This window comes from Pleurodeles waltl, chromosome 8 (assembly GCF_031143425.1).
Source record: "Pleurodeles waltl isolate 20211129_DDA chromosome 8, aPleWal1.hap1.20221129, whole genome shotgun sequence".
NCBI classification, from domain to species: Eukaryota; Metazoa; Chordata; class Amphibia; order Caudata; family Salamandridae; genus Pleurodeles; species Pleurodeles waltl.
Window position 1 is genome coordinate 360,557,987 of NC_090447.1, and position 1,113,426 is coordinate 361,671,412.

The 1,113,426-nt window shown below is 44.3% G+C and overlaps 1 protein-coding gene across 1 annotated transcript; it reads right to left on the reverse strand.

Moving 5' to 3' along the window:
- Positions 1-177,518: 177,518 nt before the first annotated feature.
- Positions 177,519-818,498, reverse strand: SYTL5 (synaptotagmin like 5). Its single transcript, XM_069204241.1, has 18 exons — positions 818,195-818,498; positions 735,723-736,224; positions 608,207-608,434; positions 536,559-536,674; positions 521,196-521,340; positions 473,388-473,498; positions 462,815-462,931; positions 445,259-445,418; positions 403,159-403,279; positions 366,974-367,080; positions 299,047-299,130; positions 274,460-274,638; positions 242,596-242,698; positions 203,306-203,467; positions 199,473-199,581; positions 198,392-198,530; positions 183,275-183,483; positions 177,519-178,318 (listed from the first exon to the last, which is right to left on the reverse strand). The coding sequence occupies exons 2-18, from the start codon at positions 735,887-735,889 to the stop codon at positions 178,176-178,178; spliced, it is 2,400 nt and encodes a 799-aa protein (XP_069060342.1). The 5' UTR covers positions 735,890-736,224; positions 818,195-818,498; the 3' UTR covers positions 177,519-178,175.
- Positions 818,499-1,113,426: the final 294,928 nt, after the last annotated feature.

A 1,113,426-nucleotide genomic window follows, 5' to 3' on the forward strand; every position in this document is an offset into this window, starting at 1 on the left:
ATTTGCATTAGAAAAATGACACAAATTCAGTGCAAAGCAAGTATAAATATGGGGGTAAGTTTTCTAGTTTTTATCGGTAATGCACAACAATGGTTTATAAAAGTCAAGGACCAGAGTTATCAAGATTTTGTGCCACCCTTGCACTACTCAAGGGAGAGCAAGGGTGGTGCAGAAAGTGATATTTATCAAGCCACACAAGGCCACTTTGCGTGTCCCTATCTGGCTTGAGAAATCTAGGGCCTGATTTATGTAAAGTTAGCACTGCCTTTGTGTCATTTTTTTACGCAAAAGCTGCTCAAACTTACAAAATATAATTATATTTCAAAAAGGAGGTCAAAGAAGGGCGCAAAGGCCGCACTAACGTTTCATAAATCAGGCCCCCAAAGTAATGCAAGTCAGTGCAAATTGCTGCTTTGCATTACTCTGCGGCAGGGAGGCATTGCATGGGTGGACCCTGGTTGTTCCCAGGCATCCACCATGGATTTTGGTGCAGTCCAAGGTTTACCATTAGTGGTAGACCTGAGATTGCGTCAAAATGCTATGCCCCCCCATTTGAGGTGTAACAAGGAGAAATATCTTTATTTCTCCTCGTTTTTTATCTCTTTCTACCTGCGCTGCATTCTGTAGCACACGTAGAAAGAGGAAAATGCCTCTATGGGTTATTTTTATGCAGGAAGTTGTGCCTTCATGTACAAAAACAATCCTTCCTACAATACAGACACCCCTATATCATGACACGAGGGTTCCCTGCTTTGGTGCTAGCCAACCAAAAGCGTGCCAGCGCGAGGAAAGGACAGGAATGCGATGTATAATGGTAAAGATTGTGCATTCCTGCCCTTTCCCTTCCACACAGTGCAGCAAGATGGCTTGCTGCATTGCACTGCCTTAAAGTGTGACTAATCTGCCCCCAAATGTCTATATTCCATTGTGGACATTGGAAAACTGGCCAATTTACCTGCATTTTTCCAACCTATGAAAACAAACAAAGGACTACCACCAAGCAGCCATATATGGGCCCATATTTATACTTGGTTTGTGCTGAATTAGCGTTGTTTTTTTTAATGCTAATTCAGCGCAAACCTACTCCATATTTATACCTTTGCGCTAGACACGTCTAGCTCCAAAGCAATGGAGTTAAATTTGTTTTCTGGAATTGAAAACCTACCTTGCGTCAATGAGATGCAAGGTAGGCATTCTTGTCCAGAAAAGGACGATATGGCCTTAGCGTCATATTTATCCCCCCGTGCTGAAATCTCGCACGCGTAGGATGGGGGCCTTAAATAATGGCGCTAAGCTCGCTTAGCCCCATTATTTAACGCCTGGGTATTTGCAGGCATTAGGGGACTTGTAGGCATATTTCCATGGTCAGAGACCACGGAAAGAGTGCAGAGGTGCCCTTTCCTGGCCCTAGGGACACCCCCACCCACACCAGAGGGACACCACAGGTAAATATATATATATATATATATATATGTAAATATATATATATATATATATTTTTTCTTTTCTTTTTTCACACCCGGTGGCCCTGACTTGGGGTCCCCTGCATGGCGCTGGCCCCAATGGCCATGCCCAGGGGACATTTGTGCCCTGGGCATGGCCATTGGGGTGGCGGGCATAGCTCCTGTCTTTACTAAGACAGGAGCCATGTCCATGGGGGTTGTGAGCCAGATAATGGTGCTACACTGGTTAGAGGCCTCTTTTTACCTCTAAACATTGTAGCACTATAATACGGCACACAAGCTCTGGTTTACCCTACACCTACCCACCCTGTTTGCGTTTTTTACAAGGACACTAACAGGGCATTAGCGCCGGCTAGTGCCATTCCATAAATATGCGCCCGGCCAGCGTCTTGGAATTGTACTATCCGGCGCTATACTTTTTCACGCAAAACTGCGCTAACACAGTTTTGCGTGAAAAAGTATAAATCTGGGCCTCGGTACTGTGAATTATAGGGTTTGAGAACCTAGCAAAACGATCTAGAAATTACAACCTTAAGCTAAACTAATGAATGCTGTATTAAGTAACTCCTGGAAAGGATCTTCTGGTTTATTTTTTCTGCAGTATCTCATTCTACCAGTCTAAAGATGAGGTAGTGATTTGTGGACTGGGGGTGACTAGGAGGTGTTCGTTTTACAAAAACCTTTAGTGATGGTCATGCTCAGGGTCGCATACTCTCTAATTCTATTCAGAGCTGTGCCTATTAGGAGCTGGGGTATTGGTTACTGATTGAGATTACTGACAAATTGCTAGTAAGAAAATCAGGTTGTTGGTTGACTAGGGTGTGAGCCCTGTGTAAGCAGAAATCAAAATCCTTGTCAGGGTGAGGCTCAAGCCAACCCTAAAGCCTGTGCTCAACCCACTGGTAGCTTGGCATAGAGCAGTGAGGTTAAATTTAGAGGCAATGTGTAAATTATTTGTGAAATACTTCAAACAATAATAAAGTGAACAATACCACAGAAAAGGGATCCCACACCAAGTTACAAAAATAGAGTAAGATTTCATAAATAAAACAAGACTAAAATGACAAAAAAATCCATTCAGTAGAACTGGTATCTGGTCATGCTTGACCGACCTGAAGTCATACTTTCAAGCTGACCGCAATGGCGCAGGTTGGCTACAGTTACCAGGTCAGGCCTGCTGAAGTTTTATCTTCTCAAAGTCCATGCCAAGAGTCCCGTTCGCAGTGGAGGGGCAGCGAGGGGGCAGGGCTAGTGTCACAGAAGGCTACTAGCATAGCGTGAAGAGCATACCAGGCATGCGGACAATCATTTCTGGAGCTTTGCGTTGGTGGTCCACGCAAGCAGTTGATATTGCAGAGAGAAGAGTCAGGCTGATGGAACTTTGCGCCGAATCACAGAGCGAGCGGCAAATTCTTGATGCGTACAGGCCAGATCGCCCACCCAAGAATTTAAAAGCTTGATTTCAGCTCTCTGAGACACACCAAGGCCCTGATTTATTTTTTTTGTTGCAAAACTGCACTAATGCTGTTTTGCCCCACAACGTTTAGCACCGGCATGCACCATTTCTGTGCACCAGCCGGACACCATATTTATGGAATGGTGCAAGCCTGTGCAAAGGGTAGGCTAGCGTAAAAAAATAAATGACGTTAGTCAGGTGGGGCTGGCGAGATGGAAGAAGGGGGTTTTGCACCAAAAAATGACATTAGCCAGGTTAGAGTAAAAAAATGACTCTAACCTGCCTAGAGTCATTTTCTGATGCAAAACCATCCATACCACATGAATCCTGTCTTAGAAAAGACAGGAGTCATGCCCACCACCCCAATGGCAAGCACAGGGGCCATTGCACCCAGTGCCATGTAGAGGGGCCCATTTCAGGGCCCCCAATGGCACTTAAAAAAACAAAACTTACCTGTACTTACCTGGGATGGGTTCCCCCATTCTCTGCTGTCGCTCTTGGTTGGGTGGGGGTGTCCCTGGGGACTGGGGAGGGCACCTATGGGCTTATTCCATGGTGTTCCACCATTGAAATAGGCCCACAGGTCCCCTAACGACTGCCCGGGCCCAGGCGTTAAAAAATGGTGCAAAGCAAGCTTTGGATGATTTTTTGACCCCTCCTCCTCTATGATTTTAGCATTTGGGGGATAAATATGGCGCTAAGGCCATAGGGTCATTTTTTGCACAGGAATGCCACCTTTGCATCACATTGACGCACCGTAGGTTTCCACGTCCAAAAAATGACTGTAACTCCATACATTTTGTGCAAGACGAGTCTAGCACCAAAGTATAAATATTGAGTTAGCTTTGGACCAAATTATCACAAAACAAAATGATGCAAATTGAGTGCAAAACAAGTATAAATATGCCCCCAAGGGACCAGGACCTGAGGGGCACCACTTAGGGGTCAGGAACTACAGCCGATATTTATACTTTTTTGTGCCACATTTGTGTCATTTTTTTTACACAAATGAAGCGCAAACTTAACTCCATATTTATATTTTGATGCGTCAAAATATTGGAGTTTGCACAATTTTTTGGGATGCGTGAACCTACCTTGCATCAATGTGATGCAAGGTAGGCGTTCCCATCCAAAAAAATGGTGCTATCCCCATAGCGCCATATTAATCCCCCAGTGCTGAAATGACGCACAGGTGGGAGGCGGGGCTAAATAGTGGTGCTAGCTTGCTTGCTTTGCAAATGGCTGGGTCCAAATTGGGGTAGCATGGAGAGCAAAATAATTGATGGATTAACACTAGGTTTCTAACTGGGGGTGAATGTTTGATTGGTTCTACATTCCATCTATCATTTGTTTTGTTAACTTTCTAAAAGTGGCATGTTTTAAATTGTAATCAAAAGCCTGACTTTACCCTTAAATATATTTTATTATTACAATTACAAATACACTAAACATGAAATATCTACCATGAGCTACCTAGGACCTACTTGAGGGGTGCCTTATATGTAATAAACGAGGAGTATAGGGTGTGTCAAGGGGGTTTTAATGACAATTTGGCATGGCATTTTAAAACTGCATTCAGACTACAGGCTGCAGTGGCAGGCATGGGACATGTTTAAGCTGCTACCGGGTGGGTGGCACAATAGCTGCTGCAAGCCCACTGGTAGCACTTAGACCAAGTGCAGCACCACTTTTCTTGCGCCCCCTAGTGCACCCATGTGTGCGCTGTATTTAAAATACGGCACACCATGGCGGTAGTCAGGGGGGCTAGTGTCATAATTTTTTACGCTAGTCCAGCGCTTTGCAGGACTAGTTTAAAAACTTATGATGCTAATCCTGCAAAGTACTCCGATGCCCATTGAACACAATGGGAGCCTCTTTTTAATGCCTGCACTTAATAGGCATTAAAAAATGCAGATAGAAATGGAGCAAAGGAATCTCATAGATGTTTTTATGCCCCCTCCCACACCGGAACGCCCTCTTGCATACAATATGCCTGGCGCAGGCATAATGTGGTGCAAGGGGTTACAAAGTGGCACAATGCATGCATTGCGCCATTTAGTTAATATGGCGCAGCATCAAAAGATGACACTAATGTGGTGTTGCAGTGGCGCTACATCACCATAAATCTGGGCCTTAGTTTACAGGCCCTGTGAATATGTATATCACTCTACAACTGACTTATAAGTAACTTAAATATACCAATTGAGGATAAGCCAATTTTAACATGTTTTGGGGAGAGACCACAAGCACTTAGCACTGGTTAGCAGGGGTAAAGTGCACAGAGTCCTAAGGCCAACAAAAATTAGTTCAGGAAAATGCAGGAGAGGCAAACGTTTGGGGGAAAGACCATCCTAAGGATGACAGGTCTAGGAGTTCCATACGGAGCTATTCTGGTGATAACCAGAAGTGAAAGCCATAAGGAAGGACTCTCATCTGCATATCTAAAAGTGTATTCAGAGTGTTCACAGAAAGATCAAAAGTTTGCATCCATCACTTTTCTCTTTGAAGGTGGTAGACTGCATTGCACTTTTCCATGGAGGATGATCCTTCCATATTGGCTATGCCTCAGGAATATGGGTATACCCTGCCTGAGTCTCAGTGACAATCTATAGACAAGAAGAACAGCCTGCATTCCTAGTGGAGGGCCTATAGTGCCATGGCCTGAGCAGTTTCCATTCAATAGAACATGCAGCAAGGAGACCAGAAGTCTGTCAGCAGCCATTGCCTAGTCTCAGATTTCACTTTTGACTGCTGCTATGAAAAGATTCAAACATCGCAACATAAGCCTCTTATTTTTAGAACAACCCATCCTATGCAGACCACACATGTGAAGTCCTTGATAGCAGAGACCATTTCGTTTTGTGAATGTGAACGTCTGTAAGTGCATTGTTGGTCGGGTATTCATGTTGTATGGAGGACATGGGGGCCAGGTTTGCTAACCTTCTGTCTCATGCTGAAATTTCGCAGTAAGTAGATTGTAATTACTTTTTGCATGGGTGTTTTTGTGTTGTTTTTTTCCTAATGTGTGGTGAAAAAAATGCTTTGCACTGTAATGTGTCATTTTTTTAAAAGCATGCAAGATGTGGTTTCTGGGTGCCACCTCCGCCCAATCCGCACATAACCCACATAAAAAGATTTACTATTGGAAAGCAATGTTACACGAAGTAAAGCAAATGTTTTCCTTGGAAAAATCATGCGAGCTCCAAACGGGTGCAAAATTTATAGCTAAAATCAGCAGTGTTTAAAGAAGCATAATAACAAAACTCCACACTTGGAGATTGATGTCCTGTGGCATAGCCTGTGACTACGTGTTCTGGCAAGTTGACGAAGACAGAGAAAGCAGAGGATCTTCAGGCAGGCATAGGGTCACTCTCCAAGATGAGGGAGATGAAGAAATCATCTAATTTTACAGACTTAAAAAAGACTTGACCAAGGCTCTTTCAGACAAACCTGGACCCACTTTGGAGCCCATCGTTGTCCATTCATACGCCACATCCCCTCATGTCAAATGGTGGCACTACATCCACTTGGCTCTTGGTCATTTAAAAGTTTGTTGCTAAAGTGTCAGGCATTTCAGAGTCCACTCTGCTTTTATACCATCTGTCCTGGATATAATTCTGAAAATCCCAGGCCCATATTTATACTTTCTGACGCAAAACTGCGCTAACGCAGTTTTGCGTCAAAAAAATTAGCGCCGGCTAACGCCATTCTGAAGCGCCATGCGGGCGCCGTATTTATTGAATGACGTTAGCCGGCGTTAGCCGCCGGCGCCGTCTGGTGTGCGTTAAAAAAAACGACGTACACCAGGCAGCGCCGGCGTAGGGGGATATGGGGCTTGGGCGTCAAGAAATGGGGCAAGTCAGGTTGAGGCAATTTTTTCGCCTCAACCCGATTTGCGCCATTTTTTTTCACTCCCAACCCCCATAGAAATGACTACTGTCTTAGCAAAGACAGGAGTCATGCCCCCTTGCCCAATGGCCATGCCCAGGGGACTTCTGTCCCCTGGGCATGGTCATTGGGCATAGTGGCATGTAGGGGGGCACAAATCAGGCCCCCCTATGCCACAAAAAAAATAAAAAATAAAACTTACCTGAACTTACCTTAATGTCCCTGGGATGGGTCCCTCCAGCCTTGGGTGTCCTCCTGGGGTGGGCAAGGGTGACAGGGGGTGTCCCTGGGGGCATGGGAGGGCACCTCTGGGCTCCTTCAGAGCCCACAGGTCCCTTAACGCCTGCCTTTTGCAGGCGCTAAAAAACGGCGCAAAAGCGGGCGTACGTCATTTTTTTGGACCCGCCCAATCCCGGGCGTGAATTTTGCCCGGGAGTAGAAATCCGACGCACATGCCTCGGAGTCGATTTTTTAGACGTGAACGCCTACCTTGCAACTCATTAACGCAAAGTAGGTGTCCACGCTAAAAAATGACGCTAACTCCATGGACTTTGGCGCTAGACGCGTCTAACGCCAAAGTATAAATATGGAGTTAGTTTTGCGTCGAAATTGCGTAAAAAAAAACAACGCAATTCCGGCGCAAACGGAGTATAAATATGCCCCATAGTACATACCTCTGTTTCCCCAAATCTGGATCTCAACAGATACTGGCTAAGCAATGATTTTACCAAATAGCTCAGTTTCCCAATGTTAATGTGCAATGTACGCATTACATGTGTTCGGCCATCAACCACTGCTGACCTCTGTTGCAATCGGAAGCACACCTACTTCACATCAATCACCAATTTGAGAGGGGGATTTTAGGAGAAGGCCTATTGCTTGGTAATCTGGCATGTTTTTTAAAAAAATTGTTATTGATATATTTTTATATGTTTTGATTGTTAATGTAACATGTCACCCAATAAATAAAGTTGCATATAAAAAGGTAACCTGTGGAGGTGTCATAATAAGGTGTGTGCCAAGAGTTTTGTTTTATGAGTTAGAGATAGATTGCTTTGATATTGAACATGTTGACTAAAGTGTATCTTAGACAATTGTGCCAATCTTATATTTTGGTGCATTGTTCAAAGAGTGCTTTGTTACTTAAAAAATTCTCAAATGCAACGTGGAACCACAGCACACATTCAGAGTCCAATCTTATGTAGGTTTGCAAATAATAAAGTTACAATAATTAGCAAAAAAGGAAGCCACAATAATTCAAATCTGGTCCAATCTTTTTAGTTGATAATTGTCATATCTCCGTGTAATGAAAATGGACATTGTTTCAAAAGGTGAATACAGGCATCAAAAGCCAACGTGTGTTTCACCCTGTCATGTGACTTTTTCAAGGCAAAATCACAAAATAAAATGACAGACGGAGTGGTGAAACTTTTCAAACACTCACCCCAGTCACAGATCTGGGTTTAATCCATCGTTATTTTGCTTGCCATGTCACCCCAGTTTGGACCCAGCTATATGTAAATCAGTCTTGAGCCTGCTCCCAATGGGAGCAGTCCAGCCTGAACTACCAAGCCAGGTCCTCCCTGGACAAGATTCAAGCATCCTGGGACCAGTTTCAGGGTATCACCCTTCATCAGCCAGCCTAGCTTGAATCCAGTAGCATAGCAAGCAAGGGACCCACGTCTGGGCATACCCTACCCACTTAGGGCACACAAGGCAACTCACAAAATAAAATGACAGACAGAGTGGTGAAACTTTTCAAACACTCACCCCAGTCACAGATCTGGGTTTAATCCATCGCTATTTTGCTTTCCACGTCACCCTAGTTTGGACCCAGCTATATGCAAATCAGTCTTGACCCTGCTCCCAATGGGAGCAGTCCAGCCTGAACTACCAAGCCAGGTTCTCCCTGAACAGGATTCAAGCATCCAGGGACTGGTTTTAGGGTATCACCCTTCATCAGCCAGGCTATCTTGAATCCAGTGGCATAGCAAGCAAGGGACACAGGTCTGGACATACCCTAGCCACTTAGGGCACACAAGGCAAAATCACAAAACAAAATGATGGAGGGAGTGGTGAAACTTTTCAAACACTCGCCCTCAGTCACAGATCTGGGTTTAATCCATCGTTATTTTGCTTGCCACGTCACCCCAGTTTGGACCCAGCTATATGTAAATCAGTCTTGACCCTGCTCCCAATGGGAGCAGTCCAGCCTGAACTACCAAGCCAGGTCCTCCCTGTACAGGATTCAAGCATCCTGGGACCGGTTTCAGGGTATCACCCTTCATCAGCCAGGCTAGCTTGAATCCAGTGGCATAGCAAGCAAGGGACCCATGTCTGGGCATACCCTAGCCACTTTGGGCGCACAAAGCAAAATCACTAAATAAAATGATGGACGGAGTGGTGAAACTTTTCAAACACTCACCCCCAGTCACAGATCTGGGTTTAATCCATTGTTATTTTGCTTGCTACGTCACCCCAGTTTGGACCCAGACATATGCAAATCAGTCTTGACCCTGCTCCCAATGGGAGACGTCCAGCTTGAACTACCAAGCCAGGTCCTCCCTGGACAGGATTCAAGGATCCTAGGACCGGTGTTAGGATATCACCCTTTATCAGCCAGGCTAACTTAAATCCAGTGGCATAGCAAGCAAGGGACCCACGTCTGGGCATACCCTAGCCACTGAGGGTGCACAAGGCAAAATCACAAAATAAAATAATGGATGGAGTGGTGAAACTTTTCAAACACTCACCCCCAGTCACAGATCTGGGTTTAATCCATTGTTATTTTGCTTGCCACGTCACCCCAGTTTGGACCCAGCTATATGCAAATCAGTCTTGATCCTGCTCCCAATGGGAGCAGTCCAGCCTGAACTACCAAGCCAGGTCCTCCCTAGACAGGATTCAGGCATCTTGGGACCGGTTTCAGGGTATCACCCTTCATCAGCCAGGCTAGCTTGAATCCAGTGGCATATCAACCAAGGGACCCACGTCTGGGCATACCCTAGCCACTTAGGGCACACAAAGCAAAGTCACAAAATAAAATAATGGACGGAGTGGTGAAGCTTTTCAAACACTCACTCCCAGTCACAGATCTGGTCATTATCATTATCATTATCATCATTATTTTGCTTGCCACGTCACACCAGTTTGGACCCAGCTATATGCAAATCAGTCTTGACCCTGCTCCCAATGGGGGCAGTCCAGCCTGAACTACCAAGCCAGGTCCTCCCTGGACAGGATTCAAGCATCCTGAGACCGGTTTCAGAGTATCACCCTTCATCACCTTGCTAACTTGAATCCAGCGGCTTAGCAAGCAAGGGACCCACGTCTAGGCATACCCTAGCCATGTAGGGCGCACAAAGTAAAATCACAAAATAAAATGATGAACGGAGTGGTGAAGTTTTTCAAACACTCACCTCCAGTCACAGATCTGGGTTTAATCCATCATTATTTTGCTTGCCACATCACCTAAGTTAGGATCCAGCTATATGCAAATCAGTCTTGACCCTGCTCCCAATGGGAGCAGTCCAGCCTGAACTACCAAGCCAGGTCCTCCCTTGACAGGTTTCAAGCATCCTGGGACCGGTTACAGGTTTCACCCCTCATCAGCCAGACTAGCTTGAATCCATGGGCATAGCAAGCAAGGGACCCACGTCTGGGCATACCCTAGCCACTTAGGGCGCACAGGGCAAAATCACAAAATAAAATGATGGACGGAGTGGTGAAACTTTTCAAACACTCACCCCGGCAGTTCTGGCTGGACTGTTCCCATGGGGAACAGGGTCAAGACTGATTTGCATACAGCTGGGTCCAAACTGGAATGGCATGGTGAGAAAAAAAAACTGATGGATTAAACCCAGATCTGTGACTGGGGGTGACTGTTTGATTTCTTTTACATTCTGTCCATCAACTGTTCTTTTTGCATTTGTCACCCGAAGTGGGAAGGATATGCCCACACTTGGGTCCCGTGCTTATTATGCCACCAGATTCAGACTAGCCTGGCTGAAAAGGGGTGATACCCCGAAATCAGTCCCAGGATGCTTGTTTCTGGTCCAGGGAGGCCCTGGCATGGCAATTCGGGCTGGACCGTTCCCATGGGGAACAGGGTCAAGACTGATTTGTATATGGCTGGGTCCAAACTGGAATGGCATGGTGAGCAAAAAAACTGATGAATTAAACCCAGTTCTGTGGCTCGCGTAAATGTTTGATTTCTTCTACATTGTGTCCATCAACTGTTCTTTTTGCATTTGTCACCCCAAGTGGGAAGGGTATGCTAAAATGTGGGCCCCGTGCTTACTATGCCACCAGATTCAAGCTAGCCTGGCGGAAGAGGGGTGATACCCCGAAACCGGTCCCAGGATGCTTGTTTTTGGTCCAGGGAGGTCCTGGCCTGACAGTTCGGGCTGGACTGTTCCCCTGGGGAACAGGCTCAAGACTGATTTGCATATGGCTGGGTCCAAACTGGAATGGCATGGTGAGCAAAAAAACTGATGAATTAAACCCAGATCTGTGACTGGGGGTGAATGTTTGATTTCTTCTACATTCCGTCCATCAACTGTTCTTTTTGCATTTGTCACCCCAAGGGGGAAGAAAATTCCCAGATGTGGGTCCCGTGCTTACTATGCCACCAGATTCAAGCTAGCCTAGCTAAAGAGGGGTGATACCCAGAAACCAGTGCCAGGATGCTTGTTTCTGGTCCAGGGAGGTCCGGGCCTGGCAGTTCGGGCTGGACTGTTCCCATGGGGAACAGGGTCAAGTCTGATTTGTATATGGCTGGGTCCAAACTGGAATGGCATGGTGAGTAAAAAAGCTGATGGATTAAACCCAGATCTGTGACTGGGGTGAATGTTTGATTTCTTCTACATTACGTCCATCAACTGTTCTTTTTGCATTTGTCACCCCAAGTGGGAAGGCTATGCCCAGACGTGGTTCCCGTGCTTACTATGCCAGCAGATTAAAGCTAGCCTGGCTGAATAGGGGTTATACCCCGAAACCGGTCCCAGGATGCATGTTTACGATCCAGAGAGGTCCTGGCCTGGCAGTTCGGGCTGGACTATTCCCACGGGGGATAGGGTCAAGACTGATTTGCATATGGCTGGGTCCAAACTGGAATGGCATGGTGAGCAAAAAAACTGATGGATTAAAACCAGATCTGTGACTGGGGGTGAATGTTTGATTTCTTCTACATTCCGTCCATCAACTGTTCTTGTTGCATTTGTCACCCCAAGTTGGAAGGGTATGCCCAGACGTGGGTCCCATGCTTACTATGCCACCCGATTCAAGATAGCCTGGCTGAAGAGGGGTTATACCCCAAAACAGGTCTCAGGATGTTTGTTTCTGGTCCAGGGAGGTCCTGGCCTGGCAGTTCGGGCTGGACTGTTCCCATGGGGAACAGGGTCAAGACTGATTTGTATATGGCTGGGTCCAAACTGGAATGGCATGGTTAGCAAAAAAACTGATGGATTAAACCCAGATCTGTGACTGGGGGTGAATGTTTGATTTCTTCTACATTCTGTCCATCAATGGTTCTTTTTGCATTTGTCACCCCAAGTGGTAAAGGTATGCCCAGACGTGGGTCCTGTGCTTACTATGCCACCAGATTCAAGCTAGCCTGGCTGAAGAGGGGTAATACCCCGAAACCGTTCCCAGGATGCTTGTTTCTGGTCCAGGGGGGTCCTGGCCTGGCAGTTCGGGCTGGCCTGTTCCCATGGGGAACAGGGTCAAGACTGATTTGCATATGGCCGTGTCCAAACTGAGATGGCAAGATAAGCAAAAAACTGATGGATTAAACCCAGATCTGTGACTGGGGGTGAATGTTTGATTTCTTCTACATTCCGTCCATCAACTGTTCTTTTTGCATTTGTCACCCCAATGGGAAGGGTATGCCCAGATGTGGGTCCTGTGCTTACTATGCCACCAGATTCAAGCTAGCCTGGCTGAAGAGGGGTGATACCCTAAAACAGGTCCCAGGATGCTTGTTGTTGGTCCAGAGAGGTCCTGGCCTGGCAGTTTGTGATGGACTGTTCCAATGGGGAACAGGGTCAAGACTGATTTGCATAGGGCTGGGTCCAAACTGGAATGGCATCGTGAGCAAAAAAACTGATGGATTAAACCCAGATCTGTGACTGGGGGTGAATGATTGATTTTTTCTACATTCCGCCCATCAACTGTTTTTTTTTGCATTTGTCACCCCAAGTGGGAATGGTATGCCCAGACGTCGGTCCCTTGCTTACTATGCCACCAGATTCAAGCTAGCCTGGCTGAAGAGGGGTGATCCCCGAAACCGGTTCCAGGATGCTTGTTTCTGGTCCAGGGAGGTCCTGGCCTGGCAGTTCGGGCTGGACTGTTCCCATGGGGGACAGGGTCAAGACTGATTTGCATATGGCTGGGTCCAAACTGGAATGGCATGGTAAGCAAAAACACTGATGGATTAAACCCAGATCTGTGACTGGGGGTGAATGTTTGATTTATTTTACATTTCGGCCATCAACTGCTTTTTTTGCATTTGTCACCCCAAGTGGGAATGGCATGCCCAGACGTCGGTCCCTTGCTTACTATGCCACCAGATTCAAGCTAGCCTGGCTGAAGAGGGGTGATCCCCCGAAACCGGTTCCAGGATGCTTGTTTCTGGTCCAGGGAGGTCCTGGCCTGGCAGTTCGGGCTGGACTGTTCCCATGGGGGACAGGGTCTTGCATGATTTGCATATGGCTTGGTCTGAACTGGAATGGCATGGTGAGCAAAAAAACTGGTGGATTAAACCCAGATCTGTGACTGGGGGTGAATGTTTGATTTCTTCTACATTCCGCCCATCAACTGTTCTTTTTGCATTTGTAACCCCAAGTGGGAAGGGTATGCCCAGACGTGGGCCCCGTGCTTACTATGCCACCAGATTCAAGCTAGCCTGGTGGAAGAGGGGTGATACCCCGAAACCGGTCCCAGGATGCTTGTTTCTGGTTTAGGGAGGTCCTGGCCTGGCAGTTCGGGCTGGACTGTTCCCATGGGGAACAGGGTCAAGATTGATTTGCATATGGCTGGGTCCAAACTGGAATGGCATGTTGAGCAAAAAAACTAATGGATTAAACCCAGATCTGTGACTGGGGGTGAATGTTTGATTTCTTCTACATTCCGTCCATCAACTTTTCTTTTTGCATTTGTCACCCCAAGTGGGAAGGGTATGCCCAGATGTGGGTCCTGTGCTTACTATGCCACCAGATTCAAGCTAGCCTGGCTGAAGAGGGGTGATACCCCGAAACCGGTTCCAGGATGCTTGTTTCTGGTCCAGGGAGGTCGTGGCCTGGCAGTTCGGGCTGGACTGTTCCCATGGGGAACAGGATCAAGACTGATTTGTATATGGCTGGGTCCAAACTGGAATGGCGTGGTGAGCAAAAAAACTGATGGATTAAACCCAGATCTGTGACTGGGGTGAATATTTGATTTCTTCTACATTCCGTCCATCAACTGTTCTTTTTGCATTTGTCACCCCAAGTGGGAAGGCTATGCCCAGACGTGGGTCCCATGCTTACTATGCCACCAGATTAAAGGTAGCCTGGCTGAATAGGGGTTATACCCTGAAACCGGTCCCAGGATGCTTGTTTCTGATCCAGAGAGGTCCTGGCTTGTCAGTTCGGGCTGGACTATTCCCATGGGGAACATGGTCAAGACTGATTTGCATATGGCTGGGTCCAAACTGGAATGCCATGGTGAGCAAAAAAACTGATGGATTAAACCCTGATCTGTGACTGGGGGTGAATTTTTGATTTCTTGTACATTCCGTCCATCAGCTGTTCTTTTTGCATTTGTCACCCCAAGCTGGAAGGGTATTCCCAGACGTGGGTCCCGTGCTTACTATGCCACCAGATTCAAGCTAGCCTGGCTGAAGAGGGGTTATACCCCGAAACCTGTCCTAGGATGCTTGTTTCTGGTTCAGAGAAGTCCTGGCCTGGCAGTTCGGGCTGGACTGTTCCCCTGGGGAACAGGGTCAAGACTGATTTGCATATGGCTGGGTCCAAACTGGAATGGCATGGTGAGCAAAAAACTGATGGATTAAACCCAGATCTGTGAGTGGGGGTGAATGTGTGATTTCTTCTACATTCTGTCCATCAACTGTTCTTTTTGCATTTGTCACCCCAAGTGGGAAGGGTATGCCCAGACAAGGCAACAGATTATCAAACATTAAATTCAAATCAGTAGACTCCCACATTGGAGTAGACTGAAGAAGTTCTCTTGTCTGGGCCTCGTAGAGTAGATAGCCAGAAGTATCCCACAAAAGGTTTGGCTAGTAACAAGTCTATTCAGTTATCGCCAGGACCCCTCAAAATACTTAAAATGGACGAAGAGTAGAACAATAGTATTTAGCAAAAAGTCACCAATCCCAAGACCAAAGGTAATTGTAGAAATTGTAATTGCACAAAAGGAACAGACTATGATATGTCCTGATCCAGTCCAACTGGGTGAGCAGAAGTGTAGCCACATTGTAAGAGTATCCAACATGATTTATGCCTTGGGGTAGTAAGGCATAGGAAACCATCCAGCACCACTTCCAAAGCTTTGTTTCAAAATAAGTCTACATTACTGATGTTACTATATGACACTCACTGGATGTGCAGTTATATATAACCACTATTACCCTTTCTTTTGCTGAACTTTAGAAATACTACAGGATCTTTTTTACATGAAATATGTTCTTTCAAAATGTTCTTATTAATTGGTTGTGTTAACTTTTAAATGATTTTTTAACACTTTACTATACAGTATTAGAAATTCCCTGTTAGATCATGTAATTATTTTTGTAAAATAACATACTTTAGCATAATGAAAGTCATGTAACTGTGATTACCTGCATTGCTTCACTTCACATTGGAAATCAACCATATACATATGTAGAGCCTGAGTGACAAAGAAAGTATTACTAATGTACCCACATCACCTCTCTATGTGGATGAAGATTTATGCATTTAATGATGCAACATCTCCTCAATGTTCCTGCAAGGAGTGCTGTGCTTAGACCAGGTTATCATGTAGATTTATTTGGAATTCACATAAATCCTTATTCAGGAGTCCACTCATACTGTATGGAGACCTTTGTGGCAGGGGTGTCATCACAAGAGTAATGGTATCCTCTTTACAAATATATTTTATTTTTTATCCATTAGTTATTTATTTTTCCTTGTGGAGAAACCTCTTCACCTACGCCACCATCAGATTTGGAGGCGATATGTTCTCCATTCCATTGTGAAAGGAGAGTTACTCCAGACTTGTACTGGAGTGAATATTTGACCTTTTATAGGGTGTCAAGGAGTTAGACATAAGTTTTAGAATGCTAACAGAGTTCCAGGTTTGTGACCATACATTATGGTTAAGGCAAGAATCGCCCATTTCAACACCCCATGAGTGCATTCATGATGGCGGAGACCTTTCAACTCTTGGCAAAGAGCGCCACCACTGTTAATGCGTTTACCGCTGCCAAGAATCCCTTTGTAAGTTTCATCCCTGTGTTGAAAAGGTAAAATGAAATGAAATATTTAAGTTATTTTAAAATACAAGTTGATTTTTTTCAATTACTGTTATTTTTTTTCCATAGTTATATACTTTTAAAAAGATATACACGTCCTGGCAGAGGCTACTGTGCAGTCGATATGTGCCATGTTGCACTATCTAGCACTTTTATTTGTATTTAATTTATAGTACATTTTGTGAAATATTTACATTATTTTTAAATAAAAGTTGATTTTTTTTCAATTAAGATTACTGTTATTTTTTTCATAGTTATATACTTTTTTAAAGATATATACGTCTTGACAAAGGCTACTGTGCAGCGGATATGTGTCATGCTGCTGTTGTACCATTAAACTAAGGTGCAGCTTCATCCTTACTGGTGGTGGTTTCAAGCATTTGGAAGTATGAAATGGAGTGCGAGCTATCACTTGCTTCTGCGTCGCTTGGCAGGAAGTGGCTTACTCGCTACGAACAGTTGTTGGAGTTATATATAAATAAATATATATATATATATGTGTGTGTGTGTCTGTGTGTGTGTGTGTATTACAGATTGTTGTAGCTACTCTATAGTTATAGTTGGAGTGACTAGAAATAGGCATTTTTGGGATTTGTGCCCTTTTAACTTTGCACCCGCTTCACGAATGTGCATGAAACTTTGCAGACCTACTGCCCTCGTTTCATTTTGGACAGACTGAAAGATTTCTGGTGTTTCGTCAAGGGGTACACAGAAGAAGTGTGGTCCCAAAACAGGCTTCAATCACATGCATTTTTATAGATTTTTTTATTTTACATAGCGCAAAAACTGTCAGCTGGATTTTTACGAAAGTTAGCAGTATTGCATATTTGAGACACAGGTGATTCTGTGGGGGTTACTGCAGGTAGGCAGAGCAAGTAAGTGTTACGTTATAATGTTTTTCAACTTAGTGATATCTTGGAGCACAATACTACTAAAAGTATCAAGAAAGCCCAAAAAAATAAACCAGACTGCATATGTAAAGTTTTAGATTTACTACATGATCAACTGAAAGACCCATTTATCAAACACTCCATTAGACCCTATTCAGGCAGAAATGACTTCTCCTTCAGTAGAAGTCAATGGGGAAATGTATTCTCAGGATTATATTTTTTCAAATATCCCACTTTCCTTTTTTTTAAATGTTGGCATTCATGATTGATGGTCACATGTTAATTGAAACCCATATACAAATACATAACAAATAGAATGCATCTTAATCTAAATACGTTTTCTTCACAAGCTCTCTGGCTCACAAAATAAAGATTGTTGAACAAGCCAAACAAAACCTATCTTTCCTATGCATCCTTGTGCAATAAAATGAAACATGGCCCTAGCAGTGAGTCACACAAACTAATATTTGGAGGACATGATAATTGGCCACTTAGAAAAATATACTAATCTCAATTTTTATAACAATAACAGTGTTTGGCTTTCATTCACTTTGGCCTTCATATGTAGCACAATCCTACTGAAAGTAGCAAGGAATCCCAAAGAATAAACTACACTGCATACATAACATTTTAGATTTATTAGATGAACAACTGAAAGACCTACTTATGGTCACAAAGTAATGGAAACCTATAAACAAATGCATAATGAGTAGGATACATTTTAGTCTACATCATTTTTCTTTGTATGCTCTTTGGCTGACAAAATAAAAGTTGGCCCATGAAGCCAAACAACAACCATCTTCCTTATGTACTCCTGTACAACAAAATGGAAAAGTGACCTAGCAGTGAGCTACACAAACTACTATATGGAGGTCATTATAATTGGCCATTAGGAAAAAAAAACGAATAATCTTAATTTTTATAAAAACGATGATTAGCTTTCATTTACTTTGGGCTTCATGTATAGTACAATCGTACTAAAAGTAGCTAGGAGGCCTAAAATCAAACTGGACTGCATAAGTAGAATTTCAGAATTACTAAATGAACAACTAAAAACACATTTATGCCACGTGATTATGTAAACCAATGAACAAAAAAATAACAAATACAATAGATAAGAAGAAATAAGTCACATTAAATCTGGTTGCCTCTCTGTAGTTATAGTTAATATTCCCAAAGATAGGAGTTCCCTGGATATTACCTCCCGAATAACTTTCCTCCCATTTTACTAGTCACCACAAAAAATTCCAGACCTACAGCATTTTCTACATTTTGAGATGATGTAAATTGTTGTGGTGAATCATTTAGGGGGTGCAAAATGTGTTTTTCCACCAATGCATATTTCATAGCCTACTGTACTTAACGAAGTAGGGTAAGTATTGTTTAAATAATAACATATTCAAACTTAGCAACATCTATCCCTGTGACACTTTTGCAGAATTTCACTAAACTTTGTGAATCTACCATTGTAGATGTCTTATTTAAAAATACAAAAAAAATCCTACATATTACCACTTTTACTTTAACTGCAAAGTTAACACGGTATTCAAATGCCCAGAAAAAAACTACAGCCTAACTGTATTATTGGATTGTGGTACTCTTGCGTCAGCCATGGTGTCACATGGATAACAAAGACTTAAGTCAGATCTTGTCTACCCCTCTCATGGCACTCTGCGACATTCTACTCCAATCTATCCCCATACATTCCACACTTCACCTCTATACTCCACTCTCTATGCCCGCACACTCCAACATTCAACACTTAATTTCACTGTACAGCACTTTATATATGAGACAGCACTCCACTCTCCTATACAAGACCTCACTTCAATTTATAACAGTTGACTTCCTGCGCCACACCAGTACACTCCACTCCATGCCACTCTACTCCACAACACACCAGTACACTCTATTGTACTTTACTCTACAACACAATACATGACTCCACTTGACTCTAATCCACTGTATAAGACTTTACCTTACTCTGCGCTACTGTACAACAATGCACTCTAAGCAGCTCCAGTGTTTCACACACTACTTTACTCTATGCATATCCACTCTGCAACACTCTACTATACTGTATGCCACTCTCTGACACTTTACTCCTGTCTATGCCCCTTCTCTCCACTGTACAAGACTGTACTATACTGTACACACTACTCTGGGATACTCTAGTTCACTATACATACTGCACACAACTCTTTGTATGCCACTGCACCCCATTTTACTCCACTCTACTCTGACACAGTACTCTACTCTTCTACATGTCACTCCGATCTACTCCACTTAGTGCCATTGTACTCTATAACATTTTATGCCAATCCACCATACCACACTCTACCTCACTGTTCTGTACTGTACACCACTCCATTCTACACAAATCAACTAGACTGTATGCCACTCTACTTTAGTCTACAATACTTTCCAATATTATATGATGACCTACTACACTGTACTGTATGACACAGTACTTCAGTTGATGACACTTTACTCGACTGTATGGTACACCACTCCACTCTACTGCACTGCATGCCACTATAGTCTGTGACAGACCACTCCACTCTATGACACTTTACTGCACGCTACACTACCCCACCCCAGTGTACACCACTCTACTACACTTTATCTCACTCTACACCACTGTATTATACTCCGGTCTATGGAGCTGCACTGTCTGACACTCAACTCCACCGTACTCTACAACACTGCACTACACTTTATGGCACTCTATGATACTCTACTCCACTCTGTACCCATCCACTCAACGCCACTATACTATACTGTATGACACTCAGCAACACTCCACTCAACTTCTCTCTATAATACGCAACTCTACTATTTGACACAGCACTCCACTGTACAACACTCTCCATTGTACTCCATGACACTCCAGCTGACAATACTCCACTCTATGCCACTCTACTTCATGCTACTCCACTCTAAAACACTCGACTTCACTCTGAGACAGTCTACGACACCCTACTCTACTGTTTGACACACCCTTCCACTGTACAACTCGCTGCTCCAGTCTACGATACTTGACTCCACTATATGAGACACCATGCACTGCACTGTATAACACTCTACTACACTTTGCCATATGCTAATGCAATCTGCTCCACTTGATTTCAATCTAATATACTCCAGTGTATGACAATAGACTTTATAACACCCTTCTCCACTGTACTGTGCTACACTCCACAAACAACTTTCCTTTTGCAACACTGGACTCTACGCTTTGAAACACATTTTTGTTAAAAGTTTTTTTTTTTTACTTTGAAATTCAATGAAAAAAACAAAGGTTAAAGCTTAGCTATAGTTAAGAAAACATATTCTTCCTATACAAACCAAGCTTAAGCTACACAAACCTTAACAATTCTAAAGTTATAGTTATCACTTTTATTTACAATTTATCCACCACTTTCCAATTATTATAAGTAGCAGACTCTGTTATACGCTCTTTTCAGCTCCCTAACCAGACAACAGGGGTGTAAGTTATGGTTAGATCAGATAACTATAACTGCTGAATTTCTATGTTTTTTTGTGTTTAAAATGTGAGCCTAATTATAACCTTTGATTTCTTCAGTGAATTTCTAAAGTTTTTTCAATTATATTACCTAATTATAACATCCCTGTAGCCTTTATTTGTTTTTCTGAAATAGACCTTTTTAAATAAATGCTGCTACAATTTCACCCATATGTTCAATTTAAGAATATATGTTTTTACAAGTTTATGAATACATTTTACTAACACACTTATTCTTATTATACATTTTAAAAGTAACAGTTACCAAATCAATGTAAGGAAACTTATGTAACCTTCCTATAAATTCAATACAGCAAATCTTTCTCTTTTTTGTATTTATTTTATGGCTCCACAGATCTGCTGTAAAGCCACCACAAATCTGCTGCAATTCCAAGAACACACCCAAACTTCAACTCCTCATTGGATACACTAAGGGCCTTATGACAAGTTTGGTGGTTGGACCACCAGACCGCCATGTTGGCGGTCCTGAAAAGACCACCATAGCGGAGGTCTTTCAGTCTGCCTTATTACGAGTTACATAGGCAGGACGGCTGACCACCAAGCAAAAATGGCAGACTGCCAGCAGCACAGCAGTCTGGAAATAGGCAGTCTGCCCTCCAGCACCATCAGCACCATGGCCAACCACAGAGCATATTACAATCACACAGTTGCCGTGACGGTCCCTTCATGGTGGTCAGCCAATGTTGGTCCGAACCACAGCGGTTTACGGTCAGCAGAGTAACATACTAGTGCAAGTTGCATGAATTTGAAAACAACACAGCTGACACACATTGGCACAGTGGACATACCTGCAAAGGACTCCATAAAACACACTTCTTCACAGACCACAATCCTTTGCATTTCCAATGCAAAACACAGAAGCCTGAGCACGTTATTCTCCTTAGACTTCATAGATTAGGCACCCCTTTTTTCCACTATCCCATAGAACACCCTGTACACACTTTTGTCTAGTCACAATCTTTTACACTTCCTCTGTTTAGTAAGTCACTGTCACCCGTTTATTTTTTCCACCATGTCACGTTCTAAAAATCCCCGTTTTTCAGAAGATGAGTTAAGAGTCATGGTGTTTGAAATCATAGGAGTAGAGCCACAGTTGTTTGGAGCTCAAGTCCAGCATTCTCCTCTCAGTAGGAACATTGAAATGTGGGACAGGATCATTGACAGAGTGACTGCTGTAGGCACCATCCTGCGCACAAAGCGGGGCATCAGGAAGAGGTGGAACGACCTGAGGGGCAAGGTCTGTTACCTGATCATCAAGCACCAGCTGCAGACCAAGAAGATTGGCGGTGGCCCTCCCAGTGCCTCATTAATAATCTTTCCCTGGGAGGAGAAGGTCTTGTCCATCCTGCATCCTGATGGGTTGACCGAAATACCTGAGGGAGTGGAGCCAAGTAAGTCACAACACAAAAAATGTCACAAGCATGCTCATAGCTCAGCTTTTGCTACTGTCTTGTTCATTTACCCTATCAACATTCAATAGTGAGAGTATTTGGGTGTTGACACTGTCAATCTGTATTGTTGGACCCAACAGCACAGCTATTAAGGTCAGTCACATTCCTTATGTCCAAATGGGGCCTGTATGTATTTTAATGTATAATAATAATCCTAGGACTCATGGTATGTCTCAACAGGTAAATGTATGCCCAAACCGAAATTCAGTCTGCTTGCAGATATGTAATACCTAACACTTGTATAGTGTGTGTAGTACAGAGAGTTACCTGACAAGGTAGTGTTTCTCTAGCTCCAAACACCAGACCAGTGTTTTGCCCAAATACACTGTGTTTTAACTCTCAATTGAAGTTTACTCTTCTGGGAGGATAACATTTGTATAGTGTGTGTACTACAGGGCGTGATCTGACTGCCACTCTCAGGAGGCACTGTTCCTGTAACTCCAAACACCAGCACAATGGTCACTTGTCCAAATACACCTGTGTTTTAACTCTCAATTGAAATGTACACACCTAGGAGGGGACTGTTTGCATAGTGTGTGTCATAGAAGGAGTGAGTGTGTAGTAGAAGGAGTGACTACAACTCCCAGGAGGCATTGTGTCTGTAACTCCAACCACCTGCACAGTGGTCACATGCCCCAATACATCTGTTCTTAACTCTCTATTAAAGTTGACTCACCTGGTTAGATAACATTTGTATAGTGTGTGTAGTATAGGGATTGACATGACTGCTAAGGCCAGGAGGCTCTGTTGCTGCTTCTCCTACCACCAGCCCAGTGGTCTCTTGTCCAAAGACCCTTTTGTAAACTCACAAATTAAGTTTACTCTCCTGTGGGGTTACAATTTGTATACAGTGTGTAGTACAGGGAGTGACAGGACTGCAACTTCCAGGAGGCCTTTTTTCTGTAACTCTAAACACCGGACCAGTGTTCAATTGTCCAAAGACTCCTGTTCCTTAAATCTCAATTGAAGTGTACCTACCTGTGAGGATACCATTTGCTAAGTATTGGGAAGTAGAGGAAGTGACCTGACTGCAAAGCCCAATAGACCCTGTTACTCTAACTCCAACCACCAGCACAGTGGCCACTTGACCACAGACCCTTGTTTGTCAATTCTCAAATGAAATATACTCACCTGGGAGAGTTCAAGTACAGATCATGCCCAAATCAGAAAGGTGTCTGTCAACATAGCTCCATCTTGACTTGCTAACCCAAGATTAAATATTTGAGGACACGAATGACACCTTACCCAGTGTGTATAACAAATATTCATGAGGCCTCAAGATTCCTCACCAGATTGGTATTGGCAGTAGACACATACTGCACTCCGCACATGATGACTCTAGTCACATATACAACAAAGTCTCGGGTTTGCCTGCATCACACTCAACTAGGCCTCCAAATGGTCAAAGCCATTTCTTGCCTAACTACTGTTTCGCCGGCACTGGGGATAAGGTATCATTTTCAGGCCATCCTCCCAAGTGCAAAAGGTCTGCAATTTCAGCAGCTGCTAGAGTCAAAATTAATTGGCATGCTTCACACATGTCATGTTAATACACCCAATATCATGGTCACTTGCCACAATAGGATTAAAAGCAACTAACTTTATACAAGGTCTCTGCTTACTGTAACTCTAAACATCGCAGGTCAAGCTGCTGCTGGGCACACAGAACCAACAGAACAGTCTGCGACTACCCTCCTGGATGAAGCCCTCAGAAAAGAATACACTCATGGGCGTCTGGATGTGGAGGATGTTTCTGGCCCATCTGGGCAACCTGGTCAAACGGCAACAGTGAGTCTCACTGTGCCCACAGCATCACCTTCCTGCCTGGTTGCCTCAACATCACAGGCAACCATTCAACCCCCAGCCTGTTTACCTGACACAGGGTCTGCCATCTTGTGCCCCCCAGTCCTTGATCCTGAGTTGCAGTGCAACACTTCTGCCAATGAGGGTCCAGGAACAAATTGGAGAGGGCACTCTGGTGCAAGGGCACAGGCCCATGGGGTAGGGTGCATGGGAGGGATACTGTAAGCCATCAGGATAAGGCCACTGGGGCTGCTGATGCCCAGGACACCATCAGCCACATCTTGGGGGTCTATCAGTAGTCCCAAAGTGTGATGGGCCAGGTGTTAACCAAACTCCGGGAAATCAAGCAGCTACAGAGGGACATGCACAGAGACCTGCGGGAACAGATGGAGGCCCACAATAACAACATGGCCTCCCTAACAGGAGCGCTGAGGGACATACATACCACCCTGAGCAGAACTTTTCAACAACAGTCTACCCCTTCCTTTGGCTCATCAACACCAGGCAGATCAACATGGGTGCCAGCCACTGGACGGAAGGCCCTCCCAGAGGAAGAACCAGCCCAGACACCCCTGCCTCTGTAGCAGCAGATGCCCCCCTCCTCAAAAGCGGGGACATCCAGCAAAGAATCTAGGAGGTGCAGATGACAAGACACCCACCAGTGCCATCAAGTGACCTCTTCCTTAAGAACCTCCTTTGTGTGCCACACATTCACTCTGTTGTATGATTCTTAACCACGTACCAGTTCCTATGGGAGGAATACTCTAGATTTGGGACTATCAATGATGTGGCATCTATTCCAATAATTTCATTCACCATGACTGACCCCTTCACTTTACGGCCCATATTTATACTTTTTGATGCAAAACTGCGCTGGCGCAGTTTTGCGCCAAAAATATTACCGCCGGCTAACACCATTTTGTTGCTCCGTGCGGGCGTCATATTTATACTTTGACGCACGGCGGCGCAAACAACAGACGGGAGTCATTATTTTTGACGCACACCGCGGCTTCAAGTCATAAAGGAAAACAACGTTAACGCAACGGAAATGCCTGTGGGTCAATTTACGACACCGCAAACCAAATATGCGCCGTATTTTGACACAATAGCGTCAAAAAAACCCGCAAACACTGCCAGTTCACAGAGGAGAGCCAAAATGGATCCCAGGTGCCACTACAGACCCCAGGAAGATGACAGCAGACCAGGAACCAGCCAGGAGGACCCACACAAGAAGCAGGACACTTTTAAGAAGAAAATAAAGTATTGCTTCAGTGCAAAGGAGCAGGAAATCCTGGTTAAGGAGGTGACGGAACACCAGCATCAACTGTTTGTCACATCAAAGTTGCCAATCAGTAGGAGAGAGGCTATATGGCAACAAATTGTCGACAAGATTAACAGTGTGGCTGAAGTACGCAGAACAGTCATTGAGTGCAGGAAACGCTGGCATGACTGCAAACGCAGGACCAAGGAAAAGATGGCCAGGAACAGGAAGGCAGCACTGCAGACTGGAGTGGGGAACCCAGCACACCAGGAGGCCCTGGACCACATGGAGGAGATGGTCGCAGCCGTCATCCCTGAGTAGATTGTCACAGGGATTCAAGGACAGGACAGTGCAGACTGCCAGGAGACAACGCACATGCAGGGTAAGTCGCATGGGGAATTGAAATGCACTAATGTCAACTGCAACCGGGGGGGGGGAATACCTACTACACATTGCATGTAAGTCATCATATATATGGAGTGGCATGGGTAAAGGGGCACGGCATGGGGGCATGGCCTGCACAAACAGAAGCTGGGGCACACCATTACACTACACCAACAACAGTCCCATGGGGGCATGCTGTCATGCCAACGATGGAGCAAAGGGAAAGCCACAACAGGAAGGAAGGCCACTACGTCAAACTGACATCCTGGCACTCATCAGCCAACATACCTCCTACATTAACTAGGGCCCTATTAGAAATCCTCTAGCCAAACTGACAACTGCAATGTAACTGCAACAACAGTTGCCACTACCACCTCTGATCTGTGTGCAGCTCAAGTATCCAATGGCAGTAACCTCCCCATGGAACATACATACCTAAATTAGGGGGTGAGGATGACATCTGCAACAATCTCCTGAAACAAGACAAAGGCCCCAGTACACTCAAATGTCAATGCCCATAGTTGTCACAAACATCAGCCAATGTAAACAACAATAGGAGCGACACAGCACTAAGGACACACCCATGCTGCATATGTCAGGGTCCATCCTGTGCCTGGGTAACAAGGCAACATCACAAATGTCATACTGCTCAGACAACAGCATTGAGGAGGGGACACATGTAACTGGTCACTGAAATACACCTGCACAGTCAGAGGACGAAATAGGACACTGATACGACTATCAGGGCAATCCAATGTAACACACATTACCCAACATCAGCAGAACACATTAACAATGTCAACATCCATATCAGATCATAACATTGCCATGCATAGGATATGCAACATGTCAATTACAATTAAGTCGATGTGAACGATCAGGGATTGGGGCGGGTCCTGATAGTTAAGTGTGCTGCCAGGGCCATCAGAACACCCACAGCCAGTGAAAGGTCTCACCATGAGAATGGATATACACGGAGGGTCGTGTAGGACAAAAAGGTGGCAATTCTCTATTTAGCATAAAGCAACACCTAGAGGCAATGAGGCTGACAAGTCTGATAACTCAATAACATACATGTGACACACAGGTGGGCCATAGGCCTGAAACAATGCCCATCTGAAGGACTGCAGATATTAATACAAAACAAGATCACAAAGTGAATTCATCAAAAGGCAGGCGTGTCACGTCAAAATTGTCACAACACAGACACACTAATTGTACCCTGTTTCATTGCAGAGGAAGATGGATCTCCTGCCGATATGCCTGTCCCAGATTTCCCTGATGACATGAATGACGAGCCGATAAACATTCCCCAGGAGACAATCCAAAAGGTCCTTGAAACCCTCCAGACCCCACCTTCAGTCACAAGGAGGAGCACAGAACAAGCAGCCATCGCAGAGGATCCACCCACCACCCCAATTGTAAGACCTGCCAGCTCCAATACAGCTGAGGACTCAGACGACACTGGCACCAGCTTTGAGAGAACTGTAGTTGGAGTACAGCGGGAGCTGGCCAAGGAGGTGCGGGTGGGGATGCAAAATATGGCAGCCAGCCTTGAGGGGGTGCGTTCGTGCATGATGTCATCTGCAGATCAGGCAGCAGCTATGCAAGCCCTAACATCTATCTTGCAGGAACTGCAGAAAACCCAGAAGAAAATCAGCACAGCTGAAATCAGGATTGCTGTTCAACACCTACAACAGCAGTCCTGTCAACGCGTGCACTAATGCAACATTGAACCCCTCAGGGCCGACCTGGCTGCCTACCATCGCGATGTGGCTGCTATTCTCAAGAACCAGTAGATCCTCCTTGCTGCAGTACTGCCCTTAAGACCTTCACAGGGAGCAGCGACCGGGATGTCTGACTCCACGTCTTCTAACACTGAGGTGTGTGTTGCCCCTTCACAACCAACAAGGACAAAGCAGGCAACACACACATCAGAAGAAGAAGACATGGAACAGATCACATTCACAAGGAAAATGACCCGGAAGTACTAGTCCCTGCCACATGGCCGACATTTACCAAGGTCCTGCGCTTTGTAACTTGCCAGTCTTGCAACAACTGTACTCAAGCACTGTTCTGCAAACCACTGTATACTTTGTCACCCAGCCCAGTGATTGTCTCTCTCCTACTCATTGCCAAATCCTGTCCCTCTGCACTGTCTGAAACAGCAACCCAGCATGACAAAAGCATTTTGGTGAACCCTTGTGTTGGATCACAATGGAAGATATCACTATAATGGACTCACAGTCATGGACAATGTACATATAGCACTACAGCACTTTTCAATAAATAGCACTTACACAACAAAACTGTCTCTGGGTAATGTGACATATCAACTGCGCAGTAGATAATTGAAATGTCCCTACTGTCAAATAACGTAGCTTCTCAATACAACTGTCCAGATATTATGTAGTTAGAGAAATCTGCACAGTGACCATGATTGCATCATACTCTGCCCATCCTGAGGGAATAATCTGATGAAGTGAGAAACCATAGACCCCCATGCTGTGTTGGACAGAAGAATGCTTCCTCAAGGGATAACTAAGTCATCAAATAGTGCCCGCTAAATATTGTCAACGTGCAAAAATAAAACATAAACATGCCACACTAATCTAAGTAAAGACTAAAAAAACTGCACACATGAAGGTGTCTGAGTTAACGTACAAATAGGTAATCATGCCGAACTGTGTCACAAATGATGTATGAGGGCCATGAAGACAAGAATACAAGATTGACAATGTGAACTCATCTTATAAGGGTGTGCATGATCATCACACTGCAGTCAGACCTAAAACTGTTTCCCCAATATCAAGTCTGGAAGCAATGTTAGTGACTTTGAAAACACCCTTATCAACAGAAACACATTGTCATCCATATTAACTGTGATTGGTGGTTGCAACAAAGGGTAGACACTTTGCAAGGTAGCTCTGCGTTAGCTGCCAATCGTACAGCTCAGTTGGGATTTGTTTGTAGCATAGGACACAGATGTTATAGTACAAAAGAGATGTACACGGAATCCAAACCCACGATCCAGTACCATTCAACACATACTATTAAGGGGTAACCAAATATTTATTAAAAGCTAACCATAGATGAGGAAACTGAGGGAAAAATCTTACCTAACCTAATCTACCCTGACTACTCATTACCCACAACTGTCCCTAACTAACCTAAGCTACACTTACTTATCACATGTAATGAAACGTTCTAAACATCTACCTCCCAACCCCCTTATGAGACGGGACACATTGAGGACAACACATACTAACCTAAACACATACTATACTATCCGAAAGCAGTATATATTTTTTGGGTAAATTGTTTTTTTATGTTTTTTTTTTTTTTTACACACAAGAACCCCAACATAGCCAACACACATGTAATAAGTAAAAAAAAGAAACAAGCAGGACCCCCTACCCCGCCCACTAACACTGACTAAACTAACAGCCTATACTAACATAACACTAAGCCCCCTAAGCCCACTAAGTATAAGAACAATGAAAGAGGAGGGAGGGGAGGGTATCATGTCCATCTATTCAACTGTCTAGAGGTTGGCCCTCCGGAGGGTCCTCTTGAGATCCTTGACCCGCCGTTTAATGTGCCGCATGTCCCGGCTCAGGTGGCTCACCTTGCGCAGCACTTTGTCCATCTTGTTTTCAAGTCTATTGAAGGCGGCAGGGTCAACAGTTGGAGCAGTGACAGTCTGGGTACCGGTGGAGGAGGTCTGTGTGGGCTGTCCTGCACCGGTGGCAATGCTGGGGCCAGGAAGTCCAGCAGATGTAGATTCAACAGAGGCAGCTGTGGGTGGGGCCACCTGGCTCTCATTGGTGGTTGTTTCTGTGTTGGCTGTGGTGGGCACAGTAGGCCCACCCTGTGGGAAGGCTCACCATGCCCTGGAGGCACGTTCATGGCGATATCGCCGGGCCATCCTCCGGAACCCCGACTCCACCAGCAGGATATGCTGGTATCGCATGGCCTGATGCTGAAATTCACGGACCTGGTCTGGAGTCATGTTAGCTGCTGTGAAGACAAATGCAGATATGCCACATTAGTAACTGCATTGTGTGAAACAGCACAGCAAGTTAATCAGACAATACATCTACTGTACTTCTAACAGCTCATATCACGATACAGAGCATCAAATGTCCCTGAGGAAGTACATGGCAGGCCAGACAACAAAGGTCACATCACACAAAGCACATTCATAACCCACAAGATGGGTAACAACTGGCCTCGACTTGCAATCTGAGTTCTGACAGTTAACATCTAAGAATCATGCTGCATATCCTCCACCAAGAGCTGGGCTATAAATGTCAGTGTACGAAAAGCAAAACTAAAGCCACATGGTCTGCAAGTTGTAACTGGAATTTCCAGTATGGTACCAAGTGCCAAACCTGAGTGTGTATACTAGTATGCAACCAAACTGTCACTTCTTCACAGGTATGTGTAGCATACTGGTAGCATCAATACTAGGTACCCCATTCACAAACCCATGGCCCTGTTTGAGGGGGGGCGGTGGATATACGTCTATAATTTGCCAACAACATGTACACCGAGGAGTGTATAGGCTAATCCACACATGTTTGTCTCTACAGACACATCACAGTTAAAGTCTATCTACATTTTGGAGTCAGCAAACCCTAGAGCACTCATAGGGTCAGACATGTCAGGAAAATCAGAACTTAGTACACAACATATACTTCCAGTGAGGCCTGACTTACATCAGACACAGAGTTGCTAGAACACCCATGAGCATGAATTGCATGCACACCTAGGGCATTACACTCAGGTTCCACAGACATGATGCACTACATGTGGAAGTACATGATGCTAGGAGGTTCTACCTACTGTTTCAAAATTACGTAGGTAAATAGTGAAGCAGATGTCTATTGGGAAGCTATTAGCTCCACCAATCTTAGAGAATGTGGGTCTGACAGGCTGACTAAATAGGGGCTGACTTCCATTGCGACTCTTGGTGATACAAGTGTCAGAGACATGACTATCCCCTGTACTCACAGTGGGGCCTACAGGGATGTCCTACAATCCCTACATGATACCATTGGATACGCATTAGCTAACTCAAAACATGTGAAAACTGCATTCCCACTCATGGAACAAGTGAAAAACTTGACCACAGCATCACACCTTGCTATGCCTCCAACTCACATGAGTCCACAACCAGCAAACACAACACATACCAGACATATCAACACTTACTGTAGTGGTCGGGGTCCTCAAATATCACCACCTCTCCCACAGTGTAGGGTGCCGGTCCACCTGTAAGGTATGGAAGGAAGAAATGTGCTCAAAATCTGTGCACAGTGCAACATTTTCTGTATCATTTACAATGTGTAGGCTGAATAAGTAAATGGCAGCCATTCAGACATGATGGTACTGCATCTGATATTTCACGCCCAACTTTTACATAGCATGGGTCTCCTGTGACAGTTACACACATATCTGCACACATACATTGGCCCTAACTATCATGTGGTTGCAAACTTGACCCATAATTGGTGAGCACGAAAAAATATGGAGTGTAATCGTCTCATCATGTGCATCCAAGAGAAACATCCAACGCCTGGTTACTTGAGGACTGCATTACCAGTCAAACATGCCTTGTGGTCATGACACCTTTAGTGCACATAGGCCCAATGTACAGAGGGAGGGGCAGGGACTCCTGTAAGCCATCCTGTTGTTACAGTATAGTCAATTGATGTGGCCCAGCTATGGTGATTTGCAGAAATCATGGAGATGTAAAGCCATGTGCATACACTTGGTCTGCCATCCATATTTGGATTGTGGCTCAACCGATTCCAACAAACATCTTACGATGTTAGCTGAGGGCACCTTACACCTTTACACGATGTATTCAAATCATGAACTGACATTTATCCTAAAAGATTAAGAAACACAATAATCCCACACATTCATAGTCCTTCTGTGAACGCTTTCCTTCCACACTCACCAGACTCACATGAGACCAATGTTTGAGCCACTTTGCTATTATAAATTGTTGCGAAGGCAGCACTCATTTTCAGCATCATGTAGTGATTCTAAAGTCAGTCTAGCAATTGCGTCAACATAGTTGGCCTAAATGTTGGTACATCTGTACTTCTCTGTCAATAATACCCTGTATAGACATGATTGGTTCTTATTTTGTAAGCTGTGCTGACAGAAAGGCCGCACCAATTTCCTTCATGGTAAAGTTACCTGTAAGTTTGCTGAGCATGTGCTACCTGACACCTAGCAATTGTGATCCTTGCCATAGTGCATCAATGATCCCCTTATATGTCCCCAGAATTACACACAGTCATCAAGTTAGGTGGCAGACATTGCACTAATCCACTGATGTCACAACAGAGTATTCATTAGTGCACAATAACAATAGTCGTACTCACCAACAGTGCCACCAATCATGATTACCAGGTGGTCCAAGAGATCCTGCTCCCTGGTGATGAGGTCAGCCCACCGGTGCTTCAGCTGGTGGTCACTCCTCTGGCTGGCATACACACGCTGCAGGTGATGCAGCACCTTTCCCCACCGGATTCTGCGCACCTCTGTCGGGTAGCCCTGTATGACCCTGCCCCCTGCCTGGATCATGAGCGGCAAGAAATGTGTCACCAGCCAGATGAAGCCCCCCAACTCCTCTTCCCCTATCCTGCCAAGACATGGCCTACCAGACATACTTCTAATTGAAGAGAAGGAATAGGGGTAAATGAAATAGAAAGGGGAAATGGGTGAAAGTAGGGGTAAAAAGACAGAAAAAAAGTAAACCTAAACACTGAAAGAGCCCAACTATCCCCAAATTAACACTACCCACAACAGACTCCCACAAACAAAAAATACACAAGATAAATGGACAAATGTAGACAAAACACAGTACTGCAGTATACAAAAACAAAATTTATTTCACAAAAGGACTTTACAGATAGCACACAGGACAAATACAGCACAAAATGTCTGGACAACACTCTCTACACAGCCACACAGTCTAGAAGGATAATAGACTGCAAAGTGAAAGTGAAAGTACACCCACTGTACATGATCTGTAAACAGGATATCCTATTACATCACTTCCTGAATGAAAAGTCCCGCCTTTTTCACGTTATGCGTAATTTTTTGTTGCACAAAACTGTATTTGTGTCATTTTTTTTTATGTACAGGCGTGAATATTAACTCGCATCCACATAATGATACATGGACTGTACAAATATCTGGATGCGGGCTATATTTCACTCCTGTGCGTCAAAAAAAATGACGCAAATACAGTTATGTGCAACAAAAAATGACGCACACCGCTAGGGATGTCAAAATTACAGTGCATTAACTGGTTTGGGGTATTTGTACATGTTTTTTGGTTATTTTACATTTGGAACACATCAGAGATTGGCTAATTGAAGACAGTATGGTGTTGATGGTGTATGTTCACATGTGTGACATCATACTGCAGCGGAACATCATTCACTAAACCCTTCACAGTATGTTTACAGTTGGCTGATGTCATAGATGGGCATATATGTGGCCCACATATATGTATGGCACAAATTGTGCATGTTTGCCATAAGGAGAGGATAGCAATGTGACGCACATATGTACAATACCTAATTGCCTTTGGCTCAAAGCGTGTGCTTTGACAACTAATTTGTTGGTTGACCAGGTGTGTGTGTACATCACATGAAGCATTATTGTACATTTGGTTGTATGAATGTGACGTCCATGTGTCCAACCCTAAGATGCAAGTAAAAATTGGAATGAGCAAGGGCATGAGTTAGTCATACATGTAACAACACCCGCAAAGTATACTTCCAAGTTTTAGGGTCATGTAGACACCACATGTGACATAGCAGGCACCAGATGGATGGCAGACACATGTTCATGTCAAAGGTCCACAATTTCTACATCCTATGTCCTAGAGTATTGGTAAGAGCTTCCTAGGCACTAGTTGATGAATCCCACAGTGAGTCATACACATGCATTGAGGAAGTGGGTACCATGTTGTTTGCACAGACAGACAAGGGTCAATCTCAAATGTATGATGACACCACAGTTGAGGCCATAGAAGTAAGCCCCAACTATCAAGTGGCTGTGGTGGACAAGCATACAAGACAGCACGTGTCCACATATTTCCTGTGATCAATTGCACATAGGTGTCTTGTTCATGTGTGTGGTACAATGATGATCCTGTAGATTTTTTGGGATGTAATTTGTCACAGTTCGGACCAGGACTTGAGTCAGTGGCAGCTATTCCTGTAACTACTGAGTATCCTTTGTTGATCAATGTGAGTAAAGTAGATGTGGACATGTGAACCAACATGTGGATGGTCCCACCCTGTCACTAAAGACGTGTAATGAGACAGTCAACAGGGCAACCTTGGTGTGCTGAGTGAGATAATGTCTCAATTGTCATGTTCCGGCAGGTGTCATTACAACATTTGTACACAGGTTGGCCTCTGCACTTCCCACTGCATCTGGGAACATCATAGCCTCTGTGCTGTTTATTCTAGCAGCTATTCAGCACACACGGCCCATCACTATGTTGTGCGCACTGTGATGCTGTGTGTGAACTGTCATGGTTCTGACATTTGTGTATTAGTCATGTACATTATCAGAGGTTGCTGGTTGTGCTGAAATCCCCGTACCCAAGCCCTGCCTATGACCCTGGGACACTGTCACACTTTGTCATTCATGCATAAATGCAACCCAGAAAAGGGATGGGCCATGAATTTTGCATTTCCAAGAGGATTTAACTCAAATGGTACAGTTAAAAGGCAAATGATGCTATACAATGTATTTGTGTATGCATGGTAGAAGCCCATGCCCAATGCCCCCTGATGAATGGCAGGTTTGCCAACGCAAGTGTGGTACATATGTAGACACAGGGATACTTTAGTGTGACGCACAGACAGTTGCCAGTCAGGCTGACAGAATGCAAGATTATTCAGGAGCCAGCTACTGGACAAGTTACATAATCAGTGGTCTGACTGAGACTGTTTGGAGGACAAACTAGACAGTTGACATGTCAATCTGTGTATGTCCTGTGCTTTTGAAGGTGACAAATGAACCCAAGGGCTGTGTTACACGGCTTAATTACTATCAATGGTTGGCGATGTATTTGACATAATGGCTACTACTATGCTGTTCCAGGCATCATCAGGGGCAGTGCTTTTTGTAATGGGTGGTGTGCATGGAGGTATTCACAGGTGTGGGCTGCATCTGTTTCTCACCAGTCCTGTAGGTGAGACTTGCATTCTAAGGGCCAATAGACAGTTTCACAAGGGGAAGCAATCTACATGTGGTAACAGGGCTTTGAAACTAGAAGACAGTGTATAAATTGACCTGACGTCCATACAGTCAGATGTTCTTTGACAATGGCATACCTTAGGGATGGGTGTAGCACACTGGTTTGCTAATGTTGGTCTGTGTTTGTAGAGGAGGTATTATCAGGGTACACATCTTAGTATTCCAGGGACCTTTTCCGACAGGTGGGTTGTGACCAGGTGCTTGGGTGTGTGATGAGTTTGGAAATGGGCTGACATGTACATGGAATGTCATGTGCACAATGCATGTCATATGTGTGGCACTTGTGCTGTCTATGTTCTGCTTCTATGGAACTCTAGTCACAGATATTCCTTGCAAATATTGGATGAAGTTGGACTAACTGCTGTCAAGGGTCTTGTCAGACATTCCTGTTAGTGATGCCAAAGCACATTGACTGCCTCATGTATGAGGCTTGTATTCCCCTTATTGAGTGACGGTGTCATAGTTGTGTGCCATATGCTGCGTTGGACCTTGCTTTCAACATGTATGTGTGAAATAGTTGTGGTCCTCTGCTATAGCCCTTCAAAGGAGATATGTACATGATATATGTCATTAAAAGTGTGTGTGTATGTGACCATTGTATGTTAGGCATCACATAAGCTCTGGGATGTTCCGTGTCCTACTCAGTATCTCAGCAAAGCTCCATGAGGCGAGATGAAGGTGTGTAAAAAGGAATAGCCAGACCATGATATGGTGATTATAATAGGTGTTTATTTACATTAGTTAACTAAAGTGGTGAAGGTGATCATATTCAGAAGAAATTATTTACAATCTGGTGCCACCTGCGTATACCAGCAGCTGTGTTCTGTAGTTCCCCCTCCTGTTGCAGGCCAGCATCCTCCTCTTCCTCCTCTTCAGGCATGTGTGGCTCTGGTTCCAGGAGGGGAATGTTTCTTCTGACACAAATGTTGTGCAATATTGCACATGTGAGGATGATCCTACAGACCATCTCGGGGGAATATAGAAGGCTACCACCAGTGATGTCGAGGCAGCGGAACCTTGACTTGAGGATTCCGAAGGTCCGCTCGACAATGCTGCGTGTCCTCCTATGGGCCGCGTTGTATGCACGCTGTGCAGCTGTACTCAGGTTGCCAAATGGTGTCATAATCCATGGCTGGATGCCATACCCCTGATCAGCTGCAAGAGAAAATTAATGGGATCATGTTGATGTAGATGGCACTATTGAAAAGACCTTTAATGGCAGTAGTTGTCTTGTGTTGTCTGTGACTCTTTTGCGTACTAATGTGACATCCTATGCTTGTAGGCTATACCATCTGCATTGTGTTGTTTCCTTGGCTGAACAAGTGTTTGTCTGCTTACCGTTTGTCAGCAGTATGTTTTGGGATTTTCAGTACAGTGTGCCCTCCCTAGCATTGTGACTTGTGATACAGGTATCCGTGTGTCTTCACTGGGGGTGAGATGATAGTTCCATGCAGAGTTAAAATTGAAAGTGTTGTTAACACGTTCATATCAAAGTACCCTGGACATCCCATACCTTTAGACTTAGGCAATGTATTAATGTAAAGGTCATTGGCACACTTACAATTTGCAAGGTGACATTTAGGCAACCGCACTCATTGACATCTTCACAATAGGCTGTACAGTAAATTCCGATGTGTGACAGGTTCAATGGTGACTTAAGAAACATGGCTAGCAATGTCACGACCTCAGTGTGTTCCTGTCGACATGTTGCTGTTGGGTGTATGTGTTGTGTGTCCTAGAGGGTTGCTGTGCAGTGTATATATATGTAGGTTTTTGTACTTACCAACAAGTAGTCCATTGCCATACTGTCCATCCTGGAAGTGTTCATTGATGGTGCAGTGACGTAAAATGAAGGAGTCATGTACACTCCCAGGATATTTAGCCACGATGTTGGTGATCAATCCTTGGTGATCGACTATGGCCTGCACGTTGATGGAATGTGTGTGCTTCCTGTTGCGGTTGAGGTGTTCAGTTGCAGCAGGTGGCACAAGGTGTACATGTGTGCAGTTGATTGCACCAAGGACGTGTGGGAAGCCACTGATTGCGTAGAACCCCTGTTTTGTTTCCTGCTGCTTCTGCAGTGTGTTAGGGAAGCAGATGTGGCGGGGTGTCAGTCGAATGATGGCATCCAGTACTTTGGGCAAAAAGCCGGAGAATGATGGTTGTGATATTCCGCCAACCAGGGCACCAGTTGTTTGAAAAGAGCCACTTGCCAGCATATGAAGTACGGCAAGCAGCTTTGTTTCTGTTGGGATGGTGCGGGGTGTCACCAAAGTGGGGGCCAACTGCTGTTCAATGTTTCGCAGCAGCTGCTGAATGGCCTGCCAGTTCAAACGGCACCTCTGTATGATGTTGTGTTCCCTGAGGCCCTGAAGGGTTGTTCTTGGGCGGAATATCCTCTCCTGCCTTCTGCGCTGCCTTTGGGGTCCCTGCTGGTGTTGTTGTAGCTGTTGTTGCTGGGCTCTGCGTCTGCGTGCATGCTGGATTAGAATCACCTCCATGTCTCCCTGTTGCTGCTCTGCTGTTTGTTCTGTGTGTTCTGATTAAATACAGGTGTGTTTGCCCCATTTTAACGCCTGCCCTGACCCAGGCGTTAATTTTTGACGCAAATCGGGCTGTGCGTCATTTTCTGGCTCCGCCTCCCGGCCGTGCGTGTACTGCCATTTGTTAAATTTTGTTTTGACCAATGACTTTGTGTTTCCCCACTGCGCATATTAGTTGCTCAATGTTCACCAGTAGCACATGGTATGTTTTGTTCAGTTTAGCCGCCTATGGGCTTTGACATTGCATTAGTCATTACATTCTGTATTCTGCCTATTGGCTTTGACATGGCATTAGCCATTACTTTCTGTATTCAGTTGAGCCGCCTATGGGCTTTGACATTGCATTAGTCATTACAATCTGTATTCTGCCTATTGGCTTTGACATGCTGTATCCAGTCTAGCCGCCTATTGGCTTTGACATTGCATTATGTATTCAGTTTAGCTGCCTATTGACTTTGACATGCTATTAGATATTCTGCCTATTGGCTTTGACATGATATCATATATTACATTTTGTATTCAGCTCCGCTGCCTATTGGCTTTGACATGATATCATATATTAAATTTTGTATTCAGCTCCGCTGCCTATTGGCTTTGACATGATATCATATATTACATTTTGTATTCAGCTATACATTGCATTTTATATTCAGCTCAGCTGCCTATGGGCTTTGACATGATATTCCTATTGGCTTTGACATGACACTAGACATTGCATTTGATATTTAGGTTAGCTGCCTATTGCCTTTAACATGACATTGCATTTGATATTTAGGTTAGCTGCCTTTTGCCTTTAACGTGGAGTTAGACATTGCAGTTGAGAATCCAAGCTGTATTTTTCCAAGCTGTGTTTTTGCACCAGAGAACCAAGATGTTTTTCTCACAGTAGACTAGACCTGATAAGAGAGAGTACATGGGTGTTTTTCTCTCCTCTTGAGCTTGGGAACAGGAGTAGTCTTGGAGACCTGGCCAGTCTCCAAAAGGCTTGCTCAGTTTTCCAGGTCTGAGAGGAGGGGGCACACCTTTGTAACGAATGACACAGGCTGCAGAGATTCAGATTCGAATCTGCCGGACCTCGTGCTGGAGCTTGGCGCCAGCTGCCAGCAATCCCGTGTGGGTAGATGAATCTCTTTCTCGCGGCTGACAGGGGGTCATCAGCTTGCAGACCTTAGAAAGATGAAGCTGTAAATAGTTTCCCACACGGTGAAGTATTTGTTTTGCTTTGCATTCAATATCTTATAAATATATCCTGCTGTGTATATTGCAAACTGATATATTTTGTTTGATTAACGCGGGCTTGAAAGCTACTAATTCGTCATACATAAAAATTGTGGTTGGGGAAGAATTAACAACAATAAAAGTCTTCTTTGAACTCAGAAGTGTATTTCTGGTGGTTTATGTATGTGCTTAGAAACTAGATAAGAGAAAAGCACTACAATTGGTACCAGAAGTGGGGTCGGTCATTAAGAGGTGATTAAGAGGGTGTTGACGAGTTGGTAGATTTCTAAGTGCACACTTTAAAAGTGTAATTGTGTTTTTGTTGTTTGGAGAATTACAGGAATTGTTTTTTTTTGTTTGGAGAATCACAGTAGCACGGTAGACCATGTCTGGGAATGCATGTGTTGTTAAACTGCCCGATGGTGCTAAGAAAAACTGTGAGTTGTTTTCTGTTTGGAGAATCACAGAAGCACGGCAGACCATGTCTGAGAAGACCATGTTTGAAAATGCATGTGTAGCTAAAAGCCTGATATTGCTTTGAGAAATAATTTCTGTTGTACATATGTAGAAAAAGTGTCTTTTGGAAGTAATGATGACAGAAAGGTCTGGATACCTTTATCTGCTTACAGAGAAATGCAGGAGAAATGTAGGAAGTTGGAACATGAAAATAGGAATTTACGTGAGTAAATTAGCCCGACTGAAAGTTATAAAAAGGCTGTTTTAGAAGAATCTTTCTTGTCCCATTCCAGTAATGAGGGGGTTAAGACAGCTCCGAGCTGCACTGAGTTTTCGTGTGAGCCAGGGTTTTTGGCAGACAAAATGCATTCCTTAACTGATAACATGGACGAGAGAGACCAGAATGTGATTTACGAGTTACCGTTGCAAAATGCACAAGTAAAACCAAAGATTTTAGAGCAAGAGCCGAGTTTCATTAGCTTGTTTGATTTTTGGAAAAAGAATAGCCCTCATTTGAGAGAAATCCTAACACTTTTGTATATGGTCACTGTGAAAAATTATATGCAGTTGCGCGCTTGTGATTTGGCAAATGAAATAATGCAGACTTTAGGTTTCTGCGCAGTGCAAGAAGGAAATACTTATGTACATGTAAATCAAGAACAAGGGAAGAAAATAGTGCCCCTAGCTAGAATCATACATTGGATCTGGTACTTGCAAGACAGGGCTAGAGTACCACAGGTAAAAGAGTTACCAATGAAGTTGAATGCACCATTTGAACTCGTGTCCACTGAAGATAAAAAGCATGTTTGTTTTACTAATGATTCATTGACTGAAATGTTGTTTTCTGGCACAGTAGAAGGAACAGCGTTGTATAATGTGTGTCAGATTTTAAAGCAAGAGCTACGTGAGATGTGTCATTTTTACGCTGATTTTTGGTTCATTGCTAATGTTTTAGCACCTAACTGGTTCAATTACCTTGCAGATGTTAATGAGAAAAATTCAGAGAGAGAAGTGTACACCCAGAATTCTTCCTTAGTGGGGATGGCTAAGTGGGTGCCCCAGAAAAGTGAACAGCAGAGAGAAAAAGCCACTTACAGGTGGGCAGAGATGAGAGAGATGCACGTTTCCCTAGATTTGATAAAAACTGTGCAGCACGCACAAAAGCAATCTGTCATGCAAGCAGTCACAGAGCAGTTGGGGAGAGGAAAGTTACCAGGACAGAAATGGCAAATTGAGCAGGTTTTAGGGAGAGTGATTGTTGCAAATTGCCAAGGAAAAATCGAAATTATGCTGATACCTAAAAAAAAATCTGATTCATTCATACAAATTGGAGACAGAATGGCCCAAATTGGCAAAACTGCAGTGAATGCAGGTTTGGTAAAGAATGAGTCTGCCCCAGCCCTTCTGACAGTGCAAGAAAAGGGAAGCTGTGGCGCAGCAGATAAAAACCTCAGTGCTGATGTGTGGGCTGAAGCCCCAAGTGATCCTCCAGAACCTGCAGAAAATATAACAAAGGGCCCCAAAAACGTCCTGCTGATTATAAAACAGGGAAAGGAAGAGGAAGGGTGCAGTTTAAATGAAAAATGTTATTTGCAAGAAAAGTCATACTTGTTTCTTTTGCAGATCCTACCACGTTTCGCCACTGTCCCTGAGTGTGCTGTGTGGTCCCCCTTCCGTTGTGTGCGTGTGGGGTCGGGGAAGGGACCGAACCCCCAACCTGAACCTGGCTGAGTAAAATGCCAGCACCATGGATCCATTTTGCGCAAACTGCGCCTTCAGTTCAAGTTCAACTTGTTTGATTGCATTCTTCCACTGGAACTAAGCTGTGTTTTTTTTTTTCCCTCTCGTATGGAACTCTGACTTTTGCTTATCTTCCAGCAAACCTTTCAGGTGGACCGTGCCCCTTTACATGAGTAGAACTCATGCCACATCAAATTGCTAACACTGTTGAATTAGAGACTCATTCAGAGTATAAAAATTGCCCAGTCTTTTCTATGTAGATGTATCTGATGTGAAAGGTTATGAAATCAATGTGTTAATTCACTTCTATTGCTTTACAGGGATTGCTTTGATCATTCAAATCTGACTTGCTGATAATGTTTTTTTTTTTTTGTGCTGATGTTTTTTTGTTTTTGTTTGAAACAAGAGATATGTGAAACAAAAATTCATTGGTCAAAGGGCGGAATGTACTGCCATTTGTTAAATTTTGTTTTGACCAATGACTTTGTGTTTCACCACTGCGCATATTAGTTGCTCAATGTTCACCAGTAGCACATGGTATGTTTTGTTCAGTTTAGGGCTTTGACATTGCATTAGTCATTACATTCTGTATTCTGCCTATTGGCTTTGACATGGCATTAGCCATTACTTTCTGTATTCAGTTGAGCCGCCTATGGGCTTTGACATTGCATTAGTCATTACATTCTGTATTCTGCCTATTGGCTTTGACATGCTGTATCCAGTCTAGCCGCCTATTGGCTTTGACATTGCATTATGTATTCAGTTTAGCTGCCTATTGACTTTGACATGCTATTAGATATTCTGCCTATTGGCTTTGACATGATATCATATATTACATTTTGTATTCAGCTCCGCTGCCTATTGGCTTTGACATGATATCATATATTAAATTTTGTATTCAGCTCCGCTGCCTATTGGCTTTGACATGATATCATATATTACATTTTGTATTCAGCTATACATTGCATTTTATATTCAGCTCAGCTGCCTATGGGCTTTGACATGATATTCCTATTGGCTTTGACATGACACTAGACATTGCATTTGATATTTAGGTTAGCTGCCTATTGCCTTTAACATGACATTGCATTTGATATTTAGGTTAGCTGCCTATTGCCTTTAACGTGGAGTTAGACATTGCAGTTGAGAATCCAAGCTGTATTTTTCCAAGCTGTGTTTTTGCACCAGAGAACCAAGATGTTTTTCTCACAGTAGACTAGACCTGATAAGAGAGAGTACATGGGTGTTTTTCTCTCCGCTTGAGCTTGGGAACAGGAGTAGTCTTGGAGACCTGGCCAGTCTCCAAAAGGCTTGCTCAGTTTTCCAGGTCTGAGAGGAGGGGGCACACCTTTGTAACGAATGACACAGGCTGCAGAGATTCAGATTCGAATCTGCCGGACCTCGTGCTGGAGCTTGGCGCCAGCTGCCAGCAATCCCGTGTGGGTAGATGAATCTCTTTCTCGCGGCTGACAGGGGGTCATCAGCTTGCAGACCTTAGAAAGATGAAGCTGTAAATAGTTTCCCACACGGTGAAGTATTTGTTTTGCTTTGCATTCAATATCTTATAAATATAACCTGCTGTGTATATTGCAAACTGATATATTTTGTTTGATTAACGCGGGCTTGAAAGCTACTAATTCGTCATACATAAAAATTGTGGTTGGGGAAGAATTAACAACAATAAAAGTCTTCTTTGAACTCAGAAGTGTATTTCTGGTGGTTTATGTATGTGCTTAGAAACTAGATAAGAGAAAAGCACTACACGTGCGTCATTTTTGCCCGAAAGCATAAATACAACGCACGGCCGTTTTAGCCATTTTTTGGACGGGAATGCCTACCTTGCATATAATTAACGCAAGGCAGGTTGCAGCATCCCAAAAATGACGCACACAGCAGAATTTTGTTGTCCGCGGGCTTGGGCGTGAAAGTTAAAATACGGGGCAACGTTTGCACTGATTGTGCGTCAACATTTTTGACTCACAATCGACGCAGGCGAAGTATAAATATGCCCCTACATTTTTGTTTCTTTCAGTCCCATATTTAATTTCTGTATTAACATTATTATAAATTCACCCATCATAAACTCATTGTCTGATTGCTTAAAATTCACATTTAGCTATGTAGAGATATAAGACCCTGAGAACCATACAATGAGGATACAAGCTGCTTGTGCAAGCAGGGATATGTTACTGGTACACAGTGTCCAGTTCAGTATTACAACCATTACACACCAACACACACATACATGTGTCTGGTTAAACCGATAGTTTTATTACAGAGATCAGCACATAGGCTTTCAGTATGTCTCGACTATTGGAAATCAAGAATGAGTGACTCATACTGAGTAAATGAACATATTTACTGGTACAGACCCACAGCCCACGGAAGGAAGGGATTTGTCAGACATTGTCCTGTAGAGTATTCAAACATTAAAGTGGTTGATGCCAGCAGCTCGAGCCTTATCATATACCACACCAAAGTAATTCAACATCATGTAATCCAAGATACAGACAGATGGCAGTACAACAGTTCCTGACCACATGAACATTAGAATCCAATTCCCATGCATCTGGTGGTATGACACAAACATTTGTTTTGTGTTGTTGCACAGGCACTATGGCCTGCAATGATGAAACACATCTACAGCTATATACAGGTCATATAAAAAGAGTGGTTAGCCAATGTGAAGGAAATATGACTTGATAAAAAGCTAGGACTACATATTTTCTGACCACATGATTATACACATGATGCATCAGGCCAACTAAAAGACACACAACAAGTCCAATTGGCACTTCTGTACCTCCACCCAAAAACTGTGCAAACTGTTTTGGTACAGGTCTCATACATCCAAACTGGGACCTAAATTACCTGGAACAATCCATGTCCACTTTGTATGTAAGAACAGCCTCAGATACCTGCCAATGTCACAACTCTGAAATGCCCACATGAAGATGTCATGGTGAAGGTACCTGTACAAAGAACAAAACAAGGAGTATAGGCTTGAAACCATACCTATTACACAAGTCACATAGCCAGCAACTGGAAAACAAAGTATAATGCAAGGAAACTGACACAAACAAAGCAACATCCTCAAGGTGGGGATCTGTCAAAAGCTATCTTATCAAGCAGCCTTTGGCTGCATATTGTGGAGTATAAGCTCCCTAGCTGCTTCCAAAACACTCAACTCCACACATTCTTACAACTGCAGTTTCATTATACATTAAGTCATTACATTACATGACATACTTACACTCATGAGAAGTAGCTGTTGAGGAGATCTTCTGGCAAGTAAGCTCCTTCTTCTTCATCACTGTCATCCTCACTTGGCATTTCAGGAGTCTCACCCAGTGACACTGCAGGCTACACCTCCTCTGGGATGTATGGGATAGTCCTCTGCAGGGCTATGTTGTGGAGCATGCAGCATGCCACAGTGATTTGACACACTTTCCCGGGTGAGTAGAGGGGAGCTCCACCAGTCCTGCCCAGACACCTAAATCTGGCCTTCAGGAGCCCAAAAGCCCTCTCCACTGGCCGCAGTCTTCTTCCATTGGCTTCATTGAAGCGGACTTTCCCTGGAGTAGTTGGGTTCCATAGAGGCGTCAACAACCAAGGACTGTTTGGAGATGTAGAGTCTCCTGTTAAGGAATGGGACATAAGTGTAACAGTGAGTCACTCACTTCATGATTGTAGCTCCTGACATTGCACACACAATCAGGACAGACGTGACATATCAACCAGCCAGGCCCTCTCTGGATGCAGTTGTGAAATCAGCTGGGATATGGTGCTGTTCCACATTATGAAAAAATCATTGGCTGATCCTAGATAACGGGCACAGTCTTTTGAGATGTAGAGATCTGGCAAACAGAAAACAAGCACGTTGATGGAATGGAAAGTTTTTCTGTTGCAATAGACTTATTCAATGACCTGCGGTAGCACCAAGCCAGCATGTGTGCCATCAATGGCCCCCACCACATGTGGATGGCAGGCAATACCATGAAAGTCAGCTTTTGGCTAAATCCTCATGTTGAGGAAACCTGATATAGCTGTCAATGTGTTTCAACATTGCTGAGAGGACATCCTTCAACACCAGACTGAACATAGGTTGGTACATACCAGCAGATAGGGTCAGTGTATGTTGGAAGGACCTGGTGGCTAGGAAGTGCAATACTTGTACAAAGGGTGGTATGCAGGCTGGATAACTAATAGCTGGCATTGATCTAGATCCAACTGACTGCATAGGTCTACTATTGTTTGCCTATCCAGGCAGCATAACATAATTATATGCCGTTGCTTCATGGTCCGAAGGTCTGGCAGTGGACGGTAGACAGGAGGTTGTCACATCCTCCCTGTCCCAGAGTACCTATGTGTGAGAAGACATGATTTGTAACATTAGTCAGTGTGTCCACAGCAACATACATGATGCATGTCAATGATATCATGTGACAAAGCATTTCTTAGTGGGTAGGCCTGACACCCAGTATACATCACAGCTGGCAACTACTCAAGGATCCCATGTGACCTCCATAGTTGTCAACACATGTGTCCACAACATGGATTTTGACACAACTCAAAGATGTGCTGCACAATTATCTCTGGAAATGTGATTGTATTTTCCGATCGCCAAAAATACCGTTGGCGGTGGTGGACCATGCACCACTGTCAAATGCCATTTGTGCCCTGCAACACACAACACTGGTGGTTATGTGGAAGGACCTACATGACAAGACAGAATAAGTATGTTTGTAATGTTGCAACACATATGTTGTAGGTATGACACAGTTTGCAATGCCAAATACAGTATTTCATGCCGCTAAAATGGCAGATGCCTGATCTACTCCACTGGACATAAGGAACCACCCGCGACAGCCAGTGGAAGTCATCTGGGCAGTAGGCAGTTCCAACAGCAGCACACATAGTTATAGGCTAACATTGTTGTCTGTGGCGGTGGCGGCCCAATGGCTGTGTCCGCCAGTGGTGATGACCGTGTATGTGGTGGATGCGACCGCCATGTCATGCACATTCACTCACTTGACTCCTGACACTGCTGCCAGCAACAACTCCACTACCTGAGCTGCTGTGTGCAGTCTGTGCGATCAATAATGCCATGTCCAGCAGGTTATAGGGCCCCTGCCTTCTCTCCAGAAGGGTTGTATAGTCTTGTTAATGAGGTTCTTCCCCTGTATGGGCAGCTCTATGGCTCACCAGAGGAGCAGGTAAGTACCTCACTGGCACAATTGACTCTGTTTGACACCTTCATTTCCCTCCTCACATGTTACAATGTGCCCCTGTGTGCCAGTTCGAATTCTTGTGTGCTTGTTGTTGCAGCCTGTGTGGCATCAATAGGATGTACATTGTGCAGGTATAGGTGGCCAGTACTATATGTTAAGTTCTTTCACATTGTGTTGTGTGAAGTTTTGGGGGTCCTGGATCCTCCTTGTATTGGATGCACATAACTTTGTAAGGAGGCTTTACTGCCATCCAATGACATCTCTTTCTTCATGATTGTTGTAAATATTTGACAACATGTATGTGCATTACAGCATGAGCTGTGTATGCATCTTTTATGAGTCATTTGAGGATCTGGTGAGCAGTGTACATAGTACCACAAATCCTTCAACCCACATCTGGCCTTGGAAAACTGTTGTCTGGAATACATATTCTGTCTCACTCTGCCCTTCAGGTTGTCACAGAAACCACATGTGAAATTGCTGATGGCCACATGATGTGCTGTCATGCATGGAAGTGATGGAAATGTGAGTGACATGTAGGTTCTGTCTGCTCAACCTGCAGAGACCAGGACCTGTCAAATGCATCTCCCGGTATAGGACCTAGTCCAGGCTGTGGGAGAGTCACTGTAGCTATGCAACTGTGGCACTGTGTCCGCTTCCTGTACACCAGAAGATCCTGTCATGTGGCGAATATCATCCTCTAGTGGCAAAACTTGCCCTGAATGCCTCAGTCCATTGACTAGATTAGGAGTGGGTACTGAAGTACATCCCAGAAGTATTTTATGTGTATTTTGCATCATTGTCAATGTGTGTCTTTGACTCATGACAGGTCCCTTACTCGCACAGCTCTGTTGTCACCTTCACATAAGTCATATTTGTCCTGTACAGGCTTATTGCACTAATAGCAGTCCCACAGGCAGACAGTGTGTTGATTCCTGGGAGGCCATATGTGAGTCAGTAGCTTGGCCACATAACAGAAATTGTACAATGCATGCCTTTGTATGTTGAATGCCATCTCTGTAGGATAGACACATATGTCCAAAAGAGTGTTCTGCGTGCAGGTACATACCACAGAACCCACCCCCTAAAGTGGCATGAGTCTGCATTTGTTAGGCCACATGTCCACACATGCACAAGGAATACACCTTCTGTACCCACCATGCCAGTTTCTTCATTGTCATTCAAGTGTAATGGTAAAGTCTGTACTCTGGAAGCTTCCTGTAGCGACTCTATGCAGTGAGTCAATCTTGCAGAGTGTGAATGTGTTGGGCCATTAAGGACTATGGAGTTTACCCTTCAGAAGCCACATTGGTATGTAGTGTTTCATTGTGGCTCACATCACAGTACATGTTGCAGGAGCATGGGCTACCTGATGTCAACAGGCTTGCTTAGTGTTTGTAGACCCTGAGCAGGGTAGTGGGTTAGTCTGCAGATGGATACAAATATCTGCAGTAAAGTCCCTGTACTCTTTGGCTTGTGTGCTTTACACTTGTGGTGAGTTGACAAATTGCAAAATTCTAGCTTGGTGTTTCTGACGTGTATGACTCAACCATCTGTGCCAAAACTCGCAATTGTAATCTCTTGATTTGTCTTTTGCATCCATGCAGGTAAACGCCCTCAGAAGAAGGAGATATGGGAAGCCATCACCCGGAAGGTGTGGACCCTGGTGATCCACAGCCAGTGGAGCACCCAATGTCTCAAGAGGTGGGAGGACCTGAGACGCTGGGCCTGGAAGATTGCAGAGGGCCAGCTGTGGCTGTACTCCCAACGTGTGCACACATTGGACCATGACCCCCATAATGTTGTGCATCCTGAGTCTAAGTGTAGACCAAACATCTAAGTTTACCTATGTGAATCGGGCCCCTTGATGGACATGAGCACAGCAGCCACAAGGGGGTGAGTACACAGCATATACCTTCCTGTCACATTACCAAGTTAATATGTTAGGTTCTGACATCTCCCCCTGAGGGTTAGGGATAAGCCATGTGTCACACAGGAGATGAGTGACTGTGTGCATATGTCATGTGTTGCATACTGATGTGCCTTGCCTATTGGCCCATGGACCTGGGACACAACTGTGTCTAATCTGCACACAAATTGCTCTCTAGGGACAACACATGGCTGTGTACATTGTCAATCAAGTAATGTTTGTTGTTGTAGCGGGTGTTCATTTTATGCAACCGACCACTACTCCGCTGTGTTACAGGCCAAAGGAAAGGAAGGGATGGATCATTGTCCTCAGCCATGTGTCTGCTCAAATGAGTAAATTGGCATCTGATATTCAGAGTCTACTTGTCTTCAGCGTGTGAAGGGTGCTGATGCTTCACTATGGTCTGTAATGTGAAGATGGCCATCGTATATTGTTCTTTGAGGACAGCTATGGATCAATACTTTCCCTTGGTAAGTTAGGACTGTCCATTGACACGATATGTGTGCCATCACTGTTGCCAACCTTCTTTATGCTTACATGTCAGCATGTGTCCCTATTTCTTTTGAAAAATGTGTACACTGCTATTTCATGCATGTCTACCTGTGTTATTGGGATGATTCCTGTTTTCCCTCACATATATGTGCATGCCAGCCTGTGTGCGGAATAGGACATTTGCAATGGGGGTACATTTCATGTGGTACCACAGTCAGAAGTGTGTCACTGCTAGCGCGCCTAGTCCTTATTAAGTAAACTTACAAGGGGACGCGTATAGCTCGATTAACCTTTTGGATCGCATGGAGTATCCTAGTCAAGCGTTAACCAATGGATCATCGATAAACATTTCGATCAACGAGAAACATCAAGAAAAACCCTGTCTAAAAAGAAAATACCATCACTCTCATAAAGGTTAATCATTTTTATTCCCTATTAGTTACAATTCTAATCAAAAACCTTAATTCGACTTTATTGTTAATCAAACGTTATTAGCATCATAAGCAACAATTCACCATGAATTATTGATAAACAAAACAAGCATCAACAAAAGTCAGCAAATTCTTAGCATTTTGAATAATTCAGCAATGCAAGTCAGTCAGTCAACCGCCACCGTTAAGTTACCCTTGTCAGCCTACCTAACTCAAATTAGCATCAGCATGTGGGTCTGCATGCAAAAACAATTTAGGCAAAAATCATTAATTTGGAAAAATCTATCTAAAGAGAGAAAAACATTTTAAAACAGCGCAGTTGGTAGCTAGAAGAAAAAGCACATGTTAGTCAGTCACATTGTTATAGCTACCTATCTAAAATAGATCAACAACGAGTCAGTCTTCGTCTCCAGGTCATCAGTCATCAGCAAGCCCAATTATCAGCTCTTTAGACAGCGTCCCCTGATGTTATCAACTTTCACCTCTCCGCTCTGATTTTCCTTCCCTTGCCATGACTTTTTATTAGGGTCTCCCAGTCTGTCCCACAAATCGCTAATTGGTCAACCTCATCAGGGGTTATGATTCTAACCAATGGTTTTTGTTTACCACTTGTTTGTGTTGGTTCAAGCATCAAGTTCCATTAATGTGATTGGTCCTTCCGTCGAAGAGAACATCATCTGGCTCTTCAGGTAACAAAATTGTTGCCCACAGTCTTTTAGTCAGTGCTTCTATTGTTCAAGTCCTGGGAAAGTATGTTTAGCCTACTCTACACATAATTGTATCAATTTGTTTTAATCATCTCCTGTCCTCTGGTACGTTTGCAGAAATTTCTGACAGAGCCCATCTGAACTCTGTGCAGTTCAAGGTCCCTTTCTCCAGTTCCAGTCCTCGGCAGCTCATCGTGTCTCCACGTTTAAGCAAGCAAGGCCCAGCGCCGACCAGACCTCTAGTTCGGCTAACTTAAGAATATGAAGCATCATAAAACATAGGTTGGGTACAATCCTTCATTCAGACATCTCGGTTTGCAGGACCAAAATGGAGATAGAGATGTAGCTTTACATTGGGCAACATGTTGAGGGCTGTCTACAAGTATTTACAAATCTCTGGGCCTCTCCAACATTCAAAGAACTAATGGTGTCTACTGATACAATCCTAGTATGTCATAGTTAGGGATGCCAGTCATTAGCGGTGATTTCCCTGGGGCTAGTTGATTCATTGTGTTGTGGATTTTAAGGACATATCTCTCTGTCAATTTGCACATTATGTCTATAGTGTACATTTCCCGGACAAATGTGTGGCATATCTGAGCAACATTAGTAATACCTCCATGACTCCATTGAAACAAATTTTACTTGGTGAAGTGTGCACTGATGATATGTTTCCAGTGTGACATGAATAATTCTGTGTCACCTTCTCCAGGCTACTGTACTGTTGTCAGCAACATGGCAGGAACTGAGAGCATCATTTCTTATTGTTGTGTTTTTGTGAATGTGACAAATAAATGTCTGCAGGACCTTGTAAGGGATCTGTGGGAATGAACTTGGAATTGGCCTACTTGGCATTGGCTTGTGGCCATGCCCTGCACCCAGGCTCTGCCGCGGACGGCCAAAGGATGTACGCAGCGGTGGTTGGATTAATGTAAAGTTTTTTAAATTACTTAACATTAAAAAACATAGAAATTAATTGAAAAAAAAACAAAGGTTATAAGGATGTTAGAGTTAGGAAACAGAATAAAACAAATATAGAAATTCACTTAAAAAAACAAAGGTTACAGGGAGGTTATACTTAGGATCACATTTCAAACATAAAAAAACATTGAAATTCAGCAATTATAGTTAGATTTATTTCAAGTAACTATAACTCATGCCCCAACGTCACTATAGTTTGCGCCCTAGCATGTACTGCTAATTACCCCATATGTTACATCACTCATGATGTCTTTTATAACATCTTTGATAATCTCAATGTGACATTTGCAGTAAAATTATTGATGAGATAACTGATTGGCAGGGGCACAAGTCAACTGTTGAAAACACTGCTCCATTCAAGCTGGAAGTGGTGGCAGCCATATTAGGACTCAGGACTCAGTACCAAGTCCTAAAAAAGAAAGTTTTAAAAAAAACCACAAAGGGGCAGGAATGAAATACCCTGAATCCCTCCCCCCCCCCACAGGCCTAGTGGTGATGTGCCAGAGGGACCCTACCTGGGGCCAAAAATGTTATTTTTTTAATTGTGCCATGAATTTGCTGAAGATCTAGACAAAGTTTTTTTTAAAACAAGCATGGTTTTCAATGTTTGTTCTATTAAACCCCCTACGGTTGGGCCAAGTCTGGGGAGATGAATGTATATTTATAATTAGTGGGAGGAGGATGCGCATGGCCTCCTCCCCAGGCTGATTTTGGCCTTGGGGCCCAGCCGCATAATGAAGAGGTACCGGGGTGTGTAGTCCCCCACCCCTAGGCTGATTTCAGTCCTGGGGCCTTTCCCCCGGGGACTGACTGAATATGAAAAAGCAGATGGGGGCCATGAGTCCCCCTCTCCTTGAGACAATTGGGGCCCTGGAGAATCCTTCCCCCACAGCTGCTAGTTAAAACTAAGCAGATGGGACACACAGCCTTCCTCCTCGGCTGATTTCTGCCCCCGGGATGGGAGTCCCATGGGAGAGGGGCCGAGTGCCCCACTCACCATAAATATAGTGCCAGTCTGGGGGGGATGGGGTCCTGGCCACTTTCGCTGGTATCATTCCAAACACTATCTTCAAGGGCACTTACTCAAGGTGGCCTGCCATCTGGTGAGTTGTTGCAATAATTTAATAATCTCAGCCCGTGTCATTAGGTCCTCCGCTAATTGGTAATTGCACAAAGTCTGTTGCATCAACAACTCCTCAGCTGTAGCCCATTCTTACATAACTCATGTCCTAGCTTCGACATTTAGAAGGTGAGCATTAAGTCAATTCATAGCTATTCTCCTCTTCGTTAGGACCATATCAAAGAACTGAAATTTTCTAGCCATTTTTCCCCTTCTTCTTTCTGGGCAGTAAACCTAAAAGGCTTTACTAAAGTTTATAAAACAGGACTCCATTTTAGGAAGGCTGATGCTCCATTTTCCGTATGTTTGCAAAATCTCATCTGTCTGTCCCCATCTATCCAAGAACTGTAAAAGTGTCAAGTAATTTCGATGTAGACATCAACAAAACACCTGAAGTGACGTCAGTCTGCAACAAGTGCCTTGCTATCTCAATTTCAAGGTCAAACAGAAAACAGCATAGACTGAATTGTTGTTCTTTTACTTTATATGTTTAAAGCACTGCATCTTAGACTAGTATTTTAACGCTCATTAGTTATTTCACCTATTCCTAAAATTATGTTGAAAATTCAATCTTAGGTGACACACAGTATAAAATAACTGCCATGTCACCACTTGTGAAGAGAGATCTGTCACCCTAGATTATCGACCCAGATTATGCAAGAGATGATCTTGCCTTCCAAAGCTACTACTGTATCACACTTTTTCCTGAAAGCTGACCTCAAACCTAAGCTGAGTCTGTTGATGTTATGTTATGTTATTGAGACTTATATAGCGCCAGCTACCCGGAGGCCTCGTAGCGCTGATCAGTTTGAAAAGTTTAGAACATACTGGAGGAATCTCAAACTTCCGTGGAGAGGGGGAACTTAGAAGAATTTAGAATAGGCAGGTTTTAAGGCCTTCCTAAATTCAGTCTCCTGATTCATCATGCGAATATTCATGGGTAGGGAATTCCAAAGTCTGGGTCCCTGGTACTTCAGGGATCTTCCTCCTCATGATGTTCTCTTTACTTTGGGTACCACTACCAGGGCTTTAGAGGCCGATCTCAAAACTCTTGTGGGTGTATATAGTGAAATTAATGATTTTAGATAATGAGGATCCTTTTTATATAGAGCTCTGTGGAAGAAGCAAAGAGCCTTAAACTTTATCCTTTTTGCCACTGGAAGCCAGTGCAGTTCAATCAGAGCTTTTTTAGCTGATGTGGTCCTAGGCAGATTAAAGAGCAGACGTGCTGCAGCATTTTGTACCACCTGTAGTTTGTTAACCGCATAACCTGGAGATCCCAAAAAGAGGCTGTTTCCATAATCTAATCTGGATAAAATCAGGGCTTGTACGGCCAATCTTTTGGCCAATGGCGGAAGCAGACCAATAATCTTCCTTGGTAGCTTAAGAATCCCAAAACAGGTGGCTGACATTCTCTTGGCTTGATGTTCCATGGTGAGTTTCGGATCCAACCAAACTCCCAAGGCTTTAATCTGAGCTTTGGGGGGGGGGGGCCGAAGGAAGGTAAGTAATCTAAATGTATTACTGGTCCTATATTTTTAGCAGGGTTGGCCAGTTTTCCTAAAAACATAATTTCTGTCTTTTCTTCAATGAGTTGCAGCCTGCTTTCTGTCATCCAGGCAGCAATCGCTTGGAGACAGGCAGGCAAGGCCGAGTTGTCCACCTCCTTATTGGGGGAGAAGGAAACCACCAGCTGTGTGTCGTCCGCATATGACACCAGGGATACCCGAAAGGGTTGTATGACTTCTGCTAGGGGGACATGTAAATGTTGAAAAGAGTGGGACTCAAAGATGAGCCCTGCGGAACTCCGCATAAAAGTTTCAACTGGGCTGAGAAAAAAAAAACGATCCAGGACTTGAAAGGTTCTATTTTGTAAGAACGAGCTTAACCATTTAAGCGCCCTTCCGTAAAATCCCACTATTTCCCATTCTTTGAATGAGTAGATCATGATTGACCGTATCAAATGCTGCGCTCAAATCTAGCATTATTATTACAGTTGCCTGACCTTGGTCCATTCGTTTTCTTGCTTCTTCCGTAACCGCAGTCATGGCAGATTCAGTGCTGTGGCCCGGTCTAAAGCCCATTTGAGTTATATGCAAAATCTTATGTTCTTTCAGAAAGCGCGATAGTTGGATATTTATGTGCTTATCAATAGGTTTTGCCATCATGGGAAGGAGCGAGATAGGCCTGTAGTTTTTAAAGACCGCTCCATTTAGATTAGGCTTCTTTAGAAGGGGCTTGACCACTGCATGTTTCCAGGAGTCCGGCACCATCCCACTTTGTAGCGAGCTGTTTAACAGCTCGGTTATTACCAGATTTAGTGCTACTCTTCCCTGCATAATAATATGGGGAGATGCAGGATCAAGTGGAGAGCCTGATTTTAATTTACTGAGGAGCCCCAAAGCTCCTTCCTCAGAGATGGGAAGAAAACTCTGTAAAACATTGTCACCTTCCTTCTTCTCCATCGCATGCCCTGTGACTCCCCCTACTTCCCCTGAGAAGTTTTCATAGATGTCCTCAATCTTCTTTAAGAAGAAAGAGGCAAAATTGTTACTATGTTCTTCTGAAGCTTCCATTGCTTCCGGGCATGCAGGAATATACAATAGCTCCTTGAGCACACCAAAAAGTTCTTTAGGAGATCCTGCCGCCTTTTCAATTTTATCTCCATAAAAGGTCGCTTGGGCTAATCTGATCTCCTTCTGGTACAACCTAATTGAACCTCTGTACTCTTCCCTGTCCTCCTCCTTTAGTGATTTCCTCCATTTCCTTTCAATCTTCCTATAGTTCCTCTTTAATGTCATTAAGTGGTTATTGAACCAGGGAGCCTTTCCTCCGTTCTTTTGCCCAGAGAGGGGTGTATAGGGCAGCACTCTGTCCAGACTATCAGAGATCCACTCATTAAAAGAGGTAGGGTCTATCTGCCGGTCCCTCATAAAATATTGTTTATTTCTATTCACTGAATTGACCCAATCTGTTGTCTTTAGTTTATTTCACTTCCTAATCTTACTGTTGGAATGGTGGTGGTGTCCAAACCTATTAGTTATATTAGCCTTTAAGGTGATTAAAAAATGATCGGACCATGCTACAGGGGTAGGGGGTAGTGCGACCAACAATGAAAGATTACTAAACACCAGGTCTAAAGTATGCCCTTTCTCCTGTGTGGGGCCTCTGATCAATTGGTGTAATCCCAGAGCATCCAGATCATTCACTAACCGCTTAGTTGCCATCAGTTCTAAATTATCAACTTGGATATTAAAATCTCCTAATAAAGTAAAATTCGGCCTATTGCAAATGAGACTTGCCATCCGCTCTGGTAATAGGTTCAGGAATTCATCAGAAGTCCCCGGGGGGGGGGGGGGGGGGGGGGTAGAGTAATCTCCTGTGAATGTAAACGTAGGATTGAAGGTAATGGAAAAAATCATTCCCTCACACCCTGCAAGGTCAAGGGGACTATAGTTAAAAAGAAAATCTTGTTTAAAAATAATTGCTATTCCCCCTCCTTTCCCTTTATCTCTATCGGTTCTTGCCATCACATACCCTTTGGGTACTGCAAGAGCTAAATCCGGCCCTGAACCCTCATGGAGCCACGTTTCTGTCAAAAAGAGGGCATCTGGTGCCCCCTCGCTCAGCAAGAGATTTATGTCTAGTTTGTGTGTTGGCAGAGAGCTGCAATTTATTTGCTGAATCCTCACATTTTATTTGGAGGGTTCTGCCTGATCTGAGTCAGGACCCATAGGCTTTTCCAGAGTCAAATCACATCTAGGGCAGGACCATGTCTCCCTCGCATTGCTGGGACAAATGTAGCAGCCCTCTCCTACTCTTTTCCTAAGGTCCTTTAGCGCACCTGACGAATAGGTAAAGTTATCTGGACTTACCATACTTAATTGATGCAGGGGGGTGGCCCCTAGCCCCGTCCTGGCGTGGACGGGCGCAGACGGGCTTGCCTTTGGTGCGCCTTCGGCACGCAGACGGCACGCCCACTGCATGGACGCCGGGACCGGTTTTATTAAAGCTGGGAACCGGTCAACTAGACCGCCAACCCTCCAAGATGGCGGACCACTGTGGGCCTCTAAAGTGTGGTAAAAATGGCTGCCCCTTAAAAACCGAACTTCATTACAAATTCAATACAATTTTAAAAAGATGTTTAAAAACTTTGCAATAAAATGTGCTAATTGGATGACCTTAAAAAAACAATGGTCAGGCCAGGAAAATGCAGTCTGACCAAAAGTGCAGTGCTCCTTCTCCTAACTAAATCAAAGTTTCCTCTTGTTCACATCAACTTTTCCACCTATTTCAATTTTTCCCCACACCTTAGTTCCCTCTTCCTCCCACTCTCCACTACCAGTTTACATGAATTCAACCACTTTAAAAACCTTCAAAATCCGATCTCCAGCCCAGACGCCGGGACCGGTTTTATTAAAGCTGGGAACCAGTCAACTAGACCGCTCACCCCCCAAGATGGCAGACCTCCGTGGGCCTCTACAGTGTGGTAAAAATGGCTGCCCCTTAAAAACCGAACTTCATTACAAATTCAATTCAATTTTAAAAAGATGTTTAAAAACTTTGCAATAAAATGTGCTAATCGGCTGACCTTAAAAAACCAATGGTCAGGCCAGGAAAATGCAGTCTGGCCAAAAGTGCAGTGCTCCTTCTCCTAAATAAATCGTAGTTTCCTCTTGTTCACATCAACTTTTCCACCTATTTAAATTTTTCCCCACACCTTAGTTCCCTCTTCCTCCCACTCTCCACTACCAGTTTACATGAATTCAACCACTTTAAAAACCTTCAAAATCCGATCTCATTGATAAATGTCATTGATAAATGTTTGTTTGCCTTTCACAGGAAATAGGATCTCCTTCAATCCTCATAATTACAGCATTTTGCTGTAAACAGGTTTACAGTGCCTACATCCTCCCTTAGAAAATCTAGATGCAAGTTATTTCTTCTCTTTGCTCTCATAGTGTAGCGCACAGAAGTATTAGGTTTTTAGATTACATTTTAAGCGTAGTAGAAATGTTAATTTTAATCTTGTTGTTTGCATCCGTGCTGTTTGTATTAATTGTATTCTGTGTGGTTAGTTTGGATCAGTTCAGCAATCTGTTGAAACAAATGCGCTTTTTTAGTCAAAGTGTCTTTTTCTTATTGCCTCTTGTGTGTGTGTACTTCAAGGGAACAAAAACGTTTGTTTCTATTCACCACGGTGTCCCTGGATCCGTTTTTAGGGACTATTAGTAACCCAAAAGCATTGATGCACTTCAACTATGTTTTGAGTGGAGCTCTGCTGGGCTACAAAAACCTATTGTTCCCATTAAAGCTTTGGTATATTGAATTAAGTTCACTCATGTCACCCATTGGTGTGAAAGCAAACCTTGTAGAGCTGAGCCTGAGACTCAGCTTATGCAACAAGGCAGTGTCTAACTGAGGGCTTCACCACTTGACCTGTGCTATGATCAAGCACAGCTAAGACCTCTGTCCTGAAATTTATCACCCAACAACAGTTCCAAGTAAGATGCATAAAGTCTGCCCCCTCCTCCCGACATCATGGACATCAGGAAGAATGCTCTCTGTTGAGTCTATTAGGCATAACAGGGATCTAGTAAGTCATTTGCACACAGTTGTATTGTATACGTTTGAAGTGGACATTACTCAACACCTAATTCACGTACATACTTTGACCCAGTCTAAGCATGAAGGGCACTCAATCAATCAATCAATCACCCAATCATTTGTAGAGTGCAATACTCACCCGCTGGGGTCTCAAGGCGCTGAAAGGAGGAGGAGGGGGGAAAAAAGTGCTACTGCTCGAACAGCCAGGTCTTGAGGTGTTTCCTGAAGGTCAGCAGGTTGTGGGTCTGTCGCAGTTGGACGGGGAGGGAGTTCCAGGTCTTGGCGGCGAGGTAGGAGAAAGATCTTCCACCGGCTGTAGTTCGGTGGATTCGAGGGACGGTGGCGAGAGCGATGTGGGCAGAGTGGAGTTGACAGTTGGGATTGTGGAAGGTGAGTTGCTCGTTGAGGTAGGCAGGGCCAGTGTTGTGGATTGCTTTGTGAGCATGGATGAGGAGTTTAAAGGTGATCCTCTTGTTGACGGGGAGCCAGTGTATGTCTCTTAGGTGGGCTGAGATGTGGTTGCGGCATGGGATATCGAGGATGAGGCGTGAAGAGGTGTTCTGTATATGTTGCAGTTTTTTCTGGAGCTTAGCCGTGGTTCCCACATAGAGAGTTGCTGAGTCCAGTCTGCTGCTGATGAGGGCGTGGGTGACCATCCTTCTGGTTTCGGTGGGGATCCATCTGAAGATCTTGAGGAGCATGCGAAGGGTGTTGAAGCAGGAAGATGAGACGGCATTGACTTGCTGGTTCATGGTGAGCGCGGAGTCTAGGATGAAACCTAAGTTGTGTGCATGGTTGGTGGGCGTTGGTGCAGTTCCTAGGGTGGCTGGCCACCAGGAGTCATCCAATGCGGAGCGGTTGGAGCCGAGAATGAGGATCTCCATCTTGTCTGAGTTCAGTTTTAGGTGGCTCCTCTCCATCCAGTTGGCGATGGCCTTTATTCCATCATCGAGGTTGGTTTTGGCGATGGCGGGGTCCTTGGTGAGTGAGAGGATCAGCTGGCTGTCGTCGGCGTAGGAGATGATGTTGAGGTTGTGGGATCAGAAGATGTTGGCGAGCGCTGCCATTTAGATGTTAAAAAGGGTAGGGCTGAGAGAGGATCCTTGGGGAATGCCGCAGATGGTCTTGGTGGCTTCAGAGAGGAAGGTGGACTCTCTAGGTTCTGCTGGAGAGGAAGGATGTGATCCAGTCCAGGGCTTTGTGACAGATCCCTGCATCGTGGAGGCATGTGTGGAGGGTGTGGTGACAGACAGTACCAAAGGCAGCCGGGAGGCCTAGGAGGATGAGGGCTGCAGTTTCACCTTTGTCAAGCATGGTCCTGATGTCGTTGGTTGCGGCGATGAGGGCGGTCTCGTGCTGTGGTTCTTTTGGAATCCGGATTGAGAGGTGTCCAGCGTGTTGTTGTCTTCCAGGAAGCAGGTCAGTTGGCCGTTGATGATCTTCTCAATGACCTTTCCTGGGAAGGGGTGGAGGGGGATGGGCCGGTAGTTCTTGAGATCTCTGGGGTCCGCTTTGGGTTTCTTCAGCAGGACGTTGACTTTGGCGTGCTTCCAACTCTCTGGGAAGGTGGCAGTCTTGAAGGAACTGTTGATGATCATGCAGAGTTGGGGGGCAATGATGGGGCTTGCTTTGTTGAAAACATGGTGGGTGCAGGGGTCAGAGGGTGATCCGGAGTGGATGGTGCTCATGGTTTTGATGGTGTCCTCATCATTGATGTGGGTCCAGGAGAGCTGGAGGTTGGTGTGGCTGGGTGCGTTGGGGTTTGTGGTGGCTGTGGTGGTCGTGGGGGTCGAGGTGTTGAAGCTGTAGTGGATTTCCGTGAGCTTGCGGTGGAAGAAGGTGGAGAGGGAGTCGCAGAGTTCTTGTGAGGGATGGGGGTCGATGGAGCAAGACCTGGGGTCGGCAAGTTCCTTGACGATGTTGAAAAGTTCTTTGCTGTTGTGCACGTTGTTGTCGATGCGATCCTTGTAGAAGGATCTGTTGGTGGTCTGGATTAGATGGTGATGCTTGTGGATGGCTGTCTTGAAGGTGGTGTGGTTGCACTCTGTTTGTTCTTCTTGATTTTTCGGCACTCCCGTTTGGAGGCCTGAAGTTGGGCAATGAACTAGATGGCCTTAGTGCTGGTGCAGTTATTGGAGGGTTTCCTGATTGGGGCGAGGGCGTTGGCGCAGTCATCTATCGATTGTCTGAGGTTGACGGTGGCTGTGTTGGGGTTGTTGGTGATGGGCGGTGGGGCACAAGCGAGGGTGGAGATCAGCTGGTCTTCAGTGATCTTGTTCCAGCTGCAGCGGGGGATCTGTTGTGGGTGGTGGTGTGTGGCGGGTTTCTGGAAGGTGAAGTGGACGCAGCGGTGGTCGGTCCAGTGGAGTTCGGTGGTATGGCTGAAGGTGACGTCGCTGCTGGCAGAGAAGACGGGGTCGAACGTGTGGCCGGGGGAGTGGGTGGGCATTGCGACAAGTTGTTTGAGACCAAGGTTGGCGAGGTTGTCAATCAAGGCTGTGGAGTTCCTGTTGTTGGCGTTCTCAAGGTGAAAATTCAGGTCGCCGAGGAGGATGTAGTCTGTAGAGGCAAGGGCGTGAGTGCTGATTAAGTCAGCGATGGAGTCACTGAACTGTGGCCAGGGGCTGGGGGGCCTGTTGACGAGGGCTCCTCTTAGGGTGGTGTTGGCGTTGATGTGAATCTGGAAATGTAAGTGTTCGGCGGCATCAAGGGCATCATCGGTGTTGGTCGAGATTCTGACATTGTTTTTGTGGACTATGGCGATCCCTCCTCCCGGTCTGTTGGTGTGGTCTCTGCGGGTGATCTTATAGCCTTCAAGGATGGCTATGGCGACTTCGGGTTCCGAGGAGGGGTTCATCCAAGTTTCAGTGAGGAAGGCGACATCCAGGGAAGATGAGGTGAGTAGGTTCCAGAGTTCGAAGGTGTGCTTGTGGACGGAGCGGGTGTTGAGGAGGATGCAGCTGAGGTGGTTGCGTTTGGTTCTGGTGTGGTGTTTGGCTGCTTGGGGGCAGGTGAAGCTGCAGTTCTGGCAGGAGAAGGGTCCGTGGGTGATCTTCGGGGTGGCTTGGAAGCAGGTGGCAGAGCGGCCTGTGTTGAGGACATGGAGGTTGTTGGCATTGAAGCAGCGACGGGTTGCGTGGGGAGCATGGGCCGGGGGGTCTGGCGCTGGGCGCGGTCCAGTCGCAGATGGGCGCAGATGGGCTTGCCGCCTCGCCATTATGAAGGGGAGGTGGGAAGGAGGAGCAGCCGGGAGGCAGGAGCAGTGGGCGAATAGGGCTGCGAGGGGGGTGGGGCCGCAGGGGAAGCAGCATCGGGAAAGGGCGAGCAGGGATAACGGTTTCAGAGAAGCCGAAAAACTGGCAGAAAGAGGAGAAAAAAGACAAAAAGGCAAACAGAAAAGGAAAAAGAGGCTGAAAAAAATGGAGGCATAGCAGGAGACAAAGGCACAAAAGAAAAGACAGTTACAAGACAGACACATAATACTTACGGCAACCACTAGACACCAGGGATGAGGCGCAGGCGGGTGCCTGCGGGTGGTGGAGGGCCTCAAACTCGTAGTAGCAGCGAGGGTGGGGTAGAGAGCACGGATGCAGTCAAGAGGAGCTGCGTGACGTGGGGAGTGAAACCTGACCTTAAATCAGGTCAGGGGTCACTCTGCACAGCTCAGCCACCATTAAGAAGGGGAGGTTGGAGGGAGGAGCAGCTGGGAGGCGGGAGCGGTGGACGAATGGGGGAGTGAGGGGGGCTGCAGGGGATGCAGCAGCGGGAAAGGGCGAGCAGTGATAAGCCGCAAAACAGGCAGAAAGAGGAGAAAAAGGGCAAAAAGGCAAACAGAAAAGGAAAAAGAGGCTGAAAGACACACAATACTTACGGCAACCACTAGACACCAAGGAAGAGGCACAGGAGGTTGCCTGTGGGTGGTGGAGGGCATAGAACTCGCATCAGCAGCGAGGGCAGGGTAGAGGGCATAGATGCAGTCAGGAGGAGCTGCGCGGCATGGGGAGTGAAAACTGACCGTAAATCAGGTCAGGGGTCACTGGATAAAAATGTTATAAACTTTCAACAGTTCAATAAGCAAATCATATCAGCCATCACTCTCGTTGGTGTGGGGGTGTCTACAAAGATGGGACAAATCTTTCTTGCATTTTTTACCTAGATTTACTAAGCCCATGTGTCATGCAAGGCGAAACAAGGCAACGCAAGTGCTTAGGTGATATTTACTAAGTCACCTGTGTGGTTGTGCGTGGCTTAGTTAACCCAGAGTAAAGTGAGGCAGCACAAATCAGTGCCTTGTGTTATTCTGTGTTGAGAAGGCATTTGATGGGTGGAGTATCAGTATTTACATGCATCCATCTATGGATTTGCATTCCCAGACGTACTAAGAGTAGTAAACCTGGGAATGTTTCAAAATGCACTGCCATCTCAACAGAGGCATTACGAGGAGAAATATGTTTATTTCTCCTTGGTATTTCTTCTTTCTACGTGTGCTCCATTCTGCAGCACCTATAGGAAGAGAAAAATGCCTTTCTTACACAAAAACAATCCTATAACACAGGCACCCTTGCATCTTGATGTATATGTAATATTGGGCAATATTTGTGATAAATGAAATACTCCAGCAGGCAGGTTATTATTTTTTGGGAAGGTTCATTTTAAACATTTTCAGATGTTGACGCAGACACACATCATGAAGGACGAAGGAGAGGATCTAGTAACTATTTTTTCTGTTTTTTTTAAATTGTTATTAATAATAAATCATTTGACTTCCTATACATTTTTATATATATTGAACAAAATATATGTATGTATGCAAGCAAACATTTTGATGAAAATGTAAATTAAAAGTTATATGTATTTGATGTATGTTATGTTTGATAAAAAAAATAGTGCCATTAAATTTATGGTACATTTGTCTATTTTTAACAAGATATATATACACAAAGAAAAAAACATGGCAGCAGGTTGGAAGCCGGTGGCAGGATGCATAGATTGTTCGCTAAAACGCCCCTTCCGAGGAAATAGTAAGCATAGCCGAAAGATCAGATTTGGGCCCAATGATCTTACCGTGATATCACAGAATGATACCGGGAGGTTCTGCGATATCCCTTGCAGGCTTACATTGTTGCAGGATGTGATCCTCTCTGAGGTGAGGCAGATCAGCAGTGGTGAGGATTTACTTCTGGGGAACGGGAGGGAGAGTCAGTACCTGCTCTCATGTCCAGGAAGCAGTGTAAGGAGGTCAGCAAGTTCAGTGTTGCAGAGGGCTGCAGGCATGAACATGGAAGCAGAGCAAGGTAAGAAAGAGGGAGAGGCAAAATCAGCGAAGAGGAGCCTTCTCTTAGGTCACAGAAGTCACTCACAATAAGGCGATACAAGGGCTTGATGCTGGGAAAAGCATTGAGGGCCAAATTTATGAGAATTTGGTGCAGGGAAGCACAGCAAATGATCTTGCAGCCATTCTGTGCATCAACAGAAATGGGCAGGAATGTACCATATCTATATGATATGCTGCATTAATTCCCTTCCAACTGAGCTTTCGCTGCTTTGGCTGCCTAGAGTCAATTTAGTGCAACATAATGCAAGAGTGCCTGCATTGTCAGCAGGATTGTTTTTGTGCAGGAAGGCACACCTTCCTGCACAAAAACAATCCCAGGAGGCTTTTACAGGTGATGCAGGGAATTGCCGATAAACACCTCTTCCTCTCCCCTGTGCCGCAGGTATATGCAAACTTGTCACATACATAGCAATACGTCTCAATCTACGATGCCGCACTTTGCATCATCTCTACGGACACACATGCATGCTAGCCTTGAAATTTAGATTAAAGCTCTGTGTGCAAGGGAGGTGTACCATGCACAAAAGGGGTGTGGAGGGCTCACTTGTAACACACAGGGCACAAAGTTTGTCTAATGGTATACAACTCACAAAATAGACGCAAAATCACACAACATGGCTCTTTTGCAAGTCAAAAGTATTAGGAAAAAAGTACAATGTTTTGCAAATCTTACAATCACCATGCCCCTGAGGTTCAACCCTTGACTACAAAGTGCACCACCACACAACAATACAATCATGCATGCAAACAGGAACCCACACAATGCCAGATGCTAGTCAGATTCTCCACACTAATTACAAATACTGTGCCAGGCCAGTTAGAATAAAACGCAAATATAAGTCTGACACTGTTTCTCACCTTCCATTGCAGCGGACCAAGGTTACAGCATCCAGCCATGGGTCGTGACCCCATATGGAAACCCACATACAGATGCTGAGTAGGCTTACAATAATGCACATAAAAAGACCAGACATGTGGTTGAGAGGACATTTGGCATCCTGAAATCTAGGTTCAAGTGCCTAGGTGTATCTGGAGGAAGACTATTATATGCACCACCCCTTGTGTGCAAAATAAAACTAGCTTGTGCTATTTTGCACAACATCTGTGTATGCACCAATGTCCCCTGGGAGGAGCATGTTGGGTTCCCCAGGGAGGATGATGAGGACACTGATGCTCAACAGAAGGATGGGGAAGAACAAAAATCTACCGCTGGAGCACACAGAAGAGACAATACTGTGCACAACTTCTTCACTTAGAGACTGAAATTATCATCACTGTGCACAAATTTCTAAATAAATCACTTGAACACAGATTTGTCTCAGAGTACTTTTTTAACCTCCACATGCCCCATCAACTTACCTACACCTTGCAAAGCATGACAAGGCCAAGATATTTTGAAAATCATTTAGGAACACACTTAGGAACGCTAAACAACTACACACAATGCACTAATAACAGAATGTGTGGGTGAAATGTATGCATAGATTGTGTCTCAAATCATATTACATAGCGACACACATATCACACAAGTGTGTCTGTTTGACATTTGACAGCAGCCACATAGAAAAAGCATGTGATGACTGCTGTTCAGATGTCTGGCCTTGGTAGGACAAGAGTAGCCAGTACCTACAACAGTGGGTCAGTGTTTGCTATGGAACAACTAAATGTCAGAATATCACAATCGCAGGTAACAACTTACAACATACCCCTCGGTGGCACTCACATGTATGTCTGATAGAAAGTCAACCACAGAGGACAATGCACCTGAATGTCTAGGTCTGTCAAAATCAAATCAGTTGGTAATTTACATTCATGTCAAGCAATGTCATAGCAAGTCACTAAATCTTGGCAAACTGTATGTGGGAATAAGGACACACACATTTCGGAATATGCATTTCCTACTCACAGCTGTCAGGAGTATTCACACAATCCAAACACACTTATAATGTATGTTACCAAGAATTACGAATGCAACTGTGTGTACTGTGTGTGAATAATCATGTTTAAACACCAAATGTGGAAGTCCAGATGAGTCACTCCTCAACCTAACTTTGCCAGACAATATGTGGAGGTGACTCCGACAGTACACAAGTGCCGTGGCTGGTGTTGAGAGGTGTATGGGGGTCAGTCATCTCATCTTGCAAGCAATGGAAGTGGTATGTAAAATTTTGCTCAGCCTGTAGAAGGAGCAATGTATGTTGGTAAAGTCCACGTGTAAGAATTGCAACATGTAAGAATTGCCTTTGGCAGGTGTTACAAATGACATCAAAAGATGGCAATGTGAAATTTTGTAGGATTTACTGCACCATTTTTTCAGCCCTCACTGCGTGGATACGTCCCCTTTGCATACATCATCTTTAGCAGAGGCATATTGTGGCCTAAGTATTTTCAATGAGGAGCTACGCATGCTTTGCTACCAATTGTAACCTGGATGAGCTGGAGGAGACAGTTGCAGTGGTCATCCAAGAGGAGCTGGTCACTGCAATTGCAGGACAGCGCAGACTACCAAGAACCACCACAAATGCAGGGTAAGTTGCAGGGGGGATGAATATCTGGAATACCACAAATGGCAGAAGGGGGAGTCGCATAGGACACACTTAATGCATGCTAAAGTGCTGCATCTGGGCACATAGTCCCTGAATCAAGACGCACCATCCCCACTCAAGCCACACATGTACAGACCCAATGGTTATGTTGTGCACTCCAACATATGGAAATATGCAGCACATTGTCTGAAAAGAATGTGCAAATAGTGTGGCTGTGCCATGACAACACTCATTGCATATTGTCAAAACCTCTGTACCAACACAACGTAGACATCAGAGATTAGGACAGAACTCAATACCACCCCAGGGGTGGTGTCAGGGTGGTGTTTCTGGCAAAAATGCTTCCCTTTCCCCTTTGTTGCATTGCCTTTACTCATGAGTGCTTCCTCTTCCAGCACACATTGAAATGCCACCTTATAAAAAATAGTTTGTACATGTGGAGGAAGGGACAACTCCTTGCACATGAACAAATCATCCCCTCAAGGCAGGCACGCCTTCATCAAGCTGCAACAATGCATGTGTTTGTGCAGGGAGAACACATCTGTGCAGGTGCAGGGGGAATTGCAAGGCTGTGCTGTATTCAAGTAAACATGGCACATCCCTGCACATCTGAACTGCTGCAGTGTACAGCAACACATATTGTAGCTGCCCTGAGCCATGCCACATAAGAAAAATCTGGCCTAACGATAGCAACCTGTGGAACACAACCCATACAGGGTGAACCCACAACAGCTCAGAGACAACCATATGTGCCATATGGGAATGGCCACAAAATAAAACACATACAACACATGGAGCATGTCTGTGAACATCATGTGTGCAGCTGTACAAGTAGCTGCAATCTCAGACAAGATAAAGGCCCAGATCAAACAGAAAATGATGATGTGTGCTGCTTTGCCAAATTGAGCACAATCACACACCATCATTTTCAAAATACAGGGATGCACCATATTCTGCACACCCCTGTGTACCCCACTGCGCATGCCGTAAATTAGCTTTCGTGCACCAACGCAGACACCATTGCACCATAGTGCAAGGATGGCTGCATTGAGGACGAGATTGTTTTTGTGTAGGAAGGAACACCTTCCTGCACAACCACAAACTTAAATGGTGATTTGCTCTTTCTATGTGTGCTGCAGAATGCACCACACATAGAAAAAGCAAAAAATCTAGTAGAAATGTAAGGACTACTCCTAGTTTTGCCATGCCAACCTCACCTCTAGGCTCGCGTTAGGATTTTGGCACAGCCTCCGGTTTGCAAAAAGTTGTAAATCCGAGGCTGTGTCAAAACGCAATGGGTGATGCTGTGGCACGGCCACAGTAATACCCATTGCACACACCTTCTACGCAAAGTGCTGCGTATGAAGAAGCCATATATACAAGGTGGCATTAAGGCACAAACAGTGGCTTTATGCCAACATGTAAATATGGCGCAGAGCATTGCACCACTGGAGCCTCACCAAAAGTGACACTCCAAAAGCGCTCCGAGCACCTAAATATGCCCCAAAATACCCTTTGAGCTTAATCCATGTGTGATGCACAATGCAACACTTGAGTAGAACTACAACCTTGAGTCAGTAACATATCACTGAGCCTCCAGTGGCAAATAAATTCATGTGCCATGTTAACAGTCAAAACAATCTAAGATTGACCTTGCACTTTCTCATTGCAGAGGAGGATGGCTTACCTCCTGCCGAGCTGCCTGTCCTGTATTTTACAGATGACATGGATGACCAGCTGCCAACCATCAATGAACAGTCTCTCCAGTATGTCCTAGGAATCCTGCAGACACCACCTTCAGTCGCAGGGAGGACACACAGCATTATGGGTCTCTACATGAACCACACTGTTACCAACACACACCACCAGCCAGTAGTCACACAGCTCTAGACTCTGAGGACCCAGAGACCACCTTTCTGAGGACAGAGATAGTAGTCCAACCCCACTTTGTGCCTGTCACTTATTCCATCTGGCCGCGAAATGGAACATTCCGTTTTCAGGAAGCGCTGAGCACCCCTCTTTCTCCGTGGCTTTGCACTATTGCTTTAGCCGAAGACACAGCGCAACACCCTTTTCCTCCATTACAGTGTAAGACGGTGTACCCTCTGGCGGTGTAACCTCCCCTACACTCATGGTTATATATACATCTCCCCTCAAAGCGCTCTTTAAAGCCTTGAAAAATGTAATCTTTACGTATTTTATTTGTTCACAATCAAATCAGGAATTGACTTTAATTCCAGGAACTCTCTTTGCCTACCTTCTCAACCAATTGCCTCTCACGGACGGCTGCCAATCCTTGCACGACCCTTCTCACTAACCAACCTATCCCAGGGCGGCTCAAATAATGTCACACTCACACACACACTGCGGCTGACAAAGTCTTGCAGCTTGTCTTCCCACTCTCGCTTCACACAAACTAATGCAATATATTGCAAGCACCAACCAAAATAAACTCAAAAGTTGCCGGTTTACTGCAGGAAAGGGTAACACAATCACTTCAGAACTTTACACAAATTTCACCTAGCCTCGGCCGCTACTCTCTCCTTCTCAGATCCCGCACTCACAAGAAAAATTTGACCCGCAAATTCTACTCTCGACTTGTCAATTGATTATTGTTCTAGTGCACTTTAGAACTTACCAAATCTCCATCGAAGTTTTCATTCACTCACTTTTGACTCAAACTCAACTCGTCGACTTCACTATCAACCTATTAAACCACACAAATTACAACATAAACCAAGTGTCTCATACACTTATCAATATACTCCGGAGTCAATATACCACGCAGGGTCCGTACATCATCGACAACCACGTGGACAATTTTTTAGCACAAAGCACCACACTCACGTGAAGTTCGCTGACTTCCCTACTCTCATACTATGGAGTACGCCCACTCCTACTAAAACATCATCATCTGGCCTAAAATACTCACAAACATCAGAATTCACCTGCGATATGCATAAGCTGTGCAAGCGCAATACCCTACTTCATTCACACTGTCACTAGAATGCCGAGAACATACTCAAACTCCCTTCAGCAAGCTCCGAGATAATTTGGGACTTAGGGACACATCATCTCTCCAATTTTCATCCTTGAAAAAGAAAAAAAAAACACAAAACCCAATTTATTTGGTACACCTTACCTACCTCCAAACCACACCCATCAATCTCTACCAGACTGTTGATCTTTCACACCAGGCCCCAAAGCCAAACTAACACCTCTACTACCAAACTGTAATTTGCACCATCAACTCTATCAAACCGTAATCCTTCGTACTGGGGCCCCAAAGGGCCAAACCATCACCTCTGCTACTAAAAACTGTTAGCGCGTCAGAGCCTTAATAAGTAAATCTACAAGGAGACGCCTTTAGATCGACAAGCCTTTGGACCACGTTTGGGGACTTCCCATCACGAAATATCTTCTAGTTATCACAAATCAATAAATCAATGAACAATCAATAATAACAATCGCTAATCAATAAACATTTAGTAAGAATTAATCATCAGACTCACGATAACTTCTCAATCACAAATAACCACACCAGTTTAGTCAAAAGTTAAGATATTTATTTCCCCATTGTTTACAATCTAACATCATGTCTGTTAATCTTATTAACAATTAAACCACGCCAAGCAATCCTAATTAGTAATCAGACACGATTTTGATCAATGCATCAGTTGTATTCATTCAGTATTTAGGCACATCATTAATATGAAGCAACTCAGCGGATTCTCGGTAGTACATGATTCAACAAAGCAAGAACCCAGGCATTTGTCTCTTTGCCTAAGATATTTGTGAACGCCTTAACTACCCACGAATTAGCATTAGCATGTTGGGCTTCATGCAAAACATTTTAGTGAACACGAATTTAGAAAACATCTAAATAAGGCCTCTATCAAAATAGCAGTTGGTACCTGTGAAGATCCGTTACCTCGTCAAATAAAGGGGCAAGGCAACGCTGATTTTGGGTTATCTTTTTTATTCTCTGTCGTCCCAGCCATCCACTCACTCTCAACCGTCAATCCGTCCTCCACCTCCTTTTCCGTCTCGAGAACACCGCGCTCTCTCCGATCACCACGGAGATGGCACGCGCTGCTCTCTCGAAGCAGAAACATCACACATCTCCCTTTTTATATTTAACAAACTTTAGCCGAAAAATATGTTTGACCCTAGACAAACATTTGTTCTAAACGGATTGAATTAAATTCCCCATAACACAGTGAGAAATTAACTGACAAACTTAAACTCATACAACCTTCAACCAAGTACATAGTCTTTAAGACGTTTAGGACTGACTTTCCTCCTACTACTTCTCCTTGTTCCTTCACACCTTTCATTTCCACCTCGGCTGTGACTTGGAGATCTTGACAATATTTTACTTTGGTTCATCATTTCTCTTTCCATACGCGGTTCTGTTACCTCTTTCATCCGCACGACTCGGTTCAGATTCCAAATCCTGCCATCAGAGGTTTTTATGGCATTCTTAAATACCTTGACCACTGTTAAGGGTCTCGTAAATTTTGATCCGTCCATACACCCCACGGGAGCCTTTATCTTCAACACATCACCCACAGCTATATTCACTTTGGACACCTTCTTCCTAGTATCGAACTCTTGATTTCTTTTCTCCATGAGTCTTAGTTCTCTATTACGCCATGTTGTATCTGTCAAATTAAACTCATTTTTCCTCCATCCCATCCAAGCTGGGGATAATTTGGTGTTGGGTAATCTTCTCTTAAACAATTCAAACAGAGATTTTCCCGTGGTAGAATGTGGTGAAAACCGATAAGCAGTAATCTTTTCAATAGTTCTGTTCGCCAACTCAAAGTGTTCACTTTTGCCAGCTGAATGCTCTCTTTGATATATTTGTTGAAACGTTCTACTGCACCGTTCGTTTCAGTATGATATACTGCTGACCTTGTGTGTGTAATGCCACATTCCTTCATAAATTCCACAAACATCGTTGAACAAAATTGCGGACCGTTATCAGATAACAATGACTTAGGGAAACCCTCTCTTCTGAAAATCTCTTCCAGAAAGCTTATCATACTATAAGAAGAGACATCTCGTACATTTTTAACCTCCACCCACCTGGAATATAAGTCAATTAATACAATCAAGTATGGGGTAGAATGTTCGCCTGATAAGGGACCGACAATATCTATAGCAACTTCATCCCAGGGTTTACTCTGTAGATTCCTACAATGCATCGGTGCATTACGAGTTTTCAAAATCTTGTCACTCCGTGAACATTGTATGCAATCTCTGACCACTCGCTCTGCTTCCAAATCCATGCCAGGCCACCAAAAGTTTGCTCTTAAATTCTCCTTAGTTTTAACAATACCTAAATGGCCTTCATGAGCTTGATCCATAACCCTCTTCCTCAACACACTTGGCGGGATCAACCTAGTACCCCTCAATAACATGCCACTTTCCACCGCCAATTCATCTTTTATCAAACCCCACACCTTACCAAGGGTACTAAATTTCCCATCTTCTAACACCACTCAGATCTCACTCAGTTCAACATCTTCCTTCACTGCCTCTTTCCACTCCTGCTCAGTTATTGCACCATACATAATCTCACTCACAGAAAACTTCACAAACATCACCCTCCTGCAACGATAAACCATCTTTCTCACCCTCCTTAGCGTCCTCCCTCACTAATCTGGACAGGCAATCTGCACTCACATTCAATGAGCCCAGTAAATACTCCACCCTAAATTTGAAGTCTTGTAGACCGATGACCCACCTCCTAATCCTTGCAGAAATGCAATTTAAACCTTTGCTGCCAAAAACTTCCACCAAAGGTTTGTGGTCTGATAACACCAGAAATTCTGTGCCCCACACAAACTGTCTAAACTTCCTAAGGGCCCAGAAGATGGCCAATGACTCCCTTTCTACCACAGAGTAATTTTTCTCTGCACCATTCAATGCCTTAGATGCACAGGCAATCATAATTTTCTTTCCTTTATCCTCCTGCATCAAAATAGCACCTAGCCCTTTCGCACTGGCATCCGTGACTATGACAGTCTGTCTGTCTGGCTTAAATGCCTGTAGACAAGGGGCATTATCCAATTCTTCCTTGATCAGGAAAAATTCCTTTTAACATTCGTTGTTCCACCGGAACTCTTTTTTTTTTTAACAAGTCTCTCAAATTTACTGTTTTCTCTGATAAGTTTACTATGTATCTCCCATAATATTCTACCATTCCTAAAAATGAACTCACTTCCTCCTTGCTTTGAGGAGCCGTCAACTGCTTTATTGTCTTGACCAACTCAGGTTTAGGCTTTACACCATCACCCGTAATCAAGTGTCCCAGATACTCAACTTCAGTTAGACCAAAATGACATTTCTTCCTCTTAAGAGTGAGACCAGCTTGGCTTAAACATCGCAACACTAATTTCACCCGTCTCCAATGCTCTTCTGCTGACTCTGCATAAATCAACACATCATCTTGATAACATTTTACACCACACACTCCTTTCAAAATTTTGTGCATGATACGTTGAAACACAGAAGCGGCGGAAACCAGCCCAAACGGCATCCTTTTGAATTTAAAAGCACCAAAAGATGTAATGAACGCAGTCAACTCTTGAGAACACTCTTCCAATTCTACCTGGTGGTACGCTGAGGTTAAATCCAGCGTGGAAAAATACTTCGCTCCCCCAAGCGTGGACACAATCTCCTCAATATTTGGAAGAGGAAATTTGTCAACTACCACCTCTTTGTTCAAGGCTCTAAGGTCCACACATAACCTGATCTGTCCATTACTCTTTCTTGCCACTACAATGGGCACCAACCACTCCGTTGCTTCCACCTCCTCAATTATGTCCAAATCCTGTAACTTCTGAAGCTCATTCATAACTGGTTCTTGTACAGCTAGAGGAATTTTCCTCACCTTCGCTATTATCGGAATGGCACCAGTCTTGAGCTTAATTTTATGTTTGTAACCTCTTAAACATCCTAATTCTTCTGAGAAAACCTCAGGAAATTTAGCGACCAAATCATTTTCTTCACTCTCTACACTCTGTACTTGTACTTGTGGTTGTGCATTGGGATTTAACACCACTCCCAACAATCTTTGATGTGTCCAATTTAAGAGATTATCACCCTGACTAGACACATAAATCTTCCCAACCAAATGTCTCCCTTTCAACTCAAGACGTCCCTCAAAATACCCTAACATTTTTATCGGTTGTCCCCCATAACCACCAGACACACATCCATTTTCCGTAACACACTATTCCTCCTTGATATGAGATCATAACTCTTCTTAGAAATTATTGTCAAATGTGAACAGGAATCAAATCTCATCAATAAATCAACATCTTCCACTCTCACTATCTCACTGGGATGCTCACCACACTCTATCTGAGTCTTCACTTGAAAAATCGCCTCCTGGGATACCTCCATGACTTCTTTTAACATGTTACTATTGCTACACCTCTTCTTTTTGTTACGACAACATTTAAAATAGTGTCCTTTTCTCCCACACCCATTGCATATTACATTTAATGCTGGGCAATTGCTCGCGTTAGCCTTATGTCCGACTTTCCCACACCGAAAACACTCCCCTTTAAATTTTGAAAACTCTTCTTTCTTTTTTTCCGCCCCAAATTCTTTGACTTTCACCTCGCAAACCACCTCTTCAACCTTTGTACACTCTCCACTCACAACTTTATTTCCATTTAGCTCCTTAACACACTTTAACATATGTTCCACCCTCTTTGCCACTATAATCACCTCCTCTAATGGTGGTTCATCTTTTAACCACAGCTCCCTGATTTTGTCGCTACAACACTTCAATACAAATTGGTCTCTAGTTCTTTCGTCCACCAATGTACCAAACTTACACGACGCTGCCAGCTTCCTTGAATTGGTAATGTATTCCTCTACCAACTCGTCCTTTCCTTGCTCTCTTTTCCCAAAATAATATCTCTCCATTATTGTACTTACTCTAGGTACATAATGTTTGTCCAATTTTTTAATACACACCTCATATTCATTCAAATTTCTTGACTCTTCAACACTTAACTCTGGTAAATTTTCAAGTACCTCCTGTCCCTCACCTCCTAAACAATGCATTAATAATGCATGCTTCCTCTCCACACTCAGAGTCGGTCCACACACTCTCGCATAATGAACAAACATTTTCTTCCACTTAGTCCAAGGATATGTGGGATCTCCTGGACTACTTAAAAAAAACAGAGGGGGTGTTTGTTACATTCTGCATTATAATTTCTATTTGTACTACAATCACAATCTCGAAATGTACTCCTGAAAGTGACGCTCTTCCGGTGGTCCTTAAGTCCCTTCTTCTTGGTGGACAAGATCTTACTTCAGGTGTGCCTGTCACCGCACACTTTATATGACAGGCGAGTTGACTTAGCTCAGGTGTGCCTGTCACCGTTTCCAGCAGGCAGTCCAATGTCACAATGTCATTTTATATACACAAGTTTAGTAATGTAAGAATCCTGAATTCCTGTTTTAATCCTAGAGTTTTCCTTTTTTTTTTTTTTAAACGAGTTCACCTCAGGAAAATTCAGAAAATTCCTCCCCTTTAAGACTGTGACTCAAATATCCCTTTAAGCTGAAAGGCACTTTCGTTGGAGGCAATCCCTTTAAGTAAAACTCTTTCTGACAATCCCTTTAAGGAAAATACAGGAAGCCACACCTTCTGTGAATTAAACAGTTTCCATTTAGAGTCAAAAACAGCCTTACTTTGAACCGGAACCACCCGATATCAAGGATCGAGACGAGGAGAGGTTTCACTGCCAAGTAAGTGAGCCTTTGGCAACAGACATTTCAAATGTTAGTTGATGAGAGCCAAAACGATGTTGAGGCGACAGCCATCCTCGTCGCCAATGTGAAGATCCGTTACCTCGTCAAATAAAGGGGCAAGGCAACGCTGATTTTGGGTTATCTTCTTTATTCTCTGTCGCCCCAGCCATCCGCTCACTCTCAACCGTCAATCCGTCCTCCACCTCCTTTTCTGTCTCGAGAACACCGCGCTCTCTCCGATCACCACAGAGATGGCACGTGCTGCTCTTTCGAAGCGGAAACATCACAGTACCGAGAAAGAAAAGGCAAACAGACAATCACAATTTTGCATCGGATAGTTACCAATCAGATCAGCAAACAGCGTCAGGCTTCGTCATCAGGACATCAGTCAACTCACCATCAGCAGAGATAGGATGGGGTAAAGTCTCAAGAGAGCATATCTAAGAAACACATTTACTTCCCTCAGATGGAAGCAAAGTAAGCATCAGGCAAGAATGGGGTAGAGGATGGGTTAAAAGTGACAGGACAATTAAACTCTAAAGTATGGGTTTGGAGTGTCTGGAAGAATGGCAAATGACAAAAGTCTTATGGCAAAAGAAAATGGCAAATGTCGCCGTTAAAGTGGAAGAAGAAGTGTCCCTGTTTCCTTGGGTTACACCGTTAAATCAAAACTAACTATTCTCTAATCCCTCATTGGATAAAGTTTGGTGCATCGTTATCTCTGTCCAATAATTCGGTAAGCACCTTGCTAGAATTTTCCCCCGTTTGCAGTTCCCATGTTGCGGATTGGTCCATGTCATTGATGTCTTCAACGGTTGGAATGTCAGGTAGAAAATGTTACAGTTTGCGCTCCAGTCAGTGTCTTCATTGTCTTCTCCTAGTACAGTTAACCTTGCACCTGTTGCGAATTACACTGTTACATTCAGCAAGAATGTCGCCTTGAGCAAGCAGGTTCTCATGAGAAAGAATTTACTACGGTTACACACACATATACATCCTGGAAAAAGTACAGCTTTGTGTCCTTCAGGAGAACAGCGCATTTACACGTTAGAAAATACAATTCAATACGAGGCCAAGCAGCTAGGCCCAAACCCTCGCTAAGCTAAGGCCCTCTGATTTAATAAAGCAAACTATTAGCATATACCTCAAATTATGATATACTGATACAAATTCATAACCTTATTGCATAAAAATTCTGAATTAATAAGCCTTTCGTATACATTGGTAGCCACTCCCCGTGGGCACATTTCAAAAGCGTGCATTCTTTTCTATGTTAACACATTTTCTATGCAGCTTCATCACACAATATATTGCAAGATTACGTAATTAATATTAGTTTTAAAAGACACACTCCAACAATCCCTCCTCTGATGACACTTGTCATCACACAAAACCTTCCCCATGAATTTTACATCAGTCAGAATTTAGTAATTTCAATCTCTTCACTTATTGGCTTTTCCCTTGATTTTTCCCTAAAACAATTTTTCCCTTTCTTTTTCTTCCCTCCTCTTATAATTTTTCACCTTATTAAATTTTATCCTTTTGCTAATTTTACATGCCACCCATAATCCAAATAGGCAAGCTATAACAATCAATATCCCCTGTATTATTTTAGACAATATCCCATGCCAAATGTTGCTAAGCCAATTCCCCACTGAAACAAAACCCCTTCCAACCTTTTCCCAAACACCAGGTTCTTTCAATTCCTTCAAGTCTGTACTATTCCTTGTCAAGTTAGTAAGCATATTTCTAATCTCATTACTATTATCTGTATATATGCGCAACAATGACGCTCATTAAGCATCCTACAAACTCTGCCATTTTTCGCTAAAAGAATGTCTAAGGCAAGCCTGCTTGGGAGAGTCATCGCTCTCTCCGCTGCAAGTTCAGTATCCATTCGGAGTATGGCTCCCGAAAAATTTGTCAGCATGTTATCCACAATAGTAGACAACTTTTGAATCTTTACTGAATATAAGATAACTCACACTGAAGGAATTGTTACCCCAAATATGTCTCCCACTACACCAGCAGCAGTCTCTCCTTCTGTCTAGTACGATGTAATTCAGACGATTTCGGAAACTTGTTCAAATCGTCATGTTGGTATATCTTTGGGAAAACTATCCCCAAGTAACATGTCCCATACCATCCCTTTGGAAGACGGTAATAAGCATTAAGCCCACATATGTAATAGATCCCTGGGATCCTGGATCCTGCCCATTTAACATGAACGTCCATTTACTCTGAAACAAAAACACATGCTTACATTCACTCATTCCCACAAACACATTGTCATAATATGATTTTGGCCTAGATATACAAAGCTTCCCTATGTGTAATGCATCTAAAGCTAGCTTCCCTTGCTCCCTAATTGCACCATAACTTTCCCTACTAGCAAAAGCTCACTGCTGCAGTCCTTTTTCCAATTTACCTCTTAATGCCCTCCTTCTATCCTCCGTGTGACCTAAAAAGCTTTTCTCTACAGGTGTAAGTACGCATGTCAAATTATTGCGATGTGCATAAGATGTACTCCGAAGACGAATAGTGGCTGTGTATTACAATGGTGCGCACTTCCAAAAAATTCCTTGCTAGTGTATGAATCCGAAACAGTCAGTGATATTGAAACCTGAGCATATACGTTATGAGGAGTGCCAGGGTAGTTCCACACCCAGACACAGGATGTGTAGGTTGTGATCCAAGAGGTCCACAATGAATAAATGAAGTTGAAAGAACCACTGCACTCAAAGTGACTGACGAGCTCCAACACACTACGGTTAGACTTATCATGGTCCAGGTACGACCTTTGACTTACTTCTAAGGTGTACCCCTGAACACAAATCGGTATACCCTCATATTTGGAAAGAAATTTCTACTTTGAACAACACAATATGGATGTGTTTTGACACAGTTCTAATAACATATACTATATCAATAAGCCTTGAAAAAGTTGTTTGTACATGGAACATTATAGCGGTTGTTTTATTCAATGAATAACCAAAGAAGATTAAAGGACAAATATTTGGAATGATTGGATGTGCCGTGGTTCTTTCAACTTCATGCATAAGATGTACTAATTGTCAATGTTGGTTCAAAGAATCCTTTAACTAACTTTATACTGTAGTATCTAGCTACACCACTCAAATCCACTATTATAGGTACATAGGAAAACACTAAATCATGATTAGAATAGAAGTTTTGGACCTCCTCCTGGTTATAAAATCTTGTTAATAGCAGACTACAACTTATCCCATATGTTCACAGCAAGCTATGATAAGTAACCCCCTCTTGCACCGAAACAGGAATCTGTGTGCACACAAAGCAATCTTTTGCCTCTATTGTCTCAACATACTCAGCAAGCGAAAGAAAACGTTAGTAGAAAGTTCCCTCATGCAAATATCTCTCATCCAGCTCAAACCTCTCCCAAGCTGTTAGTGCAGTGGTAGTCTCAGGAACCGTAGCATTGTTAGTCCCACTCTTATTTATTAGTGTCATGCCCACAATCACAACCACAATGAATATCACACACACAATACCTAAACTAACACCCAAGTATTTACAATGCCTACTCCCTCCATTCTCCTGCCTAGTGTTAGCCATGATCTGTAAAGAATCAGAAAGTGAAGAATAGTTCATTCAAAACAACAACAACAGAAGATGGTTAATAATTCTCTGCTGCAGCAAAAGTCAGAACAAGCAAAATCTTCTTTCAGCGATTATTTACAGCTTTCAATTTTTCTCCCAAGATCCCTTGTCAGTCCAGGTTAGCAGCTTGTCTAAATTGTTTTTCAAAAGTCAACTCAGGTTCTCAAAGTCTCATCCGGTAATTTCACAGTCTCTTTTATCAAGTTCGAGCTTAGCTCAAATCTTTACAACCTTTCAGATCCTTCAGCCAGACTCAGGTACCAAAGTATTGACCTGGGATCTCTTGGTCAAAACATAACGCCAGGAACTCCTGTTGCCATTCAGCTGTCGTTGCATATGGCCATTTAGGACCTGCGTACCTTCTATTTGCCACTCTCTTCATTTTCAATTTGCGATCACCTTGCAACTCTCCTTCACTTAGATCTTATTACCTTGTTGTGTCTCTTTCTTTTTCTATTGCATCTTTGACAACCACTTCTCCCCTTTTCACTTGTAACTCTGGCCACTTGTCTCCTTTCTGTATCTTTATAGTCTTTAATCTTTCCTGTGGCAACCCTTCTTCCTCTCTTTGCTCTAGGGTGTTTTCGCTGGATGGACCTGCAATCTGCTCAGGAGGAGTCTGGACCCTCTGACTCTCCTCCACCTCAGCTCCCTCGCCTTCTGGGTCTGTCAAGTGCTCTGGCTCATTCTCATAATCGTCTACTTCTGAGAGAACCTCTCTTTGACTAGGTTCCCATGGTGCCTCATTTGAGATAGGCTCACCGTCACCTCTCTGGACCTCTTCTCCTTCGTCTCTTACTGGAGTGACCAAGCCATCCTCAACGGGCTCTCCTTCTGTCTCAGTTCCCCTTCGGTTACTCTCCGGCCCTGAGACTTCCTTTTCTGTTGTTGGTACTTTCAACAACTCAACTTCCTCATCAGTTGGACACGTCATCTTTTTCACGTGACTGGCATGGATCCAGTTCGGAACTCCTGCACACTTCACAGCATAGGTAGTCGTTAGTATCACTTGGTAGGGTCCCTTCCAACGTGGCTCCAAGCACGTCTTCCTTACGTGTTTCTTGATGACAACCCAGTCACCAGCTTTCAGATTGTGTCCTGGATCATGAATCGGTGGCACAGTGGTAGCTTCCACCTGGTGAGAAAAAGAGCGGACCACATCAGCCAGACCCTTGCAGTAGTCCAACACCATATCATCCATGATATTCACAAGAGCATTTGCAGGCACTGCGGGCAGTCTCATAGCTCGACCCATGAGAATCTCATGCGAAGACAGTCCCGTCTTCTTGTTAGGGGTAGTTCTCATTGACATTAACACTTAAGGTAATGCGTCGGGCCATTTCAAATTCGTGGCTGCACACATTTTCGCCATTCTCGATTTCAGGGTACCATTCATCTGTTCCACTAGTCCTGATGCTTCAGGGTGGTAGCTACAATGCAACTTCTGCTCAATGTTCAATGCTGCACATAGTAACCTAACCACCTCATTGTTGAAGTGACTTCCCCTATCTGATTCTGAAGAGATCGGAAAAATGAAACATGGTATCACTTCCCTAAGCAGCAGCTTCGCTACTGTGAGGCTATCATTCCTGCGTGTAGGATACGCTTCAATCCAATGACTAAAGATACACACAATCACCAACACATATCTCAAACCTCCACAAAGAGGCATCTCAATGAAATCCAATTGCATTCTCCTAAATGGACCTCCAGCTCTCCCAATGTGGCTCAAATTCACCACTGTCCCTTTCCCCTCATTCATCTGTTGGCAGATGATACAACAATGGCATATCACCTCTGCAGCTTGTCTAAATTTTGGATTAAACCAGTCAATCTTGAACAACCTGATCACGGCATCCCTTCCAATGTGCGCTTGGCCATGGTAAAACCTTGCAAATTGTGACAAGAGACTGTTCGGCAAGACCATTTCTCTTTGTCTGAGACCCACAAATCATCTGGTCTTTGTACGCATTGCATCCTAACCCAAGAATGGTTCTCATCTTTGCTGGCACGACCCTGCAACAATTTCAGTTCTTCTAATGTGTCAATCACCCTCAATGCATAACCTGTACATGTCTCATTTTCTTTTTCAGGCAACATTTCCCGTTGATCCTTAAACAATATACAGTTCAATGCGAAAAACCTTGCGACTTGATCTGCATATCCATTTCCCATTGAAACAAAGTCTTGTGACTTCAGGTGTGCACTGCATTTCACCACGGAAATTTCATGAGGTAACTGAATCGCGTGTAAAAACTCCTCAATTCTTTCACCATTTTTCACTGGTGAACCAGAAGAGGTCAAATAACCCCTCTGTGACCATAGTTGACCAAAATCATGATCAATTCCAAATCCAAATCGACTATCAGTATAGATAGTCACTCTCATCTGAGCAGAGACATGGCAAGCTCTAGTAAGAGCTACCAGTTCAGCTATCTGAGCGTAATACACTCCTTAAAGCCAGGATGCTACCAGGATACCAGAAATCGTGCATACAGTATATCCGGCTCTCAGCACTCCTATTTGGTGCACATTTCTGTTACCTCAAGACAATCATGTTCTACATCTTCTACATTTTCAACCTCTGTATTTTCACTTGGAAGCAAAGTTGCCGGGTTCAACACTGTACATCTCTTTAACGTTACATTTGGTGACCACAATATAACCGTTTTATATTTAGTCAATCTTGCATTGGTCATGTACTGCGTTTTCGTTCATGTTAGGAAGATCTCAACTGAGTGAGGGACCAAGACTGTTAGAGGATGTCCCATCACTATGCCTTCACACTGTGTTTTTCCTTGTCCAACTGCAGCTACAGCACGCAGATAACCTGGTAAGGCTGCTGCAACTGGGTCCAAGATAGCTGAAAAATATGCTACTGGTCGGTTTACACCTCCATGGACCTGTGTCAAGACAGACAAAGAACATGCAGCACGTTCATGACAAAACAGAACAAAAGACTTTGGGGGTCATTCTGACCCCGGCGGTCATGGACTGCCGGGGCCAGGGTTGGCGGGAGCACCGCCAACAAGCTGGCGGTGCCCCGCAGGGCATTCTGACCGCGGCGTTTTGCCGCGGTCAGAAGTGGAAAACCGGCGGTCTCCTGCCGGTTTTCCGCTGCCCTAAAGAATCCTCCATGGCGGCGCAGCTCGCTGCGCCGCCATGGGGATTCTGACACCCCATACCGCCATCCTGTTCCTGGTGGCTCTGCCGCCAGGAACAGGATGGCGGTATGGGGTGTCGTGGGGCCCCTGGGGGCCCCTGCAGTGCCCATGCCAATGGCATGGGCACTGCAGGGGCCCCCGTAAGAGGGCTCCACAAAGAATTTCAGTGTCTGCTTTGCAGACACTGAAATTCGCGACGGGTGCCACTGCACCCGTCGCACCTTCCCACTCCGCCGGCTCAATTCTGAGCCGGCATCCTCGTGGGAAGGTTGTTTTGCACTGGGCTGGCGGGCGGCCTTTTGGCGGTCGCCCGCCAGCCCAGTGCAAAACCCAAAATACCCTCAGCGGTCTTTCGACCGCGGAGCGGTATTTTGGAGGGGGAAGTCTGGCGGGCGGCCTCCACCGCCCGCCAGACTTAGAATCACCCCCTTTGTGTAATCTGGCATACCTAAAGCTGGAGCCCCACACATGCTCTCCCTTATCTCAGTGAACGCTCTCATTTCTTTCTCTCCCAAAACTATGGCATCCTGATTCTCCTTTACTGTCAGCCTCTGCAATGGCTTAGAAATGACAGAAAAATTTGGGATCCACTGGCGACAGTAACCCACCATTCCTAGAAACATCCTAACATCTCTCCGTGTCGTTGGGGGATTCATCTGTAACACTGTTGTTATTCTCTCTCTGGACAACTTCCTTGACCCTTTCTCGATCTGACGACCCAAATACTTCACCTCTTTCTGACATTATTGCAATTTCTTTGGGGACACCTTGTGCCCATTCTTTCCCAAGAGATTTAGCAAAGCAATCGAATCGTACTTGCACTCGTCCCTTGTTTTAGATGCAATCAACAAATCTTCAATGTACTGCACTAGAGTGGATTGGAAAGGGAGCTCCAATGACTCAAAATCCTTCTTCAATATCTGATTGAATATGGAAGGTGATTCTGAAAACCCTTGAGGAATTCGACACCAACAGTAGACCTTGTCCAAGAATTTAAAACTGAAGAGAAATTGGCTGTCCTCATGAAGATGCACGGAAAAGAACTCTTGGGACAGGTCAATTACTGTGAACCATTCTGCATCGCATGAAACCTGAAAAATAATCACAGCAGGATTTGGCACTACTGGGCAACATTTCACTACTATGTCATTGATCTTCCTCAAATCTTGTACAATCCGAACCTTCCCACAAGGCTTTCTCAGTCCCATTATTGGTGAATTACACAGACTACTCAACACCTCTTTCAGGTCTCCCTGTTTCACAAAATCTGCAATGATTTGCGCAACCTTTATAAGGACATCTTGCGCCATATGATACTGCGGTATCTGGGGGAACACAGCGTTAGGCTTCACACTGACTTTTACTGGTTCTACTCCTTTTATCAACCCTACTTCTTTCCCTGTCAAGTCCCACACCTTTTCTTGAACTGTTCCCTGTATGTCTGCTGGGAGATCAGCCACTGTGAACATCGGAAAGAAGTTAATCTGAGGATAGTCCTCATCTGTTGTCTCAGTTTCAGGCTCTGAACCCTGTACCTCCCTTTCCTCATCATTGTTTGTCTGGACCTCAATTCCCTTACTGGAACAGGTGATTGAACACCTCGTCTTGCACAATAAGTCTCTTCCCAGTAAGGATACAGGACTTGAATCGCAAACCACAAATCTGTGCAATCCTTGGAAAGTGTCAAGCTCAACCTGAACCGGATCTGTGACTGGGTTAGTCAGGAGCTGGTTTGCTACTCCCACTACCTTAACTGTCCGTCCCGAAAGGGGCAGTTTTGGAACCTCTGCGCTTCTGACTGTAGAGCGTGTAGTTCCTGTGTCAAACAAGAAAGAAATCTTGTGACCCATTACCTTCCCCTGAACATAAGGTCCTCTCTGATCTTCCTCTAAGGACGCTGCAAGCCTACACTCCTCACTATCTGAACTCTCATCCAACCATTCATCGTTTATTCCATTCTCACTACAAAATGGGTACTGTTGCACTGTGTTATTCTGACTCATTCTTTGACCTGTGACCTGTTGAGGAAGCACGAACTGTTGCCATTCCATTGGTGCTAGAGGCACTTGCATTTGCTGTCTAGGTACCATGGGGACCTGCTGTTGCGCTTGTTGTAACTGTATTGGCTATATACGTGGCATCTGCACCTGCTGCATGGATTGAAAACCTTGCATCTGATTCACATTATTCTGAAAATTTGTATTTGGACATTTCAATCTTGGCCCTCTCATATATTGGAATGAACTGACATCATTGCTTTGTTGCATAACACCATCCTGCACCATCATTAGGCACTCCCGCTTCCAGTGTCCAACGACCCCGCAAGCATGACAAGGCAATATCTTCTTCATTCCCTGTGCATCGTTCTGAACTACTACAGTGTTCAAATCCGGACTGTGGTTCACAAAACCTCCTTGACCTCTACCTCTCACTTGCGCCTGAAACATCCTGTTTCCCTGCGGCTGCTGCACCATCTGCTGTAGACAACCTCCCTGCATCCCTGTCTGTGCTGCCTTAATTTCCATCACCATCTCTTTCTCCTTCAACTTTCTCTGCTTCAACTCAATCTCAACGCTGCAGTTCTTCGCATACTGCAACACCTCGTCAATCGGCTTTGCTTGCCAGCAAATCAAGTGAATCTTATGCATCTGGCCAATCTCTGGTCTCAACCCTTCCACAAACCTGAACACAAGGTGATTCATGTCCATCGCCTCAATAACCTCTGTACCGCTGTAATGCTTAAACACCTTCAACAACCTCTCATAATAGGCATGTATCGACTCCTTGACTTCCTGAGACGTTCAATTAATCCTTTGCCAATCAATATTCTTCATCGAAACTCTCGTTTTCAGAAACTCAATCACCTTATAATAATACTTCATCACATCAGGAGACGGTGCCCCTGTGTTTCTGTCCCTTGCGGTTCCTCAGTCGGCCAATCTACGCTCCTCTTGCACTGAATCCACAAATCAGTTGGAACTATGATCTCAAAGAGAGTATTCAGGTCTTCCCAAAGACACTTCGCAAGTTTCACAAACCTGTCCGTCTGCTGATACCACTCTATTGGCTTCTCCCTCAGCCTGGGGAAACCATTCGTAAATGACAGAATATCCCCTCTGGTCCAAGGCACATGGACGAGAACCCCTCCGGCAGTCTCTCTCATTGGTAACATCTTTACCGCACCTATATCCGGTATTGCTTTAGCTGCCTGCTCCTTGCAATCACTCTTCCTCTTGTCTCTTTTCTACGCCCATCTGCCTTCCCACTTCTCTAAGGCTCCCCATACTTGTGCACTCTGCAGTATCTCCTTGTGGTGCGCCTTCATTCCAGTAGACCTCATGTGTTCGAAATCCTTGAGCTCAAAATCTAACCTGTAAATCCTCTTCAGATGTTTGATATTATCTAAATCTATGCCATATTTGTCTGCCAAATTTATCAACCTCTGGTGCACCCTGCTCACTTCTCAAGTTATCTTTGGACACAAGTACCTCAATTCTGCTTCCATGTATGACTCTAGCCTGTTCACACCCATGCTCCCTTCAATCAAGTCCATTGGCTTCCATCCCCAACCTCACAAGGTTCAAGCACTCTTCTCCTTCTGCTCTCCCTGCGGCTACAGGAGCAGTCTGTGGAGTATTAAGCTTGTCTAACCAATCGGTCAGCTGTTGTGCTGTTGAACCTTGTAATGAGATATTCTCAGCCTGCACTAAAGGTGTCTGTGGTACATTCACACTCGAGATTTGCCGTGTCAGCAGTCTCAAACCTGTCTGTCTCATAGCCTCTGGAGGGGCCCCAATCGGACTGAAATCTAACAAAGACCTAGATCCTTCAAATGTTGGTTCCACTGGAGTCGTTCCTCAGGAGCTTCCTACAAACCCTCCTCTTGTCATATTTTGTGTCATTACTCCTTGATCACATACACTAGGCCTCGCCTGCACATACAATGGCATTGGTGGACCAACCGTAATAGGCAAGGATATGGCAGCTGGTGTCTGTCTGTTCCCCAAAACTTGTGGAGGACTAACTCCCATATTATGGCTCGTCACTGGTGTCATGTCTGACTGCGGTCCTGCGAATGAAGTGTATCTCGGAATCATTCGCGGCTGCACCTGGGCAGTAAAGGTGGAGTTGGCTCAGTCGGTATCAACTTTGGTCTTCCATATACTGGCTCTGTCGGCACCATCAGATTAGTGGTAGTCTCTAAAATGGGTACATCAGGGTAAAGTCTGTGAACCTGTGGCAGTTGCAGCTGAGGTTGCATAACCTCGGCAGTGGAAACGCCAAAACTCTGCACCGGGACAGGACTAACCTGTGTCGGATTTATTGTCACCTTCTCTTGTTTCAAACCTGCAGGACATGCACTGGTACTCGGTCTATTTTCGTCTATCGCATATGGCGGTGGTCGATCATTCAGTAACTGATTAAGGAACTCATCATCATCTGAGTCATCTACCTCTGACCAGGGCTTCCTGACCTCTTTGTCTCTGGAAGGACTTTTGTCAGTCTTAGAGTCTTACAAGTAGTTTTCCTCCCTTTGTCTTAACCTTCTTGAGCTATCGCTGGAAACAGCCTAACTCCATCTATTGGTTCTCTCCTCCAAACTCTTTGTGCACATCCCACCTAGCCTCCGCTAGTGTCTTTTCTGCTTTCCTCATTCTCCTCTCAAATTTCTGTTGCTGTTGCCATATTGCCATTAGTTCCCAGATTGCTAATGCCTCAAACTGTGCTGGTCTTGGAGGCGGCTTCAGATCCTTCAGCACCCGACGCAAATTTTCTAAAACCCTCAAATCGAACGTTCCGTTTTCAGGAAATGCTAAGCACCCCTCTTTCTCCATGGCTTTGCACCATTGCTTTAGCCAAAGACACGGCGCAACACCCTTTTCCTCCATTACAGTGTAAGCCGGTGTACTCTCTGGCGGTGTAACCTCCCCTACACTTGCGGTAATATATACGTCTCCCCTCAAGGCGCTCTTTAAAGCCTTTAAAATTTTTATTTTTACGTCTTTTATTTGTTCACAATCAAATCAGGAATTGACTTTAATTTCCAGAACTCTCTTTGCCTACTTCTCAACCAATTGCCTCTCACGGATGACTGCCAATCCGTGCGTGACCCTTCTCACTAACCATCCTATCCCAGCGCGGCACAAATGACGTCACACTCACTCACACTGCAGCTGACAAAGTCTTGCGGCTTGTCTTCCCACTCTCGCTTCACACAAACTAATGCAATATATTGCAAGCACAACCAAAATAAACTCAAAATTTGCAGGTTTACTACAGGAAAGGGTAACACAATTGCTTCAGAACTTTACAGAGATTTCGCCTAGCCTCAGCCGCTACTCTCTCCTTCTCAGATCCCGCACTCGCAAGCAAAATTTGACCCGCAAATTCTACTCTCTTGTCAATGGATTATTGTTCTAGTGCGCTTTAGAACTCCCCAAATCTCCATCGATGTTTTCATTCATTCACTTTTGACTTCACTATCGACCTATTAAACCACACAAATTACAACATAAACCAAGTGTCTCATACACTTATCAATATATCTGGAGTCAATATACCATGCAGGGTCCGTACATCATCAACAACCACATGGGCAATTTTTTAGCACAAAGCGCCACAGTCACGTGAAGTTCGCAGACTTCCCTACTCTCATACTACGGAGTACGCCCACTCCTACTAGAACATCATCATCTGGCCTAAAATCGTCACAAACATCACAATTCACCTGCGATATGCATAAGCTGTGCAAGCGCAATACCCTACTTCATTCACACTGTCACTAGAATGCCGAGAACATACTCAAACTCCTTTCAGCAAGCTCTGAGATTCCGGGAAAGTCATTTGGGACTTAGGGACACATCATCTCTCTAATTTGCATCCTTGAAAAAGAAAAAAAAGAAACACAAAACCCAATTTATTTGGAACACCTTGCCTACCTTCAAACCACACCCATCAATCTCTACCAGACTGTTGATCTTTCACACCGGGCCCCAAAGCCAAACCAACACCTCTACTACCAAACTGTAATTTGCACCATCAACTCTATCAAACTGTAATCCTTCGTACTGGGGCCCCAAAAGGCCAAACCATCACTTCTGCTACTCAGAGCCTTAATAAGTAAACTTACAAGGAGATGCGTTTAGGTCGACAAACCTTTGGACCACGTTTGGGGACTTCCCAACATGAAATACCTTCTTGATATCACACATCAATAAATCAATAAACAATCAATAATAACAATCGCTAATCAATAAACATTTAGTAAGAATTCATCATCAAACTCACCATAACTTCTCAGTCACAAATAACAACACCAGTTTAAAAGTTAAGATATTTATTTCCCTATTGGTTACAATCTAACATCATGTCTGTTAATCTTATTAACAATTAAACCACGCCAAACAATCCTAATTAGTAATCAAACATGATTTTGATCAATGCATCAGTTGTATTCATTCAGTATTTAGGCACATCATTAATATGAAGCAACTCAGCAGAGACTCAGTAGTACATGATTCAACAAAGCAAGAACTCAGTCATTTGTCTCTTTGCCTAAGATTTTTGTGAACGCCTTAACTAACCACAAATTAGCATTAGCATGTTGGGCTTCATGCAAAACATTTTAGTGAACACGAATTTAGAAAACATCTAAATAAGGCCTCTATCAAAATAGCAGTTGGTACCTAGAAAGAAAAGGCAAACAGACAATCACAATTTTGCATCGGATAGTTACCAATCCAACAGATCAGCAAACAGCATCAGTCTTCGTCCTCAGGACATCAGTCGATTCACCATCAGCAGAAAAAGGATGGGGTAAAGTCTCAAGATTGCATAGCTAAGAAACAAATTTACTTCCCTCAGATGGGAGCGAAGTAAGCATCAGGCAAGAATGGGTTAGAGGATGGGTTAAAATGACAGGACAATTAAACTCTAAATTATGGGTTGGAGTGTCCGGAAGAATGGCAAATGACAAACGTCTTATGGCAAAAGAAAATGGCAAATGTCCCAGTTAAAGTGGAAGAAGAAGTGTCCCTGTTTCCTTGGGTTACACTGTTAAATCAAAACTAACTATTCTCTAATTCCTCATTGGATAAAGTTTGGTGCATCGTTATCTCTGTCCAATAATTCGGTAAGCACCTTACTAGAATTTTCCACCGTTTACAGTTCCCATGTTGCGGATTGGTCCGTGTCATTGATGTCTTCAACGGTTGGAATGTCAGGTAGAAAATGTTACACTTTACGCTCCAGTCAGTGTCCTCATTGTCTTCTCCTAGTACGGTTAACCTTGCACCTGTTGCGAATTACACTGTTACATCCAGCAAGAATGTCGCCTTGAGCAAGCCGGTTCTCATGAGAATGAATTTACTACAGTTACACACATATAACTCCTGGAAAAGTACAGCTTCGTGTCCTTCAGGAAAACAGCGCATTTACACGTTAGAAAATACAATTCAATATGAGGCCAGGCAGCTAGGCCCAAACCCTCGCTAAGCTAAGGCCCTCTGATTTAATAAAGCAAACTCTTAGCATAGAACTCTAATTATGATATACTAATACAAATTCAAAACCTTATTGCATAAAAATTCAGTATTAATAAGCCTTTCATTAGTCTTCGTATACATTGTTAGCCACTCCCCGTGGGCACATTTCAAACGTGTGCATTCTTTTCTATGTTAACACATTTTCTATACAGCTTCGTCGCACAATATATTGTGAGATTACGTAAATAACATTAGTTTTAAAAGACACACTCCAACACGCTCATGGTGCAAGGTCAAAGTGACAGACCATATGGAGGTTCATAAGAAAACAGAATATAAGGCTGATTGGAGGATGAAATATGATAAGATATAATATATTGATTGACTGTGCTACCTATGAAAAGCTAACAGTCCTTGTTAGAAATGGGGTCTTTGGTTGGCAGTCAGGTTACCCCCTGTCCAAGCAAGGACCCTCACTCTAGTCAGGGTAAACGAGAATCACCCTCAGTTAACCCCCGCTGATCCCGGGGATAGCTTGGCACAAGCAGGCAGGCTTAACTTCAGAGTCTAGGTGTACCAACACACACAGTAACTCAGTGAAAACACTACAAAACGACACAACACAGGTTTAGAAAAATAGGTAATATTTATCTAAACAAAAGAAGACCAAAACACCAAAAATCCATCATACACAAGTCAAGTTATGAATTAAAAAGCAAAAAGAGACTTAAATCCTTAGAAAACAGTGCTAACGCTGCTAGCATGAAAAAGTACCTGGGTTGCGTCAAAATAACACTGCACGGGCGAGTGTGCTTTGGAAAAGACCAGCGATGCGTCAATTTCTCACTCACAAGCGAGATTGTGCGCTGTTCCTCCTCCAGTCGGGTTGACGTGCGTCGCTTTTCCTCTCCGCAGGAGAGTGATGCGTCGATCTGGACATACACCTCGGGTCCGGGCAGACTTTGCATTGTTTTACTGTGCACAGCAAGGTTTGCATAGAAAATTCTGCCGCACGGTATCAGAAAAACCCCGCTATGTGGGTTGTGACGTTATCAGCCTCCGTCAGTGGTGTTGCATGTCATTTCTCAAGCCGCATGCGCCGATCTTCCAGCTGCGATGCAGGTGGAGCGTAGATTTCAGCCACGAAGCTGGCGATGCATTGTTTCTCAGCCGTGTCTTAGAAGGTGCGTTAAAATGTTTCCCGCACAGCAGTCTGTGCATGGATTTTCAGCCTTGGTCTGCTAGCTTTACCTTTCAAGGCGCCAGGATATAGCTGGATAGAGCACCACTTGGCTGGACAGGAGTCTCAGCAGAGAGTCCAGGTGCTGGCAGGGGAAGTCTTTGATGGCCCTGAGACTTCAATAACAGGAGGGAAGCTCAGGACAAGCCCTTGGAGATTTATTCACAAGCAGGAATGCACAACAAAGTCTAGTCTTTGTCCCCTTGCACAGGCAAAAGCAGCAACTGCAGGATAGCTCCACAAAGCACAGTCACAGGCAGGGCAGCACGTCTCCTCAGTTCTTCAGCTCTTCACCAGGCAGAGATTCCTCTTGATTTCCAGAAGTGATCTGATTTTTCAGGGGTTTGGTTGCTCTTCTTATACCCATTTTGGCCTTTGAAGTAGGCATATTTCAAAGTAAAGTCTCTCTTGTTTGTGAGATCCTGCCTTGCCCAGGCCAGGCCCCAGACACACACCAGAGGGTTGGAGACTGCATTATGTGAGGGCAGGCACAGCCCTTTCAGGTGTAAGTTACCACTCATCCCCTCCCTCCTAGCACAGATGGCTCATCAGGATAAGCAGGCTACACCCCAGCTCCCTTTGTGTCACTGTCTAGAGAGAGGTCAAACAGCCCAACTGTCAAACTAACCCAGACAGGGAATCAACAAACAGGCAGAGTCACAGAATGGTTTAAGCAAGAAAATGCCTACTTTCTAAAAGTGGCATTTTCAAACACACAATCTCAAAACCAACTTTACTAAAATATATATTTTAAAATTGTGAGTTCAAAGACCGCAAACTCCACACGTCCATCTGCTCCCAAAGAGAATCTACATTTTAATCATATTTAAAGGTAGCCCCTATGTTAACCCGTGAGAGAGAGGCCTTGCAACATTGAAAAACAAATTTGGCAGTATTTCACTGTCAGGACATATAAAACACATTAGTGTATATCCTACCTTAAGCATACACTGCACCCTGCCATTGGGCTACCTAGTGCCTACCTTAGGGGTGTCTTACATGTAAGAAAAGGGAAGGTTTAGGCCTGGCAAATGGGTACACTTGCCAAGTCGAATTGGCAGTTTAAAACTCTACACACAGACACTGTATTGGCAGGTCTGAGCCATGTTTACAGGGCTACTAATGTGGGTGGCACAACCAGTGAAGCAGGCCCTCTAGTAGCATTTGATTTACAGGCACTGGGCAACTCTAGTGTACTGTACTAGGGACTTACCAGTAAAGCAAATATGCCAATCATGCAAAGCCAATTACATACACATTTTATATAGGAGCACTTGCACTTTAGCACTGGATAGCAGTGGTAAAGTTCCCCGAGTAACAAAAACAGCAGAAACAGAGTCCAGCACACATCAATAACCTGGGAAACAGCAGCAAAAAGTTAGGGGAAACCACGTCGAGGATACCAGGTCTAACAGTCCTGATGATGACCCCAGATAGATTGGTCTACACAGATGGGGTCACAGTGTTGACATATTGATGTTGTGGATTTTTGAGTAACATAAAAGTGACTTATGGAATTCAGAATTATTTTTGAGTCCTCTGATAGATGATCGAAAAAAATCGATGTTTTATCCACAGCTTGTATGTATTGAACAGAGCACAATTGCACAAAATTCTTGTCACTTTATTCACTTTCACCACGCAGACACTTTTAGGAGCACTGATAATGACTAATTTGGACGAAAAATTATTGTTCTTCAGTAGAGAAATAAGTATTTATTATATAAATAAAATATGAATGACTGCAGAATTTACACAGCTTGATAGACTGGTTAAAGAGTTTTTCCTAGGAAGAAATGCCCCCGGAGGACCATTGTTGTATTTACTCATTCAATTACCCAGGTCCATGGTTTATGGAGTGTGCCTCATTTCCTTAAATAAGGGATAGGAGTCCAGCGGGAGCTGGCCAGGCAGGTGTGGTGGGGATAGAGACCATGGCAGGCAGCCTAGAGGGAGTGCTGATGTGCCTGGGGATCTATCTGCTCTTCAGAAACCAGGTGACTCCTCACTGTAGTCACACTGGCTCCTGTGTCTCTCAGAGCCTCCACCCTCTGTCCATTGATGGTCACCCACTGCCTGTACTTCTCAGTGTTCTCAGGCTTTAGGGTTCTCTGGACCATCTCACTGTCCAAATAAGGACAACTCAGCTGCCATCAGAGGGACCCACTCCCCGCTACGTGGCCAACATAGTTGCTGCCATGAGGCAGAGGCTACAACAATTGCCCTCCCAAACTGGCAGCAGCATAACAGACAACAGACTAGGGGCTATGCAGAATACCATGGAGTCCATACAGCGGGTTGTGGCCTCCTTCAGGGAAAACATGGCTGCCTACCACAGTGATGTTGCTGCGGTGTTGAAAAAATCAGCAGTTCTTCCTTCCTGCTGTGATGCCTTACGTGTTCCCACAAATGGCAGCTGCCAGGATCTTTGAATCCACATCTCTACCCCCTGAAGTGTGTGTGACCCCCCTCTACTTCTACAACAGCGCCAGCCATGCCACAGGAGGCACCACACACATCAAAGGAAGAAGATGTGGAAGGAATAACATTCATGAGGAAAATCACCAGGGAGCACCAGTCTGTGCCACGTGGACAGTTTCTCCTTAGTTCTGGGCTTAAGATCATGCAAGTGTTGTGACAATAGGAAATGTGCCCTCTTCACCCAATTACTGTTGACTTGTCTGCTATGTACTGTCATTGTCTCTTTCTTACCAATCGGAATTTGTTTTAACTCCTCACTAATGCACACTACTCCTAACCATGTCTCATGACATGTCACTCAACCCCGGACTCTGATTTTGCTACAGATGGCTAATGTTCTGTGAACTGGACATTGTATAGAATTCATAAATATACTTGCACCTGTAAATAAAGCACCTTGTATACATGTAGCGTTTCAACGTTTACTGAAACTCAATCAACTTACAAAATAATTAGTCTAATAGTAACTGGATTATTGTAAACTTTCTAACAATCTTATACTTACGACTAACCTAAAAACGATCATATTCTAAACTAACCTACACTATCTTAACCAACAACTACACCTATCTAACCTATTCAAAACTTGTCTTACACATGTAAGACCACACTCTAAACATTGTACACCCACCCCCTTTAAGAGACAAGATACAAGTAGGACAACACAAACTATGACTACAAATGTACTAACATAACCTAGCGCGTAAACAAATATATATTTTTTGGGTATTTTATTTTTTTAAATATTTTTTTAATACACAAATACCCCACCAATAAAAAAATATAGAACCCCCCCTCCATCTATACTTATACAAATCTATGCCTACCCTACACTAACCTAATAGAACCCATCTAAAACCCAATTTAAAACTATGTACAACTGTAAAAGGGAGGGGAAGGAACTGGGAGGCTGTTGAACAAGCACATTTCATTTCTTAATTTTTTCAGTTTTTTCTTTATGTACGTCAACATCTTCCTGTTGTCAGCACTCTCCTCCTCCAATCTATCCAGTCTGGCTATTATCTTGGCCATGTCCCGTTTCATTTCAATTTCAAATTGGCTGCTTACTACAGCAGCAGGTGGCTGAACAGGTGCCTGTCTTCTAACCGGTGCAGCTGACGTGGAGAGGCTTGGACTTGCAGGGGCCCCCTGCACCCCTGATGTTTTCCCAACACTATCCTTTTTTTGCTGCGGCTGCTGTGGAGGTCCCACATGTGCAAACGCACACCATTCCCCAGCCTCCTTTTCATTGTGGAACCTCCTTCCCATCCTGCGGTATCCAGCATCCACCTTCATAATGTGCCAGTAGCATTAGGAGAATCAAGCATCAGATTTAGATTCTGCAATATGTGGTCAGTCATTCAATTTCCTAATACACATGATTCCATGCCAGCACACATTGCCCCATGTGCTACAAGCAAGCCATTCTCATTGCTCAAGATTCCAACAGACATGATGTCACCATCCATACTCCAATGATATCACTTCATTGGTCAGGAAAAACAATTATTCATAGCATTCCACACATCATACTGACTCACACCAAACCCTGGATTGGCACACATGATGCACAAGATGACCCTTACTGGCTGCATCGGGGTCTTTAAATCGGGCCACCTCACCAATGGTATAGGGCAGAGGTCCGCCTGCAAGACATGAATGGAAAACATTGCTTAGTGAAATCTGTGCATATCAGTTATTTGGTGACATTGTTCACTATCCACTTGCTAGGCTGAGTGAGCAAGTCATCCTAGTGCTAGAACAGAGCAACTGACAAACATCTATGATCAGGCAATCACACATAGTCTCAGATAATGTAGTCCCACACACCTACAAACCATCACTTTCCCAGACACTCCAGTGGTCCTTTTCACTGCACCTTTTATTCATGTCATTGTCATTCAGGTGTTTGTTAGCTCTACACCTTCATGACCATATGGGACTGCACAACACTGTATACTGTATCTGAGGGGCATGCGATGGTTGTTGCAGTGGCTATCCCATTGTGACACCCAAAGCATTTGAGCCTGCCTTAGATGTTGTAGACATCTACCTCATTGTCACTGCAAACTGACAAACAACTGCCCAGGGGTTGTGTGTGTATTCCAAAGTGTTGAATGCCATGATACATCCTTGTGTGAAGTAATTAATATGAGTGAGCCATCATAGGGCACACACACGAGCAATAATGCAATGGGAGTTTACTCATGTTAAGATAGTTGTACCTACCTGCACATTGACTGATTGAAATTATGGATGTATTGCCAATAGTGTGTGGCCAGCCATTGTTGGAATGGTATCCCATTATTTGTCCAGGGAGGGATTAGAACATGGATATAGACATATGCCTCAACACAGGCACACTTGCTCTGTGGTCCAAGGATGCATTTGTTGGTGCAAGTTACTGAGTAATGTGCCAGCGATGGAGCAGATGCAGGGCAGCCTCATACGGTCAGTAAGATACGTCAGGCATCTGGAACTAAATCAGCATATGTGTGTGTGGTAATAGACATAGTTTAGAGTGTATGTGATACACAATGTACAGGAAGAGGAAAGTGCTAATAATCTCGACCCAGTGCATATTCAAGCTCCTTTACATGGCCTTGGCCAATGACACAAAGGGGCAGATAGAACGACAGTGGTGCCACACCAAGTGCATCACTACAGTGCTTGTGGCCCTCAGTGCACCCCTTACCCCGGCCATGTGTGATCCGAATGAGAATTAAGGCACAGCATAATGCAGTTAGAGTCCAACTGCATCTATTTATGTGTAGGAAAATGATGCACTCAGCAGGAGTTGCAACACAACTGATCATCACGACTTCTGCTGAGTACATGGGGCCCATCACATACATTTATATGCCCCCATTTAACACCTGCTCTCAGCAGCCGTTCAAAGGGCATGAAATATGGAATTTAGGTATCTTTCATTTTTTCCAGAGGCTTTTAAATTTGCCCCCATACAGGTTTTGGGCCCCCTCCAATACATGATGCATTGTGGAGGCCTCATGTTGTGCTCCTCAAAACCGAGTTGCCCTATGCATGCATCACAACACTTGTAATGGTTTTGTAGGGAAGATGGTACATCTGCCTTGCCTTGGCTTCATTGTTGTACATTGGAAGAGCAGCCCTAAGGTGGCGCTGGGGCTCTTCATTCAGGCACCATACGACGTATCCTGATCCATTACCCTGACATGCTGCACTCAACCCTATCAGCACCTGTCATGCACATGCAAATAATGGACCTTGTATGGAAATGGGACACTTACCAACTGTTCCACCAATATTGATGCCCAGTTAAGACAGCAGATCTTGCTCCCTTGTTATGAGGTCAGCCTAGCGGTACTTTAATTGGTGGTCATTTCTCCTGAGGCAAACACTCCTGTCAGGTAGTGGAGCACCTAGCCCCAACACAGCTTCTTGGCCTCTGTAGGGTAGCCTTGTGTGTGTGTGTGTGTCCACTCTGTGGTGTGTTGTTGGTTTTTCCTTCATGATTCTCTGCCACATGTGTGACATATAGTTCACCATGCATCTTAGTTGCAGGAGATGGTATGTACACTTATGTCACTGAAGGTTGATATATGTTGTGTATGTGTAAAATAATGTGTAGTGCCTTTTCAATAATACATGACCACAGTGGTTTGTTCATGGGATGTGAAACCTCTTACTATCTTCCTGCATGGACACATATTGGACTATGACAAATGCATGTGTGGTCATATCAGTGCCACCTATGTTTCCGTATGTCTGAACACATGTGAAGGTAATTTCTTTCAGTCACTGATCTTGTGATACCTATGCCCTTACTTTTGTGCTAGGTTGCCTTTTCTTCCGAATCCTATACACATTACCAAGCCTGAGCCATTACAGTGGTACATGTGTGCTGAGATATGTGGTATATGTGTGCATGTCGCCAACTAGGCACTCACATTTGTCCACATCATGTTTGTTATGACTGTCACATAAAATGGCATACCACTGTGTAGCAGTGTTGCAGTCTGCCATTGATTGCAGCCTACTCATCATCACTACTGTGGGAGTTTGTATGGCAACACAAACACATGGTTGCATGTGAAGGGGCAGGTTTACGGAGCTCCAGTTTACTCAGGCCACTGTGCACATTCATCATACCCCTGACAATGTCATAAGTTTATGTAGCCAGAGCACTGGTGTTAGGGTGTTTGGAGCGGGGATCTAGCTTCTTCATTATTGCTGCTCAGCAGAACAATGCACTCTCCCCTGCAGACAGACTCATGCACAATTGTGATCAACCAGACCGGGATATCACAATTTCCTCTCCAATACTTGATGTCATATACAGAGGCCTGGGTACTTGCACGTGTAGGACATTTCTCATCATTTAATGTTCTTAGTAATTTCCATGTGCAGCTTGATTAGGGGTTATATATCTGTTGTGACTTCTATTTTGGGAACGTGCCAGGGTACAGATGGTGTTGTCCGTCACTGCCTCCTGTTATGTTGGCATGCGATGGGCAACTAGCAGGCTCAGGTAGTGGCAAACATGACTGGGTTATGTACTGACCTGCCCACCCTCTCTGTACATACTTCGAATGTTGACTTGTTGACATTGATGTGTTGCACAGTCAGTATTGATCTATGTGTGTTCCTTCTCCATGTTTTCTGGCATTACTGGTAAGGAATGCATTGTCTCTTACATTGCTCCCATTCTTTAGGCTGCTTGCACTTTGTACACATCTTCTACAGCAACATTGTCTGGTCATACATGGACAGGATGCAACATGTAACTTGTGCAAACTGTAGATGTACATATCTTCTACTACTGGCTATATGATAGGTACCATCCCATTGACGGTATTTGTGAGATGTAATAAGTGACACACACACATAACAGTACACCTGCCACAGCACTTCTATTGTCTCCAAGTGACCTCCCATGTTGTATTTGCAAGTATCTGTGGGTATCTCTCAGCTGTCCATCCACATCCTCCGTTGAACATGGGTATGCATTTCTTCCAGCATGCCACAACCTAGGTAACTCTTACCATGACTGAATGATGTTGAGGTGTGAAATCATCTCAGTGCTGTTTTTTCATTAGCCAAATGCAACATATATGGCTACTTATACTCCCATTCATTTTTTGATGGGTCTCTGACATTTTTGAACATTGCTGGAAATAGTTGCACATCCCACACCTAATTGCCATGTTGGAGCCAAAAATATGTATGGGATAATTTGTAACTGTTACTACCTTGCACTTGTTCTGGCATATGAGTGAAAATGAGTGGTGTGTATCGCTATGTGCTGTGTGATGTTGTTATACAGAGCATACTAAGTAACCATACTGACACGCAATTCATTGCTAGTACGAGCAAACCCGTTGCTACCTAGGATGTACACCCGTACATCAGTCTTCACATGTTTATCAGGAACTGCTGTAGGCATGTGTCAAGACAGCAGATTTGTGTGAAAAGTGTGCATTTTATGTACATTAGAAGTGTAACACACTCTGCCTACATTCCACCCAGACAATTATTTGGTGTTGCATTGTCCCATTTAATTCTTAGATCCTGAAAATGGTCATGTGTTGGGATAGTGAATCAGTACCCACTGCTGCTTAATTTGTCTGCCAACCAACAGCGCACTCCACAGCCAATGTGTGTGTGCCATAAATGATGTACAGTCCACAATGTGTCAGGGCTGTGCCCAATGGCAGTAATCCCATGTATATACTGTGCAGGCTTTGCCTCTAACAGTGGTTACAATCCCTATACAATTACTGAAGGTCCATTATTACCAATGATGTTCCCCCACTGTCAGACGTGCACTGTGCAGGCAAACCAGATTTCACCCTGAGATGTGACAGTGTTCAGTTCCTAGATTATTTAAACACGATTTGATCACAGCCCCTACCTTATGTGTGCCCCCTTGCATTCATCCTGGTAGGCGTGGTGTTGATGTGGGGAAAGGGTTTATGGAATTGATCACAGACCCTACCTTATGTGTGCCCCCCCTTGCATACATCCTGGTAGGCATGGTGTTGATGTGGGGAAAGGGCTAAAAATTAGCACATTGGCCACTATATGTAGTGATGCGTGGATCTAGGCCTTCAGGAGTCACACGCCCATGAATTATGTGCCACTGATATGTAAATTGGAGGCAGTAGACCCTCTTACATCACAAACGATGCTGCTACTATACTTGTAACTATTGTGTTTCTTATCTGCTCCCTGAGGACTCAGTTACATTCCAATGGTATATGTAGTGGAGAATGAGTAGACCAAGGAGATTCAGATGCAAAGCATTTTATTTGTGCTATTTACAATGAGATCATGATAGTCCAGTCACTGTGTATACAATTTCTCTACTATGTGGAGTCGAACTCCTGCAGCAGTGTTTTGTTGTTCCCCTTCCAAATTAATTGCTCCATCATCATCATCCTCGTTGGGGACATCAACCTGTTCATCCCAGGGAACATTTGTTCTTATACATATATTGTGGAGGATTGCACATGCCAGTATTATTTTGCATAGCTGTGGTAGGGCATACAAGAGGCTTCCTCCTGTCAGGTCTGGGCACCTGAACCTTGACTTCAGAAGCCCAAATGTCCTCTCCACCACATTGTGTGTTCTTCTGTGCCCTTCATTGTATGCATGCTCTTCCACCGTTGTGGGATTGGCAAATGGAGTCATTACCCTTGGCTGTATGCCGTAACCTTGATAAGCTGCAAAAGAATGAGAGAAGGTGTTTTGGTAAAGCTCGATAGGGGTTTGGAATATAATATTGTTGTTAGTTGTAGGTGGAGTGGTGACTCTGACTTGCTTGTGGTTTCATAGGTCTGTGTTGATGGATATGACAATCTTGGGTAGTGGCTCAGGGACCTGGGAATTTTCATATTGATTCCAAACTGATGGTTATACCATTGCAAAAATGTGTTGTGTAGTCCATATTTGAGGTAAAGTCCGATTGTTGGATGGAACCTACCACCTCCTTGCACCACAATGGTTTCAGTTGTAGAGACACCATGGTAGCCCTACAAAGCCAAACTGTGCCGCCCATGTTACCATGTGGCACTACGCATGCAGTGCAAAACTTAGTTACCCTTTGTGGCAGTTGATGGTTGTGCCAGCCATCAGGTGTACAACGGTGTGTATCACACATTTGTAGGATGATCTAATTTGGTGCAGTAGTATCTCCTAGCTTCCAATACATGATTTATCACAGACACTTTCAACACATCCACAGTGCAGGCTTTGGGAGGATGCACACCTATTTTTCACATGGGTCCGGTGCATGTAAGGTCAGGTATGTCCTCCATAATCCTGGCAAGTCCTACTATGGCATCCATGATCATTACAGTTTTGCACAACCTCTGCACCATGGTGGAATTTATTTAGTATACAGAACAGACATGGTTGTGTTAGGGAGTGCTAAGGGGCGCCTATGAGGTGGCACCAGAGTAGGTGCTGCCCATTTCTCATGATTGTGCCTCATGGTCTTTCATGGCAGGTTGATTTATATTTGTATGTGTGCAACATAATGCAGCAGACAGGTGTATATGCACACTACAGGTATGTCAGGCATGTGTAGATGATATGTAGTGGTGGCACCCCTTGGGTGGCATTTGATATAGGTACTGCCAGAGGCTTGCACGTCATGATTTACGTGGGGCTATGCCAACGTGTTACTTTCTTTAAATGGCCATTGCCTATGCAACTGATATAGCTGAGCTATTCTTTGTTTGGTATAATGTGTGTGGAATCTGTATTTAGTTGTCAACCAGTAGACACTTGTAGTGGTTTGTGGGCAGCTTCTGTATGCAAAGGGGACATTGCCCCACCTGTCCACACATGATGTGCCAGTCAGGTTGTGGCTGTGTTATGTAGATGTGGGTGTATGTGTTTGTGATGTGCAGTGATTGCAGTGTAGTTTGGCATGTCGCAAATGTGATGTTGACTATACATCTGTGTTCGCCTACCCAGGTGTATTTCGAGTGATGTAAGCCTTGTTTGCCCTACATGGTTGGTGTGTTGTGTGTGTAATGATTGGTATGGTGGCTCACCTAGGAGTAGGCCATTGCCATATTGCCCATCCTGGAACTGCTCATTGATAGTGGAATGGTGGACTATGTAGGCATCATAGACGCTGCCAGGATATTTTGCTAGGACGTTAGTGTGAGAAAACAGGGCTGATTGCAGAGGCCCCATAACTTTTTGCCCCCATTTTCCTCTTTTTGCTGGTGTTTTCCTGCCTTTGTTGGTGCCCTGGGTACTGCTAACCAGTCCCAGGGCCTGTGCTCTGTGTAAAATGGATATGCAAATTAGGCTAATTATAATTGGCTAAGTTAACCTACCTATAAGTCCCTAGTATATGGTAGGGCATGTAGGTTTAGGGACCACAGCATAGGTGGTGCACACCTAGGTGCACTGCTGAGGTGCCCAGTGTCATTTTAAAAGCAAGCCTGCCTTGCTGGCTGCTTTTAAATTAAAGTTATATGCAAATTCGACTTTGGAATTAAAGGTACTTCCAAAGTCTTAAACTACCTTATTTTTACATATAAGTCACCCCTAAGGTGTGCCCTATGTGCCCCTAGGGCTGGGTGCCATGTAACTATAAGCAGGGACTTTATAAAAATAGATTTATAAGCCCTGGTGAGGTAAAAACAGCCAAATTCGTTTTTCCCTCATTGATGTAAATGGCCTTCATAGGCTAGAATGGGCAGACTTTATTTTAAATTTTAAAGTCTCCTTAAATGTTACATACCAAGAATTTGGTATCAAATTAATTGTAATAAATCCCACAACTTCCAGTTGTTGGATTTAATATAACTTGTTCAGGTAAAAAGTTTAGACTTTACCTAAAAAGTTGCCAATTTCAGCTCTGCATTGTTTTTGCTGCTGTGCTCTGATTGGCCAGCCTGCAGCAGCTTCTGCCAGGCTGCCTTGATGAGGTGTGAAGTGGCCTGGCTTCACACAAAGGAATGTGCTTGGGGGAGAGAATCTCCCCTCAGCAGATGGTGAGGCAGGAAGGGGGAGGGCTGCCAAACTGGCCTTCAAAGGCAGAGAAGGACATTTGGAGCACCCAGCAACACCCCCACATCCTGCAACCCCAGACAGCTAGGTGCCCCCTTGATTAGATTAGGAGAGGGCAGGAGAGGGGTGTGTTTATGATTTTAGCCACACCAGTGGGTGGGCTCAGCCAGATGTAACCTCCAAAAATCAGATTCAGCCATGTTGGATTTTTAGAGACTGTTGCCTTTTGGGATGGATTTTTGCCACACTTCCCAGGAAGTGGTCATCACAGGGGGACGACCCTGTACCTGATTGGAGGACCAGGACCCCCCTGCTTTTCACCCAGGAGCAAGGATAAAACTGGCAGACCTGCCCCCACACCTGAGATCCCCACCAAATTTCAAGAAGAAAGAACTTAAGGAGAAGAAGGACTGCCCTGCTGGACCCCTGGCCTGCACCTGGACCCTGCACTCAGAAGGACTGCACCAGCTGCACACTTGGGCTTCACCACAAGAAGGACTTTGCCTGGCTTCAACTGGTTCAAGGAGGGATTCCCTGTTTGCTACAGGTGAAAAATTGCTAAACCAGAGTCCCCTGCACCAACTCCTGAAAAAAGAGACCAGTTGACCACTGCCCAGTGGCCAAAAAGGAGTTTGCGCCAGGTGCATTCTGGGAGTTGAAGTCCGCACCCCCCAAGGACCATCACAGAACTTCTGGACCCTTGGGGTGAGCTGTGGACCCCAAAAGAACCTTAAAAGAACATCTGGGTGAAGCCCCAGAAGTTTGGAAAAGATTTGAGAATTTGTGGAAAAAAGCTCCAGAGAGGGACCGACCCGCCGCGGAAATTCTAGCCGGCTTGCCTCAACCGCGACCCGGCCTGACTTCGTGGTTCGTCCCGGTAAAGAAAAACATCCAAAAAAGAGACTAAGTCCGAAGGTAAAAAGTTGACCGGGACCTCCCAGCCATCGTATCCGAGAAGGGCTCCATGGACGTCAGATCAAGATCCAGGTTTACCCCGGTCGAAGGATTTTCATCTCGAAAAAACGACTAAGTCCGAAGGTAAAAGTCTCCACCGAGGAAACCCACATCGCGTATCCGGACAAGGGCTCCAGGAGGTCGGATTCAACTGGCAGGTTCGTCCCGGTGAAGAAAAACTTCAAAATAAAGACTAAGTCAGAAGGTAACTTTTTAACCGAGGCCTCCCGCGACCTGTAGCCGAGCAGGGCTCCATCGCGGTCGGCCTGAAAGTTTGACTTTGCCCCGGTCGAGGTGCAACCAGATGACCCGATTGGCGCTTTTTGTTTCTAAGCGCTAGATAAGTAATAATTCTTTAAAAATTCATATCTCCGGTTCCCCTGAACCGATTTTAAGCGTTTTGTGTCATTTTAAAGATAAAAATATAACCTATTTTTATAAATTGGTTTTGGATTTTTAAACTGTTTCCTGTGTTTTATTTGACTACTGTTTTGTGATATTTGAATGCTTTACACTTTGTCTCCTAAGTTAAGCCTTGACGCTCGTTGCCAAGCTACCAAGGGTTGAGCTGGGATTAATTTACTGAGACCTAACTGTACCTAGGTGGAGGTTAGTGGCTTGTTGCTAGGTGTAGGTACATACCTGCCCTTACCAATAACCCATTTTCCAACATAATTGGAAGCAGCGACGGGATCCTGTACTTGTGTTCAATATCACGTTACAGTTTTGGGTAAAACAAATTAAAAATCCTTTAAATTGTCCTAGTGCAAAAATTGTTTTTAATTTTTAATTTGGATTAATTTCAATTATTTAATTTTTGTAATTTTTCTAAGTTCTTGTTTCCAATTTTTGCAAAAAGTTTTTGTTGACACAAAACTAGGGAACCATGGAGCTTGATCTGGCTAGCCTACCCACACTGACAGTAGTCCAGCTTAGGGGGTTGTGTATTGAAAGAGGGTTGCCTGCAACCACTGATCTCAGGAAGCAAATCCTGATCACATCCCTGACAGCATGGGCTGAGGCCCAAGAGGTAGAGTCAGAAGAAGCTCCAGAGGAGGGAGAAAGAAGGGAGGATGCAAGCTCTAACCACTCAGGGGAGGGAAGGCATCTGAGCCCAAGTGAGGATGAGGAAGAACGGTCCTCAGTAAACACAGTCACTAGGGGAAGATCCAAAGCTAGTGGTGGGAAGGGGGTCCTTTCAGGAGGAGAGAACCCATCCATCAGAGAAAGAGAGCTGGAGGCCCAGCTAGCATACATAGCTTTGGAAGCAGAGAAGCTGGCCCTAGAAAAGAAAAAGTGGGCATACAAAGAGAAAAGAGATGGAGGCAGCGATAAAGAAGTTGAGGTGTCCATGGGTGGGGGAGTTTGCCCCAGATTACCCAAGGGGGTAGTTCCTGCTTATGTAGAGGGGGATGACATAGATAAGTGGCTGGGGGCCTTTGAGAGGGCACTCCAAATGAGAAGGGTTAGGCCTCAATACTGGGGTTCCCTTTTGTGGGAGTTGGTCCCCAACTCAGGGAGGGATAGGCTTCTGACCTTAAGGGGGGAGGAGGCAGATTCATACCCTAGTATGAAGAGGTGCTTAGCCAAGAAGTTTGGTCTGACCCCAGAGCAATATAGAATGAAGTTCAGGGACACCCAGAAGGTCAGTACCCAGTCTTGGGTTGACTTTGTGGACATTTCACTAAAGGCACTAGAGGGCTGGATTATTGGTAACAAAGTAGATACTTATGAGGGGTTATACAATCTGATCATGAGAGAGCACATCTTGACCAATTGTACCCAAGAAAGGTTACGCCAGCATCTAGTGGACTCTAAGCAGACCAACCCTAGAGAGCTAGGGGAGGCAGCTGATGAGTGGTTGAGAACCAGGGTGGTTGTCAAGTCCCGGGGGGAGACTCCAAGAAGGGGGGGACAGGTCCCCAAAAACCTAAGGAGGGAGGTGGTAAGCCCACCACAGAGACTCCCTCTGTACCCCAGAACCCTAAGAAGGAGGAGAGTAAATCCCACTCTGACCAGCAGAGACAGTTAGACCCAGGGTTAAAAAAGCTCTTGGACAGTAGGGCTTGCTTTGACTGTCAGCAGACAGGTCACTTCAGAGGAGATGCAGCCTGTCCAAAGAAGGTGGTTAGCACTGGGCTGTCCAGTGTAGCCATAGAGGAGGATTCCTCAGATGATGAAGTCCTCCTAGCATTGAGCTGGGAGACAGGACCAGATGGTAAGCTGGTGATCCCTGAGGGTGGAAGTAGGCACTTCCACCCCATTCAGGTGAATGGGATCCCTACCACTGGCCTGAGAGACACCTGTGCCAGTCACACTATAGTGAGTGACCGGTTAGTGACCCCAGACATGTATGTCCCAGGAAAGACAAAGAAAGTCAGGATAGCCACAGGGGAGGTCACCTCCAAACCTGTAGCCATAGTGCCCCTAGAGAGGGAGGGTATCCTTGACTGGATTAGGGTGGTAGTCAGTGCTGACCTTCCCCTAGATTGTATCCTGGGCAATGACCTCCCAGAGGTGAGTCTGGTCACAGATGGGGTGGTCGCCCAGGGCGCCCCCCCAACCCAAAGTCCTGGGGAGTCAGTCCCTACAGTTAGGAGACAGGGGTCCCCAAGAAAAGGAAAGAAGAAAAGGAAGGGTAGGCCACTCTTAAAGAGAGTTCCAGGGAGCCAAGGGCCTTCTGCCCCAGTAAGGGGGGAGCCCAGAGTTGGCACTGGTGAGGCCTCACCTGACCCCAAGGAAGTCCTGAGTAGTCAGGCAGCTGTCCAGATGCAAGGTGTTGCCCCTGCACTGACAGAAGGGAGAGTGGAAGGAGGGTGTCTGCCACAGGAGGTGGTAGCCCCCCACTCTAGACAGCAAGAGGGGTGCCAGGACCCCAAAGTTGCCCCTAAAGCAGCTCAGCCACCTGTCAGTGGAGAGCTTAGGGTGTGGTTCTGGGTACTGACAGCTGTCAGTAGCCTCTGCTGGGTGCTAGCCTTCCTGGCAGCAATGTACTTGGCCTGGGAGGCAGACCCCAGGGCCAATAGCAAAGAAGGCCCCCTGACCCTATTGGTCATGGTGGGGTTGCTCAAGTGTTGGGTGACCTCTTTGTGTAAGCTAGGTGTTGCCCTAGCAAAGTTTGGAGTAGGGGAGGTGGGCACCTCACTACCCAAGTTGGCAGAGAGAAAGGAGGAAGACCCCCCTAGAGGAAAGTTTCAGTTTGAGTTGGGTCCTTTTACTGTTGGGATGGCTTCACTACCCATAGGGAGTGACCCTAACAGGAGGATATAAGGCAGAGTAGGCCCTGGAAAGGGACAGCCAGTTTTCTTTACTGTCTTCCTCGCCTAACAAGCCAGGAAGACTCTCCCAGGGTTGGGCTGAGTCTCCTGGGCGTGTGGGCTGGGGGGGGGTTGTGTGAGAAAACAGGGCTGATTGCAGAGGCCCCATAACTTTTTGCCCCCGTTTTCCTCTTTTTGCTGGTGTTTTCCTGACTTTGTTGGTGCCCTGGGTACTGCTAACCAGTCCCAGGGCCTGTGCTCTGTGTAAAATGGATATGCAAATTAGGCTAATTATAATTGGCTAAGTTAACCTACCTATAAGTCCCTAGTATATGGTAGGGCATGTAGGTTTAGGGACCACAGCATAGGTGGTGCACACCTAGGTGCACTGCTGAGGTGCCCAGTGTCATTTTAAAAGCAAGCCTGCCTTGCTGGCTGCTTTTAAATTAAAGTTTTATGCAAATTCGACTTTGGAATTAAAGGTACTTCCAAAGTCTTAAACTACCTTATTTTTACATATAAGTCACCCCTAAGGTGTGCCCTATGTGCCCCTAGGGCTGGGTGCCATGTAACTATAAGCAGGGACTTTATAAAAATAGATTTATAAGCCCTGGTGAGGTAAAAACAGCCAAATTCGTGTTTCCCTCATTGAAGTAAATGGCCTTCATAGGCTAGAATGGGCAGACTTTATTTTAAATTTTAAAGTCTCCTTAAATGTTACATACCAAGAATTTGGTATCAAATTAATTGTTGTAATAAATCCCACAACTTCCAGTTGTTGGATTTAATATAACTTGTTCAGGTAAAAAGTTTAGACTTTACCTAAAAAGTTGCCAATTTCAGCTCTGCATTGTTTTTGCTGCTGTGCTCTGATTGGCCAGCCTGCAGCAGCTTCTGCCAGGCTGCCTTGATGAGGTGTGAAGTGGCCTGGCTTCACACAAAGGAATGTGCTTGGGGGAGAGAATCTCCCCTCAGCAGATGGTGAGGCAGGAAGGGGGAGGGCTGCCAAACTGGTCTTCAAAGGCAGAGAAGGACATTTGGAGCACCCAGCAACACCCCCACATCCTGCAACCCCAGACAGCTAGGTGCCCCCTTGATTAGATTAGGAGAGGGCAGGAGAGGGGTGTGTTTATGATTTTAGCCACACCAGTGGGTGGGCTCAGCCAGATGTAACCTCCAAAAATCAGATTCAGCCATGTTGGATTTTTAGAGACTGTTGCCTTTTGGGATGGATTTTTGCCACACTTCCCAGGAAGTGGTCATCACAGGGGGACGATCCTGTACCTGATTGGAGGACCAGGACCCCCCTGCTTTTCACCCAGGAGCAAGGATAAAACTGGCAGACCTGCCCCCACACCTGAGATCCCCACCAAATTTCAAGAAGAAAGAACTTAAGGAGAAGAAGGACTGCCCTGCTGGACCCCTGGCCTGCACCTGGACCCTGCACTCAGAAGGACTGCACCAGCTGCACACTTGGGCTTCACCACAAGAAGGACTTTGCCTGGCTTCAACTGGTTCAAGGAGGGACTCCCTGTTTGCTACAGGTGAAAAATTGCTAAACCAGAGTCCCCTGCACCAACTCCTGAAAAAAGAGACCAGTTGACCACTGCCCAGTGGCCAAAAAGGAGTTTGCGCCAGGTGCATTCTGGGAGTTGAAGTCCGCACCCCCCAAGGACCATCACAGAACTTCTGGACCCTTGGGGTGAGCTGTGGACCCCAAAAGAACCTTAAAAGAACATCTGGGTGAAGCCCCAGAAGTTTGGAAAAGATTTGAGAATTTTTGGAAAAAAGCTCCAGAGAGGGACCGATCCGCCGCGGAAATTCTAGCCGGCTTGCCTCAACCGCGACCCGGCCTGACTTCGTGGTTCGTCCCGGTAAAGAAAAACATCCAAAAAAGAGACTAAGTCCGAAGGTAAAAAGTTGACCGGGACCTCCCAGCCATCGTATCCGAGAAGGGCTCCATGGACGTCGGATCAAGATCCAGGTTTACCCCGGTCGAAGGATTTTCATCTCGAAAAAACGACTAAGTCCGAAGGTAAAAGTCTCCACCGAGGAAACCCACATCGCGTATCCGGACAAGGGCTCCAGGAGGTCGGATTCAACTGGCAGGTTCGTCCCGGTGAAGAAAAACTTCAAAATAAAGACTAAGGGGGTCATTCAGACCTTGGCGGACGGCGGAGGCCGTCCGCCAAGGTACCGCCGACAAATGACCGCACCGCGGTCAAAAGACCGCAGCGGCCATTCAAACATTTCCGCTGGGCCGGCGGGCGCTCTCCAAAAGAGCGCCCGCCGGCCCAGCGGAAATGCCCCTGCAACGAGGACGCCGGCTCAGAATTGAGCCGGCGTAGTTGCAGGGGTGCGACGGGTGCAGTTGCACCCGTCGCGTATTTCAGTCTCTGCAAAGCAGACACTGAAATACTTTGTGGGACCCTCTTACGGGGGCCCCTGCAGTGCCCATGCCATTGGCATGGGCACTGCAGGGGCCCCCAGGGGCCCCGCGGCACCCCCTACCGCCATCCTGTTCCGCCATGAACAGGATGGAGGTAGGGGGTGTCTGAATCCCCATGGCGGCGGAGCGCGCTCCGCCGCCATGGAGGATTCAATGGGGCAGCGGTAAACCGGCGGGAGACCGCCGGTTTACCCTTTCTGACCGCGGTTGAACCGCCGTGGTCAGAATGCCCTTGGGAGCACCGCCAGCCTGTTGGCGGTGCTCCCGTGGTCGGTGACCCTGGCGGTCACCGGCCGCCAGGGTCAGAATGACCCCCTAAGTCAGAAGGTAACTTTTTAACCGAGGCCTCCCGCGACCTGTAGCTGAGCAGGGCTCCATCGCGGTCGGCCTGAAAGTTTGACTTTGCCCCGGTCGAGGTGCAACCAGATGACCCGATTGGCGCTTTTTGTTTCTAAGCGCTAGATAAGTAATAATTCTTTAAAAATTCATATCTCCGGTTCCCCTGAACCGATTTTAATCGTTTTTGTGTCATTTTAAAGATAAAAATATAAACTATTTTTATAAATTGGTTTTGGATTTTTACACTGTTTCCTGTGTTTTATTTGACTACTGTTTTGTGATATTTGAATGCTTTACACTTTGTCTCCTAAGTTAAGCCTTGACGCTCGTTGCCAAGCTACCAAGGGTTGAGCTGGGATTAATTTACTGAGACCTAACTGTACCTAGGTGGAGGTTAGTGGCTTGTTGCTAGGTGTAGGTACCTACCTGCCCTTACCAATAACCCATTTTCCAACAGTTAGTGAAGAGCCCATGGTGGTTCACAATGGCCTGCACATTGATTGAATGGGTGTGCTTGCAGTTCCTATATAGATGTTCTGTTGCTGCAGGTGGCACCATTTGCACATGGGTTCAGTCCATTGCACCCAGCACATGCGGGAACCCAGCAATTTGGTAAAAACCTTGCTTGATCTTCTGCTGTAGATGCTGGGAGTTTAGGAAGCAGATGTGGTGAGGTGTGAGGCGTATGATTGCATCAAGGACCTTAGGTAGGAGGACCAAGAAGGATGGCTGGAACGTGCCAGCCAGTTGAGCGCCCATTATTCGAAAAGATGAAAATGCCAGCATATGAAGGACAGCAAGGAGTTTTGTCATCAGTGGAATAGTAGTGGGAGTTTGCACCCTTGCTGTGATGTGTGGCGCAAAACGGTGCAGCAGGTGTACAATGGACTCCCGATTCAGTCGGTACATCCTGATGACATCTTGTTCCCTGAGGCCAAGGATGGTTGTCCGCTGTCTGAAGATCCTCTCCCGCCTTCTGCGCTGCCTTTGTGGCTGCTTTGGTGGTGTGTGGGGTTGCTGCGGTGGTGGTTGAGGGACCTGCTGTCTTCGCTGATGTCTGCTGTACTTTCCAAGCTGGAGTGTGTTTTCCTTGAGCGGTGGTGTGTGGGCCACTTTTTGACGCTTGGCCCGACCAGGCGTTAAATTTTTATGCTAATTAGACTTAGCGTCATATTTGCGGTCTGTTTCCTTGGTATGCGCCATTTTTGTGTCAGAAGGTATATATGGCACTAATGGGCTAGCGTAATTTTTAGGAAGGGAACGCCTACCTTGCATCTCATTGTCGCAATGAGACTCAAGGTGGGTTGGCGCTTGCTAAAAGTGGTGCTAACGACAATATTTTGACGCTAGACGGGTTCAGCGTCAAAATATAAATATGGAGTTAAGTTAGCGCCGCTTTCACGTCATAAAAATGACACAAAGGCGGCACAAACGTTTCATAAATATGGGCCTTAATGCTTTAAAAATTTAATAAACATTTTTGTATTCATGCAAAAACTGATACTGGTTGTTCTCTTACCTTTTTGTTTTTACAGGTAAGTCAAGCTCCTAGTTGAAAACATATTCAATTCTTTTTTTGTTAATAAAACAGCATTTTTCCCCACACAGCCATAGGGAATTATTTTGTTACATATTCTCATAAATAGACAGTGTAATGCATATGTAACGTTAAACACCCATCACAAAATTTAACATCTTTAGAATTTTCCATTCTAACGTATTCAAGTAAAATTAATTCTTCTTCATGTCAGGCAATTAAAAATGTTCATAGACAATTAATAACACACCAATTACGATGAGCATCTTACAAACGCCTTATCAAATAATTTTCTAGAGATTAAAAAATATTACATAAATTGATGTAAGTATTACTGCATTTACGTAAGGTACGTAATTCTGTGTTTGTGGCCATATTATTTTTGCTTGTTTTAGTGAACTATGCATAATAAATAATGAATTTCATGTTATTCACAAGCTGCATCTGACTTCATCGTCTTTTTTTCTTTTGTGCTTTCAGCTGTTATCGAGGGTTTCTCGATGGTTGGCGTCCAAGGAAGAGTGGTCAGGTCTTTGCTTGTTCTCTATTTCTTAACAAGCATGGAACCCTACGGGGCTCATTTACAAGCCCCTTTATGCTGCTGTAGAATTATTTTCTTTGAGGCTACGGTGACACAAACAGTCCCTCACACAGCACCACATTTTCAAATTGGAGCAATGGAACCATTGCCCCAGTTTGTAAACCCTTGTGCCACATTATACCTGCATCAGGTATAATGTATGAAAGGGGGGTGTTCCTTAGTGAGGAGGCCCGCAGGAATGGCATAGTGAAATCTGTAAGACTTCACTGCGTCATTCTAGCGTCATTTTTTGTTGTCTGCTCAGAGCAGGCATTAAGCTGACGTTAGGCTGTTTTCAATGTGCCTCCCCGAGCTTTGCTAGGCTAGCATCAACATTTTTCACGGTAATCCAGTATTGCGCAACAGCTGTGTCAGAAATTCTGACGCAGCTGTGCTAACAGGCACCATGGTGCGCTGTATTGGAAATACTGCGCTACAATGGTGTCGTTAGGGGGTGCGCAGGCAGCGCAAGCAAACTGATGCATCGTGATCGATGCACCAGCTTGTTGTGAATGAGGCCCCGTGTGTGTCTTGTTAACCTTTTATTGCATCATTCTCTTGGTACCAGTAAGCCCTGTGGTCCTTGCCAAGATGCCATTGCTTTCTGCCAAGTACCTACTGTGCAGTTCAGTTGGGTCAATCCACAACTGTGATTCGACGAGGAAGGTGTCATTGTTAGTTTACTAACCCTGGCAGTAAAGGCTGCCACATCATGAAATGCTCTGGATAAAGGGATCCCTTTTGGACACAATTCAGTGTGGCCTGCCCCTAGATTGATTGCTTAAAAAGACAGCTGCATAATGTTACATAAGATCCCTTTTCGTGCTGCTTTATATGGAGTTTATCCAATCAGAAGCCTCGTCTCTGGCAGACTTGCTTCACTACAGCTTATTCATTTCTAAGCATGACAGTGGATTTACATAACGACAGCCACAAATTACTTTGATAAACTTTACCATTGTTCATTCAGCATTCTCCTCCAGAAACAGGAGCTTAATATTTTAATTGCTCTCCGTGTCTAGTCACAATTTCACTTGTATTGCCGCTAAAAGTATATAACACGGTTGTTGGACCTGGCCCTTTTATAGGGTCATTGCACAGACTTTTTGCTTTTTGCCTCCTTATTTTTCTGACCTTTGTTGGCTGTCGTTTTGACTCTGAGCACTTTTTCACTGCTAACCAGTGCTAAAGTGCATGTGCTCTCCCTTACAAAATTGGTATGATTGGATTATACCTAATTGGCATATTTAATTTACCTATAAGTCCCTTGTAAAGTGGTATCGCTATACCCAAGGCCTGTAAATTAAATGCTACTAGTGGGCCTGCAGCGCTGCTTGCGCCACTCACTGAAGTAGCCTGTCAAACCTATCTAAGGCCTGCTAGTGCAGAGCCTGTGTGCGCAGTTTCCTGCCACAGGGACCAGGCATCCAAATTAACTTGCCAGGCCCAGAACTCCCCTTTTACTACATGTAAGTCACCCCTAAAGTACGCCCTAGCCAGCCCTTTGGGGGAGGGTGCCATGTATGTAGAAGGCAGGACATGTGCCAGGTTGCGTGGCCTGTCCTGGTAGTGACAAACAGCTTAACTTGGTGTCTTCTGCTGTGAGTGCTGCCTCCTCATAGGATTGCATTGGAAATGCCCTGCCTTATGTGTAGGGGGTATTGTCTGATTTATGAGGGGTAGCGTAGGCATGTTTGGTATGGTTGTAATAGTGGTGAGAAATGCTGCTTACTGGTGTAGCTGTATTTTTTATTACTATCACAGAAATGCCACTTCTAGAAAGTGTGCATTTACCTGTTCTTATGACTTTGGTGTTTTGCAGCTTGCCTCCAATCCACGTCTGGGCAAACTGACAGTTGGGGCTTTGTGGATACTTCTCAGACAGCCTGAACACAGGGAGGGTGGAGGTGTCACAGAGGTGCATCTATATACTGTAAAGCCTTCCTGGGTTGAGAGAATGGAGAGGCGGGCACACCTGCATTTGTAAAGGCTGTGCCTGTGCCTCACACAATATGGTCGTTTACCCCCCCACTGATGTTTGGAGTCTCTGCTGGAGGAGAGAAAGGGCACTCCCAGAACCAGTTGTAACTGGTTGGAACCCCCTCTCCTGGCCATTGTAAAACACACTGTAAACCTTGTATAAGTACAGGGGATTTTACCCCACAATTTAGACATCTTTTGGACATTCTTGGGACTCCAGGAACCCTACCTGGAACTGGACACAGGACGCTGTTGAGAGGACTCACCAGGACCAACCTTGGACTGCTGACCTGTGACCTGCCTGGTCACTAGGAGGAACTGCCACTGACTGCAACGCTTGTGCTGGCCTTTAGCTGGGCCCCCAGCCCTGTGCTTCTTTTTGGTTCTCATTTGTCTCCAGGAGGCAGGGTACCATGGCCCCTGACCCCTGCAACGATCCCTGCATGAGGGGTGCTGCCTCGAGGTATCCTTAGCGCTGAGAGTGCGCTGAGAGAGCGCTCTTCTGTGCCCCTGTGCGCTTCGAGGCACCTTTTCCTGCTGGAATCACCGCCGCAGCCCGGGCTTATAAAAGTACCCTCGCGCTTTGATAAGCGCTCCTCTGCTGATTGAATCACCGCCGCAGACCGGGCCGAAGCACAGTGCCTAGGCACTTTTTAAATCGTTCCTCGTTTCCTGGATAAATCACCGCTGCGACCCGGGAGATCCACTGCCTGCCGTGTGAGTGTTGCGCAGCTCCTTGGGTCCCCAGGGGCACTTCCTGAAGCAAAGAAAGGAGCTAGCACGCTCCTATTGTATCCCCGGGTGAAGCGCGCTTTACGGAGCGCCCCTGGGGCACGCGTCGGCACCTGCAGGCACCATCCTTGGTGCCTGCTCCACTCGACAGCCCCGGTTGGGCTGAAAAGCGGCTCGCGCATCACATCGGCTGCGGCCACGTAGGGAAGCAGGAGGAAAAGCCTCATCAGAGGCCCCTGCTCCCTTTTTCACTTTGGCAGCCGCACTGAGGACGAGGGCGGCTGCCTCCCACTAAGCAGGACACGGGCAGAAAGGGAGTTCCCTTTCCCCCGGTCACTGCACTAGGGGCGCGATCGCCCCAACTACTTGATTTTCTTGTGGCTTTTGGGCCCCACCTCTTTGGGTAGGGCCATTAGAGGCCTGGGGGGGGGGTCCGCAAGGATCACAGGTCCCCAGAGGGGCACGTTTCAAACACTACAAAGAGGGCGCTGATCGGCCCTCTCCCCAGGAGCAGCGCATGGCCCCCGTGAGCGCACAGGAGCGCCGGGGGCCCCCCATACTCCTCTCACTAGGCACAGGGAGTGCCCCCACACCAGGAAATAAGGTACTTTTCTAGTACTATAGTGGCTCAATGAGCCAAGTATGGACCTAGGAGAACTTATATGTTCTACCTGCTTTCCTGCCACTACATATGTCTGCTGATGTTCCTTTTATGGGCATGACTAGCTGATATGTATTTTATGACTTGTGATATGTTTTCTAATGTTCCTTTTATGGGTATTTAGGAGATATGACAAGTGCATAGAACTCTTACTCTAATTCCTGTCTACTGCTTATGTTGCAGAATCCTGAGTACTTATGTGTTCTAATGTGACAACTGCGTATTCTTGCAGAGTATTAGTAACTTATGCTAAGGTAGCAGGGTATTACTTACGTGTAATGTTGGTCTAATTATGTTTTGTGCAATACAGATTATTTTTACATAGCTCAGTGTTGTGTTTACTTTGTGGTGTAGATTTTGCGTCACATGCGTTGTGTGTGTTGTGCAAACACTTTACACATTGCCTCTGAGATAGGCCTGACTGCTCGTGCCAAGCTACCAAGGGAGTGAGCAGGGGTTATCCTGGACGTGTAACTCCCTTGCCCTGACTAAAGTGGGTAAGTTCTGCCTGGCTGAGGTGCATACTCTAGCCAACCAGAAACCCCATTTCTAACAACGGTTATCAACATTACAATAAATATGAAGTTTTTAAACAGGGTTGTTTTCTGAAAAGATAATGGTCTTTAATAACATGTTAAGTTTTTAATAAATCTGGAACCATACAGTACCAATCCCACAGTTCAATACAATACCAAAATATTGTTAACATAATTCAGAACAAGGAAGACTGTAACCCCTTCAACAAAGACAATAAAATGTACTGTTTACAGTCATTTGCTGAGCACGACTGCTAGGAAAATGACAAGACATGCACAGCGCAATAAACAAAGGGCCAAATGTACGAACTGTTGGCGCTGGACAGTGCAGAAGGTCCTCTTGTTGTGGTGTCCTGCATCAAAAGTACACTGCTTCTAAGCAATATATCTTATTCCTGTCCCTTCCAACTGCACTGGTGCAGTTTTGGCTGTCAGCTTTGTCGGCAGGTTTGTGTTTTTGCAGGAAGGAGCACCTTCCTGTTCGAAAACAATCCTAGGAGACAACACAAGCAATCTTGCACTGTAGTGCAAGGCTGCCTGCATTGGTACTAGGCTGGCAAAATGGTACCAGCTCAAGGGAAAAGGACAGGAATGTGCTGTATTGGCTAAATACAGCACATTCCTACCCTTTCATATTTATAACTTTGTAGCACAGGGAAAGGGCAGGAATTTGCCATATTTATCTAACAGAGCTCATGCCTGTTCTTTTCCCTTGCACTGGCCCCGTTTTAGCAGCCTAGCGCCAACACAGGCACCCTTTCAACATGGTGCAATTGTGCCTCTGTTGTAAGAAGGATTGTTTTTGTGCAGGAAGGGGCACCTTCCTGCACAAAACCAAATCCTGAGAGCCTTTTGCCTCTTTTTATGTGTGTTGCACAATGCAGCACACATAGAAGGAGGTACAAAAAAGGAGAAATAATGATATTTTCCTTCTTATACCTCTTCGGGGGCTCCACATCTTTTTGGTGCATTCTCAGGTTTACCAGGTTTGGTAAAACTGAAAATGTGTCAAAAACCATGGGAGTTGCATGAGAACACCCAAGCAATGACTCCCTTGCACAGAGTAATGCAAAGCAGTGATTTGTGCTGCATTGCATTACTCCAGATTTTTTAAGCCATTCAAAGCACCCAAAGTGGTTTTGCATGGCTTCAAAAATGTGACTTAAGGTTTACGCCGCTCTTGCACCACATTGCGTGCATTAATATGTCCCTATGTCCCTTATTGTCTATGGTGAATGGCATTTGCTCAGGAAAACTCGTTTGTCTCCAGGTTTAGGGTTAGGGTTTCATCTAAAGCAACTTTAATGTTGGATATTTTGTGACATAAACAGGCCAGCAATACTGTATCTATGACTTAATCTCTGGAGGAGCCAATGGGTGGCGAGTGAGCTGTATTCTTATTAATTGGGAGCAGACAGGGGGCGAACCCTCTGCAGGCTGAGGTATGGTTGTGTTCAGAGACACAATAGCACACACAAGGACCACGCAGGACCTTCTTTGAGCATCAGGATCTGGCTAGCATAAGCCAGCTAAGCTACGTACCGGACACCTGAACAGCATGGCAGGGTCAGTAGAACCCCAAGGGCCAAGATTCACTAAGGTTTCGTGTCAGGTTTGCATTACTTTTTTAATGCAACCCCAACACAAACCTATTTGGAGATTTACAAACCAATGCAAATTTGTATTTGCTTTGGTTTGTATGGAAAGGTAACCCAAACTAGTGTAAAGCACTGCTTTGCATTATTTTGCATCAAGGGGGCTTTACATGGGTGGTGCATGGACATTTCCATGCAAACACCCATGCTTTTTGGTGCAAAACCCTATATACTAACATTAGTAGACAGGGTTTTGTGCAAAAAAATAATATTGCTGGAAATTAGGCATCAAAAGAAGAAATGTTTTCATTTCTCCTTGCTTTTCCGACCTTTGCAGGTGTGCTGCACTATACACATACAAAGTAGGAAAGGTTTTTAAACTTGTCTAGGCATAGTTTTCTGTACAAGAAAGTTGCCGTTCCAGTACAAAACCTATGCTATGCTCATGCACACACCCTTGCACTATGGCGCAAAGGTGTGTGCGTGGCACTCAGCAGCACAAACCTGCACTGGTGCTAGGGAGAAGGGAGAGGAGTGCTACATCTCTGTAAATATTGCATTTCCTGCTCTCTCCTTGTTATGCAACGTAGCACAGCATGTGTGAGTGCTGCGCTGTGTTGTGGGACACCTTTGTGAATCTGGCCCCATGTATCACTTCTGAGCACTTCTTTTAGCAAACATGTCTCTACAAATGGTGATGGAACTGTGTTCAATGCTATGTTGGCTGAACGTTAGTAGGTACCTGGATGGAGGGGTTCCTGAATAGGTACGAAATAGGAGCACAGGGACGAAATATCCCTGCCCGCTCTGCTGTACTTGAAGATGGGCTTAGGGCAGCTACCCTGCAGTCATGTTGAACGAAAGTCATAGCTTTGTCCTGCTTCTTGTCCCCATCACTGGAACACCTTAGGCAACTGATCACCTCCAGGCAGGCAAGTCAACAGCGCTAAAAAAGTCCAACAGTGCTTCAGTGGAGAGTCCGAATCAGCACTAGCCTTGGGCAGCACAGAAATAGATGCTCTGAAAGCACTACAGGAGGGTTCACACATATCTGGGTGGATGTAAATGTCCCGTTTCCTTGAGTGGTTTTCTAACATATACCCCTAGTCGTAGGCCACTCGCAGGAGTCCATTAGCAATCAAATCAAGTCATTCCATTGCTTCAAAAACCCAACCAGTCGAATTAGAGATTTAGGGGCATATTTATACTCAGTTTGCGCCGAATTTGCGTCGTTTTTTTCGACGCAAATTCGACGCAAAACTAACTCCATATTTATACTTTGGCGTTAGACGCGTCTAGCGCCAAAGTTCATGGAGTTAGCGTCATTTTTTGGCGTGAACACCTTCCTTGCGTTAATGAGATGCAAGGTAGGCGTTCCCGTCTTAAAAAATGTCTCCAATGCATATGCGTCGGATTTATATTCCCGGGCAAAAATGACGCCCGGGAGTGGGCGGGGCAAAAAACCCTGCATTTGCGCCTCTTTTTAACGCCTGGGTCAGGGCAGGCGTTAAGGGACCTGTGGGCTCAGAATGAGCCCAGAGGTGCCCTCCCATGCCTCCAGGGACACCCCCTGCCACCCTTGCCCACCCCAGGAGGACACCCAAGGATGGAGGGACCCATCCCAGGGAAGAAAAGGTAAGTTGTGGTAAGTATTTTTTTTTTAAAAAAATTGTGGCATAGGGGGGCCTGATTTGTGCCCCCCTACATGCCACTGTGCCCAATGACCATGCCCAGGGGACATAAGTCCCCTGGGCATGGCCATTGGGCAAGGGGGCATGACTCCTGTCTTTGCTAAGACAGGAGTCATTTCAATGGGGGTTGGGAGTGAAAAAAAAATGGCGCAAATCGGGTTGAGGTGATTTTTTTGCCTCAGCCTGACTTGCACCATTTTTGGACGCCCATACTCCATTTTCCCCCTACGCCGGCGCTGCCTGGTGTACGTCATTTTTTTTAACGCACACCAGACGGCGCCGGCGGCTAACGCCGGCTAACGTCATTCAATAAATACGGCGCCCGCATAGCGCTTCAGAATGGCGTTAGCCGGCGCTAATTTTTTTGACGCAAAACTGCGTTAGCGCAGTTTTGCGTCAAAAAGTATAAATATGGGACCAATTTTCTCAGACAGGGTGCTGGGTATAGTCAGCGTGGATGCTCTCAAAATTCATATTATAGGTTAGTGCCTACAGGGCAAATAATTGGTACACTCCTCAGGGATCAACTCAGCCAGAAAACCTTGTGTGTTCCTTTACAACAGACTCTGAGTATAAAGAATAAAGAGAAACTGGGCGTTTAGCTCAACGTGGTACTTCTGTGTGGATGCAGCCATTCACCATCTTATATTAATTTTTCATGCCATTTTTTCAGATCCTCTAAGAGTAACTCTTTACGCTGAGATATACTGATATGGTTGCAATTAGGCTTCCACTCGCGTTCTTTCTGATGTTTACAGTCATGGAATTATTATTACTAATTCCATTCAGCTGTGAAAATTACTAAAGTAAGAAAATAAACAGAAAGTGGTCCTACTCGCCAGAGGCACTGGCTTTATTTACATGTTGAATCACTAGGTGTTGGAAGATGGGTTATTGGTAGGGCAGGTAGGTACCTACACCTAGCAACAAGCCACAAACCTCCACAAAAGTACAGTTAGGTCTCAGTAAATTAATCCCAGCTCTACCCTTGGTAGCTTGGCATCGAGCGTCAAGGCTTAACTTAGGAGACAAAGTGTAAAGCATTCAAATATCACAAAACAGTAATTAAATAAAACACAGGAAACAGTTTAAAAATCCAAAACCAATTTATAAAAATAGCTTATATTTTTATCTTTAAAATGACACAAAAACGATTAAAATCGGTTCAGGGGAACCGGAGATATGAATTTTTAAAGTATTATTATTTTCTAGCGCAAAGAAACAAAAAGCGCCAATCGGGTCATCTGGTTGCACCAGGACCGGGACAAAGTCAAACTTTCAGGCCGACCGCGATGGAGCCCTGCTCGGCTACAAGTCGCGGGAGGCCTCGGTTAAAAAGTTACCTTCTGACTTAGTCTCTTTTTCGATGTTTTTCTTCCCCGGGACGAACCTGCCAGTTGGATCCGACCTCCTGGAGCCCTTGTCCGGATACGCGAAGTCGGTTTCCTCGGTGGTGATTTTTACCTTCGGACTTAGTCGTTTTTTCGAGATGAAAATCCTTCGACCGGGGTAAACCTGGATCTTGATCCGACGTCCGTGGAGCCCTTCTCGGATACGATGGCTGGAAGGTCCCGGTCAACTTTTTACGTTCGGACTTAGTCTCTTTTTCGGATGTTTTTCTTGACCGGGACGAACCACGAAGTCAGGCCGGGTCGCGGTTGAGGCAAGCCAGCTAGAATTTCCGCGTCGAGTCGGTCACTTTATGGAGCTTTTTTCTAAAATTTCTCCAATCTTTTCCAAACTTCTGGGGCTTCACCCAGATGTTCTTTTAAGGTTCTTTTGGGGTCCACAGCTCACCCCAAGGGTCCAGAAGTTCTGTGATGGTCCTTGGGAAGTGCGGACTTCAACTCCCAGAGTGCACCTGGCGCAAACTCCTTTTTGGCCACTGGGCAGTGGTCAGCTGGTCACTTTTTCAGGAGTTGGTGCAGGGGACTCTGGTTAGCAATTTTTCACCTGTAGCAAACAGGGAGTCCCTCCTTGAACCAGTGGAAGCCAGGCAAAGTCCTTCTTGTGGTGAAGCCCAAGTGTGCAGCTGGTGCAGTCTTTCTGAGTGCAGGGTCCAGGTGCAGGCCAGGGGTCCAGCAGGGCAGTCCTTCTTCTCCTTGTAGTTCTTTCTTCTTGAAATTTGGTGGGGATCTGAGGCGTGGGTGCAGGTCTGCCAGTTTTATCCTTGCTCCTGGGTGAAAAGCAGGGGGGCCCTGGTCCTCCAATCAGGGACAGGGTCGTCCCCCTGTGATGACCACTTCCTGGGAAGTGTGGCAAAAATCCAACCCAGAAGGCAACAGTCTCTAAAAATCCAAAATGGATGAATCTGATTTTTAGAGGAGAGATCTGGCTGAGCCCACCCACTGGTGTGGCTAAAAATCATAAACACACCCCTCTCCTGCCCTCTCCTAATCTAATCAAGGGGGCACCTAGCTGTCTGGGGTTGCAGGATGTGGGGGTGTTGCTGGGTGCTCCAGATGTCCTTCTCTGCCTTTGAAGACCAGTTTGGCAGCCCTCCCCCTTCCTGCTTCCCCATCTGCTGAGGGGAGATTCTCTCCCCCAAGCACATTCCTTTGTGTAAAGCCAGGCCACTTCACACCTCATTAAAGTGGCCTGGCAGAAGCTGCTGCAGGCTGGCCAATCAGAGCACAGCAGCAAAAACAATGCAGAGCTGAAATTGGCAACTTTTTAGGTAAAGTCTAAACTTTTTACCTGCACTAGTTATATTAAATCCAACAACTGGAAGTTGTGGGATTTATTATAACAATCAATTTGATACCAAATTCTTGGTATGTAACATTTAAGGAGACTTTAAAATTTAAAATAAAGTCTGCCCATTCTAGCCTATGAAGGCCATTTACTTCAATGAGGGAAAAACGAATTTGGCTGTTTTTACCTCACCAGGGCTTATAAATCTATTTTTATAAAGTCCCTGCTTATAGTTACATGGCACCCAGCCCTAGGGGCACATAGGGCACACCTTAGGGGTGACTTATATGTAAAAATAAGGTAGTTTAAAACTTTGGAAGTACCTTTAATTCCAAAGTCGAATTTGCATATAACTTTAATTTAAAAGCAGCCAGCAAGGCAGGCTTGCTTTTAAAATGACACTGGGCACCTCAGCAATGCACCTAGGTGTGCACCACCTATGCTGTGGTCCCTAAACCTACATGCCCTACCATATACTAGGGACTTATAGGTAGGTTAACTTAGCCAATTATAATTAGCCTAATTTGCATATCCATTTTACACAGAGCACTGGCCCTGGGACTGGTAAGCAGTACCCAGGGCACAGCCAAGAGTCAGTAACCACCAGTACCGATCCAGAAAGAGTGGGGGTGATCAGGCAAAAAAAAAGGACTTTCCTACACTGCCCCCCCCCAGATGAAAGGTGATGGGTACTAACCTACACCCTGGTAGTCCTCATCAGCTAAGTGGAAAAACCTGGAAAGGCCATCTGCATTGGCATGAGCAGTCCCAGGTCTGTGCTCCACTGTGAAGTCCATCCCCTGTAGGGAAATGGACCACCTTAACAGTTTTGGGTTCTCCCCCCTCATCTGCATCAACCATCTGAGAGGTCTGTGGTCAGTTTGTACACGGAAGTGAGTGCCAAACAAGTAAGGCCTCAACTTCTTCAGGGACCAAACCACAGCAAAGGCCTCCCTCTCAATGGCACTCCATTTTTTCTCTCTGGGGAGTAGTCGCCTGCTGATGAAGGCAACTGGGTGATCATGGCCCTCTTCATTAACTTGTGCTAACACTGCCCCAATCCCTTCCTCTGAAGCATCTGTTTGCACTACAAATTCCTTGCTATAGTCAGGGGCCAGTAACACTGATGCTGAACACATAGCCTGTTTTAGGGTGTCAAAAGCTTTCTGACACTCTGGGGTCCAAATGACCTTCTTGGGTTGTTTCTTGGAGGTAAGCTCAGTCAGGGGGGCCACTATGGTCCCAAAATTCTGAACAAACCTCCTGTAATACCCAGTCAGGCCAAGAAAGGCCCTGACCTGAGTCTGGGTTTTTGGAGCCTCCCAATCCAGGATAGTCTGGATCTTGGGCTGGAGAGGTTGTACATGGCCTCCACCAACAAGGTGGCCCAGGTACACAACAGAACTTTGCCCTATCTTGCACTTGCTTGCCTTGATAGTCAGGCCTGCTTGAAGCAGGGCCTGAAGCACTTCCTTCAGGTGGACCAGGTGGTCCCTCCAGGTGGAACTAAATACAGCTATATCATCCAGATAAGCTGCACTAAAAGATTCCAACCCAGATAGGACTCTATTCACCAACCGTTGGAAGGTGGCAGGAGCATTTTTCATCCCAAAGGGCATCACCTTGAACTGAAAGTGGCCCTCTGGTGTGGAAAATGCTGACCTCTCCTTAGCTCTTGGACTTAAGGCAATCTGCCAATATCCTGAGGTCAGATCGAATGTGCTCAGGAATTTGGCAGCCCCCAACCTGTCAATGAGCTCATCAGCTCTAGGTATGGGGTGAGCATCAGTCCTAGTGACTGCATTTAGACCTCTGTAGTCCACACAGAATCTTAATTCTTTCTTCCCACCTTGGGGATTAGCTTTGGGTACCAGTACCACTGGACTGGACCAAGGACTATCAGAGGGCTCAATTACCTTCAGGTCCAACATCTTAGCCACTTCAGCTTTGATGTTGGCCTTGACCTGGTCAGACAGCCTGTACAGCTTGTTCTTGACAGGCAAGCTGTCACCAGTGTCAACATCATGGACACACCAATTGGTGAGTCCAGGGGTCAGGGAGAACAGACTAGCAAACTGTCCCAAGACTTGCTTACAGTCTTGTTGTTGCTGATCTGTCAGTTTGGGAGAGAGTACCACTCCCTCCACTGACCCATCTTTTTCCTTTGAGGACAGGAGGTCTGGCAGAGGTTCACCCTCCTCCTCCTTCCCTTCATCAGTGACCATCAGCATGGTCATGTCTGCCCTGTCCTGGTGGGGTTTCATCCTATTAACATGCAGGATCCTGTGAGGATTCCTGGGGGTGCCAAGGTCCACCAAGTAGGTGACCTCACCTTTTTTCTCTAGGATTGGATAGGGCCCAGTCCATTTGGCCTGTAGTGCCCTAGGAGCCATGGGCTCCAAAACCCACACCAGCTGTCCTGGGTGATACTCAGGCATGGTAGCCTTTTGATCATGCCAGAGCTTCATGAGCTCCTGACTGGCCTCCAGGTTCCTGCTTGCCTTCTTCATATACTCAGCCATGCGAGACCGCAGGCCTAGTACATAATCCAGCACATTCTCCTTGGCTTCCTTGAGAGGCTTTTCCCAAGACTCTCTCACCAAGCACAATGGGCCTCTTACAGGGTGCCCAAACAGTAACTCAAAGGGGCTGAATCCAACCCCCTTCTGTGGCACCTCCCTGTAGGCAAACAGCAGGCATGGGAGGAGGACATCCCATCTCCTCCTGAGTTTGTCAGACAAACCCATGATCATGCCCTTCAGGGTCTTATTGAATCTTTCCACCAGACCATTGGTCTGTGGATGGTAGGGTGTGCTGAACTTATAAGTAACACCACACTCCTCCCACATGGCTTTCAGATAGGCTGACATAAAGTTTGTGCCCCTATCTGAGACCACCTCCTTTGGGAATCCCACTCTGGTGAACACACCAAGTAGGGCCCTAGCCACTGTGGGTGCAGTGATTGTCCGGAGGGGTATTGCCTCAGGGTACCTGGTGGCATGGTCCACTACCACCACAATGTACCTGTTACCTGAAGCAGTTGGTGGGTCTAGGGGACCAACAATGTCAATCCCCACCCTCTCAAAGGGAGTCCCAACCACTGGCAGTGGAATTAAGGGAGCCTTTGGCTTGCCCTCTGTCTTGCCACTGGCTTGACAGGTGACACAGGAGCTGCAAAACTCCCTGACTTTTTCTGACATTTCAGGCCAAAAAAAATGGTTGACCAGCCTGTTCCAGGTCTTGGTCTGTCCCAAATGACCAGCTAAGGGGATATCATGGCTTAAGGTAAGGAGGAATTCTCTATACTTTTGGGGGACCACTACTCTCCTAGTAGCCCCTTCTTTGAGGGTCCTAGCCTCAGTGTAGAGAACTCCATCCTCCCAGTAAACCTTGTGGGTACCACTGGTATCCCCTTGTTCTTGCCTGGCAGCAGTCTGTCTCAGGCCCTCAAGAGTGGGACACTCTCTTTGTCCCTGGCACAAATCTTCTCTGGTGGGCCCACCTGCCCCTTGCAGTTCTGCCAAGTCAGGCAGAGTTTGCAGGGAAGGTGTCCCTCCCTCAGAGTTCAGATCCTCCCCCTCAGGGTTAGATTCTTCCTGACCCTCTGTACTTGTTGGGGCTGGTAAGCCAGACCCAGTGCCCTTTCTCTTCTTCTTGGAGGCTTGGCCCATTGTTCCAGGGTCCAAGTGTCCAGCATTTCCCTGTTGTGCTGCCTGTGACCTGGTCACAGCACACACCCATTCAGGGAGATCCAGCATCTTTGCATGGACCCTTCTCTCCACTTCTGACCATTCAGATGCTTCAAGATCATTTCCCAGCAGACACTCTACTGGGAGGGCAGGAGCTACAGCTACTTTTTTAGGGCCAGTCACACCTCCCCATTCCAGACTCACCATAGCCATGGGATGGAGTTTGGTTCTGGTATCTGCATAAGTCACCTGGTGGAAGACACCAGGTAAGACCTGCTCTGGAGAAACCAGCTTTTCTGCAACCATTGTCACACTGGCTCCTGTATCTCTCAGAGCTTCCACTTCAGTCCCATTGACTTTAGGCCTCTGCCTATACCTCTGCATGATGGGAGGTAAGGTGGCCATAGTTGCAATGTCCACCCCACCCACGGATACTAAGGTGACTTCAGTGTACCCTGATTCCACCCCTGGGCCAACTTCCACCCCCAACCCTACACTAGCAATCCCCTGGGATTGCCCACCAGTGGGGGGCTTCTTGGTGCAGATAGCATCTCCTCTTTTATGTCCTGGCTGATAACAGTCAAAACACTTGCCGGCCTTAGCAAGCTCCTGAAACTTTCCTGCTTTAGCAGGATCAAAATTCTTTCCCTGATACCCTTTCCCTTTAAAAGTGAATTGGCTCGGGGTTCCCCCTCCCTGAGAAGTTTTTGGGGACTCTTGTGAGGACTCTTTGGGTTTTTTGTCATCTTTCCCCTGGTTCTTCCCCTGAGAAGAACCATGTCCTCCCTTTTTCTGATCACCCCCTGGGGGTCTCTGGTTAACTCTAGTTCTTAACCAGTCATCTGCTGCCTCCCCCAGCTCTCTGGGGTTGGTCAACCTTGAGTCTACTAGATACTGGCGGAGCCTCTCTTGGACACAATTAGTTAGAAGGTGCTCCCTCATAATCAAATTGTACAGCCCCTCAAAGGTACTTACCCTGTTGCCCTGTATCCAGCCCTCCAGTGCTTTTACTGAAATGTCCACAAAGTCCACCCAGGACTGGGTGCTTGTCTTTTGGGTGTCCCTAAACTTAAGCCTATACTGCTCTGGGGTTAGACCAAACTTTTTAGTCAAGCAACTCTTCATACTGGGGTATGAGTCTGCATCCTCCCCACTCATGGTTAGGAGCCTATCCCTCCCAGAGTTGGGAACTAACTCCCAAAGGAGTGAACCCCAGTACTGAGGCTTGACTTTCCTCATCTGGAGGGCCCTCTCAAAGGCCCCCAGCCACTTATCGATGTCATCCCCCTCTACATAGGCAGGAACCACCCCTTTGGGTAATCTGGGGGCAAAACCCCCACCCAGGGACACCTCAGTTTCTTTCTCGCTGCTTCCATCTTTTTTTTCTTTGCTTGCCCACTTCTTTTTTTCTAGGGCAAGCTTATCTGCCTCCAAAGCTATGTAGGCTAGCTGGGCTTCCAGCTCTCTCTCCCTGATGGATGGGTTCTCTCCTCCTGAAAGGACCCTCTTCCTACCACTAGCTTTGGGTCTGCCCCTAGTGACTGTGTCCAGTGAGGACCGTTCCTCCTCTTCCTCACTTGGGGTCTGATGCCTTTCCTCCCCTGAGTGGTTAGAGTTAGCATCATCCTCTTTTGGTTCCTCCTCTGGAGCTTCCTCTGTCTCTACCTCTTGGGCCTCAGCCCATGCTGTCAGGGATTTAATCAGGATTTCCTTCCTGAGATTAGTGGTTGCAGGCAACCCCCTCTCAATACACAACCCCCTAAGCTGGACTACTGTCAGTGTGGGTAGGCTAGCCAGATCAAGCTCCATGGTTCCCTAGTTTTGTGTCAACAAAAACTTTTTGCAAAAATTGGTAACAGGAATTTAGAAAAATTACAAAAATTCAATAATTGAAATTAATCCAAATTAATTAAAAAAAAAATTAAAATTAAAAATTAAAAACAATTTTTGCACTAGGACAATTTAAAGGATTTTTAATTTGTTTTATCTAAAACTGTAACGTGATATTGAACACAAGTACAGGATCCCATCGCTGCTTCCAATTATGTTGGAAGATGGGTTATTGGTAGGGCAGGTAGGTACCTACACCTAGCAACAAGCCACAAACCTCCACAAAAGTACAGTTAGGTCTCAGTAAATTAATCCCAGCTCTACCCTTGGTAGCTTGGCATCGAGCGTCAAGGCTTAACTTAGGAGACAAAGTGTAAAGCATTCAAATATCACAAAACAGTAATTAAATAAAACACAGGAAACAGTTTAAAAATCCAAAACCAATTTATAAAAATAGCTTATATTTTTATCTTTAAAATGACACAAAAACGATTAAAATCGGTTCAGGGGAACCGGAGATATGAATTTTTAAAGTATTATTATTTTCTAGCGCATAGAAACAAAAAGCGCCAATCGGGTCATCTGGTTGCACCAGGACCGGGACAAAGTCAAACTTTCAGGCCGACCGCGATGGAGCCCTGCTCGGCTACAAGTCGCGGGAGGCCTCGGTTAAAAAGTTACCTTCTGACTTAGTCTCTTTTTCGATGTTTTTCTTCCCCGGGACGAACCTGCCAGTTGGATCCGACCTCCTGGAGCCCTTGTCCGGATACGCGAAGTCGGTTTCCTCGGTGGTGATTTTTACCTTCGGACTTAGTCGTTTTTTCGAGATGAAAATCCTTCGACCGGGGTAAACCTGGATCTTGATCCGACGTCCGTGGAGCCCTTCTCGGATACGATGGCTGGAAGGTCCCGGTCAACTTTTTACGTTCGGACTTAGTCTCTTTTTCGGATGTTTTTCTTGACCGGGACGAACCACGAAGTCAGGCCGGGTCGCGGTTGAGGCAAGCCGGCTAGAATTTCCGCGTCGAGTCGGTCACTTTATGGAGCTTTTTTCTAAAATTTCTCCAATCTTTTCCAAACTTCTGGGGCTTCACCCAGATGTTCTTTTAAGGTTCTTTTGGGGTCCACAGCTCACCCCAAGGGTCCAGAAGTTCTGTGATGGTCCTTGGGAAGTGCGGACTTCAACTCCCAGAGTGCACCTGGCGCAAACTCCTTTTTGGCCACTGGGCAGTGGTCAGCTGGTCACTTTTTCAGGAGTTGGTGCAGGGGACTCTGGTTAGCAATTTTTCACCTGTAGCAAACAGGGAGTCCCTCCTTGAACCAGTGGAAGCCAGGCAAAGTCCTTCTTGTGGTGAAGCCCAAGTGTGCAGCTGGTGCAGTCTTTCTGAGTGTAGGGTCCAGGTGCAGGCCAGGGGTCCAGCAGGGCAGTCCTTCTTCTCCTTGTAGTTCTTTCTTCTTGAAATTTGGTGGGGATCTGAGGCGTGGGTGCAGGTCTGCCAGTTTTATCCTTGCTCTTGGGTGAAAAGCAGGGGGGCCCTGGTCCTCCAATCAGGGACAGGGTCGTCCCCCTGTGATGACCACTTCCTGGGAAGTGTGGCAAAAATCCATCCCAGAAGGCAACAGTCTCTAAAAATCCAAAATGGATGAATCTGATTTTTAGAGGAGAGATCTGGCTGAGCCCACCCACTGGTGTGGCTAAAAATCATAAACACACCCCTCTCCTGCCCTCTCCTAATCTAATCAAGGGGGCACCTAGCTGTCTGGGGTTGCAGGATGTGGGGGTGTTGCTGGGTGCTCCAGATGTCCTTCTCTGCCTTTGAAGACCAGTTTGGCAGCCCTCCCCCTTCCTGCTTCCCCATCTGCTGAGGGGAGATTCTCTCCCCCAAGCACATTCCTTTGTGTAAAGCCAGGCCACTTCACACCTCATTAAAGTGGCCTGGCAGAAGCTGCTGCAGGCTGGCCAATCAGAGCACAGCAGCAAAAACAATGCAGAGCTGAAATTGGCAACTTTTTAGGTAAAGTCTAAACTTTTTACCTGCACTAGTTATATTAAATCCAACAACTGGAAGTTGTGGGATTTATTATAACAATCAATTTGATACCAAATTCTTGGTATGTAACATTTAAGGAGACTTTAAAATTTAAAATAAAGTCTGCCCATTCTAGCCTATGAAGGCCATTTACTTCAATGAGGGAAAAACGAATTTGGCTGTTTTTACCTCACCAGGGCTTATAAATCTATTTTTATAAAGTCCCTGCTTATAGTTACATGGCACCCAGCCCTAGGGGCACATAGGGCACACCTTAGGGGTGACTTATATGTAAAAATAAGGTAGTTTAAAACTTTGGAAGTACCTTTAATTCCAAAGTCGAATTTGCATATAACTTTAATTTAAAAGCAGCCAGCAAGGCAGGCTTGCTTTTAAAATGACACTGGGCACCTCAGCAATGCACCTAGGTGTGCACCACCTATGCTGTGGTCCCTAAACCTACATGCCCTACCATATACTAGGGACTTATAGGTAGGTTAACTTAGCCAATTATAATTAGCCTAATTTGCATATCCATTTTACACAGAGCACTGGCCCTGGGACTGGTAAGCAGTACCCAGGGCACAGCCAAGAGTCAGTAACCACCAGTACCGATCCAGAAAGAGTGGGGGTGATCAGGCAAAAAAAAAGGACTTTCCTACACTAGGAATTACACAGATCGCACCCAAACATTCCAGGCAATGCTGCCACGAATCATTCACTTGATGAAAGGTTCTGGGGCATCCAATTAGAAAATATGATGAGGAAAGCAGATATCGGTCTTCCTTATACTAGGGTGCGCTACGTACTTCCTTTGGATACTACATGTGGCTCACTTTAGAGTTTGGGGACTGTGGGTAATGCTAGTGCATGTGTTTTAATAAAATTTATTAATGAGTGTTTATGTATTTTGAATAACAAGTTTATGTGGAAAATAAAATAACAAAGAAAATAATGCACGCATTTCAAAATGTGATTACGAAGAATGGGCACCAATGTTAACGAAGTGTATTAATTAATGATTTAATACTTATGAAATGTTGAATATATGTTAGACTAATGCCGTAATATTTCACATGAATGTTTATGAATTAAGCTTTAGCGTTATTAATTGTAGGTCTAAACTTAGTGAGTGTCTTGGCCTACTTGCCAGGCCTCAAGTAAAAGTTGTATTTCTTAGCATTTAATAAAATGGATGTTCTAGAAAGTTAAACTGTGAATTTCTATTGTATTGTTTAAATGTGCTCATAATGAGAACCGACTGCTAGGAGATGATGTTCCTGCTAATGTAACATTTTATGTGTAATGTGTGTGAGACTGACTTTCCCAGGACAAGAACAATGAAGATACTGACTAGAGTAAAGCTGCAACAATATTGTTACCTGACAAGCCGGATGATGAGGACATTGAAAGACAAACCAATCAACAACATGTTACCGGAGTAATATTAGAATTAATCGATTTGGGATTTTAGTTTTCTTGGACAAAGTGTGAACATACGATTAACTGACCAATAGGGATTTGGGTGGGTAGTTTTAACAGTTTTGACTTAACGGGTTTACACTGGGAAGACCGCACACATTTTTCGCCAGACATTCTTCCCTTACTATTGTCCATATTGCGTCTTGACATGAGACATGCTTAACTTTAATGCTTAAAGGCTTCGCCTTTCCTGAACTCTGATGCTGAATCCTGATGCCTTGCCGATCTACTGATGTCCTGAGGACAAAGACTGATTCAGCTTTGCTGATCCACCTTGAGGATAGGTATATCCAAATTGTGATTGTTATGCATATTTGCTTTTTCTTTTTAAGTACCAACTGTGCTGTTCCGATAGAACCATAGTTAGATGTTTTTCCAAATTTGTGTTACTAAATTGTTTTGCATGAAGCCCAACATGCTGATGCTAATTTGATGTTAGTTAAGGATTCTCACTAATTACTTTTTGTTGGACTGTTTTCCTTTTGCAGGGTCATCCCTAATCCTTTTGCCTCCTACCTCTTATTTTTTCTGACCTGTTTTTGTTGGCTTTTGAACTCTGAGCACTTTACTACTGCTAACCAGTGCTAAAGTGCATATGCTCTCTGTGTAAATTGTATTGTTGATTGGTTTATCCATGATTGGCATATTTGATTTACTGGTAAGTCCCTAGTACTGTGCACTAGAGGTGCCCAGGGCCTATAAATCAAATGCTACTAATGGGACCGCAGCACTGGTTGTGCCCCCCACATGAATAGCCCTGTTAACATGGCTCAGACCTGCCACTGCAGTGTGTGTTCAGAGTTTAACTGCCAATTTGACTTGGAAAGTGTACCTACTTGCCAGGCCTAAACCTTCCTTTTCTTACATGTAAGACACCCCTGAGGTAGGCCCTAGATAGCCCCCTGGTCAGGGTGCAGTGTATGTTTAAGGTAGGACACATACTAATGTGTTTTTTATGTCCTAACAGTGAAATACTGCCAAATTCGTTTTTCACTATTGCAGGGCCTATCTCTCTCATAGGTTAACATGGGGGCTACCTTTAAATATGATTAAAGCGTAGATTCCCTTTGGGAGCAGATAGACATTTGGAGTTTGGGGTCTCTGAGCTCACAATTTAAAAATACATCTTTTAGTAAAGTTGGTTTTAAGATTGTGTGTTTGAAAATGCCACTTTTAGAAAGTGAGCATTTTCTTGCATAAACCATTCTGTGACTCTGCCTGTTTATGGATTCCCTGTCTGGGTCAGTTTGACAGTTGGGCTATTTGCACCTCTCTCTAGACAGTGACACAAAGGGAACTGAGGTGTAGCCTGCATATCCTGATGAGCCATCTGTGCTAGGAGGGCGGGAGGAGTGGTCACTTATACCTGAAAGGGCTGTGCCTGCCCTCACACAATGCAGTCTCCAACCCCTGGTGTGTGTCTGGAGCCTGGCCTGGACAACGCAGGGTTTAACAAACAAGAGAGACTTTCCTTTGAAGCAAGCCTACTTCTAAGGCAGAATGGGTATAAGAAGAGCACCTATAACCACAGACTTTAGATCACTTCTGGACATCAACAGGAACCTCTGCCTGGAGAAGAGCTGAAGAGCTGAGAAGAAGTGCAGCCCTGCCTGTGACTGCTTTGTGGAGCTATCCTCCAGCTGCTGCTTCTGCCTGTGCAAGGGGACACAGACTGGACTTTGTTGTGCATTCCTGCTTGTGAGGGAAATCTCCAAGGGCTTGTCCTGAGCTTGCCTCCTGTTGTTGAAGTCTCAGGGCCATGAAAGACTTCTCCTGCCAGCACCTGGACTCTCTGCTGAGACTCCTGCCCTGCCAAGTGGTGCCCTATCCAGTTCCTGGGGCCTGGCAGACCAAGATTGAAAATCCATGCACAGACCGCCGTGCGGGGAAAATATCTTTTGAGACATGGCTGAAAAACAAAGCAACGCTGGCTTCGCGGCAGAAATCGACGCTCCACCGGCATCGCGGCTGGAAGATTGATGCACGCAGCCAGAGAAACGACGTGCAACACCCGCTGACGGAGGCTGATGATGTCACAACCCACATAGCACGGTTTTGCTGATACGGTGTGGCAGAACAACGCAACACCTGACTGGACCCAAGTGCTTGGCCAGATCGACGCATCTCTCTCCTGCAGAGAGGAAAAACAACGCACGCCGACCTGACCAGAGGAGGAGAAACGACGGAAGGTATCGCTTGCAGGTGAGAAATCGACGCACACTCGCCTGTACGTATTATTTTGCTGTTACCCAGGTACTTTTCAACGCTAACAGTGTTTTAACTGTTTACAAAGGGATTTAAGACTCTTTTGCTTTTAAAATTAATAACTTGACTTGTGTATGTGGGATTTTTGTCGTTTTGGTCTTGTTTTGTTTAGATTAATATTTCTTATTTTTCTAAATCTGTGTTGTGTCATTTTGTAGTGTTTTCACTGAGTTACTGTGTGTGTTCGCACAAATACTTTACACCTAGACTCTGAAGTTAAGCCTGCCTGCTTGTGCCAAGCTACCGAGGGGGCTAGCAGGGGTTAAGTGAGGGTGATTCTTCATTACCCTGAATAGAGTGAGGGTCTTTGCTTGGACAGGGGATAACCAGACTGCAAACCAAAGACCCCATTTCTAACACTTATGATAACAGGGACTAATGCTTGATGAATTTCTCTGCTAAATTACATGTATGTTATAATGTTGACACAATTGACTTTGTTACTGGTTTGCACCATAACTTTAGAATGTGTTGTAGTTCAAGCTTTGATTAGATTACGTTTCTTCCACCGCTTTGGACAGCCAGTGTTGTTTCTGTATGTGTTTCATTTGATATTGACATTAATTTACCTGACCTTAGCATTATTAATTTAGGGAAATAAACATTCTAAACTTGTACTAAAGGTGTGGTTATTCATGACTGAAAGGTCATGGTGTGTGACAATTCCTGACTATTGATTATTGATTTATTGATTACTAATGATTTTTTATTATTGTGTAATAATTATTGATTATGTATGGGATTTATGGTAAGAACATCTTAATTGCGAGTCAAAAGATTAATCAACCTATTTGCGTCCCCTTGTAAGTTTACTTATTAAGGTCAGACATGCTTGCAGAAACTACAGCACATCTGCTACTCTGCAGTGTGATATAATTATGTGACGGAATCCTTCCCTGACATTAAAGTTACAATGGACCCTGCAATAGGTCCAAAGCAAAGAACTACACAGCTCCAGGGAACTTTCAGAAACTGTGGCAGTCATTCTGGGAACAGTCTCAAGTTTTTAAGTGAACACCTTTGGAAGTAAATAGGCACTAAATTGTAGTTTAAAAAACCATGAAAGTGAAAATTAGGCATTCTAATAAACATTTCTTTAAACACAGAAGATTTTATTTTAAGAGTCATACATCAATACATTATGGTGCATATATACGAGCCCCTTGGCTGCCATTGTTTTACTTTTTTTGAGTCAACGACAGCACAAATCTTTAAATTATATCTATGAAACCACGCAAAGCCACTCTGAGTGGGTTTGAATGGACCCATAGATATGGAGTAAGGCAGGGCAGTGCAAATCACTGTGATGCCTTACTCGGCGTTAGGGAGATGTTCCATGGGGGTTTCAGTGGGTGTTCTTACATGCCCCCTTATGCCTTCACATGGAAGGTGCAACAAAGGGAAGAATCTTTATTTCTCCCTGTTTCTTCCTCTTTCTATCTGTGCTGCATTCTGCAGCACACATATTAAGAGGAAAAAGCCTCCTTCCTGCAGAAAAACAATCCTGCAAGCAACACAGCGTTGGCGCTAGACAGCCCATTTTGTGCCTGCGCAGGTGGAAAGGACAGGAATGCTGCACTGCACTGCACACATTTTTTGTTAATCTGGCCCCAGGCGTTTATCCCAGTAAGCTAACTTTACAAGCTTAAGAGTTAATATAAAAGGAATATATAATGCATTTTTGTAGTACATATTCTATCAAAAACAGCTATTGTTGACTGTTCTAATTAGCTTAATTTTCTAGTTATATTTTCAACAAACATGACAAGGTAATGCCATACAGTGACTTTAAATAAGGTATTTACAATCAGGTAAGATTCATCATGTATATATATATTCCAGATTCTTCAGGTAAGCTGCATTTGAGGGAATGTGGCTGGAGTATTCCATCCAAAGCAAGGATCTCTAACTTTAGTGCTTGCACAGAACAGTATAACCTACTCGAGTTGGCTCTAGTCTGCCGAAATGGCACCAGCGCAGGGAGAAAGGACAGGAATGCACTGTATGGCATAGATACAGCACATTCCTGCCCTTTCCCTTTGATGCAGGGCAGTACAGTAAGGTGACTTGCAGCACTGCCCAGCATCAAAAGCCCATAAATAGGGGCCTACGGATCCAGAGATTTCAGCAAATTCGCTACAGAAACCCCAAACTCTCTCTGACCAAACTAACCCAGTCATCCTCCTCTGTGTAGCAGACTAAGAAAGGATTTACCAAGCCCCAAAGGAAGGAGCACTGAAGAAAAACCTCCAAGCTTTCCATTAGCAAGGGGCTTGTAAATATGAACCATAGTTTTTTATTTCCTTCAGCTCTTTAGGTTCTTCCATGGGTGCAATAATTTCTGCCTTCTCTGCTTCAATTAGCGCCAATAAAACATGGCAAGAAGTGTGCTGTACATGAGGTGTTGCTGCGATGTGGACAGCGTGATATCTCAAACTGTCTATCCAGTAGTACATGGCCCTGGATCCTTGTTGGTTGCGGTCCATCCTGGCCTTCTTCTGGCCAGGCGGCCACCCTCCTTCAACCATGCTATTCTGACCCTGCTCTTGGGACTCCAAATTACTACTAATTACTGTAATAAGGATTTGGGCTTCAAATTTGGGTCAACCTTTTCCATTCCTCCACCAACGACATGAGATGCAGATAAGCCATCATTTCCAGCCTTCGTACCATGAGAGAGACAGCATATATATAGCGGACATATTTATAATTGAGTTCTCCCCCCTCTTAGCTATGGGAAAGTGTTCACAAGCTCCCTTCTCAATGTCCCAAATGCCTCTTCTTAATTCCCCAATCACCTCTTCTTTCTGGTGCTTCTTTCCAGGATATCCTCGACATGGCAATCAGGTTGGGGTGTTAATGATAAATATGGCAAGGTAGTGCCTGCTTGGGTCTTCTTAAGATTAGATGAGACTGCTAGGAAATGATAGCTTCATAGGGTCTCAAACCTAGGAGAAATGCCTGAGGTAACATTAAAATGTAGGCACTTGAGTGTTCAATCATTGGCAGGCTGTCTCCTTTTTTTGGACATTTAGGACATTCTGTAGCAACAAATGACTAAGAAGGGGCGCTGATGTAATTTTTGGAAGCACTCAAAACACAGTCCCTGGAAGACGTGTAGGAATTTAACATTGCACCTGCACAGTGGTACCCTGGGAGACATTACAGGGGCGCAATTAGCAAGGACTGGAAAAAACATGTCTGTTGCTTGTCACAGGTCTTAAACACACATTGCCCTTTTTACTCTCTTTCTCTGTTTCCCCCTTTCCACAGTCACTCTTTCCCAAATGGATGTGGAAATCCCGAAAATTCTGAAAAATCTACTTGGTTAAAATAGCACGTGGGACAATAGGGAGTTCAGGGCGGACATGGAATGGCAGTTGTTAGAAATGGTGTCTCTAGTTGTCAGAGGTATATACCCTTGTCCAAGTAGGGACCAAAATCCTAGTCAGGGTAAGTCACACACAATCCAAATTATCGTGTGCCCACCCTCTGGTAGCTTGGCACTGAACAATCAGGCTTAACTTACAAGGCAATGTGTAAAGTATTTGTGCAATAAATCATGCAATAACACAGTGATAACACCACAAAAATACACCACACAGGTTTAGAAAAAAATATAAGATACTTATCTGAGTAAATTAAGGTCGAAACAATCAAGATTTGATAAGCACAAGTTGAAATATCACTTTTGCAATGATAAGAAAAGCCAAGCCTTTAAAAATCAACAATTGTCTCTTGTGTGCACAAACTACCTGGTATGCGTCAAACTTACACGCATGAAGACCGCAGAGGAGGAGAGGCATGGAAAAAGGAAGGTGTGCATCAAATTTCCATACGCGCACTGACGATGCATTGATTCTTCCCACACTGCAATGGCTTTGTGTCGATTTCCAGCGTGCAGTCTTGGATCCTTACTGTGATGTGGGGTCTTTTGACGCCCAAAGACGATACACAAAAATCCTGGGTGTACTGGACGAAGTTACAGGTGCTGCGTCAGTCCAGTGGGTGATACGTCGGAGTTTGTGTCGCACAGCAGGTGCTGCGTCGATTCCTCATGCAGGAAGTCGGACTGCGTTGTTCCGCTAAGCTATGCGTCGATCCAGTGGACTGTGTGTCAAAGTTCCGGTTGCAACGCTGACGCTGCTTCGATCTCCACTCGGGGAGCCGGGCTGAGTCATTCTGGGTCAGCGATGCGGTCATTCTTTTACCGCTAGGCAGGCTGTGCATCGTTTCCAGCAGCCTGTGCATCAATTTTCACAGCACAAGGAGTTCCTTTGAAGAGAAGAAGTCTTTTTGGCCCTGAGACTTCAGGAACAGGAGGCAAGCTGAATCCATGCTTTTGGAGAGCACTTCTCAGTAGAGCTAGAGACCAGAAAGGCAGCAAGGCAACAGCAAGGCAGCAGTCCTTCACAGCAAACAAGTCCAGGTGAGTCCTTTGGGCAGCCATGCAGCTCTTCTTGGCAGTTTGCAGGATCTGATTCAGAGTGTCTGCCCCAGAAAGTGCCTGAGTTGGTAGGGTCAGGAACCCAGTTTATATACCTAAAAGTGCCTTTGAAGTGGGGGAGACTCCAAAGAGTGGTTGTAAAGTTCACAAAGTCCCCTTTCAGTACAGGTCTGTCTGCCAGGGTCCCAGTAGGGGGTTTGGCAGTTCTTTGTGTGAGGGCAGGCCACTAGCCTTTGAAATGTAAGTGTCAAGCCCCTCCACCCTTCCAGCCTAGGAAAACCCATTCAGTATTCAGATGTGTGCAAGAGTAATTGAGATTCCTGTGTTTGTGGTTGTCTGGGTGACATGCACAAGGGAGCTGTCAACCAACCCAGCCCAGACGTGGATGGAGACAGGCTGTAAGGCACAGATGCATTTTAAGTGCAGAAAAATGCTCACTTTCTAAAAGGGGCATTTTTAAAATAGTAATATATAATCCAACCTCACCAGTAAGTAGGACTTTGTATTACCATTCTGGTCATCCTAAATATGACCTGTTTACCCCTTTCTGATCAGAATCTACCACTCAAACAATATATGAGGGTATCCCTAATGTTAGACTAGGAAAGGAGCAGGCCTCACATCAGTGGAAAACAAATTCAGGAGTTTTCCACTACCAGGACATATAAAACACATAGGTATGTGTCCTGCCTTTTTCCTACACAGCACCCTGCCCTATGGGTAACTTAGGGCCTACCTTGGGGTTGATTTATATGTAGAAAAAGGGGAGTTTAAGGCTTTGCAAATACTTTTAATTGCCAAGTCAAAGTGGCAGTGAAACTGCACACACAGGCCTTGTAATAGCAGGCCTGGGACATGGTTAAGGGGTACTTATGTTGGTGGCACAATCGGTGCTCCAGGGCCACTAGTAGCATTCAATTTAAAGCCCCTGGGCACATGTTGTGCACTTTACTAGGGACTTACAAATATTCCAATTGGGTATGAACCAATATTACCATGTTTGAAGGGAGAAAGCATATGCACTTTAGCACTGGTTAGCAGTGGTAAAGTGTGCAGAGTCCTAAAATCAGCAAAAACAGTGTCAAAAAAGTAAAGTAGAGGGAGGCAGGCAAAAAGTTGGGGTTGACCACCCTAGGGCTGTCAGGTCTAACAGGAGTTTGTTAAAAGTATCTAATATGGGGAGATGTATCTAAATAAAGCAGGGTGCAAGTTACCTCTGCTGAATCTAAAGGGGTTATTTATAAGCCCCTCTATTCTGCCGGAATGTCACATTTAGTGATGGTCCGACCGCTCACACTGCAGGGACATATTTACAACACCACGTGAACCCACCCTTCATGGTTTTTCATGGCCTTGTAAATATGTACTGAGACAACGTAGGACAAGTTGCTTTGATGCCTCACCCTGCGACAGGGAGGCAAGCCATGGGCGTTCTGGTGGGTGTTCCCATGTCACACCCATGGCATTTGACAAGTTCCCAGATTTACAAGATTTTGTAAAGCTGGGAATGAGTCAAAAGTCTATGTCTCCCCGTGTGGAGGTGTAAGGGAGTTACAACAAAGACAAATACCTTTTTTACTTCTTGTTTTTCCTTTTTCTATGTGTGCTGCAGCACACACAGAAAGAGGAAAACACCTCTTGTGTCCCTTCCTGTACAAAAACAATCATCCCTGCAATGCAGACACCCTTGCACCATGGTGCACGGGTGCCCATGTTGGCTCATGGCAGCCCATTGTGTGCCACCACAGTGGAAAAGGACAAGAATGCACCATATCCTATTGATACAGTGCATTCCTGCCCTTTTCTTTTAACGCAGGGCAGCACACCAATAAGGCTTGTGGCACCTCCCTATGCCAAAAACTTGTAAATATGCCCCTAAGTTTCCAAAATAGCAAGAAATAACACAATATCCACCAAAATTTGAGCACAGTGGCTGCAAACATCATAATCAACATCATTGGGTAAGGAAGTTATCGGAACATGCGTTAGAGTACTACTTAGGCACCAATAACAACCAACAGCATAATAAAGAAAACATGTGCAAAGAGTCTCTTGTTACTCCCTTTCATATTGAATTGTCTGCCTCTTCATTAATGAAGTACCTTGTGGCTCGCATCAGCTCTGGCACTTTCAAGGACCCCTAAACCTTCCCACCACAACCACACTGTTATATCCGCAAGGGAAAGAGGAAGAAAAGAGGCATAAGCCACACCAAGCTGCTTGTGCCACACCCACACTGGACCCCATACCTGAATGAAGGGAGTCTGCAACTCCCCTGTTTCATCATGTCCTGGCTCTTCGCCTTCCATGGCCACACATCCATGTTAAGGCTTATGCCTCTCAGCAAACCATGCAGATCTCCTGCACGTTCTTGTGTGCAGCCAGGCATGCTTCCATCTGTCACATCAGCCAGGGTCGACATTCCAACAACTATATCTTACAAAGGGATTAACCCTGAAAGAATGTTCTGTGGGACATCCCCAAGCAGAACTTGAAGACCAAACTATGTCATCACTGCATGGTCGGAAGGATACAGAAGTGCAACAAGGAATATTGGAACATATCATAATTCAGATTTCTCAAATTAACTGGGCTATTTCCACATTGTCCCTCTTCCTCATCACAGTCTTCATCTACAGAGAGATAACAAGAAATTGACTATTTATTTCATCAACGAACATAATGAGTGAAACTCATGCTACTCATTAACAATTGTAATAAGAATGAAATACAAAACATTAACTAATTCAGTGCTTCCAAAACATACAAGGCAGGTGATTGCACTACTTCTAGGGCAACATTCATCAAAGTGGTGCTTTGCTCTTGTGTCACACAAGGTAGTGTAATGGCAACGCAACACCAAAGTCAGATTTACCAAACCACACAAGGCCACCTTGCCTGGCCCTGCAGTGCTTGGGAAATCTTGAGTAACGCAAGGCAGTACAAGTTGCTGCCTTGCATTATTCTTCCACAGGAAGGCTTAACATGGGTGGGACATGGGAGCTTCTAAACTCCCACCCATGGATTTTGCCGCATCCCCTGATTTACCATGAGTGGTAGAACTGGGAATGTGTCAAAACACTACACTTCCAAGAGGAGGAATAACAAGGAGAAATATCATTATTTCTCCTTGTTATTCCTCTTACTACATATTGCAGCACAAAAGAGGAAACAGTCTCAAAGGATTGTTTTTGTGCAGAAAGCAGGCACTATTGTCCCATGATACAAGGGTGCTTGCTTTGGCGCTAGTCAGTCAAAAGTGCTCCAGTGCAAGGAGAGGACACAAATGTGGCATACAATGTTACATATGGCACATTCCATCCCTCTCCATTCCGTGTCTTTCTGCATTGCGTGAAATATTGATGAATCTGTCCCCAAGTTTATTTTGGAAGATGAAGGGTACAAGAGTCACCTAAGTAGATGCAGTTTAGATGTCTGACAACAGAATAATCTTGCCCAAGAGATGAATATATTACAGAAAGAGGTCTGGAGGAAGAATCTCAAAATCAACAGAATAACTGATGGACACAAGAACTCAGACGCTAGTGTACAACATACATTCCTTCCAGACTTGTAAAAATGCTTGGGGATATGGACTAACAGTCACAATAAATGACAGGAAGAAACCCCTTCAATGGCTCAGGTGCTGGGAGACAGGGGAGCTTGCCATAGTCAGGACCATTGCTTTGCAGCATCTTGGTGAAGACTGCCAGAGACTCTGGAATCTTGATGATGGACAACTCCAAACACTTACTGGAAAAAGTAGGTGAAAGTTTGCTAAGCATCTTACATTTTCAACTGCATTCTTTACAAAATCTTCCAGCATGTAATGAAATATGTTTCTTCAATTTAGTGTAGGTAGATTAAGCCTCATGTTCCCCTGGGATCACTTCCAAGTCTAATCTGATGTAGGACTTGCTTTAGAGTTTGGCGGACAAGATACTCTGTCACAAATTTGACGGATATCCTGTCCACTGTATTACAAGTGCCATTGGATATAATACACTTATAATCTGGTGTCCAGGATATCTGTCACATTTGTAATGGAGTAACCCATCCATTTAACTCTACATCAGGCCCATAGTCTCTTGCATATAATCACAGCCACTAAGGCAAGCACTGAGGTTTGAAGGACAGTGGCATAAATATCTGAGATTTTTGCTTCTCCATGGTTTCTAAAACGCATGCTCAGTTCAAAGCACCTCTTATAAGTGCAACCAGCGCATGGCAGTCTCCAAGTACCCACTGGACTGTATCAACAGCATAACTCTCAATTCTAATAAAAAAAATCTGACGCTGAATGCTCTTCAAGGAGGATTAACTCTGTCTGAAGCAATTACATTCTCACATTGATGGATGTCCAGCCATTACTGGAAGAAGTGAATTGTAGGTTAATATATCTTGAAATTTCAGCTATGCATCATGGATTGGACATAAGTCACACCAGAATTTCAGAATGGACATGTTAATTGGCTCACACCATTCCTGGTGTATTCGATTGCAAATGCTTACCATATGAGACAGCATTGGCAAAAGAAGAAGAAAGACACACTAAGCGAACTACAACATCCTTCAGGCTCCCGGTCCAGGGTCTGAGAGCCCTCTGAAGAGCTGACCATTTTCCCATGCTACCATTAACCATGCAACAGTTTCAACAAGGTGACTGCACCAGGACATCTGTGCACGGTTATCTGCAAACAAGACATTCTCCATGGGATGTACAACACTCAGGCCCAGATTTACTAAATGTTTGCATGTGAGCTCATGTGACACAAAATGACATGAAGAAGAGTAGCTGGGTGCACATTTTCTGACAAGTCTTCATGAGTACAGAGTTACATGGCATAGCAAACTAGGCATATCCAAACCTGCACAAAAGCTGAAAAGCATCCATGGAAAACCATAGCTACTAAATTCACACACACAGTTCCCTGAGCTACTGTTTCACGGAATACCAAAACCAAATTAAAACAGGCACAAATGCAGGGCAAAGTTGGGGCTGGTCACAGTGCAAAATGTTTCAAAGTGTACTACAAGTAACAATCATGAGAAAACATATTGTGCGATGTTGCTTGGGGGTACATCTGCTGAGCTTCTACAAAGTTGGTCCGCCAACACAACTCATTGTTTGTAAACACACTGGTAAAACCTAAGGCTCTGTCTCTCAGACATCAGATCAAAGTAACACTCTTACACAGTAGCACTGGTGGACACCAATCAACAAGTAACAGGCAGTTGAATATTTGAGGCATTGAGAACAGCCTGGCCTGGGTATAGCTATTAAAGCAGCTGCCACTGGGTCCCTGTTGTGAGTCACACTTAATGTCAGTCCGTCTTTTATTATTCCTTTGTACGAGATTTAGAATTGTTATAATCTGTGTTCTTTTTATCGAGATAGATTATCATTGTTTGAATAGTGTGCCCAGTTAGTTTCTCTCGTGCTCTGAGTTCTGACAGCAGCTACTTATGGGGCGGAAATATGGGTTTTGGAGACACCTCGGCCTTTCTATTAGCTGAGAACAGTTTCATATGGGGTTTATTTAAGATAGTCAAGGGTACGCCTCTAGTCCTACTGAGGTTGGATCTAGCATTTAACCCTATTAACTTGGTGGTGGTTACATAACCCCTATTGTACTTGGTAAGGCTGTGGTCAAATGAGGAGCTGACACCATATAGGGACTTGCTCAGTGATCTGATCTCTTGTGATTCACAGGTGGTTACACCATGGCTGGAGAATGTCAAGATGCAGTGCTAGATGCTGAAGATGATTGACCTTTGGAACTCACCAGCAGTGGCTGCTAAGGTAGTCAGGCAGAAAGTGAAAAGGGCTTATTGGAATCACACTCTGGAACAGATTTGGCTGAATTACGATAATGGGAATCTGGCAGGGCAATTCCTAAATGTTAAATGCTCTCCAGTTTATGAGGTCCTTATGGATGAAATCTATCCACCCACTGCTAAACGGCTATATCTCCAATTTAGATATGGGGCCTTACCTCTAAGACCCATAATGGGCAAATGGAATAAGCAGGATTCCTCAATGTTCTGCCACTTTTGCCCATTAGACAAAGAAACTGAAGCTCATTTTCTTTTTTTCTGTCCCCAGTATGCACAGCTGTGCAGAAAATGGATAGCTGCGGTCTGTAAGCTGATGAGTGTTGGGCATTACTGGGAGGCTTTGAGAATCCTCAAATATGAAACAAAGGTTGTGATAGTATCTGCAGTAGCCAAATACCTAGAGCATGCATGGTATATTAGACAGAGGGGGGTTGCCCGAACGGAAATCTTCATTAAATGATTGTAAATATTACACTCTTAGGCCCATATTTATGAAATGTTTGCGCCTCCTTAGCGTCATTTATTTTCGCTAAAGTGGCAACAACCTAATTCCGTATTTATATTTTGATACTAAATCTGTCTTGTGTCAAAATTTAGGAGTTAGTACCATTTTTAGGGAGCGCCAATCCACCTGGAGTCTCATTGCGACAATGAGAAACAAGGTAGGTGTTGCTAGCCCTCTAGTGCCATATTTACCTAATGATGCAAAAACAATGCATATCAAGGAAGTAGGACTGAAAAATGGTGCTAAGTCCGATTAGTGTCACAATTTAATGCCTGGTTAGACCAGGCGTTAAAGAGAGGCCCACACACCACCACTCATGGAAGTGGTACTGCTCCAGCTTGGCAAATGCCACAGACGTCAGCGAAGACAGCAGGACCCACCACCACCTCAGCAACCACAAACACCACCACAGCAGCCACAAAGGCAGCACAGGAGGCAGGAGAGGATATTCAGACAGCACACAACCATCCTTGGCCTCAGGGAACAAGATGTGATCAGGATGTACTGACTGAACCGGGAGTCTATTGTACAAAAGCGGCACCACATTGCGTCACACATCACAGCAAGGGTGTAAACTCCCACTATGATTCCACCCATGACCAAACTCCTCGCTGTCCTCCATATGCTGGTGTCTGGATCTTTTCAGATAACGGGTGCACAAATGGCTGGTATGTCCCATCCATCTTCTTGGGCCTCCTACCTGAGGTACTGGACACGATCATATGACTCACACCCCACCACATGTGCTACCCAAACATCCAGCATCTGCAGCAGGAGACCAAGCAAGGTTTCTATCAAATTGCTGGGTTCCCACATCTGCTTGGTGTAATGGACTGCACCCATGTGCAACTGGTGCCACCTGCACCAATGGAACACCTATATAGGAACTGCAAGCACACACATTCATTCAATATGCAGGACATTGTGGACCACTGTGGGCTCTTCACCAACATAGTAGCAAAATATCCCAGCAGTGTCCATGATGCATACATATTACGCCATTTCATTATCAGGCGAGTGGTTCCAGGATGGGCAATATGGCAATGGTCTACTTATAGGTAAGCCACCATACCAATCATTACACACACAACACACCAACTGTCTAGGATAAACAAGACATGTGCAGGGGTACAAAGATGTACAGGTAACAACACATATGCAACATGCCACACTACACCGCATTCATTTCACTTTACAAACACCCACATATACATAACACGGCCACACCCTGACTGGCACACCATGTGTGGGCAGGTGGAGCCAAGTCCCCTTTGCATGCAGAAGTTGCTCACAAACTACTATAAGTGTCCACAGGCTGACAAATAAATACAGCTCACACACACATTACACCAAACAAAGAGTAGCCCAGACATGTCAATGGCATAGGCCATGGCCATTTAAAGAAAGTCACACATAGGCACAGTCTGACTTAAATCATGGTGTGCAAGCCTCTAGAAGATCCTAAATCAAATGCCACCCAACTGGTGCCATTACCAACTACATATCATCTACACATCCCTGACATACTTGTAGTGTGGACATACACCTGTCTGCTGTATTGTGTCGTACACATACAAATACAAAATATGGGGAAGAATCATGAGAAATGGGGCAGCACCTACTCCAGTGCCACCTCATATGCACCCCTAGTGACCCCTAACACCACCATGTCTGTTCCGTATACTAGAAATGGTCCACCATGGTGCACAGTTTGTAAAAAAAAAAAAAAAAGTACAAATCATGGATGCCATAGTAGGACTCGGTAGGCGTATGGAGGAGATACCTGACCTTACATGCACCATACTAAGGGACCCATGTGAAAAATAGCTGTGCCCCTTTCCAAAGCCTGCACTGTGCATGTGTAGAAAGTGTCTGTGAGAAATCATGTATTGGAAGCTAGGAGATACTACTGCACCAAATGAGATCATCCTACTAATGTGCAATACACACCCTTGTACACTTGATGGCTGGCACAACCATCATCTGCCACAAAGGGTCACTAAGGGCCTCATTCTGACCCTGGCGGACGGCGGAGGCCGTCCGCCAGGGTACCGCCGCTGAATGACCGCACCGCGGTCAAAAGACCGCGGCGGCCATTCAGACATTTCCTCTGGGCCGGCGGGCGCTCTCCAAAAGAGCGCCCGCCGGCCCAGAGGAAATGCCCCTGCAACGAGGACGCCGGCTCAGAATTGAGCCGGCGTAGTTGCAGGGGTGCGACGGGTGCAGTTGCACCCGTCGCGTATTTCAGTGTCTGCTTAGCAGACACTGAAATACTTTTCGGGGCACTCTTACGGGGGCCCCTGCCGTGCCCATGCCATTGGCACGGCAGGGGCCCCCAGGGGCCCCGCGGCACCCCCTACCGCCATCCTGTTCCTGGCGGGCGAACCGCCAGGAACAGGATGGCGGTAGGGGGTGTCAGAATCCCCCTTGGCGGCGCAGCAAGCTGCGCCGCCATGGGGGATTCTAAGGGCGGCGGTAAACCGGCGGGAGACTGCCGGTTTGCCTCTTCTGACCGCGGCCGAACCGCTGCGGTCAGAATGCCCTGCGGGGCACCGCCGGCCTGTCGGCGGTGCTCCCGCCGACCCTGGCCCCGGCGGTGTACCGCCGGGGTCAGAATGACCCCCTAAGTGTTGCATTGCATGCGTAGTGCCACATGGTAACATGGATGGCACAGTCTGGCTTTGTAGGGCTACTATGGCGTTTCAACATCTGACAGCATTGTGGTGCAAGGAGATGGTAGGTTCCATCTAACAACAGAACACTGATTCAAAAATGGACTACACAACACATTTTTGCTAAATTAAAACCATCATTTTGGAATCAATATGAAAATTCCCAGGTCCATGAGCCACTACCCAAGATTGTCATGTCCATCAACACAGCCCAATTAAATATTTCACAAGAACAGAAACATACACCATACCACAAGCAAGTCTGAGTCACCACTCCAGCTCCAACTAACAACTGCCATGGTATGTTCCAAACTACTATCAAGCTTTACCAACACATCTTCTCTCTTTCCTTTGCAGCTGATCAAGGTTATTGCATACAACCATGGGATACACCTCCATCTGCTAATCCCACGATGGTGAAAGAGCATGCCTACAACGAAGGGCACAGAAGAACACGCAATGTGGTGGAGAGGGCATTTGGGCTCCTGAAATCAAGGTTCTGGTGCCTAGCCCTGACAGGAGGAAACCTCTTGTATGCTCCACCACTCGTATGCAAAATCATACTGGCATGTGCAATCCTCCACAGCATCTGTGTCAGAGCAAATGGCCCCTGGGGTAACCAGACTGATGTCCCCAAAGAGGAGGAGGATGATGATGGAACAGATAATTTGGAGGGGGGAACAAAAGAACACTGATGCAGGAGTTTGCAGGAGACTCTACATTGTAGGGAACTTCTATACAAAGTGACTGGACTAACAGCCTCACATTGTAACTAGCACAAATAAACTACTTTGCACCTGATTCTCCTTGGTCTACTCATTCTCCACTACCTATACCATTGGAATGTGACTCAAACCTCAGGGAGAAGGTAAGAAACACAAAAGTTACAAGTATGGTAGCAACACCATTTGTGATGTGAGAGGGTCTATTACCTCCATCTCACACATCAGTGACACCCAATTCACGGGCATATGACTCCTGAAGGCCTAGATCCATGCGCCACTACATACATTGTGCCATCAAGTGGTCAAGGTGCTAATTCCTAGCCCATTCCAATTAATTAAGTAAAATCCAACAACACCCCAACGAGTGGACACACATGGACACAAAAATTGCCAGGGGTAACGTGATGTCAACCTAGTCCTAGTCTACTGCATACTCTGAGTACAAATTGTCATGGTCGTCACATGCCTTACCATGTGTTGAACATAGGCCATCATATATATTATGTTGTTGGTAAGTGACATTTGTATCACAGACATAACAATGCAGTCCTCCCACAAATTAGTATTCAAACACATATGTACACACATAGCACACATGTGCCAACATGTATATGGGCACAGTGTAGCTACACATGCACATGTGCACAAAGTATGAGCAATCACATGCAGACTCATAAGCAAACCTATGGGTTCAACATATTAATGTCACCGTTAAGAAATTACTGGATAGTTATGTGCATGTTGCCATTCCACATATACACATTACAGCACAGCCCATTTCACATGGTAAGTGAATCAGGGTGCACTCAAGGCCTACAATGCAAAATTCAATGCATTAAACAAATGATGCAAACGCATCAAATCCACACTCTGCAAGGTCAGTAAAATGATGCCTGGGCACTGAGGGTCAATCACATGTTCACACGCCTTTTCACTCACCATGGTGAAAAATAGATCAATGACTGTCATGCGTAAAAAAAATCACATATAAGCATATACCATATAGTTCTTCTAAGCTAAAAGACACCTAGCCCCTGAACGTCTATCACACATCCACGGGCAATTTCACACTAAATGGGAAACATTTGATGCATGACGGTCATGCGTAAAAAAAAAACACATGACTGGAAGCGTGAAGCACAGGCCCAGGAAATGATGAAACAGGACATCCTGCCTGCAAACATGGTACAGTAAATCCACTTTCACTTTCACTTTCACTTCACTGTGTTATTGTCTGTGACTGTGTGAGGGCTTGTGGAGCTGGTGCTGTAGGAGTGTTTGGAGTGTTTGGAGTGTTTTGAGTGTTTATTGTGCTGTGTCCTGTAGCTGTTTTATGTGTTTTATTTGTCTTTAAACCTGTCTTTTGTATTGTAAGTGTATTGTTTCTGTCTGGGTATCGTGGGGTGTTTGTCTGGGGTAGTATAGTTGTTGGGGTAGTTGTTTGGAATTTCTTTTTTTGGGTGAACTGCATTCGCAGTCCAGTATGTCTGGGAAAGGGAGGATGGCGAGGATGTCGGCAGATGAGCTGGGGGGTTTTATATGGCTGGTACAGCACTACCTCCCCATGATGCTGGTAGTGGGTGACCGTACCATTCAAAGCTACCCCACAGAGGCAATGGGGCAAGGTACTCCACCACCTAACAAGAGTCTTTATGACAGGAGGGAACGTCCGTCAACTGAAGCACTGCTGGGCAGACCTCATTACAAGGGAGCAAGATCTTCTGGATCACCTGGACATTGAGAATGGTGGAGCAGTTGGCAAGTCTCCCATTTTCATACAAAGTAAAAAAAATTGCATGTGCATGAGAGCTGAAGATATGGTGGAGTGCTGCATGTAACGGTTATGGATCTGGACATGTTGTATGTTACATGTTTGAAGAGCCCCTGTGCCACCTTAGGCCTGCAATTCAAATGTAGAATAATGAAGCAGAGGCAGGGCAGATGTACCATTTTCCCTGCACAACCATTACAAAGTGGTGTTATGCATGCATAGGGCAACTCAGTATTGAGCAGCACAAAATGAGGCCTGCCCCATGCCTCATGTATGGAAGGGGGGTTGTTTGGGAGGCAAATGTATAAGCCACTGGGAAAACTGAGAAATACCTAAATTCCATATTTCATGCACTCTGAACGGCTGCTGAGAGCAGGTGTGATATGGGGGCATATAAATGTATGTGATGAGCCCCCATTTACTCTGCAGAAGTCGTGATGATCTGTTGTGTTGCAACTCCTGCTGAGTACATCTCTTTATCTACACATAAATAGATGCAGTTGGACCCTACCTGCATCATGCTGTGCCTTTATTCCCATTAGGCGAACACAAGCGGGGGTAAGGGGTGCACTGTGGGCCACAAGTACAGTATTGATGCACTTGGTACTGCACCACTGGTGTTCTATCGGCCCCTTTGTGTCATTAGCCAAGGTCATGTAAGGGAGCTTGACCATGCACTGGCTCCAGACTACTAGCACCTTCCTCTTCCTGTACATTGTGTATCACATACACCCTATACTATGTCTATTACCACACACACATGTGCTGAGTCAGTTTCACAGGCCTGCTGCTTCTCACTGACAGCATGGGGCTGTCCATCACTGGCACATTACTCATTAAACTGCACCAACAAATGCATCCTTGGACCACAGAGCAAGTGTGTTTGTGTTGAGGCATATGCCTATGCCTACATTCTTATCCCTCCTTGGACAAATAATGGTATACCATGCCAGCAATGGGTGGCCACATACTATTGGCAATACATCCATGATTTCAATCAGTCAGTGTGGAGGTAGGTACAACTATTTTCACATAAGTAAACTCCTGCACCATTACCAATCATGTGTGTGCCTTGTGATGGCACACACATATTACTTATTTCACACACGGATGTATCACGCCATTCCTCAACACTTTAGAATACACACACAACCCCTGGGTAGTTGTTTGTCAGTTTTCTGTGACAATGAGGTATATGTCTACAACATCTGGGGCAGGCTCAAATGCTATGGGTGTCACAATGGGCTAGCCACTGCAACAATCACTGCATGCCCCTCAGATGTAGTATACAGTGTCAAGCAGTCCCATATGGTCATGCAGGTGTAGAGCTAACAGACACCTGCATGACAAAACCATGTATGAATGGTGCAGCGGGAAGCACCACAGAAGTGTGAGGGACAGTGATGGTTTGTAGGTGCGTGGGTCTACATTATCTGTGACTATGTGTTATTGACAGATCATAGATGTTTGTCTGATCTACCACTAGGATGACTTGCTCACTTAGCCTAACAAGTTGACAGTGAACAATGTCGTCCATTAACTGATATGTACAAATTACACTAAGCAATGTTTTCCATTCATGTCTTGCAGGTGGACCTCCTCCCTACACCGTAGGTGAGGTGGCCCAATTTGAAGACCATGATGCAGCCTGTAACTGTCATCTTGTACGTCATGTGTGCCATTCCAGGGATTGGTATGAGTCAATCTGAAGTGTGGAATGCTATGACATATGGTTTTGCCTGATTGGAGAATGGATGGTGACATCATGTCGGTTGGAATGTTGTGCAATGCGAATGGCTTACTTGTAGCTCAAGGGGCAATGTGTGCTGGCATGAAATTGTGTGTAATAGGAATTGTAATGGCAGGACACTTATTCATTACTGTCTACCATGATAGGTGTCAGGGCAGCTGTTGATGTACATAGCTTGACTGTTGACAATCACTTTGTCACATCACTATTGTTAGCACTGTGTGCCACACATAGCTTACACTTACTGACAAGATGGTAAAGGTGTGGGTTATATCTGGAGAGGTCTATAGGGGGCTCAGTACTCTTCAGATATAATGAGGCTGTAGTACTGCAGGACCGATATTGTGCTGCACAACAGCCAGTAGTGTACACAATTAGTAGACAACTCAGCTCCAGATGGTTGTGGGAAAAGTATATGATTCTTCCCATGCTGGAACTCAGCAGTTTTCACAACATGGGCCTGCCACCATGATATTTGTGAGTCATGTAGGTCACATCCTGAATGCATATGATGTGAATGCTGTGTGTGTACATGGGCTGGACTAAAGGAAAATGGCGGAGCGCTACGCGGCGCCAAAATTGGCAACGCTGGGCTCCTTCATTTTCAGAATGCAGGGATGTGACAAATTTAATTGAATACAGTGCACCCCTGTGTTGTCCCCTGTACTGCGCTAAATTGAACTGCCTGCACCATCGTGCAAGGATGTATGCATAGAGGGGTTTGATTGTTTGTGTGGGAAGGTGTCCCTTCCTGCACATAAACAACCACTAATGGCAATTTTGGCACTTCTGTGTGCTGCAGAATGCATCACACAGAAAGTGCCAAGGCGTCATTTTGAAATGATTGTTTATGTGCAGGAAGAGACCCCTTCCTGCACATAAAGAATCATGTCTGGTATTTTGCTCTTTCTCTTGCAAAGGGCTGCATGTGAAGGTATTGTATTTACAAGGTCGCGTTAAGTCACAAAAAGTGGCTTAATGCCACCTTGTAAATACGGCATAGGGCATTGCTCCACCAGAACGTTACGAAAAGTGATGCTCCAGTGGCACTAGGGGCCCATAAATATGCCCCCTGGTACTTTCAGGATGTCTGACATGCAGGTGCAAACAATGTACAATCTATCAGGATACTGTTGCAGCACAAAGTGCAGTGCCAAACTCTCTGTGGGCCCAAGGGCACCCATACAGCCACCATGTGTGTGCTGTTTAACACATGTAGCACAATATAGCACAGGGCAGGGGGCTTCAGTTCTGTAATGTGTAGGCAACTTTGATGTGCAGGTCAGGCTTTTGCGAAACTTTCTGTGGACATTTCATCAGTTGTACATGTGGGCACATCATGGGCAATGGTGTGCCCTCTTGTATCGTATGCTCAGGCCAGATCTTACATCAGGACACATGAATGATGATTTACTAAACCTTTGAATAGCCGAGGGAAGTTACCAATCCCCCTATCATATAGCCCCCACCTTGCATCCATGAAGACTGGGCAAGCCTTAATGTTTCACCAGGGGTGTTGAGGTGATGGATTGCGTGCACAGCCCCCCTTATGGACAGGCACATAGGAAATCCAGACTTGTTGGGGCACGTGATCCTCTCAAGTTTGATGACACAAATGTTGATCATGGTCAAATTTGTCCAATCAGCTCTGGACCCTGTTGGTTAACAATGGATAACCATCATCCCAGTGACATGTACATGATACTGTTGATGGCTGGTAGGAAATACTCATAGATGAGGAGTAAGTCATTGTTGAGGAATGTGTGGTGGACTGTGTGTGCTATCTACAGTTGCAGTGTACATAATATGTCTGTACAAACTCGACCCAATGCTGAAACTGATGCTTGTTTCTCCTCATATTTCAGCTGCCAATATGACACCAGACCAGGACACGCTTTTCACAAGAGGGCCGAACGCTAGTGGCACATAATAGAGGTTGAAGCACGATACCACTGAATGGGAAGGAGGTTCCGCAGTGAGAAGGCAACTGGGGAATAGCGTGCGTTTGCACATGGTGGACCTCCACAGCAGCCACAGTCACACAAGTGTAGCACAAACATCAGGGGTGCAGGGGATCACAGCCGGTCCAAGGCCCTCCATGTCAGATGCACCAGTCATGAGCCAGGCACCAGTTCAGCTACCTGCTGCAGTTGTTGCTAGCCAATTTGAACTAGACATGAGGCAGGACATGGCCAAGATTTTAGCCAGACTTCACAAATTGGAGGAGGCGAGTACTGAGAACCGGAGGATGTTGCAATACATCAAAAAGAAACTGAAGATAAAAGAAATGAACGTATAGTGTTCTACAACCTCCCAGTTCCTTCCCCTCCCTTTTACTGTTTTAGATTGGGCTTTAGATGGGTAGCATTAGGTTAGTGTAGAGTAGACAGAGATTTGCTTAAGTATAGAGGGGGGTGGGTTTTTCTAAAAATTTTATTGTTGGGGTTTGGTGGGGGGGTCATGTTGGGGTATTTGTGTATAAAAAAAAGAACAAATAAAAATACAAAAACATAAAAAAATACCAAAAAAATATATATATGTTTTGGCCATAGGTTAGATTAGTGCATGTGTAGTCATAGTTTATGTTTTCCTACTTGAATCATGTCTCTTAAGGGGGTGGGGGAACAATGTTTAGAGTGTGGTGTTACATGTGTAAGATTAGTTTAGAATAGGTTAGATAATTGTAGTTGTTAGTTAAATTTAGTTAGTATAGATTCGTTTGGCATAGGGTAGGTTTTAGGTTAGTTGTAAGTACATGATTTTACAAGGAATCCTGTTTTTCTTAGCCTAATAATATTATAAGTTGATTGAGAGTCTGGGGGTTCTCGCGAGTTCACTGGCCAAGTTAGGATAATAGCCTATGGTATGCTTACTGTCTTGATTTCCTAGGTTTACCATGTGCATCCCCTATGAGCAAGAAGCTGTCAATATGACTTCTACATACCATCTACTAGTGCATACGTTTGCCATCCAGTGTTCCAACCATTCACAATGTGTATGTATACTTTATCTTGTACAGGTAAATATGAGACTTCACCTGTCTTTGGTGGGGTCCTGCAATTGCATTGTTGGCATGCGTGGCACATCTGACAACAGGCAAATTGGGACCTGTATCTTGCAACACTGACAGGTGGCCATCACTGATAAGGTTAGTTTCTCCTGTACCACACAAATACTGCTACTCCCATCTGGGTAAGTTACCATTGAATTGGTTCGCAGTTATACATACTCGATGTCTACTTCAAAGGGTATCTGTTCAAAATTTATATAGAATACTCATTAACTTGGTTGTAGCCAACAACACCATTATTAACCTTTCTCATGTTAGGATGCTAGTGTGTGGCTTTGTGTCTGACAGTCATGCACTCATGTACTGATATTCTGTACACATTGATACAGATTGGCACAATGCTATCTATTAGCTGAGAAGATGGATCACAGGCAAAGTATAAATGCAACATGTGTACAAGGTGCTTTATTTAAAGGTGCAATTGTATTTGTGAATTCTACACAATGTTCATTTCACAGACCCAATGAGTGAAAGTTAGCAGTTTGTAGCACAATCGGAGTCCAGGGTTGAGGGACGTGTCATGAGACATGGTTAGGACTAGTTTGCATTAGTGAGGAATAAAAAAGTTCCAATTGGTATGAAAGAGACAATGACAGCACATAGCAGACAAATCAACAGTGATTAGGTGAAGAGGGCACATTTCATACTGTCAGAACACTGGCATGATCTCAAGCCCAGAACTAAGGAGAAACTGTCCATGTGGCACAGACTGGTGCTACCGGGTGCTTTTCCTTGTGAATGTTATTCCTGCCACATCTTCATCCTATGATATGTGTGATGCTTTCTGTGCCATGGCTGATGCTGTTGTAGAGGTAGAGTGGGCCACACACTTCAGGGGATAGAGATCTGGAGTCAAAGGCACTGGCAGCTGCCATGTGTGACAACATATAAGACATCACTGCAGTAAGGAGGAACTGCTAATTTTTCAACACTGCAGCACCATTATAGTGGTAGGCAGCCATGTTATCCCTCAGGGAGGCCACTTCCTGCTGCATGGACTCCAGGGTATTCTGCATACCCCCAGCCTGTTGTCTGTAATGCTGCTGCCTGTTTGGGAGGGCATTTGTTGTAGACTCTGCATCATGACAGCTGCTATGTCGGCCAGAGACTGCTGGAGTCCACGTAGCGGGGAGTGGGTGCCTCTGATAGCAGCTGAGTTGTCCTTATTTGGACTGAGGAACGTCCACACTCCCTCTAGGTTGTCTGCCATGGCCTTCATCCCCACCCGCACCTGCTTGGCTAGCTCCCGCTGGACTCCTACCACTATCCTCTGAAAGTTGATCTCTGGGTCCTCGGAGTCCAAGGCTGTGTGAGTACTGGCTGGTGGAGTGTGTTGGTAGTTGGGTGGTTCATGTGGAGACCCCGCAATGCTGTGTGTCCTCCCTGCGGCTGGAGGTGGTGTCTGGAGTGATCCTGGGACATCCTCAAGAGTCTATTCATTGATGGTTGGGAACCGGTCATCCATGTCATCTGCAAAATCCAGGACAGGCAAGTCAGCAGGAGGCAAGCCATCTTCCTCTGTAATGAGATTGTGTAAAATCAATATTCAATTGTATTGGCTGTTGGCATGGGACATCATGTATTTGCCACTGGAGGCACAGTGACATTTTACTGACCCAAGGTTGTCGTTGTAACTATGTGTAGCATTGTGCATCACATATGTGTCAAGCTCACTAGGTATTTTGGGGCACATGTCGGTGCCCCAAGCGCCACCTGAGTGTCACTTTTGGTGAGGCTCAGGTGGGGCAATGCCCTGTTCTGTATGTACAAGGTGCCATGAAGCCACTTTTTGTGCCTTGACCCCACCTTGAATATATGGCCTCTTCAGACCCAGCATGGAAGTGTGTGTAATGGGTGTTGCTGTGGATGTACCACAGCAACACCCATTGCTGTATGAAACTGCCTCAGATTTTGCACTATTTGTATACCAGACACTGGGCAAATATCTGACAACAGTCCAGGGGTGGCTTTAGAATGGCAAAATCTAAGAGTGATGCTTACATTTCTACTGGAAGTTTTTGCTTTTTCTATGTGTGCTGCATACTGCAGCACACATAGTAGGAGCAAATCGCACTTTAAGTTTGTTGTTGTGGAGGAATGTATTCCTTCCTCCACAAAAACATTCTCCCCCTCAACGCAGCAATCCTTGCACTATGGTGCAAAGGTGGCTGCACTGGCGCACAACATCTTCCCACCTGCACTGGGGGTACACAGGAGTGTGCTGGAGTCTTATGTACATGGCGCATGCCTGTGTTTTGAAAATGACAGTACGTCATTCTGCCTAATTTGGCACAGCAGCCCACACCATCATTTTCTGTTTGATCTAGCCCTCTATCTTGTCAGATGGTCAGACTGCAGCCACTTGTACAGCTGCACACTTGATGTTTAATGTGTTATATGTATTTTATTTTGTGGCTATTCCCATATGGCGCATATGGTTGTGTGTGAGTTGTTGTGGGTTCACCCTGTATGGGTTGTGTTCCACAGGTTGCAAGCTTTAGGGCAGATTATAATCATGTGGCATGGCTCAGTGCAACTGAAAGGTGTGTTGCAGTACACTGCAGCAGTTTAGATATGCAGTGATGTGCCATATTTACTTGAATACAGTACAGCCCTGCAATTCCCCCTGCACCCGCACAGATTTGTTCTCCCTACACCAAAACAGGCATTGTTGCAGCATGAGGACGGGGTGCCTGACTTGAAGGGATGATATGTTCATGTTCAATGAGGTGTCCCTTCCTGCACATGTATGAGCTATTTTTGTGGAGATAGCATTTTAATGTGAGGTGCAAAATGCAGCACAGATGAGTAAAGGCAATGTGACAATGAGAAAAGAAAGCAATTTGGCCAGAGGCACCACCCCTGGGGTGGTATTGACTTTTGTCCTAGTCTCTGATGTCTACATTGTGTTGGTACAGGGGCTTTGACAATACGCAATGGGTGTTGTCATGGCACAGGAACAGCCACACTATTTGCACATGCCTACTAGGCAATGTGGTGCATATTTACATGGTGGAGTATAGCCATAGTGCGTAGCCTATGTTGATGAGTGTATAGCACAACCAAAGCGTCAGTACATGTGTGGCTTGGGTGTGGATGGTGCACCTTGATTCAGGTCCTATGTGTCCCGAAGCAACCCTTTAGCATGCATTGAGTGTGTCCTATGTGCCCCCCCTCCTGCTATTAGTGGAGTTCCAGATATCACCCCCTGCAACTTACCCCGCATTTGTAGTGGGTCCTGGTGGTCTGTGCTGTGTGTAATTACAGTGAGCAGTGCCTCTGGGATGACCGCTGCAACCATCTCCTCCAGCTCATCCCAGTCCTCCTGTGGTGCAGGACTTCCACCTCCAGTATGCAGTGCTGCCTCACGGTGCCTGGCAAGTTTCTCCTTAGTCCTGCGCTTGCAATTGTGCCAGCACTTTTTGCTCTCAGTGACAATTGTCTTCATCTCTGCGACGCTGTTGATTTTGTCCACTATTTGCTGCCATATTGCGTCTCTCCTAATAATTGGCAATTTGGTGGTAACAAAGAGCTGATGTTGGTGCTCCGTCACCTCTCTGACTAGGATGTCATGCTCCTCCTCGCTAAAGCAACACTTGTGCTTTCTCTTCTCCTTCTCCTGGGACTTTTCTGGACCCTCCTGGCTGGTACTTGGGCATTGGGGTCACCCTGGGGTCTCTCCTGGCCTGATGATTCCATCTTCTCTTGCAATTGCACTCGTTCCTGCTTGTGCGTTATGTTTTGATGCTAATGCAGTCAAAAAACGGTGCTAACCCTTTTGCGACATGTTTACGCGCTGCAAAACAGTCTAGTGACACTTTTGCAGCATTAGCGTAATTTTCCTTACGGCATGTCGCAGATGTTAGCTCCATTTATTTTCACACTAACCATTCCTTAGTGCCATCCTACGTCATTTCATAAATATGGTGCACGGATGGCTCTAAGGAATGACGCTAGTTTGCGTTAAAAAAAATGACACACAACTATGCTAGCGTAGTTGTGCGTAATTTTTCATAAATATGCCCCTTAATATCTATAAAGGTATGTAACCAAGTTACGAATATCACTTAACATGGGTCTGGTGATTTTGGCCAGGATAGCTGAGGACTCATTTGAGTTCTACTGCATTTAAATGTGCATCTGGTTTATTTCTCTCTAAATGCATTTTTTGGATTCTAATTTACGCAGACCCGAATAATACATTGTGGAGGTGGACTGCACCCATTTGGTATGTACCTCTCGGTAGACTCTGGGCTATCCGTTTGTGATATGATGGAAGAAACTATCACTGCACATTTCCAGCCTACTATCAAGGGACCGGCAACTCTGGCTTGGGCAGCCGATGACTCGCTCAAATAGTGCTTCTTTTAAATGTATATATGTTTTATTTGCCTGTTTATGTATTTTAAAGATTTTACTTTAACAAGCTCTAAATAATACATTTCTCCTTTAAGTCACTATAACAATTACAATTGGGCGTGCACTCTATCTGGGCTGTTTTATCAATGTATTCTTATGTATATCTATGTTTGCTTTTATGGGTTTTACACATATGAAGTGCTTATTAATATCTCAATTTAATTATCGAACTATTCTTGTGAACTATTCTCAGGTAAGAGAAGAGGAGAGAAGACGGGGAGAAGAGGAGTACAGAAGAAGAATACAGACGAGGAGCGAGAAGGAAGAACAGAGAAGAAGAAAAGAGGAAAAGAAGCAGGAGAGAGGGTGAGTAGCGCGGGGCAGAGCGAGGGGCTGGGAGGTGGGGGGTGCTTACTGTGGGGTGGGTCTCAGGAACTCAGGAACCTGGAGGAGCTGCAGCGGCAGGGGGAGCGACCTACCCTTGGGTCAAGGGTCGCTACCACTGTCGCGCAGCGGGCGCCATATGAGGTAGGAGGAGGGGGAGGGGTCAGCTGGGGGCGAATGGGAGCTGGGGGGCGGGGCGTGCAGGAGGTCGCGGCGGGAAAGCGCGAGGGAGGGGGGACAGGTAGAGTGAGAAGAGCTGGGGGAGGGGGTTTAAGGGTGGAGGGGGGTGAGTGTTAGGAGGTTTAGGAGATTAGGGAGAAAGATAGGTGTAGGGTTGTGAAGATAGGGGAGGGGGGTTGTAGAGGTGGGTGAGGGTGAGAGGTAGAGTGAGAGGATAGGAAGATAGGTAATAGAGGGGGTGGCGGGGGGGGAGATAGAGAAATAGGTAGAGAGAAAAGGTAGATAGAGAAATCGATAGATAGGGAAATAGATAGAGAGATAGGAAGATAGGAGGAGGTGGAGAGTGAGGGAGTTGGATAGTGGGATAGAGAGATGGAGAGATAGGTAGATAGGAGGAGTGAGGGAGGTAGAAAGTGAACGGGTTAGATAGGGGAGATAGAGGGGGGATGCGAGTGGGGGAGGGGGATGAGGCAGGAGCAGGAGGGCAGGCGCGGGGAGAAGAGGACTGAGGAGGCAGAAGAGCCGAAGGCAGAAGACAAGAAGACAAGAAGAACAGAAGAAAAGAAGAACAGAAGAACAGAAGACCGGAAGAACAGAAGAAACACAGAAGAACACAGAAGAACACAGAAGAACTGAGAAGAATACAGAAGAACACAGAGGAAGACAGAAGAGCACAGAGGAAGACAGAAGAACACAGAGGAAGACAGAAGAACACAGAGGAAGACAGAAGAACACAGAGAAAGACAGAAGAAGACAGAGGAACACAGAAGAACACGGAGGAAGATACAAAAAACGAAGAAACAGAGGGCAGAAGACCACAGCAGAAGATGAGGAAGAAGAGAAGAGGAGAGAAGACGGGGAGAAGAGGAGTACAGAAGAAGAATACAGACGAGGAGCGAGGAGGAAGAACAGAGAAGAAGAAAAGAGGAAAAGAAGCAGGAGAGAGGGTGAGTAGCGCGGGGCAGAGCGAGGGGCTGGGAGGTGGGGGGTACTTACTGTGGGGTGGGTCTCAGGAACTCAGGAACCTGGAGGAGCTGCACCGGCAGGGGGAGCGACCTACCCTTGGGTCAAGGGTCGCAGCTCCTGCTCCTGCTTCTTTTCCTCTTTTCTTCTTCTCTGTTCTTCCTCCTCGCTCCTCGTCTGTATTCTTCTTCTGTACTCCTCTTCTCCCCGTCTTCTCTCCTCTTCTCTTCTTCCTCATCTTCTGCTGTGGTCTTCTGCCCTCTGTTTCTTCGTTTTTTGTATCTTCCTCCGTGTTCTTCTGTGTTCCTCTGTCTTCTTCTGTCTTCCTGTGTTCTTCTGTCTTCCTCTGTGTTCTTCTGTCTTCCTCTGTATTCTTCTGTCTTCCTCTGTATTCTTCTGTCTTCCTCTGTGTTCTTCTGTCTTCCTCTGTGTTCTTCTGTATTCTTCTCTGTTCTTCTGTGTTCTTCTGTGTTTTTTCTGTTCTTCCGGTCTTCTGCTCTTCCGGTCTTCAGTCCTTCCGGTCTTCTGTTCTTCTGTTCTTCTTTTCTTCTGTTCTTCTTGTCTTCTTGTCTTCTGCCTTCGGCTCTTCTGCCTCCTCCATCCTCTTCTCCCCGCGACTGCCCTCCTGCTCCTGCCTCATCCCCCTCCCCCACTCGCATCCCCCCCTCTATCTCCCCTATCTAACCTGTTCACTTTCTACCTCCCTCACTCCTCCTATCTACCTATCTCTCCATCTCTCTATCCCACTATCCAACTCCCTCACTCTCCACCTCCTCCTATCTTCCTATCTCTCTATCTATTTCCCTATCTATCGATTTCTCTATCTACCTTTTCTCTCTACCTATTTCTCTATCTCTCCCCCCTCCCGCCACCCCCTCTATTACCTATCTTCCTATCCTCTCACTCTACCTCTCACCCTCACCCACCTCTACAACCCCCCCTCCCCTATCTTCACAACCCTACACCTATCTTTCTCCCTAATCTCCTAAACCTCCTAACACTCACCCCCCTCCACCCTTAAACCCCCCTCCCCCAGCTCTTCTCACTCTACCTGTCCCCCCCCTCGCGCTTTCCCGCCGCGACCTCCTGCACGCCCCCGCCCCCCAGCTCCCATTCGCCCCCAGCTGACCCCTCCCCCCCCTCCTACCTCATATGGCGGCCGCTGCGCGACAGTGGTAGCGACCCTTGACCCAAGGGTAGGTCGCTCCCCATGCCGCTGCAGCTCCTCCAGGTTCCTGAGTTCCTGAGACCCACCCCACAGTAAGTACCCCCCACCTCCCAGCCCCTCGCTCTGCCCCGCGCTACTCACCCTCTCTCCTGCTCCTGCTTCTTTTCCTCTTTTCTTCTTCTCTGTTCTTCCTCCTCGCTCCTCGTCTGTATTCTTCTTCTGTACTCCTCTTCTCCCCGTCTTCTCTCCTCTTCTCTTCTTCCTCATCTTCTGCTGTGGTCTTCTGCCCTCTGTTTCTTCGTTTTTTGTATCTTCCTCCGTGTTCTTCTGTGTTCCTCTGTGTTCTTCTGTCTTCCTCTGTGTTCTTCTGTCTTCCTCTGTGTTCTTCTGTCTTCCTCTGTGCTCTTCTGTCTTCCTCTGTGTTCTTCTGTCTTCCTCTGTGTTCTTCTGTATTCTTCTGTGTTCTTCTGTGTTCTTCTGTGTTCTTCTGTGTTTCTTCTGTTCTTCCGGTCTTCTGCTCTTCCGGTCTTCAGTCCTTCCGGTCTTCTGTTCTTCTGTTCTTCTTTTCTTCTGTTCTTCTTGTCTTCTTGTCTTCTGCCTTTGGCTCTTCTGCCTCCTCCGTCCTCTTCTCCCCGCGCCTGCCCTCCTGCTCCTGCCTCATCCCCCTCCCCCACTGGCATCCCCCCCTCTATCTCCCCTATCTAACCCGTTCACTTTCTACCTCCCTCACTCCTCCTATCTACCTATCTCTCCATCTCTCTATCCCACTATCCAACTCCCTCACTCTCCACCTCCTCCTATCTTCCTATCTCTCTATCTATTTCCCTATCTATCGATTTCTCTATCTACCTTTTCTCTCTACCTATTTCTCTATCTCTCCCCCCCGCCACCCCCTCTATTACCTATCTTCCTATCCTCTCACTCTACCTCACACCCTCACCCACCTCTACAACCGCCCCTCCCCTATCTTCACAACCCTACACCTATCTTTCTCCCTAATCTCCTAAACCTCCTAACACTCACCCCCCTCCACCCTTAAACCCCCCTCCACCAGCTCTTCTCACTCTACCTGTCCCCCCCCTCCCTCGCGCTTTCCCGCCGCAACCTCCTGCACGCCCCCGCCCCCCAGCTCCCATTCACCCCCAGCTGACCCCTCCCCCCCCTCCTACCTCATATGGCGGCCGCTGCGCGACAGTGGTAGCGACCCTTGACCCAAGGGTAGGTCGCTCCCCCTGCCGCTGCAGCTCCTCCAGGTTCCTGAGTTCCTGAAACCCACCCCACAGTAAGTACCCCCCACCTCCCAGCCCCTCGCTCTGCCCCGCGCTACTCACCCTCTCTCCTGCTCCTGCTTCTTTTCCTCTTTTCTTCTTCTCTGTTCTTCCTCCTCGCTCCTCGTCTGTATTCTTCTTCTGTACTCCTCTTCTCCCCGTCTTCTCTCCTCTTCTCTTCTTCCTCATCTTCTGCTGTGGTCTTCTGCCCTCTGTTTCTTCGTTTTTTGTATCTTCCTCTGTGTTCTTCTGTGTTCCTCTGTCTTCTTCTGTCTTCCTCTGTGTTCTTCTGTCTTCCTCTGTATTCTTCTGTCTTCCTCTGTGTTCTTCTGTCTTCCTCTGTGCTCTTCTGTCTTCCTCTGTGTTCTTCTGTCTTCCTCTGTGTTCTTCTGTGTTCTTCTGTGTTTCTTCTGTTCTTCCGGTCTTCTGCTCTTCCGGTCTTCAGTCCTTCCGGTCTTCTGTTCTTCTTTTCTTCTGTTCTTCTTGTCTTCTTGTCTTCTGCCTTCGGCTCTTCTGCCTCCTCCGTCCTCTTCTCCCCGCGCCTGCCCTCCTGCTCCTGCCTCATCCCCCTCCCCCACTCGCATCCCCCCCTCTATTTCCCCTATCTAACCTGTTCACTTTCTACCTCCCTCACTCCTCCTATCTACCTATCTCTCCATCTCTCTATCCCACTATCCAACTCCCTCACTCTCCACCTCCTCCTATCTTCCTATCTCTCTATCTATTTCCCTATCTTTCGATTTCTCTATCTACCTTTTCTCTCTACCTATTTCTCTATCTCTCCCCCCCTCCCGCCACCCCCTCTATTACCTATCTTCCTATCCTCTCACTCTACCTCTCACCCTCCCACCTCTACAACCCCCCCTCCCCTATCTTCACAACCCTACACCTATCTTTCTCCCTAATCTCCTAAACCTCCTAACACTCACCCCCCTCCACCCTTAAACCCCCCTCCCCCAGCTCTTCTCACTCTACCTGTCCCCCCCTCCCTCGTGCTTTCCCGCCGTGACCTCCTGCACGCCCCCGCCCCCCAGCTCCCATTCGCCCCCAGCTGACCCCTCCCCCCCCCTCCTACCTCATATGGCGCCGCTGCGCGACAGTGGTAGCGACCCTTGACCCAAGGGTAGGTCGCTCCCCCTGCCGCTGCAGCTCCTCCAGGTTCCTGAGTTCCGGAGACCCACCCCACAGTAAGTACCCCCCACCTCCCAGCCCCTCGCTCTGCCCCGCGCTACTCACCCTCTCTCCTGCTCCTGCTTCTTTTCCTCTTTTCTTCTTCTCTGTTCTTCCTCCTTGCTCCTCGTCTGTATTCTTCTTCTGTACTCCTCTTCTCCCCGTCTTCTCTCCTCTTCTCTTCTTCCTCATCTTCTGCTGTGGTCTTCTGCCCTCTGTTTCTTCGTTTTTTGTATCTTCCTCCGTGTTCTTCTGTGTTCCTCTGTGTTCTTCTGTCTTCCTCTGTGTTCTTCTGTCTTCCTCTGTGTTCTTCTGTCTTCCTCTGTATTCTTCTGTCTTCCTCTGTGTTCTTCTGTCTTCCTCTGTGCTCTTCTGTCTTCCTCTGTGTTCTTCTGTCTTCCTCTGTGTTCTTGTGTATTCTTCTCTGTTCTTCTGTGTTCTTCTGTGTTCTTCTGTGTTTCTTCTGTTCTTCCGGTCTTCTGCTCTTCCGGTCTTCAGTCCTTCCGGTCTTCTGTTCTTCTGTTCTTCTTTTCTTCTGTTCTGCTTGTCTTCTTGTCTTCTGCCTTCGGCTCTTCTGCCTCCTCTGTCCTCTTCTCCCCGCGCCTGCCCTCCTGCTCCTGCCTCATCCCCCTCCCCCACTCGCATCCCCCCCTCTATCTCCCCTATCTAAACCGTTCACTTTCTACCTCCCTCACTCCTCCTATCTACCTATCTCTCCATCTCTCTATCCCACTATCCAACTCCCTCACTCTCCACCTCCTCCTATCTTCCTATCTCTCTATCTATTTCCCTATCTATCGATTTCTCTATCTACCTTTTCTCTCTACCTATTTCTCTATCTCTCCCCCCTCCCGCCACCCCCTCTTTTACCTATCTTCCTATCCTCTCACTCTACCTCTCACCCTCACCCACCTCTACAACCCCCCCTCCCCTATCTTCACAACCCTACACCTATCTTTCTCCCTAATCTCCTAAACCTCCTAACACTCACCCCCCTCCACCCTTAAACCCCCCTCCCCCAGCTCTTCTCACTCTACCTGTCCCCCCCTCCCTCGTGCTTTCCCGCTGCGACCTCCTGCACGCCCCCGCCCCCCAGCTCCCATTCGCCCCCAGCTGACCCCTCCCCCCCCCCCACCTCATATGGCGCTGCTGCGCGACAGTGGTAGCGACCCTTGACCCAAGGGTAGGTCGCTCCCCCGCCGCTGCAGCTCCTCCAGGTTCCTGAGTTCCTGAGACCCACCCCACAGTAAGTACCCCCCACCTCCCAGCCCCTCGCTCTGCCCCGCGCTACTCACCCTCTCTCCTGCTCCTGCTTCTTTTCCTCTTTTCTTCTTCTCTGTTCTTCCTCCTCGCTCCTCGTCTGTATTCTTCTTCTGTACTCCTCTTCTCCCCGTCTTCTCTCCTCTTCTCTTCTTCCTCATCTTCTGCTGTGGTCTTCTGCCCTCTGTTTCTTCGTTTTTTGTATCTTCCTCCGTGTTCTTCTGTGTTCCTCTGTGTTCTTCTGTCTTCCTCTGTGTTCTTCTGTCTTCCTCTGTGTTCTTCTGTCTTCCTCTGTATTCTTCTGTCTTCCTCTGTGTTCTTCTGTCTTCCTCTGTGCTCTTCTGTCTTCCTCTGTGTTCTTGTGTATTCTTCTCTGTTCTTCTGTGTTCTTCTGTGTTTCTTCTGTTCTTCCGGTCTTCTGCTCTTCCGGTCTTCAGTCCTTCCGGTCTTCTGTTCTTCTGTTCTTCTTTTCTTCTGTTCTTCTTGTCTTCTTGTCTTCTGCCTTCGGCTCTTCTGCCTCCTCCGTCCTCTTCTCCCCGCGCCTGCCCTCCTGCTCCTGCCTCATCCCGCTCCCCCACTCGCATCCCCCCTCTATCTCCCCTATCTAAACCGTTCACTTTCTACCTCCCTCACTCCTCCTATCTACCTATCTCTCCATCTCTCTATCCCACTATCCAACTCCCTCACTCTCCACCTCCTCCTATCTTCCTATCTCTCTATCTATTTCCCTATCTATCGATTTCTCTATCTACCTTTTCTCTCTACCTATTTCTCTATCTCTCCCCCCCTCCCGCCACCCCCTCTTTTACCTATCTTCCTATCCTCTCACTCTACCTCTCACCCTCACCCACCTCTACAACCCCCCCTCCCCTATCTTCACAACCCTACACCTATCTTTCTCCCTAATCTCCTAAACCTCCTAACACTCACCCCCCTCCACCCTTAAACCCCCCTCCCCCAGCTCTTCTCACTCTACCTGTCCCCCCCTCCCTCGCACTTTCCCGCCGTGACCTCCTGCACGCCCCCGCCCCCCAGCTCCCATTCGCCCCCAGCTGACCCCTCCCCCCCCTCCTACCTCATATGGCGGCCGCTGCGAGACCGCGCAGCGGGTGCGCCGCTGGCGCGCCAGAGGCGCACCAGAGGCAAGCCCGTCTGCGCCCGTCCGTGCCTGGCCCGCGCCCAGCGCCATGACCCCTGGTCCCCAGCTCTCCCAAGCCCCGCTGATCCGCTACGACCCCACCACCCTCCATGCCCTCAACCCAGGACGCTCCAACACCTGCTTCCAAGCTCACCCCAAACGCACCCATGGACCCTTCGCCTGCAACTCCTGCAAATGCATCTTCCACCACGCAACTACCACGACCACAAGCCCCGCACCATCAACCACCTCAAGTGCATCCTAGTCAACGCCCGCTCCGTTCACAAACACGCCGTTGAACTCTGGGACCTGCTAGACTCCACAGCACCGGACGTCGCCTTCATCACGGAGACCTGGATGAACGCCTCCTCTGCTCCAGACATCGCCACCGCCATCCCTGAAGGCTACAAGATCTCCAGGAAAGACCGCACCAACCAAGTAGGAGGAGGTATCGCCATCGTCTTCAAAGACTCCATCAGCGTCACCACCTCCACCGAAGACACCCCTCTCGCCGCTGAACACCTGTATTTTCAGATTCGCACCGACCCGAGGACCACCCTCAGAGGATCCCTCGTCTACCGTCCTCCCGGACCTCGCGCCCCTTTCAGCGACGCCATCGCCGACTTCATCTCCCCTCACGCCCTCGCCTCACCGGACTACATCCTCCTAGGCGACCTCAACTTCCATCTGGAACAAAACAACGACCCCAACACCACCACCCTGCTCAACAACCTCGCCAACCTCGGCCTCAAAGAACTGGTGAACACTGCCACCCACATCGCCGGACACACACTCGACCCTATCTTTTCCACCAGCAAACACGTCTTCTTCAGCCACGCCTCCGCCCTTCATTGGACCGACCACAGCTGCGTCCACTTCACATTCCGACGCGAGACCCGCCACCTCCGCACTCAACCCATCCCTCGCCGACAGTGGAACAAGATCCCTGAAGAGCAACTCTTCTCCGCACTCGCCGCCAACCAACCCACCCTCACCACCGACCCCAACGACGCAGCCCTCAACCTCACAAACTGGATCTCCAACTGCGCAGACAACCTTGCTCCCCTCAAACGCACACAGCGACAGAACAACACCAAGAAACCTCTCTGGTTCTCTGACACCCTCAAAGAATCAAAGAAAACTTGTCGCGCACTTGAGAAAGCCTGGCGCAAGGACCACACCGCTGACAACATGACCGCCCTCAAGAACGCTACCCGCGAACACCACCACCTGATCCGCGCTGCCAAAAGGAATTTTTTCACCGACAGACAGGACAAAAACAGCCACAACAGCAGAGAACTCTTCAGCATCGTCAAGGAGTTCTCCAACCCCAGCGCCAACGCCAACGCCGTCACGCCCTCACAGGATCTATGCAAATCCCTCGCCACCTTCTTCCATCGCAAGATCAGCGACCTCCACGACAGCTTCGGACACCAGACCCAACCAAACACCACCGAACCCACATCCCCGACCATCACCCTCAACAACTGGACCCACATCAGCACGGAAGAAACCAAATCCATCATGAACTCTATCCACTCCGGCGCCCCTTCGGACCCCTGCCCGCACTTCATCTTTAACAAAGCCGACGACATCATCGCCCCGCACCTCCAGACCGTCATCAACTCTTCTTTTTCTTCTGCTTCCTTCCCTGAATGCTGGAAACACGCCGAAGTCAACGCCCTACTAAAGAAACCTACGGCTGACCCGAGCGACCTGAAAAACTTCCGCCCCATCTCCCTTCTGCCTTTCCCAGCCAAAGTAATAGAGAAGACCGTCAACAAACAGCTGACCACCTTCCTGGAAGACAACAACCTGCTCGACCCCTCACAAACCGGATTCCGAACCAGCCACAGCACTGAAACCGCCCTCATCTCAGTCACAGACGACATCAGAACCCTGATGGACAACGGTGAAACAGTCGCCCTCATTCTTCTCGACCTCTCGGCTGCCTTTGACACCGTCTGTCACCGCACCCTAATCACCCGCCTCCGCTCCACCGGGATCCAAGACCAGGCCCTGGACTGGATCGCCTCCTTCCTCGCAAACCGCTCCCAAAGAGTCTACCTCCCTCCGTTTCGCTCAGAACCCACTGAGATCATCTGCGGCGTACCTCAAGGCTCATCACTCAGCCCGACACTCTTCAATGTCTACATGAGCCCCCTCACCAACATCGTACACAAGCACGACATCATCATCACCTCCTACGCCGATGACACCCAACTCATACTCTCCTTCACCAAGGACCCCGCCAGCGCAAAGACCAACCTACAAGAGGGCATGAAGGACGTCGCAGATTGGATGAGGCTTAGCCGCCTAAAGCTGAACTCTGAAAAAACGGAAGTCCTCATCCTCGGCAATACCCCGTCCGCCTGGGACGACTCCTGGTGGCCCACAGCCCTCGGCACCGCACCGACCCCCACAGACCACGCCCGCAACCTCGGCTTCATCTTGGACCCTCTTCTCACCAGGACCAAACAAGTCAACGCCGTGTCCTCCGCCTGCTTCCTCACCCTCCGCATGCTTCGCTAGATCTTCCGCTGGATCCCCGCCGACACCAGAAAAACCGTGACCCACGCCCTCATCACGAGCCGCCTGGACTACGGCAACACCCTCCACGCCGGGACCACAGCCAAACTCCAAAATCACCTACAACGCATTCAAAACGCCTCGGCCCGCCTCATCCTCGACGTACCCCGCAGCAGCCACATCTCCGCACACCTGAGACACCTGCATTGGCTCCCAGTCAGCAAAAGGATCACCTTCCGACTTCTCACCCACGCACACAAAGCCCTCCACGACAAGGGACCGGAATACCTCAACAGACGCCTCAACTTCTATGTCCCCACCCGCCCCCTCCGCTCCTCTGGCCTCGCACTCGCTGCCGTCCCTCGCATCCGACGCTCCACGGCGGGTGGGAGATCTTTCTCCTTCCTGGCGGCCAAGACCTGGAACTCTCTCCCCACCAGCCTCAGGACCACCCAGGACCACTCCGCTTTCCGGAGACTCCTAAAGACCTGGCTGTTCGAGCAGCGATAACCACCCCCTTTGTCCCTAGCACCTTGAGACCCGCACGGGTGAGTAGCGCGCTTTATAAATGCTAATGATTTGATTTGATTTGATTTAATTTAGTCCAGGATTCAGAGTCTGTTAATGCACTTTCTCTAAAATATAGGGCAAGAAAACCTTTTTAATCAGAAATCAGGTGCAATATGCTTCAGATGTGGCTCGCATGTTCACATGAGAAATAGCCCAAAGTGTTCAGCCTTAGGTAAGAAATGTATTAAATGTCACAAGATGGGTCATTTTCAGTCTGTCTGTAGAGAAAAGAGTGTCCTTCAGGTAAGCAATGTGCAGATTGATGATAATGAAGATTGTTTACAAAATTATTTTCACAAGATGGTTTTAACTGTAGATAATTTTGACGCTTCCCATGCTCATCCCAAGGATAAGGGTCCATTCTGTCAAATAATAATTGGTGATTACTCTTTGAACATGATGGCGGATTCTGGTGCACCAGTCACCATAATATCAGATCATATTTATAACAAATACTGGTTTGCTAAGGTTCAATTGCATAATACAGATATTTCACCAAAAGCTTATGGAAATAATGACATTGACATGTTAGGCTATTTTATTGAAACCCTGTCATATTTAGGTAGACAAGTTTTGTCCAAAATATATGTTGTGGTAAAAGGTCAAAACACTTTGGGTTGGCAGGATTTAGCAAGTAAAATTGGTTCCTGGATCTGAAAATCCAGTACAAATAAATGACACACAAATTGCTTTTGTATCCGATACATGTAATAACATTGACTTGCAAAACAATGTAGGAAATTTAGAGAGGAAATAGATAAATTTGAGCATGTTAGAAAACCAAAGCAGAATGCAATTCCGATTGCACATAATGTCAGATCAATTCCATTGAGTATAAGAGACGATCTCAACCAATTGTTGGACAAACTAGTTCAGGAAGGTGTAATTACCACCACAGACTCATCTCAATTTGTCAGTCCCATTGTATTAGTCCGTAAGAAGAATGGAGATATTTGTTTCTGTGCGGTCTTATGCTTCCTCAACAGGAATATTGTTGCTGACTGCCACCCACTACCAATAATTCAGGATCTACTAGCGTATATTGGTGGTGCTAAAGTTTTTAGTTTGTTAGACTTAAGGTCTGCATATCATCAGATCCCATTAGCTCCAGATTCATGTGACGTTACCACTTTTGTGACTCCTTTTGAAGCATACAAATTCTTGAGGTTACCTTTCGGTTTGGCTTCAGCAGCCAGCGTTTTCCAAAAATGTATGGCTCACATATTAATAGGAATTGAGGGTGTACAAGCCATATCAGGATGATGTTCTAATATATTCTAGGACAATTGCGGATCATAAGTTGACTTTACAGAAGGTTTAACACATTTTTTAGGAGGTAGGGGTCACTCTGGGTCGTGACAAGTGCACATTTTTAACTAACAATTTTGATTATTTGGGGCACTCTATTACATCCAGAGGGATCAAACCCAAGTATTCGCTGACTGAAGCAATTGCAGAAGTTCATTCTCCCTTAGACAAATTACTCTAGATTTGTGCCTGGGTATGCCCAACTGATTCAACCTCTGTGTTCCTTGCTCAAAAAAGGTGTGCCATTTAATTGGGATACTACGTGCGAGCAAGCATTTCAGAATGTTAAACATTTGATTATCAATGTACCTGTTTTATCATCTTACATTTCAGGTTAAAAAAAAATTCTTACTGATGCTAGTCAGTATGGATTAGGTGCTGTGTTGTGTCAATGGGTTTCTGGTAAAGAAAATACAAATGGCTTCACATCCAGAACTCTCAAACAAGCAGAATCTCATTATGGCACGATTGAAAGAGAAGCTCTTGCCTGTTCCTGAGCTCTAAAAAGGTTTAAAACCTTCTTATGGGGAAAACAATTCTAAATTTTCACGGGTCATAAGCCTTTATTACATCTTTTGAATGACAATGGAACAGGCTGAGCTTCTGCAAGATTAGTTAGGCTTGTGTCTCGATTACAAGAATTCAATTCTGCAATAAAACACATATCTAGAGGACGTAATGTCAGGGCTGACTGTCTATCCAGAATGCCTTTGCAAGATAGTATGCAGGACAATAAACAAGATGAGGTGGACTGTGTTGTGGTAAACATATAAGATATGTTGGATTCTGTGGGTGTAGTATATTTCAAGGACTGGTTAGAGGCTACCCAAAAAGATGAGATCTTACAAACATCAATGGATTTATTAAGAAAAGGATGGCTCAAGGAGCTCTATCTTCCTTCACCCCTCAAATCTTTTGCACAAGTAGCCACAGAACTATCCATAGTTAAGGGCATTTTGATGCGTGCTGATGATAGTGTACCTCCTATGTCTCTCCGCAATAAACTAATTGAAGCAGCACATGAAGGACATTTAGGGACAGGAGGAACTTGTAGAATACTAAAACAACACTTTTGGTGGCCATCAATGGACAATCATGTATCACAATAAATTGATAGATGTCAAACATGCTTGATGTCTGACAAACATTGGAAAACGAATCAACCCCTTTAGATGTTGTTCCAATGCCAAATGAGGCTCGGAGTAAAGTTGTTTTAGACATTGCAGGCCCCTTTGATCTTTTACCTCCAGAAAAAAGTATCTCTTGGTGTTAATAGAGTATTATTCCAAATGGGTATACTTTGAATTCACATCTAGACCAAGCACTTTTGCTGTTGTAAATTTTATTTTTAGGATTTTTAATAATGAGGGCACTCCAGTAGAATTGGTGACTGATAATGGATCACACTTCAATTCACTTCAAATGAGAGATGTCTTGAGATCTCATCATATCAAACATCTTAAAGTAGCTTTGTATTCCCCTTCTTCCAATTGACTGGTGGAAAGAATGAACAAGTTCATGAAAGAGGGTATACAAACAGCTTTCGCTGAGAACACGTCAGTAAAAGAATTCTTAGGAAAGAAACTCTGGTCTTATTTGATTTCCCACACTCTACTACTGTGATATCGCCTTTCCGTCTTTTGTGAAAAAGAGATCCCAGATCTAATGTGTGTCCTGATTTGATCTAAGAATTAACCCACAAACCAAGCTGTTTTGAATTTGCTGACATGAAGAAAATGTTATGTAACACTTCTCAAAAACACAAAATTTGCAGAAAACGTATTTTGACTCTAAACATAAGGTTAAAGAGCAAAATGTTAGCATTGGGGATTGGCTCATGATCAGAAGCCCTCCTAAAGTAAAAAAAAGAGCTACAGTTTATTCGTCACTTGTTTGAATTGTAAAGGTATCTAAAGGTTCAGTATTGCTGGATAAAAAGGGATGGTGGAGTAGGAAATGTGTTGTCAAACTTTCTCATGACCAGGCATCCAGGATTTTGTCTCAAAAGAATCAGCAAGAAAATGATTTATGTGACATTTTTAATTGGTCCTTTGACCATGACTCACTGCTTGCTCACTCACAACCACACACTGCTTTGCAAACTACTGATGACTCAGTGGTTGTTCACTCAGACTCACACAGTGTTTTACAAACGAATTGTGTGGCCAATCCACAGGAAAATCGTGTGACTCAAAATCATAACCCTTGAGGCACTTTTTGTGACCCAGAGGATGCTGGTTCCTCATGTGATATAGTAACTAGATCATCCTGTAATGGCTCTGTACCTGTAGATACAAGGACTTTTTCCTTTTCTAATTTCTACAGTATAAAGTACTTTTGAATGTAAAGGGGAAAGAAGATGCAGTGAGTCACACTTAATGTCAGTCATTTTATAATTCCTTTGCAGAGCTTTAGAATTGTTATTCTTTAATCTGCGTTCTTTTTATCAAGATAGCTTGTCATTCTTTTTGAATAGTGTGCCCAGTTTGTTTCTCTCGTGCTCTGAGTTCTGATGGCAGCTTCTTGCATGTTGCAGATGGAAACCAGAGGACGAGGACACCTCTCTGTGGGCTCTTGTTATTTACACTGAAATAAATGTCATAATTTATGGAACCCTCCAAGTTGCTCGCTCATCGTTATTATTCTCACCTTCACAGTCTCACATGGGCATGTTTATCTAGTGCCTCTTTGTCTTCTGAGGGCAGGGGGTCTTTGCTATGCATTCTAAGGTTGTTCCTGGATTTGCTGATGAAAACTCATGTCCTCGTGAACCGTAGCCTACTAATGTCTGCGTGCTGCTACCCACTTATCCATTGCTTTAAGCATTCGTTATTATCTTGTTTAAGAAAAGTAAATTTCTCCCCAATCAACCAACAATTTAGACTGTTTTGAAGAGTTTATGTTTCCATGAGACTCTTTTCTGCACTCTTAGGCCCAGATTCTGAAAGTTGTTACACGTTGCAGAGCAGCATCCTAAAAAGCTGTGCTGTGCTGCGTGACAAGAAGAGAGCAGGCGAGTGCCATTTTCACATAGATATGGCTCTCTCCTCCCCTCTCCATAGCGCTGGCGCTGATTTCAGCTGCTGTGCGCAACACACACACCTTAGCGTCATAATACTAGGGTGTGTGACTGAGTCTAGCATAGGTTTTGCACACTTTTTCTACTTTGTATGTGTGCTGTGCAGTGCAGCACACATGAGAAATCGGAAAAGCAGGGAGAAATAAAAGCATTGCTCCATTTAGCGCCTGCTTTTTAAAGGCATTCATTTTGGCGCTAAACCCTTTCTTCGGATGTTTCAGAATAGGGTTTAGCGTCAAACAGCATGGGTACGCCCATGTACCACCCATGTAACGTCCCCTTGGCACAAAGTAATGCAAATCAGCGTTTCTGGCTGCTTTGCCACACAAACCAACACAAACACCCGTTCACATTGGGTTGTGAATGGCAAAAAAAACTTTAGCTTTTGTTTACCATTCCAAAAGTTACGCTAAACTGACGCTAAACCTTTGAGAATCTGGACCTAAATTTTCCTGTGGTATTGGGTCATGGTCTTTCCAAAATTTCAAAAGATAGCAGCTTTCGTACTTGCATACCTCTCATTTTTAAGTTCTAAACATGGTGCCCCCCTGTGTTGTTGTGGAGTAGTCTATGAATATATCTTGAACATGTCTTTTGCTGCAGGGAATGATTCTAGCATTGGGTATTTGAGTTGCTTTTGCTGAACTGAATATGAGTGATGCTACTTTTTATATTCAGGAGTGGCTCCTCTATTAGGGTGGAGGAGCGTTGCTCCTCCAGCAAGCAGCAACAGCTGCACAACTTTTACTATAAAGCGATAATAAACAAAGTTTATTGTTGTTTTATACTAAAAGGGGCAGGGCCTTGGGGCTGTGACGGGGATGAGGGGGAGTGCACCGCACTCCCCCTTAGTACACATGCATGTTTGGCCGGCTGTCTTCGGTCGAACAAACAAACATGTGCACAGGGCTCTCTCCAACCTAGCAATGCAGGCACAGTGTTGCTGGGTTGGAGACAGCAGGCAGAGACTTTCAGTCTGCCACGGTGCGTCCTGACGGGGCGCACTGTCCAATCCTAACGCTGCTTTCATGCTGCCAGCAGCATGAAAGCAGCATTAGGACTGGACGCAGGGCAGGCTGGGAGCCTGTACCTGGGTCCAATGTAGGAGCGGATGGTTAAGGTGAAGCGCGGGCGGGACAAAAAGATAAGTTTTTTTTAAATTACATGTTTTTTTTTCCGTCTCTCCCCCACCCACCACCTTGCCGCCACTAATGCGCCACCACTCCCCTTTTCCGCCATCTGTGGGCCACTCTTGGTAACATCCTAGTCACTCACAATTAGTCATTGCTGTTGCAAGGCACCATATCTTGCAGTAGGTTCTATTCACACATTATTAGGGTGACCAGATTTAGAGTAGCAAAAACCGGGACAGGTCAGACATAACAGAAGGACTAAAGACTTTACTCTCATTTTTACATCTGGCCTGTCCGATTTTTTTCGCAGCTTTGTAAATGTGTGCCTATAGGTAGGTGTGTCTGTGTGTGGGTATATATACACACACAAAAACATATATATACACACACACACACACATTTACAAGACTACATATATAAAATGAGCTATGGCTTGACCTCCCACCCTGCACCCCCAACCCGCCACCACCTACCTCTCCCTGCTCCCCTCTCGGTCTCTCTGCTGGGAGCAGACAGGGGACTGTGTTGCCTGACAATAACAGATAAATTACTTTATTTCATACTTTGAAGCCTTCTTTAACTTATGCTTCCCTAGATGATCTGACCCTTGTCCCAAAAACCGGGACATGTATTTAATGATCTTCCCTTTGTCCCAAAACACGGGACATTTATTTAATGATCTGACCTTTGTCCCAAAAACCGGCACATTTAGTTAAAATTAAGAGAAGCGTCAGGACACCGGGACGGTCCTCTAAAAACCGGGACTGTCCGGGGAAACCCGGGACGTCTGGTCACCTTACTCATTATGGGTGCCACACTGCTGAGAAGCCCGTCTCTTGCAGTATGCATCACGCTTCTTTTGAATGTCTTATATTATTTGCATGTACCCCTTATTATATATTTGGCGCTTGCATGTTGCATCTTTTGTACATTTGCTTGCCTTAAATTTAGTAAATGTAAACGTTTTTCACGATTTTATTTTGCTCTGATGCACATCTGATAATTGTAGTTCTATTTTACGTAACTAGTTTTACTTTGATTCCCACTCTTTTTTTGTGCAAAATTCACGTTCACAAGTGATCTGATTTAGATTTTTCTTAATTGCATTTTATTTTGCCCTTCTCCAGTGCCGCAAGCCATCAACGTTAATGCCAGACAGTCTCCTCTTTTCATTAATCCATTATCTCCGTAGTTAATGCATTGCAAAACATAATTGCGTGTTCTTGTAATTGCAATTAAGGCAAGTATAAAAGGGCCATTAGTGAGAAAGATAACTGATGGAAGTGGCGATTAATATCCCAAGAGCAGTTAATGAAAATAGGGCAACTGATTGCTCAGGTTCAATTAATACAGGAACGAGGAAATAACCGTCAGCGGGGTAATGAGAGACTGATCGTCAGAATCTGAGTACAGCAATTTATTAAATCGATATGTTTAAAATATTAGTGACTTTATTAACACGAGGATATATTACGTATTGGTACTTACAGTTATAGAGAACACACCTATTTGGGAAACAAAAGAGGGCTTTACAAGGGAGCAGGGAGAAAATCACGATTGAAAAGAGGGAGAGGTTTGGGCCGTGCTTAACATTAGTCGATGGTTGTAGGTGGGGACTGCTGGCACTTACTGTAGGGGACCAGCACTTATCTGTCCTCAACAGAAACTAAGAAAGAAAGCTGGGATGAAAAATAACCTGCACGAGTGAGTTAAAGGAGAAGGGAGAATCTAATGTGGATGAAAGGGTCTTGAGGTGGAATCCAGACTACACAACCTTGGTACCTGCACCCCAACATTTGATAGTGCCGCCCATGAGCTTCTGAGAGAAATCTTGGGCACCAGCGCTTATTCTTTTACACATTGAGCACTAGGGGAGGGGGAAGGTACGGAGTTATCTTTGGTTGTAACTATAAAAATTGAGGTATTGTCAGGTGAATAATAGCCACTCTCAGACCAGAGTAAGTAGACATCTTCATTCTTGAAAGGTTGCAGAGTCTCTGGAAATCTTAAGAAAGAGGTTGTAAAGGCACATCCTTAGGTCTTCTTTGCTGTTGAAATTCACCTGGTAATATATTGGCTTTTTGTGCTGCAAAGATCTCCCAAATGTTATTCCTTTCTCCAAGGCAGGATTGTTCATTATAACGTTGTATATGATGTAGCTGATCTTGACGACGACACAGGATAAAACTGGTAGCCAGTGTAGCTCATTTAATAGAGATATGGTTTTTAGAACTCTATCGAGCTGGGGTGCCAGTGAGTAAGCTGTCATCTTTCTTCAGCATGCCCGAAGCTTAGTTGCTGTTATGAATCCTCAGATTAGCTGCATTGTATTTTCTGTAGAAGCACACACATAGAAAGAGGAAGTAATGAGGAGAAATAAAGATGTTTCTCCTCATTATACCTCACCTGGGAAGGTATAAGATTTTGAAGCATTTCCCAGGTCTACCAGTAATGGTAAATCTGGGACTGCGCCAAAATCCATGGGTGGATGTGTGGAGACACTCATGCTCCGCACATGGGATGCGTTTTCAGTGCAGAGTAAAGCAACGCAGTGGTTTCCACTGTGTTGCATTACACCACATTTATTAAGCTGGATAAATCTGCCGTAAGAGTTGCATCACTCTTGCACCCCGTTGTGCAGTGAAAGAACGACTCAGCTCTTTGATAAATATGGACCTTAGGGTTTTTATCCACTGCATGCTTTTTAAAACCTGTGCCTGTAATCAATATCTCACACAACGCAGCAAGCCACCTTGCAAACGTGACACAAAACGTTGATAAATGTTGCACAAATATAACATATGTAACATGTATAAGTATGTGTTATATTTTCAGTTGCAGGATGGAACATATTCTCTTCACTCTTGCTTTGTCTATTTGAACCTGGAGCAACTGTCCAAAATGTTTGCGCACATTTACAACTAACTTTTTAAAGTGTCAATATGGCACCTTTAAATCAATTATATTTGTCATTTATAGAGCAAAGCACGTGTGCTATCAAATACCAGAGGATTATGTGGTTTCACTGTCATCATATAGTCATTGTTTTTAGGGTTTTATTTCAGTATACTAAAGGGCGGTTGTCCTAATATTTTAATCAGGGTTTGCATCACAAAAGTGAAGCAAAATGGCAAAAATGATTCTTGGAGATTTACTTTCTAGCACAAAAATTCTGTTTCATGTGAGAAGTTGCCTGAAAGTAAAGCAAAACAGCACTTTGCGGTGCTTTGTATTACTTTGTGTCAGAGGGGCGTTCCTTAGGTGATACATGTGAATTCCCACTCAACCACCCATATTTTTTGATGTAGTTCCCCAAGTACTAATAGTAGACATGTTTTTGTGCCATAAAATAACACCTCCTTGACATTGGTGGTATCTTGGAGAAATGGTTTTATTTCCCCAAATTTATCCGACTTCATGTGTGCTGCACACACCCAAAGTGGGAACATTTTTAAAGATTTACCAGAAATTGTATATTATATTGGAAGGGTACCCTTCCAGTACAAAACCTAGGCTAGAAATGAGACAGACATCTTTGCACTATGGAGGAAAAGCGTGTGTGTGTGTGGCACCAGTCAGCCTGGTTGTGCACCAGTGCTAGGGAGAGAGCAGGACAGTTAGGGGCATATTTATACTCTGTTTGCGCCGAATGTGCTTCAAAACTTTTGACGCACATTTGGCGCAAACCTTGCCCCATATATAAACTCTGAAGCCCGAACCCGCGGACGTCAAAATTCCACTGTGTGCATCATTTTTGGAGGCGGGAAACTGCCTTGCGTTAATGATATGCAAGGTAGGCGTTTACCGCCCAAAAAATTACTTTAAGGACTGTGTGCCTTATTTATACTTCAGCGTCATTTTGACGCACAGGAGGGGGTGGGCCTTAAAAAACGGCGCACAGCCTGATGTGCGCTATTTTTTAATGCCTGGGTCAGGGCAGGCATTAAGGGACGTGTGGGCTTGGAAGGAGTCCAGAGGTGCCCCTCCGTGGCCCCAAGGACACCCCCTGACACCCCTGGAGGACACCCATGGATGGGGCGACACATCCCAGGTCAGTACAGGTAAGTTGAGGTAAGTATTTTTATTTATTTTTTAAAGTGGCATAGGGGGCCAAATTTGGCCCCCCCACATGCCACTGTGCCCAATGACCATGCCCAGGGGACAGAAGTCCCCTGGGTATGGTCATTGGGCAAGGGGGCATGACTCCTGTCTTTGCTAAGACAGGAGTCATTTCAAAGGGGGTTGTGTGTCAAAAAATGGCACAAGTCCGGTTTGAGGCATGATTTTTGCCTCAGACCTGACTTGCACCATTTTTTGACGCACAACCCCCATTTTCCGCTACGCCGGTGCTGCCTGGTTTGAGTCCTTTTTTTTTACTTAGACCAGTCCGCTAACGTCATTCCTTAAATAAGGCGCCCACATGGTGCGTAAGAATGGCGTTAGCCGGCGGTAATATTTTTGCCGCAAACCAGCGCCGGCACTGGTTTGCGTCAAAAAGTATAAATATGGGCCTGAATATCTTAGTAAATATGGCACATTCCTGATCTCTCTCTCTCATCCAGTGCATATGGCACATTCCTGATCTCTCCCTCTCACGCAATGCAGAGCGTGTACTTTGGTTACTGCACTGTGCTGTGTTACAGTTTCTAGTAAACCTTCCCCCACCCTTTGTGGTATTACTGCAGAATGTAGGCAGCTACAAAATAAAGTTGACAGGCATTGCACTGCATTACGTAATATAAAAACGCACAAGTGGAATCGACTGGACACTTGACTCAAAAATGCTTATTATTTTAAGAATAGTTTTAAAATTTACAACAGAAAAACAGTTAGGCTTAGAGCACTATTGTACTCTGTATTTTAATGAGAAAATACAACATTGACTGATGGTACTGTAGGACAAACGGAAATCAGTTTCTTCTGACGCAGAATGTGGGATCAGTAGATATGTTCAGTTGCCTTCTCTAATTGGCTGACGTTTCTGCAATTGAGTATGCTGCTTCTGCAATGTATCCTAGCAAATGATAACACACATTAAAGATGTATAAAAAGAATAAGCCACCAGTAAGGAGCTGGAATGTGCATTGGCATATCTGCATGAGTCTTGCTGATTGCCCAGAAGAGGCTGTTCTTCATGTCGTATTGGCTACTGTGCTTTTTTAAAGGGTATTTTCTTTGACTTTCAGTTTTATGGAGTGCATCTCGACATTTCGATGTCTATCATTTCCATTTTTCAAAGTAAGGTCAAGAGAAGTGTCTAGAAAAATCCCACAGTTCGAAAAAGGCTGTGTTTACTGTGAAACAGTCGAGCCTCAAACAATGGTGTACCAGGCACATCAAGATCTTTAGGATCAAATAGAGCTAAAGAGACTGTGCTTTCACTAATTTAAATTTGCCAACGAAAAGTTGCCCGATGCACAAGAGTTAGAATAGGAGTCTGCAGATTGCAGGTGCTAGTCTTCGCTCTTCCTGGCAGTACTAAGTTGTCAGGGACTGCGTTTTCCCATGCTAGATCTCAGCATTAAGGTGCCTTCAAAGGTTTTACCAGGATTGTCATACATCTTTTCCCAGAGGAGCCTCTCTTCTCCTTGTGAATCCATCCAATCCACTGGGCTTCCATTACTCACACCTAGCAAAGGAAAAAACATTGACAATTTGAGTGCATGCGAATGAAAAGTGGCATATTATATTAAGTCGTGCTTTTTCAAAAGTAATGCAATGACAACCAAAACATCTGAGGCATCACACAGATCTCTTAAAGTTAATGGTCTGATTTGTTTACTGGCATTTGGCCCATCCTCTCCCAAGGCAATTAAGTAAGTTACTCCATCGACCTGATGGAGTTGCCCACAGGCAACTTTAAAGATATCCTCAGGTCCAGCAGGCATTTCTAGCATTTGCAGTACCCACTGTCACAGTGGTTCCTGTCAATGCATTATAATTTTGCTGTATGGTTCCATAAACATGATGGGAAATTTACAGAGTGATTTTTAATTTAGAAAAGAAAATCCCAAAGTTTCCTCACCATAATGAGAGAGGCATTAGGCACTTTTCTGTGCCCTTTACCACCAGGTTTTTCTTGGCAGTGACAGGCATTATAAACTAGCTAAATGTCTGCCCATCTAAATTAGGTGGGCGGATATATAGCCAAACCTCTGATGGCCCTTACTTTGTTGGGCCATCAGATTGGTTTGGTCGTGGTGGAGATGTAGTGGTCTCTGCTGTTGTTAAACTATGGTCCATCCACATTTAAATCTGCCAGGTGGATCACAGTCTTGGTAGGGAGTGAACTCCTTAACCGCTGGAAAGGAGTTGCTTTTCTGCCAAGATCTAAATAGGAGCCTAAGGGCCATATTTATACTTTTTGACGCAAAACTGCGCTAACGCAGTTTTGCGTCAAAAAAATTAGTGCCGGCTAACGCCATTCTGAAGCGCCATGCGGGCGCCGTATTTATTCAATGACGTTAGCCGGCGTTAGCCGCCGGCGCTGCCTGGTGTGCGTGGAAAAAAACGAGGTACACCAGGCAGCGCCGGCGTAGGGGGAAAATGGAGTATGGGCGTCCTAAAATGGTGCAAGTCAGGCTGAGGCAAAAAAATCGCCTCAACCCGTTTTGCGCCATTTTTTTTACGACGCCCAACCCCCATTGAAATGACTCCTGTCTTAGCAAAGACAGGAGTCATGCCCCCTTGCCCAATGGCCATGCCCAGGGGACTTATGTCCCCTGGTCATGGCCATTGGGCATAGTTGCATGTAGGGGGGCACAAATCAGGCCCCCCTATGCCACAATTTTTTTTTTTTTTTTTTAAATTCCCTGAACTTACCTTAATGTCCCTGGGGTGGGTCCCTCCATCCTTGGGTGTCCTCCTGGGGTGGGTAAGGGTGGCAGGGGGTGTCCCTGGGGGCAGGGCAGGGGAGGGCTCCTCTGGGCTCATTCTGAGCCCACAGGTCCCTTAACGCCTGCCCTGACCCAGGCGTTAAAATCCGGCGCTAATGCGGGTTTTTTTAGACCCGCCCACTCCTGGGCGTCATTTTTGCCCAGGAGTATAAATACGACGCATAAGCATCGGAGTAATTTTTTAAGACGGGAACGCCTACCTTGCATATCATTAACGCAAGGAAGGTGTTCACGGAAAAAAATTACGCTAACTCCATGAATTTGGCGCTAGACGCGTCTAACGCCAAAGTATAAATATGGAGTTAGTTTTGCGTCGAATTTGCGTCGAAAAAAACGACGCGAATTCGGCGCAAACGGAGTATAAATATGCCCCTAAATCTTTTTCTCTTTTTTCAATTAATATGGCCAGTATTGTGTTTTTGTTTGCAACTGGGCTGACTGGTGTTTTACTGTGTTTTTTCCTATATTTTCTTTGTGTGTAAAAATGTCGATATAATTTCAATGTTCTATCTCCTCTATGGTATCACATTGTAAGAACTTCAACTTTTCTGAGATGTTAGCAGTGGTGCCATAAGATGAGTCTGTAAGTGTTCTCTCTTTGAGATTAAATATACGTTTGTTGGCCTATCTTCCAAAACATGGTGGAGGCGTCACTGCTTCTAAATTGACTGTGGATGAGACCCGCCAGCCTCCCACTGTCCTGATGGCAGTGTAGGTTGTAATCAGCCAGGGCGGCACTGAAGTTAGCGCCGCCCTGCTGATTACAACCTTGTTCTCTGCCGGCCTTTTCATGGCGGTTCAACCGCCATGAAAAAGCTGTCAGAGAATAAGTGCAGTGGGGCACAGGGGGTCCCTGCACTGCACGCGCCCATGGCATGGTCTGTGCAGGGACCCCCTGCCATGCACCCTCAAAATACGCACTGTCTGCTGTACAGATAGTGCACAGTTTGAGGGTGCTGGTGCCCCCTGTGTGTGGCAGTATTGCCGCCAGCCCTATTATGAGCCGACGACAATGCTGCCGCCCTTTCCCACTGGGCTGGCTGGCGGAAACCTTGGTTTCCCAGTGGGAAAGTCGTAATGAGGCCGGCGGGGAGGTTGACTACCCCGTCGGGAGTTTGCGGACAGGTTTTTCCATCCGCAAAACTCTTAGTCAACCCAAAAGTACATAAAACCCTAAATATCGTGATACAGAAAAAGTGTGTCAAAATATTGAGCACAAAAATATTGTTTTCCTCTATTTATAAGTGAAACTACAGAAATATCGAAAAATGAATTTTGTTTCACACCAATATCGAAAGATATAGACAAACACTTCATTTTAAAAAACATATATAGTTAAAAATAGTAAACATTAAAAATATTAACAGTAACAGTCATATAATGCAACTTACATATATTTAAACAATATAAATATACATATACATATTTAAACAAATACACACACATATATATGTATATGGGTATGTTTATTTACACAAGTATATTGTAAAACTATTATTAAAATACTGATTTTTATTAATATTATGTACTTTTTTAATTTTATAATATAACAAGTAGATATATATACATAAACACAATAAATTAAAAACCACAGCAAATAAACTGACTTTTTTTAAAAAAAAAAAAGCATATCAACTTAATTACACAGAAAAGTAAATAATAGAAAAAACATTTTACTGGAAATATATTATGTATTACAAACATTACTAAATAAAAATTAATTTAAACTACACAGAAACATACTATAATATAATTTTAAGCAATATAAACACAACTATACATTTCTAGGAATAATACATATGATATTCCCACTTAACAGTAAGGAAAGTGTTAGACTCAGGGGGGTAGAATTTACTATTCCCACTCTAGTCTGTGCAACAGCAGGGAAAGCGTTGGACGCAGGAGGAATAAAGTATCTATTCCCACCCCAGACTCTGCAACAGTAGGGAAAGTGTTGGACTTAGGAGGGGTAAATGTACTATTCCCATTTCATTCTGTGCAACAGTAGGAAAAGTACTTCACTTCAAACACTTCTTATTTAATACATATATTAATTTCATAATGTTATAACACTATTAACATAAAATTAAATCTATGTATAAAAAACAATTAAACAATTAAAATTATCATTTTTGTAAATAATTAATATAAGAAAAAATCTTACTTAATAATTATTTCAATAAATTCCCACACTACAATAGCACCCAAATTGCGATTTAGTAATATGTTACAGAATCACATTTTGAGTTTCTGCCCAAATACAGATTCGGTATTTAGAAGGCGCAGGTTGAGGGTTTCCATTACAAATACTGAATCAGATTGGGATGTATTAATGTTTTGCGACCCAAATTTGGTTATTAATACTTTACTGACTACAAACATATAGTGGTAATCCATTTGCAACCGGGAAGAGGTCCTTGAGGGGCCCATTCCCTATTGCAAATGTTAACAAAAAATGTTTTAAGTGTTGACACTCATTTTCCTATATGTAAAAGCAATCACAAACATGGTGGTTTGCTGTCGTCAGCAGGCCACCATCCCTGTGATGGCTGCAATTTATAGTGGGTCGCAATTTACAACTTACCTCATTAATATTCATGAAGTAAGTTGAATTGTGACCCACTACGAATTGGGTTTTGCGAACAACCTTCACATACATAGGTCTGTTTGTGAAAACAGAATGGATTCGATATGTCGGTGCACAATGTGCAAACACTTTTGCGGACTCAATTCTTAGTGCACTTGACTTATAGTTCTGTAAGCTGAAACCGGCATTTTCATATACACGACTAATCTATTTTCCCTGATTACATGTCCTCTTGTTTTAATTGCCTGGGCTGTAAGCTCCGGCCCAACAGTTGAGGCATGCAACTCCAGGGCCATGCAGTAGCATTGGTATGGTGTGGATTCCATTAGGTCCCACTTTGAAATGAGAACATTGTCTCAAAGGACTCTGAATGGCACCTTAGGAAACTCTTCTATTCAGTAAGTTGGATTCTGTGGATGAGTAAAACCATGTCTAGCTATAACATGGCATGACTTTTACTGGCCATGAACTATTGGAAGGGGAGGAATGTTCCCTTTTAAAGGTACATGTGTTACTTGCGCTACCTCTTTGAGTCCTTCATTAGTAGTAATGGGTCATATCTGTTCTAGCTCTCAGATTGGTGAAAATGCAGGATAACATCTTCAGCATACTTAAGAGGTTTAACCTCCAACTCGGTTGAAATGTCCCTGTTATGCAAAAAATGGGGGATGTCTGGTTATTTCAAGTGCACCAAGCGCGACACTCAGTCCTTCATTGTGAATTGCCTAGTGTTTGGGCAAATAGGACCTGAAAAAATCCGACTCCAATGAGCCAGAATGTATCAGGTTGGATACAAAAGCTCCCAGTTATGAGTTTGTTCCCTATATAGGGGAACAACATGGGGATTTTTGTGGTCTATACAGTGAAATCCATAGGTGTCTGTAATTAACAAGCAGCTTGAAGTAAAATAAAGTATTCCTTTAATTTACTTCTTATTTAAAAGACCCATGGGCACACTTTAAAAATGTGCAACCATGTACGACCACCAAAGCAACTCTTAGTACATGTAGGCCCAATAGTGCTAATCATTTTCACATAGTACATATCATCTTTGCTCACAGCTTACATAAAATACATAATTCATCACAAAAAAGCTCCTTACCAGTTCCCATGCTAAGGCGCAATCCTCCCAGAAAGATGTTGCTGGAGAGAGACTCTTTATCCCAGACTGTCAGTTCTAGGCAGACATTCAGTAAATCGCTCTGCTGCAGACTGCTGTAAATGAATGTATGGTTCCACTGGGGGTTCACTGACTTTTTGACTACAGGAGTTTTATGTTTCGATGCTTTGTTGTTGTTTGGGAGTAGATACCTATGGCGGAAGAAACAGAAGTTGGTCAGTGCTTCAGTGCAATGGCCACGATTGGTGAAATAGATAAGTGTGTGAAAGCATGGTGGAAAACACTGATGGATAAATGTTCAATTAGAATCAAACTTCTATTTCACTGAATGTAGAATTCCACGATTAAGAATTATGATTACTAATGTTTGAAAAAACGAAATATTCAGATAGTTTGGACATATTACATATTTATCTATATGGATATACACATTCACATATAATAAAATCACAAAAGTGTTAAATATATATATATATATATATATATATATATATATATATATATATATATATATATAGCAGAAAACAAACATCCACAACGCTCGGGACTAGAGACAGGATTCTTAATTTTAGATTGTGGGATTAAGCAGTTACAAAGTGAATCATTTAAAGATTTATTTTTCCTGAAAGTGAAGCGTGGAAACTCACCTAAAATATTTAGAAAGGTTTCATCCGTTTTCAGTACAGGACAATATTTAGTAAAGATTTTTCTTTTTTCATTGCTACCACTGCTATATGTGGTGATAAATCTAATCGGTTGTTGCTGTTGTGAATCTAAGTTTCCCTTTTTGATCAATAAACTAGATCTATTTGTTAGTGAAACTCTAGCAACCGCTTGATCGATCACAAATTTTTTATTGCCTCTTTGAAGAAATCTTTCAGTCATGACTTCAATTTCACTGAAAAAAGCATCATCAGAACTGCAATTCATTGTTTTGCTCTTTGTATAGAAATCGATAGGTATATATTCATATTCGCTCTAGTCACTTTAAAATGGCCGACATGTTTCAGGTTTACATCTGGAGATGTTATATGTTAGTCCTTTTTCGATATTGTTTGCATATGGTACTGTGCACCTGGTGTATTCAAATTAGATTAGAGGGACGGGTTAGTTACCCGTGAACAAGGAAATTTCATTTTCCGAAACGCGCTGGGACATCGCTAAATAAATGGTTGCATTTCAATTTTCTGAAGTGATGAAGACTCGTCTGTTCATGCTCGGGGCACAGATTCTCTAGTCCCTGAGCGTTGTGGATGTTTGTTTTCTGAAGTATTGGGGGTTGCGACCCTCTCTCCGTCTGCCACGGTGAGGCAGACGCTGCAGCGTTTTTAGATTTATATATATATATATATATATATATATATATATATATATATATATATATATATATATATATATATACATACTGTCTTAAACCCGAGGTGGTAGCCCCTGTTTTTAGCTTCATTTTACATTTTCATATTTTATTCATTTTAGCTAAGCTGCTTTTAGCAATGACATTTACACACATTTCTTGCATGACAGTATTCTAAGAATTGGTAGAACGAATTGCTTCTGTTTAAGGCTAGGCACACTCTACATGACATCCTAGTTTTTATGTTGCCTGTTCAGAAGACAGTTTCTAACATCTTGATACAGCATTACATCAGAGCTGTGCTTTCCAACACAACACTGTATGGCTTTATTACATAAAGGGTGCACTGGTCCCAGAAGGGGCACAGGACATTCAAGCCTTGATCCTCATGGAATGAATGCAGCTTGCTGGTGCTAATCTGCAAGCTTTCTGAAAGGATTGCCATCTACACTGCAGGCCGACTACTGACACTCTCTTCAGATATAGGCCAGGGGCTAATCCCTCTGATCGAGCTAGGCAGAAGGGTACACCCACTGTTGTTTCAGCGTGGTTTAGGGTTAGGTAAGAACCTTCAGAACCTCTAGAATGTCCGGAACCACATTCACCATGGTTAACTCGTCTATCTTCTTTACCATGTGTTTAATTCTGATTATTCTGCTTAGTTTTATTTGCCTAATTATCACAGCTCACTCTCTTTATGCTAGATTGTTGTTTCAATAAATATTTTGAAAACTTATCTCGCATCTCTTTGTGTCCTGGCTTGGCATACATGAATAATACCACGAAAGGGAAAGATATTTCCACAACTTCCATGGGGAGTCAGAGTGTCATGTTCAAGTTGCCATAATCACCTTCCACCCCAGTAGGTTTGGTAGATTGAGTGAGGCACTGTGAGCTAGCCAGGAGTTAGGCCGACAGTTACTGAGGGAGTGGATGGATCCAGTCTCCCACATTCGAAAGTTCTGCAATCCTAAATACACAGATATTATCTGAGACCTAGACGTATAAAAATACATAGGTGTTAGAAATTGGGTTTCTGTTTGCCAGCGGTATACACCCTGTCCAAGCAAGACCCACAATCCTAATCAGGTTAAGTCACAAACCCGCCCTAGGTTAACCTTTGTTCATCCTCTGGTAACATGGCACAGAGAAGTCAGGTTTAACGTAAGAGGAAAAGTATTTGTGCAACACTTCAAACAGTAAAACAGTGAAAACACCACAGCTGGCTAGAAGGATACAGCTAAATAAGAAACAAAAGAAGACCGAAATGTCAAAAATCCAATAAGTAGAACTTGAGATTTGAATTTCCAAAGAATAAAGTGTAGGATAGTGCTTGGAAGTAATAAGTGCCAATCAGGGATATCTGGTCGAACTGGACTGGGACAAAGTCCAAAGTTCAGGCTGACTTCGATGGAGCGTGGGCTGGCTACAGGGACCCAGTGAGACCCATTGAACAACACTACCTTAATCCTGTTTGCATTGATGTTGAGGATGCAGGGAGCAGGCTGAGGTGATGCCTTGGTATAGGTGCCCACAGTGCAGGCAATGCGTTGTACCTTCCCATGCAAATGCAAAGAAGCATTGATTTTCTCCATGCAATAGTGGCGATTCGTTGGGCCCTAGATGTGGTGGTTCCAAAGGCCGGTTCACAGCGGTCAACCAACGCTGGGCAGCCTATGCATTAACTCCAAACCACACAATGGGGCCAATGCACTGGTTCCGATCCACATAATAGGGGTGATGCACCAGTTCTGATCTGTGCAGCAGCGATAATGCATCTGTTCTGACTGAAGCAGCACTTTATACCCACTTCCTAGGCCCAGGACTGGATTGGCATCACTTGGCAGGACAATACTCACAGGTAGCAGAGCCCAGGTACTGCAGCAGGTAAGTTGGAAGTCTTCTGTATCCCTGAGGCTTCATAAAACAGGAGGCAAGCCAGCAAGCCCTTGGAGTCACTTTGGTTCTGGGTTGGAGAGAAGAAAGTCCAGTCCTTCTCAGTACAAGGCAAGGAGGGTAGCAGGCAGCAGCAGGTCAGCAGAGCAGGAGTCCAGCTGAGTAGCAGTTGAGCAAACTGGCAGTTCTTGTAGAAGCACAGCAATCCTTCTTCCTGGCAGAGTATCCACAGGTCCAGAACTGCACTGAGTTGGTGTTTTCTGAGGTCCAGTACTTATACCTAGTTGTGCCTCTGAAGTGGGGGAGACTTCAAAGAGAGGCCTTTAAAGTACACGGAGTTCCTTCCTTCCCTGCCCTGACTCCAGACTCTCTATGGGGTGGGGTAGGCAGCCCTTTGTGTGGGGACCAGACACAGACTATTCAGGTCTGTGTCAACTCCTCCCTCCCATCCTGCATCAGTCACCCCTATGTTATGTTAAGAAACTATAACTTGTTTCCCAAAGTTACTTTCCGGCATGAGTTATACTTTCTTCAGATAAGTGTAACTATCAGTATAACTATAACTGCTGAATTTCAATGTTTTTATATGGGTAAAACATCAACCTAACTATAATATCCCTATAACCTTTGTTTTTTTCAGTGAAGTTCTGTATTCTTTTTAATGCACACGTTACTATTTCTGTCAGGTTGCAGCGAGCCATTCAGTGCCTTGCTTTTCCCCAGGATCTGAGTAGGATCCACGTCCCTGTATATAAAACTTTGTTTTTCATTTAATAACTAGAAAAATACTGAACAAATTTACACCAAATAACAAAAATGCCTCTTTCTGGGCCAAGAGCTACCTTTCTGCCAAATTTGATGCAATTTCGTCCAGTGGTTTCAGCGATATCGCTGTTCAAAACCCTATGGAAAGATTAATGGGGAAAAAAAGTTTTGGGACCCCCTCTTTTTCTTGGCCCCCACTTGATAGATCACCCAAAAACTTTCCAGAAAGCAACAGAAGCGAAGCCCATAGTTTTCTTTAGTGAATATTCATCAAACAGCACCAAAGTTATTAGCAAAACAAAAAATGCTTTTCCTCTACAAAATAGGTCCTAACTATAACTACCTAGTGGCAATCGCCACTAGGTAATATATATATATATATATATATATATATGTATGCATGTGTCTAAATCTGTGTGGTGTACTTTTGTAGTGTTTTCACTGTGTTACTGTATGATTTACTGCACAAATACTTTACACATTGCCTTCTAAGTTAAGCCTGACTCCTTAGTGCCAAGCTACCAAAGGGTGGCAAAGGATAATTTCTATTGTGTTGTGACTTACCCTGACTTGGATTGTGATCTCTACTTGGACAAGGGTGTATACCTCTGCCAACTAGAGCCCCAAGTTCTAAATATATCTATATATATATATATATATATATATATATATATATATATATATATATATATATGAGACCTGACAGCCTTAGGCTGGTCATCCACCAACTTTTTGCCAGCCTCCCTCCATTTTTCTGACCCTGTTTTTGCTGGTTTTAGGACTCTTTACACTTTACCACTGCTATCCACTGTCAAAGTGCATATGCTCTCTTCCCCAAACATGGTAACATTGGTTCTTACCCGACTGGCATATCTAATTTACCTTTTAGTCCCTAGTAAAGTGCACTACAAATGCCCAGGACCTTTACATTTAAGGCTACGAGTGGGCCTGCAGCACTGCTTGTGCCACCCACATAAGAAGCCCATTAACAACGGCTCAAGCCTATCAATGGTAGGCCTGTGTGTGCAGTTTCACTGCAAGCCTGACTTGGCATTTAAAACTACTTGCCAACCTTAAACTCCCCTTTTTCTACATATACATAATCCCTAAGGTAGGCCCTAGGTAACCCATAGGGCAGGGTGCTATGTAGGTAAAAGCAGGACATGTACTTATGTGTTTTACATGTCCTGGTAGTGAAAAACTCATAAATTCGTTTTCCACTACTGTGAGATCTGCTCCTCTCACATACTAGCATTAGACCTGCCCTCATATACTTTTGAGTGGTAGATTCTGATCTGGAAGGAGTTGCCCTGTCATATTTAAGAAAAATGGTGCTGCACATAGTGCAGCACCACTTTTCTTGAGCCCCTTAGAGCCCCCCCTAACACCAGTATGTGTGCCCTGTATTTAAAATATGGCACACCATGGTGGTAATTAGAGGACTAGTGTATGAATTTTTGATGCTAGTCTAGTGCTTTGCAGGATTAGCATAAGAAATTCCGACGCTAATTCTCCAAAACACCCAGACGCCCATTATAACCAAAGGAAGCCTCCTTTTAACGCCTGCTCTAAGCAGGCATTAAAAGTGCTGATAACATTTTTTGGCCCCCTCAAATGGGGGAATGCCCCTTTTGCATACAATATGCCTTGTGCAGGCATAATGTAACACAGAGGGTTACGAACTGGCGCAATACATGCATTCCATCACTTCGGCCGTTTAACGCCACATTAGCGTCAAACAATGACGCTAATGTGTAATTCGAATGGCTCTTAAATATGCCCTTTAGTATTGCATGGATTGTAATAGAAAATCCTGCTTACTGGTTAAGTTGGATTTAATATTACTATTTTAGAAATGCAACTTTTAGGAAGTGGCCATTTCTCCTCACTTACCGCCATCTGTGCCTTACAGCCCTGTCTCCAATCCACGGCTGGTCTGTGCTGGTTGACAGCTCCCCTTGTGTATTCCACTCAGACAGCCATAAACACTGGACACTCAGTCACATCAGCATATTGAATGGGTCTCCCTAGACAGGAAGGGTGGAGGGGCTCTCTCTTACATTTCATAGGCCAGTGGCCTGCCCTCACACAGAGGAATGATAAATCCCCAAAGGGATCCTGGCTGACAGGACTGGACTGAAAAGAGAACTTGTGCACTTCAAAAACACTCTTTGAAGTTTCCCTCACTTCAAAGGCATTTTTGGGTATAGCAACTTGGTCTTTGACCACACCAAATCAGACACTTGTGGATCTAAAGCTGACCTCTGTCAGAGGAACAGCCTGGCTGCCCAAAGGGATTTCTTTGCTGAGGACTGCAGCCCTGCTGTCTGCTGGCCTCTGACTTTGTTCGAAGGACTATACCTTCCCAAAAAGTGCTCTCCAAGGGCTTGGATTGAGCTTGCCTCCTGTTCCGAAGTCTCAGGGCCAACAAAGACTTCACCAGCTAGCTTTTAGCTAGTTTTTCGACTTTAGCGACGCCAAGAACGACTTCAGCAACACCAGCACCGACACGCAGCTGCTCCCGCGCCATGGAACTCGCTGCACGTAACAACCGCAGCCTGCAATGCAAGTCCGACGTTGCTGTGATGCATCTGACATCATGCAGTGTGATCATGGCACTGAGAAGTCGACTCATCAAGTCTTGATTGACTGGATTCATTGACTCAGCCAGGTCACAAGGAACCAACGCCTTGGCACTGATGCTGCACCAGCTCACTCTGCAACTGGACAGAACCAACGCCTCGCCTCTCCTGCCTCACAATATGGAACCAATGCCTCACCTCCAAAGATGCTGTAAGGGAATGATGCCGCACCGGCTTTAGCGATGCTTCATCTCCTCGACTCTATGCGATGTCTCTCTTTCTTCGTTTCCAAAGGTACTGAGCCTGTGAGACTCTGTGACTGGCTCCTGTGGCACCAGATTATTGGGAACTGCTCCGTCAACAATGATGTAATAGCCCCAGTTGGAGCTATTGAGTTTTTAAGCAACATAGTGGGATTTAATCTTTAAAAATTTATAACTTTGCTTGTGTAGATTGGATTTTCCTCATTTTTACCGTATTGTATTTAGATAAATAGCATTTATGTTTCAAAACCTCTGTGGTGTATTTTTGTGGTGTTTTCACTGTGTTACTGTATGATTTATTGCACAAATACTTTACACATTGTCTTATAAGTAAAGCCTGACTGTTTAGTGCCAAGCTACCAGAGGGTTACACGGCATAATTTGGATTGTGACTTATCCTGAAGAGGATTGTGGTCTCTACTTGGACAAGGGTGTCTACCTTTGACAACTAGAGACCCGAATTTCTACCAACATATCTCTCTCTCTCTCTCTGTATATATGTCTGCTCTCCAACCCAGCAACACAGTGTTGGGTTGGCGAGAGCCCACTGTGCATGTGTGTTTGGCTGGCCCACGACAGCCGGCCAAACACACATGCACACTGAATGGGGTGCTGTGCGCTCCCCCTCCGTCCCTGCCATGCCCCATGGCCCCGCCAATTTAACAATAAAACAATAATTAACATAGTTCATTATCGTTGTATTGTGAGAGGTTTGCAGCTGCTGGCATGGGGCAACGCTCCTCCGCCGCCCCTGCTTACTGTCTCTGCACCTAGGGCCTTATTTATACTTTTTGGTGCAAAACTGCACTAATGCAGTTTTGCACCAAAACGTTTTGCACCAGCTTGCACCATTTTTTGGCAAGTGCAAAGGGTAGGCTAGTTTAAAAATAAAATGACATTCGGCAAGTTTGAGTCAAAATAAATGATTCTGACCAGATTAGCATAATGGGCATATTTATACTCTGTTTGCACTGATTTAGCGTCATTTTTTAAAAACTCTAATTCAGTGCAAAACTAACTCCATATTTATACTTTGGTGCTAGACCCGTCTAGCACCAAATTTATGGAGTTAAAGTAATTTTTGGGAAGTGGAAACCTACCTTGCCTTAATGAGATGCAAGGTAGGCGTTCCCGTGCAAAACATTACTCTATGGCCTTAACACCATATTTATACTCCCATGCAAAAATGGTGCAAGGGAGGGAGGAGGGATCCAAAGCTTGCTTTGCCTCATTTTTTAAAGCATGGGTCAGGGCAGGCGTTAGGGGACCTGTGGGCCTATTTCCATGGTGGAACACCATGGAATAAGCCCACAGGTGCCCTCCCCAGGCCCCAGGGGCACACCCACCCACACCAGAGGGACTACGGAGGATGGGGGACCCCATCCCAGGTAAGTACAGGTAAGACTGCATTTATTTTTTTGAAAGTGCTATAGGGCATACATGGTACAGGGTGCAATGGCCATGCCCAGGGGAAACCTGTCCTCTGTGCTGGCCATTGGGGTGGTGGGCATGACTCCTGCCTTTTCTAAGGCAGGAGTCATGTGGCATGGTAGGTTTAGCACCATAAAATGACGCTAATCTGGTTAGAGTTATTTTTTCTTTTAATCTAACCTGCCTAAAGTCATTTTTTGGTGTAGTATACATGTTCGATTTCTTTCTCCCCCATTTTCCTTCAGCATGTCAATGGCATAATATAATAACATTGCATTGTTTCCACATTCTCCAGGTAGGATTGCATGTAATGTTTTGTGATCAAATATGTTGAGTCCTTGTTTTGCACCACTCTAATCTGCTCCAGGATTCTTTTCTTCATTGTACATGTTTTGCTTAAGATGTGTTTCAACCCATATGTGCATTCTAGGGCATACACCTCAAATTGCGAGTCATATGTGATTTTCTAATTAATTATAATTATTTTGCCACCCTTGTCTTGAAATTGTTTCATATTTCTTCAGATTTTTCAGGCCTTACATGTTTTACAATTAGTGAAGCAGTTCTGTGATTTCTCAAGTCAATTTGGTTCTCATTTACTGGAAAAATGACTCTGAACAAGTTTGTCTTTCATTGTCGGAGCTCTCCTGAACGTGATGCTTAGATTTACTCACAAATTCTGTCCACTATCTGGATCTTTTTGGATGCTATGGCAATATTTCTTGAATATTCTTCTAATAACGTTCGATTCTTTACTGTATGTCAGAATGATTTTTATTTGTTCGTCCTCAACTTATTTATTTGGGATACTGTTGTTAATCAAGATTTTCATTCTTGTTTTGAGTTTTGATCTTTGCAGTCCTCTAATGATGTCATGTTTACAATAGCACCTGTTGAGGAAACAACCAATTACTTCCTCATTTCACTGTAGGACATCATCTTCCTTTTTAGCAATTAGGTTTCATTCTTAGGAATTCTCCATATGGGATACTCCGTAATAGGGTATTTTTGATAGAAACTGGAAATATGAAGTACACTATTTCACTATTTGTGAAGTTTTTTTTCCTGCTGTGTTGTCTGTAATTGTCCTTCACTTATATAGATTGTTATGTCTAAGAAGTTTACTTTTTCTTTGTTGATTGCATGTGAACCTCAAACCTACTTCATTATCATAAAGTGCTGTAAAGTATTCTTTGAACTCTATTTCCGATCCACTCGAAATAATAAAGAGATAATCAATGTATCCAGCAAATAGGGTTGAATTTTCCAGGAATTTCTCATATTGCTCACCTCATGCTATTGTATTTACCACCACCCCATGATGAGATTTGCATTGCTGCGTGAAAACAAAATGCCCGTGGCTGTCCCTCATGACAGACCAGTTGTTCCAGTATGCGAGTCTTGTTTGAAAAAGGGAAAACCGCTTTAAGGATACTTAGCCCTAAACTGTACAAACTCCTTACTACCCCTTAACATTACCCTTTCCTGAACCTTAAAAATACCTCACTAGCCTCTCATCCCTGGCACACATCACTGTAAATGTTCCTCTCTACTTTGGCAGGATGATGCACTCTTACCCTGCTCCCAGTACACTTACCTTTGCCCTTTACTGCTCGACATTTTTTCATTGCTTTTGTAGCCACACTTTTGTCATCCTATTTTTCAGTAGACATTTTTGACACAACTTTGTTTTGTCTAATTTTTTCCAACAATATTTTTATTGCAAACTATTCTCTACAGTTACTAAACTTTATTCACTACCGAGCACTTTTGCCAATATTTGTACACTGCACAATACGGAGCATCATAAAACAATTCTCAAAAGGGAGCGTGTCAGAGAGAACTACCTCCAGTCCAAGCATGTGCAACATTTATTTCTGCACTGTGCTGCTTGCAACAGGTGCAACTAATTTTAATTGATGTTGTTGCCAAGATCTTGATTGGTCTAAGGTAATCCACCCTCTCTGAAGGGCAAAGGTACCTTGGATATACCATACCTCTAGTCAACTTTTCCCATAATTGACTTCAATGGGTTGTCTCAGAGGTTTCATTAAATGGCATGTATGGCGTAACGGGTATCATGGTTTGTGTCTTCAATTTTCAGTGGCCACAGGCTAAGGGGGAATACAGGTCATTTGCTTTTTATCAGGAGCTGTAAACCGTAGCGATACAATACTCAACTTTTCCTTTTTCATGAATTATCACAAGTGGTTAAGAAAATAATACATGAATTTACAAGCTTTATCTTTGTATTTTAGAGACCTGCATATAGCACCTTCCTCTCCCTCTATTTTTTGAGAATCACGTTTTGATTTTCAAATCCTGGTTTGGATGGGAATGGAGAGACTTTTTGTGCCATGGATAGTCTTTTACAATACATAAACATATATCTATTGGAACTGGCCCTTTCTGCAGTGTCAACCCCAAACGTTTTGTCTTCTTCCACCTGTTTTGACTCCTTTTTTTATGACTTTTAGAATTCTGACCAGTGCTAAAGTGCAGGTGCTCTGTACTCTAAATATGGTAACATTGACTTCTCCACAATCGGCATGTTTAATTTACTTATAAGTCCCTAGTAAAGTGCACTGCATGTATGCAGTGCCTGTAAATTAAATTCTACTTGTGGGCCTGCAGCACTGATTCTGCCACCCACTATAGTAGCCCTTCAAACAAGTCTCAGGCTTGCAGCTGCAGTGCCTGTGTGTGCAGTTGCAAATTGTCATTCCGACCGGGTAGGCCTTAGATAGCCCTATGGGCAGGGTGCTGTGTATGTAAAAGGTAGGTAATTTACTTTTGTGTTTTCCATGTCCTAGTTGTGACAAACAGCCTATTTTGTTTTTCACAACTGTGAGGGCTTCTCCTCTCATAGGATAGCATTTGGATTACCTTAAAACACTTTTTAAGTGTAATTTCCAATTGGGAAGAGATAACAATTTTGAGTTTGGTGTGCCTGTACTCACAACTTAAAATCACAACTGATGGTGAAATCGGATTTAAAATGTAAAGTCTAAAAATGCCACTTTTAGAAAGTTTTACCATTCTGTGCCTCTGTCTGTCTCTGAATACACGTCTAGGGTAGGCGAAAGCTGGGCTTTGTGAATTCCCTCCAGACAGTCACACAAAGGGAGCTTAGGTGTGACTTAGTGGGCCTTAATAGCCCATTTACTTGCTTGATGGGGGCAGAGCTTAGCACTGCCTCACTTACACCTGAATAGGGCTGTGCCTCTCCCCACACAATGTGCTGCATAACCCCCCGTAGAGTATCTGGAGAAAGTGGGGGCAGGATAGGGACCTTGTGGCCTTCAAAGGAATGTCTGGAGGTTTCTCCCACTTTCCAGAATAAGGGCAACACATTATAAATACTGGACCTCAAACCCCACCTAATAAGAACTCTACTCGAACCAAGCAAACTCTTCCAGGAAGAAGGACTGCTGTACCGCCAGGAGGGACTGCCACTCTGCAACTGCATTGCTGTGTTGGCCTACTGCTTGCTGTTTGCTGTGCTATAGGAGGGATTGCCACATTGATACTTGCTTTGCTGTACTGGCCTGCTGCGTCTTGCCTACAGTGAGGAAGACTGGACCTGTTCTCTACATCCTTGAACACAAGATTCTCCAAGGGCTTGTTGGCTTGCACCCTGTTCTTCTGGGGTCTCAGGGACATCAAAGACTGCTTCCAATTCACCTTCTACAGCACCTGTACTCTGACAGCTGTGAGTCTACCCTACCATGTGGTGCCACCCCAGGCCTGGACCCTTGAAAGTGGGCCTAAGGTGGTCTGCCTTCTGTGGTTTTCATTGGAACTGCTGTGAAACAATGGAAAGCCTTGCAAAGCAATGCCACACAGACCACGCACCAGGATTTAAGATACTGTGTTCAGCAGGCCTGAGTGTGTCCCTGTAGCTTGCTCATGCTTCATCATGGTCAGCCTGAACTTGTGACTTTGTTCCGGTCCAGCACGACCAGATAGCCCCAGTTGACACTTTGCGCTTCTATGAGCTTCTTTCGCCTACATCTTTAAAATTGCATATCTCAGGATCTACTTATTGGTTTTTGGTGTTTTGGTCTTGTTTTAATTAAATAAATATTCTCTATTTTTCTAACTGGGTGTAGAGTCCTTTTTGTGGTGTATTTCGCTGTGTTACTGTAATTAGGTGCTGCACACATTTACACATTGCCTTCAAAGTTAGGCATGCCTGTTCTGTGCCAAGCTAGTAGAGGGTGAGCACAGGTTAACTTAGTTGCATATCTGACTTACCCTGACTAGGATTGTGGTCCCTACTTGGTCAAGGTGCATACCTCTGCAAATTAGAGACCCAATTTCTAACAATATCACAAACATATGTCATAGTGGAATTATTTTCTTTCATTTTCATGATGAATGTGCATACTCGAAAATTGTCCTTTTTTATAATAATGTTTTAATGAGAAGTTAATAGATTGGAAAGGTGAATGACTGCTTACTTAAGGTACAGGAAAACAGCTTAGAAGCACAATGTCAAAATGTCATAGATATCTAGAGCGTCTCACATCTTTTTTTCTGGATTTGATTTGCTCAAATAGAAAAAACACTAGATCAATTTATACAAGGGGTGAAAATGTAAAGGGAGCACAATAACATTTTGGTGCCAAAAAGAAACATTGAGCACAACTAAGCAGAATTTCTGAATGTGAAGAAATTGTGATAGCATTGTAGCAGACCGATTTTCAAAGTCCTAGAGAAAACAGTCACTGTTGGACAATTTAAATGGCGGGTGCTGCTATTTATCACTGGTGGCCCAGGGGGAAGGGACTGTTACAAAACACTCTCTTGTATGCTTCTCTCGTTAACAATAACTTGTTCAAGGAGTTAAGCTTTAGTCTAGGAGGAGAAATATTTTTCGACCTCATTGAGGCAGCATTTGCACACAATAAAGGCCAATGTACAGTTAGTGTTCTTGTCTTTAAATTTAATACAAATGCATTTACACTTAGAATTACAAAAGGTAGAAAAGAATAAAAAAAAGTAAGAGGAACACAACAAACCTGAAAGTTTTGACACTTTTGTAATTCAAACTATAGATCTAAAAGTGTCTAATACTTAAAGGAAAGTACAAGGTAAACCAGATATCGATTAGAAAAGGCTCGCTGTTTTTGATAAACAATTCTTATTACTTTAGACTAAGTAAAACCCTTTGCCTCGGTTTAAGGGATAGAAATCACTCATATTCTTTCCAGGGATATTACACTTTTGGTTTCCATGATCCAGTAAATGAAAGACACATCATATAATCATGTTTTAGTCTTTCTGCCACCTAATTCCAGTGGCCCTGCATATAACTAAAGGACTAGTATGCCTACTGGAATATGTTTTCAAACAAGGCCCTTAAAACACAAACTATTCCCAGGTACTAAACAAAAGTTCAAGCCATAAGAGAGCTTACAAATACACTGAATGGTGGGATGGGTTATTATTTTGTGGTACCTACTAACCTAGTGTAGGGACCTAGAGGTGATGTAGACAGAAAGAACACATTGTCGTGAACATTTTGTTTGGTTGTGGTTCTATTGTCATAGGATCACCACAGGCTGATTTACGAACAAAAATATTTTGTAAAAGAATTCTTACAAAGCATTATAGGGTGGGTTTCCGAGTGCTGCAAATAATGCAGTATGTTGATTGTGATACCCAGAACAGTCCCTAGTGATTACCACTATAAAACAGCATTTATTAGAAACATGATCATGTAACCATATAGTTAGCCCCTAGAGGGCATAACAACATGAAAACAGAATTTCAGAAAATAATGCAGTGCAAGCATATATTTAGCCCCTAGAAGGCGTAGTGGATGGCAGGTCTACTGCAACAATATTACAAATAACGCCCTTAAAACATTAACCACTCTCAGTGGTAAAACAAAAGTTCTAGCCATGAGAGCTTAAAAAGACATTGAATGGTGGGAGGGGTTATTATTTTGGGGTCCCCACTGACATAGTGTGGGGACCCAAAGATGATGTAGACCACCAGCAGCTGAGTTACAGGCAAATATGTTTTGCAAAAGAATGCTTGCAAAGCATTATGGGGCGAGTTTCCCAAGTGCAGTGAATATTGTAGTATCGTCTCTCCCGCATTTGTGTTTTTGTGAAAGCTATGAAGCGTGAAGGAGAGAGCCAAAAGAAATTACTCTGACTGCGTAACAGTGTGAACAATGTGACCAGCGCTTCAATACTGTCGATGGAGTACGCTGTGCTGTTCTGTGCTGTGAGCGCCATAGCAATGGAGTACGAAGGGGAGAGACAAAAAAATACATAATTCACCCAGGATGAGGCATATTGGCAATCGTGCAATAATCCATATAACAGGGTTAGTCTGCCAGGGGGTAAGAAAACCGCTTCTATGCAGGACAAACATAAAGCTTTTACCAATGACATCAAGGGATTTTTGACAGGCAAGCCCACAAACAAGTGAAAGTGATGGGTGTGAGATGGGGATGGTTAAAAGCCCACAGAATACTTACAATAGGTTGAAAAGCAGTTGCGCGCTCGACCTAAAAAGAACTATTTTTAGCTGGACATGCACAAAATCTACAGGGTTTGAGCAGGCACTCAAAGTAAAGGGAGTCATGAGTGGCCGCATTCTATATGCCGTGGTGGGCAGAAGCAAAATGTGAATGATAATTTAGCAGACCAATGAATAACGTCTGCTGACCAACAGCCCCTCCAAGTATGTAAATTATGTATGGAGATTTTTTTAAAACATGTTTTGCAAGACAGCTTAAGATGGATCAAAGGCCAGATGGAAAAAGCAAAGAAGGTGTAGGAATTCTTACCCTTTCACAAATGTGTCTGAAGTTCCCCCTGACTTTACAGCTGTCAAATTTTTGGCCTCTTTTATATGCACTTCAAGCACTCCACCACTTGACAACGGAGAACTAGCTTTCTTCAGCGATTTCTTAAAGCTCTTTTTCCCTTCAAAGAATGAGAGAAGCAGTTCAAGGTTAATGATCAGCATGCAGTCAGCATGTGTGTTTAATCAACCATTGTTTATATCTCTGACAGCAACTTATTATATATAAGTCTTGTATTCAATTCATATAATGGTTATATCACCACTGATCATTTACATAGTCCTCACCACAAAAAGAAAATGCCTCCTGGTTCTTATACAATAGACTTTACTATACTCTAATCATGGGAAATAATTCTGTAGACCTCATAATGAGGAATGCCTTTATATACTTCCAATTTTTAAACCTTTGACCACCAGTTCACATTCAGATCAAAGTACCAAGAGATATATTTATGACTCCCTTGAGCCTCTGTTTCGTCACTTTTTATGATGCAATGGCGACACATTCTTTGCAAACATGTCTATGAGGCCACACAAAGCCACTTTGCATGGCTTTGAATGGCCTCGTAGATATGGAGGCAAGTTTTATATATATTCCAGTTTCTTCTTCTGGTAAGCTGCATTTGTGAGAATGTGGCTGGGGTATCCCACCCAAAGCAAGAATCTCTAACTTTAGTGTTTGCACAGAACAGTATAACCTATTGGGGTCCACATTACACATAGTGCCACTGGTGTGCAGCAGGTGTTTGTGTCCACTTTTGCAACCCAGGGCACTTTGCTGACACAGAAGGGACTGCAGATGCCTCTCTATCCATGCTGTAAAGACGCAGAACAATATGTTTCGGTGTGTTCACAAGGGGGTGTTCCCTAATTTGCTTGGCTGAGGTTGCCCCATACAAATGTGGGAATGCCTTAGCACCAGCTCTGTATTACAGGTGCAGAGAAATAGAAACTATGTGCCACAGAGGAGGCAGAGCAAAGTCACTGCAGAGGGAAGGAAGAGGGGAATGATGTCCCATTGACTCCCCAAACCACATTATACCAATTGGAATGCACTTTACCTTGTAACTGGTCAAGTGGAAGTGTAAGGTTCTGCTCCGGGGGCCGGTAGTGTAAACTGATGGTCAGTTCTCCTTTATACTGAGGAATGACGTCAGCTGGAACATCCACCTGATAAAACAGAGAGAAAAAAAGAGCTGACATGGTAGAGGAGCTCGATATTCCATATGTTTATATAGCACATAGACCAAAAACCGTTTAGATTCTTGAGAATTGAGACGCTTAAGGTCTCTTTCACTTGTATGGGGCTGTGTGTTAGGTAATGGGAAGTGTGCATCTCAGTATGAACATCTATATAGATAACACGTTTCACAATGAAGGGCACGGAAAGCAGCATGCAGGATGTATGCAGGTCAGTGCAGAGCCACGAATCTTTATCTTAGATCATGCAACCTATAAAACTTTTTCTCATAGTAAAGCTGTGATAAAATATTAAAACAATTGATTGTCCGCTTTCCAGTGGCTGAGAAATACTTTAGACTTTGGGAAACCATTAAGACAATGTAAATATGCACTTGGTGGCGCGTGTCTGGCATTAAAAGAATGCTCTCAGGTAAAATGCATGGATTATCATGTAATCTTGTGAACTGTTAGTGGAGGCTGTTGGTGATACTTGTATCCCTACGAAATGTCTAATTCCCCCAAAACATATATCAAATGAGAGAAACTTAACCTCATATGGTATAAAAAAAAATGAACAGTGGACGATTCTTGGAATCCCACATGCGAGGACTCTCAAGGTACAACTCCTACCAGACCAGACAGAAAACGTTATGACAACAGACTGCAAGGACTGTGAACCACTTAGAACAAATCCCCTACGCTGATTTTTTTATTTAACATCACCTTGACTACCACCCAGCGATGTCACAAAACATCTCCCACAACAGTAATGGTGTTTGCATCTCTTATTCTGCCTCTGACACAAACTCTGGCACAGATCTATCAACTTTTTACTCAACGCAACACAGCAAGACAACTTGCTGTGCTGCACTGTGCTGCATGAAATCAAAAGGGCATGAATGTGGCATTTTTAACATTATATGGTGCATTGCTGTCCTCTCCTTACACTGGTGCAAGGCTCCCTTGTGCCTTGATGAAAGGGTACCTGCGCAGTAGGCATGCTTTTTTGTGCAGGAAGGAACTCCTTCACTGGCACTGCAACATTGAACCAGTGGGGCCAGTGGGTGTGATCATGTTTGTAAGGAGCAGGCGCCCAAGAAAAAGCAGTCTTGCTTGCCTATCTATAATAAGTAGTGCTGTTAGAAATGGGATCTCTAATTGGCAATCAGTTTACACCCTGTCTAAGTAGGGACCCTCACTCTAGACAGGGTAAGGGAAGTAACACATTGAAAACACTACAAATGGACACCACACCAGTTTAGAAAAATAGCTAATGTTTACTTAAGTAAAACAAGATCAAAATGACAAAAATCCAACATACACAAGCAAAGATCTGAACGTTAAAAAATGTAAATCCCAATAAAGTGCTTAGAAACACACTAGTTCCAACTGGTGCTATCACAGTGTCGTGACATAGTCATTCCCAACAGCCCAACACCACTCGCAAGGGAGTGCGGCAACGGTCACAAAGTCACACAGACCCCATATACAGTACCTTAGAAACAAGAGAGAGTCAAAGACGTGGCATGGAGTTGGGGAGGTGAGGTGTCGCTGGAGCAGGTGCCAAATTGGTTCCATACTGCTGTGCAGGAAGTGAGGCGTGGGCTCCTTACTGCTATGCAGAGGAAGTGAGGAGTTGGTTTCCTGTGGAGGAGGAGAAGGTGAGGCAGCATTGGCGGTGACATGTTGGGTCCTTACGATCCAGCAGGGTCGATGAGTCCAGTGGGTCAAGATGCAATGAGGTGACCTCTCGTGGTCGTGGTCACACCGCTGGGCCACAGGAGCCACAGTGTAGTCAGGCGTCACTGACATCAGTGGCCTGGCACTCAGGACTCACTATGTTGCAGGACTTCAGAGCATCAGGCCTCTGGTGTCGGCCACAGTCGTCACACTTCAGCGGGGACCACAGCTTCAGGTGCAGGCAGCAGCAGGGAGACAGGCAGCGGTGCCAGTTTAGGAGTTGTCCATAGTCAATGTCCCGGTCCCTTCTTGTTTTATGCCAGATTTCACTCCCAAGGACCCAGGAACGGGAATGGGCACCTATTGGCAAGTCAGGGCTCTTAGCAAGAGAACCCAGGGACTGCATGTGAAGTCTTTGATGTCCCTGAGACTTCTTAACAGGAGGCAAACTCAGTCCAAGCCCTTGGAGAATCTTCACAAGCAGGATACACAGCAAAGTCCAGTCTTTGTCTTCTCCAAAGCAGAAGCAGCAACTGCAGGCCAACCCAGCAAAGCACACACAGCAAAGCTCCTCACAGCTCTTCTCCTTGGCAGAGTCTCCTCTTGACCCAGAAGTGTTCTAAAAGTCTGGGGTTTTTGAGTCCAGTACTTATACTAATATCTGCCTTTGAAGGAGGCAAACTTCAAAGGAAAGCCTTTGTAGTGCACAAGACCCCACCTTTCCTGCCCTGGACCCAGACACACTCTAGGGGGTTGGAGACTGCATTGTGTAAGAACAGGCACAGCCGTATTCAGGTGTGTCAGCTCCTCCCACCACTCTAGCCCAGGAAGACCCATTAGGATATGAAGGGCTCACCTCAGCTCCCTTCGTGTGACTATCTAGAGTGAATTCACAATCAATCCAACTGTCATCCTGACCCAGGTGTGTATTCTGCAGCCAGGCAGAGGCACAGAATGGTTAAGCAAGAAAATGCCCACTTTCTAAAAGTGGCAATTTCAATCATGGTTTAAAAACCACCTTACCTAAAAGTTGTATTTTTAAATTGTGACTTCAGAGACCCCAAATTCCACATGTCTATCTGCTCCCAGTGGGAAATTATACTTAAGAGATATTTCAAGGCAATTCCCATGTAAACCTATGGAAGAGATAGACCCTGCAATAGTGAAAACTGAATTTGGAAGTATTTCACTATTAGGACATGTAAGACACACTAGTACATGTCCTACCTTTTAAATACACTGCACCATGCCCATGGAGCTACGTGGGGACTACCTTAGGGGTGCCTTGCATATACTAAAAGGGAAGGTTTGGGCCTGGCAAGTGGGTGCACTTGCCAGGTCGACATGGCATTTTAAAACTGCACACTAAGACACTGCAATGGCAGGTCTGAGACCTGTTTACAGGGCTACTCATGGAGGTGGAACAATTAGTGTTGCAGGCACAATAGTAGCATTTGATTTGCAGGCCCTGGGCACGCATGGTGCACTATACTAGGGACTTACAAGTAAATCAAATATGCCAATCATGGATAACCAATCATAATCACAATTTACACAGGAGCACTTGCACTTTAGCACTGATCAGCAGTGGTAAAGTCCCCAAAGTACCAAAACCAGCAAAAACGAAATCCAGCACACAGTCACAAATACAGGAGGCAGAGGCAAAAAGGCGAGGGGAAACCACGCCAAGAATGCCAGCTCTAACAAGTATGGTCTAGAAATGAATAAAATCAGCTATCAGACTACAGTGCATGGATCAGTTACACATGCCACAATTTACAGTAGACTTTGGCATGCGACAACCCAGTTTACCCCAGTCAAAAAAGCCTGCAGCTCAGTGCAGAACAAAGCCCAACACTCATTTATGACATGTCATTCCTCTTTGGATCACTTCTGGTGCTGCAGCAACAATATGCAGTTTTACAAACCACAACCCTACCACCTTACACCATAGTTACCTACAGACACAACTGATCACCCCCACGTTCTAGAAGCATATTTTATTCATTAACAAGCGATTACAAAAACTTACTTTGGGTTGAAGCTTGAACCATTCATCCGCTCTGTTTTCAAAGTTCCAGGAGTCAAGGGCAATTTCCACCTCCCCTAAGAAGCTGTTGCGGCCAAACCGGTCATAATGCCAGACAGTCAGCTGCAAAGTCCTGGTCTCCAACTGAGTGTGGCTGATGACATACTGTGAAAGAAGAGAGGATACGAATAGGATTTTTATGTTGGGAAGACAATTAAATTTTAGTTAAAAACAAGAGGTAGAGTAAAGTGAACAGTTCTTTAATCGCAGGAATTGTTTCAGTTGTACACCTCATTACAAACTATAAGCCAACAAATTATATAATTACAGAAGATCTATGGAATGCCAGAGGTTTCTTGTCTAGCTCTTGGAATGCACTTTTATTTTAAAACATGCATTAATTACTCGTGGAGATACCATGGTGTAAATGAATTGACTGCAGCAGATATATCAGTAGAATTTCAGCATGAACTGTGAGCCAAAGAAAAGGTTTAGTGTAGTTCGCCAATGGCAATTACGAAATATATCAGAAATTTAAATATTTAATCACATATGGAAGCAGAGCATATGCAGGTTTATGTGGGTTTGTGGGAGTTTCATTTCTGACCAACAGTGTCTCTGAGGTCTGGTTTACCATGTGCCCCGGTCCCCATAACTTTTAAACACTGACCCAGCACATTGTGTAAGTTGCATAAAAATATGTCTGGGGTGGAGGTGAGTTTTTCTTATGAGCACGTAGTGGATGTTCCTGGATGCCACGGTTGCCAGATATCAAGGCTACCTAGTTTTGATTCCACCTCATCCCGCTTTCCTTCTCCAACCTATAATTACTGCCTCTTTATATCACTCGTGTAGGTTTTTTTAATCCAGGCTTTATCTATCTTTGTTCTTTCAAATCGATTACTTTTTCTTTCGCCTCTTTCCATCTGTATCTCTCTTTTTGTGCTGATCAAAGTTTGATGATGAAAATAATTCCTGGTCCCCAAATGGCATCCACATGCACAAATTAAGCAGCAAGATGTCTTAATGTGTATGACTTCTTGTGCATTTACTCTTATTCAATTTTTTATCTTTTTGTTAATCATAGTGGACATGTATTCTACAATATTACAGGCACGCTTGATTGAAATTAAATGCTATCCCTGTACATTTGTGCTAAATAGTGTCTACAAGTTGCAAATAGAGGGGCTTGTTTAAAGGCCCCCTGCACAGCCGGTGTGCCACTTTTTGTGATGCTCGGTGGTGCACTGTGTTGGCCCATATTTACAAGGCCACACAAAAGCCACTTTGCATGCTTTTCTTCGCCTTGTAGATGTGGTGTAAGGCAAAGCAGTGCAAGTCACTGCGTTGCCCCACACAGCTTCAGGGATGCGTTCCATGGGCATTGCGATGGGTGTACCCACACAACATCCATGTGTTTTGACGCATTTCTAGATTTACCAGAATCTGTTCTGGGAATGCGCCAAAATCTTACATCTCCCCAGGTATCTTTATTTCTCATAGTTTTTCCTCTTTCTATTTGTGCTGGGTTCTACAACACACATAGAAAGGGGAAAAAGCCTCCATAGATTATTTTTGTGCAGGAAGGTTCCTGCATGCAACGCAGGCATTTTTGCACCATGGTGCAGGGGTGCCTGCATCGGCGCTAGGCAGTCCCCAGTATATCAGCGCAGAGGGAGAGGACAGAAATGTGCCCTATCTTGTAGATATGGTACATTTCTGCCCATTTCCTGTGGCGCAGGGCAATGCAGCAAGGTCACTTACTGTGCTGCCCTGCACCACAGGGCTTGTAAATAGGCTCCAGATTCTTTAAAGGAGCCTCCAGTGAAGAGAATGTAATAGTTCTCCTTACCCAGTTTTGCATTACTAATACAATCACCAGCTAACATTCTAGAATGTTGCTTTGTTTGCTGATGTCTGTTTAGGGTTTTGAGACACATCATGACATCCTTCCTCAGATTGTCCCTTTCTAGTTGCAGGATGTTAGTCTAACGAATCTGAAGATACAATTGAATGATTATACAAGCAATCAAATATCTGTCAGTTCAGTCAGAGGGTTCAAATTTACTATATTCCAATGTCAGAAAATAGCCTGCCCCCAACTTATCCAATAAAATGAAATGGCAAGGCTTGGAATAGTATGTGTTAAGATAAGTGGAAATGTTTAAACAGTTGTAGTGCAAAGGATCTCCCAGCGAAATCTGCTACCAGAGACCATAAGATTCACATACTGATCAAGAAAATGTGATCGGAAGGCTCAGAAAGGTTCCATATTTGATGCCATATCTCCACCATGAAAAAGGTAGGACTATGAACAATTACCATGAGCCTGGATTGATGAATTAGTTCTAATGAATTTTAGTTAAATTTTGGTTTAGGATTCTTTTTAATTCGTATCGTATAGGCAGATGAATTGTTTGGGAGATCCTTCACATGGCTGGATAGCTATGCATTTGCCAGTGATGTAGTCTGACTTTTAGTAGCGCCCCTCGTGTCATAAAGGTTATCAGAATGTGACAATTTACGTCTTATGTTAATCAAAGTGCTAAAAGTTAAATGTAGAGGCTGGACTGACACTCAATTTAAATGTGCATTAGCTTATATTTCAGAGTTTGACGTAGGTGGCATTGTAATTAAATCATGTTAGAGGGATAAAATTGATGTCAAAGTGTAATTTAGACATTAGACTAACTATGCATATAGAAACTTTGGATTTCTAATGATTAATAAGTTAAAAATATGTGCAGAAGTCAGAGAAATACCCATCTCTGTTCAACCTAATGAAATACAGTAACCAAGCTTTTCCTTTGAAATTAAATGTATTACTCATATTAATGAAATATTATTAAAGCTTAATTTATAAGTTTACATATTATATATGTTTTACTAAAGTGTATTAATTAAATGGATTATTATAATTTCTTGTGTTGCCATGAGTGAGGCCTGTAGAATTTTGTCATTTGTGACCATGCTAAAAATGCTGATTCACTTTCTAGCGTAAACTTTCTTTTAGGTTATGTTTGCATGAGAAGCTCAGCCATTTGGTAATAGGCTCTATTCTTTAAGTATAGAGAGAAAGTCGTGTAGTGTCCTTGATGGAAGAACATCATGGAATATAGATAAATATCATATACAATTGTTTCAACATTGTGGCACTTGCATGCAAGATGTTCCCATGACAGACCTGGGTAAAATTGGACTGTTTCAATTTGGAGTTGAATGATCAATTTCTATTGGATGATGCACATTCAAAGTGACATGATCTGATACCTTTGACCAATCAGAATGCTTTGGGAACTCTAAATTATTGATGGACATTTCGATTTTGGGCAGTTTCTAGCAGCTTGCAGAGAGGTCCAGAGGCTTGCAGAGGTCTTGTTGATTTCGATGCTCACTGATGAAGATTTCCTGAATGCTGTACGCCTTGGACGTGTAGTTCCCTCTCTGCCATTGCCCTTTGAAGTGCTTTTTTTTAGATTATTTGTATGTTCCCATCAGAAGACTCCTGACCGAGCTTCTGATATGCTGATGTTTTCCCTTTTTACTTATCTTTTGCCTATCTTAGTTAGTGACCTGCAGGTCAAGATTATCTTTTTCCAAATTATTTTGTACTCTTTGTGCTTTTTGGTTTTTTTGCCTACATGTTTCTCCCCACATCACATGTGTATTTCCCTTATTTGGTTAGTTGTAGGGTTGACCTGTGCTTAGTTAAGGCTGTGCACTGCTAATTCGATTTGACTGATGATTGTTAACTCTGAGCAACGTATCAGCTTTGTAAGTCAGATATTCTTGTTGATGATATGATTCTTCTTCTTGAATGCTTAGTTTTATTATGTTAGTTTACCTAAATCTATTTTGATGCCTAGGGCTCCCCTTGGTGATTATACATCTTTATAATTTGGTTTTGCGCATTGTCTATATGATTTTGAGCTTGTGTTTGTAATACATTGTTTACTTTATTTTTTTATTGAATTTTTTCTTCCTTGACCACATTGATCATAGTTTTTAAATTGTTTGAGTTTATGTTAAAATATTGTTGAAGGTTCTACCACACTACTTACTGGGTCCAAAGATTTATCCACCTCGAAGAGCATTTTTTGCTGTGAAGGATGAAAACGCTTCTTTACATGCAATCTGAAACCAGTATGAAGGCGAGTCCACCAACAAAGCTCCTGTATTGACATTATTGGCCTGCCACCCTTGCATGTTAGAACAAAGAATATATACTCACAGCTCTAATAAGGATTGGTCCCATGAGCCACATGGGTAAAGGGGCTGCTTGTCAGCTATTGCTCTAATGACTTACTGGTAATCTTCGTTATTCCAAATCAAAGTCTTCTGTTCCACATTCCTTACAAAATGAGAGAGTATCCCTCCTATGAAAGGCCAACCTTTTTCCAGGCCCAAGTCCTTTTTTGTGTTTACAATAAAAAATTCAACCCTCCATCCTATGCCAGAATCCACTAGTTTGGATAACAGTTCAAGGGCAAGAGGGCCGGGATGTGGAACTGTGATTTGGAAGACTTAGATCAGGAGTAATGAAGGCTACCAGTAAGTAATCTGAGCTTTACTGCCTAATCCTGCCTTCCTTATCACATCCCTTGCCAAATGTTTAATTTTGACATGGAACTCGTCTTGCAAAGCCATGCAAGGTCATGAAAATCAGGCCTTGTGTGGCTTTGTAAATATTACTGAAGCCTTTCTGTTGTCCTTGCATCATGCAAGACACCGCAACGACAACACAAAGGCTTCAGTAACATTTACAAAGCCACACAAGGCCTGAATTTTCATGACCTTGCATGGCTTTGTAAATAAATGTAACGCAAGGCATCTGCTTGTGCTGCATTACATTACATTTCAACTTGGGACGTCTTCCATTAGTGAAGCCTGGGTGTTCCCACGCACCCACCCATAGACTTTGCCTCATTCCCAGATTTACAAAGACTTGTTAACCTGCAAATGTGTCAAAAGGCTAAGCCTTCCTTAGCGAGGTGTAACAAGGAGAAATATGTCTATTTCTCCTTGTTATTTCTTCTTTCCAGATGTGTTGCATTCTGCAGCACATAGAGAAAGAGGAAAATGTCTCCAAGGAGGGGTTTTGTGCAGAAAGGTGACTGTTCCTGCACAAAAATAAGCTTGAGCTTGACTTTCCAACAATCATGCTGGTATAAATGTTTAAATATATACAACAAGCAGGACGCATTACAGGGGCTTAATCTCCCAGTGCCTACCAAAACTGAATGCGTGCTTGTGTAACATAACTGGTGCTCAAGTACATTTGGGTAGAGTTAATCTATATAAAACTGGAAAAAAAGATGGCAGTGGAAAGAGAGAGGAATGCCGATTGGTAGGAGTATTAAGAGAGAGGAACACAATATTTTGCAAAATAATCAAAAAAATTTAGGACTCTAAAAACCAAGAGAGAAAGTGTGTTTTTTTGTCAGTGTATGAATGCAAAGCTCTGTGGTGAAATCCGACAGATACCTCACCATACCCGATTGAAAACACCTGTACCAAACTTTCCAACAGAAAATGCATTTATTAGGGGGGGTTAACACCCCAAACACCCCCACTTAATCAATACAGCTGCATATCTTTATAAATATGGTGCATTTCTGTTCTGTCCCTTTCACACAAAGCAGCTCAGCACCTTGGCTTGATGTCCTGCTGCTTTGTGTGAAAGTTGTGTTAATATGCTCCGATATGACTATGTTCAGTGGTTAATCAAACCAGTACTGAGGATATGTCTTCTTCCCTTTAAGGAAAACAGAATCTATATTTTTCATAAATATATTTAGGAAACTTCAGATATCAGCTCTACAGATTTCAGATAGATTGACCCCTTTAAATTGTACCCAGAAGGCCACCATCCCTCTTGTGGCACCTGTACACCTAAGGGCAAGTCTTGGTTACCTACCTCGTATGCCGTAATATAGGAAAACTTCACCCATCTACTTATTGCTCCCACTAAAGTTTTTTAACCTTTTCCCCAGACCCAAAAGTTAACAAAGATTGGAATATTCGAAATGTTTTTGTCCTTTGAAGGTAGGTTAGTGAAGCCCTACACATCTAAAGTATGAAAGGCTTCATTTGAAGGGTTTTAAAAAACATGGTAGGATATCATCCTGTTCTAAATGAAACGTGAATCTTTGGAATACTCTCAGGACCTTGTCTTAATACAATTATTGTAGGCAATATCTTGAAGTGAGGGTCATCTCTTACCAATGCACCTATTTCCCCTAAATGAATCTCTGATGTAACTGCTAGTAAAAAGTAACTTTGGCAGTCACAAAAAGAAAACTGCACTCTTTCAAACGGTTCAAAAGGAACAGTTTGAAGGCTCTTTTACACTAAAGCTAGACCACATATTGTGTAGGGGCATGTATCAGCAAACTTAAAAGTAAAACTGCACAATAAATTATGTTCCAACTTTTCTAATCCTAATAATTATTTTGAATGGTCTCTAACTGTATTCTTAGCTGCCTATGTGTTTTTTCATGTAGAAATTCATAGCTCTTTAAATACACCATGTCGAGGAAAATCTAAAATTAAAAAAATGCTGGTTGTAACCAGTATTCCCTGTAAGATGTGTGTGCACTGTGACTTCCTCGACCACACAATCCCGATTGTAAAGCTGTCAGGGACAGCTCCTCCATTAGGGCGGAGGAGTGTCACCCCCCGCCGGCAGCTGCAAACCTTTTACCCAAAAACAATAATAAACTGTGGTTATTATTGTTGTTCTGTAAAAGGGCAGGGCCACGGGGGTGACGAGCAGTGAGGGGGAGTGCTCAGCACTTCTCCTCAGAGAGCATGTGTGTTTGGCCGCCTGTCTTGGGCTGGCTAAACACACATGTGCAGTAGGCTCTCTCCAGTCCAGCAACACAGTTGCTAGGCTGGAGAGAGCCTGCACATGTTCCCAGCCTGCCTGGGAGCACCCTGCCTGGGCGCTCCCAGGAAATCCTGATGCTGCTTTGAGCAGTGTCAGGATTGGCCGCAGGGCAGGCTGGGAGCCTGTGCCTGCAGGGAGGAGATGGAGGAGCAGAGCGGCGCACAGCGTTCAGGTAAGGGTTTTCAAAACTGGAAGCGAGCACACATAACACATTTATAAGGCACTGTTTGCAGCTGCTGCCTTTGAAACGCAAGCAGTGTGAAAAAGCAGTCACTTGGTGTTCTAAAAGGCCAGGGAACAGCGTCGGAAAACTTGTGGAGGAGGAGATCGCAATGGAAGAGGGGAACAGCAGGGTAGCCTTCCTCTTCCAGGGCACTGGGGATGCAGAAGGTCACAAGTTGCTGCATTGATTTTACAGCTGGGGGAGTGGGCAGCAGTGATGTTTCCTTTGAGGTCTGTGCTTTGGACATTGTTCATGTTTATGGGGGATAGTTAATGCTGCAGGGACATCTTCTTCTGTTGCTGGCCCACCCATGGATGTCATGTAGGGGTCACAACTGTGATTCCTGGCTTGCCCCTTGCAATCCCTGCCACTAAATGTGGGACCCCTGGACTCAGAGGTGGCAAAATCAGTGCCAGGATAACAAGAGCACGGCTCGTCCTATGGTTGTTGGCTAGGGCTCCAGTTTTCTTAGATTCTGTGAATTTATTCTCACATTAATAGTGAATAATATTTTATTATACCCTATAATGTAATAAAGAAGAGATTACAATTAGATAGAATATGACCCTTCCTGGCAGATATGTTATGTAAAAAATGCATTTAAAAGTATGTTGTGTGGGTGCTTGCGGGTGAGAGTATGTTTATGTGAGAGTCTGTGTATGTGTGTAAGTATGTTTGTGTGAGTGAAAGTAAAGTTTAACTAGGGTGTGATGTCACCCTGGCATTTTAGTGAACTGAGGTTCATGGGACCACCTATTCCACCCTTGGGGGTGATAATTAAATAGATTAAAATCAGCCAGCCAGCTGACTCTCCTGGCATCAGTGTATTAACAATTGTAGCCTTTGTGGGACCGAGCCCTAAAATGTTAACAATCTAAATCATGCGACAAACAGCAGGTAAAATATGAAAAAGTTTCTTCAAAATTCAGAAAGCACATTTCTTTCGCATGTTTAAGTTTTGACATTAACAGGTCACTTTATATTACTGCACTGAGAGGCATTTATTAAAAGTCAGAGTTTTAAAACATGAACTTAGAATTATTCCTGCCCCATCCTCGCCCTGTTGAGTTGTTTGTGAGCTAAGATACAAGTCAGTTGTCATGTGCACTGCGTATGTGACCCAGACACCTGGTATTGTGACCTCACCTATTTGAAAATGCTTTCATATGGGATAATGAAGAAAATGGAGGATTACTAAAATAAAATATTTGCCTATGGTCACACTACTTGGTTAAGTGGGGAAGCCAGGATTAATCCCAGGTTTTTTGCTTCCACTTTGTATAAATCAGCCACTAAGTGGGTATCTATTTGTCTATCTCCTTTATCGTAGAGTGCTCGAGGAATTTACTTTAATACATTGCACCAGTGGTGTAGCCTATTTGCCATGAACTCTAATACAAGGAAGAAAATAGGCCCCTTGTCTGCTGTTTGAACTGTGAAATACAGCAATAATCAGCATTCAGTGGGCCCCTCTAGGCCCTGTGTCTCTGTACCTGCTGTCCCAATGGAAGACAAGCATCAGTGCTGCACTAATTGTAGCACTCTCTTTTACAGGCACAAGCTGCTTTTTTTCTTGTACTGTCCATTAGCTTATGATATTTGTAGCTACCATTGATGCAGCAGATGCAGTGGCACCTACTAAACCATGCAAATTGAGGTAGAGTACTACCCCAACAGAAGTCAAATGGCCCATTTCCCCTGCTTTCATGTATATATTTCATTGCACATTACTGTAGCGGATTCGTTTTTTATGCAATATGACTAGTACATAGACAGTTGTGAACTGGGTCCATCAAGTTGTTTTATTGAGTAGAAAATGTGGGTGTGTGATGGGATACGACTGAGAGCTCCTCAGTTATGGCCTCTCTACAAACCACAGAGAGCGATGGTCACATATATGGAAATTGTAACTACAGGAAAATGTGTGGAGGAGTTACACAACTTTCAAAATAAAGCATCGCTAAAGAGAAACAAAATGCATCATTTGAATCAGGTGAGTGAATGGGGGGATGTTGAAGTAGAGGAGATGAAAGTAAGTGTGCGCAGGAGAGACTGAAAAGATGGTGCTGAAGAAGAAAGAGGTGATGTGTGAGATATGTAGATGGAAAATTTCAGAAAGATATTGGGAGGAAAGTGTGTAAGTGTCTTCCAGAGTGAATGACTGCAGACAAAACTGGTGGAAAAGGCTGACATTTTCAGTTTACACTATCACAACAAAATCATAGTTACTCATTTATTTGAGCTAAAAAGCATTTGCATAGCCAATAGGTCTGGCTTGTTTCAGGCATAGGTCTATTGTTGTTTCTATGCCTGGATGTAATAAAAGAAAACTCCCAAAGGCAGACAAATACTGGTTAGATTTGCCACAGTGTGAAGCACAGGATTCTATTTCATATGTTTTCAATCATACCTCTTGGAAAGGAGGCTTCATTATCCTTTTTCAGTCATGCGCCTTTTAGAGATCTCTCACCAACGTCAGTTCATTTAAAGCATTGCTGCATATGTGCAATAATGTTAGGGCTTTTTCTGAACTGGCACTGCAGGGAATGTTACCCGCATGTTGTCTGTAGCATCGTCAAAGGGCCACCTTTAAAGTGTGTGCACATCTTCTCAACTCCTCCACACATGCATAAAGGGTCAGAAAGACAAGTTCAAGCACTCATTCTACATTTGGATGGTGGGACAGTAGATCTGTGGTACATCACCTTCTCGATTATTATGCTATGGTCTCAACAACTTGGTTTGATTACAGTCTCTTAGGTTTCTAGCGTGATGTTTCAGTCTGAAGAATGGCATTTGGGATTGCATCCTTGGTGTATTGTCACAGTTAGTTGTCATTTCTTATGGTGTCAAAGTTTGTCATCCTCTATTTTGCAATGCTGCCACTTAATGTATCATTTCATGTGGGATTTTCTGAAGGATTGGATCTGGCTTAGTCTTACTTATAGATTTACCAGCTCACCTAGCTCTATCACTCATGCAGTACAAATGTCTGGAAAAAGCTGACTCACAGAAGTTGTTACACACAATGGCTTTTTAAACTCTAGTTCCTATCTCTGGCTTTTATTGTGGTCCTACAGTGCTGCGAGGCCTCCGGGTAGTTTCGGCACTCTACAAATTCAAACAACATAACATAACATAACATAACAATGTAGGTTTAGTGTAACAAATGCTTAAAAAGGAACATGAGCATATGCCTTATTGTCCTAAACTGGAATTCAAGCTAAGTGTTGCATGCCTGGTCGGTTCCTTGGCACACATAGCCTTGGATGTAGTGCACAGAGATCTTACACTGCAGCACACAGAGAAAAAACATTAGAGGGAACAATGGCTGTAACCCTTGATTTTGGCACCAATTGGAGCATTTTTTCCAAAGCCTATTATATGAATGGCATGGCATATGCTGCTTGAATAGATGCCACTACTATTGTCTCTAGGCAGCGCTGCTGTTGTAACACCAACTACTCAGTCTCAAAAACATCAATTGCAGACATATTAATGCTTGATGAGACAGCCGAGTGTGACAAGGGGACTGAGAAAAATCTTAAATATTGAAGGAGATTTTAACATTCTTTGCAACAAGGGAGACTATGGTCTACTTGGACAGAATGCTGTTACCAGAAGGTCTTGTGTTGTCTCCTTCTGTATCTTCCTGAGCAGCAGCAGAAGGAAGGAACACAAGGGGAATATATACTGGAAATGTGACCGTTCACCTGACTGATAGTGAATCCACTGCCCAATCCTCTACACATTGACACATTGAGTTCTTTGCATAACAGTGGTAGATAAGCACTTGTGCTCAAGCTAATAGGCTTTATCATTGTGTCATTGTGTCTCTAGAAATCTACTTAGAACCCTGTACAAATCTGGATGGAAATGAAAGTCTATGAGTGAAGGGTATTTCATACTTAGATGTTTCTCAATCATATCCTCTTTGCCCAGCAGGTGTGCTGCAGATAGAGACCTCAGATTATATTGCCCAGATGTCCATAGTCTGAGCAATTTGATACAGAGACAGCTTGTGTTACTCCTTGGTGATTTACATACGATTTCGCCAGTTGATTTTTCATTGTGACCAAAACATCATTTCCCAGAATTGATGAGGCAAATGCCCTTAGTGCAAGAAATTGCTAATGATAAAGCATAATCCACTTCCATGAGGGCTGAATTTGTGATTACAGAAAAAGTCCCTTTACCTTTGGTTGAAACACTTTTCCAAAATCTGTACAGAAAAGAACTCCTATGAAATGGTGATTTTGGGCTGGTGACAGCTGAAATTCATCCCAGCTCAGAAAAAGGAGGATGTTCTGTTGCACATGCAACTGTTGTGTTGTCTTTGTGCCTTTAACAGGGGAGCATTCGTTACATCTGTTTTTTGTATACTTTAGTGTGTCACTCTAAGTGGAATGGGTATGCTCAGACATGGGTCCCATGCACACTGTGGCCATGGGTTGTTTTTGTTCCTCTTCAGGGTGGACCTGGCCTGGCAGGTCGGGCTTGACTGTTCCAAATGGAGCACAGTCAAGACTCGGTTGGATAGGGCTGGGTCTAGACTGAGGTGGCAAAATAACAATGTACTGGAAAGCGGGCAGAGTAATTACTAGTGACTGTGATTGTTTCAAGCATCCCATCCATCATTTATTTGTATACTTTAGTCTGTATCCCTAAGTGGGACAGGTATGTCCAGAATTGGGTCCCGTGCACACTGTATCACTGGATCCAAGATATTCATGCCTGACCAGCCCTAATGAGGGAAAAACCAACCCTGGGCTGCATGCGTTCCGGTTCAGGGAGGTTCTGGACCGGCAGTTTGGCCTGGACTGTTACCATTGAAGCAGGGTTGAGATTGATTTGCATATGGCTGCATCCAAACTGAGGTGGCATGGTGTGCAAAATAATGATAGATTGGGATTTGGCCCCAAAAAATTACCAGTGTTTGAGATTAATTCAATCATTCCATCACTCACCTTTTTGTATACTTTAGTTTATCAGAGAAGTAGCAATAATTAGCCAGTCATCTAAGTATGGAAAAACTATGAATGCCTTCTAATTGTAAGAATGTGACTATGGGAGCAAATACCTTGGTGAAGACCAAAGGGCAGAGCTATGGACTGAGAGTGAATTTCCCCTATGAAAATTGAGGGTATATTTGAAAGTATATGAATGTACACATCTTGGAGATCCAAAGTGGATAGAAAATCTCCTGGAGCTATCAGCAGAAGAAATATTTACAATCATACAATTGTTTTGATGTTAAGTACAGGTGCACTCCTTTCAAATTTAAGATACATCTTATCTCTCCTGGTGGTGTCTTCTGGGGGAAGAGGAGCCAGTTTATCCTGGTTCCTATTTCTGTCACAGGTACTAGAATTATTGCTTTTTCTGCAGAAGTTTCTGTATGCCTTATAGAAAAGCATGCCTTTTAGTTTGATCTTGCGGTGGTTGATCCTGCCAGAAAGGAAAAAGAGGAGATCTTGACTTTGGCAGCAAATGTTATTTCTTTCCCTTCTGATTTTTTAATTAGCTGGAACCTAAATATGGCAGATGGGACTTTAATGATTTTTCAACTGTGTAGAACTTCCAAGGTCTTAGTCATATGTGCCTTCTGCGTACTGTGATGGACCAAGGATGTAGCCTCTGTGCACAGACAAATTAATCTCAGAATCATGACATTATTTACTTTGTTCCTAAAAGCTTTGTGCTGTCTTCTCCTTTTTGAAACTTTTCAAAAAGAACTTAAAATAATTCTTTTAGTAGAAATTGTGGTGCATAGTCAGGATACTTGTAGCTGTGCATTAAGCTAAATTAGGCTCTGTGTAAGTCCTTCTGAGTAGTTCTTATACTTTTTTATTGCCTGAACGTAAGGAATTTTCAGGAGCTAAAAAAGAGGACATGTTTGCTGATACAGAGTTTACTTTCGCTGCTTGACTGATCTCACTATCAGAGTTAGTTAACTGGTACTGTTTACTTGCTAACACAGGGAAACCTACTTGATCTGATTTCCTTCCTGTCCTTTATTTGTATATTCTTAACTGCTTTGTGCAAAGGTAAAACATCACATACAGATGGTCCATGTGGTTCAAAGATGTAATCAGAGTCAAATGATTGTCCACTTTCAGGGAAAGGAAGCCTTGTCTGTGATTAATAAGCTGTGGCAACTGAGCTTGTTGTGCCAGCTTTCATTTTTGAGGTTCAGTCTCTATTTCCTCGCCATCTTTCAACTCATTTCTACAATGCTTTGTATGCGTTTTAAAGGAGTCTCTCCTGCTTTGTCTACCAGATTTTGCAGGTTGTCTGATGTACTAGTTATTTCTTTCTCCTGTCTGTTAGGAGAAACATCAGGTTACACGCTTTCTGCTCTCCATTGTATGAATAGGTGTGTCAAAACTGACCTGCTGAGGTTGGGTCCGTAAATATTGTGCAATCTGTCTTGAATCTAAGAAAGTACGAGATGTATGTTCTACAAACGAGACACACACCACATTTGTCAAATCCTAGAGATTAATTCAATTAGAGATAGTCAAGCTAGGACATGTATTAACGGCACAGCTAAGTGTCCCTCTCTCTTTATTGCCTATCTTGCATAGCCACACCCGATGCTGCAACTGACAAGGCGGGATCCACCATGAAAAACAGTGTAGTAGTCAACTGACTGGAAACATTTAAGGGGCTATGACAATGGAATTCCTATGGAGGGATACCACTCTGCCTAATTATAAGTGCTCAGGAACTACCAGGTGGAGCAAACTGTGTCCAAATTTACCAGGTGGAAACACACCTTGTAAAATCAAGTGAGTCCCTGCAGGGAGCATCAGCACACTTGCAGCCTGACCCTTGTCTGACCCTCCTCCTATTGAACTGGACATAGCAAGCTCACCCTGGCCTGCCTACAGCCCCTCATGTCCCCGGACACCCTTCTCATCCTTGGTCTTTACCTCTGACTTGCAGAAACACCTCCCACTGATCCTTCTTCCATTTACCACCAGCTAAAAGCAAGTGCAATAGGAAATGAAAAGGACCCGAAGTTTGTCCTGGAATAGGGACCTCACGCAATTATTTTACTCAATATTATTTCCCATTCTGAGCAGAATAACTCATGATAGTCAGATTTACGTGGGGGATAGAAGGCTTTTTGTTAAATTTTGCACACTCTTTATTGCCACAGCTAAACTAGGCTGACCTGTAATCAGGTACTTTGAAAGTTGTCATGTTTCTTCTTTGTATGACATTTTAATTTCATTTTTTCCTGCTTATTATTTGTTTTTTGGATAATTTGTTTGCCTTCTTTATTTGCAAGTTTTTTTAGAAGACCAGGGGCCAGATTTATCATAGTACTCAATTGTCCTTGTGTCATGCATAGTATTGCAAGGCCAACACAGCACTAAAGTCAGAATTACCAAGGAACACAAGGGCCTGCTTTATTTGGTAAATCTGGAGTAACCCAAGGCAGCACAAGTCGGTACCTTGTGTTACTCTGCTCTAGGAAAGCTTTCTATGGGTGGAGCGTGGGTTTTCCCTCGCATCCAACCATGAATTCTGGTGCATTCCCAGATTTACCAAGACAGGGAAACCTGCGAATGCTTCAAAATGCTTTGATGTACATATTCTTTACTCCATTCTTGAGACTGGCAATGTGCCATAATAGCTACAGCCACCTCAAAGGAAACAGAAGAGGCTGTTGCTGATGGTGTTGCTAGGCCGCATGCTGTTTAGAAGGATATGGAGAATTAGTTTCTGGGTCATCAAAAGGATGAGGTGATAGGGCTAACGATCATCAGGTAGTTCATAAAGGTCATGCACAGATACAAGAGTAAGGGGGATGATAAGTCCCAAAGCCAAGTGTGCATAAAAAGACAAACACGTTGTTTAAGACACCGAAGGGTAGACCTAGCAAGCATCCTAATTCCACCTTTTCCTTGAACTTGGTAAAATGTCTAGTGGTCCTGAGGAGCTTTCGGTCAGCAAGACAGAAATAGTGTTCAGCAATGATTACCTTGTGTTAATAAAGAGTAGAAAGTGCTCTGTCAAGGATGGGTCCTTTGCCAATGTCCCTTAAAACACCTGTTCTACTCGCAGAGGGATGTGTCTGGCAGTGCAGTCATCGTTGCCTCCATTACCATACTGCTGATCTTGTTCCCTTCAGCTTGAGGTGGTTCAGTGCCAAGCACAGATACCAATGCAAAGCAAAACAACAATGTGTGTGGGCACTAGCAGAAGAGATGTGCAGAACAGAAAGTAAGAGTTATTATCTCAGTAGTGAGGAACAATGTTGCACTTATTATAAGTGGCACGTGGGGGATGAGTTATTTATGAGACGTGTGTTACTACTTGGATCGTTTTCCATCAGGTCTGATGAAAAAAACTCAATCATTAGTTTTTCCAGTTCAAATGGAGAATAATATGGAGATGTTGGTGCGTTCTACACAAAGCTCTGCATGGACCAGTGTTTTTCAGTCATCTAACCTGCTGAACTTCTCCTCAGGAAAATTGTAGGGGATGGAGTAATTGCAGCTCACCTTGTGATTCGGGTCCATGTGCAAACGTGTTTGCATGGGGTCAGGAAAAAATCTGGGACACTCATAATGAGGTCCTATTTTTGGCACATGCTCAAAAATGTTACTGTGCCTGCAACTCTTCAATGTAGACATGGCTCTGAAATAATCTGTTTGTTTTCACGTATCACTTGTCAGTTTAGCCCCTAGAATCCAAAGCTGAGCGCCTTGATTGTGAACAGTAAGAGAACACTGTAAATGCTTCATTGGTTAATGTCTTACAGAATATTCTCCTGCTTTCTATCTTCGATTGTAATGACTGATTGCACCTCAGACACACAGGTGCCTATTTACATCAAACTGGTGCAAGGCACGGCAGCGCAGCAAGTGACCTTGTTGTGCTGCCCTGCACCACAGGGAAGGGCAGAAATGCACCCTATTTACAAAATATATTGCATTTCTGTTCTCCCTCTGCTGCTTAGTGTCAACGCAAGGACTGTTGCACCATAGTGTAAGGTTGCCTACATTGCAGATATGATTGCTTTTGTACAGGAAAGATCACCTTCCTGCACAAAAAAATCCTCTTAGATTTTTTCCTCAGCACACATTGAAAGAGAAAGTAACAAGGAGAAATAAGGATATTATTCCTGGGGAGGTGCAGCATTTTGATGCATTTCCAGGTCTACCATTAATGGTAAACCTGGGAATGCATCAAAATCCATGGGTGGAATCGTGGGAACACCCACACTCCACCCATGGAATGCCTTCCCAGGGCAGAGTAACGTAACACAACTATTTACACTGTATTGGATTACTCTAGTTTTATCAAGCCATTCAGGGCCATGCAAGGTGGCCTTGCATGGCTTGATAAATCAAGCTTATGAGTTGCATAACTCTTGCGCCCTGTTGCGTGACACGAGAGTGATGCAACTCTTTAATAAATGTGCCCCTGTGTTTCAAAGGAGGTCTGCATATCCCTGCACATTGTGAGGAAATCAAGTGTGAAAAATGCGCTATTCTTTGTGCACTCCTTCGTGATTTATTTGAAACTTCGTATTTTTGACACTGGCCATGAGACACATCTTGCCAGAAAGGCCTCATTCCTTTGTGCTTTGTAAAAACAGTAAACAGACTCCAAAGATTTGCGTTGGTTTTGCATCACACAACGTTGTTAAAAAAAGTTGATTTTTTTCTTGAGTTACTTTGCAGTAGGAAGGCATTTCATGGATGGTGCATGGTTGTTCCTGTGCATCCACCTATGGATTTTGATGCAAATCCAAATCTAGAAAGACTTGTTGATATAGTTTTGCAACAAAATGGTGCGCCTGCCTGAATCTGCTGTAATGCGTAATTATATCTTGATTTCTTCTCCTTATTTTCTCTTTGCATGTGTGGAGGCACAATGCAAAGGATAGTTTTTGTGCAGGAAGGTGACCTTAAAGTAGAAAGCCTTGCAGCATGGGCAAGGGTGCCTGCTTTGGTGCTAGGCAGTCACAAGTGCACCAGGGCATGGAAAAAGCCGAACAGCTCCATTTTGAAGATATGGCACAGTTCTGCTCTCTCCTGTTCTGTTCAGGCAATGCAGCAGCTTCACTTACTGTGCTGCTTTGAGTGAGCTCTTTGAGAATATGCTCGTCTGAGTCAGACTCACAGCAAAGTACTACATAAACACTTATAACATTACCCCTATGATTGTATGCACATTTACTACTTTTAGAAGTACACAACTTTCACACGAGTACGCTGGGAAAGCTACACAGATTGCAGCTTCCCAGTTATGAAACTGGAAATGTCAAGTAACATTTTTGGATTGTACTATTCCAACAATGGCAAATTGTATTTGAAGTCCACAGTGGGGAAGCCAGTACCTTCGTGAGCAAACATTTGCCCCTTGGAGAAATATTTTCTCTAAAATGTACTAGGTTTGGAGTTGAATCGAAAATAATTTATTACATCCCTTTGGAGGTGTATTCTTCAATCATTTCCATTGTGGGAAATAGAGAGGGGTTTGTCAATCTCCACAAATTCAAACATTTATGGGCATTCAGAAAATCCCAATGCCATGCATTCCTTCCTCTGCCCACCCTTTATCCTGCATAACTGTATGTTCCTGTGGCATACTATTAGGCAAGAGTAATGCTGTCACGTTTGCTACATATGGTTTATGAATATGAAGCCGGCATAAATCCAGTCAATAGTATTATTAAACTAAAAATGACTTTGTGAATTAGACCAGGTATGGTTTTGTCTCCTCAGCATTTTACGAGTGTTGAGCTGTGGGAACTGTTTATCGTGTGTGTAAGACCTCATATTGTTGATGTGGTTTTCCCCCAAACATTTTGCCTACACCCCTACTGTTTTCTGTTTTCATTTTTGCTCATATTGAACTATTTGCACATTACCACTGCTAACCAGTGCTAAGGTGTTTGTGCTCTTTCCCTAAAACATTACAAAACTGACTTAAACCTGACTGGCACATTTAATTTACTTATATGTCCCAAGAATATGGTACTACATGTACCAACTGCCAGTAAATTACATGATAGCAGGGGGTTTGCAGCACTCATTGTGCCACCCACTCAAGTAGCCTTTTAAAACATGTGTCATGCCTGCTGTTGCAGTCTGTAGAGCAGTTTTAAACTGGCATTTAAAGCTGGCAAAATAAACCTCTTGCCAGGCCTAAACCTTCCTTTTTAATACATATCAGTAATTCCTAAGGTAGGCCCTAAAGGCCCATAGGGCAGGGTTTGTAGTATTTTAAAAACTAGGACATGTGGGTTTAAGTATTAAGGGGCATATTTCTAATCCCATAGCGCCACCTTGCACCACATTAGCGTCATTATTTTTACGTTAATGTGGCCCAATGAGGCCGAAACCCCCGTGCCGTATTTACAGAGTGGCGCAATCCATGCATTTCACCACTCTGTAACCCTTTGTGCTACATTATGTCTGCGCCAGGCATAACGTATACAAAGGGGGTGGTTGGCGCTTTGAATTTTTAGGTGCTAGATTTCCCCAAAGAATTAAAAAATTCAGAACTCTGATTCTACTGAGTGTGTTCAATTCATTTTTTGTCATTTTATTTACTGACATGTTCTCTATTTTTCTGTATTGCTTTGGGATTTGTCTTGTGTTGTCTTTTCACTTTATTACTGTTTGTGGGCTGCATTAGTACTTTATACAGTACCTGTAAGTTAAGCATGACTTATTTCGTGTCAAGCTACCAGCAGGCTAAGCACAGATTAATTAAGTGACTTTTGTGGGTGACCCTGAAACGAATTGTGGTTGTTGCTTGAGAAGGATTTTCGTTTGACCCTCCTCAACCAATGACCCAATTTCTAACAGAGTAGTCTGGGTTTTCCCACCATTAGTGTACAAGTTCCTCTTTAAAAACTTGCTTGGCTCAGTAGCCCTTATCAGATTGATGGGACCGAGAAGGGCGAGGCCTCCTTCAATGATGAAGGAAAACCTTCTACTACCTGCTAGGGGAAAACTGAGAGCCTTTAATTATACTCCTGACCTGAAGCCTCGTGCTCAGGACACGTTCCAGAGCTGGTGCAGCCACTTTCTTCATGTGATCCACAATTTGTAATTTGTAACCTGCTTTATAGGAAAGCCTGCCTGTTTGCGGAGCCTACTTGGGTAAACAGTGGCTTGAGACACTTCAAACATCCTGGAACGACCAGGGCTCGATTGAAATAAACCTTAAACTGTGCAAACGAATTGCAATCTAAACTGCCAAAAATAATGTTTTCCTTTTCAAACTAATTGCAGCATCTTTATGGAGTCTGAGACAGATTCGAAATGTCCCATTCGAACCAGCATTGAACTGCAGCCTCAGGATGCCCCATCACACTGCCAGAGTTTTCCCATCAATCTCTTGTCTCAACAGTTTTGAGGTGCAGCTCTGACATCAATCAGCCAGACATCCAAAGTGATTGGTGGCTGAAAAAATACATTCGGCTTGGACAGCACTAAAAAAGAACACTTTTGGCATATCTGAATCTCAGGCCCATGTTTATGGAAAAGTGGCGCAGGGCAGCCCAGTGCATCAAGTCATTTTGCTGGGCTACACTGTGTCACTGGGAAAGGGACGGAATGCACTATATTTAAGGCATATGGCACATTCCTGTTCTTCCACTCAACGCTGGCGCAAAATGGGCTGTCTAGTGCCAATGCAGGCACCACTGCACCATGGTGAAGGTGTGCCTCAATTGCATGAAGGATTGTTTTTGTGCAGGAAGGTGCACCTTCCTCCACAAAAACAATCCTTGGAGTCATATTCCTCTAACAGGAACTAACAAGGAGAAATAAAAATGTTTTTCTCGTTACGCCTCTCCTGGTGGGGTATCTTTTCGGTGCATTCCCAGTTTTACCAGGTTTAGTAAATATGGAAATGGGTCAAAAACCACGGGAGTTGCGTGGGAACACCCATACAACGCCCATGGAACTCCTCCCTGGCGCATAGTAGGGCAACACAGCAATTTGCGCTCCCTTGCCATACTCCATATTTTAGAGGCCGTTCAAAGCCATGCAAAGTGGTTTTGCATGACTTCAAAAATATTACATAGTACCACTTTGTGTGGTGAAACCATGGTGCAAAATGCTAAGAAATTTGTCTTTCAATTTGCAATAGGCTTTTTAGATGAGCAAAGGGCCTGTATGTAGTCTTTGGGTATTTGCAGCGCAATGTGATAAGTATTATCAGTTCAGTGCATCATTTTCAATGTCTTTAGACACCCAAGTGGGAATAGAATGTTGGCCAGTGCACCATATTGAAAAATAAATCTGCTTAAAACTCAATAGTTGATTTAAAATGCAAGAAAGCAACACATATTTCAAGTCTTCTGATGGGTACACTCTACCAAACACACATTTGACCAAAAACGTATATCTGAATAGAAATATTCAAAGGATGTTTGTTATTAGAGGCAAAACAGACATTGGCCCCCGGCCAGCAGCAAGCGCTGCAAATCCTTTAACAGTGAATGGATGTTAAACTACGTTTATTATCCTTTCTTTGTTAAAGGGGCGGGCACTGGGGAAAGCGAGCACTGAGGGGAGTGCACTGTGCACTCCCCTGAGTGTGCATGTATGTTTGGCTGGCCGCCTTGGGCCGGACAAACACACATGCGCACTGTGCTCTCTCCAGCCCGGCACTGTGTTGCCGGGCTGGATAGAGTAGGCACAGGCTCCCAGTTTGCCTGGGAGTGCCCTGCCTGCTGCTCAACCAACGAGGATCGGCGGCACGGTGGTAAGTTTTTTTTCATTTATTTATTTATTTGTATTACTCTTCCCCCGCGCGCCTCCCCGCCCCCTGTAACCTCTGCAAGCCATGGCTGAAAACAAAGAGTAAAAACACAGAGATAGGAAAGTAAGGACAGCATGGAATGCATTATAAAAGAAAATGACGGCACAGTAAATGCATGTATTTAAGAGTTGTTCATCATTTTAGTTTTAGTCATGTGGTTCTAAAAATTCTGGACCCATGTAATTTACTTTGCCACAGCAGTACGATTTTAGTATCAAAAGACCGATAATGACTAGTACACTAAGCATGAGCATTTTCGCTCAATTCCAGCAGCGTTCTCACCTCGAAATCGCCATTTTCGTCCTGCACTCGTGGCTCCCATTTTATACACGGCAGCCATTTTAAAAGTTGCCCTCACATAGGCTTATAATACAGTCAGATTTGATTCCAAGGACACGTACACCTTGATTGACTTTTCTCTGACCTGGGCAAGCTGGAACCATTGCCTCAGGCCAAACATGGTCAGTCCCTCTCCCAGTGGCCGAATCAGATAGCATCAAGGCACACCATGCCATAAAACCCTTATTATCGCTCACACACCCTGCCTAATCTTGCTCACACCTGCACCTGCTCTTTTCTTCTTCTTACTTTACGAGGGGGAGGTGCCCGTTTTTATTGGGGGTCCACACTTATCTGATGTAAAATACTAGGCCTTGCCGGGTAATTTATTATGGGTTGGATGACATGAAATATGAGGTTTCATCATGACACTGTTTTTTCCTTTGTAGTGAAAACATGTGAATGACCAACCAAAATGTCAAGAATGTTTGCCTGAAGCTTTAAAAACTATATATAATGAAACCTGACTTTGCATTGAAACACAGTCTCCTGAGAACATACAAATCGTGCTGTTGTACTTCTAGGACACTTGTCAATTGGTTGCAGCCAATAAATTCGATCTTTGACTTCACCTAGAATACTCTGAGTTTCTGTAGTCTGAATCAGGAAAGTACCCGAGGTCTTTGGGTGTACCCTGGCACCGCTGGGTTACCGGATCAGTACCGGTTCTGAAAAACCCAGTACCTCAGTTGGCGCCCAAACGTGGGGCGATACCAGCGGTACCGGTCCAAGCCTGAGGTCCGTGGGGAGCTTCGTGTGAAAATTCTGGAGGAAGGCCGCCACTTCATCGACCCCTGCATGTTGACGTGGTCCGAAAGTCTTTGTTGCGAGGTTCCCCGCTTCCCGACGGCTATGAAGGACTGCTGCCCTGGCTATCGCCCTGATTTGGACCCTTGATTTTTGGTAGAGCGAAACAATAAGACGAGTCTTCTGGTGACGTCATTGATATTTTCAGTTAAGTATAAGTGGAGCGTCTTCCAGTCCTTAGTTGGACACTTGGTTTGGTCCTTAGTTGGACACTTGGGCCCTCATTCTGATTCTGGCGGGCGGCGGAGGCCGCCCGCCAGAATTCAGCCCTCCATAATACCGCTCCGCGGTCAAAAGACCGCGGAGGGTATTATGAGTTTTTCCCTGGGCTGGCGGGCGGTCTCCAAAAGACCGCCCGCCAGCCCAGGGAAAAACTCCCTTCCCACGAGGATGCCGGCTCGTAATCGAGCCGGCGGAGTGGGAAGGTGCGACGGGTGCTGTTGCACCCGTCGCGTATTTCACTGTCTGCAAGGCAGACAGTGAAATACATTTTGGGGCCCTCTTACGGGGGCCCCGCGACTCCCCCCTCCCGCCATCCGGTTCCCGGCGGGAGAACCGCCAGGAACTGGATGGCGGGAGGGGGAGTCGGAATCCCCAAGCCGGCGCAGCAAGCTGCGCCGGCTTGGAGGATTCCTTGGGGGCAGCGGGAAACCGGCAGGAGACCGCCGGTTTCCCTTCTCTGACCGCGGCTAAGCCGCCGCGCTCAGAATGCCCCGCGGGGCACCGCCGGCCTGTCGGCGGTGCCTCCCCGTCCAGCGGCCCTGGCGGTTACAAACCGCCAGGGTCGTAATGAGGGACTTGGTTTGGTCCTTAATTGGACATTTGGTTTGGTATCCCTTTGGGATCACTTTGATTTGGAACTTGCAAGTACCAAAGCCGAAGGACTCGTGTATTCACGAGACTATCGTAAACGATAATCCTTTGAAGTTTGAAGCTAGACTAGTGAGCGAAGATGCCTGGTCTTAGCAGACTTGGAAATTTGTTTTGTCTTGGTTGTAAAAGGGACTCCCGGTTGGAGGACTCATGTCCGGTTCCTCCGATTGGAACTCCAACCTATGAACTATATGTGAAGCACGGAGTGGGCCCCATCACGTTTAATAAAGTATGGGTCCGCTATTCTTGGAAATAATTGAGAAAAGTTTTTGTTTTTTTTCTTGTAAATATGACTTACAACTAGGATCTGCAAACGGTTCTGTAAGTAAATTGCAACGGCGCTATTTATGAAAAATGGCTAAAGCGCGCTGTATTGTGTGTACTGAGTGTTTTCTGTTTATATCTGAAATGAGCTCAATGTGTGTTTGTGGGTCTTCTTGATGTTTACAGTTTGTTAAGTAAAATGTTGGTTAATTAATATTAAGTAGAAACTTAGAAAAAATCCAGAAATGAACCATGTGATGTGCTAATATGTTGCTCTTTAATTTATAGAATGAGCAATTGTGCACATATACAAAACTGCCGTTAAATGCTTAATAAATTAGAAAACACATTCAATAGATATAAATAGGGCCCCCCAAAAAAAACCCGAAATTATCTATTTTCAATTCAGCCAGCACTTTCCCAGTTAAACATGGGTGGAATTTTGCATAACCTTCCTTTTAAATTTAAATGAAAGTGGCGCAAAAATGTGACGCATTTCAAGTTAGGCTAATGCGCTTAGGCTTGTGAGTTAATGTATCCCAAATAATAGGCAAGGGATGCAGCTTGCTTTTATATGTGGAATGATCACAAAAAAAAGAATATATATTTTTTTTTTTTTAAAGAAAATTATTAATTATGGAAAAATTATTAAAAAAATAAGTGCCTTTCAAAATCGTTTTTTAATATTTATAAAGCTTAATACCTATACTATGACCTCCTAACATTAAAATTTAATTTAAGTTATGTTGCACCGCTAAAATGACATTTGTATGTGCAATTTTCCCTTGGCGCAGGAGCAAACAAGCTCATTTCTATAAAGTATAAGTTAATATTTTCAATGGCTGACTCATGGATTGTGTAATAGACATTCTGGTAATGCATATTATGCAAGAAAATTGTAGGATATTGATTTTTTAATGCCTAAAATATCAAAGTCGATTTTGGGCAAAAGCACTGTTTAAACTGCATTTTCTTTCATTCAGAGTACTTTTTAAAGTGTCTCAGGCTTCAGTAAATGCATACATTTAGGTTTGATATATATATTTGCAGGTTGTGCCTTCTTATGATTCAATGAGTCAATGTGCCAGTACAAAGGCTTGTTTTAATATCAAGGTTGAAGTTTCTAACTTCAGCTGGGCCTACTGAGACGTTCATTCATTCGAGGTTGATGAAATATGTACCATTGCATGGGATTGCAACAAGCATTTATTCTAACAACTGGTATGTGTGTTATTAAGGTTTGTGAATTATTCACAGTAAATGTAGTTTAATAATCTGGAAATAGAGATACATTTTTTTAGCGCCTAAAAAGGAAAAAAAAATTTTTTTAAATAGAGTGAATTATTGCAGGTTAGAAGGAAAATAGAAAGGCCTACTGTCTTTGACAGATTCAGAGTGGCAGAAGCTAGGAGAGCTACAGAGGCTGGCTCAAGTCATGCTGCTGAGATGCTATCTTTAGTTTTCCCATAAACAATGGAGGAGGCTGTCATGTTGACACTTGTGACCTTTTAAATTAGGGCCTTGTCTCTGTGAAATGCAGAATGACCCTACCGGGCCTCTAAAAGTGGGATTTCTGGTTTCTCCAGAAGAACATCAATACAATTAAAGAACTTAATTCCAAAGGGAAAATATAAAAAAAGGGGTTTCTTCGAAAGTCCCAACATCATGTTAAATGCTCTGCAGAACTGATACATTTGCGTCTCCGCTCTAAAAAAATAAAATTATGCCTGCTAGTTGCTTTTATTTGACAGAAAACGAAGTGTTGCATTAAGTCTTAGACAGAAAATAAGATGCAGCCCTTTTCTAAAATTTTGAAGGCTACATGCCTTAATGAGAACGATTTGCCAATTAAGACTTATTTTTCACAGTGGAAATTGTAGGTGCCAAATTAATATGGAGTGTCAGTGTAACAATTTTTACTTTTAGAAAGGTAAAACTAAGGTGGCTTGATGTTGCGAAGTAACTGACAAGAGGGTAACAGTTAAGTAATGGAAATTTATTTTCATGTATTTGGTCCTATCATGAATTGTTCTTGCTGGTCCTGTATGTTAGAAGAGAAACAGTAAAGTTATATTTGACAGCAGATTTCCATTGCCTGGTGATCTACTGTCAAAAGGAGGGTAAGGATTTTAAACCTGACAAATTAAACAGGCCCAAATATTGGGTTTTGGGCTGCAGGTTTACAGTGCATAAAGTACATGACATGGTGTTGTGTGTCACCGCTTGTTCACACATGCTATTGTTTTGTCTATGCTTTTTGTGCTTGATACACAGCAAGTATATCTGATGGCTTGACGTTTTGTGCGTTTTTATTTTTTTTTTAAAATTTTTTTTGCATGTTTGTTGCTGCTTTTGATACTATTACAAGCTCCCCTGTGTTGTGAGGGGATGGTCATGACGATGCCCATCGCTACGCAACAGTTGGTTGAACTTGTTCTGGTTACTAAATTCCACAGATAATGATATTTCATGCTGTGAACATAAAAGACAACACTTCACCAGTGAATGTCTATTTGGCTATAATGGTATTGAAGGAAAATAAAAAGAGATATACAGGATCAAAGTGTGTCACCTGCAGTTAGTCACGTTACTGCCCCTTCCCTTAAAGGAACAGGCAGCCCTACATTTATGTATCCTTGATTGGACCTAAGGATGAAATTATAGATCTGTGACTCAAGGTGGCCTAATTTCTATTTTACATTAGTTAATGATGTTCTGTTTCCTAAGTAGCATATGGCTTTCATTCCTTAAAAGAAAACCAGGTTTTCATTTTTTCCTGAAGAAGGAACTGAAACATTAGCTAGGAGTACCGTATATGGTGTAGTCGCCAACGGTAGAGTTAAAATTTGTGTAACTTTGGCCTTTGTGTATCACCCGTACTCTTGGTGTTGTGTCACATGCCTGACTATCACCCAAATAATTTTTTTTGTTCTTTCTATAGATTTTTTCTTTGGTTACTTCCCCTGACCAATGTCGCACCATGCTTAGTTATTGAGATTTTAGCTATGTCCTAGTACCATTTCTCTTTTTCGAATTCCTTTCACCAGTCAGCCCTTTTATTAATATTGATGTATTGTTCAGGTTCACATTTCCAGACTGCAGTGATGTACCAGGGACCCCCATGTTATGTATAATTCCCTTTGGTATGACCAGACTGGTTTTCAAGAATTTGCCTGCTTCAATGTTTTCCAGCCTGACTGTCAGGGTAGCAATAGACTGGTTAACTGACTCAATATTATAGTAAGACAAGTTTTCCATCTCAAGAGGAGATATCTTATGTTTACCTTTTTGAACATGACGAATTTTCAATGTCTATTTTAATTTGGTTTTCGGTTCCCTTCTGTTCCTGCTACTTTAATTTTTTGTGGGATCAGATGTGTCCTAATCATGCAAATATCAGGACCCTCTAGTTCTTGTCTTTTTGTTTGCACATTTGACTATTAGCCTGTGTATTGCATAGTGCACCGGATGCACAGTTTTTAAAGGAAGGTTTCGACATGTCCCTGATAATCGGTATCATGTGATTTCTCTATTGAGATGTTCTAAGGTAAGGAGGAACACCTAGACTTAATCATTGAGGCAAATATGTGTTTACCCCATTAGACAATGCCACTGTGTGAGGAAATCCATTCAGATAGAATTCTCATGTAGCTATAGATGGCAGAGAATAATGGAGAGAACTGAATTAAAGATGCTACAGACCCTGTTTTGCCCTTCTGCCTTTGTCTTTGTATTTTATGCCCATGGTGTATGGCTACTCCTTTGAAGATTGCAGACCACCTGCTTGCAGTCCCCTTGTTAAAAACCATGAACTGTTTTTGTACTAAATTGAAGGAAACTAACAGCTGTGGCACACTTCCTACGTCACTAGATTCTGCAGGTATCAAGTCATAATAACCTGCAGGACATTGATTTAAGCCTAATTCCCATCAGTGACAGTTACAGATGAAAGACGGACGTCTTGGCCCTACAGTCTCAGCACCCAGGAAGTAGCAAAGCTGGACAGCGATCGCCAGCGCATGGTATCGTACTTGCTCCATCAGACGGCGTTGGACATCACAAAACCAAAGTTTCAGTGTAAAAGAGCTAAAGAGAAGGATTCCTGTTGTTGATGGCAGAGCTGTTTTGAGGTTTCATTTCTCTACCTGTCATGTGCTGGTAACCTCTGACAGTGTGCAATCCCTTGAGCCCCTTGGCCTGAGTTTTGGCCACACCCCCCCTTTTCTTTGCTCCAACGGAAGAAGGGCAGTGCACCGGAGATTTCAAGTTTGGAAAAAGGCACTATATTTTGGTGCCCATGAAAGAGCAGCTTGAGCGTCCTCTGACACTAAATAATGAGTGTTGGAGTCTGAAAGTGCTGCTAAGCTTGAGCTATTTCCCAATTAATGGTGCTTGGGTCTGCACAAGATGATTTGTGCCCTTGATCAATGAAGAGCACATTGTTTGTAGTATCTGCCACAGAGGAGAGACACTGGTGCATTGCTTTAAGACATTGAGACTTTCGAGTGAGCTGTGGGTGTTTGCCAGGAGGGCACTCCAACTAAGCAGTACTTTTCTCACGAAGAGGCCTGAATTGAGAGGCCCATGCGAAAGAAAACAACAAAAGAAAATTTGATGGACAATAGAAGCCTGCCAGAGAGGCTTTTTGAACGGACTCTGGGCATAGTTGGTTTCACAAGAGGTTTCCGTGTGATTGTATAGACTAGGTGTTAGGAGACTGATTGTTTTGCTGGCATTGCTTTAAAGTACTATTCTGTTTAGTAAAAGCAGAATAAAGTCCATTTTCTGTGGAAAGAGTACCCCCTTTTCACCTTAGAGCATTGATGAGAGTCACCACTGTTCCACCTGAACATACAAAAATTACTGAAATGCAGAGGAGCCCTAAAAATGTTACTAGATAATTTTAGGATTTGCTTTTTGGTTAGGGTTGTGAAAAATTATTATTTCATTTGTAAATAGTGGTCACTACTTTCTCCCGTTGTCTATATGTTCTTAATAACGTGTTTTCTAGTGTCTTTTAAACATGACGTTGTCATTTATGGGTGGGATTGTTTTTCTCTACTCAATTGACTTCTGCACCCACTTCCCAACCTATGTCTTTTCCTACTATTATTTCTTTGCACTCTTTTCACCCTTTTCCTGAACATGAGCAGGTTAGAAGATCAGAATTTGTAAGCAATTCTTTTGTACAGCTTCTGCATCAACACTAGTTAGTAGTGAACATCACTAATTGTTGGGTGTGTGATCTTATGTCACCTACTGCAGATAGAGGTATTCCTTATTTTGTCCTGCCATATGTGGCCTTTTGTGCTACTTCATGTTCGAGGAGACCTGTCCAGAGAGAGTTACCAAGTACTAGAATTTTGCTCCAGCAACATCTCCATGGCCTTATAAACATAGACCTGGACTCAGATTAGCATGAGAATAGGTTTATTGCCTATGTAAGGGCAAAAGGAGGGTTTGTGGTTCTAAAAATTCTGGACCCATGTAATTTACTTTGCCACAGCAGTACGATTTTAGTATCAAAAGACCGATAATGACTAGTACACTAAGCATGAGCATTTTCGCTCAATTCCAGCAGCGTTTTCACCTCGAAATCGCCATTTTTGTCCTGCACTCGTGGCTCCCATTTTATACACGGCAGCCATTTTAAAAGTTGCCCTCACATAGGCTTATAATACAGTCAGATTTGATTCCAAGGACACGTACACCTTGATTGACTTTTCTCTGACCTGGGCAAGCTGGAACCATTGCCTCAGGCCAAACCTGTTTGGTCAGTCCCTCTCCCAGTGGCCGAATCAGATAGCATCAAGGCACACCATGCCATAAAACCCTTATTATCGCTCACACACCCTGCCTAATCTTGCTCACACCTGCACCTGCTCTTTTCTTCTTCTTACTTTACGAGGGGGAGGTGCCCGTTTTTATTGGGGGTCCACACTTATCTGGTGTAAAATACTAGGCCTTGCCGGGTAATTTATTATGGGTTGGATGACATGAAATATGAGGTTTCATCATGACACTGTTTTTTCCTTTGTAGTGAAAACATGTGAATGACCAACCAAAATGTCAAGAATGTTTGCCTGAAGCTTAAAAAACTGTATATAAGGAAACCTGACTTTGCATTGAAACACAGTCTCCTGAGAACATACAAATCGTGCTGTTGTACTTCTAGGACACTTGTCAATTGGTTGCAGCCAATAAATTCGATCTTTGACTTCACCTAGAAGACTCTGAGTTTCTGTAGTCTGAATCAGGAAAGTACCGGAGGTCTTTGGGTGTACCCTGGCACCGCTGGGTTACCGGATCAGTACCGGTTCTGAAAAACCCAGTACCTCAGTCAACATAACAGATGTGTTTGTCAAGTGCATGTTCCGCACCCACCAGGGCTTGTGACGCAAATGACAAATAACACAGACATTTACCACCTACTCTGATACTCCCATTCCTTGGCTAAGGGTCCGTTGACATCAGGGAAACAGGTCAAGAATGCAAAGAAACCTTTATCCCAAAGGATTTTTATCAGTTGCAATTTCCGGTCTGTAAAATCAGGTCCAGTGGTTCCACTCCTTCGAAATCCAGATTTGGGAATACTAGCCACTTTACAACTTTGTGAGCAAAAGTCTGCTCCGCACTACTTGTAATCATGGCAATATTAGTAATTATTCTTTTTTATAAGCAATTTGATCGTTTTTTTCTGTTAAGACAAGTGATTAACACATTACAGTCGCATGCCACCCTATACCCCTGAAAGGTTCTAATAGGGATACAACAATTCATTGAAATCCAAGGCCAAAATATTCCATTGATTTGCCCCCGATTAGCACAGGTTTGCGGAGGCATCCCCTGGCCTGCGTAATTGGTTCCTCCACATATGCACACCATTCCATTCCCACACGCCATTCGGTGCCAGCTGTCCTCCATCTCCGATTAGTAAACCTTGTTATCAATTTCAGAAGAATAAAAGGCTTACTGGCCTCACCGGGATTTAAAACTTTGACTGTGTGGTCAAACAGGTCCCTGGGGTGGATGCATCAATGTACTAAGCTAATAACCCAACTTAAGTCGCGCTGCTGTCTTTGAAACTGGCAAGGTGTACTACAGGCAGCGATGCGTCTAAACTGTTCTGCGGCCGATGTACTTATCTCTCTTTACACCTTCCTGGCGGAGGCTCTCTTGCGAGGAATTAAGAGGATACTGCAGCATTTAAGGATGGATTAAAAATTGCTGCAACAATGGATTGTGACTCATGGGTCCGCTTTGTTCCTGTGAGGCTCGCGATGCTTGTAAAGGGCAGGGTAATTAGTGTAATAGTTTCTTGGGGAATTCTTAAAAGGAAGCTGCAGCAGTGCGCTGTGGGCAGGAAGACGCTTGACTGCAGACTGCAAGAAGAGATCCTAATGACTAATATACATAACAATGAACACATGATTGCACCACGGATACTAAAAGCCGTAATTACAGTATTCTATTAAAGCAGACACGGCCACGTCTGCCTGTGTAACAAGTTTATGAAAGATAAACTCACAAACACACTGCGCTGTGTATTTATAGACTAATACACTTTTCAAACACTTTTGCAGTTTTTTTTATCAAGCAATGCAGAAAAACAATGGCAACAGATGTCTGCAGGTTATGTTAAATCAAAGGCTTTATGACATTTTCTTTGCACCATTAAAATCATATTTTTCTGAGTCGTGTATTAAAACTAAACGGAGCTTTTAAGTCTGTTCTAAGTACACCTGGAGACTAGGAATCTTCTGAAGTGTTCAATTACAATTATATGCAATGGGCAACTTTTTAAAATGTAGAATGTTTTTATTGTAAGCATATGACTACCAGCTTTAGGTGGTTGCAGGTCTTCCCTTTTCCTTAATTTTATTTTTGCGGCATTTGCTGGCCCTCTAATATTTTTTTTACAAAAAATCTAAAATATATTTCTTCTTCTGAAAAAGTACACGTTGTAATAGTAGTCACTGGCACTGAAGAGACCTACTTTGTGTTTGGATGGTCTCCTTGTTAAATGGACGTCTTCCCTCACACTAGCCAATGGCTTAAGTGGGCTGACCAACTGCCTCATTGTGTATGCTGTACATGGCAGAAGAAACATGTGAGTGAGACAAAAAACAATAGCTTAATAATTAAGAGGGCTATCTGATAGCTTTTAAAACCATATCAAATGTATTTATTTTTTGTTATTATCAAGAAGCCTTGGCTGATAAATAAAATCACCATCACACTATGACATCAAAGCTCTTTTTTCTTTGGCAATGCTTGTTTCACTTATGTGGATCCACCCACTGAGTGTTCTGAACGGGATTAGTAGAATGCGTGATCTAAAGGCTGCACATCGATGTCTGGAGTCAGTACATTAAGCCACTTAACTATGTCACGATTGGAGACAAAGACGTGCTGATTACACAAAATACTTTGTAATACGTACATCAGTCCCAAGTAACTTTAGCCACACATTTCAATTTGTAACAAATGAAGCCTATTCATGATTCTGGTCTTATCAGTCTATATCATTGTTTCCCTCTCTCTCCACATCACCTCGTCAAGCCCTACTTCTTCTTTTTGAGCGCTATACCAGCGCATATCTCCTTACCCTATTTGCTGTTTTTTTTTCTATTTTTATTACTTTCCCACTACTCATTTCTTTTATCCACATGTCTAACGCTGGCTCCTATGTTCTGCATTCTTCATCTATTTTCTCCTTCAATTTTTGTGTTTTTTTCTGCCATTTCATTTCTCTTCTTGTTCCTTTTCTTCGTCTTGCCTTTTCTACTTCTCTTTCTAATTTAATTCTTGACCAGAATTTTCTCACAATCTCTTTCCCTTCCTTTTTTTTGCCATTGTTTGCCCGTGTCTGTCTTTTTTCATTGTCCTTCTTTGTCCCCAGGGCTTGAAGTGGATCCAGGCCCTCTGGTTCTGAAATCCCCTTTCGAGCACTATACTCATGTCCTTAAGTTTAATGGCAAAAACACTGAAAGATTTTTGAACAATTAATGTTAAGATAATCCATGTCAGCAATTTAGTTCCTGATTGTATTTAATCCTACATTACCCATAGGTACCCCTAGTCCTCATGCTCTTCATCACTAATGATATGTTATCATCTCACACACAGAATAAAGAACAAAGAAATACCCATAGATATTTCCCCTCCCCATCCTACTGAAGCATATATAGGCAATACCTCCCAGCATTCTCTCTGTTCTTGTTTCTGTCTCTGACAGAGATGTGAAGGATGCTGAGAATGGTGGCGTCTGCGGGGCTCAAGCTGCCGTAGTGCTGTCAGCATAGTTGGCTGGTTTTCCAGCTGAGTAGGAAAATCTGCAGTTTCGGGTATGCATCTCCATGCTGCCAGCGCTCGGGGGGACATGGGTGGCAAAGGAAGGAAGATGCGATGGGGAAGGCGCTATTATGCCTTCCTGGTTCAGGGTTTTGTGGCACATGCACCGCCAGAGCATTTGGCGTATATGCATCAATCAATCTCCTTTCTCCTGCATTCTTAAGGTGAACTGGCAGTATTAGAGCCCGGCGAACATGGTAACTCCGCATAGTGGAGATTGTGTGGCAAGACCTTGAGTTTTCTTTGCTGAAAGTTGGGGATTACTGTTTGGTGAAGAAGTTTCTTGTACAAGCAGCTGGACGCTTTTGCGTCATGCTGCATAGAGGGGAAAAATTCAAGGAAGAGGCATCATGTTGAAACCTTCTCCTCAACTGTCTTCCACTTCTGCCTCTCCATACACCAAAAGATGCAGAGAGGGTGAGGAGACTATGATCAAACACCTCATTAAAGATGCCCTGGTTAAACTTGCCCCTTGTAAAGGGAAGAGGCATGATAAGCTCCCTTTCTTATCCGCTGCATCGTCTGAATCAGAGATAGAAGCTGTTGGCATGGAAGAAATTAGGGAAAAGTATGTTTTGAAAAAAATGTTTGGGCATGCTACTACACCCAACGGAGGGAAAGCGAGTTGCTCAAGGTGGCGGAATCGACTTCTTGCAGTAAGTGTGACAATAGGGTGATGCCCCCAATTCATCCCCTGTTTTAGAGAAGGATCAAAAGAAACTCAGTACTTTCGAGGTGTTACGAATAGGATTGAATTGATATTCTCAACACTTCTGACCCAGCAATGTGGCGGTAATGATGGAAGGGTGATTGAGTGTAGGGATCTGATACCCTGACGAAGGCCCATAGACCCAATTGGCTGAGAAGAGGGTCGAAACATGTTGGTATAAATGAGTGGTACTGGGTCACGGACACTAACTTCCTCAGTTCACCCCACGCTTGGTTTTAATCCTGCCAGCGGGAATTTAGAAGACACCTCCCTAGACAGTTTTAGTTAGTTAGGATTCATATAGCAGATCCCTTAAAATAGTGTTATCCGCTCTGACGAAAGCTTTGAAAACAAAAACCGCTCCGCCCAGGATATTGGTTGGCACCTGGACTCAGTAGCATGCCCAATGATGAAGCATGCCACTACTTAGTGGGTGAGGGCAACTTTTCAAACCTAGGATGGTTTCCAGTTTTTTTTTTAATAAGAATGAACATTTTGGTAGATTTAACCCAGGTACTCTATTTAGTGAGTGAGCTGTCTATGGTGAGGGAGGATGAGGACAGGGTAGAAAACCTCTCATCCCCTAGTTCTTGAGGTAGACTAAAAAAATGTTTGCTTCAATTGGTTTCTCATGTTAAATGTAATATGGGGAAGATGAAATGCCAGATACTACTTCAGGTCTCCTCCTTCAGCAACTTCAAAGTCCTGTGGCTGTGGACTTTCCTGTGCATCATTTTCTTACTGAGGTCCCTAAAAGTAAATGGGAGGACCCAGATAAAAATTATTTTGTCATGGTTTATGGTTTAGTTATATTCCCTTTCACGATATGCAGCAACATTTATCACACCCTATTCCAATTGATTCCTTTGTTGCTAGTCTTGTGAGGAGAACTTTGTTGGCTGACGATGCAGTTGTTAAACACCCTACTGATAAAAAGATTGATGTGGCATTGAAGAAAGTGTAATCTGGTTCTCATTTGTCCCTAAGGGTAGTCATATTTGGAACTTATGTGGCACAGCCTTTGATTTCTGACCTAAATGCTCTTTTTAGGTCTCTGGATGATGTCTCAGATTTTTCTAGTCCCTTGGAACACACTGAACATCAAGTGGAATATATGTTGTACAATTCCATTGATGCATTAAGAGCTAAAACCCTATCTGGCGGTCGGCAATGTATTGCTGTCAGGAGGAATTTAGAGGCATATTTATGAGCCCCTAGTGCCACTGAAGTGTTACTTTACGTGCCCCTCTTGTGGCGCTATGCCCTGCCTCGTATTTACAAGATGGCGTTAACGCTTAACTCCATATTGTAAATATGGGCCCTTCACACGCAGCACTTTACTTGGACGGGCGTGCAACGGGAGTTGCTGTGGGCGTGCCACACCAACACCCATTTCATTTTGATGCTGTCTCAGATTTAATCCCAGATGTTGCATTAGCAAGGCACAACGGGGAGGAATACTTTTATTCCTCTTTGTAGTTTGCTTTTTCTATGTGTGATGCATTCTGTAGCATGTATAGAAAGAGCAAAATGCCCCAAATGATTGTTTACGTGAAATAGGTGTCCTTTCCTGCACATAAACAATCACTAATGGCGATTTGGCACTTATGTGTGTGCTGCATTCTTCAAACCATTCCACACAGGCATCCTTTCACCATCAACAAAGAAATCCTTGCACAATGGTGCAAGGATGCCTGCGTTAGCTGTAGGCAACTGAATTTAGCACCAGCACAGGAGGAAACGCAGGGGTACGCCGTATTCTAATAAATGCGTTTTTAAAGAGATGTAGCTCAAAGCTGACGATTTTGGTGCATCATTGCGCTGCGCCACTTTTCAGTAAATCTGGCCCTTAGTAATAAAAGACTGACACACAGATTCAGTGCAAAAACACATCAGCTTTACTTATGCCTTTTCAAAGTAACCTGGGGCTGAGATTTAAGATACGCTCCACAAGTTGTTTAAAGAAAATAAATATTATTTTTCATTAAACAGCCTATCTCCGATAAATAGTCTTTCAAGCCAAAGTCTCCTTTTTGAGAGCCAACTGATAGGCAACCACACTCGCAGGAAAAGTTTCAGTACAAAAGAGAAGGTGATAAAAAGACCAAGGGCCAGATTTACTAAAAAGTGGCACAGCGCAGTGCTGTGCCAAAATTGGCAGTGCAAAGCTGCATCACTTTAGAAATGCAGGGATGTGCCGTATTTATTACAATACAGTGCACCCTTGCGTTTCCTCCTGCGCAGGTGCTAAATTGAGCTGCCTAGCGCCAATGCAGGCATCCTTGCACCATCATGCAAGGATGTCTGTGTTGAGGGGTTTGATTGTTTATGTGCAGGAAGGTGTCCCTTCCTGCACATAAAGAATCACTAATGGCGATTTGGCACCTCTGTGTGTGCTGCAGAACGCAGCACAGACAAATGCCAAAGCATCATTTTGGAAGATTGTTTATGTGCAGGAAGGGACACCATCTTCCACATAAACAATAATTTCTAGCATTTTGCTCTTTCTATGCATGCTGTAGAATGCAGCACACATAGAAAAAGCAAAAAACGAGAAGGAATAAAAGTATTCCTCCTTGTAGTGCCTTGTTAGATTTTGGCGCTGCCTCAGGTTTACGAAAATACATAAATCTGGGGCAGAGTCAAAATGCAATTGGTGTTGCTGTGGCACACCCACAGCAACACCCATTGCATGCCCCTTCCATGCAAAGTGCTGCGTGTGAAGGGGTTGTGTTTGGAAGGTAGCGTTAAGCCACAAAAAGTGGCTTCACGCCACCTTGTAAAAACAGCGTAGGGCATACTGCCACCAGAGCGTCACATAAAGTGATGCTCTGGTGGTGCTAGGAGCTCATACATTTGTCCCCAAGTCGCCCCTGAAACCTAGATCCGGACCAAATGGCTAGTTAGAAGTGTGCAGTAGAAGGCAGGATCCATCACTTTCTCCAGGTGTGGAAGGCATCTTTTTCCAATGCATGGGTTTTGGATATAATCCAGGCGGGATACAAGAAAGAGTTTGTCTCACTCCTAATAGACTCTGAGATCAGACCAACTCCTTGGCTTGCCAGCAAGGAAAAGAGACTGGCCCTTTGTCAAAGATTCAGTTCTCTTCTCCAGAAGTCAGCAATCTCAGAGGTTCCTCAGACAAAGAGGGGCAAGGGAATTTATTCCATAGTATTACTGGAGGAGAAGACAACAGGGGGCTTTTGAGTGTGGTGGTAGATCTAGAAGTCCTCAACAAGTTTGTGAGAACTCTACCTTTTAAGGTTGAAACATTTCAGAGGATTATTCCATTGGCTATCAGAGGGTATGTCATGCGTGTGCTGGATCTGCAGGATAACCATTATCATGTCCCAATCTATAAGCAGCATCAGAAATTCCTCATGTTTTGCACCGGGAAGCAGCATTTTCATTTCCTTTTGGAAGCCAAAGTTGGGCAGCTTCAATGAGCTGGTCCCAGTAACACCACAAGCAATCAGGGACTGAAGGTGGTGGACTTTGCCTGTATCCCTTCCTGGAGGGGTTGCCCTTCAGCAAGATTCTCCAAAGGCTCTCACAATAGATGCCATTTCTTTGGGTTGGAGAGCCATTCTTGGGGTCTGGTCGCTGCATAAGATATGGACTCTGCAGGAGAGCTGATGTTCCTCCAGTTGGAGAGAGCTCATGGCAATGTACTGGGGTTCCATCAACATCTTGGATGCAACTTGGCGATCAGAGCAGACAATCTGGTGGCAATGGCATGTCAACAATCAGGAGGGGGCAGGGTCCCAGCTATCAGCCTTTTTCAGAGGGGATAGCTTAACTTGCAATCTCTAGTAGAGGTCCATATCAGTGGGGGTGGACAATGGAGTACCAGATTCCCCCAGTCAGTGTTCTCCTCCTGCCAAGAGCTATCTTTGACCAAGGATGTCTTTCATCAGCTGTGCAAGAGGTTTGCAGTAACTTTCCTAGATCTCTTTGCTTCTCTGTTCAATGCTCAAGTGCCCAGGTTTTGTTCTTGTAGTCTACAAGTGGGGGCATGAGGAGGAGATGCCCTGTCTTAGCTGCATCAACTCTTGTATGAATTGCCTCCTGTTATTTTAATTCCCCAGTTGTTAACCAGGTCTCATTCTGAACCAGACACTCATAGTTTCCCATGCTCATATCGCTAGAGGTCCAGGCTCCCTGGTTAATCCCATGTTCTCCCTCTCCTGTCAGGGCAGTTCATTTTCTGTCTTTTCAGGAGCTTTGGCTCTCAGTTTGGAAATTGAAAGGAGGGGCTTGCAGTGCAGGGGTCTGTCCTGCTATTTGGAGGTAGGAATTCAACAGTCATGAAAACCTTCTACTTTTAGATCTTATGAGAGACGTTGAGGCAGTTTTCAGAAATGTTGAATGCCTATTCAGTTTTTTCCTTTTCTCCTCTTGATTGTCATCTGAATGACGTTCTGTAGTTTTTGTGGGAAGGTTTTCAAAAAGAGTTTGCCAGTCTCTACCTTGAGGGCAGCTATTCAAGCTTTTAGGTCTCCGTGGGGTAATTTGGGCTGATGCAGAGGATTTGATGTCAAGACTGTTGTGAAGTTTTTCTCTGGCCAGACCTTTTTTAAACCTTTATTATTCTTACGGGATCTTCCTCTGGCAATAAAGATGTTGCTCTCTCAGGAACTAGTCGACATTAAATTCTTAACCTTTAAGGTGATATTTCTAGTGGCAATAACTTTGGTGAGGCAAAATGAAGAGCTGAGGGCTCTTATGGCGAGGGAAGCTTTTTTGTCTTTTTTGATGATGGAGTGATTCTTCATTTGGATTTTTCCTTTGATCCCAAAGTGGTTTCCAAGTTTTAAAAGCTGACCAGCTTTGGAAGTATGTAATCTCCACCGTTATCCTCTGCCCCTGTGCAGTAAGTAGCTGAAGGCAGGGGCAGATGATTTTGAGGGCCAACATAAAATTATAGATGGGTAAAAAGTGAATTAAGGGGATGTTTATCACCTCCGGGATCTGAGTGACATCATAGATAACTCAAGGTTAACACTCGTCTATTTGACATCACTCACAACCCCTCTGTAAAAACATCCCCATATTTCATTGTTACCCCTCTATAATTATATACGTTATCAACTGTTGTAGTGTCATAGCAAAAAATTATTACTTTCAGAAACTAAATTAACCAATAGTGGCTCTCTATGAGAGCCACACATTATTTAATGATTTGCATCCTTACATTGGTGACTTGCTATGCACTCAGTTAGATGAATCGGGGATCGAAAATTACATTAGGTTCACACAATAAATTCTGTCCCAGCAGCAATAGTTCTTACTGTCACGTAACTCCTGATACTCCCAAACCCATATTAAACTAGCTGTGGCACCTGATGTCGAGGTTTCCTGCTGCAGCATGTGGAGGTGCTGGTGAGGTCTTAGAAATTCATGGTGGTAAGTGAGTTTGACTGTGTAACCCACAATGCAGAACATGTGTTCTCATGCTACATTGTCCTAAAAAGATCCTATTTACAATTTACAGGGCTTTCAAGGAAAGATGTTGACACACTACACTTACATGTTCATTTACATTCTTGCATAAACAGGAGAAACAAGCAGTGTGCCATTACTAAATATGTGTCCACTTGTAGATTTTTAGATTATTATTGCAGTTCTAGGGTGCTATTGCAGAATCTTTTGCATTTAATTCTTACTAGTATAATGTTAAAGAGAAGAATCTGCATATAAATGCACAAAATGTTTAGTAACATTGTTATCACACTTTATTCCTCATTCATTGCACTGTAACCCTCCATTATGTGGTGATACCGTATTGCAAAGACAGCACCACATACTGATATAACTACGGGATTTTGGGCAGATCGCTAAATTAACACTTTAATATTTAAAACAACTTTGTTAATTGCCAATGATGTTCAACTATCATTATTTTTCAAAGATGCAAGAATAAGTAGTGAAACTATTAAATTAAGACCTAAAACTGGGAGATGACATAAACACAACTAAAAGACATCTCTGATAAGTGCAAAGAATGTATTATTAAATCATGTGTGTCTCACCTTTAGTAACTCATTATACTCTGGATTGATACTGTTGGGTTTGATTTTGGTCTTGCGTTTACTTTGGCGTGACTTGTCTGGTAAAAGGTAAGCTTTGACATAGCTGTTGATGAAAAAAAGACACCATTTAGATCTTATCCTGCATATTGACTGCATTTAGCATTGATCAAATCACAGCACATTTTTGTGACTCAGGTTTAGCTTTGTGGTGGAAACACTAGAAATGTTGCAGTATCACAATATCATTGTCAGACTATTGTGTCCTAAATATCCTCTACAAAACGATCATCCAATCGGTATTATTAAAAGAAAATCTACACCCAATGGGATAAATGTTTGCATATTTATCATAATAATATGTAAATAGAAGAGGTCTGTATGTGTACACGCTTCTTACATTTAGAATAGTTGTCGTGCTCAATTAGGAGAACGATTATATGTGTGAAGCAGATTTGATTGTACATTTCCAAGGGTTTGGTAAAAACTGTTCTATAAATATACTTATATGCTTCTTCCTCTGACACACTGCAGTGGCATAACAACATCCCCCGCAGCCCCTGCGGTGTGTACGGGCAGCAGGCCCCTGACTGGGTCAACGGGGGAGAGGGCCCACTCCAGGTACTTTGCAGAGAGGCCTCCTCAAGTTTTGTTAGGCCACTGACACACTGGAAGAAGGTGGGAGGTGCTAGATTGTTTGGAGATATTTAAAACCCCAAGGGAAATGACACAGTTCTCTTCTCACCTTCTATAACTAACACTATATCCAGTTGGTATGGGTGCCATCTGAATAGCGAAACACACATTTGGTATATCTTGTAAAATCTAAGATTTTGAAATGCAACAGGAGTGGAGATATAGATATTTTTGGAGTCTTCTCTTTAAATTAAAATTCTGCATCATCTACTGCAACAGTGATATCACACTTAGGATCTTACATATTTATAAGGGCTGTGCAGATTTCATCATAAAACTGGACAATCATTTTGCCACGACATTTGGGTGTCTTTGATATTAGGATAAAGGTCTGCATGCACATGATTGGAAAATGCAATCTATAGTATACACTCAGGCAAAGTATTTCTCTTCCGTTCATGTGATGGGGGCCCTGAGAGGCTTCAAAGGGAAGGTAAGGAATTTCCTTTACTTTGAAGACTCTCAGAGCATTTAAAAAATCGGATTGTAAAGCGATACAGCTTTTGAAATGCCCACTAGACACCAGGGATATTTTACAAAAATGAAACTGGCACAAGGGGAGCGACACCTTAGGCAAGGGTCGTTCCCCAGGGAGGCAATATTTTGCAAGGTCTTCTCTGCCCCCCCCTGGGGGCAGATCGGCCTATTCTTGTTAGGCCGACTGCCGCCGGGGGGGCAGAATCCACTAGGCTCCAGGGATCATTCTTTTTTTGTTTGTTTTTCTGTTTTTTTTGTTTTGTTAGAGTTGGGGAGCGACTCATTAGGCAAGGGTCTCTCCGTAGGGGGGAAATTATATTTAGGCCATTTCTGCCCCCCTTGGGGGCAGATCGCCCTATTTTTATGAGGCCAGTCTGCTCCCAAGGGGGGCAGAAACCACTAGACACCAGGGAGTTTTTTTTTATGGCAAATTCACGGAAGGGGAGCAACACCTTAGACAAGGGTCGTTCCCCAAGGAGGCAATATTTTGCAAGGTCTTCTCTGCCCCCCCCCGGGGGCAGATCAGCCTATTCTTGTAAGGCCGACTGCCGCTAGGGGGAGCAGAATCCACTAGGCGCCAGGGATCATTTTTTTTTCTTTTCTGTTTTTTTGTTTAATTAGAGTTGGGAAACGACCCCTTAGGCAAGGGTCGCTCCCCAGGGGAAAATTATATTTAGGCCATTTCTGCCCCCCCGGGGGCAGATCTGCCTATTGTTATTAGGCCAATCTGCCCCCGGGGGGGGCAGAAACCTCTGGGCGCCAGGGATAATTTATTTTTGTCTGTTCGTTTTTTTAGAGGTGGGGAGCGACCCCTTAGGCAAGGGTCGCTCCCCCGGAGGGGCACATTGTATTTAGACCATTTCTGCCCCCCTTGGGGGCAGATTGGCTGATTTGTGTTAGGCCAATCTCACAAGGGGAGCGACCCCTTAGGCAAGGGTTGCTGCCGGGGGGGGGGGGGAATTTATTTTAGGCCATTTCTGCCCCCCCGGGGGCAGATCTGCCTATTGTTATTAGGCCAATCTGCCCCCGGGGGGGGCAGAAACCTCTGGGCGCCAGGGATAATTTATTTTTGTCTGTTCGTTTTTTTAGAGGTGGAGAGCGACCCCTTAGGCAAAGGTTGCTCCCTTGGGTGGCAAATTGTATTTAGATACTTTCTGCCCCCCTTGGGGCATATTGGTTGATTTTTGTTAGGCCAATCTGCCGCCAAGGAGGGCAGAAACCACTTAGGCACCAGGGATTGGTGTGTGTGTATGCATGTGTTTTCTTTAGGGGGGCAGCCCCTTGGGTAAGGGTCTCTCCCCATGGGGGCACATTACTGTTGGCCATATCTGCCCCCCTTGGGGGCAGATGGGCCTATTTTTGGAAGGCCCATCTGCCCCCAAGGGGGGACAGAAAGCCCACCAGAGAAGTTTTTTTTTTTCAAAATAAGAGGGTGAGGGAATGGCCATACCCCCACCCCAAATAAATGGGGCCAAAGTTGTTCTGCCCACCAGTGGGCAGATGGGGCAATTACCCCTGATCCACACCGTTGAGGGGAAGAAAGTCTACTAGATGCAAGGGAATTAAAAAAGAAAAACAAAAAATATTGGGGTGGTGGCTACCAACCAGTATGGGCCTGGTTATGCCCCCACCCCAACTGAAGGGGGTAACAGTCTTTCAGCTCTCCCCCGCACTCTAAAACATCTTATCCCACAGCAAGCAAGAAGAAATTTGATTATGATGGGTTTTGGTTTTACATTTGGGCCATGAGAGCTTGGCTAACTCTCAAAATAGTCCCACTTGGAATGGTGAGGGCTGCACTTTATGGACTTTGGGACGCTGCTATGTAGAAAAATCCACTAGACCTAGACACATCTGAAAACTAAACATCCGGGTGATTCCAGGGTGGTGTGTTTCACATGCACTCCTGTAGTGATTCCTACTTCGTTTTAATAGGATAGCAGGAGTTAGCTTAGCGTTTAGCTTGCAGACTCGTGCCCCCGTCACCTAGTGACTTTAACCTACTTAGCTTGCTCTGTCTTAGCACATTTAATTTTTTATTTCATCTAAGATGGCTGCCTTGTTTAGAGTTAGGCCACTTGTTATGGGTTGCATTATCAGTGTCACTGCGCTGAGGAGTCAAGATCTAGCACCAAAGACAAACAAACAGTAGGCCTTCACACTTAGGGATTTTCCCTCTCTATACTTTCGAGGGATAATTGCCATCCCAAGCATGTCTGTTATCTATTGTTTGGGAACACACCTACGTCAGGGGTCCTTGAAGATCTGTATTAATATATCGCACTTTAGACAGATGATCAGAGGGATTCCGACCAGAGGGCATCGCCACCATTGCTGATATCGATGCTGCAAGTCGTCTTGACGCTGACCCAGTCTTCGTGTCCCTACGGAGTCTGAGATAGAGACCTCATTCCAAGGTAACGAGGGTCGGGGGGTCCTGTCATGGACATGGCATTGGCAGATTAGGTTTAACAAACCCAGCTCTCCTTTAGGTAGGAGGTTAGGTCTTACGTACTAGGGTATTAGGGCATACTACATTCCGTATGTCTTTTTCATGCATTGCAAGATGGTGGAGGTCTTTGTAATAATGACTCTCATCTTCACAATTCTGTTGTTTGCATTATTCATTATCCTAATCATTGCAGCCCATGCAACTTATCACAAATTGCAGTCATGTTGCATAAAAACTATTGAAACTTTACTGCATCTTTGTCATTGCCTGCATTTGTATGAGACATGATACATCTGTGAGAAAGGGCTAATCTCCGTTTAACCACGACACTCCCTGAGATGTCTTACTCTCGATTCCATCCTAAAGGCTGCCACAAATCACCTTTTATTATTGTGTTTCTGGTGAGGTGCTGCTAGTGAGCCGGTAAGGTTGGGACAACAGTTGCGACTTGCAAAAGTAGTGTAATCCTATAACCAACAGTCTTGCTTAGAGCAAGAGTCCAAACTACGACATGGCGCCACCAACGATGGTGTTTAGGCACTAATTTACGGATACCCCGACTATCACTGTCTCACAGACAACAGGTACCCTAAGTACCATTATACGGAGACGTCTGTGGTCTTTGGGTAAATCCTCCTCAGCTGAAAAGGTACCAGCTGATTACGCTGTAGGTTGTTCGAGCTCGAACTTATAAAAGGACTTTACTCCCTATATTTTGGTGTTCCATTTTTCTAAACGAATATGGCTAACACCATTGACATTCCTGAAAATGCTAGACAAGCAATAACACAACATTTATTAACGCATGGCCTTACAGACAAGGGTGGGGATGCTACTCTTAATATAGAAGCTAATGAAGCATACCAAACAGAAACATTTTACTGCTTGGTCACCTTTACTGAGGTGGACCAAACAATGCATACTTTCCACACATATGAAATTGCGAACGTACCTCAGCAGTACCGAGCATACCAGTATCATGAAATATCGCTCACATACCAAGAGCATCAGAACTGGTTTGAAGGCGCCCTACCACATGTACTACAAAGAGTGAGGTTAGGTCCCTTGAGGAACGACGGACCTACCTGACCTATGTTTGCCACGTACACACCTCACCCAGGCATACAGAATATGCCACTAGCAGATCTGCGATATAATGAATTAGTGACATTATATAGATGATTAGTTCAGTTCGTAATGCGAACATTGAACACAACACCGGCGTGTCCAGCACCGCCAGCAACTGGTGGTTATCAATTGGCTACTGGGATTAATCTGCAAACAGTACATACTATTATGGGTAAGGTACCGGCGGAACGGTAACAAATACCGTTCTGGATTGCCCAGAAAACTAATCAGCTGGAAGCTGTGTTTCCCCATACGGGACCACAGGAAAAACATAGACTTCTCACAATGTGTTTGCCTTTTGGGATGGTTCCCTCGTGGATGACTGCGCCACATGGGGTACAGTCTTCGCTGCTATATACACTACCACACATGATACCCCGACACTTGCCAATTTACCAGAAGTGTTACAACAAATACAAAATGAGCATGGGGCAGCACCAGCCCTGGATTTGGGGATGAAACTAATGCGTAACTTTGACGCCGTGTCATTAATAATACTGAGTAACATTAAAGGGGAAGCGGTAGCACTGGCAATTTGCCAGCATCTCCGGGAAACTCCAAACAAGGAACAAGAGAGACAGCTACGGAAAATTATCTCCGATACCTATACTAGTATAGGACGGGATAGTTTGAGAGCCAAACCAAAGAAGTTGGAATTGCAAGGTACTGCGCATAAGGAGGGTACGAAGCAGGCACGAGAGGGCACAAAGAAGCGCTGGGACAAACAAAAAGACTTTAAAGATAGAAGGAATAAGAGAGCAGATTTTCCACACCCGGAGAACTCCGAAAGGAGATATAATCTTAGAAATAGGGAGAATATTAAAACTCCAGACAGATATACTGATTCACGTCCCTCTCGTTCCTTTCAGGACGCACCGGATAGACGTAGCGAGAGAGGGGACCGTCAAGATCGACGTCCTGAATACGTGAAAGAAAAGAAAGACTCTCCTCAGTCTAACATTAAAAAAGAAGAAAAGACTCCTCAGCATAATCCACAGTTTAAAAAGAAGAAGGTGGCAGCACTGACAGCTAAGAATGCCAGTATACTTGAGAACACTGTTGAGGAACAAGATGTGGGCAGTGACCCTGTTAGACAGCGTGGCAGAGGTCACGATATGTCGCCAGAATCTGAAAGATCATCTGGACGCGACAGCAACTTGCGATTTCATCGCAGTTGAAACAGCGGATGGCCGCGTACTCCCCCCCGATAGGGTTTATGATTTAAGAAATTCAGATTGAGGGAGGCGTGGAGCACGTTATTAATGTGATATTTTGGGATGAACTTACTAGAGATATCCTATTAGCCGAAAGAGACTGGCCACCTGAACACATCTGCAAGCTCCCGCATGGGGAAGATGCCATTTTGCCTTCTTTCTCCGATCTTGTTCCAGAAGCAGACAAAGAAGTGTATGTTTCTGAAAGGGCTTTAGCGCAAGCATCTGCGTTATACCGCAATCATGTAGGTTGGGAGAAGGAGTCGCCTTGTCATGTTATTCCCGTTAGGTCAACACCCCAACCGCAGCCACAATATCCTGTTAAACATGAAGCGAAAGCTCCGGTGAAGGAAATACTCGCCCAACTTGAGTATCAGGGAGTAATTGAGCCCTGTACATCTGCAATGAATAATCCATTATTCACTGTTGCAAAGCCAGACCATTCATACAGGATAGTCATTGATTATAGACAGCTAAATAGTCATACACGTACATATGCTATACAGAATTCACATAGCACAGCACTAATAAATAATATAGTGCGTAACATATATAAAACAACATTAGACACCTCTAATGGATTCTTCTGCCAGAATTTAGCACTTGAAAGTCGGGACCTGAGCGCGTTCTCATTTGGCTTGCAGAAATGCTTTTGTAGTTTACCTCAAGGCTATAAGAATAGCCCAGGGCTATTTTCAGCCCGTGTAACGTCGATACTACACAATATCGATTCTGAGGCGTTATCCTATGTGGATGGCATATTTCTCACAGACGACGTCCTCGACATTCATCTTGCGAGGGTCGATCGGATCATTTTGGGATTTGCAGATCTCGGTTACAAATTCAATTTTAAGAAAAGCAAGATAGCCTTTCTTAGTGTATTATTCCTGGGATATGAGCTATCAAACGAGGGAAAGAGCCTGGCCCCGCACTTTCTAGAAAAATGTGCTCAACTGCACCCTTCTAACTCGCTGAAGAAACTCCAGTTATTACTAGGTTTCTTTAATTTTGTCAGAACATACATTCCAGATTATGCACCATGGATCAAGCTGCTTTAAGACTTGGTCCAGCCTAAATTTTCTAGCATGCACTGGACAATTGAACACACACACATCCTTAGGGAGATGCAACGGGACAAGCTAGAAGCTAAACACTTGCACACCTGTGACAATAAAAAGAATTTGGTCATCAGAATAATAGCTGGTGCCACTGTACATCTGCAATGAATAACTTATGCCACCTTCAATGGGGATGACACAGTACCCATAGCATATAAATCACATTTATACTCCAATGCTGAACAGTGTTTGCACCTACAGAAAAGAGTCTGACGGCAGTTCAGATGGCCGTCATAAAGGAGAGGCGACTTGCCCAGGGGAAACATATTATTGTTGTCTCCCCGGTGCCGGCCTTAGAGGCTGTAATCAAAGCAAGCGTTCCAAATGCTAAAGATTTACATCCACGTTGGATTCAATGGGCAACGTCTCTGACCGCCACTGATGTCGATTACATTTTTGATCCAAAACTTCAGACACAAGAATTTCTCCAGTACGAACAAGAGTACCCCGCTTTTTCTAAATATCTTGCCATTAGACAACTACCATACTGTCATATATACTGATGGTTCAGCACAACTGGCTGTAGGTGCTAAACATCAATACTCAGCAGCTTGCACAGCCGTGAGCGGAGAGATGGAAGATGGACTTTTCCACCCTCGCAATACCTACACGCAGACCTTAGGGGACTGCACAGCCCAGTTAGCTGAGCTTAAAGCTCTTATTCTAGCGCTCTGAGCCAGGCTGCCAGACTTTAATAGTCTGTGACTCTTATTACTGCGTCCAGTCATACAATGATTATCTCAATCATTGGAAACTGAACGGGTTTAGAGATTCTAAAGGGAACACCATTAAACACAAACTACTGTGGGGGAGGGTGACTGATCTTAAGGATAAGCTGCCGTGTGTCCATGCAGTACATACATTGGGACACCAACGTGTAGGAGTACACGTTGCCGGTAATACTTTGGCTGATGAAGCAGCCAAAGCAGCAGTAGCCACGGCTTCTGTGGCTGCAGTGACTCATTCTCAGACGAAATTGGATAATGAAATATTGATTGCCGTTAAAGCTTCGGCTGCAGGCAAGTCCCTTCCTAAAGGATACCCTACGAACTATACTTACCATATCAGTGCGCAGAATGTTGCCTACACAACAATTCCTGGAGTTGGAGATCGAGTGATTCCCAATGAAGACCCGAGATTAGATCTAAATAAAGCAGCGCATGAGGGTGTTGCTTCTGCACATGCTGGTGTACAGGCCACAATAACACTTCTACAGAAACGCTTCTGGTGGCCTGGTCTATGCAGACGAACAAAGCAGTATGTCCTTTGCTGTGACATTTGCCAGCAGATTAAGGGTTCTAATATCAAACGCCCGCCGCAGACATACCTCTTAGTGTCCAACAAGCCACTACAGTGTGTGTACCTGGACCATTGTGGTCCCCTACAGCCTGATGGTGCATACAAATACATTTTAGTCGCTGTAGATTCTTGTTCTAGATTCCTGTGGGTATGGCCACAGCGGTCAGCTAATGCCCGGACTGTTATAAAAGACTTGCTTATCCTTATCGGTACATGTGCGGTTGCAGTATTCCATTTGGACCAGGGCCCTGCATTTGCCTCTAAGGCATTCAGGGACACCATGGGGACGATGGGTGTTGAACTCCATTACTCCTCACCATACCAATCTGAGGGAAATTTGGTCGTGGAAAGGCAGAATTGTGATCTAAAGCAGTCCTTAACAGCTCGAGTTTTAGGTTCAGGCCGCAGTTGGTTACATCACCTATATGGGGTCCAGAGAGCACTGAATAATCTGCCAAGACGGTCTTTGGGGGGACGCACTCCATATGAGGTTCCCTTTGGGATACCTATGTATGTCCCAGATCTTGATGCCCCTGGTATGGTGGCAGCAGAAACAGCATTTGACATAAATGAACGTCTCACTGTTTTACAGGAGCTTCAGCAATTTTGTGATGATAAATCATCTGCAAGTGCTGCCACTTTAGGAATAAGGGACTTAGCGAAAACTTCGACTGGCTGGATTCCTACAGTTTGGGATCTGGTTCTTGAGAAGATCGCTGTGAAGAAAGAATTCGGTCCATCATACAGTGCACCTGAACCGGTCTTGGGAATAAAAGGCACCAGGACTGTCATCTTACCACCACTGTCTGGTTCTAAAACAAACAGATTCATCTCCATTGATGAAATCAGACTACACCATGTGGCCGATCCTTCACCGTAGACCAAGAGGTCCCTGGGTGGTTCCAGATCCCCTCTCACTACCCAACAGGACAGACATCTACATAGTAGGATGAACATCACTACTACAGACTATGCAACAATGTCAACTGCTGTTCCAGACACCTCCTTGACCATGGGGAGGGCGGAAAATGAACTTTTGTTGGTTCCAGTCACTTCTTCAGTGACCACCCCGGTTCAAGATCTAGCTGTTTTTTACACAAACACATCACAGACTAACGCCCCTGTCTATCAAGAGCACCCATGTGAAGTGGACCAAAGTACGGATGGTGCACCGGCTCCCATGTTTGCAGAGACTGCCTCTGGCTATTTCGTTGACATTGATGGTTTTTCTTCAGATTCATCCACTACTGTGATTGACAATGTTTCCAAAAGTAGTAAGCTGTATCAATGGCTTAAGAAGAACTATTTGAGATACCCATGGAACTACTTATGGTTCTGTTTGACATTTTTTGCATTATTTTTATGGATTGTTTTTTTGACTGTTTTCTTGTTACTAATAAATGGTCATTATATTCCTGATCGCTCCTCTCTGGAGCCTGTTGATGAAGTTTTAACACCACATCATTCTTCACATAAGGTCCGGAGAGATTTGTCCCCTGTAAATATTACAGCAATACTGATTTCTGATGGGATTGTGCTTGACAAAGTTCCATTCGATATATACAGTCCTACTGAAATTATTCAAATACCATATGTGTTAAAAATTTCGATGACTGATGTTATTACACCTGATGGTGTCTCTGATGATTGGGATGTCCAAACAGTTGATTCCATGCTAACTGAGATGAAGGACTATTCCGCTTTTGAAAGTGATGATGTACATGCATATACAATGAATTATGGGGAAATGTTCTGCTATAACAATTGGGGACATTACAACCTACACCATGCCAGTAGATATAGGCCAGTATTAAACTATACACAGTGGGAACACTGTTCTACACCACCAGTGGGGAGCCCAAAGTACTATAGTGATAAATTTACATACTTTTCTTGGCATGATACAAAAAAAGCAGAGTCGTATTATTTTAAAATACCTCCGGCACAAATTAGGAAACTTTTGCTAACTGATAAAAAACTGATTTACTCAGATCCTTTTGTTTCCCGGCTCACAGGTTATGAATACTGGAAGACCACTATTGATTTGAAAAGTGTATGGGGAATACGAGATTGGCCGATACAGGGTAGGGAGGCTTTATTCCGAGCATGCCTGATTCCTGTACAAATGATTTTCTTAAATGACACAATTCAGCAGACATCTTGTCTGGGGTTAGCAAAAATTAAAGACTTGAATACGCCCAGTGTCCCCACCCCGGCAAAGTTTAAAGATTGGCAATACTTCCTCAATATCACAGAGGACAAGCTAGATGCAATGGTTAAGGCTGGTACTTATAATTCTTCACTTCCCAGTCCTGGCAGGTGGTTAATATGGCCCACCAACACAAATGAGTGTCAAGGGTGTTTTTTGAACTCTTCAGGGGGTTTTCAATTAACAGGCCAGACCCTCGCTTTATATCGAGTCAACATACAGGTATAGTTACGACATACAGTGTGGGAAAGCTGTGCCAGCAATGGGTACAGACCAACACGTTAGCCGCAGTTAAGCAACACCTGAACACCCTTTCTGAAGATATAGATTTGCAGGACTTTCTGCTAGGTCCTAGGAAAAAGCGTTCGAAAAGGTTTTTATATGCTATGTACAATGAAATTTGGCAAATCTCCCAAATTGAGGCTGCTGCGCGTTTAAGACAATTGGAAGAAGAAAATTTAGAAAAAGCATTAGCTGTTGTCGATAACGGCATGAATACACTGTGCACAGGATTTATTCACAGTCAAATATAGTATTGTCTGCTATTGATATCACTCAGACAGACCTGCCCCGGTTATATCATGGGCAAACACAGCTACGTTCCATCATGCAGCTGGGTTGGACATTACAGACACTGAAAAGTGGCCGCATTCCATGGAAGTATATTAACGGGAGTGACTTCTTCACTGCTTTTAATTTCTCCAAGGAACAACAGACAAAGGCTAAAAGGGAGACTAGTTTTACCATGCTTCGCGTAGAAAAGTTAGATAAGTTTCCCTTCACGGTAGCAGAGAGTCCTTCAACTATCTGGCTCTTACATGGCATTATTAAATTGACAATTGCGACCTTTCGTTTCTCGAACTGCCTGAAACATCTTGCAGTAGGACGGTACGAGCAAACAGGAGATAGCTATATTAAAGAAGAGTGGGAGTTGCCCTTTGACTACAGATGTCTGAATGGCGAAACAGAGGTCTTTCTTAGTGGAAGCGAATGTGAGACTGCTGTTCGTCATTCGATGATATGTAAGCAGGTGTCTCTTCACGGTCTTTGCACTGCGGGGGTCGCGAATTTGGCCTGCTTATTGAGGGGTACTACTGTCCCTTTGATTTCCCCGGTATTTCATGTACTTTCCAAATGGAAGTTATGTGGTACTGAACGATCAAAGTTGTTGCGGCATGCAACCAGGAATTGCCTACGCAATCTCGGTCTCGAAGGTCGTTACGTGTTGTGGACATGTTTTGTTTCCCCCCACACGAGAGATAAAAGTATCTGACATGTGGCCCCACATAGATACTATTAATGTGAAATATGACAAACTGAGCAGGCTAAAGGCGCTATTGTTTCAAAAACAGGTAGCCTTGACATCCGCAAACGAGTTGTATGCTCTCCAGATTGCGAGATCATCAGCCGAGACACAATCCCTATTAAAATACCAACTTCCCCAAGCACTTTGGAGAGCTGGTATCCCGAATATTCAATGCTTCAAGCACTTCTTTAAGGCTGTCGGGTCTGGTTTCGTATCTATCTTCCAGACTGTCTTCGGAGTCATCCCGTCAGCCATCCACTCGCTCTTTTCAAGTGTGTTTGATGGCTTTCCAATCATTTTGGCTTTGATTGGCAGACTACTACTGCTATTTCTTCTGATTCACAGTGGTTGTTTCTTTGCAGCAATGCAGAGCAATGGAGCCGCTCACACCAACTCCACTGTGCCGTGAGCGCATGGTTCGGATCTTCAGTGCACCCTTCCTGGTGGATTTGGAGCACGACTGGTCGTTGTCATTCCGACCCCTTCTCTGGTGCGTACAACCAGTCTTCCGCTGCATATGGTGTCTCTTTGAACATCTGCCTATGGTCTGTCTTGCTGTTGCACCGACATCTCCTGTAGACCACGCACTGCTGATGTCCCTGATGAGGGTTCATACACGGTCATGCCCCTTGAGACTGAGGTTGCTCCGCGAGGCCACTTAGGAGCCTTCTGTTTTGAGATCTACCACGAATGATGGCACCGCAACGGATACTGTTGCACCAGGAACTACTGCTCACTACTGCTCTGTGGATCCGTTTGTCCCCCCTGAACTCGATTTTACATCAGATGATGTTGACTCATTTTTGAGGTCCTTGGTTGGTGACTTCGATGACACTCTTCAAGATCATGCGTAGAGCACATAATTTGATGATTTGATTTGCCATTACCGTTTTAAAATTATACACTTCAATTAACTTGCTTTGGCACGCTGTGCTTGTCATGGTTGACATTAACATCTCTGTATGTGTTTTAGTGACATTGTTTTTATTATCTTTTTAACACATTTTAAAGTTTGTTTTGTTGATTTTTTATGCTTTTAGCTTTTAGTTCAGAGCAATTTTAGCGTTTGGGTTCCTATACCTTCATCATACCTGTTACGGCAATGGGGAGGGTGTAGTGAATCCTACTTCGTTTTAATGGGATACCAGGAGTTAGCTTAGCCTGTAGCTTGCAGACTCGTGCCCCCGTCACCTAGTGACTTTTAACTTACTTAGCTTGCTCTGTCTTAGCACATTTAATTATTTATTTCTTCTAAGATGGCTGTTTTGTTTAGATTTAGGCCACTTGTTATGGGTTACATTATCAGTGTCACTGCACTAAGGTGTCAAGATCTAGCACCAAAGACAAACAAACAGTAGGCCTTCACACTTAGGGATTTTCCCTCTCTATACTTTCGAGGGATAATTGCCGTCCCAAGCACGTCTGTTATCTATTGTTTGGGAACACACCTACGTCAGGGGTCCTTGAAGATCTGTATAAATATATTGCACTTTAGACAGATAATCAGAGGGATTCCGACCAGAGGGCATCGCCACCATCGCTGATATCGATGCGGCAAGTCGTCTTGATGCTGACCCAGTCTTCGTGTCCCTACGGAGTCTGAGATAGAGACCTCATTCCAAGGTAACAAGGGTTGAAGACTCCTTTCATGGACATGGCATTGGCAGGTTAGGTTTAACAAACCCAGCTCTCCTTTAGGTAGGAGGTTAGGTCTTACATACTAGGGTATTAGGGCATACTACATTCCGTATGTCTTTTTCATGCATTGCAAGATGGTGGGGGTCTTTGTAATAATGACTCTCGTCTTCACAATTCTGTTGCTTGCATTATTCATTATCCTAATCATTGCAGCCCATGCAACTTATCTCAAATTGCAGGTATGTTGAATAAAAACTAATGAAACTTTACTGCATCTTTGTCATTGCCTGCGTTTGTATGAGACATGATACATCTGTGAGAAAGGGGTAATCTCCATTTAACCATGACACTCCCTGAGATGTCTTACCCTCGAGTCCATGCGTAAAGGCTGCCACAAATCACCTTTTATTGTTGTGTTTCTGGTGAGGTGCTGCTAGTGAGCCGGTAAGGTTGTGACAACAGTTGCGAATTGCTGTAGGAGAGACGTAGTCGCCTACAAACAAAAGTACTGTCATCCTTTAACCAGCAGTCTTGCCGAGAGTAAGAGTCCAAAATATGACATCCCGCACCATTTTTGTACCCACAATGCCCTGCAAACCTCCAACTTTACTGGAAATCACCCATTTTTCCCACGTTTTTGTGATGGAACCTTCCGGAATCTGCAGGAATACACAAAATTCCTACCACCCAGCATTGTCTCATCCATATTGATAAAAATTCTGCTGCACTTGTCAGCCTAAAAATGATTTTTTGCATACTGCTCTTTTGGACCCCCTTTAGTTCCTCCTCAATATCGACATGTTTTTTGTTCCTCCCTTTCACGAGCACTTGGTCCACCTACACAAATGAGGTATCATTTCTACCGGGAGACTGAGGGGAACATTGGGTGATATGAAATTTGTCCAAGTGCGGTGATCCCACACAGAAATGTGGGGAAAATGTAATTTTTTTTTAACTAAATTTGAGGTTTGCTGAGGATTCTGGGTAAGAAAACATTGGGGGAGCCACGCAAGTCACACCTCACTAGACCCCCTCGGCTGTCTAGTTTTCAGAACTGTCTGGGTTTGGTAGGTTTCCCTAGAAGGCTGCTGAGCCCAGGACGAAAAACGCAGGTGCCCCCCGCAAAAACAGGTAGTTTGTATTTGATCATTTAGATTTGTCCAGATCCTTTTTTGGGACATTTCCTTTCGCGGGCAGTAGACTTACCCACAAAAGTGAGGTACCATTTTTATCAGGAGACTTGGGGGAACGCTGGGTGGAAGGACATTTGTGGCTCCTCTCTGTTTCCAGAACTTTCTGTCACGGAAATAAGTGAAAAAAGTTTTTATTTTGGCTGAATTGTGAGGTTTGCAAAGGATTCTGGGTAACAGAGCCTGGTCAGAGCCCCACAAGTCACCCCATCTTGGATTCCCCTAGGTGTTTAGTTTTCAAAACTGTGCAGGTTTGCTAGGTTTCCCTAGGTGCCGGCTGAGCTAGAGGCCAAAATCCACAGCTAGGCACTTTGCAAAAAACAGCTCTGTTTTCTTTGTGAAAATGTGATATGTCCACGTTGTGTTTTGGGGCATGTCTAGTTTTCAGAACTGTCTTGATTTGGTAGGTTTCCCTAGAAGGCTGCTGAGCCCAGGACGAAAAACGCAGGTGCCCCCCGCAAAAACAGGTAGTTTTGTATTTGATCATTTTGATGTGTCCATATCGTGTTTTGGGACATTTCCTTTCGCGGGCAGTAGGCCTACCCACAAAAGTGAGGTACCATTTTTATCAGGAGACTTGGGGGAACGCTGGGTGGAAGGACATTTGTGGTACCTCTCTGTTTCCAGAACTTTCTGTCACCGAAATAAGTGAAAAAAGTTTTTATTTTGGCTGAATTGTGAGGTTTGCAAAGGATTCTGGGTAACAGAGCCTGGTCAGAGCCCCACAAGTCACCCCATCTTGGATTCCCCTAGGTGTTTAGTTTTCAAAACTGTGCAGGTTTGCTAGGTTTACCTAGGTGCCGGCTGAGCTAGAGGCCAAAATCCACAGCTAGGCACTTTGCAAAAAACAGCTCTGTTTTCTTTGTGAAAATGTGATGTGTCCACGTTGTGTTTTGGGGCATTTCTTGTCATGGGCGCTAGGCCTACTCCCACAAGTGAGGTACCATTTTTATCAGGAGATTTAGGGGAACACTGGGTGGAATGAAATTTGTGGCTCCTCTGATTCCAGAACTTTCTGTCACCGAAATGAGAGGAAAAAGTGTTTTTTTGGCCAAAGTGTGAGGTTTACAAAGGATTCTGGGTAACAGAACCTGGTCAGAGCCCCACAAGTCACCCCATCTTGAATTCCCCGAGGTGTCTAGTTTTAAAAACTGCTCAGATTTGCTAGGTTTCCCTAGGTGCCGGCTGAGCTAGAGACCAAAATCCACAGCTAGGCACTTTGCAAAAAACAACTCTGTTTACTTTGTGAAAATGTGATGTGTCCACAGTGTGTTTTGGGGCTTTTCCTGTCTCAGGCGCTAGGCCTACCCCCACAAGTGAGGTACCATTTGTATCGAAAGACTTCAGAGAACGCTGGGTGGAAGGACATTTGTGGCTCCTCTCTGACTCCAGAACTTTCTGTCACCGAAATGAGAGGAAAAAGTGTTTTTTTGGCCAAATGTTGAGGTTTGCAAAGGATTCTGGGTAACAGAACCTGGTCAGTGCCCCACAAGTCACCACATCTTGGATTCCCCTAGGTGTCTAGTTTTCAAAACTGCACAGGTTTGCTAGGTTTCCCTAGGTGCCGGCTGAGCTAGAGACCAAAATCCACAGCTAGGCACTTTGCAAAAAACAGCTCTGTTTTCTTTGTGAAAATGTGATGTGTCCACGTTGTGTTTTGGGGCTTTTCCTGTGGCGGGCGCTAGGCCTACCCTCACAAGTGAGGTACCATTTCTATCGGGAGACTTGGGGGAACGCTGGGTGGAAGGAAATTTGTGGCTTGTTCTGATTACTGGACTTTCTGTCACCGAAATTAGAGGAAAAAGTGTTTTTTGGCCAAATTTTGAGGTTTGCAAAGGATTCTGGGTAACAGAACCTGATCAGAGGCTGACAAGTCACTCCATCTTGGATTCCCCTAGGTGTCTAGTTTTCAAAACTGCGCAGGCTTGCTAGGTTTTCCTAGGTGCCGGCTGAGCTAGAGGCCAAAATCCACAGCTAGGCACTTTGCAAAAACAGCTCGGTTTTCTTTGTGAAAATGTGATGTGTCCACGTAGTGTTTTGGGGCATTTCCTGTCGCGAGCGCTAGGCCTAGCCCCACAAGTGAGGTACAATTTGTATAGAAAGACTTCAGGGAACGCTGGGTGGAAGGCATTTGTGGCTCCTCTCTGATTCCAGAACTTTCTGTCACCGAAATGAGAGGAAAAAGTGTTATTTTGGCCAAATTTTGAGGTTTGCAAAGGATTCTGGGTAACAGAACCTGGTCAGAGCCCCACAAGTCACCACATCTTGGATTCCCCCAGGTGTCTAGTTTTAAAAACTGCACAGGTTTGCTAGGTTTCCCTAGGTGCCGGATGTGCTAGACCCCAAAAATCCACAGATAGGCACTTTGCAAAAAACAGCTCTGTTTTCTTTGTGAAAATGTGATGTGTCCACGTTGTGTTTTGGAGCTTTTCCTGTGGCGGGCCCTAGGCCTACCCTCACAAGTGAGGTACCATTTTTATCGGGAGACTTGGGGGAACGCCGGGTGGAAGGAAATTTGTGGCTTGTTCTGATTACAGAACTTTCTGTCACCGAAATTAGAGGAAAAAGTGTTTTTTTGGCCAAATTTTGAGGTTTGCAAAGGATTCTGGGTAACAGAACCTGATCAGAGGCTGACAAGTCACTCCATCTTGGATTCCCCTAGGTGTCTAGTTTTCAAAACTGCGCAGGCTTGCTAGGTTTCCCTAGGTGCCGGCTGAGCTAGAGGCCAAAATCCACAGCTAGGCACTTTGCAAAAACAGCTCGGTTTTCTTTGTGAAAATGTGATGTGTCCACGTAGTGTTTTGGGGCAATTCCTGTCGCGAGCGCTAGGCCTACCCCCACAAGTGAGGTACCATTTGTATCGGGAGACTTGGGGGAACGCTGGTCAGAAGGCAATTTGTAGCTCCTCTCTGATTCCAGAACTTTCTGTCGCCGAAATGAGAGGAAAAAGTATTTTTGGGCCAAATTTTGAGGTTTGCAAAGGATTCTGGGTAACAGAACCTGGTCAGAGCCCCACAAGTCACCCAATCTTGGATTCCCCTAGGTGTCTAGTTTTTAAAACTGCACAGGTTTGCTAGGTTTCCCTAGGTGCCGGCTGAGCTAGAGGCCAAAATCCACAGCTAGGCACTTTGCAAAAAAACAGTTCTGTTTTCTTTGTGAAAATGTGATGTGTCCGCGTAGTGTTTTGGGGCTTTTCCTGTCGCAGGCGCTAGGCCTAACCCCACAAGTGAGGTACCATTTGTATCGAAAGACTTCGGAGAACGCTGGGTGGAAGGACATTTGTGGCTCCTCTCTGACTCCAGAACTTTCTGTCACCGAAATGAGAGGAAAAAGTGTTTTTGGGGCCAAAAGTTGAGGTTTGCAAAGGATTCTGGGTAACAGAACCTGGTCAGAGCCCCACAAGTCACCACATCTTGGATTCCCCTAGGTGTCTAGTTTTCAAAACTGCACAGGTTTGCTAGGTTTCCCTAGGTGCCGGCTGAGCTAGAGACCAAAATCCACAGCTAGGCACTTTGCAAAAAACAGCTCTGTTTTCTTTGTGAAAATGTGATGTGTCCACGTTGTGTTTTGGGGCTTTTCCTGTGGCGGGCGCTAGGCCTACCCTCACAAGTGAGGTACCATTTTTATCGGGAGACTTGGGGGAACGCTGGGTGGAAGGAAATTTGTGGCTTGTTCTGATTACAGAACTTTCTGTCACCGAAATTAGAGGAAAAAGTGTTTTTTTGGCCAAATTTTGAGGTTTGCAAAGGATTCTGGGTAACAGAACCTGATCAGAGGCTGACAAGTCACTCCATCTTGGATTCCCCTAGGTGTCTAGTTTTCAAAACTGCGCAGGCTTGCTAGGTTTCCCTAGGTGCTGCCTGAGCTAGAGGCCAAAATCCACAGCTAGGCACTTTGCAAAAACAGCTCGGTTTTCTTTGTGAAAATGTGATGTGTCCACGTAGTGTTTTGGGGCATTTCCTGGAGTGAGCGCTAGGCCTACCCCCACAAGTGAGGTACAATTTGTATAGAAAGACTTCAGGGAACGCTGGGTGGAAGGCATTTGTGGCTCCTCTCTGATTCCAGAACTTTCTGTCACCGAAATGAGAGGAAAAAGTGTTATTTTGGCCAAATTTTGAGGTTTGCAAAGGATTCTGGGTAACAGAACCTGGTCAGAGCCCCACAAGTCACCACATCTTGGATTCCCCCAGGTGTCTAGTTTTAAAAACTGCACAGGTTTGCTAGGTTTCCCTAGGTGCCGGATGTGCTAGACCCCAAAATCCACAGCTAGGCACTTTGCAAAAAACAGCTCTGTTTTCTTTGTGAAAATGTGATGTGTCCACGTTGTGTTTTGGTGCTTTTCCTGTGGCGGGCCCTAGGCCTACCCTCACAAGTGAGGTACCATTTTTATCGGGAGACTTGGGGGAACGCCGGGTGGAAGGAAATTTGTGGCTTGTTCTGATTACAGAACTTTCTGTCACCGAAATTAGAGGAAAAAGTGTTTTTTGTGCCAAATTTTGAGGTTTGCAAAGGATTCTGGGTAACAGAACCTGATCAGAGGCTGACAAGTCACTCCATCTTGGATTCCCCTAGGTGTCTAGTTTTCAAAACTGCGCAGGCTTGCTAGGTTTCCCTAGGTGCCGGCTGAGCTAGAGGCCAAAATCCACAGCTAGGCACTTTGCAAAAACAGCTTGGTTTTCTTTGTGAAAATGTGATGTGTCCACGTAGTGTTTTGGGGCATTTCCTGTCGCGAGCGCTAGGCCTATCCCCACAAGTGAGGTACCATTTGTATCGGGAGACTTGGGGGAACGCTGGTCAGAAGGCAATTTGTAGCTCCTCTCTGATTCCAGAACTTTCTGTCGCCGAAATGAGAGGAAAAAGTATTTTTGGGCCAAATTTTGAGGTTTGCAAAGGATTCTGGGTAACAGAACCTGGTCAGAGCCCCACAAGTCACCCTATCTTGGATTCCCCTAGGTGTCTAGTTTTTAAAACTGCACAGGTTTGCTAGGTTTCCCTAGGTGCCGGCTGAGCTAGAGGCCAAAATCCACAGCTAGGCACTTTGCAAAAAAACAGTTCTGTTTTCTTTGTGAAAATGTGATGTGTCCGCGTAGTGTTTTGGGGCTTTTCCTGTCGCAGGCGCTAGGCCTACCCCCACAAGTGAGGTACCATTTGTATCGAAAGACTTCGGAGAACGCTGGGTGGAAGGACATTTGTGGCTCCTCTCTGACTCCAGAACTTTCTGTCACCGAAATGAGAGGAAAAAGTGTTTTTTTGGCCAAATGTTGAGGTTTGCAAAGGATTCTGGGTAACAGAACCTGGTCAGAGCCCCACAAGTCACCACATCTTGGATTCCCCTAGGTGTCTAGTTTTCAAAACTGCACAGGTTTGCTAGGTTTCCCTAGATGCCGGCTGAGCTAGAGACCAAAATCCACAGCTAGGCACTTTGCAAAAAACAGCTCTGTTTTCTTTGTGAAAATGTGATGTGTCCTCGTTGTGTTTTGGGGCTTTTCCTGTGGCGGGCGCTAGGCCTACCCTCACAAGTGAGGTACCATTTTTATCGGGAGACTTGGGGGAACGCTGGGTGGAAGGAAATTTGTGGCCGGTTCTGATTACAGAACTTTCTGTCACCGAAATTAGAGGAAAAAGTGTTTTTTTGGCCAAATTTTGAGGTTTGCAAAGGATTCTGGGTAACAGAACCTGATCAGAGGCTGACAAGTCACTCCATCTTGGATTCCCCTAGGTGTCTAGTTTTCAAAACTGCGCAGGCTTGCTAGGTTTCCCTAGGTGCCGGCAGAGCTAGAGGCCAAAATCCACAGCTAGGCACTTTGCAAAAACAGCTCGGTTTTCTTTGTGAAAATGTGATGTGTCCACGTAGTGTTTTGGGGCATTTCCTGTAGCGAGGGCTAGGCCTACCCCCACAAGTGAGGTACAATTTGTATAGAAAGACTTCAGGGAACGCTGGGTGGAAGGCATTTGTGGCTCCTCTCTGATTCCAGAACTTTCTGTCACCGAAATGAGAGGAAAAAGTGTTATTTTGGCCAAATTTTGAGGTTTGCAAAGGATTCTGGGTAACAGAACCTGGTCAGAGCCCCACAAGTCACCACATCTTTGATTCCCCCAGGTGTCTAGTTTTAAAAACTGCACAGGTTTGCTAGGTTTCCCTAGGTGCCGGATGTGCTAGACCCCAAAATCCACAGCTAGGCACTTTGCAAAAAACAGCTCTGTTTTCTTTGTGAAAATGTGATGTGTCCACGTTGTGTTTTGGGGCTTTTCCTGTGGCGGGCGCTAGGCCTACCCTCAAAAGTGAGGTACCATTTTTATAGGGAGACTTGGGGGAACGCCGGGTGGAAGGAAATTTGTGGCTTGTTCTGATTACAGAACTTTCTGTCACCGAAATTAGAGGAAAAAGTGTTTTTTGGGCCAAATTTTGAGGTTTGCAAAGGATTCTGGGTAACAGAACCTGATCAGAGGCTGACAAGTCACTCCATCTTGGATTCCCCTAGGTGTCTAGTTTTCAAAACTGCGCAGGCTTGCTAGGTTATCGTAGGTGCCGGCTGAGCTAGAGGCCAAAATCCACAGCTAGGCACTTTGCAAAAACAGCTCGGTTTTCTTTGTGAAAATGTGATGTGTCCACGTAGTGTTTTGGGGCATTTCCTGTTGCGAGCGCTAGGCCTACCCCCACAAGTGAGGTACCATTTGTATCGGGAGACTTGGGGGAACGCTGGTCAGAAGGCAATTTGTAGCTCCTCTCTGATTCCAGAACTTTCTGTCGCCGAAATGAGAGGAAAAAGTGTTTTGGGGCCAAATTTTGAGGTTTGCAAAGGATTCTGGGTAACAGAACCTGGTCAGAACTCCACAAGTCACCCTATCTTGGATTCCCCTAGGTGTCTAGTTTTTAAAACTGCACAGGTTTGCTAGGTTTCCCTAGGTGCCGGCTGAGCTAGAGGCCAAAATCCACAGCTAGGCACTTTGCAAAAAAACTGTTCTGTTTTCTTTGTGAAAATGTGATGTGTTCGCGTAGTGTTTTGGGGCTTTTCCTGTCGCAGGCGCTAGGCCTACCCCCACAAGTGAGGTACCATTTTTATCCGGAGACTTGGGGGAACGTTGGGTAGAAGGACATTTGTGGCTCGTCTCTGATTCCAGAACTCACTGTCACCGAAATGAGAGTAAAAAGTGTTTTTTTGGCCACATTTTGAGGTTTGCAAAGGATTCTGGGTAACAGAACCTGATCAGAGCCCCACAAGTCACCCCATCTTTGATTCCCCTAGGTGTCTATTTTTCAAAACTGCACAGGTTTGCTAGGTTTCCCTACGTGCCGGCTGAGCTAGCGGCCAGAATCCAGAGCTAGGCACTTTGCAAAAAACAGTTCTGTTTTCTTTGTGAAAATGTGATGTGTCCACGTAGTGTTTTGGGGCTTTTCCTGCTGCGGGCGCTAGGCCTACCCCCACAAGTGAGGTACCATTTTTATCGGGAGACTTGGGGGAACGCTGGGTGGAAGGAAATTTGTGGCTCCTCTCTAATTCCAGACCTTTCTGTCACCGAAATGAGAGGAAAAAGAGTTGTTTTGGCCAAATTTTGAGGTTTGCAAAGGATTCTGGGTAACAGAACCTGGTCAGAGCCCCACAAGTCACCCCATCATGGATTCCCCTAGGTGTCTAGTTTTTAAAACTGCGCAGGTTTGCTAGGTTTCCCTGGGTACCGGCTGAGCTAGAGGCCAAAATCCAAAGCTAGGCACTTTGCAAAAAACAGTTCTGTTTTCTTTGTGAAAATGTGATGTGTCCACGTAGTGTTTTGGGGCTTCTCCTGTCACGGGCACTAGGCCTACCCCCACAAGTGAGGTACCATTTTTATCGAGAGATTTGGGGGAACGCTGAGTGTAAGGAAATTTGTGGCTCCTCTCTGATTCCAGAACTTTCTGTCACCGAAATGGGAGGAAAAAGTGTTTTTCTGGCCACATTTTGAGGGTTGCAAAGGATTCTGAGTAACAGAACCTGGTCAGAGCCCCACAAGTCACCCCATCTTGGATTCCCCTAGGTGTCTAGTTTTTTTAAACTGCGCAGGTTTGCTATGTTTCCCTTGGGACCCGGCTGAGCTAGAGGCTAAATCCAAAGCTGGGCACTTTGCAAAAAACAGTTCTGTTTTCTTTGTGAAAATGTGATGTGTCCACGTTGTGTTTTGGGCCAGTTCCTGTTGTGAGCGCTAGGCCTACCCCCATAAGTGAGGTACCATTTTTATCTGGAGACTTGGAGGAATGCTGGTTGGAAGAAAATTCGTGGCTCCTCTCTAATTCCAGACCTTTCTGTCACCGAAATGAGAGGAAAAAGAGTTTTTTGGGCCAGATTTTGAGGTTTGCAAAGGATTCTGGCTAACAGAACCTGGTCATAGCCCCACAAGTCACCCTATCTTGGATTCCCCTAGGTGTCTAGTTTTTAAAACTGCACAGGTTTGCTAGGTTTCCCTGGGTACCGGCTGAGCTAGAGGCCAAAATCCAAAGCTAGGCACTTTGCAAAAAACAGTTCTGTTTTCTTTGTGAAAATGTGATGTGTCCACGTAGTGTTTTGGGGCTTCTCCTGTCGCGGGCGCTAGGCCTACCCCCACAAGTGAGGTACCATTTTTATCAGGAGACTTGGGGGAACGCTGGTTGGAAGGAAATTTGTGGCTCCTCTCTGATTCCAGAACTTTCTGTCACCGAAATGAGAGGAAAACAAGTTTTTTTGGCAAAACTTTGAGGTTTGCAAAGGATTCTGGGTATCAGAACCTGGTCAGAGCCCCACAAGTCACCCCATCTTGGATTCCCCTAGGAGTCTAGTTTTTAAAACTGCCCAGGTTTGCTAGGTTTGCCTAGTTGCGGCTGAGCTAGAGGCCAAAATCCAAAGTTAGGCACTTTGCAAAAAACAGTTCTGTTTTCTTTGTGAAAATGTGATGTGTCCACGTAGTGTTTTGGGGCTTTTCATGTCGCGGGCACTAGGCCTACCCCCACAAGTGAGGTACCATTTTTATTGGGAGACTTGGGGGAATGCTGAGTGGAAGGAAATTTGTGGCTCCTCTCTGATTCCAGAACTCTCTGTCACCGAAATGAGAGGACAAAGTGTTTTTTTGGCCAAATTTGGAGGTTTGCAAAGGATTCTGGGTAGCAGAAGCTGGTCAGAGCCCCACAAGTCACCCCATCTTGGATTCCCCTAGGTGTCTAGTTTTCAAAACTGCGCAGGTCTGCTAGGTTTCCCTAAGTGCCAGCTGAGCTAGAGGACAAAATCCACAGCTAGGCACTTTGGAAAAAACAGTTCTGTTTTCTTTGTGAAAATGTGATGTGTCCATGTAGTGTTTTGGGGCTTTTCCTGTCGCGGGCGCTAGACCTACCACCACAAGTGAGGTACCATTTGTACCGCGAGACTTGGGGGAACACTGGCTGGAAGGAAATTTGTGGCTCCTCTCTGATTCCAGAACTCTCTGTCACCGAAATGAGAGTAAATGGTGTTTTTTGGCCAAATTTTGAGGTTTGCAAACGATTCTGGGTAACAGAACCTGGCCAGAGCCCCACAAGTCACCCCATCATGGATTCCCCTAGGTGTCTAGTTTTTAAAACTGCGCAGGTTTGCTAGGTTTCCCTGGGTACCGGCTGAGCTAGAGGCCAAAATCCAAAGCTAGGCACTTTGGAAAAAACAGTTCTGTTTTCTTTGTGAAAATGTGATGTGTCCACGTAGAGTTTTGGGGCTTTTCCTGTCGCGGGCGCTAGGCCTACCCCCACAAGTGAGGTACCATTTTTATCGGGAGACGTGGGGGAACACTGGCTGGAAGGAAATTTGTGTCTCCCCTCTGATTCCAGAACTTTCTGTCACCGAAATGAGAGAAAAAAGTGTTTTTTTGGCAAACTTTTGAGGTTTGCAAAGGATTCTGGGTAACAGAACCTGGTCAGAGCCCCACAAGTCACCCCATCTTGGATTCCCCTAGGTGTCTAGTTTTTAAAACTGCCCAGGTTTGCTAGGTTTCCCTAGGTGCCGGCTGAACTGGAGGCCGAAATCCAAAGCTAGGCACTTTGCAAAAAACAGTTCTGTTTTCTTTGTGAAAATGTGATGTGTCCACGTAGTCTTTTGGGGCTTTTCATGTCGCGGGCACTAGGCCTACCCCCCCAAGTGAGGTACCATTTTTATTGGGAGACTTGGGGAAACGCTGAGTGGAAGGAAATTTGTGGCTCCTCTCTGATTCCAGAACTCTCTGTCACCGAAATGAGAGGACAAAGTGTTTTTTTGGCCAAATTTGGAGGTTTGCAAAGGATTCTGTGTAGCAGAAGTTGGTCAGAGCCCCACAAGTCACCCCATCTTGGATTCCCCTAGGTGTCTAGTTTTCAAAACTGCGCAGGTCTGCTAGGTTTCCCTAAGTGCCAGCTGAGCTAGAGGACAAAATCCACAGCTAGGCACTTTGGAAAAAACAGTTCTGTTTTCTTTGTGAAAATGTGATGTGTCCATGTAGTGTTTTGGGGCTTTTCCTGTCGCGGGCGCTAGGCCTACCCCCACAAGTGAGGTACCATTTTTATCGGGAGACGTGGGGGAACACTGGCTGGAAGGAAATTTGTGTCTCCCCTCTGATTCCAGAACTTTCTGTCACCGAAATGAGAGGAAAAACTGTTTTTTTGGCAAACTTTTGAGGTTTGCAAAGGATTCTGGGTAACAGAACCTGGTCAGAGTCCCACAAGTCACCCCATCTTGGATTCCCCTAGCTGTCTAGTTTTTAAAACTGCTAGGTTTGCTAGGTTTCCCTAGGTGCCGGCTGAGCTAGAGGCCAAAATCCAAAGCTAGGCACTTTGCAAAAAACAGTTCTGTTTTCTTTGTGAAAATGTGATGTGTCCACGTAGTGTTTTGGGGCTTTTCATGTCGCGGGCACTAGGCCTACCCCCACGAGTGAGGTACCATTTTTATTGGGAGACTTGGGGGAACGCTGAGTGGAAGGAAATTTGTGGCTCCTCTCTGATTCCAGAACTCTCTGTCACCGAAATGAGAGGACAAAGGGGCATATTTATACTCTGTTTGCACCGAATGTGCGTAAAAATTTTTGAAGCACAATTGGCGCAAACCCTGCCCCATATTTATACTTTGACGTCCGACACCGCGGGCGTCAAAATTCCACCATGTGCGTCTTGTTTTGGAAGGGGGAACCAGCCTTGCGTTAATTATATGCAAGGTAGGCGTTCCCTTTAAAAAAATGACTTTAAGGCCTGTGCCCCATATTTATACTCTGACGTCATTTTGATGCACAGGAGGGGGTGGGCCTTAAAAAACGACGCACAGCATGATGGGCGCCGTTTTTTAACGCCTGGGTCAGGGCAGGCGTTAAAGGACCTGTGGGCTCGGAAGGAACCCAGAGGTGCCCTCCCCTGCCCCCAGGGACACCCCCTGCCACCCTTGCCCACCCCAGGAAGACACCCAAGGATGAAGGGACCCATCCCAGGGAAGGAAAGGTAAGTTCGGGTAAGTATTTTTTTCAGATTTTTTTTGTGGCATAGGGGGGCTTGATTTGGGACCTCCTACATGCCACTATGTCCAATGACCATGCCCAGGGGAAATAAGTCCCCTGGGCATGGCCATTGGGCAAGGGGGCATGACTCCTGTCTTTGCTAAGACAGGAGTCATGTAAATGGAGGTTGGGCGTTAAGAAAAATGGCGCAAATCCGGTTTGAGGCCTGAATTTTGCCTCAGACCTGACTTGCCCCATTTTTTGACGCACAACCCCCATTTTCCCGTACGCCGGCGCTGCCTGGTGTGAGTCATTTTTTTTTACGCACACCAGTCCGCAGCGCCGGCTAACGTCATTCCATAAATAAGGCGCCCGCATGGTGCGTTGGAATGGCGTTAGCCGGCGGTAAAATTTTTGACACACAACTGCGTTGGCGCAGTTGTGCGTCAAAAAGTATAAATATGGGCCAAAGTGTTTTTTGGGGCAAATTTGGAGGTTTGCAAAGGATTCTGGGTAACAGAACCTGGTCAGAGCCCCACAAGTCATCCCATCTTGGATTCCCCTAGGTGTCTAGTTTTCAAAACTGCACAGGTTTGCTAGGTTTCCCTAGGTGCCGGCTGAGCTAGAGGACAAAATCCACAGCTAGGCACTTTGCAAAAAACAGTTCTGTTTTCTTTGTGAAAATGTGATGTGTCCACGTAGTGTTTTGGGGCTTTTCCTGTCGCGGGCGCTAGGCCTACCCCCACAAGTGAGGTACCATTTTTATCGGGAGACTTGGGGGAACACTGGCTGGAAGAAAATTTGTGGCTCCCCTCTGATTCCAGAACTTTCTGTCACCGAAATGAGAGGAAAGGGTGTTTTTTTGGCCAAATTTCAAGGTTTGCAAAGGATTCTGGGTAACAGAACCTGGTCAGAGCCCCACAAGCCACCCCATCTTAGATTCCCCTAGGTGTCTAGATTTGAAAACTGCACAGGCTTGCTTGGTTTCCCTAGGTGCCGGCTGAGCTAGAGGCCACAATCCACAGCTAGGCACTTTGCAAAAAACAGCTCTGTTTTCTTTGTGAAAATGTGATGTGCCCACGTTTTGTTTTGAGACAGTTCCTGTTGTGGGCACTAGGCTTACCCGTGCATGTGAGGTACCATTTTTATAGGGAGACTCGGGGAAACACAGAATAGCAAAACAAGTGTTATTGCCCCTTGTTCTTCTCTACATTTTTTCCTTCCAGATGTAAGACAGTGTGTAAAAAAGACGTCTATTTGAGAAATGCCCTGTAATTCACATGCTAGTATGGGCACCCCGGAATTCAGAGATGTGCAAATACCCACTGCTTTTCAACTCCTTATCTTGTGGCCATTTTGGAAATACAAAGGTTTTCTTGATACCTATTTTTCACTTTTTATATTTCAGCAAATGAATTGCTGTATACCCATTATAGAATGAAAACCCATTGCAAGCTACAGTTCATTTATTGACTCTGGGTACCTAGGGTTCTTGATGAACCTACAAGCCCTATATATCCACACAACCAGACGAGTCCAGCTGACGTAACGGTATATTGCTTTAAAAAATCTGACATCGCAGGAAAATGTTACAGAGTAAAACGTGGAGAAAAATGGCTGTTTTTCAACCTCAATTTCAATATTCTTTAATTTCAGCTGTTATTTTCTGTAGGAAACACTTGTCGGATCTACACAAATGATCCCTTGCTGAATTCAGAATTTTGTCTAATATTCAGACGTATTTAGCTTTCTGTGATCCAGCAAAGGTTTCTCACCCATTTTGGTCACTAACTAGAAGGAGTCTGAAAGCACAAAAAATAGTAAAAATGGGGTATGTCCCAGTAAAATGTCAAAATTTTGTTGAAAAATTGAGTTTTCTAATTCAAGTCTGCCTGTTCCTGAAAGCTGGGAAGATGGTTCTTTTACCACCGCAATCGCTTTGCTGATGCCATTTTCAGGGAAAAAAACCACGAGCCTTCTTCTGCAGCCCTTTTTCCCCATTTAAAAAAAAAAAAAGAAATTGTTGCTGTATTTTGGCTAATTTCTTGGTCTCCTTCAGGGGAACCCACAAAGTCTGGGTACCTCTAGAATCCCTAGGATGTTGGAAAAAAAGGACACAACTTTGGCGTGGGTAGCTTATGTGAACAAAATGTTATGAGGGCCTAAGCTCGAACTGCCCCAAATAGCCAAAAAGAGGCTCGGGCGCAGGAGGGGAAAAGGCCTGGCAGCGAAGGGGTTAAAGCAGCTGCTTTTTCCACTGGTGTAAGACAACGTATGCAGTGAAAGAGTTGTTTGCCAGTTTACAAGACAACCAGCTAAGTGAATGTGTGAGGACTATGAACTTCTCCTCTGTCACTGCAGAACAGAAAGGCTGGCAGACACCCCACTCTCTGGAAAAATAACACCCAGCATGATAGGGTTTTGTCTGAAATGTATGAAGGAGGTACACCAGATCATTAGATGTAAAGAGGAAAGAGATATTTTAAAAGTTAGGTGGCTACAGCTTGAATCATTGCGTATTAATTGCCGGATCATTCTAGCCATTGACTTTTAACATTTGTGTTTTATTGAGGAAAATGTATTTTCATACATTTTAGCTATTATACTGTGATTAAGCTAATAGAGGACATGAAATACAAGACAAAAACTGAAATAGCAAGAAACGCTGTGAGTTATTCTAAAAACTATGTTCACCAGGGATATTAGCATAGAGCCTATGCCATTCTTTCTATGACTCTAGACAAAATCTTCTCTTTTCCACTTCTCACACATGCACATTGTAGATGATTGTCCTTTCTGTATCACAATGATAAAATCTCTGAGTTCGCTTTCTAAGTTCACCCTCATGGGGCACACCTATGTAGCCCTAAATGGCCTCTATGGGGAGCTAGCTGTATTTATGTAAAGGTATCCTTGGACTTGCTCACACGTTCCTTCCGTTTTATTGCGGAAAGTGGTATATCTGTATCTAGCCATTTATCCACCCCAAATGAACTGTTTTTCTACCAGCTGTCATGTCAGGAAAAATAGCATAACAATCAGAACAGGACGCCTGATGACTTAAATAGACATGTGGACAGAAAAGCCCATCTGCTGAGTTATGGTTAGCAACGTGCCACTCTTCCTCCTCTCATTCTGAAATTTAGATACAACATTTAAATATTTTACCTAACTTCATGAGATGAATGTAATTCCTTCATTAACCACCTATTTGAGCATATCTTTAACTCCCATTACTTTGATGTCCTTTACTTTGTCTGACTCTTACCTCTACATATTCCTGTTAGTTAATTTGAAGATAAGTGTAGGTGATGGTGTCTGACGGCATTTGCAGTCTTCATGGTCAAATTACAGGTGAAATAAAATTGGCAAAGTAAGCAGGAAGAACAACTTCAAGGAGTGTTTTGAAAGCATATGTACTGGTCCTATCAATATATGTGTGTTGAAAACGGATATAATCATAAACGTCTCATGAGAGATATGGCCCTTGTAGATTTATCCAGGATGACTAAACCAAAGGTACAGAACAGAAATAGTGAGGTTTACGTCTTAATACCTTTTGTCTGATTGATTTGTATCTAGTAAATAAATCCTTCATGTGTGAATTGACATCCTTTAGAAAAGGAAAGACACTTTGACTTTTCTGACAAACCTTTGAAATGTTTTTAGCTCAAGGACAGAGACAGCTAGCAATACTTCAGAGAGATTGAACAGGTATATGAAAATTCTGACAACTTTAAATTATTTGCTTTCCATTTTGATAGTGAATCCATTCCTACTTAAAAAGATTGATACTGATTTGTGATTACCCCTAAATCTTTTATTTTGGTTTTCAAGAGTCCCTCTCACAAACGTAAAACATTAAATACAAATATTTGAATAGAAATATGTATCTGGTCACACTGTGCCTAGTAGGAGGAATCTATGACTCAATCACATGACTGTGCTTTTATTTTAAAAAGTTGTATTTTGAACCAAAAATATTAATTCAGTATAATATATAGCTTTGTTTTTATAACAATTGTACATTTGTAGATTGTCCCATTATTTATCCCAACTGCGTGCAATATAATCATATTGTTAGCATATCCTCTAAATGGGTTGCTTAAAAAAATATAGAGCTGTTAGAAGAAATGGCACATTTCCTGTTAATTTCTTCACTCCCCATTCCACGTTCAGGTATCCCAACTTTGTCAACTTGAAACCAAGCCACCAGCATGAAGCATGGGTATGCAAATGTTCATAGAATGTCTCTTATTTTGTGCTTACTTGTTCCAAGCAAATGGTTAGAACAGTACCACAATCATGGGAAGTGTAACCTTAACAGTGTCTTTGCTGTTTTGAAAGTGATGCTGCTATTAGGCCATACCATTTGCTAAGAACAATGGAAACTCAAAAGTGGAGGATTACCAGCGAAACAAATGCTGGGGCTGGGATGATTGGTTTCTAAAACATTTTATAGCATTTTGGCCTGATTAACAAAATACTCTACTGTAACATTCTCATGGACGATTCATTGCTTACTCCTGAATTCCAAAGGAAATGCATTAGTTAGCCCTGGAGTACTCCTGGCTACACTTGAAACTGGAGAGAAAGCTCTGGGTAACCAAGGAGTTCCGTGGTAAGCTAGGAGTATAACATTCAAGGCAGATTTAATCACAGCAACATGCCTCTGCATTAGATCCATGTTTTTACCAATTTATTTGGCAAATTGTAGTATTGAAGATGTTTGGTATGTATAACGTGCCTAAACAGTATGTTTAGCTTAATGAGGCTTTGTCTAGCTAGTTTATGATACCGAAGTTTGAAAATGTATTTGCAAGCTGAAACTTTCACAGTTCCTCATCATTAATGAATTTGCATTACCTACATTTTTAAAACCCAAATGTGGAAAAATCATCATCAGAAATAATGTAGTCATTCTACTAAAGAGATAAAAAAAAATACTAACAACATAACTAATTTTAGTTTATGAATTATGGACTGCGTGTACGTTTTTATGTTGATCTGTAACTCCCACATGTTGTATCAGGAAGCCATATCTGGAATGGTAGGCGAATCAGTCAAAATATATTTGGAAATTTCAGAGTTTGGCAGCAGGAACAACTCTCTTCATGCCAAATTATGGCATGCTCATTTGCATGAATGTAGGATTTAAAATTTAAATTGACAGCTTTCTCAGGAGCTGTGGAAAAGCAGTAAAAAAACTTCTGTTTTAACTAAGGCTGTAAAGTGGTGAACGGTGAAGTTCTGTAACAAATGAGAATTGGACTGAAACAGAAAGGTCTTATCGAAGGGAGTTAAGGCACAGTGTTTTGGAGGCTGCGGAGAGCTTCCTGAGCTCATCATCTTTGCTTAACATTATGCTACCTTTGCATGACCACAGGTGGTTATCAGATTGCAATACCAATATTAACCAAGGTTTAAGTCAATAAAAGGTAAGTGTGTATCTGGAAATGGGAAAGAACATCCTCTTTGTCTTGGTGCTCTATGATGTTTCCACTTATAGTCAATACTTTCCTAGAAATGGCAATGGTCAATATTGTTCAAAGTGTGCACGGCATGACCCAGACATTCTCTACATCCTAAATATTGGTCCTATGTAGGAGCTGTGACAGGAAGAGTCCCTTCTATCAGCGTTGACATTTTTCATCTTAATATACACTCCAGGCTCTAACAAAAGTAAAAAAAAGTAGTGACTATAGCTGCTTACGCATCAGTTCGTTGCTTCTTCTCATCTGCGATGGCCAAGTTCCTACAGCATTTTACTAGGACATTTAGGGCCCCAGTTTTGTAATTATAGTTGATGTTCAGAAGTATGTCTCCTCTGATATTCAGGTTGCCATAGTCACCAGTTTCACTGTAGACACTCATCATGCTATTAATGCTGGTCTGAAACAACCAAGAAAATAAATTAAGCATCTGCAAATATATTTACACATAATAACTGATAACTCAGGAGGTTCTTGCTGCAATTTGTCTTTGCACGCCTCAGTACAAAGAAGCACAATTTCACATCTGTACGGCTATCCATTCCAAGCATACGGATGATTTCAGTTTGCAGATAAACAGTATGCGACCCATGCTAAAGGGTCCACTGGATGAGACACAGATTTTCTGATATGAGATAAATTGTGTATTTATGGCTGCTTCCATACTCAGACTCGAGGTAAAGATCAATGGCATTCTGATATAACACAGTAACTTAGATTTGAATTTCTTTGGTTGCATATTCTACTTTCTGGGTTACACCCAGTTGAATTACCCTATCCCCAGAGTTTCAGATATAAACACGCTTCTGAAGAGAAAAATAAAATGTACAGGACACCCTTCTCTGTGGACTATGTACATTTGGAACAGAGATGTTTGAAGAACAACAGACAAGCCGGATACCAGGTTTTGGAGTTCCCCAAATTATCACTACTCACAAAACCAGCAATTATATTAGTGGATTCTTACTACAACATAACATGTTAGAAACTATGGATTAGAATTGTCATGACTTAAATATGAACACAAGCTAAGATGAACAAACCTAGAGAAAAAACATAAAAGCACCAATCAATGTGGTTTGTTAGTGACAATAGAAGCCATTTCTTCTTGAATGTGTTGAGCTATATAAAACGTTCCCAGAAAAACAACCAATTTGAGAGGGCTATTGATTAATTGGTGGAAAATGTCCTTTGGATTGACCTGGCTTCCAGATGTGTAGATGGTGTTCTCCTTCCTTCCAGCAGAGACCGGAGGGAGTTATGTACTATTGTGCCTGGATACTATGGTTGCCTGGTAGGTATGGTGTAGTCGCTCATTAATGGGAGTGGGTGTATAGGAAATAATGACTAGGTGGAAGCAATTGGTAATCTACTACTGGACTTTGTCACTTAGTGACCGGCTGCTGAGCAAGGCAGCAGGGAAACCATTCATACTAATTACTTCTCAGCCTAGAAGCTGTTCCTCAATAGCACATTAGTCATGATTTTTATTAGTAAAGTTACACACAATTTGCATAGCACTTCTCTTTATGAAAGCATTGCATTTCTCACGTCATATTGTTATGCCAGTATGCACACAATAAACATGCTGTGTGGAATTATCATTTCCTCTTTGCAATTATCATTTCCTTGGAACGTCATGCTAAAACTGACTCCTTTGTGCTCCATAAGAAAATCCAGAAACCCCACCTTACAATATCATCTATCACCCCAAAACACAAAATAGATGCAAAGTGTTATAATGCTGGTTTTATAATGTTCAGTTCATCTGCAACAAAAGAGTTTCTGTGACTTATTATGTTGGCCCCCGTTTACCTCCCCTTTGCCAGACTGGAGTACTTGAAAACTAGAATGACAAGAATGAGCCTTCTGCAGCAGCTGCCCTCCAAACTAACCACACCACACATTCACCGACACTGTGGAGGCACTGCCTTCCCTACTAAAATTCCCTCATATTCACCCAAACCTCACCTTAGAGTACAATGCCATTATAAATACAGTCCCTTTCAAAATACACATAATTATAATCTATCAACCCTACCTGTGTAAAAAGAATCTATCTTTACAGACTTTGACGGAATACTTGACTTTGCACTCCCACAATTTCCTTTCATGATCTTTAAGCAATTCAAAACTTCAATTAAAGAACAATATACCCTACCTCTATTAAAATAAATCCTCTTCTAACAACTCTTCTCCTAACATCTACTGCCCAAAATTTCACCACTGCTACATCACAAACATTCTTGAAAGAGGAGTCTTCAAAACCTCCTGCACCCACAATCATAACAAATCCATGACAACCTGGTTTCCTCTATTCCACAGAAGCAGCTCTCACATATAGCTCTAACAATCTTGTTCCTGCTCAGAAAAATCACTTGTCCTCTCTATTCGACCTCTTGGACTACTCTGAAGCATTCAGTACTGCTGAACACCAAATCTTGCTTGCTTCTCTCACTTCCATCGGTGTCTAGTGCATCTATTGGAATAATTTGTTTCTGCGCTCTAATGACAATTTCCATTTCTATTGATTTTCTTCTCATGCTTCTGCTCCATTCTAATAGGTGATCCACGAGGATCTGTCTAAGGCCTTTTCCTCCTACCCCTCTACACAACATGCCTCCAAAACCTCTTCTTAACCTATGGCTATACTTTATGCTGATGACACACAAATAAGTTATCTGCTGCCACTAATTCACACCACTGTCTGTAAGAAAAATTGGGAAACCCTGTAATTGAAAAGAACTAGGGTAATCAAGTCAGTATCACCACAGTGTTCCTAAGGCAATCAATTATAAACAGATAACAACTTGGGAGACAAAGAATTTCTACTCACAAACAATGTGACAAGAAAGAAAATGCAATGAAATGTCAGGTTTAATGATTGGATGAATCATATTCAAAATTCCTCATATGACAATCTCATAGAATAATATAGGTGCTGCATGTGATGGCGCTGTGCAGAAGGTTACCAAGTGAGATAAGGTGGTAAATTATGTACAGTGAACAACACTCAAATATATATATATATATATATATATATATATATATATATATATTATATATATATATATATATATATATACATATACACCTTTGTACCTGCTCTTTGTATCAGCTCTCAAGCTCCATTTGTAATCAAGCCTTTAAGTGATATTGTTGTAAATAACTGCTTAAACACCATATGCTGAGAAATGTTAGTAAACATATCTTCTTCTTGTTTCTCATGCACCGCACCCACATCTACACTAAAAGGTCCAGGGAGTATAGACCCTCCTGTGCAGTGTTGCAAGGCAGCAGAGCAAACCCAGTGACACAAATATATATTTTCCTTGTTTTAACCCAACCCACCTTCTCTTCGGAAGCAGTTAGTGAATTAAGGTTGTGAATACTTTATTTAATTCTCGGGCGGGATTAGAGGTCCAGCATTCATCTCTGCAGGCAGAATCAGGCCAGTGGCTGACAGGAGGCCAAGGCTCACACTTTCCACTGCTTAGCCAATATGGATGTTCAATTACATGTTCAAGACTTAGCTCAGGCCTTGTCAGAAGACACTTCAAGTACATTAGAATTAGCAAGGGCACTTTCTGATGTACAAAGTGAAGTTCATTCCCTGCAACAGGAGAATCTGTTGCATAATGGTGAGATAGTCTGATATCGCACCCACCATTCACCCTGGTTATCTGATGTAGGGGAGATTCCCAAAAGTATACGTCCCATTCTACAACCCGCACATTTTGGCGATATGAGAAATCCTACCAGTATTTCCTCCACCGGAACTGTTAATCCAGTTCATGTAACTGTAACCACTCCAGCCTCTGTGCCCCTGGCTCCACCAAAAAGATTTTTGGGGGATACTAATAAATTTGATGCATTCTGGAGTCAGTGCCAGTTACAATCTCTTTTAAAACCAAGAGAGGTTCCTTCAGACAGCTTGGCCTCATTCCAGTCCTGCACAAGCATCTTCACTGCACTCACCTTCTGAGTCACCTAACATCTCCAGCGCTCTAGTCTTCCAAGCCCTCCTGACGATCCTGTGAACCTAACTCCCTCGACGTCTCCAGTGTCCTGGCATCCAGAGCTACAATTCTCCCTCCTCTTGGGGTTCTTGCTACTTGGCCTTCAGCCTTTTGGTGGTTTCCAGTTGAAGAATCAAATACTAGGCTAAGTACTTTATCCTCAGTTTGGTGCGCACTAATCTTTAGTTAAGTTTTGAAAATTGTCTGAGACTGAGTTATTTCAAGGAGAAAAACACATTCTTGGGAATCAGGCATTACTGGGTTTCCATGTTTAAAATGTCCTAGCACTCCGGACTCCTTACCTCGTGGGCGTTCTGAACTTTATTTGTTTCTGAACCAAAGGTCTTCATGTTTGTATTCTGTTAGAAACTGGGTCTCTAGTTGGCACTGTTATGCACCTTTTCCAAATAGGTACCACACTCCTAGCCAGGGTAAGTCAGATACACAACCTAAATTAACCTGTGCTCATCCTCTTGTAGTTTGTCACAGAGCAGTCAGGCTTAATTTAAGAGGCAAATTGTGTAAAGTTTTTGTGCAACACAAATTACAGCAACACAGTGAAAAGACTCCACACACGTTAAGAAGAGTGATTATGATTTTATAAATAAAACAAGACCAAAACAACAAGAATCCAATAAGTAGATCCTGAAATATGCAATTTTAAATATTTAGTTGAAAATAGTGCATAGAAGCTCAACGTGCCAAATGTGGTAATCTGGTTGTGCCGGACTGGGACACAGTCACAAGTTCAGGCTGGCTGTGATGAAAATTTAAACTGTATACATAGGTTCTGACGTGGCAGGCCTGAGACATGTTTGAAAGGCTACTCTATTGGGTGGCACAATCAGTGCTGCAGGCTGACTAGTAGAATTAAATTCCTAGGCCCTGGGCACAAATAGTGCATTTTAATAGGTATTTGAAAGTAAACTAAATATGCCAAACATTTGTGGACCACTTATACCATGTTTAAAGGAGAGAGCACATGCACTTCAGCACTATTCAGCAGTGCTAAAGTGGCCAGAGTCCTGAAACCAACAAAAACTGGGTCAGAAAAAGAGAAAGGGGAAGACAAAAAGTTTAGGGATGACCCTGCAGAAAGGGCCTTTTCCAACACAGCCCCCTATCCAGCATAAAGACAGAGTAGACTAATCAACCCCTCGACGGAGTTCCCTGCTTAAGGTGACAGTACTTGGAAAATGGCCAACTACTTCTGGGAACTTGACAGTTCTAAACGGTTGGATCTCTGATTTCTCAGAGTGGGGGGCAGTAGCCCCAGATGCAGTGCAACCTCTCTCCACTCTCCTTCCCACCAGTTCAGGGGTGATATCCTGATACTGGTCTTTCTGCGCAGGGTCTGAAACATGACGCTGAACAGGCTTCTCTCGCTGGGCCTTGTACCCTCTGCTTGTGAGTGGTACCCCCAGTAGCCAAAACTGTTGGAGAACATGTGGCAGCCAACACCCCTGCCACCAGTTCAGGGATAATATGCAACTGGTCCTCCAGCCCAGGGTCTTTACCCTTAGGCTGAACAGGTGCCTGGCAAGCCAGGACTTCCAGTGGAGCACAACTACCCCAACTCCCAGGGAAACCCACTCTGTATGTGTTATGTAAGAGTCTGCCTGATGCAGGTCCCCAGCACACTGTCCCAGTGACAACGCATGCTGCCCCCCCAAGCCAGAAGCAGTCTCACTAGGGTCAGTCTTGGGGTGTTCTGACCTCAGAGCTGGCAACCTCTGAAGCACTGGTCCTCCCACTGTGGACTGTGTCCACCTCTTGACTCTCCATCTGGGCTTCTTCACCCTCCTCTGTGGAGTGGTATTGCTAGAAACCAGAACTGGATGGGTGCTTGGGGCACCCAACTCCCAGCTTCTCCTGACACTGTGGGCTTCCCATCGTTGGATGGGCTCCTGGTACATCCCAGGTCCCCCGGCTTGTGCTCACTCTGTAACCAATCTAAGCCCTGGGGCTGGAAATAGGGCACCCTGGGTCTAGGCCCACCCCTACCCTTACCCCTTTTCTTACACTTGGAAAGGACATGGGATCCCCCACTACACTGGGACCTGTCTGGGTCACTGTGATCTTTCCCCTCACTCTCATGGGGAAGACCTGAGCCATCCTCCTTAGGAATACTCCCTAATGCCATCTGAGACACTCTGGTACTTACCCAGAGGTCTGCCACCCTTTCAAGCTCCCTGGGGTCAGAGAACTTACAATCCACCAGGCTTCCGTGTAGCTCTAGAAAAGAGTGACTGAACATGTGCTCTCTAGCAACCAAATTGAACAGCCCGTAAAATGTGTTCACCATACTACCCTTCACCCAACCACCCAATGCTCTGCAAAAGTGACCCACAAAATCACCCCAGGACTGGTGATACAGTTTCCGACTGTCCCTGAGCCTCAACCTGCACTCTTCTGGGGTGAAGCCTTATGTCAAGGCAAGGGTTTCCTTCAGGGTGAGATTCCTCAGCCTGCCTCTCCCATGTAGGGCCAGTAGGACATCCTTTCCATCACCAGGTATATACCTTTATAGGACAGCCCCCCCCAGTCCACCTCAGGGATGCTGTGCATTATTAGACTGACCTCATACACCTCAAACCACCTGCCTATGACATCCCTCTTCCTGAAGGTAGGCACCAAGTCACTGGGTGTGTGGACCCTTTCTTCATCGCTGGAGATGTTACTTTCACTGCCACCATTTATTTTCGACTCTGCCAGCTGTTAAGCCTTCAAGTCCAGCTCCCTGAAATTCAGTTCATGAGTCAACAAGATCATTCTTTCTTCCATGGCTCTCTCAGCCTCACCTGCCTCCATTGCAAGGTTTTCCCTGGCAAAGGCCCTTTCAGCCTCAGCCATCCTCTCCTCTGCCAGGGCTTAGTCTGCCTCAGCTATTATCCCCTTCTGCAGCCAGTTAGGCCGGCTGTAGTCTCAGGTCTTTCTCCGCCTGGCTGTCCTGTGCTCCTCACAAGACAGGGTGTGGGAGGTGACACGTTTTCCTGCAGGGGATGCAGCAGAGGACTTCATCTCTTTAGGCTCCCCTCCTCTGAAAAGTCAATTTTCTCTGCCTCCTTTTCAGGGCCACTGTCCTTTTGGGTCTCTGAATCATCTAGGAGGCTTTGGGGGTATTTAAGATTCCAAAGGGATCCTCTTACTCAGGGTCATCTGTTAGTGTTGCTTGCCAGTGTGTGTCCTCTTAACAAAATATTGCTGTCTGCAGTTCCTGCCTTGTAAATCTCTTCTTCACAGGAAGCCCCCTCCCCTTCCAAAAATCTCTCAGCTCCTTCATAGTGTAGCACGACAGGAATCAGTGAGTTATTTACATGCTGGTAAGGCCTCACACATGCAACCTACCAGGTGCAATAGTGAAAAAATAATTTAGAAGTGTTTCACTATCTGGACATGTTAAACTCTAAAGTATATAATTGACTTTTTGAATACACTGCACCCTGTCCTTGGGGCTAAGTGGGGCCTACCTTAGGGGTGACTTACAGGCAGTAAAAAGGAGGGATTGGGCCTAGCAAGTGGGTACACTTCCCAGGTCACAATTCCAGTTTAAACAGCACACACAGGCTCTGCAGTGGCAGGCCTGAGACATGTTTGAAGGGCCCTGGGCAAATATAGTGTACTTTACTAAAGACTTAAAAGTAAATGCCAAACTAGTGTAAACCAATTATCCCATGCTTAAAGGAGAGAGCACGAGGACTTTAGCACTGTTTAGCAGTGGTAAAGTGCCCAGAGTCCTGAGACCAAAAACAATGGGTCAGAAAAAGAGAAGGCGAAAGGTTTGGGGATGACCCTTCAGAATGGGCCATTTCTAGCATATTCCTTGAAAAAGTATTTGTATTATGAACATGGAAAGACTTTGAGCGCACAATCTATACTTTCAAGGTCTTTATTGAACATTGTTGTGTTTACTATTCTGCGGACTTCCAGAAAACTCTGGTATTCCATTGAATTGAACCTGCTCTCAAGCTATATTTGTAATACAACCTGTAAGTGATATTGTTGAAAATAACTGTTTAAACATCATATGATGAGAACTGTAGTAAACAATTGTTCTTCTTGTTTCTATTGCACTGCACACATATCTACACTAAAAGGTCCAAGGAGCACAGACCCTCCTGCATAGTGTCGCAAGGCAGCAGAGCAGACCTTGCAACACATCTATCTGTTTCTGGTTTTATCTCAAACTCCATATCCTTGGAGGCAGTTAGTGAATTAAGGCTGTGATTACTTGATTTCATTCTACACCTCAGGTGGGATTAGCGGTCTAGTATTGTCTCCGTTGTCCTAATCAGGTAAGTGTGTGACACAAATCAACCTTGTTCCTGCTTCAATAGGAGCAGTTAAAGCCAAACTCCCATGCAAATTACTCTTCAGATGGGAACACAACCCCCCTCCCCAGGACAGATTTAGCCTTTTTAGGTCTCATCAGTGAGTTGTAGAGTGATTTCTATGGCACAGTGAGCACAAGTCCCAGGTTTAGGAATGCATGTTGCACCTAGCGCATCTACTGAACTAAAAACAAAAAGGTGATGGGTGGAATGCTTGAATTGCTCTCAGCCTCTCTTAAATATTTGGAGCTGTGAGCCAGTCCATCATTGTTGTGCTTACTATGCCACTGTAGAAGACCAGCGATATTTAAATCAGCTTAAGTTCCTTTCAAATAGGAGCATTCCAGCCGTGCTGCTAGGCAAGCTCCCTTCTAGATGGGAACACAAGCAAACCCAGGGCAGTTGTGGCCTATTTAGCTCTAGTTGGTGAGACTGGCCTCTCTACCTAGAGTGGAAGATTGGACAAAAAAGTGGATTGATGGAGCTTTGAGCAACTGCATTTTTTCATGCTTTTAATTACTCTTCTGTGCTGTGAACCACTGAAAACAGTACATTGACAGATGAAACATACAAAAGAAGAAAGCATAGAGAGCCAAACAGAAGGAAGTAAGAAAACTCACGGTGTCTGGATCTGCATCAGGCACATTTAAGCGGGTCCATGTCCTGTCAGAGCCTGCCTGGGCATACTTTTCAAGAGAAGGCAAAGGTCAAGAGAGAAAACTGAGTTAGAGACAACGACAGTCAGACCAAGCAGGGCAATGGGAAGGATCTGAAATGGAGGTGTTCTAGGCAGTGCCTTATTTGTTAGAAAAAAATGTATATGTGTAGGGGCCTCAAATTTTAGAAATACAGCAGTGCTGCTGACTGCCCGGGTTGGTGAATACCAAGACTTCTGATTCTTGTTGAACTGTGCAATTCAGGCCTCCTTCTTAACCATTCTACACCTATTTTCTCTTTATCTCAATTTTAAAGGGTCTTTCCACCCCTGCCTTCCCTTCTCGATACTGTTTTCTTATTATTCTCATCCTCCTTCTTTATCTCTTTTTGTCTTTCTCTCTCTTGCTCTGGACCATGATCTGATGATGAGAAATAAGCTACGGATCTAACTGTTGAGCACCAGCATCCACCACCTGCACAAATTAAGCACAAAATGTAAAGTCTGCTGTTACATCGAGCATTAGCAATATAAAACGTCCAGGAATGATGTTCTGAAATGAAAGAGATATTAACTTCCATGGGGAAAATGAGCCCTCATATGCCTAGGACTGGGTGATACTTTGTGTTGTCTGTGGCAGTGTATTGAGGGAGGGGTTTTGTCCTGGTAAGAAGAGCAGTGATCAAGGTGGAGAAGTTTTTTGGCATTTTTCAATAACATGGGTCAAGGATCGGGAATATGCTGAATCCTTTATTGTGCTACCGTATATGATGTGAAAATAAATGTCTGAATATTTGGGCTGGTAAAATATTGTTTTGTCTGTGATTGGATACATGACGTTTTGTTTTGTGTTCAGTGTCTCTTTTGTGTGGGTAAACCAAATATTTGGTGATTAGTAAGTGATACATTTCTTTTGATTCTGGGTTCTGTGAGGCCGAACAAGTTACTTATCTTCAGGTGTGCTTGTTCTGATGGATACCATACCTAACTACCAGCAGTGGCTGTCGCAAATCTCAAAGGAAGGGGTGACCGAGGGAAGGGGGGTAATAAAATAATAATTTTTTAAAAAGCTTACCGTTCAAATGCTGCCACCGACGCTGCCTGACGCCTCACTCCTCTGCTCTCCTGGTGGCCCAGCAGTCCGGTTCCCCATGCAATCCTTGCGCCTCTCTGATGCTATGCCTAGCATCAGAGCAGCGTCAGTATTGGTCTGAGTGGCTTGGTCTGCCACTCAGACAGTGCACTGGGGTCTTAGGCCGGCCAAACTGACATGCGCACTTAGGCCCATATTTATACTTTCTTTGCGCCGCATTTGTGTCATGTTTTAACACAAAAATGGCGTAAACTTACAAAATAAAATTATATTTTGTAAGTTTGCGCCACTTTTGCGTCAAAAAGTGACGCAAATGCAGTGCAAAAAAAGTATAAATATAGGCATTAGTGCACACCACTACTCCACTCCTCCCCACTCCCATAGCCCGCACCTCCCTGCACATGCTGCCTGAGTCAGCAGCTAAAAAATAAAACAATAGTAAAATATCATTTTATTTTTCAGCTGTTGGCTAACCCAGTGGGGCGACGGTCCTTTGCCATTGCGAAGGAGCTACCCCTGCTAACTACAAATCCCTCTTTTTGGGAATATCCTAGCTGTCTCACAGGATCTGAACTATTTTCAAAGTAACTGCTCCTGTTTGCTGGAAGATGGCATCATCTGAGTCTGTAGCAACCCCAGACCTTCTCCAGAAGTGATACTATTCGATATACACTATTTATATTTACACTTTTAGCAAAATAATCTCTTAGAAGAAATGATATACATAATTGCATTGAAGATCGTTCTCACAATTCATAAATATAACTTGTTGCTGATCACCTGTGAAAATTAAAAGCCCTTCTGATGCCTTATGTCTGTATTTATCCACCTTAGGGGAGCCTGAACCAGCTAAAGCCACCAGTTTCACAATTAAATCAACAGCCCATGGCCAGAAGTGCCGCTCTGCAGTACTTCTGGGGGCACCACCCATACAGGTATGGACCTAAATACCATATGACAAAAATATTGTGATATTAACATGGTTCACAAAATATTACCCCATTGGACTTAATAACATAATTTCCACACCCAATGTAGATATATTCTTGTAAATTATATTTAGGCCAAAATATTATACCAGACAACATTTTGGGAATTATATTCTGATAGAAATTCCCCCTGTGCAATGAAATCACGTAATATTAATAATTTTCTGCACCCTCAAACAATTTAACATGGAACCTTTTTAGAATCTCCCATGCCTTAGGGCAGTGAGGAATCTGAGGTTAGATAAAGTATCTACCAGATAGGGCGCTACCAAAACCTATTTGTCTAATGGATACTTCTAATCACAGCAAGCGATTTACAAAAAGAAGGTGTCTAAGACACAAGAGTATCGCACTCACCACATTTAGTGGGTTATTGTTACTCTAAATATTGTGGTGCTCGAGTCTTGAGGACCAGCCTTCTTAATCTTCAGACGCAGGAGAAAACCCCATACATTTAAACTAATATGACTCAGCACCCACATCCAATTGGTAATTTACACTTAATATACAGTTATCACTTTAAAAATTAAACATCAAAGTGCACAAACTCCCAAAATTGTGTCAATCAAATCATTTCTTTATTCATAAATCTTTCATTTAAAATGTTTATTTTCTTTTTTGACTTTACTGTAGCTACACAGTGCACGGATCTCCGCAGACTCTCACTGAGTTTTCATGGTGTTCCATGGAGTGAAACTCTGTGAGTTCCCCCCACCCCTAGTTACGATATAGCATGTTTTTTGCACAGGATGCTCCGCCTGGACAGGGTTACTTGTGCACTTCCTTCTCCTTTTACGCCTAAGTAAAATCTACAAAGAGCTGGTCACCCACTCTTTTCTCTCTTGCACTTGATGTAAAAGCAGAGAGATCTCTCTTTGTTTAAGCTGGTAAAGCCTCTCCTCTGTCTTAGAGGAGTGTGAAGGAGAGAAAAGGCAGGGAGAGTAAGAGATTGTTCCATGTGGAAAGGTGACACTCCTTTTGGCAGAAATGAAGATTGAGTCTGACGTTCTAACTTGCCAGGGATGGAGCTAGTGTTTGGAGAATGCATTGACAGTGCTGGCAGCTCAGTAACATGGTGCTCAGAAGTAACTGCAATGAGGAAAACCATTTTGATTGTCAGCAATCTCAGCAATGTACTGTGCATAGGCTCAAAGTATGTGCACATCAGGGATGTAAGGACTAACTAAAGGACCTGTTGAGGCATAAAGCAATATCCAGGTGGAAACTCAGAAGAGATAGACAGATTGGAGTCAAATACTCAGGGTCAACAGCTTTGGGGACCACACTCTACTGGCCCCATCCAGAGCAATCAGGGTTACCCCTGTATGTCCAGGTTTTTTGAGAACTCACGAAGGCGAGGCAAGGATAGAAAGATGCACAGATGACTGCTATCCCACTGTATAACTTATGCACGCCTTGATGGAAACTACAGTGCACAATAATAGCGACACTGCCTGTTCTCGATGGGGATTTAACGATCAAACCAAGGCATGCTCCACTGGATGAAGATGCCTTCCACCATCTTCAGATGAAAATGCCATTCATGGTTCACCAGCTGGCATCTGCTGAGCTCGCCACCTTATTATTCAGTGATCCCTCTAAATGGTTTACAGTCAGATAGATCTCATGAAGGTCCAGCCATTTCCAGAGACACAGAGCCTCTAGGCATAGGATCCAAAAGCCTACACCACTCGGTTTGTTGCAGTACCACGTGATGGTTGTGTTGTCCATTAATACTTAAACTGGCTTTCTCTTGATGGATTTAAGGGAGCCCTTCACAGCCAGCCAGATGGGGCCAAGGTTTCAAAGGTTGATATGGAATTTCTGCTCGAGTCTGTGAACCAGATCTCTTTGATCTCCACCTCTCCCACATGATTGCTCTATCCCACAGATTATGCATTTATTTCTACTGTGAGCTTGTGATGGTATAGGGAGAATGCCCATCTGCCTGTTAATTGGGGTCTAACAGCCACTACAGAAGGTACTGGACTGCTTCCTTTGAGATGCAAATCTTTTCCAAAGTAGAAACCTGATGCTGCACCTACTGCACCCTTGGGTCCCAATGTGAGGCCTGAATGTGCCAGTGAGCTCTTGGGATCAGCACAAAAATCTATGTACAAACCCAGGAAGGAGTCTGAAGCATTGGGATCAAATCCTGAATATCTTGGAGTCTCTGTGGGACTGAAAAGGTCTTGAATCCTGCTGTGTATAGAATGGCCCCTTTAGTGGGAGTCTTTTGTGTCACCTGCAGGTGGTTTGCGACCTATCACAGCAACTCTTCCTTCAGCAGCTAGTCATTGAAGTAAGGGAATACATGAATTCCCAACCTGTGCAAATGGAGCTTGACCACCATTATTGCTTTTGTAAACACTCTAGGGGTGGAGATGAGGCTGAAGGGTTGAGTGGCAAACTGGTAATGCTTCAACACACCGTGAACCAAAGGAAGCACCAAAGGACTGCAGGATGAGAACAGGATGAGAACAGGAAAGTACGCATCCCACATGTCCGATGATATGATCCAGTCCCTTGGGTCGAGGGGGCCAAGGACCTGGGTCAAAGCCAGCACCTTGAGCTTGTCCTTCTGAAGGAGCCAAGGAGTAACACTCCATGGCCCTCTCTGGGACCTTCACTATGGTCACTTTGGCCAGTAATGAATGTACTTCCTGCACAGGAATGGAAGCAAGCTATTCTGAAGGTTGAACACAAACAGGTGGAATATGAAGTGGAGTGGATGTGAATGGGAGGGTGTTACCTTGTTGGACAATTTTCAGATCTCAAGTAATAGTTTGCCAGCTGGGGAGGAAAAATCAAATTCTGCTCCCTATCAGTACTGCAGGACCATGGAAGGGGGATCAAAGCCACTGGATAGTAGCTGTTGCACATGATTAGAAAGAAGAAAACAGCTGCCATTGGTGATTCTAAGGCCTCTGCCACCAATTTGTTCTCCTGAGTCACAAACAGGCTATGCTAGCTGCTTTTGATAGCATCTGAGACACTGAGAATTTCTTCTCAATTTTCAGTACTATTGTTGGAACTGAGAAGTCGTTGAAAGTAACCTTTAGGAGTGGATCAATACACAGCTGTTCCTGACAAGCCTCTAAAATTATCAGCTTCCTGGAAGAAGCTGAGTCCATCAAAAGTGGACACGCTGTACCTTGGTAATTGTATTGCAGGAGTGGACTGATGTTGGTTCTAGATCAGACTAGGGCATCTTGATTGCATCTGAGGGGGATGATGCCAGAGTTAATTTGGCACCAGAGCTTTTGGAACTGACAAGTCCTCCAACATTGAAGTGGAGATACAGGCTGGCATCATCAAGGAGCTGGGCTCAGTCAACATTTGTGTAGCAATCTCCAATGGAAGTCTGACTAGGGTCCCCTCCATCTCTATGAGACTTGACAGCACTCCAGAGGGAGCAGACATAGCCCTGAACAGATGCAGCATGGCTCACTCAGGCCACCTAGAAACCAATTACATATTAGACATCAACCAATGAGTCTGCCACAGGACCCTTAAAAGTTTCTGAGATAACATCCCGAACATGGCTGACCAAGGCTCACAATGCACACTGATTCTCCTAGACCTGTCCGCCGCTTTCAGAAGAGTGGACCATGCTATTGTTCTCCACCATCTGAAATCGATAGCCACAGTCATCATCCAAACATTAAAATGGTTCAAATTCTCAAAACACAATTTCAAGAAATCAGATTACTCAACTTCTCCTCCAATCCCATGCTCAATGATCCCTAAGGATCCCACTTTCCCCCCTGCTCATCAACATACACATGCACAGTTGCCACTACCGCCTTTCCCGCTTGTTAGTGCTGTTATCCTTAAAGTGATCTTTCCCGAAACATTTTGAATTTTGCCCGTTGTTAGCAGGACATGAGTTAGAACAGTGAAGTTGCCTCTCTATACTCCAAATATATGCATGCTCCTTAAAGCAAAGCTGACTGGAGTTAGAATTGTCAATAGGCTGTCCTCTAACCCAAATATAAGCACTTTCTCACTGCTAGAAGGACTGGAGTTAGATTACTACATCTGACCTCCCCAAATCTATGCACTTTTTCCAATTTAGGAAGGCTGGAGTTAGAATTGTAAATCATAACCACCACACCCCACCAAAAAGATATACACTTCCCCATTTATGTTAAATCTGAGTTAGAATAGTAAATCTGACCCTTAAGTGTACGCTTTTAAAAGTCTATGGACTGGAGGTACAATTACGTATCTCATCCCTTTTATGTGTGTAATTTCCAAATTAATTAGCGTAAGAATGTTTAATCCCACCTTATAGATATATGTACTTTCCTCAATATTTATAATAAAAATCTCAGTCTCACATCAAATTGCATATTTTTTTGATGTTTGTCGAATTTTAAATGAATAGGTATGTTTCAGACTCTTTTAAAAATTAGTTGTTTTGTTCTTTGACTTTTATAATCAATTTATAGATATTTATATTAATTATTAATATTGTATTGAAATCATATTTATCACATTATTATTTAAATCATTCACAGTGGCCGAATGAATATAGAGTACATGTTTGGAGATGTGCATGTTTATTTTAAAATTGTATATTTACAATTAAATGTTTCTGTATTATTGAGGATTTTTAAATAAAACAATATTTAATTTATTATATATATATTTTAAACTAATTGTAATTCACTTTTTAAGATCAAATAAACATTAATTGAGTACAAATATATATTTTGTATAAGTTCAATTTATTAATTTTCAATTTTTGAAAATATAAAACATATATTATAATTTTTAGACTTGTCTAATAATTGTGTGTATAGTAATTTTGTTTGTCTGCGTAGAAAAGTATGCTTATATACTACATACATTTTGAAAAATCATTGTTTTTCATTAACATTAACATTATTATTATTATTAACAATATATGTTTACATTATTTTATTAATATTTTGAAAATGTACATTCTTATAGTATTTTTTTATTATGTTTACTTTTAAAACACTATTTTTTGTAGTAGTGTTTTGGCATTTGATTGTAGATATTTTTAAGTCTACTGTTTCTTTCACTGTTAATATTTTTTAAAGTAGGTGTTCTTGTCATTTCCATTACAGTTCTACACAGACAGAAATTTGACTGTAAATATTTTGACATTGATATTTCTATAGGCAGATATTTTTGTGGTTGATATTTAGAAATAGAAAGCTTGCCAAAGGTGATACCAATACCTTCTATTCTTCTAAAGGATCCTTTGTGAATGTTAAAACCCTACTGTAATCACCTTAAAAGATTTAGAGCCTGGTTAGTAAAATTGACATACTTTCTGATTTCACATTGAATTTGATTTTATTTGTCCACCATCACCTAAGAGGTGATCTGTGGGTAGGAGTCTGACCCTTGCAAATTAAATGAAAGCCTTGAGACCTGTCTTCCCATGGCATCCAGAAGTTTTGGACTTTAGCTAACCTTGGACTTCTGTCACCTTTCCTTTTAAGACAACAGTGGTTCAGTGCATACAATAATTCTGCTCAGGATAGTCAATATAAGGGAGAAAACAATCGTCCATCCAGGTAGGAAACACATCTTTGATGAGGAGTTCAGGACAAATATGTTCTTATCCTCTCTCTGATATTTCTGGGTTGGGGACAACATAATTTTTGTAAGCACTAACATTCCATAGGTACTTTCAGTGTAAAGACTAAAGCAGTACTGCTTCATCTTTAAAAGAGGAGAGCACAATCTTCTCTTGGTACGTATATCTAAGGGTTCATCCTAGCTCTTCAAGTCCTGCCCACACAACTCAAAGTCCAATGTTGCAAATGGAATGCATATGTCACTGTCTTAGGGTGATACTGTTGATATATTTTTAGAACTCCATTCCAAAAGCTTTTTTTGTGCTCAGTTCTGTTTTAGCTAGAAAGCACATTCCATATGGAAATGAATCAGACTCCTTCCCACTTAGGCCAGATACTCTATGCCATGTCCTCCCTGACAGAAAAAAAGCTTATTTCGGCCTGGTGCAACTTCAATCCAGAAAAGCTGTTTTGGAGACATCATACTAAGTGTTTAGATGGCTGCAAGAAACCCTTTCTGACCTTTTGTTTATGTACATGCTCCTCCTCAATCTGTCTTCACAAATGTCCATTAATTATTTTAAAATACCTATTTTAGTCAACGTGGAAGAGAGTGAGTGGATGGCATTTGTGGACTGGTACATTAAGATAATTTGTCCATATTTGGAAGTTTTATTTTCTCTGTAAAGTTCTAGTATGGTGCTTAGAAGATCATGGCCCTTTAAAATTTCTTCTTAAGGTGCTCTCTTGGGTAGATCATCCTTATACCCATTGTTTTACTTAATTTCTCTTCACCAATAGTTATTATTAGGTCTACCTCCCTGCGCTATGTACAGTGTATATTTGACATCCAAATATTTTGTTCACTTAGTTCATTTCCATTGCTTATCTGTATTTCACCATGGCTTTTTTCACCTCATACCCTTAACTATGAATAACACCATTTTTAGAAGGAAAGATTCTTTCTTGAATATAAACTTTGTCTCTGATTTTCTATGCTGTTTTTGTACATTATGCAAGGTGCGCATTAAAAATGTTGAACTGATCCAACGCTGTCTTCTGGAGGAAAAACCCTTGTGTTGCAAAATGGTGAGCAATTGGTATGAAATAAGGCTGAAGGTGTGAATTAGGTTAGGGGTACGCTAAATACATAGGGGAAGGGGAATGGTTACATATAGTATCAGGGTAAATTACTGGAATAGTGGGTGAGTTGGCTGTAGTAAAAAGGGAAAGGGGTAGAGTTGAGATAAGAGTAAGGAAGGGAATCAGGTTCTCCAGCCTTAAATATATAAAAAAGGGAAATCTGAGATTTTTTAGGATCCCCCACCAAACAAATATGAAAATAGAGCCTCAAGAATAATCACCCTTGATGGATCCCAGATACGTGCCATTAACTTTTTATATCAAAGTATGACTTTCAGTTATTCCACTGAGAGGAGGTATTGGGTGAACAATCTCACAGTGCATTTCAAAACCGAAGCAGATGTCATTAAACAATGCAATGTTCTAGAATGCATATGGCTGTTGATTATTGGTGATGCACTACTGACTAATATTATTTTCTGCACTCTAGATAGCCCCTTGGGAGTTTTGTTGGAGAAATGTTATCTTACCTTTCTTTGAAATAACAAAGCTCTTGTCAAATTCACAGGGACAACATCTTGCTGTTATTCCAATACTACTTTCATTGATTTGATTCTTACCGCAAGTTCATCTGAATAGCTAGTAGCAGTGGTTCAAGGAAGGTATTATTTGCTTAAAATGTAATTATATTGTAAATACTGTGAAAGCTGAATTAATTACTAATAAATTTGCATTGATTAACTGTTAAGAATTCACACCAATTAGGATACGTAGAAAAAATTGTGTGTCATGGAAGATATGCACACTGATGTGGCCACCATAAGATGTAGGAAGAATAATTATGAATATACGTTCATAGTCTAAATGATATGCACATGTAGAATAACATATATTAGTGGGTCACATTAACATATCAGTATCATGTATGTACTCAAATAATATTAGGCATTGATTAATCATGTAGTTTGGGCATACTTGACTGGGCCTCATGTTAAGTTACAGGCAGAAATAAAGAAATAATCTTAAATGTTTTGTGAAAGCAGAGAATTAATATTGTATATTGTTCACATGGAGCTGACCAAGCAATTTGTAAATGTCTTAAACTTTCTCATGAGAACTGTCTGTTAGAATGTCTTGCACTAGAAAATGTTACAAAAGTATCCTTGATGCGTGAGAGAGAGACGTTCCCGGGTGCAAAAATGGATGCACCGACTACAGCTAGGATCGCAAGAAAAAGAGTTACCTGAAGAACCTAATAACAACAGGAGAAGAGGAGCCAATCATCGACGTGTGAAAGACTGTTTAGTTATACTTTAGATTTATAGTTTATAGCTTATTGGTCCTACTGTAAACATATGATTTTCTGACCAATGACGGCATGAGATGATACTTTATGGGAATTTAACTTAGCCTGCTTGCACTTAGAAAAGTTAGTTAATTTTCTGCCGAGTTCGACCCATTCTTTCTATCTTTGCTAGAGTCCTGTTAATGAAGCACTGCAGTTTTACGTATTTTCCAAATTTGTGTTAATGCCTATTCTTTAGCCTAATGTCCCTAAATGGTTCAGTTAACTTTGAGCCCAGCTGTGGCTGAGCCATCCCCGTTCACTGTCCCATTGCTAATGCTGACCAGACAGATGTCCACCTGACGAAGAAACCACTTTTTGCTGACTCATTGATGAGAGGTATAACAAAAAGCTAATCTGTCCATGCTTTATTTGTGCTTTCCTTTAGGTACCAACCACTATTTATATAGAGCCTTAGTTAGATGTTTTTCTAAATTAATTTTGACTAAAATTGTTTTGTATGAAGCCCAAAATGCTATTCTGATTGGAAGGTTAGTTAGTATGCCCCAATGTTGACCATTGTTTTTAACAAAGAATGATCCTGTTCTTCTGTCGAGATCTATAATATCTCTGCTTTTCAATTATTACTATTATTGATTTGTACTGTAACCCTTGAGTGTTTAATTATAAATACTTTGGTTGAATTGAGATTTGTTAGACTCTTTGGTCAGCCCATGTTTTTTGTACACGTGTATCATTTGGTTTTGAGACTAATCTGCGTAATATTAGCATTGTTAATTTAGAGAAATACATTTTTTAACATTACTAAAAGGTGTCGTTATTCCTGGCCACATGAGTCATGGTGTGTAAAGATTTGTGACTACAAAAGACTGGTGGTGTTAATTTATTATGTTGTTCATATAGTTATTGAAATAACGAGCTATGGTGGAATCACTCTAAGCGTAGTCAAAAGGTCCATCGAACCTCTACTCATTTAAATTATAAAAGACCAAATAAGGCCAGACGTTCTCACAATACTCCATTTACAGAAAGAGAAAAACTGACGGCTAAAAGTAGACTTTGGACGCAGCTGTTTCCTTTGAAGCCAGTGCAGAGCGTTGAATCTCAGTGTATCATCCAGTTTAGCCATACTTGCTCTGGGTGTATATCAACATTGGGGTCTGTGCAGTGCACAACAACATATGTGTACACCCATATATATGCTAAACAGAGAATCATGTTTGCCTACTATACATAGTAATGTATTGTCTTCTACATTGGATATCTTTGCATGGATTTAATCAACCTTCCATGAGTAGAACCAGAGAGAGTTCATAATGACGTCATTGATTTCCAGATTAAGACACACCCATCAGTGGACTTTAAGGCAGATCAGGAAACAGGGAAGGATTGACATAATGCTTCTTAGGCACCAGTTGCTCTTACCCAAGCAGATCGTTTACCACGTTGCTGTATCTCCTTAATGTTGATGTTTAGATATTATGTGACTGTTTAGCATCTAAAACGCTGATTGAGATCCCATCTGTTAATCATCTATGAGACCGTGTTATGCTGGGGATTATCACCCATATTCTTTCTAACCTTAGCCATGTCATATTTATACTACTAATCAAAAGTTTTTTTTTCAAATAAATACTTCGTACCACATTTCAGATTTTTCTTTCGCTACTCGGTGATATGAGTACCAATTTACTGATGCCTGATTTATCAACCTTGGAATGGCACAGCACTTAGTGGGCTTTGCAGGGTCTCAAACTTGAAATGCCTTTTTCTTACACAGAACAATGCCCCTTCCACATTCCACCATGTTTGTAACATCACAAAAATTTCAAATGAGTAATACTTTGTAGTCAGTTGGTAGGAAATTGACATTTAGTTGGACAAAGAGCCCTGTATCTCTTTGAAATACTGTCCGCGTCAACCATAATGTCTAGTAGCATACTGAAACACAGGAGCATCATTTGTTTGATTTTCTGGTGGCACAGTGTGTGTGAACCCATATTTACAAGGCCACACAAAGCCACCTTTTTAGCTTTTCATGGCCCTGTAAACATGGACCCCCTTCACGCATAACACTGTATGCAAGGGAGTTCCATGAGTGTCTGGTGGGGTGTTCCCATTCAACACCCATGGAACCCAAAAGAATCTGATGCCTTCCCAGATTTACAAGTCTGGAAATGTGTCAGTTTCATACGCCACCTCAGGGATGCCATAAGAGTGATGCAACGAGGAGAAATATCTTTATTTCTCACTGTTTTTTCATCTATATGTGCTGTATTCTGCAGCACACATAGAAAGAGGAAAACACCTCTTGTGTTTGTTTTTGTGCAGGACTTTGTTCCTTCCTGCACAAAAACAATCATCCCCACAATGCAGGCACCCCTGCACCATGGTGCAAGGGTGCCTGTGTTGGTGCATTGGAGCAATTTGGATGCCATTGCTGGGGGAGAGGACAGAAATGGGCTGTGTCTTGTAGATATGGCACATTTCTGCCCTTTCCCAGTGGCGCATTATGGCACAGCTAGGCACTTGATGCACCACCGTGCCATGGGCATTGTTGATGAGGACCTTAGTTTATTAAACTCCCACCTGCTACCAGGTCGCACAAATACCTTCAAGAATATCCAGTCTACAATGGACCATAACTCTCATTATAATCTCTGTAGTTAGAGTATAAAGGAACCAAAAATAACTGTGTGATAAGATACAAAGGTCTCCACTGGAGGAAGAGTATAGGATGTACAGTGCTATCTTAAGAACGAGGTGATACAGGTTAACACACACACAGGGGTGGCTCCTCCGCAATGGCGGAAGAGTATCACCCTCATGGCTGAGAGCCAACAGCTGTAAAATAAAACAATATTTCATCAGCCATCAGTATGTGCAGGGAGGGGCGGGGCTGGCCACGGGAGGGGTTGATGGGTGGAGGAGTGGAGTCTGTGCACTAAGGGGGTCATTCTAACCCTGGCGGTCGGCGACCGCCAGGGCTAAAATGGCGGAAGCACCGCCAACAGGCTGGCGGTGCTTCCCGGGCCATTCTGACTGCGGCGGTAAAGCCGCGGTCAGAAAAGGGCAACCGGCGGTTTCCCGCCGGTTTACCCCTGGCCCAAGGAATCCTCCATGGCGGCGCTGCTTGCAGCACTGCCATGGGGATTCCGTCCCCCTTCCCGCCATCCTGGTCCTGGCGGTAAAAACCGCCAGGAACAGGATGGCGGGAACGGGTGTCGTGGGGGCCCCTGCACTGCCCATGCCACTGGCATGGGCAGTGCAGGGGCCCCCTCACAGGGCCCCATAATGATTTTCAGTGTCTGCAAAGCAGACACTGAAAATCGCGACGGGTGCCACTGCACCCGTCGCACCCCAGCAACTCCGCCGGCTCCATTCGGAGCCGGCTTCATCGTTGCTGGGTCTTTCCCGCTGGGCCGGCGGGCGGCCTTTTGGCGGTCGCCCGCCGGCCCAGCGGGAAAGCCAGAATGGTGCGGTCATTCGGCGGTAACCGCATGGCGGGCGGCGACCGCCGCCCGCCGCGGTTGGAATGACCGCCTAAGTGTGCATGTGTGTTTGACCCACCGTCTCAGGCCGACCAAACACACATGCGCATGTACAGCCAGGTTGGAGAAACTGTACAGGCTCCAGTGCGCTGTCTGAGTGGCAGAACAAGCCACTCAGACCAATTCTGGCACTGCTTTCACACTAGGTTTAGCATGAGAGCAGCACCAGGATTGCTGGGTAGTCCGTGCTGGTGTCACTGGGAATGCTCGGACGCCAGAAGACAGGAGGAATGAGGCATCAGCATCAGGAATAGTACGTTTCTTTTTTATTATTATTGTGTATTCCCCCACCCCCGTTGGTCCCCACCACCCCTGAGATTTGCAGCAGCCACAGCTGCACACACACACGTACACACAGACACATGCCCCTGATACCCCACCATCCCCCAGTCTACCTACAGATTCAATGAGATGGAGTCGAATAACAAGATTCACACACATGATGCACTATTCGCAATTGCAAGAAAGTCACAAGACAGACTCCAGAGAGACACAGCCACATTGTCCGTGAACACACAGTTAACAAGAGTAGTTATACACAGTATTCTTATGAAGACATGTAGAGGAAGTAAAAGCATATTTACAAATTACAATATGAATACAACACTCACATGGTTAGATATTATCAATGAGACGAAGCATAAGACCTCAGCAATAGAGGTTGTAGAGGAAAGTCATACGGCCTGATTCCCATCCAAGAAACAGTCTACTTTGGGATACCCTATTATGGGGCATTTTGTGACAAGAACAGGGCCCATGCCACAACGTGCACAATCTATTTATCATGATTCCATTTGCATTTAAAACTTGAGCACTATTTTCAGAAACAAATGATTGAAAGTATTTTATTTCCATGGGCTTACTATGGGTTCAAAAATCTGGAACGTGTTTTTAGGAGATGTGATAAAATGTTTTGAAACAGATTCCAGTTGCTTCTTGAAATTAGCTACTATGATTGAATACTGTTATGGATTTCAGTTGCTATTTTAATAGGAAGATTCTATTGAATTAAGTGTCCAAAGCACGTATGGTGCAACTGGAAATACTTTGAATCTGATCAGCTTCCACCAAGAAAATGATAGATTGTTCTTAGTTAAATTTAAACATCTCTTCTTCTTTTAATGACACATTTATGAGCAGCTATTGATTACATCTCCGTTTTACATTATGAAATTATGATAACATTTACAGATAACGGATGTGATCCTGCAACGGTCCTATTGAAAGTGCATTACAAAAACTGCTACTCTTGCACACACAAAACTTTGTTCCATTAACATCTGTCCAGAACCATCAATCATGAAAAAATCCGTCGGAATGGGGAATAACTGGGCATACACTCAATTGTAGTGTGAAATCATGAGAGTTCTCTGTTCCGAACCTCTCTCAGCAGGTGGTGAATGTGTGTGTGTGTTGAGTGCCTGATTTGAGGCAAGATGGAAGAAAGAGGGCCGAGTGGGTAGGGGAGGTAAAAGAAGACTGATTAAGAGTGGGAACGCATTGCATGTGCTCCCCCCATCCCTGGCCAAAGAACAAGGAGGGCCTGGAATGACAGAGCTGGACCTGGCGGTTGTTGCAGCCAAAGTCTCAAGGGATTTTACTGACCCTTCAAATAAGGCTGGTGTTTCTGCAACCAGGCAAACTGGTTTGAAAGCACTGAGCTATTTGAGATAGGGCAGAGGGAAATTATACATGAGAATTCAGCTCCATCTGGCTTTTAATCGTGCCCTAAATGCGCTGGGTAAGAGACACCCTAATAATGGTGTCTTGGGGTCCCAAGATCCTCTGTGGCCAAAAGATGCTACAATGGGGGTTTTGCAATTCTTCAAAGAGTTTCATAGAGCAACCATATTTGGTGGCCCAATAGTGCAGTCTAGCACTACAATCACCCTTGTGGTGCTGCACAGAGCAAAAAGTAAACCCTCTATGACTACATGCTCCATTTTGTCTAGTGCGTACACATCCATGCATGGTCTACACGTGCATATGTGGTAATTCTTTGGTGATACGGCACACAGTGCTAAATTCTACACATGCACAAATGGGACTGTGACTTTCATATTACAGCACCAGATACCAAATACATTACGGTTAGTTTTAAGCTGAAAATAAAATTCTATCTAGAGAGGATGTGCATGAAGTGCAGAAGGATGAAGAAGGGGAGAGCATACAATAATGAGCTGTGGAGATAGGGAATGAAACATGTTTCGAAGGAGATCTTACCATTGAAAATCCACTCTTTATGCTGCTTGGGGTCGCTGCTCGGTGGGAAGAGTTCAGTCCATCAATATCTTCATCCTGGTAGACCTTGTGGAAAACATAAGAGGTCAATGATGAGAAATTGTAGGATGAATGCAAGTCTTAGAGAAAATAATCCACAATAAAAGCTTCTGATTTTAAACATTTCTCTTGGCATTGAATTGCAAACACCATGTACTAATCTGCGCCAACATCATAGTTGTGCAGGGGGTGTAATTACAAGACGATAATGGTCTATTGAGTTCAGCTTTGCATCAATAGCAGAACCTACTCAGTTATCAAGTGGGTGATCAATAAAGAGCCATAAAAAGCGGACAGCTGTACAAGCCAAGATTTTTCTAAAAACCTGGCATAATCACAGCACTTATTTATCAGACAATGACTATTTCTGCTAAAACCCTTCAGGACATTTCATACCTCAATTAACACTAATCCAGCCTGGATTTCATAATACTGTTGGAGGCTGCTATTAGTGATTCCGAAGGGAGCCTCGCTCATAAGAGAACTCATAAGAACTCGGATCCCCCATTTAATTTGGTGCCTCGTCTTTAAATGATTTCACTGATATGTACATTGAAAGAATCTCTAGTGCTGTTGAACTGCCTGCTGGTACCTTATGACCCAAACTTAGCACACCAAGGATGCATACATGTTACAAGCAGTCTATACAAATAGTCACTAAATTCACTTATAGCTTTTTTCATACGTGGTGCCCAAAAAAGTACCCCATGAGGTATACTGCAAAATGAACACTGTGTAGTCTGCTACCAGTGTGGTTTCCTGTAGGGTGGTCTATTATTTAAAAAAGCCCTTGTCTTGGAATTTTCCGACGTGTTTGTATGTATCTGGGCTTTTAATCACGCCCACCGCAGGCCCATCACTATCACTCATTCATGGGCTTGCCCTTCAAAAATCCTTTGCTTTCGTTGGTAAATGCTTTACATTTGTTCCTCCTTGGGGCGGTTTAGTTACCGCCTTGGACATCGCCCCTGTTAAATGGCTAATTGCACTTTTGCCGATACGTTTGACTGCGAGCAAACTTCTTTTTCCTTTTGTGTGCTGCTTCATGCTGATGTCGTGGTGCTTTGAATCAGCTCGCTTATGTGAAACTGTATTACTTTTGATTTTCAATTTATTTGGCAAGAAAAGTCTGGTTAGGAGTTTACAATGCTAGTAGCTCTAACTCAAGCAAATGTGAGACCCTTTGCATTGCAAATGCTTGTTTATGTCTGCAAAGGGAACAGAACACACTGAGGCCATCATTATGAGTGGGCCAAAGTTTTCCTAACCCTGAACAAATCCCTCGGTTAGAATTCTGAGTTGTGAGGCGTCTACCACACCTAGTAATAACAAGGTGTGATAAGGACATCCTCCTTTACATTTTTGCAATTCAAACCTGTTAGAATTTAACAGAGGAAAAGTAGTACTGTGTTTTCCATGAAATGCAGATTATGGTGCTATTGTTGATGTTAGTCCCCAAAGCGTGGGATCAGTGCAATTTATCGTACCGGATAAATTGCAAACCCCTGGTAGTCAGATTTATTGGGTACATCAAAAAGCACCTGTCCTGGACACTCATATTCGGGGGTCTAACAGAAGGGCAGCCTCCTATCGTCAATATTTAATGAAGAGCTTTGCCCTTCACAAGGAGACAGAAAGCATCTGCAAAGGTGGTTGTGTCTCTTTTTTGCATCCACCATCACAGCCACCATTTTTGCATCCACCAATCAATTATGTTAACTATGCCTAGTTAGCGTGCATGACTTAGTGGATTCAGTCAGTTTTTTTTATTTTTATCGACCATTCCGAATAAATATTTACATTTTTGCATTTATGGTTCCATTTTGGTAACATAGCTTTCAAATACCAAAAACCCAAATGGCTCTCTGTGGTATCTCTACACTGTTAAACTACTGGGTACCTCAGTTGCCCTGTAAAATATTTCCTGACTCCGTGAAAGCTTATTAGACTTACTCTACCGAAGCAGTTGAAAGAAGCCGTATATAACACCTCATAAACAATGTCGAGCTGAATAGTTATTAGAGATCAGGATGATGTTGTGTAAGGATTTCAGATATACTTCTATGAGATGAGGCAGGATGGAAACAGTGATCATGTCATTTCTATGACGAGATCTTATCAATACATAATACATTTTAGAGCAAAAAAACATTTTAGTTTGTGGCCATGTAATATTGCACTCACAACTTCAAACATACATTGGCAAAGCCACTGGCCTGGCCCTTGCACATGGTATAAGCACTAAGACACAATATTCAGGGACCCATATACACAAACACCTATGTACTCAGGTTGAAAATGCAGTTGCATAACAAAGACTTACAGGTTTCCATAAACACACACACCGGCATGTATACACAAACACACACAGAGCAACACATACACAGTTATGCATGTTCACACAAAAACACCTTAGAGCGTCTTAGAAATATATAGTCACATGACTGCAATACATCATGTAGACAAATGAAGCACTGTGGATGCATGGGAGGTCCTGGAAAGAGCTAGAAAGGCTACTCCTGTGGTTAGTGGTGTGTATCCGCTAACACCGTGTCACTGCTTGAAGCATGTGTAAGACGTCTGGTAACGTCAGGAAAGGCACTACTTGGTGTGTGTAGAGAGAGAAAACAGGCATCTCCTCCTCTTGGTCCTCACTATGTGCACAACGTTACAAACACACAACATGCTGTCACTCTCACTGCCTGACAGGCAAAACGCTTAAACTGTGTCCCGTGGACTAATACAAAATCACTGCCTACAAGAACGTGGCTGATGGTGGCTTACCCATCCTCCCACTCTATGCACTGTGTCTTGTGGAATGAAAGAAAGTGTGATCGGCACTCCAGTGGTGCAGTGCCTGAAAGAGGCTGACCCTAAGTCGCTTTCTTTATGTTCTATGACTAACAATGCAATGTATTACTTTTTGGGATTACAACAGGCTATTTTAGCAGCTAAAGCAGTCACTGGGTCAGATCAAAAAGCCCTACGAAGTAGAATATTCTCAATCATCTTTCCATTCAATTGGGCTCAGTGACGTTTAAAGCATCATAGGACGGCACACACTCACATTATCCTCCTGTCAATACATTTTTCACCAGTGGTTTTTAAAGCACCCCTTGCTGATGAAAGAAGCTGGTGACCTGGAACTATACTAAATCACAAATGAGAGTACGGGGTTCTTGTAACGTAAGTAGGTCGATAGTGTAACAATTATGACACTAGACCACTCATATACCTCGACTAGAGGTGAAATGTAGGTGGGCTGTGGAGTGGTGTAAGGTCTGTACGGGGGATTTCCTTTACGGAGTAGGTGGTCTCACACACTATATAGTGTCATGCTTCATCATATGACCACCTAGCCCCACCCAGGTAGGACAGTGCCACCTGGGCGGACTCAACCTCACTGTTAAGAGAACAGGAGGGAGTGCGTAAATTAATTTAATTTCTGGAAAAGGGGATCCAGCTATGCTAGGGTAATAAAAACACCTACTCAGATACCCGGGTGAGTTTAATAGAGGGTTCTGTGTGAGAAAACAAAGAGGTCCTGAAGGAGAGGTCGGTATAGGCGCACAGAGAGCGCCCACCTTTGATGCAGTGAGTCGGCCTTTGTTGGATTCACAGATAAGAGATATCTCCTCTCCTATTTCTCTACCTCTCCATATTTCTCTTTAGTTTTTTTCTCTTGCTTTCTTTTTTCGGTTTCTTTTTTCCTTTTTCTTTCTTTTCTTTCTTTTCTTTTTTATATATATTTTTTCTCCTTGTTCTCCATTCTTCCCCCTTTTCCCCTGTGTTCTTTTCCCTTTCTTTTTTCCCCCACTTCTTCCCCCACTCCAGTGACCTTGCTTCACCTCCTTCTCTGATTTCTCTCTTTTCTTTTTCTTAACTCTTGTCTTGGTTTCTTCTATTCCTCCATTATGGACCACCCTCTTTTCTCTTTCTCATTCCCCTCCCGCTCCATTCTACTCACCTGAAACCCCCCCCTTCTTTTCCTTTGTATTTTCCATCTATTTTCATCTTTATTCTTCCCTTCTGCCTTTTCCCTCAAACCCTAGAGACTGACTATAAGGGGATGCTCCCTCTCCAGGATACCAGAGGCCACTAGCCTCGAGTGTTAGGGTAAGACATTCGCTTCCCTTGCCTATTGTCCGCCTTGCATAGTTAGCAATGATGCGACTGTTATTTATAATTGCAACTAGCACCCCTGCGTCTTGCATGAATTATGTCATGTGTGTTGTGGTTTGCTGTGTATTACCTTTCACTATCAATTTTGGTCTGTTTTTATCCTATTTACTATAGGTCCTCCCCAGGTATTCCCTTGGTTAAGGTAGGCCCTTCCTCAACCCCTTTTCTATTGTGATCATTTCTGCAGCGCTTAATAAGCATTTGCAACAGGGATCCAACGCCCTGATGAATGCCCAGAGACCCTCCACAGCTCAATTATAAGGGCAGAGACATGGTGGCTACTTCTTTTAGATAGGTGACCTTGTGAGTCATTGCTCTCACACTGGTTCCCCATTTCTTTTTAATCACACCACACAGAACCCTCTATTAAACTCACCCGGGTATCTGAGTAGGTGTTTTTATTACCCTAGCATAGCTGGATCCCCTTTTCCAGAAATTAAATTAATTTACACACTCCCTCCTGTTCTCTTAACAGTGAGGTTGAGTCCGCCCAGGTGGCACTGTCCTACCTAGGTGGGGCTAGGTGGTCATATGATGAAGTATGACACTATATAGTGTGTGAGACCACCTAGTCCGTAAAGGAAATCCCCCGTACAGACCTTACACCACTCCACAACCCACCTACATTTCACCTCTAGTTGAGGTATATGCGTGGTCTAGTGTCATAATTGTTACACAATCGACCTACTTACGTTACAAGAACCCCGTACTCTCATTTGTGATTTAGTATTGTGTTTTGGGAGCCGAGTACGGTGTGTATCCTCCTCACTCCCATATACTCTCCCTTTGTGTAATATGACCTGGAACTATATGCAATAAGGACAAATAAAAAAAATCATAAAAAGAGTAGACCATCATTCTCTGTGAACATTGAGAATAAAAATGAATATAGGTTTGAAGGCTTTTCGAAGCCTCTGATCAAGTCCTGGTCAAAAATCAATACTTGTTCATATCAGAAGTAAAATTTAACCTTAGTATAAAGTACGTTTTTTCCCCACAAAAACAGCATGCAGCAAAGTACCCGGGATGTATTCTTGTTATCTGTCAAGACGTCTTCCCGACCATGGAGTACACAGTGACTGGTAGCCATGATGGCTCCACATGCATTTTAACACACTGCTCGAACGCTGGTAGATCTGAACTTCTGTCACTTGTGTTGTTTATTATAGCCTTAGAACCCGCCGTAGCGGGCTCTACCGGCTATTAAAGGCCCGCTCCCGTGTTAAATGCCAGAGCCGAAGGTGAGGGCATTTAACAAGGGAAAGGGCCTTCAATAGCCGGTAGAGCCCGCTACGACGGGTTCTAAGGCTATTAGAGCATTCTGCCACTCAGGGCAGAATGTTCTATGAAATAAAACAAATTGCTCACGGAGCCCGAGGGGATTAAAATCCCCTCGGGCTCCGTGAAGCTTTGTTCACAGCTGTTGCTGTGAACAAAGCGAACATTGGAATGTTGGCGCTGCGGGCTTTTACCGGCCAGTAAAAGTCTGCAGCACTCCATTGTTTTCAATTAAACTGCCAACGTTCCAATGTTCTAATATTATTTAATGAATTGTATTTTTTATTGGGAGGCACTCGGGGCTCTAACAGAAATGCTTTACATAGTTACTATCAAAGAGAGCGTAGAACTAGTTACAAGCCTACCGTACCAAAGACTTTGTGATTGTTGAGGGATGCCGAGGAATCTTTATACGCGACAATACATAGAGGAATATTACTGTTTCCATACATAAAATGCATGCCACATTCACAAGTATCTAGATTATATACATAAGCAATGTTGCAGTCATAGTACAAAGCAATGTTAAATTTACATTTACAGGTTGCAAATCCAATCTATTATGCAACAGATAGTCTTAAGAGTAAAACAGCATTAGGTATATTTAAAAATAACCTGGTTTCTTTTCAACCTATGATGAATACTAGGGTAAAATACAGATTGTTGCTATCCAACGGTGTGCAAAAATTTAGTCAAATGATGTTAGACTGCATTTAGTTTTATTGTTGTTGGGATGGTCGCTCGGCAGTCGTATGGTCTGACAACTTGTTCTGACTATTCCGTCTGTAGTGTTGGAGTCTGGATTTGGAGTAAAGAATGTGGTCTCAGTTTTAGTTTTGGCATCGAAACGGTGGTCACGTTGGAAATAAAACCTGAAAAGTGGTTTGCTGTGGCTTGAGTGAACACCGTATTGGAGACAGTAGAGAGCATGTCTTCCTTGTTAGACTGTCAGTTAGATGCATATTAAAGCATGCCCAGAGCGAATGAGACTACAATTGTGTATTAGTTATTTGTGAGAGCCGCATCTACAAATACTGAAATGAGCAGTTCTATGCATTTCTATATCAAATAGACTAAATAGGCCAGAGAGCAGGAAGAGCAACCCCTATAGAAGACATGTACGCAAACAAAGAAACTTGTAAATCCAAAAGTAAAATGGCTGTATACAACACTTGCAATTTATTAAAGCTGTGTAAGTGTGAAATGTAAATGAATTGTATCTTCGTTTTGTAATTTAGCAAATTGTTGCAAAATACCTTAGCGAAGTTTACTGTTCTGGCTATATCTTCTATAGTATAGTTTGGTTTGCACTCTGACAGCAGAGTAAACATATTGTGTGATCAAAACTGGAGGAAAGCCTTACCATGTAAGCTGAGTGTAAACACACTCAAAATCGGCCATAAAAATTACTGGTAAAAATTGCAGTCCGAAGAATTCAGAACCGTTAAAGCCTACTATGAGCAGTACAAATCGAGCCTGTACTACCTGGTTAAGACACTTCTATAGCACAGACCATCGACAATAATTGGTTTCTGAGATGAAATCGTATGTTCGAATTCAAATAACATTTTAGAATACTAATATGAGTTTGATTTCATCTAAGAAGTTGATTAGGAATGCCCCAGAGAGGTAGGTGCTATTTACTTCAGCCAATAAGTACTGATATCTCAGAGATCGGAATTTATCTGAGGTGATAGAGAACACCCTTCATAAGATAATTTCTGCAAAAATGGCACAGCATGCATGCCTTCTGCACCAAACTCCACATTAAAAAGGAAATATATGGCCTTTGCCCCAGTTGAATTTTGGCAGGTATGGTCTCCCGAAATATATTCTAGGAAAGCTCTGAATGTGCAGTCTTTATCACACCTCATGCTTGCCCTGTGCGAGAAACCACGCCATTTGTTTTTGTGATCCCTACACACAGCTCAGTGGGCGGGGATGACAAATTGCAGCGACACTTAAACTTCTTACTTCGAAGCCGATTTTTTGTGATGGACTTTTTTGTAGTGTATTGTTGACAATAACAATTAATATTTAACCTTGTGCCTGTCTGTGAAGTAAACATTATACAAGAAACGCTTAAAAATAATTCAAAATGTCCTAGATCAGTTTGTTCTTTGGATGAAATGCTTGGTGCAGATGTATGCGGCACAGCACCACACAAGAAAATTCATTTTGGGGAAAAAATAAGCTAGACCAGTGGTTCCCAACCTGTGGTCCGGGTACCCCTGGGCGTCCGCGAAGCATCCTCAGGGGGTCCGTGACTGCTGAGAGAATTAAAAAATATTAACAGTTAGGTCCCCAGCTTACAATAATGACTTAGTAGGGGGTCCCCGGACTCCAAGAATGAGTCAATGGGGGTCCACGGGTACCAGTAATCATAAAGTGGGGGTCCACAGAAGTCAAACGTTTGGGAACTACTGAGTTAGACCGTACATTTGTGCCTAACTGTTCTGACTGCATGAGAAGATAAGACCATCAACATCATATAATTACTATCCAAACAATGGTACTCATTGTATTGACCTTCAAGAAGAGGAAAGGTAGAAGACAGGCTTACTGAGAATTGAACTGCTATTTTCGAGTGATGAACATTCAGGGGCATATTTATACTCCGTTTGCGCCGAATTTGCGTCGTTGTTTTCGACGCAAATTCGACGCAAAACTAACTCCATATTTATACTTTGGCGTTAGACGCGTCTAGTGCCAAAGTTCATGGAGTTAGTGTCATTTTTTTGCGTGAACACCTTCCTTGCGTTAATGATATGCAAGGTAGGCGTTCCCGTCTTAAAAAATGACTCCGATGCATATGCGTTGTATTTATACTCCCGGGCAAAAATGACGCCCGGGAGTGGGCGGGTCTAAAAAACCCGCATTAGCGCCGGATTTTAACGCCTCGGTCAGGGCAGGCGTTAAGGGACCTGTGGGCTCAGAATGAGCCCAGAGGTGCCCTCCCCTGCCCCCAGGGACACCCCCTGCACCCTTGCCCACCCCAGGAGGACACCCAAGGATGGAGGGACCCACCCCAGGGACATTAAGGTAAGTTCAGGTAAGTATTTTTTTTTTTTTTTAAATTGTGGCATAGGTGGGCCTGATTTGTGCCCCCCTACATGCCACTATGCCCAATGACCATGCCCAGGGGACATAAGTCCCCTGGGCATGGCCATTGGGCAAGGGGGCATGACTCCATTTCAATGGGGGTTGGGCGTCGTAAAAAAATGGCGCAAAACGGGTTGAGGCGATTTTTTTGCCTCAGCCTGACTTGCACCATTTTAGGACGCCCATACTCCATTTTCCCCCTACGCCGGCGCTGCCTGGTGTACGTCGTTTTTTTCCACGCACACCAGGCAGCGCCGGCGGCTAACGCCGGCTAACGCCGGCTAACATCATTGAATAAATACGGCGCCCGCATGGCGCTTCAGAATGGCGTTAGCTGGCGCTAATTTTTTTGACGCAAAACTGCGTTAGCGCAGTTTTGCGTCAAAAAGTATAAATATGGCCCTCAACTCTTTGAGCCATTCCCCAGGTTTAGAGTTAGGCCTGAATGCAAAAGGTAGGCTTGTATCCATTGGTGTCTGCCATTTCTTACAGTCGTTCTCTTCCAGAGGGTAGGAGAAGCTATGTTCTGGGTCAGAGGTCTGCATTTGGTTGCATAGTGGAAGTAGTAAGCTTGCACATGCTTACCTCCTTTCTGGGTAAATGGCTACCTATTCTGTGAAGTTGAGGTCGCTTAGTGCAATCTGAACAGTACTAGTCCCACATGTACCATATCTAAATTTTGAAAAATTAATACCTGTCCAAAGACCTAGGCCCAGATTTATACTTTTTGACGCAAAACTGCGTTTGCACAGTTTTGCGTCAAAAAGTATAGTGCCGGCTTGTGCCATTCCAGGACGCCAGCCGGGTGCCAAATTTATGGAATGGCGCAATGCGGCGCCAAGCGTGGGCTAACGTCATGGAAAACGGCGTTAGCTGGGTGGCAGTATAGGAGAATGGTGCTGTGCACCAAAAAATGACGTTAGGCTGGTTAGAGTAAAAAAAGATGACTCTAATCAGCCTAGCGCATTTCTTGATGCAAAACCATCCATACCACATGACTCCTGTCTTATTAAAGACAGGAGTAATGCCCACCACGCCAATGGACAGCACAGGGGACAAGGGCCCCCTGGGCATGGCCACTGCACCCTGTGCCATGTAGGGGGGCCCATTTCAGGGCCCCCAATGGCACTTACATTTTTGTGTTAAAATACTTACCTGTACCTACCTGGGATGGGGACCCCCCATCCTGTGGTGTCCCTCTGGTGTGGGTGGGGGTGTTTCTGGGGCTTGGGGAGGGCACCTGTGGGCTCTTCCCATGGTGATTGACCATTGAAATGGGTCCACAGGTCCCCTGACACCGCCTGCCTAGACCCACGCATTAAATAATGGCGCATCCAAAAAATGACTTTAAGTCCAATAAAAAAAATGAAAAAAATTACGCAAATTCGGCGCAGAGTATAAACATGCCCCCTAATTCCTTTAAATACAGCATGATTTGCCTTTAACGCCGTTTAAAAACAAGTCAAGCTATTTCTGTTGAAATGCTTGAGTAGGACTGCAGTTGCATTGATTCGTAGGTAGTGGTTTCTGCAGAAATGTTTAGGAGATTTAAAAGTTTTGTTAGTGCTGGTAAAGTTTAGTCCTTCTTTACCCATGTCTATACACCAGACGCAAGGATGCTTTTATCTGGCGGCCCCACTTTGGAATGAGAGACAGCACATGGAAGCAACTGATTTGTTTCCTCACAGACGCATACTGCCAGCATTTTTTTAAATGTTTTTTAGCAATGTAATTTGATCTCAAAGCATGCAATATCTCTTGCTGATAAAACTGTTTGTAAAGGAGCACTGCCCAAGTGAGCTGCTGAACAAGTCTGAGCTTACAGGAGCAGTGTGACTTAATAATTTGTAATCAGATGTTACGGTTGACCATTGACTTTTGTTTTGACTACAAATGAGTTATGATGCAAAAGCTTCTATGTAACAAGAAAATATGTGACAGGCATTTTACCCTCCCCCATATTTGTTACACCCATCTCGTTTTGCGGAGAGTATCACACACTGGGCTACTGCAAGTGAGGGACACGCTCTAACATCCCTGCAGGTTGTTGTGTTTTGTGACACAATATTGAATTCCTGTTGCAACACTCTTTTCTTTTCTTTTCATAAATCTCTAACACCGTGCTGCTTCCCTTCCTCGCTCCTTCTTAACAATCCATCCTGAACACATTAAATGCCACCAGCATCCTAACACAAGAATTGACAAAGCCAGTAGATCTGAGTTTAATGTGGTAACCCACACTGCCTTGCCAAATTAGAGTGAGACGGAAGTAAGTGAGCCATGATGAGCAGAAAGAGTAGGCTACAGTTACAGAGTAATCCCTTGCACAGTTTAATGCAAACACTCGAGTGGAGATGGAAGGATACACAAAAAACAGCCAATAGCATTAGATGAGAGAGAAATATTCCGCTTGGCTTAGCCAAGGAATTATGAACACAGTATCAAGCAAAAGGCTGTAAGACACCAGTGGAAGAAAGACAGTGGCTGAAAGAGGAGGACCCAAAGAGCACTCTATCTATATTGTTGGCGATAGCAAGATCTGCAAAAAGATATGTCAAGAAATATGGGTTGGATTCCCAAGTTCTTGCAAGGCTGCTTTACTGCAACGAATCAGGGCATAAAGTTGTTGACCATGTTTCTTAATCAAGCACGATCATACACCTTAAATACTGGGAACCATTCCCACGAAAGGGCATGTGTAACCATCACAATCTTTAATTTAATTATAGATTTCTCGCAAACAAATGCTTTCTCCCCAGCACCAGCTAAATTTGTTTCCAACAGGTATTCCTCATAACTGCCCAGTGGCGTAACAGGTGACGGACTCCCATCAAGGTCTACTTTTCACTTACCTTTTCCAATTAACCTATATGCCTCCCCATCTTTACAACATAGTGCATATTAAAAACACTGATGCTCAATTAATGACACTTACATTTATACTGCCTATTGCACCTATGATTTGAATGTTAATAAGCTTTCAAATAGCCAATTAAATGTTGAGTGAAACTCAAATAGGTATAATCTCTTAATATATTTAAAGTTCAACTGATTTGTCACATTTCACAAATTCTTTTATACACTGTCATTCAATAACCTTATTATCAAGAACAGGTTTCCCCTCTCATATCTGGAAGGCTAGTTTATTGTGGCTTGAGTGGGCATCATGTAGCCGATGAAGGGCCATGCATCCATGGCAGAATCAGTCACATGTCAAGATCATCTCTGAGAGGCCAGGATACCTTAGGAAGAGGCAGAAGGTCATCTGCAAATCATTACCATCTCTGAAAGACCAATGGGATTGGGACAAGGACAGAGCAGGTATCCTTTAGACAAAATTCTGAAATATCAGTAGGGCTGTGCTAAAAAATGGCAGCACTTCCCAGCTAGGCTGCAACTGATCATCATGGTACATTTATGGGACAGGTAATGGCCCATTTGTAGCTATCTCCAGTAACTAAAACTTGTGCCCTAAAGTAACTACAACTCAGCTCCCACCGTGCACAGTTTTGTCATCAATTATATCAATTCAAAGGATGCAGTGAAGCTATCAACAATGTAATTGAAGATATCATGAGTGATGGAATTTGTGAAGTCATAAGCAGTGCAGAGAGGTCGCAAGTTACAGTTACTGTAAAAAGATGTCTCTTTACATATAGACCAAAATGAGGTACATTATGCAAAGAGTCCAAGCAATTCCCAGGGGTATCACGGAGGCACAAGTGACATCCCAAATGCTCTCTTTTTGGGTAGTGTGGTCGAGCAGTTAGACATATCAGAGGGTTGTGCTAAGCATGTAATGCACACACTCATAGAGGACGTGAGACACACACTCAATAAAGAAATCCCACACCAATTTATAAAAATAGCATGTACATTGGTATAAATTTAAACACCAAGATCACCAGAATCAGGTAAGTACTTTTCGAGATAGGAATTTTTACAGTTTTTAAAAGTTGACACACTGCTATTTTTAGGCGCAGTAATGTTATCCTATGGGGGGGTAAAAGATGTACTGCCTTCGGGCACTTTACAGTAAATTAAGGGACTGTAATCCAGGACTTAGGGTGAGTATGGGTCAGGGACCAAGGCCACACCAACAGATCAACTCGGGAGGCTCTAGTGCATCCCTGTGCAGAGGTGTGTAACCGTGTTAGGTGTCCCATTCGCTTTAATAGGATAGTTGGTGCATGTTTGGACTGGAAGGCCAGTCTGGGGGAACACACAGGGGGGCTCAACCCTTGAGGTCCTCTGGCACATGGGAACACCATCGGTCCACTTCTCCTTGGGCACTGGTGCTCGGTTGCAGTGGTGTCTTTCGGTGTCAGGTCCAGTGCTGGAGTTCATCACAGTTGCATGGGGGCCTGCAGAAACAGTCTGTGGGCGTAGACTGGGGGTCCAGTCTGATCAAGCCAACAAATGGGCTCAGTTGTCACAAGGCTGGGCGATGTGGGGACACCATTGGTTCTCTTCTCCTTGGTCTGGGGCAGAGGGGTGCAGAGATGTCCTGAGGCATTGCGTTTCTGTCTCCTGGTCACTCATGGTTGCAAGAGGGTTCTGCAGAAACAGGCTGCAGATACGGACTCAGAGTCCACAGTAAATGAACTCAGGGTAGGCTTTATCTCTGGAGGGCTTGGGGAACATGCTGACACTGCTGGCCACTTGAGCTTGGGCTCGGCAGCTCAGTGCAGTGGTGATGTCTGGGATCGCATTTTTGTATGTACTAATCCTCACAATTCTTTCTGGGTGCCTGTGAATGGAGGGGAACAGCTCCTCTACTCGAGGGGAGTTCTTCCTGGTGGTTTATGAGGAAGTGGTAGCTCTCCCAGTTTCTTGGAGGCTACAGCAGCAAGACAGGTCAGTTGCTCATAGAGGGTCGGGAGCAGCATGCAGGCCGGAAGGGTTGGCACTAAGGCAGTCATGCTCCACGTTTCTCGGATTCAGCAGGCTCCTTGTCCACTCCATTTGTAACCCCCCTCCCCTAGCGCCTTGAGACCCTCACGGGTGAGTAGCACGCTTTACAAATGTTATTGAATGAATGAATGAATTTGTGTCCAGTGAAGATCTGAAGTTCTGGTATCAGGGAGTCCCCTAAATACTAAATTTAGGGGATGTTAAGGGGAGTGAAGGGGGGTCGCCAATGGGCTATTTACCCTTGGGGTCACTACATCCCCTGGATGACCAGTTCCTCTGTCAGGAGTTCCTAATTTCCACCACACACAAGATGGCAGAATTCCTGAGGCTGTGTCCACTTCAGGCTGGCCACCCTAGTGGTGTGGCCAGCCTGGAAATGCGACACATCTGTTGCATAGCTAATTTTCCCTCCTGTCCTGGTGCAAGATGGGCCCTGAGGAAGGAGAGTCAACATCTTCCTCTAAGGTTACCAGTTCTACATACCAAAGGTGGTGGACTTCTTTGATGCTCCCTGTCTTGGAATGGAGATTTGTCGGTCATCCTGTTGGGAGGGGTACATTAACACCCCTGCCAGTGCAGGCTTTTGTTTCTGGCCTCCAGAGAGCAAATGCTCTCACCCTAGGGGGCAGATTCTCATCTTTTGGTGACAGACTGGCCAGAACTGGTCAGTGAGCTCACCAGAAGTTTGTAGGTTTCCAAGGGGTACTTCTAAGGTGTCCTCTGGGTGATTGTATTAATACATCTATGACTGGAATCAGTGAGGGTTTATTAGTATGAGACGTTTGATACTAAACATCCTCATTTTCAGTGAAGCCAGCATGTAGCTGGGGAACCCGTATTGACCAGTGTCCAGCACATGTATTTAAAATGACTTCCCTGCTCCCTTAGTATGTCTAAGAATTGACAAAGACATAGCAGCTGAATATCTGCTCATGCAGATATGCCCACACATGTAATATAATGCACCCTGACTTAGGGCTGTAAGGCCTGCTGCCGGTATAACTTACAAATATTACACGCAGTGTTTAGTGGACATGGTACACAGAGTGTGCGCCATGTTGTCTTTTTTCATTTCAGGAGCACCTTGTCATGCAGCCTGCAATGGCAGTCTGCATGTATTTGGTGCTGGGTCCCTTTGTGCTGCAGCTCTAGGGCCCCTCTTCAGCACCCATGCCCTAGGTACCATTTACTAGAGTCTTGCAGAGGTGCTAAAGGCCCTGGCCACTTGGGAATCAAGTGACCAGGAGTCTTATTTTGAAAAAGAAACGCTGGAACTGGGGACCTGGTTAGCAGAAACCTAGTGCACCTCAGTCAAAGTTGCATCAAAAAAGGCTAAAAGTGGGGGAGTACTGCAACTGTACTTTAGGTCATGAGTTATAGTTACTTGAGATAACTATAACAGGGGGAATGTCAGTTGTTTTGTTTATTTAAAATAATATTTGTTTTCACTGACCTTTTCACCTACCCATGATGTCACTTCAACTTTGAGCTTTTCAGTGAATTTCCAGAGCTGTTTGTTATCATTCAGTGGTATTGTATAACCATATGTAATGCCAACCCCAAGCGTTCGGCTAAGTATGGCTTGGGGTTTGCCACGGCCAGTGCCTGCATCTGACCCCTCCTGAGCAGCCAACCCCATGATACGTATAGATGAAGGCAGGGCCTGACATCCAACCCCCCGCAGACGCACACGGCGGAATATAGAGTGTCATTTTAAGTAAGGCAGACCTACATACTTTGTCAAAGGGTCCCAACACTAAAATATAATAAAAGGTGAGCCTGTTGACTTGAGGAAGGGGTCAGGATATCAACATATATATACACAGCACATGGATTATCTTAAAAAATCACCAGTAATTATAATGAAATGTATATTTAATTAATTCACACAGTGCAATGTTAATGAAAGTGATTGTTCTAAAAACAATTAATAATGTTTTATTTTTAAAAAAAGCATCTTTTGATAGGGGCCCTAATGGGGGGGGTCCAGGACCACACCAGCTCCACCAGTTCTCTGCAAGCGGAAGCAGCTCAATGCCATGGCACCCACCTGCGGAGCTCCTCAACATTATTTTTGCTGGGGCTGCAGAGGGAGCACCAGGGCCCCTACAGCCCTAATGGCTCCATGATACCGCAAGTTCCTACCCTGGACACCCCACAGCATGTCCCACTTTGGAGGGTGAGTCCAAAGGCTCTAGCAGCCCCACCGACTTCCCTGGCAGCACCAATCCCAGGTTTGGCATTAGCCTGCATTGCTCCCACCCCACCCCCTCACCCCACAGAAGCAGCATTTATTTTGCTCCTGAGAGGAGGGAGCAATTCTGTGTTTTCCTGCCATAGAACACAGGCATGAAAAAGGTTTTGTGCTTCCACCTAGCAAAAGCAACTTTTTGCTCCTGCTAAATGGGAGCACATTACACTTCCATGCCTGTTCTCTCAGGCAGAGCAAAGACAGTGACCTAGGGACTGGGGTTTCTGGGACAATGTCCCTGAGCTGGTGCCATGGCTTGGGTCACCGAGGCCATACCATGGTACTGGGAAGGGGGCCAGGTATCCCTTCCCCATTTTGGCAAATCTAGCCTCCAGGGATGGAGTCTCAGGGCCCAACAGTGGCTCATGGATGGTGGCTGCCTAACTCTCAACCTTATTTTACATTTGGTCCTTGGACATGGGGACCCCGAGGATCTAGAGTGGCTCAGAAATGGGGGTGCATATGCCCCTCGCCCCATTTATATTAGATACAGCCCTCGGGGATTGGGTCCCCTGGGTCTCTCCAAGGCATGGGGAGGGGATCAGTGCACCCTCATAAAAATCACAAATACACCATCCTCCCACCAGGTACTTGCCCAACCAGGTTTTTTAAATTGAAAATGTGCTAAATACTTCCTCATGCACAAGGCATAACTGAACAGAGGAATAATCCCGTTATATGATTGGCGGTATAATTCTTAGCACATGTAGTCAAACTGGCATGCTAGCACTACAACCATAGATTGCCAAACACCTGGTGCTAGTCCCATAATATACAATGCAATGCAGGGGTGAACATAGTATAAGGTCAAATACATTTGAGTTAAATTAAGCTCAATTCTGAGATTCAAAACATTCTATAACCAGAAGGAGGGGTAAGAATTAAATTAGATTCAACTTCCACAATAAGTGGCAAACAGTGATTCGTATATGAGAACCTCTAAGAAGAATCACCACATAATAACAAAAAGAAAATGGTTAATGTACTATCCAGAATCCAAATCCAAAATGGGTTGCATCAAAGACATAATTCAAACCCTCTCGTACCATTGTCCCTTCATCTGCTGTATGAGCACAGGTGTGATTCCTCACTTCTGGTACTGACAACAAAACAACACAAGAATTTGAAACAAGTGCTAACAGCCAACCACTAACTCGAAAAGAAGAGAAACGCAGAAAAAACTGTCATAGAAAAATAAGGTTTGAATTTAACAAAAGGTACATTGAAAGTATATACAAAATACAGATACACATAAAAACAACAAGTGGTCCCTGCAAGTCCAAATTACTTTGGAGTCACCCATTTAATGTTGATAAGTTGAAACTGTTTGTAATGTTTCCTCACTAATGCTGTATCCTGTAGTTGCAGAGTTTAAAAGATCAATCCATCTACATTCCAAGTGCATTAGGGATCTAGAAATGCTGACAACTTTATCTGTCCTCTGAACTTGTGCAATGACTTGCCACTTGAAATGTTGTTCAGAGTTTCCCATTAGCTGGAAATGTTCACCCCAACATGTGGTAGTGATCCCACACCATATTCGGTATCTGTAGTGAAGGATACTGCTGCAAATCCGTTGGGTAATTATCCTGATGTATATCTTACCACAGGGACACCAGATGGCATAAATTACATTCTGAGAGTCACAATTGGTTAGACAAGTCAGGGTAAATTGTGTATTAAGATGTAAGAATATCTTAGTGTTGAATGTATAATCACACACTGCAAGACCCACATTTGAAATGCCACATTATTGGGCTCAGATCCCGTGTTTGGGAAATTTGAATCATAGGGGTGGCTCACCTGGGTGTTCAGCTTCTGCTAGGTGAGCCCTAAGATTCTTTCCCCTTTTAAAGGAGAATAGTGTGAATTCTAGATCGGTCTCTAATGTCCTCAGAATATCAGAATTTGAAAAAAAACATTTCTTAATGTGATTACGGACTGGTGCTCTTTTTTGTGCTCTTGTTAGTAGTCGTTTCGGTAACACCTCCTTGAAGACAAGACATGCGTGTGCCTGACTTTCGAACAAAGTTCTCCTTCTTGGCACAATTTTGATGAATCAGACATTTTTTACCAAAGGGCAAATGATCACATGAACTGTGTGGATGAAAGCTTGCGTATTGTAGTGTGGAGTTCTTCTCTGTGGATTTGCGATTTAATGAAATACAAATGCTGATTGTCATGTTTAACCATTAAGCCAAGGAAGATTATCTCCTTAGAACTAGAGGTCAAAGTGAACTGAATGTAAGGACTCTTTTTCATTAAGCCATTGGTGAAAAAGTCACTGGATGACCATGACCAAATCATGAAAACACCATCACTGTAACGTTTTCATGTGGTTACATTGTGAACAAATATGCCATTAACATCCATCAAAAATCTTTTTTTCAAAATTATACATGTAGGGAATGGCTAGGTTGGGTGCAAAGAAGCCCCCATAAAAACTCTCATAACCTGAAGATAAAATTCGCCTCTGAGTTACATAAAGGTTTTGGCATATCATTACTCATAAGATCAATAATAAATTTGTTTGGGACTGCCATAGGAGTAGGTTGAGTATTCAATAAGTCCATTATCACCTGTATAACAACCTGTTGAGGGATGTTGTGTAAAGGGACTGAAAGTCCAAAATGACCAAAAAGTGTTTGGTGTCCAAAAATGGGTGATTTTCAACAAAATTGATAAAATGTGTGACATCCTGAATGTAGGTCGAAGTCTGGAAAACAAATGTTTTTTTTAAAAAAAGGATCAACATATTGGCAAAGGGTAAATGAAAGAAACATTTGGGTGCATGTGAGATATGGGGTCTTTGGTTGGCAGTCAGGTTACCCCCTGTCCAAGCAAGGACCCTCACTCTAGTCAGGGTAAAGAATCACCCTCAGCTAACTCCCGCTCACCCTCTTGGTAGCTTGGCACGAGCAGCAGGCTTAACTTCAGAGTGCTAGGTGTAAAGTATTTGTACCAACACACACAGTAACTTGATGAAAACACTAAAAAATGACACAACACAGGTTTAGAAAAATAGAAAATATTTATCTAAACAAAACAAGACCAAAACAACAAAAATCCACAATACACAAGTCAAGTTATCAATTAAAAACCAAAAAGAGTCTTCATGTAATTTTAAACACAACGCCAATGATGTTAGCGTGGAAATGTACCTGGGTGCATCAAAAATAACCCACACAGGCGAGTGTGTGCCACAAAGGGATTGCAAGTCAGCATGCATTGTTTCTTCTCTCCGCAGAAGAGTGATGCGTTGATTCGAACCACACTCGGTTTGGTCAGGCCTTGCGTCATTTTTACATGCCCAGTGATGTTTGCGTCGGCAATCCTGCTGCACAAGCCTCCGTCAGCGATGCTGCGCGTCATTGCTACAGCCGCGTGCCTCGATCTTTTAGTCAGCTGCAGTCGAGCAGCGATTTTCAGCCATGAAGCCAGTGGCGGGTCGATTTTTCAGCTGCGGATCAGAGTTGTGTTGCTCTTTTCCCCGCACGGCAGTTGGTGCCTGGATTTCTCACTCTTGTTCTGCCAGCTTCTCCTTTCAGGGTCCCAGGAACAGGATGTGCACCACTTGGCAGAGTAGGAGTCTCAGCATAGGCTCCAGGCACTAACAGAGAGAAGTCTTTGCTGTCCCTGAGACTTCAAACAACAGGAGGCAAGCTCTAATTCAAGCCCTTGGAGAGTTCTTCACAAGAAGGAAGCCAACACAAAGTCCAGTCTTTGTCCTCTTGCACAGGCTGAAGCAGCAACTGCAGGATAGATCCACAAAGCACAGTCACAGGCAGGGTAGCTCTTCTTCCTCAGCTCCAGGCAGAGGTTAATCTTGATTTCCAGAAGTGTTCTAAAGTGTGTGGTTTTGGGAGCCCTTCTTATACCCATTTTGCCCTTTGATGTAGGCTTACTTCAAAGGAAAGTCTATTTTGCTTGTGAAATCCTGCCTTGCACATGCCAGGCCCCAGAAACACACCAGGGGGTTAGAGACTGCATTGTGTGAGGGCAGGCACAGCCCTTTCAGGTGTGTGACCACTCCTCCCCTTCCTCCTAGCACAGATAGCTCATTAGGATATGCAGGCCACGCCCCACCTCCCTTTGTGTCACTGTCTAGTGTGAGGTGCAACCAGCCCAACTGTCAAACTGACCGAGACAGTGAATCCACAAACAGGCAGAGTCACTGAAATGGTTTAAGCAAGAAAATGCCCACTTTCTAAAAGTGGCATTTTCAAACACACAATCTTAAAAATCAACTTTACTAAAAGATGTATTTTTGAATTGTGAGGTCAGAGACCCAAAATTCCACATGTCGATCCGCACCCAAAGGGAATCTACTCTTTAATCAGATTCAAAGGTAGCTGCCATGGTAACCTATGAGAGGGATAGGCCTTGCAACAGTGAAAAACAAATTTAGCAGTATTTCACTGTCAGGACATATAAAACACATTACTATATGTCCTACCTTAACCATATACTGCACCCTGCCCTTGGGGATACTTAGGGCCTACCTTAGGGGTGTCTGACATGTAAGAAGGTTTAGGCCGGCAAGAGGGCACAGTTAAAACTGTACACACAAACACTGCAGTGGCAGGTCTGAGACGATTACAGTGCTACTTATGTGGGTGGCACAACCAGTGCTGGCACCTCTAGTGCACTCTACTAGGGACTTACTAGTAAATCAAATATGCCAATCATGGATAAGCCAATTACATACACATTTTGTGAAGGAGCACTTGCACTTTAGCACTGGTTAGCAGTGGTAAAGTGCCCAGAGTAACAAAAACAGCACACATCTACATCCTGGGGAACAGAGGCAAAAAGTTAAGGCAGACCACGTCAAAGACGAAAAGTCTAACACGTGTTCCCCCAGCTGAAAGTGGGGAGCAACCACCCAACCTCATGGGAGTTCTCATCACTAAGGCGGAAGAACCTGGACAGACCATCAGCATTGGCGTGCTCTGTACCAGGACGGTGTTCCACCGTAAAGTCCACCCCCTGTAGGGAAATGGACCACCTCAACAGTTTTGGATTCTCACCCATCATCTGCATTAACAATCTGAGGGGCCTGTGGTCGGTCTGAACTTGGAAGTGAGTCCCAAACAAGTAGGGTCTTAGCTTCTTCAGTACCCAGACCACAGCAAACGCTTCACGTTCTATGGCACTCCACCTACATTCCCTGGGTAGTAACTTCCTGCTAATGAAGGCTACCGGTTGATCTAGGCCCTCATCATTAAGCTGTGAGAGTACTGCTCCAATACCATGCTCTGAGGCGTCTGTTTTCACAACAAACTCCTTGGAGTAGTCTGGTGCCTTCAGCACAGGTGCTGTGCACACGGCAGCCTTCAGGGCATCAAAAGCGTTCTGGCAAGCTTCTGTCCAAATCACTTTCCTGGGTTGCGTCTTAGAAGTCAGCTCAGCTAAGGGGGTAACAATGGTACTATATCACTTAACAAACCTCCTGTAATATCCTGTGAGACCTAAAAAGGCTCTCACTTCAGTCTGGGTCTTGGGAGGCTCCCAAGCCAGAATTGTGTCAATCTTAGGCTGTAGGGGTGCCACCTGGCCACTCCCCACCTGGTGTCCTAAGTACACCACAGACCCCTGCCCTATTTGGAGGTCAGGAAGAGGCTCACTCTCCTCCTCGACCCCATCATCTGTTGCAAGAAGCATGGACAGTTCCTTCCGCTCAAAGTGAGGTTTGAGGCGGTTGACATGCAGAACCCTTGAAGGGTTCCTTGGAGACCGCAAGTCCACCAGGTTGGTAACTTCACTCTTGCGCTCCATCACCTCAAATGGCTCAGTCCACTTATCCTGGAGCACCTTAGACTCCACTGATGCCATCACCCACACTTTTTGTCCAGGTTAAAACTCGACCAAAGTGGCATTCTGGTCATACCTGCGTTTCATGTCCTCCTGGCTTGCTTCCAGGTTCTCCTGAGCGAGACTCCTGAAGCGGGCAGTCTTCTTTCTCAGAGCCAGCATGTAACTGAATACATCCTTGGAGGGTTTACTAGGAGCTTTGTCCAATGCTTCCTTATCCAGACCAAAGGTTCCCTCACAGGGTGGCCATAAATCCGCTCAAAGGGACTAAACCCAAGTCCCTTTTGAGGCACCTCCCTGTAGGCGAACAGAAGGCATGGCAAGAGGACATCCCACTTCCGTCTCAAGGGCTCTGACAGGCCCATGATCATGCCTTTTAAGGTGTGGTTGAATCTCTCAACCAGACCATTACTTTGGGGGTGGTAAGGGGTGGTGAACTTGTAGGTTACCCCACACTCCTTCCAATGAGACTTCATATAAGTGGATATGAAGTTGGTACCCCTATCAGATACCACTTCCTTGGGGAACCCCATGTGGGTAAAACCCCCCATCAAAGCACGACCCACCAGAGGGGAAGTGATTGATCTCAAAGGAATGACTTCTGGGTATGTGTGGCATGGTCCACAAAGACCAGGATAAACCTGTTGCCCATGGCGGTCTTGGGATCCAGAGGCCCCACAATGTAAATGCCTACCCTCTCAAAGGGAGTACTGCTGACAACAGGCAATGGCTGGAGGGGAGCCTTACATTTCCTCCCACTCTTGCCACTTGCCTGACTAGTCTGACAAGACCTGCAATGTGCATCTGACTGCCTGCGCATTAGGGGCCAGTAAAAGTGGGTGACAAGCCTCTCAAAGGTCTTGTGCTGCCCCAAATGTCTATCTAAAGGCACATCACGAGCCAACCCCAGTAGGAAGGCCCTAAAGCACTGGGGTACCACCAGCACATGGGCTGACCTAGTCTCAGGAACCTTAGGCGCACTATACAGGAGGTCATCCTCCCAATAGATCAGGTGTGATCCAGGCTCTTTGCCAGCCGCCTGGTCTGCAGCCTGCTGCTGCAAACCCTCTAAATTAGGGCATGTCTTCTGTGCTGCACAGAATGCTTCACTGGTGGGCCCCCCATTATGCTGCTACTGCGAAAGCTCGGGGACCTCCCCCAGTTTAGCCACCTGTAGGCTCCGGGGCGTCACCCTCAGCTCTGCCTCCTCCCAGACCGTGGGAACTTCAGGGGCCGGTTTCCCACGCCCCCTGCCCTTCCTATTCTTGCCGGTCCCCTGGGCCACTGTTTCACGCTCCAGGGGCTCTTGATTACCCTGAGGGCTGCCATTGACCTGGTGGATATGCATACCCACCTAGGCAGACCCAATATCTCCAAGTGAGACCTGTGTTCCACCTACTTCCAAGGGGAATCCTCCAGGGCATTGCCTAGCAAACAATCATAAGGAATGGTTGGACCCACAGCTACCTTCAAGGAACCTGAGACCACCCCATTCAAAGGGAACCTGCACCACTCTGCACAGGTGCTCTGAGCTGTCCACTGCAACTACTTGAAGTACCCGGGGTCAATCTGCTCTTCAGACACCACCTGACTCCTCACTGTAGTCATGCTGGCTCCTTTGTCTCTCAGAGCGTCCACCCTCTGTCCATTGATGGTCACCCACTGCCTGCACTTCTTAGTGTTTTCAGGCACTAGGGTTCTCTGGACCATTTTACTGTCCCCTAGTGAGACAAGGGTCATCTCAGCTGGTTCCCACCCACCTGAAACCAACTCCTCCTCAAGCACTACACTGGCTAAACCCTGGGACGGCGCACCAGTGGGTGCCGGTGTCCTTTTGGGGTTCCCCTCACATGACCCACCGGGTCACATGCATAGCACTTACGTGGGGGACCACCTGACACTGGCTTCCCTTTTGAGAACCAGACTTATTTTCACTGGAGGGTTGGGAATCCTCACCCTGGGAATCAGTTTGGGCCCTTTAGAGAACTCCCCCTGTTTACCCGTATCCCCCTATTTCTTCTCAGAGGGTCCCTGCCCACCCTTGGTGTGGTCTCCCCCATACCTCTTCTGGACCCTGGTGCTCTCCCAGCGGTCCGCTTCCTGTGCAAGCTTCCTGGGGTCGGTCAGCTTGCTGTCAATCAGATGCTGGCGCAGCTCTGAAAAACATAAACTGTACAAATGCTCCCAAGCAATCAGATTGTAAAGCCCCTCATACGTAATTACCTTACTGCCCTTCACCCAACCTTCCAGTGACCTGCAATAAGAATCAGCACATTCCAACCATGTTTGGGATTCCTTCTTCTTGTAGGATCTAAACTTATCCTCGTACTGCTCAGGGGTGAGACCATACCTCGTGAGTAGGGCATTCTTCCTGCTAGAGTAGGTGAGATTCTGAGCATCCCCTAAGGCTGTCCGTGTATCCCTCCTGTCTACCTCAAAGTGCTTCCACAGACCCACCCCCCAATGAGCTTAAGGAACCAGATTCATGTGGAGAGCAGACACATACACCATGAACCACAAGTATATGTTATCCTCCCTCTTGTAATCCTTCACAAGGTCTTTAGGAATGTGCACCCTCCTCTCAGGCTGCACTGTAGGATTGCTTCCACCATCTCTACTGGACTGGCTTCTATGATCCATCTCTCTCAAGCTAAGCTCATGAGGCATCGTTAACTTCCTCTCCTCAAGGGCTAGCATTCTCTGCTCCAATTGGTACTCCCTTTCTGCCTGTCTGTCCTGTAACTCCTCAGCTGTCAGACCCTTCGATGAGTTACTGCTACCTGCCCTGGAGACCTTCTCCCTGTACATAACAGGCTCACCCACAATACCATTTTGTATGGAACACTCTTTCTCCCCCTCCTCAGCTCCCTCATCCTCTGTGTGCCCTTCAGTGCTCTTGGCTGTCACCCAGGCCCTCAACGGCTTTTGCAGCTCCTCCTTCCTGAATGAGATCTAAATGGGACAGTCAAAACTTTTATAGAACTGCTACAACTGATCCTTGGTATACCTCTCCAATTTCTCAAGGTCAAAGTCAGCTTCAACTGATGCATCTCCAGCTTGGGACATGATGAGGATTCAAAAACAATTGCAAAGTTCCAAAGGCAGAAAAACAAGTTCCCAAATGAAGTTTCAAAGAAAGAAGGAATCAGCAAAAAATAGAAGTAAAACAAAATCAGTCCCAAAGAGAAAAAATCAAAAGATCACTAAACAAGTAGTATGTGGTCACGTAGTGGTCTGTACTCAAAATAGTAGTGTACACTTAATCACTGTATGCCAAGTACAAATACAAGTCCAAATCCCAACCACTGATTACCAATGTAAGAAATGGGGTCTTTGGTTAAGAGTCAGGTTACCCCCTGTTCAAGCAAGGACCCTCACTCTAGTCAGGGTAAAAGAGAATCACCTGCAGCTAACCCCTGCTTACACCCTTGGTAGTTTGGCAGAGCAGTAGGCTTAACTTCAGGGTGCTAGGTGTGAAGTATTTCTACCAACACACACAGTAACGTAATGAAAACACTACAAAATGAAACAACACTGGTTTAGAAAAATAGGAAATATTTATCTAAACAAAACAAGACCAAAACGAGAAAAATCTACAATACACAAATTATCAATAAAAATGCAAAAAGAGTCTTTAAGTAGTTTTAAACACACACTAACACTGTTAGCGTGAAAATGTACCTTGGGTGCGTCAAAAATAAACCAGCACCGGCGAGTGTGCGCCAAAAAGGGCTTGCGATGCGTCAATTTCACTTGCGACCGAGACCTTGCATTGTTTCTCCTTTCATCGGGTTGGGGTACGTCGTTTCTTCTCTCCGCAGGAGAGCGATGCATTGATCCACTCAGCACTCTCGGGTCCGGGCAGACCTTGCATTGTTTTTGCACGCCCAGCAGTACTTGCGTCGGAAATCCAGCCGCACGATGATCCAAAAACCACGCAGCGCGGGTTTCGATCTCCGAGTCTCTGTCAGAGATGCTGCGTGTCGTTTCTCCTGCTCTGTGCGTCGATTCTTCAGTTGAGTTTCTGGCGAGCATTGATTTTCAGCCGTGGAGCCGGTGGCGGGTCATTTCTTCAGCCGCAGATCAGAGTCCTGTCGATCTTTTTCCTGCACAATGCTCTGTGCATGGATTTTTTCCTCTTAGGCTGTCAGCTTCTCCTTTCAGGGTCCCAGTAACTGGATGGGCACCACAGGGCAGAATGGGAGTCTCTCCAGAGATCAAATAAAAAAAAGGGTACACAGTTCCTAAATAAATTAAAATCATGGCACAAGTTAGCACCGGCACTTCTCGCAATCAGAAGTACAGGCCCTCACACATCCATTGGATGTCGTGCTTCATCATAGCGTCTGCTCCACACCAGACCGGTGCTGCAATGTCTGACTGACCCCCTTGAGGAGGCACTTTGCCGAAGAACTTCAACAGAAGTGTGTGCCAAAAAATGGGGTCTGGAATATATTCAAACTTCCCCTCAAAGAATGAAAGGCAGCAGAGAGAAAAAATAAGAGTTAAAATTGGCTCGAGGACCTCCTAACAGATAGTTTTAATGAAATGGAAGGCCTTGGTCAATATTAAAAACAGATCAGAAGTGGGCAAGGAAGAAGGTTCCCCCACTCTCTAAAAAAGAAGGAAGAAAAAGCTGATAGGGACTATCTTCCCTACAGCTTGTACATACGGTCAACATGTTTTGCGCCCTTGGTGTCCCTACAGATCGGGCGACGCTTCATCAGGACCAGCAATCACAACAATTCTTCTGCTATCCTAAATACCTCTCCAGAGACTCAAGGTGGTAGCAGAAAGAAGTCTTTGCTGTCCCTGAGACTTCAAACAACAGGAAGCAAGCTCTAAATCAAGCCCCTGGAGATTTCTTCTCAAGATGAAAGGCACACAAAGTCCAGTCTTTGCCCTCTTAATCTGGCAGAAGCAGCAACTGCAGGATAGCTGCACAAAGCACAGACAGGGCAGCTCTTCTTCCTCAGCTCTTCAGCTCTTCTCCAGGCAGAGGTTCCTCTTGTTTACAGAAGTCTTTCTAAAGTCTGTGGTTTTGGGTGCCCTTCTTATCCCCAATTTCTCATTTGAAGTAGGCCTACTTCAAATTAAAGTCACTTTTGAATGTGAAATCAGGATTTCTCAGGCCAGGCCCCAGACACTCACCAGGGAGTTGGAGACTGCATTGTGTGAGGACAGACACAGCCATTTCAGGTGTGAGTGACCACTCCTCCCCTCCCTCCTAATACAGATGGCTCATCAGGAAATGCAGACTACACCACATCTCCCTTTGTGTCACTGTCTAGTGTGAGGTGCAATCAGCCCAACTGTCAAACTGACCCAGACATGGAATCCACAAACAGGCAGAGTCAAAGAAATGGTATAAGCAAGAAAATGCTCACTTTCTAAAAGTTGCATTTTCAAACACACAATCTTAAAATCAACTATTCTAAAAGATGTATTTTTAAATTGTGAGGTCAGAGACCCCAAACTCCACATGTCCATCTGCTCCCAAGGGGAATCTACGCTTTAATGAGATTTAAAGGAAGCCCCCATGTTAACCTATGAGAGGAACAGGCCTTGCAACCGTGAAAAACAAATTTAGCAATATTTCACTGTCAGGACATATAAAATACATTACTATGGCCCTCATTCGGACCTTGGCGGGCGGCAGAGGCCGCCCGCCAAAGTCCCGCCGTCAAAATACCGTACCGCGGTCGCAAGACCGCGGCGGGTATTTTGACTTTTCCCCTGGGCTGGCGGGCGGCCGCCGAAAGGCCGCCCGCCAGCCCAGGGGAAAACGACCTTCCCACCATGAAGTCGGCTCGTAATCGAGCCGGCGGAGTGGGAAGGTGCGACGGGTGCTACTGCACCCGTCGCGTATTTCACTGTCTGCTATGCAGACAGTGAAATACTAGCAGGGCCCTCTTACGGGGGCCCCTGCAGTGCCCATGCCATTGGCATGGGCACTGCAGGGGCCCCCAGGGGCCCCGCGACACCCCCTACCGCCATCCTGTTCCTGGCAGGCGAACCGGCAGGAACAGGATGGCGGTAGGGGGTGTCAGAATCCCCCATGGCGGCGCAGCGAGCTGCGCCGCCATGGGGGATTCAAATGGGCAACGGAAAACCGGCGGGAGACCGCCGGTTTTCCATTTCTGACCGCGGCCAAAGCGCTGCGGTCAGAATGCCCAAGGGAGCACCGCCGGCCTGTCGGCGGTGCTCCCGCCCCCGTTGGCCCTGGCGGTGCAACACCGCCAGGGTCATAATGAGGGCCTATATGTCCTACCTTAACCATACACTGCACCCTGCCCTTGGGGCTACCTAGGGCCTACCTTAGGGGTGTCTGACATATAAGAAAAGGGAAGGTTTAGGCCTGGCAAGTAGGTACACTTGCCAAGTCGAATTTACAGTTAAAACTGCACACACAGACACTGCAGTGGCAGGTCTGAGACATGATTACAGAGCTACTTATGTGAGTGGCACTACCAGTGCTGCACGCCCACTAGGAGCATTTGATGTTCAGGCTCTGGCACCTCTAATGCACTCTACTAGGGACTTACTAGTAAATCAAATATGGCAGTCATGGATATGCCAATTACATATACATTTTGTAAAGCATTTTGTAAAGGAGCACTTGCACTTTAGCACTGGTTAGCAGTGGTAAAGTGCCCAGAGTAACAAAAACAGCAAAATCAGAGTCCAGCACACATAAACAACATGGGTGACAGAGGCAAAAAGTTAAGGGAGTCTAACAAACATCTATATTAACGGAATCCCTTGACATGGGAATGTTTTTTGTGTCAAATCAAAAAGGCAATAGTCTAAAGATTTAGACCAACAAACAAAATTCAGGAAATTATTCCAATCATATTAGTTTAGACAAATTCTTTACTCACCAATTCTTCATACACGGACAGTAAAAGAAGCAGCCAATGCATTTCGCTCGCACTCAAGCTTCATCAGGGCCTGACAAGCAGCCAAAGTGTTTTGTTCACAATCAAATTTCATCAGGGTCTGACAAGCCCTGTTGAAGCTCGAGTGCGAGCAAAATGCATTGGCTGTCCCTTTGGCTGCCCGTAGACCCCACCCGTTTCCATGAAAAAAAAAAGTGGGGCCGGTCCAGGAGGGGGAATGGGGTATTTCTTAGAGAAGCAGGCATGCAGACCTCTTCCCCATGCCTCTACGCCACCCAGCAACCCCATCTCCCAGGGTGGATTACTTCAATAAATGGGGAGGGTTGCATGGACCCTGTCGTTGGGCCAGGAGAGGCCCCAGGGACCCTATTCTTTGGGGTTATCTTCCAGTTAAAGGGGGGACCGTATGGCCCCTAACCCTGAGCCATGCTATGGCCTCAGAAGCCCCGGCTCAGTGGCAATGTACTGGGGTCCCCAACCCATGGGACACTGTTTGTTTGTTCTCCCACCGGGCAGGAGCAGCTTTGTTGTGGTAGTGCAAAGCATTTCCCTGCCTGCATTAATGAGCAGGTAAATGCTTTAAATTGCTCCCACCTCTTGGGAGCATAAGAAAGCTTCTCCCTCTGGGTTGGAGCAAAGCCGGTTCCTGTGCATCAGAAATGGGTGCAAGTAGGGGAGCCAGCAGGGCTGCAGGGGCCCTGGCCATCCCCCGCACAGCCTGTAATGTGAGATTAGCCATAGGCATCCTAGGTGGGCAGCAGGGTATCCTGTTTTTTTATTTATTTTTTAAAAAAAGGACAAACCTACTTTTGTCATGCCCTGGGTGGGCACCCAGGCATGCCATTTATAAAGAAAACAAGCTGGCTCCTGTAGGAGTCTGGAGCCAGTGAGGCTGAGGGAGCCTTGGGGCTCCCTTTGCATTCCCCAATGTGGTTAAAGCTGTGGTATGTCCTGGGTGGAAACCATGGCATGCCAATATATATATATTTTAAAATATTATGCTGGATCCTGTGGGGGCAGGGAGTCTGAGGAGGATGCAGGGGCCCTGGGGCTCACACACACCCCTTGTTAAAAAAAAACAAAAAAACAGGAGGGGTCCCGATGGGACTGGGACACTCATAAAAAAGACCACGGTCGCTCTCTTATTACTCATTGCTTGTTCACGGAGTGCCTCATAATGTCCTGGGAGGGCTATTTACATACGTTTTCTTTTTGGTGATGTCACTACGAAAGGGCAGGGACATCACTATTTTTTTTTTTTACATTGTGGGGTGCTGTTGGGACTTCTTCAGCATTATAGCAACATTAGAAAATATTCCTATAAGTCTCCTGGGTCATTTAAATTATGATCCCAGTAAAATTTACTATATTTATTAATAATCCTTTTCCAGGCGGAAGGTTTTGCTCTACAGCTGGTACTGCACTGCCATCTTGGGGCTGGTTATATTTTATAAATTGAAGATGTATCATATCAAATATAAGCCCTCGATGTGGTTATTTTTACCATTACATTTTATGGGGTGTAAAATGTTAAAAGGTAATACAGAGCTATGTTAGTTTTATTTTGTTTTTTAAAAGAATAAATAATATATGTCTGAATATTTATTTTCACATTTTTCACCCCCAAATGAAATAATAAAAACTGTGGAGAAAACATATAGGGCCTGATTACAACTTTGGAGGAGGGTGTTAATCCGTCCCAAATGTGACGGATATCCCACCCGCCGTATTACGAGTCCATTATATCCTATGGAACTCGTAATACGGTGGGCAGGATATCCGTCACATTTGGGACAGATTAACACCCTCCTTCAAAATTGTAATCCGGCCCATAGTCACAGACACATAGTTCAAAAGCACTTTGCTAAATATTTTTTTTTTTTTACATTGTGGGGTGCTGTTTGGACTTCTTCAGCATTATAGCAACATTATAAAATATTCCTATAAGTCTCCTGGGTCATTTAAATTATGATCCCAGTAAAATTTACTATATTTATTAATAATCCTTTTCCAGGCGGAAGGTTTTGCTCTACAGCTGGTACTGCACTGCCATCTTGGGGCTGGTTATATTTTATAAATTGAAGATGTATCATATCAAATATAAGCCCTCGATGTGGTTATTTTTACCATTACATTTTATGGGGTGTAAAATGTTAAAAGGTAATACAGAGCTATGTTAGTTTTATTTTGTTTTTTAAAAGAATAAATAATATATGTCTGAATATTTATTTTCACATTTTTCACCCCCAAATGAAATAATAAAAACCGTGGAAAAAACATATAGGGCCTGATTACAACTTTGGAGGAGGGTGTTAATCCATCCCAAATGTGACGGATATCCCACCCGCCGTATTACGAGTCCATTATATCCTACGGAACTCGTAATACGGTGGGCAGGATATGCGTCACATTTGGGACAGATTAACACCCTCCTTCAAAGTTGTAATCCGGCCCATAGTCACAGACACATAGTTCAAAAGCACTTTGCTAAATATTTTTCAACTCATTATAGAAATATACATTTGATGAAAATTATTGGTCATTTTGGAGACAGATAATAGATTTATATATGGGGGGTGTGGATGGGGGGCATGGCTGCCTCTGGGTGGTATCCCTGTGGCCAACCTCCCTACCCCCAGCCGCGCATAGCCAAAAGCTCTGTGTAGCATGGGGTTGGCTACTTGTGCAGGATTAGTCACAGGGCCTGGCCACAGGCCAAGCCCCCACCCCAGCACACACAGCATTCTTTATGTTAAAAAATAGAAAGGTTAAAGTAACATTATAGTTAGGTGAACTGTTCAGTGACGTCCCTAGGGCAACTAGAACTCACACCCCTGCCAGGCAGAGTTTTCTCATTAACATTTTCAAAGCAAATGCTGCAGTGAAATTATCAATGATGTCATACAAGATGCTATGGGTGATGTAATATGAGTGGTAATTAGCGGTGCATGGCAAGGAAGCCAGTTATAGTTACCCTAGGGCACGAGTTATAGTTACTTGAGAGAACTATAACTGGTGAATTCCAGTGGTTTTTAGAGTTCAAAATCTTTCATTGCACTGAACAATTCCAGGGATAATTTAAGGATTTTGGTGGCCCTCGGCCAAACGTATTTTGGGGGGCCCTGTTCAGAACAGCTTTAAATTTCTGATTCAGTTTCAGATCTTTCATTCCGTCTTTGGCGAAGTCACTGACAGTGCACAGGCACACTTGTCAAAATTCTAAAAGTGTTTGCTTTTACTATTTAGGGATAGTGACGTGTGTTTTCAATATTGTGAAAGAGCAACAGCTCACTAATATTACTGTGAATAATCTCTGTAACACCCTCCCATTTCTCATAAATGAGGTCATTTGCGATCTAAAATAAACTTTTTTATGAATGTTGCATGAAACAAACACATTTCTCTGCAAAATGTTTGTAGTAGACTCACACACAACCCACATTAAAAATATTGAAAGGAAAACTATAGTAAAAACAATCCCTTTAAGAATTATTCAAGGTCATCAGGGCAAGATTCTCTGTAGAACAGAGCTGACTCTGTCAAGGGCCCCCTAAAAGGCTAGGACTCTGGGCCAGAGCCCACTTTGCCCATGTCTTAAAAGGTTTCTGAACAATTCACCTAACAATAATATTACTTTAACCTTTGTTTTTTTTTAGGTGAGTCTGTGTATGAGATAGAAATATATGTCGAAACATATATAGCTATCTCATACACAAATTCACACATATATATACATACAGGGCCGGATCTAGGGCAGTGCGACCAGTGCCACTGCAACTTCTGTTCGCTAGTATAATATGGTTTCAAAAGCACCTGCTGCTGCGTTTCTTGCCTCCAGCAGTTTTCAGGCAACTTTAAATGTTCAAGATAACTCTCATGATTAATGGCCTTCCTGGTGGGAGATGGAGTTTTGTCTAGTGGACGTTTTCATCATAAGGTAGCTCTAGCGCAGAGGGTTAAAATGCCTGCTGCAAAGAACATCTACCATGTAGATCATAAAGTGCAAATAATGTGAATAGGTCAGTAGGTTATTGCTTTTGTCAGAGAGATCCTTTTGTTGCTTACAGTTTACAAGTTAAAATCCTCATATAGTACAGTGAGCAATTAACTGTCATCAAAGAGCTGCATGCAAACTGCAAGGTATAGTTTAGCGCATTATGATTTTTGCCCAAGTCTTTCATTAACCGAATATTGCAAAACGGTTTCAATTGAGTAGAAATTTATTGGACTATGATAACTCTTCTCTATAGAGTAAAGACATATTCATCTGCTTCCCCTGAAGACGTCTTATTCAAGACAAAATGTGTGTTGGCTGTATCAGATGTATTTGGACAATCGTGATTCCAAAAATAGGCTGACTCTGTTACCCTGTCATAGAGACAGATAGGCTGACTCTGTTACCCTGTCATAGAGACAGATTTATTGTATATCATTCATGTGTTTTTTATATTTATTATGTTATTATTTTGTTTGTCCTATTTAATCTCTTTGTGCTATACACATATTACATTGAGGTCCCTTCTGTAATGTTTTTCAAACAAATGATTATGGTAAGTAAATGACTTCTTACTGCTATGAATCTAAGCTTCGATTGAATTTGTTAGAACTTAGTACGTGTTGCAGATATTTGTTGAGGGCAGTTTACCTGGTTGCACCTCTTTGCAGAAGGGGTGCGGTCTGTGGTAGCACATAGTATCTTATTCTTTGCATCATTTTCTGGTCGATTTTGTGGGAAGGTTATTGTGGTGGACATTCTTCTCCAGTGCTGCTACGTTTGTAATAGTTACAGTGTGTATGATGTAAAGTGCTCTGACATTCTACACTGGTATGAGTGGTGCTATAAAAATAATTAAATGCATCTGAAAGAGATTGGTTATGGTGACTTGAAGGGCACTGTTAAAGGGTGATAGTGAGGGAAGGCAAGGCAGAGGTGGTCATTGGGGGGTGCCAACAAACATTGTTTCACTGGATACCACCAGCGCTAAAGCCAGCCTTGTATACATACACACACTTAATATACATACACACACATATATGTAAACATTTTAAAGATGACTTTTTGATGTATGTTAAAAGAATGTCATGTTTTAAATTTTAAATAAACATGTAGGCTTGTGTATTGCCACATGCAGTTGCTGTTGTAGAGCGAAACGTAGCTGAACATAATGATGTGTTTGGCCAGGTTTGGTGTCTATTTTTTCAGTGTTGGCTTTCAAGAGACACTTAGGGGGTTATTCTAACTTTGGAGGAGGTGTTAATCCGTCCCAAAAGTGACGGAAAAGTGACGGATTTACCACCAGCCGTATTACGAGTCCATTATATCCTATGGAACTCGTAATACGGCTGGTGGTATATCCGTCACTTTACCGTCACTTTTGGGACGGATTAACACTCCTCCAGAGTTAGAATAACCCCCTTAGTCAGGTGGTGGGGCTAGAGGAGGGGCTTGTGAAAATGTAACTGGGAGACGGGCCCCATCTGCCCCCTCACAGGTACTAGCGATGTGCACCTGTAAGACCCACAGATGGGCAATACACCGTGCAAATACTAGTTGGTAACTAAAATGGAGGTGTTCTTTTCATATGAGTTACTATTAAAACTATTCTCTTCGCAATATGAAACTGGATAGATCTTGGCAATCCTATTTCACGCATCAGGTCAAAACTCTTGATTTTCGATTGGAGAGTTGTGGAGCAGCTAAGATGGCTGCTCGATAGCAACACTCCCGAGCTGCTGAGGACGTTTTTATATTGGATGGAGACGTTTTTGACAGCTGGCTGCTTTTTTTCCCAGAATTGGATGTTGGAACAAGCAGGGAGCAGTATGGTGAGTTTTTTCTCTTTTAAAACTCTGGTGTTTTACAGAGTTTAATCTTTTTAACCTACCGCTCCCTTTCTGACAGGAATGCGGGCGCCATTTTGAGAGTTTTTTTTTTTTTTATTCCTAAAAAATATTTTCTTTTTTTGTCTTTTGGCTACTTGAATTAATGTAGAGATCTTAATACTTTTTGGACACTCTTGGTTTCCACTCTTGAAGCTGTTATAGTCATTTTATTCTGGATTTTCTTCTAAAAATTTTAACATTTGTCCTCTGAGGTGACTTAATTGGCGTCACAGGAACATTAACTAAACTATTGTACTAAATATATACTGTGTGGCTGAAATGGAAGCCCCTCATACTTCCAAATTGTATCCTCTGTCTCTAACTCTAAGGGTCGTAAAGACTCCGGGGGTCACAAAAGATTTAAAAAAGACCCATCCTCTCCAACTAAGTCTCCATTGCCCCTCACATTAGATGACATTATGGATGAGCTCAAGCTAATAAAGCCTTCTGTTATGGAGACAAATATTGCGCTACAGCGAATTGAGGAGAAATGGTCACGTCTGGATTCTAGACTTTCTGAGGTGGAACAGAGGATTAGTGGCATACAAGATACTACTACTAAAGTTGATACCTTGACTAAGGAAGTCGCCCTACTTAAAAAACAGACAGAAGATTTGAAAAATCGCAATCAGTGGAATAATCTTCGCATTTATGGCATTCCGGAAGGTTCAGAAGGCCAAGATTTGATAACATTCTTGCAAACTCATATTCCAAAGATTGTTGGTCTTCAGAATACTACTGCTCTCAACATCCAGAAAGCCCATCGTGTTGGTCTCTCTTCTCCATTAAAACCGAGAGGAATTATCGCCTACTTCCTACAGTACTCAGATTTAATGACTATTTTGACTGCCGCCAAACAATGTAAACAACTGTTTCGGTCGGGCCAAAAGATTTTCTTTAGCCAGGATGTGGCCACAGCGACCGCCAAGCGAAGGAAGGAATTTCTGGATCTCCGACCAGCCTTAAGATCTATGAATGCTAAATTTGGCCTAATTCACCCTTGCTTTTTTAGAGTCACCTTCAAGGACAGAACAACTACTTTTGAAAATCCCTATGATCTGAAACAGTTTATATATACTCACAAAGGGGAGGCAGTGGAACTCAGCAAGACTTGATTGGTTAATGTGAAATTCTGAAATTAATTATTTCTTCTTTACAGATATTGGAACCATTGAAATCTCAGGTTGAGAAAGTCCCCTTTCCGATTGTGCCTATCTCGACATCATAGTGTTCTTTCCCTTGTTGGTAAGTCACGTCGTCAGTTGTTCATATTGTAATGTATTTATTTTGTTTCCTCGTCTATCCTCTCTCTTGTTATACAATCATTGTAGTTCCTCAGGGGTACTGTTGCTGATTGGCCTCTATTTCTTTTCTTGCTCCTCTCTTTCTCCCATGCAAAGTATTTTTCTTCTCTTTAAGACAATTATGACAGAAGTTTCTTGGCTTCTTGTCATCTTTTCTTTCTTTTATCAATGGGGTGCTTTTGCTACCCTTTTCTTTTTGTCTCTTTCTGTTTTTTTTTCCTTTTTCCTTTTCTTTCTACCTTTATTATTTCTTACGTCCTACAATGCAAGATTGGCATCAACACGCAATCTTATTTAGATATATGTTCATATGTTTCCTTTCCACCTTCTTCCATGATTCACATGTTGTTTGTCTCTTAGGTTTCGGTAAGGCTTTGTTGTCTAAATGTCTTCTACTAGTTAAATGACCAGTCTTCGAATCATCTTATGGAATGTTAAAGGTTTACGTAATCCAGTTAAGAAATAAAGAGTGCTCCAGCATCTCTCTAAATTGAATTGTCAAGTTGCTCTTGTACAAGAGACCCATCTTAAAGAGCAGGATTTTAAAAGTTTGAATAGAAATTGGGTTGGTCATGTTTTGGCTCCTCTGCAGCTCATAATAAGAATGGGATAATAATATTGTTTCATAGATCTTTAGAAGTACAAGTTGTAGAGGAGACTAAAGATGATATAGGAAGATGGATTTTATTGACAGTTAAGATTAATGGTTTGCTGTTTTCCATTTGCAATGTTTATGGTCCAACTGGAGTAGAGCCTCAATTTTGGGTGAATTTTTCTTCTTTATTATTATCTTGCAACTCTGAAAATCTTGTGGTAGTAAGTGATTGCAATCAATTTATGGATCCTTTTATAGATCGTCACTCCCAAACTCGTTATATCCTTAATAAAATGCAAAAAACATTTTATCAAGCAATCTCCTCCAGAGGTCTATGTGATGTATGGAGAATTGCTCACCCAGATGTACTAGAACTCACGTTTTATTCTCCAGTACATCACTCATATTCTAGAATAGATTATATATTTGCTACACAAAATGGTATACAAACAATTTCACATGCTGATATTGGGTCTAGTCTCTTATCAGATCACTCCCCAGTAATAATTGATATGAGCCTTCCAGGAAATTCCTCCTTTTCTAATCACTGGAGGTTTAATAACACTTTACTGCAAGATCATTTATTTATTGAACAATTTACAATGTTTTCTAAATAATTTTTTATGCACAATTTACCTTCGGAAACTCAGATGAATTTTATATGGGATGCATTTAAAGCAACTGCTCGAGGCTTTATTATAGACTATGTTGCCATTAAAAAGAAAGAAAAATCTAAAGTTTCCTCTCAACTGCTCACACAAATAAAAATGTCTTGAGCATGAATATTTCTCATCTAACAAACCAGACACCTTATCAAGGTTGATTGATGCTAAACTACAATACAATAAGCATTCCTTGGAAAGTGCATGTGGAACTCTACTCAAAATTAATTCCAAATTTTACGGGGGAAAAATAAAGAGGGTAAACTATTGGCAAATTATTTAAAGATCAAAAAACAAAAGTCTAAAATTACTGTTATCACAGACACATTTGGAAATAGACATACTAAAGATTCAGAAATCCTGGAATGCTTTACTGACTGCTATACCACATTATATACTCCAGACAATACTCCTAGTATGGCTGAAGTGGATGCCTTCTTCCACTCTATTCCTTCGAAACAAAAAGTAGATTTGTCACCATTAGACTCTGACCTATCTGAAGCAGAAATTAAAAATGACATTACCAAGCTTCCTAAAGATAAGGCTCCTGGCCCAGATGGCTTTTCAACAGAATTTTACTCAACCTTTGCATCTATTTTAGTTCCTAAGCTATGAACACTTATCCAATATTTCATATCAAAAGATCAAGCAAAGGGCACTTTTTCTGAAGCTATGTTGTGTTTGATTCCTAAAAAAATTAAGGATGTACCCAAATGTGATAATTACAGACCTATATCCCTTATTAATGTCAATTGTAAAATCTTTGCAAAAGTCCTAGCCTTACGGATTAATCATTTTATCCCAGGTCCTAATAGACATTCATCAGTTAGGTTTTGTTAAGGGGATATAGATATCAGATAATTCTAGAACTTTTCTCAATATTATCCATCTTGCTATAAGTCCAGGGATCCTATAGCTGCCATAACTCTAGATGCTGAAAAAGCCTTTGATCGAGTTTGTTGGGATTTTATGTTTGGAGCATTAAAATGGCATGGTTTTAGTCCTCATATTATTAAAATTATTAGACTTTTATACTCTTCACCCTCTACACCAATTTTAGTCAATGGTAAACAATCTCATTACTTCCCCCTACACAGAGGTACTAGACAAGGTTGTCCTCTATCACCTCTGTTATTTATATTAGCCCTTGAGCCCCTTCTAGAGAAAATACGTAAGTCATCTGATTTTTATGGTTTTAAGCACAAAGATACTGAGATTATATTCACAGTTTATGCTGATGATATTTTACTTTTTATCTCTAATCCTCACAAGACTATTCCAGATTTTTAAAAATTATTATAAGATTACTCAAGTGTCTCAGGTTATAAGCTTAATGTAGATAAATCAGAGGTTTTGCCATTAAATGCTTACTGTCTACCAGACATGTTTAAAGATACTGGGTTTAAGAGGAACTCTAAGCATATCAAATGCCTTGGCATATCCTATTCCAACTCTCTTAAAGACACTATTCAAACACATTTTAAAGAGGTAGAGTCAAGGATTGTGAAATTACTTGATAGATGGTATCCTCTTTATTTAACTTGGTGGGGACGACTGGCCACAATTAAAATGATGTTGTTGCCCATTTTACATTTTTATTTATCTATGCTTCACTTTAAACTTCCTTCTAGTTTTTTTAAAATTATAAATGCATTATTTATTAAATTTTTATGGAACAAACGTAAATCTCGTATATCTCTAGTCAAATTGCAGGATCCTAGAGACAATGGAAGTGTACATTTTCCATACCTTTGAAGATATCACTCTGCATTTGTTTTAAGAGAAATATGGTTGTCCCTCTCTCCCACTTTTCATAAAGGGACCTCTCTATGGAGTCAATTGGAACACTCACAAATTACACCATTTACATTTAGAGATGCAGTTCGGCTTTCAAACCCCCCTAAATCTCTTTTCTCTCCGACAATAACTCAGTCTATTTCTATTGCCAGGCCATTACTTCTTGCGTCTCACTCCTCATATGAGAACCTTAGGCAAACTCTTATATGGTACAATAATGATATTAAATTTCATAATAGAAATTTGGTATGGAAAGAGTGGATGCACAAAGGCATTATTATAACTTTAGATAAGTTAATTCCAGATAATGCTGTACTTGAATTTCAAGATATTCAACGGACATTTCATATCTCCACTTATTACACTGTGAAATATCAAACTCTCTATGCTATCGTCTATAACTTATTGCCTCAATCTTTGGAGGCTCCCTCTTCTACACAGCCTAATTCCCAACATTATACTTTTTCCTCACAAGTCCTGGCGTCTTTTATATACAGAATCCTTACACATACCACTCTTGGGAGACCAAAATCTAAAATAGAATTAGCATGGGAGCAGGATTTCAATCAAAGCATTCCTATATCTATATGGAAAAAAATATGGTCAAAACTCCATACAACATCCCGTTCAGCATCTACAACCCAAACGTTATTTTATTTTTACAATAGGTTGTACTGTACTCCTGTAGACCTTTATAAATTTAAACTTACTACAGATAGCAAGTGTTGGTCGTGTTCTAAAGAAAACAGTCATTATATGCACATGTTTTTTGAGTGCCCTGCAGTTCATACTTTTTGGGAACAAGTTTGGGATAAAGTTAATCAGATTTTCTCCATCAATGTACCTTTCAATGTATTACATGTTTTTTTGGGTAGTACTTCATCTATTTGGTATTCCCAACCACTGCTTGGTAAATTGGCTGATTTGCTCATTGCTGGTGCACTGCAAATTATAACTTCTGATTGGAAAGATACTATGAAAATATCTGTTGTAACTTGGTGGAATCTGATCTGTTATAATCACAGAATGGATCGAGCAAATGCTAATACTACTCAACTGTTAATTAAAAGGGACATGCTTTGGTTTCCCCTCACCTCTTTCCTTTCACAACACAAGACTTTACATACTACTGTTAATACTTAACGGTTGCTTTATTGTAACTATGTGATTTTTAACTTGCATTGTTTTACTTTTTCTTTCTTTCCTTTCTCTCTTCTCTTTCTTTCTTTACTAAAACATAACAAAAAAATGCTATTATTCTATGGTACAATATTACAGTCTGGTTGTGTATACAAATTGTTTCTTATAGATATAATTATCTTTATGATTATGATTAATCCTTTTTTTTAAATAGTTTTTTCTTCTGGTTGCAAATGTATTTATTCTATTGTACCAGTGTATTCTAACTTATTCAATAAAGCATTATTAAACTAAAAAAAACTCTTGATTTTCAAGAGAAACCCATGTGGAGAACTTTACGATAAAAGGTGAGTAAACTTTACAACTTCGCACACCCCTATGAGAAGGATCAGACTAAAAAACCCTTGTGGAGGGCTGTTGTTCTCCTCATACTCCAGCACCTAGAATTCAGTCCTCTGCCCCCTCGCCTCAGCGCTGCAAGGTGACACTCCAGCACATTTTTCAGAACAGAGTGAAATAGCAACGGTTCCATGCATAGTAGCTATTACCAGTAAGGGACAGGACCTTGCAACAGCAAGGGATATTCTACTGGACGTCCATGTGGGCCTAGTCTAAATTGCACCCTCAAACAAAACAAGCGAACGATTCTCCGCTGCGTGAGGTGAAATTTCTGTCAGTGAACTGGGAGTCTTTCACATCACTTATGGTAGTACTGCTGAGGCAATTTTACCAGAATTACAGCTTCCCACCTCACGTTGGACAGACAATTGAAGATAATAAAACAGTAGTTGCGAGATCTCTCAGTCTTGTTAGTAGGAACGTCGGTGTATGGAGGAGGCCTGTCACTAGAGGGGAGAGAGGAGTAGAAGGAATGTGTGACGACGGCCTCTGAGTCATTATAGATTATATGTGGCGTTTGCGTTAACGCAATTGGCCTCATCAGTTCGCCATAACAGTCTGGTATCCCGCTGCTTCCTGCTCTGTGTAGATAAATTGATTATGGTGCGAAGAATCTTGCATGAATGTATTTATTTTATCTCTTGTATTGTATGCATTTATGCATTTTGGTACTAATGTATGGCGAGTGGGGCAATGGGCATGAATATTAACCTCGCAATATCATGTGATGCCGTTCCATACGCAGTATGATTTTTTAAGCGATGGAAAGGGGAGGGACGCAACAACTCATTTTAGTTATGTCATTTGAGTCAGTTAAGTTAATCGGTTTAAAGAATGAATACTGTAAAGTGGACTTCACAGAAATGTTCCCATAAACATTCCAACGTTTGCTGCAGTGATAAAAGCAAAATGTAAAAAAAAATAAAAAAAATCTCTTGCACAAAAGCAAGGCACACTTTTGCTAACAATTGGAAAAACAGAAGCCCTTAAAACGCTTTTGCAAATGACACAGGTGTTAGCTGTCTCACGCAGAATAACCTAAAATAAAATAGCACTGTGTGTATAGTGCTTGTTCCACGTATTCGCTTACAGTATGATACCCTTGGAATTCGCCATTTATATGCAGCTCAAGCTTGACAAGCCCAGAGAGAGACTGTCAGTCAGATGTGTGAACACTGCCTGACCCTGCAAGCGCTGATCAACAGGGTCCCAACAGGCGGCCAGAGAAAAGGTCTATGAGCTCCAGCTCCAAAAAACTGCATTAGATATTGAATTGTGTTGGTGAGCAAAACCAAACCCAGGTGCAGCACTTGGCTCCTGTCACTTCATAATCCTGGCAGTTGTGCCCTTGAATTAGAGCACGCATTAATTGGGAAGCATAGAGAACTTACTGGGAAACTAAATATGCAGGCAGAGTAATGATTATGCCATAACATTTATTCACAAAAATCTTATACCTTTTTCTTAAACAAATAACACTGCTTGATCATTATATTTATTGTGAGTGATACATTTGCACATTAAACTAGACGTCCTTCCCCATCTGAAGGTAAGAGGTTAGTGACCACCTTTATTGTGTGTCTCCTTGACTCGTACTTGCAATACTGAATTATCTTTCTAAAATATAGTTGATTTCCACAGTTATGTCTACAATTAAAGCTTTGCCAGCCCAGGCCATACTGTGAAGATGTTCTCTTATCTGCTGCTTTTACACAAGTAGGTTTACAGTACTTGCCCCCAAAGACCAAGGTAATTGGGACTCAGCTTACAATGCGTGATGGCTCTATGTTGCCCTATTTTCACATGATATAAACCAATTTAACCAATGGTGCAGTGCCACTGTGAAAAGGGAAACCAAATCAGCCCTGGCAAAGTATTAAAACCATGTTCACGATCCAGGAAGACATGACTTAACTAGACCATTAGGCATGGTTGGATCATGGCAACCTCCCCTGCTTTGGGCCCTCAAGTCTCCACCCCATCAGGAACATGCCAGAGTTACACAATGGCAAGCCTGGACCTGTGTTCTGATTACCACTCCTGTGTTTCTGCACTTAATAAAGTACAACTTATGAAGGTACCAATTGAGATAACTGGTTAACTGCATAGGGACCATGTTGGAGTTTGATAGCTTGCCACTTTCAGTTTTGGGGGCTTCTTTCCGAGGTCCTGCCAGCTGTAATCTGACTGGTCTGATGCAACAGCAACCAGGGATTTGTTTTTATATCTGCAGGTGGCAGTTGTGTGCAAGAAGAGAGGATTAGCAGGACTCTCATTGTTAAGGCAAGGCAGAGTGGTTTGTAGTGTTAGCCTGAAAAAGTCCAGTGAGCCACAATTTTAAGAGCAGCCATCCATGACTGTCTCTTTGTTTTTTGATCCCTTAGTCAAACTATTTTTTCCTTCCTCAATCCCTGGTTTGTTTGGGCATCTATGATTCTCTAACTCTGTTCAGTGGGACCACACAAATGCAACTGTGGGAGGAATGCTAGATAGCTGTCAGGGCGAGCTGGGTATAGAAGAAGCCCTATTGGCCAGTAAATACTGTGTCTGGCCTGGGGACAGTGCTCATCAGAATGGCATCAAGCTGTAGCGTGTATAAATATGCTGCTGGTGTTAGATTTGTACCTTACTATTTACCAGACAAGGTTTGAGTGAAAAACTAGGGTAGTCTATCTTTGGTGAGGATTACTCCACAATTGCTAATTTGTGATAGACTATTCTCTGCAGTTGGGCTGTTGGATTCCACTTAAGTATAAGACTTTTCAATTTTGGCTCTGATACCTTCTACTTTCTCTGGCAAGTTAAAGTTCTGGCGGAATGTCCATTTCCTTGTGGGTTGCATTCCAACTTTATTGGCACTACTTTAGTTGGACCAGGGTGGACTTTGATGAACACTTGAATATCCAAGAGAACTAACCGTTTTCCGTTCAGCTGAGAATAGGGAGGAGGGAAGTAGGGATGCAATGTCTTCATAGATTATCTTTGAGTTTGATAGTCCTCTCCAGGATAGACTACAGTTGATCATGGAGGTGAAGGCTTTAAGTGCATTCTGAGGTAATGGTCTTAGTACCTTAAGACTTGATTCAGTGCAGCTTGTTTCGTCTGGATGAAGTAAATTGGATTATTCCTGTCCTGGAATAAGACATAGGGGATCATTACAACCTTGGCGGTCTTTTAACAAGACCGCAGAGGAACTGCTGTGCGGAAGACCGCCAGTAGAGGCGGTTTTCCGCTCGGCGTATTATGATCGTTGGCTGCCCACTGTCGTTTTTCCGACAGAGAGCTGCCAACAGCCATACTTGCGGGTGGCGGGGAAGTGGAGGTTGCTTCACCTCCACAGCCACGCCAACAGAACACCGCCCAGCTAATCACGTCCTGTGATTCTGCAAGGCGATGTTCTGTTGGCGGTGTGGTGTCGGCGGAGCTGCCCCCATGGCTCCCGTCCCCTCCCGGCGGATCGACGGAACAGGTAAGTCAATCGTCCGTTAGGGGAGGGGGGTGGGAGGATGTTGTGTGTTGTGTGGGTGCATGGGGTGTGCGTGTGTGTGTATGTAGGGGGGGTGTGAGTGCGTGTATGCTTGCGGGGGTGTTGCGTGTTTTGGGAATGAGTGTGTGTATGTCTGTGGGTATGGATGTATGGATGTGTGCATGTATGTTTGAATGTGGGTGTACGTGTCTGACTGTGGGTGTGGATGTTGGCATGTATGTCGGTGTGTGCGCGTGTATGTGTGTTGGTGGTGCCTGCGTGCGTGTCGGGTGTGTATGTGTAAGGAAATGTCGGGGTCGGGGTGGTGGGCGTGTAGGGAAGGGAGTCGGGTGGGGGTGGGGTGTGGGGGAGACCCCTATCAGTGCCAGGGAAGGAATTCCATAAAGAGGTGTATGACCCCACACCTGCAGCTGTCAGTAGCAAGTGTACATACATATTAATTAGTTATTGCTACTAAGTCCTGATTGTGGGGGTGTGCTATTGGGATCTGGTATTCCTCTTCCTGAGGATGACGTCCTTGAACGAAGTCTCCATGCTCACTTTAACTCTTAAGTCAGTAGGGGTGGGAGTGCTGTTCTTATGTGTTGAGGATTGTCTCCATATATAATTTACACCTCAGTTGGTCATTCACCCCTGGAAGCTCTGTTCACTTCTATGACTAAGCCAGGACAGACATTCCAATTGTTCTGTTCTAGGGATAAAGTGGGTACTGGGAAATCTCTTGATGTTAATGACTATGCTCTTGAACCTTTCCCGTCTTCTGATCTCAGTGAAGTCTGTCAAAATAAACAGCAGGAGGATAGCACATACGGGTGTCTAGACCTTCCTGATTCAGCATTTTAACTGTGGGAGGGGAAGAAGGGGTACTGGACCTCAGATAGGCTTCATGAGTCTTTGCTCTTGAGCTTTAGAAGGGTGGTTGAAAATGAATTCATTATCTTTCGTATTTTACTACCTTAGACAATAAGTAGCTGAACTGAGCCAGAAGTGCTATTTCTGGATCCTCTTCTCAGGCAGCTTATGAGTCTTTCCCTCTGAGACAGCGTATTGCAGTAGAATCATCCTTCAAATGTGTTGCCATATTCTTTACTTGTTCGGGAAATACTGGAACAAAAACATTCAACCTTGTGATATTCGCATGAAGTAAGGACTTACGATCATCCCTTCACCCAAAGAAATTTGCTGTTCTTGATCTCAGGTGATTGTTGTAATTAAACATGTGTACTGTGGATAAAACCTCCCTTTTCAGCACTTCCCAGGGGTAGTAAGGCAAACACAAAGGCACTCAGTGAAATACCAGAAAAAGTTCAATCTACTGGCAAACTTTTGGCATGGCATTCCAGTTCACAGTTTTTTGTCCACAATGCCACTTCGCACAGGGACTAACCTATTGTATTTCAGGCTCTGCACTGTTTCAATTGGAATAATCCAGTTTTCCTCCTCTGAATGGGAACAAGGGATATGGTAAAGGTACCACAGGGGCTTATACAGAGAGGGTCTCTTTATTTAAGTTTGGTATGCTTTTGCAACATGATGTTTGTTGGGGGATATGGGCTATATCCTGAAGTAAGGACTGGGAGGACAACAGTGATGAGGAAGTATTGTTAAATGGCAGCTTAAAAAAGTTTGTGGACCTCTCTAATTGCTATTTAACATGGTCCTGCAATTTGAATTTCCTCTTTCAACTGTATCAGAAGTGTAAGCAGTGAAAATTCAAGTGTTTCCAGAACAGAGACATAGCAACGGTAAAAGTATGTGGTACCATTTCAAGTAAGTGACAGTTTGTTTCTACTGAAAGAGGTTTAATCCACAATACTTTTATGTGCCTTATGGGAGAACTGCTTTTTTAATAAAATGAAAGAACCCGCTTCTCGTAAACATCATGTGACTCTCATGCAAATTACTGAACAGCCGAGGCAACTTTGCAAAGATGATCATTGGAGCCCTCCTCACAAACTAGTAATCTGCAATGAAACCTACATGTCTATTCTCACACAAATCCTCTTTAGGAATGCCGGCATGTATAGTTGAGGTGTCTCCACACCTTCTAAGAGCACAGCTTACTCTCAATCATATTGGTGTTTTCTTTAATGTTTACTATAGTATTCTTGAAAATTGCTCTCATTTCATTTGAACATTTCGAATACGTTTCCCTCCTTCTTTGAAAGTCATACTTGCACCCGAACAAAACTTAGGGGGTTATTACAACTTTGGAGGAGGTGTTAATCCGTCCCAAAAGTGACGGTAAAGTGACGGATATACCACCAGCCGTATTATGAGTTCCATAGGATATAGGCCCTCATTCTGACCTTGGCGGTCTTTTCGCAAGACCGCTGAGTTACCGCCGCGGTGAAGACCGCCGACCGCGGCGGTGTGCCGCTGTGCGCATTCTGACCGCTGGGAGCGTTCCGCCGGAAAACCGCCAGCAGCCACACTGGCGGTCGGCGGGAAAGTGGAGACTGGTCAACCTCCACCGCCACGCCAGCAGAACACCGCCCACAGAATTACGACCCACATTTCTGTGTGGCGGTCTTCTGTTGGCGGTCTTCTGTTGGCGGTCACGTCCCTATGGCTCCCGTCGCCTCCCGGAGGACCAACGCACAAGGTAAGTTGATCGTCCGTGAGGGGAGGGGGTGGGGGGGTGTTGTGTGATGTGGGCGTGCATGGGGGTGTGCGTGTGAGTGTGTAGAGGGGGTGTGTGAGTGCGTGTATGCGGGCGGGGGGTGCTGCTGTGTCTATGGGTAATGTGTGCTGTTCGGCAGGTGCGCATGTCGGCATGTATGTGTGCGGGTATGTGTCCCCGTTGTGTATGTGTGTGTAGGGGGTGTGTATATGTGCATGTTGGGGGTGTGTGCATGTCGGGGTACATGTATGTGCATGTCGGGGTGGGGGTGGGGAGGGGGTTCGTACCACCTCTGGGGGGTGGCAGGGGGGTGGAGGGTGTGGGGGGAGGACTCGGGTGGGTAGTGGGGGGTGGGGGAGACCCCTATCAGTGCCAGGGAAGGAATTCCCTGGCCCCGATAGTGCTTACCGCCATGGTTCGCACGGCGGTTCCCGCCCGCAAGAAACCGCGGCGGTAGGCAGGGTCATAATACCCTTGGCAGTCTTGGGACGACCGCCGGGCCGGAGTGCGCAAACTCCAGCCCCGCGGTCATGACCGCCGCGGCGGTCGGAGTGGAGAAGTAGCGGTCGGTCGCGGCGGGGACCGCCGCGGTCAGAATGCCATTTTTAATACCGCCGGTCTGTTCGCGGTCCGACCGCCGTCTCTCCACCGACCGCCAGGGTCAGAATGAGGGCCATAATGGACTCGTAATACGGCTGTTGTATATCCGTCACTTTACCGTCACTTTTGGGACAAATTAACACCACCTCCAAAGTTGTAATAACCCCCATAATCTCTTCTGTCTCATCTATTGATTCCACTAACCATCTGCATGAACTCGCATTCACCCGTTAATGATCATTCCTAACATCTACTAATTTATTCCATCACAACAAAAGTGGAGTAAACACATGCAATTGTTTTCTTGACAGCCCAAGCCTAACGCAATGACCAATAACCACTGGGTTAACCACTAAACCTCGAGTTCCAGAGCAGTGTGCTGCCAGGGTGTAAAAATGCCTAAAAACCTCTTCAGTGGTACTGAGTGCTATATAACTACAATTAGAATACAATACATGAGGTGTTTTATCTGAAAGAAGAGAGGTCTAAAAGGAAATGGGGAAGTGCTAGGGCATTGAAGAAATGCATTTATGAAAGGGATGTTATATCCGACAAGGAAGTGGTGACCCCGAGCTGCGATAGACCTGATGCATTTTATATTTCATGTGTTTGGCTGGTCATGTTTACACCATTTGTGTATTCAAGTTGACAATGGTGTTAACAATCTCGTTTATTGCTTTTATTCACTTTGTTTTAAAATATTTTTTTCTGCAACTAATGTATCGTGAATGTGTATAAATATTTTGCAAAAACAAGGCATGCAGTTCTACAGAGAATATGATTTCTTTCGGAGTGTATGACAAGGGGAGGTTAATAGTCCTTGATGCCAATTAATTGACTTATCTTGAAATGCAGGATTGATTAGTGAGTACTTGAGGGCATATCTCCTGATGTGTGAAATGCAAAGTAAAGCTCGCACAGGGAACGGCTCTGCGTAAAATGCTTTCTTGTGCATTTAGGGCCTGATTTAAGAAAAGTGGCGCTGCACCCTGTGCCCTTTAGCGCCCCCCACCCACTAATGCCACCATGTGTGCGTTGTATATAAGATACAGCGCACCATGGCAATAGTTAGGGAACTAGTATCAAAGTTTTTGACACTAGTTTGGAGCTTTGCAGGATTAGCATAAAAAATGTTGACGCTAATCCTGCAAAGCCCATTGAGGCCCATTATAAATGATGGTGTGCCTCCTTTTAAGGCCTGCTCAGAGCAGGTGTTAAAAGTGCTGAAAAAAATGATGCAATGAAATCTCTTAGATTTGTTTGAGCCATTTGTTTGGCCCCCCTACCTGGGGAACGTCCCCATTACATACATTATGCCTGGCACAGGCATAATGTAGCGCAAAGGGTTACAACGTAGCGCAATGCATGCATTGCGCCACTTTGTAAACTTGACGTGGCCATTTTGGCATCGTTGGGCCACATTAGTGTAAAACAAAATGACACTAATGTGGCGCAAGGAGGCACTAGGGGCTCTAAAAGCAGCCCCATATTTTTTAAAGATTCTAAATATGCTCATGTCATTGGATGGCAGATGCTGAGTGCGAGCCAGAATGGGAGTGGAAAGAAAAGATGGAGAGATGAAGATGGATGTACAGGAAGGGTAAGAAACAATGAGGGTATTTTACTAAAGGGATAAGGGGGGTTTCAGAAATTTGCAGCACAGTGAAAAGCTTTTTTTCTTTCATTATTGTGGTAGACCTTCAGATTGACCCTTGTCATGTGGATTCCAGTTCCCCATATCAAAGCCTGCGAGATATGAACATCGATTGACAGGTAATGACCATACATTCCTGGAAGAGTGGTGCAATAAAACTTTCTGGACCTGAGGCATTCATGTTATGGTTTAAGCTTCCACAGCCACTTTGGTATGAGGACTTGTCACAGATGTGAGTGACAACTCCTTTAAACGTATCCTTGTTCACCCTTCAGTAGTGTAGGACAAACTCCAAGCTTACTTACAGGGTGGTGCATTCACACCAGGGATCTGTGTTTGAGGTAATTGTCACATGTTTGAATCCTAGGAGATCCATTTAGCGTTTCATCATTGTGAGGTCAATAAAATGAGCATCATTGAGTTGGTAACAACAAACATCTTTTATTTCAATACCAGGAGACCCAAGACTTGGGTGAACATGCATTTTACAAAGACGCATTATGTCATGTTTAATGTGGTAGGGGTGGTTCACATTAAGGGCTTTAAGAGTGATTCAGTGGGACATAAATTTGAGTCTATGTTAAATGTATTGTCGAGCACTCTATTACCCAGGAGGGTATTCTGGCGCTGGGGCAGGGTCAATTGTGGCCTGGCCTAGGTTAAAGGAAGTCTGTTTGAATAACCATGTCTCCAGCTTCTTAATATGAGAATTGTAGAGGAAGGACTCTGCTCTTGGTAGGCAGTCAACAAAATGTTTCAATACAGGTCTGGTGCATTTATATCTCTCTGTTTGTAAATAAACTTGATAAATGTAGTTTGATTAAGTAATGTTTGACGAAGGCGTGCTGAGGAGGGCTAATGTAGAGCAAGCAGGCTGGCATAATCTAGCCTGAAAAGAATGATCAGAATAAAAGATTCATTTTTTACATTGATATTTGGGTGTGAGATGTCATTCATACAAGGGTGATAAATGCATTAATAAACAAGTAGATTGGTTTCGTCATATAAAGAATCACAATATGAGCAGAACTGACCGAAACAGATTGGGTGGCCATGGACCAAGACTAAATTAAAGGCAGGCTTGCAGATTGAGAGCTTTAGAGGAAACAACTCCTTGTCTTCTCTGACATGAACGTAACTGCATTACAAGGCATCCACAATGGAATTACCTAGAATGTGAAGTGTTAAATGACCAGGGCAAACAGTTGCATAAAAACTCCATAAAACACCTGTAGCAGTGTGAAGGTAAATGAGCTACTTCATAGGTAAGGGTGATAGCAAGGTCTATTACTGACTACTGGATTTGGCAGGAGAGCATGGATTTTAGTATCCAAAAGTGGCCAGTCTGAAAGGTGGTTCTTTGCCGTTATAAGTATACTACTCATCACATCAGGAGTTATCAGCAAAATGTAGATGCACGGAACAATAGAGAGAAAATGTGCCCTAACCATCACTGTAAAAAACAAAACAATCTGTTAAAGTACACAAACGTTATGGTATGACACCTAATGATTAAATGCTCTAAAAGCACGTTAGCAAACACAGCATTGTTAGATACTAGGATGTAGATGTTGCTATATATAGTTGCATTAATATTAATGACAGGTTCAAAGATTTTCTCAGAAGAAAGTATTCATGCCAGCAAGAGCCTTTTACTGGAAAATTATCCTAGGCTGGATTTGGGTTTTGTTACTGAGAGGAACCTCAAGAAAGAGCCTAAAACAAGGTTTTGGATTCTCTATTTATATGTTCGTCTGACAATTGGCTCTGCTCATACAGTGTGACTGTATTGGGAACTACAGAGAATTGCACAATTATGGCTATGAACATTGTAACTTTACTAGTGAAGTTGAAAACGTCTTCCAGGTAGCACATCACTAAATGTGTGTATTTCTTGTTTCATCTACTATCTAAGTTGGTGGCTTTCACCATCTCCGCATATTTGGTCTCTCTTATTTTAGACCAATGGTTTCTCCCCAGCATCTCAAACCTCTCTGCCTCATCTCTATTAAAGTCAATGGCCTCACTCATTACATTAAACACCAGAAAACACTAAAATATATTGCATTAGAAAACCCTGACATAGACCCTCATTATGACCCTGGCGGTCCGTGGTGACGGTCTCGCCACCGCGGGACCGGGGGTGCAGACTGCCATATTTCGACTGACTACGATGGTTAGGCTACTGCAAACCCGCCACCGCTTTACCACGGCCTGCCGGGCTGGAGGTTTCCACCTGCAGCCAGCAGGAGTCGAATAACCGCCAAGGTTATTTTGACTAGGGACACCACCAGCATTTTTCTGGTAGTCTCACCGCCATGAAATGCTGATAGAAAGGTATCCCGATGACAGGAACTTGCATTCCTGTCCCCAGGAAACCCCCCCAAATACTTCTTCACACATGCATGCATTCACCCACACACACACACAGACACAACTCCACTCACACACGCACTCACAACATTCCAGCCATAGACATGCATACATACTCATACACATCACACACGCACGCATAATCTCTCCATCTTCCCACCCCATCCCTTCAACTACATACATAAATACACAACCCCACCCCCTCTCTCATCTTCACACAACTACACCCTCTATCCCCCAATCGTTCCTCACCTCAGACACATACACCATATACACATGCATACATACACACGCACCTGCACACACGCACTCACTCACACCCCCCCTTACCCCTTACTCATTCACTCATGCACAAACCCCCACCCTCTCCTCACACACGCATCACCATCACCACATTTACACACAGATACACACCCACACAAGCACAAACACTCCCCCTGCCTCCCCCCACATTCATGACTTGCATACACACACACACACACACACACACACACAAACTCACACACACACCCCCATCCCCTTCCCCTTGCAGATGACACTCACCTTGTCCGACGAGGTGCTCCTCCGTGAGGGGACGCAACCTGGAACTCCCACTGCCGGCAGCACCCCGCCACACAAAATTACTGGTCGTAATTCTGTGGGCAGTTTTTTACTGGCGTGGCGGTGCCAGCAGTGGAACTGCCTAAGTGCCACCGACCACCGTCGCGAATGCCACAGGATATCCAGTGGCAGTCATAATATAGTGGTCTTCCAGCAGCCGTCGCTGCAGCGGTTTTCAGAAAAGATCGCTGCAGTCGTAATGAGGGGCATAGTCCTATTAAAGGAAACACACTTATCCACCCTTTGAATCCAGCAAACTGAAGATAGACTTGGTAAATAGGGTTATAATTAGTAGCCTCCTTTGGGTACTCTGTGTCCCTCAAGGGTCTTCATTTTAACCAAAGAGGTGTGAAATCGCTATCCACTTTAACATATCTGTTCCACATACGACCCTAAAGACATGGACAGATCAATTTGGTCTCTAAACATTTGTGAAATACAAAACACTGGATCAGGTCCCGATACTGGTTTCCTATTATGTCCTAAATCAAGATAGGGCTTCTTTTTTATCTTCCTTATCTAGACTCCTGATGAGGGTCATAAGGGTGGGGACTGGAACATAGCATTAGACCCCATTCTTTATAGATGAGGGGCCTCTAGAGTGACCTAACGCCAAGGACAGAGCAGTGCTACAGGATGTTATATAGGATCATAACCTGTGTGACCCTTGGTGCTTGACACACTCGAGACAGGGAACATACCTGTATTTCCTGTGTCCATGGCACTGCCTAACAAATAGATTTCTTTCTCATGACGGTTCTATGGTATTTATGTTTTTTAACAATTCCGTCTGTATTTATCCATATTTATTTTTGGGTCATTTTATCTTTATTTATCCACATTTTATTTTGTCGAAATAAAAATCAACGCTGTAGCTAGTATTTTTTCAAATCTTTTTAAATAGGCAATCCGCGATTGGTTGTCATAGGTTTAGATAGATTTATGTAGATGGGTTAATCGTTTACTGCTTTTGACAAAGAGATCCTTTTGTTACTTGCAGTTAATACATTACAATCATTCTAATATAACACAGTGAGCTATGAAGGACCTTGTAACCCTCACTGTCTTATGTAACATATTCTACATCTTGATTTGCACACATATGATTTATTGACAAATAACATGATGTAAGCGCTCTGACACCCTAAATTGGGATGAATAGCACTATAGTGGTATTTAAATTGATATTTGTGTAAAAACTCAGACAGACCAACACATCTAACATTCCTACAGTGCATCCATATCTCTTGGATACAGGGACTAAACAAAATCAAAAGCATTCCTCTCTTAAGTATCTGTGAAGTGATAAGCTGTGTGCATTTGTTTTTCCTCAATTACTTTTAGGTGTGCGTCTCCTCACTACCCCCCTCATAGCTCCCAGCAAGTATACTTAAACAAAAGGAGGCCTGATGGCCTCTTATTGTTGACCTTTGTTGTAGGCTCAGCTGAAATTGGATAAGCCCTTTCCCTGCCTGCACTGGGAAAGGTTCATCTTCTCCTCACAAACAGCTGCAAAGTTAAACATATTTATTGGCATTTTTCTGTTTCTATTTATAAATACAGACAAAGGAAAAATATTTACTCGTCTGTTCTTATATGCAAAAATCAGTTTAAATGGAAAACCGGAAGCCTTAATCATTACCAATTTCTCCTTAACCCTCCCACATGCATGCAAGATAGAAGTGGAAGGGATATCTGATCATGCCCCACTCATTTTTTACTTAGATCTAGGACACACCTCCCCTAAGTCACAACGCTGAAGATTAAACCTCTCCCACATCAGAAAACAGGAGGACAAACATAAACTAAAGGCCCACTTACGTCAATATTTACATGATAAAGAAACTTCCACCTCCTCATCAATGGTTCTTTGGGCAGCGCGGAGGACAACTCTTGGAGGTCAGCGATCACAAAACATTAAGCCCAAGAAACTCAACCCCAGTTAGAAGCTGAGATGCACACTCTCACAGAGCGATACATGAGGCATCCCGACCGATCTCCACCATCGTTGAGAACAAGCATAACATGACCTAAACACATATTTTACAACTCAGGCCTAATATGCTCTTATTCACCTAAAATGTTATCATTACTAAGGAGGGGAGAAATCAGGTAGACTTCTGGCTGCACAGTTACACCATGGGGAAGCCAAATCCACCATTGCACCAATACAAGACTCTTATATGAGATTAGTGACCCACCCAGTGGAGATCGTAGATACTTTTGCTAACTTCCTATGAACCATAGAGAGATCAGAAGCACCAGGCGATCCTGCCCAAGAACAGATTGTTTTTTGAGTATCTTCATCTGCCTGCCATATCGGAAGCAAATAACCAACTCCTTGAAGGGGAAATTACAGAAGATGAGATCCTGGAGGCCATTAAGGCCCTAGCCAACAATAAAGACTGGGAGAGGATGGGTTCCCAGATGCATGTAATAAGATTAATCGGGAGTTGATGGTGCCCATGCTCTCTAAGATATTTAAGGAACAGGAGTCTACTAATGATGTGAGACCAGAGTTGAATAGGGCAGTTATAAGTCTTATTTTGAAGCCAGACAAGGAGCCCACAAGTTGTTTGAGCTACCCTCTGATTTTTCTCACCAACACGGATATGAAGATACTTTCAAAAGTGTTAGCAACCTGGTTATAATTGGTCATCCCAAGCCTAATCCATGATACACAGGTGAGATTTCTTCTTGGCTGCTCCTCCTGTAATAATATGCATCTTCTGGAAAATACTGTCTGGCATATGTGCAATGGCGCTGCCAAAAAGCCCCTGCTTTCATTAGACACAGACAAAGCCTTCTATTGTGTCGAATGGAGTTACTTATTTTGAATAGTGAGCAGGATAGTTTTACACCCCACCTTTCTACAAACAATTTGGTGGCTCTACAACACCCCTACTGTGCAAATTAACTGTGGAGAACAGGCCTCACTGACATTCCCGATATATTGGGGAACACGGCAAGGATGCCCAATATCTTCTTTATTGTTCTTGCTAGTCCTATAGCCTCTGCCAGCTGCCATTCGTCATTCAATTTCTTTAGAGTGCATATATACTTCTGCAGGTAACTGTAAAATTCAGCTTTACGCAGATGATATTTTACTGACCTTGAGCGATCCAGAATCTTCTATACCCCATCCTATTTCCTTGATTGATGCCTTTTCTGTTTCATTCGGTTACAAGATTAATTGGATGAAGAGCGAGGGGATGTTACTGACAGTCTATTACTGGGGACCTACTCTTGACTCCTATGGCTTTACATGGAAGACCTTGGGATTAAAATACTTGTGTGTTCTCATACACAGAGGCCTAAATGGCAAAGTACTTGACAATCTGAAACCTCGATGTCCATAATGGATTTAGACTTCATATGCTGGTTTAATTTACAGGTTTCTTTCTGGAGTAGAATCCAGATGATCAAAATGGTAACAGCGCCTCAATGCAATTACATTTTTGGCATGTTGCTTCTTACAAACCGTATGCTCATACGCTGCACTATAAATGCATCAAGTTGCTTATATGGACAGAAAGTAGACCCCATCTTAACCAACAAGGTTACATGTGGACACCAAAGCCGGTGGCCTGCAACTTCTTGATATGCACATATACCATGTCACCCATCACCTTTTACCAGTTAGCCAGATTTTTAGGCACCTAATGACAATCAACCCCAGTGTGTATATTGGGAACGTAAGTTGACACAAGCCCCGATAGGCCTAGGACTCCTCTACAATACCATGATGTCCCATTCTGTTCACTGCACCCAATGCCTCGTGCAATGTGGATGACATGCAAAACAGCACATTGACTACTAGGCATAGATAGCATGGTTTATAAAGCAGTATTACCCTTGTCTAATGAAGGCCTATGCATAAGCAACAAGCCTATTCGATGGGTGGCATGGGAAACTGACCAGATCTCCTTAGTAGGAACCACTTCCATACTTTTGCAATGCTTCAATCAGAGTTTCCTATACCCCAACCACAACAATGGTAGTGCTGGCAACTAAGTCACTGCCTCTGTAGAAGACTCGGAAGAGACCCTTTACATCTCCTAGAATCACCTTAATGGAATATCTCAGAAACTGGGGACTCTCTAGGGGCATTGTGTCAAACATATATAGGATCCTTAATAGCATAGTTTATTCCTCTAGTACACTTAGATCCTCAAAAACCTATTGGCAGGAAAAGTTAGAAGTTGTCTTCTCAGATAGAGAGTGGAAGGAGATCATGGAATACCATGACTTCTCACTTTGAAACACAATTGAAATATTCTTACTTCACAATACTACATAAATGCTATTGGTCCCCATATAAATTGCGTAGTGCTCACATGATTCTGAACAACATTTTCTGGTGTTGTAAAGTTGATGGTTGTGATCTTTACCATATACTATGGTCCTGTCATTCCCTGACATCCTATTGGTATGCAATTTGGCGAACACTCCATAGCACTAGCTCTATCCTCTTTGAAGATTCTGCAGAACCAACCCTATTACATGATTTAACGGATGTGGGTGATACAACTTCCCATTGGCATAGATGGACATCAACGGCCTTAAGGTTGGCCAACACTGGCATGCCTCACAATCACCACACGCCAAGAGTGGATCGTTGATTTATACAGTTTGGCCACCTATGAGAGGCGCATAGATAAGATTCAAGATCAATTGCACTTGTTTGAGGATTCATGGGTGGCTTTCTTACACCTTAAAAACTTTAAAGTATTATGATGATGTGGATCCCCACCTGTATTCTTTAACCTCCCCTCTAATGGGCATTAGCTTAAGTTGATAGGATATAACTTACACTTTATCAAGTAGCCTAGTGAGTTGGGAGACAGTCAGGAGAGCCCTTGTAGCATATTTGATTGACCACAAATAGCTTTAGATGTACTTCTTGCTCAGCTACTGAAACCATTCAACATAGACTATACTCCCCTTCTAGTGCTATACATGAAAGTTAACTGAGGAATAGCAGTGTTGATTAGTTGTATACTATAGCTAATACTTTGATGTTACTCTAAAACATTTTGATATTCTCAAAATATACACTTGAGTACTGACTATTTGCTATTATTGGTTTATTTGTACTTCAATAATACTTTAGAATGAACAGAAATCACACCACGGAGACAGTGTGATTATTCTAACATTGTAAATGTAAAGTTATCTAACAGTAGTAAGATTGATTAATGTTGTATACTAGAGCTTATATTTTCCCGTATTGATAACAATTTTTGTCATATCCTCAATATATCTGTGAGTGCTAACTATTTGCTAAATAATATATTATAAGTGCCCTGACCATGATCGATGTGAAATGCCAATAAAGAAATGTTCATAAAAAGAAAACTTCTCCCTTGGAAACATTGTGTGAAATTGTCCAGCACATGTGACAATTTCCTGTTGCAGGATAACCCTTGTGTGTGGAATGTACCAGATTTCAAGAAGTTAAAGGACAGGTTAGGTTTTGCTTTGATAATTGCAGAGATTGAACCTGGCATGGCATCACCCTGATTACAGAAGGGTTTGATTCCCTTAAACTAACGCAAATACTACATTCATTTACTCACTGAGGAACTGTGTAACATGTAGGTGAGTGTTGACTCTGTTTCCCTCTTTGCACCATCATAGTTATACAACACAGAGAGCTAATTGTTCAATTCAGGATGTTCATCTCTGCTACATTACATTGCATAATCACTTAGACCCGGGCCGCAGTGGCGGTCTGAAGACTGCCAGGGCCGCAGTGGCGGTCTCACCGACGAGGAGCCGGCGGTGAAAACCGCCACATTACGAGTGTGGGGGTTTGGCCTTTGCCAAACCGCCACATCCCCACTGGTACCGCCAGGGCGGTAGGACAGCCGGGCCAGAGGACAGCACCCCTGGGCCGGATGTCCACTGAAGACCGCCGGCAGTAGAATGAGTCGGCTTTCTGCCAGGGTTTCCATGGCGGTAGCACCTCCACGAAAACCCTGGAGGAAAGCCTGCCGGCAACAGGAAATTCCTTTCCTATCGCTGGCAGATGACTCCCTCAAACCCCCCTGCAACTAAAATACCCCCCTTCCATGTCAGCATCCCCTCCCCCATTCCATGTCAGCACCCTCTCCCACACTCCTCCTTCTATGTCAGCACACCTTCCCGCATACACACACCCACACACACCCTGCATACATTCATTCACCAACACTTACATACACTCATTCACCAACATGAATACATACAGTCATTCACTCACACACATACACTCCCCTGTCGGACGATCGACTTACTGTGCCCAGCGAGGAGGTCATCTGCCAGGGAACGGAAACAGGTGCTTCCACCGCCTGCAACACCCCGCCATCAGGACACTGCCATGCCATATTACTGCTTGTAATACTGCAGGCGGAGTCCTTTTGGTGTGGCAGTGATGGGGGTGGAAGCTTCTCTGCGCCTCCGATCACCAGCATGACTGCTGGAGGATTTCCGCCAGCACTGGCTCTTTCTGGTGCCTGAGGCTTCGACTGTCTTTGTAAAAGACCGCCAAAGTGATAATGAGGACCTTAGTCAGTGCACCAAATGTTGTGTGACAAACGTAATGTATACAAACATTGCCTGCTATTAGCCACAGAAATTGACTGTAGGTGATAAGGAGGGTTTGTTAACAGTTTGCACAAATATTTAAGCAATTCCCACAGATGGATCTTGTAATCATGTAAATACTTTGATGCATACTGATTAAGTAAAGAGTACACTGAATGTAGTTGAGAATAAATTATGGTATTTGAAGGTTGTGTGTGCTAACATTCAGTGAGCAGTTGCACGAGAAGGGTGTTGGCAAGTGCATGAAGCAAACCTTCATCGCGCAGGGTGTAGGCAAGCATGTAGAGAGCCACACTGCCTGACTCAGCTCATTGCTAATTCCCCAGGGCACGAGAAGCACCACTGCCTATTAATTATCCTACACCAGGATGTGTTTGCATGCTCTGAAAGGCATCCATCCGATTTAGTTAAATCATCTTTCCACAAGGCTCGGCCAGAAACAAGATGTTTGCAACAAGTTGCCTCAGCTAACATCCTCCTCCAGCAGGGTGGAGCCAGGCAGAAGAAACTCATGACCAGTTGGTGTAGACCATCTCCTCCTGGGCTGGGCAAGCAGATTTCAAGTGTCTGACTAGACTCATCCCTCTTCACTCTGAGTGTGGGAGGATCAAAATACTATGAAAGGTGTGTCTCTGATCTTCTATGTGCCCATTTGGTAGTATCGCCCTTCTGGCCTCTCTTTGCCCAAGAGTAGATCACATGATCCCCATCAGCCGGAATGTTATACTATTTCTTTTTCTTTCATCACTGTAAAGAAGCATCTGTGACGTTTGTTTCTTGTCTGTATTTTGTTTGCATTCCATTCGCTCACTAATTATTGGCTTCAGTAGTCCAGGACTTCTGCACATATCTTGTGCAACTAGAAGCTGAACCTGGCAGCTGTCTTTATTCTATAATACGATTTATGCTTAGTTTCATAATCTTACTAAAAAATATACCTTTTTACTATGCATTTGTAATTTTGTGCCCATTACCTCGAGAGGACTAATGTTCAGTGCTTAATACTGTTTTTTAAATTAGTTGACTGTATCAATAATGGGCAATGCTCCGAAGGTTAGCAGTGGTTCCCAAACTGGGAGCCGCAGCTCCATGGTGCGCCATCAAAACTAGCCAGGGGTGCCGCACACAGTTTTGGAACCACTTAGCTATTTCCAGTTCAGACACAATAAAACTACAGCCAGTGGTTCCCAAACTGTGTGCGGCGCCCTGGTGCACCATCAAAACTAGCCAGGGGTGCTGCACACAGTTTGGGAACCACTTAGATATTTCCAGTTCAGACACAATAAAGCTACAGCCAGTGGTTCCCAAACTGTGTGCTGCGCCCCTGGCTAGTTTTGATGGCGCTCCAGGGAGCCGCGGCTCCCAGTTTGGGAACCACTGCTCAATTTACGAAAATAAAAAAACATGGAGCGGAAGAGTTACTAACATTTTGGTTTGGGTTTGGATCATAAAAGTGACACAAACCAGCGCAAAATGTTTATTCAAAATTTACTTCCAAGAGCAAAATTATACTGCACTGTTTCCTGAAATTAACAAAAAGCAGCTCTTTGCACCACTTTTCACCAGTGGGGTGTTCAATTGATGATACACGGGCTTTCCAGTGCAACCACCCATGGTTTCTGACATATAGCCCTATTTACTAACAAAAGTGAAGATGGATTTGCAGCCACAAATAATACCTCTTTGAGACTGGCCTTAACATGTCGCAATGCTTTTTTTCTCCAAAAGTTTCTAACTTAGCATGTGTGCTGCACTGTGCAGCACACATCCAAAGTGGGAAAGGTTTTAACGTTTCTCTAGGCATACTATTGTGTACTGAAAGCGCACTCTTTCAGTATAAAACCTAGGCTAGACATGATGCAGACACCTTTGCACAAAAGTGCAAAGGTGTGTGCGTACAGCTAGTAAGCCTGATTGCACAGCAGCTGTAGGGAGAGAGCAAGACAGTGCCATATCACAGTGTTAGCATTAATCAAAGCTATGGAGGAGATGGTCCCTGGATCAGAGAGGCAAAAAGAGCCCTCATCCTCTTAGATCTATCAGCAGCTTTTGATACTGTTAACCATGGGCTGCTGATAGATTGGGTGAAAGTGAATGGCATTACTCGGACGGCCCAGGACTTAAGTTTGCTTCTCCTGGATAGAGAACAGTGAGTGGCATTAGGCGATTTTGTGTCCCTGCCTTCCTCACTCCCTTGCAGGGTCCCTCAGAGATCCTCGCTTAGCCCTACCTTATTTAATGTCTATGTCAATCCCTTAGCAGAAGTAATCAGATCACATGGTTTCTCTCTTACATCTTAAGCTGGTGACATTCAAATTGTCCTCTCGGTGGCCAAAGATGAAACCGAGATAGGGTCCGTTATAAATTTTATTAACATTTCTAAGTCGATATGGTGTTTTCCTGCTCTTTTCTTCTCATACTATGCAGTGCAGCAACGTTGGCTGTAAATCTGCCCCAAAGTGTTTTAATTTGTAAATAAATACTACCTACTTTTAAGCGTACATTTTATTAAAGTGAATATGTATAATAAATGTCAGCTGAACAGCAGTAGACCACAGGTTGGACGCTGACACATGAGCGCTGACAAAGACAATTAAATGCAAAACAAATCAAGTTAAAATGTACTTTGTATATACAATGCATGGCTGAGAAGAAGAATTAAGGCTCATATTTATACTTTTTTAGTGCCGTATTTGTGTCTTTTTTTGATGCAAAAGCGGTGCAAACTTATACAAAATACAATTATATTTTGTAAGTTTGCGCCATTTTTGCGTCAACAAATGACATAATGCGGCACTAATACCATTACACTTCAAACCAAACCATGTCACTGACCTGGAAAGACAATCCAGCAGACGTTTTAGCTGTTTTGGGGGATTTCCATATGCATTTAAGAGCACAGAGATGTGCTTTGCATCTAGAGGGGGTTTTATAAATACAGGGATTAATTCTCAAAGAATGCCATAAATCTCTATGTGCATGTGTATGACCTTGCATGGGTGCCAATTTATATCTTTCAGGAATTCACAAACTTGTCCAAGTGCACTCATGGAAACCTGCAACAGGAAAGGTTTGAGTCTGTGTGATTAGCTTTCCACATGTGTAAATTTGCACAGTGTACAATTGCACATGTGGAAATGCCTTCACATGCCTTCATATGAAATCATTTCCACTTTCATGTATGTTTCTTCAATTCATGCAGAAACCCCTTTGCCCAAAGCCCCACTAATTCAGTGGCTGTTACTTTCCCTTTCCCGCTCTGGAAAGTGAATTATTGCTGTCCAGGAGCAATTATCCACCATTGTCAGAGAAGGCATGCTTAAGAAACTGTAAACTCCCATTCCAAGATCCTGGAGTAAAATGTACTCATACTTGATAGTAAATCTCCTTGGGGTATATTGCATGTAAGTAAATAGATTCCCGAATGTAAGGTCACTTTTTATGAATAACACACTTGAGAATGAAGGCAGTTGTGATGGTAATCTGACTTACACATACAAATAGCTCTGTGAATCGGGCCTCTTAGTGCTTTGTGCTGTTAAAACCAAACAGTAAGATTCCCATAGCATGTCTATTACCTTGGTAAAAAATATGGCACTAATATAGAGAAATGTGCCTCATTATCTTCCACTGTTTTGCTGTTTAGAGATAATTTTAAGAAGCATTAATTGCATCATTTATATAAATATACATATGCTGCCATTGCAGGATATATAAATTATATTTGCCATGCAAACATCATGCACTAATAAGACCTCAATTTTTCTCATCTGTTTCCCTCCAATGTTAAATTTGAAAAGAAAAAACATATTCATTACGAGGAGCACAAGATGATTAAAAATGTCTTATTCAGCCTACGAGAGAAATATTAATTGCATTTATATAGCGCTTCATATCACTGACAAGGCACTGTAGTGCACTAGAGGATGGGTAGCACACTATCCATTAGTTTAGATGAGAGATTGTTTTGTGTCTGTGTAGGTAGTGTTTTGGTATCAAACGTGGTGTCAGGTTGGTCAAGCTCATTGTTAGAAATGGGGTCTCTAGTTGGCAGAGGTATTCAATCTTGTCCAAATAGGTACCACAACCATAGTCAGGGTAAGTCACACACAATTCAAATTATCCTGTGCCCACCCTCTGGTAGCTTGGCACTGAGCAGCCAGGCTTAACTTAGAAGGCAAGGTGTAAGGTATTTGTGCAATAAATCATACAGTAACACCGTGAAAACACCACAGAAATACACCACACAAGTTTTAGAAAAATATAATATATTTATCTGGTTATATTAAGGTGAAAGCGATAAAGATTCAATAATCACAAGTTGAGATATCACTTTTGCAAGTTTAAAAAGAGTCTTAAATCCTAGAAATCAATAGTTGTCTCTTGTTTGTACAAAGTACCTGGCTTGTGTCAAAATTACCACGCACAGAGACTGCAGAGGAGGAGATGCGTGGAAAGATAAGATGCGATTCGGATTTTCCAGCGCGGCACAGACAATGTATTGTTCCTTTCCACACTGCAAGGGGCTTTGTGTCGATATTTGGCACGCATTCTTGGTTTCTCACTGCGGCATGGGGATCTTTTGGTGCCCAGAGACTATGTGGGGACAATCCAGGACGTGCGTCGATCCAGTAGGCAATGGATTAACTTTTCTGTTGCACTGCTGCTGCTGATTCTTCACTTAGGAAGTTGGCTGTGCCTTGATCCGGTAGGGCTGTGTATCAAATTTCCGGTCACAATGCAGGCGCTGTGTCAATCTTCGCTCGGGAAGTCGGGCTGTGTCATTCCAGTTCAGCTATGCAGCGATTTTCTCATCGCAGGGCAGGCTGTGTGTCGTTTCTGGCAGGCTGTGCGTCGATTTTCAGGGCACAAGGAGTTTCCTTGAAGAGGTAAAGTCTTTTTGGCCCTGAAACTTCAGAAAATAGGAGGCGATCTCAATCCAAGCCCTTGGAGAGCACTTCTCAGCAAAGTCACCGGGCAGAAGGGTGGCAGGGCACCAGCAGGGCAGCAGTCCTTCTCAGCAAAGCTGTCCAGATGAGTCCTTTGGGCAGCCAGACAGTTCCTCTTGACAGGTTGCAGGTTCAGGTCCAGAAGTGTCTGATTTGGTGCAGTCAGGGACCCATTTTATATATTCAAAGAGTGGCTTTTAAGTGCACAAGGTCCCCTTTCATTACAGGCCTGCCTGCCAGGGTCCCAGTATGGGGTTTGGCAGTCCATTGTGTGAGGGCAGGCCACTAGCCTTTGAAATGTAAGTGTCTGCCCGCCACCCTCCCAGCCCAGGAAGACCCATTCAGTATGCGGATGAGCACAGGTATCACTGAGTACCCTGTGTTTGTGGTTGTCTGGGTGAAATACACAAGGAGTCTGTCAACCAGCCCATATGTGGATTGGGGACAGGCTGATAACACAGATGGATTTTAAGTGCAGAGAAATGCTCACTTTCTAAAAGTGGCATTTCTAAAATAGTCCTGTAAAACCCAACTTCACCAATAAGCAGGATTATGTATTACCATTCTGGGAATACTAATTATAACCTGGTTACCCCTTTCTGATCAGAATCTACCACTCAAATAGTATATGAGGGTAGCCCTAATGCTATCCTATGAAAGGAGCAGGCCTCACAGAACTGGAAAACCAATTTAGTTTTCCACTACGAGGACATATAAACCACACATGTACACGTCCTGCCTTTTAACTACATAGCATCCTGCTCTATGGGTTACCTAGGGCCTACCTTAGGGGTGACATATGTAGAAAAAGGGGAGTTTTAGGTCTCGGCAAGTGCTTCTAAATGCCAAGTCGAAGTGGCAGTGAAATTGCACACACAGGCCTTGCAATGGCAGGCCTGAGACATGGTTAAGGGGCTACTCATATGGGAGGCACAACCAGTGCTACAGCCCCACTAGTAACATTCAATTTACAGGCCCTGGGCACATTTAGTGTATTTTACTAGGGACTTACAAGTAAATCAAATATGCCAATTGTGTATGAACCAATGTTACCATGTTTGTAGGGAAAGAACATATGCACTTTAGCACTGATTAGCAGTGGTAAAGCGTGCAGAGTCCTAAAACCAGCATAAACTGTGTCAGAAAAGTGGAAGGAGGCAGGCAAAAAGTTGGGGGATGACCACCATAAGGCTGTCAGGTCTAAAACTTGCATCCTATTATCTGTCACTTTGCTTAAGCCTGCAGTGGAATAAAGACGGTGAGGGAGAGAATTGAGTCTCTGTGGTCAGCTCTTCCAGGGACAGAGCATTTCAGACTTTTCTGCTATACTTGAAATGACCTGAATAATCAGAGGATATCAAAGTCAGGGATAAAGAAGAAAGGCTAGTCTTGATCTTGAAGGGTAAATACCCATTGTTGATATGCAGGACCAAATATGTATTGTACTTTTTAAGCCATGAATTCAGAACTGAAGTCAGAATGTCATAGTGGACCAGTCAAAATTATAGAGAATTTATGTTTTATGCTGCCATTCCATAAAACACACCCTCACAGGACATCGTCAAATCACCATTCTGTACTATGCAGATTTTGTCACCAACAGTAAAGAGTACTCAGGGTGGCATCTCAAGAGTTCAGCAGTGTTGCCACCATAGCTTGAATAATCGATTCCAGGTCAAAGCTTGCTGTAAGTTGACACAGCCTGGTAAGGGTCCTTAGTTAACAGGTGTAATGACGCTTTAATCTGTGACTTGCAACTTCTCTATGCAACAACTAGATTATAGCATTCATCCATTACTCACAAGCAATTATTTATGGCTCACATTGGTGCCACAACATTGTGATTCGATTCAGCAGTATAGTCACAACCAAAATTTACTTCCAAGATTTTTTAGACACTGGTACATTTCTAAGGTTATATCAAAATCCCTCTCAGCATCTGTTTCAAATGCAGAATGGGGGACAGACCCCTGTTTTCACTAGCACTGCACTGCCTACGGTTCATACACTAACTTGATAACTCTATTATTCAGGGCTAGTGTATGAGCTGCAGCTAGCAAGGCTCAGATGTACCAGTATATAGTGGCACCATACACAAGTTATGTCAACTGGATCTCTCAGCTTTGTTGCTTTTTCAATTAAATTACTTTTAAATGTAGATAAATGTAACACAAGTATCTTTTACTATAACATGGTACTCCTCTTTACATAATCAAAGCATTGCTTTAGATGTTAAAACAAGATAACAATGTATTTATGGTCCAGCTTAGCAAAACATAACGTGTTTTTACAGAGCGCAGTCACCTTTGGGCATATTGGTGCTGATATAACAGGTATTCATTATTAGAATACTCAATGATACTCATTGATTCACCTCGGAGGGTGAAAGAATGACTGAAACTGCTAGAATTCAACCCTGTCACCATGAGGCCACATACAGATCCATGGCGTAAATGCATTAGTCCACTGAGCCACAAGACCCAGCTCAGCAAGAAGATCATTTGCACAATCATAAACAAGATGTTCTACCTTCATGCACATAAAAAATGTGAAACGCAAGAAATGTCAAAAAGCACCAGTATTATTAGCGATCAAGCCATATGGTGAAAGGACAGGGCATGATTATTATATTTGTTTGCCAGGCATATCTGAAAAGCTACTCATAAGCACAGCTCACTGACTGTCCTTCTGTTTCTCCTGAATATTGAGCCTCCTTTTCATTACTCCACATTTACTGGCTGCACATTGTCAGGTTTGATGTCCATCTGTCACAAGTAGACCTCAATTGCTGCGGTTCTGATGAATTTCTGCCAATCAGTCACTAATGCATATGGTTATACGAGTCACAAGCGCAGAGTATGCCTATGAACAGCATTACCAGCTTCAAATACCTACGCAACTACTGTTAGTGACAATGTCAAATGATTAGTTATATGTGCAGGTCAGCACAGCACAAAGCAAAAAGCACAACAGATCTGCTACTCTGTCAATTATCCTGTCAATTCACTAAAAACGCTTTACTGAACATAACTTTATTATTAAGCATTGGCAGATCCAGTAGGCATGGCTTTGGTTGTCAGCCTTTTTGGATTTATAAGTGCTTGTTTTGCTTTGTCATAGGTTTCGCAAAGGTTTATTGTTGGGGAGGTTGCTGAGACGTCATCAATTTAAACAAAAAAAAAAACAATGGCTAAATGCAAATATATTTTTTGCTCTCAAAAAGCACATATAGCCATAATAGTCCCTAGGACTCAAGGGAACTACTTTGTGAGTCATCACTCACAATGACAATGAAGTAGCCAATGGCTCATGTGAGCTGACCCGTTGCACCATGCTTATATGCTGTAGTAGGTGGAAGGAAAATGTGAATGGCAGACCGATGGATGAAGAGAGCTGACTGTAAGCCACTAATAGTGTTTTATACATATAATTTTGGTACAATCAAAAGGTCTTGGCTAATGCCAGACCTAAACCAAATGTTGAAAGTGTGCTGTGTGTAAATTGTTTCTGAGACAGAAATACTTTTTTGAATGGCGGGAGCGAGTTTGGGTCGGAACTGACTGGGAGGTGAGTGGACATCTGGTCCTGTATGAACTGAGATGGGCGGAAAGGTCAGCAAGGCGTGAACTTAGCCAATGGGAGATTATTGTGAGAAGGAAGAGAGACATAGAAGTCGTATGGAGGCTGGTCTTTCCTGCGTACGATATAATTCGAAAACTGATCATTTCACTGTGTAGAAAGGAATGCAATTGACTTTTTAAACGTCGTTCTTGATTTCCCAGGGCTTGCACTACTGGCACTGGAACAGGATGTTTTTCAGAAGTATCTTAAATCAGCAAGACTGGAACGGATCCTGTACATTACATTGGCCCAAGGAAACATTCTAATTAACAAAGTAGCACTAAAGTTAATTTCTATAGTAGTTCATCTTTTTTCAAAATTAAACCGCTAATGATCATTTAGCGGTGGACCTTTTCATTCCAGGTTTATTTGCCCAATCTATGTTCCCCATTATTCGATTAATTATGATGTTATCTTCCACGTTGTGCGTAGGGTCACATAAGCGTCGATTTTAAAAGACCTCGTACTCATGAAGCCTAGAAAATTCAGGGGCAAACTACAGAAACAGATGAAGGGCTAAATCGTACAAATAATGATTCCCACCTTCGCTAAGGGACCCCAGCTCTGTAGCAGCACTGAGCAGCGGCTGCCTAACATACATAGTGGCACCAAAAAGGTGTTGAGAAGTTAGATAACACATGCACAAATAAGGTGGTTCTCTCCCAGAATATGCAACTGGTCGCACTCCAAGCATATGATAATAATTCGTGGGAGAAGCAGGATCATTCAGACTGTTACTCATAAAAGAGGCTTGGAGGGGGTTTGCCCTTTATTGGTCTAGATGTCTTTTCGACTTCTGTTTGAAAGACAGACACCATAATGAATTAAATAATAGGGAATCTTGACTACTAAATGGCTACTAGTAGTTTAATCAGTAAAAAATGGACTACTATAGAAATTAACTTTGCTCACTATTTACCATTGTGTTGATATAATGCAGTTTGGGTAGTAGGGTGAAATAGAGCGTTCCACAGACACCTTTTTGTTTAAGAAGTGACTAAAGGAAGTAACTGACCTCACATCAACCAGCAGCTAAGCACTGTTACCTGACCCAAATATGAAAGGAACAATACCTTTTCTTTGCAAAATGTGTGAAGCTTTTAGATGTTGATGCAATGTGAATTACGAACCGAAGAGAAACCACTTGTAACTTACCAAATTCTTGTCCAAGCCACCGGGCATCGATATGCTCCTTCTGCTGACAGCATCCTCATTTCCTTCTGAATAGGAGCCACTCAAGTCAATCTCAGACCTGCTCCAATCTATAAGAGACAGTAGCAGGACTCAGTACTGTAATGGATTTTCAGTTTTAAGTACATAATCTGACATTCGGATCTGCTTGGCGGGTCTTTGATTTTGAAGTGATACTTTTGAAGTGATACTGAGTAGCTTAACTAAAACCATGTTTTGAGAGGTTTGTTTTTCATGCTGGATACAGGGATTTCCTGCATTTATATTCTTCATCAAGAACTGTTGCAAAAACTGTAGCACTTCCATCATTATCTAAATGATAGGAGATACTGACCCATATATACTCATTATGGAGGGTGGAGAATGCTGCTTCTGCGAATCCAGCGCCTGCTGGAGCCCCACCCACTACTGCCAGAGACAGGATTAGACCCAATTTGCATTTGAATAGTAATTAAATATTGCCTCTATCACGGCCTAATAGAACACCATTCTGCTGATCATTTCTTGGTTGATGTGCAGGGCTGGACTGGAAACCCATTACAGCCGTGGCAAAATTTGTGACAAGACCCCATAGGGTGCATAACGCGTGAGCCTGACCACTATAATGAGGCTTAAGGGGGTTCCCCCCCACAAGAATATTCGGGAAAAAATGGCAAAAGTAGTGCATTCTACAACACATTTTTCACTATTTATTCAGTTGTATTCGTTTTTAAGGCATAGTAAATGATGATCTTACTGTGCACCATGATACAGCAATCTTTATTGGGGCTCTTCAATGATTCCCTCACCATCGCCCTCTAACAGTGCCTCTCATCTCTCCATACCCTCTCTCACATATATAAAAAAAAATCATAGTGTCTCTCTTACCATCAGAGGGTGTTGGAGCACTTTGCATTACACACTTACAAAGACAATGAATAATACGTGTGTAAATCAGTGTATAGAAAATGTTACATAAGACCAAGAGGACTTCAAGGTGTAAGAGTCACATGATATTGATACTGGTAGGTAATTTGTAAGAGTGCTTCGTCTGGGAAAGCATAAACTCAGGATTCAGAATGTAACACAGTGGTTAGGGTTGACTTTACTAATAACAATTTATTTCTACCCCAAAAAATTGTTTTTAGCAAAGTTAGGTTAATCAAACATTGGGAAAAACATAACTTTCTAACCTGTATGATGCAGTTTGCATGCAGCTCCTTGATGGCAGTTCATAGCTTAATGTGCTAGATTATGATTACAACTTATGAACTGCACATTAACAAAAGGATCTCTGTGAAAAAGCAGTATCCACTAAGCATTGTACATAAAATACTGCTCTGTGACCTGAATAGTAAACGTTCTTAGCAGCAGGCATACTAACCCTCTGCGCTACGTTAGATGAGTCAAAAATGCCACTAGACAAAACTCCTATCTTGCTCTAGCAGGTACATTAATCACCAGAATTATCTTGGCACTTTTTGTTGCCTGAAAACTGCTGGATTTACAAGGAACTCTGCAGTGCTTGTAAACTGCTGAACTGCTACAAAACCAGCTCCCAGTAACCAAAGAGCCCACCCCACCCTTCCAGCTTCCCAGGTAAACTCCTGATGCCCAGTACGGCCAATCTAAACTTGGTGCTGTATCAAGGTAGAACTGGTGGATGTGAGCGGATATAAGGTATCCTGCTGATGGTGGCCACCGGTGCCTCAAACCCATCGGGGCATTCCACAGGATCCATCAAGCAGAATGAAATTAAGAGCAAGTAAAAAAACAGGATCCAGAAGACACCACCATTGGACCAAAGAAATGGACTATTGTGTTAGTGTAGAGAAATTCATTTAAAAGGCCAGAGGCTGTCCACAGAAATATGAGAACATTTGGGGCTGTGGATTAAGCATTCTCAACAGGTCTTGGCCCAAACTGATCAGACTCTTGTTAAACTGTTTTAACAATGATTACGAATTCGAGGTCTCTATTGGTTCTATAGTAGCAAAACAACTCAAATGTATGTTTTATGTCTGTGCTTGTTTCAATACCGATAAAAAAGTATTTATAAAAACACTCCACTCGGTCCTTTCTCCTGCTCATCAAAGTAGGGAGAGAATACATTCTCTATTCCATCTATACCAAGCCATTACCTTCAGATAAATCTAAAATTCTGTCTGCCCTGTCCAATTAGCACAAGTCCAAGAACAACTTTACCATCCGACTAGCTGCTCACAGCAGATGAATTCTGATGAAGTTAGGACAACAAAAATTAAAATTTGAGAGGCAGTTAGTTTCCTACAATAAAATAAGCAAGCAGCACCAAACGACCTTTTTCAAAGTGAAATTGATAAGCATTTTGTGTCAGAAACCGGAATATTGTGTACCCATTTCAACATATTTTGGGAAAAATGCCAGCAAATTAATTTGAAAAACACGTGTCTGAAGGAATAGTTCAACACGACTTTGCTAATGGGTTTACCTGCAAAGACTGTGCTCCCTCCGCCATTTTTTCTTTACATTTAAATAGTGGATGTACGCTTGTGAATGTATTGTATCATACTGGCAGGATCCGGGTACTAATCATTAATGATACAGGAAAAGGAGTACTAAAAGAACAGCACAGTTTGACGTGCCATCCACCACGCTCACATCTCAGTTTCTCGCTTTGAAAACAAAAGTGCTTTGACTGACCCAGTGAATATTAGCTGTACGATGCAAGCGCATTTCTAGCGCATTTTGCTAGCGAGTGAGTACATAACATATTCTCTTCAGTCATTATTTACTTTCCATTGATGTACACTATTTACACAATGACACAAACAGGAGAAAAATATCTGTGGCAAAGAAGTTCTCCCGTACAGTAATCACACACTGTGGTTGTTTGCAGACAAGTCAAAAAGTACACCAGGTCACAGCCATTGTTGATAATTGTGTATTCAAGGCAGTAAGCAAAGTCTGGCGTGTGGTAATGGTCTGAGACCTCCAGACCTATGTCTCATGCACAACATTCCTGAGACAGCACCCTTTGTGGTTAGTTGAATGAGGTGGCCGTAATCCTTGTGCAGACTAATCAGACAGTATGTGGGTTGTCTGAAAAGTTTAGATTCATCTTTAGAAAGTCTACCACTCTCAAGTGTAGTTTCTGCTGCAGATATAAAGGTACACTACGACCTACTTTGGTATCACCCTGGTGAAAGGACTAACTTTAAGTTCTAGCCACAGACAGCTTTAGCTGTTTTGAAGACCTCATTTTATTAATTCTTCAAAAAAGTACAAGAACAAGAACAAAAAGACAGAAGGCTTTGGTTCAGCTCCCTTTACCCACTTGCTGTCATGTTTGTTTCCTGGAATGCCATTGCTTGGCTGTCCACCAAGACCATGGCATTTTGTGAATGTTTGTACTGTACCACTTGCATAAATATTGTCGATGGGCATCAAGCAGACTACTGCCATTGTGACCTCTTTGATGTATTTACTTTGCTGACACACATTTAAATGTATAGCTTATGGCATTTTTGTTTAGGAAGGGCATGCTGTCTGGTAGCCTTGGCCCATCATAAAAACACAGTGATACGCACTATTCCCCCTTGCACGTTCATTTGTATTACTTATGCGTTATTGTAAAATGGAATTACAGCCTTTTTTTGTTCACTTGGACTCTCACTCAGAGTGAACAATTAATTTCTTTGAGCGTAAGGATCTGTTTACTTTCATCCACTTCATCTGGCTGTGGAAAGCTCTGGATGAAAGGTTGGACCAAAACAAGGAACTAACAGGGATTCCCTGGAAATTCTCCATTTCATAGTGGACTTTTAGATTTCAACTTGTAATGTGAGGGGTTTTCCTAAAGACACAACACAACTTTAGGACAGAAATGAGGGTTTCTGAAACTGTATTTAAACTGTGAAGTAATCAATTTTCTTTTTCTTGCCATAATGCCAAAAAATGCCAACATGTGTTTCACACCTGCCACGTTGCTTCTTAAGTACCAATAATTGTATAGATATGATCAGAATCTTCACTGTAACTTTGTAAATCATTCTGTAATGGACAGTCTCATGTTGTAGTAGGACCAATTGGGCACTGTGCCATGCACTCCATTCAGAGAATGAAGGAAACAATGGTCTTTTACTGTGATACGAGACTACATATTATGGATGATTTACTAAGGTACTTTGAGGATTCTGATAATATCTTTAAAATTTGTGATCTTATGACAAGAACAAAGGAAACTTGATCATTTCAAACATCTGAATACAGTATTTGATGCCCTCCTTTTGTGCTTGGATTTAACTGATGACTAGGTTGGGTATACTTAGTGGAAGACAATACTACTTGGTTCTGCCGGTTACAGAAATTGTTGAACTGCCACACAGTGATACAAAAGGACTTACAACGCTTACTTCACATGCTGCCCCCTTTCATAACACTCTTCTTTGAGAGTAGCTCTTGCTCTACTTATGCAGTTTTATGAGGGCAAAGGCCCTAAATGCAGCGACTATTTTGTTGTAACCCAACATGTTGTTTCATTATGTGATTTTCTTCCTAGACTAGTAGAGACAACATGTAAGGTTGGCCAAGTATTGCAAAACACTTTCCCTAACAAAAAGCAGACCTGCTTGCTTTACCCATGCTTGTTTAGTTTGGCTTAGCAGCAGCTATATCTTATATCTTGTAAATGGTTATTTTAATAATTTTACTTTCACTGAAAGATATATTGTTACCCTTTTGTGTTTGGGTGTATTGGCTCCGTAGTTTATCAAATGAAATACATTACCTGAAGACTCAGTTGGAGCATTTATCTTAACATTGTGATTGTAGTAAAAACGCTATTGCCACTCTTATTGGTTAAGTGCCTAAATTGAATTCATTTCTCCTCTGACAGACCATAATATTCAACAATAAAGATGGCTATAAGCAACGGTATATACAGAAACTACATAGCCAGACCGATTACCAATCTAGTTTGCATATAATTCTCATGCCCTTCTCATGCCCCTACTTATCAAAACAAGAAATCAAAATATGTAGGATTGATATTGAGATTAAGATTCTGAAAATTCCCTTTCCTTTTTCATGTCTTTAAAATTTTGTTGTAATTACACAGGGTGCAGGTAATATACTTCAACAATGTGCAGTTCAATTGTACAGTGTAGGTCATCAAGGATACAGAAATGGTACATGGGTATTAGATGGAGAAATGGGAGGAAGTTTAGAAGTAAAGGTTCAGAAACAATGAGGACAATCGAGCAGTTTTTGACTGTCAGGTGAGCAATATAATACAGATTGCTGAAACAAATGATCAAAACCGTAGGTGCTTGTACAATAGAATTAACCTACGAGAGGGTCACTTAAATTTTGATACACAAAGTGTCCTTAGCCTAAGAATAGGGCATGATGTGGGAAGAATTCAAGCATTCTGAATGTGCCACAGGAATACCCCTGAACAGAGGATGTGTACCTCCTATGGAAACCCAGAAAAACCCCATATATTTTAAGGCAATTCAGGGGTATTCAAATCACATCAAGGTGGACTGATGGGTGTCCTAAGCAGAGGTCTATAATATTTGTTTATTCATTCAAGGCAGAACTGTGTAGGAGAATGGAAAGAGGATGCATATAAAATCACCAATGGGTCAATAAGACATATGCGTGGAATGGCATATAAGATGGTTACCAAATAATATCAAGTTGGGTAGGGAGGAAGAATTGTGTGGGGTAAGTACAGAAATTCTCAATAGTAGCCCTATGAACTATAGTCTTTTCCCACCACATCATAGCAAGTGAGTATAAGTAAAGGCCCCAGATTTGTTCAGAAAATCATTAAATTGCTGTTTGTCGTTGTGGTTATGCAGGACAGTAGATAGCATAAACCTGAATTGCTTGTTTGCTTCCTCTGTGCAACTAAATTGTGCAAGTGAATAGCTAATAAAATGTATGTGTAAGTGCTATTGGAGGTAGACTGAAAGCTAACATTCCGTTTGGTTTGCTGTGCATGTAACATTTTAGTTTGTCATTTTTACGTAATGTCATACTATGAAATTGTGTGCTCTCATTGCCTGAAACATTATATAAGAAATGCTTTTTAGGGAGGAGTTAATGCTTTCATTTTCATTTACTCAAAGGGCTTGATGCCCAATGGCTTCTTAAATTCTTAAAAGAACATTGTATTGTTGAACTGTTTTCATGAATTTGCTTCTGATTCCAACTAACTTCTATCTTTCTTTAATGATAAGTTTGATATTTGAATAAATATACACACTGAGAACTGAAAGGAGCCTCATTGTGCCCATTCTTCTGTAATGGTCTTGAATGATTAATTGAGCACAAAATTCCCCCTTTCCCACTAATTGACCCTCTTTAATGTTAATTGATTTGAAGCATCAACACATCCGATACAAACAGTTTTATTCTAACTGCATCAAATAATTAGATTCAATGTACTGACCAAGAATAGAAAATAAATTTGGCTTATGTGTTGAAATTGCTGTTTTCACCACAGAGCAATCCTTTACAGGATGCATTTTTTTAAATGACCTCTGTAGGTTGAATTATATCTTAATGAAGGATTTTGATTGACTGAACATTTTTCCTCATAAAGCTTTATTGGGTTCTGGTAATATATCAATGATTGATGGCAATAGGGTTTCCTCACCTTGCATGGAAACGATGGAAAATAACCTCCGCGAGTCTTATAAAGGTAGGTGAAAGATACCTCACGAGAATACCAAAGCCCTGCATTAGCGGCTAAAGTAGCAAGAAAGTTCCCAAGCTCTGATTACTCTTCTGCATCCTTACTGAACATGACTCAGTTACCCCCTGTAACTTCTTTTAATCAGTACCACACATTGACCACAGTCTTGTCACACCTCCTATGGATGATTCTCTCAGTTCAGAAGATGCCACTGCCTCTGCATAATCAGTAATACAAGGTCTTTCTCATGATTCTCCAATAAGATGTTTGTGAGCAACTGGTAGCTTTCCAGCTATCTGTTAGTTGCTCTTCTGTGTGCAGACCAGCCTACTAAATTATATGTTTTTGGTCAGTTGAATTATTATCTGTATACTAAAATTGAACGTGCATTTGAAATGTAAATATGTGTATTTTTAGAACACAGCAAGCTGATCTTTGAAGAAAATTGTTGACTTTCCAATATATGTACCTAAAGCTGACATTTGAGTGGAAGCTCCTGTGGTCTTGGAGAGACCTAATACTAATATTATCATCTTGACGCTAGGTGCAGTGCAGCTATGGCTGTTTTATGCTATCCATGCAGTGGTATTACACTTTTGATAGCAATGTTATAGTACTCCTAGAAACCGTGCCTGATGCATTAAGGTGATTACTGCTGATAGTCCTACAAAATGGTGGCTACTAACGTAATCTTGTCTAACGTCATCACTATCATCACATAATATTAGTAGCTCTGGATGATTTTCATTGAACAAAGGAGCTCTCGTTATAGAAAAGGTAGGTTACCCCTGTTCTGGACTGTTGACACATTCTTCTTTTCCAGTTTGGTTTCCAAACCTGTAAACTGGTTAGAAAACAAAGTTGATTCAACACTTCCACCCTTGAGAACTGGGGCTCCCCTGTATTCATGAATCTTCAGTAAAAGGGAAAGAGAAGACAGTGGTGCCATCAGAGACTCTAAGATCAGTACTCGGAGGTAGGGGGTCTTAAGTTCTATGGATCTGAAGCATCTATACACAGATACTGGAAATATAGTACTGCAGTTCTGTAGCTTGAAATACTGAGTTAAAGTGCAGATGTATGAACACCCGTTTGCAAGCCAGAATGTACAATTTGCACACAAAGGTGTATTCAAAATTGACCGGGTGCAGCAGGTGCAAAATAATGGTGTATATGAATCATTGTTAGTCAGATCACAATTTGTGACCCTGTGTGATTGATTGCAAATACAAGGCTGGAGGCTTGCAAGTGACAGTAGACCTCCATCACTGCATTTTAATTCCCAAATGGGAATGTTTTTTCTTTAAAGCAGCCTATGTGCATTAAAGGGAGAGGACCTGCATTTAAAACAAGCATTTGCAATGCAACGGGTCTCGCGTTTGCTCATGTTAGAGCTGATAGCATTGTAAACTCCTAACCCGACTTTTCACCAATCGGCAAAAGTGCATTTATGTACGTAAGCCGAAAAAGTGCATTTAACTATGTAAAGCGCTCGACTTCTGCCAAGCGAAATCGCGCTAGTAAATTAGAGAAAAAGTAGTGCATGAGCCGGACAGAAAACAGCGAGCCTCGCATGTTTTCTGTACTTGGTCGATGCGCTCGAAGAGGGCTAGCCACCGGAAAAGGCATGACGTATGCATGCCTTCGACTAATGAAAGCAAGCAGATTTTAATAGGCAAGCCCACTAACCAATGAAAAACACTGACGTGACGTCGACAGGGCTCCGAGCCCTTTTCTAAACCCTAAAGCGTCTCACTGCGATACGCATGCGCGAACGCATGCAACTCAAGCTCGACCCTAAAAAAGACTCAGAAAAACCTATCTTTTTCAGACAAGTGCTTTGGTATATTGTAAAAAAGCACTTTTTAGGCCACTAAAGCTATGACATTTCAAATCATAGGGTTGACAAACATAAAAGAGCTTTGCACATTGACCGAATGGGTTCTGAGGGTGGCATGGATCCCTCCTCGGTCATGTTGGTTGTGTGGTGAAGACAGTTTTAGGGAGTCCTGCTGGCACCCACCCATGTTGAGAGTCCTGGTGCTCACATCATGGGTCCTCCTGCGACATGCCTCCATTGGGGATGGTAACGGAAGCACTTGCATTGCCACCCCCACCCCACTCGGCAATCTGATGATGTCAGCACGTGCATGGCGTGCCAATGTGTATCAGGTGGTGCCGGCAATGCACTGGAAGCTATTTTCTCTCAAGACATCCAGGAGGAAGAACTTGTTACAGGTGTGTCCTTCTCTGGGGAGTGAGGGGGTGCCGATTTAGATAGCCAGACAGACACAGGGTGAAAGCAATGAGTTTTTCCTTTGCCCCTGTGTCTGTATGTAGTGGATTCCAATTCCACGATCGCAGGTGGGACCGCGATTGTGCAGCAGGAATCCATTCCACTAGATCACCAGGATTTTGTTGTTGTTGGGAAACTGGCCCCTTGGGCAAGAGTTGCTCTCCTTGAAGACAAATAATGAATCCATGTTTTGGCCATCACTGGGGACTAGTTTGGCCATTTTCTTTTGCCGATCTGCCCCCTTGGGGGAGAATGGGGGCAGAACCCACACTGGACAGGGGTTGCACACCTTGGAGGACAATGATTTTGTATTCTGCCCTCCTGAGGGTTGATTGGCCGTTTTTATGCAGATCTTCCCTGGGGGAGGGGGGCAGAAGCCCACTAGATACAAGGGGGCAATATATGTTTTTTTCGCCCTCCCGCCGAGGCCAGATTGGATGTTTTCAGGCCAATCTGTCCTCAGGGGGCAGCAGCAGAAAACTAGACACCGGGGATTATGTTTGGAAGGGGAGTGACACCTTGGGAAAGGGTTGCTCCACTTGGGGGATTCATTTTTTTTATCCTGCCTTCCCTGGAGGTCAGATTGGCCATTTTCAGGCTGGTATGTCCTCTTGGGTTGGGGGGGAAGCCCCCTAGACACCAGGGAATACTTTTTTGAAGGGAAGCCACCCCTTAGGCAAGGGATGATTTTAGGCCGATCTGCCCTCTGTGGGGGAGGGTGGACGCCCACTAGATACCAGGGTTTGTCTTTTGAAAGGGAGTGATCCTTGGAGACCATATTTGTTTTTATTCTGCTCCCCTGAAGGCAGGTTGAGTATTTTTAGACTGATCAGCCTTCTTGGGGGTGATGGAAGCCCACCATACACCAGAACTTTTGTATGGCAGTGACCAATTGGGCAAAGGTTGCTCTCCTTGAGGGCCTTATTATTTTTGTATTCCGCCTTCTCCTTTGAGAGTAGACTTTTATGGTATTCAGTCTTTTTTTTGTGGATTGGGCCTAAGGGTGGGTGGTAACACTTGAGTCATCTGGGAACAAGGTTATGTCTGTGGTGGGGGATCTGCTTCTGAGGTAAGGTTTGCTTTCATGTGGTGATGTATTTTTTGCCTTTGTCACGCCTCTTTTTGAATATCAGTGTCTTCTTATTGCTATTTTATCATTTTTTGTGTTTTAATTTTCTTTCTTTTTTTTATTGTCAGCCAATTGTTTCCTTTGTCTTTGTGGTGAATCCTGTTTGCAGGTGCAGCCGTGGCAGATCTGTAGTTTGTGGAGTTGTGGTTGGTAAGCAACTCATTTTGAAATATTTTCATCTAAGATGTATCCTTGGGCTGTTGTATAATTTTATTTTGACTGCTGTACTAATGTTTAAATCTTTAGTGTTTTATATGGCTATCTTTCAAAGTAACATATTGATTTGTGCATATTCTATATTGCCTTGCGATATGTATGATGTATTTTTTGTTTTTTTTTCATTTCCAGTGGGACTTATATGGCACTTGATGTGTCTGTGCAGAGTAGGCGCATTTGATCATCAGTCTTTCTGTCTCTGGCAAGTGAGTGGTATTGTTTTTGAGTATATAGGTCTTTGTGCGCTTTGTATTGATTGCCTTTTAGATTACTAAACACCCATAGTTTTACTTTCTGTTTGATAAAGCCACAATCTGTTTATTACTTATGTTGCACAGTATTGGTTATTGTTGACTTATTTGCTGTGTTAGTTTTATTAGTACGGACTATGGCTAACCGCAGGATTACCAGTCAGCAGGCTATTGGTTTGCTTTTCAAATCTTCCTCTGATCATGGTTCTGAAACTGACTCTGCATCTGAGGCAGAAGATGGAGTCAAAGATGGTAGTGGTGAATTTTCTGTCCAAGAGGAATCATTTGAATCATCTGATGATTAAGCCACTATAAAACCAGAGGAAGCACCTCTTTTAGAGGAGAACACTGATATGCGGATAGTGCACCAGGCAGAGTCTGGATTGAAGCTTGGGGCTGAAAGGCTTCCCATTGGAAGTGCTTAACTCTGGGTTGCTCCAAACATGGTGCACCCAGTGTTGCCTGCTTTTAGTGGTGTCGCAGAGTATAGAGTCAATACTGAAATCTTTTTGCCTATAAATTTCTTTCAGTGTCTTATGGACAATGTATCTTTGGATGAGATTGTTGCTCAGACTAATTTGCATGCTGAACAGTATTTGAGGGACAGCAGTGTCAGACTTATGTCCCACCCTAGAGCTAGCCGCTAAACTCCCACAAATCTGGATGAGTTGAAGAAGTTGAGGTTTCATTTTTTTATTTGGGATTAATAGGTTAGCCGTGGCTGTCTTCATATTCGTCTCCTAGTCTCTTGATGGTAACTGCTAAATTTCCTACACCCATGAGTCGTTATCGGTATTTGCTTCTGCTTCGAATGCTGCATTTTGTTCTTGGTGCTTCAGCATTGCCATGGAATCAACTCGATTGTGACCATCTCTTCAAGATTCAGCCTGTCCTTAACCATTTTGTATATCGTTTTTCAGAGAACTATGATCTAGATACAGAAATAACTGTGGATGAGTCTTTGGTCCTGTTCAATGGCCATTTGGTTTTTAGGTAGTATGTTAGACCTGGCATCTTTGGTGTGATGTCCCTAAATGTTTGCCCTCTGACCTCCTGTTTTCTGACTTCATGGGTTTTAGGATTCTGGGCACTTTATCACTGCTGACCAGTGCTAAAGTGCAGGTACTCTGTACACTAAACATGGCAACATTAACCTCCCCACAACTGGCATATTAAATGTACTTCTAAGTCCCTAGTAAAATGCACTATATGTGCCCAGGGCCTGTAAATGAAATGCTACAATTGTGCCTGCAGCACTGGTTGTGCAACCCACTACGAACATCAGTTTTTTTGCCCATCACATTGAGTTCATCAGCTAAGCACCAGAATGAAGCTGAGACGTTTTTGAGGCTTAAAAAGAAGCAGATACAGACTGAATTCCATAGATACATCTTACTTGAGTATTTAAAGGCTAGAACCATACCATGGGGACTTCAGATTAGGAACATCCCAGTGACTTTTGTCAAAGATCCTGAACACAGAAAAGGATTTAGAGGCATATTTATGAAAAGTCGCGCTCCACCTAGTGCAGGGCCACTTTTCCTGTGCCCCTTAGCGCCCCCCTAACACCACCATGTATGCGCGGTATTCAATATACAGAGCACAATAGTAGTAATTAGGGAACTTGCATCAGAATATTTTACGCTAGATTGGCATTTTGCAGAATCACCCAGACTCATTGTAACCATTGGGAGCCTCTTTTTAACGCCTTCTCAGAGCAAGCATTAAAAGTGATGAAATAAATGATGAATATAAATCTCTTACGTTTCTTTGTGCCATTTTTCGTTCCCTCCCCCACAACTGAGGATCGCCCTCTTTGCATACATTATGCCTCGTGCAGGCATAATGTAGAGCGAAGGATTACAAAGTGGGGGAATGCATTCTTTGCGTCACTTTGTAAATATGGCTCTGCATTTTTGGCCATCTAACACCACATTAGCGTAAAAAAAAATACGCTAATGTGTTGTTATTATGGCGGTAGGCCATTTTAAATCTGGGCCTTAGTTTTAATAAAACTAAATGCAGTAGAGATCTCATGGTGTTTTCGATTGAGACAGTTCAGCGACCATTTAAGTCACAGTTGGCAGAAATTGAGGCACTTGAACAAGCAATTAAAGACGATCAAACCATTTCTGAACCCAAATCTATTTTGGAAAAGATTGAGAAGGTACTTTGTGAATGAAAGGATTTCACCATAAATCAAAAATCAGTGAAATTCAAGAGGGACAAGAACTCTTTCAACTTGGATTTAGTTTATCCATACATAAAAGAGGAGTTTTACCGCAGGGCTAAGTCCAGAAGAGCTCTTCCAGAATACCAAGGCAGATCCAAACAGAAATGTATCACCTTTTCTGGAACTTCATCATCTGACTCTACTGGAGACTCGGACTCCGGTGAAAGGCCCTTGAATCAGAATTCAAACATAAGGAAACAACAAATGTTTTAGAAAGGGGCCAACAGCGAGGGAGAGGCAGATGCAGAATTTCCAACCCACCATGGGAAATGTGGATACACCGACAAATGTACAAAAATCAGTGAAATTGCCTATCATTAACCTGTAAAAAAGGACTTTAACAACAGTGGAACAGAGTGCCCTGGAGAAAGGCTGGTCATTTGTACCAGCAAAAAATACTGATTTTGCCAAACTAAAAATGGAAGTGGTAGAGATCCTGCGTAAAATCTGCCTGAAAGCATTCTTTCTGGATCATGAATTTCCAATAAATATGGAAGTGTCTGGACTGCAAAATAAATCCAAATGTTGTCCTTCACCTAACTCAGTTCCCAAGGAGGTTCTAGCATTTGAGCAGGCTGTTGTACAGTAAGAGGGAATTCATTAATTAAAACCTTACTCAAAATAAACAAAAAATGCTAAACCATCTCAAGAGGGATGAAATGATTGTCATAAAGCAAGCAGATAAGGGTGGAGCTATTGCTGTTTGGTCATGTGAGGACTACATCAAAAAAGGGTTCAAGCAAATTCTTAATCAGGATCACTATTGGAAGATTACCATGGATCCCACAAAGAAGATTCAAGGCACCATTTAGGGAATTGTAGAAAGAGATTTTGAAAATGCTTAGATTGGGCCAAAGGACCCTTTTTTTAAAAAGCAAATCCATGGATTCCTGTGATTTAAGATCCATAAGGATGAAACATCCCCTCTGTGGCGCCCTATAGTTTCGTTTCTGGCTGTGAATCTCTGGACCAGTTCTTGAATTGGTTGAATGACAGATCTCCTAATATCAAGTTCACTGTGATCAAAAATCTATTACCTTCTGGGACATTGAAATCATGGCCAAAGATGGTAGACCATTGACAACCCTCCATCAAAAACCAACTGACAGAAATAAGGCACTGCATTACTCAACTTTTTATCAAAGAAATTTGAGAGACAATTTACCGTATGGACAATTTCTTCAGATTAAGAATGATTATTTCTTACATGCTGGGGCCCTGGTTGACAAACTTAAGGAAAGAGGGTACTATAAAAGATTGTTAAGGAATGTCATGAGGAGAGCTTGGTTTACACCAAGGGAAAGTCTGTTGGATCAAAAAAGACATCCTGACTAAAGAACCTCTTAGAAGGCATGTCCACTTTTTGCCCCCAGTCAAACCATTTGAATTTTTTTTTTACAATGTTGGCATCCATTATTTGCATTAAACAAGTACATTAGCATTGGGCAACAGATTGTACCATTATATATTGCTCCAACTTCGAAGAAAATGTATCTGCAAGACCTTCTGAGTCTGCCACCTCTGAAGGGACATCATAAGTGTGGCACTTGCATTGTTTGCAATCAAACCCTGGAAGGTTCGGAATTTCACACAATAATGTAAAATGTTACAATGGGTCTTTTTTTAATTGTATATCTAAACATGTAATCTATAGGATTATATGCCCATGTAATAAATTGCACTTTGGTAAAACCAATCAAGAGGTGAGACAAAGGATAATTCAACACAAGTCAAGGATTCATCACAAAGTTGTCATAAAGTCATTAGTAAATCCTTTCTTGGAACCAAAGCACATGAGGATGAATTACACTGGGCAGTGTTGTCTATGATTGAACTCACCAAAAGAGTTGGCAACCTGGAACAAAGTTTGAATCAAAGGAAGCTTATCTAATTATGAAATTCAAAACTATGACTGATGGGCTGAATGAAAGGTCTGAGTTACAACATTTAAAAGAGAATGCCCCCCGAATTAAGTCTTTTGGTATAGGATTTCTTTACCTGTTGAATTTCACAGCCTTTGGTGTTTGCCTGGAATTTGTGTTCTGACATGAAGAAATAAGCATAAAGGTTGAAGTCGGAAGGTTGTTATGTGAATTGGTTGCCATTGACCGGACTGTTTAGAGGCTTTTTCCAAGAGCAAAAAAAAAAGAACATGTTGTCTGTTTGTAATGATTGTGTATTGATTAAAGGTAGATAGTGGAAGAACGGACCATGAGTGCCAGAATGCACTAGCTGTGTTGTTGGGTTAGCTGTGAGCTGTGTAAATTTAAAAGGCTAGACCTTTAAAGTGTGACACAATATGGTGGATCAATTGTAAATGGCGTAGTTTTGATGTTGAAGATGAGTACTGGTAAGATTGGCAGGTGCGTGAGCTGATGTGCTGGGAGGCTGAATGCTGTAAGGACCAGGCGAGTGTATTGGTTGTGGGTTTGATTATGTGTCTAAATGCGGTGTTAACATATGGTGCTTGTGCACGTTGGGGCAATTTTTCTTGAAATAGACCCACGTTAATTGGTCTGTCCTGCTTCTGGTCACTATGAGGGGATGAAAATCTTTTTTGGTAAAGTGCTTTTTAGCGTGACTTGTTTCCAATCAGAGGGAAGCCTTGTGTAATTCATTTTGCACAGATGTTGGAACTAATGTGTGCTGTGAAAGACTCCCCTGAATGTGACACCGGAGCTCTGCAAGTATTAGTTGTGTACATACAGGACTAACGTGTGGTGTGATAGTTTGCTTATTGCTTTGTTTTGTCTATTGCATTTGACTGTATAACAGTTCAGGATTGAAATCTTTGTTTCTGTTTCTTTTTGTGTAGCTGAGAAAGATTGTTTGGAATATTTATTAGACGGACTTAACAGGTGTTGTTCTAGCAACACGATTACAAGTCCCTATTTTAATAAGGTACTCTTTGTAATTTGATGATTAAGTATATTTATGTGGATTCAGATTAAATTCCTAAGGTTGTTTTTTACTCTTCTTTTTTGCTCTAGGTAACGAGTGATGTTCTAACGCTCAATGGAATTTGGGATTACTTAAGTGGAATGTCTGAAGTAAGTGCACTGCTCGCCTGATGGAAAGTGGTTTAATTTAAGAGATTGGTGTGAGTATATTATATGTAACTTTGTAACTTTTTTTCTTTTTAGTTGTCTAATTTGGGTTGAATACTCACTTGGACCTCAGGTGCTGTCATCTTGATTCAGTTCATGGTCTTGAGGAGAACCCTGAGCTAAAGGGTTCGAAACACATCTGTAGTTCTCAATTAAGGGATCTGGCTGGGAATTCAGCAGGATGGAAGGGAACCCCCTAGGTTTTTTAAAAGTCATTAAGGTCCCTTTTCTTATAATGGCCCCGTAAATGTGAAATTACATATGCGGTCCATTCCCTTTGTTTCTAGGAGAGTATTTTTGGTCTAAATTTGTTGGTTCATTTCTTTTTCCCGCTTCATCTGAATGATTGAACTGGTTTAAATGGAGGTATGTGAAGGTTGTGATTTGTTGTCTTGTCAACAGTCCATTTGATATGTCATTGTTTAATGTTGTTTCTATATATTAGTGGTGGACAAGTGATTGACACCTTAGTTGTCAAGTTATTCATATTATCTGTGTCTGAAATCTTGAGAATCTTGTTGCTACTCTGAAGCAGATGACATGTCTTTTTTAAAACAATTATCTGATTGAGAACAATAAAATAAATTTGAAGTTATCAAAAATAAAGAAGTTTGGTTGCAATAAAATTTTGTGTTGCATCCTGTAATTAAAAATAGTTTCTATAAGGTTGGTGAAGGTATTCTTTTTCTTATCACTTTTCACAAGTTGGCATTTTCTTACTTTAACCATTGTGTGCCTCCGCCTGTCTCTGAATACATGTCTGGGGTTGTTGACAGCTGGGCTTTGTGCATTCCCTCAAGGCAGTCACACAAAAAGGGAACTTGGGTGTGGCATTTGCATCCTGATGGCTTGTCACCAGGGTGATGGCTCTTCCTAGACTAGATGGTTGTGAGGGGCTGAAACCTACACCTGAATAGGGCTGTGCCTCTCTTCACACAAAGGACTACATAACCCCTTATAGGTTGCCTGAGGCCAGTGAAGGGAAGGGCAGGAACCATGTGATATTCAAAGGCCTCTTTGATATCTCTCCCACTTCAAAGGCACGTTTGGGTATAAGTACTGGACCCCAAACTCCAGCAAACCAGATCTCTACTGGAACCAAGGACACTCTACAAGGAAGAAGGACTGCTGAGCTGCCAAGAGGGACCGCCACTCTGCAGTTGCATTGCTGTGCTGGCTTACTGCTTTCTGTGATGTATGAGGGACTGCCACTTTGCTACTTGCTTTGATTTGTTGGCCTGTTGCCTTCTGCTTCTTGCCTGCAGTGAGGACTGAACTTGCTCTCTACATCACTGAACCCAAGAATCTCCAAGGACTTGCTTGCTTGCCCCCTGTTGCCCCCTGTTCTTCTGCAGTCTCAGGGACATCAAAAACTGTTTGCCTGGTTAAGCCTGAATTCAGATTGTGCATCTGGCTTACCCTGACTAGGATTGTGGATCCTACTCGGACAAGGTGCATACCTCTGCCAACTAGAGGCCCAACTTCTAACACAGTACTTTCCTAGCAAGAGCGGATGTTATAAAATGTAGATACATATGCTGTCTGAGAGTAGTACTGGATATGCCTACAATTTCAGGGTGTACACTGGTAAAGATTCTTATAGTGACACCCCGGTTGTTGATCCACTTTTGGAGTCAGTGAGAAATTTGTGATAGAACTTGGCAGAGGACCTTTTAACAAAAGTCACACTTTATACGTAGATAACTCCGCACTGGTGTGCAGTTGTTCAAGAAATTGTTCAAAGTGAACACTGTTGCATATGGCACAATCCACTGTAACTACAAAGAGCTTTTATGAACAAACAAAAAAATAGAGGGGACAGTGCAGTGCCTTGCCTAGTGATGAAACTCTAGCTGTGAAATGCTCAGATAGCAGAGATGTCCACATGCTAACAACCTTTCAAAATGAAAGTACTTCATCTGCGACTGTTTAGCATCAGGTTGCTGAAGTGTGTGAACTTGTGTGGATTTTAAACTACAATAGGCACCTGGGAGGTGTAGATTGGATCAAAGGTTGGAGCCTTACAGTGCTGGTTTTAAGTCATACATTTGGTATAAGAATTTCGCTGTTCATTTGTTTCATTTGGCAACTGTTAGAAATTGGGTTTACAATTGGCAGAACTATGAACCTGGTCCAATCAGGAACCACAATCCTAGTCAATCAGGCTTAATGTAAGAGGCAACGTATTGAGAGGCAGATTTATGGAAAGTGGCACTGCACTGAAGGCAGCGCCACTTTCTCTGCGCTCCTTAGCACCCCCTACCACCACCATGTGTGCACCGTATTTAAAAACGGCGTACCATGGCGCAGGGTAAGAGGCAATATTGTCCTTTTTCATGATGCTATTGATGTACTCTGCTAGAGTAGCGCCAAAATACTGGTGCTACTCTTGCAGAGTACATAGGGCTCCATGCTAAAGAATGGAAGTCCCCTTTGAATGACTGCTCTTGAGCAGGCGTTAAAAGTGCCATAATAAATGGTGCAGGGAAATCTCATGGATTTCCTTACACCATTTTTCCGGCTTCCCTAATGGGGGAACACCCCCTTTGCATACATTAATCCTTGAGCAGGCATTATGTAGTGCAAACGGCTACAGAGTGGAGCAATGCATGCATTGAGCCAACCTGTAAATAAGGCACTGGGATTTCAGCCTCTTCGGGCAACATTAACGTCAAAAACAATGACGTTAATGTGGAGTAAGGTGGCGCTAGGGCATTATAAATATGCCCCTCAGTATTTGTGCAACACTTCAAACAGTAAAACTGTGAAACCACCGCACAAAAGATACCACACTTGGTTAGAAATATAGAGTTTAATGTCATTGAAACAACAAGACCAAAACTCCAAAAAATCAATTAAGTAGATCTGGGGATATGAATTTTTATAGTATAAACTTAGTTGTAGTGGTTAGAAGTATAAAGAGCCAAAAGGGTCTATGTAGTCACACTAGACCATCATGCCTATCACAATTGAGCACTGTTTAGATACAGGGACCAGCCTTGGACCTCTGAAACAGTACCTTGGTTTGGAGTTGCGTCGACATTGAGAACAAGATGCAAGGAGCAAAGGAGGCAATACATTGGCATCAATCCTGAAGATGTACAAAGTCTGAGATGTGATGGAAATGGAGGATATGCACCTTGCAGTTGGCAATGCAGTGTTCCTGATCCTCGCAACAGTGGCGATGTGGCGACATTGACGGCGATGTGGTGTCCTCGATCCTCATAGCAGCAGCGATGCAACAGCGTGGGTAGAGATGCGCTGGTTCCAGACAGCTCAGCTTTGTCAGTGCATGGAGTTTCGAGTAGAGCAGCAGTTTATACCCACTTTCAAGGGCCCAGGACTGGATTGGCACAGGTTGGCAGGGCAAGACTCTCGGAGGCAGAGTCCAGGTGCTGTAGGTGATGAGTTGGAAGTCTGTTGTGTCCCTGGGACTTCAGAAGAACAGGAAACAAGCCAGCAATCCCTTGGAGTCACTCTGGTTCTGGGTTCAAGTGTTGAGGGCCCTATCCTTCTCAACAAGGCAAGGAGTGCAGCAGGTCAGCACAGCAAGAAAGCTTCCATAGCAGCAGTCCAACACAGTAGCAGTCCTTGTAGCATCACAGCAGTCCTTCTTCCTGGCAGAGTATCCACAGGTCCAGAGGGGTAATGATGTGGTGGGGTCAGAGGTCCAGGACTTAAACCCAGTTGTGCCTTTGAAGTGAGAGAGACTTGAAAGGAAGGCCTTTGAAGTGCACAGGGTCCCTGCCCTTGCTGCCCTGGCTCCAGGCTCACCACAGGTGGGTATGCAGCCCTTTGTGTGGGGACAGGACACTGCCTATTTAGGTGTGTTAGTCCTTCCCTCCCATTCTTCCCAGGAAGGCCCATCAGGATGTTGATGGCCCATCAGTCACACCTATGCCCCCTTTGTGTGTGGCTGTCTAGAGAGAAGGCATAAGTCCAGCTGCCACTTCACCCCAGATGTGTATTGGAGACAGGCTGCAGGCACACAGGGACAATCAGCATGAAAATATCAAATTTCAAAAAATGGCATTTTCAAAATTGCAACAATAAATCCGACCTTACCATTAAAAATAACTTACCATTACAATTCTATAGGAACTAAGCAAAACAAGTCTACCCCTTCCCAATCAGGAGTTACAGCTTATTAAATGTTACAAGGAATCCCCAATGTTACCCTATGGGAGGGGTAGGCTTCACAGTAGTGAAAAACACATCTGAGAGATTTTCACCTCTAGGACATATAAAACTAAAAAGTATATATGTACTTCTTTTTATTTACATAGCACCCTGCCCTATGGGCTACCTTAGAGGTAACTTATGTGTTACAAAAGGGAAGTTTAAAGCTTGGCAAGGTGTTTTAAATGCCAGCTTGACAGGGCAGTGTGACACTGCATTCAGGCTGCAATGGCTGGCCTGGGATATGTTTTATAAGTGCTACTTAAGTGGGTGGCACAAGCAGTGTTAGAGGTCAATTAGTAGCATTTTAATTTACCACCCCTGGACACATGTTGTGCACTTTTCTAGGGACTTATAAGTACATTAAATATGCCAATTAGGTTTATACCAATCAAGCCATGCTTTAAGGAGAGAGCACATGCACTTAGCACCGGTCAGCAGTGGTAAAATGCTCAGAATCCTAAGGCCAACAAAATGAAATCAGCAAAAATGTGAGGTAAATGGGCAAAACGTTTGGGGGAATACTACGCTAAGGCTGTCAGGTCTAACACATGTCCCTCTCAGCTGGAAATAGGGAGAACTATTCAAACTCCTGGGACTTCTTCTCACTTAGCTGGAAAAACCTAGAGAGACCATCAACATTAATGTGGTATTACCCAGGTAGGTGTTCTATTGCTAAGTCCATTCCCTTTAGGGAGATGGACCACCCAACATTTTTGGATTCTCACCCCTCATTTGCATTAGTCTCTTGAGGGGCCTGTGATCTGTCTGAATATGAAAGTGAGCTCCAAACAGGTATGGTCTCAACTTCTTCAGCACCTAGACCAAAGCGCAGGCTTCCCTCTCAATAGCACTCCACCTCAGTTCCCTGGGGATTACCCTCCTAGAGATGAAGGTTACAGGCTGGTCTAGGCCCTCATCATTAAGCCATGACAGTATTGCCCCTATGTCATCCTCTGAGGTGTCAGTTTGAACAATGAATTCCCTGGAAACGTCAGAGGCCTTGAGCACAGGGGCTCAGGGAGTCAACGTTTAGGGAGTCAAATGTTTTGTTGCATGCCTCAGTCCAAATCACACTTCTGGGCTGCTTCTTGGAAGTTAGCTCAGTCAAGGGGACAACATTAGTGACATATCCCTTGACAAACCTCCTATAGTCTTTTAAGAGGCCCGGGGAGGGCCTCACCTCAGTTTGAGTCTTAGGGGACTTCCAGGCTATGGTAGTCTCTATTTTGGCCTGGAAGAACCGTAGCTTACCCCTGCCCACCAGGTGTCCCAAGTACACCACAGATCCCTGCCCTATCTGGCAGATAATTAACTTGATAGCCAGACCTGCATTTCGCAGAGCCTGAAGTACTTCCTGCAAATGGAACAGGCGGTCCTTCCAGCTGTTACTGAAGATAGCTGTAACATCCAAGTAAGCAGCACTGAAGGCCTCCATACCAGCCAAGACCTGGTTCACCAACCACTGGAAGGTTTACAGGGGCATTCTTGAGTCCAAAGGTCATCACTTTAAATTGGTAGTGGCCCTCTGTAGTGGAGAAGGCTGACCTCTCATTGGCTCTTTCAGCTAGGGCAATCTGTCTGTATCCTGAAGTAAGGCCAAAAGGACTCAGGACATGGGCAGCTCCTAACCTGTCAATCTGCTCATCAGCCTGGGGAATGGGATGAGCAACAGTCTTAGTGACTGAATTAAGCCCCCTGTAATCTCCAACTAGCCTAAATTCTGGTGTAGTGGTGGGGCAGCTTCTGATACCAGCACCACAGGGCTGGACCAGGGGCTACTGGAAGGTTCAATTACCCTCAGCTCCAATATGTTGGATACCTCATCCTTGATGCTGGCCTTCATTTTATCTGATAGTCTGTATATTTTGTTTTTGATAGAGGGACTGTCTCCTGTGTCAATACCATGGGTACATAGATGTGTGAACCAGCAGTAAGGGAAAACAGAGAGGAGCACTGTCCTAGCAATTGGTGACAGTCCCTCAGCTATTCTGAAGTCAGGGCCAGGAGAGGTTTACACTTTCCACTGACCCATCCTTTTCTTTGGAGGCTAGAAGGCCAGGGAGAGGTTCACTCACCTCTTCCTCCCCCATCTGTCACCAGCAACATGATAGCCTCAGACCTCTCATAGTGGCGTTTGAGGTAGTTGATATGGAGGACCCTTAGGGGGTGTTTGGGGGTCTTGAGGTCTGCCAAGTAGGTGGCCTGCTCTTCCTCTCAGTCATCTCCTAGGGTCCTGCCCATTGATTTTGGAGGGCCCTAGGCTCCATGGCTTCTAGTCCACACTTTTTGTTTAGGCTGGAATTCCACATAGTAGCCATCTGGTTGTACTACTGCTTCATTCCATCCTGAGATGTCTTCAGCTTTTCAGAAACTTGCTTCCAAAACTTGGCCATCTGGCTCTGGAAGTCTAGCATGCAGCTAACCATATGCTGGGAGGTTTCCTGTGAGTTTGCTCCCACTCCTCCCTAACCAGACAGAGAGATCCCCTTACAGGGTGCCCATACAGTAATTCAAAAGGGCTGAAACCAACCCCCTTCTCTGGCACTTCTCTGTAAGCAAAAAGCAGGCATAGTAACAGGATATCCCACTTATGTCTCATGGGCTCTGGTAGGCCCTTGATCATGCCCTTAAGGGTCTTGATGGATCCCACTGGTTTGTGGATGATAGAGTGTGGAAAACATATAAGTAACTGCACACTCCTTCCACACTGACTGCATATAGGCAGATTTAAAGTTGGTGCCCCTGTCAGGCACCGCTTCCGAGGAGAAACCCACTCTGGTAAAGAATTCCCATTAGGGCCTTAGCCACTGCAGGTCCAGTTGTGGTCCTTAGAGTAAATGTGGTGATTCCCGGAGGCCTCACTACGTTCATTGGTTTCGATTGGTTGACTCTTGCCCTTCAGGGTTGGGAACTCTCTGTGTGCTTGATAGAATTCCTCTCTGGTGGGTCCTCCTTCTTCTTGCCATCTGGCAAGTTCAGGCAGTTCACCAAGGGAGACAGTGCCCTCCTCAATGGGTTCCAGGGCAACGTACTCTGGTACCCTATTCACCTCAGCTGGAAGACATTTAGGGGCTGGTTTCCCATGTCCCATGTCTGTTGCCCTTCCCTCTCTTGGCAGTTGTCTGGGCCATTTTTTCAGGCTCTAGACTGTTTGAACTCCCTTCCAGGGTAGCTACAGACCTGGTGGTTGGACAAATCCACTCAGGCAACCTCAACAGTTCCAGGTGGGATCTCAGCTCTAGTTCCTTCCAGGTGTTGTGCTCCAGGTCATTTCCTAACAAACAGTCCACAGGCATGATAGGGCTCACAGTAACTTTCACATGACCTGAGACCTCCCACCCCCGCAAATGGAACAAGGGCCACTGGATAGTGACCCTCCCGGTTGTCAACTACTACCACCTGGTGGAATGCATATTGGGTAAAATCCTGCGTTCCTCAGTGCCTCAAAACATTGCCCATTGATGGTGATCCACTGCCTATACGTTATAGTAATAGAAGGCACATGGGCTTTAGGTACCATCTCCTCATTACCCAAGGACACTAGGATGACCTCAGTGACTTCCCCCTCACTGACTGGGACAAACCCCTCCCCAACCACTCCACTCACCATCACTGGTATCTTTCCCCCACTGGGAAGCTGTGTGCTCTTAGGGCACTTAGCATCACCCTTATAATGCCTGTACTCATAGCACTCATCGCACTTTGTAGTCTTGTTCTGACTGTAATCAGGGAAGCTCTTTTTCTAGTGGTCAGATTAGGAATGGGACCCTTTCCCTTGGGAGATGTTTCGGAAGCCTGAAGAGGACTCCTTCTTTTTATCTTCTCCCTCCTTCTTCTGGTGGGAACCAAGGGCTTGCTGGCTTGCCTCTTGCTCTTCTAAAGTCTCAAGGACACAAATGACTTCTAACTCATCACATACACTACCTGGACTCTGCCATTTGAGAGGCTTGCTCTGCCAAGTGGTGCCAATTCAGTCCTAGGCCCTTGGAAGTGAGTATGAAGTGCTGCTTCAGTCCAAACTCCACATATCAACCTCATTGCGCTCATTGGAAATGGGCAATCCCAACTGAAGCTGACGCATCGCTGCTGCTGTGAGGATCGAGGACACCACATTAGTGTCCACCCTGGTGCATCGCCACTGCTGCGAGGACAAGGAAAGTGCACTGCCGACTGTGTGGAGCATCACCTCCATTTTCAGCTCATCTCTAATTTTGTGCAGCTCAGAGCTGACGCATAGCCAAATCTTCAGGACTGACAACACATCGCCTCCTTTGCTCTTCGCATCTTGTTCTCGACGTTGACGCAACTCCAAACAAAAGTACTGCTTCAGAGGACCAAGGCAGGTCCCTGTATCTGACCTGTGCTCCATTGCAGTCAGCCTGACTTTTTAGGTTTTGACCCAGTCTACCATGATTAGATAGCCTCGGTTGGTGCCTTAATGCTTCTAAGCACTACAACTAAGGCTATTCTTTAAAAATATGTATCTCCAGATCCACTTTTTGGATTTTTGTCGCTTTGGTCTTGTTTTGTTCATTAAATTAAGATCTATGCTTCTAGCCCGGTGTGGTATTTTTTTGTGTGGTGTTTGCACTGTTTTACCTTTTGAAGTGTTGCACGAAAACTTAATACATTGTCTCTTAAGTTAAGCCTGGCTGCTCTATGCCAAGCTAGTGTGGTGACTGTCCCTGACTAAGATTGTGGTTCCTGCTTGCACAGGGTGCATACTTCTGCCAACAGAAACGTAGTTTCTAGCAAGGGTGATCATTGGTGAGGTTAAGACTTGTGTTTGCGCAGTGTTGTACAGTGACTTGGTGTACCCTATCATTTCATACCTCAGACCAATTTGAGTCAATTCTCCATGATTGGCATTTTTGATTTTTCCAAATGTATCCTCTCTCACCCTGACTGTTTGATCAGTGATAAAGTTTGAGCTGGTCAACCTGGAGAGCTACACAGTCGCCCAGCTCAAGGATTTTTGGCAGTCTACTTGCAATGTCCACTGATAAGGGACTGTTTGCATTTCAAAAGATTTGGTACTCAGTTATGTGATGGGATACTTTGAGAAGTGGTTTCCCGCCTCTGAGGGTGCAGAAGGTTCCTGAGGAGTACTGTTGGGGGTAGCTTGTGGAGGTATATGCCCATGTTAGGGAGGGTCACACTAGAGGTCCAGACTCCACCAGAACTAGCCCTATCTATACAATTAAGGAACCATTTCAATTGGGAAAGATGGGAGAATGGTAGCTAGTAGGAAATGAGTTGCTCCCTGCAAAGTCCAGAACTTTCTATCACAGAAATGTGAGGCAAATGTGTTTTAGTCAAAGTATGAGGTTTGCAAGGACTTCTGTGTAGGAAAATTTGGTGGAAGCCACACAAGTCACCCACCTCTGAATTCTCTTAGGTGTCTAGTTTTCAAACATATACAGGTTTGCTAGGTCTCCATATGTGCCAGGGGAGCTAGGGCACAAAATGCACAGCTAGGCACATTACAAAAATGGGGTCGGTTTTCAGTGAAAAAATGTGATGAGGTAATGTTGCACTTTGGGGCCTTTTGTGTCGCAGGTACTAGCTCTACCCACACAAGTGGGGTACTTTTTTTTATCAGGAAACATGGGGAATGGTAGGCAGAGGGAAAATAGATGCTATCTGCAGATTCCAGAACTTTCCATCACAGAAATGTGAGGAAATTGTATGTTGTAGTCAAATCTGAGGTTTGCAAGGGCTTCTGGGTAAGAACCCCTGGTGGGAAACTCACAAGTCATGTCATCCTGGACACTCAAAGGTGGCTCATTTAAAAAAAATGTAAAATCCACCGCTAGGTACATTGCAAAAAAAAGAGTCAGTTTTCTGTGGAAAAATGTGGTCTGTCCATGTTGTGTTTTGGGGCCTTTCCTGTTGCGGGCACTAGCCCTATCTATACAAGTGAGGAACCACTTTTATCAGGAGAATTCGGGGAATGGTAGCTTGTAGGAAATGAACTGCTCCATGCAGATTCCAGAACTTTCTCTCACAGAAATATAAGGACTATGGGGGTCATTTTGACCTCAGCGGTCTTTTTTAAAGACCGCCGAGGGACCGCCGTGCGGAAGACCGCCATTGGTGGCGGTTTGCCGCTCAGCCTATTATGACCGTTGGCAGCTCTCCCTCCTTTTACGGACAGAGAGCCGCCACCAGCCATACTGGCGGGAGGCGGGGAAGTGGAGGTTGCTCCACCTCCAACGCCACGCCAACAGAACACCGCCCAGCGAATCACGTCCTGTGATTCGCCGTGGCGGTGTTCTGTTGGCGTTGTGGTGTTGGCAGAGCTGCCCCCATGGCTCCCGTCCCCTCCTGGAGGATCGTCGGGCCAGGTAAGTCGATCGTCTGTGAGGGGAGGGGGGTTTTGTGTGTTGTGTGGGTGCATGGGGGTGTGCGTGTGTGTATGTAGAGGGGGCATGTGAGTGCGTGTATGCCTGCGGGGGTGTTGTGTGTATGGGAATGAGTGCGTGTATGTCTGTGGGTATGTCTGTATGGATGTGTGCGTGTATGTTTGAATGTGGGTGTGCGTGTATGACTGTGTGTGTGGATTTAGGCATGTATATCAGCATGTGTGCGTGTAAGTATGTAGGTGGTGTGGGTATGGGTGAAGTGATGTTGGAAGTCGGGGTGGGGAGGGGGGCCCTGCCACCTTTGGGGGGTGGCAGGGGTGGTGGGGGGGGTAGGGGAGGGAGTCGGGTAGGGGTGAGGGGTGGGGGAGACCCCTATCAGTGCCAGTGAAGGAATTCCCTGGCACTGATAGTGCTTACCGCCATGGATTTCATGGCGGTTCAAACCGCTGGAAATCCACGGCGGTAAGCCGGGTCCAAATACCACCGGCGGAATAGTGACGACCGCCGGGCTGGAGACCCTGGCGGGCGGAACGGAGAACCGGCGGATGACCATGGCGTTAACCGCCATGGTCATGATTCCACAAAGTAAGACCACCAGCCTGTTGGCGGTCTTACCGCCGGTTCTCCACTTTCCGCCAGGGTTGTAATGACCCCCTATGTGTTTTTTAGTCACATTTGAGGTTTGCAAGGGCTTGTGGGTAGGAAACCAGTCAGAAGCCACAAAATTCACCCCAGCCTGGATTCTTCTAGGTGACTAGTTTTAAAAAATGTACAGGTTTTCTAGGTTTCCCTAGGTGGCGACTGAGCTAGGTGCCAAAATGAACAGCTAGGCAGATTGCAAAAAAAGAGTCCGTTTTCAGTGGAAAAATGGGATGTGTGCATGTTGCGGTTTGGTTTCTTTCCAGTCGTGGGTACTACCTCTAGCCATACAAGGTAAGAAAGTAGTGTCTTCCTGCAAATTCCAGCACTTTTCATCACAGAAATGTGAGGAAATATGTAATTTTAGCCAATGTTTGTGGTTTGTAAGGGCTTCTGGGTAGGAAAAGTTGGTGGGAGCCTCACAAATCACCCCACCCTGGATTCTCCTAGGTGTCTAGTTTTCACAAATTTACAGGTTTGCTACGTTTCCATATGTGCCAGCTGATCTAGGGCCCAGCATCTAGGCACACTGCAAAACAAGGGTCAGTTTTCAGTGGAAAAATGTGATATATCCATGTTGCGTTTTGGACCCCCTCTTATTGCGGACACTAGACCTACCCACACAAGTGCCTGTTTTATCAGGATACTTGAGGAAATACAGAATAGTAGAACAAGTGTTATTACCAACTGTACTTTTCTGCTTTTGTACCTTCCAAATGTAAGCCAGTGTGTAAGAAAGAAGGCATTTTGAGAAATGTTCTACAACTCACATGCTAGTATGAGTACCCACAAACTCAGAGATGTGCAAACAACCACTGTTTCTAAGCTCCATATCTAGTGCCCATTTTGGATATATGTACGATTTCTTGATATCTATATTTTACTCTTTATGTTTTACTATTTGATTTGCTCTATACCCAACACACAATGAAAAACCATAGCAATGCCCAGCTCAGTTATTAGCTCTGGGTATCTCGAGTTCTTGGAAAACCCACAACACATATATCCCCACAACCAGAAGGGTCTGGCAGATGGTAATGGTATATTGCTTTTGTGAATCGGCCATCACAATGAGAAGTTACAAATCAACTTTTCAATCAACTGTTACAAGTGGGTGTTTTTTACTGCTAATTTTCAATATTTCTATGTCAATTCCTAGGGCCTGATGCAGGTTACTCGATATCGCAGCTATTGAATTCTAAATCACATAGGACATAATGGGATTTAGATTTTGACAAACGGGATAGCCATCACCGTTGTGACAGAGTAACCCATCCACCAATATCTAAATGAGGCCCTTAGTTTCTTTGGGAAAACCTTGAAGGATCTACACAAATGACGCGTTGCTAAATTCAGAATGTTGGCTAGTTTTCAGAAATATATAAGTTTCCGATATCCACCAGGGGTTTCACACCCATTTCTACCACAAACTGGAAGGAGGTTGAGAGCACAAACCATAGGAAAAATGGGCTTTCTCCCATTAAAATGTCAAAACTTTGTTAAAAATTTAGATTTTCTGAACCAAGTCTGCCTGTTCCTGAAAGCCGGGAAGATGGTGATTTTAGCACCACAAACCTTTTGTTGATGCTATTTGAAGGAAAAATAAAAACAGACGATTTCTCCGGTAGCACCCGTTTCTCAATAAAAAAAAATAGTTATAATTTGGCTAATTTCGCAGTGCCTTCTAGGGGAATCCATAAACCCTAAGTACCTTTAAAATCCCCAGAATGGTGGGAAAAAGAATGCAAATTTGGCATGGATGGCTTATATGGAGAGAAATAGTTATGGAGGCCTAGGCACCAACTATCCCAAATAGCCAAAAAAAGGCTTAGCACTGGGAAGGAAAAGGGATAGCAGCCGAAGGGTTAAGCCCTTAGTGCCTCTGAGAGAACATGCGCCTTTTTTCTAAAGGTGCGAGATAAGGACTGCGACAAGAAATTGCAAAACTCAGTGTAATAAAGATTACCAGTTAATAATTCCAGTTAGTAATCCGGTTCTGGCGAGGTGGGGGCGGGGCACTTGTTAACTGAGCTTTCTTATCAGCAAGAGGAGCTCGTGATTGAAGATGGTCTCGATGTGCTTTGCACGAGGATGGCGTTAATGTGTCACTTCATTCAGAAGAGACCAGAAAGCAGGGAGCTGCGTCCTCATCCCAAATCTCTGTAGGAAAATTACTTCGGAAAAAATGTATTGCATATGCTCATGAAACATCAATAGTTCCGTTTTCAGACGAACACGAGTAACCTGACAGAAAAACGCTTCCTGCTCATGAAACATCAGTAGTTCCGTTTTCAGACGAACACGAGTACCCTGACAGAAAGACGCTTCTTGGTCACAGTACTCTCTGCAGACATTTCTGTTGCTTGGAAGCCAAAAACTGAGGTGCAGGAAGCGCGTTAGGATTAGCGCGGTGGGAGGCCTGAGCTGTGATCCCCGCAGTGCCCGAGGCTCGTTTCTTTTTCATCAGGATAAGGAGAGCCTGATGCAAAGCCGCTGTGAGTGCTCGAGCATGAGAAAGAGCGCGAGAAGCCGCCAGCACATCCCTTGATAGGGGGTAAACGATGTGTCAAATAGACATGAACGAGCATAAAATGATAACTAAATGTAATGGGTGCGATCATGATGGATTTTTTTAAATGCCATTGTACAAGAACAGGAAGCTCCTTTTCCCATGCTGCGCATAACGGCACATGTATAATAGCTGCACAACGTGATGTAAGTAAGGCAAACAGGCCCCCATGATCTGTAAAATAAAAGCAGGCCCCTGAAGCATGTCTGCCCTGGTGCCACTGCACCTGCTGCAGTATTAATACCTACGGCTTTGTTGTATCATCAGAGGAACGTCTGCTCAGTTGTATCTTGTTGCTGCTAACCCTAAAACAAATGATCTACGATTCCATTACGAGCAACATATTCCAAACTTTAAGGTAAGATGGCGTGCAAACGTGCCCCTAAATTCTTTCCACAGCAGGGTCCATTTTAAATTTACTCCTTCGAAGGGAATGGGTAAATCAAGAGGTTTCTTGACAAGGAAACACATTTTACTGGTGGAAGAAGAAAATGCAATTGCACCAATACTTATGCACATTCACAAGAATAATTGCATATTATAGACACATATACATGTAAAACTGCCTCCACATAGACTTACCTAGGAAACCATAAACATTTTAAAAGAGTACTTGTGAAAACCTGTGACTGTCACTTTTGTGAATTAATGAAATTAATAAATCTGCAACCACACGAGGTGGTAAACTGTGGCTGCAGATAGATAAATATTTTTGTGAAACGGATCAAAATTCGTATGGCTATCATAACATTTGTACTAAAAGTATAACACCAATTTGTACAGCTCATGTTTTAAATCATGTACACAATATACAACAAGTACATTTTGTGGAATAAGCTATACATATCCAGTGCCTAATTTGAGCGGATGGTTGCAGGAGTGGCCCACCAGTGCTCAGTGTTTGGGACTGGCACTTATTTTTCCTCCTCAGACGTTGACACACAGCAAGACAGGGAAAAACTCACATGGACAAAGAAGGAGGAAGAGAAAAATGGGAAACCGTGACAAAAGGAAAAAAACAGGAGCCCTGCAAGAGTGAGGTAAAAGGGCAGGGAGTTTATGGGGGTGGATCAAAGAGACATGAGGTGGAATAAAGACTACAGAGCCTTGGTACTCATCACGCTGATTCATCAGTTCCGGCCGCAGGCTTTTTGAGCAAAACTGTAGGCCCGGCACTTTAAAAAAAAAAAAAAATTAATTAAGCAGTGTCAATTTGCTTAATCATTAATTTAACTTTTCGTAGATTTAGTAGAAAGACGTTAGCAAAAAGAAGAAATCCTAGTGTGAATGACTGTTATAGATGTATTAATAGTAGTACAAAACGAATAACAGTGTCAGTGGAAGTATCAGTAGCATCAGTTATGGTTATAGCACTGGAACTAGTACTAGTGCACCAATTGTAATAGCAATACTAGTTTTAAGTCCAAGCTGTACTTGAAGCAGCAGTAGTACTACTAGTAGTAGGGCCCGTAGATATGATAACAGTAGCACTAATAACTGTAGAACCTGCAGTAGTAGTACTTATTTCAGTCATACTAGTACTAGGAGCAGTGTTTGATGCCCCCAAATGTAGTACCAGTATAACAGCAGAAGCAGTGCTGGCACAAGCAGTGGCAGTACGTGCTTGTTGTACTACTAACAGCAGTAGCATGACCATCACATTTGCTTGTAGAAGTAGTTGCAATATGCATGGCAATACTACTGTTATAGTTTGGGATAGTACTACTAACAACACCAATAGATATAATGTTAGTAATGAAAATAAGTAGCATGAAAAGCCTCATTAGTAGTAACTGCTGGTGAAAGACTACTTTAAGGGATAATGCATATCCTTCTCATCTTTATGTTGACTAAAAAGCCATGTATTTCACCACAAATCATTCGAAAAAAATGGGACTCCATAACATTGACTCAGTGCATTAACCATACTGATGTTATCAGGGTCTTTAGATGAAAAGGCAGTGGGTGAAACTGACTCAATGGAATACGCATATTGATTCCATGAAAGTAGTTTGAACTGACTTTGTAAAATGCCTTAGGCAATCATCAATCAAGGTGGGGGGAGGGTGCTGCTACTGCTCGAGTCTTTGGTGAGGGAGAGGATCAGCTGTGTGTCGTCAGTGTATGAGATGATGTTGAGGTTGTGGGATCGGGCGATGTTAGCGAGCGGGGCCATGTAGACGTTGAAGAGGATCAGGCTGAGGGATGAACCCTGGGGTACGCCCCACATGATTTCGGTGGCCTCCGAGCAGAATGGGGGGAGGCGGACTCTTTGGGTTCTGCCGGTGAGAAAGGAGGTGACCCAGTCCAGGGCTCTGTCGCAGACTCCAGCATTGCTGAGGCGTGAGCATAGGGTCTGGTGGCAGACGGTGTTAAACGCAGCCGAGGTCTAGGAGGATGAGGGCCGCGGTTTCGCCGCCGTCCAGTATGGTTCTGATGTCATCGGTGGCGGCGATGAGGGTGGGTTCGGTGCTGTGGCTGATGCGGAATCCGGATTGGGAAGGGTCCAGGGTGCGGTTCTCCTCTAGGAAGCTGGTTAGTTGTCTGTTGCCAGCCTTCTCAATGACTTTTGCCGGGAAGGGGAGCAGGGAGATAGGCCGGAAGTTCATGAGGTCCTTTGGGTCCGCCTTTGTTTTTTTGAGGAGGGCGGTGATCTCGGCATGTTTCCAGCTCTCCGGGAAGGTGGCAGACTCAAAGGAGCTGTTGATGATCTTTTGTAGTTGGGGTGCAATGACGGAGCTTGCTTTGTTGAGGATGTGGTGAGGGCAGGGATCAGATGGAAAGCCGGAGTGGATGGTGTTCATGATTTTGTTGGTGTCGTTGTCACTGACGGGGGTCTAGGAGAGGGAGAGGTTGGTCGGAGGTGAATCTGTGGTGTTGGTGGTTGCCGGGGCGGTCTGGGTGCTGAAGCTGTTGTGGATATCTACAATCTTGAGGTGGAAGTAGGAGGCTAGGGAGTCACAGAGGTCTTGGAATGGGGGGATGTTGTTGACATTGGAGCTGGGGTTGGACAGTTCCTTCATGATGTTGAAGAGCTCCTTGTGGCTGTGTGCATTGTTCTGGATTTGGTCTTTGAAGGCGGTTCTTTTGGTGGGTTAGATGAGTTCGTGGTGTCTGCGGATGATGTTTTTGAAGGCTGTGTGGTTGTCCAGAGTCTGATCTTGGCGCCACTTTCTTTCGAGTCTTCGGAGGCTTTGCTTAGATTCGTGGAGGTTGGCGGTAAACCAGAAGGCCTTTCTGTCAGTGTGTCTATTGGAGGGATTCTTGATTGGGGCGAGAGTATTGGCACAGGTGTTGACCCACTGCCTGAAGTTGCGGGCAGCTGCATCAGTGGCGGTGGTGTTGATGGATGGGTTCTGGGAGAGGGTCGCGATAAGTTGGTCTTCGGTGACCTTGTTCCAACTGTGGTGGGGGATCCGTTGTGGGTGGTGGGGTGTTATGGGTTTCTCCAGGGAGAAGTGGACGCAGCAGTGGTCTGTCCAGTGGAGTTTGGTGGTGTGGCTGAAAGAGACATGACTGCTGGTGGAGAAAATAGGGTTGAGTGTGTGTCCTGCGGAGTCGGTTGGTGTCGTGACGAGCTGTTTTAGGCTGAGCTTGCAGAGGTTATCGAGCAGGGTGGCGGTGTTGTTGTCATTGATGTTCTCGAGGTGGAACTTTAAGTCTCCAAGGAGTATGTAGTCAGTGGATAGGAGAGCGTGCATGCTGATGATGTCGGTAATGGAGTCGCTGAACTGCTGTCGTGGGCCGGGGGGCCTGTAGACAAGGGTACCTCGAAGGGTGGTGTTTGGGTCAGTGAGGATTTGGAAGTGCAGGAGTTCGGTGGTGCTGAGGGCGTCTTCGGTATTGGTTGTGATCCTGAGGATGTTTATGTGGATGATGGCAATGCCTCCTCCTGGTTTGTTGGAGCGGTCCCTGCAGGTGATCTTGTAGCCGTCCAGGATGGCTATGGCGATGTCAGGCGCTGAGGAGGGATTCATCCAGGTCTCGGTCAGGAAGGTGACGTCTGGGGAGGCTGAGTCAAGTAGATTCCATAGCCCTACTTTGTGCTTGTGGACGGAGCAGGTGTTAATTCCATTAATGTAAACCTGAATAGTTTGCAAAAAATACTTATTGGAAGATGCAGTTTAAAAAATATTTATCATAATGCTAGAAAGGATCTGTAGGGGGACGCTAAGGTGCGCAAGGAAAGTGGTGCTGCACTGTATGCAGCACCACTTTCCTTAAATCAGCCCCATGGCATTTAGGCCCTGATTTAATTTTTTACTCTAATGTGGCGCAAGGATGCCAAAATTGTCGCGCCAGATTACAAAGTTTTGCAATGTATGCATTGTTCTACTTTGTAACCCCTTGCGCCACATTATGACGGCACCAGGCATAATATATGCAAGGGGCAAAAAAATGGCGCAAGTAAATCTAAAAGATTTCTTTGCACCATTGTTTGCGGCATTTTTAATGCCTGCACAGAGCAAGCGTTAAAAGGAGACACACCATTATTTATAATGGGCCTCAATGTGCTTTGCAGGATTAGCAACAACATTTTTAACGCTAATGCTGCAAAGCACCAAACTAGCGTCAAAAATGTTGATGCTAGTTCCCTAACTATTGCCTTGGTGCGCCGTATGTTAAATATGGCGCACAAATGGTGGTGTTGGGGGGGCACTAAGTGGTGCAAGGAAAGTGGCGCTGCATTCAATGCAGCACCACTTTTCTTAGATCAGGCCCTTACTGTGTAAGGAGGGAACTGCAAGCCTATTTGCAAACTGCGGCCTGCTTGTATGAACTCTATGAAGTTTGGATGACCCTTGATATGTGTTTTGTATTGCTTTTTTGTAGTAAACGTACAACATAACATGCATTTTTAGTTGTTTTCGTTTAAAACTTTTTAATTGGGCTACTAAGAAAGAGCCTATAAATGACTTGTCACAGTCAAACAGTGTACTGACACTGATAAGTGACACACTCAGGCTGTTACAGCTGATGGTGTAGGAAAAGCATTTCTTTTCACACACACCACCAATGTAACATATTTCATATTAACAAGTTTGTCAAACTAAACGTGGGCATTTTATTTGCCTTCTTCTGGCACAACCAGTTTCAAAGCTAACTTAAAGTTATCAATTGCACATTACACAGACTTAAGTCTTTTATTTTTATTTCTCCAAAAAAAGCAAGTGGCATCCATGATTCTAAATCTAACAAGCAAAGGCAAAGCGTACAGGTTTGGCTTGCTTTTTTCGGTGATTTGACAAAGCCATAGAGTAAACATGCATTTGCAATGCATGGGTCTCTCATTTGCTCGAGTTAGAGCTATTAGCATTGTAAACTCCTAACCAGACTTTTCTTGCCACATAAATTGAAAATGAAAAGTAATACAATTTCACATAAGCAAGCCAATTCAAAGCACCATGGCATCAGCGTGATGCAGCACACAAAAGGAAAAAGAAGTTCGCTCGCAGTCCAACGTATCGGCAAAAGTGCAATAAGCCATGTAACAGGGGAGATGTCCAAGGCGGTAACTAAACCGCCCCAAGGAGGGACACACGTAAAGCATTTAACAAAGAAAATAAAGGATTTTTTAAGGACAAGCCCATGAAACACTGATACTGATGGGCGTGGTTCAAAGCCCAGATACATACCAACACATCGAAAAAAAGCAGCGTTTGCACGCTGCTATGCTCGACCTAAAAAAGAGTATCTTAGCTGCGTCCTAGCAGCAGGAGAGCTACTGGTCATGTCGAATCTTATTGGTGGCATGACGCCAGCATCAGAGAAGCCTCTTTGTGCACTGAATGTCTACGGTGGCCTAGCAACGGCAGCAGGAAAGCTACTAGGTGCACTGAATGTATTTGCTAGGGACAACAAAGGGTCTGCCCCCTTATGGACACTAAACTCTACATCTAAGGGAACAATCTATTAGCAGCCACACCATGTTGCAGAAGCCCATTGCTCTGGATGGAAAGGAGAGCCCTGAAGCATCGAAATCAGAGGAGACAGTGGGGGCTGTTGGGAGGAGACGGGCAGGAGGAGGTGGGGAGAAGCATGAGGGGAGTAAGACAGGAATGTTTAATCAAGCAAATAGCTGCAAGTACTAATTTCTGCCCTATCACCAAATCCATAATGGGAACACAATGGGTTAATGTAAACATCTGTGAAATGCAGTGGGCTTGATAGACAGCCTGTTCACGCAATGGCAAGCTAAGAAAAAATCAGGACAGTCAGTGGCTGATGTGGCTGGCCGTAAGCCCATGCTCTTTACATATCTCTTTTTGTTTGTTATTTTTTTTAAAGAAGTGATGGCGTAAATTTTTGCAGGGAAACATTATAAAGCTGTCTGCAGTTAGACCTAAAAAAGACTATATAGAGGTATGAATTACAAATTGTAAAGCCATTTCATGGACTGAAAGCTGTCTAAGCTTCGAGATGAGCATGTGACATGAAGAGACCAATTGCACTGTGGATATTACTAAATTCTGTTAGGACAATCAAGTAGACTCGTACCTGACGAAACTGCTATGGACGGTGTTGTGGAAGTTTTCCTTCGATGTGCCTTTGATGACAAAGCTTCAGGTAAACTTTCGTCACTTGAAGGGACAACAGAACCATTTTCAATTCCATTTTCCTGTACCGAGAGAAAACCACATACATAAAAATTAATTACAATGATAACTAACACAGCATTACATTCCACAGAGTAGCCATCTCTAAGAACCAGTGGTGTAACGAAACTTGAGGGGGGCCCCTTCAAAGAACAGGGAGCCCCCCCATCTGGCCTCACACAGCAGCTCTCACGCCAGGGTGGTGTGTTGATGGGGCCCCCTGGAGCTCTCCCCCCCGCAACGCGGGAAATGCGAGAGCCTTTGTTACACCACTGCTAAGAACTGTAAATAATTACACATAATGTAATAGCACCCAATGCATCAACCTCCAAAGGAGATAAGGCTGAATTGGCTTTGCAGAGATTCTGACTTCTGGCATGTTGTGCACAGATGCCATCAAAGTGTATTTAACTCACTGAGCCATCTTGCTAGCTACTCGAGATGGAATGCATCTCTCAGTCAAATATTTCAGAGACAGATCATAAAATAGTAATGGCTTATTTTTCTGATAGTAATCTATTGGAAGCAGCTCAGCAATGTAAAAAGTAACTGAAAACAATGCTATTATTTTGTAAAATCGAGTTGATTTATTAGAAAACCTCAAAAGCCAAAAAGCCAACATATGTGGTGCATGTCCTTAGAACAATTTGCGTAATTTGTCACCTAGCTACTCTAAAGTTATAGATGGAATTTTACCTCGATCATAGTTATTGAGTCAATTTGATTGAGGAAGGAGTATGGCTAGAGTGTAAATGAACTGCAAATTGTTGGTGACTACCCACACACGTGCACGTTTGTTACTCATTCAGTATATTTGGGTATCAACTATTTTAGACTTCTTGAAATAGTTTTTTTGGGAGTGTTTCTAGAACACAGAGTTTGTTCGGCCTAAACAGCTAGAGTTTTCCTCTATGATAGATAAGATCCCATAGCCATGTTTTGGACATACCCCTACTCAACGTACATCAACATACATCCATAACTATCCCAGAGCATGCAAACCACAATTTCTAAATCCTTATCCAGTCTACAAGAGAGCCCACCTCAATAGTTTTGCATGGTCAGGCCAACATAGATTAAACCCGAATTAATAGCACAACCCAGATGAGATGGTAGACCATACATGCCAAGAACTTAAGCCAGAAGACAATCCCACTCAGAGCCATCATAGCTGAGGTCCTGCCTAACCAGCAGACACACATTTCGCCGAATACTCAGCCCCGAGCTGCACCCTCAGCACAGGCTTTGTTTATCTGTTACTATTTTATTCAGCTATACAAGGCTCTGAAAATAAAGGCATGCTAAACTGAGAAGGTCTTCTTTTACAAACTCGCTGCAGTTTTTTTTCAAAACTACAAGAAAAAAACCCAGACGGGGTTTGAAGGAAGCAATCTGGAGGACATTAGCAAAGATGATATGTCAAACTTTTTCTTTGGGGAAGTGTCTGGTAATTGTAGTGTGCATTTGTGTGTGATAGTCCCTTCCTCTCTAGAAAAAAAATATCTGTTCATAAAGCAATATCTTGGACCACAACAGTATGGAAGTTTGGAGTAGGGTAATGTTGCAAAACAGACTATGCATTATCATAGTTAAAATCTAATCTCAAATACGAGTGTTATAAAAAATGAGTCAGAAAATGATGTTTGCGTGGTAAATTGTGAACTTAAAAGACATAAAAAGTAACATGTTGACTAGTTGGTTGGTAGGAACATTTGACAAAGGGCTAGTCATTTACTTTTCTACTTTATCGAACATGTCTGCGCACCTTGCGAACAAACAAATATGTATCGTGACAACATTGTAACCCAAATGAAGGCACAACAGCCTTTAGTGAATAGTATTATCTTTTTGGCATGTCAACAGAACTGCCTAATGAAAAAGTCATAAAACAAAAAAAATAAATGTGGTGTCAGCAAGATAAATGCATCAAATAACACACTTTCTCTCAATTGATTACAATACGCCATTGAGTATCTGCAGTGCAACAAAATGTAATAACAGAATGCCACGGCCTTGATGGACAGCCATCAAAGCAATAGCAAACGACGAAAAATACATGAAAGCCAATCACCCGCTTATCTTACTTTTTTGAAGAACTGATGCCTTTGGTTATAAAGAGCACTGTCTGTAGCAAGACATAAAAACACTTTCAGCAGGATTCTTCACTCGAAAAAAAACTTTCACCTCCACCTGTGTTTGAAAGCCTCAACAACATTTTGGGCAATAACAAGATGTACCATTCTTTACATTATAGAAGGAAGAGCTCTAAATAAAAACTCTTAGCGATTTCGAAGGCAGATTTAGCTAATATTACAGTAGAAACAAACAAGTACATTACATGGCTTTAAGAGAGGAAATGAGTTAGTGGCTTTTTGCCATTTCAGATGGTTTGGTTTTAAACCTCGACTTCCACACACTGCTACATGGAGTGACAGAAAGTAAATTACTTTCTTCATGTGCCTCAGTCATCAGATCCGTCACAAATAGTCGATATGGCAGTTTAAGCCACAGGGCACTTTCATTGCATTGCTTTTTTAGCAGCAGCACTGTTCACCAGTTTACAGTGAATAGAAATAATGGTTTGATTGCTGCAACTTTGTATAATTCTATATGGTGATCAGAAGAAGAAACTAACGCCCCACCACTGCTAATGAGGGATACAAATATGAATATTAAAAAGGGCAAACTACATTTTGTGCAATGGTGTATTTACCTGCACTAGATTTATTAACTTGAAAATAGTTTTAAAATATATTGTTGTTGACCATGTGTGTTGATTACAAGTGCTAGCGTTTTTCTAGATCTGGCATACTCTAAGAGTACTAAAACTGATATTGGGCTCACCAACACAATTTCTCACTGATCGATTTTATCAATCAGTTCTTAAAGGGTATAGCGTTTCAGCCCTGTACAAAGATAACAGAGTAACTGCGCTTTAATTTTAATTCTAATAGAGGAAGGGGACTTGACCATAGAGGTTGCATTGCACTTTGTTTTTGACCGACCATAGAGTTGCCTGTGAGCTCTAGTTCTTTTTGCCAGCCTTAAATGGCGGTCAGAAAGTGTGCACGCCCGAACGGGACCAAGAGCCAGGAACCCTGTCCGAACTCCTTCAGAAAAAATAAGTTATTCAGGGCAATCTCCACACTAACTTAGGCCCAAACATCTTATGCACCCCTGGCCTCCATAATGGGCATGCAATAGGGACCTACACTGGCGCTCCTTCAGATTTACCTTGGGTGACCAGAGGAACACAGAGTTAAAGTGCCTGGGCTGCCCCGGCACAAGTATGAGATACATACTCTGATTGAGGGTGAACAGCTGGAAGTACTGTTTTTAGCAGAAATATGGTTACACAATAGCTCCATACCAGATATTAATCAAGAACTCCACCAGGCTATTACATATGTAGGAAAGATAGTGTACTCAAGAGTGGAGGATGCATTGCCAGCATTTTAAAATACACATATAAATGCAAACCCTGCTCATTCTCTGTTACGCAACGGCACACTGACGCGTTGACCTGCTTCGAGAGATGGAGTCTGAAAGGCCGGAGCTCATGCAGCGCTGCTTGTGTGGGGCTGCTCCACGTCTCTGTGTTTTTGGTTTTGGGGCTGTGCTTTTGGATATTGGGCCTGATCGGCCTGCTTGGGTCTTTCTGGGCCCTCTGACCCCCCCCCCACATGAGTCCATTAGGCCACAGGCTTCAGGCCTTAGGCCACCCTTACAGATTTGTTTTGTACCGGGGCTCATTGTCAGCCGCAGGCGGTCCCGCTCCAACTGGCTTATTTTTGGTTAAACAGGGTGGTTTGTTACCATCAAGTCAGTCTACACAAAGAAGTATTGGGCCCCCTCAAAGAAAGTAAAGTCAAGGGCTCTGCTGCATCTTTTTCTACAAGTTCTGGGGGGGAACGTCCTGCAGATATTATAGTAACGTCAATGAATCATACCACAGCTTAAGAAAGAGTTAGTTGTGATATAGCGAGATTGAGAGTTGATAGCTCTTTTAGGCTGCCTCTTAAAATTCAAAGCAGCCAGCTACCCCCAACAATTCCAAGTCATCAAGAATCTTTTTCTTTTGCTGATTGTTTGGAGATGAGGCCAGAGGATACTAGAGGCACTTCTAGGCTTGCAGGCCAGTCCCATCTAAGGCCACCATCCTGTTTTCAATCGTCTCTGAGTGCACAACTGCAAAATTACTTTCTAAGCAGGAATACTGCTCAAGAGGTGCCCGTGACATCTTCAATAGAAGGAACATTTTAAGACTTTTAAAAGCTATTCTGGAGTTGAGTGGCATTGGATCTGGCGATATAGTTTCCATCAATTTATTTACCCAAAAGGGCTTACAGACAGGAGGAAGCCACTCTGGTGACATTGGTTTTTGTTGCTCAAGCACAGTCAAGTCAATTCTAGCCATTGAAGATATATTTTGTTCCTGGAGTATTACAATCATTCCCCATAAGAATCGTGGCTACCCTATATTGTTGTCTGAAACATCAAGTCCCAAGGCCCCCCTTGAGTTGAAACCATTTTCAATTTTGAAAGGTGCTCACGGCACTTCTATTACACATAGTGGTATAGAAAGGATAGATGTTGGTAACCAGTTGAGGGCTAATTGGGAATGGTTGCCTTTAGCCCTACTACATCAGACACACTACTAAGTATGTCAAGAAAAGTCATCTTCCTATTTTCGCTATTTGACATTCATTTAGCACAAATCCGACCTCTACTGTAGCCTTGTATCACAGTTGTATTGTCCAGGGATTGCCTGTGTTTTTGTAAGATGTAAGTGAGGAAAGGTGACCTTTGTGAAAACAGTGCTGTGCCTCAATACTAGATAGCTCATGATGGGTTAAATACCATGAGGATGATCATGAAAATCCTGGAAGCATGAATGCAGTTGGAAGTCCATTAAATCCGAAAGGTAGGGAACAGCCTTATTTATTTGTAGATATCTGAAATGAGAGCTGTTCACAGAGCAGTGGATGCTAAGTAAGAAAAGATTTCACAGTCTGAGGATTTGAATAAAGAATGAGAGTCCACCCAAGCACAATTTGTAGAATCACAAACTGAGTGAAATTCAAGTTAAGGTTTGTAGCAGTGCAACTCTTGTTGTTGGAAAATTAGACCCTCTAACTTGAAGAATCTGATGTGCTGGCAGGGAAACATGCAGTCAATGTATTAACAGCATAGCTAGTTACAATATTTACAGATGCAGAAGGAGCTTTTCAGCTGAGGGCTGAACCTGCTGGACCCTGCTCAGAAGGTAAAAGGTGCCCATAGAAAGTCCATTATAGCAGCTCAAGAAAGAGCATGAGAGATCCATGGAAGTTTGCAGTTGTAACTGTGATCTCAGAAAAGGATATATCTGCCTTAGAGGGCTAAAAAGATGAAGAAAAACTTCACTACTGAGTTGACCTGTGGTGAAATTTCAGTGCACCTGACCCAGCTGAAAGGAGTGGGTGGAGGGCACAGCTGCATTTGCCAACTAGTAGTTAGTTGAGAGTAAGTATAATGTCAGGTCTAAAGTCATGTTGGAATATTGATTTAGATGATTTTGGTCATTCAATTGTTCAATGCAAGAAGACTAAGTGACCTGAAAGCCATGCGACTGAGTCAGGTAATTTCTCTAATTTCAGGATGATTCAGGTGTTGCCCCTGTAACTGTTGCATAGGTTAATGATGCGATTGCACCAAATATTGAACAATGGATGAATGATAGTCACCCCCTCAGAAAATCTAGAATGAACGGGTGGGGTGGTAAGAAAGGTAAGGGTAAAGAGAGATCATTTGGATTTGATCTGAGAGAAATGAGGGTATCTATTTCAATATTTTATCCTAAACACACACATGGCCTGAACCAAGAAAAAGAGTGTGATAATGTGAAGCTGAAAGTATGCACTTAGGCCTAATAAAATAAGTGAAGCAACACCACTAGATGTAGTGTAATGACAGAGATGTTGACTTTGAAACCTGCTTGACTTTGTAAAGTAATCCTGGCTTTGACACCTGACTGAAATTGGGTGATTTGCAAGAAGTCACTTTATCTGTTTGAGCCTAACTCTGTAAAAATATATAAAATATGATGAAAAGTATGAAAAGTAAAAGGTGGACCAGAAATGTGTGCAAATTTCAGCTTTGATCTAAGCCATCTTGCATTGTTTCCTTACCACGTTGTTATAACAGTCAGCCTTCCGGTGGTCTTCCCCCAAACTTTTTGCCTTGCTCCTCCATTTTTGCTGATCTTGTTTTTGTTGGCCTTAGGACTATGTGCATTTTACCACTAGCTAACCAGTGATTGAGGCATGTGTTCACTCCCTAAAACCTGGTAACATTGGCTTACACCCAATTTGCACACTTAATTTAATTGTAAGACCCTAGTACAGTGGTACTATACGTACTCACGGCCTGTAAATTAAATGTTACTAGTGGGCCTACAGCATTTACTGTGTATCTCTCTAGGTAACCCTTCAAACATATCTCAGGTCTTCAAATGTAGACTCTGTGTGTAGTTTTAAACTGCCATTTCAACCTGGCAAATAAACCTTTTGCCAGACCCAAAACTTCATTTTTATTATGTAGAAGTCATCCCCATGGTAGGCCCTTAATAGCCCATGGGCAGGGTGCAGTGTATTTAAAAGGTTGGACATGTACTTTTATCTTATAAATGTCCTGGTACCGAAACACTCTTAAATTTGTTTTTAACTGTTGCAAGGCCTGCTCTTTGGTAGGATAACATTGGGTTACCCTGTTATATTTAACAGGTATATACTTTGAATTGGGAGCAGCTAAGGCTGTTGAGTTTGGTATCTAAAGAATTGTACTATGAATCTCTCTTTAATGGGAAAGTCAGATTTTAAGTCACAATTCTGAAAGTGACACTTTTAGAAAGTTGGCTTTTTATTGTCCCAACAATTTGGGGCCTGCGGTCATTATCTTGGGGCACATGACTAGATATGGATGGCAGTTGGTCTTTGATTATTGCTCCCAGACAGTGAGACAAAGGGGAATTGGTAGGATAAGCAATCTCTGACTTGAAAAGGGGTTGGCTCTATCATCTACCACACTTGCACATCAGGAAGCCTGTGTCACAGCACATTCACCAAGGATTTGGCACTAGTCTTGTGTGCCTCCAGACGAGCTTGAGACAGGCAGGGAGACAGGTAATTTCAAACTTCTCTGGGGGTGGAAACCTCCAAAACCTTCTTCTACTTCAAAGCTGGCACCAAGTTGATATAGTGGACCTCTAGACCTATCTCTTCAGTACACATCTGGACCTGCGGCTACTACAGAAGAAGGACAGGCATGTTGCTCTGATGCAAGAATGAATGCTAGTATGCTGCTATGCTTACTGATAATGCTGAGAAGGAATACTGGACCTGCACCCTTCATCCCAGGCTGAAGTAACTCCAGGGCTCAGCTGACTGACCTCCTGTTCTGAGCTACAGGGATATAACAAGCTCCAGAGTCCTCCCTGCATCTCCCCAGTGAATATGCTGCCTGAACCTGCAAACAGACCTGCAACTGTACCTGCTCAACCCTGTTGGCCTCTGCTGGGGTGAGTTACTGATCCCTAAGAGGTACCCTTGGTGTGGCATCAGTTGATCTTCTCCAAGAAAAGCAGAAATTCAGAAGTTTTGTGCTTTTTGTGACTGCAAATGAGCCTGCCTGTTTGTGCCAAGATCTTGCCATCTGTGGAGCCCACCAATACAAAGCTTCAGTAAACACGACTCTCTGTGCCAAACCAACAGCTAGTGATGACCGGCAGCACGAGATCTGCACTGCGCTACAGCATAGACAGCCAAGGTGACCGCAAATGCGAATCTCCACCAACAAGAGTCTAGGACGCCTGTTGGACTAGGGCATTTTTGCAGGGTTACCCCACATTTGTTTCCATTACTTCTCCTATTTTCTGACCTTTTTTTTATTGACCTTTTTTTTATTGGCTTTAGAACTATAGGCTCTTTTTCACTGCTATTCAGTGCTAAAGTGCATATACTCGCTCATCTAAACAAGGCATCATTGGTTTACACCTGTTTGGCATATTTGATTTACTTGTAAGTCCCTTGTAAAGTGGTATACCATATACCCAGGACCTGTAAATTAAATGTTACTAGCGGGCCTGTAGCATGATTGTGCCACCCCTGGATATAGCCTTTCACACCTGTCTCAGTCTCGCTACTGTAGAGCCTGTGTGCACAGTTTGCTGCCACTTTGATTTGCTATTTAAATAAGTTGCCAAACCTTAAACTGCCCTTATACTACAAATAGGTCACCCCCAAAGTAGGCCCTAGGTAGCCCTATAGGCTGGGTGCTGTGTAAGTAAAAGGTAGCACATGAGAATTTATGTGTGGCATGCCCTGGTAGTGACAAACAACCTATTTCATTTTTCAATACTGTGAGGCCTGCTCCTCTCATAGGTTATCATTAGGACTTCCCTTATACCCTTTTAAGTGGTACTTCCTGATCAGAAAGCAGTAGCTTTGAAATGTTTGGTATGTCGAGACTGGTAGTGATAAATCCTACTTACTGGTGTAGTTGGTTTTTACATTACCATTTTAGAAATGCCACTTTTAGAAAGTGGGCATTTCTCTGTGCTTATAACTCTGTGTGCTTTGCAACTTGTCTCTAATCCATGTCTGGGGTGGATGACAACTACACTTTATGCATACTCTCTACATAGCCACAACATAGGAAGGTGCTTGGTGTGATGGGGGATACATCTGTATTCATATGCATACAGAGAGTCTTTCTGGGCTAGGAGAGAGAGAGATGGCTCTTACTTACATATCAATAGGTTGTGGCCTGCCATCACACAAAGGACTGATTTACCCTCTAACAATGGTCTGAGTCAGGGTTGGGCTGAAAGTAATTGTTGTGCACTTCTAAATGTTCCTTTGAAGTCACCCCGGCATCAAAGACATTTATAAGAACTGGGGCTCTGGACTCTTGCTTGTGGACACTGCATGGGACTTGTAACCGGATGCTACTGGCTCTACATGCTGCACATTGCGAAAGGACTGCTGTGCTGCAAAGGAGGAATCACCATTTGGACTATCTGCTCTGCTGATCTTCTGCCTAGTGAATGATGCCGGTGGATCCTACGCCGACTCCCAGCCCCAGCCCAAGAAGCCTGAACACAAAATTGGGTCCAGAAGCCCAAGAGCGACCCCAGCAGCAGCTCTACAAAAGGTACTGGGGCGCTGCGAGGACCTGTGGCCTGCCGCTGCTCACAGCCTTACACCATTGAGCCACCCCCCCTTCCCATCTGATGCTCAGGTCAGAAGCAACTTCAGAGATACCCAGGCAGAAGGGAGCTACATTGTGTGGATGGCAGTTGCCTTTGACCAAGCAATATCTCCCAACAGAATTCTGCTGTATGTGCGCCCCCTTCTCGTTGGGACGTACCGTGGAGGCACTTACTTTGTTGTGGCATTATGGGGTGAATCTTCGAAGGAGGCCCCTCGAATGTTGCTTGGTACTGCCGCCAGGTACTTGCTGCATTTAGGGAAACTGCCTGAAATTACTGAAGTACATTTAGTAGGTGTGCATGTACTCCTGTGCTCTATGTGGGATGCCTGTTGACCATATAATGTGCAGTGCATTGCACCCTATACTTCTGGTGATATTTTGTGTTCCATGTACTTATGGTGATATTTGGTTATTTATGTGTTTTTCCTCAAATGTAACTGGCATTACATGCACCAATTGTATGTTGTTTTGATTCTTGCATTGTGCAGGATAACGAGTACTATCTCATTGTTTGTATAGTATGCACAGTATTTATGATTCATGTCATTTTCGTCTTGTTTTATGTACTAGATATATATGTATATATATATGGAAAATGTCACTTACCCAGTGTACATCTGTTCGTGGCCTGAGACTCTGCAGATTCACATGCTGTGCATATCCCGCCATCTAGTGTTGGGCTCGGAGTGTTTCAAGTTGTTTTTCTTCGAATAAATCTTTTCGAGTCACGAGATCGAGGGACTCCTCCCATTTCGGCTCCTTTGCGCATGGGCGTCGACTCCATCTTAGATTGTTTCCCCCGCAGAGGGTGAGGTAGGAGTTGTTGTATATAGTAATAATGCCCATGCAATGGAGTAAGTATGTATGTACATAATGTGACTAAAAGTATTATATTTACAAATTTACAAATGTACAAGTTTAATTTTAATCAACTTACACCGGCAACAGGCTCCCGGGGAGGTGGGAGGGCGCATGTGAATCTGCAGTGTCTCATGCCACGAACAGATGTACACTGGGTAGGTGACATTTTCCATTCAATGGCATGTGTAGCTGCAGATACACATGCTGTGCATAGACTAGCAAGCAGTTATCTCCCCAAAAGCAGTGGTTTACTCTGTAGGAGTTGAAGTTGTTTGAAATAAAGTTCTCAGTACTGCTTGTCCAACTGTGGCTTGTTGTGTTGTTAACACATCCACGCAGTAATGTTTAGTGAATGTATGAGGCGTAGACCATGTGGCTGCCTTACAGATTTCTGTCATTGGTATATTTCCTAGAAAGCAAATCCTCGTATCTAAACAGGGTCCCTGAGCTAGATACAGAGAGTAACACACAGGGAAGCAATACTATGAGTATAACATAGTTTACTCTCCATTAACATAGCAAACATAGGAATAGAAATCTTAAATTCAAATATACAACATACAATATATTTCAATTTAGATATTTATTATAGCTAATTAAACATTCAGTTCGCACATAATATAATCAACATAGAATCAACCAAAAAAATATAATGCAACCCCCTAGCCTAAATGAAACATACATATATGAAAACATAAATAACATACCAATAAATACGCAAAAATAAACAAATAACACAGAACCAACAAAATCACAAAATAGTATACATACAAATTTACAACCGCCTCATACATGAGAGGATATTTCAACAGCACAATAAAGTTACTGCTTTGATGCTACAATTATGCGTTGTAGTTTGGATTGTATAAAATTCAACATAATAACAGCCAATTCTAGGTTATAATTTCCTGATTCAAATTCTCGTGTTAAAGGCCTGATGGTAGCCAATCCTGGTCAGGGCTTCAAATTTGCCAATTTGCTAAGAGACACAGTTGTGATGAGTGTGTGTCTCCCTGTTTGTTTAAGTAATACATTGTTGTCATGTTGTCTGTTTTGACAAGAATGTGTTTGTGGGCTATTATTGGTTGAAATGCTTTCAACGCTAGAAACACTGCTAGTAGTTCTAGCTGATTTATGTGAAGTTGTTTCTGCTGAGTGTCCCATTGTCCCTGGATGCTGTGTTGGTTGAGGTGTGCTCCCCACCCTACCATGGAAGCATCTGTTGCGATCACGTATTGAGGCACTGGGTCCTGGAAAGGCCACCCTTGATTTGAATTTATATGGTTCCACCATTGTAGCGAGGTGTGTGTTTGGCGGTCTATTAACACTAGATCTTGTAGTTGACTCTATGCTTGTGTCCATTGTGTTGCTAGGCACTGTTGCAAGGGCCGCATGTGTAATCTTGCGTTTGGGACAATGGCTATGCATGAGGACATCATGCCTAGTAGTTTCATCACTAATTTTACCTGATACTTCTGGTTTGGGTGCATGCTTTGTATTACGTTTTGGAATGCTTGTACCCTCTGTGGACTTGGAGTGGCAATCCCTTTTTTGTGTTGATTGTTGCTCCTAAGTATTGTTGTATTTGACACGGCTTTAGGTGTGATTTTTGGTAGTTTAGTGAGTAACCTAGTTTGTGAAGGGTTTCTATGACATATTTTGTGTGTTGAAAACACTGTTCTTGTGTGTTGGTTTTGATTAACCAATCGTCTAGATACAGGAATACGTGTATGTGCTGTCTTCAGATATGTGCAGCTACTACTGCAAGGCATTTTGTAAATACCCTTGATGCTGTTGTTATCCCGAATGGTAACACTTTGAACTGTTATTGTACTCCTTGGATTACAAACCTTAAGTATTTCCTGTGTGAAGGATGTATGGGTATATGGAAGTACGCATCCTTGAGATCTAATGTCGTCATGTAGTCTTGTTGTTTGAGCAACAGGATTACGTCTTGAAGTGTTACCATGTGAAAGTGATCTGATTTGATGTAAAGATTTGGGGGGTGATTCTGATTCTGGCGGGCGGCGGAGGCCGCCCGCCAGAATTCCGCCCCCATTATACCGCTCCGCGGTCAGAAGACCGCGGAGGGTATTATGAGTTCTTCCCTGGGCTGGCGGGCGGTCTCCAAAAGACTGCCCGCCAGCCCAGGGAAAAACTCCCTTCCCACGAGGATGCCGGCTCGTAATCGAGCCGGCGGAGTGGGAAGGTGCGACGGGTGCAGTGGCACCCGTCGCGTATTTCAGTGTCTGCAAGGCAGACACTGAAATACTTTGCGGGGCCCTCTTACGGGGGCCCCTGCTGTGCCCATGCCATTGGCATGGGCACAGCAGGGGCCCCCAGGGGCCCCGCGACCCCCCCTACCGCCATCCTGTTCATGGCGGCTTTCCCGCCATGAACAGGATGGCGGTAGGGGGGGTCAGAATCCTCATGGAGGATTCAAACGAGCAGTGGAAAGTCAGCGGGAGACCGCTGACTTTCCGCTTCTGACCGCGGCTGAACCGCTGCGGTCAGAATGCTCGTTGGAGCACCGCCAGCCTGTTGGCGGTGCTCCCGTGGTCGGTGGCCCTGGCGGCCACCGGCCGCCAGGGTCAGAATGACCCCCTTAGTGTTCTGAGATCTACTATGGATCTTAGAGTTTTGTTCTTTTTGGGTATGAGAAAGTACAGGGAGTAAACCCCTGTTCCTTTCTGATGATTGTGTACTAGTTCTATTGCATCTTTTTGTAACAACGCTTGGACCTCTAGCTGTAATAGATCCATGTGTTGTTTGGACATGTTGTGTGTTTTTGGAGGCACATCTGGTGGTAATTGTAGGAATTCTATGCAATAACCATGTTGGATGATGGCTAGGACCCACAAGTCTGTTGTTATTTCCTCCCAATTTTGCTAAAAATCTGTTAGTCTCCCCCCCACTGGTGTTATGTGTTGGGGAATTGTGACACTGAAGTCACTGTTTGTTTTGAGGGGTCTTTGGACTTTTTAACTTCCCTCTATTTTTAGGGAACTGTCCACCTCTGCATTGTCCCCGAAAGCCTCCTCTCTGATACTGGCTCTGGTATGTGGGCCTGGTTTGTGAGGTTGAGGGTTCTGTGGTTTGACCCCGAAACCCCCCTCCAAATTGTGTCTTCCTAAAAGTGCCTCTACTCTGTGGGGAGTAGAGCGCGCCCATGGCCTTGGCCGTATCTGTATCCTTTTTCAGCTTCTCGATAGCTGTGTCCACTTCCGGCCCAAACAACTGCTGTCCATTAAAAGGCATATTAAGCACAGCCTGTTGGATTTCGGGCTTGAATCCTGAGGTGCGTAGCCATGCGTGCCTTCGAATTGTGACCGCTGTATTTACAGTTCTTGCAGCTGTGTCTGCTGCGTCCATTGCCGATCGTATCTGGTTATTCGAGATACTTTGGCCCTCTTCCGCCACTTGTTGTGCACGCTTTTGGAATTCTTTGGACAGATGTTCAATAAAGTGCTGCATTTCATCCAAGTGGGCTCTGTCATATCTTGACAGCAAAGCCTGTGAATTGGCAATGCGCCATTAATTGGCTGCTTGTGCTGCCACTCTTTTCCCCGCTGCGTCGAACTTGCGACTTTCTTTGTCGGGTGGTGGTGCATCTCCGGAGGTGTGTGAATTCACCCTTTTACGTGCTGCACCTACTACTACTGAGTCAGGTGTCAGTTGCTGCGTGATGTACATAGGATCTGTTGGGGGAGGCTTGTACTTTTTCTCCACCCTAGGAGTGATGGCCCTGCCTTTTACAGGCTCTTGAAATACTTGCTTTGCGTGTTTCAACATTCCCGGTAACATTGGAAGACTCTGGTACTGACGATGTGTGGACGACAGAGTATTAAATAAAAATTCATATTCAATCGGTTCAGCGTGCAGTGTCATGCTATGAAAAGCAGCTGCTCTGGACACCACCTGTGTGTAAGCAATACTGTCTTCAGGTGGTGATGGTCTTGCTGGGTAACAGTCGGGACTATTATCTGACACAGGCGCATCATAAAGATCCCATACATCTGGGTCATTTTGGCTCATGCCTGTGTGCGTTGGAGACTGCATCATAGGTGGGCTAGCAATTGGTGATGGTTGCGGGGAGCGTTGTGGTGATGGTGGCGGAGTTACTTGTTTTGCCACCTTTGCCTGTGGTTGTTTCTCTTTATCTTGGAAAGCAAGTTTCCTTTTCATCCTTATAGGAGAGAGAGTTCTTATCTTCCCCGTCTACTTTTGGATATGGAGCCTTCTCTGTGTATAATCTGGCTCCCCTGCTTCTAGTTCTTGTCCGAATTTATGGCTTTGCATTTGTGTGGAAAGCCCTTGTTCCTCGGTGTAGGAACTTATGTTCGGCTCCGAAGCCGGATGTTTCGGTATTGAAACCTTCTCAACAGTCTTTTTTGGCTCCGAAGCCACTTTTTTGAGTTTCAGTGTTCCGATCTCTCGTGCCGACTCATCTCGGTGCCGGTACCTCGATGTCGAGATTGTTCTGAACCAGTGCCTCGGGCCCAGTCTGTTCTGTGCCGGTATCTTGACCGGAGTCGGATGACTTCGATACATGTGTGCCCTTTTTCGGTGCCGATGGACGGTCACCGATTTTTTGGGTTAAGCCATGGCCTGCCGGCGGTGGCGTCCCCTGGGCTTTGATGATTTTTACGTGAGTTTTGGCCAGGGCTGTTTTACTCACGGTTTTCGGCATCTGTTCTGTTTCGGCCTCGTCCGAGTCCGAGTCAGGAATGGAGAAGGTTTCTTCTTCCTCCAAGTCATGGTGTCCTGACGGCGCCGATGCCATTTGAAGCCTTCTTGCTCTCCGGTCCCTCAGCTTTTTCCTCGACCGAAATGCATGACAGGCCTCACAGGTATCCTCTTTGTGTTCGGGAGACAAACACAAATTACAGACCAAGTGTTGATCTGTGTAAGGATACTTGTTGTGGCATTCGGGGCAGAAGCAGAATGGGGTTTGTTCCATTAGTCTTGTAGACGCTTGTAGTTGGGCCGACCAGGCCCCGTCGGGGAATCGAAACCCCAAAGGGCCACCGGAGCTCTTCAAAATTCGGTGTCGATCTGCGTTAACTAACCCTATACTGAATGCAAACAATACCGTCGAATTTTCCCGATATCTAAGTAACTTTCCGAACCGAAACACGTAGCGAAGAGGAACACGTCCGAACCCGATGGCTGAAAGAAAACAATCTAAGATGGAGTCGACGCCCATGCGCAATGGAGCTGAAATGGAAGGAGTCCCTCGATCTCGTGACTCGAAAAGACTTCTTAGAAGAAAAACAACTTGTAACACTCCGAGCCCAACACTAGATGGTGGGATATGCACAGCATGTGTATCTGCAGCTACACATGCCATCGAACATATATATACAATCCTGTGTGGAGTCTCTCCTTGTGGTGTGTTCAGTGTGTTGCTGTGTGAGTGTGTTGCACAAAAGCTTTACACATTGCCGCTGATGATCAGCCTGCCTGCTCTGTGCCACGCTACCAGAGATTAAACACAAGTTTTCGTGGGTGTGTAACTGACTTGCCGTGACTAGAGTGGTGGGTTCTGCCTGGCTTAGGTGCATACACTAGCTAACCAGAAACCCCATTTCTAACAATGCCTGACAGGACCTTTGCACTACAGCTGTGACCATCCACAACGTCCATCTTGCTCTTTGTGCTACAGCAAGGGCCATCTGCGAGCTCTTCCTGCTACTCACAGCCCCCTCCATTGCAAATGGAACTCATTATGCTGAACTTTCAAATGTAACTTTCTCAGCTGGAACCAACCTGGTCATAGTAGCCAGCCTGCCCTCTAACAAAGTCAGCCTGAACTTGTGACTTTCACACAGTCTCACACGACCAGATAGCCAGGAGGGGCCCTTTGTGCTTTTTGGCACTATACTTACTTTAAATCTGTGAAGTTTAATATTAAGGGTTCTCCCAATTGGATTTTTGCTGTTTTGTGTGTCAAATAATTTATTAAACTCTACGCTATCCTTCTAAATTGGTGTAGGGTATTTCTTGTGTTGTGTTTTCACTTTATTACTGTTTAAAGTCCTGCATAAATACTTTACACATTGCCTTTAAGTTAAGTCTGACTTTTTTGTGCCTAGCTATCAGAGGGTTGAGCACAGGTTAATTTGGGGTTTGCTTGTGTTTCACCCTGCCAAGAATTGTGGTTGCTGTTTGAGAAGGTTTTCACTCTTCTCGACCAGCAACCCAATTTCCTACCCTCCTTAATTAATATATGATGTCCTATTGCTTAAAAGCTAGGTTTGCATAAAATAAATATCAATACATACATGCATCTGATTGGGTTTGATGTCATCTCAGGTAGTGATGACAGATGATTCAGTTCAGTGACAATGGAATAAGTAACAGGGAATTGTACTAATAGGCGCCAATAATACTAAAACAACCACAGCAGCAATCAAATACTTATATTTTCCTTGTTTACCCAAAAAGTTAGGCTACTAACTGAAATGGCGACAAACAAATGAAATGAAGCATATCCTGAATCGTACACCACATTGTTCTTTGTTACTGATTAGCCCCATAGCAACTGCTATTGATGATGAAAGACACACCTGGAGCTCTGCATGCATTTAAATAATAAAAACACACTCTTAATGAAATTCAAATGCACTGTGCTCTAAGTCTGTAGTAACACCTGCTTTCAATTACCTACTTCAATATTCCCACATTTACATTTCTAAGGCATGTTTCTGCTTCAGGGTATTACTTGTCTAGCACATCAAAAGTGCAACATAATAAGATTTTCAAGTAATTTAGTTTGTTATATTCAAATGGAGCTACATGCTCCCTTGAAGTTAATAGGCATCAATCATGTTAAGGTTTTATTTTTTAAATGGAAAGGTAATTGTCTGTACACAGAAACATGCTGTCAATAAAACATAACTATCCATGTGGCCTTCTGCCCTTCAGCCAAAATAACACCAATGAGCTATTTTAGTTGCCTTGAATTGCTTCATATTAGGCATGAGTAGCTTATTCAGTACTTTTGGAGTTTGTTATTGTAAAACAAAAAACAAATGGTCTCCATAACCTGGGAGTTTCCTCTCAGGGGGTGTGTGGAGTGCCGGGGTCATTATTTTTTTCTCTGCCCTCACCGTCAGGTTTTTCCTGGCAGTGAAAGAAAAAACCCTTATAAGACTGTCCACTCTAAACAGAGTCAACAATGAGATGGCCTTACATAGGTGGCCTCTCCTTCTCTAAGCCATCAGAGATAGCTTTCCTTTGATTGATTCAACAGGGACTCCATTGATGGAAAGATTGTGGTCCATCCCTCTGTAAATGAGGCAGGTGGCTATCAGTTTAGCAAACAGGGTACTCATTCTAATAGGCAACGAAGTACTGTGTCCATCAATCTTTAAATCAACCCCTTAGCTAACATAGAAGTGCTTTATCTCTCAACACTATTGGCTGAAGACAATATAAACCCAGTGAATGCAACATACCATTAAAACCATAGTTCCACTGGTTTGGAGTAAACGTACACCTGGTCCAATTTTTTTCCTGCAAAGGGTATTCCACCCTTTTAGTTGGTCCACAATTTTAGAAAGATTGATTACTCCAGCTTCAAAGTGTGATAACATTACAGCCAAGACTTTTAAATCTTATACTTCTGTATCTGGTTCTAATACACTGTATAATACAACAATATACATCTTTGAGCCCTACCCACCTCAACCTAAACATAAGTGAGCCCCACTCATCACATTTATATATGGCCATCTAAGAAGCACTGTCCTTGCTGCACCCTGAGGAAGAAGATAAATCATTACTTTCCCCATGAAACCATACACTTCTTCCCAAGTATATTGTCAATCCTGTCACTATCGTTTGTTCAAAGTTTTCTTTTTATGATATGATCAGAGGCTCACTGTTTGTTTTTCTAGTTTCCTGTCAAACCCTGTACTGCTACTTTGCCCTTAGTGGGCTTAGCTTCATAAATGAAACAATTATAGACGTGTGCTAAGATGTTTAATAGAAACTAAACTAAGATATGATTAGTAAAATTAGAGAATGAAGCTAAGCCTAACTGCGGTTGTTTTTTTCTGTTTTAAACATGTTTGAACTTTGCATAATCTATGGAGCTTAACTCGCAGACTTGCTGGAGTTAACAAATTCCTTGCAATAAATGTTTTGCGTCTGACCTCTGTATGGCTTATGCAAGTTACAAAACGTCTTTCTGTTAAACTATAGAAGTAGTTTTAAAATATTAAAACTATATCCTATTGCTTGTAACATGCTTTGGAATGTGCTGATGTGCATAAAAATATATACTAAACTACAGCTGGTATGAATACTTGTAACGGAACTGATGCGATGGTAAAGGAAATGGAAGTGAAACGTATATATTTGTTATTTTAGAGCCCAGGAATAAATAGGAAACCTGGGAATATTGTAATACAATTTTGTAACAAATGAAAATGTATAAAAGGAGTCCTAAGGAAAGAGCAGTAGATCTTCTTTGATGCGATCTCTAGAGCATGAGAGCCTTGATACGGCATTTGAGCAAATTCAATGCATTTTATTTAGTCAACTTAGTCTGCTGCAGAATAATTTTTCTGACTATGGGAAAGAGAAAGATAGCTGGATAAACTGTTGCAGCCCAGTTCGATAGCTGAGGCTCATTGAGCTGATAGCTGTTGGAAACAATGCTAGCTTAGAATATCGAATACTTTAAAAATGTTTTAAGGAAATGTGCTCAGACTACTTTTGAGAATGATTTCTGTAAAGGAGCTTCGGCTGAATAGACTGAGAATGGTAGAGCAGGGACAGTTTCATGACATGCTTCATGCAATTGTTCTGCACATTTTATTGACTATTAAAATTATTACTCAGCTTTAAATAAATAAAGTATCACAACTCTCATTATTGACTCTAATAAAACTTGAAACTGATTATTTAAGATTCATGCTACAGCTTAATAGTATACCTAACATCAACCAAAGAAAGATCCATAAAGGGACCAAGCAGAAAAAAGTAAGTGGTAGCAAAGGAAAGAATAACTACATTTGACTGTGTCAGTGGACTGGGTATTTCACCACAGATTTTTTTTTTTTTTGTGAAGTTCCCAAACAAGATGGCTGAGAACCTCCACCTGGGTACAACCAGGTAATCATGAACCAAGAGCTAGACTTGGGGGACTCATGCAAGCATTATGAATGTAATGGTCAATATGTACTTTGTATGTCAGTGGGAAGGGAAGACAAACAGAAATTTATCTAACCTGTATGATTGTGCCATAGCCCCCCCTTTTTTAGGATTTGTGTAATTGGCTTTCAATTTCTCTGGAAGATCTTGTGAAGTATTCACATTTCATCACTAGAGGTGTTACAAAATCCAGTTTTTCACTACATGCCACTTACTATACAATCACTGATAAGAGCAAGACAAGTGAAGACTGCGGTGGAGTAGCAACAGAGGTAGTTCTGTAATGAATGATATACCTAAATATGCTTTATGCTTGTTTTAAGGGATCTGAGGAGCTCTTGCAGTCATGATTTTGAGAACATTCACATCTGTTTCTTTTGTGGTGCAATAGTGCCCTAAACACCGGAGGCAAAGTTTAAAAATAGAAATAACTTAGGAATAGTTTAGAGTTAGGGCTCAAGAGGTGGGTATGGTGCCTGGGGATGTGCAGACTAGTAAGTGAGATGTCTTGGATTGTGAACTGATTGCTAGGGTACATTTAGAGTTGTGGTTGTGAGGGAGAAGTGGAGGCAGTGAGGTACCGCTCATAAATTGTCAGGACATTGGGGCAAATTTGCACTACCCGCTTAATTGCTCATCATGTCTGGTTACAGCCTGGAATATATAAATTCTCCAAATTAATATGGAAAATCTACTGGCAAGACATACAATTCTGTTGCAACGTGCTGGCAGCATCAATGTGTGTGGATAGGGCCTGTGTTAGGGAAGTATTAGATATGTAGCATTGTCTAAATTTAAACATTAGTGAAAGGGTTTAGGTAGCCTCCCTTAAGAAGCATTTTTGATATTGAGCATTACAGTTTGAGCATTTAATAGAAAGTTAATAGATACTTTTCACCCCACAATAATGGACATATAAGAAAGCATAATGCCCTAAAATGCAACACTTTATGAAAAAGTTATGAAAGCATCAGGCAGTATTTCAGAGTCTGCTGAACCTTATATTGTATGAACATGGGGAATATAAACACTGATCAATACATCATAGATCAGTTCTCTGCTAAACTTTATCCTAAATATAGATGGCAGGGATTATATTTCTTTTTATTTATTGGTGAGAAAAATGCGCTTAGTGTACATCACAATAAAAGGTATACATTTAATAAAACATTGTCACATGTGACAAACACCGAGCATCCGTTTCAGTATTTATTCTCATTGCTACCACTTTGAGTGTGTTATCTTCACTGCCACATTTCCCTCTCTTATTGATAGATATATAGTACAAATAAGCCTGTGTTATTTATCTAAGTATATATCCAGTGTTTCATTAGCATCTGTTTGTAGCATCACTGTTTTCCTGCAGTAAGAGATTTACACCACTACCCTACTGCATTGCTTTTACAATTCATTTGAGATGTCAGAATGCTGAGCATTAATGCAATGAAATGAAAAAAAAACACTTTATCAGTTCTTATTCGCTATTTTTGTCCCTGAAAATTAAGAGCCATTGACCGATAAGATAATTAAGCAGCACATTTATTTACTGTACAGCGGCACGTTCTTTTAAAGAATTTAGAAATCTTTCTTCCTCTTGCCATACATTCTGAACTACATCCGCTTTCGAAAGTGAACATATTAAAGTGCTTGAGATGCTCAGATTACTTACTGGTAATCTGCATTATTCTGATTCCAAATTCCTCATCCCATTTCTGATTATATGCATTGTAAGAGGAGTGCCTCACATAATGCATATAGTAAGGAATGAGACGGGGGAACAGATGAGGAGGTAAAGTATTTTATCTAATCGATAAACCACATGATGATATGGCTATTGTCACTGAATGAATTTCACATCTATTCTACATGATGGCAGCCTTCCTTCAAAAGAGGGAATGAGGGAATAAGTATTTCAAAGAGGGTTAAAACAGTGTGACAAGGTGGTAAAAGGAATAAAATAATCCCTGCTCTGCATTAAAGTCCTGCTCAGTATTATTTCCTCCTTACAGTGCTTTGTAAAGGAACTTTACTTCAGCATCATTCCAAAACATATCAAAAGGTAATCTCATTCTATTTACCTGACAAATGCTCACTCTTGCTTTCTCTCTCGATTTCTCTCTGTCATTCTCTTTTTCTAAATCTCTCTCTCTCTCAATTTCTCACTTAATCTCATTCTCTCTCACACAAATAATTGGATGGAAGAGAGAGAAAGAGATTGTTATTGCAATGGTCTCTCCATACAATGACTTCAAAGTGTTGCACTCGAAAGATATTTGTTTTGAATGCTTTATTTGCACAAAAATAACAGAGTCACTTCTGGCCGACTGGTAAAGCTATTGGACTGCCACACAGTCGGTTGAATGTTCAAATCCTGGGATTTTAAGACACCGTGTCTGCTTATTTACTAGTGTTTTGAATGTTAAACATTCCTAGTGATGGGACATTTACATCTTTTTCCCATCAAAATCTTTGGGTTGTATGTCATAGATATGTCTGGACAATGCAAATGTAAGAAGTCACCTATTGCCTAGTTGTTAAGTTCTCTGACCTGCACAGTGAATGTTGAGGTTTACGGTTTAGGTGTGTCAGTGGTCATTTCCTTGCTTTAATTTCTTTTCAACTTCAAATATTTAATGTCCATATATAAACATAATCTCACTCTTTTGTAGGGTGGGATTGGCTGGCTATGGGGGGGTGGGTCGCCCGTAGGGCCTGGTCGCAGCCAGCCCCTGGTGCATGCAGTGCCGAGTTGGGGGCTTATAGGGAGATGGCCGCAGGGTGTGGCCACAGGTCAGGCCTTGCGTTGAACCCCTGATGCGCACATCCAAAGACCATGCATGGCGTAGCGTTTAGTGCTTATAGAGGCTTGTGTAGTGGTGGTTGTATTAGCGTAAAATAATTAAGATTACTTTATGTTAAAAAAACACAGAAAATCACTGAAAAAAATGACATTATAGTTAGTAAATAGAATGAAAAAAACCCATAGAAATTCACTTAAAAACCAAAGGTTAAAGGGATGTTATGGTTAGATTCTGAATTTACTCGCACAAAACCATAGAAATTCAACAGTTTTAGTTATGGTTAGCTGAAGTAACTATAACTCATGCCATAAGGTAACTATAACTCGCACCCTCGCCATGCACTGCTAATTACCCACATATTGCAACACTCATGGCATCTTTGATAACATCATTGATAATATCAATGTAATATTTGCAGTAAAATGATTGAGGACAAAACTAGGCATGGCAGGGCCACAGTTAAGGTTACCTCAGGGCACTAGTTATAGCTACTTGAGCTAACCATAACTATAACTGCTGAGTTTCTATGGTTTTGTGCAAGCAAATTCCGAACCTCACTATAACATCCATTATACACATAATGCATATTTTACAATTCACCAAGGGGTTTTGATTCTGAGACCATGTACAGAAATGATGCTGGAATGCTCGCTATATACAGTTTTCTCATCAGTAATTTCCCTGCAAATATTACGCTGATGATATCAATGATGTCAAAGAAGATGTCATGAGTGATGTAATATCTGGGGTAATAGCAGTGTGTGGCCAGGAAGCAAGTTATAGTTACCTTAAGGCTTGAGTTACAGTTGCTTGAAATAACTATAACAGCTGAATCTCTATGGTCTGTGCGTGTAAAATCTGAATATAACTATAACGTCCCTGTAATCTTTGTTTTTTTAGTGAATTTCTAAGGTTTTTCAAAATTCTAATATCTAACTAGAACGTATCTGTAACCTTTGATTTTTTCGGTGATTTTCTAGGGGTGTTTTAATGTTAAGTAACATGCTCATCCCAATGCACGGTGGGGGCGTGAGGGGTTAGAAGCAGGGCCTTGCCCGGCATTGTGGTGTACTCACCCAAACTTGGTGCTCCTGCCCTCCCTCCTCTTTGCCATCCATTATCCAACTCCATGCCCCTGCTTCCTCATTACAGCGCTGTGTGGCTGTTGTTCTGCCACTGCCCTTTCCGCCTGCCCTGAACAACTTGCTGCCCCATCTACATATCCCATACCCTTTGTTGCCTGGGTCCATGCACCAGCCCCTTCCCTCCTACCCTGCATTGTCTGATGTACTGCCACTGCCCCGCCCACCTGCCCTTCATGGTCCGTTATGCTGCAACTGCCCCTCCTGTTTATCGGGGATGGCCAGCTTGCTGCCCTGGCCTCTTTCCTCTCTGCTCTCCGTTTTCTGTGTGCAAGGTCCTGTCCCCTTCCTATTGCTTTCCATGGGTCGTTGTGCTGCACTGCCATGCCACTTGCCCTGTGTGCTGTATTGTGCTTCTGAAACCTGTGATGCTTGCCCTGTAAGGTTAGTTTGGTGCTCCACCCATCTCCTTCCTGCCCTCTGTAATTTGAATATATGTCCCTCCCCCATTACTCCTACCCACCGTTATCCTGTGTATCATAATTGTCAACATTTTGAACTTGGTGAGAGGGAGATTAAAAAAAAAACCTGGGGAATTGATTTTCCCCATTGACTTACATTGAAAAAGAGGAGATATTAGGCAGATAAAATAAAGCCCTTTTGGGCTCAAAAACATCGGGAGTCTCATGCCTGAACTGGGTCTGTTGGCATACATGGTTGTACTGCCACTGCCTCTTCTTTCTTCCATTGAGGGTTATCTTTATTGTCCCAGCTTCTCTTGCCTGTGCTTCATTGTTGGTTTGTTGGCCCTGCCCCCCCTGTTCCCTTCCCTCCATGATCCGTTGAATTGCCACTACCCCGCCTGCCTGCCCAGCATGGTCAACTTGTTGCCTCTGCACCCTCCTCCCTGCCTTCAATTATCCAAATCTGTGCCCCTGGCCTCTGCCTCTCCACAGTATACTAATGAACAACTAGATTGCTAACATTCTATTTTTATTACAAGGGTGTGACTGACGTCATTGTGATGTTATCAAAACTGTGATACCTAAAGAATTTCCTTTAGAAATTATAAACATGAGAGGGTCTTATTACCATAGAAAGTATGGTTAATGCTCTAAAAACTAAAATGAGGACTTGTTTTCTGAGTTCTTATTTGCTATCTTATGTTTTTTTATCCAGTTGATTATTTGTTACACTTGGGGGAGAGGATGTGGTGTTACATCCCGAACTGCAGACTATGCAACTGGGGATCCAGGTTCACGTTTAAAGGTCAGCTTGACATCCTGTGATTCTGGGAAAATCACTTAAAACTAAAATGAATGTGTCCTTGTGCATTTTAACTGTTGCTCATGTAAAGTATCCTAATACTTTCGAGTTAGATCTGGAATATATAAAACTGCTAAAAAAACTATAAATAGGCGTTTTACACACTTCTGTCATTCTGTTATACTTGGACTACATTTGGGTGATATGTGTGCTTCATTTGAGCTCTTTTTTCTCTTGTCCCCATCTTGGGAGACTTATTTGTTATGAAGCTTCCTAATTTCCATATTTACTGCAGTATCCTCAGTAGAAAATGATTTCAGTTTTCCGCTTCAATTCCATCAAGATGGTGTTCAGATGTGCCACACTTTTGAAATAAACTGAGAATGTTAGCACTCTAGCTACTCATTAGAACATTGTAGTAAAGCTGCTGATCACCAGAGAGTTAAGTGGCGGTCTGCTGCTGGTGCTGAAAGTGCATGTTTCAGTCTGCAGTTCAAATGTTTTAGTGAAATAGAAAGATACCTGAGAACTCAAAACATGTCCTAATTTTTCTTTCTACAGCACTAACCAGCAGAAGTCTTTTACATTTTACATGGGGTTAAAAATGATATACCATATTTCAAGTTCCATTATATCCTATGGAACTTGTAACATAGCGGACAGGATATCTGTCACATTTGGGACAGAGTAATCCCCTCCGCCAAGGTCATAATCAGGCCCTGAGTCTTATAATGGCTGCTAAAACATATTGTTCAGGTAGCCACCAACCAATCAGGTGTGACTAATCTCCTTCAAACTGGCCAATCATAGCATATCTGAATACCCACTGTCCATGTATACAGATTTGTTTTTCCTTTAATATCTGAAAAACTACTGAATGGACTTGCACCAACTAACAAAAAGAGCTCCTTGTGGACCAAGATCTACCTTTCTGCAAAATTAGTTTTTTTCCAATGTGCGATATCCGCAAATGCATTGTGATTCTCAGCGCAGTTCACCGTGTAATGTTGTGATACACTTGCAGAAATAAGAGAGGAAAAAAAAACATTTACACACTCACTCAGACACTAATGCACTCATTCAAAAATGCACTCACTCTCTCTTACTTACACTTAGAGGCTCATGCAGTCACTTACAGACCCACTCTGAGTCTGACACACCCATTCACAGGCCCACTTAGAGATTCATGCACTCACTCACAACCCCACTCTTACACTGATGAACTCACTTAGGCACTCATGCACCCATCGACCAACCTTCTCAGACACTCATGCGCTCACTCACAGACCCACTCATGCACCAACTCACAGACCAATTAAGAGACTCACACACCCACTCACTCACTCATGCCCTCACTCAGAGACCCACTCAGACACTCATGCACCCAATCAGAGAAACACAGACACTATGGCACCCGTTCAGAGACCCACTCACACTCTTACACTGACTCATGCACCCACTCAGTGACTCATGCACTCACTTACGGATCCACTCAAAGACTCAACCCCCCCACTCACAGACTTTCTCAGACACTAACACACTCACTCACAGATCCCCTCACAGAATTACACACCCACTGAGAGACTTACTCAGATACTCAGTCAGCCACTCATGGACCCAGACACTCATGGCCCCACCCAAAGACCTACTCAGTGAGTCAGACACCCGCTCAGACACTCACAAACCCACTTACCTACTCAAATACTCATCCATCCATTCACAGGACCACTCGGAGACTCACACACCCACTCACTCACCCATTCAGACACTCATGCTCCCACTCAGAGACTCACTCACACTCTTACATCCACTCACACACCCAAAGACTTCCACACTCACTTACAGGCCCACTCAGAGACTCATACACCCGCTCACAGACCCAGTCAGACACTCGCACCCTCACTCACAGACCCACTCAAAGTCATACGCCCACTCATAGACCCTCTCAAGCACCCACTAAGAAACCCACTCAGAGACTCATACTCCCACTAACAGACCCTCTCAGACACTTATGCACACACTCACAGGCCCACTCAGATACATACACACCCACTCACCCACTCAGAGACTCACACACTCACTTATACACCCAGAGACTCATGCATCCACTCACAGATCCAGTCAGGCAGACATGGACCCATTCACCCACCCTCTCAGACACTCATGCATCCACTCACAGAGCATCTCAGCCACTCATGCACCCACTCACACACCCACTCAGGGAGTCATACACTCACTCACAAACCCACACACACACACTCACACAACCACTAAGAGACTCATCCATCCACTCACAGGCCCTCTCAGAGACTCATGCAACCACTCGCAGGCCTACTTAGAGACTCACACACCCACTTACAAACCCAGACACTTACACCCCACTCACAGACCCACTCAGAGAGTCATACACCCACTCACAGACCCACTCAGACACCCATGAACCCACTTAGAGACTCACACACCCACTCACAGACCCACTCAGGCACCCAGTCAGAGGCCCACTCAGAGACACAGACCTTTGAAGTGCATTAACTAATAGAGGGATGTTATAGTTAGGATAAAGAATATTAAAAAAAACATATAAATTCACTTTTAAAACTAAAGGTTATGGAGACAGTATACTTACGAAATAGAATATAAAAAATACAAAGATTATTTAAAAAAATAGAAATTCACTTAAAAAAATCCAAACGTTACAGGGACGGTATAGTTAGGCTCAGATTTCACTCGTACAAAAGCATAAAAATTAAGCATTCTCATACACCCACTCACTCATTTTTACACACCCATTCACTCAATTACAGCCACTCAAACAACCATTCACTTACCCATACAATTACTCACACACTGACTTATACACCCATAGAACCAGTCACCCACACAGCTAATCATACCCTCACTTAACTTCCTATATTGCCACTGACAGAGTGATTCACTCACCTATACAGCCACTCACACACCCACTCACCAATATAGCCACTAACACACCCACTCACTCACCTGTACAGCTACTCACACAGCCACACACTCAGGCATACAGCTAATCACACATCCACCTAATCACCCAGACATCCACACACACACACACACACCCCCACCCACTCACCAAACAGCTACTCACAAAGCCACTCACCCACCCATGCAGCCGCACACACACACACAGATTCAGACTCTCACACAGCCACTCAGGTGACATATAACAGAAATAGTATCACTAATCAGTAGTACAGAAAATATAATCATTTAACTTATGCAGCAGCTTAGAATCTATTTTTAACACTCAGAAATGTTAAATATATTCATGTTAAAAAACAAAGGTTCAGGGATGTTATAGGTAGGCTCACATTTCAAAGCACAAGACCATAGTTAGAGTTATTTCAGGTAACTATAACTCATGCCATAACGTAACTATAACTCGCGGCCCCACCATGCACAGTTTTCTCATCAATATTGTTGCTGCAACTATTGCAATGATATTATTAATGATGTCATAGATGAGGTTATGAGTGATGTAAGATATGGGTTAGTTAGCAGTGCACGGAAAGGGTGCAAGTTACAGTTACCTTAGGTTACCTGTTATAGTTTCTTCAAATAACTCTAACTGCTGAATTTCTATGGTTTTGTACATTTGAAATGTGAGCCTAACTATAACAGCCCTGTAACCTTTGTTTTTTTAAGTAAATTGCTATGTTTTCTAATTCAAATTCCTAACTATAACATCCTGGTAACCTTTGTTTTTTCAGTAAATTTCTACAACCACCCAATCCTGTGCCATGCACTGCCTTTGGCCATGTGCGGTAGGGACTTACCTCCTATAACCACCCAACCCCACACCACTTATGAAGTCCTTCTTTGTTTGGTGGAGATTTGATCATATTCATGTGCATCAAGTACGTGCCTCCAAAATCGGGGAAAAACGTGCTAGAGGATCATTTTAGTAAGCTGTCCATCATCCTGGGAAAATGGTGGGAAGACGTTACATACAATGAATTTTTATGGGGTAGGTCCAAAAGGGTGGGGGGGTCTTGGCCATTTTAAATACTTTTAACTTTTAGAAGGGAGAACACGATCTCTGGTTTCAGCAACTGATGACAAGAAAATACCACCTCATCACAGTCACTAAATGAGATATTGCGCTCGAAAAAAGCAAGGATGTAAACACCTCCATCAAGATTTCTAGATAACCTTTCAAATGGAAATGCAGAGAAAAAATGTTTGACTGTGCAAGAAATTAGGATGATTAATATTTTACAGAAGAGGAGCTTCGACTTGGACACCTGCTTTGTTTACATCTGTAAGTGCTTCCAGTCGAGGTTTAATTTCTGTGAAATCAGTATTGTGCCAGAATCCTGCACTGCGTATTTTTGTAAAAAGAGGCCACCGTTTTGTGCAGAATGTCTGCCAAACTGAAGTACTTTCTATAGGTGAATTAGTAAGTGGTAGCTCCTTGGGTAAATGTATAGTGCATCTCCTAAACTACAGCTTTGTAAAGGATGCCGACATACTGCCTCCAGTGATCTTGTGTGTCCGTAACTTTGCCAATAGGCTTGCTCCTTGAGGGTCCTCATCAGATAATGTTTCAAGGTGGAACAGCAGAGAAAATACAATTGGATGATTTGTACTTTAGAGAAGTAGGTTTTTCTTTGTTTCTTAGTCGTTAGGTGGTTGAATTTTTTTTTTTCATATTTCCTCAAGGTATACCAATAATACTCCTTTAATACAAATCTCTCCTACTAATATTAACATCTTGTAGTAACTCATATTTCTACAGTTTTCATCACAAGACAATATAAATTCCAAACTTACTCCTACCCATCCACAGATACGTATCATTACCATGGGTATATTGCCAATTTTATTCCATCAACATATGTTTCTCTAATATTTATTTGAAATGTGTCTTCTGCCCATGAAAAATGACCCTTATTTGTGCAATGTTTTCTGTGAATAACAGATGTATATCATCTCCTAACGACTAAGATCAAGTGTTAATTGTAGATATTACAGGGTAGAAGAGATGTTAGAGCCAACAATTGAAATTGTGCATGCTTAAGAGCTATGAATAGAGGTTTTTTTTTGGTTTGTTTTTAATATGTTTTTGATCATGAAAAAGAAATGATAGACAATTTCTGTATTTTAAACAGCCCTGAAGAAGCGATGTGAGCGCAAAACACGTTTTGACGCAGTTTAGCGTCAAAAAATTTTGCGCCGGCTAACGCCATTCCGAAACGCCATCCGGGCGCCGTATTTATTGAATGGCGTTAGCCGGCGCAAGCAGACCGGCTCTGCCTGGTGTGCGTGGAAAAAAAACACGTACACCAGGCAGCGCCGGCGTAGGGAAAAATGGCATTAGGGCGTCTTAAAAATGGTGCAAGTCAGGTTGACGCTAAAAAATCGCCTCCACCCGATTTGCGCCATTTTTAACGACGCCCAGACGCCATTTACATGACTCCTGTCTTAGTAAAGACAGGAGTCATGCCCCCTTGCCCAATGGCCATGCCCAGGGGACTTATGTCCCCTGGGCATGGTCATTGGGCATTGTGGCATGTTGGGGGGCACAAATCAGGCCCCCCTATGCCACAAAAAAAATATAAAAATAAAAATATTTATACTTACCTGAACTTACCTGAATGTCCCTGGGGTGGGTCCCTCCATCCTTGGGTGTCCTCCTGGGGTGGGCAAGGGTGGCATGGGGGGTCCCTGGGGGCATGGGAGGGCAGCTGTGGGCTCATCATTTTGAGCCCACAGGTCCCTTAACGCCTGCCCTGACCCAGGCGTTAAAAAGCGGCGCAAATGCAGGTTTTTTTGACCCGCCCACTCCCGGGCGTGATTTTTGCCCGGGAGTATAAATACGACGCATTTGCATCGCAGTCATTTTTTTGGACGGGAATGCCTACCTTGCATCTCATTAACGCAAGGAAGGCATTCACGCAAAAAAATGACGCTCTTTACTCCTACTTTGGCGCTAGACGCGTCTAACGCCAAAGTATAAATATGGCGTTAATTTTGCGCCGAATTTGCGTCGAAAAAAACGACGCAAATTTGGCGCAAACGGAGTATAAATATGCCCCTTTGTGTTTTCGGTTTTAACTCAGTAGTGTGAATTTTACATATATATATATATATATATATATATATATATATATATATACCACAACACTCCAAGTCCAGCTGTATCAGGGGCCACTCAGCGTGGCAGTCTGTGCCGTGTGCCAGTCGCTCAATATATCAAACAAAACAATCCTTACTTCGGAAGAAGGAGCACAGACTCATGGGATTCAGAAACCTTCAACAGATTTAGTACAAAATCTTCACCAATGCGTTTCGGCCATAGCCTTGATCACGTTTGGTGGTCTCTGATTACAAACACTTTTTAATGGATTCCATACAAACAATAGACAATGGACAAGTGTTCCATATTTCATTTGCAGCGCCATCTTGAAATGTACATCTTTTATACACCGATAGATATCATATACCCGTCATTGACAAATAATCTTTGCCTTGCATATCATTTTCATGATTGTCATCATTAATTTTACATTTCATATTCTAATTCATTAATATTTATCCAACATTATCTCCTTTTTTATATACATGTGAATTTCAATATATTTCAAGCTGGAACATTTCTTGTCATCAAACTTCATTTACTCATATACTATATATTTTTTTGATGTTTTAATGTGTATTCATATTGTTATAGGGACATATGGTGCCAAACTGAGCTGTTTCCCCATTTAATTCAAAATGCCTAAATAGGCGTTATTTCTGGCCAGGAGGTGTGCTGGAAGATAATGTTATCTATTTTACCCTTGTGGGTTTTATCTCTAATCTCATTCTGATCCATCTCTGCCCTATTTTTTATTAAATCCACAGGAAACATCACATTACTACGATGGCCTTCCACTAAAAGTGTCTATCACCATGTTACACATACAATCCCCTAAAAACCACCTACAACATTTATAAATATATTTATCTTCACATCTAATCTACAAAAAGAGAAGGAAAAAATTATTTCAAATGTTTCGTTTGCTTTATCATTGTGTTACACTACATCTACCCATATAATAAAAGTCCTGTCACATTTTTTTTAAATGTCCTGCCAGTTCCTCATTTGAGTGTAAACCGCAGGGAATTAATACCTCAAAGTCTATTATGTATCTTGATTCAAGAACCTGTAGTTCATGTTCTCTATCCCCTTCTCTGACATGGCACTTTACATCATCAAGGACCACAAATTTCAGCAGTTCTGAATTACCTCTGTGGGCTTCTGAGAAATGTCTCGCAACAGGATATTGTTTGTTTCTATTTTTTTATAGCCCTCAGATGTTCCAATACTCTCTTTTTGGCTTTATGTATAGTACTTCCCACATATATTTTGTCACATGGACCAATCAAGCAATATACACAACAATCCGTATTGCATGTATACACACTTTTTATATCATAGTATTTTTGTTTGGAGGAGACCCATATTTTGGTACAGTTCTTACTTTGTTTGCACGCTTTGCATTTTTTCCAGCAAAAACCCTCCTGTTTTCTGTGTCCTTTTTCAACTTTGGATGTGGGAATGACCTACTTCTACGGTAGGTAATTTGTGGTGGATTGTGTATAACTTTGGCTATATGGTCATCTGTCTTCAGGATATCCCAGTATTTGGTAAATATATTTTGTATCCGACCTACTTCTACGGAAGGTAATTTGTGGTGGATTGTGTATAACTTTTGCTATATGGTCATCTGTCTTCAGGATATCCCAGTATTTGGTAAATATCTGGTGTATCCGGCAACCCTGACACGAAAAATTAGTAATAAATCTGATTGTTTGTTCACTTTCCAAGGATTGTTTGGGGTAGAGTAACGAGGTCCTTTCTACAGTGTCTATTGTTATGATTGTGTCCTCTTTCCTCAAATCTTTCAAACATAATTTATTTTTCATGATCACAATGTGCTCTAGTACTACAAATTCTTCTACTCCTCAGGAGCTCACCATATGGGATACTGTTGATCAGCTTTCTCGGATGTGCATTTGTCGCGTGCAATAGACTATTACCGGCAGTTTGTTTTCAATGTAGTCTAGTGTTGATCTTATTTTTCTCAATGTATACTTCTACATCCAAAAATTCAATTCTTTGTTTACTCATCATGCCTGTGAATTTCAGGTTCACTGATTGTTATTCAACTCTCTAATAAAAATCTCAGTTGAGATCGGATCTCCTCTCCAAATAATAAATATGTTGTCTATGTATTGTGCCCACAGAACAACATGATCTTCAAAAGCTGGGGCACTGGTGGACACCTGCTCCTCCCACCAGCCCACAAAAAGATTTGCATAGCTGGGGGCAAAGCATGTGCCCATTGCCGTCCCTTGCTTCTGTCTATAAATTGTGTTGTCAAATAGGAAAAAATAGTTCATAAGACAAAACCAAAACATGTCTAACAAAATTTCTGTGTGTAGTAACAATGACAAAGATCTTGCACTTAGTTAGGAGCAAAGAATAGGGGGCAGCCATATATTTCAGTGTGTTAAACTTTTAAAGGAATTATTCCTCTACAGTGGCAATACAAGCATAACTTTTAAAAAATTGACTGTATACAAAGAGAGTAACAGAAGAGGCAGCTTAACTGAACAGGAGGCTTCAAATGTGTACATATTGGTGAAACAGAGCTTCAGTGGTAGAAGGGCTGAGAGGATAGGTTCCAGAGGTGTGACATCTGTTACCTTGGATCAGTGTTTTAAATGGAAATACAGAAGGGTTGGTACTCTGCATTCATTTAAAGCACTGCCTTGGGTTAATAGCCTTATGATAGCCTACTCAGAGTAGAACGGGAAACTTAGGTTTGGACAACAGAGTGTTTTTTCACCTAGACCAGTGCTGCCCAGTGAGGCTGGGCTAGTTCATTGGCATTTTTATGGGCTATGAAAAGGACTCAAATGTATGATTTTTGGGGGAATCCATGGTAGATCCAGAACCATGTCAGAGTTTCCTGATACCCACATAAAATAAATTATGTAAAAATGATTTACATGGAGCTTACACAGTGGGTACCATGCAAGCCTGGCATGGATTCTGCCTCATACAAAAAAGACTTCAATCAGAGCAACACATTTGGGTTACATAAGTAGAAGCAGTTGCCGGTCCTGGTAGCCACAGTTTGTGAAGCAACAGTTCTCCTGTTTAACCCCTTTGCTGTCATCCCATTTCCCCGTCCGGTGGCGAGCCTTTTTTTTGGCTATTTGGGGTAGTTCACGCTTAGGCCCTCATAACTTTTTATCCACATAAGCTACCCACACCAAATTTGCAACCTTTTTTCCAACATCCTAGGGATTCTAGAGGTACCCAGAGTTTGTGGGTTCCCCTGGAGGAGACAAAGAAATGTGTCTAAATATAGCAAAAAATTCATTTTTGGGAAAAAAAAGTGCTGCAGAAGAAAGCATGTGTTTTTGTTTCCTGAAAATGGCATCAACAAAGGGTTTGCCGTGCTAAAATCACCATCTTCCAAGCTTTCAGACACCGGCAGACTTGAATCAGGACACCACATTTTTCACACAATTTTGGCATTTTACTGGGACATACCCCATTTTTACTATGTTTTGTGCTTCCAGCCTTCTTCCAGTTGGTGACTGAAATGGGTGTGAAACAAATGACGGATCGCCGACGGTTAAACATTACTGAAAAGTAGACACAATTAGGAATTCAGCAATGGGTCATTTGTATAGATCCTTGAAAGTTTTCCTACAGAAAGTAATAGCTAAAATAAAAAGATATTTAAATTGAGGTGAAAAAAGAGCCATTTCTCTCCATGTTTTCTTCTATAACTTTTTACAGCCATGGCAGATTCTTGAAAGCAATATACCATTATGCCTGCTGGACTCTTCTTGTTGTGGGAAAAATATAGGGCTTGTAGGGTCATCAAGAACCCTCGGTACCCAGAGCCAATGAATGAGCTGCACCTTACAATGGGTTTTCATTGTATACTGGGTGTACAGCAATTCATTTGGTAAAATATAAAGAGTGAAAAATAGGTATCAAGGAAACCTTGGTATTGCCAAAATAGGCACAAGATAAGTTTTGAGAAGCAGTGGTTATTTTCACATCTCTGAAATCGGGGGTCCCCATACCAGCATGTGAATTACAGTGCATTTCTCAAATTGACTTCTTTTTTACACACTGTCTTACATTTGGAAGGAAAAAATATAGAAAAAGACAAGGGGGAATAACACTTGTTCTTCTATTCTGTGTTCCCTCAAGTCTCCCAATAAAAACGGTACCTCACTTGTGTGGGTAGGCCTAGTGCCCAAGACTGGAAGCTCAACATGGACACATCACATTTTTACATTGAAATCTGATGTGTTTTTTGGAAAGTGCCTGGCCGTGGATTTTGGCCTCCAGCTCAGCCGGCACCTAGGGAAACCTACCAAACCTGTGCATTTTTTAAAACTAGACACCTAGGGGAATCCAGGATGGGGTGACTTGTGGGGCTGTCGCAAGGTTCTGTTACCTAGAATCCTTAGCAAACCTCAAAATCTGGCCAAAAAACACACTTTTTCTTCACATTTCGGTGCTGCAAATTTCTGGAATCTGAGGAGAGCCACAAACTCCCTTCTACCCAGAATTCCCCCACATCTCCAGATACAAATTGTGCCTCACTTGTGTGGGTAGGCCTAGTGCCCGCAACAGGAAATTCCCCAAAACACTGCGTGGACAAATCAAAATTTTCAACTACAAAATTACCTGTCTTTGCAAGGGTGGGTATCTGCGTTTTTGGTTCTAGACTCAGCAGCCATCTACGGAAACCTACACAACCCAGACATTTTTTTAAACTAGACCCCTCGAGGGAGTCCAGGGAGGTGTGACTTGCATGGATCTCCCACTGGTTTCTTACCCAGAGTCCTCAGCAAACTTCAAATGTAGCTAAAAAATAACATTTTCCCAACATTTCAGTGTGGGATCACTGCACTGGCAAAATTTTCCTACGACCCAATGTTCCCCTCAGTCTCCCAATAGAACTGTAACTTCACATGTTTAGGTGGGCCAAGTGCCTGTGAAAGGGAAACATGTCTAAATTGAGGGAGAACCAAAGTGGGTCCACAAGGGCAGTTTAATAAAAAACTTTTATAGGCTGACTAGTGGGGCAGAATTTATATAGTTATAGGTATAGATGCCACAATGCTGGGTAGTAGGAATTTGGTGGATTCCTGCAGATTGCGGATGGTTCTATCACATAAATGTGGAGAAAAAGTGTGATTTTAAGCAAAGTTTGAGGTTTGCAGGGCACTGTGGGTAAGAAAATGGTGCAGGGTGCATGTGAAGCACACAACCCAGATGTTTAGTTTTCAGATGTGTCTAGGTCTCGTCGACTTTTCTTTATGGCAGCGTCCCAAAGACCAACAAGTGCAGCCCACACCATTCCAAGTGTAACTATTTTGATCTGGCATCTAGTAGGCTTTCTGCCCCCCCCACCCCGGGATTGGTTTGGGGTGATTGCCCGAGAACAGTTTTGTTCTTTTGGGGGCAGATGGGCCTTACAAAAATAGGGGGAAGAAATGGCCAACAGTAATGTACCCCCATGGGGAGCGACCCCTGCCCAGAGGGCTGCCCCACAAACAAAACACACACACAGACTAATCCCTGGTGCCTAAGTGGCAGATGAAATAGTCTGATCTGCCCCCTAAAATGGCCTGAAATAAAATTGCTCCCCAGGGGAGCGAGCCTTGCCTAAGGGGTCACTCCCCTTGCATGAAATTGATGCAAAAAAAATCCCTGGTGTCTAGTTGTTTGGCCTAATGATAATAGGCTGATCTGCCCCCAAGGTGGCAGAAATGGCCTAAAATAAAATTGCCCCACAGGGTAGCGACTCTTGCCTAAAGGGGCATTCCCAATCTCTAAATAAAACACAAAAAAAAATCCCTCGTGCCTAGTGGTTTCTGCCCCATCGGCCTAATTAAAATAAGCCGACCTGCCCCCAAGGGGGCAGAAAAAGCCTTAAAAAATGCCCCGCCCCAGGGGACCGCTCCCCTTACATGAAATTGGTGTGAAAAAAACATCCCTGGTGTCTAGTGTTTCTGCCCCTCTGGGGGGGCAGATGAGCCTAATTAATATAGGCCGATCTGCCCCCAAAGGGGGGGAGAAAAGGCCTTAAAAAGAATGCCCCCCTTGGGGAGCGACCCTTGCCCCAGGGGCCTCTACCCCCCGGGTTTACATGTGTAAACACTAATCCCTGGTGTCTAGGGGCCATTCCTGCAGCATGATCGCATTACGATCGTGCTGCAGGAATGCTCAGAGAGACATGAAAAGAAAGGAAAAGCCTTTCCTTTCATGCCTCTCTGAATTTCCCCACCTCCCGATGGGAGGAGAAACAAAAGCTTTTCTCTTCCGATCTCCTTCCATCCCTGCCCATTGCAGGACAAGCTGGTCTCGTCCTTGGCACACGAGCACCGTGGCCAAGGACGGGACCAGCTCGTCTACTGCACCCTAGGGGTTAAAGCATCTCCTGTTCATGGAGTGTTTACTGTTACTGTCCAGAGCTGACTTTGACATGTAGTCCTTGGGGCGTGTACCCATATAAACAAATACATGTATATTCCTATAGGCACAGGAGGTGTGGTGAAGCAGAGAGAAGCAACAGTGAGAAAAGGACCATTGATAGGGTCAGATTGATTTTTCATGTACTTCGTAACCACGGCAATCAGAAATAATGCATTGAGTTTACATCAAATGATGCATGGGAACTTAGTGGAGTTATTACATGAAGCCTGGAGCTGGAAGAGAGGAGAACAGGATAAACATTACTGGATAGTTACAGATTATGCATGGATCATTATACACAGGAATCCAGAGGGTGATGGCGAAGTGTTCTGTGCCTGTGACAGTGACTGTGGGGGAGGTATTCAAGGTGGTGCCTCTTCAACCAAGAAGCAGTGCGATTCGAGCGCTGTTTGAGACAGTGCTTCCAGAGGTGGATTCTGCAAGGTCGCAGTAGTTCTGAGGGGACTTTCATCAAAGACATGACACCAGAGAATGATGAGAGGAGGAAGTGGAGTTTGCTCCACTTTTGTGTCTTATGAGGCACTGCTCCTCTTACTGTTGCACCCTTTGTGTTAGCTTCTATGTGTTACAGGGTTAGGAAAATGGCTGCCTCTACTAACTGAACTCTATTTGAAGAGGCACAATTTACATCCAAAGGCTAGATGTTTTTTGCTATCAAGCTTGAGGCTGTGAAGTGGTTGGGCCTGGAGTCACAACTCCTTTTCCACCATTTAGGAGACAACACCTTTCGCCATCTTTTGCCTAGAACTGACCTATGTGCTTGGTTGGTGACCATCCAGAGGTTATCAAGAGCATGCGCTATCACCTAGTGTTAGGCTCTACTCAAGTCAGTTGGGTAATGCACCTACTGCAGAGGTCTTAACAGAATGAGAATGTCAAAGATTACCATCGTGACATAGCTTTTTCACCTCTTCATCTCTGCAAGGATGATGAAAATGAATCATAGAGATTTTGGTAAGAATGGCACCTGCTTTGCAGCAGTATGAAATGTCAGAACCTGTATTGCCAAGTGCTATATAAAAAAAAGGTTAATCCCAGACTGGCCCAACACGCAAAAGACACAGAACCCTAGAGGAGTGGATGAGGCGTAAGGGCCAGAGCTGCAGACTTTTGAGCTGGAGAACACAGTTCTAGTCTCATCATCCTGTGATCCTGGGCAAATCACTTAATCCCCACTTGCTACCAAAAATGAACGTGTTCTTGTGTAATGTAACTGGTGCTCACGTAAAACACTGCAATACCTTTGTATCAAGTTTGCGCTATATGAAACGTAAAAAAATAAAGCACTCCAATACCTTCATGTTGAGTTTGAGCTACATAAAACTGCAGTGGAAGCTGAAAAACCTTTATAAACAGCGTTTATTATTGTTTCCTTATAATGGGGCGGGGCCACGGGGGTGACGAGTGTGAGGGGGAGTGCTGAGCCCTCTCCCTCAGAGTGCATGTGTTTGGCCGACCGTCTTGGGGTGGGCAAACGCACATGTGCACAGGACTCTTTCCAGCCCAGCAACACAGGCTCCCAGTCTGCCTGGGCTTTGAGCAGCATCAGGATTGGGCGCAGAGCAGGTTGCGAGCCTGTGCCTGCCATCAGAGGAGCAGGACGCTGCGCGGTGCGCGCAGCTTTAAGGTATGTTTCTTTTCTTTTTTTTTAAATGTTATTAATATTTCCCCCTGTATACCCCAACCAGGTCGCACCACCCCATCCCCTCTAACAACGTGAGCCACGAATGAGGTACCGCCATGAGCACAAAGCAGCAAGGCAAAAGAAAACAAGGGGGTACAGGGCAATCGGCTGCGGTGGCACAGGAGTTAGCAAGCGACAGTGGGAGGAGGGTGAATGGGTGGCAGGACAAGTGAGAATATGGCATGAAGGAGTGAGAATTAAGTGCTAGGAATGAAGTAATAGGGTGCGTGTGTACAGTGCCCCCGAGCTCGGCATTGTAAGCACATTGACTCACAGGAGCAGGAAACCAAGAAAAAAAAGTCCCCTAAAGAACAGATAAACATGTCAAAGCGTAATTATGCAGTAGTTAGTCCCCACTCCCAAAGAGGAAAAGGAGAAACAAAGAGACATGACTGACCACTAGCAAGCAAGGATTTTTAAATGACAATGAAATGAACAAATGAAATGGCTTGAAGCCCACAGAAGTAGGTGTACTAAAAGTATTCTAGAGGCCTTATGCTTCTGCTCGACCTAAAAACATATCTGGCTATGTGAAATTCCAGCGGACCACATCTTCATTGGGTACCAACTCCTGGACTTCAAAGAGTTAAACGAGAAGTAAAAGTGAGATGGAAACATTTTGAAAGGTACAGTCCTGGCAACCTGCTGTGAACGGGATCCAGGGTTTATAAGGATAATGTTTGTAAAAATATGGCTGAGTCATGGTGTGGGCCAATGCAATCTCTTGGCACAGAGAAACTGCACATTATGGCAATTTAAAATTCAGACACAAATGGTCTTGAGTTCGAAGAATAGTGAACCTTTGAAAAAGGCATCTGCTAGATCAAATAAATGTAATTATTTGGAAAAGTGACTCCGGCCTTTTGTGTACTCATTGACACTTTAACCAAAAATCTTTGTTAGTGTCTATTCTTTTCCCATTTTTAATGAGATTGTCCTTTACACCTACAGCAGATCACACAGTAAAAGTAACCAATTCATTCTGTTATTGGCAATATGGTATAATACTTAATCATTATCCCCTTAAAATGAGGTAATACAAAATGTCTTTGTGAACAGAAGAAACACAAATTTTGACTTTTGGCATTCATTAGAAAACCCACTCTTCCACCTGGGTCTGAAAACTTTGGGATTCAATCAACGGTGAGTAGAATGGGAAATCAGCTGCAATGTTTGGTGATTAATTGCTGAAATCTCTGTGGGTGAAAATATTAAAATTGTTTAGAAAGTTTTTATGAGGAATGTGTTGTGCTGGGGAGCTATATATATGTATGTAATAAATATATATATATATATATATATACATATATATATATATATATATATATATACAGATATATATGTGTGTGTATATATGTACATTAAGCAAGCGCAAGACTGTACTTTAAAAAAAAAAATGTTTGCAGAGAATTCACAGATCCTCTGCGATTTCACAGCCAAATTGAAAAAATACGTTTTTACCCCTTGGTGGAGTCCCACTGGGACCTTATCACCAGGGTTAAGGGGTCAGAGTATTCCTACCCTGCCCCCTTTTCTTTATTTTTCATGCTTTTGGGTCCAGAGTCTCAAAAAGCCCGCCAACACTTCCTAATAAGCTGAGGGTGAGATCACTGAGATCCGTGGAGCCTCTGCATCCCTAGATATCTATATTTCTTTTTCCTCTATTATCTCGAAAATCACTGAACAAATATACACCAAATCACAAAAACACACTTTCTAGACCAAAACCTAGATGCTTAGGCCCATATTTATACTTTTTGACGCAAAACTGCGCTAACGCAGTTTTGCGTCAAAAAAATTAGCGCCGGCTAACGCCATTCTGAAGCGCCATGCGGGCGCCGTATTTATTGAATGACGTTAGCCGGCGTTAGCCGCCGGCGCCGTCTGGTGTGCGTTAAAAAAAACGACGTACACCAGGCAGCGCCGGCGTAGGGGGAAAATGGAGTATGGGCGTCCAAAAATGGGGCAAGTCAGGCTGAGGCAAAAAAATCGCCTTAACCCGATTTGCGCCATTTTTTTACGATGCCCAACCCCCATTAACATGACTCCTGTCTTAGCAAAGACAGGAGTCCTGCCCCCTTGCCCAATGGCCATGCCCAGACTTATGTCCCCTGGGCATGGTCATTGGGCATAGTGGCATGTAGGGGGGAACAATTCAGGCCCCCCTTTGCCACAAAAAAAAAATATATATACTTACCTGAACTTACCTTAATGTCCCTGGGGTGGGTCCCTCCATCCTTGGGTGTCCTCCTGGGGTGGGCAAGGGTGGCAGGGGGTGTCCCTGGGGCAGGGGAGGGCACCTCTGGGCTCATTCTGAGCCCACAGGTCCCTTAACGCCTGCCCTGACCCAGGCGTTAAAAACCGGCACAAATGCGGGTTTTTTTGCCCCGCCCACTCCCGGGCGTAATTTTTGCCCGGGAGTATAAATACCACGCACATGCCTGGGAGTCATTTTTTAAGACGGGAACACCTACCTTGCATATCATTAACGCAAGGAAGGTGTTCACGCAAAAAAATGACGCTAACTCCATGAACTTTGGCGCTAGACGCGTCTAATGCCAAAGTATAAATATGGAGTTCGTTTTGCGTCGAATTTGCGTCGAAAAAAACGACGCAAACTCGGCGCAAACGGAGTATAAATATGCCCCTAAATGTGTAATTCTGTTCAGCAGTTTGGGCTGTAGTCATGCTCAAAATACCAATTGCAATTTGTATGTGGAAAACTTGCTATGGAGCCCTCCCCTTTTTCATGCCTCCCCTTGACAGATCACCCTGAACAATTTCAAGAGAGCAGCTGAAGTGGGTGGCAAACTAGTTTGAAAATTCCGTGAAGATGTGGGCGTCAAAGTTATTGCCAAAACAAAAAAATGCTTTTTCTATGGAAACTCGGTTTGAACTACCTTTTGATGACAGCCAGTAGGTAACATAGATAGATAGATAGATAGATAGATAGATAGATAGATAGATAGATAGATATATAGATAGATAGATTATATCTTCAGAGTATGTAAATCTGGAGTTAAAATAGTAAATCTACATTTACTTATAACGTTATATTCTTGAAATTGCGGCACGATATTAGGGCTACAAAACATTTGCAAGGCAGGACTTTTGTGCTTCATATGATGACCTACAAACTACTACTCTTATCATATGCGATACTAATCCATTGATCCATAGGTAGGAAATACAGTAAATTATCATCACAAGGTTCCGAAAATATGACACTTTTCTGATTTTGTTAGAAAAAAAAGTGACAGCAAATGCTACTTCCAGGCTGCGTTGTATATAGTCAATGAACTCGCAAAAAAATTGCTCTCCAGATTTTCTCATTTTACCTTGCGACTATAGTTGGACGCCGTACTCCGTGTACTAAGTGCCGGCGATCCGGGGGGCATTGCTGCAGAGGCAGTGTTCCGGTTTACCAGCTGTGCTGAAGTTCTGCGGTTGCCAGGCGTAGCATCAAGGTCTGTCGTGTTCAGAGACAAGTTACTTCCCCTGTAATTTGAACACAAGGTTTTAAAAACTATTTATCCCTAACGTGGAAATCATCATGTTTCAGGAATAAAAATGCGCACAAGCCCTTCTCCCCTGAAGAAAAACACACTTAAAGCTCATGGAAATAACATTAAAAGTCACAAATCTCGGTACCTAGCTTAGCCTTGTTACTTGTGACTGTACTCTTACACTTGGTTGCATGTGATTTCATAGAAGAATGAACTCATATACTACCAGTTTTGTGAAACCATTTAATCGGCACTGTTTAATTGAAATCTTAATGAATTTCAATTTGGTAGAAAACAATTAATTTAAGGTACGTTTTTAACTCGAATTTACATACTTTTTAAGACGTAAATGCCATTATTCTTGAAAATGGGTCCTGTCTGTTCACTTTTCTACAAGATTTGAATATATTGTAGTAGGGATTTTAAGGCACCGGCACCTCTCTCTATTTTTCGACTTCAACCTCTGCTCCTCTTTCCTGCTCCTTATACACCTGACTCTTTCACTCTCCATAATCAGTGCCAATTTAAGGATTTTTTACCAACATGCAAGACATATTTCAACTGTTTTTGTGTGAACCCGTCACTGAAAGTGTAACTATAATTCAGCATTTTTGGCACTATTCTGGGTTGGGTTATCAGACAATGAATAGTAACAAAAAGTTCTTCAGAAAAGCCACCCTTAAAATAGGTCTTGCCTGGGGCCCTCCAAAATCTTAAAATTACATTGTACATTCTTTTTTTCACCCTCCACTCCATCCTCCGTCTTTCACTGGGTGACTTTTTTAAGCTGCTGTTCTCATGGCAGGGTACTATCACCATATCTGCATTCCATCAGTACAATCCATTTTCCCCATTGATGTTCCCTTTCCAAGTAGCCCCTCCTACACCAATTTTCACCCACCTCGCAGTCACTTCTCTGTCTTATCTTATTATCACTTTCTTCACTCTAACAGTAACAATGTGTTCCAAAACCAATATTCACAATGAGATCAACAATTTGTTTTCTGTCAAAAAACTGGGTTATCTTTAATTATTGTAGTTTTTTTAATGTCCTTGTATTTTTTTCCAATATTTTTTTAACAAATTTTAAGTTGATTGATTGACAAAGAGGTCAAATCAAAGAGGTCTTTGATTTTGTTTTTCAGGAATAACATTACATTGTCTTTTTTTGTAAATGTTCTTTTACACCCACAAATTAATATAACGCAGAGAGTGCACATATAAAGTCATGCATTTTTTTAGTAAAAAAATAGAAAGCTTCAAACTTCATGATTTTGTTATTAACAAGTTATTTAATGGTGCACAAATGTAACCAGTACAACCACTGGACCGTGAGAACTTCTAAACTAATCACCCATCTTTGCCACGCTCCATTGCCTTTCTTTTCAGCATAACAAAAGCATAGCATCTTTGAAGGATGTCTATACAGAGGCATGCTTAAGGCAAAGACCAAAAGACAACCATGAGTATCCAAGTCCCTCAAAATTAGTCTGGATAGTTACCAACCTATGCAAGCATGGTTAAGAATGCATTTCTCACAGCTATAAATATTACTTCATTTATGAACACTTTGTCAAATGTGCATTTTCTTTTCTTGGCAGCTGTTAGTCATTGGCAATATGTGAGTGATGAGAGAAATGGTTAGTGTTTTCTAAAAGTATCTGAAGGACTCAACACCAGGCCTCTCCTACAAATAGTTCACAAGCTACTGGCAGCTCTCCAGCCACCAGTAAGGAGTTCTCATGTGTGCATCTAACCTACTAAATTAGAAGCTTAATCTTGATTGAAATAATATAAACATATAAAAATTGAAAAGTGTGAGTTTGATATGAAAATGTGTATTTTTCAGAACTCACTCATAATGTTATGTTTGAAGCAAAATGGTTGCATTTCCAAAATGTATTTAAAGTTAATATTTGAGTGATAAATAATGCATTGTTGGGTACCACGGGCAGTGCAGCTATGGCTTTTATCTACTACCCACATAAAGGCATTGCAAATTGATAAAGGTTGATAACACATTATTTACATTACTGCAGGCATCCTACCTGATGGACTGATGTGATCTCTGATAGGAGTCTTGAATGGGGTGGCCACTCAAGTGATGTTGCCGGATGTGATCACTATTACAACGTATTAAAACACTGGAATGTTGATAGTTCCACTGGACACAAAGGAGTGCTCCGGGCTTCCAATGGCTGGTAAAAGGTTAGAGCCTCAACATTCCAATGTTCTTTGTGAGAACTCAAGGAGGCCTTTGTTTTATTTATTAGAACATTCTGCCCTCTAGTGGTGGAATGTTCTAACAGCCTTATAGCACTTCGTAGCTGGGCTATACTGGCAAATAAAGTCCCGCTCCCTTGTTAAAGGCACTGACTTTGACTCAGGCCTTTAATCCTGGAGCAGGCCTTTAACAGACGGTATAGCCCACTACAGCGGGCACTAAGGCTATATTAGTAGCTTTGAATGGTTTTCAAACCTACTCCTATTTACAGAAAACATTGGAGACCTCTGTTCTACACCATGCTCTCCCTTTTTCTTAATGTAGAAAAGGGGAGATGATCCATAGGGCCTAAACTACCTTCATCTTCTTTAATGTAGAAGGAGGAGGCAGACATTGCAATTATATTACTAAATTAACAAGAGAAGCGGGGTGCAGAGAGTGGCACACATATTATACAAAAGGGATTGTAGTCATAAGCAGACAACTATTTGCAGAGCTGGCGAATCTCAGTTCAAATATTACATGTCTATAGCAAGACAGATTAAACTAAAGTGAAATTTGGAAATTCCTAGGATCAATATCTCAATTACAAAGAGATATGTGAACTCTTGGTGTTGGAATTGTCTTTAGGAAAGTATACGCACTATTATTAGGAATAAAGTGAAAAAGTAACACCAAAATTAAATTCTCAACAATTTTACTGTCCATTCTCTGGAAAAGACCAGGATATACTGTGTCAGAGGTTTTGACAATCATTACTAATTCTGGAGAAGGAGGCATTATCAGTGCAGACCTAAACATGAGGGTGATAACTGCTATGACAGCTCTGACCCCAAGCTAGAAAACCAAATGAGTCTTAAAAGACCCAGGCATCATTATAACCCATGAAGGACCCCATCCCTTTTAAACCAGTGAGGATATGCAAATCTCATGCAGGGAACTACCCTCATCACATTCAGTCAGTGGTAGGGGTACTAGAAATGGCAGCTATTACAAATGTAGAAATATATTGTCATGCTACCATCAGAATAGGGATTCCGGGAAAAATAAATAGCGAAAATGGCTGGGGTCTGAAATGAGTGCTGTAAAATTCAATCATAGAAGAAGATAAGAGAGCAAACCATATTTCCAACAAGAGCTCCAAAGGTATGCTACTCCTGAATAGCTGTAGTGCTGGCGATATGTTATGTTATGGGTTTTTATAGGGCATGTTTACCTAAGGTTTCTTAGCGCTTAGAGGAGGTAACCTAAACCAAAATAACTACACAAATGCCTAGGCGAACAGGTAGCCTTTCAGTAGCTTCCTAAATTTCAAGTAGTTAGATTCCAGTTTAAGGTATGGATGAGGGCAGGGAGTATATTTCCAAAGTTTCGGAGCTAAGTAAGAAAAACACTTGCCCTCTGTAACTTTCTTGAAGCGTCATCAAGTGAAGGTCATAGGATCTCAAAGGATGGGTGGGAGTATAGTGAGAAAGTCTTTTATTAATGAATTCAGGAGCTTTTTTATGAAATGACATAGAAACAGTGCAGAGTGTGTTATCTTGTACCCTTGGAGGCACTGGTAACCTGTGCAAATGGTACAGCAAAGGGGCCGATTGAGCCAAATTTTCAAAATGAGCCTGTCAGCATTGTTCATAACCACTTGAGTCTTATGTAAAGCAAAGGTAAGGAAGGCCAAGATAAATGGCATTCATATAGTCAATGCGAGAGAGTATTGTCACCAAAATCACTGTACGTAATGCCTAGTTTGACAGAGGAGGGATCAGCTTCCTAATTGAGCAGAGTAGGCTGATACAAGCTGCTGTGACAGAGCTGACTTTGGGCATAAGAGATAAATTGCAGTCAAATTTTATCAAACTCGACATGAGTGCAGATCAAAAGCATGCCCTCTTGCAGTGCTGCACTGTGAAAAGTGTTCTCTACAGGAAGACCACTTCTTGCATTTGGGCTCCTAGTTACTAAATGTGGCGTTCAATGTCTTTTACTTCCCTTAAAAGGTTTGTACTTTACTCTTCTTAGCAATCCTTGTTGCTGACATTGGAGAGGTGTAAATCACCTTTCTTGAAGAGTAGTGTACCCTTATGCCAGCCAAGGTTCCAGGACCTGCCAAGGCACATCTTGGGATCAGGTACTCACTCCAGCAAAGGCCAGCATGGCACAGACAGAACCATTGGTTGCAGGTCCAGGCAGGCCCAGTTGCAGCAGGTCAGGTAGGCATTGGGAGCTTGTTGTGTCCATGTGACTCAGAGGAGGAGGACAGCAACTGTCCTTTTAAGACACTCAGATTAGCCTAGGATGAAGGGAGCAGGCCCAGTCTTACGTCTTAGAAAGCAGGGCAGTTCCCTGGGCAATAAGGCAGGCCACAAGTGGCAGGGCAGTTCTCTGGTATTAGTAGGGCAGTCCTCTGGGGAACAAGGCAGGCCTCAGGTTGCGGGAAGTCCTCTGGGGAACAAGGCAGTCCTTCTTCTGTGGTATCCACAGGCCCAGGAGGGCACTGAAGAGTTTTTCTGAGGGTCCAATATTAATACCTGGTGCCAGCCTTTGAAGTGGGGGGACATCCTGGGCTACCCACACACCTAGTTCTGGAAAGTTCTTCCCTTCCCCTGCCAAGTCTCCAAGAAGTCTGAGGTGACAAAAGACTAGTGTCAGGTTCCTTTCTGTGTGCTGGAGGCAAGCCACTTTGAAACGTAAGTGGGAAAAGGAACAAGTCCACTCCCAACCAACCGGGCAGGATGGCCTAGTCTGCCTACACCCAATGCCCTTTTTATCACTGTATGGGAGGATTACACAAATCCCAATAGCAGAGCCATTCATGGTCATGTGACCCAGGACACCGGCAGCAGGCATCAAAAACATTAGGGCAAGAAAAGACCAACTTTCTAAAAGTGGCATTTCCAGAATTGGGACATAAAACCCCACTTTATCATTTTAAAGAGAATTATTTGAATTACAATTCATTTGAGTCAAAGCATGATATTCTTACCTAAGCCTTATCAAAAAGTGCCCTTATTAAAGGTAATAAGGTAACACAATGTAAATTAAATGGAAAGATAAGCCTTACAGTAGCGAAAAACAGATGTAGGAGTTTTTCTCTACCAGGGCATGTAAAAGTTAAAAACACATATCCTAATTTTTAAATACAACACACCTTGTCCTATAGGCCTTAAGGGCCTACCTTAGGGCCAACGTATATATGTCTTAAAAAAGAAGGTTTAGACCAGGCAAGAGGTTCATTTGGCAAGGTCGGCATGGCAGTTTTACAACTGAACTTCAGGCTGAAGTGGCAGGCCTGAGACAGGTTTTAAAGTGCTACTTAAGTGGTTGGCACAATGAGTGTTGCAGGCCTACTAGTAGCTTTTAATTAACAGGCCCTGGGTATACAGTATATATAGTACCATATAATAGGGATTTATCAGTAAATTCAATATGCCAATGAGCTGTAAGCCAAATGTTTTAGGGAGAGAACACAAACACTTTAGAATTGGTTAACAGTGGTAAAGTGCATAGAGTCATAATGTCAACCAAAACAAAATTCAGAAAACAGGAGATGTGACGGCTAAACATCTCAGAGAAGACCACACCAAGGATGTCAGGTCTAACAAACCCAATGCATTAAATGCCTGTAGAGCAACAGGGCTAGCCACAATGAGGCAAGCTGCATTAATATTAATAAGACTGACCTTTTCTGTGTGTGTAATTTTACACAACATGAATACAGTACAGAGACATGCAATGGTTCCAAATAACTCCATTTCAGAACAAACTTTGTCAATCTATTGGGAGTGAGGCCTGGCAAGATGGCGACCAGACTCATTAACCCCATGCCATGCATCCCTGAGATCTAATTCTGTATAATCCTGCTCATTTGAGCCCTTGAGCTCTTGCTCTTTGTTGTGCGGTGTGCTGTCTGGACATTTGGTGCTGTGCCCGAGAACGAAATTAGCAATGTCGGCCTAGTGGTGGATGCGGCTGGGTGTAGTTGAGCCTGGGGCTGATGCTGGGAGATTTGCCGCCTGAAGCAGAGGCCCGAGACTGCTGAGTCTGCATGGGTACCATGACTGGATTGCAAGGGCAGTGTTAGTTTGTTTTCTGATGCAGTGTCCTCTGGGGTCAGCCTGGTGAGTATCGGGGGTGGCCTGCAAAGTGTAGAGGCTGCTGGTGCAGTGAGTAAGTTGCAGGAGTGTTCTCCCCTTTCCACCTGGAGCCTGAGGAGATGGCGCATCATTACTTGGCCTGCCACTCCTGTCGTGGGCTCTGCTATGGAGGTGAGATGGTGGCCCCCTGAGGCGGATTTGGCAGGGTCTGTAGCTGGCCGGAGAATGTGAGGAGGCAGCAGACTGTGGGGCGTCGGCTGTGGAGGTATTCTTTTTCTGCATTGGGGCCCCTGTTGCTGGGACAGCGAGGTTCAGCCACATGACGGTGAAGGAACAGTGGGGTTGCCACATGTGGTGCTGTTGCAGTGGGTGCTGCCAGGATCCCTGAGAATTGCAGCCCCAGTGTGAGGGATGACAGAGATAGATGCCCTGATCCATGATGGTGACCCTGGCGGGGAGGTCTGGGGTGAGAGGTGCTCTGTCTCTACAATTGCCCTGTGGGAGCATGTTAGGGGGACGCTGTCCCGCTGGACATACCCTATTGAGGGGAAAGCCTTGATTCGCAATGACCCTCTGGCACAGTGGACAGTGACTGGTGCTGAGATCCTTCATCCAGACTCCGCTGGTTTTCATTTGCAACACCTTCTGCCATTTGCTTTGATGAGCCTCAGCTGAGCATCGGCATGATACAATGTGGGGAAGGACAGATCTGCCAGAGGCCAGCAAAGTAATACCATTGCCCAGTATGTGACATCTCAGAGTACGTGGCTGATGGGGTCTTCACTGGTGGACCAGGAGGTGGAGCCATCTAGGGCAGCCCTTCTGGAGGCCATACAAGGGTTGCACACTGCTCTGAGGTGAAAGACTGACACATCACTATTGAGGTTGGTCTTCTGAGCATGGACCTCTGCAAAGTTGCAGATAAGGTGACTTTTGCAGAACACACTCACTGATTTGGGCAAGCAGGTGGGGATGCTTAGTGGCCACCAAAAATTTGAAAATAGGGTCAATGATGCAGAGGGCTGGTTGTGCCGGAACAGCCTGCATCTCATGGGTTTCCCTGAAGGAATGAAGGGTGGATAAGCTAAGCGCCTCTTGGAGGACTGGATCACTCACACCCTGCAGCTGAAGGGACTGTTACACATGTTCACTGTTGAGAGGGAACACCAGAGTTTGACAGTGAGGCTGATGCTCGGGGTCCCCCATGAGTCCTGATCGCAAGGATTTTAAATTACAGGGACTGTATCCTGCGTGCCGCCTATGAGGCAGGAGCAACACACCATTGCCATGTTCCAGGATTATATGCGCAAAGTGCAAACACAGAGAATGCCTTTTCTAGATGTGAACTAAAAACTCAGAGCCATACATTTGCCCAACATGTTGATGTTTCCTGCTCTGCTCTGTGTGTTGGCCAATGGTAAGCAGGAATGTCTTTGAGAGTCTTGAGGATGGGATGTGTGGGCATGACTATAGAAGTGGGAGTATGATCCTTGACACAACAGGAGTTCCCTGCATGCTGGCCATGCTGGGAGATGCACACGGGCCGGGGGTGCCAATGGGGGCCTGTCCCAGGAGTCACAGGGCTATGGGAGCAGACTCACACCGAGAGTTGTGGTGCCGAATAGTAGCATGCTTGCTGACGAACTGATGGACCTTTAAGAGGCAGGTCAGCCTGTAGATGGGGAGGCTGTACAAGACCAACCCCCTCCACTGGGCGACACTGCACAACAATTTGAATGATATAAATGTTGGTGCTGTCACGATGTGGTGCCTTGAAGGGCACCATCTTTGTACTTTCTTTAAGAGGTGGTAGGGCAGCGTGGGCCATGAAGGAGGCAAGCATGGTGAGTTATGGATGATACTGCTTCCCTGTACAGCACGGCCTAGGTCTTAGTGTGCAGTACGGTCTCAAGGGGCACATACCATAGGACCTATTAGAGCAGCTGGAAGGAGGCCTGGTGTAGAGCTCTTCCCCAGTTGGGCTGGCGGCTGTGTGGAGTTACCTATTTCTCACATATTGTGGGGATTTGTTTAGTGTTCTGAGAGGTTATTAGACTTCTCAATTCGGGGTGTCATAATCATTGTTTCGTAGATAGGGTGGGTTGTAGCATCCGTTTTAATGCTCAAGGATGGGCAAACATGCTGTTTTATTGTTGATGCTTAGTGTTTATCTGAGGCAGTTCGGGTAGCATTTGGAGTCTGTATTTTGCTTGTTTACTTCCTGTGGTTCTGGGGGGCGATAGGGCAGTCAGACTGTTCACTGCTGTCGAAGGTGTATATTTTGAAAAAAACTGGAGAAGAGTGGGGCTCATCTTCTGAAGCATTGGAGGTGGGGGTTGCTGCGAGTCGACCTCTGCATGCTACATGAATCCGTGCCTATAAGGTGATCATGAAGGAATGTCAGCAGCCTTGGTCCTATTTACATCAACATGGGATTGCTATTGCTTGTTTGCAGGAAACACACATGGAGGATGAGGAAGTTTACAAATTGAAAAAAAAATTGAGGGAATAGTTATTCTCCTCTACATATTCCACTTATGCATGCAGACTTGTGATTTGGGTAGCATCGGGGGTACCATTTAAGCATGAGTACTCTGGGGAAGTCCTTAGTGGCAGGTATGTTCCAGTGCAGTGGACGCTAGATAGTATGGAGATCTGTAATCTGAATGTGTATGCCCCTAATGTGGATGATAGAGACTTTTGTGCAACTGCAGACCCTCTTGACTCACTGCATGGCTGAGACACTACCGTGGGTTAGAACTTGAATTGCATGTTGGATGAATATATGGATAGATTGCCTCCCAGGGCCACCACTAAACCAGGTATAACTGAGGGATTGCTTATAGCAATGCATAATCTGGGTTGCATAGGCATATGGAGGGTGATGAACCTGACCAAAAGAGAATATGGTTATTACTCTGTCATGCACAGTACATACAGTAAGTTGGATTGTGCACTTTAGATGGCAGCTGTGAGTGCTGGTGTCCAGTTTGGCGCATACCTAGGAAGATATTTGTCAGACTACTCACTTTTATTGTTAGACTTAAGTGGTGCCGGCATGCCAAGAAGTCTTCTGGTTGGCGGCTACCAGCTGATGCCCTGCTGGATGTTGCCTGCAAGACAATGCTGGGTGAGGCTTCAATGGAATACCGGGTGGGTAATTAGAGTTCCAAGGCTAGTAGAGGTATGGTTTGGGAAGCAATGAAGGCTGTCATGAGGGGGGAGTGGATGAGTAAGGTTTACGGTCTCCAGAAGCAGTTACAGGGTGAACTTGAAGTTCTTGAGGGCAAAATTGCAGGCACACAGAGACGGGAGACCAAGTTTCTCAAGGCACCGGGGAAGCTGGTGGCCCTCAAATGGCAGTTGGGATTCACTTGGGATAGACTGGACAGACTCATGAGGCAGAAATATAGACAATTGTTATACCAGGAGGCCGCCAAGCTTGTTAAGCTCTTTTCATGGCTGCTTAAATGCGAAACTGACAGGGCTCTTATTATGGCACTGAAGCGCCCAGACGGGGCAGTCGTGACGAAGTAGGTGACCATTAATGCAGCCCTTAGGGAACATCTGAAGGGCTTTATGGTGGGGGTTCTGCTGCACATCTCCTGATATTGCTGATGCTCAGAGAGGATCTAGAGTCACAGTTTACACTGTGGGAATTGAAGGAGGGACTGGGGAAGATTGCCAGAGGGAAGCCACCAGGAGGCAATGTTAATGGAATTTTACCAAACTTTTGTAGCACTTTTGGGACCACTTTTGGAGGTGCCCCATTAGGCACAGGAAAAGTGGAGTTTGCCCACTACCCTAAAGGAAAGAGTGATTTGTATGGTTCCCAAACCAGGGGAGATTCAATGATCCCCTCCTCATACAGACCTCTTACCATGCTTAAGGTGGAAAGGTGATGTGCAAACCCCTGGTAAAGAGCCTATATGGGGTAGAGGGGCCCCTAGTTCATGAGGACCAATGTGACTTTATGCTTGGTCATAGCCACCGCTATGAATCTGGGAAAGCTTGCACATGTTCTTCATTCAGTGGACCATTGTCAGGAGGAATTATTATTGGCATCAGGAGACATTACAAAAGTGTATGACATGCTAGACTGGTCTCACCTGCTGCAGTTTCTTCTACGGATGCGGCTCGGGCTCAACTTCTGTAGCTGGGTGAGGCTTCTCTATTGTGCCACTTGGGCTAGAGTTTGGAGTGGTGGTGCAGTCTCCAAAGACTGGGAGGTGTGGTGTGGTATATGGCAGGGATGTCCTCTAGCTCCACTGCTGTTTGCCCCTGGCTGTGATGCTTCAGAATGACATGTACACCTTTGGTATCACACTTGGGGACTCTTTACCACTAATATCATTGTATGTGGATGACCTGCTTTTTTAGTAAGGCTACCTGGGAGCGCTGTGCCACTCTTGTTGTCCCAGCTAGATGAATTTAGTGTGCTGGCTGTCACTGTTCCCACTGGGGTTGATAAGCGGCACTCCTGAGGGTGACATGCCTACCCTGGGGCTGCCTTGGGAGACGGATTCCTTCCAGTAACTAGGTATCATGGTTGCTCCCTCCTTGGTGAGGCAACCCTGCTATAACAGTGAGCCTTGCTGGAAGGGTTAATGCCATTGATTCAGGTCTGGAGCACACTTCCGAAGTTTGTAGTGCAGCAGATAGCGGTGGTGAAGATGGTGTTTTTGCTCAGATGCCTGTGTATAATTTAGAACACACTGTACACAATGTCATGTAACATCTTTAGGCACTAGATAGCCTCTTGATTTCCATAGTGTGGATGGGAAAAGGAGCAGAGTTGTGCTGCAGATACTTAAATTGGACTTGGAGGAGGGTGGCATAGGCCTGTCTGCCCTCAAGCCCGATTACTATGCCACTAAGCTACAACATGTGGTGCACTGGGTGACGGCAGAAGATAATTGAGAGAAGCGTTTATTGAAGGGCACATTTTGAGCCTTCCCATTGATGAAGCTGCTTATGGGGGGGGTTCAAAAGTGGCTGGACACCTCCTGTATATAGCTCAGCAGACCGCTGAGGTCTGGGAGAGGGTGATCGGTAGGGTGTTGAAGAAGACCCCTTTTGCCCGGAAGCTGGCCATGTGAACGGTGTTACCATTCAGGCATGTCAGTGTGGATAGGTCAAGTGCACAGTGGAGTGAGAGGGGCTGTGAAATGCTGGGAGCCTTGTACCGATTGGATCGGTTCCTTACCTTTGTAGAGGATCAAGAGGCTTTTTTCTGTTGGGAGTGGTCAATTCCTGTAATATGCTAAGAGTGGTGCAAAAAATTTGGACAGAGTTCCCGGAGACACCCTGGCAGTAAGAGACTTTACAGCTGGTGTTGACTGCAGGATTGACCCACTATCTGGTATCCCTGTTCTGTAAGGCCCTTGAATGTGATAGAGTGGGGAGCAGTTCCAAACCCGGCCAGGCATGGAGGAAGGAGGTTGCAGTCCCCTTAACGGATGAAGAGTGGCAATTGGCCTGTATGCTTGTGAAAAGGGTTTCTTGTAATGCCAGGTTCAAGTTGACACACTTTAACTATGTTCACGGTATGTACTTGACTCCCATCAAGCTCAGTAGTATGTACAGGGACAGGAACACAGTTTACCCGAAGTGTTGGTAAATGGTGCCTCCTTCTTGCACTTGACATGGACATGTCCACATTGTGGGCTTTCTGGATGGCGGTGATACCACCGCTGAGGGCACTGGCTAGTATTGCTTTGGATGACGACCTCAGCACATTGTCTCCTAAGGATCATAAAGTAGCCTTGGGGGAAGAAAATAAACTGGCCATTTTTTATATTGGCTCTGGTCCTGGCTGAATGGTGTGTGCCAATTGGGTGGTTAGGTGACAGGGCTCCCTCTGTTACATTGTGGTACAATGTGGTACTGTGGTACTAGCAGAGGAGGTATTTATGAAGGTGGTACTGTGGTACTAGCAGAGGAGGTATATATTTAGGGTAGAAAGCTTAGCTGGCAGCGTTCTGGGATACAGCTGGGGATGGGTGACAATGGGGTTCACAACCGCACTTACAAAGATCCCCAGATGGCATACTCAGACTGCACTCAGGGGTAGGGTGGGAAGGTAAGTGGAGTGGCTGAGGGAGTTTCAAAACGGTGGCAGGCAAGTGAACACTGGGATGTTATGCTTATCATAGCTCTATTGGGTTTGGTGTACAAGAGTGTGTACCCATGAAAATCCTCAAAAATTTATATATACAAGAAAACAACTTTGTTAATCTACCAACATTTTGATCTCTGTCCTTGAAGGACTGGCCACAGCACAGAATGTCACAAAAATGGCACATTGAAAGGGACATGAAGGAGATCAGGCAGCTGTCCAAGGTAATGCTAAGCTATTACTAGAGAAGTTGCAAAGCATCAATGCAAAACTTTAGGACATTTTAACCATCCTTTTCCTGGTGACAGTAGGAACTACAATGCAGATATTGCAAATGATATATACTGTAAGGGTGGTGAATCAATAGCACTTATAAGAATAGCAAATGGTGATTCTGCATTAGTAAACTCCGCTATGTTGTGCTGCATTGATATTGCAAGTGCAAATTCCTTTCACGAATATGTCCTATAACTCAATAAAGTTTTCAATACATTATTTAAAATGAGGATTGAGTACTGCTGATAAATGACACACTGGGAAAGTTCTGATAAGAAAGAAAGAAAAGCCTGAAACACTCTACTAATTTAAAGAACTTTAGGCTTGATTAACAAAGAGACAGGTCACAAATAGTGATTTCAGATCATGCATCATGATTTTTGGATTTTACAATGCAACTTATGTATTAATAGGTTACGCCACTAAATCTCCAATAATCGGTGGGTCAAAGAGCAACCAGCCTAACGAATACTAATTAGGGATGTCTCTGTTTATAGCGCCCTGTGATTGGCTACAACACACAGTTGTTAGCCCTCAAAAAACAGCAGACCAGCACCCTTGTGGGGGTATTCCGAATAGGAAACTTTTTTAAATTAAAAAATCCAATGTTCTTTAAAGGAACCAGTGATGTTTTAAAAAAAAACACATTTGTGCTTGAGGGACAACAAAGTGAGCAGGTAGAGACTCGCTACACCACTGCCTGCACCTTACCCCCATGTCACCCAGCACAATTTCCAATGGGAAAGGGGTCTGATGGGGATTGGTTCCTTTTTAGGATGGAGCACACAAGCGATCTGGCCCCTGTTGTAATCTCTCTCTGTGGGCTTTTAACCATGCCCATGTCACGCCCATCAGTTTCGTTGGTTCATGGGCTTGCCTTTTAAAATTCACTGGATTTCATTTGTGAAAGACAAGCATATGTCATGCCTCTTCCAGTGTTTAGCCCTCCTCGACTGTACCAGTAAGCTACTGAAAACATACGAGGCTCCATGTTTTTTGGATGGCTTCTGGGCTATCTTTTCTTTTTATTTCCTATGCAGCACGATATTGCTGGGCAGTAGTTGAGCGCTTTGAATGACATCGACCCTGTTACTTAGATAATTGCATAACTGCTGATAGGTTTGACTGCGAGGGAACTTCTGTTTCCTATTGGGTGCTCCTTCACACTCATGTTCATGGTGTGGCACTTTAAATCAGCTTGCTTATGTAAAAGTGTATTACTTTTCATTTTCAATTTATGTGGCAAGGAAAGTCCAGTTAGGACTTTACAAAGCTAATAGCTCTAAGTCAAACAATTGCGAGACCCATTGCATTGCAAATGTTTGTTGTGAATAAGTTACCACCTTCCTTGAAGAATCAATAACTGTTTAATGACTTGCAACCATAATTATGATTGCAAATCTTTGATGCATACCGTAATAAACCACAATTAGGAAGGACTATAACTTTTAGGTCCCTTTCTAAATGCAAGTTGATGTGTTTGGGTAAACCTATTTTGCACATCGTTCAAGCTTTTTTTTACTTCGAAATTGGCTTATCTATCTATACCAAATGTATGTAGTAAATAGCAAAAATCCATTTTGCTGCTGCAAATGATTTGCTTTCTACAAAATACAAGGTTTGCGACCACATAATAGTTTTGTACATGATGCTCTCAATGTTGAAGTGACACATTTGTGAGAAGAAAATGAGTAATATATTTTATATAACAGCAGTTTTATTTGCATCAGAACCAGGGCCACACAATCTTAATGAACTGGTTTATCGACACATTTTAAGCTACCACAGGAGGAGACGCTTTGTCACCTTTCTAGGTGTAAACCATAACTATGGTATAGCAATTGTCTCACTACTTAAATGAGGGAATGATCTTTCTGACTGTTCAAAATATACAATTATTCTCTTATGGCTAAGTTGGTGGGGAGCCCAGCATGTCCATCAAGGACTGGAGCCACCTGACAATGTGTCTGCAATAAAAATTTAAATCCACAAATCTACTCAAGAAAAGAAACTAATACCATGGCTATCATTCGAACTAGAGACATTCACAGAGTGTCAATGCAGTGGATTGGAAAAATAGGCAGAGAGAGAAAATGGTATCAACTTGATGCAATTGAGACACTATTTTTCAAATTGAGGACTGAACTCACCCAAGAATTCAACAAACTATTAGTGTAGCAAGCACACTATTTCAGAAAAAGTCTCAAAAGGTGTACATGAAGGATGACACTTGGTCTGAAGTACAAAAGAGGATTGCTGACTTCTGATGTGCAATATATATGACTTTAGATAAGAAAGTGTTCACAACACAGCTACTTCACTAGTGAGGGAGATGAAAAAGATGAGTTGAAGAGAACTCTGGCCCACACTAGCAAATCCCTCAACATTCATTCCAACAAAAGATTAAGGGTGGATGAAACTTTACTAATAATGTAATACACTGTTCCTGAAGAGCAAGAAGAAGACAGGGTGAGTACTAGGGGGTCCTATTTAGTAGGAGCAAGAGTCCTCACACACCCAACTGGGTGTCATGCTTCATCATCGGACCAGCTCCTCGTCAGACTGGCGCTGCAATGTCTGACGGGCACCACCCTTTCGGGGGGCTCTTTGCTGGAGATCTTTTTGATTATGCCACCCTTTCCCGCAGGTAAGTAGGGAGAGAGGGAGAAAGGAGAGAACGAAAAGAAACTTTATACAGTGCCCTGTACCTTGGTAAGGGCTGGAACGTATGTTGCAGGGAATCCATTAACTAGGCTGAGCTTCTAGAAAATATGCTGACTTTATTCCTGGTGATGAAAATTATAATGAGACCTTCCACTTTCAGTCAAGCATGCAATTCGTAAATTGGTGATTTATACATGCTCATCAGCCCATCCATCTAGAATTACTGGTTCCACTTTATTTTGAAATTGTAAATTCTCTCTTGGGGGATTTTTAAGTGTTGCATTTTCTTTGCCATTTAATCAAGACTGAAGTGCGATCACTACCCAGTATGATTAGATATATTTTGGCACAGGAAAAAAACAGTTTGCTATCTTTTGTGACTTGACTTGAATACTGTTGAGGAAAAGTAGGTTGAACTGCGGAACATGCTAAGAGCATCATCATCAGGACAGTTATTTCTTTAGTCCTCTTAGCCCTCTAGCCCTTAGACATCCAAGTGGTTTGTGCAAAGCAGACCAGTAACCTTTCTTGAATCCGCTAAATGAAAAGACACTGAGTGCTCATTCAGGAGGGCTGCTGCTCCTACATGCACCTGTCTCCTGCCTTAATTCTGCAGACTTTGGGGGAGGGGTCGCCTTTTTCAAATATCTCTGGGAGGGAAGCACAACAAGAGCCAGTCTTTCATGTATTTTAGTACTTGGCCCTATGTAGCCTTATTGGTTAAGGGTAGGACTTTGACCTTCACCGTCTCTTTTTACTGAGAGTCATTTCATTGTTCTCCAGTCAGAAGATATGTGCTTGTTTGGGGCAAAGCAAGGCAACACTGCAATTGCTAAGTTTTGGTTCACTCGCATCGAAGTAATATTTTTTCTGCCTGAATTTATCAGCCACAGGGTGTTACTATAATCTACTTTCACCTCAATAATTAGTCTGCCAATGTTGCTCTGCATCAAGGAATGGTCAGGCTCCTCTGATCCATTTCAGATGATACTTAAAATAGATTTTCCAATCCAGGGATATCCATTTGTCAAAATCCTTGCCCAGAATCTTTGTTTCATTGTCTCACCAATTTGAATAGTCATATACATTTCTCGTACTTGTCTTCAGCACATGGCCTGATCCTTTTAGAAAGACAATACGTTTTCTGTCTTTAGACTAAGTCAGTTTTCAATCACTCATTGTTAGATGTGAGCTACATTTTATTAACCACACTCTGATCTTTTACTTTTGGAAGAAAGATGATCTCAAAGCAGTTGATGTAAAAGCTAAATTTAAAGATTAAACTGTAGAGCAGAGAGACAGGACACTAAACATGATTGGCTGAACTAATGAACAATCAACCGCTGATACTCTTTGAGAGATTTACAGACTTACTAATCATTTGAGACGTTCACTCGGCAGGACAAACAGCAACAATGCGTATAGGTTTTTCCACAGGTTTACAAAATGCCTTGTACCACATTAATATTTAGGAGGCAAGAACTTTTGCAAACTCCTGTGAGTATCCATTTTGAGATGTGACTGAGATGTGGCTGACTAGTGCATCAATTGCATCACAAAATGGAAGGAAGTTCGCAAACCAATCAGTATGCAAATTTGCACCACCTGGTTCACAAACTGCCCTTTGTAATTCATACTATTAGCTTTCCGCAATAGTAGTTTAGGAAAACTGCAAGCCAGGAGTGCTGAGATCCACTTGGCTGAGACTTTCCAAGGTTTACTTTGATGCAGTAGTGTTGGGGTCTATGAGATGAGCATGAAAAACAATCTTTTATCCTGTACTTTCAAAGCATTATCCCAAACTTTAAGATGTGTTGTCTCTATTCTAAGACTCAGTGAGAAGCTGAATTGCATCAGGCTTTATATTGGGAGTATCAACACATAGCATTCAGTGTTAAGTACTAATCCCATGGACTGTGAGTTCTTGGGTAAAATTTGTATGATGCTATTGGTTACTTCCAGCTAAGTGGAAACAAAAGCAGTTTGAAATTAAAAAAAATAATCTTTCTCACCTATCAGAATGTGGCTTCGATCTGGTGTTGCGCATGCTTTGGGCATCATAGTCTGGGTTAATGCTTCTTGCATCTTCAGCTTTTACTTGCATTTTAGTTTTCTTATTGGCCAAGATGCTGTAAATGCAAAACCAAATGGACATTAGGAAATATTGCAACATAAGTATTGGTTTCACTGTGTATGCATGCTTTCCTTTTACGGGATGGAAAGGAACTGCATAATATTGCAACCATGGTGTGAGAAAGGAGTTAGGAGACATTCACTGCCTTGGGACCAACCATTATAGCAATTTGATCATGAATATGTTGTTGTAATTCAACTTTTGCAGGCATGCGATATGACTACAGCAAGGATACCTGTAACACGAGAGCAACAAATTCCTATCTCTTGCAATGCAGAATCCACCTTGAGTTATTTTGAATTCATTAATACAAATCTTTTTACAATATGTCCATCGCTTATGATTTGGATATTAGCATTACTTAAAAACAAGGAGGTACACATCAGCTCTTAGTGAACTTGGGGAGGTAAGTGAGATACAGGGAGATGGACAGGTAAAGAGTTAAACATAAGCATCACAGAGATCCTATGACAGTGAGTATATAGTAATCAATATATCTTACACAGATCATTACTGAGATTTTAGTTTTGAAAATATGCTTTAAAGTTTTTCGGAGAGTACCTGCAATTTTGCAAAAGTCTACATTAAGCTGAAATTGATTAAAAAACATTTGTGAAAAGACAGTTATCATGTACACCTCTGAGAAAATAATGTACAGAGGCAGATCAGCTACTGGTACCAACAGAAGATGTATGATGTCGAATAATTTTAAGATATTTTTTTTCTCACAAAAATAGATGATGCCAACATCACAGGTTATACAGTTTATACAAAGAACTAAAAGGTTCAACTGAATGAAGATAGTTGCTTGAAAAACAAATCTTCATTCATCCCTAACCCAAGAAAACATTACAGCAGAATTTACAAGAGCAAAGGCAGAGGATCTATAAGAAGATACAATTAACAAACACACACAGATGTATTAACCTAAATCTTCTGAGACATTACATATTCTAGAAGTGGACAAATGTAGAAATACAGTTTTAATGAACATGATTAATTAGAATTGTCAGGCTAAGGCTTCTAGGCTCTAATCAATTAGACACATGTTCAGTTATCTGACACAACATGTTACCACTGGTTGAAAGTGAAACATGGTAAAACAACAGCAGCAAAACTTTCTAACCATCGTTATAAATGGCTACAAGAGAGATTTCAATTAAGATAGTGTCATATACATTAATAAACAATTTTAGGTGTTACATTTTTATGCTTTATTGCCTAAAATTCACAAGAGATTGGTTTTACCACAAAGGTGAATATCCGTAACAGGTATAGATTTGCTCACTACAATTCCTAGCAACATAATCATATATATTTTTTTATTTGCTGTTTTATATAGCATGAAACATGCACAAAGGAATCAGAGCACTTTATCTGAGCACAAGATTACATTACACAATGTCAGATTGTTTTTCTTTAGGCACAGGGGAAGTAAGCGATTTGCCCAGAACCACAGGATGTTGAGCCAACACATGACCCTGGTTCCCCAGTTCCAAAGTCAATATCTCTGGCCCTTTGACCACATCTCCACCTTGCTATCAGGGATAACCAAATTCATTTTTCATTACAACTGCACATTTGGTGATTCAATAATTCAAACATAGGAAACGTAAATGGAAACAAGATTTGCCCACATCTAGGTCAACATTTTCAGAGCTTTGAGTGAAAGGGAGGATTTCTAGCCAGATTATGGAGCCTATTTCAAGCTGACCAGATTCCATTCTGTGGTAGTGCATCAATAATTGGTTTCTAATTCATGAGGACCCTCAAGAAAGTTTAATAACATACTGACAATCAAGACACATATTTTAACTGCAAAATCATAGTATCGTGTGCTATCCTGTATAATCACTGTCTGGCTCAATGGTATAAGGGATTGTACTCACATTTTTATATTACTAACATCCTTTGTTATGACATGGAAGCACATTGGCTTACACAAGTTCAGGAAGCTCTTCATAAAATCTTGCCCTGCCCAAGGGCAGTTCCATTTGGACATACCATATCAGCTGGTCCTTCTGTGTCAATTATGTAAGCACTTTTCCTGCCATAGCCCTCCAAATCCTTAGGAGCATGAGAGTAGACAGACCCCTCTGCAAATCAGGCGCATAAGCATCACAGTCATCTGAAGGAACACATGCAGTTCCAAAAATGCCAACAAGCTGTTTAAGCATGCCTAAATGAAAACATTTCTCAGAACCTGAAAATCTAATGTGCTCAAATGAGAAAACGTGCTTTGTAGTAATCAACCTCCTGTTTTTCATTATCACCTACAAAACATCACTACATATATATATCCTTTGAAAGTTATAATCTATCAACCTCTTCCTTAGGGAACAAATCAACATTGTTATGTATATCTACCCTCAGATATCCTTAATCTTCAACAATGCCTCATGTAAACTACCTCCAACAATGTCTGCTGGGAGTTACAGCTGAAGCTGTTCAGGCCAAAATCCCTGTACTTCTTCCACTAACCTCCATCTTTGGAAAGGAGAACAAGTTCATTGTATACTCCACCCTACACCATGCTCTCCCTGAAGCTAATCTAAACCTAAACGAAAGCCAAAGTTCTTCATTAAATTAGGTCCCATCAACAAGCTCTGTGCTGTATATATTCCAAGGAGATAATGACCCTACTAATAAAGTCTGTTTGTCACATTTTTAGGATGACAGAAAATCCCTGCATTTAGTGATCGGATCTCTCCAAAACATAATATTCACGGATAGGTGTGGGTTTCCTTTATGCCTTGCGCCCAAAATGAACAGAAGGTTCTCTTCCTTTCCATTCACAATTACACACTGCATTGTTAATCTGAAAAGCTCATTAATCTTTACCATCATCTACCGTCCCCAGGTGGTTTAGGCAACATTTTTGGAAATGTCCTTGTACTGGCCTTACGTGTCCACACTTTCCCCTAAAAATATGACTTATGCATTATTTATGTACTTATTTATTTACATTTTTACGTAACATAACATAACAAAAAAGTTGCAATTGTGCTTTAAAATAACCCAAACAAATAAGATCAGAAGATTTCTCTCACAGTGAACCATGTGACAAACAGACTAGCTGAACAGTAATCAGTGAAAATTCAACATTTTAATACAACTCATATAAAATTTACAAGTGCTAATAGGTGACACATGAGGACCACTCAGTAAAATACTTTACATTGTGATCTTCTGAAGAACGAGTGCCAAGCTCAGAAGAGCAAGAGCATATGGATGGCATGGTTATCATGGAAGAATTCAAATCTCAATGTAGACCACCTAGTTAGAAACTATCCCCAGAGCTGATGGAGAGCCTTAACTTTTTGGCCTTTTACCAAATGATGCATGCCTCTACTCACATGAAAGCATGCCCTGGATGTTATACTTACTAGGAACAATGCACTTGAATCATGATCTGCACTGTTACAATCTTAGTTGGACTGTTCTTTTACCTTTCCCATCACCAACTTCCAGCATCAGCTTCACCTTCATTTCAAATAGCTTGCATCATAGCCGAGTACTTAAGTACCATCAATAAAGAAGAGTTTAACCATATTTATAAATCGGCAATGATGCAGCATTTTATCTATTCCAGTCCTAATATTCCGGCTACCTTCATCCAAGTGAATATAGCAGTCACACTTGATAAGTTAATTCCTAGCCAGCTAAAAAAAAAGTCTAAAATCAAAACCACCAACAAGTGGTGCAACTGATTTGTCAGGCACAAAATAAAATGCCAGAACCTAGAAAGCAGGTAGCGACTCTCTCTAACACAAACATTTGTATGCAACATTCAAACAAGAGATTATCACAAGTAGATAAAAGCCCATCTTGCCAAACATATCAATGAAGCTCTGAACTGGATAAAGACAATCTTCAATATCTTTCAAGAAATATCCAGCCCAGGAAAGCTAATAAAAATGCATGAGGCAACTTCCAGAAACTATATGGCGATATGCTGGATTTTATCAACACAACGCTCTGAATATTACATGCATCACAGCCATAAGGATCAGTCTATATTGCTTCCAAGGACTTGGGCTAACATTAAAGCAGTACTGAAATTTCAACATTAGCCATAAGGTCCTACTGTTTTTTAGAATGGCTTCACAAAACAGGTGGATCAGTATTGGATGCAATCTTTGGTTCCTCCTACAATCAGGCATGCAACATGACTCTAAATTAGTGAATAGCAACAAGAGGTATCCTAAATATATTTAAAGTGGTTATCTACTCATTGGCTTTTTTATAGGGAAATTACACTTTTGATGGCAGAGAGTATAAAACATCTGAACTATCAATGGCATATTTTCCTAACTGAGGTAACGCTCCCATTCTTTGAAGCTGAATTGGCATATGGAACTCGCATCCTAATGGCTTCACGATCCACCATGGTTTCATGGAAATCACTCTTCTAATCCAAGATTGCAACATTTCCAAAAGAATCTTCTCTGTACCCATAGCACATCTAAACCATCCATCACAAAATACCTTACATGCCAGGGGGTTAGTATATATCCTGTTCCATGGAGCTGCTAACCACAAAATACGGATTCAATGTTGCACTCTGTGGAGGGTAATCAGCTTCCACGTATGATAACAAAAGACTATTGTATGAGAAAACTCAAAGAGGGAATGCCTGCATTTATAGTTTTTTTTTCAAACAACTAATCCACATAGTTCAACTCAAGGGCTAAAATAAGCGTTTTTTTTTTTTACTCTCCTACAGCTTGATTTTGGTATGCTCATGCAAACTGTAGCAAGGGGCTACAACCATCTATCTCTGTGTTTGGAAGTTGTTAGAAATGGGGTCTCTGGTTGGTAGTCAGGTTACCCTCTGTCCGAGCAAAGACCCTCATTCTAGTCAGAGTAAGTCACAAACAATCAAAATAATCCTGTGCCCAACCTCTGGTAGTTTGGCACTGAGCAGTCAGGCTTAGCTTAGAAGGCAATGTGTAAAGTATTTGTGCAATAAATCATGCAATAACCCAGTATAGCACCACAAAAATACACCACACAGTGTTTAGAAAAATATATAATATTTATCTGCACAAATGCAGGTCACATCGATCAAGAATCAATAAGTATGTGTTGAAATATCACTGTAAAAATTATATAAAGAGTCTTTAGTTCTAAAAAAAAAAAAAAATGTCTCTTGCAAGCACAAAGTACCTAGTTTGCGTTTACATTCTCTGCAAGAGACCGCAGAGGAGAAGTTGCGTGGAAAACGGGGAGGTGTGCATCGATTTTTCTGGTGCACACAGACGAAGCGTTGTTGTGTTTTCACGCAGGGCAGGCTTTGCATCGATTTCCGGTGCATAGACTGGGATCCTCTTCAGATTGCGGGGTTTTCGGATGCCCCGGGGACTATGCGTTAAAATCCTGGACGTGCAGGACAAAGTCACAGGGGCTGCGTTGATCCGGTGGGCGATGCGTGGAAATTTCTACCGCACGGCAGGCGCAGCGTTGATTCCTCTCAGGAAGTTGGGCTGCGTCATTCTGGCTCAGCTTTGCGTCGATCCAGTGGGCTGTGTGCAGTCCAGGTGAGTCCTTTGGCAGCCATGCAGTTCTTCTTGACAGGTTGCAGGTTCTAGTCCAGGGATACTTCCCAGTAGGGGAGACTTCAAAGAGTGGCTTAGAAGTGCACAAGGTCCCCTTTCAGTTATATCCTGTCTGCCAGGGTCCCAGTAGGGGGTGTGGCAGTCCTTTGTGTGAGGGCAGGCTACTGTCCTTTGACATGTAAGTGTCAGGCCCTTCACCCTCCCAGCCCAGGAAGACCCATTCACCATACAGATGTGTAAAAGTGTGACTGAGCATCCTGTGTTTGGGGTTTGTCTGAGTGGAATGCAGAAGGGAGCTGTCAACTAACCCAGCCAGACGTGGATTGTAAGGCACAGAAGGATTTAAGAGCAGAGAAATGCTCACTTTCTAAAAGTGGCATTTCCAAAATAGTAATATTAAATCCACCTTCACCAGCCAGCAGGATTTGATTTTGTATTAGCATTCTGGCCATACTAAATATGACCTTGTTACTCCTTTCAGATCAGAATCTACCACTCAAACAGTATATGAGGTTAGCCCTAATATTAGCCTATGAAAGGAGCAGGCCTCACAGCAGTGTAAAAACTAATTTAGGAGTTTTACACTATCAGGTCATTTAAACTGCACAGGTACATGTCCTGCCTTTTATCTACATAGCACCCTGCCCTATGGGTTACCTAGGGCCTACCTTAGGGGTGACTTATATGTAGAAAAAGGGGAGTTTAAGGTTTGGCAAGTACTTTTAATTGCCAGGTCAAAGTGGCAGGGAAACTGCACACACAGGCCTTGCAATGGCAGGCCTGAGGCATGGTTAAGAGGCTACTTATGTGGGTGGCACAATCAGTGCTGCAGGCCCACTAGTAGCATTTAATCTACAGGCTCTGGGCACATGTATTGCACTTTACTGGGGTCTTACAAGTAGATTAAATGAGCCAATTGGGTATCAACCAATGTCACCATGTTTTATGGGAGAGAGCATATGCACCTTAGCACTAGTTAGCAGTGGTAAAATGTGCAGAGTCCTAAAACCAGCAAAAACAGTGTCCAAAAAGTGGAGGGAAGCAGGCAGGCAAAAAGTTAGGGGTGAACACCCTAAGTTTGTCAGGTCTAACAGAAGTGTCATTATGTGTTTCAAGTATTTTTACATTGGCTACATCATGGCCCTGCAGAAGGTAATGGCAACAACTTCTGCTTTTTCTTGACAAGCAGGCAACATTTGATTGGAGGAGTTGTAATTTTCACTGAGTAGACAAAAATACAGAAGCCTCACAAATCTCAACAGAAAGTAGAGAAAAGTAAAAATCTTATGTATTTATGAACAGCAGGAGGATCATCTGCACTTCTATTAATAGCAATTCTCAGATGCTGTGATACTTAAGCTACCCAGAACCCTTTTTTGCCATCCAGAATAAACTAATCAAACATGAGAATAAGCAAACTGCTGAGGAGTGATACAAATAAACCCTAAAAATCTGTACTATCAATGTTACCAATGTGGGATTCAAACTTAGTAATCAGGGGAGCTCTGGATGGGCCAATGGGTTGGTAACTAATGTAGGTGTCCTAACTAGAAAAGACAGAGGAGAAAAGAGTGAATGAGATTGATCTGAAACCAACTAATGGTGGACTAATGACTTTATTTTTCTGTCTCCACTGAGTAAGATTTAAAAGACAAGGTAGTGTTTTGGCTCTGTAAAGTGGTTGACATGTTTCTGCATTAGTTAATGTCAGCTACAGGATCAATGGGTTTCTTTAGGAGTGGAAGGTTAACATATCAGTCCCGCTCTACTTCTGAATTCCATTTACATCTGTTCTGTTGCAAGTCACATGACTTCTCGTCCACATGCCTGCCAATCACACAGCACCTTTTCCTTCTGTTGATTCTTTCGATTTGCTAGGTTTCACAGAAAAAAGAGGTCTCATCAAGTAGCACATCATTTGCTGGACTTGGCTTTAGGTCTCAGCTGTTGACCAATGAATAAACTGATAACATCTCTGCCATGATCATACCGTGCTTTGATTAGGTTAAATTTCCAATTAAGATGACAACAATGTTATAATGTTTTCTGAAGAAATGTGAGACAACAAAAAGTACTTACAGCAATGAAATCCTAAATAATATAATTGGCTTGCCAGTTAAGTTCTTTGTTTTCAGCTAACATATATTGAAATTCAAACAAAGGGAAATTTAACTTGAAAGAATCCAAAGTAGCCCACAACATGCTGATGACGAGATAGTTTGCTAAACAACTTCTATGCACTGATACATTTTTTTTAACAAATGCTAAATATGATTATTGTGGAAACAGAATCAATGATGCCAAGTGTTGCAGACAATAATCTTCTAAAGAGAAAAAAAGATTTCCCCTGCAGTTCATAATATCTTTAGAGAGAGAAAATTGTAAGCCTTATGTGAAATATAAAGCAGTGACTTAAATGTTAAAGTATTAACCCTATGTCATTGAGACAATTTCATCAATTCACTGTGCCACTTTAATTCAAATTCATGTTTTCCAGACATGAACAAGATAGATAGCAAGGCTGAATCCAACTGGATCTAAGAAAGATATTTTCCCAGCCACGTTTGTAAAGCAAAACTTTAGCTTATTTTCCGTGGCTAGAGTAACTCTGATTTATGCTTTTTTACACAAAGGTATGTAGCCACAGCTATTAATGAATGTCGTAGTGACTCCTCTCAATTAAATAATAGCAATTTCAATATAGGGTTTGTCCTCCAATAAGAAATTAAACTGTCATAAATTACATCAGAGAACAAAGATGATCAGAATGCAATGGGCGACATCCAGGGGCACTGATTTTATTTGATCTCTTTGGTGCCTAGTGCTGTGACGCCTCAAATCAAGGGTTTCTATGTGACAGGCTGGAATCAGTAGTGGCCATAAAAAGAGAGCCTGAGCTGTATTAGCTCTTATGTGTTGGACCGGAAACATTCTGTTCATTTGGTATAATTTAGATCTATTTCGAGACCACCAGACTGGGGCATCAGTTATGGTTTTGCCTCCTTGTGCTTACTGTTCAACATATATATGATTCCTCTAGCCCTTTTATTTGAGGCCATTGGTCTCTGGTATCAAATATATTCAGATGGTACCGACATTATGGTAGATTTATAAAAATTAGTTATATCTGCATCACAATTATGCCCAAGAGTGGAAGAACACAATATGACTTTTGCTTAAGTACTGGGGAAATGAAATTTTGCTCTCAGGTACAAATATTTTTAATACTGAGTTTTGTCCAAGTGAGCTAAGGTTTTCACCTATGCCAGCTGTTAAAAACATGGAAATAGTTTTTGATTCATCTTCACCTTTAGACACCCAAATAAGTTAAGTTACTAAGGCAGGCAATTTCCATTTGACCAATCTATCTCAGATGCACCCCCTTACTTCACACAACCCATCTTATTTTACTATTAAATGCAGTGGTTGTTTCTACAGTCTTGTGTCGTGTTAGTATATACTTCAATATCAGACAATTTTATTTGAACAAGCTGCAAACTGTTGAAAAATAGGAAACTGATCATTTTATGAATGTACATTAATCTGCTCAGGTGACTCAGCACCACCTAAATCTAACCTAGCTATATTTTAGAGACAAGGGGGGTTATTTGGACATCAGTGGGCTGTACTCCATTCTGTAATTGCAGCAAATGGATGTATGCCCTGTCATGGTGCCCATTGGACCACCATATTTAGCATTCTCCAGGTAGGCAAATATATCTGTGCCTTCAGAGAAATTGTTGCCAAAGTGGTTCCTCTACAGACACTGAAGCTTTGTTGTGTAGGCACCATGCATGATGCGCCTGCACAGATATTTTTTACCTTTTCAAAAACAAGCTCTCAAAGCAGAAATGTCCCCCTCTCAAAGCAGAGGAGGGGAAATAATTGTTTGGCAGGAGGGGTACTCTACCATTTTTGTGGTGGAATATACTGTTCACCTATTTGTATATTAAACCTTTAATTCACTTCAAAGTTCTAATCTTTACCTGGAAAACTTTGCATGGCTTATGTGCACAATATCTCATAATCAATTTAAACTTACACAGCCTATTAGAAAGTTTTACTCACCAGAATACCCTTAATTGAACCCTACAAGTTAGAAGCTACTCAACTTTGGAGAGAAATGATCAGTATGAATGAATGTTTTCTATTGACACTCTGAATGCAAGTTTGCAACAAAGTACCCATTTAAAGTACATGGTCAACTCTGATGCTTTATTTTTTGTGCCTCTATATAAACACTATTAGTTGTGAAATAGTTTGATATTGGTTTGTATGGTTGAATGCACTTGTATTTTTAAATCTAATTTTCTTCTTATGTTTTTATAGTAAGATAATGACAAACTAGTCTCTCTAGTCTAGGTCATTTCATGTGTCCACATAAACACTTCATAATCCACTGAAATAGTCCGAGAACCATCTGCAAAATAATATGTAGCTAGGGAAAATACACATTTCCTTCTATAATTGAACTGGCACTAAGGCCTTCATTGCGAACTTGGCAGTTCGGCCCGCCATGCCGGCAGTGGCCATGCACTTTGCATGGGCAGTGCAGGGGCCCCGGTGCAGGCACCAGTCGCGCATGTCACTGCCCGATTTACGGGCAGTGACATGCGTGACGGGTGCTGCTGCACCCGCCGCACAACAACATTGGGAGCCGCCCTCAATGTTGTGTCCGTGTTCCCCGCCAGGCCGGTGGGCGGAGACATTGTCTCCGCCCACTGGCCTGCTGGGGAGTTCATTCTACGGCTGGCGGGTTTTCCAGGAGGCTGGCGGTCGAAGGAAAGAACGCCAGCCCGAACACGGCAGGAATTCCCGCTGTGTTCGTAATGAGGCCCTAAATGACTATCTGCTTATATTGAATTCATAAAAAAAATTAAATATGTCACTTACCCAGGCATAGACCTATTGCTTCTTAAGCTGTGCAAACTTTGGGTATCAGCGTCTCCAGTAATGCTTCGGCTATCCTCTCCTTTCTTTGCTGCACGGCCAGTCTTGAAGATCCTGCATGATCAAAACAAGTTTTCTTACAGATGTGAGGGAGAGACAGCTGATTCTACCACATGGTTTCATGTAGCCTACTGCACTTTGAAATATGAAGGAAAAAATGCACTTTCAGTGCTTGGCATGAGTGTGGCAAGCATGTCCCCTTTTTCAAGCAGAAAAATATTTTTCTTCTTTATATTCTCTAATGTTAAGTGAACTAGCAAGGTGGAAGGTTTGCACTTGGTAGCCCTGTTATATATCTACTACCAAATCAGGAACCAATTCCTGCTTGACAGGTTATTCCACGTCACTCCCGAAAACATTTAAATATTGTAAGCCACCCATAGCTATTGATCTGGGTCAAGAAATACACTGACAAGCTCATTAATGATTATCTTTTAGTTGCAAAATGCTTTTTGATGCCCTTGCCACCTCCAAGCTTTTGTGCAACTCTTGTCACAGCCTTCTTGGTTCCTAACTTCTTCCCACACTGTATTTTAAGCAGCCTCCTAAGTGGTATTCATCACTGAAATAACCTCTTCTGCTTTGTAATGACTACGTACAATGTCTGATACCATGATGGATAAAATAGGAGCTATTTGGTGTATTCTGATGAAAGGCAGACCCATTTCCCATTTTGCGATAGGTCTGACAAACACCACAATGACGAAGAAACAGCTTAAAGGGGCATGTGGCCTTTGCAGTGTGTTCATTATCTTGTTACTTTTGGTGCACAAATCCCACAGAGTCACTTGGTTCTGCTTTTAAAAGTCTACTTGTCCTTACAGGATGGATATTGTGTGGTAGAATAGGTGTGTTGCTGTTTGCAAATTCAGCTAAGCCACAAGTCTGTGCCTATCGGTAGGATTTGCTTCTTCTGTGTTTACACCTTAAAAGAGTAGCAGAGGATGCAATATGGCATTTCATTCTCAGTGGTGCGTTGTGTGTTCTACTGTGGAATGACTCTGGATTGTTGTTTAACCTGAGGGCAGTTAGGATTGATTTCCTGGGCCCTTTGTAGCAACAACTTGTTTATCTTTATCATAATATATCTAAATGTATTATTCAATCAACAAAGCAAAGTGTCTTCACTACACTACCTTTGTTTGGATGGTAAGTGCTTTGCATCTTCTCCGTAAGGCGGCAGTGATGTATCAGCAAGGTCAATGGGAGAAACTAGATTGTTTTCTCATAATATCAAGGAGAAGGAGTGAAAGACTATTTTTGCCGGGTATGATTTCTGTGTGCTTGATGAGTGTCTTTGATTGATCAGGGGAAATGGGTGGGTGCTCAGGTTGCCTGATTAGGTTAGATGACTTTTACAGCTATTACAGCATGGACAGCTCACAATACGTCCCAGGGTTCTCCCATGGTGTCTTTAATGTGTGCATGGCCGACCAAGGCTTGGGTAGGTTTCAATGGGGTGCATGAGATATGCAAGGGAGTGCAATGCTTCCCTGGGGCATTAAAGGCAAGTGTCTTGTGGTTAGTCTAATTTCCCACTAGTCCTCTAATGGATGAGTAATGACATGGACCATTGTCCATTATCAGCTGACTAATCAGAAGGATTACAAAAACAAGAGCATTATGTAGGCATTATGCTCGGATAGCCTTTGCTTTGACTTTATGCACCTGCAGGCACATAACTGCATAAAAATGTCCTAGTGCATCTCATGCCGAAGGACAAGAAAGCCTGATAAACATCAGGTGCATCATACGAAGCTGATAGACTGCCTCTGTGTCTATAGGCTGCTCGGTTTCACTTTTATATATGGGTTGCACTCATTGGGTTATGGAGTGTTTGGTGCCTTTTTTTGGTTCCATAAAAAGAATATTACAATACCATCCTCCCTGTGTCAGCCCTCTCCTTTTTTGTTCCCTCCACAGACTCCATGCAGCGGCTCAATGGGTGAGGAGGGGGGAGATGGTCAGTGGAGTCCAAGTCTTCACCCATCTGGTCCTCACGGTCTTCATGGGGTGTAGGGGGGGCAGCAGCACAAGCCCTTGTCAGCTATAGACAGGGTCCTCAGTCCATTAGGGGGGTCATGGGGCTTGTACTTCCAGCTGTTCATGGTGTTGCAGCTGTCACACTCCATGTCTAAAGTCCTGCTCTACTTCATGTTCAGGGGTACCAGTTTTATGTCCAGTCCAGCTTGTGGGTTGTGGAGTCCCCTTTTGTCTAACCTTCCTTGTTTCCTGGGTTGGGCTCCGGCCCGGCTGGTGACACAAACGGCTGGTGTCAGGTCTCTTTGTGTGTGCTGGTGAAAGATCCTTTGCAGTGTAATCAGGGCAGGAACCAACCCCTCTCCAGCCAACCTGTCAGGAAGCCTCAGCCCCTCTATGCCTAGGCCCTTAGTGCACTGTCTGGCTCCAATATGCATTTCCCAGTGGGAGAGCCAACACCAACCCAAGCAGCTCTAGACTCCCAGGAAACTTTAGGCAGAAAAATGGCAACTTTCTAAATGTTCTATTTCTCAAATAAAATTTAAATACATCCTCATCATTTAAGAGCATTTGTAACTACAAAGCAAAAGAGTGTAAGAAGTACTTTTCTGGTTGTTATCAATCATAATCTAGCATTTAATAAATGTACCAATGTAGCCCAATGATTCTGTAAGGCAGCAGACAGCCTTGCTACAGTGAAAATCATTTTTTGTGATCTTTAACTGTCAGGGCCTGCTCAACATTAATTTCTACATGGCCTACCTTTAAATATCTGTTCCCTGCCTTTATGGGACTTAGGCCTCCGTATGAGTGACTTATTAATATTTAAAAGGAAGACCTAGGCCAGTCAATAGTGGATTTTGACAGGCCAAATGTGCAGTTTAAAACTGTCACAGGCAGGTTATCTGTATGAAGCTATCGGGCTGTGTACGACTGTCTGTCATGTGCAGCCTGTCCCCAAGTGTACACGTGTGCACATGTGTTCATATGTAACCAGCCCAGTGCCCTTTACACTGGTTCCATTGCAGCAGTCTTATCTTAAAAGGCAGACACTAGCAGTAAACAACCACAGTCCAATTTACCATTACATTACTGGAAGTGAGACTCATGCTGTGAGATTCACCAAATATAAAGGTCTAAAACTTGGTAATCAACATTTAAAAATTCTAAATTAGCAACAGTCATTTTAAGCAAACATGTCCATATAATACATATACAAATATGGTGTTTGACCTACTACATGGAGTGATCTGACATTCATAGGCAAAAAATTATATGGGTCCATTTAGCACTTGTAGGACATGGTATTAGAATGGACTACAGGCAATCAGCTGAGGGCAAGGAGCACATTGCCTTGAATGAAAGGAGGCATCCAGAGCACAACATTAATATGCTGATTCAATTGGAAAAAGGCTGGATAAACAATGATATGAGCTCAGTGCATTAAATGGATAGACAGCTGGCTTATAAAGAAGGTATTGCTATTCTCAAAGAAACAAGGGGAGCTTTCAGCAGAAGAACTCAGGGCTTACCATTTTGTAGTATCTAAGCAGCCTTCCCCAGGATTTTTTGGCATAAAGAGGGCCTGCAGGATTTGAGGGCCAAGAGTGTCAGACAGTAAACATTGTAATACCATAGAGGTGCTCTCAGGCAGAGATCTGTTGAGGTGACCAGCAATCAAACTTAACTTCGGGCACATGTGGCACAGACCATGCGTGTGGTGCCTCGTCATCTATGTGTGTTTACTATCCTGAACTGAACTCTTTTGGTACTGGATAATCAATTACAAAGAAGCTCAGATCCTGGCACAAAGCAGCTTGCCCTACGTATGCAGGACACCAATAAATTGTAGCATTTTTGCTATGCTTGTTCTGATCTTGGTATGTCACCTCTTGCCCTGGCATACCCACACATGCGTACACACACACGCACACACATGCGCATGCACACACACCAAAAATAAAACTGAGCGAAGGATGTGATAATAATTGTTACATGTCCCACACCCTTGCCTCTGGTCCATGGTGCCACTACATCAGCTATACTACTGATAGCTGTGCCCGTGCTTTTAGTTTTATTGTTGTGCCAATCTAATCCTAGTTTTAAAAAACTCACACTTGGCCCATCTATCCTTTCAAGTTGTGCACTGTCTGACTTCTCCATACCTCTTTATTCTACAAAAGCATATAATCAATAATCATCTTCTTTTCTATCTAGACTGGAATATTCTCTTTTCACTAAAGTCCAAATTTTGTTCAATCCATCCAGGACAACAGCTCTCCTCTCTGTACGTAACTCTCTTGCTTCAGCTCACCACTCTGATCTGTCCTTCCTCCTTACTCTTCGACTGTACTTTTTGTTCCATTCTTTTAACTCTTTGAGTCTGAAGATCTGAACTTTCATGACTGGCCTCTCATTAGTCTTGAAGATCCTACTATGTACTTTAGATCATCCAGTCATATAACTTTGGCTGTCCAGCATGTGGTTCCTCAGCACTCTGTTAGTTGGTCCCTTGCTTTACTGTATTTACATCACTTCTCTTGCTTGTGTCATTCTTCACTTACCCACTCTTTTCTCATTCCCAGATGTAGTTTATTTTCTGGCCTGGGCTCGAATTTTAACAATGCTACTTCAAATATCGTATCTCTCTCCGTATCCTTCTTTTCCAAACTACTCCTCTTTAAATCTATCTGGCACCTCACTTTATTACTTTTACACCTTTTTCTTTTCCTGGAAGCTCTTCCGCTCATAAACTAGGCTTTAATTTCCATTCAGCTCGTGTTTTCTGTAACCACATTTCCTCTATTACTTGCACTGACGGTTTTGCATACACAATAACTGGAAGATTCGCCAGTTTCTCACATTTCATGCTAACACACTATTTTACTTTCTTTTGTGTTTTCTCATCTGGAGTACTGTTTCACACTTTGTTTTGTAGCCCGGGATATCCTCTTGCCCAACTCCAATAAGTACTCTATCTTTCTCTGCGTCTTATATTTCACCGCCCCCAACTACTCACGTCTTCTTCTCTTACTTCTCTTCACTGACCTATTCTCATCTGCTGTTTAATTTTCTCCCTTCCTTTTTCACCTGTATTCATGATTGTTTCTATTCATACCGCTAGTCTCCTCATATTCCATTCTCACATACACAGATTCATCATCCCATTCCTTTGCCTTCTTCGAGCTCACCCCTTCTTTGCTTTCTCTCAAACACTGTAATGCACTCCACTGTCTCTCTGTTTTGCCTCTGCTCTTCCTTTGTATCATCTCATTCTTAAGGAATACATTTTATCTTCCATTTCCCATGTTTCTGTGGTATTGTCTTATTCCATCTAAGGTTTCTTTGAGTGGCACATCACTTAATTTTATGCAAAGAAAAACGCATGATGTAAAAGCAATAACATGAAATGACATGAAATGCCACAGCCCAATCTCAAAACGGCAGGTAGGTGGTAGTTAAGTGGAATAAAAGTGTTTTCTTTTGAGATTGTAGAGTAAACATTGTTTATAGCATGACAGTTCGTTAATGCTGAATATTCATTTAATTCAGTTTGGAACAAATGGTAGAGACATAAATCATCAATACTTTGCCAGCAAGCCAACTTTCACAGGTATGATACTAGACTAGAATGGGCTAACTATTGTCTGACAATCATTTGGTGTCCTAGAAATCGTACCGTTGGAGTTATTAATGAAAAGTATACACCCAAAGGGGTTACGTTTTTTAACAATATTGAGGACACAATATTTGTATTGCACAATAATGTTTCAACAATATTCTGATGTACAAGCCCACTTTATAATGGTGGAACGCTTTCATGCCCTTGTACAACATAGAATACATTATTTTCATTGAGGCTCCAGTGTTGATTCGAATTTAGGAATCACTAGAGTTCTCATAATTTAGTCAATATATTTAAATGTTTTTGGAAACTGTCCATTTCCCACAATTATCCCTGGGTGTTGTAATCTTACAGTGAACTAGTAGACTAACACACCTGAAAACAATGAGTTGCTGGTGAAAGGTCCAGGACTGGAGACAATGGGCCTGATTATGACCTTTGCGGATGGGATACTCTGCCGCAAACGTGACGGCTATCCCGCCTGCCGTTTCGCAAGTTCCATTGAATATAATGGAAGGTGTAATACTGCGGACGGGATATCCGTCACGTTTGTGGAAGAGTGTCCCATCTGCCAAGGTCGTAATCAGGCCCAGTGTCCGTTATGACCTAGAATGAGGTGGTCATACTAGTCTGAGTTTGTGTGTTTCCTCTAGGGTTGCGAATGGGACCCAGAAGTGGTGGCTGGTTGGCAGTTTTGAATCTTTCAGAGTAGCCCTTTGGCTACAAAAGTATTTTTTCTTATTGACTATAGGACATATATTAGTCCACAAGGGCAGACTAAATACCCAACATCTCACTCTGTAACAACATGTATGAAGTACACTGTTACATTTTCGGTAGGTGTGTGCAGACCACCACTGCGACATTTGAAATAAATTAGGAAGGAAAAAGTTAGTGAATCAGACCTAGTTGAGATATACAGAACTTGTTAAGATGTAGTCCAAAGGGGAGATATTAAAATGATTCCTTTGTAAGGCTAAGCAAAAGTAAATATTCATATTGAAAACTAGCTCTTTACGTTGCAGGAGATGATAAGCATCTAGAGGTGTTTGAGGATTCCATGAATGAAATATTGCTGGAGTATCATTACGGTGGTAATGTATTTGTAGTAAAAGGCAGCAGGGTATTCCTTATCAGTATATTAGCGAAATATGTTAAGCCAATGAATGGGCAAATCAGAGACTCCTTTCCAGAGTGGTTTTCCTCTTGCAGGTTTCATGTCAATGCCTATGGCAGTGTTGAAAGAGCTCAAATGCCTGTAAATGGCACCTTTCTTATGCACGCTTTTCTTGTACAGCCAAATGCATGGCCTTAGACTCCTCCTTCCTGATGCCTAGCACAACAAATATCCAGAAGTAAGTAGGTCACGCTTGGTCTCAAAAGATTCTTTGCATTTTGAGCACACTCTAGTGAGTAATTTCTCAATGTGATGAGAAATCCCTCACTGCTAACAGAAGTGCTGGATTGGTTTATTTTCTCACTTAGTCTGAATAATTTAAAAAACACACTGCTTCATTAACTATAAGAATTGCAACTTGTACAGAAGATCTCCTGGGAGCTTACCTGCATTGGATGGGTTCTTTTTCAAATGTGTTATCAAAATATGGATATCATCCTGAAATGTGCATTTCTTGAATTATCTAAATGAAAATAGTTTCCCCTTAATGCAATATAGAACGTGCATAAGCCACTCAATGCGCTTAGCTATGCCCAAGTAAAACTTGACTGGTTAAATTATTTGTAGCTCTTTGACACAATAAAAGACTATCAATATCCATTAGATTTGAAAAGTAATTTATTGGCAGCATTGTGACTGTTGCACATCCTGACCAACAAAGTGCTCTAAACCAAACTCTGTCAAGACACAAAGCATGCACACTAGGGGATTTCACAAAAGGGTATCCCTGTTTTAACTCACAATGTTTTATGGAATTAATCTACTGGAGCCCAGGTTCTCTCAAAAGTCTCACAAGCCCAACTGTGCTAAAACTCATTAAATGGATTTACTGATTATACCACTAGAGTAACGTTTTTACAATCATTTTAAAAGTGCCCTAGATCTATGTTATAAAATTGAAATGGGTCCTTTAGGGATTTCACCAAAAAGCTTCACTTGTTCCACAGGCAGTACTAGACTAGACTATAAAAACTAACTTTTCCAAGGAACATTAAATAAGTGTGCTAGTGTATATCCTGCAATGATACAATCATTGTATGGCTGCACAGAAGTGCTGTAGGATCAAGTGATAATTATAATGAACAAACTTCCTCTCAAATATTAGTGCTGCTTCCTAATACAAACTTGTCTTAGATGGGTTAAAACATCAGCATCATTAAAATGTAGTACAGATGCTCACAGTTTCATTGTACATACATCCCACTGAGAAGCCTGGGTAGTCTCCTACTGAAAAGATTGCACGTGTGCTAAAACGTTGAGGTGCATTTGTTTTCCATTTTCGAGCACTGGTGCACCAACTCTTATCCAAAGGAGAAGAACCTGAACCCAGTGGACATCAAAAACTACTGCTGCTCTACAGTATCTCCTTTGTGGTACGGCTGTTTGAAAACCCTATCCCATGGTTAGAATGAGCCCATGTTGTGAGCCGAAGTATAGGTTTTTGAGTGTTGTTGAGTAATAGGTGTTCATACAATTGAGAACAGTGCAAGATGTCAAAGTGTTTTACAAAAAACAAGGTTTGACCTGAATAAAAGAGGAGGGTACGCATTAGTGTCTCAATATGTGTGCATGTGCCTCATTACACAACGGCCATGAAACATTAAAGTCTAAAACTTTGCATGGAGATATGGTGATGCACGAGGAATGTTTCAGTGGTGGGAGGCAATATCGGTAGTTGTTTTTTTGGGTCTAATGTCCCACCCAACCAGTGATGCCTTTGAGTACTTATTTGACTGATTTCGACTGAAAGTCGTAAACAACTTTCAACTGAATATCCATTTTGCACACTAACAAGTTTACTAAAAAACTCATATTAGGGTTTGCATTTCATAACTCATAACCAATCCTGTAGGTTACGAATAATGTGGAAACTACATTTGAAAAATAAAAAATATGCTAAATAATAACTTTAGTTCTTCCATTTCCATTCCATAAAGGGAGTTGCATTTGGTCTATTAGAATTCATTTTGCAACATGATCTTACTTCTTTGGTTCTCCCATTTGACAACAGAATCGAATTTATATGCCTCTAATTTCAGGATACTTTCCACAATTAATTATTTTAGAATGAAGATATTTAAATTAAAACAACTAACAGCCAGATTACAAGTTTAAGAATTCTAATGGGAATCCTGTACCTTGATGAAATTCCAAATACCCATTGAGAAAGAAGTGTCAGGGTTACACCCCATCATCAAAATGGGACAACTAAATACAAACATCACTTAGGACTGGGAATTAGTATAAGGAAGAAGGAAAGTATATTATAGTTCAAAGCTGCAAGTACATCACTTCAGCCTCTGAAAAGCGGGGAACTTCACTGTAAGTTATTATCATTAAATGTGCCTAGAAGTGATGATTAAAGTCATGCTTCTGCAAGTGGTGCTACTTTTTCATTTAAACTAGATTGAAAAATCTTTATTCTGCTACAGGAGGTTGGTAATGTCAACATCTACGTTTAAAAACATTATTCATTTTAAAAGGCCATTACCTGCTTCGAACTGCAGGAATATGTGCGCTGCCAAGCAGTGAGTAAGTGCAGTCTTGTTTATCCGTTTTGCAGTGAAGAACTGAATAAATATGACATACATAGGACCTGCTTCTCCTGGTTCTACTTAATTTTAAAGGTTAACACATATGAGGTGATCTTTCTACAAAACGGAAGGTTTGAGAATAATCAGGGTGGCTGATATTTGCAAGTTTGGGGTGTAAATATCTGCACTGATTTGCACCATGTGAATGAAACAAGCCAGCCCTGGTGCCCTACGAAGGCTGGTGGGTCTATTAGGCAGGGTTCTAAAAAGGGGTCTTTTTCATATGTTATGGTGACGAACCTATTTCCTATGGTCAGAGCTGAAAAGAAATATTATACAAATCTCACATCATCAGACTGCACACCAGAACTAGGGGCCTCATTTAGGAGACCCGTGGCAACGCAAGTGCCATGCTGCGTCACCCTGTGCCATCAGGAAAGGGCAGAAATGTGCTGTATCTTCAAGATATGGCGCATTTCTGTCCTCTTCCCCTGCACTGGTGCACAACGCACCATGGTGCAAGAATGCATGCGTTGCGGGGATGATTGTTTTTGTGGAATACGGGACACCTTCCTGCACAAAGACAATCACAAGAGGTGTTTTCCTCTCTCTATGTGTGCTGTAGAATGCAACACACATAGAAAGAGGAATACACAGGGAGAAATAAAGATATTTCTCCCTGTTGTATCATTCTTATGTAATCCCTGAGGATGCGTAGGAATCTGATAGATTCTCTGATTTATACATCTGGTAATTCATCAGATTCCTTTCGATTCCTTTAGTGTTGCGTAGGAACACCCCACGCAACACCCATGGAACTCTCCTTTCACGCAGTGTCAAGCGTGAAAAGGGTCCATATTTACAAGGCCATGAAAAGCCATGCAAGGTGGCTTTGTGCGGCCTTGTAAATATGAGTTGGCTCACCGCGCCACCAAAAAAAATGACGCTCCGTGGCGCAGTGTGCTGCTAGGGCTTCATAAATGAGGCCCTAGGTTACACAGCCTCATGCAACTATTATTACTGTGGTTATGGGGGCCGTACAGTTTCAGGCAGCAGGCATGTTACACAAACTAGATATTATAGGGTCTCAGAGAGCAGCAGTGATTATCACTCAATCACGGCTGTGAAAATATATTTGGAAATGCAATAATTTTGCCCTACACATTAATTAGCTCATCTGTTACGATGACAGACACACTTTGCTATCAAATAAACATCAAGCGTTTGTTTTTAGATAAATAAACTAAATTCCCTTAAAACAAATGCATACATTTTTTCATAATAAAAGCTTTTTTATATATGCCCTTTTATCCTGAAGTGCCAGCATGTCCTCTCATTTTCCTCACTTACTCACATGCACTTTGGAACATTTAATATTTAATTGCTACATAAAAGCATTTCGACAAGACGTTATAAGTACCAAAAGTACAGTTATATAGTACTTAAGCAGTCATCTGTGAGTTTGTGAACATAGAGGGGAGGTTATGTAATGGATTTGTGGTTTAGGGGACAGATAACTGTACTAACAAATATCTAATGTACACATTGGAAGTGCCAGATTGAAATTTCAGCTTGAAGCAAGTGATGACGCAGAAACGAAGGTTTTACATTTATTAGCGCATAAACGTAGTGCAGCAATAATCAAGTGTGACTTTAACCGAAATAATAAAGATTGTACGGGGACAAATGTGCCCTCAGAGTAGTTCGCCAACATTTATAAGCGTGGTTTATATAACGTGATGTATTAGAATTGTACTAATCTGACATAACCGTAAACGTGTGCCATGATTTGCTTGTTTGAAATGTTTTAACTTAGCATAACTTTAGTGGAGGCTTCGGCCTAGTTGCCTTGTCTCACGGTTTAGATGCTCGTGTTTTTCTAATGTGCTAATAAAACGTGTATTCCTGCTTGAAGCTGTACTTTTCCAGTGAGATCGGTTCACATGCTTATCTTTAAGGTTTCGTGCCAGCCTGGCATCTTCTTCTTTGCTCCAAGGTCAATCTGCAGGTGCAGACAATGGAAGCTCTGAAAGTGAGTTAATTGGTAAAATATGTTGCAACTTACGTTCCCGACTCCAAGGATAATGTAGGCCTAGGTAGAAGCTTGTAAATCGTTGTTTTGATTGGACAATTTGAAGCCAACCTATGAACCCTCCAATGGAAGACCCTACTGGATTTGAACTGTTGATTATTTAAACCTGGTGCACAAGAAGAAAGCGGCCATTACCCACTGCACCCATTGAGGACATTATTGCCCATTGCAGCCATTATGGCCCATCTTGCCGACCTCGTCATTTTGCCATCTTCTACGATGCCAATTGATGTTCGACGCCATTTTGAATGAGACTTTGATGCTTTCTCTAATCGAGAGAAAGAGACTTTAAGAAATTCTCGCTCTAGAGACTTTAACTTTGATCTGCCCCTTTGCATAAAGTAGTAGTTTTGTCCTTTTATCTTGCCGCTGTGAGGCAAATGCCCCGTCCACCCTGCCCCCTTTGCCCCGTCCCATGCTGATCGAAACCGGTACCTGTGAGACGAAGACTTCCTTGAATGCTGATTGAATTTGGTAAATATGAAAGGAAAATGTACAATTGCATTGTGTTTCTTTTTAGGTAACCAACTGCTGATTTTTGATAAGAGCCCTAGTTAGGAGTTTTCCAAATCAATGTTGCTAAATTGTTTTTTGCATGAAGTCCCACATGCAGATGCTAATTTGAGGTTAGATGAGGATTCATTTGTTGCACGATGCAATTTGAGACCTTGTTATGCTGACCAATGTATGCAATTAGCCCATTACAGATTATAGTTTTAGTGGTTTGCGTTGCTATTATCGAATGCATTGTTATTCAAATGCTGCATAGATTGCATCTTTTTCGCCGTTATGGACAGCTATTAATGTTCATTTACATATACCGTTTGGTGTTGAGACACATTTATATCGTGCTAGCTTTGTTAATATAGGGAAATAAATTCATTAACTTTGAATGAACTGGTGTGGTTATTCATGGCCGAAAGGTCATGGTTCGCCGAAATGTTTTCTGGATTAATTGTGAAGTGTTATGTTGATCAGGGCATTGCTTATGTTCGTTATTGATTATTGATTAGATTAAATTGACTAATCTCGGGTGAAGAGAGCCCCACTTGGTCAAAAGATTCATCGACCCAAGAGCGTCCAAATACAGGTAATTTATTAGGACGGAACGCTCTATCAGTAGATGGTAGCAGAGGACGGTTTCGCCCTTTGGGACCCCACTCGAGAGGTAACGGTTTCGCCCTTTGGGACCCCACTCGAGAGGTAACGGTTTCGCCCTTTGGGACCCCACTCGAGAGGTAACGGTTGCGCCCTTTGGGACCCCGCTCGAGAGGTAACGGTTGCGCTCTTTGAGACCCCACTCGAGAGGTATATGGTGTTGAATGAGATTTTTCTTGGGTAAAACAGATTGAGAGAATGATGATGCCCTAAGTCCCCCGCGACTTTCCCGGGATCTCGGAGCTTGCGAATGGAGAGAATGGAGGTGTGAAATCGGCGTTGGCGGTACTAGTGACGGTATGAGTGAAGTCAGGGTTTTTCGCTTGCACAGCTTATTGCCGCAGATTGTTTGAAAAGGTTGCGAGGATTTTAGAGAATAGCGGAGGTGCGACTCCGAGTGTGAGAGTAGGGAAGTCGTCGAACTTCATGTGCATGTGGCGCTTTGTGCAGAAAAAGGTCCACGTGGTTGTTGTTGTTGAGACGGGCCCTGCGAGGTCAAGAGACTCCGGAGTATGTTGAAAAGTGTATGAGACACTTGTTTTATGTTGTGGTCTGGTCGGTTTAATAGGTTGACCGGGCGTGGTCAACGAGTCGGTACGTGTGTTAAGGGAGTGAAAGAAAACTTCGACTTCGGGCTTTGACAAATTCTAAGTGCACTAGAATAGATCATTGACAAGTTGAGAGCAGAGTCTGCGGGTCAGGATTTGCTTGCGAAAGTGGGGACCGAGAAAGATGGAATAACTGCCGAGGCTAGTGAAAAATCCCTAAGGTCCTGAAGCGATTGTGTTACCCTTCCTGTAGTAAACCGACAGATCTGTTTTATTATTATTTGGTTGCTCGCGATACATGCCAGAAGTTGTTACGAGAGGAGCGGAGTGAAGGAGGACAAGCCGCGAGGCTTTGTCAGCCGCAGTGTGTGTGAGTGTGACGTCACTAGGAGCCGCGCTGGGATAGGTTGGTTGCAAAGAAGGGCCGCGCACGGATTGGACGCAGTCCGTGGGGCTCGATTGGAAGGGGAAAGGCAAGCGAAGAGTATTCCGGGAATTAAAGTCACTTATTGATTACAAACTTTGTGAAATAAAAGACGAGAAAATTAAATTTTTTAAAGCATTAAAGAGTGCGATGAAGGGGGAGTCTTACATTAAAGCGAGCGTAGGAGAGGAGACGCCACCCGAAGGTACACCGGCTTACATTGTAATGGAGGAAAGGGGGGTAGCTCCGTGCCTTTGGCTAAAGCAATGGCACAAGCTGACAGAGAGACATGGGAGCGTAGCGTTCCCGATCCATGGGACATTCAATATAAGGATCCTAGAGAATTTGAGATTCGCGATGTACGACATGAAGGTACCTCCAAGGCCAGCACAGTTTGAGGCTCTAGCGATTTGGGAACTAATGGCTGGACAGCAACAGCAAAAGAAGTTCGAGACCAGGATAAGAAAGGTAGAAAAGACACTAGCAGACGCTAGGTGGGATAATGCACAGAAGGTGTGGAGGTCAGATATATTGCAGGGGATAAAATTGTTTCCCGCAATTGCTAAGGAAGAAGAGGCGACAGGCAAGAAAGCTACCTGTAAGACAAACAGGAGGTGTTCCAAAGATAGAGAGGACGAGGAAAAGTTAAGGAGAGAAGACGAGTCAGAGGATGAGGAGTTCATCATGCAATTGCTGAACGACCGTCCACCACCTTATGCAGAGAGTGAACAAGGTCCAAGTACCAGTTCTGCCCCTCCGGCACCGGTACAGAATAATGAAACTCCGAGTTCAGAAACGCCATCGGGATCTAAGGACCCGAGTTTACTGTTCACCCCGCAGATACCGCAGGTTAGGAGAATATATCCAGATGTGCCTATATTGAAAACAGCAGAAAATTATCAGCCGCAGGTCCCAAGGTACTACAGCAGTGACAACAGTACGGGAATGATTCTAGATCCAACCGTAATGGGAGTACAGAATGGTCGCAACCCAACATTGGCACAAGCTGAATCAACCCAGTTTTTGATGCCTCAAAAGCAGGTGCAGGGGGGAACCGCACATGCTCAGATGACGGGGAGTCAGACGGGCATGCCGGCAATGATGACCCATAGTGTGGGAATGAACATGCCTCAGAACCTGGGGAATGGACAGAACCCAGATGCGATATCCCTACCCATTACTGTAGGTCCACCGGTACCTTTGTACATTCAGCCTAACTCAGGTATGAGCGGTCAAGGATCAATGGTGCAGAGTGGGACGGAAAGGAGGTGCATAGAAAACACTCCAGAGACAACTCGGATAGCGGCTCTGCCAACTGGATCTGGGTCCTTGATGGAGTTTAGTCCCATATGTGCTCAGTCAACAGTGGTGAGGTCGAGTCCCCCACTGATGATACCGCTATCATCGAACACTGAAAAGTTGCCGCAACCATCAATGGCAGTCGATGTGAATGCTACACTGATGGGGTTGAATGCGCAACAGCTGACACAGTGGTTCAACAGTCTGAATTCCACACAAAGCTCAGCCAGTGGGAAGGGAGAAGACTATCTGAATAAGGTCAGGTTGAACATGGAAGCAGAAGAATTGGTGGAAGGGACTATGGGTTTGAATAGGTTAGAGTCCTACTCGGAAGAAGAGCTGAGGTATCTATGTCCTAGGATTACGAGAGAAGTGAACAAGGTACATAGAAGGTTGCAAGAAATAGCTGACAAAAACGGGGTTGAGATAGACAAGACAAAACACTTGAGCAGGAGCTATAGATTGGATTTCGGGACCACAGACTTTGAACACATGAGGTCAGCAGGCATGAAAACGCACCTTAGAGAATTGCTGCAGAGTGCACAAGTGTGGAGGTGCTTAGACAAATGGGAAAGTAGATGGGCAAAGAAAAAGGAAAAGAAGAAAAATAGTGTCCCAGAGCATAAGGAGAAAAGACCGCAGAGTAGTGATGCAATAACCATGTTACCAATGAGGGAGACAGCAGGGGGAAAATTAATACATGTACTGTGGCACAGAAGCGACATTCAGTCTTTTACGGATGATTTTCCCAAACTGAGAGAGAAACCGATTGAATGGTATCAACAGACTGATAGGTTTGTGAAGCTTGCAAAATGTCTTTGGGAAGACCTGAACACCCTCTTTGAGATTGTGGTTCTGGCAGATTTGTGGGAAGACTGCAAAAGGGCTGTAGGTTGGCCGACAAGTGAACCAGAGAGAGACAGGGATACGGGTGCACCATCACCTATGGTAATGAGCTTGTACTATAAAGTGATTGAGCATTTGAAGACGAAGGTTGCCACGAAAAATGTGGATTGGCAGAAGATTGATCGAACTGCCCAAGAGGCTAAAGAGTCGATTCATGGTTACTATGAGAGGTTGTTGAAGGCGTTCAAGAACTACAGTGGCACGGAAACAATAGAGGCGAAGGACATGCTTCATTTTGTGTTTAGATTTGTGGAAGGGCTGAGACCAGAGATAAGTCAGATGATAAAGACGCATTTGATTTGTTGGCAGTCGAAACCTATTGATGAGGTGTTGAATTATGCGAAATACTGTAGCGACGAAATTGAAGTGAAACAGAAAAGGTTGAAAGAGAAAGTGATGGTGATGCAACTTAAAGCAGCTCAGACAGGTCTGCAAGGGTTGCAAGGGTTCCAACAGCAGATACCGCAGCCGCAGCCGCAGCCGCAGGGAAATATGGTGTTTCAGCCACAGGCGAGAGGCAGAGGCAGAGGAGGCTTTGGGAGTAATGGTCCGGATTTGAACACTGTTGCAATTCCGAATGGTGTGCAGGCAATGAAAATGGTGATGCCGTGTCACGTGTGCGGAATCGTCGGGCATTGGAAACGCGAGTGCCCGATGGTGATGCAGGAAGGTGCAGGTGTTGGTCAGCAAAACAATGATGTCAATGCATTCCAGACAATGAGGGGACCGAAAATGAGAGGTCCAAACCCAAATTTTCAGACCATAAATCAGCTGCAGGGATTACAGCCCATGCAGCTGCAGCAGATGCAGATGCCCTGTATGCAGATGACGCAAATGCAGCCAATGCAACAGCAGTTTCCCATGGTACCTAATCAGCAAATGCAAATACCTTTGGCACCAGTGAGTCAGCAGCAAGTGATGGTTCCTCCACAGGTCTCGGGTCAGGTGATGAATACAAATGGCACCGTACAACAGTTCCCATTACACAGTGAGAATGGAATAAACAATGTATGGGAGAGTGAAAGTTCAGATGAGGAGGGAAATTGTGTGCTTGCAGCATCCTTGGAAGTTGATCAAAAGGGTCCATATGTGGAGGGAAGAGTTATGGGTCATTGTGTTTCATTCTTGGTTGACACAGGAGCCACACGTTCAACTGTTAGGAGCACTGAAGTACCAAATTTGCCACTCTCAGGGAGAACAGTTCAAGTAGTGGGAGTAGCAAACAGGCACCTGACGAACCCAATCACAGATCCAGTACAAGTCAGAATTGGTAACTATCAAGGGTCACATAATTTTGTGGTATGTGACTCAAGCCCGATAGCACTGTTAGGGAGAGACCTATTGTGCAAATTGGGATGTTCGATTATGTGTTCGAACGATGGAATTAGAATTCAGACGAGCAGTGATGGGGAAGAAGAGGACAGTGTAGAAGGGGATGAGATGGAAACTGTCGATGAAGAATATCCTCTGATTAACCTTTTTCCGATGATAACTGAAGAAGATATTCCAGCTGAATTACGGGAAACAGTCGGAAAGGAAGTGTGGGATATGACAGGAAAAGAGGTGGGATTGGTGAAAGGAGTGGAACCAGTGAAAGTGACCGTAAAACCCAATGTAACCTTTCCCCAGACCCCACAATACCACATGGCACAAGACACCCTCATGAAAGCCGCCCAACTCATTGACGAGTTTGTAAAACAGGGAGTACTGAAAGAAGTGTTAAGCAGTCCATGTAATTCACCAATCATGGGACTAATAAAGCCGAGTGGAAAGGTCCGAATCGTGCAGGACTTGAGGAAAATAAATGACATCATAATTAAATGCTGCCCTGTAGTACCGAATCCAGCTGTGATAATGTTTCAAGTCCCTTGCGATGCCGAGTGGTTCTCAGTCATTGACTTGTCACAAGCATTCTTTTCGGTGCCTCTTCATGAGGACAGCCAATTTCTCTTTTGTTTCAAATTCTTAGACAGAGTTTACAGTTGGTGTCGAATTCCTCAAGGGTTTTCGGAGTCACCGTCAATTTTCAATCAGATTCTAAAGAAAGACTTGGAAGCGTTAGAATTGCCATTCGAGTCAACCCTAGTACAGTACATCGATGACTTACTGATTGCATCTAAGACAGAAAGTGGCTGCACAGCCGACACCATTGCTCTACTGAACCATTTGGGAAGGAATGGACACAAGGTGTCTCCTTCAAAGTTGCAGTTCTGTCAGAAGAAAGTAAAATACTTGGGTCATCAAATAGAGAAAGGGTCACGGAGAATAATGAAGGAAAGAATAACAAGTGTACTTCAAATGAGTCCACCAAAGACGAGGAGGGAGGTGAGGACGTTTTTGGGGATGGTGAGCTACTGTCGCCAGTGGATTCCCAACTTTTCAACTCTAGCAAAGCCTTTACTGAAACTGACCCAGAAGGATGCCTTGGATGAAATTGAGCTGAAAGGAGATGAGATGGATGCTTTTATTGAATTGAAAGAATGCATGTGCAGGGCTCCAGCTTTAGGTATGCCTGATTACACAAAGCCTTTCACATTGTTTTGTCATGAACGTGATGCATGTTCTTTGTCTGTCTTGACCCAAGCCCATGGTGGCATAAACAGACCAGTAGCGTATTTTTCAGCTACTTTGGATCCGGTCGCAGCAGCACTGCCAGGGTGTTTGCGCGCCGTAGCAGCAGTTGGTATCAGCCTCACTCAGAGTGAAGGAATAGTGATGGGACACCCATTAACAGTCATGGTCCCTCACTCAGTTGAGATACTTTTGACCCGCTCCCGAACGCAACACATGACTGGAGCAAGACTCACAAGGTATGAAACAATAATTCTGGGCTCACCGAATGTGCAGCTGAAAAGGTGCACTACGTTGAATCCAGCAACCTTGCTTCCCGGTGAAAATGCTGAAATTGAGAACGCTGAAGACGTCGAGCACGACTGCCTTCAGGTGACTGAATTTTGCACAAAACCCCGACCTGATATTAGGGATACTAAGCTTGATGAAAATGACCATATTATTTTTGTTGATGGTTCATGTCTAAGAGATGGGTTGGGAATTTTTAAAGCAGGATATGCTGTATGTACTGTAACAGGTGTCTTGGAAGCATCCTGGCTTCAAGGAGTCTATTCCGCACAAGTAGCAGAGCTTGTAGCCCTTACAAGAGCATGCCAACTGTCTACATTGATGAAGGTTACCATTTACACTGACAGTCAGTACGGGTTTGGAATTGTGCACGACTTTGGGCAACTATGGTCACAGAGAGGTTTCCTGACCTCTTCAGGGTCCCCAGTGAAAAACGGGGAGAGAATAAGGGAATTGTTACACGCCATTCAGATGCCAGCCAAAATTGCAGTGGTAAAGTGTAGTGCTCATACAAAAGGACAGGACTATGTTTCCCTGGGAAATGCATATGCGGATCAAGTCGCAAGATTTTGTGCCTTGAACTGTATATTGCTCAGGGATGAATGGAATTTGATAAGTGAACAAGAACTCGAACCAGCTGAAGCATTTGCCTTGAAGGTCGTGGATACAATGGATGAACTAAAAGCATTACAGAATAGCGTCAGGGAAGATGAAAGAGTTTCCTGGATTAAGTCGCAATGTACAAGGAGACCAGATGAGTTATGGGTTTCAAATGAAGGAAACATTTTTTACCAAATAGTCTCTTATCGCAGCTAGCGCGGTTCTATCATGGGCAGGCTCACCTAGGGAGAGATGCCATGATAAGATTGTTCAAAACTGATTGGTTTAACCCCAGATTCCGTCAAGTTGCAGAAGCAGTTTGCCATCGTTGTGTCATTTGTCAGCAGATGAACCCAGGAAAGGGAACGGTTGTGAACGTGAGCCACATTGGCAGGGCGGGTGGCCCGTTCAGCAGAATGCAGATGGACTTTATTGAGATGCCTGTGCATGGAGGTCTGAAGTATGTGTTGGTGATTGTGTGCATTTTTAGTCACTGGATTGAAGCATACCCCACACGTAGAAATGACAGCCTTACAGTTGCAAAACTATTGTTGAGGGAGTTGATACCACGTTTCGGATTCCCGATCTCTTTAGAATCAGATAGAGGAAGTCACTTCAATAACGAGGTGATAAAGTTACTTTGCGCAGCGCTGAACATTGAGCAAAAACTGCATTGTAGCTATCGCCCTGAAGCCTCAGGACTGGTGGAACAGATGAATGGTACACTGAAATCAAGAATGGCGAAAATATGTGCATCGACAAATTTGAAATGGCCTGACGCATTGCCTTTGGTGTTAATGTCAATGAGAAACACCCCTGACAGAAAGACTGGATTGTCCCCGCACGAAATTCTCATGGGCAGGGCCATGAGACTTCCTGCAGTTCCCGCAAACGCGCTTTTGAATATTACAGATGATATGGTGTTAGACTACTGCAAAGGTCTGGCTGACGTGGTTCGCTCTTTCTCTCACCAGGTGGAAGCAACCACCTTGTCACCGATCCAAGGTCCAGGACACACACTGAAAGCAGGTGACTGGGTCGTGATAAAGAAGCACGTGAGGAAGTCGTGTCTGGAACCCCGTTGGAAAGGCCCTTTCCAAGTGATCCTGACGACCACTACCGCTGTGAAGTGTGCGGGAGTTCCCAACTGGATTCACGCCAGTCATACAAAGAAGGTGTTGTGTCCCACAGATGAGGAAGTTGAAGCGCTGAAACTGCCAGTACCTGATAACAAAGTGCCGAGCGCTGAGACAGAGCAAAACAGAACTAGGAGCGAACGGGCAGAAATAGAAGAGAGAGAAATATTCTCTGAGGACGAAACAACCGATTCACTTGGGGAAGACCAAGGAGAAACCTCAGACAGCGACGAAGCAGCTGAAGGTAACAAAGAGCCTCAAGCAGCTGAAGGTAACAAAGAGCCTGAAGAAAGTAACGGTGACAAAGGGCTCGAAAGAGGTGAAGAAGCAGGAGAGACTGATCAGAGGAGGGCTTTCCCAGAAGCAGACGGTACAGAAAAAGAAAAGGAAAACCTGATTGACTCCCCAGAAGGAGGGGATAAGGCAGAACAGAACGAAACTGTTCAAACTTCCTCAGAAGAGATCGCAGGTCCATCAAGTGGACACAGTGCAAAGAGAAGACCAAGTATATCACCAGTAAAACTAAGAACTAGAGAAACGTTGAACGACAGTGAAGGGCCAAGAGTGAAAGAGAAAAGAAAGGAAGTGTCTGTCGTGGTACCAACATCAAGTGAAGAAAAAGACTTGGCCAAAGAGGAAAGTACCAGTGAGGCAGAATCGAAGAGCGATGCAAAATTGAAAAGGAAAAGGATACCAAACAGGAGATATTCCGGTCCAGAATGGGCATATGTAGTCAATGACGATTGGACCGACGAATTTGTATCTCTTAGCCTCGAGAACGAAGAAGAAGAGATACCAATAGAAAAGGAAAGTTTTATGGACACTATTGATTGAAAGAGTGATAAATGACATTGCTTGCTATAATCTAACGTGATACAACCAGCTGAGACATTGCTAAACCGGATGAGACATTTGCTAACTTGATAAGACTTTGATAACCTGATTGACTCTTAAACCCGATTTGAGACAACGTTGCTAACTGATAAAAGACTGAGTTATTGCCGAATTGAGACAAATGCTGCTAACCGATAAGTGACTGGGCTCCTGAAGAAAACTGTGTGAACATTGCGCTCATTCAGCTTTGTAACTAATTGCTAAATCGTTTCTTTATAAGTGCTTCTAGCTCTCTGATTCTATACAGATCATGACTAAGTACGCTACACAAAACAGTAGAGTGAAATATTGTAAATATGCGTGTATAGGCTTGATAACTGCATGTGTACTAATAATAATGGCAATAGTGCTTGCAACGCGTGGTAAGGGTGAGAATGAGAAAATTGATGCTTCTACTTCTGCTCCTGTTACTGTCACTGAACTAACCGCATTGAAAAGACTAGAATTAGATGAGAGACACTTGCATGATAAGAAGGAACTTTCGTATAATGTTTTCTATCGCCTACTAACAGAATATGTTGAGACTATGGATGCGAAAGATTGTTATGTGTGTACACAGATACCGACATCGGTAACGGAAGGGGTGACTTATCACCACATGCCTCTTACATATGGGATTACATGTAGTTTAGTAACTTCTAGATTTTATGGTCAAACTAACATACAGTATTTTTATTTAAATTATGATGTTACCTTTGCATATGTTCCTATAATAACGCAACTAAGCCAGATTGCTAAAGATTGGGATGCTAAAATAATGAGGGAATTTTTCGAGCCAATGCAACCTTTTGAAACAGCTCACGCTCATAGGGAAAACCTTACCTGCTCGCTCTCTGCAGTAGAAATAAGCTTTTTAGATCGCACAGATGATAGAAGGGCGCAAATGAATGCGAAATTAGAAAAAGAGCTAAGTAAGAGGACTTCAGTAGATAATTATGCTTTTGCCGCAATAAAAACACAAGGAAAAATAGCTTTAGACGCTTGGCATGTAGGGAAATTTTGTATATATCGTGGTGAATCTTATTATGATAACATTTTCGTGGGATCGAGTGAATGTAAACATACGTTTATCTTTAAGGCCAAATGGACATTCATGCTGAACGGACTTGACCCTGTCATACCTGGTGTATATTACATTTGTGGGCATAATGCCTATTATCGTCTTCCAAACGGATGGTGGGGGAGATGTTATTTGGGTATAGTGTTCCCAAAGGTTTATCAACTGGATGACCTATCGGTGATTCCAAAGACGTCTGGATCTCATCGTATCCAGAAAAGAGAGACTGCAGCTGCTGTGGTAGGAGATATATTTGGAGCCATGATTCCTTCATTGGGAGTTGTGTTGAATTCCATCAAAATAAGAAAGTTGTCTACTATAGTGGATAACATGTTGACAAAGTTTTCAGGTGCTATAATCCTGATGGATGCTGAACTTGCAGCAGAAAGAGCTATGACTCTTCAAAACAGGCTTGCCCTAGACATTCTTTTAGCAAAGGATGGCGGCGTTTGCAAAATGCTTGGTGCGCGTCACTGTTGCACGTATATACCAGACAACAGTGTGAAGATTAAAACAATGCTTGCAAATCTAACAAAAGAGAGTGCAGACTTGAAGGAATTGAAAGAACCAGGAGTTTGGGAGAAGGTTGGAAAGGGAGTTGCTTCAGTGGGAAATTGGCTTGGTGGCATTTGGAATGGAATATTACTAAAAATAATACAGGGAATACTAATAGTACTAATTTGCATCTTTGGGATTTGGGGAATAAAGAGGGGAATACTAATGATCATGGCAAGAATTAAGAGAAGGAAGGAAGAGAAAATGATGAAAAGAATGGCAGAAGAATACAAGGCAAGAACAAGGGGAACTAAAAGGCAAAGAGAACTGACAGAATTTTAATGGAATAAAATTTGTGGGAATAGTTTTGTGTGATGACAAATAGTCATCAGAGGAGGGATTGATGACGCAGAAACGAAGGTTTTACATTTATTAGCGCATAAACGTAGTGCAGCAATAATCAAGTGTGACTTTAACCGAACTAATAAAGATTGTACGGGGACAAATGTGCCCTCAGAGTAGTTCGCCAACATTTATAAGCGTGCTTTATATAACGTGATGTATTAGAAGTGTACTAATCTGACATAACCGTAAACGTGTGCCATGATTTGCTTGTTTGAAATGTTTTAACTTAGCTTAACTTTAGTGGAGGCTTCGGCCTAGTTGCCTTGTCTCACGGTTTAGATGCTCGTGTTTTTCTAATGTGCTAATAAAACGTGTATTCCTGCTTGAAGCTGTACTTTTCCAGTGAGATCGGTTCACATGCTTATCTTTAAGGTTTCGTGCCAGCCTGGCATCTTCTTCTTTGCTCCAAGGTCAATCTGCAGGTGCAGACAATGGAAGCTCTGAAAGTGAGTTAATTGGTAAAATATGTTGCAACTTACGTTCCCGACTCCAAGGATAATGTAGGCCTAGGTAGAAGCTTGTAAATCGTTGTTTTGATTGGACAATTTGAAGCCAACCTATGAACCCTCCAATGGAAGACCCTACTGGATTTGAACTGTTGATTATTTAAACCTGGTGCACAAGAAGAAAGCGGCCATTACCCACTGCACCCATTGAGGACATTATTGCCCATTGCAGCCATTATGGCCCATCTTGCCGACCTCGTCATTTTGCCATCTTCTACGATGCCAATTGATGTTCGACGCCATTTTGAATGAGACTTTGATGCTTTCTCTAATCGAGAGAAAGAGACTTTAAGAAATTCTCGCTCTAGAGACTTTAACTTTGATCTGCCCCTTTGCATAAAGTAGTAGTTTTGTCCTTTTATCTTGCCGCTGTGAGGCAATTGCCCCGTCCACCCTGCCCCCTTTGCCCCGTCCCATGCTGATCGAAACCGGTACCTGTGAGACGAAGACTTCCTTGAATGCTGATTGAATTTGGTAAATATGAAAGGAAAATGTACAATTGCATTGTGTTTCTTTTTAGGTAACCAACTGCTGATTTTTGATAAGAGCCCTAGTTAGGAGTTTTCCAAATCAATGTTGCTAAATTGTTTTTTGCATGAAGTCCCACATGCAGATGCTAATTTGAGGTTAGATGAGGATTCATTTGTTGCACGATGCAATTTGAGACCTTGTTATGCTGACCAATGTATGCAATTAGCCCATTACAGATTATAGTTTTAGTGGTTTGCGTTGCTATTATCGAATGCATTGTTATTCAAATGCTGCATAGATTGCATCTTTTTCGCCGTTATGGACAGCTATTAATGTTCATTTACATATACCGTTTGGTGTTGAGACACATTTATATCGTGCTAGCTTTGTTAATATAGGGAAATAAATTCATTAACTTTGAATGAACTGGTGTGGTTATTCATGGCCGAAAGGTCATGGTTCGCCGAAATGTTTTCTGGATTAATTGTGAAGTGTTATGTTGATCAGGGCATTGCTTATGTTCGTTATTGATTATTGATTAGATTAAATTGACTAATCTCGGGTGAAGAGAGCCCCACTTGGTCAAAAGATTCATCGACCCAAGAGCGTCCAAATACAGGTAATTTATTAGGACGGAACGCTCTATCACAAGTTTGATGGCGGGAAACCGAAGTTGGCTGAGGTTCTGCGACGGAATATATCTGTTCGTAATTAAAGCAAGGTACTTTGGGGACTAAGGCCGGACTGGTAACTAAAATCATGCATGTCAAAACTGTTAGAACATGCAGAACGCTGTGACTGGAATGGGTCGATAGGGTAGGCCCAGGTAGAGTATGCATTACATGGCGTAATTGGCGTAACTTTAGTAATTTCGACCTTTAGCTACGCAGAATGTATACAATTACTCCATTAGAGCACATAACAATTAAGTGGCGTTTGCTGCAAACATTTGCTGTGGCCACAAATGAGCAACATAAATGACAGTTGTTTGAGGTGCTTTTGCTGAAGGAGGCCTAATCACCCTTTTCTCAGTGAAACTTGGGTGTGAACTATGTCAGCTGTATACTGGTTTCCCTTAGGTTTTAGCTGTTCTTTTAGTGTTCAGAAGCTCAAACGGATTATTGGTTATTAAGGGTGTCTGAAACATCGTCTTTTCTTTAAATTTGGGTTAGGAGGCCCCTATTGGATCATCTAAGAACAAGTTACCTGCCCTGGATGGGGCACTGTACAATTTGTATTTATTAAACATAATCTGTGGGCCTCGTTGGTTACACAAGTCTTTAATGCAGCAGCTGAAATTAACCTGCCCAGGTTTTAATCACAATCTTTTATAGTCCCAGGCCCTTATTTGCAGGGTTTTGGTGTAGGGCAGCAGCTCAAGTCATCTTGCGGCGCTGCCCTATGCCAAAGTAAAAGAGCAGACATGCACTGTATTTATGCAATATGGTGCATTCCTATAATTTCCTGTATTTATGCAATACGGGCATTCCTATCCTTTCCTATATTTATGCAATAAGGTTCATTCCTATCCTTTCCTTTCCTGTATTTATGCAATACGGTGCATTCCTATCCTTTCCTGATGTAGTTGTGCCAGCCTAGTGCCAACCAAAGCACGCTGCATCTTGGTGCAACGGTGCCTGACTTGGATGCAGGATTGTTGTGCAGAAAGGGGCACCTTCCTGCACAAAATCAAACCTGAGAGGCATTATCCTCCTTTTATGTGTGCTGCAAAATGCAGCACACATGGAAAAGAGGAAGAAAAGAAGAGAAATACAAATATTTCTCTTTGTTATGCCTCACCTTAGGAGGTGTAAGGTTTGTTGCTTTCCCGGGTTTCCGTGATTAAGTAAATCTGGGACAGTGTCAAAATGCATGAGTGCTGCATGGCAAAACCTGCCGCAAAACCCATGGAATGCCTCCCTGGCGCTGAGCAAGGCAAGACAGTGACTTGCGCTGCTTTGTCTTACTCCCTATCTATGAGGCCATTCAAAGCCATGCAAAGTGTCTTTGCATGGCCTCATAGATATGGTTGAGAGTTTGCACCGTCGGAGCATCACAAAAAGTGATGCTCCAGCAGCGCAAGTTTATCATAAACAAGCCCCCATGTTTTTAGGAAGGGGGACAAGAGGAACTCATATTGTTATAGATCAATCTCACTGATAGATTCAATAATGAAAGTGGTTGGTCGGGTGTTCTTGTAGAGACTTTCCTCTTGGGCAAAAAGCAATAGGATTAGCTCTAAGTTGCCGTATGACTTAAAGCCAGGAAAAAGCACTCTTGACTAATGTTTGAACCTGATTCTCGTTTATAATAAGCTTTATATATGGCTTTTATGCATTTGATTGATTCTCTGTTTTTTAGGTGGAGGACTGAGTCCCATCCCAGCTGACGCAGGATAATGGGAGATGGTATCAGGGCACGTGTGCCGCCTGGAAGACCTGCGTTGCGGGCTGGCGTTGGCACATTGTAGTGTGTAAAGGTTGGAGTTCCACCCTTCTGGGCATACAGTGAGCTGGGGTACTGAGTCCCACCCCAGCTAATGCAGGACAACTGGAGGCGGTTTCAGGACAGGTGTGCTGCCTGAGTCAATACAACCAAACGTTGGTCTCTGTTGATTTCAATCAGTGGGGATGTAGATATCATACTCTTTCTGCAAGATTTACATATGGACATATCTACTTCCATTAAAATTGGACCTAATGGCCAATGCACGGTGAGCTTAAAATAGGGGAGAGGCGGGTGTATTTTATTAGCCCCTTTTATTTCACTTGGAAAAATCATGTTTTTTCTGGATTAAGCAATTAATTCTGCAACATCTTGTGTTATAGTGTTAGACCCGAAATCTAAAAAAACCTTTTACACCATTTCAAGTAGTGAAGTCTCTACAGCCCGTGATTTTCCTTACCCAGGTCTATATTTCAATCACAAGGCCTCTTGGACTACTGCTCTGCCCATCAGATGAAAATATTTTGAAGAACTCCATTTCCACATTCTGTGATTTTGCCCTTAGGTTGGGTAACACGCCATTGTCCACTATGATTAAGATTTACAAGGCAAAGTGCCTCTCTGCTGTGGCTAATGGGAGTGACTTTTGGCGGTTTGAAAACGTATCTTCATTGAAAATGGTCGAGGATTCATTGTTCAAGCATCTTTTTTCTCTTCCACAGTCTACCCCTGGATACACTGCCCATGAGGAATTCAGAGTGAACTATATTTCTGATGTCCTTGCTCTTTATCCTTTTTTAAGATGGTTATCTATTTAGGAGTCTAGGGGTACAACCCTTACTAAGGACATTATAAGGGTCTGCTTGGTTCTGTAGGAGGAACATCAGATTAAATGGTTAATCTAGGTTAAATCGATGTTTTATACTCTTGGGAGACCAGGTTTATTTCATAATTGCGAATGCATTTCTAGAGCAGATATTATTTGGACTAAGTGTCATGTTTATGCCCACAGGGATAATCACAGGGCGTTGACTCAGTGAAACCTACAATTCCTTCCTCAACTCTTATGAAAACCTACTCTGTAAATGGAGTCTTATCTGATCAGAGTTCATAGTTTAAATGCCCAGTACCTGCTCTAGATTCCGTCTAAGCATGTTACACTGCATGCTGGCAGTGCCAAGGGGTTGGCATAATGTGGAAAGTTGGGCTCCCTGCGTGTGTGATTCGCTTTCTGTACAAGACACTATGAATTTTATGTTTTTCTATAGAATTTATGCTCATTTAAGGGCCAAACTAATTGAACCCTATTAAAAGGTTTACATTTTGCCCGAGCTAGACCTGCTTTACTGTCTTTTACAATTACCATCCTCCGGCTATATTTGTTTTTCTGCCGCCGACTTCCTGAAAGAGGCGTCAATTTGACATTAGCAATTACTTCGAAGGATTTTGTATTTAGGTTACTCATTTTGCATGACTAACAAAATGACTTTTTCACGAAGTTGAGTTTCTTTTAATGATTTGTATTGCCTAGTTTATAGATGTATGTTTACTGTTGCTCTGTGTTTTAAGTCTTATAAACCGAATAAAAGGATTTTGACCGACTGAGGTGCTTTTGCTATTTTACACTATTCCTTTTTAAATGCATCCTTGCATCTAAAGTAAAAGCGAGGATGCATTTTGCATATAAATACAGTGCCGAGCATGAGTTTTGCATTTTGCAAATGTACACACAATTTCACTGAATCTTGGCAAAATGCTGAGTAACTACACAAAAGCAAATCATGCAAATTGTGCTCCTACCTACTATAGGGCATTGCGGAGTCATGGCAGCCCATCCCGCTCTGACAGCTGCCCTCTAATCTGTAGCCTACTGGGTAAATGCCCGAGAGCCAGGATGGACAGGTTGGTTTTGTTGGTGACATGCCCTTAATGCTCTGAGCACCAGTATAAATAATGTGTAGAGAAGTCTGCTGTTAGCTGACAGTCAGTCGGCCTGGTGACTTCCAGGGGGCACCCGGTACAAAAAACAGACAAGTTTGCTAAGAATGTGAGATTATCAGTGTCCTTGCGATGTATGAAGAAACGTATGGACTGATATTTCGACGTTCAGTATTTGAAACATGTCTTCTCTGGCTGTGTGGGTTAGGAATATTTTTATATTCATAGAAGTGTGGTTGTCTATTCAGAGGTATTGGCTGAATGTGAGAGAGGTGGGATATATGAGGGGAATTGGAAAGAACAGGGAAGGAGATATTTTCTGACTGAGGTGACAGAAATGTAGATTATTTCATTTTTTGACTGAGTACATCAGTGATACGAAAGACATCCAGTAGCAGATAGCTGTGAGTAGTGCTTAATTTGTAAATAAAAAGTGACGGTGCCAAATGCTCTTCTTTGAAACACGCGGCTGCTGCCATTGAATGGACAAGTACCAAATACTAAAGCAGCATAATCCTGAAGCCATCTCGGGCCACTTTAATCCATTTACAACCACTCTGCCACTTCCTGCACCTTCAGTTCACCTTTGCAGTTTTCTGCTTTCTCCTTCTGTGAAGCTTTTTCGTGTTTCTCTTCCTCTATCTTTCCCATATGTGTCTGTCGCTCACAGTAAATGCTTGAGGAAGAAAAATAAGTGCCGGCCCTCAAAAATAAGTGCCGGTGCCAGGCACCGGAAACCACTGGCTCAAATTAAGCACTGGCTATGAGGCAGTTGAAGAGCTGTTTTGTTTTAGTTTATTAAGTAAAATTAAGTGACTGTTTGAAGAGAGTGATTAAAGAGATATGTCAATCAGGATAGATTGTGAGAGGCAAGTGCTATGGGTTTGATGATTTGGGGGCTACAGAGGACAGATGGTGTGCGTTATAAGTTAAAAGGCTTAAAAATTGTAGTAGTTTAGTGCATGATGATGGTGAGTGGGTAGAGGGCTTGATGAAGGTATTTGGAAGACAGGGAGAGGAAGGAGGTGGACTTAGAAGAAGTGTTTTCAAATTAGTTTTAATACCTAAGGGTTTTGAGGAATAGATATAAAATATTGAGCTGAAAGAGTCAAATTGGTTACAGAGGGGAACAAGATGGGGAGAAAAGAGTACTGATGTGGGAAAGACATTGAAAGAAGGTGCGTGGTTAGGATATTATAGCTGGATAACAGGAGGGTGTAGCACTCATGAGGGTATATGTGACAGGGGCGTGGCTAGCAAAGCAACTAGGCAGACGTGTTCTGAAACATCTCTGCACTTCCACCCCGTTATCCTTCACAATTATGGGCTCAGTCTGCCATCGGATGTACATTACCCCCTTTCTGAGATGTGTAACCCATAGACCGCCTATGTGGTGGGGTTGTGCTTTGTGTGGGCAAGTGTGGCACAGTGGGAGGACCCTGACTGGCGGCCAAGTAGCCTTTCAGAGGGCCTGCGATCGGGGGAGGTGATGGCGACACCGTAGCTGGTTCCTGTTGCTTGCATTACGGGAGATGCCTTGCGGCACTGAAAGTGGGCCGTGACTGCCACTAAGATGGTGTGGTTGTCATCTGTGGCTGTTGTGGCCGACGAGGCTCCTGATATGGCGGCCCGTGCCCAGAGTCCGCTGTGCCAGGGCCGGAGGAGGGGTGAGGCACACATGCTGTGTTCTTGGCTCACTAATTGAGAGCAGCGGAGTTGCACTGAGCATGAGGATGGAAATTGGGCCTAGACTCGTTAAACACCTGAGCTGCCTGCGTTAGACACTAAAACCCCACTGATCGCATTTGCCAGATGGCACATGCATGGAAGTGAACCACGGGGCTACACAAACAATTCCTTCTTGTAAACAGACTTCTTGCTAATGGTTTGCCCCACCAGATGCAGCTGAGGAGCTGTCTGGCTGGCCCTTACTCCCATTGATGGTGCCTGGGGAAGGGGCCGAGCATGAGGATCAGTGAGCGACGCCGAGACCTAGGCCTGCGCACACTCATGCCCAGTAAACATCGCAAGTACTACAACTCGCCCAACTTGGTGACTACCGGAGATCATAACAAGCTGTCCGTTAGAATCGTCTATGAGAGCTGTGTGTATCTTGCTCATGTGAGTGCTGTTTCTTCATACCATGTTGCAAGCATTACATCTGTGAAGTCTGAACGTGTGCTACGTTGAAGCTAATATAGGTGGACATTCAACATCTACCTGATGTTTCCACCCTTACAGTGGGGGCCCACTGGCTCAGCCTGCTCAGCCGCATTGACTTTTAGCTGTTCCACTTGGACATTAGCTACTTTGGACCTGTCTATAGCCCTTTTCCTCCTCACTCCAACGTTGTTCTCCCGAATGGTGGAGTGGTAGCACTACATTTACACATTTCTACTCTCTTGTGTAGGGGTCACCTTAGACCGAAGAAGCAATACAGTCTCTATGAGACTTGTCACAGCCAGTCTCTTGTCACAATTGGTGCAACCTGGACCCCCTACGGAGACAACACCACCTCTTACTTGGTCAGGACTGCAACTTCTAGGGCTGCTCGTGCTGCGGTGAGTCTAATCTTGCAACCACTGTCAAGTGGGCTCTGGCACATTGTGTTATAGGACCACCCTTTGATTCAATAAGTACTCTGAGGTGCAGAAATGGGGAGATTACGGACTACGGAGGCCACTCCTCGCCTTCCACACTGACGTTGCCGCCGGTCTGACGGGAACAGTCTGTGGACTTTGCCTCACTGAAGGCAAAGCTGGACACTGTTCTCACTGCAATTGAGTGCTTCAGATCTGCACTAAAAACTAAAATTTACACTGTTGCAACCGAGCTTACCTTGCTACACGCAGACCATAAGAAACTCACAGGCAAAGTGGTGACAACAGAGTGAGCACTCAATACACTTCAACTAAAACTCAGAACAATGGACTCCTCTTTGGAAGCCCTGTCGGAACTCGCATGTACCCTGGAAAAAGCAATGATGATGCTTCAACCAAAACACAGAACAATGGACTCTGAGGGAAGGTCTCGTAGGAATAACATACAGGCGGTGGGAGTTCTGGAGAGAACAGAAGGACATGGCACAGTAAAGTTTGCAGAGGCATGGCTATGTGAATTGCTACCTGCGGCAAGACTATCACAATTTTTCTCAGTTGAAAAAGCCCACTGTGTCTTGGCCTGCAGGACTCGACCCGGTACAAACCCTCATCCACTGGTGATTCACTTTTTGCACTACTGGGATAGGGATGCAGTGTTACGTGAAACGTGACTCCTCTCTGAAGTGCAGATTGATAATGCCAAGATAATGTTCTTCCCGGACCTCACAATAGTGACACAATGCCAACGGAATACCTTCCTTGCTTTAAAGTGCAGTACAGTAACTGAATCTAAAGTACTCGCTCCTCTTTCCGGCAAGACTGCATGTAGTTACTGAAGGAACCACACAATTTTTCACATCTCCAGATGTCAGAAGGAAATGGCTGGAGTCATTTAGCCTTGATGGAAATAATCCTCTGGCCTCGGATGACTGGCACAGTCGTCGTGGGGCCCGAGCCGGGACCCGCTGCACTTCTCATTCAGCCCCTAACGTGGAACAACTCATTGCGGAATGCAGTGTTGCCCTGAAGGAAGCTGCTTCCGGGCAGGAAATCACTCTCCCAATCCATTGTTGGAGGAACACCTGTCATCTGATGAGGCTACCTTTGTTGCCACCTGGCCCCCCAGAGGTGAATCGCTTTCCCCGCTGGAGGTCACCCGATAAACAGCAGACTTTGTCAACTGACAGCTCCTTATCTGACATTATTGTTCTGCAACATGCTCTAATAACCAATGAAAAACATCTCCTTCCACTGAAACTAGGATCCTCTTCTGCATACTCTTGTTGTGAAATGATCAGGCTGATTTGACCTAAGAGTAGTGATAGCATACTATCCCCCTCACAACCAACGCTATAATATCTTGAGTTAGCGGCCTGACCACCCTTCTTACCATTTCGTGCATATTTAATTTGGGTGGCCACTTGTTTTTTTAGCAGTCCCCATTTGGTATTAGATATGGTGCTGTTTGCATATGCCGATTATTGGTTGAATACCCACCTACTGATACTATGTGGGCGAGTCGAACATGTTGTTATTTACACTGTAAACACACCGACACCCGTGACTTACTACAGGTGAGGGACATTTAGCTGTCCCCTAGATGCTTATAGACACTTTGACCCACACTAAAATATTTACTTGGAATGTATGCAGCATTCACACCTCTGCCAGACACTATGCTATCTACTCCTACCTATGGCACCAAGCCGTCCAGCACAATTTAAAGAGTCCCACCTGACGGCACTGGAGGCTGATAAACGTAAAACAGTGCTGGCATGGCCAGATATATTCCATCAATTATTCCTTCTATGCCCATGGATAAGATCTGGAGTCCTGTTTGTAACGGGGAAGTGGTGGCGGACCCTGAGGGTAGGTATGTACAAGTGAAGGGTTGTCTGAATGGTAGGTGGCTTCTTATTGGAAACATATATGCTCCCAATACCAACCAGACTCCCTTTTTGGGAGTACTATCTGAGTCTCTCTCCTGATGGAGTGGGACTGCAATGCTCCTGGAAGGAGATTTTAATAGCATGCTAGATGTGACACTAGACCCCTTGCTCCATACAGCAGCCACCTCTAATGCCCATTCTCTTTAAACTGGCTACACAACTGGGACCTAATTGACATATGGCACTCTCGCAATGCTTCTACTAGAGTATACTCATTTTATTCAACCCCACAAGGCCTCCAAGTCTGAATAGACATTACTTTGCACCACTGACCTAATTCACTACATAACGCAGACTGATTACCTAGGCCGCACACATTCTGACCATAATCCTCAATACCTACAGCTCAATTGGGATACTGGACATCCCCCACCCCACCAGTTCCCATGTGGAGGCTACAGCCGGTGGGGCTCCAGGACCCTGCGTTTCGTGAATCTGTTAATAATATGGAGATTAATGAGTGCTCTGTGATCACGTGCTCTACGGAATGGGATGTGTTTAAAGGGACTCTTCTGGGTCATTGTATGGGACTGACCTGGAGCATACATAGACAACTAGACGGGGAGGTCTCTGAAATAGAGCGTTGTTTACTACTTCTTGAAAAAGAGTCAGTGTGAGACCCACTTAGCCGACTGATTCTTGCTTCAGCCCAGAAACAACACTCTGAGCTCCTAGAATGACTACGCTGTCTGAAGTATGCAACACACTCAGCCAAGACACATGCCACAGCGGATAGGGCTGGCTCCCTCCTGGCCCGGCTGATAAGGCAAGTTAGTCCTCAACTCCCCATAGAAACATTACAGGCAGTGAGTGGCCAGTTACTTTATACAAAATACATAATGAGTTACACTATCACTATAACACTACACCACCCTACTAAGACATCCTCCCTAGATATCATTGACTTGTTTCTATCCACACTACCATTAAACCAGGCAACACCAGAATAGCACTTAGAACTTAATGAACCTATCACCTTGTCAGAGGTTCAAAATGCCATAAAAGCCCTTGTTACTGGGAAAACGCCCGGAACAGATGGTGTACCATTAGAATTTTACAAGTCATATGCACCACTCTTTGCATCCAGACTCCTTGCCCTCTATGCTGAGGCACTAGACATTGCATGTCTCCAGACACATTATGCAATGCATTCCTAACCTCATTACCCAAACCCCATAAAGACCCAACACGGCCCAATTTTTATAGACTTCTGGTGGTCTTGAACTGTGACTATAAAACACTAGCTAAAATCATGGCAGATCATTTAGCTCTCTTAGTTCCCACCTTTGTACATAAAGACCAGAATGGATTTGTGCCAGCCCATACAACATCACCCAACATAAGACAATTTTTTTGAATCCTCAAATTTGCCCCACTGCAGTGGCCTCAGGCAGGCTGCCTGGTACTCAGACTTGAGAGGGCATTTGACTCACTGGAATGGCATTTCTTATATCAAGTTCTAACACGATTCAGACTTGGCTTTCACTTTATACAAATAGTTAGGCTACTGTATAACACACCAAGAGCCAGAGTAAAGACAGGGCTCCTCATATCTGTCCCTAATAATGTAGAGTGAGGTACCAGACAAGGTGTCCTCTGTCTCCCCTACTCTTGCCCCTGACTATGGAAATCTTGTCTGTGGCTTTGCGTATACAGGGTCTTGACTGGGGCATACCCATGGGGTATGGTCCCACATATGGGCAACTTCCTTATTTATTTATGTGACCTACCTCACCACCCTATTTCCATAATGAATACGTTTACTGCATTTGCATCACTGTCGGGTCCAAATGTCAATTGGCCTAAGTCATTTACAGCCTTGTCCCGACACATTACAAGCTTCTTTTACACTAACATGGCAAGCAGACCCTTTCAGATAGCCTGGAATCCAGATTTATCATTCAGATCTTGATCTATTTGATAGGGACCTAACTAAAGCCACAACATCCCTCAAAACTGCAATCGCCTTCTGGAAGACAATACCCTTGTCAGTGATGGGGCGTGTGTCACTCCTAAAAATAATTGCGCTACCACGATTGCTCTACTAGTTTGTAACCCTCCCATTATACATCCCAGCCTCCTTTTTTCACTCCCTTGAACGCACCCTCCTTGACTTCATTTGGAGCAACTCCTGAAGTAGAGTAGTGTTCACTAAGCTATATTGAGCTACTGATCAGTGTGGTCCAGCACTTCCCAACTTTGAAAACTATTATCTTGTGGAACAACTGCAATGAATGGCTTGATGATTTGTTTCCGGAAACGTAAGAGACACGGCCACGGCAGCTCCACCTTGGTGCCCCCATGAGAGCCTTTGATTATTTCACCCTTGTTCTTAATCTCGCATGCCACGGATCCAATTCCTATGCATTCCACACTGCTGTTTTCATAGAAGTCTCCACCTCACTAAAACTATGATACCCTACGCACCAGCCATTCCATTTCTGGGTACTCCGCTTGGTCCTCATACTATATCATTAGCAGAACTCGCATCATGGCATGCAACAGGACTCCATACTTCAGGCGATCTATGTGACAATCATGCCCTCCTCACATATGATGCCTTAATGCAGGAAACCGGAATGCCTCCTGGCGGTTTCCTTCTTTATCGCTCATTTCTGGGTGCACTGGATCAATCATGGGGAGACCTTACTCAGGAAACCCCCACGTATCTTCCACTACAATATTTGCATGTGTTTGGCACAGGCAGATACTTGGGGCGAGATTTATTGAAAAGTGGCACAGCGTGGTGCTGCGCCAAAATTGGGAGCGCTGCGCTGCGTCACTTTAGAAATGCAGGGATGTACCGTATTTAAGTGAATACAGTGCACCCCTGCGTTTCCCCCTGCGCTGGCCCTAAATTTAGCTACCTACGCAGGCGTCCTTGCACCATCGTGCAATGATGTCTGCGTTGAGGGGTGTGATTGTTTATGTGGGGGAAGGTGTCCCTTCCTGCACAAAAACAATCAAATGGTGCTTTGGCACTTCTGTGTGTGCTGCACAATGCAGCACACACAGAAGTGCCAAAGCGTCATGTGCAAATGATCTTTTATGTGCAGGAAGGAACACCTTTCCACACATAAACAATAATTTCTGGCATTTTGCTTTTTCTATGCATGCAGCAGAATGCAGCACACATGGAAAAAGCAAAAAACAGAGAGGAATAAAAGTATTCCTCCTCGTTGCGCCCTGCTAACACCACCCCCTGGGGTGGCGTTAGGATTTGGGCTGCCTCAGGTTTACGTGATTACATAAATCTGAGGCAGCATCAAAATGCAATAGGTGTTACTGTGGCATGCCCACAGCAACACCCATTGAACACCCCTTCCACGCACAGTGCTGCGTGGGAAGGGGCCATATTTACAAGGTGAAGTTAAGCCACTAAAAGCAGCTTAACGCCACCTTGTAAATACGGCGCTGTGCTTAGCGCCACAGGCTCGTCACAAAAAGTGATGCTCCTGTGGCACTAGGGCCATATAAATACGGCCCTCAGTGCGATGGCTGGCAGCATCACTAAGATATCACACTTCCCCACCACTCACATCATATCAAGGTTGCTGGGAGGCCACCGAGGCGTTTCATATATGGACACGGAATGGTTTGTGGTACTGGAAGGCACAGTCCGAGTGTCGTGCAATGCCAGATTCTGAATCATTCAATATTACATTACCCTGAAAGCGTATCTTAAACCTGCTAAAAACAACAGATATTTTCACCAGACAGATGCAGAATGCCCCCGTTGCACACTTAATAGACGCAGATCTATTACACATGCTGTAGTCATGCCCATACTTGCAACAGTACTGGAGTGCTGTTGTGCGCAGTCTTTTACATTGTGTTGACCGTACTGTCCCATACACCTGGCATGCATGCATCCTGGGACTTTTTGATAGGGCCGACCAGCACAGAGTCACAACACGATTTTGGACCTGGGCTTTATCTTGGCCAAGAGACTCATTATACGTAGATGGTGATCATCAACTCCGCCACCTTATGATGCTTGGCTATGCTTCATGACAATCTGGGCACAGGTGGAGAGTGCTGCCCTTCATCGGTAGGACACTCTGGGCCTCTGCAAGAACCCAATAGCCACAAGCTGGAACACTATAGTGACTGACTGACAAACACCCATAACCACTGTGCTTGGCAGTGCTCCTAATTCACCTGGGAGTAGCACACCAAGTGCAAATGACATAATATTGTAACCCTGCTGACTGAGGGTATGTCACCAATCCCTAAATACTCCCCTGAGTGCCATGTAAACGTCCAACATTGTTACACTGATCCCTTTGCCTGCTACTCTCATTGCCATTGCACTTCTTTCCCGTGCACATGTGCCAGTATTCTTGACCACCGCCCTGCTAACAATCTTAAGTTATACTGCCTTTTATGTTAATAGACTTTTCCATTTCTAGTTTACACAAGTATACCATAAATTTGTTATACAATGTTTAAATGTTCGCTACAGCTGCAAATGTATTCATCTGAAGCCGCTATATCACATGAATGTTGTATCAATCCCCACTTACACCATGAATATAATAAGAACAGTCATGTTATTGTCTGCAATATTGCAGAAATGACTATTCTGTGCGATGGACCATTATAGTTACATAGATACCGCTTTGTATTAACATTTGTGCTGATGAACATGTAACCAAGTCATGAATAATTGGAACCGTAAGTCACTATCTAGCAATGACATGTGTGATATACCCTAAAATCCAATAAGTGGCTGGAAACATATGTATACTAAATTCAAACTGTATAAAATTGAATAAAAAGGATTCAAAGAAAAAAATGAGGGTAGAAGTGACAGCGCTCAGGGCATGTATATAGGATTTGAGGAGTTATGTGGTCTGATTCTGCATCCATTTTCAAAGGAGCCCTTGAATTATAGTTCCTAGTGATTTGATAGAGAAATCTGAGACTTTGCATGAGAAGCAACCGGGTGAGTTAAAAAGATATGGAGTTCAATACTGGTGCAAAGTTGACAGGAATATCATTTAAGTATGATGGCAGGGACTGTGGAAATTGCTTGCATTAGGTAAAAGGGAAGGAAGCTAATGGGGAGTGGAGATTGAGGGTTTTGGACAATCGAATGAGACCAAGTGGATTACTGTTTGAGAGTGTAGGTGAGGTGTCAGAGTTTTTGCAGAAAGTGGTGAGTCAGAAATTGATAGATTAACATATATGTTGATGATTATTTCAATTTACCTTACAGTCAAGAAAACATTTGAGCACTGTTGAGGGCGGCAGAGATTCTACAACTTTATTAAGGTCTCTAAAAAACAGACCTTCAGTTAGTAGTTGGTAGCAGATGGCCACAAATTGGATATTCCACGAGGTAATAGTAATGGAATGGTACTTGAAGTATGAGTGTTTTGAGGCTATTTTGCAATGGGTGCTGCCTGCTTGAGGAGATGGGTCACCCTTCAACACTTATGAATGCTATATGGCATTTGGGAAGATATAGTGAATTTAGTATGAAGACCTGCTGTTGTTGCGGTGTCCACTATCCAAGACCGTGTGATGGCAGTGAAGTGGAGTAACTAAAGGTGAGAGTCAAAAAGATCAGCAATTTAGCTTATTTTGTTGCAGTTGTAACTGGAATTTTCATACACTGAATGATGCAGAAGGATTTTAGCTGTGTTTTGTTTGTACTCACGTGTTGCCTTGTGTTTATACAAGGTGAAAGGGATTATTTGGCAGTGAATGGGTTATTGAGTTGACAAAATAGAAATGTGTGAATGAAAGGTGGGGAGGATGTAAGTATATTGTAGTGAGCAAATGGCCAGAGTAGCTTGTTACTTTGCAGAGTACAAGGCAAAGAAGGAATGAGAAACTAATAATAGGCCAAACATGATTGAACAATTTTGTGACTGGTTAGGGTGCCTGTTACAGAGTGGCATGAGGGGTTTGGTTGGAAGACAGTGGTAGCAAGACATCCCTCTTATTTATTGTGTGGTCTGGGTTTACCTTTTTCTGAGTTCTACTATATTTACACGTCCATTGTGATAGGACAGCAAAATACAGTATATTAGAGAAATGATTATAGAAGTATTCATAATCACTTTTCAGTGGTGCTTGTAATATAATGTTAGGTGAGCTTGTGTACTTCTATATTACTTTTAACTTGCTAAATATTTAGCTTGCTGGATGGATTACAAATCTTCTTGGCTTGTTCATTCATTGTGAATTAATGTTCAAATCAGAGTATTCACTTTTCCTTGTATTTTCATTTATGGTTCATTAAGAATGTGTTTACATTTCAAAAGGGACTGATGTTTCGGTGTCCGTGTGGTGGGGTGCATAGTAAGTAATAACACTCTTTCTTTCCTTATCTCCCTGCCCCATAATTACCATTACAATACTCATCAGAATTTAGGGGCCTCTCAAAATGAAGGCCTGAGCATACTCCCTTAAGAATGCCCTACAGCAATCAATATACAAGTCTGACTTTTGCTGCCCTTGCACAGGTACATTAAGTAGGCTGCTGTACACCTGTCTTTTCGAAGGATGAACAGACTTTAAGAGGGCACATTTCTAACGAAAACCTGATAAAGGAGAAAAAGACAAGTTTAGAGAAAATATAAGCAACCAAGTTAGCAGGGTCATCACTCCCACTTTAGGAGAGTGACTCCAATATTTCCTGGCACAAATGTGTGTTTTTTAGACTTTCTCTCTGATTAAGTCCACTGTAGCTGTGCTTAGAACGTTGCATGACAAGGTCTGAAGGGCCTTTGGCTCTAGCTTGCATTTCCGCAGTTTTGTGCATTGGTATCTTCTACCAACTTTTCAAAGAGCAAAAGATATCCACCACAGAAGAGCTGGAGCAACAAGCCTTGGCTAAGTACAATAAGAACGCATAGCCAAATTAGGCCCTTATAAATAATTTTTGACTTTTAAATCACTTAATCTAATTTTTGGCTTTCGTACATCCAGAGGCAGTGTGTGAATGTAGGGAAATGGGAACAAGCTAGTATGCTACAAGTGAACACTCAAAATCACATATATTTTAGTTTTTTTTCTTTCTGTAAAAACACAAAAATACTACTATGAAAGTTAAATAAGCATCCAAATGTTTCAGGCCGTGCAACAAAAGGGGCTTTCCACACAAAAAATAAGCAAACAATGTTACAAATGCAAATTCACATTTCTGCATTATTTACTCCTGTGAAATTTCCACCATTTGGAAAATCAGAACTCTACTTCAATCTTAGGAGTATTGCTATGGGGCTAGATTTCCTACTTAGTGTGAATCAGGGCTCTTATAGTGGGGCAGTGTTTTGTGATGAAGTAACATGGAAGCCGGTGAACTTTTGCAGGTACGCCTTTATTTTTGTAACTCCTGCATAAGGAACCACTGCTTCACTGCTCCATGACACCAACCGTTCTCGTTGGAACTCGTGGAGCCTCCACAGCAACAGAACCCCACACATAACACTCTTTACAGAAACAGAGATAGACCATAACATATTATCTTCCTTGTTTTCCTTTAATAGGTATTAGTAAACTATACATAAGGATAACAACATTACATAAACACCCCACTTAAGAAAATAGAGCGGTTTGAATAAGGTACAGAGTAATTGTGCTGCAAAGCAAATCAACCTAATATCTATAACAATCCTTGAGGTTCCACTGTACATGTTTCTCACATACAGATATTCCTGGGATGTGTTCTTGTTCCAACTCCTCACCAGTGTGACTGGACAACTCACTATTCCTGGTTCTGGACACACTCCTATCAGTTCCATTAATCATCTCATCAAGCTCAACTCCTTTAACCTTAACCACTTTCCCAACATTCCACCAATGTCCCCCTTCGACCATCACAACTTTTCTCACCACCACAGGTTAACCAGAACTGCCATTTCTGTTTTTGACAACGTTTGAGACTTGACACGTACCACATCTCCTGGTCAAAATACCTGGACTTTAGTTGATTTTTTAAAATCATACCTACACTTCATTTTGTCTTGTGTTTCCTTCACTTTTACCAGCATTTAACCTGGGTCTATTTTACCAATGAGGTTACCTTCTACTGCCTTGGCTAACCAGGCAGGAAACAATCTAGACGTAGCCCGCCTTCCCTTCAGAATTTCAAACGGAGAAACCTTTGTGAGGGATGCGGAGTAGTGTGATAAAACCAAAGCATGGACTTCACCACTTCCTTGACATCATACCCATTATATTTAGCCCACTTGATACATTCCACCACCCCTGTGTTAATTTGTTCCACCAAACCATTGGTTTGAGGATGATAAAGGGAACATCTCAAGTGTTACACTCCAGCCTCCTCCAAAATGACTTCCATCTCATGGTTAACAAACTGGACACCATTATCAGACACAATGTACTATGGAAACCCTAACCTCATAAAAATGTCTTTCAAAAATTGTATAGCGCTGCCAGCCGTGGGACCTGAAAACAAACAAACCTCTGGCCATTTGCTATGATAGTCCATCAAAACAAAAGCATACCTTGAGTGGTAATGAAGAAAATGAAACGGTTCCACCATGTCAATACGGCCTTCACCCAAGTTTTCTCAGGCACAAGTATAGGTTGTAAGGGGGGGCGTCACAACCTTAAACCCCTTTTCAGCTGGACTACAGACCACGCACTTATTGACCAACACATCCACCTCTTTGTCCTTAGAGGGCCACCAATAATGAGCTTTCAACCATCTCTTCGTCATGGTAGAACCTAAGTGCCCTTCACGAGCATGATTAATCAACACAGAACGAGTATCCCCCTGGGGTACACACTTCTCATTCCTCAACACAGCACAATCCTCAATAGACAATTCTTCACAGATTTTTGAGTAAGTTTGCAACTCAGTACTTAAACACCTTCACTTGGGTATATTGACTATATGCTCCTTAACTCTATTCAACACCTCATCTTTGCTGTCAGCATCCTTCCAAACTGTTTCAGAGCAAATGTTAGATTCATCTACATCAATGGCAGCTATAAAACAATCTTCCATATCTTCATCAATGTCAAAACTATCCTGTTCAGAAATAGGTAACTGTGACAAAAGGTCTGCCATAAAGTCTTCCTTCCCTGGAATGTATCTCACCTGAAAATTATACTGTAATAATTTTGTTGTGATATGTGCAATGCGTGGTGTAGTTCAGTTAATTTTATCACCACTCAGAATATACACCAATGGCTTATTATCCATTTGTATAACAAAACTCCTTCCCCAAACATAACTCCTGAACTTCTCACTACCCCAGTAACAAGCAAGTAATTCCTTCTCAATTACAAAGTAATTGAGCTCAGACTCACGCAGCACTCTTGACTCATAACTAATGATTTTCTCATCTTCACTGGAACCCTGAGACAAAACTGCACCCAACCCATATTTACTGGCATCCACAGTAATGATACATTCCTTGACAGGGTCATAAGGACTCAATGATCTAGCAGTGGACAACTCCTGTTTGACACTGTCAAAGGTTTTTTGACACTCACTGTCCCACATGAATGGAACCCTGTTTTTCAACATATTAGATAAAACTTTCATTTTGGAAGCATACGCTGGGATGAATCTAGCTTAATACTCGCACATGTCAATGAACAAGTGCAATTCGTCTTTGTTTTTCGGCTCAGGAGCATCCAACAGAGCCTTAACCAAACCAGGCAGAGGTGCTATACCTTTGCTGGACAAACTGTGCCCAAGAATTCAATTTCTTTTTTTCCAAAATTCACACTTTTCTTTTTTCACAATAACTCTATTCGTCTGAAAAATTTCCAGAACCGATCTAATGACTCTGTCATGTTCTTCCAAACTCTCAGCAAAAATCAAGACATGATCTTGGAAAACTAAAGCACCCTTGATGTTTCCTAACAACTCGGAAGACCGAGGCTGCGGATGCTAACACAAATGGCATCCTACAAAATTGAAATGTGCCAAATGGCAAATTTAAAGCTGTATAATGGCGAGACTCCACATCTAGCTCCACTTGGTGGTACGGTGATGCAAGATCAATCTTCGAAAACCACACAGCACCCTTTAGTTCTTCCAAGAGATCACAAATTTTAGGTAAAGGATATGAGTCCACCCATATTTCCTTGTTGACACTTGTCAAATCAACACACAAATGCATGTCCCCATTGCGTTTCCGGGCAACAACTAAAGGTGAAAGCCATAAACTGGACTCAATAGGTTCTATCACACCCATACTCTGTAGTTTATTCAGTTCATCTTTAAGATCATCTCTTAAACTATATGGGACAGACCTAAGTTTGTGTTTCACAGGAATAGCATTTTTCTTCACCTTGATTCTATGTTTAAAACCAGCAATCTTCCCTAAGCCTTCAGTGAAGACACCTGGAAAATCTTTTTCAAAAGGACCTTCCTCCATGGATTCTTTCACCACCAGGACTTTTTCTCTGGCTCCAGGTTTAAGTATCATACCAAACAACCCTTGATGGTACCAACCCAAAATGTTCAAACCCCTGAATGCCACATAAATGTTGCCTTGTAGTTTGCGCCCTTTAAATTCTAGACAATCTTCAATGAACCCCTCCAGCTCTATTTTCCTTCCTTCATAAGAGACAGGTGCCTTGTCTAGGGGATGCAGTTTCCTATTACCCCAAGTATTGTGAAATAAATCTGATGAAATCATTGTAATACGCACACCAGAGTAAACCAATAAATGCTACATTTTATCTCCTACATGAATATCCACATAGGGATCAACACATTCGCATTGATCCCTATTGGTTGACTGGCCCGCAGTGACAAGAACAATCATGTCTTGTAATGCTTTAACCATCAGTTTATCTCTGTTTGCGTCATCCTCATCCAATACACTACTTATTTTAGTTTGCTTATTTTGGGTAGATTGACATACTTTTGCAAAATGTCCCAGTTTACCACACTTTCTACACACAGCATTCTTAGCAGGACAGATTCTTCCATCTTTACTGTGTGGTGCATTACCACACCTAAAACATACATTGCTGTTCTTAAAAAAATTGTTCTCAGACTTCTTCTGCTCATATCTGTTTTGACCTCCCGACTTTGGAGAGAACTTGACTGCATTAACATTTACTTGACCCATTTCTTTAACAGCAACACAAGAACTGAGTTCTTTCAGTGAAATTTGTGCTAGTTCACTACTCTTGGTGACTTTAACAATCTCCTCCAATGTTGGACTGCCCATACTCAAGAGTTTCTGTTGAATATGTATATCTGCACAATTACCAATAAATTGATCCCTTATCAAGGAGTCTTGAAAATTGCGAAATTTACATTGTGAGGATAACTTCCTCAGTGCACTAATGTACACATCCATATCTTCACTGTGCATTTGTGTTCGTTTGAAGAATGTATGCCTCAGTACCACCAAACTGGGCTGGACATCAAATCTCGTTGCTATTTTTTTTTCATCCAAATCTCCTTCTTCTTGCTGTGGTTCCGGCAGGTGTTTGAAGATTTCTCTGCCCTCATATCCCAACAAATGTAATAAAAAGCATTTCTTCCTTTCAGATCTGAAACGAGCTGCACCATTCGCCCCCAGGTAGGTCTCAAAGCCATCAAACGACTGTTTCCATGGAATGGGTGGCATACCTGGTGTCTCAAAGAAAGGCGGCTGTGCATTTATAGATTGCATGTTTGCTAATCAACATGAAAAAAAAATGGGGCGACCGAAAAGGAAGAAGAAGAACAAAAACAAACTAAAAATATATCTGTAAAATTTTATAACTTTGTGTAGTTTAAGTAATATGCTGTACTTTTACAAAAATAAAACCACATACACAGTGTACATAGAAGTACAGTTAACCCCTGGGCACAATTCTATATCCAGTAACAAGATACAGTAGAATTCAGTGTCAATAGAAACTGCTTGAGTCCACTTAGCCAAAGTTATATAACATTTATATAACATTTAAACACTTCTTACGTCCAATATGGTGGCCGTACAGGCTTCCAAGAATCAAACCATAACAGTCTAGATGTTGTGGGATGAATGCGCAAGCACATGCGGGAGAGCCGAATCCTTACTGCTTTGACGGCATCGCACAGGCATCGAACCGCCAATATAATCGGCGTGGAAATGACTAGCAACAGCTCGCACCTCAAGGAAAATGCATCTGTCAGATTTGCAGCACCGCAGGAACTGAAGACTGCAGAAAACACTGCGCGAGTAGTCAGCGATGGCTACGCCTGTCAACTCGTCGCCAAACAAAGCTGTTGTGATCCTGGATGAAGTAACCTGGAAGCCGGTGAACTTTTGCAGGTACGTCTTTATTTTCCTAACTCCGACATAGGGAACCACTGCTTCACTGCTCCACGACACCAACCATTCTCGTTGGAACTCACGGAGCCTCCACGGCAACAGAACCCCACACATAATATTCTTTACAGCAACAGAGATAGATCATAACATATTAACCTATGAAAACATCATATCATTAAATTAAACTCACATTACTTTCGTTACATGAATTTTACATTTCTTTTCCACACTAATTTCTGGGTGAGCGTTCTAAATTGTTCAGGCCACTCAAGTAAAAGTTAGGAATGAAATATTTTCATAGCTACTGAAATTCTAAAACATGTTGGGTAGAGGAAGAAGCTTCAAAAACACAAACTGAAGTTGGTAGAAAGCAAACATCAAAAAAAGAAGTAAACATACGTATGGTACAGTCTTCGAATAAATTAAACAAACCTGGTAGGTGTGCTGTTAAAACAATTTACAATACTTTCCACCCCCTTAATTCATAATGTGTTTCTCACAAAATGTACATCGAAAGAATGTCTTTATTGGTGCATTTTAATTTCTGAAAGTCCCTTCAGGAGTAAAATCACTCTGACGAGTTTAGAGTTACCAGGCTAATATGTCTACCTACGTGGTAAACATATAGGGAGACAGTAAAACTCCATAAAGCAGCTCGGGAATCATGCTGGTTTAATGTATATTTGTGCTGCGAACCTGCATTGTGGAACTCTTTCATCATATTGTCTTTACACTCTACTCAATTATTTTCTCTGATGTTTAAAATATTGTATTAAGAATTTTGTATTAAGCTTTGCAGTTTGGATGAAATATCTGTACGTCTTATGTGGTGTCCACCCTGTTCTTGGTCCAAACCACCGAAATGCAAAACTATTTCCCATTTTGTGTCTGATAAATCCAAGATATCCTCTAAATATGGGAAAACCATAACAGTGTGGTTGCTCTCCTTGTACAACATTTGATGGAACGCCAACCTCCTTCACCCGTTGAGCTGCACCAAGATCATCCGGATGTCCTTGTAAATATGGTCACTCCACGAGCATGTAATTAGTTTGTTAGCAACCCTAAAATGTATAGTACAGTGTGGTCACTGAAGTATGCACCTAAACAATCTACTACACTTCTTCTAGACACATGCATGCCTAGCTGCAGCATTAAGTGTGTAGCAGACTCGGAAAACATCCAGGGCTCTGACTCATCACACCCAACTCTTCTCCCATACTAGACCTTCTACTCTAACACCTTCCTCTCTTGACATGCAATCAACGACACAAGGCAACAGCACTCACAAGATTCAATAGAGGTAGCAGTGTCCTTTACAAATACCATACAATAACAGCAGCAACTGAAACTGGTTGAAATCTTGAAAACAAATTGGAGAAAATTCAAAAAATGGCAAAAAAGTAATACATTAGGAGGAATTCATATTATAAGTATTATCCATCATAAGAACTGGGCAAAGCACTTTTAGAAATCTTTTAATTGGACTAAATAATAGACAAGAAATATTGTGTTTAAAGAAAAATAATAACAAATGATTTGAGGGTTCAGACAAGGATTGTTCGGGGCAAAGGGTTGTCCCGCACATATGTCTGCACTATATGACAAATATTAATAGCTGAATTCAGAAAAAGGCGGGATCTGGGGTCACAGTGTGCTCAGAGACAGTCAAAGGTATTCTGGGTGTAGACTGTCTCGTTATATGCTACAGCAAAGCGTTATTTGGACTAGGGCACATTTGTATGCTTTTCCAATAATATTCTGCAATTTTCTGTACAGCCTTGATGAAGGAGAAGCCTTAGGCCTTACATGGCAGATGTGTCCAAGGTTTGGTAGCTGACCAATGACCCTTGGATTTTGTCTAATCTCAAAAGGATGCATTTTTAAAATCACCTGTTTGCATGACAAATCCATAAAATACTAATTCCGATTTTCGAATTTTAGGTATTTTAATGTTTTTTTTTTATTTCCCACGTTTTTCCTTCTCAAATCAAAGAAGAATGAGAATTAATTTAAAAATAGTATTATTTTTTAAATTAATTTTCATTCTTCGTTATCAAAAAGTAACTCACTGGGCTCTGATGTGGGAAATGCAGGATAGTTGAACATAGTATTTGGGATGATTTATCAAGCAAGAAGTTGAACACTCGTTGCAGTTTCTTGGAGAAAATAGCTTCTATTACTTAACAAGAAATAGCATTGCACTCAAAAGATCTGTACAGCACATTGTACAGTGGACACAGGAAATCTGATGGGAAAAGAAAGATAACAAAGATCAAGCTAACTCCAGAAAAACGGGCAAATATGACAATTTAGAAACATATATAGACGTTAGAAGGAGAAATCGCGTTAAGGATACCGGTGCCTTTTTAATTGACTATTTAAAAATCAAGTCATACCCTTTTATACGGGATCCGTCGCCAGCTGCTTTAAGTTCGTTTCCTGATAATGACATGGCGTCAGTTTGGTCTTTTAGTTTTTCTTCAATAGTCTCCTGAGCAGGATCTTTATTCTTCCGTCCACCATTCTTACTTGGAACAGACTCTATGGAAAAAAAAAACAAATCAATATTTCCAGACTCAGATGTGCAATGATGAAATCATCGGTCTGACAAGTGAACGAGGCAACTCCCAAGGCCGCCTGCCCGCCACAACTGAAAGGTCAGCGCCAATGAAAGTGAAATACCACTATTGACAATAAAGCCTTGCTCACGGTAACTACTGCCCTTTCTACCCAAGTAACAGTTCTGGCTCACAGCAGCTGTGGGCGTCATTTCAGCAAAATGCTAGGGTTAGCAGAAGTGACCCCACACATTATTTGACCTTTACCTTCACTCGCATATACAAACACACACCCTCACACAGTCTCTCATACATAAACACACTTTCACCCGCAAGTACGTATACAACATACATTTTAAAGCATTTTTACTCACCTTAGCTGCCAGATTCCTTCTTCTTGTACCTCACTCTCATTAAACTAATAGTGAATATTATTTACTATCAGTGTAATAATAAAAGCTGTCCGAAAACCAGGAAAGTGGAGCACCATCCAGCTTCAACCTGGACGAGCTGCTTGTATTGAAGGCACCTCTGATGCCAGTGGTCGCAGAGTTTGCAAGAGACAACCCAGGGATCGCAGCTGCGACCACTGGCAACCCTAAAATGACCTCCATGACGGCAGCATTAGGTCCTGGAATTGTTGAAAAGATTAATGCTATTTAGGCCCAGTTTCAGCCTACAGCTACTGCTGTTGCTGAGCCCGGTGCTGAATGACTAGAGGAACCTTGGACAGTTCTTAATGAACTGCCCATTTAGACCTGCCCTCTTTCTCCATTCTATGCACCCAGGTTCACCAGATGATCCCCTTAAACAGGACACAATCCTAAAATTAAAGGATGTTGCCCTTCACCGCTTTCTTGAGATAGCCAATCTTTCACTGTTCTCAGTCACGGTTTCCCAGGCCTGGTAGCAGGCAAAAGCAATTATTCTCCTTTGATCTACCATCCCTGGTAACTACCGCCTGTTTTCCCTTCTCCCTTTTCTAGCCAGGATAGTGGAAAAACATGTCAACAAACCCCTGGCAGAGTTTTTAGAAGCCAACAGCATTCTGGACATCTCTCAAAACGGATGTAGGTCTCATCATAGCTCAGAATCTGCTCTCCTGTCAATGACAAAGCAGCTTCATAGAGTAGTGGAGGAAGGCTGCTCTGCGTCCCTCATTCTCTTAGTTTTGAGAGCCTCTTTTGACACTGTCTTACATAAGGTGCTTTTACATTGCCTTTAGATATAGGCATACGGGGTACAGTGCTATGTTGGTTTGAATCCTTCCTTAGCCACTGCTCTTTCTAGGTCATCTCCCCCCTGTCCTCTTCCAGACCTTTTGAACATGGGATACATCAGGGCTCTTCATTGAGTCCCACTCTATTCAATCTATTATCAGACCCTTGGCAGAGCTAGTAGAACACTTTGGGGTCTTTACTGTCTCTTATGCAGATGATACCAATTTATCTTCTCTTTCTCTGCTGACTCCTCTAAGGACATTACTAAATTCCAGTTCTGTATGCTGTCAGAAGCCGGTGGATGGATGACAATTGTTGAGAATTAAATACCAATAAAACACAGATCCTACTTGTCAGTAAACACAAGAAATCATGCGGAGACCTTTGGTGGCCCGACAGCCCTCCCTCACCCAAATCATCTGTGAAAACCCTCGGCGTATGGCTGGTTGACTCCCTCAGTTTTGAGAAACAAGTAACCACTCTAATAAGAATTTGTTTTGGTCTTCTGAGAAGACTGAAACCTATTGTTGGTCTATTTCAACTGCACATTCATCAGCTGATTATCGAAGCTCTCATTCTATCTTGACTGGACTACTGCAACATACCCTAACTAGACTACAAGAAATTGATCCTGAAGAGGTTACAGTTGGTCTAATATGCAGCGGCCAGACTGCTGTTTTTCCCACCTAAGTCTTGCTCTGCTTCAGGGCTTCTTTGCAAAATCCATTGGCTGCCATCGGAGAGGTGCATTCAATTTAAAGCCCTTAGTATAGCACATATGGTTATGTATGCTTGAGGTGCTCCCGTCCGGTCAGATCTAACGCAACCTTATTTTCCAATTACAGCACTTCACTCGGCCAAGCTAAATTTGACGGGTGACTGCACGGTTCTATAGGAAGCGAGCGGTGGCCGCACCTTTTGAGTTTTAACCCTGGCCCTCTGGCACAGTTTGCCTCTTGAGCTAAGAAATACCCAGAATCTTTTTGATTTCTGGAAAAAACTAAAAACCTGGCTTTTCACTTATTTTGGTGTCATGATCCCCTTTTGCCGCTCTCTTGGTGTGGTACTCTGGCTCGGTGGTTAGCCCTGGGAAGCCCCATTCCTGGAGCAGCTACACGCTTTCTTAATTTAATTAACATAGCCATCAAATCATTAGAATGCTTTAAACAGGCTGCCTGTTATCCTGACAAGCCAAATATTTTGGTGGGAAGACCCTATAAACGCAGTGCCTTAAGAGGGATGAGAAAGGCAGAGGTAATCATTAAAAGGGGCATTGCCTAAGAAGCTCAACCAGGAATTCTCTATGAGATATGTGGCTCATGTAGTAGCAAAAACACATGGACTACAATCCTGTGCTTGACACATCTTTCCACCTGACCAGTATTAGATGCCTCTACCTCTGTTTTCTGTTAGTATCCAAATACCTCTCATAACCATAAACACCTACACCTAAAAGAAGGAAGACCAAACGTCTTCAATAATACTTATGTGCGCTCATTTTTATTTACCTTTTTATTTAATTGATATTTTTTCTGTTTTTTTTTTTTTTACTACTCGTGATTTGATCTCATTGTCTAATTGATGTAACTCAAAACCCCCCAGTATCTTCCTGTTATCCATCCATAATTATGTATACCTATGGATGCTGTGAAAAGGAAAAGTTGAGTAACTTTTTGGCTGCCTTAGTGAAAAGTGGAGTAATACCATAACTCAAAAAGAGTTGGTAGGTCAATACTAGGTTCATCTCATATAAAGAGATCTAGTGTAATAACGCAAAATTCTGCGAGATTCTGTGTAATTATGCGAGAAGAGTAATCAGCACTCAGTGCTATTTTCTTAATGCCAACATGCCCATTTGCATCTATTTTGGATGTCAGTGTGCATTTTGCACTATGAAGTAATGCTAAATAAAAGAAGTGCATGAATATGCTCGCACTCGATAAATGTGCTATTGCACTAGGATTTTTCCCTGAACTTACTCACATCATTTAGCGATATTTTCTTAGCAAAAAAAATCGACCTTGTGTCTCAAATGGCATGAGGATGCATTTTGTGCTAGGCAAATAGTGATAAATGTAAAACATCGTGAACAGCAGCCTGAGCAGCCGCTCGCTAAATTTGTCCTTTCCCACACCAATTTACTCTTAAGCAGCGGGCATAATCATATAATTATTGGTATTTCTGCATCAAAGAGTAACACAGAATTAACTAAAATTACTTTTAATACTCCGGTTTAATTGAAATTTGGTTCAGGACTAGCAAATACCAAGTTGTCTAATGTTTAAGAAAAGTACTTGACTAGCAAATTTGGTGGACCAAGGGCTGTCATTTTGGCAAATGCATGTGGAACTTAAACAAATGCATGCGTTTGTGAAGCTTTTGTCTGGAGACCTGGGACAGTCAGAGGTCACCAGCTACTACCCTGTATGGGTAATATTGTTTGCACAGGTGAACCCCAGATCAGCAAAAGTCTCCCTTTAAAAATACTGCGGTTAACTGAGAGTATACCGGGAGAGCTACTGGTACCACTGATTTACTGTGAAGTAGCTGTTATGGTACCCACTGATGTTCAAGAATAAAAGGTGTCACCCCTAAAAATAGCCCAAGACAGGGATTAAGGTAGGTGCCTAAAAAGAAAAATAAGCAGGCCCTAAAAACCCACAACCAAAAAACAAGATCCTCATCGGAGGGTAAAAGTCTTGTGTTCTTCTGGTCTCATTCTCTGTTACCAGGTGTCCAGACACTAGTGCCTTGTTGAGAGATACATCCTAATGACTGGAGAACTGAGACCAGATACCAGTGGCACTCTCAGCTAGTGATAGTGGCAAAAGTAGATACTGGTCACTGATCATATCTAAAGAAATGGGTTATGTGACTTTTATTACCAACACATATCCATCTCTGGAAGGACCACAATGATGGGACCGGCGGTTTTGGATTCAGGATGGTTTTGGATTCAGGATTGTGGTGAACACTTGGTTCCTGGGCATGCTTAGTTTCTCAAATTGTGCTGACCATGGTGCTTTCTGTTAGCTGGGCCTTGTACTGTCTTCCTGGGGATAGAATAGCTTTTCCATCCAGTTATTCTTGCAGACACCTATTGGGCATATTTATATTGTTGGTGCAAAAATGCACTAACGCACTTTTGCACCTAAATGTTTAGCACCGGTTTTCGCCATTCCTGAGCACCAGCCGGGTGCCATATTTATGGAATGGCACAAGCAGGTGCAAAGGGTGGGCTAGTGTAAAAAAAAAAATGACGTTAGCCGGGTGGGGCTGGCGGTATGGGAGAAGGGAGTTTTGCACCAAAAAAGACATTAGGCTGGTTAGAGTGAAAAAAGATGACTCTAACCAGCATGGCATAATTTTCTGAAAAGTTGTTTATTTAATTTGGATTCAGAACCGTACATATACAATCCAGATGTATTTAGCTCTAGATTCAAGCATAGATAGAATAAAAATAGTCCTGTTCCAACTGGTGCTGTATCAACCTAATAGCTGCAGTACATAACCTGAACGTATGCCTACATAAGCCGGCTTCCATTCAGAACATAACAAACATGGGTCAAAGAAAATTAACCAAATCAGTTAATGAACAAGCGCTGAATCCAGTGGAGATTGTTAACTTGTTCTACAGAAACCCCCAGCACTGCAGCAAGGAGTATGGAACTCAGGTAAAAATTACTTTTTTGTATTTTTTGCGTTCGCTCTCTACTTGCAGCAATGCATTTATGGAGCTAAATGTTATATTCTGAAACCCTCTTGAGGTCTCTTTTGGGAGGCACCAAGGCAGCTATGCCTACAATCTTAACAAGGCACTGGCTGTGCTTCCAGTCTGAGCCTGAAACTGTGGCATCTGTTTGCCAGGTGGACTGCATATCAGCAATATAAGGAAAAGCTTATATTGCTTGGGGCTAGCAGAAAAGCTTGAAGGGAAGAGGAAAATATAGATCTTAACTCTCAATTAGGCACTTAGAAAGGTCTGTAAGTGATTAAAAAGCTTGACAAAAGCCAGTCTCATAGATCTATGAGCTTCTGTCTCGATGCTGAACTATCTTATTGGAGGTTCGAGTTATGGACAAAGGTGACAATACTAACACATTGTGAATTCGCAAACACCATGTGAGTCAACTACAACCCAGTACTGAAGAAGAAAATGCCAACCAGCAGTAAAATGGCCCACTGTAGTAAGAGCATCTGGGGGACACCTATCAATGGTGCAGCCAGAGCAATGACACTGGGTCCTACGGGTGTCAAAAATAAATCAGCACGGGAAAGCGTGCATTGGAAAAAGTCAGCGATGCGTTGATTCCTTACTCGCAAGTGAGACCATGCATCATTTCTTCTCCGGTCGGGTAGGCGATGCATTCTTTTTCTCTTCCGCAAGAGAGTGATGCATCGATTTCCAGACAGGGCACCTCGGATCTGCGCAGGTTCAAGATGACTTGACACCCAGTGATGATACGTGAGAAATCCGGCCTCACAGTGATGGAAAACCATGCTGGGTGGGGTTTGCGTCATTTTCAGAGCCGCAAGCGAGTGTTGCGTCGTTTCTCCAACCGCAATGCAGGTGATGCGTCGATTTCCCAGCTGCGAGGTGGGTGGTGCATTGTTTTTACAGCTGCATTGCAGGTGGTGCGTCAAAATTTTCTCCAGACAGCTTCATGTGTGTGGATTTCAGTCCTTGTTCTACCAGCTTCACCTTTCAAGGGCCCAGGGACTGGATAGGGCACTACTTTGGAAGAGGAAGTCTTTGATGGCTCTGAGACTTCAAAACAGGAGGCAAGATCAGTCCAAGCCCTTGGAGACACTTCACAAGCAGGAATATACCACAAAGTCCAGTCTTTGTCTTCTTTCGGGCAGAAGCAGCACCTGCAGGCCAACCCTCTTTAGCTCCTCAACAGTGGTTCCTCTTGATTCCAGAAGCAATCAGAAAATCTGGGGTTTTGGGTCCACTACTTATAACCCTTTCTACCTTTGAAGTAGGCAAACTTCAAAGGAAAGTTTCTGTTGTTCACAAGATCCTGCCTTGCCCAGGCCTGCTCCAGACTCACACCAGAGGGTTTGGAGACTGAATTGTGTGAGGGCAGGCACAGACCATTCAGGTGCAGGTGACCACTCCTCTCTGCACTATAGCCCGGATGGCCCATCAGGATATGCAGGCTACACCCCAGATCCCTTTGTATCACTGCCTAGAGGGGATTCAGGAACAGCCCAACTGTCAGTCTGGCCTAGACATGGAATACACAAGCAGGCAGAGCCACAGAATGGTTTAGGCAAGGAAATGCTCACTTTCTAAAAGTGGCATTTTCAAACTGACAATTTAAAAACCAACTTTACCAAAAGAAGTATTTTTAAATGGTGTGTTCAGAGACCACCAAACTGCATATCTATATCTGCACCCAAAGGGAAACAGCACTTAAAAGTTATTTAAAGGCAGACCCTTGTCAACCTATGGGACAGATAGGCCTTGCAACAGTGAAAACTGAATTTGGCAGTATTGTACTGTAAGGACATGAAAATCACATCAGTACATGTCCCACCTTTAACATACACTGCACCCTGACCATGGGCCTACCTAGGGCCTACCTTAGGGGTGCCTTAAATGTATAAAAAGGGAAGGTTTGAGCCTAGCAAGTGTGTACACTTACCAGGTCAAATTGGCAGTGAGACTGAACACACAGACACAGCAGTGGCAGGTCTGAGACATGTTTACGTGGCTGCTCAAGTGGGTGGCACAACCAGTGCTGCAGGCACACTAGTATCCATTTGATTTACAAGCCTTGGGCACCTATTGTCCACTTTACTAGGGAGTTACTAGTAAATAAAATGTGCCAATCATGAAAAAGCCAATTACACATACAATTTACACAGGGAGCACTTGCACTTTAGCACTGGTCAGCTGTGATAAAGTGCCCAGAGTACCAAAATCCGCAAAAACAGAGTCCAGCACACAGTCTAAACATAGGAAGAAGAGGCAAAAAAGACAGGCAGACCACACTCAGGATGCCAGGTCTAACTGTGTATGAGAGAGAGAGAATGAAGATAAGATATAAATTAGAGAAAGAAGGGAACGTAGGGTATTGAAAGGGCACAGAGATTAAATGGAGGTTGGAGAACACTGAAAAAGTGATAGAAAACAAAAGGAGAGAAAACATCAGCAAGGGCATGAGAAGAAAAGAGAGAAAGGGGAGTGAGAAAGAGTGACATAGTGGAAGGTGATAGAGAGCGGAAAAAGCGAAAGGGGATGCAGAGATAAGATAAGGGTGTAGACTGAGAGGAGAGAGGAAGTACAGGTAGCAGAAGTATCTCAGAGACTTGTATGCAGCAGCGTAAATATAGTTAGTGAAGTAGGTGCTCTGGTCCCCCATGTCTCAATTATGGATGTCTTTTTATGCTGACTGGTTGGATGGTAACAGGCCTATTTTTTTGCTTGTATTAGGGCCTGTGATACTCTTGCTGCTCCACTTTGGCAATGCCTTATTGTCAACTGCTTACAAGTGTCCATGTACGAAAGTCAGATCTACTGAACGTCATGTGGTAAGGGCTACATAGATTTGTGGGACACTGACTATGTGCTCTGTTACTAGAGGCATATGAAGAGTTGACACCCTGCCATCAAGGTCTTCTTCACTCTTGATGGTCCTAACATCGCCTCACAGTGTTTTTGCTGCTAGCATGCCAGTATGAAAGACTGGAACATGTAGCCAAAATTGCTGAGCCAGTCCTATGGAGGGTCCTTCCTTCCTACCTTAAGTTAAATGCATTCCGCCCTCATTTTGGAGCACAAACAATGGTCTTCAAGGTCCAGTTTTGGGCTGTTACAGGTGTGATGAGCAGTTCTGTATGTGATGCCTGGGGTGTGCAGTTCTTTTCTTTGCCAGGTCCAATGGACCATTGTTAGAAATGGGGTCTTCGGTTGGCAGTCAGGTTACCCCCTGTCCAAGCAAGGACCCTCACTCTAGTCAGGGTAAGTCACACACAATCCAAATTATCCTGTGCCCACCCTCTGGTAGCTTGGCACTGAGCAGTCAGGCTTAACTTAGAAGGCAATGTGTAAAGTATCTGTGCCATAAACCATACAATAACACCATATAGTACTACCAAAAACACACCACACAGTGTTTGTAAAAATATAGAATCTTTATCTGAATAAATGTAGGTCAAAAATGATTAGAATGCAATAAGTATACGTTGAAATATTACTGGAAAAAGTAATATAAAATGTCTTTAGAATTGTAATTTTACTGCAAAAGCAATTTAAAGTGTCTTAAAGTCTTATCTTGCAGGGCAAAGTACTTGGTTTGCATTGAAAAGTCCTTGCAAGGGCCCGCAGAGGAGGAGCTGCGTGGAAAACAGGTAGGTGTGTGTCGGTTTCGCCCCTTCACACACAGACTTGCGTCGATATTTTCCACGCGGGGAAGCCGTGCGTCGATATCCGGTGCGGGGACTCGGATCCTCTTCAGGTTGCGGGGTTTTCTGACGCCCCCGGCGTCAATGCATGGAAAATCCTGGGCTTGCGTCGAAGTCAGAAGCGATGCATCGATTCCAGTGGGTGATGCGTGGGAATTTCTCCTGCACTGCAGACGCAGCGTCGATTCCTCTCTGGAAGTCGGGCTGCGTCGTTCCGGGTCAGCTGTGCGTCGATCCAGTGGGCCGTGCATCGAAGTTCCGGTCGCGTAGCAGGCGCTGCATCAATCTTCCTGTTGTAGAGTCGGGCAGCATCGTTCTGTATTCGGCGTGCGGTGATTTTTCACCACGGTGCAGGCTGTGCGTAGTTTTTCACAGGCTGTGTGTCATTTTTCGACGCACAAGGAATTTCTTGCAGAGATGAAGTCTTTTCTGGTCCTGAGACTTCAGGGAACAAGAGGCAAGCTCAATCCAAGCCCTTGGAGAGCACTTCTGCAGTACAGCAAGAGAGCAGCAAGACAGCAGGGCAACAGCAAGGCAGCAGTCCTTCACAGAAAGCAGTCAGGTGAGTCCTTTGGGCAGCCAGGCAGTTCTTCTTGGCGGGATGCAGGTTCAGGTTCAGGTTTCTTCTCCAGGAAGTGTCTGTCTTGGTAGGGCAGGGGCCCTGTTTTTATACCCAAAAGTGCCTTTGAAGTGGGGGAGACTACAAAGAGTGGCTCAGAAGTGCACAAGTTCCCCTTTCAGTTCAATCCTGTCTGCCAGTGTCCCAGTAGGGGGTGTGGCAGTCCTTTGTGTGAGGGCAGGCTACTGTCCATTATCATGTAAGTGTCAGGCCCTCCACCCTCCCACCCCAGGAAGATCCATTCAAAATGCAGATGTATGTGAGTGAGGCTGAGTATCCTGTGTTTGGGGTGTGTATGAGTGAATGCACAAGGAGCTGTAAACTAAACCCAGCCAGACGTGGATTGTAAGGCACAGAACGATTTAGGTGCAGCGAAATGCTCACTTTCTAAAAGTGCCATTTCTAACATAGTAATATTAACTCCAACTTCACCAGTCAGCAGGATTTTCTATTACCATTCTGGACATACTAAATGTGACCTTCCCACCCCTTTCAGATCAGCAGTTACCACTCAAACACTGTATGAGTACAGCCCCAATGTTAGCTTATGAAGGGAGCAGGCCTCACAGCAGTGTAAAAACAAATTTAGGAGTTTTACACTACCAGGACATGTAAACTACACAGGTACCTATCCTGCCTTTTGACTACACAGCACCCTGCCCTATGGGTTACCTAGGGCATATCTTAGGGGTGTCTTATATGTAGATAACGGGGAGTTTTAGACTTGGCAAGTACTTTTAAATGCCAAGTCGCACTGGCAGTGAAACTGCACACACAGGCCTTGCAATGGCAGGCCGAAGACAAGGTTAAGGGGCTACTTAAGTGGGTGGCACAATCAGTGCTGCAGCCCACTAGTAGCATTTAATCTACAGGCCCTGGGCACCTATAGTGCACTTTACTAGGGACTTATAAGTAAATTAAGTACTCCAATTGGGTATGATCCCATGTTACCATGTTTAAAGGGAGAGAGCATATGCACTTCGGCACTGGAGTCTAAAAACCAGCAAAAACAGTGTCTGAAAAGTGGAGGGAGGCAGGCAAAAAGTTAGGGGTGACCACCCTAAGACTCTCAGGTCTAACAACCATGCTTGGTGCCGAAGAGCAGCAGTGAGCATCTGCTTCATAACTGGGCTCAATGTTGTGGCACACTGGCTTGACAGCAACATCTTTTTCCTTTGATTTTAATCCTTTTGTCCAAGCACTAAACTAGAATGTGTGCTCTTTTCTTTTAAAAAGAGCTCCCAGTACCAACAGGCATGGTATAGAGAATGTAGCCAGTGAGTGCAAGGCAATAGCAGATCTTTTCTCTCTATTTTCAGAGTGGTTGATTTCGTTCTCGCTTTGCTGGGAAAAATGTGAGAACTGATTGGCAGAAGCAAGGTAGAGTCATAAATAAGGAATGAAAGTAGGGCTGGCACTATATTACACACAGCGCTTGCTTTTCCCTTTTTTTCTCTTTACAGTTTGTCGTTGCTGACACTGGCTGTGTGTGTCTTCTGAAATGCTGAGCTGCTTCCATCTTGTGTGCGGCAGCCATGATTTGCTATTATGAGTGAGTGCAGTCAGGTAGGTTTGGAGCACCTCTGTCGGTGTGTTATGTTTAATTATTTGTATTTGTAACATGCACTACTTATCTGTAATGGCAACTTGGTGCCAGTGCTTAATTTGTAATGAATAAGTGCTGTGGCTTGAAGTTTTGCTCAGAAGTCTACAGAAGGTGCTTTTGAAGGTTGGCATGGCAAAAACCAAGACTGCATAGTTTTGATTCCACTTCATACCTCTTTCATCCAACACCAGACATTCCCTGCCAGTCTTTCAGGTACTAGTTCATACCTGCTTTCTTTCTTTGGCACTGCTTTTTCTGTCTTTTCCTTCCTCCTCCTTTCGCTTTTCTATGTTTTTCTCTCTTTTGTTCCAGGGTAAAAAGTCTGATGAGGAAAAAAAGTGCCAATCCCACAAGAGGAATGATGGTGGGCCCCACCTGTAACCGCAGGCTCAAAATAGGCATTGCCTCGTGTGGAAACAGAAAGTTTTTGCCCGAAGGCACAAAAGTAAGCTAGCTATATCCGCCAGGTTTAAAGTTTCTTCATGAATTTTGACAGAGATCCAGCAGAATAAAAAGAGAAAGGATGCTTATTCCAAGCAATTGGAGCCAGGTAGGAAAAGGTGCCCCCTCCTCCTCTAGCAGGCTGGGCGTGATGCCGGTGAGCAAGCAGGTGAAAAAAAAGAGTGAAGTTGTCTGGAAGGAACATTGACATGTTTGTATCTGCTGATCTTAGAAGGGCCAAGACTGTAGAGTGCTTTGTAAGTATGAGTAAGAAGCTTGTTGATGAAACTCCTATGGACAGATATCAAATGAAAATTACACAAGTGGGGGGTGAAGGTAGTACAACGAGGCACATTGAGAACAAACTTACTGGACCACCTGAAGTCTCTTGATAAGGTAAGATTAAGGCCCATATTTATACTTTTTGACGCAAAACTGCGCCAACGCAGTTTTGCATCAAAAAAATTAGCACCGGCTAACGCCATTCTGAAGCGCCATGCAGGCGCCGTATTTATTGAATGACGTTAGCCGGCGTTAGCCGTCGGCGCCGTCTGGTGTGCGTTAAAAAAAACGACGTACACCAGGCAGCGCCGGCGTAGGGGGATATGGAGCTTGGGCGTCAAGAAATGGGGCAAGTCAGGTTGAGGCAATTTTTTCACCTCAACCCGATTTGCGCCATTTTTTTTCACTCCCAACCCCCATAGAAATGACTCCTGTCTTAGCAAAGACAGGAGTCATGCCCCCTTGCCCAATGGCCATGCCCAGGGGACTTCTGTTCCCCTGGGCATGGTCATTGGGCATAGTGGCATGTAGGGGGGCACAAATCAGGCCCCCCTATGCCACAAAAAAAATAAAAATAAAACACTTACCTGAATTTACCTTAATGTCCCTGGGATGGGTCCCTCCAGCCTTGGGTGTCCTCCTGGGGTGGGCATGGGTGACAGGGGGTGTCCCTGGGGGCATGGGGGGGCACCTCTGGGCTCCTTCAGAGCCCACAGGTCCCTTAACGCCTGCCTTTTGCAGGAGCTAAAAAACGGCGCAAAAGCGTCCGTATGTCATTTTTTTTACCCGCCCACTCCCGGGCGTGATTTTTGCCCGGGAGTATAAATCCCACGCACATGCCTCGGAGTCGATTTTTTAGACGGGAACGCCTACCTTGCATATAATTAACGCAAAGTAGGTGTCCACGCTAAAAAATGACGCTAACTCCATGGACTTTGGCGCTAGCCGCGTCTAATACCAAAGTATAAATATGGAGTTAGTTTTGCGTCGAAATTGCGTCAAAAAAAACGACGCAATTTCGGCGCAAACGGAGTATAAATATGCCCCTAAATGTCAATATAGCGCGCTTTTCCATAGTCAGCCATACTTGTAATGAGTGCTGGAATCAACATTTTCAGTGGGTTCAGGGGCAGCCATTCAAAAATAAATCTGAGCATTTTGAGAGTGTTAAAGCAACAGGCAGGCATCGCAGTGATTTGGTTTGCCACAGAAAGCTGATTATCAACAATGATCCTCAGGTTTCTGGCAGCTTGGGACAGCTTAAGGGGAGGGCCAAGGTTGGATGCCACCAAGCAGTGCTCCAGAGAGAGGTATCTTTACCAAATAGGGTAAGCTTGATTTTCTAACCATTAGCTTTAGGCAATTACAGCTCAACCACTTGGTAACCACATACATACAATGTGGTAAAGTAATCTGGGTGATTTATTTGTTTTCTGAGAGGGAAGATCAGCTGAGTGGCATAGGCATGCAAAATAATATTAAAATCAAAAGATTTAATGAAAGATGCCAGCGGTGTCCTGTAAATATTAAACAGTGTTGGGCTCAGACAAGATCCAAAGGGCAAAAGATTGAAAGGATCAGATTGAAATAGTGGGAGAAATACTGATTGGGTCTGGTGTCAGACAAATTAACTAAACCACTGTAGAGCAGAATGCCAAATATCTGCATCGAAAAGGCACATGTGCAGAATGGCATGCAGTATCATGTCAAACACTGCAAGAACACCTAAAAGGATAGGACCAGCAGTAGCACTCTTTACAATGATATAACGGATGCTGTGGCAGCAATAAGAGCGGTTCCCATGCTATGATTGGCTCTAGAGCCAGATTTTGAGGGAGCATGCAGAAGCTGAGATTTAAGGTAGCTGATGAGTTGCTGGTTCACTAGTTTTTCCAAGACTTTGGCTGGGTACGGAAGAAGCATGACAGTCCTGTAGGTGGACAATGTGATAGGATCGGCAGAAGGCTTTTTAATGTATCCATTCAATGGAGAAAACAGCAATCAACAAAGAGGGGTTAAAAAGGATGATGAGTGCGAGGCCAATTAGTTCATGACTGAGAGAAATGATACAGTGCAGATATGGTTCAACAAGGGAACCAGATGTAACAGAACTAATGGTCTTTGTGACCTCTTCCAACATAAGTGAATCAGGCTGGGCATGACAGCCCCCAAAGATGTCCAGGAGGGTATACTAATGCAGTCCAGAGAGTCTAGAACATCTTGTGGTGAGAAAGGTAGATATATCTGCTTGATCTTGTCATGGAAGAAACTAGACAGGTTGGAGCAGAAGTCCTGGGATGTAGTGATGAAAAAGAAAGAGGGTGTAGTTACAGCCTTTGGAATAGTGAAAATGTCCTTAATGGAGTTGTCACTTTCCTTGTTCCATGAAGTCAAAAAGAGGTGCCTGGTCTGTTTTAGGTGCAGGTGATAATTACACAGCACTGACTTAAAGGTGCATTAATCATGACTGTTAGGTGAGCTGCAGGTGTAGGATGGAAGATGGCAGAGCCAGTGGCACTTTACTTAAATGTCATCTTCATTCTTCTTTTCAAGTTCCAAAGCTTGGCTGAAGACTTTCCTTCCTGCAGGGTGTCTGGTTTCCTGTCGGAGCGCAGAGAAGAGAGGACAAGCAGGCACTCTGGGCAAGAACTTACCCCCAGGACTGAAGTATGCTAGTGTTTCTTCTCTTTCAACTCTGATTTTTGGATCTGCCTCAACAGCGCACTGTCTGCATATCTATTGTCACCTACTCCATAATTACAAATAAACCATTTCATTTATTTTCTGGAAGCTCCAGCACAGCCCAATGTGATGAATCAAGTGGATGGAATAGAAAAACTTCTGGTACAAACTTCTTAACAAGAGGGTGTGACAAAGGTATTTGTACTTTGGCTGCAATGAGGGGGTCCTTTTGCTTTATTTATCTTTTAAAAGGAAATGCTACTGCTTATCAGTCTCATAGATAATGTTTTGCTACATCTCAGAAGACTTTACAACTTCTAGTGTCTTAAGCGTGCCTTAATTCAAGAGAATGCAAAGCACCGAAACAGTGATCAGCATAGAAGAGACTCAGGTGACTATAAAGAGGTGTATAAGAGAACATAGTGGTCACAATTCACAAAGCTTTATTTATAAGTTGATTTAACTTCTTTTGTAAGTGTGATTTCCCTCAGAAAATGCCATATTCACTCCACATTTGGAAAGGTACAGTAGAGTCGTCAGTGCACCTTCTGAAAGTACATTTCTGTCAGTCCTGATGTTCTGAGTCAAGACTGAGATTTTCCAGCTGCACACTTAAATTAAACTCCGGTGAATGAACTGCTTTGTAAGTCAGACTCTTATAATCCTTACTACTCCATACAGGATTGTAATACAATGAAAATTACTGTTTATTCAATCATTGCTCACTATTTGCTTCAAGGTATGTTATTAGGTGAAAATATACATTTTATTTATATCTGTGATCTGTTACACAATTTCTAAATGAATGCAAGCCATCAGTAAAAAAAAGACACATTGTAGACATTTAGCTATTTATGCTAAGCGTGGGAATGGTCTGTAAAACTGACGCGCGCATCACATATTTAAGTGTTACTAAATGTTCCAATAAAGTTAATTACCTGGGATCTTTCTTAAGATGGACTGTCTGACAACATCACTGCCCAGAATGTTGACTTGTTTGAAGCGCTTGGCCCTCTCTTCAAAGAACCATTCACCTGTCACTACCTTCAGCTGTCTGAAAAAAAACACAGGCATAAAGCAAAAATTGGGTCATTCTATTACAGATCTTGCAGCTGGTGTACAGTGAGCAATAGCACCCTTTGTGTACTTGAATCCTGGATACACTGCTGAGCACATTCATTTACATTATCCGGTTGTATATAAGAGAGCGTAGTTTAAATATTACATATTAGATGTGAAGTGCTTATACCTAACAATGCTGCATACAAAACGATCATAAAATGTTATTCACTTAAATGTAATCCTAACATGATTATAAGTGTGAAGTTACTATTGTGCACATAAACTAATGTTAACTGCAAGAAATAATTGTCTGTATCATAATTAACCGAATATATTAACACTTACGAATATTGCCTTTGTATTAGAACCCATAGGCCTTAAGTTAGCGTGAGTTGATGTTTTAGCTGTGTAGCTCTCATAGTAAAGCAATTTTTTTCTGTTTTTCCAGTGTGCTGGCTGGCAAAGGGCCATGACCCAACATTTGTTCTCTTCTTCGTTTTATGTAACAAAGCTAGTTTTCTCTCATCCGCATGCTAGCTGCTTTAGTATAAGTTTTATACGTTTTGCAACAATATTAGAAACATTCAAGGACGATTAACCATGGAAAAGGGAACTTTTGACCTGAAGAACGTGCCAAAGAATGAAGTAACCCCCGGATGTGCCACCTACGAAGACATCAATTATGAAGACCAATCAAAGCGTTATAAATTATCGTGAAGTGTCAATTTGGATTACCTAATGTATAATTTGATAGGTTGAAGATAGTGGGGCATAGCAATGATCCAATAGAATTTTGGGGGAATGTATTGTGAAAAAGGGATAAAATCCCATGACACAGAACAGTCGGGGAATTAGGTAAGGAATGATCTCAATTGCATACAGAAACTTTGTCACTCTGCTGGGTGATTTGAGACTTAGACAAAACCATCCTTATCCATAGACTGCCCTTTACACTTCTCCTCCTTATGAGGGAAGTGTCCCCTGTCCTCTAGATGAAGTAGACTGTCGGCGATCTAACTGATGTCCTGAAGACGAAGACTGATCCTGTATGCTGACTTATTCCGAGGAGGGTAATTATGACAATTGCTATTGTAATTTGTCTGTTTGCTTTTCCTTTCTAAGTACCAACTGCTGTATTTTTGGAAAGAGTCCTTAGTCAGATGTTTTCCAAATTTGTGTCCAAAATATTTTGCATGAAGCCCAACATGCTGATGCTAATTAGTCGTTAGGCTAAGTGATCACCTTGACTGACGCAAACAGACGTGACTGACATTGTGCTATGATGAACTGAAATATATATATGATATTCTGTGCACTCTGATCTATGTAATTCTTATATTGGTGTTCTCATGTTCATGATCTTTGCATTATTGAAGTCTTATCATAACCATTGTGTTGTGACTTTGCTCTTGTGCTTCTTGGTTTTGAGATCGACACTCTTATTATTAGATTGTAATCAATAGGGAATAAAATTCACAAAACTCCAATAAAGGTGTGGTTATTCATGGCTGAAAGGTCATGGTTGCGCCGACAGATTAACAAATGTCTAAAGTAAAGTATATTGTGGTGGTATATGTTGATAACATCATTGACATATTGCTTGACATATTGATCAGTTATCTCATCCTACGGTGTTTCACCACTGGGTCAGAAGATTAATCGGCCTAAAACGAGTCCTGATGTGTATAAAATTGACATAAAGGGACGCGTTATCAGTTCTGGTAGCAGAGCGACGGTTTGCCCCTTGGGGGCCCTAGGACGGAGATTCATTGTTTAATTTGTTTTTCTGTGATAATGCAAATTGTAGGTATGATGGGTTTCTAAGTTCACCATGACCTTCCCGGGATCTCCGAGCCTGCCTGAATGAGTTGGGGAATGCTCTCGGCGCCATAGTTTATGTGGTTAGGGTCTTTACTCTTGCCTAAGCTTATGCATTTTGCAGGTGATTGTGAAGATTTGTGTGTATTTAGGCCAAACTAAATGTTGTCTAGTAGGAGTGGGCGTACTCCACAGTATGAGAGTAGGGAAGTCGGCGTACTTCATGTGAATGTAGCGCTTGATGCTCAATAATTATCCATGTGGTTGGCTGTTGTGTACGGACCTGTCGAGGTCTAAGACTCCGGAGTATGAAGAAAATATGGTCTATGTTGTAATCTGCGCGGTTTAATAGGTCAATCGGGCGTGGTTGACAAGTCGAGTCTGAGTCATAATGTGTGTATGAAAACCTTCGATGGAGATTTGACAAATTCTAAAGTGCACTAGAAGGAGTCATTGACAAGTCGAGAGTAGGATTTGCATGTCGAATTCTACTTGCGTATGCGGGAACTGATAAGGAGAGAGTAGCGGCCGAGGCTTCAAGTGAAATCTCTGAAAAGTTCTGAAGCGAATGTGTTACCCTTCCTGTAGTAAACCGGCAGATTTGTGTTGTCATTTAGGGTGCTCGCAATAATTTGCATTAGTTTGTGTGAGTTTGTATGGGTTTAGTGAGGAGCGGACGAGCCGCAAGACTTTGTCAGCTGCAGTGTGTGTGAGTGTGACGTCAGTGGTGCCGCACTGAGATAGGTCAGTCGTCGAGAGGGGTCGCGCACGGATTGGCTGCCGTCCGTGAGAGGCAATAGGTTGAGAGAGGCGGGTGAAGAGTGTCCTGGGAACTAAGTCACTTTTGATTAAATACAAAATAAGAGAATCACAAAATGAATTTCGTTAAAGCATTCAAGAGTGCTCTGAAAGGAGACGTATATATTGTTGCAACCGATGGGGAGCCTACACCACCCGAGGGTACTCCAGCTTATATAGTTATGGAAGAGAAGGGTGTCGCACCTTGTTTATGGATGAAACAGGGGCGCAAATTAACAGAGAAGGAGGGATGTCTAGCTTTCTCAGAACATGGGACATTTAATCCAAAAGTACTGGAAAATTTGAGGTGGATGTTAAGTACACAGAAATCACCTCCGAGACCAGCTCAGTACGAGGCTTTGGCAATTTGGGACTTGATGGCTCTTAAACATAGACAAGAAAGGTTTCAGAGAAGACTGAGAAGGGCAGAGAAATCCTATGCAGAGGCTAGGTGGGATGATGAGAACAAAATGTGGAGACAGGGAATTGTAGACGGGTTGAAATTATTTCCAGCAATAACACAGGGAGAAGAGACGCAGGGAAGGAAAGCCTCCTGTAAAACCGACAAAGATTCAGGGAAATCTAAAGAGAATAAAAGATCTTGGGAAGAGGAAGATGATTCAGATGATGAGGAATTTATGGACAGATTATTACATGATCGTCCGCCACCATATGCGGTGAGCGACAATGCTCCAAGTACTAGCTTGGATCCTGGGAACCAGACGCAGGAAAAGGGAGTTACTGATACGGTACAGACTAGCGATACAGCTTCAATACAGAATGGTGTCAGTGTACCCACTGCACCAGACATACCGATACAGTTACAGCCTCCACCGCAGATACAGAGAATCTATCCTGACGTCCCAGTGCTTGAGACAACCACAAACTTGATAGTGCCGCCAGACCCGATATACACAAAGCCAAAGCTAATACAAATTGAATCAACTCCGAAATTAATATCTCAACCACAACCACAGCTAATACCAGGATACAACCATGTAGCAGGTCCACCATTAGTGCCGGTTCCGGTTACATTGGAACAGACCTATGGAGTTACTGCTCCAAGAAGTCTGGGTCCGAGTCAGACACCTGCCGCTATATCGTTACCCATTACTGTCGGTCCACCAGTGCCATTATATGCACAGGGTAAAACAGGTGTGTGTGATCAGGGAGTGATGACTCAAGAGGCGACACGAGGAGGGTCCCTGGGAACTCCACAGATAATGGTCACCGCAGAACAAGTAATTGAACAGCCAAGGCCCTTAATGGACCTTAGTCCAGTAGGGGCACCTCCCGAAGCAATGCGTCAAGCAGGCCTGGGAGTTCTAACTCCCCAAACCATGAGCACAAATACCTCACATTCTCCAATGATACATGCAGGGAACATTTCACTGCAAGGTTTTACGGTTCAACAGTTAAATGAATGGTTAGAAAAGACTTATACATCACAGAAAACTGCAGTGGTTACAGTTGAACCGGAGAAAGAAAAACAAGATGAATACCTGAACTTTGTACGATTAGGGGCGGAAGCTGCTGAGTTGGTAGAGTGGACAATGGGAGTAAATAGATTGGAGTCCTACACAGAGGCAGAGTTGAGATACTTATGCCCCAAGATTACCAAGGAGGTAGGCAAAGTACATCAGAGATTAGCGAATTTAGCCGACAAATGCAATATCTATATCGGAAACACTAAGCATTTAAAAAGAAGTTAAAGATTAGATTTTGATTCAAAAGATTTTGAGCACATGAGATCTGCAGGAATGAAGGCACATTTGAGAGAACTGTTGCAAAGCGCACAAATTTGGGGTGCACTGGAAAAATGGGAAGGCAGATGGGCAAAGAAAAGAGATAAGGGAAGAAGTGACAGCCCATGGTCTAATCAAGCCAAGACTTCACCTGATTTGGAATCAGTAAAAATATTACCTATGAGAGAGACAGCCGGTGGTGTCTTGGTTCAATGACCTTGGACTAGAGGAGATATTTTATCCTTTACTAATGATTATCCCAGATTGAGGGAGAAGCCGATCGAGTGGTATCAACAAACAGATAGATTTGTGAAGCTTGCAAAGTGTCTTTGGGAAGACTTGAACACCCAGTTTGAGATCATTGTCCCGCCTGATTTGTGGCTTGAGTGCAAGAGAGGGGTAGACTGGCCGACAAAGGAGCCGGCAAGAGATAAGGTGACCGGTGCACCTTCAGAAGAGGTGATGAAGTATTATCATAAGGTGATTGAATTTTTGAAACAAAAGGTGTCGCCGAAAGTGACTGACTGGCAGAAAATCGACCGGACCTCTCAAGAGGATAAGGAGTCAATACATGCTTCCTACGAGAGATTGTTAAAAGAGTTTAAGCATTACAGTGGTACTGAGACTATTGAACCAAAGGATATGAACCACCTTGTGTTCAGATTCGTCGAAGGATTGAGACCAGAGGTTAGCCAAATGATTAAGAATCATTTGATTTGTTGGCAAGCTAAACCGATCGATGAGGTGTTGCAGTGTGCAAAATACTGTAGTGATGAGATTGAGTTAAAGCAGAAAAAGTTGAAGGAAAAGGTGATGGTGATGCAGATAAGGGCTGCACAGGCAGGAATACAGGGAAATGGAGTTCAACAGATGATACAGCAACAACCGCAAATGAATGGTGTATTTCAGACACAGGCGAGAGGTCGAGGCAGAGGGTTTGTTAACCGCGGTTCTGATAAGAATACTGTCGTTATTCAAAATGATGTTCAAGGGGCGAAAAAGATGTCACCATGTCACGCGTGCGGGGGCGTGGGGCACTGGAAACGGGAGTGCCCGAATATGGTACAGGATGGTTCAGTTCAGCAGAGCACTAATGCTGGTACATTACAAAATACACATCAAAAATAAGACATCAGAACCCGAATTTTCAGAATAATTTGGTACAATTGCAAGGGGTACAGCCCATGCAACAGATGCAAATGCCGCGTTTTCAGTCAATACAAGTGGAACCAGTGCAGCAGCAGATTCCCATGGTGCCTAGACAGCAAATGCAATTACCAATGGCTCCGATGGGACAGCAACAGGTGATGCTTCCTCAGCAGGTCACAGGCCAGGTAACAAATCAAAACAATATTGTGCAACAATTCCCATTACGAGGTGACAATAGTATGAATGAGGATTGGTCAGATGATAGCTCAGACAGTGAGGAGTGCAGGCTTGCAGCATCCTTATAGGTAGATCAGAGAGGCCCATATGTAGAAGGAAAGGTGATGGGTTATAAGGTTTCATTCCTGGTTGACACAGGAGCCACAAGCTCCACAGTCCGGAGTGCAGAAGTTCCAAGACTGCCACTGTCAGGGCGTACCATACGAGTGGTTGGAGTAGCAAATTAGTATCTAACTAACCCGATTACAGATCCAGTACAGGTTGAGATTGGCAACTTCCAGGGACTACATAGGTTTGTAGTATGTGACTCGAGTCCGGTATCCCTACTGGGAAGAGACTTACTATGCAAGACAAAATGCTCAATTACCTGTTCCAATGATGGAATTGAGGTGCAGACAAATAGTGATGACGAGGGAGATGAAAGTCAATTCTTAGAGGAAGAAACAGGGACAAATGAAGACTACCCTCTGATTACTTTTTTCCCATTGCATACCTTGATCGAACTGCCGGTCGAACTGCAAGGGACAGTAACGGAGAAAGTGTGGGACTTGACAGGAAAAGAAGTAGGACTGATAAAGGGGATGGAACCAGTCAAAGTTCAGATAAAACCGAATGCAGTGTTCCCACAAGTGCCACAATATCACATGACTCAAGATGTTCTTATCGAAGTGTCACAAATAATTGCAGACTTTCTCAGACAGGAAGTTCTGACAGAGGTTTTAAACAGTCCATGTAACTCTCCCATAATGGGGTTAAAGAAACCTTTGTGGAAAAGTTTGAATCGTGCAGGATCTGAGAAAAATAAATGAAATCGTGATAAAGTGTTGCCCTGTGGTGCCCAACCCAGCAGTGATCATGTTTCAGGTCCCCTGTGATGCTGAATGGTTTACTGTTGTAGACCTATCACAAGCCTTCTTTTCAGTACCTCTTCATGAGGACAGCCAATTTTTGTTCAGTTTCAAATTCCTGGATAAGGTGTACAGTTGGTGCAGAATTCCTCAGGGGTTTTCTGAGTCACCATCCATCTTCAATCAGATATTGAAGAAGGATTTGGAGCAATTGGTACTGCCTTTTAACTCAACTCTTGTGCAGTACATTGATGATTTGCTAATCGCGTCCAAGACAAGGGACAGTTGCAAGTATGATACCATTGCATTACTGAATCATCGGGGAAAGAATGGACATAAGGTGTCACCCAGAAAACTACAATACTGTCAGAAGGAGGTGAAATATTTGGGACATTTGATTGAAAAGGGTTCCAGGAGAATATCAAAAGAAAGAATAACAGCTGTCTTGCAAATTAACCCTCCAACAACAAAAAGAGATGTCAGGATGTTTTTGGGAATGGTCGGCTACTGTCGCCAGTGGATACCCAACTTCTCAATCATTTCAAAACCATTAATAAAACTGACAGGAAAGGAAATCAAGGATGAGCCAAATACTATAATCCTGTCAAAAGAAGAGCTTGAATCATTCATGGAATTGAAAGAATGCATGTGCAGGGCACCAGCATTGGGAATGCCAGACTACGAGAAACCATTTCTGTTGTTTTGTCATGAACGTGATGCTTGTTCTTTGTCTGTCTTAACACAGGTCCACGGAGATGCAAAACGCCCTGTAGCATATTTTTCAGCTACCTTGGACCCTGTCGCAGCAGCCTTACCGGGTTGTTTGCGTGCAGTTGCAGCAGTTGGTCAGAGCCTTTTACAATGCGAAGGCATAGTCATGGGATACCCTCTAACAGTAATGGTTCCACATTCAGTTGAAATTCTGTTAACTTGAACTAAGACTCAGCACATGACAAATGCATGTCTTACTAGGTATGAGACGGTCATACTGGGGTCACCGAATGTAACGATTAGGAGATGCACTGTACTGAACCCGGCAACTTTACTTCCAAATGAAAATGCTGAAATCAAAGATGGGGAAGAATTTGAACATGATTGTCTTGAGGTGCCTGAATTGTGCACCAAACCTCGTCCCGATATTCAGGACACTCAATTGAAAGAAAATGACTGCATCATGTTTGTTGATGGGTCCTGTCTCAGAGACTCTGCCGGAACACAGAGCTGGTTATGCGGTATGTACTAGAACCGGCATCGTCGAAGCCTCCTGGCTCGAAAGAGTGTTTTCCGCACAAGTGTCAGAACTGATCGCCCTTACTAAGGCATGCCACGCAGCTGTAAATTTGAAAGTCACCATTTATACTGACAGTAGATATGGATTCGGAATCGTACATGATTTTGGCCAACTTTGGTCACAGAGGGGTTTTATGACCTCATCTGGTTCTCCTGTGAAAAATGGTGAACAAATAAAGGATTTGTTGCATGCGATTCAGTTACCTCTTGAAATTGCCGTGGCAAAATGCAGTGCTCACATTAGATCACAAGACTTTGTGTCCATGGGAAACGGCTATGCAGATCAAGTTGCAATATTTTGCGCATTGAACTGTATATCGTTCAAGGAGCAATGGGAATTGTTACCACAAACTGAGAATGACACATGTTTAAACCTAGCATTGCGAGTAGTTGATACATTGGATGAACTAAAAACATTACAGAGCCGTGCAAGTAAAGAAGAAAAACGCTCTTGGCAAAGAATGCAATGTGTACAGAGAGCTGATGATTTATGGGTTTCAGATGAAGGAAAATTAGTTTTGCCAAACAGCCTTTTATCACAATTTGCCAGGCTCTATCATGGGCAGGCACACCTGGGAAGAGACGCCATGATTAGGTCATTTAAAATTGATTGGTTTAACCCAAAATTCAGACATGCCGCAGAAATTACTTGTCACAGATGCATCATCTGTCAACAGATGAATGCGGGAAAAGGAACTGTGGTAACTTTGAGCCATATTGGAAGAGATGGAGGTCTATTTAACAAAATGCAAATGGATTTCATTGAAATGCCTGTTTGTGGAAGACTGAAGTATGTGTTGGTGATTGTGTGTGTTTTCAGTCATTGGATTGAGGCATATCCCACACGTAGAAATGACAGTCTTACAGTAGCCAAACTACTACTTAGGGAACTGATACCAAGGTTCGGGTTTCTGGTTTCTATAGAATCAGATAGGGGTAGACACTTCGACAATGAGGTGATTAAACTCCTGTGTGCTGCACTCGACATTGAACAAAAGCTGCATTGTAGCTATCGCCCTGAGGCATCAGGATTAGTAGAGCAAATGAACGGTACTTTGAAATCGAGGATGGCAAAAATGAGTGCAGCAACTAATATGAAGTGGCCAGATGCCTTGCCTCTAGTGCTGATGTCAATGAGAAATACCCCAGACAAGAAAACGGGACTATCCCCCCTTGAAATCCTCATGGGCAGAGCTATGAGATTACCAGCCGTACCTGCAAATGCACTGGTGAATATTACAGATGATATGGTGTTGGATTACTGCAAAGGTGTGGCTAATGTGATTCGCTCTTTCTCTCACCAGGTGGAAGCTAAAACGTTGCCACCGATCGGAGAACCAGGCCACTCTCTTCAAGCCGGTGACTGGGTGGTTGTCAAGAAGCACGTGAGAAAATCGTGTCTAGAACCACGCTAATATTGACGACTACTACTGCCGTAAAGTGTGCTGGGGTTCCCAACTGGATACATGCCAGTCATACAAAAACTGTAACGTGTCCTGTTGATGAGGAACTTGAAGTTTCCGCCACAACAACTCTAGAAAGAGAAGTCTTAGAATCAGAGATCAGCCAAGAAGGAACTGAGACTATTGGAGAGCCCTCTGAGAATAGCCTTGTCCCTCAAACAGTTAATGAGTCCGAGGGAGGTGACGGAGTGCCTATCTCAGAAGAAGCGACAGGAGAACTAAGTCGAGAAGAGGTTCTCCCAGAAGCAGACGGATACGGGTTAGAGTTTGAACCCGGCACAGAACCAGAGGAAGGAGAAGAAGGAGAAATTGCAGAAAGGAATCAGAACGAACCAAAACCTCCTGAACCAGTTGCAGGTCCATCAAGAGGAAACACCATATCACAAGAAGAGGGTACTGTCCAACGTCCTGAAAGGACACATCGAGAAAAGACACATAGAGGCGACAATTGGCCAGATCAGCCATTCTTCAAGATAAGAGATGTATCAAAAGACACAATAACTGAAGAAAACGATACATCTAGAGTGGATGAACTAAGTGAAGGAGAACAACAGGGTGAGCGAAGGTTGAAGAGAAAAAGAATCGCGAATAGAAGATATACGGGTCCTGAATGGGCATATGCTACAACATCTGAATGGCAACAAGAATTTTTTGCATTCTGCTTTGATCGAGAAGTACCAGGCCAATACTATGGTACCTGAATGAGTGAAGACGCGAAGTTTGGTTAAAGTTTTTAAAATTCTTGAAACTGGAAAGAGACATTATAAACAACCGGAAGTGACACTAAAAGACTGGGTTGACTTTAAATCTGATTATGACAAGCTGCTAACCTAATTTGACAAAGAGGTCCTGGAGTGAGTGAAGACGCTGTGATATACGCAGAAGAAAAAAAGAGAGTTTTATCCTCAAGTTAATTGTTGATCTGCTATTCTGATTCTATACAAACATGGCTTACAATAGAAATAGTAGCAAGGGAAGTAAGGTGTGTGGTTGGTTAGGTCTTATAATAGATGTTGTGTGTGCAGTAATAATTGTGGGAGTGATTGTAGGAATGCCCTGGATAGAGAAAGAAACTATTAACGCTACTTCAAAACCTGAAACTACCACGCTAACACCATGGGAGAGATTTGAGCAAGACACATGCATGAGGAAACTAATGCTAAAGGGGAACTTTCTACTAATGTTTTCTATCGCTTACTAAATGAGTATGTGGAAACTATGGATGCGAAAGATTGTTATGAATGTACTAAAATTCCTTCATCTGTGCAGGAGGGAGTTACTTATCATAGCCTCCCTTTAACCTATGGGATTAGTTGCAGCTTGCTATTAACAAGATTCTATAATCAAGAGCATGTGCAATATTTTTATTCAAATCTGGATGTCGTGTTTTCTTTTGTGTCTGTGAATGAATTTTTAAATAAATTAGCTAAAGAGCATAATATAAAAATAGTTAGAGGATTCTTTGAGCCAACGCTTACATTTGGGACTGCATATGCACATCGCAACAATTTGACTTGCTTACTGTCGCCTGTAGAGAAAAGCTTCTTAGATCACACAGATGATAGACGTAAAGCATTAAAAGAAAGATTAGAAAAAGGATTAGAAAAACATACATATGCAAATGATTATGCTTACACTGCAATCAAGACACAAGGCAAGTTAGCTATAGATGCATTACACGTAGGTAGGCTTTGTATATATAGGTCGAAATCTGAACAGGATAATTTGTTTGTAGGAACGAATGAATGCAGGCATGTGTTTTTGTTTCAGAGTAAATGGACCTTTATGCTAAATGGACAAGCTCCAGCGATTCCTGGAATCTATTACATCTGTGGGCTAAATGCTTATTACCGTCTCCCTAAGGGATAGTATGGGACATGTTATTTGGGAATAGTATTCCCAAAGATATACCAAATCAATGACTTAAAACAGATACCTAAGACGTCTGAAATACAACATTCAAGACAAAAACGAGAATCAGTGGCGGCTGTCATTGGTGATATATTTGGAGCTATACAGGGAGTGCAGAATTATTAGGCAAGTTGTATTTTTGAGGATTAATTTTATTATTGAACAACAACCATGTTCTCAATGAACCCAAAAAACTCATTAATATCAAAGCTGAATATTTTTGGAAGTAGTTTTTAGTTTGTTTTTAGTTTTAGCTATGTTAGGGGGATATCTGTGTGTGCAGGTGACTATTACTGTGCATAATTATTAGGCAACTTAACAAAAAACAAATATATACCCATTTCAATTATTAATTATTACCAGTGAAACCAATATAACATCTCAACATTCACAAATATACATTTCTGACATTCAAAAACAAATCAAAAACAAATCAGTGACCAATATAGCCACCTTTCTTTGCAAGGACACTCAAAAGCCTGCCATCCATGGATTCTGTCAGTGTTTTGATCTGTTCACCATCAACATTGCGTGCAGCAGCAACCACAGCCTCCCAGACACTGTTCAGAGAGGTGTACTGTTTTCCCTCCTTGTAAATCTCACATTTGATGATGGACCACAGGTTCTCAATGGGGTTCAGATCAGGTGAACAAGGAGGCCTTGTCATTAGATTTCCTTCTTTTATACCCTTTCTTGCCAGCCACGCTGTGGAGTACTTGGACGCGTGTGATGGAGCATTGTCCTGCATGAAAATCATGTTTTTCTTGAAGGATGCAGACTTCTTCCTGTACCACTGCTTGAAGAAGGTGTCTTCTAGGAACTGGCAGTAGGACTGGGAGTTGAGCTTGACTCCATCCTCAACCCGAAAAGGCCCCACAAGCTCATCTTTGATGATACCAGCCCAAACCAGTACTCCACCTCCACCTTGCTGGCGTCTGAGTCGGACTGGAGCTCTCTGCCCTTTACCAATCCAGCCACGGGCCTATCCATCTGGCCCATCAAGACTCACTCTTATTTCATCAGTCCATAAAACCTTAGAAAAATCAGTCTTGAGATATTTCTTGGCCCAGTCTTGACGTTTCAGCTTGTGTGTCTTGTTCAGTGGTGGTCGTCTTTCAGCCTTTCTTACCTTGGCCATGTCTCTGAGTATTGCACACCTTGTGCTTTTGGGCACTCCAGTGATGTTGCAGCTCTGAAATATGGCCAAACTGGTGGCAAGTGGCATCGTGGCAGCTGCACGCTTGACTTTTCTCAGTTCATGGGCAGTTATTTTGCGCCTTGGTTTTTCCACACGCTTCTTGCGACCCTGTTGACTATTTTGAATGAAACGCTTGATTGTTCGATGATCACGCTTCAGAAGCTTTGCAATTTTAAGAGTGCTGCATCCCTCTGCATGATATCTCACTATTTTTGACTTTTCTGAGCCTGTCAAGTCCTTCTTTTGACCCATTTTGCCAAAGGAAAGGAAGTTGCCTAATAATTATGCACACCTGATATAGGGTGTTGATGTCATTAGACCACACCCCTTCTCATTACAGAGATGCACATCACCTAATATACTTAATTGGTAGTAGGCTTTCGAGCCTATACAGCTTGGAGTAAGACAACATGCATAAAGAGGATGATGTGGTCAAAATACTCATTTGCCTAATAATTCTGCACTCCCTGTAATCCCATCAGTAGGAGTTATCTTGAATTCTATGAAAATTCAAAAGTTATCTACTATAGTGGATAACATGCTGACAAATTTTACAGGGGCTATACTCCTAATGGATACTGAACTTGCTGCAGAAAGAGCTATGACTCTTTTGCTAAGAGTGGAGGGGTCTGCAAAATGCTCAATGAGCGTCATTGTTGCTCATTTATCCCAGATAACAGTAAAAAGATTAGAAGTATGCTTACTAACCTTACAAGAGATAGTGCAGATTTAAAGGATTTAAAAGAACTCAGTGTTTGGGAGAAATTTGGAAAGGGAATTGCCCGAGTGGGGAGCTGGTTCACCAACATTTGGAATGGGGTACTTGCAAAAATATTGATGGGTTTATTAATTGTTCTGGCCTGTTTATTAGGATTGTAGGGGGCATGCAAAATCAATGATAAAATAAAGAGAAACTGGACCAAAAGAACAAGAAGAAATGAAGAAAGTGAAAGAGAGAAAATGTTTAATGAAATTTGGGAAAGCTCACATAAAGGGCAAGATGTTGAAATGCGTATCATGCACAAGATGAAAAATTAAAAGTCAAAACTCAAAAGAAAAGATTTGTGTGATGACGAGCGTCATCAGAGGAGGGACTGAGAGAGTGTAGTTTAAATATTACATATTAGATGTGAAATGTTTATACCTAACAATGCTGCATACAAAACGATCATAAAATGTTATTCGCTTAAATGTATTCCTAACATGATTATAAGTGTGAAGTTACTATTGTGCACATAAACTAATGTTAACTGCAAGAAATATTTGTCTGTATTATAATTAACCGAATATATTAACACTTACGAATATTGCCTTTGTATTAGAACCCATAGGCCTTAAGTTAGGGTGAGTTGAAGTTTTAGCTGTGTAGCTCTCATATTAAAGCACATTTTTTCTGTTTTTCCAGTGTGCTGACTCGCAAAGGGCCATGACCCAACATTTGTTCTCTTCTTCGTTTTATGTAACAAAGCTAGTTTTCTCTCATCAGCATGCTAGCTGCTTTAGTATAAGTTTTACACGTTTTGCAACAATATTAGAAACATTCAAGGACGATTAACCATGGAAAAGGGAACTTTTGACCTGAAGAACGTGCCAAAGAATGAAGTAACCCCCGGATGTGCCACCTACAAAGACGTCAATTATGAAGACCAATCAAAGCGTTATAAATTATCGTGAAGTGTTAATTTGGATTTCCTAATGTATAATTTGATAGGTTGAAGATAGTGGGGTATAGCGATTATCCAATAGAATTTTGGGGGAATGTATTGTGAAAAAGGGATACAAACCCATGACACAGAACAGTTGGGGAATTAGGTAGGGAATGATATTGATTGCATCCAGAAACTTTGTCACTCTGCTGGGTGATTTGAGACTTAGACAAAACCATCCTTATCCATAGACTGCCCTTTACACTTCTCCTCCTTATGAGGGAAGTGTCCTCTGTCCTCTAGATGAAGTAGACTGTCGGTGATCTAACTGATGTCCTGAAGACGAAGACTGAACCTGTATGCTGACTATGCTATTGTAATTTGTCTGTTTGCTTTTCCTTTCTAGGTACCAACTGCTGTATTTTTGGATAAAGTCCTTAGTCAGATGTTTTCCAAATTCGTGTTCAAAATTATTTTGCATGAAGCTCAACATGCTGATGCTAATTAGTGGTTAGGCTAAGTGATCACCTTGACTGACGCAAATAGACGTGACTGACATTGTGCTATGCTGAACTGAAATATATATATGATATTCTGTGCACTCTGATCTATGTAATTCTTATATTGGTGTTCTCATGTTCATGATCTTTCCATTATTGAAGTCTTATCATAACCATTGTGTTGTGACTTTGCTCTTGTGCTTCTTGGTTTTGAGATCGACACTCTTATTATTAGATTGTAATCAATAGGGAATAAAATTCACAAAACTCCAATAAAGGTGTGGTTATTCATGGCTGAAAGGTCATGGTTGCGCCGACAGATTAATAAATGTCTAAAGTATAGTATATTGTGGTGGTATATGTGGATAACATCATTGACATATTGATCAGTTATCTCGTCCTACGGTGTTTCACCACTGGGTCAAAAGATTCATTGGCCGAGTCCTGATGTGTATAAAATTGACATAAAGGGATGTGTTATCATATACATATCCTTTCACTTCCAGAAAGCAAGTTTGTGTTTAAACTGATCACCAGGGAATCCCCATCATAGAGAAGGTGTGATGGAGGGAGCCGATACGTCTCTCACAGTGGGACAGCACTATGGAAATTGTGACATAGGGCCTCATTCTGACTTTGGCGGGCGGCGGAGGCCGCCCGCCAAAGTACCGCCGTCAGAATACCGCTGTGCGGTCAAAAGACCGCTGCGGTAATTCTGAGTTTCCCGCTGGGCTGGCGGGCGACCGCCAGAAGGCCGCCCGCCAGCCCAGCGGGAAACCCCCTTCCATGAGGATGCCGGCTCCGAATGGAGCCGGCGGAGTGGAAGGGGTGCGACGGGTGCAGTTGCACCCGTCGCGATTTTCAGTGTCTGCTTTGCAGACACTAAAAATCTTGGTGGGGCCCTGTTAGGGGGCCCCGGCAGTGCCATGCAAGTGGCATGGGCACTGCAGGGGCCCCCAGGGGCCCCGCGACACCGGTTACCGCCATCCAGGTTCTGGCGGTCAGAACCGCCAGAGCCAGGCTGGCGGTAAGGGGGTCGGAATCCCCATGGCGTCGCTGCCTGCAGCGCCGCCATGGAGGATTCCCCAGGGCAGCGGGAAACCGGCGGGACACCGCCGGGTTTCCGTTCCCGCCGCGGTCAGAATGCCCATGGATGCACCGCCAGCCTGTTGGCGGTGCATCCGCGGTCGTTGGCCTGGCAGTAGTCTACCGCCAGGGTCAGAATGACCCCCATAGTGTCTGATCGAGACACTGCTAACCCAGAGCGTTGATGACAGAAAAAGCTAATTTCCAGCTTTCCAAATCTTTCTATGAGCTGGAACCAGAGATTGTACATTGAGAGTCGATGACAAGCAGGAACAGCAGTCAGTGGATATAAGCAAACAGGCGGAGTTCAACCACAAAGACCTACAGAATGAACAGGGTCTTGCAAATGTGTTGCGAGTTTTGACACACATGCAAGAAACCCAGGGACGGCTACTTTGTCTCACTCCAAACCAACCACTGCAGCTTCGCCCTACCATATCCCTAACTGGAGACGTGTTGCTATTCAGATGCCCCCTAGTATTACAGAACCCGATCTACTGGACCTTTTCCTGAGACAGATGCAATCTGCACCGACATTATGGCTTTTGGCAGAGTCCAGTTCTATACTGAAGCCCTCTGCTGTAAAGGAATTTCAGAAAAAACAAAACAGACTACATCTGCCCCTCACAATTTTAACCTACATACGATATGTCATATATCCATTCTTTCTTAATAAAGCACTTGCAACATTGTTATTACTCTCGCCTAGAATGAAATCACAGTATGTTTTGCGGCTTGGGCTGCATTGCTGTTATGGCAACATTGCAGCACAGGGGTTAGTATTCTAAACACATGAAGCAAATGACAGCAATAACAAGCATGGGAAAAGCCAAGAGTTCTGGTGCTGGCCTCTAGCAATTCTTTTTTCTGTCAACTTTTTTCTGTCGTGGATTTTGCAAAACCTCTTTTGTTGGGTAAACTGGTGGCCCCACACCAATCTAAAAAAATGGCTGAGGGCAAAAATGTTTTTTAGCTGCAAAAAGCATAAATTATTAGAATGGTCCCTGGCACTTGAGAGAAATACTTTGTGTGTGGATGTACTCCTTGTGAAAGGTGAAGCATGCTCTGGCTAGTAGTGAAGACAGCCAATAGCTGAAGGGGACTGACTCATTGACCCAAGATGCATGCTGGACTGGGTGGAAGGAAAATGTGAATGGCACAACAAAAAAAAACTAATGGAGTCTGAGATAAAAGTCCTGTAACTAACTATATTACACACATAATCTTAGCAAAATCAAAAGGTCTTTGATAACAGGAGTCAGAAAAAAGCCAATGGAGCTGCCATTATCTCTGTTAATGCATTATTTTGTAATGTTTATGTAAATCTTTATTACAAATAGATCAGAAGTGTTGAAAAGATAGGTAAAAAGGGAGGCTTGCAGCAACATATAGATTTGTGTATAGAGGTAACCAACCTAATAGATATGTTGCTATTTAGAGAGACAGTTCGTCAGATAGAAAGACAGACAGACAGGGAGATAGATAGATAGATAGATAGATAGATAGATAGATAGATAGATAGATAGATAGATAGATAGATAGATAGATAGATAGATAGATAGATAGATAGATAGATAGATAGATAGATAGATACAGAGGTAAATAGGCAGAGATTTAGATAAGAAAACTGGTAGAAAGCACGTCAGACTGAGCAGACAGAGTTATATCAGACACTGAGTTAGCCAGGCTGGCAGGCATGATTGCATAGCTAGACAAAAATATATAAAGTTACAAAGAGATAGATAGATAGATAGATAGATAGATAGATAGATAGATAGATAGATAGATAGATAGATAGATAGATAGATAGATAGATAGATAGATAGACAGATAGATGCAGCCAGGTAGAAGGGCATATAGGCCAGTTGTTAAATAGGCAGGTAGGTAAATAGATAGTCATGCAGGTAGATAGGCAGGCAGACAAGTAGCTTGACAGAAAAGCAGGTAGTGTGACAGGCAGACATGTAGCTAGACAGACTGACATACAGCTAGATAGATAGAATAAGGAACATACAAGTTAAATACCTATATAAGCACAACATACAAGAGCAAAGAAATCAACTTAGAAAGTCATACAAGCAGAACATAAGGCTTAATTGGTTTACAAATATACAAAAGTGTAGAAAGCAAACTAGAAGGCCATGCAAATATGCCCTACAGACTAAATTTGTGCAGAAATATAACTCTAAACCACAATTAGGAATGCAGCTAGAAATTCACTTCATTGCACACATACTACAAACATAAATGACAACTTCATGAAGAGTAGTTTCAAATGGGTGCAATTTGATATGTAATGAAATAGCAGCATTCAGATAAAAAGGCCACTTCAAAAGGAATTTACATCAACATCAGCAGGAGATAGCAACTGATTAAGCTGGAATGTGCCGTCTGCAAAGAGCGCCAATAGAAAGCCTCCTGCTATCTCATCAGACTCTAAACAAAAAGGCAATACAAGAGTAAAAAAGTAAACATAAAAAATACTGGCTCTGAAGAGAAATGCAATGTGTGCGGATGTGGGCCTCGTGAAAGAGAAAAATGCAGTCACTCAAAAGGGAGTCATCCAGTTGGCTGACCCTGCACCCTCACCTGATGTGGAAAGTGGAAGTACAGTGTGAATGGCACACCAACAGATCAATGGATGAAGAGAGCTAACTGAATACCCCATTAAGTTTTAGATAAACAACTTTACTGATGTTTGCACAATATAGCACTCAGATAATACAGTTGTGTACATTACAAATAACCACAGTATGAGCAAGCAAGGTAGTATAAGATGACCAATCGAAGATGTGGCACAAACATAAAAACAAAGCAGTGTGAAGGTCAGTCAAACCCAGCCTTTTCCCCAATTCGCGACCATGTTTCAGGGGACATTCCTGTGCCTCGTACACAGGTCTCTACTGCCATGCACACCAGTCTACCCCTCGTTTCCACTGTGACAAGGGAGGGGGAGTCTCTCTATTTGGCTGCTATATCTTGTTTCTGAATGCCCCTTTGAATAAATACATTGTACATATATTTTTTTTTAAATCTAAAGGTTTTTGGCTAACGCGAGACCGAAAAGGTGAATATTTCAAGTAATACACTGGATTTTTGGTGGCCCACAACAGAACTGCAAACAGGCCTGAAGCAATTGTGACCTTTGTCATTTGCACGGAAGGAACTGGTCACTGCCACCCAGAGCCTCAAGAATGTTTGAACAGCATGAGCAATGCATTATCTTTCAATTGCCATGTACCTACTCACATACTATGGGCCTGATTACAACTTTGGAGGAGGTGTTAATCCGTCCCAAATGTGACGGATATACCACCAGCCGTATTACGAGTTCCATAGGATATAATGGACTCGTAATACGGCTGGTGGTATATCCGTCACTTTTGGGACGGATTAACATCTCCTCCAAAGTTGCAATCAAGCCCTATGTGTTCTAGTGCCTCTGTAAAGAATTGGAGACTAGTTAGCCATCTGCAAAGTTTGTGTTTGAAAACCTTTTCATTTAATACTGTTTCGTACGCTGTCTCAAACAGAACAGCTGCCAGGCCTGTAGATTTCTTATGTGTGACATTTCCTTGTTTTCAGGATGCATATGTGTGACATTTCAATTCTTCATGTGAGACACTTTCAATCAGTGCTTAATTTGTGCTTGTTATTTCTGGTGTGGAGCACCAGCACTTATTTTTGAGGGCTGGAACTTATCTTAAGCCTTAAGCATTTACTGCAAGCAAAAGACACATATGGGAGAGACGGAGGAAGAGAAAAACAGAAAAGCGTCACAAAGGGAGAAGGCAGAAAGCTGCAAAAGTGAGCTGAAGGGGCAGGGAGTGGCTGTAAATGGATTGATGAGGCCCGAGATGGTTTTAGGATTACGCTGCCTCAGTATTCCCTGTTCGCACATTTAATTGCAGCAGCCGCATGTTTAAGAGGAGGGCTTTGAGCACCGGCATATTTTTATTTACAAATTAAGCATTGCTTTCAAGGAAATGTTATCACGAGTATAATTATGATGTTATTTCCATTTATTGCATTAAACTGTGTGAATTAACCCCCCTTTTTTGCAAAGTGAGACGATAAAAATGGTCTTCAAACAGCCGCGATTCTCATAAAATTCTTATACACCATTCGGGTCCTGTCCAGTCATAATGTGTGATACACTTAGCCAGTACTCTATTTTAGGCAATACAACAGTGCACTTTGGGCCTTGAAGATCTGCTATTTATAAGGGATGTTGGCTAAAAAGCCAGAACTCACGGAAAATGTGTTATAGGCCAGCAGTTCTATTGCACCAGGACTCCATGAGGCTGAGCTCTGAAAAGAGACCTTGATATAAACACCTTCAATAATATGCATTTGCAATGCAGTAGCTCTCGCATATTTCGAACAAGTTGTCATCTTTTGACAACAGTGCCCACAAGCAAAAACAAAAGAAAACATGAGAAGAAACTGAGAAAAGACGACTTGGCAAAATAACGGAATGTTAGCTTTAAAAAATAAAGCTTTGCAATTTTGTGCCTGCTGGGCAAGTTTTTGCCAGCAACAAGCATTTTGTGTTCGGGGCACTTGAAGTTAAAAACAACAAATAGTACATTGATCAAGTCAGGAGCAGCGGACAGGCACTAAGTAAGTTGCATCAATTAGTGCTGGATCCCTTCTCCACACAGAGAAACGGAAGTGAAGCAAGGCATTACTTGACGAATTATGAGGCTGTAAAGAAGAGTGCTACGCAAACCAACAAATGGTGAGTGACAGGAGGGCTCAACACAACAGTCTTGCATACGAAATTCATGTGCCAGCAGGCTAAAACCTAAAAAGGTGCGTAAGCCATTTCATAACCATAATCATTCCAATATGAGGCACAAAGACCAACAAATGTTAAATGTACAGAGTTGAGGGCACATCACAGACATTCAGACATTTGAATTACTGAAGCAGGAATATTTGAAAACAAACTCATTCCTCTAAATTGGGGGAAGAAGGATGTAGCAAGTACATACTAGGGCTGTCAAGGGGTGTGTAAAATGTGCGTCATTTGCTTTTGCATAGTTATGTAAAATTTCAGAAAAATATAGCAATTCCATAAACTACAATTTGTCATTTAGCTCTATGTTTGAGAGCAAACTGTGTTCTCACATCAATTGTTTAAAGCAATGACACGTTTCACACTAAACAACATAGCAAGGAAAATCACCAAAGGTGAGAACAACAGCCAATTGTGTTCTGGTTGTTTGCATTGTTCCAGTGTTCCTGCACTATAATTTTGCAGCGAATGGCAGGCCAATTACATGACATGGCGTAATTTGCTTTATTTCTAAAACTTTGTATAACAAGCATAACTTAAAATTCCTAAAATTACAATGCTCCAGGTAACTATGGTACATCTTGTAATTGCACATAATTTAGTGATCCAGACCTTCACCTTTGGCATCCACCTCTGTAGTTGGCATAATCAACACTTCAGGGACCATATTACAGAAGTGCCCTGGGGGCACAATGGGCATTTGCACCCGCTTCGTGTACCCTTGAGGCACTTTGGTTCTACAGAAGCGGCTGGCACACATATATCCCCAGCGTTATCTTTAGAGGGTGTTTCCCTCTTATGCATGGGGCCATGACCCCATGCAAATGAAGAAATCTCTTTGCCTCTGCGTCCTCGCCATATTATGGACACGGATGCAAAGCCACAAAAGCTGTAAGGAGGCGCACTGATAGTATGCTTCAAAAGGGTGGTGCTCTGTCAGTGTGCCCCCTGGTTGCAGCCCTCTGAAGAGGGCCAAGGGGGTCAAATGGTCCCCCAGACATCCCCTTGCAGGGAGGGTGAAGTCACTCACCCTAAAGTGTAGAATGTGCAGCCTTCAGGGCAGCCGCAATCTCTTGGTTCCCTGGGGGCAGCAAATTCAAGTGAAATAGGGAGCAACTCTTTAAAAGCTGTTCTGTGTTTCACAGTGCAGAGAGTCAGAGATCCCCCTGCAGGCAGATGCAGTGAGAGACTACACCTGCCTGCAGGGGGTTATCTGTGACCCCCTTTCACCTGAGAACTGCTCTCAGAGTGGTCACTGACAGTTTGCCACATTTTTATGGCACTCTGTAAGCGCACCTCCCAAGTGTACGCTTGCCTTGGTGCCTTCATCGGTAATGAGGCCTAGGCACAGAGTCAAAGTGATATCCTCATTTGCACGGGGAAGGAAAGAATACCCTCTCATGATAGCACTAGTGTTACATGTATGCCAGTGCTATCAGTATTACAGAAGGGGGCACACAAGTGTCAGCTGCCCCTTCTGTAATACCAGAGTGCTCCAGGGGTACATAAGGACAGTGCATATGCCTGTTGTACACCTAGAGCACTTTGTGCAATACTGCCCCAAGAAGTCAACAACATTTAGAGTTACTTTCCTTTAGATTTTCATCATGCCACTGAGTAAAAATCACACTACCGAACATGAAGAATGATCTGCTTTGCACTAAAAACCTAGGGTATGTTCATGCTCTTAATCTGTTACATCTCTCAGCAAGGGTTGACACCAATAATTATAAGATGCAGACTAAATGCCTGACGTTTTCCTGGAATGAGAGTCTTATTTTTCCTGTTGTGATCTTTTTAAACAGTTTCACCTGCTGTCAACTGTGGGCTACTGGAATCATTGATCCTGTTCTCTTATCCCTATTACATGACACCCTAATTAGTATCTTTGATGTCCACCACACTGGCCATTATCTGTTCCTATAAAGCTGCCACATCTATCTTACATTAGAAGAAGGAGCCTGAACTCACATTCAAACGAAAAACTGAATGAAGTATATCTAGTCCTGGATGCATTTACATTTGCTCTGTATCAGTGGGCAAAAGATTGAAATCCTCTTTATTTATCCAAAGGACCCCTCAACACGTAGGTTCACCCAGCTTGACACCTAGGAGTATTGACTGGCATCTGTCAAGAAGGTGTGCACTTCTGGTGGAACAGTGGACTATGACTTCTCCGTTGACACTAAGCCAATGTTACCTCAAAGTGTGCATTCTTCCATCTGCAGGTGGTACATGGGAAGCTACTTCTTCTCATTACATTGCTTTTATATCCGCAGTAGTGATTTTCAGGCAAGTTTAATACAAAACCATTTAAGCACTGTTCCCAAATACCCCTCTGCCCAGCTACAAAGGCGTAGAGAATCATGCTGCTCTGATCACTATAGGCCTGCAAAGCCATTAACTTATTATACTTTGCTTGGAAACCTATGCAGTGCCCTTCATCAATATGCCTCCTCATAGCTACATCTGAAATGATTGTGTTCAGTTCTTTCAGCATTTTAAAAAGCTCAGACCTTGGGCAGCAAAAACCCAAGTCATGATCCATGCATCCAGATTAATGAAACTAGAAGACAGATCTTTTCATGCATGGAGCTTCTTACTCTGGAATGTCAATTCATCGCACCAGATTTCCTCAACTTTTACAACGGATGAACATCGAGCTCTTTTTATTGGCGTATGACTAGAAGGCTTAATAACCTGTCCAAGACTTCCATCTTTATGGCACACGGGTCCAAAAAGATCCCTTATTCACTGAGCAATCCTACCTTGTCAGATGCTAGTATCAATCCATGTTACTAATCAGTTAGCTGGTCAGTCCACTAAGACATCTGACTTTCTACACTGACATTTTACCATCTAGCTACCACTTTCTATTTATCCTGCAAATGCTTTGCTCAGGATGCCATTCAATGCCATCAGGGCGTATATGATCACGTGATTAATACCTGCACCGATTAGACCAGGAGCTACAGCACTTTGTAACATTCCTGCTGTGTCAGCTCCATCTCCATGTAACCTCCCTCGCGCAAAGGATTCTGAGGTGTCCTCCAGGTGCATGTAGTATTACTAGAAAATAACTAAAGAAATTACAGAATAATAATGACAACTTTACGTAGTCATGCTTGCGTAGCATCTCTTTTCACACAGTTATGCCACAATTATTCTATTGTTATGCCAAACATACACTAACATACACTATAGAAGGGGCAGTCCCGCAAATGTAATTTATAAAGACGCAGATACCTTGTTTCCTAAAGTCTGATTGAAAAAGAGCAACTCCCATTTTTGGCACAAAACAAAAACCTTTGGCATACCTTTCGCACAGCACAATCCTTACAGCACTTGGATTCTTATCGTCATGATTGTCGGAATATAAAGCTGTTTTACAATGCCTCCTAAATGACCAAACACAAGAATGCATTATCACAAGCAAAAACGAGGCACCTGAGCGCAAAATGTAATTCTATCTGGGATTATTTGTAAGAAATGCTTGGTAAGTGCAGTATTAAATATTACATTCATATTTTCACAAGGGAAATATGCACTGATGCCAAGTGAATCTCAGTAATTATTGATACATTTCTAGTCTTAAACATGAGTGTATAAGCATGGGTATAGCTTGGTACTCAGTAAAATGGATCTAATATTTTTCATTTTTACTATTTAAATGTATAAGTATGCATTTATGCCTGTAGAACCCACTTCCATACAATATTGCTTTAGTCACAAGGGACTCAAATATTAAGAGACATTAATTATATATTTTTCATAAAGAACTGTGGTAAAATGTAATCTTCCCATCATAGAGGCACATAGCTATCTAACAACTCTATTAATCAGGGATGAATGAAAAATTGTCTGTCAATTACAACATATACATTCTAGTGCATCGGCTCTCTAACAAAAGAACTACTTGAACCTCTATGATTAAACATAATGTGAACACAAATGTGACAACATAACCATCCACAAAATGCCATGGTTTGGAAGGACAGGTCATCCATCGAAACAAAGGTGAACCATGAGAAACTCATGAAAACAAACGGCTGAAGGGGACTGACCCAAAGTTCATTCTCCCTCTGTATGTACTTTTTAAAGATTTGATGACATATGGTACTACAGAATGCTAAAGCTGTCTCCTGCCTGGTCTAAAATGGCAGACAAAACTACAAATTGTAGAAAACCACAATGATGTTCAACACTTTTGGACAATTTACTCTAGCCATACTGAGATATAGTAAAAGGGGGAGCTCACTAAAATTGGGCTGCTTTAAGACATCACATGACCCTGCTTAAATACCTAAATCTATTCTTTAGTTTCACTCACAAAGACACTATGAATCTGGCAGAGATAGGCTCTACTCAGACAGGAAAGGAAATTAGGCTATGTTTGAGAAACATCAACAACAGAACCCGCAAGTAATTGAAAAAGACCATAGCTTGTTTCTTGCCTTTTGCACCGAATTCAGACAAAAATACTGTTTCTTAGGAGACAGTTACAGGTGAGAATTATCACTTATTTTTCTTGCATGAGGTCATTTATGTAATCAAACCTATTGCTGAGGGGCAGAGAATCACTATTAACATATATGTTAAATGCTAGCATATGTGGGTAATAGATGCACTGACTGATACAAACTTTCCTTGAGTGAGTTAAAAGTAAATGAAGGTCAAAATGGCTACTGATAAGCTCGAAGGTGATTATGTGATCAGTGTGGTCTTTCAGTTGAAGTTCCCCTGTTTTTAAAAGGTTCTTGCTGAATAAGGAGATGTCAGTGATAGGGCAGTAGTTAAAACATGTCAACATGGCCAGATGGTTTCCTTTTTTTTTAGAAAAGAGCAATGTTGTTATTTTTTTTAGGAATGTATGAAGCAGTTATTTAGTTTGTGGCAGAGGGAGATATGAAGGATGGTTGTGTAGGGAGTGATAGCACCCAAGAAGGGGATTCATAAGTGAATGTCTTCATTTGAGGGTGCTCTGAGGTTTGTCAGGTTGCTTAGTCATCTATGGAGAGAAGTGTAAATGCCTTACTTGGGTGGATGGAATGCTGTGTTTTTGTTGAGGTGGTATGAAAGATCAGACTTGAGTTGTCTGAGAAAGATCATGATGACAAAGGAGTGGTTGATGTTGGCAACTGTATCGATAGATTGTGGTGCGGCATTTGGTGGAAGTAGGTTTATGCAGTTTTGGTCTGATTTTCCTTTGCACATGGAAATGTTATTTCCAGAGAATTAATCTCTGAAGATACAGAGATTTTTGGGGTATGTGTGGGAATCCATAACACCATCTGTTTTCTTAAATCTTCCCATTTTGCATTGAGGTTTTGTGTATGACAGCAAGCAAGGAGATTTTGTTAGGCCACCAAAGTCTAAATGGGACTTTCAAAGTGAAGGCTTCCACGCTGAAGTTAAACTTGTTCAGGTAATTGTGATCAGAGTCTGTAAGATTGTTGAGCAGTTTGGTTAGGAATAGTTTATGGACCTGGAAGTGACAGTGATTTTTCGAGGCCTGCATTTGTGTGGCAAGTTGGAAGGCAAAAAGTGAAAGGCAAGGGAATGTGGATAGTCCACTGTGGAGGGAAGTCTGGCAGTATGCAAGAGCAGGAGTAGCAAATAATGATGCCTACATTCCCTCCAATATTGTGGCTGGGTACAGTTACTTTGTAGATGAGGTTACATTTGGATAGAGGTCCAGCAAGGATCCATGCATGAACTAAACATTTGGTGAAGCGTGAGGACAAAGTCATCAAAGTATGTGCTGTAGAGACTGATGTTAGTTAAAGAAGAAGCTATCAAGAGATATATTTTGTCATACGAAGAATCAGCGAGGTCAAAATCATGGGGCGAATGAGAGGGGTAAAAGTCACCAAGGCATAACTTGTTAGAGAATGATGTTGAAAAGATGTACTTGAATTAGCCACCAGAAAAATGTTGTCAGAGGCAAAAGGTGCGATGACAAAGATGTGCTTTTGAGTATTATGTTGAGGATGCCATCAGTTTTGTGAAGATAGGGTTACAGGAGTATAATTAAGCCATCTTAGTCCAACTGATGAGTAAAGGTTTTCAGTAATAAAGACAGTATCTATGTTAATTGAGAGATAAGGCCCAAATGCCAGCAACATGAATGTGGGTTAAGTAAGCATAAATGAGCATGCAAGAAAGAAAGCACTGGGAGGCACACCATGGATATTGAAGTGAATGAGGTTCGATGATTTCCATTTACATGGTGGGCCGGTGAGAAGGTACTTGCCTTTGTTTCAGTCAGTGTTGTGCTAGAAATGGTTGCAGAATGAGCATTATGCATACTAGTTTAACTAGTGGGTGACAATGCAGATGTTTTGGCTTTTAACTCTTTCCTGTCCTAACCATGAGAGTTGCCACGGTAGTTACCAACCCCATACATTCGTTTGCACTTAGGCCACTGTGTAGGACCATGTTAGATAAATACCAGGCCTTCAGAACCAGTCACCAGCAGAGTAGTCGAGCTGCCTGACTCCTGTATGCCACTGGTGTATCTGCCATCAGCAGAGAGACAATGTGGGAGGTAGATTCCTACCAGCCACTTCAAAATATTCTAATAGTGCCAAGGTAAGAGAAGTTGAAACTATCAGTGCAAGACTGAGACATAGGACTGATAAGTCTGCCAAAAAATGAAGAAAACAGTTTAGCTTAATCTTTGACATTCCAAAAGCCATCATTCTCCGTAGAATAGCATAAATTCATTTCCACATAGGTGAAAATGAATTCAAAATCTCCTGAAGACAGATGTTGCAGTGAGTGACTCAGAGAGATAAACATATTAGTATTTCTCACAGTGATGGGTGTGACAGTCCATGAAGGCGAATGATAGAGCATTCCTAAGAGCAGGCCATCACTACCGGCTCACAAACAGACCGCTCTCATGTTTCTCATACCACCTTCATTTCCCTTTCAGTGAGGTCTGACCTGAATTCTGACTTCCAGCGAGAAGGTCAATAATTAATTCAGGATTTCATGGCTTCCATATTTCATACAACAGTAAAGGATTAATAATATGACACAATTCCAAATGTAATTATTTGCCCACAAAAGAACTCTGGCCTTTAAATCATATCAGCTTCTCGAAACCGAGCATGACAACGCGGGAGGTCTGATTCTTTCCTAAAGTCGTGCTGCCTTTATCCCCAAAATGAAAATAAAAATGAGAAATAAATTGTACTAGGTGATTTTCAACTGATTCTGAAGCGCTAGCATTCAGGAAGAGAGACGATCGAGGGATGTGAGTTTTGATGGAAAGGGGGTTGCACATGCATGGCCCTTCAGAGGTTTGAAGATTCCCATATCCTATGCATGACCTCTGATTAACTAAAATGCAAGTGTAAGCGAAAGTGGCATCACGACTCCTTTGATCCTGATATTATTATTGAGTTAATCCCTTGGCACACCATTCAGTGTTTAACAGCATCTTAGCTACTGCCTAGAGATGCAAGGAGTGAGACCAATAGAAATGGCTCTTAAGGCCCTGATTACTTCCTGATCCTGCTGACGCTTACATAACCTCTAGTATTAGGTGTAGCAGGGGCAATAAGCTGCTAACTGGTGTCCATGATACCAGGTGGGAGATTTATCAACAAAGACACGCAAAGCAATGCAGCAAGTCAAATTGCTGTCCTGTGTTGCATGACAGGGAAAGGGCAGGGATGCATCATATCTACTAACATATGCACATCACTGCTCTCTGCCTGCGTTGGCCCACTGAGTGCACCCTACTGCCAACGCAAGCACCCTTACGCCAAGTTGCAAGGGTGCTTACATTACAGCCAGGATTGTTTTTTGTGCAGGGAGGCTCACCTCTGAGCCTTTTAACTCTTTCTACCTGTGCTGCAGAATGCAGTACATGGTAGAAAGAGAAAAAAACAAAGAGAAATAAACATATTTCTCCTGGTTACAGCCCACTTGGGAAGGTGTAGCATTTTGACACATTCCTAGGTTTACTAGTGTTAGTAAATCTGGGAATGCACCAAAATCCATCAGTGAATGTCCTCGTACCACCCACGGAATGCCTTTCCAGTGCAGGGTAATATAAGGCACTGACTTGTGCTGCCTAGCATTACTCCAGATTTCCTATGCCATGTGTGGCATAGCAAATCTCACTGATGCCCTTGCGATGTCTTGGCCGCATTGCATGATGATATAACAATGCAAGGGCTTTGTGTATCTGGGCATAGATTTCACAAACCTGCGTAGGTCATGAAATTGGCTGATTTTATCTACTACCGTACTAATCATTCATTATAGGTACTAAGGCCCATATTTATACTTTTTGACGCTAAACTGCGCTAACGCAGTTTAGCGTCAAAAAGTTTTGCGCCGGCTAACGCCATTCTGAAGCGCCATGCGGGCGCCGTATTTATGGAATGGCGTTAGCCGGCGCAAGCAGACCGGCGCTGCCTGGTGTGCGCGAGAAAAACCACGTACACCAGGCAGCGCCGGCGTAGGGGGAAAATGGCGCATGGGCGTCTTAAAATGGGGCAAGTCAGGTTACGTCGAAAAAATCGTCGTAACCCGACTTGCGCCATTTATTTTCGACGCCCATCCCCCATCAACATGACTCCTATCATTGTAAAGATAGGAGTCATGCCCCCTTGCCCAATGGCCATGCCCAGGGGACTTCTGTCCCCTGGGCATGGTCATTGGGCATAGTGGCATGTAGGGGGGCACAAATCAGGCCCCCCTATGCCACAAAAAATTATTAAAAAAAAATAAAAAAAATACTTACCTGAATGTCCCTGGGGTGGGTCTCTCCAGCCTTGGGTGTCCTCCTGGGGTGGGCAAGGGTGGCAGGGGGGGTCCCTGGGGGCAGGGGAGGGCACTCTGGGCTCATTTTGAGCCCACTTGTCCCTTAACGCCATGCCTGACCCAGGCGTTAAAAAGCGGCGCAAATGCGCCGTTTTTAGCCACGCCCACTCCCGGGCGTCTCTTTTGCCCGGGAGTATAAATACCACGTAAAGGCCTGGGAGTCATTTTTTAGACGGGAACGCCTCCCTTGCATATCATTAACGCAAGGAAGGGGTTCACGCTAAAAAATGACGCACATTCCGGGAACTTTGGCGCTATTCGCCTCTAACGCCATAGTATAAATATGGCGTTAGTTGGCGTTAGTTTTGCGTCGAAATTGCGTCAAAAAAAACGACGCAATTTTGGCGCAAACGGAGTATAAATATGGCCCTAAGCCACTTAATAATGTTTAACTTGGTAGAGGGGTAAGAACTCAATCAAACATTAAACACTAAAGAAAAATAGGCCCACTTCAAAGTATAATGTGTGACGCATGCATGGACGTAACAGGATGTGACCATCACACCGGATCACACACAAGCTAACACACCAGATTTAGGTGGATGGCTCTTGATTATTTTGAGCTGCAAATGGCTTAAATTTAACTGTCTTCCTGTTAAAATGTCCAGGCTTCTGTACAAGTCATTGACCAAAATTCTCTCATTTTTGTGTTTAAAATCCCCCTCTTCCCAGTTTCAAAATGCGGCCATGTATGGGACCATTCACATCACCATCACAAGAAAGGACAGACAAAACAAAGCCTAACATGAAAATGAGGCAAAGTTGAAGTGTTTTACACAAGTAACAGAAGCTGGGGTGGGGCATTTCAGTGTGCTAGAATGTTTACTACAGGACATATGAAACTACTAAACTCCTCTATATACGTGGCCAGACAGTAATGGGGATTGGATCACATAGTGCAAAACAATGCTTGGGCTCTGCCCTAGTCACAACTTTCCATTCACCACCTAACTCTTCTGGAGAAACATATCTTCTATCAGCTTTGTCTCCCATCTGATGACACTAGAATGCACCAAGCCATAAGAGCATTAGTGAGAATTTTGTATAGCACCCTCTGTGTATCAATATTACACCAATTCATCTTATTTTTTTGAAGATAAGACAACTGTGGCAAAGGGAGATGAAGGGAGGTTGGAGCAGAAAATAAGAGACTTTTCCCTTGCAAGTTGGGAATCCTCAAGATACAGAGGCTTCACAGGTTTACCTGACACATGAGTACTGCTATATTTAAAATCTGTTTGCTACATTTTAAATTTGGTTTTATATCATTTTAATATCTGGGCTAATTTTGGTGGGTGCAATTAACTAGATGGAGTTGGGGTTGTTTTTTTTCTGCCTCACTCTACCTTACTTCCTGATGTTTGTGATCTTGTACTGACACTCCCCCAGGGCATCAGATCAGTCTTAGGTCCACCATGGTGTGTGCTGATTGGGCAGAGAGACTAGTTCAAGACACAGTGCTAGTTGCAGAGGATGACCGGGCCCGCCATTTTGACCTGTCAGCCGGCAGTCTAGTCCTCCGAATCCCCTTCTCTTTCCTGAGAGCTGGAGAGCTATTTACGTTGACCTTGGTTGCGGACTCACAGTGGGCATCTCCGCCCATTCGTGCCCTAAAGCATCCAGCTGCTAGGACCCATGCATTTTTCTACTAAGGGCAAGATTATGTTCTGCATATTCTACTCTAGCGCAGAGTTAAGATGTATTAGGGAATAAACTACAGCCTCATGTAGTGAGAGTTCTCACTGCACTCATGTCCCATCCCACAAACAAGATGGCCGTTATTCTTGTAACTTTTGCAGTTTTAGATATTCTTTGTCCACGCCCCAAGAAATTCCTAGAGCCCCAAGTCAGAAGAACTCCGGCTAACCCATCTCTCTTTACTGCTGGTACTGTAAGTTCGATCAATTCCTAAACATGCATTGGAGTTATGGGACATGTTGGACATGGGAAAACCCAATGTCTGTATCATGACAGAAACATGGCTGCATCCAGGGGCCCTCCCTTATGTCTCACTTACTTTTCCTAGTGACGATGGATATAAAGGAATCTATGCGTATAATTACATTTTGGGTACTGTATTTGGGGAATTAAATGTTTATAAGGGGGTGGTATAAAGTGGGATATTGTGTCTTGAGACATATTGAAGTGTGTGTACATATATATATGTTTTTTGTTGGTTTATTTAGGTTTGTTTTAATAAGTGTTGGGAGCTTATTAGCTAGTCCTGAAGAAGGTGGTGAAAGGATTCAAAAGTCCACCGAAACGCGTTGATGCTACACAATATTACTGGACCCATAGGAGTAGGCCGGAATCGAACAAGGATTGATGACAGAAATTGGTTGGCCTAAGTCTACCTCAACTGGGACAGTTTAATTATGATAGACTATTGTAGATGTCTTTTTTTGTCTCCCTTTTATTGGATTTGATTGTTTTTATGTGTGGTTTTTACTGATGTCTTCTGTTTTGTGATTATTATGACATTGGGTTTTAATTATTTGGGTTTGTATTATTAAATTAATATTCTTAGATTCCTTTGTTTTTAGATTTTGAGCGATTTATTGATTGGGTGTGTGGGGTGATTGGACTGTTTTCCCTTGGGGGAATTTGTTTATTTCACTGTGCTACGGTGCCCAGTCCCCTTTGGGATATCAGAGATAGGAGGGTCTCCTCTCTCTCTCTCTTTCTTTTGACGTCACTTACATTTCCTGCAGACAACAATAGGCTAGATAGAGAAGCAAAGACTGGAGTGGGTGTTGCAATCACCTTCCGGAACGTGACAAAAATCTCCCTAGCAGAGTCGCTCCTCACAGAGTGGGTGGAGTATTTATTTTTAAATAAGAAACATCTGTAAAGGGAACTTGGAGAGGGGCACTGATTGATCGTCTCTTTGGGATTAAAAAAAACCTCAGTAATAAATTGACTGAATGTTTGCCTCCTCATATTCTGGCTGCCGACAACTTTCTGCTAGTGGGGTACTTCAACTGTCATTAAGAGCTTTCTTTAGATCTTGACTCCAGCCATCTACTATCAGACCTAGAGTCCTTAGGCCTGCATCAAAAAAGTGGTTGGACCCACTCACAAAGCAGGACACACTGGATTTGTTATTTACCAACTCCTCCAATCTCTCTGTTGACCCCCCTGCCCTGCTGGTCTGGACATATTATGCTTATTTAAGGGAAAATGCAAGTCGGATGATTAGACCATGGAGGAAAGTCATGCTGTCCTCCGTTATATCTCACTTTTGCCCCTTCTCTTAATGACCAGACAGATATGAATATGGCCCTGTCAGAGAGAGCTGACTGGCAGAGCAGTTACTCAAGCTCTTGATGCAAACACCCCTGCTAAAATGAGCCATCCTAAATCTAAGACAATTCTTGCACTGTGATTTTCAGATTCATTAAAAAAGGAAAAAATAGCATTCAGGAAACTGGAATGAAAATGGAGGTTCACTAAAACCCTTGAAGATAGATCAATTTAAAAAAGGGCACTTAGGGGGTCATTATGACCTCAGCGGTCTTTTTGTAAGACCGCCGATGGACCGCCGTACGGAAGACCGCCTGTGCAGGCGGTTTGCCGCTCGGCGTATTATGACTGTTGGCTGCTCTCCGTCGTTATTCCGACGGAGAGCCACCAACAGCCATACTTGCGGGCGGCGGGGAAGTGGAGGTTGCTCCACCTCCACCGCCACGCCAACAGAACACCGCCCAGCGAATCACGTCCTGTGATTCGCCGTGGCGGTGTTCTGTTGGTGGTGTCGTGTCGGTCGTCCATTAGGGAGGGGGTTGGGGGGGTGTTGTGTGGTGTGTGCGTGCATGGGGGTGTGCGTGTGTGTATGTAGAGGGGATGTGTGGGTGCGTGTATGCTTGCGGGGGTGTTGTGTGTATGGGAATGAGTGTGTGTATGGCTGTGGGTATGGCTGTATGGATGTGTGCATGTATGTTTGAATGTGGGTGTGTGTGTCTGACTGTGTGTGTGGATGTAGGCATGTATGTCGGGGTGTGTGCGTGTGTGTGTTGGTGGTGCCTGCATGCGTGTCGGGTGTGTGTGAGTAATATTAAGTTGGGGGTCTGGGTGGGGAGGGGGCCCTGCCACCTTTGGGGGGTGGCAGGGGTGGTGGGGGGTGGAGGGGAGGGAGTCGGGGTGGGGGTGGGGGGGTGGTTGAGACCCCTATCAGTGCCAGGGAAGGAATTCCCTGGCACTGGTAGTGCTTACTGCCATGGATTTCATGGCGGTTGAAACCGCTGGAAATCCACGGCGGTAAGCCATGTCCAAATACCGCCGGCGGTATACTGACGGCCGCCGGGCTGGAGACCCGGGTCTCCAGCCCATCGGTCGTCTCCGCCCTGGCGGGCAGGACGGAGAAATGGCGGATGACCATGGCGGTAACCGCCATGGTCATAATTCACCAAGGTAAGACCGCCAGCCTGTTGGCGGTCTTACCGCCGGTTCTCTGCCATCCGCCAGGGTTGTAATTACCCCCTTAGAGTCTATCATAATAATATAAAAGAAACTCCAAAATTCCATACCGTGGGCAGGATCAAGAATGCGGGTAATTCATCAAAAGAATTGTATAAGATCGTTAAGGAGTTCTCTAATCCTGCAGCCTGTGCTTCACCTGTCCTAGCCTCTCAGACACTTTCCACTAACCTTGCTAACTTTTTTTAGGAAAAAATAGCTACCATTTATAATACCTTCCCAAAAGAGACCTTACAGGAAACAAAGGTTTCATCCATTCCTTCAAAAAACACAGGCTGTTCTTCTGGAGTTGATCAACTGGGTGACTCCGGACCAAGTAAGTCTGGATCCTTAGAGAATCTTGTACTACATTGTATTAGTGGTATTAGTATATTCTGAGTTCAGAAACATTTCTATCAAAGTGGAAATCAGCAAGGGTTAAACCCATTCTAAAAATGCCAATGGCAGATCCCAAAGAACTGACAAATTACAGACCCATACCATTGCTTCCTTTTCTTGGAAAAGTCATGAAAACCTTGGAGAACACTCAACTTACAGCTTTTCTGGAAAGACACTCTTTACTTCACTCTTCCCAGTGAGGCTTCTGAGCCTTGGTGGAAGTCTTAGACAATATCAGACTTGATTTGGATGATGAGCACTCAGCTATGCTAGTGCTTTTAGATCTGTCCGCAGCATATGACACAATCTCACACCTAGGCTCATATTTATACTTTTTTTGCACTGCATTTGCGTTATTTTTTGACGCAAAAGTGGTGCAATCTTACAAAATACAATTGTAATTTGTAAGTTTGTACTGCTTTTGAGTAAAAACAATGTCGCAAATGCAGCACAAAAAAAGTATAAATATGGACCTTAGTCTTAAATTATAGACTGACTCAAACGAAAGAAAGGTAGCAGTGGTATAACAAACACTGCACGTCCTGTGTGTGTAAAGTATAACAATGTTAAAGAATAATCTGCTCAACAGGTAAAGGCACTATGCTACACAAATAGTGTCTAAAGTTGTGGGAAATAAACCCACCCCTATAATGTCCTATAAAGTTACCCAGAGCAGAGACCAGTCTCACAGTGTAAATGCTTCGCAAATCGTACAATCAGTAAGGAAACTGAACCAATATAGTACATATTTGATGAATAAACAGTTTATTCCACAACAGGCAGCCGACACGTATTGCGTCTTTAGATGACTTTTTCAAGGCTGAAAGAACACATAGACAAAGAAAAAACATGTAAAAGCAGAGCTATAATATGAAACAGACACAATAAAACATATATATCAAATTTGGAAAGCTGACACAATAATGCATTAATATTAAGTGGGTGAAGTTGGTGTGCGTAGAGGCTAGCAACAAAAAGAAGCAAGTAAGCACAAAAGAGAACCCCATAGGATTAGCCACATGAGAAACAAAAAGAAAATCCGAGATGTGCTATGGAATGTGCACCCAGAGGAAAAATATTTATTGGATTAAAACCAGAAAACGCCTGCGCTACCATAAGTGATAAGAATAAGGATAACAAGTGGGAAACCTAGCGATATTATTACCTCTCAAAGGTATGTTGATGTTAAGTGTAACGTAAGAACAAGTAGTGAGAAATGAGAAAGTAGCAAGTTCACATCAACAATGGTCACCTCTTAGGGTCAAGGTGATCCCAACAAGTATCTAGAGTAAATCACAAACACAAGACTATTAGATATGGAAAAAAAAGAAGAGGAATGTTCAATTGTGAGCAATAGATAAAATTGTAAATAAAAAAAAGTGAGCGGAAAGGACGCAAGTCCAGAAAAAGAGGAAAGTGTACCTGAATTCATTACCGTATATGACAGTGCGGGAAAACAATGTCAAATAAATCCAAGTCAAATGGAAGTGTCAATGTTGACAAAAAATTGTTTCCAATGCTTATTGAGAACACAATTAAGTAGTATATCTAGGTCCAAAACAGAAAAGGACAAAGCCAATTTATGCATCAGTAAAAATAAGGCAAAAAAGCAAAAGAAAAAGCCACATCTACATACAACATTACGCTATCAAACATGCCCAAGTGAAAAGAAGGTGCTGCGTTATATAGTCATAAAATAAATCCAAATCTGGAAAACAAAGACGATGAAAGTCAGTTACACATCATTGAGAAGAGGGAAAAAGTAGAAACCACGTCCAACACAAAGGATAACCCATAAACCGATAGCCAAGTTCTCATGCCCAAAAAGAGACCATACCCCGGTGCGATAAGTATATATAGGTGCCTGTAAACCTATTTGTAACTGGCTCCAATTTGTGATATAAACAGGAGGTATCTACAGGAACTGTGATAAGTCCCCCATAAATCTGGCAGCAAATAAGTATAAAACATCAAAAAAGTTAATGAGAGGCAACACAACCATTAATTCATAGACTGGTGGAGACTGGTGTCGGTGGAAAAGCCTTGGGTTGGTTAAAGAATTTTCGGAGTGAACGCACCCACATTGTGTAGTTGGAGTTGGAGCAAATCCTATTTTAAGTGAAAGGGGAAACAGGAGTTAGCTTAGCCTTTGGCTTGCAGACTCGTGCCCCCATCACCTAGTGACCTTTACCCTACTTAGCTTGCTCTGTTTTAGAGCATTTATTTAATTAAACCTTTTAAGATGGGTGCCTTGTTTTTAGTTAGGCCTATGTTTTAGTGTTGCGTTATCAGTGCCACCACGCTAAGGCGTCAATTTCAAGTGACAAAGCTAAACAATCTGTAGGTGTTCACATTAGGTACTTTCCCTCTTCACTCTTTCGAGGGAATTGCTTATATAAAGTAACGTCCCAAGCATGTCTTGTTATCTATTGTTGGGAACAGATCTACGTCAGGGGTTCAAGCAGATCTGTATAAATACTCCTTGTAGGAAAATGCCACTGTTGGCATGGTAACCCCCTAACTTTTTGCCTTTTGTTGATGCCAGCTTTGATTTAAATTGTGTGCTGGGACCCTGCTAACCAGGCCCCAGCACCAGTTTTCTTTCCCTAAAACTGTATCTTTGTCTCCATAGTTGACACAGCCCTGGTACACAGTTAAGTCCCTTGTAAAAGGTACCCCTGGTACCAAGAGCCCTGTGCCCAGGGAAGGTCTCTAAGGGCTGCAGCATGTATTATACCACCCTGGGGACCCCTCACTCAGCACTTGCACACTGCCTCACAGCGTGTCTGTGCCGGTGGGGAGAAAAAGACTAAGTCGAAATGGCACTCCACTCAGAGTGCCATGCCCACAACCCGCAGCCTGTGCCATAGATAAGTCACCCCTCAAGCAGGCCTTACAGCCCTAAGGCAGGGTGCACTATACCACCCTGGTGAGGGCATAGCTGCATGAGTACTATGTTCCTACAGTGTCTAAGTCAAATCTTAGACATTGTAAGTGCAGGGTAGCCATGCTGAGTATATGGTCTGGGAGTTTGTCAAAAACAAACTCCACAGTTCCATAATGGCTACCCTAAAAACTGAGAAGTTTGGTATCAAACGTCTCAGCACAATAAACCCACACTGATGCCAGTGTGGGATTTATTGTGAAATGCACACAGAGGGCATCTTAGAGATGCCCCCTGAATGCCAGCTCTACTTTTAGTGTGTGACTGACCAGTCTGTGCCAGCCTGCCATTGAGAGACGAGTTTCTGACCACACGGGGTGAGTGTCTTTGTGCACTCTGTGGTCAGAAACGAAGCCTGCCCTGGGTGGAGGTGCTTCACACCTCCCCCTGCAGTAACTGTAACACCAGGCGGTGAGCCTCAAAGTCTCAAGCCTGGATTTTACAACGTTCCAGGGCACTCCAGCTAGTGGAGATACCCGCCCCCCGGACACAGCCCCCACTTTTGGTGGCAAGTCCGGGGAGATAATGAGAAAGACAAGGAGGAGTCACCCCCTCAGCCAGGTCCACCCCTAAGGTGACCAGAGCTGAACTGACCACCTCCTTGGAAAATCCTCCATCTTGTTTTGGAGGATTTAGCCCAATAGGGATAGGGATGTGCTCCCATCACCAAAGGGAGGGAGCACAAGGAGGGTGTAGCCACCCTCAAGGACAGTAGCCATTGGCTACTGCCCTATGACCCTAACACACCCCGAAATTCAGAATTTAAGAGCGACCCTGAAACCAGGATTTTAGATTCCTGATGACCTACAAAGAAGAAGGACTGTCTAGCTGAAATCCCCTGCAGAGAAGAAGGAAGACGACAACAGCTTTTGCCTCAGTCCTACCGGCCTGTCTCCAACTTCGGAGAACGTGCACCAGCGATGCATCTTGCGGGCCAAACGACCTCTGCTGACTCAGAGGACTGCCCTGCACCTACAAAGGATCAAGAACTCCCATGGACAGTGGACCTGTCCAACCAAAGAAAGAAGAAACCATCTTTAAAGGGACTCTCACCTCACTCCAGAAGCGTGAGTCCCTACCACTCTGCACCTGACGCCCCTGGCCCATGTTCAGAGAAACCAACGACCCAGAGAGGATCCCCAGGCGACTCCGATGACGTGTCCACCCTGGGCTGACCTCTCTGCACCCCCACGATGACACTTGCAGAGGGAATCCCAAGGACCCCCCTGACTGCGACTGCCCAGGACAAAGATATCTGACGCCTGGGGAAGCACTGCACCCGCAGCCCCCAGGCCCGTGAGAAACCGACCACCAGTGCAGCAGTGACCGGCAGGTGGCCCTCACCTTTGCCCAGTTGGTGGCGGGCCCGAGATGCCCCCGTGCCCTGCCTGCAACGTCTGAGTGACCCCCAGGTCCCTCCATTGAGTCCTATTGCAAACCCGACGTCCTGTTTGCCCACTGCACCCGGCCGCCCCTGTGCCGCTGAGGGTGTGTGTTGTGTGCCTACTTAGTCCCCCGCCGGTGCTCTACTACCCCCCATGGTCTGCCCTCCGAGGACGCGGGTACTTACCTGCCAGCAGACCGGAACCAGAGCACCCTCTGTCTCCATAGGTGCCCATGTTATTTTGGCTCCTCTTTGACCTCTGCACCTGATCGGCCCGTGTTGCTGGTGCTGGGTTGACTTGAACTCCCAATGGTGGGCTGCCTATGCCCCGGAGACTGAACTTGTAAGTGCTTTACTTACTGTAATACCTTAACTGTACTTACCTCCCCCAGGAACTGTTGAAAATTGCAGTGTCCACTTTTAAAATATCTTATTGCCATTTTATGAAAAACTGTGTGCATTACTGTTTTGGTTCAAAGTTTTAAGTATTACTATGCAAAGTACCTTACATTTAATGTACTTACCTGCAATCTGAATCATGTGGTTCTAAAAATGAATTAACAAAGGGATATTTTTCTATATAAAAACCTATTGGCCTGGAGTTAAGTAATTGAGTGTGTGTTCTCACTTATTGATTGTGTGTGTACAACAAGTGCTTAACACTGTCCTTTGAAAAGCCTAACTGCTCGACCACACTACCACAAATAGAGCATTAGTATTATCTATTATTGCCTCTGTCAAGCCTTTTGGGGAACCTCTGGACTCTGTGCACACTGTATCTCATTTTGATATAGTATATACAGAGCCAGCTTCCTACACTCCTCACTTAAACAGATAGTCAGAGGGATTCCGACCAGATGCCATTGCTGCTATCGGTGCTGCACGTCGCCTTGATGCTGACCCAGTCTTCGTGTCCCTACTGAGTCTGAGCTAAAGACCTCATTCCAAGGTAACAAGGGTTGGGGGCTCTTCTCGTGGACATGGCACTGGAAAATTAGGTTTATCACACCTAACTCTCTTTTAGGTTAGAGGTTAGGCTCATTATGCTAGGGTGTTAAGACATATCTCCTATTTTAAGTCATTGAATGATATTGCAAAATGGTCGGGGTCTTTGTATTAATGACTCTTGTCTCTACCATGCTTTTTCTTACGCTGTTCGTTATCCTAATCATTGCAGCCCATGCAACTTATTGCAGATTGCAGTTTTGCTAAATAAAACCTATTAAAACTTTACTGCATCTTCTTCATTGCCTGTGTTAGATTGAGACATGGTGTTTACATGAGAAAGGGGTAATCTCTGTTTAACCACGACACTTCCTGAGATGTCACACTCTTGAGTCCATGCATAAAGGCTGCCACAAATCATCTTTTACTGTTTGGGTTTTGTTAAGGTGCTGCTTGTGAGCTGGGAGGGTTGGGACAACAGTTGTGATTTGTTGTAGGACTGGCATAAAACATAAGTACTGTCATCCTTGTAAATGTAAAAAAATGTAAATTAGCACTTGTATAGCGCACTACTCACCCATTAGGGTCTCAAGGCGCTGTACTCATACCGCTATGGAACCCCTCCTGGCTTTTCCCTGTGAGGAGCCTACTACTGAGCACCCCCAGGGTGAAGCCAGGCATCCAAGTGCTGTTGGGGCCATTGTGGAGATTAAGCAAGCTATTGCCCAGAGTTGCAGAGTGGGACCCATGAATTAGATTAGGCACTGAGGCGAGAATTATCTGGTCAAGGGGAATTGAGCCCAAGACCTGCCGAAGCGGGACTTGAACCCTGGTCTTGAGCCAGATCTCTGCTTCAGGGTCTGCCGCTCTAACCATTGAGCCACACACTCCACTTAAACCAGCAGTCTTTCCTAGAGCAAGAGTCAAACTACTACAGAGTCCTTCTGCTTTTGAACCATTGCCTTGGACAGGGGGGAGCCACAGGGCTCTTCTTTGAGCCCCATCCTTTTTTAACATTTAGGTGGCCCCACTGACACAAATGATAAAATCCTATGGTTTGAGGTTATTTCATATGCAGGTGATACTCAACTGGTTATCACCATGGGGTCCTTTCCAGAATCCACTAAAGAAAAATCCAATGAGTTTATGGGAAAGATTGCTGCCTGGATTGGGCTGAATTGTCTTCAGCTAAACTCGGGTAAAACAGAGATTGTGCTCTTTGGAAGGCTCACTTTGTGTGATCTGAAGATTGGTGGCCCGAGGACCTGGGGCTCACCCCTACCCCAAAAACCTAAGTGGGAAACCTGGGTACCATTGTAGATGAAAACCTTTCCATGAGGGAACGCATCAATACCATTGTGGGTTCCTGCTTTACAACTATGTGCCTCCTAAGGAAAGCATTCCAGTGGCTACCTTTCCAATCCAGGAAATCCCTTATCCAGGCCCTCATAGTCAGTTTGGACTCTAGCAATGAATTATTAGCAGCCATGAATGAAGTCCATTTTTCCAAACTGCAGGTGCTACACAACACAGCAGCATGCTTGATCTGCAATCTGCCACCTCAAACTCCCTCAGAACCCACTGTTAGAACTCTTCATTGGCTGTCTATTAAAAAGCGTGCGCTGTTTAAGCTCCTCTGTCTGATGCATAAATCCCTTCATGGAAGCAGGCCCATCTATTTGCAGGGCAAATTGCAGCAGTATGCCACCACTCGCAGTCTTAGACCTAATGGGAAACTCATGCTACATCTTCAGCGCATTCGCACCATGAAGTACCAGGATAAACATTTTCATATTGGGCCCCCCAGAATTGGAATCAGCTGCCTCTACATTTACATTTATGCACGGACTTCAAGCGGTTTAAAAAAAATCTCAAAAAATGGCTTTTTAATCATTGATAAATCCAATTGAACATTCTCAAAGTTCCTGCTTCAGGTCCTGTAGAGTTATAAAAGCACTGAGATACCCTCTGGAGGGTGATTTTTTGCGCTCTCTGAGCAACCATAACATAACATAACAACATAACATAACATTTAGAGCGGGACAGCACCAAGTAATCATAAGTTGTTATGGGCAGTAGCTTCTACCCTGATTATTTTCTCTTACGTAGAGTTGCAGAAAGTTACTACAATTTATTATTCTCACAATAGTAGAAAACTTGGATGGTCTTTTGCATTTTAGATGCTTAACATTTGGGATAAAAAGATAATAGGGCTAGGAATTTATCTGATTGAGCTTTGTCATGAAAGACACTCGTATAGTTGCAAAGTATTCAGATTGCTCAGTGACTTTAATGCAAGCAAGAAAAGGGTACCCCAGGTGACCATAGACACCTTAAATGTCAGCTGCAATTAGGGTATAAGGGGCCCCGTGCACGTAGGGAGCCAGGTGCCACTGTATATTCTGCACTAATGATAACAACGCTCCTAGCTTGCCCAGAATGTCCAAAAATCACCATGTCAATGAAACAAAAGTAAAATTTGACTCTTCCTCTTTCCCTTTGACTGTCATTTTCTTCCTGTCTCCTTTTCCTTAGATTGTGAATGTGCACTCGCAACAACAGGAGTGATGTACAAAAAACAAGAGCCCTTCACCATTGAGATCCCCTTTAGTAGTTGAGGGGGACAGATCTGAAGAAGAGTTATGAGGACAGGCGTTAAGTGTTGGGCAAGAAAAATCAGGTTTTCATTAATTTGCCAACGATAACCTCAGAAAAATAATCTAGGCGCCAATGTACCATGGTTCTCATATTTAACTACACAGAAAGTAACTGAAGAAAATAATGCACAAAACACATAGAGAAATGTAGGAAGCTGGCTCTGTATATACTATATCAAAATGAGATATAGTGAACACAGAGTCCAGGGGTTCCCCAAGAGGCTTGACAGAGCCAATAATAGATAATATTAATGGTCTATTTGTGGTAGTGTGGTCGAGCAGTTAGGCTTATCAGAGGGTAGTGTTAAGGATTTGTTGTACACACACAAGCAAAAGAAGAAACACACACTCAATGACTTAACTCCAGACCAATAGGATTTTATATAGAAAAATATATTTTTGTTACTTTATTACTAAAACCACAAGACTCAGTTCAGAAGTAAATACTGTTGCAGGTAAGTACAGCATAGACATCAATGTAATTTTGTTTCACTTTAGTCAAGTAAAAAGTTTTTAAGAAAACAGAGAATAACTATTTTAAAAGTGGACACATTGCATTTGCAGAACAGTTCCTGGGGGAAGAAAACAAAGTACAGTTTTAGAGGTAAGTACACGATTTACAGTTCCAGTCTTTGGATTAGAGGTAGTCCACCATTGGGAATTCAAGTCAACCCCAAACACCCACCATCAGCAACACGGGGCCGACCGGGTGCAGACGTCAAAGTTGAGCAATTTTAACGTGGGCTCCTATGGAAACGGGGGTACTTGGAATTCGGTCTGCCAGCAGGTAAGTCCCCCCAGCTCGGAGGGCAGACCAGGGGGGATTAGAGGAGCACTAGAGGAGCTCCAAGTAGGTACCAATCACATACCCTCAGCGGCACTAGGGCGGACGGGTGGAGGGTACAAACAGGGCATCGGGTTTCCAATTAAACTCTATAAGGGAAACCTGGGGGTCGCTCAGGCGCTGCAGGCGAGGTCCGTTCAGGTGCCTCGGGCACACCACCAGTCAGACAGGGAAGATGGCTACCTGCTGATCGTCGCTGCACCGGTGTCGATTTCTCCAAGGCCTGGGGGCTGCAGGTGCAGTGGGTCATTTGGAGTCGGTTATCTTTGTCCAGAGCAGTCGCTGTCAGGGGAGTCCTGGGGATTCGCTCTGCAGGTGTCGTCGTGGAGGGGTGGAGAGGTCAACCCAGGGTGGACACTTGGTCACTGTTGCCTGGGGGTCCTCTCTGGTCGGTTGGGCCACCTAGACTCGGGCCGTTGGCGTCGGGTGCAGAGTGGTTAGGACTCATGCTTCTAGAGTGAGGTGGGAGTCCTTTAGAAGAGGTTTTATCTTTTCTTCTTTGGACAGGGCCGCTGTCAATGGGAGTATTGATCATCTGTGGTGCAGGCAGTCCTCTGGAGGTTTTTCAGAGGTCGCTGGACCTGCAGGACGCGTCGCCTTTCTTCTGCAGGTTCTTTGAAGCAGGAGACAGGCCAGTTAGGGCTGGGATCAAGTCAGTTGTTGTCTCCTCTCCTTCTCTGCTGGGGTTTCAGCAAAGCAGTCCTTCTTCTTCTTGTGAGGTTGTCAGGAATCTGACTAGCTTGGTTCCATGGGCCCTTAAATACAAGATTTAGGGGTGTTGTAGGGGTCAGAGGGCAGTAGCCAATGGTTACTGTCCCTGAAAGTTGCTACATCCTCCTTGTGCTCACTCCCTTTGGGGAGGGGCGCACATTCCTATCCCTATTGGCTCAGATCTTCCAAACAAAGATGGAGGATTCTGCAAGGAGGGGGTCACTTCAGCTCTGGACACCTTAGGGGTGGTCTTGGCTGAGGTGGTGACTCCTCCTTGTTTTTCCTAATTATCCCTCTGGACTTACCGCCAAAAATGGGGGCTCTGTCCGGGTGCTGGGCATCTCCACTAGCTGGAGTGCCCTGGGGAACTGTAACACGAAGCATGAGCCTTTGAGGCTCACTGCTAGGTGTTACAGTTCCTGCAGGGGGGAGGTGTGAAGCACCTCTACCCAGGACAGGCTTTGTTTCTGGCCTCAGAGAGCACAAAGACTCTCACCCCAGAGGGTCAGAAACTCATCTCTCAGTGGCAGGCTGGCACAGACCAGTCAGTCCTACACTAGAGGATTGGGTAAAATACAGGAGGCATCTCTAAGATGCCCTCTGTGTGCATTTTTTAATAAATCCAACACTGGCATCAGTGTGGGTTTATTATTCTGAGACGTTTGATACCAAACTTCCCAGTCTTTAGTGTAGCCATAATGGAACTGTGGGGTTTGTTTTGACAAACTCCCATACCATATACTTAATATGTCCACACTGTACTTACAATGTCTAAGAATGGACTTAGACACTGTAGGTGCATATTGTTCTTGCAGCTATGCCCTCACCTGTGATATAGTGCACCCTGCCTTAGAGCTTTAAGGCCTGTTAGAGAGGTGACTTACCTATGCCACAGACAGTGTTTTGTGTGCATGGCATCCTGAGGAGGATGCCAAGCCGACTTTGCCTTTTTCTCCCCACCAACACGCACGATCTGCAATGGCAGTGTGCATGTGTTAGGTGAAGGGTCCCCTAGGGTGGCAAAACACATGCTGCAGTCCTTAGGGACCTTCCCTGGTCACAGGGCCCTTGGTACCACTGGTACCTTTTACAAGGGACTTATCTGTGTGCCAGGGGTGTGCCAATTGTGGAAACAATGGTGCATTTTTAGTGAAAGACCGCTGGTGCTGGGGCCTGGTTAGCAGGGTCCCAGCACACTCTCAGTCAAGTCAGCATCAATATCAGCCAAAAAGTTGTGGGGGGGGTAACTGCAACAATGGCCATTTTCCTACAATAATGCACAAAACACATTGAGTCTGTACATTTTCTTCACCGACCAATGCACTTGGAAACCCTTCTCTGTATTAAACTCTTAATGCTCTCTATTTGTATGCTTTGTATTAAATGATTGCTTTTCTAAATACCACTTGATACTAAAATGTGACGTTTCTAACTCTATATGTAAGGTGGTACAATTGGAACAGGGTCAAAACTGATTTGCATATGGCTGGTTGAAACTGAAGTGTCATGATGTGCTAAATAATGATGGACAGGGATTAGGCCTGAGGAATTACCAGTGGCTGAGATTAATTCAAACATTCCATCCATTACTTTTTTTTTATGCTTCACTGTGAACTGGGGGGGGCGCCAAAAGCATTCCTCATTTGGTGACAGTGGACTACTTTTCCAGTCATGGGTTTGTACACAGCCAGTGATAGCATACTGTTTATTGAGAATTAATAGTGTGACCTAACCCTTCTCTCTGGCTCACTTGAGTAGAGGACTGCTGGATGACCTGTGTGACGTTGCGCCTCTACGCACTTACCAAGTTCTTAGTGTTAAAATTCGGAGTCTGTGTTAAGCATGTTGATGTTTGTAGCCTGTGTGGTGTAGGCATGGGATGTGTGAGTGAGCCAGAGCAATACAAGCATGTTGGGTTCATTTTAGATCACCCAGGCTGGCCTTGCACGAGGTGCAGGTTAGGGCTGTACTCCCAGACAGTGGAAGTGTATTGTTCACGGTCCTGGAGTTGGAGAGAGACAACAAAGATATTAAGTGGGAGCAGTGGAGAAAGGGCTCCTCGTAGATATTCTATGAGGGATGGAAAGGGCGAGATAGAGTGAGAAGCTGCTCATTACTCTTCCTGAACTTTGTCATTTAGTGGATGGTAGGGGTGTGGGATGGTAGATTCTGTGAAAGGTGAAGACGCTTTTAGGTGAGGGCTGCCCTTTTGTCTTTCCCTGATTACTCCTTCAGTTGGGCTCATGACAGCAAGGTGCAGAAACATCACACCTCTTTGTGCCTCTTTTGTAGATGCTTCAAAATTGAGATGACACTGCTATGGACACAATGCTACACAACGTTTGTGTCTGGTGAACAGCATGAAAGGTAGGCCACTTCAAAAGAGAACCATCCTAAACTGGTTCTACAGTTTTGGACAGTGGATTCATATTTCCTACCTGCAGAGGCGTATCTTGATTAGTAAGATGGGGGGTGGGGTGAGCTTCAGATTTTCCATCAATCAGGCTGGCATATAATGTTTAAATATATTAAAGGCCAAGCAGACTGCATGGGAGGGGACTAAGGGGCAGTGGAAAGAGAGAGGTATGAGGATTGGTAGGGGTACTAAGTGAGGGAAAGCACACTATTTGGTAAAATTACCAATATTTTTTATGACTTTAAAAACTGAGAGGGAGAGTGGATGTGTGTGCTTTTGTCTGAATGTATGTAAAAATTCCTGGTGAAATCTGGCAGACATCGCACCATACCCAACTGAAAGCACATATATCTGACTATTTATAAGAAAATTCATTTATTAGGGGGGTGTAGCACCCCCTGGCCCTCCTACCAAAAGCAACACCCCTGCCTACCTGCCACTTTTATATAACAATGGAACCCCACTATCCTTCTGGTTGTATCAATTCTAAGTTCTCAATGACCGACGAAGCGTGTTTTCTACAGACTACTCAGAGGGTTGCTGTGTGTGTGCCTACCTGACAGTCAGTTTCCCACAGGGGAGTGGGCATCACCTAAAGTGTGGATCAATCACTGGAGAAGCAGTGTACCTGCCCTACAGTACCTAGAAGACTCTCTGCCTTTTGAGAGAGAGTAGCAGTCTGCATCTTGCCCAGGAAGAGCGATTATTCAGAAATTAGTGAGTTGAAGCATGTCCCCAATGGCTGTGGGGTGCCCAGTGGAGCAGGCTGCAGAAGAGCGATCCAGGAGGATCCTTGAATCTGAGAACGACCCTCCCACCCCAGAGTATCCTGGTGGCTCCAAGCAGGAACTTTGACTCCAAGACAGCACAAATGGCAAGCCTCTGTTGGCTCTGTAATTGTATGCGGTGATCAGCCCATGTGGCACTGTAGTAGATGAATACTCTTATCGACCCCTGTGAGTCTGCAGTTGTTGAAAAGTAGTCAGCCCATGATCAACCCATACAGGACTGCAACTGCCAAAGTTCTTAGAAGTTCCTGTGGTGTTATAACAAATGAATTTGTGACCACCCCAGACGGTGGTTGCAACTGCCAAGTGTTGCAAGGTCCTGCCCCGGGCTACATGCCATGGTCTACCTAAACCTGGCTTGGGTCCAACAGCCATCTCAAGAGACCTGAAATACAACTGTTCAAGGTGTGACAGATTCTTCTTAGGACTACATCTTCCCTCTCCCATGAGTAAAAGAGTTGCTAAACACGGCTGCCACCCCTAAGGTGTGAGGTGCTCTTAGACTGACTACTAGTACACTGGCACTCAATGGAATGTGCAAGCGGGTCGCCAAGTACTGAATGGATTGATCAAGGTTAGAGAGGACTGAATATACATGTGGGCCAGTAAACAACTAGAAAAAATCAGTGCATGTACTGTTTAGAAGTGATTGCACTGCACCTGTGCCAGATTCATGCTACTCATGTTTCCCCGGGAGATGGAGAAGGCCACCTAGAACAGTGGCGTAGCAAAGGGCCCCCAGCCCCTGCTGTGCGTGAGGGTCTCGAGCTCCTCTGGGCCCACTCAGCGCAGTGCACTGCACGGGTAGCTGGCCTCTGACTCGGTCCAGGTGGGAGGGGGCCCCTTCCATGTACTTTGTAATGGGCCCCATCGATTTCTGTTATGCCATTGACCTAGAATTTGGGAGAATGCCCAGGGAGAGTGGGCACAGTGAGGGAGAGGAATAGCACAACGAAAGCAGAATAGCACCCAGAGACACTGACTTGGGTACAGCTGCCAGCAGTGTGTTCTATTGGGTATTACTGTATAATAATAAGGTACTTTCTCTCTTGGAAGGATACGTTCTGGACTGGACATGCACTTTAGTGGGCTGTTGTTTGATTGCTAAGATCTGAGCTTGGGCATCTCCATACTTGAGTAACCTGTGACTGTTTGTGCTCACTACCCTGAGACTGAACTGCAGAAAGTGATGTACTTGGCCTAGTTTGCAGAGTCATAGTACAAAGGGCACTGTAACATCAGAGGTAAACAATACCAAGCCACAAGACTGTGGCCTAGTAACCCCTGCTTGCTGAATGGGGTAGACACCATAATATTGCTGTGTAGAAGTCAAGTGTTACTTGTACGAAAATCAACTGTATTCAATTTACGGACCACAGAAGGATGGAAATAGCCAATATTGAAACGTGGGCCCTGGAAGACATAGGAGATGTCAGTGGTTAGCATTTAAGTATAAGGACATCTTGTCACCAGTCCTGTACATCGACTATACCAAGCAGTCCTAAAATGTCAAATTATTAATTCCCTTGTATTGTATTATATTGTACTGTATCATTTGTATAATGCTAATTATATCCTTGATAGCCCAAACAGGCCTAAAACCACACAGGTGGAGACTATAGCTAGATAACCCAATCAGATGCTAAACGTCATCAAATGGCCAACTTGGTAAATTTCTGTTTTCCTTCCTGAAGGCTTTTGGTGTTGAATTTTCCTAGTTAAAGGTTCTGCAAGTAATTATGCACACTGTATAGAGGGCACACAATTTCCGCTCACACGCCGTGAAAGGGGAAGACAAGATGCCGAAAAATATAAATATGTTTGACATTTTCAACAGAGCCGCTCATGCGGATACTTCCACGGTGATTGTCTCAGGCTTGCCGGCATGACGAACACGCTCCATTTCACCTGCATCTCTTCCCGCGGGCGCCTGAACACCTTGCACACATCCAATTATTGTCTTTAGCCTCTCGCACCTCGGAAGAGACACGACGCCTGCGTTTTGTCGTAATTTAGTTCAGTTTGTCTCGGTGACCTTGACGAAAGATCAGTCAGCTCCCTCGGACTCGCGCCTAATAAGAAGTACACTTTTAAAATGTGCGTCACGTGTCAACCAGTGGTTGTGCAGTGTTTTGTCGGAGGTTTTACACGTTTAGGGGCGGTTGGTCCTTTTTAGGTATTTAGATTTGTTTTATTATTATAATTAAATTGCAATTTCCATTCAATTTAAGTTGTTTGCCATAAGACTACGAAGACAATGTTTGTACTCAGTATGACTACCCAAAAAATGCCCAAGCTAATACAGATCACTGACAGTGTGTAGCTGCCGACAAATACTACCGGTGAGCTGGCTTGTCCGTTGCAGTAACAGAACAGAGAGAAATTCAAAACCGAGTTCTCCATAGGGAGATCAGACACCAAGGCCCATATTTATACTTTTTTAGCGCCGCATTTGTGCCGCTTTGTGGTACAAACTTACAAAATACTATTGTATTTAAGTTCGCGCCGCTTTTGCGTCAAATAAAGATGCAAATGCAGCGCTAAAAAAAGTATAAATATGGGCCCAAGAGTGAAGACCCTATACGCAGCACCACCTCAGCCCCCAGCCACCAGGCCATTGCTGACTGCAGTCTGGCAGCAGCCAGCGCAGCGCTTAATTTGAGACAGTAGTTGCAGGTATTGGGTAGGAACAATCATTAATGGCAGTGGGACTTAGGGCCTGATTTGTACTTTTTTAGCGGCGCACTTGCAACATTTTTTGACACAGAAGCAGCGCAAACGTTAAAAATATAACAGAATTTTGTAAGTTTGCGCCACTTTTGTGTAAAAAAATGACGCAAATTCAGCGGTAAAAAAAGTATAAATAAGGCCCTTAATTCATAAAATCAAACTTTTACCTGGAAAAAGAGAGAGAAGTGCAGAAAAGGGAGAAGGAAAGAGAAGATTAAGTTTGAAACAGAGAGACAGAGGGAGGGAGAAGGGAGGAAAAAGAACCTGCAACAGTAAGATAAAGGGCCTGTGAGTGTGTGGTGGTGGATAAAAGAGGCATGAGATGAAATAAAGACTACACAGCCCTGGCATTCGGCCACCCTGACATTCAGCAGTGCCAGCAATCAGCTTCTGAGAAAAAAAAAAATTCAGACCCTAGAACTTATTCTTTTTATAAGTTAATCACAGAGCCAGAGCCCACTGCTTCTCTGTTCTGTAAGGCCCCTATTTCTACTTTTTTAGCTCCGCATTTGCGTCATTTTTTTACGCAAAAGCGGCGCAAACTTACAAAATACAATGATATTTTGTAAGTTTGCGCCACTTTGCGTCAAAAAATGATGCAAAGGCAGTGCTAAGAAAGTATAAATAGAGGCCTAAGAGTATTACTCGATTTATTTTAGAGTCTGGAAACTTGGTAACTTTGGAGCGTTACAGTTTTAAAGATTCTCTGCCAGGAGGCTTCGTGGTACTCTGCTTCTTTGCTTTTCTTAGTGTGTTGCTTTGCCTTCCATGTGTTTCTGATTATTGCAGGTGCTCAAAACCGACAGCACTGTAAAGAGATGCGAGACTTAGGGCCTGATTTATGAAAAGTTTGCGCCGTCTTTGTGTCACGTTTTGACGCAAAAGCGGCGCAAACTTACAAAATACAATTATATTTTGTAAATTTGCGCCGCTTTTACGTCAGGAAATGACGCAAAGACGGCACAAACTTTTCATAAATCAGGCCCTTATTCTACAAGGGTGGATAGCTTTAATGTACCGTATGTGCGCGAAGCTGCAGATAATCAGCACCAGGAGCACAGATTTAGCAACATTGTGTTCCTTTATGTATGGACATCTATGATTTAAGTGTATGGCGTGCTGTAATTTGTGTATCTGCATTGACCCCATCAACATCAGATTGTGTTTATGGCTCTATATGGTTCTCTGTAAACACAAAAGGTGATAGGAGGAATGCTTATGACTTGTTTAAAGTGCTGACCCATCGTTTTTTCTATCGCATCAGAAGCCATGTCTTGTCTTTTCTACTATAGCCGTAGCGGGCTCTACCGGCTATTAAAGGCCCGCTCCCGAGTTAAATGCCCGAGCCGAAGGCGAGGGCATTTAACAAGGGAAAGGGCCTTTAATAGCCGGTAGAGCCCGCTACGGCGGGTTCTAAGGCTATTAGAACATTCTGCCACTCAGGGCAGAATGTTCTCTTAAAAAAAACAAATTGCTCACGGAGCCCGAGGGGATTAGAATCCCCTCGGGCTCCGTGAGGCTTTGTTCACAGCTGCTGCTGTGAACAAAGCCCATTGGAATGTTGGCGCTGCGGGCTTTTACCGGCCAGTAAAAGCCCGCAGCACTCCATTGTTTTCAATGGAGCTGCCAACTTCCAATGTTCTAATCTTAAATTCTACAGCGGAAGTGACCATAAAAAACACAGGAGTGGTGTACAAAGAGCAAAAATTTTAAATCAGGTTTTGAAAATGTGTTCATATCAGCCCTGAATGTAGCAAGTGAGAGTAACAGGTGAGGTCGATCGTCTACAGAAGGTTTTGGGAGGACATCACACATATGTATAAGAACATTTTGTGTTCCGTAGGGGCTGACTACCAGGCTGGGTTGGTGAATATCCCTCCAGCCATCCTTAAAAGTAGCCCCTTTGTCCTCAGCCTACTACTGGCTTTCCTAGTGTCCCATATAGCTATTCCCATGTCAGAAGACGAGGAAACCTACAATTGTAGGGGGAAGATGGCCACTTTCATGGCTTAATGTTATGTGAGATCCTAGCACTGAAAGAAATAAAGAGACAGGGCTTAACAATTTTTAAAGGCACATACATGATTTGCTAGTGCAGGAAAAGAGTCCTTCCCGGTACTTTATCAGGTCTGGACGTACTGAATTATTTCATGCTTTTCTCTGCTAAACTGCCTGTGAAACCTAGAGTTTTTAGCAAATACAGTTTGAAAATGGTGTTGCATAACAAATCATTATGCCTCATTAAAAAACATTATTGTGTTGGGAAACCACACCCTCTGATCCTCACTGGACAGTACAAGACTCACGCCCTATGTCCCACTCAAATGTGATTAGCATTAAAACATTTTCTAGGGGTGAGTTTACTTCCCCGTCCAGCACTACATGTCTTTCCAATTTCGATTCAATGTAGTTAAAATGCTTTGCTGGCATTGAATTATTGATCTAGCAGCATGGATACTGCTTTACTAATTCATGGACATTTTAGTATAGTTTTACATATAAGTTTTTGGGTCATCAATTGTGCCATCAGCTGAAAGTTATTCTGACAGATTTTCTGCAATCTCTAGTTCTTCTCTATGGAGGATGAAGATTTTCAGTTCATCCTTTGGCTTTAAGTTTGTGCTCTTGTTGAAGAATTCCCCATAGAAAAACATCCCACTTTCTTTGGGTCATTGTATAGAGAAACATTAGTCACATTTACAGGCCCATGTTCTCATTATTTATATCTCTTTTGTTCATACATCAGTCATCCCTTTCATCCAGTTCCTTACACTCTTTACCACTTTATTTCCCCGTTCTTGACACTTCCTCTTTCTGTGTGTTCATGGATTCCTTACTTTTTAAATCATTGTTTTCCTAAATTTTCTCCTGTCCTTTTAATTGAAATCAAATTAATTAGCCACGTTGCACATCTTCTGGATTCAATTTGTTCCATTCACTACTGTCTCAACTCTTCCTAAGGTTAATGTAGCCAACTCATCAATGCAGATCCACAATTGTCCGTATCTGTCTCTTTTCTTCCCATCTTTCTCTCCCAGTCATCCTCCAAGTACCAGCCCTCAACCCTGCACCATTCACACTACAATTCTCCCTCATTTTGTACTTTAGACTACTGTTTTCAACCCTTTAGATCTCAATTTCTTTTTACCCTCCCATTTCCAAATAACACAAATTTTCTCTTTCTATATCAGACATTTTGTTATCAAATGTTGATCATTTTCGATAGTTCCTAAAGGGATATTTGCCAACTGTTCAAACGATGAAACATTTGCAATCTATGATGAATTTATGTTGAAAAAATACACTTTTTTGGTAAACATGATTCATGGAAATACATAAGAGTAGGAACATGGATTATGGTGCTTTCTCAAAACATATAGGCTGAGATTATGTTTTCACAAAGTTATGAACTGTTGTGTCTGAAAACGAGAATTCAGCACTAACTTAGACTCTTGTTCATGCAGGTATGGGAGAGTATTCCAGAGCTTGGCTGTAAGATGAAGGAAGGAGAGACCACCACACCATACTTTCTTTACAAGAGGCACATTAAAAAGGAGGAGGTGTGATGATCGCAGGTGTAGTTTGGAAGTGTGTGGGACTAGGATATTTTTTAGGTCAGATCTTGTTAAACCATAGTAAATCCTATGAGCCAGTACAGGGAGTGCCAGGCATCTGAGATATGATCAAATGTATTGAGTTTGCAGACAGCACAAATAGGTTTTGAATGAGCAACAGTTTGATCAGCAGGCATCCGGCGAGGCCTCAAAACAAACTGTTACACTAGTACAGTCACAATAAAGTCTATACAGATGCTACTGTAGAGTGTTTGTCAGCTGGCAAAAAAGGGAGTCTCCTCACAAGGATGCAAAAAAATCACGAGGCTATGACAAAATCAACATGTGCTGATAAAGATGAGTCTCATTGGTGATGACTCTAAGGGCCAGATGTATCAAAGGGTTTTTCCCATTGTGTCTATGGGAAAACACTTTAGTACATATGGCCCTAAGCTCCTTAGCATTTCGGGTTGCAGCTGGAGGAGGGCATATCTGAAGACCACAGCATATTATTCCGGAAAGCATGATCATTTCCCAGAAGCAGAAGTTCCATCTTTCTGGCATAAAGTTTTAAGAAATGTTGTTCATCCACTGTTTGCATGGCAATCAGTCTGTCCTTTAAAACAGCTGTCATTTTAGGAGCCATGTGTTCTAGTCTGATAATAATCTGCATGTCATTAGCCTAAAAGATCTGATGAGCCAAGACAGAGGGTTGAAAAAAGCGTAATAGTGCATGAGAGATAAAGAGGAATATTGTGGGACTCAAGAGAGCATAGCTGTCTTACCAAGTTGGAGGGGGGGGTAAATGCAGCAGTTGTGCCCCATATGAAACAATGAATTAAAACCTCAACCCCAACTCCCAATTTCAGCCATATGACTCATCAGTACAGCATGATTCACTAAAGGCAGCTGAGACATCTAACAGGATCAGGCCTGCAGTGTCTGCTTCATCTTGAATCTGCCATATTTGCTCCATTTCCAGGAAAACGGCTGATAGGTGTCCCTTCACGTTTGCAAAAGCCCAGCTGCCATTGGTCCAACTTACTGATATTTCTGACCTTGAGATGTGTGGGGCCTCAACCTTTTGCAGGATTTTAGTGAAGGTTGGCTGTCATGTGAATGGACAGTTGCTGATGGGGTCGTCAGGGGGGAAGTTTTCTCTTTTTGACAAGAAGGAAGAGATCACTCCAAGTTTCCAGTTCTCTGGTACATGGTTATTGACAAGGTGGAATTATATATTTTAATGACTGAGTTAGATTGTGCAAGAGTCAGTTTCAGGAGCACCTCAACATAACAGAGATACAAAGGACACACTGACCTAGCCATTGTGATGAGCTCCATTGTATCAATAGGCTGTGATAACTCAAAATCCAACCAGATGGTGTCCTCTCAGGTAGGAGAATGTAAACCATTCACAGGGACAGCCATAGATTGATTGCTGGTGCGCTGTCATAAATAGATTCAAATTTAGAAACAAAGTAAAAGGCTTGCATATTAAAAAAGTGGTATTATTGGGCAGCAAAACACAGCTAGGATTTGTAAAAAATGATACCATTTGGAATGTCTGGCCCACAAATTGTGGGCCTCCACGAGTTTAGTTAAGCCATTAGAAGATCTGCAGAAGATGAGAATGAAACCCCACAGACCAGCGCTGTCAAATGTTGATCCATTAGGAAGAAGTCATGCCAGATAACCACCGACTGCAAAGATTTCAAATTTAGATGAATATTATAAAATCGATTCTCATCAAGGTATCCTGAAATTCTACCAAGCACTTGGATTCATGGATTAATGTTGGAGATCTCTGACCGTGTGGATTGTTTTAGATGGGGTTCAGATCTGTAGCAGGCTGCATATGGACTAATTTTTCAGTATTCTGAGGGAAAATGTGTGCAAAGCTCCCCTAGAACTTTACAGAAATTGTACATATTGAAGGCCTAAAGTGTAAAGCATGTGAACTGGACCTGACCTTGTTGGCTTAAGATGAGAATGAGAGCATTGACGTATTGTGCTGTAAAGAAAAACACAACTGTTCATTTCTACAGGTAGGTGTAACCTAGAAAATGTATAGTTTCACTTTAGAAATTCACAACCTTCGAAAATGATAGCCATAAGCGCAGAGAGGCATTCCTTCAAATGCAGTAAGGGATATCTGGAGTGTCTAAACAATGTAAAGAGGTGCTTCTCTTCAGAGAAGCACTTCTTATATAGAATATGAGACTGTGACTCTCAGGGAATTCTCTTGGGTCTGCATTGTTCCAATACATGGAGTCCTCATGCATACATGGCAACAAACTCGATTCACCGGACAAACTCCCCCTTTTTGAAGCCAAAGGGCTTTATTTTGCTGTCTCCTGCCTAAAGTGTCCTCTGCTTTATTATATGTTTATTGAGAAAATACACTTCCCTTGATTTGTTTTTCAATATCTCCCACTTTCTACTTTTACAATGTTGGCATGTGTGTTTTCATGCTCTGAAAACAAAGAAATGCATTTCAATAGAGTGCTAAGGAAGTAAAACAAAAACACTAAAAAGTAGTTCCATGACATAAACAGTGAAAGGCTACACACTTGCCAACCATTTAAAGGCAAGGGTAAAAGAGCCATGCTTCAGGGGAGGAGGAACACAGAATAGGTAGGAAAACCACTATTAAGAAGAAGGCAACTAAGACTGAGAAGAAAGCCATCTAATCAAGAGAAAAGGTTAATTTTGAGGAGCGTTTTATACAATGTTGCCTGGGACAACTGTCAGTGGTGAAATCATACAAGGGCTCAAAGGGCCACATGAACAAAGCATTTTTTCTAATCGCAAATGGTCCGAAGCATAGAATTGGATTGTTTGTGACCAGAAAAATGCTTTTTGGGATGTACAAAGCCTATTTTGCAATTTGGTACCTTGTTACTAAATAGCAATTTGGTTTTGCGATTTGGTAGGGGCGTGTTGAGGGTGTCCCTAACTAATTCCAAATCTAAAAGGAATGTGTTAGACGTGGCATCTTTTGGCGTGTTTCCCCGGTCTTTTTGCCTTCTGACTTCCTGTTTTTATAGATCAAATCTGTTTATTGGCTTTTTCAGTTATAAAACATGGCATGCACAATGCGTCAGAATAGCTAGGACATGTCAATTCTGAGAACTCCCCAGACAGTATTTCAAAAATGGTTGCCAAAGTTCCCTAAAGTCCCCACTCCGCTGCTATGAGGTTAAGGTAAGCTTTTCCATATCTAGGATAAACCAGAGCTTATGTAGCCATGAAGTTACTGTCCGGATTTTGTCAGTCCCCCACACGGTTAACAACAGCTGTAGAGCCGCGTTTAAGGCCAAGGCCATCTGCCGTCCCTTCAATTATCTCAGGGGAAAAGTGAGAGGGTTGGGAAGGCCAAGCAAAATGTACGCAGGGAATCTAGGGATCTGAGAATCAAACGCCATGTCAATAATGTCTATTATGTTCTCCCAGTACCGATGAAGCTTAGGGCAATGCCATAGTAAATGGACAAGCGACCCCCCATCCCCCTCCAGCAAAGGTTAGACTTAATGGGATCCCAAGCGTGAATCCTTACTGGGGTGTAATACCAAGAGAAGGCCACTTTATAAGCTGTCTCTGTACCTGCTGCATTGTAGGCTGTATGGTGTGCCCTGTAAAAAATACTCTCCCACTCCTCATCTGAGAGCTCCCTCTCCAGTTCCCTCTCCCACCTCAGCTGGCTCTTAGTCTTGGACGAACGGGCCTCCCCCTCAGAAGAGTGTAAAGCTCCGAGATCACATGCTTATCGTCCTTTTTCATTAGAATCCATTTTTCAAACGGCGTTAACGGCCTATCTATTAATGATCTGTTGGCTGGTGTCAGGACCCAGTGTCGGATTTGATAATACATCATTCTGTCAGCCTCAGACAGGCAGTGTGTCTCCCTCAGTTGGTCAAAGGGGATCACCCCCTGCTCATCAAATAGGTATCCTGCCCTTTTACAGCCCCATTGGTGCCATCAACGCAATGCCTCCGTTTGAAGACCCGGACCAAAATCAGGGTTTGCACCCAAGGGGGTCATTGGGGATGGGAAAGTCGTCAAGCCCACTCTGCTGGCCACCCGATCCCACACACTCATCAACACCTCCGTGACCAGGGATACGTACAGCCCGCGCTCTGTGGTGGCGCCTAAGCCAAGGCTCCTTCCATATGTGAGAGCCGGCCAAAGCCTGGTCCATGAAGCACCAATGTTTCTCGGAAGACGGGTGGCTCCATTCCAAGAGAAAACGCAATTGTGCTGCCTGAAAGTATCGCAGAAGGCCGACCCCAACATTATAGTGATGGAGAATTATGACACAGCGATAACTAAACTAGCAACAGATGTTGAGAAATGGATACGACTCCCACTCTCCCAGCTTGGTAGAGTGGCATTGATGAAAATGGTGGTGTTGCCACGTTTTCTCTTTTTGTTCCAGAATATTCCGATGGTGCTACCCAAGAAATATTTTGCCACGTTAAGATCACTCCTCATAAAACTAGCCTGGGCAGGCAAACAGCCCCGGGTGCAATGGCGTGTATTGACTTTGACATATGAACTAGGTGGCCTGGGGGCTCTGGATTTGGAAGCCTACAGCGTTGCGGCTCGAGCTGCAGTGGCACAGGCTTGGCTTCATGGCCCAGGAGATACCCCATTTCTTGGAATAGAGAGGGAGCTGGCATTACCAGCTCAGTTACAGGGAAGACTATACCATACCCCAAGCAGGCAATATAAAAAATTGGCATCCCTGGACTCAGTAGCAAAAGCATGGCACGAGATTATGGATAAACAAAAGTTGGCTATACTGTACTCCCCACAGATACCAGTAGATTGCTGAACTTGGTTCCCACTTTGGCGTGACAGTAGACTGATATACGCCCTTAGGGAACTAGGCATTAACACAGTGGGGGACCTATTTGAGAACAGCAGTATGAAAAGTTGGGACAAGATAAGAGAGGGTACGGTGAGAATACTCCCCTACACCAATTCCAATACCACAGGACACGACATGCTCTAGCACAGTTATTGGGCGATGACATGCAAGAACCTCCCGAGATCACATCGCTTTCTATGATCCTGCAGGGAAATTGCACGAGACACTTGGTGTCCCGTCTGTACGCAACAATACAGGGGACAAGAGACCAAGAGCTCTCAAGACCCCGAGTGGAGTGGTAAAGAGATCTGGGGGTACAGATCACAGACGCGCAGTGGCGATACTGCTGCACTAAGACACGCTCTATTTTCTTAAATGGCAGACACCGTCTCAATCACTTTAAATTCCTTAACAGAATATATTATACCCCAATCCGTTTACACAGATATGGGTTGCGTGAAAATTCAAACTGCCCCAGATGTGGGGTAGAACGAGCCGATTCTTTACATATGGCATGGGCGTGTGAGAATATGCAAACTTTTTGGAGAGCAATATTTAGAGAATTGGAAACTATAACTAGTATACAAATAGATGCTGACCCACTTTTGGCCCTTTTGGGGTGGGATATCCATTTACCAAAATCAATACGCAAATTGGTGGCAATGGGTCTGGTACTAGCTAAGCGTAGAGTTGCCATGTGGTGGGACCGTGGGCCGATCCCTAAACACGCAAACAGACACTTACAGTGAGTTACTCCCTCCCGCTAACAAACCAGCTAAATTCTGGGACATATACAGACAGTACCTTATAGGGAAAGAGACTGGAGAAGCAGAGGGAGAGACAATTGACTGATAAACAAAAGATTGTAGTTAGATGTATAGTCCAAGACCCCCATTGGTTTGTATACACAATTAAAAGGCTCTGTGCTGCTAAAATACAGAAGGAGAAAATGTCCATTGAAATGATACAATGTGCTGTTTAAATTGTATTAGTCTGCAAACACACAATTTTACTGTACTGCTTTATTTGTTTGTATAAAAGCATAAATAAAAGTAAAAAAAAAAAAAGTATCTCAGAAGGCAAGGGACCGCAAGTCCCCCCTCCTGCTTAGGGCGGTACAGCAACTGCCGTGACAGCCGCGTCGCTTTCCCTTCTCATATAAATCTTAGAACCGCTGCTTGGAGGGTTGCTATCGTTTGTGGCGGGGGTTCTACCGGAAGTGCCTGAAACACATACAGAACACGTGGTAGGATGGTCATCTTCACTGCTGCCACCCTGCCCAACCAAGACAATTTAAGTCTCCCCCAGGTCTCTAAATCTCTCTGAACCTCTCGGATTAATTTTGTGTAGTCCAATGTCGCCGTACGAGCGACCGTGGAGCCCAGCTCGACCCCCAAGTACAGAAGCTTTGAGGATGACCATATAAAATGGAATCGGGCCTTCAGATCCCTTTCATGCTCGGCACTGATAAACCTGCCCATGGCCTGCGACTTTAGCATATTAATCCGGAATCCGGAGACTCGTCCAAATTCCTCTAATACTCCCATTAGTACCGGCATTGAGGTTGCAGGTTCTGCCATGGTAAGAATGACGTCATCCGCATATAATGATATGCTCGTCACCCCCAAACTTCACTCCTGTAATCCGAGGGTTGTCCCAAAGCCTCTGCGCCATAGGCTCCATATAAAGCGCGAACAAGAGGGGTGAAAGCGGGCACCCCTGCCGGGTCCCTCTTTGAACTGAGAATGGTAAAGAGATCACTCCGTTAACTCGGACCGCCGCCCGAGGCGCCTGATAGATGCAGCGAATCCATGCCATAAAACCTGGGCCCAACCCGAAGCGCTCTAACACCTTGAACAAGTATGGCCAATGAACCCTATCGAACGCCTTTTCAGCATCGATAAAGAGGAAGAGTGCCTCCCTGTGAGAGCGTTCAGTTTTATCCAATAGATGAAACAGTCGCTTGGTATTATTACTACACTGCCTATGGGGTATGAATCCCGCTTGGTCGGGATCCACAAGCCCCGGCATATAATAGTTAAGACGTTGTGCCAGAATGCCAGTGAATAATTTGACATCTATATTCAAGAGGGAGATCGGCCTATATGAGGTGCATTCCTTGGGGTTCTTCCCTGGCTTCGGGATAACCACGATAGTTGCATCTAGCATGCTAGGCGTAAGGGCCCCAGTGTGTCGAAAGGAATTAAAGAGGTGCACTAAAACGGGTACAAGTTCCATATAGAAGGATTTATAAAAAAGCGCGGTGAAACCATCGGGGCCAGGGGACTTCCCGGTCTGCAAGCGCGCAATTGCTGATATAACCTCCTCTGCACTTATAGGTTGATCTAACAAAGTCGCCTCCCTCTCAGCCAAGGGAGTAATTGCTATACCCTCTAGGAATGCCTCCGGAGTTGAATTACCGGGCTCCTCAGCCCCATATAGTCCCCGGTAGAACTCCGCAAAGGCCTCCGCTATTTGGTCGCTCGTACGCGCTACCGCTCCCAAGAGGGAGCGAACCATTTTCATCATTGACGCCATGCGCTCTTAACCTATGTGCCAGTAGCTTCCCACATTTGTTACTTCCCGTATAGTACTTATGTTTAAGGCGGACTACCGCATACTCTGCCCTGTCCCATTCCAACCTCCTCAGCTGCTTCCTTACTTTCTCAAGCTCTCGCCATGTTCTCGGTGCACCGGTGTGCTTATGTGAGCGCTCCAACACCCTCACTCGCTGTTCTAAATCCTCCCTGATTTGTCTCATTGCCTTATTGTCCCTAGCCGAGAGCGACATCACCTCACCCCTCAATACAGCCTTCAGGGCCTCCCACAGCTTCGCAATGCATGTTGTCCCGTCATCGTTAAGGCTGAGGTAGTCTGTTATTGCCCTCTGAATCGCCTCTAGTGTTGCACCATTCTGAAGCATCGAGTCACTAAATCGCCACCCGATGCGCCCACACGCTCCATATTCATGTGAACCTCAACTGTAACTGGGGTGTGATCTGACAGGGCTCGGGGCTCAATCACTGACTCCCTAACCCGGGAAAGAAACTCCTGCGAGGCCAAGAAAAGGTCCAACCTAGCATATGTTTTAGTCGCTGCTGAGTAAAAGGAATAATCTCTCAATGTGGGGTGCGCACTCCTCCACACGTCCACCAGGCCACACTCACCCAGCCACTGACGACCGGCCACCGTCATAGATCCCGTCTGCCCATACCGGTGACCTGAACGATCCAGGTCCTCGTCCATCACCAGGTTAAAATCACCCCCCACCAGGATGGCCCCATCAGGGGATTGCAGCAGCGGGGTCAGAGCCTGCTTTAGGAAGATCTCCTGCCGGGTGTTATGCGCATATAGGGAAGCAATAGTGAAGGAAAAAAACCCCAGTCTCAACCTCATGGCTAAAAGCCTCCCCTGCACTTCATGCAGTTTTGATATCACCTCCCCGGGGAATGAGCGTGCTAAAAGTATCGCCACCCCTGCATGCTTTGATGGTGCTGAAGACCAGATCTGCCTGGGGAACCACTTAGAGCGCATACGATAAGTATCTTTTGTAACAAGGTGTGTCTCCTGCAGAAGGCATATATGACTCCCTGATCTCTCCAAGGAAGACAGGACGGCTAGCCTCTTGGTAGGGTTATTGAGCCCCCGGACATTCAAGCTTGTACATTTAATAATCATATCCTATAATGAGGGCAGCGTACAGGAGGGAAGGGGGCTCGCCGGAGGACCACCCCCTCTATCACAATCTAGACCACCGTCGCACCAGGGCCTGAGTGTATCTCTACAAAAAAGCCAGTATCGCAGGGAAACCCAACAACATTCAACCAATACGCACAACAGGTGCATGGAACACAGAAGTCCCCGAACGTCCATCTTCTCGAGGTAAAGTCTCCACGGGGCAGTGTATCCATCCATGTTTAGTAACCAGTTCCATCGCCCCCGCCGCCCCTGCCTTCTTCGACGGTCAACATGCCATTAGCAGCAAGGCCAAAAGCAATCCGGGAGACCCCCTCCCCCTTTCTCTAGGCTGAAGTTCCGGCGGCCACGCTGTTCAAAGCAGATTCCCTCTCCGACCTCAAGTCCGAAGCTGTTGGGCGCTGCAGTTTCCTTCTTTTCTCCTTCCGCTGCCAGCGCCGAGTACCCCCCACCGGTGAGATCGCCTTCTCGCTCGCCTCTTGGCCTACATCTTCCAGACCCAGGATACGGTTTGCTTCCAAAACGGATTTCACCTGCCGGAGCTGTTCCTCCCAGTGGAAGACCAGGTGGAACGGATGACTCCAGGAGTAGGACACATTGTGTGCTCACAAGTGGTCCGTGATCGGTCTAAATTCTCTCCACCTCTGCAGGGTCCGCACCGAGAGATCGTGAAATAACTGGAGTTCATGCCCTCGAAAGAGTACCTGCTGAAGATTGCGAGCCCGCTGTAGGATCTTTTCTTTCAGAACAAAGTTATGGAGACAGACTAGAATATCCGGAGGGCGGTCTCCAGGGCCACCAGCGCGGCCGACACAATGAACTCTATCCAGGAGTACCTCTTGTGTCTCGTCCGGGCCAAGCAAAGAGCAGAACAGGCCCACCACGTAGTCCCCAATGTCCTCCTATTCAGCACCCACCGGAGCTCCCCGGATGCGAATATTTTGTCTCCTCGAGCGGTTTTCCAAATCCTCGACCGCTATCTGGAGGAGATCCTGCTGCTCTCGGAGGCGAACTGCCCCCTGCTGTAGGCCCGCCACTTCTTCACCACGGGGGATCTCACCATCTTCCAGCTGCAAGACTCGCACTCCCAAGGAGGTAACCTCTCCTCGCAACTCCTTCACCTCCTGAGATATGTCCCTACGCAACTCCTGGATGTCGCTCCAAAGCGAATCAAACAGGGAGGTCAAAAAGCCCTTTGTAACGGGTGAACCCGCATCTGGGTCCGTCTCCACCCAACCCTCCAGGGCCCTTGCTGCCGGTGAGTCCTCGGCCATACCTCCCTACGTCAGGCGGGCCCCTGTCAGCATTTCTCTCACTGAGCGCTCTCGCTTGGATTTGAACGTCACCATGGCGCATCGGCCTAGTCTCAGTTCGCCAGATCAGCCCCTCAAATCTCTACAGGAGCTCCGTCTAGGTCAGATCAACAGATGTCACTGTGTCAGATACTGCGCCTGGGCCTAGCACATGATAGCCCCTTCCTGCGAAGTTCCGCTTTTATAGCCTCTACCTCTGTATGTGCGGGCTCACGCTTACTTGAACTCCTGGTGTGTAAGTGCAGCAATATTGGGGCAAAGCAGCGGGGCCCCCGGTGTTCACCCGGGGCCTCAGTCTTCTACTCCGTCCCGCACAGGGGCGTTATGGTGGGGGGGCGCCAGTCTCCAGCCCCCGATCACATCCTGTATGCAGGGGGGCTCCCCGCACCCAAGGAACTTGTGCATCTCGGGTTCCAAGCCCCCACTGCGGTCTCGCGTTTACCGGACCCAAACTGAGCCCTCCAGGTCCTCGGCCCCTCCAGCGCCGAATTCAGGAGGCCGTCGTAGGAGGGCCCGCCTCACTGCCCAGGTTGCGGCCCCGATCGCGGTTCGGTCCGATCGCTCCTCTCGCCAGGGGAGCAGCACGGCTCACCGCAGAGCAAACAGCTCACAAGAGCTCTCCTCACCCTGGGGGGGGGCCTCCAGGCGTCCCCCCGCCGGGCCAGACAGCAGTTTTTCAGGCCAGGGTGGCGGAGCTCAGACGTACACGTCCTAGCGCGCCGCCATCTTGGACACGCCCCCTTCTTGTTTTTATGGTATGCTGGACTCTGTTTTTGCTGGCTTATTGTCTTTGCACACTGTAACACTGCTGATCAATGGTAAAATGCATTAAAGTGCTCCCTATGCAAATTGTATTGGTGATTCGTTTATCAATGATTGGCATATTTGATTTACTCATAAGACCCTAGTAAAGTGCACTATGCGTGCCCAGGGCCTGTAAATCAAATGCTACTAGTGGGCCTGCAGCACGATTGTGCCACTCGTACGAGTAGCCCTGTGAACCTGTCTCAGACCTGCCACTGAAGTGTCTGTGTGGGCAGTTCTAAACTGCCAATTTGACCTGGCAAGTGTAGTCACTTGCCAGGCCCATACCTTCCCCTTAACTACATGTAAGGCACTCATAAGGTAGGCCCTGGGTAGCTCCATGGGTAGGGTGCAGTGTGTGTTAAGGGTAGGACATGTACTCTTGTGCTTTACATGTCCTGACAGTGAAATACTGGCACATTTGTTTTTCTCTGTTGGAAGGCCTATGTCTCTCATAGGTTAACATGGGGGCTGCCTTTAAATATCTTTTAAGTACAGTTTCCCATTGATAGCATATTGAGATGTGGAGTTTGGTGTCTTTGAGCTCACCACTTCAAAATAAATATTTTAGTAAACTTGTTTTTTGAATTGTCAGTTTGAAAATGCAACTTTTAGAAAGTGGGCATGTTCTTGCTTAAACCCTTCTGTGATTCTGCCTGCTTGTGTATTCCCTGTCTGGGTCAGACTGACAGTTGGGCTGTTTGTAAATCCCCTCTATACAGTGACACAAAGGGAGCTGGGGTGTAGCCTGCATAACCTGATGAGTCTTCTGGGCTAGAGTAGGGAGGGAGGAGCTGACACACCTGAAAAGGCTGTGCCTGTCCTCACACAATGCAGTCTCCAACCCCTGGAGTGTATCTGGGTCCAGGCTTGGGCAAGGCAGAATCTTGTGAACAACATAGACTTTCCTTTGAAGTTTGCCTACGTCAAAGGCAGAAAGGGGTATAATCAGTGGACCCAAAACCCCAGGAGTACTGCCCCATTGCTGTGTGTGCTTTGCTGGGTTGGCCTGCAGTTGCTGCTTCTGCCTTAAAGAGGGTAAAGACTGGACTTTGCTGTGTATCCTGATTGTGAAGTTTCTCCAAGGGCTTGGAGTAGAACTTGCCTCCTGGTGGAGGTCTAAGGGATATCAAAAATTTGAGCTTCATCTGCCTACAGCACTGGGAACTGTGTGTTTTCTTGCTGCTACAGAAGAAAAACCACTGCAGCACTATCAGAGAAGCAGCTGCCTGCAGCGTGACCTGACAACACTGCACGGAGCCGTTTCCCACGTCGCACCGCAACCCTTTTCTCACTGACGCTGCCACCTGATGCAGTCACCGAGCCGCTGCTTGCACCGGGACCTGCAGGCCCACACTCCGCATCGCCTTGCTCATACCGCAGCATTGGCATCCCCGACGACGATGCTCCACGCTGACACCGATGCTGCTGTCTGCACCGTGGCCTTTGGACACAGCTCCTGAGGTACACGAAGCACTGTTGCGCCCCGCACCGCAGCCCTGGTCCACCGACGCCAGTGCCATTGACTCCAGCATTGTTACCTGATGCCCCTTTCTGCACCGCGACCTGCTAACCCACACCGCACTGTTGCCTTAGGCCTACTGAACAGCCCTTCAGCAATGACAACGCCACTGCCTGCACCGGACCTAGAGACACCGCACGTCACACCGCCCTGCTTCACAGTGCAGCCCTAGTCTCACCTATGCCGCAGGACACCGTAACCGATTGGCTGCCTGCACCGTGACCTGTGGGCACCGCACGTTGCACCATCCCACTTCGCATCGCAGCCCCAACACCATTAACACCAGCACTCCTGACCTCGTCCTCAGCCCGGAGATCGATCTGCAGCTCATGTGACCTCAAGAGTCCGATGACACCACACCGACCTCAGGAACCGACACCCAGATCTCATCACGAGGATCACAATGCCCTACATTTCCAAGGCACTTTTTGCAGTCTTCCCAATACCTTAGCTGGCCCGCAATGCTGCAGCCGGCCTGAACTGTTGGATTTGTTGTTCACGACACCATGGTCGCCCCAGACAGAGCTATCGACTTCAAGGAACTATATTTGTAAGTAATTCTTGCAAAATTCAAATCTTTATTACTATATATTGGATTTTTCTCGTTTTGGTCTTGCTTTACACAGATAAATATTGACTATTTTTCTAAAACTGGCCTGGTGTCCTTTTGTAGTGTCTTCACTGTGTTACTGTGTGTTATGTGCAAATTGTTAGACCTGACTGCCTTAGGGTGGTCACCCCTAACTTTTTGCCTACCTCCCTCCACTTTTTGGACACAGTTTTTGCTGGTTTTAAGATTCTGCGCACTTTACCACTGCTAACCAGTGCAAAAGTGCATATGCTCTCTCCCTTTAAACATGGTAACATTGGATCATACCCAATTTGACTATTTAATTTACTTATAAGTCCCTAGTAGAGTGCACTATGTGTGCCCAGGGTCTGTAGATTAAATACTACTAGTAGGCCTGCAGTACTGATTGTGCTACCCACTTAAGTAGCCCTTAACCTTGTCTCTAGCCTGCCATTGCAAGGCCTGTGTGTGCAGTTTCACTGCTAATTCGGCTTGGCATTTAAAAGTACTCACAAAGCCTAAAACTCCCCTTTTTCTTCATATAAGACTTCCCTAAGGTATGCAATAGGTAACCCATAGGGCAGGGTGCTGTGTAGGCAAAAGGCAGGAAATGAATCAAGGTAGTTTACATACCCTGGTAGTGTAAAACTCCTAAATTCGTTTTTACACTACTGTGAGGCCTGCCCCCTTCATAGGCTAACATTGGGGCTACCCTCATACATTGTTTGAGTGGTAGCTGCTGATCTGAAAGGAGTAGGAAGGTCATATTTAGTATGGCTAGACTGGTGACATTAAATCCTGCTGACTAGTGAAGTTGGATTTAATATCACTATTTTAGAAATGCCACTTTTAGAAAGTGGGCATTTCTCTGCACTTAAATCTTTCTGTGCCTCACAATCCACGTCTGGCTGGGTTTAGTTGACAGCTCCTTGTGCATTCACTCAGACACACCCCAAACACGGGATACTCAGCCTCATTTCCATACATCTGCATTTTGAATGGGTCTTCCTGGGCTGGGAGGGTGGAGGGCCTGCTCTCACACAAAGGAGTGCCACACCCCCTGCTGGGACCCTGGCAGACAGGATTGAACTGAAAGGGGACCTGGTGCACTTCTAAGCCACTCTTTAAAGTCTCCCCCACTTCAAAGGCACATTTGGGTAGAAACAGGGCCTCTGCCCCTTTCAACTCAGACACTTCCTTGAGAAGAAACTTGTAACCAGAACCTGCATCCTGCCAAGAAGAACTGTCTGGCTGCCCAAAGGACTCACCTGACTGCTTTCTGTGAAGAACTGCTGCCTTGCTGTTGCCTTGCTGCCTTGCTGCTCTCTAGCTGAGGTGAAGAAGTGTCCTCCAAGGGCTTGGATAGAGCTTGCCTGCTGTTCCCTGAAGTCTCAGGACCAAAAATACTTCATCTCTTCAAGAAGGACTCCTTGTGCAGAAAAATTTGACACACAGCCTGCCAGAAACGATACACAGCCTGCACTGCGGTGAAAATTTCACTGCACGCCGAACCGGAACAACGCAGCCTAACTTCGCAACGAGAAGATCGACGCTGCGCCAGCATAGCGACCGGAAATTCGACACAAGGCCCACTGCATCGACGCATAGCCGAGCCGGAATGATGCAGCCTGACTTCCAGAGAGCAATCTACGCAACGCCTGCCATGCGGTAGAAAATTTTACGCAACGCCCACCGGATCTACCCAGCTCCTGTGTCTTCGTCCTGCCAGCCCAGGAAATCCATGCACTGTCCCCGGGGCGTCTGAAAACCCCACAACCCTTAGAGGATCCAAGACCGAGCACCAGAAATCAACGCACAGCCATCTCTGCATGGAAACTAAACAACGCATCGCTATGTGTGCCCCAAGAAGTCAACGCATACCCCCTTGTTTCCACGCTTCTCCTCCTCTGCGGCCCTTTGCAGAGATTTTTCACGAGAACCAAGTACTTTGTGCTTGAAAGAGACTTTGTTTGCTTTTAAAAGACTTAAGATACTTTATATCACTTTTCAGTGATATTTCTACATTTACTTATTGCATCTTTGTTCATTTTGACCTGCATTTATCCAGATAAATATTATATTTTTTTCTAAACACTGTGTGGTGTATTTCTGTGGTGCTATATGGTGGTACTGTAAGATTTATTGTACAAATACTTGACACATAGGTGGTCATTCTGACCCTGGCGGTCTTTGACCGCCAGGGCGGAGGACCGCGGGAGCACCGCCGACAGGCCGGCGGTGCTCCAATGGGGATTCCGACCGCGGCGGTAAAGCCGCGGTCGGACCGGCACCACTGGCGGGGTCCCGCCAGTGTACCGCGGCCCCATTGAATCCTCCGCGGCGGCGCAGCTTGCTGCACCGCCGCGGGGATTCCGACCCCCCCTACCGCCATCCAGATCCCGGCGGTCGGACCGCCGAGATCCGGATGGCGGTAGGGGGGGTCGCGGGGCCCCTGGGGGCCCCTGCAGTGCCCATGCCACTGGCATGGGCATTGCAGGGGCCCCCGTAAGAGGGCCCCTACATGTATTTCACTGTCTGCTGCGCAGACAGTGAAATACGCGACGGGTGCAACTGCACCCGTCGCACAGCTTCCACTCCGCCGGCTCGATTCCGAGCCGGCTTCATCGTGGAAGCCTCTTTCCCGCTGGGCTGGCTGGCGGTCTGAAGGCGACCGCCCGCCAGCCCAGCGGGAAAGTCAGAATTACCGCCGCGGTCTTTCGACCGCGGAACGGTAACCTGACGGCGGGACTTTGGCGGGCGGCCTCCGCCGCCCGCCAAGGTCAGAATGAGGGCCATAGCCTTCTAAGTTAAGCCTGATTGCTCAGTGCCAAGCTACCAGAGGGTGGGCACAGGATAATTTGTATTGTGTGTGACTTACCCTGACTAGAGTGAGGGTCCTTGCTTGGACATGGGGTAACCTGACAGCCAAACAAAGACCCCATTTCTAACACAAATGATTTACACATAGCTTCTGAGATAAGCCTGACTTCTCGTGCCAAGCTACCAAAGGGGTGAGCAGGGGTTATATGAGCTGGGTATCTCCTTTACCCTGACTAGAGTGAGGGTCCCTACTTAGACAGGGTGCAAACCGACTGCCAACTAGAGACCCCATTTCTAACAGCCAGTATCAATGTTTTGCGACCAACATGTGGTCTCAAAACACTCTCAGTTTACTGCCAATAGGAATTTGGTGGCAACCCATTCACAAATGGTAAGGGCCCCTATGGGATCCCTACCCCTTTCAGAATGGTTGGGGAAATATTTTACTCTCAGAAAAAGAAAAAAAAAACATTTAGGGGGTCATTATGATACTGGTGGCCAAAACAACGGGAGCACCGTCAACAGGCTGGCGGTGCCTCCCGGCGTATTTGGATCGCGGCGGTAGCGCCGCGGTCGCACCACCGGGGCCGGCGGTATACCGCCATTTTAGCCCCGGCGGTGATAATCCACCAGGGCAGCGCTGCAAGCAGCGCTGCCCTGGGGATTATGCCTCCCCTACCGCCAGCCTGTTTCTGTCGGTTTGCACCGCCAGGAAGAGTCTGGCGGTAAGGGGACTCAGGGGGCACCTGGGGGCCCCTGCACTGCCCATGCACTTGGCATGGGCAGTGCAGGGGCCCCCACGCAGAGCCCCGTCGTGCATTTCATTGCCCGAATTTCGGGCAGTGAAATGCGCGACGGGTGCTACTGCACCCGCTGCACATCGGCATTGCCGCCGGCTCAATTACTAGCCGGGGGCAAAGTTGATGTGACTTTTCCGCTGGGCCAGCGGACGGTAACTCTGTTACCGTCCGCTGGCCCAGCGGAAATGTCAAAATAGGGAGCCAGCCATACTGCCAGCAATGGCGGTATTCTGGCGCCCGCAACCTCGGCGGTCTGCCATGCAGACCGCCGAGGTTGTAATGACCCCTTAATCTTTTCTTTTTAAACACATCCCTTTTTTCCTTTAATTAAAACAGGCTGTGTTTTTAAAAAAAATGCTTTTTTTAAAGCAATCACAGACATTGTGGTCTGCTGAGCCCATCAGGCAACCATCCCTGTGATGGCTGCATTTCCTAATGGGTTGCAAATTGCTACCTACCTCAATAATATTTATGAGGTAGGTCTATTTGTGACTCACCACAAATCGCAAATGAAACTCTAAAGTGTTTCACACATTTGCGACACACAGGAAACCGCAATTAGGAAATCACTAATTCAAATGTTCGTACATGTGGCCCTAAGTTCCATGATTCCTCTTGGACATAATCTGAGCTATTAAGGGGTAGATGTGGGATAGGTGGGCAACTATTGATGTCACTGGGGATCAAAGGTCATGTGATGTTATTTTTGACACCCCACAAACTTTGCTTAATCAAAATCACGAAAAATACACATAAAAACGGTTAAGATATGTAACCAAATTAGGACCAACGACCCACATTTTACAATGGTATCACAAATAAATCCTCTTTTTGACAAAAAAAATGGATGCTTTAAAAACCAAACATTAGCAGTTGCTGACAGTGAGGAACGTCTCAAGCACAGTAGCCCTCTTAAACTTTCTCACTTTTGATAAAAGGCAATCCATGCATGAGCACAGTTTCCATGTTTTGGCAGATACATATTTGGGTTGTAGAGCTCATCATCTGTTTTATTTTAGCATGTTTTTTCTAAAATTGTATCAAGAATGACTTAACAATAAAAAAAACCTCAGAATTTTGCTGATATACATTAAGTAAAATTTGGAAACCAGCCACCATTTTAAATGGTCTATTTTGTGTCATCGATTTCAAGAAAAACATCTTGGCAATATCACGCTTTGCATAAGTGTAAATGTCCTCCCAAAAAGTGCAAACTTTCATTTGTACTTGTTTCAAGCAACATAGATGTATCTCCTAAATCTCACCAAACTTCATTGACATGAGTACCACTACAAAAAATGCATAACATTTGTCAAGCAATCCTGTCTAGACAGCTGTGCTATCTTTCAATTTAGTTTGATGGGCAGAAGATCAACATGTTTTCTCTATTAGCTGTGAGGATGGCTCAGCTAGCTGAACACATACTTCTGACAATGAAGTGATCTCGAGGTCATTGGTTTTAAAACCAGCAAGTTTGACTACTGCTTTTGAGGTGAGTTAAGTAAACTTCCATAAAAAGGCAATATATATAAACATTTTTACATTATAAGCTACTTGTGAATACTTGTCTTTTGGGCACATCTACTATTGAATAGCATATAATTTACTTTTTAAAGTTCATTTAATTATCGCAGAAGGATGAAAGGCTGGACTTGCCATAAAGGAAACTAGCCTCATGAGTAGCAGTTCTCACACAGTACTTACAACAAGCACTTATCTCACTGGGCCACCTTACACCCACTTTCTTTTTGTGGTACGTGCCAGGTGTGTAATGCAGAGCCCTGCAGCCCTCGTGGCACTGGGAGGTCCTCAACCCTTCAGGAAGCTCCCAAACCTTCGAGGGGGCATTCAGCCCAGGACCAATGAATTTCTATGAGATATGAAAGAGTGAGGGGCCTCTCATTACATTCCACATGGAGGTTCACTCCCTGGAGTATGCATTTTACAGGCATAGTCTCTAAAATGCTTACCCAATCTTAGCACATACAGTGCACATCCAGGTCTTGCTAGTGCCAGGACCTAATACCCGGCATGAATTGCAGACGCGGAGTTTGCAGGCTTGGCACAAGTCCCCTCTGTCGAAGATTAGGCCAAGATTCTTCTGGCAGCGTACGCAAATTCTGGCATCGGCCTGGTTACGTAGCCGCTGTCGGTTTCCTCCTCTCCTTCGGATTTCCAGGAGCTCATTCTTTAACTTTCTGGAAAATGAAAGATAGAGAAACAGATAGTGAGAACTCTGTCATTCTATGTAAAACGTAGGGAAACAAAAACTACTGTTGCACAAAACATGTTGTAAATGGACAGCCCCATCTAGTCAACCACTGAGGATAAGGGGAGAGGAGGAGAGAGAGGCAATAGGTGCCTTTCATTCCTGAAGTCGCCTGCCCTGATGGAAATTAACAATACGGAGCATGGGTCGAAGTGGGAAACAAAATAAGTCCTAGCAATATTTTTAGGCCAGCCATCATATTTCATGATGTGCATGAAATTGACCACTGCATGGTGTGTTTCGGGTGGGGGCATGACTCCAAATAAAGTTTTGAAAATAAATGCAAATATACTGCATATTACAATACTTTTTGTTACCATCAAGTAAAGTCCAATCCTAGAATGGATGAATAGAGATTGGAGACAGGGCGTGGTGGCTCAATGAATGAAAAGTTGGATGTGGAGGAATGGATTGATGAATTAATTTTAGAAAAGATGGCAATGAACAAAGACTTTTACCTACGTGGAGCATAGGGTCACACTAAGCTGACCAAAGGTGGGTGCTCTGGGTTTCATTTTAGCTTCTGCATTAAAACATCACCCTCCCCAAACACTACTATCACCAATACTTATGAAACAAGCATAGCCTGAATATATTTAACACAGTGCAAGGATTTGGCTGATAGCTTTCCTATTGGCTCACCAATAGCAACTTCTTTAAGATGATGGGGGGACATGAATATTTCTAAGTTAATGATTAGAATCTTTCACTTTTACCAACTGTAATAACAATTGCAACACAATGAACTCAGTGAAATGCTGAAAAGTGTTGCAAAGATCACATTATAAAGGCATACACTATTTTTAATTTTGTGGATTCTTTATAATGTATGTACATGACTCTCTCAGGCAAGCAATAGCAGAACACTCACCCCTGTTCCCTTCAAAGCCCTGAAGTTTAATGATAGTCATGGCACCCCTGCAGAAGACTGGAACTACACAAATGCAAAGCACCAGTTTGGGCCTGACATCGAAGAACCCTCACATAGGTTAAGGCTATAATGGTATAGGTAGGCTTAACCTGAGGATTAAAGTTAAAAAGCACAACCTTGAGTTCAAACTCAAACAAATGTATCTCTAAAGAAATGTACACTTTGGTCTCACTCAACATTAAGACTCATCAGGGTGTTTGGATGGAAAAGTCCTCTGCATGGTAATGGACGTGCACCTCTGCCAAGAGTGCCCCAACTGTGCTGATGTCTGGATCCCTAATATTGATTGCATGTGAGATATGACATGGGCCTGAGTCATGGATTGCGGTCTTGTTGGACAAGGGATCATTCAAACTCTAACTCATAAAACATAAATAAATGTGATTAACAATATATGCATGAAGATATCTCTTAGTAGAAAGCATCAAAGTGATAAAGAAAATAATTCAACACTTGGGTGATTACAAGAAACAAAAGTTTCTTAGGTTAATGAAAATACACAAACAGAAATGAGGGGTTACACAAATTCCAGCATTCAACAGACTAATGGCCCAAAATTGTCCCATCAAGTCCATAGATAGGGCCAAAAGTACAGTTTGGACTACTCTTGCAAGAAGATAGCTCTACCACGACCGAATCTGTTGATAACAAAATTGTTTGTATGTTGACAAAAGCCAAACTAGTTTCAAAGAGTAGTAGAGGATAGACGTCGAAGTTTCAGACTCTTGTATAATTAGTATGCTAGATATTCCTCAAGACAATGCTTTGAAACAAAATACCCTGTATAATTTTGTATCATCTGTCTTTGAAAAGTGCAGATAAATGCACATAGTAATTTCAATTGGATTCATTTTGAATTTGGACTTACCACAATCCTTTGTACTGCATATGAAAAGTAACAATTTAACTTTGAAAAGGGTTCTGATCAATTTGAACACAGGATGCAGTCTTGTGTCTCTGTTCCCGAGTACTGATATAAATGACCATCACACACACCTACATTGGGACTTGGGACCAGCACCAGGAACATCACATCATCTTCTCTCCATTGAGGGACCGACTGAAAAACTTACCCTATCAGGAGGAGCTGCGAGGAACATCATGTCACTGCGGCATCTGAGGATCTTGGGGATCGCCGAGTGCAGCCTGCTTGGGTCACGTAGAGTGACCTAATCTGGACCAGTCCTACAGAAGGGGTGTGCTCAGGAGATCCGAATGCCCTGATCCTGCAGGTGCAAGTAAGATCAATTTGGACCAAGTCAACCCTAGGGGAGCTTGCTTGCCAGATAGCGCTTCAGTGCTGGAACACTTTTGACTTTAAAATAGAATTGGAGTGAACTCTTGAGATTCCGACTAATAGTGGGTCTTACCTTCGATGTTCCCTAAAGTGAATGGGGAATAACCACTATTACTAGAGCGAGGAGGGAGTGGGACACAAAGAACTGCTTAAAAACACTAGGGCCCAACCTCAGGAGAACTGTGTAGTTGTTTGTTAATGTCATATTTAATTTTTTGTGATCAGCAGTAAAAATACAATTCTTCTCCTATTTCATAAAAGTGAGTATTTGGCTGGAAAATAATTTATTGCTGCTGCTGTGTGTATTTTGAGTTGTAAACCCTTGTTTCTCCCAGTATCTACTTCCTCACTGAGGAAGCCTTGGATCGCTTGGACCACACTAACCATGAGAGTCAAGTGCTGAAGTGGTACTTGGCCCAGTTCCTCAGAATCCTTAATAGGTCGGGCCCGGACATCTGGAGTAAAATACCTCATCTCTCAGGATGTGGACCAGTAGCTCCTGCTTTCCCTGTGGCTCTCTGAACAGTGTTCTGACAATTGTTGGCAATGTTCAGATGCCTAACATTTAGGAGCCTGGATACAGAAATGGCTGTTTCCAATTTACATCAGTAGTAGAGTAAGTCCAGTTTTTACACAGAAAGGCCACATGGATAAGCAATGGAAAACACAAGATTGGGAACAGACCTCAGCACCATGTCCACAGATTAGAAGGAGGATATATATATGTATAGGGACAGAGGGAGGAGGATGTACAGGAGTATGGACAGAGAGGTCTTTGCTAACTATGCAAGAGATGAGACCGTAGTTGAAACTGGGAAGAGATGCATGGTAGGAATCCAAGAAAAGAGCTTATGAAATCAAATCAGGCTCTAGGATCCACTTAGAACAGATATATCCCAGGCACACTCAGAGTGGGTCCCCTAATGCTTGTTCCAGAGTTTCACCAAGACACTCACCACCTTTAGTTTCTAGAATACCTCAGGTGTGTACACCACCTTGAATTTCTAGGGTACCACTAGCACCAATTCCAGGAATAAATCCATTGGGTGGGTTGAGTCTAGCACAGACCCTGAGCTTGCAGATGGCACTTCAGAAAGGTAAGGCTGAGGAAGAAGAAAAGACCAGAGAGTTTGAGATGGAGAAGGTAAGAACAGCTCACCAGGAACAAGAGGGGAAGAGGTGGGAGGGTCAGAGTGAAAGGGAAGAAAAACAAAGGGAATTGGAAGAGAAACAGAAGGAAAAGAAAACTTGAAAGGGAAAGGATAGCCCAGAGAGAGAGAGAGAAAAGCAGGATGTCAGAAATTACTCCTCCAGCTGGGATCCGTGACTCTATATTCAGTTTAGACCTGGCTGCAGCCAAGGTTTTAAAAGACATTATTCATGTACACATTGGAGGGCAAGACATTCTGGAATAGTTTGGGAGCTTTCAAGTCGTTTGCAAGGTGCAAGCCTTAGATGAGGTGTCAAAGACAGTTTCCTTACTGGGACGCATGCCATTGGAAGGGATAGTTGTCATTGGGAGAATGCCTGTCATAGACCAGATGGTCTATGAGCGACTTAAGGAAGCTTTGATTAGGTGGTTCGTGCTGAAGCCAGCTCAGTACCTTCAGAGATTATGGGACTGTGAAGATTGGCATTGTGGACAGGATTCAGTTACTCATGTAACACAGTATTTTATTTTGTTGTTTGATATGTTCTTCAATTCCTGTTTGTCTATTCTCTTATTATAGGATTTCTCCTACTTGAAAATGTAAAAGAATCTTGGACTTGGTAAAGCATTCACTGGCTCTGGTCAATGCTAACGAAAATTGCTAATAAATAGCAAAGTACTAGAGATTTTACATAACGTGTCTAAGAGGTGACACCTGTGACCATGACGAGTTATTTATCATAGTCTGCTTGTTCGATTTGTTTCCAACTTCTGAGTAGACTGTTCTGTTTCATGCATTAACCCACAATGCATTGCATTACTGTCTTTGGCACAAGTCACAATCACATCAGATGCAACATGATAAAAGAACTAAAAAACTACCAAGGGCTAGAAATAACATCTGAGAGACTGATTACCACAGCACTATGTTACTGTTTTTTTTTTATTTTACATTCGAACAGGAACTGTAAAATCAAAGTATTTTCCCTGCATAGCTTTTTCTCTTTCATAGTTCTTCTTTCTCACTGCTTCTGTAAGCCTTGTTGCCTAATTTTTCAACATTGCATTGAGAGGAAATCAGCTTTATGTATAAAACAAGGATGCACAATATACGGTTTTAAAAATAACGTGTAGTGTGAAATAGTGTGGTTTGCAGTGTAAATGGTCTTTTCAAGTACATGCAAATAATTCAAGGCGTAGCAGAAACAAGTGGCATGGCAGAGGAATCATAGGAAAGGAATGCATGACAGCCTTGTGGGTGAAAGCTGTGCATAAAGCAGCTTGGGTTGCGTAAATAGGTGAGTCATTTGGTTAGAAGCCATCATTCCTGATTACCACACCTTCAAACAAGCCCAGTTGTGAGCCGGAGGGTAGAAATATGCACACAGCAACAATTAAAAAAGCTAGATCTGGAATACCGGTAGGTCAGCTTCAACCTGCTAGCGCATGAAAATATAAGCATACACACAATGCTGTCTGCATGCTTTGCAAGCAGAAATGCTGGGTAGCACATTAAAGGCAGGTCTATTGGCTTTACCAGTACTGTAAAAAGCAGCTAAAGTGATTGTTTGAAATGTTGATAAAAAGATGCATGTTACAAACACTGTGATGACTGTACTTTATTTAGATGTAAAACAGCCCTTGTACATTCCAACAGCAATTCCTAGACACAAGGCAGAATGAAACACAAAACTACCCATAGCATGAGTGGAGGGAGAAATAGTACTCCGGCCGGAGCAAAAGCTCACTCTATGTATATTTTAAAGAATTGGTAACAATAGGTCTTACTCACACCTGCACTGTCAAGCTAAGGCAAACGATTTGGTTTAAGCAATAACGTTACAAAAGGGGCTATTCTATGCAAAGAAAGGAGGCAAGCAACTCTACAACCTCAGTCAACATATTAATAATAATATATAATAATATTAAAATATTAACCCAACCCAAGATGAATCATACCTATGCCCCATAGTGGCTGGAAGAGAGAGTTGGTTTGTTGTAGAAAGTTACTCTTTAGTCATAGCTGGTATACTGGCAAAATAGCAGGGCTGTGGGTGGCACAAAACAGAAAAATACACATACCTACCCATCGCTGCATCCTCGCATCACCGCTCGTCAGGTCCAGGCTCCCAGCCTGCCCTGCCGCTCTCTCATGCTACCGGCAACACAGCTCAGGTTGGAGAGAGCTCAGTCCGCATGTTGGGTTGGCCATCCTGAGACATCCACTCAAACCAACATGCACACTGAGGGTAGTGCACACCACTCCCTCTCCCTGCCTGTCATCCTCCATGGCCCTGCCCCCTTGAAAAATAAAACGATAATACACATGATTTATTATTGATTTATTTTTCATGTTTTGCATCCGCTGCTGCTGGCGGTGGTGACGCTCCTCTGCCAAGGAAGAGGAGCTGCTGCTGTTACTCTTAAGGAGCTCTATGTGTTGGGAGAAATCTCGTGGTGAGATGATTTACATAGGTCTCTACAATCCCGATCATTTTCTTCAGTGACAAAATATGGCCAGACTATGCAGGTAGTGTGCATGCATTTAGATCACTCTGCCAGTGTGGGGCATGAAATATCATGGTTCTGGTTATTTGCCTAGTCTATTTGACGCTTTGGAGGTAGGCTAAAGGCCATGCTGGTCTCCCAAACCTAAAACCCACAAATGCTGACAATCATTGACACCAACCCTACAAAACTTTCAAAGATGCACTCTGAAGGCACCAGATCCCTGCTACAAATCTGGGCACTTTTCTCAGCCAATATACAGTACTACAATGTAAAGTGGGTGTGGAAATATTATAGGAGAATGTAAGGCCTGTAAATTAGGCAATGCAGTGAAGAAAGTACAAGAGCTGAGCAAGGAGAAACATGACATTAAAGAAATGCATTATAACTTCGAGGGAGAACGCAATATGGTAAATTCTATGGATCAGGAGTAACTCAAACGAGAAGACACAGCAGTTTAATCTGGCCGACTGTACCTTAAAACAATGCAAGGTAACATGTTTGGATGCCTAGTGCAAAAACAGCCTGTCTAAAACCGAATAGTGAAATCCCCTAGGATTAATAACTTCCTACACTGTAACCAACCCCTGGCATAGAATTTTCCCAGTCAGACCCATAAGACATTGCTTTATGGTGTTCCCTTTGGTTCATCACATAAATAGCATAAATTCCTTTAGAGATTACCTGGAGACATTTGCACAGATAAAAACCAATAACCTAAAGTGGTCCATTTATGTAGAATGCCCACAAATATGCACAGGGTGCAGGACTAGAATTCACAAATTGGTTGTGGGTGGTGGATTGAGGTTTCTACTAATACTGCAGGAGTTTGACATGCACCAACATGTTCCAGTAACTTGGAAGCAGAGCCTAAGAACTCAAAGTGAAACTAGCCTTTACAGCCAGAAAATGACTGCCTACAGGCCTTTCCCCATGATTCCACTACCCATGAAAAGTTTTACACTAGTAGAGCATTTACACCTAAGAACAGCCCTGCCAAGTATCACGCATCAGGCTTGAGTCTAACGCATTTCAGTGTGGTGGTCCACATCACTGCGTTGAAATGGAAAATCATGAATTATAGTGCCTTCTCAGCTGTTAAGAGGAGCACTCTATAATGCACGGACAAACTGTGAGCTGCAGTGCTGGGCTGAGTGCGCTGTGCGCTGCCTGCTCCTGGCAGGCTAAGAGCTACTGGCTAGCTGTGCTCGCAGTCAAGTACACGCTCTGTGTAGTGTTACAATGTATCTAAAGTGAAGTTAGTGTGAACATAGATACAGTGACCGCCATCCCCTCCCCCCTCACGCCTGGCGACCCGGCTGACACTCAGGCATTACAAAACTAACGTCACTGTTAGTGAGCATCCAATGGCCAGACAGTAGTTACTGAGCTTGCTGCATATTGATTTGGGCTGTCTGCATTTTGTTTGGTGGAAACCACAAAGGGGTTTATGTGGCACTGCAGCTGCACAGGCTGAATCCTCCTCCAACCCCTTCGCTCGCTGCAGCAGGCCCTGATGGTGGCCGTTGGTGGTGGGGGGTGCGAACCATGGTTGGAACTGCCCGTCGAATCAGTTTAAGCAGGAAATAAATAATGAATTATTATCCTGTGACCCGCCAGCCGGGGCCTGTCACCGTGGCTGACTCTGGTCTGTGGTGCTGTGGACGGCCAGCTCAGCTCAGAGCTGGCCCTAGCCCCGCCGGGCTGACCATTCTGAGTTAGCTGCTTTGACACCGCCACGGGCCAATACAAAATATGTTGTCCCGTGATGACTCATCGATTTCCACCAGACTCCTCTGCACAAAACTCATCTCTCGACCGCAGCAGTGACTAGCTGAGAGACTGGCCACCACTAACTTCGGAGTCAGTGTGTGTCCTTCCATTTCTGGTGTTTTGCAGAGGTTTTAAGATCTTCCTAGAGTTTATCGGCACTCAACTAGGTGTAATAACTGATATTTATATGTTTCCCACTTTGGCATTGCTTGATTTTGCTTGCAAGAAATTGTCAATCATAGTCGTTGAAATGCCACTCATAATTACACTCAGATTATGAAAATGTCACACATACCAATCTGAAACCTTGGCAGCTATGTAAGAAGCAAGTCCTGTTTGACATCTTTGCTGTGAAACCACGGTATTTTGTTTTTCAAAAATGGATTACTTCAAGATAAGAACGTGCGATTTTGTAGGACACCATAGTGTAACCAGCAGTACTTTTACCATTCACAATGCACCCTAACCAAAAATGTACACGAAACGTTCGAGGGACATACTTTCTAGTAAATGTTCTTATTTGCAGAATTTTGTGCCAGAAGCATTAGATGTGGCTTAAGTCATCAGCTATAACAACAAATGTTTTGTCTATGTCAAAGCCATTTGGATGTCCCTGGAGAAATAATGTAGGCTTCCTTTCCCGTGTACCATCACGAGCAATATATATCGTTTAACACATAAAAAGCAGCAATGAAACTGCAGAATGGTGGTTGATAATTACTTGTCCCTGCAGAGATTATATACAGAAGAAGGCTACATTTCCCCAGCAGCTAAAGATATCTGAAAACGAGAGATCATTTGCGGCTTTCGTATGCTCTCTCCCCTTGCTCCCAGAGCCCGCTGGACATAAACTTTGGCCATGCCCATAGGAATCTGGGCACATGGTAGACTTTGGCGTGTACCCAGTTCTCCTCCACCTAGCTATTATCACATGAAAAGCATACATGAGGCCTGCAGTCATTGTAAGCTTATGGTAGTGCCTATAGTGAATCAAAAGAAGGAAATCAGGTGCCCTTTAAATTAGGCAATCCAGTCCTTATTTTTTCATTTCATTGCTAGTTTCCCATCCTTTTCATAATATGGGAACTGACTAAAATCACTTTGCTACCCAGAAAAGGGACACGTTTCGGAGAAGTAGATTGTAATGTTAGTTCAATGTACTTCATTTCACGACCTAATGACATGCTCTAAATTTAGATTCTGGGAAAACGACATAGAAATACCTCTACACCATGACAAACACTAAACAGTATATTGTCATTCCAGCAACCTACTCCCCCTCCCAATAAAAGCTTCCTTCTTTTAGAATACCAAAAGTCATGAAATAGTCAAATCACACATTTTTTCTAAAATTTAATGAGTGAAATCTTTATAATTTTTTTACTTTTCAGTGAGGGAAACTTTGCAATGCCAAGCATTGATCATAACATTTAAAACCACACATTCTATCCATGTTTATATTTGGCAATATAAATAAATCCCGAAATAAACTGAGTGGAAGACAGTCCTACATTCTAAAACTCCTATTAGTGAGTACAACAGAATGTGTGTAAGTACCATTTAAGCTCCGACTTTCACCCAGTACGAATTCACTTGATTTTATCACGACCACTAAACTTAACACACTGTCAAGAAAAAATGATGCTGTGGTACCAACTCTTTGTTCTAAACTGTGAAACTGTTCCTTCTAGAAAGTGACTTCAGAATTGCAATTCGTGTCCACGACATCCCACAATTCACAATAGATGCCTTTAAGGGCACGTCTAATCAAGTACTTAAAGAAATAGCTGCCAAACCCATCACCTTTGGTAACCTTTACCAAACATGTAGCCAGGTCACCATCACACTGGTTACTAAATGTAAAAAAAGAAACAAACAAGACCAGGACTTTTTCTTCCGAGTACCAGGGGTCTGGGACAACTTCTCTGTGTACTTGAGGCCCAACCCAAATCTGCTCAAATTTATGACTTATCACTTCCACTTGACATGCAACAATTTATGTGGTCACACATTTTCACTTCTAGTTTACATCTACATAATCTAATGAAAGACCTGCCTCATACCAACATCTAAACCATTGAACATTTTATTTATGTTTGTTTATATCTTCAATGACCTGAAAGTAAATGAAACCACACCCCTCTTAAATGCAGTCCGCCACCAAATTCATGTACCATATGAGATAAGAAAAACTACAACTTCATCAATGATTAGCATGTTTTAGGCATTCAATTTGTAGCTTCTTGTTTTAAATACTCCTGTTGCCATCTAAACACGACGTCTTGCTAAATATTATGAGTCAGTATAAAAACAAGATGAATGCTAACAGTCTGAAGTTTTGCGATGTCTTTAGTGTTACGACTTCGACCACTGCTCTTGTGTGGTTCTTAACTTGATGGATCATGGGTGTTTCCCTAAGAGGCTGCATTAGAGATATATTTTGAATCTTTGAGCGGACACAATGCCAGAACATCGGATGTTTCCAGGTATTGTACTGTATTGTATTGTATTTTCACATGCGTATAGAACTTCCTACCCCTGCCTAGGCCCTGAAGTGCTTCTGGTTCGTTGCAGAAGAGGTTATCATGTTTGATTTGCATTGTTGGTACAGTGTGGGTTCATAGTGTGGCCTATGGGAAGCATTTGGAGCAATGCACGATCCTCGGAGGGATATTTGAATTATGTTGTTGGAGAAAAGTACCTGCACCTAAGCATGGTGTGATGCAGGGAGGTGCAAGACAGAAATAGTTGCACTTGCAGACCCATAGCACCTTTCTCTTGTTCGACCTATTGCCGAGCAGGTCATGTATAAATGTAGACCCCACCTAAATCACTACCAGGAACTTGAGTCCAAAATTGTTAGGACTGGAGATAGATTCGTAAATTAACATACTCCTGTAATGTGTGGGAATTAAGGGCCAGATGTAGGAAAAACCAATTTTGCGACTTGCAAATTGCGAGTCTGACCGACTCGCAATTTGCAAGTCGCAAAATTGGATGCAGAATGGTGTCTCAGACACCTTCTGCGACTTGCTATGGGGTCGCAAAGACCCACCCATCAATATTCATGAGGTGGGTCGCATTTTGCGACCCCATAGCGAGTCCCTGCACTCACAGGGATGGTGGCCTGCTGTAGTCAGCAGACCTCCTTGTCTGTGACTGCTTTTTAAATAAAGCAGTTTTTTTTTTCATTTTGCAGCCCGTTTTCCTTAAAGGAAAACGAGTTGCAAAATGAAAAGTAAACCGAAACCATTTGGTTTCGTTTTTTTCAGAGTAGGCAGTGGTCCATAGGACAACTGCCTGCTCTGAAAAAATATTTTTTTCGACATTCACAAAGGGGAAGGGGTCCCATGGGGACCCCTTCCCTTTTGCGAATGAGTTACCAACAGTGTGACACTGGTGGTAACTGCGAGTTGGTTTGCAACCGCAATCGTGGCCACAAAGCAACTCTGAATTGCGATGCGGTCGCAAATAGGAACCCCTTCCTATTTGCGAGTCACATTCCCAAATTGAGAGTCGGCACTGACTCGCAATTTGTGAATGAGCATTGGGTTCGGCTGTTTGCATGCCGCAAACTGCGATTTTTGCAGTTTGCGACATGCAAACGGCTTACTACATCTGGCCCTTGATGTGGTTGGATTTAAGAATTAAGTACAGGGCGAACTTTTTGTAGGTATATACTTATGTAAGGTCAATAAATTGCCTGCCTATATTTTGGATTCCACGTTTCTTGCAACAGATGCTTCTGCAGTCTGTGATTTTATATGGAACCTATAGGGATCAGAATAAAACTTCTTGAGAAGAGTATCAGCAAACTAAGTAGTGGGGAAATATTATATTGAATGTGCCCCAATGCTTACCAGAAACATTAAAGACATTCTCTAGTAGATCATTCAACAGGTTCTGCAAAATAATATTTAATTCCTTGAAGCTAAAGAATAATGCATCATTGCAGGTTTTTATTTTTGGTCGTGTTTAACAGTGCTTTTTTCCTCACACTTAATAGTGGTTTGAAGTGCACGTGGATCAAAATCATTGTTACAGTTTGGAGTCTACATATTCCCAACTCACTGGTCCAATCTGAATGACCTTTACGATGACCTCTTCACACTTTAAAAGATGTTGGCCTAATCAGAAGCTTTATTCATCACACATTGTCATGTTTTGTGAAAGAACTCCAACTTCCACTATTTCTCTGGCACTTGGACCCATTTCTCAGCACTCCACCAAAAATAAAATGTTTCTCTTTCCTGTTAAATTGCTATGTGTGAAGGAAGTAAACCCGCAGTGTATAATGATGTGCATGCCTGCTTACAAATGAGAAAAGATGTGTTTCATTTATGTTTTAATTGTTATTTTCATGATAGTTTGAGTGTGTTGGCTTGTTCTGGGTGTTGGAATGTGTGGTGCTAATGCTGTGAGACTTCATTGTGAATGGAATTATGGTTCTGTGGAAGCAATTTAATTGTAGATGCTGTTGGAGCGAAAGCAATGATTTTGAGCAGTAAACGATTGCAGCAGCTTACTAGCTCCAATTACCTCTATTGCATATTGAATTATATTGTAGTTTTGGGTATTTGTTGATTTGTACCCCCGCCCAAGCGCCGAAGTGCTCTGTTGAACAGGTAACATGCAACTCTGTAGGAAGCACTCAGTTTATGTCTGAGGATAATGGGATCTGTGTGAGGACTGTTTGGTTGTAATGTGTAATGTCCGAAATAGTGATCCTACTTTGCTCCATGTAACTGCACTTGATCATAAAATGGAGTGAAGAGCACTCTACTTTATGATGAAGCACAGATTTAAATGTGGAAACCTATTTTGTGAATTCTATTTTCCAGTAAGCGATTCCCTAGCTTTGTCACTAATCTCTCAACATGCCTTTTATCAAGTGGAGCCCTGTTCCTAATTCTGACTACTATTTTGTAAAATAAGACTGTCCCTATCAATTTGTAGGCAACCTTCCTAAACATTTCATAAAAGCAGCAGAGACAAAGGAAGCTACATGAAGATTAAAGGAGAAATTGATTACGTAGCCATTCCCGCCAGTAACACTGATTTGACACTGAAAGTATACATAAGGAATTAGCAAGAGGGAGAAGACCCAATAGAAAGTAGTGGTGGTTGGGAGTAGGACCTAATTTATGCTGCCCTTTCGCAATACAATATTGGCCAAGATGCTTATTTTCATTAACTTACAGTAACATGACATGAGAAAAAAAGACCCTTATGGTCTTCAGAGGGAAGCATTTTACAATGAATGATCCAGAAGTCTAAGGGTGTCATGTTGAGTGAAGTATGGTGCTGTGGGCCCATCTGTTGGCGAGGACTGCTTGTCATACTAAGAAATCCCTGCCCACCTCTTGTTAATCTCTTCCACTGAAAGTGCTTCTGTTGTCGCGGCAAAATAAAAAAACATTGTAGTTTGCCATGTTCATGCAGCCCGTTTGTCATTCAACCTTTGTAAAATGGCAATGACGTAGTTGCACAGGCAGTTTTCTTCCTGTGCATGTGAGCCATAGTTTGTTTCCCTGCTCGGATCCACCATGCTTTCTATGATGAAGCTAGGCAGGGAATGTATGCATTGGAGAAACGCTCTAAATAGAGTGGGCTTCTTCGTGCATGCAATGTGGCAGCTCTCGTGGCGATTATTGCATTTGAATGCACACTGCCAGCAACTCTTTTGGGCCCACCAACAGTTAAATGGTTCAGGGGGGAAACAGTAAGTTTGATAGGCAGGAGAACTGCTTTGTTATGATGGTTCGCCAACTCCCTTCAAACTCTGTGGATCACACTGGCTGATTTCCACTGTGCCGTCCAATTCATATTTATTTTGATTGCTAAATAAATTCGTAATTTGTAGGGCATGGCCCTGGGTATTTCTATCACCTATCTTAGGGCTTATTTTCGTAGGGCTACTGTTTTTTTTCTCTGGAATTCTACCTGTACAATCAAACGTCATCCATGTAGTGCTTGGTGCCTGGTTTGTTTTAGTCATCTAGATACTTGGTCAACCCAGGGTGAGAGCGCATGTTTAAGGAATATTCTTCTTCTTTGTGCCATGGCTGCCATCTGAAGCCATGGCAGAAAAGTTAAATTTCCTTTTCCTAGAACAGAAGGTGGATCATGTTGCAAAGCCAGTGGTGGGACAACTTTTTGTGAGGTCTTTCCTTCTGGAACACGGGCAGTAAGTGGTTGGTATCTATGGTGATTAGCGTTGTTCACATTTTTTGTTGGACATTTTGTTTAAATCTTTCTTCATTGGTCAGACAGTATGGGCATCCAAGGTTTTTTGGTGAGTGAAGAGTTTGAACTGACTTATTAAATGATATTTCTAAGCCAGCTGTACCCAGTGCAAAGGGGCACCATGAGGTTGGGGGTGGGGCTTTAGCCATTTTATTAATATACAATATAAACTGAAAAGCCACAGCTCTAAATATTGAAAAACGTGAAATACTTGTTTTAAACAGTTTGGTACACTGTAAGTACAAAACAGAAGTCGTTACTTATCTTAAATGTATATATTCTACTTCATACTAAGAACTGCAGTTTATTTGATCGTACTAGCAATGTTATCTAGGATTTACACAGACAATATCTTCAATGTTATGTTTGATTTTAGAGGAGTTTAATACCTGAGTTACAACAGCCTCTTATTGTGCCAGTACGCCTAATATGCTAGATGAGGTTTGGGAAATTGATAGCCCTGTGATAAGTAATCAGCGAAGTGATCAGAAAGGTTGCCATTTGTAGCTATTTGAAATGTCAAGGTCTAATGGGAACATGCCTCCCTATTACTTGGACTAAACAAGATTTAAAATCGATTATTAATTATTTTCTAATGTTTTAGGACCAGTAGAATTATGTTGAAGATATGGAAATATTACAAACTATTTTAAGCGCTATCGTGCCTATAACGATGTAGTTCAGTTTTACAGACTCTGTTCTAAACATTATGTTTATACAAACTGGAGTACAAGGGTAACACAAGCAAATCACTGTGAAATGGAAAGTTAAAGTAGAATATGAGCTGCCAAACTATCTAATATTAATTGAACCATATTTAAATATCATATCATAGATAAATGAAAATTTGGTATGAGTAAATCAAAATCTTACCTTAAAAGTGATTACAATGAAACCTGATTTAAAAATATATATTTACATGGCAATGGAATTAATATACAGTACCCACTTATAGATAACGTGCCAAATTCATATAAGAAAAATGTATTTGAGAATCGATGCAAGCTCGTAACTGGGACAATATCCATAATGCTATATTTACAAATGACATGCAAGCCTTCCGGTTGTCTGTGGCTGGTGCAACCGGTAAAAGTCAATCTAAGAAACTGATTTCCACCAATTAATTTTCAAAACCCGTGTTGACCCAATCCAGAGTGAAACAATGAATCTCTGATGCATAACAGCTCTCCTTTTTCCTATATACATTCGTATGTGTCTCAAACAGACAGGGAATTGAAAATGTATATTTCAAAGTCTTCAAAACCCTAGGGGCCAGAGAGAGTTCCTGTAACTGTATACTAATATTTATCTTGGCATTGGGCGCATTATTTTAGAACTGTTCAAAGTTTGCGTTTCCACTCTTTCTATTTCCAGTTCTAGTTATCATGACATAGTATTACGTAATGCTATGGGATAAATCTTTATGAAGCATATTTTACATTTACAGCAGTGGGTAAATGAATGTCAATGAATCTATCTACACCAAGGTGGCATTAAGACCAGAAGCAGCAAACTGATAATGCATTGGCCCTGAAGATGACAGTCGCACTGAACATTAGACAACATTAAAAAGGTCTTTATGGTCTTCTTTGACCTGACATGGTTTTTGAATATAGTTGCTCAAAACATTTTGTGGCCTCAACTCTCAAACTGGAAAATGTTGTATGGTTTGTTAACAGTAATAAAACAACTATATACCAATAGCTGACTACAGGTATTCCATAATACAAAAAGAATACTCTTCCAATATGTTTACACTAAATAGTCTCAAGCAGGGGTGTGCCCTTGCTCCATTATTGTTTTCACTGTATATGGCCAACTTCACAGGTTTCTAATTCATTGTAGATGTCATCCATGTACTCCAGGGGCTACTCTCATTCCCATCATACTGTGTGCAGATGATATAGGCCCTCATTATGAGTTTGGGGGGCGGCAGAGGCTGCCCGCCAAACTCATTCACATAGAACACCGCTACAACGGTCTTCCGCCCGCTGGCCCTATTACACGTTCTCCGCTGGGCCTTAACACTGAGGCCGGCTCTTAATTGAGCTGGCGGAAATGAGGTGGTGCGTTGGGTGTGACCCGTTGCGCTTTTCACTGCCCATAATTAGGGCAGTGAAAAGCGCAATGGGGCTGTCCATGGGAGCCCATGCATTGCCTATGCCATGTGGGGCTACTGCCATGCAAAGGCTTGTGAAAAGGGGACTCGTATTCCCACAGGCAGCGTTGCCCTGGGGGATTGAGACCTCCTTCATTGCCTGACTGTCGGCTGGTGGCAACCTGGCGGTGTCGGCGGTCTGACCGTGGCGGCCCCACCAAGATCGTAATATGGAGGCCAGACCGCTGCTTTGGTGGAGGTCCAACCTCCACCGCGGCCCTGGCGGTCATCATAATGAGGCCCATAGTCTTTATTGACATGACCAATAGGGTTACAACAATATCTTAGTACTGAAGACAAATTTATAAATTTACATACATTTGGAATTAATTAGAAGAAAACTAAGGTGATGATATATAGTAAAGGTCAGTCAAAACAACAATTGTCTATTGCAGATTCACATTATGAGGTAGTTAAACAACACTCTGTTTTTCAGAAACTGTTACTTTAATCTCAGCATATTGAAAACCCGGTAATTAAGGCTAATTCTGAAGGATCAGGCATATTATTTGTTTAGGTATGGGTTGGCAAAATGTAGCAGCTCGCATGACAACTTAGATAGCAAAATCTCTTTCTATGCACTTTGACCAATCTGATAATTTAGAAAGCTCTCTATGGTGAGCTTGTTTTGTTAAGAAGAAACAACTTGTCTGTGTAAGCTGACTATAAGTGGGTATGGTGGAGTTAAGCTCTCGAGGATATGTTCAGATCAGTGCTTAATTTGTAAAGAAAAAGGTGCCGGTGCCCAAAGCCCTCCTCTTAAATACGTGGCTGCTGCAATTATATGTGTGAACACGGAATACTAAGGCGGCGTAATCCTGAAGCCATCTCGGGCCTCTTAAATCCATATAAAACCACTCCCTGCCACTTCAGCTCACTCTTGCAGCTTTCTCCTTTCTCCCTGAGTGACTCTTTATCGTTTTTCTCTTCCTCCACCTATCCCATATGTGTCTTTTGCTCGCAGCAAATGCTTGAGGCAAAAGAATAAACCCCGGTCCTCAAAAATAAGTGCCGGTGCTCAGCACCAGAAACAACAAGCACAAATTAAGCACTGGTTCAGATTTTGCAATATTCATATGCACTTTGCCATGCTAACCCAAGCACATTCCTTTGACTTATTTCAAAGGGGGTTGCCTCAGTTACACCAGCTTGAGAGACTTGCTTCCTTTAAATTAGGTGTAGAGCTGGAAGAAGTTTTAATCTATACATATCCTGTAGTTTTAAATGTTTGCCGAATAATGACTACAAAAATAGCTACAACAATGAAGTAATATAAAAATAGAGGGAAGATCCCTGATATGCATCATGACCGCTTTTGATGTAGGCAAAACATCAAACGTGTAATACAAGGCTGAATGATCCAGCAGGCTAAACAAAACCCCAATCTCCTTCTTAAACCTTTTAGAAAATTGAGCATAACAATAAAGATATAGACATTGTCAAATCCCAAAGGTATGGTTTAATATGGTGATGCATGTAAACTGAAGCCCACACAATGATGCCGGACCTCTTGTCAGTGTTTGCACTTTCTTAAGCAGATGGACAGTGTGCCCGTATGCACGTGTTTGTATGTAAACATATATGTGTACAATTATGTGTAAATCGCAAACGATTCCTGATTAAAAAGTACTTAAACCCAGCTGAAGTGAAAAATCTGAACAAAAATTATTGTTTTCTGTATAAAAAGCATGTGTGAGATAAAGAATGAAATGTTTGATTATTCAGTATACTTTTGAGACGTGAAATAGTCACTCGTGTATTTTATCACATATATTCCATAGATGGCAATATGATATATCAAACAAGCATTAGTATGAAATGAGAAAGGAATGATGCTCTGGGAGGAGCTAAAGCACACTCATGTTAAGGGACTGTGACTTATTATGCACCCCTGGTATGATTGCCTTACACTTCTCTTACCTGAAATCTACTAAACTTGCTCTAGCAGCTGCTTGTTTCAAATAGCTGCTAGAAAGAGTTTAATAGTTGCAGCGGTGGTAGTTGAAAGTGAGGGGCACCAGCACTCATTTTCATGGATTGGTTCTTAATATTCGCAGCCAGGCTTTGATCCAAAGCAAGAGAGAGAAAGGCAGAAAATGAAGGAAGAAGAAAGAAGAGCGTACACCCAGTCTGAGAGTGTTTTATTCGTCATGGAGGCAACACGTTTGGCTGGCCCACATTCAGCCTGACTCCGGCTCCTCGTGGACCTCAATATTGAGAAAGGCACAGGACCACCAGGTTCTGCAGGTGAGATACAGTGGTGATCGGTGGGGCTTTGGTGGGATTCCCACGGTGTTGAGACCTTTCATAAAGCTTGCAAGGCAGTGGCACTGGTGAATAAAGGGGGCACGAGGCAAGCAGTATTGCTCACAGGAGAAGCCTAGGAGTGCACATTGGCTTTAAAGAGAAACCCCTGGGTTAGAAACAGTGAGGTTTGCCTGGTAATTGAATATCAGATCCAGGGGCAGGAATACCTTTAGTTTCTAGTGGCTGCAAGTGAAATTGGCAAGGCTGACGTTTATGATTCTCAAACAAATGGGTGGCTTCTTAAGATTTATCAACCCATACCAATTTTTTTCCCCTTGGGCCCTACGCTGGGACTCAAATCAGACCAGAGAGGAAGCAGGAGCCAGCCTGACAACTGAACAGAGGCACAGCCTCTGGGGCAAGAGAATGACATCCTCTGGTGGTCATTGCTGTGACCAGGTACCCACAAAAAAATCACTGAATGATGTGAGCCTCAATGCAAGAAGAAGAAACAGTCAAGGGAGAACGAGCAGTGTGGGTGCAAGAAGTAATAGCAGTAGTAAGGTATTCATGCAGTGGGCACAATATCACCTACTCTTCAGCCATTAAAGATTGGGTTCTGCTAAGGAGTGGATAGAAGAAACTACAAAGGAAGAAGGAGCACAGTTTTGGCCTGCACAACCAGGAAGCATCACCGGAAACTGAGAAACTTGGTTAATGTGGATATTTCTCTGGATTACCTAGGCACAGAGATGCATGTGACCAACAGCCTGGGGAGTACCATGTGCAGCAAGAGTCAGTGAAATTGTGATGAGATGAGATCCCCTGTTGGGGTTGGCCCTGCGGCTGTTTTGCTGACAACATGATTCTTCTACTGTCCAAATGAAGCCCTACTGATAACACCACATGAGTAATCTCTGGATCAAGGTGATCCCTTCTAGCTGTCTCATTGGGCACAAAGGGGAGAGGCACTAGACGTAGTTGTTATAGGATGCAAAGGGTACCCAAAATCACTGCCATTACCCTTAGATTACACTGGAACTCTCCCTTCTCCACAACTGGAATTCACTCATGTGCAACATTACACTGTTGTGGGCTAATACTTTGCAATAATAAATGGATATACAAATGAATCCATTGCGCTTGTAAGTCGGGCAATTTGGACATGTAAGTTGAACGCACAAATGCTTTGGATAACCATACCTATTACGTCTACTTGCCTAAGGTAGAAAGATGATTAACTTATGCATGCGAGTCGGCCGTATGAGCATGTACTGTGCGCGTAAGCGAGTGGCCAGGGATGCACTACTAAATAAGGTCGCAACTCAAAAATTCACAAAGTGCAGGACTGTACTTTCCCAAGTTTATACTTCCACTTACATGGATGAGACACGTGCTGCATTAAAGGCTGCAAAGTGCAATAATCTGGACAGCTATGAAAGAGTGTGTGTCAGGTGGATGACATCTACAGTAAAAATTATTAGAGTGCACAAATAAGGTACAGAAGATATATAAATGGAAGTTAACATTGTCCCGACACGAGCAGGAGATATTCACTTCATGTGGTATGCATGCGTAATCGGTTAGGAGAAATGGAGTATGTTCTCCAAAGTATGTGGTTTCCATGAACGTTCTTGTGTGCATTAAAATATGTAATTTACACAGGTTGCAAGAGAATGTGTCTCAATACCGAAGCAGTAGTAAAAAACGTACATATATAGTTGTACTTTCTTTGTGGCATATTTTAATTGTTGTTCTTTGTCTTGGTGATTCAGTTCCCAAAAGTTAACTATACTGACACGTGTTACCGGCTCTATATACACTGTGTCTGATCAAAGTGACTGGGGTTTGGTCACGTCAGAGACTATCTAACATTCTTTGCAAATGACACAGAGCTAGTAAAAGCAGACCTGCCAGTTAATCTACTCTCACATGCCATGGAAACAGGCAGAAAGAGCCTTGATCACAAAGACAGCATCGATCGGTGGCTAAAAACAATGGTAAAGAAATGCAACCTCGAAGGGATGTTCAGTTGACAGGTTGTGCTTCCACATCTTCCATTGCAAAGAAAGGCAGGTAGGTATCTAATTATTAAATGACTGCTGTTGTCTACAGGTTACTGTTTTCAAGCATTCTCAGCGATGTAGGGGGGCACGAGCATTCTTAATATCAGGAATGTTAAAGGTAGCTGCCTATCCACAAATATGCATTCTTTTAATTGTATTGCATTGTAGCATTTCTATACAACCTTTCTACCTTTTGTTGAGATCCGAGAGCATTTCCCAGAGTCAAGACCATTCCAGCTTTAGTTTCCTGGTGTTATGTGTAATGTCTAGACATTGCGCTCTAACCTTGGTGTGGCAGCATGCAGCAGCCCTTTTTGCATGGAGTTGTAAGCAAGGGAATGTCAGGTTTAGTTTTCCATGATGTTTGGACAACATTTGTCAAAGTAGCGTCTGGAAGTCACTTGGTTACTGATTCTTAGAGAAGTTAGGTCTTTCCCTCTTTTCAGAATCATAGGTGGTTGTTGAGGGTCCATTTTAGGTATGGCTTTTGAGACTTTTTTTGCTGGCTTACAGGGACTGTTGGTCAGCAGGCTTCATCCATTGGTCTTCTAAATTGTCATTCACAATTTGCTTCCACCCACCACATCAATATATCATGGGTCAATAGGTCAGCCCATTTTACCCATTTGCTTCCTTCCCTTTGACTGACTGCACAAAACATGTGCATATTATTCACTTCCACGTAATCTAGTTCCTTTCTCTTAGTGATAAACCTGGTTGAAAATGTGCTTTTCCATCGTTTTAGGTATTTTTTATACTAGCTTTAAATAACGTCTGTTTGAACCAGAGGTGGGATAACAACTACTGAGTCACAAAAGAGAGCACTGCGCAAGGGTACTCCATGTGAACAGTGGGCCATTATTCTTCTGATAATAGAGACAAAACGGACAGAAGATCTCCATGGAGATTATGCATGGGGAGTTAGATCTGACTGTTGACTGTAGACCAACCTCAGAACTCATTGGCATGTAAACTTGATTAATCCCGATTATGCTCATGTACGTCTTGCTGATGTTACTTTTTTTTAGTTTAAAATCTTTATTCGGCCTGTTTTAGCCATAAGAGAAAACAATGTACAGAACACTACAGATAATGAATAAATAAAACTCAAAAAATAATAAAACAATACATATGGCCTATCTCAATACTCTTCACAAATACATAAAACACATAAAAGCAGCGTTCCTCACCCAGTGACCGTCCGACTCTAATGATAGACTTTAAAAAAGAACTCCCACAGAAGCATATTTCGGGTGAACTCAACTATTGTAGCTGGAGTAGCACATCTACAGGGATAATGTTCTACGTTCTTAATAATAGCAACAAAAAATGCATACTTGGGAAATTACAAAAAACACAAAAAGAATAAATGCAGAAGTGACTGTTCCACACACTTGTCACATGGGCAAAGCAATGCGGCTACTCCGACCAAATCGAATGCTCTTTGAAAGCTTATAGCCCTCCAACAAATACCAGCTCTATATTGGAAGAGAAGCGATCTCTCACAAGGAGTAGGATCAAGGATTAAATAAAGGGCTGGTTCCTCAGATGCTAATGAGCTATAATAGGCCATCACTATATGCTTTGACAGTTACATTTTCAGTCTCTCTTCCTCGTGGTACTCAGCAAAAGCATTTTCATCTTTAATTTATAAATTTTTCTTATTTCCCCAGGATTCTTAAACACTATTGACAAACCCAGAGTATCCAAAGTTTCCTGAATTGATGGACCCTTTTTCAAATTTAAACAGTTCAAGATTATAGACCTACAAAGTGATGCCTCCGGGTTGGACCAAGCAGTAACCCACAAAAACAGAGGTGGCAAGTGCACCTTATCTAAGATATAGCCTAGATTGAGCTCTGAATGAAGAATAAAACTAGCTGTAGATGGAGGTAAGTGCAATAGCCGTTGAAGTATGCGATTTTCTTCCCTTTGAAGGAGAGATATGTTGTAAAAAACCCAAATCCCAGTCCCGTACGTAGCAGCGATTATACGCTACATATTGTACACTTTTAGGAATGGGGCAATGGTCCCTTTTGCTACTCAGCTAACAAGATTACTTATTGTCCCTGCTGCTCTACTGAGTTTGAGACACAAGCTCTTAAGCTATGGGTCCCAGGACATCGAAGAGTTAAAAATGCAACCTAGGTAACTGAAATCTCTAACACTTGTAAGTGCCTGGGCATTATTTATAAACTTGTTTAGCCTTGATTTATCTGGCCCACATATCATAATATGTGATTTCCCGTAGTTGGTCATTAAATCTAGATTTCTCATAAATGAGACAAACAATCAACCAACAATCTCAGTGGGTTAAGGGTGCAGGCGAGCAGGACTGCGTCATCAGCATAGAGTAAAATGAGTACGTGCATGGCCTCTATCCTTGGGGTATCTACCGGGTTGAAAACCAAGTAGGAACATAAGCCATTAAGATAAAGAATAAAAAGCCAGGGCACCAATATGCACCCTTGGCGCATACCCCGCTTTAAAGGAAACCCAGGAGACATTTCCCCATAGACACTTATACACACTTTGGCTGTTAGATCTGTGTGCATAGAATGCAAAACATTTACGAGGGGAAGATCTACCCCTAAGTCCAACAGCATTGTCCACAGCTTGGTCCTATTTACTGAATCAAATGCCGTGGACAAGTCCATGAATACCAAACAAATGATGTGAGTGCCTGGTATGAATCTATTTACTTATTATCAAACTTAAATTCAAGCACGGCTCAGCCCAATCTTGGGCGAAAGCCAAATTGTAATGGTGACAGAATATCATTATCTTGGACTCAGGTGACAAGTTGGTTACAAAACCCTTTACCTATTATTTTAATTGAACTATCAATAGGAGAGTTGGGTAGGTAGCATTTAGGGGACAAACGATCTCCACTTTTAAATAAAGGAATTATGGTAGATAAAGTCCAGGAACGCAGAATGTTTACGTTAAGCATACTATTGAAAATATTGGTGATAAGATGTCCACATAGTTCAGGCACACATTTTATGGGGTTGATAGGGACCCTTTATGGACCGGGCACTTTTCCTCCCGTACTCTTCTCGACTGCCAACTCTACTTCAGTCAAGGTGACAAAAAAGGGGAGAGAATACTGCATCCTATTGCAAAGTGCAAGCACTGTATCTTGATTTTCTTCCAAGTTACAGATAGCAGTGAAATGTGAAGCTCAGTCAGAACCTAAAATGTTACACTATAAAAGAGGACTGTCTGAGACATTCCTTCTTCTCATTTTCTTTACTGGGCCCCAGGATGTTTTACAGTCATGCCTTGCTGCTGTGGTTTCCAAAAGCTTCCAGTCCTTTTTATGTAGCTCCTCCTTTCTTAAGTTTGATGGTGTGTTTATTTTCTCAGCACGTGTCCCTGACCTCGGGCCACTTCCTCGGGGTGGCAGTCAGCACCTTCCTCAACCTCATATTGGCTGCTGAACAAGGCTTATCAAACGGGCATGATGCCCCTTTATCAGGGCAAATAGGTTTGAGGAGGGCTGATTTAATATGCTGGATCTGGCTGCTATAATCTGTTGCCATGGCTTCAAATCCGGATTCGGCATAACAGCTGAGAAACAACCCTTGACATGTTTTTTACAACATTATCCTAATGTCACCTGGATTTTCAAGATGCCAAACATGCCTTAAACCATCTGTAGGATGTTGAGTGATTGAGGTTATATTAACATTATGCATGGGGATAGACAATGTCGTCTACTCAGCGCTATTGGAACTGATGCACAAAGGGCGTTACGATCTCCTCACACAGTCAATAGGACCTCCCCTTTAGAAAACCAATTTACAAAGTCGGCATTCACAAACATAGTCTAAAGCAGAGGCCGGACCAGCCGCTCTAAATGTTGGCAATAATAGTTAATTCTTTTGAATAGTAAATCAACTAAGTCATGTGACACAAGTATCTTATTCAACTCAGCCCTCCTATCATCACAGATAATACTACATCCTTCCAGAGGGTCACCCTAATCCCATCACACCCCTCCAACTTGGCATTAAAATCTCAGCATATCTAATAACAGTGTTGCACTCTTCTATTGCCCTGATGTGATTGCAACTTAGACAAAAAAATTAACTAAGTGAACATAATGAATACAAAGAGAAGATGTAAAATCATTATCATAAAACTTAATTTTATAAAACAAAAAACATGTCAAAGTATTGCGTATTTTCAAAGCTACAATGGCTGGAGAATCAGTCTCAAAAACTATAATTTCAACATGAAGTTTTATACTGATCCAATCGAAAGGCCGCCCATTGCCCTCCCTCTAGCAGAGTGGGTAGCTGGATTAGTGTAGCATGTGTACTCATTATAGAAAATAGGGAAAGAGACAATTTTTCCTGCAGAGCTAGTATCTCATGCTTAGAGACAAACGCTTGCCACTTGGGATTATCAACCTTGCTTTTAAGACTGGCCACATTCCAGCTAAGTATGGAGAAAGATCAGCCCTGGCATAAGTCTGAGGAAGTAACCTTAACACATAACATATTATCCCCCATAACCAAGGCGTGAACATAATTGCCCATTGTTGGTGGTTAATCTAAATTCAAAAGGGCTTCAAATCTATTGGCTAGGGAAACTGGATAGAAATTGCCAGAGCTCACCAGAGGTGCGGAAATCCCTAGTGTGAACAAGCTGGCTGTTATTCCTTGTGGGCAGGCCGCATTTGAATATGATACTGATGAGTCCTGGAGCCCCCCATAACGCATAGGACAAGAGCTTGTGGAATTTAATAGGGGGCTAAGGAGAGAAAATGTACCTGGCTCTTAAGAAAGGGAGCTTTATAAAACTACCCTAATGAAACCAGGGTATTGGAACTCTTTGACATTGACTGCGAATTCCCAATAGACAACAAATAATGGGCTAACCAGTGAAATCTAAAGTTCGCAACAATGGAGTCCCCCAGCCTATCAACTGAATTTGGCCTGATTCATGCACACCTCCGCACAAGCCATATATCTTTGGAACGGGAAAATGAAAAGCTCTTATATCGCACTAGCCAATCTAAAGTCCTGTTGAATAGTTCTACATGAGATTACTGTTGACCTTGTCGAAGGGCAGGGACCCCAGTAAATACAGTCACATATGTACATTCAGCTGGAGAAAGATTAATAACTGCCTGTGCGGCAATAGTCCCGGATGATAGCTTCATTTTTGACAGGCCTGATGAGTTGAGAATGGGCGAGGAAGAATCGCTATATTTGCAAATTTGATCAGCTTCTTGGGGCCTCTCTGCCGTACTAATGATTTCCAGAGGTGCCAACTCCATATGTGGGAAGGCTCTTGATTATGATGCAGGAAATAGGCACTTAGTTTCTGAATTTGTAAATACTTTGCTGTGTTACTAGGGCATGCAGTGGGTTGACCCATACACTGTTGTAAAGATGTCAATTTAGCTTCAAGGACACATAATATCAATGCTAATAGGGAAATCCCCAACATTATCATTGAACAAAGTTTCTCATAAAAACTCTCCAGTATGGTTCGGGGGAATCGAGAATCAAAAGAGAAGATCACTCTTCACTGCTTGGTGAAATAGATAGAGGCAAGGTTTTACTAACTGCTGGACCAGCGGTCAGGGAGGGAAGACACCATTTGTGATGAGGAAGAGGCACATTTATGGTGTTTGGGCCAGGCACCCTGACTGGATTTCCTTGGCTGAACCAATGTGCAGTCATGACTACATGTAAAAACCAAACCAGAGGGATTCCCGGTAGCTACAGTATCAGGAGCTTGACTGGTTGTAACTTCATTCAACACCCCATTAGGCACCAAGAAAGTGTCCAAGATGGGTGAAATCAGGGGCCCAGTTGCCGAATCGCTCCCCAAAGTTAGAGAAAGCCTCCTCTCTGTGAGGGTAATCTCAGTAATGATTACACTCACCACACACTCCAGCATGTGGTCAATTCACATGACTTTTACAGGGTGCATGGATGAGGATCTGCAACCTCCACATTTCTTTTTCCCCATTTCAGCTTTTTACGTAAACAATCAGAGTATAAGCTTCACTCACACTCTTTATATCATAGACCCAGATGTATACCAAGCCCAGATTAATAAAAGAACATATAGACTTGTAAGCATAAAATGGTACTAGGCTTACCAATACGCAGACCACAGGACCCAGAGGATGGAGAGATTTAATGGGGGGCCTGGGAGCCACTCCTGCAAACATCCTGCAAGACAGAGGGATCAAGAGGTGGGCCCCAGCCTCCTCTGGTCTCTGATTGACACAGATGGCCCCCCCTTGGCCTGGGGTTGCCTGCACTCGTTCTGCGGGATATGAACAAGCACTATGTAGAGTGTGGCATGGGGAAAAGCAGGGTCAGCTCCTTCCTGGCCACAATGGATATTGGGACACCCAGTCCCTTGCTGTAATCAGGTCCAGCTCCCAGTCTTGCACCAAAGGGTGCACCACTGCAGGAGATGAACAAGCGCTATGGAGCATATAACATGGGGAAAAGCGGGGTCAGCCCCTCCTTCCTGATGTCCCCTAACCTAACAAGTATATGTGCGGGTATCTTTTGATTTCTCTAAAATTTTTATATTGTTTTATACTGTTTTTTGGTTTGCAAATGTATTCTTGTCTCCAACAACTGAAAGGCAATTATATGAAAAAGCACCAGTACAATGGCCACACCAGTGGAAGTTTTTTAATTTAACATTTCTTTTGCAAGCATATGGTGCCCATGTTTAAGAATCCACAGTTCTTCTATTTTTCCTATTCTTTTTGAGGAATACTATTGGGATTACAAATAATTAAAAACAAATTGCACCATCCTGATAAGTAAAAACCTATTGGCTTTGCCAATACTTGTTTTTTCATTGGGAGCATATCCAGCAACTTTCATGTCTACACTGAGGAATGTCTACCTGCAAAGGTTTTTTGAAAATGGAACATTATCAGGAGTGCAGCTATTCTTCAATGTATCTGATTTCACATTGCACGAACATGTATTCCATTCCATGGACTGTCTGATGGCAAAGGAGGTTTTTCTTGCAACTGGGAACCAGTGTAGAGCCTTGAGTGCAGATGTAATGTGATTCCATCTGCTCAGGTGGCATAACATTGTCTGGCATACATATTGTGTCCTAAATATCAATTACAAAAATTCACAGGATTGGAGTTTAATAAAAGAAAATTTACACCCAATGGGTTGATACTTTAGTACATGTTATTGGGGCCTAATAATTAGGTCAGACGATAATTCTGTAGATAGTATTCTGAAATACAGCTGTTTGGCTTCAGCATTCAGGACTGATTACAACTTGCTGATTAATTGCCTTGTGAGTAAAATGTAATGTTCTATATAGAGTCCAAAAACGTTTATAGTCCAAAAGGGAGCTTTTAAAAGACATGTGGGGGTGGGGAGTTACAACAGATTAGAAGGAGGGTGGGAAAGTAAGAAACAATGAACAAATAATGCTTCACATTCAGAGACTGTGTAGACTTTTATAGTGGAGTTTTGTAGAGCTACCCATCGCTATTCCTCCATCATTCTATATATTCAATCAATTTCTGGAGACGGTTACTAATGCATCTGGGATTGCAGAATGTAGTTTTGGTGCTGCATCATTACTTAAACGCATTTCTGTCTCCAGGCAAAGTTCTTGTTTGTGGTCAATTAGCAGATCATAGATGTGAGTTCTGTTTATACTTAGTGATCGTAATTATCTTGGAAGATAAATGAGAGCAGCAACACCATGTGTAGGTGGAGATATCTGGTTAGTTAAGTAGTACTGATGATTGCTCTTTTTACAGTAGAACTACACAACCAACATTACTCATTGTGGTTAACTCTAGAGCTCTGAACTAGGTCTGGGGACCTTTCTTATGTTTTCATCGTTTGACATGGTGAACTGGAAGATATTATCAATTCATCTTGTCTATTTTATGACTCATTTCTTACACTAATGTTAGTATGGGCTTTGATTGTTCTCAATGATATTGCTGATTTTGGAAGATTGTGGTTGGGAGTTATATTTTAGCCCAGTACTGTTGTTAGTGGACCTGATCCAGGTAACATAATTAGCCAAGGGTCAGTGACTACTCTATTGGTTTCTCAAGTGATCCCCTTGGGTAACTCAATGCCAGAGTTATGTTGAAGGCAGATCTGCCCTGTTAGAGTGCAGATGATGAGGTAATAATAGAAAGGGTGTCAGAGTTTCTTTTACTTTAATTGTTGAAGGCTTTGTTGTTGTTCCTTTGAATAGTCTAGCGATTGGTCTGGTTGTTGCTTTAGCTCTACGTAGAAGCAAAGGTGGCGAGCAAGGTTTGGAGACAGGTTCATTGAGTTGCTCCAGTGATTTCATTAGGTATGATTTGCGGTAGTAAGAGATTGCATAGAACAATGATTTAATAGAATACCATTACTGAGAAACCATTTCACTTAAACTGTTTAATGGAAATTTGTAGAATGAATGGCAATTTACCCCTTCATAGAAACCAATTCATCAAAGTCTTTTGAAGAAAAAATGGTTTCTACATGCTTATATTTAAAGGTGTAAATGCAGTAGTTGTAAGCCTTACTTTCAGAAACATTTTTCCTGGAGATATTTATTTCAGTGCTATACTTCAGGGAACATTATTTCCTTTACATTGTCAAACAATTACTTAGGGTGCTTTTAATTTGTTGACTCTTTAGCACCCTATCAATCAATATAACCTTTATATGGCTGAAGTCATAAAAGCAATATAAATATACAAGACATAGAAAAAGCATCATATGTAAAATATCAAAAGACAAAAACATTATAGTCAATACTCAGAACATCCCGGCATCACAGATAAGAAGTTTGTAGTGTTTCTTAATAATAAAAGTCACTCTTATAAAATTTAAAATTGTATAACAAGTGTCTATTGAACCAAGGTACACTAAAAACACATGCCCCTCCTTATGCTGTCTCAGATTTGTGTCACATAACATAGGAACCAAAAATGAAGACCAAGAAACTGAGTACAATGTGCAAAACAAGGTCAAGTGACTTGTGCTTTGCTTGGAGACTTTGGGCCAGATTTATGAATCTGGCACATTGCGATTCGGTAATTGCGATTTGTAAGAAATCGCAATTACCGACTCGCAAAGGACCATGTATCACATCTGCAAATCGGTAATTGCGATTTCTTAAAAATCGCAAATGTAATTACCGAATTGCAAATTGCGATACTGGCCCCATTCGCAGCTATGGGCCTGTTGGCCCATAGCTGCGAATTTTTTGCATTTCCTAAATTGCGATTTCTGAAACAGAAATCGCAAATTCGGAAATGCAAAAGGCCAGGGTGCTGGGGGCCTAAGGCCCCCTCTCCTGCACCCTAAATTTTTTTTTTTACAATGTAAAGTACACACATGCCAAAAGGGCATGTGTGCTTTACATGTTAAATTTAAAAATGCAGTTTTACTGCATTTTTTAATTTTGCACCAGGTTACCACCTGGTTGCAGACAATGGTATTTTGCATGTGCAAAATACCATTCTGCGAAAAATCGCAATTTGCGATTTTTTGCAGAATTGCCTTGCGACCTGGATTTTGCGAATCGCAAATTGCGATTCACAAAATCCAGGTTGCAACGCAGAAAATCGCAATTTTTGCGATTTTCATTTTGTGGTCTGCGAATGCCTTTGATGCATTGCAGACCACGATTTTGCACTCGCAAACGGCTGATTTCGCAGTTTGCGAGTGCAAAATCATTTGATACATCTGGCCCTTTGTCACAACAACACAGAGGTAGATTGTACTGCCAAGTTGATTACAAGGAAAAAAACAGCTTAAATTGCAATGTTCCTAATTTAAGAAGAGTGAGATAAAACAGATGGATAGGATTTGTAATCTAATCTAGATACAAATGACTCCTCATGCTACGCCCTCTCCAAAATGCATATTCATGCAATAGTCTAGATACTGTTGTTTAACAACTTCTTTGTTTTTAGGGGTGGTCTTATGTGGGTCTCTGTATGGATCTGCAAGGCCTAGAGCCTGGAAAGTTATCCTCGGATAGGAGAGCCAAGGAATGTGGTCTAGCCTATCAAAAGACAGGCAGTCAGAAATACATGTTCTTACAAGACCCACCTCTGGAGATCCCCAGCTCTTAATTCAGAGTAATAAGGGAGAGCCCAATTTGATCCTCCAAGTACAGGATCCCTAGTACCTCGTGGCATGTAAAGGTCGCAGTGCCACAAGCCACTGGCAGTAATCTACCGGAAACATGGTTTTCCACCACCGGAGGATCCCCGCATTACAAAAGCCCCAAAGCCCTGCAACATATACTCCTGCCAAGATGCATTTACTTTCTTATAGGCAAAACATTTCTTAAGCCTTAATCTGTGAGCAGATCTAAAAGTAGCATCAATGTTCCTGTTAATATTTTGGGATCTTAAAGTGAATAGTGGATTCCAGATAAAAGATGAACTGCAAAGAATTCCCAAATAGAAGATTTAGGGCCTGATTTAGATTTTGGCAGATGGGTTACTCTGTCACAATGGTGACGGATATCTCGTCAACAGGCTGGCGGTGCTTCCTGGGCCATTCTGACCGCGGCGGTAAAGCCGCGGTCAGAAAAGGGGAACCGGCGGTTTCCCGCCGGTTTTCCCCTGGCCCAGGGAATCCTCCATGGCGGCGCTGCTTGCAGCGCCGCCATGGGGATTCCGACCCCCTTCCTGCCATCCCGTTCCTGGCGGTTTTTACCGCCAGGAACAGGATGGTGGGAACGGGTGTTGTGGGGCCCCTGGGGGCCCCTGCACTGCCCATGCCACTGGCATGGGCAGTGCAGGGGCCCCCTAACAGGGCCCCATAATGATTTTCAGTGTCTGCTTTGCAGACACTGAAAATCGCGACGGGTGCCACTGCACCCGTCGCACCCCAGCAACTCCGCCGGCTCCATTCGGAGCCAGCTTCATCGTTGCTGGGTCTTTCCCACTGGGCCTGCGGGCGGCCTTTTGGCGGTAGCCTGCCGGCCCAGCGGGAAAGCCAGAATGACCGCCGCGGTCTTTTGACCGCGGTGCGGTCATTCGGCGGTTCCCTCCGCCGTTGGAATGACCGCCTAAATCCCATTATTTCCTACAGGATTTATATTTCGGCTGAGGGGATATCTGTCACCATTGTGATAGAGTAACCCATCCGCTGAGACCTAAATCAGGCCCTTAATCTTTTCTAGGTGTGTCATCCTCATCATAAAATGCTCGGACCTCGTGCTTGGAAGGGAAGGCCACAGGTCATTATATAAGACTTTCAATAGTTTACTTGCAAGTTCAACTCATCAATGTAAGTTCAAAACTCTTCTAATAAGACTTGAAGAATATCTGCTGTACAGGCAAGAAGTACAGCGTCATCTGCATATAGTAAAATAGGTATTTATTGTGTTCCCATACATGGCATTTCTTTCCCTTTATCCACTAGGTATTCATCTAAATTAGGAAAAGGAAGGGAGCCAGCATACACCCTGTCTAACACCCCAGGTGGAACTAATATGGGGGGAACATTCCCTATGGGGACGGTAACAGACCTTTACCTTTAGGTCCTGGTGTAAACACCTTTTAAGTACAGAAAGTTCTTACCCATTAGGTCCCATAACTTTGATCGAGTCACTAAATCGAAAGCACTTGATAGATCAATGAAAGCCAGGTGTAAAGATCCCCCTTTGTCCCTGACATATTTCCATTCGAAGAAGTAAAAGTTCAGGCATTGAACCACAGTGCCTATGCCTGGTCTAAACCAATATTGGGCTTCCATTAATATACTGTTTTCATCAGCACATCTCTCCAAGCAGGACAAGAGTACATGTCCCAAGATATTAACACTGGAGTCCAATAATGAAATTGGCCTATAGCAGGATGGATAGAACCTGTCTCCTTTTTTAAAAATAATAAACTACTATTGCTGACCTCCAGGAATCTGGATTGGTGCCTAGCACAGCGGATATAAAAGTATTTGTTAGCAGGTAACCCCACAGATTAATGTTTGATATATAAATATCTGCTGGGATGCCATCAGGGCCAGGTGTCTTCTCGGGAGACACATTTCTCAATTGCTAAAATCACTGCTTGATTGCCTATCAGAGTTGGGAGACTTTGTGGATGTTGGGGAATCAATTTTTACATATAAGTCACCCAGAAGGTAGGCCCTAGGTAGCCCATAGGGCATAGCTCTATGTAAGTCAAGGGAAGGTCATAAACTTGTAGGTTTTACATGTCCTGGTAGTGAAAAACACCCAAAGTTATTTTTCAATATTGTGAAGTCTGCCCCTCTCATAGGCCACCATTGAGAATTCTCTTATATATCTGTAAGTGGTGATTTCTGATCAGAAAGGAGTGGAATTGTCATGTTTGGTATGGTTGGAATGGTACTGAGAAATCCTGCTTACTGGTGAAGTTGGATTTAACATTACTATTTTAGAATTGTCACTTTTAGAAAGTAGGTATTTCTCCGCATTTACTAATCTCTGCAGCTTATCTCCAATCCACGTCGGATCTGTGCTGGCTGACAGCTCCCTTTGTGCATTCCAACCAGACAGCAATAAACACAGGATACTCAGCTTCATCTACATTCATCTGCATACTGATGGGTCTTCCTGGGAAGGAAGGGTGGAGGGCCTCTCACTTACACTTCAAAGGATCGTGGCCTGACCCCACACAAAGGACTGATAACCCCCCACAGATCTTGTGGCAGACAGGACTGGGTTGAAAGGGGAACTAGTACATTTAAAACCACTCTCTGAAGTTTCCACCTGACTTCAAAGGTGCACTGCCATGCTGCCCAAAGGACTCATCTGGACTGCTTCTCTGGAAGGACTGCTCTCCTGCTTGCTGCCCTGCTACCTGCTGCTCCTTAACTCTGCCTCTTCCTCACAAGTCATCCCCAAGGGCTTGGACTGAGCTTGCCTCCCTGTTAAGACGTCTCAGGGCCATCAAAGACTTCACCAGAGAGAGAAAATCGGTGCATCGCCTGCAAAAATCGATGCGGCACCTGACTCGTGGATGAAAAATTACTGCAGCGCTTCCCGAATCAATGCAGCACCTGTTTCATCATGGCAGCACATTTTTATTTTCTGCGTATCATCCCTGGGCATCAAAATATTCCTGTACCGCACTAAGGAGCCAAGGCTGTTCACCTGGAAATCGACACATCACCTTGCCCGTGAGGAAAGAATAGATGAATCACCTCCGCCGCGCCAGAAAAATCAAAGCATCGCTTTACTTTCCAACACATTACCTTTTCTACAGTCCTCTGTGTCATTATTTTTGATGCATCCCAGGTACTCCGCGCTAAAAAGATACAACCATTGATTCCTATGGATGCAGACTTACCTAAACTTCTAAAAAGTGATATCTTGACTGGTGCATATTGGATTCTTGCCATTTTAGTCTTATTTTATTCAGATACATATTTTCTATTTTTTTATACTTGTGTGATTTTTTGTGGTGTTTTTCACTGTGTTACTGTATGAGTTATTGCACAAATACTTTACACATTGCCTTCTAAGTTAAGCCTGCCTGCTCTGTTCCAAGCTACCAGAGTGTGAGCACAGGATAATTTAAGTTGTGTTGTGACTTACCCAGACTAGGATTGTGGTCCCTACTTGGACAGGGTGCTATCTAGAGACTCAATTTCTAAAACTGGTGATCAGCGGTGAGGCTAGGACTTGTGTTTATGCAGTGACATACAAAGACCATTTCTAATTTTTTTCCTCTTCTGCAGTTTTCCCTGCTTTGCATTTTTAATACATTCTATGCATCATGTCTCTGGCTGGTTCTACAAGTGGAGCCATGGAGTTTGAGCTGGCTAGGCTGGATGATTACAAAGTGAACCAGTTGAAAAGCATCTGCAAAGAGATAAGAGTACCTGCCCCAGGAACCACCAAGAAGGTGGAGTTTCAAATGGCACTGAGTGCCTGGGCTGAGGCCCGCTCCCAAAAGGATGATGAGTTGGGGGAGAATGTGAATGGCTTTTCCATGGAACTACTTGCAGCAGTTGAGGGGGGCACGCCTGGATTTGTGCTACCTGCGAAGGTAGGAGGCAGTGTTTCTAGTGATGGCCTGACCTTAGAGGAAAGGAGAGAGGATAGAGAATTCCAGCTACAGTTGGCAAAATTAGAAATGGACGACAGGAAGGCTGAGAAAGCCTTAGTAGAAAAGAAACTAAGGCCCTCATTTTGAACTCTGCGGGATTTCCCGCCATGTTCAGGCTGGCGGTCTTTTCATCGACCGCCAGCCCCCTGGAAAACCTGCTGGCCGTATTATGTTTTCCCCGCCAGGCCAGCGGGCGGAGACAGTGTCTCCGCCCCGAACACGGCCGTAACATTGAGGGCGGCTCCATTAGGAGCCGCCGCCAATGTTGGTGTGCGGTGGTGCAGCAGCACCTGTCGCGCTTGTCACTGCCCATAAATTGGGCAGTGACATGCACAACGGGGGCCTGCACGGGGGCCCCTGCACTGTCCATGCAAAGTGCATGGGCAGTGCAGGGGCCCCCAGGGGAGCCCCAGGATACCCCCTCCGCCAGCCTTTTCATTGCGGTATATCCCGCCAGGAAAAGGCTGGCGGCATATGAAACATTATCCGCAGGGTAGCGCAGCTGCCTGGCGGCAGGAGCATGGTGGTGGGTGACTGCTGCCACTGGCGGCCGTCAACTAGTTTATTATGTGGCGATTCGGCCCGCCATGCCGGCTGGTGGCTTCAGCCGCCACTGCCGGCATGGCGGGCCGAACCACCAGGTTTATAATGACCGCCTAAGTCTGGCGCATGAACTGAGTCTAAAACAGCTGCAACTCAAGGCCAGGCAGGTGGATACCAGCAGTGATGGTGTCAGCATACATGCAGTATCTTATGGAGACAAGAAGGCTTGTATACCCAAGGATGTGGTGCCTAATTATGTGGTGGTAGATGACACCAATAAGTGGTTTTCTGCTTATGAAGTTGCACTGAGGGTACATGGGGTACCTGAAAAGGATTTGGGAGCCCTACTGTGGAAACACATGCCAACATTTGGGAGAGACACACTTCTAACATTAGAGATTGAGGGCCAGACCTATTACACTCCCATAAAAGCTATTTTGATTGCCAAATTTAGAGTGACCCCGGACAAGTATCGGCAAAGATTCAGGGACAATCAGAAGCTCCCCAACCAATCCTAGGTAGATTTAATTGATTATTCCAGTAAGGCACTGAGTGGCTGAGTGTGGGGCAACAAAGTCAATTATTATGTTGGATGGTAGAATTTAATCTTGAGAGAGCACATGCTCAGTATCTGTTTTACAGAGATGCATCAGCACCTATTTGACAGCTATCTGATTGATCACAGGAAGCTTGCTGAGGAGGCGGACCTCTGGTCTAGCACCAGAGTGTCCAAAAAGGTATTGGGGTAGGGGATACACTTACAAAGGTGATCAGAGTTTCCACCAGAAGAAAGAGGGGGGAGAAAACTTAAAAATAAGGAGTTGTCTAAAGGCCCCCAAAATAAATCCCAAGGGAGTAGTGGTAACCAGTTCCAGTCTGATCCTAAAAAGAAAGGGTTCTTTGATCATAAGACAGGGAGGTTTGTACCCCAATGTACAGAGTGCACCAAGTATGGACACTCTGAGGGTGACTCAAATGTCACAAGAGGGCACAGTCCCCCACTGGTTGGCAGACACCTGGGTTGGCCAGTGTAGCGCTAGGGTAGGAGATAGTCCCTGCTAGAGCAGGTTCTACAGAACACATTCCAAGTCACAGTCGCCAACAATCGTGAGTGCCATTTATAGGTGGCTCGGGTTCCCTCTGAGTGGGTGGGGGGTGATCCGTGGTACTCTGAAGGTTTGCTGTGAGCCCTGCCATGTCTTTGGATTGTCTGTTAGGCAATGACCTGGAGCAAACTATCTGGAAGGAGGTGGAGTTCAGGTTTCACTAGGAGATGATGGGATTGCCAGAGTGGGGCTGTATGACCACATAGTCCATGGCTGCCCGGAAAGGGAGTCAAGGATATTTGGAGCTTAGAACAATGGCCCAGACAGCTGCCAAAGAAAGGGGTAAGGGGTATAAGAAACCGATCCCTGAATTTTCAGTGGTAGAGGTTGATGGAGTCCCTGAGGAGGAGGCCACTGAGCCAACCGGGGAGGACAATGCCACCTTAGGTGACCTACCTGAGCCTGTTGGCTGGGTGAAGCGTCTGAGGATCACCTGATCTACTGGGAAAATGATCTTCTCTACAGCAAGCATAGGGCTCTGGGTTCTGAGGCAGCCCGTGTGCTGCTGGTCTCCCAGTGTTACCGGTCCTTCCTGCTAGTTTTTGCTCATGACATGCCCCTGGCAGGACATTTGGGGCAAGACAAGGCCTTTGCCAGGCTTGCCACCTGCTTTTATTGGCCAGAATGAAGACAGCCTCAGATATATTCCGCAGGTCCTGTCATACCTGCCAGGCCAGTCGGAAGTCAGAGGAAAAAGCTGAAAGCTCCCCTAATCCTACCTCCCATTGCTGGCACCCCCTTTGAAAAGGTGTGCATTGACGTCATTGGTCCAGGACCCAAGACAGCCTTAGGCAACAGGTTCAACCTGGTCTTGGTGGACCATGTCACACGCCACCCAGAGGCAATCCCTCTGAGGACGGTGACTGCATCCATGGTGACCACAACTCTGATGGTATTTTTACCTGTGTGAGGTTCCCCAAAGAAATAGTGTCTGACCGAGGCACAAACTTCATGTCTGCGAACATGAAGTCCATGTGGGACACGTGTGGGTTAACTTACAAGACTCACTTTACCTTATCACCCCCAATCCAATGGTCTATTTGAAAGGTTCAACAAGACCTTGAAGGTCACGATTGTAGGCCTCCCTGAGGCCATGAGGTGTCAGTGAGATGTCCTCTTGCTATGCCTTTACTTGCCTACACGGAGGTGCCATAAAAAGGCATAGGGTTCAGTCCCTTTAAACTCCTCTATGGCCACCCTGTCAGGGGATATCTTAGTATTGTCAAGGAGGGGTGGGAGAAAGCTCCCAGGAAACCCCCCAGGAAGTGGTCAGCTACATGTTGGTTCTCTGGAACCAGATGTACTGCTTCTGGAAAAAGGTCAAGAGCAACCTAAAATGCCAACCAGGAAGTAATGAAATGCTGTTATGACCAGAAGGCCAATCTGGTAGAGTTTCAGCCTCGCCAAAAAGTATGAGTCACAGAGCCAGTAGGGCCCAGAGCTCCAGGACCGCTAGACTGGCCCATATGAGATCAGAAGCGTAAGGGGAAGCCACCCACTTAGTGGATTCCCAAGCCACTTGGAACCTCCTAAAGGTGTTCCATGTCAACTGACTCAAGCCTCACTTTGAGAGGTCTGAAGTGAGTATGTTTCTTTTGACAGATGAGGGTGTGGATGAGGAGAGTGAACCACTCCCTGACCTCCTCTCTGCACAGGAAAATTATGGGTCAATGGAGGGTGTCATCCTTTCTGCCACCCACACCCCACAGCAGCAAGGTGACTGATACAAGTTGCTGAGATAGTTTGCCTCACTTTTCTCACTCACCCCCACGGACTCACATATCTGTGCATTCATGACATTGACACAGGAGACAGTCCCCTGGTAAAGAACAAAATTTACAGCTTGTCAGACAGGGTGAGAACCGGAATCTGGGAGGACGTTATCAAGATGCTAGCCTTAGGGGTGATTGAGCCCTCGAGCAGCATCTGGTCCAGCCCTGTGGTATTGGTGCCAAAGGCCACCTTCCCGGAACCCAAACCAGAACTTCAGCCATGCATGGACTACCGAGGCCTCAATTTCATCACTAAGACTGGGGCAGACCCCATCCCCAGAGCTGATGAACTCATTGACAGGCTAGGTGCTACCAAATTTCTCAATACCTTTGACTTAACATCAGGGTACTGGCAGATCGCCTTGACTGAGGGAGCAAGAGAGAAGTCAGCATTCTCAAGATTGAAACCATCATGGCCTGGCAACCACCTAAAACCCAAAACGAAGTGACAGCCTTCCTAGGCCTCATTGGCTACTACAGAAGATGTGTTAAGGTCTATGGTACCATTGTTGCCCCCTTAACTGACCTGTCTTATAAGAAGCAGCCCAGATTGGTGATCTGGACAGAGGCTTGTCAGAAAGCCTTTGATTGTCTCAAGTAAGCCATATGTATAGCACCTGTGCTCAGGGCCCCTGATTACTCCAATTAATTAATCGTGCAGATGGATGCTTCAGAGCATGGCATAGGGGCAGTCTTAGCACGGCTGAATGAGGGCCTAGACCAACCGGCAGCTTTCATTAGCTTGAGGTTACGTCCACGGGAACAGAGGTGGAGTGCCATTGAAAGAGAAGTATTTGATGTGGTCTGGGCACTAAAGAAGCAGAGACCATACCTGTTTTGGACTCCCTTCTGGTTTCAGACAGACCACAGATCCCTCATGTGGCTCATGCAAATGAAGTGTGAAAATCCTAAAAACCTGAGGTGGTCCATCTCCCTATAGGGAATGGACCTTACAGTGGAGCCTCGCCCGGGGACAGACCCTGCCAGTGCTGATGGTCTCTCCAGGTAAAAACTGTAGGTGAAGAGTAGGAAAACTCTAGGCTAGGATTCCTAAATGATAGTCTCATTGGATCAGCACAATTCTCCAGTTGGAAAGTAGTGTGACCTACTAGGAAAGTTACAATGTAGTACAACATGACAGCAACTTCTGCAATATAACAAAACAATATTTACAGAAGAGGTTTTCATAAGCAATCATCATAAAACCGACCTATGTTGTTATAGGAAATCAATAGGATCATTTTGTATGGGATGGGTTACTAAAGTAGATCACATACCTCTGGTGAGAATGTGAAGTTGTGGAACACATGTCAGTAGATCTGGTTAAAAAAAAAGTGTGCATATTGAAACAAAGTGACTTGTTAAGATATCACTTTACACACAGAGCATTGACCAAACATCTTGTGATCACTCCAGGAAAATGCACTGATTGGACTGCTCCAACATAATCAGACTGCAATATTAAAGCTATGAGTCTTGGTTGAATGCTATGTGCACATCCTTCAGATTACTGCTATGATTTCGGGGGGGTCTTGGTTGAATGCTATGTGTACATCCTTCAGAAACAGGGGTTTTCTGCATATTCTCAAAAGTACTTCTGCCATTGAAACACATTAACTTTCTGTTCACCAAATATGAAACCACTAACAGAAATAGCTGCAAGGAGCAGTAGATTCATCGACAGAGCACTAACCACAGAGCATGTAATTTCCTCACAGCTTGTAATGCAGTAGACTAGGTAACAGTTTACAGCATGTTCGAAGAAACCCTATCAACGTTTCATACAAAGTGTTCTTACAGAACAAATGTGTTAGAAATTGGTTTGTTGGTCTACTGGGGTTTGGGCCCTGGCCAATCAGCAACCACAATCCTAGTCAGCGTGTGTGTCAGGCAAACCCTAAATTAGCCTGTGCTCACCCTCTGGTGAATTGGCACACAGCAGCCAGGCTTAACTAAGAAGCAATGTGTAAAGTATTTTGAAACACTTCAAACAGTAAAACTGTGAAAACACAATACAAAATGCTTCCACATCAGGTTAGCAAAAAGAACTTAGTTTAACAAACAGGACTAAAATGACAAAAATCCAATAAGTTGAACTTGAGCTATGAATTTTTAACAATTAAACTGGAAAATACTCTTAGAAGCAAGAAGTGACAACCAGTGATATCTGGTTGTGCCAGACTGCAACAAAGACAAATGTGCAGGCTAACAGCAATGGATCGTGGGTCCGCTACAGAGACCAAGTTGGGCCCAATTAACCAAAGTACCTTAAATACTAATTTGGGAGCACTGCATCGGAGCCGAACCATGCAGTAGAGGTGTTATGTCGATTTTCTCCAAGCAACCGGGGTGATGCAATTGTTCTGAGATGCAGCAAAATTAGGGTGCGTGTTCCTGTTGTGTTTTCCAGGGTCCAGGCACCGAGGCTTGTGATGTGAAGACCGGTGTTGACGATGCAATGTATAGTTGAGGTGATGCTTTGGTTGCGATGAGTGCAGGTGGTGCAATGCAGAGATTCTAAGTTATTGTCAAGGCTAGCATCAAAGGCAATGCAAATACCTTGCACCAGGAAAATAGTCATAGTAGAGGTTTCGAAGCCAGGCTCACCACAGAGGGTTTTGGAGCTCTTTGTGTGGGGAGAGGACACAGCCTGTTCAGGTGTGAGTGAGGATGGGTCCAGCTCCTCCCTCCGATCCTCCAAGGATGGTCCATCAAGTTACACCTAAGCTCCCATTGTGTGTGGATGTATAGTGGGAATACCTAAATCCAGCTGTCATCCACCCCAGACAAGTGACCAGATGTAGGCAGCAGGCACCGAATGGCTTTAGTCAGAAAATACCAAATTTCTAAAGTGTCTTTTTCAGAATTACAATTTAAAATCCGACTTCACCATAAATTGTGATTTTGAATTTGATTCCAGAGGCACCAAACGTAAAATGTTTATCTCTTCCAGATTGTGAATTACAGTTAAAAATTGGAATAAGGTAACCCCAATGTTATCCTATGGGAAAGATAGGGCTTGCTGTTGTGAAAAACGACTTTGGGAGTTTTTTGCTACCAGGACATGAAAATCTAAAAAGTACATGTCCCGCCTTCAATGGTAAAGTTCTAATACCAGCAAAACAAGGTCAGAAAAATGGATCAGGTAGGCAAAAGTTGGGGTGAAGACCATCCTATCTATGGCTGTCCGGTCTAACAAAATGAATCTATGAACGAAAAGGAGAAATTAAAAATCTTATATTAGTACCTTGGTATGGGTTTTCTCCCACGGGTCACACACACAAAAGAAATTAATCAGCACCAGACATGTTGGAGGAAATGTCTAGCAAAGAGCAGACATCCAACCGAGGGTGTTAAATTAAAATTCATAAGAGCTAACCACAAATTAATTCTTGCATTAACATGGAAATAAGCTGTTCCGTGATAACTGCACTAGACTGAATAATTTACAGGGCTGGTTTGATGCCTGTCTCAGGGAGAGGGAGCGTGGTTTTACATTTTCATAGATCATCAGCTTAAAAAGACTTTAGAACTAAATGGTATTAGTTAAAAAAGAAATAAAATTCCCGTATGTCTAGTATAGAAAAACAAGCTAGTATACCTTATTGCTTCCGTGTTTTGGTCCAAATTATGACCAGGGGTCAAATTCTAACCCCTGCACAGACATGCCTTTGCACAGGGAATACAATTCAAGTTGGGACATAATTATCACACTGTGGCTGTTTTGACCTGATGGACATTACCAGGTAAAACCTATCGACATTTATCAGGGGGAATGTGAAGACATGCAGATTTATGTTACCTAAATACAGAATTTGAATGTTATATCCCACACCCACAGCTAAAAACAAGGAAGAGAGGGTATTAAATAAATATTTCACTCCAGGGTATGTACCGGGTGAGTAAACACCACCTCCTATTCTGATTACCGCCATTAGACCTGACAGCCTTACAGTGTTCATCCCCCAACTTTCTACCTGCCTCCTTCCACTTTTCTGACACTGTTTTAGCTGGTTTTAGGACTCTGCACACTTACCACTGCTAACCGGTGTTAAAGTGCATATGCTCTCTCCCTTAAACATGGTAACATTGGTTCATCGCCAATTGGCGTATTTGATTTACGTGTGAGTCCCTAGTAAAGTGCACTACATGTGCCCAAGGCCTGCAAATTGAATGTTACTAGTGGGCCTGAAGCATTAGTTGTGCCACCCATATAAGTAGTCACTTAACCATGTCTCAGGCCTGCCATTGCCAGGCCTGTGTGTGCAGTTTTACTGCCACTTCGACGTGGCATTTCAAAGACCTTGCCAAGCCTTCAACTCCCCTTTTTCTACAGATAAGTGACCCCTAAGGTAGGTCCTGGGTAACCCATAGGGCAGGGTGCTATGTAGGTAAAAGGCAGGACATGTACATGTGTTCTTTATATGTCCTGGTAGTGGATAGCTCCTAAATTCATTTTTCATAACTGTGAGGCCTGCTCCTTTCATAGGATAGCATTAGGACTACCCTCATATACTGTTTGAGTGGTAGGTTCTGATCAGAAAGGGGTAACCAGGTCATATTTAGTATGCCAGAATAGTAATACAAAATCCTGCTTATTGGTGAGGTTGGATTTTATATTACTATTTTAGAAATGCCACTTTTAGAAGGTGAGCATTTCTCTACACTTAAATCCATCTGTGCCTTGCAGCCTGTCTCCAATGAATGTCTGGGCTGGGCTGATTGACAGCTTCCTTGAGTATTTCACCCAGACAACCACAAACACAGGATACTCAGTCACACCTGCACTGATTTGTATACTGAATGGGACTTCCTGGGCTGGAAGGGTGAAGGGCCTGACACTTCCATTTCAAAGGCTAGTAGCCTTCCCTCACACAATGGACTGGCAAACCCTGTACTGGGATCCTCGCAGACAGACCTGTACTGAAAGGGGAACTTGTGCACTTCAAAACCACTCTTTGAAGTCTCCCCGACTTCAAAGGCATTTTTGGGAACATAAACTGGGTCCCTGACCCCACCAAATCAGACACTTCTGGACCTGAATCTGCAACCTGTCAAGAGGAACTGCCTGGCTGCCCAAAGGACTCATCTGGACTGCTTTGCTGAGAAGGACTGCTGCCCTGTTGTTGCCCTGCTGCCTTGCTGCCCTCTGACTTTGCTGAGAAGTGCGCTCCAAAGGCTTGGATTGAGCTTGCCTCCCGTTTTCTGAAGTAATCACCAGAAAGACTTAACCTCCTCAGGAAACTCCATGTGTGCCGTAAATTGATGCACAGCCATTATGCAACCGAGAAATTGCCGCACAGCTGAGCCGGAATGACACAGCCTGACTTCCCGAGTAACGAATCGACGCAGTGCCTGCCTTGCGGAGAGAATTCAATGCACAGCCTACAGGATCAACGCACAGCTGATCCGGAATGACGCAGCCCGTCTTCCCAAGTGAAGGATCGACACAACGCCTGCTGTGTGATAGAAAATTCAACGCATCGCCTGTGACTTCTTCCTGCACGCCCAGAATTTTCCTGCATCATCCCTGGGTGTCAAAAAGATACCTGCATCGGAGTGAGGAACCAAAACTGCGCGCCGGAAATTGATGCAAAGCCCCTTGTAGCGTGGAATGAAACGATGCTGACCGTGCCGCGTCAAAAAATCCGACACACACCCTATTTTTCCATGTACCTTCCCCTCTGCGGTCTCTGTGCATGTTATTTTTGACACAAACCAGGTACTTTGTGCAAACAAGAGACAACTGTTGATTTCTAAGATTTAAGTCTTTTTAATCTTGCAAAAGTGATATCTCAACTTGTGCTTATTGAATCTTTATCGTTTTTTACCTTAATTCAACCAGATAAATAACATATATTTTTCGAAACCTGTGTGGTGCATTTTGGTGGTGTTTTCACTGTGTTACTGTATGTTTTATTGCACAAATACTTTACATATTGCCTTCTAAGTTTAGCGTAGCTGCTCAGTGCCAAGCTAGGAGAGGGTGGGCACAGGATAATTTGGACTATGTGTGACTTACCCTGATTAGGATTGTGGCTCCTACTTGGGTGTATACCTCTGCCAACTAAAGACCTTATTTCTAACAACCTCATAATAGGGACCCTGGAACAAAAGTAACCTTCATCCCAATGCCCCACGTTCCTTTAGTGCTATCTGTGGATACAACAATAGCTACTGATTTTAAATGGGAAATCCTAGTTCACTCTCATTCAACACAAAGGACTTGTTCTGCTAAGAACTTTCAAAACATTAAAAAGGCACAATGAATTTCAATGGAATCCTAAAGAGTGAATAAGTGCTTACAATAAACTATTTTTTTGCGTCATGTGAATGAATAGTGGGATTTTGGACGGTGTTTGAGGTGGTAGAGAAGCATATGGAAGAACTACAAGGCAAGGTACGTATCGAGAGAGAGTGAGAGTGTGGCAGAGACACCAGAAGTAATGCAGAGGCTGATTTGATCAGATCTATCGTTGTGAAGCACATGACCAGTGTCCACAACAAAACAGGATGTTGAAAAGATATAGTGATCCTTGTAAAAAAAAAACAATATTCCTATCAACCAAATCATGATAATGACAGGCATGTGCTCCAAACTTAGTAGCAACTGATTAACATAGTATGTTCTAAACTTTTCAAACTGATCAGCGCTACGAGGCCTCCGAGTAGCTGGCGCTATATAAGTCGCAATAACATAACATAACATTCTAAACAACCAGAATCAGACTTCAAGTGAGCTAGAAGAGCCAAAACTAATAACATTAAAAAGACTACTCATTGCATCCTCAGACAGTGACTGGTATAAGTACACATCAGCATAACTATTGCACATAAGCTTTTTAAATGGATAAATAGATAGGGTGATTTGCTGCCTATTCCCTCAACTCCAAAATAGGTAAAGCAAGCATACACTTTCACCAAAAACATGATTATGTCTGACGAGGCAGTATGCATGTATTTGATTGTCAAATGCAACAAAGTGATGGATGGAATGCTTGAATGAATCTCAGCCACTGGCAATCACTCGAGACTGCATCCCAATTCATTGTTTTGTATACTTATTGTGATGCCCTAAGTTGGACGGGTATGCTCAAATGTGGGGTCCATACTCACTTTGTCACTGAAACCAAGTTGTACCTGGCTGATCAGCCCATAACTAGGGTGAAACCAGTCCTGGGTTGCTTGTGTTCCAGTTGAGGGAGGGCCGGCTTGGCAGTTCAGGCTGGACTGTTCCTATCGGAGCAGTCTCGAGCCTGATTTGAAAATAGTTGGGTCCAAACTGAGGTGGCATGGTGTGCACAGTAATGATGGCTTGGGATAGGGCCTGAGTAATTACCGGGGGCTGAAATTAACTCAGTCATTCCATCCATTGCTGTTTTGTATACTTTTTTGATTGCTAGCACAAAAAAGATGGTTTACCATATGGACTATGGTTCATAAATTAATTATCTCTCTCTGACTCACTTATTTAATCTCTTACTCATTTGACCAAAATAGGGTTGATAGGGTGAAGAATGAGCAAACTCATTTCTCTCAAGTAAAATGGCCTTTTCTGGTGGGGACAATGAAGAGGAATACTGGATCCATCTAAAACCACAAAATATGCCAGCATTTGAAACCAACAGAATTGCCTTCAGAGCCTTAATTGGATACACGAACATAAAGACAGAGAAAGGATGAGTCAATGACACTGCAGCTGCATAATCACACTTTGAGTAAAGTCTATGTGCTTGCGCTGTATTCATATAGCTGAGCAAAACCCCATTGATATATTCAATGTAACCCTCCCATTAGGTATTTAAGTATCCAACCATCCTCCATGCCACACACTCATGCCCTCTATCCAAAAGCTTATATACACTAGAAGGACAACCCAGTATGCCCACGGGACAGTGGTAAGTTCCATCAAACGTCTAACAAAATGTCACATGGGACTCATTTAAGCAGAGCCAATTGCTCAAAAGCTCTAAAACCTCTGTAATCGCTGCAAGTAAAATTCATACATCTATGGATGAAACAATAATCTTACAAAAACGACGGCACTTCTGTCATAATTTTCATAAATGCATCAGACAGCTTGGATTCTTGTATTAAAAATAAATATATATAACCTTTAGGGTCTTAACATCAAACCATAATAAGATACGGTACAGTGTGAACGAGTGATTCAAAAGGAACAGACGACGACATGCAATTACACAAACAATACAACATAATACAATCCACGGTACGTTTCCCAATTGCGCTATTACATATCAGGTGTCCTGAGGAGACCTTGTAAATTATCAGATGGTTTCCCATATGGTTTAAGGATTAATTTTATCTGTTGGGAGGAGCCTTGAGCAGCAGGCTATCCCTGCTATGTAATAAGGCGATTGAGAAATAAACAGTGGCTTGAATTATGTTGTATTGTTTTAATGTTATGGGTAATTGCGTGTGAGCACTGTGTCATCTGCACCTTTTGAATCACTAATTCACATTGTACCGTATCTTATTATGGTTTGATGATATTACCCAAAAGATTGTCAATAATGATTTTTGATACAAGAATCCAGCCTGTCTGATGCATTTATGAAAGTTATGGTAGAAGTGCACTAGTTTTTAGGGTCGAGCGCGCGAAGTGTTCTGTCCCTGTTGTAATCTCTCTGTGGGCTTTAATGATGCCCATGTCACACTCATCAGTTTGGTTGGTTCATGGGCTTGACTTTTAAAATTCGCTTGATTTCATGCATACGTCATGCCTTTTCCAGTGTTTAGCCCTCCTCGAGCGCACCAGCCAACTACGGAAAACATACAAAGCTCCATGTTTTCCGTACGGTTTCTGGATTACTTTTTCTTTTTATTTTGGAGGCAGTGTGATCTCGCTGGGCAGTAGTCGTGCGCTTTGCATGACATCGACCCTGTCATATGGGTAATTGCACTTTTGCAGGTTACCTGAATACTTGCATTTTTGCCGCTTACAATGATAATTGCTCTTTTGCCAATACGTTTGACTCAGGGCGGCTGTGGGCTCTCTTATGAGAAACAATTTTACTTTTCATTTTCAGTTTATGTGGCAAGAAAAGTCTGGTTAGCAGTTTACAGTGATAAAGTTCTAACTCGAGCAAACGCGAGACCCATTGCATTACAAATTCTTGTTGTAGGATTATTGTTTAATCAATAGATATATGAATTACTTGGAGTGATTAGAGAGCTTTTAGACCTTTGAAAAATTGGCTCTGCTTAAATGAGTCCCAGGTGCCATTTTGTGATTTTTGATGACTCTATGGAAGAGCTGTCTTGCATTTTGTAATCAACACAGGTGACTGCACCATTGTGCGGGGAAAAACTGAACACATGATCAACCATTGGAGACTCCACTATTATATGGCTACCCCATGTGTTCTTGCAGTGGAAAACCCACTTTTCCTTTTTAATTCCTATTTATTGGTGTAGATAAAGGTGGTCAAACAACTTTCGTTGTTCTCTAAAAAAGCACAACTAAAATGCATGAGTGTACACCTACACAGAGACAAAAGGCAGGCACAAGTACCATACAAGTGATAAAAGACACCATGTTTGAAAGTTCATATCAAACATGTTTGATAACAATATATAATCCATAGATCCATTAGAAGCTTTATAATAATTGACCGTTGGTTATTACTGTTAGCAGCAGAACCCTAGAAATTAATCCCATAAATAAGTCCTAAACCTGCTCAAGGTAGCTTCTTCTTTGCCTGTATTGACTTTCCAAAAATAAGTATTCTGTTTAAATCTGTTCATTGAATTCCTGTGTGTTAATTTCTTTACTACAACACTCATAGAGGGAGAATTAGTTTGGTTTCCACGTAGCCCTAGCAATTACAGCATCATAGGAGATGGACACATATTTCAATGGTGCCATGCCCATCCTTTCGAAAGAAGCTCCAGGAATGTTACAATAGATCACAACTCCACAGTATAAACTTTCTAAGCATATTCTTTCTGTAATTTGCTATGACAATTTTATCAGAACAGCTGCTGTTGATGTGATGTCGAGCACTGTGATTTGTTTCATATCTTTTGGGTTTGTCCGTATCTTGCAGCCTACTGGGCGAGTACATAGTCTCAGCTCTGCCGTGACTGCTCCTTCCCAGTTCTCTCCTCACCCCACCTCACCCTCTTTCATGATATCACTGATCTCCTGGACCTCACCTCCCACCAACATAGGTGGGTTGCTGCTGTCCTCGCTATGAAGAAGCTTTGCCTCCTATGGCACTGGCGGCAGTCTGCAGTCCCCACCGCCGGAGAACGGCACGTAAATCTTCATCGCATCGATACCCATGAATGCATGACATATAAACTCAAAGATAACCCTGATGCCTTTGAGGCGGTCTGGGACATTTTCTTGTTGGTGATGGTCCAGATCTGCCCTGAGGTGGTTTGTGGCCCTCTCCCCATAGAACCCCTCACACTTTGGTTGTTCCTTGCCCTTGCCACAGCACCCTGTGATGTCACCCTTGTTCCCTACCCTTACCTCTCCTGGGTGTTGCCCCTCCTGAGTGCCCCTCTCCTGAGTGCTCCCTACGGATCTCTCATTCTTCACCCCCCGGCCCCTTTACTGTTCCCATTCTCCCCCCACTGAGTCTGAGGCCTGCTGATTCCTATCCTTTCATGACCTTTTGCTGTGGTTGCCCTGCAATTTGGGCCCACTACATCTGGATGGGGAGGTGTCCTACATCTGGATTCTGGGTCCCGGTCCATTCTCTTGTCTCCTTGGGTGTCCTGTGTGGGCTGTTTTCATGTCTTACATGCCCTGTCTGCCCCTAGTGGCTCCACTCCCCCTTGTTGGTTAACCCTCTTGATTTCGATACAGATTGTTTGATTTCTTCAAATGCTTTCATACACTCATTCCCCCACATAACTTATAGGATGCACCTTGGTATCTGGAATGTATCTGGAGTAAACTCACCTAAACAAAGTAAAGATTTAACCCCTATTTTGTCTGTAGGAGGAGAAGCCATGTTAATTGCATCAACTAAACCTGGTCTCGGTTTTATTCCTTCAGCTGAAATCATGTGTCCCAAGTACTCAACATCTGTGCACCCAAACTTACACTTTTCTGTCTTCAGTTCCACTCCTTGTTTTTGAAAAATGCTTAATACTTTTTGGAGAATTGCTTCATGAGCTTCTTCATTGTCAGCAAAGACCAGAACATCATCCTAAAACACAAGTATACACTCAGTCTCTTTAAGCAAATTATACATGACTCTTTGTAAGACTGAAGCTGAGGAGGCCAAGCCGAAAGCCATGCGTTGATATTGAAAAGTTCCTATATGAGAAATGAATGCAGTGAAATGGCATGAATCAGGATGAAGTTCGACCTGATGATAAGCACTGGCCAGATCAAGTTTAGAAAAAAAATTGGTACCCCTTAGACATGCACTGATCTATGGTAGTGGGTGTGAGTCTACCTAAATGTCCTTGTTCAAGGACCTAAGATCAATACATACCCTTAATTGTCCATCCCTTTTGCAAGCTACAACCAAATGTGACTGCCATAATGAGGACTCAATAGGCTCAATAATGCCATTGCCGCACAACTTCATAAGTTCCTTTTCTAAGTCTTCCCTTATACTGAAAGGAACACTCCTGAGTTTGTGTTTGGTGGGAACAGACCCTTCTTTGATTTCAATGCTGTGTTTGAACACACAAATGTTTCCTAAATGATTTGTGAACACAGAAGGAAACCTGACCTTCCATTTTTGACTTTACCCCTCACAAATGATTACTAGAACCTCTTCTTTCACTGCAGGTTTCAGTACCATGCCATATAAACCCTGGTGAAAACACCCCAGGATGTCAAGTCCTTTGACAGAAACATATAGTTTACCTCTGACCCTTCTACCTTTTAATTCTAAATCATTGTCAATGTAAACCAAAAGTTTAATTCTACGACATTCATATGAGACAGGAGAACGATCAGGTGGCATCAAAGGTCTATCACCCCATGTTTCATTGAATAAAGATTGTGTGATCATGGTGATTCAATAACCAGAATAAACTAGTAATTTAAGAACATTGTCCCTTACTTTTAGTTCTATGATAGAGTCAACACAAGCCTTACGATAATTGTCTTGTTTAGCATCATTACCACAGAAACAATTTCAGGCTCTGATTCAATCTCAGATTCCACAACACACACTGTTGATTTCTTTTGTGGCCTTTTTCTAAAACACACTTTAGCAATGCCCAAATGTTTTACAACAGTTACAAGAAACGTTGATTGCTGGACACTTTCTCCCTTTTGCGTGTGGAGTGTTACCACACAAATTTGTTTTGTTAAACACTGAAATAAAGCTCTTGTTTGATCTTGCCCCCTTCTGCACAGGTTTGCTGATTGCAGCTACATTCTGCATTTCAATTGGGTTATCATCAAGCTCCTTTAATGAGACTTGTGAAATCTTAATGCTTTTTGCTACCTTGATGGTCTCTTCAAGAGTTGGATTACTCATGGCTAATCATTTTTGCCTAATTTGTTTGTCTTTACATTGACACGGAAACTGATCTCTAATAAGTTGGTCTGTCAAATTTTCAAATATAAAAACAGAAGCAAATCTATGTAGTACTGAAATGTATGCTTCCACATCCTTTCCTTCTTTTCATTTTCTTTTTAAAAATGTATGTCTCAAGATTCTAAGACTGGGTTGCTTGTCAAACCTATTCAATTTCAAAACAGCTGTTTCATATTCATCTAAAGTATTATCATACTCTTCTACATGTATATCAGGTAGGTGTTTGTAGACAGATCTACCTTCAAACCCTAAAGAAAGATGAAGAATATTTTTTTTTCTTTCTGCACTAAATCTTAAGGCTCCTATAGCACCTAAATACATTTCAAATGCATCAAATAATATATCCCACTTAACAGGAGGCTCACCTGGCATAACTTAAAATGCTAGTGGTGGTGAAACCCCTTGAATATCAGACATACCTAATGGTAAAACAACTATTTATAATATATGAGCACTGTTTGAATCCTTTTCATATTAGATAATATAGTAAGATGTGCAAATCACCATGATCCACACTGTGAGACAACAAAGACACAGTAATTAAGCAATAGTAGTATGGTGTGCAAATCACCGAGGTCCATTTGGTCAAAGCAGAACTAAGCACCGTCAACCATATAGAAACAAACACGTTGTTGTTAAAAAAAACTGTGACGCACGCAAGTCAGGCAGTGTCACTCATAGGACAGCATACAAAAGGCATCACAAACAGGCAGTCAGGCAGAATAGGTCTGCACGTAAAACACAATGACATGGCACTACATACCAGGAATTCCTCACTCCTCGGATGACATACAAAGATAACGTCACACAAAGGCAGGATCAGGCAAAATAGGAAAATCTCTGTACGTCTGACATCGAACGTGATGATGTGGCGCAGCAAATTCCTCACTGTAAGTCCTCGCCATTTTTTCACAAAATGTATTATTGCCAAAAATACGCATATGATGGTAATATACAAGTTTCTTCCCTGCTCCACGTTCCTCCTTCACCGCTCTGCATCCACTTCAGGCTTGTTTCCTACTACTGCAGTCTAAGCTATGCGGTGCTAAGTAATCTGATTACGATAGTCTCCACAAAATGAGAAATCAGAAAATTAATCGAATCCAGGGTGGTACTGTCCTGTGCTTAACTCCACCGTATGTACCACATAAATCTTCTTGTACAAAATAGGAAATAATTCCTCAACCAAATCATGTGTAGGTCTGTGCGTGTAATCCTGTAGTAAGTACTCTGACCATAGGATGAAGATAAGTACTGGTTTATTAGTAGAGTATACACGGTTGTGGAGCAACACAGTCAACAAACATCCAGAGCATCTTCAATTCATACAGTAACTGTCCAACACTTCTAATATTAACATTCTAAGAATGATCCTACTCACCGCACAGCATCAGAATGTATTACATCATCACAGTGATCATAACAGAACTACAATAATCCCCAAAAGGTCCATAGAATATGCCTTTACAACTTGATCAGTGTTTACGTCCCACCAGATGTACAACAATCCACAGCTAGGACCCTGGGGAGCTTACTCAGTGCCCTTTCACCAGGAAAGATGGCAGTGGGAAGAGGCTTCAATAACATCTTCCCTGACTGGGACTGGAGCAGACCGACAGGTGGGCCACCAAGACAGGGGTGAGGGTTGGCAGATTGGGCAGCAAGGCTGGGGCTCAGTGGCTCGGTGATGCATGTTGCATCTGGAACCCTGACAGATGGGAATACACCCATGCTTTGGCAGTGCACAGATTGATGTCCCACATAAACTGGCTGTTCCTTCTAGGTCTCCACCTCTTGCACACTACGGGGTCACAGATCCTCCCCTGGAGGATCTCCGACCATGTGCAGGGGACACTCATCTTAGGGACACTGACCGGTAAAGTGCACCCAAAGTGATATCTCAATGCCTGGCTTTTTATAGGCACTTTACTGATCACCTGGTGGAAGTGCTGAGGGGATTTCTTGACTTTTACGAAGGCACCGTGGCCTCATCCAGGATGCTGTGGGGGGACATGCAAAGAAATGATGAGGTGGCTGCCCGCTTCTGAGCCAGGGGGAATGAGCTCACTGCTAAAATCACTGACCTTGAGGCCTCCATCCTGGCATGGTAGGGAGAAGACCTGACTACCCACATGGAATTAGGGCACCTTCAGTTGGGGTTCATCCCTGCGACAGCTGTGCCTGGATGGAGCCCGCAAGTACTGGATGGTGTAAGCGTGGAGGGTGTACGGATGGGGGGTAGAAGTCCTGTAAAATGCTTCACTGGCTAGCTACCAAAGAGGCAGAGCCTAGGAAGGTCCCCTGTGTGCTGGATGGGAATGAACAGGTGGTGGAAGACTCCCAGGAGATTGCAATGGTCTTCACCAACTACTATGAAAAGCTTTATGCAGAATGGGTGCACCCAAACCGTGAAGCCACCATGTCTTTAGTCATGGAATTCCCAATGTCCTGTTTGATCATGGTGGAAAGTGAGGCCTTGGAACATTTGTCCATGCTCGAAGAGGTGAGCAAGCCCCTGTTGGATCTCAACTCTGGGAAGACATCAGGTCCAGATGGATTCACAGTTGAAGACTACCAGCGACTCTAGCCGGAAATCCTACCCCCTATCCTGGACCTATTACAGGATGCAGTTGAGAAGGGCCACTTCCCTCTTGACATAGATCTGGCTACCCTAGTTGTCCTGCCTAAACCAGTGCGACCCCCCCTACTCACTGTGCTTCCTACTGGCCCATCTCCCTCATAAATACAGAGGTCAAACTATATGCCAAACTCCTAGCCAACCGACTGATGCAAGTGAAACATCAATAGGTCCACACAGACCAATGAGGGTTCACTTCCCATCGGAGCATGTGACATTGTATTCGGAGGGTACATTTGGTGTGAATTAAGTCTCTGGGGTTCCACGGCCATGCTGTTAATTGACTTTGAAAAAGCATCTGACTCAGTGCACAGGCCATCCTCAATGACACCCTCCTTACAATGGGATTCGGGCCAAATTTTGAGCTTATATATGGGTCCTTTCCACCTTCCCAAGTGCCCAAGTATGTATTAAAAGTGTCCCATCTCACAAATTCCTGATTTGGCGAGGGACCAAACAGGGATGCCCTATGTCCCCCCTCCTTTTTGCACTGGCCACTGAATGACTGGTGGTTTGGATCTGATGTGACGCCCAAGTGTGGAGTTTTGACAGCTGTCTCGTGACAGAGGACTGGCTATATGTAGACGATGTCTTGTTGTTCCTTGTGCACCTGACTGAGACTCCACATTCTTGAAAACTTCGGAAAGGCCTCAGGCCTAACGGGTAACTGGTACAGATTACTTTTGGTCCTTATACAGGGAGCCCACTAGAGACCACCAGGACGAGAACTTGCAACCCAATATCCACTTAAGGAGACTCAGCTTTTTGTATTTGGGGGTTCACATCTCCTGGGAACCGCATCTCACCCGGAGTCTCAAATTACATCCACTGGTGCAGGGGGCCTGAGAAGACATAGCTCGATGGGATAAGCTCCACCTAAACCTTCTAGGTAAGATAGCTCTTTTTAAGATGATGATGCTCGCCACAATTCCTCTATGCACTCCAAAACTATCCTCTTCATATCCCACAATCCTGGTTCACCTTACTCATAGCAATGCGAAGAAAGTTTATATGGGTGGGCAAACCCCCAAGGGTAGCCCTAGGTAAGTGTGTATGCACAGTATACTAATGTAGGCTAGGAATGTCCAGCACGTGCCTCTACTACTGGGCCACCCAACTTTTGACCATCAATGACTGGATGCATGGGGGATGGGAGGACCCGACGTTTAAGGGAGACCTAATCTTCATTGACTACAATACAATAACAGGTATTCTGTAAGGTGCATCCATTCCTGGTCCCTCCTGGAACCAAACCAAGTGGTGCTCAAAGCTTGGACAGCAGCCCTACGTTGGATCAGATGGGATAACAAAATTACGTTGGAGACCTCCCTGTGGGGAGGCAAATGGCTGACATAGATGGAACAACTGGAGGGATTCTGGAGCTGGGACTCTATCGGGATCATGCACTTGGGTGATGTATGGGACCGAATCCGTATTTAGCCCTTTCGGACCCTCCGAGGAGAATTTTGCCCGTCCAACTCCCAGTTATTCCAATATCTACAACAATGGCACACATTCCAGACATACAAAGATGGTCTAGTAGACATCCCAGAGCACAACCTCCAGGAGGGATGATTGCTTAGGGGCCAACTTGGGCAATGTGGGATCTCACAGAGAAATGCTTAAATCCCACTTACCAGACCTGATGAGCCCCCTCAAGGCAAAATGTGAGGATTGTGTGGGGGAGCAGAAGCGAAGCCAACTTACCGGAAGCATATATGGAGCCACAAGAGGTGGCTATTTTCGCGCAACTTAGACTCATACAATACAAGTACGTACACCAGGCATTTTTACACCTAACCAGCTGTGGATGGCCAGACTCCACACCTCCCCAGCATGCACCAGATGCCAAGACCTCAACAGTGTTTTTTTTCACATGGTGAGGCCCTGCCCCGTTATCCACAAATACTTTCAAAATCTTTTATCTACTGTATCACACATAGTGGGCACACACACACAGACACAACCCAATCTAGCACTGCTGGGCATCCTAGATGACATGGGAGGTCCTCAAGGAGACAAAATCCTGGTGGGACTTTAAATACTGGATGACTGCAGTACAAGAAACACTTGCCCACTAAGTCCTGGATTTATACCTACAGAAAGGTTAAGAAAGGCAATAGGCACTGCTTTGATCAAGATGAAAATGGTGGTGGATCTCTCATGTGTGGTCTTGACCTAAGAGCTAAGACCATGAAGTTAACTGTGTGGCCTAATAAATGTGGAATTGATTCTTATCTCTCACAAAATCATAAATCAAGCCTTCTCTGTAAGGCAAAATCCTAGTCTTAAACTCACCACGAATTCACAGATTAATGCTGCCTCTCAGCCTGCTTCCTCACTTTGCACATGCTACATAAAATCTTCAAGTAGCTACCCCTACACATGAGATGCACCATGACACAGGCCCTCGTCACCAGTTGACTGAACTACAGCTATGCCCTCTATGTAGGAATCACCACACACCTCCTACAGAAACTTCAAGCCATAGAGAATGCCACAGCCAGACTCATCCTTGGCCTCCCCCGATGAACTCACATCACACCCCACCTCAGGCAACTCCACTGGCTCCCCGTACAGAAGAGATGCAAGTTCAAGCTGCTGACCCACGCACACAAGGCTCTACACAACCAAGGATCCGTGTATATTAACCACTGCCTTAACTTCCACTAACTGTTGAGAAGACTACATTCTGCCTCCCTTTCACTTGCTTATAATCCATGCATCTACTGAAGCAGAAGTGGAGAACACTTCTTCTCTCACATCACAGCAAAAACATGGGACAGCCTCCCCATGCACCTCTGGACAATCACCTCACTTCCTTAATCCTATATGGCCATCAACACCTGGCTGTTCGAATAAGCCTCCGGGACCTGCAAGTGCCTAGATATCCTATCAGATGATTAGCCGTGATTTATAAATCCTGATTGATTTATTGAAGCACTTCACATACCACCTTTATCCAGGATCATTAGCAATAAGGCATTTGACATAGTGCACATAATATTTAAGTAGCACCGTGTGTTCAACAATGGGGACATTAACTATTTAGTTTCCACCTTTGAAATTAGTGCACACTGCTGACCTTTCCACACAAAACTGACATAGGTGCAAACATAACATTTATATTTGTTTTTTAAAGATGGTGCATGGTACTCCAGTTTTGCTGATCATTACATAAAATTACAGATGCCATTATCAACCTAAGTGGCACTTACTTTATTAATGTACAAATGATGAAAGGCTGTGTTGAACTCAAAGAGTCTTGAATCTGTGATTTTTACTTTGCCCACCGATTTCCATAGTAGTAACATTAATTCACCAAGTTAATTTAAAGAATATAGCTGTTGGCCGAGTGCAACATCTGGCAATATAGTTAAGTGGGTAAAGACACCCATTGAAGAGCGGTAAATTCAGCAATATTATCTTACAACAATAGAACAGCTCAGTGGGTAAATTTTCCTGCTACAATATAGTGTGTGAAATCTCCAAGTTCCAGATTTGAATCCACAAAGGTTGCTCACTGGCTTGTTGTGGAGAATAACGTGCAACCTACAGGTCATAAGTTCCAGTGCTGGTATGATAGGTCAGTTACTCATGTAATGACTGAAAGACCTGCATTTAATGTTGTTGTAAATGCTTGAGACTCTGAAGAAGTAACTAAAGTATTTATTTCATGATAAAGTTAGCACCACTGAATTGGTTATTAATTAATATCTTTGACCACTTAGCATGAAGCAATTCATTGTCTGATGTAGTAAAATTATTCACCTAAGCCTACAGTACATTAATTAGATAGTACTTGTAATTGTTTTTCTTCGTGCCCTGAAGTTCAGCACACTGACTCGAAGTTCCAACAAAATTGTTCACAAATTGAGGGTTTGGTTGATGCATAGGCTGTACATGCTGAGACTTCTCCTCTCCCTCTGAAAGTACATTTGCCAATCACTCTGCAGTACTGACAAGACAACCAAAATAAAATGTAACAAGCATTAGCAAAGCCAATAGGTCTTGCCCACGCAAGAGCTATTGGCTTTGCCAATATGTTTTAGCCATGTTGTACACCACTATGGCTGCTGTTCAGCATGCCTAAAAGTTAATAGCGAAGGAGAGAGTGGCATGGGGTGCCGTAAAGTGGAATGCTGAAAAGAGAAGTCGAGTGTTGTAGAGTGGAATGGCAAAGAGTGGTGTCTATTGGAGTAGCATTGAGTGGAGTAACATACAGTGGCGTAAAGTGGTGTGGCAAATGGTAGAGTGGACTGGTATAGAGTGCATTGACCTAGAGTGTTGCTGAGTATAGTGGTGTAAAGTGCAGTGGTGTAGAGTGCAGCAGCATAGAATTCAGTGGCATACAATGTACATCTTGGAATGCAGTGGCGTAGATTAGAGTGCGGTATAGTAGAGTGCAGTGGCATAGAGTGCAGTAGCGTAGAGTGGATTGTAGCAGCACAGAGTACAGTGGTGTAGAATAGAGTGGCATAAAGTGCAGAGGTGCACAGTAGAGTAGAGTGGCAAAGAGTGCAGTGGCGAAGAGTGGTGCAGAGGAGAAAATAGTGCTGTAGAGTGCAGTGCTTAGAGTGCAGTGGTGTAGATTTGAGTGCTGCAGAGTGCAGTGGCACAGAGTAGAGTGATTCAGAGTAGAGTGGCTTAGAACACAGTAGTATAGAATTTAGTAGTGCAGAGTAGAGTGCCATATAGTTCAATGTGGCAGAGTAAAGTGGCATAGAGTGCAGCGCTATAGAATGGTTTTGAGTGCATTGGTGTAGAATGATGTTGAATAGAGTGGTGCAGAGTGCAGTGGTGCTGAGTTCAGTGGTGCAAAGTAAAGTGCAGCGGCATAGGGTGCAGTGGCATAGAATGTAGTGGTGAACACTGCTGCAGAGTGCAGTGGTGTGGAGTGGCATACTGGAGCGTGGACTTGTTAGAGTATATTGGCGTAGTGTGTTGCAGAGTATAGTGACATAGAGTGCAGCGGCGTAGATTGCAGTGGCAAAGAATTCAGCAGCATACAATACAGTATCATAGAATACAGTGGCATAGATTAGAGTAGTGCACAGTAAAATGCAGTGGTGAAGAGTAGAGTTGTGCATCGTAGAGTAGCATAGAGTGCAGTGGCACAGAGTGGAGTAATGCAGAGTGTAGTGGCGTACAATGCAGTGATGCAGGAGAGTGTGGACAGTGTTGCAGATCTCAGTGGTGTACAGTAGTATAGAGAGCAGTGACATAGAGTAGAGTAGTGTAGAGTACAGTGGTGCATAGTAGAAGGCAATGGCCTTGAGTGGAGTTGCGCAGAATGGAGTACAGTGGCGTAGAGTGCAGTGGCATAGAGAGCGGTGATGTAGTACAGATTGTTTCAGAGTAAAGTAAAGTGGTGTAGAGTGGAGGGGTGCAGGGTAGAGTGTAGTGCCATAGAGTAATGTGGCATAGAGTTTAATGGCACAGAGTAAAGTGGTGCAGAGAGCAGTGGCATAGAGTGTAGTCGTCCAGAGTAGATTAGAGTGGCATACAGTGGATTGGCGTAGAGTGCAGTGTTACAGAGTAAAGAGCATTGGCGTAGAGTGTATTGGGATTGAGAGCAGTGGCATAGAGTGCAATGTTACAGAGTAGATTGGAGTGGCCTAGACTGGAGTGGTGTAGATTGCAGTGAAGAGTGCATTGGCATGGAGTAGAGTAGTACAGAGGAGAAAGGCACAGAGTGAAGTGGCACAGAGTGCAGTGGCGTAAAGTGGAATGGTGCAGAGTTCAGTGGCATAGAGTGGTGTAAACTGGAGTGGTGCAGAGCAGAGTGCAGTGGTGTGGAATGGTGCAGAATAGAGTGGAGTTGTGGAGAGGGCAGTATGCATGATATGGTAGTAGATTGCCGTTACAGACAATGCATTTCCAATTGAAATGACCATTACATTTGCACAGACAAACAATTTTGCTAATAAATATTCACACAATCAATAATGTGTGGAAATAGCATCACCAACTGTAATGATTTGTTTTGGTCATATTAAAGTATTTGGTTCCAACAAGCTGTAGAATGAATAGAAAATGTGGTTAATTTGTGTTTCTAATTCAGATATATTCTATTTTGAAAAACTTGCACATTTCATTCAAATGTTGTTGTGTGCTAAAAGAAAGCCCTTTCCTGCCCTAAGTATTCAGGAAGATTATTACATAAATTCTCTCACTTTGAAGTCAGAGAAAGAAAAGTAAACACCAAGCTCTCTCTGAAGGTAGAGTTTGGCATTTGACCTCGCTCTTTGAATGCACAGCAAATGTAACAAGATAAGAAAAAGATTTCCAGGCCCTTTTACAGAAAGGGTCACTCGTGGAAGAATACAATGGGATTTAGTGTGAAAAGATTTGGCTCCCCAAGGGGACAAAATCAACCTGGACAGCTTAAAATAAATAAAGCCAACAAGTAGAAATCCAGAAAATGTGAGTTACAAGCCACAACATTAAAGGTGAGCAATGGGCGGAAAGGGTTTCCAGGGTAGCTTTCTGAATGTCCCAAAGATGTATTTAGCAAACCAGACAGCTGTGTTGTCAGGGTGTCAAGTTATCGTAGGCAGGTGAGCAGTTGCTGAGTGTGGTCCTCTGTCTCCCTTTCTCCATGTGCATGCGCATTAAATATCCTTATCTTCCCTCTGCAGCCCCCAGGGTTGCACAGAGAAAAAGAGACCAGTAGCGGCCTGTTACAATATCCATCTTTAGGTTAGGTGTCAACCAAGAGCGTTTGATTTTTCTAACATTCTGGGGTTTATTCTAACTTTGGAGGAGTGTTAATCCGTCCCAAAAGTGACGGTAAAGTGACAGATATACCACCAGCCGTATTACGAGTTCCATAGGATATAATGGACTCGTAATACGGCTGGTGGTAAATCCGTCACTTTTCCGTCACTTTTGGGACGGATTAACACCTCCTCCAAAGTTAGAATAACCCCCTATATATTTAAATAATACTTTGAGGGGCTTTCAGTGAGCCCTCTACATCCATTAGTCTGTTTTTCTGTCTTTCAAATTTTTCTTCAACCTACTACAGCATACAACATGAGGCAGTATGTCAGCTCTCCTCATTCATTGGCTAATTGCACTGTGAGTGAAGACATTCTAATCTTTCACTAGAGCACACCCACTCACAGAGTAATTCCTCTCAGTACCAGCCACTATTATGGCAACACATACTTTTCGATAATAAAAAATATTTTTGCTTTTAGCTATTTTTTGTATTTGCAAGGGCCCAGAAGCATGTTTAACAATAAGGTTAACAAAAAACATGACATAACAAATCAAGCATTGACAAATTCATATGTCTGTGACCTAGTGCCCGACTAATTGATTTTGCTATTCAGAGGTTCTCCTTACCTTTATTGCTGAGCAATGGCAGAAACCGGCCCACTCAAAGCCTTAGCTCTAGGAAAGTTCTAAATGTTCACGATGTTTCACCTCCTTTAACTTGGGTTAGATTCAAACCACCAACCCAGAACTAAGAATCTCAGCCAAACAACTGTGACATTCACGCGCTCATCATAATCAGTAGGAATCTGCAAAACGACTGGGAAAAAGAGAAGTCCCTTTCTTTTCTGACCACCACTACTTTGTTCATTTATCAACTTAAATTTCAAAATTTCCGATGTTTGCAAAGGTTCCTTTAGGACAACGGTCCGGAATAACCGGGTTCATGCCAGACTTCCAGGATTATGGCTCACTAAGAATATGGGTTTCAACTATGTTTATGATATCAGACTCCAGTGTTTATGAATAACATGAATATCTAATAAAGGACAGACAAACCTTGTTCTACCTGCACCCTCATATTTTCCTTGTATTGCAAGAATGTATGAATCAAGGCAATTACAGCAATTCAGGAAGTTATGTGATACATCAGAGGCTTTTGAGGGGAGCATGTGCTGCTATAGTGAGAGAGAATAAAACATGCCGGGATTAACCCCTCATTGTCTGTGTAACTGTGGTACTGGTGGCCATGTTATGCCAGCACTACTTTTGTTTGCAACCCAATGACAATTCACTAATAAGAAAACATCGTGCGTGTTACAATTTTTTCCATGTTTATGTTCTCAGCCAGGCAGACACCAATAAATAGGACAATGCTTCCAGCTAATGCTAGTGATACAGTCTTCCAAGCACTGGTAAATCCCTGTGAAATAGAATTACACAATATATTCTCTATCCCTCTGGGCTGGCAGTGTGCTTGGCCAATTTAACTTTTTACTTACAACCTCCACAGCATTTTGTGAGGTGCGCCAAGTGGAAATGGGTCTGCTTGGTAGAAGGGGCCTGTTTGTGCATTACCCACTTTGGGAAGACAACACTAAGCACCATCCATGCGTGCAGTTGGATCTTTTCATTTCCCTTCTCCCAGGCCACCGGCAATGTCAGGGAGCCTCGCCCTCACCACCTGGTAATCTTAAAGCATCAGATCAGCGAAATGCTGGCCAGATTCTGAGACACTTTCTCTTTTCCCCGTTGGTAACAAATGGTGTAGAGTGGGGGGTGGTGGCATGCTCCCCATGCAAACGTGGTCTTGTGTACCTCACAGAAATCAATGGTATTATCAGCTCAGAAAGTACCCCTGGAGATTAAAAAAGTCCCTCTACTTAGTATAAATTGGAATGTCTACATATTAGTTTTAGGGCTTCTGGTTTTATGGTATTTATTTTTTTAATATTTCTGTCTGTATTTAGCCATATTTATTTTTTGGCCAATTTATTTATTCATATTCATTTTGTGTTTTGAGAGTAAAAGGAGGAGTTGTAAATTGGTATATTTCCACATTTAGTTAACTGACAAGCATGTACTCCTACTTTGACGTCTGTCATGTTTTAGCAAATTTAGCAGTTAAATATAACAAAACACTACACCCAAAGATAAATATGTGCATTATATACATATACCTGCTAACTTATGCCAGTCAGGGCCAGCTTTAAGGTGGTGCAAGCAGTGCAACCGCACCGGGTGCTGGCCTAAATGGGGGGCGCTGACCTCGGGGGGGGAGCTGTGTTTAGCAAAAGCACCTGCTGAAAAGTTCCTTGTGCATCCAGCCTTCAGGAAGCAATTAAAATGTCAAGATACCTCTTGTGATTAATGTTCCTGCTAAGGAGAGAGATGGGAGTTTTGTCTAGTGGCAGCTTTGACTCACCATAAAGCAGTATAGAGAATTAATATGCCTGCTGAAAAGAACAGAACTATATTTTATGTGGATAGCTGAGTGGATTAGTAAAGCCAGCCTTTACAAGCGCTTTAAAATGAATGTATGTGAAAGGGGGACTATGGAGAGATGAGGGGCACATTTGCCGGGTGGTAATGAGGTAATCCAAGAAGGTGGTCTTGGGATGGAGGGGGGCCAAAAAAGACTGTTGCACAGGGTGCCACCAGCGCTAAAGCTGGCCATGATGCCTGTATTTAAGGAAATCTCATCCTGTTTATTAGCTCCTCATTCTTGTATCTGCTCAGCTGTTGACGTGGAATTCATGAAGAACAGCATGGAGAGTTACTCACAAGAATCCACGTATACATATAAATGCAGACTGAAAACAGATTGTTTTCTATCTGTATTTATCTGTAAAAAATCAGTAAAAACTGAAGTCTGGGGCACTTAATGATGTTCAGTACAGTTGGGCAAAACACATGTTTTTCTGTTACAAAATGGTAATGGATGAGTAGATAGACTGCTCTAACTTGTATTTCTGTAACAAAGTGTACACTAATTTAGGATTGAGTAATGTCACTTTGTGTACAATATTTTATGCCACACAAAGAAAACAATAGACATTTTTAATTATCAGGACCTTGAATAACAAAGGAGATAGGGTGTTGGTTTAAATTCAACCAGTCTGTGTACACATCAGTGGTGTAACACAGACCTCCACCGCCTCGCAGTGCTGGATTTAGAGGGTCCCCCCTCAAGTTTTGTTACGCCAGTAGTAAAAGCAGAAACTCAGCCACAAGACAGCAGAACGCTGAACTCGCTACCACATTGATCACTATCTTCTGCCAAAATTGAAAGGATAAAAATGACTGGTGGGGGACCGTACTGAGACCTATTCCAAATAACCAACTTATTCATCCTGGTTTCCCAATCCCATCTCCCTTCCCCTGAAAGGTTGGACTTATTGCCCCTGCCCCTTCCAGGAGCCATAGCAGACTGGCAGACTTTACTGCATTAGAGAATATAGCAGTTCTCAGGCTGTAGTTATTACAACTACATAAACATGACATGAGAGAACATTATCACATTTTTTACAGTATTCTTGCATCGTTATTTACGATATGCATCCCACATCATTTATGGGGCAACTAATTGGTTTCTCATAACTCAATTCTTAAAGGAGTCCTAGACTTGGGGCTGTGTTTCCCCCAAACAAGTTACACTTCACAAGACGAAAACTCACCTGCCCCCTCAAAACAGAGGGTGCATGAGAACTGTCCCCCAAAACAAAACCATGCTAGAGCCAACCCTAAGAAGGGATTCCCCCTGGCACCCGATGGAGAGGCTCCTGGACAACAGGGCCATACCTTGGTCCCCTGGCGCAGTCTCCATCCTCCCCAAATCCCCAGGGCCATGTAATGGGGTACTGTGTAGGGGCTACAGACATTCACATTAGCAGGTGTTCCAAGCCCTTTTCTACACCCCACACTACCCCATCCCTGGTTTGAGCCAAAAGGCTTCTGATTCCATCTCGAATTCACCTGCACTAATATTCTTGATCCCAAGGTTGTCCAGCAGCTATGTGCTCAAATATCACTCCTTCCCTCCCACAGGCCTGGGTAGATTCCCAACCAGCGAGGCCTAACCCCAAAGTCTGAGATGCTCGGTGTTGAGAGAGACACTGTATTGCAAATGCCACCAGATTCTCAACAAACAGTTCATGCCCGCTGTCCGACAGGTGTACTCCGTCCCTGTAAAACATTGCCTCCCCTCGAAGGCATCCCTGAGGATTAGTCCTTAGCGTTGATGTATTGAGGAGCTGTTTCATACAGCTGTTCAACCGCCTGACCGACTCGTTAAGGGCCTTCGTCGAGAGCCCTGACCTCCATATCCACCTATGGATGATGTGGGACCATGTCATGACAGCCCCTAGACACCTTTTCTCTAACCAGGAAATCTCTACCATCAAGTCCTCAAACACTGCTCTTCTCCCCATTGTTGGCAAATCATTGCCTCCCACGTGAAGGATGATGAGTGCTGGCAGTGGTAGCTGTCGTCGCAGAACGACCACGATGAACTTGCAAAGACCATCAAGGCGCAGAGCCCCTTTTGCTGTCCAAAGAAACGGGAGACCTGTGTCCTGCACCCCACTGTGATACTGGTTAAAGAACGGCCTTGCCCGATGCACAAAGGAATGGCCAAGACCACAAACAATGGCTGGAGCCATGTGCTTAAAGGCAAACTGAGAGGTACTAGGAACAAAAGGAAAACCTGTTACTCATGCCATCACTTGAGTGCACCAACAACATTCCTATATCATATGGAGACGTACACAGTGCTTAGAGCAATATGACTTCCACAGCCCAATCCCCTTGACTGTCTCAGCGTTGAGCCCTCCCCCCACTGCTGATGTGACCACCCCTATCCTGAAGGAATGGGAACTAAATTTTCACTGAATGCCAGCCGCCAGCAAGGTTTTGCGCAATACATGGGAGAACTGGTACCTGGTGAGGGGCACCCCGGATGCATGAACCAATAAGGCGGTGGAGGCTATCTGGGGACGAATCTGCAAGTACCTGTGAACTGCACTTACCTGGCAACCACGGAAGTCACCAGCCCTCTCTAGTACTAACTGTTCACCTCTACCCAACTAGTCTGACTTTGAACGTGGTACAGTAATTACCAAGTCACCCCCCTTTCAGTGAACATGTTTCACTAAAATCCTACCATGAATGTACTGCTTTGACCTGCCCGTGAGCTCAGAGACCTGAAAAGCCCCATAAAAGGCAAGCGCAAAGGCTGCTGAGAAGAGGGTGACCTCGTAGTCAGAGTCACATATCCTGCCAAGGGCCCCTTGGATTTTTTCCAGCTTGTCCACATCAATGGGGCGCCGCTGGTCTGGGATAGCTCCCGCCAACCTTTCCCACCCCTTGAGTGCTTGTCTGATGAGAAAAGATCGGGAATGATCTGCACCCCCATAATTTAGTAAAAAATGCCAGGGCTGAGATGTGATGCCTGGCACTCACAGCAGATTTACCCTGCATTCGTAAGTGCTCAAGGAAACCCAACCAACTATTCAATGAGCCAAGCTGCGCTAGGGGCTTGTTAGTGTTGTGTGCTATGTAACTATGAAATGCCTTCTCATATGCCCTTCTTGTTTTTGATGGAAGGCTGGCTGCCATTAGATCCACCAAGGGTGAGTTCCAAGATTCCACAGCTGTCCCAAGAAATATGTGGGTTCCAACTTGGCCCCTGGATGGAATCGCCAAAACTCCTGTAACTTGAAATGAGACATGGCATTGGCTGCATTATTAAAAATACCTGGTACATGTTTAGCTTTAAAAAGAATGTTATTCCTCAAACTGATCAGTACCAGTTCCTTTAACAGGCCTAATACTCTTCTGCATTTGGCATATTGGAAACTAATACACTGGACCACTGCCATGTTGACAGATCAAAAAAGAACCACAGATTTATTGTGAAATTGGTTTACCCATATGTGTGGCACCACAACTATGGGAAATAGCTCTAGGGAGGTGGTGTCTTTGATCAGCCTTGATGCCTGCCAAGAATGGGGCCAGGCCCGGGCGCACCACTTGGCACCCAAAACCACAGCTACCCTTCAAGTCAGTAAATAAACCTGGTTCCTGATTGGACTGCAGGTGGGCCGGCCACACCACTGCCCCGTTGAAGTAATGGAGAAATGCCAACCACATCCTTAAGTCATGTATTACTTCAGCAGACAAGCGTGCCATGGTGTTTTTCCTTCAGACCTGACATAGCTTGACCAATAGAGCGGGAGAAAGGGCGACCCAATGGAATGACCCGCAAGGCAAAATTAAGCTGACCTACCAACACCTGCAACTTGCTCAGTGTGACTTTATTGGCCGCTAGACAGGCTTCTAGGGATGCCCGGAAAACAAGGACTTTGTCTAGGGGCAATCTACACTCCCCTTTTACTGAATTCATTTCAATTCCCAGGAATACCAAGGATGTGGCTGGCCCTGTCTCCTTCTCCTGAGCTCCAGGTATCCCAAATTCAGCCATCTGGGACTTGAATGTAGCCAGCAGACAAAATGAACAAGTGGGGGGCTGTCAAATAGTGTGTGGAATTGGCACATGAGGTCAGAACCAGCTATGTGTAAACTTTTTATTACGCAAGAGAAGCCTTGCATAGCTTCTAGTTACTGTTCTTGTCGTTTAAGACGTTTTCTACGTTTCCTACCTGCCCAGGTGTAGTTTTTTCCTGCAAACTTTTGATATTTAGTTCGAGAGTGCTAGTTGGTGATTGAAATTGATGTTCTGTTTTTTCCGAAGTTAACTTTGTATCTGGGACTTTGAAAGTGGGTGGTTGACGACAATCATTTTTTTTCTAAAAGACTTCAAGAGATGTATATGTACGTATTTTAATGCGAAAGTTGACATGCAAAACGTTTTGGGCACTATGAAAAGCAGTCACAGTATTCCCAAGAATTACAGTAAACCAGGCTCCTATTCAGAATATAATGCAGGGAAGACTAATATAAGAAAACAATTAGGGGGCAATGGTGTGGGAGGGGCAAAAAAGACCAACTAAGTTTGCAACTGAAGGGAGCAAGAGGAGAAGACGTGATTATTGAATTGAAACTGAAACCTTTCCTTACCTGTCGGGTGTTAAAAATGATTTTCTTGCCACACCCTTCTTTCAAAAGAGCAATCAGTGGGAAGCGATTTTTTTGTTTGTGTGACCTAGTGAGGTGTTATTGTTTCTGACTGGAGTGACAAGTTAAGAAACTAAGACCCATATTTATACTTTTTTAGAGCCACATTTGCGTCATTCTTTTACACAAAAGGGGTGCAAACTTACAAAATATAATTGTATTTTGTAAGTTTGCGCCACTTTTGCATAAAAAATGACAGAACAAATTACCTGCATGCTTGGCGACACTAATTTTATAAGTGGTTATGTTATATCATGATGTTTTCTATACGACTTCTTGCAAAGAATTCACGTCAAAACACTTTAAGAAACTTGCTTCAGTTGACAGCCAAGGAGAGCTGCGAAGTTTTCAAAATGAGATCCTTAAGGGCCTTTATTTAGAGTTTGACAGGCGGATATCCCATCCGTCGAATTACAAGTGTATTTTATCCAAAGGCACTTGTAATACGGCACACAGGATATCCGTCACGTTTTTGGTGGAGTCACCATCCACCGAACTCTAAATCAGATCCTATGTGTGGTTTTTTGTGCCTGATAAGTGGTCAAGGCCACATTTTGAGCTTCATTGTTAAGTTTCAGACTAAGAAAACAGTAGCTCAAAGGAAAAAAAAAAAACTCTTCAAAGACTTAAAGATGGTTTTCCTAACCTCCTTAAATACAGACCATAATGTAGATTTTCCTAGTTCATGACTGAAAGTCTTAATTTTATTAAAGACACGGAGGCGAGTATTATGCGTTCTCTTCTTGCTTTATTAAAACAGCAGTCAAGAAAAAAAGACTACAAATCCCATGTGGCTAACACAGACAGCCAATGGGATTGAAAACGTAGTATAGAACATGCTGACCAATAGCAGTATTCCCCATGCTATTGTGACGTCACTTGACTGCAAGCAGCCCTCTTTTCTTGCAAATAAAGTCAATTGCTGAATAAAAGTGGAAACAGAGTACAAAGAATAAACAATGCCATTAAGAAAGCAAACACATCAGAAGAAAAGTCCAAAATTCTACAAATGAAGGCATATTCAGTCAAATCAGGAGAGGATCCAGAACTTGTAATGAGCAAAGAATTCACACGATGTGAGGCAATCCTATTAGGACGCTGATGGATTGGCCGGACTTGGCGCTGGAAGAAAGGGAGGGAGAAACAGGATTTATTACCAGTGGTGGGATAATACTCGCCTCCGTGTCTTTAATAAAATTAAGACTTTCCGTCATGAACTAGGAAAATCTACATTTAATGACAAGACCGGAGGCTCCTATTATGCGAGTTTAAAGCATATTAATTACATTGAATGAAACATCATCAACAGGTTTGCAATAAAAGACTCTAAAGGTATTGTCATTGGACCAGTCTGCAGATTTTAGAATATCCTCCAAATGGGAACTCGCCCAGAAAGCTTTGGAAGCCATTGCCCCTCTGGTAGAATGAGCTCCAAATCTGGAAATATCGATACCAGCTAAGGACATAACCCATTTCACCCAACGAGCTAAAGTGGCAGATGAAACCGGGTGGTAAGGTTTCCTAAAAGAAATAAGTAGTTGGGAGGAGGATGTTCTGAAATCTGCAGTTTTTTGTTCATAAACTTTAAGACATTGGCCTACACATAATTTTGGTTGCTGTGGGAAATAAGGATAAAAAACTGACGATAATTTGGTTTTGGTACGTCGAACCATCGAAAATAATACCCCCGAAGGGGTAAACTGACGGTTGGAGACGTCAAGTGCTTTTACATCTGATAAACGTTTAATAGAAATTAGACATAATAACATTGTTAACTTAGCAGATATCATTTTAAGAGATAACAACGTGTTATCCGGCAATGAAATTAAAAACTTCAGAACAATGTTAACATCCCATAATTGATTGTAGTTTGGAAGAGGAGGTTTGGATAGTTTTACTCCCTTTAATAATCTGCACACCAGTGGATGCTCGCCTATGGGTTTACCGTTGACCTCGATATGGTTAGAAGAAATAGCCGACCTATAAAGGTTAATGGTACGAAAAGCCTTACCTTTACTGGCTTCTGCGGCTAGGAAGTTAACTACAAAAATCACATCTGCTGAAAAGGAATCAAGTTGCCTTCCCAAACACCAGCCGTCCCATAAAGACCAGGCTGCTTTGTAGGCTTTCTTGGTACCTGGGGCCCAGGAATTTGATATGTATTGAGAAGCTTCTGACGAAATGACAGGGCTAGATTGGGGTTTCCTGGGATCTTCCAGGCGGACAGAGTGAGGATATTGTCTACAATGAGGGGATGGGGATGCTGAAAAGGGTCCAACAGTAAGTCTGGGAAGGATGGGATTAACAAGGGAAAGTCCACTGAGAGTTCCAGTAGAGTAGGAAACCATACTTGGGATTGCCAGAACGGGACGATGAGAATAAGGGATGCATTCTGACGTCTGGCATGAGCTAAGACCCTGTTGATCATGATAAAGGGGGGAAAGGCATAATTGAGGGAGAGAGACCAATTTTGAGAGAAAGCATCTGATGCCAAGGCTAATGGATCTGGACGCCAACTGTAAAATTGGGGAAGTTGAGTGTTTAGTCGGGATGCGAACAGATCTATGGAAAACGGACCCCATAAGGAATGAATCTTGTGGAAAACTGAAGGATGAATTCTCCAATCGCTGGAGTCTCGGAGGTGACGAGAATGCCAGTCTGCGATTGAATTGAGAGCTCCTGGAAGGTACTCTGCATGAACCGAAAGATGGTTTAAAAGGCAAAATTCCCAAAACTCTTGTCCAGATCCGCCAGAGGTTTTGATTTTGTGCCTCCAAGATGATTTATATACCTGACTGCAGAGATGTTGTCCATCCTGAGGAGTATTGCGCAATGAACTTTGTGCTTTGCTAGGCTTCTGATTGCAAAGGAGCCGGCAAGCATCTCTAAACAATTGATATGCAATTTGGACTCCTCGGAAGGCCATGTACCTCCAGTCAATATGGGACCACATCGGGCCCCCCAGCCTAGACGACTTGCATCGGATTCTAAGACAAGATCTGGGGCTGATGGAAATATACTTTTTCGTTCCAAGCGTCCAAATGGTCTATCCACCATTGAAGCTCTGTTCGGGACTCTACGTCTAAGGGAATGAGGTCGGAATAAGATAGACCTTTTCTTAAGTGTTGAATCTTCAGTCTTTGAAGGGAGCGGTAATGAAGGGGACCTGGAAAAATAGCCTGAATAGAAGAGGACAGCAGGCCTACTATTCGAGCTAAGGTCCTGAGAGAGAGGAGAGAGCTGCGAAGAATTTGCAGGATCTCTGACTTTATGGATCTTATTTTTGACGTGGGCAGAAGTAGAGTAGCTGAGATGGAATCGATTTGAAATCCTAAAAATTCTATGGTTTGGGATGGAGTAAGTAGGGACTTCTCTCTGTTTATTATGAAGCCTAGATTCTCTAGAAGAGAGGAGGCTGTTTGTAAATGAAGTAGAAGAATTTGAGGAGATTGACTTAAAATTAGGATATCGTCTAGATAAATCAGGAGCCTTATGCCCTGGGATCTTAGGAAAGCTACCACGGGCTTCAATAGCTTGGTGAAACACCAAGGGGCAGATGATAGACCGAAGGGCAGAGAGGTAAAGTGATAAGTTTGGTCGAACCAATGGAACTGAAGGAATTTCCTGGAGTCTGGATGTATCGGGACGACTAAATAGGCATCCTGCAGGTCCAGTGTGACCATCCAGTTGTTTTGAAGAAGAACATCCCTGAGGTGAAGAATTGTTTCCATTTTGAAATGTCTGTACACCACAAAACGGTTGAAGTGTTTTAAGTTGATGACTGGACGCATCTTTTTGTTTTTCTTTTGAACTAGAAATATTGGGCTGGTAAACCCTAAAGGATGTGGTTGGGTGACTGAAATTGCTTGCTTTAGTAAAAGGGAATCTACCTCCAGAGATATTAAATGGATCATTTCTGTGGAGAATTGGGGAGAAGGAGTGTAAAGTGTTTGAACTGGGGTGGAATACAGGTCTATTGTGTAACCTTGCACAGTATTTAAAACCCATACATCGGCTGTAATTGTTAACCAATTTGAAAGAAAATGGCAGATGTGACCCACGGTTGGAAAAGAACGAAGCTGAGGGCTTACCTGTAGGGTTGGAGGCTTTGGAGTGTCTAAAGGATCTGGAACGATAGCCTCTGCCGCGCTGGGGATAGAACTGCGGTCTAAATTCATGTTGATGGGAACCGTAATATCCTCTGGAGCCTTGGTTGACGGAACCTCGGCCGGTAAAGCGGCCCCTGCCTCTACCGGCCCTGGCAAAAACCCATTGGTTGAACATTTTCCGCATAGACTGTTGTGCTTTGTCTAATGAGGTAAATGTGGCAACGTACTTGCTGAGATTTTTGATGAATGAATCAGCGAAAAGCTGTCCTTCAGTATGAATTTGGGGTTGGACCGTTGCCAAATTAATCAATTTAGGGTCCAGTTTGATCAGGAGGCCTTTGCGTCTCTCATGTATGAGAGAGGAGTTAGCATTCCCCAGAAGGCAGAAACAACGTTGAACCCATAAGGATAACTCTTCTGGATCTAGAAAGCTGCCATCCAGCCTGGCTGATTCAATCATGTCAAAGATTCTTGTAAGTGGACCTATGACATCCAATAGTTTGTCCTGACAGGACGACCATGCCTTATCTACTCCCTTACGAGGGTCCTTGCCCTGTTTAGTGAAAAACGTTAACATCTGTTCATCAATGGTGGAAGTGGAAGTAGCGTTGTGTGGAAGGACGGGGCGTGGACATTCGGACTTGAGCTTGGCTCTGGTCTGCTTATCTAGGGGAGGAATAATTTCTGAGCCACGTAACGACCGAAAACCTTCTGCGTCAAACAAAGGGGGAGAAACAGAAGGACCTTTGGGTTTCTTAGGAGGAGATGCAAAAGAATCAGTGTTGTCTTTGTCAGAGACATAGATATCAGAATCTGCATCTGGGATATCATCATCCGAATTAGGGGTAGAGGTATAGGGAGTGGGAAGGGGAACGTGACGTTGTTTGGCTTTACGTTTCAAAGAGGGTTTGGAAACCATATTGTTATACTCCTTGGCAGGAGCCTTGTGAGGAACCGCGTCCTCTGTCATATGTGAGGTAAACTCACTCTCCGTTTGTGCCGGAACCATAGGGTTGGCAGGCTGGCGCTGACTGCATTCCCCCGCAGACTGGGCCGAAGATTTGGATAAAAGGTTAGAAAAATTTGACTCCAAATTCTTTGATAATTTCTGCATAGATGACGCCATAGCCTGTTGAACAGAACTTTTGATAAAATTACGTAATTAATTTCTTATGTCCTCAATTTCACTGGGAACACCCTGTTCCATAGTTGAGGAGTTGGTTTCCATGTTAAAGTTAAATTAATAACGAAAGGAACATTTTTCCTGGTGAAAATATGGCTTTTAAATAACAGGAATTAAATTCTAACAGAATTTCCTATGAGAGCTGGGCAGCCGGGGGTTAACTAAGGAGAGGACTGAATGAGAACAAGGAAGAATCCTCCTACACGAGGGCGGGGCCAAGGGAATTGGTGCCGTCAGAACCCGGAAGGCAGCCGATAAAGGCACAAGGGCGTTGAGGTGAGGAAGCGCTTAGCTTGAGGAGAGCGCTTCGCAGGGTTTCCTCTCCTCGCGTCAGGCAACCGAGTGACGGTTGGTCCTGCACGCAAGGGAAATCCTCGAAGGAGCGTCGCGCGCGGCGCGTGTTGCGCATACTAAAATATTTGGAATTCCTGCCTCGGAACCACCCGCTTTGTGCTGCCGAGGACAGGAAACCGAAGCACGAGCGTGAACAAGCGCTAATGTAGTAAAATGCGGCAACATGCCGACTACAGTAAATAGCAATATGTTTATACCTTTAAAACGTAATAATTATGAAAGAAAGATATGACAATAGAAAAAGCGTGACTTATCTTGACTGCAGCAGCAAGAAAAGAGGGCTGCTTGCAGTCAAGTGACGTCACAATAGCATGGGGAATACTGCTATTGGTCAGCATGTTCTATACTACGTTTTCAATCCCATTGGCTGTCTGTGTTAGCCACATAGGATTTGTAGTCTTTTTTTCTTGACTGCTGTTTTAATAAAGCAAGAAGAGAACGCATAATACTCGCCTCCGGTCTTGTCATAAAATTTTCTGCATTTGTTAAATAAGGAAATCTCTGCTCCCTGGCCTCACCAAACGTGGCAAATGCTGCTATGTTTTACAGTTTTGGAAAGCAGGATGCAGAGTCTCAGTGTCCAAAGATGTGAGGCCCTCATAAATAAGCACAAGATGAGGTAAGCACTTGCCGAAGATATCAGCATGATCTGCAGGCCAGTGATGAAGCGGCATATCTGACTATGCACTATCACCTCCACTGAGCATGCAAACATATTTTTCACATGCCCCCAGACATGTCTGTGTTTTCACAGTACCTGCTTGCCGAGACTGCAGCAAATACTGCGAGTTAAAATAGTAAAGGCATCATTAAAGCGATTATTTTGGTACATTTTTAGGCCTGATTTTCAGGGAAAGACATATGACTTATTCCAGGAGGCACAGGCATACTGGTAAAATTATGTGGTTGCAACAGCCCCACAACAAATTAGCTCGGACTTTAAACTTTCTAAAATGAATGCATTAAAGACCATGAAACTGGGTAATAGTATAACACTTTCTCTACAGCAGTACAGTTATGGTATTAAGCACTACATAACCAACAATGTTATTTTTTTAGCATCAGTGCATTCTCTCTCTCTTTTGTTCCGACTTCCAGGTGGAAGCCTGTGCTCTCAGTTTTCCCATCCCCTTCCCACCTTGTTTGCCATTTCCACCCACCTACCAGGGGCCATTTTCCAACACTGTTCAATGGTCAAGACTCCATCTTCCCTATTACATTCAACATTCCTGCTCTCAACCCACCGGTTCTGCTGCCCATCATCGCTGCTGTTTCAACCAGCAGACAGTTTTTTCAAACCTATTATTTCACATGTTCTGATTTTACTTACTGTGTTTTATTATCACTATCGTGACTTGAACCCTACCAAGAGTGACCCCCTAACCCAAGCCAACCAACATCCTATGCACAAAATATGAAGTCAATGAACATGACTAAAGTGGCACTGTGGCAAACAGGTAGAACCGGATTTATGTCCCGCAATGCAGCCCGAAGTGTGCTTATTGAATCCTTTTTCAGTGCTACACAGGCACACAAAAAACACATGCAAACAGAGCAGAGCATCTATCGACACCTATACAGGCAACATTGCACACAGACACCTTTGTGCACAGCGTAACATAGATACAGGAGCCCATGTTATAGTCTTGATAAAGTGACCTGTTTTTGTTTTGCTGCCTTCAGGTCAATGAATATTGACAAATGGTTTTGCAAAAATTTAGAATATCCTGGTAAATTGAAGATTTTCTTCAAAAATATGTTTCAGGGAAAATGAGGCACGTTTCTCACATTAATTTTGCCTTGATGACATATAGCAGAGACAATATACCACACATCAATTTATTGACTTAACAGTCAATGAGGAAAAATAAGTGACATTTAGAGACATGCACTGGTAATATCAATAGCTTTGTCTTATAAACTATTGTGCTTCCTAGGCCATTAATAGATCTAGGTATTCAGTACGCCCAGTGCTTTAAATGGAAAAATAGAAGTGCAGGTCCTCTGTGCCAGAGTACCTGCTTGTTTCTGAGAAGTGCCGGTACTCTTCAATTAAAAGTATTACGTTTTTCTTGAGATGTGCCGGTACTCTCCCTCTCAAAATAAAAAAGTGCTGGTACTCAGTACCGGAGAGTACCGGCCCATTTAAAGCACTGAGTACGCCTTCACAGAAGCACTGCCATCCACACTTGCATTCATGCAGCCATTCATACTCCAACTGACTCATTCTTGCGTTCATCTACTTAAACAACCACATTAAAACACACACACTAACTTAACAACATATGCAAGATAAATTAAAAGAATGAAACTAGAAAAAGCATGGTGGGCCATTTTGCAATCGAATGAGGGTGCAAAGTGTAGCATTGTGTTAAAGTGGAAGTATGGCCGTCACGTTTAAAACCAACATTATTAGAAATCGCATTCTTGGTCTGGCTCTCACCTAACATTTTGTCTTCAAACCTTCTATTTTGCTGACTTAGTTTTGCTGGCTAATGTACTCTGTGCGCTCTACCACTGCTGATCAGTGCTAAAGTGCTTGTACTCTCTCCTTAAATCACGGTAGATATGGCTTATACCCAATTGGCACACAAAATGTACCTGTAGGTCCCTAGTAAAGTGGTACTGACTGTACAGGACCTGTAAATTAAATGCTACTAACAGGCCTGTAGCTCGGATTGTCCCACCTTCTTCGGTAGCCCTGTAAACATGTCTCAGGCCTGCCATTGCTACCTGTGTGTGCAGTTTTAAACTGACACTTTGACCTGGCAAAAATAAACCTTTTGCCATGCCAAAACTGTCCTTTTTAATACATATAAGTCCCCCTTAGGGTAGGCCCTGAACAGCCCTGAGGATAGCGTGCAGTGTATTTATAAAGTAGGACAAATACTTGTAAGATTTAGATGTCCTAGTAGTGACAAATCCTAAATTCAGTTTTCACTACTGCAAGGCCTACCTCTCCCACAGGATAACATTGAAGTTACCTTACTTAATTGTAAAGTCAGAATTTAATCACAATTCTAAAAATGGCACTTTAAACAGTTGGCATTTTCTTCTAACCATTTGGTGCCTGCAGCCTTTTCCTGGGTCACATGATTAGGTGTAGCTGGCAGTTGGTCTTTGTGTATTGCTACCAGACAGTGAGACAAAGGGCAGGTAGGTGTTGGCAGGATGGGCCATTCTGAGTTAAAGAGTGGGGAGAGATGTCACCTGCAGATTACAATTCTCTGTTTGAACACTCTTACAACAGGGTTATCACTAGTCTATTGTACCCCTGACAAGCTGGGGCCAGAATAGGGAGAAAGGGGATGCTAGACATCTCATGGGGGTGGAAAGCTCTAGAAGCTTCCTCCATTTCAAAGTGGGCACCAGGTATGCATGTTGGACCCTTAGTCCCAACTCTGCAGAAGACTTTCGGACCTGTAGACTCTGCTAAGAAGAACTGCTGCACCTCTGAATAGACTGCAATTCTGCTTGACTGCTGTTTTGAAGGACTGCTGCCCTGCTGAGCTGACCTGCTACGATCTTGCTAGGGTGAGAAGGACTGGACATGCTTCTATTTAACTTAGGACCCAAGAATTACCCTAAGGGCTAGTTGACTGGCCTGCTGATTAGAGCCTCCGGGACAGAAATCTCCAACAACCTTGATCCCAGCACCTAGACTCTGCTATCTGTGAGCCCTATCCTGCCAAGTGGTGTACCACCTGTCCTGGACCCTTGAAAGTGGGTCTGAAAGTGCTCTGCCAGTCCCTCTGTGGACCCAGCAGAATTTACGCATCTCCTCACCTGCACGGTGCAACCCCAAGCATCACCTCTGCTGCATGGACTTTCCGAGCTTAAGGACTTTGCATCGCAAGCCCTCCTCATCAACACTATCCTTGAAGATGCAGAACCTCGCATCGCAGCCTCACATCTCTTCTGAACCAACGCTGCATGAGGTATCTTTGACTCGTACAGCAACTCGCTCAGCTGTGCGACGCATCCTTGATGCGGGACTCCACAACTCTTCCCAGCCTGGATTGAAGGTACTCTTGTTCAGAGGGCCTAACTGGGTCTCTGTAGGTGGCCTGCGCTCCATCGCAAATGGCCTGAACTTGTGACTTTGTCCTGGTCTACTGTGACCAGATATCCACAGTTGACGCTTTATGCTTTTTGGTGCTATTTTCACATACATCTTTAAAATTGCATATCTCTAATGCTACTCTTGAGATTTTTGTTATGTTGGTCTTGTTTTATTTATTAAAATGTACTCTATTCTAATTGTTGTGGAATTGTTCTTGAGTTGTGTTTTCACTGAATTACTGTTTCAAGTGCTGCATAAATACTTCACACATTTCCTCTAAGCTACACCTGACTGCTCTGTGCCAGGCTACCTGAGGTTTCAGCACAGGTTAATTTTGAATTTGTTATGTGTCACCTTGAAAGGATTGTGCTTCCTGCTTGAGTAGGGGTTCACCCCCCTTCAGCCAGTAACCCAATTTCTTACATTGGTGGCAGTGGTATGATTTTGACTTGTGTTTGTGCACTGCCATACAGTGATTTTCTTTACATTGAAAATCCCACATAAATAATCTAAGACCAATTTGAGTTTTAAATTTTTCCTTGATTGGCTTTTTCCAAATACCCTCACATTTTATTTACTGTTGTGCCTGAAATCATACACGCAAGGATGGAGTTTCAGCTGGCCAGCTTGGAGGCCTACACCGGGGCCCAGCTTAAGCAGTTCTGCAAAGAGAAGGGACTTCCAGCTAAGATCAACATCAGGAAAGTGGAGCTCCAAAAGGCGCTGAGGGCCTGGGCTGATGTCCACCAGTCAATGATTACAGCCACAGTAGGGGATGGTGAGGTGGAAAGACAAGGAAAGGACCTTTCTGTGATGCAGCCTATAGCTGAGGTGACTTGCCCAAACAACACCTCCTTTCAGTGGCCCAGGATAAGAGTGGCCTCAGATCCGTTCTGAAGGTCATACCCTAGCTGCCAGGCTCGTGTTAAGTAAGTGCTAAGTGATGGCCTCTCCAGGTTTTTTTTGCCTCAGTGATGAGAACGCCCAGGAGGCTGGGTAGTTCTCCCTACTTTCAGCTGGGGTGGACATGTGTTAGACCCGGCATCCTTTACATGGCTCTCCCCTAACATTTTGCCTTCACCCCTTTTGTTTTCCTGACTTTGTTTTGCTGGCTTCAAGACTCTGCACACTTAACCACTGCTAACCAGTGCTAAGGTGTTGTGTTCTCTCCTTAAAACATGGTAGAATTGACTTGTACCTGTTAGAAATGGGGTCTTTGGTTGGCAGTCAGGTTACCCCCTGTCCAAGCAAGGACCCTCACTCTAGTCAGGGTAAGTCACACACATTCCAAATTATCCTGTGCCCACCCTCCGGTAGCTTGGCACTGAGCAGTCAGGCTTAACTTAGAAGGCAATGTGTAAAGTATTTGTGCAATGAATCATACAATAAAACAATATAGCACCACAAAAATACACCACACAGTGTTTAGAAAAATATATAATATTTATCTGGATATTTGCGGGTCAAAACGATAAAAGATGCAATAAGAAATTGTAAAGATATCACTGGAAAGTGATTTTAAGTGTCTTAAGTCTTTAAAAAGCAAACAAAGTCTCTTTCAAGCACAATGTACCTGGTTGGAGTGAAAAATCTCCGCAAAGGGCCGCAGAGGAGGAGATGCATGGAAAATCGTGTGTGCGTCGGTTTCGCCCCTTCAAACATGGACTTGCGTCGTTATTTTTCACGCGGGGAAGACATTGCGCCGATTTCCGGCGCGCGGATGGGTCTCCTCCTTGGGTCGCGGGGTTTTCAGACACCTCGGGGTCTGTGCGTGGAATCCTGGGCTTGTTGACCGGCTGCGCGTCGTTCCGGTGGGCGATGCGTGGAATTTTCTCCCTCACGGCAGGCGCTGCATCGGTTTACCCTCTGGAAGTCGGGCGGCATTGTCCAGGCGGGACGTGCGTCGAAGTTCCGGTGGCACCGCAGGCGCCGTGTCGATCTTTTCCTCGCAAAGTCGAGCGGCGTCTTTCCGGTTCATCGTGCGGTGAAATTTTCACCGTGGAACAAGCTGTGCGTAGAATTTTTTCACCGCACAAGGAGTCCAGTTGCAAGAGAGAAGTCTTTTTGGTCCTGAGACTTCAGGGAACAGGAGGCAAGCTCTATCCAAGCCGTTGGAGAGCACTTCTGCAGCAAGGCAAGAGATCAGCAAGACAGCAGGGAAACAGCAAGGCAGCAGTCCTCTGTAGAAAGCAATCAGGTGAGTCCTTTAGGCAGCCAGGCAGTTCTTCTTGTCAGGGTGCAGGTTCTGGTTCAGGTTTCTTCTCCAGGAAGTGCCTGAGGTGGTAGTGCAGAGGCCCTGTTTTATACCCAAATGTGCCTTTGAAGTGGTGGAGACTTCAAAGAGTGGCTTAGAAGTGCACCAGGTCCCCTTTCAGTTCAATCCTGTCTGCCAGGGTCCCAGTAGGGGGTTTGGCAGTCCCTCGTGAGAGGGCAGGCCCTCCACCCTCCCTGCCCAGGAAGGCCCATTCAAAATGCAGATGTATGCAAGTGAGGCTGAGTACCCTGTGTTTGGGGTGCGTCTGAGTGAATGCACAAGGAGCTGTCAACTAAACCCGCCAGACGTGGATTGTAAGGCACAGAAAGATTTAAGTGCAGAGAAAAGCTCACTTTCTAAAAGTGGCATTTCTAAAATACTAATATTAAATCCAACTTCACAAGTCAGCAGGATTTTGTATTACCATTCTGGCCATACTAAATATGACCTTCCTACTCCTTTCAGATCAACAGCTACCACTTCAACAATGTATGAGGGCAGCCCCAATGTTAGCCTATGAATGGAGCAGGCATCACAGCAGTGTAAAAATGAATTTAGGAGTTTTACACTACCAGGACATGTAAACTACACAGGTACATGTCCTGCCTTTTACCCACACAGCACCCTGCTCTAGGGGTTACCTAGGGCACACATTAGGGGTGACTTATATGTAGAAAAAGGGGAGTTTTAGGCTTGGCAAGTACTTTTAAATGCCAAGTCGAAGTGACAGTGAAACTGCACACACAGGCCTTGCAATGGCAGACCTGAGACAAGGTAAAGGGGCTACTAAAGTGGGTGGCGCAACCAGTGCTGCAGGCCCACTAGTAGCATTTAATCTACAGGCCCTGGGCTCATATAGTGCACTCTACTAGGGACTTATAAGTAAATCAAATAGTCCAATTTGGTGTGATCCAAAGTTACCATGCTTAAAGGGAAAGAGCATATGCACTTTAGCACTGGTTAGCAGTGGTAAAGTGCGCAGAGTCTAAAAACCAGCAAAAATGAGGTCAGAAAAAGAGAAGGAGGAAGGCAAAAAGTCTGGGGATGACCCTGCAGAAGGGCCATTTCCAACATATCCCCCTTACAGCCTAAAGCCAAGGTAGACTAATCAACACTCTGATGGACTTCCCTGCTTAAGGCGATAGAACATGGACAATGGCCCACTCCTGCAGGAGCACTTGCCAGTTCTACACCTTTCTGAACTCAATGAGGCTTCTTTGTCTATACTCTCCGGGGCCACTGAACTGGCTCATGGGGAACCCTTCTCATCACCTGAGGACCCCATCTGTGAAGCTCCTAATTTTAACATGCTCACAGATGCATCCCAGTATGCAGACAGTACCACCATGGCCAACAAAGTGATGTGGCCCGTTCCATTCCTTGGGTCTGACTTCTGTCCCCAACCCAGAGAAAACTCTGCCCATAAGGACAAAAACCAACAGACTCCACTGACAGCTGTCAGTGTCATGAGCCAAGCCCCAGACCATCCAGTGCTAAGTGGAGACCCTGAGGGGGGCCGTTGGATGAGCTTCTCCTCCAGGTGGGGGTCTGGTAGGGAGCTCCCAAGGGGCTCCTGAAGCATCCCAAAATGGGGGGCAGTAGCCCCAGGGGTCTTGCACCCCTTCTCCATTCTCCCCAGTTCAGGGGTGGGTCTCTGATACTGGTCACTCAGCCCAGGGTCTGTATCCTAAGGCTAAACAGAGGACAGGGGTGAGTCCTTCCTCACTGTGCCTCCACATCTGGGCTCCCATACCCTCCCCTGGGGAGTGGTACTGCCAGACATCTTAACTGTTAGGGCACCCTTAGGGGTCAACCCTCTCAGCTCTCCTGACACTAGGGGTAACTCATTCCCCAGAATGCAGTCAATGGGCAGCTGGAGACTAACTATGACCTGCCTCTGGGTCACCTCCCCACCCCACTCTAGGGACACCCGGGCCATGGTGCGGAAGAAATCTTCCCCAATGGCTGGAGTCACTCTACACACCTGTCCGGTGTACTGCTCTGGTGACTCTAGTCTCTCCACCATCATGGTAAGACTAGCCCCTGTGTCTCTCAGAGCGGTGACAGGGACCCCATTCACTCCCACCTGGTGAGAGTGATGACTCCCACCCTCAGGGATCACCAGTTTACCCTCTGAGTACACCTCCCAACTAAAGGAGATGAAGGCATGGTCTACGACCTGCCCCTGGGGACTACTTTCCCCTAAGGCCACATGGGCCACCCCTGTAGAGGTCCCAAAACTGGGTGATTTCTTTGGACAGACAGAGTCCCCCTTCCTGTGTCCTAGCTGGGAACACTCAAAGCAGCGGGGTTGGGAAGGGGATGCTTTGGGCCACTGCCCACCAGAACCACCACCCTGTTTCTCAGATGGGGCATGGGAACCCGTTCCTCCCCCCTTACTCTGGGACTTGTCTGGGTCATCTGTAGCCTCCCCCTCACTCTGTCGGGGGGAACCAGAACCACCCTTCTTGGGGTTACTCCCAGATACCTTTTTGGACACTCTGGTGCTAGTCCAGAGGTCCGCCTCCTCAGCAAGCTTCCTAGGATCAGTCAGCTTACTGTCTACTAGGTGCTGGCACAACTCTGTAAAACAAATACTGAGCATATGCTCTCTCAGAATCAAATTATATAATCCAGTGTAATCATCTACTTTGCAGCCCCACACCCATCCATTCAGTGCCTTACTGGAAAAATCTAAGAAATCTACCCATGTTTGTGTGGACAGTTTGGTGCTGTCCCTGAACCTCTGACAGTGTTTCTCAGGGGTCAGCCCAAACTTGGCAAGTAAAATGGCTTTCTGAAGTGGGTATGTGTTTTGATCCTTTATGTCCAATGTGAGAAGTGTGTCCCTCCCCAATGGTGGCACATAACTCCACATAGCTGTACCCCATTGCCCTTCAGGAACCTCATGAGCCCTTAGTGCAACTTCATATGCAGCATGCCATTTATCTATGTCATCTCCCACCACAAATCTGGGCACCACATTTTTGGGTATACAAACCTTCTTTTCTCCAGCAGGTCCTGTCTGTATGCTGCCACCATTACTGCTTGATTCAGAATGCTTTGCCTTGAGATCCAGCTCCTTGAGACTCAGTTCATGAGCCAACAAAAGTTTATTTTCAGCCAAGGCTCTCTCTGCCCTTCTTTCCCCCTGTTGAGCCTCAATTTTCAGTCTTGCCATTTGCAATTGGAACTCCCTCTTCTCTATCCTTTCCTCTGCGGTCATGCCTTGATCAGAGACACTGCTCCCTGGTCTGGAAGGGGGCACAATTGCAGTGGTAACATCACCCACTGATGGCAAAAAATCCTCTGGGGGCTATCTTCTGGCTCCTCCCCCAAAGCATCCTCCTCTAAATGGGCTTCTGCCCAGGCCCTCAGCACCACTTGAAAGTCCTCTTTTCTGGAGGCCCCTTGGGTGGGTACACTCATCTCCCTGCAGAACCCTTTAAGCTGTTTGACAGTATATGTCTCCAACAGGGCTAGGTCAAAATCTCCTGTTTGAGACCCAGCCAGAGACATGTTGAGTGAGGATTTAGTTTTTAGAAAATTGTCAGGAAAAACGAATTCGCAAAAGAGATAAAAATCAAGTTGACCTTCAACTGTGGGTAGGTAGTGAAATACTTAGCTACTGTATGTCACTGCACAAATACAAGTCCTATCCTCACCGCTGATCACCAATGTTAGAAATAGGGTCTTTGGTTGGCAGTCAGGATACCTCCTGTCCAAGCAAGGACCCTCACTCTAGTCAGGGTAAGTCACACACAATCCAAATTATCCTGTGCCCACCTTCTGGTAGCTTGGCACTGAGCGGTCAGGCTTCACTTAGAAGGCAATGTGTAAAGTATTTGTGCAATAAATCATACAATAACACAACATAGCACCTCAAAAATACACCACAGTGTTTAGAAAAATATATAATATTTATCTGGATATTTGCAGGTCAAAACGATGAAAGATGCAATAAGAAATTGTAAAGATATCACTGGAAAGTGATATAAAGTGTCTTAAGTCTTTAAAAAGCAAACAAAGTCTCTTTCAAGCACAAAGTACCTGGTTTGAGTGAAAAATCTCCGCAAAGGGCCGCAGAGGAGGAGATGCGTGGAAAATGGTGTGTGCGTCGGTTTCGCCCCTTCACACATGGATTTGCGTCATTATTTTTCACGCGGGGAAGACGTTGCGTCGATTTCTGGCTCACGGACGGGTCTCCTCTTTGGGTCACGGGGTTTTCAGACGCCCCAGGGTCTGTGCGTGGAATTCTGGGCTTGTTGACTGGCTGCGCGTCGTTCCGGTGGGCGATGCGTGGAATTTTCTCCCTCACGGCAGGTGCTGTGTCGATTTCCCCTCTGGAAGTCAGGCGGCGTTGTCCAGGTGGGCAGTGCGTCGAAGTTCCGGTCGCACCGCAGGCGCCACGTCGATCTTTTCCTTGCGAAATCAAGCGGCGTCTTTCCGGTTTGGCGTGCAGTGAATTTTTCCCCGCAGAACAAGCTGTGCATCAAAATTTTGCCCCCCACAGGGAGTCGAATTGCAAGAGAGAAGTCTTTTTGGTCCTGAGACTTCAGGGAACAGGAGGCAAGCTCTATCCAAGCCCTTGGAGAGCACTTCTGCAGCAAGGCAAGAGATCAGCAAGACAGCAGAGCAACAGCAAGGCAGCAGTCCTCTGTAGAAAGCAGTCAGGTGAGTCCTTTAGGCAGCCAGGCAGTTCTTCTTGTCAGGGTGCAGGTTCTGGTTCAGATTTCTTCTCCAGAAAGTGTCTGAGGTGGTAGGGCAGATGCCCTGTTTTATAACCAAATGTACCTTTGAAGTGGGGGAGACTTCAAAGAGTGGCTTAGAAGTGCACCAGGTCCCCTTTCAGTTCAATCCTGTCTGCCAGGGTCCCAGTAGGGGGTGTGGCAGTCCTTTGTGTGAGGGCAGGCCCTCCACCCTCCCAGCCAGACCCATTCAAAATGCAGATGTATGCAAGTGAGGCTGAGTACCCTGTGTTTGGGGTGTGTCTGAGTGAATGCACAAGGAGGTGTCAACTAAACCCAGCCAGACGTGGATTGTAAGGCACAGAAAGATTTAAGTGCAGAAATGCTCACTTTCTAAAAGTGGCATTTCTAAAAATAGTAATATTAAATCCAACTTCACCAGTCAGCAGGATTTTGTATTACCATTCTGGCCATACTAAATATGACCTTCCTAATCCTTTCAGATCAGCAGCTACCACTTCAACACTGTATGAGGGCAGCCACAATATTAGCTTATGAAGGGAGCAGGCCTCACAGTAGCGTAAAAACGAATTTAGGAGTATTACACTACCAGAACATGTAAACTACACAGGTACATGTCCTGCCTTTTACCCACACAGCACCCTGCTCTAGGGGTTACCTGCGGCACACATTAGGGGTGACTGATATGTAGAAAAAGGGGAGTTTTAGGCTTGGCAAGTACTTTTAAATGCCAAGTCGAAGTGACAGTGAAACTGCACACACAGGCCTTGCAATGGCAGACCTGAGACAAGGTAAAGGGGCTACTAAAGTGGGTGGCACAACCAGTGCTGCAGGACCACTAGTAGCATTTAATCTACAGGCCCTTGGCACATATAGTGCACTCTACTAGGGACTTATAAGTAAATCAAATAGTCCAATTTGGTGTGATCCAAAGTTACCATGCTTAAAGGGGGAAAGCATATGCACTTTAGGACTTAGCAGTGGTAAAGTGCGCAGAGTCTAAAAAACCAACAAAAATGAGGTCAGAAAAAGAGAAGGAGGAAGGCAAAAAGTCTTGGGATAACCCTGCAGAAAGGCCATTTCCAACAGTACCCAACTAGCACCTTTAACTTACCTATAAGTCCCTAGTAAAGTGGTACTACTTATAGCAATTGTTTGTACATTAAATGCTACTAAGAGGCCTACAACACTGATTGGGCCGCCCACTTAAGTAGTACTTCAAACAAGTCTCAGACCTCCCATTTCAGCCTGTGTGTGTAGTTTAAAACTGCAACTTCAACCTGATAAAATAAACCTTTGGCCAGACTTAAACCTTCATTTTTAATATATATGTTACCCATAGGGTAGACCCTGAACAGCCCAGGCAGGGTGCAGTGCATTTAAAAAGTAGGTCATGTACTTTTAGCTTTACATGACCCAGTAGTGAAAAACTCCTACATTTGTTTTTCACTGCTGCAATACCTAACTCTCCAATAGGATAACATTGGAGCTAATTTGTTACATTTAATAAGCTGTAACTGCCAATTGGGAGCAGGTTGATGTGTCAAGTTTGGTGTCTAAGGAATGGTAATTAAAAACCCTCTTTTATGGTAAAGTTAGATTTCCATTCACAATTATGAAAATACCACTTTTAGATAATTGGCATCTTCTTGTCCTAATCATTTGGTGACTGCAGGCTGTCCCTGGATCACATGACTAAGTGTAACTGGCATTTGGTCTTTGTGTGTTGCTCCCAGACAGTGAATCAAAGGGAAGATAGGTGTTGGCAGGATTAGCTACTCTGAGTTACCAAGGGGAAGAAGCTATCATCTCCTTTCTTGCACACCACAAAGGCTCTGCTTGAGCACTCTCACAAAGGATTTGTCACTAGTCCATGTAGACCTAGTCCATGTAGACCCCAGACAAGCCAGGGCAAGCGTAGGGAGGAAGTGGGTGCATGGCACCTCAGGATGGATGGAAATCTCTAAAAGCTTCTGCCACTTCAAAGTGGGCACCAGGTATAAATATTGGACCCTAGACCCAACTCTTCAGCACACTTCTGGACTAGTGAACTCTGCAAAAAATAAGGCCTGCTGTGCTGCTGAAAGGACTGCCACTCTGCTGGACTACTACTCTGCTGGGCTGACCTGGTTCCTGCTGCCCTCTTGCCTTGGTGAGAAGGACTGGACCTGCATCTGTTGAATCCAGGACCCAAGAATGATTCCAAGGACTAGTTGGCTGGCCTCCAGACTAGAGATTTGGGAATACAACATCCTTGATCAAAGGATCTGGACTCTGCTACTTGTGAGTCCTAACCTGCGAAGTGGTGCCACCCCAATCCTGGCCCATTAGATGTGAGCCTGAAAGTGGTCATCCTATCTATCACCTCTACTGAGCAGCGCAACCTCAAGCAGAATCAACGCACTGCCTCTGCTGCGTGGACTTTCCTGGTGCAAGGACTTTGCATTGCAAGTCCTCCTCTTTGATGGCATCCTCAACAATGATGCAGGACCTCACATTACAGACTTCAATTCTTCAGAATCGACGCTGCACAATGCATCTCTGACCAGGACCTTGCATCGCCTCAGCTGCACGATGCATCCTCAACATGGGACTCCGCAACTCTTTGCAACCATAATTTAAGGTACTGTTGTTCAGCGGGCCTAACTGGGTCTCTGTAGCTGGCCCACGCTGCACTGCAGGCGGCTTGATCGTGTGACAAATATTGATAGTTGGCGCTTTGTGCTTTTTAGCTCTATTTCTTTTTTTTTAATTTCATATCTCAATTTCTACTGGCTGGATTTTTGTCATTTTGCTTTTATTTTATTTAACAAACAATTCTCTGTGTTTTTAAATTGGTGTTGTAATTTTCTTGTATTGTGTATTCACTTTATTACTGTTTGAGGTGCTGAATAAATACTATATACATTGCCTCTAGATTAAGCCTTACTGCTCTGTGCAGAGCTGCCAGAGGGGTTGAGCAAGTGTTGATTTGGGGGTTGCTTATGCCTCACCCTGACAAGGATTGTGGTTCCTGCTTGGGTAGGGTTTCACCCCCTTCAATTCTGATTGATTTCTTTCAAACATGTGGACACTTTTGCAATAGTAAAACAATGATACACTGTAGATTATATCATTTTATGAAAGCCACTTGATTTAGAGGCAATGGCGACACAGAAATCGGCACACACAGATGAAATGAGAGGCAATCAAGTGGCCCATTAGCAATGTCTGGGACGCTGCTGTGTGCTCTAGGCAAGATTTTGGCAAACCCATTAAGTTTGGTGTTTTCGATCAGCCTTTAGGCATTGTCAATGCCTGTTTTATTTTGCATGATTTTTATAAAACATTGCTGTGGGAGCTGGAATTTTCAGAAAGATGTTAAAGATGAGCACATGTGATTAGACAAAAGCCACCACACGCAGGGCAAGAGAGCCAATAGCTGAAGTGGGCTCACCACTGCCTGATACTCCATGCTGTCATGGATGGAAGAACAGTGTAAATGACACTCAAACCAATCAGTGGCACCTGAGGGCTTCCGGAAAACCTTTCTATATATGTATTTATATCTAACTATACATACACAGGGTCCTGGCTGACAACTGGGCTTGCCAGACCTTCTGCAGAGATTCTAGCAAGAATCACTACAGTGCCAACCTAGGGTTGGTCAAAGGGTGTAATCAACACCAAAATCCTTGCCCGTATAGGTAATCGTCAAGATTGTATGTAACACAATGCATGGATGCAGGCTGTAATACAGCGTGCAGTGACAATCCACCCATAACACCAACATTTGCATTCATAGCAACCAAATCAGGAAATACTGCCTTTGTTGTAACTTTTCCTAATGAACGGATCAGACCTATATACCTGAAATAAATCTTCCCAATTAACCAATCAGGCATTTAGCCTTTACCATTAGCTTTTCACAATAAATATCATGGTCTGTATTGAGCAAAGGCTTTCCCACTACACAACCATCAGGTTTATTGTAATAAAATATGAATATGTACAAAAGACAGTTAACAAAACAACATAATGTCCGTCGTAAAGCAGGAAACTATGGATTATCATACCTGTTAGACCTGACAGAGTTAGGGGGGTCACCCCACACTTTTGGCCTGCCTCCCTCCACTTTTTTGGACACTGTTGTTGATGTCTTTAGGACTTTGCACACTTTACCACTGTTAATTAGTGCTAAAGTGTATATAATGTCTCCCTAAAACATGCTAACATTGGTTCACACTCAATTGGCATATTTAATCTACTTGTAAGTCCCTAGTAAAGTGTGCTACATGTGCCCAGGGCCTTTAGATTGAATGCTACTAGTGGGCCTGCAGGACTGGTTGTGCCACCCACATAAGTAGCCCCTTAACCATGTCTCGGGCCTGCCATTGCAAGGCCTGTGTGTGCAGTTTCACTACCACTTTGACTTGGCATTTAAAAGTACTTGCCAAGCCTTAAACTCCCTTTTTTCTACATATAAGTCACCTCTAAGTTAGGCCCTAGGTAACCCGTAGGGCTGGGTGCTGTGTAGGTAAAAGGCAGGACATATACCTGTGTGTTTTAGATGTCCTGGTAGTGGAAAGCTCTTAAATTCATTTTACACTGCTGTGAGGCCTGCTCCTTTTATAGGCTAACCTTAGGGCTACCCTCACATACTGTTTGAGTGGTAGATTCTGGTCAGAAAGGAGTAGACAGGTCATATTTAGCATGGACAGAATGGTAATACAAAATCCTACTGACTGGCGAGGTTGGATTTTATATTACTATTTTAGAAATGCCACTTTTTGAAAGTGAGCATTTCTCTGCACTTAACATCCTTTGGTGCCTTACAGCCTGTCTCCAATCCATGTCTGGGCTGGGCTGGTTGACAGCTCCCTAGTGCATTTCACCCAGACAACCACAAACACAGGATGCTCAGCCACACTTGCACACATCTGCACACTGAATGGGTCTCAGGGCCCAAAAAACTTCTTGTCAGCAAAGGAACTCCTTGTGTGGCAAAAATCAACGCACAGCTTTCCAGAATCGACGCACAGCCTGCCTAGCGGTGAAAGAATCACTGCATCGCTGTCCGGAATGACGCAGCCCAGCTCCCCGAGTGGAGATCGATGCAGCACCAGCGTTGCGACCGGAACTTCGAGGCACAGGCCACCGGATCGATGCATCGCTGAGCTGGAATGACACAGTCCGACTTCCTTTGTGAGGAATCGACGCAGCACCTGCAGTGTGACAGAAACTCCACAGCATTACCTACCGGATCGACGCAGCACCCGTGAATTCGTCCAGCACTCCCAGGATTTCCATGCATTGTCCCTGGGCGTCAAAAGACCCCGCATCACAAAGAGGATTCAAGCTGGTGCGCCGGAATTCGATGCAAAGTCCCTGCCAATTGGGAAAGAATCAATGCATCGTCTGTGTGTGCCCAGAAAACACACACCCTTTGTTTTCTCCCCATTTCCTCCTCTGTGGTCTCTGTGCATGTAATTTTGATGCATACCAGGTACTTTGTGCACACAAGAGACAATTGCTGTCTTTTAAAGGCTCTTCTTATCATTGCAAAAGTGATATTTCAATTTGTACTTATCAAATCTTGATTGTTTTGACCTTAATTCAGATAAATATCTTATATTTTTCTAAACCTGTGTGGTATATTTTTGTGGTGTTTTCACTGTGTTATTGCATGATTTATTGCACAAATACTTTACACATTGCCTTCTAAGTTAAGTCTGACTGCTCAGTCCCAAGCTACCAGAGGGTGGGCACAGGATAATTTGCATTGTATGTGACTTACCCTGACTAGGATTGTGTCTCTACTTGGACAAGGGTGTATACCTCTGCCAACTAGAGACCTCATTTCTAACAATGTCCATATCTTTATGCAACTCTTCTAGCCCCACAGACAATGTTCGAGTGGGTCATCAACACTTAATTCTTTGCCTGCTACTTTAATCTGTGAGAGTCAATTTAACAAAATACATGTCTACATGCTTTAGCACAGTGTATTATCAATCCACCAATTAAAGTATTTGCCTTTAACACATGCCTTTCACAATCAATTAGTCAGATTTTCTTGCTTTTCATAAATGTTCATAATAAACTTTAATATCCTGTAGCCTTAACCAATGACCTAACACCTTCACCGCCAAAGGCTTACTGAAGTTTACATAAGCTGGAAACCATTGTGCATAAAGTCATAAGATTATAATCATGTACAAAATTACATGGCATCAACCTTAACTTTTCCCAGTGAGTCAATCAGGCCTACATCCTTTTATCAATGGCTTGCCACCATATCCAACTCAGGTCTACTATACTAATCATTAGATTTCCCACGAAGCAACAATGGAACACAAAGGCATAAAATTAATGCACGCAAAATTTAATTTGAAAAGAGAAAATATAATCTCTTATAAGAGGACCTAACAAGGTTTATCACAATTCAAATCGTCTATCTTCACAGTTTGTTTATGTATTTTTATTGTCTGTTTTTTTTTTTATTAAAGTTTAGTGGAACAGCTAAAACTGCTTCTAGGCCAGACCTAAAAATATATATTTAGCACGCTTGGCTAGACAGCAAAAAACCTCAAGTAGAGATTTCAACCATCAAATCTTCCCCAGAGAGAAAATGACATACACAATGCTGGCTATTTGATTACTTTAACAAATTTACTTCACCAATATTGAAATTATTTTTGGGAGCAATGTTTCATGAAACTGCCTATCATTTGAGTGTGAAACACGCATGTTTTTAATAAGAAAAACAGGACTAACTTACATAGAGCTAGATGTACTAACATTAGGAATACTGATTTCCTAATTGCGTTTCTCTCTGAAATGCAATAAGGAATTGGTATTCCTAATGTATGAAACTCCTTTGAGTTACATTATTGATTCCTAGAGGGTCGCAAATAGACCTACCTCATGCATATTAATGAGGTAGGTTGCAATTCGCGAACCTTTAGGAATCGCAGAAAACACAGTGAGGGTGGCCTGCTGAGCTCAGCATACCACCATGTCTGTGATTGCTTTTTAATAAAGCAATCTTTTTTTTTTAATGCAGCCCATTTTCCTTGAAGGAAAATTGAATGTTTTTAAAAAGAATACATGAAACTTTGCAGTTTCATTTTTTAAGACCAGGCAGTGGTGCTTGGTCCCTGGCACCACTGCTTACTCTTATAAAATATTATTATTTACATTTTGAAAGGGGAACAGGCTATCACCAGTTTGAAACTGGTGGGCAATTATTACTGTTTTGCATCTGGAAACCAGTTTCAAAACAGTAATGCATACCATACCGATTCGATATTTGGAAGGAACGCCCTAAACACGCCTCTTCCAAATACCGAATCGCAAAAGCAAGTTGCCTTTTGTTTATTGGAAAAAGCATTTTTCCTTTCGCAAACAGCCCAATAGGCCATTTGTGAACTGAAAAATACTTTGTATATCTGGCCCTTAATTCTTAAGTGATTCCAGTATATTAGGGGGAAGATTTAAGAAGAATTGTTGCAACGCAATGCAGCAAAGCAAGTTGCAGTGGTGCATTGCATGAGAAGGAGAAAGTAGAAATGCACCATATCTACTAGGATATGGTGCACTTCTACTCTCTCTTAGCGCTAGCGTACTGTGTGTTGTTTAGCACCAATGCATGCACCCTTGCACCATGGTACAAGGGTGCCTATGTTAAGGTAGAATTGTTTTTATGCAGGAATGGACAGCTTCCTGCACACACACAATCTTTAGCTTAGCAGTATATTCCTCTTTATATGTGTGCTCCAGAATACTGCACACATAGAAAGTGGAAGTAAAGAGGAGAAATAAAGATATTTCTCCTTGTTACGCCTCTATCAGATAGGTGCACTATTACATGGGTGGATATATGAGAACACCATGCTCCACCCATGTGATGTCTACTTGACTCAAAGTAATGCAATGTGGCCCTATAAACTGCATTGAGTTACTTTGCATTTACTAAACCATGCAAAGTCAATTTGCATGGCCTAGTAAATGCCAAAAGTGATTTTGCATCACTGTGCACCACAAAAGTGGTGCGACCCAGGTGCACAATCATAGTAAATCTGCCCCTGATGTCAATGTTACATTATACATTGATCATAAAAAGTGGTACTGACATGTTATATTTTACATCACACACACACACACACACACACTAACTAGCACCATTGTTTAAAATTCTTGTTTTATTTCAATTGTTTTTAAAACACATTTATCAATAATATATACTAGTGCAAGATGGGTCAGTGAGCTAAGCACTCACAGCTGTCATCTCCTACGATCGTCTGGTCATGACTTTGAATCCAGAAAAGTCCAACTCATGCATTTGTGGTTGGTGTATTGTGTACCATTAAATCAGGTAATAATAACATCTATTATGTGGAGCACTCAGAAATGCCAGACTTATTTTATAAAGCTATTTTTAAAAAGCAAGTTATTATTAATCAAACTGCACCATAGGGGCCAGATGTAGGTAGCCTTTTGCGCCTCGCAAATGGCGAAAAACGCCATTTGCGAGGCACAAAAGGCCTTACGCGATGCAGAAACACATTTTGCGAGTCGGTACAGACTCGCAAAATGTGTTTCCGACTCGCAAATAGGAAGGGGTGTGCCCTTCCTATTTGCGATTCGCACCGCGATGTAGAATTGATTTGTGACAGCGAAAGCGGTCGCAAATCAACTCGCAGTTACCATCCACTTGAAGTGGATGGTAACTCATTCGCAAACGGGAAGGGGTCCCAATGGGACCCCTTCCCCTTTGTGAATGCAAAAAAATATTTTTTTTCAGAGCAGGCAGTGGTCCATAGGACCACTGCCTACTCTGAAAAAAAACGAAACAAAAAGGTTTCGGTATTTTTTCTACTTGCAGCTCGTTTTCCTTTAAGGAAGGACATATTCACAAGCCCTGCACTTAAAACAGGCAAAGTTGATATTGGGTTTCCATGGTAACCAAGTATATGTAGGCTGATAGATCTGCAGTTCTAAAACGATTATGTACTGCATATCTTTCTAATCCTGTTAAAACTTGAATATAAGACCAGCAGTAGTTTCAAAACGATTTTAAAGTAGAATCCAAATTCCCTCTCTGCTGCGTGTTCTATCTCATACTGGGGGGCAGCCTCTAGTGCATTATCTTTTTTTAATTCGAAGAGCCTCCCTTAGAGAGCAACTAATTAACTCTCCTCATAGCCCTCAATAACCCCACTCTGGAATCACAACAAGCCTTCATACAGGATAACTTAATTGAAGGGTTTCTCTGCACCGTGCACTCCCCTCAGAGCGCATGTGTGTTTGGCCGGCAGTCTCAGGCCAAACATGCGCACAGGGCTCTCTCCAGCCCAGCAACACAGTTGCTGGGCTGGAGAGAGCCTGCACAGGCTCCCAGTCTGCCTAGGAGCACCCTGACCGGGCGCCCCCCCCCCCAATCCTGATGCTTGTCTGAGGAGCATCAAGATTGGCGCAGAGCAGGCTGGGAGCCTGTGCCTGCAGCAGCGACAAGGGAGCGGCATGGGAGCAAAGCAGGTAAGTGATTCTTAAAATTATTTTTTTATTAATTTTCTCCTGTGCCCTCCGCGCCACCCCCACTCCCCTGCCCTGCCCAACCACGCAAGCCACTCCTGCTAAAATATCGAGTAATATCAATATGGATCATTTTTTACACTAGTGCAATCAAATGAACTATGGTGGATGGGCGATGGTTATCTGAATGTGACCTTGGAGTAAAACATACATTTCTTTAATCTTAAGCTATCTTTGTCAAATGTGTGATCCAATATATTTTCATATTCCCTCTATGTAAATCTTGTGGGCTTAAATATCCACAATGTACAGCAAACCAATCATTGATATGGACTGAAAGTTTAATTCTTTAAACATACATAAATGGCAGCAAGTGATCCTCAAAATGTCCAGCTGTCTATAGCAAGGGCTGTGCCAAATATGCACAAACTTGCTCTTTGCAGATTTGGAACGTCTACTTTGTTATAGCTAATTTGCTAATAAACAAAAACAACAGGAAACATTTCAAACTGTTTAGATTCCCTGAAATAGCATACTAAAATGACCCATTATGGTGTATTTAACCAAATGGTGTATCAGTCTAGCTGCACTGTATACACTTGAATGTTAACTCATGCACTTATGCTGTCATCGGAAGGAGAAATATATCAATCTTATTTTGTTGTCTTTACAGATCTTTTTTGGTTTACCAAGAGGGAAACGTGTTTGCTTAATGCACAGATTGTTATCAAACATATGGAGTATCTTACATCTTTCTAAATGCTTAAATACAGGGACAGGTCAGTATTCTCATTTACCCTCCAAATGTAATGACTGATTTCATCCATTTTTGAGTTTCAGATGTAATTCTTTGAATGATTAACAAAAGGCTTCTGCGCAGCCCCTTTTAGACCGCTATTAATACACTCACATGAGTGCATCACTTCATTAAATTGCCACTTTCGGAAGAAACTGCACTTTTGGCGTTGGTCTGTTGAACTGCCTTGGCTTCTAGTATGCAATTACTCAAAAGGACCATCGTTTATTCCTGGACAAAACCCATTTTACAATGTTCGTGTTATTTGACTATGTTCCAAAACAATTAGGTTTTGGAAACTAGAATCTGAATGTAGGTGCTTGGCAACAGCACTGCAGCCCCATTGTACACGGCATAGTGGTAAACGGTTCCAATTATGTCAGACAGCTACACACAAAAGTATATCCATCAGGTGTAAATGGTTTTACCACACTTGCACTATGAATGTGCAACAGTAAACCCCACAGAAAGGTTGGGGATAGGGATGAACAATGCATTGTTTGCCTTGTCAGTACGTGAACATTCACAAACTCATTTTCACTGACTGATGTGTGAGAAACAGCTCATTAAAAATACTATCCTACTTAAAAGACACACAGAGATCCTGCTTCTGCGTATTTTTTAATGTTTTTTGTTGTTGTAATAAAGTATTAAACATCCATGTGTGCAAAACCGGAGCCGGAAACGAATAGGAGCTGGCAGTGTGTGCTCCCCTGCCTCTTGGCTAGCTCATATTAATCCTCGGATTCTTATCTGGAAAGGCTGCATTTAACCGATCAACTCTGATAGGGCAGACCACATTTAATCTGCTGGGACGCACTTGCACATGAATAATAAGAAAAGCATTTTTTCGAGTAGTACTATCATACAGCCAATGAGTTGGAGCAAGAAGACAGCATGAGCAGCAAACAAGGTGAGATATGATTCTAAACGTGTTATTTCCAAAACATTACTTTGTTTCTTTCGTCAAGAAGGACATACATCAGACAAAGACACATTGCGCTAGCTAAAAAGCAGTGAAAAATCTATCTATCTATCTATCTATCTATCTATCTATCTATCTATCTATCTATCTATCTATCTATCTATCTATCTATCTATCTGTCTCCCCACCTATTCACCTGGCAATTTCGAGAGCTTTCCAACATGTTATGCTGTACAATAATACAAGCTTGAGAATGCTACTGGTGGGGTGGGTCATCACAGTTTTGCGTTTGATGTGTCTAAAATCCATACATATAACATGAACATTCTGTGAGGTGATGCATGAACTTTGAACAGCACAAGTCGGAAACAGATAGAGGAAATCCCTGTTCAATGATCTGACTTGCTTTGTCTGCATTTCATGCACTGATTTGGAGAAATTCTGAGCTACATGTTTAGGCTTCTGAAACCCAAACAAAAAGGGGCTCGGCTTTGCGCTGAGGCAGTGCATCTCTTCATGATGGGAAGCCCCTGCTACTGATAGTGTGAATTAGGGTTATGTGTGTGTGAAGGGTATTGAGAGTCCTAGATGTGAAATATATTATGTTAATGAGTCTGGGTCTAGGGGGTCAAACTAGTTAGCAGTTGAAGCAGTACAGCTTGCTGAGAATTAATGTTGACATGAAGTTTTGGTAGGATAGAAGAACCATAAGGGTGTTGCAACTGTTCAGTAGTAAATATCCAGCATTGCTTCTTATGAAGGACCCCAGAAGCTTGGTATTGTTGGGAGGTAAATCATGGTATATAGCCAGAGGAGTTGAGATGAGGGTTTAGGGCAAGGGTGGCTCCTCCCTTAGGGCGGAGGAGCGTCGCCACCCCCACCAGCAGCTGCAGCTGCAAAACCTTTAAAAGAAAACAATAATAAACTTTGTTTATTATTGTTTTCTTTTAAAGGGGCAGGGCCACGGGGGTGATGGGGAGTACACAGCACTCCCCATCACTGTGTGTGTATGTTTGGCCGCCATCTCGGGCTGGCCAAACACACATGCGTAAAGGATCTCTCTGTTATTTTAATTTTTATTTGACCCCCCACCGTGAGCCACCCCTCCCCTTCCACGCTGTGCAAACCACGCCTGATTTAGGGGTAATATTTTATGGGGTGAAAAAGAGCTGTAGGCAGGGCGGCTCCTCCACAATGGCAGAGGAGCATCACCCCCTGGCTAAGAGCCAGTAGATGAAAAATAAAACAATAGCTTACTATTGTTATATTTTCCATCTGTTGGCTCAACTAGCAGTGAAGGGAGGGGGGGGCTCAGCCACTGGATGGGGAGAGCAGAGGTGAAGGAGGAGAGAGAGCACCTAAGTGCGCATGTGTGTTAGGACGACTGTCTCAGCCCGGTTAAACACACATATGCACTTAGGTTTCCACAGCCGGGCTGGAGAAACTATACAGACTCCAGGGTAGTGTCTCAGTGCAGTCCAGCCCACTCAGACCAATCCTGAGCTGCTCTCATGCTTGGGTTAGCATGAGAGCAGCACCAGGATTACTTGGGAGGCTGTGCTGGTGTTTCAGTGAACGCTGGTACTCCAGAAGAGGAGTGAGGCGGCAGGAGGCAGTGGTGAAAACGGTAAGTGTTTTTTTTTTAGTTGCTTCCCTGTTCCTGTCATCCCCCCACCCCACATCTTAACATTTTCGGAGGCTGCTGTTGGATGTAGGTGAGAAGAGTTCAGATTAATAGAGCAAAGGATCATCCAGTGTTGGTTGGCTGTGGCCAGTCAGAGAATCAAGTTTGAAGGGCTGGGTGAAAGTTTTAAATGAGAAAAAAAATGAAGTATTTTCTTGATACAGACGCTATGAGGAACCTAGGCCCAGGTTTATACCCTGTTTGCACTAAATTTGCATAATTATTTTTACGCAAATTTTGTGCAAACCTAACTCCATATTTATACTTTGGTGCTAGACCCATCTAGTGCCAAAGTTTTGGAGTTTAAGTCATTTTTTGCTTGCAGGTAACTACCTTGTGTCAATAAGATGCAAGGTAGATGTTCCCAAGCAAAAAATGATGATATGGCTTTAGCGCCATATTTATCCCCCGTGTTAAAATCAAGCATGGGGGAGGAGGGCCTTAAATAATGGCGCTCATCTTCCTTAGCACCATTATTTAACCCCTCAGTCAGGGCAGGCATTAGGAGACCTGTGGGCCTATTCCAATTGTCAAAGACCATGGAATTGCCCCACAGGTGCCCATCCCTGGCCCCAGGAACACCCACACCCACACCAGAGGGACTCCAGAGGTTGGGGGAACCCCATCCCAGGTAACTTAGGAAAGTACAGGTGGGTATTTTAAAGTGCCATAGGGGGGCCTAACTTGGGCCCCCTACAGTACACTGGGCCCAGTGGCCATGCCCAGAGGACATATGTCCCCCGGGCATGGCCATTGGGGAGCTGGGCATGACTACTGTCTTTACTAAGGCAGGAGTCATATCCATGGGGGTTGTGTGTCAAAGGGTGACGCTAGTCTGGTTAAAGGCATATTTATGCCTCTTACCTGACTAGTGTCATCCTTTGATGCACAACCTCCTGTTCCCCCTACGCCTCCCCACCTGGCTAGCATCCTTTTTCGTGGCACCATCCGGGCCTTTTCGCCGGCTACCGTCATACCATAAATATGACACTCGGCTGGCATCTTGGGATGGCGCTAGCCTATGGTATAATTTTCACTCAATACTGCGTTAGTGCAGTTTTGCGTGAACAAGAATAAATCAGGGCCCAAATTAGCAAATGATGCTACTGAGAGATGCTGTGGAGAGATAAAAATGGGAGGGTCCAGGACTGAACATAGTGAGTGCTCACTGGTCATAAAGTTGGTGGTGAGAGTGATGAGAATCAGGAGACAGAGAAAGTTCACTATTTAAGGACTCAGTGGTCAGATGATGCACAAGAGAGATTGGTGGACTTCAGATGCGAATCATTTCAATAAGAGATGTGGGCTGGCACACAGACAGTGTAGTAAAGTTATCTACGGACACAGGAGGAGACTAGGAGGGGGTGGGTTTGATAACAGTGACATAAGGATATTTCGTATCCTTAATAACTAAGAGGCAAAGTATGCAACAATTTTGCTGCATATAAAGGAGAGTGAATGAGAGATGTGTAAGGTAGAGAGTGAAAGGAGTTAACATTATGACAAGCTTTTGAGGGTTGTGAGAGTAACGAACACATTTCACAAACACAGTAGTTGAAATTGGCTATGTTCAGAACTTCTAGGAGGCCAATCAGAGCATGTTTGTAAACATCCAGCTGCTCTGTGAAGATGGCTTTTCTGCATTTGCAAAAGAATGAGTGCACTTTGTTTTCATTCTCTGGAGGTTGGGTTTTGTTGGAAATGGCCTTTCTGCAGGGTCACCCCCAAACATTTTTCCTTCTCTTTTTCTGACCTCATTTTTGCTGGCTTTAGGACTCTGCACACTTTACCACTGCTAATCAGTGTTAAAGTGCATATGCTCTCTCCTTAAAACATGGTGACATTGGCTCATAACCAATTTGCTTATTTAATTTACTTGTAAGTCCCTAGTCAAGTGCACTACATGTGCCCAGGGCCTGGAAATTAAATGCTACTAGTGGGCTGCAGCACTGGTTGTGCCATCCATATACGTAGCCCCCTAACCATGTCTCAGGCCTGCCACCCCAGGGCCTGTGTGTGCAGTTTCACTGCTACTTCGACTTGGCATTTAAAAGTAATTGCCAAGCCTTAAACTCCCCTTTTTCTACATGAAATCCCAATGAATGATTAGAGGAGTGTTGATAGAAAGCAGATCTATAATGGTGTCAAGGTCTTCAAAGAAAGAGCCAATGGCTCTTGGAGGGTATTAGATAAGGATATACTCATTGAAGGAAATTAACTGTTCTGTGTGGTCTAACTTGGTTCAGCATCTTATACTGAGCCCCAGTTTTGCTAGTACTAGGAAATTGTGCATTCTGACACCACTATCCATTGTTCGTGCTCTGCTCCCAAATTTATACTGTAAAATTGGTTCAACCCAAATCGTGTATTTAACTTTCCAATAAGACCTTTTTAAGTTGGCACATAAATTGCTCCAATGGCATGGAAGTTGCATGTCATATACGACTTCAATGGGTATTTACACCGCTGATATAAATATGAGAAAGATCTGTAGGCTGCAGTTTAAAAGCACTGCAGAGAAATATGACAAAAAAATGCCTTTGCCATGTATACAACCGTTTTTTGAATTATTAGTTAAGTCGCCTCTAAAGTGTGCCTTTTAAGCACATAGTTGGGTTCTTAAGACTTAATATATACAAATGTAGCATGCTACGTATTGGGATTATTATGACTTCACAGTGAACAATTACCCAAAACCTGTTTTTACAGTGTAGGCAAGGCTACATTTTCTATCAACAGGCCTAGATATAAATAAAATCCATATCTTGTATCTCTGTCTCGGGAAACACTAGAAAACTGTATCACAGTTATTTTACACTTAGTTTGAAAAATCTTCTTAAATTGGGAACATAGATTATTTTATAACTTTCTTCAAACTTTTAGAAAGCATACTTTGTGCTGCTTGGGAAGATACAGGTTTAAAGGATGTTAGTTTAAGCCCTACTCTAGAGGCCCAAAACACTTTTATAGATTGATGTAAATGACACTGCTTTGAAAAGGCAACTACTTTACCTTACTGCCCAGGAGGGCAGGTAAACTGTCCACAACTGCGACTTAACAGGAATTAGCTATCTGGGAGGGGAACAGAAAGAAGTGGCAGGATTAAAGACAGAAATAAAATGTCTTCTTTTGGTGTAGTGATCCCAAACGGCTTTGGCAGAAAAGTATCCTATTTATTCCGAGGGCTATCCTAGACTTTCTGGTTCCATTCGGAGGAGGGCAAAGATTGGTTTGTGCAGTGAAAGATAAAGTATCTCAATAGGGAAGTGACTGGGGAATGACTAGAGTTCAGATGGAGGGAAGGGTAACCATCTTGGAATTAGAGCATCTGGATTTTAGCAGTAAATTACATAGAAAGTACTGAAAGAGGAAGTGGTATATTTTGTAAAAAAAATATTTATTCGGTTGACCAATAAGTTCTAGATCCTGCAGGAGTCCTAGATGAAGTGAGACCTGCGACATACAAGCCTCTTCTGTTCAACTGGGGTTTCAGGAGTGACCTTCCAATCAGCTCCTGAAAAGTGGTATTCACTCATTTTTTCAGCCTCTGGAGGAATGGGAGAAGGTGGCAAGGCTTTCCCAGGGAGGGTGTATTCTTAGTCTGAATGAAAAACGGGTTGGTTTGTCTTGGAGCTTTTTGCTACATTGAAATTAGGTTCAATGGGACATTCATGCAACAATATCTGGCCTCAATGAACCCTGCCTGGCCATCTGGCTCCACCATCCAGGCTTGCTCTGGTGGTGGAGCTTACTGCTGGCGGCTTTTAAAAAAACAAAATGTGATTAAGTCTAATGGTAAAACTTTGGATAGGGATGAATCAGCAAATCTATCCCAGAGGTGAAGCAATTTTGGCAGCAATGAAATCCAGTTTTGTCCTTCTTAAAAAATGTTGGGATCCACTGCTGAGTTTGTATGGTTGTGAGAGATTTGTTGATAAGAAGACCTATTCCTTCGCCTCTTCGGCTGCTGCATGGTGTGTTAGAGATAGTGGCACTTTCACTGTTGTGGGGGCTGGAGTGGCTGCATCTTTGTGTAAATCTATGTTTTAATGTTAGCAGTTAAATGTGGTAATGAGAATTAAAGTGATGGGGGCATCTAACTAGTTTTGTTACTGACTGAACTGATTCCACATCAGGATTTAACAATCATTGGCAAAAACAATAGGTTTTGCCTCTACAAGAGATGTTGGCTTGGCGACGTTATTTGCCATGTTGTGCACCAGTGCGGCTGCTGTGCAGCGTGACTAAAAGTTAGTGGGGTGGAGTCTCATAGAGTGGAATAAAGGAGAAGTGGTGTAGAGTGGGTTTGCTGGAGTAGAGTGTAATAGATTGGAGTGTCATAGTGTGCAGTGTCAGAAAGTGGAATGATGTGAAGTGTAGTGGGGTGGAATAGGGTGGGGTGGGCTGGAGTGGATTGAGGTAGCCTGGTGGATTGGATTGGAGTAGGGTGGAGTGTTTTGAATTGGGGTAGAGTGGGGTGGATTGGGTAGATCGGGGTGAATTGGAGTGGATGGACTGAATGGGGTGGATTGGAGTAGACTGGATTGAAATGTGGTGAGGTGGTGTGGATTGCAATAGGGTGGTGTAAATGGGTTCGTTATCGGAATGATGTAAGATATTGGAAGAATGCGACTGGCACCACTATTTGAGGGAATAATAACTGTTTTATTTAAAGTTGGCCAATTCTCTCTTGTTTCTTTCCACAAGATTAGCCCTATTTTCTATTTCCCCAAAACCCTGCTTGGGTTTTACAGTCTCTGGTGGTGTCTTGGTTCCGTCTTGAGGCGGTCTGGTTTTTCCGTCCTCCGATCTGGGAGGGCCACGTCCCTGCCGGGGCGCGGCCGGCACGTGGGTGATCTCCCGATTTCTCTTCGTCTGGGCCGGGAGTTGCCCAGTGGTTCCTCCTTCCTTCGAGGCGTCCTGACTTCTGGGTCTCTTCCTCCGTCCTGGGCACTCGGATGGCGGTGCTTCCCTTCGCTGCAACCGACTCTCCGACCTCGACGGTGTCCTTCTCTTCCTCCGGCCCCCTGGTGATGGCGGTTTCCCTTTCCGTTGTCGGCTCTCCGGTCACGGCGGTCTCTTTCTCTTCTTCCGATGCTCCGATGGCGATCTCCTCACTCCGGCTTCCCCGCGTTCTCGGCTCCTCCTTCTTTTCTCCCGATCTCTCTCGTCCGTCTTCTCTTCTGATGTTTATGACGCCCTCAGCGTCATACGTCATGGCAGGGAGGTTTTCTCTCGTGCCCCCGGGCCATTGTGTTCCTCCCCCGACAGGTGTTTGGGAGCTGCGTTCGGCGGCACTCCCGTTACACATCCCCTCCCTTGGATGGGGCTGTTCGAGCCCCCCAGGTCCCGGAAATCGAGACAAATAGTCTGCTTGTCCCATAAGGTCTCCAGGGAGATGGCAAACCTGGAAGGAGAAAGGTTGTAGCTCCATAAACCATCTTAAAATGCGAACGTTGGTGTCCTTATACCTCGAGAGCCAGGTAAGAGGGGCGTGGTCGGTATATAAAAGGAAGGACCTCCCTAGGAGATAATATTGAAGGCTTTCAACAGCCCATTTAATGGCCAGGCACTCACGCTCTATTATGGGATAGTTCTGTTCCCGTGGAAATAGCTTACGACTAATGAAGACCACCGGATGGCTTATCTCATTTTCATCTTTTTGGAACAGTACTGCACCCAGGCCTACGTCCGAGGCATCCGTTTGGAGATGGAAGGGACGACTGAATTCAGGGCATTTTAATACGGGTTGCGTGGTTAGGCACCGTTGCAAGGTACGGTAGCTATGTGATTGTGGAATGGTTAGACTTGTGATGTTCTTGGGTTGCCCCTTCCTCAAGAGGTCAGTGAGGGGGGCGGCCACTGTAGAGTAGTGGGGTATGAATCTTCGATAATACCCCACTAGTCCGAGGAAGGATCGGATCTCTTTCTTTGTGGTGGGTGCGCTTATACGTAAAATGGCTTCTATTTTACTCATTTGGGGCCTGATATTCCCCTTCCCAATATGATAACCCAGATAGGGAATTTCATTGAAAGCCAGTCGGCTCTTGGAAGGATTGGCGGTCAATCCGGCCGCCGACAGTGCTTTAAAGATCTGTCCTACATGGTTTAAATGGTCTTCCCAGGTTTCGCTATGAATAACGATGTCATCCAGATAGGCGGCCGCGTATCTGGTATGTGGTCGTAATATAGTATCGATGAGTCTCTGAAAAGTGGCGGGGGCTCCATGCAGTCCAAAAGGGAGTACCTTAAAGTGATATAGACCGGAAGAGGTGGAGAACGCCGTTTTTTCTTTATCGGCTTTAGCTAAAGGAATCTGCCAGTATCCTTTTGTTAGGTCTAGGGTAGACATGTATTTGGCTTTACCGAGCCGTTCTATAAGTTCGTCTACCCTGGGAAGAGGATACGTATCAAATTGGGACACGGCATTGATTTGTCTAAAGTCGATACAAAAGCGTATGGATCCGTCCGGTTTTGGCACTAACACCACCGGGGAGCACCAGGGGCTTTGGGACGGCTCTATAATATCCAAATCTAACATCCTTTTTACCTCCTCTTCAACTATGACCTTCCTCGCTTCGGGAATGCGATAGGGACGTAACCGGATTATTTTACCCGGTTGGGTTATAATCTGGTGGTGGATTAGCTCTGTTTTACCTGGAACAGGGGAAAACACGTGGGGGTGCGCATTAAGGAGTTGGTTTAGTTGTTGGTTCTGTTGCACTGTTAACTCCGCATTTCGGAGGGGTATATCGCCCTTTGAGGGGGGGTCTGTGGGGCACCACCCTATTTCTAGCTCTTTTACTGTGTTAACTAAACAGTTTATATTTTGGTCTACTTGAGATTCCTCCCATCTTTTTAGTAAGTTAACATGAAAGATTTGAAATCGGTTGGGATTAGTCGCGAGTTGTAGTTTATAGGTAACCGGAGTTACTGCTTTTATTATTTTATATGGGCCTTGCCATTTTGCCAAAAGTTTATTGTCTGAACTGGGTAAAAGCACTAATACTTGGTCTCCCTCTACAAAAGATCTCATTTGAGTGTTCCTATCGTAATAACGCTTTTGTTTCTCCTGAGCTTTTTCCATGTGCCCTCTCACATCTTCCCATATCGTTTGTAGTCGGGACTTTAACTCACTGGTGTACTCTAGGAGAGGTTTTTCCCCGCTTTCGTCTTCCTCCCATAACTCGGCTGCCATGTCTAATAGGGTCCTAGGCTGTCGCCCAAACAGCAGTTCGAATGGACTATGTCCTGTAGATGCTTGTTCATGGGTTCTGACGGCATATAACACTAGGGGAAGTTTCTTGTCCCAATCTTTACCTGACTCGGAGATCGCTTTCCTCAGAAGGGTTTTCAGGGTGCGATTATACCTTTCTACTAGTCCGTCTGTCTGGGGATGATAAACCGCTGTCCTTATCTGTCGTATCCCTAATAATTGACAAATCTGAGCCATCAAGTTGGACATAAACTGGGTCCCTTGGTCCGTCAATATTTCTCGGGGAAACCCTATTCGTGAGAAGAAACCTATCATGGCGTTGGCGACACTTTTAGTGCTAATACTAGTTAGGGGGATAGCTTCCGGATACCTAGAGGCGTAATCGACCAATACTAGAATGTAACGGTATCCCTTGGAAGACGGTAGGAGGGGCCCGACTAGATCCATTCCTACTCTAGAGAACGGTACGTCAATAATGGGAAGAGGATGTAGGGGGGCTTTTTTCCTGGGTCCGGGATCTATCAACTGACATCTAGGACATTGCTGACAGAACTTTCTGATATGGGAAAAAACCCCAGGCCAGTAGAATTTCCTTAATAGGTATTCCTCTGTTTTTTCTCTCCCGTAATGACCCCCCCCCCGGCTGATTATGGGCTAGATGCAACACCTGCTGCCTATAGGGTTCGGGAATCAGTAACTGTTTCTTTTCCCCTCTCTCGTTACTGGTGATTCGATATAACAGATTTTTATTGATCACAAAGGAGGGACCCTTATCATCTATGGTTCGAGGTTTGGCACTTCTCCAGGCGTGGATCAAACTGGGATCGTCCCTTTGACTACATCGGAAGGGCGGAAGACCAACGAGGGCGAATACCTGTGCGTTATCTCTGTCGTGGTTTGTATCCTCTCTTCTATAGGACTTCCTGGCTTCTCGTTTTTCTCTTTTAGTGGGTTTATAGCGGGTCACCGGGGCTGTTATGGGTAATTCAGAAAAAGGGGCGCTTCCCAACCAGGCATCCAGGTCTTTCTTGCTCTGTGTGCTGTCCAAAAGGATCGGAAAGTCTTTAAAGTCTGTTCCTATGATGGCCTCTTCCACCAACCGTTCAACTACCCCCAGCCGTATGGGGGTATTTGTTCCTTCCCAAAAAAGGGTAGTCCATATTAGGGGATATTCTCTTGTTTCCCCGTGAATACAACATATGGATACTGTGAAACCTGGGTCAAGTGTATGCTCGGCAATCAGATCCGCTCTGATAACGGACTGACTACATCCGGAGTCGATGAGCGCTAGTGTGTCCCTCCCATTAATGGACAGTATCTTTTTGTATTGGGTATCTTTCCCCCCGGTGTAGAAAACCCGGCCTCTCGTAACCCCTATTTCCATGGGTTCGGGTTTGCCGGACTTCAGCGGGCAAAATCGGGCAATGTGTCCCCATTCCCCACAACTAAAACACTGGGGCTGCTGTCCAGAGGGCTTCTCTATCCCTCGTAACCTTCCCGGTTCCTCTATCGGCCTTTTCCCCGAGGCTGCGGATTGTCCCGTGTTTTGCCTAACTGGTTGAGGTAACAACCGCGGAAGGGGTGTTTTGAATTCGAGGGAGCGGTGGAAAGCACAGGCCAGCTCAATGGTAGTATTCGTGTCGGGGTTCGGGTGTTGCTTGATCCAATGACGAGTATTGGCGGGTAGGGCGTCTAGATATTGTTCTAGGAGAACGGCCTCAATAACATCTTCCCTATTCGTCCCTATGGGTCCAAGCCATTTGAGACCTAAATCTTTGACCCTAAAATATAAAGCTCGAGGGTTCTCAGAGGGGCCCCACCTGGCCTTCCTGAAGCGAACCCGATAGTGTTCTGTATCAAAGCCGACCCTTTCTAGGATGCTCTTCTTGATGTCCGGATAGGGTGTTGTCCCACCCGGGTTAACCGCTTGATATGCTGCTTGGAGGGTCCCGGTTAATAAGGGAGCGATATATTGACCCCATCTGTCCTGCGGCCAGGTGGCTGAAATGGCGACGCGTTCAAAGTTAGTAAAGAAGGCGTCGGGGTCTTCGCCTTCCTGATATCTCTGCAAAACGGAACTAGGTACATTTGGATGTACCCGAGTTGCTGCAATGGTATCCGTCAAAGTCTTTATCGCGTTGTCATGTACCAACTGATTGTTGGCCATGATAGTAGCCTGACTTTTAAGCGCGTTTTGCAGAGCCTCCCTTTCCACCTTGGCTGCCTTCTGTTGCTCCTCCCATACAATTTGCAGATGGCGTTGCCCCTCAGCTAGTTGCTGCATCATATCCGCCATTGTGGGCACCCCCTCCATTTTCTAGGGTTCTCCTGTCGCCTGTTCCAATATCCCACTTCTGACACCACTGTAAATGGGTTCGTTATCGGAATGATGTAAGATATTGGAAGAATGCGACTGGCACCACTATTTGAGGGAATAATAACTGTTTTATTTAAAGTTGGCCAATTCTCTCTTGTTTCTTTCCACAAGATTAGCCCTATTTTCTATTTCCCCAAAACCCTGCTTGGGTTTTACAGTCTCTGGTGGTGTCTTGGTTCCGTCTTGAGGCGGTCTGGTTTTTCCGTCCTCCGATCTGGGAGGGCCACGTCCCTCCCGGGGCGCGGCCGGCACGTGGGTGATCTCCCGATTTCTCTTCGTCTGGGCCGGGAGTTGCCCAGTGGTTCCTCCTTCCTTCGAGGCGTCCTGACTTCTGGGTCTCTTCCTCCGTCCTGGGCACTCGGATGGCGGTGCTTCCCTTCGCTGCAACCGACTCTCCGACCTCGACGGTGTCCTTCTCTTCCTCCGGCCCCCTGGTGATGGCGGTTTCCCTTTCCGTTGTCGGCTCTCCGGTCACGGCGGTCTCTTTCTCTTCTTCCGATGCTCCGATGGCGATCTCCTCACTCCGGCTTCCCCGCGTTCTCGGCTCCTCCTTCTTTTCTCCCGATCTCTCTCGTCCGTCTTCTCTTCTGATGTTTATGACGCCCTCAGCGTCATACGTCATGGCAGGGAGGTTTTCTCTCGTGCCCCCGGGCCATTGTGTTCCTCCCCCGACAGGTGTTTGGGAGCTGCGTTCGGCGGCACTCCCGTTACAGGTGGATTGAAGTGGGGTGGAATAAGGTAGGGCAGATTGGAGAGGGGAGGATTGGAGTGGGGCCGATTGGAATGGGGCAGATCGAAGTGGGGTAGACAGGAATGGGTAAGATTGTTTAGGATTGGAGCTGGCAGATTGGAGTGGGGAAGATTGTTTTGGATTGGAGTATGGCAGATTGGATTGGGGTAGATTAGATTGGATGGGGTGAGTGAATTGCATTTGAATGATAGGGCAGGTGTGGGTGGGTTGGATTGGAATGGGATGAATTGTATTGGAATGTGGTTGTTTGGAGTGGGGTGGAGTGGGATGTATTAGATTGGATTAAAGTGGGGAGGACTAATTTGAACTGAAGTGGGGTAGATTAGATTGGAGTGGGGTGGGGTGGATTGAATGGGATGGATTTGATTAGGGTAGATTGGATTGAGGTGAGGTGGACTGAATTGGAATAGGGTAGTTTAGAGTGGGTGAATTGGAGTGGGGTGGAGTGGAGTAGATTAAATTGAACTAGAGTGGAGTGGAATAGATTGAGCTGGAGTGCGGTGGATTGAAATGGACTGGAGTGGGGTGGATTGGATTGGAGTGGGGTTATGTTCTTACATTGCAGGTAACATACTGTTTAACCATATGCTAGTCTGAAAAGCCAGGTCCTCAAGAGTATATTGAATTTGGCAGAGGGCAGACCTGATATCAGGTGGGAGAGTGTTCCAAAAGCAAGGGGCAAGTACAGAGAATATGGAGCCATTAAGTTTCTTTTTTTTAAATGAGGGAATGGTAAGAAGATTCAGGTGCATAGATTTAAAGTTACCGGTAGGAATATATTTCTGAGTACGAGCTGAGATGAAAGCAGGACTATAACTCTATGGTGATTGAAAAATAATGCAGCTGGCCTTAAAAATGGGATGGATAGGATTCACTGGATAAGTCCAGTCCAGAGTGGACCCGTCCATCATCCTTTTGTGTTGGGAAAGATGCCCTAAGTGGGAAAGGTATGCCCAGATGTGGGTCCCTTGCTCACTGTGCCACTGGATTCAAGCTAGCCTGGCTGATGAAGGGTGATACCCTGAAACCGGTCCCAGGATGTTTGTTTCCGGTCCGGGGAGGACCTGGCTTGGCAGTTTGGGCTGGACTGTTCCCATGAGGAACAGGGTCAAGACTGACTTGCATATTGCTGGGTCCACATTGACGTGGCATGGTAAGCAAAAGAACAATGGATTAAACCCAGATCTGTGACTGGGGTGTGTTTTTGCACTGTTCAGCATTCCGTCCATCATCCTTTTGTGTATCTTAGATTGGAGTGGGGCAGATTGGAATGCGGTGGATTAGAGTGGGGTGGTTTGAAGTGGGATAGGTTTTTTTATTGTAGTATGGGAAATTGTAGTGTGACAGATTGGAGTGGGGCAGATTGTTTTGGATTGGAATGGGGCAGTTTGGAGTGTGACAGATAGTTTTGGGTTGGAGTGGGGCAGATTGGAATGGGACAGATTGGAGCGTGGCAGACAGTTTTGGATTGGAGTGTCGCATATTGTTTTGGATTGGAGTAGGACAGATTTGAGTGGGGCACATTGTTTTTGATTAGAGTAGAGCACGTTGGAGTTGGGGAAAATGTTTTGGATTGGAGTGGGGCAGATTGGAGTGTGGCATATTGTTTTGGATTGGAGTAGGGCAGATTGGAGTGTGGCAGATTATTTTGGATTGGAGTGAGACAGATTATTTTAAATTGGAGTAGAGCAGATTCTTTTGGTTTGGCGTGGGACAGCGTGGAGTGGGGCAGATTATTTGAGAGTGAAGTGGGGCAGATTGGAGTGGGACAAATTGTTTTGGATTGGAGTGGGACAGATTGTTTGGGACTGGAGTGGGGCAGGTTGGAGTAGGGCAGATGGGGTAGAGTTGGGGGGTTCGGAGGATTGGACTGTGGTGGATTGGAGTGGTTTGATTTGGAGTGGGGTGGATTGGTCAGTGGTCAATTTATATTGAGTAGGGTGGACTGGATTGAGTGAGGTGGATTGGTGTGGGGAGGTGGGGTAGATTGGCTTGGATTGGAGTGGGGTGGATTGGGGTGTACTGCACAATTATGTGTTAAAGCATAGTTTGGGAAATTACACATAAGAAAGGAACAATGTCGCTTTGCAATATTAGATAATTGTCATCTTTTAAGAACAGCACCCACAAGGTAAAATAAAACAAAACATGAGTACAAAGTGAGAAAAAAGTCTTGGCAAAATAAAATACAAGATTAAGTTGAATCATTCAGTGCGTGGTCCCTGCGCCCTGCGCCACAGACAAGAACTGAAATGATGCTTGGCCCTTCAGTGACAAATTATGAGGATTTAAAGAAGAGTGCCACGCAAGCCAAGAAATGATAAGTAACTGGCAGACTCCAAGCCCTTTTTAGTTAACAATGGAGTCTCGCAAGTGAGACGCATGTGCTAGCACAAGCAAAAACAAAACAACACATAAGTACAAAGTGAGAAAAAAGACTTGACAAAATAAAACAGTTAACTACAGAAAATACAATTTTGCAGTTTTGTTTGTTCTTTTGGGCGCATTTTTTTCAGTCACCTGCTTTCTGTTTGCAGGGCCCTAGAAGTTAAAAAGAAGTAGCTCAATCACGTCAGTAGCAGTGGGCAGGCACTGATTAGGCTGAATCAATCAGTGCTTGGTCCCTGTCCCACAGACAGGAATGGAAATGATGTTTGGCCTGCAGTGACAATAACGAGGCTTTAAATAAGAGAGCCAGGCACGCCAACAAATGGTAAGTAAAGGGTAAGCTCCAAGCGCTTTTTGGGTAACAACAGATTCTAGTAAGCGAAGTGCATGCACTAGCGCGTGCTCTTGCAGGCTCCACCCTAAAAAGGTAGACCTCTGGATTGTGGGCTTTGTGTTTGCTTGTATGTTTGGTGTTTAGTCAAGGTGAGTATTTGAATTGGGTGTTGGTAGGTTTGCTCAATCTGCAATAAAGCAATGCAAAATGTAGAATTGAGGCTGCTGCTCATTGATGGAAATATAGACCCCTTTATATAATCAATTAATTATAAATTATTCGTGTAGGTCGATGCGGCTGGTGCAGAGGGCGCTAGTGAAATCAATAGAATCTCATGCGATCTAAGGTGGGGAGCAATCTGTGTTGATCAAGGAAAACATTCCCGAACTCTTACTCGATAGCAGTCGCAAAAAAAGTTTGCTTGAAACTAGTAATCTTGAGAATGCGAGGTCTACAAACCAGTTCTGTCAAGGCATTCTGGCCGTATATTCATTTCTTCTTCAGAAGTAGCGGGTCACCTTTTTCTTGAAATAGCGTCTGAGTGCTGCCAAAAATGTTACGTGGTACTCACGATGCTTTGAGCATCGTCTTCACACACTGGTAGTGAAGTAACCCTGTCCCACTCATGGGTACATGAGCCACTGATGCTTCTTCCTCTGAACACGTGCACTCAAACAGAAGAGCTCTTTCAGCTCCTATTACTGAAGGGCCTTTTGCTTGGCCAGGTATTTTTGTAGCCATGGTAACGCCTCGTTGTTTGCTGAGAGGGGGCCTTCTCCAAGTCGTACTCTTCTTTGCTCTGACGCTAGTATAATTTTCCGATCACTGAACGAACAGAAAAACAATTACACCCGGGCAGCCACCAAGCGAACCTGAACGAGGCAGTTGAATCATGCTCGCTGGAATGCATATCAGTTAGAAGGCTGCTCGCCCTGTGCTGTAGAATGTACCAGGACACTGTGAAACCATAAAACTCGAGGTGCCTGACTGTGGCTTTAATCTGTGCTCCCCCACACTGATCTGAGAATTTGTCTGGACCCTTCTCTTTTTGTTTTAATAGAAATTGGTCACAGGGGTGCTGCTTGAAACTGTAGCTCAGACCCGGCATGTATAATCCATGCTGAGCCCCAATTTTTTTACCCTGATAAATTCTGCCACCGTCCCTGCCTTCCTCTCAAAGGACGTCAGCGGCGCTGCTCTCTAGTAAGGAGCACTGACATATGGATGGGACCTGCCATCGATTACAGGGAGTATCTACGTGAGAATTAAGAATACTGTCACGCATTAAATATAATGAGCAATCCATAACAATGGCATTTTGATTATATATTAGGATGTCGAAAATGAAGAACTTAAATCACAGAGTTCTAAATTGATGAAAATATTGCATGTAGCCTGGCCCTTAAACTTAACCTAATGCTGTCTCTACCTGTACTTCTACTTTACATCTGAACCTACCCTTAACTGCCCTTAACTTTATAACTACATCTTCCCCTAATGCTAAACCTGCCTCTCTACTTCCTGCCTATGTGTAATTATCCAAACAGCACCCCATGCTTCACTTTACCTCTTCAGCCACATCTACCTTAGTCTCTAAACCGATTTCTACCTCCAGATCGACTTCTAGCCGTAATCCACACACCTAGTGTTATACCTTCCTGTCTCTACACCTACCTCTACCTCTACACCCACCTCTACCTCTTTATCAGTGCCTAAACCAAACCCCTCCTATATATACCATAACCTTTCTCTATTGTAACACCTACTTTTACATTGTCCTTCACCTCTACATCTACCTCTACCACTGATATTAAACGCACATTTCGAACTGCACCTACACTTAAACCTACCACCTACCTCTAATTCTACCCCTATACTTACCTATACCTCAAAATGTTTACTGACCTCTGCACCCAACTGTTCCTATACACATATTTTTACCTCAATACCCACTCCTACTGTCCTCTACCTCTAGTTATAGCTCTGTCTCTGCCACTACATCCACATCTCATGCTCCACCTATGCTTCCATCTACCAACTGCCTCTAAGCCAAACTCTACAGCTACCGCTATCACTACATCTTTACTCACCTCTGTAACCAACTCTCCTGCTACATCTATTGCTACCTGGAAACCTACTTTTACACTGCCCTGCACACCTACATCTAGCTCTACCACTACTGCTACATCCACATCTCCTGCTACACCTTCAGATCCACTCACACCTACTATCTGATATGACCTCTAATCCCATCACTACTCTACGTCTACCAATACATAAATTCCCACCTCTACACTAAACTCTGAATCTACACCGACTTTTGCACCAATTTTTCATTAATCCCTTGGCCTTTTTTACACAATGATGCTTTGCTATTTTTAACAAATGAAACATTCACATTCCTTAAATATTATTTTAATTTTATTAATTTATTCATTATTACACCCCCTTGAAAGAAGCGTAATTCTTCATTTCTGCGTTTCTTGATTTTGATTTGGCAATTCCTTCAGTAGCCCACAATGCCTACTGAAGACCCTACTTTATTTTTTTAGAGTTTTTTCCCAGCACACGACAACATTGAAATTAACTTTGTAAGTATTTCAGAATATATCAGAATTAAGCACACAATTGAAGCACATTTGTTAATATGTTTGAAGTGTCTTGAGTTGGAATTTTTTTTTTAATATGATCACAACGAATCATTACAGTAGGGGAGGCGATTTCAACACATTTTCCTCTGTGCACTGTCGTTTTATTAGTAAACCTGCATGTCTGTACAAATGCAATGGTTATTTCAATTGAAAATGTGTTGTCTGTAATGGCAGTGTGCTAACACACCATGAATACTCCACTCTGTGACAGTCCACTCTACTCTGAACCACTTCACACCAGCGGACTCTACTCTGCACCACTCCACTTCACACACCACTGCACTCTCCACTACTCCATTCTACGTCACTTCACGCTACACCTCTCTACTCTACCCTGTACCACTCTACTTTACGCCAATACACTCTTCGCCCCTCTACTCTACACCACTGCATCCTGTTCCACTGCACTCTATGACAATAAACTCTACGCCAGTGCACTTTACTCTGTAACCGTCAACTCTATGCCACTGCACTCTACGCCAATCCACTGTACGCTACTCTATTCTACTATGCACCACTGCAAGTTATGCCACTGCACACTATACCACTTTACTCTATGCCATTACACTCTGAAACAATCTAAACAATGCCATTACACTCTACACCACTCGACTCCACTCTGTGCCTCTCAATCTATGCCACTACACACTATGCCACTCCACTCTGTGCCAATCCACGCTATGCCACTACACTCTACGCAACTCTGCTCTTAACCACTGCACCCTATGTCAATGCACTGTACACAACTGTACTCTATGTCAGTGCACGCTACACCACTGTACTCTACTATGCATCACTAAACTCTATGCCACTGCTCTCTATGACACTCTGCTCCACACTACACCACTGCACTCTGCTACTCAACTCTGCAATACTGCACTCTCTGCCACTGAACTCTATGCCACTTTACTCTGCCCTACTCCACTCTACACTATTGCACTCTATGCCACTGCTCTCCATGCCACTGCATTGTACAGTACTTTACTCTACTCTGCACCACTCAATGCTACTCTACAATGCAACATTGTACGCCACTGAATTCAATGTCACTGAGCTTAATGCCACTGGACTCTATGCCACTATACTCAGTAACGCTATTCCAATGCACTCTACACCTGGCCACTCTACTCTGTGACACTCAAGTGTATGGTACACAATGCAAATTCACACTATACTACTTCAACACATGACACTCTCTTCCACTCCACTCTATAACACTCTACTCCACTGTTTGCCATTCCACTCTATGACACTCCACACCGCACTCATCTATGCCACTAACTTTTAGCCATGCTAATCAGACAAGACCTATTGACTTTGCTAATGCTTGTTCATTTTATGTAGGCTGCAAATGCTCTCTTTGGCATTCTTGGTGTATTTTAAGATCTATTCAAAGGTATAATTAATCATCTACCCCCCTCATTTGTTATTGGTATAGTAATAGGTAAGCTATATAAATAAAATAACAATTTGTTGTATGGGAATTGTAGTGCTTACTGCATGCTTCTGTAGTTCTTTTACTGTGATAATCACTTTAGGTATGTCATTAATATGTCTTAGTGGGGGGCGTGGCTTGGAGCCAAGAGAAGATGGCTTCCTTTCAATGAGGTCTACGACGGGAGCTTAAACGGCCGGCTCGTTTTTGGCGGTATTTTTTATTTAAAGCTGGAAACGAGAAATGTTAGGGGAACATATATAGACTAATGTGGGTCCCCAGAGATGACTTTTAAGGGCTGTAGTATGCCAAAATTTCATTGAAATAATGGCGGTCGAAGGAGGATTTGATTGCGGCCGCCATTTTGTTTTTGTTTTCACCTAAAAAAAATGTTTCTCTCCGGTTTTTATCGTTGCCTGAGATGTTTCTTCATGGATTAAAGCAATTTTTCTTTTTCTTTTTTTTTTTTTGCTCTTCTGCTGATAATATCCTAATTTCAGTCAGAACATATTCAGTATTGCCTCTCATTTTTATCTACCTTTTTCTGAGACTAAGTTATATTTGGATTACTCTACTGTCTCAATATTGTTAAAAAATGTGTGTTTATGGCGAGAACTACAAATCTCCAATTAACTAATAGTAAAGTACAAAGTACTAAAATGTTAGGCAATATTGCTTTGTCTAACTCATATTCCATCTTATCAAATATGGAAAGCACACAAATTACCAACCATAATGTTACATCTTCAACACCTGTTTCTTCCTCATGTGTTGTTAATAAAGCATCTTCCACGCCAGTCACAGCATCTACGTCAACTAATAAAAGACCCTCCGTCTCCTATTAAAGCAGTTGATACCCTGTCCATAGAGTTACTTCTTGACAAAATAAGAGCTCTTAAACCTTATCTGGAGGATACTAATTAACAACTGCAAATTTTAAATGACAAATGGATGCATTTGGAGAACAGCATCTCGCATATGGAAGGGAAGGTGGAAGTGCTTGATGATTCAATAGCGTCTCTTAAATCTTCACAATCTGAAGTTGCTATGTGAAGAAACATGCAGAGGATATGGAAAATTGGAATCAAAGAAATAATCTCCGTATTTATAGTTTGAGGGAATTGAAGGATCAGACTCACCTTCTTTGTTTCAATTGTTTTTACCCAAAATTCTAGATCTGCCTACTTCTCTAGCTTTAAATATACAAAGTGCACATCTACTTGGTCATCCTTCCCATATGGCATCGAAATTAAAGAAACCAAGAGAAATAATCATTTTTTTTTAGTATTTGGATCTGCTAAAGGTTCTCAGAGCAGCAAGAGCTAAAGGTCGGATCGCGTGGTTAGGATCCAATCTCTTCTTTCCACAGGATTATGCTATGTCGACAGCGGACAAACTAAAGAGATTTCTGAATATGCGTCCAGCACTTAAATCCCTTAATGCGCGAAATGGTCTTTTTCATCCCTGTTTGTTCAAGGAGACATTCAATAATAAAACCACAACATATGAGGATCCAGCATTATTGCAGAAATGTATTGACTTTTATAGAGGTGAAAAAATGGACACCTCCAAAGTAGCGGAGACTTGACGAATATAATTTTCTTAAAATGTATAGATGTGCTCATTCTGGTTTATGTAATGTTAAGAATGGCCTATTATCTAAGACAATTGATCTTCCATATTTTCTTCTCTTTTTTAGATGTTACTTCTTTAAAGTACTCGTATTCTGTGATAACAACATGTGTGGCCCGGTCTCTCTTCCCTCTCGTGTCTGCAGTTGTGGAGTGAAGGTTGCGTCATTCTATTTTTGTGGTTTCACCACCCTCACTTTGTTTGGTCTTGTAGGTATGTTTCTATTAATATTTATGTTTATTTGTATTTTTACTTTTCTTACTATAATATGCTATGTTTCTTTCTCTTCTTTTATTCTTTTTCTATTTTTTCCTCTTATCCTTCTCCTTTCTTTATTCTTTCATGTTCATTTTATTCTCTTTTTCTTCTGTGTATCATTATGTTCCTTTTGGTTAAATTTTTCGAATTATATGGTGGATCTACATTTAGAAATTTGGTGGTTACATTATAAAAATGTACCTTTTTAAATGACAATTAGATTTATTTCTTGGAATGTTAAAGGTTTAGGTTCGCCAATAAAATGTCAAAGAGTTTTAATGCATATTTCAAAATTAAAAGATGATGTTACCCTATTACAGGAAACTCAGATTTCAGATGTTGAAGCAGCCAAGCTTAAAAGACAATGGGTAGGTCATATTTTCTCATCTCCTGGAACAGGGAACAAAATGTAGCAATTATACTGTGTCATAAAGCTTTAATTGTTTCTGTTATATATCAAGAAATTGATGCTATGGGCAGATGAGCTATTGTTTCGTTTGGCATTAACAAAATTCCTCTAACTATATTTAATGCTTATACTTCCACTCAACCTGATAATCTTTTTGGAATCAAATATTAGCAAAGTTATTTAATATTTGTGATGAATATTTGATTTTTGGAGGGGATTGTAATATAATTATGGACCCTTTTGTTGATTGTACGTCTAACTCTAGATTTGTACCATGCATTAAATTCTCACAATTTACCTCTACAATTAAGCAAAGAGCATTAGCGGATGTTTAGAGATTGTGTAATCCCATATTACAGGAGCATTCCTTTTTCTCCCCTGCACATTCTTCCCAATCTAGGATTGACTACTTATTTGTCTCGCAGCATCTTGTACAACATGTTTTAGGTTCGGAAATTGGCTCTATATTAATCTCAGAACATGCTCCAGTGAGCATGGATCTAGATCTTATACCACATAGCCAATCAAATAAAAAGATGGAAATTTATTAATTTCTTACTTTTTGATACTAAGGGGGATACTTATACTTTTTGATGCTAAACTGCGCTAACACAGTTTAGCATCAAAAAGTATACCGCCGACTAGCGCCATCCCAAGACGCCGACCGGGTGTCATATTTTTGGGATGACGGTAGCCGACGGTAAGGCCCCGCTAGCGTCATAAAAAAGGACGCTAGCCAGGTGGGGGAGGCGCAGGGGGAGCAGGGGGTTTAGCGTCAAAGGATGACGCTAGCATGGGCAGTGGCATAAATAATGCCTCTAACCAGACTAGCATCATTTTCTGTTGTTAAAACCCCATGGGCATGACTCCTGTCTTACATGCCCACCACCCCAATGGCCATGCCCAGGGAAGTTATGTCCCGTGGGCATGGTTATTGGGCCCAGAGTCATGTAGGGGGGCCCAAGTTATGCCCCCATGGCACTTAAAAAAATATATATATATACACTCACCTCTACTTACCTGGGATGGGATCCCCCCCATCCTTAGGTGTCTTCCTGGTGTGGGTGAGTAGAGGTGTCCCTGGGGCCAGGGAAGGGTACCTGTTAGAGCCCACAGGTCCCCTAACGCCTGCCCATAACCAGGTGTTAGATAATGGCACTAAGCAATCTTAGCACCATTATTTAAGGCCCGATCCCCACGTGAATGACTTTAGCACAGGGGGATAAATATGGCGCAAAGGCCATAGAGTCGTTTTCTGCACGGGAACGCCTACATTACATCTCAGTGACGCAAGGTAGGTTTCCACGTTCAGAAAATAACGTTAACTCCACAACTTTGGCGCTAGACGTTTCTAATATAAATATGGAGTTAGGTTTGCTCTAAATTAGCGTAAAAAACGTTTTGAAATGTTGCAACGCAATTCCTTTTGCATAATGATACCCCTCAGTTCTCTGTTCAAATTATTTGGGATGCTTTCAAGGCATCATCTAGGGATTTTATTATTTCCTATGTTACCAATAAAAAGAAAATTGCTACTAAAAAATTACTTCATTCCATAGATCTTATCAAGCAAATTGAAAATTTATATTACTCTTCCAAATCTATAAGTTGTCTTAATGAATTACTTCATGCTAAGTTTACTTTTCAAAAGATATTGCTAATTCATATCTTCTTAAATCTAGTTCTAAGTACTATGGTAGGCAAAATAAATCAGGAAAGTTACTAGCAACTTATCTTAAAATTAAAAAGGATAGACCAAAGATAGAATCTATTTACAATACTTCCAATTCTTTATTGCATAAAAATGATGAAACTTTAGATGAACGTGTTCATTTCTTTAAATATACTCCTGAATTTCACCCTTCGCAGGATCTTATTAATTAATATGTGTCCTCTATTAGTCCACCTGTACTTCCCCCTTTTGAAAACTCTGCTCTTGACAGTGATAGCTCCATTAAAGAAATTATCAAAGCATTAAATCTTATCAAGAAAGGTAAAGCTCCAGGACCAGATGAGTTTACTATAGAATTTTATTTGCAGTTCTGTAAAATATTAGTTCCAAGACTATTTCAACTTTTTACATATTTCATCACCACTAACTTGCTGGAGGCTCTTTTCAAGATGCTTTAATTTGTCTTGTACCAAAAGACAACAAAGATTCACAATTTTGTGAAAATTATGGACCAATTTCTCTAGTTAATTTAGGTTATAAAATTTTGCTAAAATTCTAGATTAATGTTTGGAATCACTTCTTCCTAGGTTAATTGATAAGGAGCAATCTGTATTTATTAAAGGGCATCTATTATCCGACAACACAAGATTATTTTTTTATATTTTAAGTAAATCTGTTGCTTATAAAGACTCTCTCTCAGCAATTGCTCTGGATGCTGAAAAAGCTTTTGATTGAGTTAATTGGCTTTTTATGTTCTCTACGCTTTCGTGGTTTGGTTTTGGAACTAAATTCATAAATCTATTTTCATTATTATATTCTTCCCCTGAAGCAGCCATTTTTCGAAATGGTCTCATCTCTCTCTCTTTTTCACTTTATAGAGAAGTTCACCAGGGGTGTCCATTGTCACCGCTTTTGTTTGCTCTTGATTTGGAACCTTTTCTAATGAAACTTAGAGCTAACCCAATTTTGCATGGTTTTCAATGCGAAAATACTCAAGAGCAGCTAATACAATCCAAACTTTATTCTTTATATATAATAGATTGTTAATCACGCCAACATCTTTACATAAAATGGATTCTAGCCTTTCGTCCTCTTGTTGGTCCTGTAATAGGCCATTCTCAGATCTTAAACATGTGTTATTTGAATGTCCTTTTATATTTCAGTTTTGGGTTAAAGTAGAGAGTCAAATAAATATGATATTTAATACTCAAATCTCCTTAAGTTTTGCAAATATATTTTTAGGTAGTCTTGCAGAAGAATGGTCTCACTATCAAAAAATAATTATCTTAATTTTAGATTTATTATTAGCTGTTACTTGTCAACAAATAACTAAATCTTGGAAGGATTCTTCTAAATTATCCTTTAAGGCTTGGTGGTATGGTGTACGTTATAACCATAGACTAGACAGAGCTTATGTCTCTCCCTTATCCCTTGCTATTAACTGAGATATGATATGGACACCCATTGCAAATTACGTAAACTCTTTGGCATATTCTTCACGTAATCATTTTCCTAGAGATGAGGAGGTCTCTAAACCTCCATGAATTGTTTTTAATATTTCCATTTAATGTACTCACTTATATTTGTATAATTCCCTCTATACATAGTGCATATATATTTACCTTTCAATATACTTATATGTTAGTTGTATTTCTCAAAAGAGTATTTTTCATATAATTGACCTGTTATTGTATTAATTATTCATATTATCATCTGTATTTATATATTTTGATTATTGTATTAACTATCAATAATAGTTATTTTTAAAACTTAAAAAATATGTCATAGTAAATGTTCTGGGGTATAAATGTGTAACTTCTGGAATGTTGACACTTGGGAAGCAGCTGTGCTGGAGTGCAGTTATGGGTCTTTAATTACAGTAAACCATAATCTATTTTATAAAATATTTAAAGGATCTATCTTATTTATTTCACCGTATGCAACACAATTAAAAAAATTGTTCACCATGCATGACTTCCATTCTGATCTCTGTGTCTAAAGAACCTAGACTAGTTTGTCTCCAAACAGTTGCATATAACCTGAGCAACATCTAAGAGGGTAAACGAGTAAGAGATAACTTTAATAGGTTGAGTGACTCCAGTATACTTTTAAGCTCCATGCCCATGGGCATGGTAGCAAAGGATGGAACCAGTACTGAGATTTTGGAATCCTTTACCGACATTACAGTTTCCCTCCTGGCTCCCATGAGTGAGGAAACCACAATGTTGTGAACAACAGTTAAGTGGGATCTTGTGAAACATTTCTCTTTAAATATTTTGGGAAACTGTGAATGGTTTTGAAAATATTGCTCTCTAGGCTATGCCAGCACATATTTAACCCTGAATTTACACATATGGGGGGTGTATTTACTAGAGGTAAAAGTGTGTGAAGTTGCAACGTTTTCCTCTTGCAAACTTGCCGTAGCTCTTGTAAATGATATGATTTGTCTTGATTTTTGAGCCCCTTAAAAGTTGTTCTGAAAAAAAAAAAAACCGTTTGGCAACATCAATCAAATTTCAAGATCGCAAAAAAGGTTTTGTAGATGACTCATGATAAATGGAACAGTCAGTTTCAGCTTTAACTTACATTCGCAAAAAAACATTACAAACTTGCTGGAAAAAGTAGGCCAGGAAACATTACATTGGAAAATCAGGAACCTGCATAAACTAGGTAGGTCATTATTTGGGATCCTACATGGTACTCCCAAATGTATTAGAATGTTGCAGACCTATAGTGGGACCTGTTCTGGATCAAATAGTTGAGAATTCATATCTGAAGTCATAAAACTTTGCTTTAATGTTGAATCAACAAAGATGAGGCAACTGCTCCTCAGATGGAAACTATGATTGTGAAACCTGCAAGCACCCTCATTCACAAGAGGTTTTGTGCATTTTGGTATGGTCAGTTCATGACACCCGATCCATGACTCCGAATAATCAAAGATTTGTGCTTGCTCACTCTGCTTCCATACTGACCAGTGCTCCTATGGAGACTCTGTGGCATGCTTGACCCAGCATTCATCAGTGGAGTATCCTTGAAGGGCTTGTCCAGCCAATGCAAAAGGCTGATGTTAAATGTAAGTCTACACTTTTTGCACTGTAAAATTTAAATGTGCGAAAGCCAACTCATAACTTGCAGCAGTACAACCTGGCCACTGACCCTCACATTCTGCTGCCTCATAGGGAACTATACCTGAAGTTCAAAAAGCTAATTATAGATCTTTAAATTAATTTACTTGCATGTTTTACATTTCCCACAAGTGCATTTGGTTTAATAGGCACACATTTAAACCACTGCCCACCACAACATTTCAAATGCCCTGGACAAGTGGTGTTACCACCACTTGCCCTGAAATGAGCGCATATGTTTATACATGTGCCATCCATCAGGAAACTTGTGAAAGAACTTCATAATTGATCGCTTTCCTAAAACTAGTTGATGGTTAAAGCAGGAAGACTAATTCTTCTAAAATGTTCATATTCTGGTTGTCTACAGCTCTGCAACAATGTGGCAAATGGATATCTGGCCTTATTTTTCTCTAAATCCATGCCCCTGCCCACCTCTCATCCAGTTACATTTGTCAAAAAACTAAGAGTATTTAGTTGTTGCACAAAAGATTTTGCTAGATCTTATATACAAACAATATTGCACCAAGGCATAACATGGAATAAACTGAAAGTGCTCTATTTTTGCTGTGTAACCAACAGCTATAAACAGTTTTTCCTTTTTAGGTCAAAGCCTACCAGATGTGGAGCTGTCTGGTTTGCCAGCGACATCTTCTGGACATTCAGAAAGCTTCCCTGGGAATGTATTTTGCCCATTGTTTACCAATGGCTTTGTGGTTTATAACTGAAATTTGCTTGCTTTCTGCGGTTGAGTTTATTTGTTTAGGCTGTCCAGCTTGAATTCACCCTCTTCCCTTTGCTCCAACCCTATCACTGTACTTTTCCACAAGCACTGAATGTCTGTAAACAGACCTTTAAATCTTGTTCATGTCACATTGGCTGTGCATTCACTGACAGAGGTCAAATGTCAGGCTCTGCCTTCGAGGGAGCTTGGTATTTACTTTTCTTTCTGTGACTTCAAAGTGAGAGGCTTTATGTGACACTCATGCTGGCTACTCGAGGTGTACTGCACAACAATATTTGTTTTATTTTTTCTTGCACAAAACAAGATTTAAATGTCTGTAAATCAACTGTGCAGACATTTCAGATTTCATCAGAACAAGGAAAGCACAAATGAAACACATTTTCTGGTAAGTCTGCGGTGTGGTGGAAACACATTGCAATAAGATCAAAATAAACGAATACACTATGTGATGACATTTCTACACTTTATTGTTTGTGTGCTGTATATGTTCATCAGTAAAACTGTATGTTTGTGCAAATGTAAAGGTCATTTTAATTGCAGATGTGCTGTCTGTAAAGACAGTGCTCTACCACACCATGCATATTCCACAGTACACCACTCCACTCCACTCTACACCACTCCACGCCACTGCCCTCTACTCAAAACCCATATACTCTATGCCACTGTATTCAGCAACACTGCTTATTCGGGCACGGAACTCTTTGCTAATCTACTATGCAACATTGCACGCTTCTTTGCAACACTCTACACCACTCAACTGCACTTTACGCCAATGAACTCTATGTCACTACTTTCTATGCCACTCTAATATACTGGTACCACTGAACTCTGTAACACTGCACTGTATGCCATTTCATTCTACACCTCTCTACACCACTCTACTCTATGGCAGCACCCTCTACCCCACTCTACTATGTACCACTGCACTCTTCACAACCACACCACTGTACTCTACACCACTGTACGCCAATGCACTCTACACCAATGCAGGTTAAGCGACTGCACTCTACAGTTTCTACTCTGCAAGACTGCACTCTCTGCCACTGAACTCAATGCCACTCTATTCTGAACCACTGCATTATATGCCACTGCACTCTACATTACTACATTCTACTTTGCGCCACTCAACTCTATGCCATACAATGCCAATCCACTCTATGCCACTACAGTCTACACCATTCTACTGTGAATAATTCCACTCTACACCAATCTAAAATATTCTGCACCACTGCACTCCACTGCAAGTTACACCACTCTACTCTATGCTATTTTCCCTACACCTCAGTACTCTACCCTGCACCACTCCACTCTACCTTGCACCACTCCACTCTATGCTACTTTACGCTACTCTGAAACAATCTGCTCTACGTCACTGTACTCTACACCAGTGGACTCTACATCACTTTACTCAAAACCAATGCACTCTATACCAGTCTACTCTGCACCACTGTACTTGATGGCACATCACTCTAGTCCACTCTATTCCACTTACTCTACAACACTTTACTCCATAATACTCCAATCTATGATGCTCTACTCAATTAAACTCTACTCCACTCTATGACACTATATGACACTCTATGTGACTCCAGTCTACAACACTAAATTCCATTGTATGCCCCTCTGCAACACTACTCCTCTCTATGATGCTCTATGCAACTTGCCCTACCTTATTCTACTCTATGCAATGCCACTCCAGTGCTTCATGCTATGCCACTCCACTCTATGCCACTCCACTCTAACACTCCGTGCTATTCCACTCTCCTACACTACCTCACTCTATGCCCCTCCACTCCACGACAATCTACTCTGCTCTACATCACTCTACTCTACAACATCCCACTACACTCTATGCATCACCCTATATGCCACTCCATGCTACACCACTCCACAACACTCTATTCCACTCTACTGTAACACTCTACATCACTCAACTGTACTCCACTTAATGACCTTCCACTCTACAACATGCTACTCCCTCCATGACATACCACAACACGCTACACAACGCCACTCCTTGACACTCCTTGACACTCCACTTCACTCCATGTCACTCAACTCTACACCACTGTATGCCACTCCATGCCACTCTACACTGCTCCATAACACCACATTGTACTCCACTTTATGGCATTCCACTCTACTCTCCTTTACCCATCTAATTTTTAGCCATGCTTAACAGCAGCCATGCTGGTGTACCACATGGCTAAAATATAGTGGCAAAAACAATAGCTCTTGCATAGTCATGACTTCAAAGGCAATGAAAAACTGGCATCTATGTCTCTCACCGATATTAAAGCTAGGGAGGGAGATAGGAAAACTACTATTTTACCAAGTTAAAAAACAATAAACATTCTCAATTAATGACAACAAATAGGGCATCATTGTAATATTCAATATTAAGCTACATACAGTGTTAATCATTGCATGTGAATAAATAAAAATTGCACGTAGGTACCAGAATATTGTATAGATAATGAGGGACTCTGGCCTTGTTCACTACGGAATCAAGTTACTAATTAACAACAGGGTCCTTAATTATTACACCCTACCTCCCTATCATCCATTGACATTCAGGCTATAAATTCTTATCAGTGTTAAAAACTGGACCAATTTAGAGAAGATTACATAAGCAACAAAAGCTAACTGGAGAGTAATAGCTTAATTAGTAGAATATACCTAGAGCTTTTTATTGGGAGGGTCCTGTCAAATCTCAAGCCAGCAGAAAATAAAGCAAACTTTGAAAAGGGTCCCCACCAGACCCTATATTCATGTCTTTAAATTTACTGATAAAAACACTGATCAATTTCTCAACATTGACTGTGAAAATCCCATGTCAGCAATGAAGTACCTATTCACATTTCATGTTTTAGTTCATTTTGCAATTGTTTTTTCGGGATGTAACTGAGTCACCTGTACATGTCTAGATAAGTTCAGGTTGTGAGTGGGTGTTCATGAAGAGCAACAATTGAGAACTCTGGGGTTGTATCTGATGATAACCTCTTCGTAGGTCAGAAAGGTGTTCAGGATACATACTCATTGAATATTGGCTTCTCTGATGAATTTAAGCATAAAGAGCAATGGTCACATATGTGCCAATTGTAATGAATTTTTCCGAAGTTGTATGAGGGGGGAACACATCTTTTGAAAGACTGACAGCACTAAAAGAAAAGAAAATGCTGTATTGACAGGTGAGGAGAGAGTGGTTATGTGTAAAAGAGAGGGAGAAGGCATGACGAAAGGCAGGTGACACAAGGAAGTACGTGCAGTAGGTCAGATTGAAAAGACATTGATGAAGAGGAGGGAGATGACATGAGATATGCAGATGGTGGTTGGTAGCTTTTCAATGTTTTGTAATTGGAATTATGGTTGGAAACCATTGATACATAGGGTACACATTTCACATTTGGAAAGTACGCCCAGAACAGACCTCTCATGAATATTGAATCGGTATCCAGTCACAATCCTACTTGAGAAGTGAGTAAAACATTAAAGATTCTTAAAATTTCCTCCTAAAACAGCAAATCCATAAACCTGAATGTTTTTTGGATTGGGTGGTCCTGAAAGTGTTTGTTAGATATACAAATGAAGTAGATGTACTATAATCAGCAGGTAAGGCACTTGTTTGAACTTAATCTGATGAGGACACCCTTCACTGGATGAGAACAAGAGGCTTCCTGGAAGATCAGTTAAAAAACATACACTTGGAAGTCACATGCTATTTCATCTGTAGTTAGCTAGGTCTGCAGCTGTAAAGTCAGCGGCACCATCAGCATGCTGTGACATTTGTCTCACAAGCATTTTAGGATTTGAGAGATGGGTTCTTACAGAAAACCAAATGAAGTGTCCAACAAATGCAAAGTCAACTTTGATTAGTAGAGATTGGCAATGCACTTTCATATTTTAGTGTTCTATGGCAGATATAGTCAATACCATTACGAAGAAAATTCTCACTGCAATTTTCTAAAGGACAATTTTTCAGAATGCCCTACCTAAAATATTAGATTTTTGGGAAAACATTGAAGAAACTCCAATTTAGGAAGGCTTTTGACCATTAGATGCTACTCCCACCCCAGCGTTAGTAATCTGTCTGTCCGCCTATCTACCATGTCTCTATCACACCTATCCCTACCATAGCAGTCTTCCCATCTGACTTTCTCCATAAACCAAGCGCTCTGATGCGGCCATCTGGCAACATGCAGCGGTATCCTGATTCAATAAATTAAAACAATGTTATAATCCTTTTGATGGAACCTTTTCTTCCCCTACTTTATTCATATACTATGACCTCACAATAAAAGAAACCTATGGTATCAACAAGGAACATTTTCAAAGGATCTCTGTAGTCAGAAAAAAATACTTCAAGAGTTTGGAATGATTTCACAGTAATTCTATCACTCCAAAGACCAGTATATCAACACCACTAAATGGAATCCAAGCACTACAGCTATCTGTTAAGAACAAAAACCTGCAGACCTGCTACCCAAGAGAACAGACCAAACATGGTTTCTCTAGGACTGGGCGCCTAGGCTAACTAAAACATACACATAATCAGGCACAGCTCCTCCATATGGGCAGTGGAGCGTCACCTTACCCCTCACCAGCAGCAACCGCTGCAAATCCTTTTACATGGAAAGGATAATAAACTCTATTTATTATCCTTTCTATGTAAAAGTGGCGAGGCACTGGGGGAGACGAGCCGAGGGGAGTACTCTGTGCACCCCCCTCAGAGCGCATGCGTGTTTGGACGGCCATCTCGGGCCGGCCAAACACACATGCGCTGTAGGCTTTCTCCAGCCGGCACAGGCTCCCAGTCTGCCTGGGAGCACCCTGGCTGGGTGCTCCCAGCCAATCCTGACGCTGCTTTTTAGCAGCGTCAGGATTGGTAGAGGGCAGGCTGGGAGCCTGTCCCTGCAGCAGCGACAGGAGCAGAGGTAAGTTTTTAAAAATAACTAATTATTTTTTTCCTGTGCACCCTGCACTACCCGCCCAGCCATACGAGCCGCTCCTGCACATAATGGCCGAAGGTTCATGAATCCAGTCTTTTCACAGATAAAAACATTTTCTAAATGTGTGTACAATATTAAATGCAATTACAAGCAATGCATGTTCACACTTCTGACACCTCTTCTGTTAAACTCACAGTTTACATTGTACCAGGTCCCTTGTATGTAGGTCTTAATATTTTTAAACCACTATATCAGTGCATATTTCAGCCTTGCTCCTTAGGTATGGTCTCATTTTAGATACTCATCTTAAATTAATATTTTGACATTGTGCTTTATATCCTTACATTTTTTACACCCCTGACGTGAACTGTTCTTGTGCATACAGGTTCAGAAGTTATTCATTTCACATGGTTTTTATTCAAATGTCTCCAAATATGTGCGAAAGACATTTCGACCCTTACATTATCTTATACAGCATCTCCCTTCTATGACTCGGACATATGAATATAATGTGCTTCAGATCATTCACTGAACAGCACTGCATTACAGATCCCACAACTATCTGAATTTGTGCTGTATTTCTTGTCTGTTTACAACGTTCTCAAATACACAATATGTCTGGAACCAAAGTGGATATTTAGTGCTTGCTTAACACAGATGTCAATCCACCAACACATAGAATTTGAGGAGTGAGTTATACTAGGGAGCAGAGCTCAAAAACAGGTCTGCGGGGATGATGGGAGAGAAATAAGAAAGAACCAGGGTTACCTTATCCTTTTGCCTTCAATTTGTTTCAAATATTCATCTCTCTTCAGCACTCCAAGTATTGTTTCCCGCTCACTTTCCGATAAGAAGGACAAGTTGATTATCTCAGTCTGTTTTGATGTACCCCTCAAAAGAGAGGGTCTTGCTGAATCTGGTGCCACAGACATCATGAATCACTAAAGAGGGTAATCTCAGGGAATGCACCTGCACAGCGATGACAGCACAGTACAGTCAGCTTCCGAACTGATAGTAAATCAGCTCTTAATGTAGCAACCTTCCATCCGGTGGTATCAGTGTGATCTAAGATGGAATGGGTGGTTCATTCTGTTGCCTGTTTCAGAAATGAATGGTCACCTTTTCTTGTTGCATAATATCTGCTGTACACATCCCAGTGGTTCTACAGCCAGGAGTTGTGGCCTTTTCGGTGGCGTTCATTGGGGCTAAAATGTGACCTGCCCAGCAGCCTTGGATCCTCTGGAGCCCTGGTCATGCTTCTACATAATTCCTGAAAGAGTAAACAAAATGACTCAGTAAAAAAACTGCATCGGCCATGGATAAACTTCTCTGAGTATTTTACATAATTACATTATTGAGAAAGTTGAAGATACATCTTTTATTTAATTCAAAATTTTCAATCACAAGAATCTAGCAAATTATCTAAGATTGAGGAAGGCATACCAACATATAATTGCAAACTTTACCAATTGTGATCTCAAAAACCTCCTCTCGCCAGTCACTGGTTTTAAACACACTTTATATCGGCATTAGATAATTCAAAACTAAACAGGCCACATTCTCTCAGGCTCCCAGAGGAAAATTGGTATAGGCCAGAACTATGCTATTTACACTGGTTATCATTAAAATCTCATATAATGTTGCTGCTGGTAGAATTTATTCAGAGTCTAATTCATAAACATAAACAGTTTAGGTAAACAAGTAGTGCAACTGATACCCTTTACCATAGATCTCATTTGACTGAGACAACAGGAACCATTTTCTCTGTGATATTGAATTGAAATTCATGGTTAGGTTATGTTACTTTACACAATTTTTTTCTGTAAAGCACTCACCAATTATTTGGTGCTTTTGCTTTTTGGGACACAATTATGGCTTCAATATATTGGTTTCCCCAAAAGAGGGACTTGAGTCACTGGGCTGGTCATATCGCCTACCTCTGGCCTAAGTAAGAGTGAGGGATAATGTTGACGAGGGGGTTCACAATGGTGGTTTCACAAAGGCGATGTACTATAGGTGAGAGGTGGATTTCACACCATTTCTTTTTAACACATCAGTATGAACTATGGATTTCTGCATCATGATCTGGGTGGTTAGAGTTCTGGGTCTTACACTGCCTCGTCCACACAACCCATATCAGCTAGGATAGGGTAATCTGTCATTCTGGAGACAGATATGTCGAGAGAAGAGTTACATTAATGGTTGTGGGAGTTGTGTGCCAGGGCCTGTGTTATCAGGGGGCAAGTGAACATTATTTTGTGGGAAGGAGAAAACAGGGTACCAAGTATTTTAATTCTTACAAGGAGTAGGAATGTGTGGAAGCTGGACACCAGGTAAGAAGCATTGATTCACTGCAGATAAGACAGTCCTTATTTTAGAGATTTGTCTGGGGTTCATGGGAAGATGGGATGCCAGGTATGGGAGGTGGTGGAGTGGCAGATTTACAGGGATGTTAATGTTGTCTGTGGGGGGGAGGAGGGGGGGGGGCTCGCAGTAATCCAAGTATTCAGATTTCCACTTGGGGGTTGGGGCGGTTCGCAGGCTGAACACCAAATATGTGCTTTTTGTTTAGTGGCGGAGGAACGCAAAATAGTACAAAGATTTGTTTTGAAGGGTTGGGAGAAAGGAAGGAAAGACTCTTGACGTACAGCTATGAAGACCGGTCAGCTGATCTAAGGATTTGATCTGGGAGTGGGAGGGAAGTATTGACAAAGGTTTACAGACTGTGCCTCAAAGTGGTGGAAAGGCAGTCCCAAAGGATGGTGGATTTGTTTTGGAGAGTTCCAAGATTTTGCAGCTGAAAAAGAAGAGAACGTAAATAACGTGAACAGAATGGTGCTGCTGAATTATTAAAAAACATGCCAAAGGTACCTACAATGTCATTTTTGTGCTGCAACATTTTGTAAGCGATGTATCAATGTCCTGGGCGCCTGGCTTGAAGGTTTTTTGGACTGTACCATCTTTCGGGCTGCTTAGTTATTGGGAAAGCTCCACATTACTTGCTATGACGTAAATACATTGCATGCTGCTATGATTCATTCAGTGTTTGTGCTGCTAAGGTTGACATGACGATAGACCCACCCGATCAAAGTCCACTTATATGGTTCTGCACATTTGTATTTGACAGGAGAGTTTATTCAGTGCAAGCAAAGCATAGTGCGCATGGGCGTGCAGGCACTGACAGACAGAGGAATAAACTTCTTTTCAATTTTCTTTTCGAATCCTAGTGCCCTGCCTGCATGAGATCTGTAAAAAAGACACAAACACACGCCTCTGCCAGTTCGAAGACAAACTTCATCTGCCATCAAAGCGAGTACATGGATACTTCCCCGGAAAATAACTTGTATGTATTTTTAGTACATTTGTCAAAATGTTTTGTACTTGTTAAGATAACTCTTAAGGACAGAACACAAAACAGATTCTCTGTGGGCCACCAAAACTCCTTCGTCATAGTAGCTGGTAAACGAAAATTACCTTCATTCAAAAAAACTATGAGGGGCTCTTCAGAAAATAAACCAATGCTTTAGAAACAAGCCACAAACAAGAAGCATCCTGGGCGGGCCAAACAAATACATCGCAGAGTTGTCAGATAAATTAAATCAATGAATACAAACAATATTAAGGGGCTGATTTAGAACTCTGCAGACAGGTTACTCCGTCATACTGGTGACGGATATCCTGTCCGCCAAAGTCTAAATCCCATTGGATGGAATGGGATTTAGATTTCAGTGGACGGGATACCCGTCAGCGCTGTGATGGAGTAACCTGTCTGCTGAGTTTTAATCAATCCTAGGTCTCTCCGTAGGTTAATATATGGATCTGTTGAGCAGAAGATCTGTGTTCCTCCCTTAAATGGAGATTACCCCACAAATCCAGGTGATGTGATGGGCTCAACCATGTAATGTCCACCGAGGAACTCAAACATATGATTTGTGTGTGTCATAGACAAAGTTAAGAGCAGAAAATCGGACCTATGAACTCACAACATGAAATTTCATTAGAAATGCCTTGGAGGCAGGGTCTGTCGCTCTTACATGACCCAGGTATATATTTTTTTATCACTCATGCTATGTAACATGCAAATAGAGGAGTTATGTGTACAACAGAGACCATGGTATCAGAGTATATCCGTATTCAGATGCCACTATGCTACATCCTTGAAGGACCTTAAACACCTGGGGCCATTGACAAATTGTGACTAAACTGGAAGACACAGAAGAAGTAATTTATTCAATTTTCGCTAGCCGCTATCTTCACCTATGGCTTGCTGCACAATTAAAAGCCTGGATTTCCTTTCTTCCGGCACTGCATGCAGACAAGTGGCCTATGATTACTCAGTCACTTATACTGTAGTACTATAGTAAATAACGTTATTAATCGTCATATTTCCAACTTCACCTATTAAGAAGATCAGGAGATGCATCCCACTGCTGATTTCAGGACAATAGTGCATGCTGTCGTTAAAGCTCTCTCGGACTGGGAAGATGTAATTTTAGCACTCTACAGCTTTTCTCCAACATATGCAGGATAACGCACTATTTCTGGTGGTGTATGTCAATAAATATATGCACCTGACACCCATCCTTCACTCACTTCTGTACATAAGTGTGTTAGTCCTTCCTTCAGATTTGCTGTTTGGTACCTAAAGACAGAACCATTTTGCTGTGGATCAAAACGTATACCTAGAGGTATGAAAAGCTCGAAGTTCTGTTTAGTTTACAAATCAAGAACTAGAGACATTTTTAAGGAAACATCTTTCATGCATGTAGTATCTGTACAGTGCAAACCTAGCTGAAAGCAATGCTGAATAGAAAGCTAGTTTAATTCATGCCATTCAGAATAGTTAAATAGCAGGTAGGTGTTACTGTGTGGGAGGTAGTGGTTCTTTCAAAAGATATCTCATCAGGTTTCTTCACAACTAGAGGCGGGTTGAAGCATTACTGATGTCAGTGGAGATCTTGTTCAACATTTAGTGGGCGAAAAAGAAGAGACCCTATTTTCTCATTTGTTCCTTATTCTAGAATCACTTTGTCTCAAGTCCTGTGATATCTCAGCTCCTAGTTGGCCATTGTCCACCTGAGGTGAATATCGTTTGGGCCAGGGAAGGTGGAGTGTTGCTTTTGATGCCTTGATTGTCATGCAACTGATTTTGAAGATGATACAGGCCAGATGATCTTGTCTAATTACTATCATTACTTTGGATGAACAAAAACTTCCACCGATAGCTCACTTTCAGTAAAGTCAGAACCACTTCTAATTATTACTTTTTAGAGTGAAATCAAGAAGAATTCTTTACGTGAGATATTTGAAACTGCATTGTATTTGGTTTTGAAGCAATTTTCCTGATTTGAAACAATTTGATGGGGTTTGCTCAGATAAAATTTGCACGGAAATAGTAGTGATCAAACCAACTCTTGATAGTATGTGTGTGACCACATATATACACACACAATCACACACACACACCAAGATGGTGGCTGTCTAAAAGTGTGTTAACATTAATCCAGGAAGCATAACAAGAGGAAAATCCAAAAACTATCTCTGTAATGTAAAGGGTAGGTCTGTACACATGAAGTCCAAGATGGAAATAAAACTGGGAAGGGACACATAAAGCAGGTAAGCAAAACAGGAAGTAGCTAGGAGTCTCCAACAAGAGTAAGACAGTTGAGAAGCTTTTGACTGTGATCACGGCCCTCATTTTATAGCGGTCATGGCTTTTGATGGGTAAGTGGTGGCAAGCACTTTTTCTGTAACTTCCAACTACCTGCTTCCAATATGGTTGTCACCCACACACATTCCTGCAAAAGCACCTCTATCTTGGACTAGGCGAGATGAGCCACAGTGGAACACAGTCAGACAAGCCTCAATATATCCTGCTGTTCAAGGCTACATCAGAACCACACCATTGTCAACTATAGGCATCATGCAGTTCACAACAGGAATTCTGTGACAAGCCACTGCTCCATTGGGAGAGGAGATGGCAAATACTTCCTGCACATCTAGACATAACCCAGTCCAGGAAAGTGTGCTGTGGGGTGATTCTGACAATGATTATTAAGAGAGTAGTTTGTGATATGTATTCATGATAGTATAAGTAATGCTTTGTGCAATGGTCAGATGTCCCCTCTCCTAGTTTGTGCCTCATATATAACAACATAATCTAAAACATTTAACAAATATCATGTCACATTTTTCAAAAGTCAGCAACTTGAAGTTTTTAGCAGTAAATCAGCAGGTGTAGGCATGGAAAAAATAGTGGCAAAGAAAAAGTATCACAGTTTAAGATAACAAAATATGTTGAGACCACCCTTGGGGGGCAGAGAGAGAAAGAGTCGGAGTGTGTTTGTGTGTTCCTCTGTCTGTGTATGTCCGTCTGATTATTTTAATACTTTGGCACTGTAACGCTAACATGCCACCTTCTCATTCAAATCAAGCATCCCTTAATGCCCCTGATTATGGAGATGACTTGGGAGCAATATGACAAACAGTGCTTAAGACAATTGACTGGTGCATGTTAATGCTCCCACGGTGGTTACCCCTTCTTAATATTATATTTTCAGACCCATGTACAATAGCGTACGCTGAAGATTGCCTTTCAACTACATGGAATGGTGGTCAGTTCATAGTAATGCAAGATTAAGTATAACACTGTAAGTGGGCAGGAGCAGCTGGCAACAGGTTTCCAGCAGCGATTCTTCATCTAGGACTAATTTCCCCGTCTATGTTGTGCATACAACTGAGGTTGCATATAGGAATGCTACTCTAGCTGATAATGGGGTGAAAAACAAGACTGTTGACTGATCAAACTTTGAAAAAGAATGCAAACATTTAAATGATGGATGACATCTAGCACACAAGCAGTGATGTTGTTTTAGGACTTGCCATCATCCCCTGCACTTCCCCAGCTCAGCTACTGTATCACCCAATAGGTGAACTTATGAAGTAAATTGCTTACATTTCAAGAACATGTTATCCGTGCTCAAAAGGTAGAGTATTCCTTTGTGGTACATTGGACTTTTCCTCCATTTAAATGAACCTCCTAACACACACACAGATGCACACATATTCACAGAAAATACAAATGTTAGGTAGAGTTATACATATGGTAGTACGTTTTTAGCGTTCGTTTGAAAAACCTAAAGATTCACTAAAAAGCCAAAGGTTGAAGAGGATTTATACATACGTATTCTGATAGCAAAAAATATAGTTTCTATACCACAAAACAATGAAATGCAGTAGTTCTATGTAAATGCAAATTGAAAAAAAAAATCTAATTGACCAACGGGCCTTATTTTCCTGTTGGTTGCTTGCTCCCATAAGTTCAAAAAGGTCCCAAGAGGGGTTGGGATCTGATTGGCTGGACGTAACCTGAACAAAAGTTTTTGCAGCTACCATTACAGGACTCGGGGACTTAGTCCCCGTGTCCTCCACATAAAAAAAAAGGTATAAGGGGAAAGGCTAGATGTTCCCTGATCACTTGGACCTTGGAGGGTAGTGGGTGGTCACCATGGGATTTCCCCAGGTGTCAATTAGTTTTAAAAAACATTGTTGGAGTGTGACAATCCTTCTGGAGTCCTGCGGGAGACAGTGAAGCTTGGGTCTCCCGCTAGAGCCAGTGCATTAAGAAAAAGAAGAACAAACAAAATGTGAGGTGGGGAAGTTCAGTGGTCAGTGGATAGCTTGTGGGGGTAGAGTGCAGCTGCCCATGGAGGACTGGAAGCAGGACTTAGCCGTAAACCAGGCCCTGCAGCCAGCCCCCCCCCCCATCGCTCACTGCCAAATAAAATATACATTATGCACAAAAAAAAAGTATAACATTGAAAAAAAAAAACAAAGGTTAAAGTGGGGTTATACGGAAGAAAGTTAGAAGGATTTTAATTTACATTTAAAAACCTTAGAAATTCAGTGAAAAAGCAATACCACTTAAAAACAAAAACAACAATGAAATTCACTAGTTATACGTAACTGACATATGTATAACTTGCACTGTTGTAATGCACTGCTGGTGACATATTATATCACTGAGGACATCTGAAATCTGTGGCTGTGAACTTAAGTTAGTTACATATAATAGGCAAAATGTAGTGTGCTGTATCGTTTTTAAAAATGAGTCCTTTTTCAGTAAATTTGTACGTTTTTTTCAATGCAAGTTAAAATCTAACTACCTTCCTAATGCATAACTCAAATATAATTGTTGTTATTCCAGGGAACACTATATAAAAATATATATATATATATGTGTGTGTGTGTGTGTGTGTGTGTGACTGAATTACTCCATCCGCTTATTAACAGAAGTCCAACCCACTCCAAAACCCATAATGTTCTGGGTGTAAATTATTATGGCGAGATAAACAAGCCATACGGCCTTGCTCACAGGATTCCAGGATTCAGGGGGAGCAGGGAACGCTACTGAATTTTATATATATATATGTATGTATATATATATAGCTATGTGTATATGTTTATATATGTGTGTATATAGCTATATATATAAATACACATATATGAATCTATATATATACACACTGCAATTCGGTGTTGCCGGTCAGCGTTAAACTGCCAGTGGTGCCTCTGTGGCGCTACAACACTCATGCCTAATAAATATGTAGGTCTCTTCTTATTTTATTGACTCCATGCACTTTATGTGCATTTGAAATAATTATTTATTCCAATACGATGGAAAACAACAGAATGTGTTTCGACTGTAACGCCTTTTTCAACCTGTTTGTTCCGCCATCTTATCCGTATATAAACCCCAATGCACTCACTTTGCCCTCGACATCAACAACATAAAGAAAATATTACAAATACAACCCATTTCAAATGAAGTTCAAACCCATTTTTTAAAATGCTCATATTGCACAACAAATGTTGCAGAATTTCATTTTATAATAATCAGAGCAATACTTCATTTGCAATCCACTATTTATATAGCTTTCTCACTTTTCATTATTATTTTTACAGAATATTTACCTTTATGTTATTTATTCTCCTAATAACAAATATATATGCACACAGCACAAACTCTAACATTCTTTAATGCTTAAATCATAGAATCATAGAGCCGTATATCTAAATATATAAATTCTGCAAAACAGTTGCCTTTTTGCTTCTTCATTTTTCCAATACTGGTAAAATACCATCCTCTCCATTTATTACAGCTTATTTTACCATTCCCGTGAGCTATCTACTCTATTAAACATCACTCCATCACAATTCAAAACCTCCAAGTTTGAACATATAGATTACATTCCTCTTGGATCTACCATGCTGATAAAGACCAATATATTAGTCTCCTTTGCTCCTCTTGAGTGTCGGATCACCCTTAAAATCCAAAATCCTAAACCCAAGCTGCGCACGGCCTGTGACAGTTTGCAGCATGAGTTTGAATGAAGTGGTGGTTTCTTTTCTCAATTTTGTTTCTGGATTCGCGGATCTACAAGTGGATTTGCAAATCCAGGATCCGTGGATACACCTGTGGATCCGGAGATCCCCAAATTGAACAAAAAAATAAATAATTGGTCAATTTACACCCACAAGGGGTCCCTAAGGGACCACTCTATGTGTCCTATGGGGTCAGGATATCTGTATCCTGACCCCTTATAAAATTTGGGAAATGTGTCCTAGTGAAAATTCTCTGTGAGTTAAATTCGAGAATTGTAGTTCTGATGGATATCCTTGCATTAAAGTATGCAAAAAAAGCGATGGATGGAAGACTGATTTGCATACAGCTGGGACCAAACTGAGGTGGCATGGTGTGCTAAATAAAGATCAATTGGGATGCGGTCCAGAATCATTACCAGTAGCTCAGATTAATGTAAGCATTTCATCCATCACTTTTTGTATACTTTAGGATGTCTGTGCATGTCATAAACTTCCGATTGCCCTAATGGGATTCTGAGTCGAAATTCATAAAAGCTCGAAATCTGCTCCATAGATAGGAGTGATCATAATGGAGTGGACTCCCCACTGTTGTAAGTCTTTCTTTGTGAATCAGTGAGTCAGTTATCTGTCAAGCATTTCAGAGCAGGGTCTTTTTTGGGGCAACATCAGCTTTTGTGGCAAACACAGCAAGTCACTTATGTAAGGCCTAAATGTTTATATTTTTTTTATTTTGATAGAGTTCGAAGCTACCTACACAGATTGTAGACAGAAACCCGAAGGTCTGTGCATTACCCTATTTTTATCTCAAACATCAAGGGTGAAGCCTATTACAGATAACCTTTCCAGAGGTACTGCCACCCAAATGTCCACTTACTTTCATCACTGTTCTATACTTAAGCATTGTGTCACCTGTAAACATCAGTCATTTATCACACAGTCACGATGTACAGGAATATATACATTCTCACCACTAAACAGCATCTTGAGAAGCAGGAGAGGACACCTGGTGGCAAAGGTAATGGACAACCATTTAAAATGACATGCTGGACTACCAAAACTAATACAACGCTATAGTAATCACAGATTATGTTCTACAGAAATGTCAATCAAATGTAAAAATAATCTTTCAGCACTATTCTCTACAATTATTTATGCATGCATTTATTTTAATAATTCATTTCTCAAAATAGTATAATGATCTCTGATCTGCACAACCTTATACTGTTAACTCGTTTATTTTAATAGTTAAGAAATGAAAAGTGATTTACGAAGGTTGTGTATTATCAGATGTGCTCAGTCACAAAAACTGTAAATGTGGCTTTCTTAAGCAGTAGAGGTAATTGCTTCCTAAGCACATCGTATACGTTCAAAAACTAGGGTGAAGTTACGTTTCATACGTAGGCAAACAAGCCCTGGGAATTCAGACAGTTACAAATGTGATGTAGCAGTGGAATAAATGAGTCAAAAGTATAAGTCACCTTTATGAATCAGGCTCACAGAGCGTAATATGTGAAAGTGCCTGCAGATTACTTCTTGGGGACGGGGTCTTATTTATCTTCATCAGACTTTGAAAAAGAGAGAGAATGACAGAAAAGGAGAAAGGAGGATTAAGAGAAATACAGTTAAATAGTGAGAAAAGAAAATAGGAATGCAAAGGAAGCTGTAAGAGTGAGGTAAAGGGACAGGAAGTGTTTGGGAGGTAGAATAAAGAAACGTGGTTGAATCAAGACACAGAGAGTGCTGGTGTTCGTCAACCCTTGCATTTGGCAATGCATGGAGGTGAGCCCTAAAAAAACTTTGGACCAGTGCACATTCATTTAAAAAAAAGTAAGCACAGTCTGTCTGTTCATAGCATTTAAAGGACAGATGTATATTTTGGAGAGTAGATTCAAGCAGAGAGACCCCCAAGGACACACTCCTTAATTGAAATCTTTGAAAGGAAATGAGCCACTTATAGACAGTGATCAGTCCTATTGTGCCATGTCCTAGTATGAAACTGACTGTGGCATCAATTGATAAAAGCTTCAACAGCAAAGTACCTTGATTAATGTTGGAGGTGTGCAAGCACATGATCATGGTAAAATAATTTGGAATACATAGCAGCTTTCATACAACATGTTGTTTGCTGACATTCTCGTTTCTGGTAGGATGTAGTTTTTTTGGTGGGAATAAATATGAGACTCCAAATTTTGTGTGATTCATTAGGGTAGGGTGTTTAAAAAAGTTCCTGGATGGCTGGATCCATGTCAGATTTCAGGATAACATCTATGTAAATCAGTTCCATTAATATTCACTGTATGTACATTTATTCCATGTGTATTTACTTGAAAAATTGGACTAAGGATCCAGCCATCCTGGATGTACATTGCAGAGGTCTGTAGTAAGGTTTGACAGGGATTCCTTTCCTCACTAAAAAAGAGAATTTGATGGACTTATATGGGATTCCCTGGGGGATGAAGGAAGGGCTGCTCTACAGACAGTTCTCTTGTTTTATGAGGCAAGAACGGTTACACTGGAGTAACAACTAGACAGCACAGCAAATATTAAGAGTTCTGCTCTAGAAAAACAAGAAAAATTAAAAGTCAGGTTTTTCAATGATTCTAAAAGACAGAGGTAAATTGTGCATCAGCCATTTATTACATAAATGGTCCCATCTAACAAAGAGAGCACTTATATTTACTAGTGGATCTTAATGCCAAAGTAACTAAAGATTGCGTCATTCAATCACTCTGCACCTGGGTGGCAGGAAAGAGACCCTCCCCCCAACCATCTCTGCCAGACAGTCCACTGGACCAAGTGGAAGAAACGTCTCAGCAGGGTGAATGGGGTCATGTGGTTTCCTCAAGCCCTCCCACTGAAGAGGTGGCACACATGACTTCTATGATGATGGGGACTGGATCATCTAGGGGATCCAGAAAGGGCTTCTTTGATGTCGCATTGATCACTGCCATCTCGAACTTGCAGATGACAATTTCCCACCAAAGGCGAAGTACTGACATCATAAACACCATAAACAAAACAGGCCAAGCTTTGCAATCTTCTGAAATGAATTTGGCAGCCGTTTCTCTTCGATGTTGTTTAACACGTTAGGGGCTGATTTGCCCCTGCTTTGTGTTTATCGTCTTCGAGTTGCGCTATAATATGCTTTCCACATTCTTTAATGGCTTTAATTTGGATAGTATGATATTTCCTTTGATATGCAGCACAACAAAAGGCAGGAAACGTGAATATTAGGCTTTTCATGTAGGAGCATACAAACATGTATGAAACATAATTAAAGCAACTTCTAGCTGTACAAAACACACTGCCGTGTTGGTTGCAGAGTCTATCTCTAGGAATTACCTTCCTGCCTACAGCACATTCTGGACTGTTTAAATATTTAACAAGTAGGCTGGTGGGCAGTTAACATTTAGTGCTTTGATAAAACTGTGTCTAAGCTGATGACTACTTTAAGCTCCATTTAACCATTTTCCTGCTGATCCTAATTATCCTGGGATCACTGCTTGTACCGACACAGACATTTCAACTTGGCACTGAATAGCTTGGCTTGCAAAGAACAGTAGCAGCGATTAACAGAGGGAATCATTAAAGCACCCCACTGACTAACAGAAACCAATAAGAAGCATTTCACATAACACTGGTACAAGCTGAGCAGGGACTATGTGCTTAGAGAATCACAAGGAAAAATGTAGGGAAATGTACTGCATCAAAAGACAACCCAAGTGACCAAGAACTTAAGATTCAAGCCGGTGTGATAGCTGTGTTTTCTTCTTTTGGAATCTCCAAAAAGAAAAAGTGAACTAAGATAAAAAAATGAACGTGTATGATTAGGGTCGAGCCTGCAAGAGCATGCGCTTGCGTCTCGCATTCAAGACTCTGTTGTGTTCAGTAAAGGGCTTGGAGCCCGCTTGTCACTCTTCTTTACAGCCTCGTAATTTGTCAAGGCATGCCTGGCAACATTTCCATTCCTCTGTGTGGAGCAGGGATCAAGCACTAATTGACTTCAACCTAATTAGTGCCCATCTGCTGCTCTCAATGTGTTCAAGGTACTATTTTGTTCAAACTTCCAGTGCCCCGCAAACAAAAGGCTTGTGACTTTCAAAAACGTGCCCAGGAGGACAAAGAAAATTGGTAAGTTTTTTTAATTAAAGGTAACTTTATTTCATTTTGTTAAATCGTCTTTTCTCAGTTTCCGCTTTTTTTTTTTTTTGCTCGTGGGCATTGTTGTCAAAGGATGACAATTAGCTTGTTTGAAATGTGTGAGACCTATTGCATTGCAAACGCTTGTTTATGTTAGGGTTTCTGTAAGGTGCTGCAATGACGTAGGAGTTACACCGCTATGCACAATATAGGGAAGGTTATTTAAGGATCCAATAGAGTCAGTAAGAAGGTTCAAAGGCCTTGTGTTTCTAGGTCTTCTTTACAAACTGTATGCAGTCAATAACCTGCAGCGGGGATGCGCATGGGGAGAGGTGGTCAGGTGGTCAGGTAAGTCAAAAGAAACGTCCATAGGACAGCTGGAAAATGATAGTAGGTTGAGACCTTGGTGAAGATAGCCTGTGACCTGTGTTCGGAGGCTGTCCAGTCACTAGGGTGCCAAAGCCGGTCTTGCTCATGACTATGAATTTAAAAGAGAATATAGACGCAAAACCATTATTTGTAGAGAAAACTGCCCAAAAGTTGAAGAAATATATGTGTTATTATTTTGTTGGGTCTTAACAACACATGCTTAGATCACGAACTAATACTACATTCATAGTCGTTTTTGACAAAGTGATATGTAACCTCCTGCCACCAACCCTCAACTAGAGCCTCCTCTTTAGCCAAACAAAAAAATAAACACCTGGCTTCCTGCCACTAACCCCACCAACCTCTGAAAAATCCTTCCCTGCCCATCTTCAAATCTATAAAAGAAAACTTGGCTTCCTGTCACCCACCTCCTGAAAATCCATGCACCCAAACTGAAAAATAAGTACCTGGCCACCTGTACCTCACCAGTATCACCCCGGTGCCATCCCACCTTCTCCTAACTCAAAGCCTCACTCCAGAACTGCACTGACAGCTGCTCTGTTAAAGCCACATGTCAGTGGGTTGATTTCCCCTCTCAGCACCTCTCTGTAGATATGTGACCTGGCAGGGGAGAATGCATTTGGTAAAGGCACAGTGCCAACTGTGACCTTCTGCCTTCCTCGGATCTGTGGAGATATACAGAGGTGTAAGAAGGCAGGTGAGAATACCAACCACTATTCCACTTCTGCACGCTGGTTGAGGTGGCAGAAAAATAGGAAGGATGACTTCCTTCTAGTGATATTGGAACAGTGGTTAGCCCTTTTGGGTACCCAATATTGTGACACCGCTACAGTGAATAATCAGATTTCAATACAGTTGTTCATGATACAGGCAATATACACAAATATGCGCACACACATACGCACACACACACACACAACACACACACACACACACAAATACACACAAACACACATATATAAACACACATCATTTTTGAGTGTGAGGAATGGCCATGAGAGTGTTCTCCTCATGGAACTTTAAAGCTATGTGGAAATCTGAGGGGCACAATCAAAGGCACAACAATTATAAAACAAACAGGCATTTGCATTCCAAAGTCAGCAAAAACAGTGTACCAGGAATATAACAATGGGGCTGAGCCAGGTCCCCTGTCCAACTCTTTAGGCTTGGGTAGTGGCCCAGCCCTGTGCCTTATTCCCAGCCATCAGGCAATTGCCACTCCTCCTTACCTTTGGCTGTGTGTGAAGGGGATTAGGCCAAGGGCCAGTCCTGTAGCTTGTTTTTTTGCCCAACCCTCTGACATTAGCCAGCACCTACTGATCTGAGCTCTGTGCAGTGGGGATTTAGCAGATGGCCTGGTTGGGCAGAAACACCCTGTACCATTACCCCTGCCACCTGGTGGCCACTGATGCCCAGGGCCTTTGCTTGATTGCTGTGGGTGCTGGGTATAGGGCCTTGACTGTGGCCGGGCTCTGCAACTTTCCACTGCCTGTAACCTATACTATAGTGCACAGCCTTCTGACAATCCCAAGAGGAGTTGGATGTAAATAACTGGTCTTTGATGGTGGCCAGACACTTGCTAAAGTGTTTGCCTCTGTTTTTTCCCATTTGTTCAGCATGAAACATCCTAATTAAGAAGTAATTTGAGAGTCATGAAAATCTCAAGCCAGAAGTGATTTAGGAATCAGCCACAACATGGTGCTTAGCTCCGGGACCTAAAATGACAGTTCATGTGACTCTTGTATGTTTTGTGACTCAACAGTCACATGCGGCTATTTATGTATTTTTCCTTGTTTGGGACTTGAGCTTTCTTTTCCTCTGGGCACCCCTTAGCACTCCTGTGGCATTGGGCACCTCTTGGTTGGCCCCTCCATGGCTGTCCAATTTTCTTCCCACAAAATAAAACTCTTGCTTAATTTGTAAAAATTTAAGTGCCAGTGTCCTTTTTAGGAGACTACTGGAGCATACACCACTCATTGCCCCCGCCAGTGCTGCCAATGACAGTAACAACATAACTACTAACTATTGCAAGTCTGACAATTCAGACTATTTGAAGATACCTATAGCTAAAAGAAATGGCATGGGCAGAGGGTATTACTCATTGTTAATGAATGTTGAACTCCTAAACACTGTTGTTGTGCTTATTTAAAAACTTGGACCAACAGCGCCACTGTGTGGTGAACCTCTAGTAGTGCCAGTTTTGAGAATTAAGTGGCAGTGCCAAGAATCTAAACCACCGGCTCAAAATAAGCACTGTTTGAGTCATGGCTGACTCGAGAGTTTCAAGATGGGTGAAAAATAATTTCAGAGCTCTTATTGAGCAAAAACCTTTTTTGAAACAAAATCAATATGTGATTAAAAGGAGTTGTGAGTCATGACTCTTGAGTTAAAAAGGCATAAATAAACCCTATGTTAACCCTTTAAAGCCCATGTGGCTACTTTTTAACTGCTAATATTTTAAAAACCACTGAACCAAGTTACACCAAAGAAAAGCACGCTTTATGAGTACATTTCTACTTTCATGCCAAGTTAAGCATCCATCTATCCAGTGGCTTGGGCTGTAGGGTATAGGCAAAATTTTCTATATGAGTTCAAGGGGGAAATCAGTTCTATTTTGAACCCTCTTATCTTTTTTCCTTGCATATATCTGGACAACAATTGGCATGCAGGACCTTAGTTCATCAAGTTGGTGAGCTGGCAAATATCATGCAAATCCATCCACAAGATCATAGTTATAGGTAAATCAAAAAAAAAAAATTCAGTAGAAAGTGCTGCTGAACCATTACTACATAGTGAAGACAGCAATCCATAACTTGCACATAGCAATGCAAACCATAACCCGCATACCAAATGCAATGCCAATAACTTTACCCTTGAGGTGACAAATGCAATTAAAATTGTCACAACTAAGCTTACAGATGAGATAATATATTTAATTAGCCATAACACTAAAATAAAATTGACTATGAGTGTAGCATTATATATTGGTTGTAATTTAATTAACTTCAGCTTCTATATGGTGTTACTTGTTTGAATAAATATTCTGAGATCATTTTTTTGGTTTTATAATTGTATTTAACTGTAATTTATTAAGTGAATTTCAGTTTTTATTTTAAATGTAAGTAACCATAACTTCTTCCTACCCTTGTTTCTGTCACTGAATTTCTCCCTTTTTGTTTTTTGTTACATCCAAATGAGTTTTTTGGATCTTATTCTATATCATCCACCCTCTTTATATGCATATCTTACCCCATTGGCCCAGACCGCCACAGGTGGTCAACTCCCGCTATTCTTGGTCTTCAGTAGGCCAAGCAAAGCTTAACCTGTTTCTATAGGGAGGGGTTTGCAGATCCAGTTTGAGTTTGCAAAGTCAAACAGACACATGAGCCCTTGTTGACCCTCGTGCAGGCTTTGTGGACATTTCTAGGTCCAAAAAGTACCTGTGCATGTGTGTGGGTTCACGGATGATTAGCAAGTGTTTGCATATCCTAGAGGGACTGTTAGACTTTTCATCCTTGGTGTGGTCTCCCTTAACTTTTTTCCTCTGTTTCCCAGGTTGCTGATGTGTGCTGGATTCTGATTTTGCTGCTTTTGTTACTCTGGGCACTTTACCACTGCTAACCAGTGCTAATGTGCAAGTTCTCCTTTACAAAATGTGTATGTAATTGGCTTATCCATGATTGGCATATTTGATTTATTAGTAAGACCCTAGTACAGTGCACTAGAGGTGGCCAGGGCCTGTAAATCAAATGCTACTAGTGGGAATGATAGCACTGGTTGTGCCACCCACATAAGTAGCTCTGTAATCATGTCTCAGACATGCGACTGCAGTGTCTGTGTGTGCAGTTTCTAACTGTAAATTCGACGTGGCAAGTGTACCCACTTGCCAGGCCTAAATCTTCGCTTTTCTTACATGTCAGCACCCCCTAATGTAGGCCCTAGGTAGCCCCAAGGGCAGCGTGCAGTGTATGGTTAAGGTAGGTCATATAGTAATGTGTTTTATATGTTTTGACAGTGAAATATTGCTAACTTTGTTTTTTCACTTTTGCAAGGCCTGTCCCTCTCATAGGTTAACACAGGGGGCTACCTTTAAATCTGATTAAAGTGTAGATTCCCTTTGGGAGCAGATGGACATGTGGAGTTTGTGGTCTCTGAGCTCACAATTTAAAAATATATCTTTTATTAAATTTGATTTTAAGAGAGTGTGTTTGAAAATGCCACTTTTAGAAAGTGTGCATTTTCTTGCTTATGCCATTTCTGTGACTCTGCCTGGTTGGGGATTCCCTGTCTGGGTCAGTTTGACAGTTGGGCTGGTTGCACCTCACACTAGCCAGTGACACAAAGGGAGCTGGGGTGTAGTATGCATTTCCTGATGAGCCATCTGTGCTAGGAGGGGGGAGGAGTGCTCACTCACACCTGAAAGGGCTGTGCCTTCCCTCACACAATGCAGTCCCCAACCCCCTGGTGAGTGTCTGGGGCCTGGCCTGGGCAAGGCAGGATTTCATATTCAAGAGAAACTTTGCTTTGAAGTAGGCCTACTTCAAAGGGGAAAATGGGTATAAGAAGGGCACCTAACACCACAGACTTTAGAGCACTTCTGGAAACCTAGAGGAACCTCTGCCTGGAGAAGAGCTGAAGAGCTGAGAAAGAAGCCCTGCCGGTGACTGTGCTTTGTGGAGCTATCCTGCAGTTGCTGCTTCTGCCAGAGTAAGAGGGCAAAGACTGGACTTTGTGTGCCTTCCATCTTGTGAAGATCTCCAAGGGCTTGATTTAGAGCTTGCCTCCTGCTGTTTGAAGTCTCAGGGACAGCAACGACTTCTCTCTGCCAGCACCTGGAGTCTCTGGAGAGACGTCTACTCTGCCAAGTGGTGTCCATCCAGTTCCTGGGACCCTGAAAGGAGAAGCTGGCAGCCTAAGAGGAAGAAATCCATGCACCGAATGCCGTGAGGGGAAAAGATCGCGCAACTCTGAACCCCGGCTGAAAAATCGACGAGCCGGCGGCTTCGCAGCTAAAAATCGACGCTCGTGTGCAACGCGACCGAAGAATTGACACACGGAGCTGAAGAAACTACGCGCAGCATCGCTGACGGAGGCTGGTGAGATCGCAACCCACGCTGCGTGTTTTTTGGGATCATCGTGCAGCTGGATTTCCGCAGCAAGTACTGCTTATCATGTGAAAATGACGCAAGGCCTGCCCAAACACGAGAGTGCTGACCGGATCAACACATCGCTCTCCTGCGGAGAGAAGAAACGATGCGCCCGACCCGATGAAAGGAGAAAAGATGCAAGGTCTTGCTCGTGATTGAAATTGACGCATTGCAAGCCCTTTTTGACGCACAGTCGCCTGTGCGGGGTTATTTTTTATGCACCCAAGGTACATTTTCATGCTAACAGTGTTAGTGTGTGTTTAAAACTACATGAAGACTCTTTTTGCTTTTTAATTGATAACTTGACTTGTGTATTGTGGATTTTTGTCATTTTGGTCTTGTTTTGTTTAGATAAATATTCTCTATTTTTCTAAACCTGTGTTGTATCATTTTGTAGTGTTTTCATTAAGTTACTGTGTGTGTTGGTACAAATACTTTACACCTAGCACTCTGAAGTTAAGCCTACTGCTCATGCCAAGCTACCAAGTGGGTAAGCAGGGGTTAGCTGAGGGTGATTCTCTTTTACCCTGACTAGAGTGAGGGTCCTTGCTTGGACAGGGAGTAACCTGACTGCCAACCAAAGATCTAGTTTTTAACATTGGTGGTCAGCAGTTGGGATTGGACTTGTATTTGTACTTGACATATAGTAATTAAGGGTACACTACTGTTTTAAGCGCAGACGACTACGTGAGCACATACTGCTTGTCTTGTGATCTTTGATTTTTTCTCTTTTCCTTGGATTTTTCCCTACATCCATTGTTTGTGGTAATCTTTGATTGACTTCTGAACTTCATTTGGAAACTTGCTTTCTGCTTTTGGAACTTTGCACTTTTTTGACTTTTCATCATATCCCCAATCTGGAGATGCATCAGTTGGATCTGCTTTTGACCTAGAGAAATTGGATAGCTATACCATGGCTTAGTTAAGGCAGTTCTATAAAAGTTTTGACTATCCTATTAAGAGCTCATCTAAGAAGGAGGAGCTGCAAAAGGCGCTGAGGGCCTGGGTGACAGCCAAGAGCACTGAAGGGCACACAGAGGATGACGAGGATGAGGAGGAGGAAGGGCACTCCATACACAATGGTATTGTCAGTGGGCCTGTTATGTCCAGGGAGAGGGTCTCCAGGGCAGGTAGCAGTGTCTCATCTAAGGGTTTGACCCCTAAAGAATTGCAGGACAGACAGGCAGGAGAGGGAGCACCAAAAGGAGTTGGAGAAAATGAGAATGGCCATTGAAGAGAAAAAGTTGTTGTTGGCTCATGAGCTCAGCTTGAGGGAGCTGGATCAGAGGAGCCAGTCTAGTAGGGATGGTGGCAGCCACATCACAGTGCCGCCAGAAAGGAGGGTGCACATTCCTAAAGCTCTTGTGAAGGATCATAAAAGGGAGGACGACATATACTTGTGGTTTAAGGGGTATGAGTCTGCTCTCCATATGAATCAGGGTCCCAGAAGCTCATTGGGGGGGGGGGGGGGGGAGGGCAGGTCTGTGGAAGCACTTTGAGGTAGAGGGGCGGGATACACTGACAGCCTTAGGGGATGCTCAGAATCTTACCTACTCTAGCATGAAGGATGCCCTGCTCACAAGGTATGGTCTCACCACTGAGCAGTACAAGGATAAGTTTAGATCCTACAAGAAGAAGGAATCCTAAACATGGTTGGAATGTGTTGATTCTTATAGCAGGTCACTGGATGGTTGGGTGAAGGGCAATAAGGTAACTACGCATGAGGGGCTTTACAATCTGATTGCTTGGGAGCACTTGTACAGTTAATGTTTTCCAGAGCTGCGCCAGCACCTGATTGACAGCAAGCTGACTTGGTGTGGGGAGACCGCACCAAGGGTGGACAGGGTCCCTCTCAGAAGAAAGGGGGGGTAAGGGTAAACAGGGGGAGTTCTCTAAAGGGCCCCAAACTGATTCCCAGGGTAAGAATTCCCAACCCCCCCAGTGGGAAGACGCCATGGTTCTCCAAAGGGAAGACTGTGGCAGGTGGTCCCCCACTTAAATGCTATGCATGTGACCAGGTGGGTCATGTGAAGGGAGACCCCAAATTCCACAAAAGTACACCGCCACCCACTGGTGCGCCGTCCCAGGGTTTGGCCAGTGTAGCGCTTTGGGAGGAGTTGGTTCCAGGTGGGTGGAAGCCAGCTGAGATGACCCTTGTCACACTAGGGGACAGTGAGATGGTCCAGAGAACCCTCATGCCTGAGAACCCTAAGAAGTACAGGCAGTGGGTGACCATCAATGGACAGAGGGTGGAGGCTCTGAGAGACTCAGGAGCCAGTGTGACTACAGTGAGGAGTCAGCTGGTGTCTGAAGAGCAGATTGATCCCCGGGTACTTCACCAAGTGGTTGCAGTGTACAACTCAGAGCACCTGTGCAGAGCGGCACAGGTTCCCTTTGAATGGGGGGGGGGTCTCAGGTTCCTTGAAGGTAGCTGTGAGTCCAACCATGCCTGTTGATTGTTTGCTAGGCAATTACCTGGAGGATTTCCCTTGGAAGGAGGTAGAACATAGGTCTCACTTGGAGATGTTGGGTCTGCCTGGTGGGTATGCGTACCCACCCAGTCAATGGCAGCCCGTCAGGATAATCAAGAGCCCCTGAAGCCTGAAACAGTGGCCCAGGAGACCACCAAGAAAAGGAAGGTCGGGGTGTGGGAAACCAGCCCAGAAGTTCCCACGGTCTGGGAGGAGGCAAAGCCTGAGGATGATGCCCCAGAGCCTACAGGGGAACAGGTGACTGAACTGGGTGAGGTCCCTGAGCTGTTGCAGTGGCAGCAGGAAAGGGGGCCCACCAGGGAAGCATTCTGTGGAGCACAGAGGACATGCCCTACTCTGGAGGGTTTGCAGCAACAGGCTGCAGACCAGGCGGCTGGCAAGGAGCCAGGATCACACCTGATTTATTGGGAGGATGACCTCCTGTATAGCAAGCCAGGCAGGCAGAGTCACAGAAATGGTATAAGCAAGAAAATGCCCACTTTCTAAAAGTGGTCTTTTCAAATACACAATCTCAAAATCAACTTTACTAAAATATGTATTTTTAAATTGTGAGCTCAGAGACCCCAAACTCCACATGTCCATCCACTCCCAAAGGGAATCTACACTTTAATCAGATTTAAAGGTAGCCCCCATCTTAACCTATGAGAAGGAAAGGCCTTGCAACAGTGAAAAATGATTTTAGCAATATTTCACTGTCAGGACGTATACAACACATTACTATACGTCCTACCTTAACGATACAGTGCACCCTGCCCTTAGGGCTACCTCGGGCCTACCTTAGGGGTGTCTGACATGTAAGAAAAAGGAAGGTTTAGGCCTGGCAAGTGGGTACACTTGCCAAGTCGAATTTACAGTTAAAACTGCACACACAGACACTGCAGTGGCAGGTCTGAGTCATGATTACAGAGCTACTTATGTGGGTGGCACAACCAATGCTGCAGGCCCACTAGTAGAATTTGATTTACAGGCCCTGGCACCTCGAATGCACTTTACTAAGGACTTACTAGTAAATCAAATATGCTAATCATGGATAAACCAATTACATACAATTTGCACAGAGGGCATATGCACTTTAGCACTGGTAAGCAGTGGTAACGTGCTCAGAGTTGAAAAGCCAACAGCAACAGGTCAAAAAAATAGGAGGCAGGAGGCCAAAAGATTGGGTATGTCCCTGCATAAGCAAAACAGTGCAACAGGATCACTAATGTTTTTAAAAGTGTTGATGTTATAACAAAACAATAATGTTAAGGGTGACAGTGTATCCACAATGATGGACTAACAACCATTATTAATAGTGGCTAAATAATAACAGCGATCTCCAGGTACATGCAGCTAATTACAGTAGACCGGATTATGTAATAAACAAATCAACTGCATGAAACTATGACTATATCATCAGTTTATCAAAATATTTTAGATTCCGTGTTTCCTTTTTTTATTGGCCGTTGATCCTGGAGGATGTAGGTCGAAGCGTTTTGGCCTCATGCTTTATGGCCATGTTAGAAATGTGGTCTCTGGTTGAGTAGGGTATGCACCTCAGCAAGGCAGAAAACACCATTCTAATCAGGGAAAGTCAGTTGCACACCAAAGATAACCTGCGCTCACCCCTGGTATCTTGGTCATGTGCAAAGCGTTTACACAATACGCTCACACCAGTGACACAATAAATACACCAGATAAGAGACTCTACAAAAATGAACTGTTTTGCATATAAAACATAGACTAAACAACGACATGAACCAATAATGACTTTGCCAACTAGGCAAATGTCACCGCATCACCATGAGGGCAATCCATGCAAGATTTCTATGTTGCATTTGTCATTAAAACCATCCTCCCTGTGCAAACAAGGCAGATCCTGAACTATGCTTGTTATCCTCCTAGAGCAAAAACGACATAAACCATAACATAAGGTTGTTAGGGAGAGAAAAGCACATGAATCACCCACCATCCCTGAAGTATGTAAATCACCAACCATCGTCATCACATATCATTGGTGATACCTGGGTTTACAAAAAATATCATCATAATCAGAGAAACAGTACACCTTCACCGCTATTATACATCAGATGGTAAAGTGAGCACCATCACAGGTTACAGGAACACCTGCACACATACCACAGTGAATATGATAATGTGTATATTGTTCCGTATGTGGAAAATCCTTGATAGGGGTGGCCCCTGCTGTGGGCTCTCCCCGTAAATCCACAAGCACAGAACCAGTGCCCCTCCTTGCATATTTATGGCCCCAGCTTAAAGGGTGGAGTTCCCTGACTGCAGAAACGGGGGGGGCACAAGATACTTGGTGGGTCCTACCATGGGCCCAGAAGATCGAGGGAAGGGTAGGGCTCTTTTATTACAGGTGCTTGGGTACGGGTGCAGTGGCAGCCCCTACCAGGCATCCTGATCACTTGAGGAGACATTGGAGGCACCTTGCCTTGTAGGAAAATGGTCATTGGTGGTGATTCTCTGGGGAAGGAAACCTCATTCTCAACAAGCAAGGGTGGAAAGCTTGGCTTGGAGGGCACAGAACAAATTAAATAAATTACCGCTGGACACGAGGTGAGCCCCACAGCCCTCACACACTAAGCCTGCTGCTAGAGTATGACTTGTGACTTGAGGCTAGCGTGGACGGGGCTGGGACACAGTGCAGCTCTGTCCCTGCATCCGGCACCTTACAGCAGAGTGTGAGAGGGGGATGCATGGCTCGGTAGGGCGACTCATCAGCCAAGTGGGGATACACCTAGTAGTGGAAGACACAGTGCTGGCAGGGGGATGAGGCTGAGCTTTGGGTCTGGTGCAGGCACTTGACAGTGGGGTCTGAGCATCATGTAAGGGCACCAGCCAGGATACAGGTGAACACTAAAGGCATGGCACTCATTGGAGAAACAATCCAGCACACTCACATCACCATTGGTCCACATAAAGGTCTTTTATGTCCCAGGGAACTCTGGAGATCCAGGGGCAAGCTGACAAGCCCTTGGGGCCTCTTGGGGCAAAGTTTCTTGGGAAAAGTCAGTCCTTCTTTGGCAGGCTTAGGCAGCGGGACGCAGGCCAGCAGACAGGGCAGCAGTGGTGGTTCCTCCTGTCAGCCCAACAGTGCCTAGGGACCCCACACCCAGGGTGCAGCTGACAGCATTGCAACAAGCAGAAAAATAATCCAGAGAGCCCTTTGTGTAACCCAGCAGCACCAAGTAGCAGGGCAACCACAGAAGAGCAGTTCAGAGGAGTCCTTTGAGCAGTCCTTCTGGCAGAGGTTCAGTCCCAGTTCCAAAAGTGCTCTAAAAGCATGGGGTGAGAGCCCCTGTACTAATACTCTATGTGCATAGCTTCTAGAAGGTGAGAGAAGATCCCAGCCAGATCTGACCAGTTCCAAGAATTTTCCCTTCTCCCCTACCCTGGCTCCAGACATCAGTGGGGGTAAACACAGCCTTTTGTGTGAGGGCAGGACACAGCCTATACAAGTGTAAAGAGCACCAGCCGTCCTCTCTCCCAGCCCAGAAAGGCCATCAGTATGTAGATTAATGTAGATGTAACCCAGTCACACCTAACCCTCCCTGATGGATGGCTGTCTGGAGAGTATGCACAAAGTGGAGCTGTCACTCTGTCCCAAGACATGGATTGGAGTCAGGCTGCAAAGCACCAGATGTTATAGGCACAGAGGAATGCCCACTTTCTAAAAGTGGCATTTCTAAAACAGTAACGTAAAATCCACTCACACTAGTAAGCAGGATTTATCAATACCATTCCAAACATACCAAACATGCTCATGCTTGTCCTCACAGATCAGAAATTACCACTTAGACATATATAAGGGAATTACCAATACAAACCTATGAGAGGAGCAGCAGTCAAAGCAGTAAAAAACAAAATAGGCTGTTTCTCAAAACTAGGACATATACCACATAAAAATATATTTCCTAACCTTTACGTATACAGCATTCTGCCCATAGCACTATCTAGGGCCTACCTTAGGGGTGACTTAGCTGTAATAAAAGAGGAGTTTAGGCATTGGCAAGTAGTTTGACTTGCCAAGTCAATGTGGCAGCAAACTGCGCACGTAGACTCTGCAGTGGCAGGCCTGAGACATGTTTGAAAGACTACTTCTGGAGGTGGCGCAATCTGCACTGCAGGCCCAACAGGAGCATTTAATTTACAGGCCCTGGGTATATGGTATACCACTTTACAAGAGACTTGCAGGTAAATTAAATAAGCCAAACAGGTGTAAACAAATTCTACCAAATTTGAGGGGCGAGAGCACATGCACTTTAGTACTGATTAGCAGTGGAAAAGTGCCCAGAGTCCTAAAGCCAACAAAAACAGGGTCAGAACAATAGGAGGAGAAAGGCAACATGTTTGGGGATAACCATGCAGAAAGGGCCATTTACAACAGGCCTCTTGAGGACTTGACGGAACAACTGTCACCCAAACTTAAAGCAAAGAAAAATAAATCATTATAATAGCTCCACTCAAAATAAAAAAAATGAAAATGAAATGTACTAATTTCTCATATTGGAGCTTCCTTTCTCAGTTGTGTATTTCTGTATTTGCATATTAAACTAACACTAACAATGTGAAATCCTTTTCTCAGACAGTGTTACCACGTGAAAAATAACAAAATAACAAAGTAATACTGTGAGAAAATGTTCCACATTATGCTGCATATTTTTTCTTTTCTAACCGCACAATTAAGTCAACCCTCCACATAATTTTGTCCTCCCCTACTGTATAATTCCAGTGGCCCTGATTATAACAAAAGCACATGCAAACACACAAATTGTTCAAATAATTTCACAATGCATTTCCATTTACACTTTTGTATTCACGTTTGGAAATGCTTCATTCTGCTGCTCTCTATTCCTGTCACAACATAACTCCATCTAAGTATTTTTTGCAGAACAAGACCTATTGACTTTGTCAATGTATGTTCCTCTCCATCACTGCAATTTCTACACTCCCTGATCTCTTTCTAATAGCTGCTCTTTCCGCTTCTCTCTCTCTGCATCAGCACTTACTGCACTCATTTGTTTTCCCTGATTGTTTACCCCTATCTTTACCAGAACGTATTGCTCTTACTGATAGTATGGTAAATTAACCTCCCCTGAAGTATGTTGTGGTATTTCTATACCTCTCATCCAGGTTTCAGGGCAAGCACTGAAACACAGGTACTTCGGGGAGGTAACACCAGTAGTTACTGTTTGGATTTATCTGAAATGACTCAGCAGCTTAGACTCTAGTTATTTCCTTTATCTTTCTGCTCAGCAATTATGTCTCTCCATCCCTTTACCATAATTCTTACTTAAGCAGGTCTTGGAGATACTGGGTTTGATACTCAGTTAAACCGACTGTCAACAGAAGGTTTGCTAACAATGAAGAGAGACTGGGCTTAGGTCCTCTGCTCACAGCTATTGAATTTTCTCAACCGACTTCTTTAAGCCATTGGCTTGGGGTTTTGTTGATCAAGTCTTGTCCCAGCCCAGTGAAGTATTCATCTCTCATTTAATGCTATTGGTCGTTTTTATGTACCATTTTGCCTACACTTGAGCAGTAGACTGAAGGACTACTTTACAGCTATAGAACTCAGTGTACACCCCTGCTGTCTCCCTCTCATGTGACTCACTCTAATGTGCTAATGCTGGATATTTTAGCAATTAAACCCAGGTCTCCGGGCTTTGCCAGTGCTTGTTCCATTTACCACAGCCAAATGATTTTTTCTTGAGCAGTCCCATTTCTGACTCTTAGGCCCATATTTATACTTTTTTACGCAAATCAGCGCAAGTGCAGATTTGCATCAAAACATATACCGCCGGCTAACGCCATTCCAGCGCGCCAGCCGGGTGCCTTATTTATGGATTGACGTTAGCCGGCGCTGCGGCCAGGTTAGCGTCAAAATAAATGACTAACCGGACAGCGGAGGAGTAGGGCAGAATGGGGGTTGTGCGTCAAAGAATGGTGCAAGTCAGGTTAGAGTCAAAAATATTGACTCAAACCTGACTAGCGTCATTTTTTGATGTACAGCCCCCATGGAAATGACTCCTGTCTTAGCAAAGACAGGAGTCATGCCCCCCTGCCCAATGGCATATAGGGGGGCCCAAGTTAGGCCCCCCTATGCCACTTTACAAAAAAAAAAATATATACTTACCTTTACTTACCGTAGATGGGTCCCCCCATCCATGGGTGTCCTCCAGGGGTGGGCGAGGGTGGCAGGGGGTGTCCCTGGGGGCAGGGAAGGGCACCTGTGGACTGCTTCCATGGTCGGAGACCACGGAAATGAGCCCACAAGTCCCGTAAAGCCTGCTCTGAACCAGGTGTTAAAAAATTACTCTAAACTGGTTTAGAGTCATTTTTTAAGGCCCTCCCCCTCACGTGCCTCATTTTTGCATGGGAGTATAAATAAGGCACAAAGGCCTTAGAGTCATTTTTTGCCCTGGAATGCCTACCTTGCATCTCATTAACGCAAGGTAGGTTTCCACGTAAAAAAATGACTCAAGCTCCATAAATTTGTCGCTAGACGGGTCTAGCGCCAAAGTATAAATATGGAGTTAAGTTTGCGCTGGATTTGCATAAAACTAAATGACGCAAATCCGGCGCAAACAGAGTATAAATATGCCCCTAAGTACTCTCTTGCTTCTTTCCAATAAGTAACTCTTGTGATGGCCGCCTTTCCAAAGTTGTCACCAGATGTTTTCGTGGAGGTGTGATCCTCCACCCATCCTAGTACTTTGCTAATAAAACCAATCAGTTTTCCAACTTGTTTCTGCGAAGTATTCGGCGAATCCAACATTAAAGACACACTACCATTTCTTTACCAGAGGAGTCTGTCAGTAGTTTTAATTTCCATTTTTATCCTTTCCTCTCTCCCTGCAGCATGATGCTGCAGATCATTAACTGCAAAGGCAGTTGGTTATGAGGAATCCTGGCGAAAGAGGGAAGAGGTAGGGGGCATGATCTCTCTGCATGCTTTCAAAGTAAGACTGCTTGCAATTTCCAACTACCAGGCATCTGGGCTCTGCCTGAAACTGACTGTTTTTACTGCATCGCTTTGATTTAGCACTACCTATCTCTGGATTACACTAGAGTCTAACGATATGCTTATTATGTCACCAGTAAGTAGATGGCCCCTAAAAACAGTGTTTCCCGGGTCACAGCTAAGTTTGACCCTTTCTTAAAATTACTCCCTACTTACTCAATAGCTCTTCAGCTGAGCGTTTGAGAATTTTGGTGGGCAATTTAACCTGCATCTGGGCATATATACCTGGGCAAATGCATGATTACGGGTGTTATTACTGACGAGCTTTTTTGTCTCATCTTTTAGATTAGCATGGAATAGGAGTCATGATCAGATCTAATGAGGTTGTCTATCTCATTTAGTTCCATCGACGACCGTTGCTTTCTGCAAGTAGGCAAACCACTGCTATAACCTCAAAGAACCTGGAGATACATAGTCTGATAATATCATAGATATCTCAAATGGAATTAACGCACACTGGCCCATAGGAAATTGTGCAGCAGTATTTCTGATTGCCCATACCACAACCAACCTTCTGGCTTCTACCACTCTTAAATGATTTGGCTCCATCACAGCCCTAACTCATATAGGGCTGTGCAACCTGGTAGTACCTGGTCCTTTAACCTCTGTGAGTTGCAGACTTACTCTAGAATTGCCATACATAGCCAGGTACAATAAAGTACTGTAGACCTAATAAACGGGGGCTCTTAGAGTCCTCGAATGTCAAGGAAATTGATATTCAGCTCTTCTGGATCAGAAGCAGACTTGAAATCACCTTCGTCATGGCTGGATACCACGAATGTTACTTTTAACAGATAGGATGTAAAAGGAAATATGAGGTATCTGGGTGGAGAGTATTTTTATGTATTTGCTCAGTGATAGGATACCCTCACATGTGATAGCGCACTTTTCAAATGCTGATAACATAGCATAACATATTTGTTGGGTTTGTAAGCAACTACTAACAAACCCCTGGTAGTTTCTGAGAGCTTTGTTTGGATTGGCGCTTATAACAGTGACCAGGATGATGCAACTGCAGGTGTCTGGTGGTGTGGCACCAGTCAGTTCGTCAGTGAGGATAAAAGACCCGGGGGCTGTTTTGCTCACAAAATGTCACGAAATTATGACAAAGTCTTAGAGAAGAACTGAGTCAAATGAAAATTGGATGCAGAATGCGAGACCAGTCTTAGACATTTAATTAGGCACGTAAAAAAGCCTGGATTATTCCACCACCAGTTAGAAGAAGTGGGCCTTTAAGAATCACCTAACTTGAGATAGTCATTTTCCAGTCTCATTTGAAGAAGTAGGTTATTCAACCGGGAGGAGCACTAAACATCAAAGGATCTACAGTTAAGTTTCTTGTTTGATTCAGTCTGGTAGACAAAATCCAAAATTTGGAGCACTGAAGCTTTTGTTTGGTAGATGAGGGACATTCAGATTCACAAGGTAGTTGAAAGAATCGCTATTGATGACAGTGCATACAGGGCAAAGAGTTTTACAGCTTAATCTTTATTTTACAGGGAGCCGACAGAGGTTTCCAGAGCCAGCAGTATTTGATTATGTCATTTTGTATCAAGCAACAAGCAAGCTCCTTAGTTTTGAAGTCTCTGGAATTTTAAAGAAATGGACTTGTGGGCAGTGCATAAGCTGCTGCAGGAATCCAAGCAAGAGATGACCACATTGAGGATGGTAGCGATTTTCTAACACTAACGGAGTGGGCAGCGGAACCACTTTAGCAAACGGAAATGGTGAAATGCTGTTTACAAAATCGCATTTTTGAAGGCCAGGAATGATAACTACCTATCAAAGAGCATGAACAAGTTTCATGTTTTAACCACGAGGACAGAGAACATGCCTACTTCACTAGGCCGGGACAAGGTAAAGGTGCTGGATCAACAGAGCACAGGAGCAGAATTTTGTGTTTTTTTCCACTGTTCAGCTAGAACACACTTTAATGTGTCCAGCTGTGAACATGTAAAAGGCAGTTGGAAAGTTTGTGAAGATTGCCAAGCTCAGACTTCAACTTAAGCTGGAGCTGTGTTCTGTTGCAATACAAGTGATAACCAATGCTGTGTGAGTCCAGGATGTCAGTCATACAGGACATGTAACCATTGAATAAAGTTGGAAGCAGGGCAGAGATCTGAAGTATTCCAAACTTGGCGTTGTTTATTCTGAAGAGGTATGGGCCCAATTTGAATTAGTGGAAGATGACTTGTTTGTAGGATACAAACCATGCTAGCACTGTTCCTCTGGCAGCAGAAGATTTAGGCAGCCTTTCAAATAACATCTGGTATCAATGATGTTGAAGGCGGCTGAGAGGTCTCAAAAGATCAGCATACAGTAGTGGACTTGATCTTGGGAGTTGTGTAGTTTGGTGATATTCAGGAATTTTCTCCATGCCCAGAAAGAGTCCAAATCCAGACTGAACAACACTCTAGGATGTTCAAAGAGAAATAAAGCAACAGGGCAAGATTTTTTTTTTCTCTGCGGCTTTCTAAAGGTTCAATCGTTCTTTTGCAGCAAGCCCATGGAATCTTTGTACATGGGCGGAGGGGTCCAAGAGAGGCCACACGTACAGACAAGACAACCATTCAAATGGTTAAAAATTAAGTGGCGCTTGAGAATCACTGTAGTTTGTTGCGTTACGTTTTAGTCACTTGGTACAGATGTGGATGCAGAAATCTACATTTAACTACAGTGGGAACCAAGATACTCCTTGGGCATATTTGATGCAAAATTAGATAGGGTCCTTGGTAGAAATGTCAGGTCATAGGTTGTTTATTTCCTTTTGTAGCTTTAATAATATGTGCTTAGTTTGCATTTATACAAAAAAGCATAACATAGGACTAATGTGTCTTATTCAATTGGCAAAACATATGTAACAATATACAGAATAAGACATAAAAGGAAGCCTAAACCGCGGTATGTGTATTTATGAATAACACTTAAAACTTAGAAACAAACATCTTAAGTCACAAATCTCGTGCAAATATCATAGGTTAAATTCTCTGCACAAAGGTATCTTAGTACTCTGAAGATGATTCATATATTAACCTTTGTTGCCCAGGCTCAGGCGATGGACGTCAATTCACCAAAATACCAGAAGTGACATCATGCTCCATTTCATCTTTACTCTCACTCACACATACATGATTACACATACACACACGTTACACATACACACACTCTCTCTCACATAAACACACTCTCAGCTAAAAGCATGAACACAACGTACACTTAAAAGTGTTTTTTTCTTTCCTCAGATACCAAGGAGGTTCATATTCCAGGTAACTGTACTCCATTTTTTATTACGCTAACAGTGAATAATATAATATTGCTCACTATTAGTGTAATAAAAAAGACTGATTGAAAGCAAGGAAGTGGAGCCCCAAGCAACGTCCACAAGGACGACTGGCCCCTGTGTTCCTGGTACAGATTTTGCCACCTCTGAGGCCAGGGGTCGCAGAGGCAGTGCCAGGGGTCGCAAAGATCAAGCTGGGGATCGCAGCAGCGACCCGTGGAGACCTCTAAACGATGAGCGCATGTGCAGTGCACTCCGTTTGCCTGCATTATGTCTTTTTCTAAAGCTGCCCTAAGTTTGCTTAAACTAGAACATCTCAAAAGGCAATTTATTCAACTTTGGAAAGTTGTGTACCTCAACCTAAATTTCCAGACATCCAGCAAGCAGCCCAAATACGCCTGCACCATATGAAATGAATGTGGAACTAAGTGGAGGGCAGAGATTAAAACTGTCTTGGCAAATAAAAGACATTATTTGCAAATTGATCGTTCAACAAGAGCAAACTGACTGAAATGTACCTGCAGGGCAATTACAAACAAACGTGCAAGACATTAATAGGTTAGAAGAGGACTGCGGAATAGCTAATAAAAGGTTCACTAAAGTGCAACAACAGAAGTTTAAAAAAACAAAATAAGTACGCAAATATTTACATTGCAGTGTGTAACTACTCGCAGCCGGCTACTGTCTAGCGCCCATGGAATATTTATATAAAAGCAGTTCCAGTTCATACAGAGTATTACAGTTCAGATGGAGGTGTATTATTTAATGTTGCAGGGTTTTGTTTAACTTAACTCAGCGAAACAGAACCAGCTTTACCTCTAACAGGCCCGATGGCATTGCAAATCATATCTTCGATTGAGGCACACGGAGAATATTTGAATTATTCAATTTCCTTCTGCTGAAGAAGGCAGACATAGACACCGTATTCTCGAAATACTAATAATGTTAAAATGTTTTTGTTTCTTTTGGGGGAATGAGTGCACTGTTTCATGAATGATTACATCTCATGTAGTGGTCCATGTCTCTGTGTTATCTGCTTAAATTGGTCTGATTTAATAGCATGCACAACTACCGATTTGATATTTTCCAAGTGCCATACACAGTTTGGTGGTTTTGAATTAAAAGGTCTCGTTTCAACTGGGGAAGAATATGGAACATTTAGAAAGAGACAAATGCACTCACAGATAATCACATTATTGAATGTAATGAATGACCAAATATTTTTTAAACAAGCATTGTGCTAATTTTAGTTAATCAATAGATAAGGAAGAACAAAAAAGGCAAACTTAAAGCAAGACAAAAACTCAGTGTAACCAACTTGACATATATATTTATAGAACATATTGTGAAATGTGGATTAAACGGGTTTATCTTGGAAAACGTATTCTTAATACAAATAAGCAACTCCAAAACTGTACAGTCGGGATTACCACTGTGGATTCATGAGGGCTAAGGGTTAAGTAAGTTTGCTCGGCAAACATATTTTTTAGAAACACAATAGCTCCAACTGTCTGATGTAACTCGCGAGGGAGTGCAGGCTGGTCACATAGTCACATGTACCCCTGGTACAGTACCCCGGAAAACTATGAGGGAAAAAAAGGTGTTGCATGAAGTTGGCGAGGAGGGACGTTGCTGGAGCCGGGGTGGTGTTGAGTCCCTACTGCTACTGGGGAGGTGAGATGTTGGTTCCTTACTGCTAAGCAGGAGAGGTGAGGCCTTGGTACTTTACAGTTGCAGAAGAGGTGATGCAGCATCGGAAGCAAGGTGTTCCTTCCATGCAATACGGCAGGGTAGGTGAATCCAGCAGGTCAAGATATGAGGGGTCGGCTTTGCAGTGTCACGATCACACCACAGTGCCACAGGTGCTGCGGTGGAGTTGGATTTGGGTGTTATGGATGTCAGTGACATGGCACTCGGGACTCATGCTGTGGCAGGACTTGGAGGCACTGTGACGATGGCGGGCCTGTGTTGCGGTCAGTGCACTCAGCGGGCACCACAGCTCCGGTACAAACAGCAGTGCATAGTCAGACAGCAGCACCGGTTTTGAAGTCGCTCTGGAGTTGATGTGTTTGGATTCTTCTTGGTTGCACCAGAACACACTCCCAAGGGTCTAGGATTTGGCACCACTTGGCAAGCCAGGACTCTCCGCACGAGAAACCAGGTGCTGGCAGATGAAGTCTTTGATGTCCCTGAGACTTCTTAACAGGACGCAAGCTCAGCCCAAGCCCTTGGAGATCCTTTGGAAGCAGGATGTAGAAAGCAAAGTCCAGTCCTTTCACTCCCAGAACAAAAGAAGCAAGCAGCAGGCCAGCACAGCAAAGCAGCAGGCAGAGTGGCAGCCCCTCCTACAGCATCCAGCCCTTCTTCCTGGCAGAATGTCCTCAATCTAAAATGATTCTAACTTTGTGGGGTCAGGTGTCCAGTATTAATACCCATTCCTGTCTTTGAAGTAGGCAAACATCAGTCTTTGTAGTGTACAATGCCCTGCCTTTCCTGCCCTGGCCCCAGACACATTCCAGGGGGGTGGAGACTGCTTTGCGCAAGGACAGGCACACCCCTTTTCAGGTGCAAGTGTCAGCTCCTCCTGACACTCTAGCCCAGGAAGACCCATCAGGATATGCAGGGCACACCTCAGCTCCCTTTCTGTGTTTGGCTAGAGTGAATTCACAAACAGCCTAACTGTCATCCTGCCCCAGACGTGTATTTCACAACCAGGCAGAATCGCAGAACCGTTAAGCAAGAAAATGCCCACTTTCTAAAAGTGGCTTTTTCAAACTTACAATTTAAAAAACAACTTCACCAAAAGATATATTTTTAAATTGTGAGTTCAGAGACCCCAAACTCCACACTTCAATCTGCTCCCAATGAGAAATTACACTTAAAGGATATTTCAAGGCAACCCTCATGTTACCCATAAAGAAGAGATAGTCCTTGCAATAGTGAAAAATGAATATAGTAGTATTTCACTATCAGGACATGTAAAACACACCGGTACATGTCCTACCTCTTAAATTCACTGCACCCTGCCCATAGGGCTACTGAGGGCCTACGTGAGGGGTTCCTTACGTGTATTAAAAGGGAAGGTTTGGGCCTGACAAGTGGGTGCACTTGTCAGGTCAAAAGGGCTGTTTAAAACTGCACACAGACACTGCAGTGGCAGGTCTGAGACATGTTTACATGGCTACTCTTGTGGGTGGCACAGTCAGTGCTGCAGGCCCACTAGTAGCATTTTATTTACAGGCCCTGGGTACGCATGGTGCACTATAGTAAATGGCACACTTACTAGTAAATCAAATATGCCAATCATGGATAAACCAATCACCAATACTATTGAAACAGAGAGCACTAACATTGGTCAGCAGTGGTCAATTGCCCACAGTCCTAAAGCCAGCAAAAACGAAATTCAGCACAGGATCAAAAACAGGCGGTCAGAAGCAAAAAGACAGGGGAAACCACATCATAAGCTGATAGGTCTAACAGTGAGAGTTTCATATTCTTCTAATGTACCTGAGAGGAATATTTTCTATGCAACAGCCTCCTTTCTGTTCCTTATATAGTGGTCTCATTTTAAACTGGCTGACAGTTGTTTCAGCAAAAAAGCATTACATAAATCTCAAAATGCCTTTTTGTTTCAGGAACCATTAGAGGAGTCCCTCGTGCATGCATTAAAAATGTAAGTTTTTAAGACACAATGGGGGTGATGCCGCCCGCCGAAGTTCCCCCACCAAAATACCGCTCCGCGGTCGAAAGACCGCTGAGGGTATTTTGGGATTTGCCCTGGGCTGGCGGGCGGCCGCCAAAAGGCCGCCCGCCAGCCCAGGGCAAATCAACCTTCCCACTAAGATGCCGGCTCAGAATTGAGCCGGCGGAGTGGGAAGGTGCGACAGGTGCAGTTGCACCCGTCGCGTATTTCAGTGTCTGCTAGGCAGACACTGAAATACTTTGTGGGGCCCTCTTATGGGGGCCCCTGCCGTGCCCATGCCATTGGCATGGGCACGGCAGGGGCCCCCAGGGGCCCCGCGGCACCCCCTACCGCCATCCTGTTCCTGGCGGGGGAACCGCCAGGAACAGGATGGCGGTAGGGGGTGTCAGAATCCCCCATGGCGGCGCAGCAAGCTGCGCCGCCATGGGGGATTCTAAGGACAGCGGTAAACCGGCGGGAGACCGCCGGTTTACGCTTTCTGACCGCGGCCAAACCGCCGCGGTCAGAATGCCCTGCGGGGCATCGCCGGTCTGTCGGCGGTGCTCCCGCCGACCCTGGCCCCGGCGGTCTGAGACCGCCGGGGTTAGAATGAGGGCCAATGTGCCATTTTTGTGCATTTACAAAGTCAGGCAACATTCAGTACATTTAAATCGAATGAAATCTTGCAAAAGGGAACATGGTCTGCAGGACATCGCATCCGTTTGTATTAAAAACCTTGAAATTGTAGCAACTAAAAGCAAAAAAATTAAAATCTTTGGATACTGGTTTTAAATTTTTGAAGTACTTAACATAGTAGAACACAACCTAAAACTAAGGATACCGCTGTCAAAATGCACAACAGGGAAAGGTGAAGCTATGGACATGGAGAAAATGAGAAGAAAAGAAGAAAAGAAGAGAGTTGTAAGGTTCCTCCACAAGGCAGACACTCTAGGATGCTTTCTGCAATGGGACCATTGTGAGGGTGTTCCCCATATTTTTTCAATGGAAATTATTTTAACCAAATATCTTCAAATACAACTTTTTAGCACCGCCGGTTTTCCCCTGGCCCAGCGCCGCCATGGGGATTCCGACCCCCTTCCCGCCAGCCTGTTCCTGGCGGTAAAACCCGCCAGGAACAGGATGGTGGGAACGGGTGTCGTAGGGCCCCTGGGGGCCCCTGCACTGCCCATGCCATTAGCATGGGCAGTGCAGGGGCCCCCTAACAGAGCCCCACCATGATTTTCACTGTCTGCTATGCAGACAGTGAAAATCGCGACGGGTGCTACTGCACCCGTCGCACCCCTGCAACTCCGCCGGCTCCATTCGGAGCCGGCTTCCTCGTTGCAGGAGCTTTCCCGCTGGGCCGGCGGGCGATCTTCTGGAGATCGCCTGCCGGCCCAGCGGGAAAGTCAAAATGACCCCCGCGGTCATTTGACCGCGGTGCGGTCTTTGGGCGGTTTCCGCCCGCCGGGCGGCGCCCGCTGCCCGCCGGGCTCGGAATGAGCCCCTATATTTAGTGATTAATATTGTGATAGTTTTTAACATAGATTTATTAAAAAATTGTTTTTACTACAAAGTTTTTGCCCACATTTTTTATTGCAAATGTTTTCAGTCAGTTTGCTATCCTATCAATTGATCTATACTAAAGACATAGTTGTACGTCTGACCTTAGGTGCTCCAGTTGCCTATTATTCTTGTTGCATTTTATTTTTGAAAGACAGATTTCAAAAAGCCACAATTAGAACACTGTTGTTGTGCCATTATGCTTCCTATGTTCACTAAATTATATGAGATATTTTCTATTCTGTAATTTTAAGTAAAGGATAGCATAACACTAAGGGGCTCATTCAGAGCCCGGCGGGCGGGTCAGTGTGTGGGACAGTTTTCTGGCTGTTTGTGGAACTGTTTTTTTGGTCAGTTAGGCTGTTTATATTGCTGATTTCCCTGAAAGTAAAAAAAATATACATCGCAAACCCATTATACAGAGTTTCGGTACAAATTCAAAACTGCTCCAGTTTGCAAATTTGGGAGTCTTTTTTAGCAATCTAATTCACTTATAGGGACCACTTTAATTTTGGTGGCTGGACATATTTTCTGTCATAGGCCAACCATGTGTACATTTAGTGGTGTTCTCTCTAGAAATTAGGGTATTTTAACACACGTGGCTTTAGCCTCAAACTATATCCAATTGGTATTGAAAATAGATAGATAAATAGATAGGTTTCATAAGAAGAAGAACTATATCCATCCAGCAAATATTCAACGTCAAAGATTTTGTCTTGCACGGTAGCACATTCAGACCATTGTATTCATATAGTTCTCTCTCACAACATACTAAGATAATTTGTGTAAAACATAGGCAATGTCAATCTCAGGAGAAACCCCTACCTGCACGTATTTTTCTCTATTTACAGACTGTACTATAGAATGGACACTGGGGCATACTGTTAGATTTTGTCCATGTTGACATCCTAGGCCTTCCAGGACCACCCCTTGCCAACTAAAAATAGTCCAGCCGAATAGCACTAATTATTACATGATTATCTTGTAAGTGCATTGCACATTTAATCCAACACAAGGGGCTTAACAAATGCATGCAGTCTAAAAACTGCTGCTTTAAGAACACTGTTGTAAACATGAATTTGCATCCACAGTGAAAGGAAATATTTTCAGGACAAAGAATGAATCAGGCTTTTAACTCTGTTTGAAATATACTTAAATATGTAGTTTTTTTCTGCTGTACAATAAATCCGTTACCACTCTATTGTGAGTTATACTGAATAAGAGCCAATAATAATATCAAAGGAAATTGTCCTTCTACTTAATGCCATGCCAAATGTGAAAGTGGACTAGTTAAAATTTATGGAGCATCCGGTGCCCCAGCACTCTTTGAACATTGGATGATTCGGGCCCGCAACAACAAATGGAATTATAGCTGTGTAACTGTGCATTATGAAGATCATTTTCATCAAGGGGTTTTAACGGGCATCAAATGGACATAGAGTGAAGCTTTCATTGTCAGTGATGTCTCTCAAAAATCTGAGGTGAAAAACATTGCCATTATTCTAGTTTTGGCCAGCTATAATTTTATGTTGTATATGCCCTCGACAGCCAGGACAGTCTTCTGTCCTGGCTTCCAACATAGATGCAGGGCCAGAGGAGTATTAGAGAGATGTATGTACCATGTAAAAATAATGTTAAAAAAACACCCTGACCTTCTGCCAATTACACCTATCATCTCAGAGATGCCATTCCGCTCCTCCAAATGAAAATACATGATCTCCTGTCACTGGTCTCAACCACCCTCTGAAAAATCCCTTGCCTTCTCAAAGATGAAAAAAAGAAAAATACTTAGCCTCCTGTCACCCATCCACATCACTTTCTGCATGTACCCACGTACATCTCCATCTGGCAAAAAAATATACCATGCCTTCAGTCACCCACCTCCACCATCTCCCAGCCCAAAGCCCATCCCCCTACTTTCACACTGAGGGATAGAGCCAGCACCATGCTGAGAGGGAGCAGCTCTGTGACAGCCCCTTGTTAGTGCACTGTCATTTCTCCTGTAAGCGTGGGTCAGCATAGAGCCCCACTAACGGCGGCTGGAGCAGGCACAGCGCATCCCGCATTCTCCGCTCTCCCTCAGGTCCATTGAGACCTGAGAGAGGTGGAAGATGTCAGTTGAGACTGCTTACTACCATTCCTCTGCCGCACGTGGGTCCCTGGATCCCCAGGCAAGGTGGTGAAAAAAGGGAAAACAAGTGCTTTCCCTAGTTATGTCGCAAAAGTGATTAACCAATTTTGTTAGCCACTGTTGTGAATTCACTAACTGGATCCTGTTTTCAAATCAAATCAAATCATTAACATTTATAAAGCGCGCTACTCACCCGTGCGGGTCTCAAGGCGCTGGGGGAAAAAGGGGGGGTTATCGCTGCTCGAACAGCCAGGTCTTTAGGAGTCTCCGGAAAGCGGAGTGGTCCTGGGTGGTCCTGAGGCTGGTGGGGAGGGAGTTCCAGGTCTTGGCCGCCAGGAAGGAGAAAGATCTCCCACCCGCCGTGGAGCAGCAGATGCGAGGGACAGCAGCGAGTGCGAGGCCAGAGGAGCGGAGGAGGCGCGGGTGGGGACGTAGAAGCTGAGGCGTCTGTTGAGGTATTCCGGTCCCTTGTCGTGGAGGGCTTTGTGTGCGTGGGTGAGAAGTCGGAAGGTGATCCTTTTGCTGACTGGGAGCCAGTGCAGGTGTCTCAGGTGTGCGGAGATGTGGCTGCTGCGGGGTATGTCGAGGATGAGGCGTGCCGAGGCGTTTTGAATGCGTTGCAGGCGATTTTGGAGTTTGGCTGTGATCCCGGCGTAGAGGGTGTTGCCGTAGTCCAGGCGGCTCGTGACGAGGGCGTGGGTCACGGTTTTTCTGGTGTCGGCGGGGATCCAGCGGAAGATCTTGCGGAGCATGCGGAGGGTGAGGAAGCAGGTGGAGGACACGGCGTTGACTTGCTTGGTCATGGTGAGAAGAGGGTCCAAGATGAAGCAGAGGTTGCGGGCGTGGTCTGTGGGGGTCGCTGCGGTGCCGAGGGCTGTGGGCCACCAGGAGTCGTCCCAGGCGGACGGGGTGTTGCCGAGGATGAGGACTTCCATTTTTTCAGAGTTCAGCTTTAGGCGGCTGAGCCTCATCCAATCTGCGACGTCCTTCATACCCTCTTGTAGGTTGGTCTTGGCGCTGGCGGGGTCCTTGGTGAGGGAGAGTATAAGTTGCGTGTCGTCGGCGTAGGAGGTGATGATGATGTTGTGCTTGCGTACGATGTTGGCGAGGGGGCTCATGTAGACATTGAAGAGTGTCGGGCTGAGTGATGAGTCTTGGGGTACGCCGCAGATGATCTCGGTGGGTTCTGAGCGAAACGGAGGGAGGTAAACTCTTTGGGAACGGTTTGAGAGGAAGGAGGCGATCCAGTCCAGGGCCTGGCCTTAGATTCCGGTGGAGCGGAGGCGGGTGATTAGGGTGCGGTGACAGACGGTGTCAAAGGCAGCCGAGAGGTCGAGCAGAATGAGGGCGACTGTTTCACCGTTGTCCATCAGGGTTCTGATGTCGTCTGTGACTGAGATGAGGGCGGTTTCAGTGCTGTGGTTGGTTCGGAATCCGGTTTGTGAGGGGTCGAGCAGGTTGTTGTCTTCCAGGAAGGTGGTCAGCTGTTTGTTGACGGTCTTCTCTATTACTTTGGCTGGGAAAGGCAAAAGAGAGATGGGGCGGAAGTTTTTCAGGTCACTCGGGTCAGCCGTAGGTTTCTTTAGTAGGGCGTTGACTTCGGCGTGTTTCCAGCATTCGGGGAAGGTAGCAGAAGAAAAAGAAGAGTTGATGACGGTCTGGAGGTGCGGGGCGATGATGTCGTCGGCTTTGTTAAAGATGAAGTGCGGGCAGGGGTCCGAAGGGGCGCCGGAGTGGATAGAGTTCATGATGGATTTGGTTTCTTCCGTGTTGATGTGGGACCAGTTGTTGAGGGTGATGGCCGTGGATGCCGGTTCGGTGGTGTTTGGTTGGGTCTGGTGTCCGAAGCTGTCGTGGAGGTCGCTAATCTTGCGATGGAAGAAAGTGGCGAGGGATTCGCACAGATCCTGTGAGGGTGTGACGGCGTTGGCGCTGGGGTTGGAGAACTCCTTGACGATGCTGAAGAGTTCTCTGCTGTTGTGTCTGTTTTTGTCCAGTCTGTCGGTGAAAAAGTTCCTTTTGGCGGCGCGGATCAGGTGGTGGTGTTCGCGGGTAGCGTTCTTGAGGGCGGTCATGTTGTCAGCGGTGCGGTCCTTGCGCCAGGCTTTCTCAAGGGCGCGACAAGTTTTCTTTGATTCTTTGAGGGTGTCAGAGAACCAGAGAGGTTTTTTGGTGTTGGTCTGTCGATGCGTGCGTTTGAGGGGAGCAAGGATGTCTGCGCAGTTGGAGATCCAGTTTGTGAGGTTGAGGGCTGCGTCGTTGGGGTCGGTGGTGAGGGTGGGTTGGTTGGCGGCGAGTGCGGAGAAGAGTTGCTCTTCGGGGATCTTGTTCCACTGTCGACGAGGGATGGGTTGGGTGCGGAGATGGCGGGTCTTGCATCGGAATGTTAAGTGGACGCAGCTGTGGTCGGTCCAGTGTAGGGCGGAGGCGTGGCTGAAGAAGACGTGTTTGCTGGCGGAGAAGATGGGGTCAAGAGTGTGTCCGGCGATGTGGGTGGCGGTGTTCACCAGTTGTTTGAGGCAGAGGTTGGCGAGGTTGTCGAGCAGGGTGGTGGTGTTGGGGTCGTTGTTTTGTTCCAGATGGAAGTTGAGGTCACCTAGGAGGATGTAGTCCGGCGAGGCGAGGCGTGCGGGGAGATGAAGTCGGCGATGGCGTCGCTGAAAGGGGCGCGTGGCCCGGGAGGACGGTAGATGAGGGATCCTCTGAGGGTGGTCCTCGGATCGGTGCGAATCTGAAAATGCAGGTGTTCAGCGGCGAGAGGGGTGTCTTCGGTGGAGGTGGTGACGCTGATGGAGTCTTTGAAGACGATGGCGATACCTCCTCCTACCTGGTTGGTGCGGTCTTTTCTGGATATCTTGTAGCCTTCGGGGATGGCAGTGGCGATGTCAGGGGCCGAGGAGGCGTTCATCCAGGTCTCCGTGATGAAGGCGACGTCCGGTGCTATGGAGTCCAGGAGGTCCCAGAGTTCAACGGCGTGTTTGTGGACGGAGCGAGCGTTGACTAGGTTGCACTTGAGGTGGTTGATGGCGCGTGGGCTGGTGGTCATGGTTGTTGTGTGGTGGAAGGTGCGTTTGCAGGAGTTGCAGGCGAAGGGTCCATGGGTGCGTTTGGGGTGAGCTTGGAAGCAAGTGTTGGAGCGTCCTGGGTTGAGGGCGTGGAGGGTGGTGGGGTCGTAGCGGGTCAGCGGGGCTTGGGAGAGCTGGGGACCAGGGGTCGTGGCGCTGGGCGCGGGACAGGCGCGGACGGGCGCGGACGGGCGCAGACGGGCGCAGACGGGCGCAGACGGGCTTGCCTCTGGCACGCCTCCGGCGTGCCCGCTGCGCTTTCGCGCAGCGGCTGCCATATGAGGTAGGAGGGGGGGGAGAGGTCAGGTGGGGGCGAATGGGAGCTGGGGGGCGGGGGCAAGCAGGAGGTCGCAGCGGGAAAGCGCGAGGGAGGGGGGGACAGGTAGAGTGAGAAGAGCTGGGGGAGGGTTGTTTAAGGGTGGAGGGGGGTGAGTGTTAGGAGGTTTAGGAGATAGGGGAGAAAGATGGGAGTAGGGTTGAGAAGATAGGGGAGGGGGGGTTGTAGAGGTGGGTGAGGGTGCGAGGTAGAGTGAGAGGATAGGAAGATAGGTAATAGAGGGGGTGAGGGAGGGGGGGAGAGATAGAGAAATAGATAGAGAAAATAGATAGGGAAATCGATAGATAGGGAAATAGATAGAGAGATAGGAAGATAGGAGGAGGTGGAGAGTGAGGGAGTTAGATAGTGGGATAGAGAGATAGAGAGATAGGTAGATAGGAGGAGTGGGGGAGGTAGATAGTGAACGGGTTAGATAGGGGAGACAGAGAGGGGGATGCGAGTGGGGGAGGGGGATGAGGCAGGAGCAGGAGGGCAGGCGCGGGGAGAAGAGGACGGAGGAGGCAGAAGAGCCGAAGTCAGAAGACAAGAAGAACAGAAGACAAGAAGACAAGAAGAACAGAAGAACAGAAGAACAGAAGACCTGAAGGAGAGAAGAAAGGAAGATCAGAAGACCGGAAGGAGAGAAGAAAGGAAGACCGGAAGAACAAAGAAGAACACAGAAGAAGATACAGAAGAAGATACAGAAGAAGATACAGAAAACGAAGAACAGAGGGCAGAAGACCACAGAAGAAGATGAGGAAGAAGAGAAGTAGAGTGAAGACGGGGGAAAGAAGAGTACAGAAGAAGATTACAGACGAGGAGCGAGGAGGAAGAACAGAAGAACAGAGAAGAAGAAAAGAAGAAAAGAAGCAGGAGCAGGAGAGAGGGTGAGTAGCGCAGGGCAGAGCGAGGGGCTGGGAGGTGGGGGGTACTTACTGTGAGGTGGGTCTCAGGAACTCAGGAACCTGGAGGAGCTGCAGCGGCAGGGGGAGCGACCTACCCTTGGGTCAAAGGTCACTACCACTGTCGCGCAGCGGCCGCCATATGAGGTAGGAGGGGGGGAGGGGTCAGGTGGGGGCGAATGGGAGCTGGGGGGCGGGGGTGTGCAGGAGGTCACGGCGGGAAAGCGCGAGGGAGGGGGGGGACAGGTAGAGTGAGAAGAGCTGGGGGAGGGGGGTTTAAGGGTGGAGGGGGGTGAGTGTTAGGAGGTTTAGGAGATAGGGGAGAAAGATAGGAGTAGGGTTGAGAAGATAGGGGAGGGGGGGTTGTAGAGGTGGGTGAGGGTGAGAGGTAGAGTGAGAGGATAGGAAGATAGGTAATAGAGGGGGTGAGGGAGGGGGGGAGAGATAGAGAAATAGATAGAGAAAATAGAAAGGGAAATCGATAGATAGGGAAATAGATAGAGAGATAGGAAGATAGGAGGAGGTGGAGAGTGAGGGAGTTAGATAGTGGGATAGAGAGATAGAGAGATAGGTAGATAGGAGGAGTGGGGGAGGTAGATAGTGAACGGGTTAGATAGGGGAGATAGAGAGGGGGATGCGAGTGGGGGAGGGGGATGAGGCAGGAGCAGGAGGGCAGGCGCGGGGAGAAGAGGACGGAGGAGGCAGAAGAGCCGAAGTCAGAAGACAAGAAGAACAGAAGACAAGAAGACAAGAAGAACAGAAGACAAGAAGAACAGAAGAACAGAAGAACAGAAGACCGGAAGGAGAGAAGAAAGGAAGATCAGAAGACCGGAAGGAGAGAAGAAAGGAAGACCGGAAGAACACAGAAGAACACAGAAGAAGATACAGAAGAAGATACAGAAGAAGATACAGAAAACGAAGAACAGAGGGCAGAAGACCACAGAAGAAGATGAGGAAGAAGAGAAGTAGAGTGAAGACGGGGGAAAGAAGACTACAGAAGAAGATTACAGACGAGGAGCGAGGAGGAAGAACAGAAGAACAGAGAAGAAGAAAAGAAGAAAAGAAGCAGGAGAGAGGGTGAGTAGCGCAGGGCAGAGCGAGGGGCTGGGAGGTGGGGGGTACTTACTGTGAGGTGGGTCTCAGGAACTCAGGAACCTGGAGGAGCTGCAGCGGCAGGGGGAGCGACCTACCCTTGGGTCAAGGGTCGCTACCACTGTCGCGCAGCGGCCGCCATATGAGGTAGGAGGGGGGGAGGGGTCAGGTGGGGGCGAATGGGAGCTGGGGGGGGGCGTGCAGGAGGTCGCGGCGGGAAAGCGCGAGGGAGGGGGGACAGGTAGAGTGAGAAGAGCTGGGGGGGGTTTAAGGGACGAGGGGGGTGAATGTTAGGAGGTTTAGGAGATAGGGGAGAAAGATAGGAGTAGGGTTGAGAAGATAGGGGAGGGGGGGTGGTAGAGGTGGGTGAGGGTGAGAGGTAGAGTGAGAGGATAGGAAGATAGGTAATAGGGGGGTGAGGGAGGGGGGGAGAGATAGAGAAATAGATAGAGAAAATAGATAGGGAAATCGATAGATAGGGAAATAGATAGAGAGATAGGAAGATAGGAGGAGGTGGAGAGTGAGGGAGTTAGATAGTGGGATAGAGAGATAGAGAGATAGGTAGATAGGAGGAGTGGGGGAGGTAGATAGTGAACGGGTTAGATAGGGGAGATAGAGAGGGGGATGCGAGTGGGGGAGGGGGAGGGGGATGAGGCAGGAGCAGGAGGGCAGGCGCGGGGAGAAGAGGACGGAGGAGGCAGAAGAGCCGAAGTCAGAAGACAAGAAGAACAGAAGACAAGAAGACAAGAAGAACAGAAGACAAGAAGAACAGAAGAACAGAAGAACAGAAGACCGGAAGGAGAGAAGAAAGGAAGATCAGAAGACCGGAAGGAGAGAAGAAAGGAAGACCGGAAGAACACAGAAGAACACAGAAGAAGATACAGAAGAAGATACAGAAAACGAAGAACAGAGGGCAGAAGACCACAGAAGAAGATGAGGAAGAAGAGAAGTAGAGTGAAGACGGGGGAAAGAAGAGTACAGAAGAAGATTACAGACGAGGAGCGAGGAGGAAGAACAGAAGAACAGAGAAGAAGAAAAGAAGAAAAGAAGCAGGAGAGAGGGTGAGTAGCGCAGGGCAGAGCGAGGGGCTGGGAGGTGGGGGGTACTTACTGTGAGGTGGGTCTCAGGAACTCAGGAACCTGGAGGAGCTGCAGCGGCAGGGGGAGCGACCTACCCTTGGGTCAAGGGTCGCTACCACTGTCGCGCAGCGGCCGCCATATGAGGTAGGAGGGGGGGAGGGGTCAGGTGGGGGCGAATGGGAGCTGGGGGGCGGGGGCGTGCAGGAGGTCGCGGCGGGAAAGCGTGAGGGAGGGGGGACAGGTAGAGTGAGAAGAGCTGGGGGAGGGGGGTTTAAGGGTGGAGGGGGGTGAGTGTTAGGAGGTTTAGGAGATAGGGGAGAAAGATAGGAGTAGGGTTGAGAAGATAGGGGAGGGGGGGTTGTAGAGGTGGGTGAGGGTGAGAGGTAGAGTGAGAGGATAGGAAGATAGGTAATAGAGGGGGTGAGGGAGGGGGGGAGAGATAGAGAAATAGATAGAGAAAATAGATAGGGAAATCGATAGATAGGGAAATAGATAGAGAGATAGGAAGATAGGAAGAGGTGGAGAGTGAGGGAGTTAGATAGTGGGATAGAGAGATAGAGAGATAGGTAGATAGGAGGAGTGGGGGAGGTAGATAGTGAACGGGTTAGATAGGGGAGATAGAGAGGGGGATGCGAGTGGGGGAGGGGGATGAGGCAGGAGCAGGAGGGCAGGCGCGGGGAGAAGAGGACGGAGGAGGCAGAAGAGCCGAAGTCAGAAGACAAGAAGAACAGAAGACAAGAAGACAAGAAGAACAGAAGACAAGAAGAACAGAAGAACAGAAGAACAGAAGATCGGAAGGAGAGAAGAAAGGAAGATCAGAAGACCGGAAGGAGAGAAGAAAGGAAGACCGGAAGAACACAGAAGAACACAGAAGAAGATACAGAAGAAGATACAGAAGAAGATACAGAAAACGAAGAACAGAGGGCAGAAGACCACAGAAGAAGATGAGGAAGAAGAGAAGTAGAGTGAAGACGGGGGAAAGAAGAGTACAGAAGAAGATTACAGACGAGGAGCGAGGAGGAAGAACAGAAGAACAGAGAAGAAGAAAAGAAGAAAAGAAGCAGGAGCAGGAGAGAGGGTGAGTAGCGCAGGGCAGAGCGAGGGGCTGAGAGGTGGGGGGTACTTACTGTGAGGTGGGTCTTCGGAACTCAGGAACCTGGAGGAGCTGCAGCGGCAGGGGGAGCGACCTACCCTTGGGTCAAGGGTCACTACCACTGTCGCGCAGCGGCCGCCATATGAGGTAGGAGGGGGGGGAGGGGTCAGTTGGGGGCGAATGGGAGCTGGAGGGCGGGGGTGTGCAGGAGGTCACGGCTGGAAAGTGCGAGGGAGGGGGGGGACAGGTAGAGTGAGAAGAGCTGGGGGAGGGGGGTTTAAGGGTGGAGGGGGGTGAGTGTTAGGAGGTTTAGGAGATAGGGGAGAAAGATAGGAGTAGGGTTGAGAAGATAGGGGAGGGGGGTTGTAGAGGTGGGTGAGGGTGAGAGGTAGAGTGAGAGGATAGGAAGATAGGTAATAGAGGGGGTGAGGGAGGGGGGAGAGATAGAGAAATAGATAGAGAAAATAGATAGGGAAATCGATAGATAGGGAAATAGATAGAGAGATAGGAAGATAGGAGGAGGTGGAGAGTGAGGGAGTTAGATAGTGGGATAGAGAGATAGAGAGATAGGTAGATAGGAGGAGTGGGGGAGGTAGATAGTGAACGGGTTAGATAGGGGAGATAGAGAGGGGGATGCGAGTGGGGGAGGGGGATGAGGCAGGAGCAGGAGGGCAGGCGCGGGGAGAAGAGGACGGAGGAGGCAGAAGAGCCGAAGTCAGAAGACAAGAAGAACAGAAGACAAGAAGACAAGAAGAACAGAAGACAAGAAGAACAGAAGAACAGAAGACCGGAAGGAGAGAAGAAAGGAAGATCAGAAGACCGGAAGGAGAGAAGAAAGGAAGACCGGAAGAACACAGAAGAACACAGAAGAAGATACAGAAGAAGATACAGAAGAAGATACAGAAAACGAAGAACAGAGGGCAGAAGACCACAGAAGAAGATGAGGAAGAAGAGAAGTAGAGTGAAGACGGGGGAAAGAAGAGTACAGAAGAAGATTACAGACGAGGAGCGAGGAGGAAGAACAGAAGAACAGAGAAGAAGAAAAGAAGAAAAGAAGCAGGAGAGAGGGTGAGTAGCGCAGGGCAGAGCGAGGGGCTGGGAGGTGGGGGGTACTTACTGTGAGGTGGGTCTCAGGAACTCAGGAACCTGGAGGAGCTGCAGCGGCAGGGGGAGCGACCTACCCTTGGGTCAAGGGTCGCTACCACTGTCGCGCAGCGGCCGCCATATGAGGTAGGAGGGGGGGAGGGGTCAGGTGGGGGCGAATGGGAGCTGGGGGGCGGGGGCGTGCAGGAGGTTGCGGCGGGAAAGCGCGAGGGAGGGGGGGACAGGTAGAGTGAGAAGAGCTGGGGGAGGGGGGTTTAAGGGTGGAGGGGGGTGAGTGTTAGGAGGTTTAGGAGATAGGGGAGAAAGATAGGAGTAGGGTTGAGAAGATAGGGGAGGGGGGGTTGTAGAGGTGGGTGAGGGTGAGAGGTAGAGTGAGAGGATAGTAAGATAGGTAATAGAGGGGGTGAGGGGGGGGAGAGATAGAGAAATAGATAGAGAAAATAGATACGGAAATCGATAGATAGGGAAATAGATAGAGAGATAGGAAGATAGGAGGAGGTGGAGAGTGAGGGAGTTAGATAGTGGGATAGAGAGATAGAGAGATAGGTAGATAGGAGGAGTGGGGGAGGTAGATAGTGAACGGGTTAGATAGGGGAGATAGAGAGGGGGATGCGAGTGGGGGAGGGGGTTGAGGCAGGAGCAGGAGGGAAGGCGCGGGGAGAAGAGGACGGAGGAGGCAGAAGAGCCGAAGTCAGAAGACAAGAAGAACAGAAGACAAGAAGACAAGAAGAACAGAAGACAAGAAGAACAGAAGAACAGAAGACCGGAAGGAGAGAAGAAAGGAAGATCAGAAGACCGGAAGGAGAGAAGAAAGGAAGACCGGAAGAACACAGAAGAACACAGAAGAAGATACAGAAGAAGATACAGAAGAAGATACAGAAAACGAAGAACAGAGGGCAGAAGACCACAGAAGAAGATGAGGAAGAAGAGAAGTAGAGTGAAGACGGGGGAAAGAAGAGTACAGAAGAAGATTACAGACGAGGAGCGAGGAGGAAGAACAGAAGAACAGAGAAGAAGAAAAGAAGAAAAGAAGCAGGAGCAGGAGAGAGGGTGAGTAGCGCAGGGCAGAGCGAGGGGCTGGGAGGTGGGGGGTACTTACTGTGAGGTGGGTCTCAGGAACTCAGGAACCTGGAGGAGCTGCAGCGGCAGGGGGAGCGACCTACCCTTGGGTCAAGGGTCACTACCACTGTCGCGCAGCGGCCGCCATATGAGGTAGGAGGGGGGGGAGGGGTCAGGTGGGGGGCGAATGGGAGCTGGGGGTGTGCAGGAGGTCACGGCGGGAAAGCGTGAGGGAGGGGGGGGACAGGTAGAGTGAGAAGAGCTGGGGGAGGGGGGTTTAAGGGTGGAGGGGGGTGAGTGTTAGGAGGTTTAGGAGATAGGGGAGAAAGATAGGAGTAGGGTTGAGAAGATAGGGGAGGGGGGTTGTAGAGGTGGGTGAGGGTGAGAGGCAGAGTGAGAGGATAGGAAGATAGGTAATAGAGGGGGTGAGGGAGGGGGGGAGAGATAGAGAAATAGATAGAGAAAATAGATACGGAAATCGATAGATAGGGAAATAGATAGAGAGATAGGAGGAGGTGGAGAGTGAGGGAGTTAGATAGTGGGATAGAGAGATAGAGAGATAGGTAGATAGGAGGAGTGGGGGAGGTAGATAGTGAACGGGTTAGATAGGGGAGATAGAGAGGGGGTGCGAGTGGGGGAGGGGGTTGAGGCAGGAGCAGGAGGGCAGGCGCGGGGAGAAGAGGACGGAGGAGGCAGAAGAGCCGAAGTCAGAAGACAAGAAGAACAGAAGACAAGAAGACAAGAAGAACAGAAGACAAGAAGAACAGAAGAACAGAAGAACAGAAGAAAGGAAGATCAGAAGACCGGAAGGAGAGAAGAAAGGAAGACCGGAAGAACACAGAAGAACACAGAAGAAGATACAGAAGAAGATACAGAAGAAGATACAGAAAACGAAGAACAGAGGGCAGAAGACCACAGAAGAAGATGAGGAAGAAGAGAAGTAGAGTGAAGACGGGGGAAAGAAGAGTACAGAAGAAGATTACAGACGAGGAGCGAGGAGGAAGAACAGAAGAACAGAGAAGAAGAAAAGAAGAAAAGAAGCAGGAGAGAGGGTGAGTAGCGCAGGGAAGAGCGAGGGGCTGGGAGGTGGGGGGTACTCACTGTGAGGTGGGTCTCAGGAACTCAGGAACCTGGAGGAGCTGCAGCGGCAGGGGGAGCGACCTACCCTTGGGTCAAGGGTCGCTACCACTGTCGCGCAGCGGCCGCCATATGAGGTAGGAGGGGGGGGAGGGGTCAGGTGGGGGCGAATGGGAGCTGGGGGGTGGGGGCGTGCAGGAGGTTGCGGCGGGAAAGCGCGAGGGAGGGGGGGGACAGGTAGAGTGAGAAGAGCTGGGGGAGGGGGGTTTAAGGGTGGAGGGGGGTGAGTGTTGGGAGGTTTAGGAGATAGGGGAGAAAGATAGGAGTAGGGTTGAGAAGATAGGGGAGGGGGGGTTGTAGAGGTGGGTGAGGGTGAGAGGTAGAGTGAGAGGATAGGAAGATAGGTAATAGAGGGGGCGAGGGAGGGGGGGAGAGATAGAGAAATAGATAGAGAAAATAGATACGGAAATCGATAGATAGGGAAATAGATAGAGAGATAAGAAGATAGGAGGAGGTGGAGAGTGAGGGAGTTAGATAGTGGGATAGAGAGATAGAGAGATAGGTAGATAGGAGGAGTGGGGGAGGTAGATAGTGAACGGGTTAGATAGGGGAGATAGAGAGGGGGATGCGAGTGGGGGAGGGGGTTGAGGCAGGAGCAGGAGGGCAGGCGCGGGGAGAAGAGGACGGAGGAGGCAGAAGAGCCGAAGTCAGAAGACAAGAAGAACAGAAGACAAGAAGACAAGAAGAACAGAAGACAAGAAGAACAGAAGAACAGAAGACCGGAAGGAGAGAAGAAAGGAAGATCAGAAGACCGGAAGGAGAGAAGAAAGGAAGACCGGAAGAACACAGAAGAACACAGAAGAAGATACAGAAGAAGATACAGAAGAAGATACAGAAAACGAAGAACAGAGGGCAGAAGACCACAGAAGAAGATGAGGAAGAAGAGAAGTAGAGTGAAGACGGGGGAAAGAAGAGTACAGAAGAAGATTACAGACGAGGAGCGAGGAGGAAGAACAGAAGAACAGAGAAGAAGAAAAGAATAAAAGAAGCAGGAGCAGGAGAGAGGGTGAGTAGCGCAGGGCAGAGTGAGGGGCTGGGAGGTGGGGGGGTACTTACTGTGAGGTGGGTCTCAGGAACTCAGGAACCTGGAGGAGCTGCAGGGGGAGCGACCTACCCTTGGGTCAAGGGTCACTACCACTGTCGCGCAGCGGCCGCCATATGAGGTAGGAGGGGGGGGAGGGGTCAGGTGGGGGCGAATGGGAGCTGGGGGGCGGGGGTGTGCAGGAGGTCACGGCGGGAAAGCGCGAGGGAGGGGGGGGACAGGTAGAGTGAGAAGAGCTGGGGGAGGGGGGTTTAAGGGTGGAGGGGGGTGAGTGTTAGGAGGTTTAGGAGATAGGGGAGAAAGATAGGAGTAGGGTTGAGAAGATAGGGGAGGGGGGGTTGTAGAGGTGGGTGAGGGTGAGAGGTAGAGTGAGAGGATAGGAAGATAGGTAATAGAGGGGGTGAGGGAGGGGGAGAGATAGAGAAATAGATAGAGAAAATAGATAGGGAAATCGATAGATAGGGAAATAGATAGAGAGATAGGAAGATAGGAGGATGTGGAGAGTGAGGGAGTTTGATAGTGGGATAGAGAGATAGAGAGATAGGTAGATAGGAGGAGTGGGGGAGGTAGATAGTGAACAGGTTAGATAGGGGAGATAGAGAGGGGGATGCGAGTGGGGGAGGGGGATGAGGCAGGAGCAGGAGGCCAGGCGCGGGGAGAAGAGGACAGAGGAGGCAGAAGAGCCGAAGTCAGAAGAGAAGAAGAACAGAAGACAAGAAGACAAGAAGAACAGAAGACAAGAAGAACAGAAGAACAGAAGAACAGAAGACCGGAAGGAGAGAAGAAAGGAAGATCAGAAGACCGGAAGGAGAGAAGAAAGGAAGACCGGAAGAACACAGAAGAACACAGAACAAGATACAGAAGAAGATACAGAAGAAGATACAGAAAACGAAGAACAGAGAGCAGAAGACCACAGAAGAAGATGAGGAAGAAGAGAAGTAGAGTGAAGACGGGGGAAAGAAGAGTACAGAAGAAGATTACAGACGAGGAGCGAGGAGGAAGAACAGAAGAACAGAGAAGAAGAAAAGAAGAAAAGAAGCAGGAGCAGGAGAGAGGGTGAGTAGCGCAGGGCAGAGCGAGGGGCTGGGAGGTGGGGGGTACTAACTGTGAGGTGGGTCTCAGGAACTCAGGAACCTGGAGGAGCTGCAGCGGCAGGGGGAGCGACCTACCCTTGGGTCAAGGGTCGCTGCCACTGTCGCGCAGCGGCCGCCATATGAGGTAGGAGGGGGGGGAGGGGTCAGGTGGGGGCGAATGGGAGCTGGGGGGGGCGTGCAGGAGGTCGCGGCGGGAAAGCATGAGGGAGGGGGGGACAGGAAGAGTGAGAAGAGCTGGGGGAGGGGGGTTTAAGGGTGGAGGGGGGTGAGTGTTAGGAGGTTTAGGAGATAGGGGAGAAAGATAGCAGTAGGGTTGAGAAGATAGGGGAGTGGGGGTTGTAGAGGTGGGTGAGGGTGAGAGGTAGAGTGAGAGGATAGGAAGATAGGTAATAGAGGGGGTGAGGGAGGGGGGAGAGATAGAGAAATAGATAGAGAAAATAGATAGGGAAATCGATAGATAGGGAAATAGATAGAGAGATAGGAAGATAGGAGGAGGTGGAGAGTGAGGGAGTTAGATAGTGGGGTAGAGAGATAGGTAGATAGGAGGAGTGGGGGAGGTAGATAGTGAACGGGTTAGATAGGAGAGATAGAGAGGGGGATGCGAGTGGGGGAGGGGGATGAGGCAGGAGCAGGAGGGCAGGCGCGGGGAGAAGAGGACGGAGGAGGCAGAAGAGCCGAAGTCAGAAGACAAGAAGAACAGAAGACAAGAAGACAAGAAGAACAGAAGACAAGAAGAACAGAAGAACAGAAGAACAGAAGACCGGAAGGAGAGAAGAAAGGAAGATCAGAAGACCGGAAGGAGAGAAGAAAGGAAGACCGGAAGAACACAGAAGAACACAGAAGAAGATACAGAAGAAGATACAGAAGAAGATACAGAAAACGAAGAAGAGAGGGCAGAAGACCACAGAAGAAGATGAGGAAGAAGAGAAGTAGAGTGAAGACGGGGGAAAGAAGAGTACAGAAGAAGATTACAGACGAGGAGCGAGGAGGAAGAACAGAAGAACAGAGAAGAAGAAAAGAAGAAAAGAAGCAGGAGAGAGGGTGAGTAGCGCAGGGCAGAGCGAGGGGCTGGGAGGTGGGGGGTACTTACTGTGAGGTGGGTCTCAGGAACTCAGGAACCTGGAGGAGCTGCAGCGGCTGGGGGAGCGACCTACCCTTGGGTCAAGGGTCGCTACCACTGTCGCGCAGCGGCCGCCATATGAGGTAGGAGGGGGGGGAGGGGTCAGGTGGGGGCGAATGGGAGCTGGGGGGCGGGGGCGTGCAGGAGGTCGCGGCGGGAAAGCGTGAGGGAGGGGGGACAGGTAGAGTGAGAAGAGCTGGGGGAGGGGGGTTTAAGGGTGGAGGGGGGTGAGTGTTAGGAGGTTTAGGAGATAGGGGAGAAAGATAGGAGTAGGGTTGAGAAGATAGGGGAGGGGGGGTTGTAGAGGTGGGTGAGGGTGAGAGGTAGAGTGAGAGGATAGGAAGATAGGTAATAGAGGGGGTGAGGGAGGGGGGGAGAGATAGAGAAATAGATAGAGAAAATAGATAGGGAAATCGATAGATAGGGAAATAGATAGAGAGATAGGAAGATAGGAGGAGGTGGAGAGTGAGGGAGTTAGTGGGATAGAGAGATAGAGAGATAGGTAGATAGGAGGAGTGGGGGAGGTAGATAGTGAAGGGGTTAGATAGGGGAGATAGAGAGGGGGATGCGAGTGGGGGAGGGGGATGAGGCAGGAGCAGGAGGGAAGGCGCGGGGAGAAGAGGACGGAGGAGGCAGAAGAGCCGAAGTCAGAAGACAAGAAGAACAGAAGACAAGAAGACAAGAAGAACAGAAGACAAGAAGAAGAGAAGAACAGAAGAACAGAAGACCGGAAGGAGAGAAAAAAGGAAGATCAGAAGACCGGAAGGAGAGAAGAAAGGAAGACCGGAAGAACACAGAAGAACACAGAAGAAGATACAGAAGAAGATACAGAAGAAGATACAGAAAACGAAGAACAGAGGGCAGAAGACCACAGAAGAAGATGAGGAAGAAGAGAAGTAGAGTGAAGACGGGGGAAAGAAGAGTACAGAAGAAGATTACAGACGAGGAGCGAGGAGGAAGAACAGAAGAACAGAGAAGAAAAGAAGAAAAGAAGCAGGAGCAGGAGAGAGGGTGAGTAGCGCAGGGCAGAGCGAGGGGATGGGAGGTGGGGGGTACTTACTGTGAGGTGGGTCTCAGGAACTCAGGAACCTGGAGGAGCTGCAGCGGCAGGGGGAGCGACCTACCCTTGGGTCAAGGGTCGCTACCACTGTCGCGCAGCGGGCGCCATATGAGGTAGGAGGGGGGGAGGGGTCAGGTGGGGGCGAATGGGAGCAGGGGCGTGCAGCAGGTCGCGGCGGGAAAGCGCGAGGGAGGGGGGGGACAGGTAGAGTGAGAAGAGCTGGGGGAGGGGGATTTAAGGGTGGAGGGGGGTGAGTGTTAGGAGGTTTAGGAGATAGGGGAGAAAGATAGGAGTAGGGTTGAGAAGATAGGGGAGGGGGGGTTGTAGAGGTGGGTGAGGGTGAGAGGTAGAGTGAGAGGATAGGAAGATAGGTAATAGAGGGGGTGAGAGAGGGGGGGAGAGATAGAGAAATAGATAGAGAAAATAGATAGGGAAATCGATAGATAGGGAAATAGATAGAGAGATAGGAAGATAGGAGGAGGTGGAGAGTGAGGGAGTTAGATAGTGGGATAGAGAGATAGAGAGATAGGTAGATAGGAGGAGTGGGGGAGGCAGATAGTGAACGGGTTAGATAGGGGAGATAGAGAGGGGGATGCGAGTGGGGGAGGGGGATGAGGCAGGAGCAGGAGGGCAGGCGCGGGGAGAAGAGGACGGAGGAGGCAGAAGAGCCGAAGTCAGAAGACAAGAAGAACAGAAGACAAGAAGACAAGAAGAACAGAAGACAAGAAGAACAGAAGAACAGAAGAACAGAAGACCGGAAGGAGAGAAGAAAGGAAGAACAGAAGACCGGAAGGAGAGAAGAAAGGAAGATCAGAAGACCGGAAGTAGAGAAGAAAGGAAGACCGGAAGAACACAGAAGAACACAGAAGAAGATACAGAAGAAGATACAGAAGAAGATACAGAAAACGAAGAACAGAGGGCAGAAGACCACAGAAGAAGATGAGGAAGAAGAGAAGTAGAGTGAAGACGGGGGAAAGAAGAGTACAGAAGAAGATTACAGACGAGGAGCGAGGAGGAAGAACAGAAGAACAGAGAAGAAGAAAAGAAGAAAAGAAGCAGGAGCAGGAGAGAGGGTGAGTAGCGCAGGGCAGAGCGAGGGGCTGGGAGGTGGGGGGTACTTACTGTGAGGTGGGTCTCAGGAACTCAGGAACCTGGAGGAGCTGCAGCGGCAGGGGGAGCGACCTACCCTTGGGTCAAGGGTCGCTACCACTGTTGCGCAGCGGCCGCCATATGAGGTAGGAGGGGGGGGAGGGGTCAGGTGGGGGCGAATGGGAGCTGGGGGGCGGGGGCGTGCAGGAGGTCGCGGCGGGAAAGCGCGAGGGAGGGGGGGACAGGTAGAGTGAGAAGAGCTGGTGGAGGGGGGTTTAAGGGTGGAGGGGGGTGAGTGTTAGGAGGTTTAGGAGATAGGGGAGAAAGATAGGAGTAGGGTTGAGAAGATAGGGGAGGGGGGGTTGTAGAAGTGGGTGAGGGTGAGAGGTAGAGTGAGAGGATAGGAAGATAGGTAATAGAGGGGGTGAGGGAGGGGGGGAGAGATAGAGAAATAGATAGAGAAAATAGATAGGGAAATCGATAGATAGGGAAATAGATAGAGAGATAGGAAGATAGGAGGAGGTGGAGAGTGAGGGAGTTAGATAGTGGGATAGAGAGATAGAGAGATAGGTAGATAGGAGGAGTGGGGGGGTAGATAGTGAACGGGTTAGATAGGGGAGATAGAGAGGGGGATGCGAGTGGGGGAGGGGGATGAGGCAGGAGCAGGAGGGCAGGCGCGGGGAGAAGAGGACGGAGGAGGCAGAAGAGCCGAAGTCAGAAGACAAGAAGAACAGAAGACAAGAAGACAAGAAGAACAAAAGACAAGAAGAACAGAAGAACAGAAGAACAGAAGACCGGAAGGAGAGAAGAAAGGAAGATCAGAAGACCGGAAGGAGAGAAGAAAGGAAGCCGGAAGAACACAGAAGAACACAGAAGAAGATACAGAAGAAGATACAGAAGAAGATACAGAAAACGAAGAACAGAGGGCAGAAGACCACAGAAGAAGATGAGGAAGAAGAGAAGTAGAGTGAAGACGGGGGAAAGAAGAGTACAGAAGAAGATTACAGACGAGGAGCGAGGAGGAAGAACAGAAGAACAGAGAAGAAGAAAAGAAGCAGGAGCAGGAGAGAGGGTGAGTAGCGCAGGGCAGAGCGAGGGGCTGGGAGGTGGGGGGTACTTACTGTGAGGTGGGTCTCAGGAACTCAGGAACCTGGAGGAGCTGCAGCGGCAGGGGGAGCGACCTACCCTTGGGTCAAGGGTCGCTCCTTGGGTCAAGGGTCGCTCAAAGCCGTCTCATGAATGTTATCCACAATATAAAGATTATGCAGAAGACTAGCTTATGTGGCAAATGTGTCACATCAATTATTAGCCAGATAACAACTTTAAAAAATCCATTTGCTGTTGTGATAATCTACAGTTATCCCTATAAATGCAAACAGATGTCACCCATACTGAATTTGCTATCACAGCCAAATTCAAAGCCAATGAATCACAGCCAATGAACACATGTCCTACTACTTTACAAGCAGCTATGCACTAACTCTTGCTGTTACTCTCTTTATCCTCACCCACTCTCCTCCATTTGGGCGTCCCGCAGGTTTCGCTCCTGAGTCTACTACTTTCTTTGCCTCACACTTTCCTTCTGGATTTGCTTCAGTCCTTCTTTGGTTTTATATATCAGTTTCATACTGGCCATGCCTAAATTGTTCTTTGTTTTCTTTTATTATGACACTAAGGATCACAATTTGAGTCCCACCTCACTTTGTTCATGATGTAGTTTGGACTGCGGCACACTACAGAACAGAATTTTATAAACTGACCTATTATTACATAGGTCGGTTTGTAAAATTGTGAGGCACTACGATTGGATGTCATAACTGGGATGGTGGCCTACCGGGGACATCAGCCCATCATGTTTGTAATTGATTTTCAATAGAGCAACTTTTTTCTTTAAATGCAGTCAATTTTTCTCAAAGCAAACAGGGCTGTGCTTTACAATGAAAAGTTTTTTTGTTTGCTAATTAGATGAAAAAGGAGCGATTTTCTGTTTCTAAGTTGGAGCACTATTTCCTTGCTGCCCATGGATACTGGTTGTATCCGCCACTACGCATGCATCTTATTATAGTGAAGACCAATTTGTTGTGATCAATGATGGATACTCTTAGGTTATAAAAGAAGTAGGTTTATTAGCTTAGTTGTAGGTTACAGATAAAGCCCCACCAGGAGCAGTATCCTGCCGATCAGCCCTTCTCACTCCAACTGTTGACTCATCCAAGCACAAACACTGTCAACATTCCAACCATACAGTGACCTCACTCACTAGCTGAGCAGCAGGGAACATTAAGGTAGTTGGGAGAATGCATAAGATAGCAAGAGGCCACAACACATCTCCCCCTTATGAAAACAATGAAATATTCAACAGAACAGAAAAAGGCAAAAACATCCCCATCAACCATCCTTTAAAATTATGAGTACCACCCGATCGAAATAAACAAGACAGGTTAATAAACACTCTTTGCTTAACTTCCATACTCCAATGGGATTTAAGATACTAAAAAACAGTTAATCAATACATTCCACAAATTCAGAGGCCACAACACATCTTCCCACTTATGAAAATAATTAAATATTTAACAGAACAGAAAAAGGCAAAATATCCCCATCAACTGCCCTTCAAAACTATGAGTTCCTTATTGAAATAAACAAAACACGTTAAACACTCTCTGCTTAACTTCAGTACTCCAATGGGATGTAAGATGCTAAAACACAGTTAATCAATACATTCTACAAATTCACAATACGAGTGCACAAATTACTTAAAACTTCCCTGCTCTCCCAGCCGCGAACACTAACTACTTGTTCCCCTTCACATCACACACACTATAACAGGACCAGCCTGTTGGCTTCCACAACTCAACACTCAACAGGATTAGAGTTTCTTCCACCTCTACTGCATTGAGGTGTAACCACATACCCCCATCACCATAAACCTAAACAGAACCAGGGTCTCACCTACCCTTCACTGCATTGGGGTGTAAATATGTACCCCCATCACCATTCCCTTAAACAGAACCAGGGTTTCACCTACCCTTTACCACATTGGGGTGCAACCACGAACTCCCATCACCATATGTTCAAATAGGACCAGGGTTTCACCTACCCTCTTCTGCACTGGGATGTAACCACTTACCCCGTTAACACTGGGCCTAAAACACTGCCCCAACATCTTTCTTTAACCCTGTAGGAAGGATTGACACATTTCACTGGGGTGTACCCCCTTAACATTGGGCTTAACACACTGCCCCCACATCCTTAACCCCATAGGAAGGATTAACACATATCACTGGGGTGTACCCACCTTAACACTAGGATTAATGCACTGCCCCAACATCATTAACCCCATAGGAAGGATGGTCAAAAACACGATCCCAAATACAGATCAAGATACTAATATCACTACATTAAAATGTCACTCCGCACGTGACTCTAGCATCCACCCTCAAATTATACGTCTCTAAAGTCAAGCATGGCTCTAAAACTTCAGGCCAATATACACAAGCAAAATATGGTAAGCAAAACTTCATGTTAAAATAGCATTAAGGCACCCCTCCCACACCTTGCATACATGCCACGACTCAACAACGTTAAAACAGGTCAGAAACGGCATAACATTTTTGAATTCAATACAACATTAAAAATTAATTTCAGCAGCAAAAACATTATCAGCATAAACATAACATTACTCAATTCAACCCAACGCATCTTTAAAATCCAGTATGGCAGTATTGCAAAATACACTCAATCAATGTATGGTATTGAGTAAAATGCACATGACAGTATATCTAAAGTTACATTTTTCCCTGGAAAATATTCAAATACTCCAAGCCGGTGAGTGACTTCTCACAGGAATACATTGCCACTGTACATTTTATTCCATTTAAAGGCAGGCACAGTTCTTTATCCTCATATGAAAAATTGGCACACGTTCTCCACTGCACATGCACATCCCACCCTTGTCACCAGTGTTGTAATCAATGAGGGATACTCCTACGTTATAAAAGAAGTAGGTTTATTAGCTTAGTAGTAGGCTACAGGTAAAGCCACACCAGGAGCAGCATCCTGCTGCCCAGCCCTTCTTACTCCAACTGTCCACTCATCCAAGCACAAACACTATCAACATTCCAACCATACAATTACCTCACTCACTAGCTGAGCAGCAGGAAACATTAAGGTAGTGAGAGAATGCACAAGATAGCAAGAGGCCACAGCACCATTTATTATAGATAAAGGTTCCTACACTCTGCACTTCCCATGTGATTACCATACCCCCATGATCATTTTAATATTGCTGCCTTTACCAAGAAATGGTATATTTTAGGGAAAGATTGTGGTTATTATACTCAAGGGTACCCACGTGAGATTAGACTGCTAAACAAATGTGTATTCCCTCCTTCTACTGAATGCACTATAGATTGAAAGACCAGTGCCTGACATGAAGTACCTCCGTGCCTAATGCAGGTAGGTGTTCAAAAGCAATGGGGCTAGAATCCAAATCTGTGCCTCCCCACAACACTTCGCAGTATGGTTCATTCTGGGTGATTCATAAGCCTACTTCCCTGTGACAGGAACTTATGGAAAGCACTGCTTCATGATGGGTGGTGTTGAACTATACTGATAGATGAGGAAGGAAAAACAAATAGGCACTCCCAACAACCAGCTGATGGCTCCATCCATCACCTGAGCAGGAACAGTCTTAAAGCTATGCTAGCTCAGGTGTTTTAATTAAAATTTATTAATGAGTGTTTATGTATTTTGAATAATGAGTTTATGTAGAAAATGAAATAACGTAGAAAAATAATGCACACATTTGAAAATGTAATCTTGAAGAATGGCCACCACTGTTCACTAAATGTACTAATTAATGATTAATACTTATGAAATATCGAATATGTACTAGATTAATGCAGTAATATGTCATATTAAGGGTTATGAAGTATACTTTAGCTTTATTAATTGTAGGCCTTAACTTAGCGAGTGTCTTGGCCTATCTTGCCAGGCCTCATGCAGAAGCTGTATATCTTAGCGGTTAATAAAAATGTTGACCAAGTGAATTAAACCGTGAAATGTCCATTGTCTGTTTAAAAGTGCTTAACAGAAGCTTTTCGTGAGAACCGACTGCAAGGAGATGATGTTCCAGCTAGTGTATCAACTTATGTGTAATGTGTGTGAGATGTACTTTCCCAGGACGAGAACAATGAAGATACTGACTGGAGATGAAGATGCAACAATATTGTTACCTGACAAGCCGGATGATGAGAACATCGTAAAGTGGACTAATCAACTGCATGTGAAGAGTGAAATATTAGAATTCATAGAATTGGTATAGAAATATTATTGGGTAAAGTATGAACGTAAGATTAACTGACCAATAGGGAATTAGGAGATAGTTTAGGTGACTTTGATATAAGAACACGACAGAGGAGAATTATTCAGACTTGAGACCTGGTTTTGAGAGATTAGAAATACTTTAGGAGAGAGATACTTCAGATTTTGAGAGGAAGAGACTTAAGGAAAGATTTGAGATTCATACCGACATTGGGCTCACATTCCCTGACCGAGAGCCTGATGCTTTGCTGATCGATTGATGTCCTGAGTATGAAGACTGATTCTGCTTAGATGACCCATGCCGAGGATAGGTAGATATAATAAACCGTCACTGTTATGCATTTTATGCTTTTTCTTTCTAGGTACCAACTGCGCTGTTTTAACAGATCCATAGTTAGTTGCTTTCCAAATTTGTGTTTCTGAATTGTTTTGCATGAAGCTCAACATGCTCATGCTAATCTGACGTTAGTTAAGTGCCCTCATAAATGACCAACAATTACAGGGACTAATGATTGATGAATTACCTTGCTGAATTTCCATGTATGTGATATCTTTGTCGCAACTAACTCTGCTATTGATTTGCACTGTAGCTCTAGAATGTGTTGTGGTTCAAACTTTGATTAGATTGCGTTTCTTCCTCCTCTTTGGACAACCAGTGTTGTTTATATATGTGTTCCATTTGATTTTGAGATTAATGTACATGACCTTAGCATTGTTAATATGGGGAAATAAACTTACTAATCTTTTATTAAAGGTGTGGTTATTCATGGCTGAAAGATCACGTTGTGTAACATTTACTGACTCCATTGATTATTGATTTTATTGATTGCTAATGATTGTTGTTTATTGCGTATTGATTAATGATTATGTACTGGAGCCATGGTAAGAACTTCTTAATAGCGAGTCAAAAGGTTCATCGACCTATTTGCGTCCCCTTGTAAGTATACTTATTAAGGTCTGACGCTTTAACAGTAATGGTAGCAGAGGATGCTTAGTCTCCTTAAGAGCTTGCCTTAGGTGTCTGGTACATAGTGATAGCAAAGACGGTAGGAGACCTATGGGTCATCTCCTTAAGAGCCTACCATAGACGTGCAGCTCCCAGCGCCCCCAGTGATGATAGCTGTTTTAAGTGGTCCTTTCAAGAGTTCATTAATATCGAGATTTGGATTTTGTTTTTCAATTATGATAACTGGAGAGAAAATGATGTCCCCTTAAGCCCAGAAATGACTTTCCCAGATCTTGGATCCTGCTAATGGTTGTTGAGGATGTTCTCCACATTCTAGTGACAGAGTGAGAGAAATAGGTTGCGCTTGCCAAACCTTACGCAAATTGCAGGTGAATTGTGAGGTTTGTGAAGGTTTTAGGGAGTTTGTGTGCTCCAAATGAAGTTGTAGTAGGAGTGTGCGTACTCTGCAGTGTGAGAGTAGGGAAGTCGGCGAACTTCAGTGAGTGGCACTTTGTGCTCAAACTTTGTCCATGTGGTTGTTGATGTACGGACCCTGCTTGGTTACATGTTGTAATTTGTCTGGTTTAGTAGGTTGATCGTGCGTGGTCAACAAGTCAGTTTGTGAGTTAAAGTGGGCGTGAGGAAAATTTCGACTGAAATTTGGCGAGTCCTATGTGCAGCAGGACAGACCCATTGATCAGTTGAGAGTAAAATTTGCGGGTCAAATTTTGCTTGCCAATCTAGAAGACCGAGAAAGAGGAATAGCTCTATGTGCAGAAAGAGCCATCAGTGAAAATCCATAAGGTTTCTAAAGCGACTGTGTTACCTTTCCTGTAGTAAACCAGCAGATTTGTTTTTGGTTTTTGATTAGTGCTCGCAATATTTTACATTAGTTTTGTGAGAAGTGAAGTTTAGAAGGATGGGCCGCAAGACTTTGTCAGCCGCAGTACATGTGAGTGTGACGTCATTGGAGCCGCGCTAGGATAGGTTGGTTAGTGAGAAGGGTTGCACATGGATTGGCAGCCGTCCGTGAGAGGCAATTGGTTGAGAACGTGGGTGAAAGGAATCTTGGGATTAAAAGTAATTTCCTGATTGGATTTTGAATAAACAAAAGTAGAAAAGATGATGTTTTTCAAAGCATTGAGAAGTGGCACATCAGGTTACCCTGATTCAAGCAAGTAACATTTTGTTACAGGGACTGACAGATCAGCAGCTGACTGAATGGTTAGATAAACTGAATACCCCACAGAATGCCCCTAAAGGAGAGGAATACTTGAATTGTGTCAGACTAGGCATGGAAGCAGGTGAACTCATTGAGGGAACAATGGGGGTGAATAGGTTACAATCCTACACAGAGGCAGAGTTGAGCTACTTGTGCCAAAGATTACGAGAGAGGTAAGCAGAGTACATCAGAGATTAGCAGATTTGGCAGAGAAGTACAGCACAGAAAGTGAGAAAACAAAGTATTTGAAGAGGATTTACAGATTAGATTTTGAGGCAAACGATTTTGAACATATGAGGTTGGCCAGAATGAAGGAACACCTTAAAGAATTACTGCAGAGTGCTCAGATCTGGGGAGCATTAGACAAATGGGAAGGCAGATGGGTAAAGAAAAGAGATAAGAAAAAAAGAGATTCTTTGGACCTGACTGAGAATATACAGCAGGACAAAGATCCAGTAAAGATTTTACCAATGAGGGAGATTCCAGGGGGAAATTTCGTTCATGTCCCTTGGAGCAGAGGTCACATTCTATCATTTACGAATGATTACCCAAAATTGAGAGAGAAGCCAGTATAGTGGTATCAGCAGACAGATAGGTTTATGAAACTTGCAAAGTGTTTGTAGAAGGACTTGAACACATTACTGGAAATAGTGGCTCCAGCTGACTTATGGGGAGAGGGTAAGAGGTGTGTAGACTGGCCAACAAGTGAACCGGAGAGAGAGAAGAATACAGACTCACCATCTGCAGAGGTAATGAAATATTACTACAAGGTGCTTGAATTCCTGAAATCGAGGATTTTGCCCAAAAATATTGATTGGCAGAGGATTGACAGGACAGTGCAAGAAGCAAAGGAGTCTATATATGTGTACTATGAGAGATTGTTGCAGGCATTTGAGCAATATAGTGGTACAGAAACAATTGAGCAGAAAGACATGCTACATTTTGTGTTCAGATTTGTGGAAGGATTGAAGCCTGAAATTGATCAGTTGATTAAGAGTCATTTGATTTTCTGGCAAGCAAAGCCGATTGATGAGGTGTTGCAGTATGCAAAATACTGTACTGATGAGACTGAACTGAAACAGAAAACGTTGAAAGAGAAAACGATGGTGATGCCGATTAAAGCAGCTCAAACAAGAGTGCAAGGAAATGTTGTGCAGCAGATGCCGCAGCATCAGGGAAATGCCATGATTCAGCCCCAGATGAGAGGTAGAGGTCATGGAGGCATTATAAATCATGGTCCAGATTTGAATACTGTAGTGGTTCAGAATGATGTGCAGGGAATAAAGAAGCTATTGCCGTGTCACATTTGCGGAGCCGTGAGACATTGGAAGGAGGAGTGTCCGATGATGGTGCAGGAAGGTATTGTTCAGCAGAGTAATGACATCAGTTCATTTCAGAATGTGAGAGGACCAAGACTAAGGGGTCCTAATCCAAATTTCCAGAATAATGTGAATAAAGTACAGAATTTTCAGCCTATGCCGCAGGTGCAAAAGCCGTGTGCACAATTGTCACATTATCAGCCGAATCAGCAGCAGGTTCCCATGGTACCTGGACAACAAATGCAAATACCTCAAGCCCTGATGGAGCAGCAACAGATGATGGTCACAGGTCAGAGACAAGACCGAAGTAATAACACAGTGCACCAATTCCTGTAACACAGTGAGGATCTAATAAATGGTGAGTGCGCGAGTGACAGTTCAGATGAGGAGCCATGTGTGCTTGCGACTTCTTTAGAAGTAGATCAGAGAGGACCCTATGTGAGAGGAAAGGTTATGGGTCACAGAGTTTCATTCTTGTTGAACATAGGATCTACGTGCTCTACAGTGAGAAGTGCAGAGGTTCTGAATTTGCCCCTTCCAGGTAGAACAGTTCCAGTTGTGGGGGTAGCAAATCAATATCTGACAAACCCGATTACAGATCCAGTGCAAGTCGAGATTGGCAATTTTCAGGGACTGCATAAATTTGTAGTCTGCGATTCAAGTTCTGGTATCCCTACTGGGAAGAGACTTGCTGTGTAAAACAAAATGTTCGATCACTTACTCAAATGACGGAATTGAAATACAGACAAGTAGTGATGATACGGAAAACCAAGCCCCAGAATTAGAGTCTGAAAATACAAGTGAGGAGTACCCTTTGATTGTGTTTTTCTGGATGTTCATAGTGAAAGAGCTCCATCCTGATTTGCAGGGAACAGTACAAAAGAACGTGTGGGATTTGACAGGAAAGGAAGTAGGTCTGATTAAAGGGGTGGAGCCAGTCAGGGTTACCATAACACCGAATGCAGTTTTCCCTCAACTTCCACAGCACATCATGGCACAAGTTGTCCTGATGAAAGTGGCTCAGATAATTGCAGATTTTGTGAAGCAGGGAGTTCTGAAAGAAGTGTTTAGCAGTCCATGTAACTCACTGATAATGGGTTTGAAAAAGCCCTATGGGAAGGTTCGGATTGTTCAGGATTTGAGAAAAATAAATGAGATTGTGGTCAAATGTTGTCCCATAGTGCCCAATCCACCTGTGATACTATTCCAGATTCCATGTGATGCAAAGTGGTTTACGGTCATTGATTTGTCACAAGCGTCCTCTTCATGAGGATAGCCAATTTCTCTTTTGTTTCAAATTCCTGGATCGAGTCTATTGCTGGTGTAAAATTCCTCAAAGGTGTACAGAGGCACCTTCCATATTCAACCAGATCTTGAAAAAGAATTTGGAGTCGTTGGAATTGCCTTTCCAATCGACCTTGGTGCAGTACAGTGATTACTTATTAATTGCGTTCAAGACAAGGGACGAGTGCAAGTATGATACAATTGCCCTGTTGAACCATTTGGGAAAGAATGGCCATAAAGTGTCACCACTGAAATTGCAGTACTGCCAGAAAGTAGTGAAGTATTTGGATCACCAGATTGAGAAAGGGTCAAGAAAAATATCCAGGGATTACAACTATATTGCAGATAAGTCCCCCAACCACACAGAGAGATGTCAGGATGTTCCTGGGGATGGTGGGCTATTGTTGCCAATGGATTCCAAATTTTTCGGTCATTTCAAAACCATTGCAGAAGCTGACTCATAAGTAAGACACTGATCCCATAGTGTTAGACCAGGATGAGATTAAAGCATTTACTGAGTTGAGAGAGAGTTTATGTAGGGCTCCAGCGTTGGATATGCCTGACTAAACAAAGCCTTTCACATTATTTTGTCGTGAACGTGATGCATGTTCATTGTCTGTCTTGACACAGGTCCATGGAGGCGCTCATCGCCCAGTAACATATTTTTCAGCTACTTTGGACCCAGTTGCAGCACCCTTCCCAGGTTGTTTGCGTGCAGTTGCCACAGTTGGCCAAATTCTTTCACAGTTTGAAGGCGTGGTGATGGGATATCTCCTGACTGTAATGGTCCCTCACTCTATTGAGATTTTACTGACAAGGAAGAAAACCCAATACTTGACTGGTGCTAGGTTGACTAGATATGAAACAAGTATTTTGGGCTCACCAAACGTGACACTGAAAAGAAGTACAGTGCTGAACCCGGCAACCTTACTTCCGAGTGAAAATGTTGAAATAGAAAAAGAGGAAGATGTTGAACATGACTGTCTCAAAGTAACTGAGTTGTGCACAAAACCGAGACCTGAAATTAGAGATACCAGATTGGAAGAAAATGACCAAATTATTTTTGTTGATGGTTCTTGTCTGAGAGACAATACAGGGACACTGAGAGCAGGATATGCTGTATGCATGATTACAGGTACCTTGGAAGCTTCCTGGCTTCGAGGAGTGTATCCTGCTCAAGTAGCGAAATTGGTTGCACTTACTAGAGCATGCCATGTTTCTGCTCAGTTGAGAGTTACTATCTATACGGATAGCCAATACGGATTTGGAATAGTTCATGATTTTGGTCAACTGTGGTCACAGAGAGGTTTCCTGACCTCTTCTGGTTCACCAGTGAGGAATGGTGAGGGAATCAAACAGTTGTTATACGCAATGCAATTGCCTGAAAAGATTGCTGTGGTGAAATGCAGTACACATCTGAAGTTGCAGGACTATGTGTCATTGGGAAATGAATGAACAGATCAAGTCGCAAGGTTTTGCGCATTGAACTGTATATCGTTCAAGGACAAGTGGGAACTGTTACCTGAAGAAGACGCAACATGTACGAGCTATGCATTAAAAGTAATTGACACTCTGGAAGAATTAAAATCTTTGCAGAATAATGTCGACCAAGAGGAAAAACGTTCATGGAGTAAATTGAAATGTGATCAAAGATAAGATGAATTGTGGGTATCTGAGGAGGGTCAATCGGTTTTGCCAAATAGCCTGTTGTCTCAAATGGCAAGGTACTATCATGGTCAGGCACATATTGGGAGGGATGCCATGGTTTGTCTGTTCAAGATTGATTCATTCAACCCAAAGTTTAGACAAGTTGTTAAAGCAGTTTGCCATTGTTGTGTCATTTGTCAACAGTTAAATGCAGGGAAAGAGAAAGTAGCTAACTTGAGCCACATTGGAAGAGCAGGAGGTCCATTCAGCAGAATGCAAATGGATTTTATTGAGATGCCTGTGTGTGGAGGTTTGAGATATGTGTTGGTGATTGTTTGCATCTTTAGTCACTGGATTGAAGCGTACCCTACACGAAGAAATGATAGTCTCACAGTAGCAGAACTGCTGCTTAGGGAACTGATAACGTGTTTCGGGTTTCTGATCTCTTTAGATTCAGATAGGGGATGTCACTTCAATAATGAAGTGATTCAATTACTGTGTGCAACATTGAACATTGAGCAGAAGTTGCATTGTAGTTGCCGCCCTAAAGCATCAGGACTAGTGCAGCAGATGAATAGTACCTTGAAGTCAAGAGTTGCAAAGATGTGTGCAGCTATGAATTTGAAATGGCCCGATGGATTGCCTTTAGTGTTGATGTCAATGAGAAACACACCTGACAGGAAAACAGGACTACAGCCTCATGAGATCCTCATGGGCAGAGCAGTGAGGTGACCAGCTGTGTCAGCAAATTCACTTGTCAACATTACAGATGATATGGTGTTGGATTACTGCAAGGGTCTGGCTGATGTAGTCCGCTCTTTTTCTCAGCAGTTGGAGGCCACCACACCTCCACCGATCCATGACCCAGAGCACAACCTGAGAGCTGGGGACTGGGTTGTCGTCCGAAGGCACATGAGAAAGACGTGTTTGGAGCCTCGTTGGAAGGGACCATATCAAGTGGTCCTAACGACTACTACAGCTGAGAAGTGTGCTGGGATCCCAAACTGGATTCAACCAAATCACACGAAGAAAGTGGCATGTCCACTGGATCATGAAGAAGTGTTGTTGAGAGTATCAACAACAGTGCAACAAGTCCCAGAGACGGAAGGAGAACAAAGAGGAGCTGAGACCGGATTTGAGCTCGTTGAGGACAGTTTAGTCACTCCTGTGAGAGACAAGGGTGGAGACCTCCAGGAGAGTATCGCAGAACCTATCTCAACTGAAGCAGCAGGAGATCCTAGTCAGAGGAGGGCTTTCCCAGAAGCAGACGATCTTGAGAGACAAACAGAGCAATTGCCAGATCCAGAAGGGGAAGGAGTTGAGGTGGATCAAAGTCAAAGTGATCTGACTCCTCCTGAACTGGTTGCAGGTCCATCAAGAGAAAACACCACAGAGCAAGAAAAGGGTTCAAGTTCAATCTTGAAAAGAATACTGACAAAAGGTTCACTGAAAGGAGTTAAGTGGCCGGAATCGCAAGTGGAGAAAAGGAAAGAGGTGGTTGTCAAACCAACAATCGAGGAAGAAGTAGATACTATAAGGAAAGAATATCTAAGTGAAAGAGAGCTGAATGGTGATCGAAAACTGGAGAGAAAGAGAAAAGTAAGTCAAATATACGCAGGTCCTGAATAGGCATATGCAACTAAAAATGAATGCCAGCAAGAGTTTATGTCTTTTTGTTTTGATAGAGAAGTTCCAGGTCAATATTTTGAGGTGACGTGAAGAAGGTTTATGAACTGAACTGTTGAAACAATCTGAGAGAAAATATTTTTGAGAAGGAGACTATTGAAAGTAACCGGAAGAGACATTGATTACCTGATTTAACTTTTGAAACCTGATTTTGACAAAGCTGATAACTGATTTTGACAAGGGAGAAGGGTTGCTGGAAGTGAAACTGAACTGCTGAAAGAAGATTTGTCTATTTTTTATTTTTGCTGCAAGTTTCTAAATTCCTTCTGCTTTCTGATTCTTTACAGATCATGGCTGACTTTAATAAACAGGGTAGAGATTCTAGGCACTGTAAATATATGAGCATTGGTTTGGCAATTATGTGTGGGATATTGTTTGTAGTGTTGATTGTGGGTATGTCTGTTCTTGATGCGAAAGGAGCCAAACATACTTCTGCTTTTGAGGCGACTACTGCACTAACTGCATTAGAGAGGTTTAAGTAAGATGAGAAATATTTGCATGATTATACTAATGCACAGGGAGAACTTTCTTCTAACATTTTCTATCACTTATTGAGTGAGTATGTTGAGATAATGGATGCAAAGAATTGTTTTGTGTGTACGCAGATTCCTTCATCAGTCGAGGAAGGAGTCACCTATCATAGTTTGCCTCTAACCTACGGGATAAGTTGTAGTCTGTTACTATCAAGATTTTATAACCAGGAGTATATTCAGTACTTCTATTTGAATCAGGATGCCGTGTTTTAATTTGTTCCTATAATTAGGTATTTGAGTAAAGTAGCTAAGGATAATGGCATAGTATTAGTTAGAGGATTCTTTGAACCTACATTGATGTTTGGCACAGCTAATGCGCACTGCAACAACCTGACATGCTTGCTTGCACCTTTAGAGAAGGGCTTCTTAGATCACACTGATGACAGAAGAAAGGCATTAAAGGAGAAATTAGAAAAAGACTTAGAGTAAAGGACTTACAAGAATGATTATGTTTATAGTGCAATTAAAAGGCAAGGGAAATTAGCTTTAGATACACAACACCTAGGGAAGCTTTGTACATATAGGCCTAAATCGCGTACTGACACTTTATTTGTGGGTACAAGTGAATGCAGGCATGTGTTTTTGTTTCAGAATAAATGGACATTTATGTTGAATGGGCAGAACCCTGCAGTTCCAGGGAAATACTATATTTGTGGACTTAATGCGTATTACTGTCTTCCAAGAGGATGGTATGGGACATTGTAGTAAGGTGGATCACTCCAAGATGAAATAAGGATGCCAAAATGTAATCCACAATGTGCTTTATTCCAGTAAACAGAGGTCCCATCCAGACAACGTCCAACTGCCAGCTTCTCTCCCTGCCTCCAGCCTTCTACATGACATCACACTGTCCTATTCTACTCCTAAAAACTCTCTTCTCATTCTCTAATGAATACTACACACCTCCCCCTTTCATTAACAAAACAAAAAAACAAAAAAAAACATAAAAAACACATACAGAGGAAGAAAGGAAAAACAAACAAAAAAACGAGTTACCTACTTATCGTTAAGAAACCCCCAAACATGTTTCCCAAACATATTACGTTTGAGAACCACCACCCGATTGAGATTCCACATCTTGGAATCCTCTGTTCTTACCGCATTGTTGAACAATTTAACCACCCTTACAGGTTTAGATTTATTTATGCCTCTCCCTTTGTTCGCAGGTCCACAAATGAGTACCCAATCCCCTACCTTAACCTTAGTTACTTGTGCTGACTTCCTTGAATCAAAATATATTTTCCGAGCTTCTATTTTCTTTTGTGCACACTCTCTCCAACAATCTTCTGATACTACCACCCCTGTCCTTAACTCCATATCATTCACCCAACTGGGAACCACAAAGGAATTTGGGTGTCTGGCTCCAATCAATTCAAATGGTGTCTTTCCTGTAGTGGAGTGTGGGGAGACCCTGTACGCCTCAACCCTTTTAGTCACTTCTTTTTTCCAATTCAATCCATTATCCTTGGCCAAAGCTATAGTTTCCTTCAACACCCTATTGAAACGCTCTACCATGCCGTTTGTTTCTGGATGGCACAGTGCACATTTCTTGTGCCGTATAGAGCAGTCCGCAAAAAATTGTTTCATCTCTCTAGACACTAACTGTACTCCATTGTCAGTGAGGATAACTTTGGGAATACCCTCTCTTCCAAACACTTCTTTCAGAAAACCAATTACATGCTTTGTCTCAATGTCCCTGGTAAACTTGATCTCCGGCCACCTTGAGAAAACATCTATCAGCACCAGGAGATAGACATCACAGCCCTCTTCACGCATGGGCCTCAGAATATCGAATGCAACCTCCTCCCAAGGCCGAGTGGGACAATCTCTAATCTCCATGGGCTGAACCCTGGGTTTGACAGTTTTCTTGCTCATCACGCATTGCATACACTCCGTAATAGTCCTCTGTACCTGACTGTCCATTCCTGGCCACCAGTACGTCAACTGCAATCTCCCTTTAGTTTTAGATATCCCTTGATGACCCGAGTGGGCAAGGAAAATAAGTTCCTGCCGCAACGTGATAAGAGGAACTAGTCTTGTACCTCTAAACAGCAGACCATCTCTACTTGACAATTCCCCTCTCACATGCCAAAACTTCTGAGTCTCCAAACTCACATCATTCCTGTTTCCCCATCCTCTCTTTATCGAGGAACGCACCTCAACCATCGTGCAATCCAACTTGCATTCTCTCCTCTATCTTTCTTCTGTCACAACACTGTCATCAAAACCATTTCCTTCAATTTCACATACCACTTCACCGTCCAGATCTTCATCACTCCCTTCTTCTAGTTGATTATCTTCTGTTGACTGTACCAACTTGAAAAATGTGTCAGCCACCCTGTTTTGCACTCCAGGAATGTATTTAACTTCAAAATCAAAATCCTGTAGCGATACCACCCAATTTGTGAACCTACTTGATATTGCATCAACTCCTTTTCTTTTATAGATCTCACAAAGTGGTTTATGATCCGTCCTAACCTCAAATTTGCTGACCCACAGCACATTCTTAAGCTTCTTCACAGCCCAATGCACCGCTAAAGCTTCTTTCTCTATAGCCGAGTAGTTCAACTCGGCATTTTTTAGAGCTCGCGACAAAAACAAAACCACTTGCCCACTTGATCACCTTGTTGTAGCACAGCCCCAAGACCTTTTGCACTGGCGTCAGTAACTTGGGGGGTCAGGGTAGTTTTAGGTTTAGGGGCGGGGTGTAGGGTTGGGTTATTTTAGTTTTTAGAGACGGGGTGGCGATTCAGGGTTGTTTTAGTTTTTAGGAGTGGGGGTCCGGGTAGTTTTAGGGGCGGGGGTCAAGGTAGTTTTAGTTTTAGCGGAGGGGTGGTGGGTCGGGTAGTTTTAGTATTAGGGGAGGAGTGGAGGGTCGGGGTAGTTTTAGGGGCAGGGTGGGGGATCGGGGTAGATTTTGTAGTAGGGGTCAGGTAGTTTTGTTTTTAGGGCCGGGTGGGGGGTCGGGGTAGTTCTAGTATTGGGGGTTGGTGGGTCTGGGTAGTTTTAGTATTGGGGGTTGGAGGGTCAGGGTAGTTTTAGGGGCGGGGTGTAGGGTTGGGTTGTTTTAGTTTTTAGAGGCGGGGCGGCGATTCAGGGTTGTTTTAGTTTTTAGGGGTGAGGATCCGGGTAGGTTTAGGGGCAGGGTAGTTTTAGTTTTAGGGGAGGGATAGGGGGGTCGGGTAGTTTTAGTATTAAGGGAGGGGTGGGGGTTGGGGGATTTTTTGTTTTAGGGGTGGGGGTCGGGCAGTTTTAGTTTAAGGGGTGGGGTGGGTGGTTGGGCTTGATTTAGTATTGGGGGTTGGGGAGTCCGGTAGTTTTAGAGGCGGGTGTGGGGTCGGGTTGTTTTAGTTTTTAGAGCCGGGGTTGGCGTTTCTGGGTTGTTTTAGTTTTTAGGGGTGGGGGTCAGGGTAGTTTTAGTTTTAGAGGAGGGGTCGGGTAGTTTTAGTAGTAGGGGAGGGGTGGGGGGTCGGGTATTTTTAGTTTTAGAGGTGGGGGTCGGGTAGTTTTAGTTTAAGGGGCGGGTGTAGGGTTGGGTTGTTTTAGTTTTTAGAGGCGGGGTGGCGATTCAGGGTTGTTTTAGTTTTGGGGGTAGGGGTCCGGGTAGTTTTAGGGGCAGGGGTCAGGGGAGTTTTAGTTTTAGAGGAGGGGTGGGGGGTTGGGTAGTTTTAGTATTAGGGGAGGGGTGGGGGGTCAGGGTATTTTTAGGGGTGAGGGTCGGGTAGTTTTAGTTTAAGGGGCGGGTGGGTGGTCAGGCTTGTTTTAGTATTGAGGGTTGGGGAGTCGGGTAGTTTTAAAGGCGGGTGTGGGGTCGGGTTGTTTTAGTTTTTAGAGCCGGGGTTGGCGATTCAGGGTTGTTTTAGTTTTTAGGGCTGGGGATCCTGGTAGTTTTAGGGGTGGGGATTCAGGATAGTTTTAGTTTTAGGGGCGGGGCGGGGGTCAGAGTAGTTTTAGTATTAGTGGAGGGGTGGGGGTCGGGTAGCTTTAGGTGCAGGGTGGGGTGGGGGATCAGGGTAGATTTAGTAGTAGGGGCCGGGTGGTTTTGTTTTTAGGGACAGGGTGGGGGGTTGGGGTAGTTTTGTTTTTATGGGTGGGGGTCGGGGTTGTTTTACTTTTTAGGGGGTCTGGGTAGTTTTACTTTTTAGCGGCGGGGTAGGGGGTCGGGGTAGTTTTAGTTTTTAGGGTTGGGGTGGGAGGTCCGGGTAGTTTTAGGGTTGGGGTACTTCTGGGCATTAGGGCAGGTGGAGTGGTTGCATGCTGGAACCACGCATGCCGTCCCACACATGCCTTTACTAGGCATTCCTTCACAACGAAAAATCGTTGTTAAGGCATGCGTGGTAATGGCATTCGTGGTAGCAACACGGTCGTTCTTCCGACTGTGTTGTTTGTGCATGCGTGGTTCCAGGATTCATTGTTCCATCATACATTCGTTCTCCCTATCCTTGCTCCTTCTCACCAGTGGTTTTACCCTCACTGTACCCTCACCCACACATACCTATTCAACCTCACTTTAGCTATGTCCTTTCTCTACCCCCGCCCATGCCTTCCTAATGCCCCCAGCTCTGTATATCTCCTAGTGTGACCTTTGCTCCCGTTTATCTTTGACTATGCCCTTTCTCACCATACCCGTGGGCGTCTGCTTGCTGTTCTCGCCTCTGCATAGTGCTGCCTCTCTCTGCCATTGCATCTATAGAGGAACAAGGGTTCCTAAACAAACATGATTTTTAATATAACAACGTGCTAATATTAATCAAGATTGTAAAAAGGCACAAAATCAAAAGATAAATAGCTGTGAATTTTCGGTATCAGTGAGAAAAACGTGCTCGGTGCTCACACATCAATGTGCTCGTTGTAGTGCATCACTTTAGGTTTCATTTGGAACAGGGCCCTTTGAGACATATTAGGACATTGGAATGTTTATATTTCCATTGAGGACTAAAAGGTTATAATAATAATAACAAAAAGCTTGGCGTTTCAATTCCTTAGGGATATGGGGTCCTTGTTCCTTTACACATAGTAACTCCATGTCCATATTGATTTCAAGGTTAACCCTTGTTGTGCCTCACATCCCTTGCCATTGGCCACCGTGTACTCAGCGTTACCCCACCGCCTGTGGGAAGCTACTTCTTCAGAATGTGGGAGTTCGCCTGCGGCACTGTTCCACACACCCAGTGACACGCCCGAGAGTGCATGCAGCAGGCTGAACCAAAACATTCTAGTTTCGCAATCTTCACTGGAGTACCGGGCCGCTTCTCCGAAACGGAGCCGTGCCAGACACCAACGAAAAAGCATATAAAGCAGACGGGCCATGGAAACAAAACAGCGGCAGCTGGGACAGCCACACAGCACCTGCCCTAGTAAAGCATTGCAGGCAGCACAATCGGATACAGGCTCCTGGATAAATATTCGGTCACATGGCAGAGTTTATAAAGTTATAAAAATAAAAACCATTTTCGTAGAATATGTTAACAAAAGAAATGAAACAGTATCACATGAAGGAAAACGATGCCAAGGCTACAATAGGTCACGCAGAAGACAAGAATCGTGTGCTCTGTCTGGCCTTTGATTCGGTGCCTTCTTGGGGCTAAATCCTGGTGACTGTATTTAGATGTAAGGCAGATAGTTACTTGGCCTCTCAAAGGTGAGTCACTGTCTAACTGAATGGAACACTTCCTCTAAGTTAAACGCTCGCTGCCGACATTTGCCCTAATTCGCAGTTTACAAATTAGAATACAATGAAGGCTAACGCAGCCTTTCATCTTTATGAGATCAGTAAACTCCATTACATTAGGTAATTGTGACGTGTTATTTACAGCGCCTAAGAATGGCAACAACTAGAAGTCGGTGCTATATGAAAACAAAGTATGATTACTATTCAGTGTTCATTTGATCTACCGGTGGATTTGAGCAAATGGAAATGCACGGGTGTTCCCCTGAGGTGCAACAGAGGTGTTTTACGTGCCCATCCTTTAGGTACGAGGCCTGGGGAGAGACAGAGGCCACGGAGGGACAGGCAGCCATGCCTCCTCTCAAATGTAGTTCTCAGCTACGGATTCGAGTTTACTGCAGATATGTTGTTTAGCCTTCGGACCCTGCTGTGTCTTGGCAATATCATTATATAGTAATCCCGCCGACAAATTAAGTGAATTTGTAGATGTGTCTACATTCATTTTACGCTCACGTAGTTAATTCGGTGTCCTGTGGAGTCTTTCATCTTCATCAGTTTTTGCGTATGGGCCTAGAGGGCATGAGGCCATTTTATTTTTTCTAAATAACTAAAGCCGGTTTTTCGGTAACAGTGACATTATTACGCCCAACCTGCCTTACTACTTCCTTCTGTATTACGTTGCATTTATTTAATTATTAAAGATATTTTATCAAGCGCAAACATGTCACCGGGGATCACTGCACAGGGCTGTAGAAGGCACAACAAAACCAGTGGCTAAGGAGTGTAAGTGCTAGTGCAGATGTCTTAATAAAAATTACTAATGAGTGTTTATGTATTTTGAATAATACGTTTATGTAGAAAATAAAATAATGTAGAAAAATAATGCACACATTTGAAAATGTTATTACGAAGAATGGCCACCAATGTTAACGAAATGTAATATTCAATGATTAAATAATAATGAAATGTTAAATATATGTTAGGCTAATGCAGTAATATGTCATATTAAGGGTTATGAATTAAGCTTTAGCTTTATTGATTGCAAGCCTTAAATTAGCGAGTATCTTGGCCTATTGGCCAGGCCTCATATAGGAGCTGCATTTCTTAGTGTATAACGAAATAGCTGACCAAGTGAGTTAAAAGTATTAATTTCTATTGTATTGTTTAAATGCTCATAACTGAAGCTTCTTGTGAGAACCGGTCTGCTAGGAGATGATGTTCTTGCTAATTCAACATTTTATGTGTAATGTGAGTGAGACTGACTCTCCTAGGGCAAGAACAATGAAGATACTGACTAAAGTAGAAGCTGCAACAATATTGTTACCTGACAAGCCGGATGATGAGGACATCGCAAGACGAACCAATCAACAATATGTGAACAGAGAAATATTCGAATTCATAGATCTGGGATATTAGTTTTATTGGACAGAGTGCGAACATATGTTTAACTTACCAATAGGGTTTTGGGGGATAGTTTAGGTAACTTTGACTTAACGACACTGCATTGAGAGAAGATAGTCATTACTGCCCATTTTTCCTCACCGAAAGGTTATTACTTTCTTATGCGTCTTGACAAGAGACGTGCTTAACTTTAATGCTTAAAGACTTTGCCCTTTTTTAATTCTGATGCTGAAGCCTGATGCTTTGCTGATCGACTGATGTCCTGAGGACGAAGACTGATTCTGCTTTGCTGATCCACCCTGAGGATAGGTATATCCTAATTGTGATTATCCATATTAGCATTTTCTTTCTAGGTACCAACTGCGCTGTTTTGATAGAGCCATAGCTAGATATTTTCCAAATTTGTGTTACTAAATTGTTTAGAATGAAGCTCAACATGCTGATGCTAATCTGATGTTAGTTAAGGATCCTCGCTAATGAAATTATGATAACAGGGACTAATGCTTGATGAATTTTTCTGCTAAACTTAATGTATGTTATAACATTGACACAGTTGACTTTGCTATTGATTTGAACCATAACTTAGAATGTGTTGCAGTTCAAGCTTTGATTAGATTACGTTTCTTCCTCCGCTTTGGACAACCAGGGTTGTTTCTGTATGTGTTTCATTTGATTTTGAGATTAATTTACAAGACTTTATCATTGGTAATATAGGAAAATAAACATTCTAAACTTTTACTAAAGGTGTGGTTATTCATGGCTGAAAGGTCATGGTGTGTGACAATTACTGACTCCATTGATTACTGATTTTATTGATTTTTAATGATTATTGATTATTGTGTAATGAAAAACTGGAGTTATGGTAAGAACATCTTAATTGCGAGTCAAAAGGTTCATCGACCTATTTGCGTCCCCTTGTAAGTTTACTAATTAAGGTCAGATGCGCTAACATAAGTAATTTAACTGAATCAAAGGGTACTTTTTCTTGTAATACTTCATCTCTGCCAAAGTAATTATTTATTTATGGAGTTTTATAGAGAACCACCTTGTCACCTTAAGATCACTACACAAAGCCGTGGGAGTAAAAAAAACACACCTAATTAGAAATTTTGGCCCAGCTGCAGGGTTAGTCTTTCTTTATAAGTAGGAAACAGAAACCTGGGAGGCACAGTGCTGAAAATTGACAAGAAATAAAAAGGAAATTTGCACTTTGGATCCGTTCAGTAGATTTAAACATTCCCCATCGCTGTGTCTCTGTATATTTTTAATTCACATCTGTCCACTTGTTGTGACAGGGAAATGTTGGCTCACATTAGAAAGGGAATGACGAGTAAAGAACGTATCTCCCAAAGCACTTTCTCTCTTTACTCTTTTTCATTGAGGTTTAAAGTAATATATTTATAATATAAAAGCATTAACTTTTAACCAATCGACCATCTATGTATAAACAAATAAAAACAGTAATAATCACAACTATGCGTGCTAGAACACCGTGGGCTAAAGTGTAAGTATTAACAGGTACAAATACAAGAAAGTATCCCCTAAGCACTGACTGACATCATTTCCACGTTCCATACATTATCAAAATAACGTCCATTAGGGCACATTTCACATACAGGAGAGAAGGATGGATGGTCCCCAGGGTGTACACGATTACTACAGCTTTCCACGCGAGGGTCGCAGGAACCAAGGTGAAAGCACTGACAAGGTTTCATCTCCTGGCAGGAAGGACATAGAAACCACCTCCATTTTAATGTCAGTCTGTGTGTCCAGGCCATGCCATGACATCATCGGAAACTACTTTTCTTTCAGTTCACAATGTAAGAGCTTCATGAAATAACATTCATTCATTTATTGAGAACTTTTATAGAGAGCTGCGCCTCATCTTTTGATTACTTCGAAATGCTATTGTTGAACATGAGAAAAGCAAAAAGTGAAGAAGGGGCGTTAAGGTCTACTTGGCGGAGGGAGTCCTCTAAACTAATATCCTTTAAGCTTTTCCCCTAGTTGAATGGTGTACTTTTTTTACAAGGGGTTATATTCCTGTTTAAGACTTTTCCGAAATGCAGCTGGCGACTGTTTCCTGAAAACATAGTTCTAAAGAAGGAAGTTGTCTCCAAGTGTTCTCAGTCATGGATGGTGCGTGCATTTCTGATTACACTCTCTTTCTTTTGAAGTGTCTTCAAGAATGTTGGTTACTTTATGAAATACGCTGTTCCCTCCCGCAGGCAGCCCCACTATCCCACAATTGCCTCCCTTCCCCTGCCCCTTAATTCACCCTTACGCCATGCTTGTTATATCTTCTATTTTAACAGGGTATGCCATCTTGATTGTTGGTACACCTGAGAGTACACCATCCCAATCTTGCTGACCAAGATATGCCCCCGCTTGACACACACAGTGAAACCCCTTCTTCCACACCCCGTCGAGTTTGGGGTGTTCCCTTCACCTTCGCACCATGTAAAGGGATTCTATCCTTCCCTTGACAGCAGTAAATCACTGAACTTTAGGTGCAAGTCTCTGGCCATTTCAAGGTAGGCACTGATCAGAAAAAGGTTTGTGACTACCCGAGATGTGTAGGTTTTTGAATGTGCAAAAACGTACAGGTCATTTCTGCCCTGGAACATCCAGTTCCCACCCAGTGGAGAAGATTTACTCACTCAGAAATGTTTTGGTGGGTAAACCATTTTAACAAGGCGAAACCTACATTTGTGAATTACAAAGGTGGTTTTGGACTCATAAAATGTGTTTGTAGGCTGAATTTACACATACACCTGCAAATTGGCTAATGTTCAACTTGATAACACATAACTAGGTTCTAGTAGCCAAGGAGGGCACACGGCCAAGTCACAGTTGTCTGTCAGAATATTGATAACAAAAATATCCTCTGACATAATTATTGGGGCCTATCATTAGCAAACTATTGCCATACTGGGTGTAGATCAACATACCGCACAACAACAGCCCTTTGTTCTTCTTTCAGTAAAATACCTACTTGTACTGAAAATCATCAGGTGCTCTATTTAGGGGTACCCTGCTGTAGCACTTGCAACCAACTGATTGAGCCCTTTTTATTTAACTTTCTCTAATGACCAACTTTATAGGGTTGAGCGCAAAGCGCTCTGTCCTTGGTGTAATCTCTCTGTGGGCTCTTACCCACGCCCATGTCAAGCCCATCAGTTTGTTTGGTTTGTGGGCTTGCCTTTTAAAATTAGCTTGATTTAATTAGTGAAAGGCATGCATATATCATGCCTTTTCCAGTGTTTAGCCTGCCTCGAGCGCACCGACCAACTACTGAAAACATACAAGGCTCCATGTTTTCCACATTGTTTCTGCACTACTTTTTCTCTTTATTCCGTAGGCAGCGTGATCTCGCTGGACAGTAGTAGAGTGCTTTACATGACATCCTGTTACATGGATAATTGCACTTTTGCCGGTTACATGGATAATTGCACTTTTGCCGATACGTTTCACTGCCAGCGAACTTCTGTTTCCTTTTGTGTGTTTGAAGTGCGCTCATAGCGGCCATGGGCTTGCTTAAGGGAAATTGTTTTACTTTTCAGTTTATGCGGCAAGAAAAGTCTAGCTTTAGCTAATAGCTTTAACTCGAGCAAACGCGAGACCCATTGTATTGCAAATGCTTGTTAGTTTTGTGTCCCATCACCGGGGTCAAATGTCATGTGGTGTTGAATCCTGTTAAGTCCCCAGGGACCAAGGGTCATGTGATTTCAATAACAGTGCCTCTACTGTCTTGTTGAAATGATATCACATTTGAGGCAACCATGTTTCTTCAGTGACTACTCTCACTCACACAAACATTAGTAGCAATTACTCAAAATGTGATGGCGGCTCCAATGCTACATCTGTGCCATAGAACAATCAGTACAGCAAAACCATGAAGATGTTTAACTTTATGCAATGTAAGGCACATCCTTTCTGTCACTTCTGGGAAAATCACACTTAATTTTCATATTTTTATGTAATTATTTACATTATTGTTTGACTTCTTATATGGTTGTGTGTATCGAATGCCCCACCACCCAGTTGTGCTGTCTGGTGTGTACAGATCATATTTTTGCAAATGTATTGGTAAATTGTATTTTGAAAGCTCTACAATATGGACTGCAAGTTGGTCATCTGTATTATTTGACCACAGACACAAAATTGTGATTACGTTTTAAAAATACTACAGTAGCAATTTCTCACTGCTATATAGAGCCCCAAGCACACAAAGATTGCAGCAGAAAAATTCACTAATATGCCAACAATACAATACTCTCCTTGAGTGTCTCCTCTGCTCTAACACTGCCTCAAAAGTGCCTCAAACACAGCGTGCACCTCCTCAAGACCAGGTTGTCCCCTGCCTACCTGAAACATAATCCCACGAAGAAAGAATTCCTGTTATTTGCCAAGAACGAGGGCCAAGAAATAGTACAAACCTAGCCCTGCTACATGACCCTTGACTAGTTTGAACCTCAACTGATTTCACAGAAAGCTTAGTCATTTGGATTCACTCTGAACACCAACCTCAAACTCATGGAACACATTTCCATTAAAACAAAGATAGACTGTTGCCAGCTCAGTCTTTTAAAAAAAGTGAAACCATTTCTTCTAGAAAGTGACTTCAGAACTGCTGTTCAAGCCCTCACACACTTCAATCTGGATAGAGAGGATAGTGAAAATGCCCTGCTGCACTGCTATATGGCCTCACAGACATCACATTGCCCCCTCCCCGGCCTTTAAGGGCATTCTTCATGTGCAAAAAAATATCAAATCACCTTAATACAGATGAAACTCCATTGGCGCCCACTGCAGGCCCACACCATCTTCAAAAGCAGTTGCATAATTTACAAAGCCATCACGACCAATGCCCCTCTTTGCTTGCATGCAAGCGCACTATCGCTGGTGGGTCTCAGCATTTCCGCAGCCAGGACACTGTCAGGCTTGGGGCTAAGAAGTGTGAAATATGAAAAACAAGACGGAAGTATGCGGCCAGGGTCTGAAACAGCATACACCTATCCATCAGGACTGCCCCGAAGATGGTCAATTTAGGAAAAAGTTAAAGATTCAGCGCATTATTATAATATAGTAAAGGTTCACCTGCTCCCATAACCCAGATACACTTCTTAACACTCGTTTTATGTATTTTTGCCTTTGACCCTGTAGAAACCTCCAATTCCCTTTGGGCTAGCTTCGTCCAATAGATACATACATAGACATACATTATAGTCCTACATATTTGAACTCAGTGTATGATTTTGGTTTGGGGGCCTAAACAACACGAAACTGAATTCCTATACTTTTCTTTTTTTCATTCTGCTAGCATTACCTCCTCAGACCTGTAACACCACATAACAAAATGCAATTAGGAAATCAGAATAGGCACTGGATTTTCACTAACAAACAAAACGTCCTGGACCATCTGAAACCTGGAGTTCACAGCTCCTGTGCAGTCATTGTAAATCGTACTGACGCTGAGGAAATCCAATCTGCGACGAGGTAATGAGGGTTAAGGTCATGTGACATCATGACCTGTTACATCATGAAGGTCAAATGGTATCTGATGTAATTTCTGCTACCCCAGGCATTTTGATGAAGAGTCGCCAATGCCGCCAAGTGGTTTTAAAAACTTACATTAATCCCAGTGATAGCGTAAAAAACACAGACGGTAATTACCCCCGAGCAGTGATAAACACAGTCATCTGAATGAATATCCTCCTGTCTTTAGCAGTCAATTTCCAAAGCGACACATTATGTGGCTGGGCAATATAATTTAGTACCAAACGGTAAAAATACATGTGGTTAAAGACTTGCTTCAATTTCAGGGCTAGAGGCAGGATAACTGCAGAACAAAACCTGCGCGCTTCCCTCTTCATGTAGTGCCTAGTGACCGTGCAGAAACAAAGACTGATGTTGCGGAAGTTGGCTGTCATTTTCATCCATTTCATTTTTGTCAATAGATTCAGTAATTTTCTTGCAATATTTTTGCATGTAATCGTGTTTCCTAGAGGTAATGCAAATTATAGGTGGAAGTATAGCAACTGCCAATAGTGATAATTCTACCACCATCACGTTAGATTTTATTATGAGGGGGATTGTTTCCTACCATAATGGTTGGAGTGGCGGTAAAACACATTACCACCAGCGGCACGCCTAATTTCCGTTCGAAAACACATGCCGTAGAGGCCTCCATGCTGTGCCATTTTTATGACTGTCTTTAAGCGCAGTGCTGGAACACAGAATGCTGCACTTATGATGGGTGCTAAGATTTGGAAGTCATTTTAGCTTTAATCACTGGTCAGCCCGGGCTTGGGTTATACATATGCTTCAAGGCAGTATTCATGAGATTTACGACACATGCCATTGCTATCAGACAGTACATACTGACCGATAAAATGGATGGTTTCTGGTCATAGCGACTGTGCTAGACACCTGTTTGAGAAAGCAGGAAGTAGAAACTCTAGAGACATGCGCATGTTAACCAGCATTTAGAAAAAACACACACAAACTTAGTAAAATTACAGAAAAAAACACTTTATGGAACTTCAGAAATGTATCACAACCATATTATCACGACTGAATAGGACCCATCCTATCCTTCGAAAAGTACTTATTTTTTCCCTCAAATATCCCACCAGCTGCATCTCGCACCTGAGACAAACATGAACGCAGCATTCATTGAGTCTGAACTGGCGCAAGCAAAGGAAATCGTACGTACCTCGTCTGGAACGGGAAGAGAAATGTCGCTCTGCGTTCACTCTGCCATTCCCTGTCCGTGTTACGGGGCCAGCGGGTTCCCAAAGCCCTGGCGTGGAACCTGACAAACCTGCTCCCCGCCTCCCAGAGATCTGTTGACACGCTACCCACACCCAGCAGCGCGGTGGAATGTTTCCCTGCCCGTCGGTCGCAGTCAGCTGGCAGGCGGCACTAGCAGGAAGCGCCCGCAGCAGCGAACGAGCAGTAAAGGCGACATGCCGCGAGCTGCCGAGCCAGTTCGTGAAGTAAAAGCCATGGGAGGGTGGAGGGAAGGCTTTCTTGGAAAGTTGCGTTTGACACATTTTGAAGGTACCAACTTTCCGTGTTCCTGGTAAAATTATGTTACTCGAAACATAGCTGCTTCGTTAATCATACGTAACATATGACAACATGTACTCAGTGCTTAATTTGTAAATAAAAATGTGCCGTTCCCAAAGTCCTCCTCTTAAACAGGCGGCTGCTGCAATTCAATGTGCCAATACTGAGGCAGCATAATCCTGAAGCCATCTGGGTCCTCTTCAATCCATTTACAGCCACTCCCTGCCCTTTCAGCTCACTCTTGCAGATTTCTACTTTCTCCCTCTGTGTTTCGCTTTTCTCTTCCTCTGCCTTTCCCATAGGTGTCTTTTGTTCACAGTAAATGCCTGAGGCAAAAAAATAAGCGCTGGCCCTAAAAAATAAGTGCGGAAACAGCAACCACAAATTAAGCACTGCATGTACTGAACTACTCTTTGAGTGTCTCCGAGTCTCCATAAGGGACGCACTCATTGGGGATGAAAGGAACGGGATAGACGTTGCTTAACTTTCCCTGGAGCAGCGGTACTTATGATTGGTACAGCGTCTGTCTTCGCTGAAAGGTGGATGCATACAATAATTGTTTGGGGAAACCACCTAGACATATTTGGACATATTTTGTCATGTTTAAGACATGGATCACGCCATCTCTCACTTCGAACGTGTCTTACTTACCAGTAGGGTACTTCTCTGGAAATTGACCAGCAAACAAGTAGTTCTTGGCCCTTATAGCATATAGAATTATAGATCTGTAGCATTTAATAACGGTTGTTCTTCACAGAGGGGTTCCAGGTGTCATCAAAGACATCTGGACAGAATCTCAAATTGTCTTTTTACAGCTAGCCTTTTATATTACCACTCTGGGCAGCAATTACTACTTAACCACATCACCCTCTGGTGTTTTCCTGGTCCTCCCAACCAGGCAGATCTGAGAGAAATCCCATGTCTGAGATGGGTCTGCACGGACCTGCGTCAGGCAATGGAGATGGCTGCTTGCGTTGGAGAGCATTGCCTGCCATTCCATGGGAATGTAAGGAAGGTGGCTAAGGAGGGGAGGACAGAAGATATCCATTGCACATTTCACCACATCTGTTTGTTTCAAGAAACCTGGTTAGGAGGCATATCAGCACTAGCGCTTCCAACACTTCTGTCAAGTGCCTGGGCAAGGGTAGGGAGGACCTAGAAGTGGCAACCTTCCCACGCACATCACAGCCAGTGCTTAATTTGTAGCAGAATCAATGCTCAAAGGTCTGCTCAGAAGCCCGTGGCTGACCCTGGAACGCAAATACCAAGATTACATAGTCTGGAATCCACCTCATGCTTCTCTAATGAACTACCAGACACTCCCTGCCCTTTTATCTCCAACTGGCAGGTTGCTGCTTTACCCTGTGTGATGGTGTTTCTTTTTTTCGCTTTCTCCTTCTTTCCCCTTTGTGTGATTCCCTCTCTTGCTCTTGAGACATAAGGAAAGTAAATGCCGGTTCCCAGAAATGAGGAACCACAGGCTCAAATTAAGCACTGATCACAGCACCTGAAAGCAATGTTTTGCTGCTGTGATGTAATATATATGACCAACCAGATTTCAAATGGAGAATTCACACTGATTGTTTGCTGTGGGAGACCATCACAGCAAATGAATATTAGCCCTTCAACAGAAGGTAATGTTAATCCACGGGATGTGGAAGCCAGGCTGTAAAAATAATTAATGCCTGCCTCTCCGCTTTGCCACTCGGCAGAAAATGAGATTTCCCACCCAAAGAGCTGTCTCTGGGAGGCAGGTCGGGGCACATGTATTTCCTCTTGCTTTGGGATATCCCTCAGTGACCATTTCCCTCAAGGTGGGTCAGGTACGCAGCAAAAGGCTAGTTTAATTCTAGTTGGTGTATAACGTGTCGCTGATGGTGGGATTTACTTCAGGCATCAACAAGGAGTTGGACTATGTTTGCATTGCACATTTTTGTGTTTGGGATGTCTTTATGCAAATGAGCCTGGCTAGCCCCCCCATCAATGGCAGAGGATCTCGCTATGGCAGTTTCTGCCACTACCTGTCACACATACTGTGATGGGTGGTACCTTCAGTAGAGTGCTCTCTGAGCATGAGAGCCTTTCTTTCATTCTTCTGCACTGGCATTTCACAAATTACATATTGCCAAAATAAGCAAATGGGAGGGTTCCCACTGTTTGTTACACATCCTCCTGAACCACTAGCACCATAAAATGATATGCTCCAGAAGACATACTACGAGAAAGTGTGATTTTTCATATGTATCTTATTACAGACTCTAAGGTCACAGATCCTCACCCACCTAAGTCACACGCTTCATCATCGGGTTTTGCTCCATGTTGTGTAGAGAGTGTGCAACACTCAACTGACTCTATAGAAAAAGCGTTTTCTACAAAATCTTTTTCTCTTCAAAAGGCCCCACAAATGCGGTGCCTTAAGATCTTTTTAGACAGAACAAAGTTAGTTTAATATTATCCAAGGATATTATGAAGATACTTTTTTATTCCTATTTTACTAGCCACAACTAGGATAAAAACAAGTGTAAGGACTTATGGGAAGTAATAATTCTTACACTCCTACACTATAAAGTGGTCAACATGTTTCTGCCATATTGCCCAGATGGGTCATGGGCATTCGTCAGGGCATAGTCGAGATAGGCCCTAATCGAATTATAGCCTCAGGAGGAATACACAGATTTTTAAAAGTTGGGCAAAACACATGTAAACGGACACATATATAAGGCATAGACAATATTGGTTAAACAAAACAAGAAATTCTGGAGTCTTTTTAGACCTGTGTAAAAATAATGGGACATGACATCTTTGATAATGTTGTGGTCAAGGCTACATTCCCACACTCACATTGAAAACATGTGTCTATCAACACAACATGTGAACTTAGCAAATCATATAACTCAAATGTAAGGAAGAATATTATCCCTGTTGTAAGGATTGCTCTGCTCTTTAAACTACATCATAGTGTTGCATCATTTAATAGCTGAAACTACATCACCGCACTGCAATGGGATCTACCTAACGGTGTTGCATTGGTAACACGCAGCAGTCAATCAAACAAGAAAATGTGCTTGGACCTTTAGGTTGATGGAATTTATAGCTTTGTAAATATACTGAAAAGCAGTGAATGTCAGTTAGGGGAACATTTGGATTAGAGCGCTGTGGTTGATAATTACATTTCTTTAAATGTAGATGTTTATCTCGTGCCCCTCGACACCACATTCCCTGATTCTGGTGCCACAAGTTGAACCCGGTTGTGCAGAAGAGCTGGTTAGGTATGGGTAGGAAGAGACCATAGTAACTGTTCTAGAAGTTTTACGGTTTTTTAGTAAATCAAAATGAGCTTATTAATTGATTGATTAACTGATTTGTCTTAAAATGCAGCTGTAATGTATTTCGGTCCATTTTATAAAGAAATGGCTCCTCCCTCCAGAGTTAATTAAAATATTTTTTTGCAGTAAAGAAAAGAAAGAAGAAAATACTTGTAATGCTAATCTCGAGTTTCAGATAAATGCACTCATGTAGTGGGTTCTGTTAATTATTTGAAAACGCTTAAAACGTGTATCCAAAGGGATGACAATGAAACAGATGTAACTGTTACTACGATTAAGTGGGAATGTGTTTTCTTTAGGAGTGCTACCGGCAAACCATATTCCTGCACATGAAATCAACTATTCCTTTCACAAAATGATCGACAATAGCTCGTCTATGACGATCATGCTTTTGACATACATACCAAGGACTCGGAGACATTTTGGGCATAATACTGCATCAGAAGGATAGTAAAACTAAATCAATATGGTCAGATAGCGTAAAGATATAATCAATGAAAAATGTGACTAAAGATCAGTTGATTAGCCACAGTCACACATTTCCCTGCAATCATACATAGGCAACAAGCTTCAAATTAGGCAAACTAGGCAGGCACTGCTGATGACATAAACTGATAGTATCATGTGTTCCAGCGCTTAAACACAAATCTTAGTCAACAAATATCAACCTTCAAATGTATACTTTCTTGTATCACAAACTTTCATTATCACCCTATGTTAAGCACCATAAATTCTGAACCTTACAGAAAGGTATGCAGTTCATTATGCCTTTAGACGCATAGTTCACTGCACTCAATACATGCAGCCAGTAACCTCATGTGTAAGTTATCTGTCCGACTGTGTACAAATGCCAGAAACTTCAATTATTTTGTAACATTTTTAGGTCGAGCCTCGGCAGCTTGCATGCGCTGTCCCTTGACATGCTGTAAGCTCTCTGTGGGCTTTGACGACGCCTATTGCTTATCATTGGTTCAAGCTCTACCTTTCGAAATTCCTGTTGTTTCTTTGGTGATTAGCATACATTTGTCCCGCCTTTTGGCTGTTTTGCTCTGCTCTGGAGACTGCTCCTGCTACATGGATCCTTTCACTATCAGCCATATGTTTTAGTTTCGGCCCACTACTTTTTTCTTTCTGCGCTCTCCTCACCACTCACATAATGTTCCTCTGAATTCGTGTTTCACTTGAGTTAATCCAGTTGAACTGACACACTTAAAAATAACTAGTTGTAAGTGAAAATATCGAGAATGCAGCACTTCATCCTTTCTGGCATGCAGTGATCTGGTACCCATCAAGTAAAGCAGAGAAAGAAAACTAAAAAGGGTACGTATGAGCTCAACAGCATTTAATCTCTAAGCCCAGCGAAGGAACCCCAGGATGCCTCATGCCATCCCAGCCCCCATCTCCAAGGTCACATGCCAATAAACCAAATTCAGGCGGGATGCTCCTATTTTTTAAAACCAAGAATGGTTTTATTTTGCCTGTCTCCCGCATGAAATTGTCTTGCCCGTGATATGTCAATGGGCAGAATACATTCTCCCAATTATTCTTTAAAACGTCCCCCCTTTCCATTTCTAAAATGTTGGAATGTAGATATAAGTGAGAACAAAGATACTGACCGAGTTGCATAATTACTTGTGACACACATCATACCACTCATAAGCTAACCTTAAAAAGGATCACCCCTGTGTCTTTCTAATACTGATGCACACACACACATGCTCAATTAATATGATTCGCCTCCCGCTGGTGCCCGCTGTTCAAAACCTTGACACCAGCCAGTACAAGAAGTCGGCAGGGCAGAAGCACTTCAAGCACCCAATCAGCAGCACTGCCACATGCGCTAAAGTAGTTTTTGCAGCAAAAAGTTTAGCGCCAGCTTGCGTCATTTCACAATGCCAGCCAGGCGCCATATTTATTGAATGGCTCAAGTTGGCACTGAACTTGTGCTAGTAACTTAAAAAAAGACGCTAGCCGAGTTGGGTGGCGGTAGGGAAGGAGGGGGTTGTGCGTCAGAAAATGACTCAACCCTGGTTAGAGGCAAAAAAATGCCTCTAACAAGACTAGTACCATTTCCTGGTGTACAACCACAAAAAAAACATGACTCCTGTCTCAGGAAAGACAGGAGTCATGCCCACCACCCCAGTGGCCAGCACAGGGGACAACTGTCCCCTGGGCATGGCCATTGCACCCCGTGCCATGCATGGGGCCTTCAAGTTAGGGCCCCTGATGGCAAACAATTTTTAGAAAAAAAATACTTACCTGGACTTACCTGGGATGGCTTCCCCCATCCTCCTCTGTCCCTCTGGTGGGGATAAGGGTGTTCCTGGGGCTTGAGGAGGGCACCTGTGGGCCCATTCCATGGTGTTTAATAATGGAAATGGGTCCACAGGTCCCCTAATGCCTGGTCTGACCCAGGTGTTAAATAAATAATGGTGCCAAACAAGCTTATCAATAGTATTTAGATCTTCCTCTAACCTGTGCGTCATTTTAGCACTGGGATAAATATGGGGCTATGGGGCTAGCACCATTTTTTGGATGGGAACGCCTACCTTGAATCTCATTGACGCAAGGTAGGTTCACTCATCCAAAAAATGGTGCAAACTCCTATATCTTGACATTAGATGTCTAATGTCAAAGTATAAACGTTTGCACTGCATTAGCTTCATTTTTTTAATGCAAATTCGGTGCACAAAAGTATAAATATGGGCCCCAGTGCGGAATGCTGATTGTTTGAAGTCTGCTCGTGCCTTTGTGCGCTAGCGTTCCTGCGCAGCGGGCAGGTGGGTCCCGGTTTGAAGTGGGCTGAGTTTACTGGGGTCCCTGTGAGGGGAGTAGGCAATGACAGACTGTCACATGCTGGGCAGTTCTGGCTAGGATAGACTGTTATCGTCTCCTGTTTTTGCTGGGAGACTAGATTGTGACTGATGGCTGCACTGCGGCTTGTTCGGCGCACCAAATGGATTCCCTGGTCTCCGCTTTCCGGGTTACTACAGGGAGTCTGTTTCATAAGGCAGAGTCGTATTTTTAGCATTTACTGATGCTAGATATTCTGTTTATGTAACACAGCCGTTGACATCGTGTGGCATGTTAAAATTTGGACCCGGACTGACTTGGCAGGTCCCATAACCTTTGGGCCATGAATGGGCAGGCCCCCATTTTTTATTTTTTTTGCAGTTTTTATAGCTTGAACTCGACCCGCAGGTGTTAGAACAGTTTACACGAGTATCGGTTACATTATTCAAGGACACATTCACTTTTAGGTTGAGTCCATGCTATAATGTGCCTATTAGGGTCAACGCTTCTACGTTAAAGATCAGTCGATGTAGGGGCACGCAGGATAATGTGCTGCATGGCAAAAAACTTACAAGGTCCCAAAGGTGAGACCTATTGCCTATGCCAATGGTTGTTGTTTATGCACTAGTAATGAATGCTGCACTAGTCTCAAATGCAACGCATTTTGGAAACATAATCAAATGGATTTTAATGTGCTAGTGATGATGGTTTTTACTCAGAAGTCTGGAGTTTGAAATAGTGTTTTGCAATCCATTTTAGAGTTTAGAACACATATTGAATGGGACTTCCTGTGAATACATTCGGATAACAAAACAGCGTTGAAGTTGGAAGCATGTGAAGACTTTCATTAAGTGAAATTAAAAAGGTGCTGCCAAACTTTCTATTTTAATAGATGTCCTGCTCCTTCAGATTATCAAACTGGGGTAGTCCAATGCACTAGATTGATAATTTCTTTAATAACTCCTGGCAAATTTTAACCTTGTATTTAATTGAAGAATGGATGTGCAAGGTGTATCTCTGCATGTTTTATGCCCCTATATGATTCCCGACATTGTCTATTTTCTCACCACACACGCAGGGCAGCAGAGAACAGCCAGCATTGGCTAAAAACATTAACCTCAGACCACCTTGGTTCCAGTAGGCCCTAAATTGAAGGGCTATATGAAAAGGGTTCCTTGAACGTTTAGAGAGATACACGACCATACAAATGGCTATTGTGATCAAAAGATACACATATACAAAGCTAACATAGCGTGGCAGTGTGTAAATGTGAGAGTGAGGTTACAGACAGAACATGTTTCTTTTGTCCTGAAAACACACTTGAACTTGACAAACCCAAGGCTGGGCATACCTTTCCCAGGCTCCCTACAATTGGACAATCTTTATACTTTCAGTTCTCTTTCAAGAAGTATATTATCATCAATAGTGCAATATTCAACCTGCCTCCCCACACCGCTCCTTGGCAGTTTCAGATTTGGCATGATATAATATAGGTAATAAAGTGTAAGTGTCATGAGTTCTGCTTCTGGCACTCCAAACCAAGCCCTGCTATGATATAAGGAGCAGAGATATGTTACATACACTGCTTTGGCCTGCATCTAGGTCCCATAAGAACCAGCCCAATGGAGTGGTGTTGTCAAATAGGTGCTGTTAGACCTGACAGCCTCAGGGTGGTCATCCCCCAACTTGTTGTCTGCCTCCCTCCACTTTTATGACACTGCTTTGTTGGTTTTAGGACTCTGCACACTTTACTACTGCTAACCACTGCTAAAGTGCATATGCTCTCTCCCTACAAACATGGTAACATTGGTTCATACCCAACTGGCATATTTGATTTACTTGTGAGCCCCTAGTAAAGTGCACTACATGTTCCCAGGGCCTGTAAATTGAATGCTACTAGTGGGCATGCAGCACTGGTTGTGCAACCCACATAAATAGCCCCTTAACCATATCTCAGGCCTGCCATTGCAAGGTCTGCGTGTGCAGTTTCACTGTCACTTCGACTTGGCATTTAAAAGTACCTGCTAAGCTCTAAATTCCCTTTTTACTACATATAAGTCACCCCTAAAGTAGGCCCTAAGTAACCCACAGGGCAGGGTGCTATGTAGTTAAAAGGCAGGATACATACATGTGTGGTTTATGTGTCCTGGTAAATGGAGAACTCCTAAATTCGTTTTCCACTACTGTGAGGCCTGCTCCTTTCAGAGGATAACATTAGTTCTACCCTCATGTACTGTTTGAGTGGTAGGTTCTGATCAGATTGGGGTAATCAGGTCATGTTTAGTATGGCCAGAATGATAATACAAAATCCTGCTTATTGGTGCTGGATTTTATATTCTTATTTTAGAAATGCCACTTTTAGAAAGTGAGCATTTCTCTGCACTTAAAACCCATCTGTGCCTTACACCCTGTCACCAATCCACGTCTGGGCTGGTTGACAGCTCCCTTGTGCATTTCAACCAGACAACTACAAACACAGGATAATCAGTCATACCTGCACTCATTTGCATTCTGAATGGGTTTTCCTGGGTTAGGAGGGTGGAGGGCCTGACACTTACATTTCAAATGCTAGTGGCCTGCCCTCACACAATGGACAGCCAAACCCCCTACTGGGGCCCTTGCAGACAGACGTGTACTGAAAGGGGACCTTGTGCACTTCAAAACCACTCCTTGAAGTCTCCCCCATTTCAAAGGCATTTTTGGGTATATAAACTGGGTCGCTGACCCCACCAGATCAGACACTTCTGGACCTGAAACTGCAACCTGTCAAGAGGAACTGCCTGGCTTCCCAAAGAACTCATCTGGACTGCTTTGCTGTGAAGGACTGCTGCCCTGCTGCCCTCTGACTTTGCTGAGAGGTGCTCTCCAAGGGCTTGCGTTGAGCTTGCCTCCTGTTTTCTGAAGTCTCAGGGCCAAACAGACTTCGGGGGTCATTACAACCCTGGCAGTCGGTGTTAAAGCGGCGGTCAAACCGCCAACAGGCTGGCAGTAAAAAAAATGCAATTCCGACCCTGGCGGAAACCGCCAACAGAGACCGCCACTTTAACACACCGCCCGCCACGGCGGGACAAACAAACAGTGCGGCGGTCACCGCCAACAGACAGGCAGGAGACAATGTACCGCCCACCCTATCACAACCCACCAATCCGCCACCTTTTCCGGGGCGGTAGCCCCGCCGATAAAAACACGGCGGAAACAGCCATTTCAAACGGAAAACGCTCACCTCCATACACCCCACGAGGAATCTGGACAGCATGGAACCCGAACTACACATCCTACCAGCCATTGTCTTCCTGCTCCTCTACCAGGAGCACGAACGCCGGCGCAGAAGACAACGGTGAGTACTGCACCTACGACACAGGGGAGGGGGAGGCAAAAAATTACAGGGACACACATATGCGACACACCCACCCTCACCCTCACCCACTACAACACACACATCAATGCATAGCAACACATCACAGTTACACCCCCAAAGCCCCCAGGAGAATGCAAAGGCAAAAGGAAATGATTATAAATATAGAATTATATTGTAAGACTGAGTATAAAATATATCACACATCTATAACTTTATATACATAAATTGTCCAGTCCGATATGTCTATCAGCCATTGTTCGTGGGCCACTGGGCCAAAAGACATGGGCAAAGCCCAAACAGGATACCTGCCTCCAACGGAGAGAACACTGCAGGGGCATCAGATAGGAAAACTACAGGCAGCTCAGGGGGAAGGGAAGGGGGGGCATCTCAGCCAGATGAGTCCACGACGCCAGATCCACGAGGGGCCTCCATGGCCACTGTGCCATCCTGGGGAGTGCAAAGCCTCAGTCTCACAAGTCTCTACAGTGGGTGGGTTGCCCACTGTGCATTCCTGGGGAGTGCAAAGCCACAGTCTCTCAAGTCTCTACAGTGGGTGGGGTGCCCACTGTGCCATCCTGGGGAGTGCAAAGCCACAGTCTCTCAAGTCTCTACAGTGGGTGGCTTGCCCACTGCCATATCCTGGGGAGTGCAAAGCCACAGTCTCTCAAGTCTCTACAGTGGGTGGGTTGCCCACTGCCATATCCTGGGGAGTGCAAAGCCACAGTCTCTCAAGTCTCTACAGTGGGTGGGTTGCCCACTGTGCCATCCTGGGGAGTGCAAAGCCACAGTCTCTCAAGTGGATAACAGTCTCCACTGGTACTGGAGGGGGACTAGTGCCCAGAGTGCTTCGTGCAGCCCTGCCCGACACAGATGCGGGCCTGCCCCTTCCGCCAATGGGCCATCGGTGCTTGAGATGAAGGGCCCTGTTCAGCGGTGCTTGAGATGAAGGGCCCAGATCAGCGGTTCCTGAGACGGCGGTGCCCATCGGAGCAGTGCTTGAGATGAAGGGCCCAGCGGAGCGGTGCTTGAGATGAAGGGTCCAGTTCAGCGGTTCCTAAGACGGCGGTGCCCAGCGGAGAGGTGCTTGAGATGAAGGGCCCAGCGGAGCGGTGCTTGAGATGAAGGGCTCAGTTCAGCGGTTCCTGAGACGGCGGTGCCCAGCGGAGCGGTGCTTAAGATGAAGGGCCCAGCGGAGCGGTGCTTGAGATGAAGGGCCCAGTTCAGCGGTGCTTGAGACGGCGGTGCCCTGTTCAGCGGTGCTTGAGACGGCGGTGCCCTGTTCAGCGGTGCTTGAGACGGCGGTGCCCAGCGGAGCGGTGCTTGAGATGAGTGTCCTGGTCAGCGGATCCGGCCCAGACATGGATGTCACTCGCCACCTGACATGTGGCTGGCGGGGCCTTCCTGCCCATCTGTCTGGTGGCTTGCGGGGCCCTCCTGGGCTGCAGCTCTCGGCCTGTGGGTGTCCTCCTGCCCACCTGGGACGTGGCTTGCGGGGCCCTCCTGGGCTGCAGTACCGGGTCTGTGTGTGTCCTCCTGCACACCTGGGATGGGGCTGGTGGGGCCCTCCTGGCCAGCTGGCCTGCTTCCGGACTTGTCGGGCGTGCTGCCCTTCCCACCCTTCCCTGCACGCTTGTGGCCCTTTCCCACCTTTGGCGGTGTGCCAGGTGGCACCTGACTTCCTGCCGGAGCCAATGTAGGGAATTTTGTCCCTGGGGTCTTTGGTCGCTCGCGCCGGGCACTGGCAATCTTAGGATGCTTTTCCGGTGGTGGGCTGGCCGTGCCTTGGCTCCTAGCTGAACTGGATGCCCTTGAGGGTGGGGGACTCCACAGTCCATGGACAACAGTCTTCACAGGTCCCGGTTTTGTGGTGGCTGAGGTGCTGATTGGAGTCTTATGAGATGGACGGGGTGGGGGAGTTGTAAGAAAGAGGTCAAGTTTGGAAAGGAAAAGCAATTTGGAAAGAGAGGGACGGGTAGGTGTAGTGGGTATGGGAGTGGAGGAAGAGGATGTGGTTGTAGGAGTGTGAAGTCTGGTGTCTTTGGGTGCAGGTGCTTGGGCTGGAGGCTGTCGTGAGGTGGATGGCTGTTGGGTGGGTGGCTGCCTGCGTTTGTGTAGTTTGGAGGAGGGGGTGACAGACACACTTGGAGAGGACACAGGGGACGTGTAAATGGTAGTGTGGGTGGTGACTGCACGTGTGCGGAGTGTTCTGGTGGGTGTGCTGGTGATGGACGTAGTGGCTGAAGATGTTGTGCATGCAAGTGTGAGTGGAGACGTCACAGGGAGGGAGGAGGGAGACGAGGAGGAGGGGGACACAGTGGAGGCAGTGGCTGTTGGTATGTCTGCATGTGGATGTTGCTTGTGTGAATGCTTGTGTGATGTGTGGTGCTTATGTCTGGATGAGCTTCCCTTGGGTGTTGAGGTGTGTGCAGGCTGGTCTGTAGGTGTGTCTGGGATAGGCAGAGGTACAGGGGATTGGGTCTGGGTGGAGGAAGTTGGAGGGGGGAGGCTAGAGACAGGGACAATTGCTGCCGTCAGTGCTGAGGCCAGAGCATTGAACGATCGCTGATGGGCAGCCTGACCCGAATGAATGCCCTTCAGGTATGCATTACTCTGGTGCACCTCTCTTTGTACACCCTGGATGGCATTCAAAAGGGTTGACTGCCCAACAATGATGGTCCTTAGGAGGTCAATGACCTCCTCACTGAGGGCAGCAGGGGCGACAGGGGCAGGGCCTGAGGTGCCTGGGGCGAAGGAGATGCCCACCTTCCTGGGTGAGCAGGCACGGGGCAAACGCTGAGGGGCTGCTGGGAGGGCGGTGCTGGTGCGTTGGGTGGCGGCTGTACCTGTTGTTGCGAGGGGCACGGATGTTGCCGCCACCACAAGGGAGCTCCCTTCAGAGGACGAGTCGCTGTCACTGACATCAGCACGAGTCCCCGCTGTGGAGCTCCCCTCGCACTCCGTCTCACTGGTGAAATCCGAGTCAATTGCATGGCCCGCCATGGCCATGTGAGATGCAGCTCCCTCGTGCTCCGATGCCACTTCTCCTCCGCCTCATGATGCTAATGCACACATGAACAGGAAGATCACAAAAAAGGGGGGGAGGAGAAATAAAGACATGTTGAGTGCATGGATTACTGCTACCGTTGGCGGACAAGTCAGACACAGAAGCCCCCTGCACTACGCCGCGCACTTGGGGTCCACTACGCAATCCGTGGGACATGGCCTACAAGCCTATGGACGACAACTGCACACATAGATGACACAGGGCCATGGATACCTGTACTTGGCACCCTACAGAGGTGGGGGGCGGGGGCACAGGGCCATGCCTTACGGAGGGGCCTAGCCTACAGAAATCGCCCTGGCCTAGGGATACCCACAGCCCTCCTCCCCCACCCAGACACCTCCACTGCGCGCAAAGTCAGCAGAATGTATTTGTACTCACCCCCTTGTGTCTGCTGTGATGTCCTCACGCGCCCATCCAAATCGGGGTAGGCCACCGCCAGGTTCCGGGACATCAGGGGGGTCAAATGACGACTGGCACCCCTCCTACGTTGGGAGGCCATCCCCAGCTGAGCCTCCGCCGTCTTCCTGCTCCAGCGTCGGATGTCCTCCCACCTCTTCCGGCAGTGGGTGCCCCGTCTGTTGTGGACCCCCAGGGTCTGGACGTCCTTGGTGATGGCACGCCAAATCGCGACTTTCTGGTGGGCGCTGACCTATGTGACATGTACAGGGAGAGAAAAATTGTCATCACCTTCTGCATGCTCGATGTGAGTGGCCCCCCATCCCCACCCTTGCCATGTGGCACATGCTCTCATCTGTCGTTTGATGCATGCCTCAATCGCTCCCCTCCCCACCATCTTTCATCCACCCCACTCAACCCAGGCATTGCCCACTAAGCATGGTCCCAGTGTACTTACCTGTTGGTATGGAGGACCGTAGAGTAGCGCATACTGGGGGAGGACCCCATCCACAAGTTTCTCCAGCTCCTCCGCAGTGAAGGCAGGGGACCTTTCCCCAGTCGCATGAGCCATTGTCTCTTCCAGACCGAGGTCACAGCAGCACTTGCAGTGTAGGTCCTCTCCTGTCGAAGATCAGGTATGGAGTGATTAAGCAGATAGAAAATGGCGTTCACGCCCGCGGTAGTGCGTACCGCGGCGGTTCGTACCGCGACCGCCGGCGCACATCGTCATTGGCTCCTGAAACCCATAGGGTTCAATGTTAACCAATGCGGCTTAGCGCCGCGGTCTTCGACCGCCAACCGCCGCGGTGTGCCACGCCAGCGCATTGACCTCACATCCCACTGTCGCACTTCACAGGTCAGGCAGCCGCCATTTCAAGGGCCCACATGGCCTAATTACCAACTGCGTCACACATACCTAGGCCATGCACCAACACTCATACAAGCCATTCAATGCATTGGGAATCGTGTTATGTGCAAGCTGTGGTTACGTACCTGTGGGTTGCTTGACTCTTTGTTCGCTGTTGTCCTTCATAGGCACCGTCCGCTGGGACATGCAAGGAGATGGAGGAATCTTCCCGTGTACAGACCGCTGGTGGACCTGTCGACAATGGAGGAACGACATGTCATACTGACATACAGGCTTGACCGAGCCACTATACAGGAACTGTGTGCCCAGCTGGAGCCAGACCTGATGTCACCCATCCGCCAACCCACAGGGATCCCCCCTCTAGTGCAGGTGCCGTCAGTACTCCATTTCTTAGCAAGTGGGTCATTTCAAACAACAGTGGCCATATCATCAGGGATGTCCCAGCCTTTGTTTTCCAAGGTGTTGTCCAGAGTGTTGCCTGCCCTGCTGAAACACATGCGGAGCTACATCGTTTTCCCTGAGGTGGGGGATTTGCCTACAGTGAAGGGTGATTTCTATGCCCTTGGACATATCCCCAACATCATTGGTGCCATTGATGGGACACATGTTGCTTTGGTCCCCCCCAGCAGGAGTGAACAGGTGTACAAGAACCGGAAGAGTTATCATTCCATGAATGTACAGATGGTGTGTTTGGCTGACCAGTACATCTCCCATGTTAATGCCAAGTTCCCTGGGTCAGTGCATGACGCCTACATCCTGCGGAATAGCAGCATCCCGTATGTGATGGGTCAACTCCAGAGGCACCGGGTGTGGCTATTAGGGGACTCTGGTTACCCCAACCTGTCCTGGCTACTGACCCCAGTGAGGAATCCCAGGACAAGGGCAGAGGAACGGTACAATGAGGCCCATGGGCAGACTAGGAGGGTGATCGAGCGAACCTTTGGCCTCCTGAAGGCCAGGTTCAGGTGCCTCCATATGACAGGTGGATCCCTAATGTACTCACCAAAGAAGGTGAGCCAGATCATCGTGGCTTGCTGTATGCTTCACAACCTGGCTTTGCGCCGCCAGGTGCCTTTTCTGCAGGAGGATGGTCCAGATGGTGGTGTTGTAGCAGTTGTGGAGCCTGTGGAGAGTGAAGAGGAGGAAGCCGAAGAGGATGACATAGAGAACAGGAACACAGTAATACCGCAGTATTTTCAGTGACACACAAGTAAGAGTAGACACCGGCATATTACATTTACTTAATGACTCCTACCTCTCTACTGTCTGACTTTTTCCCCCAGTGTATGGTAACTGTGTTGTGACTTTCCCTTCCGTTTTCAGAGATGTGGGCCCCACTGCGTGACATCTGCTTTGTTTCCCCATGGACTACAGCTGTGTGACAGCGGTTTGTTAGCATCACAATGTGAATGAACATTTTGGCACGGTCATGTCTAATACATTTGTTCTAAATCACAGCCAGACTCCAGATTGTTTTGTGCAATAAGTGTTTTTATTCAAGTGCTCTAAATTGGATGGGTGGTTGCAAATCGGTGAGGGGTGATGGTGGAGGATTGTCCATGGCAGAGTCCAGACTATCAGTTTCACAGGTGCATTGTCCAAATGCCTGTGGGAAGTGGAGCAGGGGCAGTTTAAGGTTGGACAGGGTGACAATGTGGGACAGTGGGATGACAATCAGGGCGGTATCCTTTGCTGGCGGGGGTCTTGACATCTTACTCTGTCTTCTTCCTGGATCTCAGGGCCCGCTTGCGGGGTGGTTCTCCTTCTGCAGGCGGTGGGGTTCTGGTGGCCTGTTGGTCTTGTGTCGGGGCCTCCTGTCCACTAGCGCCGGCGGAGGTGGTAGGCAGTTCTTGGTGCATGCTAGTGTCAGGGGCCCTTTGAGGTGCCACAGTGTCCCGCAATGTCGTGACTACCTCATTCAGGGCCACTACGATGGTACCCATGGCGGAACTGATGTTTCTTAGTTCCTCCCTGAACCCCATATACTGTTGCTCCTGCAGAAGCTGGATCTCCTGAAACCTGGCCAGGACCGTCGCCATCGTCTCCTGGGAGCGGTGGTATGCTCCCATGATGGAGGAGAGGGCCTTGTGGAGAGTGGGTTCCCTGGGCCTGCCCCCCCCCTATTGCACAGCAGCCCTCCCAGTTCCCCTGTTTCCCTGGGCCTCTGTCCCCTGGACCGTGTGCCCACTACCACTGCCCCCAGGTCCCTGTTGTTGTTGGGGTGATGGGTTAGCCTGGGTTCCCTGTAGTGGTGGACACACCGCTGATTGACGTGTCCTGGGGACAGAGGTATGGGCCCGCTGGGTGGGTGCTGTGCTGGTGTTCCCAGAGGGGGGAAGGTCTACTGTGGCCTGTGGCTGTGTGAGGGGAACCGACTGTACCGAGGTCCCCGATGGACCGGGCTGGTCATCTAGATCCAGGGAGACAGAGCTGCTGTCCTCACTGTGGGCCTCTTCTGGGGGTGGAGTGGACATTTGTGGACCCTCCTGCGCGGTGACGTGGCGTTCGGGTCCTGCAGGGGTATAAAAGTATGGTTATTGCTTCTGTGTGTGTCATAGCGTGCAATGGGTGGGTGCCCGTGTACCCCAGTGCTGGCATTCATTTGTGGGGGCTGTTGTGACGGTGGTTGGGGGGGGGTTGTATGTGTATGTGCAGTGGGCATGCTTAGGTGATGGGTGTCCATGCTTTGTGGACGCATGCAGGGCTAGGTGTTGGGATGGGTGGGTTGTGATGGTGAGAAAGTTGCAAGGAGTAGGATGTGATGGGGGTGAGGGTAAGGGTGGGGGTATGAGTTGGCATGCAGGTGGGGTGGGGGGAAGAAGTAGTTAAGATTTGCCTTACCAGAGTCCATTCCTCCGCCTACTCCTGCGAGGCCCTCAGGATGCAGGATGTTCAAGACTTACTCCTCCCATGTTGTAAATTCTGGGGGAGGAGGTGGGGGTCCGCCGCCAGTCCGCTGCACCGCGATGTTGTGCCTGGATACCATGGAACGCACCTTCCCCCGTAGGTCGTTCCACCTCTTCCTGATGTCGTCCCGATTTCTTGGGTGCTGTCCCACAGTGTTGACCCTGTCCACTATTCTGCTCCATAGCTCCATCTTCCTGGCAATGGTGGTGTGCTGCACCTGTGCCCCGAACAGCTGTGGCTCTACTCGTACAATTTCCTCCACCATGACCCTGAGTTCATCATCAGAGAACCTGGGGTGTCTTTGCGGTGCCATGGGGTGGTGTGGGTGATGTGTAGGGTGGATTGTGTGGTGCTAAGTGTGGTGATGTGTATTGTTGTGTTGTGTGAAGTGCGTGCAAATATTGCTGGGTGACAGTGAATTGGGCGTCTGGGTGCTCGGATGTCTTTTCTCGGTGCGTGTTCACGAATCTCTAGGAGTGGAGGTTTGTGGGTGATGTGGGTGTGTATTTTATATTTAATTGGGTGTGTGGGAGTGGTGTGTGTATGTGTCTCAGGTGTGTGTATTTTGAATTGTCCAATGTGGTTGTATTTTGTAAGTGTGTGTGTATTTTGAGCGCGGCGGTGTGTACCGCTAATGGAATACCGCGGTTGAAAGACCGCCGCGTGGATTCGTGTGTCGTGATAGTGTGGGCGTATTTCTGTTGGCGTGACGGTGGAGGTTTGGTCATCGCCAGTTTCTCGCTGCCCTTTGGTGTGGCGGACTTTTGTGGATGTCTGTATTTTGGCGGTTTGCCTGTTGTGGGTCAGAATGACCGTGGCGGTTTGCCGCGGCGGTGTTATGGCGGTCTACTGAACGGCGGTAAGCGCCTTTTACCACCGAGGTTGGAATGACCACCTTCATCTCTTCAAGGAAACTCTTTGTGTGCCGAAAAGCGACGCACAGCCTGCTGGAAACGCCTCACAGCCTACCCTGCAACGAGAAAGTTGCCGCACAGCCGAACCGGTATGACGAAGCCTGACTCCCCGAGTGAAGATCGATGCAGCACCTGTGTTGCAACCGGAAATTCAAGGCACAGCCTTACCAGATCGACGCACGGCTGAGCCAAAACAACGCAGCCCAACTTCCTGAGTGAAGAATTGACGCAGCGCCTTCTGTGCGACAGAAAATTAGACGCATTGCCTACCGGATTAATGCAACACCTGTGACTTCTTCCTGCATGCCCAGGATTTTCCCCACATCACCCCTGGAAGTCAAAAGATCCCTGCATCGTAGTGAGGAACCAAGTCTGCTCGCTGGAAATTGACGCAAAGCCTCTTGCAGCGTGGAAACAAATGACGTATCGTCTGTGCCGCATCAGAAAATCTGACACACACCATATTTTTCTACGCATCTCCTCCTCTGCAGTCTCTGTGCATGGTAATTTTGACGCAAACCAGGTACTTTGTGCTAACAAGAGACAATTGTTGATTTCTAAGATTTAAGACTCTTTTTAATATTGCAAAAGTGATATCTCAACTTGTGCTTATTGAATCTTTATCGTCTTGACCTTAATTTAATCAGATAAATATCATATCTTTTTTTAAACCTTTGTGGTGCATTTTTGTGGTGTTTTCACTGTGTTACTGTATGGTTTATTGCACAAATACTTTACACATTGCCTTTTAAGTTAAGTCTGACTGCTCAGTGCCAAGCTACCAGAGGGTGGGCACAGGATAATTTGGATTTTTTGTGACTTACCCTGACTAGGATTGTGGTCCCTATTTGGACAAAAGTGTATGCCTCTGCCAGCTAGAGACCCCATTTCTAACAGGTGCTAAGGGCATTATTTATAGCCTAGTCATGCAGTGCAGCATAGTAAGTCACCGTGCTGTGCTGCACTGCATAAAAGGAAAAGAGTAAGAATATGCTGTATTTAAGGCAGTATTGTGCATTCCTGTCCTTTCCCATGTACTTGCGCACAATGGGCTGCCTAGCGCCAAAGCAGGCACCCTTGCACCAGGGTGGAGGGTGCTTGTGTTGCATGTAGGATTGTTTGTGAGTAGGAAGGGACAGCATCCTGCACAAAAACAATCCTGGAGGCATACTTCTCTTTCTATGTGTGCTGCAGAATTCAGCACACATTTCTGCAGCACACATAGAAAGAGTAAGAAACAAGGAGAAATAGAGATATTTCTCTTCGTTATGCCCCCAACATGAGGCGTAAGATTTTGGTGCATCCCCAGGTTTACAAGTTCTTGTAAATATGGGGATGCATCAAAATCCATGGGAATTGCATAGGGAACACCCATGCAACACCCATGGAATGCCTTCCCAGGGCAGACTAACGCAACACCGCGATTTGTGCTGCATTGCGTAATCCAGATTTTGCAAGCCATTTAGAAGCATGCAAAGTGGCTTTGAATGACTGCAATAATCTGACTTAAGGTTTGGGTCTCTCTTGCACCACATTGCATGGTGCATGGGAATGCAAACTGGGTCATAAACATGGCTCTAAGTATATGCGTGGTTTTGACTGTGGAGGGTTGCATGAGATCCTGCAGGTAATACACGATAATTGGTGACTTCAGTTTGTTGCCAGTTTGTTCAATGTCTCCTTCCTCTGAACTAAATGGAGAGGAAAATCCTTCCAGAATTATTATATGGCATCGGACATACTGGATTTTCATTTTTTGTTAGGTGTTCTTTCCTAATGAAAATATGTATTGTTCCCATGCTAGAATCTGTTGTCTGCAAAGCAGGTTCATTTCACCAAAGAGGCAGGATTCTTCATATTTTCTCCCCAAAAAATGTAATCACAGACATATATCGGTTGAGTGAACGTAGGAAAAAAGTATTAAACTGAATGATGGAATTCTGATGGAATTTATATTCAGAGGCGGCTCCTTTGCTATGGTGAAGGGGCGTTGGCCCCCAGCCAAAAGCCAAGAGATGGAAAATAAAACTATAGTTGCACTATTGTTTTATTTTTCATCTGCTAACTCAGCCAGCAGTACAGGGAGGGGTGGGACAGGGCTACGGGAGGTGGGAGAGCGGAGAGGTGAGAGTGTACCGAAGTGGGCATGTGTGTTTGGCCAGCAATCTCAGGCTGGCCAAACACACCTCTGCACTTAGGTTTCTCCATCCTGGCTGTGTAGAACAGCCCAGGCTGGAGAAACTGCACAGCCTCCCATGCTGTGTCTAAGCAGTAGTCACTGCCACTCAGACCAATTCTGACACTGCTTTCATGCTATGTTTAGCATGACAGCAGCACCAGGATTGCTGGGGAGCCTGTGCTGGTGTCCCACCACAAGGAGGGAAGAGGAGCGAGGCGGCAGAAGACGGAGATGGCGGTAAGGTAAGTTTATTTTATTGCCCCCCATCTCCGTCCTGTTTCCCTGCCCTTCCTTTTGAGACTTGCAGTGGCCATCGCTGGTTATAGCCCCTAAATTGTGCACTAGAAAAAGTGAAATCAGAACCTTTTGAGATTATACTAATGTGACAGCGAAATCGAGTGGTCAGTGTAAGTTGAAAAATGTGCAAAACATCCGAACGAATATAGGGGCCAGATGTAGCAAGCCTTTTGCGCCTAGCAAACTGCGAAAAACGCAGTTTGCGAGGCGCAAAAGGCCAAACGCGATGCACAACCGCAAATTCCGAGTCAGTGCCGACTCGCAATTTGTGGCTGCGACTTGCAAATAGGAAAGGGTGTTCCCTTCCTATTTGCGACCGCATCGCCATGCAGAGTTGCTTTGGGACCGCGAATGCGCTCGCAAACCAACTCGCAGTTACCATCCACTTGAAGTGGATGGTAACGCATTCGCAAAAGGGAAGGGGTACCAATGGGACCCCTTCCCCTTTGTGAATGTCAATAAAAATATTTTTTCAGAGCAGGCAGTGGTCTTACTCTGAAAAAACCGAAACCAAATGGTTTTGGTATTTTTTCTTTTTGCAGCTCGTTTTCCTTTAAGGAAAACGGGCTGCAAAAAGAAAAAAAAAAACTGCTTTATTCAAAAAGCAGTCACGGACATGGTGGTCTGCTGTCTCCAGCAGGCCACCATCCCTGTGAGTGCCTAGACTCGCTATGGGGTCGCAAACTGCGACCCACCTCATTAATATTCATGAGGTGGGTCTTTGCGACCCCATAGCGAGTCGCAGAAGGTGTCTGAGACACCTTTCTGCATTTCATATTGCGAGTTGCAATTTGCAAGCCGCTATGACTCGCAAATTGCAAGTCGCAATTTCATACCTACCTACATCTGGCCCTTAGAGAGACACAACACGTTAAATATTGTTCTCGAATACTTAAAGGGATCAGTGTAATGAAGTCAAGCCTTTATACTTCTCTGTAAAATGAGCATAAGAAAGCCTGGTTCTAATTTGCTTTAGTCATCCTTAGAGAAAATATATTTTGAAAAATGTGGAAAACATCTGAACGAATATCAGCATTAAGAGACACAACACGTTGCATATTTGTCTCAAATGCTTTAACAGATCAGTAGAATGAAGCCAGCAGGCTTTTTTTCTACTCTGTAAAATGAACATAATAAAGTCTGGTTATTATATTAGCATTAGTCATCCTTAAGGAAAGCATTAAATCTTTGTTCAGACAGGAGTAGAGTGCCTTTATAGCAGGGTCATCTGTCTATTATCTGTACTCAGCTTCATTACAGACTCATCACGTCGACTTTATGCCAACACTAGTCCGTCAATTATGTTTTTTGTTTCTTGATATGAACAGAGAGTTTCTGCACACTTTTCATGCCCCAGCAGGCACACTGAAACTCCCTGCATGATACTATAAAGTGCTCTTTTAATTGCCCGTCATTATTTCTCCTTTCTTAGCATATATATTTTTCTCTGATGTCAGACACTTTGAGCATCCCCATTTGTGTGGTGGTGACGCTGGCCCGGTTCCGCCTGTAATTACAACATTTGTGTATGCAGCCCTTGTCCCTTTCTAGAAGCGGGGTTAATTTTCTATTTTCTATTCAGCCAGGGTTCATTTGTGCTCTGCCAGGCGCCAGGGTTAATTTCTATGCAGGCAAAGTGCGTTCCCATTTAGTTCAGGCTTATTGCCATTCACTCTGAATTCATATTTATTCAAAGGGAGTGTTTCAGCCCAGGGTTCATACTCTCAGTTTAGCAATTGAGGTCCGTTAGGTTTCAGGCATGCAGTTTATTTTCTCTTATGTGCCTTTACTAGATGTAGGGGCACAACGAGACCCGAACTTTGGGGGCAGGTACTTCAAGGTTCAGTGGTGGGGCTACCATATCATGCAACGTGGGTAGAAACATCCTCAGAGCTAGCATGACAGCACACATTGCCAACATGTCTGGGTTTAATGTGCTATTGCATGCAAAAAGCATTTTTATTTGTCTGCATTTTCATGCTTCAGCAGATTGCAGCCAGATCCACCGGATTTACCAATAATTTCCACTCAGACACTAAGCACTGCTGGAGCTTCAGGAGTATTCACCACAGCTGCGATCCTTGGATGTCTGCAAGATGGTTGTTACCGAGCGAGTCTTGTGCCTATGTGCATGTCTGACACACAGAAAAGAAAGCACTGAATCCTTATTGGTAATGTGTCTTTGCTTACCATTTGCAACTAAAGACACATAATAAACAGATACGTCCATGAAGCAAGAAGGCATGCCTGGGATCGCTCAATAAACACAAGAAAGTGCTCCACAGGTGCTGACCGCCAATGCTGCAGGGAGAATGCCACAGTCATACTTGTGGTGCCCCCACCCTATCACAAAGTTACTGCTGGGCTGACTGGCAGGAACATTGTAATAGAGCACTCCTGCCGGTCAGTCCAGTGGGAACAGTGCTACCAGAGCCGAGTCTTATACCGTACCACAAAGGGGCCTTAACAGCATCCTCAGAGTGCACACTGTCTGCAAAGCAGACAGCGTGCATTCCAACAGTACTGGGCAGGGGGGGGGGCCCCAGCACCGGCTTTCCGCCAGCCTTCTCGAGGCAGGGTCCGTGCCATGAAAAGGCTGGTGAAAGTGGGGCTGTAATCAGTGTGCTGAGTTCAGCACAGCCATGGCTGGTTACAAGCCCAACCGCTGTCACCCCGTCGAGAACTATGATCCTGTCAGGGACGGCGGTCTTTTGGTGGGTCCACCAATCCAAAGTTGTAATTGGGTGGTCAGACTGCCTGGAATGCGGTGGTCTGACCGTCCTCAGACCTCCACACTCGTACTGGGGTCCTTAGTCACTACACCATAACTTCTTCCTTAGTTGATGTAATAAAACATTAAAAAAAGGTTAAGAGTTGAAAATGCTCCAAAAGTTCACCTTCACCATTCCCTGTGAACACATATTCTTTAGATTTTTTTCTAAAGATATTATTCTGTGCTCTTTATGATGTCTAGTGAGTAGACGGACCACAACATATTTTGGTATGTAGCTATTATACAGGGTCACACCTTGTTTACCATGCCTCTAATTTAAGATTCAGTTTTGTCTATGTGCATATGCACTATGGGTTAAAGTATAAAGCGATGTATAACATAAATATTTACGCAGTTCTAAACATTGTGATCATCTTTCAATAGTGATGCATCTCCATTATAGCCATCAGATTGCAACTGAGATCATGGTCCAGATGTTGAACACCTTTTACAGGGATATTTCCTATCATTTAAAATAGCATACAGAGGGTCAATGAATTCTCAGTCTTTGGCACTACAGTCCTTTCTTTAGCTAGCTATGTGCTGTTGTGACATGAAAGCACTAATATTGCAAATTACAACTATAAAGCCAGTTTCTCTTTGAAAGTTGCAGGTCAAATATGTTTCACAAAAATACAGGTACCTGCCAAAGCCAACTTTGTACTCAGTCACATTTTCTTTTTCTCTGAATGAAAGAGGGCTAGCGAAAGATGTCATATATTAAATGTGCATATGCTGGACCAGAAATTCATTATGATAAATAATGTTGTCAGCCATGCTTATGATGGAGCCGAAGCTGTGTAAAAAATTAGAGTAAACCTTGTAATGGTGAGTATCAAGAGCACATGACACACTGCTACAGGATTAGAATGAGTTTTATGAGGATAACCAGACAGAGACCTGGGCATAGACCCATCTATGTGGGAAGGTGTGAGCATGCTTGTGAACCCACTGCCCCCTCACACTGGGATACAGCAGCTCCAACCGGTTGGCACCACTTGCAACTCCAGCCAGTAAAGAGCTCATGCTCCTCCACTTGAACAGATTCTGATGATTTCTCACAGGAAGATGAAAGGAATAGCTAGCAGTCCAGGGGAGTGCTTAGATATTTTGTCCTCTGAGGAAACCATGATTGGAACCTGAGGCTACTGAAGGAAACCTTCCTACTGTAGCCTTGAAGTTGATCTACTCTCATAGGCTTTATGCTTCACACATCTGTTCACTCAATTTGGGGTTTGCCTACTGGAACAAGCCTGGAGAGGTGATAGCATAATGACTGACAGCTGGATCACTGTGAATGACAACATTGTGGATGATGTCCTGAAGAAGCAGGGCATCTGCATGAGTTATATTCATTGACAGCTGTTAGACCTGACAGCCTTAGGGTGGTCACCCCTAACTTTTTGCCTGCCTCCCTTCACTTTTTGGATACTGTTTTTGATGGTTTCAGGACTCTGCACACTTTACCACTGCTAACCAGTGCTAAAGTGCATATGCTCTCTCCCCTTAAGCATGATGGCATTTGATCATACCCAATTGGATTATTTAATTTACTTATAAGTCCCTAGTAAAGTGCACTATAGGTGCCCAGGGCTTGTAGATTGACTGCTACTAGTGGACCTGCAGCACTGCGTGTGCCACCCACTTAAGTAGCTCCTTAATCATGTCTCAGGCCTGCCATTGCAAGGCCTGTGTGTGCAGTTTCACTGCCAATTCGACTTGGCATTTAAAAGTACTTGCTAAGCCAAAAACTCAGATTTCTCTACATATAGGTCACCCCTAAGGTAGGCCCCAGGTAAGCCATAGGGCAGGGTGCTGTGTAGGCAAAAGGCAGGACATGTACCTGTGTGGTTTACATGTCCTGGTAGTGTAAAATTCCTAAATTAGTTTTTACACACTGTGAGGCATGCACCTTTCATAGGCTAACATTGGTGCTACCCTCATATACTGTTTGAGTGGTAGCCACTGATATGAAAGGAATAGGAAGGTCATATTTAGTAAGGCCAGAATGGTAATACAAAATCCTGCTGACTGGTGAAGTTGGATTTAATATTACTATTTTAGAAATGCCACTTTTAGAAAGGGAGCATTTCTCAGCACTTAAATCTTTCTGTGCCTTACAATCCACGTCTGGCTGGGTTCAGTTGACAGCTCCCTTGTGCATTCACTCAGACAAACCCCAAACACAGGATGCTCAGCCTCACTTGCATACATCTGCATTTTGAATGTGTCATCCTGGGCTGGGGGGGGTGGAGGGCCTGACACTTACATGTCAAAGGACAGTAGCCTGCCCTCACACAAAGGACTGCTACACCCCCTACTGGGACCCTGGCAGGATTGAACTGAAAGGGGACTTTGTGCACTTCTAAGCCACTCTTTGAAGTCTCCCCCACTTCAAAGGCACATTTGGGTATTTAAACAGGCCCTCCGCTCCTACCAACTCAGACACTTCCTGAAGAAGAGAACCTGAACCAGAACCTGTATCCTGCCAGAACTGCCTGGCTGCTCAAAGGACTCACCTGACTGCTTTCTGTGAAGGACTGCTGCCTTGCTGTTGCCCTGCTGCCTTGCTGCTCTCTGGCTGTGCTGAGAAGTGCTCTCCAAGGGCTTGGATAGAGCTTGCCTCCTGTTCCCTGAAGTCTCAGGACCAAAAAGACTTCATCTCTGCAAGAAGGACTCCTTGTGCGGTGAACATCGATGCACAGACTGCCAGAAACTATGCAAAGCCTGCATCGTGGTGAAAAATTCACTGCACGCCGAACTGGAACGACGCAGCCCGACTTTGCAACGAGAAGATCGATGCAGCGCCAGCGTAGCGACCAGAAATTTGACGTGCGGCCCACTGGATCGACGCACAGCTGAGCCGGAACAACACAGCCTGACTTCCAGAGAGGAATCAACGCAGCGCCTGGCGTGTTGTAGAAATTTCCACACAACGCCCACCAGATCGACGCAGCCACTGTGACTTCGTCCTGTCAGCGCCGGAAATCCATGCATCGTCCCCGGGACGTCCGAAAACCCCGCAACCCGAAAAGGACCCAATACCGAGCACCGGAAATCGACGCAAAGCCTTCCCTGCGTGAAAACTAAGCGATGCACCACCATGTGCGGCCCAAGATATTGACGCACACCTCCCTGTTTTCCACGTTTCTCCTCCTCTGCGGTTCTCTGTGGAGATTTTGAACGCAAACAACGTACTTTGTGCTTGAAAGAGACATTTTTTTGCTTTTAAGAGACTAAAGACACTTTATATCATTTTTACAGTGATATTCCAAAATATACTTATTGCATAGTAATCGTTTTGACCTGCATTTATCCAGATAAATATTTTATATTTTTCTAAACACTGTGTGGTGTATTTGTGTGGTGCTATACTGTTTTATTGCATGATTTATTGCACAGATACTTTACACATTGCCTTCTAAGTTAAGCCTGACTGCTCAGTGCCAAGCTACCAGAGGGTGGGCACAGGATAATTTGGATTGTGTGTGACTAGAGTGAGGGTCCTTGCTTGGCAGGGGGTAACCTGACTGCCAACCAAAGACCCCATTTCTAACAACAGCAGTACTCAGAGTAAAAGCAGCAGGAGCTGAGAGTATATTATATGTGCATCAGCTTCACCCCCGCATAGTGCTTAGTTTTTGTTGAAGGGTGTGGCCAGCACAAGTAATGGGTCCACACGTGACCACCACTGGGAACCAAACACCCCATTGTAGGGCTTGACTCTCATAGGGTAGAGTTAATGAGCAGTCCAAGGATTACTCAAGGGAAGTGGTGTGGACTAGTAATCGCCATTCACAAGCACACAAGAATAACACTCAATAAATGATTGTCCACTCTGTGCTTTTTCTTTTGATAAAGGAAAATTATATTTATTACCCACACAATACTTAATATTATGCAACAATTTACAAATACACACAAGTTGATGGAATTACTTTTGGGTGACATTGTACAATCATTCTTGTCTCTTCCAAAGGGAGATGTTAATCAACAACCCACCATGGCAAAACGTTCACTTTTGTTCCAATGCAATATCGGACTGTAACTCGGCGTGAGAGCACCTAATACTGGCAATAAAGTACATCTACTCTGATCACTAGTGGCTATCAGTCTCATTACTCAAATAAAGCATTAACAAGAAACATGTGTAGGTATATTGGAATAAGTTGTGCTGTTAGGATTATCCACAGCATGATCTACACAGTCTAACAACACCACTAAAGGTTGTTGGCAAAGTTTCATCATATTCCACATTGAAGCATTCAACATAAAAATGATGCACATTTGACAAAGTCCCTAAAGGACACCACTTGGTTGTTCGTAGTTGTGTAATACCATCTCTCACCCATGGGGGGTGCCTTTTTATATGACCACACACATGGCACATCATTGGCCAGAATGCTGCAGCCATACATTGTTAATCACATTTAGAATAAAATGCTACCATTTGACCATGGTCCCTAAAAAATCCAATTTATGTAAAAACACATGTAATTACAGTATTTCACCCCTAGAGGTTGTTCATAATTATAACAATTAATTTTTAATCACATTCAGGCTACAAGAACTGCAGCCATGATTTTCACTTCTAGCGGGCACAGTTTCACCACCTTGAACAAAAGTTCCAGCTGGGACTGAGCTTGAAAATACATTGGGATCCTTTTCAAGACCCCTGAAACTGAGGGTGGAGGCATTTGAAAATTTCTTGGGGGGAGACTGCACTACTTCTGCATCTCCTCCTATACTGTGGAATCAATTTGGTGGTGACCCTGCTCTCCTGGGCTCACTACTGCACCAAAATGAGCTATTTCTGGCCTATTGGGAATCTGCCTCGCAAGGCATTATTGGGCGCTCCCTCTGGAACATGTATGTACAATGAGCAGCCCTCCTGCTGCAATGGGGAGACCTGCTCAAATTTTCCCATCGTTGGTGGCCTCGCTTCACAGTTGCGTTCCAGCTTTGGGATGTCCCACCTGGACATTCCACATCAGGTAGGTTTTGGTGGGGAGCGGCACAGGAAGCCCACCCCCGGCCGCTTCGGCCGGCTGCCTGCTTGGCCCGCACACTCAAGTGTGGCCGCAGGAGCCTGCACTTCAAAGCTGGCTTACAGGTCTTCCTGCTCCGGTGGCAGATGCTGAGGAGGTGGCCTGGAAGCAGGCCATGCAGGAGAGGCGTGCCGGCACTCCCCTGCTTCTTCTCTTGTGTCTGTCTGCTCCTGCGGGCAGATGCGGTTCTGGGGGTGGCCCTTCTGGCCACAACAGGGAGTGTAACAGCACTCCCCCCTCCACTTTCAACCATCGGGGACCAGGAATAGGGTCCTGGACCCCAGGCAGATCTTCACATGGGAGTGCAATGATGCTCCCAGGCTTTACTTTGGCTAGGGGCCCAAGGATGTCTTCATGGGGAGCATGACAGCACTCCCCAACATTACTTCGTTCTTGGGGCCCAGGGATGGGGTCCTGGGCCCCTCTTCCAGCATCTTCGCAGGGAGCATGACAACGCCCCTGGCTTGGCTTCTCTGTTCAGGGACCTGGGATGGGGTCCTAGGCTCTTCCTCGTCTTTAGGGGGAAGAACGATGGTGCTTCCCCTTACCAACTTCACATTTTTGGGGCACCCCCTGGTCCACCCCAGTGGCACTTGGAACTCAGCGGCAGACACCCATGCACTTTGTCGCTGGTCCTCCCTTGGAGTCAAATGTCACATACCTTCATTCGGCGATATTTCGTGCCCTTGTGCACCAATTTTGGGATCTTGGTCTCCTTGTTTTCCTGGTGATGAGCCCTTGCCACCTGGAGCCCTTTCTTCAGGCCTCCTGGCCTCGAAGGTCCCCAACTTGGTAGGGAGGCAGTCTCACTGACTCCCTGTGCCAGATTTTCATTTGGGTGCCTCTCTCTCTCTCTCTCTCTCTCTCTCTCTCTCTGGGCAGCACACTTTCCTTGCAGTGAAGCACAATCTTTCCCTCAACTGGTCCTCAGAAGGAGAAAGGGGACCAGTTTACCTGGTCCTGGGGTGTTCCCCACTGGGTCTGGGGTCATTCAGGGGCAGAGTCCTTGCCTCAGTGGGCAGTCAATGGGTTCTTCTTTCCATTTATCCAATACACCCATCAACATCCCAGTGTTATGCAGAAAAGCAGATCCAAGAGAGATCTCTCCCCCCTGTACAAGACCTTGTAAGTGGGGGCCAAAGTTTCCAGCAGGGCTGCGCCTTTGGCCTATCTTGATGTGCCACATCACTTCTCCGCCCCTGTCCCAATCTTCCTGCACAGTCTTCTGGGATAGCTCAAAATGGCGTCACCCAGGAGTCAGGTGCCACATGTGATTTGAGGGTTTCAGCTCACCTACTCCCTGACATTCCTGCCAGTGCCTCTCCCAGCAATTCCTCCAAGAAGCCCCTCCTTGTTAAGTGGCCTGGGGCAGGCCCAGTTCCTGGCACAGTATGACAGGTGGCTGACTGACGCATGGCCCTGTGTCTGCAGCTGGAGAGAACAGTAATTAATCCAGCCCAGCAGGATGACATTCCTGGATGACCCATAAGCTGTAAACATATGCGTTGTTAACCTACTACATTGTTCTTTTCATACAGGTTACAATGTACATTGGTGCGACTCTGGAGTCTGTGGACCCTAGGAAACTGGAGTTGTGCCCTAGGGCAGGCTTTCCCATTGACATATAATGGAGTGTCACTACAATGAAGATAGTAAGCACACTGACTATCTCTCATATATGTACACCCATCTCATAAGGCCACCCACTCTGCATGGTCCCTTCTGCACCAGGCTACCTAGGGCAAGTTCTTGGGCTGAACACAGCAGGAATCCTCCCTGCGCAGCCCTCACATGGGTGCACACATGTGTGCACATGTGATCACGTGTAACCAGCTATGGACCTCCTACCCTTGCTGCGTCACAGCAGCCTTAGGTTTACAAGGAGGCACCAGCACATGCGCATTCCATTTTACCATGAGTTTACTGTGGGTGAGTCCTAAATTATGAGGGGCCCTCACAATAAAAGGTCAAAAACCAGGTGATCCAAAAGCAAAAAATCTGGGCGGACCAGATAGTCAGAACCTCCCACTCACATTTTGTTTAAAAAAACATAAGTGCTGTTACCCAAAGTGTTTCTATGCACCTGCAACATAAATAACTAGCAGTGTCATCAGTGACAGCCAGGCGTCTGGTGAGAAGAGAGCAAAAGTAATGGTAAAATGTGCAGTAAAGTTTGCCTTAGCATAATTTGTTGCGGCTTGTTCACACTAGGGGTGGGAGAAAACATCTGCTTCACCGGCGGGGTTCGCAGAGTTTTGCAAAACTCTGGCAACATCCACATGATGGAGATTTCACACAAGCGCAGCTCATCAATGTTACGTTGGTGAGTGAGAATTTGCGTCCTCAAGCCTGATGTTTCACACCTATGGGCAAGATTTTTCAATGCGGACGGTCCCATCAGGTCCCAACCCTTCAAGGTGAGAAAGCTGGTGCTTACGTAGATAATTAGAAAGACACATCCCCTTCTGGAAAGTCGTGTGTGTGTTGTTCATGCTGATTTTACTGCACGGATCAAGCTCCTGGTGTTAAAAATCAGCACGAGCAGAGCAATATGCCCAAATTCCACCACTCGCGGATCAATGTGGAATCATGGGGAGTTTTATATAACTTTGTGGAATTCCATGGAGTGAATCACAACCATCTCCCATTTCACACATTTTGTCTCCTTTCTCCCCTCAGTCACATTCTACTCTCTTTTCTTTTTCCTCTCTTTCATACCTCCTTATTGTCTTATATGTCCTCTCTCTGCTCTGTCATTATTCTCTATCGCATCCCGGTCACTCTTGTTTCACAATTTCTCTCCTCAGTCCCTTCCCTTTCACTTTTATCCACCCTCTTACCTTCCATTCTTGACTCCCTGTCAGAGAGAGGTTATGGTAGACACTTACCACTCCCACAGATTAGGAGCTGGTGACTTGTATCTAAGTCCCCACAGAAGTTCAGCAGGAATCAATACTGAAAGAGCTGAACTCTGCCAGTGAGCTGACTCAACACAATCTATGAATCAACATAGCTCTTTGTGTATAGGGGCTCAGCTATATGCATTCAAGGACTCTGCTCTGGTTCAGTGAAAGAAATAAACCGTCTGCAAGGAAACTCAACATTATGCCCCTCATTACAAGTTTGGCAGTCTTTTGGTGGTATCCCACCCGCTGTATTAAGAGTCTACAATGAAGATCGCCAAAATACAGGCACAAATCCGACACCGCCAGGAAAACTGATGGTGGGAAATAGGCGGTCCCACCACCAGCACCGCCCTCCATATAATGACCCACAAATCAGCACAGTGGTAGTTGCACGGCGGTAAAACATTGGCGGTCCGAATCACCGTGATCAAAAACTCACCTCAGCCTGAACACAACACCACAATGGACAGTATGGAAACCCCACATCTGAGTCACATACACACACAACACACACCTGCTCACCGCACCATCTAACACCCCCCCAAAAACCTTTGCAACCAGAGAAACACACACTGACTGAGAGGAGCGCACACATGGTAGACACAGTACTCTAATACCATAGACACCATCACACTTCACACGTATCACATACCACACCACTGCACTAGCTACACAATACACACATTGCCTCTGCATAAAAACACCACACAAAAACAGCGCTCATACCCAAACTCCCCCCACCCTACCAACCACCACACACTGCACCCTTGCACACAACACACACCACCACCCACAACACAACCACCATGTCACGTCAAAAGCACCCACGCTTCACAGATGATGAGGTGGTCATGGTCGATGTAATCATCAGGGTAGAGCCACAACTGTTGGCAGCACAGGTACAGCAAACCTCCATAGCCAGGAAAATTGAGTTATGGCAGAGAATTGTAGACAGGGTAATCTCAGTAGGCAACCATCCATGCACAAGTGAGGACATCAGAAAGAGGTGGACGACCTACAGGGGAAGGTGCGTTCCATGACATCACAATACCAGACCTCTGTTCACAAAACTGGTGGTGGACCCCCACCTCCTCAACCAGAGTTCACATCATGGGAGGAGAAGGTTTTGGCTATACTGCATCCTGAGGGCCTGACTGGAAAACCCGGAGGACTGGAGTCTGGTAAGTCACTAACACTCCCCTGGCACCAACTACTCCTGTCCAGCACACTTCCTCACCACCCTATCACCCCCCAAATCACCCTATCAACCACTCCACCCCACACCCAATCACCCAATACCCCTCCCCTGCATGCAACACCACCACCCAGCCGCAATGCCCACAAAGTTCCTCCCAAGTGAACGGATAGCAATGCTAATAACAAACACTATGACTCCCACAATGCACCTGCAGATCCACCGCAATACCTGTTAACCGGACTGCACAATACAACACCTGCATGTACAACCCTTGCACCCCACACCACCTGGACGCACAGAATGAGAAAAACTCATGGCAATGACAGCTATGCAATTCCCATGCCCCATTTCACAATGTAATGAATCATCCACCTCACAATCCACAAACAATGCCTGCAGTGCTGCATCTGTCATTGCCATAAGTGTGAATCAAGTGAAGCCACTGTATGCATCAGATAAACATACAACCAATCACACCTTCAGCAGGTAACACTCTTCCACTCCTTTGACAGGTACCCTAGCCCCTTGCACCATGGAGACAATGCCAGAGACAGCAAGTCCTCCCCAGAATGAAGGCCCCAGTGATGACTATGCCTCAGGATGCATGGACAGCGACAGCTTACCTGGCCCATTTGGGACAGCGGATCAGTCCTCCACTCCCAGCCTCACCCTGCCCACAACCAACCACCCCCCCATTTAGTGGCAGCAACATCACAGCCAACCCCTTGTCCCCAGACCTGTGTCATAAGGACAGGACAATCAATTGTGTGCCCGTCAGTACAGGGGCCAGAGTAAAACCCTCAAACCCAAGACAATGAAGGTTCTGGTGACACTGGGAGTGGGCACACTGTACCTGTGGCACAGGGGGCAAGGGGTGTGGGAGGGTACCTTTGGGCCAGAGGAAGGGGCAGCCAAGGAAGCCAACTGACCAGGAGTCCATTCAACAATTCCTGGGTGCATACCAGTAATCTCAGGAAAAGATGGGGCAAATAATCACCATCTTGGGGAAAACCAAAGGCTGCAGAGGGAATACGACCAGGAGGCCATGCAGCAGTGGCAGACACCCAATGCCTCCATGGCCACCATTGCAGGGGTGCTCAGGGACCTCCCCAACATCCTGCATCCCACCTCCACCCACCAGCAGGCCCTTCCACTGTCCCCCCCCCTCATCGGCGCCATCTACGTCAGCAGCAGCCAGTGGAACCACAGGCCACCCTCTGTAGCTGGGGAAAAATGGTCATCCATCCAGGCATTCTGCTGGAGACAAAAAAGACATTCTCTCTTGTGTGCCACTTGCACACCCTTTTGGCTGTTCAATGCCATAACTCACTTTTTCCTATGGCCCTTGGACACTGGACCTGTAGTACCTACAGCTAGGCCATCTACGATGACGATTATATCCAGCATGACCCCACTCATCAACTGTTGAACCCAATGTGCACAATAAACACTGTAGAGCACAGAAAATGCATATGTGTCTTCATTGTATGATGTGTAAATGTTAACAAACTTAAATTACATCTCACATATCATCCATCAACCCACATCCAGTGCTAATCACAGTAGAGGTATGCATCCTCCACAGGGAACTTAGGACACCATAGATGGCTTATTAGTGGTATCAAATGAGAGTCGGTATCCCAGGCACACACCAGAGTAGACCCAGTCCAATCTGTAAAAAATACATACAACAAAGAGACACAATTTAGGATCTGAGTCAAGGTGCCATCCTATGCACATGTGCAAGAACTTGCCATGGTGGCCACTGTCATATGCCTAGGAAACAGGGCACAACACATTGCACCTCTACATCTAAAAATACATTAATTTCACAACCAAAAACATGTAGCTGACATCTGGAATGGGCTGTAAACAACACCTCCAACTGCATGCAGACACAACTTGCCACAAATGCCTCAACCAGCAGGTGGGATATGTAATTAAACTCTTCATACAGTCCATAGCCTGCCTGTAGGAGGCTGGCCTGGTTTGTAGTGGTACCAAGGGGTACTTACACTCTGCACCAGGTCCAGTTATCCCTTATTAGTGTAGAAGAGGTGTCTAGCAGCTTAGGCTGATAGAATAGGTAGCTTAGCAGAGCAGCTTAGGCTGAACTAGGAGGCATGTAAAGCTCCTACTATACCATTGGGGTCATATGAACAATATCATAAGAAAACACAATACACAGATATACTAAAAATAAAGGTACTTTATTTTTATGACAATATGCCAAAAGTATCTCAGTGAGTACCCTCAGTATGAGGATAGCAAATATACACAAGATATATGTACACAATACCAAAAATATGCAGTAATAGCAATAGAAAGCAATGCAAGCAATGTACAGTCCCAATAGATTGCAATGAGAGCACATAGGTATATGGGCAACACAAACCATATACTCTAGAAGTGGAATGCGAACCACAAATGGACCCCAAACCTATGTGAGCTTGTAGAGGGTCGCTGGGACTGTAAGAAAACAGTGAGGGTTAGAAAAATAGCCCACCCCAAGACCCTGAAAAGTAGGTGTAAAGTGCACCTAAGTTCCCCAGAGAGCACAGAAGTCGTGATAGGGGAATTCTGCAAGGAAGACTAACACCAGCAATGCAACAACGATGGATTTCTAGACGAGAGAACATGTGGAACAAGGGGACCAAGTCCAAGAGTCACACTCAAGTCGTGAGTGGGCAAATGCCCAAGAAATGCCAGCTGAGGGTGCAAAGAAGCTGCCACCAGATGTTAGAACCTGTGGATTCTGCAAGAACGAAGAGGTCTAGGAACTTCCCCTTTGGAGGATGGATGTCCCACATCGTGAAGAAGCTTGCAGAGGTATTTCCGTGCAGAAAGACCGCAAACAAGCCTTGCTAGCTGCAAGGGTCGGGGTTAGGGTTTTTGGATGCTGCTGTGGCCCAGGAGGGACCAGGATGTAGCCAATTGCGTGAGGAGACAGAGGAGGCACCCAGCAAGACAAGGAGCCCACTCAGAAGCAAGCAGCACCCGCAGAAGTGCCAGAACAGGCACTACAAAGAAGAGTGAACCGGAGCTCACCCGAAGTCACAAAAGAAGGTCCCACGACGCCGGAGGACAACTCAGGAGGTCGTGCACTGCAGGTTAGAGTGTCGGGGACCCAGGCTTGGATGTGCACGAAGGAAATCCTGGAAGAGTGCACAGGAGCCGGAGCAGCTGCAAATCACGCGGTACCAAGCAATGCAGTCTAGCGTGGTGAGGGAAGGACTTACCTCCACCAAACTTGGACTGAAGAGTCACTGGACTGTGGGAGTCACTTGGACAGAGTTGCTGAGTTCCAGGGACCACGCTCGTCGTGCTGAGAGGGGACCCAGAGGACCGGTGATGCAGTCTTTTGGTGCCTGCAGTTGCAGGGGGAAGATTCCGTCGACCCACGGGAGATTTCTTCTGAGCTTCTAGTGCACAGAGGAGGCAGACTACCCCCACAGCATGCACCACCAGGAAAACAGTCGAGAAGGCCGCAGGATCAGCGATACAAGGTTGCAGTAGTCGTCTTTGCTACTTTGTTGCGGGTTTGCAGGCATCCAGAGCAGTCAGCGGTCGATTCCTTGGCAGAAGGTGAAGTGAGAGATGCAGACGAACTCTGATGAGCTCTTGCATTCGCTATCTAAAGAATTCCCCAAAGCAGAGACCCTAAATAGCCAGAAAAGGAGGTTTGGCTACCTAGGAAGGAGGATAGGCTAGCAACACAGGTAAGAGCCTATCAGAAGGAGTCTCTGACGTCACCTGCTGGCCCTGGCCACTCAGAGCAGTCCAGTGTGCCAGCAGCACCTCTGTTTCCAAGATGCAGAGGTCTGGAGCACACTGGAGGAGCTCTGGGCACCTCCCAGGGGAGGTGCAGGTCAGGGGAGTGGTCACTCCCCTTTCCTTTGTACAGTTTCGCGCCAGAGCAAGGCTGGGGGATCCCTGAACCGGTGTAGACTGGCTTATGCAGAGATGGGCACCATCTGTGCCCATCAAAGCATTTCCAGATGCTGGGGGAGGCTACTCCTCCCCAGCCCTGACACCTTTTTCCAAAGGGAGAGGGTGTAACACCCTCTCTCTGAGGAAGTCCTTTGTTCTGCCTTCCTGGGCCAAGCCTGGCTGGACCCCAGGAGGGCAGAAACCTGTCTGAGGGGTTGGCAACAGCAGCAGCTGCAGTGAAACCCCGGGAAAGGTAGTTTGGCAGTATCCGGGTCTGTGCTAGAGACTCGGAGGATCATGGAATTGTCTCCCCAATGCCAGAATGGCATTGGGGTGACAATTCCATGATCTTAGACATGTTACCTGGCCATGTTCGGAGTTACCATTGTGACGTTATACATATGTAGTGACATATGTATAGTGCACGCGTGTAATGGTGTCCCCGCACTCACAAAGTCTGGGGAATTTGCCCTGAACAATGTGGGGGCACCCTGGCTAGTGCCAGGGTGCCCACACACTAAGTAACTTAGCACCCAACCTTTACCAGGTAAAGGTTAGACATATAGGTGACTTATAAGTTACCTAAGTGCAGTGGTAAATGGCTGTGAAATAACGTGGACGTTATTTCACTCAGGCTGCAGTGGCAGGCCTGTGTAAGAATTGTCAGAGCTCCCTATGGGTGGCAAAAGAAATGCTGCAGCCCATAGGGATCTCCTGGAACCCCAATACCCTGGGTACCTCAGTACCATATAGTAGGGAATTATAAGGGTGTTCCAGTATGCCAATGTGAATTGGTGAAATTGGTCACTAGCCTGTTAGTGACAATTTGTAAAGAGAGAGCATAACCACTGAGGTTCTGGTTAGCAGAGCCTCAGTGAGACAGTTAGGCATCACACAGGGAACACATACATATAGGCCACAAACTTATGAGCAATGGGGTCCTGGCTAGCAGGGTCCCAGTGACACATAACAAACATACTGAAAACATAGGGTTTTCACTATGAGCACTGGGCCCTGGATAGCAGGATCCCAGTGAGACAGTGAAAACACCCTGACATACACTCACAAACAGGCTAAAAGTGGGGGTAACAAGGCTAGAAAGAGGCTACTTTCTCACACGACCCCACCCCCCCCAAACGAAGGACAATAAGGCTAACCTTGGCCAGTTGAGACTTTATTGTCTAAGTGGTGATAAGTAGAGAGTAGCTCTGCAATAGACTGGTTACTCCCTTTATCATCCACTATATGGTTACTTCCCTGTGGGGATGTAAACCACCCTGTTTGAAGTTTTTTAGCTAAGCAACAATGTGAAGATATATTTTCAGAGTTTCTATCAGTAAGTTTTAGTTTAGAGCAGTGGGAATTGTCCACTGAACCTATTTGTAGTGATGAGAATGCCAGACAGGGATGCTGTCTCAGTAAAGCCATAGCTGGGCAAAAACATTGTCCATATATGCTGGAAGAGAGAACAGGGATGCTGTTTCTCTTGAGTTGGAGCAGGGCAGGGAGTCTGTCCTGTGAGCTCCACACTAGGGCAGGGCTGCTGTCCTAAGTGTTGTGAGGCAGTGCAGGGTTTCTGCACTAAAGTTTCTCTGGGAGGGTTGGAGGGATGCTCCATGTTAACTAAAATGGTGCTCTTTTTGTCACCAATGTTAGTTATCCCATAGAGAGGTACTTTCACCTCAGGGAGTACAGCTATGTCAGCTGATGATTCCCTTGGAACAGGTGCCACCCCAGGAGAGGTTTCTCCTACCACAGGCATGGTATCCTGAATGGCAGGGTGGTTAGGGGGTACTGTGATACCCTTTTTACCTGTTGTTGGAGAGGGATCCTGAGTTTTCAGGACTTCTCTCCTTTGCTTTTTCATTTCAGTAGAAATGAGAGGGAACAATTCCTCAGGGATACCCAGCATGGCTGCATGGGTATAAAACTCTACATCAGCCCAACCTGAGGCCTCTAGATCATTACCTAAGAGACAGTCTACAGGTAAGCTAGGTGACACTACCACCTGCTTAGGGCCAGTAACTCCACCCCAACTAAGCTGAACTATAGCTAAGGGAAGAAACTTAGTGGAGTTATGGACATCAATAATCTTATACTGTTGTCCAATGATGTGTTGTTCAGGAGCCACAAGGTTTTCAGTCACCAAAGTGATACTGGCACCTGTGTCCCTGTAGGCCTGAGCCTCAACACCATTTATTGAAACTGTCTGCCTGTACTTATCAATTGTAAGGGGACACGCAGCCAGTGTGGCAAGGCCAATGCCACTAGGTGTGACAGAAACTGTCTTGGGACTGACTACCCCAGTTTCTATGATGGACCCATAAGTGAACCCAACTACACCCTTAACTTGACTGTTGCCAGCAGTCCCATCACTAGTACCACTACTGCTAGGGGCACTAGAGCTTGATGTATTAGTGGTGGTAGGCTCAGGGGGTTTACCTGGACAGGACTTATCCCCTGGCCTATGGCCTCTGTTTTTACACACAAAGCACCAAGGCTTTTTAATGTGTGCAGGTTGTGAAGAAGAGGAATAATTTGTTTTATCCCCACCCCCTGAAGAGTGTTTAGGATTTGAAGAAGGATCTTTGGTTTTACCCTTATCCCCATGCTTATCCTGAGATTTCTCACCATCTTTCTTCTTGCCATCCTTGTCACCACCTGTATGAACTTTTCTGTTCACTCCTGTTCTGACCCATTTGTCTGCCTTCTTTCACAATTCTTGGGGAGAGGTCAGATCTGAGTCCACTAGATATTGGTGTAACAAATCAGACACACAGTTATTAAGAATATGCTCTCTCAGGATTACGTTATACAGGCTTTCATAGTCAGAAACTTTACTGCCATGTAACCACCCCTCCAAGGCCTTCACTGAATGGTCAACAAAGTCTACCCAGTCTTGTGAAGACTCCTTTTTGGTTTCTCTGAACTTGATCCTGTACTGTTCAGTGGTTAAGCCATAACCATCGAGGAGTGCATTCTTTAAAACTGTAAAATTATTGGCATCACTTTCCTTCACAGTAAGGATTCTATCCCTACCCTTTCCACTGAAGGATAGCCACAGTATAGCAGCCCACTGCCTTTGAGGGACCCCCTGTACAACACAGGCCCTCTCAAGTGCAGCAAACCACTTGTTAATGTCATCCCCCTCCTTATAAGGGGGAACTATCTTGTGCAGATTCCTAGAATCATGCTCTTTCACAGGATTACGATCTGTAACACTGCTGCTGCCACCATGGGGTCCAAACCCCAACCTCTGCCTTTCTTTTTCTAAGTCAAATGCTTCCCTGTCTAGATCCAGCTGTTGCTTTTTAAGCTTCAGCCTGGACTCTTCCACTCTCAATCTATTGAGTTCCCTTTCTAACACTGTCATCAGGGTGGGTGGGTTGTGCATGCTTAGACACAGAAGAATGGTGTGAATGAACAGAGGGAGACCTGTCCCTAACAGATGGCACTCTAACAACCTGGCCTAAAGGAGTGATATTCCTACTGTGATGAGAGCTCACATTAGTACCAGCCATGCTAGGTGGCCTGCTAAGGGGCAGGTTGGGAAGATTCTCATATAACACTTTAACTGGGGCTACCCCAGAATCAGAGTGTGAACCATCAGCTAATCTGTCACCTGATGTGCCAGCTAAGGCCTTATCATTTTCTGTGAGCATATTAACTAACAATTCTGTAGAGGGATTCTTCCCAACCCCTAAACCTCTATCAATGCAGAGACTCCTTACACCTTTCCAGTTAAGGTGGTCATAAGCTGTGCTGGCCAGATCCAGAGTTTGACCTGTACCAGACATGATAGAAAAGGGTTTAAGGGACAGAAAAAGAATGAAAAAGTTTCAGGACTTTTTAAGGAACAGAAAAAACTTTTTCAACTTTTGAGAAACTTTTTGAAAGTTTTAGAGGTACTTTTCAGCACTTAGCAATAGAGTAAGAGGAGAAAAGCAAAACCTTTTGGTTAGGTGTACATACACTGAACTTGTTTTGTATATTTTTCTCTTATGAAAAGTACAAAATGACAAAGTGGTAAGTAGTTGCAAGTACTTATCCCACCGCTGCACAACCAATGTAGGAGGCTTGCCTGGTTTGTAGTGGTACCAAGGGGTACTTACACTCTGCACCAGGTCCAGTTATCCCTTATTAGTGCAGAAGAGGTGTCTAGCAGCTTAGGCTGATAGAAAAGGTAGCTTAGCAGAGCAGCTTAGGCTGAACTAGGAGGCGTGTAAAGCTCCTACTATACCACTGGTGTCATATGCACAATATCATAAGAAAACACAATAAACAGATATACTAAAAATAAAGGTACTTTATTTTTATGACAATATGCCAAAAGTATCTTAGTGAGTACCCTCAGTATGAGGGTAGGAAATATACACAAGATATATGTACACAATACCAAAAATATGCAGTAATAGCAATAGAAAGCAATGCAAGCAATGTACAGTCACAATAGATTGCAATGAGAGCACATAGGTATAGGGGCAACACAAACCATATACTCTAGAAGTGGAATGCGAACCACGAATGGACCCCAAACCTATGTGAGCTTGTAGAGGGTCGCTGGGACTGTAAGAAAACAGTGAGGGTTAGAAAAATAGTCCACCCCAAGACCCTGAAAAGAAGGTGTAAAGTGCACCTAAGTTCCCCAGAGAGCACAGAAGTCGTGATAGGGGAATTCTGCAAGGAAGACCAACACCAGCAATGCAACAACGATGGATTTCCAGACGAGAGAACCTGTGGAACAAGGGGACCAAGTCCAAGAGTCACACTCAAGTCGTGAGTGGGCAGATGCCCAAGAAATGCCAGCTGAGGGTGCAAAGAAGCTGCCACCGGATGGTAGAAGCTGTGGATTCTGCAAGAACGAAGAGGACTAGGAACTTCCCCTTTGGAGGATGGATGTCCCACGTCGTGAAGAAGCTTCCAGAGGTGTTTCTGTGCAGAAAGACCGCAAACAAGCCTTGCTAGCTGCAAGGGTCGTGGTTAGAGTTTTTGGATGCTGCTGTGCCCCAGGAGGGACCAGGATGTCGCCAATTGCGTGAGGAGACAGAAGGGACACCCAACAAGACAAGGAGCCCACTCAGTAGCAAGCAGCACCCGCAGAAGTGCCGGAACAGGCACTACGAAGAAGAGTGAACCGGAGCTCACCCGAAATCACAAAAGAAGGTCCCACGACGCCGGAGGACAACTCAGGAGGTCGTGCACTGCAGATTAGAGTGTCAGGGACCCAGGCTTGGCTGTGCACAATGGAAATCCTGGAAGAGTGCACAGGAGCCGGAGCAGCTGCAAATCACGCGGTACCCAGCAATGCAGTCTAGCGTGGTGAGGCAAGGACTTACCTCCACCAAACTTGGACTGAAGAGTCACTGGACTGTGGGAGTCACTTGGACAGAGTTGCTGAGTTCCAGGGACCACGCTCGTCGTGCTGAGAGGGGACCCAGAGGACCGGTGATGCAGTCTTTTGGTGCCTGCAGTTGCAGGGGGAAGATTCCGTCGACCCACAGGAGATTTCTTCAGAGCTTCTAGTGCAGAGAGGAGGCAGACTACCCCCACAGCATGCACCACCAGGAAAACAGTCGAGAAGGCCGCAGGATCAGCGATACAAGGTTGCAGTAGTCGTCTTTGCTACTTTGTTGCGGTTTTGCAGGTGTCCAGAGCAGTCAGCGGTCGATTCCTTGGCAGAAGGTGAAGAGAGAGATGCAGAGGACCTCTGATGAGCTCTTGCATTCGTTATCTAAAGAATTCCCCAAAGCAGAGACCCTAAATAGCCAGAAAAGGAGGTTTGGCTACCTAGGAAGGAGGATAGGCTAGCAACACAGGTAAGAGCCTATCAGAAGGAGTCTCTGACGTCACCTGCTGGCCCTGGCCACTCAGAGCAGTCCAGTGTGCCAGCAGCACCTCTGTTTCCAAGATGGCAGAGGTCTGGAGCACACTGGAGGAGCTCTGGGCACCTCCCAGGGGAGGTGCAGGTCAGGGGAGTGGTCACTCCCCTTTTCTTTGTCCAGTTTTGCGCCAGAGCAGGGCTGGGGGATCCCTGAACCGGTGTAGACTGGCTTATGCAGAGATGGGCACCATTTGTGCCCATCAAAGCATTTCCAGAGTCTGGGGGAGGCTACTCCTCCCCAGCCCTGACACCTTTTTCCAAAGGGAGAGGGTGTAACACCCTCTCTCTGAGGAAGTCCTTTGTTCTGCCTTCCTGGGCCAAGCCTGGCTGGACCCCAGGAGGGCAGAAACCTGTCTGAGGGGTTGGCAGCAGCAGCAGCTGCAGTGAAACCCCGGGAAAGGTAGTTTGGCAGTACCCGGGTCTGTGCTAGAGACTCGGGGGATCATGGAATTGTCTCCCCAATGCCAGAATGGCATTGGGGTGACAATTCCATGATCTTAGACATGTTACCTGGCCATGTTCGGAGTTACAATTGTGACGTTATACATATGTAGTGACATATGTATAGTGCACGCGTGTAATGGTGTCCCCGCACTCACAAAGTCTGGGGAATTTGCCCTGAACAATGTGGGGGCACCCTGGCTAGTGCCAGGGTGCCCACACACTAAGTAACTTAGCACCCAACCTTTACCAGGTAAAGGTTAGACATATAGGTGACTTATAAGTTACTTAAGTGCAGTGGTAAATGGCTGTAAAATAACGTGGACGTTATTTCACTCAGGTTGCAGTGGCAGGCCTGTGTAAGAATTGTCAGAGCTCCCTATGGGTGGCAAAAGAAATGCTGCAGCCCATAGGGATCTCCTGGAACCCCAATACCCTGGGTACCTCAGTACCATATACTAGGGAATTATAAGGGTGTTCCAGTATGCCAATGTGAATTGGTGAAATTGGTCACTAGCCTGTTAGTGACAATTTGTAAAGAGAGAGCATAACCACTGAGGTTCTGGTTAGCAGATCCTCAGTGAGACAGTTAGGCATCACACAGGGAACACACACATATAGGCCACAAACGTATGAGCACTGGGGTCCTGGCTAGCAGGGTCCCAGTGACACATAACAAACATACTGAAAACATAGGGTTTTCACTATGAGCACTGGGCCCTGGCTAGCAGGATCCCAGTGAGACAGTGAAAACACCCTGACATACACTCACAAACAGGCTAAAAGTGGGGGTAACAAGGCTAGAAAGAGGCTACTTTCTCACACTGCCTCACATCTGGACAGGAGATGACATGACACATTGCACATAACATGATTGTTGCAAGTAGATGTAAACCTGCCAACCTTTGATAGTCAATATGGCAGTGTGTTGACCACTTACACTGCTCCAGACATACATTCAGTCGTCCTTTATCAGCCACACATGGGAAGGGTAAATGTGCCATCTCCACTAATAAACCTGACTAGGATGGATACTTCAATGTATGCAAGTGCTAAGATGTCATTTGCAAGATCACCCAGACAACATGCCTGTAGGTCGTTGGAAATATTGATTTATCAACTCCGTTCTGGACTCAGCTGCACCATCCTCATCACTCTCCATGTGTCCATCACCACCCACAGATCCAGCAGCCACCTCCTCATCTGCCAGTAATGGGATGTGACAACTGAGGGCCAGATTGTGTAGCATGCAGCAGGCAACAATTATCTTACACACCTTTTGGGGACTGTAGAGGAGAGCACCTCCTGAGACCTGGAGACATCTATATCTTGCCTTGAGTAGGCCAAATGTCCTTTCAATCACATGCCTTGTCCTACTGTGGGCCTCGTTGTAATGTGTCTCTGCATCGGAGGCAGGGTACCTCACTGGTGGCAACAGCCAGGGAAGGTTAGGATATCCAGAGTCTCCTGTGTGAGCACAGGCAGGACCTGTTAGAAACCAGATACAGGCACATGGAAGATAGTGTTGACAGGTGCAACTACAGAGACACACATCCACACAGATGCCCACCAATTAGCCAAGCCCTCTCTCATTGTAGATGTGCCATCATGTTTGGGATATCGCTGTTCCTCATTCTGTAGGTGTCCTGAACAGATCCCGGAAACTTGACAGTCACCTGGGAGATATACTTGTCCACTAAGCACACCACCAGCACATTTATAGAGTGAAAGTTTTTTCGGTTCCGATAGACCTGTTTGTTGACACCTGGAGGAACCAAAGCAATATGTGTGCCATCAATAGCCCCCATTACGTGAGGGATGTGTCCCAGCTCATAGAAGTCAGCCTTCACAGTGGCCAAATCCAACAGGTTGGGGAAACCGGATGTAACTGTCCAGGTGCTTCAGGAAAGCTGACAAAACATCCCACAACACAATGCTAAACATGGGCTGTGGCATCCCTGCAGCCAAGCCCACTTTAAACTGGAAGGACCCTGTGGCAAAGAAGTGCAGCACCAGCAACACCTGTACCATGGGAGGGATGGCATTGAGATTGCGGATGGCAGACAGTAGATACGCCTCTAACTGAGTAAAGAGGTCCATGACGGTGACCTGATTCAATCTGTAGGTCTGCATGATGTATCTTTCCTCAGAGGTGGTGAGGTCGACTACCGGACGGTACACTGGTTCATTCCTCATTCTTCTTATTACAAGGTATCTAGGATGGAGAGGGAAATATCGTTTCATGTAATGTGCAGATCAAACATGTTATCAGTCCAATATATTGTGATACACACTGAACAATGCAGATATGACAACGCATGGCAGAAACTACATAGGATATGTAGGAGTGTCATTAATGGCATGTGTGCTAGCAATAACTGTTCCTGTACATGGTATGTGTCAACCAATACATGTGTGATGGTGCAGGTCGTGTGCACATATGTGTCCCGCATGGGACATGCATGTACATATGCCAGTGAAATAGGTAGCAAAACAGCCAACAACCCAGCATGTGGGGGCTTATTTATCTCATGTTACATATGTGTTGTATCCCACATGTATGTGGCCTTGTATGACGCACTTACATGGGCCTGTGCATTAATCAGGACATTTCAATGTTATGACACACTTAAATTTCTCAGATAAACCCCTTAACTGTACATAAAATGGCAGCTGTCTGTCCAGCAGCACAGGACAGATGGAAGTGATGCAATTCTGCCGGCTCATGCCGTCATGGCGGTAGGCGATCGTAACCGCCATGTAACTTCCCATTGGTTGCTATTACTGCCTATGGGGGACTGGGGCCAATGATGATCACTGCCGGCGGTGACGGTCCTGTATATGGCGGCCATGACCGCCATGTTCTGCAAACTGTCTCACTTGTCTCCTGACACTCCACTATGTGTATTGTCTCTGGGAGCCATTATGCCTTGTCCTACAGGTGATAGGGCCCTCGTCTTTACCCAGGAAGAACTGGAGAAGCTGGTGGAAGGGGTCCTACCCCTATATGAACAGCTGTATGGGCACCAGAGGAACAGGTAAGCCCCCATGCCATTGGCGTGTGTGATTGGGGTGTATTGCTGTGAGTGGCGGTGCCATAAAGGCCATGCATGCTGGGGGCATGGATATATGGCGTGTGATTCTTTTGGATAGATGTGGATAGAAATGTGTGTGTGTGGTGTATGTAGGCCACTGCTGTCGATGTAGCACCACTCCTAATCACAATCTCCTCCTGTCTGTATCAACCATCCAGATCAGTGCCCATCAGAAGAAGGGGCTTTGGAGGACCATCGCCAAGCAAGTGCATAGCCGGCGGAGCACCCATTGCAGAAAACGATGGGAGGACCTGAGAAACTGGGACCAGAAGATCGGGGAGGCCCAGCTGGAGATGTCCTCCCAATGACGGAGGGGTGCCCGTCAGACCCTGACCCGCCTAATGGCCCGCATTTTGGCAGTGGCCTACCCTGAGTTGGATGGGCACAGGAGGGCAGCACAGCACCCACAGGGAGGAAGTACTGACTATAAACAGGCACCTGACAGGCCTTGAATAGGTTTGGGTGGCTGGATAATGACATACTCTGAATGTGTATGTAACCATGGAGCAAGTGTGACAAGGCAACAGTGCTAGTGAAGTGCACTTCCTAACTTGACATGGGTGGGCCTGTCTCGACACCCTATTCATTCTGTCTGACCAGCTCCATACAAATCCATTTTTTGAATTAGAGCTGTCAATGAGATTCCATCTATGTAAGTCCCCTACTGCAACTGCATTTGCATTGGCATGGTACAGTAGCTGCCATTGCCGGTATGTGGGTCTGGCTCAACATGTCCTCCATGAGAAGGGCATCAATGGCACTGGAGTATTGGACTGATAGCTGACTATGCAATCATGCCTCACAGTCAGAGTTCAGGGATGTGTTGTGACACAACAATGGGCGACTGCTAATGGTTCTGAGATGAGGGTTGATGGTATAGCAAGTGCCGTCATTTAGATGTCTGTGTGTGGACTAGGTCTTACTAAAATGGAATGCTACTAGTTCAGATGATGGCCCAGGGTCCTAACTGATGTGACGACTTAAGGCCTCCATGTGAATTGTCACATGTTCTAGGCATATCCTAGTCCCTCCCCCTGCCAAAAAATCAACCCCCCCAAACCCAAGCTCCCCCCTCCCAAGGACAAACCAAAGGAGGCACAAAGTAAGAGGAAAGCTAGGGCTAATCCCCCACCCCCAAAATGAAGAGAAATCCAAACCCAAACCCCCCCAGACCACCACCCCATCACGCCTGAGGTGCCTGCCTGCCCCCTTGATGCCCCTACCATGTGGAGGCCACTTTGCAGTCAGGAGTCAAGTCGGGGCATGCAAAGAATATGTGCCTCGTGGCACATGGACTATTTGGACTGGCCATTTGGCCCTATTTGAACATTTTTTTGAATTATTCACTCTTTGTTTCTAATAGATATGGGCTAACCGCCTGTTGGTCTCGATAGAGACATTCTTGTCCTGCCTGTCCTGCCTTTCCTTCGTGAGGGATGTGTTGTGTTTGTGCTATTTGGTATGTGTGTGTTTTGTGTATCTGATGTGATTGTATTGCAGCATGTGTTGTGTGGTTTCCTTGTGCTTTCTTCCCGGTGTGTTGTGATGGTGTTGTGTGGCATTGTGTGGTTGTTGTGTTTGCGTGTGTTTCTGTTGGTGTGTGTATGCGTGTTGATACGGGTGTTAGTTTGCATGTGTGACCGTTGCCCACCATCCCGGATGTGTGAATTGTGTATGGGTGTATACTAATGCCTTTCCCTCCAGGGCGTGCTAGGTGGGTGTACTTAAGGTTCTTGTCTTTGTCTCCATCGCTGGTTCTGGAATGCCATCAGGTGCAGTGGGAAGATTTCAAGTTCTGGTTCCATGGTGACTCCAGACGTGTCTGAGTTCCTGAAGGTGAGTGTCTCCTTTTATTCTAGTCGTTTCCGCCAGGATTTTAGTGGCGGTCCGACAGCGCCAGATATCCTGGCGGTGTTTAACCTCATAATATGCTCAGCGGTAACATGGCCCCGCCGGAATGGAGATGCCTGCCGGCGGCTAGCTGCGGCGGTCTGTCCGCACTGGCAGTACTGGCGGTGTATTGGCTGTGTCCCGTTGGGAATACCCCCATGGTCATATTATGGTGGTATTCTCTGCTGGGCCTGTGGCAGTGATACCCCCACCTCCACCGTTCAGATGCATGTATGTTGAGACTCAGCTGCTGTGTTATGGCTAGAGTTGCTGACTTTGGAACTGAGGACCCAGGAGTCTAGGTGCTGGCCGAACATCCCCTTATCCTCGGAAAATCTCATAATCTGCATATGATGGGAAATTTCTGTGACCTTGAGTAATGTCACTCGCGCACCTGTAAAGTGCTCCATTACCCTCAGGTAAAGTTTGTGCTTTATAAAACTGTGAAAAAAGCTTAATGCTATCTGTGGATGTGCTTCACTCTTCAATGGGCCGGGGTTTGTTTATGACCTACTCTCTCTGCATGTGCAGGAACTAAGGGCCAGATGTAGCAAAATGCAAAATTGCGACCTGCAATTTGCGAGTCCATCCGACTCGCAAATTGCAAGTCGCAATTTGCTATGCAGTACGGTGTCTCAGACACCGACTGCGACTCGCAATGGGGTCGCAATGACCGACCTCATCAATATTCATGAGGTGGGTCGCAAATTGCGGCCCCATTGCGAGTATAGGCACTCGCAAACATGGAGGCCTGCTGTAGTCAGCAGACCTCCGTGTTCGTGAATGCTTTAAATAAAGCAGTTTTTTTTTTTTTAAGTGTAGCCCGTTTTCCTTAAAGGAAAACGAGCTGCACTTAAAAAAAAAAACGAAATCTTTAGTTTCGGTATTTTTTCAGGGCAGGGAGTGGTCCCTTGGACCACTCCCTGCCCTGAAAAAATATTTTTGGGTCCATTCACAAAGGGGACCCCTTCCAATTTGCGAGTGGGTTACCATCCACTTGAAGTGGATGGTAACTGCGAGTCCATTTGCGACCGCGTACGCGGTCGCAAATGGAATTGCATCCCACTGCGAGTCGCAAATAGGAAGGGAACACCCCTTCCTATTTGCGAATCGGAAATGCATTTTGCGAGTCGGAGCCGACTCGCAAAATGCATTTCTGAATAGCAAAGTGGCTTTTGCGCCTCGCAAACGGCGATTTTCGCCGTTTGCGAGGCGCAAACACTTTGCTACATCTGGCCCCAATTGTGTTTGTGCAGGAACTCACTTATGTCTTTCAGGTATTCCTTTGCATCTCTAGAAGTGAACTAACTTCAGTGTCGGGTTTCTGGGACCAAGAAAAACGGAAGCAGTATATGGAGAACATGACTACAGGGACAGATAGTAGAATGAAAGTATGAACAGTGCTGAAGCCCAGGTGACTGGCTATGGGCGATGTGGTAGAAGTGAAAATGCACTGCAGTACACAGGAAGGAAAAAGTGGACCTGAGCAGAAATGCAAAACACAAAAAAACTAATATCAACAGAGGGGGCTCCATGTTGAAGCCACCAGCATTTTGGTAGGGGCTAGTGGGAGAAGGGAGTTGGTGCCCAATGGCAGTTCTTGCCATCATGTGTGAAAATTCAAACTTTCAGCATGAGCCAGAGATCAGGTAATGAAGCTTGTGAAAACAGGTCCCTTATATGATCAGGCGAATTCTTGTTTTGGCTCTAATTATTACCCCATGAAGGAGTAGTAGATCAGCGGTCTCCAGGTGGCTGCAGTTGGGCGCTATAGGAACTATAATATGGCTGTCAATAAGTGCTTCTTTAACAATGCCTAGGGGTGATTTAAGGAAATTGTCTAGCACCGGAGGACCAAGATATGGCCAGGTTACTCAAGTCCATCTTCCAAAGTGTGCCAGAGATATCGAATTTTAGGCTGCTCTGGAATGCTTTAGGGTTCAACTTACTGGTTGACCATAGAGGGCTCGTCTTGTATGAGAGAGAGGCTCAGCTCACCTTGTAGAGTATGTAGCAGGGGTCATAGTGGAAATCTGAGGGTACCTAATCACATTTTCCTGGGAATGGTGTTTGAATGGCCAGCCTGATGGGTAACCATGATTTTGAGTATTTCAGGCAGAAAAGTTTATGTCTAGCTTTGTATTGATATGGATGTTCAATATATATGATATTAATATTGTGAAGTGTGAAATTGTATTTACGGATCCTTAGGAAACTAAATATGAGCCAATAAAGTTTAATTCTCAAAACCAAGATTTGTGGCCTTAGGCTACTTCATTGCTTTAAAGGGGAACGGGGCTGGTTAGTGCATTCACCCAGATTTCATTCCCACTGAACCTTGGTGAGCCCCTCACATGTGTTAATGTGAACTGTTGTCCCTGGAACCAAGCTTGACCTTCAAAATCCCTTCTTGAGGCAGGAATTAAAACAATGGGAGTTATCTGTACTGTGTCTCAGCAGAAGGTGCATTAATGCATAGAACTACAGTTGCCAGATTGAAGTTGGCATAGGGTAGTAAAAGGCAGGGTGGGTGGGCACCAGCTGCTGCAACAGAAAGCTTTGGTGGGCACAGTGACAGGTGTTGTCCTTCACAGTGCAATGCAGATCCACTTCTTAGTCTATTATCGTTCAGCTAACAAATACCCAGGGCAAGAGGTACAAACAGTGAGGTGGAGTTTAAGAGGTCGGCATACAGCAGCCCTTGATAGGTCTAAGTGGAATACTGTAAACCACGTATATCCCTACTCTTGTGCACATGTCCTGCTCCACACAAAATGAGCTAGAATAGCAGCCATGAGGTAGAGGAGCACAGTGACTGGTTGCTCTCCTCTGCTGCCTCTGCACAGAGAACTAGAGTAACTGCAGGACTGTTAAAATAACTGTGTGACATGACATTTTTGCCAAACCGTCACCCTGACGCCAGTACTGCCTCACTGTCTCACAGGCAACAGCAACACTTGGACCATAGCTAGCCTTCCTTCCTGGATAGAACAGGAAGCCAGGAGCATTGTACTTAAAGACTGCCCACAGGACCATCTTTTAAAATTCACTGACACACTTAATAATTGCTGGTGTCACCTACCATCACTCACTAAAACAAAGTAACTAATGCCCAGACTCATATTTCCCAATATCACTTTGCATGTTCTGACTAGCCAGTACTTGGAATATTTAGAAGCAAAAACACAAGCGCTCTAGAATGCAAGATGCTGCTGGTAAAAAAATGCTGGACTGCCTGATGGACACTGAATCATGCAATACCATTTTAAAAAAGAAAAAAAACATTCTCCCTTTTCTTGTATGCATATAGCGCCTTCTACCCCTTGTCAAGTGTAGTAAGCGCTACATAAATTAAATCACAAACAGTCAGGGCCACTGGAGTTATGAGACAGGCTGGGCCAAATTATGCTGCAGGGTTGAGTTAATTATTCAGCAAGTAAAGAGAGATTATGCGGTACAATGTGGCATATTATGTGACACTATTACATCATTATTTTGTCATTTTTACATTTATTAACATTGGCTGAGCATCAGTTGCACATAATTAGTGCCAGTATAATACCCAAATAAAGCAATAAGCAACAGATAGTAACACATGCTTCTGTGTATTTAGTAACTATTGAACTGTTTGGTTAGAAACAGTTTTATTTTTGTTAAAATCTGCAGATAATGCAGCAGACAATGTATTATGTGGCAAATGTGCTAAATTATATTTATGCGAAAAATGCTGCAGCTGCACAATCACATATTTCCAGTAGACCTGCATACAATATAATTTGCCATTTGTCTCTTCTTTGCCTGATTACCTAGTTTGTTTTATTGTCACGTTTGCATGTGTTTTGCTTCAATCATGTCTATCTGTAATGCTCTGAGAATGCATATGTATTCCGGTGTCCCATGTTTGCTTGAGAATTCTGGCTGAATTAAATAATAAAGTGGTTTTATGTGTTGTGCACATTCTGGAATGTAAGTTCTGCTAAAATGCAAGAAACCTAGCAATGACAGTAGTTTCTTGGTGGTCTTTGGTGGTTGTAATTGAATTGCACGGATTTATCTAGGAATTGTGGTGCCAGGATGATTCCCTCACGTGATAGTTCATATCCTAAAAATAAGACACTTAGAAAAGCAATTTTTGTTTTCTTGCAATTGAATTTATAGCCCTGTGCAGCGAATCCTAAAACGATGCGACCTACCCTGGCTAAATGTGTTCTGAGATATCCTCCTCTCTCACGGGGTTTGTCGGTTGAGCCCTGAATGGGTGAGTGTCAGTATATTGGTATCTGTCAGGAGATTTGAAAGTTTCTCTATTTCTAAGATGGTAGCGCTTTTCTGAGGTCTCCTAAAGTGGAGATTCTCCTCTTTGTTTTTGTTTATTATCTTTCTGTATATCCCAGTGTTTTTTTAGTACCCTCTTGTGCTTGCTTGGAACTATCCTTTTTGGCTTACCTTGTAATTGTGGTTTATCTGGTCTGACACCCAGACTATCCCGACCTATACTGATATGAGTCTCAGCGATAATCTTAGGCAGCTTGTGTTCCTGTTTCTGTTGAGGAACGTTCAGGAGCTGCTGGCGAACTGCCAATGCAACTGCTTCCCCCTTAAGATTACTGGGGCAGTGTTCAAAGTAGTGCATTACAAATGCTATTGTGTCTATATATATCTACTAAATTATTACATAAGAGGTTAAATCTACTACGGGCAAATTAGCTACAATGGAGTGTCGTGTATATGTGTTTAATTCTGGCCATGTATGTCCTTCATTACTTAAGGGACCTCATCTAACATTTTGTACTACATGTGGCAGGGTACCTTCAAACCAATTTTGGTGTTCTTGAGAAGATAATGGTATTTTTAAATATGCATAAACTCTGTATTGTGCAGGTGGGTTTGCTATTGTGTAATTGTGGAAAAAGTGTGTGTTTCCATCTGTTGCTGGAAAAGTGACCCAGGAATAGAAAATGTATGTTCTGTCCGCATCATGTACCTCTACATGAACATAACATCCCCACCCTCTTCAGTGAGTCCATGAGCTAATAGATGTGTGAGAGGTCGTCTCACATTTACTGTAATTGCTACCCGTTGAGGGTCCGCCATATTTTAGAATGGTAGGTTCATAGACAGAAACACCAATTTGGGGAAATCCTTTTAAGGTTCATGCTTGAACAACCTACAACCTAACATAGGTACTACCTATTTAGCTGAGGAGGATATTTCCCTAACACCACAGATGTCTGTGTATAAGGTAATTAGGGTGCCTTTAGCATACGAGAGATAAAGATACTCAGGAGATCCGTTAAGTTAGAGCCTGACCAAAGTTGGTGGCTCAATGACATAGGACTCTTACCATGGGGGTAAACTGCTTGGTTTCAGGCGACAGCACCACGGCATGTGGGTGACTGAGTCAGTCTCACACTGACTATAAGCTGTCAGCCTGACCTTCTCGGCTATCTAGCAGCACCTTGCCTAAACCTAGAAAGTAAAGGTGACTTGTGGCAGCCTAAAAACATGACACTCTGACTCAGTGGGGTCGTGGTAGAAAAGATCCTAACCTGTTCTCCCATTTGCACTTGTTTCACACAAGCAAAGGCAGACAAAGAGATGCAGGATAAGTTTCAAGACATTATTGAAAAAACTGCATTCTATGATAATAGGCATGACCTGCAATTATTAGGAAGATGAAAAATAACACAGTAATGATTGTGACCGTTAGGGTAAACTATATGAACAGTCTCAGAATCCCGACATAATCATTATTTTAAGAATTTCTGCCTACACTTCCATCATCTAATGTGAGATCATGGCAGTATTAGCCCATCTGCCTGTATTAGTCTATGGAAGGAGCCCCGACGCCATACCTGAAATACTGGGGTCTGCCTGTTGGTCTACTGGCAGTCCTCTCAGATACTGGAGAGACAAGGTCAAAATCAGTGCAGCTGTAGAAGTTGCACACTGCGTAAGATGGCGGGCTAGAATGTCCCCTCTGCCCTCCTTTGGCCTGTGTGGTGTTCTTATAACAAAACATGTTGTGTTCTGAGAACAGGTCTGACATGATTATATGTCTAGGTTTAGAAGGTTGGCTCCATAACTCTTGGACTGACAATACTAGGTAAACTATCATGTACAGCCTTGAGTAGAAGCACAAGATGAAATGTTCTGCAAAGGAACTGACAACAATACTTTGCATAAACACAATTGATTAGAATTTAAAAACAACACTGCTAAAAGCAAGCCATGCCAACATATAATAACATGAATAAACAAATTAAATGGATATATAAATTAGGGCCTAGAGCCAAAATAATTGTGCCCGAGTGAAGCACTAAAATTAACCCACAACAGCAGTGTTGTACAGTGGCATAAAGCAGATGGACAAGGAGTGGAGTAAAGTGTTGTAGACCTGCATAGACTGTAGTACAGTGTTGCAGAGTACAGCTGCATACAGTAGAGTACAGTGTCATGACACAGAACTGAGTATAGTACAGTGGCGTAGAAAGGGATGAAGTGTAGCATAGTGGAGTGGAGTACACTGGAGTGGGGTGGTGTAGAGGGGAGTAAAGCGTCATAGAATGGAGTGGCATGTCATAGAATATAATGGCTTGGACTGCAGTATAGTGGCATAGCATATAGTCAAGTAAAGTGCCCTTCATTGGAGTACTGCGTTGTACAATAGTGTATAGTGGGGTGTCGTACAGTATTGGGAAGCAATGTTGAATACAGTAGAGTAGAGTGGCATACACTTTAGTTGATTTTCAAACTGTGGAGTGGTGTATAGTACAATGTTGCAGAGTATGTTACAGTGGATTGGCATACAGTGAGTGGTGTAGAGTGTAGTGGCATAGAGTGGAGTACTGTGTTAGAGTAGAGTAGAGTAGAGTGGGGTGCAGTGGCATACAAAGAGTGCCACATAGTGGACTATAGTATCATAGCGTAGAATGTTGTACAATGGCATACATAATAGTACAATCTTATACAGTGGAGTGAAGGGGTATAGACAGTAGTAAAGTGTCAGAGAGTGGCATACAGTGTAGTAGAGTAGAGTTGCATAGAGTACAGCAGTGTGTGAAACAGTGGAGTTCTGAGGAGTGGATTGTTGTATAGTACCATAGAGTGAGGTGAAGTCTCGTACAGTGGAGCAGAGTCAAGTGCAGTGGTGTAATATAGGCCCATATTTATACTTTTTTAGCACCGCAAAGAATGGTGCAAGTCAGGTTAGAGTCAAAAATATTGGCTCTAACTTGACTAGCGTCATTTTTTGACGCACAACCCCCATGGAAATGACTCCTGCCTTAGCAAAGACAGGAGTCATGCCCCCCTGCCCAATGGGCATGGCCATTGGGCACAATGGCATGTAGGGGGGCCCAAGTTAGGCCCCCCCATGCCACTTTAGAAAAAAAAATACTTACCTCTACTTACCGTAGATGGGACCCCCTATCCATGGGTGTCCTCCAGGGTTGGGCAAGGGTGGCAGGGGGTGTCCCTAGGGGCAGGGAAGGGCACCTGTGGACTGCTTCCATGGTCAGAGACCATGGAAATGAGTCCACAGGTCCCCTAACGCTTGCCCTGACCCAGGCATTACAAAATGACTCTAAACTGGTTTAGAGTCATTTTTTAAGGCCCTCCCTCTCCCGTGTGTCATTTTTGCACAGGAGTACAAATAAGGCGCAAAGGCCTTAGAGTCATTTTTTGCCCTGGAACGGCTACCTTGCATCTCATTAACGCAAGGTAGGTTTCCAGGGTAAAAAAAGGACTAAAACTCCATAAATTTGGCGCTAGATGGGTCTAGCGGCAAAGTATAAATAAGGAGTTATGTTTGCGCCAGATTTGCGTAAAAAAAAAATGACGCAAATCCGGTGCAAACAGAGTATAAATATGCCCCTAAATTTGTTCCAAAGAACTTTTAGTTCAGCAAGAGTACCACAGGTGTCAAGGGCTGTCATTATTGGGGTGATGTGGGCTTGAATGTCCTCAACATATAAGACTAGGTCATTTGCATATAGCGAGATAAAGTGTGTGGTGTGGATATCCGTTATTCCATTAAAACTAGTACCGTGACATATTAGGCTCAGACATTTCCTCATGGGTCTAGGAACTCCTTTTATGGTCATGGGTTTACCAGAGCACTAGGAATAAAGGCCTGACTGTGTCAGGGGAACTTCCATACGTTTATATTTCACTTCTGCAGCAGGATCCAAACAACAGTATCACTAAATTTCAAGTTATAAAGTACCCTTATGTTAATGCGAGACACATTTAAACATCGATCTGCATGATGATAGTGGCGGTATGGAAAGGTATCCTCTCTTCAGTCTGCTTAACTGCACCTGGCTTATGAGAGCCTTTAAAACACATCAATCACTGGAAGCACCTCAAAACGCCTAATTTTTGTTCAAAACTCCCTCTAGGTTATGTAGGAGTGCTGAGACCTTTCGCAACCCCAGTTCCAGCGGCACAAGACCAAAACTTCCTAAACAAGGAAAATGCCACTGTGCACTTTAAAAAGTTGTCAGATTCAAATGTCAGCCTTTCATGTTCTTGTCCTAATCATCACAGTGATCGATTTACAGGTTTCACAGACGTCAGGTCTCTCATTATGAATAATTTGCGGTGCCCACAAAATCACAACATTTCAGTGACCCTAGTCAAGACGCATGCAGCCTAGTACGGGGCTGTCGGAAACTAACACATATACTATAGTATGAGAGTGCAGCAGAATTATGAGAAATATTTCAAATATTTCATAGAAGTAAAGATTCTGCAGCCAGGCTTATTGTTTGCTTAACAAAATTACCAGATTGCAGTTTGTATAGTTTGAAAGAATGACATGCATTAATGACACAGACCACTGTATATACCACTCTATATTGAACTACTTGCATAAATATGGACTACAGCATGTTAAACTGCAGGACGAAGCAGAGAGCACTTCACCCTAAATCTTAAAAACTCCTCACCACCCTAGAACCCATACCCTCCCTAAACCATAAAAACCCATTACCACCCAAAAACCCATACCCACCCAACAACCCACATCCACACTTAACCCTAAAAAAACCTCTTACCACCCAAAACCCCATACCCAGGGTGTAGCTATTCCTTTGAGAAAATGGGTAGATGTAGAGATGTTGTCATCCAAAACAGACAGTACAGGTAGATGGGTCTTGGCAAGTGTGAGATGCTCCAACTATGAACTTATGTGCGAGAGCTGTTACAGCCCTTATGCTGATGACCCCTCCCACATCTCTCTTAGGAGTGGAACTTGATGGAGGCTACATTACCGATTGGCTTGGGGGGTGATTTTAACACTCTTCTTGATCCAACTCTCAATAGATCCACTAGGAGGGATAGTAACTCTACACCTAAAACCAGACAGGCATTGAGGAGCATGCTCCAAGACCTGGGATTGGCTTGACGTATGGCATCATTAAATGTGCCAGACAAAGGGATACACATTTTAAATTAAGAAATACAGCCATTTCTCAAGCCTCAACTATTTCTTTGTTGACAACACAATATTAGATAAGGTCATAAGAGTTAACCATTTACCAGGGCATATCTCAGACCATTCAGCTGTCACCATGGTGGACGTCTACCGTGCCTTCCTCTTTGATGAAGAAGTCATCTTGGTCCTGGAAAAATCTAGTACCAATTTATTTGCTGATAGCATAGGGTCTGCCTCCCCCACCAAAGTGTGGGACACATTTTAAGGTTTCATCAGAGGGGGTCTTACGAAACGTGGCATATGGTAAGAGGAGAGCAGAGAAAGAGGAGTGTAACACCCTAGAACAGGAAATAGGGGTGCTGGAGGCTACCCTGCAGGCACAAAATTATCCTCAGGGTAAGGACCAAGTGCGAAAGAAACAAGAAGCCCAGCTAAACTTCAAGCTCAAGCTAGAAAAGAATTGTAGGGATAGGTGGCAGGCCAAGAGTATGAACCTCTTTGAGTATGGGGAGATATAGGGACACTCGTAGCTTGGAAAGCAAGATCAGAGACGTCAAGGAATAATATTAAGGAGTTAATAATGAACTCACAGGGAGATACCTCTAGAAAAGTAGTTGAGATGCAGGATCATTTGGTCTCTCTTTTCTTTTCACTATATGTTGAAGAGATTACTCCAGACGTTGATGGTCTCAGGAGGTGGCTCACAAGATAGGGATCTTCCGAGGCTTTTTGGAAACAGGAAAGGAGTCTCTTGAAGCGAAAGTCATGGAGTCTGAAGTCTTGCAGCACTTGCACCGGGCCAAGAATGGAAAGGCTTCACGGCCCGATGTCATTCCCTCTGACTTGTATTAAATGCTAAAATAGGTGGTGGTAGCATTTTGGGTGAAATTGTTTAATTCCATTTATCTTGAGAATGCCCAGATCCCGCAGTCATGTCCGAAAGCCACGCTAGTGCTGATTCTGAAACATGGTAAAGATCCTAAGTGGGCAGACTAATATTGGCCAGTTTCTCTCTTAAATGCTAACTATAATATTTTTTGCCAGCATTTGGCAGGAAGGCTTGCTAAATTGGCTCCCAGGTAATTCACCCTGATCAGAAAGGATTCGGCCCCAAGCGTCAGATGAAAGATTTTACCCAGCAATTAAATGGATGTATCGATTTGGCTACAACTAACAAGATCCCATTGGCTGTCACCACAATAGATGCAGCAAAGGCTGTTGATAGAGTCTGTTGGGCATACTTGTGGAAGGTCCTGGCAGTAATAGGGTTCAGGCAACGTTTCATCTAGACTCTTCAGAGAATGTATGTAAACTTGTCTGCCTGTATGTTGTTAAATGGAGTTTTGACTGAGTGTTTTGGGATTACTCGGGGCACGCGGCAGTGGTGCCCACATTTTCCTGTTCTGTTTGATATTTATATCGAACGATTTGCTCGGCTACTCAGAAGAGATCCCCGGGTGGTTCATTTCTCTTCGCAACAATTCAGGAACAAGATAGTGCTATCTACAGATAACCTCATCATACACTTCAGATCACTTTCAAACTATCCCTAGGGTAGAAACATTTGCAGAAGAGTTAGGGGCACTGTCAGGATACTCTGTGAACACAGTCAAGTCAGAGATTATGTGCTGGAATATTACTGACTGGGATTGGGAGGTGACTGAGTTTAAGTATCTGGGCATTTTAATAGTACATTTATTGGGGATGGTCGCAGTGCATAATTTAGGGTGGGTGGCTAAAGAGATCGACTTGCTTCTTATTAGGTTGAGAAACCTTCCATTATCAATTTATGGTCAAGTTAATCTGATTAAAATGTCAATTTTACCTAAACTGACCTATCTTTTCAATTGTATTCCCCTTACATTTCCTAAAAAGCAACGGGGAAAGTTGTAGGGAAAAATTACTAGCTTTTCTTGGGCTTCTGGGGGAACCAGGCTTTCCTAGAAAAAACTGAGGAGGGGGCTGATGAAAGAGGGACTGGTATTACCAGATATAAATCTCTACTGTATGGCTTTCCAATTTAAGAACTGCAGGATGTTGCTTGGGGTGCCTGATAGCTCAACCTTGGGTCAGTGTTTATCAGTAATGGTGACAGGGTTAGGACTAATGGACTTTCTATATAAATTTAGGGCCCCTAAGTTTTTCAAAAAGGTCTTCTTAAAGGTGTTAAAGGCTGCTTTCAGCCTTTGGTACAGGGTGAGGAAGATCTTGAGTATCCAGTATTATTCTGATTTCACCACAGTGTGGGATTCTCCGGGCACTCCACACTGCCTGCTGGATAGGCTGTCATCTTTTGAGGGAGGCTGGAATAGCATGCTGGGGTGATCTCTTTACAGTACAAGGGCTCTTACCTTGGGAGATAGGTAAGACAAAGACTGGGGGTTCCTTATTTAGATTTAAATATGTACAGATTTCATCTTGGTATGGGAGTGCTAATTAGGAGGTTGGTGGCACGGGGGAGGTTGAAGCACTTTTACAAGATATGCAGCCCATTTGTAAGGAGGTTTCCCTATGATATCGGAAGCTCTTGGAGTTGGAGGATGAAATCTTGGGAGCACTGTATGGGACTTGGAACGGAATGATCCCAGACTCTGTGCTCCCTCAGCTGTGGCAACTTACTCTAAAACTGCTGTATTCTAAGCCAATACAGCCAATCTAAAAAAAGAACAATTTTTTCACTATCAATAAACAATACTGGCCACTTCAGAGGATAGCAAGATTTGTGCGAGCACCGATACCAAGATGTAACAGATGTGGTTATCTCGAAGCGAATGATGAACATATGTTTGCTCCCTGCCCGTTGATCAGTGGGTTCTGGAATCTTTTTAGCAATATTATAGCTGATATCTTTGGACTTAGAATTGTGTTAAGTCTTGTACTGGTGTTGATGGGAGCTAGTATGGAGTAGCACAATCTTTTGGGCAGGTCGCAGAGTTGCTTACTTTTTTACTTAATGCTTCTCGCAAGAAGGGTGATCTGTAAACGTTGGTTAGATTCTGCAGCTCCATGCCTGGAAGACTGCCTTGGAGCTTTACATTGGGCTTGCAGGATGGACTTGGGCTCCATCTCAGGCAGAGTAGATACTATCTGGACCGATTATTTGAGATGGAGTGACGCCTCAGATCTGAAAAACTGAGTAGTCCTATGATTACAGTGAAGCACTAATATTATGCGGATGTTTGAGCCCTGCTTTTTGTGACTGGGCCACTACTCAGGCATCAGGTGTGAGGTCAGTTGTCATGTCTGTCACCTAGGTTTGCAGTCATTTTTGGTGATATGAGGACGATAAAAAAAAGGAAAAAACAGAAATCCTAAACCCTAAAAAAAACACTTACCACCCAAAAACTCCCTCCCACCCTAAACCCTAAAAAAACACTTACTACCCAAAAACCCATACCCACCCTAAAACCTAAAAATACTCTTGCCACCCAAAAAGCCATACCCACACTAAACTCTAAAAATAACATTACCACTGAAAAACCCATACCAACCCTAATACCTAAAAATACCATTATCACTGAAAAACCCACACCCACCCTAAAACCTATAAATAACCTTACCACCCAAAAGGCCATACCCATACTAAACACAAAAAACACTTACCACCCAAAAAGCCATACCCACCCTAAAACCTAAAAATACCCTTACCACCAAAAAAGCCATACCCACCCTAAACCCACCCTAAAATTACCCTTACCACGCAAAAACCTATACCCACCTTAAATCTTCCATATATATATATATATATATATATATATATATACAGGCACCCAATAAAATTTGTAGGAATGCCATGATGCGTGGTAAGGGCATATTCATTATAAAGACATGCGTGGTTAAGCCTGCTTGATAAAGCCATGCAGGGTTTAGGTTTCGGTGTAACGGCTGTTTCTCATAAGACAAATGTATGTAATGTCGTATATTGGCTACCACAAACAATTCACCTAAAGAAATGGCATTGCTGTGTATTCCCCAAAACGTAATTATGTCTTAATTTACTGCCAACATGCTTTTCATGCAACAATAAGTAAACAATTGTTTACTTTCTGCCAAAATATCCTGTGAAATTATGATGTATTTCTTTTTTAACTTTTTACTGTGTTGCTTCTGTAAGAATTTAATTTGTGTGAATTATGTACCATAGTAAAGCCACAGTGGCGTGAGTTATAGTTACCTTAGGCAGCGAGTTATAGTTACATGAAATAACTCTAACTACAACTGCTGAATTTCTATGGTTTTGCGCAAGTAAACTAAAATCCTAACTATAACTTCTCGGTAAACTCTGGGTTTTTAAGTGAATTTCTAAAGCGTTTATAATTATATTTTCTAACTATAACGTCACTGTAACCTTTGTTTTTTTCAGTGAATTTATACTTTTTTTTAACATAAAGTGATTTTTCATTACTTTATGTTAATCTAATCACCTGCAGCCAGTCCCTGAGGCCAACCCCCTCTAACCAACCAACCCCACGCAGCGCATGGCCTTTGGTCATGTGCAGCAGGAGTTGGCCGCAGGGCATGTCTCTATGGGTGTGAGAATAGGTGTTATAGGGTGTCTCTTCATGTGAGAGTGGCTGTATGAGTGTGTGTCTGGGCATGAGACTAGGTGTGAGAGGATCCATGTGAGTGTGAGAGTGTCTGATTGCACTGAAATAGATGAAAGATTAATTCACCTCCACTCACATTTCTGATAGTTTTTCAACATGGAATTGTGGAGCAAACACACTTACTTTGCCTTTGCAAAGCCAAAGGGTTAGGATCATTGTCCATTCTAGAAGTGGTGCTTTAACTAGGGCACCTGCTACATTTACATTTGTAAGTGCTTCAATTGAGGTTTCATTTCTGTGAAAGAAACATCATGGCCAGAATAGAAACTCACCTGCTCCTTTATCCAACAAGAGTCCACAATTTGCACAAAATGTCTACCCAGTTGGAGCACTTTCTACTGGTTAGTTAGTAAGAGCTACCTCATTGAGTAAATGTGCAGTGTTGGGAGGGGGACACACGGGGTTCCCCTCCCCCTGCCGAGCTATGCCTGGGGGCACCATACCCCGGGACCCAGCCTTCCACATTTTGTTATATGTTTGGGGAAGGGGGCCATGTGCCTCCCTAGCCGATCTTGTCCTCGGGGACACCATCCCTTTGGTTCTGCCCATTTCTCTGGGTTGCCCCGCCAGGCACCCAGCGTGCAATGGGACTGCGGGTGGAACCTGAAGGCCTCAGCAGTGCCAGCCAGATTTTTACCTCCTGCGGGAGCCGACATTGCTGTCACAGACAGGGAGCTGCTAAATAAGCAGCTCCTTCTCTGTGAGAGCAATTGCTTCATCTGTTTCCCTGCCCGCATCTCTTCAGGCAGGGAAACAGAAACTTCTGCTCCCAGCAAGCGAGAGCTGTTTGGCAGCTCTCGCTTGCTGGAACCAGAGTGTTTGCTATGAGTTGGCAGAAGCTGTCAAAGTTCCCACCAAGTCAGAGCAAACAGCTGTGTCCTTGAGGTTGGCACCCTGGGGCATAGCAGGAGGGGGCCCTTAGGGTCTATGGCCATCTATGGCTACATGAGGGGTCATGCGGCCCCCTCCAATGTTGTATTTGTATTGTATTGTATTGTATTGAGTATTTATAAAGCGCATTCCGGCCCAAGGGCATCGAAGCGCTAACTGGGTGAGGCGAGTCGACTTAACAAGGAGACTACCAGACTTATTGCGAAAAAAGCCAGGTCTTGACCAGTCTCCTAAATATTAGATAGTTATGTTCTTGCCTTATGTCCAATGGTAAAGAGTTCCAGATTTTAGCAGCCGCAATGGTAAATGCTCTGTCTCCCCATTTTACTTTCTTGGTGCGGGATGTTTGAATTCGATAGGCACAGGCCGAACGCAACAGCCGATTAGGCCTGAACCATTGCAGCTTGGTGGTTAAAGCCTTAGGCCCAATCCCATGGACAGCCTTGTGGGTGATGCAGAGAGCCTTAAAAGAGAGCCGCTGGATTACCGGAAGCCAGTGTAGATCTCTAAGGCACCTCTTAGCAGAGGCCCCGCGAGGCAATTTTAATAAAAGCCTAGCAGCAGTGTTCTGCATCAACTGTAGCTTGTTCAAAGATTCTTTATCCAGATTGAGCAAAAGCGCATTCCCATAGTCCAATCTGGAAATGACTAAAGCCAAAAGGGCGGTAGTTCTGCAGGTTTGTGGAATAAAAGGAAATATTTTTTTTAATTTCTTCATAGTCCACATACAGGTCTTGATTATCTGATTGACCTGAGGTTTGAATGACAATTGATCGTCAAACACTAATCCTAAGTTTCTTGAGGTAGACCGTGGTACAGGAAGAGTTCCACATTCTTCAGGCCACCAGCTAGAAGACCAATGTTCCCTTCCAATTCCAAAGCACAAAATCTCATTTTTTTCACAATTGAGTTTCAACCAGTTGGTCTTCATCCAATAATTCACTGCTGTCATGCAGGCGTTGAAGCGGATGGCCACTTCTTCCAGATCTTTATTAACAGGGATGATAATTTGAGTATCGTCTGCATATGAAGTAGGAATAAAGCCGAAAGAGCGAACCAGCTCTGCCAGCGGTGCCACCTACACGTTAAATAGCGTCGGGCTTAACGAAGAGCCCTGAGGGACCCCACATGGCAAAAGATAGGCAGGGGATCTAAAGTCGCCACTACTAACTGTGGCCCACCTGTCTGATAGAAAAGATTCAATCAGCTTAAGAGCCTGGTCTCTAATGCCTACCTGATAAAGACGGTCTAGCAGGATGTGAGGAGCAATGGTGTCAAAAGCTGCCGACAGGTCCAATAGCACCAGAAAGACCCCCTGGCCCTTATCCACCAATCTGCGTATGGTGTCAGATGATGCAATGAGAGCTGATTCAGTGCTGTGGGATTTCCGAAAACCATGTTGCGAGCTATCTAAGCCCTTAGAGGCAGACAGGAAATCAACCAATTCTTTATTAAGATGTTTTTCCAGGATTTTGGCCGCATAGGGGAGAAGGGCTATTGGGCGTAAATTCGTCAGGTCATCGGGTTTACCAGCTGCCTTCTTTTTTAGCGGAATAATAGTGGTTTCTTTCCATGCCCTAGGATACAAGCCCGTTGTGAGAGCTTCCTGAAAAATAGGGGCCAGCATAGATACCGCGAGCTCTGGTACTAATTGGAGGATAGCAGGGGGGCAGGGATCCATAGGGGAACCTGATTTACCTTCCAAGAGTAATTTACACAAAACCTCTTGAGATGGCATCTTAAACCTTGAGAGTAAAAGTGGCTTGTCTGGCAACCCGTTTACTGTCACCACAGGGTGCAGATGTGTAGCTGACCAGGGGGAAAAGTTGGCTTGTTCCTTGTCCATCCTAAAGCTGGAGTAGATGTCAAGAACTTTACATTCAAAGAATTTAGCTACTTTATTGCAGAAGTCTTGGGAATTTTCTACTTTAGGAGTGCCTAAGGGAGTGGTGAGAACATTGATGGTTCTAAATAGCTCTCTAGAAGAGTTGGCTGCCTCGCTAATTTTACGTGTAAAATAGTCCGATTTGGCTGCCCGACAGGCTTCTTTGTAAATGTTTAGTGCGAGCTTTAGCTTCACCCTCTCGGCTTCTCGAGAGCTGAGTTTCCAGCAGCACTCCTTCTGACGGTATTTTCTCTGTAGAATTTTGAGGTCTTGAGAGAACCATGGTTAATTAGGTTTTTTCATAGTGCGGGGAACAGAGATCCTCGCCGGAGCTAGCGAGTCCATTGCCTGTGTAATGCCCAGATTGAATCTAGCGAGCGGTGATAACGTGGACGCCTTTAGATCATTCCAATTATGTATTAATGTTATTTTCAGTGGTTCTGCTTCAATATTTCTCCAGGATCTTATCAGTTTTTTCTGGGGAATGGGTATTATAGGCTGCTGCCTGGCCAGAAATTTAAATGTCAGGAGAGCATGATCCGTCCACTCTAACGGGGTCGTTGAAAGATACAATTCTTTCTCGGGGTGGGTGAAAATCCCATCTAGGGTATGGCCAGCTCTATGAGTGGTTTGCCCCAGGGTGGTCCACAACAGACCTCCTTCATTCTTTAAATTCAGCTCTGCGGAGGTGGTGGTGCTCGGGCTGTTGGGGAGCCCTGTGGCCCCCCTTAATTTACATGAATAGCTCCGGGGAGGTGGCAGTCCCTGAGGCTGCGGGGGGCTGAATGCCCCCTCCCTCAATTTACATGAATAACCCAGAGGAGGTGTTACCTCAAGGGGGGCGTTGAATAGCCCCGGGGAGCCCCACCGCATTCTATATAAATTAAGGCCAGGGGAGGTGGCGGTCCCTGAGTCATAAGTTAGGTCAGGACGGGGGCCCTGTGTGACCTCTCCTTTATTTTAAACATGCCTCCTGACCTGACCGACCCAGAGCTTTCTTAAAGCAAGCGAGGGGGACTGCGTTTTATTTTTTTATTTTTACCACAGATTCACGACCCCATTGTGAATTTGCAGTAACAGTTCTTTAAAAAAGGACTATTTTGCCCAGGGGGAGGGGGTTGCCCTGCACTAGAGCTAAGGGGTTAGCGGATTCTCACCCCCTGCCCCTTTTCTAAATTTTTATCTTTTTTTCTGGGATTCGTCTGAAGCCCAGGCCCAAGATGGCTGCCAACACTTCCTTGTTGAAGTGTTGGCAGCGATTCAGATCTCAACAGGAAATTGGGAGGGTTCGCAGAGACCTTGCATCCCTATATATACAAGTTTTTGTTTTATATTTCAAAAACTGTTCAACCAATTTACACCAAATAACAAAAAGGGCTCTTTCTGGACCAAGACCCAGCTCTCTGCCAAATTCCATCCAGCAGTTCGGCCTCTATTCCTGTTCAAAATCCCTATAGAAATTAACATGGAGAAAACACGTTTTGGGACCCCTCTTTTTCTTGGCACCCACTTAATGGATCATCCCAAAACTTTCCAGACACCAGCTGACATGAGCATCCTATTATTTTGGAAAATTTCATGACAATTCATCAACCGTGCCAATGATATATGCAAGTAAAAAAATATTTTTCAATAGAAACTAGGTCCTAACTATAACTAGCTAGTGGCGATTATTTATATACTTTAAAAAAACCAAAAGGTTACAGGGACGTTATATAAAGGTTCTGAATTTACTTGCACTAAACCTTAGAAATTCAGCAGTTATAGTTATGGTTATCTCAAGTAACTATAAACCGCGCCCTAAGGTAACTATAACTCATGCCCCTGCTATGCACAAATTTCTCATCAATAATATTACTGCAAATGTTACAGTGATATTAACAGTGATGTTTTAAAATATGGAATGAGTGCTGTAATATTTGGGGTAATTAGCAGTGCATGGTGAGGGCGTAAGTTATAGTTAGCTTAGGGAACGAGTAATAGAAACTTGACTTAACCATAACTATAACAGCTGAATTTCTAAGGTTTTGTGAGAGTAAATTCAGAACCTAACTATAACATCCTTGTAACCTTTGTTTGTTGAGTGAATTTTTATGTTTTTTTTAAATTCTATTTCCTAAATATAACATCCCTGTAACCTTTGTTTTTTTCAGTGAATTTCTATATTTTTTTAAAATGTAAAGTAACTTTCATTACTATATGTTAATCCAGTCACCTCCCATACCCACCTAAACCAAACCTAAACACTAAAAACACCTTAAAACTCAAAAACCCACCCTAAAACCTAAGTATTCCCTTGCCACCCAAAAACCCATACCCACCCTAAACCCTAAAAATACCCTTGGCATTTAACAAACCCATACCCACTCTAAACCCAAAAAATGTCCTTGCCACACAAAAACACATACCCACCCTACGCCCTAAAATTGCCCTTGCTTCCCTAAAAACCCATACCCACCCCAAGCCCTAAAAACTCCCTTGCCACCAGAAACCCCAAGCCCATTCTAAAACCTAAATTTGTCCTTACCACCTGTAAACATATACTCACCCTAAACCCTACAATATCCCTTGCCACTCAAAAACCATGCCCACCCTAAACCCTAAAATTACCCTTGACACTCAAAACCCCAAACCCACCCTAAACCCCAAAATTACCCATGACACCCAAAAACCCGTACCCAACCTAAACCATACCATTACCCTTGCCACACAAATACCCATACCAACCCCAAACTCTAAAACTACCCTTGGCACCCAAAAACCCTTACACACCCTCAGCCCTAAAAATTCCCTTGCCACCCAAAAACCCATATCCACCCTACACCGTAAAATTACACTTGTCACTCAAAAATCCATACCAACCCTAAACTAAATTACTCTTGCCACCTAAAAACCCATACCTACCCTCAACTCGAAAACTTTCCCTGCCACCCAAACAAAAATACCCATTCTAAACCCTACAAATTCCCTTGTCATTCAAAAATCCATACCTACCCTAAACCCTAAAATTACCCTTGCCACCCAAAAACCCATACCCACTGTAAACCCTAATAAAAAACCCACTTACCACGCAAAAACCCATACTAACCCTAAACCATATAATATCTATATATACTTAGGCCCATATTTATACTTTTTTTAGTGCCGCATTTGCGCAGCTTTTTGACGCAAAAGCGGCACAAACTTACAAAATACAATTGTATTTTGTAAGTTTGCGCTACTTTTGCATCAAAACATGGCACAAATGCGGCGCTAGAAAAGTATAAATATGGGCCTTAATACTTACCTGTGAAACCTTTACAACGAATAAGCCTTTAGCATGCATTCCTTTACAACAAAATGTGTTGTAGTGGCATGCGTGGTAAACGCATATTCATTATAAAGGCATGGGTGGTGATGTCTCATGCGTGGTTAACCCAGCATGCTAAAGGCATGCTGGGTTCAGCCTTCATTGTAAAGGCTGTTTCTCCTACAGCACTAACCATATTTTCTATGACAAAATGAAGACCCTAATTTTGTTCCTTTCTAAATTAAATGTTTTAAGTTTTACCAGTTTTACTTAATCAAGATGGCTTCAGGCGTACTACACTTTTGTCATAAGTGAGACCATTTGCAATCTAATTGTTGTTTACAACACTCTGAAAGGCTGCAGTAGAAAACAAGGGAATCAACTGACAGCCTGCTCTTGTTGGAAGTAGATGATTTACTGAGAATGTCAGACTTCATTCTCATATGGCTTAAAAATATAATATCAATTTACAGAAAATATGCTCTCATTTTAGCTTCTGGAGCACCTTCCATCACCTCCCTAGGAAATTCATGAGAAAACAGTTATCGTTAAAACATGATTCATAAAATCCCAGCAGGGTAACATCACCTTTGAACACACAACAATTCCTAAAATTAGTATGGTAACATAAACAAATGATTTCTGTTGTTATTAACATTTGTTACCACCATTTACACCTTCTTTTTCTGACTCTCAAACCCTGCCAATCACTAAGTACAATGCATTTCAATGGGGTGCCATCATGTATATTGGTCCCAAGATGACTGCCAGCACTTCCTGGTTAAAGTGCAGACATCCAATCAGGTATCACCATGAGATCTTGGCTTAGGCTCCACCCAGATATATACATTTGGATTTCCTTTAATTTCTCTTAAACTACTGAACAGAGTTACACCAAAGTAAAAAAGTGTAATCTGCGGAACAAAATCTAGCCTTCTGCCAAATTTGGTGTAATTCCATCCAGCGGTTCGGGCTGTAGTCATGTTCAAAACTCCTATGGGAATTAACAAGGAAAACGCATGCACTTTTTTGACTCCCACTTTTTCTCAGCTCCCGCTTGCCAGATCACCCTAAAACATTCCATGCGCAACAAGAATCACCTGCGCACTTTTGTTGGGAACATTTTATGAAGATACAGTAAAAACTACGTCAACATTATAGGCAGGTCAAAAAATGGTTTTCCGATGGTAACGTGGTCCTAACTTTAACTACCTACTGGTGACTGCCAGTAGGTTTAATATATATATATATATATAGAGAGAGAGAGAGAGAGAGAGAGCGAGAGAGAGAAAGAGCAGCAGTAGCCAAGACACAGACAGTTGAACCCTCTAAACATAAAAAATATAGGCGTGCTGGTCATCTCAGATCCTCAGACAAAGGATAGTTCAGACCTGATTTATCCTCGGGATTCTAACAAATTTTACTTGTCTCATTGAAAGATAATAAGGTGGGTGTAAGTTGTACTTGTTAACAGAAAGTCCATCAAGTTAACACTAATGTCATTTACTCTGCTCATGGCACTTGGAACTTAGCCGCTTAAAATTACAGACTAAGACAAAACACTTCTGTGGCTATAGGTCCTGTGCAGGCCGCCTAATGTGAAAGGACTGAACATCACTGACAATACCACTTGATTTCTGCATATCTGAAGAGTTCTCAGGACTGCATTGATTCCACATTCCAATTGGAATCTTCACTAATGATGCTTTTTGAAAATCCAGAAGTGTCAGCTGTGCAGCCACTGAGCAAACCATCTTGTACTACCTGAGGAAGGCGGAAGTTGAAACATTGTAGTAGAAATATATTTTTGTTCTTTGGTGCGATCATCTGTTCAAGTCACTTTTGTCTTGGATATACATAAATATATATATATATATATATATATATATATATATATACACTGAAAAACCAAAGGTTACAGGGAAGTTAGAGTTAGGTTCTGAATTTACTCCTACAAAACCATAGAAATTCAGCAGTTATACTCAGAGTTTTTACAAGTAACTATAACTCGCACCCTAAGGTAACTATTATTTGCGCTCCCGCCATGCAGTTTTTTCTTATCATTAATTTTATTGCAAACGTTGCAGTGATACTAAAAAATTCCACAGGAGATGTAATCAATGATATAATATGTGGAGTAAATAGCTGTGCATGGCGAAGGAGTGAGTTATAGTTACCTATGGCTGCAAGTTATAGTTACTTGCTACAACTGCTGAATTTCTGTGGTTTTGTATGAGTAAATTCAGAGCCAAACTATAAGATCCCTGTAGCTTTCGTTGGCCTGAATTCAGGCCAGGGCCATAGGCAGAGAAAGTTGCCATTTCAGGCCTCCTGTGCACTGGCCTCCGCATGCCTCTTGTGCACCAGCCTGCTCCATGTGCAGTGCAAATGGGGCAGGCCAGTGCACAAGAGGCCTGAAAGTTTCAGGCCTCTTGTGCACCAGCTTTCCCCATGTGCACTGACTGCACACGGGCCAAGCCGGTGCACAGGACCCCTGAAATGGCAGCTTCCACTGCCTATGACCCTCTCCTGGATGCACCTGATCTCAGAAGCGCTAAGCAGGGTCAGACCTCACTAACCATGCCCGACCCTGTTTAGCACTTCCGAGATCAGACACATTCAGGAAAGAGTGCCACTCACGGAACTCCGTCTCAGTGAAATTCCACAAAGTTTTAAATCAACTCCGAGGAATTCCACAGAGTGGAACTCCATGAGCTCTGCCATGCCTAGTCTTCCTCTAAATACTTTCTTCCTTATTTTGAATTCTTCTATATACTAAAGTTGCATTGTCCCTACTCAAGCATCTTCTTTAAAGCATGTCACAGCCTTGCAATAACTGACTGAGAACCATTTTTTTCTCTCATTTCATACAGCTTTATCGCAGACTGAAAAAAACTATGATACTTTCTAAGTGTCCCTCTGGTTCTTCACACAAATTAACCACACATTTTCCTCATCACTTAAATTTGGAGATGGAGGATTCTACTCCTGTTACGACTTGTGGTCCACATTCAGCTGTAACTGAAGCATCCAATATTCCGCCACCTACGGTTGGGAACATTTCCACTAATACATTAAAAGGGTTCCTCCCTGCCCTACTAAACTTGCTCTTTGAGTTTCAATGGTTCTTTTATTGGAGGGAATTAGGGCTTTGTGCCCTTAAATGAAAGAGACTAATGCAAAGCTTCAGAATCTTGATGACAGGTAGTCAAGGATGGAAGAGAGAATTGTGACAGCTGAGCATCATATTTCCTCCTTTACTGCCTCTACTTTACAGTCAATCATCTTCAAACTCAAGTCTCAGTGCCTTAAAAACAGGTAGAAGGTGGAGAATGAAGAAACAGATGAAAAAAACCTGTGTATTTATCGACTGCTAGAGGGCTCTGAAGGTTCCAATTCTATTAAATTCTTTCAAACATTTCTAACAAAGTTACTTCATTTACCCAAGACACCTTCCCGCAATATACAGCATGCTAACAGATTAGGTCATTTGCCTACTGCTGCTCCTACCGCCAGAAAACTTCCTTGAAAACACAGACCTACTTAAGATTCTTTCAGGAGTCATGGTAATGAAGGGGATTTCTTTGTCTGGTAAAAACATTTACTGCTCACAGGAATATGCTTAAAGTCATACTGATAGGTGAAAAGAATTTCTATCCATGAAACCAGCTCTCCAATCCCTCAGTTCCCATTTTGGTCTCTTCCATCCATGCTTGTTTAAAGTCACCTACAAAAATAGAACTTCCACCTAGGCAGATCCCTCTTGTTTGAAAGCATTTCTTCAGGACTGTAAAGTTAAAGCTATGGATATTTCCAGACCCACGAAACCTTGATATTCTTTACTTAAACCTTATGTTTATCATTTAGAGACACTCTTTCCTCAATGCAATATTTGCTTCTTGCATGCATTGTTTTATACATTATTCTCAATTCCTTAGATATAAAGTTTATAGCATTCCCTATTATACTAATGCTATCCCTCCTTTCACAAGTTTTGTTTGTCCCTGTTTGGATTTGTGCTGTTTCTCATCCACTCATGTACCACAAGTCTTGCTATTGCCCTCTTTCAAGCACCCTGATGAGTCATCTCTTTTTAGTTATGTCCTCTTCCCCCTTGTATTTTGTTTTTTGTTCCTAGCTCTCTTTATTCATGATATCCTCTGCTTGCCTACTCGTTTATCTCCCCCTTCATTGTTTATTCTCTTATCTCTGAACCTTCTCTTTACTCCTTTTACTTCCTCTTTTTACTATTTGCTTCTTCATACTTGGCCCTTGTTATTTGTTTTAGTTATATTACCTGATTTATTGTTCAATATTCTTTCTTTATGTCACTAAAAATTGTACCTTGTAGCGTCAAGGGAGTGGGTTCGCCCATTAAAAGACAATGGCCCTCATTATGAACACGGCGGTAAAGACGCACCGCTGGCGGTGGAGGTAACTACCGCCAACAGTCAGCCGGTCTGGGCTGCCAAATAATAAAGCCCATCAAAAACAGGCAGCCTGAAAACCACTCACCGTCATCAGAGGAGTGCCAACAATGACAGAAGAGGCCACCCACAGGTCGACGTTAAGGCCCTACCCGCCCATCAAATAATGAAGCACTAGACCGCAGTCAGTTCCGGGGCAGGAACCACTGCAACGCAAAGCCAGGCAGAAACGAACCAAATAAAAGGAAACACTCACCGGAGGCTCAAACAACACGCCGAAGCAGACATGGAGAGAGAGTTGCAAATCATGACAGTCCTGCTCCTTGCCATATACCTCCATGAACGAGACCGCCGGCGAAGACGACGACGGTAAGTACCGCAACCTACTAAACAAGGGAAGAAAGGGCACAGTTACATACCCACCCACTCCACCCACCCCGCAATGCACCAACAACCCCTCACAACAGCACAAGCCATACACACCTGAACAAGAGGTACTTACCCGACACAAGGCCAAGACAACCTGCCCAAAGTATACACATGTGCACAACACCTCCCACAAAAAATGAATCACTGATCCAGAGTGTGCCAAAACGAACACTGGCCACACAAACTTTTATTAAGCTCCAGGAGCAACAGAAGTCCAACAGAAGGCCAATGGCCAGTCCATGGTCCAAAGTCCGATGGGCCCAAATGGCCCCAACTTGACTCCCACAAGTAAAAATGGGACTCCACCATAAAGGGGCATCAATGGGGCATCCAGGCACCTCAGGGAACAGGGGCAGGGGGCGGTAGGGGTGGGAACTTGCATCTGGGAGGGGGGCTTGGGTTTACGTTTGGGAGGTGGTGGAGTGGCCTTGGATTGGGGTGCGGCAGATGTATCTGGGCCAGCACGGGGTCTCTTGCTCACAGGGGAGGTAGCACGGTAATGGGAAGGACGGACAGGAGCGGGCTGTGATGTGGGAGCAGTGGACTGGGCAAGGAGGTGAGTACGTTTAGGGACGAGACGGTGTGGGCCAGTGGGTTCGAATAGGTCAACATGGGATAGGAAACGTTTTTTAGGGGCAGTCGGGCTGGACCTGGAGGAAGGTGTGGGAGTGGAGGTAGAGGGCGTGGTCATGACAGGTGTAGGTGTGCATAACGTAGATGCAGGTGACTGTACAGTATGCTGAGGTGTGGTGGATGTGTGTTGGGTGGGTGTCTGGGAACGTTTGAATGACTTGGGGGGGTGGACACAGTGGGACAAGACAGGCTGCCAGTGTAAATGTATGTTGTCTGTGTGTCTGTAAGTTTGGTGAGTGTGCTGCATGTGTTACTCAAAGTCGCTGTGGTGAGTGCAGGTGTGGTTTCTGGGGTGCATGTCTATATGTCAGATGTTGTGGTTGGTGACTGCCAGAATGGGGGCAGCAACAGTGAATGAGGGTGCAGTGCTTGTGAGTGTGCATGTAGAGGTGACAGACAGGGAGGCGGAAGAGGTGGACACACTGGGGGAAGTGGATGTTGGTGTGTGTGCCTTTGTATGTTGGCTGTGTGTATGCCTGTGGTAGGAAGTGTGGTGCTTGTGTTTTTCAGTGTGCTTCTTGTGTGTTGAGGTGTGTGCATGGCTGTCAGAATGTGTGCTTGGGACGGGTGAAGGAAGTGGGGTGCTTGAAGGGGTAGAGGTGGTTGGAAGGGGGATGGAATGACCAGGGACACTGGCTGCCGTCAAAGAGGAGGCCAGAGCCTGAAAAGATCTGTGTAGGCCAGACAGAGCAATGTGAATGCCATCCCGGTATGCATTGGTCTGCTGCACCTGGAATGCTAGCCCCTGGATGGCATTAACGATGGTTGACTGCCCTACAGAGATGGTCATCAGGAGTTCAATAGCCTCCACCGTGAGGGCAGCAAGGCTGATTGGGGCAGGGGATGAGGTGCCTGGGGCGAAGGAGACTCCCACCCTTCTGGGTGAGCCGGCATGGGCAACTGGGTGGGGAGCAACTGGGAGGGCGGTGATGGTATGGGGGTGGCGGAAGATGACACAGAATGGGTGGGCCCACTAGGGTCCGCCACCACAAAGGGAGCTCCCATCGGAGGTGGTATAAGAGTCACTACCTCCAGTGGTAGTTGCCTCCCCCGTGGTACTCCCCTCGCCCTCCAACCAACTGGTCCCCTTGGTGTCCCTCGACTCTGCCTCCATGGAACCATGCGCTGCTGCATCCCCACTCGCAGGTGCCATTGCTCCCTCGCCAGATGATGCTGATGTATACAGACAACACAAGAGAACAGGGATGGGGAGGCAAAACAGGAGAGACACTTGTAAATAGCTGAATGGAGGTACATAACTGGTTTACACATACTCCCACCCTGCAAATATACCACCATGCAGCACCTACCACTATACACATGGCTATGCCCCTGACTAGTGGCCACAACCCTGCTCTACAGCCATTTCCAGCATCACAGAAGGACCTGAAGTACTGCAGACCTGTCCCCTACAATCTAACTTCCCATTGGGGCCAATATGTAAAATGACAACAGTCAGAGTCCTTGCCACTAGACAGCATACATACTACAGTACCCTCACACATCCATCAAGGAGGCATACAATGATTTCTGTACTCACCCCCTTGTGTCTGCTGTGCAGCCTTCAAGCACCCATCCAAGTCTGGATACACCACCGCCAGAATGCGGCACATTATGGGGGTCAGTGCCCGATGGGCACCCCTTCCTCGTTGGGAGCACTTCCCCAGCTGGGCCTCGCAGGCCTTCCTCGCCCAGCGCTGCACGTCCTCCCACCGCTTCCTGCAGTGGGTGCTCCACCGGTTGTAGACCCCCAGGGTCCACACCGCCCTGGCGATAGCCTGCCAGTGTCCCCTCTTCTGATGGTGCTGACCTATATGGGACACACAGAAAAAGTAACACAGAGGTTAGACCTTGCCATTAGATACGGCTGGCTATACGTCCCCAATGGGATGGGCACTTACAACAGCATAACAGGACCTCACACATGCAGCATGTCATGAATTCCACAACTGTACAGTGTCAAATTGTGCAAACATGTTTACAGACATCTACCACCATTACACACATCCATGCCCCCCAAACCACCTACTCACCTGTACCTCTGGTCGACCATAGAGCTTGTCGTACAGGGGTAGGACCCCGTCCACCAGGTTGTCCAGTTCCTCCGTGGTGAAGGCCGGACCCTTTCCCCTGCCACTCGTGCCATTTCCAGGACCAGAGTCAGGACACAGCAGCACACTCAGTGGAGTACCTGCATGCACGTAAACCGGTAGTCAAGTGAAGTTGGGGCTGACGAGATGGTGTATGCTCTGAGGCGGTGTGCACCGTCACTGCCGGCAGCAATCATGATAGGCTGATATTCCCCATTGACAACCATGTTAACCAATGAATGGTTGCACAGCGGTGAACACCGCCTTACGCCATTACGACAACCACTAGCGGTTTGAGTTCACTTCCACTACAACATATCTTGATTACAGGGGGCAGACATTTTGTACATTTCTATGCAGTTATTAATTTCTCATTGGCCCCATGCAGGACCTATTGTCCCTGGCCCCAAAATGCATTAACAAATATACATTTACTCACCACAACAGTCCAGATGTATCATTGAGGACATGTCACTCCAGTTTAACATCCTACTATGCATATGTGTCATCGACTTGTATGCCAGCAGTGCTGAATATTCAACATGTTGAGCAGATAAATGTGTATTCCTCACATGTGTTATCCACTCCTCCTAGGTACAGACCCATGTGGCGATGGAGGGCCCCATCGGTGTACAGACCACTTGTTGATCTGGGGACCATGGTGGAGCATCACATCATTAACAATTACAGACTCACACATGCTGCTATTCATGAACTTTGTGCATTACTGGATCCAGCAATGATACCGGCTAATCGGAATCAGCATGACATTCCTACTGGAGTGCAAGTGCTCTCCGCACTCCATTTCCTGGTCACGGTGTCATTTCAGGTGACTGTGGGCATGGGTGCAGGCATTTGTACGACACCTGCATTCCTATGCAGGTTTCCCCAAAGTGCTGAACTCCCTGCCATCAAGTCAGACTTTTATTCCTTTGCCAACATCCCCCATGTGATAGGTGTCATAGATGGCACCCACATAGCTCTCATCCCCTCCAGAATACGTGAACAGGTGTACAGAAACAGGAAGAACTTTCACTCCATGAACATTCAATTGGTGTGTACTGCAGACCAATACATCTCACATTTGAATGCCATGTTCCCTGGATCAGTCCATGATTCCTTTGTGCTGAGGAACAGCAGTGTGCCACACATGATGGAACAACTACAAGGGGACAGAGGATGGATCATAGGTAAGTGTGTCTGACACTTTTTGGCACATAGCTGACAGCCAGGATGTCTGCAACTGAGGGTTGTCAGTGACAGTCCTGTTTTGCCCCCTTTTGCAGGTGATCCTGGCTACCCCAACATGCATTGGCTCCTGACACCAGTGAGGAATCCTAGGACAGATGCAGAGAGGAATTACAATGAGGCCCATGGACGTACTAGGAGAGTGATAGAGCACACTATAGGTCTGCTGAAGGCTAGATTCCGTTGCCTCCATATCTTTTGGGGATCCCTGGCCTATGACCCTGAGAAGGTGTGTAGAATAGTGGTGGCCTGCTGGATGCTGCACAATGTGGCTGTGAGAAAATCTATTCCCCTCTTGGAGGAGGAGGGTGCTGTATATCCAGACCTGCTTCCTCTGAAAGGGGATGAGAGTGTAGACAATGCTGAAGGGGTGGAATATGTACACTCCAGGTGCCAACTGATCCAACTGTACTTCCAGTGACTAAGAGGTACTATGTAATGCTGTTATTGTCTGTGCTGCATACTGTCAGTATGCCTTATCCTCTATGGGGGTGCTGGGTCTATAGACATTGTCACTATGACCAGGTTAGCATGTGATGTGGCATGATGAACAACTTGTTAGACATTTTTGTTGACACCACCCCATGTTATGCGTAGGGTGGCATTCATGCAATAAAGGTATGAATAAATGATTTCAATGATAATTGCATGCACACTTCGATTTGATTCAACAAAGTGACAGGGGACATTAACGTTGGTGACATGTGTTTATTTGGTGTCAGGGATGCCATGGTGCTCTTTACAGTGATGGGAGTGGGCTACCGGTGGATGTCCATATTGGCTCCATGGTCTCAGCGATTGTTGGGAATGGTAATATGTCCATCTGTTATTTACAAGTTTTTGGGTTGCTATTGCACAATGGGGATGGTGGTTCAGTGGCACACTTGGGGGACAGTTCTGGTCAGAGTCACTTCTTAGAGAGGGCCTCCGTGGCAAGTGTTCCAGTGTACGGGTTGAGGTGCTGGGCTCCTGTGTGTCCTCAGATGGTGGCACCAGTCCAGTTGCTGCTGCTGCTGTTGCTGCCTGGTCTGTATCTTGGTCTGTGGTAGGGGCTTCCTGGCCTGTGGGGGTCTCAGGCTGAGTTGAGACACAGTGCAGCGGCGCACCTGCTATGGTGGCCATGGTGGTATTGAGCAGTTTCCACTGCTCCATTGTCTCTTGATGTTGGGCTATCTGCAGCCTTTGACTTTGCTCCAGAGTGGCCACAATCTGGCTCATCCTGTCCTGGGTATGGTGGTATGCTCCCAGGATCTCTGATATCACATCCTGGGCTGCAGCATCCATCCTGTGGCCTCCCCCCGGGCCAATGATGCCCTCCCACTGGGCCTAGCCCCCTGTGCCTGTGTCCCCTGCACAGGTCAGGTGGTACCACTTGTACTGGGGCCATCATCTTCCTGCCTGTTGGTAGGTGGTGACTGTGGCCTCTGTCCTTGTGTTCCACCAGTCTGTGGCCTGGATACACAGGTGTGGGGCCGGTTGCCCTGGGCTGATGTTGGTGGCTTGGTGGTAGGGGTGTGAGTGGTGTCCTGGGTGGGGCTGCTGGATAGTGACAGTCCAGGACTGTGTGAGGGGGCAGGGTATTCCTAACTGTCCTGAGTTCCCTATCCAGTGTCCTGGGTGGTGCCTCTGTCTCTATGTGGGGCACTGCCACTCCTTGTCCTGTCCGTCATGGTGGAATGGGTGGTGGTGTCTTTTGGGGGGATCGGACATGTCTGTTACAATTGCAAATTTGGATGGGGTGCACAGGTCTGGGCTATTTTGTGCAGGTTTTTCACTGTTGGGCCATGCAGGGTGCCTTTGTGAGGTTGCAATTGCATTTTGCTTGGGGTGTGGATGTGCATTGTGGGTGGTGTAGTACCATTGTGATTCCTTGCAGGGGTAGATGGCTGTGTACAGGGGGAGGGGTGTGGGTCTGTTGGTGGAGTTGTGGCCATGCAGGGTGACTGGATGTTGTGATTGTGGCCTGGGTGGGGTAGTGGTCCTGGTGGCTGTTGGAAGGGTGGGACGGTGCATGCATTACAGGTGTGGTGGATATGGGGTAATTGTAGCCGACTTACCCGAGTCCATTCCTCCAGTGAGTCCAGTGAGGCCCTCAGGGTGCAGGATGGCTAGTACCTTTTCCTCCCAGTCAGTGTAGTCGGGGGTGTTGGTGGAGGTCCTCCCCCAGTCTTTTGGAACACAATGTTGTGCCGGGATGCCATGGACCTCATCTTCCTGCGCAGGTTGTTCCATCTCTTGCAGATGTCATCCCTCATGCATGGATGGTTTCCCAGTGTGTTGACCTTGTTGACAATGGTTTGCCATAAATCCATCTTCCTGGTGATGGGTGTGTGCTGGACCTGTGCACCGAATAATTGTGGCTCAACTTTCAGTATCTCATCCACCATGATCCTTAGCTCCCTTTCTGTGAAGCAGGATGCTTGGGGGGTGCCATGGTGTGTGTTGTGGGTGGTGTGTTGTGTGGATCTGAGTGAAGGTGCTGTTGTGTGGTTGGGTGTGTGTTTCATGTGTTGTGGCGTTCAGTGTCTGCTTGTGGAGTTCTCAGTCTCAGTTGTCCTATTGGGGAGACAAATAATTGTGGGGTGTCTGTGTGAGTGTTTTATAGTGTTGTGGATGTGTGTCAGGTGTGTGGGTTTCTAACTTGCCAATGTGTGTGTTTCTTACTGTTGGGTCCCATTGCTGGTCGTGGCAGTCTGTACCGCCAATGGTCGTTCGACTTCTACTGACTGCCACAGTGATTTGTGCTTCATTATTTGGAGGGCGGGAAATTTGTGTGCTCAGTGGTGGCGAGGTGGGATGTCCAGCATTTTCGCCGGCAAGGCCCTGGCGGTGACTGGTGGCAGGAAAATATTTTGAGGATTCTGATTTTTGCATCTTTTTATGGAAGGTTTCTGTTCACCGCCAATGGCGGGATTCTGTTCACTGTCGCCACGGCGGGGAACGGTGTTTACCGCCATGTTCCTAATGACCCCCAATGTGTTTTAACACATCTTTTGAAACTTAATGCTGACATTGCTCTAATACAGGAATCTCACCTTACAGATTCAGGATCTTTGAAATCGAAGAAAGGGTCATTACTAAATGTTTTCTTCTCTCCAGGTAATGGTAAAACAAATTGGGTTGCCATCCTATGCCACAAATCTCTCACTGTTTATTTGTTTTCTCAGGAAACAAATATTGAGGGACTTTGGTTACTTACCAGTTGTTTGATTGATAAGGTTCCAGTCTCTATTTTTAATGAATGTGGTCCAACTAGAACAGACTGTCAATTGTTACCCATAACATTTAAAAAAATGTTCAGATGATCATTTAATTTTTTTAAGTGATTGTAATCATATTGTCGACCCCTTTATTGACAGAAATGTAGTTTCTGCTTATGTGCCTAACAAATCTCAAAAACTGTATGTTCATGCCCTTAAACAACATGCACTAATTATTGCCTGGAGACTCTCTAACCCTACTTTGTGAGAATGCACTTATTTTTACCAAGCTCAACACACACAATCAAGAATTGATTATATCTTCATCACACATGCTCTGTTTCAAAGCTTACACTGTGCTGACATATGTTCCATTTTAAAATCTGATCATGCACATGTTGCTGTTCACTTAGACATCTTACCTAGTACTGTTAAGCCTAAAAGGTGGAGATTCAACAATTCACTTTTACTAGACACTTCCTTCATTTTTACCTTTTCATCTTTCTCCCATAAAATGTTCCAACTAAATCAAGGAAATGAGCTTGCTTTTCACTCTATCTGAGACAGCTTCAAAGAATCAGCTCGAGAGTTTATTTTCAGATTTTTTCCTAGAAGGAAGAAACTAATTATTTTTTTACAACAATTAAACACATGTGGAATGCACATATTACACTTCTATGTGAAAAGACTGTTCACAAGAACCTATTTGTGCCAAACGTCATGCTTTTTCCACTGACAATGCATCATCATTCCTCCTCAAATCTAGTGCCAAATACTATGGAGGTTAAAATAAGTCAGGGTAACTGCTAGCAAATCATCTTAAAATTAATAAAAAACAAGAAAAAAATTGAACCTATCATGTAAAATCACTCAAATCTGCTACACAAAGTTCCGGACATATCAGGAAATGTGTTCAGTTTTCTAAAACACTGTATACTCCTGACCACATTCCTTCTTACCGCTCTTCCATAAAAAAATCTTTTGATACTCAATTTGATTCTGGAGTTTTAGAAGTGGACATTACTTTGTTAGAACTCCAGACTGCTTTGATCTATAAAGTCCATGCATGATGGTGTTACTTCAGAAACCTTTATACACTTGCTCCCTCAATAAGCTCTTCTTCTAGCTTCTTTCTTCATAAAAGTACGTCATCTGGATCCTTCTTATATGCCCTCATCTGTCTTATTCCAAAAGAAGAAAATGACCCACAATTATGTAAAAACTACAGACCCATTTCTTTCATCAACATTGATTTTAAAATGTTTCCAAAAGTGTTAGCTGTTTATTTAGAATCATTCTGTCAAAACTTCTTAGAAAAGAGCAATCTAGATTTGGATGTCTAGGGGCATATTTATACTCTGTTTGCGCCGGAATTGCGTCGTTTTTTTTGACGCAATTTCGACGCAAAACGAACTCCATATTTATACTTTGGCGTTACACGCGTTTAGCGCCAAAGTCCATGGAGTTTGCGTCATTTTTTTCCGTGGACACCTACTTTGCGTTAATGATATGCAAGGTAGGCGTTCCCATCTAAAAAATTGACTCCGAGCCATGTGCGCCGTATTTACACTCCCGGGCAAAATTCATGCCCGGGAGTGGGCGGGTCAAAAAAAATGACATACGGCCGCTTTTGCGCCGTTTTTTTTGCGCCTGGAAAAGGCAGGCGTTAAGGGACCTGTGGGCTCTGAAGGAGCCCAGAAGTGCCCTCCCATGCCCACAGGGACACCCCCTGTCACCCTTGCCCACCCCAGGAGGACACCCAAGGCTGGAGGGACCCATCCCAGGGACATTAAGGTAAGTTCAGGTAGGTATTTTTTTTTTATTTTTTTGTGGCATAGGGGGGCCTGATTTGTGCCCCTCTACATGCCACTATGCCCAATGACCATGCCCAGGGGACAGAAGTCCCCTGGGCATGGCCATTGGGCAAGGGGGCATGACTCCTGTCTTTGCTAAGACAGGAGTCATTTCTATGGGGGTTGGGAGTCGAAAAAAATGGCGTAAATCGGGTTGAGGCGAAAAATTTGCCTCAGCCTGACTTGCCCCATTTTTTGGCGCCCAAGCTCCATATCCCCCTACGCCGGCGCTGCCTGGTGTACGTCGTTTTTTTCCACGCACACCAGGCAGCGCCGGCGGCTAACGCCGTCTAACGTCATTGATTAAATACGGCGCCCGCATGGTGCTTCAGAATGGCGTTAGCCGGCGCTAATTTTTTTGACGCAAAACTGCGTTAGCGCAGTTTTGCGTCAAAAAGTATAAATATGGCCCCTAGTGTTTGATGTTTTATCTAAATCTACATGTTTAGCTTTACCTTTAGTAACAATTACTTTAGACGCTGAGAAGGCCTTTACTTTTCACACTCCTCAAAAAGACATAAATTTACAATGTGAGAAGAAAAAAGTAGTGAAAAGGAAGAGAAGGTAGTATAATGATGTGGGTTTAAAAAGAAGAGTTCCATCACTGCAAATATTTTAAAAAGCAGCTGGAAAACGTGAAACGATAAAGAAAGTCACCACAGAGAATTGAACCTGGGGCTTGCTCATGCAGAGCAGAAAGGCATGCAATGAGTGGCTAAGCATAGCTGTGCATGGTGCACAAAGCCAAAAAAAAGCTTGCCTGGAGAAAAGGAAGAGTGAGGTGAGAGAGAAAGCAGGATAGGTAAGGCTGATGGCATGGGAAGGACCCGGCGGGGGCACAAACGTTTTAAGTCCTGGGCAAAATGAGCTTTTGCCTAGGGCCGCAGCCTTTCAGGGGGCTCCTGATAGTCCAGGCTCTGTTCTACACACAGTCCTGCCCTGGTGACTCCGAATGATTCTTATACATAGATTGTTTAAATACCTTTTTCCTTTATGTTTAATAACTGTAATGCGTATTACAGACATTTTGTAGAGAAAGTTGTTTGTTTTTCAATACCATGCAACTTCATAAAAAGGTTCTTTGAGATGAAAACAGGACCTCACTTATGAGAAATGGTAGTCGGTAACAAAGATTATTTGCAATATCAGTGATGTGCTTCTATATTACAATATTGAACACATACATCACTATCTCTAAATATTAGATGGAAACACTTTTAGATTTTGGACCAGTGTACGTGTACAGTCCCGGTGACCTGGCCATAGAAGGTCTGGAAAAAATGAAATTGGTTTATACATCCAAAGCTGTTCTGAACAGGGGCCCCCAAAATACGTTTGGCCCAAGGTCCCTACAATCCTTAAGATGTTCCTGGGCGGTGGGGGGGGGGGGGGGGGGGAGAGGAGGTAGTGAAGGACTACAATGCTTGGAGTGTTAAATAGGAAAGACTCATGGGAGGGGTGAGGACATAAAGATGGGGGGGACTAACTAGATGGCTAACCTCTGCCGGGAAAAAGTACATAAAACACAAAAAACGAGTGTCGACAGCAAGACAAAATGCAAAAAAAGAATGGTTAGACAGTACAAACATAAGTTTTAAAGGGGGCAGTGCGACTTTTGTTTACTGTAACAAATACATTTATTTTTATTAATAATCTACATCACTGTTTCTAATTTATTACCCTCGACTAATTTTATACGTGGGGTTTTACATACAATCAATATCACAGAGTCCAGGTGTCTCGATTAAGTAGGAAACAGACATCAGCTTATCTTGCCGTAACTAGACTTTTATCTGTCATTCAGAAAGAGGAGAGCATCCTAGGGGCGTGTAGACATTCCGAATAGATGTACGGAAATGTTGGTGCTCATCTCTTCTATTTCCTTTTCTTTCTCCTTTGACGTTCGATTAAAAGACATGATTGCTGAACACGTCTAATACAACTGTACACTTTCTCGCCCCAGATATTCCTATGAAGGAAAGGAGGCCACGAACATGTAGAATTTCAATGGGTCATGTGACTTGGGAGACAGGTCTTATGCCTACCTCCCCGACACCTGAAATATCCATAAAGAGTTTAGTGCAGATGTGAGAAAATATGTTTGTTCACACTGACAAATAAAAATATGAAATCTTTGTAAACTAAACGCCATGAACGAATGGCCAGGTAGTCTAGAACCTCAGATAACTCAGTGAAAACGTGGCACATACGTTTAAGGGAGGTATGTTGTCTTGCATTGCCCTGGAATTGCGATAGCTAGGACGCTAGTGACCTGGTCCTCACATGCATTTTGCTTCTGCATTGTACCCCCTTCCCTGTACACTAATGAAAGATGATCATCGTCAGGGACCCTGATAACATCCATGACCTGCCCCAAATTTAGGTTCTGTGTCGCATATGACGAGATAAGGCAGGAGTCATACAGATCCACATTACATGACATCTAATAACAAAAGACGAATAGAAATACAGTTTTTTTTCAGTGATTGAGGAACACTTTGGTGGTTAAATGTTATTTTGCCTGAAGAACTTTTAACACGTCAGAGCCTTGATAAGTAAACTTACAAGGAGACAAGTCTAGGCCAATGAACTTTTTGACCACGTTTGGAGACTTCCCAGAACGAGATATCCTTCGACATCACAATCAATATATCAATAACTCTTTCAATATTCAAAATTTCTAATCAATTAACCTAATCAATAACATTTAATATAGATCAATACAACGAACGCACCATGACCTTTCAGTCATGAGTAACCACACAAGTCTAGTAAGGGTTAGGATATTTATTCCTTATTAGTTACAATCTAATATCATATTTATTAGTTTCAATAGCAACGAGCCCATCAAAACCACTCTAACTTGGCAATCAGAGCAAAGCTTTATCAAAGCATAGATCATGAGCATTTAGAATAAACACGACAATATTATGAGTCAACTTTAGCAGAGTAATATTAGTACATTATTCAACAAAGCAAGATCTTAGTCGTTTGTCTATTTGCATCCGGTATTAGTAAACTCCTTAACTAACCTCAAATTACCATCAGCATGTTGGGCTTCATGCAAAACAATTTGGCAACACAAATTTGGAAAACCATCTATCTATGGCCTCTATCAAAAGAGCAGTTGGTACCTAGAAAGAAAAGGCAAACAGACAATTACAATTATCATCAGATAGTTACCCATCCGAATGAATCAGCAAACAGTGTCAGTCTTCGTCCTTAGGACATCAGTCGATTCGCCATCAGCCAGGATAGAACAGGCAAGTCTCAGTAGGGCATAGCTAAGAATATGGCTCTTCCCTCATAAGGAGGAGAAGTAAGCATTAGGCAGGGAATAGGATGAGGATGGTTTAAAGTATCAGACAGCTAAAGACAAAGGGGGTCATTATGACCCTGGCGGAAGGCGGAGAAGCAGCGGTTAAACCGCCAACAGGCTGGAGGTCTTTTTTTTTGTATTATGACCATGGCGGTACCGCCATGGTCATCCGCCGGTTCTCAGTTCCGCCCGCCGGGCTGGAGACCCACATACAACCATACATGCACACATCCATACAGACATACCCGCAGACATACACGCACTCATTCCCAAAACACGTAACACCCCCGCAAGCATACACGCACTCACACACCCCCTCTACATACACAGACGCACACCCCCATGCACCCACACAACAAACAACAGCCCCCGACCCCCCGACCCTAACGGACGATCGACTTACCTGTTCCGTCGATCCTCCGGGAGGGGACGGGAGCCATGGGGGCAGCTCCACCGACACCACACCGCCAACAGAACACCGCCACGGCGAATCACAGGACGTGATTCGCTGGGCGGTGTTCTGTTGGCGTGGAGGTGGAGCAACCTCCACTTCCCCGCCTCCCGCCAGTATGGCTGTTGGCGGCTCTCCGTCCGTAAAAGGACGGAGAGCTGCCAACGGTCATAATAGGCCGAGCGGCAAACCGCCACCACTGGCGGTCTTCCGCACGGCGGTCCCTCAGCGGTCTTGTAAAAAGACCGCCGAGGTTGTAATGACCGCCAAAGTCTCTTAGAATGGCAAGGGATGATGAAGAATGGCGAAGAATGGCAAAGTAATGGCTGATTTCTCCTTGGGTCACGCCGTTATATCAAAACTGTCTAACAAGTCTCTAATTTCCAATTGGCAATATTTGGTGCATCATTATCTCTGTCCAATAATCCTCCATGCACCTTACTAGAATTTTCACATAACCCAGTTCTCATGCAGTTTATTGGTTCCTGTGATTGACATCTTCATCGGGTGGAATGTCAGGTAAGAAAAGTTACACTTTACGCTCCAGTCAGTAGTTCCATTGTCTTCTCCTAGTCCAGGCGACCTTGCACCTGTTGCCAATTACACTGTTGCATTCCGCAAGAATGTCTCCTTGAGCAAGTCAGGTCCCATGAGAAAGAATTTACTACAGCTACACACACATCTCTAGCTTCTGGAAAAGTACAGCTTCGTGTCCTTCAGGAAAGCAGCACATTGCACGTTAGAAATACACAGTTAATATGAGACCAGGCAGCTAGGCCCAGACCTTTGCTAACTAAGGCCCAGTGATTAATTTAGCAAAACCTAATACATAATTATCAATGCTAATATAAAGTCACACATTAGTACATTGTTAATTCATCATTAATCAGTTTCATTAATCATCGTATACATTGGTGGCCACTCCCGGTGGGCATATTTCGCGTACATTATTTCTTAGGTTAACACATTTTCTATGCAGCATTATTACAGAATATATTGTAAGCTTTTCATGTTAATATTAATTTTAAAGATCACATTCTAACAGAACCACTCAACATCCTGCATCTGTTCCTGCTGGGGATAAACAATACTAAGGTATAGAGGGCAGCCCAAAGAAATTCAAGAAAATAACATTTTATGAGATATTCTTTAACCTGATCTGTGTAGTATAGTAATCACCTCGTTGCATCTGCATGTCTTATATACTGTGAAATGAAACCCCAGTATATAAACACAAAATATAATGTATCCTCTGGCAAACAAAAGTAGTCAGAAAATGTATGAAGTAGAACAATCCTCTTCCGTAATCACAAATTCCCATGTACAGCTCCACATAGGTCGGTGTTCTCAATTCATCCGCAGAAATTGTCAAGGCAACATTTATTCCGTGCTATTTTCCATGGAGTATATTGCTTAAACTGTCTCCAAGTGATGAATTCTGTAATAGAGTGGCGGCAGGGGGCTTGAAAGGCATGAGCACGAAATCCAATAAGAGGTGGTGCAAATCGCAGAGATTTGCATACGTTTTTATCCCTATGCACAGATGAAAATCAGACCTAAATGTATCATTAGCTATGGCTTGAATAGGTCTTCAATGTCTGAGTGATATGCATTGACTGTGAGCAGAACTTATTATTTAAAGAGAGTAATTTATGGCACGATGTACTAAGCCATTTTTGTTCACAAACCTTGTGTTTTCCAAAATAACACAAGATTTATAGATGAATTTGTATTCACTACTAAATCCTCCCTGTGGTTAGGAGATGCTTTTCTGACTTGTAAAATTTGATTTTGCAACTTATTCGGAATTGCAATAAGGATGGGACATCAAAATGGTATCCCTTTTAGTTACAGTTCATAATGACATGTATCTATGGTTTGTGACACAATTTCTTGATCAGATACCAACACCTGAGTTGGGTTGGCATCTGCTCCAATAAGGGTAAGCTTCTCCTTATTGAACAGCTTCTCCCTGGGGAATTGTGTTGGGAAGCCACAGGCAGAGAAGGCACACATGTACACAGAAGCAGAGATGGTTAAAAGACCCTCGGCGTCACAGTGAAAATGGTGTACACTGCAGGATAATGAACACAGCACATGGATGCATACAGATACCTATGGTGCTAAGAACTGATTGTGCCATGTAATATTTTCCCTGTATACTGAGGGGCAAATTTATACTCTGTTTGTGTCAGATTTGCGTCATTTTTTTAATGCAAATCTGGCACAATCTTAACTCCATATTTATATTTTAACGGTAGACCCGTCTAGCGTCAAAATATTGGAGTTAATGTCATTTTTTGCTTGTGGAAAACTACCTTGCGTCACTGAGATGCAAGGTAGGCGTTCCTGGGCAACAAATAACTCTAAGGACTTTGCGTCTTAATATCTTCCAGTGCAAAAATCACGCACAAGAGGAGGGCCTTAAATAATGGCTCTAAGCCTGCTTAGCATCATTATTTGATGCCTGGGTCAGGGCAGGTGTTAGGGGACCTGTGGGTTCATTTCCATGGTCAGAGACACCCCCATGGACACCCCACCCACACCTGGAGGACACCTAAGGATGGGGGGACCCATCCCAAGTAAGTCCAGGTAAGTTTGAATTTTTGTTTTTTTAAAGTGTCATAGGGAGGCCTAACTTGGGCCCCCCTGCATGGCACTGTGCCCAATGTCCATGGCCGGGGACATAAGATCCCTGGGCATGTCCATTGGGCAGGGGAGCATAACTCCTGTCTTTACTAAGACAGGAGTCATGTCCAAGGGGTTGTGCGTCAAAAAACGCCACTAGTCAGGTTAGAGTAATTTTTCTGACTCTAACCTGACTAGCGTCATTCTTTGACACACAACCTCCTGTTTCCCCTACGCCTTCCCCCTCCAGTTAGCATAATTTATTTTGATGCTAACCGGGCCTTACCACCAGCTAGCGTCATTCCTTCAATATGATGCCCGGCTGACGTCCAGAATGGCGCTACCCGGCGGTAAGATTTTTTACGCAAACCTGCGCAATCGCAGTTTGCGTCAATAAGTATAAATCAGGGCCTGAGTGCCCCAGATACTGCAGGAGATTGGCAATGTAAATTGTAGCTGAGATTGTTGGGGGGCTGACTTAAAATGCATCGTGTGGACTTAGTTTAAACATAGATACCCACAACAAACACATTCCTCATTAGGGTTCACAGAATTAGGGCCGGTGGAGTTTAATTTTCCTGAAAGTATACTTGTGAATTTGGAAATTAGTTACTGCACTCCAGTTTAGGGTTGGGATGGGTTTATTAATCTAAGTGGGCCCCATGTAAAAGTAGGTGAAAAGCCACAAACTCAAATGTTTGCAGGTATCTACACACCTCTTATAGGCCATTTACGTTCTGAGGTGCACAGAAATTTGTTCTTGACAGAAGGAGTAATAAGTGTGTTTCGAGGATAGGAACATGGAGACAGCATCCCTGTTGTTAATAGGGGTATAGAGCATGGCTTTTGTTCTCCATGGGGAAAATATTTGCTATTGAAGGAAAAAAGTAAAATTTAGGGCCTGCTTTTACATAAAAAAATGACGTGAAGGCAGCCAAATTTTTCATAAATCAGGCCCTTAGTGTGCAAAAAACCCCTTCTGCCGTATGGACACAGGCAAAATTTTCCTCATGCCAGAAATTCTGCATTCACAAGTTCTATACATTTTAGTACTCCGGAACGTCTACAGGTGGGATTGTCTGTGAACCTCTAAAAAGTCAGAAATGTGTTTACATTTTTAAAATTCACCCTGTGTGATAAAATACACGCCTCTTCTGGCTACTGCTGTTTGAATCGGGACGAAGGTATACTAAGGACAGTGACAAATCTACAGGTGTGGTAGCTTGTCAGCCATCCCAAGTTTATGGTGCTAGCGCAAGTGTTTTAAAAAAATATTAATGAATGTTCATGTATTATGAGTAATGGATTTGTGTAGAAAATGTAACAACAGAGAAAAATAATGCACACATTAGAAAATGTGATCACGATGAGTGGCTCCCAATGTTCATGAAATGTACTTATTAATGGATTATTAATGTGAAATGTTGTGCATATGTTTGATTAATGTAGTACTATATCATATTGAGGGTTATGCAGTATGTATTAGCTTTAATAATTGTAGGCCTAAACTTAGCGGAGGTCTTGGCCTAGTTGCATGGCCTCATGTCAAGCTGTATTTCTTAACGTTTAATAAAATGGCTGTTCAGAGAATTAAACTGTGATTTTCCACTGTGCTGTCTAAATGTGCTCATAGCTAAAAGCTTTTCTCATAAGAACCTACTGCCAGAAGATGCTGTTCTTGCTGAATGTGACATTATAAATGTAATGTGTGTAAGACTGACTTTCTCAGCAAGAGAACAATGAAGACACTGACTGTAGTATAAGCTGCAACAATATTGTTACCTGACGAGCCGGATGATGAGGACATTACAAGAGAAGCCAATCAGCGACATGCGAATGGAGTAGTTGTGGTAAAATTGATAGAATTGAAGTTTTAGTTTTATTGGACAAAATGTGAACATGCAATCCCTTGACCAATAGGGATTTGGGAATTAGTTTTAGGGAATCTAATCTTAGCCGGACTGTATGGAGGAAAGAAAGGCCCGTTGCCCATTTTCTTGCTGGCCGAAAGGTTGTTACTTTTTTGAGTGTCTTGACAAGAGACATGTTTAACTTTATTGCTTAAATACTTTGGGCCAGATGTATCAAACATTTTTGCGATTGCAAAAATGCATTTTGGTATGTAAAAAGTCCAATTTGGGATTCGGTAACTTGTTACCAAATAGCAAATTGGATTTGGGACTACATACTGATTCAGTATTAGGAAGGGGCGTGTCAAGGGCATCCCTTCCTAATACCAAATCGCAGAGGTATGTATGATAGTTTTGTGACCGTGAATGCGGTCGCAAAACAATTGCAGTTACCACTAATTTCAAATTGGTGATAACTCATTCACAAAGAGGAAGGGGCCGTCAAGGGACCCCCCCCTTCCTCTTTGTGAATGCATGCAAAAACATTTTATAAGAGCAGGCAGTGGTCCCACGGACCACTGCCTACTGTTAAAAAATGAAAAGAAAACTTTTTATTTTAAAAATTTAAACGCATCCTGTTTTCCTTTAAGGAAAACGGGCTGCATTTAAAAAAAAAAAAAGATTGCTTTATTGAAAAGCAATCACAGACATGGTGGTCTGCTGAGCCCAGCAGGCCACCATCTCTGTGATTGTAGCCATTTGCAATGGCTCGCAAATTGCGACCTACCTCATGAATATTAATGAGGTAGGTCCATTTGTGAGCCCTTGCGAATCACAGTATGAAACTCCTGGAGTTTCATACATTCCAATAGCGATTACTTTATTGCGATTCGCTATATATCGCAATTAGGTCATCACTATTGTGAAGGATGATACATCTGTCCCTTTGAGTTGTCTGAACTTTGATGCTGAATCCTGATGCCTTGCTGATCGCACTGATGTCCTGCTGATGAAGACTATCCTAGCTTGCTGATCAAATTGAGAAGAGGTTTATGAATTACTAAATGTGACTTGCAGTGTATGTTTGCTTTTTCTTTCTAGGTACCACCTGCACTATTTTGATAGAGCCATAGTTAGATGTTTTCCAAATGTGTGTTTTCTAAATTGTTTTGCAAGAAGCCCAACATGCTGATGCTAGTCTGGTGTTAGAGAAGGATTCCTCACTAATGAAGTTCACTATATGGATTAACTTTAGATGTATTTTGCTGAATAACTGTATGTGATATTGTTTGCGCAAAAGTTCTTGGTAATCAAATTTTACTGTAACTTTAGAATGTTAAGTGGCTTTAGCTGTGATTAGATTATGCTTCTTTCATCGCTTTGGGCAGCTAGTGATGTTTCTGTATGGGTATCATTTGATTTTGAGATAATATTACGTGACATTAGCATTGTTAATATAGGGAAATAAATATTCCAACTTTCACTAAAGGTGTGGTTATTCATGACTGAAATGTCATGGTGTGTGACAATTACTAACTCCATTGATTACTAATGCTATTGATTATTGATGTTACTGATTGATTATTATTGATTATTGATCTGCATGTACTGGAGTTGTGGTAGGAACATCTTAATTGCGAGTCAAAAGGTTCATCAACCTATTCGCGTCCCCTTGTAAGTTTACTTATTAAGGTCAGACGCTCTGTCAGAGATGGTAGCAGAGGTGGATGGTTTGTCTCCTTAAGAACCCATCACAGACGTCCGGTACAGAATAACAGGTATTTACAAAGATAGTGACAACTTGAAGGCTTGTCTCCTTAAGAGCTTGTCATAAGTTTTCACTGAGATAGTAGCAGAAAGACATAAAGATCAATGGAGATGGTGGTAGCTTGATGATTTGGTCTTTTGAGAGTTCATTATTACTTAGATTTGGATTTTATTTTTCAATTATGTTAATTGGAGAGAAAATATTTCTCTAAGTCCAGAAATGACTTTCCCAGAATCTCAGATCTTGCCAATGGTTGTTTGAGGATGTTCTTGACGTTCTAGTGACAGTGTGAATGGAGTAGGTTTTGCGCTTGCACAGCTTATGCAAATCGCAGGTGAATTGTGAGGTTTGTGAAGGTTTAGGGAGTTTGCGTACTCCAAATGAAGTTGTAGAAGGAGTGTGCATACTCCGCAGTGTGAGAGTAGGGAAGTCGTCGAACTTCACATGTGTGAGGGGCTTTGTGCTTAAAAATTGTCCACATGTTTGTTGATGTACGGACCCTACGTGGTCTAAGACTCTGGAGTATATTGAAAAGTGTATGAGACACTTGGTTTTATGTTGTAATTTGTCTGGTTTAGTAGGTCTATCGGGCTTGGGCGACAAGTTAGAGTGTGAGTCGAAGTGAGTGAAAGAATTTTTCGACTGAGATCTGGTGAGTCCTATGTACACCAGAACAGACCCACTGATCAGTTGAGAGTAAAATGTGCGGGTCGAATTTTGCTTGTGAATCTGGGAGACTGAGAAAGATGGAGTAGCTGTTAGTGTGGGAAGAGCCGTCAGTGAAAAATCCGTAAAGTTTCTGAAGCAACTGTGTTACCTTTCCTATAGTAAACCAGCAGATTTGTTTTTTGATTTTGAGTTAGTGCTCACAATTTTTTGCATTAGTTTTGTGTGAATCGGGGACAAGCCGCAAGACTTTGCCAGCCGCAGTACGTGTGAGTGTAACATCATTGGAGCCACGCTGGAATAGGTCGGTTAGTGAGAAGGGTCGCGCACGGATTGGCATCCGTCCGTGAGAGGCAATTGGTTGACAACGTGGGTAAAGAGAATTCTGGGATTAAAAGTCACTTCCTGATTTGATTTTGAATAACAAAAAAGGTCGAAAAGATGACATTTTTCAAAGTATCAAAGAGTGCTTTAAGGGGAGATACGTACATTACAGCGAGTATAAGCAAGGCTACACCACCAGAAGATATACCAGCTTACATTGTAATGGAGGAGAAGGGTGTTGCACCATGTCTTTGGCTAAAGCAGTGGTGCAAGATGACAGAAAAAAATGGAAACTTAGCATTTACTACAAATGGGATGTTCAATTTGAGGGTTTTAGAGCATTTAAGGATGGTGCTATATGAATCGAAGCCCCTCCCAAGACCAGCACAGTTTGAGGCACGAGCGATTTGGGAGCTAGTAGCCAGATAGCAACAGCAACAGAAATTCGACAGGAGAATGAGAAAAGCAGAAAAGACTTTAACAGAGGCTAGGTGGGGCAGTGCTCAGAGAGTTTGGAGAATGGAGACTGCACGAAATTAAGTTGTTTCCAGCGATTATGCAGGACAATGAAAAGGAAGGAAGGAAGGAAGGAAAGCTACTAGAAAGACTAACAGATGCCTGTCTGAAAGTAGGGAGGCTAGAAAGACTTCAGCAGTGGAGGAAGAATCAGATGATGATGAGTTTATTTTACAGGTATTGAGAAATCGTCCACCACCATATGCAGCACATGAGAGTGATCAGAGCACCAGTGCTGATCCTTCAGCTCCGACTCAGGTTAATGGGACAGTGAGTCCGGTGCAGGTTAATACCAGCCTGACACAGAGTCCGATGCAGGGTAGTCTTAACACGCCTACTACTCCTGTAGTACAAAATCAGGTGCAAACACCACAGGTTCAAAGAATTTACCCTGATGTATCCATTATGGAAAAGACTTCGAACTTGACAGTGCCTACAGAACAGGTTTTCCCAAGATAGACATTGGTCCAGACTGAGCCAACTCCACTTTTACTGCCCCAAGAGCAGCCGCAAGTCATGCAGAGATACACTCTGGTAACAGGGACTCAGTCAGATATGTATTCAATGATGAATCAGAAGATGGGGGTTACTCTCCCACATAACTTAAGTACCAGACCAACCCCAGATGCTGTATCTTTACCTATTACTGTTGGTCCAGCGGTACCCTTATTTGCACAGAAGAAATCTAGTGTAGGTGAACAGTGTGTCATGTCACACAGTGTAATGGGGGGAGGACGTAGCAAGAATACTCAAGTAGTCTCTCTTGTGAGACAGACTTTTGACCGATCGAAATCATTGTTGAACCTTAGTCCATTCGGAGCACTTCTAGACACTACTATAGGGCCAAACACTAGCCAGAGCTTGAAACTGCTGATGTTAGAAATGGAGTCTTTGGTTGGCAGTCAGGTTACCCCCTGTCCAAGCAAGGACCCTCACTCTAGTCAGGCTAAAAGAGAATCACCCTCAGCTAAGCCCTGCTTAACCCGTTGGTAGCTTGGCACAAGCAGTAGGCTTAACTTCAGAGGGCTGGGTGTAAAGTATTTGTACCAACACACACAGTAACTTAATGAAAACACTACAAAATGACACAACACAGGTTTAGAAAAATAGGAAATACTTATCTAAACAAAACAAGACCAAAACGACAAAAATCCACAATACACAAGTCAAGTTATCAATTAAAAAGCAAAAAGAGTCTTCATGTAGTTTTAAACACACACTAACACTGTTAGCGTGAAAATGTACCTTGTGTGTCTCAAAAATAACCCCGCACGGGCGAGTGTGCGTCAATAAAGGGCTTGCGATGCGTCGATTTCACTCACTCACGAGACCTTGCATCTTTTCTCCTTTTGTCGGGTCAGGGTGCGTTGTTCCTTCTCTCCGCAGGAGAGCGATGCGTCAATCCGGTCAGCACTCTCGGGTCTGGGCAGGCCTTGCGTTGTTTTTACACGCCCAGCGATGCTTGCTTCGGAAATACAGCCACAGCGCAGGTTGTGATCTCACCAGCCTCCATCAGCGATGCTGCACGTCGTTTCTCCAGCTCCGTGTGTCGATTCTTCAGTTGCGTTACAGGCGAGCATCGATTTTCAGCCGCGCCGGATCGCCGATTTCCCAGCCGCAGATTGGAGTTACGTCAATCTTCTTCCTCAGCTCTTCAGCTCTTCTCCAGGCAGAGGTTCCTCTTGGTTTCCAGAAGTGTTCTAAAGTCTGTAGTTTTGGGTGCCCTTCTTATACCCAATTTCTCCTTTGAAGTAGGCCTACTTCAAAGTAAAGTCTCTTTTGAATGTGAAATCCTGCCTTGCCCAGGCCAAGCCCCACAAACTCAGCAAGGGGTTGTGGACTGCATTGTGTGAGGGCAGGCAAGGCCCTTTCAGGTGTAAGTGACCACTCCTCCCCTCCCTCCTAGCACAGATGGCTCATCAGAAAATGCAGACTACACCCCAGCTCCCTTTGTGTCACTGTCTAGTGTGAGGTGCAACCAGCCCAACTGTCAAACTGACCCAGACAGGGAATCCAGAAACAGGCAGAGTCACAGAAATGGTATAAGCAAGAAAATGCTCACTTTGGCTCAAAGTGGCATTTTCAAACACACAATCTTAAAATCAACTTTACTAAAAGATGTATTTTTAAATTGTGAGCTCAGAGACCCCAAACTCCACATGTCCATCCACTCCCAAAGGGAATCTACACTTTAATCATATTTAAAGGTAGCCCGCGTGTTAACCTATGAAAGGGACAGGCTTTGCAACAGTGAAAAACAAATTAAGCAATATTGCACTGTCAGGACATATAAAACACATTACTATATGTCCTACCTTAACCATACACTGCACCCTGCCCTTGGGGCTACCTAGGGCCTACCATAGGGGTGCCTTACATGTAAGAAGAGGGGAGGTTTAGGCCTGGCAAGTGGGTACACTTGCCAAGTCGAATTTACAGTTAAAACTGCACATTCAGACACTGCAGTGGCAGGTCTGAGACATGATTACAGAGCTACTTATGTGGGTGGCACAACCAGTGCTGCAGGCCTACTAGTAGCATTTGATTTGCGGTACCTGGGCACCTCTAGTGCACTGTTCTAGGGACTTACTAAGAAATCAAATATGCCAATCATGGATAAGACAATTTTATACACATTTTGTAAAGGAGCACTTGCACTTTAGCACTGGTTAGCAGTGGTAAAGTGCCCAGAGTAACAAAAACAGCAAAATCAGAGTCCAGCGCACATCAACAACCTGGGAAACAGAGGCAAAAAGCCAAGGAAGAAAAGTCTAACAGCTGACATCGCAGAACCCGAATGCAGGTGACACCTGTCCAAGCTGGTAACATCTCATTGCAACTTTTGACTGCTCAGTAGTTGACTGAAATGTTAGACAAGCTGAATACCCCGCAGAGTGCTCCTAAGGAAGAGGAGTGTTTGAATTATGCTAGGCTAAGCATGGATGCGGGTGAGCTCATTGAGGGAACTATGGGTGTCAACAGGTTAAAATCTTACACAGAAGCAGAGTTGAGATATCCGTGCACGAAGATTACAAGGGAAGTGAGTAATGTGCATCGGAAGCTAGCAGACCGTGCAGAGAAGTACGGCATAGAAATAGAGAAAACGAGTTACAGATTAGATTTTGAGACTAAAGATTTTGAACACATGAGATCTGTTGGAATGAAAGCACAACTTAGGGAATTGCTTCAAAGTGCCCAGACTTGGGAAGCATAAGACTAGTGGGAAAGCAGATGGGTAAAGAAAAGAGACAAAAGGAAAAGGGATTCTGTGGAACTAACTGCAAATGAGTAGCAAAACCAAGCTCCAGTGAAGATTTTAGCAAAGAGAGAGATTCCAGGAGGGAATTGTGTTCATGTCCCTTGGAAATGAAGTGATATTCTATCATTTGCAAATGATTATCCAAAATTGAGAGAGAAGCTAGTGGAGTGGTACCAGCAGACAGATAGGTTTGTAAAACTTGCAAAATGCCTGTGGGAGGACCGGAACAATCTATTTGAAATAGTGGTCCCAGCTGATCTGTGGATAGAATGCAAGAGAAGTATAGACTGGCCAACAAGCAAACCAGAGAGAGATAAAAATACAGGTGCACCGTCTCCCAAGGTAATGAAATATTACTATAAGGTGATTGAATTTTTTAAAACGAGAATTTTGCCCAAGTATATTGATTGGCAGAGAATTGACAGGACAGCTCAGGAAGCAAAGCAGCTGATACATGAGCACTTTGAGAGGCTGTTACAGGCGTTCAAACATTAGAGTGGTACAGAGACAATTGAGGCGAAAGACATGATTCATTTTGTGTTCAGATTTGTGGAAGGATTGAGACCTGAAATTAGTCAGATGATTAAGAGCCATTTGATTTGCTGGCAAGCAAAGCCGATTGATGAGCTGTTGCAGTATGCAAAATACTGTAGTGATGAAATTGAATTGAGGCAGAGAAAGCTGAAAGAAAAGGCAATGGTGATGCTGATTAAAGGTGCTCAGACAAGCATGCAAGGCAATTTTCCACAAGAGCTACCACAGCAGCAGCAGGGAAACATGGTGTTCCGCCCCAGATGAGAGGTAGAGGTCGCAGAGGTAATATGAATCGCAGTTCAGACTTGGATACTGTATTGGTTCAGAATGATGTGCAGGGAATGAAGAAATTGTTGCCTTGTCACGTTTGCGGAGCAGTCAGGCATTGGAAACAGGAGTGTCCGATATTGGTGCAGGAAGGTGTTCAGCAGACTAATGACATCAATTTGTTCCAGAACATGAGAGGACCAAGAATGAGAGGTCCTAATCAAAATTTTCAAACCAATGTGACTCATGGACAGAACTTTCAACCAGTGCAGCAGGTGCAAACGCCACGTGTACAAATGACACAGTTGCAGCCAATGCAGCAGCAGGTACCCATGGTACCTAGACAGCAAATTCAAATACCTCAAGCCCCAATGAAACAGCAGCAAATTATGCTTTCTCAACAGGTCAGAAGTTTAACCCAAGTAATAACACAGTGCACCAATTCCTGTTACACAGTGAGAATGGAATAAACTGTTATTGGGTGAGGGAAAGTTCAGATGAGGAACCATATGTGCTTGCAACCTCCTTAGAAGTAGATCAGAGAGGTCCCTATGTGAAGGGCAAAGTCATGGGTCACAGAGTTTCATTATTGGTTGATAAAGAAGCTACACGCTCTACAGTAAGAAGTGCAGAATTCGAAACTTGCCCCTTTCAGGTAAAACAGTTCGGATTGTAGGAGTAGAAAATCAGTACTTGACCAACCCAATTACAGGTCCAGTTCAGGTTAAAATTGGCAACTTCCAGGGATTGCACAAAATCGTAGTCTATGATTCAAGTCCAGTATGCCTACTGGGAAGAGACTTGCTGTGTAAAACAAAATGCTCGATTACTTGTTCAAATGATGGAATTGAAATTCAGATGAATAGTGATGAGGACTATGACCAAGCCCTAGAGGAAGAATATGAGACTACAAATGAGGAATACAGTCTGATTGATTTCTTCCCAATGTTTATGGTGAAGGAGCTTCATCCTGACTTGCAGGGAACGGTTAAGGAGAAGGTGTGGGATCTGACAGGAAAGGAGATAAGTCTGATAAAGGGAGGTGAGCCAGTTAAAGTTACTGTAAAACCAAATGCTGTTTTTCCTCAAATTCCCCAATACCACATGCCACAAGATGTCCTTATGAAGGTCACCCAAATAATTGCAGACTTTGTGAAACAAGGGTTTCTGAGGGAACTGTTGAGCAGTCCATGTAATTCACCGATAAAGGGTTTACAAAAGCCCTGTGGGAAAGTCCAAATCGTCCAGGATTTGAGAAAAATAAGTTATATTGTGGTCAAATGTTATCCCGTGGTGCCAAATCCAGCTGTGATAATGTTTCAGATTCCATGTGATGCTGAGTGGTTTACTGTCACTGACTTGTCGCAAGCTTCCTTTTCTGTGCCTCTTCATGAGGACAGCCAATTTCTCTTTTGTTTCAAATTTTTGGACCGGGTTTACTGTTAGTGTCAAATTCCTCATGGGTTTTCAGAGTCACCTTCCATATTCAATCAGATTTTGAAAAAGAATTTGGAGTTGTTGGAGTTGCCTTTCCAATCGACATTGGTACAGTACACTGATGACTTGCTGATTGCATTCAAAACAAGAGACGAATGCAAGTATGACACGATTGCTTTGCTGAACCATTTAGGAAAGAATGATCATAAAGTGTCCCCGCATAAATTGCAATATTGTCAGAAAGAAGTGAAATACTTGGGCCACCAGATTGAGAAGGGATCGAGAAAGTTATCCAGAGAAAGGGTTACAACCATACTGCAGACGAATCCCCAAACCACACAGTAAGATGCCAGGATGTTTCTCAGGATGGTAGGCTATTGTCACCAATGGATTCCCAATGTTTCAGTCATTTCGAGACCATTGCAAAAGCTGACTCATAAGGAAGATACGGATCCCATAGCTTTAGATCAGTCTGGAATTAAATATTCACTGAATTGAGAGAGAGTCTGTGCAAGGCTCCCGCTATGGGTATGCCTGACTACACGAAACCTTTCACATTGTTTTGTTATGAACGTGATGCATGTTCTTTGTCTGTTTTGACGCAGGTCCATGGAGGTTTCAACCGCCCAGTAGCATATTTTTCAGCTACTTTGGACCCAGTTGCCGCAGCCTTACCAGGTTGTTTGCGTGCAGTTGTAGCAGTTGATCAGAGCCTTACACAGTGTCAGGGCGTTGTGATGGGATATCCTTTGACTATAATGGTCTCTCACTCTATTGATATCCTACCTACAAGGATGAAAACCCAATATTTGACTTGTGCGAGACCGACCAGATACGAAATGAGTATTCTAGGGTCACCAAATATGTCATTGAAAGATGTACAGTGCTGAGCCTGGCAACCTTACTTCCAAACGAGAATGTTGAAATTGAAAAATTGGAGGACGTTGAGCATGATTGTCTCGAAGTTACTGACTTGTGCACAAAACCGAGACCTGACATTAGAGATACTCGATTGGAAGAGAAGGACCAAATTATCTTTGTTGATGGTTCTTGTCTAAGAGACAATACAGGGACACTAAGAGCAGGATATGCTTTGTGCACAATTACTGGTATTCTGGAAGCTTCTTGGCTTTGAGGAGTGTATTCTGCCCAAGTAGCGGAACTGGTAGCCCTTACTAGAGTGTGCCATGTTTCTGCTCAGCTAAAAATTACAGTCTATATGAATAGTCAGTATGGATTTGGAATAGTCCATGATTTTGGCCAGTTATGGTCACAGAGAGGTTTCATGACCTCTTCTGGTTCACTGGTGAGAAATGGTGAGAGGATTAGAGAACTGTTGCATGCTATTGAAATGCCTGAAAAGATTGCTGTGGTGAAATGCAGTGCACATCTGAAGTCGCAGAACTTCGTGTCGTTGGGAAATGGATATGCAGATCATGTTGGAAGGCTTTGGGCATTGAACTGTATATCATTCAAGGATAAGTGAGAGCTGTTACCTGAAGAAGATGAAACACATCCAAGTTTTGCATTGAAAGTAATTGACACCTTGGAAGAATTGAAAATGTTGCAGAACAATGTTGACAGGGAGGAGAATCGTTCATGGAGTAAAATGAAATGTGTGCAAAGACAAGATGAATTGTAGCTTTCAGAAAAGGGTCAATTAGTTTTGCCAAATAGTCTGTTGTCTCAAATGGCTAGGTATTATCATGGTCAAGCGCATGTTGGGAGGGATGTCATGATTCGTTTGTTCAAACATGATTGGTTCAGCTCAAGGTTTAGACAGGTTGCTTAAGCAGTTTGCCATCATTGTGTCATTTGCCAGCAAATGAATGCGGGAAAATGGACAGTGGTTATTTTGAGCCACATTGGAAGAGCAGGAGGTCCATTCAGCAGAATGCAAAAAGACTTTATTGAGATGCCTGTGTGTGTAGGGTTGAGAAAGGCGTTGGTGATTGTTTATATTTTTAGTCACTGGATTGGAGCTTACCCTACACAAAGAAATGACAGTCTCACAGTAGAGAAACTACTGCTTAGGGAAGTGATACCACGTTTCAGGTTTCCGATCTCTTTAGAATCAGATAGGGGAAGTCACTGTAACAATGAAGTAATTAAGCTACTGGGTGCAGTATTGAACATTGAGCAGAAGCTGCATTGTAGTTACTGCCCTGAAGCATCAGAACTAGTGGAGCATAGGAATGGTACGTTGAAGTCTAGAGTTTCAAAGATGTGTGCGTCCATGAATCTGAAATGGCCCGACGCACTGCCTTTAGTTCTGATGACAATGAGAAATACACCCGACAGGAAAACATGGTTGTCGCCGCATGAGATCCTTATGTGCTGAGCCATGAGGTTGCCAGCGGTGCCTGCAAATGCACTTGTCAACATTACAGATGATATGGTATTGGACTACTGTAAAGGTCTGGCTGATGTGGTTAGCTCTTTCTCTCAGCAGGTAGAAACCACCACATTGCCACCGATCCATGACCCAGGGCAGAACCCGAGAGCCGGGGATTGGGTTGTGGTCCAGAAGCACATGAGGAAAACGTGTTTGGAGCCTCTTTGGAAAAGACCTTTCCAGGTAGTTCTGACAACTACCACAGCTGTGAGGTGCGCTGGAGTGCCAAAATGGATCCACGCAAGCCACACAAAGAAAGTGGCATGTCCTCTGGACAATGAAAACGAGTTGTTGAGAGTACCAACAACGATAGGACCAGTCTCAGGACTGGAAGGAGCTCGTTGAGGATGGTTCAGTCACTCCTGTGAGAGACGAAGAAGAAGACCTCCAGGAGGGTGACAAAGAGCCTATCTCAGTTGAGGCAGCAGTTGAGCTTAGTCAGAGGTAGGCTTTCCCAAAACCAGACGAACAGAGACAAACAGAGCAGTTGCCAGACCCCGAGGGGGAAGGAGTTGAAGCGGATCGAAGTCACTGCGATCTGACTCTTCCTGAACCAGTTGCAGGTCCATCAAGAGAAAACACCACAAAGCAAGGAGAAGTTTCATGTTCAACACTGAAAAGAACATTGACCAAGGGTCCACTGAAAGGAGATAAGTGGCCAGAGTCACAAGCAAAGAGAAATTAAGTTGTTGTTGCCACAACAATTGAGGAAGAAGTGGATACAACAAGGAGAGAACATCTAAGTGAAGGAGAATTGAATGGTGATCGAAAGCTGAAAAGAAAGAGAATAGCAAGTCGAAGATACGCAGGTCTGAATGGGCGTATGCAACAACAAGTGAATGGCAGAAATCATTTTTGTCTTTTTGATTTGGTAGAGACATATCAGGTCAATATTTTGGCACTTGAAGGAAGCTGAACTGAACTGTTGAAACAATCAGAGAAAATTTTTGAGAAAAAGACTGTTGAAAGTAACCGGAAAAGACTTTGATAACCTGTTTTGACCTTTTGAAACCTGATTTTGACAGGATGCTTACCGATTTTGACAAGGGATCATGAAAGTGAGACTGAAAGCTGTAAATAACTGCTGAGAGGAGATACTTTTTTAAAATGTTTGCAGCAGTTTTTCTAAATTTCTCCTCTGCTTTCTCATTTTTTACAGATCATGAGTAACATTAGCTAGCATGGTAGGAATAACAGGTGCTGGAAATATATGAGTATTGGTTTGGCAATTGTATGAGGGATATTGTTTGTGTTATTGATTGTGGGTATGTCTGTTCTTAATAAGAGTGAAGCCAACCATACTTCTGCTTTTGAAACGACTACTACACTAACAGCAATAAAAAAGTTCAGGATAGATGAGAAGTATTTGCATGAGGGTACTAATGCGCAAAGAGAACTTTCTTCTAATGCCTTCTATTGCTTATTGAGTGCGTATGTTGAGACAATGGATGCGAGGAATTGTTATGTGTATATGCAGATATCTTCATCAGTTGAGGAAGGAGTTACTTACCATAGTCTGCCACTAACGTATGGGATAAGTTGTAGTCTACTACTAACAAGATTATATAACCAGAAGTAAATTCAGTATTTCTACTCCAATTATAAGTTGTGTTTTCGTTTATGGCTATACTAAGGAATCTGAGTAGAATAGCTAAGGATAATGAGATAGTATTAGTAAGGGGTTTCTTTGAACCTACATTGACATTTGGCACAGCTTATGCTCACAGGAATAACCTGGCATGCTTACTTACACCTTTAGAAAAGAGCTTCCTAGATAACACAGATGACAGGAGGAAGGCATTGAAGGAGAAGTTAGAAAAAGGCTTAGAGAAAAGGACTTACAAGAATGATGATGCTTATAGTACAATTAGAACACAAGGGAAGTTAGCTCTAGATGCGCGAGACGTAGGGAAACTTTGTATACATAGGCCTAAATCATGTACTGACACTTTGTTTTTGGGAACGTGTGAATGCAGACATGTGTTTTTGGTTCAGTGGAAATGGGCATTTATGCTGAACAGACAGGATCCGGCAACTCCTGGGATATATTACATCTGTGATCCTAATGCTTATTACCATCTTCCAAGAGGATGGTATGGGTCATGTTACTTGGGAATAGTTTTCCCAAAGAGTTTTCAAATGGATGACTTAAAGAAGTTTCCAAAAGTGACTGAATTACATCATATGAGACAGACGAGAGAGTCTCCTTTTGGTATAGTGGGAGATTTATTTGGAGCAATGATTCCTTCAGTGGGAGTTGTTCTGAATTCGATAAAGATTTGAAAGTTTTCTACTATTGTGAATAACAATGCTGACAAATTTTTCAGGAGCCATACTTCTGATAGATACTGAATTAGCTGCTGAAAAAGCTATGACTCTTCAAAATCGTCTTGCTTTAGACATTCTTTTAGCAAAAGACATTCTTTTAGCAAAGGATGGTGAAGTTTGTAGGATGATTAATTCTAGCCGTTGTTGTTTGTTCATTCCTGATAATAGTAAAGAAATTAGAGGCTTATTTACTAATCTGACTAACGAAAGTGCTGATTTGAAAGAATTAAAATAACCAGGTATTTGGGAAAAGGTTTGCAAAGGTTTTGCTTCAGTGGGAAATTGGCTCAGCAACATTGGAAAATATATTTTCTTGAAAATTATACAGGAGATATTGATTATTATGGTGTGTCTAACTGGAATCTGGGGAATATGTACATTGTGCAAAAGGATTACATTGTAAAAGTCAAAGAATGATCAGAGGAGGGAAGAAAAGAAAAGGAAAAAATTGTTTAGGGGAAATTCGAAAAGGGAACAAATGTATGAAGGGATTAAAATGACAGAATTTTAGCTGATGCAAAAATTTGTGAGTGATAGTTTAGTGTGATGACATACTTAGTCATCAGAGGAGGGATTGCTAGTGCAGGTGTTTTAACGAAAATAATAATGAGTGATCATGTATTATGAGCAATGGATTTGCATAGAAAATGTAATAACATAGGAAAATAATGTACGCATTTAAAAATGTGATCACGATGAGTTGCTGCTAATGTTCACGAAATGTACTTATTATTGGCTTATTACTATGAAAGGTTGAGCACATGTTTGATTAATGTATTAGTACATCATATTGAGGGGTATGCTGTATGTATTAGTTTTATTAATTGCAGGTCTTAACTTAGCAGAGGTCTTGGCCTAGTTGCACGGCCTCATGTCAAGCTGTATTTCTAAACGTTTAATAAAATGGCTGTTCAGAGAATTAAACTGTGATTTTCCACTGTGCTGTCTAAATGTGCTTGTAGCTAAAACTTTTTCTCATGAGAACCGACTGCTAGAAGATGCTATTCTTGATTAATGTAACTTTATAAATGTAATGTTTGTAAGACTGACTTTCACAGGAGGAGAACAATGAAGACACTGACTGGAGTATATGCTGCAACAATATTGTTACCTGACGAGCCGGATGATGAGGACATTACAAGAGAAGCCAATCAGCATTCTTCAGAGAATTGAAGTTTTAATTTTATTGGACAAAGTGTGAACATGCGATCCCTTGATCAATAGGGATTTGGGAATTAGTTTTAGGGAATCTAACTTAGCTGGACTGCATGGAGGAAAGACAGGTCCGTTGCCCATTTTCTTGCTTTGCCGAAAGGTTGTTACTTTCTTTAGCGTCTTGACAAGAGACTTGCTTAGCTTTATTGCTTAAAGACTTTGAGTTTTCTGAACTTTGATGCTGAATCCTGATGCCTTGCTGATCGCACTGATGTCCTGATGATGAAGACTATCCTAGCTTGCTGATCAAATTGAGAAGAGGTTTATGAATTACTAAATGTGACATGCAATGTATGTTTGCTTTTTCTTTCTAGGTACCAACCGCGCTATTTTGATAGAGCCATAGTTAGATGCTTTCCAAATTTGTGTTTTCTAAATTGTTTTGCATGAAGCCCAACATGCTGATGCTAATCTTTTGTTAGAGAAGGATTCCTCACTAATGAAGTTCAGTGTATGGAGTAACTTTAGATGTATTTTCTTTGCTGAATAAATGTATGTGATATCGTTTGGGCAAAAGTTCTTGTTAATCAAATTGCACTGTAACTTTAGAATGTGAAGTGGCTCAAGCTTTGATTAGATTACGCTTCTTTTGTCGCTTTGGACAGCCAGTGATGTTTCTGTATGTGTATCATTTGATTTTGAGATTATCTTACATGACATAAACATTGTTAATGTAGGGAAATGAATATTCTAACTTTCACTAAAGGTGTGGTTTTTCATGACGGAAAAGTCATGGTGTGTGACAATTACTGACTCCATTGATTACTAATGCTATTGAATATTGATGTCATTGATTGACTATTGATTATTGATCTGCATGTACTGGAGTTATGGTGAGAACATCTTAATTGAGAATCAAAAGGTTCATCGACCTATTTGCGTCCCCTTGTAAGTTTACTTATTAAGATACAATGGTTACAGTTGAAAACACGGATGCCTTGGGCAGAAGGAATGGAGGATGTGGCGATGACCAGCAGAATTCTGGTAAATACGAACAATAGTGTGCATTCACATTTTTTTTATTTCAAAACTGTTTCCATTCCATTTAAGGTCCTAAAATCAAAGGAGAAAAATCCATTGGTTAGGGTATTTTAGGCATTTTAGTGCATTATATAAAAGTCATAAATCTACTGAAGTTCTAACAGGAGTATATTACCCTCTTTTAAAAGTGTTGCAAACCAGATGCCATGATGAGCTGGAAAAGACAACAGAGATTGCAAAGGGGTGTCCCCTGTGGAATTTGATGCCGGAATTTCCACCACTAATATCTAGTGACAATATGTTCATAATATATCTACTTTATGCCAATCAGTTAATTTAGTGTGGCCTACACACATCACATATTTTATGGTTAAATATATTACTCACACTCTTAGGTTGCAGTGAATCACAGTTTGCCCTGACTTACTTTCTTATGTGCAAGGAGGCCTCACTAAATGGAACTGTTCCACACATAATAGGCATGCTCATTGCCTTGTTATGATTTTCTTTTCTTCTCTTTTTATTTTTGCTGTAAATGTGAATGGTATTTTCCAGCCTTGTAAAGGCCCAGGCCTGTGTGCCGCAACGGGACGAAACAGGAATGCTCCTCTCACAGGCTGCATGAGATTCTTTTCTCATGGACGGAGATACTGACTGTTATGAGAGCCTCTCTGACCAGAACCCCCGCCTTTGGTGTAACGCCACCGATTTACTTAAGACATTTTTTACCACATCCAGCCACATTTTCTAGCCTCTATGCGATATAAGCGTTGAAAGTGCCCCAGGCCTGCTCGCTGTGACTGGGCGAAATATGTGATGGATGTTCTAGTTTTGGCTGTTCTGTTACCATCACAAGGAAACAAGCACAAATAAATAATCATCATCATCAAGTCATCAGCCTTTCACAGTTCTCTTCCTTTGGATACATGTGTACATCAAAATGTTGGACCTCTCTTTGACAACTTATGTTTGAATTGTATGTAACACAGTTTACTTTGAATTTGAATGTAATTATCCCCGTTTAACAAAACAATTTGAAACAAACCCATTTCATGAGGGATGGGGGTCATGCCCTTAAAGGGGATAATTACAGAAGTATTATAAAGTTAATGTTAGAATTCTAGGATCCCAAGAACCCTTTATCCCACAGCTTCAAATGAAAAAGTATGGTCGTTGAGGAGATGAGCAGTGGAATTATGGTAAATAACAGCAATGTTATGTACTCATAAATTTCAAATGTATTGTTTCCACCCCATTTCAGGCCCTAAATCAGAAGACTGGGAGTGAGTGTGTATTTGCACCTCAAGAATAAACATAAACAGGTACATGTTCCACAAGTGGAAAAGCCATAATCTAGGGTATGGTTAGGGATTTCAGTGAATCATATAAAATACCTCAATCTATTGAACTCCTGACAGGAAACGTATGAGGAGTATATTACCCACTTATAAAGGTGTTGCAGACTGGATGACAATGGTGAGCTGAAAAGGGCAACACATTGCAGTATGGTGTAACCTGCAGGCTTGGGGAGAGGAGACATAAAAAGTACTTAAGTTGCTGGTAAAGTCAAAAGTTTTGCACTTAAGAAGTCGACAAATGCTTTCTGACCCTACACAATGTGTAAAACTTCACATCCCTGTTCTAGCAGAAGCAACAAAGTTCTGCAGCTGGTTACCCACAGGGCAGGACAACCTGGAAATGGAATCACATTGCCTTTCAGCTTGCCACTGTCCAGGCCCTGCACTGCAAGAAAGAATTGCCATGAAGTAGTGTTTGGAATGGTACAGGAGTTTGGCAATGGTACAGGTGGCGGTGGGTGGCAAGGGATGGCGTGGGAGACTTTGGGTTCCCAACATAGACGGGTGAGCAGGGGTTCAGGACAATGAGGCTTGGGAGTTCAGGGAATAGGATAGTGTATGGGATCAAGAGTCTGTCCAGATGTTGCCTGGTGGGCTGAGAGAAGTACATGGTTGCCAAGTCATGCAGGTGCACTTTTGCTGCAGCATGAATAGTGTCCCACTGCTAAAGCAGAACGTTTTGTCTTTTTAGGCTTTCCAAGCTTTCCACAAATAAATGTGCAAAGTTGCTAGTCAACAGACTTTGCCGATTTGCAATCCCCAGGGAGCCATGCCATGGACGGTACTACGTAGAAGAGAACTGTCTTCAGGCTGGCAGGTGCTAAAATGATACACACGCAATGTTGCGAGGAAAGAAGGGTCTTGAGCTTTTTTGAAGTGAGGAGGGATTGAGCCTGGTGTCTGGACTGGGAAGGTTTTCCAGACCTTCGGGTAGGGGCAAGAATATATCCTGCCAGTGGCGTAGCGTGGGTTGTCAGCACCCGGGGCAAGGCAAGTAATTTGCGCCCCCTAACCCGGGACAAGGCAAGTAATTTGCGCCCCCTAACCCGTGGATTTAGTCTCTTCCAAGATGTTGCGCCCGGTGCGGCCGGCCCCCCCTGCACACCCCACGCTACGCCACTGTATCCTGCTGTGTCTGAGACTGAGCCCTCATTTTAGGGTGCTTTCTAATAGGGAGAAAGTATAGCATGAAGGTGGTATATGGAATTTTATGTGCTCGAACGAAATTCAGGAGGATCGAGGTAAAGATGCAGGAAATAAGTCAATGGAAGGTGTAAGAAATGGAAGTTCTGTAGAGAGTAATTAAGATAAAACAGAGTGGAGTAGAGAGTAATTAAGTTAAAACATGTTTGCATTGAACGCTTTTGTCTGCTATATTGTCTAAATATTCGTAAATCTGTGTCACGTAGTTAATAGATATCATACTACAAAAGTGTGTTGTCTTTCATGTTGTTGTTATGTTGTTTTATTATACATTTCAATAAATGTATTACATATTTTAAATCATTGATAAAAAATATACAATTTGTATAATGTATTCATTTATTATAAACTGATAACAAAAGGGTGTGTTTAGTGCTGCATACACTAAACTAAGGCTTAAGCAAATCAGTCATAAAGTATAAGAGTGATAAATATGATTAAATGATTGGGAAGGATCAGTCACACAAGATGGTTAAAGCTTGATTAGTTTCCTTCCGCCTATCGACCTGGTTTTCTGTCCTCGAGCTCTTCCCTGGTGTCCCTTAATTCGAAGAGATTGAAGAATCATCAATGCAGGGCAATTGATCACAAGCAACGCACGGATCTTGACATTTCCACCATGATTTTCACTTCTTGCTCAACAGTGTAATCCATCTGAATTCATATTATATTGGTTTGAAATCACTGCCGTTCTTAACTTCTTTTTTATCTATATAATGTTATTGATTGGGAGATGTCCCCATGTTCTATAGCTTAAAAATGCTAAATGAACATGCAGGTCTGCTTCTTAATTTAACGTTTATTTTGCAGGCTGTTTTTTTTAACGAAGTATAAAATAAGTACGGTTAAATATGAACATTTAGCCCTGTTAGATACTTTTAGGAAAGTCCCATCATTTTTATAACCACGGAAGCACGCACGTTTGTATATCTTTTGTCTACAGAAAGTTGTTGACATTTATCTTTTTCTTGATATTACTTCACGAAATTAATAAGTCGACACATAGGTACAGCCCATGACATCTTAAGAAATGGTGAGTTTATACTACATGGAATATAAGAGTAGGAAAGACAGGAAGGGAGACAAAGGGGAACACCTACTTGTCCCCCTCGTCCAACGCTATTACTAATCAGACGGTGGCAAAGTTCTACTGGTTACAAAACGAGCAGCACGTTAGCATGTGCTCTGCACATGAAACCGATTCACCAAAATGCCAGGGTAGCAGAAATGACAGTACTCGCCCTTTGGCGCCAAGTGACATCACAGGAAGTGAAGTTATATACCATTTGACCTGATGTCATAGTAGGAACTGATGTTACTTGACGATTGACCCTGCTCGCATTGCAGACTTCATTAAGTGAAAAAACATAAAATAAGTATTATTTGTAAAAACGAAAGGAAAAGATAAAGTAGATAAAAATGGATTTCAGTCACCAACTAAATGTCAACTATGTTGCTGTTGTGAGATTTTTGAGCTGTAACAATGAGAAGCCAGAAGTGAAGTCGTTCTAGACCAGGATCAAAGTATCATAAGCCGGGTACACTCATCACATCCACAATTATAGCTTCATGCTCATGCATAGGCTCGGGTGTCCAGGCACCCCAATAAGGTAATAACATTAGCTATCATTTACCATTGACCAACCACAAAAGACCTACAAATCGCGTCACAAGCTCAAATGTACACGCCAAGGCCTATTCCCAGTGCTATCAAGTTTGAACATAAACACTAAATAGAGGCTGGTTCTGTGTGATACATACGTGCAGCCTTACCTTCTAAGAAACAAACTTCACCCGGGTTGCTTAGTATGTGTACAACCAAAAATGTAGACATTCACCCCACAAATGGTTTACATTTCTTTGTCGCTCTCCTGTCACTGGTGAATGCTTGCACTGGAAGCCTGTTTGTTTATTTTGGGAAGAGCGGATTTGACTGCGGAGAGCATGCAACTACGAGGTGTTTGGATTTATATACATCAGAGTAGTCCAAAGTAGATGGATGACTGGATCCAAGGCAGATTTTCAGCATAATCATTAAATACAAGTTCCATTTAAGTTAATTGTACGTAAGTGTATTTTTATGTTGATGTCATAAAACTCTGCATGGATCCAGCCTTCCTTGACCTCTAATGGAAAGCTCTGCTATGGACTCACTACTATAGATAGATAGATAGATAGATAGATAGATAGATAGATAGATAGATAGATAGATAGATAGATAGATAGATTGTGTGTGGTGGGGTTGTGTGTGTAGGTGTGTGTATATAGCATACGTTTTAAAATTAATTGCCTATTGATACTCCTATTAAAGGTGTTGCCATAAAAAGCACATTTTATTGACTTCACAAGGATTGAAGGCTAATTCACCCTGTCATGCATTCTAATTTCTATGGGGACATAAAAGAAAATATACAATAGGCTTATCAATAACATGCTTTGAGAAGATGTGCGGCCTCATTACGAGGCTATAAATGTAGAGGTGTTAATGTCGCTCTCGTAGAATTCACTTTCTCATCAGTCACATTAACCATGTGGGTGCAGAATTATACACTGAGCCCTAAGAATCCTTTGGGTAATGAGTAGTTACTGGGGGAATCGGTAATTAGGGGTCCAGTTCTACGATATCCCTTTATTCTTTCCCACAGTTTCCCATGCAGATGTAATCTGCTTTCAGCAGTTTAAATGCAAAGCCAGTGCTTAATATGAACCGGTGAATTCCAGTGAGGGGCACCGGCACTTATTTTCTGCATCAGGCATTTACGGTGAGCAAAAGACACATGGGAAACACACAGGAAGAGAAAAAATGAAAAGCACACCAAGGCAAAAAATAGAAAGGTACAAGAGTGAGCTGAAGTATTCTGTGCTCGCACATTTAGGGGCCTATTTAAGAGCTCCTAGCACCACCGGAGCATCACGTTTCGTGATGCTCCAGTGGCCCTATGCCCTGCACCATATTTACAAGGTGGTGTTAAGCCACTTCTTGTGGCTTAACGCCACCTTGTCAATATGACCTCTTCACATGCAGCACTTTGCGTGAAAGGGGCATGCAATGGGTGTTGCTGTGGGTACGCAAGAGCAACACCCATTGCATTTTGATGCTGCCCCAGATTTATGCGTTTTCGTAAATCTGAGGCAGCTCCAAAATCTATAGCAGGATATGCTTTTATTTCTTCTCGTTTTTTGCTCTTTCTATGGATGCTGCATTCTGCAGCACACTTCGAAGGAGAAAATGCCCATTTAAGATTGTTTTTGTCTAGGAAGGTGTCCCTTCCCGCACAAAAACAATCTCCCCCTCAACGCAGCCATCCTTGCACCATTGCGCAAAGGTGGCTATATTGGCACTCGGCTGCAAATTTAGCAGCGGCATAGAGGACAACACAGGGGTGCGCTGTATTCAATTAAATACGGTGCATCCCTACGTTGTGAAAATGACAGAGCATGGCGCTGCCAATTTTGGCACAGTGTCTCGCTTCGTAATTTTCTGTTAAATATGGGCCTAAATTGCAGCAGCCTCATGTTTTAGAGGAGAGCTTTTGGCAACGGCACGTTACAAATTAAGCACTGTCCAAAGCAAAATCTTGCCAAACCCGGGGTGTTTCTGCGAACATGGAATTTCCAGATGGGCCGTTAGCCCTATTAAACTCCTCAAGGATTTTGGCCAACTTATAATAAGGCCACCTGAGCTAGAAAGGTATTTTCTCTTGTTCAAATTATAACATTGTATTACCAATAAAACGTGTTTAGACTGTGCATGCTGGTGCTGCACAAATAAATAGTTCTGGTGCAAGAAATAATCTCGATCAAGGTGCTGACAGGTGATGTTTTTCACTTGTATATTTGCGTGCAGATATTTCACTGGATCCATTCTAAATTTGCAAATATTTTAAATAATTCACAGAAAATAGAAGTTCTGAGCAAGGGGTACTAGATTCCTAACAGGAAACCTTTCAATTATGTTTCTACACATTTATAACATCCTGTCATTACAAGTGCAGGCCAAATAATGGCTGGGTATACACGCTAGAAACACTGTTTAAAAGGACCTGATTTCACTCAGAAAGCTGCTTCTTATTAGGATATAAGTAAATATGCAGAGACGTTTTGAGGCATGGCCAAAGTGGGCAATTGCCCAGTGGCCACCAGTGAAAGACCTCCTTGTCTCTATTTCACCTCTGTTGATTTTATTTTTCTATGTAAACTTCTTTCCCTCTCTGGCTTCCTTTACTCTGTCTCTTTCTAGGCATTGCCATCAAAAGAGTTTTTGGAGAAACGGGGAAGTGTATTTCAGCTGCTTTTGTGTGACCCTCTTGAAGATTAACATATAATTTAGAACCGTTTGGTATCATGTAGGCTTGAACTAGCAGGAAACGGGTAATGAAATTAAAAGTTGTTCAGTACAGGGCCCCCCCAAATATATTTTGGGCCAACAAAATCCTTATGATGAGTCTGTAAATCTGCATTCGTAAAATTGGTCAGTGCCTGACTACCCAGCAGTATTTTTGCAGAACCCAGAATGCCACTGATGTCTAGTACTTGTACACCTCCACAAAACGGAAGTAGTTCCACTCTCTAATGAAAATGTCTGGAAAGTCAGGCATCGAGCTACAAAAAGGCAATGTAAAGATATAATAACAGTACATTTTGCTGTATACACATATTTGCTAACAATAGCAAGGACAGTTACAACAGATATTGTACGAACGAGGTGTTACTGTGTGAAAACAGACTCTACAAAAAAGCAAATACAGCTTGATTAGCTTGTTAAACAGAGTACCAATTCGTTTGGTATGACCGCGATTGGCACAATCACAAGGGAAAGTTCATTTGATAATGAATTTCGGAATTTCCTGAAGTAAGACTTTTTTTTAACTGTTTTTAATATCATTAAGGACATAAAATAGCCCCCTTTGCCTGAAAACGAACAATAATGTAAAAAGTAAAGAGCGCGTGTGCTGCTTCGTCCATAAACAAAGCAGTGGCGGTGAATTAGGGGTGCGGAAGCTGCTGCAGCACCTCGAGACCCGCAGGCAGATTAGAAAGATAATGGAAAACAATGAGGCCTTTCCACCAGTATTAATTGCATTCGGCATCAGCTGCTTGTTCAAATGCAGTGAAAGGTCAGTGATAATTAAGGACGGCCTAGAGAACATTTTTTTTTACAAACCACAACACATTCCTTTCTCAGGTACAATTTATGTGGCTACGAAGTAACTGCATATACTTAACAAATGATTGTCATTCTTTTGTCCAGATTCCATAGATAATGAGCAACGAAGAATGTTACAGGTACCAATGTGAACATATAGTTCCAATTTAAAGTTTACAAATATTTAAAAAATGAAGCTTCTTTCGGAATGTTAAGTGTCGAATGTGGTGACAGGCACGTTTAAAAAGAGGACAAGTGAACAAATCAATACACATTTTTTGCACATGTGTGCATGAATGGCTCAATCGACTTTGATTTAATGAGGTTTTGTTTTACATACCTCTTTAAAAAAAAAAAACGTACACAATGCATCCATACCCTTAGCAATATTGCATTATAGAGCACAATGTAACCACATTTTCTCACAAACTGCCTCTGACCACCATCTCATTCACTTTCTTCCCTCCCATAATCAACCGCTCCATAAGACTGGTTTGCCCCTGGACTCCCACGTTCAGTAAGAACAGATTTTTTTTTTAGAGCTCCCATAATTTTAGTTAGCAGAAGCCCCTGGCCAGCATCCCCAGTCACATAATTGTCCCAGCACCACTGAAACAGAGGTCGCAAGGAGCCTGTCATGGGTCACAAGCCGAAGCCCAGGGGCTGTATCTTAGACCACTGGTGTTCCCTAAATGAAGTATAAGAATACATGGCACCCCAAGTGATGCATAACAATGGCTCTACTGATGGCCTCACTGTCACTGCAACCGGAAATGTATAGTCACTTACTGATAGAGCATTTGTACTGGGTAGAGCAAAGAAAATGTGTGCAGTGCTTGATGTAAGGGTTGCAGTTTACTGCTCCTGTGAATTCAATTTCCATCTACATGCCACAGATGCAGTGGCGTAGCGTGGGGGTGCAGGGGGGGCCGGCCGCACCGGGCGCAACATCTTGGAAGAGACTAAGGCCCATATTTATACTTTTTGACGCAAAACTGCGCTAACGCAGTTTTGCGACAAAAAAATTAGCACCGGCTAACGCCATTCTGAAGCACCATGCGGGCGCCGTATTTATTGAATGGCGTTAGCCGACCGGCGCTGCCTGGTGTGCGTGAAAAAAAAACACATACACCAGGCAGCGCCGGCGTAGGGAAAAATGGCATTTGGGCGTCCAAAAATGGGGCAAGTCAGGCTGAGGCAAAAAAATCGTCTTAACCCGATTTGCGCCATTTTTTTGGGGCGCCCAGACGCCATTAACATGACTCCTGTCTTAGCAAAGACAGGAGTCATGCTACCTTGCCCAATGGCCATGCCCAGGGGACTTCTGTCCCCTGGGCATGGTCATTGGGCATAGTGGCATGTAGGGGGGCACAAATCAGGCCCCCCTATGCCAATTTTTTTTTTAAAAAAAATACTTACCACAACTTACCTTTTCTTCCCTGGGATGGGTCCCTCCATCCTTGGGTGTCCTCCTGGGGTGGGCAAGGGTGGCAGGGGGTGTCCCTGGGGGCTTGGGAGGGCACCTCTGGGCTCATTCTGAGCCCACAGGTCCCTTAACGCCTGCCCTGACCCAGGCGCTAAAATCTGGCGCAAATGCGGGTTTTTTAGTCCCGCCCACTCCCGGGCGTCATTTTTGCCTGGGAGTATAAATACGACGCATATGCATCGCAGTAATTTTTTAAGACGGGAACGCCTACCTTGCATATCATTAACGCAAGGAAGGTGTTCACGCAAAAAAATGACGCTAACCCCATGATTTTTGGCGCTAGACGCGTCTAACGGCAAAGTATAAATATGGAGTTAGTTTTGCGTCGAATTTGCGTAAAAAAAACCGACGCAAATTCGGTGCAAACAGAGTATAAATATGCCCCTAAATCCACGGGTTAGGGGGCGCAAATTACTTGCCTTGCCCCGGGTGCTGACAACCCAAGCTACGCCACTGCACAGATGTGGTATTATATTGGTGGCGCTAGTGCTGGCCAGGAATCTTCGTACCACAGGAAGTTTATATGCAACTTATGAAGCAGTGCAATGATGCCACTGCAACTCATACAAAGAAGAGACCGAGGGCAGGCTTGTTTCAGATACCTCCGGAAGAGGGTTTTTGAACGTGACTGGATTGAGGCATAATATCTAAATTGATTGCTTTAGAGATAAATGCAGCTTGTGATTCAATTCTTCAAGGCGACTGGAATTTAAATTACTGATAAAATATGAATGAGTTCAAATACAAATATATATCAAATAGGCTTACAATGAAGTAAAATTTATGTATTTGTTGATTTGATTTCCAAAACAGCGTGCCCTCCTTGTAAAGATGATAGGCAAATTGTTGAATTTATTTTCTGATATGATAACCTAAACTGATGAACATTGTCACAAACAAGAAAGACTGGAGAGAATGGGCGTTTTTAGAATAGCAAACATCTGATCGGACATAAAAATACCATATTCCAAGGTGGTGTGCATATCTTTGAAACAAAATAAGTAGTACAAAAATGAAAGCAGATATTAGCCCACAAGCCCCGGCACTGATGTAGATTACTTTTTAGGCATATGCACACTTATGCACAAGCAAAATGTCATAATTCACAGTGTGAAGCCCCAATGGCTTAAGTGGTCTGATCCATTACCCCATGTTGGATGCAGTGGTGGTTGGAAGCAAAATATAAATGACACAGACCAATGACTAAAGGAAGCTGACTAAAAGTATCTGTATGAATATATAGGTATGCATTCTTCCAAATTTTGTTTTGGAAAACATGTGGCTTGTGAAACAGCTAAAGCTGTCTGTCAGTCAGACCTAATATTGAGCATGACTAAAACGAGTCCAGCCAAGGACAAAGGGTATTTTCTAAAAAAATACTAGAATTCTTAAATAGTTAATGCTGTTGAGGTTTCGCCTACAGCACATGTGCTGTCAACGAAAGCTATTGCCCATAAAAGAAATCTTAAAGGGGGTTAAAGCCTTCCCATTACTTACATTTACTTAAAATTGGTTGGCACCCATGTCAGTCTTGTTTTCTTTACTTACCTTTAGTTGGCTCCCACATCACTCTTGTTTCCTTGCTTCCCATTGGTCAGCTGCTCCTCCTGCATCCAGCTTCCTCCTGGGCTTCAGAGTCTTTGGGGTCTTTGTCCACTGGTTATCTCCCATGTCACACTTGTTTCTTTGCTTCTCATTGGTCAGCTGCTCCTTCTTGGCATTCAGCTTCCTCCTGGGCTTTGAAATCTTCAGGGTCTTTGTCCATATCTTGGAGGATGGAATAAATACTGCTTCCTATGGCCAGTGCTCATCCACTGACCAGCAGGTGCTCTTTTTTTTCTTACTGTCATGCACTCAAAGAGTGCATACTCTATAGTCCCTCTACTTCATCCCCGTCCTCCTACCGCTCCAAAAGTAACTTTCCCCACCACCCCCTTCTCTATTGATCCCACCCCCAAAGACCCCTGTGCTGTTTTTTTTTTTTTACATGTTGCACAGCAGTGCAAGCTGCTGTACAACATGGCTTAAAAAGCACTACAACATGGTCAATGCTGGCAGATCAACTTCCACAATGGAATGAGGGCAGTCGCTGCCTGGATGAAGGAGAGCTTCCTCAAGCTCAATACCGAAAAAACAGAAGTCCTCATCATCGGCAACAACCCCTCAGCCTTGGACATCTCCTGATGGCCCACTGCCCTCAGAAGCGCCCCAGCCCCCACCGGCCACTCCCACAACCTTGGCTTCATCCTGGACTCAGCACTCTTGATGAACCGTCAAGTCAGCACAGTCTCCTCCGCCTGCTTCAACACCATACGCATGCTCCCGAAGATTTTCAAATGGATCCCAACCGAATCCAAAAGAACAGTCACCCAGGTCCTCGTCAGCAGTCGCCTAAACTACGGCAATGCACTCTATGCCGGCACCACCACCAAGGTACAGAAAAGACTGCAACACATCCAGAACGCCTTTGGCGTTGCATCGTGAACACCCTCAAACACAGCCACACCTCTGCTCTACTGAGACAAGAGAATCACATTCAAGCTTTTCACGGACACCTACAAAGCCCTTCCCAAAACCGGACCAGAATACCTCAACCAAAGACTCCACTTCCACACGCCCACCAGACAGCTCCACTCTGCCGACCTCACTCGCCGCGGTCCCATGCATCCGGAAGGCCACAGCCAGAGGAAGATCCTTCTCTCACCATGCCACCAAGACCTGGAACTCCCTTCCCATCCATCTCTGAAAATCTCCCTCTCTATCACAATTCAGAAAGGACCTCAAAACTTGGCTCTTAACCTGATCCCCTATGTTCATCGACGACCTCTCACTTACTGCCCTCTCCTCCCCCAGTGCCTTGAGACCCTAGCGGGTGACTAGTCGGGCTTTACAAGTATTATTAGTGATTGACTGTGCAACATGTGTAAAAACAACGACAAAACTGATAGATTTCGAGTGGCAGAACCTATTGGTTTTCCCAATGCCTGTTCATTACTCCCCTTTAGCGTAAACTACAATCAATTAGTGTTGGAGTAGCTAGTATTATGTTTAGTTAGAAATGCTTGTAGGAGGATATTGGCTGCATCTTGATAGGTAAGCACAAAAAGGAGATAAAATTGAAAATACTGTACAATTTAAACTATATTTAAAAAGTGAACTACGTAATCAAAGTGGACACATTACAGTATTGGAAATCGATACAACAATGAATCAGATTTTAATCCTGGAAATAATAAAACTTTGTTATCTCCACAGATATCAGATAAAAACTTTTAAACATGGGGCTTCATGTCACATAAAGCACAAACAACAATAGAAAGCATGCATATTGTTTCTTTCCCTCAAGTGAAGTGGTTGAGTGTCTATATTTTTGCAAGACGTTTCTTATTAAAGAATGCCACTTATCTAGTTTGCGCTGTTCGTTGTTTAAAAGCCTGCAAACCAGCATTGAAATTAATTTAAACTATAATTTCGAAAGAAACTGCTCTGTTGCAGCTCAAGATTAATTCTTCACAGCATATGGTTCTCTGAATTGCCTTTGCCAAGTTTTATTTTCTAATAAATTGCGGTGGCAGCAATTTTCCACAGATGGCATAGTATCTGTTGAGAGTATTGTGTACAAAATAACAGTCTGCACTCTGTCGTTTGCAGTACTTTCTTTTTAAATTCACACTGAATGATTTAAATTGGGATCTGCACTGGAAGCTTATAATGCAAGTCCGACCTCAGTTGATTGAATTCATAGAACTGTGCAATTTTAGGCCTTGCTGAAAAGAACCCAGTTCTTTGAGGGTCTAGTCTAAGGACTTTCAGCCTGATTTAGAGGAGGGCAGTTATGAAAACCCAATAGTAGGACCACATATTTAAGACCTATCTCTCTCCGGAGGTGGATTCACCACATTTAGGCCCTAACGGCACACTGCACCACAGGGGCATAATTGTTGTTGATGCTCCGGTGGTGCAGTGTGCCAACCCATATTCACAAGGCTTTTCATGGCCTTTTAAATATTTAAATAAGGACCCCTTTCACGCATAACGCTGTGTGAAAGGGACATTCGATGAATGTTGCTTGGGGTGTTCCCACGCAACACCCATGGGACCTGAAGGATTCTGGTGCATTCCCAGATTTACAAGTCTGGAAATGCGGCAGATTCCTATGCCACCTCAGGGTGGCGTAAGAGTGACGAACAGAGAGAAATATCCCCATTTTCCTCTTTCTATGTGTGCTGAATTCTGCAGCACACATAGAAAGAGGAAAACACCTCTTGTGTTTTTTGTTGTGCAGGAAGGTGTCCCTTTGTACACAAAAACAATCAACCCCACAATGCAGGCACCCTTGCTCCATGGTGCAAGGGTGACTGTGTTGGTGCATGTCAGCAATTTGTGCACCAGCGCACGGGAAGATGACATAAATGTGGACATGTGCTGTATCTTGTAGATATGGCACATTTCTGCCCTTTCCTGGTGGCACAGGGAAGTGCTGCAAGGCACTTGCTGCACCGCCCTTTGCCACGGGCCTTGCAAATGAGGGCCTTAGTGTGAAGTAGATGACGGCATACTACTTGAAAAAATTCCTTCAGTTCTGTAATCCACCCGCCAGCGTGCACAGAGAGATTAGAAATGGTGAAGATATAACTATCTGATGGAGATTGGCTGATCAATCATCTCGTCAAACAAAGCTAGTTCCTTGACAGGTTGCCACATAAAGGGTGGCAGATATTCACTGAATGTTAAGAATATTTAAATAAATATGCTGGCAAACACCGCCAAAGCATGTTAGAAAGACCAGACAATGTGGGCACTAATATTCCTCACAGTGCATTCCTAATGCTTACATTTGCTGATGAAATACAAAACTCTGAAGTTGAAAGTGGGAGAAACGTCTATCTGCTTGGCTTCCTAGCTGATGAGACAATTCAGTACAAAACTTCTAAAAGAGGTTCTTGACGAAGATATAATCAGTCATACTAAGTTGTGTCATTAACTCTATCAAACATTAGATTGGCTTGATTGATGGTTCATTGCAAACCATAGCTCGAAGACTGAACACCTTTGTGCACACTGGACACCTACTGAAACCTCTTCTCCAGTACACATAGCAGAATTGTCTTCCCCTCACAGTTATAGCCCCTACATTTTGACAATCCTAGTAAAACCTCAAGGTTTACAAGGGTGGGATAAGTAGACATATGGGACGGACAACCAGTATATCCATGGAGCATGAACAGTCCATGGCACTTTTTAATGCTAGAAGGAGATGTGCCTGATCTGGGAAAAAGTGTGGACATGCTTCAACTGCTTTTTGCATGTGTTCAGCATCAGGGGCAAGTGTCTTTTGTGATCACTGATTATCCTCAGCACCCTTGCTCTGGCTGTGCCAAGTAGAAGGATAGCGCATCGAGAGTTGCATCATTGTTGAGACCAAATCCATGTTCTCCTGCTTCGCAGTCAGAGCAAACGGGAAGGAGGAGCTGTGGAATTAATCCCCAACATGAAAAGAGATCCTCTTTCTCTTTGTAAGCATCTGCCAACACTGTTAGAGTTTGGGGATTTTTTTCATTTTGGAATTACACACTGAGGCCCTCATTCCGAGTTTTGCAGGCGGCGGAGGCCGCCCACCAAACTCATACCGCCATCCGGCCGCCAGTGCAACCTGAACACCACCGGCCCTATTAGAAGGGCCTTAACATTGACACCGGCTCGTAATCGAGCCGGTGGCAATGTGGTGGTGTGGCGGGTGCAGCAGCGCCCGTCGCGCTTTCCACTGCCCATAATTTGGGCAGTGGAAAGCGCAACTGGGCTGTCCATGGGAGCCTCTGCACTGCCTATGCCAAGTGCATGGGCTGTGCAGGGCCCCCATGGGGCCCCGGGCACTGCCTTCCCACCAGCCTTTGCATGGCGGGGCTACTGCCATGCAAAGGCTGGCGGAAATGAAATTCATCATCCCCAGGGCAGCGCTGTAAACAGCGGTGCCCTAGCGGATTGGGACCACCGAGACCCTGGCGGTCGTAATGTGGCTGTCGGACCACCATCGCGAGTCTGGGGGTCTTAGGACTGCCAGCCTCATAGTGAGGGCCTGAGTCTTTCCTGTTCTGACTTTTAGCAAGAGTGCTGTAGAAAGCCATAGCCTGCATGGGAAGAGCAGTTTTCCGGCTCCCACTATGGGTGGGACCAGTGCTTAATGTGTAAAAGAATAAATGCAGGGTCCTAAAGTTTATCTCAGAACCCCACTGCCTGCACTACTGAATGTCATATGTGTTGAATACCAAGGCTGTCTAGTCCTGATTTCACATCATGCATCTTTCATTTACCACCACAGACTGCCAATCTCTTTATCTCTCCCTTGCAAGCTCTTTTTTATACCACCTTTCTTTCTCCCTTTGACTGTTTTCTGGATCTCTTCTTTCACCTGCAACTACTGGCTTATTTTACGTACTGGATAATATTCAAGAGGACAGGGCTGCTTAAAGAACAGCCTCTTTGAAACGTTGCTCTACCCCCTCTTCAACCTTAGCCAGACAAACTAGGGAAACATGAGACGTGGTGACACACAGATTTCCCTTCTCAAACCAGTGTTACATGCAACTCTACTTGGGCGACTCTTCAAGGCAGACAACAGAATAAAAACCCTATAGGTGAGCAGTATTTCGGAGCAGAGAATGGCTGAATAAGGGTGTATGTTGAGTCTAGTGAGCCTATGAAGCTACACCTGGAATATCATTATAATTCTGTGCATAAAGGAAAAACCTGGTACAAGATATCAGAATGTGGCTTGGCCATATGATACAACAGTATACGTCGGCTGTATTTCAGCAAACAAGGCAGTGTCTGGTATTCTTTGGTGGACCCCATCCAAAAAAGGCTTCACCTTGTATACAATGGCAGCACATGAAGATGTGTGAATGTACTTCGATTCAGGTATATGTGACTGTACATGGTCATAGTCCTGCAACAACTGGGCACAATATTCTGTATATTGTCATTGCCATTACATTTAATAGGATTTGTTACCGCTGGAGTAGCTCCAAAGCACTTTTACTCCACCTCTGGGAAGCATCCAGGTCGATGCATGCAATGATGAGAGCGTGCATTTGTGATGCCTATATATAATATATCAGTGAAGCCTATAAGTGGGCTGTTATGTTTAAATGCTGCCAAGTGCATTTCAGCTGTATTTGCAGGGAACAAAAGGAATTGCATGTTAGTTTTTGGTGAAGGTTGCAGTCTTAACCAAGTATATTATTCCCCCATTTTATGATTTGCAGTAAATTGGAATTTGGACTCTGAGGTTCATCTTTGACGGTCAGCTTTATCTGGGATATTGTGTGCAAAATTTCATGCGGCTGAAAGGTGGTCATATTTGGCGTAATGCATAATGGTCAATGGTAAAATCCTTGAAGAAAAGTGTCCTTGCACCTGGTATCTAGCGTAGGGCAAACAGGAGTAGGCTGACATTGTACAATGGTTGCATAGGTAGAAGGAGCCTTGTTGCAGATTTTTAATGGCTAATATGTAAAGCAGATATTGTGGTGCATGGAGACAGGGAATATTTTCATATGAGGCCCCTCGATTGATCATTCTTTCGGAACAAATCCATGCTTCTGAATTGACTATTTATTATGTCCTTTTTTTAAGCATATCATGGTGAAATACGGCTCTTCAGCTCCCATCATTCCTGAACACATAGATGATTCTAAACTCACTACAAAAGACCATCCTTTAATTGTGCAACTGAATGAAACCTGTAGTCCACTCTTCACTAGTGACTACAGCACTCTAAGACATTTTCTGCCTAAAAGAAGATACTATTCTTTTGCACTTATACTAGCAAGTGGGGTGTTCAAGACTATAACAACACCCCAGAGATGAGATTTGACTGAGAGCTTCAGATTCACTCAACAGATCAAGGTGCCAACACATGATTTGAAAAAGTACTCTGGACAAGGTCACAGGGACTGTAAATACCCACTCAGGAAAATCAGTGTCCTGGTCAGAGCACCCGCCGTTCCCACCACTACTGACAAGAAATGAGCACGCATCAACAGTAAAAATCTTTTAGGTGACTGAAATAAGGCTACCAATGAGTACTTTCGGAACCATTTTTTTGTTTACAATTTTCATGATCTACCAAAGTTGAATGACTGACCAAAATCCTCTTTTTGCAGAATGGGTGGTAATCCTGTCCTCATGTCATTCAAGAAAATTAATACACCTTCTCATGCTAACAATAAATGATTTTTCAAGCAGTGTGTTTTTGTAATTAAAAATTAGCAGAGTGGCGAAACGTTGATGGGAAAAATTAGGTCTTAACAGCAACCATCTAGCCTCCAACTGAATATAAAAAAGTTAGAAAAGTTAGAGAAAATAATTTTCTGTGCAAATATGGTGTATCAACTAACCTTAATTAAAACTTAACCAGTAGTGCCGTAACGGCCTCCAAACTATTCATGAAGATCTGCTAACATCAGTGCCCTTTATCACGATATCATTGCTTCACATAAGCTAATGGGCAATTCTACACCTGAAAAACATTTTACAACCAGTTGCTAAGCCATTGATCAAACCACTCCTTTTTACAAAATCCCTTCAAATCTCAGTTCCACAATAATTGAAAAAAGAAGTCATTTATTCTCTTAAAAAAAGCAAATAATAAAACCTTCTTCCTTTAATTCTCAATTTCAAACCTTTCACTTTAAAAAAAAACTCAGAAAGGGAATGTTATCAAGCGAAACCACAACCATTTTCAATCCATCGGCCTAAATCAAACTGGTTTCCTCCCATGGCATGGAGCAGAGACAGCACTGTAGGATAGTGAGAGCTCTGCTTAGAGATTTTAGATGAAGGCTGCCAAGGTACTGGCCTTTTCTGCAGGTTTCAGTACCATTAAGCTCAAATGATTCAACAATGCTTCAGAGACTTTGCAGATTTTTGGGGGGAATCCGCTGACTTGTGCTCCTTTTCCCATTAATGAGAGTCACAACAAGTAAATGTACAATCATGCTGGTCCACTCATGCAGACCCCAATTATGGGGTCCAGCAGGATTTACATATTTTCCCCTCTTCTGTAACATCTACACGATCCAACTGTAATCCATCATCTGAGATCTCCACACCCATTTACAGATGTGTGCAAGAAGACACTCAGCTGGAGCAGATTTCAGAGCATAATATGTACTGCTTCCTTTAAGTTGCACATGCCTGGATAAAGCAAAGCTGGCTAGACTAGAATAGGACAAGACTGACATGGTAGTGGTGGTAGACTCTACCCTCTGTGCACAAATCCACTCTCTTAGCCAGATCCTCTTGGGTGAAACAGAGCAAAGAAGTTGTCATGAAATCAGTCAACTTAAGCCAGCCAAGTCATCAACACTCACGCTCCCCACCTTCAAATAACCAAAACATCACTACTGTTCTTTGTCTGAAGCAGTTCTTAATTTGTAAATAAAAACGTGCCGTGCCGAAAGCTTTCCTCTGAAACAAGCGGCTACTGCAATTAAATGTGCGAGCACAGAATACTGAGGCAGTGTAATCCTGAAGCTCTCCCGGGCCTCCTTAATCCATTTACGGCCACTCCCTGCTGCTTCAGCTCACTCTTGCTGCTTTCTCCTTTCTCCCTTTATGATGCTTTTTCGTTTTCCCGTCCTCCTTCTTTCCATATGAGCCTTTCACTCGCAGTAAATGCTTGGGGCAGAAAAATAAGTGCCGGCCCTCAAAATTAAGTGCCGGTGCTCAGCACCGGAAGCCATCAGCATAAATTAAACACTGTTCTGAAGCAAAGAGGATCACTCAAAGGCTATTACACCTAAACAGTCCTGTTCCTTCGGCTCCCAGACGGGAAGTTAATAAGAAAATTTTAGATTGTCCAGATTGAAGTTGCAAGTCTAATCTTTAACTAAATTCTTGCAGCCATATCCATGAGACCCCAGGCAATTCTACTGGTCCCCCGCAACCTCAGGCAATCAATCAAAACTGATCAGCATCACTCAAAAAACAATTTGTAATGAGGGATTAATCTACAGCAATTAGTGCTGCTAACCATACCACCGGAACAAGACAATAGGATGCAGCAAGGCCTCAGAAATATTTGGAAACAGAAAAAAAGCTGAGTTAGACCCATAGCTCTGAAATACATTGCCAACCTGAATCAAAGCATGAGAAGACCACTTAGAGGAAGAAGCTGAACAATCCTGTTCCATTGGATCTTTTGCACTAAAACCTATTTGCTGGCTTGATCTATCACTCATCATTGTTAAAAATAGGCAGATACATCTAGTACTGGCCCACAATTCTGGATACAGTATGACCCATTCTAGCCACACCAAGGTTGCGTGTAGGGAAGGGTGTTTGCTCATTCTTGTTCAATATATACCTTGTACCTTGTGCATTCATCTGACTAATGAGCTAAAATATGAGGGTGATACTATGCTGAAACTGTATCTTTGTTCAGATACCAATTGTTATGTAGTAAGGTTCACCATTTCTACCATCTTTGAGTGGATAACCAGAAATAATTTTAACTAAAAACTAGAACGGCAGAAATGTTCACCTGTGGATCACCAAACTCACGCTATGCAAACAGTTTGGTGAGTCTGGAGAACCTGCCACATTATTTTCTTAACATATCTTTTTATTTGATTTTTGCATCACATATTATACATAAAATCCACATTAACAGTTCTAAACTACTGTAGAGTGTCCATTTTCACTATTTATTCTTATACAAATCACACTAGTGAGCCTAAACTATGCCATCTTTATGCTGCTGTCATCTAATATGGCACGTCATTTTACCAGCAGTGAAATGTCTTTCAGCCTTGGACTGGGATACCAACATGTCCATCAAGACTTACCTCCATTGTTTGAGAAGTTTCAAAAGAATAGTCTGCAATCTGGGATTCGGTTACCTGGCCCAAGTGATTACTACCCTAGTGCTCTCATTGCACACTGTGTTAACATCCTTTATTAGATATAACAGAATATTTGCTTTGCAGGCACCAACAGAGGAGAAATACTGCAGTAAATCTCCTCTTGTGTCTGCAACTATCAGACCACATCGCTCTTGCCCTACCATTAGTATATTGGGTTCCAGTTGCAAAAAGAGTCTCCTTCCAGGCTTCCTGCATTATGAATCATGCTTTACACACAACAGGGCTCCCCGTTGTTCAGATGGAATTTCATGCATAACACCCTAGATGAAGTGTCTGTTTTAAGATTCACTTAGGCATCAGAATATTGACTGTAGCTAGGTACATGACACTACGTGGTTAATGTTAATGAGGCTGCACCTGGAAATATATTGGCCATGGACTATGAGAACAGTATCCAGGAGTGTAAGATTACAAATATCATGTGATGATGGGACATCGTATAATGTGAGTTTGCTTAGGAATATGAGGCTATCCCTGGAATATGGTGGCAATACTTTGGCATAGAACGCTACACCGAGTATATGAATGTGAGGATGTACCTGACAGCCTGTATGAAGCTGAAATGCTGACAGTTCTATGAGGCTGAAGGTGTGTGGGGTTTGCAGGTATATGAGGCTTGACCTTTGATTAACGCAGATGCACCTCAGAATACAAGCCTATTCATGTAAATGTGATGTCTGTCCCAGGGTGTATGAGAACACTCATTATAAGATAAAGCTTCTCTAGCTAGATCACGATCGATTTTCACAGCTCTCAGGAGCAACATCTCCATTGTGTGCCTCCTTTACTCTTCTGTATGAATTATTTTGTGGATCCCAAATACCCAAGAGGGCCAATATCAGTCTTTTACCTCCCCTCATTGTCTTGTAGCCCTTTGATAGATTTTCTTTTGGTTTATTAGATGATTTTGTATTATACTCACGCTGCTTCAATGCATTTCTAGGGAACGGTATCACCAACTGCAGTAAATTGTGATAAGTTAATAGAAACAGCTGCCACAAAGTACCACAAAGAAAAAGAAGGTAGTTGTTGCACAATGTAACACTAATCAATGTGTGTTGGAGCTTTAGAGCGTCAAGGCATCAGTTACTCAATAGGCATTGATCAACCAGTGGTGGTTCAGGCCTCTATAGGACCAGCAGTGATCTCCAAGTCTGAGATGAGAATGGGATGATTGGGAGTTCAGAGACCTGGCCATTCTGTGTAGAATGTCCTAAAGTTGAACACTTTACTACTTGAATATGAGAGGATGATATCGGGGCTACCAATGGCATCTAGTCGGCATAGTTTTAGGATTGCCCAAATCCTAGGACTACCCACCCACATAATGTTATCAATAATCCACCACCTACAAAAAATCAAGTAAACTGTCAAAGAACTTCACTGAGTGTTTCTGACAAAAATTTACAACACATGGTTAATCAAATACTTCAACAAAAATCTCGTTTATTATGCAAAATCAATAATAAAAAAATCATTTTGACAAAGGCTACTTGTTTTTGAGTACACCACGCCCTAGTATTGGAGCACCTGTGGCACACTTTGTCACATTGAGCACCGGCATACCAATTTGAACCCCTGAAATACGGGGCAGAACTGATGTATACTGCTGTGCATACTGAACACCATGTCTTGCAAACTAAACAAACTGTCGCCCCACTGAACACCAGGAATGGCAACGCCCTGATCTGAACAGTTGCACTCAGGCATATTTAGACTTTTTCTGGAATAACGTCAAGTAACTTGTGTTTTTTTGACAATGCCTTGCCATATTGGCTATCACATATTAAGGTTGAGAAGTGCAAGCGCTCTGACCTGTTGTAAGTATTGTGGGCTTTTAACCATGCCCACCTCATGCCCAACACTTTCACTCATTCGTGGGCTTGCCTTTCAAAAATTACTTGATGTCATTGGTAAATGCTTTACGCTTGTCTCACCTTGAGGCTGTTTTTGTGTCGCCTTGCAGACTGCCCGGTACATGGATTATTGCACCACTGCCTATATACTTCAGCGTGGGTGAACTATTTTTTTCTTTTGACTCTCCCCTTCATGCTGCATGGCGGCTACGGTGCTCACAGAGCAAACAGGCACAACAACGCAAATTCGATTCAACAGACAAACAAGCACATGCCCACACAGGCACATGGAAACATGCACACACAGCATACACCCTGACACACACATAGCCACGCACAGACAACTTACACACACACACATCTCTCTGCTGTTTTACAGAACCAGTCGCATGTAATCAAACATTTAGTTGTGGCCTAAGCTTCACTTCTAGCAGTGCTCACCACACATGCTCACACTTTAATTTCCCATTTGCACATGTGTGCACTTCCATGGGAAGTGTGCATTAGCCATCGTGCGCAGCCACCCTACACTCCCACAGCTACAGCATCATGTGCTCATGCTTGTGGAAAGAGAAGACACACGGAAAAATGCACACACAGCAGACAAACAGGCCCATGCCCAAACACACACAGAAACTTGCACACACAACCCAGATGCGCACATAGCCATGCACAGACAACACACGCACGAACACCTCTCTGTGTTGTTTTCTAGAATCAGCTGCATAAAATGAAACATTTAGTCCTGGCCTAAGCTTCACTTCTAGTAGTGCTCACCACACATGTTCACACTTTAATTTCCCATGTGCACATAAGTGTGCATTCCACTGCAGTGTGCACTAGCCATCACGCACTGCCCCCCAATGCCCCCACAGGTACGGCATTGTGTGCTCACACTTGTGGGAAGAGAAGACAGGCAGCGCCAGACACAGATAGTGGCACTGACAGCAAAAGACACACAGACGTGAATGAAATTAACTCAGAATCTTTTTTTCTAGAGCAAAAAAAGGAGGTGATCCGAAGGAGGAGACTTTTCTGGAGAGAACAAATCTCTGATTCTTTATAATGCAGGTTATTTTGCACACACACATGGAAACATGCCCACACAGCAGACAAACACGCACACACCTGCACACATGGAAACATGCACACACAACATACTACCAGAGATGCACATAGCCACGCAAAGAACAACAGACGCACACCTCTTTCTGCTGTTTTCTAGAATCAATTGCAAATAATGAAACATTGAGTCCTGGCATAAGCTTCAAGTCTTATAGTGCTCACCACACATGTTCACACTTTAATTTCCCACGTGCACATAAGTGTGCACATCCACAGGCAGCGTGCACTAGCCATTGTTCACAGCCACCCTAAGCACCCCAGAACTACAGCATCATGTGCTCTTGAGGGAAGAGAAGACACGCAGCTCATAGACACTTATAGTGCCACTGACAGCAACAGACACAAGCAGGCGAGAATGAAATTAATTTGGAACCTTTTTCCCTACAGCATGTAAACCAAAAAAAAAGGTGATTGGAAGGAGGTGACTTTTCTATAAAGAACAAACCTCCACTTCTTTATAATGCATTATAATGCAGGTTATTCCAAATTCGACTCTCTTCCTAAAACACTTGAAATTGGTAAATACTTTACAGTAAAACAGAAATCCTCAGAGCAAAAGTGGCTCTACCAGCACAGGAGTACAATATTCACTGCATTTGAAACTTGCCCCATAATGCTTTTAAGGGCATTACTTTTACAAAACATTTTTGCTCATAACTCAGACTATGGTGGTCCTAGGACAATGGCAGGGTATGGGTAGGGTGCAGTCTATGCTTAAGGTAGGACATATAGTAATGTGTTTTGTATGTCCTGACAGTGAAATATTGCTAAATTTGTTTTTCACTGTTCCAAGGCCTGTCCCTCTAATAGGTTAATATGGGGGCTTCCTTTAAATATAATTAAAGTGTAGATTCCCTTTGGGAGCGGATAGATATGTGGGCTTTGGGGTCTCTGAGCTCACAATTTAAAGATGCATTGTTTAGTAAAGTTGATTTTAAGATTGTGTGTTTGAAAATGCCACTTTTAGAAAGTGACCATTTTCTTGCTTATACCATTTATGTGACTCTGCCTGTTTGTGGATTCCCTGTCTGGGTCAGTTTGATAGTTAGGCTGGTTGCACCTCTCACTAGACAGTGACACAAAGGGAGCTGGGGTGTAGTCTGCATTTCCTGATGAGCCATCTGTGCTAGGAGGGAGGGGAGGAGTTGTCACTCACACCTGAAAGGCCTGCCCTTACACAATGCAATCTCCAACCTCCTGGTGTTTGTCTGGGGCCTGACGTGGGCAAGGCAGTATTTCACAATCAAGAGAGACTTTTCTTTGAAGTAGGTCTACTTCAAAGGAGAAAAGGGGTATAAGAAGGGCACCCAAAACCACAGACTTTAGAACACTTTTGGAAACCAAGAGGAACCTCTGCCTGGAGAAGAGCTGAAGAGATGCCCTGCCTGTGCTTTGTGGAGCTATCCTGCAGTTGCTGCTTCTGCCTGTGCTAGAGGACAAAGACTGGACTTTGTGTTGCCTTCCTTCCTGTGAAGATCTCTCCAAGGGCTTGATTTAGAACTTGCCTCCTGTTGTTTGAAGTCTCAGGGATAGCAAAGGCTTCTCTCTGCCAGCACCTGGAGTCTCTGTAGAGACTCCGACTCTGCCAAGTGGTGCCCATCCAGTTCCTGGGATTCCTGGGACCCTGAAAGGAGAAGCTGGCAGCCCAAGATTAAGAAATCCAGGCACAGACCGCCGTGCGGGGAAAAGATTGACGCAACTCCGATCTGCGGCTGAAAAATCAACACGCCGCCGGCTTTGCAGCTAAAAATCGACGCTCACCTGCAACACGACACGAAGATCGACGCGAGGGGCTGGAGAAACTATGCACAGCTGTCAGAGGCTGGTGAGATCGTAACCCGCGATGCGTGGTTTTTGGTTCATCGTGCGGCTGGATTTCCGACGCAAACACCGCTGGGCGTGCAAAAACAATGCAAGGCCTGCCCGGACCTGAGAGTGCTTACCGGATCAACGCATCGCTCTCCTGCGGAGAGAAGAAACGATGCACGCCGACCCGACGAAAGGAGAAGCAAAGCAAGGTCTCACTCGTGAATGAAATCAACACATCGCAAGCCCTTTTTGACACACACTTGCCGGTGCAGGGTTAATTTTGACATGCCCAAGGTACATTTTCACACTAACAGCATTAGTGTGTGCATTAGTGTGTGTTTAAAATTACATGAAGACTCTTTTTGCATTTTTCGATAACTTGACTTGTGTATTGGGGATTTTGTCATTTTGGTCTTCTTTTGTTTTGAAAAATAGTTTCTATTTTTCTAAACCTGTGTTGTGTCATTTTGTAGTGTTTTCTTTAAGTTACTCTGTGTGTTGGTACAAATACTTTACACCTAACACTCTAAAGTTAAGCCTACTGCTCATGCCAAGCTACCAAGGGGGTAAGCAGGGGTTAGCTGAGGGTGATTCTCTATTACCCTGACTAGAGTGAGGGTCCTTGCTTGGACAGGGGGTAACCTGACTGCCAACCAAAGACCCCATTTCTAACAGGCTGTTGGACCATTACGGTCTAATGGCAAAAGTTTATTTCTGATAAAGGTTTATAAGGTAATTGCATGTGTTTTAATAATCTCACCTTATTACAATTATGACTATAATTCAGGCCAACTTAACATTCTTATTACACTATGACTGTTTAAACACTCTTGATACGTTTGGGTGACCATTCTAGTTTATTTATCCTCTGTGACAGTCTTGTGTCTTTTTTGGGGGAATTGTGTTAGCCAGCCAGCAACTCTGATGGTGGGGTGGTGAAAGTGGTATTCTATTGCAATTAGGATGCTAAATGGCAACATTTTCATTTTTTTTCTGCAATTAGAGGAAGAAGGTAAAAGGAAATGCTTTAGTTATATGCAGGGGCATTGGAATTATATGGCAGGAAAAGACGAATTTATGAGGAAGAGTTGACCGGTTTATCTGGCAAGAAAAGTCCAGTTATGAATTTACAATGCCAATAGCTCTAACTCAAGCAAGAGCTATTGCATTGCAATGCTTGTTCTAAATGAAGTCACCATGCCATATTCAGAATACATGGAACAATATTATGCCCACAAGCCAAACTAGTTCCTCTTTTGAGACATTCAAAACAATAGCTAAAACACCCACCTTTCCGTCCACATTTTCAAAGGGGATTTATTGCATTGATACGGGATATCAGGACCACTCAGGATCTGTAATGTAAATTACTGCCTTGTTTACACGTATACTTGTCTTATGCACTACTAAATTGTATATTTTAGTAACTGAAACTCTAATTATTACATTCCTTTTTTTTTGTTCACTCTTTTTTTCTACAATGTCTTTTTTATCTTTATACTGTTTGGCACAGATCTCTACTACTCCCTTAGTGATTAATGTTCCTACTGGTGTGAGATCAGGGTTTTGTCAAGTGACAGTTTTGACTCATCTCAAAGTAGTGCAGAAGGTTAATTTGCCTGCTCAAGGAACATGTATTGTGCAGCTCACAGAACTGAGTCTGAATGAACCATGAGTAGCGCTATAAAAAAATGAAATGTATCTCAGAGACGGACAATGGAGGGATGAGATGAGGGGCACCGTTGGGGTAGTAGTGAGGAAATTCGTGGAGAAGGAGTTAATCGGGAGGGTGGTGAGTTTGGCAAAATAGACTGTCCTACCTGGTGCCAGCAGTGCTAAAACCGGCCCTGTGCATACAGAGCACATTGCAATATCTGAGCAACGCTCTGGCATATGGCATCTGGCCCTGACATCTGAAGCTAGCTCGCACTATATTTCTATTTTTTATCTGATGCTCACTGTAAACAGGAACTGTAACAACATATTTTTTCACACTATGAAACACATGGCTTTAATTCTCCTGCAAACTGATATAAAAAGGACATGATTTGTGTAAGGCACATTGTTTCACAAGAACCCTCATTTCTTTGATGTCAACAGTATATTCAATGCTTAATTTGTAAATGAGGGTTGGTGCCCAAAGCTTTACTTTGAAGCCCACAGCTGAAGCTACTGTGTATCAACACACGGTATACAAAGGCTAGATAATTTTGAATCCACCCAGGCCTCTTTAATCAGCCACCAGACACGCCCTGTCCCTTTATATCACTCTTGCAGGTTCCACCTTTCCCCCTTAGTGAAGGTTTTCTGGGGTTTCTCCCTCTTTTTTCCCCATTTTGAGTAGTTCCGTCTCTTGCTCTAGGAAAATGTCTTAAGGGGAACAATACGTTCCGGTAGCCCCCACTGGCAAACACCAGCTCAAATTAAGCACTGGATGTATTTCTACTGTGTCTCTAGTGTTTCAGCCATGCCCACAATTAATTGAATTATTTTAGGATCTCTCATTGAGAAAGGCATCTAAGAGCGTAGACACTTTAGCCAGTAACTGTGGTCAAATAAGCTTAAAAATACAGTCAATAAAAATATTGCAGGTTCAAGGGAGAGTGCCTCCTAAATCTACAATTATTAAATAATTCATGCCCATGGTTCTTCTCTGTAAGCACAGACTGTGACCATTCATCCGAATGGAAATCCATTAGTACTCTCTTTGGCTTGGGCACAGATTTGGGTTTGTGGTTCTGCAACATAAATATTATATTTTAACACAAGTTATGCAAGCACCATTCTCTAAAAAGCATAATTTGGGATAATGAAAACGATAAATAAAAGCACTATAATAACCAAATTACTATATTAGTGGTTCCTAACTTTTTTACTTCTGGGGACCTCCATTAATCACTACTGGAAGCTGGGTCCCAGGCCTAAGTAATTAGTGTGATTTGAACCTCCAACTATACACAAAAATGCAGAAATAAGTACAGGTAAACAAATTATAATATACCTTATTTAATTCATAAAAATACAAAAGTCACATTTTTAACTTTAATGGGATGGTTGGAGCTATACAACATTGGTATTTAATTCTAAAAGATAAAGCGATATGTAAAACTCTAACATATCACTTTGTCTTTTTATTGGCCCATTATTCATGCTTGTTTGACTGTGCCTGCCAGGTTCACCGGATGCCACTAACTGATCAAAGTAAATTTTGCTTACTGTAATTGTGCTGGTCCCAAAAATCAAACTATGGACAGAAACTTAATTTTAGAGTAAAATGTTACCAAGCTATTTCACACCAAAGTGACAAAAATCCAATCAGTAGAACTGGAGGTGTGAATTTTTAAAGTTTAAAGTGAAAACTAGTGGCTAAAAGATCAAAGTGCATACCACAGACAACTAGTCGCACGAGATCGAGGAAACGTTTAAAGTTATGACTGACCGCAATGGAGCACGGGTCAGATATAAGGAGTGGATTGTGCCCCATCTGTCCTTACCTTCAGACTTAGAAGAAATTTAATGGAAAAATATCTGAGAAGTTAAAGTTCAGTGAGGCAAAGCTGCAGGTGGTGCAGCCGTTGGAGTCACTCTCATAGTCCTAAGTTCAAGAAGTGCAACAGGGCTCAAGCAGCAGAGCAGGACTCTGAGGGTTCAAGGATAGCTTCATGCAGCAGAGCAGGCCTTCTAGGCTCCACAAAGCAGTCCTCTGAAGTACAAAGTGGACAACAGAAGTAAAAGATGCTTCAAGGGATTCCCTTGGAAGTGTATGTAATTTCTGCCTCTCCTGCCCAGGCAACAGCCTGGCTGCAGGCACAATGGCCTAGTGTCAAGGCAGGGCACAGCCATCCGGCTTGCAAGTAGGACTGTGCCCAGCTTCAGTGCCCCTCTCACCATCAGATTTAGTGTATGTTCCGATGGGCTTCTTAAGCAGGTGGCAAAATAAGTGCTGCAGGCCCAGTAGTAGCATTTAATTTACTGACCCAGAATATTTGGCATTCCACTTTACTAGGGATTTCTAAGTTAATTAAATGTGCCAATCAGGTGTATGCCAATTCTACCATGTTTTAGGTAGTGATCACAAGCCTTTTAGCACGGGTTAGCAGTGGTAAAGTGCACAGAGCCCCAAAGGCAGGAAAAACACACTCAGAAATAGAGGAGGGTGAAGGTAAAAGGGTTGGGGAAGACAACCCTATGGCTGACAAGTGAATGAATGAATGAATATTAATATTAGTCATGTCTAGTGCACTGCCACTGTGAGAGTGTATGGATATGGACTGTAAGATGATAACTGGGTTAGATGAGAGACAGGTATAACATATCAGGGAAAGTAAGAGCCAGTTTTTAAGTCATTTAAAAAAAAGGACTTTGGTATCAATGAACTGGAGAGAGATATGGAGTAGGTTCCAGGCTTTGGACCCTGGCACCATGAAGAATCTTCTCTCCCAGGATTTGAGTCTGTAAGACGGGGGCTTTTTGAAAGACTACTGACAGATGATCTCAATGTTCCTTCTGTCTTGTATTGGCAGAACCAGTAAATTCTCTGAAGACTAATAGTAGGAGATTAAACAGGATTCTTTTGTTGATAGGCAGCCAATGTGGTTCCTTCAAGGCTGCTGAGGCAGAGTTCCATTTGGGGAGTTGCAACTCCAACCTTGCTGCAGCATTCTGTACCATCAGGAGCGTATGTATTAGTTGGTTGGAGCAGCCTGCATAAAGGCTATTTGAATAATCTACTTTTGAGGTGATAAAGGCAAATGCAACTGTCTTTCTGGCAGCAAGAGGGAGAAATCGAAATACTTTTTGTAGGGCTTGACTAGGTTAAAACACATTCCTACCACTGCCAAAGTTTGTGGGTAGAACGAAAGAGCATAGTCAAATTTGATCCCCAGATTTTTAGCAACTTCTATGGTGGCCGATGGAGGGAGTACCGAGTTAGGCACCATTCAGTAGGGGAGAATGGATTGGATTTCCAAAGAATAGGATTTTGTTTTTGTCAGTATTGCATTTGAGGTGGTTATTTTGCGTTCAGTGAATGATATCAGAGAGACAGTTTTTGAAATTCAATTCGGAGGTCAATAATTTTTTATCCAGTGAAAGGATCAACTGTGTGCCATTGGCATAGTAGGGTGACTCAATTCCATGTGATGTGATCAGGGTGATAAGGGGAGCTATATAGATATTAAAGAGGTCGGGACTAAAAAAAGATCCTTGTGGAACTCCGATAATGACTGGTCTATCAGTAGAGAAGAATTGTCTCAGAGTGACTGTTTGTCTCCTATCAGTCAACAATAGTTTAATCCAAGCTAAAGCCTTATGAGAAATATTAAGGGGCATATTTATTCCCCATTTGCCCTGAATTTTCTTTACGCAAATTCTGCGCAAAACTAACTCCATATTTATTTATATTTTAACGTTAGCCCTGTCCAAAGTCAAAATATTGAAGTTTGCACCATTTTTTAGATGAGTGAACCTACCTTGCGTCAATGAGATGCAAGGTAGGCGTTCCCATCTAAAAAGTCGTGCTAGTCCCATAGCCCCATATTTATCCCTTGTGCTAAAATGACGCACGGGTGGGAGGAGGGGCTAAATAATGGTGCAATGCTTGCTTTGCATCATTATTTAACGGCTGGGTCAGAACCAGCGTTAAGGGATCTGGAATGGGTCCAGAGGTGCCCTCCTCAAGGCCCAGATACACCCCCACCCACACCAGAGGGACACCTCCCATCCCAGGTAAGCAGGATAAGTATGGTTAAGTATTTGTTTTTCATTAAAGTGCCATTGGGGGCACACCTTGGGACCCCCTGCATGGCACAGGGTGCAATGGCGATGCCCAGTGGACACTGGTCCCCTGTGCTGGCCATTGGGGTGGTGGGCATGACTCCTGTTTTTTCTAAGACATGAGTCTGTGGTATGGATGATTTTGTGTCAGAAAATGATGCTACGCTGGTTAGAATCATCTTTTTTTTACTCTAACCAGCTTAACATCATTTTGTGGTGCAAAACCCCCCTCTCAGCGCCTCCCAGCTAACGTCATTTTTTTTTACGCTAGCCCACCCTTTGCACCAGCTTGCACCATTCCATAAATATGGCGCCCAGCTGGTGATCAGAAATGGCGCAAGCCGGTGCTAAACCTTTTGGTGCAAAACTGCGTTAGTGCACCAAAAAGTATAAATGTGCCCCTAATATATTTTCTATTTGTTGAAGAAGGATGTGGTGGGAAAAGATGGTGAACACTGCAGAACGATCCAATAGTATCAACACCACATTGTTCCCTGCATCCAGAGTCATTTTTATACTTTCAGAAACTTCAAGTAGAGCTGACAGTATGGAGTGCTTGTGTCTGAAACCAGATTGTCGATAGTGAAGTGCATTGGAATTTTCAAGGAAGGTGATGAGTTGATGATTTACTACGTTTTTTAGCACATTTGTTAAGACTGGAAGTAGGGAAATTGGCATGCGGTTGTTAAGGGTGGTAGGTTCAGCTAGAGGCTTCTTTGAAGAGGTTTTAAAACTGCAAGTTTCCAGGTGGAGGGGAATTCTACTGTGGCTACAGATAAATTAAGGATCTGATTGATTACTAGGCTGACAATGTCTATTGCTGCAAAAGTATGGCGGGCAGTGGTCATTTGGCGAGCCAGATTTACAAGAGAGGATTCCCTGATGTTATTGGAGATGGGATATTTCCTGGAACATCTTCAACCTGACCTGTGAGGTGTTATTAGGACTGCAGGTACAGGGTGTGGCTAAAAGGTCAGTTTTGGAGGAGCAGGTGAATCTCTGTTGTATGGCCTGCACCTTATTCTTGAAGAAAGCAGAGATTTAGTCACATAGGACCTGAGAAGGAGGAATATCTCTTTAAAGAGTTTTCAGTTTTATGAAGCCTTTGGAGATTTTAAAAATGTTTTTTTGTCTCTTTGATTTCCTTGTGGTACAGTTCTGGTATCTCTCTGAACTGAAACAGAATTCTATTTGTAAGGTTGGCGCCACTTGCATTCAAGCTGGTTGCAATTGAGCTTTTGTGCCACCAGGGATTGAGAAAAACAAGGTCAAAGTGTTTTGGCCTGCGCAAGATGGTGTGGACAGGGGCTACATGTTTATTGGCAGTATTAGAATGCCAAGAATTAAAGTCTTTGTTTAACGTTCCAGTGAGAGTAGGTGTGGTGGTAGAGAAACAAGAGCAAAGATTATGACTGGTCTTCTTAGCTTCCCATTTTCATAAGGTGATCATGGCTGAGGGAGGGAGTTCTGGGGAATGATTGTAAGATTAAATGGGATCAGACAGTGATCTGACCATGAATGAATGATGGGCTCTCCAAGTGTTAAAAGGGGTGGTTGGTACAGATTCCATCAAGAGTATACCATAGCACATGGGTGGGGGTGGAGATGAGCTGAGGGAGACCTGTAATCTTTAAAGTATCTATAAAATAGGCCTCTTCTGGGTTACCAGGGTTGTCAAAATGGTAACCGAAGTCACCCAGAACAGTGAAATTATTGTGGTGAATTAAGAAGTTGGCAGGTGCCTCTCTGAATGAGGCTAGGAAAGAGAGTTCTGGGCCCAGGGGTGATAGAGTAAACAGCTGGCAAAGGAATCAGACAAGTTAATTTTAAAACAGAGGCCTAAGCATTCTGCTCCTTTAAGGGAGTCAGAGTTGAAAAAACTGCATTGAAAATTCTCTCTAAAAATGATAGCAATGCCTCCACCTTGGCTTTCTGATCTGTCACGTCTTAGGTCATAGATCCAGGGGGAGGAAAAACTGTGGCTATGTCGGGATTGCACCAGGGTTTAAGACAGGTTTCAGCAATAAATAAAAAATTGGGCTTGTGGTTGATGATAAGGTCTAACAACTCCAATTATTCATCTCTGAAGATTGACATCTGAAGCAAATACCAGAGAAATTAAAGTTCATTTTATTTAAAAACCGTGGAGTATGACTGACATCTTAAGTAATTAGTAGAGCAGTTTGAGCTAATGTTATTTAAAAGCTATGAGGTGAGATAAACTAGCTATTTTGAATAGTACTGGATTTTTCAAAAGTTAGCACCCTTTAAAAATTTGAATTTATTGGTTTACCTCCAACCTTTCAAGAATACAACTCTCCTTTCCTCCTTGTACCATTAACATAAATATTTGAGGAAAATATTTTCACTTTTAATGTTCACAAGGTATTTTTTCATTGCCTACAGATCTTGTTTTATGTTTCTCAACTAAGTTGGCAGCCAACTCAGTGCTGTGTTATATTGTGCTCAGGTCTGTATTTTTCAATGTGAGATAGATGGTGTTATATGACCACATGAGACAATTACTTCCATAATCCCATTGATAACTCTAGTTTTAACCAAGTTTTCCAACTATCACCACTTAAAAAATCAGTTAGCTTTATGAAACCCTATACTTTCCATCGAGTTATAGTGATTTTGTCAATGACAATCTGATGTTTGAGCTCTAAGACCTCAAGTCTAGTTTTACTATCAAAATAGGGAATGCAAAGCACTAGGCGTTCCTTTTAAAAGACATTGAAGTGTTTTTTAACGAACTTTCTTCAAAGTTCTTTTTAAACTTCATTGGTATTATACTTTACTATTGATTCCAATAAATTATTATCAAAAGAGTGAATTTTTAAAAAATCTAGGTTCATATTGTTAAAATAATGAAATACGTTTTTTTTATTAGGTAAAGAGAGACCACCTTCAGTAATAGAGTCATATAAAATGATAAGTGGGAATCTGTGGCTTAAATTGACCCAGAGAAAAGATGAGTTCACAGATTCGATTTCCCCCTCAAAAAAATAAAAGGGGCAGCAGCAAAAATAAAAATTAAATGAAGCCAAAATTGCTACTTTAACTAGCACAACTCTGAAGAATTAAAAGGGGCAGATGCTTTTATTTGGAAAATAGCAACTTTACTTCGTCAATTAGCAGTCTACAGTTTAAATTGTAGCGATCCTCTATATTAGATAAAAAAATAAATACAATTTTGGATTTTGGTTGAATGTGATAAAATCTTCACCACTCTGGTACTATTATTTTGGGGAGACAATTTCGCAATATAACTTCAGTTTTAGTTTTGCTGACTTTATGTTCTCCCAAGGTTTGGAAAACAGAAAAAATCCTGAATGCTCTCTCCTGTGTGTCAATTATAGGAGCCAGGAATAGCATTATATCATCCGCGTAGAGTTTAATCCTGGCCATTTGTGTAAGTGGTGCATGATATTGTCATTCTGAATGGCTATTGCAAATAGCCCTATGAAGGAAGCAAATAAAGCAGTACCATGAAGGAAGCTACATAAAGTTAGCACATCCAATTAATTTACAATTAATTTACAAATAATCTAAACTAACTCTCTCTCTCTCTCTCTCTCTATATATATATATATGGACCCCATGAGGTGTGAGAAGAGCAAGCATTTCTCTAAAATTCTAAAATAAAAAAAAAACAGACTCTCCCATGCCTTTTTGGCATCAAATAAAAAAACACTATGGCAGGGATTTGCTTTTGCAAACATTGAGTACTTCAATTAGATAACTGGTGTTTGCATTTAATTATTACCCCGTGATAAATCCATTTTGAGCCCTCTGAATTAACTAACATCCTATGCTATTAACTCTATTTGCTCTGAATTTCATTATAATATAATCAGAATTTAAAATGGTAAGGTGGTAGGAATTTGAATACTCTGAGTTCCTACCCTTTTTGTTAAAAAAAAAACCTGAAAACTAGCCCTGAGCAGATGAAGGAGGTATAGCAGCCACAGTCAAAACAAAACTGGGGAGTTTAAGTAAATGAGTGTTTAAGTCATGCACAAAAACACTTAAAAATAAAATCTGCAGGATATCCATCAGCTCCACATACTTTGGCAGTTGAAAGTGTAACACACTTCCACAAGCTCTTTCATTACAAAGGGTTTCCAAATAGAGAATGCATCATTGGAAGTAAGTTGTGAAAAAGGAAGGTGTTCATGGAACACTTTTAATGTATTTTAATCACTTGATTATTTAAATCAATTGAGTGAAAATGTGTTTATAATGTTCCAAGAAGATCAATTTTATTTCCTGTAGTAGTGAAGCATGCACCAATTCTAGGACTTTTCAAAGTGGCAATTGCTATTTGAGAAATTTGTCGCACATTTGTCAAGCCATAAATTTGCCCACTTAATTGCTTTCTTCATATATCTTTTGGCGATAAGTGGTATTGTTTACATAAGTCTCAGCAGATCAATGGTACTGAAGTTGTAATTTACAATTTTTTAAGGCCATTTTTTATATTGGAATTATGAATTAAAAAATTGCCATGTGCTTTTCTGTCCTGTGGTTCAACATCTTGCCTTATGGCATGGATATTTCTTCTTGAGGCTATGTCATAGACAATTAACAGTGCACTTAAAGATACCTTTCAGACATCCCATACCATATCTACTGTGTCAGTGTCCTCATTCCTCTTAAAACAAATCAGCTATATCGGCTTTTAGACCTTGAACTCAAATTGTATTTTCTAAATATATTGTTTCATTACCTATCTCCTAGGATTGTATGCACTTTTAAAGCCAGAGATATGTAATTCCACAGCTGATTGATCAGAGAAGCCATTTGGACAAAAAGCAGTAGCTCAAACCTTATCGAGGAGGAGATTTTTTAAAATTAATATGCATTGGAGAAGGGTCAAGAACTGTACTGCTGGCAGAACCTACAACAGTCATGCCTATGGGTACACGCTATTCGGGGCCAAGTCGTGCATAGTTACAGCAAAGCCAACATTTGCCCCATCTGACGTAAGTGAAGGGAATACTACAAATGAATAGAGGAATGATTAGTCTTTTTTTGCTGTTGGGCGCTGCAACATGAGCTTTGGGGGAGCCAACAGCTTTATGCAATTTATAGTCATGCAGAATACTTTGTAAAATTGTACTGTCCACCTACAGTAGCGCCGCAAATGATGCCAACATTCAAAACAGTACTTCAATATACTGAGTTTTTTCTCCTCTCAAAACAAGGAGAGGAGTAATGCCTTATTACTTTCTTCTGCCGAGATTTTGGCCTCATTTAGATATGGGCGAATGAGCTACTCTGTCACAACGGTGACAGATATCCCGTCCGCCAATATCTAAATCCCATATTATCCTATGGAATTTAGATATTGGTGGACAGGATATCTGTCACCATTGTGATGGAGTAACTCGTCCACCAATATCTAAATGAGGCCAAAATCTTGGCAGAAGAAAATAATAAGGCATTTCACCTGTATACATTGACAGCTATCTCATTCTAGCATAAATCATCAAAAGGAGAGGGAGACAACTGGCACTGCAGACTACGAACATATGCTGCCACTGAGGATGCCTGTATCGCATAACAGAAATTCACAGCTTCTGAGGGGGACTCTACATGAATTCAGAAGAGAAAATCAGCTGGCACCACAGATACCACAAATCTACTGACACTGGGAATGCTGCCCTGAAACACCAGACCACCTCACCGCCACCTGATTGCCTCTTGTCACCTCTTGGTGCCACTTCAGTACTTTTATGACGCCTCTGTGATCTATCCAAGTCAAACAGCTGCCTCAGAAGGCTCTGGAGTCCAATAGCCGCATCACACCCTCACACACATCCATTGCTGAACACTTGCCAGGTCACCAGCGAAATTGCAGAGCTGTGGGGAGGAGCTAGCCCCAGGAAGCAGGAAACAGGAAGCAAGCTAGTGGGTGTGCACGAATAATAAAGTTGCTCTCTGCCTATCATACAGAAAATCTAAAGCTTACAGGGTTTCATTTAGTTAAACTTTAGTGGTAGCCCTAAAATGTGGTCAAACACTATTTGCACACCTTTTAGCACTTGCTTCAATCTAAAGCTGCACACACATTTTAATTTCTCATGTATTGTAATTACTGATCCCACCATCTTTTAGCTAGCTATAAAAGGATCCATAAAATGGAGTTATGTAATATGCATAATGGAGGCAAAGGCCATTTGTTTTATTGTATACCCTATTTTTGGGCCACGCTTTGAAGGGATGATTGTGAATTGCTCATATGTATATCTGGTAATACAGTATCAAGTACATAGATATAGCACAAGATAAGTTATTTATGTGTGCATTATTTTCACATTATTCCAAATTCTGCACCTTGGAACGGGGCATAAAGTGATAAATCTGCGTGTTGTCCCCTCATTTAGGAAAGTGATAATCATTGTTTCCACTAAAATACAGAAGACCTGAAAAGTGTGTGTAAATGAAAGCTATTGAGAGACTGTAAATTAGAAAGGGCAGATCATGAAAACTTGTGCCAGAAGGACAATGTACATAATACCTTGCAAAAAACAAAACAAGAGGCTGGAAACCAAGCTAACAACAATGCATCTCTGACTGCTACCAGAAACAAGCACTGGTAAAGTCAATATGTATGGGTACATTTTGAGCTATGACTAAAATGTTTTAAAATTCTGGTACAGTGAAAATTAAAATGATTACTTTCTGTATACAGTGCATCTTTGTGGTAAAGAATTTAGGGTGTCATTATGACCCCAGCGGTCGGTGTAATAGTGGAGGTATTACCGCCAACAGGCTGTCGGTACATACCTCCACTTTAATGACATTGACATTTTGGTCAAGGCCAAACTGCCAAGTTAACATACCGACCGCCATGGCGGTAATGACCGTCGGGCTGGAGACTACAGTCTCCAGCCCAGCAGCCATCACTAGGCCGCCCATGGCATTTTGACCCCACCCACCGCCATGGTTTCTGTACTGCCACGGAAACCATGGCGGTAGGCACCATCAGTGCCAGGGAATTCCTTCCCTGGCACTGATAGGGGTCTCCCCTGCCCCCCTCCCCAGCGTCCTTCCCCATCCTCCCACTCCTGCCCCCCACATATGCACACAAACATGCACATACATACACACCAATACACACATGCATACACACATTTACCCATGCATGCATACATTCATACACACTCACTGCAACAATCATGAACATATATCCAGGCACACACGCAATCACATGACACAACATGCATGTACACACACACCCTCTCATGCACACACGCATGCATGCATTCAAACACAGTCACACACACCCCCATACACGCACAGAACACCCCACACCCCATCTCCTGTCAGAGAACACGACTTACCTGCTTGCAGGGGGTCCTCCGGCAGGGGAGGGACATGGCGCTGCTTCCAGCAGCAGCATCCGCCAGCAAAACACCACCAGGCCGTATCATGGAACATGATGCAGTAGGCGGTGTTTTCCTGGCGTGGCTCTGCTGCTGGCAGCAGCGCCAACTTACCGCTGTCTGCCGCCATGACCGTAGCTGGAATTCCAGCAGCCTTCTGGCAGAATTCTGGCTACGGTCATAATTCCATGGACGGTCAGTAGCCACGGCGATGGTATGTTGGTGTCCGTCGCCGTGGCTGTAGGTGGCATTTGCCGCCAATGTCATAATGAGACCCTTAATGTGTTCAGTGTATTACTGAGAGTTAAAATAGTCCCTTAAGCATGGCAGTGCAAGTGTTGAATAGATGGTAAGGGAGAAAACCTCCTCTAGGTGAAACCAAAGCCCACTCTCTATATATTCTATATCATTGGTAACATTAGGTGTCATAGACAGCTACACTATCAGGCCATGCCTAAAACATAGACTGCAACCCAACAGGAACTGGGCACGTGATGCAGTCTAATTTAGAAATACAAATACAATTAAAAGGCAGCAAGCTGATAATTTGCAACAGTATGTCTTGCAGTGCATTCTTTAATAGTTTATGACTTAAGAAAATAAACATTCACCACAGAAATATATTAAATCGTTTCAGGGGTCCAAAAATGAAAACTAAAAGGGAGCATAGAAAAGCCTATCCACTGTTTTAGGTGCAGTAGGAAAGAAACATAAGGGTTGTCAGTGTGCATATGATCTTGGCAATGATTTTTTGTACACCATGCTATATCCAAATATATGTTTTCTTGCCTCTTACAAAAGAGAAAACATTTACTAACCTAACTAGACACAGTTCAAATATACACCACACATGGTAAATAAAAGTGCATTGTGCTGCTTTTACCGAGCACTACAGTTTGTGCCAGCAGTCATTCAAAATATGTGTACAGTGAAAAGGCTCAATTGTTCCTAGGTAAATAGCATGAAATGAAAATGGCAGACAGGTCAATAAAATAGTATTTCTGTTTATAAAGACTGGCGAACATGAAATAACACTGACAAGCTAATCTTATGAGAAGCAGATATTTCTAGTTTCTGAGTCGCGATTTTACATAAAGTTCAGTGGCTAATCTGTTTATATATATATATATATATATGTATATATATATATATATATATATATGTATATATATATATATATTTATAACCTATGTAGTTATAATTAGGGCCTACTTTCCATAGGAAAAGTGTTGTTTGTTTTGCCAATAACTTTAGCACTGTTTGACAAATCTTCACAAAATTGTCCACTCACTTCAGGGACGTGGGATCCACAGTGTATGGACCCTGGTAGATTAGCGGATCCACATGCCAAGAGCAATGCTGTAATTGGTTGACTGCAACCTGAAAGGAAAGTTGCAGTCGCTATCTTGTATATCAGGACCTGGTCCCAGTGGGGAGTGGAGTAAACATTGATAGAAGGGGTCAGAATACAAGTACCCTGACCCCATAGGATTGTTGGAGGGGTCCCTGAGGGAACCCTCATGGACAAGAAATTGCCACAAATTTGTTTTAGGGGGATGCGCGAGGATCCTAGGATCCTCGGTGGTACTCAGCACAGCCCCGTGTGAATCTGTGATGGATCAGTAGATCCAAACCCCAAGTAAAAAAATGTTTACACCCACTCGCACACTCACTCACCACTTAGATTAATATATGGTAATTAAATATTACTTTATGCAAAAAAAATACCCTAGAAATTTACAGGAAAAACCAAAGGTTACAGAGACGTTGTAGTTAGGAAATAGAATTTAAAAAACTTTAGAAATTCACATACAAAAAAAAAGAGGTTACAGGAACAATATAGTTGGGTTCATATTTAACACACACACAAAACCATAGAAGTTCAGCAGTTATAATTATATTTATCTCAAGAAACTGTAACTTGTGCCTTAAGATAACTATAACTTGTTGTTTTTTGTCTAAACAACTCCTCCTTATATACTGATATCGCCTGATATTGCTTATTATTACATATTCCCTACCGGCACACATTTTGCCATGCTCATGCATGTTTTATATGCACGAGATACTGCTGCTTCATAGGCTATTATACAGATATTGACCTTGAAAAGAATTATTATTCCTAGCCCTTTCAAACTTCGGCCTTAAAAAAATCGCCAATAGATGAAATATGTGTCAGGCTGCCTGATGCTGTAAATGCTAATTGAATATTGGATCAGTTGGAAACTTCGAATGGAATAAATCACAACCATTTTGTTGCTAATTTCTCTATAATGTGGACTCATATATTTATGATTATCTAGTCATGAGTGCTTCAGTATAAATTCTTATATTACTGATTGTTAGACCTGACATCCTTAGGGTGGTCACCCCTCATTTTTTGCCTGCCTCCCTCCACTTTTTAGATACTGTTTTTGGTGGTTTTTAGACTCTGCGCGCTTTACAACTGCTAACCAGTGCTAAAGCGCATATGCTCTCTCCCTTTAAACATGGTAACATTGGATCATACCGAATTGGACTATTTAATTTACTTATAAGTCCCTAGTAGAGTGCACTATATGTGACCAGGGCCTGTAGATTAAATGCTACTAGTGGGCCTGCAGCACTGATTGTGCCACCCACTTAGGTAGCACCTTAACCTTGTCTAAGGCTTGCCATTGCAAGGACTGTGTGTGCAGTTTCAGTGCAAATTCGACTTGGCATTTAAAAGTACTTGCTAAGCCTAAAACTCCCCTTTTTCTACATAAGTCATCCCTAAGGTATGCCCTAGGTAACCCATAGGGCGGGGTTCTATGTAGGCAAAAGGCAGGACATGTACCTGTGTAGTTTACATGTCCTGGTGTTGTAAAACTCCTAAATTCGTTTTTACACTGCTGTGAGGCCTGCTCCCTTCATAGGCTAACATTGGGTCTGCCCTCATACATTGTTTGAGTGGCAGTTGCTGATCTGAAAGGAGTAGGAAGGTCATATTTGGTATGGTCAGAATGGTGATACCAACTCCTGCTGACTGGTGAAGTTGGATTTAATATTACTATGTTAGAAATGCCACTTTTAGAAAGTGAGCATTTTTCTGCACTTAAATCCGTCTGTGCCTTACAATCCTCGTCTGGCTGGGTTTAGTTGACAGTTCCTTTTTGCATTCACTCAGACACACCCTAAACACAGAATACTCAGCCTCACTTGCATATATCTGCATTTTTAATGGGTCTTCCTGGCCTGGGAGGGTAGAGGGCCTGACATTTGCATGTCAAAGGACAGTAGCCTGCCCTCACACAAAGGACTGCCACACCCCCTACTGGGACACTGGCAGATAGGATTGAACTGAAAGGGGACCTTGTGCACTTCTAAGCCACTCTTTGAAGTCTCCCCCACTTCCAAGGCACATTTGGGTATTTAAACAGGGCCTCTGCCCCTACCAACTCAGACACTTCCTGGAGAAGAAATTTGAAGCAGAACCTGCATCCTGCCAAGAAGAACTGCCTGGCGGCCCAAAGGACTCACCTGTCTGCTTTCTCTGAAGGACTGCTGCCTTGCTGTTGCCCTGCTGCCTTGCTGCTCTCTGGCTGAGATGAAGAAGTGCTCTCCAAGGGCTTGGATAGAGCTTGCCTCCTGTTCCCTGAAGTCTCAAGACCAAAAAGACTTCATCTCTACAAGAAGGACTCCTTGTGTGGCAAAATTCGACGCACAGCCTGCCAGAAATGATGCACAGCCTGCACCGCTGTGAAAAATCTACCACATGACGAACCGGAACACGCAGCCCGACCTCGCATCGAGAAGATCAACGCAGCACCAGTGTAGCGACCGGAAATTTGACGCACGTCCCACTGGATCGGCGCACAGCCGAGCCAGAACGATGCAGCCCAACTTCAACGAGAGGAATCGACGCAGTGCTTGCCGTGCAGTAGAAAATTCAACGCAATGCTCACCAAATTGACGCAGCTCCTGTGACTTTGTCCTGTCAGCGCAGGAAATCCACGCATCGTCCCTAGGGCGTCCGACAACCCTGCAACCCGAAGAGGAGCCACGGCCGAGTGCCAGAAATCGATGCACAGCCGTCCCTGCATGAAAACTAAACAATGCATCACCGTGTGTGGCCCGGGAAATCGACGCACACCCCTTTGTTTCCACGCATCTCCTCCTCTGCGGTTCTTTGCAGAGATTTTGCATGCAAACAAGGTATTTTGTGCTTGAAAGAGACTTTGATTGCTTTTAAAAGTCTTAAGAGAGTTTATGTCACTTTTACAGTGATATCTCAACATATACTTGATTGCATTTTAATCGTTTTGACCTGCAATTATCCAGATAAATATTATATATTTTTCTAAACAATGTGTGGTGTATTTGTGGGGTGCAATACTGTGTTGTTGTATGATTTATTGCACAAATACTTTACACATTGCCTTCTAAGTTAAGCCTGACTGCTCAGTGTCAAGCTACCGGAGGGTGGGCACAGGATAATTTGGATTGGGTGTGACTTACCCTGAATAGAGTGAGTGTCCTTGCTTGGACGTGGGGTAACCTGACTGCCAACCAAAGACCCCATTTCTAACATTGGTAGGATAGGACTTGTATTTGTGCAGTGACATACAGTAGCTAAGTATTTACTACCTACCCACTGTTGAAGGTCAACTTGATTTTTTATTTTTTTCCTCAAATTTTGTTTTTCCTGACAATTTTCTAACTGAAATCCTCACTCAACATGTCCCAGGCTGGGTCTCAAGCTGAAGATTTTGACCTAGCCCAGTTGGAGACATATACTGTCAAACAGCTGAAAGGCTTATGCAGGGATATGGGAGTACCCACCCAAGGTGCCTATAGAAGGGAGGAATTTCAAATGGCGCTGAGGGCCTGGGCAGAAGCCCATTCAGAGGAGGATGCTGAGGATGAGGGTCCAGAGGATGGCCCCTGAGAGGATTTTATGCCATCAGTGGATGATGTTACCACTGCAATTGTGCCCCCTGCCAAGCCAGGGAGCAGTGCCTCTGATCAGGGCCTGACCACAGAGGAAAGGAGAGAAGAGAGAGAATTTCAATTGAAAATGGCAAGGTTGAAAATAGATGCTCAACAGGAGGAAAGGAGGGCAGAGAGAGAAGCCAAAAAGGCTGAAGCTGAGAGAGCAGCCAAGCAGATTAAAGCTGAGAGAGCTGAGGCTGCAGCTGAGAGAGCCTTGACTAAGAAGAAACGTTTGTTGGCTCATGAACTGAGTCTCAAGGAGCTGGAGATCAAGGCAAGACAGTCTGAGTCCAGAAGTGATATGGCAGCATACATGCAGGACCTGTTGGGGAGAAAAAGGTTTGTATACCCAAGAATGTGGTGCCACGTTTTGTGGTGGGAGATGACAATGGCAAGTGGTTGGCTGCCTATGAAGTTGCACTAAGGGCCCATGGGACCTCTGAGGAGCAATGAGGAGCAGCCTTGTAGATTTATGAACCAGCAGTGTGGAGGGATACACTTCTTACACTAGCTCCACATGATCAGAAAGTCTATGCACCCATGAAAGCCACTGTACTGGCCAAGATAGGGCTGACTCCTGAGAAATACCGTCAGAGGTTTAGCGACAGCACAAACCTTTCCACACAAACTTGGGTAGATTGTTTTAATTTCTCCAATAAGGCACTGAATGGATGAGTGCAGGGCAGCAAAGTAAATGATAACAAAGGGTTATATGATTTGATTCTGAGAGAGCATATGCTCAGTATTTCTTGTACAGAGTTGTACCAACACTTGGTAGATAGTAAGCTGACTGATCCCAGGAAGCTTGCTGAAGGGGTGGACCTCTGGGTTAGCACCAGAGTGTCCAAAAAGGCATCTGGGGCGGACACCCACAAAGGTGGTCAGGGTTCCCAACAGAAGAAAGAGGGGTGAGAAAAACTTAAAGATAAGGAACTCTCAAAAGACCCTCAAAACAATTCCTAAGGGTGGGGGGTGGTATCCATTCCTCTTCTAGATTTGGGAAGAAACCAGGGTTCCTTGACAGGAAGTTAGGGAAGTTCATCCCCAAATGCTTAGAGTGCTACCAGCATGGACACTCTAAGGGCGACTCCCAGTGTTCCAAGAGAGCACAGTCCACCACTGGACAGACACCTGGGTTGGCTAGTGTAGCGCTTGGGAGAGATAGCCGCAGTTAGCTTTGGGGGGCAGACAGAGGTGTCCCTAGTATCCATTGGAGATAAGGCGATGGTGCCTAAAGCCCACATGCCTGCCAATACTTCAAAGTATAGGCAGAGGGTTACCATTGATGGGCAAAGGGTGGATGCTCTGTGTGACACAGGAGCCAGTTTGACTACTGTCAAGAGTCAACTGGTGTCAGCAGAGCAGATAGTCCCTAATACATTCCACCAGGTCATAGTTGCTGACTATCGTGAGAGTCACCTTCTGGTGGCTCTGGTTCCCTTTGAGTGGGGGGGGGGGTCTCTGGTACTCTGAAAGTAGCTGTGAGTCCTGCCATGCATGTAGATTGTCTGTTAGGCAATGATCTTGATCATACTGCCTGGAAGGAGGTAGAGCTCAGATCCCACCCGGAGATGTTAGGTTTGCCTGAGTGCGTCTGCATAACCACAAGGTCCATGGCTGCCCGGGAAGGGAGTCAAGGGCATCTGGAGCCTGGAACAATGGCCCAGAAAGCTGCAAAGAGGAAGAGAAAGAGGCGTAGGAAACCCGCCTCAGATGTTCCCACGGTGGTGGATGGGCCCCTGAGGAGGAGGAGGCCCCTGAGCCAACTGCAGAGGACATAGCTGTCCTGGGCAACTTGCCTGAACTTGCTGGCTGGCAAGTAGAGGGTGGACCAACCAGGGCAGAATTCTGCAAGGTGCAGAAAGAATGCCCAACCCTTGAGGGTCTGAGGCAACAGGCCACAGCCTAAGCAGCTGGTGAAGCCTCTGGCGATCACCATATCTACTGGGTTAATGATCTCCTTTACAGTGAGCCTAAGGTTCCAGCCATTGGGGTAGCACGTGTGCTGGTGGTCCCCCAGTGTTACCAGGCCTTCCTACTGGGTCTGGCTCACGACATTCCCCTGGCAGGACATTTGGGCCAAGACAAGACCTTTGCCAGTCTTGTCACCCATTTCCATTGGCCTGGAATGCAGGTAGCCTCAGAAAACGTCTGCAGGGCCTGCCCCACCTGCCAGGCTAGTGGGAAGACAGAGAAAAGGCTTAACGCCCCGCTGATCCCACTCTCCGTCGTTGGCACCCCCTATGAAAGGGTGCGCATCGACTTCATTGGCCCCTTGGACCCAAAAACTGCCCTGGGCAACAGGTTTATCCTGGTTTTAGTGGACCATGCCACCCGCTATCCAGAGGCAATCCTTCTGAGAACAGTGACTGCACCGGTGGTGACCAGAACCCTGATGGGAATATTTACCCATGTGGGATTCCCTAAGGAAATTGTGTCTGAAAGAGGCACAAATTTCAAGTCTGCGTACATGAAGGGCATGTGGGATGAGCCTGGGGTGACCTACTGGTTTACCACCCCTTGTCATCCTCAATCCAATGGGCTTGTTGAGAGATTCAACAAGACTCTTACAGGCATGATTACTGACCTATCTGAGGCCATGAGGCGTAAGTGGGACGTCCTCTTGCCATGCCTGCTGTTTGCTTATAGAGAAGTTCCCCAGAAAGAGGTGGGGTTCAGCCCCTTTGAGCTCCTCTATGGTCACCCTGTCAGGGGATCTCTAAGCATAGTCAACGAGTGCTGGGAGAAAGCTCCCAAGACACCTTCCAAGGATGTGGTCAGCTACATGTTGGCCCTCTTCAACCAAACCCAAAGCTTTTGGAAGCAGGTCAAGAGTAACCTTGAGGCCAGTCAAGAGGTGATGAAGGAGTGGTATGACCGGAAGGCCACTCTGGTTGAGTTCTCACCTGGAGACAAGGTTTGGGTAATGGAGCCAGTACAGCCTAAGGCTCTCCGGGATCACTGGTCTGGCCCATTTGAGATCAAGGAGCGGAAGGGGGAGGCCACTTACCTAATGGACCTCAAGACCCCGCAGCCCCTAAGGGTTCTCCATCATAACAGACTCAAATCTCATTTTGAGAGGTCTGAGGTCTGAGGTCAGTATGCTCCTTGTGACAGATGAGGGCATGGAAGAGGAGAGTAAACCTCTCCCCGACCTCCTCTCTGCCAGAGAAGGTGATGGGTCAGTGGAGGGTGTCAATCTCTCTGACTCCCTGACTCTAGATCAGAGAGGAGACTGCTGTGAGTTGTTGGAGCATTTCTCTTCCCTGTTTTCCCTTACTCCTGGACTCACCCATCTGTGTGTCCATGACATTGACACAGGAGACAGTCCCCCTGTAAAGAACAAACTTTACAGGTTGTCAGATAACGTGAAGGCCAGCATCAAGGAGGAGGTCTCCAAGATGTTGGCCCTAGGGGTTATTGAGAAGTCCAACAGTGCCTGGCCAGCCCTGTGGTGCTGGTACCTAAGGCTGCTGCTCCCGGTGCAGGGCCAGAACTCTGGTTCTATGTGGACTACCGGTGTCTCAATTCAGTCACAAGGACTGACACTCACCCCATCCACTGAGCTGATGAGCTCGTTGAAAGGCTAGGCGCTGCCAGGTTCCTGAGTACTTTTGATCTCACATAAGGGTACTAGCAGATCGCCTTGACTGAGGGGGCTAAAGAGAGATCTGGTTTTCCACACCTAATGGCCATTACCAGTCCTGGGTGATGCCCTTTGGGTTGCAAAATGCCCCCGCTACCTTCCAACGGTTGGTTAACGGGGTCCTAGCTGGCAAGGATGCCTACTGCGCAGCCTACCTAGATGACATAACTGTCTATAGTTCCAGCTGGGAGAAACACCTGCTCCACCTCAAGGAGGTGCTTCAGGCTCTGCATTAGGCAGGCCTGAATATCAAGGCTAGTAAGTGCCAGATTAGGCAGGGTTCCGTGGTGTACTTGGGACACCTAGTAGGTGGTGGCCAGGTGCAGCCAATCCAGGCCAAGATTGAAACTATCAAGGCCTGGCAAACACCTAGAACACAAACCAAAGTGAGAGCCTTCTTAGGCCTCACTAGATACTACCGTAAGTTTGTCAAGGGCTATGGTACCATTGTGTTACCCTTGGCAGAACTTACCTCCAAAAAGCAACCTAGGTTGGTGAATTGGACTGAGGCTTGTCAGAAATCCTTTGACTGCCTGAAGGAAGCTATGTGCACAGACCCCGTGCTCAAGGCCCCTGGCTATGCCCAGGAATTTATTGTGCAGACAGACCCTTAAGAGCATGGCATAGGGGCTGTTCTAGCACAGCTAAATGAGGAGGGCTCAGACCAACCAGTAGTCTTTATTAGCAGAAGACTATCACCACAGGAACAGAGGTGGAGTGCTATTGAAAGAGAAGCATTTGCTGTGGTCTGGGCACTGAAGAAGCTGAGACCGTACCTGTTTGGGACTCACTTCTGGGTTCAGACAGACCACAGGCCCCTTAGATGGTTCATGCAGATGAGGGGTGAGAATCCTAAACTCTTGAGGTGGTCCATTTCCCTACAGGAGATGAACCTTACGGTGGAGCATCGCCCCGGGATTGACCACGCCAACGCTGATGGTCTCTCCAGATACTTCTGCCTTAGCAATGAGAGCTCCCAGGAGGTTGGGTAGCTCTCCCCACTTTCAGATGGGGGGGACACATGTTAGACCGAACAGCCTTAGGGTGGTCACCCTGAACTTTTTGTCTGCCTCCCTCCACTTTTTTGCTGGTTTTTAGACTCTGCGCACGTTACCACTGCTAACCAGTGCTAAAGTGGATATGCTCTCTCCCTTTAAACATGGTAACATTGGATCATACCCAATTGGACTATTTAATTTAGTTATAAGTCCCTAGTAGAGTGCACTAAATGTGCCCAGGGCCTGTAGATTAAATGCTACTAGTGGGCCTGCAGCACTGATTGTGCCACCCACTTAAGTAGCCCCTTAACCTTGTCTCAGGCCTGCCGTTGCAAGGCCTGTGTGTGCAGTTTCAGTGCCAATTCGACTTGGCATTTAAAAGTACTTGCCAAGCCTAAAACTCCCCTTTTTCTACATATAAGTCACCCCCAAGGTATGCCCTAGGTAACCCATAGGGCAGGGTGCTGTGTAGGCAAAAGGCAGGAGACCAACCAGTGTAGTTTCCATGTCCTGGTAGTGTAAAACGCCTAAATTCATTTTTACACTGCTGTGAGGTGTGCTTCCTTCATACTCTAACATTGGGGCTGCCCTCATACATTGTTTGAGTGGTAGCTGTTGATATGAATGGAGTAGGAAGGTCATATTTAGTATGGCAAGAATGGTGATACAAAATCCTACTGACTGGTGAAGTTGGATTTCATATTACTATTTTAGAAATGCCACTTTTAGAAAGTGAGCATTTCTCTGCACTTAAATCCTTCTGTGCCTTACAATACACGTCTGGCTGGGTTTAGTTGACAGCTTCCTTGTGCATTCACTCAGACACACCCCTAAACACAGGGGGCCATATTTATACTTTTTGACGCAAAACTGCGCTAACGCAGTTTAGCGCCAAAAAAATTTGCACCGGCTAACGCCATTCTGAAGCGCCATGCGGGCGCCGTATTTATTGAATGGCGTTAGCCGGCGTTAGCCGACCGGCGCTACCTGATGTGCGTGAAAAAAAACCACGTACACCAGGCAGCGCCGGCGTAGGGAAAAATGGCGTTTGGGCGTCTAAAAATGGGGCAAGTCAGGCTGAGGCAAAAAAAACGTCTTAACCCGATTTGCGCCATTTTTTAACGACGCCCATCCCCCATTGAAATGACTCCTGTCTTAGCAAAGACAGGAGTCATTCCCCCTTGCCCAATGGCCATGCCCAGGGGACTTCTGTCCCCTGGGCATGGTCATTGGGCATAGTGGCATGTAGGGGGGCACAAATCAGGCCCCCCTATGCCACAAAAAAAGTAAAAAAATAAAAATACTTACCTGGACTTACCTTAATGTCCCTGGGGTGGGTCCCTCCATCCTTGGGTGTCCTCCTGGGGTGGGCAAGGGTGGCAGGGGGTGTCCCTGGGGGCAGGGGATGGCACCTCTGGGCTCATTCTGAGCCCACAGGTCCCTAACGCCTGCCCTGACCCAGGCGCTAAAATCCGGCGCAAATGCGGGTTTTTTAGACCCGCCCACTCCCGGGCGTCATGTTTGCCCGGGAGTATAAATACGACACAATAGCATCGCAGTCATTTTTTAAGACGGGAACGCCTACCTTGCATATCATTAACGCAAGGAAGGTGTTCACGCAAAAAAATGACGCTAATTCCAGGAACTTTGGCGCTAGAGGCGTCTAACGCCAAAGTATAAATATGGAGTTAGTTTTGCGTCGAATTTGCGTCGAAAAAAACGACGCAAATTCGGCGCAAACGGAGTATAAATATGCCCCAGGATGCTCAGCCTCACTTGAATACCTCTTCATTTTGAATGGGTCTTCCTTGGCTGGGAGGGTGGAGGGCCTGACACTTGAAAGTCAAAGGATAGTAGCCTGCCCTCACACAAAGGACTGCCACACCCCCTATTGGGACCCTGGAAGACAGAATTGAACTGAAAGGGGACCTTGTGCACTTCTGAGCCGCTCTTTGAAGTCTTCCCCACTTCAAAGGCACATTTGGGTATTTAAACAGGGCCTCTGCCCACATCAACTCAGACACTTACTGGAGAAGAAACTTTAACCAGAACCTGCATCCTGCCAAGAAGAACTGCCTGGCTTGCCAAAGGACTCACCTGTCTGCTTTCTGTGAAGGACTGCTGCCTTGCTGTTGCCCTGCTGCCTTGCTGCTCTCTGGCTGAGGTGAAGTAGTGCTCTCCAAGGACTTGGATAGAGCTTGCCTCCTGTTCCCTGAAGTCTCAAGACCAAAAAGACTTTGGTGGTCATTACAACCCTGGCGGACGGTGTTAAAGCGGCGGTAAGACCGCCAACAGGCCGGCGGTAAAATTTTGGGAATTACGACCGTGGCGGAAACCGCCAACATAGACAGCCACTTTAACACTCCGACCACCACGGCGGTACAAACAAACAGCGCAGCGGTCACCGCCAACAGACAGGCGGGAGACAATGTACCGTCCACACTATTATGACAGGACAATCCGCCACCTTTTCCGGGGCGGATTCACCGCGGATAAAAACACGGCGGAATACAGGCATTTCGAAGTGAAAGCGCTCACCTCTACACACTCCACGAGGAACGACGACACCATGGAGCCAGAACTCCATATTCTTCCTGCGCTAGTCTTCCTGCTCCTGTACCAGGAGCACCAACGCCGGCGGTGAAGACCACGGTGAGTACTGCACCTACGACACAGGGGAGGGGGGAGGGAAAAAACAGGGACACACACACGCAACACCCGAACCCCCACCCCCACCCTCACGCACTACAACACACACCAATGCATATCCAAACATTACAGTAACAGCCCCCAACCCCCACGGAAGAATGCAAAGACAAAAGGAAATGACTGTAACCATTGTAATAAATCAAAATAGAGTAAGCAAATATATACATATATACACTATTAACAAAATATACACCACGAATAGTAGTCCAGGTATTGCACCATTCATAGTCCGTGGACCACTGGGCCCAAAATGCATGGGCGAGGCCCACACAAGATACCCGAACATGACGGAGAGAACACTGCAGGGGCATCAGATAGAAATACAACAGGCACCTCAGGGGGAACGGAAGGGAGGGCACCTCAGCCAGATAAGTGCACAACGCCAGATCCACGAGGGGGCTCCATGCCCATTGATGTATCCTGGGGAGTGCAAAGCCACAGTCTCTCAAGTCTATACAGTGGGTGGTTTGCCCACTGTACCATCCTGGGGAGTGCAAAGCCACAGTCTCTCAAGCCTCTCCAGTGGGTGGTTTGCCCACTGCTGTAGCCTGGGGAGTGCAAAGCCACAGTCTCTCAAGTCTCTCCAGTGGGTGGTTTGCCCACTGTACCATCCTGGGGAGTGCAAAGCCACAGTCTCTCAAGTCTCTCCAGTGGGTGGTTTGCCAACTGCTGTATCCTGGGGAGTGCAAAGCCACAGTCTCTCAAGTGGATAACAGTCTCCACTGGTTCTGGAGGGGGACTGGTGCCCAGAGTGCTTCATCCTGTGCAGGACAGACGGAGTGGATGCAAGTCTCCACTGGTTCTGGAGGGGGACTGGTGCCCAGAGAGCTTCATCCTGTGCAGGACAGCCGGAGTGGATACATGTCTCCACTGATTATGGAGGGGGACTGGTGCCCAGAGTGCATCACTCACCCGTGACGGTCCCTGTTGCGTCACTGCCCCTGCCGCTCATGGGCTAGCGGTGCTTGAGTTGCCGGTGCTTGCCCTGTTCAGCGGTGCTTGAGTTGGTGGTCCTTGCCCTGTTCAGCGGTGCTTGCCCTGTTCAGCGGTGCTTGACTTGGCGGTCCTTGCCCTGTTCAGCGGTGCTTGCCCTGTTCAGCGGTGCTTGACTTGGCGGTCCTTGCCCTGTTCAGCGCTGCTTGCCCTGTTCAGCGGTGCTTGACTTGGCGGTGCTTGCCCTGTTCAGCGGTGCTTGCCCTGTTCAGCGGTGCTTGACTTGGCGGTCCTTGCCCTGTTCAGCGGTGCTTGCCCTGTTCAGCGGTGCTTGACTTGGCAGTCCTTGCCCTGTTCAGCGGTGCTTGCCCTGTTCAGTGATGCTTGACTTGGCGGTGCTTGCCCTGTTCAGCGGTGCTTGAGTTGGCGGTCCTTGCCCTGTTCAGCGGTGCTTGCCCTGTTCAGCGGTGCTTGAGTTGGCGGTGCTTGCCCTGTTCAGCGGTGCTTGACTTGGCGGTCCTTCATTGCCCAGCTGGGCTGGGGCTGGCGGTCCTTCATTGCCCAGCTGGGCTGTGGCTGGCGGGACCCTCCTGGGCAGCTGGGCTGTGGCTGGTGGGGCCCTCCTGGGCAGCTGGGCTGTGGCTGGCGGGGCCCTCCTGGGCAGCTGGGCTGTGGCTGGCGGGGTCCTCTTGGACAGCAACGATGGGGCTGGCGGTGGTGTCCTGGGCAGCAACGATGGGGCTGCCAGTGGCTCCTGCCCAGCGGGGATGAGGGCGGTCTTCTCCGCCGTGCTGCTCCTCCCAGACTTTGCGGGTTTCTTCTGCCCCTTCCCCACCTTAGGAAGAGTCACAGCTGAGTCCACACTCCCCCCGGGACCCCTGTGAGCGGCTTGGGTGGCTGGAGTCTTCCCCCTCTCCCGCCGGGCACTGGCCAACTTCTGGTGCTTCACAGGGGGGGGGGGGACTGGCTGTGCTCTGGCTCCGTGATACACTGGCTGGCCTGGTGGCCGGTGCACTCCACATACCTGTGACAACAGGCACCACTGGTCCTGGTGATTTTGTGGCTGAGGTGCTATTTCGGGACCCATGAGTTGGACGGGGGGTGGTGGGAAATAGGTTAAGGGTGGACAGGGAAAGTTGTTTGGAGACACTGGGACGGGTAGCTGGAGGGGGTTTGGGAGTGGAGGAAGAGGTGGTGGTTGTAGGAGGTGTAACTTTTGTGGCTTTGGGTGCAGGTGCATGCGATGGAGGCTGTCGTGAGGTGGATGCATGTTGCGTGGGTGTGTGCCTGCGTTTGTGTATCTTGGGAGGGGGCTTTACAGACACACTGGGAGAGGACACAGGGGACGTGTGGATGGTAGTGGGGGTGGTGACTGCACGTGAGCGGGGTGTGCTGGTGGGTGTGCTGGTGCGGGACATAGTGGCTGTAGTGGTAGTGCATGCAGATGTGAGTGTAGACGAGACTGGGAGGGAGGAGGGAGATGAGGAGGAGGGACACGCAGTGGAGGCAGTGGATGTTGGTGTGTCTGTATGTGTGTGATGCTCGCGTGAGTGCCTGTGGGATGTGTGGTGCTTATGTTTGCCTGAGCTTCCCTTGTGTGTTGAGGTGTGTGCAGGCTGGTCTGATGGTGTGCTTGGGATAGGCAGAGGTACAGGGGATTGGGTCTGGGTGGAGGAAGTTGGAGGGGGGAGGCTAGACACAGGGACAATGGCTGCCATCAGTGCTGAGGCCAGAGTTTGAAAGGTTCGATGAAGGGCAGCCTGACCAGAATGGATGCCCTCCAGGAATGCATTGGTTTGTTGCAACTCCCTTTCTACACCCTGGATGGCATTCAACATGGTAGACTGCCCAACAGTGAGGGACCTGAGGAGGTCAATGGCCTCCTCACTGAGGGCAGCAGAGGTGACAGGGGCAGGGGCTGAGGTGCCTGGGGATAAGGTGATGCCCACCCTCCTGGGTGAGCAGGCACGGGGCGAAGGCTGAGGGGCTGCTGGGAGGGCGGTGCTGGTAGGGGGGGTGGCTGCTGTACCTGTAGTAGTGGGGGGCACAGATGTTGCCGCCACCACAAGGGAGCTCCCATCGGAGGACGAGTCCTTGTCACTGGTTTCAGCACCTGTCACCGCCGTGGTGCTTCCATCGCCCTCCGTCCCACTGGTGTATTCAGAGTCCGTAGTGTGGCCCTCCATGGCCATGTGGGACGCAGCTCCCTCGTGCTCCGGCGCCACTGCTCCTCCGCCTGATGATGCTAATGCACACAAGAACAGGGAGACCGCAAAAAAGGGGCGAGGGAACAGAAGAAAGACAGGTTGAGTGCATGCTTACCGATACCGTTGGCGGACAAGACAGACACAGAAGCCCCCTGCACTACATCGCGCTGTTGGGCTCTACAGTGCAATTCCTGGGAAATGGCCTACAAGGCTATGGACGACATCTGCACACATAGATGACACAGGTGCATGAACACCTGTACTTGGCACTCTACAGAGGTGGGGTGGGGGGCCACAGGGCCATGCCTTACAAAGGGGCCTAGCCTACGGAACTCACCCTGGCCTAGGGAAACCCACAGCCCTCCTCCCCCACCCAGACCCCTCCACTGCGCACAAAGTCAGCTGAATGAGAGTGTACTCACCCCTTGTGTCTGCTGTGATGCCCTCAAGCACCCATCCAACTCCGGGTAGGCCACCGCCAGGATCCGGAACATCAGGGGGATCATGGTTCGACGGGCACCCCTCCCACATTGGGAGGCCATCACCAGCTGAGCCTCCGCCGTCTTCTTGCTCCAGCGGCGAATGTCCTCCCATCTCTTCCGGCAGTGGGTGCTCCGTCTGTGGTGGCCCCCCAGGGTCCGGACGTCCTTGGCGATGGCACGCCAAATATCCTTTTTCTGGTGGGCGCTGACCTACATGAAATGTACAGGGGAAGAAGAGAAGTCAACTGCGCTGTCAAAGTGAGTGGCCCCCATCCCTACCCTTGCCATGTGGCACATGCACCCATCGTCTTTCATGCACTCAGAACTCTGCCCCATTCCTTCTTACAACCAGCCCTCTCCACACAGGCATAGCCCATACAACATGCCCCCTGTGTACTTACCTGTTGGTCTGGAGGACCGTAGAGTAGCGTGTACTGGGGGAGGACTCCGTCAACGAGCTTCTCCAACTCCTCCGATGTGAAGGCAGGGGCCCTTTCCCCAGATGCACGAGCCATTGTCTCTTCCAGACCGAGGTCACAGCAGCACTTGCAGTGTAGGTCCTCTCCTGTCGAAGATCAGGTATCGAGTGATTCAACAGCTAGAAAATGGCGGTCACGTCCGCGGCGGTGCGTATCATCACCGCCGGCGTACATCGTCATTGGCTCCTGGGACCCATAGGGTCCAATGTTAACCAATGCAGCATTGCGCCGCGGTCTTCGACTGCCTACCGCGATGGTGTACAATGCCAGCGCAGTTACCTCACATCCCATTGTCCCACTTTAGAGATCAGGCAGCCGACATTTCAGTGGCCCACATGGCCTAATTACCAACTGCTTCACACATACCTAGGCCTACTCTCAACACACATACAGGCCAGATTTTGTGTATGAATCGTGTTCTGTGTAGACTGTGGTTACATACCTCTGACTTGTTTGACTCGCTGTTGTCCTTCATAGGCACCGTCCGCTGGGACATGTGAGGAGATGGCGGAATCCTCCGGTGTACCGATCGCTGGTGGACCTGTCGACAATGGAGGAAAGAAATCTGATAATCACCTACAGGTTTGACCGTGCCACAATCCAGGAACTGTGTACCCAGTTGGAGCCAGACCTGATGTCATCAATCCGCCATCCCACAGGAATCCCACCTCAAGCGAAGGTGCTATCAGTGCTCCATTTCCTTGCAAGTGGGTCATTTCAAACAACAGTGGCCATGGCATCAGGGATGTCCCAGCCTATGTTTTCCAACGTATTGTCCAGAGTGTTGTCTGCCCTGCTAAAACACATGCGGAGCTACATCGTTTTCCCTCAGGTGGAGGATTTGCCTACAGTGAAAGGCGACTTCTGTTCCCTTGGACATATCCCCAACATCATAGGTGCCATTGATGGGACCCATGTGGCTTTGGTCCCCCCCCACAGGAGTGAACAGGTGTACAGGAACCAGAGGAGTTATCATTCCATGAATGTACAGATGGTATGTTTGGCAGACCAGTACATCTCCCATGTGAATGCCATGTTCCCTGGCTCAGTGCATGACGCCTACATCATGCGGAATAGCAGCATCCCTTCTGTGATGGGTCAACTCCAGAGGCACCTTGTGTGGCTATTAGGTGACTCTGGTTACCCCAACCTGTCATGGCTACTGACCCCAGTGAGGAATCCCAGGACAAGGGCAGAGGAATGCTACAATGAGGCCCATGGGCGTACTAGAAGGGTGATCGAGCGGACCTTCGGCCTCCTGAAGACAAGGTTCTGCTGCCTCCATATGACAGGTGGATCCCTATTCTACTCACCAAAGAAGGTGTGCCAGATCATCGTGGCCTGCTGTATGCTTCAGAACTTGGCTTTGCGACGACAGGTGCCTTTTCTGCAGGAGGATGGTTCAGATGGCGGTGTTGTGGCAGCTGTGGAGCCTGTTTCACAGGTGTGGGTCCCAACGTGTGTCATCTGCTTAGATTCCTCAGGGACTAGAGCTGTGTGACATAGGTATGTTGACATTACTATTTCCTGGAAATTTTGTCACTGTAATTGCAAATACACTATTTCAAAATCACAGACAGACTCCAGATCTTTTGGTACTTTAGATGTGTTTATTTACATACAAAATATTGGAGGGGGAAGTTAAATGGTGAGGGGTGATGGCGGAGGAGTGTTCATGGCAGAGTCCAGTCTATTTGTCTCATAGGTGCATTGCCCATATGGGCATAGGAAGTGGAGCTGGGGCAGTTTCAATATGGACAGGGTGACAAAGTGGGACAGTGGGTTGACAATCAGGACAATTTCTTGGCGGGGGTCTTGCCATCGTGCTCTGTCTTGTTCCTGGATCTCAGGGACCGCTTGCGGGTGGTTCTCCATCTGCAGGGGGTGGGGTGCTGGTGTGGTGGTCCTGTGGCGGTGCCTCCTGTCCACTAGCGCCGGCGGAGGTGGTGGGCAGTTCATCGTCCATGCTAGTGTCAGGGGCCCCTTGGAGTGCCACAGTGTCCCTCCTGGTGTTGAGTATTTCCTTCAGCACCCCTACGATGGTGTCCAGGGCGGAGCTGATGGTTCTGAGTTCCTCCCTGAATCCCAAATACTGTTCCTACTGCATGCGCTGGGTCTCCTGAAACTTGGCCAGGACCGTTGCCATCGTCTCCTGGGAGTGGTGGTATGCTCCTATGATGGAGGAGAGGGCCTCGTGGAGAGTGGGTTCCCTTGGCCTGTCCGCCCCCTGTCGCACAGCAGCCCTTCCAGTTCCCCTGTGTTCTTGGGCCTCCGTCCGCTGGACCGTGTGCCCACTACCACTGCCCCCAGGTCCCTGTTGTTGTTGGGGTGGTGGGTTATCCTGGGTTCCCTGTAGTGGTGGACACACAGCTGATTGATGTGTCCTTGGGACGGAGGTATGGGCCCTCTGGGTGGGTGCTGTGCTGGTGTTACCAGAGGGTGGAAGGTCTGTGGTGGCCTGTGCCTGTGTGAGGGGAACCAACTGTCCCGAGGCCCACGATGGTCCGGACTGGTCATCTAGATCCAGTTGGACAGAGCTGCTGTTATCACTGTGGGCCTCTTCTGTGGGTGGGGTGGAGATGTCTGGACCCTCCTGTCTGGTGACGTTGGGTAGTGGTCCTGCAGGGGTGGAAAAGCATGATTATTGCATCTGTGTGTGTCATGGTGTGCAATGGGTGGGTGAGCGTGTACCCCAGTGCTTGCATTCCTGTGTGGGGGCTTGTGTGATGATGGTTTAGGGGGGTGTATGGGTATGTGCGGTGGGCATGCTTTAGTGATGTGTGTCCATGCGTTGGTGTTGCATGCAGGGCTTGGTGTTGGGATGTGTGGTTTGTGATATTGGTACATTTGTGAGGAGTTGGAGTGATGGGGGAGGGGGTGAGGGTGGGGGGTATGTGATAGTATACAGGTAGGATGGGGGACATGGTAGTTAAAGGTTTGAGTCCATTCCTCCACCGACTCCTGTGAGGCCCTCAGGATGCAGAATCGCCAAGACCAGCTCCTCCCATGTTGTTAGTTGTGGGTGAGGAGGTGGGGGTCCGCCGCCAGTCCACTGAACCGCCTGGTGGTGTCTTGAGACCACGGAATGCACCTTCCCCCGTAGGTCGTTCCACCTCTTCCTGATGTCGTCCCTATTTCTTGGGTGTTGTCCCACTGCGTTGACCTTGGCGACTATTCTTCGCCATAGCTCCATCTTCCTTGCAATTGAGGTGTGCTGCACCTGTGCTCCAAATAGCTGTGGCTCTACCCGGACGATTTCCTCCACCATGACCCTGAGCTCCTCCTCCGAAAACCTGGGGTGTGTTTGCCGTACCATTGGGTGGTGTAGGTGATGTGTGGGGTGATGTGTGGGGTGGTGTGTGTGATGATAAGTGTGCTGATATGTAGTGGTGTGTGGTGTTTTGTGCGTGGAAGTTGTGTGGGTGATGGTGTTGAGTGCCTGTGGATGCTAGTTTGTGGATGGTGGTGTCTCTCTCTGGCCTTCTTTCGGAATTTTTTGTTGTGGGGGTTTGTGGGTGATGTGGGTGTGTGTTTTATATTGTAATGGTTGTGTGGGAGTGGTGTGTGTATGTGTATCAGGTGTGTGTATTTCGAATTGTCCAATGTGGCGTTGTTTTGTATGTGTGTGTGTATTTTGAGCGCGGCGGTGTGTACCGCCAATGGAATACCGCGGTTGAAAGACCGCCACGTGGATTCGTGTGTCGTGATAGCGTGGGCGTATTTCTGTTGGCGTGACGGTGGAGGTTTTGTTTTCGCCAGTTTATCATTGACCTTTGGTGTGGCTGACTTGTGTGGGTGTCTGAATTTTGTCGGATTTCCAGATGTGGGTCATAATAGCTGTGGCGGAATTCCACGGCCGCGGCGGTGTGTTGGCGGTCTTTTGCACGGCAGTAAGCAATGTAAGCAAAGTACCGCCAATGTTGTAATGACCCCCTTTATCTCTTCAAGAAGGACTCCTTGTGCAGCGAAATTCGATGCACAGCTTGCCAGAAACGACGCACAGCCTGCACCGCGGCCCGACTTTGCGTCGAGAAGATCGATGCAGCGCCAGCGTAGCAGCCGGAAATTCGACGCACGGCCAACCAGATCAACACACAGCCGAGCCGGAACGACGCAGCCCAACTTCCAGAGCATGCCGTGCGGTAGAAAATTCTACGCAACTCCCACCTAATCGACGCAGCTCCTGTGACTTTGTCCTGCCATATACTTATTGCATTTTAATCATTTTGACCTGCAATTATCCAGATAAATATTATGTATTTTTCTAAACACCCTGTGGTGTATTTTTGGGGTGCTATACTGTGTTGTTTTATGATTTATTGCACAAATACTTTACACATTGCCTTCTAAGTTGAGACTGACTGCTCAGTGCCAAGCTACCAGAGGGTGGACACAGGACAATTTGGATTGTGTGTGACTTATCCTGACTAGAGTGAGTGTCCTTGCTTGGTTAGGGGGTACCCTGACAGCCAACCAAAGACCCCATTTCTAACACTGATGCATGGGCTTATTATTTACATACACCCTCTTCTGCGGACTTGGGGTTGCAGCCTGAATTGGGAGTCACCTGAGAGGAGAGAGGAGGTCCTGTGAGCTTATTTGGTCTTTTATAATTTATTTATAAGGGGACACGTTAGAGGTGCGATGGACCTTTTGACTACGCTTAGAGTGATTACATCATCCTTGCTTTCATTCCTCATAGCCAAATCAAATGACAGCAACATATAAAGCAATCAATTTGTAGACAACTTGATTCAGTAAACTTCTCGCACCATGACCCATGTGGCCACGAATAATCACACCTTTTAGTAAACATTATTTATTTCCCTATATTAACAATGCTAGCGTCACGTAAATTAGTCTCAAATGATACACATATATGAATAACACCGGCTGACCAAATCATCGAAAGAATCTCAATTTCACTAATGCACTTGCAATTAAGCATTCAAGAGTCACGGTACAAATCAACAGCAATAATAACTGCATCACAGAAATAGCAGACATCTGAATTCAACAGGTGAGTAGAATCAGTTCTTTAGTTAATAACATTGAGTTTATTAACTAACCCTACAATCACATTGGCATGTTGGGCTTCATGCAAAACAAATTTAGTTAAAAGTTAATTTTGGAAAACATCTCACTAGGGCTCTATCAAAATAGCAGATAGTACCTTAAAAGAAAAACAAAATCTATAAAGCACATTGACATTCATATACCTCTCCTCAAAGGGTCAGCAAGCTGCGATTCTCTTTGTCTCGTCAGTGGGACATCCGTCAGACATCCGTCTTGTCAGCTTCAGCAACAGAACAGTGAAAGGAAATGCCTCAGCCACAGGTGGGCTCTAACTAAGCTAACTGAACCATATAGGAAGAAATTACTAAGTGATCAGCATTCACCTTTAACAAACTAAACAATTAAGTTAAAGTTAGAAATAAAATACATAAGGAACTGTTCAGCTCCTCGAGCGGATCTTAATCTCAGCAAGAGCAGGAAAGAAAGAAAATGAAGAATGCGCCACTTCTCCAAGATGTAGTTTGGATATATTAAAGACTCAAAAGCATCTTCTCATGCGATCATTGGTCAGAATATCGTCCGTTCACAGTAAGCCCAATGAAAATTAAACCCATACCTAAGATATAGCTAAATAGTCTTTCACACATCGATGATTTGCTCCTCTACTCCTATTCCCATCGACAGGCTCATCAGGTAACTCTTTAGTTGCAGTCCATACACCAGTCAGTACATCCATTGTCAGCTCCTGAGAACGTTTCTGTCTCACGCATCAAGGTTACAATGTTACAGTTTCTAGTGCAGCGTGTCTCCACAAGGAGTTCTCATGAGAAAGTTAAAGTCATTAAAGTCGTTTACAAATCACTTGTTTTGCACAATGTGAAGAGTGGAAAATATTAATTCTCCACACTTACAAAACATTTACAAACATTTATTAGAGCAATGCAGCTAAACATGAGGTTCTCCAGACTAGGCCCCATCCTCGCAATTTATTTATGCCCGAAAGTTATCAAAACAAATACATAGCATTAAATCATTAATATGATGCACAAATTCATTTTACTCTACATGTGCACATTAGTTAACTACATATGCATTGACTATTAATTATTACATATATAATGATGGCCACTCAAATGGGCACATTTTCGAAGTTGCACATTATTTTCTATGTTAGCCTAAGTCATGTAAATTCTTAACCAATAATAAAATACAAATTCATTTTCAATTAATTCAGCTTTCACAGTCCTGCATCGTCCCCGTGGACAAATATTCCAGAAGAGTGGTTCTAACAGAGAGATAGTACTTTTTTTAGACAACTGCAATTTTGTATACCTTTCTAATTTTATAGCTGTGACCCTGAGGATTACTGTATGGAAAAGTTTATGTTCAATATTGTAGGCCTGAGTTTTTTATGGTGACAAGCTATAAGCCTCATTGGTGTATTCAACAGCGTTAAATCTGATGCCATAGCTCTGGTCTGCTAAATATGAAATGTTATGACAAAGGCTATTGTTCTAGCCTATTTACTATGAAAATATTTGTTAAAGCCAGTAAGCCTTTAACAGTTGGTTGTTATCACATTAATTTACAGGCAGACAGGTATTCTGTTACATGTAAACTCACAGAAAACACTAGTAGGCAAGGAATTTGGGTTGGCCACCCACTTTGAGAAACGCTGGGGTATTTACTATTATGATTCTTTTTAGGACCTGTTAGGGGTATTTATGCATTGTTTTGCAAACTGTATTCTTCTACATATTTATAATTCAATAAATGTACGCATGAGGGCTGCATTTTATGTTCACTTGAATAGGATGGTATTGGGTAAGTTGTAAGGCCAATAGTAATGGGTATAAACTTCATTGGTTCATTGGGAAAAGATATTCTAGATTTCATAGGTTTGCTTTGTTTATTATGGAATCATGTGGCAAAAATAGAAGGCTTGACCTCCAAATTGTACAAAACATGTGTTAAAGATAATATGCTACTAAGGATGGATTGTTATTACACTATGCTATAGCCTGCAGGTAAAAGCAAAAAGAACAATTGATGGACGGAATGCTGATCATGCAAACATTCAACCCCAGCCGCAAATATCTAGATTTAATCCATCATTTTTGTGCCCACCATGCCACTGTAGTTTGGCCCCAGCCATAATAAAATCAGTCTTGACCCGGTTCCCCATGGGAACGGTCCAGCCCGAACTGCCAGGCCAGGTCTTCCCTGGACCAGAAAAGGCATCCTGGGACCGTTTTTCAGGATATCACACCTCATCAGCCAGCTAGCTTGACTTCAGTGGCATAGAAAGCACGGGACCCACGCCTGGGCACACCCGTCACACTTAGAGCGACAAATGCTAAAAGAACAAATGATGGCCAGAATGCTGAACAGTGTCGAACTTTCACCCCCAGTACAGAGATCTGGGCGTAAATCCATTGTTTTTGCCACACATGCCATTCCAGTTTAGACCCAGCCATATGCAAATCAGTCTTGACCCCTTTCTTCATGGGAACAGTCCAGCCTGAACTGCCGGGCCAGGCCCTCCCTGGACCAGAAACAATCATCCTTGGATTGTTTTTGTGGTATTAGCCCTCATTAGCCAGGCTAGCTTGAATCCAGTGAGCAAGGGATCCACATCTGGGCATACCCATCCCACTTATGGTGACAAATACAAAAAGACCAAGTGATAGACGGAATGCTGAACAAACTCAAACATTCACCCTAGTACAGAGATCTAGGCCGAAATCAGAAGTAGGATTTGTACAGTCTAAGTCACATGCTATTCCACCTGCTTTAAACAAGACTTTGCATGGAGATGTTGGTTCACAATTCAGTTGGAAATACTACAGCAGGCTAATCTAAAGGACAGTCAGGAGATGTAAACCTAAGAAGGTACCTTGGAAGGGGTGGTGTGGTTGGCGCAGACAGAAAATTATAAAGAGACAGCCTTTTTGGAGGGCAGGGCATCACGAGTGAGGCATCATTGTGGCCAAACATTAGGCAAGCTCTGCCATCCTGCTTCTGTATCCGTACTAATCCCATTTGTTTGAAGTCCTGAGGAGAAATTACAGGGAGTGGTCCTGACCCAGGGACTCACCAGGGATAATATCTTGCTTCCCGGGGTAGAGACCATCAATCACTCAGGCCCCTAAGGCCTTTGATGCACATGGGGCTGATTGGTCGCTTAGACTGTGATCTTCAAAAGTTCCTGGGAGGCTTCATAATACAAATTAAGACTGGATATCTGCCCACCCAAGCCACATCATAACTCACCACTTTCACAGAGCAATTTTCTTTCCATATGATATGCTTCTAGGGCCTGCTTGGGGCTTTCATCCTCCCCTCAATAGCCCACAACCCCTCCATATCTCCTACCAGGCCCTGCTCCATGAGGCAGTGCTGACGCAGGCACCCACCAGAGGAGGCTTGTTTTTTTTTCTCCAGAGGTAGCGAAGATTGAACATATTGATTCCTGGTGCCTCAGTTACACCAGATGCGATCTGGCGGTCCTCCCCATAACTTGAGAAGACACCTGCTGGCCCTCTTGACCTCTTGCCACTTCCACAGAGGATTTCTTCTTGGCCCTCAGTGACCTGCTTGTGACCTGCACCTTGCTGCTGTGACAATATTTCCATCCCTACTCCTGGGAGACCTTTGGGCCATGGCGCTGAGCGACACCCCCTCCAGGGCTTGAGAGAAGGTACACATCAAACAATTAGACTAGGCCCATTGATGGGTACCTGTCCCAACCACTAAAGCAACTTCTGCAGGCCTGACATACCTCCACAAAGGAGACTGATACAGGAGCCCAAGGTGAGAGGCATACAAGACTTGAGACTGCCACCCCGGACAATTCACAGGGACCTACTTCAACTGTCCGACAAGAAAATACACATGCAGTGAGTGTCGCTCTCTTATTACTGCACATTTTACATGCCATATTGACCATTTCACCATGCTAAACACTCTGCACCTGCATCACAGCTTCCATGACAACCTCACCCACTCCTCATCTCTAAAGTGCATGTATTAAGGAGTCCTTGCAGTCGGGGCTTTCCACTCAGAGTGGGTTTGGCTTAGACTGTTAGTGCTCACACCTCCTGACTGTCCACCTGGTGGGGCAAGCAGGTTTCAAACCACCACCCTAAATCTTCATATGCACCAATACTTCAACTGTGCACATTGCACAAAACTGTTCATCAAGTTCTGGTGACCTTACTGGCCACTGGGCACTGATAAAGGCTCTACCATGAGCATTCTCACCACTAGGCAGACCTCATCAACTGTGCCTTTTTACAGTGGATGAACTTAAGTGGACTCACCACTTGTAGAAGACTTAGGTGGTTGGACTTGGCTTGACTACTTGTGCTGCCCCCTCATTTGTCCATTAGGTAAGAGCAAAAGGATTCAAAGATGACCCAAGACGTGTGTAACACTGTGGCACCCAACTGAGCTGACCCACCATTTCTGTCATATACTGGTGGCCCCCCATCTTGTCTATCTCATCTCTTTTATTTGATCTTCATTAAGTGGGGCTCATGCTGATCAATCTCTCTGGACTCAAAGGATATGGTCCGTGTGAGACAGACAAACCTGGTTACCCCCGGAAACCGCGATTCCTCCTGCACCAAACCTCATGCAACATCTCCACTGTACCACACCAAACCACACCAAATACTGACTGCCATTTAAACCACCAACATACTTTTGGAATAAAATCAACATCACTAACATAGACATCACCCTTCTCCGTGACAACCACTGTAAATTGGTTGACCGAGTGTCCCAGTCTGAGAAAATGAGCATAGGTCCACATCCTGCTGCCCAGGATCTCCATCATTGTGCTGAAGGTGCTAAAGTGCACTCATGACGGGGTAACATCTTTGTTGTCGGTGTGCCTGGAAAGGGTGCAGAATACTCAAATGCTGTGGCTTTCTTTGAATCCTAGTTCAGCAAATTCACATTGGTGACTGCCCCATCCACCTTCTTTTCCATCCAGAGGGTTCGCCAGCTCCTGATCCAGCCCAGGACCACCACCCCCACCTCCCGGGGCCTCACCGTGCCCATTTCTAGTCCATATTTTACATTACCGAGATGCAACTCGGTGGTGGCATGGTAGGCTACTCCTGTTTCAAAGGATAACCCTTGAATCATGATCTTCTCAGACTATACAATGACCCTCCAGAATTCCAGGGCCACCTAGTAGAATACAGAATCCAATATTCCCTCCTCTTCCCCAACCACCTCAAGATTATTCATGACCAGAAATCCTACTTTTTCACCCAATCAACAGTGGTGTTGGAGTGAGCTTTTCCTGGGGTTTCCCTCCTGATACCTCAGCAAAACCGACAGAACCGGGGGTCCGATTGGCAGAACACCACAAATGACCCAGAAGGAGGTGTGAAAACTACTCAGAATGACCTCACCTTCGTCGTTCTCTATTGTAGGCACTTCAAGCTCTTTGAGAAGCTCTTCTAATGACGGTCACCTTTCATGACCCCCCAGCTGCCATGTCTTCATATTCAGACCAAGAAGATTTCTATCGGACACCGTCCCTTCCTGGAGCATACAATCCCCTTCAAGTATTACACGCCCAATTGCAGAGAATCTAGTGTGATTGCTCTTGATATACGCCCTCAATACTTCCATTGCTTTGCTGGGCCAACTCTTCCAAACACTGACCAACGTCTATCTGTCTTTGATGGTGACCCCCCTGATACACCTTGTATAGGAGTCAGTGGGGCACTCCCTTTGTCCCACATATATATGTTTTTCCACTCAGCCCCGATTCTGGATGTCTCCTAACCACTTGTGGTCCCCATGATGGCCTGGCCACAGTGGCATTTGCTCCTTAAAAGTACAATTGCAGATCATCCCTCTTGCCCTCATAATTTCCATCTCTACATTGCCACAGGCACTGGCAATCCTTGATGCTGAGCCGACATTCCCCTCCACACATAGGCCCTCATTCTGACCCTGGCGGTCGGTGATAAAGCGGCGGCCAACCCGCCAACAGGCCGGCGGTCCAAAATATGCAATTCTGACCCTGGCGGGAACCGCCAACACAGCCCGCCGCATTAACACTCCGCCCGCCACGGCGGAACAAACAAACAGCGCGGCGGTCCCCGCCAACAGCCAGGCGGCAGACAATGTACCGCCCACCCTATCACGACCCACCAATCCGCCACCTTTTCCGGGGCGGGAGCACCGCCGATAAAAACACGGCGGAAACAGACTACGAACGGGAAAACGCTCACCTCCACATACACCACGCGAGATTCCGGCAGTATGGAACCTGAGTTGCAGGTCATCCCCGCACTCCTATACCTGCTCCTGTACCAGGAGCACGCCCGGCGGCGCGGAAGACATCGGTGAGTACTGCACCTACGACACAGGGGAGGGCAAAGATTACCGGCACACACCCACCCACCCACACCCACTACAACACACACATCAATGCATTCCCACAGATCACTGTCACAACCCACAAACCCCCCCCTTCCGAAATTATGCAAAGACCAAAAGAAGAGATCTCAAACGGGCAGATATATTGAAAAATGGACAGCAGTAATCCAAATAAATAAATAAACTATGTACAAAATATATACATCTACTAAATGTAGTCCAACCACTGTCCGTGGACCACAGGGGTCCTGAGCAAAGGGGCAAGGCCCAGTCCCACGACAAGAACTCCACGGAGAGAACACTGCAGGGGCATCAGAAAGAAAAAAGGACAGGCACCTCAGGGGGAAGGGAAGGGGGGGCACCTCAGCCACTTGAGTACACGACGCCAGATCCACGAGGGGACTCCATGACCACTGGCCCTTCCTGGGGAGAGCAAAGCCACAGTCCAAACAGTCCATACAGTGGGTGGCCTGCCCACTGGGCCATCCTGGGGAGAGCAAAGCCACAGTCCATACAGTCCATACAGTGGGTGGCCTGCCCACTGGGCCATCCTGGGGAGAGCAAAGCCACAGTCCATACAGTCCATACAGTGGGTGGCCTGCCCACTGGGCCATCCTGGGGAGAGCAAAGCCACAGTCCAAACAGTCCATACAGTGGGTGGCCTGCCCACTGGGCCATCCTGGGGAGAGCAAAGCCACAGTCCATACAGTCCATACAGTGGGTGGCCTGCCCACTGGGCCATCCTGGGGAGAGCAAAGCCACAGTCCAAACAGTCCATACAGTGGGTGGCCTGCCCACTGGGCCATCCTGGGGAGAGCAAAGCCACAGTCCATACAGTCCATACAGTGGGTGGCCTGCCCACTGGGCCATCCTGGGGAGAGCAAAGCCACAGTCCAAGCAGTCCATAACAGACTCCACTGCCACTGGAGGAGGCATGTTGGCCAGAGGACATCCTGCAGCCCTGCCCGAGACAGATCCTGCCCTGCCACGTCTGCCAAAGGGCCAGCGGTTCCTGCCTTGAAGGGCCCAGTTCAGCGGTTCTTGCCGTGAAGGGCCCAGTTCAGCGGTTCTTGAGACGGCGGGCCCCAGCGGAGCGGTGCTGGAGACGGCGGGGCCCAGTTCAGCGGTTCTTGCCTTGAAGGGCCCAGTTCAGCGGTTCTTGCCGTGAAGGGCCCAGTTCAGCGGTTCTTGAGACGGCGGGCCCCAGCGGAGCGGTGCTGGAGACGGCGGGGCCCTGTTCAGCGGTTCTTGCCTTGAAGGGCCCAGTTCAGCGGTTCTTGCCGTGAAGGGCCCAGTTCAACGGTTCTTGCCGTGAAGGGCCCAGTTCAGCGGTTCTTGAGACGGCGGGCCCCAGCGGAGCGGTGCTGGAGACGGCGGGGCCCAGTTCAGCGGTTCTTGCCTTGAAGGGCCCAGTTCAGCGGTTCTTGCCTTGAAGGGCCCAGTTCAGCGGTTCTTGCCTTGAAGGGCCCAGTTCAGCGGTTCTTGAGACGGCGGGCCCCAGCGGAGCGGTGCTGGAGACGGCGGGGCCCTGTTCAGCGGTTCTTGCCTTGAAGGGCCCAGTTCAGCGGTTCTTGCCTCGAAGGGCCCAGTTCAGCGGTTCTTGCCTTGAAGGGCCCAGTTCAGCGGTTCTTGCCTTGAAGTGCCCAGTTCAGCGGTTCTTGAGACGGCAGGCCCCAGCGGAGCGGTGCTGGAGACGGCGGGGCCCAGTTCAGCGGTTCTTGCCTTGAAGGGCCCAGTTCAGCGGTTCTTGCCGTGAAGGGCCCAGTTCAGCGGTTCTTGCCGTGAAGGGCCCAGTTCAGCGGTTCTTGAGACGGCGGGCCCCAGCGGAGCGGTGCTGGAGACGGCGGGGCCCTGTTCAGCGGTTCTTGCCTTGAAGGGCCCAGTTCAGCGGTTCTTGAGACGGCGGGCCCCAGCGGAGCGGTGCTGGAGACGGCGGCCATTCTATGGCCAACTGCTCATTGCCTGGTGGTGCCCTCCTGGGCAGCGGGGATGGTGCTCCTTCAATGCCCACCTGGGCTGTGGGTGGTAGGGCCCTCCTGGCCAGCTGGGCTGGGTCCTCCCTGGGCAGCGGCTATGGGGGTGGTGGGCTCTCCCGGGGCAGCTGTGCCGGTTCCTCCCAGGGCAGCGGCTATGGGGGTTGCGGGCTCCTCCTGGGCAGCTGTGACGGGTCCTCCATGGGCAGCAGGCCTGCTGCCTGACTTCTCCGCCTTGCTGCCCTTGCCCTCCTTAGTCGGGAGTCTGTGGCCCTTTCCTCCCTTTGGAGTTGTGGTTGTTGACGGTGGCTGGCTAGTGTCCTGGGGGGATATCGAATCCGGGCTCCGGCGGCGGCCCTTCCGCCTTCTGCTCCTCTTCCCAGGGGGTGGGCTGGCTGTCCCCTTGCTGCTGGGCGAAGATCCAGACCTGCGGGCTGGTGGGCTCCAATACCCCTGCACCCTTGTCAAGGGGGCTGCAGGGCTGGTGGTGGCTGAGGTGCTCTTTTTACCCCGACGAGAAGGAGGGGGGGGGCTCAGGGTCAGGAAAGAAGGTAGCAGTAGAGAGATAGATTTTCTTGGGACAATGGAGAGTGGAAGGTACAGTGGGTATGGGAGTGGAGGGAGAGGATGTGGTTGTAGGCGAGACAAGTTTGCTGTCTTTGGGTGCAGGTGCAGGAGCGGGAGGCTGTCGTGAGGTGGATGGCTGTTGGGTGGGTGGGTGGCTGCGTTTGTGTGGTGTGGAAGAGGGGGTGACAGACACAGTGGGAGAGGACACAGGGGACGTGTAAATGGCAGTGGGGGTGGTGACTGCACGTGTGCGGACTGGAGTGGAGGGTATGCTGGTGATGGAAACACTGGCTGATGGTGAGGTGAATGAAGGTGTGAGTGTAGACGTCACAGGGAGGGAGGAGGGAGACGAGGAGGTGGTGGTCACAGAGGTGGTAGTGACTGTTGGCATGTCTGCATCGGAATGTTGCTTGTGTGAATGTCTGCGTGATCTGTGGTGCTTATGTTTGGATGAGCTGCTCTTGGGTGTTGAGGTGTGTGCAGGCTGGTCTGATGGTGTGGGTGGGACAGGCAGAGGAACAGGAGACTGGGAGGAGGGAGTTAGTAGAGGGAGGCAGGAGACAGGGACAATGGCTGCCGTCAGTGCTGAGGCCAGAGCCTGGAACGATCGCTGATGGGCAGCCTGACCCGAATGAATGCCCTCCAGGTACGCATTGCTGCGATGAACCTCCCTCTCCACCCCCTGGATGGCATTCAAAAGGGTAGTCTGCCCAACAATGAGCGTTCGGAGGAGGTCAATGACCTCCTCACTGAGGGCAGCGGGGGTAACAGGGGCAGGGCCTGAGGTGCCTGGGGCGAAGGAGATGCCCGGCTTCCTGGCAGAGCGGGCACGGGGCGAACGCTGAGGGGCTGCTGGGAGGGTGGAGATGGTGCGCTGGGTGGCGGCTGTACCTGTAATGGCGGGGGGCACGGATGGTGCCACCCCGGCAAGGGAGCTCCCTTCCGAGGACGTGTCCGTGTCGCTGCAGGGTCCAGTCGTCCCCGTCGTGGAGCTCCCCTCGCCCTCCGTCTCACTGGTCCAGTCAGACTCTGTGGCATGGCCCTCCTGGGCCATGTGAGATGCAGCTCCCTCCGGCCCCGATGCCACTTCTCCTCCGCCTGATGATGCTGATGCACACAAGCACAGAAGGACAAACAAAAAGGGGGGGGGGAGAGAGAAATAAAGAGATTTTGAGTACATGGATCACCGGTACAGTTAGCGGACATGACAGACACAGATGCCCCCTGCACTAAGTTGCGCACTTGGGGTCCGCTACGCATTCCGTGGAACATGCCCTACACGCCTAGAGTTGACAACTGCACCCATGGATGACACGGCCCAGGGATGGCTGTACTGACACACTACTGAGGGTGGTGGCTGGGGACACAGGGGCTTACGGGGGTGCCCAGCCTACAGATATCGCCCTGGCCTAGGGGGACCCACAGCCCTCCTCCCCCACCCAGACACCTCCACTGCGCGACAACAGAGTAGATGATGCTTGTACTCACCCCCTTGTGTCTGCTGTGCTGCCCTCACGCGCCCATCCAAATCAGGGTAGGCCACCGCCAGGATCCGGAACATCAGGGGGGTCAGTTGACCGCAGGCACCCCGCCTACGTTGGGAGGCCATCCCCAGCAGAGACTCGGCGGTCTTCTTGGTCCCGCGGCGGATGTCCTCCCACCTCTTGCGGCAGTGGGTGCCCCGTCGATGGTGGACCCCCAGGGTCCGGACTTCCTTGGCGATGGCACGCCAAATCCCGATCTTCTCATGGGCGCGGACCTATGTGACACGTACAGGGAGGGAGAAATACCACGTTAAAGTTTGTCTGCATTATCGTTGCCAGTGGCCCAACATGCCCCCCATCCCCGCCAGGCCCCCCGCCAGGCCCAACATGCCCCCCATCCCCGCCAGGCCCCCCGCCAGGCCCCCCGCCAGGCCCAACATGCCCCCCATCCCCGCCAGGCCCCCCGCCAGGCCCTCCGCCAGGCCCAACATGCCCCCCATCCCCGCCAGGCCCCCCGCCAGGCCCCCAAGCCAGCCAGTGGCCCCAAATCCATATTGAATTAAACTCACTTGTTGGTCTGGAGGACCGTAAAGTAGCGCATACTGGGGGAGGACCCCATCCACAAGTTTCTCCAACTCCTCTCCAGTGAAGGCAGGGGCCCTTTCCCCAGTCGCAGCAGCCATTGTCCCTTCCAGACCGAGGTCACAGCAACACTTGCAGTATAGGTCCTCTCCTGTGAAATTTCAAGTCGCAAGTGGATAAGTAGATAGGAAATGGCGGTCACGTCCGCGGCGGTGCGTACCGCGGCGGTGCGTCCCGCCACCGCCGGCACCCTTCGCCATTGGCTCCTGAAACCCATAGGCTTCAATGTTAACCAATGCGGCTTCGCGCCGCGGTCTTCGCCCGCCGACCGCCGTGGTGTGCCACGCCAGCGCATTGACCTCACATCCCATTGTCACACTTCACAGCCGCCATTTCGAGGGTCCACATGGCTCAATTTCAACTGCGTCACACAGGCCTAGGCCTTGCATAGCCACTCAGACACGCCATTCACTGCATAGAGAATCGTTTACTGTGCAAGCTGTGAGTACGTACCTGTGGGTTGCTTGACTCTGTGCTCCATGTTGTCCTTCCTAGGCACCGTCCGCTGGGTTTGGCGAGGAGACGGATGAATCCTCCCGTGTACCGACCGCTGGTGGACCTGTCGACAATGGAAGAACGCCACATTATCCTGACCTACCGGCTTGACCGTGCCACTATACATGAACTGTGTGCCCAGCTGGAGCCCGACCTGATGTCCCCCATCCGCCAACCCACAGGGATTCCCCCTCTGGTGCAGGTCCTGTCAGTACTCCATTTCCTGGCAAGTGGGTCATTTCAGACAACAGTGGGAATTGCTTCTGGGATGTCTCAGCCCATGTTTTCGAAGGTGTTATCCAGAGTGTTGTCTGCCCTGATGAAATACGTGAGGAGCTACATCATTTTCCCTGAGGTGGGCGAATTGGCTACAGTGAAGGGTGATTTCTACGCCCTTGGACATATTCCCAACGTCATTGGTGCCATTGATGGGACCCATGTGGCTTTGGTTCCCCCAAGAGACAGGGAGCAGGTGTACAGGAACAGAAAAAGTTACCATTCCATGAACATCCAGGTGGTGTGTTTGGCTGACCAGTACATCTCGCATGTAAATGCCAAGTTCCCTGGGTCAGTGCATGACGCCTTCATCCTGAGGAATAGCAGCATCCCTTACGTGATGGAACAGCTAGAGAGACACCGTGTATGGCTATTGGGGGACTCTGGGTACCCCAACCTGTCGTGGCTACTGACCCCAGTAAGGAATCCCCGGACCAGGGCAGAGGAACAGTACAATGAGGCCCATGGGCGTACTAGGAGGGTGATCGAACGCACCTTTGGCCTCCTAAAGGCCAGGTTTAGGTGCCTGCATATGACAGGTGGATCCCTAATGTACTCACCTAAGAAGGTGTGTCACATCACCGTGGCCTGCTGCATGCTTCACAACCTGGCTTTGCGCCGCCAGGTGCCTTTCCTGCAGGAGGATGGTCGAGACGGTGGTGTAGTGGCAGCTGTGGAACCTGTGGAGAGTGACGAGGAGGAAGACGACGGGGCTGAAACAGACAACAGGGACAGAATCATTGAACAGTACTTCCAATAGGACACAGGTAACAATTCAAACATAATTTAGTGAATGTGAACTACTCTCCTGCATCTCTGCTGCCTGTCTATTTGCCCCAGTGTATGATGACTGAGTTGTGGCTTTTCCCTCCCTATTTCAGATCTGGGGTCCCCACTACGAGTCCTGTGCTTCGTTTCCCCATGGACTACAGCTTTGTGGCAGCTGTTTGTTGACTTCACTATGTACAAGGACATATTTGCAATCTCATGTCAATTACAATATTTTGAAATCACAGCCAGACTCCAGATAGTTTTGTGCTAAATGGGTGTTTATTTAAGTGCTCAAAATGGGATGGGTGGTTTCAAGTGGGTGGGGGCTATGGTGAAGGAATGTCCATGGCAGAGTCCAGAGTAACAGTCACACAGGTGCATTGTCCAGAGGCCTGTGGAGAGATGGAGCATGGGCAGTTCAAGGATGGACAGGGTGACAATGTGGGACAGTGGGATGACATCAGGTGGTATCCTTTGCTGGCGGGGGTCTTGACATCCTACTCTGTCTTCTTGCGAGATCTCAGGGCCCTCTTGCGGGGTGGTTCTTCTCCTGCAGGAGGTGGGGGTCTGGTGGGCTGCTGTTGTGCGGGGGCCTCCTGACCACTAGCGCCGGCGGAGGTGGTTGGCTGTTCTTGGTCCAGGCTAGTGGCAGGGGCCCTTTGTTGGTGTTGAGTGTCCGTCCTGGTGTTGATGAGGTCCTGCAGCAGCCCGACCATGGTAACCAGGGTGGAGGTGAGGGCTCTGATGTCCTCCCTGTACCCCCGATAGTGTTCCTCCTGCAGTACCTGGATCTCCTGGAACCGGGCCAGTACCGTCGCCATCGTCTCCTGGGAGCGGTTGTATGCTCCCATGATGGTGGTGAGGGCCTCGTGGAGAGTGGGTTCCCTGGGCCCGTCCCCCCCCTGTCGCACAGCTGCCCTCCGAGTTGCCCTGTTTCCCTGGGCCTCTGCCCCCTGGCCGGTGTGCCCACTACCACTGCCCCCAGGTCCCTGTTGTTGTTGGGGTGGTGGGTTATCCTGGGTGCCCTGTAGTGGTAGACACACCGCAGATTGACGCGCCCTGGAGACAGAGGCATGGGCCCGCTGGGTGGGAGCTGTGCTGGTGTTCCCAGAGGGGTTTGGGTCTGTGGTGGCCTGTGGCTGTCTGAGGGGAACCGACTGTCCAGAGGTCCCCGATGGTCCGGGCTGGTCATCGGTGTCCAGGTCGACAGAGCTGCTGTCATCGCTGACGGCCTCTTGGGTGGGGGGTGTGGAGAATTCTGGGCCCTCCGTGGCGGTGTGTTGGCGGTCGGGTCCTGCAGGGGTATAGAGGTATGGTTATAGTTTCAATGTGTGGCATATGGGTGTATCTGTGGGTTCCCGTGTCCCCAAGTGCTGGCATTCGTGTGTGGGGGCTTTGGTGAGGGTGGCTTGTGGGGGGGATGTGTATATGCATTGGGCATGCTTTGGTGATGGGTGTCCATGCTTAGTGGACACATGCAGGCCTAGGTTTTGGGATGTGTGGGTTGTGATGGTGAGACATTGGCAGGGAATAGGTGTGCTGGGGGTGGGGGTGAGGATGGTGGTGGGGGTGAGGATGGTGGTGGGGGTGAGGGTGAGGGTGGGGGTGAGGATGGGGGTGGGGGTGAGGGTGGGGTTCGAGGATGGGGGTGAGGGTTGGGGTATGATTTGGCATGCAGGTGGGGGGGAAGCAGTAGTGAAGCTTCAACTTACCAGTGTCCATTCCTCCGCCGACTCCTGCGAGGCCGTCAGGATGCAGGATGTTCAAGACTTCCTCCTCCCATGTTGTAAATTGTGGGGGTTGAGGTGGGGGTCCTCCGCCAGTCTTCTGCACGGCGATGTTGTGCCGGGATACCATGGAACGCACCTTCCCCCGTAGGTCGTTCCATCGCTTCCTGATGTCTTCCCGATTTCTGGGGTGCTGTCCCACAGCGTTGACCCTGTCGACAATCCTCTGCCATAGCTCCGTCCTCCGGGCAATGCTGGTGTATTGGACCTGTGTGCCGAAGAGCTGGGGCTCTACCCGAACGATTTCCTCCACCATGACCCTGAGTTCTTCGTCTGAGAAGCGGGGCTGTCTTTGGGGTGCCATGGAGTGGTGTGTATGATGTGTGGGGTGGAGTATGTGTAGTTAAGTGTGTTGAGTGTGGTGGTGTGTGTTGTTTTGTGTGTGGATATTGTGTGGGTGATGGTGTAGTGTGCCTCTGTGTGATGGTATTCTGTGTTCGATGATGTGTCTCTCGGTGCTTCTTTCTGAATTTTTTGTCGTAGGGGTTTGTGGGTGATGTGGGTGTGTGTTTTATATTGTATTGTGTGTGTGGGAGTGGTGTGTGTATGTGTATCAGGTGTGTGGAATTCAAATCGGCCAATGTGGCTGAGTTTTGTTCGTTTGTGTGTATTCTGACCGCGGCGGTGTGTACCGCCAATGGAAAACCGCGTTTGAATGACCGCCGCGTGGATTCGTGGGTCGTAATGGCATAGGCGTATTTCTGTTGGCGTGACGGTGGAGGTTTGGTCACCTCCACTTTTCCGCCGACCGCTGGTCTGGCGGTCTGTTGTGGCTGTCGGATTTTCGGAGGTTTGGCTGCTGCGGGTCAGAATGACCGTGGCGGGTTACCGCGACCGCAGCGGAATTATGGAGGATTTCTGACCGGCGGTGGGCGCCTTTTACCGCCGAGGTCAGAATGACCACCATAGTCTGAAATGACACAAGTTCCCCCTGGGTGGTCTGCCAGTTTTGCTCTGCCCCCTTTAGTTTGCATTTCTTTTCAATTGTTCATTATTATTGGTTTTGTATTTCTTTGATGGAGCTACTATTCGTTAGGGAGTGGTTGGTCAGATGGATGCTTCCAGGAGGGTGTCAGTGTAAGGTCCAGACTGGGAAGTCAAAGCAGCCCTGGCAATTTTGTCAGACCAGCTCCCGGGCGAGGGGGAAGGGTGCAAGTACGAAGCATTGCTGCTTTTGTTACCAGGGGACTGATATTGCAGCACAACTGCAAAACCGATCCCCAGTAACAAAACTGGCCCACACTGCTGCAAAACCAGCCCACACCCTTCCAGCCTCCTGGGGAAACGCTCGATGCCTGATACTGCCAGTCCTGCCATGGTCAGTGTGTGGGGGTGCTTTTTGGGGATGCATGTACTTCCTTCAATAATGGCTCCTCATATATATGAGATAATCACATTAAAAATAAGGATGTCACATTTGACAAAGCATTAAAGACCTGATTTGCAATTACAGCATTGCAAAGTATATATAGCATTCTCAAAAGACACACACACTAATCTGGATAAAGATATGTAACTGCAGAGGCGCTTGTGGGATCAGGTACTCAGCACAAGCTACTCCTCTATTTCCAAGGGTGTCCCAATATGGATATGAACTGGAATCCCAATTAACATTATCCTCTCCTTCCTAGATCCAGAGGACAGATCCATATTCCTTAAGAGCAGACTATGGGGGGTCATTACAACATTGGCGGTAAAAGCCGCTTACCGCCGTGCAGAAGACCGCCAATACACCGCCGCAGCCGCGGAAATCCGTCACAGCTATTATGACCCACATCTCGGAATCTGCCGAAATTCAGACACCCACACAAGTCCGCCACACCAAAGGTCAGTGATAAACTGGCGAAAACAAAACCTCCACCGTCACGCCAACAGAAACACACCCATGCTATTACGACCCACGAATCCACGCGGAGGTCTTTCTACCGCGGTATTCCATTGGTGGTACACACCGCCGCGCTCAAAATACACACACATCTCCAAAACACCACCACATTGGACAATTCAAAATACACACACCTGATACACATAAAAACAACACTCCCACACACCCAACACAATATAAAACACACACCCACATCACCCACAAACCCCTACGACCAAAAATCAGAGACGAAGGCGACAGAGAGAGAGCAAAGCAATAGAGAACCCCACCACACAGAGGCACAAAACACCATCACCCACACAACATCCACGCACAAACTTCCACACACCACAACACATCACCACACTCATCACCACATACTCCACCCCACACATCACCTACACCACCCCATGGCATGCCAAAGATACCCCAGGTTTTCCGAGGAGCAGCTCAGGGTCATGGTGGAGGAAATCGTTCGGGTAGAGCCACAGCTATTTGGATCACAGGTGCAGCACACCTCCATAGCCAGGAAGATGGATCTATGGCGAAGAATCGTTGACAGGGTAAACGCAGTGGGACAGCACCCAAGAAATCGGGAGGACATCAGGAAGAGGTGGAACGACCTACGGGGGAAGGTGCGTTCAGTGGTCTCCAGGCACAACATTGCAATTCAGCGGACTGGCGGCGGACCCCCACCTCCTCCACCACAACTAACAACATGGGAGGAGCAGGTCTTGACCATTATGCATCCTGAGAGCCTCGGAGGAGTCGGTGGAGGAATGGACACTGGTAAGTCAAATCTTAACTATCATATCCCCCACCCTACCTGCATGCTATCACACCCCCCCACCCTCACCCCCTCCCCTATCACTCCAACTCCTCACTAATGTACTTATAACACAAACCACCCATCCCAACACCAAGCCCTGCATGACACAACTAAGCATGGACACCCATCACTAAAGCATGCCCACTGCACATACCCATAACACCCCCCAACCATCATCACACAAGCCCCCACACAGGAATGCTTGCACTGGGGTACACGCACACCCACCCATTGCACACCATGACACACACACATGCAATAATCATGCTTTTATACCCCTGCAGGATCACTACGTAACGTCACCACACAGGAGGGTCCAGACATGTCCACTCCACCCCCAGAAGAGGCCCACATTGATGACAGCAGCTCTGGGCAACTAGATCCAGATGACCAGCCTGGACCATCGTGGGCCTCGGGACAGTCGGTTCCCCTCGCACAGGCACAGCCCAACACTGACCTTCCACCCTCTGGTAACACCAGCACAGCACCCACCTAGCGGGCCCATACCTCCGTACCCAGGACACCTCAGTCAGCTGTGTGTCCACCACTACAGGGAACCCAGGATAACTCACCACCCCAACAACAACAGGGACCTGGGGACAGTGGTAGTGGGCACGCGGTCCAGGGGACGGAGGCACAGGAACACAGGGGAACTGGGAGGGCTGCAGTGTGACAAGGGGCGGACAGGCCAAGGGAACCCACTCTCCACAAGGCCCTCTCCTCCATCATGGGAGCGTACCACCACTCCCAGGAGACGATGGCTACGGTCCTGGCCAAGTTTCAGGAGACCCAGCGCATGCAGGACGAACAGTATTTGGGGTTCAGGAAGGAGCTCAGAACCATCAGCACCGCCCTGGCCACCATCGTAGGGGTGCTGAAGGACATACAAAAGACCATGAGGGACACCGTGGCACTCCAAGGGGCCCCTGACACTAGCATGGATGATGAACTGCCCACCACCTCCGCCGGCGCTAGTGGACAGGACGCCCCGCCACAGGACCACCACACAAGCACCCCACCCCCTGCAGACAGAGAACCGCCCGCAAGCGGTCCCTGAGATCCAGGAACAGGACAGAGCAAGATGGCAAGACCGCCGCCAGGAAATGAGACCACCCTGATTGTCCTCCCACTGTCCCACTTTGTTACCCTGTCCAGATTGGAACTGCCCCAGCTCCACTTCCTATGCCCATGTGGGCAATGCACCTGTGAGACTTATAGACTGGACTCTGCCATGGACATTCCTCCACCATCACCCATCACCATTTTGCCACCCCCTCCAATAATTAGCACTTCAATAAACACCCTTGAACCACAAAACAATCTGGAGTCAGTCTGTAATTTTGAAAATGTGTATTAGCTATGACAGTGACAAAATCTGTTCTCAATAGTAATGTCAAAATACCTATGTCACACATCACAAGTTCATGAAGGATGCAAGCAGATGACACACGTTGGTAACCACACCTGTGAAATCGTAATGGAAATGTATCACGCAGTTAGCAGATACTACTTCAAATTGACAGACAGGATAGAGGTAGAAGTGTGAAAGTGAATGTATTAGTAAAAAAATTGTTCTCACCTGTGTGTCACTGGAAATATTGCTGTATGACAGAGTCCCTATTATCAATGTCTTCTTCCTCTGCTTCCTCCTCATCACTGTCCACAGGCTCCACAGCTGCCACAACACCGTCATCTGGACCATCCTCCTGCAGAAAAGGCAGCTGGCGTCGCAAAGCAAGATTGTGAAGTATCGAGCAGGCGATGATGATCTGGCACACCTTCCTTGCTGAGTAGAATAGGGAACCACCTGTCATATGGAGGCACCTGAACCTGGCCTTCAGGAGGCCGAAGGTGCGTTCGATCACCCTCCTAGTCCGCCCATGGGCCTCATTGTAGCGTTCCTCTGCCCTGGTCCTGGGATTCCTCACTGGGGTCAATAGCCATGACAGGTTGGGGTAACCAGAGTCCCCTAATAGCCACACACAGTGCCCCTGGAGTTGACCCATCACATACGGGATGCTGCTATTCCGCAGGATGTAGGCGTCATGCACTGAGCCAGGGAACATTGCATTTACCTGCGAGATGTACTGGTCTGCCAAACATACCATCTGTACATTCATGGAATGATAACTCTTCCGGTTCCTGTACACCTGTTCACTCCTGTGGGGGGGGGGACCAGAGCCACATGGGTCCCATCAATGGCACCTATGATGTTAGGGATATGTCCCATGGCATAGAAGTCACCTTTAACTGTCGCCAAATCCTCCACCTGAGGGAAAACAATGTAGCTCCTCACGTGTTTCAGCAGGGCAGAAACCACTCTGGACAACACGTTGGAAAACATAGGCTGGGACATCCCTGATGCCATGGCCACTGTTGTCTGAAATGACCCACTTGCTAGGAAATGGAGCACTGATAGCACCTGCACTTGAGGGGGGATTCCTGTGGGATGGTGGATTGGTGACATCAGGTCTGGCTCCAACTGGGTGCACAGTTCCTGGATTGTGGCACGGTCAAACCTGTAGGTGATGATTAAATGTCGCTCCTCCATTGTTAACAGGTCCACCAGCGGTCGGTACACCGGAGGATTCTGCCATCTCCTCACATGTCCCAGCTGACGGTGCCTAGGAAGGACAACAGCGACCACAGCGTCAACAAATCTTGAGGTATGTACCCACAGCTACACAGGACACGACACTAAATACAATATCCTTCCTGTATGTGTGTTGAGTGTAGGCCTATGTATGTGTGACGCAGTTGTAAATGAAGCCATGTGGACCCCTGAAATGGCGGCTGCCTGACCTCTAAAGTGCGACAATGGGATGTGAGGTAACTGCGCTGGCGTTGTACACCGTCGCGGTAGGCGGTCAAAGACCACGGCGCAATGCTGCATTGGTTAACATTGGACCCTATGGGTCCCAGGAGCCAATGACGAAGTGCGCTGGCGGTGATGATACGCACCGCCGCGGACATCACCGCCGCGGACGTGACCGCCATTTTCTATCTGTTCAATCACTCGATACCTGATCTTCGACAGGAGAGGACCTACACTGCAAGTGCTGCTGTGACCTCGGTCCGGAAGAGACAATGGCTCGTGCGTCTGGGGAAACGGCCCCTGCCTTCACTGCACAGGAGTTGGAGAAGCTCCCCCAGTACACGCTACTCTACGGTCCTCCAGACCAACAGGTAAGTACACAGGGAGCACGTTGTATGGGCTATGCCTGGGTGGAGAGGGCTGGATGTCAGTAGGAAGGGGGCAGAGTCCTGCTAGCATGTAGAAGTGTGATTGCATGTGCCACATGGCAAGGGCAGGGATGTGGGCCACTCACTTGCTAATGACTTCTCTTCTTCCCCTGTACATGTCATGTAGGTCAGCGCCCACCAGAAGAAGGATATTTGGCGTGCCATCGCCAAGGACGTCCGGACCCTGGGGGTCCACCAGAGACAGAGCACCCACTGCTGTAAAAGATGGGAGGGCATTCGCCGCTGGAGCAAGAAAACGGCAGAGGCCCAGCTGGGGATGGCCTCCCAACGTGGGAGGGGTGCACGTCGCACCATGACCCTCTTGATGTTCCGGATCCTGGCGGTGGCCTACCCTGAGTTGGATGGGCGCATGAGGGCATCACAGCAGACACAAGGGGGTGAGTACACTCACATTCTCATGACTTTGCGCGCAGTGGAGGGGTCTGGGTGGGGGAGGAGGGCTGTGGGTTTCCCTAGGCCAGGGCGAGTTCCGTAGGCTAGGCCCCTCCGGAATCCAGGTCATGTGCCACTCCACCCCACCTCTGTAGAGTGCCAAGTACAGGTATACATGCCCCTGTGTCATCTATATGGGTAGATGACACTCATAGCCATGCAGGACACATCCCAGGAATTGCATCTGTAGAGGCCAAGAGCACGGCGTAGTGCAGTGGGCTGCTGTGTCTGTATTGTCCGCCAACGGTAGCGGTAAGCCATTCACTCAACCTGTCTTTCTTCTGTTTCCCCACCCCTTTTTTGTGGTCTCCCTGTTCTGTTGTGCATCAGCATCATCAGGCGGAGGTACAGTGGCACCAGAGCACGAGGGGTCTGCGTCCCACATGGCCATGGAGGGCCACACCACGGACACAGAATACACCAGTGGGACAGAGGGCGAGGGGAGCTTTACGTCGGTGACCGGATCAGCATACAGCGACACGGACTCTTCCTCCGATGGGAGCTCCCTTGTGGTGGCGGCAACATCTGTGCCCCCCACTTCTACAGGTACAGCCGCCACCCCCCCTACCAGCACCGCCCTCCCAGCAGCCCCTCAGCCTTCGCTCCATGCCCGCTCACCCAGGAGGGTGGGCATCACCTTCGCCCCAGGCACCTCAGCCCCTGCCCCTGTCACACCTGCTGCCCTCAGTGAGGAGGCCATTGACCTCCTCAGGTCACTCACTGTTGGGCAGTCTACAATTGTGAATGCCATCCAGGGTGTAGAAAGGGAGTTGCAACACACTAATGCATTCCTGGAGGGCATTCATTCTGGTCAGGCTGCCCATCATCGAACCCTGCAATCTCTGGCCTCAGCACTGATGGCATCCATTGTCCCTGTGTCTAGCCTCCCCCCTCCAACTTCCTCCACCCAGACCCAATCCCCTGTACCCCAGCCTATCCCAAGCACACCATCAGACCAGCCTGCACACACCTCATCACACAAGGGCAGCTCAGGCAAACATAGGCACCACACATCCCACAGGCACTCACACAAGCATCACCCACATACAGACACACCAACATCCACTGCCTCCAATGTGTCCCCCTCCTCGTCATCTCCCTCCTCCCTCCCAGTGTCATCTACGCTCTCACCTGCATGCACTACCACTACAGCCACTAGGACTCGCACCAGAACACCCAGCACCACACCCCGCTCACCTGCACTCACCACCCCCACTACCATTTACACGTCCTGTGTCCTCTCCCAGTGTGTCTGTGACGCCCCCTCCCAAAGTACACAAACGCGGACACCCACACACCCAACATCCATCCACCTCACGACAGTCTCCAGAACCTGCACCCAAATCATCTAAAGTTACACCTCCTACAACCACCTCCTCTTCCTCCACTCCCAGACCCCCTCCAGCTACCCATCCCAGTGTTCGTCAGAAACTTTTCCTGAACAACCTTGACCTCTGTCCCACCACCCCCACCCCTCCAATTCATAGGTCCAGTACTCGCACCTCAGCCAAAAAAAGACCGGTACCAGTGGTGCGAGGTATGTGGAGTGCACCGGCCACCAGGGCAGCCAAGGTGGTGAAGGGGCAGAAGAAGTCTCCAAAGTCTGGGAGGAGCAGCACGGTGGAGAAGGCCGCCATCCTCCCCGCTGGCCAGGACGCCACCGCCAGCCCCATCTTCACTGGTCCGGAGACCACCGCCAGAGTCAGTGCCCTGGAGGGCAGCACTGTCGTCACTGGTCCGGAGACCACCGCCAGAGTCAGTGCCCTGGAGGGCAGCACCGTCGTCACTGGTCCGGAGACCACCGCCAGAGTCAGTGCCCTGGAGGGCAGCACTGTCATCACTGGTCCGGAGACCACCGCCAGCGTCAGTGCCCTGGAGGGCCCCGGCACCCACAGCCCCGCTGGACACTGAGGGACCGTCATGCCACACACCACTGCACAGGTCACAGACAGCAAAGTCAAGCACCGCTGAACAGGCCAAAGATTGCCATGGCAGGCACCGCTGAACAGGGCAAGCACCGCTGAACAGGTCAGAAACGGCTAAGTCAAGCACCGCTGAACAGGGCAAGCACCGCTGAACAGGTCAGAAACAACTAAGTCAAGCACCGCTGAACAGGGCAAAGACCGCCATGGCAAGCACCGCTGAACAGGGCAAAGACCGCCATGGCAGGCACCGCTGAACAGGGCAAGCACCGCTGCACAGGTCAGAAACGGCTAAGTCAAGCACCGCTGAACAGGGTAAAGACCGCCATGGCAAGCACCGCTGAACAGGGCAAAGACCGCCATGGCAAGCATCGTTAGCCCATGTGCGGCTGGGACAGTGACGGAACTGGGACCGTCACGAGGAGCGTGATGCACTCTGGGCACCAGTCCCCCTCCAGAACGAGTGGAGAACTGCATCCACTACCTGAATCCTTCACAGGATGAAGCACTCTGGGCACCAGTCCCCCTCCAGAACCAGTGGAGAACTGCATCCACTACCTGAATCCTTCACAGGATGAAGCACTCTGGGCACCAGTTCCCCTCCAGAACCAGTGGAGAACTGCATCCACTTGAGAGACTGTGGCTTTGCACTCCCCAGGATGGTACAGTGGGCAAACCACCCACTGTAGAGACTTGAGAGACTGTGGCTTTGCACTCCCCAGGATGTAACAGTGGGCAAACCACCCACTTGTGAGACCTGAGAGACTGTGGCTTTGCACTCCCCAGGATGTAACAGTGGGCAAACCACCCACTGTAGAGACTTGAGAGACTGTGGCTTTGCACTCCCCAGGATGTAACAGTGGGCAACCCACCCACTGTAGAGACTTGAGAGACTGTGGCTTTGCACTCCCCAGGATGTAACAGTGGGCAAACCACCCACTGTAGAGACTTGAGAGACTGTGGCTTTGCACTCCCCAGGATGTAACAGTGGGCAAACCACCCACTGTAGAGACTTGAGAGACTGTGGCTTTGCACTCCCCAGGATACATCAATGGGCATGGAGCCCCCTCGTGGATCTGGCTTAGCACTCATCCGGCTGAGGTGCCCCCTCTTCCTTTCCCCCTGAGGTGCCTGTTGTATTATTATCTGATGCCCCTGCAGTGGTCTCTCCGTTTGTGGACAGGTATCTAGTGTGGGCCTCGCCCATGAGTTTTGGGCCCAGTGGTCCACGGACATTGAATTGTGCATACCTGCACTAGTAATCGTGATGTATATATTTGGAATGTGTATATATTTCTGTATATATGAGCTTACTGTATTTTTATTCATTACAATGGTTCCACTCATTTCCTTTTGTCTTTGTATTATTCCGGGGGAGTTGTGGGTTGTTACTGTGATGTTTGGATATGCATTAATGTGTGTGTTGTAGTGGGTGAGGTTCGGGGTGGGGGTGGATTGTGTTGCGTTTGTGTCCCCCTGACTTTTGCCTCCCCTATGTCGTAGGTGCAGTACTCACCGTTGTCTTCGGCGCCGCCGTTGCTGATGTTCGTAGAAGAGCAGGTAGACAAGCGCAGGGAGTATTTGGAGTTCGGGCTCCATGGTGCCCTCCTTCCTCGTGGCGTGTGTTAAGGTGAGCGTTTTCCCATTGCAAAAGCTGTTTCCGCCGTGTTTTTATCCACAGTGAATCCGCCCCGGAAAAGGTGGCGGATTGGCCTGTTCTAATTGTGTGGGCGGTACATTGTCTCCCGCCTGTCTGTTGGCGGTGACCGCCGCGCTGCTTGTCTGTACCGCCGTGGCGGTCAGAGTGTTAAAGTGGCTGTCTATGTTGGCGGTTTCCGCCATGGTCATAATTCCCTTTTTTTCTCCACCGGCCTGTTTGTGGTATTACCGCATCTTTAACACCGTCCGCCAGGGTTGTAACGACCCCCTATATGACTTCCCTCTGGTTCTCTGCAACATTCATGCAAACCATGTCCACCAACACTCACTCCGTGCTTCCTTATCTACACACTTGGTATACTAGGTGACTCTCCTGTGGTTGTTTGTAGGTGATTTTAATTCTGTTTTGGATGTAGGTCTTGATAGATCCCACCCACCACTACTCAGGACCCAGAGAGCCTCAAACGCCAACATACTGAGCTCGTGGCACTTTTACAGGTGTTTGAAGGGTGTACAATCCAACCCTACATTTCTACTCCTTTTACTCCTTGGTCTATCATCTCAATAGCAACTGAATAGGGTTGTGTGTTCATCTAGACTGTCTCTCATTACACGGATAGAATACATGGGAAGGCACCAAGGCCTCCTGAACATAGAGCTGGAGTGAGGCAAGCCGCAGCCACCCATTCCAACCTGGAGAGTTCCCACTTCCATACTTAAAGCTGACTCCTCTAAGGAACCTTAGCCATTCAACTTATAGAATTCTTTGATCAAAAAGGCAATACTGGCTCCACAAGAGCCCTGAATGGAGAGGATGAAAGTTGTGGTTTGAGGCCACTGTATACAATTCGAGTGCAGGTGAAGCAAAACAAACCTTGGAACAGGAGCTGATCCGGGTAGAAAATGCTTACACTGACATTGAATGAATAGCATTGAGCAGCCTCACATCAAGGTCTGACCTCTTTGATGTGCATAAGGAGGAGGCAATATTAACAGAAAAGCTTTGCTGTTGAGATTGGCTAGCTTATACTGGTGGAACCCACTCTGAGGGAAATAAGTCAGGGTGGCTCTTCGCTTGCATCCTTTCAGGGGACAGATGTAGACATGCCATCCCTGCATTCCAAGACAAAATAGGTAACCCTGTATAAACCCAACAAGATATTTGTTGCACACTATTTCAATACTATGATTGTCTCAACAAGGACCCTACACCCTGCAGAGATCCAACCATTCCTATCTGCAATTGACCTTACAGAACTTCCACCTAGGTCTGTGAAGAGATGGAAGATCCACTCACCTCACAAGAAATAAAAGTGGTGCTCAAAAGCCTGGCCTTAGGCAAGACTCCAGACCTCAATGACCTGCTCACTGAATTCTATAAAGTTTATTCTTCGACCCTCGCCCCCATGATTTATCAGCTCTATCACGAAGCCCTTGACTCAGGATTCCTCCCATCATCATTACTTGAGGCTGCCCTAGTCTCAATCCTAAACCCTCTTGAAGACTCCCTGGATCCTGCATCCCATAAGCTGATAGTATTATTAAACGCAGATGATAAAATACTTGGCAATGTTTTAGCAGACCGACTATACAGAGTAGTCTAACACCTGATCGATCAGGTTCAAAATGGCTTTATACCAACTAGGTTGACCTCTCTTAATATCCATAGGCTATTTAGGATCAAGAACGCAGCTCTGGGACAATGGTCTTTTTCAACTGCATTAATCCTCAATATGGAGAAAGCCTTCAACACAGTAGGTTGGCCCTCTATATTTTTAATACCTGAAGGTTCAGTTTCAGATCCAAATTCATCCAAATGGTACTTCTCTTTCACAGGACCCCAGTAGCTACGGTTGAGCTTGAGGGAAATAGCTCTCAACCAGTTATAATTGGTAGTGGGACCTATCAAGTGTGCACCTTCACCCTTCTTCTATTTGCCCTGCCATGGAACTCCTCACTACCAGAATAAGACAGGAGAGTTGGGCATGGGGTATCCTCCTCCCGAATGGCCACCAGGTCATGTCCCTAAATGCTGACGATGCTCTACTATATATTTGAGGTGTTAGATAGGGGTTGGACTTAATTGGTCAGGCACTTGAGGCATTTGAAAGAGCAACGGGACTCTTGGTAAACATATATCTTTCCCTAATGTCAGAATGTTCCCCCGAAATCCCTTTCCCCGGGACGTGATTGATCGAGATGGCAAGGCTCCACCTTCCAATATCTAGGCATTAATGTCTTTTACGGAAAGGAAGACCTCCATGATGGCAACTTTACAAGAACAGTGACCTCCTTGAGGGCCCAGGTTGCCTTCTGGAGGACACTCCCTCTATCGGTCATGGGCCATTTTGTCATCTCTAAAATGGATAGAAATACTACCAAGACTCCTGTATTATTTGTAACCTCCCTCTAATCCCCATACTCCACTTATTTTGGGACTGGACTCACTGTTTAGGGGACCTCATATAGTCAACCAGCTGTTGTTGAGTGGCTTTATCACTTTGTGACATCCTCCCACCCAGGAAGGCCTGAGAGCCTCACTTTTTGAGGCATCTTACCTGGTGGCCCAGTTGAATAGCTCTCTGAGTGGCTGAAAACAGACTAGAGCGATTCTCCAACCTCTGATTCAAGGTGTTATAAATAACCTGGTGCTCCTCCCTAGGACACGCACTGACAGGGGAGCACCCTGACTAGTTGAGATGGCCCTTCACTCCCTGGCGAGTCTCTATATTCTTACTGGATGTAAGACTCCATATGCTTCTAACATCCCATTCAGTGCCTACCAGATCAGCACTCACATCTAGACTCCGGCATCGAGTGCCTTGGACAGCAGTAGGGCTAGACACCATTTGTGATGTATTTGATAACAACTATTTGCAATCATTCTAGGTCCTCACCCACAGCCACTCACTCACAAAGGACAATTCTTAACTTTTGGCCTACCAACACACATACCCCTTGCCACTTGCATGGTGGTGGACGAGGAATCAAATGCTTACCCACCGACCTTCACTTTCCTTCACCTTATACATGGCCATTAGCGGACACTGTGTGACCTGGCTATACCGTTTGCAAAACTCCAATCCACATGTTTCCAAGCAGCGAATCTGAAAGACATGGGAATCAAAATTCCAATGTGTTTTGAATGACAAGGAATGGGCTACAGTCCTAGGATTCTCATGTGCAATTTTATGGAATTCCCAATTTCAATTAATCTAATTTTACATACTCCACCAAGCCCAACTCTCTCAAGCCTGCATTAACAGAATCGTCCATGGGGCATCCACCTTGTATCTGAAATGCCATCATAACCCAGCAGACTTTTATCACATGCTCATGGCTTACCCATTCTTGACGACCATCTGGACACAAGTGTTTCAAAATAGTTCACATTTTACAGATATGTCCATTCAACCCTCATGGGAACTGCACACAGGGAATCTTCTTCTGCCCTTGTTGAAACATAGCACTGTTCTTTTTCTTGGGCTTAGTACTTCTACCAAAAAGGACAATTACATTCCACTGGAGGTCAGTGGCAGCTCCCTCCGCTCCGTTCTAGCAGTCCACAACATTGAGGTGGTTGAAAGCTGAAAGTAAATACCTCCACAGGAAAGAGAACAGTGGCCTGAGGAAATATCGAATTATGGAGGAATGGAATTAGCTTTGGATGGCATTGACCAAAAACCGCAGAGACAACACTTTGTCCCCTTGATGGGATCACCAATCTTTGCATCCCATGTCTAAATGCTGATCCATACGTTGGCCCTCATAACTCTAGACCTCTACACTGAGTTAAACCGTGCCTGATTCCACCCCTTTTAGCCCTCATTCTTGGCAATCACTCTATAGCCCATGACGATGGGGTGTCTGCCCCTTTTCCTCCCCCCTCGCCTGTCCCTTTTCCCCCTACTCTGCTGAGACTACCTCGCAACCTCAATTTGGGGACATGTATCCTCACAAGAACTGACTGGGAAGTCCTATTCCACTCCCCCATTTCTTCATTTACGGATACTCAATGTGACCCTCTAGGGACACCACTCACCTCGGCGCCTTCCTCCTGGACCCACTCCTCGCCTTCGTCAGAATCTGATATGTTCATAATTGATTCCTATACTCAGTCCTTTTATAGCTAAGAGATAAACACATTTCTCCCTGATTCTATACATTTCTGCTGTTATGGCCAAACGACCTCATTCATGCCTTTCTCAGTGAATGTCTGTTAACCTGCATGAAAACGATCTCCTCATGATCCACAATAAAATGTAAATGTAAATATTTTTTTAAAAAATAAGCAGACAACCTTTTGTCTGCACTGTCCTAGACAAATAGACCACCTGGTTGCTTCACTTGGCAGGGCTAAATGTGGCTGTCCAAACTGAAACAGCAGAATCGACTATTGTAGGGTGACTATGAAAAGATGAAAAGCCTCACTTGTGAAATTAAAACTTTTACCCTAAAATCTGCATTTTGACCCATTAATAACGGAGTGTTTCTTGTAAGCCTTAGCCCCATCTCCCCTGTCCATCATTGCTCAGAAGCCATACCTAGCACAGACCTGGCATAAGTCCTAAAACAGTCAAAGAAATGGACCCTTTGCCACAAGTTGGGTAGTAAAATACAAAGATAATTAAGGTACAGGATTGTGATGCCGTGCTACATACGCGATGGCTGCAATAAACACCTGGACACTGTATGCTGTTAATAACTGTTTATTAAATTCACTAGAATCATCCTAACCTCTTCCCGCCTTTACACTCCTATTTATAACATTCCCCCGTCATCTTGGTGCAACCATCTCGCACCTCCGGCAAGGGGGGTTTCCTTCACCCACCACTTCCGTTTCTAACATATTGGTGCTGGCCGGTTCCGGCCACAACATTACATCCCTCCCCAACGGGGAAGAGAGGAATAAACAAAATGTGAAATGAACATAAAAGTGAGATGCTGCCATTGTCTGCATGGCTCGTGAATGAAAATAAATGTTTCCTTTTCCTTTGGACGTTCCCCTACTAAGGTCAGTCACATGCATAGTCTGCGTATTGCCAAGAGGGGCCTGGGTTATGCCTCAACATGTATCTCCCTTCTCTCGACCGGTCCGACACCTGAATCCTTTCTGCACTCTGGTTGGGTGCCGTCACTCCTGCGAGCTGGGTCTGCGGTTGTTCTGCTTTCGGGTGAGTTGTGAGGTGTTCTGAGGTGTTTTCCGGTCCTTTGCTTGTGGATTCTAGGCATGCAGGTTCCACATCTGAGTCTGCTCTTTCGTCTGTGTTGCTCCCGTCATTTCCGCTGAGTGTCGTTTGGGGTAAGCATTTGAAGAGTGCTGCATTGCAGGTTACTGTCTCTGGCCCTCGTCAGGCTGTTACCATGGTGCCCTTCATGGCAGTTACAGTCCATGGCCGTGTTTCGAAAGGTAGTCGGATTTTCCTCCAGGGTGGCGGTCTTTTACCAGGACGGCATCACCTACTTGCATGGTTACTTCTGGGGCTCTACGTTTCTTGGATGAGCGTGCATTAGTGTTGACTCTCCTTGCTGCTGACTTGTCTGGCGGTGGCGGTTGGTTTGCCCACGATGGGTGATGCGGGATAGCATCTGTCACTGTTCTTCCGAAGCAGAGCTGACTGGGGGTGGCTCCGGTGGTGCCGTGAGGCCTGACCCTGTACTCCCTTAGGAAAGCGTATATTGCTCTTTCGGGGTTATCCGCTTCTGCCACGGCAATGCGGATGACCTTGTTCAGGGTTTTCACAAACCTTTCTACCTCTCCATTTGCTTGTGGCCATCAGGGTGTGATGCGCCGGTGTTTGGTGCTTGTTGATGCTAGGAAGTCCGCCCACTCGTGACTGTTGAAAGGAGGGCCATTGTCCGTGCGCACCTCTCTGAAGAAACCGTGAGTGGCCATCAGCTTTTCGAACTTGGGGATGACTGCGTGTGCAGATGTTGAGTGCACCACCTCGACCTCCGGATAGCGTGAGTAGTCGTCCACTACTATAATCATGTGTGAGCCGTCCGGGAGGCTCCCAAAATCTGCACTTACTCTTTGCCACGGTGCTGAGGGTCCTTGCTCCGTGAGAACCGGTGCCGGGGGGTCTGGGTTGCCACTGGCTTGGCAGACGAGACACCTTTTGACTGTGTCTTCCATGAGCATGTCCAAACCTGGGAACCACACCTTGTTCCTGAGGCGAGCCTTTGTCTTGACAATGTCTTGGTGCGCTCCGTGTGCGAGGGATACAGTCATGGTCGTCAGGCTGGATGGAATCACCAGGAGGAACCCCCTCAGCAGGCAGCCTTCTTCGCTCACCGAGAGCTCTTGGCAGACGTTGAACAGTGCGTGTAAACAGGCTTGGGCTTCTTGTGTGCGGAAGGAGTCTGGGCGTTGGAGGGGCTTCCAGTCCTCCGTCCGGTTGGCTGTTATGGTGATTTGCAAACATTCGTCCAGGGAGGTTGCTGTTATTACTTCACTGAGCGGTATGGGTAGGGTTCGTGCGCGCTCAATCACCAGCCTCACATATTCTTCTGTCTCCTGTGCTTCTTCCGCTTCTTGGGGTGTGGCTTGGTGGGCGTGTCGGGACAGGAAGTCTGCCGGGTTATTCGTGCCCGGTTGATATTCAAGTGTGAAGTCATACTCTTGGAGCTGCAGGATCCATTTTTCGATCCTCTGCGGTGGTTTTGAGGATGATCCTTTGAACAGGGGTAACAGGGGCTTGTGGTCGGTCACCACCGAGAATGGCTTGCCGTATAGATAGAGGTGGAAGTGGCGGCACCCCCAATGGATGGCAATGCCTTCCCGTTCGATCTGTGAATACCGCTGCTCTGTTGGCGTGAGTGTGCAGCTGGCAAAAGCGATGGGGGCCCACTCTCCGCAGTCTTGTTTCTGTGCTAACACCGCTCCTAGGCCAGTGGGGCTGGTGTCGACTACTAGCTGTGAGTGGCGTCGGGGGTCAAAGAATGCCAGTGTGGTGTCGGCGGAAAGTGCTCTTTTGGTGGCTTGGAAGGCATCTTCTTGCTCCTTACCCCATTCCCATTGGTGGTTTGCTTGTGTGAGCTGTCGTAGGGGCCCTGTGTTGTCTGCGAGGTTTTTCATGAACCGGCTGCAGTACGTTACCATGCCCAAAAAACTCCGGACTCCTGACACTGATGTGGGTGCAGGGGCTTCCTGGATGTCTTTGACTTTTAGGGGGTCCGGTCCGACTCCGTTTTTTGAGAACCGATACCCATAGAAACAGATTTCTTGCTTCAAAAATTCGCATTTAACCTGGTGGAGCGTTAGTCCTTTTTTTTGTAGTCTGGAGAACACGGCTCATAGTCTCTTCAGATGCGTTTCAACGGTGGGGGCGTGGACCAGGATGTCATCGCTCACGTTGAGGACTCCCGGGAGTCCTTGCAGGACTTCTTTGATGACGTGTTGGAAGACTTCTGCCGCGCTAGAGATGACAAAATTGAGCCTTTTGTATCTCCACAGACCATTGTGGGTGGAGAAGGTGGTTATGGGCCGTGATTCTGGGTGCAGCATGATCTGGTGGTATCCTGATCCGAGGTCCATCTTTGAGAACCAATATGACCCTGTTAGCTCACTGAGGATATCATCTACCGTTGGGGTCAGGTGTCTCTCCCTTTTGATTGCCAGGTTCGGCATGCGCATGTCGACACAGATCCTGATGGCGTCAGGTTGTTTGGGTATCCTAGCAACTACGATGGGGGATACCCACGGTGTTGGGCCTGAGACTTTCTCGATGATCCCTGCCTGTTCTAGGAGTTCGAGTTCACGTTCCACTTTGGGGCGCAGGTGGAATGCTACCCGGCGATGTCTGAGCGCTGTGGGGGTGACAGACTCATCGATGTGGAGGCGCAGTGGGGGCCCTTTTAGGCAGCTGATTCCCTCAAACAGTGTCTTGAATTCCTGCGTTAAGTCATTGAGTGTATTCACATGTACGCTAAATGCAAAATGTACCAGGTCGAGGTCTTGTGCCGTTTGACAGCCAAGTAGGAATCCTGCGTCGTCTTTGGAGACATAAACCTTTGTGGCTGTTCCAGTGGTATCGTGGGAGATTTCTGTCGTGAACGCCCCTGCTATCTCTAGGGGTCGGCTGTTCCCAAACGCAAAAACCTGTATGTTTGTGGGTTGGAGTGTCGGCAATGGTTTGGGTAGTTTGTTGTACACGTCCATGGCCATTAAGTTTATGGACGCACCTGTGTCCACCAGTGCTGGTACTGGGGACCCTTGGACTGTAACCTGGCATGTGGGAATGCGTCGTCCCCCAATGGTGTGTATTACATGGACTGTGTGTTGGTCATTGTCCATGTCACTGTCTGAGTCTGGGTTTAAGCGTGGTTTCAACCATTTGGATGGTCTTCCTTGTGGTGTTGGTCGGTTGTTTTGGTGCGGATCTGCAGACTTTTGCAAAATTCTTTTAGCCTGGCATAAAAGACATCGACGGACTCATCAGTTATTTGGCGGGCTTGGCGTAGTAGAAACCTTTCGTAGTCCAGATTTGCATAGGGTTCAAAATGCGCAGTAATTGCCTCTTTTAGAATTTCGTATGTCCGTGGCCGTGCTTCTATTATGGACTTGAACACTTTGTGGATGTCTGCGCCACCAATGTGTAGAAGTAGGGGCCTGCGCCTCTCTGGTTTGACGTCTAGAGCTTCAAAGTATGTTTCGAGGCGTTCTACCCAGACTTTCCATCTCGCAGCTTGTGTGGGGGGTGCACCTGTGATGGTGAAAGGTTCCAGTGGTGGTATGCCAGCCATTGTAAAGGGAAACTGGTTGTGATGAGTTGGCGAGCGCGTGCAGGAGGGTACAGTACGTGTTTGATTTAACGTGTTTGCGCTTATTTATTGGCCCCTTTTTTTGTTTTTGTTTACTGTGTCTCCCTTCCCGTTCTTGCGTTGTTTAATGAGGGGAAAAACGAGGGAGGAGGACTTGCAACACAGTATGGCTTGTGCTTAATGCTAGTTCCTTGTATGCAGCCTATGCGAGTTGTTTGTGGCCATAAGGAGAAAAATGCTTACTGTGGTATTTATATTTCTTTCTCTCTTTCTTCCTTTTTTTTTCAGGTTACATGTGCTGGAGCTTGTCTGAGGAGCGCAGGGTTGTAACTTGCACGACGCCGCGTGCACGTTCAGGCGAGGAGCGCAGCTCTTTGAAGGTGCAAGGTGTGTCGGGGGCCTGCTGTGAGAGCTCGCCGGAGCTGCGATGTCTGTCCGGCATCAGCTGAGGGCCTGCGCCGGCGTTACTTCTCACGCGCGCACAGCCCTCCTGGGGCGGGGCAGCTTTTCCCGGTGCGGCCGCTGTGTGCTTGCGCGCACAGCCCTCCTGGGGCGGGGCAGCTTTTCCCAGTGCGGCCGCTGTGTGCTGTTTTCAGCGGTGCCGGCTGGGCAGACCCTGGTGCCGTCAGAGGTCAGACTGGTCGGGAGGCGCTGAGGCCAGCTGGCGTGGGCATCAGTCGATGTAGTCCATGACGGCTCGGCAGGTAAGCCGGTTGGACTTCCTTCTCTTACCGCGTCGGACAGGCCGGTGTTGTCGCTCGGTGTGCGGTGGGTGGTGCCACTACCGATTGCGGTAGGCCCACTCTCGTCGCCAAATGTGACACCGGGCTGCATATGCCATGGCGGCAATAAACATCCGGACACGGTATGCTGTTAATAACTGTTTATTAACTTCACTAGAATCATCCTAACCTCTTCCCGCCTTTACACTCCTATTTATAACATTCCCCCATCATCTTGGTGCGACCATCTCGCACCTCCGGCAAGGGGGGTTTCCTTCACCCACCACTTCCGTTTCTAACATATTGGTGCTGGCCGGTTCCGTCCACAACATTACAAGGACCCCTCTAACATCTCTAAGCCATGGTACGAGTGCACCTGCAGCTCTATCCATATCTACACCCCTGGAGTGGATTCACTTTCTCATCTTCTGCCATTTAGAAATCTAAAAACCTAAACTTCCTAAAGAGAATTTAACCTGAACCAATTGTGGGATTCATACTGTGAGTTTTTTACGTCTTTTACTCTTTTTGCCTTTGCCAGCCCCGTGCATTACAGAACCAATAAATTAATCAGTACAGCGATCAATAAAAAGGATCATCGCCTGCACCTGCTATTTTTCATCACCGCACACGAGCAGCTCGTCTGGCTCTGTGAGTGCTGCAGGCTTAGGAGCGTGGGGGGGGGGGGCATCAAGCATATGTTTTTTCCCTACAGCATGCTCAATGCTAATTGTTTCGTCACAAAAAACAGTCAATGTGCCTTCAGAGATGGACTGGGGCTGAGGGTTAGCATTCCACTGTCTACATTATTATTTTTCAAACCTGCTGATGACGTCAGTTGCTCCTAAGGTTACTGAAAATGAGCCTTTTCGTTTTGTGAAAGCCAAAAAAGGAAATGGAAAACGATCTACGTAACAACAGCTCGGGCATGCTAACTTCTCAGGCCTTCTCGCCAAGGATTCCCTGCAGGATTGCACCTTTCTTTCAACATTACCCTTTCTGCACATGCATATCCTTCTCTGTATTTTTTTGATCGTTGACAGCCAATATTGCAGCGCAAGGCTCCAAAGCACTTTACAACAATCACTTGCAAAGCCCGTATGCTTAGATTGTTAGCATACAGGGAGAGAGAACAACACCCCTAGATGCAGCCAGACAGACAGACCGACAAACCACAAGCTGTCCCGCTATCTCCTTTGTGCAGAAACCAACTGACAAGCAATCTAACTCACTGAGCAGAAGCATATGGGCACCCATACACCAAGGGACAAATGGGCACCCATGCAGTCAGATTAAGACTCACATGCACTGATATACACAGGCAACAAACAGGTTTTTATGTGCACAGCAATGCACAGGTGGGCACCAACCCAATACAATTAAAAACATAAATTCACAGTCAACACAAATAAAGGTGCTTGTGGACGGATAGAATGGAAAGAGTATGGACTGACAGATGGATGAACTTAGAGAGCGACAGGTGAATATCACACTTGTAGGCACACGTGCAGCGAAAGAGCAACAGGTATATCAATAGCTATGCACAAAAAATAGAGATACAGGCACGAATGCGTACTGACCAAAAGACATATCACAGGACAACAGGCATACAGATAAACATGCCCACAAACTGTTAGGCATGCAGGTACCCTTGCATTTGCATGCAGCCACACACACACACAGACAACACAGAGAAAGGCATAGAGTTTAAGACACGTATGAAAAGACAGACAAAACACATCAAGAAGTGCATGAATACCGCACACTCAAATACAAGCACGCATTGAAGGGGGGATGGGAAAACCGACAGAGGTATAAACAATTAGACTGATCAACAGAAGCATGGATTAAATGATGGACTGAGAGAGTGATAGAAGAAAGCATACATAATTTGCCTTTGTCACAAACAGAGAATCTTCTCGACGGGTCAAAGTTTTCACTGTGTGGATAACTGTGCCACCCGACCTCTGTGTCAACTTTCTGGCATTCCCCAGTACACGTACTTATAGATCACCCCCTGCAAAAGCGAATGGCGTTGATGTGCTATGGTGCACTCAAAGTGTATTCCCGTTCATACTGGGGGCTTACCAGTACTTAATGTGAGCTGCTGGTTTCCGGTGCTCAGCACGTGCACCTACTTGTCAGCACCGGCTCTAGTCAGAGTTCCCCACATGGTGGCACTGTCTGCCTAATTTTGAGATGAGCACACACAACAATTTAATAAGTCAATATACAATAACAAAAAGAACATTACCTGCCGCTCACACAAATTATAGCTTTGAATGACCTATAATAGGCTGGATCGTCCACCTTGTAATTCAATGGTAAGTAGTTCATTTGGCACTACTATAGAAAGTGCTGGCAAGGGCAATGGGTGGTGCAGGCCACAATGCCCCCTGAGAAGGGCTCTGCTACTTACTTTTATTTCACCAGGCTATGAGAACATGCGTTAGAGTCAGTTGGTTCACAGTCATGGGGAAAGGATTGTTCAACCCTTTAGCTGCTGAGGGTTTTCACACCAATGCTGATCCCATTTTTTTAATGTTTAGGGCACTTAAATCATTCTAACTTTTTTCCCACAAAAGTTTCCAGGCCAAATTTGGCAGAAAATCAATTTTCTCATTTGTTAGTGATTTCTAAAGATGCTCAGGGTTTGTGGGTTGTCATGAAGGGAGACAAGTAAATATAAAAAATAGAGCAACATTTCATTTTTTTTTTTTAAATGGAAAAAAGTGCTTTGCAAGAAATTGTATATTTCCTTTTTTTTTTAACCAACCAACCAAGGGTTTTCTGTGCTAAGATCGCCATCCCTCCAGCTTTCAAGAACATGCAGATTTATAAAAAATATTTTTTCTACCATAGTTGTCATATTTTTCTTAGTGGTGGACAATTATTTCTACATTTTGAGGTTTCTACCTGCCCACTACTGAACCCAGAGAGCCATACATTTGTGGAAGGTATTCAGAATTCTGAATTCAGCAAGGGGTCATTTCTGTAGAACAGTCATTGTTTTCCTGAATACGCCAATCTTTGAAATTTAAAAATAATGAAGAAAGGTAGGAAAAAACAAATACAAGACAGCGTTTTAGCTGTAATATTTTACCCAGGTGGCCTATTTTACAAAACATAATATATCATGCTTCAGGTACTTCTGGGTGCAGGGATATATAGGGCCTCATTACGACTTCGGCGGTCCTTTTCCAGGACCGACAAAGCCGCTGCAGGCAAAAGACCGCCAGTGATGGAGGTCTTTTGCCCACCACATTAGGAGTCCTTGGAGGACTTCCGCCCATTTCTGGGCAGAAGTCCTACTCTGAAGAGGCGGGTGTATCGCCAGCACCGCAATGGCAGCAGGACTCAGTCTGCCGTATTACAAGGCGTAATACGGCTTGGCGGAGTCCTTCTGATGTGGTGGTGCTAGCGATGCAAGACCGCCAGGACCCACCCCCTCCCAGACGTCCTCTTCGATGGAGAAGGTATGTGGGCGTCCGAAAGGTGGGGGGAAATGTGTGTATGCGTGCCCGCGGACGGGGGAGGGGGTGGTGAACGTGTGCGTGTATGCAAGTGAATACATGAGGACTTCTTTTATTTATTACAACAAACTGCCATCTACTGGTGAATGTTCTAATAGCCCTATAGCCCTTTGTAGCTGGGCTATAACAGCAATTAAAGTCCCGCTCCCTTTGGCCTTTGGATCGGGCCTTTAATGTCTGGTATAGCCCGCTATGGCAGCTCTAAGGCTATAATAAGCACCTCCATCTTATCAGTGTTTAGACTGAGAGTGTCTTGAAAGCAGGACTGCATATGAGAGCCTGTGAGTCCAGACGGAGAAACAGTTGGGTGCCTTTGACACAGCTGTAAAGAAGGCATGAGAAGACATTTAGGGCCAGATGTACGAAGCATTTTTACGGTCGCAAACGGCCCATCAGGCCGTTTGCTTTTTTCTATGTACCGAAGCAAAATGCAACTCGGTAACTTGCTTACCGAGCCACATTTTGCTTTTGTGATTAGGTATTTGGAAGGTGCATGTTTAGGGCATCCCTTCCTAACATCAAATCGCACTGACATGTAGGAATGTTTTGCGACTGTGAATACGGTTGCAAAACATTTGCTGTTACTGTCAACTTCAAGTTGGTGGTAACCCATTCTCAAATGGGAAGGGGTCCTCAGGGACCCCTTCCTCTTTGTGAATGGAAGCGTAAATACTTTTTCAGAGCAGGTAGTGGTAGCACGGACCACTGAAGACTCAGAAAAAAGGAAATATAATTTTTTGTTTTTTTTGTTTTTTTGTTGCAACCTACCTCATGAATATTGATGAGGTAGGTCTTTGCAACTCCATTGGGAATCGCTAAATGTGTCTGAGACACATTTGCACATTTTATTTTGCGAGTCTCTAATTGTGACTTGCAAAAATTCTCAATTAGAGAAAAAGAAATGGGATTACATCCAGCCCTCATTCACTAAATCAGTTGGACTGAGTGATGAGCTTTGAGGAACACTGCATGTCAAAACCTTGAATGAAGAATGAAAGAAAGAGGCAAATACTGCTAGGTCAAGGTCTGCCAGAAAAGAAGTCATTAACTAAAATCCAGAGATTAGGACACCTGTTTCTGCACTCTGATTCAGGACATAGGAGTTTCATTCTTTTTGAAGGTGAAAGAGAAGTCTAAAAATATAAGTACTGCCTTCATTCAAAATTATGTGTGGTTTATCTTGGATCATGCAGGCTACAGGGACTGATTCACTACACTGTGAGTGTTCAAAGCCCGCCTAAGCTGAGTCCAGCCACAATTTCATGTTCAGAAAAAGCATAATTGGCAGCATTTTCTAAATAATTATATCTGTAACTGGAAGGAGAGAAATTGCCCTCTACTTAAAATGCCAATAATAGCATTTTTATTTTAAATCTGTACTAACTGCATCCCGTTCCCAGTAAGAGTTATGAAAGCAGTGGCAAGAGAGTGATTGCACAGAGCAGTTGTAATCTGTGCAATGGTCATGAACACCTTTTTAAAAACCACAGCCAAGCGGTGACATCACGGAGAACCAGACTGAATGTTTCATTGTAATGAAATCATTTCTACAGCAGGGGCAATGTCACAAGGGTCCCAGAATGGCAGGGCTTCACTCCATCCCATGCCACTACAATTATAGCATTATTTTACAACAGAACTGGGGCTCATTTTGTGCTTGCATTAGGGCTCACGACCACCATGCTTCACCACTGTAAAGGCAGAAGGTTTATCAGACATAAAAATAAACTCCATATGGACTGCAAAAGTCTTAAGCCTGTGGGAATATGAGATGAAACAAAGGGAAGATCGGTCCTCAGCACAACTACAGAGGCCTTAGCAATATCGAAAGATGTAACGATGTTCTTAATTTTAGGCTGAAAATAGAAGGCTCAGTTATAGTGTCCTGCTAAGAAGATAAAGAAATGCACTGTCCGAGTGGAGATAGGCATCCCTTCAATGCAAATTCCAACTGACTGAAAGTGGTATGGAACACAACTATTTGAACGCACGGAAAGGGCCGATGTGGCCTGCAGCTAACAAGGACGGTTGACATCTGCATCATGACTGTGTTGAATATATGCTGAAAAGGTTGAATGGCTTTACTAGCTGGTGAACCCACAATGTTTACTCAACTGACTCCTTGACGTTCATAATATCATCTACCCTGAGCACTTGCCCTGGAAACCATAAGTGTGGTTAAAGGGAGGGTGGTAAACTAGGCCTGTGCGGAGTTTGTGGAGTGCCGAAAAAACTCAGCCGCGCCACGTTAACTTCTTTCTGCTGCTCAGTAGACTTTCAACTCGAGCGGCAGCTTCTTCAACGCGAGCAGCCCCTTTCCCATCGTGAGCGGTCGCGACCTATTGCAACCGCTCACACTCAGAAATCTCGCTCGCCAACTTAGCAAGTTCTCTCGCCCGAGCTCACCAGTTTAACATTGGCGAGCGTGAGAAAAAAACTCTGATCTGTGTCATTTTCTGGAGTTTTTCAGAAGTTTGCACTCCGCGCGGGGTGGAGAAAGCTCTGTGAACTCCGCTGGTGGAGTGGAATTATTTCCCCACCCCTATGGTGAACCCCCTTAACTTAATGGTAGTTGCATCAGCTTTCTTGGGACCAAAATGGAAATGTTTGGGGGCAAACAATCAGAACTAAAAGCCGATGCATACGGATCTTGACATATTGAAAAAGGAAGGCCCTGAACCTAAAACTGAGTGACCGTTCACCCTTGGTATGAGAGAGCTAACTCAGTGGATGAACTTGGTTCTGTGGGTGCTGCTTTCAATTGTAAACTGTGAGCATGAACAACAATTACCAAAACACAAGCCCATGAAGATTTGACACTGATTAGACATCAACAACAAGTTATAGATCCCGGGTCCAGCACTAGCTGGTATCTTTGACATGTAAAGCACTTATATTACCCTAAACGGTAGACATCTCACCTGCCCCAACATGCCAATGGAGCCTGGAGGACTCAGTACACCAAATACCACCAAGGACTAAATACTGTATCCAGTTTTTCCCTTTCCAACTACTTGACTAGTATTCATTCTGCTTTCACTTGGAGGTTGATTCGGTTTTGGCACGATATGCAGTGTTGCCTCTGGCCCTTTAAGATATCTTACTTGAACCAGATGCTATGGACAAATTATTACAAAGGGCAGACAGATCATGACCATGTCACAGTCATTGTAATTCCCTGTTTTGCAACTGGACTCCAATGAGTATGGAGTGAGAGCTGAAGCTTATACTAAACTCGGTAATGCAGAGGCTGCGAGTTCTCACCCCATAGGATAACACAGCCCACAGCCTCTCATGTCAACTGCGAATGGTGAACTTCACTGTTTCATTGTCACTGTTCTAAGTTTGATTTCAACACCAGCTGGCAGTTAGTGGTGAAACTGAGCACAAAACCCAAGTGATCAACATTAGCATTCCACTAGTATGCACTTAATGTCACATTGCCTGTGTTTACTACCACCACCTCCTGGAGAAAGCTTTGACTTTTTGCCCAATCTACAGGTGATGATTAATAGGAATACAAAGGGACCTATCCAGTTAGAACACAATAATATTTAAGGTTTAGTGTAATCACATTTAAAGGACAGTAACAATTATGGTGACTGCCTAGCAACCGCAGACGACTCTTCGCTAAGCCCAGGAGAAAGGGAGTCAGACTATTCAGCTATTTTTACCTGTGCGATGAAGAACTCACAATAAAAGTTGAGAAAGAAAGGCTTGTCAACCCACATTTGGTAGCAAGCCTCTTTTACAGAAATCACTTTTACAAGGCGATGGAATACTTCAGTCTCCATGTGCACCTAATTCAAAAGTTCTTTAGAATTATCAGATATAGGAAATAGTGTTGTACATTCTACATGCTTATCTCATTCTTGTCTTCTTTGACATGATCATACATAGGTACAACGGCAATTCAGTGCCTCTATCTACTAAGCACTAACATGTTAAACTTAACTTTTTACTCCATGTTCACTAAAGCAATTTATCTTGCATGGACTAAACACTTGGGGCCTCATTTACAAGGAAGTCACGCAGTGAAGCGCAGCAAGTCAGCTTGCTGTGCTGCACTGCGTGACAGGGAAACAGCAGGAATGCACCATGTTTAAGGCAATACAGTTCATTCCTGAGCTTTCCTATGTCCTTGCTCACAATGGGCTGCCGAGTACCAATGCAGGCACCTTTGCATCATGGTGCAAGGGTGTCTATGTTGCATGTAGGATTGTTTTTGTACATGAAAGGGCACCTTCCTGCACAAAGACAATCCTGGGAGGCATTTTCATCTTTCTATGTGTGCTGCAGAATGCAGAAGAAATGAGGAGAAATATTTCTCCTAGTTACATCTCCCCTGAGAAGGTGTAAGATTTTGGTGCATCCCTAGGTTTACAAATATGGGGATACATCAAACACCCATGCAGTGCCCTTGGAACACTTTCCCATTGTCGAATAATGCAACACAGCGATTTGTGCTGCGTTGCGTCACTCCAGATTTTTGAAGCCACTCAGAGTCACACAAAAATATTTCTTAGAGGTTTGCATCACACATGTACCATGACGCAACCATCTCATAAATCCGTCTCTTGGTGTATTTCAGCAACCTAAGTCACACTGCAGTCAGTAGGGATTAACACTTGTTAAAACATTAACTTTAGCAAGTTCGGTTTCATATTTACCTAGAGAGGCATAGCTAAAAAAATGCAGATTGCAGCAAGACACACAGTTTACTCTGTTTCCATCAAAAACATTTTCATTGCCTAGTGTTTAGATTTCCCTGCAGGCATGAAGAGTTGTAGAGAATCATTATTTTCCATAGGACATTGATGGAGATGAAAGCAATTACCTCTCACTGTCACTGTGATGTGTATGGACACAATTATATCAAATGAGTATTCCTTAAAGACTAAACTATTTTTTCAGCGTGAACCAATGAACACACAAATGTCACATTCGATGCTTGTATAGTTCTCTAGAAGTGCAAATCACATAGCTTTTAATTTTGGATACCAGACCCAATTCTCATTTTTTGTGCATGCAATGGATTTATGTGAAAGATGCTAAAGCATTACCAAGCCACACTTAAGAGGAGGCAGATAATTCATTGGAGACTAATATTTGTGTGGAGATGACAAAAGTTGGAAGAGACTCATTTTTGTTGTTGTATCCTTGCAGTGCGGAAGAAAATCCTAGAACACAGAAACAGTTGGCAGCTTAATGTATAGTTATTTATGCTAAAAAGAACATGCATTAAAAGAGAACATGGAACAGACACTGCACCTGTGTACTAATAGTTTATTTTTTCCTGCTAACCAAAGCCTACAATATGATGTGAATTGCCAGTGTTTAAGAGGTATTTTAAGACTAAAGTACAGTTTAGGACAAAAAGCCAAAGTGACCCTGCACCAAAGAGAGGGAAAGGGTGACAGCTCATACAGAAGGAAATGAGAAAAGAGTGTGCTCACAAATGATAAAACAGGAGAAACTACATTACTGAAAGCTCAGGATGAAGAAAAATACCACAATCTGTACTCAAGCCTAAATGGGAGTGGACTATACCCTTACCATTGGTACCAAGGTGAGCGAGACAGAGATCATAAATAAATGCGTAGAGCCCGACTAATGGATGAAAGAGAGAGTGAGACTCAGAATCAATAGATGGTGGGGAGCTCCCTATACCAATGGCAGATAGGGAATCACAAATGTGTTGCATTGCTAAGAAAAGTGAAATTAATATCGCCCTGTATTAAAAAGGATTATAACCACTGCCGAGGACTGTCAATGTTGTCTTTGGGTCACATGCAAGGGTGTAGTGAGGCCCTTTTGGACCTAGATTGGTTCTCAATGTTAGATTTGTTTTGTATTTTGCACTTTTCACCTTTAACTAACATCACATTTAGCAGTGACATTTCACACATTTAGGCATGCAAAATGTATTCTAAGAATACAATGTGGGTCTTGCTTGTTTTAGCTAGCCTTTCTCTGCATATAATCAGTACATTCTGTCCAAGGCTAGGAACACCGTATAAGATCTCTCGGTGACTGCATAGCCCATTCTGAGACAGCTGCTAACACCTAGACACATCATTAAGTCAGAGCTGAGCCTCTAACAATGTTGCTTTGATTATATAATTGATGCACTGACCCATAAGGGGCAGAGTGACACTTCAGCTGCAAATATCTTAGGACAAATGCTGTTCGACATGCAGCTCTGCTGGCGCTGATCTTCCAATTTACAGAAAGGATGCCATTCACACTAAAGGTGATTCCTGATTCAGTTCTTCAGGTACGGGGAGACGTTTATCCTTTTAGATCAGGCAAAAGAAGAGGGTACAGCCACTATGCTCTCAGTATAGGCTTAGGTTTATCTGAGAATATCTAGAAATCCTTTAACATGGTTGGATTATTTATTCTTCTTACAGTGTTCGTAATGCTGATAACATTGCTCTGTTTAATTTGCCTAATTATCTCAGCTCATTCTCACTATGCAAGACTATGATTGTTCCAATAAATGTATTGAAATCCTATCTCGTATCTCTCATGTGTTTTTGCCTGGACATGCATGAGTAATACAACAAAAGGGTAAGATCTGTTTCCGCAATTCCCTTGGTGATCAGAGTATCATGTTCAGGTTGCCATAATCACCTTCCACCCGGTAAGGTTAGGGGTTTGCACCAGACACTGTGAGCTGGCCAGGAACTGGGTGGACAAATTCTGATGGTGTAGGAGGACTCAGTCCTCACACTCTGACATTCTGTCGTCCTAATAAGCAGGCATATTATCTTAGTAAGAGCCATATAACAATGGCCTATAACGCTGGTGAGAGCCTTTAACAACGGGTATGGCTACAGACAGAAGAACTAAAAGGATGTGAGAACATTTCATATAGAGAAGGTGGAATGTTCTATATTAAAAAGGGAGAAACATTAGCACAAACAATGAAATGTTAGAGCTGAAGATCTATACTAATCGTTACCGGCCCTCTGTCCACGCCCGTAGACACGGGGGGCATTTGAGGGCCGCACCAGCCCATATTATTCTCTGGCCCTCCCAAATGAAGGAGGCAGCTGGCACAGTATTTATGAAAAACACAGTATAAAATCAGTCTTAACAAACTACATTGCTCTTGCATGCATAAAAGTGTAAGTGAAAAAACACACCAGTGTTCAGAAGGTAAATTGGCAATTAAATGCATATTTTTATCTTGTTACTTCCACTGCATGTTCAAAGACAGAGGTTAAATGTCAGGCTATGTCTTCTGACAAATTACTGCTTATTCTTTTAATGTGGAGATGTTTTGTTTTCTTTCTCTGACTGCAAAGTGAGAGGATTTTGGAAAGTGAACTATGTTACAATCTTCCTAGGGAACAGGCAGGGCCACTAGAATTATGAAGCAGGGAAGGCCCAAATTATAATCACATGGCATGGTTGAATAAATTATGTAGCAAGCAAAAACACAAATTATGCAGCTTAATGCTGCACATTTTGTAATAGTATTAATTCATTTTTACATGTTAGAGCTGTCTGGGCAAAGGTTTCACTTCATTAGAACCGGTTCCACATCCAAATTAAAACTGAGAGTACTTGAAAGGTGACTGGTCAACCTTTGCTAAGGACCTTACACTGTGCGGCACCACATGATGCAGCGTTTTTAGTACACTTTGATCCATTTCAGAAAGAAATTATTTATTTTGTTAAAATGTGTAGATTATGCAGCAGATGATGGATTATGTGGTAAATGCAGCAAATTCTTAATCATCCAGAAAACTACACAGCTGCAGAAACACATAATTCCAGTGGCCCTGCATACAGGGAGGACAAAAAGATAGACTGCAGGATGTGAAATTGTTTCTAGTACACAAAACATGTCTGCAAACAAACTGTACACATATTTCAACATCTATCAGCAGTTATGAAAGTAGAAATAAAACATATTTTGTTTTGTACTTCTGAAGTGTGAAGGAACTAAAGATTTTAATAGGATCACAACAATTCTTGATGAAGCACATGCGATAAATATTGTATTGTATTGCAGCATTTGTATAGCATTTATTACCCCTATGTGTGACGCAGAGGTGCTTACTTAAACTGGCAGGAAGCTACACCATCTAGGGTGGTATGTGGTTGGACGGGTGTTGTCTTTGTTTTATGACTCTATGTGGAAAGTGCTTCCATGCTGTGCTTGATGACCACGAGGTGCAGTTATCGTGTTATGGTGGATGATGAGGTGTGAGAGACACATACACAGTTTCTGTTTTTTTAACATCTCTGTAGGTCCCCTTATGGTGTTTCCTATGATTCTAGTCTGCTTACCTGGTTACTGCACTAAGTTGTCCAATTAGAAATTTTGTGTGTACTTGTGGACCTGACTGGCATGGCTGAAGGGAGAAAGAAGTGGATAAATCGGCTGGGTTGTGCATTGTAACCATCATCCCATATCTTTGTATCATGGTGAGATGTAAAAAAGCAGCCATAGTGCAAATTTATTTGAGCCCTGCAGTGCTGGATTAGATTAAAGTCCTCTCATTGACCCGCAATGTGTGACAGATCTCTTCAGTTTTCCCACGCATGGTCATTAAGTGATGGCTGGTATATTGGCTGCACAGTACTTTTGATGGACATTCCTCATAGCAGATTTGTGTTATGTGAATATAAGATGTGTAAGTTATAGTTGGGTGCTGACTGCTGAGGGTTATGGTATTAGTATTAGTAGGGGCTAGAAGTGTACCGTATGCATTTAGATAACTATATTGTGTCCCGGTGATCCATAGGTCAGCCCTCCTTAATTTACCTGCCTATCAGAAGTAGTTTGCTGGTTGGGTTGCTGACGATTGAGCCTGGGTGTGACTGTCTTTCTGGATTTTGTTGCCAGAATGTGTGGGTGTAGCTGTCTTGGTAATAGCCATGTTTTTTTTATTCAGACGTACATATGTTTCTGTATGCTTCAAAACCTGGCTGGTTATGAGTTCCAGATCTAGGCAGCTTTTACTGAAAAAGCAGTACCTTCCTACAGATTTCTTATGTTAAGGTGGTATGGTGAGTTAAGTGGTGCACATAAACAAGGACACGCAATCTCAACAGGGGTCAAGAGACCAACATGATCAAGTGATCTGCCTACATTCGTATCATACTTCATATACTTTGGGAATCTTCCTGTGGTGACCTGAATATGTCTCATTGTCCTTTTTTGTGAATTGTGATAAGTGGTGCAAGCCTCAAGTGCTTGAAGATAGCTTACGGGTATAGCTGTCCTTTTCCTCTGAGGCTTTGTGGACAATGAAAAGTGCCTTGAATATTGCTGTTCTTGCAATAGGTAGCCAGTGGGGTGACTGCAAGACTAGAGTGTTGTGTTCTCTTGGATGAAGGTACAGAGGGCTTGCAGCAGCATCTTGGATGAGCTGTATTTTGTGTATGATGAATGCCGGTGCACCCAGGTATAGGCTGTTGGCGTATTCAAGCTTGGAGATTACGAGTGTGAGGATAGCTTGGAGTTTCTGTTGAAAAACATGGTGTGGGAGGATGCAACATAGTAGTAATGTTATTAGCATGTGGTATCAAATATTGGTCTGAATCCATGGTTACCCATAGGTCTCTGACTCCTCTTGATATTGTTGGAGAGGACTCATGTTCCTTAGGTCACATGATGGTAGGCTGGAATTTTTACAATTGTCTGCAGGTTGTATTCTCTGCGTGTGTTTTATTTAGCTTTAGATGGGTATTCATCATTCATGTATTTATGGCATGGACGCAGTCATCAAGTTTCAAATTGTAGAGGTCTGCCAGACTATCAATTTGTTAAATGATTTGGGATTCATCTGTATAGCTGTAACAAGTGAAGTTGAATTAGTTAATCAAGTTTGGTAAGGGAGTTAGGAAGATGTATGGTGAACAATAGAGGGGATAAGATTGCTGCAGTGCTGTGTGTGATGAGCTGATGTGAATGTTGGTACCAACACAAGTTCATAGTGAGGGCTGAGAGGCTAAGAATTTAATGGGCATTAGCTGCACTCCTTTCTTACTTTTCGCATATGGTATGTCAAACAATACTTTGCAAAAGATTGCACAGCTGTATGGGACGTTGATATTCTTATGTTGTTCTTAAGGCAGGAACTTTAATGTTGTTTCCTAAGTGGCTGTCACTACCCAAATCTACTAGCCATTCAGACCCAACGTCCTATCAGGAAACTCCAAATTTCAATGTGGCATAGTGCTTTGGTTAAGCCTATTGTGCTGGGACAAAGTAAGGTACAACTTACATTAGACTGTCATTACTTCAGCCTACACCAGCCTGTTGTGAAATATAGCCTGGCAACATAATGTATCTGCTCTAGAGATCTTTATTTTGCTTGCAGGAGCCAGATAGTTTTTGAAGGATAATCCACCTATCGCCAAAGGCTGCAAATACCCTAACTAGCTACCATGAATCTGCAGTTATCCAATATAGTCTGCCAGGCCACAATTGCTGCTGAAACAGACTATCTTTCAAAATGGTTTAATTTCTAGATAACCCTGCCAGAGCCAACATGCTAAAAAGTAATCTTTTTGAACCAGATATTGTGGGAAGTATAATCATTGCATTTGAAGCAGAAAGCATTTGTATTATAATTGACCTCTCTAGACATCTCCACAGATCACTGACTAATATTTTCAGATATTCATATATTGTAATTTGATATCTATGGAGTATGAATCTTCTTTTTGAAATTTATAGACACTTTTAAAACTCTGCTTTATCTTTGTCTAACTTATGGTCATAGCAAATACATTGCTCTTATTAGGTCATATTTAATAATATAATAAATGCATAATACTTGGTAAACATTGAGGATAGCGTTTTTATTGGAAGAAGTGGGAACACAAGGTAGAAGGAATTTTATGGATCCTCACAGATTCTGGCATGAGGAAAATCTGTGATTTAGCCACAGTTTGGTGTTTGCAGAGCATTCTAGATATTGAGGAAGATGCAAACCACACCACCCCAGACCACCCTAGGTGCCTTGTTTTCAGAAATGCCTGCACCTGGCAGGGTTTTCTGGGTTCCGACAGAGCCCTGGCCTAAATACCACAGCTACCCATATATCCTGATGTGGTCAAATCACACTGCGCAAATGTGATGTGTCTTCATGCCTTTGGGGGCTTAGGGAGCCTTTCTTTTCTCGTTTGCTTACCCAGTCACACAAGTATTGTTATTGGGAGAAGTGTAGGGACATGCATTGTGGACAGTTGTGGATCCCCGCAGATTCCATTAGCGCGGTCTGCTTTCATTTTTCTATGGCTGTGTTACCAAGAAGTTAGTGTGGTGGACATCAACAAGTTGTCACCTGTCCTAAAACAGTAAAGCCCACCAGATCCATGCAGCCTGATGTCCTTTGTAACAAGAATTGATAAAAGAGTACAGAGATATGATTGCCACATTGCACTAACTTCTTTATTCTGTGATCGCAGGGGAGTTCTCCAGTACCAATATGACAGGCTTCTGGAACTGGGGAACACTGAAAAGCACAGTGGTCAAACAAAGGTGGCAAGTGTCGCTAAGAGACAGTTTTAGTTGTCATACTTGGTTTGTGGAGAAGAGGGCTAGAGAGAAAATGAAAAATATTGAAAAGTACAAAGAAGATATAAGAGAAAATAGAGAGAAGAAGAGGTTCTAGAAAAGGAGAAAAGGTTGAGGGATAGGGGAGTAAATAGAAGCAAGAGTGGGAGAGAGAACAGGAGAGACAGGATTAGGAAGACAATTGGAGCAGCAACAAAAAGGGGCAATGGACAAAAGGTTGAGAGAGGCAGTGACGACAGAGAGGAGATGGGGAGAGTATAGAGAAAGTTAGAGAGAGCCCAAAGGATCAAAATGAAAGCTAGATACACGTGGAGAATAAGTGGTTGTGATTTTAAGTGGAATTTAGAGCTTATGTTTTGGCCAGTACACCTGGGTGATTTCAATGCATAAGTTTGCACTTTTTGTTCTAAAAGGGATCTGAGAATCACCTTGTATAGTGGTTTTCAAAGTCCTAATAAGGTCAAACCATCATTACTTGATCCACATTGCATTTTGCAAATTGCTTAACAATGGCACCCCTTGTTTTTGCTACTCTACTGTCAACCACATAGACAAGACAGTGGCACCTTGAGGATTCTATGCTAGGAGTCTGTGTATGTGGAGGAGTGGAGACTGTCCATAGTTCTACAAGTGGGGGGCTCAGTAGTATACAAATGGGAGGTGCCATGCAAACAGCATCAAAGAAAGATGTAATGATGGAGCAGAAACCTAGATGCAGGCTGCTGCCTGTCTATCTATGGATCCTTTAAATGGAAATGAAACTAGTGTGCTCAGCTAGGCCACAGACCAGAAATGGACCCATCCTGGGCTCACACAATCACCTATTCTTTACCATGCCTATCTTTCTTTCTGGTCGATCTCTAACAAATGTCTCTTTTTGTACAACAACTTTTACACAACCAGCCTGTAACTATGAGGGGAGTATGCCAATGGCACAGACTGCTTTAAGTCCGTGCAGTTTTGACTGTTGCTGTTGACCAGATGTAATTATACTATCCATCTTTTGTCACAAATTTATAGTGAAATTCATTGTGGGATCTTCTCAACTTCCTCTAAATTCTATATAGTTTTCACCATTTTTGCAGGCCTAAAATGTTTGAAACACATTGGTCTCCACTGATTTCCCAAAATATTCTTGATGGATATGCTCCAAGCTCTCTGGAAAGTTATTTTAAATCAGTGGCAATGTTTCCCAAAATGTTCTTGATGGATATGCTCTAAGCTGTCTGGAAAGTTTTTTTTTTTAATTAGTTGCAAGTCAAATTAAAACTTCACTTACAAAGTAGGAAGGAATAAAGAACTCCACAGTTTATAAAGCAGATGACATTTCCTAACTTTATGTGAGGTAAGATTTATTCTTTTGGGCCTTTCAGGTGTGATGATTTCCTGATGTACAATGTCTGGTTAGGTGATCCTCCAGCAAACACATGTTGAGTGTGGAGGCTGGAAATCCATCACTCGAGGGAAGAGGTGTTGGAATGAGTGGTGTGAGATGATGCTACCTAATATAAGAACTTTAAAAGCTTTACATTTCAAAAAGCTTGAGCAGTTTAGGGAATACACAAAGCTGTGAGCCAGACTACTTTACAACTTTACACCCCTCTGCTTTAAATTTCATCTAAATGATAGTATTTAAAGTTAGATTGTGGAAAGTTGATTGAGTGTGGTTTAATATGCACCTTAAAAAATCCATGTATTCCTTCACATAGAATCACACCTTGTGCACACTGATGTCATTTAGGGGTCCCTAGGGGTCACCTTTTGCGACCTCTTACACTACCTTTGCGACCCCTGGCTTAAGAGGTGGCAAATTCAGTGTCAGGAACATAGTGGCAGCTCGTCCTTATGGACTTCAGTTGGGACTCCACTCTCTTTGTAATCTGTAAATTTTTATTTCATTAATAGTGAATAATAACATATTATTCACCATAAACGTAATACAAATGGGGTACAATTAGCTGGGGCTATGTCTTCCATGGCAGCTGAGGCAAGTAAAACTGCTTTTAAATGTATTCTGTGTGTGCTTGCGGGTGAGAGTGTGTTTATGTGACAATGTGTGTTTGTAAATGTGAATTTGTGTGTATGTGTATGTATGTGTGTGAGTGAAAGTGGAGGTCTAAGAGCGAATGATATCACTTCCACTGCCCTGGCATTTTGGTGAATTTTTAATTGACGTCAATGGGTGGGGACCCTGAAGATCAAAACCAGAATATTGATAGCAAAGAATATTAAGGACAGAATATTGAATCCAAAATATTGACAATGTAAGTAGATTTTCTATACTTTACTCCACCTAGATGCACTTATGTGATATATGTATCTTCAAGGTATGTAGATGTGGAGTTAGGAATAGAACATCTAAACTTCCCTATATGCACTTATATTTTCTTTCAATAGTCTGTCCTTAATATTCTTGTGCCACAACATTCTAGGAGTTGGTATTTATTAGTATAAACAGTATTTGGGAACAAATGTGTCTATAATGCACACCTTTAATGTTTAGTCACAGCTGAGGTCCATGCCCCCCTAAAAATATACTTTTGGCTACGGGCCTGCCTCCGTCACTCCATTTACTTTAATGGAGCTCACAACATTGCAATGTTCTAATAAGAGTAGGTAGACATTTACCAATAAATGGGAAAGCTGGAGATCTTGCAATAATATTTGATGGGAAGTTCTATCAATGAGTGGAAAGAAGTGAGAATAAGCTATAAATTCATACTGACAGGGAAGTTGTAATCTAATAGTACTGTAAAAAAAAGGAAAGCAATAGCCTTTTACCAATTGTGATTCGAGTGAGATAGAGAAAGAAAGAGAAAGAGAAATAGAAAGACAGCAAGAAAGAGAGAGATGCAAGTACTCATGAAGAAGCATAAGTGACAGAACGTGGGGTGAAAGAGGAATAAAGATTATATGAGTGCATATAACACAAACGCTTGAAGGCTACATTTCTCCAAACCTTTTCAGTTAGATGATTTTAGTTTTATATTTGATGAATCATTGTTCCGTTAAAAAAACACACACAACTACAGTATATTTATAGCCTCTGACGGCATTACAAACAAATCTACCAAGCAATAGGAGTATTATGAAATAGGTTTGTAATCTAGAGGCCTTGCATTTGCTGAGAATGTAATTGGAGGACCAATGACACTATTAATTCACATGTCAGAAAAGTAACTAAATGGAGGATATACGACTAAACCTCCACTGGCGTAATTGCCAGGATACATCAGTTCCCATCCATTTTGCATGGTTAGACTTCTCAGTACCCAGATTCTTTGGAGGTACAGATTCAATCATTTTCAATAAAAGATTATCACAACTATTGTAGTCATTATGTGACTTCTTGTTCATTCCATCGTATTTTTTTCACGAAATACTCTTCGGTGATTGATGTGTTTTACCTCGTGATAAATGTTTTTTGTTGTAAATTCTATGCCAAACACAAAGAGGAGTAGGATGAATAGCCTTGTACTGAGAATTATTTGGGGAAAAATGTCTACTTCAATTACTGGACATCAATTACCTCATCACCTCTATGGTCCCAACACTTTCTTGTGTGATGTTGTCACCTCTTTTGTGTACAGACAGGCACTCTGTTTCCCAAAATTCTTCAGAATTCCTTGAAGTCTTTATTCCCCCACCCTCAGGGTCTCTCGTCTGTTGCTCTTGGACTCATTTTTATTTTCTGTCATGAGACAGGGAGGAGTTTCTGGCTGAACCAGAACTGGTTGTATTTGAAAACAAGCATTTGGTAAAGTCAACAGGTCTTGCCTATGCAAGAGCTCTTGGCTTTGCCAATTTGTTTTAACAATGTTGTACACCAGTACACAGAGTGGTGCACAGTGGAGTGGTATAGAGTTGAGTGATTCAGAGGGCAGTGGGACAAAGTAGACTCGAGTGGCATAGAGTCCAGTGGCATAGAGTGCAGAGGACAGTCAGGTGGCATAGTGTGCGGTGGCATAGAGTGGTGCAAAGCAAAGAAGCCTAGAGTGGGGCAGAGTATAGTGCTGCAGATTGCAGTGGCATAGAGTGCAGTTGTGTGGAGTAGTGTAGAGTGGAGTAGTGCAGAGTAGAGTGGCACAGAGGTCAGTGGGGAAGAGTGCTGTGTTGCAGAGTAAAGTGTCAGAGTGCAGTGGTGTAGGGTGGAGTAGAATGGTGCAGAGAGCAGTGGTGTGCAGTACAGTAATGTAGAGTACAGTGCAGTGCCGTAAAGTGCAGTGACATAGAGTGCAGCCATGTGGATAGCACTGGCATTGAGAGGAGTGATTAAGAATAGAGTGGCGTAGAGTGGAGTGGCACTGAGTGGAGTGCAGTGACGTAATGAAACTTAAGAGAGCCCCCCCCCTGAAAAGTACATGGAGGGAGGCACTGCTGAACCCAGTCATGAGCTTCCAGGCCAGAGACCTAACACCCATGTACAGTCTACTGTGCTGAGGGGGCCTCCTGGAGCTCCAGCCCCCCGCACCACAGGGGCTGTGGTGGCTACTGTTATGTCAATTGTGGAGCAGAGTGGAGTAGAATGGCATAGAATGCAGTGGTGTAGTGTAGATTGTCTCATAGCACAGTGAAGTGGCGTAGAGTGGAGTGGTGCAGGGTAGAGTGCAGTTGCATAGAGTGCCATAGAATGTAATGGCATGCAGTAAAGTAGTATAGAGTGCAGTGCCATAGAGAGCAGTGGTGCAGAGTAGTTTGAGTGGCGTACAGTGGATTGGCGTAGAGTGCAGTGGCATAAAGTTGAGTGTTACAGGGTAAAGTGTATTGGCGTAGAGTGTATTGGCACAGAGTGCAGTGTTGCAGAGTGGCATGGAGTACAGTGGCACAGGTTGGAGCTGTGTAGGGTAGGGTAGAGAGATGTAGCATGAAGTGGCTTAAAGTGATGGGGCCTACAGTTGAGTAGTGCAGTGATGTGGAGTGGTGTAAAGTGGAGTGGGGCAGAGCAGAGTGCAGTGGTGTAGAGTGATGCAGAGTAGAGTGGAGTGGTGTAGAGTGGAGTATTCATGGTGTGGTAGCACAGTGTCATTACAGACAACACATTTTCAATTGAAATGACCAATACATTTTCACAGACATACAGGTTTACTAATACAACTAAACAGTGCACAGACACAAAATGTGTGGAAATTGCATTACCTAGTGTAATGATTTGTTTTGATCATATTAAAGTATTTGTTACCAACAAAGTTCAGAAATAACAAAAAATGTGCTTCATTTGTGTTCCTAATTCTGATACATAAATCACTTAAACTTACACAGTTCATTTCAATGTTGTTGTGTACTAGAAAAAAACTCTTTCCTATCCTCATTATCCAGTAAGATTGTCACATAAATCCTCTCACTTTGAAGAAAGAGACAGAAAAGTAAACAAGCACCCTCAGAAGACAGCGCCTAATTTTTGACTTTGGTCTCTGAATGCATAGCAAATGTGACTAGATAAGAACAAGATTCACAGGCCTGTTTACAGTAAGGAAGTACTCTGAAGGATACTGTAATTAAGGTTTGGACAAGCGAAGTTGCGAACCCAAGCTGGACAGCCTAAAATAAATAAAGCCAACAAAGGGAAAACAAGAAAATGTGAGTTAGAAACCACAAAGCCAATTGCATGTAATGGGCAGAATGCATTCTTAGGTCAGCTTTCTGAATATCCCCAAGATGTCTTTAGCAAACTAGACATCTGAGCTGTCTGGTAGGCTGCTACCTAAAAAGCAGAACTTGTCTCAGGCAAACATCAAGACCAAACCAGTCCTACTGTTCTCGCCATATCTGTGTTATAGGTCTGGTTATCTCTTGAAGCCACCAATAACAAAGCTGTTTTAGATGACGTGGTTCCAGAGCCTGGAAGTGTCACTCTGGTGGACCAGGAAGTGCAACCCCTGTCAATGTCAGACTGAGACAGAAAATAGGCTCAGGCACCAAAATAAAAGTGGCCCTGAGTAGCGAATCAGAGAGCTAGAAAAGTGGCGAAAGCTTGTAAATAGGACGGTTTTGAACTTGTAAAGATAGGTTGTATGGGTATTTTGCAAGGAAGGGAGAATGCATGCATTTGTGCTTGCTACAGGCAATGCTTGTGGTTGTATTAAGGAAATCAACAGTGAAAACCGGCCAAGCTGACCATAAAACAGGCCCTCAAACCTCTGAAATACTAGCTCACAGACCGACCTATCAGACCAGCCTCCTGGGCACCACCTGATTGCCCTGTAGGTCAGTGTGACCCTGCCCTCTGACATTAAAAAGCTCGACAGGAGGTGAGTTGAGGAAAGTGAATCCTCTTCTTATTACGTCACCTGGACAAGTGGCATAATGAAATATCCTTCCATCCCTGATACCAGCTATAGTATGGATGGGCAAAAGAAAAAAGGGCCACAGTTATTCAAGTTTCAGGTAGGGCCAGAACAGGGCCTCATGGGGAGAGCCATGTGTGTTGTGACATCAAGACAGTGCCTGGGACATTCAGTTGCCGCTGGAGGTTTTTAGACCCTGGATTTTTTCCTTGTTCTGAACAGTTAGATTTTCAACTCCAGGTGGGGCAGGTTAGCTATTGAACACTCCTGACATATATAGCAAGCACAACCATAAGACAAGTCACAGAGAATATCCTTCCTCTCTCGTGCATTTGGTTATCGTAGTTCGTTGAACAAGAAAACACTTGGGTTCCTTGGTCTGATGGATACTCCACTACTGAACTTTGAACATCTCAAGACTGCTTGCTGATAAGTTAAATTAATTTAATTGTGCATTTGGGTATGACTGCCAAATGAATGTAGAGATCTTGTAGGTTTTATGTAGTAAATGCTTCCATTTTTGGGATTCTCAAAAACTCTGGAAGAATTCTGGAAAGGATTGGCAAATCTGAGAATATGAATGATACTTCTACTCATATTCCTTTCTTTTATTTCTTCAACATGGAAAAAGTGCTGTGGAAAAAATCATTTTTTACCAATCCCTGAAACTACGGAGGTGTGTGAGGAACATTTCTACCCGATTTCGCATTTGGGGCCAGATATACTAGTCCTATTTGCAAACCAAGGATTTACAATTTGGATACTGACAAGTTAGTGAAAAGGAATGCAATTTGTGATGAGGCATATGTACCAATGGGTCAGATTACAAATTGTACATTTGGAGGTGTGGCAAAGTAGCTTCCTAATCAATCAATCAATCAATCAGTGCTTGTAAAGTGCAACTACTTACCTGTTAGGGTATCAAGGCAGTGGGAGGTGGGGGGAAGGAGTAGCACATACCGGTGGGGTGGTTATTAGAAAAGCCATGTCTTCAGTTCCTTTGTGAAGCTGAGGAAGGAGGTGGTTTGTCTGATGTGGAGAGAAAAAGTGTTCTAGGCGGTGGTTGCGAGCTAGGAAAAGGAGTGTCCTCCTGTTCTGGTTTTCCTGATGCAGGGTACTTCTGCAAGAGAGAGCTGGGCTGAGTGTAGGGCCCTGTGGGGTTTGTGGAGGTTGAGGTGCTGGTTCAGGTATGCTGGTCCAGTGTTGTGGAGGGCTTTGTATGCGTGGGTTAGGATCTTGAAGGGTGATTCTTTTTTCTAAGCGAAGCCAGTGCAGTGTACTCACGTCTTTGGCCAGGAGTTTCACTTGGCTCCACCAGCCTGCCCTCATGCCCCTGATACTATTTGACTGCCTTCTGGACAGCAGTTCGAGGCCCTCCCCCACCTGTAGGCACCCACCTGCGCCTCATCCCTGGTGCCTAGTGGTAGGCTTTTCCTGCTACCCTCACTTGAGTAATTCCTTCTGTGTTTGCCATAATCTGTTTCTGTGATTTTTTTGCCGTTAGTTATTGCCTTTAGTTTTTGCCTTTAGTTGTTGCTGTGTTGTTCAGCGCGTCTCTGGCCCTCTGCCCCCCCTGTTTAGCTCTTGTTTGTTCTCCTGGTTCTCACTGCCCGTTTTCTCTGCACCGCCTCCGGCCGGTCTCTGTTCCCCTGCCGCTGCCACCCCCGTGGCCCGCCCCGCGCACACCCATTGACCCTCCCTCCCTCCTCCCAGCTGCTCCACCCTCCCACCCCACCCCACCCTCTTAATTACGGCCGCTGGTGCGCCAGAGACGTGCCAGAGGCAGGCCCGTCTGCACCCGTCCCCGCCTGAACCGCTACCAGCGCCAGTCCCCCTGGTCCGCCTAAGCCAGACCCCCCCAGACAACACTGCTCTACAACCACACTCCCTCAACCCAGGACCAGGCCCCTCCTGCACCCAAGGCAACCCCCCACACACACAGGGACCTTTCACCTGCTATGCCTGCCGTGTCTCCTGCTCCCCATTAACACCAGAACCACCCACACGCCCCACACCAACCCCAACACTCCCCACAACAAACACCACAACTTCAACGCAGCAGACTCCCACACAGCCCCCGCCCATCCCAACAGACCCCACCCCAACAAGCCCCACAACCCAAACACACTCCAGGACAACACCACCACAACCCACACCAACATCAAAACCTCCATTCGCAATCACCACCAACTCATAAGCACTACCAAAAGAGCATACTACAAGGAACGCATAGACAGTAACTCTCACAACAGCAAAGAACTCTTTACCATCATCAAAGAGCTCTCCAAACCCAAAGCCAGCAGCATAGATCCCACACACACACAACTCTTCTGCGACTCCCTCTCAAACTATTTCCACTGCAAAATCTTAGACATACACAACAGTTTCAAACCAAACGCACCCGCCACACACACCTCCAACTCAACCAACAAAGACCCTCCACACACCCCCAACCTACTAATCACCTGGGCCCCTACCACCGACGAAGAAACTGAAAAAACAATGAATTCCATCCACTCAGGCTCCCCCTCTGACCCCTGCCCTCATTGCATTTACAACAAAGCCAGCCCAACCATCACCCCCAAGCTTTGCTACATAATCAACAGCTCTTTCGACACCGCCACCTTCCCAGACCCCTGGAAGCACGCAGAAGTCACCACACTCCTGAAAAAGCCAAAAGCTGACCCTAACGACCTCACCAACTACCGCCCTATCTCTTTCCTCCCCTTCCCCACCAAGGTCGCTGAGAAACTAGTGAGCACCCGCCCGTCCCACTTCCTTGAGGAAAACAACACACTCGACCCCTCCCAGTCTGGGTTCCGCAAGAACCACAGCACTGAGACCGCCCTCATCGCATGTACTGACGACATCAGAACCAGCGTTGACAAGGGTGAGACCATCGCACTCATCCTCCTGGACCTCTCCGTTGCCTTTGACACGGTCTGCCATCCTACACTCCTCACACGCCTCCACAACGCAGGGGTTCGACACAAACCCCTAGACTGGCTCACCTCCTTCCTCACCGAAAGAACCCAGAAAGTCTGCCTCCCTCCCTTGCACTCCACAGCCACCAAAATCATCTGCGGAGTCCCCCAAGGGTCCTCCCTCAGCCCTACCCTTTTCAACATTTACATAACCCCGCTCGCCACATCCTCTGACCACACGGAATCACCATCATATACTTTGCAGACGACACCCAGCTCATCATCTCCCTCACCTGTAACCCTACCACCGCCAAAACCAACCTCCACGCTGCACTCCTTGACACCGGCACATGGATGACAGCAAACCACCTCGAGCTCAACTCCAACAAAACGGAAATCATCATTTTCGGCCCCAACAAAACCATATGGGATGACTCCTGGTGGCCCACCGCCCTAGGCCCCCACCTACCCCTGCAAACCACGCACGCAACCTCAGCATCATCCTGGACCCCTCCCTCTCCATGACCCAGCAAATTAACGCCGTCACCTCCTCCTGTTTCAACACACTCTGCATGCTGCGAGGAACCTTCAAATGGATTCCCATAGAGACCAGAAAGACCGTCACCCACGCACTCATCAGCAGCAGGCTGGACTACGGGAACGTCCTCTACGCCGGCACCACACTCAAACTCAAACGCAATCTCCAGAGAATCCAGAACGCAGCCACCCGCCTCATCCTGGACCTCTCTCGCCATGAACACATCTCGTCACACCTCAGATCCCTTCACTGGCTTCCTATCGACAAGCGGATCACCTTCAAAATCCTCATCTACGCACACAAATTCCTCCACAACACCAGACCAACCTATATCAACGAAAGAGTGAACTTCCACACTCCCACTTGCCATCTCCGCTCCGCCGACCTCGCTTTCGCCACAGTCCCCTGCATCCAAGCGCCACCACCGGAGGCAGATCCTTCTCTGACCTCACTCCCAAGGCCTGGAACTCCCTCCCCACCAACCTCCGCAAGACCCAGGACTTCCTGCTCTTCAGAAAAAACCTCAAGACGTGGCTGTTAGAACAGTAACCATCCCCCCCACTAGCGCCTTGAGACCCTCACTGGTGAGTAGCGCGCTCTATAGATTTTTTGATTGATTGATTGATTGATTGCGATATGTGGCAGTATCGGGGTAGGTCGAGGATCAGTCTGGCGGCAGCATTCTGGATGTTTTGGAGTGAGTTGCCGTAGTCCAGTCTGCTAGTGATCAGGGCACTTGTGATAGGCTTTCTATGTCCGAGGGGGATCCACTTAAAGGCGTAGGAGACGGAGGGTGCAGAAGCAGGTGGAGGTGACTGAGTTGATTTGCTGGTTCATGCTGAGGTTGGAGTCCAGGATGATTCCGAGGTTGCAGGCTTGGCTGGTGGGGGTGGGCAAGTTTCCGAGGGTGGGTGGCCACCAGAAGTCGTTCCACACGCTGGATTGAGGGCCCATGATAAGTACTTCTGTCTTCTTAGTGTTGAGTTGAAGGCAGCTGTTTCTCATCCAGTTGGCAACTGCTTCCATGCCTTCGTGGAAGTTGTGTCTGGCTTTGTCGGGTTCGTTGGAGAGGGAGAGGATGAGTCGAGTGTCACCAACATAGGAGATGATGTTGATTCCGTAACTTCTGACGAGGGTGGCTAGCGGAGCCATGTAGACGTTAAACAATGTGGTGCTGAGGGAGGATCCCTGGGACACTCCGCAGGTGGTGGGTGTGGGGTCTGTGGGGAAGGGGGCGAGTCTTACTCGTTAAGTTCTGCTGGTGAGGAACAATTGGATCCAGTCAAGGGCCTTGTCTCTGATGTCGCCTTTGTGGAGTCTTCTAATCAGGGTTTGATGGGAGACTGTGTGGAAGGCCGCCAAGAGGTCCAGTAGGATGAGTGTCGCCATCTCTCCCTTGTCCAGTAGGGAGCGGATGTCGTCTGTTGTGGCTAGGAGGGCTGTTTCGATGCTATGGTTTTTCCTGAATCCGGATTGGGAGAAGTCGAGGATGTTGTGGTCTTCTATAAATGTGGTGAGTTAGCTGTTGACTGCTTTTTCGATGACTTTCGCAGAAAATGGGAGTAGGGAGATGGGTTTGAAGTTTTTGAGGTCGGTGGGGTCTGCCAGGAATTTCTGGAGGAGGGGGTTGATCTTGGCGTGTTTCCAGTCGTCGGGGAAGGTGGCGGCAGCTAGTGAGCAGTTGACGGTGAGGCAGAGCTTGGGGGCGATGGTGTCTGCAGCTCTGTTGAAAATGTGGTGGGGGCATGGGTATGTGGGGGCCCCTGAGTGTATGGATCTCATTGTTCTCTGTGTATCTTCAGTGGTAAGAGGGGTCCAGGTGGTGATTGTTGGTTTGTTGGTGTCGGGTTTTGGTAGAGAGGGTTCATTGCGCAGGTTGTCCTTGCTGAAACTGTCATGGATGGTCTTGATTTTGTGATGGAAGTAGGTGTTGAGTTTGTTACAGAGGTCCTGTGAGGGTGGGACGTCCGTTGTTTCACTGTTGGATTGGGCAAACTCCTTGATGATGCTGAAGAGTTCCTTGCTGTTGTGTGCATGTCAGTAGATTCTGTCTTGTATAGCTTTCTTTCTGGTGTTTCTGATGCGTTGGTGGTGTGCCATGGTGGCGGCTCTAAAGCTGCTGTGGGCTCATGTGGATTTGGGGTTTCTCCAGATTTTTCCGAGGCGGTGACAAGTGCGTCTAGATTCTAAGTAATTAAGCAGGCTTCAATTTTCAATCACCGTGAATTGTGGTAAATGAAGGGATGGAGAACTGAAAGGCATAGCAGACCTCCATCCTGGCATTTGCTTTCCAAATGGGAAACAGTTACGTTTTCTGCAAAGCAGTTCATGTCCTTTAAAGGGACATGTGCTATTTCTTTCCACTTTGTACAGAAATGGGGGAAACAGGCAATGATTCTTTGGAACACTGCCTTTTTCTTCTTAAGCCACCAACATGATTACCATAGGGGAAGCTATGCCAACAGGACATTTGCAAAGCAATTACTACCATACTCTGGGGCAATGGCATAAATTAAAAATTGAGCTCCCCCCGCAAAATACATACAAGGCAACCCTCCGGAATCAGGGAGCTTTCAGGTTGTGCTACTGTGGTGAGGGGCCCCTAGAGCTCAGGGGCCTATGTTACTTCCCAGCTGCTCTGGGAGTCGGTAACTGATCAGTGGCTTGCCACTGCAGTCGTCATCATGACAGGCATACGAGGGTGGATGAGGAGGTACTCACATGGTCCATGCTCCTCTATTAGGATCACAATACTCAAAAAGTTTATTTTTATTTTTGCTTCTTCACCAGCATTTTATTTACAGGTCTTCTCTTGTGTGGTCACAGGTTTTTAAAATATAGGTGTATCTGGTTGGCTTTCAAGGCATCTAGAAGGAAATACTTAGCAACTCTGTGTAGTTCTTTCTTTTGTTTTGGGGTTGGGAGCGCCAAATTCAAAATATTGGTGGTCAGTGTTTTCTCTAGAATTTCAGAAAAACAGCAAAGGTATATATAGCGGTTGGGTCACAATTGATTCACTTTTTACTTTTTGAAAAGTGTTATTCTAGGTGTCATGGCTTTTTCAAGATATTTTTAATTGGAATGAATATATATATATATATAGTGATTTTTGTTCTCAAAGAAATCTTCATGCAATTCCCGAAAAGCTAGAAGCAAAACTCTGCTCTTGTTCACATACACACATTATTGCGTTTAGCTTTGTACAAAAGGTGGATACATGTCTGACTTTAGCTGCATCAAGGGTTGAGATGAGGGCTTATAAACAATGAACCCTGCTCAGACTGACAGAGACAGCCAGATGGCCCTTCCGTGAGATAATGAATAAGGCGGACCTTGAAAGGTTTTCTGACAGCACTTTGCTAAGGATGTAGTCATCCTCTCATGGGGGCCCTAATGGCGCGCCCTAGAAGGCCATTACTTTTGCTCAAGGTAAAAACATGCGCCTGGCGGTGACCTGTTGAATCAGGGTAAATCTGCATGTAGAGTAGACTGGCTGCAGGAGTTGTGTCAATACTTTTTTGAAATAATTAATTTATATATTTAAAGCATACAATATGGCTTGGTGAGACAAGCATTCACTGCTGATATCTTTGAGTACCTTGACGTACATAGGTTTGCATTGAGGTAGGGCCAACTCAGACTTTCATTCTTTCATGGTAGTTACACTGATTACAATGAAATTGGGTGGGAGTAACATCTGGTATTAACATGAATTTTGCAAAACCAAACCTGTCATAGAACGAAGATTATATAATGTTAGATTGTGGCATTGTGGCATTTCGAATAATTTTAGAAAACATAGGGACAAATACTACCTTTTAAAGTATCGCAGAGTAGTAAGGTTGGGCAAATGCGTGGGATTGGATGATCAATTTGAGGGGGGGGAGGTTCTATTGGAGGAATTCTGGGATAATGTAATGCAGATGGAGCATTTTAAGAACATGATGCAAGAGGATGGCTAGGGTGGACATTTTTTTACATCAAAGTTAAGGGATCAATGCAGACAACATAAATTATGACATCACTTAGCTTTCAAGTGACTTTCGTTTACAGGAATCGATTCACATGTTGTTAATTCAAAAATGGCCATTTTTCGATACATCACTGGGCAAAACTTAGCTTTATTGCGACAGGTGGCAGGAGGAAGGTACAAACCTCTGGAGCAGAGATCATTTATTCATTCATTCAGTGTACTTTAATGGAAAGTTCAACTTGGACCGAATATCGAATGTGAAATTAGTATTGTTGTTCATGGCATAATTGAATCCATACATTCATTTTTCAGTACAGTTTCATATTTACACAGTTTCCAAGTGGAACCATACAATGTATAATCACAAATTCATCCAGTCGTTCAGCTGCTAACCCAATAGCACTTTGATTTGAACTTTCACTTTTACCACTGTGAGGATGGACATAAAAATCTCAGCATGCTAAATTCTGTTGGCTACAAAACCTCGAATGTCCAAGAATGTCAAACATGGCTGGTCCTATCTGGAGTTATGAGTAAGGCATTTCATAAACAGGTATGCTGAAAGAGTTGGAGGCTCTCAGTCGTCTAGTGGGTAGGGCCAGGGGCGCAACTAAACCCAATCTTCGGGGGGGGCTACATTTAGAAAAGTGGGGGCGGGTGGGAGCTATCTTCAGAGGTGCATTAAAATTACTTGTGGCGATCCCTTCACTCTTCTTGTACAATACCATAATGCCTGGTGTAATTATTCTCAAATATATATATTCAATAATGCATTTTTAATTTCACTTGCAAGTCTTGCTGGTCTCAGCATAAGAAGACTTAAAAATATTTACAGTTGGTCCTGGGTTCTCCCTCAAGGAATTTTAGCAGGATTCATATTGTTGTGTGACATATTCAGCCATTAGCCCTGGTAAGCTGCGGATTTGTGTGCCCTACTTCACTGAGCCATCAAAGGATATTTTCCATCAACAGAGACAATGGGGGCTCTGTCAACGGAATTCGTAAAGGCCGGTCTGTCTCTAAATAAGGCCGGCAGACAAGAGGTTTGGTGGGAAGGGTACTTTTATCATGTTTGCGACAGACTACCCTGCTGCCAAACTTTAAATCAAGTCCTTAGTACATGAATCAACTTTCTTACAGTCAGGGGAAAGAATACCTCTTGGCCAGGTTTGTATTACACACAGATTATTGAATCTGTAATTCCATCATTCTAAATAGTATCCCTGACTTTTAGTTGCACCAAATATTGTTTTTCTTTGATATGCTGAATAACTTCCAGGGCCTGAAACTAAGACCATTTGGAAAGAAAATGGCTGTACAGGTGCGAAACACAGCGAATGAGCATGAAGTGTGATTATCCAAGGTGCCACCACAACACAGAATCAATGTCAAAACATGTAATATGCCCAAAGATCTTGGTATCTGTACATTATTATTAAATAGTAATACACTTCATAAATAACTATTTGACAACATTGCTCTGATTCAGCTTTAATTGTTTTGAGTGGAAATTTTACAGAAAGCATAATAAGTGTACTTCAGTGGAATTCTTGTGTGAAGCTGGGTGGACTCATGCATTTCCTGCAGGGATTTACATTTGCCCCTATGGTAAAAAAGTTAATATTCCAGAAGGCCCAACCAGAGTTTATTCTTCTGAGGTCAGTAAAAAGAATACCAGTAAGGCTGGTAAAAACAAATATCTGTTATTCATATTTTATGTTATGAGGTGTAGGAGTCATGGCATTAGACTCAGAAAAGTACTAGCCTAACAGGAGAAAGAATGATAAATGCAAGAAACTGTCTACTAGCAAGAGTGATGAGGTTAAGCACAATCAAAAATAGAATTTGAAAAGGTTCTGGACAAACCGGAGTATTTGTAATTTAAGGGAAAGTGTGAGTTGCAGTTGTACTGGTTTCTGTTGTTTTGCAGCAGCAGGAAGGTGAGAGAAAACAATAAACATGGTAATCTTAATACCAAACTCATTTGAATTTCAGAGGTAGGGAACTGGCTCTTCTGAGCATGAAACAAGTACTGCAACGTAATAATTACATGCTTGTGGCATTTTCCATTTCAAGAAATACCATTTGTGTTGGTTGAACCCATAGTCATCTCTAACCTTAGTAATCTTTTTCATTATTATCCTTTCCTGTAACTAGTTATCTTTTACTTCTCTGTTCTCACCTCTCTCACTTCTTTTCTCTCATTTCCTACTCTCTGTTCATTCTCTGTTCTGGCCTCTTCCATTGCTTATCCATTTCTCTATGTACATTGTCTTACAATCTCTTCTCTGTATATTCCTCCCTTCCTCTATGTACATTGTCTTTCTATCTCTTCTCTGTATATTCTTCTCTTTTGTCTATCTTTTGCCTCCTTATCTGGCCATGCCCCTATCTCCTTTTCCTTTCTCCTCCTGTCCTTGTCCATATCTTCTCTGTAAATTTCTACAGTTTCTTCAGAGGCTTTGATGTGCTCTCAAAATCTGCATGACATCTGTGACATGCAGCATGCCGTCTGTGACATGCAGCATGCCTTCAACAGATACAGTGCATTTAGAGGATGATGTAAATTCAATTTTTCCAAATGTTGTCAAGTACAGAAAGCTTAAAACCCAGGACATCTGTTCTTGCAATGCACTGTTAGGAACTGTTGGGGTTGTGGTGATAGTCACAGAGTTTGAAGGCTTAAATTGGCGATCCATCATATATGTAAAGGTTCACATAAAAGACATCCTTGTGCTCTTGCTTTAAACATCAGTCATTTGGGCTTCTCTGAACAACCAGGTATTGATCAGGCACACTTGGGTTTCAGTTACACATTGGTTGGCTTTAGTAAGTAAAGTTAATCCAGGTTTCCTGTATAATTCTCCTCAGAAGGGTAAATTTGCTGCTTCCTGCTGCAATATGGGACTCTTTCATCTCTATTCCTTGTAGTGCAGTAAGACAGTTGTACACCACTTAAGCTGCATTTCAATAAACATGTTATAGTTGAATACCCACAACAAATAACATGACATCATGCATTATTTAGGAAAAGTTGTAACTTGTATAGCTCTGTCTTTGAAATAAATGTAAAAAACCTCTAATATGTGTTCCATTGTTTTTTAAACTTTGTTGTCTCATATCCTGTAGCCATTTTAACACTAACTTTCATTAAAACCTTTTTTTAGATGTAACAAATGTATAGTATTGCCATTGCACTTATAAAGAGCATACTACTCCTGACGAGGCATTAAGGTTAATTGCTCAGTACTACTGGGAACAAAGGGTAGAGGTTAGTTGAGTACATTGTAGGCAGGGCCACTGGAATTAGGTGACTGGAGAGGGTCAAATTATGTAGCAAGGCGGAGTAAATTATGCGGCAAGAAAAAGCAAATTATGCAGCATAATGCGGCACATTTTGTAGTAGTATTATTTCATCATTTTTAAACTTGGTAACCCAGTCTGGACATTGGTTACACCTTATTAGTACTAGATTAATACCTAAATATCCCACTCAACAATTAAATGGTCCAGATCTGCAAAAGGGCCTTTTACTGCCTGCCAACAAGTGCCACTGCATTTCGAGTAACCTTTTAACAGTTCCAGCTAGAAACACATTTTTTTTGTTAAAATCTGCAGATTATGAAGCAGATGATGGATTATGTGGCAAATGTGGTAATTCTATAATCATAAAAAAAATTGCAACAGCCACACAATCGCATAATTCCAGTGGTCTTGATTGTAGGCTATTATGATTAGCTTTGTGCTTTCAAGGGAGTAATTCTATGCATTTACTTTTGTTTCCTTGAGATAATTTGAAAGGAATTAGATAACAGTAGGGATTTTATTTCGTCATACAGGTTAATGAAGAGATGAACAGAAGGGCTAAAATGGAATAGGTGTGATTGTAAATCAAGAGGCAGGGAATATTTTTTTTTTGCAGTTTTATAAAGTGTGAACTCAACTTGAAGGCCAGATATATTACACAAGGACACATTCTAGGCCTCATTACGAGTCTGGCAGTTACTAGACCTCCATTCTCACGGCTGGCAGTCGGACCGCCGCCAATGTGGCAGTCCGCCCACCACATTACAACCCTGGCAGTTGGGCCACCAGGGAACCACCAGCTATGCCAGGATCAGAGATCTCAACGGGCTGGAGGTGGCAGCAGTCCTTATCCACTGCTGCTGGCTCGATTACAAGCCACAGACAATTCTGTAGCCTGTTTCCTCTAGGCCAGAGGGCGGAAACTCAGGTTTCCACCAGCTGACCTAGTGGGAAACTCTTAATGAGGCCGGTGGAGAGGTAGCCTGCATGGCGGAGCCTGGAACAGTTCCCCAGATCCAAAGTCAGCAACTCTGGCTGTTGAAAGGGGTGTACTTAACACATTACTTTCTTTTCCTCTTTAATGCAGATTTCACAATTAGACAGAAATCCAGGAGAAGCAGGGGGAATGGGAAGACAGCAAAAGTTTGATTTGCTATAACCAAGCAGCTCAGAGTAGGGCCATGAGACTTGGCATCCCGTATTCCAGACTGAAGCCAGCCCACGGAGGCTGACGGGGGGTAGGGGGAACAAAGCCCTCTCAGCCCAATGGGTGTTGCGCACTTGGGAAGGGCAAACTACTGCAAATGTACAATATATATTAAGTGCTCAAATATTGAACACAATAAGTCAAAAGTGCAATAATCAAACGCCACATGTGAAGATGTACTGAATATTTCAAAATGGTAAAATGTTAACATTACAGAACTCACTCCAGTTTGTCAGTAGCACCATAGGTGACCGCCACAATCGCCTGTATCTAGAAAAGACCCTGACAGTAGGTTGTTTACTCTAAGGGGAACCAATTCAAGAAGAAAAAAAAATCCCACCCTTCAGGATTTTATAACTGTATTTCCTAATATACACGTTGGTTGCTTGATAAAAGTATTTGTAAATCTGCAACCCCCAGGCTTCCACACTTTAGAGGATGCACCCCTAAAAATTCAGGAACTCACAAACAGGGCCGACTCCCCAGCTTGCGCGGAAGAGCGTCGCATCCGCCAGCAGCAGGAGCTTCAAAACTCTGTTTATTATGTTTTTCTTATAAAAGTGGGTGGGGCCACAGGCGTGAAGAGGACAGAGGGGTAGAGCACAGCACTTCCTCTCAATGCGCATGCATGTTTGGCCGGCCATCTTCGGCCAGCCAAACATATATGTGTAGTACGGTCTCTCCAGGTCAGGTTGGAGAGACCAGGCAGAATCTCCCAGTCTGCCTGGGAGCACCCTGGCTGGGTGCTCCCAGCCAATCCTGACGCTGCTTTGAGCAGTGTCAGGATTGGCCACATAGCAGGCTGGGAGCCTCTGCCTACAACGACAGAGGAGAGCAGAGCAGATGGAGCAGCGCAACGTGTCATGGAAAAAAGGTAAGTTTTACTTTTATTTTATTTTTTTTGGCCCCCCCACACCTCTCCCGCCACGCGCCGCCCCACCCATTTTCCCTGCCACGAGTCGTGCCTACTCACAAACCTTCCCAAAAGTACTACTGGAAACTCAACAATAGCTGAAGGTTTCCAGATGTATTCTTGGAAAGGTTTTGTGAATTTGGTAAGCATAACAGTTGATGATGTGCAACTGTGCTTTGACATCTTTTTGCCATTAGCACAATTGCTGATTTTTCCTCCACACGTAAAATATATTCCCCTTAAAGGCACCGTTAGACCTGTATCCTCACCACTTCAAAGGATATTTCGTTCTAATTCCCAACGTGTAAAGCTTTTAAATCCTATCCTTGACAGGCTATCTCTGCGTCTCCCCAAAAACATTGTGGGTTCCTACAGCCACCCTGGAAACGTGTTTACTCCTGCCCTTTACAGAAGAATACCTCTGATCCTTTCTGCAGAGGGAATGGGTGAAGGGTGGGTGAAGAAGAACATTTGTGAATAACCAGCAACGCACAGATTTGTAGGTGTGCACACATTCTCCGAAGTATTCCTGCTAGGCAACACCCACTCTGCCCATTGGAGCATATTTACTCTTCACTTTTCCTCATCACACTGGAATAATATGACATGTGAGTAAACAGATACACACGTTTAAATTCATGTTCATGTTCAGTCAAAACAAAATATGAATTTGTACTGTTATATTATATCATGTAACACACGTTTTCAAATGCCTTTGCGAATCAAGCCGAGTGTCCCTTATAGAGGACAGGAACAGGTGAAGTGATTGGCTAAGCCTCAGTGACAGGTGGCCCCTGCTAAGCAGGAAGGGAGACTGCTGTCTTACATGCACTGTACTGACTTACCACAGCATGGAAGATATTCAGTGGAGGTAATACTGTCTCCTTCGAATCTGTGGAGACCCAAATGAGGCATGTGGAGACCAAAATGAGGCACAGAACGTGGGACATCATCAGTTCGATATCTGCCATTCTACCACCTCCGAATGGCCTTTTGAAACCCAAGAGAGGTGTCTATTACGGCCCGTTTCTGGGCACTATAGCAATCGTTGAAAGTCCTGAGTCTGACTAATAATGAAGCAGAAGGCCGGTATCGATCATCATGGTATCGATCATCATAGCTGGGCTATAGTGATGTTAGAGCATTCTACCTACGGAGGGTAGAATGTTGTAAATCAGCCGCTCTTAACATTTTGACTTTTGTGTGCCAGTTCTGCATTACAACGGGAAGCAGATGACTCCATTCCAAGCAGTTTCTATAATTTAAAACTCTAAACAATACATACAAATACAGAAACAATTATACATCAAACACATATACCAGTTTTGAAATGTTTTATTTAATACACAAACAAAAAAGTACAAATATTACCACTTAAATCTGAATTTAATGCTGAAGCTTACAGGAGCCAGGGAATATTTTTTAAATTATATTTGCCACAGAAAAAAAGAAGACCAGGCCCAGACATGACCACCCTTCTTGGTGATCAGCAGCAACTGAACAAACAGCACAGTTGACAGGATCTCGACATGGGAAATTCCAACTCCGTAATATGGAACTGAACTTGTAAGTAAACAAGATTGCATAGCATAGCATTTTTTAATGAAATCACTAAAGTGCATATTACTCACACATTTCGACTCAATCAGTCCCCCAACACACAGAGTACAAACACTACATCAAATACTAAAACTCAACAAAAAAAAATAGACATTTTTATGGGCGAGAGCAAAGCGCTCGTCATTAAAGTAATCTCTCTTTGGGCTTCAAACCGTGCCCAGGTCAGGTCAGTCTCTTTCATTGGTTCCTGGGATTGCTCTTCAAAATCTGCTTGAATTCATTTGTGAAATGCATGTATACGTCATGCCTTTTCCGGTGTTTAGCCCGACTACACAGCACCGGTAAACTACTAGAAACATACGAGGTTCGATGTTTTGAGCCTGGTTTCTGGACTACTTTATCTGTTAATTTTCCCTGCAGCGCGATCACGCTGGGGTTTACATAGCGCAATAGCGCTCCGTTTTTTTTGTTTTCAATTTCAGTGCAATCGTGCTGCATTTTACATAGCGCGATCGCGCTGGTTTTTTTTTCTTTTAATTTGTGTGGCAAGAAAAGTTAGGTTAGGAGTTTACAACGCAAATAGCTCCAACTCGAGCAAATGCAAGCCCCGTTGCATTGAAAATGCTTGTTAAATTGGGGTTTTACTTCTAAAAAAGGATGCAATATGCTAGACAAGCATCAGAATTTTGGTGCAGACAATCTTTACCAGCTATTGTTTGCCCAGACAACTCCACTGTCTTGAAAGGGGAACTCAACATTACAGTGATCTAATGTAGTCTCAAATTTTGTAGAGAAAAGTTAGTTTGATATAGCCCAGGGCATAATCAGAGCAGTGCTTTTGCTGCGAGAACCTACAGGTTACCCAACCCATATTTAAATACATTTGCCCTAAACATCCCATGTATTAATTTATACAATATCCTTAATTCAATGGAAACATTATGAGGCATCTCAAAAGCATTCTTATTTTAGACATTTGAATAATCCCCAAAGAGGTAATAGACAGCCAATAGTAGCTATGAGGCGTTGGAAGTGCAAGGCATTATTGTAAATGGCAGGTACGAGGTATACAACCAGATGAGAAGAATAGGGAGGGAAAATTACTGGGGGTGTGGTACTGAGAAGACAGGCAGGGAAGGATTAGGACATTGATGCTTCTGGATGTGCTTTGTCCTTGTGGAAGTAGTGCATTTTATGTATTCTAAGTAGTAAATCTAATATATTTGGCTTTTTTGTATAGTAATCACACATTAAGTCTAACACAAAACATTTGTAAGAATTACTAATTCATGCACAAGGCCCTTAAGCATGTTGCATATTGAGAACAGTTAGTTCTTACACCCTCAATTATTTGTTGCCATTGGTATGTTCTCGTTACCTCCATTTTAGTGGTCCTGTCAGTTTGCCCACATCTGATTATGTTTTTGGAGGCATTCACATTTGTTGTAAACCTATCTTCTAATAGTGTGCATTAATAGAGGATTGCCTTCCACTTGGCAATACTTGGTATGTTTGCTGCTCTCCATGTCTGCGCTATTTCCCTTTTAGCAACGACCAAGGTTAGTCCAATGACCAATATTGTGTATCTATTGATTTGTGATTCCTCTAAAATATTCTGTATGTAAATATGACTTGAGCAATTTTTGATAAAATATCCATTTTATGCCAGATTTTTTGTAACACTCCATACCCTCTCCACACCAAGTGTAGAAAGTCTCCACTAAATTCAGTACATTGCACGCAGGTAAATATTGGTTCCTTGCCCATACGCCACAGTTGTTCCCTAGAATAAACTACTTTCTTTGATTATTTAAATGATTTGTTATGCATGTAGATGTTACTTTTAGACCGCTTTTCAGCACCCTTCCACACTCTTGGCTAATTATCAGAAGTCTCATTAGGCGTTGTTTTAGCTGGATGGCTGCGATTTGGGAGTTCTTCAGAAGGCACCTGTATGAAAACTGGATGTCAAAATATTGATGTTCTCTTAACGTTTTCAAAATACACACTTTCCAATAAATGTTGTGGCAAAGCTATTACTATCCCGCTTCCCCCACAAATCATGCCTGCTGACACACTATTTTTCGGCTGCAACACGAATCACTTGAATATTCATGGTATACATCTCTAGACTCAAAATATTGCCAAATACTCTGGGATGCCAGTTCCATTTGGCCCTATCACGTGTTGCCTGTAACAATATCTTCATTTTGAACAAAACACTCACGCAGAAGTAGTATGCCAAAGCATCAGATCTGCATCATAGAGACAAGCTTACAGTTGATGTGTTATATATATTTTCTTTCACTAATGCTGGCAATGCCATCACTGGAGTAAGGAAAAAAACTGATATTCTACAGTTAACGACTAGCAAAAAAGCTGCTTTGGTCCTGAATACAGTAACCTTTTATGCAGTGGTGGCTGGCAGCTTTAGGAGGGAGTCGGGCGAGCAGGAAGCCCCCCCACACTCATTCTTTCACACACAGACACACACGCACATCCATTAACAACACTCATAACATTCAAACATGCACGCATGCACCAAACATTCATTTTAAAAGTTCACATATACTCATTCTCTCACACACACATGCACGCACATCCATTAACAACACTCATAGCATTCAAACATGCAAACACCAAACATTCATTTTAAAACATCACACACTCATTCTTTCACACACGCAAGCACGCACGCACATCCATTAACAATCATAACATTCGAACATGCACACACCAAACATTCATGTTAAAAGATCACACACCATTCTTTCACACACACATGCACACACATCTATTAACAACACTCATAACATTCAAACATGCACGCACGCACCAAACATTCATTTTAAAACTACACACACACACTTACCTTCAGCCTCGAGGTCCAAGGAGGGTTGGGACTGCTGGGTCAGCCAGTGAGGGAAGGCAGCAGTCCCAGCCTCCTCACAGAGTAGGATGGGGTCAGTGAGACTGCTGACCCCACTCTGTGACGAAGTATCACTGATTGAAACTCGCACTGGGTGCTTCAGGTCTTACAGACATGGGAGGAGTATCCTCCCAGAGCCAATGGAAATGCTTTGAATGGCACAAGTGATGCCCTCCTTGCATGATCCAGTCTAAACCGGTCCAGGGACCCCCAGTCCCTGCTCTGGTGCAAAACTGGACAAAGGAAAGGGAAGTGACCACTCCCCTATCCTGTCCAAGGCATCTCCAGAGTGTCCTTGAGTGTTGCCATCTTGGATTCGAAGGTGCTGGGGCACTCTGGGAGCATCTGAGTGGCCAGTGCCAGCAGGTGACGTCAGAGACTCCAGCAGGAATCCTCTGCATCCTTTACTTTATCTTCTACCGACGGATCAACCGCTGACTGCTCCAGGAACTCTACAAAACTGCAACAAAGAAGCTAAAATGACTTCTGCAACATTGTATCTTCAGCTCCTGCCAGCAACTGCAACAGTTTCCAGGTCGTGCATCCTCCAAAGACTGCCTTTGGCCTGCACCAGAAGAACCAAAGGAATCTCCTGTGGAGTGACAGTCACTTCCCTGTTTCAGCAGGTACCTTTCTGCAGCGACGAATGGGTGGCTTGGGTCCCCTCTCCAGATGACAGGCATGGATCCAACAACACGGGTGGTGGAGTAAAGTGACTCCAGCAGTCCCAACGTCCAGCTGTCCAACTTTGGTGGAGGTAAGAGCTTGATTCCCCACACAAGACAGTACCCCCGTGCATGCTTGACTTGCAGTTGCTAAGGCTTGTGGGCGACCTTCCAAAAAGTTCTTTATGCACAGCACAGCTTAGGCTCCCAGCACTCAACCCTGTGATGCACAGCTTCCTGAGTGCTTTTCCGGCGGTGTGGGAATACTTTGTGTTGTGCTATGTGGGTCTCTATTTGCACGTTCTTTGCCCCCGTGCTGTGGGACTCCTGTGTGCGCTGCCTGGTCTGAGGGCTCTCTGAGTTGCTGAGAACCTCCTCTGTCTCCCCGTCCTGGGTAGAGGCCACCAGACCCCTCCTGGTCAGCGCCATTTTCCGCCAACCACGAGCTTTGCATGTGCCAAGGCTTGTTGGCAGAATCCAGTGACACAAACCGATTGCGTTCATCCATCCAGCGTGGGACATCTTCTGCACCAACCGGGAACCCACATCTGTCTTCTTTGGTGCTGTAGGAAAGTCCTTTTTTTTTGGCTGATCACCCCCACTCTTTCTGGATAGGTACTGGTGGTTACTGACTCTTGGCTGTGCCCTGGGTACTGCTTACCAGTCCCAGGGCCAGTGCTCTGTGTAAAATGGATATGCAAATTAGGCTAATTATAATTGGCTAAGTTAACCTACCTATAAGTCCCTAGTATATGGTAGGGCATGTAGGTTTAGGGACCACAGCATAGGTGGTGCACACCTAGGTGCATTGCTGAGGTGCCCAGTGTCATTTTAAAAGCAAGCCTGCCTTGCTGGCTGCTTTTAAATTAAAGTTATATGCAAATTCGACTTTGGAATTAAAGGTACTTGCAAAGTCTTAAACTACCTTATTTTTTATATATAAGTCACCCCTAAGGTGTGCCCTATGTGCCCCTAGGGCTGGGTGCCATGTAACTATAAGCAGGGACTTTATAAAAATAGATTTATAAGCCCTGGTGAGGTAAAAACAGCCAAATTCGTTTTTCCCTCATTGAAGTAAATGGCCTTCATAGGCTAGAATGGGCAGACTTTATTTTAAATTTTAAAGTCTCCTTAAATGTTACATACCAAGAATTTGGTATCAAATTGATTGTTATAATAAATCCCACAACTTCCAGTTGTTGGATTTAATATAACCAGTTCAGGTAAAAAGTTTAGACTTTACCTAAAAAGTTGCCAATTTCAGCTCTGCATTGTTTTTGCTGCTGTGCTCTGATTGGCCAGCCTGCAGCAGCTTCTGCCAGGCTACTTTAATGAGGTGTGAAGTGGCCTGGCTTCACACAAAGGAATGTGCTTGGGGGAGAGAATCTCCCCTCAGCAGATGGTGAGGCAGGAAGGGGGAGGGCTGCCAAACTGGTCTTCAAAGGCAGAGAAGGACATCTGGAGCACCCAGCAACACCCCCACATCCTGCAACCCCAGACAGCTAGGTGCCCCCTTGATTAGATTAGGAGAGGGCAGGAGAGGGGTGTGTTTATGATTTTTAGCCACACCAGTGGGTGGGCTCAGCCAGATCTCTCCTCCAAAAATCAGATTCATCCATTTTGGATTTTTAGAGACTGTTGCCTTCTGGGATGGATTTTTGCCACACTTCCCAGGAAGTGGTCATCACAGGGGGACGACCCTGTCCCTGATTGGAGAACCAGGGCCCCCCTGCTTTTCACCCAGGAGCAAGGATAAAACTGGCAGACCTGCACCCACGCCTCAGATCCCCACCAAATTTCAAGAAGAAGGAACTACAAGGAGAAGAAGGACTGCCCTGCTGGACCCCTGGCCTGCACCTGGACCCTGCACTCAGAAAGACTGCACCAGCTGCACACTTGGGCTTCACCACAAGAAGGACTTTGCCTGGCTTCAACTGGTTCAAGGAGGGACTCCCTGTTTGCTACAGGTGAAAAATTGCTATCCAGAGTCCCCTGCACCAACTCCTGAAAAAGTGACCAGCTGACCACTGTCCAGTGGCCAAAAAGGAGTTTGCGCCAGGTGCATTCTGGGAGTTGAAGTCCGCACTTCCCAAGGACCATCACAGAACTTCTGGACCCTTGGGGTGAGCTGTGGACCCCAAAAGAACCTTAAAAGAACATCTGGGTGAAGCCCCAGAAGTTTGGAAAAGATTGGAGAATTTTTTTAAAAAAGCTCCATAAAGTGACCGACCCGGCGCGGAAATTCTAGCCGGCTTGCCTCAACCGCGACCCGGCCTGACTTCGTGGTTCGTCCCGGTAAAGAAAAACATCCAAAAAAGAGACTAAGTCCGAAGGTAAAAAGTTGACCGGGACCTCCCAGCCATCGTATCCGAGAAGGGCTCCACGGACGTCGGATCAAGATCCAGGTTTACCCCGGTCGAAGGATTTTCATCTCGAAAAAACGACTAAGTCCGAAGGTAAAAATCACCACCGAGGAAACCGACTTCGCGTATCCGGACAAGGGCTCCAGGAGGTCGGATTCAACTGGCAGGTTCGTCCCGGGGAAGAAAAACATCAAAAAAGAGACTAAGTCAGAAGGTAACTTTTTAACCGAGGCCTCCCGCGACTTGTAGCCGAGCAGGGCTCCATCGCGGTCGGCCTGAAAGTTTGACTTTGCCCCGGTCCTGGTGCAACCAGATGACCCGATTGGCGCTTTTTGTTTCTAAGCGCTAGAAAATAATAATACTTTAAAAATTCATATCTCCGGTCCCCCTGAACCGATTTTAATCGTTTTTGTGTCATTTTAAAGATAAAAATATAAGCTATTTTTATAAATTGGTTTTGGATTTTTCAACTGTTTCCTGTGTTTTATTTAATTACTGTTTTGTGATATTTGAATGCTTTACACTTTGTCTCCTAAGTTAAGCCTTGACGCTCGTTGCCAAGCTACCAAGGGTTGAGCTGGGATTAATTTACTGAGACCTAACTGTACCTATGTGGAGGTTAGTGGCTTGTTGCTAGGTGTAGGTACCCACCTGCCCTACCAATAACCCATTTTCCAACATAATTGGAAGCAGCGACGGGATCCTGTACTTGTGTTCAATATCACGTTACAGTTTTAGGTAAAACAAATTAAAAATCCTTTAAATTGTCCTAGTGCAAAAATTGTTTTTAATTTTTAATTTGGATTAATTTCAATTATCGAATTTTTTTTAATTTTTCTAAATTCTTGTTTCCAATTTTTGCAAAAAGTTTTTGTTGACACAAAACTAGGGAACCATGGAGCTTGATCTGGCTAGCCTACCCACACTGACAGTAGTCCAGCTTAGGGGGTTGTGTATTGAAAGAGGGTTGCCTGCAACCACTAATCTCAGGAAGGAAATCCTGATTAAATCCCTGACAGCATGGGCTGAGGCCCAAGAGGTAGAGACAGAGGAAGCTCCAGAGGAGGAAGAAAAAGGGGAAGATGCTAGCTCTAACCTTTCAGGGGAGGGAAGGCATCAGACCCCAAGTGAGGAAGAGGAGGAACGGTCCTCAGTGGATACAGTCACTAGGGGCAGACCCAAAGCTAGTGGTAGGAAGGGGGTCCTTTCAGGAGGAGAGAACCCATCCATCAGAGAAAGAGAGCTGGAAGCCCAGCTAGCCTACATAGCTTTGGAAGCAGATAAGCTTGCCCTAGAAAAGAAAAAGTGGGCAAGCAAAGAAAAAAAAGATGGAGGCAGCGAGAAAGAAGCTGAGGTGTCCCTGGGTGGGGGTTTTGCCCCCAGATTACCCAAAGGGGTGGTTCCTGCCTATGTAGAGGGGGATGACATAGATAAGTGGCTGGGGGCCTTTGAGCGGGCCCTCCAGATGAGGAAAGTCAAGCCTCAGTACTGGGGTTCACTCCTTTGGGAGTTAGTTCCCAACTCTGGGAGGGATAGGCTCCTAACCATGAGTGGGGAGGATGCAGACTCATACCCCAGTATGAAGAGTTGCTTGACTAAAAAGTTTGGTCTAACCCCAGAGCAGTATAGGCTTAAGTTTAGGGACACCCAAAAGACAAGCACCCAGTCCTGGGTGGACTTTGTGGACATTTCAGTAAAGGCACTGGAGGGCTGGATACAGGGCAACAGGGTAAGTACCTTTGAGGGGCTGTACAATTTGATTATGAGGGAGCACCTTCTAACTAATTGTGTCCAAGAGAGGCTCCGCCAGTATCTAGTGGACTCTAGGTTGACCAACCCCAGAGAGCTGGGGGAGGCAGCAGATGACTGGTTAAGAACTAGGGTTAACCAGAAACCCCCAGGGGGTGATCAGAAAAAGGGAGGACATGGTTCTTCTCAGGGGAAGAACCAGGGGAAAGATGACAAAAAACCCAAAGAGTCCTCACAAGAGTCCCCAAAAACTTCTCAGGGAGGGGGAGCCCCGAGCCAATTCACTTTTAAAGGGAAAGGGTATCAGGGAAAGAATTATGATCCTGCTAAAGCAGGAAAGTTTCAGGAGCTTGCTAAGGCCGGCAAGTGTTTTGACTGTCATCAGCCAGGACATAAAAGAGGAGATGCTATCTGCTCCAAGAAGCCCCCCACTGGTGGGCAATCCCAGGGGATTGCTAGTGTAGGGTTGGGGGTGGAAGTTGGCCCAGGGGTGGAATCAGGGTACACTGAGGTCACCTTAGTATCCGTGGGTGGGGTGGACATTGCAACTATGGCCACCTTACCTCCCATCATGGAGAGGTATAGGCAGAGACCTAAAGTCAATGGGACTGAAGTGGAAACTCTGAGAGATACAGGAGCCAGTGTGACAATGGTCGCAGAAAAGCTGGTTTCTCCAGAGCAGGTCTTACCTGGTGTCTTCCACCAGGTGACTTATGCAGATACCAGAACCAAACTCCATCCCATGGCTATGGTGAGTCTGGAATGGGGAGGTGTGACTGGCCCTAAAAAAGTAGCTGTAGCTCCTGCCCTCCCAGTAGAGTGTCTACTGGGGAATGATCTTGAAGCATCTGAGTGGTCAGAAGTGGAAAGAAGGGTCCATGCACAGATGCTGGACCTCCCTGAATGGGTGTGTGCTGTGACCAGGTCACAGGCGGCACAACAGGGGAATGCTGGACACTTGGACCCTGGAACAATGGGCCAATCCTCCAAGAAAAAGAGAAAAGGCACTGGGTCTGGCTTGCCAGCCCCAACAAGTACAGAGGGTCAGGAAGAATCCAACCCTGAGGGGGAGGATCTGAACTCTGAGGGAGGGACACCTTCCCTGCAAACTCTGCCTGACTTGGCAGAACTGCAAGGGGCAGGTGGGCCCACCAGAGAAGATTTGTGCCAGGGACAAAGAGAGTGTCCCACTCTTGAGGGCCTGAGGCAGACTGCTGCCAGGCAAGAACAAGGGGATACCAGTGGTACCCACAAGGTTTACTGGGAGGATGGAGTTCTCTACACTGAGGCAAGGGCCCTTAAAGAAGGGGCTACTAGGAGAGTAGTGGTCCCCCAAAAGTATAGAGAATTCCTCCTTACCTTAAGCCATGATATCCCCTTAGCTGGTCATTTGGGACAGACCAAGACCTGGAGCAGGCTGGTCAACCATTTTTATTGGCCCGAAATGTCAGAAAAAGTCAGGGAGTTTTGCAGCTCCTGTGTCACCTGTCAAGCCAGTGGCAAGACAGGGGGCAAGCCAAAGGCTCCCTTGATTCCACTGCCAGTGGTTGGGACTCCCTTTGAGAGGGTGGGGATTGACATTGTTGGTCCCCTAGACCCACCAACTGCTTCAGATAACAGGTACATTGTGGTGGTAGTGGACCATGCCACCAGGTACCCTGAGGCAATACCCCTCCGGACAGTCACTGCTCCCACAGTGGCTAGGGCCCTACTTGGTGTGTTCACCAGAGTGGGATTCCCAAAGGAGGTGGTCTCAGATAGGGGCACAAACTTTATGTCAGCCTATCTGAAAGCCATGTGGGAAGAGTGTGGTGTTACTTATAAGTTCAGCACACCCTACCATCCACAGACCAATGGTCTGGTGGAAAGATTCAATAAAACCCTGAAGGGCATGATCATGGGTTTGTCTGACAAACTCAGGAGGAGATGGGATGTCCTCCTCCCATGCCTGCTGTTTGCCTACAGGGAGGTGCCACAGAAGGGGGTTGGATTCAGCCCCTTTGAGTTACTGTTTGGGCACCCTGTAAGAGGCCCATTGTGCTTGGTGAGAGAGTCTTGGGAAAAGCCTCTCAAGGAATCCAAGGAGAATGTGCTGGATTATGTACTAGGCCTGCGGTCTCGCATGGCTGAGTATATGAAGACAGCAAGCAGAAACCTGGAGGCCAGTCAGGAGCTCATGAAGATCTGGCATGATCAAAAGGCTACCATGCCTGAGTATCACCCAGGACAGCTGGTGTGGGTTTTGGAGCCCATGGCTCCTAGGGCACTACAGGCCAAATGGACTGGGCCCTATCCAATCCTAGAGAAAAAAGGTGAGGTCACCTACTTGGTGGACCTTGGCACCCCCAGGAATCCTCACAGAATCCTACATGTAAACAGGATGAAACCCCACCAGGACAGGGCAGACATGACCATGCTGATGGTCACTGATGAAGGGAAGGAGGAGGAGGGTGAACCTCTGCCAGACCTCCTGTCCTCAAAGGAAAAAGATGGGTCAGTGGAGGGAGTGGTACTCTCTCCCAAATTGACAGATCAGCAACAACAAGACTGTAAGCAAGTCTTGGGACAGTTTGCTAGTCTGTTCTCCCTGACCCCTGGACTCACCAATTGGTGTGTCCATGATGTTGACACTGGTGACAGCTTGCCTGTCAAGAACAAGCTGTACAGGCTGTCTGACCAGGTCAAGGCCAACATCAAAGCTGAAGTGGCTAAGATGTTGGACCTGAAGGTAATTGAGCCCTCTGATAGTCCTTGGTCCAGTCCAGTGGTACTGGTGCCCAAAGCTAATCCCCAAGGTGGGAAGAAAGAATTACGATTCTGTGTGGACTACAGAGGTCTAAATGCAGTCACTAGGACTGATGCTCACCCCATACCTAGAGCTGATGAGCTCATTGACAGGTTGGGGGCTGCCAAATTCCTGAGCACATTTGATCTGACCTCAGGATATTGGCAGATTGCCTTAAGTCCAAGAGCTAAGGAGAGGTCAGCATTTTCCACACCAGAGCGCCACTTTCAGTTCAAGGTGATGCCCTTCGGGATGAAAAATGCTCCTGCCACCTTCCAACGGTTGGTGAATAGAGTCCTATCTGGGTTGGAATCTTTTAGTGCAGCTTATCTGGATGATATAGCTGTATTTAGTTCCACCTGGAGGGACCACCTGGTCCACCTGAAGGAAGTGCTTCAGGCCCTGCTTCAAGCAGGCCTGACTATCAAGGCAAGCAAGTGCCAGATAGGGCAAAGTTCTGTTGTGTACCTGGGCCACCTTGTTGGTGGAGGCCATGTACAACCTCTCCAGCCCAAGATCCAGACTATCCTGGATTGGGAGGCTCCAAAAACCCAGACTCAGGTCAGGGCCTTTCTTGGCCTGACTGGGTATTACAGGAGGTTTGTTCAAAATTTTGGGACCATAGTGGCCCCTCTAACTGAGCTTACCTCCAATAAACAGCCCAAGAAGGTCATTTGGACCCCAGAGTGTCAGAAAGCTTTTGACACCCTAAAACAGGCTATGTGTTCAGCACCAGTGTTACTGGCCCCTGACTATAGCAAGGAGTTTGTAGTGCAAACAGATGCTTCAGAGGAAGGGATTGGGGCAGTGTTAGCACAAGTTAATGAAGAGGGCCATGATCACCCAGTTGCCTTCATCAGCAGGCGACTACTCCCCAGAGAGAAAAAATGGAGTGCCATTGAGAGGGAGGCCTTTGCTGTGGTCTGGTCCCTGAAGAAGTTGAGGCCTTACTTGTTTGGCACTCACTTCCGTGTACAAACTGACCACAGACCTCTCAGATGGTTGATGCAGATGAGGGGGGAGAACCCAAAACTGTTAAGGTGGTCCATTTCCCTACAGGGGATGGACTTCACAGTGGAGCACAGACCTGGGACTGCTCATGCCAATGCAGATGGCCTTTCCAGGTTTTTCCACTTAGCTGATGAGGACTACCAGGGTGTAGGTTAGTACCCATCACCTTTCATCTGGGGGGGGGCAGTGTAGGAAAGTCCATTTTTTTTGCCTGATCACCCCCACTCTTTCTGGATAGGTACTGGTGGTTACTGACTCTTGGCTGTGCCCTGGGTACTGCTTACCAGTCCCAGGGCCAGTGCTCTGTGTAAAATGGATATGCAAATTAGGCTAATTATAATTGGCTAAGTTAACCTACCTATAAGTCCCTAGTATATGGTAGGGCATGTAGGTTTAGGGACCACAGCATAGGTGGTGCACACCTAGGTGCATTGCTGAGGTGCCCAGTGTCATTTTAAAAGCAAGCCTGCCTTGCTGGCTGCTTTTAAATTAAAGTTATATGCAAATTCGACTTTGGAATTAAAGGTACTTCCAAAGTCTTAAACTACCTTATTTTTACATATAAGTCACCCCTAAGGTGTGCCCTATGTGCCCCTAGGGCTGGGTGCCATGTAACTATAAGCAGGGACTTTATAAAAATAGATTTATAAGCCCTGGTGAGGTAAAAACAGCCAAATTCGTTTTTCCCTCATTGAAGTAAATGGCCTTCATAGGCTAGAATGGGCAGACTTTATTTTAAATTTTAAAGTCTCCTTAAATGTTACATACCAAGAATTTGGTATCAAATTGATTGTTATAATAAATCCCACAACTTCCAGTTGTTGGATTTAATATAACCAGTTCAGGTAAAAAGTTTAGACTTTACCTAAAAAGTTGCCAATTTCAGCTCTGCATTGTTTTTGCTGCTGTGCTCTGATTGGCCAGCCTGCAGCAGCTTCTGCCAGGCTACTTTAATGAGGTGTGAAGTGGCCTGGCTTCACACAAAGGAATGTGCTTGGGGGAGAGAATCTCCCCTCAGCAGATGGTGAGGCAGGAAGGGGGAGGGCTGCCAAACTGGTCTTCAAAGGCAGAGAAGGACATCTGGAGCACCCAGCAACACCCCCACATCCTGCAACCCCAGACAGCTAGGTGCCCCCTTGATTAGATTAGGAGAGGGCAGGAGAGGGGTGTGTTTATGATTTTTAGCCACACCAGTGGGTGGGCTCAGCCAGATCTCTCCTCCAAAAATCAGATTCATCCATTTTGGATTTTTAGAGACTGTTGCCTTCTGGGATGGATTTTTGCCACACTTCCCAGGAAGTGGTCATCACAGGGGGACGACCCTGTCCCTGATTGGAGAACCAGGGCCCCCCTGCTTTTCACCCAGGAGCAAGGATAAAACTGGCAGACCTGCACCCACGCCTCAGATCCCCACCAAATTTCAAGAAGAAGGAACTACAAGGAGAAGAAGGACTGCCCTGCTGGACCCCTGGCCTGCACCTGGACCCTGCACTCAGAAAGACTGCACCAGCTGCACACTTGGGCTTCACCACAAGAAGGACTTTGCCTGGCTTCAACTGGTTCAAGGAGGGACTCCCTGTTTGCTACAGGTGAAAAATTGCTATCCAGAGTCCCCTGCACCAACTCCTGAAAAAGTGACCAGCTGACCACTGTCCAGTGGCCAAAAAGGAGTTTGCGCCAGGTGCATTCTGGGAGTTGAAGTCCGCACTTCCCAAGGACCATCACAGAACTTCTGGACCCTTGGGGTGAGCTGTGGACCCCAAAAGAACCTTAAAAGAACATCTGGGTGAAGCCCCAGAAGTTTGGAAAAGATTGGAGAATTTTTGGAAAAAAGCTCCATAAAGTGACCGACCTGACGCGGAAATTCTAGCCGGCTTGCCTCAACCGCGACCCGGCCTGACTTCGTGGTTCGTCCCGGTAAAGAAAAACATCCAAAAAAGAGACTAAGTCCGAAGGTAAAAAGTTGACCGGGACCTCCCAGCCATCGTATCCGAGAAGGGCTCCACGGACGTCGGATCAAGATCCAGGTTTACCCCGGTCGAAGGATTTTCATCTCGAAAAAACGACTTATTCCGAAGGTAAAAATCACCACCGAGGAAACCGACTTCGCGTATCCGGACAAGGGCTCCAGGAGGTCGGATTCAACTGGCAGGTTCGTCCCGGGGAAGAAAAACATCAAAAAAGAGACTAAGTCAGAAGGTAACTTTTTAACCGAGGCCTCCCGCGACTTGTAGCCGAGCAGGGCTCCATCGCGGTCGGCCTGAAAGTTTGACTTTGCCCCGGTCCTGGTGCAACCAGATGACCCGATTGACGCTTTTTGTTTCTAAGCGCTAGAAAATAATAATACTTTAAAAATTCATATCTCCGGTCCCCCTGAACCGATTTTAATCGTTTTTGTGTCATTTTAAAGATAAAAATATAAGCTATTTTTATAAATTGGTTTTGGATTTTTAAACTGTTTCCTGTGTTTTATTTAATTACTGTTTTGTGATATTTGAATGCTTTACACTTTGTCTCCTAAGTTAAGCCTTGACGCTCGTTGCCAAGCTACCAAGGGTTGAGCTGGGATTAATTTACTGAGACCTAACTGTACCTATGTGGAGGTTAGTGGCTTGTTGCTAGGTGTAGGTACCTACCTGCCCTACCAATAACCCATTTTCCAACAGGTGCAATACTGACTTGGTCTTCTCACCGGTGGTTCTTCTTTTGTACCTAAATCCCGGTTAGCAGGGACTCCTGTTCTCCCTGGACTCTTCAGTGCTTCCTGGACTTGGTCCCCTTCTTCCACAGGTCTTCAGGTCCAGGAATCCATTGTTGGTGTTTTGCAGTCTCTTCTGGTTCTTGCACTATCTTCTATCACAACTTCTAGTGTGTTTTAGGATACTTGCTGTGTTTTACTCCTGCTTTCCTGTGCTCTGGGGTGGGGTATTTTAGTTACTTTTGGTGTTTTCTTACACTCTCAGCGCCCCTCTACACACTACAATTGCCTAGGTGGGAAACCGACTTTCGCATTCCACTATTTTAGTATATGGTTTGTGTTTCCCCAGGTCCATTGCAACCTATTGTGATTTTGCCTATTTGCACTGTTTTTCTACTGTGTACATACCTGTTTTTGTTTATTAGTGTATATATAGTGTGATTTGATTTACTTACCTCCTAAGGGAGTATAGTCTCCAAAGTATTTTTGGCCTTGTGGCACTAAAATAAAGTACCCTCTATTTTTGTAACACTGAGTATTGTCTTTCATGTGTGTGAGTACTGTGTGACTACAGTGGTATTGCAAGAGCTTTGCATGTCTCCTAGTTCAGCCTTGGCTGCTCTGCCTACAGTTACCTCTAGACAGCCTGGCTTCTTGACACTGACTACATTTCACTAATAAGAGATAACTGGACCTGGTATAAGTTGTAAGCACCTTTGGTACCCACTGTAAACCAGGCCAGCATCCTACAAATAATAATAATGATAATAATAAGGCTGAATTTAGCTCAAAGAGCCAAACAAATTGTAGAGACACTCCTGAGATACTTTTGGGAACTAGAAATGTAACTTGATAAAAACCATACAGCCGACTCACAAACGCTCCAAACATAATTCACTAAAGCTATTGAGTTAAATACATGCAAGTAAACTGCTTTAGATTAATGAAAGAAAATAAAAGATCAAATAATGGGGCTGACTACACTCAAGCCACACGTGTGTGCAGTAAGTATTGTTTTTCATTAGCAAATCACAGACCCTGAGGGGTATATTTACTGAGGGTTTGTGTCAGAGTTGCATCACTTTTATGGCAGAGCCCAAACACAAAATCATTTTTGATATTTACTAAGCCACATATTGCCACTTTGTGTGGTTTTGTAAATACAAAGTAATTCAAGGCAGCACAAGCATCAGGAAGGCGTTCCTTGGGTGAAGCATGGGTGTTCCATTGCATCTACCAATTGATTTTGGAGCATTCCCAGATTTACAAAGACTTGTAAACCTGGGAATGTCTCAAAAATCTATACCTCCCTGAAGCAGACGTAAGGAGGAGAAATATTTTTTACTTCTCCTCGTCACTTTCTCTTCCCACATTATGCAAAACACATGGAAAGCAGAATATGCCTCTTTGGATTGTTTTTGTGCAGGAAGGGACCTTGACAGGCATGGATCCAACAACACGGGTGGTGGAGTAAAGTGACTCCAGCAGTCCCAACGTCCAGCTGTCCAACTTTGGTGGAGGTAAGAGCTTGATTCCCCACACAAGACAGTACCCCCGTGCATGCGTGACTTGCAGTTGCTAAGGCTTGTGGGCGACCTTCCAAAAAGTTCTTTATGCACAGCACAGCTTAGGCTCCCAGCACTCAACCCTGTGATGCACAGCTTCCTGAGTGCTTTTCCGGCGGTGTGGGAATCCTTTGTGTTGTGCTATGTGGGTCTCTATTTGCACCTTCTTTGCCCCCGTGCTGTGGGACTCCTGTGTGCGCTGCCTGGTCTGAGGGCTCTCTGAGTTGCTGAGAACCTCCTCTGTCTCCCCGTCCTGGGTAGAGGCCACCAGACCCCTCCTGGTCAGCCTCATTTTCCACCAACCATGAGCTTTGCATGTGCCAAGGCTTGTTGGCAGAATCCAGTGACACAAACCGATTGCGTTCATCCATCCAGCGTGGGACATCTTCTGCACCAACCGGGAACCCACATCTGTCTTCTTTGGTGCAATACTGACTTGGTCTTCTCACCGGTGGTTCTTCTTTTGTACCTTCATCCCGGTTAGCAGGGACTCCTGTTCTCCCTGGACTCTTCAGTGCTTCCTGGACTTGGTCCCCTTCTTCCACAGGTCTTCAGGTCCAGGAATCCATTGTTGGTGTTTTGCAGTCTCTTCTGGTTCTTGCACTATCTTCTATCACAACTTCTAGTGTGTTTTAGGATACTTGCTGTGTTTTACTCCTGCTTTCCTGTGCTCTGGGGTGGGGTATTTTAGTTACCTTTGGTGTTTTCTTACACTCCCAGCGCCCCTCTACACACTACAATTGCCTAGGTGGGAAACCGACTTTCGCATTCCACTATTTTAGTATATGGTTTGTGTTTCCCCAGGTCCATTGCAACCTATTGTGATTTTGCCTATTTGCACTGTTTTTCTACTGTGTACATACCTGTTTTTGTTTATTAGTGTATATATAGTGTGATTTGATTTACTTACCTCCTAAGGGAGTATAGTCTCCAAAGTATTTTTGGCCTTGTGGTGCTAAAATAAAGTAACCTCTATTTTTGTAACACTGAGTATTGTCTTTCATGTGTGTGAGTACTGTGTGACTACAGTGGTATTGCAAGAGCTTTGCATGTCTCCTAGTTCAGCATTGGCTGCTCTGCCTACAGTTACCTCTAGACAGCCTGGCTTCTTGACACTGACTACATTTCACTAATAAGAGATAACTGGACCTGGTATAAGTTGTAAGCACCTTTGGTACCCACTGTAAACCAGGCCAGCATCCTACAAATAATAATAATGATAATAATAAGGCTGAATTTAGCTCAAAGAGCCAAACAAATTGTAGAGACACTCCTGAGATACTTTTGGGAACTAGAAATGTAACTTGATAAAAACCATACAGCCGACTCACAAACGCTCCAAACATAATTCACTAAAGCTATTGAGTTAAATACATGCAAGTAAACTGCTTTAGATTAATGAAAGAAAATAAAAGATCAAATAATGGGGCTGACTACACTCAAGCCACACGTGTGTGCAGTAAGTATTGTTTTTCATTAGCAAATCACAGACCCTGAGGGGTATATTTACCGAGGGTTTGTGTCAGAGTTGCATCACTTTTATGGCAGAGCCCAAACACAAAATCATTTTTGATATTTACTAAGCCACATATTGCCACTTTGTGTGGTTTTGTAAATACAAAGTAATTCAAGGCAGCACAAGCATCAGGAAGGCGTTCCTTGGGTGGAGCATGGGTGTTCCATTGCATCTACCCATTGATTTTGGAGCATTCCCAGATTTACAAAGACTTGTAAACCTGGGAATGTCTAAAAAATCTATACCTCCCTGAAGCAGACGTAAGGAGAAATATTTTTTACTGCTCCTCGTCACTTTCTCTTCCCACATTATGCAAAACACATGGAAAGCAGAATATGCCTCTTTGGATTGTTTTTGTGCAGGAAGGGACCTTCCTGCACACAAACAATTCTTCCTGTAATGTCGGCACGCTTGAGCTATGGTATAAGCAATGCTTTAAATGGGCCGGTACTCTCCGGTACGGAGTACCGGCACTTTTTTATTTCGCGAGGGAGAGTACCGGCATATCTCAAGAAAAACGTAATACTTTTAATTGGAGAGTACCGGCACTTCTCAGAAACAAGCAGGTACTCTGGCACAGAGTACCTGCACTTTAATTTTTCCATTTAAAGCACTGGGTATAAGTGTGTCTCAGTTGGCGCTAGGCAGCACACAGCCAGTGGTAGGAGGCAGCAGAAACGCTTCTTTTCTTAGTACATATGGTGCATTTCTGCTGCCTCCCTTTCACCCAACACAACGCAGCAACTAGCCATGGTGCGCATGCTGGGGAAACAAAGATTCTGTGCTGCCTGGTGAGTGACTCGGGAGAAAACATTGCTAATGTGATAAACAATTGCATACTCAATAAGTCAATAATTTATAGGTGCCGCAAAAAATTGCCTTTTCTTTACTTATACTTATTTGAAGTCCATTGGTAAGCCTACTTCAGGTAACAAGAGATGATGTAGTGATTGGGTAACGTGCTACACACATGCACATTTTCCATGGGTTAAAAAGAGAGTTGTTTCTTCCCATAGAAAATTATGTCCATGTCAGAGCCAAAAACGTGCAATTTCACATTAGCAAAATGTGAATTTTGCACTCTGCGGATAATCTGCTCTGGCAGTGTTAAAACTGACAACCATAGTTTTAAATAGACTACACTTGTCGCTTTAGCAAATCACAAAAGAACTATTCGATCTGTAAGCACATATTTACTTATCAGTAGACATACACGTTTTGTAAATAAGCCTGTAGAACCATCCCCCATAAATACTTATACATAATCTACATTAAAATACTAACAATTGGGAGGGGCAACCTAGATGATACAATAAAGCTGGGCTCTAAAGGAGTTTTCACAATTCACAAACTAGGAGCATACAATTTCCTCCTCTTTTTTCAGGTATCAAAATACTTCTATTTTAACCATGATTATACATTTGCAAGAGCACTTTAAACTGAGCAGTTTACATGTGCAACTTCATGAACTATTTTAGCATTCCCTCTCAGGTTTCACATTAGCATTTAATAGCTGTTTAACAGCTGACTAAAAGCTATTTCATTCCCACACAGTGCTTGACGTGAAGTCCCAGTAAGGGTGGAATAAGTAAGTATAACTGTGATTTGACTTGGAAAGGACTAAATAAATATCCTTCATTATCAGAGAGTTAAAAAAACTCTCACATAAATCCCCAAACTCCAAATATGTACTTTTAATAAATGGATTGCAGTTCTAATGATGGAGCAACATGACCAAAGTCCAGGTGAGTTCTTGACCGCATGTTCACGGTAGGTAGAAAAAAGGTTAAATGGAAATAGAGGTTTGTCACAAAATACAATGGCACAGCAGGAAACAGAAGGTAGATAATGTTGCTTTTATTAGTATTCACAGTTTCTCTACAGGGAAAGAAGAATATATTACATTCATTGCAAAGCAAAGAGCATTCTATTTAGAATTTTTATTACTGTTCTACCCATAAACCAAGGTAAATATAACCAGCAACTTGCTCAATCGTTTCATCTCCCAGGTGTGATTTAAACTTCTGCTTTTTACTGCCAAAAGAGATTATCATTTTGGAAAGGTTCAACTGGTGTCATTCAACTTGCTTTACTTATGTAGAGTATCTACTAATCTGTGAAAATCAACGGAGGTGCTGTCTAATATTACAATGTCGCCAAAGTACAGTAAAGATTGTTATTGTTGATAATCCAGCTTTGGGGTCCATAATTGATCATTATTCTTGATCAATAAACCCAAATTTGCTATATAGGGACCGAACAGCTGGGGTGCTCATTTGTTTGGGACTCTATTCGGACGAAGGGCCAGTGATGATTTATCAGTAGGAATGACCTCAGAAGCACAAGCAAAATCTAGTCTAGTATCACCAATTGCAAACCTATCTGAAGTTCAGTTTGCCACGGTGCTCCTACTTTTCAATAATAGTAATTGTAAACTGTATTAACATAGCACTTACTACTTCTGATGATGCACTGAATCACTTTGATGCAAGAAGCACACTACTCTGGAACACAAGGTAAAGGTAATTAGTTAGTAGATCAGCAAAATGTACTTCATTTTCCTTGTAGGATTAAATTGTGAAGTTTGTGCTGTTGAGATCTCACGCATTTACTCTAGAATTCTGAATAGGGATAAATGAATTGAAGTGGATTAGTAATGGAAACATGTGAGATGTTTTTGGGAGTGGTGGGCATGTGCGTCTGCTAGTTGAATGAATTGGGCAGAAAGAGAGAAGAGTTTGGAAAGCATGATTGCATGCCCATTGTAGTCAGAAAGGTTTGGGATGAGTCAGCGAGTGATACAAAACATAGAGGTGTTAGGACTTGTTGTTTTTATTTTTTTGTAATAGAACATTAATATATACATTTATACAGACATGCATGTATAGATCTAAAAATATACATACATGCATACTGCTGGTGTGTCTGACCTTAATAAGTAAACTTACAAGGGGACGCAAATAGGTCAATTAACCTTTTGACTCGCAATTAAGATGTTCCCACCATAACTCCAGTACATGCAGATCAATAATCAATCACTAACATCAATAATCAATAATAATCAATAGCATTAGTAATCAATTGGAGTCAGTAATTGTCACACACCATGACCTTTCAGCCATGAATAACCACACCTTTTAGTAAAAGTTAGAATACTTATTCCCTATATTAACAATGCTAATGTCACGTAAAATAATCTCAAAATCTAATGATAAACATACAGCAACAACACTGGTTGTCCAAAGCGACTGAAGAAATACAACCTAATCAAAGCTTGAACTACTACACATTCTAAGGTTACAGTGCAAATCAATAATAAGAAAAATTGCACACATTATATCACATACATTTAGATTCAGCAAAGAAAGACATCAATCGTTATTCCCTATAGCAGAATTTCATTAGTAAGAATCCCTCAACTGACACCAGATTAGCATCAGCATGTTGGGCCTCATGCAAAACAATTTAGTAAACATAAATTTGGGAAACATCTAACTATGGTTCTATCAAAACAGTGCTGTTGCTACCTAGAAATAAAAAGCAAACATACATTGCAAGTCACATTTAGTAATTCATATACCTCTCCTCAATTGGGTCGGCAAGCTAAGATAGTATTCATCATCAGGACATCAGTCCGGTCACCAAGGCATCAGGATTCAGCATCAAAGTTCAGAAAACGCAAAGACTTTGAGCAGTAAAGTTAAGCATGTCTCTTGCAAAGGCGCTCAAGAAATTATGACAGTGGCAAAAGGCAAATGTGCAATGCTGGTTTTTTCTCAGTGCAGTCCGGCTAAGTTAGGTTCCCTAAAACTACTTCCCAAGTCCCAATTCATCAAGGGATCGCATGTTCAACCTTTGTCCAATAAAACTAAAACTTCAAATCTGTGAATTCTACTACTACTCCGTTCACATGTCACCGATTGGCTTCTCTTGTGATGTCCTCATCAACCAGCTCGTCAGGTACCAATATTGATGCAGCTTATACTCCAGTCAGTGTCCTCATTGTTCTTCTCCTGAGAAAGTCAGTCTTAAACATAATACATTCATAATGTTGCATTGAGCAAGAACAGCATCTTCTAGCAGTCGGTTGTCATGAGAAAAACATTTAGCTACTAGCATATTCAGACAGCACATTGGAAATTCACAGTTTAATTCTCTGAACAGCCATTTTATTAAATGTTTCAGAAATACAGCTTGAAGTGAGGCCATGCAACTAGGCCAAGACCTCTGCTAAATCACGTCTTACAATTAATAAAGATAATGCATAATGCAGAATCCTTAATATGATGTATTACTACATTATTCAAACATATGCTCAACATTTCATATTAATAAACCATTAATAAATATACTTCGTGAATGTTGGCGGCCACTCATCATTATTACTTTTTCAAATGCGTGCATTATTTTTCTATGTTATTACATTTTCTACGTAAATCCATTACTCAGAATACATGAACACTCATCAATATTTTTGTTAAAACACCTGCAAAAGCAATACCCATATATAAACCTTAGACATGGTTGCACCTTTATACAAGGCAAGACATAAAACCATATATATATTACTTAGTGGCAGTCACCACTTGGTAGTTATAGTTAGGACCTAGTTTCTATAGAAAAAGCACTTTTTTTACTTGCCTATATCTTTGGCACACGTTGATAAATCTTCCAGAAATTTTCCAGAAAAACTTGACACTCACGTCAGCTGCTGTCTGTAAAGTTTTCGGGTGATCTGTTGAGCAGGGGCGAAAAAAAGGGGGGGTACCAAAACATGTTTTCCCCATGTTGATGCCCATAGGGTTTTTGAAAGAGATCTACAGTCCAAACTGCTGGACGGAATTAAACTGAATATGGCAGAAAGTTGGCTTTTGGTTATTTGGTGTAAATCTGTTCAGTAGTTTTTGGGATATTAAAGAAAATTAAACTTTGTATATACAGGGACGGTAAGGATCCATGAACAATCCCGATCTTGGGCTGGGATCTGACTGGCTGCCAAAACGTCTTTGTTGTTCAGCCGAGTCCCTGAAAAAAATATAAAAAATAAGAAAAGGGGGCAGGGTAGGGACACCCTGACCACATAGCTCTAGTTCTTGGGTCCCAGAGGCCACCCCCCAGGCAAATAAGCATTTTATTTTTAGATTTTTGCCTCAAATTTGTGATGGTGTCACAAATTCACTGCAAAAATTACTAAAAGAACAAGTGTGGTCCTCTGCACTTTTTTACTAAAGCCCCCAGATGGGCCAGGTCCCGGGGGCATATAAAACATAAAGGAGGGGGGGCACATGGGCACCCTCCAGGGCTTACGTTTGGCCTGGGGATCACCACTTCCCCCAGGGCTTAAATGAAATAGTGGGGGACACAGCCCCCCTGAACCCTGGGGACCACCACCTCCCCGGGACAAAATCTTTTATTTATAGTAGGTGTGTCCTGCAGACTCCCTCCAGGCCCTGCGACTGCTACCTCCCAGGGCTTAACAATCTATTATATGCAGGGAGGCTATGCAGCCCCCACCCACAGACCCAGATGCTGCTACCTCCCATGAGCTGTTTAGATTATATGCAGGGGGTCATGCAACCCCCCCCCGTAGACCTGGGGACAGCCACCTCCCTGGGGCTGAATTGAATAATGAAGGGAGATCCATAGCAGAACCCCATCCCATGGACCACAACCTCCCGGGGGGGCTGTTCAAACATTGGGGGGGGGCACATGGACAACCTTAAGGAGCCAATAAAGGCCCTGGGGACCACCACACCCCAAGGCCGGCTCCTTCTATGTCTCGGGGAGCTTTGACAGCTCCTGCCAAGTCAGAGCAAGCACACCTCTGCTCCCAGCAAGTGAGAGTTGTCAAACAGCTCTTGCTTGCTGGGAGCAGAAGTTTCCTGTTTCCATAGCTGCAGACATGAGGGCAGGGAAACAGAGGAATCAATTTCTCTCACAGACAGGGAGCTGAATGTTTAGCAGCTCCTTGTCTGTGACAGCCATGCTGGCACCCACAGGAGGCAGGGAGCGGGCCGGGACCACAGGGGCATTCAGATGACTTCTATGGTCCCCAACAGTGGTGACTGGGTGCCCTGGGGGTGACACAGGTGACATGGCTGGGGCCTGGGGGATGGAGCCCCTTCCCCCCAAAACATATATATTTATGTTAAGGTTGATCTCTGGAGGATGAGGTCCCCGCGGCCCAAATCAGCCCAGGTGATGCGTGGCCCCCCTCCCACATAAAGAAAAATATTTGAGGATGGGCTTTGGGGGATGGATTTATTGTTGTCTGAAAACTGCTGGAGGAAAGAATCATGGTGGCAGGAGCCTTCGAAACCCTAATAAACTTGCAAACACGGCACCCCACCCAAAGTTAACACCTGTCACACCAACCGGAAGCCAGCCCTGAATATGTATTTAAAGGCTGGGCCAGAGGGATGGGGTCCCTGGGGTCAAAATCAGCTCGTGGAGGAGGGCAGCATGCCACCTCCCTCTCACAATATGAAACCCCAGAGACACCCTTTCACACCTATTCTCACACCCAGAGAAACAGGCCCTGTGGTGTGGTTTTGGGTGGTTATAGGGTTTGGTCTCAGGGGCTGGATGCAGGCCAGGCCCTGCAGCCAACCCCCGCAGCACACAGCCAAAGGCTGTAGTATAACCTGCATCACCATAAGTTTCAGACATCATCAGTGATGTAATATTTGTAGTCATAAGCAGTGTGGTAATCATAGTGGTGAAAGTTACACTTACATCAAGTGGTCCAACAACTTCCTTAGCCAGTTATGATGGCAATACTGTACTATGTTGGTTATGATTTTTTGACAATGAACCATACAATATTGATTCCTTTCACCTTAATAATTTTGTGTATCGATTACATCATCCTGGGATTTTTAATGTAACAACACATTTATTACCAGTGATGATATATTGCCTTACTTTTGTCTTATGTTTGATGCACATAAATAGGTCCCCTGCTTTTGTGGTATCTACAAGCGGTCACTTTCTAGTTTTGGAATAGTATCAATGTCAGAAACTAAATGAAATAAATCTAAACTAATAAAAGTTTAATTGAACACACCACTACAAGCATAAAATTATTGTCTAAAGCAAATTAGGGATTCAGAACTAAACGGACTGTTAATAGTCATTAGTTACAACTTCTAACGAGAAAAAATACAAGACATCAGAATGTCTTTTCATTGAGCTGGTGTACTAATTATTGAAGTATACCAATTGACGACTTATTGATTCATAGTAATCAAAATAAAATTGAGGCTGAGTTATCTCTTTCCATAATGGAAGCCATAGTAAATGACCATCTCAGAAAATACATTAGAGTGGTTAAATCAACGTTACAACACATACACTCACCTGAGGTAAATACACATTAATGGAAACTAATAACAAAATGACCTCAACGGGTAATTGTTTAACATAAACATTTGATAATCCAGTGTTTATACGTCTATTTAGAAGGATTTTGTCACAGTTATGCAATTTACGGGTTATCAGATTCCTGAACAGGTGTCCACTAGGTGGAATCCGAGTGGCAGAGATACAAAATGCCTCTTAGTCTATTAGGAAAGGGGCGTCCAACACCTCTCTTATGAAGACAAATGAAGTTAAATTACTAAACTCCAATAAAAAAACAGGTTAACCATTAGAGGCCAGATAAACTACTTACTGAAAGGCCCTATCTACAAATAGGTCAATTTCAAACATTCTGATTTGGACAGGGTTCGAATCCAATGTACTGCATTATTAAGAATGAGTAGGTTTCAAATTGCAACTCGCTGCAATTGGAGGCCATCACAGGGATGGTGGCCTACTGGGACTAGCAGACCACCATGTCGGTGACTGCCTTTCAATAAACATAAAAAAGCAGTTAATTTTTGTTCAAGCAAACAGAACAGTGTTTAAAAAGAAAACTTTAATTTTTCAAAATGTTTTTTGAGAGTTGACGCTGTCTACTCACCACAGACTTAACATTCAAACTGGGGGAAGGGATCTCAAGGTGACTCCTTCACATTTGCACATTTTTTACCACCCCCAACTTGGACTAGCAAGCCAAATTGTACTTGTGTTATTCTTGTCCACTGTGGCACTGCTGTAGCAATTGCAGTACAAAAAGGAAATAGTCAATGGGAACGAGGTAACTGGGTTGCTTCCTCAAGTGTCTAAAGATGAAATATCAGTTCAGCCTTCTTCAAGAACCCATCAGAGCAAAGTTAAGTGTGACTAAGCAAAACCTTGATTACACCACTCACACAAGAAATTAATGGGCAAAATCAAAAAATAGCAGGCAAGCTTTGGCAAGTGGTGCAATGGTTATTTCAAGCAAATGCCACAAAAAACATGCCGCTACCTAAGGGTGCTGCTCTGCACTTTTAGTACAAATTTTAGATGTAAAAATAATGTAAAATAACACAACTATTGCATATACTTTTTAGAATAAAAGTATGGATGCTTCCTAAAAGGCAGATGTATTTAAACAGGAATAGTGTAATGCACATTAGAGGAAAATCACTATTAAATGTGCAAGGAAAAGGTACTATTGGCATTGAAGTACTATAACCTGAGGGCCTTGTTTAAATACTCAAGGATGATTAAAACGTGAAACAGGACACAGAATGGAAACAAAAAAGTAATTGGAACTTAAATTATTAGCCCACAAACCTTTGTACTAAAATGCATGTCTTTTGAAGCGGTTGTGCATTTGTGTTTAATAAAAAATGCTAGATTCACAGTGCAAAAGAGCCAATGGCTGAAGTTGGCGAACTCTTGGCCCTATGCTATACGCTGTGGTGAGAGGAAGAACAGTCTGAATCACTATTGGACGGTCCAAGGGATGAAGAGGACTTAACTAAAGCACCTCCTCGTATCTTTTTTTATTTAGGATTTTTTCGTGATTTCATGATGCTGGCAAATCAGTTAATTTAATCTCTTGGCCAAGCATTAAAATCAGTGCCAAAAAATCAACATAGTTTGAGGTTCTCTTCTCCGTTTTTCTGTGAGCAGTTGTGTCTTACACGCCGGGGTTTCAGTTACACCTGAATTATCCGGCTTGATTCACAAATCATTTTCTAACTGGTGTTTGCATACTCGGCTCTTAGTACTAACTCATGTTTGTCCGCGATTAAAATATGTTTACTCAAAGAAATACTCTCTGTGAATGACAAAAACTTTATTCTAGTCCTTCCATTTTTCTGCTTTCGATAATGGCTGATTCTGTCCACAGCTTTAACTAAATGTGCAGGGTATTTTCTTCCTGTGCTCTTAAAGGTAAACATTCTCCCAGCAATCTTTAGCCAACACATACATTACTGGATACAGGCAACGCCTATTAACATTAAAAAAGGCAAGAAAATGTTTTAATGAGAGGCAGCAACTTCAACACATTTAAAGTCTGAAGCTATTAAAAAGGCCTTGTGTTATATCATTAGCTTACACTTGAGTTAATTTTTCCTCGGGCAAGAACCTTTCACATTAAAATGCGATGCTGCATTGGTCTGATGGCGCACGTCAAAATGAATGAGCATACAATCATTTGGAAGCCATGATAGCCACAGGCATAAGCATTTTTATTAGTCTTAGCTAAAAGAAGTAGAAGAAGTAGATTGTAACACAGTTGGGTAAGATGTGTGTGTGTTTGTGTGTATGTGCTGTCCCTGCAGTCGTCTAGACGTGTGAAATAAGACAACAAAGACCTTCAGAGAGGGTTGCCACCTGGCCAGTTTTATAGTGGCATGTGTTGTATTTTAACGTCCTGTCAGTACAAAAGAAAAATCACCTAAAGTCCATATATTTTCCCCTTTTCAGTACATACTTGAAACAGTAGGGTCCTGATTAAGACCTTGGTGGATGGGATACTCCATCACAAACGCTGTTTTACAAGTTCCATAGGATATAATAGAACATGTAATATGGCGGACAGGATAGCCCTCACTTTTGTGAGGAAGCATCCCATCCGCCAAGTTGGTAATCAGGCACTAAAAGGTGCAAGACAACTCTTTAAAATGTGTTCTATGGCTGCCCTAACGAGCCCCGACTCACAAAGTGAACAAAGGCAGAAATGTGTTAAAAAGGAATACAGACATTTCAAATAAAGTTGAACTTAATCATGAATCATGTGCCAGCTGTGGCAGAATCCTAAAACATGAGCAGAAGGCCTGTATTATTGTCTGTGAAAGGTAGCAACCGTTCCTACCGAAAGTTACTGGTGATATTGTGCCACTACCATCCTGGCCCCATGTAATTAATCACTATTCATTTGGTTTGCGTTTCAGTGTTCAGTCCTTTAGAAAGAACCGAATTAGACTTAGCTGCAGGTTATCATAATGAAGATGAACAGGCTATTTCTAAGACTCTAAACACAGAAAGCGTCCATCAACATTTGAAAAGTGCTACTCAGCTGTATGCAAACTTGTTGCTTTCTCTAGAAAGAACAGAATAATAGTTTAAGAACTGTGCATATGTATTTTAGTAAGTGCTACTAAATTTCCAAAGGTATGGCTTTATATTTTACTTCTCACTGCACAATTTAGAAATAATGTGTGACATATTCCGTGGAGTATGACTGTTTTCTGCTTTATTTTTTCCATTTAAACTATGCATTCTATTTTAAATTTTGACTAGTCTCATGTTGCCGTATACTCTATATTAATTAAGAGGATCCAATTGTGTAATGGATCAGTATGAGGCATTAGTGTTGTGAAAGAGGTTATGTGAGCTTTAAATAGGCCAACAGGGGCAAGGTCTAGTTAACTGGATGTCTTGGCGCACCAATGAGTATTGCTTGCTTGGAGGTAAATTCGAGGTATGAGAGGTTTTTCCTTAATCTTGGCACTGCCTGCCATTGTTTTACCCATAGTTTATTGCTGATCTCTCATTGCCATAGTCTCAAGTGTAAAAGTGGAAATGTGCACAGGCGTATTTTGAAGAACAAAAAATAAATACTGATGTAAAGTTTGGCAGACGGGTTACTCCATCACAAATGCAACAGATGTCCCATCTGCTGTATTACGATCTCCATAAGCTATTAAAAGGTCATAATATGGCGGATGGGATATTTGTCACATTTGTGACAGAGTAACCCTCCCACCAAACTTTAAATCAGGACCTTATGGGCCTATCTATACTTCTTTTGCTCCGAATTTGCATCATTTCTTTTTACGCAAATTCGGTGCAAAACTAACTCCATATTTATACTTTGGCACCAGACCCATCTAGCACCAAAGTTATGGAGTTAAAGGCATTCCCGTTCAAAAAATGACACTATGGCCTTATCGCCATATTTATCCCCCTGTCAAATCATGCTCGGAGGGAGGAGGGGTCAAATATGGATCAGGGCAGGCGTTAGGGGACCTGTGGGCCTATTTCCATGGTGGAAGACCATGGAATAAGCCTACAGGTGCCCTCCCCACGTGGGACACCATGCTCACTGCGCCACTGGATTCAAGCTAGCCTAGCTGATGATTGGCGATACCCTGAAACCAGTCCTAGGATGCTTGTTTCCGGTCCAGGGAGGACCTGGCTTGGCAGTTCAGGCTGGACTGTTCCCAGGAGGTACAGGGTAAAGACTGATTTGCATATGGCTGGGTTCTCACTGGGGTAGCGTGTTGAGCAAAAAAAATGATGGATTAAACCCAAATCTTTGTGACAGAGGGTGAATGTTTGATTTGCTCTGCATTCTGTCCATCATCTGTTCTTTTTTTAAGAGGTTTAACTAGGCTGAAACTGGTCTTGGGTTGCTCTTTTTCCAGTTCAGAGAGGACCTGGCTTGGCAGGTCAGAATAAACTGTGCCTATTTGAGCAGAATCAGGGCTGATTCGCACATGGATGGCTCTAATCTGAAGTTGCACAATAGCCAAAAATATGGTGGGCTGGAACGGTAGCCGGAACAATTGAGAGCATTTAGACTGTTTGCAAGCAACCCCCATTCACTTTTGTGTGTTTGTATATATAATAGAGCAGTGAAAGGGTTAAATAACCATACCATACCACCATCTGAAGCATAACCTGTCCAAAGTTCTTCTTTATCTCTCACACTTTTTCAATAGCATTTTAAAATTGTCTCAAAGACTGCACAGTGTTGTGCTGCAGCTTACCTTTGTGGCTTGTGTTAAACCTCTTATTACCCTGGACAAGTGCATTTGCTTAAAAACTTACGAAACCTTTAGAAGTTGGACTATGCAAACCCAATTCTCATAGGGGTTCCCAAACTGCACCGAGCTGCAGTGGTTTGTCTTATGTGACTATGCCTGAACCATTATAGCAGAAATTCTGAAATATCATGTCCACAAACAGGCCATCTCAGGAGGCCAATGGCACCTCTGAACATACAAGGGTGGATGATTACGGCTTATGTGCTAAAGAGCAATCCTGAAATATCATGTCCATAGACAGGTCATCTCAGGAGGCCCATGGCACCTCTGGACATACAAGGGTGGATGCTTATGGCTTATGTGCTAAAGAACAATTCAGAATACCATGTCAGGCAATGGGACATTGGGGACTTGTCAGCCATAGCTCAGCCATGCCCCAATTTTCCAGGGAAGCTGCTTTCAGAAATGCTCTTTAGGCATAGGCAGACAATTAGTCGGATCAGGTGATTCAACAGGCACTCCACTCTAAAGAAGATCTACAATTTTCTTTCAATCAGATTTAAGTAAAGAACATTAAACAGAAATGTTTTTCTTCTTACACACAGCAATGAATAATAGCATTGCCAAGGCAACAATATCCATTATTAAGCTCAACTATAAGCATTGGAATTCTCCTTGCAGCTTCTTATACCATCCACCCACTTAGAAGCCCCTCTACACTTGCACACTTTATTTTGCTGCTTTTTGTCTGTTATAAATATGATTTTCACTTTCTTCCAGATGAAATCTAAGGGCTCATTGAGAAAGCAATATGAACCCCAGAGACATTGTGTGAAAAAGAATCACCATTCATTTTTGTTAACAGAATGCAACGTTTTAGGTAATAACACTCAACAATGAGTTTGAACATTCAAAACGTGTGTTACATCAGTGGAGGTGTCGCAAATGTGAGTCATTTTAGATGTGTCTACATTGGTTGAAACAACCATACTTACATTTTATCAGTCCAATGAAGTGTTTTAGGGTTTTTCATTTGAAAATGAGTGCAGTGGCGCTGGAACAATTTTCAGAGTGGGGTGCTGACTGCAATGTTTATAGGGATTGTGAAAATTCTGAGCCTCACACAAAGAAAATGTATATGAAATGAGCTACAACTATTTAGCAGAAGAGTGGAAAGGGTGTGGTATGAAAGCAGCGGTGCATTTTAGAGCACACTGTTTCAAATAGGTTACTAAAGCATTGTGTGGTAGCACACTGCCATTTGCAGAAAGCACATTTTCCATTGAAATGGTCACACAAAACAAACTGACATGCAATTTTACTGATAAACCTATATAGCACACAAATAATAATGGTGGTCATTCTGACCGCGGCGGTCGGCGGTCGCTGCCCGCCAAGCGGTTCCCGCCGAAAGACCACACCGCGGTCAAAAGACCGCGGCGGTCATTCTGGCTTTCCCGCTGGGCCGGCGGGCGACCGCCAGAAGACCGCCGGCCGGCCCAGCGGGACAGCCCCTTCAACAATGAAGCCGGCTCGGAATGGAGCCGGCGGAGTTGAAGGGGTGCGACGGGTGCAGTGGCACCCGTCGCCATTTTCACTGTCTGCTAAGCAGACAGTGAAAATCTTTGTGGGGCCCTGTTAGGGTGCCCCTGCACTGCCCATGCCAGTGGCATGGGCAGTGCAGGGGCCCCCAGGGGCCCCACAGCACCCGTTCCCGCCATCCTGGGTCTGGCGGTGGACACCACCAGAAACAGGCTGGCGGGAAGGGGGTCGGAATCCCCATGGCGGTGCTGCAAGCAGCGCCGCCATGGCGGGCTCCCTGGGCCAGCGGGAAACCGGTGGGAAACCGGCGGGAAACCGCCGGCTCCCCTTTTACGACCGCGGCTTTACCGGCGGGGTCAGAATGGCCCAGGAAGCACCACCAGCCTGTTGGCGGTGCTTCCGCCGCACTCCGCCATGGCGGTCATGGACCGCCAAGGTCAGAATGACCCCCAATGTGTGGAAATCAGAGTTAAGCAAAAATGTATAATTTGCACATTGCTAAGGAAAATGAATTGATATGTTTTAATCCTATCAAAATCCTTGTTTTCAGCACACTTCAGAAATACAACAAATATGTTTAATTTGTTCTTTCCTATCTGTTGATATATCTTGAAATACATATTTTGTAAATTTACAGGTATTTAAATGCATGTGTGTTAGAAAAAACTGAAATGCAACTTTTTTTTCCTTTCACACTCCTTTTATCAGAACAAGATTGACAGTTAACTTTACAAAATTCTCTAACTTTGCGGAAATAATCTACTACGAGTGGTCCTACAGTGGCATATGATGCCTTCTGGGGATTGTAAAGCTCTAGATTGGTCCAGTTGAGGAGGTTATCTAAAACATTTGTTGTGAAAATAAATCAGACCAAAGAAGGGATTCCTTACATGGTGGCAGTGCAAAGGTGTCCTAGGAAGCATGTTTGACATGATTTTCCTTACGTGTCACTCCTGGTGGCTTTATGCTTATTGGTGGATCTGAAGTGTGTTGGACAAGAGAAGGTTTCCAGCTGGCATGTTGTGTCATTACTGTTTTTTGATAGATTAAGGGCACTTCACCTATCAGTTCTGAGTTCTTTGTGATACTGTTAGGCCTATTTCACTTATTTTGGCAGCATGTTTTTGTAATCCTTCCTGTCTGACAGTGAATGTTTGGGGAATCGTGGTGCAGATTGTGTTAAATTAGTCCATGTGGGGTATCAACGGGGCCCACATCAATTCTCCCTGATGGTTATTTTATGTGAGTCAGAGTTTTCACAAACGTATGCCATTTGTAGTTTCAAGTGTATTGAACACAGAATCAATGCAATGTAACATTGAGATGTGTATAAAATATAATTTACGTTTTTGCTTTCACTACTAAAATGGGGTTGTTACTAGATTTACGGCCCAATCACAAGGATGAATACAAAGGTGCACCCCTCATTACAGTCCTAGTTTTAGCTCCATTTCAGCAAATACAGGTAATACTAGTCAACATTTTTCTGGTTTTCCAGGTCACTCACCAGTTAAATAAGAATTGATTGTGATTCGCAAATATTTGGAAGCGCACACTGTACTTTTTTTAATCTGTTCTACTGTATTAAAGTAGATGTTCAACCTAAGTTTGGGAGAGAGAGAGAACCTAAGTGGCAGATCTAATAGCATTCTCCATCTTGACTATGCCATTCATCCAATATCTCCTCACTGATTTGTATTAAGTTGTAACAAGTGGATCTACTCTGAGGATGATACTGACAACCCAACCTTTTCATTTAGTCTATTCAACAATAAATGATTACCACAGTGTTTTAATCTACAAGTTTGAGAAAACAACTGTGTGTGGTGATGATCTTCATTAAATGTGATGACAAAGGAGTTACTAAACCTTAGAAGATACAAACATTTAGTGGCTGGTCAGGGAGAAAGTATGTGTGTTTGTTTACACTTCCAGGTGTCTATTTGCATATGCATCCTCAAAAACTTTAAACCTCATCATTTTTGTATACCATTGCTCAAAGGTTCGGGCATTTTATGTTTTCTACGATTGTAGTATCAGAGACCAGGCAATAGACATAGCAATGCAAATAAAACATTGAACATGCTTGCTCAACCTAGTGGTACAACGTGAGTAGCCAATTATAATAATACTAAAGTTCCTTCTGTCTCAATTACAAGCTGAACACACTTGCTTAAAACTCTTGAAATAACTTATTCCAAAATTGATAATCTTCTAAGCATCTGAAAAAAATATGTAGCCACCCCCCCTCATTTATTTGGCATTGAAAACACTGCTGAGGTATAGCCTGATACATCCTGTGAAGAGTATATGGGATATAATATGCTAGCCATCTTGTCAAAAAGCCATTCTTTTAAAATGAACTGCCATTAGGGATTTATAACCCATGTCTGAGACAGAGTTTTTGTGGCAACTTCTCTTAGCAATCCTGTAGCATGCCCCATCAGCTAAGGACAAAGTACTCTGACAACATGATTGAAGGCTGAGTCATTCTTTTTTTTATCAATAAATTTCTTTTTGAACTGTTTATTAGTATGTATATATCCAGCTATTAATTTTCCTGACAGAGTAGATTGTGAAGTATTACCTATGCAGAAGATATTATTGAACAGGTCTGAGACCTATTAGTCAATTGAGCCTTCTTTATATTGCTTGTTGAACTTGTCTTCTTTAATGTAGGAAATTAGCCTTTTCACATAGTTTCCCTACATTGTTTGCATTTATAGAGCATGAATTACTAGCATATTCTAACCTTGGATTCTGGGAGGCAGCTAACTGCCTTCAAGTGCACGTACTTGAGCCCATACACAAAGTATCTAATTGGCTAATGCCAATTCATATATCTAATTTCCATGTAAAGCCACACCACAATGCCATGACATTCTTTGCCACACATGGGCCTTTATGGGCATTAGTCAAAAAATACAGTGCAAACCTGTATCCTGGACCATGAAGGTGAGCGTATGTTTATCTTGATGGACCTTTGTTATCCAAACTTCAGAGAGGTGACTCCCTTCTCCCAAGTCACATTCACCTAGCACAAGACACACTCCTTCATGGTAAGTGGATGGTCAGTACTTCCTAAAATATTAATGAGAGTATCAGATACCATAGTTTTGATGATAAGTGGTTGGCCTTTGTTCAACCCCTTGGTGTTTCACCTAGGTCTTACGTGTAGTTTTAGCCGATTGTTGCTTCGGGGAATTCACCTCTTTTTTTGATGCATCAGTACCCACTACGTTAGCCAATCATCTCAACTGGTTATTCCTTCCTCAATTAACTTGTTTTTTTAGTCAATTTTGAAAAGCCGCCTTAAACTTCTTGTATGACCTCAATATGAATACCACATCCTATACCTTCTGACTTCTACCGAATGTGTTTATTATATCAAGCAGGAGCTGAAGACAATCATCTCCACCTCTGCTTTCCTCCAGGAGACTAGATCATTTGATCTGCCTTATGTCAGCTGCCATCTAAGCCATATTTTCTACTCTCCTGCATTTGAAAATCATTTCAGCACTGAAAGAGCAACTGATTCTGCAAAGGACTCCCATACTCAGACCATACTGTCTTAGACCAAGACCGCCATACTGAATGTCTGTGGTGGTGTATGAACAATAAGTTCTGGAATGCAGGTATTATCAATGAGTTAGATGCCAGGAGGTCCTACTCTGGTGTCAACCTCAATAGCATGTTCAACAGAGGCTTGTGGTCCTCAGTAGTGTGTCAGCTTCACATCAATGCTCTGGATTACTTGCTGGTCCCTTCACCATCAAGGGCTCAGACAAGTAAACGTTTCACTACTATTGGCCTGATTTAGACATTGACAGAGGTGTTACTCCGTCACAACGGAGATCCCATCTGCCGAAATCAGAATCCCTTTAAATCCAATCAGATTTAGATTTTGGTGGATATCTGTCACCATTGTGATTAAGTAACCTCTCCACCAATATCTAAATCAGTCCATAGGTCCTCCCTTGTGTGGCTTTGTTTGTCCACAGTTTCAACAAATTCACAGGTGTAAGGACAAAGATCCTTGTCAACCTCTCTAACGACCTTTGGGGACAATGTTTCTACAAGAATTTAGTAGTCATTGCAGAACATCTTCCAGGTCTCTGGAGCTCTCTCAAGCTGGATCTTTATGCTTTACAGCTCAAACGTCATTATTCCTACCCTCCATGTTCTTCATTCTCTGCTGTTCTCAGCGTTTTTCTGCTACTGAGATGACTCATCTTATACTGACCCTCACAAGTGTGATTCCCTCATCTCTTAGAACTGGCAACTTACAATTTTTTTCCTTCTATTTCTCAGATTTTCCTCCTGAATCTAGAGGGTTTGCCCCATGACCTGGTCTTTAGGAGCCAGCTGTGCTTCCTTACTTTGTGAATGTCTGGAGATTCTTGTGCTGGTCTTTCAGAACTCACACATGAACTGGTTGATGAGTCCTGGGCTTTCGGAACCATAAATGTATATTAGCCTGCATTGACCGTTTGGCTTCACTGGTGTATAAAATGCTGTTAGGATCTCTTTGCTGCCTGTCCTTATTCCTTAGGCATTTTCCTGGATAGTCTTTCCACTTTTTTCTGCCAGCGTATTCCTTTCTTCGATAGACGCTTTCTTTAGGCTTACATCACTGCTGTGTTTCCTTCCTTGCAGAAAGCTTTCTGATTCCATAGCCTTCTCCAGCTTGGCCTTTTTTCACTCACTGTACTACATTCTGTGTGTTCACCCAAACTAAGACCACTTTCCATTCTATTCTTTATCCCTATTTTCCTTCTCTTCCATCCTTACATGTTGTTCATTTCTTTGGATTCACCTGTCTAGGACCAGTCCCTTTAGGCTTTCTTTCTTCAAACAACTCCTCATTTCCTTCTGAAAACTATGCAAACCAGATTCTTGTTCAAATGTGGCCCGCTGGATCTGAGAAGTCATGGCTTCAGCAGGTATTGATATTGCGGCCTTCGGTCTCCATTTTTACTGAAGTCGCTATAGTATCCAAGGCCTTCTGCACTGGCATGAGGCAGCGACCTTCAGGACTGTTTATTAACACCAGCAAATCTTTTGTTAGCACAGTTCCTCAAGGGCTCTGAACTTTTATACTGTGCCACTGTAATTCCGTACCTTAAAATTAGATTATCCTAGCTCTAGTGCTAAGGAAATCCAAGTTTTTTATTAGAGATGCTGAAGTGAGTGTAATATCTCTTCTACAGTTTCCAAATGCCTCAATCCTTCAAGAGCTTTGAACTTTGACACTATGCCACTTTATTTGTCTGCCTTAACATGACATTCTTCTAGCGCTAGCGCTAAGGACATATAAGGTTTTTATTAGAGACAGTGAGGTGAGCAAAGTATCTCTCTTACCCCTTCCAGATGATTGTTATTCTACTGTTGCAATTCTTTTAACTTATTCTTCTTCTTTACATTACTAAATTGCTGTGTTGTTGCCTATTTTGCTCCTCAGTTATCAGGCTTTTATTTGATCACACTCAGTCTCTCTTTTTCATGTTCTTCCTGATCACACTTTTACTGATTCAGTTGATTGTGAATCTGTTCTTCTGATTTTCCAGTAAAGACACTTATTCTGGCTTGCTAATTGCTCTTAAAGGGGCAGCTTCTTATGTTTACAATTATTGCTTCTGGAAACAGTAATAGCGGTATTTTAATTAATTTATTACCCTCATTGTTGTTAATAAAATATTATGTTGCCTTTGCACTAAAGCTAGGAGAACCTCCCACTGCATGTGGTCTCACCCCTAGACTTACTAACTAATTAGCTAACCCTGATTCACAAATCTAACTTTCAGATTACGCCAGATTACGCCACAGCACAATAGCATAAAAGTTAAATGTCATATATGGGTACATTGTGCATTTACACCACACATCAGTGACTCTAAAAACTTGGACTAAGAGCTGCCTTTGTAACCCTGACTGGTGTAGACTATGCTGCAGCAACCCAATGTCAAAAACATTTTAGACATGTATCAAAGCCGACCTCTAACACTAGTAAGGCCCATATAAGAGTCTTGAAGTCTGCAAGGCCTATGGGAATAATATGTAAAATGGAGACAGGCCAAACATAAGGCTCTCATTTCACTGCCATAAGAGGAATCAATGGATCTTAAATAATTAATTATCTGTTATTAATTAATTAATTATCTATTTATTCATTGATAGACTAGAGCACCCTTGCTATTTCCATAAGCATAAAACTCATATTCCCATAATAAGGCTTAGAGAAGTACCAGACAAAAAATCCCCATTTGTATTTTGCTACTTTCTGAAAATGTAATTCATCTGTGAACTTAGATTTCGAATAGGTAGGTAAGATTTTATTGAATAATTTATATTAAAACTCAATACAATATCATGAATAATGCAACATCTTAATTGATCCTAGAAAATATAAAATACATTATCAATCATTCATTAACCATCGTTAAAATAGCCGGTGATAATATTATGTACATAGCACCTAGAACAATTTATTTAAGATGGGCTTTACCTCATTTCTTCACCACTGAGAGAAATTTTGTTAAACACACAATAGATTTATTAGAACTCCCACTAAAACAGATTTACGCAGCATCTTTCAGTGATTTCTAATAGAAATGCCCCAGAGGTTATTTCTATGAAAATTGTTCATCTATGGCTATGCCTGGAAACTTCTAAACAGGATCCCCCATGCCCCGACTCCCTACACAGATTGTGAAGATGGAGTCCCCGTCAAGTGGAAATAAGAATGGGATCTGCCACCTGTCACCTCTTGAAAAGAAAATGCCTGCATTAAAGTATAATGGCATATTGACGGGGGAGGTTAATCAAAGAAACCTCTACCTTAATTTCTCTCAGGAATGTGAGGGGAAGGGATAACAGTTATACCAGATGACCACACAAAGCATATCTAGGAACATTAGTAGTAGATTATATATACTATAAAAAGGCCCTGACCTGAACCTGACTTTGCTTCTGGCTTTCTCACAGCCAGTCTGACTCCTGCTACACTAGGCAATGACATTGTTCCCACTGTTGGAGGGAAAGTGGTACCTCCATGCTTTATCACAGACTCTAAAGGTATTGGCAGTTCAACCATGGAAGTGTTATTCTGCTGTCTTTAAACCCTCCTACCCTTCATGATTAGATCCTTTTAATGATTAGCGTATGCTCCATCATCAATCACTAGCAAGGTGCTACTATAAAGTAGGATTTCAACCTAGAGACTTCAGACCACAACGGAACTTGGAAGAAGTCACAAAGCAGGTGAAATATCATGCTACCTGCCTGGCAAAGGACTTTGCTCTTAGATACCTCTATTGTAGAAAGTGTCTCTCTGAGTGTGCGATCTGTAGGTGTGATGAGGGGGAGGAATCTAGCATATTTAGAAGTTTGAAATCTGAACATCTTTCAAATCCCAAAGGACTGGAACAAGGTGATGAGGCTACCCAAGAAAGCTGCATCCTTGGTGGGCAGGATTTTCAGATGAGACTTTGTGGAGAAGCAAATCTTTAGCTGAACATTATGGAAAATGTATCTGGTCTTATGGTGCCTTATCCAGTTTCTATTCCCAAACTTATTCTGCTGGAATATTTTAAACTAAAAAAATACTTAGGGGGTCATTCTGACCCTGGCGGCTGGTGGCCGCCAGGGCCACCGACCACGGGAACACCGCCAACAGGCTGGCGGTGCTCCCATGAGCATTCTGACCGCGGCGGTTCAGCCGCGGTCAGAAGCGGAAAGTCGGCGGTCTCCCGCCGACTTCCCGCTGCTCGGGGGAATCCTCCATGGCTGCGGAGTGCGCTCCGCAGCCATGGGGATTCTGACACCCCCTACCGCCATCCTGTTCCTGGCGGGTCTCCCGCCAGGAACAGGATGGCTGTAGGGGGTGCCGCTGGGCCCCTGGGGGCCCCTGCAGTGCCCATGCCAATGGCATGGGCACTGCAGGGGCCCCCGTAAGAGGGCCCCACTGTGTATTTCAGTGTCTGCAATGCAGACACTGAAATACGCGACGGGTGCAAACTGCACCCGTCGCACCCCTGCAACTACGCTGGCTCAATTCTGAACCGGCGTCCTCGTTGCAGGGGCATTTCCTCTGGGCCGGCGGGCGCTCTTTTGGAGAGCGCCCGCCGGCCCAGAGGAAATGTCTGAATGGCCGCCGCGGTCTTTTGACCGCGGTGCGGTCATTTGGCGGCTCCCTCCAGGCGGGCGGCTCCCGCCGCCCGCCGGGCTCAGAATGAGCCCCTTAGTCCGAACAAAGAGAAATAAAAAGTGGCTAGGTGAGCCCAGAAATAAAAGGACTTCAGTAACTATGCCCATCACGTTTGTCCCACTTTTAGCACTAAAATCCAGGACTTCAGTATAAACACATATTCTACATCTCCTCAGCCTATGAGCCCTGCTTTGACACAGGACTTTGAGTTACAAAACAAAAAGTGAATGTGTATGTGGAAAACGGTGACCAAGTTACACCGGTGGTGAAAACCTTGGTGGTTACAGACTTCACATTATTCCACCTCAGAGAAAAACAAGGAGGCAGTACGATTGTGATTCGGTGTGTCAGACCTGTTGGAGGTTTGTCCAGCTACAGCTGGCGTATTCTGGCTCCTACTTGAGAGACAGCAGGCCAGATTTAGAGACTGCAGGGCAAGATAGTCTGCTGCAAACATAATGGAGTATCCTATCCATCATATTGAGAGTTAGGCAGACCAACATCTTTCCAACGGAGATGTACCACTGCTGTGCCCTCAGAAAGCTTAATACACTGGCCTAATGGATTAGGGGCCATTGGAGTATGGACATCAGACCAACCAAAATATTTGGAGCGGCCGGTCATATGTCTTTTTTCTCATTGTCCCAGGGTGTGGGGGGGTCATTAGTTTTTTTTGTTTTTCAATAACAAACTGCCTTAAAGATGGTGATGGGCCACCAAAATTGCAATGCTTTCAGAGGAAAAGCCATGATGGCAGATCCTCTTAGGGTTCAGAGATCAGGGCTGAGCCAGCTGTGATTTCTAAATATAGTGGGCAGAGTCTCTTGAAGGTACTAGATGTAATGTGCTTTGCGACCCTGACAGACGGCAGGCCAAAATAAAATCCATGCCCTGCGTCCAAACATAGAGCTGTTGAATGGGATGATCTGATATGATTTATACAAGATACACTCTTTGTGGTTGAAGTGAGCTTCTTATTGTTTCAGAAGTTCACCTGATTCCATCAACTGATTCTTACCCATATGGTGTTTTTACCTACTACATTTTTATTTATTTAGTAAATTAGTTTGACAATTTTTCTGTTACAGCGCTTTAATTTTATGTTGCTCTGGTGTTCCTTAAACATGTCACTCACATTTTTCTCTGGAATAAGGCACGGGACTGGAGGCACAGCCACCATGGGTAAGCCAAAACTTTCTCATTGAAAAGTGCTCTTTACATCTTAGAAGTTGAGTTACCTAACTTTGCAGTAGTTCAAATCTTACTCTCCCCTTGTGATTAATCCTGATACTCACACATTTGTTTAATTATGTCATTTTGAAGTGCTGTGTATGGTGCAGCTTACTTGACAAACAGAGGTGGATAAATGACTAATGTACAGACCTGACCAGCCACTCTAAAATGTAATGTAGTAAACTAGGTATTGCTTATCAGTTAATTTCTATGTATTTTACTATTATTATGTTCTCTTGTTTTTTTTTTTTTTTGTATTAATAATGATGCATCTCAGGGGAAACCGCTCTTCAAAAATGTATCAAGCTTTCTCTGAACCAATGTTCCATTAGTCTGATTATGGTGTATTCTTTAATACCTTGAAAGTGTATGTATGAATGATTTGTTTGTGGGATGAGTGAACAATTATTAGTGCTATTAATATGAGAGTTTGTGAAGAGTTTGGGCCAGATGATATGATAGGGTGGTTAGGGAACTGTTTCATGCTGATCCAGTTTGACTACTCAAAATATATGTGTATATATAAATGTAAGCTGGGTAAACTCTGGTATCAGACATTGAAGGATGATAGCTCCTGCTCAGTCATATGGACAGCATAATGACGGAATCCTGGTGGTGTGGCTATTGATGTAAGGTGAATGGCAAAAATAAAATGTATCTAAAATGTATTTCACAGAAATATGACAAAATAGAAATTAAAATCAGTAAAAATTTTACAAAGATCTGTGTTCATAACAAAAGAAGGATATATAGTTATGAGACATGTGAGCTATTTAATTTGAGGCATTAACATCTGGCAAAAAAATGCATAATGTTTACTATATGCTTTTCCGTCTACACAGTATTAATCTCAACGTCCAGAACTAATCAAAGACGTCTGATGCTCCAATTAACATCCACAATGCAAAATAGATTTATAACAGAAACCAAACAGAAGAGCATATTAAAAAACATTACAATGTATTACAGGTCTCAGAACAACAACAAGTTCTGCTAAAGAAAGTTTTGAGACAAGTGGTGGAGCTTGTAAAATTAACCTCATCATAAATGCTGAAACCATCCATCAACCCCAGCAAACTCAGGAACTTCTGTCCAATCTCTCTGCTCCCTTTCTCTGCCATGGTCCTTGAGATAGCCATCAACTGGCAACTCACAGAATATCTGGAGAACAGCAACCTTAAGGACATTTCCCAGTCTGGAATCCATGTCAACCACAGCACTGAAACTGCCCTCATTTCTGCCACAGATTACATCAGAGCCCTTCTTGAATGAAGAAGAAATGGCAGCCCTTATCCTCTCCGACCTCTCAGCAGCATTCAGCACAGTATCCCGCCACACCCTTATCAAGAGACTCCAGCACATCTGCCTGCCTCCCAACACCTCCAAACACAAAGGCATCATCTGAGGCACCCCTCAAGGGTCATCCCTCAGCCCCACCCTCTTCAACACCTAAGTGACCTACCTAGACGACATCGTCAGAATCGATGGACTAAACATCCTATCCTATGACGATGACAACCAGCTCGTCCTCACTCTACCTGAAGAACCCTCATCCATGAGGGCCAACTTCCAGAGGTTTATGACGAACATCACAGACTGGATGAAAGACAACTGCCTGAAACACAAACACAGAGAAAACAAAAGTACTTTGGGAATAACACTTCCCCGTGGAACGACTCCTGGTGGCCTTATTAACAGTGGCCCTCACCCAGATCAACAGACCATGCCCGCAACCTCATCATCCTTGAAGGCAAACTCTCCATGAAACACCAGATGGACACAGTCTCCTCCTTCTGCTTCTTCACTCTCTGTATGCTTCGCAAGATCTTCAAATGGCTCCCAGTCATACCACACAGACCGTCACCCAAGTCCAAGTCACCAGTCGGCTGTACTACGGCTATGCACTCTAGCCAGGAATGAACTCACACCTCCTGAAGAGACTACAGACTATGTAGAACTCTGTGGTCGGACTCATCCTTGATCTCCCCAAATGGACCCACATCATCCCCCACCTCAGGAGCTCTACTTGCTCCCCATTCAGAAGAAATGCCACTACACGATACCGATCCACACATACAGAGTCCTGCACAACAAAGGACCAGTATACTTTAACCATTGCCTGAACTTCCACCAACCCTTCAGACAACTTCACTCTGCCTCTCTCTGCCTCGCTCACATTCCTCACATCCATTGAAGCCACAGGGGAGGTCATTTCTTCTCCTACCTTGCAGTCAAGTCCTGGAAGGACCGCCCGCCCCCTCCAACTCCAGACCTCACCCTACTGAAATTCAGGAAGGGACTCAAGACCTGGCTGTTCGACTGAGCCCCTGCAGCAAGATCCTCAGCACCTGGATACCCTCACAGATGATTAGCCGCACTCTACACGTCATGATTGATTGACTGATTGATGCAACATCGTGCTGGCATTAATGGAAAGCATTGCTGTGTAGTGGTACACAGTCAAAACATCCATTTGGTGTAGCTGGTACGATGGTTTTACGTGCAGGTGTTTCATTGTGAAGTGGGAATAGCAGCTTTTCGTGTTTTGGGAGTAATACATTATGGAAGTTGCCATTGTGGATGCTATCCGTGCACTAGGGAAGGACTGTGTGGGAATAGTGGCAGTGGGGTGGTGTGTCATGCAGGGGAGGGGCGTTAGGTGATTGGGTGAGGGGGGAGTAAGTGTGCGATGGGGAGCATTGGGGAGTGATAAGGTGGTGAGGACGTATGCTGTACAGGAGCCATTGGTGCCAGGGTAGTGTTAGTGCCTTACCAGAGTCCAGTCCTGGAGTTATTCCAGTCAGGCCCTCTGAATGCAGGATGGCCAAGACCTTCTCCTCCTACCATGTGAACTCTGGGAGAGAAGGTGGGTGCCCACCCCCAGTTTTGTTGATGGCAATCTGTTGTCATGAGGTCATGGAACACACCTTACCCCTAAGGTCCTTCCACCTCTTCCTGATGTCCTCTCTTGTGCGTGGATGGTTGCCCACTGAGTTTACCCTGTTGATGATCCTCCATCATTACTCCATTTTCCTGGCTCTGGATGTTTGCTGGACCTGTGCTCCCAACAGTTGTGGCTCCATTCTGACGATTTCATCGACCACGACCCTCAACTTTTCATCTGTGAATTGTGGGTGCTTTTGAGAGGACATGATGGTAGTGATGTGGTTGACGGGGGTGTTGTGTGCAAGGGTTGAATGTTTGGTGCTTTATGGGGTGTATGAGATGCTTAGGTTTGTGGGCTGGTTTGTAGTGGTCTGTAGAGCAGGGCACCCCCTGAGATGTGTAGACACCGGAATCTGCCCTTTAGTAGCCTGAAGGTCCTCTCGATGTCACGCCTCATCCTGCTGTAGGCCTCACTGAAATGGTTTTCACTTTCTGTTGTTGGGTATCTCACTGGTGTAAGCAGCCACGGAAGGTTAGGATAGACAGAGTCACCTGTGTGCACAAAGGTTGGACCTATAACAATACTGGTAGGGACACAGGGTAGATTGTGATGAGAAGTGAAATTACTGTTGCACACATACTATTGGATACATACCAATGAGCCGGCCCTCTCTCTCTGCAGTTGTGCCATCATGTGTGGGACATTGCTGTTCCTCAGTATGTAGGAGCCATGCACAGTTCCAGAACACTGGGCCCTGACTTAGGAGATATACTGGTCAGCGAGACATACCACCTGTACATTTATGGAGTAAAAGATTTTCCTATTCCTATACACTTGTTCATTGACCCTGGGAGGAACCAAAGCAATGTGGGTGCCATCTACAGGCACTATCACATGAGCAAATCCGCACGTTGGGGGAACCTGATGTAGCTGTCCAGGTGTTTGAGTAAAGCACACAGTACATCTGTCAACACAATACTGAACATCGACTGTGACATCCCTGCTGCCAAGTTTACTGTAAACTGGAATGAGCCTAAGGCAAGGAGTTGTAGCACTGATAACACCTACACTATGGGAGGGATGGCATTGGGATTACGTATGGCAGGCAATAGATCCAGCTCCAACTGGGTACACAGTTCCATGATGGTCTAACTTCTAGGGTAGCAAGGTCAACTAGGGGCCTGAACACCGGTGAATGTCTCATTCTCACCATTGCACGGTATCTAGGAATAGGAGAGAGGAAAAGACACAGGTTGAGATGGACATTTCACATGCCACCTAACACTGTACTTGTAACACTCAATAGTAATGTGGACATAATGCTAAAGTATACACAATCTATTTGGGCATGTACACTGAACGTGTGTGCCATCCTAGATTACTGTTGCAGCCCCAGACAAACAGCTTGCCACACACAAAACAGGTGACACTCCCATTTAACAACACCCTATTCCCCCAGGTAATTAGCTGTATGTAACTTTTTGACATATAGATATGTTTAGTCAGCAAGTGATTGTACATGTCCAGTCATTGTCATCAGTCCATCTAACTTCACTGTCCATGAATGTCACATGTGTGAACCCAGCTTTGATGAGTCGACATAGTGAATCTATGCACTCGTCACTACATATCATCCATGATGCGCTTATAATTCACCCTCAATACACAGATGACATGTAAAATGGCATCCGCCTGTCCTGCATGCGCAGGACAGATGGAAGTGACCACATTCTGCTGGCATTAGTCGTCATGGTGGTAGGCGGTCGCAAACCGCCGTGCAAATCCTCATTGGATAACCTTGTTGCTTATGGCAGACTGGGGCCAATGAAGATCACTGCTTGTGGTAACTGTCATGTACGCTGTGGCCGTGACTGCCATTTTCTGTTGCATAGCTTACATGACTCTTGACACTCATGCGAGCAAGACCTCCACTTTGTGAGCTGCTGTGTACTGTCTCTGGGAACCATAATGCCATGTCCTTCAGGAGATAGGGACTCTGCCTTTACCCAGGAGGAGTTGGAGAAGCTAGCGGACGGGGCCCTATTCCAATATGGAGAGTTCTATGGGGCACCAGAGCAGCAGGTGAGTCCAATGTTACTATCCTGTTTGATAATTGTGTGTGTGAGGCTGAAAGGCGTTGTGACAATGCACATGGAGTGAATGCATGGAGTTGGCAATGGAGTTGGTGCTTTTGTGCCGTTACATTTTATGCTGTTAAGACAAGTTAGTGTGGGCATGAGATGTGTCTGATGTGTGAAGTGCTCTCTTGTTGTTGTGATGCCACTCTGCATGACTTTCTCCTTTGGTCTGTGTCACCCATGCAGGTCAGCGCCCATCAGAAGAAGTGGATTTGGCGTGCCACCACCAAGCAAGTGCAGACCCAGGGGGTCCATAGCCGGCAGAGCACCCACTGCAGAAAGCAGTGGGAGGACCTGAGACGCTGGGCCTGTAAGAATGTCGAGGCCCAGCTGGGGATGTCCTCCAAACGAGGGAGGGGTGCCTGTTGGACCCCGACCTCACTAACGGCCCTCATTTTGGCTGTGGCCTACCTTGAGGTCGATGGGCACTTGAGGTCAGCACAGCAGCCAATAGGGGGTAAGTACACACTCACACCTCGCTAATGTTTGGTTTGTAAGGGTTTGGGTATGCTACTAATGGTAAGATGTAGTGTAGATCATTGGTAGATGCACCTGGACTATGGGTATCAGCAACCCTGGCAGGAATTGTATGGAGTATGTGTGCCAATGCCATGCAGACAGTGACTTATGAGGGGACTAATTCCATGTTTGGGCTTGTCTGGACACCCTTCACATGTTTTGAGAGACCTGCTCCTTTTATCAGCATTAGTATACCTGAGGTGTTAAGGCATTGCCATCAGTATTACTCTCCCACAATGACAGAGGTAATTTATGCATTCTAAAATAGCTGCCTTTTACTGAATGTGTGGATGGCTGCAGGGGGCCAACAACTTACTGACCACATTGTACATGGATTTGTGGGCATGCTACCTTCCCATGCAGGATTATGTTGGGTAAAAAGTACAGAATATGTCAAGTTAATCAACCATGGGAATGTGGCAATTACTATGCAACTTTGCATTTTTAGACCCTTTACGAAGTCAATTAGTGCCAATGTTTCTACATTAGTAGGTTTTTTCAGCATAGCTTTTGTTTCCCCAAGGATTTCCCACAGTTATGCATGTCAATGTAAAGGAATGCCCTGCCATGGCATACCGGCAGAATGATAAGTTGTTGATCTGTATGAATGATGGGTAGGTATTCTACCCTTTCTCTCCCACCCTTCCTCCCTCCCTTTCCTCCTCTGTCTTTGTGTGCATCAGCATCATCAGGTGAAGAAGAAGGGGCACCGGCAACTGGGGAAGCTGCACACTACGGGACTCAGGAGGCTCACACCAGTGGAGCCGAGGGCACCAGAGGGATGGAGAGCAAAGAGAATGCCACGGGGGAGACCCGATCTACAACATCCTCTTCAGCTTCCTCCTCCAATGGACGCTCCCTGGCAGTGGTGGACCCATCTGGAAAAAGCCCAGCACCATCCTCTTCCGCCACTCCCTTACCAGCACCACCCTCCCTGTAGCTCCCCACCCAGTTGCCTGTGCCCGCTCACCCAGGTGGGTGGGCGTCTCCTTCACCGCAGGCACCTCTGTCCCTGCCCCAGTCAGCCCTGCTGCCCTCATTGAGGAGGCTATTGACCTCCTGAAGTCCATCTCTGTGGGAATCAACCATTGTGAATGCCATCCAGGGACTGGCATCACAGATGCAGCAGAGCACTGCCTACCTGGAAGTAATTTACAGTGTCCTGACTGCCCTGCTAAGATCCTTTCAGGCCCTGGCCTCCTCGTTGATGGCAGCCAGTGTCCCTTCATCTTCCGTCCCCCCTCCAGCTACCTATGCCCAATCCCTCAGCACACAGACAACACATACATGCAGACACAACAACATCTACTCCCTACGCAGACTCCCCCACTACCTGCTCCCTCACAGACACTACACCACTCAAACCTGCTATCACCACATCAACACTCCCAGATCCAGCTACAAGTCCCCTCATACCCATGGTCACCACAATAGCAGACCCTCATACATCCACCCCGTACACCACATGCACATTCACCATGACTACCAACACCCCTACATGCAGCACATACTCCTTACCTGCAGGCACCACCCCAACAGACACTCACACATCTACCCTGGCATCCCCCTGCATCTCTTCCCCCTCCACCTAAGACACTTAAACACGGGCACTTACCCACCCAACAGACATCCAGCACACACATGGCTTCCACCCACGCACCTCTATCCAAGACACCTACATGTATACACCTCACAAGCACTCCTTCTCCCTCCCTCCCAAACAATTTTCCCATGACTGGCCATGTGTTCCTAAAAAAAATCCTTTATGAGTTTTCCCTGTTTCCTCCTACTGTCCCAGCCCGTGGTTCTCCCAAGCGCCCTGTTACCCTACCTAAACCCAGTCCTTCCTCCTCCCAGTCATCTCATGCCCCCCGGTACTGCTCATGGCCCTCCTCTGCAAAAACTACAACCCCCACCAAACAGAAGGTCAGCCCTCTGAAAGCCAAAACTAAACCCAAACCCCCAACCCTAAACCCAAGCCAAAGGACCCCCCTCCCAAACCCAAACCCAAGCCCCCGCCCTCCCCTCACCCCTGAGGTGCCTGCCTGCCCCGCTGATGCCCCTGCCATGTGGAGGCCACTTTGCAGTCAGGAGTCACGTTGGGGTCAGACACTTTGCCCAGTGTGCCTGTGACACTGTATACTTTTGGACTGGCCAGTAGGCCTATGTTGGATATAGTTGACTTTTTCCCAAATTATTTATATCAATATATCTGCACCACAGTACCGTTGGTGTTGATGGTAACATACTTGTCTTGTCTTTCCTTCCACAGGTTTCCACATTATGGCCCTCATTACAACCCTGGCAGTAAATCCCGCTTACCGCCGTGCTGAAGACCGCCAACATACCGTTGTGGTGGCGGAATTCCGCTACAGGTATTACGACCCACATCTCGGAATCCGCCACAATACAGACACCCACACAAGTCCGCCACACCAAAGGTCAGTGATAAACTGGCGATACCAAAACCGATACCGTCACGGCAACAAGAATACGCCCACACTATCACGACCCACGAATCAACGCGGCTGTGTTTCAACCTTGGTAATCCATTGACAGTACACACCGCCACGCTCAAAATACACACACACTTACAAAACACAACCACATTGGACAATTCAAAATACACACACCTGATACACATACACACACCACACCCACACACCACAACACTATAAAACACACACCCACATTACCCACAAACCCTTTCAACGTAAAATTTGGAAGAAGGCCAGAGAGAGAGATTAGCAAACACAACACCAGCATCCACAGACACACAACACCATCACTTATACAACATCCACGCACCTCAAACAACACACACCCACACATCCCCCCCACATCACAACAGACAGCACCTCACACATCACCCACACCACATCATGGCACCTCAAAGACACCCCATGTTTTCAGAGGAGGAGCTCAGGGTCATGGTAGAGGAAATCATCCGGGTAGAGCCACAGCTTTTCAGATCACAGGTGCAGCACTCCTCCATTGCGAGGAAGATGGAGCTATGGCAGAGAATCATCAACAGGGTCAACGCAGTGGGACAGCATCCAAGAACACAGGATGGCATCAGGAAGAGGTGGAACGACCTATGGGGGATGGTGCGTTCAGTGGTTTCAAGACACCAGATTGCTGTACAGAGGACTGGCGGTGTACCCCCTCCTCCTCCCCCACAACTAGCAACATGGGAGGAGCAAGTCTTGGCAATACTACATCCTGAGGGCCTCACAGGAGTAGCAGGTAGACTGGACTCTGGTAAGGCAAATCTCTATTACTATATCCCCCACACCCTACCTGCATGCCATCACATACCCCCGCCCTTACCCTCACTCCCATTACCCCCATCATCTCACATATGTCCACTATCACAACCCACACATCTCAATACCAAGGCCCTGCATGCAACACCTATGCATGGACCACAGTCACCAAAGCATGTCCAGTACAGATACCCACACAGACCCCAAACCAACTATCACAAAAGGGCAAACACAATGATGCAAGCACAGGAGTAGAGGGTACCTCACCCAATGCACAAGATGGCACACACAGATACTAAAACTATGCATTTACACCCCAACAGGACCCATATCCAACGTCACTGGACAGGAGGAGCCAGACATATCCAGTCCCCCCACAGAAGAGGCCCACAGTGATGACAGGTGTTCTGCACGCCTGGATCAAGATGACCAGCCCGACCCATCAGGGACCTCGGGACAGTTGGTTCCCCTGACACAGTCCCAAACCACCACTGAACCTTCCCCCTCAGGAAACACCACCACAGCACCCACCCAGCGGGCCCTACCCTCTGTCCCCAGGACACGTCAATCAGCAGTGTGTCCACCACTACAGGGAACCCAGGCAAACCCACCAACCCTAGAAAATCAGGGACCTGGGGTCAGTGGCAGTGGAAACACGGTTCAGGGGACAGAGGCACAGGATAACAGAGAAGCTGGAAGGACTGCTGTGCGACAGGGGGAGGACAGGCCCAGGGAACTGACACTCCACGAGGCACTCTTCAACATCATGGGAGTTTACCACCATTCCCAGGAGACCATGGGCACGGTCCTAGCCAAGTTTCAGGAGACCCAGCGGCTGCAGGAGGAACACTACCTGGGGATCAGGGAGGACTTGAAGTCCATTAACACCATCCTGGTCGCCATTGCAGGTGTGCTGGCACCCCACCCCCTGCAGAAGGATAACCACCCCGCAAACAGTCCCTGAGATCCAGGAACAAGACAGAGAACATTGCCAAGACCCCCGCCAGGAAATAAGACCCTCCTGAATGTCACCCTTCTGTCCCACTTTGGCACCCTGTCCACTTTAAACTGCCATAGCTTCACTTCCTATGCCCCATTGGACAATGCACCTGTGAGACCAAGAGACTGGACTATGCCATGGACATTCCTCCACCATCACCCCAGCCCATTTCACAACCCCTCCACTTATTTGCACACAAATAAACACCCTTGAATCACCCAAAAATCTGGAGTCCATCTGTGCTTTCACAAATGTGTAATTGCAAAATCTCTGGAATATAGCAATGTCAATGTACTTGTTCACATACCGATTTTATACAGCTGTAGGCCAGGAGTAAACATAGCAGAGGGCACAAATTGGGACCCAGATCTGTGAAATGGAAAGCCAAAGTGACAAGTCAGGGTCTATACACAGAGGTAAAAAGGCAGACTTATGCTAGGACCTACAATAGTATGAGATGTGGGAAGCAGTTCCATCTTCTTACCTGTGTCTCACTGGAAGTATTGCATGATAATGTTGTTTCGGTTATCTACATCTTCTTCTTCTGCCTCCTCTTCTTCACTGTCCACAGGCTCCACAGCTGCCACAAGACCAGCATCAGGCCCATCCTCCTGCAGAAAAGGCACCTGCCGTCTCAAAGCCAGGTTATGCAACATACAGCAGGCCACGATGATCTGGCACACCTTCTTCAGTGAGTAGTATAGGGATCCACCTGTCAGATGGAGGCACCGGAATCTGGCCTTCAGAAGGCCGAAGGTGCACTCTATTATCCTCCTAGTTCGCCCATGTCCCTCATTGTAGCGTTCCTCTGCCCTTGTCCTGGGATTCCTCACTGGGGTCAGTAGCCATGACAGGTTGGGGTAACCAGAGTGAGGAGACTATTGACCTCCTGAGATCCCTCACTATTGGGCAATCTACCATTTTGAATGCCATCCAGGGTGTTGGGAGGCATTTGCAGCAACCAAATGCATACCTGGAGGGCATTCATTCTGGCCAGGCGGCCCAACAGAGAGCATTTCAGGCTCTGGCCTCAGCACTGATGGCAGCCATTGTCCCTGTGTCCAGCCTCCCCCCTCCAACTTCCTCCACCCAGACCCAATCCCCTGTACCTCAGCTTATCCCAAGCACACCATCAGACCAGCATGCACACACATCAACACACAAGAGTGGACATGGCAAACATAAGCACCACACATCCCACAGACACTGACACAAGGACCATCCCCATGCAGACACACCAACATCCACTGCCTCCACTGTGTCCCCCTCCTCCACATCCTCCTCACCCCTCCTTGTCTAGTCTCCACTCACACCTGCATGCACTACATCCTCAGCCACTACCTCCATCACCAGCACGCCCATCACCACACACCGCTCATGTGCAATCACCACCCACACTACCATTCACACATCCCCTGTGTCCTCTCTGAGTGTGTCTGTGAGCCCTCCTCCCAAACTACACAAACGCAGGCACACACCCACTCAACAACCATCCACCTCACAACAGCCTCCGGCCCATGCACCTTTAGCCAATTTCAGCAAACGTACACCTCCTACAACCACTACCTCTTCCTCCACTCCCAAACCCCCTCCATCTTCCCGTCCCAGTGTGTCTAAGAAACGTTTCCTGGCTAACATTGATCTCCACTCCCCCCCCTCCTTCCCCTAGGGCCACGCTATCCAGGTCCCAGCCCAGCACCTCAGCCACCAAATCCTCAAGCACAGTGGTCCCAGCAACTCTGGTCTCATCGCGGGTGCCACCCATCAGGGCTGCCAGTGTGCCACCTAGCAAGGCCAAGGAGCAGGCTATTCTGCCACCTTCCAAGGTGAAGAAGGTGCCCACATGCCGGTGGGAGAAGCCGCACCTACCAGCAAGCAAGGGTTCCTCCAAACCAAAAGGGGACAGTGGCAAGACACCAGCAGCAACATCAAAGGTGGGGAAGGGACACAAGCTGAAGAGCAGGTCAGCACAGGGCACGGTGGCTCTGGCTGAGGGACCAGAGTCACCACTTCTGTCAACCAGAACATCAACCTGTATGGCTGTGGACACCGCCACCATCACCGCCACCATCACTGCCACCATCACTGCCACCAGCACCGCCACCTGCACGTCTGCTCCCTCAGCAACAGTCCCCAGCATCATCCCCAGACGGGCAGCCGTCCGAGGCTGCGGGAGACGCCTTGCTGTGTCCCTCTACAGGTGCAGACACCGCCGCAACCACCGCCACCAGCCCCGCGACGTGCTCAGACAGTGCCACCCCAGCTGACATGGCACACATCCCCAGTGGGCAGCCGTCTGAGGCTGCAGGAGATGTCCTGGACCCTGCCCAGCGTCCATGAGGCATGACTCGCTGGCAAAGTCGCAGCAGGGTGGAGTGTGTCTCTGCCTCCATGGCGTATCATGCTACCTGTTCCCAGGCAATCTCGTGGCACACACACCCAGGTGAGGGAATGGGACCTGCCACACTGCATGATGAAGCACTCTGGGCACAAAGCCCCCTCCAGAACCAGTGGGGATTCACATCCACTACCTCAGTCCTTGGCAGGATGAAGCACTCTGGGCACAAAGCCCCCTCCAGAACCAGTGGAGAATGACATCCACTACCTCAGTCCTTGGCAGGATGAAGCACTCTGGGCACAAAGCCCCCTCCAGAACGAGTGGAGATTCACATCTACTAGCTCAGTCCTTGGCAGGATGAAGCACTCTGGGCACAAAGCCCCCTCCAGAAGCAGTGGAGAATGACATCCACTACCTTAGTCCTTGGCAGGATGAAACACTCTGGGCACAAAGTCCCCTCCAGAACCAGTGGAGACTGTTATCCACTTGAGAGACTGTGGCTTTGCACTCCCCAGGATACAGTAGTGGGCAACCCACCCATTGGAAGGACTTGGGAGACTGTGGCTTTGCACTCCCCAGGATATAGCAGTGGGCAACCCACCCACTGGAACGACTTGAGAGGCTGTGGCTTTGCACTCCCCAGGACCAATCAGTGGGCATGGAGCCCCCTCATGGAGCAGTGGCGTCGTCCGTTCATCCAGCTGAGGTTGTGTAGCAGCCGGAGATGTGTAGGTGACTTGTGCTAGGGACTTGTTGTGATGTGTTTTGATGGTGTTGTGTGGCATTGTGTGGTAGTGGTGTGTGGGTCTGTGTGTGTAGTGATGCATCTATGATGTTCTTTCTATGTTGGGTGGATCTGACACGTTGTTTGACAGTGTTTTGGTATGGATTGGTTGTGTGCTGTTGTTACGTGTTGCTGCCAGTATGTGGTGTCTTGTGGAGGTGTGTGGTGTGCCTCTCTGCCAATGCGTTGGTGTGATTGCGATAGTGTTGTAGTTGTGTGACTGGGAGGTGTTGTGTATGAATGTGTTTGACAGTGGCGGTGGTGTGTGTCTGCGGTGTGGTGTGTATGGCATGTGTATGTTGGCTGTCGTGTGTATTGCTTGTGTGTATGTTGGTGTGTGTGTGTTGGTACGGGTGTTTGTTTGTCTGTGTGTGTGGCCGTCACGAGCCGTGCTGGGCGTGTGTGTGGGTGTGTATTAATGGCCTTCCCTCCAGTGTATGTTAGGCAGGTGTACTTACGTTGTGGTCTTCGTCGCTGGTTCTGGAGTTGTATGGCCATCAGGAGCACTGGGAAGACTTCAAGTTCAGGTTCCATGGTGGCTGCGGACGTGTCTGTGTTCCTGAAGGTGAGTGTCTCCTTTTTTTAATGTTCATTTTTGACAGGCTTTTCATGGCAGTGCAACCTCCCAGGAAATCCTGGGGGTGTGCTACCTCATGATACGACATGGCCCCTGCCGACCTCAAGATGCCTACCGCCGGCTTTGGTGGTACGTCCGCACTGGCAGTGTATTGGCTGTGTTCCATGGTCATGATATGGCGATCTACTCCGCCAGCCTCGCAGCGGTGAGACTGCCACAGCTGGCTTGGTGGTCCGCGGACCGCCAAACTCATAATGACCACCTCAGTTTTTTGTTTTTTTTTAAATGTAAGTAGTTTACACACCCATATAAAGCATGTAAACCATACATCCTTTACAAATAAAACACACCACTTACTGATAAAACTTTTAAAACATATCCTTGAGAGTAGACTACAACAATGTATTTTACAGTTTTTTCCCACGTAACTGAAATCCCCTAAATCATTTGACCCATACAGATTCATTTTCCCAAAAATGAAGGACTTGATTTAATTTCAAAGTCACTTGCTCAAAACCATTTCTATTGTCTAAATTGGGAGAACAGCACCACAAACATGCCACCTTCAGCCATCCTGAACTCCTACGAGATCGATTAGCAGGAAAAAAACTGCTTTGAACTATGTTGAAATTTACGTCAGCACACACTATAATCTGCACTTTCAGCACACAATATAGACTTCAAGGATTCCACTTTTACACAAACTATATAGTTTATTTTTTCATTGATATTCTGCCACTCCCCACTAATCTCAATAAAAGGAGAATGCCCACTCTAAATAGCATAGAAATTCTCTTTCCATCAGGCAACAGGTTCATGCTCAGAAAGGGCTGTAAGGCTGAATGTTAAAAATAAAGCATAACACGTTAGGTGGCTTGTCAGTCTAAAATGCATTTAATGCAAAAATAGCAAACAGGGCATCACATAATTTAAATAATGCTGCTTCAACTGAGCAAACCTCTCAATAGAAGACGATCAGTTCAGTTGAAGCCCAGTGCTATAGTACATGGTATTTAGTACATCAAAGATATGCTTTCTCTCAGAACAAGTCTATAGAACCTAATCATGTGAAAGAAACGTGTTACTTTTAGCAAAACCATATCTATTGAGCAGATGGCAGAATATTTTCCTGTGGGAAGCACAAGACGTACTTGAGGAAAAGATATAATTTGTTAACACCATACCGAGTTCACTATTCTCCTAAAATGGCAAGTCTAACTGCCAACACTGAAAATGAGGTTACACTTTGCCCAAATGTGAACATTTACTATCCTGAATAAAAATGGTTTTTGGCCTACTAAAGTCCTGAAAATTAGAAAGCATAATTGAAGTTAAAAGTCATTTTAGATCAATAAGAAACATCGGGGCTGATTCCTAGTTTGGCGGGCGGCGGTCGCCGCCCGCCAAATGGGAACCGCCAGAAGACCGTACCTCGGCGGTCATTCTGGCTTTCCCGCTGGGCGGGCGAGCGACCGCCAAAAGGCCGCCCGCCCGCCCAGCGGGAAAGCCGCAGCAACGATGAAGCCGGCTCCGAATGGAGCCGGCGGAGTTGCTTTTGTGCGACGGGTGCAGTTGCACCCATCACGATTTCCAGTGTCTGCTATGCAGACACTGGAAATCAATGTGGGGCCCTGTTAGGGGGCCCCTGCAGTGCCCATGCCATTGGCATGGGCACTGCAGGGGCCCCAAGGGGCCCCACGACACCCGTTCCCACCAGCCTGGATCTGGCGGTCAAAACCGCCAGAACCAGGCTGGCGGGAAGGGGGTCAGAAAGGCAGCGCCGCCATGGAGGATTCTGCAGCCCAGGGGAAAACCGGCGGGAAACCGCCGGTTTCCCTTTTCTGACCGCGGCTTTACCGCCGCGGTCAGAATGGGCCTGGATGCACCGCCAGCCTGTTGGCGGTGCATCCGCGGTCCCCTACCCTGGCGGTCTCGGACCGCCAGGGTAGGAATGACCCCCATCATGTTTAATTATACAATCTAATGTTTGTATACACAGTGATATGCATATAGATCTGCGTATATATATATATATATATATATATATAAATATATATATATATATATATATATATATATATATATACACACACAATAACACTGAAGTACATACAATATCATTATGTATTCACAACCTCTTTTTTCTGGGAGGAATAATTCCTCAAAATGCAATAGAAAACAACTCATCAGTTCCTTCTTTATATCTTCATTATTACTTTCCTCATCATCCTTACAAACAGCAAGTGTAAAAGTATTGGCAGTGCCTTTAATTTTGCACAATTATTTGGTAATGCTCATTCATTTTATTGAAATTAATAAAAACAGTCACAATTAAAAAAAAATCCAATGATTGATTTAAATGTGTTCATTCCCGCAGGTCCAAATACTCGCCTGCACATCCAGATGTCTTTGGGACTTAGATCTCGTCCACTTTGTATTTCATTTTTAATGTTATCTATCTGTTCATGTATGCTAAGAGAAGTGTTGGGAAGATAAGTGCAACACTTAATAACTACAATACCGCAACCCCCTCCCTTTAGCAGTCATAAGAGTAAGCTAATGCTATTCTATTTTGAATTAGCCTTTTGGCATGGGTGACTAGTTGCTCTGTTACTAATACTAAAGCTATTGTGGTAGAATTAGCACTATCTTGTAATATCTTTGCACTACTTCCCGATTCATCTAAAGCAACAGGTATCCCATACAACTGGAATGAGGGCAGGAATAAGTAAGTTTTAGTAGTAGTTGAAACAACCCACCTATCACTCCCTCATGTTAAAGCATGATCATCAAAGAGTCTTACAGCAGGAACAATTTAGCCTGGATAACAAGTCCTACTCCAATCAAAGTGCTAGAGGAGATAGTTCAAAAGCAGCATTCTGGCAGTACTGCTGGCCTATGGAAAAACAGAAAGGAGCATACTAATGGATTGCTGCACCATGATTTATGCCACCCTTGCCAACAGGGGCTGCTCCATGATACAACACAGTGAGATTGAATAGTAGAAATGTCAAGGCAACCACATGCTAAGGCTGTCTCTCTGTGCCCCTCAAAGTCTCTTTTACATTTCTTCTTGATCTGGTGCTGGTTTTCACTTTCAGAGATTTGCTCTTGCAATTGAGACAACTCCTTTAGCATTGGTAGAGAAAATAAGACAGTTCTCATACCATAGACAGCAGCATCGTCTGTTTTAGAAAAAGCAGCATTTAAGTGAGTGAATCGTCTGGGGTGTTACCCCTCGGGACATCATCATGGGGATGCTGCTGCACAGCACACTCTCCTGCAGGGATGCTGCCGCACAGCACACTTTTCTGCAGCCACCTTCTTTAGCAACTGTTAGGCATTTAAACAATTTTAAACATATGGTTCATTTTTAATAGGGTTTCTGGCTGATGTTACGAAATCCCTTTATAGCCATAAAAGCTCTAATTTGTGCATCACTCCAAACACATACTTTGAGTCCCTGTAGATAGACATAGGGGGTCATTCTGACCCCCGCCAGCGGCGGTCGCGCCCATCTGGCGGGAACCGCCAGAAGACCGTACCGCGGTCAAAAGACCGCGGCGGTCATTCAGACCGCGGCGGTCATTCAGACTTTCCCGCTGGGCTGGTGGGCGACCGCCAAAAGGCCGCCCGCCCGCCCAGCGGGAAAGCACCAGCAACGAGGAAGCCGGCTCCGAATGGAGCCGGCGGAGTTGCTTGTGTGTGACGGGTGCAGTTGCACCCGTCGCGATTTTCAGTGTCTGCCAAGCAGACACTGAAACTCAATGTGGGGCCCTGTTGGGGGTCCCCTGCAGGGCCCATGCCAGTGGCATGGGCACTGCAGGGGCCCCCAGGGGCCCCACGACACCCGTTCCCGCCAGCCTTCACCGCCAGAACCAGGCTGGCGGGAAGGGGGTCGGAATCCTCATGGCGGTGCTGCTTGCAGCGCCGCTGTGGAGGATTCCCTGGGGCAGCGGGAAACCGGCAGGAAACCGCCGGCTTCCCTTTTCTGACCGCGGCTTTACCGCCGCGGTCAGAATAGCCCCAGAAGCACCGCCAGCCTGTTGGCGGTGCTTCCTCCGTCCCCTACCCTGGCGGTCTCGGACCGCCAGGGTAGGAATGACCCCCATAATCTTTACTTTGGCAGGATGCAGGCTTGGATGTAAGCAACATGCTCTGAAATTTCATCTTACTTCACAGTTGGTAAATGACCACTCTTCACAATTGATATGTGGTACGTACAGCACAGCTAGCAAACATGACACCATCATTGTTTATGAGAGATGATCCATCAACAAAATATGTTAACTTACAGTCCAGATTAAGCAGATCAGTTAAAGCTATATGGTGTTTGGTTACATGTGCAGGACCAAAGCTAGATGTGAGGATGTGATAAGTGGACAACAATAAAAACACATATGGGACAATTGAGCAGTACAGAGGTGCTGAGTTTTTATAGTGTACAAGAGTAATGAGGCACAACAGCAGTTAAAGGAGAACTTAACACACATTTTTTAGATGCTTCAACACGATTTGAGGCTGCCACTACAAATCTTAAATATGGCAAGAGTCACAACTTGGTCCAGAATTGAAAAGTAATAAGTTATGGGTTATTTCTGATCTGCATAACTCTGTACCAACACTCCAAGTGCAAATCCGTTACATTCATGATAAAACAAGGTAAAAGGTTTGGTATAATCAGGTAGTCTCAAAGGAGGTGTATAGGCTACAACCTACTTAATTTTCACATATGCATGTTTGGGTTCACTAGATTACTAGGGTTCAGGGTGTCTTTTCTGACATAATCCTGCAAAGTCTTAGCTACTTTGACATACTCTAGGATTCACTATCTGCAATGCCCAACCATGTCCAGAAAGGTACATACCTGGAAAACAGTTACAGGGCAGGGCAAGTTACAAATGGCTTCATCTCATTCAGAGGAGAGATGGTGCTTGCTAGCAGAGATTTCATGACCAACGTATTATATTCAGGGGAGGCAGAATTCCAGTTTATCCTTTGAGGCCTTTGGCATTTATTTCCCAATTCAGTGAGCAGATAGATTGAATCCTTCTTGCAATGATTTAGTTTAACAGATGCCAAAAGCAAATCATCAACATATTGAAAAAGATTAGAGTCCTGAGGGAAAACCAACATATCTCAATCCTATTTCAGGGCATGGGACAAGACTAAAGGATACGCTTAAATATTTGAGGAAGTCAAGTCCAAAAAAGCTAAGCCATCTAAATATGAACAAGAAGAGATATTGACTTTCCTCATGTATTGGTATAAAAAAAGAAAGGAGAACAAAGGTCAACCACAGTAAACCATTGGGCATTTGTAGGCATGCAAGAAAGGATAATGGCAGGATTGGGACCACAGAAAACATGGTATAATCACATTATTAATGTTCCTAAGGTCCATCACAAACCAGTATATGTTCACGCTCCCCACCAAGAGTATCAGGAGCATAAGGGTATTACATCTACTAACAACAGCTACTAAAACCCTTTGCTTAATATAATCTGCTATTAGAGCGTAGGCTATTAGAGGGTAGATCCCTTCCACTGCCTCAAGCTTCAAAGATTACTGGAGTGTTAGAGGTAGCTTCTTCTGAGGTTCAACCATCAACTTCTCTGGTTCACTTGTTGATATCAACCCCACATCAAGGGCTCCTGTAGACCACAGAAAAGATGGTACCTGTGAAAGTAACTAATCAGGAGAGATGGCAGTTTCATTTGCATGACATAGGCGATTAGTCCTCTCACACAATAATGTGAGTACTTTGTCATTTTGTTGTCAGTCTATATTTAAGAACACACCTTTTGAAGTGCACAGTACAGTTCAATGGAGCTTACAGGAAATTTGGGTTGAGGAAAAAGTTTATCATTAATGGTTCCTAGAAAAATTGATACAAGATCAGTGGTATAATAAAGTTGTTAAAAATAGCCACTGCATCTATATACGTGCCAGAGAGAGGTTAAAATTGGAATTTGTAGGTTTTTAGAGCTGATCACCTATCATCCTTTTCAATGAGAGATAACACCCTTACCATTAATGACACAATCTACATACAGGCCCTTCTAAACTATGGGGATTAAGGCATTTATGGCACAGTCGGAACCTCTGGGGCTGTCCTAAAGATCAGGATACATTTTTGGATTATTCTGATTTAACACAGACTGATCGGTGGGGGCTGGTACATTAGATTTAATGTGGGAAGGGTTCAGTTTTAAATGCCCAACTGTCCACGGGCAAAGCATGGCTTTCCTGGTCTCAAATCCTCCCTCTGCCCCCTTCCATTGCCTCGAACTACTCACCCTCCACCCTTTCCCTCCCCCTTTCTTCCTTCCTTTGTCGGGCTCTCTATCACACACCTGTAATGGCTTTCTGCATAATCTGCCACTTTAATGGAATCAGATTTGATTCTATATTCTTTCACTTTCTCTCTTGCCATGCTATGCAATGTTTAGAGACCCCCACCAATTCGGTCAACTTCTTAGTCTCTTATACGGTGCAGATAGTCATCAACTGACTCCTAACATCCAGCAAGTCCTGCACAAAGGCAGTGCCCACAGTTTCCTCAGCCATCACCTTAGGGCATGTTAAACCCAAATGTCTCTCAAACACATCCTTAAGTCTGTCTAAATAATCAGTGGACACTTCATCCGGATTTTATTTTTTTTAATTGAGATGTTAG

Excerpts from the sequence above, each read along its gene's own strand:
- SYTL5 (XM_069204241.1), bottom strand. The coding sequence starts at position 735,889 with ATGATGTCTGTGGCACCAGATTCAGCAAGACCCTCTCTTTTGAGGGGT. Across the intron at positions 403,280-445,258 it reads CGTCCAACTATAGTCGCAAG|GAAAATGGAATTGAAAATGG; the intron begins GTAAAATGAGAA and ends CTCTCGGTACAG. Across the intron at positions 183,484-198,391 it reads TCAGACACATTTGTGAAAGG|GTATCTACTCCCAAACAACA; the intron begins GTAAGAATTCCT and ends CTTCCGCCATAG.